This window comes from Heptranchias perlo, chromosome 10 (assembly GCF_035084215.1).
Source record: "Heptranchias perlo isolate sHepPer1 chromosome 10, sHepPer1.hap1, whole genome shotgun sequence".
In the NCBI taxonomy this organism is placed as follows: Eukaryota; Metazoa; Chordata; class Chondrichthyes; order Hexanchiformes; family Hexanchidae; genus Heptranchias; species Heptranchias perlo.
The window spans coordinates 8,608,145-9,761,577 of NC_090334.1; the positions used below are offsets into that span (position 1 = coordinate 8,608,145).

The 1,153,433-nt window shown below is 47.3% G+C and overlaps 4 protein-coding genes and 4 long non-coding RNA genes across 16 annotated transcripts in view; 5 read left to right on the forward strand and 3 right to left on the reverse strand.

Annotated features, from left to right (window-relative positions):
- mta1 (metastasis associated 1) overlaps nucleotides 1–127,521 on the forward strand; it is a 236,745-nt gene extending 109,224 nt beyond the window's left edge. Inside the window, exons 4-20 of one of the 2 annotated variants that reach the window (XM_067991195.1) lie at nucleotides 7,870–7,996; nucleotides 9,238–9,301; nucleotides 11,892–12,009; nucleotides 19,436–19,538; nucleotides 41,805–41,904; nucleotides 50,026–50,214; nucleotides 51,642–51,716; nucleotides 54,009–54,067; nucleotides 70,278–70,402; nucleotides 72,081–72,232; nucleotides 74,072–74,255; nucleotides 77,655–77,744; nucleotides 79,873–80,019; nucleotides 84,307–84,342; nucleotides 88,678–88,709; nucleotides 113,244–113,395; nucleotides 124,572–127,521. In XM_067991195.1, the coding sequence (XP_067847296.1) occupies nucleotides 7,870–7,996; nucleotides 9,238–9,301; nucleotides 11,892–12,009; nucleotides 19,436–19,538; nucleotides 41,805–41,904; nucleotides 50,026–50,214; nucleotides 51,642–51,716; nucleotides 54,009–54,067; nucleotides 70,278–70,402; nucleotides 72,081–72,232; nucleotides 74,072–74,255; nucleotides 77,655–77,744; nucleotides 79,873–80,019; nucleotides 84,307–84,342; nucleotides 88,678–88,709; nucleotides 113,244–113,395; nucleotides 124,572–124,719 (1,901 nt within the window). In that variant the 3' untranslated portion in view covers nucleotides 124,720–127,521. The remainder of the gene's footprint in view (nucleotides 1–7,869; nucleotides 7,997–9,237; nucleotides 9,302–11,891; nucleotides 12,010–19,435; nucleotides 19,539–41,804; nucleotides 41,905–50,025; nucleotides 50,215–51,641; nucleotides 51,717–54,008; nucleotides 54,068–70,277; nucleotides 70,403–72,080; nucleotides 72,233–74,071; nucleotides 74,256–77,654; nucleotides 77,745–79,872; nucleotides 80,020–84,306; nucleotides 84,343–88,677; nucleotides 88,710–113,243; nucleotides 113,396–124,571) is intronic. The other variant, XM_067991197.1, reaches the window with a different exon arrangement.
- Nucleotides 127,522–155,137: 27,616 nt separating this feature from the next.
- tmem229b (transmembrane protein 229B) lies at nucleotides 155,138–155,764 on the forward strand. Its single transcript, XM_067990970.1, has one exon. The coding sequence runs from the start codon at nucleotides 155,187–155,189 to the stop codon at nucleotides 155,694–155,696; it is 510 nt and encodes a 169-aa protein (XP_067847071.1). The 5' UTR covers nucleotides 155,138–155,186; the 3' UTR covers nucleotides 155,697–155,764.
- Nucleotides 155,765–189,155: 33,391 nt separating this feature from the next.
- On the forward strand, nucleotides 189,156–891,026 carry rad51b (RAD51 paralog B). 5 transcript variants are annotated; one of them, XM_067991199.1, is made up of 12 exons: nucleotides 189,156–189,214; nucleotides 205,111–205,204; nucleotides 206,815–206,928; nucleotides 210,596–210,712; nucleotides 213,576–213,712; nucleotides 216,844–216,963; nucleotides 228,031–228,214; nucleotides 479,521–479,617; nucleotides 566,849–566,967; nucleotides 598,044–598,122; nucleotides 675,138–675,207; nucleotides 890,186–890,270. In XM_067991199.1, the coding sequence occupies exons 2-11, from the start codon at nucleotides 205,121–205,123 to the stop codon at nucleotides 675,167–675,169; spliced, it is 1,083 nt and encodes a 360-aa protein (XP_067847300.1). In that variant the 5' UTR covers nucleotides 189,156–189,214; nucleotides 205,111–205,120; the 3' UTR covers nucleotides 675,170–675,207; nucleotides 890,186–890,270. The 5 variants fall into 5 exon arrangements, with proteins under 5 accessions (XP_067847300.1, XP_067847299.1, XP_067847301.1 ...); XM_067991202.1 differs by lacking the exon at nucleotides 675,138–675,207 and adding an exon at nucleotides 200,520–200,608 and having other exon boundaries at nucleotides 189,166–189,214; nucleotides 890,186–891,026; XM_067991198.1 differs by lacking the exon at nucleotides 675,138–675,207 and having other exon boundaries at nucleotides 890,186–891,026.
- LOC137326272 (uncharacterized) lies at nucleotides 352,834–486,068 on the reverse strand. 2 transcript variants are annotated; one of them, XR_010964154.1, is made up of 3 exons: nucleotides 485,995–486,068; nucleotides 458,639–458,726; nucleotides 352,834–353,079 (listed from the first exon to the last, which is right to left on the reverse strand). It is a non-coding gene; the product is annotated as an uncharacterized lncRNA (long non-coding RNA). The 2 variants fall into 2 exon arrangements; XR_010964153.1 differs by lacking the exon at nucleotides 352,834–353,079 and adding an exon at nucleotides 356,402–356,477.
- On the reverse strand, nucleotides 576,072–632,843 carry LOC137326273 (uncharacterized). Its single transcript, XR_010964155.1, has 3 exons — nucleotides 632,801–632,843; nucleotides 585,917–586,097; nucleotides 576,072–576,428 (listed from the first exon to the last, which is right to left on the reverse strand). It is a non-coding gene; the product is annotated as an uncharacterized lncRNA (long non-coding RNA).
- A 186,361-nt stretch (nucleotides 891,027–1,077,387) lies between the features above and the next one.
- LOC137326095 (uncharacterized) lies at nucleotides 1,077,388–1,086,274 on the forward strand. Of its 2 annotated transcripts, none has more exons than XR_010964096.1 (3): nucleotides 1,077,388–1,077,611; nucleotides 1,079,101–1,079,264; nucleotides 1,084,242–1,086,274. It is a non-coding gene; the product is annotated as an uncharacterized lncRNA (long non-coding RNA). The 2 variants fall into 2 exon arrangements; XR_010964095.1 differs by lacking the exon at nucleotides 1,077,388–1,077,611 and adding an exon at nucleotides 1,078,071–1,078,150.
- A 21,173-nt stretch (nucleotides 1,086,275–1,107,447) lies between these two features.
- LOC137326274 (mRNA decay activator protein ZFP36L1-like) lies at nucleotides 1,107,448–1,114,669 on the reverse strand. Of its 2 annotated transcripts, none has more exons than XM_067991204.1 (2): nucleotides 1,114,563–1,114,669; nucleotides 1,107,448–1,110,571 (listed from the first exon to the last, which is right to left on the reverse strand). In XM_067991204.1, the coding sequence occupies exon 2, from the start codon at nucleotides 1,110,563–1,110,565 to the stop codon at nucleotides 1,109,597–1,109,599; it is 969 nt and encodes a 322-aa protein (XP_067847305.1). In that variant the 5' UTR covers nucleotides 1,110,566–1,110,571; nucleotides 1,114,563–1,114,669; the 3' UTR covers nucleotides 1,107,448–1,109,596. The 2 variants fall into 2 exon arrangements, with proteins under 2 accessions (XP_067847305.1, XP_067847304.1); XM_067991203.1 differs by lacking the exon at nucleotides 1,114,563–1,114,669 and adding an exon at nucleotides 1,112,489–1,112,840.
- Nucleotides 1,110,997–1,118,744, forward strand: LOC137326276 (uncharacterized). The gene is made up of 2 exons (XR_010964156.1): nucleotides 1,110,997–1,111,245; nucleotides 1,118,563–1,118,744. It is a non-coding gene; the product is annotated as an uncharacterized lncRNA (long non-coding RNA).
- Nucleotides 1,118,745–1,153,433: the final 34,689 nt, after the last annotated feature.

Below are 1,153,433 nucleotides of genomic sequence, written 5' to 3' on the forward strand. Positions count from 1 at the left end.
ATCTGATATGTTGTAGTGTGGCAGTCGTACAGTTCACAGTGCAGGACGGGGTTGAAATTTGGGATTTTTATTGTATTGTGACAGAAAATAAATGAAAGGGGCAGAGTGCCCTTGTCATAACCTGTGCGGTAGACTTTTTTTGTTGAAGGACAGGATCCGCGCATTATTTTTCCAACCATAACATTTCCTGCAAGTGATGCCACTGACTCCTTTAATTCTTTCAATGTGCTTAAATTGAAGCTTCACTCACAGAAATCCTGCCCCGATTTATCGTAAGGTCACCGAACTATGCTTTTCTGTGTCTAACAGCTTTTTGAATAGGAAAGAAAGTTATTCAAATCCTGCTTGGATCCAGTTATTATTACAAATCATGGAGTATGATATGGAATCTTCAAAGGGAGATTACCTGACTGGAACCTCCAAAGATAATTAAGGCAACAACAACTTGCATTTATATAGCGCCTTTGACCTAGTAAAACATTCCGAGACATTTAACAGGAGGGTAATCAGACAAAAATTTGACTCCAAGCCACATAAGCAGATATTAGGACATGTGACCAAAAGCTTGGTGAAAGAGGTTTTAAGGAGTGTTGAAGGAGGAGAGAGAGGTAGAGAGGTTTAGGAAAGGAAGTTCAGAGCTTAGGGCCGAGGCAACTGAAGGCATGGCTGCCAATGATGGGGCAAAGGAAGTCGGGGATGCGCAAGAGACAGGAATTGGAGGAACGCAGAGATCTCGGAGGGTTGTAGGGCTTGGGGAGATAGGGAGATTTAAACACAAGGATGAGAATTTTAAATTTGAGCCATTGCCAGTCCGGGAGCCAATGTAGGTCACGAGCACAGGGGTGATGGGTGATCGGGACTTGGTGCGAGTTAGGATACGGGCAGCAAAGTTTTGGATGAGCTGAAGTTTATGGAGGGTGGAAGGTGGGAGGCCGGACAGGAGAGGATTGGAATAATCACGTCTAGAGGTAAGAAAGGCATGGATGAGGGTTTCAGCAGCAGATGAGTTGAGGCAGGGATGGAGATGGGCCAGGCATAACTAGTGAGGAAAGGATTCAACAAAACAACAGAAGAAGTAATTATAGTTTTAGCACGAATTGGGAACTATTTATTGTTTTCTATTATAGGAGGAGCCAGGAAAGTTTGACGACTGCTGTAAAAATATATAGTGCGTTTCTGCTTTAATTCGTTTGTTCTATAACTGGTTAATAAATTTGTTAATCAGGTAAAGCCCAGAAAAAGGCCCAGTGAGTTGTCAACCTGCTGCCTTTCAAAAGGGGGCATGGGAATCGAACCAGCGGCTGAAGGAATCTAGATAAAGGGTTTTTAGGTTTGATCCCCAGGCACACTACGAGTTTTACCTAGACGTTGGGGCAAGTGAAAACACTGCCAAGGATGTAGGGAGCAAGAGCTCGCCTGTGGGACTAATCCAGAACAATTGTCTAGAATAAAATCAGTAAAAGAAACACAAAAAATGAGGCGGTTCGACATCAATTGAATTGTGTGTTTTATATTGAAAAAGAAATGGTTACAAGCAGTTTTTTTTCTTGTAAAGAATGTGGTCCTTTTATTTGGTTTTAATCTTGATTTTTTTTTTCTTTTAATTCTCGCCGTTTTTCTCCCCTCCTCCCCTAAAGGCGTCGACACCCCCTGTGTGGGTTCCACATGTGCCTGCTGCCCTCCGGCATCTCACTCAGTGGTTCCACGCTAGGCAATAAGTCATGGCAGGCTATTCAACCATGCAGAAGCATCACACAGTGCCCTTGGAGCAGAGGCTGATGGATAGTGCTCGGGCCCATGTTTTGCTCTCCCTGCCCCCAGAGGCGACGGGGCCAATTGGAGAACCCCTTCCACTGGTCAGCCTGAGATCAGCTCACTTGGCACGGAGCAGGAATCGAACCCTGGACTTTCCTGCCACCACCAGGACCAGCCTCTCCCTGGATAAACTCATCAATGGTGAGCTGCCTGAGGCACAATCACTTTTCAAAGAGAGCGGGGGCAATTTTAACCTCACCCGCCCATTGGGAAACTGATGGGATCGGGTGCAATGCTGTTTTACACCCCGCCCGATGTCACTCTCCGTTAAAGTCGCTATCGGACGGAGTGTAAAACCCATGTTCCACCCAATCCTGTCCGTGTCCCCACGGGTGGGTTAGGTCAAAATTACCCCTAATGAGTGAGTTGACCGGATTCACTGCGGCTGAGTAAATGATGTGAATCACTAGGGGACTTATCGGGGGTTCGCTGTCGGCACCCGACTGCCAGCAAGGACTCCCTGTTCACTCCGCCTCTTTGACAACACATTGCTACTGCCAACCGCAGCCCCAGTATGGGCGGCACTGGCACCGCTGACTCCAGAGGACCGGGACAAGAGGGTGCAGTGCTGCTGGCAGCAAATGCCAACACTCTCGGGGGGGACTGCCACACTGGATGATGCTTGTCTTCCTCCTGCCGGTCAGCAGAGTCTGTTGCATAGACTAGGTTTGTATTTCCCCGAGTATAGAAGATTAAGGGTTGATGTCATTGAAGTGTTTAAGATGATTAAAAGACTTGATACAATGGATGGAGAGAAACTATTTCCTCTGATGGGGGGAGTCCAGAACAAGGGGGCATAACCTTAAAATTAAAGTTAGGCCATTCAGAGGTGATGTCAGGAGGCACTTTTTCACACAAAGGGTAGTGGAAATCTGGAACTCTCTCCCCAAAAAGCTTTTGAGGCTGGCGGTCAATTGTAAATTTCAAAACTGAGATTGATAAATTTTTGTTAGGTAATGATATTACTGAACCAAGATGGGTAAATGGAGTTAAGATACAGATCAGCCATGATCTAAATTGAATGATGGAACGGGCCCGAGGGGCTGAACGGCCTCCTCCTGTTCCTGTGTTCCTGTCAGTGCATCTCAGAGCTGTTGCCGGTCCTGTGAACCTTTGCTGCAGCTTGAAGTGGGCCTGTAATGTGAAGCAGTTGGTAGCCTGTTGGCCCTGCGATCCCCGCAGACCTGGGGCCCGATTTACAGTCCCCCCCAACACTGGGTGGGAACGGGGTGGGGGGATGGCATGATGAAAATAGTAACCCAACAATCACCGCCCCCATCCAGCCGATGTCTGGGTTTCATTAGCCCATCTAAATCGGGGTCCTGTGGCGTCATTCAGACCCTCGATGCAATTGTGAGGTCCAGTGGGCTGGACCTGGACTTGGTGTCGAGCAGCCTAACCATCGGTTCTTGGAGGGACTGCTGCAAGTCACTCAAAATAATACCTCAAAGAAAAACGATTCCACAGCACCACAAAAACTGCCTCCTCCACCCCCCCAGGGCCCCCCAACTTCGATAAACATCCTTCCCCGGGATCACCACCTCCTCCTCCTCCCCCCCCCCCCCCCCACAACTTGAACTTACCCGCAGAAGCTGGGCTCTGTGGTGGAGCTGCCAGATTTCTCCCTCGTTGACGGAATGCTAATATAGCCCAACTGCAAAAAGGGCCCGAGCTTCCGAGGGGGTGGGTGGGGTGGGGGGGCCCCTCAGATGGAAACGGTCTCCTGAAAATTGACCCTTCGTTTTGATGGGAGCCGCCTCGTTCTAAGACTCAAAAAGCTCTCCACCAATGGGGGTTTCCCTCGCCTCCTGTCTGGGTCTGTTGTAGACATTGATTGCTATAATTAGTCAACAAGGGTCGGTAACCAGAGGACACAGATTTAAGATAATTGGCAAAAGAATCAGAGGTGAGATGAGGAGAATTTTTTTTATGCAGCGAGTTGTTCTGATCTGGAACGCACTGCCCGAAAGGGCGGTGGAAGGAGATTCAACAATAACTTTCAAAAGGGAATTGGATAAATACTTGAAAAGGAAAAATTTGCAGGGCTATGGGGAAAGAGTAGGGGAGTGAGACTAATTGGAGAGCTCTTTCAAAGAGCCAGCTCAGGCACGATGGGCCGAACGGCCTCCTTCTGTGCTGTATGATTCTATGAACAACTCGACTATCATTGTATCATGCGACTACCAGGATGGTCTTTTTCTGTCTAGCAATTCCTACGTTCCCATGTCCGACCGTGACCGGCGGTTCAAGGAGCATCGTGCTGGAGGTGGGTGAGTGTGTAGTACGGCTAGCTGGTACCCTGCTACTAATCTCTGCAGCCTCCCCACCACCCCCACCCCCATCTCTCTCTCTGTCTGTGCGGCTGTTAGCCCCAGTTAGCCCCTGCTATCTTGCTGTTGTCATTGAGTTTCCTTAGGTTGTGCGGTCTGGCATCAGTCACATTGACTGGGCTCCCAGTTGAGTCTGCAGGCTTGGCAAGAGTCCAGATTTGTCTGGGGAGCAGCTGCACAGGCACAAACGGGGCCGATTAATTTTCATTACACTTTCTAGCCGCCGTTATCTAAAGCTGTGCTACTGGCATAGACCCTCTTTTCCCCCTACCCACCATTCCCCCGTCCCTCTGGTTTCATTTCCCATAGTGCATCGCCATTGCTCCTGGTCGCTTCCCTGTGGAAAACCTCCCCTTTAAAAACACTTCTCTGTTTAAAAAAAAATCTGTCTGAACTCCCACGGCCGTTTCCTGAGGTTTCAGAAACAGCAGATGGAGTTTGTCGATTCGGCTGATGGATGGCTAGGTGTCTAGACATTGAGTGCAGCTTCCAACTGACACCTGATATTTAATGAAAGCTTTTTTGTGAAAGCTTCAGTAAACAAAGCCGGGAGCAGGGTAGGGGGGGGGGGGATGCGGGGCGGGGGAGTGGGGGCAGGAGGGGAGGGACTTAAGAACTTGACATGACTGGTGGCTTGAAGAGGGAGTTCCCCACATGGTCTACCCAGCTGCTAAAGCGGCGTATCACAGAGCTACCGGCTTTGGCGACAGGGCAGTAATATGAAGGATGGAGCAGCTCCCCCCGTGGCTCAATGGGTTTATCAAAGAAGTAAAGACTTGCATTTACACAGCACCTTTCATGGCCTCAGGACATCCCAAAGCGCTTTACAACTCATTGAAGTACGTTTGAAGTGTGGTAACGCAGCAGCCAATTTACACACAGCAAGCTCCGACGAACAGCAATGCGATAATGACCAGATAATCTTTTTTAGTGATATTGGTGGAGCGATAAATGTTGGCAAGGATACCGGGGAGAATTCCCTGCTCCTCTTCGAAATAGTGCCGTGGGGTGTTTTGCGTCCACCTGAGATGGTAGACGGGGGTCTCGGTTTAACGTCTCATCTGAAAGACGGCACCTCTGACAGTGTAGCATTCTCTCAGTGCTGCGCTGGGAACGTCGGCCTAGATTATGGGCTCAAGTCTCTGGAGTGGGACTTGAACCCGCGAATTTTTGACTCACGGTGACTAGCAGCTAAATTCAGAATGGGGCGATTCTCAGGTCCAATTACTGATCTTTGTTGACTGAGCTGCTCTCAGCCAGTGCAGCAGTTGTGGGGGGATGGGGGCTACAACTGGACTCATTGTGCTTGGTTGGGTTAGGGAGGGGAGAAATCTGGCCAGGTTTCTTGTTCCTGTCCAGCTATGGGTTTGAGGACAAGATTGAGCATGGCAATGATGTCTTCATGACACTTAAGGGATGATTTTAACTCTATCTGCCTGGCGGAAATCGGGCGGGCAGTTAAAAACGTCCAGGTGACATTCTCGCCGAAGTCGTGCACTGATCCCGCCATCTTCAATCTTTTATGCACCCCTTAAGCTTGTAATTATTAACTTGCATCTTATGTGGAGAGACTGGAGAAGCTGGGATTGTTCTCCTTAGAGCACAGAAGACTAAGGGGAGATTTGATAGAGGTCTTCAAAATCATGAAGGGTTTTGATAGAGTAAATAAGGAGAAATTGTCTCCACTGGCAGAAGGGTCAGTAACCAGAGGACACAGATTTAAAGTAATTGACAAAAGAACCAGGAGGTTCAAAAGGGAATTGGATATATACTCGAAGGGGAAAATTTGCAGGGCTATGGGGAAAGAGCAGGGGAGTGGGACTAATTGGATAGCTTTTTCAAAGAGCTGGCACAGGCACGATGGGCCGAATGGCCTCCTTCTATCTGTATGATTCTCTGATTCTATCACCTGGTATTTGAACTCTTCACAGCGATAGTCAATCAAGCCGGCATCAATTTTGCCCACTCCAGATGGAATTCTGTTTAAGATACATGTGGACATTTACTGCTTGGGGGGAGAATTGCTTCCAACTGGCAGTGACCAAACAATCTAAAATTGAATTCGCTTCAGTTGGCAAAGCTTTCCAAACACACTGTGAATAATGGCTTCACAGCACAGATGCGTCCAGCATTTGCATTTCCAGTGGCTGTTTCACACGAAAACAAGACCATTGGAGGAACTGTGACCTCCTCCTCTCCACTTCTCAAATACATGACCACTCCCCCAACCCGAAGCCAATCCCGGTGCTGGCAGGCAGCCTCTGGACCGCAGGACGTTCTGGGCGGGACATTGGTAAAATCAGCCGGATCTCATTCTTCTTGCAGGTGGGCCGGAAATTGACTCGCCAAGCGAGGTTTCCCACCAGTAAGTGACGTTGTGGTGTCGCACCAATACCGCTGCCTTACCGACATGCGTCTGGCTCACGACCCCCACCAGGGAAATGGACTGGAAGCTTGGTGGGCTGAGTACACTGGCCATCCGGTTCATCTCTGCATGTTTGAGCACTACTGCCCAAAGTTACATGGCACAAGGCAGTGCGCACGTGTAGCACACACAACATTGGACGCCCAAGTACAGGCTCGTGGTGGATTTAGGCCCAGCGACAGGAGATAATTCTTCACCTAGAGGATGATCAACATGCTGGGAGCGGTTGCTGAGGATAGGTGGTTGAAGCCAGGATGCAGGACTCGAAAAGGAGCAGTTAGACACTGTAATGGGGAAAGGGTAGGGTTGGCATTCTGAGAGGTTGAGATCAATGGGGCCTAAAAGCCCTCGTCGCCAAGCCTATCCTGTACGATCTTTTCAAAACTGAGTGCTTTTAGCTGCAGCCTTTTCAACCTGCAGGTGGCAACGTTACTTACAGTCATCAAAACCAGAAGGAGAGGTGCATGTATTTAAAACTCACACGGCAATCAGCCACTCAGTTAGCTGCGTTTTATGGAACAAGTGACCTAAACAGCCAAAAGCAAGAGTAACCCCCAAGTGTGACAAAAATGAGGTATTTTTCCTGAGTTTTGGTTTGGTGGCTGTCCCTTTAAATCCAGTCATAATACATGTAATATGTGTCAGCTATGGCAGCACCCTCGCCTCGGAGTTAGAATGTTGTGGGTTCCCTCCCTAAACCTCTCCGCCTCTCTACCTCTCTCTCCTTTAAGACACTCCTTAAAACCTACCTCTTTGACCAAGCTTTCGGTCACCTGTCCTAATATCTCCTCATGTGGCACGGTGTCAAATTTTGTTTGAAAATCACTGCAATCAAGTGCCTTGGGACGTTCTACGATGTTAAAGGCACTGTATAAATGCAAATTGTTCAAGCCCCACTCCAGAGACCTGAGCACTAAATCTAAAATGACACTTCAGCGCAATGTTGTCAGAGGTGCCGTCTTTCGGACGAGACACTAAACCAAGGTGTGGTCTGTTCTTTTATGTCCACCAGAGAGGGCAGACGGGGCCTGGATTTAACATCTCATCCGAAAGACGGCACCTCCAACAGCGCAGCACTCCCTCAGTAGTGCTGTGCTCAAGTCTCGAGTGAGACTTGAACCCACGACCTTCTGACTCAGAGGCGAGAGTGTGACCCACTGAGTCATGGCTAACACCCTGTGTTTTTTTTTTATTGTGTTTTTTGTTAGATATGTGTAGACTGATTTCGTGGTATAACCACTAATATTTGGAAGGGCGGGAGATGATTGCCTTGACCCAACGTCTTTGATCTTTCCGCAGAGGAAGTGGAAGAAGAGATGGAGAACACAGAATTACAGGAGCTGTCGGAGAATGAACGACACCAGCTGAAACACCGAGAGCTCTTCCTATCACGCCAGCTGGAGTCCTTACCGGCAACCCACATCAGGTAACCGTGGGCATGGGGAGTCTTGTCAGTGGCTGCAGCTTTAACCCTGGGGAACGTTGCAATGCTCAGTAATTGAATGTTGAGTCGCAGTCGGACCTAGCCGACCTCTGACAGGCCCTTTGCTCAACTCCGTCCCTTCCAGGTTGACTGCATGCATGTTTGAGAAGATGACAAAGAAGACCACTGCTTGGTTTTCTATACGTTCCTTTGCCTTCAGCTTACGTGCTTCTAATGTTCTCTTTCTGGCTTTGTGTCCCTTTTTTAAAAAAAAAATGTTTTTAATTTCAAACTGTTTCCTTGGTGCGAGGGTCAGTAACCAGAGAGCGCAGATTCAAAATAATTGGCAAAAGAACAAGAGGGGAGATGAGGAGACATTTCTTTACTCAGTGAGTTGTTATGATCTGGAATGCACTGCCTGAAAGGGTGGTAGAAGCAGATTCAATAATAACTTTCAAAAGAGAATTGGATAAATACTTGAAGGGAAAATAAATTGCAGGGCTATGGGGAAAGAGCAGAGGGGAATGGAATAAATTGGATAGCTCTTTTAAAGAGCCGGCACAGGCATGATGGGCTGAATGGCCACCCTCTGTGCTGTATGATTCCATGATTTCTTCACAGCTAAGTGTCAGCTGACTCAGTTGGTAGCGCTCTGGCCTCCGAGTCGGCAGAGGTGTGGGCTCAAGCCCCACACCAGACTTAGGCATGTAACCTCGACTGACTCTCCAGTGCAGTACTGAGAGGGCATTGCGCTGTCAGACACACTGCCATTTGGATGAGTTGCCTGTCTCTTCAAGTGGACGTTAAAGAACTGCAACAGGTGGCTGGTATTTTGGCCGATTTGCCCACAGCAAGCTCCCACAAACAGCAATGAAATAAATGACCAGATTATCTGTTTTAGGTGTTGGTTGAGGGATAAATGTTGGCCAGGAAATTGGGGGAGAACTCCCCTGCTCTTCTTCGAAATAGTGCCGTGGGATCCTTTACGTACACCTGAGTGGGCAGACGGGGTCGCGGTTAAACATTGCATCCGAAAGACAGCACCTCCAACAGTGCAGTACTCCCTCAGTCAGCCTAGATTTTGTGCTCAAGTCTTTGGAGTGGTACTTGAACCCACAAACTTCTGACTAAGAGACAAGAATGCTACCAACTGAGCATTCCCACTGGAACAGACAGATTCCACTTCTTGGCCATCAGAAAACCCCTCAGGAACCCTTACTGACAGCTTTCCACTTTCTTTCCAGGGGTAAGTGCAGCGTTACACTGCTAAACGAAACGGAGTTACTTTTGTCCTATCTGGAGCGTGAGGTAAGGACCAGTTTGTGACCTATTGGGTTTTATTACAGGGTTTTATTACAGGTGTTTCAGTCGGCTCTATAGTGAGCCTTGTATTGTTTCCCAACAGGTCATTCCTTTCTGCTAATCTCGTATCACAGTGCTCTCAGGCAGCATGTGGCCTCACACTGAGCCACACCACCCAGAAGGTCTCTGCCTCAATCTCCAGCCTCTACTGATTTTGTTGACCTGGGGTGGGTTGGGGTGGCAGCAGGGTTGACGCAACTGGCCTCAGTGTCCCCAGGGTAGGGAGGGGAACAAATCAGTCAGAGTTCCCACTACAGATTGCTAACAGGGGCCCCTGCTAAAAAGTGCATGTGCACATGTGCATTGTATGCATGTGGATGTCAGCTGAAGCCAAGATAGGATTTGTCTTTGATGCCCCATAGTCAGATAGCCTACCAGCACACACTGTCTAGGCTCACAAATGAAGATAGGTTGCCAGTGCCTTCAGGAGATGAGGGAAAGAAAACAGGATGGTGGGAAGGGGGAAATCTGTTTTTATATTCATAAGAACATAAGAAATAGGAGCAGGAGTAGGCCATCCACCCCTCGAGCCTGTTCCGCCATTTAGTAAGATCATGTCTGATCATCGACCTCAACTCCAATTTCCTGCCTGATCCCCATATCCCTTGATTCTCCTAGAGTCCAAACATCTATCGATCTCAGCCTCAACGAGTCAACATCCACAGCCCTCTGGGGTAGAGAATTCCAAAGATTCACAGCTCTCTGTGTGAAGAAATTCCTCCTCATCTCAATCTTAAAAGGTCGACCCCTTATCCTGAAACTATGCCCTCTAGTTCTAGACTCTCCAACCAGGGGAAACAACCTCTCAGCATTTACCCTGTCAAGCCCCCTCAGAATCTTATATGTTTCAGTGAGATCACCTCTCATTCTTCCAAACTCCAGAGAGCATAGGCCCATTCTACTCAATCTCTCCTCATAGGACAACCCTCTCATCCCAGGAATCAATCTAGTGAACCTTCGCTGCACTGCCTCCAAGGCAAGTATATCCTTCCTTAGACAAGGAAACCAAACCTGTACACAGTAATCCATGTGTGGTCTCACCAAGGCCCTATACAATTGTAGCAAGACTTCCTTACTCTTGTACTCCAACCCCCTTGCAATAAAGACCAACATGCCATTTGCCTTCCTAATTGCTTGCTGTACCTGCATGCTAACTTTCTGTGTTTCTTGTATGAGGACACACAAATCTCTCTGAACACCAACATTTAACAGTTTCTCACCATTTAAAAAATATTCTGTTTTCCTATTCTTCCTACCAAAGTGAATAACCTCACATTTCCCCACATTATACTCCATGACTCACTCAGTCATTTGTTTGGGTTATTGCACCCTCAGTACGCCCTTTCATGCTGACCGCTGTACCCCCTCCCACCCTGGTACCACTCCTCCTATAACGGTCAGTCTGCTGTGTCTGCCGCAGTTAAAGTCACGTCCAACCAGAATGCCGATGACCAGGGTTGGATTGCATTGCCCCCAGTGATCGGAACGGGTCAGTGTGACTACAGTCAAGGCGCAGCGTTCTGTGAACCCTGGTGCTTGCTAAGAATAAGCATTAATGGTGAGATTTGTGAATGCGTCAAAAGAGAGTTTTCAGTGAACTAATCAGATCCTGTCTGTAAAGTTCAGGTTGTTAGCGGTTCACCCACAGGAAAACACCCGTTGGCTTTTGTTCCTAAATTCAACAAATTCTCTTAGAATGAACACTGGAGATTAAAGGGAAAAGTTCAGGCTGTGCGGTGAAACACAAACACACAGTGTTGCTGCGTGGTGGAACCCACACCCCCCAAGTCACTGATTTCAGCCGAAGATAGGATCTGAACAGAAAGGAGGTTCCTTATCACTGGGAGGAAGGGTCATCGCCAGGCACCCCACCCACCAAGAGAGAGGGTCAACCCCAGGGGGTATCTCCTCACTGGGAAGAAGGGTCATAGTCAGGCACCCCACCCACCAAGAGAGAGGGTCAACCCTAGGGGGTATCTCCTCAATGGGAGGAAGAAATATCCCCAGGCACTTCAAACGCTAACCACCACCCCCGCCCCCCAACCTCTACCAGGAGGGAGTGTCAACCCTAGGTTCTTTTGGAAAATCAGCCATTTTATCTAACCCGTGCTGTACTTGCCCTGAGTGTGTTTGATGTGACAGTGTAGAGGGAGCTTTACTCTGTATCTAACCCGTGCTGTACTTGCCCTGAGTGTGTTTGATGGGACAGTGTAGAGGGAGCTTTACTCTGTATCTAACCCGTGCTGTACCTGCCCTGGGAGTGTTTGATGGGACAGTGTCGAGGGAGCTTTACTCTGTATCTAACCCGTGCTGTACCTGACCTGGGAGCGTAAAGTAGAAAATATTTCATTCCACAACATTCATCCTTTACTAGGAAAGCAAAAAAGTCACCAAACTGTTTTTAGAGGTCCAAGTAACCAGACCTTGGGGTCTCTGTTCATTCAAACACACTTGGTATTTCGATCCCAGGGCAGTCAGACATGCCTCCAGTGAGTTCGCATTGAATGATCTCTCTGTTTGATTCCTTTCCCTCCAGGACACATTCTTTTATTCGCTCGTCTATGATCCGCAACTGAAGACCCTTCTGGCGGATAAGGGAGAGATCCGCGTTGGCCCCCAATACCAGGCAGACATTACAGACTTACTGAAAGAAGGTAAATGATCAATGTGTCCAGCACATGAACATCTCCACTCATGGCAACACCAGGCTCCTGAGAGTGGCCATACTGGTTGGACCCACCATGGAATCATAACATTTCATAGCAGAGAAGGAGGCTGCTCGGCCCTCTGAAAGAGCTAACTACTCGGCCTTCTTCCTTCAGAAACAAAATTGGGAGGAATTGTTTTTCCCGATTTGCTCTGATCAGAAGTCCGCCTAACTTTCTTTGTTCTAATGTCAGTTTGTCTCTTGTTCCTTCTCATAACACATCAGCTAATCCCCGGTACCATTTTAGTGCCTCTCTTCTGCACCCTCTTCAGAGCCTTGACATCTTTCCTAAATAAGGCAACTGCAACTGGACAGAATATGCTACCTGCAGCCAAACCAGTGGGTTTGTATAGGTCCAGCATCATCTCTTTTCTGTGTACTCTATACCCCTTGATAGAAATGTTGGATTTGCGCTAGACATCCTCTTGGATCCAGCAACACCGACAATCCTGTAAGCGGACCCCATGTCCCTTACCATCAGGAGTTTACCTTTACCGCCCAATAACTAATTATAGAATCACAGAATGGTTACAGCACAGAAGGAGGCCATTCGGCCCTTCGAGTTCGAGCTGGCTCTCTGCAAGAGCAATCCAGCTAGTCCCACTCCCGCAAATTTTTTCCTTTCAAGTACTTATCCAGTTCCCTTTTGAAAGCCACAATTGAATCTGCTTCCACCACCCCCTCAGGCAGTGCATTCCAATCATAACCAATCCCTGTGTAAAAAAGTTTTTCGTTATGACGCCTTTGGTTCTTTTGCCAATCACCTTCAATCTATGTCCTCTGGTTCTTGACCCTTCCGCCAATGGAAACAGTTTCTCTCTATCTACTCTGTCTAGACCCTTCATGATTTTGAATACCTCTCTTAAAACTCCTCTTAACCTTCTCTGCTCGAAGGAGAACAACCCCAGCTTCTCCAGTCTATCCACGTAACTGAAGTCCTTCATCCCTGGAACCATTCTAGTAAATCTCTTCTGCACCCTGTTCACATCCTTCCGAAAGTGCGGTGCCCAGAATTGGACACAATACTACAGTTGTGGCCGAACCAGTGTTTTATAACTTCCTTGCTTTTGTACTCTGTGCCTCTATGTGTAAAGCCCAGGATCCTGGATGCTTTTTTAACCGCTTTCTCAACCTGCCCTGCCACCTTCAACGATTTGTACACATATACCCCTAGATCTCTCTGTTCCTGCACCCATTTTAGAATTGTACCCTTCAATTTTATGCTGCCTCTCCTCGATCTTCCTACCAAAATCTATCACTTTGCACTTCTCTACGTTAAATTTCATCTGCCATGCATCTACCCATTCCATCAGCCTGTCTATGTCCTCTTGAAGTCTATCACTATGCTCTTCACTGTTCTCTACACTTCCAAGTTTTGTGTCATCTGCAAATGTTGAAATTGTGCCCTGTACACGTCATTAATATATATCAAGAAAAGCAGTGGTCCTAGTACCGACCCCTGGGGAACACCACTGTACACCTCCCTCCAGTCCAAAAAGCAACTGTTCATCACTGCTCTCTGTTTCCTGTCACTTAGCTAATTTCATATCCATGCTGCCACTGCCTCTTTTATTCCATGGGCTTCAACTTTGATGCAAGCCTATTATGTGGCACTTTATCAAACGCCTTTTGGAAGTCCATATACACTACATCTACCCTTTCTGTCACCTCATCAAAAAATTCAATCAAGTATCGAACCTCTTTTACTGTGACTTTGGCAGCATCTTCTTCCTTGGTAAAGACAGATGCAAAGTATTCATTTTGTACCTCAGCCATGCCCTCTGAGATCTGACATACACCCCCTTTTTCAGCTTCATCTTCCTCTCTATCTCTTTCGTCATCCAGGAAGCTCTGGCTTTAGTTGCCCTACTCTTAACCCTCGTGGGAATGTACCTAGTCTATTACCGAACCATCTCCTATTTAAAGGCTGCCCATTGTTGAATTACAGTTTTGCCCTCCAATCTTTGATTACAATTTACCCGGGCCAGATCCGTTCTCATCCACTGAAATTGGCCCTCCTCCAATTGAGTATTTTTACTCTAGATTGCTCCTTGTTCTTTTCCATCGCTAATCTAAACCTTATGTTACTATGATCGCTGTTCCCGACATGTTCCCCCACTGACACTTGTTCCACTTGGCCCACCTCATTTCCCAGAACTAGATCCAGCAATGCCTCCTTCCTTGCTGGGCCGGAATCGTACTGGTCAAGAAAGTTCTCCTGAACACACTTCAAAAATTCCTCCCTCTCTTCGCCCTTTACACTATTACTATCCCAGTCTATATTAAGATAGTTGAAGTCCCCCATTACCACTACTCTATGGCTCTTGCACCTCTCTATAATTTCCCGGCAAATTTGCTACTCCATATCCTTCCCACTAGTTGGTGGCCTATAGAATACACCCAGTAGTGTAATGGCACCTCTATTGTTTCTTAACTCGAATCAAATAGATTCTGTCCTTGACCACTCCAGGACATCCTCTCTCTCCAGCACTGCAATATTCTCCTTAATCAATGCTGCCATCCCCCACTCCTTTCTTTCCTTCCCTATCTTTCCTGAACACCTTGTATCCAGGAATATTTAGTACCCAATCCTGCCCTTTTTTGAGCCACGTCTCCGTTATCACCACAACATCATATTCCCATGTGGCTAATTGCACCTGCAGCTCACCAACCTTATTTACCATGCTTCATGCGTTTACACACATGCAATGTAAACCAGTCCTAGACCTCCTTGTATTCTCCCTTAGTCTGATCCCATCTAATCCCATACTATTTCTTGCTCTAGTGCTATCTGTCTCTCCCAATCCTTTGTGCACCTTGTTTCTCCTTTCCAACGCTACATCCTGGTGCCCACCCCCCTGCCAAATTAGTTGAAACCCTCCCCCACAACACTAGCGAACCTCCCCGCGAGGACATTGGTCCCAGCTCTGTTGAGGTGAAACCCATCCGTCCTGTACAGGTCACTTCCCCAGAACTGGTCCCAATGCCCCAGGAATCTAAAGTCCTCCCTCCTGCATCATCTCTCCAGCCTCGCATTCATCTGCTCTATCCTCCTATTTCTATACTCACTAGTGCATGGCACCAAGAGTAATCCGGAGATTATTAGCTTTGAGGTCCTGCTTATTAATCTGTTTCCTAGCTCCCTAGAATCTGCCTGCAGGACCTCATTCCTCTTTCTACCTATATCGTTGGTACCGATACAGACCATGACCTCTGGCTGTTCACCCACCCCCTCCAGAGTGTTCTGCAGCTGCTCAGTGACATCCTTGACCCAGGCACCAGGGAGGCAACATACCATCCTGGATTCACACCTGCGGCTGCAGAAACGCCTGTCTGTTCCCCTAACTATTGAATCCCCTATCACTATTGCTGTCCTGACCTTTCTCTCCCCCCCCCGTACAGCTGAGCCACCCATGGTGCCGTGGACTTGGATCCGGCTGCACTCCCCAGAGGAACCCTCTCTCTCAACAGTATTCCAGTTAGAGAGCGGTGCACTCAGGGGACCCCTGCACTACCTACCTGGTCCTCCTTGTCTGTCTGGTGGTCACCCAGTCCCTCCCAGCCTGCATTCTCCTCAGCTGCGGGGTGACCACCTCCTGAAACGTGCTACCCCCATAGCTCTCAGCCTCACGGATGCACTGCAGTGTCGCCAGCCTCTGCTCAAGCTCTGAAACCCGGAACTCGAGCTCCTCCAGCTGACGACACCTCCTGCACATGTGGTTGTCCAGGACACGGGAAGCGTCCTGAAGATCCCACATGGCACAAGATGTGCATTGGACGGGACTGAGGTGCCCTGTCATGCCTCGATTTATTTATTAGCTGATGACTAAATTTACCAGAAATAAACTAAAGACTGGTCCCAGTTCTGGACAAAAAAAAGCTCAGCGGCTACTCACAAATCAGCTCCTTCCCTTGTGCTGATGTCACTTCAGGTCTTTTTTTTCTCTCTGCTCTCCCCTCCTCTCCTCTTTATCCCCGCTCTGTGCTCTCTGCTCTCCCCGCCTCTCCTCTTTATCCCTGCTCTGTGCTCTCTGCTCTCCCCTCCTCTCCTCTTTATCCCCGCTCTGTGCTCTCTGCTCTCCCCTCCTCTCCTCTTTATCCCCGCTCTGTGCTCTCTGCTCTCCCCTCCTCTCCTCTTTATCCCCGCTCTGTGCTCTCTGCTCTCCCCTCCTCTCCTCTTTATCCCCGCTCTGTGCTCTCTGCTCTCCCCTCCTCTCCTCTTTATCCCCGCTCTGTGCTCTCTGCTCTCCCTGCCTCTCCTCTTTATCCCCGCTCTGTGCTCTCTGCTCTCCCCGCCTCTCCTCTTTATCCCCGCTCTGTGCTCTCTGCTCTCCCCTCCTCTCCTCTTTATCCCCGCTCTGTGCTCTCTGCTCTCCCCGCCTCTCCTCTTTATCCCCGCTCTGGGCTCTCTCTCCCCGCCTCTCCTCTTTATCCCCGCTCTGTGCTCTCTGCTCTCCCCGCCTCTCCTCTTTATCCCCGCTCTGGGCTCTCTCTCCCCACCTCTCCTCTTTATCCCCGCTCTGTGCTCTCTGCTCTCCCCGTCTCTCTTTATCCCCGCTCTGTGCTCTCTGCTCTTCCCTCCTCTCCTCTTTATCCCCGCTCTGTGCTCTCTGCTCTCCCCGCCTCTCCTCTTTATCCCCGCTCTGGGCTCTCTGCTGTCCCTGCCTCTCTTTATCCCCGCTCTGTGCTCTCTGCTCTCCCCGTCTCTCCTCTTTATCCCCGCACTGGGCTCTCTGTAATCCCGGTTGCTCCTCTTTATCCCCGCTCTGGGCTCTCTGCTCTCCCCGCCTCTCCTCTTTATCCCCACTCTGGGCTCTCTGCTCTCCCCGCCTCTCCTCTTTATCCCTGCTCTGTGCTCTCTGCTCTCCCCGCTGCTCCTCGTTATCCCTGCTCTGGGCTCTATGCACTCGCCTTCGCTCTTGTGGTGGTCCTAATGACAGGATGATGTGAAGTGGGGATGGGGTGATCGTAACAGTGGAAACCCCATGTTATGTGAACTGGAAAGTGTAAACTCGAATGTGTATTCCCCCCCCCCATGCGTTCCTCCTGTTTTCTGAAAAGTGGACTGATGAATACTTCATTGGGATGAGGCCAAGTGTAAATCAACAGGCTGGTTTATTTTACAAGTAATGCGTGAACAAACAGTAACATTTACAGTGAATTTCAACCTATTTCGTAACCCTCCTTGTGACATTCAAAATAAACAAAGGATGTCAACTGGTCCCTGTTAGCAGACTAAGTTCAGCTTTCCTGATAAGTAATTTCTCTGAAACTAGTTGGAACATTGGTTAATGAGCGAGTCTTAACTCATTGTGGCTCAGTCCCTTACCAACTCCTGACAAACAGCCCCATCTGAGTTTTCTAAACTGGATAGCTGGGTGGTGAAGGATAAAATACTAGAGTCTGGTCTTCAGTTGCTTCAAAGCCTTTATTCACAGAGACCCACATCACACTCACAGCACACCCTCGATAAGCTCTCATATAAATGGATACAGGAGAGTCCCAATTGATATGCACCACCTGAATACAATTAACACTAATTGATATAAATCACATGGATACAATTAATACTGTTCCAGTAGATTTTCTTTCTTAGATGGACAGGAAGGCGAAAGCTTGACCTCTGTCCCGCCCCGGCTCTCCATGTCCGTGGATTGGCCAGTTGAGCTGCCAATCACCCTCCAACCTGTGAGTTTCCCTTGCAGCAACCCCCGCTGGGCTCACGTGGATGAGGCCGTTATGATATTTCAAGTGTGAATGTCACTGATAAGTTTCAATAGGTAGCTCGCTATTCTTTCTCTACATTAGAAAATCACTTCAAAAGTAATTCACTGGTTGTGAAGCACTTAGTGGTTTGGATACTCTAAGAGTGGAAGGACAATTCGATAAAGCTGTAAACAAAAACCCAAGGGATCCTAGGTTGTATAAATAATGGTCTTGTGTTCTGAGACTTTTGGCCATTTGGTCTCAAAAGGATTTTTGGTTTGAGCTATAATACATTTCTGATATGAAGTTAGATTCAGGATTTTGAGGATTAATTTCCAACGGTCTTGACAGGGAAAAATGCTGAAGCCACGGGAACAATAGGGCACGAGCTATTTTAACCTGAGGTTGTGAAAGATGCTATATAAATGCAAGTTCTTTCTTGGTTAAAATAGCTCGTGCCCTATTGTTCCCGTGGCTTCAGCATTTTTCCCTGTCAAGACCGTTGGAAATTAATCCTCAAAATCCTGAATCTAACTTCATATCAGAAATGTATTATAGCTCAAACCAAAAATCCTTTTGAGACCAAATGGCCAAAAGTCTCAGAACACAAGACCATTATTTATACAACCTAGGATCCCTTGGGTTTTTGTTTTCAGCTTTATCGAATTGACCTTCCACTCTTAGAGTATCCAAACCACTAAGTGTTTCTGCTCCTCCACTCCTTTTAAAGTTTTAGCATTTTCTCTCCTCTTTCTTCCTACCAAGTTGTATAATCTCACATTACCCTGCTTAAAATTTCATCTGACAATTATCTGTCCAATCTACTAACTTGTCTATGTCCTCCTTAAGTGGCTTACAGTCCTCTTCACGGTTGACCATGTTCCCTAATTTTGGGGGGTGAAATTCCCCAGGCCTTCTCCCGCTCTGCCGCAGTAACTTCAGCAGAAGCCCCGTTTATACCCGGAAACTGGTTTTCCGTCCAGGTTACAGCCGTGGAGCGGGAGAAGCCCCGAGGAAATTCACCTCCTTTGAGTTGTCTCCAAATTTGGTTGTTTTGCACCCAAGTACAGGTCACCGACATATTGAGAAGAACAGTGGTCCCAACAGTGACTCCTGGGGGACATCACTACTTACATCCCTCCAGTCTAAAAAAAATCCATTAAACATTGTTTTCTGTCCTTTAACCAACCTCCTATCAATACTAACCCATTCCCTGTAAGACTGTGCGCCTTAATCTACAAGCCTCCTATGTGGCCCCATAATCTGTGATGCGTTGGCTATACTCGGGTAAAGAGTACAGCCACAGTTTTCACAATATTAAATATCCAGTATCGCTCGGGGATGGCCCTTCTCACTGCACAGCATTCCCTTACTTCTCAAGCTCGAGCGATTCCCACAGTCCGTGGGTGGAGGCCCAGAGACGAGATGGAGCAGCAAATCTGAGGAGGTTCAAGGGGGAGGGGGGCTGCAGGTGGTCCCTTGATGTCCGATGAAGAGCACCCTCTCCTCTACTGACCACTGTTGATCATGCCCCTTTAAACCTTTTCACCACTGTTCTGCAGACACTTGGATGTTATGCACTCCAACTGGTTTAAGCTTCTGGTATTTTCCCACCATTTCTTTTGAGATGGATGAACATTATCACTGTTGTGTTTTTCATGTTGCAGGAGAGGAGGATGGGAGAGATCAGTCCCAAATGGAGGCCAAGATTTGGGACGGCGACACTCCACTGACAGACAAACAGATTGACCAGTTCTTAGTGGTCGCTCGGTGAGTCCTGATGGCATAATCAATAACATGTACAATGAGCAGCTGATCACAGAACTCTCTTTCAACCAGATGTTTTGTAGAGAGGAGTCTTGTTCCCTGGGAGTGGATCTTAGGCTCAGTTCTGGTAATCATGCTGTCATCATATCACAAATTTTGTCATTCAGTGATATTATCGCGGGTCGTTCGGGGATATTATCACGCGTCGTTCAGGAGTATTATCGCACGTCATTAGGGGATATTATCGCGCGTCGCTTGGGGATATTATCGCGCGTCCTTCGGTGAACTTATCGATCGTCGTTCGGTGATATTGTCACACGTCGTTCGGCGATATAATCGATCGTTGTTCGGGGATATTATCGATCGTCGTTCGGGGATATTATCGCGTGTCGTTCAGGGATATTATCGATTGTCGCTCGGGGATATTATCGCGCGTCGTTCGGGGATATTATCGCGTGTCGTTCGGGGATATTATCGATCGTCGTTCGGGGATATTATCGCGTGTCGTTCGGTGATATTATCGATCATCGTTCGGTGATATTATCGATTGTCGTTCGGTGATATTGTCACACGTCGTTCGGCGATATAATCGATCGTCGTTCGGGGATATTATCGATCGCCGTTCGGCGATATTATCGCGCGTCGTTCGGTGATATTATCGCGCATTGTTCTGTGATATTATCGATCGTTGTTCAGGGATATTATTGCCTGTTGTTCGGGGATATTATCGCGCGTCGTTCGGGGATATTATCGCACGTCGTTCAGTGATATTATCGATCATCGTTCAGGGATATTATCGCGCGTCGTTCATTGATATTATCGATCGTCGTTCGGGGATATTATCGCGTGTCGTTCGGTGATATTATCGATCGTCATTCATTGATATTATCGATCGTCGTTCGGGGATATTATCGCGTGTCGTTCGGTGATATTATCGATCGTCGTTCGGGGATATTATCGATCGTCGTTCGGGGATATTATCGATCGTCGTTCGGGGATATTATCGCGTGTCGCTCGGTGATATTATCGATCGTCGTTCGGGGATATTATCGCGCGTCGTTCGGTGATATTATCGATCGTCATTCAGGAATATTATCGATCGTCGTTCGGGGATATTATCGCGTGACGTTCGGTGATATTATCGATCATCGTTCGGGGATATTATCGCGTGTCGTTCGGGGATATTATCGATCGTCGTTCGGGGATATTATTGTGTGTCGTTTGTGATATTATCGATCATCATTCGGGGATATTATCGCGTGTCGTTCTGGGATATTATCGATCGTCGTTCGGGGATATTATCGCGTGTCATTTGGTGATATTATCGATCGTCGTTCGGTGATATTATCGATCGTCGTTCGGGGATATTATCGCGTGTCATTCGGGGATATTATCGATCGTCGTTCGGGGATATTATCGATCGTCGTTCGGGGATATTATCGCGTGTCGTTCGGGGATATTATCGATCGTCGTTCGGGGATATTATCGATCGTCGTTCGGTGATATTATCGATCGTCGTTCGGTGATATCGCGCGTCGTTCGGGGATATTATCGCGTGTCGTTCGGAGATATTATCGCGCATCGTTCAGTGATATTATCGTGTGTTGTTCGGTGATATTATCGATCATCGTTCGGTGATATCGATCGTCGTTCGGGGATATTATCGCATGTCGTTCGGGGATATTATCGATCGTTGTTCAGTGATATTATCGATCATTGTTCGGTGATATTATCGATCGTCGTTCGGGAAAATTATCGATCGTCATTCGGGGATATTATCGCGCGTCGTTCAGTGATATTAATGATCGTCGTTCGGTGATATTATCGATCGTCGTTCAGGGATATTATCGCATGTCGTTCTGGGATATTATCGATCGTCATTCGGTGATATTATTGCGTGTCGTTCTGGGATATTATCGCATGTCATTCAGGAATATTATCGATCGTCGTTCGGGGATATTATCGCGTGTCGTTTGGTGATATTATCGATCATCGTTCGGGGATATTATCGCGTGTCGTTCGGGGATATTATCGATCGTCGTTCGGGGATATTATTGTGTGTCGTTTGTGATATTATCGATCATCATTCGGGGATATTATCGCGTGTCGTTCTGGGATATTATCGATCGTCATTCGGGGATATTATCGCGTGTCGTTTGGTGATATTATCGATCGTCGTTCGGTGATATTATCGATCGTCGTTCGGGGATATTATCGCGTGTCATTCGGGGATATTATCGATCGTCGTTCGGGGATATTATCGATCGTCGTTCGGGGATATTATCGCGTGTCGTTCAGGGATATTATCGATTGTCGCTCGGGGATATTATCGATCGTCGTTCGGGGATATTATCGCGTGTCGTTCGGGGATATTATCGATCGTCGTTCGGGGATATTATCGATCGTCGTTCGGTGATATTATCGATCGTCGTTCGGTGATATCGCGCGTCGTTCGGGGATATTATCGCGTGTCGTTCGGAGATATTATCGCGCATCGTTCAGTGATATTATCGTGTGTTGTTCGGTGATATTATCGATCATCGTTCGGTGATATCGATCGTCGTTCGGGGATATTATCGCATGTCGTTCGGGGATATTATCGATCGTTGTTCAGTGATATTATCGATCATTGTTCGGTGATATTATCGATCGTCGTTCGGGAAAATTATCGATCGTCATTCGGGGATATTATCGCGCGTCGTTCAGTGATATTAATGATCGTCGTTCGGTGATATTATCGATCGTCGTTCAGGGATATTATCGCATGTCGTTCTGGGATATTATCGATCGTCGTTCGGTGATATTATTGCGTGTCGTTCTGGGATATTATCGCATGTCGTTCGGGGATATTATCGATCATAGTTCGGGGATACTATCGCGCGTCGTTCTGTGATATTATCGCGTGTCGTTCGGTGATATTATCGATCATCGTTCAGGGATATTATCGCGTGTCGTTCTGGGATATTATCGATCGTCGTTCGGTGATATCGCGTGTCGTTCGGTGATATTATCGCATGTCGTTCGGGGATATTATCGATCATAGTTCGGGGATACTATCGCGCGTCGTTCGGTGATATTATCGCGTGTCGTTCGGTGATATTATCGATCGTCGTTCGGGGATATTATCGATCGTCGTTCGGTGATATTATCGCGTGTTGTTCGGGGATATTATCGATCGTCGTTCGGGGATATTATCGCGTGTCGTTCGGTGATATTATCGATCATCGTTCGGTGATATTATCGATTGTCGTTCGGTGATATTGTCACACGTCGTTCGGCGATATAATCGATCGTCGTTCGGGGATATTATCGATCGCCGTTCGGCGATATTATCGCGCGTCGTTCGGTGATATTATCGCGCATTGTTCTGTGATATTATCGATCGTTGTTCAGGGATATTATTGCCTGTTGTTCGGGGATATTATCGCATGTCGTTCGGTGATATCGCATGTCGTTCGGGGATATTATCGATCGTTGTTCGGTGATATTATCGCGTGACGTTCGGGGATATTATCGATCATAGTTCGGGGATACTATCGTGCGTCATTCGGTGATATTATCGCGTGTTGTTCGGTGATATTATCGATCGTCGTTCGGGGATATTATCGCGTGTCGTTCGGGGATATTATCGCGCGTCTATCGGGGATATTATCGCACGTCGTTCAGTGATATTATCGATCATCGTTCGGGGATATTATCGCGTGTCGTTCATTGATATTATCGATCGTCGTTCAGGGATATTATCGCGTGTCGTTCGGTGATATTATCGATCGTCGTTCGGGGATATTATCGATCGTCTTTCGGGGATATTATCGTGTGTCGTTTCGTGATATTATCGATCGTCGTTCGGGGATATTATCGCGCGTCGTTCGGTGATATCGATCGTCATTCAGGAATATTATCGATCGTCGTTCGGGGATATTATCGCGCGTCGTTCGGGGATATTATCGATCGTTGTTCGGGGATATTATCGCGCGTCGTTCGGGGATATTATCGTGTGTCGTTTCGTGATATTATCGATCGTCGTTCGGGGATATTATCGCGCGTCGTTCGGGGATATTATCGTGTGTCGTTTCGTGATATTATCGATCGTCGTTCGGGGATATTATCGCGCGTCGTTCGGTGATATCGATCGTCATTCAGGAATATTATTGAATGTTGTTCGTGGATATTATCGCGCGTCGTTCGGGGATATTATTGCGTGTCGTTCAGTGATATTATCGATCATCGTTCGGGGATATTATCGCGCGTCGTTCGGGGATATTATCGCGTGTCGTTCGGGGATATTATCGATCGTCGTTCGGGGATATTATCGCGTGTCGTTCGGTGATATTATCGATCATCGTTCGGTGATATTATCGATTGTCGTTCGGTGATATTGTCACACGTCGTTCGGCGATATAATCGATCGTCGTTCGGGGATATTATCGATCGCCGTTCGGCGATATTATCGCGCGTCGTTCGGTGATATTATCGCGCATTGTTCTGTGATATTATCGATCGTTGTTCAGGGATATTATTGCCTGTTGTTCGGGGATATTATCGCGCGTCGTTCGGGGATATTATCGCACGTCGTTCAGTGATATTATCGATCATCGTTCAGGGATATTATCGCGCGTCGTTCATTGATATTATCGATCGTCGTTCGGGGATATTATCGCGTGTCGTTCGGTGATATTATCGATCGTCATTCATTGATATTATCGATCGTCGTTCGGGGATATTATCGCGTGTCGTTCGGTGATATTATCGATCGTCGTTCGGGGATATTATCGATCGTCGTTCGGGGATATTATCGATCGTCGTTCGGGGATATTATCGCGTGTCGCTCGGTGATATTATCGATCGTCGTTCGGGGATATTATCGCGCGTCGTTCGGTGATATTATCGATCGTCATTCAGGAATATTATCGATCGTCGTTCGGGGATATTATCGCGTGTCGTTCGGTGATATTATCGATCATCGTTCGGGGATATTATCGCGTGTCGTTCGGGGATATTATCGATCGTCGTTCGGGGATATTATTGTGTGTCGTTTGTGATATTATCGATCATCATTCGGGGATATTATCGCGTGTCGTTCTGGGATATTATCGATCGTCGTTCGGGGATATTATCGCGTGTCATTTGGTGATATTATCGATCGTCGTTCGGTGATATTATCGATCGTCGTTCGGGGATATTATCGCGTGTCATTCGGGGATATTATCGATCGTCGTTCGGGGATATTATCGATCGTCGTTCGGGGATATTATCGCGTGTCGTTCGGGGATATTATCGATCGTCGTTCGGGGATATTATCGATCGTCGTTCGGTGATATTATCGATCGTCGTTCGGTGATATCGCGCGTCGTTCGGGGATATTATCGCGTGTCGTTCGGAGATATTATCGCGCATCGTTCAGTGATATTATCGTGTGTTGTTCGGTGATATTATCGATCATCGTTCGGTGATATCGATCGTCGTTCGGGGATATTATCGCATGTCGTTCGGGGATATTATCGATCGTTGTTCAGTGATATTATCGATCATTGTTCGGTGATATTATCGATCGTCGTTCGGGAAAATTATCGATCGTCATTCGGGGATATTATCGCGCGTCGTTCAGTGATATTAATGATCGTCGTTCGGTGATATTATCGATCGTCGTTCAGGGATATTATCGCATGTCGTTCTGGGATATTATCGATCGTCATTCGGTGATATTATTGCGTGTCGTTCTGGGATATTATCGCATGTCATTCAGGAATATTATCGATCGTCGTTCGGGGATATTATCGCGTGTCGTTTGGTGATATTATCGATCATCGTTCGGGGATATTATCGCGTGTCGTTCGGGGATATTATCGATCGTCGTTCGGGGATATTATTGTGTGTCGTTTGTGATATTATCGATCATCATTCGGGGATATTATCGCGTGTCGTTCTGGGATATTATCGATCGTCATTCGGGGATATTATCGCGTGTCGTTTGGTGATATTATCGATCGTCGTTCGGTGATATTATCGATCGTCGTTCGGGGATATTATCGCGTGTCATTCGGGGATATTATCGATCGTCGTTCGGGGATATTATCGATCGTCGTTCGGGGATATTATCGCGTGTCGTTCAGGGATATTATCGATTGTCGCTCGGGGATATTATCGATCGTCGTTCGGGGATATTATCGCGTGTCGTTCGGGGATATTATCGATCGTCGTTCGGGGATATTATCGATCGTCGTTCGGTGATATTATCGATCGTCGTTCGGTGATATCGCGCGTCGTTCGGGGATATTATCGCGTGTCGTTCGGAGATATTATCGCGCATCGTTCAGTGATATTATCGTGTGTTGTTCGGTGATATTATCGATCATCGTTCGGTGATATCGATCGTCGTTCGGGGATATTATCGCATGTCGTTCGGGGATATTATCGATCGTTGTTCAGTGATATTATCGATCATTGTTCGGTGATATTATCGATCGTCGTTCGGGAAAATTATCGATCGTCATTCGGGGATATTATCGCGCGTCGTTCAGTGATATTAATGATCGTCGTTCGGTGATATTATCGATCGTCGTTCAGGGATATTATCGCATGTCGTTCTGGGATATTATCGATCGTCGTTCGGTGATATTATTGCGTGTCGTTCTGGGATATTATCGCATGTCGTTCGGGGATATTATCGATCATAGTTCGGGGATACTATCGCGCGTCGTTCTGTGATATTATCGCGTGTCGTTCGGTGATATTATCGATCATCGTTCAGGGATATTATCGCGTGTCGTTCTGGGATATTATCGATCGTCGTTCGGTGATATCGCGTGTCGTTCGGTGATATTATCGCATGTCGTTCGGGGATATTATCGATCATAGTTCGGGGATACTATCGCGCGTCGTTCGGTGATATTATCGCGTGTCGTTCGGTGATATTATCGATCGTCGTTCGGGGATATTATCGATCGTCGTTCGGTGATATTATCGCGTGTTGTTCGGGGATATTATCGATCGTCGTTCGGGGATATTATCGCGTGTCGTTCGGTGATATTATCGATCATCGTTCGGTGATATTATCGATTGTCGTTCGGTGATATTGTCACACGTCGTTCGGCGATATAATCGATCGTCGTTCGGGGATATTATCGATCGCCGTTCGGCGATATTATCGCGCGTCGTTCGGTGATATTATCGCGCATTGTTCTGTGATATTATCGATCGTTGTTCAGGGATATTATTGCCTGTTGTTCGGGGATATTATCGCATGTCGTTCGGTGATATCGCATGTCGTTCGGGGATATTATCGATCGTTGTTCGGTGATATTATCGCGTGACGTTCGGGGATATTATCGATCATAGTTCGGGGATACTATCGTGCGTCATTCGGTGATATTATCGCGTGTTGTTCGGTGATATTATCGATCGTCGTTCGGGGATATTATCGCGTGTCGTTCGGGGATATTATCGCGCGTCTATCGGGGATATTATCGCACGTCGTTCAGTGATATTATCGATCATCGTTCGGGGATATTATCGCGTGTCGTTCATTGATATTATCGATCGTCGTTCAGGGATATTATCGCGTGTCGTTCGGTGATATTATCGATCGTCGTTCGGGGATATTATCGATCGTCTTTCGGGGATATTATCGTGTGTCGTTTCGTGATATTATCGATCGTCGTTCGGGGATATTATCGCGCGTCGTTCGGTGATATCGATCGTCATTCAGGAATATTATCGATCGTCGTTCGGGGATATTATCGCGCGTCGTTCGGGGATATTATCGATCGTTGTTCGGGGATATTATCGCGCGTCGTTCGGGGATATTATCGTGTGTCGTTTCGTGATATTATCGATCGTCGTTCGGGGATATTATCGCGCGTCGTTCGGGGATATTATCGTGTGTCGTTTCGTGATATTATCGATCGTCGTTCGGGGATATTATCGCGCGTCGTTCGGTGATATCGATCGTCATTCAGGAATATTATTGAATGTTGTTCGTGGATATTATCGCGCGTCGTTCGGGGATATTATTGCGTGTCGTTCAGTGATATTATCGATCATCGTTCGGGGATATTATCGAGTGTCGTTCTGGGATATTATCGATCGTCGTTCGGGGATATTATTGTGTGTCGTTTGTGATATTATCGATCATCATTTGGGGATATTATCGCGTGTCGTTTGATGATATTATCGATCGTCGTTCGGGGATATTATCGCGTGTCGTTCAGGGATATTATCGATCGTCGTTCGGTGATATCGCGTGTCGTTCGGTGATATTATCGCATGTCGTTCGGGGATATTATCGATCATAGTTCGGTGATATTATCGCGTGTCGTTCGGTGATATTATCGCGTGTCGTTCGGTGATATTATCGCGTGTTGTTCGGGGATATTATCGATCGTCGTTCGGGGATATTATCGCGCGTCGTTCGTGGATATTATCGATCGTCGTTCGGGGATATTATCGCGCGTCGTTCGTGGATATTATCGATCGTCGTTCGATGATGTTATCGATCGTCGTTCGGTGATATTATCGCGTGTCGTTCGGGGATATTATCGATCGTCGTTCGGGGATATTATCGCGTGTCGTTCGGGGATATTATCGATCGTCGTTCGGGGATATTATCGCGCGTCGTTCGGGGATATTATCGCGTGTCGTTCGGGGATATTATCGCGCATCGTTCAGTGATATTATCGTGTGTTGTTCGGTGATATTATCATGTGTTGTTCGGTGATATTATCGATCATAGTTCGGTGATATTATCGATCGTCGTTCGGGGGTATTATCGCAAGTCGTTCGGGGATATTATCGATCGTTGTTCAGTGATATTATCGATCATTGTTCGGTGATATTATCGATCGTCGTTCGGTGACATTATCGCGCGTCGTTCGGTGACATTATCACGCATTGTTCTGTGATATTATCGATCGTTGTTTGGGGATATTATTGCACGTCGTTCAGGGATATTATTGCGCATTGTTCTGTGATATTATCGATCGTTGTTCGGGGATATTATTGCACGTCGTTCAGGGATATTATCGCATGTCGTTCGGTGATATTATCGCATGTCATTCGGTGATGTTATGGCATGTCGTTCAGGGAAATTATCGCATGTCGTTCAGGGATATTATCGCATGTCGTTCGGTGATATTATCGCATGTCATTCGGTGATGTTATCGTATGTCGTTCGGGGATATCATCGATCGTCATTTGGTGATATTATCGCGTGTCGTTTGGGGATATTATCGATCATCGTTCGGGGATATTATCGTGTGTCGTTCGGTGATATTATCGATCGTCGTTCGGTGATATTATCGGGCGTCGTTCGGTGATATTATCGATCGTCGTTCGGGAAAATTATCGATCGTCATTCGGGGATATTATCGCGCGTCGTTCGGTGATATTATTGATCGTCGTTCGGTGATATTATCGATCGTCGTTTGGGGATATTATCGCGTGTCGTTCGGTGATATTATCGATCATCGTTCAGGGATATTATCGCGTGTCGTTCTGGGATATTATCGATTGTCGTTCGGTGATATCGCGTGTCGTTCGGTGATATTATCGCATGTCGTTCAGGGATATTATCGATCATAGTTCGGGGATACTATCGCGCGTCGTTCGGTGATATTATTGCGTGTCGTTCGGTGATATTATCGATCGTCGTTCGGGGATATTATCGATCGTCGTTCGGTGATATTATCGCGTGTTGTTCGGGGATATTATCGATCGTCGTTCGGGGATATTATCGCGCGTCGTTCGTGGATATTATCGATCGTCGTTCGGGGATATTAACGCGCGTCGTTCGTGGATATTATCGATCGTCGTTCGATGATGTTATCGATCGTCGTTCGGTGATATCGCGCGTCGTTCGTGGATATTATCGATTGTCGTTCGATGATGTTATCGATCGTCGTTCGGTGATATTATCGATCGTCGTTCGGGGATATTATTGCGCGTCGTTCGGGGATATTATCGATCATCGTTCGTGGATATTATCGATCGTCGTTCGGGGATATTATCGATCGTCGTTCGGTGATAATATCGCGCGTCGTTCGGGGATATTATTGCGTGTCGTTCGGTGATATTATCGATCATCGTTCGGGGATATTATCGCGTGTCGTTCTGGGATATTATCGATCGTCGTTCGGGGATATTGTGTGTCGTTTGTGATATTATCGATCATCATTTGGGGATATTATCGCGTGTCGTTTGGTGATATTATCGAACGTCGTTCGGGGATATTATCGCGCGTCGTTCGGGGATATTATCGATCGTCGTTCGGGGATATCATCGCGTGTCGTTCGGTGATATTATCGCGTGTCGTTCGGTGATATTATCGCGTGTCGTTCGGTGATATTATCGCGTGTTGTTCGGGGATATTATCGATCGTCGTTCGGGGATATTATCGCGCGTCGTTCGTGGATATTATCGATCGTCGTTCGGGGATATTATCGCGCGTCGTTCGTGGATATTATCGCGTGTCGTTCGGGGATATTATCGATCGTCGTTCGATGATGTTATCGATCGTTGTTCGGTGATATTATCGCGTGTCGTTCGGGGATATTATCGATCGTCGTTCGGGGATATTATCGCGTGTCGTTCGGGGATATTATCGATCGTCGTTCGGTGATATTATCGCGTGTTGTTCGGGGATATTATCGATCGTCGTTCGGGGATATTATCGCGCGTCGTTCGTGGATATTATCGATCGTCGTTCGGGGATATTAACGCGCGTCGTTCGTGGATATTATCGATTGTCGTTCGATGATGTTATCGATCGACGTTCGGTGATATTATCGCGCGTCGTTCGTGGATATTATCGATCGTCGTTCGATGATGTTATCGATCGTCGTTCGGTGATATTATCGATCGTCGTTCGGGGATATTATCGCGCGTCGTTCGGGGATATTATCGATCATCGTTCGTGGATATTATCGATCGTCGTTCGGGGATATTATCGATCGTCGTTCGGTGATAATATCGCGCGTCGTTCGGGGATATTATTGCGTGTCGTTCGGTGATATTATCGATCATCGTTCGGGGATATTATCGCGTGTCGTTCTGGGATATTATCGATCGTCGTTCGGGGATATTGTGTGTCGTTTGTGATATTATCGATCATCATTTGGGGATATTATCGCGTGTCGTTTGGTGATATTATCGAACGTCGTTCGGGGATATTATCGCGCGTCGTTCGGGGATATTATCGATCGTCGTTCGGGGATATCATCGCGTGTCGTTCGGTGATATTATCGCGTGTCGTTCGGTGATATCGCGTGTCGTTCGGTGATATTATCGCGTGTCGTTCGGTGATATTATCGCATGTTGTTCGGGGATATTATCGATCATAGTTCGGGGATACTATCGCGCGTCGTTCGGTGATATTATAGCGTGTCGTTCGGTGATATTATCGCGTGTTGTTCGGGGATATTATCGATCGTCGTTCGGGGATATTATCGCGCGTCGTTCGTGGATATTATCGATCGTCGTTCGGGGATATTATCGCGCGTCGTTCGTGGATATTATCGCGTGTCGTTCGGGGATATTATCGATCGTTGTTCGATGATGTTATCGATCGTTGTTCGGTGATATTATCGCGTGTCGTTCGGGGATATTATCGATCGTCGTTCGGGGATATTATCGCGTGTCGTTCGGGGATATTATCGATCGTCGTTCGGGGATATTATCGCGCGTCGTTCGGGGATATTATCGCGTGTCGTTCGGGGATATTATCGCGCATCGTTCAGTGATGTTATCATGTGTTGTTCGGTGATATTATCGATCATAGTTCGGTGATATTATCGATCGTCGTTCGGGGGTATTATCGCATGTCGTTCGGGGATATTATCGATCGTTGTTCAGTGATATTATCGATCATTGTTCGGTGATATTATCGATCGTCGTTCGGCGATATTATCGCGCGTCGTTCGGTGACATTATCACGCATTGTTCTGTGATATTATCGATCGTTGTTTCGGGGATATTATTGCACGTCGTTCAGGGATATTATTGCGCATTGTTCTGTGATATTATCGATCGTTGTTCGGGGATATTATTGCACGTCGTTCAGGGATACTATCGCGCGTCGTTCGGTGATATTATTGCGTGTCGTTCGGTGATATTATCGATCGTCGTTCGGGGATATTATCGATCGTCGTTCGGTGATATTATCGCGTGTTGTTCGGGGATATTATCGATCGTCGTTCGGGGATATTATCGCGCGTCGTTCGTGGATATTATCGATCGTCGTTCGGGGATATTAACGCGCGTCGTTCGTGGATATTATCGATCGTCGTTCGATGATGTTATCGATCGTCGTTCGGTGATATTATCGCGCGTCGTTCGTGGATATTATCGATCGTCGTTCGATGATGTTATCGATCGTCGTTCGGTGATATTATCGATCGTCGTTCGGGGATATTATCGATAATCGTTCGTGGATATTATCGATCGTCGTTCGGGGATATTATCGATCGTCGTTCGGTGATAATATCGCGCGTCGTTCGGGGATATTATTGCGTGTCGTTCGGTGATATTATCGATCATCGTTCGGGGATATTATCGCGTGTCGTTCGGGGATATTATCGATCGTCGTTCGGGGATATTGTGTGTCGTTTGTGATATTATCGATCATCATTTGGGGATATTATCGCGTGTCGTTTGGTGATATTATCGAACGTCGTTCGGGGATATTATCGATCGTCGTTCGGGGATATCATCGATCGTCGTTCGGGGATATCATCGCGTGTCGTTCGGTGATATTATCGCGTGTCGTTCGGTGATATTATCGCATGTCGTTCGGGATATTATCGATCATAGTTCGGGGATACTATCGCGCGTCGTTCGGTGATATTATCGCGTGTCGTTCGGTGATATTATCGCGTGTTGTTCGGGGATATTATCGATCGTCGTTCGGGGATATTATCGCGCGTCGTTCGTGGATATTATCGATCGTCGTTCGGGGATATTATCGCGCGTCGTTCGTGGATATTATCGCGTGTCGTTCGGGGATATTATCGATCGTCGTTCGGGGATATTATCGCGCGTCGTTCGTGGATATTATCGATCGTCGTTCGGGGATATTATCGCGCGTCGTTCGTGGATATTATCGCGTGTCGTTCGGGGATATTATCGATCGTCGTTCGATGATATTATCGATCATAGTTCGGGGATACTATCGCGCGTCGTTCGGTGATATTATCGCGTGTCGTTCGGTGATATTATCGCGTGTTGTTCGGGGATATTATCGATCGTCGTTCGGTGATATTATCGCGCGTCGTTCGTGGATATTATCGATCGTCGTTCGGGGATATTATCGCGCGTCATTCGTGGATATTATCGATCGTCGTTCGATGATGTTATCGATCGTTGTTCGGTGATATTATCGCGTGTCGTTCGGGGATATTATCGATCGTCGTTCGGGGATATAATCGCGTGTCGTTCGGGGATATTATCGATCGTCGTTCGGGGATATTATCGCGCGTCGTTCGGGGATATTATCGCGTGTCGTTCGGGGATATTATCGCGCATCGTTCAGTGATGTTATCATGTGTTGTTCGGTGATATTATCGATCATAGTTCGGTGATATTATCGATCGTCGTTCGGGGGTATTATCGCATGTCGTTCGGGGATATTATCGATCGTTGTTCAGTGATATTATCGATCATTGTTTGGTGATATTATCGATCATTGTTCGGTGATATTATCGATCGTCGTTCGGCGATATTATCGCGCGTCGTTCGGTGACATTATCACGCATTGTTCTGTGATATTATCGATCGTTGTTTCGGGGATATTATTGCACGTCGTTCAGGGATATTATTGCGCATTGTTCTGTGATATTATCGATCGTTGTTCGGGGATATTATTGCACGTCGTTCAGGGATATTATCGCATGTCGTTCAGGGATATTATCGCATGTCGTTCAGGGATATTATCGCATGTCGTTCGGTGATATTATCGCATGTCATTCGGTGATGTTATCGCATGTCGTTCGGGGATATTATCGATCGTCATTTGGTGATATTATCGCGTGTCGTTTGGGGATATTATCGATCATCGTTCGGGGATATTATCACGTGTCGTTCGGTGATATTATCGATCGTCGTTCGGTGATATTATCGGGCGTCGTTCGGTGATATTATCGATCGTCGTTCGGGAAAATTATCGATCGTCATTCGGATATTATCGCGCGTCGTTCGGTGATATTATTGATCATCGTTCAGGGATATTATCGCGTGTCGTTCTGGGATATTATCGATTGTCGTTCGGTGATATCGCGTGTCGTTCGGTGATATTATCGCATGTCGTTCGGGGATATTATCGATCATAGTTCGGGGATACTATCGCGCGTCGTTCGGTGATATTATCGCGTGTCGTTCGGTGATATTATCGCGTGTTCGGGGATATTATCGATCGTCGTTCGGTGATATTATCGCGTGTTGTTCGGGGATATTATCGATCGTCGTTCGGGGATATTATCGCGCGTCGTTCGTGGATATTATCGATCGTCGTTCGGGGATATTAACGCGCGTCGTTCGTGGATGTTATCGATCGTCGTTCGATGATGTTATCGATCGTCGTTCGGTGATATTATCGCGCGTCGTTCGTGGATATTATCGATCGTCGTTCGATGATGTTATCGATCGTCGTTCGGTGATATTATCGATCGTCGTTCGGGGATATTATCGATCGTCGTTCGGTGATATTATCGCGTGTTGTTCGGGGATATTATCGATCGTCGTTCGGGGATATTATCACGCGTCGTTCGTGGATATTATCGATCGTCGTTCGATGATGTTATCGATCATCGTTCGGTGATATCGATCGTCGTTCGGGGATATTATCGATCGTCGTTCGGGGATATTATCGCGCGTCGTTCGGGGATATTATCGATCATCGTTCGTGGATATTATCGATCGTCGTTCGGGGATATTATCGATCGTCGTTCGGTGATATTATCGCGTGTCGTTCGGGGATATTATCGATCGTCATTTGGTGATATTATCGCGTGTCGTTTGGGGATATTATCGATCATCGTTCGGGGATATTATCGCGTGTCGTTCGGTGATATTATCGATCGTCGTTCGGTGATATTATCGATCGTCGTTCGGTGATATTATCGCGTGTCGTTCGGTGATATTATCGATCATCGTTCAGGGATATTATCGCGTGTCGTTCTGGGATATTATCGATTGTCGTTCGGTGATATCGCGTGTCGTTCGGTGATATTATCGCATGTCGTTCAGGGATATTATCGATCATAGTTCGGGGATACTATCGCGCGTCGTTCGGTGATATTATTGCGTGTCGTTCGGTGATATTATCGATCGTCGTTCGGGGATATTATCGATCGTCGTTCGGTGATATTATCGCGTGTTGTTCGGGGATATTATCGATCGTCGTTCGGGGATATTATCGCGCGTCGTTCGTGGATATTATCGATCGTCGTTCGGGGATATTAACGCGCGTCGTTCGTGGATATTATCGATCGTCGTTCGATGATGTTATCGATCGTCGTTCGGTGATATTATCGCGCGTCGTTCGTGGATATTATCGATTGTCGTTCGATGATGTTATCGATCGTCGTTCGGTGATATTATCGATCGTCGTTCGGGGATATTATCGCGCGTCGTTCGGGGATATTATCGATCATCGTTCGTGGATATTATCAATCGTCGTTCGGGGATATTATCGATCGTCGTTCGGTGATAATATCGCGCGTCGTTCGGGGATATTATTGCGTGTCGTTCGGTGATATTATCGATCATCGTTCGGGGATATTATCGCGTGTCGTTCTGGGATATTATCGATCGTCGTTCGGGGATATTGTGTGTCGTTTGTGATATTATCGATCATCATTTGGGGATATTATCGCGTGTCGTTTGGTGATATTATCGAACGTCGTTCGGGGATATTATCGCGCGTCGTTCGGGGATATTATCGATCGTCGTTCGGGGATATCATCGCGTGTCGTTCGGTGATATTATCGCGTGTCGTTCGGTGATATCGCGTGTCGTTCGGTGATATTATCGCGTGTCGTTCGGTGATATTATCGCATGTCGTTCGGGGATATTATCGATCATAGTTCGGGGATACTATCGCGCGTCGTTCGGTGATATTATCGCGTGTCGTTCGGTGATATTATCGCGTGTTGTTCGGGGATATTATCGATCGTCGTTCGGGGATATTATCGCGCGTCGTTCGTGGATATTATCGATCGTCGTTCGGGGATATTATCGCGCGTCGTTCGTGGATATTATCGCGTGTCGTTCGGGGATATTATCGATCATAGTTCGGGGATACTATCGCGCGTCGTTCGGTGATATTATCGCGTGTCGTTCGGTGATATTATCGCGTGTTGTTCGGGGATATTATCGATCGTCGTTCGGTGATATTATCGCGCGTCGTTCGTGGATATTATCGATCGTCGTTCGGGGATATTATCGCGCGTCATTCGTGGATATTATCGATCGTCGTTCGATGATGTTATCGATCGTTGTTCGGTGATATTATCGCGTGTCGTTCGGGGATATTATCGATCGTCGTTCGGGGATATTATCGCGTGTCGTTCGGGGATATTATCGATCGTCGTTCGGGGATATTATCGGGCGTCGTTCGGGGATATTATCACGTGTCGTTCGGGGATATTATCGCGCATCGTTCAGTGATGTTATCATGTGTTGTTCGGTGATATTATCGATCATAGTTCGGTGATATTATCGATCGTCGTTCGGGGGTATTATCGCATGTCGTTCGGGGATATTATCGATCGTTGTTCAGTGATATTATCGATCATTGTTCGGTGATATTATCGATCATTGTTCGGTGATATTATCGATCGTCGTTCGGCGATATTATCGCGCGTCGTTCGGTGACATTATCACGCATTGTTCTGTGATATTATCGATCGTTGTTTCGGGGATATTATTGCACGTCGTTCAGGGATATTATTGCGCATTGTTCTGTGATATTATCGATCGTTGTTCGGGGATATTATTGCACGTCGTTCAGGGATATTATCGCATGTCGTTCAGGGATATTATCGCATGTCGTTCAGGGATATTATCGCATGTCGTTCGGTGATATTATCGCATGTCATTCGGTGATGTTATCGCATGTCGTTCGGGGATATTATCGATCGTCATTTGGTGATATTATCGCGTGTCGTTTGGGGATATTATCGATCATCGTTCGGGGATATTATCGCGTGTCGTTCGGTGATATTATCGATCGTCGTTCGGTGATATTATCGGGCATCGTTCGGTGATATTATCGATCGTCGTTCGGGAAAATTATCGATCGTCATTCGGGGATATTATCGCGCGTCGTTCGGTGATATTATTGATCATCGTTCAGGGATATTATCGCGTGTCGTTCTGGGATATTATCGATTGTCGTTCGGTGATATCGCGTGTCGTTCGGTGATATTATCGCATGTCGTTCGGGGATATTATCGATCATAGTTCGGGGATACTATCGCGCGTCGTTCGGTGATATTATCGCGTGTCGTTCGGGGATATTATCGATCGTCGTTCGGTGATATTATCGCGTGTTGTTCGGGGATATTATCGATCGTCGTTCGGGGATATTATCGCGCGTCGTTCGTGGATATTATCGATCGTCGTTCGGGGATATTAACGCGCGTCGTTCGTGGATGTTATCGATCGTCGTTCGATGATGTTATCGATCGTCGTTCGGTGATATTATCGCGCGTCGTTCGTGGATATTATCGATCGTCGTTCGATGATGTTATCGATCGTCGTTCGGTGATATTATCGATCGTCGTTCGGGGATATTATCGATCGTCGTTCGGTGATATTATCGCGTGTTGTTCGGGGATATTATCGATCGTCGTTCGGGGATATTATCGCGCGTCGTTCGTGGATATTATCGATCGTCGTTCGATGATGTTATCGATCATCGTTCGGTGATATTATCGATCGTCGTTCGGGGATATTATCGATCGTCGTTCGGGGATATTATCGATCGTCGTTCGGGGATATTATCGATCGTCGTTCGGTGATAATATCGCGTGTCGTTCGGGGATATTATCGATCGTCATTCGGGGATATTATCGCGTGTCGTTCTGGGATATTATCGATCGTCTTTCGGGGATATTATCGATCGTCGTTCGGGGATATTATCGCGTGTCGTTCGGGGATATTATCGATCATCGTTATGGGATATTATCGATCGTCGTTCGGGGATATTATCGTGTGTCGTTCGGGGATATTATCGATCATCGTTCTGGGATATTATCGATCGTCGTTCGGGGATATTATCGATCGTCGTTCGGTGATATTATCGCGTGTCGTTCTGGGATATTATCGATCGTCTTTAGGGGATATTATCGATCGTCGTTCGGGGATATTATCGCGTGTCGTTCGGGGATATTATCGATCGTCGTTCGGGGATATTATCGTGTGTCGTTCGGGGATATTATCGATCATCGTTCTGGGATATTATCGATCGTCGTTCGGGGATATTATCGATCGTCGTTCGGTGATATTATCGCATGTCGTTCGGGGATATTATCGATCGTCGTTCGGGGATATTATCGCGTGTCGTTCGGTGATATTATCGATCGTCGTTCGGTGATATCGCGTGTCGTTCGGTGATGATATCGCATGTCGTTCGGGGATATTATCGATCATAGTTCGGGGATACTATCGCGCGTCGTTTGGTGATATTATCGCATGTCGTTCGGTGATATCATCGCGCGTCGCTCGGGGATATTATCGCGCGTCGTTTGGGGATATTATCGCGCATCATTCAGTGAGATTATCGTGTGTTGTTCGGTGATATTATCGATCATCGTTCGGTGATATTATCGATCGTCGTTCGGGGATATTATCGCGTGTCGTTCGGGGATATTGTCGATCGTTGTTCGGTGATATTATCGATCATTGTTCGGTGATATTATCACGCGTCGTTCGGTGACATTATCGCGCATTATTCTTTGATATTATCGATCGTTGTTTCGGGGATATTATTGCACGTCGTTCAGGGATATTATTGCGCATTGTTCTGTGATATTATCGATCGTTGTTCGGGGATATTATTGCACGTCGTTCAGGGATAATATCACATGTCGTTCGGTGATATTATCGCATGTCATTCGGTGATGTTATGGCATGTCGTTCAGGGATATTATCGCATGTCGTTCGGGGATATTATCGCATGTCATTCGGTGATGTTATGGCATGTCGTTCAGGGATATTATCGCATGTCGTTCGGTGATATTATCGCATGTCATTCGGTGATATTATCGCATGTCGTTCAGGGATATTATCGCATGTCATTCGGTGATGTTATGGCATGTTGTTCAGGGATATTATCGCATGTCATTCGGTGATATTATCGCATGTCATTCGGTGATGTTATTGCATATCATTCGGTGATATTATCGCATGTCGTTCGGGGATATGTTCGATCGTCATTTGGTGACATCATCGCATGTCATTCAGGGATATTATCGCGTGTCGTTTGGGGATATGTTCGATCGTCATTTGGTGATATTATCGCATGTCATTCGGTGATATTATCGCATGTCATTCGGTGATGTTATTGCATATCATTCGGTGATATTATCGCGTGTCGTTTGGGGATATGTTCGATCGTCATTCGGTGATGTTATCGCATGTCGTTCGGGGATATGTTCGATCGTCATTTGGTGATATTATCGTGTGTCGTTTGGGGATATTATCGATCATCGTTCGGGGATATTATCGCGTGTCGTTCGGTGATATTATCGATCGCCGTTTGGGAAAATTATCGATCGTCGTTCGGTGATATTATCGATCATCGTTCAGGGATATTATCGCGTGTCGTTCTGGGATATTATCGATCGTCGTTCGGTGATATCGCGTGTCGTTCTGGGATATTATCGATCATCGTTCGGGGATATTATCGCGCGTCGTTCGGGGATATTATCGCGTGTCGTTCGGGGATATTATCGATCATCATTCGGGGATATTATCGATCGTCGTTCGGGGATATCATCGCGCGTCGTTCGGGGATATCATCGCGCGTCGTTCGGGGATATTATCGCGCATCGTTCAGTGATATTATCGTGTGTTGTTCAGTGATATTATCGGTCATCGTTCGGTGATATTATCGATCGTCATTCGGTGATGTTATGGCATGTCGTTCAGGGATATTATCGCATGTCGTTCGGTGATATTATCGCATGTCATTCGGTGATGTTATTGCATATCATTCGGTGATATTATCGCATGTTGTTCGGGGATATGTTCGATCGTCATTTGGTGATATCATCGCATGTCATTCAGGGATATTATCGCGTGTCGTTCGGGGATATGTTCGATCGTCATTCGGTGATATTATTGCATGTCATTCGGTGATATTATCGCATGTCATTCGGTGATATTATCGCATGTCGTTCGGGGATATGTTCGATCGTCATTTGGTGATATTATCGCGTGTCGTTTGGGGATGTTATCGATCATCGTTCGGGGATATTATCGCGTGTCGTTCGGTGATATTATCGATGGCCGTTTGGGAAAATTATCGATCGTCATTCGGGGATATTATCGCGCGTCGTTCGGTGATATTATCGATCGTCGTTCGGTGATATTATCGATCGTCGTTCGGGGATATTATCGCGTGTCGTTCGGTGATATTATCGATCATCGTTCAGGGATATTATCGCGTGTCGTTCTGGGATATTATCGATCGTCGTTCGGTGATATTATCGCGTGTCGTTCTGGGATATTATCGATCGTCGTTCGGGGATATTATCGCGCGTCGTTCGGGGATATTATCGTGTGTCGTTCGGGGATATTATCGTGTGTCGTTCGGGGATATTATCGATCATCATTCGGGGATATTATCGATCGTCGTTCGGTGATATTATCGCGCGTCGTTCGGGGATATCATCGCGCGTCGTTCGGGGATATTATCGCGCATCGTTCAGTGATATTATCGTGTGTTGTTCAGTGATATTATCGGTCATCGTTCGGTGATATTATCGATCGTCGTTCGGGGATATTATCGCGTGTCGTTCGGGGATATTATCGATCGTTGTTCGGTGATATTATCGATCATTGTTCGGTGATATTATCGATCGTCGTTCGACGATATTATCGCACGTCGTTCGGTGATATTATCGCGCATTGTTCTGTGATATTATCGATCGTTGTTCAGGGATATTATTGCCTGTCGTTCGGGGATATTATCGCATGTCGTTCGGTGATATTATCGCATGTCGTTCGGGGATATTATCGATCATAGTTCGGTGATATTATCGCGTGTTGTTCGGTGATATTATCGATCGTCGTTCGGGGATATTATCGCGCGTCGTTCGGGGATATTATCGATCGTCATTCGGTGATAATATCGCGCGTCGTTTGGGGATGTTATTGATCGTTGTTCGGGGATATTATCGATCGTCGTTCGGGGATATTATCGATCATCGTTCGGTGATATTATCGCGCGTCCTTCGGTGATATTATCGATCGTCGTTCGGGGATATTATCGATCGTCGTTCGGTGATATTATCGATCGTCGCTCGGTGATATTATCGCGCCTCCTTCGGTGATATTATCGATCGTCGTTCGAGGATATTATCGATCGTCGTTCGGGGATATTATCGATCGTCGTTCGATGATATTATCGCGCGTCCTTCGGGGATATTATCGCGCGTCCTTTGGGGATATTATCGCGCGTCCTTCGGGGATATTATCGCGTGTTGTTCAGTGGTATTACCGCGCGTCGTTCAGTGATATTGTCGTGCTTCGTTCGGGGATATTACCGCACGTTGTTCGGTGATATTGTCGCGTGTCGTTTGGTGATATTATCGCACGTCGTCCGGTGATATTATCGATCATCGTTCGGGGATGTTGTCGCGCGTGGCTCGGGGATCTGTTATTTAATAAAGATTATTAGTGATTACTGAGGAAATGTTTCACAGTTCTGAGTTGTACAGACCAGGAATGTCTGGGTTCGGTCCCCAGTCCGTATTGACTGCTAGCATTTATTACCCATCCCTAGTTGCCTTGGAGAAGGTGGTGGTGAGCCGCCTTCTTAAACTGCTACAGTCCGTGTGGTGAAGGTGTTCCCACAGTGAGCGGTTTGATACAACTGAGTGGCCACTTGAGAGGGCTGTTAAGATTCAACCACGTCGGTGTGGGACTGGAGTCACATATAGGCCGTGCTGACAGGAAGCATGTGTAAATTAAAATTGAAGGAACCTTTTATTTCTTGAACTGCCTTATCCAAACACGTAGTGACGATGTGTAACCGTCTCTCGCCCTCTCTAGGTCTGTAGGTACATTCGCCCGTGCTTTAGACTGCAGTAGTTCAGTGAGACAGCCCAGTTTACACATGAGTGCCGCAGCCGCCTCCAGGGATATCACCCAGGTAAGAAACGGCATGTGGCAGCACACTGTGTACAGTGTCTCCCTGTCGCTCCTTGTGTTGACTGTATTTTCCACAGATTGCCTGTGGTCTTGGCCGACACATCTCCTCACCTCACAGTGTTCATCTCGATTAGTAGTGTCAGCCGTGGCTCAGTGGGTAGCACTCTCGCCTCGGAGTTAGAAGGTCACTGGTTCAGAGTCCAACTCCAGAGACTTGAGCACATAATCTAGACTAATGCTCCAGCGCAGTACTGAGGGAGAGCTGCACTGTCAGAGGTGCCTTCTTTCGGATGAGACATTAAATTGAGGCCCCATCTGCCCTCTCAGGTGGACGTATAAGACCCCATGGCCACTATTTGAAGAAGAGCAGGGGAGTTCTCCCTTGTGGCCTAGACAATATTTATCCCTCAACCAACATCACTATAACAGATTATCTGGTCATTATCATATTGCTGTTTGTGGGATCTTGCTGTGTATAAATTGGCTGCTGCTGTTTCCTACATTGCAACAGTGACGACAATTCAAAAAGTACTTCCTTAGCTGTGAAGCGCTTTGAGATGTCCTGAGGCGCGATAGAAGTGCAGTTATTTTTATCTGTGCAACAGCGGGCAAAATCCGGTGACTCTTATCCGGGTAGATTTTAAATCCAGGCCCAAAACGGATGAACAGCGGGCAGAACACCTGCCTGCTGTCCATCCGAAACTAGCTCCACCCCGAAGGCCAGGCCTGATTCCAGTGCTCGCTCCGAACGGGCATCCCGCTGCAGCTCGCCGGCTTCCAATATCGGGTGGTCCAGAGGCTGACTCGGCTGGCAGGAGAGTCGGTCGGGGAGTTGCGGGGGGTGAGGGGGAGAACTGATCAGGGGCGGGGGGGAGCGCACCCGCCGCGCATTCGGCCCAGTTGTCCCTCGAGCTTGCAATGGGGTCCTGCGTGCATCATCGGACGCCCACATGCCATAATGAGGTTCACACCTGAATCAGGCGGGCACCTGGGCCGCCTATGGGAAGGCCCCGTAAGTATGGTGGAGGAGCAGGATTGTTGGTGGGGGGGCTGAAAACAGATATTTTAACTCCGCCACTCCCCCTCAACCACCCGTGCGATCCACAATTTCCACCAGGCATCGAGTTAAAATCGGCTCACACTCTTTCTGAGATTAAATTCCTCTTTTTTCCTCCTCCACTCTGTTTTATCTCCCCTTGTCCTGAACTGTGCACCCCCAGACTCTCCGAGCCCAAGAGCCCTGCACCCCGGTGGCTGCTCAGAGACGAACAGCAGCAGTCCAACATAACTTCCCCCAGCCCTGTCGGAAAGAAGAACCAGGATTCTTGGTCTTAAATGTGTCAGCTATTAAAGAGAGGCCAAGGTTTAAAATGGGTTCCCAGTGGGAAAAGACCAATTACTGTTTCTGATGTCAGTGGACGATCACTCAGCATGTTTGTACCACACTCCGCTCCCTGAAGTTTTAACCGATGCTTTAGCCCCATTTTTTTTTTGTGCTCATCAAGGTGAGGAATGTTAGTGCTGGAGATGGAACTCTTCCCATTTTAGACATCCATGTCAGAGCTCCTTCTACACTGTCTCATCAAACACTCCCAGATCAGGTACAGCCCGGGTTAGCTACAACAACAACTTGCAATTATTTAGCGCATTTAATGTAGTAAAACATCCCAAGGTGCTTCACAGGAACATTTTCAAACAAAATTTGACACCGAGCCACATGAGGAGGTACTAGGACAGATGACCAAAAGCTTAGTCAAAGAGGAAAATTTTAACTGTTCAGTTCCATTCGCAACCCCTCAAATAATGAAGCAGTCCGAGCCCGCATGCAGCAAGACCTGGGCAACATCCCGGCTTGGGCTGATAAGTGGCAAGTAACATTCGCGCCAAACAAGTGCCAGGCAATAACCATCTCCAACAAGAGAGAGTCTAACCACCACCCCTTGACATTCAACGGCATTACCATCGCCGAATCCCCCACCATCAACATCCTGGGGGTCACCATTGACCAGAAACTTAACTGGACCAGCCACATAAATACAGGTCAGAGGCTGGGTATTCTCCCCAAAGCCTTTCCACCATCTACAAGGCACAAGTCAGGAGTGTGTTGAATACTCTCCACTTGCCTGGATGAGTGCAGCTCCAACAACACTCAAGAAGCTCAACACCATCCAGGACAAAGCAGCCCACTTGATTGGCACCCCATCCACTACCCTAAACATTCATTCCCTTCACCACTGGCGCACCGTGGCTGCAGTGTGTACCATCCACAGGATGCACTGCAGCAACTCGCCAAGGCTTCCTCGACAGCACCTCCTGAACCCGCGACCTCTACCACCTAGAAGGACAAGGACAGCAGGCATATGGGAACAACACCACCTGCACATTCCCCTCCAAGTCACACACCATCCCAACTTGGAAATGTATTGCCGTTCCTCCATCGTCGTTGGGTCAAAATCCTGGAATTTCCTTCCTAACAGCACTGTGGGAGAACCTTCACCACACGGACTGCAGCGGTTCAAGAAGGCAGCTCACCACCACCTTCTTAAGGACAATTAGGGATGGGCAATAAATGCCGGCCTTGCCAGCGACGCCCACATCCCATGAACGAATAAAAAATCATTTTTAAGGAGCGTCTTAAAGGAGGAGAGAGAGGTAGAGAGACGGAGAGGTTTAGGGAGGGAATTCCAGAGCTTAGGGCCTAGGCAGCTGAAGGCACAGCTGCCAATGATGGAGCGGCTAAAATCGGGGATGCACAAGAGGCAAGAATTGGAGGAGTGCAGAGATCTTGGAGGGTTGTAGGGCTGGAGGAGGTTACGGAAATAGGGAGGGGCGAGTCCATGGAGGGATTTGAAAACAAAAATGAGGATTTTAAAGTCGAGCTGTTCCCAGACTAGGAGCCAGTGTAGGTCAGCGAGCCCAGGGGTGATGGAAGAATGGGATTTGGTGCGAGTTAGGATACGGGCAGCAGAGTTTTGGATGAGCTCAAGTTTATGGAGGGTGGAAGATGGGAGGCTGGCCAGGAGACCACAGGAATAGTCCAGTCTGGAGGTAACAAAGGAATGGATGAGGGTTTCAGCAGCAGATGAGCTGAGGCAGGGGTTGAGACGGGCGATGATACAAAGGTGGAAGTAGGAGGTCTTGGTCTCGGAGCGGATATGTGGTCAGAAGCTCGGCTCAGGGTCTGATATGAGTTCAAGGTTGCGAACGGTCTGGTTCAGCCTCAGACAATGGCCAGGGAGAGGGATAGAGCCATGGCTAGGGAATGGAGTTTGCTGCAGTGGCTTCGGTCATCCCAATATTTAGCATTAGTTGGAGGAAATTTTTGCTCATCGGACAAGCAGTGTGACAAATGAGGGACAGTGGAGGGGTCGAGCGAGGTGGTTGTGAGGTAGAGCTGGGTGTCGTCAGCGTACATGTGGAATCTGACGTCATGTTTTTGGATGATGTCGCTGAGGGGCAGCCATGTAGATGAGAAATAGGAGAGGGCCAAGGATAGATCCTTGGGGGACTCCAGAAGTAACGGTCCGGGAGCGGGAAGAGAAGCCATTGCAGAGTAAAGCTCCCTCTACATTGTCCCATCAAACACTCCAAGGACAGGTACAGCACGGGTTAGATGCAGAGTAAATCTCCCTCTACACTGTCCCATCAAACACTCCCAGGGCAGGTACAGCATGGGTTAGATACAGAGTAAAGCCCCTTCTACTCTGCCCCATCAATGTGCCTCAATCCCAGCCTCAGATGAGCACTTCCCACTGCACTTCTCATTTCCCACCCCGCCCACTGTGTCAAATGACAATCAGTTTTGTGCTGTAGGTCCAGACCCACTCAGAACTGGATTGGGATGGCCCAAACTTTAAAATAGATGGGTTCACACCTCCGTTATAATAGCAGGCAGGTGAATGTCATAGGCGTGCGTTCAGCATTCATCCCCTAATACCACAAACAATCATAACTAGAACCTTGAGAAAATGTGGAATATGAAATAGCCATTCAGCTCATCGAACCGTCTCCTCCCAGGGGCCGTGTACCATCTGCACTATCTCAGGCTCTAAACAGCCCATTTAATTAAGCAAATTTAATTTCATCCTTTCTTTTCAAGCTTGTTGGTGTCCCGCATTCTATGGCTTTGGCTTGTCACCAAGGTTTCTCCATTTAAAAGGAAAGCTCCTGAGGGAATATAATGTGTAAATAGTCCCTGATTCCCAAAGTTAATCAAGCAGAATCGCAGGCTATTTATTCATTCTCACGTCTCCACTGTTCAGCCTGCCCGAGTCCCCTCCATCTGCTCTCACCTGACGCCTATCCCTTCAAAGACCCCGGCACTCAATTCTCTCCAGCCATTCCTTCCGGGGTCCCCTCTGGCCATTCCTTCCAGGGTCCCCTCTGGCCATTCCTTCCGGGGTCCCCTCTGGCCATTCCTTCCGGGGCCCCCTCTGGCCATTCCTTCCGGAGTCCCCTCTGGCCATTCCTTCCGGGGTCTCCTCTGGCCATTCCGTCCAGGGTCCCCTCTGGCCATTCCTTCCGGGGTGCCCTCTGGCCATTTCTTCCGGAGTCCCCTCTGGCCATTCCTTCCGGGGTTCCCTCTGGCCATTCCTTCCGGGGTTCCCTCTGGCCATTCCGTCTGGAGTCCCCTCTGGCCATTCCTTTCGGGGTCCCCTCTGGCCATTCCTTTCGGGGTCCCCTCTGGCCATTCCTTTCGGGGTCCCCTCTGGCCATTCCTTCCGGGGACCCCTCTGGCCATTCCTTCCGGGGTCCCCTCTGGCCATTCTGTCCTGGGCCCACTCTGACCATTCCTTCCAGGGTCCCCTCTGGCCATTTCTTCCGGGGTTCCCCTCTGGCCATTTCTTCCGGGGTTCCCCTCTGGCCATTCCGTCCGGGGCCCCATCTGGCCATTCCTTCCGGGGCCCCCTCTGGCCATTCCTTCCGGGGCCCCCTCTGGCCAGTCCGTCTGGGGCCCCCCTCTGGCCATTCCTTCTGGGTCTCCTCTGGCCATTCAGCCCAGGCCGCCCATCCACCCACTCTGTCCTTGGTTCTCCCAGCTGTTCCCACCCGACTCCCTTCCACTGCTCCTGTCTTGAGCCCCCTTCCCTCTGCTCTAGCCACTGCCATTCAACTTCACCAGTCAATCCTTACTTGTTCTCGTGATGTGGGCAAGGGTAATGTCTCATGCACTGCACATCATTAATTGCCCTGTGGTGCTGGAGGGTCTTCTCCTTGAACCCGGGTAGCCCTCGAGGTGACAGCGTTCCCACGATGGTCCTAGGTAAAGAATTCCAGGATATTGATCCAGTGACGATGAAGGAATGGTGGTATACATCCAAGTCGGGAGCGTGTTCCCAAGATTTTACTTCTCGATGGTAGACATCGGGAGGCTGGGAGGTGCTGCCGAAGTAACCTTGGTGAGTTGCTGCGCATATCTTGTAGATCATACACGCTGCAGCCACTGTGGGAGGGGATGGGGGGGTGGTAGATACTGAGTCCAGTGGCAGGGACACTAATCAAGCGAACTGCTCTGTCCTGGATGGTGTCGAGCTTCTTGAATGTTGTTGTGGCTGCCCGCATCCAGGCAAGTGGAGAGTATCCTATCACACTCCTGACGTGTGCCTTGTGGATGATGGAGAGGCTTTGAGGGGTCAGGAGGTGAGCCACTCATTGCAGAATACCCAGCCTCTGCCCTGCTCTTGTAGCCACGGTGTTGATAAGACTGGTCCAGTTCAGCATCTGGTCATTAATGATGTTGATGGTGGAGGACTTGGATGAAGGTTGAAAGGAGAGATGACTGAGCTTCTCTTGTTCAAGATGGTCATTTACCTGGCACTTATGGCACGAAGACCACTTGTCAGCCCAAACCCACATGTTATCCAGGCCCTGGAGTCTGGCATGGGCCAACGCATGAGTCGCTGTATAGTGGAGTTATGTGACTACCTATCAACAAGTTACTACTTGGGATTAAGGCACCTCTAAGTACCCTTATTGTAGATAAAGGAAGGAAAGGTCTGGACTTATATAGCGCCTTTCACAACCTCAGGACATCCCAAAGCACTTTGCAGCCAATTAAATATTTTTGAAGTGTAGTCACTGCTGTAATGTAGGAAACAAAGCAGCCAATTTGCAGACAGCAAGATCCCACAAAAAGCAGTGAGATACATGATCGGATAATCTGCTTTTAGGTGTTGGTTGAGGGATAAATGTTGGCCGGGACACCGGGGAGAACTCCCCGGCTCTTCTTCAAATAATGCAATGGGTTCTTCTACATCCACCTGTGAGAGCAGACGGGGACTCAGTTCAACATCCCTTAGAGGCTGAGACAGGAGAAATTATAATAGGGAGTAAGGAAATGGCAGAGACGTTAAACAAATATTTTGCATCCGTCTTCACAGTAGAAGACACAAAAAACATACCAGAAAAAGTGGGGAACCAAGGGTCTAATGAGAGTGAGGAATTTAAAGTAATTAAGATTGGTAAAGAAAAATTACTGGAGAAATTAATGGGACTAAAAGCTGACAAATCCTCCGACCTGATGGCCTACATCCTAGGGTTTTAAAAGAGGTGGCTGCAGAAATAGTGGATGCATTGGTTTTGATCTTACAGAATTCCCTAGATTCTAGAACGGTCCCCGTGGATTGGAAGGTAGCAAATGTAACCCCGCTATTCAAGAAAGGAGGGAGAGAGAAAACAGGGAACTACAGGCCAGTTAGCCTGACATCAGTAGTTGGGAAAATGCTGGAATCCATTATTAAGGTCGTGGTAAAAGGGCACTTAGAAAATCGTAATATGATTAGGCAGAGTCAACATGGTTTTATGAAAGGGAAATCGTATTACAGGGTTTTTCGAGGCTGTAACTAGCGGGGTAGATAAGGAGGAACCAGTGGATGTAGTATATTTGGATTTTCAAAAGGCATTCAATAAGGTGCCACATAAGAGGTTGTTACACAAGATTAGGGCTCATGGGATTGGGGGTAATATATTAGTGTGGAAAACTCACATTAATGTGGTCTTTATAGTTTTCCACAGTAGTCAGAAGGATTTGGATGTCCTTGTATATGAATCACAGAAAGTTAACATGCAGATGCAGGAAGCAATTAGGAAGGCAAATAGTACATTAGCCTTTATTGCATGGGGGTTGGAGTATAAGAATTAGGAGGTCTTTCTGCAGTCTTTCTGGTGAGACCACACCTGGAGTACTGTGTCCAATTTTGTTCTCCTTACCTAAGGAAGGATATACTTGCCTTAGAGGGGGTGCAACAAAGGTTCACTAGATTGATTCCTGGGATGAGAGGGTTGTCCTGTGAGGAGAGATTGAGTCGAATGGGCCTATATTCTCTGGAGTTTAGAAGAATGAGAGGTGATCTCATTGAAACTAATGAGATGCTGAGAGGCTGTTTCTCCTGGCTGGACAGTGTAGAACTAGGGGGCATAGTCTCAAGATAAGGGGTCGGCCGTTTAGGACCAAGATGAGGAAAATTTCTTCACTCAGAGGGTTGTGAATCTTTGGAATTCTCTACCCCAGAGGGCTGTGGATGCTCAGTCGTTGAGTATATTCAAGATTGAGATCAATGGATATTTGGACACTAAAGGAATTAGGCAGGGAAGTGGAGTTGAGGTAGAAGATCAGCCATTATCTTATTGAATGGCAGAGTAGGTTCAAGTATGGCCTACTCCTGCTCCTATTTCTTATGTCCTAACCTCATCTAAAAGACAGCACCTCCAACAGTGCAGCACTCCCTCAGTACTGTATGGATGTGTCAGCCTAGATTATGTGCTGAAGTCGCTGGAGTGGGATTTGAGCCCATAACCTTCTGACTCCAAGGCAAAGAGTGCTACCCACTGAGCCACGACTGACACTTAAAATTGGTAAACAGCAATAATTGTGAAACACGTGTCATAAAATCTTCACACTCTTTCTGTCTATTGGGAAAGAAGGGGTGACTGAAGGGAAGCACTTGAAAATATTTATAACTGTCTTTTATTGGAGATGGGGAATGGGTATCTCTTCAAGCTCCCATTTACCTTACACACGGTGAAGAGGAGCAGTCACTCAGGCAGTTTGTGAAGTTTTATTCAAGACCAGTCTCACTTGTCTCTTTTCCCCTCCCCTCCCCCCCTTTCTCTTAATCGCCAGTTTCATGCCATGGACACCTTGTACAAAAGCACCTACGGGGTTTCGCAGGCCATCTCTGCGCTGGTCCCACAGGGCGGGCCGGTGCTCTGTCGAGACGAAATGGAGGAGTGGTCTGCTTCGGAGGCCAACCTGTTCGAAGAAGCGCTGGAGAAGTACGGCAAGGACTTCGACGACATCCAGCAGGATTTTGTAAGTAGCGCAACGGTGCGAGAGATGTGAGATGGTCTTATTCCCCTCTGAGCAGCAGCTCAGGTATAAATTACCTCCACGAATGTGTGTTTGGCAGGCACCTGGTGAGCAGTATTAATGATGTACAGTTAAAGGTGCATAGGAACAGGAGGAGGCCATTCAGCCCCTTGAGCCTGTTCTGCCACTCAGTGAGATCATTGCTGATCTGTATCCTAACTCCATCCACCCGCCTTAGCTCAGTCTCCCTTAATACCCTCGGCTAGCAAAAATCTATCGATCTGAGATTTAAAATTATTAATTGAGCTAGCATCTACTGCTCTTTGTGGGAGAGTGTTCCACACTTCTACCACCCTTTGTGTGAAGAAGTGTTTCCTAACTTCTCTCCTGAATGGCCTGGCTCTGAGTTTAAGGTTATCTCCCCTTGTCCCAGACTCCCCCACCAGCAGAAAAAGTTTCTCTCCATCTATCCTATCACTTCCTTTCAAAATCCTAAAAATCTCAATCAAATCACCCCTTAACCTTCTATATTCCAGGGAATACACGCCTAGTTTATGTAATCTCTCCTTATGATCTAACCCTTGGAGCCCTGGTAACATTCTGGTGAATCTGCACTACACTCCTTTCAAGGCCAATATATCCTTTCTAAGGTGCGGTGCCCAGAACTGCACACAGTATTCCAGATGTGGTCTAACCAGGGCTTTGTATAGCTGTAACAAAACTTCCTCCCCTTTATATTCTAGCCCTCTAGTTATAAAGGCTAACATTCTATTAGCCTTTTTGATTATTTTTTGTACCTGACCACTACATTTTCGTGATCTGTGTACATGGACCCCTAAATCTCTTTGGACCTCCACTGTTCCAGCTTTTCACCATTTGAAAAATACTCGGATCTATCCTCTTTTGGTCCAAAATAGATGACCTCACACTTATCTGCATTGAAATCCATCTGCCACAGTTTTGCCCACTCACTTAATCTATCAATGCCCCTTTGTAATTTTATGATGTCAATATATGTGATGTACAATAACAGTGCCAGGTCCATAGAAACAGGAGTAGAAAAATCAAGGGGAAGCGAGATAGGGGAGAAAGGAATAGAAGGATGTGCTAATAGGGTTAGATGAAGAGGGGTGGGAGGAGGCTTGTGTGGAGCATAAACACTGGCATAGACCTGTTGGGCCGAATGGCCTGTTTCTGTGCTGTAAAATTCTCTGTAATTCTGCCCCTCTATCCTATCCTGCCCTTTGGTGAGATAATGGCTGATCTGCACCTCAACTCCATTTACCCACCTTTGATCCATATCCCTCGATTCCCTTACCCAACAAAACTCTATCAATCTCAATATTAATGATGTAGAGTGACAGCGCCTGGCAGGCTCTGTTCAACAACAATGAAATTTAACAACATTTTTCATTTGACGTGTTTCCCAGTTACCCTGGAAGTCGTTGACCAGCATCGTAGAGTATTACTACATGTGGAAAACCACTGACCGATACGTGCAGCAGGTAACCATCACATACTCACCGATTGCTTCTTTAGTTTTTAAGATGGCCTTGTAGTTTTCTGTAATCTTGGGTGAGTGTGATACTAGTTTGTGCCTGCGTCAGCTCCTCTTCAGAGCAAACTGTTTCAGACAAGCGCTTGCTGCTGTAGGGAGTCAGTCAGTGTGCTCCTGCATCTCCAATTTCTAACTTTTAAGCAAGCGATTTACTAAATAGACTCGCTGATTCCCAGTGGCATTGCTCGTGGGTAATCTGGAACACGGACGTCATGTTTCGCTGTTAACCTGGCCTGTGCCTTTAAGGCCGCAGCTTTAATATGAAAATCCAGGAAATTGCGGATGCTTATAAACTGCTGAGACTTATTGAAGGGCAGATGTAACTGGTTATAAATATCAGGCCCCAGTCCAATGACTGGCTCTCTTTCTATGTTTTTTTTAATATATGGTGGTTTTGTATCTGTAACAAAGTGACACATTGAAGTGTGTCGGGTGCATTTATCTGTATATTAAACTTGTGTAGGGTGCACACTTCCTGTCCACAAACCTTACTTCCTGTTGTTACACTTTTGTATCAGCGTTGCCGTGTCAACATTTCCCATTCAGTTTTGCCACGTCAACAGTCACACTGTAGTTGCTGGCTCTGGCCACTTGGTGGCTCTGTGGAGTGAATTTCTGAAGTCTTATCTCCCAAATCAACTGCCATCTTGTGTGTATATAAAAAACTTATATTGGTAATTAACTGTGAGCAACGCCACAGGCAGTTTACTAATCTATAACAAGGTGTCATAGGTTTGAAGCCTGATGGGTACAAGTATAACAATGTGTGAGAGGTCTACACATATATAACAAAGTTTGGTACGGGTGTGAAGTGTAACCAAGGGGGTGATCTTCACATAACTCGCGCGGTGGGAAACTGAGGGGATCAGATCAGCTACCCGTTTCGCACCCCCACCTGAATTTACTTACCATTGAAATCAATGTGGTATTGCTGACAGTCAGTTTACTGTATTCTAAGAACAGGATTGTTATACCATATAATGCATTATTCTTCTGCTGAGATGAAGATGCGTCCAATTAAAACCACAAAATCTAATTGCTGGTAAATAACCCACTGGAAAAAGGTCATTCAGAGTTTAATTGCTCTTCAGGCTGAAGGCCTTCTTAAAAGTGTGATTGTTATGGTGAATTAAGAGGCTGCAGACTATGTGGCTTGGCATCTTCTATCACTAGGGAGTTCCTCTGTACATTGCAGATGACCGTCCGTTTCTGCTCAGCTTTCTTGTTTGAATTGTGATATGTTATCAGATAAATAGGGAGGCCAGGATTTTAATTCTCTAGCAGCGACACCTCCTCACCCAGCTTCCCCGCCGCCCCCCCCCCTCCCCCCACAAGGTGTGGCAGGGCTGTACTTCTGCTCGGGCTCCTCATTCAACACCGACCGTGGCAAATTCCCCGGATGCACCAATTCTGAATCTTCTGGGAGGAATGCCGACGGGGTTTCTCGCTGCGCTGGGGAGCTCATCACACGAGGCGTTTGGAAGCTTCCTGCCACCGTCGGACTCTGGCGGCTGCGGCAGCTTGAAGGGTCCGGGCTGGCACCAGGCCAGAAGGAAGCGCCTGGTGTCTGCGGGTCACTGGCAGTAAGGGAGACCGGATTCAGCGCCCGCGGCAAGTCGGTTAATTTTAAAATGGCCGCCGGTGGCCTTAGCGACGCTGTTCCTTGCGGACTTCGTTAGCGCCCAGCATCGCTATAGCGACAGTGATGGAAATTACAACATGCGACGTCACACCCTACGTCCTGGTGTAAGTAGATGGTGGCGGATAATTCGGTGTAGGCTAAAACAGATGGGAGACCTGCCGTAACGAGACCCCTGACCCACCGTCAACAGTCCCACCCAGTTCTGTCAGAAAACTGGCAGGACCTCAGAGGAGCCTCTGCCCTGCGGGGCCTTTCTTTTGAACTGGATCGAGACCACACAAACTCATTTCACGAAGACCCTTACAGTTAACACAGTGGGAAACCTTCGGCCCATTAGTCTGGGCCGGATTTGACCCTTGTTTCCAGAGGTGAAAGGAGATTGTGCCAATTCCCTACTCCATCCAGACCCTTGCTTTGCCAAATGGTTTTATTTAAATGCCCCCACCCCCCACGAAATTGAAGTCTTTCCTTTTGGTCTGTGTGAGCCAGCAGATACAAGGTCTTGTGTTTTAAGTCAGGGTACGGATAGATATCAGGTGAAGTGTTAGTAGTTTATCTGTGGGTATTACCTCTGACCTCTCACTGTCTTTCACTTAGAAACGTCTGAAAGCGGCTGAAGCAGAAAGCAAACTGAAGCAAGTGTACATCCCTAACTAGTAAGCATTCCTTTTCTGCATCATATAGGCCTCGCCTTCTCAGCTGTGTCCAACCGAGTCACTTGTGAAACGTCAAAATGTTTCTGTCCGAGCCCCTGTCGGCCCCGGTCCGAGCCCCTGTCGGCCCCGGGCGGTGCCCCTGTCGGCCCCGGGCGGTGCCCCTGTCGGCCCCGGTCCGAGCCCCTGTCGGCCCCGGGCGGTGCCCCTGTCGGTCTCGGTCTGAGCCCCTGTCGGCCCCGGTCCGAGCCCCTGTCGGCCCCGGTCCGAGCCCCTGTCGGCCCCGGTCCGAGCCCCTGTCGGCCCCGGGCGGTGCCCCTGTCGGTCTCGGTCCGAGCCCCTGTCGGTCTCGGTCCGAGCCCCTGTCGGCCCCGGTCCGAGCCCCTGTCGGCCCCGGTCCGAGCCCCTGTCGGCCCCGGGCGGTGCCCCTGTCGGCCCCGGGCGGTGCCCCTGTCGGCCTCGGTCTGAGCCCCTGTCGGCCCCGGTCCGAGCCCCTGTCGGCCCCGGGCGGTGCCCCGTCGGTCTCGGTCCGAGCCCCTGTCGGCCCCGGTCCGAGCCCCTGTCGGCCCCGGTCCGAGCCCCTGTCGGCCCCGGGCGGTGCCCCTGTCGGCCCCGGTCCGAGCCCCTGTCGGCCCCGGTCCGAGCCCCTGTCGGCCCCGGTCCGAGCCCCTGTCGGCCCCGGGCGGTGCCCCTGTCGGCCCCGGGCGGTGCCCCTGTCGGCCCCGGGCGGTGCCCCTGTCGGCCCCGGTCCGAGCCCCTGTCGGCCCCGGGCGGTGCCCCTGTCGGCCCCGGTCCGAGCCCCTGTCGGCCCCGGTCCGAGCCCCTGTCGGCCCCGGTCCGAGCCCCTGTCGGCCCCGGGCGGTGCCCCTGTCGGCCCCGGTCCGAGCCCCTGTCGGCCCCGGTCCGAGCCCCTGTCGGCCCCGGTCCGAGCCCCTGTCGGCCCCGGTCCGAGCCCCTGTTGGTCTGGGTCCATGCCTCTGTCTCCCTCCCTCACTCTCTTTCTAACCAGCAATTACTGTCCATTGTTTGACAGGGAGGATCTATTACGTTTATGGGCCATCTTAACTCCATATATCACTAATTTGATGAGTGTGTCATAGAGCTGCTGTGAACATTTATCTCTGAATTTATACCTCATCACCAATGGCAGAACAACCACAACGTGCATTTATATAGCGCCTTTAAACACAGGCCTACATCCCAAGTTACTTCACAGAGGCCTAAAATGAACACTAAGCCAAAGAAGGAGATCTTAGGATGGTCTTAAAGGAGGAGAGAGAGGTATAAAGGCAGAGGGTTTTCAAAATAAAAACAGAAAATGCTGGAAGTACTCAGCAAGTCAGGCAGCATCTGTGGAGAAAGAAACAGTTAACACTTCAGAATTGACGAAAGGGCATCGACCTGAAACGTTCAAATGGGACTGGTGTGGGATAAGAAAAGGGGCAGCAGAGTTTTGGATGAACTGAAGTTTACGGAAAGCGGATGACAGGAGGACGGCCAGGAGAGCATTAGAATCGTCGAGTCTGGAGGTGGCAGAGTGCATGGATGAGGGTTTCAGAGGGAGATGAGCTCAGTTTCGGAGGTGGAAGTGCACGCTCTGTGACAGAGAGGATACGGGTTTGGAAACTCAGCTCGGTGTAGAATAGGATATCGAGGTTACGAGCAGTCTAGTTCAGCCCGAAATGGGGCTAGGGAGGGAGATGGCACTGGTGAGAAGGGTAGAGAGTTAGTGGTGGGGGCCGAAGACAGTGGCTTTGTTCTTCCCAATGTTTAACTGGAGGAAATTGGAGATTATTTAAGGCAGGATGTCGGAAAACCTGACTGACAACACGGAGGCAGCGGAGGAGTCAAGAGAGGTGGCAGAGGTAGAGCTCTAGAGGAAGAGGCCATGAATGATCACAGAGCAGTACTGGCAGAGGCCTAAAAGCTATGCTGCATGTGGGAGATCTAAGCCTGGGTGATAGAGAATTCAATCACACACTAAGTGCCAGCTTGGTTCAGTGCTCAGAAGGTTGTGGGTTCAAGCCCCACTACAAGACCTGAGCACATCATCCAGGCTGACACTCCAGTGCTGCACTGAGGGAGGGACGGGCACTGAGGGAGAGGCGGGAACTGAGGGAGAGGCAGGCACTGAGGGAGGGCAGCACTGAGTGAGGGGTGTGCACTGAGGGAGAGGCGGGCACTGAGGGAGAGGTGGGCACTGAGGGAGGGCAGCACTGAGGGAGGGCAGCACCGAGGGAGAGGCGAGCACTGAGGGAGGGCAGCACCGAGGGAGAGGCGGGCACCGAGGGAGGGCAGCACCGAGGGAGTACTCCCTGCCTTTTCAGATGTTATTTGAACCGATGCCCCGTCTGTCTGTTCAGGTGGAAGTCAAAGATCCCATGGCACTATTCAAGGAACAGGGAGTTGTCCTGGCCGACATTTCTCACTCAACCAACACCACTACAAAAGAAAAAGCAGGTTGTCTGGTCACTTGCTGTTTGTGGGACCTTGCTGTATGCAATTGCCAAAATAAGACCTCAAAAAAGTAACCATGATGTGGAGATGCCGGTGATGGACTGAGGTGGACAAATGTAAGGAGTCGCACAACACCAGGTTATAGTCCAACAGTTTTATTTGAAATCACAAGCTTTCGGAGCTTTGCTCCTTCGTCAGGTTTCTCCTTCATCACACCTGACGAAGGAGAAAAGCTCCGAAAGCTTGTGATTTCAAATAAAGCTGTTGGACTATAACCTGGTGTTGTGCGACTCCTTACATTCAAAAAAGTAAATAATTGCTTGTAAAGTACTTTGGGACGTCCTGAGAACATGCTATATAAATGAAAGTTGTCCTTTGTCCAGCTGGTTTGCCCCTGTGTGTGTGAGCTGGTTTGCCCCTGTGTGTGAGCTGGTTTGCCCCTGTGTGTGTGAGCTGGTTTGGCCCTGTGTGTGTGAGCTGGTTTGCCCCTGTGTGTGAGCTGGTTTGCCCCTGTGTTTGTGAGCTGGTTTGCCCCTGTGTGTGTGAGCTGGTTTGGCCCTGTGTGTGTGAGCTGGTTTGCCCTGTGTGTGTGAGCTGGTTTGGCCCTGTGTGTGTGAGCTGGTTTGCCCCTGTGTGTGTGAGCTGGTTTGGCCCTGTGTGTGTGAGCTGGTTTGGCCCTGTGTGTGTGAGCTGGTTTGCCCTGTGTGTGTGAGCTGGTTTGGCCCTGTGTGTGAGCTGGTTTGGCCCTGTGTGTGTGAGCTGGTTTGGCCCTGTGTGTGTGAGCTGGTTTGCCCTGTGTGTGTGAGCTGGTTTGGCCCTGTGTGTGTGAGCTGGTTTGCCCCTGTGTGTGTGAGCTGGTTTGCCCCTGTGTGTGTGAGCTGGTTTGCCCCTGTGTGTGTGAGCTGGTTTGCCCTGTGTGTGAGCTGGTTTGCCCCTGTGTGTGTGAGCTGGTTTGGCCCTGTGTGTGTGAGCTGGTTTGGCCCTGTGTGTGTGAGCTGGTTTGCCCTGTGTGTGAGCTGGTTTGGCCCTGTGTGTGTGAGCTGGTTTGGCCCTGTGTGTGTGAGCTGGTTTGCCCTGTGTGTGAGCTGGTTTGGCCCTGTGTGTGTGAGCTGGTTTGGCCCTGTGTGTGTGAGCTGGTTTGCCCTGTGTGTGTGAGCTGGTTTGCCCTGTGTGTGTGAGCTGGTTTGCCCCTGTGTGTGTGAGCTGGTTTGCCCTGTGTGTGTGAGCTGGTTTGGCCCTGTGTGTGAGCTGGTTTGCCCCTGTGTGTGTGAGCTGGTTTGCCCCTGTGTGTGTGAGCTGGTTTGCCCCTGTGTGTGTGAGCTGGTTTGCCCTGTGTGTGTGAGCTGGTTTGGCCCTGTGTGTGAGCTGGTTTGCCCCTGTGTGTGTGAGCTGGTTTGCCCTGTGTGTGTGAGCTGGTTTGCCCTGTGTGTGTGAGCTGGTTTGCCCCTGTGTGTGTGAGCTGGTTTGGCCCTGTGTGTGTGAGCTGGTTTGGCCCTGTGTTTGTGAGCTGGTTTGGCCCTGTGTGTGTGAGCTGGTTTGGCCCTGTGTGTGTGAGCTGGTTTGCCCTGTGTGTGTGAGCTGGTTTGGCCCTGTGTGTGTGAGCTGGTTTGCCCTGTGTGTGTGAGCTGGTTTGGCCCTGTGTGTGTGAGCTGGTTTGGCCCTGTGTGTGTGAGCTGGTTTGGCCCTGTGTGTGTGAGCTGGTTTGCCCCTGTGTGTGTGAGCTGGTTTGGCCCTGTGTGTGTGAGCTGGTTTGGCCCTGTGTGTGAGCTGGTTTGCCCCTGTGTGTGTGAGCTGGTTTGCCCTGTGTGTGTGAGCTGGTTTGCCCCTGTGTGTGTGAGCTGGTTTGCCCCTGTGTGTGTGAGCTGGTTTGCCCCTGTGTGTGTGAGCTGGTTTGGCCCTGTGTGTGTGAGCTGGTTTGCCCTGTGTGTGTGAGCTGGTTTGGCCCTGTGTGTGTGAGCTGGTTTGGCCCTGTGTGTGTGAGCTGGTTTGGCCCTGTGTGTGAGCTGGTTTGCCCCTGTGTGTGTGAGCTGGTTTGGCCCTGTGTGTGTGAGCTGGTTTGCCCTGTGTGTGTGAGCTGGTTTGGCCCTGTGTGTGTGAGCTGGTTTGCCCTGTGTGTGAGCTGGTTTGCCCCTGTGTGTGTGAGCTGGTTTGGCCCTGTGTGTGTGAGCTGGTTTGCCCTGTGTGTGTGAGCTGGTTTGGCCCTGTGTGTGAGCTGGTTTGGCCCTGTGTGTGTGAGCTGGTTTGGCCCTGTGTGTGTGAGCTGGTTTGGCCCTGTGTGTGAGCTGGTTTGCCCCTGTGTGTGTGAGCTGGTTTGGCCCTGTGTGTGTGAGCTGGTTTGGCCCTGTGTGTGTGAGCTGGTTTGCCCCTGTGTGTGTGAGCTGGTTTGGCCCTGTGTGTGTGAGCTGGTTTGCCCCTGTGTGTGTGAGCTGGTTTGCCCCTGTGTGTGTGAGCTGGTTTGGCCCTGTGTGTGTGAGCTGGTTTGCCCCTGTGTGTGTGAGCTGGTTTGGCCCTGTGTGTGTGAGCTGGTTTGCCCTGTGTGTGTGAGCTGGTTTGCCCCTGTGTGTGAGCTGGTTTGCCCCTGTGTGTGTGAGCTGGTTTGCCCCTGTGTGTGTGAGCTGGTTTGGCCCTGTGTGTGTGAGCTGGTTTGGCCCTGTGTGTGTGAGCTGGTTTGCCCCTGTGTGTGTGAGCTGGTTTGCCCCTGTGTGTGTGAGCTGGTTTGCCCTGTGTGTGTGAGCTGGTTTGCCCCTGTGTGTGTGAGCTGGTTTGGCCCTGTGTGTGTGAGCTGGTTTGCCCTGTGTGTGTGAGCTGGTTTGGCCCTGTGTGTGTGAGCTGGTTTGCCCCTGTGTGTGTGAGCTGGTTTGCCCTGTGTGTGTGAGCTGGTTTGGCCCTGTGTGTGTGAGCTGGTTTGCCCCTGTGTGTGTGAGCTGGTTTGGCCCTGTGTGTGTGAGCTGGTTTGCCCCTGTGTGTATGAGCTGGTTTGCCCTGTGTGTGTGAGCTGGTTTGCCCCTGTGTGTGTGAGCCGGTTTGGCCCTGTGTGTATGAGCTGGTTTGCCCCTGTGTGTGTGAGCTGGTTTGCCCCTGTGTGTGAGCTGGTTTGCCCCTGTGTGTGAGCTGGTTTGCCCCTGTGTGTGAGCTGGTTTGCCCCTGTGTGTGAGCTGGTTTGCCCCTGTGTGTGTGAGCTGGTTTGCCCCTGTGTGTGAGCTGGTTTGCCCCTGTGTGTGAGCTGGTTTGCCCCTGTGTGTGTGAGCTGGTTTGCCCCTATGTGTGTGAGCTGGTTTGCCCCTGTGTGTGAGCTGGTTTGGCCCTGTGTGTGTGAGCTGGTTTGGCCCTGTGTGTGTGAGCTGGTTTGGCCCTGTGTATATCAGCTGGTTTGCCCCTGTGTTTGTGAGCTGGTTTGCCCCTGTGTGTGTGAGCTGGTTTGGCCCTGTGTGTGTGAGCTGGTTTGGCCCTGTGTGTGAGCTGGTTTGCCCCTGTGTGTGTGAGCTGGTTTGCCCTGTGTGTGTGAGCTGGTTTGCCCCTGTGTGTGTGAGCTGGTTTGGCCCTGTGTGTGTGAGCTGGTTTGGCCCTGTGTGTGTGAGCTGGTTTGGCCCTGTGTGTGTGAGCTGGTTTGCCCTGTGTGTGTGAGCTGGTTTGCCCCTGTGTGTGTGAGCTGGTTTGGCCCTGTGTGTGTGAGCTGGTTTGCCCTGTGTGTGTGAGCTGGTTTGCCCCTGTGTGTGTGAGCTGGTTTGCCCTGTGTGTGAGCTGGTTTTGCCCTGTGTGTGTGAGCTGGTTTGCCCCTGTGTGTGTGAGCTGGTTTGCCCCTGTGTTTGTGAGCTGGTTTGGCCCTGTGTGTGTGAGCTGGTTTGCCCTGTGTGTGAGCTGGTTTTCCCTGTGTGTGTGAGCTGGTTTGCCCCTGTGTGTGTGAGCTGGTTTGCCCCTGTGTGTGTGAGCTGGTTTGCCCCTGTGTGTGTGAGCTGGTTTGCCCTGTGTGTGAGCTGGTTTTCCCTGTGTGTGTGAGCTGGTTTGCCCCTGTGTGTGTGAGCTGGTTTGCCCTGTGTGTGAGCTGGTTTGGCCCTGTGTGTGTGAGCTGGTTTGCCCCTGTGTGTGTGAGCTGGTTTGCCCCTGTGTTTGTGAGCTGGTTTGGCCCTGTGTGTGTGAGCTGGTTTGCCCCTGTGTGTGTGAGCTGGTTTGCCCTGTGTGTGTGAGCTGGTTTGGCCCTGTGTGTGAGCTGGTTTGCCCCTGTGTGTGTGAGCTGGTTTGGCCCTGTGTGTGTGAGCTGGTTTGGCCCTGTGTGTGTGAGCTGGTTTGCCCCTGTGTGTGTGAGCTGGTTTGCCCTGTGTGTGAGCTGGTTTGCCCTGTGTGTGTGAGCTGGTTTGCCCCTGTGTGTGTGAGCTGGTTTGCCCTGTGTGTGAGCTGGTTTGCCCTGTGTGTGTGAGCTGGTTTGCCCCTGTGTGTGTGAGCTGGTTTGGCCCTGTGTGTGTGAGCTGGTTTGCCCTGTGTGTGTGAGCTGGTTTGGCCCTGTGTGTGTGAGCTGGTTTGCCCCTGTGTGTGTGAGCTGGTTTGGCCCTGTGTGTGTGAGCTGGTTTGGCCCTGTGTGTGTGAGCTGGTTTGCCCCTGTGTGTGTGAGCTGGTTTGGCCCTGTGTGTGTGAGCTGGTTTTGCCCTGTGTGTGTGAGCTGGTTTGCCCCTGTGTGTGTGAGCTGGTTTGGCCCTGTGTGTGTGAGCTGGTTTGCCCCTGTGTGTGTGAGCTGGTTTGGCCCTGTGTGTGTGAGCTGGTTTGCCCCTGTGTGTGTGAGCTGGTTTGCCCTGTGTGTGAGCTGGTTTGCCCTGTGTGTGTGAGCTGGTTTTCCCCTGTGTGTGTGAGCTGGTTTGCCCCTGTGTGTGTGAGCTGGTTTGGCCCTGTGTGTGTGAGCTGGTTTGCCCCTGTGTGTGTGAGCTGGTTTGCCCTGTGTGTGAGCTGGTTTGCCCCTGTGTGTGTGAGCTGGTTTGGCCCTGTGTGTGTGAGCTGGTTTGGCCCTGTGTGTGTGAGCTGGTTTGCCCCTGTGTGTGTGAGCTGGTTTGGCCCTGTGTGTGTGAGCTGGTTTGCCCCTGTGTGTGTGAGCTGGTTTGGCCCTGTGTGTGTGAGCTGGTTTGCCCCTGTGTGTGTGACCTGGTTTGGCCCTGTGTGTGTGAGCTGGTTTGCCCCTGTGTTTGTGAGCTGGTTTGGCCCTGTGTGTGTGACCTGGTTTGCCCCTGTGTGGGTGAGCTGGTTTTGCCCCTGTGTGTGTGAGCTGGTTTGGCCCTGTGTGTGTGAGCTGGTTTGGCCCTGTGTGTGTGAGCTGGTTTGCCCCTGTGTTTGTGAGCTGGTTTGCCCCTGTGTGTGTGAGCTGGTTTGGCCCTGTGTGTGTGAGCTGGTTTTGCCCCTGTGTGTGTGAGCTGGTTTGGCCCTGTGTGTGTGAGCTGGTTTTGCCCCTGTGTGTGTGAGCTGGTTTGGCCCTGTGTGTGTGAGCTGGTTTTGCCCCTGTGTGTGTGAGCTGGTTTGGCCCTGTGTGTGTGAGCTGGTTTGGCCCTGTGTGTGTGAGCTGGTTTGGCCCTGTGTGTGTGAGCTGGTTTGGCCCTGTGTGTGTGAGCTGGTTTGGCCCTGTGTGTGTGAGCTGGTTTGGCCCTGTGTGTGTGAGCTGGTTTGCCCCTGTGTGTGTGAGCTGGTTTGGCCCTGTGTGTGTGAGCTGGTTTGCCCCTGTGTGTGTGAGCTGGTTTGCCCCTGTGTGTGTGAGCTGGTTTGGCCCTGTGTGTGTGAGCTGGTTTGGCCCTGTGTGTGTGAGCTGGTTTGCCCCTGTGTGTGTGAGCTGGTTTGGCCCTGTGTGTGTGAGCTGGTTTGCCCCTGTGTGTGTGAGCTGGTTTGGCCCTGTGTGTGTGAGCTGGTTTGCCCCTGTGTGTGTGAGCTGGTTTGCCCCTGTGTGTGTGAGCTGGTTTGGCCCTGTGTGTGTGAGCTGGTTTGGCCCTGTGTGTGTGAGCTGGTTTGCCCCTGTGTGTGTGAGCTGGTTTGGCCCTGTGTGTGTGAGCTGGTTTGCCCCTGTGTGTGTGAGCTGGTTTGCCCCTGTGTGTGTGAGCTGGTTTGCCCTGTGTGTGAGCTGGTTTGCCCCTGTGTGTGTGAGCTGGTTTGGCCCTGTGTGTGTGAGCTGGTTTGGCCCTGTGTGTGTGAGCTGGTTTGGCCCTGTGTGTGTGAGCTGGTTTGGCCCTGTGTGTGTGAGCTGGTTTGCCCTGTGTGTGTGAGCTGGTTTGCCCCTGTGTGTGATCTGGTTTGGCCCTGTGTGTGTGAGCTGGTTTGCCCCTGTGTGTGTGAGCTGGTTTGCCCCTGTGTGTGAGCTGGTTTGGCCCTGTGTGTGTGAGCTGGTTTGCCCCTGTGTGTGAGCTGGTTTGGCCCTGTGTGTGTGAGCTGGTTTGGCCCTGTGTGTGTGAGCTGGTTTGCCCCTGTGTGTGAGCTGGTTTGCCCCTGTGTGTGTGAGCTGGTTTGCCCCTGTGTGTGAGCTGGTTTGCCCCTGTGTGTGAGCTGGTTTGCCCTGTGTGTGTGAGCTGGTTTGCCCTGTGTGTGTGAGCTGGTTTGGCCCTGTGTGTGTGAGCTGGTTTGCCCCTGTGTGTGTGAGCTGGTTTGCCCCTGTGTGTGTGAGCTGGTTTGCCCCTGTGTGTGTGAGCTGGTTTGCCCCTGTGTGTGTGAGCTGGTTTGCCCCTGTGTGTGTGAGCTGGTTTGCCCCTGTGTGTGTGAGCTGGTTTGCCCCTGTGTGTGTGAGCTGGTTTGCCCCTGTGTGTGTGAGCTGGTTTGCCCCTGTGTGTGAGCTGGTTTGCCCTGTGTGTGTGAGCTGGTTTGCCCTGTGTGTGTGAGCTGGTTTGGCCCTGTGTGTGTGAGCTGGTTTGTCCCTGTGTGTGTGAGCTGGTTTGCCCCTGTGTGTGTGAGCTGGTTTGCCCCTGTGTGTGTGAGCTGGTTTGCCCCTGTGTGTGTGAGCTGGTTTGGCCCTGTGTGTGTGAGCTGGTTTGGCCCTGTGTGTGTGAGCTGGTTTGCCCCTGTGTGTGTGAGCTGGTTTGCCCCTGTGTGTGTGAGCTGGTTTGGCCCTGTGTGTGTGAGCTGGTTTGGCCCTGTGTGTGTGAGCTGGTTTGCCCCTGTGTGTGTGAGCTGGTTTGCCCCTGTGTGTGTGAGCTGGTTTGGCCCTGTGTGTGTGAGCTGGTTTGCCCTGTGTGTGTGAGCTGGTTTGCCCCTGTGTGTGTGAGCTGGTTTGCCCCTGTGTGTGTGAGCTGGTTTGGCCCTGTGTGTGTGAGCTGGTTTGCCCCTGTGTGTGTGAGCTGGTTTGCCCTGTGTGTGAGCTGGTTTGCCCTGTGTGTGAGCTGGTTTGCCCCTGTGTGTGTGAGCTGGTTTGCCCCTGTGTTTGTGAGCTGGTTTGGCCCTGTGTGTGAGCTGGTTTGGCCCTGTGTGTGTGAGCTGGTTTGCCCTGTGTGTGAGCTGGTTTGCCCTGTGTGTGTGAGCTGGTTTGGCCCTGTGTGTGTGAGCTGGTTTGGCCCTGTGTGTGTGAGCTGGTTTGCCCCTGTGTGTGTGAGCTGGTTTGCCCCTGTGTGTGTGAGCTGGTTTGGCCCTGTGTGTGTGAGCTGGTTTGGCCCTGTGTGTGTGAGCTGGTTTGCCCCTGTGTGTGAGCTGGTTTGCCCTGTGTGTGTGAGCTGGTTTGGCCCTGTGTGTGTGAGCTGGTTTGCCCCTGTGTGTGTGAGCTGGTTTGGCCCTGTGTGTGTGAGCTGGTTTGCCCTGTGTGTGTGAGCTGGTTTGGCCCTGTGTGTGTGAGCTGGTTTGCCCCTGTGTGTGTGAGCTGGTTTGCCCCTGTGTGTGTGAGCTGGTTTGGCCCTGTGTGTGTGAGCTGGTTTGGCCCTGTGTGTGTGAGCTGGTTTGCCCTGTGTGTGAGCTGGTTTGCCCCTGTGTGTGTGAGCTGGTTTGGCCCTGTGTGTGTGAGCTGGTTTGCCCCTGTGTGTGTGAGCTGGTTTGGCCCTGTGTGTGTGAGCTGGTTTTGCCCTGTGTGTGTGAGCTGGTTTGGCCCTGTGTGTGTGAGCTGGTTTGGCCCTGTGTGTGTGAGCTGGTTTGGCCCTGTGTGTGTGAGCTGGTTTGGCCCTGTGTGTGTGAGCTGGTTTGCCCCTGTGTGTGTGAGCTGGTTTGCCCCTGTGTGTGTGAGCTGGTTTGCCCTGTGTGTGTGAGCTGGTTTGGCCCTGTGTTTGTGAGCTGGTTTGGCCCTGTGTGTGAGCTGGTTTGCCCTGTGTGTGTGAGCTGGTTTGCCCCTGTGTGTGTGAGCTGGTTTGCCCCTGTGTGTGTGAGCTGGTTTGCCCCTGTGTGTGTGAGCTGGTTTGCCCCTGTGTGTGTGAGCTGGTTTGGCCCTGTGTGTGTGAGCTGGTTTGGCCCTGTGTGTGTGAGCTGGTTTGCCCCTGTGTGTGTGAGCTGGTTTGGCCCTGTGTGTGTGAGCTGGTTTGCCCCTGTGTGTGTGAGCTGGTTTGCCCCTGTGTGTGTGAGCTGGTTTGCCCCTGTGTGTGTGAGCTGGTTTGGCCCTGTGTTTATGAGCTGGTTTGCCCCTGTGTTTGTGAGCTGGTTTGGCCCTGTGTGTGTGAGCTGGTTTGCCCCTGTGTGTGTGAGCTGGTTTGCCCCTGTGTGTGTGAGCTGGTTTGCCCCTGTGTGTGAGCTGGTTTGCCCCTGTGTGTGTGAGCTGGTTTGCCCCTGTGTGTGAGCTGGTTTGCCCCTGTGTGTGTGAGCTGGTTTGCCCCTGTGTGTGAGCTGGTTTGCCCCTGTGTGTGTGAGCTGGTTTGCCCCTGTGTGTGAGCTGGTTTGCCCCTGTGTGTGTGAGCTGGTTTGCCCCTGTGTGTGTGAGCTGGTTTGGCCCTGTGTGTGTGAGCTGGTTTGGCCCTGTGTGTGTGAGCTGGTTTGCCCCTGTGTGTGTGAGCTGGTTTGGCCCTGTGTGTGTGAGCTGGTTTGCCCCTGTGTGTGTGAGCTGGTTTGGCCCTGTGTGTGTGAGCTGGTTTGGCCCTGTGTGTGTGAGCTGGTTTGCCCCTGTGTGTGTGAGCTGGTTTGGCCCTGTGTGTGTGAGCTGGTTTGGCCCTGTGTGTGTGAGCTGGTTAGCCCCTGTGTGTGTGAGCTGGTTTGGCCCTGTGTGTGTGAGCTGGTTTGCCCTGTGTGTGTGAGCTGGTTTGGCCCTGTGTGTGTGACCTGGTTTGCCCCTGTGTGTGTGAGCTGGTTTGGCCCTGTGTGTGTGAGCTGGTTTTGCCCCTGTGTGTGTGAGCTGGTTTGGCCCTGTGTGTGTGAGCTGGTTTGGCCCTGTGTGTGTGAGCTGGTTTGGCCCTGTGTGTGTGAGCTGGTTTGCCCCTGTGTGTGAGCTAGTTTGCCCCTGTGTGTGTGAGCTGGTTTGGCCCTGTGTGTGTGAGCTGGTTTTGCCCCTGTGTGTGTGAGCTGGTTTGGCCCTGTGTGTGTGAGCTGGTTTGGCCCTGTGTGTGTGAGCTGGTTTGCCCCTGTGTGTGTGAGCTGGTTTGCCCTGTGTGTGAGCTGGTTTGCCCCTGTGTGTGAGCTAGTTTGCCCCTGTGTGTGTGAGCTGGTTTGGCCCTGTGTGTGTGAGCTGGTTTGCCCCTGTGTGTGTGAGCTGGTTTGCCCTGTGTGTGAGCTGGTTTGCCCCTGTGTGTGAGCTAGTTTGCCCCTGTGTGTGTGAGCTGGTTTGGCCCTGTGTGTGTGAGCTAGTTTGCCCCTGTGTGTGTGAGCTGGTTTGGCCCTGTGTGTGTGAGCTGGTTTGGCCCTGTGTGTGTGAGCTGGTTTGGCCCTGTGTGTGTGAGCTGGTTTGGCCCTGTGTGTGTGAGCTGGTTTGGCCCTGTGTGTGTGAGCTGGTTTGGCCCTGTGTGTGTGAGCTGGTTTTCCCTGTGTGTGTGAGCTGGTTTGCCCCTGTGTGTGTGAGCTGGTTTGCCCCTGTGTGTGTGAGCTGGTTTGCCCCTGTGTGTGAGCTGGTTTGGCCCTGTGTGTGATCTGGTTTGGCCCTGTGTGTGTGAGCTGGTTTGCCCTGTGTGTGTGAGCTGGTTTGCCCCTGTGTGTGTGAGCTGGTTTGCCCCTGTGTGTGTGAGCTGGTTTGGCCCTGTTTGTGTGAGCTGGTTTGGCCCTGTGTGTGTGAGCTGGTTTGGCCCTGTGTGTGTGAGCTGGTTTTGCCCTGTGTGTGTGAGCTGGTTTGCCCCTGTGTGTGTGAGCTGGTTTGCCCCTGTGTGTGTGAGCTGGTTTGGCCCTGTGTGTGTGAGCTGGTTTGCCCTCTGTGTGTGAGCTGGTTTGCCCCTGTGTGTGTGAGCTGGTTTGCCCCTGTGTGTGTGAGCTGGTTTGCCCTCTGTGTGTGAGCTGGTTTGCCCCTGTGTGTGTGAGCTGGTTTGCCCCTGTGTGTGATCTGGTTTGCCCCTGTGTGTGTGAGCTGGTTTGCCCTGTGTGTGTGAGCTGGTTTGCCCCTGTGTGTGTGAGCTGGTTTGGCCCTGTGTGTGTGAGCTGGTTTGCCCTGTGTGTGTGAGCTGGTTTGCCCCTGTGTGTGAGCTGGTTTGGCCCTGTGTGTGTGAGCTGGTTTGGCCCTGTGTGTGTGAGCTGGTTTGCCCCTGTGTGTGTGAGCTGGTTTGCCCCTGTGTGTGTGAGCTGGTTTGGCCCTGTGTGTGTGAGCTGGTTTGTCCCTGTGTGTGTGAGCTGGTTTGCCCCTGTGTGTGTGAGCTGGTTTGCCCCTGTGTGTGTGAGCTGGTTTGGCCCTGTGTGTGTGAGCTGGTTTGCCCCTGTGTGTGTGAGCTGGTTTGCCCCTGTGTGTGTGAGCTGGTTTGCCCCTGTGTGTGTGAGCTGGTTTGCCCCTGTGTGTGTGAGCTGGTTTGGCCCTGTGTGTGTGAGCTGGTTTTGCCCTGTGTGTGTGAGCTGGTTTGCCCCTGTGTGTGTGAGCTGGTTTGCCCCTGTGTGTGAGCTGGTTTGCCCCTGTGTGTGTGAGCTGGTTTGCCCCTGTGTGTGTGAGCTGGTTTGGCCCTGTGTGTGTGAGCTGGTTTGGCCCTGTGTGTGTGAGCTGGTTTGGCCCTGTGTGTGTGAGCTGGTTTGCCCCTGTGTTTGTGAGCTGGTTTGGCCCTGTGTGTGAGCTGGTTTGCCCCTGTGTGTGTGAGCTGGTTTGCCCCTGTGTGTGTGAGCTGGTTTGCCCCTGTGTGTGTGAGCTGGTTTGGCCCTGTGTGTGTGACCTGGTTTGGCCCTGTGTGTGTGAGCTGGTTTGGCCCTGTGTGTGTGAGCTGGTTTGCCCCTGTGTGTGTGAGCTGGTTTGGCCCTGTGTGTGTGAGCTGGTTTGCCCCTGTGTGTGTGAGCTGGTTTGCCCCTGTGTGTGTGAGCTGGTTTGCCCCTGTGTGTGTGAGCTGGTTTGCCCCTGTGTGTGTGAGCTGGTTTGGCCCCTGTGTGTGTGAGCTGGTTTGCCCCTGTGTGTGTGAGCTGGTTTGGCCCTGTGTGTGTGAGCTGGTTTGCCCCTGTGTGTGTGAGCTGGTTTGGCCCTGTGTGTGTGAGCTGGTTTGCCCCTGTGTGTGTGAGCTGGTTTGCCCTGTGTGTGTGAGCTGGTTTGGCCCTGTGTGTGTGAGCTGGTTTGGCCCTGTGTGTGTGAGCTGGTTTGGCCCTGTGTGTGTGAGCTGGTTTGGCCCTGTGTTTGTGAGCTGGTTTGCCCCTGTGTGTGTGAGCTGGTTTGCCCCTGTGTGTGTGAGCTGGTTTGCCCCTGTGTGTGTGAGCTGGTTTGCCCCTGTGTGTGTGAGCTGGTTTGCCCCTGTGTGTGTGAGCTGGTTTGCCCTGTGTGTGTGAGCTGGTTTGCCCTGTGTGTGTGAGCTGGTTTGCCCTCTGTGTGTGAGCTGGTTTGGCCCTGTGTGTGTGAGCTGGTTTGGCCCTGTGTGTGTGAGCTGGTTTGCCCTCTGTGTGTGAGCTGGTTTGCCCCTGTGTGTGTGAGCTGGTTTGGCCCTGTGTGTGTGAGCTGGTTTGCCCTCTGTGTGTGAGCTGGTTTGCCCCTGTGTGTGTGAGCTGGTTTGGCCCTGTGTGTGTGAGCTGGTTTGCCCCTGTGTGTGTGAGCTGGTTTGGCCCTGTGTGTGTGAGCTGGTTTGTCCCTGTGTGTGAGCTGGTTTGGCCCTGTGTGCGTGAGCTGGTTTGCCCTGTGTGTGTGAGCTGGTTTGCCCTCTGTGTGTGAGCTGGTTTGGCCCTGTGTGTGTGAGCTGGTTTGCCCCTGTGTGTGTGAGCTGGTTTGGCCCTGTGTGTGTGAGCTGGTTTGCCCCTGTGTGTGTGAGGTGGTTTGCCCCTGTGTGTGTGAGCTGGTTTGCCCTGTGTGTGTGAGCTGGTTTGCCCCTGTGTGTGTGAGCTGGTTTGCCCCTGTGTGTGTGAGCTGGTTTGCCCTGTGTGTGTGAGCTGGTTTGGCCCTGTGTGTGTGAGCTGGTTTGCCCTGTGTGTGTGAGCTGGTTTGGCCCTGTGTGTGTGAGCTGGTTTGCCCCTGTGTGTGTGAGCTGGTTTGGCCCCTGTGTGTGTGAGCTGGTTTGGCCCTGTGTGTGTGAGCTGGTTTGGCCCCTGTGTGTGTGAGCTGGTTTGGCCCTGTGTGTGTGAGCTGGTTTGGCCCCTGTGTGTGTGAGCTGGTTTGCCCCTGTGTGTGTGAGCTGGTTTGCCCCTGTGTGTGTGAGCTGGTTTGGCCCTGTGTGTGTGAGCTGGTTTGGCCCTGTGTGTGTGAGCTGGTTTGCCCCTGTGCGTGTGAGCTGGTTTGCCCCTGTGTGTGTGAGCTGGTTTGGCTCTGTGTGTGTGAGCTGGTTTGCCCCTGTGTGTGAGCTGGTTTGCCCCTGTGTGTGTGAGCTGGTTTGGCCCTGTGTGTGTGAGCTGGTTTGGCCCTGTGTGTGTGAGCTGGTTTTGCCCTGTGTGTGTGAGCTGGTTTGCCCCTGTGTGTGAGCTGGTTTGCCCCTGTGTGTGTGAGCTGGTTTGGCCCTGTGTGTGTGAGCTGGTTTGCCCCTGTGTGTGTGAGCTGGTTTGCCCTGTGTGTGTGAGCTGGTTTGCCCCTGTGTGTGTGAGCTGGTTTGGCCCTGTGTGTGTGAGCTGGTTTGCCCTGTGTGTGAGCGGGTTTGGCCCTGTGTGTGTGAGCTGGTTTGGCCCTGTTTGTGTGAGCTGGTTTGGCCCTGTGTGTGTGAGCTGGTTTGCCCCTGTGTGTGTGAGCTGGTTTGCCCCTGTGTGTGTGAGCTGGTTTGCCCTGTGTGTGATCTGGTTTGCAAGTCTCAGCTTTTCTCTTCTGCATTTTCACAGTTTATTGCTGGGAATGAGGTTGAACGTTTCTCGGCTGTGATTAGTTTTGTTTTGCCGCCAATAATGGGAATGGGCATTTTGCTGCGATCCTGAGGTTGACTCTCTGTCCTGTCATCTCCGTGTTCCCCAATCTGCCTCTTTATGAGTCAGTTTTGACACCACTGTGTTAGCCATTGTGTTGGTGGTGGGGTCGGTTGCTACTGACTGCAAACAGAGTCTATTTAAACAGAGTCTGTTCGAACTACAGCAAACAGAATTCATGACCTAAACTGCAGCAACTTCTCCCAATAAAAGCAGGCTTATTTCTCCAGCAAAATGCAGTGAGTGGAGGATAGTTGCGTATGAGCGTAAAATCAATCCCAGTCACTTACAGCCGTGCAGTCTCCAGGTGTGATTGACGGGTGAATTAACCAATCATCTCTATTCAGGCCGGGATTTGTGGTGTCACGACATGCAGCCTTATTTTTTTGTCTTCCTGCCCCCCACCCCCCGACCCCTGCAGCAATAAGCCAAACCCAAACCAGATCCACGGAAACAACACAAAGACAGGAGCGGTGAATGGAGGGAGCACGCTGGCACCGAATGGGGCAGTGCCAGGACCGGGCCGAGCGTGCGAGAGCTGTTTCAGTAAGTACCTTCGGGATCAGGGAGCAGTGTGAAGGTCCCTGCGTGGCTGGAGGCGGCCGTCATTTTATCGGCTGTGGCCACTCGCTATTGAGGGACGGCGAGAGGGTCCCAAGACAGGTGGAAGCCAGAAGTATGTGCCCGGCTCCTGGTTTGACAGGTGCCGCACAAGGGCCTGGGCTTACACCTGGTTTCCAAACCCAGTTGGCCAGTAGCGACCAATCTGAGAAATCCAAACATGGAGCCTGAACGTGACGCCCCACTTGCTCATGTTGTTCACACCAATGCCCGTGGTCAGCTACAGCGCAGTGAAAGCCATGGCAAAGCGCAGGCCCACTCGTGCCGTGTGTAGCCGGCTCATGATTGGGGCAAGGAGTCCACCTTTACAGTAAAGGGTGCCGGCGGTGGCAGGAGTATCACACGGGCTCTGCCAATGGCAAGTTCTCAGTGTAAGGCTTTCCCCAGAAAGGGTGACTTCTCTTTGTTGCTGCGAAATGGAGGGACCTCTTCCCTCCCAGTACAGGCACGACAACCAAGGAGAAGGCTCCTCACCGACCAGTGTGGTGCTCCTCACCGACCAGTGTGGTGCTCTTCACCGACCAGTGTGGTGCTCCTCACCGACCAGTGTGGTGCTCTTCACCGACCAGTGTGGTGCTCTTCACCGACCAGTGTGGTGCTCCTCACCGGCCAGTGTGGTGCTCCTCACCGACCAGTGTGGTGCTCTTCACCGACCAGTGTGGTGCTCCTGACCGGCCAGTGTGGTGCTCCTCACCGGCCAGTGTGGTGCTCCTCACCGTCCAGTGTGGTGCTCCTCACCGGCCAGTGTGGTGCTCCTCACCGACCAGTGTGGTGCTCTTCACCGACCAGTGTGGTGCTCTTCACCGACCAGTGTGGTGCTCCTCACCGGCCAGTGTGGTGCTCCTCACCGTCCACTGTGGTGCTCCTCACCGACCAGTGTGGTGCTCCTGACCGGCCAGTGTGGTGCTCCTCACCGGCCAGTGTGGTGCTCCTCACCGTCCAGTGTGGTGCTCCTGACCGGCCAGTGTGGTGCTCTTCACCGACCAGTGTGGTGCTCCTCACCGACCAGTGTGGTGCTCTTCACCGACCAGTGTGGTGCTCTTCACCGACCAGTGTGGTGCTCCTCACCGGCCAGTGTGGTGCTCCTCACCGACCAGTGTGGTGCTCTTCACCGACCAGTGTGGTGCTCCTGACCGGCCAGTGTGGTGCTCCTCACCGGCCAGTGTGGTGCTCCTCACCGTCCAGTGTGGTGCTCCTCACCGGCCAGTGTGGTGCTCCTCACCGACCAGTGTGGTGCTCTTCACCGACCAGTGTGGTGCTCTTCACCGACCAGTGTGGTGCTCTTCACCGACCAGTGTGGTGCTCCTCACCGGCCAGTGTGGTGCTCCTCACCGTCCACTGTGGTGCTCCTCACCGACCAGTGTGGTGCTCCTGACCGGCCAGTGTGGTGCTCCTCACCGGCCAGTGTGGTGCTCCTCACCGTCCAGTGTGGTGCTCCTGACCGGCCAGTGTGGTGCTCCTCACCGTCCAGTGTGGTGCTCCTCACCGACCAGTGTGGTGCTCTTCACCGGCCATTGTGGTGCTCCTGACCAATGTTGATGTCGTGTAAAAGACAAAGGGGAGGAGAGTTGCAATTTACTTGTACCATTTATTGTTTCACCAGCTACCCAGTCGTACCAGTGGTACTCGTGGGGCCCTCCCAACATGCAGTGCCGGCTCTGCGCAGCCTGCTGGGCCTACTGGAAGAAGTACGGTGGACTGAAGATGCCAACCCGGCTGGATGGTGAAAGGCCGGGACCAAACCGGAATAACCTGGTAACTGCCAAATGGCTGGAGATCGCACCAATTTGTCTTCTATCTTCTTGCCAGCTTTTCTCCACCGGTTTACCCCCACTGAAGAGGTTGAGTCCTTGCTGCTGTCCAGGTCCACGGGCGGCATCTGATACCTCGCCCAAGAGGCTCGTTATTAATGCGTGAACCTAGACAGCGAGTGTCATTGGCCTGTTAGCGCGTGGATAGCTGTCCAGTCAGATCCAACGTCCACCCATGAGCATTTGCCAGCGGGGTCTCTGGATAGAAGCTAATTGTCCACTCCCTGGCCCAACGGCAATAGGGGCAATATAGCGTCTTGAACCCCGCCCTGACTGACATCAGCTGACTCAGCAACAAGCAGTTCACAGTGCCAATTTGGCTCAGTGGGTATCACTCTTGCCTTGGAGTTAGAAGGTTGTGGGTTCATGTCCCACTCCAGAGACTTGAGCAAATTATCTCAGATGGCACTTTAGTTGCAGTACTGAGGGAGTGCTGCATTGTTGGAGGTGCTGAAAATCAGATATTAAACCAAGTCTGCCTGTTTGGGTGAATATTGTAGGTCCCACATCATTATTTGAAGAAGTGCAGGAGAGATAGTCTCCCACTGTCTTGACCAACATTCCTCCCTCAACCAAAACTCTCCTAAACAGATTATGTGATCGTTCGTCTCAGTGCTGTTTGTGGTCTTGCGATGCACAAAATGGCTGCCCCCATTTGCCTATGTAACAAAAGTAATACATTGTGTGAAGCACTTAGGGATGTGATAAGGTGCTTTACAAATGCAGGTATTTATTATCACTAATATATTTATTTTACAATGCCGTTCCCTGGGTCTGGTAACTGAGTGCAGCGTCTAACCAACTGGCCAGGGTGATGTTTCTTCTCCCCTGCGTGCATGAGAAAGCGCCTTGTGTCCACACTGCGCCTCCCTCCGAAGCAGGGCAGTCGCCTCCCTCTGTAGTGGGGCAGTCGCCTCCCTCCGAAGTGGGGCAATCGCCTCCCTCCGTAGTTGGGCAGTCGCCTCCCTCCGAAGTGGGGCAGTCGCCTCCCTCTGTAGTGGGGCAGTCGCCTCCCTCCGAAGTGGGGCAGTCGCCTCCCTCCGAAGTGGGGCAGTCGCCTCCCTCCATAGTTGGGCAATCACCTCCCTCCGTAGTTGGGCAGTCACCTTCCACCGAGGTGGGGCAGTCGCCTCCCTCTGTAGTGGGGCAGTCGCCTCCTTCCGAAGTGGGGCAGTCGCCTCCCTCCGTAGTTGGGCAGTCGCCTCCCTCCGTAGTTGGGCAGTCGCCTCCCTCCGAAGTGGGGCAGTCGCCTCCCTCCGTAGTTGGGCAATCGCCTCCCTCCGAAGTTGGGCAGTCACCTTCCACCGAGGTGGGGCAGTCGCCTCCCTCTGTAGTGGGGCAGTCGCCTCCTTCCGAAGTGGGGCAGTCGCCTCCCTCCGTAGTTGGGCAGTCGCCTTCCACCAAGGTGGGGCAGTCGCCTCCCTCGAGGTGGGGCAGTCACCTCCCTCCGTAGTTGGGCAGTCGCCTCCCTCCGAGGTGGGGCAGTCGCCTCCCTCTGTAGTGGGGCAGTCGCCTCCCTCGAGGTGGGGCAGTCACCTCCCTCCGTAGTTGGGCAGTCGCCTTCCACCGAGGTGGGGCAGTCGCCTCCCTCTGTAGTGGGGCAGTCGCCTCCCTCGAGGTGGGGCAGTCACCAGCAGGTGTGTCTGTCCGCAGCATCGCCCCCCTGGCTGCTGCCAGCTTCCCCGTGTGGTCCTCAGACTGTTATTTTGTTGGAGAGTATCTTGACAATTGCTGTAACATTTCCCCCCCCCCCCCCGCCCCCGCTCCTCTCCACCTTTTCCAGAATGCCCACGGCCTGCCGGTTAGGAACAGCACCAGTCCCAAGTTTGCACTGAAGACACGGCAGGCCTTTTACCTGCACACAACCAAACTGACGAGAATGGCCAGGCGTTTATGTCAAGACATTCTGCAGCAGGCGGCGAGACACCCCTACGTGCCGATTAACAGTGCGGCCATCAAGGCAGAGAGTAAGTACTGAGGTGACATGAGGACAACATTAAACAGATTTAGTGGCAAGAAAGTCCTTCTCCAGAGTGGAGAGTGGTTCACTGTTGCGGATATGGGTCCTTTCTTACACGGGGACCTTATTCCCACATCCCCCCCACCCCCTCACCCCTGTCCCCAACTCTTGTTGGGTTTGGGCCCCATGTTTGCTGGTCACTCTCCAGTACCCAGACTATTCTTTATCTGGCAGGAATTCTCCCAGTGCCCTGGCCAACATTCATCCCTCAAACAATACCACCACATTCATCTCATTTGCTGGGTTCTTGCTGTGTGCAAATTGGCTACTGTGTTTGCCTACATAACAACAGTGACTGCACTTCAAAGGTAATTAATTGGCTGTGGAAGTAAATCCAAGCACTTCCTTTCCAGGTTGCTCATTTGTTTTAATTTCTGGCTACTTTTGTGTGTTGACTTGCACACACTCTGGTTACTGGCTCGAGACTGCCCAGACACATTCTACATGGTCTTACAGCTACAGTGAGAGCAGGTTTTCTGGACTGGTCCCAGAGTTTACCCTGGGCTGGGAACTGACCAGGTTTCCATGAGAATGGCTCCCTGTGAACAAACTGGTGTCTGAGCCGCCTTCTGTCCTTCCAAGCTTTACAAAACGAGCCACAGCCAACTATATCCAGCAGTGGTAAACCCCACCTCCAGTCCAACCCCCAACACACCCTTAGTCCAGTCCCAGCACAACTCAGAGGATAACCTTTCATGTTTTGAATCGCCTGCCACTGAGGAGGAGATGCTTCCTCTGAGTGCCGGCACCTCCCTGGAGACTGAACATGTCCTTATGTCCCATCATTGTAGTAAGACTCCAGCTAATAATGACCATTCAGTAAAGCCCTGGTCTCAATTTACCGCAGTCACAGTTGTGTTGTTTAATCATACTTTTAATGTCAAAGAACTCCTGGGTTGCCTTAGCCATCCTGGCCTCTTGGTAATTCTTCAACGTTGAAAGGACATTCAACCGGGTGGAGTGAGTCTGGTCGTTTGCCACTTGCAAAAGGCTCATATTTGTGTGCGACATTGTGTTGAAGTCGAAGTGCTGCTCCCATTCCACCTCCGCCTTGGCTGCAGTCGGACAGGGGTAGCTGGGAGCGCTGTCACTTGGCTCCATTCTTCTTTTTCAGTCCCGGGATGTGGGCGTCGCTGGCAAGGCCGGCATTTATTTCCCATCCCTAGTTATCCCTGAGAAGGCGGTGGTGGGGCTTCTTCTTGAACTGCTGCAGTCCGTGTGGTGAAGGTGATCCCACAATGCTGTTAGTCTTCCTAGCAGTTTGATACAACTCAGGGGCTTGCTAGGCAACTTCAGAGGGCACTTAAGAGTCAACCATGTTGGTGTGGGACTGGGGTCACATCTAGGCCAGACCTGGTAAGGACGGCAGGTTCCCTCCCCTAAAGGACATTAGCAAACCAGTTGGGTTTTTACGACAAACCGACAGCTTCACGGTCACTTTTACTGATACCAGCTTTTTATTGTCAGATGTTTTTAAAAACTGAAATCAAATTCTCAAACTGCCATGGTGTGATTTGAACTCACGTTCTCTGGATTACTAGTCCAGGCCTTGGGATTACTAGCCCAGTAACAGAATCGCTATATTACCGTACTCAAATCCTGTTGGTTTTGTCTGTTGACCTTCAGTTGTTGCTTTGTGCTGGTGCTGAAATCCTGATTGCCTAGCTGTAAAATTGTGGAGCAGGTAATCCTGCTTGTCCGCGTGTCAGGTTATAACGTTAGTTTTGGTAAACCCAGAATAATGCCAGTCTGTTAGCTGATGGTGACTCTCTGAGTATCACTGTGGATGGAATAAGTTACCAGGGAGGATCATTGAAGCATACAAGATGGTTTTATTTTATGTGCTCCCAAAAAGATGTTGAGAGTACGGGTCAATTGAAAAACTGAGATTGATAGATTTTTGTTAGGCAAGGGTATTAAGGGTTACGGAACCAAGGCGGGTAGATGGAGTTAAGAAACAGATCAGCTATGATCTAATTGAATGGCGGAACAGGCTCGAGGGGCTGAATGGCCTACTCCAGTACCACTGCTCCTAGCACGAGCCCTGGGTGATGTTAACTCCTGAAACTCAGCCGCATGTCAGCCGTTGGCCTGGAATTTCAGGCAGCAAGAGGCCGGCCACAGGGTATGTCGCGGGGAGGAGGTTTTGGGAGGGTCTCACGGGAGGGAAGGTGGGGAGGGGGTGCCCAGTGCAGGGGAGGCCTAAACGTGCAAGTGGAGCCAGGCGGACCACTCCTGCTCCTCCTGGCCTACGCAAGAAAAGTAAAAAAAAACTTAACTTAAATGGTATCTTGTGGTCCCTGATGCTCTTCCCGCTGTCGATGCCTGGCGGGAAAGCCTCAGCGGTTTCAGGCGGGTGTCCTTATCGTTGGTGGGTAAGTCACCCAGCCAATTTCCGTTGGACGATAGGGCTAAAATCACCCCTGCACAGGCGCAGAGTAAAGCTCCCTCTCCTCTGCCCCAACAATGCGCCTAAGCCCCAACCTCACAAGTGCTGCACCCTACTGCAGCAGGTTAACATTTGTCAAGGCCTTGGAGAGGGTGCAAAGGAGATTTACTAGAATAGTACCAGGGATGTGGGATTTCAGTTATGTGGAGAGACTGGAGAAGCTGAGGTTGTTCTCCTTAGAGAAAAAAAGGTTAAGAGGAGATTTGATAGAGGTGTTCAAAATCATGAACGGTTTTGATAAGAGTAAATAAGGAGAAACTGTTTCCACTGGCAGGAGGGTTGGTACCCAGACTCCACAGATTTAAGGTAATTTGCAGAAGGGAGGGGAGGAATTTTTTTTTTTACGCTGTGAGCTGTAATGATCTGGAATGCACTGCCTGAAAGGGTGGTGGAAGCAGATTCAATAATAACTTTCAAAAGGAAATTGGATAAAAACTTGAGGGAGAAAATTTTGCAGGGCTATTGGGAAAGAGCAGGGGAATGGGACTAATTGGATAGCTCTTTCAAAGAGCCGGCACAGGCACGATGGGCCGAATGGCTGCCTTCTGTGCTGTATGATTCTATGATTTCCCACACCAGCCATCCTGTGACCTCTCGGAGCAGGAATGCCAGCTAGTGCCAAACACGGGACAGTTTCCTGCTGCAGGCCCATGCCCACTAGGAGCTCGGTTGGGACAAGCCCAAACCCCTTTCATACAGGACTCTTGCAGCCAGCAGGGAGAAGCAACTTTCATCCTATCAGCCTGGGCTGGATTTGAACACAGGTCCCAGTAGTGAAAGGCCAGTGTCTAACCCCACCGTGGCACCTTGTTCCTCAGAAATAAGATTGAGACAGTTCGAGATTTCGCTCGAGGATTGAGGGCTCCTAAAACAACCTACGTCTCTTTTACGTACCAGGTACACTGCGGTTGCCAGAAACAGCAAAACAAACCATAGGACTGAAACGAGCTGTTAGAAAACCCTTGGAAACAATTGTGGAATACCTAGGTAAGAGTCAGCCCACAGTAGTGACAAATGCTGTTGAAGTGATTCTTATTCTGAATAACTAATCATACTCTCATTGCTTGTGGTTTGATCATTGAAGTCATCAATTCTTGGTTCAGACCAGTTAAATCTCTGAATATTAAACATGCTTTGAGTAGAGAGAATGGACGGACCTTCCTATAGTGAGACCATAATAGCAATGCAAACTAATGAAACATTTTTGCTCCCCCTCTTTCAAACAGCCAAAAGCCTGTTGCTTAACTCTCTATAGAGCCCGTAATAATATAAATCTGAGATGTGTATGCCATCAAAATGAATGCCATGAAGTGGAGATGCCGGTGATGGACTGGGGTTGACAATTGTAAACAATTTTACAACACCAAGTTATAGTCCAACGATTTTTATTTGAAATCTACAAGCTTTCGGAAGCCTCCGAAAGCTTGTAGATTTCAAATAAAAATCGTTGGACTATAACTTGGTGTTGTAAAATTGTTTACAACAATCAAAATGAATGTAATTTGGGGAATATAACATATTTACATGCATTGTGTAGATGTATAAAAGATAGGGTTCTAAAACTGGTCCTTATTTTATAACCCACTGCCTAAGCTAAGTGCGCTTCCTGAAGTGAGTGTTCATTCTATCCCGATCCCTAAGTATCTGTGCTTTCTGAAGCAAATATTCATTCTACCCCAACCCCTAAGTATCTGTGCTTTCTGAAGCAAATGTTCATTCTACCCCAACCCCTAAGTATCTGTGCTTTGTGAAGCGATTGTTCATTGTAACATGACCCCTAAGTGTCTGTGCTTTGTGATGTTCACTGTACATTTTTTTTACCAGAAACCCATCAGGGATTATGACCCATCAGGACCCCTTAGGGATCATTTTACAATTAACACTGGCTTCACAAAGCACAGATACTTAGGGGTCGGTGTAGAATGAACACTCGCTTCTGTAAGCGCAGATACTGGGGGGTCGGTGTGGAATGAACACTCGCTTCTGTAAGCGCAGATACTGGAGGGTCGGTGTAGAATGAACACTCGCTTCGATAAGCGCAGATACTGGGGGGTCGGTGTGGAATGAACACTCGCTTCGATAAGCACAGATACTGGGGGGTCGGTGTGGAATGAACACTCGCTTCGATAAGCACAGATACTGGGGGGTCGGTGTGGAATGAACACTCGCTTCGATAAGCACAGATACTTAGGGGTCGGTGTAGAATGAACACTCGCTTCGATAAGCACAGATACTGGGGGGTCGGTGTGGAATGAACACTCGCTTCGATAAGCACAGATACTTAGGGGTCGGTGTAGAATGAACACTCGCTTCGATAAGCACAGATACTTAGGGGTCAGTGTAGAATGAACACTCGCTTCGATAAGCGCAGATACTTAGGGGTCGGTGTAGAATGAACACTCACTTCTGTAAGCGCAGATACTGGGGGGTCGGTGTAGAATGAACACTCAGGAAGCGCACTTAGTTTAGGGTGAATCCCCTTAAGTGCTGTGCTGGCATGGGAATGAATAAATCCACAATGAGTAAGCTAAGTTCCCCTGATGGGTAGAGACACCGCCTGGTGCAGAACCCACTCGTACAGCCCAGAAGGTCCTGGGTCCTATCCCCAGAGTCTATTGAGCTAGTTGATCTCAGCTGGGACAGTAGTTGTCAGTGTTGACAATTGGCCTCAGTGCCCTAGGCTAAAGGTGAGTGGTGGAGGGGAGATATCAACCAATGTTCGTGGTCATGAGCACCATCCAGTGACCCCAGCACATGTCTGCGTATTGGGTGAGGGTTGAGGGAAGGATCAGACTTGGCTGTTACCGGCACCATGTTAGTGCAGTCTGCCAACACACACTAGGCTGGGCTCAGAGGTGAAAAGTGGTTCTGTTTGCAGTGCACCGCATGGAAGTGAACCGTAGCAAAGGCCGGCACCTTCAGGAGATGATGATGTATTTTCACTGGGTTCTTGTAAATCTGCAGGGTGTTTCTCTACATTACAACAGTGACCACACTTCAAAAGTACTTCTTTGTTTGTGAAGCGCTTTGGGACGTCCTGAAGTTGTGAAACGTGCTATATAAATGCAAGTTCTTTCTTGTATCTAAATGCTGACCACCTTCTCTTTGTTCACAGAGGCCCATCCATGCCCTAACCAAGACCGACCCAATGCCAGTTTGCACCTCAGCCATCTGACTCCCGCCAAGCTGATGCCCATCTTAAATCACAGCTCTCCAACCATCCTGGGCAAGCGCAGCTATGAGCAACACAATGGCATCGACGGTTAGTGTTTCAGATGGGACAGTGCAGGTCCTGGGTTGTTATGGGGAATGTACGTTCAGATAAATATATATTTTAATTTGTCAATCTGGCTGCTACTTCAGGGTTATTTGCTGAGACTTAATTTATCTTTCTCCCCCTTCTCTGAAAATGCTGACTCCTGCTGGGATGGAGGTCCACAGACATAAGAACTGCTGGAAACACATAGCAGATCTGTGAAGAGAAAAGGCTGTCCTTTACCTTTTTCACTCAAGATATTTTTGACTCCCATGCTCCCGACTATTCTCATAAGTGAACCCTTACTCCTTACATCCTCAAGAGTGTTTTCCCTTGTCCTGATCCGGCCAGGATATGGTAGCGTTCAGGATAACAAACGGAAAACCTTCATGAGACTCCTTCAGCTGTTGGTTCTATCCTGTACCTCCAATTGTACCTTGCCTTCACAAGCAATGGAATAACGTTCACAGTAGACATTATTGGAGGCTGGAACTACCAAAGAAATTTATTACAACAGCAAATGAACAGGCAAATAATAGCAGAATATATCATATATTCTTAGTCATTTTAAAGATTATTAGCTTGCCGTACAGTGGAAAATAATAAACTACAACTCTGTTATAATTAATTTTCTTACATAATTTTCCTTTTCTCGTATTTACCTCAACAGTCTGCCTTAAAAGGCTCCAGATAAACTCACTGATTTGAAAAGTGTAGGCTAATAAATTCCTTTGAAACATTAACCAGAGTTTCATGAATTTGAGTAACTGTCTGCTCAATTCAGAAAGCTGCAAATCAGACACGTACCTGCACAAATCGCACAGCATGCTTATATTTGAATTGATTGACTCAGCTTCTCCCTCAAGCAAACTGCCCAGCAACCAACCGAACAATCATCCCAACGTTGGATTGAATTAAACTGCGATGATATTTCTGGGTATGAAATAGGGTCTACACCCAAAACATTAACCTACTGGGCATTTCTTTTTATTATTCGTTCATGGGATGTGGGCATCGCTGGCGAGGCCGGCATTTATTGCCCATCCCTAATTGCCCTTGAGAAGGAGGTGGTGAGCCGCCTTCTTGAACCGCTGCAGTCCGTGTGATGAAGGTTCTCCCACAGTGCTGTTAGGAAGGAAGTTCCAGGATTTTGACCCAGCGACGATGAAGGAACGGCGATATATTTCCCAGTTGGGATGGTGTGTGACTTGGAGGGGAACGTGCCGGTGGTGTTGTTCCCATGTACCTGCTGCCCTTGTCCTTCTAGGTGGTAGAGGTCGTGGGTTTGGGAGGTGCTGTCGAAGAAGCCTTGGCGAGTTGCTGCAGTGCATCCTGTGGATGGTACACACTGCAGCCACTGTGCGCCGGTGGTGAAGGGAGTGAATGTTTAGGGTGGTGGAAGGGGTGCCAATTAAGCGGGCTGCTTTGTCCTGGATGGTGTTGGGCTTCTTGAGTGTTGTTGGAGCTGCACTCATCCAAGCAAGTGGGGAGTATTCCATTACACTCCTAACTTGTGCCTTGTAGATGCGGAAAAGCTTTGGGGAGTCAGGAGGTGAGTCAGTCGCCGCAGAATACCCAGCCTCTGACCTGCTCTTGTAGCCACAGTATTTATATGGCTGGTCCAGTTAAGTTTCTGGTCAATGGTGACCCCCAGGATGTTGATGGTGGGAGATTCAGCGATGGTAATGCCGTTGAATGTCAAGGGGAGGTGGTTAGACTCTCTCTTGTTGGAGATGGTCATTGCCTGGCACTTGTCTGGCGCGAATGTTACTTGTCACTTATGAGCCCAAGCCTGGATGTTGTCCAGGTCTTGCTGCATGTGGGCTCGGACTGCTTCATTATCTGAGGGGTTGCCAATGGAACTGAACACTGTGCAATCATCAGCGAACATCCCCATTTCTGACCTTATGATGGAGGGAAGGTCATTGATGAAGCAGCTGAAGATGGTTGGGCCTAGGACACTGCCCTGAGGAACTCCTGCAGCAATGCCCTGGGGCTGAGATGATTGGCCACCAACAACCACTACCATCTTCCTTTGTGGTAGGTATGACTCCAGCCACTGGAGAGTTTTCCCCCTGATTCCCATTGACTTCAATTTTACTCGGGCTCCTTGGTGCCACACTCGGTCAAATGCTGCCTTGATGTCAAGGGCAGTCACTCTCACCTCACCTCTGGAATTCAGCTCTTTTGTCCATGTTTGGACCAAGGCTGTAATGAGGTCTGGAGCCGGGTGGTCCTGGCGGAACCCAAACTGAGCATCGGTGAGCAGGTTATTGGTGAGTAAGTGCCGCTTGATAGCACTGTCGACGACACCTTCCATCACTTTGCTGATGATTGAGAGTAGACTGAAGGGGCGGTAATTGGCCGGATTGGATTTGTCCTGCTTTTTGTGGACAGGACATACCTGGGCAATTTTCCACATTGTCGGGTAGATGCCAGTGTTGTAGCTGTACTGGAACAGCTTGGCTGGAGCACTTTCTGCTTAATTTTAGATTTCCAGCAGTTTCTTTCCCCTTTTATTTGTACAGTTCAAACAGGCAGGCCTACCACACCTCATCCAAACTCTTCAATCTTCACATCTGAGCCTGGACAGTGAGTGTTGCCAGGCTATTCATCTCTGGTCGGCATCCCAGCTGAGCAAGTCCTGTGCACGGTCAGAATCCGCACACACAGGTTCCCAGCAGGGGTTACTGACTCGCAGTCGGGATTGAGAGCTCTGGTTTGGTTTGTTTTTTATTCTTTTGCTCCCCCTCCTTAACTGAGGGGCACCGAGGCCAGTGTCGCCCCACAGTTGTTGTTTTGGCTGAGAACAATTTAACTCAGCACGGAAGGAGTTTCAAACCTGCTCAGTAGGACTACACTGGCGAGTGCCTTTACCCAGCAGGCTGTTGGTTGGGTGCGGAGTTGTATTTGTGAACTATGGCGGTATAGATGATAACTTTTTCAGTGGAGGAACACTGCGTGCATTTGAATGCTTCACATGGTCCTTGTCATGTAAATGGTTGGCATTGCTCAAAGGATGTTTGGCATGGTTGGGGGCTCGGTCAGTAAAAGTAACACTGGATTGGCAGAAGTGGGGGGAGGGGGCTATAGTTGTCCTCAGTAACCCTGCGTAAGGGAGAGGACACAAGTCAGCCGGGATCTCCCTTCCTTTTCACTAACCAGTGATCCCTGCTGGGAAAGTGAATGTTGGGTGAGGACAGGATTCGACTCGGGTGCGTTGCTCCCAAGGTCAGATATCCTGCCTTAACTCACCACCTGGGTTGATGGATGAAGAATGGCCAATGGACGGCTGCTGGCTTTACTTGTATTTCTCTGCTAATAAGCTCATTAGTTGTACCTGTAATCTGTGGACTATCAGTGCATCTGTCAGCAAAATGTGGCAGGGTTGAGTTCAGTTTGTAAACAGTACAACAGGATATAAAGAGGAAAGATTTGCAGCAGGGGTTAAAAGGGTTAAATTATGAGGACATGTTGCACAGAGTAGGCTTGTATTCCCTTGCGGGGTGATCTAATTGGGTGTTTAAGATGATTACAGGAGTTGATAGGGTGGATAGAGAGAAACTATTTCCTCTGGTGGGGAGAGTCCAGAACAAGGGAGCATAACCTTAAAATTAGAGCTCGGCAGTTCAGGGGTGATGTCAGGAAGTACTTCTTCACACAAAGGGTAGTGGAAATCTGGAACTCTCTCCCCCAAAATGCTATTGAGGCTGGAGATCAATTGAAAATTTCAAAACTGAGAGATAGATTTTTGTTAGGCAAGGGTATTAAGGGTTACAGAACCAGGGCGGGTAAATGGAGTTAAGATACAAATCAGCCATGATCTAAGCGAATGACGGAACAGGCTCGAGGGGATACTCCCATTCCTATGACCCGATGACGGTCATTCCTATTACGACCCATTAATTTTACCAGACTTGGCCCTCACAGTCTGGTCACATTTTGTGGCAAAGGAAAATAGTAAATCAAATGTGGAAACAGATAAGAGAAGTGAACTTTCACTGTGATAAACCTCTTATTCTACCATTGCAATGTAATACACCCAGCCTGTGTGCTATATATGGGATGGTGTGTGGGGCTACTTGTCTAGTAGAGTTACAGGCTGCCACAGATGGCATTATGAGCCAGGTCCCGTGCGTCTGCTCATTCTGAACTAGATTTCGGCATGTGTTGTAAATTCTCTGAGCCTTGTCACTGAGGTTAACCGGTGAGAGGTCCCTGTCTCTGAGGATACTGTTGATGGGGATGATCTGTGAATGTGTGACTGATCATTTCTTTTCTGTCCTTTGATAGGCAACATGAAGAAACGTCTGCTGATGCCTTGTAGAGGTAAGAGCTCTAAATTACAAGCAAAGTGGTGCCATGTGCTCCCTATCTGTGTATCTCTTTACTTGTGTCTTCATGTCTGTGTATCTCTTTACCTCTGTATCTCTGTCTCTATATTTCTTCACCTGTCTGTGTCTATATTTCTCTTTTCCCATCTGGATATCTGCATATCTCTTTACCTGGCTGTGTCTTGCGTATCTGTGCGTGTATCCGTGTGTTCCCATGTCGGTATATCTGTTTGTGTATGTGTCTGTGTATCTCTTTACCTGTGTTAGTATATCTGTATCTGTGTGTCTTTTTACTTGTCTGTGTCTGTGTGTCTGTGTCTCTCTACCTGTCTCTGTGTCTGCATCTTCCTTTACCTGTCTGTGTCTGTATATCTGTCTGTGTCTGTGTATCTCTTTACCTGTATATCTCTACCTGTGTGTCTCTGTGACTCAGTGGTTGCCAATTTATGCCACAAATCATTAAGTGACATAATTCATTAATTCTTCCTCATTTCTTCGACTCCCACTTACTGACAGCAATTCTTGCCATCCGCACAGTAAACAAATCAGTGTTGAATCCAGTTATTAGTCACGATTGCTGTAAGACTGTAGAGTAGATACTGGTGGAAGATTGCCGCGTAAATGCACTGCCCGGTGTGAAACTGAGCATTCTAGAACAGGAAGGTTCAAATTCTGTGCTGAGTGAGCTGATCGCAGCTCGGGCAGGGGCTGAGGAGCTGCCATCCCGGAGCTGGCAGAAATAATCAGCCTAGATTACTTCTCGTGACCGCTATCGAATGACCCCTGCTCGAGGTGCACGTGTGCGATGTCAGGTGCAGACAGGGACGGGCTTGGTTGTGATTTCCGCTCCCCTCCCTGCCCTGCCTGGACACACTGTCACTAAGAATGATCACTTGGGTCTCCAACGGAAGGTTGGAAGTCGGCTGACACCTGTGAGATCAGATCGCAGTAAAGATCTTCCCAAAAGGACGAAAGTTGAGGGTGGGGGAGTCAATTGCAGTGGTCAATAAAAAAAAAGCGAGACTTACTTGTGGGCAGGAGCCTGGGCCTGGGCTTCCTACGGTCTGAATTGTAGCAAAGTTGGGGGAGCTCTGCTGCTGACGACAGCTGGGACTTGTTGATATTCTCCCCTCAGTGGGATGGCAAAAGTTGCTGATTGTAGGCCGGTGTTGAACTTCATCCAAAGTGGGATGAGAACAGATCTGGCCCGGGTAAACTGGAATCAAAGATTGGCAGGCAAAACTGTAATTGAACAATGAGCAGCCTTTAAAGAGGAGATGGTTCGGGTACAGTCTAGGTACATTCCCACGAGGGGTAAGGGGAGGGCAACTAAAGCCAGAGCTCCCTGGATGACAAAAGAGATAGAGAGTAAGATGAAGCAGAAAAAAGAGGCGTATGACAGATGTCAGGTTGATAACACAAGTGAGAACCAGGCTGAATATAGAAACTTCAGAGGGAAAGTGAAAAAGGAAATAAGAGGGGCAAAGAGAGAGTATGAGAATAGACTGGTGGCCAACATAAAAGGGAATCCAAAAGTCTTCTACAGGCATGTAAACAGTAAACGGGTAGTAAGAGGAGGGGTGGGGCCGATTAGGGACCAAAAAGGAGATCTACTCATGGAGGCACAGGGCATGGCCGAGTTACTAAATGAGTACTTTGCATCTGTCTTTACCAAGGAAGAAGATGCTGCCAGAGTCTCAGTGAAGGAAGATATAGTTGAGATACTGGATGGGCTAAAAATTGATGAAGAGGAGATATCAGAAAGACTAGCTGTACTTAAAGTAGATAAGTCACCCGGTCCAGATGGGATGCATCCTAGGCTGCTGAGGGAAGTAAGGGTGGAAATTGCGGAGGTACTGGCCATAATCATCCAAATATCTGTAGGTATGGGGATGGTGCCAGAGGACTGGAGAATTGCAAATGTTACACCCTTGTTCAAAAAAGGGTGTAAGGATAAACCCAGCAACTACAGGCGAGTCAGTTTAACCTCAGTGGTGAGGAAACTTTTAGAAACGATAATCCGGGACAGAATTAACAGTCACTTGGATGAGTGTGGATTGATTAGGGAAAGCCAGCACGGATTTGTTAAAGGCAAATCGTGTTTAACTAACCTGATCGAGATTTTTGATGAGATAACAGAGAGGGTAGATGAGGTTGTATGTGGACTTTCAAAAGGTGTTTGATAAAGTGTTGCATTATAGGCTTTTCACCAAGGTTGAAGCCCATGGAATAAAAGGGGCAGTGGCAGCATGGATACAGAATTGGCTAAGTGGCAGGAAACAGAGAGTAGTGGTGAACGGTTGTTTTTCGGACTGGAGGGAGGTGTACAGAGGTGTTCCCCAGGGGTCGGTACTAGGACCACTGCTTTTCTTGATATATATTAATGACTTGGACTTGGGTGTACAGGGCACAATTTCAAAATTTACAGATGACACAAAACTTGGACGTGTAGTGAACAGTAATTTGGATAGTGATAGACTTCAAGAGGATTATAGACATGCTGATGGCATGGACGGACACGTTGCAGATGAAATTTAACGCAGAAAAATGCGAGGTGATACATTTCGGTAGGAAGAATGAGGTGAGGAAATATAAACTAATGGGTACAATTCTAAAAGGGGTTCAGGAACAGAGCGATCTGGGGGTATATGTACACAAATCGTTGAAGGTGGCAGGGCAGGTTGAGAAAGCAGTTAAAAAAGCATACAGGATCCTGGGCTTTATAAATAGAGGCATAGAGTACAAAAGTATGGAAGTCATGATGAACCTTTATAAAACACTGGCTCGGCCACAGCTGGAGTATTGTGTCCAGTTCTGGGCTCTGCACTTTAGAAAAGACGTGAAGGCCTTAGAGAGGGTGGAGAAGAGATTTACTAGAATGATTCCAGGAATGAGGGACTTTAATTACGTGGATAGACATGAGAAGCTGGGATTGTTCTCATTGGAATAGAGAAGGTTGCGAGGAGATTTGATAGAGGTATTCAAAATCATGAAGGGTCTAGACAGAGTAGATAGAGAGAAACTTCCCATTGGCAGAAGGGTCAAGAACCAGAGGACATAGATTTAAGGTGATTGGCAAAAGAACCAAAGGTGACATGAGGAAAAACTTTTTTACACAGCGAGTGGTTAGGATCTGGAATGCACTGCCCGAGGGGCTGGTGGAGGCAGATTCAATCATGGCCTTCAAAAGGGAACTGGATAAGTACTTGAAAGGAAAAAATTTGCAGGACTATGGAGATAGGGCAGGGGAGTGGGACTAGCTGGACTGCTCTTGCATAGAGCCGGCATGGACTCGATGGGCTGAATGGCTTCCTTCCGTGCTGTAACCTTTCTATGATTCTATGACCAAGGAAGACTCCATCTAAAGGAGGTAATCTCCAGCATTCTTTGTCGGCTCTCAATAACTCCTTTGAGATCACAGCAGCTCGCTACCGATGTCATCGAGCATCTCGAGTCTTCCCGGTGATTGATGGGCAGTGGCATTCAACTGAATTGTCAGCTAAATCCTAAAGGGAGATCTCTACAATTATCGACATTTCCCAGTCATCCCCTGTTTTACACTCCAGACCTGGTTAAATGCAGTTATAGTGCAGCCATTTTAAGCGGAGCCAGCGTTTCATTTTAACGTTATTAAGAAATCGAGGTGAAAAGGTTAAATTGTTGGGACCAGTTGCATAAACCTGTTTGTATTCCCTTGAGTTTAGGAGATTAAGAGGTTATCTGATCGAGGTGAAACCAGGAATAAATTTTCACACCAAGGGTAGTGGAAATCTGGAACTCTCCCCCAAAAGGCTGTAGGTGCTGGGGGTCAGTTGAAATTCTTAAGACTGCGATAGGGATTTGAAGCAATATGGAGCAAAGGCAGGTAAATGTAATTGAGGTACAGATCAGCCATGATCTAATTGAATGGTGGAGCAGGCTCGAGGGGCTGAATGGCCTCCTCCTGTTCCTAATGTCACACTGGTGCTGCTCTGAGCTCAGGAGTTGAAGCACGTTGTTAGGACAGTGTAGAGAGAGCTTTACTTTGTGCATCACCGCACTGACCTGGGAGTGCTTGATGCTGACATTGGGTGCCTGACTTCACACCCAAAAAAGTCATTAAAGAACTAAGAGGACTACACCTCCCTTTAAGCACCGGTGGTTGCACTTCACTTTCAGCTGCGGGCGGCGGGGGGGCGCAGGAGAAGCAGTGTTTTGTGCATTGTTCATCCATCTATCCTACTTGCTTTGGTTATTTTGGGATGCCAGAGGGAAACATTCTCCTGGTGTTGCAAAGCAGAGTGAATAACAAACGATGTCTTGTGTTAATAAATCCTTCTATTTACTGCAGGTATGACGAACCATGGACAAGGGAAACAGATGGTAAGGGACATTTCTTTGGAAAGCTGTTAACTGTGGTGGGATATAGTTTCCTGTGGAATGTGTTGTGATTTACTGAATGTTCCAGACTGCCTGGTCAATGAAATACTTAAAACAAAATCTGATTCAACCTTTTGAAGATGAAAGGATGGTCAGGCCTTACATAAGGATCTGTTGGTCCTTCTACATAGCTGCTCTTTAAAGTAATCAATTGATGTTCTTCATTTGTGTTCATAACACATGATACATGTGTCCTTGCTGGAAGATGGGCTGGTGCTGTGGATTGCAGCAGTGCCCATTCACCTCTGGGATCTGGGTTAGAATCCAATGCAGACTGGTGGGGGGAAAGCCTCCTCTCTCTGCAGCTTGTCAGGGTCCTATGCAAAATGAATTTGGTCAGTCTTAACCCACCTCCCGGTGAGTGTGGAAAACTTGCTCATGAGTCTCATTCACAGAGGTCACACTGGCACAGTCATAGGTTGAGTTTGAGGTATGTTGATGGGTAGAGTAGAAGGGTGGTTTCACTCTGCATCAGCCCATTCTTTGTCCTGGGAATGCCTGACAGATGCCAGAAAATCTGACTATTCTGTTCCTCAAATGTGTGTGTGTTCGATCTGTGCAGAACTACACAAAAAGTTTTATCAGTGTTTTATTTTCAAATAATATTTTTTTTTCCTGACTCTCTAAAGTTGAGATTTTCCATTCAGGTTTGAATTAGGCAATGCAAAGGGAAAAGTCCCTATAAGACTTTGAACACAATCCTTTATGTCACATGATTCCCCTTCCCCATTTTGGCTCAGTATTGTAAAGGACTACACCTCTGTTCACTTCTTCACATGTTTACTTTAAGTGTCAGCTGTGGCTCAGTGGGCAGCACTCTTACCTTGTAGTTAGAAGTGCCTGTGGGTTTAAGTCCCACTCCAGAGATAGGAGCACGAAATCCAGGCTGATATTCTCAGTTCAGTCGTGGGGAAGTGCTCTACTGTCAGAGGTGCTGTCTTTCAGATGAGATGTTAAACCAAGGCACTGTCTGCCCTTTCAGTTGGATGTTAAAGATCCCCTGGCACTATTTTGAAGAAGAGCAGGGGAGTATTCCCTGGTGTCCTGGCTAATATTTATCCCTCAACTAACATCACTAAATCAGATTATCTGGTCATTATCACGTTGCTATTTGTAGGACCTTGCTGTGTGCAAATTGCTGCATTTCCTACATTACAACAGTGACTACACTTCAAAAGTACTTCATTGGTTGTAAAGCGATTTGGGATGTCCTGAGGTTGTGAAAGGCATTAGAGAAATGCAAATGCTTTCTTTCTAGCATTGTCTTTTTGTCTTTTACAAGGAGATAAAAGTCCTCCCACCTTCACATTCATGTTTAAAACTCAACGTAGCTTCTTTTCATCAACTTAGATCTTTGATTTAGTTCAGCGTCGATCTTTGACATTCCTCATCCTTGCCAGAGAATTTCCTTCTATTCCAGAGCAGTGCCAGTCTGCTCTGAGCGACTGTTTTTGTCTTCTGCCCTCTGAAGTCCACCCAGAAGCCCAGAAGAGGAGCAGGTGTGCAACTCAGGATGAGATAATTCAGATAACTCCGTGGGACATTGAACCAACCATAGGTGATTTATGTGTCAACTCTGTTGGCATTTCTTTTACAACACACCCATATGAGTAAATTCTTCAGCCTGGCATTGTAAGTCTTGTGTTTTGACTGTGCAGTTATTCATCTAGCAATCTTCTGTAATGGAAACCCAACGTCCTGTTGCAGAACCCAAGACCCCAGAGCAGTAGGTCTTCAGCTAAACATCAGGAAGACCGAAGTCCATTGTCTTCACTCCACAAACTCCGTACTCTAGCCATCGATTCCATCCCCTCCCTGGCCACCGTCTCAGGCTGAACCAGACTTTTTAGCAACGTTGGCGACCTATTTGACCCTGAGATGAGCTTCTGACCCCATATCCTCTCCAACTCCAAGACCGGCTACTTCCACCTCCGTAACATCGCCCATCTCCGCCCGTGCCTCAGCCCATCTACTGCTGAAACTCTCATCCATGTCTTCGTTACCTCCAGACTCCGCTATTCCAGTAGTCTCTTGCCCAGCCTCCACCTTCATAAACTTCAGTTCATCCAAAACTCTGCTGCCCATATTCTATCATGCATCCAGTCCTGCTCATCCATCACCCCTGTCCTCACTGACCTACATTGACTCCCAGTCCAATAAGATTCGTATCCACGTGTTTAAATCTCTTCATCGCTTGCTCCTGCCTATCTCTGTAGCCTCATTGAGTCCTACAACCTCTCCATGAACTCCCCATTCATCTTAACCTGGCCTCTTTTGCATCCGCCTCCTCTCTTCAGCCACTTAGGCCCCAAGCTGTGCAAATCTCTCCCTAAACCCCTTCCTCTCCTCCTTTAGACCCACCCTTTTGGCCGCGCTTTTGGCCACCCCTCCTAATATCTCTGTTTTTGGCTCGGCATCAATTTTTCGATTCCTTCACTGTGCTCATGGGCACTTTATCAAGAAACGTAATCATTTGTTTTGTTCTCCTGCGTCACTATTTCTTGTTGGATCTACAAGTGCGTGATCTGAAGCAGCAGACAAGATATCTGAAGATTTTTTTAAAAATGTTTATACTGCTGGGGCAATCCTGCCGTCACATACCCCAGAGCAGGGAGCACTGCTCAAAAACACGAGGCTCAGCTGAATACTTTAAACCAACTTCTTGCCTCTTCTTCCAGTGTAGAATCATAAAATCTTACATCACAGAAGGAGGCCATTCGGCCCATCGTGCCTTTACCTCTTTGAAAGAGCTATCCAATTAGTCCCATTCTCCTGCCTTTTCCCCATAGCCCTGTAAATTTTTCCTTTACAAGTATTTTTCCAATTCCCCTTTGAAAGTTACCATTGAATCTGCTTCCACCACCCTTTCAGGCAGTGCATTCCAGACCATAACATCTTGCTGTGTGAAAAAATTCTCTTAGAATCATAGAAGGTTACAGCATGGAAGGAGGCCATTCGGCCCATCGAGTCCGCTCCCGCTCTATGCAAGAGCAATCCAGCTAGTCCCACTCCCCCTCCCTTTCCCCGTCGCCCTGCAATTTTTTTCCTTTCAAGTACTTATCCAGTTCCCTTTTGAAGGCCATGATTGAATCTGCCTCCACCACCCCCTCAGGCAGTGCATTCCAGATCATAACCACTCGCTGTGTGAAAAAGTTTTTCCTCATCTCCCGTTTGGTTCTTTTGCTAATTGCCTTCAGTCTGTGTCCTCTGGTTACTGACCCTCCTGCCAGTGGAAACAGTTTCTCCACATCTGCTCTATCAAAACCGTTCAGAACTTTTGAACACTCTATTAAATCTCTCCTTAACCTTCTCCGCTCTAAGGATGGCACATTAAACCGAAGCCCCGTCTGCTGTCTCAGGTGGAGGTAAAAGATCCCGCGGGGGGCACTATTTCAAAGAAGAGCAGGGGAGTTCTCCCTGGTGCCCTGGCCAATATTTATCTCTCAACCAACATCACTAAAACAGATTATCTGGTCATTATCACATTGCTGTTTGTGGGACCTTGCTGTGCGCAAATTAGCTGTTGCGTTTCCTACAATACAACAGTGACTACTTCAAAAAGTGCTTCATTGGCTGTAAGGCTTTAAGACTTCCTGAGGTGGTGAAAGGTGCTATATAAATGCAAGTCTTTCTTTAAGGCGAACAATCTCAGCTTCAGGGACATATTTAAATATTTGCTACCAGGAGAGGAAAATTAACCTCTCTCAGATGAGGGGGCAGCTTTCAATCACATACTTAATGATAGGTGATTCTTTAAAACGAAGAGCCACTTTCCTAAAATAACTATGCTATCATACAAATAAGAAAGTGGTTAATGAGTTAATATTTTAAAAAATAAGATCCTGCTTAATTTAAAAGATAGAAATGGCAATCAAAGGGGTCAGTTCACTTACCCTGAACATGTGGTCTTGTGTGCCGCTGTCGATACCCAAATGTGGCATGGCATCTTCGATTTCTTCAAATTGGTCCTCTGATGAAAAAAAAATAAAAGATGGTGTTCTCCAGACTGAGCTGTGAGAGCTGATTACCTAATGGAATCTGTAGATCGGAACCAGGACGTAACCGTTGCACGCACTCGATCACAGTTCGGGCCATGTCAACACTGAAGTTTTTTTCTCCCCGGTCACCAGTAGCTGGGGATTGCTCGTTTGTTCCAGGAGACTCCCGGGCTATCTGGGGGGGTTAGCAACCCTAGTGTAATGCGGGCGTGTGCGTGTCTCTCTCTGCATGTATGTATGTTTGTCCAAGTTTCTCTGCTCTTCAACAAGGCTTACTGTTAAATGGACATGAACCTGGACATTTCCCAAGTCTGACATTTACTATATACAAAGATTGAAGAGGATCTCGTGGAAGATGAGCAGCCTTAACTCTCGTCCACTCTCAAATGCCAAATGAGGAACGTTCCCCACCACACACCCCTCCCTGTTCTCTTGTGTAGTGGGTGCAGAGGTGATCTTCTGTAAGTTGTGAGTTGACGGTAAAGATTGTCGCAAAGTAGAATTTGAGAATCGTGCGGAAACCCACAAACAATGCGGTGGGGGATTAAGTGTGTTCTTTAGCTGGGATGAATCTTTGTTGGTTTTTGGCACCAACATGCTGACATGGGCCTCTAATGGTTAATAAGAGAACTGCGAGCTGAGTGGATTTTAATTTTCAGATGCGATGAAGTGTTGATCACTGTGTCTCTGTTGTGTAGTGCGTGCTAGTTCTTTGACACGATGAGCAGTTGTTAGGAAGGAGCAGCATTGTGAAATATATTCTCCTGACGTCCTGGAGATGGTTTCCTTCATTATGTACTTTTAAATGAGCATTAATCCCATTAATTCCTTTAATGTGCGCAGCAATAAATGTATAAGGAGCTCAGGTCAAATTGGATTCTCAGGCTCAGATCACATTTGTAAAATTCTGGGTTAGCAGATTGTCCTTCCGCCTCTGGGACCTCGCTGTGACTGGAACCCAGGCTGATGTCATCTCTCGCTGCTGGTAATGTGGAGTTGGTGCGGGAGCACTCTCAAGCCACCTGTTAGTGGGCATTGGTCCACAAAAGAAAACTTTGCAGCCATAGAGGGTGAAATTGGACATTGACTGGGAGGCAAAAGAGACGGAATTGCATCAGTCGCCTGTTATACTCTTCCCCCCCCCCATAATCAGCTCCGTTGACTTCACTAGAACTGAATATTAGGTATATCGTGTAACGGGTGGCAGATGCGATTCCACCTCTTGTGTGTCCCTGCCCATGTCCAACTTCACCCACCAGTGTCTGTTTCAGTTAGCGAGGACATGACGACGGCTGGTGTGATAAATAGAAAGGAGACACTGCTGCAGTCGGGGATGACCTGCTGAGGTCAGGCCGATGCAGAGCATCTGTTTATTGCCTTCCCGTGCTTTTCTATTCCCTCTAAAATAGGACACACAGGGGTCCTTCTTAATAACCGTCTGCGTGCACAGCCCTACGGATTGTCTTCAAATTTCTCCGCACAATATCCATGGACTGAGGGGCTGGGGCATTCTTTGGTCTGTCGAAGTGGCCACATTGTTCACACTGATTGTTAATCCAACATAAACTACATGAATTACACCGCCCAGTAGAAACCAGCACACTCCACAGTTCTGCTGGCCAGAGTGATACAGACATCGTGGGGGTAATTTTAACGGGCTTTACGACAGGCGGGAGAGGGTCGGGGGTGGGGGGCTAAATTGTTAAAATTGTGAAACCCTCTGCGAACAGGGCTACTTCCGGTTTAACCGGGCTTTCGGGGGCAGGCGAGTAACCCGCTCTCGAGAGGTGCGACAGTAATTTAAATATGTTAATGAGGCTGCGTGCCTCAGATTTTGGCAGACATTTATCGGCTGCGGGCTGGGTTTCTGAGGGCTTGGGAAACCCGGCAACTAAAGGGAGGCGGGAGCTGGTAAATCTAGCAGGTAAGTGCGTTTTCAGCATTGATTGTGACTCCTACCTCCCCTCCACGATCTCTCCCTTCCTCCTCGCTGCTGTGCCCTGAGCACACGGACACCCCGCCAACCCTGATGTTCACGATTGCTGGGATCCGTTCCCAGTGTTCCCCGGCTATGGCCTTCTACAGCAGGCTTTCCCGCCTGGCAGCACCCGAGAGGTCAGTGTGTAAGAGTGTTAAAGGAGATGATGACTCGAGGGGTCAGTGTGTGAGTGTTAAAGGAGACAGTAACTATGGGGGTCAGTGTGTGATGTTAATGGAGAAGGTGATTCTAGGGGTCAGTGTGTGATGTTAAAGGAGACAGTAACTCTAGGGGTCAGTGTGTGGTGTTAAAGGAGACAGTAACTCTAGGGGTCAGTGTGTGAGTGTTAAAGGAGACAGTAACTATGGGGGTCAGTGTGTGATGTTAATGGAGAAGGTGATTCTAGGGGTCAGTGTGTGATGTTAAAGGAGACAGTAACTCTAGGAGTCAGTGTGTGATGTTTAAGGAGACAGTAACTCTAGTGGTCAGTGTGTGATGTTAAAGGAGACAGTAACTCTAGGGGTCAGTGTGTGATGTTAAAGGAGACAGTAACTCTCGGGGTCAGTGTGTGATATTAAAGGTGACAGTAACTCTCGGGGTCAGTGTGTGATGTTAAAGGAGACAGTAACTCTAGGGGTCAGTGTGTGATATTAAAGGAGACAGTAACTCTAGGGGTCAGTGTGTGATGTTAAAGGTGACAGTAACTCTCGGGGTCAGTGTGTGATGTTAAAGGAGACAGTAACTCTCGGGGTCAGTGTGTGATGTTAAAGGAGACAGTAACTCTCGGGGTCAGTGTGTGATATTAAAGGTGACAGTAACTCTCGGGGTCAGTGTGTGATGTTAAAGGAGACAGTAACTCTAGGGGTCAGTGTGTGATATTAAAGGAGACAGTAACTCTAGGGGTCAGTGTGTGATGTTAAAGGAGACAGTAACTCTCGGGGTCAGTGTGTGATATTAAAGGAGACAGTAACTCTAGGGTCAGTGTGTGATGTTAAAGGAGACAGTAACTCTAGGGGTCAGTGTGTGATGTTAAAGGAGACAGTAACTCTAGGAGTCAGTGTGTGATGTTAAAGGAGACAGTAACTCTCGGGGTCAGCGTGTGATGTTAAAGGAGACAGTAACTCTAGGGGTCAGTGTGTGATGTTAAAGGAGACAGTAACTCTAGGGGTCAGTGTGTGATGTTAAAGGAGACAGTAACTCTCGGGGTCAGTGTGTGATGTTAAAGGAGACAGTAACTCTCAGGGTCAGTGTGTGATGTTAAAGGAGACAATAACTCTAGGAGTCAGTGTGTTATGTTAAAGGAGACAGTAACTCTAGGAGTCAGTGTGTGATGTTAAAGGAGACAGTAACTCTAGGAGTCAGTGTGTGATGTTTAAGGAGACAGTAACTCTAGGGGTCAGTGTGTGATGTTAAAGGAGACAGTAACTCTAGGGGTCAGTGTGTGATGTTAAAGGAGACAGTAACTCTAGGAGTCAGTGTGTGATGTTTAAGGAGACAGTAACTCCAGGAGTCAGTGTGTGATGTTAAAGGAGACAGTAACTCTAGGAGTCAGTGTGTGATGTTTAAGGAGACAGTAACTCCAGGAGTCAGTGTGTGATGTTAATGGAGAAGGTGATTCTAGGAGTCAGTGTGTGATGTTAAAGGAGACAGTAACTCTAGGGGTCAGTGTGTGATGTTAAAGGAGACAGTAACTCTAGGGGTCAGTGTGTGATGTTAAAGGAGACAGTAACTCTCAGGGTCAGTGTGTGATGTTAAAGGAGACAGTAACTCTAGGGGTCAGTGTGTGATGTTAAAGGAGACAATAACTCTAGGAGTCAGTGTGTGATGTTAAAGGAGACAGTAACTCTAGGGGTCAGTGTGTGATATTAAAGGAGACAGTAACTCTAGGGGTCAGTGTGTGATGTTAAAGGAGACAGTAACTCTAGGGGTCAGTGTGTGATGTTAAAGGAGACAATAACTCTAGGAGTCAGTGTGTGATATTAAAGGAGACAGTAACTCTAGGGGTCAGTGTGTGATGTTAAAGGAGACAGTAACTCTAGGAGTCAGTGTGTGATGTTAAAGGAGACAGTAACTCTAGGGGTCAGTGTGTGATGTTAAAGGAGACAGTAACTCTAGGAGTCAGTGTGTGATGTTAAAGGAGACAGTAACTCTAGGGGTCAGTGTGTGATGTTAAAGGAGACAGTGACTCTAGGGGTCAGTGTGTGATGTTAAAGGAGACAGTAACTCTAGGGGTCAGTGTGTGATGTTAAAGGAGACAATAACTCTAGGGGTCAGTGTGTGATATTAAAGGTGACAGTAACTCTAGGGTCAGTGTGTGATGTTAAAGGAGACAGTAACTCTAGGAGTCAGTGTGTGATGTTAAAGGAGACAGTAACTCTAGGAGTCAGTGTGTGATGTTAAAGGAGACAGTAACTCTAGGGGTCAGTGTGTGATGTTAAAGAAGACAGTAACTCTCAGGGTCAGTGTGTGATGTTAAAGAAGACAGTAACTCTCAGGGTCAGTGTGTGATGTTAAAGGAGACGGTAACTCTAGGGGTCAGTGTGTGATGTTAAAGGAGACAGTAACTCTAGGGGTCAGTATGTGATGTTAAAGAAGACAGTAACTCTCAGGGTCAGTGTGTGATGTTAAAGAAGACAGTAACTCTCAGGGTCAGTGTGTGATGTTAAAGGAGACAGTAACTCTCAGGGTCAGTGTGTGATGTTAAAGAAGACAGTAACTCTCAGGGTCAGCGTGTGGTGTTAAAGGAGACAGTAACTCTAGGGGTCAGTGTGTGATGTTAAAGGAGACAGTAACTCTCAGGGTCAGTGTGTGATGTTAAAGAAGACATTAAATCTAGGGGTCAGTGTGTGATGTTAAAGAAGACAGTAAATCTAGGGGTCAGTGTGTGATGTTAAAGAAGACAGTAAATCTAGGGGTCAGTGTGTGATGTTAAAGAAGACAGTAAATCTAGGGGTCAGTGTGTGATGTTAAAGGAGACAGTAACTCTAGGGTCAGTGTGTGATGTTAAAGGAGACAGTAACTCCAGGGATCAGTGTGTGATGTTAAAGGAGACAGTAACTCCAGGGATCAGTGTGTGGTGTTAAAGGAGACAGTAACTCTCGGGGTCAGTGTGTGATGTTAAAGGAGACAGTAACTCTCGGGGTCAGTGTTTGATGTTAAAGGAGACAGTAACTCCAGGGATCAGTGTGTGGTGTTAAAGGAGACAGTAACTCCAGGGATCAGTGTGTGATGTTAAAGGAGACAGTAACTCCAGGGATCAGTGTGTGGTGTTAAAGGAGACAGTAACTCTCGGGGTCAGTGTGTGATGTTAAAGGAGACAGTAACTCTCGGGGTCAGTGTGTGATGTTAAAGGTGACAGTAACTCTAGGGTCAGTGTTATGTTAAAGGAGACAATAACTCTAGGGGTCAGTGTGTGATATTAAAGGTGACAGTGACTCTAGGGGTCAGTGTGTGATGTTAAAGGAGACAGTAACTCCAGGGATCAGTGTGTGATGTTAAAGGAGACAGTGAGTCTAGGGGTCAGTGTGTGATGTTAAAGGAGACAGTAACTCTAGGGGTCAGTGTGTGATGTTAAAGGAGACAGTAACTCTAGTGGTCAGTGTGTGATGTTGAAGATGATTGTAACTCTACGGGTCAGTGTGTGATGTTAAAGGAGACAGTGAGTCTAGGGGGTCAGTGTGTGATGTTAAACGAATCAGTATCTCTTGAGGTTAGGGTGTGATGTTAAAGGAGACAGTAACCCTAGGGGTCAGTGTGTGATGTTAAAGGAGACGGTGACTCTAGGGGTCAGTGTGTGATGTTGAATTAACTTTCAAAAGACGTTTGATAAAGTGCTGCATAATAGGCTTGTCATCAAGATTGAAGCCCATGGAATAAATGTGGCAGTTGCAACATGAAACTTGGCTAAGTAGCAGAAAACAGAGTTGTGGTGAACATTTGTTTTTCAGACTGGAGGGAGGTGTATAGTGGTGTTCCCCAGGGGTCGGTACTAGGGCCACTGTTTTTCTTGATAGATATTAATGACTTGGACTTGGGTGTACTCAGGAACCTGAGTGTAGATTCAGATGGGACAGAAAATTAGTAAGTGACTTAGGAATGCAGAGGAAACAAAGGTGAGAAAATAAACAACAATGGAATTTGGCATTGCTTAAAGGTTTATACCTCAATGCAAGGAGAATAGTGAATAAAGCAGATGAGCTGAGGGCACAGATGGACATGTGGCAGCACGATATGTTAGCTATTTCAGAAACATGGCTTAAAGTGGGGCAGGAATGGCAGCTCTGCGTTCCTGGTTGCAGGGTTTTCAGATGAGATAGAGAAAGAGATAAAAAAGGAGGAGGTGGCAATTTTGGTTAAAGAAACAATTACAGCTGAGGAGGGTTGATATGTTAGAAGGATCATCAAATGAGGCCATATGGGTTGAGCTAAGGAATAAAAAAGGGGCAGTCACACGACTGGGAGTGTACTATAGACCCCCACACAGACTCAGGGAGATAGAAGAGCAAATATGGAGGCAAATTTCTGAGAAGTGCAAGAACAATAGGGCAGTAATACAAGGGGATTTCAACTACCCTAATATTAACTGGGACACAAACAGTGTGAAGGGCATAGAGGGCGCAAAATTCTTAAATTGCGTTCAGGAGAACCTTTTTAGCCAGTACGTAGCAAGCCCAACAAGAGAGGGGGTAGTTCTGGATTTAGTTTTAGGGAATGAGCCTGGGCAGGTGAAAGGAATATCAGTGGGAGAGCATTTTGCTGGTAGTGATCATAATTCAGTTAGTTTTAGCATAGTTATGGAAAAGGACAAAGATAGAACAGGAGTTAAAGTTCTCAATTGGGGAAAGGCCAATTTTACTAAGCTAAGAAGTGATTTAGCAGAAGTGGACAGGAAACAGCTACTTGAAGGTAAATCAATGTCAGAGCAATGGGAGGCATTCAAGGAGAAGATTCAAGAGTTGCAGAGTAAACATGTTCCTATAAAGAACAAGGATGGGGCTGCCAAATCGAGAGCTTCCTGGATGTCAATGAGTATACAGGGTAAGATAACATAGAAACATAGAAAATAGGAGCAGGAGCCATTCAATATGATCATGGCTGATCCTCTATCTCAATACCATATTCCCACGCTCTCCCCATACCCCTTGATGTCTTTTGTGTCCAGAAATCTGTCTAGCTCCTTCTTAAATATATTCAGCGACTTGGCCTCCACAGCCGTCTGTGGTAGAGAATTCCACAAGTTCACCACCCTCTGAGTGAAGAAATTTCTCCTCATCTTAGTCCTAAATATCCTACGCTGTATCCTGTGACTGTGACCCCTCGTTCTGGACCCCCCAGCCAGGGGAAACATCCTCCCTGCATCCAGTCTGTCTAGCCCTGTCAGAATTTTATATGTTTCAATGAGATCCCCTCTCATTCTTCTAAACGTGAGTGAATACAGGCCGAGTCGACCCAATCCCTCCTCATATGACAGTCCTGCCATCCCAGGAATCAGTCTGGTGAACCTTCGCTGCACTGCCTCTAAGGCAAATATATCCTTTCTTAGGTAAGGAGACTAAAACCGCACACAATAATCCAGGTATGGTCTCACCAAGGCCCTGTATCACTGCAGTAAGACATCCTTGCTCCTGTGCTCAAATCCTCTTGCAATGAAGGCCAACATACCATTTGCCTTCCAAACTGCTTGCTGCAACTGCATGTTTGCTTTCAGTGACTGGTGTACAAGGACACCCAGGTCCCTTTGTACATCAACATTTCCCAATCTGTCACCATTTAAATAATACTCTGCCTTTCAGTTTTTCCTTCCAAAGTGGATAACTTCACATTTATCCATGATATACTGCATCTGCCATGTGTATTTGGCCACTCACTCAACTTGTCTAAATCGCCTTGAAGCCTCTTTGCATCCTCCTCACAACTCACGATCCCACCTAGTTTTGTGTCGTCAGCAAACTTGGAAATATTACATTTGGTTCCCTCATCCAAATCATTGATATATATTGTGAATAGCTGGGGCCCAAGCACTGATCCCTGCGGTACCCCACTAGTCACTGCCTGCCAGCCTGATAAAGACCATTTATTCCTACTCTACTCTCTGTTTCGTGTCTGTTAACCAATTTTCAATCCATGCCGTGTATACGCCAGTCCCGTGTGCTTTAATTTTGCACACTAACCTCTTATGTGCGACTTTATCAAAGGCCTTCTGAAAATCCAAATAAACCACATCCACTGGTTCTCCCTTATCTATTCTACCGGTTACATCCTCAAAAAACTCCAGTAGGTTTGTCAAACACGATTTCCCTTTCATAAATCCATGTTGACTTTGTCTAATACCGTTGATATTTTCTAAGTGTCCTGTTATCACATCCTTTATAATAGACTCTAGCATTTTCCCCACTACTGATGTTAGGCTAACCAGTCTGTCGTTCCCTGCTTTCTCTCCCTCCTTTTTTTAAATAGTGGGGTTACATTTGCCATTCTCCAATCTGCAGGAACTGTTCCATAATCTATAGAATTTTGGAAGATGACAACTAATGCATCCATTATTTCCGTGGCTACCTCTTTTAGTACTCTGGGATGCAGATTATCAGGCCCTGGGGATTTATCGGCTTTCAGTCCCATTAATTTCTCCAGCACTTTTTTACTAATACTAATTTCCTTTAATTCCTCCTTCTCACTCGACCCTTGGTTCCCTAGCATTTCTGGGAAGTTATTTGTGTCCTCTCCCGTGAAGACAGAACCAAAGTATTTGTTTAATTGCTCTACCATTTCCTTGTTCCCCTTTATAAATTCTCCCGTTTCTGACTGTAAGGGACCTACATTTGTCTTCACTAATCTTTTTCTTTTTACATACTTGTAGAAGCTTTTACAGTCCACTTTTATGTTCCTTGCAAGTTTACTCTCATGCTGTATTTTTCCCGTCTTAATCAATCTCTTGGTCCTTTTTTGCTAAACTGCTCCCAATCCTCAGGCTTGCTACTTTTTCCGGCAACTTTATATGGCTCCTCTTTGGATCTAATACTATCCTTAATTTCTTTTGTTAGCCATCGTTGGGCCACTTTTCCTTTTGTGTTTTTGCGCCAGAAAGGAATGTATAATTGTTGCAATTCATGCATTCGTTCCTTAAATATTAGCCATTGCCTATCCACCGTTATGCCTTTTAATGAAGCTTCCCAATCTATCATAGCCAACTCACTCCTCATACCTTCGTAGTTTCCTTTGTTTAGATTTAGAACTCTAGTTTCGGATTGGACTACTTCACTTCTCATAGGTTAGCCTGTTCCCTGGTTGGCTTCTCAACGTACTGGTCTAAAAAACCATCTCGTACACACTCCAGGAATTCATCCTCCACAGTATTATTGCTAATTTGGTTTGGCCAGTCTATATGTAGATTAAAGTCACCCATGATTACTGTAGAACCCTTGTTACATGTATCTCTAATTTCCTGTTTGAACCCATCCGCTACATTACCACTACTGTTTGGAAGCCTATAGACAACTCCCACCAGTGTTTTCTGCCCCTTGGTGCTTCTTAACTCCACCCAGACTGATTCTACATCTTGATTTTCTGAGCCAATATCCTTTCTCACTATTGCTCTGATTTCATCCTTTACTAACAATGCCACCCCACCTCCTTTTCCTTTTTGCCTGTCCTTCCTAAATATCAAATACCCTTCGATATTCAGCTCCCAGCTTTGGTCACCCTGCAGCCATGTCTCCGTAATCGTAATTATATTGTATCCGTTTACCTATATTTGCGCTGTTAATTCGTCTACCTTATTACAAATGCTTCGTGCATTCAGATACAGTGCCTTTAGATTTGTCTTTTTAACATTTTTAGACATCTTAACATTTTTTTGTATTATGGCCCTATTTGTCTTATTACCATTTTTTCTTACCCGGACCCTATTTGTTGTCTTTTGTTTGTACACTCTGTCCCTTCCTGACACAATCTGGTTATCCTTATCCCAATCACTTTCCTGCACTGCTTCATTGTCTTTTCTCTTTAGCATTCTAGATTTCTCTCCACCGGGACCCTCCCCCCTCTTATTTAGTTTAAAACCCTATCTACCTCCCTAGTTATTCGATTCCCACCGGAACAGCTCTCTCTTTCCCCAGTACTGGTGCCAGTGCCCCTCGAATCAAAACCCACTTCTCCCACCCAATCTTTGAGCCACACATTCATCTCCCTGATCCCATTGACCCTGTGCCAATTTGCTCGTGGCTCAGGTAATAATCCAGAGATTACCACCTTTGTGGTTCTGCTTTTTAATTTAGTCCCCAGCTGCTCAAACTCTCTCAGCAGAACCTTTTTCTTAGTCCGACCTATGTCATTGGTACCTACGTGGACCACGACAACTGGATCCTCCCCTTCCCACTCCAAGTTCTTCTCTAGCCCGGATGAAAAAAAGGAAGGCTTATGTCAGACACCGAGAGCTCAATACTACAAAAAGCCTAGAGGAGTATAAAAAGTGCAGGGGTGAAATTAAAAAGGAAATTAGGAAAGCAAAGAGAGGGCATGAAAAAATATTGGCAAGTAAAATCAAGGAAAACCCAAAGATGTTTTCTAAATATGTTGAGAGCAAGAGGATAACTAAGGAAAGAGTAGGGCCTATTAGAGACCAAAAAGGTAACCTATGTGTGGAGGCGGAAGATGTTGGAATGGTTCTTAATGAATACTTTACGTCAGTCTTCACAATAGAGGGGCACGATGCAGAGATTGTAGTTAAGGAGGAGGAGTGTGAAATATTGGATGGGATAAACTTAGTGAGAGAGGAAATATTAAGGGGTTTAGCATCTTTGAAAGTAAATAAATCACCACGGCCAGATAAATTGTATCCCAGGCTGTTAAGAGAAGCAAGGGAGGAAATAGCGGACGCTCTGAGCATCATTTTCCAATCCTCACTGGATACAGGTGTGGTGCCGGAGGATTGGAGGACTGCTAACGTTGTACCGTTGTTTAAAAAGGGAGCGAGGGATAGACCGAGTAATTACAGGCCAGTCAGTCTAACATCGGTGGTGGGAAAATTATTGGAAACGATTCTGAGGGACAGGATAAACCGTCACCTAGAGAGGCATGGAGTAATCAAGGACAGTCAGCGTGGATTTGTTAAGGGAAGGTCATGTCTGACTAACTTGATTGATTTTTTTGAGGAGGTAACAAGGAGGGTCAATGAGGGTTGTGCATTTGATGTAGTCTACATAGATTTTAGCAAGGCTTTTGACAAGGTCCCACATGGCAGACTGGTCAAAAAAGTACAAGCCCGTGGGATCCAAGGGAGAGTGGCAAGTTGGATCCAAAAATGGCTCAGTGGCAGGAAGCAAAGGGTAATGGTCAACGGGTGTTTTTGTGACTGGAAGGCTGTTTCCATTGGGGTTCTGCAGTACTAGGTCCTTTGCTTTTTGTGGCATATATTAATGATTTGGACATAATTGAAGGGGGCATGATTAAGAAGTTTGCAGATGATACAAAAATTGGTCGTGTGGTTGATAGTGAGGAGGAAAGCTGTAGACTGCAGGAAGATATCAATGGACTGGTCAGGTGGTCAGAAAAGTGGCAAATGGTATTCAATCCAGAGAAGTGTGAGGTAATGCATTTGGGGACGGCAAACAAGGCAAGGGAACACACAATAATTGGGAGGATACTGAAAGGTGTAGAGGAAGTGAGGGACCTTGGAGTGCATGTCCACAGATCCCTGAAGGTAGCAGGACAGGTAGATAAGGTGGTTAAGAATGCATATGGAATACTTTCCTTTATTAGCCGAGGCATAGAATATAAGAGCTGGAACTGTACAAAACACTGGTTAGGCCACATCTTGAGTCTTGCGTACAGTTCTGGTCACCACATTACAGGAAAGATGTGATTGCACTAGAGAGGGTACAGAGGAGATTTACGAAGATGTTGCCAGGACTGGAGCATTTTAACTATGGGGAAAGGTTGGATAGGCTGGAGTTGTTCTCTTTGGAACAGAGGTGGCTGAGGGTGATTTAATTGAGGTGTACAAAATTATGAAGGGCCTAGATGGAGTGGATAGGAAGGACCTATTTCCCTCAGCAGAGAGGTCAATAATCAGGGGGCATGGATGACGATCCGGATTCTTTCCCCTCAGTCTGGTTCAGTAAAAACTGAAGTCGAATACATTTTAAAGTTCAGCACAACTTTAATAGCAGGGTTCTTAGTCTGCAGCATGGATTTGGACTCCTGATAGAGTCCCTCTATGCTGGCAGAGCAAGAACAAAAACATACAGAAATCCACACGTTTTTATACAGATCAATAGGGTTGGAACATACTTAACGGGGGTCAACACCAATCATAAGCCGGGCATAGGTTGCCATGTGAGGTTACATTATTTCCGGCCAATCATAAATCGTCCATGTGCTGATCATGTTGCTGTTAGACATCAAAGGGGATACTTCCTCACCTTCCAACTTGGAATGTTCTTCCCTGTTCCTTCTGTTCCTTATCTCCCAACCTGGAATGTCTTTCAACTTTGGCTAAGCTCGTTACCTATATTGATCTGCCATAAACATGGAGACATTCAGACCAGTCCTTGAATCACATCAAAGACTCTACATTGATAAGACCATGCAAACCTGCTGACTACGCAAACATACGGCCCAGCAGGAGGGCCAGGCCACCTGTATCAATCTCAGTTACTAACTAATTAACCCTTTCTAACCATTTTGCATTCTGCTTCTTTGCCACGTAGGCATCTTAATATTTTACCGAAAACTGACCACGTAGGGATTCTCATGGATTTCAAGTAATTGGTAGAAGGATTAGAGGGGAGCTGAGGAAAATTTTTTTCACCCAGAGGGTGGTGGGGGCCTGGAACTCACTGCCTGAAAGGGTGGTAGAGGCAGAAACCCGCAAATCATTAAAAAAGTTCCTGGATGTGCACCCGAAGTGCCGTGACCTAAAGGGCTACGGACCAAGTGCTGGAAAGTGGGATTAGGCCGGGTGGCTCATTTTCAGCCGGCGCGGACACGATGGGCCAAATGGCCTCCTTCTGTACCATAAATTTTTTATGATTCTATGATACAGGGCACATCTTTCAAATTTGCAGATGTCATTAAAAATTGGAAGTGTAGAGAACAGTGAGGAGGATGGTGATAGACTTCAAGAGGATGTAGACAGGCAGGTAAAATGGGCGGACACGTGGCAGATGAAATTTAATGCAGAAAAATGTGAAATGGTACATTTCGGTAAGAAGAACGAGGAGAGGCAATATAAACTGGAGGGCACAGTTCTGAAAGGGGTTCAGGGATAGAGAGATCTGGGGTATCTGTGCATAATTCGTTGAGGTTGAGAAACCAGTTAGCAAAGCCCAAGGGATCCTGGGCTTTATAAATAAGAGGCATAGAGTACAAAAGCACGAAAGTCATGATGAACCTTTATAAAATGCTGGGCACCGCCCTTTAGGAAAGATGTGAAGTCCTTAGAGAGATTTACGAGAATGATTCCATGGATGAGGGACTTCAGTTACGTGGATCGACTGGAGAAGCTGGGGTTGTTCTCCTTGGAACGAAGAAGATTGAGAGGATTGATAAAGATATTTAGAATCATGAAGGGTCCAGACAGAATAGATAGAGAGAAACAGTTTCCATTGGTGGAAGGGTCAAGAACCAGAGGACATAGATTTAAGGGGATTGGCAAAAGAACCAAAGGTGACATGAGGAGAAACTTTTGAACAGCGAGTGGTTAGGATCTGGATTGCACTGCCTGAGGGGGTGGTGGAGGCAGTGTGTGATATTAAAGGAGACAGTAACTCTAGTGGTCAGTGTGTGATGTTAAAGGAGACAGTAACTCCAGGGGTCAGTGTGTGATGTTAAAGGAGACAGTAACTCTCGGGGTTAGCGTGTGGTGTTAAAGGAGACAGTAACTCTAGGGGTCAGTGTGTGATGTTAAAGGAGACAGTAACTCTCGGGGTTAGCGTGTGGTGTTAAAGGAGACAGTAACTCTCGGGGTCAGTGTGTGATGTTAAAGGAGACAGTAACTCTAGGGGTCAGTGTGTGATGTTAAAGGAGACAGTAACTCTAGGGGTCAGTGTGTGATGTTAAAGGAGACAGTGAGTCTAGGGGTCAGTGTGAGATGTTAAAGGAGACAGTAACTCTAGGGGTCAGCATGTGGTGTTAAAGGAGACAGTAACTCTCGGGGTCAGTGTGTGATGTTAAAGGAGACAGTAACTCTCGGGGTCAGTATGTGATGTTAAAGGAGACAATAACTCTAGGGGTCAGTGTGTGATATCAAAGGAGACAATAACTCTAGGGCTCAGTGTGTGATATTAAAGGAGACAATAACTCTAGGGGTCAGTGTGTGATATTAAAGGAGACAGTAACTCTAGGGGTCAGTGTGTGATATGAAAGGAGACAGTAACTCCACGAGTCAGTGTGTGATATTAAAGGAGACAGTAACTCTAGGGGTCAGCGTGTGGTGTTAAAGGAGACTGTAACTCTTGGGGTCAGTGTGTGATGTTAAACGACAGTGATTTAACGGGTACGGTAGCAGAGTGGTTATGTTACTCATGAGTTCAAATCCCGGCACAGCAGCTGGGGAATTTAAATTCAATTAATTAAATAAAATCTGGAATTTAAAAAACTAGTATCGGTAATAGTGGCCGTGAAACTATCGGATTTCGTAAAAACCGGTTCACCTGCCTCTTTACCCGGTCTGGCTGATATGTGACCCCAGACCCACAGCAATGTGGTTGATTCTTAATTGTGCTCTGAAATGGCCTAGCAAGCCACTCAGTTGTACAATCTCGCTACAAAAAGTCGTAATAAGAATATAACCGGACGGACCACCCGGAATCGGACGACTAGGCACCGGACACGACAACGGCAAAACACCAAGCCCAGTCGACCCTGCAAGGTCCTCCTCACAAACATCTGGGGACTTGTGCCAAAATTGGGAGAACTGTCCCAAAGACTTATCAAGCAACAGCCTGACATAGCCATACTCACAGAGTCATACCTTTCGGCCAACGTCCCAGACTCTTCCATCGCCATCCCTGGGTATGTCCTGTCCCACCGGCAGGACAGACCCACCAGAGGTGGCAGCACAATGATATACAGTCAGGTCAAACATGGGCAAGGAAACCTCCTGCTGATTACCACCTACTGCCCTCCCTCAGCTGATGAATCAGTCCTCCTCCATGTTGAGCACCACTTGGAGGAAGCACTGAGGATAGCAAGGGCACAGAATGTACTCTGGATGGGGGACTTCAATGTCTATCACCAAGAGTGGCTCGGTAGCACCACTATTGGCCGAGTCCTGAAGGACATAGCTGCCAGACTGGGCCTGCGGCAGGTGGTGAGCGAACCAACACGAGGGAAAAACTTACTTGACCTCGTCCTCACCAATCTACCTGTCGCAGATGCATCTGTCCATGACAGTATGGGTAGCAGTGACCACCGCACAGTCCTTGTGGAGACAAAGTCCCACCTTCACACTGAGGATGCCATCCAACATGTGTGGCACTACCACCGTACTAAATGGGATATACTCCGAATAGATCTAGCAGCTCAAAACTGGGCATCCATGAGGCGCTGTAGGCCATCAGCAGCAGCAGAATTGTATTCCAGCACAATCTGTAACCTCATGGCCCGGCATATTCCTCACACTACCATTACCAACAAGCCAGGGAATCAACCCTGGTTCAATGAGGAGTGTAGAAGAGCATGCCAGGAGCAGCACCAGGCGTACCTAAAAATGAGGTGTCAACCTGGTGAAGCTACAACACGGGACTACATGCATGCTAAACAGCGGAAGCAACATGCTATAGACAGAGTTAAGCGATTCCACAACCAACGGATCAGATCAAAGCTCTACAGTCCTGCCACATGCAGTCGTGAATGGTGGTGGACAATTAAACAACTAATGGGAGGAGGAGGCTCTGTGAACATCCCCATCCTCAATGATGGTGGAGTCCAGCACGTGAGTGCAAAATACAAGGCTGAAACGTTTGCAACCACCTTCAGCCAGAGTGCCGAGTGGATGATCCATCTTGGCCTCCTCCCGATATCCCCACCATCACAGAAGCCTGTCTTCAGCCAATTCGATTCACCCCACGTGATATCAAGAAACGGCTGGGTGCACTGAATACAGCAAAGGCTATGGGCCCCGACAACATCCCGGCTGTAGTGCTGAAGTCTTGTGCTCCAGAACTAGCCGCGCCTCTAGCTAAACTGTTCCAGTACAGCTACAACACTGGCATCTACCCGACAATGTGGAAAATTGTCCAGGTATGTCCTGTCCACAAAACGCAGGCAAATCTAATCCGGCCAATTACCGCCCCATCAGTCTACTCTCAATCATCAGCAGAGTGATGGAAGGTGTCGTTGACAGTGCTATCAAGCGGCACTTACTCACCAATAACCTGCTCACCGATGCTCAGTTTGGGTTCCGCCAGGACCACTCGGCTCCAGACCTCATTACAGCCTTGGTCCAAACATGGACAAAGAAGCTGAATTCCAGAGGTGAGGTGAGAGTGACTGCCCTTGACATCAAGGCAGCATTTGACCGAGTGTGGCACTAAGGAGCCCTAGTAAAATTGAAGTCAATGGGAATCAGGGAGAAAACTCTCCAGTGGCTGGAGTCATACCTAGCACAAAGGAAGATGGTGGTGGTTTTTGGAGGCCAATCATCTCAGCCCCAGGACATTGCTGCATGAATTTCTCAGGGCAGTGACCTTGGCCCAACCATCTTTAGCTGCTTCATCAATGACCTTCCCTCCATCCTAAGGTCAGAAATGGGGATGTTCACTGATGATTGCAGTGTTCAGTTCCATTCCCAACCCCTCAGATAATGAAGCAGTCCGTGCCCGCATGCATCAAGATCTGGACAACATCCAGGCTTGGGCTGATAAGTGGCAAGTAACATTTGCGCCAGACAAGTGCCAGGCTATGACCATCTCCAACAAGAGAGAGTCTAACCACCTCCCCTTGATATTCAACAGCATTACCATCGCCAAATACCCCACCATCAACATCCTGGGGGTCACCATTGACCAGAAACTTAATTGGACCAGCAATTTAAATACTGTGGCTACAAGAGCAGGTCAGAGGCTGGGTATTCTGCGGCGAGTGACTCACCTCCTGACTCCCCAAAGCCTTTCCACCATCTACAAGGCACAAGTCAGGAGTGTGATGGAATACTCTCCACTTGCCTGGATGAGTGCAGTTCCAACAACACTCTAGAAGCTCGACACCATCCAGGACAAAGCAGCCCGCTTGATTGATACCCCATCCACCACCCTAAACATTCACTCCCTTCAACACCGTCACTGCAGTGTGTACCATCTACAGGATGGATTGTGGCAATTCACCAAGGCTTCTTTGACAGCATCTCCCAAACCCGCGACCTCTACCACCTAGAAGGACAAGGACAGCAGACACATGGGAACAACACCACCTGTACGTTCCCCTCCAAGTCACACACCATCCCGACTTGGAAATATATCGCCGTTCCTTCATCGTCGCTGGGTCAAAATCCTGGAACTCCCTTCCTAACAGCACTGTGGGAGAACCGTCACCACACGGACTGCAGCGGTTCAAGAAGGCGGCTCACCACCACCTTCTCAAGGGCAGTTCGGAATGGGCAATAAATGCTGGCCTTGCCAGCGACGCCCACATCCCATGAACGAATTTAAAAAAATCTAGAGGTAAGTGTGTGATATTAAAGGAGACAGTAACACTAGGGGTCAGAATGTGAGTGTTAAAGGAGACAGTGACTCTCGGGGTGAGTGTGTGGTGTTAAAGGAGACAGTGACTCGGGGTCATTTTGTGAATGTTAATGGGGACTGACGCTTAAGGGTCAGTGTGTGATGTTAAAGGAGACTGCGCAAGGGGTCAGTTTGTGAATGTTAATGGAGACTGATGCTCGGGGTCAGTGTGTGAGGTTTCAGGGACAGTAACTCTCGGGGTCAGTGTGTGATGTTTCAGGGACAGTAACTCTAGGGGTCGGTGTCTGAGCGTTAAAGGAGACAGTAACTCTTCGGGGTCAGTGTGTGATGTTATATATAGGTTAGTGTCTGGGGTTATTGTAGGACTGTAACACAGGCTGGTGTCTGGGGATATTGTAGTGGTGTAACACAGGCTGGTGTCTGGGGATATTGTAGTGGTGTAACACAGGCTGGTGCCTGGGGATATTGTAGGACTGTAACACAGGCTAGTGTCTGGGGATATTGTAGGACTGTAACACAGGCTAGTGTCTGGGGATATTGTAGGACTGTAACACAGGCTAGTGTCTGGGGATATTGTAGGACTGTAACACAGGCTAGTGTCTGGGGATATTGTAGGACTGTAACACAGGCTGGTGTCTGGGGATATTGTAGGACTGTAACACAGGCTGGTGTCTGGGGATATTGTAGGAGTGTAACACAGGCTAGTGTCTGGGGATATTGTTGGACTGTAACACAGGCTAGTGTCTGGGGATATTGTAGGACTGTAACACAGGCTGGTGTCTGGGGATATTGTAGGACTGTAACACAGGCTAGTGTCTGGGGATATTGTTGGACTGTAACACAGGCTAGTGTCTGGGGATATTGTAGGACTGTAACACAGGCTAGTGTCTGGGGATATTGTAGCGGTGTAACACAGGTTGGTGTCTGGGGATATTGTAGGACTGTAACACAGGCTAGTGTCTAGGGATATTGTAGCGGTGTAACACAGCCTAGTGTCTGGGGATATTGTAGGACTGTAACACAGGCTGGTGCCTGGGGATATTGTAGTGGTGTAACACAGGCTGGTGTCTGGGGATATTGTAGGACTGTAACACATGCTGGTGCCTGGGGATATTGTAGTGGTGTAACACAGGTTGGTGTCTGGGGATATTGTAGGACTGTAACACATGCTGGTGCCTGGGGATATTGTAGTGGTGTAACACAGGTTGGTGTCTGGGGATATTGTAGGACTGTAACACATGCTGGTGCCTGGGGATATTGTAGTGGTGTAACACAGGTTGGTGTCTGGGGATATTGTAGGACTGTAACACAGGCTGGTGTCTGGGGGTATTGTAGTGATGTAACACAGGTTGGTGTCTGGGGATATTGCAGGGCTGTAACACAAGCTGTTGTTGGGGGATATTATGGGGCTGTAATACAGGCTGGTGTAAGGGGGATTTTTTGTATGCTTCATCGGATCAGATTGCTCTTAAAGCTGCTTAGATTCCCCAAATGCCCTGTCAATTGATCCAAGCATCTGCCATGATTTAAATCTTTAGTATGTGAACACCCTGCCTTCTAGAACTGTCGCTAAGTGCTTTAAAGAGACAACTGGCCAGTTCTTCCTGATGATTTGACATTCAGTCCCGACCTGTTAGACTTCAAAAAGTTGTGTCTCTGTAGCAGAAATTCACAGTGTTACTTTAATTAAAGTTCACAGCTCTTGGTGGCAATATGAATGTCTCTGTTTGTGAGGGTGTGTCCTCTTAGCTTTGTCCTGTGCTGCGGGTCAGCATGGTTTAAGGAGGAGTCATTCAGTACAATAGTCCTCACACCTCAGAAGTACAAAACACTCTGGTCGTGCTAAATTACCACCAAAAAAAAATGACAGCTGGTCAGTTAGCACTTGAAAGAGATTGAGAGGTTAACGTTTTGGAGGTGAGGCATCCAGGATTGGAACTCCTGGGAAAGACTAAGTTAGAGTAGTAGATGGTGCAGGTAGACCCGTCTTCAACACAGTGGTGACACAGGGAGGAGAAAGAGTGTGTAGATCAGGGTATTTAGAGCTTAAGAGGAATTAGAAAATGGCGCTCTGAGAACCATAGGCCATATTAGTATCAATATATCAAGGGACAAGAGTAATTGCGACAGAAAGAGGGATTAAGGCTGACAAATATTTCCTAATAATTGCCCAAAAACCCCATCCGAGCAAAATCCAGTGAATTTCAGCAGAATCCAGTGAATTTCAGCAGAATCCATTGAATTTCAGCAGAATCCAGTGAATTTCAGCAGAATCCAGTGAATTTCAGCAGAATCCAGTGAATTTTAGCAGAATCCAGTGAATTTTAGCAGATTGTTTTTCCTCATGAGTAAAATGAAATCCTGTTGGAATTTATCTTCTAATTTCACATGAGTACAACTCTGACTGTGACCAATAACTGCTTCAACCAGAGAAAGAAAAATATCCAAAAATGAGGGAGAGAGAGTTGAGGGTCCCTTTTCATGTTAACTGGTGGCACTGGGGTTGGAGGGGTGGGGGGAGTTGTTGTGGGGGGGGTGGAAATAAGGGAAACAAGCTGAAGTCTGCCCTGGGCCTCCCTATGGGGAACCGACTGTCCTAATGGGGGAGGGAAGTGCTTTATCTTCTAACACCTTGTGGAGAGCCCTTAGTTTGGATTTGAAACATCCAACCCACCGTTAGTTCTGACCAGTTCCGATCTACCTAATGGGGTTTTAAGTTGTTGCAGGGTGTAGTGTTCTGGCTAGCTGAAGAATGACATCTACACAAGGCCATTTTATTTTTTTCCCAGTTACCATATTATTGTCCTCTGCCCTCCTGCAGGGACCTGCTCGAAACTCTATGGTCAATGGGAGGTCTCACCCAGCCAGTGTCAGAGCTCCACGAGGAGGCTCGTTGCCACCAGTGGAGCGTAGGCGGCTGAACTGGATCGATGCCCCTGGCGACGTCTTTTTCATGGCAACTGATGAAACCAGGTAAGACTGCTAGAGGTTTCCAGCCCTAAGCAGATCAATGTGGACTCTTGATGCCTTAAGTTACATGAGAGTCTCAGTGCCAAGTCTCCAATGCCATCAGGCCCCCTCCCCCCAAAAGGCACAACAAGGCTTTTTCATTAAGAAACCAAGGTGAAGACACCATTGAGGTTGAAAAGAGTAGGAGAGAAGATGAGGTAAATCAGGAAGTACAGTGGATATCAGTATATACCCGGCTTATATGCTCACTATCCTCACTATCTTGAAATCAAGTCTTTCTTTCCCAGGACCTACAAGTTGTGCAACTCCTTCCCTCTCTCAGTCTTCCCTTCCTTCCTGCTACAAACTTTAGTCTGTTAAAAACCAAGCTTGGCGCCACCTTATCACTACCTCATGGAATACGTTGTGTCTCTTCTTTCAATCTTAGCGCTGTCCTGCACTGTGGGACTTGATCGTTCACCTTGGTTTGCCAGTGATAAGGACAAATGTGGTGCCAAGCTGGGGTTTTCAATGCCTGTAGGAGGGAGTGGAAGCTTGAGGGAGGTGAGGTGTCCCAGTTTGGAGGTTCTGGGAGAGAATGAGTTAGAGTAGGAAATTAGTCTCGGTTTCAACAGAATGAAGATGTAGGGAGGAGGAGCGTGTAGGATACTGTCGTCGGAGCTCGGGAGAACAGAGCTGGTAATCTGATCTCAAACGTACAACTTCCTTGTTATGTACAGTACAGCTATGAATAACTCTGCATTTCACTATTAGAAGCAGCCTTGTAACACTCTGCCACCAGTCATATGATCAGTAATTTGAAACTGCCCATCTCACAATTATGGTTTAGCAGATTGAGGACAGTTATGATCATGTTACTTGCTTTTTCCAGTGCAGTCATATTGTGGTATTCCCAGGGTAGGGGAGGGTGCCAGCACCCACTTTGGATTGTACCCACTTCATATTACATCGAGTTACATTGAGTCTACAGCACAGAAACAGGCCATTCGGCCCAACTGGTCTGTGCCAGTGTTTATGCTCCACACGAGCCTCCTCCCACCCCTCTTGATCTGACCCTATCAGGATATCCTTCTGTTCCTTTCTCCCTCATGTGCTTATCTAGCTTCCCCTTAAATGCATCTATGCGATTTGCCTCAACTACTCCTTGTGATAGCGAGTTCCACATTCTTACCACTCTTTGGGTAAAAAAAAAATTCCTGAATTCTCTACTGGATTTATTAGTGACTATTTTACATTTATGACCTCTAGTTTTGGACTTCCCCACAAGTGAAAACATTTTCTCTACATCTACCCTGTCAAACCCTTTCATTATCTTAAAGATCTCCATCAGGTCACCCCTCTGCCTTCTCTTTTCTACAGAAAAGAGCCCCAGGCTGTTCAGCCTTTCCTGATAAGTATATCCTCTCAGTTCTTGTGAATCTTTTTTGCACCTTCTCCAAAGCCTCTATATCCATTTTATAATATGGAGACCAGAACTGTGCACAGTACTCCGTGGAGTCATCATAGGTACAGCACAGGAGGAGGCTATTTGACCATCATGCCTGTGCCGGCTCTTTAAAAGAGCTATCCAATTAGTTCCACTCCCCTTCTCTTTCCCCATAGCCCTGTAAATGTTTTCCCTTCAAGTATTTATCGAATTCACTTTTGAAAATTACTATTGAATCTGCTTCCATCACCCTTTCAGGCAGTGCATTCCAGATCATTACAACTCACTGCATAAGAAAATGTTTCCTCATGTTGCCCCGGCTCTTTTGTTAATCACCTTAAATCTGTGTAGTCTGGTTACCGACCCTTCTGCCACTGGAAACAGTTTCTCCTTATTATTTCTATCAAAACTGTTCATGATTTTGAGCACCTCTATCAAATTTCCCCTTAACCTTCTCTGTTCCAAGGAGAACAACCCCAGCTTCTTCTGTCTCTCCACATAACTGAAGTCCCCCATCCCTGGTACCATTCTAGTAAATCTCTTCTGCATCCTTTCTAAGGCCTTAACATCTTTCCTAAAATGTGGAGCCCAGAATTGAACACAATACTCCAGCTGAGGCCTAACCAGTTTTATAAAGGTTTGGCATAACTTCCTTGCTTTTGTACTCTACGCCTCCAATAATAAAGCCCAAGATCCCAAATGCTTTTTAACAGCCTTTTCAACTTGTCCTGCCACCTTCAAAGGTTTGTCTGTGTGCACCTCCAGGTTTCTCTGATCTTGCACCCCCTTTAAAATTGTACCATTTAGTTTATATTCCCTCTCCTCATTCTTCCTACCAAAATGCATCACTTCACACTTCCCTGCATTAAATTTCATCTGCCATGTGTCTGCCCATTTCACCAGTCTGTCTATGTCCTCCTGAAGTCTGTTATTATCCTCCATATTGTTTACTACATTTTCGAGTTTCGTGTCATCTGCAAACGTTGAAACTATACCCTCTATACCCAAGTCTCGGTCATTAATATATATCAAAAAGAGGAGTGATCCTAATACTGACCCCTGGGGAACACCGCTGTATACTTCACTCCAATCTGAAAAACTTTTCTACTTTGAGTACTGCCAGTCTTTTAAGTACATCTTCTTCTTTATCTATTTTTATCCTATCCAATATCGCTACTACCTCCTCCTTTACTGCTACTGTGGCAGCATCCTCTTCTCTAGTGAAGACGGATGCGAAGTATCCATTTAGTACCTCAGCCATACCCTCTGCCTCCACAAGAAGATCTCCTTTTTTGTCCCTAATCGGTCCCACCCTTCCTTTGACTACCTTTTTACTATTTATATATTTATAAAAGACTTTGGGTTCCCATTTATGTTAGTCTCAAATCTATTCTCATACTCTCTCTTTGCCCCTCTTATTCCCTTTTTTAGATCTCCTCTGTACTTTCTGTATCCAGCCTGGTTCTCTACTGTATTGTGAATCTTACATTCGTCATAAGCCTCCTTTTTCTGGTTCATTTTAATCTCTATATCTTCAGTCATCCAGGGAGCTCTAGCTTTGGATGCCCTTTCCCTTCCCTCCTCATAGGGATGTGTCTACTCTGTTCCCGAACCAACTCCTCCTTGAAGGCCTCTCATTGTTCAATTACTGTTTTGCCTATCAATTTTTGATTCCAATCCACCAGGGCAAGATCCCTTTTTAACTCACTGAAATTTGCCCTCCTCCAGTTAAGCATTTTCAAATTTGATTGTTCCTTGTCCCTTTCAATAACTATTCTAAACCTAATGATATTATGATCACTGTTCCCCAAATGCTCCCCCAATGAAACATGCTCCACTTGCCCCACTTCATTCCCCAGAACTAGATCCAGCACTGTTTCCTTCCTGGTTGGGCTGGAAACACACTGTTCCAGAAAGTTATCTTGAACACATTTCAGGAATTCCTTCCCCTCTTTGCCCTGTACACTGTTATTGTGTGATCTAACCTAGGTTCTATAGAAGTTTAACAAAACGTCTCTGCTTTTCAATTCTATCCTTCTGAAATGCTTGGTTTGCCTTTTTTAGAGCCTTATTAACCTGCGTCACTACTTTTAGTGATTTGTGTGTCTGTACCCCAGATCCCTTTGCTCCTCTACCCCATTTAGACTCTTAGTATCCAAGCAGTATGTGGCCTTTTTATTCTTCCTACCACAATGCACCGCCTCACACTTATCTATATTGAAATTCATTTGCCAATTACATGCCTATTCTGCAAATTTATTAATGTCTTCTTGCATTTTGATGCATTCTTCATTTGTATTAACTACACTGTACAAATACAAAGCTACATGGCAGCCCTATGTACGCAGGCACAGAGCGTGGCAGCCCTATGTACGCAGGCACAGAGCGTGGCAGCCCGTACGTACGCAGGCACAGAGCGTGGCAGCCTGTACGTACGCAGGCACAGGGCGTGGCAGCACGTACGTACGCAGGCACAGAGCATGGCAGCACGTACGTACGCAGGCACAGAGCGTGGCAACCCGTACATTCGCAGGCATAGAGTGTGGCAGCCCGTATATACGCAGGCACAGAGCGGTATGAATGGGGCTGTGCGTAAGTGTATGTGCACGGAGCAGGGCAGCGTGCAAGTGTGCGTACACGGAGCAGGGCTGCGTGCAAGTGTGTGTACATGAAGCAGGGCTGCGTGCAGGTGTGTGTACACGGAGCAGGGCTACATGCAGGTGTGTACACATGGAGCAGGGCTGCATGCAGGTGTGTACACGGAGAAGGGCTGTGTGCAAGTGTGTGTACATGAAGCAGGACTGCATGCAAGTGTGTGTAACTATGCATGCACAGAACGGGGCTGTGTATCAGTTTGCAGGCACAGAAAGGGGCATTAAGTACCTGCTCACGGAGTGGAACTGCCTGGAGATGTATGGAGTAGTATAACCTAGTGCTACCTGCTCACACTACTCCAAGATCAGGCAGTCACAAATTGGTGCAGTTACACAGTGTGATACTCAGATTGGAGCAGTTACACCGTGTGATATACAGATTGGTACAGTTACACAGAGTAGAACACAGATTGGAGCAGTTACACAGAGTGATGCACAGATTGGAGCAGTTATACAGTGTGATATACCCCAGATGGGAGCAGTTACACATGATATACAGATTGATGCGATTATAAAGTGTGATATACAGATTGGAGCAGTTACACAGTGTGATATACAGGTTGGTGCGGTTACAGTGTGATATACAGATCGGTGCAGTTACACAGTGTGATATACAGATCGGTGCAGTTACACAGTGTGATACACAGATTGGTGCAGTTACACAGTATGATATACAGATTTATGCGGTTACACTGTTATATACAGATCGGTGTATTTACACAGTGTGATACACAGATTGGTGTGATTACGCAGTGTGATATACAGATTGGTGGGGTTATGCAGTGTAGTATACAGATTGGTGCAGTTATACAGTGTGATATACAAATTGGTGCAGTTATACAGTGTGATATACAAATTGGTGCAGTTATACAGTGTGATATACAGATTGGTGCAGTTATACAGTGTGACATACAAATTGGTGCAGTTATACAATGTGATATACAGATTGTGCAGTTATACAGTGTAGTATACAGATTGGTGCAGTTATACAACATATTACACAGATTGGAGAAGTTAGAGTGGGGAAACACTCAGTACTGACTCTACTGCCTCCAGCCTCAAAAACACATGGGGAAGTAATATTGCCCCTCTCTACCACCCCCACCTAAATATCAGTACTAAGTACATTACTGTTTGTTATTTGGGAAAAATTGGAATCTCCTATTTGTTAGAGTTTGTTCCAGTGACTTGTTTTCCCTGCTGGAGTCCTGTCATTCGCCTTCCTCTTCACAACCTGAAGATGTATGCATCCCTGGTTCCATTCCTATCTATCCAGTCCTAGCCAGAGAACCATCTGCAACGGCTTCTTTTTCCGCCCCTGCACCGTTGCTTCTGGAGTCCCCCAAGGATCTATCCTTGGCCCCTCCTATTTCTCATCTACAAGCTCCTCACAGCGACATCTGTGAGAGGAAAGATGTTCTTACTATAAGTTGCCCCTCAAAATAAGAGGGTTCACAGCAATACACATAGTTATTCACAGATTTTCAAAGCATTTGATAATCACTATTATTGACAATAATTAAACATACACTTAACAATAGCACTTACGAGTTTTTAACCTGGAGAATCCACACATTAACAGCGAAATGGTCGGCTGATTAGGCCCCATCGAATTCTGAGGTCACTTTTCCCGCATTGATTGTTTTATATTATTTTTTCCCAATCCTGTTATGTTTTAGTTTTACCTATTGTTCCTTTGGTGTCTTTGGTGTCCCCTGTCAATGACTTACACATCCTGATTGATCTGTCAATCAAATCCTTAGGGTGATGTCAGTTACAGAACTATCAAAGACCTTCTAATGCTCCTGTGCACAAGTTACTTCTTCATCGCCCTGGGCCGCATTCCTTTCGACAGGTGTCTCCTTCCAGGGTGACCTTTGCAGACAGCCATTTATATATCAATACAAACACCTTCAACTTTACAGACACCTAACCACCAGGAAATTGTCACACACCTCTTGTGTCACTGCGAAGTAGAAAGAAGAATAACTTATAAGATGCTGTTCCGTCTATATACCCACTCGCACGTACTAGGACTAAAGATCTTATTACAGGGTCTGTCCATATCAAAGGGGCAATCAAACTGCTACTGAGATCAGTTCCAATTGAAAAGTTACTGAACACAGTTAAATTAATATAAAGAGAAATCAATAGCAATTCCATTTGATTAACCCTTCATTAGCACATCATCTGTCAGCTTCTACATGTACTCTGACGACACCCAGCTCTACCTCACCACCACCTCTCTCGACCCCTCCACTGCCTCTGATTTGTTCCGCAGCTTGTCCAACATCCAACATTGGATGAGCAGAAATTAAATCTCAGTAAAGGAAGATGTAGCTGAGATACTGGATGGGCTAAAAATTGATTAAGAGGAGGTACTAGAAAAGCTAGCTATACTTAAAGTAGATAAATCACAGGTCCAGATGGGATGTAGCCTAGGTTGCTGAGGGAAGTAAGGGTTGAAATTGCGGAGGTGCTGGCCATAATCTTCCAAACATCCCTAAACACGGGGGTGATGCCAGAGGACTGGAGAAACAGAGTAATGGTGAACGGTTGTTTTTCAGACTGGAGGGAGGTGTGCAGTGGTGTTCCCCAGGGGTCAGTGCTGGGACCACTTCTTTTCTTGATATATATTAATGACTTGGACTTGGGTGGACAGGGCACAGTTTCCAAATTTGCAGATGACACAAAAATTGGAAGGGTAGTAAACAGTGAGGAGGATTGTGATAGACTTCAAGAGGATATAGAGAGGCTGGTGGCATGGGCAGACACATGGCAGATGAAATTTAACGCAGAAAAATGCGAGGTGATGCGTTTCAGCAGGAAAAGCGAGGAGAGGCAATATAAACTAAAGGGCACAATTCTAAAGGGGGAACAGGAACAGAGAGATCTGGGGGTATATGTGCACAAATAGTTGAAGGTGGTTGAGAAAGCAGTTAAAAAAGCATACAGGATCCTGGGCTTTATAAATAGAATACAAAAGCAAGGAAGTCATGATGAACCTTTATAAAACACTGGTTCGACCACAACTGGAGTATTGTGTCCAATTCTGGGCACCGCACTTTAGGAAAGATGTGAAGGCCTTAGAGGGGGTGCAGAAAAGATTTACTAGAATGATTCCAGGGATGAGAGACTTTAGTTATGTGGATAGACAGGAGAAGCTGGGGTTGTTTTTCTCGGAACAGAGAAGGTTGAGAGGAGATTTGATAGAGATATTCAAAATCATGAAGGGTCAAAACAGAGTAGACAGAGAGAAACTGTTCCCATTGGCATAAGCAGAGGACATAGATTTAAGGTGATTGGCAAAAGAACCAAAGATGACATGAGGAAAATCTTTTTCACACAGCGAGTGGTTAGGATCTGGAATGCACTGCCTGAGGGGGTGGTGGAGGCAGATTCAATCATGGCCTTCAAAGGGGGACTGGATGAGTACTTGAAAGGAAAATATTTGCAGGGCTATGGGAATAGGGCGGGGGAGTGGGACTAGCTGGATTGCTCTTGTATAGAGCCGGTTTGGACACGATGGGCCGTATGGTCCCTTTTTGTGCTGTAACCTTTCTATGATTCTAAATATTAATTAATCCAATTGAATATTAGGATGACTGAAGCCACAAACTCTGTTCCCTGACCACCAACTCAATCCCTCTCCCTGGCCACTGTCTGAGGCTGAACCAGACCGTTCGCACCCTTGGTGTCCCATTTAACCCTGAGATGAGCTTCTCACCCGAGATCGTCTCTATCAGCAAGACCGCTTTCTTCCACCTCCATAACATCACCGGTCTCTACTCCTGCCTCAGCTCATCTGCTCCTGAAACCCTCGTCCATACCTTTGTTGCCTCCAGATTCGACTATTCCAATGCTCTCCTGGCCGCCCTCCCACCTCCCACCCTCCGTAAACTTGAGCTTATCCAAAACTCTGCTGCCCGTATCCTAACTCGCACCAAGTCCTGTTCACCCATCATCCCTGTGCTCGCTGACCTACATTGGCACCTGGTCCGGCAACGTCTCAATTTTAAAATTCTCATCCTTTCAAATCCCTCCATGGCCTCGCCCCTCCCTATCTCTGTAACCTCCTCCAGCCCTACAACCCTCCGAGATCTCTGTGCTCCTCCAATTTTGGCCTCTTGTGCATCACCGATTTTTGTCGCTGCACCATTTGCAGCCGTGCCTTCAGCTGCCTAAGCCCTAAGCTCTGGAATTCTCTCCCTAAACCTCTCCGCCTCTCTACCTCTCTCTCCTCCTTTAAGACACTCTTTAAAACCTACCTCTTTGACCAAGCTTTTGGTCACATGTCCTAATATTTCCTTATGTGGCTCGGTGTCAAATTTTGTTTGATAATGCTCCTGTGAAGCGCCTTGGGACGGTTTACTATGTTAAAGGCGCTATATAAATGCAAGTCGTTGATTTATCTGAACCTCCCACAAATACGAATGAAAGAAATAATTACCAGCAGAGTTGGTGTGAGGCTCCTGGTTTGATGCCACTCTCTCCCTTCCCCTTTTGTTGGTCTCTCTACAAATACAAATATTCATTCACACTCTACATATTGTACAACAGCACACGTAGGGGCTAGGTGGGTTATGCAACAAAAAACCTCGTCCGATGCCTGGCTAACTCCTCTATGCTGCCTTCTTTTAATTAGGATGCTTTACCATTAAACAACAGCAAAGGAAAACGGCAGTGATGCATATGCCTCTCAATCCAGAAAAATTGCTTGATTTCCTGGTTCTACAGAAAGACAGAATCCTGCCCTGAGCTGGCCTGAGTTTCCACTACCGAGGGAGTGCTGAACTGTTAGAGGTGCCATCTTTCGGATAAGATGTTAATATAAGATAGTCACTAATAAATCCAATAAAGAATTCAGAAGAAACTTCTTTACTCAGAGAGTGGTAAGAATATAGAACTCGCCACCACAAGGAGTAGTTGAGATGAATAGCATAGATGCATTTAAAGGGAAACTAGATAAACACATGAAGGAGAAAGGAATAGAAGGATATACTGTTAGGGTTAGATGAAGTAAGTGGGTGGTAAAGTGACTAGTATATCAAAAATAGTGGGGAACCAAGGGGTAAATGAGAGTGAGGAACTTAAAACAATTAATATCACTAGAGAAAAAGTACTGGACAAACTAATGGGACTAAAAGCCGACAAATCCCCTGGACCTGATGGCCTACATCCGAGGGTTCGAAAAGAGGTGACTGCAGACACAGTGGATGCATTGGTTATGATCTTCCAAAATTCTGTAGATTCTAGAATGGTCCCAGTGGATTGAAGTTAGCAAATGTTACCCCGTTATTCAAGAAGGGAGGGAGAGAGAAAACAGGGAACTACAAGCCAGTTAGCCTGACATCGGTCGTTGGGAAAATGCTGGAATCCATTATTAAGGAACTGGTGACAGGGCACTTAGAAAATCATAATATGATTAGGCAGAGTCAACATGGTTTTATGAAAGGGAAATCGTGTTTGACAAATTTATTAGAGTTTTTTGAGGATGTAACTAGCAGGGTAGATAAAGGAGAACCAGTGGATGTAATATATTTGGATTTTCAAAAGGCATTTGATAAGGTGCCACATAAAAGGTTGTTACGCAAGGTAAGGGCTCATGGGGTTGGGGGTAATTTATTAGCATGGATAGAGGATTGGATAAAGGACAGAAAACAGAGTAGGGATCAATGGGTCATTCTCAGGTTGGCAGGCTGTAACTAGTGGGTGCTGCAAGGATCAGTGCTTGGGCCTCAGCTATTTACAATCTATATTAATGACTTAGATGAAGGGACCAAGTGTAATGTATTCAAGTTTGCTGACGATACAAAGCTAGGGGGGAAAGTAAGCAGTGAGGAGGACACAAAGAGTCTGCAAAGGGATATAGACAGGTTAAGTGAGTGGGCAAGAAGGTGGCAGATGGAGTATAATGTGGAGTACAAGAGTAAGGAAGTCTTACTACAGTTGTACAGGGCTACGGTGAGACCACAACTGAAGTTGGTCTCCTTATCTAAGGAAGGATATACTTGCCTTGGAGGCAGTGCAACGAGGGTTCACTAGATTGATTCCTGGGATGAGAGGGTTGTCCTATGAAGAGAGGTTGAGTAGAATGGGCCTATTCTCTCTGAAGTTTAGAAGAATGGGAGGTTATCTCATTGAAACATGTACGATTATGAGAGGGCTTGACAGGGTAGATGCTGAGAGATTGTTTCCCCTGGCTAGAGAACTAGGGGGCATAGTCGCAGGATACGGGATCGGCTATTCAAGACTGAGATGAGGAGGAATTTCTTCACTCAGAGGGTTATGAATCTTTAGAATCCTCTACCCCAGAGGGCTGTGGATGCTGAGTCGTTGAATATATTCAAGGCTGAGATAGATAGATTTCTGCACTTTAGTGGAATCAAGGGATAAGGGGATCAGGTAGGAAAGTGGAGTTGAGGTCAAAGATCAGCCATGATCTGATTGAATGGCGGAGCAGGCTCCAGGGGCCGTATGGCCTACTTCTGCTCCTATTTCTTATGTTCTTATGTTCTTAGTACTTCATTGACTGTGAAGTGCTTTGGGGCATCCTGAGATCGTGAAAGGTGCTATATAAATGCAAGTTCCTTTTCTTTATTCATCTCACCTGCTGTTTGTGGGAGCTTACTGTGCACAAATTGGTTGCCGTGTTTGTCTACATTACAACAGTGACTGCACTTCAACTATCAGGGAAGACTGAATAGGCTGAGGCTCTATTCTCTAGAAAACACAAGGCTGTGGGGTGACCTAATAGAGGTCTTTAAAATTATGAAGGGGTTAGATGAAGTAAGGAGAGAGGAGGCTTGTGTGGAGCATAAACATCGGTATGGACCAGTTAGGCGCAACGGCCTGTTTCTGTGCTGTACATTCTATGTAATCCAATGAGAGTGAAGCACTTTGGGACTTGCTGAAGAGTGAAAGGTGCTATATGAATGCAAGTTCCTTCTTTTCTTGAATGCATCACAGGTCGAGAGGTGCGGTGAGCATTAACCAGCCGTCGGCCTGGCAGCAGGGTATTAACTTGGTTTGCGACTATAGATATATATATATACACAAAAAAAGTACTGAGTAAAGGTCTGTGTTAATTTTTTCGCAGGAGGATCCGCAAGTTACTTTCTTCCATTGAGAGGAGACGGAGTGGGAGGCGGCCCCAAGCACCGATCACCGTTGAGCAGCACCGCCCAGATTCTGCAAAAGGCCTGAGGCCTCCCACCAACGACGAGCCCATTGTCATTGAAGACTAGCTAAGGAGAGCCAACATCGGCCACCTCTCTGCATTCCACACTGACAGTGTTGGCTTCACCCAGTGGGAGCGGAACTTTAGTTGTTTTCTTTTTTAAAAAATATTTCAAACGACCACCTTCTTTGTAACCTGAACCTGCCTAACCAATTCCCGCATCCAAATCGGCAGCCAAATGGTACTTGTTGGTTATCTGCCCTTCCCTTCATTTGGCTTTTGTCGTTGGACTTCAAAAAGAAAAGAACTCGTATTTCTATAGCGCCTTTCACGACCTCAGGACGTCTCATAGCGCTGCCCAGCCGATGAAATTCTTTTTGAAGTGTAGTCACTGTTGTAATGTACGAAATGTGGCAATTTGCGCACAGCAAGATCCCTCAAACAGCAATGAGATGAATGACCAGATAATCTGTTTTTAAGAATGTTGGCTGAGGGATAAGTATTGGCCAGGACACCGGGGGAGAACTCCCAGCATCTGTTTTCCTTCTGTAAAGCCAATTAAGATACAAGAGAAAACAAAGATGATATTTTCGTCTTTCGGTGAGAACTTGGGTCCAAATGGAGGGGTCTGTGGCCCTTTAATCAGTGAGGTGAGGCCTCCTCATACTTCAGACTTTGGTTTGGTATTTCTAACAAAGTTTTGCATCGTTGGAAATGTCAGCCTTTCAAACCTTCCTGCTTGATCCCAAAGGGCAAGCTAAGAATTTTTATTTCCCCATTTTCTCCCACCAGTGCTGACTCAGGCTTCCAGGGTGGGTACTGACCACAGTAAGCTGTCTCGTGCCCACCCCCGCCCTTCACGTGTGAGCCTAGGAGGGCTTCACAACCGAGGCCCGCCGGAAACTCTAACATGCCTTGTTGTTCCACACGTTGACCGAGCCACTGGTTATTCCCAACATTTGTGTTGGGGAAGGGTCTTTAAAAAAAAAATCTCCCATTTTCTGTTGTGTTTCTCCCCATCTCCCCTGAGAGCACTAATTTCTTGCTTGGGGTACAGTTCCGCAGAGGCCAGCAGCTCTCCACTACCTCACGCGAATGGCCGGTGTGCCTGGACACTGAGTGGTGGCTGACTGTTCAACCATGGGGGGAATCACAGCCGAGCCTGATTCTGTCCTCACACATGCACTTTCCAACAGTATGGTGATCCAGAGCAGGAACCCGGGCTGATTATTTCCCCGACCCCAGTCTGGGGCACTGACGTCAGGAGTAATTTCATAGTATCATCAGTTCTCTAATTGAGATTAAGGCAGGCCAGGAATTTAAAACTTTCCAAAAAAAAATTATTTGCTGAAATGGGGTTTATAGAGCCAGCGATGGTATAAGGAGAGGGGAGGGGGGTTTCGCCAAAAAAGCCAACATTTTATATTCTCTCTCCGTCAAAGGTCACTTCTCACCCAACTTCTTGTTTCTCCTCTGTTTGCCTGTCTTGTGTTATACAGATGTTTACGGACGGGTTTAGATAAAGTAAATAAAGAGAAACTGTTCCCATTGGCAGAAGGGTCGAGAACCAAAGGACACAGATTTAAAGTGATTGGCAGAAGAACCAAAGGCGACATGAGGAAAAACTTTATTATGCTGCGAGTATTTATGATCTGCAGTGCGCTGCCTGAAAGGGTGGTGGAAGCAGATTCAATTGTGGCTTTCAAAAAGGAATTGGATAAACATTTGAAGGGAAAAAATCTGCATGACCAGGGGAAAGAGCGGGGGAATGGGACTAACTGGATTGCTCTTACAAAGAGCCAGCACAGGCTCGATGGGCCAAATGGCCTCCTTCTATGCTGTAACCATTCTATGATTCTATGAGGGATGGTTCTCCAGATCAGGACCAATGAGGCTTGAATGTGACAGTGAAACTTGGGGGAGGGATGTGGGGTAATTTTATTGTGTGACGATGTGTTACCTTCTTACCCTGTTCAAAGAGCTCCCCCGTCACCCGGAGTAAGACATCCCTCTTTTGGCCTGGTTTTATTTCCCCCCCCCTCCCCTTCTCACTCAGTGGGTTTGTGATCTCTCTCGTTCTTTTTAATCCTAAATCTCGTTCCTAACCTTTCCCTGAATAATAGAATCTTACATCACAGAAGGAGGCCATTCGGCCCATCGTGCCTGTGCCAACTCTTTGAACGAGCTATCCAATTAGTCCCACTCCCTTGGTCTTCCCCACAGCCCTGCAAATTTTTCCTTATCATGTATATATCCAATTACTTTTTGAAAATTATTCTTGAATCTGCTTCCACTACCCTTTCAGGCAGTGCATTACAGATCATAACAACTCGCTGCATAAAAAAAATTCTCTTCATCGCCCCTCTGGTTCTTCTGCCAATTACCTTAAATCTGTGTCCTCTGTTTACCGACCCTCCTGCCAGTGGAAACAGTTTATCCTTATTTACTCATATTAACCTGTTTATTTCTCCTCCCTTTCTGAACTTTCTACCTGACACCCCTCCACATCTGACTCCAGGTGAGCAGGAAGACATTGTACAGCCTCCTGTGAGGTTCTGATACTACGCTGGAGCCGATCAGGAGCAGGCATGCAATGAGTTCATCTCCCCTTACTCCCCTTCCCATCTTGGACTCCACCCTCTATCTCCAACATTAACACGGCTGCTCGTAAAAAGACCCTGAAGGTTCGACAGAGCTCAGCGCCACATCCCAATGTCCCCCAACCAGCCGAGTGTCTATCATTTGAGGACGGAGTGTTTTAAAAAAAAATGTTTGTCTTTTGTTTTTTTTAAAGAAGGTTTTAGGTTCAACACAAAAAATGAAGACGAATTAACTTCCAGTTTATGAATAAAGATGGAGTTTAAGTTAAGTATGAGCTCCCTCCGTTTCTGTACGGCACCTGTGCTTGGACCTGACTCAGTTTTGCGAGAGGAAGCGATATCATTTGAACCATGGGTGAGTTAGTGTCCAATTCATGCGTGTCACCAGCGTCCATTACGACCAAGAAGGGTGCCGATAATGCTCTCCCAAAGACACTGACTCCTTGCTGGGGCAATATAACAAGCTCTCGTCAAGAAGGGAGCGAGGGATAAACTGGGAACTGTAGGCCAGCTAGTTTGATCTGAGATCTGGGCAAACTCTTAAGAGCCAATTTTAACCCTGCCTGCCCAGCAGAGACTGACCGAGCGGGCAGGCAGCTAAAATGGCCCGTTGGACTTGCCTGCACCGACCCGCGGCTTCCAATCCTAACCTGCTCTTATGAGCAGGCGAGAGGGACGCCCACCAAAAACCGGTGGGGGTTCTTCTTTAAATATGCAGATTGGGCTCCGATGATGTCATGGGGCTCGACTGCCATTTTAACCAGAGGTCTGTGCGGGTACGGACGGGAGGCTGAGTTGAAATCTCCTGGGCCTCATGCTGTGCAGGTCCGGATGGTTTGCTGTCCGCCTCAGCCCTCAAGAAAATGTAGATCGAAAATTGGTTAACGGACAGGAAACAAAGGGTTATGGTAAATGGGTATTTGCTCCGATTGGAGAAGGGTTGAAAGCGGTGGGTTCACTCTGATCTCAGTGTTTACATATGAGAGCGCGGGATGCTTTGGGCGTGGGCATAGAGTGCATGATATTGAAATTTGCTGACAATATAAAAGAGATTGGAGCAGGACTGTAAAAGACTTTAGGGGGACTAAGCAAATTAGTGGAATGGGCAGGCAGGTGACAGATGCAATTTAATGTGAAGAGGTTTGAGATACTGCATACATTGGGAGTAGAAACAAAGAATGGGAATATAAACAAAGGAAAGATGCTGAAGGGCGTGGAGGAACAGATTGACCCTGGGGTGCAAATAGAAAATTCCTCGAAAGTACAAATGCAGGTTGGTAAGGCCAATAGAATTTGGGAATTTATAGATAGGGCATAGAGCTAATGGTAAAGTTGTACAAGGCAATGGATAGGCCACAGTTAGAGTACTGTGTGCAGTTTGGGTGCCCCATTATGAAAAGTACATTTAAGCCATAGAGCACGTTTAGCGTAGGCTCAACAGGATGATGCCAGGGATGGGAAACTTTAATACTGAGGAGAGATTTGGGATACTGGGACCGGAGCAGAGAAGGAGATTTAATAGAGGTTATTAAAATTATGAAGATTCTTGGATAATCGTGAATAGGAAAAGACTATTTTCTCTGCTTGGGAAGTCAGTGTTGAGGTGATCATCAATTTAGAATTGTTACTAAGAGAGGTTAGGAGAGATTTCTTTGCACAGAGGGTTGTTGGAGCATGGAATGCTTTGCCACATGGAGTGTTTTGAGGCAGAGACCATTGCATCTGTTGAGGCAAGAGTCAATAAAAATTTGAAGCAGATGAAGATACAGGGCCTCCTTCTGTGCTGTAAAGTTCTATGGGTACAGTTCCTCACAGTCCCACAAACCTCCAGTACCTTGCCCAAGTGACCATTATTCATGTATGAGCCTAGACACTGATTATTGAGGACCCGGTCATTGGGGAGGGGTGATAGTTGAGTCCAAACCTACCCTTACCCAAAATGCATGAGCACTGGCTGATTTTGTTTGTTCCTCTCTCTAACCCAAAAGGCTGGGATTAGCTGACTTCAACTAACCAGAACCTGGGACCATCCTCTGTGGTTTGGTTCCTCACTGAGCAGTGCCCCAGGCAGGGATTCCTGATACAGTGATATGGTCCATAGGGAGCTATTATATTTTTCTAAATAAGAGATTCATCTGTGCTTTTTGGGGCCGTTTTAAGTGCGCATAGCAGGTGAAGAAAGTTTTATACTGTTCTACCTTTCCAAAGCTCCAGGATAACTCTGGAGGTTGATGTGGCGCGTTCTGTTTGTGGTCCCGATTTCACTCGGGTGTTGTCCGAGGCCCAGGACAGACCGGGTGACTCTCCTTCACACTCAGTCACGGTTTATGATGTGACCAGCTCCTCTGAATGAGATCAGTACCTGAGATCATGGCCCCGATATTACCAGGGAGGCAGGTTGGCAGTGGGGGGTCGACTGGGCGCGTGGGTAACCCACCCAGTAAAATCGGTGGGTTCCCCACGCGATCGCGGGTAAATTGAAGCCACTTACCTTGGCTTCCGGGTTTCCCGTTGGAAACTTGCGCAGTGGGCGAACTGCACACCTGCATCACAGGCTGTCAGCTGGAGGAGCCCTATTTAAAGGGGCAGTCCTCCAATGCTGCTCCTGCAGCAAACAGCCAAAATTACAGCATGGAGCAGCCCAGATGTTACTGGATGGGGTGAGGAGGAGGATAGAGATCTTCTACCCGGCAGACGGGAGGAAGCGGCCTGCCTCTGCCACCGAGAAGGCCTGGCTCGAGGTGGCAGAGGAAGTCAGCAGCACCAACAACATATCCCGCACCTGGATACAGTGCAGGAGGCGCTTCAATGACCTAACTAGGTCAGCCAAAGTGAGCACACTTACTCATTCTCCTACACTCCATCTTCCACATCACCCCCTCCACCCCACAACTCCTTCTGCACTGCCAACACTTCTCTATCACATCACTCCTCACACCCACTCAAAACTCATCCTCAACTTACCTGCACTTACTCACCTCCCCAGTACTCATCCTGCCACTACCACTCAACCCAATCCTCATACAATCTCATGGCTCTGTCTCATACTCACCCTCTGATACATCTCTTTCACGGTCACCCTCACCCACCCTGCCACTACCTCTGCTGCAGCCACAGGGGATGCATCACGTATGAGTAGTAGGAAGCGTAAGGCAAAGGTTTTGTGAGCACAAAGTGGGTGCACAAGGGTGTTTGACGGTTTGTCATGTTTTTTATTTATATTTGATTTTGGTTCAACTCACATTAAATATTATATTGTCACCACTACTGCCACGTCTTGGCCATTCTTGACTGGCTTGTGCAATATGTCCCTTTCATGAGGTTCTCCATGAACACCCACCCTCGATGCCACCCATTGGGTCACCCTACAGTGGGTGTATGTGTAGTTGCACGACCACTCTGTGCAGGTGCCTGTGGCGCAGCGCTGTGTTGTGGTGCACCACGTGGCAGAGGTGGACGGCATGCCTGGCGAGGCTGGTGAGGTTGCTCGTCCTCGGATGAAGTGATGAATGCAGCCATGGCGCCCCCCCATCCTGACAGTGTGAGTTTGAGGGGGTCCGCAAAGTAGGTAAATGGGTTTGCACAGCAGAGTTTAGGGTATAAATTAATAATTTTGAGTGGAAAGACAAAGGTGTCGCAGCCAAAACTTTGTCTGAAGTGACAGAGTGCCCTGCTGCAATAAATGAAGTATTCCCCCCAACTGTCAAAAAATCCTTTGCATCCCCAACTGGCTGCTAACTGAAGCACATCTGCTCCAACAGGGAGTGTTTCCCAGAGCACGGGAAACACGCTGAGGATCCATGAAAATTGCAGCCCTGCCAAAATCTCCTGTCAATGAGGTCTGTCAAGTACCTCAACTAGGTAAGTAAGTATTTAAATTGTCATCCCGCCGGCTTTAATTGCCGGTGGGAATCTCGCATATGGGAGTTGCGCGCACAACCCAAACGCGTCATTGGGGAACCCGGAAGTGGGCAGGTTGGAGCCGGGCTCCAGACCTGCTCCGGGATTCCCCCATTTTAGGAGCCCCCCCCCCCACCCCCGCCTTGAACGCACCCGCTCGGCCATCCTAAAATCGGACCCCATAAGTCTCCTCCACATGTACAGGAGGATTTCCCAGTGAAACAGGGTGCAGTGTATTTTAATAGAATAATGGAATCATACACCACAGAGGGAGTCATTCGGCCCATCGTGCCTGTGCCAGCTCTTTGAAAGAGCTATCCAATTAGTTCCACTCACTCAGCCCTGTACATTTTTCTTTTTTAAAATATTTATCCAATTCCATTTTGATAGCTACTATTGATTCTGCCTCCACCTCCCTGTCAGGCAGTGCATTCCAGATCATCACAATTCCCTGAGTAAAAAATTACCTTAAATCTGTACCCTCTGTTTACCGACCCTCCTGCCAGTGGAAACAGTTTCTCCCCATTTACTTTATCAAAACCCAGTATAGTTTTAAACACCTCTGTTAAATCTCCCCTGAACCACAATAAAAGGTGTTGTATCACAGATTTAGTGCCACATAATCTAACATGGATTGATGTCTAATAAATCTAACCCTGCTGGTTGTTGGAAGCACAGTACTGCTGTGGCAGACCATTTATATTGCGTGACCCAGCACATACGCTTGTGACTTTGCCAGTCTGACTCTCTCAATGCTGGAGGAAGCCAGCGGTGGTTAATGTTCCCTGCTGGTCAGTGCAGGTGGGCTGAAGGGTCAGCACGCCCCAGGCATGCTGGGCAACCCCACCCCAAGAGTGCCCCCAGAGAAGGGTTTTCAGGAAGTTTTTTGAAGGCGAGGGGGAGAGAGCTAGCCAAGGAGTTGCAGTGGGCAGGAGTGTGGTGCTTGAATGAACGGCTGGCCATGATGGAGTGGGGGGGGGGGGGGGTGATACTGACAGGGTTGATACAGGGCTGTGTGAGGGGTGATACTGACAGGACTGATACAGGATTGATACTGACAGGACTGATGCTTACAGGATTGATACTGACAGGATTGACACCGACAGGACTGTGTGACAGGGCCAATACTGACTGGACTGACACTGACAGGACTGTGTGACAGGGCCAATACTGACTGGACTGACACTGACAGGACTGTGTGACAGGGCCAATACTGACTGGACTGACACTGACAGGACTGTGTTACAGGACCAATACTGACAGGGCCGATTCTGACAGGGCTGATACTGAAGGGGCTGTGTTGCTGAATGCTTTGGCTGCTTATATCTGAGAAGGTTTTTGTCCCATTTTATCAAACGGTTTGTTGCAAAAACACAGGAACATCAGACATATTAAGTAAGCAGTGTTACAACACTTTACCTCATTGTCCAGATTTTGAAATGGATCAGCGGGGGCCTTGTGAGAACTCTCGGAGCTGCAACGTGCAGGAAGAGCTCATTATGAGCCACGACCCTCCCATATGTCCACAGACTCGCGATCTTCTGTAACCCTGTTACACAGCCAGAGACTCAGGCTGACCAGGGCTCCCCATCCACTGACCAGTGCTCCCAACCAATGAACAATACTCCCCACCCACTGACCATTACTCCACCTGCCCATTGACCAGTGCTCCCCGCCCACCGACCATTACTGCCCCTGCCCACTGACCATTACTCCCCCTGCCCACTGACCAGTGCTCCCTGTCCACTGACCAATGCTCCCCATCCACTGACCAGTGCTCCCCACATTGACCAGTGCTCCCCGCCCACTGACCATTACTCCCCCTGCCCACTGACCAGTGCTCCCTGCCCACTGACCAGTGCTCCCTGTCCACTGACTGCTCCCCATCCACTGACCAGTGCTCCCCACACTGACCATGCTCCCCCTGCCCACTGACCAGTGTTCCCCCTTCCCACTGACTAATACTCCTCTTGCCCACTGACTAGTACTCCTCCTGCCCACTGACCAGTGCTCCCCCTGCCCACTGACCAGTGCTCCCCACACTGACCAGTGCACCCCCTGCCAACTGACCAGTGTTCCCCCTGCCCACTGAACAGTACTACCCCGCCTACTGACCTATACTCCCACTGCCTACTGATCAGTGCTCACCCTGCCCACTGACCAGTGCTCCCCCTGCTCACCGACCAGTGCTCCCCCCGATCACTGATCAGTACATTCTTCTGAATGCCAATCCACTGTGACTATTCAAATTGGATGTGACAGAAGAAAACATCTGCCCAGAGACCAAAGACCTCTGGAAACGACTCACAGTTTGCTCATTCAGTGATGCAGATAATATTCCGCCATGCTGTTCCTACATTACAACAGTGATTACACTTTAAAAGAGCTTCATTGATTGTAAAGCACGTTGGGAAGTCCTGAGGACGTGAAAGGCGCTATATAAATGCAAGTCTTTCTTTCTTTAAGAGCAGTTCGCATTAACTCTTTGAGGACCACGGTCATATTCACGTTCCTATCAACACCCCTCCACCTGATTGGTTCTATCCAGGTTCGAGTCCCAGGGCTGCCACTGTTAGACAAGCTGTGAGAGGCACCTCCCATTACAGAATGGGGGAGCTCAAGTGATTTGACTTCAGTCAAGTTCCCAAGGTTGTTCCCTGGGGCCAGTGCTCTGTTAGTTGATCTTAACCAGGGCAGCAATTGCAGTACTATAATTGGCCTCAGTGTCTTAGAGTTGGGGAGGAGAAAAAAAATGGATGGCTAGTAAAATCGGGTGGGGTAAAACAGGCGGCTGATCCGATGCCATCAGTTTCCTACCGAGTGGGTTAGGTTAAAATTACCCCCTTAGATTTTCAATCTGTTGAGGGATAATGAGGCCTGTATTTCCTACTTGCTGCTTTCTCCTTTTTGAACTTTGTGGGCCTGGGAGTTCAGAAAGGCCTGTTCTCTCATTGGTGGCTAAATCACAAATCAGAACGCCCAGATCTGTTAGCTTTGCAGCTTGCGATATGTGGGAATTAATAGGAACAGGAATCTAAGCATTACGGCCCTGAAATTTCTAGGTTGGCAGAAGGAGTAAGTCCCATTTCCGTCTTGGGGAGGCTCGGGTTATAGTCCTGTTTAAATTCTGATTGGGGGGGGGAGGGGAGCGCATGGGTGGCTCTTCCATCTGCCCTCCCTATGTCAAGGAGGCCCGTTGGGAAGAGTCCCAGGTTTTGCCGAGGAATTCCTGCCTTTATACCCTTGAAAGGCCCCAGCGGAACTTATGCCAGTTGAGACCTTTTGAAGGCCCCAAACTTTCACTACAGTAAGGTAATTGGTCCTGGAGGGGATTGAATTATCTTCTCCAGTCAGAGTGGCTACAGTGGGAGTATTGTAGCTGTACTGGAACAGTTTGGCTAGAGGCGCGGCTAGTTCTGGAGCACAAGTCTTCAGCACTACAGCCGGGATGTTGTCAGGGCCCATAGCCTATGCTGTATTCAGTGCACTCAGCCGTTTCTTGACATCACATGGAGTGAATCAAATTGGCTGAAGACTGGCTTCTGTGATGGTGGGGATATCGGGCGGAGACCGAGATGGATCATCCACACGGCAGTTCTGGCTGAAGATGATTGCAAGCGCTTCAGCCTTGTCTTTTGCACTCACGTGCTGGACTCCGCCATCATTGAGGATGGGGATGTTTACAGAGCCTCCTCCTCCAGTTAGTTGTTTAATTGTCCATGACCATTCACGACTGGATGTGGCAGGACAATTTGTGATTTAGAGCTTTGATCTGATCTGTTGGTTGTGAAATCGCTTAGCTCTGGCAATAGCATGTTCCTTCCGCTGTTTAGCATGCATGTAGTCCTGAGTTGTAGCTTCACCAGGTTGGCACCTCATTTTTAGGTGCTGCTCCTGACGATCCGGATTCTTTCCCCTCAGTCTGGTTCAGTAATAACTGAAGTCGAATACATTTTAAAGTCCAACACATCTTTAATAGCAGGGTTCTTAGTCTGCAGCATTGATTTGGACTCCTGATAGAGTCCCTCTATGCTGGCAGAGCAAGAACAAAAACATACAGAAATCCACACGTTTTTATACAAATCAATAGGGTTGGAACATACTTAACGAGGGTCAACACCAATCATAAGCCGGGCATAGGTTGCCATGCGAGGTTACATTATTTCCGGCCAATCATAAATCGTCCATGTGCTGATCATGCTGCTGTTAGACATCAAAGGGGATAACTTCCTCACTTTCCAACTTAGAATGTTCTTCCCTGTCCCTTCTGTTCCTTATCTCCCAACCTGGAATGTCTTTCAACTTTGGCTAAGCTCGTTCCCTATATTGATCTGCCATAAACATGGAGACATTCAGACCAGTCCTTGACTCACATCAAAGACCTATCATTGATAAGACAATGCAGGCCTGCTGACTAAGCAAACATATGGCCCAGCAGGAGGGCCAGGCCACTTGTATCAATCTCAGTTACTAACTAATTAACCCTTTCTAACCATTTTGCATTCTGCTTCTTTGCCACGTAGGCATCTTAATATTTTACCGAAAACTGACCACGTAGGGATTCTCATTCCCCCCTTTTATCATTTTATGATAACCAATTATTACGGTGCTCACTGGTTCTGCAGGTTCTGCAGCGCAGCAACATTTAAGTAAGCAATAAACTATAAGAATTATAACAATGAATATGACTAGCCCTTGAACTGGAGAAGTCCCAATAGAACACAGACATGTTTCATCAATACGCCTTTGTACTCTTATCTGTTCTCAGGAACAGACTCCTTCTAAACATCTCTCAAGTAAGCTGCGAATGTCCTTGGTCAGCTAAACCTCTTCATGTTAGTTTGAAAAGGCTAACATAGTCAAATATCCCATGGTGCTTTATATTTTGTTTCCAGCCTAACTAGACTGAATGGTACCTTTCAGACCATTTTACACCTGTGAATTGGTGCCCTCCCCATTATATCCCTTAATCCAAATTCTCCCTACAGTATCCCGTTAGATGCTGTACCTCATCTTAACCAGGTTCCCTTCGTGTTGGCCACCAGTCCGGGTGGAAGAGAGGCAGAGCATCTGATAATCCTATCAAACTATAATTGTCTTCCCTTTTACATGCACCTTACCCCAGCGGGTGCTACTCCCGGTACCATTAAGATGTGTTCTTAGTTGAAACCACAGAGACAATGGGGACATTCTCACCCAGGCTCTGTTTTACTATCTTTGCCAAACCCTTCATCCTCTGCTTACATTTATTACATGCAATGAAAATCAAGAAGCACATTACAACAAACTGCACTACGACTAATACATATGAAATTAATCTAATCCAAAGATGGATCTGTATATTCAGTCCCAAATTCCAGGGGTCATTTCACCAGGTGGTGACTTTAATTTGGTCAATGTCATGCTTAATGTTGTTATTGTCCTGTTGTAGGTTATAATAAACCTTCTGGGAGAGGCGTATCTCCATTCGCAATGCTTCCAAGTATTTAGGCAACAGGGGTGTCAGATACCCAAATGTGTCCTGATATGCTTTTAAGTCCTTTCTGACATTCTCAGAAACTTGTAAGGTGGTGAGGTTATGCCGGTGTATCTCTACCAGTTCCTCGGGTCCAATCCGAACCAGGACTTCAGAAATGGAGTAGAATTCTGGACTTAAAATATCACAAGTTAGATTGGCATATTTAAACGTTTTCAAATTAGTTGTAACACAGTATTCGCCCTCTCCGGCATATGCCACTTGAGTGGGTTTTAGATCCGCCTCTAGGGCCTCCATGGTACAGTTAATATCCCGATTGGTACCGGTATTATTAAACCCACACTGTGCTTCTGGGCTGTGTCCAACACTATGTGGACACACAGTGACAGCATGTCTAGTAACACATCCCTTTAATTTTGTTCCAGCCAATCAGCTTAAATCTACGTCCTCTAGTTCTTGAACCCTCTGCTAGGGGAAACAGGTACTTCCTGTCGACTCTATCTGGGCCCCTCATAATCTTGTAATTTTGTATCCATCGTGCGGATATCTTCTAAATATTGTTTCTCCCAATTTTATTGTTAACTGACGGGAACCTAACCCTGAATTTTGGAAATCCAAATTACTGTGTCCCTCTTTACTTTAATTTCAGTCCTTTTGATTGATACCAGTGTTTCCTGACTGTTTCATTAATTAGTTGGTTTCTCTATGGACCATGTGTCAGTGCCTTGTTTAAAAGGATTTCTCACTCGCCTGGACCACATTAACCATTTTCCTGTTGTGCTGTTGTCAAGTAACTGAGCCTGTCTGAGACTCATTCTTCACTGTATCTTCTTCATGTATCTCCGCATACTAGCAGCATCTCATAGGAATGAGCTTAGTGTTCTTAGATATTAACTTTCTGCTGGCCAGTCTCTTCATTCTCATGGTATTTCCGAACATTTTCCATGGCACACATCATATGACCTGTAGGATTCAGTCCTGTAAAAGCAACTGGTTTGTTTAAAGAGTGGTTGCAATAGCTCACCAGGCCATAGGCCTTTGTAATCATGTTCTTCATCCTGATCTCCGTTTCAGATGATGGCAACATACATTTGTATCTTTTATGTCCACTGTAGCCACTCTTAGGTTTTCAGGTTATCTTATCAAAAAGATCAGGGGTATCTAGAGTGCTTATCTCCCCCTGCATGGTCCCGATGTCAGGGTAGTGGCCAGGCTATTGAGTGTAGTTTTCTCATTATTCATTATAGGCAAGGACACAAATATCTCCACGAGAAAGCTATCAATTTACTATTCTCAACTACACTTTCCTGACTTCCACTAGATTGTATATTTATGCCAGATTGATTTTGTATCATGCCCAATTCAATGACTTTAGAGAAATTCCCATATCTCCCCACCTCGAGCATTCTGTCTCGGAAGACAACAAATAGGCTAAAACAAAACAGATCAAAATGTTTTCAAAAGAAGAGAATCAGGTTGATATCACCATGCTGTGACATTTGGTATCCGCTGATGTCTGCAGCTAAAGTCTTAAATCTGGATCGTTTCCTGCACCAAATTTCTCCAGCAAAGGTTGCACCGTAACTTTGTAACTACTCTTGGTAATCCTGCACCATCAACACTCACGTGGTCCCAAAAAAACCCAGGGTCACCTGTTTTAAAAGAAACACAGAAAATCCATTGCGGCTCTTCTTGAGAGCCCAAGTGATTAATTTGTCAAATCTTCATTTATTATTTATTTATCCAAAGGAATAATCCCTATACCCAAAACAAATTCAGAAAACAAAACAGGAGAGAGAAATTGCCTAGTTCCACGCTCTCTGAAGCACGCAGCCTGTCTGAAATAAACACTGTCTCTCCCACATACAGAGGAAGCCTCCGAAAGCTTGTGAATTTAAAATAAAATTGCTGGACTATAACTTGGTGTTGTAAAATTGTTTACAATTGTCAACCCCAGTCCATCACCGGCATCTCCACATCATACAGATGTACGCAGGGCTGCAGACTGGAATTTCTAACTCCAAGTCCTAATCTCTGTGTTTTCAAGATGTAACCACATTAAGCAGATATCATTAGCAGCCGCCTGCTAAGATACGTTATATTCCTCTTTTATTAATTTATTAATGGTTTGGGCATGTGTTTCTAGCACTGTAGCTATCCTTTGCAAATATATGGTCAGCATTTGATCCTCAGACAATTCCTTATCTGTATTTTCATTTATCTTTTAATACATCTTTAATGCGAGACCCTAAATCTCTGACCTTTTGATCTAATGTTGTCAAATCAATGGTGTTAACAACTGAGGCAAAGGCAGTTGCTATATCACTTATCACAGATCTTTACGTCTCCATATTTGCCTATCTCTTTTTACGATGTCCACCTCCATTCCATGTCGCTCTTTGTTTTAACACTTGAGTTAGGAGGTGTTGATCTAATTGTTGAGTTTTCTTAGCATTCTCAATGCGAGTTATATAATTTGTCAGGGAAGGTCTCCCCTCTTTGGTCAGATCTTGTATTCTACTATTAATTTCAAATAAAATTGAATAGCCCCAGAACTTGTCAAAACTTCCTTATCATACTGTGGCAGGGTAAAACTGATAGGCGTTTAGTACCCTGTGTCAGTACATAGCTCAAGTAATGGACTTCCAATTGTCTAACCTATGCTTCCTTTTCATATGATTTGTTTTACATTCCTTTCTTATCAATTTTTCACTGTAGCGTGAAAACTTATATCTCAGTCAATTGTAGCCTTTGGCATTTCCGAGTGATTGGGACAATTTTACTAATATAACCTATACCAATTATTACCTCATGTTCACCTGTGTTCTGGGCAAGCCTCAGACAATTCTCAACCGACTGGGTCATTTCTATCTGTTTGAACTGGTCTTGGCATGACAGTCTGGCTTCTTGGGATGGAAGGGGTTAATATTAACTTGCTCTTGTGGTCGGAGTCACTTGATCCTTCTCCCTTTGAGATTAACTTCCCACCTTCACAATTTCACTTCACACAGGTTTGACTGATTTTTTTACTTCTCACATTTGTGGATTGCTTTATACTATATTTTTGCACACTATTTTTTCACATACTTTTAGTGGATGTGATTATAATCAACGCTGCGAGCTGTTCCAGCTTTCCGACTTTTCCTATCACAATGATACCAGATAGTTTTTTAATGTATCCCGTTAATTTTTAACCTCTTTTAAACCACAGCCAATCACAAAATAAACATTCAAAATGCCAATTTTTTGAAGATCCCATGTCTAGAATTTAACATGCCCACACTTTATAAGAACCAGAATTCAACAGGTCACTTAACCTCAATAACTCCAATTTTAATTCGGCAGTATCAGAATTAAACACACGACAAGACAGATACATTACACAAAGGAAGAAAACACACAAGACACAGTAAGAAGGGGGCGTGGCCCACAACACCAACAAAAAAACACTGATCAAGACAGGCTTTTTAAAGGGACAGTACACTTAAAACAACAAAACCTTTCTTTTTCGGGTCTCTGTCTTTTAAACATTTGTCTAGTCACTTAATTCTATCCATTTTTTTTTACAGTACTGTTTCCATAAAGCAATTAGTTCTTTGGCTGAGGTACCTCTGTTATTTTCCAAATTAATTCCTGAGCCTTTTTGGCGGCATCTAAGTTTTATCAATAGTTCCTGTTTATATCCAATCATCAGGAACTTAAACCCTGACTACCCTCAGTGATATTAACCACTGACCTACCGCTTACAAGTTATCCCCTCAGTGATATTCGACCACTGACCTCTTCCTGCTATTTCTGTGCATTCGCCAGACTGACCTGAATCTTGTAAGGACGCACACGAGTGTTAGCGATTGGACGATTCGTCGTCAGACTGATGGATTGGAGGAAAACCGACGTAGTAAATTAAGACTACTTACATCGGGGCGCCATTTCCTTCCTCCGTGTCTGAGACAATCCGCCTCTTACTCCGCGAACTCTCTGTGAACGACCGTTAAGATCCCACCGCTGCCACCAAATGACGATCCGGATTCTTTCCCCTCAGTCTGGTTCAGTAATAACTGAAGTCGAATACATTTTAAAGTCCAACACATCTTTAATAGCAGGGTTCTTAGTCTGCAGCATTGATTTGGACTCCTGATAGAGTCCCTCTATGCTGGCAGAGCAAGAACAAAAACATACAGAAATCCACACGTTTTTATACAAATCAATAGGGTTGGAACATACTTAACGAGGGTCAACACCAATCATAAGCCGGGCATAGGTTGCCATGCGAGGTTACATTATTTCCGGCCAATCATAAATCGTCCATGTGCTGATCATGCTGCTGTTAGACATCAAAGGGGATAACTTCCTCACTTTCCAACTTAGAATGTTCTTCCCTGTCCCTTCTGTTCCTTATCTCCCAACCTGGAATGTCTTTCAACTTTGGCTAAGCTCGTTCCCTATATTGATCTGCCATAAACATGGAGACATTCAGACCAGTCCTTGACTCACATCAAAGACCTATCATTGATAAGACAATGCAGGCCTGCTGACTAAGCAAACATATGGCCCAGCAGGAGGGCCAGGCCACTTGTATCAATCTCAGTTACTAACTAATTAACCCTTTCTAACCATTTTGCATTCTGCTTCTTTGCCACGTAGGCATCTTAATATTTTACCGAAAACTGACCACGTAGGGATTCTCACTCCTGGCATGCTCTTCTACACTCCTCATTGGACCAGGGTTGATCCCCTGGCTTGTTGGTAATGGTAGAGTGAGGAATATGCCAGGCCATGAGGTTACAGATTGTGCTGGAATACAATTCTGCTGCTGCTGATGGCCCACAGCGCCTCATGGATGCCCAGTTTTGAGCGCTAGATTTGTTCTGAATCTATCCCATTTAGCACTGTGATAGTGCCACACAACACGTTGGATGGTGACCTCAGTGCGAAGACAGGACTTCGTCTCCACGAGGACTGTGCAGTGGTCACTCCTACCAATACTGTCATGGACAGATGCATTTGCGACAGGTAGATTGGTGAGGACAAGGTCAAGTAGGTTTTTCCCTCGTGTTGGTTCACTCACCACCTGCCACAGGCCCAGTCTGGCAGCTATGTCCTTCAGGACTCGGCCAGCTCGGTCAGTAGTGGTGCTACCGAGTCACTCTTGGTGAAGGACATTGAAATCCCCCACCCTGAGTACATTCTGTGCCCTTGCTACCCTCAGTGCTTCCTCCAAGTGGTGCTCAACATGGAGGAGGACTGATTCATCAGCTGAGGGAGTACGGTAGGTGGTAATCAGTGGGAGGTTTCCTTGCCCATATTTGACCTGATGCCATGAGATTTCATGGCCTCTAGCCAAACTGTTCCAGTACAGCTACAACACTGGCATCGACCCGACAATGTGGAAAATTGCCCAGGTATGTCCTGTCCACAAAAAGCAGGACAAATCCAATCCGGCCAATTACCGCCCCATCAGCCTACTCTCAATCATCAGCAAAGTGACGGAAGGTGTCATCGACATTGCTATCAAGCAGCACTTACCAATAAGCTGCTCATCGATGCTCAGTTTGGGTTCCGCCAGGACCACTCGGCTCCAGACCTCATTACAGCCTTGGTCCAAACATGAACAAAAGAGCTGAATTCCAGAGGTGAGGTGAGAGTGACTGCCCTTGACATCAAGGCAGCATTTGAGCGAGTGTGGCACCAAGGAGCCCGAGTAAAATTGAAGTCAATGGGAATCAGGGGGAAAACTCTCCAGTGGCTGGAGTCATACCTAGCATAAAGGAAGATGGTAGTGGTTGTTGGAGGCCAATCATCTCAGCCCCAGGTCATTGCTGCAGGAGTTCCTCAGGACAGTGTCCTCGGCCCAACCCTCTTCAGCTGCTTCATCAATGACCTTCCCTCCATTATAAGGTCAGAAATGGGGATGTTCGCTGATGATTGCACAGTGTTCAGTTCCATTCGCAACCCCTCAGATAAGGAAGCAGTCTGTGCCCGCATGCAGCAAGACCTGGACAACATCCAGGCTTGGGCTGATAAGTGTCAAGTAACATTCGCGCCAGACAAGTGCCAGGCAATGACCATCTCCAACAAGAGAGAGTCTATCCACCTCCCCTTGACATTCAACGGCATTACCATCGCCAAATCCCCCACAATCAACATCCTGGCGGTCACCATTGACCAGAAACTTAACTGGAGCAGCCACATAAGTACTGTGGCTACAAGAGCATGTTAGAGGCTGGGTATTCTGCGGCGAGTGACTCATCTCCTGACTCCCCAAAGCCTTTCCACCATCTACAAGGCACAAGTCAGGAGTGTGATGGAATACTCTCCACTTGCCTGGATGAGTGCAGCTCCAACAACACTCAAGAAGCTCGACACCATCCAGGACAAAGCAGCCCGCTTAATTGGCATCCCATCCACCATCCTAAACATTCACTCCCTTCACCACCGGCGCACTGTGGCTGCAATGTGTACCATCTACAGGATGCACTGCAGCAGCTCGCAAGGCTTCTTCGACAGCACCTCCCAAACCCGCGACCTCTACCACCTAGAAGGACAAGAGTAGCAGGCACATGGGAACAAGACCACCTGCACATTCCCCTCCAAGTCGCACACCATCCCGACTTGGAAATATATCGCCGTTCCTTCATCGTCGCTGGGTCAAAATCCTGGGACTCCCTTCCTAACAGAAATGTAGGAGAACCTTCACCACACGGACTGCAGCAGTTCAAGAAGGCGGCTCACCACCACCTTCTCAAGGGCAATTCGAGGTGGGCAATAAATCCTGGCCTCGCCAGCGACGCCCACATCCCATGAACGAATAAAAAAAACAAAGAATATACTTCGTTGGTGGGGAGAGAGACCTCAGGCAGAGCAGCAAAGCACCAACGCACCTTAGACAGATCGATCAGTTCAGGCCATGACGTTGCCGCTGATGTGCCCTTGCAGTTGCCGGCAGCCTGCCCTGGCTATTCAAATGACCCCTTCCCTGGATTTGTGGTGGGTCTCTGGCCTGGGACTAGAGTGAGGAGCAGGGGAAGCTCTGCTCCGTCATACTTATGCCAGCAGAGTGGGCCCCCAGAATTTCCTGGGCCTCTTTGTGGCCCCAAGGCAAGCACCTATACGGCCCACCAAGCCAAAAAGCTCAGACATTCCAGGTCACGCTTGAAGATTGGGTGCTTGAATAAGGCACCGGAGGGCAGTCAGCAGCCATATCCCCGTAAGAGTCAGAGCATTCAGGAGGCAAGAGAATCCGGGGGAAAAAGACAAATGATGACCGTAAGTTTTCAGTATGGATCCCTAAGGAACACTGCTGTACCCAGAGATGGAACTGAAACCATGTACCCTTTACCTATCAGTGAGGTTATCAAATATGTGCTTAAAGTCAATACATGACATCCACCATCGTAGCTCATCAGGCACAACCTGCCTTCCAGAAACCAAGTTAAGGCTTGGGTTCATTCCCTTCGGTCCCACTGGGTACTTCTGAGTTGCTGCCATTGTAAAATCTCATCCAGTTAGCTCAAACAGTTGAGTGGCTGATCCTTAACCAGAAGATCCTGAGTTCTAAGGGAGGTTTTTACCCAAAACCACCTCCCCGGCCTATTTGAATTTTGCCAGATCCAGCATCTGGGGCTTGCTTGTCTCTCCAACCTATCTGCCTGGACTTTTGATGGGAAAACCTGCCCTAGCTGAGGAGGAATAAAGAAAGGAAACAGTATAATCATACTGGCTGATGAGGTCATCCTGGAGGACCAGTGCAGTATTGTCTGGGTAAGATTTCATGTAAATTACCTGCAAATGCGCTAGATTGCCCCCTGTTACAAATGTAGGGCCTGCACTAGATATTTTTTCAGGTACAATGGTGTGCCATCTGATTGCCCCGTACCGTCCACTATCTTTACGACATCGTAACCCAAGGATGGAACAAAAGGATCTCCTTGTGATCTGATCTGGCAATTGTGTCTCTTCCACGTGCACTTCTCCAGACGGACTGAGAAACGTTTGGCGAGACGAGGCCAGATACAACTTGTTCAGCTGCTTTACTTGATGGGCAGGAAGTGAATGTGCAGAGTAACAGTCAAAGCCAATTCCACCTATTAAGATCAATCTCACTTCTCAAAATCACAGAGCCCCTCTTAGCTGCCTGATGTGGAATAAAGCAGGGAACTGGGGACCACAGGGCCGTTCCTCAGTGATATGTCCGTCTTTACTCTGATGTTAATCCAAACTCATTTGAAGATCAAATCAATTAAAGTGGGAAGAACTTGCATTTACATAGCACCTTTCACAACCTCAGGAAGTCCCAAAGCGCGTTACAGCTAATTAATTATTTTTGAAGTGTAGTCACTGTTGTTGGGAAACACGTCAGCCAATTTTCACACAGCAAGGTCTCCCAAACAGCAATGAGATAAACCAGATAATGGGGGCGATTTTAACCTCTTGTGCACAGTGTTAATGGGGGAGGTAATGGCCTCAAAATGGAATTGGTAGCCTTTACCACCCTGTTAACCCCGATGATGTGGCCAGCACCATTTTGAAAGGGGCCTACTGCTAGGCACCCAAAGCGCCTGCCTGTTTCAGGTGGTAGGCACCTTTTAATATTCTCTCCTGAAAATTCTGGGGAAAAGTAATAACCCACATGCCCGGTTTCGTGGGCTGACTTACCTGTTTTTGCCATTGCTTTTTTTTCCACAGTAATTCTCACTGCAAAAACCGAACTGCACTTATTTTTAGCTTCCAGCTCCCGGCCTCTTTTTAAAACCTGACTGTCCCTGCGTCCCTTTTCTCTCAGCTAGGGGAGGGCTGAGACCCTGGCTTCCTCCCTTAGTGATTCATTAGTAGGTCTGTCAGTAAAACCAGCTACCTCTTCTCCCCCACCCCCTGGGTGCAGGTTTAAAGAAGCCATCTTCTGCTGTTCTCAAGATGAATGGAAGCCATCCTGGCTAATGGGCCTGCGATAAGACAATTGACCCTCATTGTATCAGTTGTAAATTCCATATCTGGCTTCAATGCCTGCAGCATGTGACCTTTTCAAACACTTTGTTCTAAAAACACAACCCTTAAACATAGCTCAATCCCAGAATTCTTTCTGTGAAGGAAAGCAATGATCAAAGCTTCCGAAACCTGACACACTCTTTATTTGAAATCGGTAACTCTCAAAGAGCAAGGTTGCATCACTGTGTAAGTTCCTCTTCACTAGATTTAAAAGACCACAGTGCTCCCTGATGATTGAATGGGTAAATTGAATGATTGGTGTGGTACTGAGCCACACAGGAATGTCCCAGGCTCAACCCTCAGCCTGTGCTGAGGTAGCTGCACTCAGCCAGGAGATTGGTTGGGGGCACTACAATTGGCCTCAGTGCCCCGGGCTAGGGAGAGGAAAACTTGTTCAGTGTTCCTGCTCCTGATCACTATTGAGTGACCGTATTTTTTTTATATCTCAAAATATACTTTATTTCATACATTTTTTAAGATACACACAGTTCAATGTAAAAAAGACAATTTCAAGCAATATAGTTTGAACCAATACAATGTAGGTCGTACACACTATGATCTCATTTTTTCACTTCAAAACACGGTACATATCTTCGAATACATTCTGCACAATACAAAGTGGCGTGGCCTTACACGTGACCTTTCCCCTAGAGCCTTCGCACCTCGCTTCAGTGTGTCCCGCAGCACGTACTCCTGGGGGTCAATTTTAGGATGGCCGAGCGGGTGCGTTCGTAGCTGGGGGGGTTCCTAAAACTGGGGGATCCCGGAGCAGGTCCGGAGCCCAGCTCCAACCTGCTGACTTCCGGGTTCTCCAATGACGCGAATCAGTGCGCACGGAGCCCCCGCATGCGGGACTCCCACCTGCAATTGAAGCTGGCGGGATGACAGTTTAGATAGTTAGGGAGGTACTTGAGGTCGTTGACAGACCTCACTGGGAAGAGATTTTAGCAGGGATGTGATTTTGGACTCTCCTCAGCGTGTTTCCCATGCTGTGGGAAACACTCCCTGTTGTTGCAGACGTGTTTTAGTCAGCAGCCATTGGGAGATGCAGAGGATTCCTTGACAGCTGGGGGAATACCTCATTCATTGCAGCAGGGCACTCTGTCACTTCAGACAAAGTTTTGCCTGCCACACCGTTGTCTCCACACTCAAAATTATTACATCATATCCTAAACTCTGCTGTCCAAACACATTTACCTACTTTGCGGACCCTCTCACACTCACACCGTCAGGATGGCGGGGTTGCGGGGGGGGGGGGGGTTCCATAGCTGCATTCATCACTCCATTGGATCACCAGCCTCGCCAGGCACACTGTCCACCTCCTCCACGTGGAGCTACAGGCACCTGCACAAAGTAGTTGTGCAACTACACATACACCCACTGTAGGGTGAACCAATGGGTGGCATCGAGGGTGTTCACGGAGAACCTCATGAAAGGGCATTATTGCACAAGCCAGTCAAGAATGGCCATATGTAATGTGAGTTGATCAGAAATCAAATATAAGTAAAAACCATAACAAACCCTCAAACACCCTTCTGCATCCCCTTCATGCTCACGACACGTTTCTTATGCTTCCTACTATGCTTACGAGAGGCATGCCCTGTGGCTGCAGCACAGGTAGTGGCAGGTGGGGTGAGGCTGACCGTGAAAGAGATGCATGAGAGGGTAAGTATGAGACAGAACCATGAGATTTATATGAGGATTGGGTTGAGTGGTAGTGGTGGGATAAGTACTGGGGAGGTGAGGAAGTACAGGTAAGATGAGGATGAGGGTTCACTGGGTGTGAGGAGTGTTGTGATAGAGTAGTGTTGGCAGTGCAGAAGGAGACGTGGGGTGGGGGCGGTGATGTGGCAGACGAAGTGTAGGGGAATAAGTAAGAGTACTCACTTTGGCTGACCTGGTCAGGTTATTGAAGTGCCTCCTGCACTGTATGCAGGTGCGTGATATGTTGCCGGTGCTGCTGACCTCCTCTGCCACCTCGAGCCAGGCCTTCGTGGTGGCAGAGGCAGGCCACTTCCTCCCGTCCGCTGGGTGAAAGATCTCCCTCCTCCTCCTCCTTACCCCATCCAGTAAGACCTAGAGTGAGGCATCATTAAACCTGGAAGCAGCCTTCCCCCTGGGCTGCTCCATGCTGTCATTTTTCCTATTTTCTGTAGCATCAGTCAGTGGAGGACTGCCCCTTTAAATAGGGCTCCTCCAGCTGACGGCCTATGATGCGGGTGTGCAGTCCGCCCGCTGCGCAGCTTTCCAGCATGAAACCTGGAAGCCAAGGTAAGTGGCTTCAATTTACTTACAATCGCGTGCCAAACCCACCGATTTCACTGGCCCGTTACCCACAGTCCCAGTCGACCCCCTGCTGCCAACCTGCCTCCCTCCTAATATCGGGCCCCTGGACCTTGGAGTGTGCCAATTGGAAACACTTGGTTGTGGACAGCTCCTTCAGCCGGAAGACCAACAGGTTTCTTTTTTTAATATTTCAAAATATACTTTATTTCATAAAATTTAAAGATACACACAGTTCCAAAAGAGGGCACAAAATGCAGCACAGAATTCAAAGCAATACAGTACAGATTGTATACACTATAATCTCATTGTTACAATTTTAAAACACAGTACATATTTTCTAATACATTCCGTACAATACAAAGTGGGTTGGCTTTATACGGTGGCCTTTTCCCATAGAGCCTTTGCGTAGGTCGCACCTCGCTTCAGTGCATCCCACAGCACATACTCCTGGACCTTGGAGTGTGCCAGTCGGCAACAGGCGGTCATGGACAGCTCCTTCAGCTGGAAGACCAGCAGGTTTCGGGCAGACCAAAGGGCCTCCTTCACCGAGTTGATGGTCTTCCAGCAGCAGTTGGTAGTGGTTGTTGGAGGCCAATCATCTCAGCCCCAGGACATTGCTGCAGGAGTTCCTCAGGGCAGTGTCCTTGGCCCAACCATCTTCAGCTGCTTCATCCATGACCTTCCCTCCATCATAAGGTCAGAAATGGGGATGTTCGCTGATGATTGCACAATGTTCAGTTCCATTCGCAACCCCTCAAATAATGAAGCAGTCCAAGCCCACATGCAGCAAGACTTGGACAACATCCAGGCTTGGGCTCATAAGTGGCAAGTAACATTCGCCCCAGACAAGTGCCAGGCAATGACCATCTCTAACAAGAGAGAGTCTAACCACCTCCCCTTGACATTCAACGGCATTACCATCGCCGAACCTCCCACCATCAACATCCTGAGGGTCACCATTGACCAGAAACTTAACTGGACTAGCCATATAAATACTGTGGCTACAAGAGCATGTCAGAGGCTGGGTATTCTGCGGCGAGTGACTCATCTCCTGACTCCCCAAAGCCTTTCCACCATCTACAAGGCACAAGTCAGGAGTGTGATGGAATACTCTCCACTTGCCTGGATGAGTGCAGCTCCAACAACACTCAAGAAGCTGGACACCATCCAGGACAAAGCAGCCCGCTTGATTGGCACCCCATCCACCACCCTAAACATTCACTCTCTTCACCACCGGCGCACCGTGGCTGCAGTGTGTACCATCTACAGGATGCACTGCAGCAACTCGCCAAGGCTTCTTCGACAACACGTCCCAAACCCGCGACCTCTACCACCTAGAAGGACAAGAGCAGCAGGCACATGGGAACAACACCACCTGCACGTTCCCCTCCAAGTCACACACCATCCCGACTTGGAAATATATCGCCGTTACTTCATCGCCGCTGGGTCAAAATCCTGGAATTCCCTTCCTAACAGCACTGTGGGAGAACCTTTACCACACGGACTGCAGCGGTTCAAGAAGGCGGCTCACCACCACCTTCTCAAGGGCAATTAGAGATGGGCAATAAATGCCGTCTCTCCAGCGATGCCCACATCCCATGAACGAATAAAAAAAAAGTTGATATCTGTCTCAGTGGGCGTCGCGGGTAACAGCCCATAGAGCACAGCATCCTGTGTTACCGAACTGTTGGGAATGAACTGGGACAGATACCAACGCATCTCTCTCCACACCGAAGGGGCAGTCCATCAGGAGGTGGACGATGGTCTCCTCCCCACCGCAGCCTCGAGGGCTGAGATTCCGTGCCTATAGGAAGTTCCGCACTGGGAGGGCCTTTCTCAACGAAGACCAACAGGTTTCGGTTGAGTGACCCTCGGGGAAGATGGGATTGGGCTGTGATAGCCCATAGTCAAATAGACTGTCCATGCCTATCTTCTAGACACACATGAAGATTGGCCCGTATGTACTGGAAGCTTGTGGAACCGTACACTGACAAGAGTCAGCATCTTCAAGTGAGGAGCAGAAAAAATATCCAGCAGTCAAATTAATTTCAGGAACTTTATTCCTTATTCCACTGCTTTGATTAGCAACGATGAATTATTCATAAATAAAACAGATGGTGTTTCCACAGAGCACTGTCCCCCTCATTAACACTTAGCAGAAATCCAACTCTCTGATAGCCTCCAGGAACAAGAAAACAGGAAGTTGCAAATATCACCATTAAGCAAACATGGCCAGGGATTTAGCTCCCACCAATCCCCATGTACCGTAAAAGGAGCAAAAAGGTGCAAAACGATTTTACCCCACTTTAATTTGGGGAAATGTCTTTTTATCTCCACAAGGTTTCATTTTATATTTAACTTAATGGGCTCTTCTTCCTAAAGAATCTTCACACACAAACCATGGCTTTATAAAGAAAACAATCATTTATTATTAATACACAAGAAAAATTGACATTAGAATTAGTCAACATCTTGGGTTTTTGCACAATTTAGAATTACTTTAACAACAATAAAACAACACCTTCTGAATTCCCAAAATGCATAATCTTTTTGGAAATCAAATGTCTATCTTAGACTAACCCCATAATGAAAATGATATACTCGTGGTTGGCTCAAACTTGCCAGGAAGATTCCAGGTATTTTGATGGATACCGCTGTAGTGTAGCATAGTTTTCTATTATAGCCAGGTCATCTGCTTCACAGGCAATCTGTAACCCTGCATCGAGGCATCAAGCTGTGAGGTAGCAAGCAGTCATGAAGATTCCAGGTGAGGTGGTACTGCCAGGAAGCGAAAGGCAAGGTTGGAGCAGTTGCGGCAGAGCTGTGTCTCTCCCCACTCTAACTTCTGCCTAGCTTTAAAAGACCTTTTTAACATAGAACCACACCTCGGGGCGGTGGCTTGTCAACAATAGGTTCCTCGAAATACAACCCACAATTGATTGACACTTCAGTTGTTTTCTCTCAGTATCCACAGCATAACTAAGTTAAGTAGGCAGGTGTTCAAACGACCTCCAGCCAGCCTGGAATCGTTCTTGTCGCTGTGGTGATCTATCCTTTGCTGTGTGGTCTTTTACACTGTGTCAATTAACAATCCTTTTAACAGTCCTTCCACCTTTTAAGAGTCCTTTTCCTTCAGACATGAAGTTTCAGGCTTTTGTTTATCAGATGAATTTTTACTACACTGTCTACAAGGTCCTGATTGTGCTGGGATGTCGGTAGAGGCATTACGAATTGTCTCAGCCTCCTGGGTTAGAGAGAGGAAAACCAGCCGAAATTCTTGCCCCTGATCACTATCCAGTGACCTTTGCTGGAAAGTGCACAGGTTGATGTCGAGTGAGGGCAGGATCAGGCTTGACTGTGATCCTCGAAGTGCCTGGCATCACTCGCTGTCGAAGTTCACACATGCAGAATAGCTATCAGGCGAGGTTCCAACAAGCCAGGAGTCAATACATGACACCTGACAAATTGAAGGCAGCTGAACTTTTGGGTAAACAGTCCTGTTGCAATTCATCTTTCTCTTCCAATACTTCTAACTTGTGTTCACTACAAAAAGACTGAGACTCTAATGAGCTTGAGCATTCCCATCACAATCTCCTGTTTACTCCAAAAGGTGATAAATGTCAGACCATTAAATTCAGGCTAAAACTAAGTCACATTTATTTATAAATTAGATAAATGCACTGATGCAGAAGAATACAGCAAGAGTAGCAGAACAATACTTGACTTGCACAATACATAAACTGTTCAAAAACAATAAGAAGTTATTGTTTTAGACTTTCAAAAGGCATTTTCTAAAGTACCACATAATAGACTTGTTAGCAAAATTAAAGCCCATGGGATTAAAGGAACAGTGACAGCGTGGATTAAAAATTGGCTAAGGGACAGAAAGCAGAGAATAGTGGTAAACGGTTGTTTTTCAGACAGGAGGGAAGTGTGCAGTGATGTTTTCCAAGGGGTCAGGATTAGGACCACTGCTCTTTTTGATATATATTAATGACCTGCACTTGGATATAGAGGGTAGAATTTCAAAGTTTGCAGATGATACAAAACTCAGAAATGTAGCAAACAATGTGGTGGATAGTAACAGACTTCAGGAGGACATAGACAGACTGGTGAAATGGGCAGACACAAGGCAGATGAAATTTAATGCAGAGAAGTGTGAAGTGATGTATTTTGGTAGGAAGAATGAGGAGAGGAAATATAAACTAAATGGTACAATTTGAAAGGGGGTGCAGGAACAGAGATACCTAGGGGTACACATACACAAATCTTTGAAGGTGGCAGGGCAAGTTGAGAAGGCTGTTAAAAATGATATGGGATCCTGGGCTTTATTAATAAAGTACAAAAGCAAGGAAGTTATGCTAAATCTTTATAAAATACTGGTTAGGCCTCAGGTGGGGTATTGTGTTCAATTCTGGGCATCACACTTTAGGAAGGATGTCAAGGCTTCAGAGAGGGTGCAGAAGAGATTTACTAGAATGGTACCAGGAATGAGGGACTTCAGTTATGTGGAGAGACTGGAGAAGCTGGGGTTGTTATGCTTAGAACAGAGAAGGTTAAGGGGATAGAGGTGTTCAAGATCATGGAAGGTTTTGATAGAGTAAATAAGGAGAAACTGTTTCCAGTGGCAGAAGGGTCGGTAACCAGAGGATAAAAATCGGAAAAAGAGCCAGAGGCAACATGAGGAAACATTTTTTAATGCAGTGAGTTGTAATGATCTGGAATGCACTGCCAGAAAGGGTGGTGGAAGCAGATTCAATAGTAACTTTCAAAAGGGAATTCGATAAATACTTAAAGGGAAAGAATTTACAGGGCTATGGGGAAAGAGCAGGGGAACGGGTCTAATGGATACCTCTTTCAAAGAGCCGGCACAGGCACAGTAGGCCGAATGGCCTCCTCCTGTGCTGTACCTACTATGATACTATGATAAGTACCAAATCTTAGGAGTTCTCAATAGCTTTGGATTGAGTCTCTCTGAGGAAACATTACTTGGGCAGTAACTCTACAGAGCCCCTCTTAGCTGCCTTATGTTTAATAAGCAACAAAAAGCAGGGAACTGGGGACCACAGGGCCACCCCTCAGAGTCTGTCTTTACTCTGATGTTAATCCAAGTTCATTTGAAGATCTAATGAATTCCTCTCAATGAAAGAAAGAACTTGTATTTATATAGCACCTTTCACAACCTCAGGATGTCCCAAAGTACTTCACAGCCAATGAAGTACTTTTGAAGTGTGGTCACTGTTGTTGGGAAATACGGCAGCCAATTTGAACACAGCGATTTCCCACAAACAGCAATGAGTTATATGACCAAATAATGGGAGTGATTTTAACCTATTGGGGTGTAAAGGCCTCAAAATGGAGTCAATAGCCTTAACACCCTATTAACCCCTGCGATACGGCGGGAACCATTTTGAAAGGTGCTTACTCTGGGCGTCCGCCTGTTTCAAGCGGTAGGCCCCTTTTAACATGCAAATCCGGGTTCTAGGAACCCGATTGCCATTTTAGGTTGGAACTGGTCGGACCCTGCGCCATACACACTGATCACTTCCATGGGCGATACAGCTGAAGATCCCCAGCAGATGTCAGTTTGATATTATTTTTGTGGGGTCTGGTGGAACCCGTTATCACTACTCTATTGCTTTTACATCTTTCTGAAATTTGCTTGCAGATTTGCTCATCCATCTCCTCCCCACATTTGGGGGTGTATAGTATACACCACCAAATCATCGCCACTGTTTAGCACTTGGTGAGTCAAAAAACAAATCTGAGCAAAAGGAACTCAATAAAAATAATTTAAAGTCTTCTAAATGGCTGCAAGTGATTGCCTTGGAATTTTTATTCAGCCAGCAGCCACAACTATGTGATGTCCGACTGTACATATATGTGTCTAAAAGAGTCCAGAAATATGTTGAGCTCAGTCTTGAATATACTCAGCAACTGAGCATCCACAGCCCTCTCGGGTAGAGAATTCCAAAGATTTACAACTCTGAGTGAAGAAATTTTTCCTCATCTCGGTCCTAAATGGCTGACCCCTTAACTTGAGGTTAGGACCCCCTAATTCTAGACTCTCCAGCCAGGAGAAACAGCCTCTCAGCATCTACCCTGTCAAGCCCTCTGAGAATTTTATACGTTTCAGTAGGATCACCTCTCATTCTTCTAAACTCCAAAGAATATAGGCCCATTCTACTCAATCTCTTCTCATAGGACAACCCTTTCAACAGAACTCACGACTTGAAACGATAACTCGTTTTCTTTCTCCACAGTTGCTGCCTGACTTGCTGAGTATTTCCAGCATTTTCTGTTTTTATTTCAGATTTCCAGCATCTGCAGTATTTTGCTTTCCTGTGATAAAACCGTGTTGATTCTGCCTACAGCACCACCACTGGCAAGAATGTGTAATTACAACGTGACACATTTACATCGGACCTTCCATTATTAATGTGGATATAAGAATTTAAAAAGTTGACTCAAAATAGCCATGGTTTTTGGGGGAAGGGGTGTGCGCGCACAGAGATTGTGTTTTTATATAGATGTATGTCTGTACATGTATGTGTTTTCTGTGCATATTTATATACCTGTATGTTTGTATGCATACATGTATGTGTCTATATATACATCTATATGAAAATAAATGTGCACAGGCACACATTAAATGTTTGTGATATGTGTCTTTAGGTGTACGTGGGTATATATAAGATGTATGTGTTAATGTAAAATCTGGACTCCATCCAGCCCTTGTCCTGCGGACTCAATTGGCTTGACTGCCTTATAATGTTAGAAGGCTGCAATGTGTCGTGTGTTTAATATCCTCTGTAACAACCTAGCCTTAGCTAGTGTCAGCCCCTGGCAGCCCAGAGGTTAAAATGCATGTCGCGGTGGGTCTGTGCTGCTTTGTTAGCTTCCTTTCATGCCCTCCGTTCTCAGCTGCCTTGTAAGAGCACTGAGCTGCAGGGATGCTCCACTGAAGCCTAACACCGTTCCCCATTCGGCTCCGAACTGTGGTACTTCCCGCATTTTGCTTCTGTTAAGTGCTTCCCCGCTATTTCTCTCGCCCGATGCAGAACCATTGTCTGAGCAATTGCTCAGCCGAGTAGCTGAGTGCTGATTAATGAGGGGGAAGGGGTTCTGCAGGTTGGTATCTGTTTAAAAATTAATTCTATGTGTTTCCAAGGAGTACTTAATCCTCTACCCTCATCAGCTTGTTTCGTGTAACTGGATCTGTGTTTTATCTTTGCAGCTTTCTCTCTCTCTCCCTCCGCTTTCACCCTTTCCCTCCATTGACTAAGGATGGCTGCAGCAGAGCCTCTGAGTGCCCTTTCTCGCTGGTATCTCTATGCAATCCATGGCTACTTCTGCGAGGTGATGTTCACAGCTGCATGGGAATTCGTGGTGCATTTCAACTGGAAGTTCCCCGGGGTCACCAGCGTCTGGGCCCTTTTCATCTACGGGACATCCATGCTGATCGTCGAGAGGATGTACCTCCACCTCAGGGACAAGTGCAACACCCTCGCCCGCTGCCTCATCTACACCATCTGGACGTACATCTGGGAGTTCTCCACGGGCTACATTTTGCGCCAGTTCAACGCCTGCCCCTGGGACTACTCTCAGTTCGAGTTTGACTTCATGGGCTTGGTCACGCTCGAGTACGCCATCCCCTGGCTCTGCGCCTCCTTCATCATGGAGAAGCTGGTCATCAGGAACACACTGCGCCTGCGCTTCGGCGACGACCGCGACGCGGCCCTGGGGTCTCTGCTGCCCGCCGGCGCGATGGCAAACGGGCACGTCAAATCCGACTGAAACTTTGGTTGTGGTGTGTGTGTGTGTGGGAGGAGGAGGAGGTGATGGAGGGCAAGACAAAACAACAAAACCTGTTTTTTTTTCCCCCCCCCCACTTTAACCGACGAGATAGAGAAAAAAAAACTGAATCGAAATCCCCTGGGGATTCGTGTACCACAGACCGGCCAACGGCCAACGCTCGCGCACCGCGTCAAAGGGACCGCTCTCGCGGCGACGTCGGACGACTGGCGCTGGATTGCGATTGGCCGAGACACCTGTCACTCAGGCCATTTGAAGGCGGTAATGCCAGCGGCGCGAGCCGGACCGTTATTTCCCAACGGGCAGTGAGTGTCCGTCTGTCCATTCCGGCAACTCAGCCCCGAAGCGGAATTACCCGAAACTACCGAGAGGTAATGAGAGAACCAGCACTGGTGGCCGTGTCCCGCTGGGTTTCTTAAACTTTTTTTTTTATCGTGAACTTTTTTTAATTTATTGATTGATGTTCACCTCCTGTGAGTGTCCACCCTGTGAGTGGACACTGCGATTGATGCGCATCTTGTGAGTACACACTGCGATTGATGCCCATTCCCTGTGAGTACACACTGAGATTGATGCCCATTCCCTGTGAGTACACACTGAGATTGATGCCCACTCCCTGTGAGTACACACTGCGATGGATGCCCACCCCCTATGAGTACACACTGAGATTGATGCCCATTCCCTGTGAGTACACACTGAGATTGATGCCCACTCCCTGTGAGTACACACTGCGATGGATGCCCACCCCCTATGAGTACACACTGAGATTGATGCCCATTCCCTGTGAGTACACACTGAGATTGATGCCCACTCCCTGTGAGTACACACTGAGATTGATGCCCATTCCCTGTGAGTACACACTGAGATTGATGCCCATTCCCTGTGAGTACACACTGCGATGGATGCCCACCCCCTATGAGTACACACTGAGATTGATGCCCATTCCCTGTGAGTACACACTGAGATTGATGCCCACTCCCTGTGAGTACACACTGCGATGGATGCCCACCCCCTATGAGTACACACTGAGATTGATGCCCATTCCCTGTGAGTACACACTGAGATTGATGCCCACTCCCTGTGAGTACACACTGAGATTGATGCCCATTCCCTGTGAGTACACACTGAGATTGATGCCCATTCCCTGTGAGTACACACTGAGATTGATGCCCATTCCCTGTGAGTACACACTGCGATTGATGCCCACCCCCTGTGAGTACACACTGCGATTGATGCCCACCCCCTGTGAGTACACACTGCGATTGATGCCCACTCCCTGTGAGTACACACTGCGATTGATGCTCACCCTTTGAGTACACACTGCGATTGATTCGTTCCGTGAGTACACACTGCGATTGATGCCCATCCCCTGTGAGTACACACTGCGATTGATGCCCACTCCCTGTGAGTACACACTGAGATTGATGCTCACCCTTTGAGTACACACTGCGATTGATTCGTTCCGTGAGTACACACTGAGATTGATGCCCATTCCCTGTGAGTACACACTGAGATTGATGCCCATTCCCTGTGAGTACACACTGCGATTGATGCCCACCCCCTGTGAGTACACACTGCGATTGATGCCCACCCCCTGTGAGTACACACTGCGATTGATGCCCACCCCCTATGAGTACACACTGAGATTGATGCCCATTCCCTGTGAGTACACACTGAGATTGATGCCCACTCCCTGTGAGTACACACTGAGATTGATGCCCATTCCCTGTGAGTACACACTGAGATTGATGCCCATTCCCTGTGAGTACACACTGAGATTGATGCCCATTCCCTGTGAGTACACACTGCGATTGATGCCCACCCCCTGTGAGTACACACTGCGATTGATGCCCACCCCCTGTGAGTACACACTGCGATTGATGCCCACTCCCTGTGAGTACACACTGCGATTGATGCTCACCCTTTGAGCACACACAGCGATTGATTCGTTCCGTGAGTACACACTGCGATTGATGCCCATCCCCTGTGAGTACACACTGCGATTGATGCCCACTCCCTGTGAGTACACACTGAGATTGATGCTCACCCTTTGAGTACACACTGCGATTGATTCGTTCCGTGAGTACACACTGAGATTGATGCCCACTCCCTGTGAGTACACACTGCGATTGATGCCCACTCCCTGTGAGTACACACTGAGATTGATGCTCACCCTTTGAGTACACACTGAGATTGATGCCCACTCCCTGTGAGTACACACTGAGATTGATGCCCATTCCCTGTGAGTACACACTGAGATTGATGCCCATTCCCTGTGAGTACACACTGAGATTGATGCCCATTCCCTGTGAGTACACACTGCGATTGATGCCCACCCCCTGTGAGTACACACTGCGATTGATGCCCACCCCCTGTGAGTACACACTGCGATTGATGCCCACTCCCTGTGAGTACACACTGCGATTGATGCTCACCCTTTGAGCACACACTGCGATTGATTCGTTCCGTGAGTACACACTGCGATTGATGCCCATCCCCTGTGAGTACACACTGCGATTGATGCCCACTCCCTGTGAGTACACACTGAGATTGATGCTCACCCTTTGAGTACACACTGCGATTGATTCGTTCCGTGAGTACACACTGAGATTGATGCCCACTCCCTGTGAGTACACACTGAGATTGATGCCCATTCCCTGTGAGTACACACTGAGATTGATGCCCATTCCCTGTGAGTACACACTGCGATTGATGCCCACCCCCTGTGAGTACACACTGCGATTGATGCCCACCCCCTGTGAGTACACACTGCGATTGATGCCCACCCCCTATGAGTACACACTGAGATTGATGCCCATTCCCTGTGAGTACACACTGAGATTGATGCCCACTCCCTGTGAGTACACACTGAGATTGATGCCCATTCCCTGTGAGTACACACTGAGATTGATGCCCATTCCCTGTGAGTACACACTGAGATTGATGCCCATTCCCTGTGAGTACACACTGCGATTGATGCCCACCCCCTGTGAGTACACACTGCGATTGATGCCCACCCCCTGTGAGTACACACTGCGATTGATGCCCACTCCCTGTGAGTACACACTGCGATTGATGCTCACCCTTTGAGCACACACTGCGATTGATTCGTTCCGTGAGTACACACTGCGATTGATGCCCATCCCCTGTGAGTACACACTGCGATTGATGCCCACTCCCTGTGAGTACACACTGAGATTGATGCTCACCCTTTGAGTACACACTGCGATTGATTCGTTCCGTGAGTACACACTGAGATTGATGCCCACTCCCTGTGAGTACACACTGCGATTGATGCCCACTCCCTGTGAGTACACACTGAGATTGATGCTCACCCTTTGAGTACACACTGAGATTGATGCCCACTCCCTGTGAGTACACACTGCGATTGGTGCCCACTCCCTGTGAGTACACACTGAGATTGATGCTCACCCTTTGAGTACACACTGCGATTGATTCGTTCCGTGAGTACACACTGAGATTGATGCCCACTCCCTGTGAGTACACACTGAGATTGATGCCCACTCCCTGTGAGTACAAACTGAGATTGATGCCCACTCCCTGTGAGTACACACTGAGATTGATGCCCATTCCCTGTGCGTACACACTGAGATTGATGCCCACTCCCTGTGAGTACACACAGCGATTGATGCTCACCCTTTGAGTACACACTGCAATTGATTCGTTCCGTGAGTATACACTGCGATTGATGCGCACCCTGTGAATACATACTGCGATGGATGTCCATCCCCTGTGAGTACACACTGCGATTGATGCCCACTCCCTGTGAGTACACACTGCGATTGATGCCCACTCCCTGTGAGTACACACTGCGATTGATGCCCATCCCCTGTGAGTACACACTGCGATTGATGCCCATCCCCTGTGAGTACACACTGCGATTGATGCCCACCCTGTAAATACATAATATGATTGATGCCCACTCCCTGTGAGTACACACTGCGATTGATGCCCATCCCGTGAGTACACACTGCGATTGATGCCCATCCCCTGTGAGTACACACTGCGATTGATGCCCACCCTGTAAATACACAATATGATTGATGCCCACTCCCTGTGAGTACACACTGCGATTGATGCCCATCCTGTGAATTCACACTGCGATTGATGCCCACTCCCTGTGAGTACACACTGCGATTGATGCCCACTCCCTGTGAGTACACACTGCGATTAATGCCCAACCTATGACTGTACACTGAGATTGATGCCCATCCCCTGTGAGTACACACTGCGATTGATGCCCATCCCCTGTGAGTACACACTGCGATTGATGCTCACCCTGTGAGTACACACTGCGATTGATTCGCTCCGTGAGTATACACTGAGATTGATGCGCACCCTGTGAGTACACACTGCGATTGTTGCGCACCCTGTGAGTACACACTGTGATTGATGCCCACTCCCTGTGAGTACACACTGCGATTGATGCCCATCCTGTGAGTACACATTGTGATTGATGCCCATTCCCTGTGAGTACACACTGCGATTGATGCCCACCCCCTGTGAGTACACACTGCGATTGATGCCCACCCCCTGTGAGTACACACTGCGATTGATGCCCACCCGTGAGTGTTTACTGCGATTGATGCCCATCCCATGAGTACATAGTCCCACTGCGACTGAGTCCACCATCTCAAATCACATAATCAGACCAATGCCCACCACCTCCAAGTACAATTTGGATGAATTCTGCCCCTATAAATACACAGTGTGTTCGATGCTGCCCCTATAAGAACACTGTGTGATCGATTCTGCCCCTATAAGTGCACAATGTGCTCGATGCTGCCCCTATAAGTGCACAATATGCTCGATGCTGCCCCTATAAGTACACAGTGTGCACGATTCTGCCCCTATAAGTACACAATGTGCCCGATGCTGTCCCTATAAGTACACAATGTGCCCGATGCTGTCCCTATAAGTGCACAATATGCTCGATGCTGCCCCTATATACAGTGTGCTTGATGCTGCCCCTATAAGTACAAAGTGTGATCGATGCTGCCCCTATAAGTACAAAGTGTGATCGATGCTGCCCCTATAAGTACACAATAAGTTCGATGCTGCCCCTATAAATACAAAGTGTGATCGATACTGCCGCTATAAGTACACAATGTGCTCGATGCTGCCCCTATAAGTACACAATACGTTCAAAGCTGCCCCATAAGTACAAAGTGTGATCGATTCTGTCCCTATAAGTACACAATGTGCTCGATGCTGCCCCCATAGCTTTACAGTGTGATCGATACTGCCTCTATAAGTACAAATGTAAGGAATCTTACAACACCAGGTTATAGTCCAACTGTTTTATTTGAAAATCACAAGCTTTCGGAGGCTTTCTCCTTCGTCAGGCGAGCATAGCATCCGAAAGCTTGTGATTTTCAAATAAAACAGTTGGACTATAACCTGGTGTTGTAAGATTCCTCACATTTGTCAACCCCAGTCCATCACCGGCATCTCCACATCATCTATAAGTACACAGGGTGATCGATGCTGCCCCTTTAAGTACACAGTGTGATCGATGAGGAGATATTTGAAACCTGGGATGGAGGTGGGAAGACAGAGGGTGGAGCAAATCCTTTGACTGAATGGCAGGTCTTACTTGCAACAATGCAGCAGAAATGTAATAAATATCCGGGTATTGACCTCCAGTGGAATGTATGGAGTGGCATCACACAGTGTCCATTCAACCTGAAAAACTCCCAGCACGGATGTGACACAGAGTAAAGCTCCGTCCACACTGTTCCATCAAACACTCCTAGGTCTTGTAAACAATTTTACAACACCAAGTTATAGTCCAACGATTTTATTTTTAATCCCACAACTTTCGGGGACTTTCCCCTTCCTCAGGCGGTGTGGAAGTGACAATTTCGAATCCTTCGCATTTTAAGATCACATAACAAAGCCTGGTGATTACTGCCCGTTGCCAAGGCAATCACAGTGAGCAGACAGAAAGGTGTCATCTAAAAGGCCACTGAATATACAACCCTCCAAAAAAAAAGGAAGAAAAAAAAGAAACAAAAAAGGAAAAAAAAGAAAAAAAAAGAAAAAGAAAAAAAAAGAGAGAGACAGAACGAAGACAGTCAATGATCCGTTTTTAATATAACGGGTCATTGACTGTCTTCGTTCTGTCTCTTTTTTTTTCTTTTTCTTTTTTTTCCTTTTTTGTTTCTTTTTTTTCTTCCTTTTTTTTTGGAGGGTTGTATATTCAGTGGCCTTTTAGATGACACCTTTCTGTCTGCTCACTGTGATTGCCTTGGCAACGGGCAGTAATCACCAGGCTTTGTTATGTGATCTTAAAATGCGAAGGATTTGAAATTGTCACTTCCACACCGCCTGAGGAAGGGGAAAGCCCCCGAAAGCTTGTGGGATTAAAAATAAAATCGTTGGACTATAACTTGGTGTTGTAAAATTGTTTACAATTGTTAACCCCAGTCCATCACCGGCATCTCCACATCACTCCTAGGTCTGGTATAGCACGGATTAGATACAGAGTAAATCACCCTCTATACTGTCCCATCAAATTCTCCCAGGTTGGGTACAGTATGGGTTGATGCAGAGTAAATCTCCCTCTACACTGTCCCATCAAACTCTCCCAGGTCAGGTACAGTACAGGTTAGATACAGAATGAATGTCCCTCCCATCAAACACTCCCAGAGTAGGTACATCACAGGTTAGATGCAGAGTAAAGCATCTCTACATTGCCTCACAGATGTGTCTTGGCCACCACATCAGAGCATTCCCCACTGCATTATTTCCATTTCTCACACCAGCCAACTTGTATGAGAGTGGTGTGAAATTGTGTATAGTTTTCTATTGTGAACTCACACCCCATAGAATATGGGTTACAATCCCCCAACTACATTTCACGTAGAATTCTTCCAAAGCCACCAGTGAATCCTTACACCCCTCCCCTCCACCCATGTATTGATGGTCTGTCAATGATTATTATATAGGATCACAGCTGAAGAATAAGGTACCAGGGGTAGCCAGCGCCAGTGGGTCATTGTCTTCAGGGGAAGAGGGGAGGAAAAATATAAAGATGACAGAGAGAACAGTCTTTCATCCCCTCAGTCTGGACTGGATTGAACCCAGGTCCCCAAGGTGAAAGAATAGTAGCTCAAAAATGGCTGTCGGCAATATTAATAGAATTCTTAATATATTCGTATGACGTTCCCTATTTTAGTGGAAAGTTTAACCCTTTTAAATTAAACCGGTTAAGGCCTGCGTTGAAATAGTGGACAAAGGAATGGCACACAAACTCATTGAGCATTCATCCGCTAATATCGAAACCGGTGTGTTAACCCACTGCATCACCTCGACCCCATCAGTTTAAGCATGTCTCCGCCTGAGTTACTTTCACAACAGCCGAGGGGTGCATCAGTGAAGCCTTTTAAATGCATTACTGTTGTTTGGTAGTGAAAAAAGGTGCTCAACCAGTTCGCCATTCCCATCTGCCCACCAAACAAAAAACAAAAGCTTCACGACAGTTTGTGTGGGGTCAGGTCGAGTCTCTACTGCCATGGAACTCCACCGAACCAAACCAAAATCCCGAACGCAGCAAAACCGGCGCAGAGATAAAGTCAGCGTATCCACTTTGTGACATTGCACCGGGGTGATGACCGTACAGCGGGAAAAATGAACAGTTGCCTCTCGCTAGCTTTACTTTCTGATGTTAATCCGCGTGAATGCGTGATGTCACTTCTGTACCATCCAGTTCTGTGCCCATGTGCATCTTACTGCCCCCTCCTCCCGATTGGATGGGAGGACTTTTGAAGTTAGATTTCCCCCTCCCCCCTCTCCTGAAGGCACACTGACTCTTATTGGTGTGCAATTCCAAGGGCACCAGCCGCCCTGCAGTACCTCACCCAAATGGCCATTTCAGCAGGCTGTTTGCCCATTGGGGCCATCGCAGCCAAGACTGATCTGTCCTCCCTCAACACCGGAACAAACGCATTCCCAAAATGGGGGTAAGAACCCGGGCTGCTTTGTCAACTTCCTAGACCAGAGGTACTGAGACCAATCAGAGCATCCCTACCGCTGGCCTAGTTAAGATCAGATAACTGGTGATCAAAGCTGGGATCTTCTAGTCTGCATGGCTCAGTCCGATCCCGGGCTGTGCTTTTATCCGCTAGCTACAGCTTAAATCCATTTGAAGAAAAAATGTCGCGTTTTCATCCGTGTGATCAGCAATTTTCACTATCGGGAGACATTTCAAAGTCAAATGGATATTTATGGATATTATATTGTTCTCACCTTCAACGCCCTTCTGAGTTCTCTCAATTTCTGTCAATTTTTATTTAAACAACCCGTGTTGGCCTCAGTCAAAGGCACCGGTTGTGGCCTCAATGCCCCCCTGGGCTGGAGAGGAGAAGCAAATTGGCCAAGGTCTCCACTTCTGAATTGCTGCCTAGTGACCATCTGCTGGGAAATACCCATCAGGATGCTGGGTGAGGCCTGCTTTGGAACTCAACTCCAACTTGAGTCACTGCCTCAGGAAACGAGGGCAGATAATTGGGTGGTTTAAAGTTTATGGTGGTGACTTTGTGGAGGAGAAAGGAGTGGGGGAGAGGCGACTGGTTTCAAAGGGACACTGAGTCTGAAATGGTAAGAAAACTGAATTTAGATACTGATGAAGGAACGGCTGCTTAAAGACTGTTCATGACCTCCGACGATGTCATGGGCAGTCTCCAATTAGACAAAATATTTGAATGCAAACAGAAACGGTCAGATCAAGGCCAATGGATGCTAGTTAACTCTTTGTAACTGTTAACTAAACAGGATTCCTTCTATAACTTTTTCAGTCGGGTGTAGTTTCCAGTGTATGGGGGACCATAATTTCGTTGCGGCGGGGGTCCATCCGGCAGTGTGAGCCAGACTCAGGCGTACATAGCCCGGGGGCCCCCCCTCTCTGCCTTACAACGCTACAAGCGATCTTATTAATCAGTTACTTCCGTGTGACATAGCGCACCTTCGGGGAGTGGAGAAGGATTACAAGAAGGCCGGACGTCGGAAATAAGTGCTGGAAACGCGCAGCAGGTCTGTGTGCAGCGTCTGAAGGAGGAGACTCACGCTTCAGGTGTGGCTTTTCACTCACACATGTTTTTATTGTTGCAAAAATGCCTTTAAGTCACCGAGTAAAGGAGATGGGAAGCGAAGAGCAACAAAAGGTTTATCCGCGTCGGACTCCTCTTGAAGATTTTCAGAGGTTTGGGGAAAACAACATTGGCGGTCCAGACCTGTGTCTGTTGAGTGAGCCCATTATAGACTGAACACTGAATGAAGCAGAGAAACACAAATGAACTCTCCTCCTACATCTCCACGGTTTTCTCCCTTCCTCTCCTGACGTTGCTGACTCTTGCTGGGGTACACGGGCGTCAGGTACCCTCCGCGCCCCCAGTACATTGCCCAAGGGGCCATTCATCACCTGTTCTCTCACCCATTATGCACATGCAAATTTCAAAGCAGGAGTCACTAGTTAGCGATCAGATGCTGACCCAGAGGTGCAGAGGCCAATCGCAGTGTCACCCAACGAGAGATCAGCCGAGCACAGACTAGTGATCGAACGAGCACCTTTCTGGACTTTATGACTACTACTCACCAGGCAGGGTATTTACCCACAAGCTCGTTAAAGGCGCACTTCTAACATTTTGGCTGAGTGAAATTCAACGAGTAGGAAAGGGTCAGTGCGAGTGCCCCTTTAATTAACCTTTTGAGAATTCCAAAGGTGCAGCATGTTGGAGTCTGGGGCGCTGGGCTGTGGAATAGTAGGAGGCAGGGTTGACTACTCTGGTCAGATGTGTCCCGGGTGCTTTCCTCACAAGAGCTCTTGCCACCAACTGCCCTGCCATTAGCTGCCCAACACGCCCATTCTCGTGGCAATCGGTCAGTAATGGTGGCTACAGCACCCACAATGCTCTGTGCTTCAGAAACCGCGTTATCCATTTGCTGGTTAGCGGGTGCAATGCGCAAGGGGCGCGTTGGGATCTTGCAGTTAGTTCAGTTTTTGCTGTGAGTCTGGCCAGAAACATGTAAGGATCATGAAGTTCGTGTAAAATTTATTTTTGCCATTCCGGTGCTAGTACGGCACAGTCACCTACATTATAATCAGAAAGTGGCGCAATATTTTTTTTTCTCCCGGGTACCTCGCAGCAGCGCTGGGAGATTAATCTGCTATCCCGGGAGACTCCAGGACAACCTCGGGGGAGGGTTGGCAACCCTAATAGGAGGTGAATCACACACAGTCCTTCAGAGATGCTGCTGCCAGGAGATGGGAGCTTCCAACAGTTTCGCCATTGGGGAGGGGAGAGAAATTCAGAGGAGTAGGGGTCATTCTTATGCCACTTATCAGCAGCCAGGTTCAGAATGGCATTGGCATAGGGCTGTCAGCAGGATCTTCGTCCAACATCTTGTGCTGGGATGGCATGGTGTGAAGAAAGCCTCCTCCTAGTCTCTGTGAATAAATGCGCCCCAGCCTTGTACTGAGGTTTCCATGTTCAATCCCATCTGTATTGAGTTCGCTGCTCACAGTCGGGGCTACAGTAGGAGTGCTACAGTTCATCTCATTTACCTTGGGTTAGGGAGAGTAGAAAATATCGACTGAGTTTCCTGCTATTAACCATTATTCAGTGACTGCATATGTGGCCATGAGGTAAGGACTGGACCGGGTTTAGCTGTGATGCCCCCAACTGCTGAGGAGCCTGGCAAGGCTCACACATGAAGAACGGTCACTTGGGCAAAGGGGCTGCCACGGCCCATTGAACTGTATCCCAGCGAGAGTCAGCAACTGTGGGAGAGCCCTGTCGAATCATCTACTGAAACTAAACTAGATCCTCCTCCCCAGTGCCTAATGGATGAGAAGTAATTCTCTGCCCATCGAAGCTTATTCCACGAGGAAGAGGTTTCAGAGTGTCTGGACTGCATATTCTCTTTGTTTTATATCAGGGCAAGTGATTTGTTGCAGCAAATGACTTATTATCCATTCAGAAACAGCATTTTCTGTGCAAAATTGGCACTAGACATAGGAACCAGAAGCAGGCCAACCAAGCCTGCTCTGCCACTTTGTGAGCCATGGGAGTCACCTTTTTAATCTAAATTTCCTGTCCTTTCTCTATCCATTAATTCACTTTAGGTAAAGCATTTGGGGACAGCCTGAGGAACATGATAACATAATATATAAATTCAAGTTTTTTCTTTTACTCATAATATCTATCTGCCTTCTGGACCAGTGCGTTCCATGCCCTCAAAACTGTTTGTGTGAAGAACTTGCTTCTGGATTTGCTGTTAACTGGCTTACTTCTAAGATTAAATGCTCTGGCACATCTTGTATCACAAGCGTTAAACATAGAAATGTACGGGTTGTCTTGCTGCACCGAATCACCTGTCCTGACTACATCAAATTTTTTCTTTCCATAATAAATTCAAGTAGCTTGTTGTGTAAAACCAAACCCATAAAGAGATGTTATAACAATGCCAGCTCCTCGTTGGGTATGACTTCTTTTGCAAAGATCCAAGAAAAATAAACTGGCAAAACTAGAATTCGAGGGTGAAAGGAATTTTGTGTAGATTTTTAAAATTTATTTTCAGGAAATGGGCATTGCTGGCAAGATTGGCATTTATTGCCCATCCCCAATTGCCCTTGAGAAGTTGGTGGTGGGCTTTCTTCTTGAACCGCTGGAGTCCATGAGGTGAGGGTACTCCCACATTGCTGTTAGGTAGGGAGTTCCAGGATTTTGACCCAGCGGCAATGAAGGAACAACTATATATGGTGTGTGACTTGGAAGGGAACATGGAGTTCCCATGCGCCTGCTGCCCTTGTCCTTCCAGGTGGTGGTGATGAACAGTGCTTTTAAAAGGTGGGAGGGGGATCAAGTGTTTCTACCTTGTCCTGTGTGGATATTCATTTTCAGAGAAAGGACTAAATTAGATGGGACACCTGCCTAAATGGGAATTTTTAACAGGTGTGAATGCTGGCCAAAGTCTACAAGATGTTTCCTACTGAATTTGAATGCATTTGACTGAATGTATTTTACATTCGTCTGCGCTTGCCATTGTCTTACCTTCTGGGTATATATTTCAAAGAATTTTAGCTATGAGGAAAGATTGGATAGGTTGGGGTTGTTTTCTTTGGAACCGAGGAGGCTGAGGGGAGATTTAATTTAGGTGTATAAAATTATGAAGGGCCTAGATAGAGTGGATAGGAAGGACCTATTTCCCTTAGCAGAGAAGTCAATAACCAGGGGGCATAGATTTAAAGTAATTGGTAGAAGGATTAGAGGGGAGTTGAGGAGAATTTTTTTCACCCAGAGTGGGTTGGAGGTCTGGAACTCGTTGCCTGAAAGGATGGTAGAGGCAGAAACCCTCATCACATTTAAAAAGTACTTGGATATGCACTTGAAGTGCCGTAACCTACAACGCATGGACCAGTAGCTGGAAAGTGGGATTAGGCTGGATAGCTTTTTTTCGGCTGGCACAGACATGATGGGCCGAATGGCCTCCTTCTGTGCTGTAAATTTCTATGATTCTATGAATATTGTTTTTTTTTGTCTTAAGTACGAATCACATTGCGATACCATGTTAACCTTACCCAAACAAATCCCAGTGATTAATGTCCAGTTTAATCAGCAAGAATGGGTCCCACTCTGAGGCAGGCAATGCAGCAGCCAGCCCGTGGAGTCATCCCGGTGTAGGACTTTTTTTGCCACTTCAAGTTGCACCCACTTCAGGTCATGTTCCTGATGCTTATAGAATCTCGAGCTCTTTTGAAGCTTTTCAAAAACGTGTGTTCGTTTTTCCTGATAACTTTGGCTGGGAGGAAAAGGATTCTGCTTGTTTTTGTCGCTCAATATTCTCAACTTGAATATTCGGAAGTGTTTGGGGGAGAATCGCACTGGCAGTGTTCGCTGAATAAATGAAACGTCAATACCATTGCCTTTGTATTAAGTGCTGTCTGGTTCAATGCTTTCTGTATTGATAGGCCTCATTGTGTTAGTTCTTCTATCTCTTTTGTTTTCTCCTCTCCAATGTATTGGATACAGTTTCATATGTGGTTTCTGCCTCCAGTACGTGACCCAGGGAATTCTTCATGTGTGAGCACTGGCAGCGAAGTGTTGGCATGGGTATTCAACCATGGAAGCATCATGGCCAGACACAATCCTGTCCTCATTTTCCAGCAGGGATCACTCAGTAGCCATCAGAGAGCTGTGGCTGCTTTATCCCCTCACTGGACCAGAGGCACTTTAACCATCTGTAGCAACTGCCCTGACCAAGATCTTGGATCGAACCGTGGTACTTTCCCATGTGATTGTGCTACACTGAGTACTGGCTTTACCCATAGTGCCAGGACTCCTCAAATGGCGGGACTGCAAAGCCATTTTCTACGGATTAACCAACACAGATTGAGGCACAGGTTGGCATGAGCGTGAACTTGTCGGATGGTCAACTTTTGTCCTGCCTGCAGATTCCTTTTAGTTCTGACTGGTCAACTGTCAGGCATTGCTCATGAGTGGATATCCATGATGAGTCAGAACCAAAAGACCTCTGTGGGCAGAACAAAAACCCTTAATTTCACTGTTGATGTTACTTACTGCCTCGTACAATAGTTAAAGCAAAAGCTTACAATGCAATTTAAAGTTTGGGAACTGGTGTGCGGACAACACAGTGTGAACTGAGAGTTTGGTAAGTGTGGGAGTTCGGTGAAGTGGGGGAAGGAGGTGCTGCTTTGCCTTGCTTTTCCTAACTTTTTCCCCAGAGCGGCAGTGGACCTGAGCGTAGAAGACTGAGATTGGGGTATAAAAGCAGCAGCAGACCTGCAACAAGAGACAACAACCATATGTGCAGGAAGTGTGTCCAGCTGCAGCTACTGGCTAACCGTCTTTCGGAGCTGGAGCTGCGGGTGGATTCACTGTGGAGCATCCGTGATGCTGAGACTATCGTGGATAGCATGTTCAGTGAGGTGGTCACACCGCAGGTAAAGTTTACGCAGGCAGAAAGGAAATGGGTGACCGTCAGGCAGAGTAAAAGGACTAGGCAGGTCGAGCAGGAGTCCCCTGGGGCCATCTCCCTCTCAAACAGATATTCTGTTTTAGATACTGTTGGGGGAGATGGCTTATGTGGGGAAAGCAGCAAGAGCCAGGTTCGGGGCACCATGGGTGGCTTTGCTACACAGGAGGGGAGGAAGAAGAGTGGCAGGGCTATAGTGATAGGGGATTCAATTGTAAGGGGAACAGATAGGCGTTTCGGCGGCCGCAAACGTGACTCCAGGATGGTATGTTGCCTCCCTGGTGCTAGGGTCAAGGATGTCACGGAGCGGCTGCAGGACATTCTGGAGGGGGAGGGTGAACAGCCAGTAGTGGTGGTCCGTACTGGTACCAACAACATCTGTAAAAAAAGGGATGAGGTCCTGCAAGGTGAATTTAAGGAGTTAGGAGATAAATTAAAAAGCAGGACTTCAAAGATAATGATCTCAGGATTACTACCAGTGCCACGTGCTAGTGAGTATAGGAACAGGAGAATAGACAGGATGAATGCGTGGCTGCAGGGATGGTGTAGGAGGGAGGGATTTAGATTCCTGGGACTTTGGGACCGGTTCTGGGGAAGATGGGACCTGTACAAGCGTGACGGGTTACACCTGAGCAGGACCGGGACCAATGTCTTCGCGGGGGTGTTTGCTAGTGCTGTTGGGGAAGGTTTAAACTAGAGTGGCAGGGGGGTGGGAACCTGAGCGGGGAGTCAGAAGGGAATAAAGTTGAGGGCAGCAAGAGAGAGGAAGACCCAGGGGAAATCTACAATACAAATAGTACAAACAGTTGTTCAAGAACAAGTGAAAGGGAAAAGCGTAGAGCAGCGGAAAGAAAGTGTACTTTAGGCACGACAGATAAAATGAAAACTAGAAGGCGTAAGGCGATTAACCCAGCATCAAAGCTGTGGCAGGGGGTTGGGAACCTGAGCAGGGAGACAGAGGAAAGCGTGTCAGGAAGGGACAGAAGGTATGGAGTAAAAGGTAAAGTGTTAAAAAAGGAAAAAGCAGGAACTAAGTGTCACAAAACATATTTGAAAGTTCTTTATCTGAATGCACGTAGCATTCGTAACAAAATGGACGAGTTAACGGCACAAATAACTACGTATGGGTATGATCTTGTGGCCATTACAGAAACATGGCTGCAGGGTGACAATGACTGGGAATTAAATATGCCAGGGTATTTAACAATCAGGAAGGACAGGCAGGAAGGAAGGGGAGGTGGGGTGGCTATGTTAATAAAGGAAGGAATCACTGTAATACAGAGAAATGATATTGGGACAAAGGATCAGGATAATGAAACAGTTTGGGTAGAGATAAGGAATAATAAGGGGCAAAAAACACTCATGGGCATAGTATATAGGCCTCCTAATAGTTGCAACTCTGCTGGAAGAAGTATTAATCAGGAAATAGTCGGGGCATGTAATAAGGGAACAGCTATAATTATGGGGGATTTTAACTATCATATAAACTGGACAAATCAAATTGGGCAGGGCAGCCTTGAGGAAGAGTTTATTGAGTGTATTAGGGATGGATTTCTTGAGCAGTATGTAACTGATCCTACAAGGGGGCAAGCAACCTTGGACCTGGTCCTGTGTAATGAGCCTGGATTAATTAATAATGTCCTAGTTAAGGATCCCCTTGGAATGAGTGACCATAACATGGTTACATTCCATATCCAATTAGAGGGTGAGAAGGTTGGTTCTCAAACAAGCGTACTGAGCTTGAATAAAGGAGTCTATGATGGTATGAGAGCAGAATTGATTAAAGTGGACTGGGAAAATAGATTAAAGGGTAAGACGGTACATGAGCAGTGGTGTTCATTTAAGGAGTTATTTTACAACTTTCAAAAAAAAAATATTCCACTGAGGAAAAAAGGGTGTAAAAGAAATGACAGCCATCCGTGGCTAAGTAAAGAAATTAAGGATAGTATCCGACTAAAAACAAAGACATATAAGGTAGTCAAACTTAGTGGGAGGATAGAAGATTGGGAAGTCGTCAAAAGACAGCAAAAAGTAACGAAAGGATTGATTAAGAAAGGGAAGATAGATTATGAAAATAAATTAGCAAAAAATATAAAAACAGATAGCAAGAGTTTCTACAGTTATATAACAAGAAAAAGGGTGGCTAAGGCAAACGTTGGTCCCTTAGAGGATGAGACCGGGAAATTAATGGTGGGAAACATGGAGATGGCAAAAATGCTGAACAAATATTTTGTTTCAGTCTTTACGGTGGAGGACACTAAGAATATCCCAACACTGGACAAACAGGGGCCTCTGGGGGGGAGGAGCTAAATACGATTAAAATCACTAAGGAATTGGTACTCAGTAAATTAATGGGACTCAAGGCGGATAAATCCCCTGGACCTGATGGCTTACATCCCAGGGTCTTGAGGGAAGTGGCAGTAGGGATTGTGGATGCTTTGGTAATAATTTTCCAAAATTCTCTGGACTCGGCAAAGGTCCCGGCAGATTGGAAAACTGCTAATGTAACACCCTTATTTAAAAAGGGTAGTAGGCAGAAGGCTGGAAATTATAGACCAGTTAGCCTAACATTTATGGTGGGAAAAATTTTGGAGTCTATTATTAAGGAGACAGTAGTGGAACGTTTGGATAAACATAATTTAATAGGACAAAGTCAGCATGGCTTTATGAAGGGGAAGTCATGTCTGACAAATTTGCTTGAGTTCTTTGAGGACATAACGTACAGGGTGGATAAAGGGAAACCAGTGGATGTAATGTATTTAGACTTCCAGAAGGCATTCGACAAGGTGCCACATAAAAGATTATTGCTCAAGATAAAGAATCACTGGATTGGGGGTAATATTCTGGCATGGGTGGAGGATTGGTTATCTAACAGGAAGCAGAGAGTTGGGATAAATGGTTCATTCTTGGACTGGCAACCAGTAGCCAGTGGTGTTCCGCAGGGGTCGGTGCTGGGTCCCCAACTCTTTACAATCTATATTAACGATTTGGAGGAGGGGACCGAGTGTAACATATCAAAGTTTGCAGATGATACAAAGATGGGAGGGTGAGGAGGACATAAAAAACCTACAGGGGGATATAGACAGGCTGGGTGAGTTGGGCGGAGATTTGGCAGATGCAATACAATATTGGAAAATGAGAGGTTATGCACTTTGGCAGGAAAAATCAGAGAGCAAGTTATTATCTTAATGGCGAGAAACTGGAAAGTACTGCAGTACAAAGGGATCTGGGGTCCTAGTGCAACAAAATCAAAAAGTTAGTATGCAGGTGCAGCAGGTGATCAAGAAGGCCAACAGAATGTTGGCTTTTATTGATTGGGGGATAGAATATAAAAACAGGGAGGTATTGCTGCAGTTATATAAGGTATTGGTGAGACCGCACCTGGAATACTGCATACAGTTTTGGTGTCCATACTTAAGAAAAGACATACTTGCTCTCGAGGCATTACAAAGAAGGTTCACTCGGTTAATCCCGGGGATGAGGGGGTGGACATATGAGGAGAGGTTGAGTAGATTGGGACTCTACTCATTGAAGTTCAGAAGAATGAGAGGCGATCTTATTGAAACGTATAAGATTGTGAAGGGGCTTGATCGGGTGGATGCAGTAAGGATGTTCCCAAGGATGGGTGAAACTAGAACTAGGGGGCATAATCTTAGAATAAGGGGCTGCTCTTTCAAAACTGAGATGAGGAGAAACTTCTTCACTCAGAGGGTGGTAGGTCTGTGGAATTTGCTGCCCCAGTAAGCTGTGGAAGCTACATCATTGAATAAATTTAAAACAGAAATAGACAGTTTCCTAGAAGTAAAGGAAATTAGGGGTTACGGGGAGCGGGCAGGAAATTGGACATGAATTTAGATTTGAGGTTAGGATCAGATCAGCCATGAACTTATTGAATGGCGGAGCAGGCTCGAGGGGCCGATTGACCTACTCCTGCTCCTATTTCTTATGTTCTTATGGATGGTGCAGTGGGTTATATACTGGCTTTTCAGTTCTGCGAACTGGGTTTAAATCCAGCCCAGTCTGGTGGCATGAAAGTCTACCCTGTCTGGCTGCAAAGATCCTGTATGAAATGAGTTTGGGCAGTCTCAATCTAGTTCCTATTGGGCGCTAATGGTCAATCTCACTCAAGAAGGCCACAGGATGCTTTGTGCAGGAAATGGAAGTGCCACCATGGTCCAGAAGTGGGTGCCCTTCTGAGGTTGGGGTTGAGGCATATTGTTGGGTCAGAGCAGAGGGAGCTCCACTCTGCACCTGGTTGTGCTATCCTGACCTGGTAGTGCTGGTGGATGACACTGAAGCCCCGATTTTAACCTAACTCGCCTGGCCGTAACTTTATTTTAGATTTTAACCTTATTTTCTTTTCTTTAGACCCCGTCTGATTTGACATTCCATTGAATATAAAATTTGGTGGCTGAAAAGCGGGCGTCCAACCCGAACCAGTCCCGTTCCCGCCGGGTGGGTTTGGTTAAAATCGGGGCTTGAGTACCCAAAATGGGAAAGAGTTCCATCTCCAGCAACAACATCCTTCACCTTGATGAGCACAAAATAGAGAATTCAATATTCTCTTTGACATTGGATGGAAATTTACAGCATAAAAGAGACTCAGCAGCCATCAGTAGGTCGTTGAAATAATTAACCTTGCCTGAATACAATTGGAGACCCTGAACTGTGCTGGAGGATGTGGGGGTAGAAATTGTTCCTAATTGTGCCTATTTTCCAGATGGAAAACGGGGGTAAAAAGACCAATTTCAGGGCGCAAAGTCCTACGCCTGATCAACGCCTGCGTTATGGGCGCCACCATATTGGTGTAGTCGGCTCTGCTGGTGTTCCGGGCGGCTGCCTAAAGCAGGCATTTTTTTATATATATATAACTGAGCAGCCAATGCTTATTTTAGGTTCTCGCACCGAAATTGGTTGGCTATCAGGGAACTGTAGTGCACTGGACCTGCTCTGCTTCGGATTCTTCTGCAGCCACCAATGAAATGTAAGTAATTTTTAGTGCAATCTATCAGTAATTGTTCCTGTGGATCCGGGAGGAGCAGGAGTGCTCGCCTGACTCTCTAGCCCTTGCGATCAGCCCTCACCTGTTGCTGCACCACCCGCCCCCCCCCGCCAACTTTCTAGGATTTGCTTTCAGCCAATGCTGTTGAGGCAAACGGCCTAATATTCATCTCTTCAAATCGGCAAGCTGCCTGTGCTGGCTTGACAGGTGCCGGCCAGCATCTTGCCTACATTATTGAAATGAGGCCCAAATCCCAATTCTGGGCCAGCCTCCCATTTGGGCTGTGCGCTGGCGACGCTGCACTGATTCTGGGCCTGAAAACAGTTCCAGACAAATTTCTACCCAATGGTGTTTTATACTCTGTCGTACTGGCAATACTGAAACATTGCTGCTCATGTGTGGGTGCAAGAGGGAAAGAGGGGAATACGCATGCATTGGCAGGTAATCCTTTACATTAAACACAAATAAAGGAATGTGCTAGTCCAGATTCAGACACTCCTCATTAACAACTGGATATGCCACACTCTTCACAACAGCAATTTTGACAAACAGTCACAACAGAAGCATTTAATATACCCCACACCCCTCATATAACACTCTGATATACCCCACACCTCTCACTGGAACGCATTCTGATATACCCCACACCTCTCGCTGTAACGTATTCTGATATATCCCCACACCCTTCATTGAATCACTGTCTAATATACACCACACCCTATATTATAACATTCTGATATACCCCACACCCTTCACTGTAACATTCTGATGTACCACACACCTCTCACTGTAACACTGTCTGATATACCCTACACCCCATATTATAACATTGATACGCCCCACATTGTAACAATCAGACATAGATGTACCCCATTCCCTGCATTGTAACGCTCCCTAATATACATACATTCCTCACTGTGACACTCTGATATACCCCAATCTCTGCATTGTAACACTCCCTAGTATACCTCACACCATTCATTGTAATAATTCCTATATAACCCACAACAACAATAACTACTTGCATTTATATAGCGCCTTCAATGGAGTAAAATGTCCCAAAGCTCTTCACAGGAGCGTTATGAGACAAAACAATTGACACCGAACCACATAAAGGTGATATTAGGACAGGTGACCAAAAGCTTGGTCAAAGAAGTACGTTTTAAGGACTGTCTTAAAGGAGGAGAGAGAAGCAGAGAGGTTTAGGGAGGGAATTCCAGAGCTTAGGGCCTAGGCAACTGAAGGCACGGCCGCCAATGATCAAACAATGAAAATTGGCGACGCACAAGAGGCCAGAATTGGAGGAACGCAGAGCTCTCGGAGAGTTATAGGGCTGGAGGAGGTTACAGAGATGGGGAGGGGTGAGGCTATGGAGAGATTTGAACACAAAGATGAGAATTTTAAATTTGAGGCTTTACTGGACCGGGAGCCAGGGGTGATGGATGAATGGGTCGGTGCGAGTTAGGAAACGGGTAGCAGAGTTTTGGATGAGCTCAAGTTTACAGAGGGTGGAAGATGGGAGGCCAGCCAGGAGAGCATTGTAATAGTTGAGTCTGGAGGTAACAAAAGCATGGATGAGGGTTTCAGCAGCAGATGGGCTGAGGCATGGGTAGAGACGGGCGATGTTACAGAGGTGGAAGTAGGCAGTCTTAGTGATTGGAAAAGTTATGGGGTCAGAAGTTCAGCTCAGGGTCAAATAGGATGCCGAGATTGCAAACAGTCTGGTTCAGCCTCAGATAGTGGCCAAGGAGAGGGATGGAGCCAGTGGCCTGGGAATGGAGTTTGTGGCAGGGCCCGAAGACAATGGCTTTGGTCTTCTCAATATTTAATTGGAGGAAATTTCTGCTCATCCAATACTGGATGTCAGACCAGCAGTGTGACAAATCAGAGGCAGTGAGGGGTGGAGAGAGTTGGTAGTGAGGTAGAGCTGGGCGGCGTCAGCGCGCATGTGGAACCTGGTGTTGTGTTTTCAAATGATGTTGCTGAGGGGCAGAAATAGGAGGAGGCTAAGGATAGATCCTTGGTGGACTCCAGAGGTAATGGTGCAGGAGCAGGAAGAGAAGCCGGTGCAAGAGATTATCTAGCTCTGCCTGGACAGATAAGAATGGAACCAGGCGAGAGCAGTCCTACGCAGCTGGACAACGGAGGAGAGGTGTTGGAGGAGGATGGTGTAGTCAACCATGTCAAAGGCTGCAGACAGGTTGAGAAGGATGAGGAGGGATGGTGCACCACTGTCACAGTCACAGAGGATTCACTTGTGACACCCTTCACTATATCGCTCCTTGATATACCTCAAACCTCTCACTATACCGCTCCATGATATACCTTTGGCTGCCTGTCAACTCCTGGATAAGTTGAAATTTCCACCAGCTCGTCAATGACTAAACTAAAACATCCTTTCCTGCCAGCACCTACATCACTAGCTTTGACTCCCTAGCTGCTAGCTCAGGGTGAACCCAATGGTGTGCTGACCCAGTGTCCTGTTTCACCCAGTACTAAACATTTTAACCCATGATCAGTCTGTTGTCAAGCCTGCATTCTTCCATCTCCAGAACATTGCCTGCTTCTATTCATACTGTCATCAACTCAGTGATTGTTTCTCAAAAGCTCTCCTCACTGGCCTCTCTTCCTTCACAAGCTAATCCAGAACGAGTTTTGTATACACCCTGTCCTTGTCAAGGTCCCAGCTCCCTATGACCCAGCAAATCAATTTCAAGATCCTTTTCTTTGGTTGCAAATTGCTCCATTTTATCTGAGTAATCCTCTGTAAGTGTATGTCCCAGACTGAACCTTTTTCTCCTTTCATGCCGGATTAGAGCCATCATACACCCTCTCACTTCCACCATTGGAAACTTACCTTTCAGCCATCACACACCTGTATCTACAAATGTCCATTTCTTTCCCTGGACTCAAAGCTCTCCTTAAAATCTTTCCCTTTGACCATGGCTTTGGTCTCTCCTTCAATTCCTTCTCTACCACTTCTCTTATAAAGCACTCCTAGACATTCTTTTACATTGGACGCACAATACATATAAATTGGTGATGTGTGTCTAGAGCGGCAGGACTGAGGGATCTGCTGAGAAGGTGGGAAGATGAGATTGATTTCTGGATGAAGCATTAGTGTCACATTTCAGGATTTTTTGACCATTTTTCCACAGAAAGGTTTTAGAAAAAAAGTTAAAAGTGTTTTAAAGGCATAGGGCTATAAATTGGGCCACGTAGTGTTCATTTTGTAAGTGGTATGCGACCTCCTAAGGACCCAAAATGGCGTACGGAATGCGCGCTCACGCTGCTAGCATGAAATGTGCCAGACGCCATCTTGGTAAAGGCGTTTGCGCACGCGCAAATAACCAACGCCGGCACCATGTAAAGTAGGAAAGATATGCGTTAGATCAGTGTGCAAAGCTGATTTAAAGGGACAGATGCAATTTTGGAACTTAGCGCTCCAGCCAATGCACTGTGTTAACCACGTACAGCTGAACAGGTCGTAGAAGGCCTGGAGAACCCCTCCACCAGCGCTATTTAAAGGGATCATGCAGGTGTTGCAGGTTAGTTGCTGGATTATTGCTTCTGGCTGCTGGTACAATTATATGTGTTTGTTGAAGCTTCCTATACTTGGACACAGTTGCAATATTATATAGAGAGTGGTCTGGCAGGTCTTGCATTACCGGAACATTTAGATAAGCATAATTTAATAGGACAAAGTCAGCATGGCTTTATGAAGGGGAAGTCATGTCTGACAAATTTGCTTGAGTTCTTCGAGGATATAACGTATAGGGTGGATAAAGGGGAACCAGTGGACATAGTGTATTTAGACTTCCAGAAGGCATTCGACAAGGTGCCACATAAAAGATTATTACTTAAGATAAAAAATCACGGGATTGGGGGTAATATTCTGGCATGGGTGGAGGATTGGTTATCGAACAGGAAGCAGAGAGTTGGGATAAATGGTTCATTTTCGGACTGGCAACCAGTAACCAGTGGTGTTCCACAGGGGTCGGTGCTGGGTCCCCAACTCTTTACAATCTATATTAACGATTTGGAGGAGGGGACCGAGTGCAACATATCAAAATTTGCAGATGATACAAAGATGGGAGGGAAAGTAGAGAGTGAGGAGGACATAAAAAACCTGCAAGGGGATATAGACAGGCTGGGTGAGTGGGCGGAGATTTGGCAGATGCAATATAATATTGGAAAATGTGAGGTTATGCACTTTGGCAGGAAAAATCAGAGAGCAAGTTATTTTCTTAATGGCGAGAGACTGGAAAGTACTGCAGTACAAAGGGATCTGGGGGTCCTAGTGCAAGAAAATCAAAAAGTTGGTATGCAGGTGCAGCAGGTGATCAAGAAAGCCAACGGAATGTTGGCTTTTATTGCTAGGGGGATAGAATATAAAAACAAGGAGGTATTGCTGCAGTTATATAAGGTATTGGTGAGACCGCACCTGGAATACTGCATACAGTTTTGGTCTCCATACTTAAGAAAAGACATACTTGCTCTCGAGGCAGTACAAAGAAGGTTCACTCGGTTAATCCCGGGGATGAGGGGGCGGACATATGAGGAGAGGTTGAGTAGATTGGGACTCTACTCATTGGAGTTCAGAAGAATGAGAGGCGATCTTATTGAAACATATAAGATTGTGAAGGGTCTTGATCGGGTGGATGCAGTAAGGATGTTCCCAAAGATGTGTGAAACTAGAACAAGGGGGCATAATCTTAGAATAAGGGGCTGCTCTTTCAAAACTGAGATGAGGAGAAACTTCTTCACTCAGAGGGTGGTAGGTCTGTGGAATTTGCTGCCCCAGGAAGCTGTGGAAGCTACATCATTAGATAAATTTAAAACAGAAATAGACAGTTTCCTAGAAGTAAAGGGAATTAGAGGTTATGGGGAGCGGGCAGGAAATTGGACATGAAGCTGAGTTCGGATCGGTCAATGCCCTGTGGGTGGCGGAGAGGGCCCAGGGGCTGTGTGGCCGGGTCCTGCTCCGACTTCTTGTGTTCTTTAGATTTGTGGTTGGGATCAGATCAGCCATGATCTTATTGAATGGCGGAGCAGGCTCGAGGGGCCGATTGGCCTACTCCTGCTCCAATTTCTTATGTTCTTATGTTCTTACTGTTGGTGGCATTTAAAATAGTGTGCTGAACAAGGTTTCTGCCAACCATGACCCATGCTAAATATTGAACGCTGGGTAATGAACATGACTGGGAGCATGCAGTGAGGCCATGCAGAGCAGGTCAAGCTGCGAGGAAAGGGAGGAGGAGGCGGCACAGGGCATTGAGTAGGAAGCCATATCTAATGAGGGCCTTCAGGGACCAATTCTCTTTTTTTTTATTCGTTCACGGGATGTGGGCGTCGCTGGCAAGGCTGGCATTTATTGCCCATCCCTAATTGCCCTCGAGAAGGTGGTGGTGAGCCGCCTTCTTGAACCGCTGCAGTCCGTGTGGTGACGGTTCTCCCACAGTGCTGTTAGGAAGGGAGTTCCAGGATTTTGACCCAGCGACAATGAAGGAACGGCGATATATTTCCATGTCGGGATGGTGTGTGACTTGGAGGGGAACATGCAGGTGGTGTTGATCTCATGCGCCTGCTGCCCTTGTCCTTCTAGGTGGTAGAGGTCGCGGGTTTGGGAGGTGCTGTCGAAGAAGCCTTGGCGAGTTGCTGCAGTGCATCCTGTGGATGGTGCACACTGCAGCCACAGTGCGCCGGTGGTGAAGGGAGTGAATGTTTAGGGTGGTGGATGGGGTGCCAATCAAGCGGGCTGCTTTATCTTGGATGGTGTCGAGCTTCTTGAGTGTTGTTGGAGCTGCACTCATCCAGGCAAGTGGAGAGTATTCCATCACACTCCTGACTTGTGCCTTGTAGATGGTGGAAAGGCTTTGGGGAGTCAGGAGGTGAGTCACTCGCCGCAGAATACCCAGCCTCTGACCTGCTCTCGTAGCCACAGTATTTATATGGCTGGTCCAGTTCAGTTTCTGGTCAATGGTGACCCCCAGGATGTTGATGGTGGGGGATTCGGCGATGGTAATGCCGTTGAATGTCAAGGGGAGGTGGTTAGACTCTCTCTTGTTGGAGATGGTCATTGCCTGGCACTTATCTGGCGCGAATGTTACTTGCCACTTATGAGCCCAAGCCTGGATGTTGTCCAGGTCTTGCTGCATGCAGGCTCGGACTGCTTCATTATCTGAGGGGTTGCGAATGGAACTGAACACTGTGCAGTCATCAGCGAACATCCCCATTTCTGACCTTATGATGGAGGGAAGGTCATTGATGAAGCAGCTGAAGATGGTTGGGCCTAGGACACTGCCCTGAGGAACTCCTGCAGCAATGCCCTGGGGCTGAGATGATTGGCCTCCAACAACCACTACCATCTTCCTTTGTGCCAGGTATGACTCCAGCCACTGGAGAGTTTTCCCCCTGATTCCCATTGACTTCAATTTTACTAGGGCTCCTTGGTGCCACACTCGGTCAAATGCTGCCTTGATGTCAAGGGCAGTCACTCTCACCTCACCTCTGGAATTCAGCTCTTTTGTCCATGAGTGAAGATCAGTGCATCCGATGGCTGTGGTTCACAAAAGAGGCCGTGACGGAGATATGTCACCTGCTGCAGCCACAACTGCAGCCTCTGAGTAGGGCAAGGACAGCATTGCCTGTGTCTGTGAAGGTAACTGTGGCGCTGAACTTTTACAGCTCTGGATCTTTTCAGGTTGCTGCTGATGATATGTGCAACATCTTGCAGTTTGCAGTGGACTGCTGCATAAGGGAGGTCACTGAGGCACTGTAGGAGCTGCACAACAGATTCATAATGTTCCCACCTGACAGAGCAGCAGAATGAGCGAGCATGAGTGTTTGCTTGCATTGCAGGCTTCCCCATGGTGTAGGATGCAATTTACTGCATGCATATTGCCATGCTTGCTCCACATCTCAACTCAGCTGTCTTCATGAACAGAAAGGGGTTCCACTCCCTCAATGTGCAGCTGGTGTGTGACCACATGCAGTACATCATGCAGCTCAATGCCCACTATCCTGGCAGCAGTCATGACGCTTTCATTACGTGGCAGTCCAACGTCCCACCTATCTTTCAACCGGCATGACAAATCAAAGGCTGGCATGAAGGACTATCCCTTCATGAGGTGGCTCATGACTCCGATCAGAAATGCACGCACACGTACAGAGCAGGCCTACAATGAGAGCCATACGGCCACATGAAACATCATCGAGCACACCGTAGGCGTTCTAAAGCAATGTTTCCGCTGCCTGGACTGTTCTGGAAGAGCCCTGCAGTATCCCGCTGAACGGATGTCAAGATTCATTGTTCTATGCTGCACAAACTCGCCCTTATGAGTGGACAGCCCTTGTCACTGCCTATCTGGCAAGACTCTGAGCCAGAGGCAGAGGAAGAGGCTGAGGAGGAGGAGACGGAGGAGGAAGAGGCAAGGTGGCAACAAGATGCACAGGCCCTGTCTGCCAGGGCTCTGTGTGTTCACCTTATTCATGAGCCATATCAGTAACCTCCCAAGTCACCAATAGTCCTACACTCCTCAGCTTTCCTCTCCCACAGAACCATCATATCATCCTCCTTATGATTACACATTGCTTCATCCTGCAGAAAAACCACCAACAACTGCGACGCCAAATACAAATTTATAAACCAACACATGAAATCATCTATACATTACACTATTCTTCCTTGTGCATTCCCATAGTGCCTATCTTTCGTGTGCCCTTTCCTTTCCTAGTGCTCCTATGAGTTGCATCCCCAGTGGCTGGAGCCTGGGTGGTGGAAGGCTGCTGACCTTCAATTGAGGAGCGTGCAGATGGCCGTGGAGGACAATCTCAAGAGCAGCTCCGGGCCGGGAGGGCCCGGTTTCAGACTGCAACATCTCAGCGTGGGCTGCAGCTGTCTGGCCTGGCTGGCTGACAGGTAACAGCAAGGGCACTGGAGGAGTGGCAGGAGTGGGAGCAGGAATGCTGTCATCCTAAGAGAGGACAGCAGTTTCGATTGCCATGGCCCCACAGCCACTCGCACGGGACGGCGCCTCAGCAATCCTGGTAATCTGCTGGAGAACAGATTGCTGGTGTGCTGTGATGCCCTGGAAGCCCTGTTCCACGGTGGTATCCAGAACCACGATTACAGCAGTCTGAGCCTGTAATGCAGCAGTCTGAGCTCCAAAGCAGCAGTCTGAGCTCCAAATGAAGCATGCGGATCTTTGATGGCATCTCTTTGTGCTGCAATGGAAGCTGTTTGTGCTGCAATGGAAGCTGAGACATTGGTCATCAGACATTGTGCTGCATCATGGTGCGCTGATGGAGGTGACCACCTGTTCCATGTGGAAAAGTATGGGCTTCAAGCTCTGCGCAAAGCCCTGTGCCAAGTTGGAGCTGGACTCCTCCATGCCCCTTGACATTGTGCATAGGCTTTCTGGCAGGCTTCTCAATGCGCCAAGCATTTGGTGGTGTATGCCCATCAGCCATCTTCTGTAGCCTGGCCCATCGAAGTCATCATCTGACTCCTTGGCAGCAGAACTAGTGTGTGACTTTGCCCTCCGGCGAGCTGGCACCTGTGGTATCCGTTCTCCCCACCCCGCTCTTGTGCATTTGTGCTCGCTGTCTCACCACATGCAGATCCCTCCTCTAACCTACCCTCTAAAGGATGTGCAGTATAAGTATCTGAGCTGGTGGATGCGAGTGTCAGACCAAGTGATGGTGTGGCTTCGTTATCACTGCCTCCTCCTCCACCTCGGACAGTGCCGGCTCCAGTTCTTGGTTATCTGCAACGACAAAGGGAGACGGATTAAGTTGTGGAGCAGGGCGAGGAGAAAGTAAGATGTGCTGCTGACACCGTCTGCAGCATTTGAGTCAGAAAAGATTTTGGGATGAGGAAGATGTGGGAAATGAGGATGATTAGGTATGCAGAGACCCTCATTGTCAATACCTCCAGCGCCACCAGTGGCCACGGCCGCAGCAACGGCCCGCCCAATGATCCCCAGCACTGTCTCCTCCATGGGGGTGAGGACGTGAAGGCGTGCCTGTCCTCCGACCGTCCTTTCCTGCTTTCGGCTGTTTTGAGCCACCTTCTCCTACAAGACAGAAGGAAGTATGTCAGTGAATGTCCTGAAAGATGTTTGGGTGATGTGCCTGCCATGGTTGAACAGCTGCCAGTGTGTGTGACCTGTGAGTTGAGGGTGCATGGATTGAAAGAGTGGTACAACGTGAGGGTGAGATGCAGCATCCGAAGTGCAGCATTGCGTTCGGATGGGAAGCGTTTGTTGGTGGGTGGGTGACGAGGGGTGTCGTGCGTGGAGCAGTGGTGCAGTTGGTAAGATGTGTCACTTGACACTTGAACTCACTCACCTTGACCACTCGTGTCAAATCATTGAACGTTTTCCTGCACTGCATCCATGTGTGTGGCGCAGTGTTCCTGGCAATCACTTCTAGTGCCACTTCCTCCCACTGCCTCCACAGCTGGTGTCTGGAGGGTCTCCTGCCACCCTGCAGATACAGGATGGCCTTCCGTGCATCCACCTCCTCCACCAAGGCCTCCAATGTGTTATTGGAGAACCTCGGTGCATGCTCTCTTGCTGGTCCAGCCATTAAACTTGTCTTCTACCATTGATTGCATTGACAGTGCACCTCTTCTTTAAGTAGTGCTGGCCAAGCCCCATATCATATCAGGGCTCCCTGCTGGTGCGTGCAGCCACTTAACAGAGTAGGCAGTGCTGGTTGCATGCAGCAATCATGGAGATGATCCGGCAGCATGAATCTCACATGTTGCCTGCATCTCAATGACCGGGCGTGGGTTAATCGCACACCGCGACCCCCGGGCCCGGATTACTTGCTTACAAGTCAATTATGTGGTACTCTATCAGACGATTTTTGAAAGTCCATATACACAACATTAACCACTCCATCCTCATCAACCTTCTCCATCATTTCATCAAAGAACCCAATCAAGGTAGTCAAACCCGATTTTATAGCCCTGTCTTTTGCATGTATATTTCTTCAATCTTTCCAAAGATGGATGGAGTTAACATGAGATGAGGTGAGGCTTGGTTCAAATTGTTAAGCCGTTTTATTCCATAGGAGTCTTACGGTAATAATCAGATTCCGTAGTTCAATTGGTGAAAGTTAACTGACTATAATGATATCAAAACAATGAAGTTGCTATGGTACCCCACCTCAGCGAATTGTCTTCTGTAGGGAAGTATACAGTGGTGTTTCCCAAGGGGCGGTATTAGGACCATGCATTATTTGATATATATTAATGACTTGGACTTAGATCTAGAGGGTATAATTTCAAAGTTTGCAGATGACACAAAACTCAGGAATGTAGTAAACAATGTGGAGGATAGTAACAGACTTCAGGAGGACATAGACAGACTGGTGAAATGGGCAGACACACGGCAGATGATATTAAATGCAGAGAAGTGTGAAGTGATACCTTTTGGTAGGAAGATTGAAGAGAGGCAATATAAACTAACTAGTACAATTTTATAGGGTGTACAGGAACAGAGAGACCAGGGGGTTTGTGTAAAAAATCTTTGAAGGTGGCAGGACAAGATGAGAAGGCAGTTAAAAAAAGCATATGGGATCCTGGGCTTTATTAATGGCATAGAGTACAAAAGCAAGGCAGTTAAGCTAAACATTTATAAAACACTGGTTAGGCTTCAGTTGAAGGATTGTGTTCAGTTCTGGCCATCACACTTTAGGAAGGATGTCAAGGCCTTAGAGAAAGTGCAGAAGAGATTTACTAGATTGGTGCCAGGGATGAGGGACTTCAGTTATGTGAAGAGACTGGAGAAGCTGGGGTTGTTCTCCTTAGAACAGAGACGGTTAAGAGGAGATTTGATGGAGGTATTCAAAATCATGAACAGTTTTGATAGAGATAATAAGGAGAAACTGTTTCCAGTGGCAGAAAGGTCAGTAACCAGAGGACACAGAGTTAAGGTGATTGGCAAAAGAACCAGAAGCGACATGAGGAAACATTTTTTTATGCGGAGAGTTGTTATGATCTGGAATGCACAGCCTGAAAGGGTGTTGGTAGCAGATTCAATAATAACTTTCAAAAGGGAATTCGATAAATATTTGAAGGAAAAAAATTTATAGGGCCATGGGGAAAGAATGGGATTAATTGGATAGCTCTTTCAAAGAGCTGGTACGGGCATGATGGGCTGAATGGTCTCCTTCTGTGCTGTAACATACCATGATATATTACTATGAAACATGCTCTACTTTATTCCCCAGAACTAGATCCAGCACTACTTCCTTCCTCATTGGGCTGGAAACACACTTCCAGAAAGTTCTCTGGTATATATTTCTGGAATTCCTCCCCCTCTTTGCCCTTTATACTGTTACCATCCCAGTCTATATTGAGATAATTGAAGTCCTCCATTATCACTACTCTATAGTTCTTGCATCTTTCTGTAATGTGCCTGCAAATTTGCTCCTTCATATCCTTCCCACTATTTGGTGGTCTATAGTATACACCCTGTAGCTTGGCAATAGCTCCTCTATTGTTCCTTTATTCTACCCAAAAGATACTGTCTTTGACCCCTCAACTACATCATCCCTTTCCATGCCACAATAGTTTCTTTGGTCAATACTGTCACCCCCCCATCTTTTTTTCCTTCCCTATTTTCCTAAATACTATGTAGTCGGGAATATTAAGTTTCCAACCCTCCCCTTCTTTGAGCCAGGTCTCTGTTATTGCCACTATATCATAGTTCCATGTGGCGACATGTGCTTGCAGCTCATCAACCTTATTTACTGCGCTACGTTCATTTACGCACATGCAAACTCATCTTAGACTGCCTCGCATTTGCCTCATCTGATCCCTTCTATTTCTGAACTATTCTTTACTCTAGTGCTATTTGTCTCTCCCAGTTCTCTGTGCACTTTGTTTCTCCTCGCTAGTGTTTCATCCTGGTGTCCATTGCCTGCCAAATTAGTTTAAACCCTCCCCCACAGCAGTAGTTAACCTCCCTGCGAGGACATTGGTTCCAACTCTGTTGAGGTGCAACCTGTCCATTTTGAACAGATTCCTCCTGACCCACGAATCTGAAGCTCTCCCTCCTGAACCATTTCTCCAGCCACACGTTAACTTTCTTATCCTACTATTCCTATACTCACTAGCGCGTGGGAGTAATCCAGAGATTACTACCTTTGAGGTCCTGCTTTTTAACTTCCTCCCTAGCTCCTGAAACTCTGACTGCAGGACCTCAACCCTTTTCCTTCCTATGTCTTTGGTTCTCACATGAACCACAACTTCTGGCTGTTCCCCTTCCCCCCTCAAAATGTTCTGCGCCCTCTCAGTGATGTCCTTTACCCTGGCACCAGGGAGGCAACACACCATATAGGACTTGCGTTGGCGGTTGCAGAAATGCCCGCTTGTTCCCCTGACTATTGAATCCCCTACGACCACTGCATTCCTACACTTTGCTGTGCTTTCCTGTGCAGTCCTTTGCCCCACAGATGCTCCTTTGCATGCTCCGGACTGCACTTCTTCGTGGTGTCGTCCCCCTCACCGGTATTCAATACTGAGAAAATCTTATATATGGTTATTTAAAAAAGCATCCATAAAACTTGGGAACCTTTGACCAAATTTACTGTGGCAGTCAATTTTAGAAGGGAACTTAAAAGTGCAGTCAGCAAACACTCATTCACCTTGCAGTAATAATGGGTCAAAGAGCATTCAATACTGCAATATCTGCAGTAGAAGTAAAGAAAGATTGAATTTATATCGCATCTTTCACGACCTCAGGACATCCCAAAGCACTTTGCAGCCAATTAAGTACTTTTGCATTCACCCAGCAGTAATAGATCAGTAAACACTAATTCACCGTTCAGTAATAGATCAGTAAACATTCATTTGCCTTGTATTAATGCTCGAACAGTAAATGCACAGCTACCCTGTTGTACTTGACGGTCAATAAATACTCATTCACCCTAGAGTAATACTAGGCCAGTAAAACTCAGCTGCCCTGCAGTAATACTGGGTGAGTAAATATTCAGTCATCCTGCACTAATAGCAGGACAACAAATACTCATTCGCCCTGTAGTAATACTAGGTCAGTAAATGCACAGATCCCCTACAGTAATAGTAGGCATGTAAACACTCAGTTAGTTGATGGTAACACTAGGACAGTAAATACTCATTCACCCTCTCACTTCTCACAGCCTCTTAAGGTCAGTTCAGCACCAACATTTCTAAACTACTACTGTGCTCGGACTCAAAAAAGATTTTTTTCAGAGAATGATTACAGCACAGGAGGAGGCCAATTGTCCCTCGGTGCCTGTGGCGGTGCTCCTCTCCTGTATTCCCATACTCTTCAGATCATTTTATGTTCCTCCTTTTCAAATACTTATCCCAATCCATTTTAAATGATGTTTTAGTCTCTGTCTCAATACCCACATGGTTAATCATAATAGCTCTCAGTTCAAGAACCTTCCTTCTCCCTTCCCCCTTGGTTCCTTCAGTGAGAATCTTTGGTCTCTATCCCCTTGTTCCCCATTTGCCCACCACTGGAAACAATCTTTCAATTATTTACCCACAGTAAAGGGGAAGGGAGTGGCGTCATCGGGGGGGCGGGGAGAGGAGGGGGGAATGGGGAATGTGGAGTGGGAGTTCCTGCAACGGGAAATTTGAAGCGCAAAGATCTCCCAGGCAATCCGGGAGGGTTGGCAACCCTAATTAGCCAAGCCAACGATTATATTATCTTTCACTTCTTCCAGTTTTGACGAAAGGGCATCGACCTGAAATGTAAACTCTGTTTCTTTCTCCACAGATGCTGCCTGACTTGCTGAGTAATTCCAGCATTTTCTGTTTTTACAACGATTACATTAGGTGGGGTGACCAAAACCCTGGTCAAAGAGGGAATTAGAGAGGCTTAGGGAGGAAATTGAAGGCCCCGTGTCCATTCCGCGTCACTATGTGGACAGTAAGAGGAGCTCCAGTGGGGGTGAATACGACCTGCAGGAAATTGGTACGCCAAATGTCGCCATGGTAACTATGAATGACAGCTCGTCAAAACTCTGCCCATGCGCCTGCGCAGTGACTCTCGACTCCCACTTTACGCGCCGCCACAAAAATTCCTCTCGTCGGGCCCGCCCGCTTTGTCTTCTGCACGGGGATTGGCTGGAGAGGCTGAGACCCAATGGAGAGCGAGTCTCCGTCGTCGTCACGCGCATTCTTTGTCTTCTGCACGGGGATTGGCAGAATAAGGCTGAGGATGCGGACCAATGCGAGAGCGAAGCCCCGTCACTGGCGCGCGCCCGCTTTACTTTTCGACGTGACGATTGGAAGCGGACGCGTTAGATGACAACCAATGGGAGAGCAGGTCTCAGTCACAAGCGCACGTCAATTTGCATCGTTCACAGGCATTGGTAGTACATGGTGAGGGCTGCATCCAATAGGCGTGCAGATTTATTTGCAGGCGAGGTACCCGGGAAATTACTTGGTGAGGAGACCGTGGGCGGAGAGTTGCAGGTAAAGTAATTGGGCATACGGGTCAGTAACTGGGCACAGGGGGGTAGAGACACCAGGGTCAGTAACTGGGCACAGGGGGGAGAGACACCAGGGTCAGTAACTGGGCACAGGGGGGAGAGACACCAGGGTCAGTAACTGGGCACAGGGGGGAGAGACACCAGGGTCAGTAACTGGGCACAGGGGGGAGAGACACCAGGGTCAGTAACTGGGCACAGGGGGGAGAGACACCAGGGTCAGTAACTGGGCACAGGGGGGAGAGACACCAGGGTCAGTAACTGGGCACAGGGGGGGGGAGAGACATCAGGGTCAGTAACTGGGCACAGGGGGGGGGGGGGAGAGACATCAGGGTCAGTAACTGGGCACAGGGGGGGGGGGAGAGACATCAGGGTCAGTAACTGGGCACAGGGGGGAGAGACACCAGGGTCAGTAACTGGGCACAGGGGGGAGAGACACCAGGGTCAGTAACTGGGCACAGGGGGGAGAGACACCAGGGTCAGTAACTGGGCACAGGGGGGAGAGACACCAGGGTCAGTAACTGGGCACAGGGGGGAGAGACACCAGGGTCAGTAACTGGGCACAGGGGGGAGAGACACCAGGGTCAGTAACTGGGCACAGGGGGGGAGAGACACCAGGGTCAGTAACTGGGCACAGGGGGGAGAGACACCAGGGTCAGTAACTGGGCACAGGGGGGAGAGACACCAGGGTCAGTAACTGGGTATAGGGGGGGAGAGACACCAGGGTCAGTAACTGGGCACGGGGGTGGGGGGAGACATCAGGGTCAGTAACTGGGCACGGGGGGGGGGGGAGAGACACCAGGGTCAGTAACTGGGCACAGGGGGGAGAGACACCAGGGTCAGTAACTGGGTATAGGGGGGGAGAGACACCAGGGTCAGTAACTGGGCACGGGGGTGGGGGGGAGACATCAGGGTCAGTAACTGGGCACGGGGGGGGGGAGAGACACCAGAGTCAGTAACTGGGCACGGGGGGGGGGGAGACATCAGGGTCAGTAACTGGGCACAGGGGGGGAGACACCAGGGTCAGTAACTGGGCACAGGGGGGAGAGACATCAGGGTCAGTAACTGGGCACAGGGGGGAGAGACACCAGGGTCAGTAACTGGGCACAGGGGGAGGGGGGGAGAGACATCAGGGTCAGTAACTGGGCACAGGGGGGAGAGACATCAGGGTCAGTAACTGGGCACAGGGGGGGGGAGAGACACCAGGGTCAGTAACTGGGCACAGGGGGAGGGGGGGAGAGACATCAGTGTCAGTAACTGGGCACGCGGGGGAGAGACACCAGGGTCAGTAACTGGGCACGGGGGGGAGAGACATCAGGGTCAGTAACTGGGCACAGGGGGGGGAGAGACACCAGGGTCTGTAACTGGGCACGGGGGGGGGAGAGACATCAGGGTCAGTAACTGGGCACAGGGTGGGGAGAGACATCAGGGTCAGTAACTGGGCACGGGGGGGAGAGACACCAGGGTCAGTAACTGGGCACAGGGGGGGGGAGAGACACCAGGGTCAGTAACTGGGCACGGGGGGAGACACCAGGGTCAGTAACTGGGCACAGGGGGGAGAGACACCAGGGTCAGTAACTGGGCACAGGGTGGGGAGAGACATCAGGGTCAGTAACTGGGCACAGGGTGGGGAGAGACATCAGGGTCAGTAACTGGGCACGGGGGGGAGAGACATCAGGGTCAGTAACTGGGCACAGGGGGGGGGGAGAGACATCAGGGTCAGTAACTGGGCACAGGGTGGGGAGAGACATCAGGGTCAGTAACTGGGCACAGGGTGGGGAGAGACATCAGGGTCAGTAACTGGGCACGGGGGGGAGAGACATCAGGGTCAGTAACTGGGCACAGAGGGGGGGAGAGACACCAGGGTCAGTAACTGGGCACAGGGGGGGGAGAGACACCAGGGTCAGTAACTGGGCACGGGGGGAGACACCAGGGTCAGTAACTGGGCACAGGGGGGGGAGAGACATCAGGGTCAGTAACTGGGCACAGGGGGGAGAGACATCAGGGTCAGTAACTGGGCACAGGGGGGGGGGAAGAGACACCAGGGTCAGTAACTGGGCACAGGGGGGAGAGACATCAGGGTCAGTAACTGGGCACAGGGGGGGGGGAGAGAGACACCAGGGTCAGTAACTGGGCACAGGGGGGGGAGAGACACCAGGGTCTGTAACTGGGCACGGGGGGGGGAGAGACATCAGGGTCAGTAACTGGGCACAGGGTGGGGAGAGACATCAGGGTCAGTAACTGGGCACGGGGGGGAGAGACACCAGGGTCAGTAACTGGGCACAGGGGGGGGGAGAGACACCAGGGTCAGTAACTGGGCACGGGGGGAGACACCAGGGTCAGTAACTGGGCACAGGGGGGAGAGACACCAGGGTCAGTAACTGGGCACAGGGTGGGGAGAGACATCAGGGTCAGTAACTGGGCACAGGGTGGGGAGAGACATCAGGGTCAGTAACTGGGCACGGGGGGGAGAGACATCAGGGTCAGTAACTGGGCACAGGGGGGGGGGAGAGACATCAGGGTCAGTAACTGGGCACAGGGTGGGGAGAGACATCAGGGTCAGTAACTGGGCACAGGGTGGGGAGAGACATCAGGGTCAGTAACTGGGCACGGGGGGGAGAGACATCAGGGTCAGTAACTGGGCACAGGGGGGGGGAGAGACACCAGGGTCAGTAACTGGGCACAGGGGGGGGAGAGACACCAGGGTCAGTAACTGGTCACGGGGGGAGACACCAGGGTCAGTAACTGGGCACAGGGGGGGGAGAGACATCAGGGTCAGTAACTGGGCACAGGGGGGAGAGACATCAGGGTCAGTAACTGGGCACAGGGGGGGGGGAAGAGACACCAGGGTCAGTAACTGGGCACAGGGGGGAGAGACACCAGGGTCAGTAACTGGGCACAGGGTGGGGAGAGACATCAGGGTCAGTAATTGGGCACAGGGGGGGGAGAGACACCAGGGTCAGTAACTGGGCACAGGGGGGAGAGACACCAGGGTCAGTAACTGGGCACAGGGTGGGGAGAGACATCAGGGTCAGTAACTGGGCACGGGGGGGGGGAGGGGGGGAGAGAGGCACCATGGTCAGTAACTGGGCACGGGGGGGGGGGGGGAGAGACACCATGGTCAGTAACTGGGCACGGGGGTGGGGGGGGAGAGAGAGACACCATGGTCAGTAACTGGGCACAGGGGGGGGGGGGGGGAGAGACACCATGGTCAGTAACTGGGCACGGGGGGGGGGGGGGAGAGAGACACCATGGTCAGTAACTGGGCACAGGGGGGAGAGACACCAGGGTCAGTAACTGGGCACAGGGGGGAGAGACACCAGGGTCAGTAACTGGGCACAGGGGGTGGGGGGGAGAGACACCAGGGTCAGTAACTGGGCACAGGGGGGGGGGAGAGACACCGGGGTCAATAACTGGGCACAGGGGGGAGAGACACCAGGGTCAGTAACTGGGCACAGGGGGGGGGAGAGACACCAGGGTCAGTAACTGGGCACGGGGGAGAGAGAGACACCAGGGTCAGTAACTGGGCACAGGGGGGGGGAGAGACACCAGGGTCAGTAACTGGGCACGGGGGAGAGAGAGACACCAGGGTCAGTAACTGGGCACAGGGGGGAGAGACACCAGGGTCAGTAACTGGGCACAGGGGGAGGGGGGGAGAGACACCAGGGTCAGTAACTGGGCACAGGGGGGGGAGAGACACCAGGGTCAGTAACTGGGTACAGGGGGGGGGGGAGAGACATCAGGGTCAGTAACTGGGCACAGGGGGGGGGGAAGAGACATCAGGGTCAGTAACTGGGCACAGGGGGGTGGGGGGGGGAGAGACATCAGGGTCAGTAACTGGGCACAGGGGGGGGGAGAGACACCAGGGTCAGTAACTGGGCACAGGGGGGGGGGGAGAGACACCAGGGTCTGTAACTGGGCACAGGGAGGGGGAGAGTCACCAGGGTCAGTAACTGGGCACAGGGGGGGGGGAGAGACACCAGGGTCAGTAACTGGGCACAGGGGGGGGAGAGAGACACCAGGGTCAGTAACTGGGCACAGGGGGGGGGGGGGAGAGACACCAGGGTCTGTAACTGGGCACAGGGAGGGGGAGAGTCACCAGGGTCAGTAACTGGGCACAGGGGGGGGGAGAGACACCAGGGTCAGTAACTGGGCACAGGGGGGGGGGAGAGAGACACCAGGGTCAGTAACTGGGCACAGGGGGGGGAGAGACACCAGGGTCAGTAACTGGGCACGGGGGGAGACACCAGGGTCAGTAACTGGGCACAGGGGGGGGAGAGACATCAGGGTCAGTAACTGGGCACAGGGGGGAGAGACACCAGGGTCAGTAACTGGGCACGGGGGGGAGAGACATCAGGGTCAGTAACTGGGCACAGGGGGGGGGGAAGAGACACCAGGGTCAGTAACTGGGCACAGGGGGGAGAGACACCAGGGTCAGTAACTGGGCACAGGGGGGGGAGAGACATCAGGGTCAGTAACTGGGCACGGGGGGGGGGGGAGAGACACCATGGTCAGTAACTGGGCACAGGGGGTGGGGGGGAGAGACACCATGGTCAGTAACTGGGCACGGGGGGGGGGGGGGAGAGAGAGACACCATGGTCAGTAACTGGGCACGGGGGGGGGGGGGGGAGAGAGAGACACCATGGTCAGTAACTGGGCACAGGGGGGAGAGACACCAGGGTCAGTAACTGGGCACAGGGGGGGGAGAGACATCAGGGTCAGTAACTGGGCACAGGGGGTGGGGGGGAGAGACACCATGGTCAGTAACTGGGCACAGGGGGGAGAGACAGACACCGGGGTCAGTAACTGGGTTCAGGGGGAGAGAGACACTGGGGTCAGTAACTGGGCACAGGGGGGAGAGACACCAGGGTCAGTAACTGGGCACAGGGGGGAGAGACACCAGGGTCAGTAACTGGGCACAGGGGGGAGAGACACCAGGGTCAGTAACTGGGCACAGGGGGGAGAGACACCAGGGTCAGTAACTGGTCACAGGGGGGGGGAGAGACACCAGGGTCAGTAACTGGGCACAGGGGGTGGGGGGGGAGAGACACCAGGGTCAGTAACTGGGCACGGGGGAGAGAGAGACACCAGGGTCAGTAACTGGGCACAGGGGGAGGGGGGGAGAGACACCAGGGTCAGTAACTGGGCACAGGGGGGGGAGAGACACCAGGGTCAGTAACTGGGCACAGGGGGGGGAGAGAGACACCAGGGTCAGTAACTGGGTACAGGGGGGGGGGGAGAGACATCAGGGTCAGTAACTGGGCACAGGGGGGGGGGAAGAGACATCAGGGTCAGTAACTGGGCACAGGGGGGGGGGGGGGGGGGGAGAGAAACCAGGGTCAGTAACTGGGCACAGCGGGGGGGGAGAGACACCAGGGTCAGTAACTGGGCACAGGGGGGGGGGGAGAGACACCAGGGTCTGTAACTGGGCACAGGGAGGGGGAGAGTCACCAGGGTCAGTAACTGGGCACAGGGGGGGGGAGAGACACCAGGGTCAGTAACTGGGCACAGGGGGGGGGGAGAGACACCAGGGTCAGTAACTGGGCACAGGGGGGGGGGGAGAGACACCAGGGTCAGTAACTGGGCACAGCGGGGGGGAGAGAGACACCAGGGTCAGTAACTGGGCACAGGGTGGGGAGAGACACCAGGGTCAGTAACTGGGCACAGGGGGGGGGAGAGAGACACCAGGGTCAGTAACTGGGCACAGGGGGGGGAGAGAGACACCAGGGTCAGTAACTGGGCACAGGGGGGGGAGAGAGACACCAGGGTCAGTAACTGGGCACAGCGGGGGGGAGAGACACCAGGGTCAGTAACTGGGCACAGGGAGGGGGAGAGTCACCAGGGTCAGTAACTGGGCACAGGGGGGAGAGACACCAGGGTCAGTAACTGGGCACAGGGGGGGGGAGAGACACCAGGGTCAGTAACTGGGCACGGGGGGGGGGGAGAGACACCAGGGTCAGTAACTGGGCACGGCGGGGGGAGAGACGCCAGGGTCAGTAACTGGGCACAGGGGGGGGGAGAGACACCAGGGTCAGTGACTGGGCACAGTGGGGAGAGACACCAGGGTCAGTAACTGGGCACAGTGGGGAGAGACACCAGTGTCAGTAACTGGGTATAGGGGGGAGAGCAGTTGGTAAAGTTACTGGGTATGGGGCGGGAGGTGGGGGAAGGAGACACCGGGTCAATAACTTGGTACAGGGGGAGAGTTACAGGGGTCTGAAACTGAGAGCAGTGGTCAGTACTGGGTACAGGTTGAATAGACACCGGGGTCAGTAACTGGGTACAGGGGGGAGAGAGACACTGGGGTCAGTAACTGGGTTCAGGGGGGAAGAGAGACACTGGGGTCAGTAACTGGGTACAGTGGGGAAGAGAGACACTGGGGTCAGTAACTGGGTTCAGGGGGGAAGAGAGACACTGGGGTCAGTAACTGGGTACAGTGGGGAAGAGAGACACTGGGGTCAGTAACTGGGTTCAGGGGGGAAGAGAGAGACACCGGGGTCAGTAACTGGGTTCAGGGGGAGAGAGACACTGGGGTCAGTAACTGGGTGCAGGGGGGGGAGAGACACCAGGGTCAGTAACTGGGCACAGGGGGGAGAGACACCAGGGTCAGTAACTGGGCACGGGGGAGAGAGAGACACCAGGGTCAGTAACTGGGCACAGCGGGGGGGGAGAGACACCAGGGTCAGTAACTGGGCACAGGGGGGGGGGGGGGGAGAGACACCAGGGTCAGTAACTGGGCACGGGGGGGGGAGAGACACCAGGGTCAGTAACTGGGCACAGGGGGGGGAGAGACACCAGGGTCAGTGACTGGGCACAGTGGGGAGAGACACCAGGGTCAGTAACTGGGCACAGTGGGGAGAGACACCAGTGTCAGTAACTGGGTATAGGGGGGAGAGCATTTGGTAAAGTTACTGGGTATGGGGCGGGAGGTGGGGGAAGGAGACACCGGGTCAATAACTGGGTACAGGGGGAGAGTTACAGGGGTCTGAAACTGAGAGCAGTGGTCAGTACTGGGTACAGGTTGAATAGACACCGGGGTCAGTAACTGGGTACAGGGGGGAGAGAGACACTGGGGTCAGTAACTGGGTACATGGGGGAGAGAGACACTGGGGTCAGTAACTGGGTTCAGGGGGGAAGAGAGAGACACCGGGGTCAGTAACTGGGTTCAGGGGGGAAGAGAGAGTCACCGGGGTCAGTAACTGGGTTCAGGGGGGAAGAGAGAGTCACCGGGGTCAGTAACTGGGTTCAGGGGGGAAGAGAGAGACACCGGGGTCCGTAACTGGGTTCAGGGGGGAAGAGAGAGACACCGGGGTCTGTAACTGGGTACAGGGGGGAAGAGAGAGTCACCGGGGTCAGTAACTGGGTACAGGGGGGAAGAGAGAATCACCGGGGTCAGTAACTGGGTACAGTGGGGAAGAGAGAATCACCGGGGTCAGTAACTGGGTACAGGGGGGAGGAGAGAATCACCGGGGTCAGTAACTGGGTACAGGGGGGAAGAGAGAATCACCGGGGTCAGTAACTGGGTACAGGGGGGAAGAGAGAGTCACCGGGGTCAGTAACTGGGTACAGGGGGGAAGAGAGAATCACCGGGGTCAGTAACTGGGTACAGTGGGGAAGAGAGAATCACCGGGGTCAGTAACTGGGTACAGGGGGGAAGAGAGAGACACTGGGGTCAGTAACTGGGTACAGGGGGGAAGAGAGAATCACCGGGGTCAGTAACTGGGTACAGGGGGGAGAGAGACACTGGGGTCAGTAACTGGGTACAGGGGGGAGAGAGACACTGGGGTCAGTAACTGGGTTCAGGGGGGAAGAGAGAGTCACCGGGGTCAGTAACTGGGTTCAGGGGGGAAGAGAGAGTCACCGGGGTCAGTAACTGGGTTCAGGGGGGAAGAGAGAGTCACCGGGGTCAGTAACTGGGTTCAGGGGGGAAGAGAGAGTCACCGGGGTCAGTAACTGGGTTCAGGGGGGAAGAGAGACACTGGGGTCAGTAACTGGGTTCAGGGGGGGAAGAGAGAGTCACCGGGGTCCGTAACTGGGTTCAGGGGGGAAGAGAGAGTCACCGGGGTCAGTAACTGGGTTCAGGGGGGAAGAGAGAGACACCGGGGTCCGTAACTGGGTTCAGGGGGGAAGAGAGAGTCACCGGGGTCAGTAACTGGGTTCAGGGGGGAAGAGAGAGACACCGGGGTCCGTAACTGGGTTCAGGGGGGAAGAGAGAGACACCGGGGTCAGTAACTGGGTACAGGGGGGAAGAGAGAGTCACCGGGGTCAGTAACTGGGTACAGGGGGGAAGAGAGAATCACCGGGGTCAGTAACTGGGTACAGGGGGGAGAGAGACACTGGGGTCAGTAACTGGGTACAGGGGGGAAGAGAGAATCACCGGGGTCAGTAACTGGGTTCAGGGGGGAAGAGAGAGACACCGGGGTCAGTAACTGGGTTCAGGGGGAAGAGAGAGACACCGGGGTCAGTAACTGGGTACAGGGGGGAAGAGAGAGACACCGGGGTCAGTAACTGGGTTCAGGGGGGAAGAGAGAGTCACCGGGGTCAGTAACTGGGTACAGTGGGGGAGAGAGAGACACCGGGGTCAGTAACTGGGTTCAGGGGGGAAGAGAGACACTGGGGTCAGTAACTGGGTTCAGGGGGGGAAGAGAGAGTCACCGGGGTCCGTAACTGGGTTCAGGGGGGAAGAGAGAGTCACCGGGGTCAGTAACTGGGTTCAGGGGGGAAGAGAGAGACACCGGGGTCCGTAACTGGGTTCAGGGGGGAAGAGAGAGTCACCGGGGTCAGTAACTGGGTTCAGGGGGGAAGAGAGAGACACCGGGGTCCGTAACTGGGTTCAGGGGGAAGAGAGAGACACCGGGGTCAGTAACTGGGTACAGGGGGGAAGAGAGAGTCACCGGGGTCAGTAACTGGGTACAGGGGGGAAGAGAGAATCACCGGGGTCAGTAACTGGGTACAGGGGGGAGAGAGACACTGGGGTCAGTAACTGGGTACAGGGGGGAAGAGAGAATCACCGGGGTCAGTAACTGGGTTCAGGGGGGAAGAGAGAGACACCGGGGTCAGTAACTGGGTTCAGGGGGGAAGAGAGAGACACCGGGGTCAGTAACTGGGTACAGGGGGGAAGAGAGAGACACCGGGGTCAGTAACTGGGTTCAGGGGGGAAGAGAGAGTCACCGGGGTCAGTAACTGGGTACAGTGGGGGAGAGAGAGACACCGGGGTCAGTAACTGGGTACAGGGGGGAAGAGAGAGACACCGGGGTCAGTAACTGGGTTCAGGGGGGAAGAGAGAGACACCGGGGTCAGTAACTGGGTTCAGGGGGGAAGAGAGAGACACCGGGGTCAGTAACTGGGTACAGTGGGGGAGAGAGACACTGGGGTCAGTAACTGGGTACAGTGGGGGAGAGAGACACTGGGGTCAGTAACTGGGTACAGTGGGGGAGAGAGACACCGGGGTCAGTAACTGGGTACAGGGGGGAAGAGAGAGTCACCGGGGTCAGTAACTGGGTACAGGGGGGAAGAGAGAGTCACCGGGGTCAGTAACTGGGTACAGTGGGGGAGAGAGACACTGGGGTCAGTAACTGGGTTCAGGGGGGAAGAGAGAGACACCGGGGTCAGTAACTGGGTTCAGGGGGGAAGAGCGAGACACCGGGGTCAGTAACTGGGTTCAGGGGGGAAGAGAGAGACACCGGGGTCAGTAACTGGGTTCAGGGGGAGAGAGACACTGGGGTCAGTAACTGGGTGCAGGGGGGGGAGAGACACCAGGGTCAGTAACTGGGTTCAGGGGGGAAGAGAGAGACACCGGGGTCAGTAACTGGGTACAGGGGGGAAGAGAGAGTCACCGGGGTCAGTAACTGGGTTCAGGGGGGAAGAGAGTGTCACCGGGGTCAGTAACTGGGTACAGGGGGAGAGAGAGACACTGGGGTCAGTAACTGGGTTCAGGGGGGAAGAGAGAGACACTGGGGTCAGTAACTGGGTACAGGGGGGAAGTGAGAGTCACCGGGGTCAGTAACTGGGTACAGGGGGGAAGAGAGAGTCACCGGGGTCAGTAACTGGGTACAGGGGGGGAAGAGAGAGTCACCGGGGTCAGTAACTGGGTACAGGGGGGAAGAGAGAGTCACTGGGGTCAGTAACTGGGTACAGTGGGGGAGAGAGACACTGGGGTCAGTAACTGGGTTCAGGGGGGAAGAGAGAGACACTGGGGTCAGTAACTGGGTACAGGGGGGACGAGAGAGACACTGGGGTCAGTAACTGGGTACAGGGGGGAAGAGAGAGTTACCGGGGTCAGTAATTGGGTACAGGGGGGACGAGAGAGACACTGGGGTCAGTAATTGGGTACAGGGGGGACGAGAGAGACACTGGGGTCAGTAATTGGGTACAGGGGGGACGAGAGAGACACCGGGGTCAGTAACTGGGTACAGGGGGAGAGACACTGGGGTCAGTAACTGGGTACTGGGGGGGTGAGAGAGAGAGAGAGAGACACACACACACCGGGGTCAGTAACTAGGTACTGGGGAGAGTCGGCGGAACTGGCACCCACCCATCCGGTGTGGAGAACGCACTCCTCGGAGTAACTGCGGGGGCTTGATCAGAAATTAATATTAAATAAATTAGTATTAACTTTGCCCGCCCCCCTCTGTAACCTCCTCCAGCCCCTAAACCCTCTGAGATCTCTGCGCTCCTCCACATCCCTGATTTTCATCACTTCGCCATTGGTGGCCGTACCTTCAGCTGCCTTGGCCCTAAGTTCTGGAATTCCCTCCCTAAACCTCTCTGCCTCTCTACCTCTTTCTCCTCCTTTAAGATGCTCCTCAAAACCTACCTCTTTGACCAAGCTTTTGGTCACCTGTCCTAATATCTCCTTATGTGGCTTGGTGTCATATTTTTGTCTGATAATCGTTCCTATGAAGTGCCTTGGGAAGTTTTATTCCGTTAAAGGTGCTGTATAAATGCAAGTTGTTATTGTATGGCTTGGTGGGCAAGGAGAAGCAGCAGAGGCAGGCGAATGGATAGTTTCATTCTTAGCGACAAAGAAATTCATGAGCTCCTTTAACTTGTTATTGGAGGTGAGGGTGGGGAGAGAAGGGTTTAAAGGAGACGGTTGGGAGTGGTGAAAAGAAGCCGGAGGGTTAGCTTTATTCTCCTGGATGATCCTGGAGTAGTGGGTGGCTTTGGCAGAGGAGAGCAGTTGATTTGCAATAGGAAAACCTGGACATATTTATTGCCAGACTGAACTGTTTTTGTATATAATACCGTCAGTGATGTCACATTTCAAAGAGTGATCTATTGCCTCTCAGATACCCGATTTAAAGCAGCTTCTTACACCTCGAAGACAAAGCAAGCATGGCGCAATAAGCAGAAGTCTTGCTCGTGGGACCACCCTTGGGTAAGACAGCCATTGCACATAACAGCTCTGACATTTCTCACAATGTCAACCTCACATATATCGTTAGTCAGACCACTCACTCCTGACATGACTGTCTTCAGGCAATCATCATAAACAGAGGCTAGTCACCGTTGGTGCTGTCACCTTCATTCTAGACAGCATCTGCGTAAGGACCACCTCCTCCTACACAAAAACAAAAGAATTCTAAGAACATAAGAAATAGGAGCAGGAGCAGGAGTAGGCCGTACGGCCCCTCGAGCCTGCTCCGCCATTCACTAAGATCACGGCTGATCTTTGACCTCAACTCCACTTTCCTGCCTGATCCTCATAGCACTTGATTCCCGTAGAGTCCAAAAATCTATCGATCTCGGTCTTGAATATATTCAACGATTGAGCATCCACAGTCCTCTGGGGTAGAGAATTCCAAATATTCACAGCCCTCTGAGTGAAGAAATTTCCCCTCATCTCAGTCCTAAGTGTCCGACCCCCTTATCCTGAAACTGTGTCCCCTAGTTCTAGACTCTCCAGCCAGGGAAAATAGCCTCTCAGCATCTACCCTATCAAGCCCCCCTCATAATTTTATATGTTTCAATGAGATCTCCTCTCATTTTTCTAAATTCCAGAGAACATAGGCCCATTTTACTCAATCTCTCCTCATAGGACAACCCTCTCATCCCAGGAATTAATCTAGTGAACCTTTGTTGCACCTCCTCTAAGGCAAGTATATCCTTCCTTAGGTAAGGAGTCCAAAATTGTACAGTATGCCAGCTGTGGTCTCACCAAAGCCCTGTACAATTGTAGCAAGATTTCCTTACTCTTGTACTCCAAACCGCCTTGCAATAAAGGCCAACATATCATTTGCCTTCCTAATTACTTGCTGTACCTGCATGTTAAATTCTCCACAAATTGCTGCTAACAGAAGCCCAGATTTAAATTGTTCCACTTCTTAGCTTAGCTACATAGTCATACAAAAAGATAAAATATCAATTTTTTTATTAACTGAACATGGATCGGCCATTGATTTGTCCGACCAACCTTGGAAGATCCAATGACAATATAGTGCCACCTTTTGTGAGTTGCACAAGTTGGTATCAAGTCTCCACTTTAACTCTGCTGAGCCAGGTGAACTCCCTTTTAGCATGCTAACGGAATGGTTCCCATTCCTCAGGTACAGTCCCTCTCCCTCACCACCTCCTTTTCCAAACTGCTGTCATCACCCCCCTCAGAAACTCCACTTTCGACCCCTCTGTCTTTGCAAATTACTGCCCTTTCTCTAACCTTCCTTTCCTCTCCAAAGTTCTTGAACTTTGTTGCCTCCCATATGTGTACCCATCTTTTCCCACAACTTCATGTTTGAACCTCTCCAATCAGGCTTCTGCCCCACCGTATGGACTGAAACGGCGCTAACCAAAGTCACAAATAGGAACATAGGTACAGGAGTAGGCCATTCAGCCCCTCGAGCCTGTTCTGCTAATCAATTGATTATGTCTGATTTGTATCTTATCACTATCTACCCACCTTGTTTCCGTAACCCTTAATATCCTTACCTAACAAAAATCTGTAAATCTCAGTTTTTAAATTTTCAATTGAACCACAGCCTCAACAGCTTTTTGAGGGCGAGTTCCAGATTTCCACTACCCTTTGTGTGAAGAAGTGCTTCCAGACATCACCTCTGAACGGCCTAGCTCTAATTTTAAGGTTATGCCCCCTTGTTCTGGACTCTCCCACCAGAGGAAATAATTTCTCTATCTACCCTATCAATGCCTTTAATCATCTTAAAAACATCAATTAGATCACCCGTTAATCTTCTTTGTTCGAGGGAATACGAGCCTGGTCTATGCAACCTGTTCTCATAATTTAATCCCTTTAGCCCCTCTGACATCCTATAATGGTTGGCCATGTCATCTTTCTCCAACACCTTTCCTCTCTTGTCCCGCTCAATGGGATTGCCCTTGCTTGATTCTACTCTTGTGTATTTGGTTGTAGCCAGTGCAATGGCTTCTCTTCCCGCCTCCGCACCATTACCTTGTGAGTCCCCCAAAGATGTATCCTTGGCCCCTCCTCTTCCTCATCTACAGTGTATCTCTTGCTGACATCATCTGCAGACATGGGGTCAACTTCCACATGTATGCTAACAACTCAACCTCTCCACTGCCTCTCGATCCTCCACTGCCTTTGTCTTGTCAGATTGCTTGTCTGATATCCATTCTTCGATGAGCTGCAATTTCCTTCAGTTGAACACTGGAAAAACCAGAGCCATTGTCTTTGGCCCCTGCCACTCTGGCCATTTTCTCAGGCTGAATCAGACTCATCGCTGTTGGTACCTTATTCGATCCTGAGCTGAGTTTCTAACACCATATTCTCTCCATCACAAAGACCACCTACTTCCATCTCAATAAATATCTCCTGCCTCAACCCATCTGCTTCTGAAACCCTCATCCATGCCTTTGTCGCCTCCAGATTTGACTATATCAATACTCTCTTGGCCGGCCTCCCATCTTCCACCCTCTGTAAACTTTAGCTCTACCAAAACTCTGCTGCCTGTATCTTATGTACCAAGCCCCGCTCATCTATTACGCCTGTCCTTGCTGACCTACGTTGGCTCCCGGTCCCCCACTTCTCCAATTTAAAATTCCCTTCCTCGTGTTTAATTCCTTTCATGGCCTTCCCCCTTCCTATCTCTGGAGCCTCCTTCCCAAACTCTCTGTTCCTCTGATGCTGGCCTTTTGTGCAACCCTTCCCCCCACCCCCTGCTGACTTCCCTTTTCCCCAGCATTGGTAGTCATGGCTTCAGCCATCTAGGTCCCACGCTCTGGAATTCCCTCCCTGAACCCCTCTACCTTTCCACTTTCCTCTCCTCCTTTAAGACCCTCCTTAAAACCCACCACTTTGACCAAAGCTTTGGTCATCTCTCCTAATATCTCCTTCTTCGTCTCAATGTCCATTTTTGTCTGATTATGGTTCAATGGGACATTTTTCAAGTTGTTGTCATATGTCCGTAGCAATGAGTTGCAACTCTATGGTACTTGGAGCCCATGAATGATGTATAACCTCAGTTGAATAATTCTGATAATCTCAACACAATTAATGTTCGACTCAGAACAGATCAATATACGTATTAAAGTTAAATAACGTATTGTCGTCTGGTTTATTCTTGGTTATGCAAAATTTTACTTACAATGCCAACAATAACTTGGACTTATATAGCGCCTTTAATGTAGTAAAACATCCCAAGGTGCTTCACAGGAGTGTGATCAGACAATAATTGACACCAAGCCACATGAGATATTAGGACAGGTGAAAGTGGTAGGTTTTAAAGAGCGTCTTAAAGGAGGAGAGAGAGGTTGAGAGGTGGAGAGATTTAGGGAGGGAATTCCAGAGCTTAGGGCCTAGGCAGCTGAAGGCACGGCGTCAATGGTGGAGTGATTAAAATCGGGGATGCGCAAGAGGCAAGAATTGGAGGAATGCAGAGATCTCAGAGAGTTGTAGGGCTGGGGGAGGTAATAGAGATTGGGAGGGGCGAGGCATGGAGGGATTTGAAAACAAGGATGAGAATTTTAAAATCAAGGCTTTCCTGGATTGGGAGCCAGTGTTGGTTAGTGAGCACAGGGGTGATGGTTGAATGGGACTTGGTGTGATAAGTTGAAATGAGTAGTTTAGCCTGAATTGTGTGGTGTTTCTGGAGATTGAGAAATCGGGAGTACCCAGGATACATGGGTATCCTGTGCTATTTGCAGTGCATATCCTAGTGGTGTTGGGGTTCATTGTTTGCCCTGTGCCCATTATCCCAGATGTTTTGCGAGTAAAGTCAAGTTTCAGTATATGGGAAATGTGGGCTTATCTATGGAAGCTGATTTTTGTGGAGAGCATGACTAAAGTTTTGTGAAATAGCCTGTATTGTATTTGGGGCATTTAGACCGAAGGATACTGACAGTGGGGGTATCTGCATTGATGGCATTAAATGTAATGTTTCTGGTTCCCCTGGTGGTCAGTGGGTAAAAGCAGTGTCCAGGATTGCACTAGACCAAGAAGTTCCCAGGTTTGCCTCCCTTATCTGCATTGTCAGCTGGGGCATTGCATTCAGCTTCAGTGTCCTGGACTCAGGGAAAGCAAAAATCAGCCAGAGTTGGCACACACCACCAACACCACCGCCATTTATATAGTGCCTTTAACGTAGTAAAACGTCCCAAGGCGCTTGGCACTTCTGATTGCTGACTTGTGAATTCTCCTGGAAGTGTGCGTATGTGGATATCGGATGAGGACAGGATTGGGACCAATTGTGATGCCCCCTGTAATTGAACTCCCCTAATATTCACTTTCACGCTTGAAAAATAGCCATTTAGCTGCGGTATTGGAGGACATCCAGCAGATGTGGAAGTACACCCCAGTAAGAGTAACAGCAGTGCACTGGGGTACCTAAGATATTTGTACTTTGTTAAACACTGATTTAATAGTGCAGTAGTTTGCATCTGGTTCAATGCTGTTTAATTTTCCTAAACTAGGTTGCAAAACATGGCTAACAAAAAGCTGAAGAGGACCGGCTTGCCTTTGGATTTGTGTGAGAGACTTAGCAAATACCAGATTGTAAACTGTCAGGTAAGGCAGTGGCTGGAATGGAATGGGGCAGAGTGATGCTGTAATAAACTAGTACTTACTTAAGGCAAATTGCTGCTTGCAGCCGCAAACTTTATCCCTGACCCCATTGACTAACGAAGAACTGCAACATTATACACTCCCAACAGTGTTTCCTTTTCCAGTTCCACCCCCTTCTCCTGAAGGAGTTGCCTCTTACTGGGATACAGTTCTGTGGGAGCTGGTGCCCTACAACACCTCATCCAAAGGGCCATCCTCCAGGTGGCAATGTTGAGTGAGTGTTGGCAGTTACCTGATAGTGGAGGGCATCATTGCCAAGCCAGATCCTGTTTTCACTGGACATCCTTTTTCCAACAGGGGTCACTGTAGCGGGAACCCTGGCTGATTTTGTTTCTCTCCCATCGATTGCTAAGCTAGGGTGCTGAGGCCAAGTGTGCCTATCCGGCTGAGATCACAACAAACACTGGCAACTACTGGGTCTTGTATGGCTGTGTTGCACTGTTGGCTTTAACCGTCAGAGCTGGTACATGATATTGATGGTTGATTACTGCACTGTATGGTACTTGAGTTATACCATGGTTTGCCTGAGCTGCATGGACCAGTTTTGAGACTTGCAGTCTACAGTCCTCAGCCGCCCTGATCCAATCCTGTATAAAGTCCTGCTCACCCAATGCTCCAGTCCGTGGCAATTGGCTCCCCAAACCCCAATACGTTGATTTCAAAATCCTCGTCCTTGCTTACAAATTTCTCTATGGCCTCATACCATCCTGTCTCTGTAACCTTGTTCAGCCCTACATCCCAACTCCTGCCCTCTCTACTGAGTTTGGAATAGAGTCTATCTACCCTCCCTTGGCTCCACCATCAGTGATTGAGACTTCCGCCAGCATGGGGCTGCACTCTAGACTTTAAGCCCTGGCTCAGTGGTAGCACTCTCACCTCTGAGTCAAAAGGTCATGGGTTTAAGTCTTACTCCAGGGACTTGAGTATATAATCCAGGTTGACGTTCCAGTACAGTACTGAGGGAGTGCTGCACTGTCGGAGGTGTCGTCTTTCGGACGTCAAATCGAGGGGCCCCGTTTGCCCCCTCAGGTGGACGTGAAAGATCCCATGGCACTAATCGAAGAAGAGCAGGGGTGTTCTCCCCAGTTTCATGGCCAATATTTATCCCTCAACCATCATCACAACCAACCAACATATTATCTGATCATTTCACATTGGGACCTTGCTGTGCACATATTGGCTGCCGCGTTTCCTGCATTACAACAGTGACTACACTTCAGAAGTACTTCATTGGTTGTAAAGAGCTTTGGAACATCCTTTGGGAGGTCGTGAAAGGCACTAAATAAATGAAAGTTCTTTCTTTCATCCCAAACCTGTCGGCCTTGCTCCATCTCTCTCCATATTCAAGGCCTTCCTCTTTGACCATCTCCCTTAACCTTCTCCCTCTTTTTGTTCGGTGTTCAGTCTGCTTCTTACGGAAGTTTCTCTTTGTTAAAGGCGCTGTATAAGTACATGTTATTGATGCCTCTATCTCAATTTTCTTTCCCACCCTGACATATATAAATTCATAATCACTAGGTTTTGAGACTTGTGCCTTTTGTTTTTTTTTACAGGACTTTCTGTCCCTTTCTCCTCTGGAGTTGATGAGGTTCACTGGTCAGAGTGTCCAGAAGGTTTCTGCACTTGCAAAAACTGTCAGCAAGGCTTGTGCTCCTAAAATGGTCACTGTAAGTGAAGGCTGTTGTTAATTCATTGCGAGAGATGTCTGGTATTGGCTTTTAATTTGTAATTTTTTTCCCCTCAGTTTCCTTCCTTCTGCTCTCCCCTACTCACTACTCTGCTGTCCACATTTCCATCAGTTTTGAGGGTGGAAATCTTCACGGTCAAGACTGCTCTTCGGTTGATCCAAAAAGGCACTGATGGAGCAATATGTCATGTGTTATAGAATCATACAGTACAGAAGGAGGCCATCTGGCCCAGCGAGACTGTGATGGCCCTCTGAAAGCTACCAAATAGTCCCATTCCTCTGCTCTTTACGCACCTCCTTGTTCACTGCTCTCTGATTTTAAAAAAAAATTTCTGTAAAGTATCTTGCTTTCCTTTCACCGCCTCTTTTCGGCGTGACTGAGATTGGCAATTGTGGGCGTAAACTCACTTATGATCCCGGCTTTTTCCCGAACACACTTTACTGTGTTCACAGCAAGAATGCAGTTTTCATAAACCGACACCATATCCTATGAACCAAAACCTGTGCCCAAATACATGTTGTGAATGGCCTAGTCTGTCATTGGACTTATTCCCACTGGAAACCATGTAATCTTTTCACCACATTCTCTTGAAAGGCAGTAGGTACCACATTATTAGACCATTGACGTCAGACTAGAACAAATAGGTTTATTTGCAACAGTAACGGCAACTTGCATTTATATAGTGCACTTAACATAGAAAAATATTCCTAGCCGTTCACAGGAGCGTAATAAGTCAAAAATTGAGAAGTACGATAATTACACAGAAGCAGAAAAACACAAGTTATCGACGTTGCAAATACTCAGAAAACAATAGATAAAGTCAGTGGTTAAAATTTTCTCTTTTACAACAGTGACTACACTTCAAAAGTACTTCATTGGATATAAAGTGCTTTGGAACTTTCTGAGATTATGACAGGTGCAATATAAATGCAAATCTTTTTTACCTTAAGAGCGTATTTCTTGGAGAAAATAGTCCTTTATCGATTTCCTGCTGTTAAGTTTGTACATTGGTAACTCAATTGCTTTGTCGGTCCCTGGACACAAGTGTCAATTCTAGGAGCTGAAACTGGAAAATAAAGATGAGTAATTATGGCCTTTTGTGCCAAAAGAAACCTTTCATGCCCCAGGTGTTTATTTAAGACATCACCTCTCTTCCTTTCAAGATATCCTGTGATAGGATAACAGTTACTGATCATTTTTTTAATACATTCTTGGAATGTGGGAGTCGCTGGCAAAGCCAGCATTTATTGCCCATCCCTAGTTGCCCGTGAGAAGGTGGTGGTGAGCTGCCTTCTTGAACTGCTGCCGTCCGTGTGGTGAAGGTACTCCCACAGTGCTGTTGATACAGCAACGATGAAGGAACAACGATACACGCCTATGTCAGGATGATGTGTGACTTGGAGGGGAACTTGGAGATGATGATGTTCCCAAGCACTTGCTACCCATGTCCCTCTAGGTGGTGGAGTTTGCAGGTTTGGGAGGTTCTGCCGAAGAAGCCTTGCCTATTGAGTGGACTGCTTTGTTCTGCACAGTGTCAAGCTTCTTCAGTGTCATGGCAGCTGCCCTCACCCAGGCAAGTGGGGAGTATTCCATCACACTCCTGATTTGTGCCTTATAGGACAAGGGCAGCAGTTGCATGGGAACACCATCACCTCTAAGTTCCCCTCCTAGTCACACACTGTCCTGACTTGTGTAAGGAGTCTTACAACACTAGGTTATGGTCCAACAGTTTTATTTCAAATAAAACTGTTATTTGAAATAACCTGGTGTTCTAAGACTCCTTACATTTGTCCACCCCAGTCCATCACCGGCATCTCCACATCATGTCCTGACTTGGACATAGATCACCATTCCTCCAACATTGCTGCGTCAAAATTCTGGAAATAAACGCTGGCCTTGCCAGTGACTCCTATATCCCGAGAATGAATATTAAATAAAATCTGGTCGATTGCTGCCTTGATGTCAAGAGCAGCCACTCTCGCCTCGCATCTGGAATTCAGCTTTGGACCAAGGCTGTAATGAGGTCTGGAGCTGAATGGTCCTGGCGGAACCCAAACTGAGCATCAATGAGTAGGGTGTTGGTGAGTAAGTGCCGCTTGATAGCAATGTTGATAACTCCTTCCATCACTTTGCTGATGATTGAGAGGAGGGCGGTAATTGGCTGGGTTGGATTTGTCCTGCTTATTGTGGACAGGACATACCTGGGCAATTTTCCACATTGTTGGGTAGCTGCCAACATTGGAGCTGCACTGGAACAGCTTTACCGAGAGCATAGCTAGTTCTGGAGCATAGGTCTTTAGCACCACAGCTGGGATATTGTCAGGGCCCGTATTCTTTGCTACGTCCTGTAAGTTCAGCCATGTCTTGATAGCACGTGGGGTGAATCGAATTGGCTGAAGACTGGCACGTGACAGTGAGGACCTCAAGAGGAGGTGGAGAATGACCATCCACTTGGCACTTCTGGCTGAAGATGGTTGCGAACAATTCAGCCTTGTCTTCTGCTCTCACATGCTGCGCTCCATCATCATTGAGAATGGGAATGTTCTTTGCTGAGGGGTACACAGATGCTTTGCTGACCTGTTATGTTTTTCAACATTTTCTGTTTTTATTACTGAGAATGACTTTGTCTACTTTCCTTAGTTTGCATAAATTAACATTCTAATATGGCTGACCCAGACATCAAGTAATCTGACACAATTCTGGAGACAGGAAACACATCAATGAGAAAACTATCTCGGCCAAATCAGTCTCATTGAAATGTGGATGAATGAGAGCAGTTTAGTATATTGGTGACGCCTAACACAGAGACAAGAGAACTCTTTTTCCAGTTACAGCTTAGACGAAGCCAACTTCTAAGTCACACGCATCATCTATTTAAAGTGGTATAAGAAATATAGTACAGAAATGTTCCCTATGGGTAGGGTGAAAGCTCTGCCTCTGTAATGCTCACATTTGCTGCTTTGTCACAAACACTGAACTGAGCTAAATTTGATTCAAGTTTAAGTCCAGTTTGGATTCAGGATCGATTTGAAAGGTCACCATGTAAGAAACCAATTGGCTTTGTTTTGGGGGGGGTGGGGGGGGGCAGGAGGAGAGAGTATTATTTACAGTTTCCCCTAATGGCCTAAATGGGTAAAGGTAATTCCTGATGTACTACAGATCAGAAAGTTTCGGGTTTGACTTCTGGTCTTTAAATTAACCAATCCTAACCATGACAACAGTTAGAGTGCTACAGTTGGCTTGAGTAGCCCTGGGTTAAGGAGGATAAAAGTTGGCCAGGGTTCCTACTCCTGAGCCCTATTGGAAACTGTACCCATATGGACATCAGATTGGGTTCAGCTGTGATGCTGTTCCACAGTCTGGGTTCATACATGAACAGTGGCTAGTTTGAGGACGGCCAGTGTCCATAGAACCATATCTCGGCAGGAGACGGGAGAAAATTGGAAAGAAAACCAAACACCGCGGGGTTGATTTTCAAATTGCTGCCCGGGTGTGAAACTGGCAGATTACCTGGCAATTATAGAAACTGCCTGCTCTTTGTTTCCATTCCGGCCACTCGCCAGTTGTAGTGCCAATTTTAAATTGTCGACTTGAAATTATTGGTGGACTGGGCTTTGATTTAAACATGTGTTTTTGTTATTGCCAGGCACTTGAAATGAAAACTGAAAGATGTTCTCAACCCTCCACTGCTTTCTTCCCCACTTCTCTGGCCGAACTCGATGAGGTCCTTCACGGTGGACTGGCCTGTGGAACCCTCACTGAGGTACAGTTCAAGGAATCTGCTAATCGATCCTGATCCTCACAACTCCTTACCTGTTCATTTTAACAGCCTATGATTTTGCACCAAAACTTGTCTTTCAGAAATATTCCGCTGCAGTGCATAGGATAGCCCATAACAGCAAAGGTTTACTCTGAATACATGTGGGGTGAATACAGTTATAGAATGGTTACAGCACAGAAGGAGGCCATTTGGCCCATGCCAGCTCTCTGCAAGAGCAATCCAGCTAGTCTCACTCCTCCACCCTATCCCCATAGACCTGCAAATTTTTTCCCTTCGAGTACTTATCTAATTCCCTTTCGAAGGCCATGATTGAATCTGCCTCCACCAAACCCCCCACCCCCACCCTCTAGCAGGACATTCTAGATCATAACCACTCGCTGTGTAAAAAAGTTTTTCCTCATGTCGCCTTTGGTTCTTTTGCCAATCACCGTAAATCTATGCCCTCTGGTTCTTGACCGTTCAGCCAATGAGAACAGTTTCTCTCTGTCTACTCTATAGACCCTTGATGATTTTGAATACCTCTATCAAATCTTCTCTCACCGTCTCTGCTCTTAGGAGAACAACCCCAGCTTCCTCTGTCTATCCACGTAACTGAAGTCCTTCATCCCTGGAACCGTTCTAGTAAATCTCTTCTGCACCCTCTTCACATCCTTCCTAAAGTGCGGTGCCCAGAATTGGACACAGTACTCCATTTGTTTTATAAAGGTTCATCATGACTTCCTTGCTTTAGTATTCTATGCCTCTGTTTATAAAGCCCAGGATCCTGTATGCTTTTTTAACCGCTTTCTCAACCTGTCCTGCCACCTTCAACGATTTGTGCACATATACCCCCGGATCTCTCTGTTCCTGCACTCCTTTTAGAATTGTACTCTAGTTTATATTGCCTCTCGTTCTTCCTACCAAAATGTATCACCGTGCACTTCTTTGCGTTAAATTTCATCTGCCACGTGTCCACCCATTTCACCAGCCTGTCTATATCCTCTTGAAGTCTATCACTATCCTCCTCACTGTTTACTACACTTCCAAGTTTTGTGTCATCTGTGAGTTTTGAAATTGTGCCCTGTACACCCAAGACCAAGTCATTAATATATATCAAGAAAAGCAGTGGTCCAAGTACCGACCCCTGGGGAACATCCCTACGCCTCCCTCTAGTACAAGAAACAACTGTTCAACACTACTCTGTTTCCTGTCACTTAGCCAATTTCGTATCCATGCTGCTACTGCCCCTTTTATTCCATAGGCTTCAACTTTGCTGCCAAGCCTATTATGTGGCACTTTATTAAATGCCTTTTGGAAGTCCATATACACCACATCGACTGCCTTGCCCTCTTCTACCCTTTCTGTTACCTGATCAAAAAACTCTATCAGGTTAGTTAAACATGATTTGCCTTCAACAAATCCGTGCTGGCTTTCCTTAATTAATCCGCACTTGTCCAAGTGACTGTTAATTTTGTCCCGGATTATCGTTTCTAATGGTTTCCCCGCCACTGGGGTTAAACTGATTGGCCTGTAGTTGCTGGGTTTATCCTTACACCCGTTTTTGAACAAGGGTGTAACATTTGCTATTCTCCAGTCCTCTGGCACCACCCCCGTATATAAGGACGTTTGGATGATTATGGCCAGTACCTCCGCAATTTCCACCCTTACTTCCCTCAGCAACCTAGGATGCATCCCATCCGGACTGTGTGACTTATCTACTTTATATACAGCTAGCCTTTCTAATAACTTCTCTTTATCAATTTTTAGCCCATCCTGTATCTCAACTACTTTTTTTACTGTGACTTTGGCAGCAACATCTTCCTTGGTGATGCTGTGCCAAACTGCTTACTGGCTGAACAGGGGAAATTTGCACCAAATGTGGATTAAGCGAAGATACCATCAGGCACAAATTACCTAGTGTTCAGATGAGCCCTGATTCCCCACACAACACAAATCATCCAGTGTTCAGACTGAGCCCTGATTCCTTCCCCTCACACACAACAGAAATCGCCCAGTATTGAGGCTTGTATATGAGGAGGGGGCACTTGGATGAGGTACCATAGGGCTGGCTGGGCATTGTGAAGTGAGCTTTGATTGCCCAGCTGCCTTGCTATCTGTGGCAGCGTGCTGTGTTCTGCTCATTAAGGCCGACATTTACCATTGTTACTCTAATTGAACATTCCTCGGTACGAGAGAGTGGGTCAGATTAAAACTCCCTCCTTCTCTGTGTTGATATGCCCCATCTGTATTCATGGAGTTGGAGTATGGCAGGAATGCACCACATCTATTAGTTGCTGGCAGGGCCTCCCTGGTTGTCCCAACGGGCTGTGTTTCGGGGCTATAGCCTTCTCCACGCATCTTCCTGAAGAATGCAATTTCTGCTGTGGTACGATGCCATTGCTGCCTAGTGGTATCTCAGTGCACCCACTCCTAGACCAACAGCAGGGCCACTCTATCAGTTGTGGCACCCATGACCAATTTATTTCTCCTCCTTCGTAGACACAGGACTTTAAGGCTAAGTGTAGTACCCTGTCTGAGACTATGCAACTCAGCACAGACCTAGGAATCAAACCTGGGACCACCTTGACCTGTACCACAATGCACTGAGGGGGCTTTAAGCAGTGTTTAAATGGCATGAGTTATTTTATTTAATTCTGCTGCAGTGGAGTGATGAGTGTTGCAGGCCATTCAGCTATGCTGACTAACTCTGTCTTTCGTATTCAGAGGATATGAAACAACTTGTGGAGCAACATTCGTGGTAGAGTGTGGTGTGCGTTATTATTCCAGGATAGTATTTTACAATGTTGTTGGTCTGGTGTTGGCTCTTGTTCACAGAATCGTTCCCAATAAGCTTCTCTGTTTCCAGGTGACGGGTCCTTCAGGCTGTGGAAAGTCGCAGTTCTGTATAATGCTGAGTGTGTTGGCGACCTTACCTGTCAGTATGGGCGGTCTGGATGGAGCAGTCATTTACATTGACACCGAGTCTGCTTTTAGTGCCGAAAGGTGAGAGGAATGGTTATAATATTTAACACTAGTACTGGTACAGTAGCCCAGTGCTTACGGTGCTGGACTGGAAAACCCAAAGGTTGAGAGTTCAAATCCCTCCATGGCAAGTTGGGAAATTGAATTCTATAAATCTGTTGATTTGTGGGCTAACCCCAGAAAATGACTATGAAAGCTGCCGGTTTGTTGCAAAATCCCAACTGGTTCAGTCTTCCACTCCCACCTGGTCTGGCCTATATGTGACTCCAGTCCCACACCAGGTGGTTGACTCCTCATGCCTGAGCTAGCCAACCTGTTGTAATTAAATAATGAGAAAAGTCAGACAGACTTATCAGCAATGACCTAGGCATCTTATCAGGATGAGGGGAAGGCAATTTCGGGCTAGTTAACCTCTGCAAGGCGCTGCTCACCAACATCTCTTGCTAGTGCCAAAGTTGGGCGAGCTGTCCCACAAACTAGTCAAGCAACAGCCTGACACTAGTCCTGGCAGAACCATACCTATCAGCCAACATCCCGGATTCCTCCATCACCATCCCTGTATATGTCCTGTCCCATCAGCAGCATAGACGCACCAGAGGTGGGGGCTGTAGGAATTCAGAAGAGTGACACCAAAATTGGTACAACGGTTCTTCGTTTTAAACACAAGCAAGTCCTAATGCATTTCAGTAATTTACAGAGAAGTAAAACAATATCACCTCATTGGTCCTCTGGGTAGAGTGCGCCCTTCCGGCACGGCATCTCGACCTCTAGTCTGAACCCTTGCTCGAGCTGTATATTTGTACACTGTCAAGAGTCCCGCCCGAGCTGGGTAGCGAGACAGTAAGTCGTCATGTCAGCTGAGGATCATGTGGCACGCTGACTTAACATCATCAACTTGCTAAGGAGGTTAGGGCTGATAACGGTAAAAGTCAGTTTTTAACCCTTTTACAGGACACAGTGATATACAGTCAGGCTCAACATTGACTTCTGATTCCATGAAGTTTCGTGGCTTCAGGTCAAGGAAACCTCCTGTTGATCACTAGTCAGTTGAAGGGGACAGTAGGTAATCAGTACTCCCCCATCAAGAGCACTGAATACAGGGGCTAAAAGGGTTAAATTATGAGGACAGATTGCATAGACTAGGCTTGCATTCCCTTGAACATAGAAAATTAAGAGGTGATCTCATTGAGGTGTTTAAGATGATTAAGGGAGTTGATAGGGTAGAGAGAAACTATTTCCTCTGGTGGAAGAGTCCAGAACAAGGGGGCACAACCTTAAAATTAGAGCCATGCTGTTCAGGGGTGATGTCATGAGACACTTCTTCACACAAAGGGTAGTGGAAATCTGGAACCCTCTTCCCCCAAAAAGCTATTGAGGCTGGGGGTCAATTGAAAATTTCAAAACTGAGATTGATAGATTTTTTAAAAGAGCTGAATGCCAGAGGAGAAGCTGCCCTTGATATCGAGGCAGCATTCGACCCAGTATGGCACCAAGGCGCCCTAGTCAGTGAGGTCAAAGGGAAAACCCTCCACTCGTTGGAGTTATACCTGACGCAAAGGAAGATGATTGTGGATGTCAGAGGCCAGCCATCACAGGACATTGCTGCAGAAGTTCCTCAGGGAAGCATCCTTCACCCGACTATCTTCAGCTGCTTCATCAATGACCTTCCCTCCGTCGTAAAGCCGGGAGTGAGGCTGTTCGCTGATAAGTCGAAGTGTTCGGTTCCATTCATGATTCCTCTGATAATGAAGCAGCCCATGACAGCCTACAGCAGGACCTGAATTTAATCCAGGCTTGGGCTGAGAAGTGACGGGTAACAGTTGTGACACATAAGTGCCAGGTAGTTGCCATCTCCCAACAAGAGAAAACCTAGCCATCTCTCCTTGATCTTCCAAGGCACCATCAATGCCAAGACCCCCACCATCAACATCTTGGGGGGACCAGCATATGAATACTGTGGTTACAAGAGCAGGGTAAAAGTTGGGTATGCTGTGACGAGTAGCTCACCTCCTGACTCCTCAATTCAGGACTCTGCTGGAATACTCACCACTCACCTAAAAGCCACTACAATACTTGAGAAGCACGACCACCAGTTTGCTTGATCGGTGCCCCTGCCACTGAATTCAGTATCCATCCCCTACATCACCCGTGTACCGTGACTGCAGTTTGTGCGATCTGCAGGATGCAAGGCGGCGATTTGCCCACCACCAGTGAAGACGGCTAGAGATGGGCAATAAATGCGGCCTGGGGTTGCTCACGGGTAGTTCAGAGCCTGGAGCACCATTCTGATGTTTACTACAGCCTCACTCTCAATTCAGTTGTCTCTCAGTGTTCATGTTCAATGTTTTGCGATACATCCACTGCTTTCTCCTAGTTTTAAGGAACTGGTTTGGAGGTACCTATCTGTCAGGAATCATTTATCTCTCCATCATTTTGTGCCCTCTGCTAGCCAGAATCGGGGTCCAAACTTGCATTAATGGTGGAACTGGACACATGAGGAGAACAGTGAGTGGTAATTAAATTTAGACAAGCATGACACTAGTGAAATATCCGCGAGATTTGCTTTCAAGTCATTATTCCAGAGATTCTAGCAGCTTGACTCAGTTGGTAGCTGCTCACTTCTGAATCAGAAGACTGCTGGCACATCGTCTGGGCTAATAAGTCAGGGCAGTACTGAGGGGTTCTGCATTGTCCGTGGTGCCATCTTTCGGATGAGACGTTAAACCGAGATTCCCTTCTGCATGTTCCAGCTGGTTAAGGTGGCTGGTAACGATCCCATGATTATTTGAAGAGCATGAAGTTTTCCCGGTGTCCTGTCCAACATTCCTCCCTCTACCAGCACCACCAAAAACAGATGAACTGGTAATTTCTCTTGTTGCTGTTTGTTGGAACCCTGCTGTGTGTTTTGGGACGTTTTTGAGAGACATGTTACTATATAAATGGAAGTCCTCCTTTCTTTAGAATCTGTTTTTGAGGGACTGCGAATCCAATAATAATATTGTGCCCAAGAGCCTGTGTGTGAGTCACTCCTTTTAGAGAGCGGTTAATTGCTCCTTCATGCTGTAATGGGCTGTGTTTGGCCCGATTATGCTGTGTGAGCTCTCTTGCTGGCATTCTCATTCGTGTATTTTAAAACCCTACTTTTGTTTCAGGTTGGTAGAAGTAGCGAGGTGCCGATTCCCCAATTACTTCTGCACGGAACAGAAACTGATCACAATGACCAACAGGATTCACCTGTATCGTGAACTTACCTGCTTGGATGTACTGAAAAGGTAGCTGTTGTTTCCTTTCGTTTGACTTTAATTTTGTTCTCTCTTCTGCTCCCCCCACCACCCTGCCTTTCCTGACTCTGTGATCCTCCTCTTTCGAGAAAGTAAAAGGAAAGGCATTGCATTCATATAACACATTTCACAACCTTAGGACGCCCCAAAGTACCTTACAGCCAAAGAAATATTTCTTGACGCGTAGTCCTTTTCTTCTATCCTTCCATCTGTCTTTATTTACAACAACAACTTGCATTTATATAGCACCTTTAACATAGTAAAACGTCCCAAGGCACTTCACTGGGGTGTTATAAGACAAAATTTGACACCGAGCCACATGGGAAATTAGGACATTTGAGCAAAAGTTTGGTCAATGAGGTAGGCTTTAAGGAGCGTCTTAAAGGAGGAGAGAAACATAGAGAGGGGGAGAGGTTTAGGGAGGGAATTCCAGAACTTAGGGCCTAGGCAGCTGAAGGCACGGCCGCCAATGTGGAGCGATGAAAATCGGGGATGCACAAGAGGCCAGAATTGGAGTAGTGTGCAGTAGTGAAGCAACGAATGCAGGAATCTCTCTCTCTCTCTCTCTCACATATATTCATGGTTGTGTGAATTGGATTGCTTCTCTGGGAAACATGTGGGATTGTATTTGCACCAAGGGTCAGCATCCCTTGCTACTACAGTATTGTCACTAGGAATTCAGTCAGCCTAATTAATGGTGGATGAGTGAAATTTTCACACTGTCAACTTGAAGTGAGACAATTCTGGAATTTGTTGAGAAAAGGTTATTTTGTTTTGAGACCTTATGCCATATAAAAATACATGTAAAACATGCATAGGTCACTGAATTCAATGGGTCGACTAATGTAGTTTTTAATACCATCCATAACCATATCAATAGAATTCTTTTCACTTGACATGATTCATAGAGCGATGTTGTCCTTTGGGTAAAATGTTAAACAAGGCCATGTCAGCCTGTTAAAGATCCCGTTGCACTATCTGAAGATCAACAGTGGTGGGGGGTGGGGGGGTCTCCTGGTATCTTGGCATCATTTGTCTCTTAACCAAAACTACTAGTCACTTGTCTTGTTGATGGGATCTGCCGTGCATAAAATGGCTGCCACATTTGGCTATATAACGGTCACTGCCCTTCAAAGTAATTCATCATAGGTAAAATACTTTGGAGAGAGAAATTATTATATAAATGAAAGTCTTTGGATAACACTGGAAAAATGCATGTTTACTTATAAATGCATGTTTACCCCATAGCTCGCTGGCTACCTGCAACGCATGGTGTGGTGTTGAGCTGTACAGTCGAGGATGATCCGAGGTCTATGCTCATTCAGCTGATCTCAGCCAGGGTGATGGTGACAAACTTGGCCTCAGAATTCCTAAGCGAGGGAAAACAGTAATCAGCCAGGATTGCTCCTTTAGCCCTCCAAAGGCCTCTTGTGCACCATCCTCTTCCTTCGCCTCACCATTGCTGGCCATGCCTTCAGCGGACTTGGTCCCAAGCTCTGGAATTCCATCTCTGCCTTTCGCCCTTCTCCTTTAAGACGCTCCTTAAAACCTACATATTTGACCAAGCTTTTGGTCACCTACCCTGTCTCCTTTGGCTGGATGTCAAATTTTGTTTGATAATCGCTTATTGGGACGTTTTACTAAGTTAAAGGCGCTATATAAATGCAAGTTGTTGTTGATTACTGATCCAGTGGCCCCTGCGGGGGTGGGGGGGGGGGGTGGTGGGAGGGGTGGTGTGTGGTCATTGGATGGGGACAGGGATTAGAGACAGCTGTGATGCTTGCTACAGTTGAATAATCGACCCAAGGAGGCTCCCCTCGATGGCTTAGCGGGTTTATCCAGTGACTACCTACACCATAAAGACCAGGAAGAGACTTGCAGTCAGTACTGAGTTAGCTGATCTCAGTCAGGGTGGCGATAAAGGTGCCCTGGGTTCAGCAGAGAAAAATAGGCTCTTGTTGCTGCTCTTGATCGCTATACTGTGACCCCTGCTGGGAACTGCGGGTCTGTGGACTGAATATGCTGTGATGCCCCATGAAGTTAAATAGGCTGCCAACACTGAATGCCAAGGCATGCAGTATGGCCAATTGGGCCAGGTACCAGAGGGTGCCGCAACCCCCTCCAGTGGCACCCAGCAAAAAACTCATGCTTTCAGGAAGAGAGGGAAGGGAATTGGCAAAGGGGAGAAAAAAATAAGGTATCCGACCACCACTCGCTATACTGTGAAGAATGGCTGTCTGGGTGAGGTACCGGAGGGTTTCCGATGTCCGTAGACTGCACCCAGCGAGAGTCGGTTCCTTTGGGGGAAGAGATTGGAGGAGAATTTTTAAAAAAACGAATTGTGCTGCGACACAGTGAGATGAGTTTTCTTTTGGAGTGTAATATGAAACTCAGTCCTTGGAGATGAGAGAAATTATAAAGCGGAATGGCAGACAATGTGCCTTTGAGAACAAGAAGGAAACCAATGGTCAGTGCAGTCCGCAATATGCCAGTACAGTTAGTATTACAGCACATGCCAGTGCAATCCATATTACAGCATGTGCCAGTGCAGTCCATATTACAGCACGTGCCAGTGCAATCCGCATTACAGCACGTGCCAGTGCAATCGGCATTACAGCACGTGGCAGTGCAATCGGCATTACAGCACGTGGCAGTGGTTATGTTACTGGGCTAGTAATCCAGAGGCCTAGACTAAAATCCAGAGTCATGAGTTCAAATCCCGCCACGGCAGCTGGCGAATTTAAATTCAATTAATTAATTAAAATTCAATTAATTAAATAAAAATCTGGAATTAAAATACTAGTATCAGTAATGATGGCCATGAAACTACCGGATTGTCGTAAAAACCCATCTGGTTCACTAATGTCCTTTAGGGAAGGAAGCCTGCCGCCCTTACCCGGTCTGGCCTATATGTGACTCCAGACCCACAGCAATGTGGTTGATTCTTAATTGCCCTCTGAAATGGCCTAGCAAGCCACTCAGTTGTAAAATCTCGCTACGAAAAGTCATAATAAGAATAAAACCAGACGGACCACCCGGCATCGGACCACTAGGCACCGGACACGACAATGGCAAAACACCAAGCCCAGTCAACCCTGCAAGGTCCTCCTTACTAACATCTGGGGACTTGTGCCAAAATTGGGAGAGCTGTCCCACAGACTAGTCAAGCAACAGCCTGACATAGCCATACTCACAGAATCATATCTTTCAGCCAACGTCCCAGACTCTTCCATCACCATCCCTGGGTATGTCCTGTCCCACCGGCAGGACAGACCCACCAGAGGTGGCGGTACAGTGATATACAGTCAGGAGGGAGTGGCCCTGGGAGTCCTCAACATTGACTCTGGACCCCATGAAATCTCATGGCATCAGGTCAAACATGGGCAAGGAAACCTCCTGCTGATTACCACCTACCGTCCTCCCTCAGCTGATGAATCAGTCTTCCTCCATGTTGAACACCACTTGGAGGAAGCACTGAGGGTAGCAAGGGCACAAAATGTACTCTGGGTGGGGGACTTCAATGTCCATCACCAAGAGTGGCTCGGTAGCACCACTACTGACCGAGCTGGCCGAGTCCTGAAGGACATAGCTGCCAGACTGGGCCTGCGGCAGGTGGTGAGCGAACCAACACGAGGGAAAAACTTACTTGACCTCGTCCTCACCAATCTACCTGTCGCAAATGCATCTGTCCATGACAGTATTGGTAGGAGTGACCACCGCACAGTCCTCGTGGAGATGAAATCCCGTCTTCGCACTGAGGACACCATCCAACGTGTTGTGTGGCACTACCACCGTGCTAAATGGGATAGATTCAGAACAGATCTAGCAGCTCAAAACTGGGCATCCATGAGGCGCTGTGGGCCATCAGCAGCAGCAGAATTGTATTCCAGCACAATTTGTAACCTCATGGCCTGGCATATTCCTCACTCTACCATTACCAACAAGCCAGGGGATCAACCCTGGTTCAATGAGGAGTGTAGAAGAGCATGCCAGGAGCAGCACCAGGCGTACCTAAAAATGAGGTGCCAACCTGGTGAAGCTACAACTCAGGACTACATGCATGCTAAACAGCAGAAGCAACATGCTATAGACAGAGCTAAGCGATTCCACAACCAACGGATCAGATCAAAGCTCTGCAGTCCTGCCACATCCAGTCGTGAATGGTGGTGGACAATTAAACAACTAACGGGAGGAGGAAGCTCTGCAAACATCCCCATTCTTAATGATGGCGGAGTCCGGCACGTGAGTGCAAAAGACAAGGCTGAAGCGTTTGCAACCATCTTCAGCCAGAAGTGCCGAGTGGATAATCCATCACAGCCTCCTCCCGATATCCCCACCATCACGGAAGCCAGTCTTCGGCCAATTCGATTCACTCCACGTGATATCAAGAAACGGCTGAGTGCACTGGATACAGCAAAGGCTATGGGCCCCGACAACATCCCAACTGTAGTGCTGAAGACTTGTGCTCCAGAACTAGCTGCGCCTCGAGCCAAGCTGTTCCAGTACAGCTACAACACTGGCATTCACCCGACAATGTGGAAAATTGCCCAGGTATGTCCTGTCCACAAAAAGCAGGACAAATCCAATCCGGCCAATTACCGCCCCATCAGTCTACTCTCAATCATCAGCAAAGTGATGGAAGGTGTCGTCGACAGTGCTATCAAGCGGCACTTACTCACCAATAACCTGCTCACCGATGCTCAGTTTGGGTTCCGCCAGGACCACTCGGCTCCAGACCTCATTACAGCCTTGGTCCAAACATGGACAAAAGAGCTGAATTCCAGAGGTGAGGTGAGAGTGACTGCCCTTGACATCAAGGCAGCATTTGAGCGAGTGTGGCACCAAGGAGCCCGAGTAAAATTGAAGTCAATGGGAATCAGGGGGAAAACTCTCCAGTGGCTGGAGTCATACCTAGCACAAAGGAAGATGGTAGTGGTTGTTGGAGGCCAGTCATCTCAGCCCCAGGGCATTGCTGCAGGAGTTCCTCAGGGCAGTGTCCTAGGCCCATCCATCTTCAGCTGCTTCATCAATGACCTTCCCTCCATCATTAGGTCAGAAATGGGGATGTTCGCTGATGACTGCACAGTGTTCAGTTCCATTCGCAACCCCTCAGATAATGAAGCAGTCCGAGCCTGCATGCAGCAAGACCTGGACAACATCCAGGCTTGTGCTGATAAGTGGCAAGTAACATTCGCGCCAGATAAGTGCCAGGCAATGACCATCTCCAACAAGAGAGAGTCTAACCACCTCCCCTTGACATTCAACGGCATTACCATCGCCGAATCCCCCACCATCAACATCCTGGGGGTCACCATTGACCTGAAACTTAACTGGACCAGCCATATAAATACTGTGGCTACAAGAGCAGGTCAGAGGCTGGGTATTCTGCGGCGAGTGACTCACCTCTTGACTCCCCAAAGCCTTTCCACTATCTGCAAGGCACAAGTCAGGAGTGTGATGGAATACTCTCCACTTGCCTGGATGAGTGCAGCTCCAACAACACTCAAGAAGCTCGACACCATCCAAGATAAAGCAGCCTGCTTGATTGACACCCCATCCACCACCCTAAACATTCACTCCCTTCACCACCGGCGCACTGTGGCTGCAGTGTGCACCATCCACAGGATGCACTGCAGCAACTCGCCAAGGCTTCTTCGACAGCACCTCCCAAACCCGCGACCTCTACCACCTAGAAGGACAAGGGCAGCAGGCGCATGGGAACAACACCACCTGCACGTTCCCCTCCAAGTCACACACCATCCCGACTTGGAAATATATCGCCGTTCCTTCATTGTCGCTGGGTCAAAATCCTGGAACTCCCTTCCTAACAGCATTGTGGGAGAACCGTCACCACACGGACTGCAGCGGTTCAAGAAGGCGGCTCACCACCACCTTCTCGAGGGCAATTAGGAATGGGCAATAAATGCCGGCCTTGCCAGCGACGCCCACATCCCGTGAACGAATAAAATTTTTTAAAAAAAAATCGGCATTACAGCACGTGGCAGTGCAATCGGCATTACAGCACGTGGCAGTGCAATCGGCATTACAGCACGTGGCAGTGCAATCGGCATTACAGCACGTGGCAGTACACTATTATAGCACATGCCAGCTCAATCCATATTTCAGCAGGTGCCAGTAGAATCCATATTACAGCGTGTGCCAGTACAATCAGTATTACAGCACATACTAGTGCAATCCATATTACAGCACGTGCCAGTACAATCAGTAATGTAGCACGTGCCAGTACAGTCAGTAATGTAGCACGTGCCAGTGCAATCAGTATTACAGCACACGCCAGTCAGTCCGTATTACAGCAGGTGCCAGTACAATCCGTATTACAGCAGGTGCCAGTACAATCCATATTACAGTAGGTGCCAGTACAATCCATATCACAGCATGTGCCAGTACAGCCAATATTACAGCACGTGCCAGTACAATCAGTATGACAGCCATGCCAATACAGTCAATATTACAGCAGGTGCCAGTCCAGCCCGCGTCGCGGCGCGCGCCCGTGCAGTCTGCGTCGCGGCGCGCGCCCGTGCAATCCGCACTACAACAGGTGCCAGTAGAATCCATACCACAGCATTAGTATCGCAGCGCCTGCCAGTACCAGTCAGTATCGCAGCGCGTGCCAGTACCAGTCAGTGTGGCAGCGCGCGCGCCAGTACGATTCGGTATTACCGCACGTACCAGTACCAGTACCAGCCATATTACAGCAGAGCGTGACAATGATGGTGCTGAAATATATATGGCACTGGAGGCAGGGAAGTTGATGTAATTCAAGGGGCAAGGGGTACATGTTTTCCAGCTTCAGTCGGCTCCAGATGTATAGTGAAACTGCTGAATGGTATTGACAGTTTCCTGGCTGTGCTGCTCTGTTTCATGTTAATTATTGGCAGTGGCGGAGTAAGGAAAAACTGCTCAGATTCTGCAGTTACGTGGAACAGTATTCCACGTGCAAATCTAATGGAAGTGAAAACTCTTGTATGGGGGATCGGAGGGAAAGAAACTGCATTTAACGTGGTAATGTGATGTACTATATTCAGCATTGGTTATCTGTTGCTCAGTTCAGTGTGATGGTGCTACTTAATTTAGATTCAGTAAATATGCTATCAATTAACAGACAAAGAACTTGTATTTATACAGCACCCTTCACGACCTCAGGATGTCTCAAAGCAATGAAGTACTTTTGAAGTGTAATCATTGTTGTAGAGTAGGAAACGTGGCAGCCAATTTGCGCACAGCAAGCTCCCACAAACAGCAATGAGATAATGACCAGATAATCTGTTTTAGTGATGTTGGTTGAGGGATAAATATTGACCAGGACACTTGGGACAACTTCCCTGCTCTTCTTTGAAATACTGCCGTGGGATCTTTTACGTCTACCTGAGAGGGCAGACGGGACCTCGGTTTAACATCTCATCCCAAAGGTGACACCTCTGACACTGCAGCACTCCCTCAGTACTGCATTGGAGTATCAGCCTATATTTTGTGCTTAAGTCTCTGGAGTAGGGCTTGAACCCACAACTTTCTGACTCAGACGAGAGAGCTACCCACTGAGCCAGGGCTAACAAAAGTGGGTTAAAGGGTTCAGATGAAGGCCTTAACTTGTGATTAATAGAGCAAGTCAGCTGAAAGTGTGATCTATTAGCAAAATACATCTGCAGGCTAAAGCTGAGTGTTCAGTGCTTGATAGGCTGGTGAGTGATAGAGGTGTTTAAAATTATGAAGGGGTGGAACAGAGAGAAATCGACTGTTTCCGGTGGTTGAGGGGTCTCGAATTGAACGTAGATATAAGATTCAAGCAGGAGAAACTTTTTCAGTTTTGAATCTGTGGAATTAGTGGAGTTAGTGATTGAAGCAGAGACCATGTCAACGTTTAAGAACAGGTTATATAGGTGATGGAGAGGGAAATAAAGGGATATCGGATTCGGACTACTGCTGATGTGGAGGTTAAACACCAACAAGGACTGGCTGGTCCAAGTGGCCTGTTTCCGTGTTGTAATTCTGTGTAAAATTAAAAACTTCTGTTTTTGGTGATGTTGGTTGAGGGATAGATGTTGACCAAGACACCGGGAGAACTCCTCAGCTCTTCGAATAGTCACGTGGAATGTTAGCCATCCAGCTGATAAAGGCAGATTACGGTGTAATGTTTCACCGGAAAGACGGCACCTTCAACAATGCAGCACTCCTTCAGCACTGCACTGCATTCCACAGCACTGACACCCTCACCTTGATGAGGGGGGGATGAAAAAACAAACCATTCAAAAAGATTAGAAATAAAAGCAGGGAAATGCTGGTCTGTCAGCAACTGTATACATGTTATTGGTTGGAGTGAAGACCCCGCATCAATTCAAACCCAAAAAGTTAAGCTTTCCTTCTCTCAGCGCAGATGCTGAGGGGACCTGCTGTGTATTTCAGGTTTTCAAGCTGAGTGTGGAGGTACCTTTCATTCAGGTGCGCACTGAATTCTGATGGTTTATCTATGGCGGATTATTTCCGAAACAGGAGCTTTGTGAATCTCACAGCACATCACCCGACTGATGCGGTTTCAGTGACAGCAGTGCCCTTCCTTATACCAGCATCTTTACTAGTTATAGCCTAACCTTTGCTACTGCACCCATTTCTTGAAGAACACTGTGCTGCTGGTAACCCCAGGTACAAAGAAGAGCTCCCCTCAATGTTCAGTCTGTTTTTGAGGGGCAGATATTCTTTCAGTAACAGTATTTTGACTTACAAGGGAGGGGAGGCGGGGGTGGGGGGGGGGAATGTTGCATTGAGATCTCCTTGCCAGAAGATGGTGGTGTTGCACTCTGTAACTTGTGCTTTTGTTTTATACAGAATTACTGGCACCACCTGGTCCGCCCCATCAACGCTTCCTGACCAGGAAATAAAACATACTTTCTCAGCTCTGAGAATGTACTGTAAATTAGTCGATCTCCTGTGGCCTGCACAACAGAGCAGAGACTAAGTGCAGTCCTTGGGTGAAGAGGGATTAAAGGGCAGGGTATAATTTAACCAGGGCAGGCAGATGTAATTGTTGCCATTTTAAAGTCATCTATTCAATCCTTATTTTTATACAGTTTTTAGATTTTTATATTAATTAAATAGCAAAATTTCTGGCATTTTGAGAAGCAGACAAAAAGTTGCTTGGAGTTTCTGTGCAGAAGAGGTCAAGGATAAGGGTATCTCAGGATAAGGGGTTGACCATTTAAGACTGAGATGAGGAGGAATTTCTTCACGCAGAGGGTTGTGAATCTTTGGAATTCTCTACCCCAGAGGGCTGTGAATGCTGAGTCATTGAGTATATTCAAGGCTGAGATGGATAGATTTTTGGACTCTAGGGTAATCAAGGAATATGGAGATCGGGCGGGAAAGTGGAATTGAGGTTGAAGATCAGCCATGATCTTATTGAACGGTGGAGCAGGCTCAAGGGGCCGTATGGCCTACTCCTATTTCTTATGTTCTTATGCTGTTAGGAGATGCATAGTGTACTGCCACAGTGCCATCACTGGCAGGAGGGTGATGTGTTACACTGTGATGCATTTATCATAGAATGATGCAGCACAGAAGGAGGCCGTTCGGTCCATTGAGCCTGTGTCGGCTGTTTGAAACAGCTATCCAATATTAGTCTCACTCCCCTGCTCTTTCCCCATAGCCCTGTAAATTTTTTCCCTTTCAAGATTATATCTTTTGAAAGTTATTATTGAATCTGCTTCCACCACCATATCAGGCTGTGCATTGCAGATCATAACAATTCGCTGTGTAAAAAAATTCTCCTCACCTCCCCTCTGGTTCTTCTGCCAATTATCTTAAATCTATGTCCTCTGGTTACCGACCCTCCTCCCACTTGAAACAGTTTCTCCCTATTTACTCTATGAAAACTATAAATGTGAACATAGGAATTTATAATGGGAAAATGTAGGCAGGAAGTGTGCGCAGATGTAACATTTTTAAAGGAATAGATAGATGCCAGTGGTAACCAAAAACAGATTCTGCAGCACTGCAGGTCGTTAATGTTGTAAAGTGTGATTCGCCATTCGCATCTTCATGGATTTTTCAAAGGTATTTTCTGGTTTTCCCCATGGCTCAGTTGGTAAAATGTACTGCCCAGTGTGAGTTAGCTGGTCCCAGCTGGAGCAGTGATGGTGGCAGTACAATTGCTACTCAGTACCCCCCTTGATCAGGAGCACAAGGAGGAAATTGGCTAGGGTTCCTGCTCCTGCTAACTATCCTGTGACCCCCTGGTACTTTGTGTGGACAGAGTTGGACTCAGTTGTATAAGTTGTACAATAGAACCATATAATTTTACAGCCCAGAAGGAGGCCATTTGGCTCATTGTTTCAGCGAAGAACTGGCACAGACACAATCTAAAACTAATCTCACTGCCCACTCTCTCATCATAGCTCTGTATCTTCCTCTGCTTCAAATATTTATCCTTCACAGATACAATAGTTTCTGCCTCAGCCACTCGTTGTGGCAAAGCATTCCAACAATCCTCTGTGTAAAGAAATTTCTCCTAACCTCTCTCCTCAATGACTATTTTAAATTGATGATCCCTTGTGATTGACTCCGCAACCAGAGGAAATGGTCTTTCCCTATTCTTTTTATCAACAATACTTCATCACAAATCTTTTAAATCTCCTCTTAACCTTCTGAGCTCCAGTGGAAACAGTCCCAGTATTTTGGGTCTTTCCTCAGTTCTATAGTTCCCAATCCCTGGCATTATCCTGCTGAATCTATATGGCTATAATGTCCTTTCTATAATGGGGTGTGCAAAACTCCCCACAGTACTCCAACTGTGGCCTGACCAATGTTTTGTACAGATTTATCATTACTCCATTGCTCTTGTACACCGTGCCCCTATTTATATGTATAGGGTAAAAAACTGTTCCTTGCTTTCCCTACAGAGCTTGGAGGATATGAGGGGGGCTGGGGGATAGAAAGATGCTTTGTCTGCCCCCACTCCCTCCCCCATCCCCCACTAAGATGATGTTGAGATGCTTTTGTGGGTCTTTAAAGGGTTAATGTGATCATTTCTCCCCCTTCCAACTCCAGGGTCGAATCCTTAGAAGATGACATTATCTTGAAAGGAGTTAAACTGATTGTAGTGGACTCAATTGCGTCAGTGGTGCGAAAGGAATTTGACACAAGACTTCAGGGTAACCTGTCGGAGCGCAGTAACCTGCTGTCGAGCGAAGCTGCCACACTGAAGTATTTGGCGGAAGAATTCTCCATTCCGGTAAGACCTGGCCTCTTGGCCTTTTGCTCCTCGAACAGAATGATTGTATTTGTGTAAAAATTGTCTGAACTGTCGCACCCTGCCCTGTTCATCACATGAGACTAAGATTACTCTCTGGAATTCTTAAATGAAACAGCTGTATGAAATGCACATGGAGACTTTCTCCCCACAGTGGTCTAACTGTGGCCTAACTTATGTTTTGTACAGATTTAGCATTACTCCATTGCTCTTGTACACTATACCCCCATAAAAATGGCTGCATATCATGACAACACAAGTCCCGGCCAGAGTGGAGATGATTGGATAATTCCCCCGTCAATCACGCCTGGAGACCGCACTGGGATTGATTTTTATGCATATAATTTGTATTATATAACTATCCTCCGCTCACTGCATTTTGCTGAAGCAATTATCGATTTGTATTATGTAACGATCCTCCGCTTACTGCATTTTGCTCCAGAAATAATCCTGTTGTACTCGGGAGGTTGTTTGCTGTACTTTTGGTCGTGAGTGAGGAGACTCTGTAAATTAAAAGCACAAGTCCCGCCCGCACGTCCAACTCATTGGCTGACACAGTGGTGTTAATATTCACTCTGCCCGTTTATATGACTTATCGTCTTACTCCTAACATTCTAATATTTAACTTTTTTGTTATTTGAATATGTACCTTTTACCACTGTGTAGGACAACAGAACCATAGAAGCTTTGATAGTGTTTAGGGGGGAAAGTATTTACTCTGGTTGGGCCTCAGTAACAAGTATGTTTGCTCAGTATTTAGAGGAGTACACATTGATGAAATGAGCCTGCTGTAATAGTGATAATACTGATAGAGAAGCGTTACATGCGCTGGGCTCCAGATGTTGGTGTAGTGCTGTGTTGCTAGTAATATTAATGCTGGAAGCCCACAGCCATGCTCTTCTCGATGGCTGGATCCCTGCCCACTTTCTTACCAGGTTCCCAGTGGTTCAGATAGAGCACTTGATATGGTGAAGTTATAGTATTTTACTGAGGCAGAAACTAGCTACCAGATTTAATGCCGCACTTAAACAGCTGGAATCAAAAGCCAAACTTCACATTGAGCCATGTTTAGTTACCGCAATCAGCTTAATACTGAGCTTCCTAGTACATAAGGGGTTAAAAATCAGCTTCTCTCTCAGAAATCATGTTCCAGCTTAACTTTAATACAATTGTTATGAGATTTTTGTCTATTTTGTCTGTGCTTTGTGTTTGACAAAGGGGCCAAGACATTCAATTTAAATACAAACATTCTGTGGGGGATTTGTTCAAATGTGTTTGAATGGCAGCTTTCCTTTTGCATTGAACAAACAGTTATTGAAATCTGCTTGGTCCTGGTCACTTTTTTTCAAAAAAGGTATTGTTCAAATCGGAGAATCTGTCTAAAGACAGGCCAGAGAGCATCTGTAGACGGTGAGGTAAAGCATGGACAAGTAAAAATATTATTTATATTTTAGGGCAGCAGTCATGTACTATTTATTATATTCTGCAACATGAGGAACTCACAATGCTTAATAACTGCTAGGAATATATGCTCCTTTTGCTGCTTCTGTTACCGTACAATGAACGTATTGGGCAGATAAAGCCTAACACAAGGTGCAGTGTTGTTCTGCATCTCCAAGTCGAGCAGGATTGTGTGGGGAAATCTGTAGCTGAAAGAAACAGCAGATCCGCTGGCTGTCTGGGCAAGTAAAAAACCTCCTCTGGAACATGGGGCTCAACTCTGAATCGTCTTGGAAACAGACACCCAAAAATATCTGCAGTAAAAACAAGTAAGAAACGATATAATAAAGCAAAATAGTGCGGATGCTGGAAATCTGAAATAAAAACAGAAAATGCTGGAAACACTCAGCAGGTCAGGCAGCATCTGTGGAAAGAGATATATGTACTTGCTAAAGAAGTGTCTGCCATAACTATGGTTACAATGGCCTGCCTCCTGCTTTCTCCTCCCCCTCCCAGCTCGTCTACATTGCTGTAACTCGCACTCCGATAGGTTGCCGCATTCCCCAGTTAAGAGTGCCATACCAGAACCAATTGCCACTTCAGTTCTTTTAAAAGCAGGAATTTGCAGGAGAGGTTTCTGTCTGTCACCAACTGTCTTGATTATATACAGTAGATACCCGGGAGTGAGTTACAGGCTGGAATCTAATCGAGGGGTTCAGATGGTTAATATATAGAATAATGGATAACTGGGAGTGAGTTACAGGCTGGAATCTAATCGAGGGGTGATCAGGTGGTTTATATACAGAATGAAGGATACATCGGAGTGAGTTACAGGCTGGAATCTAATCGATGTGATCAGATGGCACTAAAATTGTTTGTAACTGATTTAAAGCTGTTGAGTTGAATCAACTTATGTTTGATGGTGTCTCTCTCTCTCTCTCTCTCTCTCTCTCGTTTGGTCAGGGGGAAGTACTTTGTCGTTGATCATTGTGGCCCCCCAGCTGTCCTTTCACTGCATGCTGTTGATGGGTGGTGGTGCAGAATGAAAGGTTTTAGTCCCATCCACTGTGGTTTACTGAGCAATGGGGTGAAGTTGAATAGCAGGAAATTCCTGATCTGATCTATATACCAGCACACAGAACTACGAGGCTTCCAGGGACTTCAGCCAGCAGGAAGCATTGGGATCCGGTGATAAAATAAAACGGCTCAGTCAGTGCACACTGGAGTGTAAATGGAAAACATCCGAACTGAAACTTGCCAATTTGTTACCCGTTTCCTTTTTGAAGAGAGGTGAGGGGCTACTCTGCTGTATTGGGGAGTGCAGGACAGGCTGGAATCAGGCAACATGCTGCACAGTCAGTGGGCAGTAAGGTTATAGTTTCAGTATAGTGCGCTTGCCATGGTAACTGATCTGGCGAATTGATCAGCTGTCCCCGCCATAACTTTTTAATGGCAAAATGTGAAATTTCATCTAGAAAGATTGTGAGGGCTGAAAATGGAGCCCTGCTGTGCACCTCCAGGCCCCACAGTTCCCGAGGCACTGGATGGGCATGAGGACACCTTGTCGCTTAATATGAAGCAGCTTATTAGAAGATTCAAATCTTGCACCCACTGTATAGCTAAGGACAGGGTAGGAGTGTGTCCTACTTTGTGTGGGTGGTATTTTGTACGCCAGCAGAACATTAGTGCCGGTTGGTGGCCTTTGAAGGCCCTGTTTTTGTGGAGGAAAGAGTGGGGAAAGGAGACGGGTATTGATGCCTGAGCAAAATCAGCCTTCTGAGTCCCAGCACCGGAAGCTGGATGGCCCATGTCTAAGGTCGGAGCCAATTGGAGGACATAAGTATATTGAATTGGGCCATCTCACGGGCACTGTGTCTCGAGTCCTGCTCAGTCACTCACTGTCTGCATTATGGGGAGGCCTCTCATTTACGGCCTTAATGAACCTAGTACATGGTGCACAAGCTCCCATCATGTTGTGCACTGGCCAGTCATATTGGGGGACTTCAGGTCACCTGTAAGTCATGTACCAGCGAAAGGGGCCTGTAACCTCCACAGGGACTGTACAGACATGTCGGGACTGGTACTATGATGGGTGCCTGTAGTTGAATACACTGCTGGTGCTCACTGCCGGTGCTCACTGCCAAGACTCGGACAAGAGCAGTTACTTGTGAGGTACTGAAGGGTGCCCGTGGAATTGTACTGCAGCAACAAGTCAATGTCTTCATGAGAGGAAGAAAGTGAGTCGGTGAAAACAAAAAAACAGATATCAGCAATTTACTGACAAATTTGTATGGACAGAATCCTGAGAAGACGGTCATGGTAAAGGTCGGGGGGTGGGGGTGGGGGGTGAGTGGTGGCCGAATTCAGCCTCCTACTGGCAGCCTATCTGCATCACTGGAGCAGGTGCTCTGTATGTCTGCATTGTCCTCTGGGCAATGTGGCAAACTGCACCACCAGTCACTACTTACAGAACCTCCCCCATCCCAAACAACAACAACTTGCATTTATATAACGCCTTTAATGTAGTAAAACGTCCAAAGGCACTTCACAGGTTCGCTTATCAAACAAAATTTAACACCGAGCCACATAAGGAGGTATTAGGACAGGTGACCAAAAGCTTGGTCAAAGAGGTAAGTTTTAAGGAGCATCTTAAAGGAGGACAGAGGTGGAATGGCAGAGAGGTTTAGAAAGTCCAATACAGTTCAGGTTCCCATACCACTGCCGAGACAGCAGTAAATTGTGAGATTCCTATTTCTCGGCTCCAATGCTGGAATAATCCTTCATTTCAAAGTCAGACTCGGACTCATTTACATGATCAATTTCGCTTTCCTTTGGAAAGAACAGGAGGTCACGTCACTTCATGAAACTTAATCTGGAACAAATGTAGGTTCTGAAATCTTAATGAGCTACTCATATTTATGGTTGTGTGCAATAAACCCAAGTGATACACATCTGTGAAAGGCCAGTCCCTCTGCAATCAGCTCCAGCCTTTTTCCCTGTTTTGTACTTCGAAGCTTTAAACACTGAAGTTCCGGAGACAAGAGTGACTGGGGCTAGATCTTGACTCTGTGCGATAGTGTAAAACGGGTGATAGTGAGTTGGAAGCCCAATTTATAAAACTTTCCTGTTTTTATTTCCATTGACTTCAAGATCGACCCCATTTGAGTCTGCAGGAGCAAGAAATGAGAGACGGTGGTCAGGAAGAAGAGGCCTGACAAACCAAGTCACAATGAAGTAACATTGCTTCACACCAGAGTCCCATAATGGCTCACTTTCTGCATAGGCAGCCAAAGCTGAAGCATACACTAAAGATAGAAAGAAAATCTTGCATTTCTATAGCACCTTTCACGACCTCAGGACGTCCCAAAGCGCTTTACAGCCATTGAAGTACTTTTGAAGTGCAGTCACTGTTGTAATGTAGGAAATGCAGCAGCCAATTTGCACACAGCAAGGTCCCACAAAGAGCAATATGATAATGGACAAATAATTTTTTTTTAGTGATGTTGGTTGAGGGATAAATATTGGCCAGGACACCGGGGAGAACTCCCCTGCTCTTCTTTGAAATAGTGCCCTGGGATCTTTCACGTCCTCCTGAGAGGGCAGACGGGACCTCGGTTTAACGTCTCATCTGAAAGACAGATATCTGACAGTGCAGCACTCCCTCAGTACTGCACTGGGAGTGTCAGCATAGATTTTGTGCTCAAGTCTCCGGAGTGGGACTTGAACCCACAACTTTCTGACACAGAGGCGAAAGCGCTACCCACTGATGGACAAAGTAGTCCGCTTGATCAGCAGTCCATCCGCTGGCTCAAACATCCACTCCCTCCACCACCAACGCACCGCGGCCGAAGTGTGTACTATCTACAGGATGCACTGTAGCAACTCACCAAGGATTCTTTGGCAGCACCTCCCAAACCCGCGACCTCCACCACCTAGAAGGACAAGGGCAGCAGGTGCATGGGAACACCATCACCTTCAAGTTCTCCTTTAAGTCACACACTATCCTGACTTGGACATATATCGGCCGTTCCTTTGTTGTCGTTGGGTCAAAGTCCTGAAACTCCCTACCTAACCGCACTGTGGGAGCACCTTCACCACATGGACTGCAGAGGCTCAAGAAGATGGCCCACCACCACCTTCTCAAGGGGCAACTGGGAAGGGCAATAAACGTTGGCCTTGCCAGTGATGCCCACATCCCGAGAATGAATTTAAAGAACAGCCCCTGTTGGAGGGATATACTGCCCTTTTATTGACTGTACTTGTTAGCATTGTTGGAGTCTTGGGTTGTTAATCCTCCAGGAATGTCCTGGAGATTCCAAAAATTAAAGATTCATCTCTTGGACACTGCTGCGAGCAACCTGGGAGAAAAATCATGTGCTTTTAAAAAATTTTCTTTGAATACTTTTGTTTATTACAACAACAACAACTTGCATTTATATAGCGCCTTTAACGTAGTAAAATATCCCAAGGTGCTTCACAGGAGTGATTATCAAACAAAATTTGACACCGAGCCACATAAGGAAATATTAGGTCAGATGACCAAAAGCTTGGTCAAAGAGATAGGTTTTAAGGAGAGTCTTAAAGGAGAAGAGGGAAGTAGAGAAGTTTAGGGTGGGAATTCCAGAGCTTCGGGTTGCCAATGGTGGGACGAAGGAAATCGGAGCTGCAGAAGAGGCCAGATTAGTTATGTTAGTTATAAAACTATTGGAGATGGTGGGGGGGGGGGGGTGGTGATTGGAGGCCGGAAGTCATGTGACAAAATCTCCAGGAATGTGTCCAACTGGAGGTGGAACCCTGATAGAGTCCCGGTTAGGGGGCATCCAGCTCCCTTTGACTGGCTCTGTTAATGCTAATGGTACAGCCCTTGTTAGGAACAGGAGTAGGCCATTCAGCACCTCGAGCCTGTTCCGCCATTCAGTTAGATCACGGCTTATCTGTGTCTTAACTTCATCTACACGCCTTGGTTCTGTAACCCTTAATACCCTTCCCTAAGAAAAATCTATCAATCTCAGTTTTGAAATTTTTAATTGACCCGCAGCCTCAACAGCTTTTTTTTGTAGGGGGGAGAGGGTGGGGGGGTTAGTTCCAGATTTATACTACTCTTTGTGTAAAGAAATTGGCCTCCCCTTTTACTGGCTATGTTAATGCTGATGGTACAGCCCTTGTTAGAAGGACACACTGCCCTTTCACTGTCTGTGCTGATGGTACAGCCCTTGTTAGAAAGACACACTGCCCTTCAACTCTTTGTGCTGATGGTACAGCCCTTGTTAGAAGGACACACTGCCCTTTCACTGTCTGTGCTGATGGTACAGCCCTTGTTAGAAGGACACACTGCCCTTTCACTGTCTGTGCTGATGGTACAGCCCTTGTTAGAAAGACACACTGCCCTTCAACTCTTTGTGCTGATGGTACAGCCCTTGTTAGAAGGACACATTGCCCTTTCACTGTCTGTGCTGATGGTACAGCCCTTGTTAGAAGGACACATTGCCCTTTCACTGTCTGTGCTGATGGTACAGCCCTTGTTAGAAAGACACACTGCCCTTTCACTGTCTGTGCTGATGGTACAGCCCTTGTTAGAAAGACACACTGCCCTTTCACTGTGTGCTGATGGTACAGCCCTTGTTAGAAAGACACACTGCCGTTCAACTCTTTGTGCTGATGGTACAGCCCTTGTTAGAAAGACACACTGCCCTTTCACTGTGTGCTGATGGTACAGCCCTTGTTAGAAAGACACACTGCCGTTCAACTCTTTGTGCTGATGGTACAGCCCTTGTTAGAAGGACACACTGCCCTTTCACTGTCTGTGCTGATGGTACAGCCCTTGTTAGAAAGACACACTGCCCTTTCACTGTCTGCTGATGTACAGTCCTTGTTAGAAGGACACACTGCCCTTTCATTGTCTGTGCTGATGGTACAGCCCTTGTTAAGGGCCAAACTGCCTTTGTTAAGAGGATACACTACCTTTTTGCTTGCTCTCTATACCTGCATCAGGGCTGTTGATAGTACATCACTTCAGAGCTATTCACATGTTGCTTTTCATTTTAAAATATTGTTGCTCATGTTGCTGTAGCACTAAGGTGCAGAGTGCCAGATTAGATTCCCAGTCTGTGCTGAGTTAGCTAGCCTCTTGTGTGGTACGCTTTCGGGCTCTACCATGGACCGCCTGGGTTAGAGAAGGGCTCCTGTTCCTGATTCCCCAGGGAAGTCACGTCTCAGTGTTGTGTGAGGACAATGACTGCAAGTTACTTTTCAGAGTGTGAGCTATATTAGGCACACCAGATTAAAAAGAGGGCATTCCACCTCCGCAGTGGGATTTTCTCCTCGAAGGAGAGGGCACATGTCTTCTCTACTTCCCACCAGTTTTATTTAGTTTATTTATTTGAATTAGTTTGCCCTCGTTTGATTTCATTTTATTCGTGTATATACATGAATCCTCTTTCTCTCATTTATTTAATCTGTCTCCTTGCTCACTGGCTCTTGCCCTCTTACCATTCTTGCTTAATTTGCTCACTGTTGACTTATCTTGCTTATTCTTATGTTCTTATCTCCTCTTATGCTCGTAACTGAACTCACTTGATCTGTTTCTCTGCCTCGAGCACTTTAATTGTCTCCCCAGCTTGTTGTGTTCTCTCTATCTCGCTCGATCTCCACCAAGCTCTTAAGCTGTCTGTGTGTCTTTCCCTCTCCTAGGTTTCTCTACCTGTTTGTCTCTATCTGCCTGTCTCTCCCAGCACATTTTTTTGTATGTGTCTCACTGTCTTTAGCTGGCGATCACTCTGTTTCTCCTTCCCTCTCTCCAGCTTGCCACAGCTCTCACTCTTGTTCCTTGCTCTTGACTGTCTCACTGTTGGGGGAAGGGAACCCTACAGGGTGGAAAACGTAAAAGAAAGAACTGACAATAGCGTGTGCTAGTTATTCACTATATTTTAAAATCGCTTTTTTTTAAAGTGCTGAATTATTGGGTTATTCCTTAAAATTTCTGGCTGATTTTAATTAAGTACTAGAGAAGTTAACGGAATTGAAAGTCAATAAATCCCAAGGACCTAATGATCTACATCCCAGGGTTTTGAAGGAGGTGGCTATAGAGGTAGTGGATGCATTGATTGTCATCTTTCAAAATTCTATAGATTCTGGAATGGTTCCTGCAGATTGGAAGGTAGCAAACGTAACCCCACTATTTATGAAAGGAGGGAGAGAGAAAACAGGGAGCTACAGACCTGTTAGCCTGACATCAGTACTAGGGAAAGTGCTAGAATCTATTATAAAGGATGTGATAACAGGACACTTAGAAAATAATAATAGGATTTGGCAGAGCCAACATGGATTTTTGAAAGGGAAATCATGTTTGACAAACCTGTTGGAGTTCTTTGAGGATGTAACTAGTAGAATAGATAAGGGGGAACCAGTGGATGTGGTTTATTTGGATTTTCAGAAGGTTTTCGATACGGTCCCACACAGGATGTTGGTGAACAAAGTTAGAGCACATGGAATTGGGGGTAATATACTGGCATGGATTGAGAATTGGTTAACAGACAGAAAACAGAAAGTAGGAATAAACGGGTATTTTTCAGGTTGGCAGACTGTGACTAGTGGGGTGCCGCAGGGATCGGTGCTTGGGCCCCAGTTATTCACAATCCATATCAATGATTTGGATGAGGGGACCAAATGTAATATTTCCAAGTTTGCTGATGACATAAAACTAGGTGGGAATGTGAGTTGTGAGGAGGATGCAAAGAGGCTTCAAGAGGATATAGACAGGCTGAGTGAGTGGGCAAGAACATGGCAGATGGAATATAATGTGGAAAGATGTGAAGTTATTTACTTTGGTAGAAAAAACAGAAATGCAGAGTATTTTTTAAATGGTGAGAGATTGGGAAATGTTGATGTCCAAAGGGACCTGGGTGTCCTAGTACATGAGTCACTGAAAGCTAACATGCAGGTGCGGAAGGCAAGTGGTATGTTGACCTTTATTGCAGGAGGATTTGAGTACAGGAGTAAAGATGTCTTACTGCAATTATATAGGGTCTTGGTGAGACCGCACCTGGAGTATTGTGTACAATTTTGGTCTCCTGACCTAAGAAGGGATATACTTGCCATGGAGGGAGTGCAACGAAGGTTCACCAGACTGATTTCTGGAATGGCGGGATTGTCATATGAGGAGAGATTGAGTAGACTAGGCTTGTATTCTCTAGAGTTTAGAAAAATGAGAGGTGATCTCATTGAAACATACAAAATTCTTACAGGGCTTGACAGGGTAGATGCAGGGAGGATGTTTTCCCTGGCTGGGGAGTCTAGACCCAAGGGTCACAATCTCAGAATAAGGGGTAGGCCATTTAGGACTGAGATGAGGAGAAATTTGTTCACTCAGTAGGTGGCGAATCTTTGGAATTCTCTACCCCAGAGGGCTATGGAGGCGCAGTCATTGAGTACATTCAAAACAGAGATCGATAGATTTCTAGATGTTAAAGGCATCAAGGGGTATGGGGATAGTGCAGGAAAATGGCGTTGAGGTAGAAGATCAGCCATGATCTTGTTGAATGGCAGAGCAGCCTCGAGGGGCTGGATGGTCTGCTCCTGCGCCTATTTTTATGTTCTTATTACGCAGTACCAATCTTCAGCCAACAGATGGTAATGTTGAGCTGTGGATGTGGACCGTAGGCCCTCCTTGTTCCCAGGAAGGGGGGCAGAAGTCCGACTTTGTTGATCCAGGAGGCATCACCTAGGCCGAGATGCAATTTTTACGCCATTAGTTTAAGCAGATTCAGTAATTACAGAGAGGCACAATTTTAACATCAGGCCCCATTACCAAGCAGATTCTCAAGATTTTTTAACATTCTTTAGATTTGTTCTGTATCTATTGTGTGTTTGGGGATAGTTTAAAGTGTAAGTGCAGATGAGCTCATTGGGAACACTGGCTGGGAGAATTGTATAGTCATGTCTTATGGGCAGGAGCAGACCCGTTGGCCCATCTAGCCTGCTCATCCAATTTTTGAGAGATATCTTTATATCGCTTATAAAATGTAATAATGGTGCATTCTTTCAGATGCCAGGAACAGGTCTATTTCCTTTTTGAAATTCCTTAGTTCAAGTTCAGGCCCCACTCCAGGACGTGAGCATGTAATCTAGGTTAATGCCCCAGTGCAGTACTGAGGGAGCGCTCCATTCACATGAAATGTCAAACTGATTGATTTTGTTCAGTTGGATGTTAAAGTTCTCTTGGCACTATTTGAAGACGAGAAGGGGCTATTGGTTTGCTGGCCAACATTCCTCCCTCAATCAGTGTCACCAAGAAACGATTAGCTGGTCATTTACCTCATTGCTGTTTGTGGGATCTTGCTATGCACAAAGGGCTGCCACATTAGCGTACACAACAACAGGTAATTCATTGTATGTAAAGCATTTTGAAATGTTTGAAAATAGTAGATGGAATGACTATGTAAGTGAAGTAGAGGTAGTTAGATAATCCCTGTTTGTACATATGATTGGCCTAGAAATTGTTCAGAGCGGTGAACCGACAGCGCACACCGCTTCATAAATTTATACTAACCTACTAACTTTATAGGGTGCACTTCCTCGAATAGGAAGCGGAGAAGAGCCCAGCGTCAATTCAAGTGAAGCTAGGACCCTGGGAGAAGTGGGAGCATCACACTTTCCCCTTGGCCAATAAGATTGCAGCATTTTTGACACACTGCGAAGGGTTTCTGCAAGCTGGAATGTTAAATCCAGGAAGTGAAAGGCACAATACTAAAATTGTAAAAAGTTATAGATAGCGAAAAAAAGAGAGGGTAAGAAGTAATTGAATTAAAAAAAGAGACAGAAGGAAAAAGTAAAAAAAAGCTTTTAATTTTAAAAAAAGTCTTTTAATGACCAAAAACTATTAAAATAAGGAGTAATGAGACTCCACATTTTTAAAAGTTAATTTTTAGTTGTTTGGCAGTCATTAAGACTTACTGTTAAAACTTAGTTTAGACCTGGTATTTTTAAGGGTACCTGTTCTGTGGCGATATTAGTTACTTTCCGGCTGGGCAGAAGAGCAAGTTGGCGCTGGTCCGTTGGTTCTATTGATTGCAGCCGGCAATATACCTTTAAGGTGAAGCTGTCATCGCCGGCGAATCAGTAGGAGCAAATTCCGGATTTTGGCATTTCACTGCGCATGTGCGAATGCTGGAACTTGCTCCTCAATTTTGCCACTAACAACGGTGAGCGCTATTGAGCTCACCGTTCTTTTTTAAGCAATTTCCGGCCCAATGTGTTAGTTCAGTTTAAGGAAATATTCAGGGCCTGAGAGAGCTCTTGCTTTTCAACAGGTCCCCGAGTAAAAATTCCTTAGACTGGTCAGTGTCACAACAATAATCAGAGCCCACAGCATTGAAGGGGGATGCCTCCCGGGTATGGTTCTAACGATAGCTGGGAACAGGGTTACCAATGGCTAAGTTGCAGATTGTCGATAACCTAATGTTTGCTCAGGTGACCAGGTTTCGACAAGCAATTGTTAACTCCGCAATGAAACTTGAGCAGATGAAGGGACAGAGTTCCAGATGATGATGCAACCTGGGACAGCGTTCACAACTTGGGTATGGGTGTGCTATTTAGTTAAGACACTTTGCTACAGTTGCCTATGGGCGTGCCTTGGATTTTAGACCTAACATTTCAAAAGAAAATTCCTTCATGCTGTTGGACTTGAAGACAGTGCTCATTCTTTAAACTGAATACTTATTTACACACACCACCCTTATCCAGATCTTCCCAGGTCACATAGCAACTGTGGCTGAGAGCACGGAAGGGCAACCTCAGCCCTGGCTTGTGCCAATGTCAATCTTGAGCCAGTAGCTAGGAGGTGCCCTGGAGTAGTCTTGTGACAGCAGCAGAGCTGTGTCTTATTCCAAATGGCAAACAATTCTGCTTTTATCTTCTCATATGAATTTTTAGCTGGGCCCAACTATTGTAAATTTAAAATGGAACTCCGTTGCAACATTCTGTAAGGAACTTTTTTTTGCGTCTTGAGGCCTGAGTTTAGAGAAATAGGCCAAACTCTGTGGAGTTCTCAATTGGCTGCTAGAGTGAGCCTGAGCACGTATTATTCTGTTATTTTATTGCAGTAGATTCTTTGCAACTCTATCCACGGCCATCCTTTGCCCTTATCCCCACATTCTCCCCTCTTTTCCATTGTGTAAGATCCCCCGATCCTAATAGTTAGGTGCATTTTAGCTCAATGTACACGTTCAATCTTAAAGCTACCTGTACAGAGCACATTACCCATCCTCCGACCCTTAAAACTGCTCTCTGTAGGTCCGGGACGCGAGGTGTCCTTGGGGAGGATTGCTCCGACAACTTGCCTCTCTTTTGAAGCCTTGTGCATGCCGGGGTGAACTTGGAGAGGGATCACGTGGTGCCTACCATTCTGCTTGAAGCCACAGGACACCAACACCATCGTTGACGAAGGAAACTAAATTGTTTAATTGCAAACATTTTAGTTTGATTGGACAGTTTGTATTCGGGGTGCCCTCCTCTTGCCTCTTACTGAAGCCTCTCTGCCTGGCTATACTTTCCACCTGCTCTGCCCAAACCGCTGTGGTGATGATGTCGTCTTTATCACCAAATCACGACAGCACTGAAACAGTTATAATCAAAGTCACAAATGATGTCCTCTGTGACAGTGGTGCACTATCCCTCCTTGACCTCTCTGCCACTTTTGACCCAATCGACCGCACCATCCTCTTCCAGTGCCTCTCCTCTATGTCCAGTTCACTGGTACTCCCCTTTCTTGGTTCCATTCTTATCTATCCAATTATAGCCAGAGTTTCTACTGCAGTGACTTATCTTTCCGCTCCTGCACTGTTACCTCTGGAGTTCCCCGAGGATCTGGCCTTGGCTCCCTCCTATTGCTCGTCTGCATCATTAGAAGACATGTGGTCAGCTTCGACATGTACGCTGACGACGCCCAGCTTTACCTCTCCATCATCTGCCTCGACCCCTCCACTGCCTCTGTTGTCTGACTGCTTGTCCGCCATCCAATCTTGGATGAGCCGCAATTTCTTCCAGTTAAATATTTAGAAGACCGAAGCCATCATCAGTCCCTGTCACAAACCTCTTGCTATCTCCCTCCCCAGCTACTTCCTCAGACTGAAAGAGACTGCTCGCAATCTATTTGACCCCAGGCTAAGATCCAAGCGCATATCCTCTCCATCACAAACGCTGCTTACTTCCATCTCCTTATTGCTCACCTACATCCTTACCTCAGCCCATCTGCTGCTAAAACCCTCATTCATGCCTTTGTCACCTCCAGACTCAACTTTTCAATGCTCTCCTGACCGGACTCCCATCCTCCACCCTCCATAAACTTGAGCTCATCTAAAAATCTGCTGTCTGTATCCTACCCCACACCAAGTCCTTCTCACCCATCATCCCTGTCCTTGCTGAGCTATGTTGGCTCTCAATTTAAAATTCTTATTCTTGTGTTTAAATGTCTTCACGGCCTTGTCCCTCCCTATCTCTGTAACCTCCAGCAGCCCTACCACCAGACCCGAACTTTCCATTCCTCTAACTCTGACTTATGCCCCTCACTGTCCACACCATTGGCGGCCATACCTTTAGCTATTTAGACCCTTTGCTCTGAAATTCCCTCCCTGAACCTCGTCCATCTCCATCTCCCTCTTTTCCTTTAAGACCCTTCTTACAACCCTCCTGTTTGACCCAGCTGTTGATTACCCCTCCGAATATCATCATCTTTGGCTCGGCTTCCTTTCTTGTCTGATACGCCTCTGTGAAGTTCCCTGAGATGTTTTTCTACATAATAGGCACCATATAAATGCAAGTTGTTTTTGTTGAAAGCAACTTGTCTGCGTTGTTGTGTATAAACAAAAAAAAATTATAATTATTATTACTAAATTCTTGCTGTTGCTTCTGTATACATTTTACTCTTGTAAGAAATTCAACTAGCAGCTTTAGCCTCAACGATACAGTCTAACAATGTGGTGTTTTTGCATGCATTAGAGGACAGGAGTGCATGTTGGACAGCCGGTGTGATGTCTGGTTTTAGATCATAGAATCATAGAAGTTTACAACATGGAAACAGGCCCTTCGGCCCAACATGTCCATGTCGCCCAGTTTATACCACTAAGCTAGTCCCAATTGCCTGCACTTGGCCCATATCCCTCTATACCCATCTTACCCATGTAACTGTCCAAATGCTTTTTAAAAGACAAAATTATACCCGCCTCTACTACTGCCTCTGGCAGCTCGTTCCAGACACTCACCACCCTTTGAGTGAAAAAATTGCCCCTCTGGACCCTTTTGTATCTCTCCCTTCTCACCTTAAATCTATGCCCCCTCGTTATAGACTCCCCTACCTTTGGGAAAAGATTTTGACTATCTACCTTATCTATGCCCCTCATTATTTTATAGACTTCTATAAGATCACCCCTCAACCTCCTACTCTCCAGGAAAAAATGTCTGTCTATCCAACCTCTCCCTATAAGTCAAACCATCAAGTCCCGGTAGCATCCTAGTAAATCTTTTCTGCACTCTTTCTAGTTTAATAATATCCTTTCTATAATAGGGTGACCAGAACTGTACACAGTATTCCAAGTGTGGCCTTACTAATGTCCTGTACAACTTCAACAAGACATCCCAACTCCTGTATTCAATGTTCTGACCAATGAAACCAAGCATGCTGAATGCCTTCTTCACCACCCTATCCACCTGTGACTCCACTTTCAAGGAGCTATGAACCTGTACTCCTCAATCTCTTTGTTCTATAACTCTCCCCAACGCCCTACCATTAACGGAGTAGGTCCTGGCCCGATTCGATCTACCAAAATGCATCACCTCACATTTATCTAAATTAAACTCCATCTGCCATTCATCGGCCCACTGGCCCAACTTATCAAGATCCCGTTGCAATCCTAGATAACCTTCTTCACTGTCCACAATGCCACCAATCTTGGTGTCATCTGCAAACTTACTAACCATGCCTCCTAAATTCTCATCCAAATCATTAATATAAATAACAAATAACAGCGGACCCAGCACCGATCCCCGAGGCACACCGCTGGTCACAGGCCTCCAGTTTGAAAAACAACCCTCTACAACCACCCTCTGTTGTCCTAATGATAATGAAAAGGTCATTCTTGGTCCTGAAATGATAATGATAATGAAAAGGTCATTCTAATGAAAAGGTCATTCATGGTCCTGAAGCATGTTACTTCTCTTTGTGATGTGCCTATGATTATCTTGAGTCATCTGGAGCATTGATCTGCTAATGGAAACTGCAATTTGCTCTGAACACACCAAGCTGGGAGAAAACCTGAATTATAACACACTGTTCTCTCCTTCCCCAAAGCCATTTTTGTGGTACAGGACATGAAACTCTTTGTGCAAGAAGGATCGCTGCAAGTCTCGATGATTGCTGATACTCACTTTCTTGTCCTAGTATATCAAGAGCAGCCAGGAATTGACTAGTGCCTTCGGACAATGGTCTCAAGGCAAATGCATCAAGTTTGAACTTTGAGCAATTTAATGAGTTCTGCTGTTTTTTTTAGGAATGGGCCCTCAACAAATCGGTAATGGTCTTGACAGTCAGCGGCATCGTGGTAAGGTACAGAAACAAACAGGGTGCAAACTGTTCTCACCCTTGATTCTCAGTATCATGCAGGTAGGACATTAATGTCCATAGAGTGTCAGCTCGGTATTTGGCAAGAGATAGAACGTTATGATGGTGCTGCACTGGATTCCCTCAGCATCACAATTAGACTGTCCATCATGAGGGGACCCAGATCGTCTTCAACAAATGAGGCTACCCAGAGACGGAACAAAAGGTTGCGGGACCCAAGATGTTGGAAATAGCACTGAACAGTTTGCCTTCTCCCCATGTGAGCGGAGAAGGAACATGGAATGAAAAATGGACATCCTCTCCATAAAGCCTGCTCCTGCCATAGAACTTGTAAATTTACTCTATCCTGACTTCTACGGACCTACCAAAGATTGTTAAGCCAACTTCCAGAATATCTATCCATCTTCATATTGCCACTATGCAACCATGGCGAGCTGTCCTCTACAAACCACATATTAGTAACTGGCTGAGGGAAACCTGGTTCTCTAGCCTTCTCACTCTGAGCCTTCCAAGTCCTGTGCAAACAGGTGGAGGGCCAGAAATACACTGTGCTCCTCTCCGCCTCCGCTGGTTCCACGTGTATGCTAGCGACACCCAGCATTACCTCACCACCACCTCTCTGGATCCCTCCACGGTCTCTGATTTGTCACATTGCTTGTGCGACATCCAGTACTGGTTGAGCAGAAGTTTCCTCCAAATAAATATTGGGAAGACTGAAGCCATTGTCTTTGCTCCCTGACACTAACTCCGTTCCCTAGCCACCAACTCTATCCCACTCCCTGGCCACTGTCTGAGGCTGAACCAGAAATTTGCAACCTTGCCTCCTATTTGATTCTGAGATGCGCTTCCAACCTCATATCCTCTCCATCACCAAGACTGCCTACTTCCACCTCCGTAACATCGCCAGTCTCCACCCCTACCTCAGCTCATCTGCTGAAACCTTTATCCATGCCCTTTGTGACCTCTAGACTTGACTATTCCGATGCTTTCCTGGCTGGCCTCCCACCTTCCACTCTCCATAACTTTGAGCTCATCTAAAACTCTGCTGCCGGTATCTTAACTCGCACTAAGTCCCGTTCTTTCATTACCCCCTGTGCTCACTGACCTACATTGGCTCCCGGTCCGGCAATGCCTTGATTTTAAAATTCTCATCCTTGTTTTCAAATCCCTCCATGATCTCGCCCCTCCCTATCTCTGTAACCTCCTCCAGCCCTACAACCCTCTGCGCATCCCCCATTTTAATCACTACCATTTGGCGGCCGTGCCTTCAGCTGCCTAGGCCCTAAGCTCTGGAATTCCCTCCCTATTTCTCCACCTCTCTACCTCTTTTTCCTCCTTTAAGACGCTCCTTAAAACCTACTTCTCTGACCTAATATCGCCTTATGTGGCTCGGTGTCAAATTTTGTTTGATAATGCTCCTGTGAAGCACCTTGAAACATTTTATTATGTTAAAGGCGCTAAATAAATGCAAGTTGTTATTGTTGCTCACCCTGACACTTTAGATGGCCAGCTTCACCAAACCGCATCTCCTTTCCATCAGTGATGGACACTGTGCAACTTGAAAGGCTTAAAACCCTTGAATGCTGAATGAGAGTCATCATGAAGGCTATAAACCATTAGGGTGTAAGAGTTCAGCAATTCTGATTGATCCCATTCCAGTCTTGGTTTGAGCTGGATTATCCAGATCACCGAGAGTTGACCTCAACGTTTGGGTCACTTGTGTTTCCAGCTCCAGTTCTTGTGTGATTTTTGGTCAAATTTATACTTGGAGGTTGAACATTGAAGATGGCATGTGAACAACCCTGACATATAATCTGTCTCTGAGAGGAGGTTCAGGAGATGGATACCCAAAGACCTCCAGGCTAACATAAGAACTATATGAACCTATGCTTTCCCATGAGATTAAATTCCTCACTTTCAAGATTGACTCTTCTCTCTTTCTTCATCATGCAGTTGGTGAAACTGAGCCACTTCATCTTGCCAAGTGTGCAAATAGGGTAGTCCTGGGAACTACTTCTGTTATTTATACGTAAAATTGCACTTGGCTTCCATTTTAGTCCGGAAGTAACGGTGCTGAAGTTTTTGCATTGCTGTGTGCTTCTTCCATTTTATTGAGGTTCTGAGACATTGAGTGTTGTATTTAGACAGAACAAAGTGCAACCCTAAGCCTAAACCACTGTGTTTTTTCTTTGGTAACAAAGCCTCGAGTACACCCATAACTTGTCAGAGACCTGGGTGTTGTAAATTGTTTTGCGCCTGTCACGCTTTTACCAAGGAAAGTTCCAGCCATTGTACTGGTGTTGCAGGCACCTCTTGAACTAATGCACTAAGGGGCGACTGCCATGCTCCCACTGAATAATCTGAAAGTTCAGGCTGATGAGGGCTCTGGTGCTATAAACTGGCCTCAACGTTTGAGTCATGCAGCTTTCCAGCTCCATTTCTTGGGCTGCTTTGGCTGGAGAGTCTAGAAGTAGGGGGCATAGTCTCAGGATAAGGGGTCGGCCATTTAAGACTGAGATGTGGAGAAATTTCATCACTCAGAGGGTTGTGAATCTTTGGAATTCTCTACCCCAGAGGGCTGTAGATGCTGAGTCATTGAGTATATTCAAGACTGAGATCAATAGATTTTTGTACTCTGAGAATCAACGGATATGGGAATCAGGCGGGAAAGTGGAGTTGAGGTCGAAGATCAGCCATGATCTTATTGAATGGCAGAGCAGGCTCAAAGGGCCGTATGGCCGACGACTCCTATTTCTTATGTTCTTAAGTCATATTTGGAGATTGAATGTTAGGTCACTTACTTGGATATTGTTGACTCCATTCTCTGAATGTAGCTCATGTTCCATGTACAAAAGCAAACCTTGCAGTTCCTCTCTGTTCTATTTCTGACCCTGTGCAGTTCTGAACCTGCTAATTTTTTGTGCCCTTGAGTGTTCCTCTGTGTCATTTGATATTGCCTCCTCTGAATTAAGAAGTGGCTCAGAACAAACCATACTTGTAGATAGAGAGAAGAGCACCTGACTAAGATGGGCCCTATCATGACATCAATCTCTTAAAGGTCCAGTGTCGCAGAAAGTTTTGCTTTATTGAGAAATGAAGTATTCATTTAATGTGGAGGAAGATTATATCGATTGTGGTTGATCGGAACGCAAGTTTTTTTCCTTCAGGTTCTCAGAAGTACTTTGAACTAATGAATCCATTTCTTGAAATGTACTTAAGTTCTAAACATCTTTTGAAGCTCAAATTGTTCAACCATTTGTCTATTAAACCTTTTACTTTTTTTAAAGCAGGGAGCTGCAGAACTGGTACATTTTCATGACTTTAACAGTTACAGATAGTTACAGTAGTGTGCATTTGCATTGTATGCAGTATAACATACCGTTGAAGGGAACGGAATTTAGGCAGTAGTTACATACCACAACTTTTATTTTTATAGTGACTTTTAACGTAGGAAATGCCGCAATGAGCTTTACAGGATGGTGGCGGGGAGTAAATAAATGAAAGGAGCCATGGTGGGAGAGTTAGGAGGGGTGACTGAAAGATTGGTTGAAAAGATGGGTTTTATGAAAGCTTTTAAGGGTGAGTAACATCAACCTGCATTTATATCGTACATCCTAAAGTGCTTCACAGAGGCATAAGGGAAAAAATGGACACCATGCCAAAGAAGGAGCTATTGGGAGGAGTGACCAAAAGCTTGGGTTTTAAGGAGGATGTTATTGCAGGGGAGTGAAGTGGAGAGACGAGGGTTTAGGGAAGGAATTCCTGAGTGTGGGGCCCAGGCAACTGAAGGCATGACTGCCATTGGTGGAGCAAAGGGAGGGAAATTCAAGCGACTAGAGTCTGAGGACGGGGAGTTCAGGGGGAGGTTAAGGAAAAGGAGGGTGAGGACATGAAGGGATTTGAACATTTGGATGAGAATTTTAGATTTGTGATATTGGGGGACCGGGAACCAATGTAGATCGGTGAGGATGCATGAGCGGGACTTGGTGCGGGATAGGATACGGGCAGCAGAGTTTTAGATGAGCTGAAATTTATGGAGGGGGGAAAATGGGAAGCCAGCCAGGAGAACATTGGAATAGTTAGGTCTGGAGTGACAAAGCATGGATGAGGGTTTCAGTGGCAGATGGACTGATGTTACGAATGTGGAAGTAGGCAGTCTTTATGATGGCGAGGATATGCGCTCAGAGGCTCAGCTCGGGTTGAAATAGGATTCCGAGGTTGCGAGCTATGCGGTCCAGCCTGAGACATTGGCTGGGGAGAGGGATGGAGTTTGTGGTGGGGGCTGGAGATGATGTGGTTAGTCTCATCAATGTTTAGCTAGAGGAAATTGCAGCTCATCCAAGAGTTGGGTGTCGTGTGTACATGTGGAAGTTGACCCCATGACTGCGGATGCTGTCGGCAAGGGGCAGCATGTAGATGATGAAGAAGAGAGGGCCAAGAATAGATCCTCGGGAAACTCCGGAGGTAACGGTGCAAGGGCGGGCAGAGAAGCTATTGCTGGGGATGCACTACCTATGTTTGGGCAGGTAAGAGGGAAGTTCCACTAAGCTAGACGACTGAACAGAGATGGAGGAGGAGGATGATGGTGTGGTCGACCGTGTCAGAGGCTGTAGAGATGTTGAGGAAGATAAAGAGGGATAGTGCACCAGCATCACAATTACATAGAATGTGATTTATGACTTTGATTAGGGCTGTGAGAGGGATGGAAACCTGATTGGAGGTAGTCATACAGTGAGTTGCGGGAGTGATGGGTTTGGATCTGAAAGGTGATAACAGTTTAAGGGATTTTGGAGAGGAAAAGGAGGATGGTGATAGGGCAGCGATTTGTAAGGAGAGAGAGGTCTAGCATGGGTTTCTTGAGGAGGGGGGTGATGACGGTTGCTTTGAGAGGAACAGGAATAGTACCAGAGGAGAGGAAACCATTTTCAATGTCAGCTAGCATGGAGGCCAGGATGGGAAGTTGGGTGGTCAGCAGTTTAGTGGGAATGGGGTCAAGGGAGCAGGAAGTGGGTCTCATGGACAAGATGAACTCAAGTGAGGGCTTGAGGGGAGATGAGAAAGAGACAAGGATTCGGGGGTAGGGCGGGGGCCTGAGGGGAAGTGTGACTTGGTGGGCAAAGGAAGCAGCAGAGGCAGTTGAACAGATGGTTTCAATCTTAGTGACAGAAAAGTCTATGAGCTCCTTGTACTTGTTAGAGGTGAGGGTAGAGGGGCAGAAGAGAGATGTTTAAGGAGACGGTTGGTAGTGGAGAAAAGAAGCCAGGGGTTATCTTTACTCTCCAGCCTATTCCAGGTGGAGGTCCTGGTGTATTGGGCAATATTGACAGAGGGGATTTGGGCTTTATATTGCTTCACATGGACCAGCCAGATCTGGTGATGGATGGCTAAGCCAGTTGCGCACCAGATACACTCAAGTCAGGGCTCCTTGGACTTGTGAAGATGGGGGTCATACCACGGGAAAGGACCAGGACTGGGGAAGAGTAGAGGTTTCACTGGAGATAAGGGCATGAAAGGCAGGGGAGAAGGAGTGGTTGAGCAAATTGATAGCTGCAGAAATATTGAGGTGAAGGTTCAGGGAAAGCCAAGAAGCCAGTCAAATGGGATTTGGCATAGGAGACAGAGGAAGTAGAGGGGTTTGGGAGGATGAGAGGAATTCCAGAGAGTAGGACTGAAGGGATATTGGTGGGAGTGAATGCATGGGTTGCTAGATTCAGAGGGTACTCCTAGGCTGGAGGACATTAATGAGGCAGGCTGGGGTGAGACTGAAGGCGAAGGTTTTCATTTTGATGTGTTGGGTAACAGGGAACCAGTATAGTTATAGAGTGGGTGGGGTATTGAGGAATCAAACAAAGGTCTGCTGGTTGGAACTTGTGCCCAAGTTCTTAAAGTGGGTGTGCACCCCTGGGCAATGTTCATTCTGATGCACACAATGCATGGATAGGGTATTGATTATGGGATCTAATGTGGGTCAGAATGCAGGCTGTTGAATTTTGGACGTGTCTGAGTTTGTGCATGCTTGATCCCAAGGTGAGTATATTTAGGCTGCTGCTTTGTTTGTTAAGGAATCTAGAGGACTTGAAGACTTGTGTAAACTTGAAATTTTCTTTTCAGTTCCATTGAAACTGTTAATGTCAGCCAAGTGCACTCCATTCATAAGGGAGGTGACATGCTGTGGAAATTTTTTTTACTTTAAAAAAAAAATATTGTTTACAGTATGGGTTGATGCTGAAACCAGTCCCGACAAGATTTCCTTCCTCTTTGGTGCTTTGAAATGTCACCACAGGCATGAAAAGAACACACACAATAAACACAATTGGCTGCTCTGATTTATATTTTAATCAAGTGAAGATGCTCATTATTTTTGAACTAAAGCAGTTGTGCCTCAGACACAGCGCAGTAAACCTCATGGGTGCCAGTCAGTTTGGGAGTTGGAATATTTTTAGTACATATGGCACTGTGGGACTAAGTTTCAGATTGTGTTGAAGATTTATATTTGGGGGTGGGGGAAGGGGATGATCCTGGTCCCTGGAGATGGCACAGATTCATTTCTGGTGTGAGTCTGAGTGACCATGTTTGGGTCGCACAGTATTGGCACAGCTTGTACTAATCAATACCCTATCCATGCATTGTGTGCATCAGACTGAACATTGCCCAGGGGTGCACACCCACTTTAAGAACTTGGCCACAAGTTCCAACAAGCGGACCTTTGTTTGAACCGTAGCCTGGATTGCTATTCAAATTCACCTGGGTTTGTTTAGCAACTTTGGCCAGTCCTTGACCAGGTGTTTTTGAGTTGGCTGCGGTGCTTGTACACGCACTGGCCTAAAACCAACTGCAGACCACAGGTATGGCAGTAAGACTTGGATAGATGTATCGCCAGGCTGCACTGATACCCAACATCAGCCCGAACTGTACAAGAATGGTTTATATTTGAATCTCTGCATTAGCACCTGGAAAACGTATCTGAAGCTATTGCCAAAAGTGGTGGTTAGGCTTCACTTTGCAAATCCTTTTTGCTCGAGGAATGCCAAAGCTGAGCATCTTGTGAGTCTGAGTTGAATTCAAACTGCTCGTCCAAGGTTAGTGAAAGAGAGAGGCGGTCTTCATCTATATTGGGTTCAGACCCAAGGTCCTGGGAAGAGAGGTGGAGAACTTAATTTATTCTGACTAGGCTGGCTTTGAACTCCAGGAGTCCTAATACTGAATCGTCCAGTCCCCAGGAAAAATATACTTGATAAAGGGAGATGTCCGCACAAACTGATGCAGGAAAAACGATCCAATAAAAATGCTGACGTGAAGTGATGGAAATATGGTATTTTATGGTCGTGAAAGTGGGCACTACAGGAGCACATTTCTAATGGAAAGAGTTTAAAAGCTAGAATCCGCAAAGTTGTATTTGCTCCAAATTGAATTTGCTTTGACAGTTTTGGCAAGCAAGTCGAAAAACATTGCTGTGTGCTCCTGAAATGAGAGACGCCTGATAGAAGCCATTACTTGTAGTTCGTGTTTGTTCAGTAAATGTACCAATATGTAGTATAGCGTTGAACACATGGTGAATTGTCTGAGTTTGGGCTTGTTTCAAAGGTTTTCCTTTTTCTGAGGTGGTTGCTCCAGAGACTCTTGTAAATAAAATAGAGGGAACGTTTGTGCTACCATGAGAACTTCCTCCATTGCATTTATTGGGGAAGCCTGCCAAAAACACCTAATGCAGGCAAAATCTTTGCAAAGATTAAAGGAGGAAAAAGGGAAGCACCAGCCCCTCCTTTGGAGAGATATATGTTGACCTACTCATGCACCCCCTCCATTAGTCAGCGAGCCCTCAGAGCCTGACTTAGAAGACAGAGGGTGGTTGTAGAGGGTTGTTTTTCAAACTGGAGGCCTGTGACCAGCGGTGTGCCTCAGGGATCGGTGCTGGGTCCGCTGTTATTTGTTATTTATATTAATGATTTGGATGAGAATTTAGGAGGCATGGTTAGTAAGTTTGCAGATGACACCAAGATTGGTGGCATTGTGGACAGTGAAGAAGGTTATCTAGTATTGCAACGGGATCTTGATAAATTGGGTCAGTGGGCCGATGAATGGCAGATGGAGTTTAATTTAGATAAATGTGAGGTGATGCATTTTGGTAGATCGAATCGGGCCAGGACCTACTCCGTTAATGGTAGGGCGTTGGGGAGAGTTATAGAACAAAGAGATCTAGGAGTACAGGTTCATAGCTCCTTGAAAGTGGAGTCACAGGTGGATAGGGTGGTGAAGAAGGCATTCAGCATGCTTGGTTTCATTGGTCAGAACATTGAATGCAGGAGTTGGGATGTATTGTTGAAGTTGTACAGGGCATTGGTGAGGCCACACTTGGAGTACTGTGTACAGTTCTGGTCACCCTATTATAGAAAGGATATTATTAAACTAGAAAGAGTGCAGAAAAGATTTACTAGGATGCTACCGGGACTTGATGGTTTGACTTATAGGGAGAGGTTAGACAGACTGAGACTTTTTTCCCTGGAGAGTAGGAGGTTAAGGGGTGATCTTATAGAAGTCTATAAAATAATGAGGGGCATAGATAAGGTAGATAGTCAAAATCTTTTCCCAAAGGTAGGGGAGTCTATAACGAGGGGGCATAGATTTAAGGTGAGAGGGGAGAGATACAAAAGGGTCCAGAGGGGCAATTTTTTCACTCAAAGGGTGGTGAGTGTCTGGAACGAGCTGCCAGAGGCAGTAGTAGAGGCGGGTACAATTTTGTCTTTTAAAGAGAATTTGGACAGTTACATGGGTAAGATGGGTATAGAGGGATATGGGCCAAGTGCAGGAAATTGGGACTAGCTTAGTGGTATAAACTGGGCGACATGGACATGTTGGGCCAAAGGGCCTGTTTCCATGTTATAACTTCTATGATTCTATGATTCTATTATGGCACCTTCTAAAGACTCTGTGTCTGAACCCAGAGTAGAAGGGGTGATTAAAGGGTCTCCTCTCTCCCATTGATCCTGGAAAATGTTTAAATCGAACTCAAACTCACAAAATCCACTAATGGTTAAACTCTACTGTACAAAAATGGGGGGGTGGTTGGCAATAAGCCGTGTATTGTGCAGATGTCCAAGCGACTGAACCCATACCGCGCTTGACCACATGGGCCTTGTATTGCTTTGTTTGCCCAGAACAACATCTACAAGCTCTTTTAGACTCGACAGCTGCTGTATTTGTCTTCAACTTGCTCCTTGCCTTTGGAAAGCATTGTGGCAACCTCAGTCTTCTAAAGTATGGGCACCTACCCTGACTGACGATCTTGTCCGAAGGATTCCTGCCATCACCTATACTGCCTGGTTTGGGATTGCTTTACTTTACTCTCCGGACTGCGGCACTGTTTGGGCACATAAGCTTCTGCTGTTTGGCATGTACACGAGCATCATCACTGAAGTATGAGGGTATACATATGTCAACCAAAACAATCAACAAGCTAAGCTATCTGTATGTTTATCTTCTTGGATAGGAAGGATGATGGTGAACCTTTGGGTACTGATCCATTTCTTAATCCTCAGCAAATCTCTGATGAGTTTAATGGTTAGATTGGATCCAGTTTGGGTGTCTAGCTGCCCCCTTGACATTGTTGAGTCTCACTTTGAGTCTTGGTTGAATGTTTGATATCTCCTAAATTTATCGGTTTTTACTTCTCCAACCTCCTCGCTCTCTTACAAGTTTGTTTTGAGAGGTCTAAGACAAATCTTTATAGGCTCTTGGCAGAGCAGACAGTGGCACCAAATGAATCCCTGCCACAACGAAGGTTGGACTCAGTACGAAAATCTTACCCTTTGAAGGAGTCCAAGGGTTTACCCAGTAGGTAAAGACTGTGCCCACTGGGTCCTCTTCACGAGACTTCATTCAGGCTGAAATACTGCTGGTGCCATCTGCAGTTTCCTTAAATTTTCTATTAAGATTACTCAACTTACTTTTCAAATATCTGTTTTCCCTTTGAACAATTGAAGCGAACAGCACAAAAAGAGGCACTTTGGCCCATTGTGTCTACACTGGCTCTTTGCTGGAGCAATCCAAAACTAATCTCGCAATCTTGTGGTGTCCCCATAGAACTTTATCTTCCTCTACTTCAGTTGTTGATCTGCTTTTCCCTTAAAAGATTAATGGTCTCTATTTCAACTACTCCCTGTTGTAGAACATTCCATGTTGTAACAACTTTCTGTGTAAAGACATTTCTCCTAATCTCTCCTTACTTAGTGACAATTTTGAATTGGATCCCTCGTCACTGACTCCTGAAGCAGAGGAAATAGTCTTTATTGATTTGTCCTATCAAAAGGCTTCATGATTTTAAAAAATCTGCATTAAATCTCTTCTTGGCCTTCTCAGCGCCAGTGGAAATAGTCCCAGTATCTTAAATATCTCCTAATGACTTTAGTTTCCCATCTTTGGTATCATCCTGGTGAATCTACACTGCACAATCTATGGTTTTAATGTCCTTTCTACAATGGGGCACCCAAAACCGCACATAGTACTTTAATTGTGACCTAACCATTGCCTTGAACAAATTTATCATAACCTTTATTCTTGTACTCTATGCCCCTATTTATAAAACTCAAAATGCTGCTGACTTTATGACTTTATCTACCCATATTCTCACTTTCAAGGAATTCTATACTTGCATTCTTGGGTCTCTCTGTTCCATTATACTTTTCAGCACCTTTTCCGTTCAGTGTACCCTTCCGTTCTTTGTTTCTCCTTCCAAATGCATCACCTCTGCATTAAATTGCATCTACCACCGGCCACTGGGCAATCTGCTAATCTACCTATGTTCTGAAGTCTTTTCAAGTCGCTCTCACTGTTTACTAAACCCCTACTTTTGTGTCATCAGCAAATTCGATTTTGTGCTCTCAATGCTCAAGTCCAAATCATTAAGTGGACCCAAAACCAATTCCAGTCTTTTTCCAATCTAAACAACACTGATTAACCCCTAACCCTTAGTTTCCTGGGTGTCAACCAAATCTTTACCCATGTTGCTACATTTCTTCTTAAGCTATACACTCGAATTTTGTAACAAGCCTCCTGTGAGACACCGTATCAAATTCTTTCTGAAAATCCATATACATTACATCTACTGTATTCCTTTTATCTTTCAAACAAGAACTTTTATTAAATTTGTCAGGAAGCTTAAATTTGTGATACATGCTGATCTTTAAACCTTACCCAGTGTATCTGGTATGTAGCTATCCTCACATGGGTAAAGTTTATGCATTAGCAAATATCTCAAATTTAAGTTGCAGACATTCTTGGCTTCAGAATGCAGTTCTACAGCCAGACATCCTTTGGAGGTTTCTGGAGCCCAAGACAGGGGAAACAGCTTTTTGATGAGCAAGTAGAGGTAACTCCGCTTTTCAAAAAGTACCGATAAATCCTTAAACGGGTATTCTGAGAGGTATTCCATCCCGGATGTGGTCCATTATTGATCTCACAGGCCAGGTTCTTTATAGGGCCCAAAAAGACCGTTCAATGGCATTGTCAAACGTCTAGATAAGTGAACTGGAGTGGTGGGGTTGGGAGGGGAAGAGGAGAAACAGGTAGTAGCCTGGTTCCTATGGTACAATAAGATAGCAGTAATATCAGTCCAGCAGTCAATAAAGGGCAGCTGATGGGAGGAAGGATCTCCATGTTTTAAAAACACTTGAGAAGCCTTCTTGGATATATGGGTGAAAGAGAGATGATACTGCAAAGTTATCCCCTTCATTTTGAACCAGGCGTTCCTTAGTTCAAGGGAATCATATTCTTTGATTTCCCAAGAATTTATTTATCTTGGCTTGAAGTGCATTGCTGCACTCCCAAGCTGTACAGCTAGTTTCCTTACGTCCGCAAAGATGCTACTTTTTTGACCCCCAAACAATGGAAGGTTCCCAGCCCCTTAACTTCAGGATTCTGAATAAGTTCCTCAAGAGGAAGATGATGCATTGGGAAGACTTGTCGCTCTGGTTCCCAAGGATGTGCACTTGCATATAGCACAAGACTTTTGCATATAAAAATACTTGAAGTTCAGAACTCAGCATAAAAAATAGTGTGTGGTTTTCTTTCAGTCTGGCGTCAACTCCTGAAGGGATCACGAAATTCTTGTTAATAGAAGCCTGCCTTCCTCTGACAGCAGTCCCTTTATGGCTATCCTTGTCTAGACTGGTTTATTTGAGCTGGGTATTGATTACACAGGCGCTGGCAGTTCTCTGGAACCCAAGTGCCATTTTGTTTGTGCGAGCTTTCGCAGTGAGCTTTAGGGAGCTGTTCAACTGTGGAGCACGTGACCAATGGGATGTTTCAGTCGCACCTCTAATCATAAAGTTGATATATTTCATATGGGTGGGATGAATGTGCCAGTAATTCTGGGAATGGTCGGGGTTTGTGGTGGAAACCCCCGTTGGAACACCGTACTGACGGATAGCCTGCACCATTTTTTACTTCCACCAGGCTCCTGGGCACTGGAGCCTACTCCAATTTGCCCATTTTTCATGCTTGCCTTTCACCCATCCTTTTCGCCATTCATGCACACTATGTTGGGTATTTGAGTTCCCTCACTGTGCCTTCTATTATCTCATGCTTATATCACTTATATAGAATTTACAGCACAGAAACAGGCCATTCGACCCAACTGATCTGTGCTGGTGATTATGCTCCACACGATCCTCCACCCACCCTACTTCATCTAACGCTATCTACGTATCCTTCTATTCCTTTTCCCCCTCATGTACTTATCTAGCTTCCCTTAAAGGCATCTATGCTATTCGCCTCAACTACTCCATGTATTAGTGCGTTCCACACGCTAACCACTCTGGGTAAAGAAATTTCTCCTGAATTCTTTAATGAATTTATTAGCTGCTATTTTATATTTATGGCCCCTAGTCCTCCACAAGTGGAAACATCTTCTCTATGTCTACCTTATCAAACCCCTTCATAATTTTAAAGATCTCTATTAGGTCTGCCATTTAAATGTCCCCTGTTTTCCATTCAAGCACTTTACAGGCCATTCTATTTCTTTTCCTATATATCCTTTCTACCCCCTTCCCCTTGTCTTTTTCATTTGTAAAAGCTGTTCCTTCGTAATATCTTCCAGTTGTAATGAAGAGTTTGCACACTTGAGATGTTAACTTGTTGTTCTTCCCACAGATGCTGCCTACCTGTTGAGTGTTTCTGGTATTTTCTGGTTTGGTTTCAGATTTCCAGTGTTGCAGTGTTTTGCTTTTTGTCTATATATTTCATATTTGTGTACAGGAAACTGGCAGTCACTTTAATTTGCTTGGTGTTTCCTCACGCTGAAGAGAATACACAATGTGGCCTTCTGCAATGCTTTCCTGGCCGGCCTCTCACCTTGCAACCTCCGTAAACTTGAGCTCATCCAAAACTTTGCTGCCCATATTCTAATTCGCACCAAGTCCTGTTCACACATCGTCCCTGTGCTTGTTGACCTATATTAGGTCCTGGTCCGGCAACGCCTTGATTTTAAAATTCTCATCCTTGTGTTCAAATCCCTCCATGGCCTCGCCCCATCAAATCTCTGAAACCTCCTCCAGCCCTACAACCCTCCAAGACCCCTGCGCTCCTCCAATTGTTGCCTCATGTGCATCCCCGATTTTCAATACTCCACCATTGACGGCCATGCCTTCAGCTGCCTAGGCTGGAATTCCCTCCCCAAACCTCTCTACCTCTCTCTGCTCCTTAAAACTCCTTGACCAAGCTTTTGTTCACCTGACCTATTATCTCCTTATGTGACTCGGTGTCAGATTTTGTTTGATAAGGCTCCCATGAAGCACCTTGAGACGTTTTACTACGTTAATGGTGCTATATAAATGCATGTTGTTGTTTGCAAAATGCCATTTCAAAGGCATTTCCTTAAGCATATCTGTTTAGGTGTCTGTCCATTCCATTGAGCTGGTTGCCAACTGGACACCTTGGTAGAACCAGACAGACAGGCTGGGAGATGTCTTTGAATCCAACTGAAAGTGGCAGCTGCATTATTTGTGTGCCAAACACCATTTTGATTGTCTTTTGTCCTGGGAATCAAGGAAGACTTGAGTCAGGTACGTGAGTCACCATTCTTTATGGTCCATTTGATGGACAGCTTTGTAGTCAGGAGCTGCCCGATGTGGTTTTTATTTGGCAGCCTTTACCCAGCTGAAAGTTTCAGTCGTACTGGTGCAATCAGAGAGGGAGATGCAGAACGCTCCACTGAGAGTTAACAGCGAAACTCCCACGTATGGTCATGGTCAGGTACCTTGCTTCAGGTCCAATTTTACTTTAAGTTTTAGTGAAGGAGCCGCTGCAAATGTTTTATTTTCTATTTTGATAAGGAATAGTTGTATATTACTGTAAACCTGCTGTTTGGCTTTGCTACTGTTTATTTACTGTTAATAAATCTGCTTAGTAATTTGTACTGTAGGACAAGGTCTAATGGTGTTTATTTGGTGATCACGTGGCATGTCTTGTGATATATCCAGTAAGCTGACTACAACGACAAAGGTTTCTGTTTGACCCCTGGGCACACTAAACTTACCCAGAATCTCTTTAGTGCCGAACCTAAGGAAAATATACTGGGTAAAAATCCAAAAACTTAACAGAGGGTGTCGCTGTCAAGCTCAATCCTGCTCTTATGATGTGGGCACATGGACATTTTTCAGCAAGGGTCACTAGATAGCTGGGACACCAGGCTAATTTTTGTCCTCCCTAACTGAAAGTTGCTGAGACCAATAGTAGCACCCCAATGCTACTTTAAACAAATTGTTAATTTGTTATTGTTGGAGACATTGACTGTTCTTTTTTGTTGCCTTAGTCAGAGCAGGGCCATTAATTTACCGGGGCCTAATAAGTCAAATTCAAGGAAAAGAAAGAGCTTGTATTTATATAGTGCCTTTTACGACCTCAGGACGTCCCAAAGCGCTTTACAACCAATGAAGTTGTTTTGAAGTGAGTCACTGTTGTAATGTAGGAAACGTGGCAGCCAATTTGTGCACCACAAGGTCCCACAAGCAACAGTGAGATAAATGACTAGATAATCTGTTTCGTGATGTTGGTTGAGGGATAAATATTGGCCAGGACACTGGGGAGAACTCCCCTGAAATTCTTCGATTAGTGCCATGTCCACCTGAAAGGGCAGACAGGGCCTAAATTTTAACATATCATCCAAAAGACAGCACCTCCGACAGTGCAGCACTCCCTCAGTAACTGCACCGAGTGTCAGCCTGGGGATTTTGTGCTCAAGTATCTACAGTGGGGCTTTATCTGACAACCTTCTGACTCAGATGCGAGAGTGCTACCCACTGAGCCATGGCTGACACATTCAGTTTTAAAGACAAAATTTTCAGTGTTTTGTGTTCTGGGGGTTGAATTCAGCAATTCCGTCAGTTTACAATTAGGCCCCTTGGTTTAAGTGGTGACTAATCAAATTCTGTCTTTCTTAAGGAATTTTCCCAAATGTTTTTCAGGCATTTGAGAGATTCAGGCATTCTGCAATTTGGTCCATTTTTCAGTGAAACCACCAATCATTGGGCTTGGCCATATTAACTGGGAAATGACCTGGGGGTGTGGTGCTTTGCATTGTGGAAATTGGAAGTATCACATCATGTGCATGCAAGGCTACTACATTTACCCTGATTTAATTACCCATGTTGGATGACTGGGCCAATCCATTGGTATGCAGAGAGTGGACTACATCCAAGAGCAATTAGTCCTAGTCACATTTACCCACCCTGTTCCCTTATCCTTTTTCTTCATCCAACTATCCAATCTAATCTTCAATGTTGACTCAGTTTCTGCCTCAACCACTAACCTTAAAAATGAATTCCACAGCCTCACAATTGAATAAAGAAGTTTCTCTTGCTCTCTTTTCTAAAGTTCTTATATTTAATCTTGTATCAGTATGGCCCCTTGTTTTAGACGCCTCACTGACTTTAAACTTCTAGTTCAGTCAACTTCTATCTACCCTGTTCCGCCCATTCATCATTTTAAACATTTCTATTATATTGCCTTGTAATCTGCCTTGCTCTAATGAAAAAAGCCCCAAGTTTTCAAAAGCAAAATACTGCTGGATGCTGGAAATCTGAAATCAAAACAGAAAATGCTGGAAAAGCTCAGCAAGTGAGGCAGCATCAGTGAAGAAAGAAACAGTTAACGTTTCAGGTTGAAGACCTTTTGTCAGAAAGTGCCAAATGCAAGTTCTGACGAAAGGTCTTCGACCTGAAACGTTAGCTCTGTTTCTTTCTCCATGGATGCTACCTCACTTGCTGAGCTTTTCCAGCATTTTCTGTTTTTATCCCAAGTTTTCAAGTCTTTCTTTGTATTTGCATGTCCTCCTACCAGGCAGCATCCTAGTGAATCTGCATAGTATCCTCTCTAAATCCTCAATATCCTTCTGATAGTGTGGAGCTCAATACTGCACATTGCACTCTAACTGAGGTGATAAGGTTTTATGTAGGCTCATCATTACCTCTTGCCTTTTATATTCTGTACCTTTTGTGATAAAACCTTTTTATGACTTTATTAACCTGAGGTGTGGTGCCTTTAATGTCCTATGAATCTGTACCCCAAATCCCTTTGCTCTTTCACAGCACCGAGCCTACTTCCACTCAGAGTATAATTACTGCAGGTATTTTTTTACCAAAGTGTATCACCTCACACTTACTGGCATCGAATTCCATTTGCCACTTTTTAGTCCATTCCCCCATCTTATCAATATCCCTTTGCAGCTTCATTTGGTCTAAAGAATTAACTGCACCTCCTATTTTGGTATCATCTTCAAATTTCAACACAACTCCCTCTAGGCCACTATCCAAATCATTCATATACACAGTGAACAGAAGTGATCCCAGCACAGAATGCCTGTGGAACATTGCTATCCTCTGGAAAAACTGTCTGTAACTCTCTGCTTTCTCCCTACTAACCAATTTTTTATCTAGTTTGCTATCCTCCCCTTAATTCCATACCTCTTAACCTTCTCTAATAATCCCCCGTGTGGTACCTTTTCAAAGACTTTCATGTACTCTGCATCCACTGCATTTCCCCCATCTATCATGTCCATTACCACCTCAAAGAATTCTATGAGGTTAATCAAGCCTCGATCGTCCCTTTGGAAATTAGTTCTGGCTACATCTATTTTCTCTTTATCTGGATATGTGGCAATTTCATCTTTAATTAAAGTCTCTCTTTAAAAAAATGAAGAAAATTCTCCACCACGGGTAATAAGCTAACTGGCCTTTACTTACAAGTCTCAGAACAACTTGCCTTGTGTACTGAGAATACTGTGACTTTGATAATTCAAGCTGTTGAGTGATAAGTGATCTCCATTTGAAGTAAGGTGTCTAGTTATTGAACATATCTGTGCTCGTGGGTTAGTATTGTAACCAGTCACCCCCAAAATCACTTATTTTCTCTCCCACAATGTGCATTTTTGTCTTTTTGAGTTCACATTAAAATATTGCAGTGGAGATGGAACTGCAGGACCTTTCTCAAGGCCATTTGGTTCTAGTCAAAATTTTATGGGGCAATAAAAATTCCTTGTGATGATATCTGATTTATAGCGAGTTAAATAGCGGCTTGAGGGTTGAACTTGATTTAATGAAATACATGCTTATGTTGTTGAAATAATTTTCCACTGGACTGAGACCAGGATCTTTTTCTGCATCAGTGGTCATAAAACTGTTTATTAATATCCCAAAAAAGGAAGGAGACGGTTTCTTTTTATGGAGTTGTAAATCTGTGGAGTTTACCCACTGGATCAGGCGATTATTATCTCTATTCAGATGCTTAGTTTTTTTTTTTCAGTAGATGTCCAATAAACAGAAAAACATTTTCCAGGTTTTAATGCTAGTTCTTTACCCATACCCTGCTGAATAAACAGGAACTCTGTACAGTTACACAGTGAATAACCCTTACTCTGCTGAATAAACAGGAACTCTGTACAGTTACACAGTGAGTGATCCTTACCCTGCTGAATAAACAGGAACTCTGTACAGTTACACAGTGAATAACCCTTACCCTGCTGAATAAACAGGAACTCTGTACAGTTACACAGTGAATAACCCTTACCCTGCTGAATAAACAGGAACTCTGTACAGTTACACAGTGAATAACCCTTACTCTGCTGAATAAACAGGAACTCTGTACAGTTACACAGTGAGTGACCCTTACCCTGCTGAATAAACAGGACCTCTGTACAGTTAGTGAGTAACCCTTATCATGCTGAATAAACAGGATGCAGAGGATTAAGAGGTAGCATGCTTAAGAGTCTCCAGCGCAATTCACACTGAGTTTCTATTTGCCTATAACAGAGTCCAACTTCTCTCCCTTTAAGGACACATTACTTACCTAAGCCAAGAAAACTGAGGCGCAAGTTGGCAAGAGCCAAGACTAAGGAACTCCCAAGCTTGCCAGGTGTACAGCTGGGGTTTCACCGGCTATAACCTCGGAGATACCAGCTGACAGCAAGGGTAGTCTACCTGCTGCTTTTCCAGCTAAGACCATCCTATCCATTGGGCATTAGCTTACAGGGTTATCTGATGACAGCCTCAATGACAGGTCTATACATCTAGGTGCCACACTGACTGGTCAGTTAGTGATGTCTTTGATACTGTGGATTGGCCTGGCTGAGGTGTGGGATTATCAAATTTGACCCCTTGAGCGTCAATTCCATTCTAATTGCCCACCATCAGGTGTGCTGTTATGGAGCCAACTTGACTGAAGAGACCCTTTTTAACTCTTACCCTAAACCCCCCCTCCCCCAATAGAGGGTCACTAGTTGATCATTAGAGAACTGATGAGAACAACCTTGAGGCTTTGATGGACAACCAGCAGGTACCAGAAAAGGCATGGTGAGCAGCACAACTCGCCATAAGATGTGAGTGCATTGCCACCACCCACCTTGCCACAGCACTGCTTTTACCAGGAGGAGATATGGAGCTTCAGCAGCAAATGTTTATCTAAATGGAACCCAGTCGTGGTTGGTACTAAACCCTGGACCTATGAATGTGTGTTCCTTCCAGTAGCTCTCTTCCTAAGGATTTCAGGGGGCTGTGAGTACGGGCACGTGACCCAGAGGTATGGGCCACAGGGACTGTGAGATATGGCAGCAGAAAGAGAGAATGCAGGTCCTTGGGAAGCATGGATCAGCTTGGAAAAGGTGGAGTCTCGTTCTATAGGGACAGCAGAGGCAGGTGAGTGAGATGGAGATGGAGCAGTAAATCAGAGAAACTTTCTACAAAGAGTGCAAGGATGGAAGGGTAGAGGATTTCAGTATCGAGTTGGTGGATTATTTGGCAGTATTTTGTGAGTGGTTTATTTGAAAGCTGTGTTAATTTAAAAAAAATGTAAACCACACATTCTCACTGCAGGTAATGTAAAAAAAAAATCATTAAATGAAATAAAGTACAAGTTACAGTGTAATTATTGTGTGCCTGTCTTAATCTAAATTAACTAGCCACTAATTGCATAAACACTTTTAATCTTCTTACTGCTCTAAGACAACAGAAAATAGAAAAAGATTGAAGAAAAACACTTGCAAAGAAACTAATGAGAAAGCTGTTCTTCCTCATTCCTCCTGCACAATCTGAGGGACACTCGTTATCAATGCTGGAATCCCCAGTGATGGTCCTTTAAGGGACATGATGGTTGTAGCGGTGTGTGAACCGTATGCTTGCCCCTCTCCTGGCTTTCCATTGTCCTAGCACTATATCCTGTTGGCCAATGCTCTCTTGTTTATGCCGTTGCCGGTGCAGTGTCACAGAATTGCTCCTTCGCATGAAAAGCTCTTGCCCTTATTTTCTTGTTGCTAAGTTGACTGCGGGTTCTACAAGTGCCCTTAACTTGTGCCCTTAACTTGTGCCCTTAACTTGTGTCCTGACTGCCGGGGTTTCAATTTTCCTTTGCAGTTGGTCACATTGTTTTGGTTGTACCTAATTGGGGTTTCATCCCAGATCTGCAGCTTCAGATTACACAGTATGTTCAGGGATGAGCGTTCATTGTAAACCACCAGGCACGCTTTGGAGAGCTATGAAGCTAATCTCGGACCTCTGCGAGCAGGTGTGGTGAGACTAACCGAAAGGCTGTCTGATTATCTTCAAAGTTGGACCGGCAACACTTGCGGCTAGAGTCTCTGGCTTATGTGGGTGTGCGATTTTGCCAGTGATTGAATCTGCGTGTTAACTTCCCAGGAGACTATGGGGTTGAGCGTTGTACCCCACGTAGCTAGAAGATGAAGCAGAGATTGAGAAAAGTCCCACCAAAGTCACACACTGGTTCTGTGAATAGGAGTACAGCACTGTGGAACAGACAGAGATCAGGGTCTGGTTCTGTTAATAGGAGTACAACACTGTGGAACAGAAAGAGATCAGGGTCTGATTCTGTTAATAGGAATATAGCACTATGGAACAGACAGAGATCAGGGTCTGGTTCTGTGACTAGGAATGCAGCACTGTGGAACAGCCAGAGATCAGGGTCTGGTTCTGTTAATAGGAGTTCGCAGATTTAAGGTAGTCACAAAAGAACCAGAGGCGAGATGAGAAGACATTTGTTTACTCAGCGGGTTGTTATGGTTGTTATGATCTGGAATGCACTGTGAAAGGATGGTGGAAGCAGATTCAATAGTAACTTTCAGAAGGGAATTGAAAATATACTTGAAATGGAAAAATCTGCAGGGCTATAGGAAAAGGGCAGGGAGAGTAGGACTAATTGGATAGCTCTTTCAAACAGCCGATACAGGCATGATGGGCCGAATGGCCGCCTTCTGTGCTGTTTCATTTTATGATACAATGAACGTGTCATTCCATTCCCTAGCCCAAACACTTTCTTGCCACTCTGCTGCACTCCCCTACCCTAATATTCCATTCCCCATCTCGAGGCTTCTCTCCGGCCCTGTGCTGGTTCATGCCTGATCTTTTGGATCATGTCAACTTCTTCACTCACACCTGTGAGCACTACTGCCTACTTGCAGGGACGCTGCTGTGATGAATGGGGAATTTTGACTTCAGGTTATAAGGAGGCCTCTATATTTTTATTACTGTCTCTGAGAAGTGGCTTGCCTCTTTTTCAATTTTGCTGACCACATGGCCAGTCTGACTGAATACAAATAGCAGCATAAGACTTGGACACATGGCCTGTGTAGTAAGTCAAGAAGGCATAAAGTGAAACCTGCAACAAACGGACACTTACCGAGAGACCCAAATAACTTGCATTGTAAAATATACAAAGATGCACTCTGAAACCAAGGACACTTGCAAATTACGAACTATGGACAGCCTTCAATGCACCAAGCCCTTTCACACCGTAAAACACGGGACACAGCCTGACTTCACACGTCAAAATATTCGAAGTACCTCCTGTATCTGAGTCTGAAGATCGTGATGTCCTTCTTGTCCATGCCGGTATTGGGGTTTGAATCATCCCCTGTAGCCGCTGTTCCCTGCTTCAAAAAGCAACCTTCTTGACAATGCACGCCACAAGATGTGCCCACACGGACCCAGAAGATGCACACACACACTCGACTCCACACGGACCCAGAAGATGCACACACACACCCGGCCCCAGAAGATGCACACACACACACACACACACACACACACCCGGCCCCACACGGACCCAGAAGATGCACACGCACACCCGGCCCCACACGGACCCGAAGATTCACACACGCACCCGACCCCACACGGACCCAGAAGATGCACACACACACCCGGCCCCACACGGACCCAGAAGATGCACACACACACCCGGCCCCACACGGACCCAGAAGATGCACACACACACCCGGCCCCACACGGACCCAGAAGATGCACACGCACACCCGGCCCCACACGGACCCAGAAGATGCACACGCACACCCGGCCCCACACCCGATCCCACACGGACCCAGAAGATGCACACACACCCGAACCCATTCGGACCCAGAAGATGCACACACACCTGATCCTACATGGACCCGACCCCACGTGGACCCAGAATACGCACACACACCCAACCCCATGGTTGACCATTGTCTGAGAGTGTCATTATGAACAGGTTCCACTGTACAGGTTCTGTACTTAGTGCATCAGTTTTGTTGTTATATCTGCTTCCAAACTTAAGTTCTTAATATTATTGCAGCTGATTAGGTGCTGATCCTAATCGCAGCTGGTTCTTCAAGATTGTGGGGAACGTTATTACAGTACATACAATGACCATTTTGAAAATATGGACACCTGCAAAGAAAGGACAGCTGATGCTGGTCCCTTAGGTGTCCCTATTTGCAGGTTTCACTGTACTAACGTTTTAATTGTGACCTCCTTTATCTGGTTTGCTCTGTGGAATATCATTTGAGCCCAAAAGGGTTACATGGGGATTTGTATCTGCAGTTATTGGTTGAGTTGTGATCCGTTTTGTGTTTTTGAAGAAATTTTTTTTGGAAATATTTGCTGAATTATCAGCCTATTGAATCAGGCAGATCACTGTTGTCATCTTCAGTTTACATATATTGCAGGTTTGAACTTCAAAGGGTATATAAGAGGTATACTGCTGGCCAACAAGCATTCCCTATGTTTCAAATACTGTGGATGATTGATAGCCTGGTGCAAATGTGAAAGATTCATATTTGATTTCCTTTGCTCCTGATTGAACTACAAAGGGGCTGGTAAGTATATCTCTGAGAGGCTGATTCCAGTTCACCAGGTCTTAACTCAACAAGATGGGGGCTGAAGACTGGTGGGCCTAAAGAAACCTCGAGTATCCGTTACGTTTCAGACCCTGATCCTGGTGTCGTATCACTGAAAGAATTTGTATCCAGGAGAGAAGATAACATTCTGTAAATTACTTTAATCTCCTGTAAGGAATCTTACAACACCAGGTTATAGTTCAACAGTTTTATTTGAAAATCACAAGCTTTCGGAGCTTACCTGTATTGTCTATTGTTCCTGATTGTCCGTTACTTTTAATAAACCTGTTCTTCAGTTTATATCCTAAATCACTGTATGATAATAGTGTTTATTCTAAGAAACTTTAGGAGTTGACAAGAGGGCTTGTGACATACCTAGTAAACTGAATATAGCACAGGGATTCCTGTTCAACCCCTGGGCTCGCTATATTATCAGATATTGTGCATGTACAGTTGCACTTTGTTCGAAGGGGCAAAGAGGTGGGAATGCCAAGAAATGTCAGGGAATGGAAGGGTGCTTGAGGTGGGTAGAGTGGGAGCAGGGTGATGGAGAATCCTTTTGTGTCCCCAAGAAGTCAAAGACTTCTCCTTGATGCTGAACATGAAAGAAATATGATTAAAACCCAAAAACTTAACAATTACTACCCCCCACTTGGACATTATGCTGATGGCCGCGCTCCCTCCGGTTCCCCGCCGCGCTCCCTCCGGTTCCCCGCCACGCTCCCTCCCAGTTCTTCCAAAATTCTACAGATTATGGAACAATTCCTGCAGATTGGAGGGTGGCAAATGTAACCCCACTATTTAAAAATGGAGGGAGAAAGAAAACAAGAAACTACAGACTGGTTAGCCTCACATCAGTAGTAGGGAAAATGCTAGTGTCTATTATAAAGGATGTGATGACAGGACACTTAGAAAATATCAACGGGATTAGACAAAGTCAGCATCGATTTATGAAAGGGAAATCATGTTTGACAAACCTACTGGAGTTTTTTGAGGATGTAACTGGTAGAATAGATAAGGGAGAACCAGTGGATGTGGTTTATTTGGATTTTCAGAAGGCCTTTGATAAAGTCTCACATAAGAGGTTAGTGTGCAAAATTAAAGCACATGGGATTGGGGGTAATATACTGACATGGATTGAAAATTGGTTAACAGACAGGAAACAGAGTAGGAATAAATTAGCCTTTTTCGGGATGGCAGTCCGTGACTAGTGGGGTACCGCAGGGATCAGTGCTTGGGCCCCAGTTAGTCACAATATATATCAATGATTTGGATGAGGGAACCAAATGTAATATTTCCAAGTTTGCTGACGACACAAAACTAGATGGGATCGTGAGTAGTGAGGAGGATGCAAAGAGGCTTCAAGGCGATTTAGACAAGTTGAGCGAATGGGCAAATAGATGGCAGATGCAGTATAACGTAGATAAATGTGAAGTTATCCACCTGGGTGTCCTTGTACACCATTCACTGAAAGCAAACGTGCAGGTGCAGCAAGCAGTTAGGAAGGCAAAATGGTATGTTGACCTTCATTGCAAGAGGATTTGAGTCCAGGAGCAAGAATGTCTTACTGCAGTTATACAGGGCCTTGGTGAGACCACACCTGGAGTATTGTGTGCAGTTTTAGTCTCCTTACCTAAGAAAGGATATATTTGCCATCGAGGGAGTGCAGCGAAGGTTCACCAGACTGATCCCTGGGATGGCAGGACTGTCATAAGAGGAGAGATTAGGTCGACTTGGCCCGTATTCACTCGAGTTTAGAAGAATGAGAGGGGATCTCATTGAAACATATAAAATTCTGACAGGGCTAGACAGACTGGATGCAGGGAGGATGTTTCCGCTGGCTGGGGGATCCAGAACGAGGGGTCACAGTCTCAGGATACGAGTCAGGACATTTAGGACTAAGATGAGGAGAAATTTCTTCACTCAGAGGATGGTGAACCTGTGGAATTCTCTACCGCAAAAGGCTATGGAGGCCAAGTCACTGAATATATTTAAGAATGAGCTAGATAGATTTCTGGACACAAAAGGCATCAAGGGGTATGGGGAGAGCGCGGGAATATGGTATTGAGATAGAGGATCAGCCATGATCATATTGAATGGCGGAGCAGGCTCGAAGGGCCGAATGGCCTACTCCTCCTATTTTCTATGTTTCTGTGTTTCCCCGTCGCGCTCCGCCCCCGGTTCCGCGTCGCGCTCCGCCCCCGGTTCCGCGTCGCGCTCCGCCCCCGGTTCCGCGTCGCGCTCCGCCCCCGGTTCCGCGTCCCGCTCCGCCCCCGGTTCCCCGTCGCACTCCGCCGCAGGGCATACAAGCCTAGTCTATGTAACCTGTCCTCGTAATTTAAACTTTAGAGCTCTGGTATCATTCTGATGAATCTGCGCTGAACCTCCTCCAAGGCCAATACATCCTTCCTGAGGTGCGTCGCCCAGAACTGAATGCAGTACTCCATCACTTCCTTTGTGATCCCTTTCTCTTCCAGTCCATGGCCCGATCCCTTCTCACATAATCTGCATGCTACATGTCAGAATTCAGAAGATTTAAAATAAAGAGATTATCACCTTATTTAAAAATGTTATACAAAATGTTGCCTGAACTGGTTGACATGTTTCTCATTGTTTGTGCTGCGTGATCTCAATCTGAGAGAATCTCGCCCTCGGGTTGAAAAGTGGAATTAGCAAAGAGCACATGAAATGTAAATGTGAGATATTTCAGTGTGTTTATTGCAGTAATTATTTTGAATTCATTCTCGGGACGTGGGCGGTAGTGGCAATATCATATTTTTTGCCCATTCTTAATTGTCCTGAGAAGGTGGTGGTGCTGGGCGTTCTCCTGAGCTGCTGCAATCTTTGCGGGGATGGTATTCCGCACGGTGTTAGGTAAGGAATTCCAGGCAGTGGCGAAGAAGGAACGGCGATACATGTTCAAGTCAGGACGGTGTGTGACTTGGAGGTGAACTTGGTGCTGGTAGTGATGACTGTGTCCCCTGACATTGTTGCTTTTGTTCTTCTCGATAGTCGAGGTCACAGGAGAAGGAGGTGCTGTCGAAGCAACTAAAACAGATTACACATCACTAAAACAGATTATCTGTCCATTTACTTCATTTCTATCTCTAGGACCTTGCTGTGAGCAAGTTGGCTGCCAAATTTCCTACATTACAACAGTGACTATACTTTATAAGTATATTGAGAAAAATATTTTTCTGCCTCCTATGCATTTCACTCTGATGCCTCTGGATATATTCAAGTAGCCTTTAAACTTATTTGCGTATTTAACTTATTTGGCTGTAAAGCGCTTTGGGATGCCCTGAGGTCATGAAAGGTGCTACATAAATGCAAGTTCTCCCTGTTTCTTTTCTTTCTGTTTCTTTAATGTCACGAGGATTGAAGGAAATTAGGTGGTCACTTCTACCCATGCTATTGTGGATAGACGGGTTGATGAGGAGGTCAACTAGATTCCTCCCTCAGTTAGTTCCTTTACTACTTGATGCATCTCTGTTTAAATGCTGTAATGTGGAAATGTGCTGATAAGTTGCATTGTAGGAAGATCTAATTATTTCTGCAAAACCGTTAGTCTCTCATGATCTCCTTATCTGTATTTTGATATTTATCAGTTTAACGTTTTGATTTGCAGAGGATGAGAAAAGGAGCTTGTTCTTTGTGAGAATTTTGTGGCTCTCAGCTGGATGAGGAATGTTAGTGCTCAGAATGGAATATTGTTATACTTCAGGTGCCCAGTATCAGCATCAAACACTCCCAGGTCAGGTAAACCATGCGTTAGATACAGAGTAAATCTCCCTCTACACTGTCCCATCAGACAATCCCAGGACAGGTACAATACAGGTTAGATACAGAGTAAAGCTCCCTCTACGCTGTCCCATCAAACACTCCCAGGTCAGGTACAGCACGCGTTAGATACAGAGTAAAGCTTCCTCTATACTGTCCCATCAAACACTCCCAGGGCAGGTACAGCACGGGTTAGATACAGAATAAAGCTCCCTCAATGCTGTCCCATCAAACACTCCCAGGCCAGGTAAACTATGGGTTAGATACGCAGTAAAGCTCCCTTTACACTGTCCCATCAGACACTTCCAGGGCAGAGACAGCACAGGTTAAATACAGAGTAAAACTCCCTCTAAACAGTCCCATCAAACACTCCCAAGACAGGTACAGCACAGGTTAGATACAGAGTGAAACTCCCTTTACACTGTCCCATCAAACACTCCCAGGTTAGCACAGTGTTTGTTGGAGTAAAGCTCCCCTTACACTGCCTCAAAAGAACAGTGGTGCTGTTGCACCAGTCTGACATTTTTCCAATTTCTGCATCGGCCAGTATTTGAGTCAGAAGGGTGTGGGTTGAAGTCCAGTAACGAGTGCATTATCTAGACTGACAATTCAAAGAAACAAAGGAACAGGAGTAGGGAGTGCTGTATTGTCGGAGGTGCCGCCTTTCGGATGAGACGTTAAACCAAGGCCCCATCTGCCCTCAGGTGGGAATAGAATCATAGAAAGGTTACAGCACAGAAGGAGGCCATTCAGCCCATCGAGTCCGTGCTGGCTCTATGCAGGAGCAATCCAGCTAGTCCCACTCCCCTGCCCTTTCCCTGTAGCCCTTCAATTTTTTTTACCTTCAAGTACTTATCCAGTTCCCTTTTGAAGGCCATGATTGAATCTGCCTCCACCACCCCCTCGGGCATTGCATTCCAGATCCTAACCACTCACTGTGTAAAAAAGTTTTTCCTCATGTCACCTTTGGTTCTTTTGCCATAAAAGGTCCCATGGCACTATTTTGAAGAAGTGCAGAGGTGTTCTTCCCAGTGTCCTGGCCAATATTTATCCGTCAACCAACATCATTAAAACAGGTTATCTTGCCATTTATCTCATTGCTGTTTGTGAGACCTTGCTGTGCACAAATTGGCTGCTGCGTTTCTCTGCATTACAGCAGTGATTGCACTTCAACAGTTTGAAGCGCTTTGGGATGCCCTGAGGTTGTGAATGGTGCTATATAAATGCAAGTTTGTTCTTTTTTTCCCGAGATGAATACTTTGCTTCGGTGAGGGATGAAGTCTGATTCTTGTTCCTGTTCACGTCACTGAGGTTGATGTGGTGTTCTTTCTTATCCAGTAGTAGAATGTATGGCTTTCCTGACAGTACAACAGTTACACAAGGACACAAGTCAGAAAATGCTGGAAATATCCGACAGACGAGTTGGCATCTGAAAGAGAAAAGAAGGGATAACGTTCCGCGTGGAGACCTTTTGGCCGAACTGATTCAGGGTGCCTCGGTTTAGCGTCTCATCCGAAAGAAGGCACCACTGACAGTGCAGCGCTCCCTCAGTACTGCACTGAAGTGCTTAAATCTCTGCAGTGAGGCTTGAACCCATGACCTTCTGACTCAGAGGTGAGATTGGTGCCAAGGCTGACAGTCTGTGGGTGTGCGTGGGTGGAGTTAGGAGAGGGTTGAGTTTGGCTGTGAGTTGCTGTAATAGCCAGCCAGCATTCACTGTCTTGGCAAAAAATAAGTAATGAGGCATGAACGAGCGTGCACTCCAGGGGCTTGTATTCTGCTCTCTGCCTCTTTTGGGTGTACTTCAGGCACACATCAAGGGGTAAATGAAATACAGCCAGCTAACAACTGCACGCTCACCGATAAGGTTCCTGATTGCTATCAGTGCTGGCTGTTATAACTGAAGAGGCTCCACAGATGTAATCAAAGCTTACTTCTGTAATTGTGTGTTCTTTTTATGTCAATACAGAAACACATTTTGGCCCAGACACGACTTTCGACACTGATTGGGACGTTAGATTTCCAGTCCATGACACTCTCGCAGACATGCACCTGCACTCTGCTAATCTATTCTTTGGAACCCTCTGGATTTCTCCTCAGAAATGGTTAAAGGGCAGAAGATACCTGCGCACATCACTAATGCCGTTTAACCGTTTTCTGATCACCGCCCCCACCCCGCCTTGGCATTGTAGAGGTCATTGTGTGTGTGTGTGTGTGTGTGTGTGTGTGTGCGCGCGCGCACACCTTCCCCCCTTTCCCTTGTTCTTCTTCAATGTTGTTAAACCTGTGATTAGTTTCAGTTCTGAGGAAGGGTTTTATACCTGAAATGTCACCTGTTTCTGCCCAACCTGCTGAATGTCTCCAGCCTTTCCTGTTTCTGTTTCAGATTTCCAGCGTCAATGGTATTTTGCTTCTTTCCCCCAAAAGGATCTTGAGAGCAACAGCCATGGGGCCCGTTTTAAAAGTCCTAATGCCTAGGCCTCCTCCTACAACAACAACAATTTGCATTTATATCACGCCTTTAACGTGGTAAAATATCCCAAGGTGCTTCACAGGAGCGTTATCAAATAGAATTTGACGCAGAGCCACATAAGGAGGTATCAGGACAGGTGACCAAAAGCTTGGTCAGAGAGGTAGGTTTTAAGGAGAGTCTTCAAGGAGGAGAGAGAGGTAGATAGATATACAATGTAGAAATTAATTTCACCTTGAAACTGGACAGATCTCATAGTCTCCAACACCTTGCCGGTAACTGCCTGCAGCAAGCTTGATTTGAGATCTGTAATTGAATTCCATTGAGGGGAGAGGATATAAATCCTCTTTAGCTCTGAAGGTGCTTTGCTGTTGATGCTGGGCTACTGGGAGAGTGGTGTTGAAGCACAACCTAACCCAAACTGCTCTCCCACTTTTACTTAATAATGAAACATTGTGAGCAATGGAGTACTTTTGAAGTGTAGTCACTGTTGTAATGTAGGAAACGCAGCGGCCAATTTGCGCAAAGCAAGCTCCCACAAATAGCAATATGATAATGACCAGATAATCTGTTTTTTAATGATCCTGGTTGAGGGATAAACATTGGCCAGGACACCGGGGAGAACTCCCTGGCTCTTCTTGGAAATAGTGCCATGAGATCTTTTACGTTCACCAGAGAGGGCAGATGGGGCCTCGGTATAATGTCTTATCTGAAGACTTGCCTGCTTTTTATAAGCGTCTTTGCCATATGAATTACACCATCGCGTGTCTTTAAACATGTTGTTAGCCCTGGCTCAGGAGGTAGCACTCTTGCCTCTGAGTCAGAAGGTTGTGGGTTCAAGTCCCACTCCAGAGACTTGAGCACAAAATTTAAGCTGACATTTCAATGCAGTACTGAGGGAGATGCCGTCTTTCGGACAAGAAGTTACACCGAGACATCAGGGATAGTCAGCATGGATTTGTTCAGGGAAGGTCATGCCTTGCAAATCTGATTGAATTCTTTGAGGAAGTAACAAGGAGGATTGATAAGGGTAGTGCAGTGGATGTTGTCTACATGGATTTTAGTAAGGCATTTGACAAGGTCCCACATGGCAGACTGGTCAGAAAGGTAAAAGGATACAGGAAAATGTGGCGAATTGGATCCAAAATTGGCTCAGTAACAGGAAACAAAGGGTAAAAGTCGATGGATGTCTTTGCGAATGGAAATGTTTCCAGTGGTGTGCCGCAGGGCTCTGTTGGGTCCCTTGCTGTTTGTGGTAATGATTTGGACTTGAATGTAGGGGGCATGATTGACAAATTTGCAGACGACACAAAAATTGGCCGTGTAGTTAATAGAGAAGAGGATAGCTGTAGACTCCAAGAAGATATCAATGGGTTGGTGGAGTGGGCGGAAAAGTGGCAAATGGAGTTCAACCCGGAGAAGTGTGAGGTAATGCGCTTAGGGAGGGCAAACAGTAAAAGGGAATACGCAGTAAACGGGAATATATTGAGAGGGGTAGAGGAAGTGAGAGACCTTGGAGTGCATGTGCACAGGTCCCTCAAGGTGGCAGTACAGGTAGATAAGGTTGTAAAGAAGGCATACGGAATGCTCTCCGTTATTAGCCGAGGTTTAGAATACAAAAGCAAGGATGTAATGATGGAACTGTATAAAACGCTGGTAAGGCTACAGCTGGAATATTGCGCGCAGTTCTGGTCACCACAATACAGGAAGGACGTAACTACTCTGGAGAGAGTGCAGAGAAGATTTACAAGAATGTTGCCAGGGCTTGAAAATTGCAGCTACGAGGAGAGATTGGATAGGCTGGGGTTATTTTCCTTGGAGCAGAGGAGGCTGAGGGGAGACATGATTGAGATGTACAAAATTATGAGGGGCCTAGATAGAGTAGACAGGAAGTACCTGTTTCCCCTAGTGGAGAGTTCAAGAACTAGAGGACATAGATTTAAGCTGATTGACGGAAGGATTAGAGGGGACATGAGGAAAAACTTTTTTTCCAGAGGGTGGTGGGTGTATGGCATTTGCTGCCCAAATTGGTGGTAGAGGCAAGGACCCTTAACTCTTTTAAAAAGTACCTCGACCTGCATCTAAAGTGCTGTAAGCTGCAGGACTACGGACTGGGTGCTAGAAGATGGGATTAGAATGGGCACCTGGTTGTTCTTCAAGCCGCGTGGACACGATGGGCCGAATGGCCCCCTTCTGTGCTGTATCTTTTCTATGGTTCTACCGAGGCCCCTTCTGCCCTCTCTGGTGGATGTAAAAGATCCCATGGCACTATTTCCAAGAAGAGCCAGGGAGTTCTCCCCGGTGTCCTGGCCAATATTTATCCCTCAACCAGGATCATTAAAAAACAGATTATCTGGTCATTATCATATTGCTATTTGTGGGAGCTTGCTGTGCGCAAATTGGCTGCCGCATTTCCTACATTACAACAGTGACTACACTTCAAAAGTACTCCATTGGTCACAATGTTTCATTATTAAGTAAAAGTGGGAGAGCAGTTTGGGTTAGGTTGTGCTTCAACACCACTCTCCCAGTAGCCCAGCATCAACGGCAAAGCACCTTCAGAGCTAAAGAGGATTTATATCCTCTCCCTCAATGGAATTCAATTACAGATCTCAAATCAAGCTTGCTGCAGGCAGTTACCGGCAAGGTGTTGGAGACTATGAGATCCGTCCAGTTTCAAGGTGAAATTAATTTCTACATTGTGTATCTATCTACCTCTCTCTCCTCCTTGAAGACTCTCCTTAAAACCTACCTCTCTGACCAAGCTTTTGGTCACCTGTCCTGATATCTCCTTATGTGACTCAGTGTCAAATTGGCTGCTGTGTTTCCTACATTTTAACAGTGACTACACTTCAAAAGTATTTTATTGGCTGTAACTTAGGACGTCCTGAAGTCATGAAAGGCACTTTATAAACGCAAGTTCGTTCTTTCTTTCCTTAACTGAGGGAGGAATTTCTCCCACTAACTTCACATGAGTGACTATCACTTTCGGATTATTTTAATTATACATCCTAGTAAGTTGCCCCGAGCATTTTCCGCAGGCAGTTGATGAATATTATTTTTTTTAATATACATGACAATGGCAGAGAGAGACCACAGAAACTTGCTTCGGAGCCATGTAATGGCCAGAGCTTGAAATTATATTGTGATGGTTGACGGCAAAATTGAGTGGAAAATGTTGCCATAATTTACAGTGGGAAATGTTGATGCAAAAGTGTGACCAAAAATGGTGGCAACAGGAAGAAAGGTTTGTGGACAGGAAATGCCTGCCAACGTGAGATTTGTGAAGAAGTATATGTAGATGATGGGAGTTCCCCTGATGGCTACGTTGGTAAGTGCAGTACCTAGCCTGGAGCTGAGCTACACAGTCCAAGTTTTGACCCTGGCCTGTGTTGTCACCTGATCTAAGCCAGTGCAGGAGTTAGGGATGCTACAGTGGCTCCAGTGTTCTTGGGCGAAGAAGGAGAAAAATCAGCGAGCATTTGAATTGCTGGTGACATCCACCTTGATCAGAAAGTGCAGGTGTGGCTGTTGGGTGGAAACAACATAGGAACAGGAGGAGGCCATTCAGCCGCTCGAGCCTGTTCCGCCATTCAATCAGATCATGGCTGATCTGTATCTTAACTCCATCTACCCGCCTTGGTTCTGTAACTCTTAATACCCTTAACTAACAAAAATCTGTCAACCTCAGTTTTGAAATTTTCAATTGACCCCAGCCTCAACAGCTTTTTGGGGGAAGTGAGTTCCATATTTCCACTACCCTTTGTGTGAAGAAGTGCTTTCTGACCTCTGAATGGCCTAGTTCTAATTTTAAGGTTATGCCCCCTTGATCTGGACTCCCCCATGTGTGCTGACTCCCAGACGAGGCTCAAGAAATGAAGAATGGCCGATTTGCTCAAGGTATTGGAGGGCATTCGACTAGGCGGTGGGGGGAGGGGGTTGGGGTTGGAGGAGAGGTGAGCAGAGGTTGGAGGAAAAGAAGAATGGATGAGAATATCTGGGACATTCAAACTTCTTTTGCTGGCGGATTTGTAATGTCTGATCAGGGAGGATGAGAAGCTGCTTTCTTGTTCCCCTCTCGCTAGTTGGATCGCCTATAGCAATTTCTCCTTCATTCCTTTGATCCAAGTTTCTGAGAGAACGAGCAATTTGATTTATACACTGAATCTGAGCCTGCTTTTGAAATGCTATTTCCTGCTCAGTCTGGCAAACATGTCCCGGTGAGATTGCCAAATTAGTTGGCCAGCACAGACATCATCTTTAATTTGATTATAAAGATTTTTCCGCTCCTAATAGGCATTTTTTGAAGGGTGTACACAATATTATTTAAGGAACCAGATCTGGGGAGAGTCCAACCCCCTCCTCAGAGCAACAGAAAGTTCACAAAGACTCGGCCTCATCAGAACTTCACTTTTCTGCAGTTGAACGATCCAGAACACAAAGCTTGGCATTTTGTGGTAAACTGCCTGGAAGTGGCTTGATTTTATTTATTTTTTCCCACTCTCTCTCTCCCCCTCTCCTCTCACTCCGCCTCTCACTGTGTTACAGTTCCTTGGGTGCAAGATGGTGTTGGGGGTCCTGGTAGTGGCGGTCAAGTGGTTAGGGTTTCCCTTGCAGAATGTCATTGCCTGACATTTGTGTGGCAGGTGAAATTTAACCCAGAGAAATGTGAAGCGATACATTTTGGTAGGAAGAATGAGGAGAAGCAATATAAACTAAATGGTACAATTTGAAAGGGGGTGCAGGAACAAAGAGACCTGGGGGTGTCTGTACAAACATCTTTGAAGGTGGCAAAGCAAGTTGAGAAGGCTGTTTAAAAAAAGCTTATGGGGTCCTTGGCTTTATAAATAGAGGCATAGAGTACAAAAGCAAGGAAATTATGCAAAACTTTTATAAAAACACTGGTTGGGCTTCAGCTGTAGTATTGTGTTCAATCCTGGCCTCCACGCTTTAGGAAGGATGTCAAGACCTTAGAGAGGGTGCAGAGGAGATTTACTAGAATGGTACCAGGGATGAGGGACTTCAGTTATGTGGCAGAAGGGTCGGTGACCAGAGGACACAGATTTAAGGTGTTCGGCAAAAGAAGCAGAGGCAACATGAGGAAACATTTTTTTATGCAGCGAGTTGATATGATCTGGAATGCACTGCCTGAAAGGGCGGTGGATGTAGATTCAATAGTAACTTTCAAAAGGGAATTGGAGAAATACTTGAAAGGAAAACATTTGCAGGGCTGTGGGGTAAGAGCAGGGGAGTGGGACTAATTGGCTGGCTCCTTCTGTGCTGAATTCTATGAATTTAACCTGCCACTCGTCGGCCCACATCTGCATGTTATCCAGGTCCTGCTGTAGACTGGGATAGGCTGCTTCATTATCAGAGGAATAGTGAATGGAGCTGAAAACTGAAGAATTATCCGCAATTACTATCTAATCTGTGATGTAGCTGCCCTGGGAGTGTTTGATGGGACAGTGTAGAGGGAGCTTTACTCTGTATCTAACCCGAATCGTACCTGACCTGGGAGTGTTTGATGGGACAGTGTAGAGGGAGCTTTACTCTGTATCTAACCCGTGATGTACTTGCCCTGGGAGTGTTTGATGGGACAGTGTAGAGGGAGCTTTACTCTGTATCTAACCCGTGATGTACTTGCCCTGGGAGTGTTTGATGGGACAGTGTAGAGGGAACTTAACTCTGTATCTAACCCGTGATGTACTTGCCTTGGGAGTGTTTGATGGGACAGTGTAGAGGGAGCTTTACTCTGTAACTAACCCGTGATGTACTTGCCCTGGGAGTGTTTGATGGGACAGTGTAGAGGGAGCTTTACTCTGTATCTAACCCATGATGTACTTGCCCTGGGAGTGTTTGATGGGACAGTGTAGAGGGAGCTTTACTCTGTATCTAACTCGTGATGTACTTGCCCTGGGAGTGTTTGATGGGACAGTGTAGAGGGAGCTTTACTCTGTATCTAACCCGTGATGTACTTGCCCTGGGAGTGTTTGATGGGACAGTGTAGAGGGAGCTTTACTCTGTATCTAACCCGAATCGTACCTGACCTGGGAGTGTTTGATGGGACAGTGTAGAGGGAGCTTTACTCTGTATCTAAACCGAATCGTACCTGACCTGGGAGTGTTTAATGGGACAGTGTAGAGGGAGTTTTACTCTGTATCTAACCCGTGATGTACTTGCCCTGGGAGTGTTTGATGGGACAGTGTAGAGGGAGCTTTACTCTGTATCTAACCCGTGATGTACGTGCCCTGGGAGTGTTTGATGGGACAGTATAGAGCGAGATTTACTCTCTATCTGCTACCCACTGAGCCACAGCTGACAATGCAGTGGCTGTGAGCTGCTAAGTTCGGAGAGGCTGGGGTGGAAGCTGTGACCGGCTGAGTACCACACTGCGGGCGACTTTCATCCTCTTGGCCATTAGTGAGCCTGCCTGAGACTCTTCAGTGGTTGAACTATAGAGCAGTAAAAATAACCAAGCGACTGTCCGACCACAACCTTCCCCGGCACACATGAATTTTATGTCACGCCGCAGTCTCGTTCATTTAAGGTTGTGAGGTGCTCAGTCCTGCCTGATACTTGGTGACTTTTAAACCACTTGGATCTTTTGTCCCTTGTGGTGTTCTCTGGGCCCCTTTGTTGATGGTTTGTTTGGTCCTTAAAACCTACCTCTTTGACCAAGCTTTTGATCTCCATTCCTAACATCATATTCTTCAGCTTGGTGTCAATGTCTTGTCTGATTACACTCCTGTGAAGCTCCTTGGGACATGCTATTATGTTAAAGGTGATATATAAATGCAAGCTATTGTAATACCGTGGGATTCATTACAATACTTTTTCAATATTTTACACCCTTGTTCAAAAAAGAGTGTAAAAATAAACCCGGCAACTACAGGCCAGTCAGTTTAACTTCTGCGGTGGGGAAGCTTTTAGAAATGATAATCCGGGACACATTAATTGTCACTTGGACAAGTGTGGATTAATAAAGGAAAGCCAGCATGGATTTGTTAAAGGCAAATCGTGTTTAACCAACTTGATTGAGTTTTTTGATGAGGTAACAGAGAGGGTCGATGTAGGCAATGCGGTTGATGTGTATATGGATTTTCAAAAGGCGTTTGATAAAGTGCCACATAATAGGCTTGTCAGCAAAATTGAAGCCCATGGAATAAAAGGTGTAGTGGCAGTATGGATATGAAATTGGCTAAGTGACAGGAAACAGAGCGTAGTGGCAAACAGTTCTTTTTTGGACTGGAGGAAGGTATACAGTGGTGTTCCCCAGGGGTTGGTACTAGGACCACTGCTTTTTTTGATATAAATTAATGACTTGGACTTGGGTGTACAGAGCACAATTTCAAAATTTGCAGATGACGCAAAACCTGGAGGTGTAGTAAACAGTGAGGAGGATCGTGATAGACTTCAAGAGGATGTGGATAGGCTGGTGGAATGGGCGGACACGTGGCAGATACAATTTAATGCAGAGAAGTGAGAGGTGATACATTTTGGCAGGAAGAATGAGGAAAAACAATATAAACTAAATGGTAAAATTCTAAAGTGGGTGCAGGAACAGAGAGACCTGGGGGTATATGTGCACAAATCTTTGAAGGTGGCAGGACAGGTCGAGAAAGCAGTTAAAAAAGCATATGGGATGCTGGGCTTTATAAATAGAGGCACAGAGTACAGCAAGGAAGTTACGTTGAACCTTTATAAATCACTGGTTTGACCACAACTGGAGTATTGTGTCCAATTCTGGGCACCGCACTTTAGGAAGATGTGAAGGCCTTAGAGAGGATGCAAAAAAGATTTACTAGAACGGTTCCAGGGATGAGGGACTTCAGTTACTTGGATAGACTGGAGAAGGTGGGGTTGTTCTCCTTAGAGCAGAGAAAGTTGAGAGGAGATTTGAGAGAAGTGTTCAAAATTATGAAGGATTTAGATAAAGTAAATAAAGAGAAACTGTTCCCATTGGCAGAAGGGTCGAGAACCGGAGGACACAGATTTAAGGTGATTGATAAAAGAACCAAAGGCGACATGAGGACACACTTTTTACACAGCGAGTAGTTATGATCTGGAATGCACTGCCTGAAAGGATGGTGAAAACAGATTCAATTGTGGCCTTCATAAAGGAATTGGATAAATACTTGAAGGGAAGAAACTTGCAGGGCTATGGGGAAAGAGCAGGGGTGTGGGACTAACTGGATCGCTTCACAAAGAGCCGCATGGGGTCGATGGGCCGAATGGTCTCCTGCTGTGCTGTAACCATTCTATGATATTGAGGCTTGTAAAGTACCATTTCAGTGCTGACTTTGTTTCTTGATGTTTGTAAGGAATCTTACAACACCAGGTTATAGTCCAACAATTTTATTTTAAAATCACAAGCTTTCGGAGATTATCCCCTTCGTCAGATTATCCCCTTCGTCCCCTTCATCATTTCTTGATGTTGAGAGAGAATCTCATTCACGTGCCTGGCTGGTGTTTAAAGGCAATCACATGGGTATTAGCCACCTGCTGTGAAAGCTGTCTGGGCCCAATTATACAAACAAACTTACTCTGCAAGGGTAGTTGTTAGAATATGCAAGTGTCATCAAGCTCCCTTGGGCTGTGAAATTGCCCATTGTTTTGAAACCTGTTTACAGAGACAGAGCTAATTGCTGACTCACTAGGCAAGGTAAGTGCACTGTTAGCAGGTATTTTACACAACCAGGTACCATTCTATAGTCTGATTCAGGATTGTCTATCATCAAAGCGTCTGAACTTCAGCAACCTGTTTCTTACTGCAGGACGTTGCAGTGCTCTCCTGGCCAGCCTCCTATTTTCTACCCTCCGTAAACTTAAGCTCATCGAAAACTACAACTGAGTTACATTGGACATATTAGGTGTCAGCTGTGGTTCAGTGGGCAACCCTCTTGTCTCTGAGTCAGAAGTGCGTGGGTTCAAGTCCCACTCCAGAGACTTGAGCACAAAAATCTAGGCTGACACTCCCAGTGCTGTCGGAGGTGCTGTCTTCCAGATGAGATGTTAAACCAAGGTCCTGTCTGCCCTCTCAGGTGGACGTAAAAGATCCCATAGCACTATTTGGAAGAAGATCCTCCCTGGTGCCTTGGCGAATATTTATCCTTCAACCAACATCACTAAAACAGATGATCTGGTCATTATCACATTGCTGTTTGTGGGACCTTGCTGTGCGCAAATTGGCTGCCGTGTTTCCTACATTACAACAGTGATTACACTTCAAAAATACTTCATTGGCTGTAAAGCGCTTTGGGATGTTCTGAGATCATGAAAGTCATTATAGAAATGCAAGTTCTTCGTCCCAATATTTATGGTCTAACAGGGTGATTATTCTCTGTCCTCCAAACACTGAGGGCACGGGAGGGTTTTCATTTTTGCCAATGAGCAAATTTTAGTGTTTTTATCGACCCTACGTTACGCCTACAGGAGTAATCTTTTCAGCTGGGCATGTGGGAAATATCTGGTGCAGTCAAATTTCCCAAATAGATTTAAAGAAAGAACTTGCATTTATATAGCGCCTTTCACGACCTCAGGGCGTCCCAAAGCGCTTTACAACTAATGAAGTACTTTTGAAGAGCAGTCACTGTCGTAATGTCGGAAATGCGGCATCCAATTTGCGCACAATTTACTTTAATGTCACTTTGCTTTACAGTGATTTTTAGTCGATTCTTACTAAATACACACAGTAATAGATGCAACCTTTAATACAATTCTTCAGGTACACTAGAAGTCCCCAGTTACTGTAGGTACATGTCCCTGTCAATATCCCTATCATTTGCAGTAACTGCAGGATTTAGATGCTATACCACAAACTGGTCTCTAGATGGCACTCAGCTCACATCAGATGGCATTATCAAATGTAGTGTGCAAGAATCACCAGAGTGCAGGAGGATCCAGTGAGCCTAGTGTTATAACTGAGCTCCACATACAAATAGAATACTCTGCTGTACACTGCACTAACTGTGAGACCTATACTGTGGGTGCTGTACAACAGAGTGTTACAATGGAGACCCATATACTGAGGGGTGTGTATAACAGAGTGTTATAAACTGAGACCTACATGCTGAGAGAAAGAAGGAAAGAACTTGTATTTCTATCGCGCCTTTCACAACTTCAAGATGTCCCAAAGCCCTTTACAAGCAATGAAGTGCTTTTCAAGTGCAGTCACTGTTGTAATGTAAGAAATGTGGCAGCCAGAAATTGTGCACAGCAAGGTCCCACAAACTGCACTGTTTTAAGTTTTGGTTGAGGGATAAATATTGGCCAGGACACCGGGGAAGAACTTCCCTGCTGTTCTTCGAAATAGTGCCGTGGGATCTTTTGCGTCCATCTGAGAGGGCAGATGGGGCCTCGGTTTAACGTCTCATCCGAAAGATGGCATCTCCGACAGTGCAGCACTCCCTCAGCACTGCTCTGGAGTGTCAGCCTGGATTATGTGCTCAAGTCTCTGGAGTGGGACTTGAACCCACACCCTTCTGATTCAGAGGCGAGAGTGCTACCCACTGAGCCATTGCTGACACTGACGCTGTTGTAACTGAGACCCACATACTGATGGGGGCAGGGGGAAATGTATAACGCAGTGTGTTCTGGGAACTGTATGCTATGAGATGGGGAGGGGAGGGGAGGCGGGGTTGGTGTATGATGGTGTTTCCTACTCCCGCCCTGAAGGCAATAACTTGGACCTGTGTTTCTCAGTATGTATTCCTCTGTCCTCCTAATTCCTTGCTGGAGCACCGTTCCCCCAGCATTGGCTGGCTGCTGGTATCTCCCTCAGTGACGATGCTTGTGACGTGATTCTACAGCATGATATGGCTGCGGTGAGGTGTGGGGTCAGGAGGCTTTACAGCTGCGCCATTGTGATCAAATAGTCTGCCGGCACTCTCACACTGAGATCTGTTAACTGGCCTGAGTCGTCACCCTGAGAAGGGGAGGGAAGAGAAGAAAATTGGAATGGTAAAGAGGTGGTGAGTGTATTACATTTTGAGGATAAGGAACACATGAAAATGACAGGCAGGAAAAGACCAGCTGGTCCATCAAGCCTGCCACACACACCATGATGGCTGGAGCATCATGACTGGAAACATCCTTCAGCCATGTCATCTTCAGGAAGAGGCAAAAAAACCCAGGGCCAATAAGGGTAAAAATACTCTGTAAAATTTCTCTTCGATCCCTTCAGGTGATCAAACCAGTCCAGGAGATCACATGGAACAAATGTTATCTAAAGATCCAACCATAAGGTATACCACCATTGTTTAGACTTTGCGTACTTCCTGAATTAAGTGCCTTTCTGCTGTTCTGCCAGTAAAATATTGAATCTGCCTCATGTATTGTGAAATGAGCGGTTTAGTTTGAATTTCTGTTCCTACTGTACCTGTCTGAGGACAAAGAGGTGCCTTGTGTAGGCAGCGTGAAAAGCACCCAGATCAGGCTGGAGGGGCCTCTTCATCACCTGATCAGAAGGGAGGTAAAGGCAAATAATATACCTGAAGAACTGCCGTAATTTAAAGCATGTACATTCAGTGTGCAATTTAAAATAGATTGTGTCTGGCTTCCCCCCCCCCCACCCCAAGCCCCCTTTCTCTCTCTCTCTCTCTCTCTCCGCCCTGTGAAAGGTATTTACTAAGATCTTGCTGATATGACTGTTTCAAAATGGGGCTTTGGAGAGGAAAGAAAGACTTGCATTTCTATAGCACCTTTCACGACCTCAGGACGTCCCAAAGCACTTTACAGCCAATGAAGTACTTTTGAAGTATAGTCACTGTTGTAATGTAGGAAACGTGGCAGCCAATTTGTGCACAGCAAGATCCCACAAACAGCAATGAGATAATGATCAGATCATCTGTTTTATTGATGTTGTTTGAGAGATAAATATTGGCCAGGACACCGAGGAGAACTCCCCTGCTCTTCTTCAAAATAGTGCCCTGGGATCATTTATGTCCATCTGAGAGAGCAGACGAGACCTCGGTTTAACGTATCATCGTGAAAGACGGCACCTCTGACAGTGTAGCATTCCCTCAGTACTGATAAAAAAGATATAAGTGTGCATGGTCCAGAGCAGACAGCGAAGCACTTTGGTTCAGGTTGGGGGTAAGGGGTGGGGGGATGGAAGGGGAGAAGGGACGGGAGAACCTACTTGGCTGCTATGCTGCAGTTGCATGGTTTTCCTTGTCATTTTGCTATCCCTGCTGATTCAGGCCCTGATGTGTGCATGCATTGCATAACCAATTCAGCCAAACAAATAAATGCTTATTTTTTTTTCGGTGTAGGATTTAAGGGAAATACCAGCTGCTTACTGGAAGCTTAAGTAGGTTTCCTTATGTTTGACTTGAGGGTGTTCCAGCTTTCTGAGGGGCAGGAGAACTGGTTCAGAAACAATACAAGGTTGGGAGGGATATATATATATATATACACAAAAAAAAACAGATCTGTAAAGATAAGCTGAAAAAATGTTTGCTTGCTCTGTGTGCTGCACCATTTCAAACATTTGCTTTAACGTATTGTGAGCAGTGGTGGACCTATTTTGTTCTCCCCTCTTTTCTTGGCCCAGGACCCATTGTAAAACATTCATCTTTTCTGACCCTCACGAGGCCTTGCCTGCTATTTTAATGCTGCAGTATCAGGATTCTGCCACTTGGGGTCCTCTGTGAGGCACGGGAAAGTGTTTTCTCTAGTGTCAGAAAATAGGCACTGTGGGTTAGAGTTTCCGTTCTGGGCGCAATCGGCAACTGGGTGCAAATTGCGTCGGAAAATTGCGCTGGCTGGTTTTCATTACCGCTAAAATGCATTAACATAATCACAAACATAAGATCTTCCCTGAATTAGCGCAATCCGGCAGCTTAATAGCGTTATTGGTTTTTTTGCAATAAAAGTATTCATTGATGCATTTAAGAGTGGTAACCTGCTGCAGTTTCATCAATACAGCTGAAAATGGGTTTATCACAAAAAATAAGCATTTTTAATAAGAGTACCCTGTCCTCCACCTGTGAGTGAGCTGATTTTAAATCTCTGAAAATGACTTGAGAAAACTATACCGAACCATTTATTACTTTCATTGGTGTACGTTAGTCAGTTTCTTAGTAAATTAAATATTTTTTAATATTTAAAAACGTGGTGCTTGTGCGCATAAGAAAGCAAGCTTAATTTGAAGACCCTCCTCAAACAGCTGCAGGCGGGGGCAGTCGTTATTTCGACCTGGGGTGTGGCCCCCTTTGTGGCCGGGGCCCGTTTTATGAGCGGGGCCGGTTTCAGCCCAATGATTTTTGAACCAGCGCAACAGGTTGCAGAAACTCGAATTACTTTGAACGCAGTTCACACCCAGCGCACATCGAAATCCTGCGATGTTTTGCGCTGATTCAGCTGGATAGCACTGAAAATGCCAATGCAATCTAGCGGAAACTCTACCTCTAGGAGTATTTCTGCTTACTCCACAGGCCCTACTGCTTTGCCCTGATGCTCTGAAATCAGTCTGCCCGCCTCCCTTTCCTTCCTCAACACTGCCACACCCTGGTTCTGTCTAACACGATCTTTGTTGCGGAGTTGGTTAATGGGGTAGGGCCTCTTGCGCATCCTGATTTTAATCACTCCACCATTGGCGGCCGTGTCTTCAGCAGTCTAGGCCCCAAGCTCTGGAATTCCCTCTCTAAACCTCTGCACCTCTCCACCTCTCTCTCCTCCTTTAGGACGCTCCTTAAAACCTACTACCTTGACCATGCTACCTGTCCTAATATCTCCTTATGTGGCTCGGTGTCAAATAAATTGTGTTTGATAATCGCTCCTATGAAGCGCCTTGGGACGTTTTACTACGTTAAAGGTGCAGTATAAATGCAAGTTTTTGTTGTTGTTGAAAAAGAAATGGAGACTATAAATCACAATTGAGAGATTCCACTGCAGTTGGCTTACATTGGAGAATTCAGCAAGCAGTCACAGCTCCTCTAAAATGAATGGTGTGACTCATAGAGTTAGATCGAAACTACAGCACAGAAACATGCCATTCGGCCCAACTGGTCTGTGCCGACCTTTAAGCTCCGCACGAGCTCCTCCCTCCCTACTTCATCTGACCCTATCAGGATACCCTTCTATTCCTTTCTCCCTCTTGTGCTTATCTAGCTTCCCTTTAAATGCACCTATGCTATTTGCCTCAACTACTCCTTGTGGTAGAGTGTTCTGCATTCTTACCACTCTTTTGGATAAAGAAGTTTCTCCTGAATTCCCTATTGGATTTATTAGCGACTATTTTATATTTATGACCTCTAGTAGGACCGTTTTCTATATGTCTACTCTATCAAACCTTGTCATTATCTTGAAGATCTCTATCAGGTAATGCCTCAGCCTTCTCTTTTCTAGAGAGAAGAGACCCAGCCTGCTCAGCCTTTCCTGATAAGTATTTCCCCTCAGTTCTGGTTTCATCCTTGTGAATCTTTTTTGCACCTTCTCCAAAGCCTTTCTATAATATGGAGACCAGAACTGTGCACAGTACTCCAAGTGTGGTCTAACCAAGGTTGTATACAGGTTTAGCATAACTTCTTTGCTTTTCAATTCTATCCCTCTAGAAATTAACCCCAGTGCTTGATTTGCCTTTTTATGGCCTTATTGAATTCTTTGAAGAAGTAACAGAAAGGGTAGACAAGGGTAATGCAGTCAATGTGATATATTTGGATTTTCAAAAGGCCTTCAATGAGGTACCGCATTGTAGACTCATGACTAAGGTCAGAGCATGTGGAGTCAGGAGAAACAGAAAACAGAGAGTAGGGATTAAGGGTATGTACTCAGACTGGCAAAAGGTGAGAGGTGGTGTTCCACAGGGATCGGTGCTGGGACCACTGTTGTTCACAATTTACATTAAAGATTTGGATTCGGGAATCGGAAGTACAATTTCAAAATTTGCAGACGACACGGAATTGGGGGGGTGTAGTTAATACAAAGGAAGAATGCGTAAAAATGCAAGAGGGCATTAATAAACTTGTAGAATGGATGTGTAATTGGCAAATGAATTTCAATATAGCGAAATGTGAGATGGTACATTTTGGTAGGAAGAATAAGGACATACTACTTGGATAATAAGAGTCTAAATGGGTTAGAGGAGCAAAGGGTTACAGATGCACAGATCACTAAAAGTAGCAACGGAGGTTATTAAGGCCATAAAAAAGGCAAATCAAGCACTGGGGTTCATTGCTAGAGGGATAGAATTGAAAAGCAGAGAAGTTATGTTAAACTTGTATAGAACCTTGGTTAGACCACACTTGGGGTAGTGTGAACAGTTCTGGTCTCCATATTATAAAAAGGATGTAGAGGCATTGGAGAGGGTGCAAAAAAGATTCACAAGGGTGATACCAGAACTGAGAGGATATACTTATTAGGTAAGCCAGAACAGGCTGGGGCTCTTCTCTCTAGAAAACTGAAGGCTGAGGGGTGACCTGATAGAGGTCTTTAAGATAATGAAAGGGTTTGATAGGGTAGATGAAGAGAAAGTGTTTCCTCTTGGAGGGGGGAGTCCAAAACTAGAGGTCATAAATATAAAATAGTCGCTAATAAATCCAATAGGGAATTCAGGAGAAACAATGTGGAACATGCTACCACAATGAGAAGTGTGGCAAATGGCATAGATGCATGTAAGGGGAAACTAGATAAACACATGAAGGAGAAAGGAATAGAAGGGTATCCTGACAGGGTTAGATGAAATAGGGAGGGAGGAGGCTTGTGTGGAGCATAGACCAGATGGGCCGAATGGCCTGTTTCCGTGCCGAGAGAGAGAGACACATGACTCTCTCTACTTCTCCCAGTTTGAAGACAGGCGACCCTTTCCCAAGCCTCCACCTGGGAATGCTGCTAACAGCCAGCTCCTGGTGGCAGGCTATCGGGAGAGGCCTGGGAAAGGGTCCGACTGTCTCTCCTCGCTACCGAAAGTTGGCTGACCATTTTTGCTCAATGGAGGTACTCAGTGGGATAGGAATTGAGGCTGGATCCTGCCGCTGCACTTGGAGTTTCATTCAACCATCTGTTGGGTTGAACAGACTGTATCTCCCTTCTGTAGGTACAGATGTGATAACTATGAAACCTTTTTCACCCCTTCCCCAATTTTCACTCCAGCGCTGGAAGCACCAACTTCATGATTTGGTGAAGATTCAGAAGCACAAACAGGCCCCACCCAGGTTTCTATTGTTCTAATGTGAGCCTAGGCATTGTGTCAGTGGACTATTCAACCGTGGAGGGCATCACAGCTAGGGCTGACCTTTGGCCTTAGTCAACATCCAGTCATGCGTTTCGCCAACAGGAATCATTGATGAGCAAGAACACTGGAGTTTATTTTTGCTAAGCGTGTTGGGATATCTTGGAAGGTGCTCTATAAACACATGCTTTTTGTTTTGCTGAGTACTAATTGTAAAATTATAGTTGTTCACTCGACTGAGATTGGCTGACCGAGCACAGACCTGGGAGTTGAACCTAGATCTCTGTGACGTGAGTGGGATCGGACAACCTATTGCGGGAGCTCATTTCTCTTTCGGTTTGTCTGCTTTCTCAGTCCTGCCAGCATGTTTCAACGGTATATGTCACTGTATCATGTTCTCCTGCGTTGCGGGACCCATTACATCCATAATTGAATGGGTTTTTATCTGATTACACCTCTGTGAAGCAGCCTTGGGATGTTTTCTGCATTAAAGACGCTTTATATTTTGATGAGGTAAATAGGAGGAAACTGTTTCCACTGGCAGGAGGGTCAGTAACCAGAGGACACAGATTTAAGATAATTAACAAAAGAACCAGACAGGAGATGAGATGAGATTTTTTTTACGGAGCAAGTTGTGATGATCTGGAATGCACTGCCTGAAAAGGCAATGGAAGCAGATTCAATAGTAACTTTCAAAAGGGAATTGGATATATACTTGAAGGGGGAAAATTAGGGGAGTGGGACTAATTGGATAGTTCTTTTAAAGAGCTACCCAATTCAAAGTTCAGTGGGCCGAATGGCCACCTTCTGTGCTGTATCATTTTGTATAAATGCACGTTGTTGCTGAGGGACCATTTTGCTTTGCAACGCAGAGTATGATTTACAATAAACACGTGGGCACATTGTTGTCACTGTGTCTTGTAATCTTCGTGTACTGAAACCAAACAGCATTCATTCACCTGCTTGCAGTACCGATTACCTGCCCGTAGATGGCACTGGTTTCCTAGTGATTGTACCTTCAAGGCCGAGGGTTCACTGACATCTGCATTTGTTTTTTTGTTAATGTTTTTGGAATTAATTTTTGTACTTATTCAGATATAATTAGAAAACTGAACCAGAGCCAGCATCAAGCACTCCCAGTTGAGTAAAGTGTGAGTTAGATGCAGAGTAAATCTCCTTTTACGCTGCCTCATCAAGCACTTCCAGTTCAGGTACAACACTGGTTACACAAAGAGTAAAACTCCCTGTACATTGCCACATCTAACACTTGCAAACTCTCCCAGGGCAGGTACAGTACGGGTTAGATACAGAGTAAAGCTCCCTCTACATTGTCCATCAAACACTTCCAGGGCAGGTACAGCACGGGTTAGATACAGAGGAAAGCTCCCTCTATACTGTCCAACAGACATTCCCAGGGCAGGTACAGCCCGTGTTAGATACGGAGTAAAGCTCTCTCTACACTGTCCCATCAAATTCTCCCAGGGCAGGTACAAGTACGGGTTAGGTACAGAGTAAAGCTCCCTTGACACTGTCCCATCAAACACTCCCAGGGCAGGTACAGCATGGGTTAGATACAGAGTAAATCACCCTCTACAGACCCCCAAATAGTCAACGTGAAATTGAGGAGCAAATATGTAAGGAGATTACAGACAGCTGCAAGAAAAATAGGGTGGTAATAGTAGGGGACTTTAACTTTCCCAACATTGACTGGGACAGCCATAGCATTAGGGGCTTGGATGGAGAGAAATTTGTTGAGAGTATTCAAGAGGAATTTCTCATTCAGTATGTGGATGGCCCGACTAGAGGGGGGGCAAAACTTGACCTCCTCTTGGGAAATAAGGAAGGGCAGGTGACAGAAGTGTCAGTGAGGGATCACTTTGGGACCAGTGATCATAATTCCATTAGTTTTAAGATAGCAATGGAGAATGATAGGTCTGGGCCAAAAGTTAAAATTCTAAATTGGGGAAAGGCCAATTTTGATGGTATTAGACAGGAACTTTCAGAAGTTGATTGGGAGAGTCTGTTGGCAGGCAAAGGGACGTCTGGTAAGTGAGAGGCTTTCAAAAGTGTGTTAACCAGGGTTCAGAGTAAGCACATTCCTTATAAAGTGAAGGGCAAGGCTGGTAGAAGTAGGGAACCTTGGATGACTCGGGAGATTGAGGCCCTAGTCAAAAAGAAGAAGGAGGCATATGACATGCATAGGCAGCTGGGATCAAGTGGATCCCTTGAAGAGTATAGAGATTGCCGGAGTAGAGTTAAGAGAGAAATCAGGAGGGCAAAAAGGGGACATGAGATTGCTTTGGCAGATAAGGCAAAGGAGAATCCAAAGAGCTTCTACAAATACATAAAGGGCAAAAGAGTAATTAGGGAGAGAGTAAGGCCTCTTAAGGATCAACAAGGTCATCTATGTGCGGAACCACAAGAGATGGGTGAGATCCTAAATGAATATTTCACATCGGTATTTACGGTTGAGAAAGGCATGGATGTTAGGGAACTTGGGGAAATAAATAGTGATGTCTTGAGGAGTGTACATATTACAGAGAGGGAGGTGCTGGAAGTCTTAACGCGCATCAAGGTAGATAAATCTCCGGGACCTGATGAAACGTATCCCAGGACGTTATGGGAGGTTAGGGAGGAAGTTGCGGGTCCCCTAGCAGAGATATTTGAATCATCGACAACTACAGGTGAGGTGCCTGAAGATTGGAGGGTAGCAAATGTTGTGCCTTTGTTTAAGAAGGGCTGCAGGGAAAAGCCTGGGAACTACAGACCGGTGAGCCTGACATCTGTAGTGGGTAAGTTGTTAGAGGGTATTCTGAGAGACAGGATTTACGGGCATTTGGAGAGGCAGGGACTGATTAGGAACAGTCAGCATGGTTTTGTGAGAGGAAAATCATGTCTCACGAATTTGATTGAGTTTTTTGAAGGGGTAACCAAGAAGATAGATGAGGGCTGTGCAGTAGACGTGGTCTACATGGACTTTAGCAAAGCCTTTGACATGGTAGGTTGTTACATAAGGTTAAATCTCACGGGATCCAAGGTGAGGTAGCCAATTGGATACAAAATTGGATTGACGACAGAAGACAGAGGGTGGTTGTAGAGGGTTGTTTTTCAAACTGGAGGCCTGTGACCAGCGGTGTGCCTCAGGGATCGGTGCTGGGTCCGCTGTTATTTGTTATTTATATTAATGATTTGGATGAGAATTTAGGAGGCATGGTTAGTAAGTTTGCAGATGACACCAAGATTGGTGGCATTGTGGACAATGAAGAAGGTTATCTAGGATTGCAACGGGATCTTGATAAATTGGGCCAGTGGGCCGATGAATGGCAGATGGAGTTTAATTTAGATAAATGTGAGGTGATGCATTTTGGTAGATCGAATCGGGCCAGGACCTACTCCGTTAATGGTAGGGCGTTGGGGAGAGTTATAGAACAAAGAGATCTAGGAGTACAGGTTCATAGCTCCTTGAAAGTGGAGTCACAGGTGGATAGGGTGGTGAAGAAGGCATTCAGCATACTTGGTTTCATTGGCCAGAACATTGAATACAGGAGTTGGGATGTCTTGTTGAAGTTGTACAAGACATTAGTAAGGCCACACTTGGAATACTGTGTACAGTTCTGGTCACCCTATTATAGAAAGGATATTATTAAACTAGAAAGAGTGCAGAAAAGATTTACTAGGATGCTACCGGGACTTGATGGTTTGACTTATAGGGAGAGGTTGGATAGACTGAGACTTTTTTCCCTGGAGAGTAGGAGGTTTAAGGGTGATCTTATAGAAGTCTATAAAATAATGAGGGGCAATGATAAGGTAGATAGTCAAAATCTTTTCCCAAAGGTAGGGGAGTCTATAACGAGGGGGCATAGATTTAAGGTGAGAGGGGAGAGATACAAAAGGGTCCAGAGGGGCAATTTTTTCACTCAAAGGGTGGTGAGTGTCTGGAACGAGCTGCCAGAGGCAGTAGTAGAGGCGGGTACAATTTTGTCTTTTAAAAAGCATTTGGACAGTTACATGGGTAAGATGGGTATAGAGGGATATGGGCCAAGTGCAGGCAATTGGGACTAGCTTAGTGGTATAAACTGGGCGACATGGACATGTTGGGCCGAAGGGCCTGTTTCCATGTTGTAAACTTCTATGATTCTACACTGTCCCATCACACACTCCCAGGTCAGTTACAGGATGAGCTAGATCAGATTAAAGCTCTCTTTTATTCTCCAATGGAAAGCATTCCTATTGTAGTGTAAAATATATTGATGGGGAACAGGAATTAATGAAAAAGAATAAACTGAATGATAAAAGGTAGAAACGTTAGGCCCAAATTCATGAGGTGATTTCTTAACATGTCGTGTGTCCAGTTTACATTGTACCTTTGACACCTCCAAACTCGAGCTTAGTGCCCGTCTTGCCAGCCTCTCGAGCTCCACCCTGTACAGACTGCCACCTACCACCTGAATCCTCACACATTAGGCTGCATTCACCCATCACCCCAGTCCTTGATCACTTCCACCGGTTCCCTGCTCCCGATGCATTGAATTCAAAATCCTCATTCATGTTTACAAATCTCTCCACAGCCTCCCCCCAACCGTACCTCTGTCGCCTCCTCCAGCCTGTGCTTTCAGTGCTCTGTGTGTGTAAACCCCCCCCCCACCGCCACCTTGGTCCTACTCTCTGGAACCCCTCCCCTAAATCCCTTCACCTTGCTTCTTCTCTCCCCGCCTTTAAAAGCAGCCTCAAAGCCCTGCTTTTGGCCATGTCTCTTGCCACTGCTCAGTGCCCCCTCTCCTTATGTTAACTGTGCTGCATAAAAGCAGGTGGCTGTGAACGGATAAGTCTGATTCTGTGCATTTGGAGAAGACTTTTTTTCCTGTCGTCTCATCTCACGAAGGGATCGGAAGCTTCCTGGGTGCGGTTGCACGGTGCCAAATGTCCACTGTTTGTCACCCCTGTGGTCTTTCTTCATTCCTAGGTATTAAGTGGCAGTAGCCTCTTTAACCATGGGGGGCATCACAGCACCCATGGCAGATTTTTTTTTCTTTCTCCTCCCTGACCTCGGGGTCCTGAGGCCAATTAGAGCAGCCCATTCGTCATCTTGGCTGAGAACCGCTACCTCAGCCCAGACTGGAGTTTGAATCTAGGACTTTCCTTTACAAAAGTGAAGAGACATGTGGTGGCGAAAGACTGAGAGGAGTGACAACAATAAGAAGGTCAAGGGAGAGGAAACCATAAAACAGGGAGGTGAGTGGGTGAGATCAGAAAAGGAACGAAACAGCTCATTGTCTTCACTCCTTTTAATCTGTCCCCATCACCCCTCTCCTGCTCAATAATGTAGTTACAGAACAGTCCCTGTCAGGAGACATGTAAACACACTTACTCACACACAGGGCATACATGCTTATACACACGTGCACACATTCATTCAGGTGCACAGGTACACACACGTGCACTTACATTCGCACTCACTCACTTGCACTTCCACTCACTCTCGCTCACTCTTTCTCACTCCTACATTACAACAGTGACTACACTTAAAAAAAAACTTCATTGGCTGTAAAGCGCTTTAGGACGTCCTGAGGTTGTGAAAGGCCCTATAGAAATGCAAGACTTTCTTCTTCAGCAGTCACTTATCCGCTCGCTCGCACACTCGCTTTCGCTCGCACACTCACTCTCGTATTCACTCACACACTCACTCACTCGCACACTCTCCTCACTCTCTCTCACTCGCTTGCTCACATTCCGGCCCTTTCACTCACTCACTTTCACTTGCACTCACTCATAAGAACATAAGAAATATGGGCAGGAGTAGGCCATACTGCCCCTCGAGCCTGCTCCGCCATTCAACAAGATCATGGCTAATCTTCAACCTCAACTCCACTTTCCTGCCTGATCTCCATATCCCTTGATTCCCGTAATGTCCGAATATCCATCGATCTCAGTCTCGAATATTCTCAACGATTCAGCATCCACAGCCCTCTGGGGTAGAGAATTCCAAAGATTCACAACTCCCTGAATGAAGAAATGTCTCCTCATCTCGGTCCTAAATGGCCGACCCTTATCCTGCGATCATGCCCCCTAGTTTTAGACTCTCCAGCCAGGGGAAACAGCCTCTCAGCATCTACCCTGTCAAGCCCTCTAAGAATCTTATTTGATGAGATCACCTCTTATTCTTCTAAACGCCAGAGAATATAGGCCCTATCTACTCGATCTCTCCTCACAGGACAACCCTCTCACCTTTTTAAAAAATATTCTGCTTTTCTATTCTCCCTACCATAGTGGATAATTTCACTTTTCCCCACATTATACTCCATCTGCCACCTTCTCGCCCACTCACTTAACCTGTCTATATCCTTTTGCAGCCTCTTTATGTCCTTCTCACAGCTTACTTTCCCACCTAATTTTATATCTCATTCACTCGCGCTCGCTCGCACGCACTCACCTGCGCTCGCACGCATGTGCTCGCTCGCCCACTCGTTATAAGTTGGATAGTCAGGTGGTGAACGATAGAATACTAGAGCCTGGTCTTCAGTTGCTTCCAAGCCTTTGTTCAGAGATCCACTCCAGACCCTTGATAAGCTCTCATATAAATGTATACAAGAGAGTCCCCAATTGATATGCACCACCTGAATACAATTAACACTAGTTGATATAAATTATATGGATACAATTAACAACTCACCCGCACGCACTCACTCTCTCGAACTTGCACGCACTCACTCACACTCTCACTCACTAACTTGCACTCACTTGCTTGCACTCTCACTCACTCACTGGTACTCTCACGCGCTCACTCACACTCCCACTCTTGTTCGCACTCTCGCGCCCACATTCGCGCGCGCACACTCACTCATTCCAAGTTGGATCATATTCTGAGGCTTTAGCCAATGTCCGTAGAGAATTCTACCAGAGTGTAAAATCTCTGCTCCCTAGAAAGATAAAATGTATGGATCATTGACCCCCAGGAGGGAAGGATATTAAATACAAACAGAGATAAACAGCGAGTAATTCGGAACGCTGATCAAAGTAAGATGGAGATGTTACATTAGAAATCGACCAGCAGTGATTGATATGCTGGCAGTAAGTTAGGCCTGGGCTCCACTGATGATGCAGAGTTAGATTTAATGTTGTATTCATGGCGAAGAGAAACAGATGTGCAAGACCTCAGAAAAAACATTGAGCTGAAGAGAAGAGTTGTGGGTGGGGGGGATTAAGTGGGAAGCAAAACCAGGGGGAAATTAAATATTCTTTCAGGGATATGTGAGAAGGAGAAGCTGCATGATTGAAATTACAGAGGGTAAGTAAGGAACTCAGAATCCGCCTGAAGGCAGAGAACAGTTAAGAGCCAAAGAATCGGAGAACTGGGAGTTAGACAAAAGTCATTTGAGGATATTGAAGATGAACGAAGAGGACAACAAAGTAGCAGATTGTGGAAACTAGCCAAGAATATTCAACTGGATGCAAACGGGATGGCGTGTTAAAGACCAGATAGCTCCTGTAAGGCAGACTTCAGCTAAAGCTGCTTTATAACAGCACGAGACCATGTGACAGTGACTTGGGCTGACTCGCACTCTCTTTCTATGGGGTAAGTTCCCAGGAGACCAGCTGGTGACCCTCGCACCACACTGCTCAATGGGCAGGCCAGAAATAGGGAGCGCAGTCCATAGGTACGATCCTGTTGTACAGTGGTGCAAAGGCAGTACCTTCCTATGATTCTTGGTTTGTGTTTTAGACATGGTGCAGAGATACTCCCTTGGGCCTGAAGGTGTTAAAGGAGAATCTCTTTCCTCCTCCCCCAGCCCCCTCCTTGGTGAATGGGAGAATGAACAGATGTTCTGTGTGAGACGCTGCATTATAGCAGCCAAAAAGAGCCAGGAAGTTTCCCAAAGCCTGCTCGGAGAGACACTGTCCCTTTTGTAGGCCCCAAACAATCGGATTCACACAACATCCTCTTTCACTTTTCTCCGCTTGGTTCCACACTCACAAACCATTTCAGAAATGCGCTCAAACACACAGGAGGGGTTCCGCAGCATTAGCGTCCTCATAATCCGTAGCGTTGGTTGGAGAAGGTGAAAATCTGAAGCGGACTCTGAGTTTAAAAATGTCCCCGGTGAAAGCACCAGTCTTAACCCTTCGTGTGCGCGAGAAAAATGGTAGCATTTTACAGCACGGAAGGAGGCCATTCTGTTGCACCTGTGCCAGTTCTCAGAGAGTTATCTACTTAATCCCATTCCTCTGCTCTTTCCTCATTTCTTTTTAAACCTTTCTCCATTTATTTATCCGCTTCCCCTTTAAAAGCTACTATCAATTCTGCTTCCAGCACTATATTTTTGGTATATTCTTTCATGTCCTGACAACCCGATGCTTAATTAAAAAAAATGATTCTCCTAACTCCCCTAACTTAGCATCACCATGGTCGTCTTTTTTAAAAAAAAGTTAATGTGATCAGCCTTTTAGTAAAATGTTCCTGTGCTTCTTTAAGTAATCTTTTTCTCATGGTCCATCGGAAATTAAGATGTCAGCTCTCTTGGTGGTCTAGTGGGTGAGTATACTGACTAATGTCCTGGCCAACATCTATCCTTCAACCAACATCACTAAAACAGATTATCTGGTTATTATCTCATTGCTGTTGTGGGACCTTGCTGTGCACAAATTGGCTGCCGCTCATCCTAGATTACGACATTCATTACACTTCAAAAAGTACTTCGTTGGCTGTAAAACGCTTTGGGAAGTCCTGAGGTTGTGGAAGGTGCTGTATAAATGCAAGTCTTTCTTTCTGCTGCAATACTGAGCCATGCATTGCCCCAGGTCTGATACCCAGTCTGTGCTACTGGGTCAACTGGCGTTTAGGCAGGCAGTAGAGTTGCTACAATTGGCCTCAGTGCCTCTAGGCTAGGGATGGGGGAGAAACCAGTCAAAGCTCCCTCTCCGACAGTTATCTAGTGCCCCCCCCCCCCACCGAATGCTGGAAAATGCAGGAGGGGTGCTGATGTTGGGTGAGGACTCAGCTTTGATGCCCCCTCCAGCGATTCAGTACTCTCGCATCTCCTGGTTCATGGTGGTGAAGTAGCGGAAGGGTCTTTGGAATTCAGAGTGAGCCGGAGTTTTCAGGAGATTTGGTCGGGTGGGGGTGGTGGGTGGTGGGAATGAAATACCGAAACAGGGAGAGTTCTAATGATAAAAATGAAGTGCGACTTATTGCAGGATAGACCCAGACCTGCGATTTGAGGCGTTCACCCTGTACACAGCAAATTATTTAAAGGCTTTTGCAAAAATCAAATTAAAGCTAAGAATAGCATAGATGCATTTAAGGTGAAGCCAGATAAGTATATGAGGGAGAAAGGAATAGAAGGATACGCTAATGGGGTTAGATAAAGTAGGGTGGGAGGAGGCTCGATTGGAGCATAAACACCGACGTGGACCAGATGGCCGTTTTCTGTTCCGTAAAATGATATGTAAGACTGTGCAAACTAGAACAACAATAAAAAATAAACAAGGCTCATCAATTCCCCATTTGTGATGGCTTTGTGTTCATCATGCTTGGGAGTGCAGCGTAGCTCGATCGGGTCTCTTAAACCATGTATTGACCACGAACATTAAGATGTTGTCATGACATCGCAGATAGGCTGACCTGCCTCCTACTCCTGCACCGTACAGAGCCCGGGAACCTGCACGTCGACCCCATATGTTTTTCCCCATTTGAAGCCTCTTTGTTTCTCAGATTGACCCCCTCAAAGCACACATTTGGGATTAAATTTCCAGCCTGTCCACAGCAGCAGCTTAGATTAGACTGGCAGATTGGACTTTTGTGTTGCATTTTCAGTTTTCTCAGGAGCCTCTGAGGTTGCCATCAGCTGCCAAACCTCCAGGAAATCTCATCCTCGGACATGCTTCCAGGGATAAGGGATTTCAGTTATGTGGAGAGACTGGAGAAGCTGGGGTTGTTCTCCTTAGAGCAGAGAAGGTTAAGGAGAGATTTAATAGAGGTGTTAAAAATTGTGAAGGGTTTTGATAGAGTAGATCGGGAGAAACTGTTTCCAGTGGTAGGAGGGTCAATAACCAGAGGACACAGATTTAAGATAATTGGCATAAGAACCAGAGGCGAGATGAGAAGAATTTATTTTAGGCATCGAGTTATTACGATCTGGAATGCGCTGCCTGAAAGGATGATTCAGTAGTAACTTTCAAAAGGGAATTGGGTAAATATTTGAAAAGGAAAAGGCTGCAGGGATATGGGGAAAGAGCAATGGAGCGGGACTAATTGGATAGCTTTGAAAGAGTCAACACAGGCATGATGGGCAGAATGGCCTCCTTCTGTACTGTAAGATCCTATGATTCTATAATTCTCAGGACAAGCGTACAAGAGAAAGAAAAGTTTTTCTCTTGGATCCTTCGACAATACAAGAAACTGATCCAATGCGCCTTAGTTGGTCATTTAAAGAGCAAATAAAGCAAAGAATAGCAAATGGGAGTATTAGCACCCAAGGGGCTGAGCTCCAAACTGGAATTCTACACAGCCCAGAGAGTGCTTGTGTTGGGCTGTGGTCATGTTGTGCTTTTTTCAGCACTGACCCGTGCAATGCATCATCCCCATCAAAAAACAAAGTGCCTGCGTGACTGGATCAGTGTGTCTGCACCAACATCTGCTAAAGGTTTCAAATACTGTGCAAAACACAATTGTTTGTTCACGGTGGCCCGCACTTGCGATGGTCACATAAACTAGACTAGACTTGTCGCCCAAAACATTACTTTAGCTGCACAGAGCAGCTTGCAAAGAGAGGGGGAAGATCCACTTGTCATGGTCCATGTCAGCACCAATGACATTAGGAAGAACAAGGAGGAGGTCCTGCTAAGGGAATATCAGAAGCTAGGAACTAAATTTTTAAAAAAAGGACCTCACGGATGGTAATCTCGGGATTACTACCCGAGCCATGTGCTAATTGGCATAGGGATCGATCAGGAAGGTGAATGTGTGGCTGAAAGACTGGTGTGGGAAGGAGGGGTTCCATTTCATGGGACACTGGCACCAGGGACAGGAAGGAGCTGTACCGCTGGGACGGGCTCCACCTGAACCGGAATGGGACCAGAGTCTTAGCGAAAAGGATAAATAGGGCTGTGCATAAGGCTTTAAACTAGCAAGATGGAGGGAGGGATTTGGTAGCAATAACAAAAGCTTAAAGATAAAAGAAACAGGAGATGAGTGTAAAGGTCAGACCAGAGCAAGGAATAAAGATAACATAAATGGTCAAGGAACAAATACAGTTATAAAAGGACTGTTAAAAATAAGGTAAAAGGAACAACTATTAAAGATGAATTAAACTGCTTGTACAGCAATGTACAGTGTCCAAAATAAAACAGGGGAATTGGAGGCAATAATCCATAGTGAGGAACCAGATGTAGTAGCAATAACTGAAACATGGCTACATAAAGTACAGGACTGGCAACTAAATATTGCAGGATATAATATAATCAGAAAGGATAAGGAATGGAGAAAGGGGTGGGGTGCTGGAGTAGCTGCATTAACTAGAAATAACATAACGGAAGCTGAAAAAAGGGACATAACTAACGGAAGGATAGAAATAAATTGATCATATTACTAGGGGTATACTACAGACCACCTAATAGTGGAAAGGAGGTGGAGGAAGAAATATGTAAGCAAATATGTGAAATGAGTGAAGGACATAGAATAATAATCACTGGAGATTTTGACTACCCCCAAATAAACTGGCAAGAAGAGGTAGGTAAAGAGGTACAGGGAATGGAGTTTTTACAATATGTGCAGGACTCCTTTCTTACCCAGTTTGTAAAAAGCCCAACAAGAGAGGAAGCACTGCTGGATTTAATAATGGGTAATGAACCAGAACAGGTAAGAGAAGTAAGCATAGGGGAACATAAGAAATAGGAGCAGGAGTAGACCATAAGGCCCCTTGAACCTGCTCCACCATTCATTAAGACCTTGGCTGATCTTTGACCTCAACTCCATTTTCCTGCCCGATCCCCTTATCCCTTGATTTCCCTAGAGTCCAAAAATCTATCTATCTCAGCCTTGAATATACTCAACGACTCAGCATCCACAGCCCTCTGGGGTAGAGAATTCCAAAGATTCACAATCCTCTGAGTGAAGATCCCTTATTCTGTGACTATGCCTCCTAGTTCTAGATTCTCCAGCCAGGGGAAGCAACCTCTCAGCATCTAAACTAACATCTAGGCAATAGCGAACACAACATAATAAGGTTTAAGATAAAGATGGAGAAGGACATAAGTAAGACAAAGACCAAAGTAATAAATTGGAAAAAAGCTGATTTTCAGGGGATGAGAATGGAAATAGAGAAAATAAACTGGAAAAAATTATTGGTAAACAAAGAAATGGAATAGCAATGGGAAACATTTAAAACGGTGATCAATAGAGTCCAGGAGAAATATATCCCACTAAAAAGCAAGAACAAACAAGCCAGTAATGATACACTGTGGATAAATAAAGAAATAAGGGCAAAATTGAAACTAAAGAAAGAGGCACACACTAAGTATATAGACAATAAAGGAGAGGATGACGAGAGGAATACGAAAAGGTTAGGAAAGAAGTTTAAAAAAACAATTAGGAAGGCAAGGAAAATACAGAATTAAATTATCAAGGAATATAAAAAGAAGTAGTAAAGTATTCTACAGACCCATAAATAACAAAAGAAAAATCAGGGTAGGGATACAATAAACTCACAGGTAATGACAGCAAAATGACAGAAATATTAAATAATTACTTTGCTTCAGTATTTACCAAAGACACAACATGGTGGGCATGACATTAGAAGAAGAGATTAAAAAAATATGAAGACATTTAAGATAGAAAGGGGAGAGATAACTGGTAAACTAATCAAACTTAGAGAGGGTAAAACCCCCGGTCCGGCATGGACCCGTTGGTCCAAATGGCCTGTTTCTGTGCATTCTATGTAAAGCAAGCCCATAAGGAAAGGCCCTGTTCTCCGCATTATTGAGAAATAGGTTTGACTGGACCTCTACTTAAAAAGGAAAAATTTGCTCAGTTTGACTGCAGTGAGAGAGAAGCTTTGCTCGGTGTGACTGCATAGGGAGAAGCTTTGCTTGGTGTGACTGTAGTGAGAGAGAAGCTTTGCTCGGTGTGACTGCAGTGAGAGAGAAACTTTGCTCGGTGTGACTGCAGTGGGGAGAAGCTTTGCTCAGTGTGACTGCAGTGGGGAGAAGCTTTGCTCAGTGTGACTGCAGTGAGAGAGAAGCTTTGCTCAGTGTGACTTCAGTGGGGAGAAGCTTTGCTCAGTGTGACTGCAGTGGGGAGAAGCTTTGCTCAGTGTGACTGCAGTGAGAGAGAAGCTTTGCTCAGTGTGACTTCAGTGGGGAGAAGCTTTGCTCAGTGTGACTGCAGTGGGGAGAAGCTTTGCTCTGTGTGACTGCAGTGGGGAGAAGCTTTGCTCGGTGTGACTGCAGTGAGAGAGAAGCTTCGCTCAGTGTGACTGCAGTGGGGAGAAGCTTTGCTCAGTGTGACTGCAGTGGGGAGAAGCTTTGCTCAGTTTGACTGCTGTGGGGGAGAAGCTTTGCTCGGTGTGACTGCAGTGAGAGAGAAACTTTGCTCGGTGTGACTGCAGTGGGGAGAAGCTTTGCTCAGTGTGACTGCAGTGGGGAGAAGCTTTGCTCAGTGTGACTGCAGTGGAGAGAAGCTTTGCTCAGTGTGACTGCAGTGGGGAGAAGCTTTGCTCAGTGTGACTGCAGTGAGAGAGAAGCTTTGCTCAGTGTGACTTCAGTGGGGAGAAGCTTTGCTCAGTGTGACTGCAGTGAGAGAGAAGCTTTGCTTGGTGTGACTGCAGTGGGAGAAGCTTTGCTTGGTGTGACTGCAGTGGGGAGAAGCTTTGCTCGGTGTGACTGCAGTGGGGAGAAGCTTTGCTCAGTGTGACTGCTGTGGGGGAGAAGCTTTGCTTGGTGTGACTGCAGTGGGAGAAGCTTTGCTCTGTGTGACTGCAGTGGGGAGAAGCTTTGCTCAGTGTGACTGCTGTGGGGAGAAGCTTTGCTCAGTGTGACTTCAGTGGGGAGAAGCTTTGCTCGGTGTGACTGCAGTGGGGAGAAGCTTTGCTCAGTGTGACTGCAGTGGGGAGAAGCTTTGCTCAGTGTGACTTCAGTGGGGAGAAGCTTTGCTCAGTGTGACTTCAGTGGGGAGAAGCTTTGCTCAGTGTGACTTCAGTGGGGAGAAGCTTTGCTCAGTGTGACTGCAGTGGGGAGAAGCTTTGCTCAGTGTGACTTCAGTGGGGAGAAGCTTTGCTCAGTGTGACTTCAGTGGGGAGAAGCTTTGCTCGGTGTGACTTCAGTGGGGAGAAGCTTTGCTCAGTGTGACTGCAGTGAGAGAGAAGCTTTGCTCAGTGTGACTGCAGTGAGAGAGAAGCTTTGCTCAGTGTGACTTCAGTGGGGAGAAGCTTTGCTCGGTGTGACTTCAGTGGGAGAAGCTTTGCTCAGTGTGACTGCAGTGGAGAGAAGCTTTGCTCAGTGTGACTGCAGTGGGGAGAAGCTTTGCTCAGTGTGACTGCAGTGAGAGAGAAGCTTTGCTCAGTGTGACTGCAGTGGGGGAGAAGCTTTGCTCAGTGTGACTGCAGTGAGAGAGAAGCTTTGCTCGGTGTGACTGCAGTGGGGAGAAGCTTTGCTCAGTGTGACTTCAGTGGGGAGAAGCTTTGCTCAGTGTGACTGCAGTGGGGAGAAGCTTTGCTCAGTGTGACTGCAGTGAGAGAGAAACTTTGCTCAGTGTGACTGCAGTGGGGGAGAAGCTTTGCTCAGTGTGACTGCAGTGAGAGAGAAGCTTTGCTCGGTGTGACTGCAGTGGGGAGAAGCTTTGCTCAGTGTGACTTCAGTGGGGAGAAGCTTTGCTCAGTGTGACTGCAGTGGGGAGAAGCTTTGCTCAGTGTGACTGCAGTGAGAGAGAAACTTTGCTCGGTGTGACTGCAGTGGGGAGAAGCTTTGCTCAGTTTGACTGCTGTGGGGGAGAAGCTTTGCTCGGTGTGACTGCAGTGGGGAGAAGCTTTGCTCAGTTTGACTGCTGTGGGGGAGAAGCTTTGCTCAGTGTGACTGCAGTGAGAGAGAAACTTTGCTCAGTGTGACTGCAGTGGGGAGAAGCTTTGCTCAGTGTGACTGCAGTGGGGAGAAGCTTTGCTCAGTGTGACTGCAGTGAGAGAGAAACTTTGCTCGGTGTGACTGCAGTGGGGAGAAGCTTTGCTCAGTGTGACTGCAGTGAGAGAGAAGCTTTGCTCGGTGTGACTGCAGTGAGAGAGAAGCTTTGCTCAGTGTGACTGCAGTGGGGGAGAAGCTTTGCTCTGTGTGACTGCAGTGGGGAGAAGCTTTGCTCGGTGTGACTGCAGTGAGAGAGAAACTTTGCTCGGTGTGACTGCAGTGGGGAGAAGCTTTGCTCAGTGTGACTGCAGTGGGGAGAAGCTTTGCTCAGTGTGACTGCAGTGGGGAGAAGCTTTGCTCAGTGTGACTTCAGTGGGGAGAAGCTTTGCTCTGTGTGACTGCAGTGGGGAGAAGCTTTGCTCGGTGTGACTGCAGTGGGGAGAAGCTTTGCTCAGTGTGACTTCAGTGGGGAGAAGCTTTGCTCAGTGTGACTGCAGTGGGGAGAAGCTTTGCTCGGTGTGACTGCAGTGGGGAGAAGCTTTGCTCAGTGTGACTTCAGTGGGGAGAAGCTTTGCTCTGTGTGACTGCAGTGGGGAGAAGCTTTGCTCGGTGTGACTGCAGTGAGAGAGAAACTTTGCTCGGTGTGACTGCAGTGGGGAGAAGCTTTGCTCAGTGTGACTGCAGTGGGGAGTAGCTTTGCTCAGTGTGACTGCAGTGAGAGAGAAGCTTTGCTTGGTGTGACTGCAGTGGGAGAAGCTTTGCTCGGTGTGACTGCAGTGGGAGAGAAGCTTTGCTCGGTGTGACTGCAGTGAGAGAGAAGCTTCGCTCAGTGTGACTGCTGTGGGGGAGAAGCTTTGCTCAGTTTGACTGCTGTGGGGGAGAAGCTTTGCTCAGTTTGACTGAAGTGGGAGAAGCTTTGCTCAGTGTGACTGCTGTGGGGAGAAGCTTTGCTCAGTTTGACTGAAGTGGGAGAAGCTTTGCTCAGTGTGACTGCAGTGGGGAGAAGCTTTGCTCAGTGTGACTGCAGTGGGGAGAAGCTTTGCTCAGTTTGACTGCTGTGGGGGAGAAGCTTTGCTCAGTTTGACTGCAGTGGGGTCTCTAGCAGTCATTGCTTTGCATGGTCTGTATGTGGTTGAGGAGCTGCAATGTCTTTGCACAGTCCAAGTGCAATAGGGAGTGCTGGTTTGTTGACAGCAACGTTAGTTGCGTTGTGTCCCCGTTTACGCACTAGCAGATAAATTTTACCAGTAACTGGTATCTGGTAACCGCTGTTACTGCACTGAAGCCTGTCAGAGCTCTGGGAAAGTTAAGAGATGAACTTTAAAGTGCTTTGCGCAAAGTGGAAAAAGAATAGGTGGTAGTAAATCTCTGGCACACCCATCTCATCGATAGAAGATAGTGGGGGTGAAGTAGCGTCAACAGAGGAGCGTGTAGCCCCTGAGGGGCAGGGGGCGTTTTAACTGAAAGGTGTTTTCTGGCAGTTTTTCAGGTGCTTTTAATCTAGTGCAGTCAACGGCAAGCACAGTTCTGCCTCTCTTGGCTGTCCTTTTAATATAGTGGATCAGTCCTCATTGCTCCTTGGCAGCAGAGATGCACTTTTTGTTTTGTGAATCCTTCATCCATGCTTTTGTTACTTCCAGACTCAACTATTCCAAACCTCTCCTGGTTCAGCCTCTCACCTTGCACCCTTCGTAAACTTGAGCTCATCCAAAACTCTGCTGCCCATATCCTAAGTCCCTTTCACCCATCACCCTTATGCTTGCAGACCTACATTGGCTCCCGGTCGGCAATGCTTTGATTTTAAAATTCTCATCCTTGTTTTCAAATCCGTCCATGGCCTCTCCCCTCCCTAACTCTGTAACCTCCTCCAGACCTACAACCATCCAAGATCTCTGCGCTCCTCCAATTATGGCCTCTTGCTCATTCCCAATTTTCCATCGCTCCACCATTGGCGGCCGTGCCTTCAGCTGCCCAGGCCCTAAGCTCTGGAATTCCCTCCCCAAATCTCTCCGCCTCTCTCTCCTCCTTTAAGACGCTCCTTAAAACTTACTTCTTCGACCAAGCTTTTGGTTACCTGTCCTACTATCTCCTTACTTGGCTTGGTGTCACATTTTGTCTGATAACGCTCCTGTGAAACCCCTTGGGATGTCTTACTACGTTAAAGGCGCTATATAAATGCAAAGTTGTTGATGTTGGGAGGAATGTGACAAATTGAATTGCATATTATCTTCCTGAGCGGTGACGTCCTTAATTGCAGCCATGGTAACAGTCAGTGGAGGATCAAAGAGCAAACTTTCACATGAGCCCTGCTTACCCTTCTGCGGGCTTTGGATTGCTCAGAGCTCAATTGTATTTTCCAATTCCAGCCAGTTTAAATAGGCCTCTGTTTAGTTTCATTTTTGACAGTGTGCTTTTAAACCCCGTGGCCTGACCTCATTGCTCGTTCTGAACATGGATTTGTAACTGCTACCCCCAGGATTGTTTAATAAGTTCAAACTGTTGTTGCAGAAATGCAACTGCAAGATCTGAATGCCTCAGAGCCTGCAGTTCTTGTCAAACGACTGTTTGTCTTGGAGTGCACAGGTTGCCAGTCAGTGCGGATCGAGACAGTCTGAGCTAGTCAGGTGACACGGGCGACATTCTTCAAAATCTGATATCTCCCCGCACTGCTCCTCCCCTGCAACCTCCTTCCTGGCCTACTGAGGCTGGGCGGTGAGTTCACTCTGCCCATGATGTCTGCAGTATGTTTACCCACCCACACACCACCCCCCCCCCCACCGCACCCGAGTAGGGTGACCCACCCCCTCCTCCCCGCAAAGCCCTGGTGGCACAACCACTACCCACCAGGCACCAGCGAACATGACAGTATGCGCTAACACTGCCGGCACTCCTTGAAGCGGTCTCCAATCTCCTAAACCTAACCTCTTAGTAAAGCTCACTCAAGGTAAATTTAAGGTGCCAGCTGTGGCACCTTAAATTTAACTTGAGTCAGAAGGTTTTGTGTTCAAGTTCCACTCCAGAGACTTGAGAACATAATCTAGACCGACACTGCCAGTGCAGTACTGAAGGAGTGCGACACGATCAGAGGTGCCGTCTTTTGGATGAGATGTTAAACCAAGGCCCTGTTTGCCCTCTCTGGTGAATGTAAAAGATCCCATGGCATTATTTCGAAGAAGAGCAGGGGAGTTCTTCCATTTGTCCTGGCCAATATTTGTCCCTCAACCAACATCACTAAAACAGATTATCTGGTCATTATCATATTGCTGTTTGTGGGACCTTGCTGTGAGCAAATTGGCTGCCTTCAAAAAGTAACTAATTAGCTGTAAAGCACTTCACGATATCATGAGGTCGTGAAAGGTGCTATATAAATGCAAGTCTTTCTTTCTTTCTTTTCTCAATCATCACCGCAATCCTACATAAACTATAGCTCAGCAAGTGGGATCACTTTGGCCCCAAGGTGGTACATCTGGCGTTGGGAGATTGGAACTGAGCGGACCCCCTCCTCCACCCCAGTGCAAATTTAATAATCCACACCCTGAGCCAAGCAGGTCCACTTCAGTTAACGATTGATCAGTCAACCTGGCTCATTGTTAGGACCTGGTGTGGTAAACTTCGGGGCAGGGGCAGGGATGCCAGATATCCCTGCCATACAAGGAAAGGGCAAGGAAAAGGGGTTAGAGTAGATAGCTCCAGCTAAGAGCTTTCATCGTACGGGCACGAAGGGCCGAATGGCATCCTTCCTTGCTGCAATATCTGATTCTTTAAGCAGTATGATGCTTACCATTGATGCCTCCCACCTTTCACCCTCTCGAAACTTGAGCTCATCCAAAACTCTGCTGCCCGTATCCTAACCCGCACCAAGTCCTGTTCACCCATCACCACTGACCTACATTGGCTCCCGTTCCGGCAACCCCTTGGTTTTAAAATTGTCATCCTTGTCTTCAAATCCCTCCATTGCCTTGACCCTCCCTATCTCTGTAACTTCCTCCAGCCCAACAACCCTCTGTGTTCCTCCAATTCTGGCCACTTGTGCACTTCCGATTTCCATCGCTCCACCATTGACGGCGGTACCAACTAATACCAACCTTTCAACTTGCAACCGAGCAGTCATGGAAAATATTTGCTAGCATTTTCCCTACTACTGTCAGGCTAACTGGCCTATAGTTCCCTGTTTTCTTTCTCCCTTCTTTCTTGAATAGCGGGGTTGCATTTGTAACATTCCAATCCATGGGGACCGTTCTAGAATCTAGGGAATTCTGTAAGATCAAAACCAATGCATCCACTATCTCTGCAGCCACTTCTTTCAAAACCCTCGTATGTAGGCCATCAGGTCCAGGGGATTTGTCGGATTTTAGTCCCATTAATTTCTCCAGTACGTTTTCTTTACAAATCTTAATTACTAAGCTCTCCGGCTGAGATCAGTACGGACCAGGGGTCAGAGCTGAGAACTCAACACCTTGGCTTGAAATGAAAATATCTGAATATTCAGTTAGCAGCAGTTATTTATTTAATGCAAATCTGATTGGTTCTTTTCACACAACCACTCGCTTTTCTCAGCATATGCAAATATTTTCTGTGATTGCTCGGTTGCAAGTTGAAAGGTTTGTGTTAGTTTCACATCTAGGGTTTGTTTCTGTGCACCAGGGAGACTCGAGCCAGTGCTGCATTCTTCATCCACTTGGGCTGTTGGATGCACATGTTAGTCACTAAGGTGTAGATCCAGGGAGCGTCCAGTCCTTGATATTCATATACTTTGGCAGCTCAGGGCCCACATATCTATCTGAAGTCTGCGTATATCTGATCTTTGCAACATAGAAACAGGAGTAGGCCATTCAGCCCCTCGAGCCTGTTCCGCCATTCAGTTAGATCATGGCTGATCTGTAGCTTAACTCTATTTACTCGTCTTGGTTCCATAACCCTTAATACCCTTGCCTGACAAAAATCTATCAATCTCAGTTTTGAAATTTTCAATTGACCCCCAGCCTCAACAGCTTTTTGGGAGATAGAGTTCTAGATTTCCGCTACCCTTTGTGTGAAGAAATGCTTCCTGACGTCACCCCTGAACGGCCTAGCTCTAATTTTAAGGTTATGCCCCCTTGTTCTGGACTGTTCTATCAGAGGAAATAGTTTATCTCCATCTACCCTATCAAATCTTTTACTCATCTTAAACACCTCAATTAGATCACCCCTTAATCTTCTATCCTCAAGGGAATACTCAATGATGCCTCATTATTCTTGGTGTCGTTCTGATTTATCCTCCAATCAGGTAAACTTGCCCTGCCCTTTCCAAACCTTCAGGCTGCAAATAATGGAACAGCAAAGAGGTCGGAGCTGCCTGGGTTTTGAGGAGCGGATTGCCAATGCTTGGGTGGGGTTTACGGTTTCGAATTGGTCTGGAGTCTCCAGGAATTAACGATTAATCTTTAGGAAACGACTGTGAGCAAAATCCAGGAGAAAATTCATAGGGGCAATAAAAAAAATCGTACAAAATTACAAAATTTTCTTTGAATACTTTTGCTTATTAGTTATAAAAATATCGGATATGTGAAGAAAGGCTGTTGACTGACAGTCAAGAATCATCCAATTGGGTGATGAAGAGCATGTTCACTCTCCAATTGGCTGTGGGAAGACGGGGCATGTGAGGATGGGCATGTCGGGCAACCAATGGCAGGATTGTGGGGCGGGGGAGTTGGAGGCAGGAGGTCATATGATGACACCAAGAATGATACAGCACAGAAGGAGGTCGTTGAGACCATCGTTCCTGTGCTGGCCCTTTGAAAGAGCTATCCAATTAGTCCTGCACCCCTGCTCTTTCGCCATTACCCTGCAAATTGTTTCTCCTTCAAATATTTATCCAATTCCCTTTTGAAGGTTACTATTGAATCTGCTTCCACCACCCTTTCAGGCAGCGCATTCCAGATCACAACAACTCTCTGCGTAAACTTTTTTTGTCCTCATGTCGCCTCAAGCTCTTTTGCCGATCACCTTAAATATGTGTCCTTTGGTTACTGGCGCATTTTGCCACTGGAAACAGTTTCTCCTTATTTACTCTATCAAAACCATCCATGATTTTGAACACCTCTATCAAATCTCCCTTTAACCTACTCTGCTCTAAGGAGAACAGCCTCAGCTTCTCCAGTCTCTTCACTAAACTGAAGTCCCACATCCCTGGTACCATTCTGGTAAATTTCTTCTGCATCTTCTCTAAGGCCTTGACATCCAAAATTGGCCACAATACTCCAGCTGGGGCCTAACCAGTGTTTTATAAAGGTTTAACATAAGAACATAAGAAATAGGAGCAGGAGTAGGCCAATCGGCCCCTCGAGCCTGCTCCGCCATTCAATAAGATCATGGCTGATCTGGTCCTAACCTCAAATCTAAAATCATGTCCAATTTCCTGCCCGCTTCCCGTAACCCCTAATTCCCTTTACTTCTAGCAAGGAAACTGTCTATTTCTGTTTTAAATTTATTCAATGATGTAGCTTCCACAGCTTCCTGGGGCAGCAAATTCCACAGACCTACTACCCTCTGAGTGAAGAAGTTTCTCTTCATCTCAGTTTTGAAAGAGCAGCCCCTTATTCTAAGATTATGCCCCCTAGTTCTAGTTTCACCCATCCTTGGGAACATCCTTACCGCATCCACCCGATCAAGCCCCTTCACAATCTTATATGTTTCAATAAGATCGCCTCTCATTCTTCTGAACTCCAATGAGTAGAGTCCCAATCTACTCAACCTCTCCTCATATGTCCACCCCCTCATCCCCGGGATTAACCGAGTGAACCTTCTTTGTACTGCCTCGAGAGCAAGTATGTCTTTTCTTAAGTATGGACACCAAAACTGTATGCAGTATTCCAGGTGCGGTCTCACCAATACCTTATATAACTGCAGCAATACCTCCCTGTTTTTATATTCTATCCCCCAAGCAATAAAAGCCAACATTCTATTGGCCTTCTTGATCACCTGCTGCACCTGCATACTAACTTTTTGATTTTCTTGCACTAGGACCCCAGATCCCTTTGTATTGCAGTACTTTCCAGTTTCTCGCCATTAAGATAATAACTTGCTCTCTGATTTTTCCTGCCAAAGTGCATAACCTCTCATTTTCCAATATTGTATTGCATCTGCCAAATCTCCGCCCATTCACCCAGCCTGTCTATATCCCCTTATAGGTTTTTTATGTCCTCCTCACCCTCCCATCTTTGTATCATCTGCAAACTTTGATATGTTATACTCGGTCCCCTCCTCCAAATCGTTAATATAGATTGTAAAGAGTTGGGGACCCAGCACCGACCCCTGCGGAACACCACTAGCTACTGGTTGCCAGTCCGAGAATGTACCATTTATCCCAACTCTCTGCTTCCTGTTAGATAACCAATCCTCCACCCATGCCAGAATATTACCCCCAATCCAGTGATTCTTTATCTTGAGCAATAATCTTTTATGTGGCACCTTGTCGAATGCCTTCTGGAAGTCTAAATACACTACATCCACTGGTTCCCCTTTATCCACTCTGTACGTTATGTCCTCAAAGAACTCGAGCAAATTTGTCAGACATGACTTCCCCTTCGTAAAGCCATGCTGACTTTGTCCTATTAAATTATGTTTATCCAAATGTTCCGCTACTGTCTCCTTAATAATAGACTCCAAAATTTTACCCACCACAGATGTTAGGCTAACTGGTCTATAATTTCCAGCCTTCTGCCTAATACCCTTTTTAAATAACGGTGTTACATTAGCAGTTTTCCAATCTGCCGGGACCTTTGCCGAGTCCAGAGAATTTTGGAAAATTATTACCAAAGCATCCACAATCCCGACTGCCACTTCCCTCAAGACCCTGGGATGTAAGCCATCCGGTCCAGGGGATTTATCCGCCTTGAGTCCCATTAATTTACTGAGTACCAATTCCTTAGTGATTTTAATCGTATTTAGCTCCTCGCCCCTGAGAGCCCCCTGTTTGTCCAGTGTTGGGATATTTTTAGTGTCCTCTACCGTAAAGACTGAAACAAAATATTTGTTCAGCATTTTTGCCATCTCCATGTTTCCCACCATTAATTTCCTGGTCTCATCCTCTAAGGGACCTACGTTTGCCTTAGCCACCCTTTTTCTTTTTATATAACTGTAGAAACTCTTGCTATCTGTTTTTATATTTTTTGCTAATTTATTTTCATAATCTATCTTCCCTTTCTTAATCAATCCTTTCGTTACTTTTTGCTGTCTTTTGAAGACTTCCCAATCTTCTATCCTCCCACTAAGTTTGGCTACCTTATATGTCCTTGTTTTTAGTCGGATACTATCCTTAATTTCTTTACTTAGCTACGGATGGCTGTCATTTCTTTTACACCCTTTTTTCCTCAGTGGAATATATTTGTTTTGAAAGTTGTAGAATAACTCCTTAAATGAACACCACTGTTCATGTACCGTCTTACCCTTTAAACTATTTTCCCAGTCCACTTTAATCAATTCCGCTCTCATACCATCATAGTCTCCTTTATTCAAGCTCAGTACGCTTGTTTGAGAACCAACCTTCTCACCCTCTAATTGGATATGGAATGTAACCATGTTATGGTCACTCATTCCAAGGGGATCCTTAACTAGGACATTATGAATTAATCCAGGCTCATTGCACAGGACCAGGTCCAAGGTTGCTTGCCCCCTTGTAGGATCAGTTACATACTGCTCAAGAAATCCATCCCTAATACACTCAATAAACTCTTCCTCAAGGCTGCCCTGCCCAATTTGATTTGTCCAGTTAATATGATAGTTAAAATCCCCCATAATTATAGCTATTCCCTTATTACATGCCCCGACTATTTCCTGATTAATACTTCTTCCAGCAGAGTTGCAACTATTAGGAGGCCTATATACTACGCCCATGAGTGTTTTTTGCCCCTTATTATTCCTTATCTCTACCCAAACTGTTTCATTATCCTGATCCTTTGTCCCAATATCTTTTCTCTGTATTACAGTGATCCCTTCCCTTATTAACATAGCCACCCCACCTCCCCTTCCTTCCTGCCTGTCCTCCCTGATTGTTAAATACCCTGGCATATTTAATTCCCAGTCATTGTCACCCTGCAGCCATGTTTCTGTAATGGCCACAAGATCATACCCATACGTAGTTATTTGTGCCGTTAACTCGTCCATTTTGTTACGAATGCTACGTGCATTCAGATAAAGAACTTTCAAATATGTTTTGTGACACTTAGTTCCTGCTTTTTCCTTTTTTAACACTTTACCTTTTTCTCCATACCTTCTGTCCCTTCCTGACACGCTTTCCTCTATCTCCCTGCTCAGGTTCCCAACCCCCTGCCACAGCTTTGATGCTGGGTTAATCGCCTTGCACCTTCTAGTTTTTATTTTATCTCTCGTGCCTGAAGTACACTTTCTTTCCGCTGCTCTACGCTTTTCCCTTTCACTTGTTCTTGAACAACTGCTTGTACTATTTGTATTGTAGATTTCCCCTGGGTCTTCCCCTCTCTTGCTGCCCTCAACTTTATTCCCTTCTGACTCCCCGCTCAGGTTCCCATCCCCCTGCCACTCTAGTTTAAACCTTCCCCAACAGCACTAGCAAACACCCCTGCGAGGACATTGGTCCCGGTCCTGCTCGGGTGTAACCCGTCACGCTTGTACAGGTCCCACCTTCCCCAGAACCGGTCCCAATGCCCCAGGAATCTAAATCCCTCCCTCCTACAGCATCCCTGCAGCCACGCATTCATCCTGTCTATTCTCCTGTTCCTATACTCACTGGCACGTGGCACCGGGAGTAATCCTGAGATCACTACCTTTGAAGTCCTGCTTTTTAATTTATCTCCTAACTCCTTAAATTCACCTTGCAGGACCTCATCCCTTTTTTTACCTATGTCGTTGGTACCAATATGGACCACGACTACTGGCTGTTCACCTCCCCCTCCAGAATGCCCTGTAGCCGCTCCGTGACATCCTTGACCCTAGCACCAGGGAGGCAACATACCATCCTGGAGTCACGTTTGCGGCCGCAGAAACGCCTATCTGTTCCCCTTACAATTGAATCCCCTATCACTATAGCCCTGCCACTCTTCTTCCTCCCCTCCTGTGTAGCAGAGCCACCCATGGTGCCCCGAACCTGGCTCTTGCTGCTTTCCCCTGATAAGCCATCTCCCCCAACAGTATCTGAAGCAGAATACCTGTTTGAGAGGGAGATGGCCCCAGGGGACTCCTGCTCGACCTGCCTAGTCCTTTTACTCTGCCTGGCGGTCACCCATTTCCTTTCTGCCTGCGTATTCTTTACCTGCAGTGTGACCACCTCACTGAACGTGCTAGCCACGATAGTCTCAGCATAACTTCCTTGCTTTTGTACTCTTTGCTTCTATTAATAAAGCCAACGATCCCATATGCCTTTTTAACAGCCTTTTCAACTTGTCCTGCCACCTTCAAAGATTTGTGTACGTACACCCCCAAGTCTCTCTGTTCCTGCACCCCCTTTAAGATTGTACTATACTTCCCTCCAGTCTGAAAAACAACAGTTCGCTTTCTGTACCTTAGCCAATTTTGTATCCACGCTGGCACTGCCTCTTCAATTCCACGCACTTCAATTTTGCTAACAAGTTTATTATGTGGTACTTCATCAAACGCCTTTTGAAAGTCCATATACACAACATCAACCCCACTGTTTGCATCTCCCAGTCCTCTGTGCATCTTGTATCTCCTCTCTATTGCTTCATCCTACCTCTCCCCCTGCAAAATTACTTTAAACCCTCCCCCACAGCACTAGTTAATCTGCCCGCAAGGAAATTGGTCTCATCTTGAACAGGTCCCTGCTGCCCCAGAACTGGTCCTAATGCTCCAGGAATTTGACGCCATCCCTCCTGCACCGTCTTTCCACCCACACATTAACCTGTCTTATTTTACTGCTCCTATACTCACTAGCACGTGGCACTGGGAGTAATCCTGAGATTACCACCTTTGCGGTTCTGTTCTTTAACTTCCTCTATCGCTCCTGAAACTCTGTCTGAAGCCTCCAGGAATATGTCCAACCAGAGTTGCCAACTCCAGTAAGGCTATAGGTTGGATACTTTTGTGTGGAGGGCAGTGTGATAGAAAACCAGCATTTGCTTGTATTCACCGGTAGGTATTAGCCCTTGGGCCAGACTGTGACATTCAGTGTTGTTTGAAAAATGAGAGGCCGAGATCACTCTATGTTCTGGTAGGTTACATCCACTGTCAGGCCACACACGAAGGTTCTGGAAATCAAAACAGAAAATGCTGGAAATACTCAGCAGGTCAGGCAGCATCTGTGGAGACAGAAACAGTTAACATTTCAGGTTGATCACCGTTCATCAGAAGTTAGAGATTTAACAGTTTATAAACAAGTACAGAGCCGGGGGGGAGGGGGGGAAAGGAAAGAACAAAAGGGAAAGTCTGTGATAGGGTGGAGGGCAGGTGTGATTAATTGACATAAGGGATGATGGTGCAAGGTGGTGGTAAATTTTTTTTATATTCGTTCATGGGATGTGGGAGTCGCTGGCAAGGCCAGCATTTATTGCCCATCCCTAATTGCCCTTGAGAAGGTGGTGGTGAACCGCCTTCTTGAACTGCTGCAGTCCGTGTGGTGAAGGTTCTCCCACAGTGCTGTTAGGAAGGGAGTTCCAGGATTTTCCAGCGACAATGAAGGAACGGCGATATATTTCCAAGTCGGGATGGTGTGTGACTTGGAGGGGAACGTGCAGGTGGTGTTGTTCCCATGTGCCTGCTGCCCTTGTCCTTCTAGGTAGTAGAGGAGGTGGGTTTGGGAGGTGCTGTCGATGAAGCCTTGGCGAGTTGCTGCAGTGCATCCTGTGGATGGTACACACTGCAGCCGGTGGTGGAGGCAGTGAATGTTTAGGGTGGTGGATGGGGTGGCAATCAAGCGGGCTGCTTTATCTTGGATGATGTCGAGCTTCTTGAGTGTTGTAGGAGCTGCACTCATCCAGGCAAGTGGAGAGTATTCCATCACACTCCTGACTTGTGCCTTGTAGATGGTTGAAAGGCTCTGGGGAGTCAGGAGGTGAGGCACTCGCCACAGGATACCCAGCCTCTGACCTGCTCTTGTAGCCACAGTATTTATGTGGCTGGTCCAGTTAAGTTTCTGGTCAATGATGACCCCCAGGATGTTGATGGTGGGGGATTCGGCGATGGTAATGCCGTTGAATGTCAAGGGGAGGTGGTTAGATTCTCTCTTGTTGGAGATGGTCATTGCCTGGCTCTTGTCTGGCACGAATATTACTTGCCACTTATCAGCCCAAGCCTGGATGTTGTCCAGGTCTTGCTGCATGCAGGCACGGACTGGTTCATTATCTGAGGGGTTGCGAATGGAACTGAACACTGTGCAATCATCAGCGAACATCCCCATTTCTGACCTTATGTTGGAGGGAAGGTCATTGATGAAGCAGCTGAAGATGGTTGGGCCTAGGACACTTCCCTGAGGAACTCCTGCAGCAATGTCCTGGGGCTGAGATGATTGGCCTCCAACAACCACTATCATCTTCCTTAGTGCTTTATATGACTCCAGCCTCTGGAGAGTTTTCCCCCTGATTCCCATTGACTTCAATTTTACTAGGGCTCCTTGGTGCCACACTCGATCAAATACTGCCTTGGTGTCAAGGGATGTTACTCTCACCTCACCTCTGGAATTCAGCTCTTTTGTCCATGTTTGGACCAAGGCTGTAATGAGGTCTGGAGCTGAGTGGTCCTGGCGGTACCCAAACTGAGCATCGGTGAGCAGGTTATTGGTGAGTAAGTGCCGCTTGATAGCACTGTCGATGTCGCCTTCCATCACTGCTGATGATTGAGAGTCGACTGATGGGGCAGTAATTGGCCAGATTGGATTTGTCCTGCTTTTTGTGGACAGGACATACCTGGGGAGTTTTCCACATTGTCGGGTAGATGCTAGTGTCGTAGCTGTACTGGAACAGTTTGGCTAGAGGCGCGTCTAGTTCTGGAGCACAAGTCTTCAGCACTACTGTTGTCGGGGCCCATAGCCTTTGTTGTATGCAGTGCACTCAGCCGTTTCTTGATGTCACATGGAGTGAATCGAATTTGCTGAAGACTGGCTTCTGTGATGGTGGGGATATCGGGAGGAGGCCGAGATGGATCATCTACTCGGCACTTCTAGCTGAAGATGGTTGCAAACGCTTCAGCCTTGTCTTTTGCACTCACGTGCTGGACTCTGCCATCACTGAGGATGGGGATGTTTACAGAGCCGCCTCCTCCTCCCGTCAGTTGTTTAACAGTCCACCACCAGTCTATAGCATGTTGCTTCCGCTGTTTAGCACGCATGTCGTCCTGTGTTGTAGCTTCACCAGATGCTGCTCCTGGCATGCTCTTCTACATTCCTCATTGAACCAGGGTTGATCACCTGGCTTGTTGGTAATGGTAGAGTGAGGAATATGCCAGGCCATGAGGTTACAGATTGTGCTGGAATACAAACCTGCTGCTGTTGATGGCCCACAGCACCTCATGGATAACCAGTTTTAAGCTGCTGGATCTGTTTTGAATCTATCCCATTTAGCGCGCTGGTCGTGCCGCACAACACATTGGATAGTGTCCTCGGTGTGAAGACGGGACTTTGTCTCCACAAAGACTGTGCGGTGGTCACTCTTACCAATACTGTCATGGACAGATGCATCTGTGATAGATAGATTGGTAAGGACGAGGTCAAGTAGGTTTTTCCCCTCATGTTGGTTTGCTCACCACCATGCCGCAGGCCCAGTCTGGCAGCTATGTCCTTCAGGACTCGGCCAGTCGTGGTGCTACCGAGCCACTCTTGGTGATGGACGTTGAAGTCCCCCACCCAGAGTACATTCTGTGCCCTTGCTACCCTCAGTGCTTCCTCCACAGTGGTGCTTAACGTGGAGGAGGACTGATTCATCAGCTGAGGGAGGGCGGTATGATGGTTTCATTGCCCATGTTTGACCTGGTGCCATGAGATTTCATGGGGTCCGGAGTCAATGTTGAGGACTCCCAGGACCACCCCTCCTGACTGTATATCACTGTACAGCCACCTCTGGTTGGTCTGTCCTGGCTGTGGGACAGGACCATACCCAGAGATGGTGATGGAAGAGTCTGGGACATTGGCTGAAAGGTATGATTCTGTGAGTATGGCTATGTCAGGCTGTTGCTTGACTAGTCTGTGAGACAGCTCTCCCAATTTTGGCATAAGTCCCCAGATATTAGTGAGGAGGACTTTACAGCGTGAACTGGGCTTGGTTTGTCCTTGTCGTGTCCGGTGCCTTGTGGTCCATCCGGTTTTATTCTTATGACTTTTCGTAGCGAGATTTTACAACTGAGTGGCTTGCTAGGCCATTTCAGAGGGCAATTAAGAATCAACCACATTGCTGCGGGTCTGGAGTTACACGTAGGCCAGACCAGGTAAGGACGGCAGGTTTCCTTTCCTGAAGGGCATTAGTGAACCAAATGGGTTTTTAACAACAATCCAGTAGTTTCATGAGCAATATTACTGATACTTGTTTTTTTTAATTCCAGAATTTTATTTAATGAATTGAATTTAAATTCCCCAGCTGCCATGGCAGGATTTGAACTCATGACTCTGGATTATTGGTCCAGGCCTCATGGATTACTAGTCCAGTAACATAACCACTATGCTACTGTCCCCCTATTGGGATATAAAGAAACAAAAGATGGGTCCAGAGGAAGTGTAAATAGTTACAGCGGAAGTGCAGAGGGGGAGGGAAGCTTGGAGGGGGAGGTAAGCCTGGCACAGAGGAAAAGGCTTCCTTGGCTTGGGAATATGTTGGAGAAAGGTGGGTGGACCCCAGGGGTCTGTGTGTCGATAGGGGACCCCCACCCCAAGCACCAGTTCACACCTCCTCCACTCCCAGTGGCTCTGGTGCAGCTACTAGCGGTGGTTAGGATCAAAGAATGCCCCAGGTTTGATTCCCAGTCTGTGATGAGCTGCCTGGTTACTCTTAAGTGGTTACAGTTGGCCTCAGTGACCCTAGTCTCAGGAGAGAAAATCTGCCAATCAGCTCACGTGTGTTCCCCTTCGAACAGCCTGCCAACGCTCACTGGGAAGGTCCACACATGAAGAATGGGCTGGTGGGAAGGTATCAGCTGTTGCTCAGTGGGTAGCACACTCGCCTCTCAGGCAGACGGTTGTGGGTTCAAGTCCCACTCCGGAAACTTAAGCACATAATCCAGGCTGACACTCCCAGTGTAGTAAGGAGGGAGTGCTGCACTGTCGGAAGTGCCGACTTTCACATGAGACGTTAAACCGATGCCCCGTCTGTCCTCTCGTGGACGTAAAAGATCCCATGGCCACTATTTCGAAAAAAGAGCAGAGGAGTTCTCCCTGGTATCCTGGCCAATATTTATCCCTCAACCAACATCGCCAAAAACAGATTATCTGGCCATTGTCACATTGCTGTACGCAAATTGGCTGCTGTGTTTCCTACATTACAACCGTGACCACACTACAAATTTACTTCATTGGCTATATTGCGCTTTGGGGCGTCCTGAGGTTATGAAAGGCGCTATAGAAATGCAAGTCCTTTTTCTTTTATTGGAGGACTGTATAACTAGACTGGTAAGGAATCTGTTTCAGGAAAGTTTCAAAACAATCAGGAGCAAGGTGAAATATTGAAATGGAGGGATGGTGCGAGATACCAGATGCTGGCTCGTGCTTGCAGTTGCGTCAGTGCCGTTCTGCCCCTCCAAGAGGAGGACAGACACCATCACCGGGAGGGGAAACGTAACTGTGTCAAGCTTGGCCTCTCCTAGTGGACAGTTTCAGAAAAAGTGTTAGCGTGGGCTGGGGAGAGCTCATCCAGCTACTGCCAGGGTGAGGATGGGGAGGAGGTCCTATCAAGGGCAAATGAGGAGAGAACCCATCAGAAAGAAATGAGTGAGGTGTAACCCTCAGCAATACCAAAAAAAATCTCCATCCATTGGGCCCCACCCCCCCCAGAGTACCTCCCCATTATGGTAACCCATTACCCTAACTTTAATGAATCCAGTGCCCTATTACCATTCTTCCTGTTAAATCACTCCAGTTGATGATAATTGATGACATTGGTTCTATACTTGATCCTTCACACCACTGACCTGTGCCCTCTTGTCCTGTTGTCTCCATGCACACAAAAGTTTTCTATCTCTGTTACCTCTAAGTTCTGCTCTGAAGCCCCAACTTATCTATTTGTTACTCGCAGCTTCTGCCTCGGATACCAGAGATTAGCTATTCGTTATTCTCCTTTATTCGAATCAGGTGAATGTCCCTCCTGGTATGTGGGGGTATAAACAGTGCTCGCAGTGAGGGAGAATCCAAGGGCGAGTCATCTTCACCACTAGCAGCCATCTTAAAAGCCGATGCATTTGAGCTCCTGCTGAGAGATTTGAAAGAGACTTCAATATAGAAGTATGATGCTCGAAACCACTTATTCCTAAATATATATCAGTTTTGTTGCTGATATTGAGAAGGACACACTTTCACAACTTTTGCTCCAGTTACCTGCATTGAGTGCGCAGGTGAGATAGATGGGAGACTTTCATCCCATTAGTCTGGGCTGAATTGGAAATCAGAAGCTAGAGGTTAAAAAAAAGTGTGCTGACCAGGTCATATCACGCAGTCTTTTCAATATTAAATATTTGAAGTAAATTCTACTTAAACCATCATTGTTATGGGAAATGTCTGAATATTGTTTGGAATTGCGGGGTGAATGTTTATGATTGAATGTGGTGGGAGAACCGATCGATGGGGAAGAGATCCTGTAAGAGCCAGCATTCACTCTACTTTATTCGAATCAGCATTGTATTGTCAACCGCTTGCTTCCCCCTGAGTTTTGCAGACAGATCCTTGAACTGTACATTTGGAGTCAGAAACAGTTAGACTGTCCAGAAACAGGCCTTGGAAAAAGTGCTGGTGCATTGCCCAGTCAATAATGCGGGGCAAGGTGCCAGCTTATTGGGTCTTTTACTTCAATCCAAGTGCTGTATGTAAACACTGTTGCGTTGGAAAGCAAACGAATTGAGTTAACCATTGTCATTAGATAATGGATGTTCCCCGCCCCACACATGATTGGTGTAAATGATTTTTATCCCTTCTTTAAGTAAGCTCCCACCACTTTCCACCTGACTGGGTGGTGTGGTGACCTGCTGCCTGGGCTGAAACAACAGAGAGCATGGCTTAATTGCTTTATCTCCTCTCCTGAGGGCCCCAGCTCCTGCTGATGCTCTTTCTGACCCTCAATCAACTGGCTGATAAATTGTCAGTCATTGGGAGGGCAATTTTAACCCCTACCGCCAGGTGGAAACCGGGATGGGTGCATTTAAAATGGAACGGTTCACCTGAACAGGCAAACGGGACCATTGTTGAATGGCTCATGCAGAGGACAGCACCTCTGACAGTGCAGCACTCCCTTAGTACGGCACTGTACCGTCGGCCTACATTATATGCTCAAGTGCTGCGGTGGGGCTCGAACCCATGACCTTCTGTTTCCGAGCGAGAGTGCTACCACTGAGCCAAGCCGACTGAGCCGCAGTTCAGGAACACGTTTAGCGACTGAGCATTCGTGGGAGGTGGGTAGGCCGAGAGATTTTCCATTAGAGTTTTCAGCCAGTCAGAGCTGTGGCTTGGGTCAGCTGTGGTTCAGTGGGTTGTACTCTCACCTCTGAGTCAGAAGGCCGTGGGCTCAAGTCCCGCTTCAGAGACTTGAGCCTAGAATCTGGGCTGACACTTCGGTGCAGTACTGAGGGAGTGCTGCATTGTTGAAGGTGCCGTCTTTCGGATGAGACGTTAAACCGAGGCCCCGTCTGCCCTCTCAGATGAACGTAAAAGATCCCATGGCACTATTTATAAGATATTAATGGAACAGATAGGGTGGATAGAGAGAAACTATTTCCGCTGGTTGGGGATTTTAGGAGTAGGGGGCACAGTCTAAAAACTAGAGCCAGACCTTTCAGGAGTGAGATTAGAAAACACTTCTACACACAAAGGGTGGTAGAAGTTTGGAACTGTCTTCCGCAAACGGCAATTGATACTAGCTCAATTGCTAAATTTAAATCTGAGATAGATAGCTTTTTGGCAACCAAAGGTATTAAGGGATATGGGCCAAAAGCAGGTATATGGAGTTAGATCACAGATCAGCCATGATCTTATCAAATGGTGGAGCAGGCACGAGGGGCTGAATGGCCTACTCCTGTTCCTATGTTCCTACTATTTAGAAGAAGAGCTGGGGAATTCTCCCTGGTGTCTTGGCCAATATTTATCCCTCAAACAATGAAATTAAAAAAACAGATTATCTAGTCATTATCTTATTGCTGTTTGTGGGACCTTGCTGTGCATAAATTGGCTGCAGCATTTCCTACAGTACAACAGTGACTACACTTCAAAAGTACTTCATTGGCTGTAAAGCGCTTTGGGACGTACTGAGGTCGTGAAAGGCACTATATAAATGCAAGTTTGTTTGTTCTTTCTGGTGAGGGATTTGCCATGGTGAGCGTGTGGGAAACCTGCCATCCTTGGCAGTGATTGTAGCGACTCGTGCTGGGTGAGTAATGCATCATGGTCATTTTCAACGGAGGGCTTTGAAGTGCAAGCCTGCTTTCTGCTGGCGCAGTTCAGACTTTCCACTGGAGCTGCCAGCCCTCCCCTGTGGTCTATCACTTGCTTGGCACATTTGCTTTACGTTGCAGAGAGCAAAAAAACAGTCCAAGTGTTGATACTTTATTCCGCTCCCACCATCCCACCCAAAACCAGATTTCGTTCACGTTTCCAGCACTGAACTCTTTGTTTTTGTAACCCGGCCTATGGATCGGAGGAATTGACTGATCTCAGCCGGGGGCGGTGACCGGCGTTGGGGGAAATGGGCGGGGCTGGGGATGGTGGCCCGGGGCGGTGACAGTGTGGGCGGAGGGCGGTGAGCAGGGGCCCGGGAGCGGGGACGGTGGGGAGGGGGGCCGCGGGCAGTGACTGGGCGGGTGGGGCGGTGACCGGGTGGGCAGGGCCACGGGGGGTGGGGGAGGGTGACTGTGGGTGCCAATGTTAGCCTCAGGACCCCTGGGCAGAGGAGGAGGGAGAAAATCAGCCTGAGGTTCCACTCCACATCGCTGACCAGTCACGCCTGAATGTGTGGTCAGGATTAGCTTGGCTGTGATGTTTTCTTTGGACGATCCAAAGCACTTTGCAGCCAATGAAGTACTTTTGAAATGTAGTCACTGTTGTAATGTAAGAGTCATAGAATAGAATAACAGAATCTTACAGCACAGAAGGAGGCCATATGGCCCATCGTGCCTTTGAAAGAACTATCCAATTAGTCCCATTCCTCTGCTCTTTCCCCTTGGCCCTGCAGATTTCTCCCCTTCAAGTATTTATCCAATTCCCTTTTGAAAGTTACTGTTGAATCTGCTTCCACCGCCCTTTCGGGCAGTTTTGAAATTTTCAATTAACCCAGCCTCAACAGCTTTTTTTTGTGTGGGGTGGGGGTGGGTATGGGGGAGTTTCAGATTTCCACTACCCTTTTGTAGTGGGATGGTGTGAAAAATAAAATAATGCCCTGTCATGGTTGTGTGAATGTTTTAAAGTCTCATATAACCGAAGTAAAATGGATGCTGTCATATTTTCTACTGCATCCAAAATGGCCACCAGTGTCCTGCTTGGCCTGGGTTCCTAAAGGAAGCGAGATAAGTGGGTTTGAAATGCTAATGGACTTCAATAGAATGTCGACAGCTGTGTTTATTGAATGACTTCATTATGATAGTATAAAGTTGCAGCTCCTCGCTCAATGCAAAAAGGTGATTCTCATATCTATACATAGCTTTGAAGTCAGTCCCCGCGAGTCAAGGTCTCAGCTGAGCGAAGCACCAAGTGTTGCTGTCGTTTTGGATCTGCCTTCTATGATGATATTCAGAGTGGATTGTGTTTGTTTGGCGTTAATATTTGGAGAGGAGGTGTCATTGTTCTAGGTCATTTGGCCTCATTATTTCTTTAGTGCACAACATCATCCTGTGCGAGTCTGTAGATTCAAACATCAAAGTCAACTTGGACATTAAAAACTGCCCGTTTAGCGGCTATCGGAGAGCACCGCCATTCAAAGGAGAGGTTCTGTTTCCAAGGTTGACTGGCTTTCGGGGGCGGTGGGGGGGCGGGGGTTCGCAGATCTGAATGAGTAAAACCAGCCACCAATAAAGGGTGGTAACTTTGATGATGAAGATGGGGAGGAACCTGGTGGTAAGGAGGCCATTTTTTATTTTCAACGACTTTCTCTTCCTCTTTTATGGCGTATAATTCCAGTGTCCTCTGATACCTCCCCAAGTAGCCATTGTTCATGTGTGAGCCCAAACCATCAGTGTCGCCAAGTTATTCCACTATACGGAATCAGAGCTGATCCAGATCCCGTCCTCATCGGGACTTTCACTCCCAAAGGTTCTTTCCATCTGGAGTCACTGGATGGTGATCAGGATTAGGAACCCTGGTGATTTTTTTTTGTCTCTTGCCCTGTGCTAATGGTGATGTGTAACTGTAGCTCAGTGAAGCTCCTTTTATATTGCACAGACCCGTGCTAATGGCGATGTCTCTTGTTGCCAACCGTAACGAATCCTGGCAAGGTTACTTGTAGGTTGCACCTGGCTGTGTGAGACCATCCCCTCAGGAGCCCCCCAGCGCTGTCATGGATTCTCCTGCAGTATGAACGTAGCCTAAAAGTTATCGCCTTCGGGGTTTTTGGTGGGGGGGGGGGTGGGTGGCGGAGAATCAAATGAAGTCTTTGAAACTTCGGGATATCTGGCTGGAAAGTAGGAAAGCGGCAGGTGGGAGCAGGTTAAAAAAAACAGGGATTGTTGTATGTAATTCAAAGCTGCTAGTGAAGCAGATTATTCCGTCTTTGAACATGTTCAGGGAGTGGAGCTCCTTTGTGTTTCAGCTACTTTAATGTGACGGCTGATGGCTATCAGCACGCCCTTCTCGCAAAAACATGCCCGTGCACTGTTTGATCGGCGGGACTTGGAGGTGTGGCTTTGGCGGCACAGATCAGAGGGGAAGCTGAGAGTGCCTTGTGTCACCTGGTGAATCGGGAGCTCTGGCTGACGTTTGACTGCCGCGCTTCGTTGGAGCTGTCGAGAGGACGCTGGGCGTGTTGAGGGTTGTAACAAGATCCTGTTTAGATTTGCTGATTAGGTTTATTCAGGGTTCCTGTGCGTTCATCACCTTGACTGTACCCATGGATTTAGTTTTTTTATCGTCGCTTCGATATTGTTTCTCCGTTAATTTGTCTCATTCAGTCTGTCCACTGGAGCAGAATGACATTCAGCGCACTGTTGTGCCCCGTCTTCTGAAGTAGTGTCTTTGGTTGGTATTTTTTAGCAATTATTTCCCCAAAAGCACCAATATGGTCAAACAGAGTGCTGGAAATGCACAGCAGGTCCATCGAGACCTGGGAGTTTAAAAAGGCAGCTTAATGTTTGGGTGTACCCACTTTGGGTTTTATTTCAGACTTCCAGCTTTTCTCTGAGTCACAGAGGTCAGAACGATTCCAGACATGAGCTGAGCAGGGATAACAGTTAAGGTTGTCATAATCTTTGGCAAAGGAGGGTGGAAATCAGCCAGGGTTCCTGTTCCTGATCACTGCACGGTGGTTCCTGATTGAACGTTACTGTGCTGGTGTCAGCCATGGCGCAGTTCATAGCACTCTTGCCCCTGAGTTAGAAAGCCCCACTCCAGAGACTTGAGCACGTAATCCAGGTTTACACTCCCAGTATAGTACTGAGTGGGTGCTACACTGTTGGAGGTGCCGACTTTCGCAAAAGATGTTAAACTAACGCCCCGTCCGCCCTCTCAGGTGGATGTAAAAGATCCCATGGCACTATTTCGAATTAAAGCAGGGGAGTTCTTCCCGATGTCCTGGCCAATATTTATCCCTTAACCATCATCACTAAAGTACAGATTATCTGGTCATTGTCTCATTGCTGTTTGTGGGATCTTGCTGAATACAAATTGGCTGCTGCGTTTCCTGCATCACAACAGTAACTACACTTCAAAAAAAAAGTATTTAATTGGCTGCAAAGCGCTTTGGGACATCCTGAGGTTGTGAATGGCGCTATATAAATGCAAGTCTTTTCTTTCTTCCATGGATATGGGGCCTGGCTATGATGTCCTCCGCTGCTGACACTTGGGGCTCAATTTTCAAAGTTAAAAACGGGTGGGTTGGGGGTGGGGGGCATTGAAAATTGCCACCATTTCAGACCCGCCCCCAACCCGCCCATTTCCGATTTTCACCAGGGCAGGAAGAGGGGCAGGTGACCAATTCGCTCCCAGGAGGTGGGTCGGGCCTTGAAACTTTTCAAGGAGGCATCAGGCCTCCATTTTTCTCGAATTCTCGATTTCAAACTCGGGGGTGCCGGGATTCCCAGGCCTTCTGTGTTACGCCTCGTGAAACGAGGCGAGAAGACCTGAGACTTATCAGGTAGGTGCCTAGAAAGGTAGGTGTTCCCCCAGGCCCAACAAGCCTACCTGCACCAACCCCCTTCCCCGATCGCGGACCCCCTGACCTCGATCCTCCCGATCGCCTGACCCAGATCCTCTCCCCCACTCCGATCCTCCCCCCTCCTCCGATCCTCTCCTCCCCACTCCGATCCTCCGGCCCCTGATCATCCCCCTCAACTATAGTGGACCCTCGTGATAACCCCCGATCCCGAAACCCCTCCTCCGTGATTGACCCCCGATCCCATCTTCCATGACTCACGACCCTATGCCCACCCCGACCCACCCATGTCCCCCACCGTGGGGTACCCCACCCCCCCCCCCCCAATCATATAAACAAAGACTTATCTGCTGACTTACCTGAACATGTCCTCTCCTTGCCTGGACTCCCGTCCGACTGAGACCAGCCTGTCAATCAGGCCGGTCAGTCGGACGGGAAACTGACAAAAAAAATAAAAGACGTGCTTCCGTCAAAATCATAAGGACATCCGAGAAACCCGTACTAATGGGTTTCCCTACCTCAATTTGACCCCCCCATCTCGCCCCCTTCCCGGCTCGGTTTTAAAATTGAACCCTTGATTTCTGGTCTCTCACGTGAGGAGTGGGCATTGTGCCAAGGCTTTGTACCCAGCCACAAGCCAGTGCCTTCAGGAGGGCAGGAAACTGGAAATAAAGGAAGACCCAGAGTGCTTCACAGCCAATGAAGTACTTTTGAAGTGTTGTCACTTGTTTTGCAGGCGAACTCGGCAACCAATCTGTGCACAGCAAGATCTCAGAAAAACAGCAAATGAATGACAGTTAATTTGGTTTTGATTGAGGGAGGAATGTTGGGCCAGGACACCGGGAGAAATCCCCTGCTTTTCTTCCAATAATGCCATTTGAACAGGCACAGGGAGCCTCGGTTTAACGTCTCATCTGAAAGACGACGCCTCCGACAATGCAGCACCCCATCAGTCAGCCTAGATTACGTGGTCTGGTGTGGGGCTTGAACTTGCGACCTTCTGAGCTGGAGGTGAGAGCGTTACCAACTGAGCCGAGCTGACACAGGGAAGCAAAGAATTTTGTATCAGCAGGAGATGCCCATCCATTTGAGATGTTGGTCAGGACATGTATGAAAAGCCTGTGTGTGGTTGATTGTGGGGCAGTTTCTTTTGACGAGATGCCTCAAGACTTCAATGCAGCAAAGCTGTGTTTTTTGCTGCAGGGATTCATAGAATGATACAGCACAAAAGAAGGAGGCCATTTGGCTCATCAAGCCAGTGCAGGCTCTTGGAAAGAGCTGTCCAATTAATCCCACTCCCCTGCGCTTTCTCCATTGTTTAAACATTGTAAATATTAGGATGTGGTCTGAGCAGTGAATCAGAAACCAAAGTACTGGGGGCGGAAGGGTTTGACATTTTTTAACCCATCGGCTGCTGGAGGAATTGTGTTGCTGTCTTCTCCATATACATTATTTCTCAATACAGTGACCTGATAAAGTTGACTCCCATTTTGCACGAAAAAACCTTTACTGTATTTGCATTCATCCAAGTCATAAATGAAAGTTTCTGACACAACAAATGTGCATAATGGAAACTTAATCTCTTGCTGAAATGTCTTAAGTTTGATTTAGTTGTTGTGACTCAGAGCAAATCTCCTTCGTTGGTTAGGCAGCTTTCTAGAATGATCTGCCAGTAGAAGGGTGCCTGTCGCCCCTGGGCCTGGCGTGTCAGTGTTCACTGCTCACCCTGGGCCTGGCGTGTCGGTGCTCACTGCTCACTCCGGGGGCCTGGCGTGTCAGTGCTCACTGCTCACCCTGGGCCTGGCCTGTCGGTGCTCACTGCTCACCCTGGGCCTGGCGTGTCAGTGCTCACTGCTCACCCTGGGCCTGGCCTGTCGGTGCTCACTGCTCACCCTGGGCCTGGCGTGTCTGTGCTCACTGCTCACCCTGGGCCTGGCGTGTCAGTGCTCACTGCTCACCCTGGGCCTGGCGTGTCAGTGCTCACTGCTCACCCTGGGCCTGGCGTGTCGGTGCTCACTGCTCACCCTGGGCCTGGCGTGTCGGTGCTCACTGCTCACCCTGGGCCTGGCATGTCGGTGCTCACTGCTCACCCTGGGCCTGGCGTGTCGGTGCTCACTGCTCACCCTGGGCCTGGCGTGTCGGTGCTCACTGCTCACTCCGGGGGCCTGGCGTGTCGGTGCTCACTGCTCACCCTGGGCCTGGCGTGTCGGTGCTCACTGCTCACTCCGGGGGCCTGGCGTGTCGGTGCTCACTGCTCACCCTGGGCCTGGCGTGTCGGTGCTCACTGCTCACCCTGGGCCTGGCGTGTCGGTGCTCACTGCTCACCCTGGGCCTGGCGTGTCGGTGCTCACTGCTCACCCTGGGCCTGGCGTGTCGGTGCTCACTGCTCACCCTGGGCCTGGCGTGTTGGTGCTCACTGCTCACCCCGGGGCCTGGCGTGTCGGTGCTCACTGCTCACCCTGGGCCTGGCGTGTCGGTGCTCACTGCTCACCCTGGGCCTGGCGTGTCGGTGCTCACTGCTCACCCTGGAGGCCTGGCGTGTCGGTGCTCACTGCTCACCCTGGAGGCCTGGCGTGTCGGTGCTCACTGCTCACCCTGGGGGCCTGGTGTGTCGGTGCTCACTGCTCACCCTGGAGGCCTGGCGTGTCGGTGCTCACTGCTCACCCGGGGGCCTGGGGCGTCACTGCTCACTGCTCACCCGGGGGCCTGGCGTGTCGGTGCTCACTGCTCACCCCAGGGCCTGGCCTGTCGGTGCTCACTGCTCACCCTGGGGGCCTGGTGTGTTGGTGCTCACTGCTCACTCCGGGGGCCTGGCGTGTCGCTGCCTGGCAGGTCAGCCAGTTTTGGGCCACTGACGGGTGACGGTTTCAGGCACATGTAACCCAGTTGGTTTGGCTGTGCTCGGCAAAACCATGTGGTTATGGCTATTCTGAGATGTTCAGTTCAGCACTATTGCTCTTTCCTCAGCCTAGGACACCTGTAAATACTGACACATTTGCGGCGGCTGCCTGTAAATATTGACACACTCCAGGGACTCCCTGAAAATACTGACACATTCCCAGGACCCCCTGAAAATACTGACACACTCCAGGGACCCCCTGTAAATACTGACACACTCCCGGGGCCCGCGTATGTTAATACCAACACACTCCCAGGGATCCCCTGTAAATACTGACACCCTCACTGTAAATACCGACACACTCCCAAGGGACCCTCTGTAAATACTGATACACTCCCGGGGGCCCCCTGTAAATACTGATACACTCCCAGGGACCCTCTGTAAATACTGATACACTCCCAGGGACCCGCTGTAAATACTGACACACTTCCAGGGATTCTCTGTAAATACTGACATACTCCCAGGGACCTCCTCTAAATACTGACCCAGCTCCAGGGACCCCTGTAAATACTGACACACTCCTGGGGCCCCTGTGTGTAAATACTGACACACTCCCGGGAACCCTCTGTAAATACTGACACACTCCCGGGACCCCCTATAAATACCGACACACTCCCGAGAACCCTCTGTAAATACTGACACACTTCCGGGACCCCATATGAATACTGACACACTCCTGGGAACCCTCTGTAAATACTGACACATTCCCGGGATCCCCTGTTAATGCTATCACACTCCCGGGGACTCCTGTAAATGCTGACACACTCCCGGTAACCCGCTGTAAATACTGACACACTCCCGGGGCCCGCATGTGTAAATACTGACACACTCCTGGGGACCCCATGTAAATACTGACACACTCCCAGGGCCCTCTGTGTGTAAATACTGACACACTCTGAGGGCCCCCTGTAAATACTGACACACTCCTAGAGACCCCCTGTAAATACTGACACACTCCTAGGGACCCCCTGTAAATGCTGACACATCCCCAGGACCCCCTGTGAATACTAACAGACTCTCGGGGACCCCCTGTAATTACTGACACACTCCCAGTACCCTAATGTGAATACTGACACACTCCCAGTGCCCCCATGTAAATACTGACACACTCCTGGGGACCCCCTGCAATTAGTGACAAACTACTGGGGACTCCCTGTATTTACTGAGACACTCAAAGGGCCCCTGTGTGTAAACACTGACATACTCCCAGTGCCCTAATTTGTAAATACTGACACACTCCCAGTTCACCAGTCTAAATGCTGACACACCCCCGGGGACCCCCTTTAAATGCTGACACACCCCCGGGGACCCCCTGTAAATACTGACACACTCCCGGGGACCCCCTGTAAATACTGACACACTCCCGGGGACCCCCTGTAAATAGTGACACACTCCCGGGGACCCCCTGTAAATACTATCGCACTCCCAGGGGCGCCCTCTAAATACTGACACACTCCTGGGGAATACTGACACATTCCCGGGGACCCACTGTAAATACTGACACACCCCGAGGGATCCCCCTGTAAATATTGACACACTCCCAGGGACCCCCTGAAAATACTGACACACTCCCGGGGACCCCCTGTAAATACTGACACACTCCCGGGGACCCCCTGTAAATACTGACACACTCCCGGGGACCCCCTGTAAATACTGACACACTCCCGGGGACCCCCTGTAAATACTGACACACTCCCGGGGACCCCCTGTAAATACTGACACACTCCCGGGGACCCCCTGTAAATACTATTGCACTCCCAGGGGCGCCCTCTAAATACTGACTCACTCCCGGGGAATACTGACACATTCCCGGGGACCCACTGTAAATACTGACACACCCCGAGGGATCCCCCTGTAAATATTGACACACTCCCAGGGACCCCCTGAAAATACTGACACACTCCCAGGTTTGAGAGGCTGCTGGAGGTAGAGGGGGATTAAACATGTGTTTGATCATAGAGAATGCTGTAAGTTGCCCCAACTACTACAACAACAACTTGCATTTTTATTGTGTAAATTGAATCCAGGTGAGAGCTGGGAGACAGAGCATTACAGGCCACCAGCATCAGGTCAAGCACTCCCAGGTCAGGTACAGCAGCAGCAACAACAACAACAACAGCTTGCATTTATATAGCACCTTTAACATAGTAAAACGTCCCAAGGCGCTTCACAGGAGCATTATCAAACAAAATTTGGCACCGAGCCACATAAGGAGATATTAGGACAGGTAAGCAAAAACTTGACCGAAGAGGTAGGTTTTAAGCAACATCTTAAAGGAGGAGAGAGAGGTAGAGAGGTGGAGAGGTTTAGGGAGGGAATTCCAGAGCTTAGGGCCTATGCAGTTGCAGGCACGGCTGCCAATGGTGGGCAGAAGGAAGTGGGGGATGTAACATTTAAGCACTTGAATTGAAGAGAAGTGAGAGATTCCCAACACATCCCCTAATCCTAGTGCACAAAGAACTTGAGGTCAGAGCTTCAAATAATGCTAATGAAAATAAATTTATGTACAACTTGTTGGTCGATTTTTAATTGGAGAATTCCAATGTCAGTGTTTTTAAAACCAAAAACATACGGTTCTATAATAAACAGGAAGTGGTATCGGTGTGACTTCCTGTGAACTTGTGGGGGAATATTACCTTAGCATATACCCTGGCAGTGATCATACTGTATATCAAACTAGAGCATCCAAAGTGTTCGAAGTTCTGAAACACTGGAAATACACAGCAGATCCAATGGGTATGTTAATATTTCAAATGGGATTCTTGATCAGAACTGGGTCAGTAACCAAAATGATAACCTATCTTCACCCTGCACAGATGCTGCCTGACCTGTTGTGTATTTCCAACATTTTCTGTTTTTATTTGAGTTCCGATATTTGTGAGTTTTTCGATCTCCACTTAAAATCCTGTATTTCTTATATTTTGTTAAAATTTATGCATGCCCTCTTGATGGAATGCCTCACCATGGGGGGATTGGAATACACGGATGAGAATTTTAAATTTAAGGCATTGCCGGACCCAGGAGCCAGTGCAGGTCAGCGAGCACAGGGTGAACGGGACTTGGTGTGAGTTAGGATACAGGTGGCAGAGTTTTGGATGAACTGAAGATTACAGAGGTTGGAAGATGGGAGGCCGGCCAGGAGGACATTGGAATAAATGCGAGTTGTTGCTGTAGTTTTTCGCAAGCTTCGTTGATGGGCTAGCGGGGAAAGGGCTGTGTCACCTATAGCAGAGGATCTTAGGGTTAATGGTTGGTCAATGCTACCAATATTTGGGATATTATAATTGCCCTAGGCAACCTTAGTTAGTGAGGGGTACAGTCAGCCATGGTTCCCACCCCAGATCCAGATCGAGTGGTTATGGCGGGTGAGGACGAGAATGGGCTCCAGAGTTGTTAACTCTGATTGGATGTATTCCGGGAGATTTCATCACATGACCTCCTGCCTCCAACTGTCCCGTTCCCACTCTCCCACCATTGGTCGCCCAACACATCCATCATCACAGCGCACTTCCCACGGCCAATTGGAAAGTGAACAGACTGTTACCTGACAATCATCCAATCAGCTGCAATATTTTTATAACTAATAAACAAAAGTTTTCAAAGAAAATGAATGAAACACACAATTTTTTAATGCCCCAATGGTTTTTCTCCCGGGTTGCTTGCAGCAGGAGATTAATCTTTAAATCCCGTCGACTCCAGGACAACCTTGGAGGGTTGGCAACCCTATTGGGCTCAGCTGTAATGACACCCACCCTCCGTAGTCTAAGCTCATATCTAAAGAAGGACCACCTGGATAAGGTACTGGAGGGCAGCGAGCACTCATGGAACCGGAGCTCTTTAGCCGAAGAGGGTGGGGTATGGTGGGGGTGAGGATGGGAACAAAAATAATCTGCAGCTACAGACATTATCGCCCAAGAGCCCCTATCATGGCTATCAGTGGAGGGTTTATTGAGTTTAAGGGCCTGGCCAATCATCAGTAGCATCAATAAGGCCATTGTACTGGAGCCCCCCACAATCCCAGGCCCAGAAAAAGCATTTGAGCAGTGCAGCAAACAAATGACAGTAAGGGTTAATGAGGCCTGGCTTCTCCAGGTGGCTGTAGTTTCTGAAGCCTGTAGGGCCTTTGCTTGTTAATGAAGTGTCCTTGAATGGAGGTCATGACCCAGCTTGGCCCAGTACCTCAGCACTGCCTTTATGGGGTATGTTTGAGTCTCGGTTAATTTTCTGTGAGGCTTTGATGGTGTCAGTAATTTTCAGCACTCAGGTGAAAGCCTCCCTATTCACCAACCTGCACTCCATCAATCTGTCTGCTTGTTATTTGTTTTTGTGTGTGTCGAGCACTTGCTCAGGCTTGGCAGTGAATGATTTACACAAAGATTGGACATTGTAAAGAGGGAATTGCTGCCCAGGCGTTGAGAATGGTTTCATTTTCACAAAGACATTCTTTTCATGGGTTTTCTAGTTTATTATTTCTATTTATTTATTTTTGTGACTCTTTCCCCCCTTCCTCCAAGGTATTTTCTAGATTTCCCTCCAACCCTCTCCACACCTGCAGCATTAGAAAAGGCTGTCCTGAGCTCTGTGAAACTGCCCTGGGTGTGAGAATGACCATCCTGATTTCTGCTTAGTACTTTGGCACTTTTATTTGTATGACGTGTAAGGGGTTTTGTTTTAATTTACTATGATATTGCTTAGAAGTTTTGATTCACCTTACAAGGGGTTAACCTCGAGGGAGGTGCAGCATTTTTTGACTTGATATTAAAGCCAGTGGACATTCAGTAATGGGGAGGACTTGATGATTTAAATTGCTAATGAGCTACCCAGAGAGAGATGGGACAACCTTGAACTTTATTTCTGCATCTTACAGTAGCTTTTAAACAATGGGAAGACCCCAGAAGTCTGTTGGCTAAAATAATCATATCATTGAGCATTTCAAGCTATCAACATAGACGGCCTCCTTTGATTTCTGTTGGTATTAGTGGAAGACCTATTCTGGGTTAATTAAATTAGAATCCACGGACATATTTGGGCAGGAGAGATGTCTTTGTCTGAGACAGACGTATCAGACTGGGTTTTGCAAGCATGTGCTGCTTAGAACAGCAGAAGGTGTGAGCTAGTTGGCTGAAAAACAGCTGGCTTGAAAATGAGTTTTTGCCGAGAATAGCGGCTGAGGTGAATTTTTAATATTTCACATGGACCTTGTCGAATTTCACTGTGTATTCTGCTCATTCACGTGTTTTATGTAACATAAGCCGGTTTGTTCATTTACAGTCATGTCTTGCTCGCATAAAGGAAAGAGAACGCATGTGGTGCCACATGCGAGATTACAGTAGCTGTTACTTGCAACAGTTCCCATTCTTTTTTTATTCGTTCATGGGATGCAGGCGTCGCTGGAGAGGCCAGCATTTATTGCCCATTCCTAATTGCCCTTGAGAAGGTGGTGGTGAGCCGCCTTCTTGAACCGCAGCAGTCCGTGTGGTGAAGGTTCTCCCATAGTGCTGTTAGGAAGGGAATTCCAGGATTTTGACCCAGCGACGATGAAGGAATGGCAATATCTTTCCAAGTCGGGATGGTGTGTGACTTGGAGGGGAACGTGCAGGTGGTGTTGTTCCCTTGTCCTTCTAGGTGGTAGAGGTCGCGGGTTTGGGAGGTGCTGTCGAAGAAGCCATGGCGAGCTGCTGCAGTGCATCGTATGGATGGTACACACTGCAGCCACAGTGCGCCAGTAGTGAAGGGAGTAAATGTTTAGGGTGATGGATGGGGTGCCAATCAAGCGGGCTGCTTTGTCCTGAATGGTGTCGAGCTTCTTGAATTTTGTTGGAGCTGCACTCATCCAAGCAAGTGGAGAGTATTCCATCACACTCCTGACTTGTGCCTTGTAGATGGTGGAAAGGCTTTGGGGAGTCAGGAGGTGAGTCACTCGCCGCAGAATACCCAGCCTCTGACCTGCTCTTGTAGCCACAGTATTTATGTGGCTGGTCCAGTTAAGTTTCTGGTCAATGGTGACCCCCAGGATGTTGATGGTGGGGGATTCGGCGTTGGTAATGCCGTTGAATGTCATGGGGAGGTGGTTAGATTCTCTCTTGTTGGAGATGGTCATTGCCTGGCACTTGTCTGGCGCGAATGTTACTTGCCACTTATCAGCCCAAGCCTGGACGTTGTCCAGGTCTTGCTGCATGCGGGCACGGACTGCTTCATTATCTGAGGGGTTGCGAGTGGAACTGAACACTGTGCAATCATCAGCAAACATCCCCATTTGTGACCTTATGATGGAGGGAAGGTCATTGATGAAGCAGCTGAAGATGGTTGGGCCTAGGACACTGCCCTGAGGAACTCCTGCAGTAGTGTCCTGGGGCTGAGATGATTGGCCTCCAACAACCACCACCATCTTCCTTTGTGCTAGGTATGACTCCAGCCACTGGAGAGTTTTCTCCCTGATTCCCATTGACTTCAATTTTACTAGGGCTTCTTGGTGCCACACTCGGTCAAATGCTGCTTTGATGTCAAGGGCAGTCACTCTCACCTCACCTCTGGAATTCAGCTCTTTTGTCCATGTTTGGACCAAGGCTGTAATGAGGTCTGGAGCCGAGTGGTCCTGGCGGAACCCAAACTGGGCATCGGTGAGCAGGTTATTGGTGAGTAAGTGCCGCTTGATAGCACTGTCGACGACACCTTCCATCACTTTGCTGTTGATTGAGAGTAGGCTGATGGGGCGGTAATTGGCCGGATTGGATTTGTCCTGCTTTTTGTGGATAGGACATACCTGGGCAATTTTCCACATTGTCGGGTAGATGCCAGTGTTGTAGCTGTACTGGAACAGTTTGGCTAGAGGCGCGCCTATGTTCTGGAGCACAAGTCTTCAGCACTAAAGCCGAGATGTTGTCGGGGCCCATAGCCTTTGCTGTATCCAGTGCACTCAGCCGTTTCTTGATATCACGTGGAGTGAATCGAATTGGCCGAAGACTGGCTTCTGTGATGGTGGGGATATCGGGAGGAGGCCGAGATGGATCATTCACTCCGCACTTCTGGCTGAAGATGGTTGCAAACGCTTCAGCCCTGTCTTTTGCACTCACGTGCTGGACTCCGCCATCGTTGAGGATGGGGATGTTCACAGAGCCTCCTCCTCCCGTTAGTTGTTTAATTGTCCACCACCATTCACGACTGAATGTGGCAGGACTGCAGAGCTTTGATCTGATCCGTTGGTTGTGGAATCACTTAGCTCTGTCTATAGCATGTTGCTTCCGCTGTTTAACATGCATGTAGTCCTGAGTTGTAGCTTCACCAGGTTGGCACCTCATTTTTAGGTACGCCTGATGCTGCTCCTGGCATGCTCTTCTACACTCCTCATTGAACTAGGTTGATCCCCTGGCTTGTTGGTAATGGTGGAGTGAGGAATATGCCAGGCCATGAGGTTACAGATTGTGCTGGAATACAATTCTGCTGCTGCTGATGGCCTCATGGATGCCCAGTTTTGAGCTGCTAGATCTGTTCTGAATCTATCCCATTTAGCACGGTGATAGTGCCACACCCTGGGGCATGCTATTGTTTACCTAGGTATTGGGCAGTAAAGGTGCATTCCGCATCATAAGGGATGTGAGGTGCACGTATGAGAGTGATGCTGAACATAAGGGAGTATCTGGCACAAAACCCACAAGATTTTAACACCTTTCCTCCCTGTTAAGAAGAGTCTGTCAGTCTTTAGGAGGGTAAATACTCTCATGGTTTGTTACTGAGCTGCACAGAGCCGGACAGTCCCTGGTCTGTGCTGAGTTCGATTGTCTCACTTGGGGTGGTGATTGGGACAGTACATTTGGCCTTAGTGTCCCAGGGGCTGGATGCCTGCTGACAGGTGCACATGTGTTGATGTCGGGTACCAACAAGCTTCACCTCTGTGTGACAGTTAGATCACATGCTGAGTTTTGAGGCTAAATGCTCGAAGAATGACTACTTGAGCGAGATGCAGAAGGGCTGCTGATGCCCATGGAAGTGTGCCCCAGTCAGAGGCAGCCCTTTCAGGTAAGAAGGGGAGAAGGAAGCACCACATCCTGGTTTCACTGCCTCCCCAATTTGGCAGTAGAGCAGAGTTTAGGCCCTCAGCACAAGAATGTGTCACTGCCACGTTAATACAGTAAGATGCCATCTTTCTCTTTTTTTTGTTTTATTTCTTTTTTGTTTACCCTTTTACCGTTGATTCACCAACTATTTCCCAGACCAAGAGGAGCACAGGAGGTGCCTGATGTCACACCTCTGTGCCACTCTAGCTGACAGCCAGGCTGTGAGCGAGAAGGTCTTGATTTGACCCTTTCTTCTGGAACAAACCCTGTTGAGTTTACCACACGCAACACAACTCACAAGAGTACCACTGGCATCCATTTTGTTTTCATTTCCCACTTTTACTGTTAGCTTTTCATATCTTTTCTCCCACTTCGCCTTTCCCCTCAAAGTGACCCACTTTGTCTTGCCCTGCCCAACCCACCTGGCTCCTCCGTTCCCTGTTCGGTGCCCAGGCTTATCCCTGAGGAATGCCATGAGAGATTTAATATAGGTTTCAAAGTAGAGCTGAACTGAAGTGGCTTTTTCTCCGTTTCCCTTGAAAGCTCTAGGTCTTTGCCAGTCGCTGCATCCCATCTCACTGTGCTGCTCGTAGCCAGACGGTTTTTCAAAGTCCCAGTGCCGACCAAGTGCTTGAATCTCTGAGGTAGCTAAATGTTGTGATTTTTATTAGCTGAACAGATCTGATATTAATTGGGCAGAATCCAGAGACTGAGAGCACCTGTGACAGAGGCATTGTCTCTGACTCCAGTTTAAAAGTGCGCAGTGGGCTGTGCTCACTGACCTACTTTGACTCCCGGTCCGACAATGCCTCCATTTTAAAATTCTCATGCTTGTTTTCAAATCCCTCCGTGACCTTGCTCCTCCAGCCCTACACCCTCTCAGATCTCTGCGCTCCTCCAATTCTGACCCTCTTGCGCATCCCATCCAATTGCTCCACCATTGGTGGTCGTGCCTTCAGCTGCCTCGGCCCTAAGCTCTGGAATTCCCTCCCTAAACCTCTCCGCCCCTCAACCACTCTCTCCTCCTTTAAGCCGCTCCTTAAAACCTACTTCTTTGGCCAAGCTTTTGGTTACCTGTCCTAATTTCTCCTTGTGCGACTCGGTGTCAAATTTTGTTTGATAATCGCTCCTGTGAAGTGCTGTGGGACGTTTTACTATGTTAAAGGCGCTATATAAATGGAAATTGTTGTGAGTGATTTGTGAAAGTAGGAGTTATTAAGACAATTGTCTATTTGTTTGAATGCCCTGTGCAGCGTGTTTTCTAGCTGTTCACTACAATCAATGCGGAGGCCAGTGCTGTGCTGCTGGTCCTAGGGGCAGTGTCTGAGATAATGTGCTCACATTCTAGGTTATCCTCCTCCGTCTTTCTGTTTAGTAATAGCCCGCTCTTGGTACATGCTGCAGACTGACAGATAACAGCCGTGTCCTGGGATGACTCGCAGTTGCTGTGTGAGGATCTCGCTTTAGCCCGATGGGGCCTTCCAGGATTGGGAATCACCACATGGAGAATACTGGTGATAAAGTGGGATTTACCACATGGAGTGGTTGAGGCGAATTGCATAAATGCATTTAAGGGGAAGCATGAGGGAGAAAGGAATGGAAGTTATTTCGATAGGGTTAGATGAAGTAGGGAGGGAGGAGGCTCTTGTGAAGCATAAACACTGGCATGGACCTTTTGGGCCGAATGGCCTGTTTCTGTGCTGTAAATTCTGTGTAACTTTTTTTTGTTGTATGGACCTACTTGATGAGCTGCTCTGCACTAACCTCCACACACGCCCTACGTTAAACTCCGCATTGCTCCCGAGGAGATGCTTTGCACCAAACTCAATCCCCACGCTACGGTATTCTCTGCGCAGCCCCCCCGCCCAGGCTAAGCTCTGTGGTGACCTTTGAGATGCAGGGCACTCGATGAAGGCCGACCTGTGCTAATCTCTGCTCACATAAACCCACCGCCACTAATGAGCTTTGGAACTAGATGGAGGTCACAGTTGGAATGTCGCTGTCACAGCGACCATTTGTAGTTCTCACAGATGACCGCTTTTCCTCATGGGAATCTCTGCAAACCGCAAGAAGGTGCCAAGCCCAAAGCAGAAAGAGGTTTGCTGAAGGGTTCTCCCCATATCCGTCTTTAAAGAAAAAGGACACAAACTTGACTGACATGCTACTGTCAAAAAAAAAAGAAACGTATTAATTTTCTTTACCTCCTTGGCTTGGTTCTATGATTGAGACCTTGTGGTTAAGACTATCGTGAGGTTGCATCTGTAATTAAACTGATTAAACGCCCCCCCCCCCCGCCCCGAGATACAGAGCCATAATTCGCTGTTTATCCTCCTTGGGCTATGAGACAGAAGAACAGAAGTTGTATTTTTGGAAATTAACGTGGATCAACCTTCAAAGCTCAGAGTGATGTCTTCATTTCCTTTTGAAGTGTGTTATGTTTTTGTTTGCTTGTCCAAGGCAAATTATTGTTAGTGCCTGTGTCAAGTGAGTTCCATCAAGTGTGAGACATCCTGTTGCACCCACACCAACTCAAGACAAACTTTGCACGGTACGGTAGCATAGTGGTTGTTACTGGACTAGTAATCCAGAGGCCTAGACTAATAGTCCGGACTCATGAGTTCAAATCCTGGCACGGCAGCTGGGGAATTTAAATTCAATTAATTAAATAAAATCTGGAATTAAAATACTAGTATCAGTAATGGTGGCCATGAAACTACCGGATTGTCGTAAAAACCCATCTGGTTCACTAATGTCCTTTAGGGAAGGAAACCTGCCGTCCTTACCCGGTCTGGCCTACATGTGACTCCAGACCCACAGCAATGTGGTTGATTCTTAATTGCCCTCTGAAATGGCCTAGCAAGCCACTCAGTTGTAAAATCATGATTAAAAAAAGTCGTAAGAATAAAACCGGACGGACCACCCGGCATCGGACCATAAGGCACAGGACATGACAAAGGCAAACCAAGCCCAGTCGACCCTGCAAAGTCCTCCTCACTAACATCTGGGGACTTGTGCCAAAATTGGGAGAGCTATCCCACAGACTAGTCAAGCAACAGTCTGACATAGCCATACTCACAGAATCATACCTTTCAGCCAACGTCCCGGACTCTTTCATCACCATCCTTGGGTATGTCCTGTCCCACCGGCAGGACAGACCGACCTGAGGTGGCGGTACAGTGATATACAGTCAGGAGGGAGTGGCCCTGGGAGTCCTCAACATTGACTCTGGACCCCATGAAATCTCATGACATCAGGTCAAACCTGGGCAGGAAACCTACTGCAGATTACCACTACCGCCCTCCCTCAGCTGATGAATCAGTCCTCCTCCATGTTGAGCATCACTTGGAGGAAGCACTGAGGGTAGCACGGGCACAGAATGTACTCTGGGTGGGGGACTTCAAAGTCCATCACCAAGAGTGGCTCGGTAGCACCACTACTGACCGAGCTGGCAGAGTCCTGAAGGACATGGCTGCCAAACTGGGCATGCGGCAGGTGGTGAGCGAACTAACACGAGGGAAAAACTTACTTGACCTCGTCCTCACCAATCTACCTGTCGCAAATGCATCTGTCCATGACAGTATTGGTAGGAGCGACCACTGCACAGTCCTCATGGAGATGAAGTCCCGTCTCCGCACTGAGGATACCATCCAACGTGCTGTGTGGCACTACCAACGTGCTGTGTGGCACTACCACTGTGCTGAATGGGATAGATTCAGAACAGATCTAGCAGCTCAAAACTGGGCATCTAAGAGGTGCTGTGGACCATCGGCAGCAGCAGAATTGTATTCCAGCACAATCTGTAACCTCATGGCCTGGCATATTCCTCACTCTACCATTACCAACAAGCCAGGAGATCAACCCTGGGATGGGCAATAAATGCCGGCCTTGCCAGCGACGCCCACATCCCGTGAACGAATAAAAAATAAATTTAAAAAATGAGGAGTGTAGAAGAGCATGCCAGGAGCAGCACCAGGCGTACCGAAAAATGAGGTGCCAACCTGATGGAGCTACAACTCAGGACTACATGCATGCTAAACAGCGGAAGCAACATGCTATAGACAGAGCTAAGCGATTCCACAACCAACGGATCAGATCAAAGCTCTGCAGTCCTGTCACATCCCGTCGTGAATGGTGGTGGACAGTTAAACAACTAACGGGAGGAGGAGGCTCTGTCAACATTCCCATCCTCAATGATGGCGGAGTCCAGCACGTGAGTGCAAAAGACAAGGCTGAAGCGTTTGCAGCCATCTTCAGCCAGAAGTGCCGAGTGGATAATCCATCTCGGCCTCCTCCCGATATCCCCACCATCACAGAAGCCTGTCTTCAGCCAATTTGATTCACTCCACGTGATATCAAGAAATGGCTGAGTGCACTGGATACAGCAAAGGCTATGGGCCCCGACAACATCCCAGCTGTAGTGCTGAAGACTTGTGCTCCAGAACTAGACGCGCCTCTAGCCAAACTGTTCCAGTACAGCTACAATACTGGCATCTACCTGACAATGTGGAAAATTGCCCAGGTATGTCCTATCCACAAAAAGCAGGACAAATCCAATCCGGCCAATTACCGCCCCATCAGTCTACTCTCAATCATCAGCAAAGTGATGGAAGGTGTCATCGACAGTACAATCAAGCGGCACTTACTCACCGATAACCTGCTCACCGATGCTCAGTTTGGGTTCCGCCAGGACCACTCGGCTCCAGACCTCATTACAGCCTTGGTCCAAACATGGACAAAAGAGCTGAATTCCAGAGGTGAGGTGAGAGTGACTCCCCTTGACATCAAGGCATCATTTGACCGAGTATGGCACCAAGGAGCCCTAGTAAAATTGAAGTCAATGGGAATCAGGGAGAAAATTCTCCAGTGGCTGGAGTCAGACCTAGCACAAAGGAAGATGGTGGTGGTTGTTGGAGGCCAATCATCTCAGCCCCAGGACACTACTGCAGGAGTTCCTCAGGGCAGTGTCCTAGGCCCAACCATCTTCAGCTGCTTCATCAATGACCTTTCCTCCATCATAAGGTCAGAAATGGGGATGTTCGCTGATGATTGCACAGTGTTCAGTTCCATTCGCAACCCCTCAGATATGAAGCAGTCCGTGCCTGCATGCAGCAAGACCTGGACAACATCCAGGCTTGGGCTGATATGTGGCAAGTAACATTCGCGCCAGACAAGTGCCAGGCAATGACCATCTCCAACAAGAGAGAGACTAACCACCTCCCCTTGACGTTCAATGGCATTACCATTGCCAAATCCCCCACCATCAACATCCTGGGGGTCACCATTGACCAGAAACTTAACTGGACCAGCCACATAAATACTGTGGCTACAAGAGCAGGTCAGAGGCTGGGTATTCTGCGGCGAGTGACTCACCTCCTGACTCCCCAAAGCCTTTCCACCATCTACAAGGCACAAGTCAGGAGTGTGATGGAATACTCTCCACTTGCTTGGATGAGTGCAGCTCCAACAACATTCAAGAAGCTCGACACCATTCAGGACAAAGCAGCCCATTTGATTGGCACCCCATCCACCACCCTAAGCATTCACTCCCTTCACCATCGGCGCACTGTGGCTGCAGTGAGTACCATCCACAGGATGCACTGCAGCAACTCGCCAAGGCTTCTTTGACAGCACCTCCCAAACCAGCGATCTCTACCACCTAGAAGGACAAGAGCAGCAGGCACATGGGAACAACACCACCTGCACATTCCCCTCCAAGTCACACACCATCGCGACTTGGAAATATATCGCCGTTCCTTCATTGTCGCTGGGTCAAAATCCTAGAACTCCCTTCCTAACAGCACTGTGGGAGAACCTTCACCACGTGGACTGCAGCGGTTCAAGAAGGCGGCTCACCAACACCTTCTCAAGGGCAATTAGGAATGGGCAATAAATGCCGGCCTCGCCTGCGACGCCTACATCCCATGAATGCATAAAAAAAATTTACAGCCTCATTAATTATTAATGGCAACAGCCTGACTGAGAATGCCCTTACCGGCGTAGACCATGGGAAGCTCTGCTTCATAAAGAAAGAAGAAATAACTTGTATTTCTGTAGCGCCCTTCACAACCTCAGGATGTCCCAAAGTGCTTTGCAGCCACTGAAGTACATTTGAAGTGTCATCACTGCTGTAAGGTAGGAAAAGCGGCAGCCAATTTGCGCACAGCAAGCTCCTACAAACAGCTGATAATGACCGGATAACTTATTTTTTCTTTTGTGGTGTAGGTTGAGAGATAAACATTGGAGAACTTTCTTGCTCTTCCATGAACAGTGCCGTGAGATCTTTTATGTCCACCGAATAGCGGCTATTGCTCAGTATAATCCAAGCAGTGCACCCAGTCCATTAGGCATGGTACAAAGGAGTGGCAGTGGTAGCTTGCCCCTCTGGGAGCACTTCCTGTCTTAGACCGGGTCCATGCTCTGTGTGTGTGTGTGTGTGTATATTTGCAGAGGTGTTGTACTGCCCCACAGCAATATGCTGCTGCACTTGACTTTGAATCGTTTGATTTTTAAATATGCGGTGGTTCAAATGGCACAGTGCGTTGTTGCTCAAAGTCGATTCCCACTTCCGGCAGGCTCCTCTCTTGTGTCGCTGTGGGATCATGCCATTCTATCAGTACACTGCTCCAGAGACTTGATAATTTACAAACTAAGACACTATTTATAAAACAATCCAGAGACTTGAGCACTTAATCCAGTCTGACACTCCCAGTGAAGTATTGAGGGAGTGCTGCACTGTCGGAGGTGCCGTCTTTCAGATGAGACGTTAAACCGAGGCCCTGTCTGCCCCCTCAGGTGGACGTAAAAGATCCCATGGTACTATTTTGAAGAAGAGCAGGAGAGTTCTCCCGAGTGTCCTGGCCAATATTCATATCTCAACCGACATCACTAAAACAGTTTATCTGATCATTGCTGTTTGTGGGAGCTTGCTATGTGTAAATTGATTGCCATGTTTCCTACATTACAACAGTGACTACAATTTTTTTTAAAAAACTACTCCATTGGCTGAAAAGCACTTTGGGATGTCCTGAGGTTGTGAAAGGTGCTATTTAAGTTTAAGTTCAAGTTCTTTATTTTCTTTTCCTGGGAAGGAAGGATAAATGACCGGGAAGGTTTTGCCTGGTGGCTGGTGGTGAGTGGCATTGTTCGAAACCAGACAAGTGGTCACGCTCTGGCACTATTTTGAAGAAGAGCAGGGGAGTTCTCCCCAATGTCCTGGGCCAATATTTATCCCTCAACCAACATCACAAACAGATTATCTGGTCATTATCATGTTGCTGTTTGTGGGACCTTGCTGTGTGCAAATTGGCTGCCACGTTTCCTACATTACAACAGTGACTACACTTAAAAAAAAACTTCATTAGCTGTAAAATGCTTTGGGACATCCTGAAGTCATGAAGTTTTTCTTTCTTTAACTCTACACAGACCATTGATCAAACTTGGGACCTACTCAATGCTGAGACATCAGAGGAGGCCAATTTGGGATTCTTAAAGTAGAAAGCCCGTAAAGTGCTTGGTAATAGTCTCACTATATGAGAACGAGTCTGGGCACAAGTATGACATGTACTTTTCTGTGTTACAGTTTGAGTAAGGCCAACCCAGAGCAGAGGCTGAGTCATAATCACAGAAAGTGATACCTGGCCTTTGGATTGTTGTTTTACAAATGCTGTGCCTGTCCCTCCCTTTGTGTCTTTGCCAAAAGCCGAGCACGGGAAGCAATATAGACAGTTTTGGAACTACTTAAACATCGGCTGCTATTGATGTTTGATATGGGAGCAATATACCAATATTGATTTACAGTCTGATGTCAGTGTAGGCTGTACATTAGTTAGTGCTGTGTGTGAAAAGTATGTTCAGAGATTGCTGCTGTTTCTTTAGCACACTTTCTTTCTCCTCCCTTCTAAAAGAACCGACTCTTTCTGGGGTCACAGTTCCACAGCTGCTGGGTGACCTCTAACCCATGTTGCATTCTTCAGGGGCAAACCTCAACAGTGAGTTTTGGCAGATTATTGAACTGTAGGAGCTGAGCCTGATACTATGTCCATCCGATGTTTACATAACAGCAATCCTGCATTTATATCGCGCCTTTAGACAAATGTCCCGAGGCGTCTCACAGGAAGAAAGGAATAGACTCTGAGGGGCCGATTTTCGGATGGCAGAGCGGGTGAGTTGGGGGCGGGCTCCTAAAATTGTAGAAATCGCAAGCGGGTTCGGAGCCCAGCTTGAACCCGCTGACTTCCGGGTTCCCCAGTGACGCGTCTGGGTGCGCATGCACCTTCCGAATGCGGGACTCCCACCGGCAATTAAAGCCGATGAGGTGATGATTTACACACCTTGACAGATAGTTAAGGTACTTGAGATACCTCATTGAGTAGACATTTTGGCAGGGGTGCAATTTTGAAGGATCCTCAGCGAGTTTCCAGTGCTGTGGGAAACCCTCCCTGTTCTTGCAGACGTGTTTCAGCCAGCAGCCAGTGGGAGATGCAAATGATTATTTGACAGGTGGGGAGAAAACCTCATTTATTGCAGCAGGGCACTCTGCCACTTCAGACAAAGTTTTGGCTGCAAGACCTTTGTGTTTTCACTCAAAATTCTTACTTTCCACCCAAAACTCTGCTGTGCAAACACATTTACCTACTTGCGGACCCCCTCAAACTCTCACCGTCAGGATGGGGGACTCCTTGGCTGCATTTACCATTTCATCCGAGGACGAGCAACATCACCAACCTCACCAGGCACGGCATCCACCTCCGCTACGTGGAGCTCCACAACACAGTGCTGTGCCACTGGCACCTGCACAAGAGCACAGAGGGCAACAACAGAGAGAGCGATGTCGCAGGAGGCACTACCCTCGCAACAGGGTCTGCAGACCGAGGCTCAGCTTCCTGGACCTCTCTGAGGAGTAGTGCATACGGAGGCTCAGAGTCAGTCGCCAGGTAGTCGCAGACATCTGCAGCCTCCTTCGTGCCGAGCTGCTTCCAGCTGGGCCAAGCAGCATCTCTTTACCTGAGGCTGTCAAAGTCACCACTGACCCTCAACTTCTTCGCCTCCGCATCATTCCAGGGTGCCACCGGGGATATCGCCAGGGTCTGTCAGTCATCTGAACACAAGTGCATAAGGCAGGTCACCGACGGCTTGTTTCGCAGGGCGTCGCACTACGTCAAATTCCCCATGGACGACCTCAGCCAGACGGAGAGGGCAGTGGGATTCCACGCTGTGGCTGGCTTCCCACGGGTGCAGGGTGTAATCAATTGCACCCATATAGCAATACGAGCACCTCCACACGAGCCAGGACTGTTCATCAACAGGAAGGGCTATCATTCGATCAACACTCAGCTCGTTTGTGACCACCGCAAGTGATTCCTTCACATGTGCGCCAGATACCCTGGCAGCTGCCACGATTCCTTCATTCTCCAGTAGTCCAACATCCCACCCCTCTCCCACGCACCGAACACCCACGAGGGCTGCACATGTGGCTCATGACACCTCTGAGGGACCCCACCACCGAGCAACAGTGTTGATATTACGACAGCCACATCGCTACTAGGTCTACAATTAAGCATGCTATAGGGCTGCTCAAGATGCGCTTCAGGTGCCTTGATCATTCTGGGGGAGCGCTTCAATACGCACCAGACAGAGTGGGACGCATTATAGTCGTGTGTTGTGCCCTGCACAACATGGCATAACAGAGAGGGGTGCCACTTGAGGAGGCCCCATCCACATCTGTCACCCACATTGAGGAGGAGGAGGAGGAGGAGGAGCAACCGATGGGCAGAACAGCGGCTCACCTGGCTGCTCATGAGGCCAGGGAGTCACTGATATGTGAACGGTTCTCCTAACATCAGACAGTGTGAAGACTCCAGTCCTCAACACCCGGACAGAGCAGCGGCCACACCAGCACCCCTCCCCCCCCCCCCCCCCCCCCCCCACCACCCTGCACAAAACAGTCCTGTAACTATACATACACTCACTGTAGAGTGACCCAATGGGTGGCATCAAGTGTGGGCGTTCATGGTGAACCTCATGAAAGAGCCTTATTACAGAAGCCAGTCAAGAATGGCCAAGACGTGGCAGTAGTGGTGACAAGAATAATATTTAATGTGTGTTTAACAAAAAGCAAATATAAATAAAAAACATGACCAACCATCAAACACCCTTGTGCATCCCCTTTGTGCTTACAAAATCTTTGCCTTTCGCTTCCAATTACTTCTACATGGTGCATCCCTGTGGCTGCAGCAGAGGTAGTGGCAGGTTGCTCTTGTTCATGCCCGAACCGATTAGATGCTTTGAGCCTACGCCCTCTGGGTTTCGGTGCCTGTGAGGACCCCTCCAAAGACTGCTCCTCCTGCACCTGTGCAGGGGCAGATTTGGCCACCTGGAGAGGAGGCAGCATTGTGGGTACTGGTTGAGAGGGGGGCAACGGGTGAGACATGGGGGTGCTTTGAATGGCGTCCCCACTTCCATGTCCCCTTTCGCCATCATCCCTCCCCTGGGCCAGGCCCACAGCACTTTTAGCACTCTTACCACTCTGCTGGACAACAGTCTGGAGGACATGTGTGAAGCTTTGTGAGGCCAGTGCTAAAGTCACTGCCTGCCTGTTTAAGGTGGCATAATGTTGTTCACCCTGAGTCCGAAGGGCCGTTGTCAGGGCCTGAATGGACTCATATTGTGAGCCGTGCTTGAAGCTCCATGGAGGCTAGCCTTCCCTCCATCGCAGACATTCCCGCACTTACCTGCGACACTATCTCAGAGATGCCCTCACGTCCCTGTGACAGTATCTCAGAGATGCCCTCCCTTACCTGTGCCACCATTCCACTCATGCAGGAGTTGGACTCCTCCATACTCTGCGCGATTGTAGAGAGTGCGCGTGGCACCTGTTCCAGCGCCTCGCAAATGTGCTGCTGCCCTTCGATCATTCTCCTTTTAATGGATGGCCCCCAGGTTTCAGCGTCTGTGTCCAACTGAGCAGAGCCTGGAGAAGAGTGCTGCCACCGACGGGGACTCTCCACAACTCCCCCTGCCATCAGTGTCTGCTCGTGCTCACGTGTGTGGTAACTCACCATGACCTCTGAGGAATCGCCCTACGTTGTCACAGCGGTCGCTGAAGGCCCTGTAAAAGAACAGAAGGCAATATTAAGCATGATGACAGATGTTAAGGTGCTGAAGATGGCAAGGCATGTTAACATCAATTGATATTGTGTGTGCTGAATGTTAAAGTTCTGTCACCAGACGTGCGGCTCAGCTCCAGCGCCACCTGCTCCGCGTTTGTGAGCACGACTACCTGTTGCGGCCCCCCTCTGGTCCTCGCCCTCTCCCGTGCATTCTGGGCTCTTCTCCTATAAGGGGAGAAAGTAGAGAGGCGTGTGTGAGTGATGGTGATGTGGCCAACCAATGAATGCTTTGGTTTGGGTGCGGCTAAGCGTGAAAGAGATGCATCAGAAGGTGAGTATGAGACAGAGACATGACATTGTGAGAGGATTGGGTTGAGTGGTAGTGGTGGGGTGAGTACTGGGGAGGTGAGGAAGTGCAGGTAAGTTGAGGATGAGGTTTGAGTGGGTGTGAGGAGTGATGTGATAGAGTAGTGTTGGGTGTTGGCCGTGCAGAATGAATAAAACCAATAGGGAATTCAGGAGAAACTTCTTTACCCAGAGAGTAGTTAGAATGTGGAACCTGCTACCACATGGAGTAGTTGAGGCAAATAGCATAGATGCAATTAAAGGGAAGCTAGATAAACACATGAGGGAGAAAGGAATCGAAGGAGGCTTGTGTGGAGCATAAACACGACATGGACTTGTTAGGCTGAATAGCCTGTTTCTGTGCTGTAAATTCTATGCAATTTTGTGTAACTGATGTGGAAGACGGAATGTAGGAGAATGAGTAAGTGTACTCACTTTGGCTGACCTAGTTAGGTCATTGAAGCGCTTCCTGCACTGGATCCAGGTGCGGGAGATGTCACTGCTGCTGGTAACCTCCTCTGCCACTTCCTCCCGTCCGCCGGATAAAAGACATCCCTCCTCCTCCTCACCCCATCCAGTAGCACCTGGAGTGAGGCATCACTGAATCTAGGAGCAATCTTTCCCCTGGGCTGCTCCATTGTGTTATTTGGGTGTTTCCTCCAGGAGCAGGCATTGGAGGACTGCCCCTTTAAACAGAGCTCCTCCAGCTGACAGCCTGTGATGCGGGTGCGCAGTCCGCCCGCTGCGCAGGTTTCTGACGGCAAACCCGGAAACCACGTTAAGTGGCTCCAATTTACCCGTGATCGCGTGGGGAACGGACGGATTTTACTGGGCGGGTTACCCACGTGCCTTATTGCGACCCCCCTCCCCCCCCCCCACCGCTGCCATCCCACCTCCCCGCTAATATCGGGGCCTGAGTCTTTGTGGAGAGTTTGGGAAGGTGACTGGAAGCTTGGTCGAAGGAACGGGCCATGAGAGAGCAGAGGGAGAGATGATAGAGGCAGAAGAGTTTAGGAAAGGAGTTCCAAAGAGTAGGGTGGAAATGGCTGAAGGTTCTGCCACCATTAGTGAAGCAGAGAGGGGCAGATGCTCAGGAAAAGAGGGGAAGGGAGTCTGCAGGAGGTTGTAAAGGCCAGGGGGTGGAGTCCGAAGTTACATAGTGCCGCTTCTCACTCCCAGAACAAACTCCCATCTGAGAGGTACTCTAGTACGGGCATCATCTGAAGCTGAGACTAACACTCAGCTCACCCGGCTTCTGATAGTAGTAGAAAAGAGAATTTAGCTCAAAATTAGTCCGTGGTCCTCAACAACAACTTGCATTTACATAGCGCCTTTAACATAGTAAAACATCCCAAGGCCCTTCACAGGAGCGATTATCAAACAAAATGTGACACCGATCCATACAAGGAGATATTGGGACAGGTGACCAAAAGCTTGGTCAAAGAGATGGGTTTTAAGCAACATCTTAAAGGAGGAGAGAGAGGTAGAGAGGTGGAGAGGTTTAGGGAGGGAATTCCAGAGCTTAGGGCCTATGCAGTTGCAGGCACGGCTGCCAATGGTGGGCAGAAGGAAGTGGGGGATGTAACATTTAAGCACTTGAATTGAAGAGAAGTGAGAGATTCCCAACACATCCCCTAATCCTAGTGCACAAAGAACTTGAGGTCAGAGCTTCAAATAATGCTAATGAAAATAAATCTATGTACCACTTGTTGGTCGATTTTTAATTGGAGAGTTCCAATGTCAGTGTTTTTAAAACCAAAAACATACGGTTCTATAGTAAACAGGGAGTGGTATCGGTGTGATTTCCTGTGAACTTGTGGGGGAATATTACCTTAGCATATACCCTGGCAGTGATCATACTGTATATCAAACTAGAGCATCCAAAGTGTTCGAAGTTCTGAAACACTGGAAATACACAGCAGATCCAATAGGTAGGTCGCCAATGGTAAAGCGAAAATTGCAGATGCGCAAGAGGCAAGAGTTGGAGGAGCGCAGAGACCTCGGAGGGTTGTAGGGCTGGAGGAGGTTTCAGAGATAGGGAGGGGCGAGGCCATGGAGGGATTTGAACACCAGGACGAGAATTTATAAATCGAGGTGTCGCCGGACCGGGAGCCAATGTAGGTCAGCGAGTACAGGGATGAAGGGTGAACGGGACTTGTTGCGAGTTAGCATACGGGTAGTAGAGTTTTGGATGAGCTCAAGTTTATGGATGGTGGAAGAAGGGAGGCTGGCCAGGAGAGCATTGGAATAGTCAAGTCTAGAGGTAACAAAGGCATGGATGCAGGTTTCACCAGCTCCAATAAACTGAGAATTAAGAGCTCCAAATTAGCACCACCAACAGCAGATCGACAGGGCGGCATTCACAGGAGTATCAATTTGGGCACATTCCATCCCATCCCAAGCAATCATACAACCTCCACGCAGCTTCCAACCGCTAATACTGAAAGATTTTAAGGAGGTCTCCAGATGGCTGGGTTTCTAAAGGTGGCAATAAGAAGTTGGATAGCTCTGGAAAGTGCCAGAAACGATCTACAGCTGGCGCTGGGGTGACTGCTGTCATGAGGACAGATGCTACAATGAGCCTCAGTGCCCCTGGGCTAGGAAATCAGCTAGGCTCTCGCTCCTGATCGCCCTTCTGGCACGTGTACATATGTGGACTCTGCCATCATTGAGGATGGGGATGTTTACAGAGCCTGGACTGCCTGATCTGCCAGGCCAAGGTGCTCACTGATGTGCTGGGTGAGGAGGAGAGAGGGAGAGGCAGAGAGATTGCTGGTCCTGTTTCTAAACCACTTGAGCCAGACTGAGCCCGATTCTGGCAATGCTTTACACGGCGAGCTTTACTGGGGAGCCGGATTGGCACTAGCACTCGTGCAGAGCGAAGGCAAGGAAGTTGACAGGATCTGACTGAAAACTCCAGAGGAGCTGCTGAGCTGGTTCGAGCTGCTTTACCAATCGGAATTAAGGGGAAAGCAATCTCCACATCCCTTTCTTCCCTTCCCTCCTCTCCCCCTACCCCCAAAAATTAAAATAATGTAAACACTGTGAAACCCAGCTATCGCCAGTCTGCCAGATAACAACAAGCTCATTGCCATGAAGTACAATCATAGAATCATACAGCATAGAAGGAGGCCTGTTCTGACAATAGTCTTCGACCTGAAACGTTAACTCTGTTTCTTTCTCCACAGATTTTGCCTGACTTGCTGAGCTTCTCCAGCATTTTCTGTTTTTATTTTAGATTTCCAGCATCCGCAGTAATTTGCTTTTGATAGACGGAGACCATTCGGCTCATCGTGCCTGTGCCAGTTCTTTGAAAGAGCTATCCAATTAGTCCCACTCCTGCTGCTCTTTCCCATAGCCCTGCAAATTCCTCCTTTTCAAGTATTTATCCAATTCCCTTTTGAAATTTACTATTGAATCTACTTCCACCACTCTTTCAGGCAGTGCATTCCAGATCATAACAACTTGCTGCATAAAAAAATGTTGCTTCATCTCCCTTCTGGTTCTTTTGCCAATTACCTTAAATCTGTGTCCTCTGGTTACCGACTGGGAGGGTGGTCCAGCTTTGTATCCACGCATACGGTGTACTGTAATTCAGCTGGAACGGACTGAGGGGATCCCACATCCAGCGGGTAGTATTGCACTGCTCGAGTGTTGCACCAACTGCAGTCCAGTGGAAAAGAGACAGCTGATGGGGCAGTTTGTCGTCTGGCCCGACTTTTTCCTGGTCAGAGTACACGGGCCTCTGCATTGCTCTAAACATGACCCGGTCTGATAGAAAGAAAGAAAGAATTAAGTACTTGCATTTATACAGAGCCTTTCACGACCTCAGGATGTCCCAAAGCGCTTTACAGCCAATGAAGTACTTTTGAAGTGTTGTCACTGTTGCAATGTAGGAAACGTGGCAGCCAATTTGCGCACAGCAAGATCCCACAAACAGCAGCGTGATAATGATTAGATAATCTGTTTTGGTGATGTTGGTTGAGGGATAAATATTGGCCAGGACACTGGGGAGAACTCCCCTGCTCTTTGAATTCTTCTTTGTGTCCTGGCCAATATTTATCCCTCAACCAACACCTTAAAAATAAAACTCAGATTATCTGGTCGTTATCACATTGCTATTTGTGGGACCTTGCCAAGCGCTAATTGGCTGCTGAGCTTCCTACATTACAACAGTGACCACACTTCAAAAAGGACTTTGTTTGCTGTAAAGCGCTTTGGGATGTTCTGAGGCGCTATATAAATGCAGGTCTTTCTTTCCTACTCGCTACGGACCGAGGATTGAACCTGGACCTTCTGGTCTTTGTGGCTGGGCAACCCACTGCATGTACAAGCTGAGCCATTGGGGGGGGAACTGCCTGCTCAAAGACTCAACACACTCCAAGAACAAAACTTTCACAAACGGAGAGCCTTTGAGCGTGAGAGATTTGTGTGCAAGGCTTTTCCTGCTGTTCTACAGTCTCATCCCGGCAGTAATTAAGTCCAGATGGATGGTAAACGCAGCATGGAAATCAATTACAGCACATGGCTTATTTATTAACTTTCCTGGAACAAAGGCGCTAAAGCTTTATTCCCTGCCATTTATTAGAGCCGACTGATAAAATGTCAAAACGTTTTTTCAGGAATGTTGGTTCAAGCTAAAGCCCATTAAAAACGTGTGTGCGTTTATTCTTTCCTTTACACAGAGGCTAACTAATGTTTGCTTAATCGGATTGGCCGACCGGGTATCAGATAGCTACTGTTGCCACGGGCGAAAGTGCCTAAATATATTTATTGCTTGTTGTAGGTTTTGCTAAAGGGGGCAGTCATGTGAGATATTGCTCACATCTTGGTAACTGAGCGGCAGAGAGAGTCATTGTCGAACTGGCGTGCTACATTTTGATTATTTTTGCTGGCAACATCGGAATTTTTTTGGGTGGGGGTGGTTGCACAGAAGGGCATCATGGCATGGTGCTTTTCAATTTAATCTGGGTTTTGGGAACCAGGCTGAATTGCTTTCCTGGGTTTGTTCTGTTCTTAGGTGTTAGCTGTGGCTCAGTGGGTCGCACTCTCACCTCTGAGTCAGGATGTTGTGGGTTTAAGTCCCACTACAGACACTTGAGCATATAATCTAGGCTGACAGTTCAGTGCAGTTACTGAGGGAGTGCTGCACTATTTCGAAGAAGAGCAAGGGAGGTATCCTGGACAATATTTATCCCTCAACGAACATCCCTAAAAACAGATTATCTGGTCATTATCACATTGCTGTTTGTGGGAGCTTGCTGTGCACAAATTAACTCCTGCATTTCCTATATTAAACAGCGACTACACTTCAAAAAGTATTTTATTGGCTGTAAAGCATTTGGGATGTCCTGAGGTTGTGAAAGGCGCTATAGAAACGCAAGTCTTTCTTTGCTGTATCGGCCTCCTCTAACGGGCCTACAGGAGGGAGGGTGTAAAAGGATTATTGTGCTGCTTTGATTTGCAGTCTAGCCCCCCCCCCCCCCCTTGCCTACCCTCCGAAAATTGGGATGCGGATGGTCAGTAGGGATGGGAGGGGGGAGGGGAAATTGGATGTAGTGGGTGGGAAATTGGTGTTGAGCTTGGCTGGTGCATCGGGCTCCGTGAATCACGGCACAAAGGTTTCATGGGCTTAGAGGAAGCAGTAAGTTGGTGCATTAACTTTGAAGACTACTACTGACTGCCAGAGAACAGACTTTCGTGGGCACTCACTCGAGACAAAGGAGTTTCGGAGTTTAAGGGAAAGGAAGTGTAGGTAGAGGAGTTTCTCTTCAAAGTCGATAAGGCTGCTAAAAAAGCTTACAGAATTCTGGGCTTTATTAATAGAGGCATAGAGTATAAAAGCAAGGAAATTATGCTAAACCGTGATAAAACACTGGTTAGGCCTCAGCTGGAGTAGTGTGTCAATTCTGGGCACTGCACTTTGGGAAGGATGTCAAGGCCTTGGAGAGGCTGCAGAAGAGATTTACTAGAATGGTACCAGGGATGAGGGACTTCAGTTACGTGGAGAGACTGGAGAAGTTGGGGTTGTTCTCCTTAAAGCAGGGAAGGTTAAGAGGAGATTTCATAGAGGTATTCAAAATCATGAAGGGTTTTGAGCAAATAAGGAGAAACCGTTTCCATCGGCAGGAGGGTTGGTAATCAGAGGACACAGATTTAAGATAATTGGCAAAAGAGGGGAGATGTGGAGACATTTGTTATGATCTGGAATGTGCTGCCTGAACAAGTGCTGGAAACAGATTCAATAATAACTTTCAAAAGGGAATTGGGTAAATACTTGAAGGGGAGAAAATTGCAGGGCTATAGTGAAAGAGCAGGGGAGTGGGACTAATTGGATAGATCTTCCAAAGAGCCGGCACAGGCAGGATGGGCCGAAGGCCTCCTTCTGCGCTGTATGATTCTATAAAGTTGTAGAAGCACCCAAGTCCCTAGTGAGTTGTCTGGGGTCAAGAAATGGGATTAATTACCAGCCTGGCCCAAAGTGCTGGGACCTACTAGAATGAACGGAGCTGCCCTGGGATGCAGGAGGCCCTGACTCCACATCACTGGAGTGGGCATGGAAGTGAAGAGACTCGGGTAGATTTTCGACTTGCCTCCCAGGCGTAAATCCAGGCGTTGAGGCTAGAAGACCCGTTATAGAAATCGATGGGAATGAATATTGGGCGGTTTCGTGTCATGGGCTGCCGATCAGCATTGCCTGGTTTACATCTGGGCAGCGAGTTGGAAACCTATCCCTCGATGTCTGGTTTCCACAAGGTGCAAAGTTCAAGGTTGTTTCATTACTGCCAATATCTGAATATTCATACTGATTTGGGAGAGTGAGTGGGCAACAGAAAGTGGCATATTTGCAATTGTACTAGATTTTTAGAGGGGGCTGGGGGTCAGAAAAGCAGTGACTTATTTTCCACTCCATCTAAGCAAGAGACGGAGACTGATGGAGAGACAGCCTGGATTAGCCTGGCAATTTAGAGATAATCGAATTTACCGTTCCCTCAGTGAGGTGTGAAACAACAGTAAATTTACATTAAAAAAACAGTTTAAAGTTTCTGCTCAATCATTTATTGAAGTCGTTAGTATACTCATACAATCCAAGCTCCTGTTTCTCGTTGTGAACCTTGTTTTGTCAAAAGCTGTGTTACCGGTTGACTTCTTTTAAAATATATTTATTTCTGTTGAATAAACAGAAGGGAGGGATGTCATTGCTGGAGGTTGGAGCACATGTCCCCTCGGGATCTTGATTGCCAGCTCAGGAACAGTACTGGTTAGATACAAAGGAAAGCTCCCTCTATACCGACCCAAACAACAATGTGCCTTAGAAGAAGGCCCTCGACTGTATTTTTCCATTTCCCGCACCAACCTTTGAAAGAAAGAACTTGCGTTTCTATAGCATCTTTCACGTTCTTAGGATGTCCCAAAGTACTTCACAACCAATGCAACCACTGTTATGTGGGCAAGTGTTGATTGTCTGTGGAAGGGCTGGGACTGATCTTGTGTTCAAGAAAAGGCCATTTGGTCCATCAAGCCCATTCCTACTTCAGACCACACTTGTACGGACTCTACAACTCCTCAATCAAATGTATTTGAAATTCAGAACAAATTGATGGAAACTACACTTTGTAGAGTGTGTAGTTATTTGGTGTGGGGCTGCGAACTACCTCCATCGTGAAAAGCTCCTGCCACTGTAGATATCTGGAATTGTTTTAATTTCTCTCCTGAAGGAACCTAAAGGGCCTTTCGTCATGTGTGTGAGCCCTGACAGTGTTGGTCTATTCAACTGTGGAGGGCATCATAGCCGTATCTGATCCTGTCCTCAACCAAAATCTGCAGGCAAACACTGCAGTAAGTGCTGCTAGATCACAATCAGATGTGGGGATCCTGTCTGATTTCTCCCCCCACCAAGCCGAGGGGTGCTAAGGCCGCTTGTAGTTCCCCTACTGTCACTCCAGCTGAGGTCAGCTAACTCAGCACTGCTCAGTAATTGAACACAAGGCCTCTGGTCTGTGTGGTTTAGTACCACACTGCCTTTCCCAACTGAGCCCTTGGCCAGGATTAAATTCAGCCAGTGGCTGCTTTACTCGTTGATTTTGTCTGATACCAGAGCTGTTACGTGATGACCTTCTGACTGGCGCTTATTGTAGGAGCACCTCTGTGGAAGGATAGTTGCTGAACCTCCCAGTGAGGGTCTTTAACATCGTGACATTCAATCCCCAGTCATCCTTGTGTTTAATGGGATTGAATTGCTGCCTAAGGGCCCATGATCGATACAGATTAATTGCACCTCTGTGAACAGACGCTGCTTGTTCTGGTAATACCGCCAGAGACGACTGAGCATCAGACTGGTTTAAAATGGTTGATGGCTAATAGGGCGGTATGGAATGTTGACAAAATAACTTTTAGAAATATTGGCTAATCACCTGTAAATTGGGGTATTGGTAATTTTTAAATATATGTATATGGCTCTCTCTCTCTCTCGCTCTTTTTTTTTCTATATATGTATATCAACAATCACCGCCCCTCTCTGCATCTCACTCCAGAATGTCCATTCATCTGCGAACAAAGCCTTTGCCATCCGTCACCTTATTGTGGATGATTCCATCGACATCTTGGCCTTGATGGAAACTTGGCTGACAGGTGATAACACCTTGCCCCTTACTGAAGCCTCCCTGCCTGGCTATACCTTCCATCACCTGCCCCACCCAAACCACCGCAGTGACGGCGCGACCCTCATCACCAAATCTAGCCATGGTCTGTCCCCCCTTAATCACCCATTTTTCCCGCAACTCTATATTTGAACCTATCCAATCAAGTTTCTTACAACTCAGGCATTGTTTGCATCCCCCAGTCCCTTCGCCTCACCATTGGCGGCCATTTCTTCAGCTGTCTAAGTCCTTATCTCTTGAATTCCCTTCCTAAATCTCTCCAACTTCTTTAAGACGCTTCTTATAACCTACCTCTTTAGTCAAAACTTTTAGTCCTAATATCTCCATCTTTGTCTCGGTGTCAATTTTTGTCTGATTACGCTTCTGTGAAGTGCCTTGGGAGGTTTTACTACATTAAAGGCGCTATATAAATGCAAGTTGTTGTTGTACGTTGGTTCAGATATAGCTGGATTGCTCGTGCATAGAGCCGGCGCGGACTTCATGGGCCGAATGGCCTTCTTCCGTGCTGTAACCTTTCTATGATAAGAGCAGGCATGAGCATGTGCGAAATGACGTGTTCACTGGGGCTGAGTACTATACAAGGAGAGAAAATACGGGTGAAAATAATCACGCCCAACTTGCTACCCAATGAACTGGTGATCACACTGGTTATGTAGAGCATCGATTACACCGACTGATTACAGTATCCGACAATCAGACTCACCAGTCACACGTACGGCAATCACACTGATTGGTAATTGTATCGACTGGCTGATTACACTCTGACTGGTCTCACTCACTGACTGTCAGTACCGACTGGTCATCACTTGAATGACTGCACTGACTGTACAAACAGACGATGGCGCTGACTGACTACACTGACTGATTCATTGCACTGACTATTGAAAGCTTCCACTAACTGATGCCAGTAATGTCAAATAATAATTACATTTCTATAGCTCCTTATCATGTGGTGCCGTCTGGAAGGGCTGCATGCAATGAATTACTTTTAGATTGCAGTGACTGGCATGTCATAGAGTCATAGAGTTATACAGCACGGATAGAGGCCCTTCGGCCCATCGTGTCCACGCCGGCCATCAAGCCCTGTCTACTCTAATCCCATATTCCAGCATTTGGTCCGTAGCCTTGTATGCTATGGCATTTCAAGTGCTCATCCAAATGCTTCTTGAATGTTGTGAGGGTTCCTGCCTCCACAACCCTTTCAGGCAGTGAGTTCCAGACTCCAACCACCCTCTGGGTGAAAAAGTTCTTTCTCAAATCCCCTCTAAACCTCCCGCCTTTTACCGTGAATCTATGTCTCCTTGTTATAGAACCCTCAACGAAGGGAAAAAGCTCCTTAGTATCCATCCTATTTGTGCCCCTCATAATTTTGTACACCTCAATCATGTCCCCCCTCAGCCTCCTTTGCTCCAAGGAAAACAAACCCAATCTTCCCAGTCTCTCTTCATAGCTGAAGCGCTCCAGCCCTGGTAACATCCTGGTGAATCTCCTCTGCACCCTCTCCAAAGCGATCACATCCTTCCTGTAGTGTGGTGACCAGAACTGCACACAGTACTCCAGCTGTGGCCTAACCAGTGTTTTATACAGCTCCATCATAACCTCCTTGCTCTTATATTCTATGCCTCGGCTAATAAAGGCAAGTATCCCATATGCCTTCTTTACCACCTTATCTACCTGTTCCGCCGCCTTCAGAGATCTGTGAACTTGCACACCAAGATCCCTCTGACCCTCTGTCTTGCCTAGGGTCCTCCCATACATTGTGTATTCCCTTGCCTTGTTAGTCCCTCCAAAGTGCATCACCTCGCACTTTTCCGGGTTAAATTCCATTTGCCACTGTTCCGCCCATCTGACCAACCCATCTATATCGTCCTGCAGACTGAGGCTATCCTCCTCGCTATTTACCACCCTACCAATTTTTGTATCATCAGCGAACTTACTGATCATACCTTTTACATTCATATCCAAGTCATTAATGTAGACCACAAACAGCAAGGGACCCAGCACCGATCCCTGTGGTACCCCACTGGCCACAGGCTTCCAGTCACAAAAACAACCTTCGACCATCACCCTCTGCCTTCTGCCACTAAGCCAGTTTTGTATCCAAAGTGCCAAGGCACCCTGGATTCCATGGGCTCGTACCTTCTTGACCAGTCTCCTGTGGGGGACTTTATCGAAGGCCTTACTGAAATCCATGTACACCACATCCACTGCGTTACCCTCATCCACACGCCTAGTCACCCCCTCAAAAAATTCAATCAAATTAGTCAGACATGATCTTCCCTTGACAAAGCCATGTTGACTATCCCTGATTAATCCTTGCTTCTCCAAGTGGAGACTAATTTTGTCCTTCAGAATTTTTTCCAATAATTTTCCGACCACTGATGTTAGGCTCACTGGCCTGTAGTTCCCCGTTTTTTCCCTACTCCCCTTCTTGAATAATGGTACTACATTAGCGGTTCTCCAGTCCTCTGGCACATCCCCTGTGGCCAGAGAGGTTCTGAATATATGTGTGAGAGCCCCCGCAATCTCCTCCTTTGCCTCACACAGTAGCCTGGGATACATTTCGTCCGGGCCTGGGGATTTATCCATTTTTAGGCCTGCTAAAACCGCCAATACCTCCTCCCGCTCGATGTTAATATGTTCGAGTATATCACAGTCCCCCTGCCGTATTTCTATGTCTACATCGTCCTTCTCCATAGTGAAAACAGATGCAAAAAATTCATTTAGAACCCCTCCTACATCTGCCGGCTCCACACACAGATTGCCATTTTTGTCCCTAATGGGCCCTATTTTTTCCCTAGTCATCCTCTTACCCTTAATATACTTACAAAACATCTTAGGATTTTCCTTTATTTTGCTCGCCAGTGTTATTTCATGGCCCCTCCTTGATCTCCTAATTTCTTTTTTAAGTATCCCCCTGCACTTTTTGTACTCCTCTAGGGCTTCCTCCGTCTTTAGCCTTTTGTATCTGCCAAAAGCCCTCCTTTTTTACCTAATCCATTCTCGTATATCCCCTGACATCCAAGGTTCCCTGGAGTTCTTGGAACCACCCTTGACCTTTACGGGAACATGTTGCCATTGTATGGACTCAATCTCCCTTCTGAAAGACTCCCATTGCTCCGATGCGGATTTTCCTACAAGCAGCTGATCCCAGTCCATTTTGGCCAGATCCTGCCTTATCCTATTAAAATCGGCCTTCCCCCAATTTAGAACCTTTATTTCCGGCCCTTCCCTGTCCTTTTCCATGACCACCTTAAATCTCACCGCATTATGGTCACTGTCACCAAAGTGCTCACCTACTAGCACTTCTTCCACTTGGCCGGCCACATTCCCTAGAATTAGGTCCAGTACCGCCCCCTCTCTTGTAGGACTTTCTACATGCTGGCTCAAAAAGCTCTCCTGGATGTCAGCCGTGGTACTAAACAATGAGCACTGAGTAGCTGTGTTTGCATATTTACCTTTCACAAGGTGAAAGGAAGGAGGTCAGTCCATCTTTTTTGATCATATCACAACCCATGGCAACAACGTTAAGTAGTTGTCAGCCATCAGTGCAATCCAAGATTGAGCTTTAAGTGTGCCCACTGGCAACTACAACAGCCTGCTTTCATGTATTGCTGTTACGTACAGAAACGTCCCAAGGTGATTCACACAGACATAATTAGAAATAAATGGCTGCTGAGTCAAAGGAGGAGATATTAAAAGGGACAGAGGTGGGTTTTAGGGAGGGTCTCAGCAGATGGATGTCCATTTTTATGTTGTGTTGTGAAAGGTTCTTTTACTTTAACCAATTTGCACTGAGTGCAGTTGAGCAAGTGTGATGTGTGTGATAGATTGTAGTGATTAAGAACTTGATAGTGCCTGGCATTGTGTAATGGGCTGTCTGGAACCTTGTATAGTTACATAGAGTGTATAGCACAGAAACAGGCCATTCGGCCCAACTGGTCCGTGCAGGTGTTTATGCTCCACACGAGCCTCCTCCCACTCCTCATCATCTAACCCTATCAGCATATCCTTCTATTCCTTTCTCCCTCATGTGTTTATTTAGCTTCCCCTTAAATGCATCTCTGCTAGTTGCCTCAACTACTCCTGGTAGCGAGTTCCACATTGTAACCACTCTCTGGGTAAAGAAGTTTCTCCTGAATTCCCTATTGGATTTATTGATGACTATCTTATATTTGTGGCCCCTAGATTTGGTCTCCTCCCCCCACCCCCCGCTCCCGCCACCTTTAAAGAAAGCTCTCAACTGGTGATATTTGGATGGGATCTAATTAGCATCGCGACTCACTGAGTCTTGATTTATTGTAACCTAGAATCATAGACACTGTTAAAGTAGGACACTATTCGTGCATGTGAAGGTTTCTGACTTGGAGCTCTTCACTCTAATCCTTCTCTGCTCTTTTCTTCCAGCTTTTTAATATTTTTCCTCTTCAAGTCCTTATCTTATTTCCTATTAAATGCTCTAACTAGCTCAGATTCAACAGTCACTTGTAATACATTCCATACACAATAGCCTTGTGTGTGAAAACTCCTTCTAACTTCCCTCTTTACTGCCTCTAGTACTAATCCCACATTTATGCCTTTTATTGCCAATTCATCGACCAGTGGAAATAATAATCCTTCCCTGTTTGCCCTCTCAAACCCTTTGATAATTTTGAATGCTGTTAGATCCCCCCACCCCTTCACTGAGCACAGTCCTGGTATTTTTAAGTCTCCCATGATAAACATGGACTAGATTCCTGTCTACTTATAGTCAGCGAGCAGGAAACCTAGCTCCCATTGTCTCACGCTGCGCATCATCCCACGCTGCGCATCATCCCAGCGAATCTAAGATTGCACATTGTCCATGCTGTAATGTCCCTGTCTTCTCCCCTACCACCTTGATAGTTTCCCGCAGTGTCTCATTCAGCTTTCCCAAATTGAAAGAAGCCCGAAGCACTGCTGAACAGACCTGTAGAGTTTCCACGCGAGTAATGAGCCAATTCTGCAACTGTGTAGCCTCCAAAGTGCATATTTTACATTCCAGTCCGTGTAGCTGCCCACTTAGCTGTTATATTGCAATGGCTGGAGAGACGTAGGGACAATCGGATGGGCAGCTGTGCTCAGTAAAGTGTAAAATGTGCTCTTCAACGATTTAGATAGACAGGTTATTGGGCAATTTATTGGTGAACCCTGGCCCAATAACTTTAGACCTGTAGCAATGCCAGAAATGACTGTCTTTTAACAAACCATGACAGGAAAGTTGTGGCAGGGCACGGTTATTATCGAGAGTGCGTTTTACATTCTTCCTTCCCCATTTCTGTTGGTTATTCCCATACTGAGGTGCCCACACACAACCCCCTGACTGAAGGAATTAGGTTTCTAGCCAGTTGGCAGTGCTGATTTGAACCTCTAAGGCAGGGAATGATTTTTTTTAATAATGCACACTGGAAGGTCTCTACTTCCACTGGCCCTTCACTTCTTTATGGCATTAGTAGTTTTGTTATTTAATCTCCCTGTTGTGTGGTTCTGTTCAAGAAAATAAATTTATCAAGTGATGAAAGCCTGTCTTGTCATTATCCCCCAGATGGATATGGTTATGGACACCAGGGGGAGGATGTGTTCCCCCGCCCGCCCCAGTCCTATCGGTGAGGTGTGGCAGTTCTTCTATGGGACGTGACTGTTATTCACAGGGGTGGAGTGGTTGCGGCCTTCCCTTAGTTTTACTATGACCAGTATCTCTACCAAGAATCTAAAACTATAAGAAGAAAGACTTGTATTTCTATAGCGCCTCTCGTGACCTCAGGACTTCCTATAACGCTTTACAGCCAATGAAGTACTTTTGAAGTGTAGTCACTGTTGTAATGTAGGAAACATGGCAGCAATTTGCGCTCAGCAAGATCCCACAAACAGCAACAAAATAAATGACCAGATCATCTGTTTTAGCTGTTGGTTAAGGGATAAATATTGTCCGGGAAACCGGGGAGAACTCTCCTTCTCTCCGAAATATTGCCATGGGATCTTTTATGTTCACCTGAGAGGGCAGACAGGGCCTTGGTTTAACATCTCATCTGAAAGTCAGCACCTACTGACAGTGCAGCACTCCCTCAGTACTGCACTGGGAGTGTCAGCCTGGATTTTATGGGCTTAGATTTCTGAAATGGGACTTGAACCCACAACCTGCTGACTCAGAGGCGAGAGTGCTACCCACTGAGCCACGACTGACACCTTCAGTCTCCACAACATCTCCACAACATTCACCTGAGGAAGGAGGAAGCCTCCGAAAGCTTGTGAAATTTAAAATAAATTTGTTGGACTATAACTTGGTGTTGTAAAATTGTTTACAATTGTCAACCCCAGTCCATCACCGGCATCTCCACATGACACCTTCAGTTTACTTCTGGGTGCAGATGATTTAGTTTGATGCAATGTGAAATGGCACTTCAAGATTTTCCCTCTTCAATTGCACATCAACCGATAGTGAAAGGTTCTTGTCCTCAGTGGTTGGCCCCCTCTTCCCTCCCATTCCTTAGGCTGGGTGTGACAGTAGTTGGTCGAGCTCCATTCCCCTGGGGCAGTCGAGTTCCCAAGGAGCGGCGCGGCCCCTAGATTCAGTCTGTGCATTTAACAGAAAGCGCCGCTCAGTGGAAAGATGCAGTTGAGAATTTGAGTTGCCGACACTGTGTAACTAAATCAATAGCGTGGAGGGACCTGACTCTGGGATGTCAAGAAGAAATGGGTGGGGTGGGAAGGAGGGGTAGAAAGAGAGTGAATCTCTGGATCACTCATTAGCTCTAATGGTTGTTGCGTGTGATTAATACACAGCCTGACGGCGCTGGCCTGACTACTGCTGTTCCTCACAATGTTTCATCAGCCCAGCCTTGAAGCCCTGCCTGTCAACTCTCATTACTATGAATTTAGCAGCCTCCCTTTCCCCCAAAATAAAACCTGTCCACGCCTCAGCTTTGAAATTGACTTGCAGGTTTGCGGCAATCATGTATCTTTTGAAATGTAAACTTGTCTTTCATCTTTTCTCTGGAAAAGAGAAGGCTGAGGTGATAGGGGCCTTTAAAATTATGAAGGGGTTTGATAGGGTAGACATACAGAAAATGTTTCCACTTGTGGGGGAGACCAAAAGTAGGGGCCAGAAATATAAGATCGTCACTAATAAATCCAATAGGGAATTCAGGAGAAACTTCTTTACCCAGAGAGTGGTGAGAATGTGGAACTTGCTACCACATGGAGTAGTTGAGACGACTAGCATAGATGCATTTAAGGGGAAGCTAGATAAACACATGAGGGAGAAAGGAATAAAAGGATATGTTGATAGGGTTAGATGAAAGAGGGTGTGAGGAGGCTTGTGTGGAGTATAAACGCCGGCATAGATCAGTTGGGCCGCATGGCCTGTTTCTGTGCTGTACGTTCTATATAATTCCCCATCCGTCTCCCGGAATTTACCTTTGCTGCCGTTCTGGTGGGGACCTGTAACTCGTTCTTTCATTAACCTAAAACAAAACATTCAGCATTGTTCTCCCCTCTTGAAGGACAGGTTCCTTCTTAAAAATGAGGATGTTCTTGCCTGATGTTTCAGCTGATAGATTGTTCATCCAGACCAGGGAAATCCCAGTTTCTATCCATCCCCAATCCCCAGGCCTGAGAATAGCTGGCAGTAGAAGAGGGTGCTGCAGTTTGCTCTAGCACCCCTGGGTTAGGGAAAGGGACGGGGCGGGGAGGGGATCCTGATCACCATTGAGTGTTTCCTGCTGGAAAGAGCTTGCGTGTGGGACTTTGGACAAGCACACCACTGGGATTTGTTGTGATGTTTCCCTCGCTGTCTTGCTCATAAGGAGAATGGATACTGGGTGTTGACTGATGGCCGTGGGATTATTACTGATCAGTGATCACCAGGCATCAACCTAAAATAAAGAAAGAAAGTCTTTCGTAACCTCAGGACGCCCCAAAGCACTTTATAGCCAATGAAGTACTTTTGAAGTGTAGTCACTGTTGTAATGTAGGAAATGCGGCAGCCAGTTTGCGTACAGCAAAGTCCCACAAATAACAATGAAATAAATGACCAGATGATCTGTTTTAGTGGTGTTGTTTGAGGGATAAATATTGGCCCAGGACAAGCTATATTGATACATAAAAATATATAGAAAGTTACAACACGGAATCAGGCCACTCGGCCTAACCATTCTATGTTGGTGTTTACTCTCCATGCGAGCAAATAGTTCTAATCATATTTACCCATCCTGTTCCCATATCCCTTCAATCCTTTTTCCTTCATCCACCTATCCAATCTAATCTTGAGTGTTGACGTAGTTTTTGCTTCAACCACTAACCCTGGAAGTGAATTCCGCAGCCTCACAACTCTGTGTGAAGAGTTTCTCCTGCCCTCCGTTCTAAACCTCTTGCGTTGAATCTTGTATCTATGGCTCTTTGTTCTTTGCCCCTCAACTCGCGGAAACAGTCTGCTTCTACCTACCCTGCGCCATCCTTTTGTAATTTTAAGCACTTCTAACATATCGCTCCATAATCTGCGTTGTTCTAATGAAAAAAGACCCAACTTTTCAAGCATTGCTTTGTATTTGTAGTTCCTCATACCAGACATTGCACTTTAGTAGATTGGTCGATTCCCGACATGCAGCTCCTGCTCAGTCAGGGCCACTAATAAAACGTACACCATAAAAAGTTCCTCAGGTCCAGTGGTAGCAGGGACTTTCCCCGTGTCTCTTGATCTGCCACCAGTTCCCGCCGCTGGTTGGAAATCCCAATAAACACACACAGTTAGCTCCGGGTGGAATCCTGGGGCGTCACACCATCAATACATTGGCCATGCATAGATGCATTTATCAAAGGGGCACACACCTGTCACGCCTGCACTGAACTAGTCTGCTTCAGTTCAGCAGCGGGGCCACACGGGAGTCTGGCTTGAATTTAGTGTGCGAACGTGAAATGATGCCACACATAGGCCACTCTTGCAAAACCTGGACTTGGAGCGAACTGGAGTACAAAAGTGTCCCAGGCGCACCCTTGGAGAGTAAGCCTAAGAGTACTGCACTTTCATTCGCACCATCAAGCAGAACTTGTGTTTCAGTTTACTCAAAGATTATTGGGAATGACTCGCAAAGCTTGAGTTACCTTTTATCTCGTTTGAATGGTTTTGTCTTGAACACAGAAAGCTAATCTCATGGCCCATGCACTGCTGAGTGTGAGAGAAAGAGAGCTGACAACACTATCTTCTTTTACCACTTGTTAGTCACAGAGAGTCTGAAAGTTCAAGACTTGGATGGTAGGAGACTGAGTTGGTTCAGGGAGAATACGTGATGTCAGTGGGAAAAAAAGCAATCATTGAGAATTGCTATAGACTAACAGGGCAAGAGGAGGAAATCAGTGTAGAATTATTATAACAAATTGAAATAAATATTGTGGAGAATAAGGGTGATTGTGTAGGGGGGGGGGTAGCATTTTAATTAGGCAAATTTACAATGGGATGGGAAAGGCCTTTCAAAAGGGGGAGAGCGACTGCAATTAGAGGATGTGGTGTGCTGAGGCAGAAAGGAGACTTGCAAGCCCCAGAGGTGGTGTGGGGAAGAGCCACAAAACTCATCCTCTGGTGTCAGAGGGCAGAGTTTGTGAGGGAAGACTGGAGAAACTTGGGCTATTCGCCATTAAAAGGAGGCGACTGAGAGGTGACTTTACAGAGGTATGTAAGAAAGGAAGAAGCAACTTGCGTTTATATAGCGCCTTTCACGACCTCAGGACGTTCCAAAGTGCTGCACAACCAATGAAGTACTTTTGAAGTGCAGTCACTGTGGTAGTGTGTGGAAATGTGGCAGTCAATTCGCGCACAACAAAATGGCATTGAAAGGGTTAACCCAGAACACTACAAACTAAACTGTGACAGTAGGAAAAGGGGACACAGGTTCAAACCAGTAAAAAGATTCAGAACTGATGTATTAAACCAGAGTAAGAGTGAGAGATAGTGGAAGGAGAATAGTAGTAGAAATGTAGAGTTCTCTCCCCCCCCAAATGGCTGTGGATGCCAGGACAATTGGAGCTTTCAAGATTGAGATTGATAGATTTTTTACTGGGTAAGGGTATAGAGGGATATGGAGCTACGGCGGGTATATAAAGTTGAGGTACAGCTCAGCCATGACCTAACTGAATGGCGGAGCAGGCTTGAGGGCCTGAATGGCCTACTCCTGTTCCTATGCGAATGGTGGAAATTTACAATATGTGACTGTTAGGAATTCAGGTGTGCCCTAGATCTCTCTTTGAGTTCAGTGATGTCAGTCACTCCCATAAGTGGTCTGAGCATCTTATTTTTATGGGCTGCCTTTTATCTACTTGTAAGATGCTGTATCCCGGGGATGCAACAGTTGTACACCCTCGTGAGCTGAACCAAATTACTTGCGCCTTTTGAATGTGTACTGCTTCAGTGTCACCAAAGACGGACCCAGCAAACACTTGACAAAACGAGGCATGAAATGAATCGATAAGCTGCTTTATTGCACTATAAGGTGAACACACAGAATGGTTATGATCGGACTCAATTCAAACAGTACAACTTATCTTTGTGTAATAATAAAACAAGGAAGTATGGAATGTTCTTTATCAGTAGGCCATCTTACTTAACTTAAACAAGATACTTTCTGACCATTATCTCCTGCACTGCAATCTTCTTGCTGCCTGACTGCCTTGCAACATTCTGTTCCAAAAACCTTCACTGGACCTCCAGTGCTTGTGTGTTTTATCTCTTGCTGCTCACAGCCAGAAAGGCAAAGCCTGCCATACCTTCTGCTGAACACCCAGGATCAGTGACTTCCCCCATGTGTTGACTGTTAGGTGTTTATTGATTACCAAAACAAGCTAATGAATTGCTTATTATTTACAGTCTATGAGGATACAACATCAAAACTAGCAAATTAGCATCTTAACTACCGATTGTCTCAAATCTTTCAACTGGCGTGAATACACTGTGCTTTAAAAGAGAACATTTGAAGTGACTCCTTTTCCAAATCTTTTCTGTGGAAGAGTGGTCATTAGATAAGAACATAAGAAATAGGAGCAGGAGTAGGCCATTCGGCCCCTTGAGTCTGCTCCGCCATTCAATAAGAACACAAAATATGATATTGACACACTCCTTCTGGTAGTTGGAGAGGTAGGGGATGTATTTAGATTCATGTGGAAAATAATGAGCACCTGTGAAATTATTACAAAAAGAATGGCATATTTGAATTGGATCAGGTGGAACGACTTGGTAAAATTGGAATCTATTGTAAAGGAGCAATTTAAGCGTACATAATGAGAGAAGAGGCAATAATTCCAAACCAATATTGGTTTATGAAAAGCAGGTTAAGCGTATGAAAAATTGGTAAGCGTGCTTGTTCAGTGTGGAACTGTACCTGTACCAGGAAAATCCCATGCTCACTCACCAATCTGTGTCAATTTTGAGACCTTGACTTTTAGGAGGCATTTGTTAAGGTGCCTCAGGTGAGGCTTCCAGCTAAAGTGGAAGGTCTCCAATGCTGATATCAATTGGCTAAGCAAAACAAAACAAAGGGTGTTGGCTAATGATGGTTGCACTTACCCCAGCCCTAGTTTTCTCTTTGTCTCCTGAAAGTGCTGACTAATGTTGAGGCACTTTTCCAACTAACAGTAACTCCACTCAAGTGACCATTGTTAATATGGAGGCTCGTCAGTGAGTATAGGTGGGCTTATCAGGTGGAGCAAACTTGTCAGCCAACATTCACACGTGCTCATTTCCCAGCGGTGGTCATCGGATAATAGTCAGGAGCAGGAACGCTGGCAGTTCTTTCTGACCCATGGCTCAGAGCTGCCTCGGTTGAGATCAGCGGGCTGAGCGCAGAGCAGGGATTTGACTTTTGACCTCCTGGTCTTGATGATTAGTTTCAGACCAGGCTGTAATTTACCCACTGAATTATTAGGGAGCTCAAGTGGTGCCAACTCGAATTGGAGAGAGTGACCAACACAGTACTCCACAGTTCAGTCCTAAGGTTGTTGCTACCCTCACTATTTATCAATGACCTGAACAGGGGAAAAAATAGACTTTTATTTTTATAGCACTTTTTCATATCTCTCAAATGTCCTAAAGCAGTTCACAAGATGATAACTTACATTTGAAGTGCAGTGGCTGGCAATGCGGCAGCCATTTTGCACACAGCAGGATCCCATGTTCACTCACCAATCTGTGTCAATTTTACATATGTAAGGGATCTTACAACACCAGGTTATAGTCCAACAGTTTTATTTGAAAATCACAAGCTTTCAGAGGCTTTCTCCTTCGTTAGGTGACGAAGGAGAAAGCCTCTGAAAGCTTGTGATTTTCAAATAAAACTGTTGGACTATAACCTGGTGTTGTAAGATTCCTTACATTTGTCAACCCCAGTCCATCACCAGCATCTCCACATCAATTTTACATAACAGCAGTGCCTACACTTCAAAAAAAATAGTGCTCCATTGGCTGTAAAGTGTTGAGATGAATAAGGTTTTTTTTGTTGCAGTCAGTCAGGCCAGGTGTTAAAACCCCGCTAGCGTAATGGGAGTCGATGGTACTACTTCTAACTGGTCAACACAGAGTTCCAGGAGGGAGGTTAACAACAGTCGATGGTACTACCTGTAACTGGTCAACGCCGAGCGCTGGGGGGGAGGTTAACGACAGTCGATGGTACTACCTGTAACTGGTCAACACCGAGCGCCGAGGGGAGGTTAACGACAATCGATGGTACTACCTGTAACTGGTCAACGCCGAGTGCCGGGGGGAGGTTAACGACAGTCGATGGTACTACCTGTAACTGGTCAACGCCGAGCGCCGAGGGGAGGTTAACGACAATCGATTGTACTACCTGTAACTGGTCAACGCCGAGTGCCGGGGGGAGGTTAACGACAGTCGATGGTACTACCTGTAACTGGTCAACGCCGAGCGCCGGGGGGAGGTTAACGACAATCGATGGTACTGCCTGTAACTGGTCAACGCCGAGTGCCGGGGGGAGGTTAACGACAGTCGATGGTACTACCTGTAACTGGTCAACGCCGAGTGCCGGGGGGAGGTTAACGACAGTCGATGGTACTACCTGTAACTGGTCAACGCCGAGCGCCGGGGGGGGAGGTTAACGACAGTCGATGGTACTACCTGTAACTGGTCAACGCTAAGTGTTGGGGGGAGGTTAACGACAGTCGATGGTACTACCTGTAACCGGTCAACACCGAGTGCCGGGGGGAGGTTAACGACAGTCGATGGTACTACCTGTAACTGGTCAACGCCAAGTGCTGGGGGGAGGTTAACAACAGTCGATGGTACTACCTGTAACCGGTCAACACCGAGTGCCGGGGGGAGGTTAACGACAGTCGATGGTACTACCTGTAACTGGTCAACGCCAAGTGCTGGGGGGAGGTTAACAACAGTCGATGGTACTACCTGTAACCGGTCAACACCGAGTGCCGAGGGGAGGTTAACGACAGTCGATGGTACTACCTGTAACCGGTCAACGCTGAGTGCCGGGGGGAGGTTAAGTAACCTGGGCACCTCCAGAGAGTATCATTGGCTTTGGGTGTGTGATCACCTGGAGAAGGGGAGTCAGATCCCCGATGGAGGAGATGCCATCAAAAGGCTAATCCTTGAATTAGCCAATGACATCCACCAGCCATGACACAGCTGCAGTCTAGTCCACCTCTCAGGTGGTTGTAAAAGATCCCATGGCACTATTGTCCTGGCCAATATTTATCCCTCAATCAACATCACTAAAACAGATTATCTGGTCATTATCACATTACTGTTTGTGGGAGTTTGCTGTGCGCAAATTTACTGCCACGTTTCCTACATAAAAACAGTGCTTGCACTTCAAAAGTAAAGTGCTTCATTGGCTGTAAAGTGCTTTGGGACATCCTGTGGTCGTGAAAGGCGCTGTATAAATGCAGGTCGGTCTTTCTTTCTTTTCTTTCTTTAATGAAAGAACAACAGTGGACAGTCCGAAACATAACCCCAAGGTTCAGGTGTGGAGGACGGTCACAGGAGCTCCGACTATAGTCGACCGTTGATAATGACTAGTTGTGGTGGTTGGGAGAGGAATGTTGGCCAGGACACTTGAGGATCCTGTACTCTACTGCGATTAGTGCCATGTGATCTTCAACATTGACCTGAGCCATCATTCTCAAGCTCCCAGTTTAACATTTTGTCTGAAGGACAGCACCTCTGACAGTGCAGTACTTCCTCAGTTCTGTGCCAGAGTATCAAACTAGACTGAGCCCTGGATCAGGATGACGGTATTAAAAGTAGAATGAGTTTGCAAATGAGCAATGTGAGATGAAAATGCCCAGAGGACAAAGTGGAAAGTCAGTGAAATCGGCGGAGCCTTAATAACTTTGCAGAAGAATGATTAATGGAGTTAAAGTGTTGGCATAATGTAAGGTAATGTGTACGTTGATACTAAAAATGAGAAATATTACAATAGATCATTGAATACGAATCAAGAAAAAGTTCTTGGTGTAGGAGGTGGGCAAACGTTGAAAGTACTGCCACAGTAGATGGCAGCAGTTACAAAGACAAATGAATCAACTTGTAAATAAAATAGAAATCCCGACTGCTACTGACATTCCTACAAATAAGACTATGTCCAGGTGTGACCTCAATCCTTAAGGAATAAAAGAAGTTATATCCATTCTCATGAAAAGGAAGATTTGTGATGAGTATTGAAGGAGATAAATAGTAAGTTCTGATGTTCTGAAAGATGGAGTGCTTAATAAGGGTAGAAAAACAGAAGACATGGTTTTCAACTGAGGCGGTCACAAGCTAAACTTAGCATAAGGAATAACTTCACACTTTTGAGTCAGGAACCTTTATTAATGGCCTGTCGCCCATTGCAGTAAACATGGGCTCAATTGGAGTGTTGCCAGTACGTGCGATTTACTCGCTGCTCCTGAGATTTGTGGATGTTTATTTTAATGCTCACGCTCCAGGCAAGAAATTCAGTTCTTTGCAAAGCTACGATCTCATTTCCTGCATGAGGTGTGAGCATTAAACAAAACCTCTGCAATTCACCAGACTTGCAAGGGAATTGCCAGTGATGGTATCGTTGCAGTTGAAGCACTCGAGAGAATTGTATCATTTTTTGATTCAATAAAGAGGAGAAGGGGTATTGATTTGTTTTCTTTTGCGGTGTCATTTGGTTACCACACATTAACTTACAAGAGTAAGGAAGTCTTACTACAATTGTACAGGGCTTTGGTGAGACCTCACCTGTAGTACTGCGTACAGTTTTGGTCTCCTTATCTAAGGAAGTATATACTTGCTTTAGAGACGGTGCAACGAAGATTCACTAGATTAATTCCTAGGATGAGAGGGTTGTCCTATGAGGAGAGGTTGAGTAGAATCGGCCTATACTCTTTGAAGTTTAGAAGAATGAGAGGAGATCTAATTGGAACATATAAGATTATGAGGGGGCTTGACAGGGTAGATGCTGAGAGGCTGTTTCCCATGGCTGGAGAGTCTAGAACTAGGGGGCGTAGTCGCAGGATAAGGGGTCGGCCATTTAGGACTGAGATGAGAAGGAATTTCTTGAGGGTTGTGAATCTTTGGAATTCTCTGCCCCAGAGGGCTGTGGATGCTGAATCCTTGAGTATGTTCAAGGCTGCGATAGATTTTTGGACTCTAGGGGAATCAAGGAATATGGGGATCGGGCAGGAAAGTGGAGTTGAGGTTGAAGAGCAATGATCTTATTGAATGGTGGAGCAGGCTTGAGGGGTCGTGTGGCCTACTCCTGCTTCAATTTCTTATGTTCTTATGTTACCTTCACACTCAACTATTCCAATGCTCTCCTGGCCGGTCTCCCACCTTGCACCCTCTGTCAACTTGAGCTCATCCAAAACTCTGCTGCCTGTATCCAAACTCAGAACAACACACAGTCCCATTCACCCACCACCCCTGTGCTTGCTGACCTACATTGGCTCCTGGTCCACCCACGCCTTAAATTTAAAATTCTCACCCTTGTGTTCAAATCCTTCTATGACCACTCCTCTCCCTATCTCTGCAACCTCCTCCAACCCTACAATCCTCTGAGATCTCTGCGTTCCTACAATTCTGGCCTCTTTTACATCCCTGATTTCCTTCGTCCCACCATTGGCGGCCGTGCCTTCAGCTGTCTAGGCCCGAAGCTCTGGAATTCCCTTCAAAACCTCTCCATCTCTCCACCTCTCTACCTCCCTCTCCTCCTTTAAGACTCTCCATAAAACCTACCTCTTTGACCAAGCTTTTGGTCACATGTCCTAATATCTCCTTATGTGGCTTGCTTTCAAATTTTGTTTGAATACGCTCTTGTGAAGCTCCTTGGCACATAAGAACATAAGTAATAGGAGCAGGAGTAGTCCATATGGCCCCTTGAGCCTGCTCTGCCATTCAATAAGATCATGGCTGACCTTCTACCTCAACTCCACTTTCTTGCCCTATCCCATATCCCTTGATTCCCCTAGTGTCCAAAAATCTATCCATCTCAGTCTTGAATATGCTCAATGACTGAGCATCCACTGCCCTCTGGGGTAGAGAATTCCAAAGATTCACAACCCTCTGAGTGAAGACATTTTTTTCTCATTTCGGTCCTAAATGGCCGACCCCTTTTCTTGAGACTATGGGCCCGATTTTAGCACCCGCTATCAGGTGCGTTTTCGGCGGGGGGGGGGGGCACCGAAAATCGCGAAATCCAGGAGCGGGACCAGATCGCGCCTCGATCCCGCCCACTTCCGGGTTCCCCGCTGACGCGCCAGCGTGCGCGCGCAGCCCCCGCTGGTGGGAATCCCGCAGGCAATTAAAGCCAGCGGGATGCCACTTGACAATATTTAGTTTGGTATTTCAGGTCATTAACTGACCTGATTAAGGGACTGTGTGTGATTTTTGACCAACATGGGACTGTTTCCCACACTGGGGGAAACACTCCCAGCTCGAATGGACGTGTTGCAGCTGTCAGCCTGTGGCAGCTGCAAAGGTCCATTTGACAGGTTGTGGGGGGAGACCCTCACCCATTGCAGGAGGCCACTCTGTCACTTGGGACAAAGTTTGGCCTCCACCACCCTCCTCCTGACAGTCAAAGTCACCAACCTGCACACTTACCCCGGGGTCCAGAGACATGTACCTACCTTGCGGACCCCCTCAGATGTACATCTTGTGGATGGGGGCCGCCGTAGCTGCAGTCATGACCTCCTCGGAGGGCGAACAGTATCACCAGCCTCACCAGCCTCGCCATCCACGCCGTCCACCTCTGACACGTGGAGCTCCACAACAGAGTGCTGTGACACATCCACCTGTACAGCAGGAGGGAGGGCAACCGCAGAGAGAGATGCGTCGCAGAGGGCACTACCCTCACCACAGGTTCCACAGACCGAGGCTCAGCCTCCTGGACCTCTCTGAGCAGCAGTGCACACGGAGGATCAGAGTCACTTGACATGTAGCCGTGGACATCTGCAGCCTCTTTCATGCCGAGCTGCTCCTGGCTCGCCCGTGCACCATCTTCCTACCTGTCGCTGTCAAAGTCACCACTGCCCTCCCGAACTTCCAGGGTGCAGCCGGGGAAATCGCCGATGTCTCTTCAGTCGTCTGCGCAGAAGAGCCCTGCAAATACACCTACACCCACTCTGCAGTGACACAATGGGTGGCATCAGTGGTGGGTCCTCATAGTGATACCCAGGAGCGGGCATTATTGCACAAACCGGATAGGATTCGCGAAGACATGGCAGTAGTGGTGCCAATATAATGTGTGATGTGAGTTGTTCTGAAATTCAATAGAAGTAACAACCATGACAAACCCTCAAACACCCTTGTGCATCCCCTTCATGCTCACGACACGTTTGCCTTACGCTGCCTACTGCACATATGTGATGCATGCCCTGTGGCTGCAGCACAGGTGGTGGCAGGTTGAGTGAGGCTGGCCGTGAGAGAGATGCACGAGAGGGTGAGTATGGGATAGAGCCATGAGATTGTATGAGGATTGGGTTGCGTGGTAGTGGCGGGGTGAGTACTGGCGAGGTGAGTAGGCGCAGGTAAGATGAGGACGGGGTTTGAGTGGGTATGAGGGGTGATGTGACAGAGTAGCGTTGGCAGTGCCGAAGGAGATGTGGGGTGGGGGCAGTGATGTGGCAGACGGAGTGTAGGGGAAAGACTACGTGTACTCACTGTGGCTGACCTACTGAGGTCATTGGAGCGCCTCCTGCACTGTATGCAGGTGGGCGATATGTTGGTGGCGCAGGTGACCCCCTCTGCCACCTCGAGCCAGGCCTTCCTGGTGGCGGAGGCGGGCCGCTTCCTCCCGCCCGCCGGGTGGAAGATCTCTGTCCTCCCCCTCCTCCTCACCCCATGTATTGATACCTGGAGAGAGGCATCATTAAACTGGGAGCAGCCTTCCCCCTGGGCTGCTCCATGCAGTCATCTTTGCTATTGGTTGCAGCATCTGTCAGTGGAGGACTGCCCCTTTAAATAGAGTGCCTCCAGCTGACAGATCTTACTGCGTATGCGCAGCCCGCCCGACGCGCAGATCAGCAGCGGGGAACCCGGAGGAGCAGGTAAGTGAATCCAATTAGTGGGTTGCCTGCTACGATCGCGCGGGAAACCCACTAATTTCACCGGGCGCGTTACCCACGCGCCCGCTTGCCCATCCGCTGAGAACCCGCATCCTTGCTAAAATCGGGCCCTATGACCCCAAGTTCTAGACTCTCCAGCCAGGGGAAACAGCCTCTCAACATCTACCCTGTCAAGCCCTCTAAGAATTTTATACGTTTCAATCAGAGCACCTCTCATTCTTCTAAACTCCAGAGAATATAGGCCCATTCTACTCCATCTCTCCTCATAGGACAACCCTCTCATCCCAGGAATCAATCTAGTGAACCTTTGTTGTACCCCTCTAAGGCAAGTATATCCTTCCTTAGATAAGGAGGCCAAAGCTGTACACAGTACTCCAGGTGTGGTCTCACCAGAGCCCTATATAATTGCAGCAAGACCTCATTACTCTTATACTCCAACTCCCTTGTAATAAACGCTAACATACCATTTGCCTTCTTAATTGCTTGCTGAACCTGCATGTTAACTTTCTGTGATTCATGTACAAGGACACCCAAATCCCTCTGATTACCAACATTTCTTAGTCTCTCACCTTTTAAAAAAAAATTCTGCTTTTCTATTCTTCCTACCAAAATAATTTCACATTTCCCCACGTTATACTCTATCTCCCACCTTCATGCCGACCTACTTAACCTGCCTATATCCCTTTGCAGCCTCTTTGCGTCCTCCTCACAGTTTACTTTCCCACCTAGCTTTGTAACGTCAGCAAACTTGAACACATTACACTCGGTCCCCTCATCTAAGTCATTGATATAGATTGTAAACAGCTGAGGCCCAAGCACTGATCCTTTTGGTACCCCACTAGTTAAAACCTGCCAACCGGAAAATGTCCCTTTTATTCCTACTCTCTGTTTTCTGTCCATTAACCAATCCTCAATCCATGCTAATATATTACCCCAATCATAGAAAATTTACGGCACCAAAGGAAGCCATTCGGCCATCGTGTCCGCGTGGCCGAAAATGAGCCACCCAGCCTAATCCCACTTTCCAGCACTTGGTCCATAGCCATTTAGGTTACGGCATTTCAGGTGCACATCCATGAACTTTTTTAATGAGTTGAGGATTTCTGCCTTACCACTATTCAGGCAGTGAGTTCCAGACCCCCACCACCCTCTGGGTGAAAACATTTTTCCTTAGCTACCCTCTAATCCTTCTACTAATCACTTTAAATCTATGCCCCCTCATTATTGACCTCTCTGCTAAGGGAAATAGGTCCTTCCTACCCACTATATCTAGGCCCTTCATAATTTTGTACACTTCAAGTAAATCACCCCTCAGCCTCCTCTGTTCCAAGGAAAATAACCCCAGCCGATCCAATCTTTCCTCATAGTTAAAATTCTTCAGGTTTGGCAACATCCTCGTAAATCTCCTCTGTACCCTCTCCAGTGCAATCACATCTTTGCTGTAATGTGGTGACCAGAACTGTATGCAGTACTCAAGCTGTGGCCTAACTAGTGTTTTATAAAATTCTACCATAACCTCCCTGCTCTTATATTCTATGCCTTGGCTAATAAAGGAAAGTATTCCATGTGCCTTCTTAACCACCTTATCTACCTGTCCTGCTACCTTCAGGGATCTGTGGACATGCACTCCAAGTTCCCTAACTTCCTCTACCTCTCAGTATGTTCCCATTTATTGTGCATTCCCTTGCCTTGTTTGCTCTCCCCAAATGCATTTCCTCAATTTCTCTGGATTAAATTCCATTTGCCACTTTTTCGCCCACCTTGATACGACAGAAAGCCTATGGAGTATAAAAAGTGCAGGGTTGAAATTAATTAGGAAAGCAAAGTAGGGCATGAAAAAACATAGGCAAGTAAAATCAAGGATAACCCAAAGATGTTTTATAAATATATTAAGAGCAAGAGGATAACTAAGGAAAGAGTAGGGCCTATTAGAGACCAAAAAGGTAACCTATGTGTGGAGGCGGAAGATGTTGTATGGTTCTTAATGAATACTTTGTATCTGTCTTCACAAAAGAGAGGGACATTGTAGTTAAGGAGGAGGAGTGTGAAATATTGGATGGGATAAACAGTGAGAGGAAGTATTAAGGGGATTAGCATCTTTGAAAGTAGATAAATCACCAGGGCCAGATGAAATGTATCCCAGGATGTTAAAAGAAGCAAGGGAGGAAATAGCAGAGACTCTGAGCATCATTTTCCAATCCTCACTGGATACAGGTGTGGTGCCGGAGGATTGGAGGACTGCTAACGTTGTACCGTTGTTTAAAAAGGGAGCGAGGGATAGACCGAGTAATTACAGGCCAGTCAGTCTAACATCGGTGGTGGGAAAATTATTGGAAACGATTCTGAGGGCCAGGATAAACCGTCACTTAGAAAGGCATGGATTTGTTACGGGAAGGTCGTGTCTGATTAACTTGATTGAATTTTTTGAGGAGTTAACAAGAAGGGTACATGAGGGTAGTGCATTTGATGTAGTCTACATGGATTTTAGCAAGGCTTTTGACAAGGTCCCACATGGCAGACTGCTCAAAAAAGTTGGATCCAAAATTGGCTCAGTGGCAGAAAACAAAGGGTAATGGTCGACGGGTGTTTTTGTGACAGGAAGGATGTTCCAGTGGGGTTCAGCATGGCTCAGTACTAGGTCCCTTGCTTTTCGTGGTATATGTTAATGATTTGGACTTAAATGTAGGGGGCATGATTAAGAAGTTTGCAGATGATACAAAAATTGGCCATGTGGTTGATAGTGAGGAGGAAAGCTATAGATATCAATGGACTTAGTGCCTTTCCTAGTGATGGTTTATTCTGTCCCTCAGAATTGTTTCCAATAATTTTCCCACCACCGATGTTAGACTGACTGGCCTGTAATTACTCGGTCTATCCCTCGCTCCCTTTTTAAACAACGGTACAACGTTAGCAGTCCTCCAGTCCTCCGGCACCACACCTGTATCCAGTGAGGATTGGAAAATGATGCTCAGAGCCTCTGCTATTTCCTCCCTTGCTTCTTTTAACATCCTGGGATACATTTCATCTGGCCCTGGTGATTTATCTACTTTCAAAGATGCTAATCCCCATAATACTTCCTCTCACTGTTTATCCCATCCAATATTTCACACTCCTCCTCCTTAACCACAATATCTGCATCGTGCCCCTCTTTTGTGAAGACAGATACAAAGTATTAAGAACCATACCAACATCTTCCGCCTCCACACATAGGTTACCTTTTCGATTCTAATTGGCCCTACTCTTTCCTTAGTTATCCTCTTGCTCTTAATATATTTATAAAACATCTTTGGGTTATCCTTGATTTTACTTGCCTATGTTTTTTCATGCCCTCTCTTCGCTTTCCTAATTTCCTTTTTAATTTCACCCCTGCACTTTTTATACTCCATAGGCTTTCTGTAGTATTGAGCTCTTGGTGTCTGACATAAGCTTTCCTTTTCTGCCTTATTTTATCCTGTATGCTCCTTGACATCCAAGGGGGTCTAGAATTGGCAGTCCCACCCTTTATCTTTGTTATAACATGTTTACTCTGAACCCACTGAATCTACCCCTTGAGTGCCTCCCACTGCTCTGACATTGATTTACCTTCAAGTAGCTATTTCCAGTCCACTTTTGCTAAATCACTTCTCAGCTTAGTAAAATTGGCCTTTCCCCAATTGAGAACTTTAACTCCTGTTCTATCTTTGTCCTTTTCCATAACTATGCTAAAACTAACTGAATTATGATCACTACCACCAAAATGCTCTCCCACTGCTACTCCTTCCACCTGCCCAGCTTAACTTCCTTAAACCAAATCCAGAACTGCCCCTGTCTTGTTGGGCTTGCTACGTACTGGCTAAAAAGGTTCTCCTGAATGCAATTTAAGAATTTTGTGCCCTCTATGCCCTTCACACTGTTTATATCCCAGTCAATATTAGGGTAGTTGAAATCCCCTATTATTAGTGCCCTATTGTTTTTGCACTTCTCAGAAATTTGCCTCCATATTTGCTCTTCTATCTCCCTGAGTCTGTTTGGGAGTCTATAGTACACTCCCAGTAGTGTGACCGCCCCTTTTTTATTCCTTAGCTCAACCCATATGGCCTCATTTGATGATCCTTCTAACATATTATCCCTCCTCCTCACAGCTGTAATTGTTTCTTTAACCAAATTTGCAAGCCCCCCTCCTTTTTTATCCCTTTCTCTATCTCGTCTGAAAACCCTGTAATCAGGAATGTTGAGCTGCCATTCCTGCCCCTCTTTAAGCCATGTTTCAGTAACGGCTAAGGTATCGTACAGCCAAATGTCTATCTGTGCCCTCGGCTCATCTGCCTTATTCACTGTACTCTTTGCATTGAGGCATATACCTTTAAGCATTGCCAAACTCCTTTGTTTCCTTTGCCTTCCAAACTCGCTTACTAATTTTCTGCCTTCCGTCTCCAGTTGTGATTCTGTCCCATCTGGATCTACACTCAGGTTTCCATCCCCCTGCCAAGCTAGTTTAAACCCTCCCCAACAGCACTAGCAAACCTCCCCACAAGGATATTGTTCCCGGCCCTGTTGAGGTGCAACCCATCTGGCTTGTACAGATCCCACCTCCCCCAGAACTGGTCCCAATGCCCTCTCTCCTGCACCATCTCTCCAGCCACGCATTCATCTGCTTTATCTTCCTATTTCTATACTCACTATCGCAAGGCACTGGGAGTAATCCAGAGATTACTACCTTTGAGGTCCTGCTTGTTAATCTCTTTCCTAACTCCTTAAAATCTGCCTGCAGGACCTCATCCCTCTTTCTACCTTGTGTGACACCTTATCGAATGCCTTTTGAAAATTCAAATATACTACATTCACTGGTTCCCCCTTACCTACCCAGCTAATTACATCCTCAAATAATTCGAATAGATTTGTCAAACATGATTTCCCTTTCATAAAACAGTGTTGACTCTGCCTAATGATATTATGATTTTCTAAGTGCCCTGTCCTTAATAATAGATTCTAACATTTTTCCTGCAACTGACGTCAGGCTAACTGGCCTATAGTTCCCTGTTTTCTCTCTCCATACTTTTTTGAATAGCGGGATTACATTTGCTACCTTGCAATTCACGGGGACTGTCCTAGAATCTAGGGAATTCTGGAAGATCAAACCAATGCATCCACTATCTCTGCAGCCACCTCTTTTAAAACCCTAGGATGTAGGCCATCAGGTCCAAAGGATTTGTCAGCTTTTAGTCCCGTTAATTTCTCCACTACTTTTTCTTTGCTAATTATAATTACTTTAAGTTCCTCACTCTCATTAGCCCCTTGGTTCCCCACTATTTCCGGTATTTTTTTTGTCTTCTACTGTGAAGACAAATACAACTTATTTGTTTAAGGTCTCTGCTATTTCCTTATTCCCCATTATAATTTCTCCTGTCTCAACCTCTAAGAGACCCAAGTTTGCTTTCACTAATCTTTTACATACTTGTAGAAGCTGTTACAAACTGTTTTTCTATTTTCTCCCTCATCAATTTCTTGGTCATCCTTTGATGATATCTAAAACCCTTCCAGTCCTCAGGCTTACTACTCTTTTTGGCAACATTGTAAGCCTCTTTTCATCTAATACTATCCTTAACTTCTTTGGTTAGCCACGGTTGGATCATTTTTCCCGTGGTACTTTTATTCCTCAAGGAAATGTATATTTGTTGCGAATCATGAATTATTTCTTTAAATGTTCGCCACTGCTTATCTATTGTCATATCTTTTAATCTAATTTCCCAATCTACCTCAGCCAACTTGCCCCTCATACCTACGTAATTGGCTTTGTTTAAATTTAAGACTCTAGTTTCGAACTTAACTACATCACTCTCAAACTCCATATGAGATTCTATCATATTATGATCACTTTACCCCAGAGAATCCTTTACTATAAGATTACTAATTAACCCTGTCTCATTACACAATACTAGATCTAATATAGCCTGTTCCCTAGTTGATTCCTCGACATATTGTTCTAGGTAGTAAAAAACATTTTAGTACGTTAAAGGTGCTATATAAATGCACCTTTACAGCCAATGAAATAGTTTTTGAAGTGTAGTCACTGTTATGTAAGCAAACTTAGCAGCCAATTTACAAACAGCAAGGTCACACAAACAGCAATGAGATAAATGCCCAGTTAATCTGTTTTTAGTGGTGCTGGTTGAGAGATAACTGTTGGTCAGGACGCCAGGAGGACTCCCCTGTTCTCCTTCAAATAGTGTCACGGGATCTGTTACGTTCAACTGAGCAGGCAGATGGGACCTCGCATTAACATCTCATCCAAAAGACGGAAAATACCTCGGTGGCCTGTTCATACAATAGGCCAGGAACGGAGACAAATGACCAAAAATTATCCATTTTTTTGGACTGGGCTATTTTTCATCAGGCCACAATCTACACTGGGTGGCAGGGGAATGAGGGGAGGGAGGTACCTGCTGGTTGCTGCTAGGAAGAAACCCAAGATTATACCGTGCTAGGGTATGCGGGGATGGGATTCTCTAATTGGAGGCCCAGTATGCAGTGTGCCAAGTCTAGTTCAATGGCTGGCTATGGACTGAATGGTAAAACAGGACCTGCAAGCCCTTTTCATGTTCTTGTGTTGGATATTATTCCCAATTAAAGCCATTGTCTTCAGTCTCCGCTAGAAACTCCGTTCCCTAACCACCGACTCCATCCCTCTCCCTGGCCACTGCCTGAGGCTGAACCAGACTATTCGCAACCTTGGTGTCCTATTTGACACCGAGATGAGCTTCCGACCCCATATCCACTCTGACTGCCTACTTCCACCTCCATAACATCGCTTGTCTCCGCCCCTGCCTCAGCTCATCTGCTGTTGAAACCCGCATCCATTCCTTTGTCATCTCTAGACTCGACTATTCCAGTGCTTTCCTGGCTGGCCTCTCACCTTCCACTTTCTGTAAACATGAGCTCATCCAAAACTCTGCAGCCTATATCCTAATTCACACCAAGCTCCTGTGCTCGCTGACCTACATTGGCTCCCGGCCTGGCAACGCCTCGATTTTAAAATTCTAATCCTTGTGTTCAGATCCCTCCATTGGTGTCTCCTCCTTATCTCTGTAACCTTCTCCAGGTTAAGACATTCCTTAAAACCTACCTCTTTGATCAAGCTTTTGGTTACATATCCTAGTATCTCCTTATGTGACTCGGTGTCAAATTTTTTTTGATAACTCTCCTGTGAAGCGCCTTGGGACGTTTTACTACCTTAACGGTGCTATATAAATGCAAGTTATTGTTGTTGTAGTTACGGTTCTTTTTTCTTGAATTGGTGGTTCTTGCAATCTTGTTGGCTCTACTGGGAGGAATTTTGATTTCATGATGGTCTTTTTAACAGGGACTTGGGGGCTCAGCTACCACATGCTATCTGATATGGGATGGGTTGTATTTGATCCCTGTTGCTCGTTTCGCAGCCCAATGTACTCCAAACATGAGTAGAAACCGACCAAGGCCTTGGAAATGCCCCTGCTAATTGCTAGGAACCACAGGATGGATCACTGTTGTGTGGTCCCCACCTTAGCAGCTGGTCTCAGCTGAGAAGCTCCACAAATCCCCAGAAGCAGACCTTTTGAGTTGTGTAAATAGTTGAAGGTGTGTGCAAGCCTGATAATGGGTTATTATTTAGATTAGAATAGAGATGAATGCTGGGGGCTGTGCCTTTACGATACATCACTGCGACTGGCCTTAGAAAGCTGGAGCCAGGAAAGACTTTAGTGAGGACTGGTACTAATGGGATAGAGACAGACAGACTAATTATTGTTTCTGAAAGTGTGCCCTCCAACCTTGTGACTTTGTTCCTTCACTTAACTCTTACATTGCTGGTAGATAAGATTAATATAATGTTCTGACTTTTGTTACAAACGAGAACTAGATAGGGGAATCTAAACTATTTCCAATCCTTGTTAAACATACTTAAAGCAGTCCGATAGTTCATATTGAAAACTGGAAGAAATAACTCCAGCTGATCCTCATTGCTCCAGACCAATATCTTTTGACATTTTTTATCACGTGTATTGCAATCTCTGCTGTAGTACCAATTCTCACCCCAAGCTGTCTCTCTCTCTCTCTCTCTCTGTCTCTCTCTCTGTCTCTCTCTATCTCTCTTCTGCAACTTCTAATTTCCAAGCCCATCCAAAACTTAAATATCGTTCTCATACCATGGTCTTCGAGCACCTATCTAACAACCTGGATAGGAATACAAGAAAAAGCTTGTTATCTCTCACTCTCTTTCCTTCTTTCTCTCTCTCTTTCTGTTACTACTTTTCTTGTTTCTCTCTATTTTATGATATGATTATGCTCAGTATACCTCTAAATCTTTCTCTCTTGCTCCACCCAATCTTCAAATGCTACACACTCTTCCTTCTTTATATATCCTCATTATGTTGAACTCAAGACTCAACATGCCATTTCCTACTCAACACATTGTCTCTCAGGACCTCAAAACTTTGGATCTCCTCTTCCCTTCCTCGTGCAATCTACAGTTAAAAATGCAATTAAAACCCAAGCTTGGCAGCACCGAGCCATTACTTCCCCATTGAACTTATCTTATATTCTCTTCGCTCCAGCTGGTGTTCCATATTTTGGGCCTTGGTTCTTCTCCTGTTATTTTGAAACCTTTCCACTGCATTACAGCTATAATGTTCACTGAGGGGATTGGGAGAACCTTTTATCCATTAGTAGGTGTGGGAATCTAGATTTGGGTTGACTAATGCATGGAGTGCAGCGGCGATCTGAATTCTCGGTCTTCCTTTGATGGGGCCTTAGCGAAGCAATGCTTTTGATGGGCTGATGTGGAGATGCCGGTGATGGACTGGGGTTGACAATTGTAAACAATTTTACAACACCAAGTTATAGTCCAGCAATTTTATTTTAAATTCACAAGCTTTCGGAGATTTTCTCCTGAGGGTGGGAGGGGGCATCTTGGGGACAACGTGCTAACACTACAAGCTAAACTTTTTATTCATGCTTCAGAGTAAAAGTTACTATTTCTCGAGGGGGTGGGGTTGGGGGCAGAGGGTTGGGTGGGGGGGAGGAGGAGGGAGAAACACATGGTGAAGCTCTTGCTTGGCCCACTGGCCACCTCCTGTTTCTACTTGTGGGTGAGTCCAAAACAAGGGGGCATAACAATACCCACTAACACCTCAAGTAAAGAATTTAGGAGGAATTTATTTGCACAGAGAATGGTGAGAATTTGGAACTCACTGCCACATGGAGTGGTTGAAGCAGATTGCATTGAGACATTTAAGGGGAGGCTTAATGCATGCATGATGGAGAAGGGAATAGAGCGATATGGGGGCAGGGTGGGAAGAGGTAATTAGAGTGGGAGGAGCTCGTGTTAAGTATAAACATTGGCACAGACCAGTTATGCTGAATGACTTGTTTCTGTGCTGTATGTCCTATATAATTCTCTTGGCCTTGCTTCGGGTGTATTCAATTCTAGGATTTGTTTCCCAGGTTAAAGTTCAAGTGACTGTTTCTGGTGAGCAGGTGTAATATTCCATCACTGTTTAAAAGCAGTGACTCCAATGAGGGAGTTCTCGGGTGGGTTCACAGTGTCTGCTGCAGCATCTGGGGCTGACCATCAGAAGTTTCCCCACAGGTAGGGATAGCGACTCTGCCCTGGCCCCCTCTGTCACCTACAGAGGCCTGGGGAGCAGGGCAACAGCCGACAGCCTCTCGGTGAAGGAAATGCATAGCACAAGGATACAAGCACTGAAAAAATATACAGCGGAGGAGATCAGTTAAGGAGAACGAAAGAGCATTAGGATTTTTAACAACAGGAAAATGCCATTACATGGATCAAGCCTACCTTTCCTCCTGCCCCCTAAGTTTCTTCTCTCCAGAAGACATAGGAATTGCTAGACGATAAAAGACCAAGGTCCATGTGGTTTGCCTTCCACCTTCCTGGTAGTCACATGATACAATGATAATGGAATTGTTGACTAATCCTAGCAATCAATCTCTATCATCCAGTCTAAAACAGACCCAGAAATGACACGACGAAATCCCCAGTGGTGGAGAGCTTTGGGAACCATAGCTCCAAAGTCACCTTTTTCCTCCCAAGCCTGCTACGCTTATGACATCTAAGACCATTTAATTATCTTTTGAACCCATTGACCCTGTTTGCCTCAATGGTCTTCCTTGGTAACTTATTGCACAGCTCCATTACCCTGTGGATAAAGAAGTTCTAGTTGATTGCCCTTCTTATTTCTAACCTCCTAATTTTTAACTTGCATCTGCTGGTATTTGAACCCTTTACAGCGATGGTCAATCAAGCCTGTGTCAATTTTGTCCATTCCAGACGGAATTCTGTTTAAGATAAGTGTGGACATTTACTGCTTGGGGGGAAAATTGCTTCTAACTGGCAGTGACCAAACAATCTGAACTTGAATTCACTTCAGTTGGCAAAGTTTTCCAAACACACTGTGAATAATGGCTTCACAGCACAGATGCGTTCAGCATTTGCATTTCCACCGGCTGTTTCACACGAAAACAAGACCATTGGAGGAACTGTGACCTCATTCTCACATTCTTCAGGGGTGACGTTTTAACAACGTGCCCTTTTCAATTTACAGATACTCAGAATTTCAACACTGTAAATGCTTCTTTTGCAATGAAGTTCTGAGCATCAAACTGAGAGTATCTCTGGGTTTTGAACAAAGAGATTCTGTAGAAGAACTCACTTTCTTGAATATTTGCATTTGCTGTTTGCGAAAAAATGTAATGTTGGATCTTAACTGCTTGTTGGTAGGGTTTGTCTATGCTTCTGAAAGTATCTCTTTTGTCTCGGACTGTGAGTGATCCACAATGCAGCTTGTCAAATAGCAGACTATATAATTTCAGAGATGTGAAGCAATTGGCTCCACAAAACTGAAAACTAGCCCATGGTAGTGTTCAATATCGGGGTCCTTGTTAAAGAGGGAGCTTCAATATCTGGGTCCTTGTTAAAGAGAGGCCTCAATAACTGGGTCCATGTTCTTTACAGCCAGGAGCATGAGTCCCAAAGGCTATGTTGCCTACCCAGTGCCAGGGTTAAAGACATCTCCTCTGGGCTGGAGAAGAACTTGGAAGGAGGGAGGATCCAGTTGTCGTGGTCCACGTAGGTACCAACGACATAGATAGGACTAAGAAAAAGGTTCTGCTGCGAGAGTTTGAGCAGCTAGGAACAAAACTAACGAACAGACCCACAAAGGTGGTAATCTCTGGATTATTACCTGAGCCATGAGCAAATTGGCACAGGGTCAATGGGATCAGGGAGATGAATGCGTGGCTCAAAGATTGGGTGGGAGAAGTGGATTTCGATTCGAGGGGCACTGGCACCAGTACTGGGAAAGAGAGAGCTGTTCCGGTGGGACGGACTGCACCTGAACCATGCTGGGACCAGAGTTCTAGGAATCAAATAACTAGGGAGGTAGATAGGGCTTTAAACTAAATGAGAGGGGGGAGGGTCCCGGTGGAGAGAAATCTAGAATGCTAAAGAGAAAAGACAATGAAGCAGTGCAGGAAAGTGATTGGGGTAAGGATAACCAGATTGTGTCAGGAAGGGACAGAGTGTACAAACAAAAGACAACAAATAGGGTCCGGGTAAGAAAAAATGGTAGCAAGACAAATAGGGCCATAATACGAAAAAATGTTAAGATGTCTAAAAATGTTAAAAAGACAAATCTAAAGGCACTGTATCTGAATGCAACAAGCATTCGTAATAAGGTAGATGAATTAACAGCGCAAATCGATGTACAGAGATACGATATAATTGCGATTACGGAGACATGGCTGCAGGGTGACTAAGGCTGGGAGCTGAATATCCAAGGGTATTTGATATTTTGGAAGGACAGGCAAAAAGGAAAAGGAGGTGGGGTGGCAATGTTAGTAAAGGATGAAATCAGAGCAATAATGAGAAAGGATATTGGCTCAGAAAATCAAGATGTAGAATCAGGCTGGGTAGAGTTAAGAAGCACCAAGGGGCAGAAAACACTGGTGGGAGTTGTCTATCGGCCTCCAAACGTAGTGGTAATGTAGGAGATGGCATCAAACAGGAAATTAGAGATGTATGTAACAAGGGTACTACAGTAATCACGGGTGACTTTAATCTACATATAGACTGGCCAAAACAAATTAGCAATCATACTGTGGAGGATGAATTCCTGGAGTGTGTACGAGATGGTTTTTTAGTCCAATATGCTGAGGAGCCAACCAGGGAAGAGGCAATCCTAGATTGGGTATTGTGCAATGAGAAGGGGTTAATTAATAATCTTGTTGTGCTGGGTCCTTTAGGGAAGAGTGACCAAAACATGATAGAATTCTTCATTAAGATGGAAAATTAAGTAGTCCAATCCGAAACTAGGGTCTGAAATCTAAACAAAAGAAACTACGAAAATATGAGGAGTGAGTTGGCTATGATGGATTGGGGAGCTTCATTAAAAGGCATGACGGTGGATAGGCAATGGCTAACATTTAAGGAACGAATGCATGAATTGCAACAATTATACATTCCTTTCTGGCGCAGAAACACAAAAGGAAAAGTGGGCCAACCATGGCTGACAAAAGAAATTAAGGATAGTATTAGATCCAAAGAGGAGTCATATAAAGTTGCTAGAAAAAGTAGCAAGTTTGAGGATTGGGAGCAGTTTAGAATTCAGCAAAAAAGGACCAAGAGATTGATTAAGAGGGGAATAATAGAGTATGAGAGTAAACTTGCAAGGAACATAAAAGCAGACTGTAAAAGTTTCTATAAGTATGTAAAAAGAAAAAGATTAGTGAAGACAAATGTAGGTCCCTTACAGTCAGAAACGGGAGAATTTATAAAGGGGAACAAGGAAATGGCAGAGCAATTAAACAAATACTTTGGTTCTGTCTTCACAGAAGAGGACATAAATAACTTCCCAGAAATGCTAGGGAACCGGTCTAATGAGAAGGAGGAATTAAAGGAAATCAGTATTAGTAAAAAAAAAGGTGCTGGAGAAATTAATGGGACTGAAAGCCAATAAATCCCCAGGGCCTGATAATCTGCATCCGAGAGTACTAAAAGAGGTAGCCATGGAAATAGTGGAGGCATTGGTTATTATCTTCCAAAATTCTATAGATTATGGAACAATTCCTGCAGATTAGAGGGTGGCAAATGTAACCCCACTATTTAAAAAAGGAGGGAGAGAGAAAACAAGGAACTACAGACTGGTTAGCCAGTAGTAGGGAAAATGCTAGAGTCTATTATAAAGGATGTGATAACAGGACACTTAGAAAATATCAACGGGATTAGACAAAGTCAAAATGGATTAATGAAAGGGAAATCATGTTTGACAAACCTACTGGAGTTTTTTGTGGATGTAACTGGTAGAATAGATAAGGGAGAACCAGTGGATATGGTGTATTTGGATTTTCAGAAGGCCTTTGATAAAGTCCCACATAAGAAGTTAGTGTGCAAAATTAAAGCACATGGGATTGGGGGTATTATACTGGCATGGATTGAAAACTGGTTAACAGACAGGAAATAGAGAGTAGGAATAAATGGGTCTTTTTTGGGGTGGCAGGTGGGGTACCGCAGGGATCAGTGCTTGGGCCCCAGCTATTCACAATATATATCAATGATTTGGATGAGGGAACCAAATGTAATATTTCCAAGTTTGCTGACGACACAAAACTAGATGGGATCGTGAGTTGTGAGGAGGATGCAAAGAGGCTTCAAGGTGATTTAGACAAGTTGAGTGAGTGGCCAAATACACATGGCAGATGCAGTATAACATGGATAAATGTGAAGTTATCCACTTCGGAAGGAAAAACAGAAAGGCAGAGTATTATTTAAATGGTGATAGATTGGGAAATGTTGATGTACAAAGGGATCTGGGTGTCCTTGTACACCAGTCACTGAAAGCAAACATGCAGGTGCAGCAAGCAGTTTGGAAGGCAAATGGTATGTTGGCCTTCATTGCAAGAGGATTTGAGTACAGGAGCAAGGATGTCTTACTGCAGTTATACAGGGTCTTGGTGAGACCACTCCCGGAGTATTGTACGCAGTTTTAGTCTCCTTACCTAAGAAAGTATATACTTGCCATAGAGGGAGTGTAGCGAAGGTTCACCAGACTGATTCCTGGGATGGCAGGATTGTTGTATGAGGAGAGATTGGGCCGACTAGGCCTGTATTCAATTGAGTTTAGAAGAATGAGAGGGGATCTCATTAAAACGTATAAAATTCTGACAGGGCTAGACAGATTACTTGCAGGGAAGATGTTTCCCCTGGCCTGGGGTTCTGGAATGAGGGGTCACAGTCTCAGGATACGGGGTAGAACATTTAGGACTGAGATGAGGAGAAATTTCTTCACTCAGAGGGTGGTGAACCTGTGGAATTCTCTACCACAGAAGGTTGTGGAGGCCAATCAGTAAACATATTTAAGAAGGAGCTAGATAGATTTCTAGACACAAAAGACATCAAGGGGTATGGGGAGAGAGTGGGAATATGGTATTGAGATAGAGGATCAGCCATGATCATATTGAATGGTGGAGCAGGCTCAAAGGGCCGAATCGCCTACTCCTACCCCTATTTTCTATGTTTCTGTGTTTCTAAAGAGGCGGTCTTCAATATCTGGGCCCTTGTTAAAGAGGGGGTCTCAATATCTGGGCCCTTGTTAAAGAGGGGGTCTCAATATCTGGGCCCTTGTTAAAGAGGGGGTCTCAATATCTGGGCCCTTGTTAAAGAGGGGGGGTCTCAATATCTGGGCCCTTGTTAAAGAGGGGGTCTCAATATCTGGGCCCTTGTTAAAGAGGGGGTCTCAATATCTGGGCCCTTGTTAAAGAGGGGGTCTCAATATCTGGGCCCTTGTTAAAGAGGGGGTCTCAATATCTGGGCCCTTGTTAAAGAGGGGGTCTCAATATCTGGGCCCTTGTTAAACAGGGGGCTCAATATCTGGGCCCTTGTTAAAGAAGGGTCTCAATATCTGGGTCGATGTTAAAGAGGGGAATCTCAATATCTGGGTCCATGTAAAAGAGGGGGGTGTCTCAATATCTGAGTCCTTGTTAAAGAGGGGAATCTCAATATCTGGGTCGATGTTAAAGAGGGGAATCTCAATATCTGGGTCGATGTTAAAGAGGGGGGATCTCAATATCTGAGTCCTTGTTAAAGAGGGGTCTCAATATCTGGGCCTTGTTTTTTTTTTAATTCATTCATGGGATGTGGGCATCGCTGGCAAGGCCAGCATTTATTGCCCATTCCTGATTGCCCTTCAGAAGGTGGTGGTGAGCCGCCGCCTTCTTGAACCGCTGCAGTCCGTGTGGTGAAGGTTCTCCCACAGTGCTGTTAGGTAGGGAGTTCCAGGATTTTGACCCATTGACAATGAAGGAAGGATGATATATTTCCAAGTCGGAATGGTGTGTGACTTGGAGGGGAATGTGCAGGTGGTGGTTCAAGAGGAAACACTTTAGTTTGTGTACTTCAGAGTTGAGAAGACAATAGAATCTTTCTTCTCAGGCTGCCCTGCTGGCTCAGCTAGTTAAACCAGTGTTCAAATCCTATTCTGTGCTGGGTTAGCTGATGTCAGCTGGGGCAGGACTTGGAAGCCACCAGTGGGTCTCAATGCCCCTGGGTTAAGGAGAGTAAAATTGGCCAGGGGGGAGATGAGGAGATTTTTTTTTTATGCAACGAGTTGTAATGATCTGGAATGCGCTGCCTGAAAGGGCAGTGGAAGCAGATTCTGTCGTAACTTTCAAAAGGGAATTGGATTAATAATTGAAAAAGAAAAATTTGCAGGGCTATGGGGAAAGAGCAGCGGAGTGGATCTAATTGGATAGCTCTTTCAAAGAGCTGGCACGGGCACGATGGGCTGAATGGCCTTCTGTGCTGTATGATTCTATATTCTGTCTTGGAGAAATCAGAAGTGTGTGTTGAGCTTTTTTTTGTGATTGGAGCAGGTACACTTGAGATGGCACACTGCCACCCATCAGTCTTGATGGTATGTAATGTTACGCAACGCCCTGGTGAAAGAGTGAGTGTGGCCACCTTAAATGGAGAGTACCTCAGGTCGTCAGATGAATCTGCTGATTGCCCAGGCTTCACAGAGAATGCTTTCCTCTGTCTCAAGCTTCAGTGATCAAGAGGAAGGGGTAAAGAAAGGAGCCTCTGTTAGTTGTCGCACCGGAGTTTGGTGGGTGCCAGGGTTTGGCGGGTATGCTCAGTGCTTTCGCAGATTGTTCCTGGCACAGCTAGCTTTCGATGAAGGCAGTCGTCTGCTCTCCTCCCCATGTCTTACGTGACTGTCTTTGAAAGCCAGTGACATTCATATTACTTGAAGCCCTTTGAGAGGTTTCTGCATACTCGTTCCTTTTTCTTTGCTATACTCTATTTGTGGGACTGAGTTGGACAGTGCCCAGTTGAGACAGACAGCACTCTGTCTATCTGGGTTTTTCTTTGGGCTGAAGAGAAGCATAGAAATGATATAAATTACATCGCGGAAGAAGAAACCTCAGATGTGCAAGTCTTCCTTTTCAACCTTTGCATTGTCTTGCAATGCATCTATTTTCTGGGAATGTACATTACTTTTTTATGTTATCAATGTCCAATAATTCCATTAGGGAATTCAGGTGAAACTTCTTTACCTAGAGTAGTTAGAATGTGAAACACGCTACCACATAGAGTAGTTGAGACGAATAGCATAGATGCATTTAAGGGGAAGCTAGATAAACACATGAGAGAGAGAAAGGAACAGAAGGATATGCTGATAGGGTGAGATGAAGAGGTGGGAGGAGGCTTGTGTGGAGCATAAAAACACCGTTACTATTTCCCTTGTGTATTTTCTTGTTGCTTTAAAATGAGTAGATGCGTGCCGTGATATGTCAGGTAGAACTCTGAATTGGACTATGTATGTGGGTTTTTGATTTGAGAGCATTGAACTGGGATAGGAATGAAGAAAGCATGATAGAGGACAAGTACCACCTGAACATGCCACTGGCAGCAATCAACAATTTGCTTTTGAGCCAGGTGACATAAATGTACTGCCTCATTGTCAGTGGCGGTGTTTGTGTAAGCTGAGGAAATAAAATGAAGGGCCAAGGCCCATATTGGAGCGCACAGCAAAAGTTCAAAAGAAATACTTTCATTTCTGAACCTGTCAGAAACGCCTTGAAGGGATGCACGTACAATGATTGACTTTGAAATCCAGTGACTGTCACCTGGGAAGAGGGTGGAAGAGCAGCTGAAGTAAAGCAAGAAGTGGTGATTAGATATTGCCACGTTTATGTTTTAAGAGCTTGTAGAGGCTGTAGGAGGAAGTTGGGGGGGGGAGTGGAGGACACTAAGGAGCTGCATAGCTTATGACACTTAATGGAAAGAATGAGTTAGGGTAGGAAAGGGTGAAATGAGACTTGATTTGAATACAATGGGAATGTAAGGAGGGGGGGAAATGTGTGTAGGATGGGGTATTTCGAGATTACAAGGAACAAGACACAAATTCAGAGGAGCACTGACCGTGGTAGTATCAGTAAAAGAGAGATGTGGATTGTATCTGTGTCGACATGCGATTCTGCCACGCATACCCATAATTAGTCAATTCTCTTGCTCCAAGTCCTGTTTTGTAAGAGGGTGTCCCTGGAGAACAGGCCCTGGATCCCCATTAGCTCAGATCAGACGCTTAGCCCATTTCCTGAGGTGAGGGCAAGACATTGACAGGCGATTATGAATTGAAAGCTGAAGTAGAGACAGGTAGGGGAAGGCGGTTGGGCTTGCCTGCACCGACAGGAAATGTTCCAAGAGCATTTTGCTGAGGCCTGCTGGTCATTTTCTTGCTGTTCTAAGTGTAAAAAAAGTTCGCCAAAGATTAAAATCAGAACCTGACCTCTTTCTCCATCGTTTAAAGCCTGGAAGATGCCCACTTTATTATCAATAATGTCACTGAGCAATGTCAAAGAGCTGCCTTTCAGTTCCTCTGGTGGTCCAGTGGCTGAAGGCATCACTTAGAGCAGCACTGACCAGATGTTTCCTGGTTTGATCCCTGATCTGTGCTGAGTTCATTGGCCTCAGTGCCCTGGGCTAAGGAGATTTAAAAAAAGCAAGAACATTTGCTTGGGTTCCTGCTTCTAATTTGTTCTTTTGTGTGTGGGGGTGGGTGGGCGGGTGGGCGTGGGTGGGTGGGTGTGGTGCTGGTGGGTTTGCTGGTTAAAGGCAAGATTAATTGTGATACCACCCATGTTAAAATAGCCTGTTGACATTCTCTGCCTGGGTTCACATGTGAAAAATGGTAAGTGGAGTTAAGATTCAGATCAGCCATGATGTAATTGAATGGAACAGGCTCAAGGGGCTGAACAGCCAACTCCTGTTCCAATGAGAAGAGGGGAATTTAAGCATTTTTTAAAAAACGGAAACCAGTTATTCTCACCCTGCAAATGTCAACCGTATACTGAGCATTCAAGGGACCCCCTTATTATTGGGTGCAAGGCCACATGGCCTAGTAAGATGAGAAGCCTGAACCTCAGCCGGGCAGCACAATCTGTTCATGTAAATATTTCCATTTTCTGCCTATGGGAATTGAACACTTCAAACCTGATATGAGAACCTCCCTTCTTCGAAAAATGTCATGGGATCTTTTACATCCATCTGAGAGGGCAGATGGGGCCTCGGTTTAATGTCTCATCTGAAAGATGGCACCTCCAACAGTGCAGCACTCCCTCAGTACTGCACTGAAGTATCAGCCTAGATTTTGTGCTCAAGTCTCCGGAGTGGAATTTGAGCCCATGACCTTCTAACTCAGAGGCGAAATTGCTACCCACTGAGCCACGGCTGACACTAAACAGTGACTACATCTCCAAAGTACTTTTTTGACTGTCAAGCACTTTGGGATGACCTGAGGTCGCGAAAGGCCCATATATAAATGGGAGTCTTTCTCTCTTTAAATTACTGGTCTGTATAAATGCCCAGTGTTTAACCCTTTTCATTTTGTGCTGATCTTTCACTTCAGGATGCTATAATGGTAGGGTGTAATTTTGGGTTACTGAATGGCAATCAATCAGGTAGGACACATTGATAAATTGCACACATTTTCTTATAATAACTTAACTGCCTGCAGGGACTGCCTCTCATTGATGCATGGCTTCTCGGCCTACCTGTGGTACCAGCTCCCTACCCTCTGGTGACTCCCACGAGTAAGTGCAGGCTCCTCTACCAGCCTGTCACGAGTGGACGCTGCCCTGCGGGGACTCCCACAAGTAGGTGCAGGCATCTCGGCCTATTGGTTCTAATGGCTTCTGCCCTATAGGGACAGCAACAAGGAGGGAGCGAGATTGACATGTCCCTCCTTGTCGGGATAATTACGAGTCGAGTCAAACTAAAATTGGATTCTTTTCTGCAAGTATTGTTTTCAACTGCTGTTTGCAATGATTGAATAACAAAAGTAGGTGTCGGGACAAGAGATGGAGTGGGAGGAAAATACGGAAAGCAATTAAGGAATCTGCCGCTAATATCATTTGACTGTCCTGTAAGTTACCTGATGTGCGGGTGAATTTACTGCACAAATGTAGCATCGATGTGTAAATGCACCCAGAATTGGGGCCCGAACTGGTGCCAGAGCGAAGCGGGGTGAGGCTCCCAGAACGCTCATTTTTCTTTGCTTCAGAGTCCCAAATAATCATCTTAACAGCGTGGATTTATAGCCTACAAGATTAGCATTGGTGAACATAGGAACAGGAGTAGGCCATTTAGCCCCTTGAGCCTGTTCCGCCATTCAGTGAGATCATGGCTGATCTGTGACTTAACTCCATATACCCGTCTTAGCCCCATATCCCTTAATACCTTTGGTTAACAAAAATCGTATCAATCTCAGAATTAAATTAACAATTGAGCTAGCATCAACTGCCATTTGCCAAAGAGAGTTCCAAACTTCTGCTACCCTTTGTGTGCAGAAGTGTTTCCTAACTTCACTCTTGAAAGTCCTCGCTCTAATTTTTAGGCTATGTCCCCTAGTCATAGACTCCCCAACCAGCGGAAATAGTTTCTCTCTATCTACCTATCGGTTCCCCTTAATATCTTGAAAACTTCGATCAAATCACCTGGTAATCTTCTAAATTCCAGGGAATACAAACTTAGTTTGTGTAATCTCGCCTCGTAATTTAACCCTTGGAGTCCAGGTATCACTCTAGTAAATCTACGATGCACTCCCTCCAAGGCCAATATATCCTTCCTAAGGTATGGTGCCCAGATATGAACACAGTATAGCTGTAGCACAACTTCCAACCCCTTGTATTCTAGTCCTCAAGATATAAGGGCCAACATTTTGCTAGACTTTTTGATTATTTTCTGTACCTGTCCACGACATTTTAATGATCTGTGTAGATAGACCCCTAAGTCTCTTTGGACCTCCACTGTTTCGAGCTTTTCACCATTTAGAAAGTACTCTGATCTATCCTTTTTAGGTCCAAAGTGGATGACCTCACACTTGCCTACATTGAAATCCATTTGCCACAGTTTTGCCCATTCACTTAATCTATTAATATCTCTTTGTAATTTTATGCTTCCATCTACACAGCTTACAATGCTCCCTATCTTTGTGTCATCGGCAAACTTGGATCTATGGCTCTCTATCCTGTCATCTAAGTCATTAATAAATACAGTGAATAGTTGAGGCCCCAACACAGATCCCTGTGGGACACCACTAGTCACATCCTGCCAATTTGAGTACCCGCCCATTATCCCTACTCTCTGTCTGCTGCCGCTCAGCCAATTCTTTAACCAGGTCAATAATTTGCCCTCAATTCAACTTTAGCTAACAGTCTCTTATGAAGGACTTTATCGAAAGTCTTCTGGAAGTCCATATAAATAACATCCATAGATATTCCTTTGTCCACTACTTTAGTCACCTCTTCAAAAAATTCATTCAGGTTCATCAGGCATGATCTGCCCTTTACAAATCCATGCTGGCTCTCTCTGATCAGCTGAAAATTTTTAAGTTGTTCAGTCACTCTGTCCTTAATTATAGACTCTAGTAATTTCCCCACAACAGATGTTAAGCTAACTGGTCTATAATTCCCTGGTTTCCCTTTCTCGCCTTTCTTAAATAGCAGAATGACATGTGCAATTTTCCAATCTAAAGGGACAGTTCCTGAATCGAGAGAACTTTGGAAGATTATAGTTAGGGCATCTGCAATGTTCTCACCTACTTCCTTTAAAACCCTGGGATGGAAACTATCTGGTCCTGGGGATTTGTCACTCTTTAATGCTATTATTTTCTTCATTACTGTTAATTTGCATACGTTAATTATGGTGAGTCCCTGTTCCTGATTCAAAATTAGTTTCCTTGGGGTGTCCGGCATGCTATCCTCCTCTTCTACTGTAAATACTGACGCAAAGTAATTATTTAACATGTCCGCCATTTCCTTATTTTCATTTACAATATCACCATTATCAGATTTTAAGGGGCCCACATTGCTCTTGACCACCCTCTTTTTCCTAATGTAAACATTTTTTGTGTTCATTTTGATAGCCCTTGCAAGATTCTTTTCACACTCCCTTTTGTAGCTCTTACTGCCTGTACGTTCTTTGTTTCTCTCCCATTCGCTGGGATCTGTGCTATTTTTTGCATTTTTGTATACTTTTTCTTTTAGTTTTATGTTGCCCCTTACCTCTTTTGACTTACATGGCTGTTTTTTTGGCAAGTAGAGCTCTTGCCCTTTAGGGGTATAAATTAATTCTGTATCACGCTAACTTCTTTTTAGAACACCTCCTACTCATCTTCTGTCATTTTATCCATTAACAGATTTGCCCAGTTTACTGTTTCATCCCGTTGAAGTCAGCCTCATCTAAATTTAGAATCTTAGTAGCTGTTACGGGTTTCTCCCTTTTAAACACAACGTTGAACTTGATCATATTATAATCGCTGTTAGATAAATCTTCATGCACCATTAGGCTGTTAACTAAACTGCTTCACACGGAGACTAAACTTGTAGCGTAAACACACCCAAAGTTTTAGCAGCAGTTGTAATTCTGGCTCTTGTGTTCCCAGCCATATCCATAGAACTAAAAGAAAGCAGTGTTTCAGGGGACTTGTTATAGAAGATTAAGGGGTGATCTAATTGAAGTGTTTAAGATGATTACAGGACTTGATCGGGTAGATAGAGTGAAACTATTTCCTCTGGTGGGAGAGTCCAGAACAAGGAGGCATAACCTTAAAAGTAGAGCTTAGCCGTTCAGGGGTGATGTCAGGAAGCACTTCTTCACACAAAGGGTAGTGGAAATATGGAACTCTTCCCTCCACCACCCCCCCCCCCCCCCCCCCCAACAAAAAAGCTGTTGAGGCTGGGGGTCAACTGAAAATTTCAAAACTGAGATTGATAGATTTTTTTGTTAGGCAAGGGTTACGGAACCAAGGTGGGTAGATGGAGTTAAGATACAGATCAGCCATGATCTAATTGAATGGCGGAACAGGCTGGAGGGGCTGAAAGGCCTCCTCCTTCTCCTATGTTCCCATTGGAGAGGAGGGAAGCAGCTTTATTTTACCACATTTGTGCATTTGCTTTTCCCTGTTTAGTATCTGTTTGTTTTGAAATACTGATGCCGATCGCCTATGAGGTTGCACGTGGGTAGCACGGAGCCTGGAGTGCGAGAGCTGAGCGCTGGCCAAGTGACCAATGGGCTTGACAGCTGTGATAGAGCGCACAGATGTGATAGAGAAGAGGAATTTGTGGTCAGGGCTCAATGCTGCTGCTCCATTGGAAGGCTTGGTGGGGTACGCACCTGCCATTGTTGGCGGGTCAAGCAATGGAGACGGAGTCTCTCAGCTGCACCTAGTGGTCACTTCTAATTCCGATTTTCTCCTCTGATTGGCTGCTGCTCCACCAATCAGAAAGCAAATGCCAACGTTGCACTCGTACATTAATGCAGACTTGACTATATCGTTTCGTTGCTCTGATTCGATGCCTGTCTCCCAGGAACTGTTTTAGGCCCTTTGCCTGTGTCACTGTGCAACCTGTTGCTATGAAGAGTGTGGCACTGCTCTAGGCTGACCCATTGGCTATCCCATCACCTCCCCTCGGGACCAAGAACTTGCCATGTGGTGAATCATTGAGGGCACTCCCTCTGTGGCTGGGCCAGCTGCTCAGGGTTTATCTCATGACGTGAAGTCTCTGGATTACATAGAATTACATATAAATTACTGCATGGTTAACAGACCATTTGGCCCAACCTGGTGCTGGTGTTTATCCGTCGTGCATGCAGTAGTCCTAATCCCATGTGTCCACCTATTGCCATATCCCTCCATTCCCCTTTCCTTCAACCACCTTTATAACCAGTTAAATGTTGGTGTGGCCTTTGCTTCAATCACTAACTCTGGTCATGCATTCTCAGCCTCACAGCCCTCTGTGTTTAAAAAAAAAGTTACTCCTGCTCTCTTGTAAATCTCATAGATTTAATTTTATATCTTACCGTCCTCGATTTTAAAATTTGCTTCTCTGTTTTCAGATCTCTCCATGGCCTCGTCCCTCCCTATCTCTGTAACTCCTCCAGGTATACAACCCTCTGAGATCTCCGCGCTCCTCCAATCCTGGCCTCTTGCGCATCCCTAATTTTAATCACCACCATTGGCGCCCGTGCCTTAAGCTGCCTAGGCCCTAAGCTCTGGAATTCCCTCCCTAAACCCCTCTACCTCTCTCTCTCTCCTCCTTTAAGATGCTCCTTAAAACCTACTTTTTTGGCCAAGCTTTTGGTCACCTGCCCTAATATCTCCTTATGTTGCTCAGTGCCAAATTTTATTTGCTAACGCTCTTGTGAAGCACTTTGGGACATTTTACTACGTTAAAGGCTCTATATAAATGCAAGTTATTGTTGTGCCACCTGACTTGGCAGTGCTTGATGCTGATGCTGATGCTGATGCTGATGCTGATGCTGATTGCCTGTAATGCTCCGTTCCCCAGCTCTCACCTGGATAACACAATTCACACAATAAAAATTGTAAAATCAACTTACTGCACGCAGTGACAAATAGTTTGCGGCAAATGTCTCTCTTTACTGCCAGCAAGATGTCTCTACCCATCCACCACAGGAAAACCCAGGAACATTGGCTTCATTCCAAAACTGTGATCACTTGTGCTTTGTATGCAAGTTATTGAAGAAGGGCTGGTATGATGAGAGGTGGCAGGTGTGCATTTTATATTTTGCTCTGGTTGCTTTCCTGAGGGTTTTGACAAATATCTTTACTTTTTGGGCAGTTTTATATCCATAACAAAGACATCCTGGATATCACTGAATCCCAGCACAATTACTGGTGTTCAGCAAACTGTGCAGAGGCACCAGATTGCTGCGATTCACTGAATGATGGCTTCTGTTGGTGGGGGAAGAGCTGCCACCATCCCTCTCATGATTTTGTCCTGTCTGACCACTTACAATCCTTAGCCTGCTGAATAAACAGGTATTCTGTACAATTACACAGTGAGTAACCCGTACCCTGTTGAATAAACAGAAACTCTGTACAGTTACACTGTGAATAATCCTTACCCTGCTGAATACTCCTCCTTTAAGATGCTCCTTAAAACCTACCTCTTTGACCAAGCTTTTGCTTGTTATACTGTGAGTAACCCTTACCCTGCTGAATAAACAGGGACTCTGTACAGTTACACAGTGAGTAATCCTTATCCTGCTGAATATTACATGCAGTGAGTAATCTTCAGGGCATTATGTGGACCCCATGTCCTGTAAATCCAGCCCTCGAGAAAGCAACTATTTGCATGTATTTTGTTTGCTAATTTGCTCTGGTTGAATTTTATACACCTGGATGTTTGGGAAAGGCTGCTTTTAGACCTTTTGCCTCATTATGGGGCAAATCCTAAATCAGAATGCCAAGATCTGTAGTGTTAATAACTTTAGATAGATATTTGCAAATCTATGGGAACATTGATTAAAACTTTATACATGTCCTTGAGGTTCCATGGTATGCACCTATGTGGCACATGAGGATAAAAGTTTGCCTTAGAGACTGATGACAAAGTATTTTTTCCTTGCTTCTAAAACAGGTATGAATGCAGCCCAGAGTGGCTGGAGAGTCTATTCTCTTTGCTGACTAAGTGATCTGCACTTCCCCGTGGGCATGAGCCCACAGTGCATGAGCCCACAGTGCATAACTGGCCGTAATTCAGTGGTACTGGGCAGTTCATTCAGAGAGGCCACGCCGATTAGGAAGGGAGAAAAGTTACACTGGAGCAGTAGAGGGTGAGAATAGTTACATTGGAGCACTAAGGAGTGAGAAAAGTTAGACTGGGGCAGTAGGCAGTGAGAAAAGTTACACTGGAGCAGTGGGAAGTGAGACAAGTTCCACTGGAGCAGCAGGGAGTGAGAAAAGTTACATTGGAGCAGCAGGGAGTGAGAAAAGTTACGTGAAGCAGTTGGCAGTGAGAAGTTACATGTGGAAGCTACATCATTAAATAAATTTAAAACAGAAATAGACAGTTTCCTAGAAGTAAAGGGAATTAGGGGTTACGGGGAGCGGGCAGGAAATTGGACATGAATTTAAATTTGAGGTTAGGATCAGATCAGCCATGATCTTATTGAATGGCGGAGCAGGCTCGAGGGGCCGATTGGCCTACTCCTGCTCCTATTTCTTATGTTCTTATGTAAGTTCCACTGGAGCAGCAGGGAGTGAGAAAAGTTACTTTGGAGCAACAGGGATTGAGATAAGTTACACTGGAGCAGTTGGCAGTGAGAAGTTCCACTGGAGCAGCAGGAAGTGAGAAAAGTTACACTGGAGCTGTAGGAAGTGAGAAAACTTACACTGACAGAAGGAAGTGAGACAAGTTACACTGGAGCAGCAGGGAATGAGAAAATTTACACTGGGGCAGTAGGCAGTGAGAAAAGTTACATAAGCTGTAGACAATGAGAAAAGTCCCACTGGAGCAGTAGGCAGTGAGAAAAGTTACATAAGCTGTAGACAACGAGAAAAGACCCACTGGAGCAGTAGGCAGTGAGGAAAGTTACATAAGCTGTAGACAACGAGAAAAGACCCACTGGAGCAGTAGGCAGTGAGGAAAGTTACATAAGCTGTAGACAACGAGAAAAGACCCACTGGAGCAGTAGGCAGTGAGGAAAGTTACATAAGCTGTAGACAATGAGAAAAGTCCCACTGGAGCAGTAGGCAGTGAGAAAAGTTACATAAGCTGTAGACAATGAGAAAAGTCCCACTGGATCAGTAGGCAGTGAGAAAAGTTACACTGGAGCAGCAGAAAGTGAGAAAGGTTTTAATGGAATGGTAGGCAGTGAGAAAAGTTCCACGAGGTGTAGACAGTGAGAAAAGTCACACTGGAGCAATAGGCAGTGAGAAAAGTTAAACTGGAGCAGTAGGAAGTGAGAGAAGTTACACTGGAGTAGCATGAAGTGAGACAAGTTACACTGGAGCAGTAAGGAGTGAGAAATATTGTACTGGAGCAACAGGAAGTGAGAAAAGTTACTTTGGAGCAACAGAGAGTGAGCAAAGTTACACTGGGGCAGTAGGCAGTGAGAAAAGTTACACTGGAATAGCAGGGAGTGAAGGAAGTTACACTGGATCAGCAGGGAGTGAGAAAAATTACACAGGAGCAGCAGGGAGTGTGAAACGATGGAGTGGAACAGTTGGCAGTGAGAAAGTTACATTGGAGCAGCAGAAAGTGAGAAAAGTTACATTGGAATAGCAGGGAGTGAGAAAAGTTATACTGGAACAGTAAGGAGTGAGAAAAGTTACACTGGAGCAGTAGGCAGTGAGAAAAGATAGAGTGGAACAGTTGGCAGTGAGAAAGTTACACTGGAGCAGCAGAAAGTGAGAAAAGTTACATTGGAGCAGGAGCATGTGAGAAAGCTTTCAATGGAGCGGTAGGAAGGGAGAAAAGTTACACTGGAATAGCAGGGAGTGAGAAAACTGGGGCAGTAGGCAGTGAGAAAAGTTACACGAGGTGTAGACAGTGAGAAAAGTCACACTGGAGCAATAGGCAGTGAGAAAAGTTACACTGGAGTAGCATGAAGTGAGAGAAGTTACACTGGAGCAGTAAGGAGTGAGAAATATTGTACTGGAGCAACAGGAAGTGAGAAAAGTTATACTTGAGCAGCAGGAAATGTGAAAGTTACACTGGAGTAGCAGGAAGTGAGCAAAGTTACAATGGATCAGCGGGGAGTGTGAAAAATTACACTGGAGCAGCAGGTAGTGCTTTTCTGAGGTTGGGATTAAAGCCCATTGTTGGGTAGTATTGAGGGAATTTTACCGTGCGACTGAATGCTTGCTATAAACATTGGGTGGATAACATTTAATTTCCCAGCAATTATATCTCTTGGCTTGGTGAACACCCACATTCCCCAACATTTTTGTGGGGGAAAGCCCAGCTGAATAGGTTGTGAGGGTTTTGTCAGCACAGTGGAATTTTTTTGGTGGCTGGTGGGGGGATGGAATTTGTGGACTGGCCAAGGCCCATTGTCCAAAATACCGCCAAGGTTTAAGAGTGAAAGAGAGGACAATGGCCCAGAATTTGCTGCTGAAATAACGGCGAGTTTAATGGCGCTCGCCATTATAAATGTGTAAATCGTCCAGCAACTTGTGAATTGCGAATCGCAGCAAGTTGCTGGCTTATTTGAGCTGCTCCACTGTTAGCCTTGCGAGAACGTCAGCTCCCCCTCAACCTCCCCATTTTTAAAAACAGTACTGGATTTCCACATTAAATCCCAATTAAACTTGCTGCAGAGAGTTAGAGCTGTTACTTAACAGCGTAAGTATACTTTTAGCAACGTGATAATTGTTAATGCAATGCCAATCAACCTCTCCGGCCCAGAAAGGGAACAATTTAAACTGTTAGTCCCATTCCTGCAGGTAGTAAATTCTTTTTAGAGATTAAAAAAATTTGTAATTTTTAATTTTCTTCTTACTTTTCCTTTCTATCTCTTACTCCTCTTAATCCAATCTTTCTTTCCCTCTCTTTCTGTACCTAGTTTGACTCTAACTCAGCTGATTTCCTACTCTGTCCTTCCTGTTCCTGTCTCAATCCTTAAATCTCATTGATTAAGGAGATACACTGTTGGTCCCGTTGTTCACTAAGGTCCCAGATGTCCACTTCCAGCAACTTGCAGCGCAAAAAACTTTCAAGCTGAAGGGTGCAGGAAAAAAATCTAATGAATTTGCCTCGCTTCAACAAATTCCAGGCCAATATAATTCGGGAAATACCAATTAGGTATTGCCAAACTTGAGTATTTCGAGCCTCCAGATTGTAGGAGGCAAAGACTGAGGGAGGTGAGGAGTTTGATAGTTTGGAGGTCCTGGGAAAGAACAGAGAGTGCAGCAAGTTTTGATTTCGACACAATGAGGAGGTAAGGAGGAGAAAAGACATGTAGGATGGTATATTTGGAGCTGGGAAGGAAGAGAGCAAAGAGACATGAGAAGAAAGCTTTGTGACAGAGAGAGAGAGAGAGAGAGAAAATAGGTTGGAGACTACCGGTGACTGAAGGATTTCCTCAGCAGATGTGGAGAGTTATGCTGGAAGGGTTAAAAAGTCTTTCACACAAGTTTTCTAACTCTTGTTGTCTTGTTGTCCTGAGAACATGCCTGTACCACCCCAGCCTCACTTCACTGAGCTTGTGTGCCAGCACTACTCATAGACTCTCTCTGTGTGACATACTGACTTGGGAATATGTTGTGTCAGGCTGCCCCTAGCAACAAATGTGAAAACTTTATTTCAAATGCACCTCGTTTCCTTTCCTCCCCAATGTTACAGTAAGTTTAAGGCCTGGCATATTTACCCAATGATGGAAAGGAATGTGTTACAGAAAGGAGATGTATCTATCCAAAGGAAAGCATTGCCTGACTCTTGCTGAACATTAGGCACGTAACTGGCAGGAAGATGTAGCATGCAGGATAGACAAGAAGCCGGGGAAATGGTTTGAAACCTACAGCTGCATGACACCCATATGGAGGAAAAAGATCAGCGATAGCTGCAAACCGAACTCTGCTTCGCAGGCAGTAGAGCCAGCTGCTGTACAGATGTGATGTCCTCAGGGGAACTTCATCTACCTTAAGTAGCAATGCACAAGATTATTGTGGGAAAAAAGTGTCTTCTCTCTCCTCTACTCCACGTCAAATCTGTGTGCCTTCTCTTTGCCCCCGATACTATACCCCCCAAAATCCATATACCTTCTTTCCTATATTATATTCTCCAGAAATCCATGTTCATTCTTCTTGTCCACGATACTATATCCCAAAAATTCTACATACCTTCTCCCAATATATTATATCCCAGAAATTCCACATACCTCTCCCCCGCCCCCACACCTCCCACATATTAAAGCCTAGAATATTCACGTTCCTTCTCCTTGCCCATATATAATGCCAAAGGTTTACATTTCAGAAATTTCTGGATATACCCTAACAGTTCCCTCTCTGCATTGGCTTGCTTTGTGCATTCAATTTGAGACTCAAGCTATGTCTAACTGAAGACTGCAGCCATTAGGTTGGGGAGAGAATGCATGTGTGCGGTTTAAATTCTAATGATTCAATGGGAGGATTGTTTGCAGTTAATGAGTTATGATGATGATGGGGGTGGGAGGTTTGTCTTAAGCAGCTGCTGCTTTCTGTTGCACCTGATGTAAGGTTCAAAGTGAATGTGGCTTTCGCTGTTTAGCTCCCACAATGTGGTGGAGAAGTAACTTGTGGCCTATTGGCTGTTTAAAGATGCCTGTATGTGTGGCATGGTGACGCAACACATGCTTGGGATATAGGGTTTTACTGTAGTGTGGAGCCATGTATAGAATTATAGAGAATTTACAGCACAGAAACAGGCCAATCGATCCAACTTGTTTATGCTGGTGTTTTTATGCTCTACATGAGCCCCCTCCCACCTTACCTTATGTCACCTATCAGCATATCCTTCTATTCCTTTCTCCTTCATGATATACGATGTTTTGGGGATAATGTATGCTGTATATGTGTTCAAGGAGCCTTTATGTTGAACAGGAAGATAGTGTGTGCTGTATATGTTGGGTAGGGGCAGGCACGTTTTGTAGACAATATAGAACACATTAGGTGTATATTATGTCAGAATCAGCAAACCATATATATATGTAAAAGGTAATAGAAACCCTCGTGTATTAGAGGAGAATAGAATATTGTAGGGAACAGTAGACTTGTATATTTTAGGGGAAAGCATACTTTGTATACACTATGGGTAAAACAAAGCATGTATATATTCAATAAGGAATAGTGCACCATAAATATACAATAGGAAATAGTGCATCCGATCTGTATTTTATAGAGAACAGTACTCAATGTGTGCCCTGTGTATATTCTATAGGGAATATCATAGCCTTTATATATTGTAGGGAATAGAGCACCCTGTGTACGTACAGGGAATAACTGCCCTGTCCATATGCTGTGGGGAGTAGCATGTGAGTTGTATATAATCTGTAAGGGGAAGTGCATTCTATAAAATCTATAGGGAATAGCACACCCTGTTTCATGTTCGTTGGAGAATAGTACGCCCAGGGTATATTGTAGTGAATAGCATGTATATTCCACCAGAAATAACTTGCCCAATGTATAATCTATCATGAATAATAGCATGCTCTGTGTGTATTGTATAGGAAATAGTAGGCACTGTGTATATTGTATCGGGAATAGTATGCGCTGTTCTAATTGTGAAGGGAATGGTATGCGCTGTGTAAATTGTATAGGGAAAAGTATGCCCTGAGTGCATATTGGCTGCTTTGTTTGCCTACATAACAGTGGCTGCACATCAAAATGAATTAACTGTTGTAAAGCGCATTAGAACTATGTAAATGCCAGTTTTTTTTCCCATTTATGTATATTCTATAGGGAATATTATACCCTGAGTATATTTTATGTGGGATAATGTATCATGACTATATTCTATAGGGAATATTGCATCCTGAGTATATTTTATATGGGATAATATATAATAACTATATTCTATAGGGAATATTGCATCCTGAGTATATTTTATATGGGATAACATATCATAACTATATTCTATAGGGAATATTGCACCCTGAGTATATCTTATATGGGACAATGTATTATGACTATATTCTATAGGTAATTTTGCACCTGAGCATATTTTATATGGAATAACGTATCATGCATATATTCTATAGGGAATATTGCACCCTGAGTATATTTTATATGGGATAACGTATAATGACAATATTCTTGAGGGAATATTTTATACTAGCAGATCTCCTGTGGCATTGCTCACTGTGAGTCGGAGGAAATGCTGTTTGGTGACTCTGTGTAAAGCACAGTTGAATTTTCAGGGCCACAGTGACCCGAAGAAGTTAAATTCTCCTTTGTTACATGATATTTTAGTTTGGTGTTTTGGGGATTTTATTCCTCAACTCTTCCTTTTTTCTGTGAAAACTGTAAATCCACAGTGTTGATTATTCTTGTCTTCATATGCGAATGGCCTTTATTTTGTATTTATGAGTGGATGTCCCCATAGCGTTACACACGGTAAATGGGAGAATCTGGTCTCTCTCTCTGCTGTCCTTGTGTTGGTGTTACTTTCTGTCTCATTTTATCTATGGTGTCAACCGTGGCTCAGTGGGTAGCATTCTTGTCTCTGAGTCAGAAGATTGTGGGTTCAAGTCCCACTCCAGAAACTTGAGCATATAGTCTAGGCTGACACTCCCAGTACAGTACTGAGGGAGTGCTGCACTGTCGGAGGTGCCGTCTTCGGATGAGATGCTAAACCGAGGTCCCGTCTGCCTCCTCAGGTGAGTGTAAAAGATCCCATGGCATTATTTTGAAAGAGAGCAGGGGAGTTCTCCCCGCTGTCCTGGCCCAATATTTATCCTTCAATCAACATCACTAAAACAGATTATCTGGTCATTATCATATTGCTGTTTGTGGGACCTTGCTGTGCGCAAATTGGCTGCCTCATTTCCTACATTATAACAGTGACTCTATTTCAAAAAGTACCACATTGGCTGTAAAGCGCTTTGGGACCTGAGCTTGTGAAAGACGCTGTATAAATGCAAGACTGTCTTTTTTCCGGCAGGCAGCTCAGCCACTGAGTTGCATAGAATCATAGAAAATTTATGGCACAGTAGAAGGCCATTCAGCCCATCGTGTCCATGCCGGCTGAGAAATGAGCCGCCCAGCCTAGTCCCACTTTCTCGCTTTTGGTTCGTTGCCCTGTAGGTCACGGCTCTTCAGGTGCATATCCAGGTATTTTTTAAATGAGTTGAGGGTTTCTGCCTCTACCATCCACTCAGGCAGTGAGTCCCAGACCCCCACCACCCTCTGGGTGAAATAACTTTTCCTCATTTCCGCTCTAATCCTTCTACCAATCACTTTAAATTAATGCCCCCTGGTTATTGACCCCTCCGCTAAGGGAAATAGGTCCTTCCTATCCACTCTATCGAGGCCCCTCATAATTTTGTACACCTCAATCAAATCACCCCTCAGCCTCCTCTGTCCCAAAGAGAACAACCCCAGTCTATCCAATCTTTCCTCATAGCTAAAATTCTCCAATCCTGGCAACATCCTCATAAATCTCCTCTGTACCCTCTCTAGTGCAATTACACCCTTCCTGTAATGTGGTGACCAGAACTGTGCACAGTACTCAAGCTGTGGCTTAACTAGTGTTTTAAACAGTTCCAGCATAACATCCCTGCTTTTATGTTCTGTGCCTCGGCTAATAAAGGAAAGCATTCCATATGCCTTCTTAACCACCTTATCTACCTGTCCTGCTACCTTCAGGGATCTGTGGACATGCACTCCAAGGTCCCTCACTTCCTCTACACCTCTTAGTATCCTCCCATTTATTGTGTGTTCCCTTGCCTTGTTTGCCCTCCCCAAATGCATTACCTCATACTTCTTTGGATTGAACTCCCATTTGCCACTTTTTTGCCCATCTGACCAGTCCATTGATATCTTCCTGCAGTCTACAACTTTCCTTCTCACAATCAACCACCTTGGCCTATCTTAGTGTCATCCGCAAATTTCTTAATCATGCCTCCTACGTTTAAGTCCAAATCGTTAATGTATACTACAAAAAGCAAAGGACCTAGTACCGAGCCCTGCAGCACCCCACTGGAAACAGCCTTCCAGTCGCAGTGAGCAGTTAAAATTGTGGCCAGCAGGATCGGTGTATAAAGCTGAACACTCCATTTTAAAGGCCTCCCCACCCTGTTCCTGCTGGGCAGGGTGTGATTAAAATTAACTCCCAGGCTTTTTCCCCCCTCAGTGATTTTGAAAAGCAACTAAACTTAAAAGCCTGAAAGGAAACATGTTTTTCAGGTTAGGCAGACTAAATGCTGCTGATGCATCTTTGGAAATTGTGTACATTGCACAGCTCACTGTAGGATCTGCCTTTAGCTCATGAAGTCTGTAGGCAAAAAACAAAAACAAGACCAACTCCAGGCACTTCCCCATAATGTAGAAGATTGAGGGGATGATCTGATCGAGGTCTTTAAAATGAGTAAGGGATTTGATAGGTTAGATACAGAGAAACCCTGTTGGGGTAATCCAGAACAAGGGGGCATAGGCTTAAAATTAGAGCTTGGCCATTGAGGAGGGAAATCCGGAAGCACTTTTTCATACAAAGGGTAGTGGAATCTCTCCCCCAAAAGACTGTGGATGCTGGGGGCCAATTGGAGCTTTCAAGACTGAGATGGATAGATTTTTGTTAGGTAAGGACATTAAGGGATATGGAGCAAAGACGAGTAAATGGAGTTGAGATACGGATCAGCCATGATCGAATTGAATGACGGAGCAGGCTCGAGGGGCTAAATGGCCTCCTTTTATTCCTATGAGAGGCTGATGCCTTCAGGTAAAAACATTAATGAAAGTACTCAAAGACACAACAGACAACTTTATAGCTAAGTTTAATCATATTATTGTGAAATATGTAAATTTTGAATTTTTTTTCATGTTACAAGCTTAATTTAGCCTCATTTATGGAGAAAAAACACAGCACATGAAAATTCTTTCAAGAAATGTTTTGAATGAACATAAGAAATAGGAGCAGGAGTAGGCCATACGGCCCCTCGAGCCTACTTCGCCATTCAGTTAGATCATGGCTGATCTGTACCTCAACTCCATTTACTCGTCTTTGATCCATATCCCTTGATACCCTAACCCAACAAAACTCTATCGATTTCAGTCTTGAAAGCTCCAATTGTCCCCCAGCATCCACAGCTTTTTGGAGGAGAGATTTCAGATTTCCACTACCGTTTGTGCGAAAAAGTGCTTCCTGATTTCCCTCCTAAATGGCCTAGTTCTAATATTTAAGGCTATGCCCCGTTGTTCTGGATTCCCTCCGTTATATTTTGGGCCCTTCAGTAAAGTGTGACAGTGAACTCTGATGTTACAGGAAGCATGTGCAAACTTGAGACGTGGACATGTTTTAAAGAGCAATTGCCAATATCACTTTGAAGAGGAGACATCATGCAGCCGGAGAGACAAATGGAAACGATACTGCAGACAATTTGAAATGTGTGCCTGAATCTCACTGATTCCACTAAATGTTATATCAAAGCAAAGCCATCGGATGCAATCTGAGTTTATTCTTGAGCCGAACCATTGCAGAGCCGAGGAGCCAAAAGTAGTTTCTATTTTAAGTCGGTTATTTACTTTAGCTGTCTCCAACAGACTGAATAAAATGCTTCAGGGTCATTTGTGTGCAATTAGAAAGTATCTGTCAAAAGTTGTATGGAACAGACAATTGGCCAAAACTGCAGCTGGGGTCTTTTTTTTTGAAAACCTCGACATTTACATCATGGAAATGTACTTAATCTCTATGTATTCCAGATGTGCAACCTCTGTATAAATGAGTAATAGTCTAATCACCAGTTTGCACAGTTATAGCTAAGTGACCTGAGTGGAGTTATTTTCTGTTGATTGCACTTATGTAGAAATTGTACTTTGTGATCTTTGTGTGTCCTTGTGCATAGATATGACAGCTCACCAGCAACATCTCTCCCAGTCCCTCAAAACCGTGGAGCACCTTCCGTCCCTCGGTCTTCTCTTCTGTCCCTCGGTCTTCTCTTCTGTCCCTCGGTCTTCTCTTCTGTCCCTCGGTATTCTCTTCTGTCCCTCGGTCTTCTCTTCTGTCCCTCGGTCTTCCCTAGCTCCCTCGGAATTCCCTTGCTGCCTCGGTCTTCCCTTGCTCCCTTTTTGTGTTGGTAGAATCAGTATTCACTGACTGATCATGTCCTCCCCCAAACACCCAGTGACTTGCACTTTCCAGCAGGGTCACTGGTTAGCAATCAGGAGCAGGAGCAATGGCCAGTTTCTTCATCTCCCTTAATCAGGGTGCTGAGGCCAATATTTGTGCTTGCACACGTGCTTTTGCTCTTTTTTTCTCTTTCTCTCTTATCTTTCTTTTTCTCTCTCTAACTTTCTCTCTTTCTCTCATATCTGTCAGTCTCATTTCTCTGCCTGTCTTTTCTCTATCAGTGTTGGTAAGTCTCTACATCTCTCCCTTTCTACATCTCTGTCTCTCTCTATCTGTCTCCATTTCCGTCATTATCTCTCTACCTTTCTGTGGAATTTATCCTGACCGTGCTGTGGAGCAATGCTGCTTTCCGCTCCCGGGTATATCGCTGCGGTCCTAATGGAGCTTCCTTCCTTGGGGAGAGGGGGAGTGCGCACTCCTTGACGACCATGAAGCGTAAACAAGATGTTTAACCTGTGTCTTTGCCTTGCTTGCTGTCAGCATTTTCTCTCTCCCTCTCTTTCCCTCGGCTGAGAACCTTATTAGTGGTAACCTGATGCTGGCTTGCACAGAAGAAAACCCTTTATTGTCTCCCCTGCGGCAGCTGTCAGTCATATCAACAGGCACAGAATGAACCTGGAGACCTGCCTTAAATTACTTTAAAATGCTTGTCTGTTATCTATTTAAAAGCATGCAATGTTCTCTTGCAAAGCTTTAACAGTTTTAGTCATGCCATTCTGATAAGCTGAATGAGAAACAGGAATGTTGTGTTTGGTGTTGATTAACGTAATGGGGGTTGGGGTGGCAGGAGTAAGAGTTGTTTGGTGTAACAGGTATCTTGCACCGTTTGCAGTTTTTATTCGAGATGAGCTGCCAGCTGAAATGACTGTAGTGTAGAATTAAAAACATTCTCAAAAGGAATGTACTGTTGTGTCCCACTCCAGAGACTTGAGCACATAATCTGGCTGACACTCGGTGCAGTACTGAGAGGGAGAGAGAGAGAGAGGGAATCTGGTCTCTCTTACCTGTCTCTGCTGTCCTTGTGTTGCTCTTTCTTTCTGTCTCACTTCATCTACGGTGTTCAGCTGTGGCTTAGTGGGTCACGCTCTCGCCTCTGAGTCAGAAGGTTATGGGTTCAAGTTCCACTCCAGAGACTTGAGCACATAATTCATGCTGACACTTCAATGCAGTATTGAGGGATGCTGCACTGTCGGAGGAGCCTTTCTTTGCATGGGACGTTAAATATGGCCCCGCCTGCCCTCTCAGGTGGATGTAAAAGATCCCATGGCAGTATTTCAAAGAAGAGCAGGGGATTTCTCCCCCGTGTCCTGGCCAATATGTTTCCTTCAATCAACATCACTAAAACAGATTATCTGGTCGTTATCCCATTGCTGTTTGTTGGACCTTGCTGTGCGCAAATTAGTTGCTGTGTTTCCTACATTACAACAGTGACTACACTTCAAAAATACTTTATTGGCTGCGGGTGACCGCCAGACAGACAAGGAGGACCAGGCAGCTAGTGCAGGAGTGCCCTGAGTGCATCTTGCTTTCTAACCGGTATTCAGTTCTTAGTACTGGTGAGGGAGAGGGTTCCTCTGCGGAGTGCAGCCAGAGCCAAGTCCACAGCACCATGGATGGCTCAGCTGTACAGGGGGGAAGAGAAAGTTCAGGAGAGCAATAGTGATAGGGGATTCTATAGTTAGGGGAGCAGACAGGCGTTTCTGCGGCCGCAGACATGATTCCAGGATGGTATGTTGCCTCCCTGGTGCCAAGGTCAAGGATGTCACTGAGCGGCTGCAGAACATTCTTTGGGGGGAAGGGTGGGGGGGCGGGGGAAGGGTGGGGGGGGGGGGGGGAAGGGTGAACAGCCAGAGGTTGTGGTCCATATCGGTACCAACGACATAGGTAGAAAGAGGGATGAGGTCCTGCAGGCAGATTTTAAGGAGTTGGGAAAGAGATTAAGAAGCAGGACCTCAAAGGTAGTAACTTCCGGATTACTCCCGATGCCATGCGCTAATGAGTGTAGAAATAGGAGGATAGAGCAGATGAATGCGTGCAGGAGGGAGGGCTCCAGATTCCTAGGGCATTGGGACCGTTCTGGGGGAGGTGGGACCTGTACAGGCTAGACGGGTTACCCCTCAGTGGAGCTGGTACCAATGTCCTCGCGGAGAGGTTCGCTAGTGCTGTGGGGGAGGGTTTAAACTAATTTGGCAGGGGGATGGGCATCAGAATGTAGCATTGGAAAGGAGTAACAAGGGGCACAAAGGATTGGGGGAAAAAGATATCTCTAGAGCAAGTAATAGTATAGTATTAGGTGGGATCAGACTAAGAGAGAGAGTACAAGAAAGTCTAAGACTGGTTTGCAGTGTAAACGCATGAAGCGTGGTAAACAAGGTTGGTGAGCTGCAGGCGCAAATATTCACATGGGAATGCGATGTCATGGCGATAACGGAGACTTGGCTCAAAAAAGGGCAGGATTGGGTACTAAATATTGCAGGATACAAGGTTTTCAGGAAAGATAGGGAAGGAAAGAAAGAAGGGGGGTGGCAGTATTGATTAAGGAGAATATTGCAGTACTGGAGAGAGATGATGTCATGGAGGGGTCAAGGACAGAATCTATTTGGTTATAGTTAAGAAATAAAAGAGGTGCCATTACACTACTGGGTGTATTCTATAGGCCACCAACTAGTGGGAAGGACACAGAGGAACAAATTTGCAGGGAAATCACAGAGAGATGCAAAAGCTATAGAGTAGTGATAACAGGGGACTTCAGCTATCCTAATATAGACTGGGATAATAATAATAATATAAGGGGCAAAGAGAGGGAGGAATTTTTGAAATGTGTTAAGAATAACTTTCTTAACCAGTATATGTCCGGCCAATGAGGAAGGAGGCATTGTTGGACTTGGTTCTAGAGAATGAGGTGGGCCAAGTGGAGCAAGTGTCAGTGGGGGAGCATTTAGGGAACAGCAATCATAGTATCATAAGGTTTAGAATAGCTATGGAAAAGGACTCGGACCACTCCAAAGTAAAAATACTCAATTGAAGGAGGGCCAATTTCAATGGGATGAGAACGGGTCTGGCCCAGGTAAATTGGAATCAAAGATTGACGGGTAATTGAACAGTGGGTGGCCTTTAAAGAGGAGATGGTTCAGGTACAGTCCAGGCACATTCCCACGAGGCAGAAAGGTAGGGCAACTAAAGCCAGAGCTCCCTAGATGACAAAAGAGATAGTGAGTAAGATGAAACAGAGAAAAGGGGCGTATGAGAGATGTCAAGTTGATAACACAAGTGAGAACCAGGCATAATATAGAAAGTTCCGAGGGGAAGTGAAAAGGGAAATAAGAGGGGCAAAGAGAGAGTAAGAATGGACTGGCGGCCAACATAAAAGGGAATCCAAAAGTCTTCTACAGGCACGTAAATGGTAAACGGGTAGTAAGAGGAGGGGTGGGGCCGATTAGGGACCATATAGGAGATTACTCATGGAGGCAGAGGGCATGGCCGAGGTACTAAATGAGTACTTTGCATCTGTCTTTACCAAGGAAGAAGATGCTGCCAGAGTCTCAGTAAAGGAAGATATAGTTGAGATACTGGATGGGCTAAAAATTAATAAAGAGGTACCAAATAGGCTAGCTGTACTTAAAGCAGATAAGTCACCCGGTCCGGATGGGATGCATCCTCGGTTGCTGAGGGAAGTAAGGGTGGAAATTGCGGAGGTACTGGCCATAATCTTCCAAACATCCGTAGATACGGGGGTGGTGCCAGAGGACTGGTGAATTGCAAATGTTACACCTTTGTTCAAAAAAGGGTGTAAGGATAAACCCAGCAACTATAGGCCAGTCAATTTAACCTCAGTGGTGGGGAAACTTTTAGAAACGATGATCCCGGACAGAATTAACAGTCACTTGGATGAGTGTGGATTGATATGGGAAAGCCTAATTGTTTTGTTAAAGGCAAATCGGGTATAACTAACCTGATAGAGTTTTTTGATGAGTTAACAGAGAGGGTAGATGATGGCAGTGTAGTTGATGTGGTGTATATGGACTTTGATAAAGGCTTATCGTCAAGATTGCGACCCATGGAATAAAGGGAGCAGTAGCAACATGGATACAGAATTGGCTAAGGGATAGGAAACAGAGAGTAGTGGTGAACGGTTGTTTTTCAGACTGGAGGGAGGTGTATAGTGGTGTTCCCCAGGGATCAGTGCTGGGACCACTGCTTTTCTTGATATATATTAATGACTTGGACTTGGGTGTACAGGGCACAATTTCCAACTTTGTAGATGACACAAAACTTGGACGGGTAGTAAACAATGAGGAGGATAGTGATAGATTTCAAGAGGATATAGGCAGGCTGATAGCATGGACAGACACGTGGCAGGTGAAATTTAACGCAGAAAAACGCGAAGTGATACATTTCGGTAGGAAGAACGAGCACAGGCAATATAAACTAGAGGGCACAACTCTAAAATGGGTACAGGAACAGTGAGATCTGTGGGTATATGTGTACAAATCTTGAAGGTGGCAGGGCAGGTTGAGAAAGCGGTTAAAAAAGCATACGGGATCCTGGGCTTTATAAATAGAGGCGTAGAGTACAAAAGTATGAAATTCACGATGAACCTTTATAAAACACTGGTTCGGCCACAACTGGAGTATTGTGTCCAGTTCTGTGCACCGCACTTTAGGAAAGATGTGAAGGCCTGATAGAGGATGCAGAAGAGATTTACTAGAATGATTCCAGGGATGAGGGACTTTAGTTACGTGGATAGAATGGAGAAGCTGGGGTTGTTCTCCTTGGGGTTGCGAGGAGATTTGATAGAGGTATTCACAATCATGAAGGGTCTAGACAGAGTAGATAGAGAGAAACTGTTCCCATTGGCTGGGGGGGGTGGGGGGCGGGGCGGTCAAGAACCAGAGGACACAGATTTAAGGTGATTGGCAAAAGAACCAAAGGTCACGTGAGGAGGAACTGTTTTACACAGCGAGTGGTTAGGATCTGGATTGCACTGCCCAAAGGGGTGGTGGAGGCAGATTCAATCATGGCCTTCAAAGGGGAATTGGGTAAGTACTTGAAAGGTAAAAATTTGCAGGACAATGGGGATAGGGCAGGGGATTGGGACTAGCTGGATTGCTCTTGCACAGAGCCGGCGTGGACTCAATGGGCTGAATGGCCTCCTTCCTTGCTGTAACCTTTCTATGATACTAAAGAGCTTTGGGATGTCCTGAGATTATGAAAAGCATTATAGAAATGCAAGCCTTTCTTTCCTGTTTACGATACCACCCCCTCACACACACACACACACACACACACACACACGTATGAAGGATGTGATCTATACAGTTAGGTACCTGAGCTGTGACCACTGGCATAACGTGCACTTTCTCTTCCCGTATGTGCGGAGTTTTCCCGCACCCTGCGAGGCGGGACTGGGAACCGTCTGGTCTGCTGCTCTTTCCATCCCCACTATTGATGAGCCCGTGCGGTTTGATTACCAGGAGAAACAGCCTGTTTGATGGGCTGGTGTCAGTCACGTGACTTATTTCCCTCTTCCTCCCACTGTGAAACAATCATGGGACGATATATTTATAGGTCCACAGTCTTTGTGAAAGAAAATATTCCTTGTCAAACCTTTAATGGCGAGGAGACAGAGTGTTGCACAAAGCCTCTATCAACCCAGTGATGGATTAATATCTGGGTTCCTGAGAAAATGTGTGTCTTGCTCCTGGACTCAATGCAGTCTGAAGCCAGAAAATGCTGGAAACACTCAGCAGGTCAGGCAGCATCTGTGGAGAAAAGAAAAAATTTAGGTTAATGTTTCAAGCCTGTGACCCTTGATCAGAACGTGTGTTCTGATGAAGGGTTATACCTGAAACGTTAACCTAACCTTTTTATCTCTCGGTGCAGATTCTGCCTGACCTGCTGAATGTTTCCAGCATTTTCTGTTTTTATTGGAAAATTTCCAGCATCTGCAGTATTTTGCTTTCCCCCCCTCCCTGCAGTCTGAAACCATGTACACTAATCAACGCAATGAGGGAAGGGGGTTTATTCCATCCCAGAGTGGTCAGGGTGTCAGTCCTTACAGGGTTATGACTGGTCAACTCCAAGAGTTGCAGGCATGTTTGTACCAGGACCAGTTCCTACTGCTACACCTGGAACTCAGCATCTGACAAGAAGAAGAAGAAGAACTTGCATTTATATAGCGCCTTTCACGACCTCACGATGTCTCAATGCGCTTTACACCCAAATGAAGTACTTTTGAAGTGTAGTCTCTGTTGTAATATAGGAAAAGATACTGAGAAGATCCCCTCAGAATGCCAGTGTTAGTGATTCCTCCCCACCGTCCTCCCCAATGCACGACCACTGTGACAAAGTTCATTGAAATGCTTAACAGGATTTATGTCCTTCCAAATGCTATACATCAATCAAAGGAATAATTTTCTGTTTTTAAAAAAAAAACAAGCATACCATAACCTTGGGAGACTGGGTAGGCAGCTGGTTTATCTCTGGGACCAGGACTGGAATCCAGCCCAGAGCAGTAGATGGAAATCAAAGAAAAGAATGAAAGAACTTGTATTTCTATTGCGCCTTTCACGACCTCAGGATGTCCCAAAGCGCTTTACAGCCAATGAAGTACTTTTGAAGTGTAGTCACTGTTGTAATTGAGGAAATGTGGCAGACAATTTGTGCTCAGCAAGCTCCCACAAAGAGTAATGAGACAATGACCAGATATTCAGTTTTAGTGATGTTGGTTGAAGGGTAAACATTGGTCGGGTCTCTCTGTTGGCTGTAAAGCTCCTACCTGAAATGTCTGAGCTTAGTTCTCGGTTAGCATGAGCACACGGTGTAAAACCTCCCTGTATTGGGAGCTAATTGACATTCAGTGGTTGGTCCTGCTCAAGAGACAAAAATGGCTGTGTTGGTAAATGGAAAAATACCACACTGGTGCAGTATGGGGTGCTGTTCTGAGGTTAGGGCATAACATTGTTGCCTTGCATCTAACCGTGCTCTACCAGGCCTGGGAGTGTGTAATACTTGCAACTGGGTCAATGAATCAAGAAATTACACACCTGAGACTGAACCCTTGTGTTGATATATATATATTTTAGAAATGCATGAGGTAATGAATAGAATTATAGAACCATGCAGCACAGAAGGAGGCCATTCGGCCCATAGTGTCTGTGCCGGCTATTTGAAAGAGCTATCCAATTAGTCCCACTCCCCCTGCTCTTTCCCCATAGCCCTGCAAATTTTTCATTTTCAAGTATTTATCCAATTCCCTTTTGAAAGTTACTATTGAATCTGCTTCCACCACCCTTTTTGACAGTGCATTCCAGATCATAACAACTCGCTGCGTAAAACAAATTCTCCTCATCTCCCCTCTGGATTAAATGCAAGTTGTTGTTGGTAATAGTAATAAGCTCCAAGTAACTTTACATGATATTTGAGTGCGTCTCTGTCCATTCTTTATCCTTTCAAGCTGCTTTTCTGGAACAATTTCCCCCAAACCTGTTCTATATTTGGATAATGACCCAACCTGTTCTTTCAGAGTTTATGAATTCAGTCCAATCCCTTAAAGAAGCACCACAGCAATATCTGATCTTCCTCCTTAATTTTTCTTTGACAATTCTCAAGTTTTTTTCTCTGTTCTCTGAGTCCTCCTGTGTGATTGCCTTTGCTTCTCTCGGCGGAGAAGCTTATTTTAAGGTGGCAGTTGTGACTCAGTGGTACCACTCTCACCTCTGAGTCAGAAGGTTGTGGGCTCAAGTCCCACTCCAGAGACTTGAGCACATAATCTAGACCGACACACCAGTGCAGTACTGAGAGAATGCTGCACTGTTGGAGGTGTTGTCTTTCGGATGAGACGTTAAACCGAGGCACCATTTGCCCTCTTTGGTGGATGTAAAAGATCCCATGGCACTATTTCAAAGAAGAGCAGGGGAGTTCCCCCCAGAGCTTTTGCCAATATTTATCCCTCAACCATCATCACTAAAATTAATTGGTCATTATCGCATTGCTGTTTGTGGAACCTTGCTGTGCGCACGTTACAACAGTGACTACACTGCAAGAGTACTTCATTGGCTGTAAAGCGCTTTGGGATGTCCTGAGGCTGTGAAAGGCGCTATGTAAATGCAAGTCTTTCTTTTCTTTTTAAATGTAACCTCATCTTTTCGTCCCTTTGTTGCGGTGAGCAGGGTTTGATTTGCAACGTGTGCATGCTGAGGCAGTAGCAAATAAACAAGTTTATTAAGTGTAACGAGTGGGAATTAACTGTGACATGCAGGCAAGGACTATAGCCCCGATTTTAATCTGCCGCAGGATTCAGGCGAGTGGGGAGCAGAGCGAGGGCCAAACCTCTCCCTTGACCTCGGCAACGCCAGGCCTCATTTGTATGCCGCTGGTCAAGTGCTTGCCCAAAACGGGTGGATAGCAGCAGCTGGCCTGTGGGCAGGAGTGGAAATTTAGGCAGCACTTGGCCATGGGTCGGCACCAAACGAGGCTCACCGGCACTCGGGGTAAGTCGTGGCGAGGGGGTTTTGGGAGGGAAAAGGGGGAGTCCGGGGCAAGAGAAGCTTACACTTCCCTTGTGGGGGTCCACAATGAAAGTTAAAAAAAAAGTCCTTAAATGGCCTCTTCTGCTTGATGACCTCTTACTGCTGTCTTCACCCGCTCATGCCAGAGTTAAAATTGCAGTTGGGGCACGATGACGTCACCGGATCCCAATCTGCCTATTGAAAGAAGGACCCTGACGACTTCAGGTGGGTACCCTGAGCAGGTTAAAATTGAAGATGGCAGGATTGAGGCAGGTAAGTCACCGGATCGATTTTAACTGCCTGCCCTCCTGGTTTCCGCCAGGCGGGTAGGGTTAAAATTGGCCCTTAGGTGTGTTTGGAAGCTGGGATTCTGGTCTGTCTTTGGAGTGCTGTGACAGTTTGAGGAGTCGCTTTACTAGGGGTTAATTTGGTTTATTTTGGTGATGATCTATTGAATTAGTTTATTGTGCTTGAAATTTGTTAGTTCTGTGTTTGGGAACACTTTGAGATCATAGTGGTCTTGTTCATGTGTTCGGAGTTGACCGTCTGCCTCAAAAAGGAGCTGGACAGATACTTGGTTAGACATGGAATTAAAGGCTGTAGAGACAAGTGTGGACAGAGATAATCAGATGGAACATAACATGCTGCTGGGACCTAAAGGTGCCTTATACATTGCGATGGTGTAGCTGGTTTCCCAAAGCAGGGCCCATGCGTGGACGGCTGCAGGCCAAAAGTAAAGCTGCTGGGACTCCTGAAGACCGATGCCCCTGAACAATGGCAGCCGTTCTGCACAAGTCTTGGTCAACTGGGGGAAACCAACAGCACTACCACAGGACTTCGGCAATATAAAACTGCCTAAGGGCGTGCCATCAATAAAATGGACAAGGGTGAGTATCTATGGATGTTGGCTACGTGGACTTCCTGAAGGCATTTGATAAGGTTCCACAAGAGAGATTATTAACAAAAATGAGAGCGCATGGAATTTGAGGTAACCTTGTGACATGACCTGGTAATTGGTTGGGAGGAAGGTAGGAGAGATAGTAGGAATAAGGGGAGTGTACTCTGATTGGTGGAATGTGACAAGTGGTGTTTCCCAGGGATCAGTACTGGGGCCTGAGCTTTTCATCATGTATATCAATAATTTGGCTAAAGGAATAGAGAATTGTATATTCAAGTTTGCAGATGACACTAAGTTAGGAGGCACAGTAAGTTGTGTAAATTGGAGCAGGAATTTACAAAGGGAGATAGATAGATTAAGTGGGTAAAGCTGTGGCAGATGGAGTTGAATGTGGGGAACTGTGAGGCCATCCACTTTGGATCCAAGAAAGACAAATATTTTCTTAATGGCAAGAGGCTGGAAACTGTGGAGGAGCAAAGTGATTTGGGTGTCCAGGTACACAAATCACTAAAAGTTAGTACACAGGTACAAAATGTAATCAAAAGGCAAATGGAATATTGGCTTTTATCTCGAGAGTTGGAATTCAAAGGGAAGGAAGGTATGCTTCAATTGTATAAAGCTCTGGTTAGATCTGCAATTCTACATTCAGTTTTGGGCACTGCACTTTAGGAAGGAAATATTGGCCTTGAACAGTGTAGATTCACCAGAATGATACCAGGGTTTAAAGGATTAAATTATGAGGACAGGTTGCATAAACTATGAACTCCCTTGAGGTCAGATGGTTGGAGGATGATCTAAAATGATAAAAGGATTCGATAGAGTTGATATAGAGAAGGTGGGGAATTCAGAACAAGGGGGCACAATCTTAAAATTAGAGCTCGGCCATTCAGGAGTGAAATCAGGAAATACTTTTTCACACAAAGGGTAGAGGGCGTGTGGAATTTAAAGCTGTGGAGGTTGGGTGTAACTCATTCGTACAGTCGGTATGGTGGCGTTGGATGGGTATTCTAAGCTATCCGTGTGCATTGATAGTTGAATGTTGGGAAGTTGGCAGTAGTTTCTGCCCCCTACAATGTGCTGTGTGTTTTTGCCCCTCAGTTAATTCAATTCTTTTTTCCCACCTGTCTCAGGTGCGCAAGATGTTGGACAGGCTGTGTCTGCCCATGGGCTGGCTGATGCATTCTAGGCTGCCCACTGAAAAACTGTGCAGTGCATTGGTCAAGCCACACATGGGGCATCATTTTAGCACCCGCCAGCAGGTGCATTCCTGGGGGGGGCCCCGAAAATCGGGAAATCCCGGAGTGGGACCGGAGCCCGCCTCGAACCCGCGCACTTCCGGTTCCCCACTGATGCGCCGGCGTGCGCGTGCAGCCCCCGCTGGTGGAAATCCCGCAGGCAATTAAAGCCAGTGGGATGCCACTTTAAGCTATTTATTTTGCTTGTTCAGGTCATTAACTGATCTGATTAAGGGATTATGTGAGGAGGGGTGGGATTTTAGAGCAAACTGGGACTGTTTCCCACACTGGGGGAAACAGTCCCAGTTCAAATGGACCTGTTGCAGCTGTCAGCCTGTGGCAGCTGCAAAGGTCCATTTGACAGGTGGGGGGGGAGACCCTCACTCATTGCAGGAGGCCACTCTGTCACTTGGGACAAAGTTTGGCCTCCACCACCCTCCTCCTGACCATCAAAGTCACCAACTTGCACACTTACCCCGGGGTTCAGAGACATGTACCTACCTTGCAGACCCCCTCAGATGTACATCTTCCGGATGGGGGCCGCCGTAGCTGCAGTCATGACCTCCTCAGAGGGCGAACAGCCTCACCAGCCTCGCCATCCACGCCGTCCACCTCTGACACGTGGAGCTCCACAACACAATGCTGTGACACATCCACCTGTACAGCAGGAGGGAGGGCTACCGCAGAGAGAGATGCGTTGCAGAGGGCACTACCCTCGCCACAGGGTCCACAGACCGAGGCTCAGCTTCCTGGACCTCTCTGAGCAGCAGTGCACACGGAGGCTGAGTCACTCGACATGTAGTCGGGGACATCTGCAGCCTCCTTCATGCCGAGCTGCTCCTGGCTGGCCCGAGCACCATCTTCTTACCTGTCGCTGTCAAAGTCACCACTGCCCTCAACAACTTCTCCTCCGCATCCTTCCAGGGTGCAACCGGGGACATCGCCAACGTCTCTCAGCCGTCTGCACAAAAGAGCCCTGCAACTACACCTACACCCACTCTGCAGTGACACAATGGGTGGCATCAGTTATGGGTCTTCATTGTGATCCTCAGGAAAGGGCATTATTGCACAAACCAGACAAGATTCGCAAAGACATGGCAGTAGTGGTGCCAATATACTATGTAATGTGAGTTGGTCAGAAATTCAATATAAGTAACAACCATGACAAACCCTCAAACACCCTTGTGCATCCCTTTCATGCTCACGACACGTTTGCCTTACGCTGCCTACTGCACATATGTGATGCATGCCCTGTGGCTGCAGCACAGGTAGTGGCAGGTTGAGTGAGGCTGGCCGTGAAAGAGATGCACGAGAGGGTGAGTATGGGATAGAGCCATGAGATTGTATGAGGATTGGGTTGCGTGGTAGTGGCGGGATGAGTACTGGCGAGGTGAGTAGGTGCAGGTAAGATGAGGATGAGGTTTGAGTGGGTATGAGGGGTGATGTGACAGAGTAGTGTTGGCAGTGCTGAAGGAGATGTGGGGTGGGGGCGGTGATGTGGCAGACGGAGTGTAGGAGAAAGAGTAAGTGTACTCACTTTGGCTGACCTACTGAGGTCATTGGAGCGCCTCCTGCACTGTATGCAGGTGGGCGATATGTTGGTGGTGCTGGTGACCTCCTCTGCCACCTCGAGCCAGGCCTTCCTGGTGGCAGAGGCAGGCCGTTTCCTCCCGCCCGCCAGGGGGAAGATCTCTGTCCTCCCCCTCCTCCTCACCCCATGTATTGATACCTGGAGTGAGGCATCATTAACCTGGGAGCAACCTTCCCCCTGGGCTGCTCCATGCAGTCATCTTTGCTATTGGTTGCAGCATCTGTCAGTGGAGGACTGCCCCTTTAAATAGAGCGCCTCCAGCTGACAGATCTTACTGCGCATGCGCAGCCCGCCCGACGCGCAGATCAGCAGCGGGGAACCCGGAGGAGCAGGTAATAATCAAAGTGTTCAAAAGAATTTTTTATTTAAAAAACAGAATTTTTTAATGTCCCTATTACTTTTCTCCCGGGTTTTGCTCACAGAAAGTGTCCTGGAGATTAGTCTTTAATTCCTGGGGACTCCAGGGCAATCCTGGAGGGTTGACAACCCTTATGATTCCCAGGTTTGTTACAAAAATTTGCGTCTATGGTATAAAAGGCACTGTGTCACCTTAACAGGAAGTTGGCTGGTGGACAAGAAATAAAGGGTTAGGATCGATGAGTGGTGCTGTGATTGGAGAGGGGTTGGAAGTGGGGTGTCCCAGGAGGATCAGTGTTGGGCCTACTTCTGCTGTCAGTATATATTGTAACTGGGTGTGATACTAACATTTGCTGATGACACAAAAGCAGGGCTTTGGTAAAGGTGGACCATTAAAGACTTCAGGGAGACAGATAATTTAGCAGAATGGGCAGACAGGTTGCAGACACCATTTAATGGGAAGAGTGGGAGAGTGTGGATAAACAAGGAATGGGAGTATATACTGAAATAAAAGATGGTGAAGGGTGTGGGTAACTCGAGGTGCAAATACATAACTCCCTGAAAGTGTGAGTGCTGGTAGATAAAATCATTAAAAGGTCAACAGCATTTTGGGTTTTAGAAATAGGGGATAGAATGCAATAGGAAAGACATAATAAATTTGCACGAGGCAATAATTAGGCCACAGTTAGAGTACTTTGTGCAATTTTGAGCAATCAAATTATGGAAGGCAATAGAGAACAACAAAGGTAGAGATTCACCAGGATGATGCCAGGGATGGGAAACTATAGTCATGAGGAGAGACTTGAGATACTGGGACTGTTTCCCCTGGAACAGAGAAGACTAAGAGAAGTTTTAATAGAGGTTTTTTTTTAAATTATGAATGATTTTGATAGAGTGAATAGGGAAACGCTATTTCCTCTGTTTGGGGAGTTTAAACAATGCGAGGACAGAGGCTAAGAGAAATTCCTTTAAAGACAGGGTTGTTGGGCTATGGAACGATTTGCCACATGGAGTGGTTGAGGCATATACCATTGCATATTTTAAGGGAAAAATGGATATAAATTTGAAGCAGAGAAAGATGCAGGGTTACTGGGAGAGCGTGGGACAGTGAGATTAGTTTTGGATTCCTCTAGCAAAGACCCAGCACAGCCACGATGGGTCGAATGGCTTCCATGTGTGTTGTAAATGTCTACAAGGAACAACTAGGTGGGGGGTTGGAGTGGAATCGACTTTTTTTTGTACTGATCTGTGATGGAAATTCATGGGTTCAAGCCCCACTCCAGAGATCTATGCAAATAATCTGCAGGACTGAGGGAGTGCTGCACTGTCGGAGGTGCCGTCTTTTGAATGAGACGTTAAACTGAGTCCCCGTCTGCCCTCTCAGGTGGACGTAAAAGATCCTATTCGAAGAAGAGCAGGGGAGTTCTCCCAGTGCCCTGGCCAACATTCCTCCCTCAACCAACAGGTGATTTGGTCATTTATTTCATGACTGTTTGTCAGATTTTGCTATCGCATTTCCTACATTACAACAATGACTACACTTCAAAAGTACTTCATTGGCTGTAGTTAACTGCATGTTCTTTCATTCTTTTCTCTCTTTCTCCTTTGGGTTGAGGATAGCTCACTCTCAGTGGGTCAGGATCAAGGTAACAGACCCTTACTGGGCTCCTTCTATGCTACGTGCTTTGAGACATCAACTCACTGCACTGCTGGGCTGTCTGCTGCTGAACTTCTGGTCACGTGTTGTAAGAAACGAGTGCCTATGCCAAATCTGCTGCAGGAGACATCCACACAGTCCCATACTTCCTAGTTAAGAGTTGTGACAATGTTTATTAGCCAGTGAAATCAGCGATCACATCAACACCAGTAATTTATCCCGGAATGACAGCCCCCATCTCTCTCAAACTCCTTTTTCAGAATTTGCTAGTTGTTATTAGCTGATGGCTGCCATTGTCAACACTTCCTGTTATCCTTGGACGCTTCCTGTTATCATTGGACGCTACCTTCCTTCCGTTTTCCTCTTGCCCTGCGCTGTACATCATTGTCTTTCCTCTTCTTGTATTATCTGGCATGGCCTGATTTCCCCAGATTTTTCCTGTTGGATTAAATGGTTGTACCCTGGTACGTGGAAACTTTTACCCCTTAAAGCAAAATCAATGGAAGTCTGTATGGTTCCCCAATCACTGAGGGAGCTCAAGTTGTAAGTTATTGTGTAGGTTGGGACTGGAATAAAATAGCTGCTGGCAACATTCCCACTGCTCCATGACAATAACTCAACTATTCCCAGTACCCATCCCAACTCTAAACTATTCCCAGTCCCCATTGATGGAGTTTAATGTGGGCAAATGTGAGGTCATCCACTTTGGACCCAAGAAAGATGAATTGAAGTATTTTCTAAATGAGAAACTAGGAACTGTGGAGGAGCAAAGAGATTTGGGAGTTCAAGTACACAAATCATTAAAAGCTAGTGGACAGGTATAAAAAGCTATCAAAAAGACTAATGGAATGTTGGCCTTTACCTCAAGAGGGCTGGAATACAAAGGGGAGGAAGTTATATTTCAGTTGTACAAAGGCTTGGTCAGACCCCATCTGGAGTACTGCATTCAGTTTTGGGCATCGTACCTTTTTTTTTATTCGTTCACGGGATGTGGGCGTCGCTGGCAAGGCCGGCATTTATTGCCCATCCCTAATTGCCCTTGAGAAGGTGGTGGTGAGCCGCCTTCTTGAACCGCTGCAGTCCGTGTGGTGACGGTTCTCCCACAGTGCTGTTAGGAAGGGAGTTCCAGGAAGGATATATTGGCCTTGGAGGGGGTGCAGTGCAGATTCACCAGAATGATATCAGGGCTTAGAGGGTTAAGTTATGAGGACAGATTACATAAACTCGGCTTATATACCCTTGAGTGTAGAAGATTAAGGAATGATCTGATCGAGGGCTTGAAAATGTGTTAAAACTATTTGATAGGGCAAATACGGAGAAACTATTTTCTCTGGTGGGGGAATCAAGAACGAGGAGACATAATCTTAAAATTAGAGCCAGGCTGTTCAGGAGCAAAATCAGGAAGCACTTTTTCACGCAAAGGGTAGTAGAAATCTGTAACTCTCTTCCCCCAAAAGCCTGTGCATGCTAGGACCACTGGGGGCTTTCAAGGTGAGAGTGATCTATTTTTGTTTGGTAATGGTACCAATGGATATGGATCAAAGGCAGGTATATGGAGTTAAGATACAGATCAGCTATGGTCTAATTGAATGGCAGGCAGGCTCGAGCGGCTGAATGGCCTACTCCTGTTCCTATGTTCCCATCACAGCTTTAAACTATTCCCAGTACACATCACAGCTCTAAACTATTCCCAGTACACATCACAGCTCTGAACTATTCACAATACCCATTGCATTTACTAAACTATTCCCAGTACACATCATAGCTCTCAACTATTCCCAGTACATACCATAGCTCTAAACTATTCCCATTACACATCATAGGTCTAAACTATTCCCAGTACACATCACAACTCTTAAACTATTTTCATTGCCCTTCAATGCTGATAAACTATTACCTGTGCACTAATTACATATTGAAAGAGTCAATACCTTTATTAAAGTCTATTTTAAAATGTCACACAATAACACAAAATGACTAACTGTGCCTGATTTCTTATTCCTGATTGCTTACCTGATGCTCAGGCTAATTGTAGCATTCTAAGCACTACTGTGACTGAGATGTGATAACTCCACACAATCAAGGAACGGAACGCAAGAGTTTCCAGATCTGGATGTGGCTCAGTACTGTATAACTCTGTGCCTTTACCAGCTGAGGAATCAGGGGAGCTAGTGGAGCTTCTGTCTGTTTTGTAGGGATGGGCATTGCGACCCTCTTGCATGACCTGAAGAATGTGACATCGTAGTTTGCTTTGGTTTAGTAGACTAGTGATGCCACAATTTGACACTCCCTCAGTGTACTGGCTGTGGGTAAAATGACGATGTATCTGCCGTACATTCTTAATCATCATGATGTACTATTTAACGGGTAGTAAAATAGATCTTGATCCTTCAGCCAACCAGTGATGGGCACGTTTGTTATATTGATACAGTGATGGTGGCACTGAGCGATATTCCACTGCTGTTACCACCTTATCAATCTAAAGAAGATGAACTCTGCACCACCATCATCGGGGACTCACGTTTTTGTAGGTCTTAAGAACCGTTGTCATAGGCAGCGCAATAAATGGGGCTTCCTTCCTATTGGTTCTGCAATGGGCCTAACGTCCATTGAATGTCACTGTGCAAACAGGAACATACTGATTGGCATCTTGAGTGCAGTAAGTTCAAAGCTTGTGCTGGTGAAAAAGTACAATTTGTCCTTAATTTAGTTGATTTTGAAGTGCACTTTCCTGGGCTTTATTTTTATTTGAGCCCTGAAACTGAGAAACACACTGCTCTTTCTTACGCATTAGCTATTCATAGGTCTTATACTGCTTTCCTTGGGAATGAGCAAGTTACAGATATCCTACAATGCAGAACAGTTCTTCAGCCTCCACTGGAATGTAGGAAGACATGGATTGTATCCAGTCTGTATTAAACATTAGTAAACCATGGACCATATCCAATCTCCATTGGACATTAGCAAGTGGTGGATTGTATCCAGTCTTCCTTGCATGTCAGCAAAGCATGGATTGTATTCAATCATCCTTGGTTGGTAGTAAGCCATAGCTAAGATCCAATATCCCTTGGACATTACCGAGCCACAGACCATGTCTAATATCTGTTGGACCTTAACAAACCATGGATTTCTCTATGTTCCCACCCTCCACATCAGCAAGCTGCAAATATTACTCCATTCTGTTTTGTCATTTGTTAATGATGCTTAGTCCAATACAGGAAACACCACTACAGTCAGTTACCATCTTGAAGGAGTGTCCTTAGAATCCAAGAAAAAGCCATCCTTGTAGCCAGCCTTAAATCATTCTGTCTCTACACATGGCCAAGAAAATGTAAGGGACTGGGTGGAGAAAATCCTCTGTAAAGAGTGCCATTCCTCAAAAATATTCAAACGATGGACATTTGGTTAGGCATTCTAACCAGCAGTTCACAAGATCGGTACAGATGAGAGACATCAATTGATCCATCTCAGCTTATCCATTTGGAAAAAACTTAGTCACCCCCCCATGAGGTCATCTCATCCATTTCTTAAATGATTCCATTACCATCACCATCCTACCCTGGAGACCATTCCATGTATTGATCACTCATTGTGTGAAGAACAACTTCTTGACAGCACTAGTTGGAACCTGTACACTCTTGTCCTACTATCATGGTTTAGATTGAAGTGCTGGCCATTAGAGAGAGGGGAGACCTTTGTCCTCTTTCTCTAGACTGCATCAATCAAGAAGTGAAACCTTCACTTCAATCTGGCTGCATTCACCAACACCAACGTGCCAAGCTGGTCTCAGCTGGAATAGTAGCAGTAGGGTGCCACAATTGGCCTCAGTGCTCCATGGCTGGGTAGAGAGAAAATCAACCATACTTGCCACCCCTGCTGGCTCTCTAGTAAATTCCAATGTATGGAAACTCAACTGTGATGCTCACTGTGATCGAATTGCCTGCAGATACTTAAGCCTAGAGATGACTTGGAAATATTACTGGAAAGATATATAACATGTGCGCATGGCAATCCTCTGTTTTAATGAAGGCGTTAATCTGTTTGTTAATGAACAGAGGAATGTCTTAAGAATTCATCCACTAGTTTCAGAAATAGTCATTTCTGGACTTTAATGTCAAATTTTAAATTCTTAACATTGTATTTAAATCCTTCCATGACTTTGTCTGTCCCTTTCTCTATAATCTCCTCCAGTCCGACAAGCCAATCCCTCCCCCGAGCTCTCCGTTCCCCTGACTCCTGCACCACCCCCCCCCCCATTGCCCCACACTCCTGAGTTCTCTCCCTAAACCCCCTCTGCCTCTTTACCTTCAAGACCCTCCTAAAACCCATCTCTTTGACCAAGCTTTTGGTCACCCCTCCTAAACTCTCCTTTGGCATGCCATCTATTTTTTTTCTTATTCCTCTGTAAAGCACTTGGAATCGTACAGCACAGAGGAGGCCATTCGGCCCATCATGCCTGTGCCGGCTCTTTGAAAGAGCTATCCAATTAGTCCCATTCCCCTGCTCTTTCCCCATAGCCCTGTAATTTTTTCCCCTTCAAGTATTTATCCAATTCCCTTTTGAAAGTTACTGAAGAATCTGTTTCCACAACGCTTTCAGGCAGTGCATTCCAGATCATAACAACTTGCTGCATAAAAAAAAATTCTCCTCATCTCCCCTTTTTTTTTGCCAATTACTGTAAATCTTTGTTCTCTGGTTACTGACCCTCCTCCTGATCTACTCTATCAAAACCCCTTATGAATTTCAACACCTCTATTAAATCTTCCCCTAACCTTCTCTGCTCTAAGGAGAACTGTCCCAGCTTCTCCAGTCTCTCCACATAGCTTTATTAAAGGTGCTGGATGAATGTGAGCTGTTGCCGTCTCACCTATGAAGAGAAGCATCTTGGTCGAGGTACTTGGAGGGCTCTGGTTGCACATGGAACAATCCACAACAGCAGAAGACGGGAGGAGGAGACAAACTGAAAGCAAGCTTATCAGTACCCAAAGGGTTAACTGGTGCCTTGAGCCCATCGGATATAATGGCTTCACGACACTATGGAGACTGAGCTTGTAGCGAGGGATTGTGTTACCGTGAATAAGATGTGTTGGTGCACTCTAATCAAACTCTGAAATAATTGTGGTTCAGACACTTCGCCAGCAGCTCAACTCATGAAATCAAAATATTTATTGAAAGAAGCATAGGCTCAAAATTGGCCTTTACTTGCATGAGCCTGTTTCCACTGGCGTTTGATGACTATAGCAGGCTCTACCTCATACCTTTTGGAGAGTAAAATGTTTCTTTTTGCTTCCACCCCCAACCCCCCCCCCCCTACCCGGTTACTCGTAAATTGTGCTTGGTCAAAGATTTATCTATGATTCTTTCTCTTCCCTCCCATCCCCCATCACTCTGGGGGTTTCGTTACGTAACTTTTCCGGCCCCCCTTTTCCACAGGAAATGTTATCGGAGGAGAGTGAGGGGCAGCCAGTGTGCAACGAAGGGAACTGGCTTGGATTCCCAGTTAGCCCGTCCTCGCTATCAACAAACAAAATATTTTGCTAGGGAAGAGAAAGGCCATTGCAATATAGTGTTTGTCAGGGTAGTCATCTGTGTTTCTTTGTGTTGGCAGCCGATAGCGAACCTCGTGTTTATATAAGGAAATCATTATGCTTGGCTCTCTCCAGGCCAGCAATTAACTTATCAACTGGGACGAGAAACGAACATTCTTTGACTCCAAGCAAGTTCTTTAACTGCCACATGGGGGTCTGTCTAATCGTCTCGTATTTGTTCAGCTGGGCCATGTAGGGATTGGTTCCTGCAGGGACCAGGCTGCTCTGCTGCTGGTTTCACGCTGTTAATTAATCTCAATTCCAAGAGTTTCAACAAGCAGGCTCTGCTTATATAACGACAGCACAAATAGTTCATAATTGGGCCAAAATAGATCCTCATTATTGTCTGCAGAAACCAAGGAAAATCAGGGAGGGGGAGGTGGGGAAGTCCTGGCATTGCAGGATGGAAACTTATCTCAGCTGGTACGACCAGTGCCCCTGATTCCATACACGGCCTTCCAGTGGAATGCTGCAGCAGCAGTAATTGAATCTATTCACCCAGAGCTCTGTAGCCCACGTCTTCTCCCCTATGCCCCCCCCCCCCCACACCAATCCCGGTCCTTGCCTCCAAGATCCTTTTCCTTGTTTCCTAGTCGCTCTGTCCACGGAATCTTCTTTAGCTGCACATTCCGAGGCACAACATTAATGGTGCCAATTATCGCTCATTACCCGCTCACCTCCCCTCCCCCATTGTTGTTCAGTCACTGCGGCCCCTGTCCCCCCCCCCCCCACCCCGGAATTCTCTCTCGAAGGCACTTCCTGTGGCTGCATCCTTTCCTTTCTATCTTCAGAAGAAAGAAAGGAAGAACTTGCATTTATGCAGCACCTTTCACGACCTCAGGACGTCCCAAAATGCCTTACAGCCAATGAAGTACTTTTTTTGAAGTGTAGTCACTGTTGGAATGTAGGAAACGTGGCAGCCAATTTAGGCAACAGCAAGATCCCACAAACAGCAATGTGATATTGACCAGATAATCTGTTTTAATGATGTTGGTTGAGGGATAAATGTTGGCCAGGACACCGGGGAGAACTCCCCTGCTCTTCTTTGAAATAGTGCTATGGGATGTTTTATGTTCACCTGAGAGGGCAGATGGGGCCTCGGTTTAACGTCTCACCCAAAAGACGGCGCCTCCGACAGTGCAGCGCTCCCTCAGTACTACATTGGGAGTGTCAGCCTGGATTATGTGCTTAAGTCTCTGGAGTGGGGCTTCAACCCACGACCTTCTGACTCAGAGGCGAGAGTGCTACCCACTGAGCCAAAGCTTCCAAAAAAAAATGAACCCTTCTGTTTGACCATGCCTTTGATTTCTACCCCCACCCTATAATTTTTTTAAACTCCTCTTTCCTTCTCACTATCTACCTTGTAAAATGCTTTGAGACTTTTATTACATGAGGAGTAAGTAGATTGAGCCACTTGACTTATTCGGCTCTTATTTTTTACTTGCTTTGCTCAATTAGATTTTAATCTGCAGTTGTGTGGGGTGGGAATCGTTTTTGCCCAGGCCACAACTGGAGGGGCTGCAGGAGAGGGGAGCTGAGCATTTATTAAAACATAAAAACACACACGAAGGGCTGTGTGCGTGGACCAAACATGGCCGAGCAGCCCTGCTGGTTGCCCCGTTTCAGGCCCACATGCTGCCCTTTTAAAAATACATTGGGAAACTGGGCTTAAGAGATGGCCATCCTTCCCCCTCCCCACCCAGAAATCGGACGTGCCGATTGGTCACAGAGGCGTGTCACTCCGATATTAAAGGAGCTGTCAGAAGCATGTACCTGAGGGAGGGGTGGGATCATTTTAACCTCGCTGCCTGGGCAGTACCGGACCTAGCGGATTGCCTGTCCTTCATAGAACCCGCCCGACTTCATGCCACAGATGCCAATGGAACAAAAATTGACCAGGGTTCTACGCAGTGTAAAAAAACCATTATTTTTAACAGACCTATGATTTTTCTCCCTGGGTTTGCTCGCAGCAAGTGCCCTGGAGATTCCTGGAGACTCCAGGACAATCCTGGAGGGTTGGCAATGCTAGTTCTACAATAGGCTGGCGACCCGCCCTGTCTCGCCAGGTTCCTCACCCGGGTGGCAAGGTTGGCATTTGTCCGTCCGTGTTTCCCCCCCTCCCCCCATCTTGTTCGCAGCACACTGCGATTGTATCATTTGGGGTTTCCGGGACGAGACAAACCAGCGAGGAATCAGTCTGGCATTAGGACTGAAGACAATGAGAGCAAAACATTTCCCGAATCTTGTCTGCGACCACCAGAACGCACCGCAGTTACTCAGTCAAATTCCAAAGTCTCTCACCACCTCAGCAGCGAGCGTCTGCTTGTTTTTTTGTGGAATGTCTGAAGCCAGATGCACCGGCCCTTTGAAGGCTTCTGACTCTTGTTAATTGAGAGAAATAGTTGCTAAATCGCGTTGAGGGTCAGGCCTTTTCGTTATTTTCTTTTTCACTCTCCTCAGCTGGTTTCCAGATGCAGGGTGCCTCAGCTGTGATGGCAGAATCAGACGGCAGTCGATCGCGAAACACTCCGACAAGCATTCTAGGCAGAGGCATGCTGATGTCATGGAAAGAGGCCGCGGATTAACTGCACAGCCCCAGTTGGCCTTCATTGGAGCTTTTCGCCTTCGATGTAGTCCTCCTGTGTTTTGGCACCTGTCAGCCTTGAGTTGTGTTTCTCAAGGGAAGGTTTAACGGAGAGTAACCAGACCCTTGCATGTGTGTTTTGGGGGGGGGGTAGGGAAGGGGAATGAATCCAAGAATGGTTGTTGTTTCTTAACACTCTTTTCCTCCACCCTCCTGCCTTGTCACTGACTTCTTGCTGAGATATGATCCCATGGGTCCCATCAAACCCCCCCCCCACCATGTTTCATTCCAGCCGCCATTCTTCATTTACGAGCCTGGACAGGGAGTGCTGGTATCCAATTTGATCATAGAGGCCATGACAGCTGAGACTGATTCTGGCCTCGCCTGACGTCTAGCCGTGCGCATTTGCAGCAGCCATCTCCGATCGGGAGCGTGAATTCTGGCTGCTTTTCATTTTCCTCCCTCCCAAGAACAGAGGAGGTGAAGCCAGTTAGTAGCACTTCTCCCATCTCCATGGCTAACTCGCCACACAGCAGAAATCTGCGACCTTCTGGCCTGTACCGTTCACTGTCACGTTGGCCCGTGATTTTATCCTCTGGGCCATTAGGCTAGCAGAGTTTTCTAAATCAGGATTCGTACTCATAGCTGGACTGAGCCCAGTGGGCTTATTCTCATAAAAATTCCTGTGTTCATCACAGCGACCTTATTGAACCCACCTCGCTGGTGGCCCAGTTAACTTGAGACAAGCAGCACAGATTGGAGTTGGACGCTAGTGTCATCTTGGTAGGAAGCTGGTAGTTTCAGAGCCATATGACACCCTATGGGTTGAGGCCACGAGTTTCTGCTTGTATTGGCACTAAGCCTGCGCAGTTTAATCTACCAGAACTTTATGACCAGTAATACCGGCGCTAAAAGGGTTAAATTATGAGGACAGACTACATAGACCAGGCTTGTAATCCCTCGAGTATTGAAGATTAAGGGGTGATCTAATTGAGGTTTTTAAGATGACTAAAGGGTTTGATAGGGTAGATAGAGAGAAACTATTTCCTCTGGTGGGAGAGTCCAGAACAAGGGGGCATAACCTTAAAATTAGAGCTAGGCCCCCTGATGTCAGGAGGCACTTCTTCACACAAAGAGTAGTGGAAATCTGGAACACTTCTCTCCCGCGCGCCCCCCCCCCCTCCCCCCCGAAAGCTGTTGAGGCTGGGGGTCAATTGAAAATTTCAAAACTGAGATTGATAGATTTTTGTTAGGCAAGGGTATTAAGGGTTACGGAACCAAGGCGGGTAGATGGAGTTAAGGTACAGATCAGCCATGATCTAATAGAATGGTGAAACAGGCTCGTGGGGCTGAATGGCCTCCTCCTGCTCTGATGCTGTTATGCTGTCTGATTCACCCGATGCAATCTAAATCGTTCTGTATGGTGCTGATTTTAGTTAGTTGCATTTATTCACAGCTGGGGGAGGTTTTGTGAATGCGTGACTCCCTTTCATTTCCCCTGGTCTGCTTGCACACTGACTGTGGCAAAGGAAATGGACAGGCAACCTTTCAAGAATTTACAGCGCAGAAACAAGCCATTTGGCCCATCTGATCTATGCCAGTGTTAATGCTCCACATGAGCCTCCTCTAACCCTATCAGCATTTTCCTTTCTCTCTCATGTACTTATTTAGATTCCCCTTAAATGCATCTATGATAGTCACCTCAACTAATCCTTGTGGTAGCAAGTTCCACATTCTAACCACTTTCTGGGTAAGGAAGTTTCTCCTGACTTCCCTATTGGATTTATTAGTGACCCCCGGTTTTGGTCTCCCCACAAGTGGAAACATCTTCTCTATGTCCAGCCTATCAAACCATGTTTGTTTATTGTTGGATGAGTAATGAAGAGAACAAGCCAGTTAATATAATGTGCCATCTTCATAGTGTCATCGTGAGGGCTTCAATACACCGTAACAGTGGGTGTATAAATTTTTCACTGTGAAAGACACTAAGCAGTACAATTATAGATTATTTCCTCCTGAACTTGGGTTGTGTCTGGAGAGAGCATTTTAAAGCAGTTGACACGAGGGTGAAGTCCTGGTGGGTGGAGGGCTGTGGTTGTGGTTGGAGCCATTCAAGCTGATAAATTGAGGTATTTCCTCTGTGGCCTGGGAGGGTGAAGGCATACAGAACAGAAGGTGCCAGAGATAGGAACATAGGAACAGGTGTAGGCCATTCAGCCCTGTGAGCCTTTTCCGCCATTCAGTTAGATCATGGCTGATCTGTATCTTAACTCCATTTACCCGCCTTGGTTCCCTATGCGTTGATGCTCTTGCTTAACAAAAATCTTATCAATCTCAGTTTTGACATTTTTATTGCCCCCAGCCTCAGCTGCTCCTTGGGGAGAGAGTTCCAGATTTCCACTACCCTTTGAATGAAGAAGTGCTTCCTGACATCACCCCTGAAAGGCCTAGCTCTAATTTTAAGGTTATGCCCCCTTGTTCTGGACTCACCCACCAGAGGAAATGGTTTCTCTGTATCTACCCTATCAAATCGTTTAATCCTCTTAAGCACCTCAATTAGATCACCCCTTAATCTTCTATATTCAAGGGAATACAAGCCTAGTCCATCCAACCTGTCCTCATAATTTAACTCTTTTAGCCCCAGTATCATTCTGATGAATTTGCTCTGCAACCCTTCCAAGGCCAATATAGCCTTCCTGAGGTGCAGTGCCCAAAACTGAATGCAGTACTCCATATGGGTCTGACCAGAGCTCTGTACAGCTGTAGCGTAACTTCCACCCCTTTGTATTCCAACCCCCTTGAGATAAAGACCAACATTCCATTAGCCTTTTAAATTATTTTTTGTACCTGTCCATTAGCCTTTAGTGATTTCTGTTCTTGGACCCCTAAATCTCTCTGCTCTTCCACAGTTCCTAGCTTCTCGCCATTTACAAAATACTCTGATCTATCTTTCTTAGGTCCAAAGTAGATGACCTCACACTTCCCCACATTAAATTACATCTGCTACAGATTTGCCCACCCACTTAACCTATCAATGTCCCATCTGATTTGATTGTTGGTCTGCTCTACGCTGGGATACTACAGTTTGTGCTCGGTGCTATGGCAGAGAAGACCAGCCAGGGTTCCTGATCGCTATCCAGTGACCCCCCACCCCCACCCCCCTGCTGTAAAGTGGACATGGGTGAGTTAGCAAGAGTTAAGCACCCTGTCAAAGGGAGAAAATTCACAGAAAAAGAGGGGGAAGAATAATTTCAGCAACATCAACAACAACAACTTGCATTTATATAGTACCTTTAACGTAGTAAAACATCCCAGTTTACAGGAGCGTTATCAGACAAAATTTGACACCGAGACACATAAGGAGATTTTAGGACAGGTGACCAAAAACTTGGTCAAAGAGGTGGCTTTTGAGGAGCGACTTAAGGGAGGAGAGAGAGGCTGAGAGGCTTAGGGAGGGAATTCCAGAGCTTGGGGCCTAGGCAGCTGAAGGCATGGCCACCATTGCTGGAGTGATGAAAATATGGGATGTGCAAGAGGCCCGATCGTGGCAGCTGGGCACAGCTTTGAATCCAGAAATGGTTGACAGCAAGTCTTATTAATTCTTGAGCTGACCGAGTTAAGTCAGGAAGCTGTGCTTCAGTAGGACAGAAGTTAGAAAGAAAGAAAGGACTTGCATTTATATCGTGCCCATCCAAAGCGCTTTACAGCCGAAGAAGTACTTTTGTGAAATGTGGTCACTGTTGCAATGTTGAACAAAGGAGGGACCGACCTGCCTGAACATACATCTCCTGCTACAAAACACTGCGTGGCAGCACTGACTCATTCGTACAGTAATCCTAGCCCCAGACATGCCCGCCCATCCAGCTGAAAGGAGACCACCACCAAACCGTTGCTGTTGAAAGGTCTCACCAAAATCAATCGCATTGGAAGGGGAGAAAGAAAAACAAAACAAAATTGCATAAGAGCCAAAATTCTGTGGACAGTTTTACAGCACACCTGCAGAGCATAGATTGGTGGAAGTGATGTCATCCTTCCCAGAATGCACTTTGGGAAGAAGTAATGGCACCTCCCCCAGTGGCAACTAAATGCAAAGTTCTGAACTAATTTTTTTTGCTCCCAACTAAACAGCATGCACTTCCGAATACTTGATGAGGCAACAGTTGACGATTATTACTTGTTAAGCAAACAATTGCTGGTTCTGTGAGCTTACCTGTAGCTGACCTGCATAGAAGGGAAGGTCCCTGGGGTGATCCCTGTTCTGTGTTGAACGAGCCACTCTCAGTGGGGGTATCAGTTGGATCATTACAATTGGATGTACAGAAAGGCTTATCATTTTAGAAGAAAAGTAGCAAGAGAGACACAGAGATGACTTTTATGTGCCAACGGATGATATTAATTGTACTTAGCAGTGGATCTGTGGGAAATCGTTAGTTCCCTTGGACTTGTATTTAGGAATGGGAATAGACCCATCGACCCTGCTCCACCATTTTCTTAGCCATGGCAACTCTTTATCTTTTTAATCCCCATTTCCCCCTTTTCTGCAAATCCCAAATACTCTTCCTAAATTGGGATTTATCTCCCAAATTAATGTGATTGAATTGACTGTATTTATACACAATGGGAAGTAATTGGTTTGGCAGGATTTCAGTGAAGGGGAGGCGGTGGTACAGTGTTATATTCTGCTGATAGTTTCAGACAGCCCTGCTCCAATTATACTTCATTCTTCCTTTAGTGTGGTAGAGTCACATTTGGTGGCCATGTTGACGTAGGTCGGTAAGGGCAACGGATGCTACGGGTGCCATTAAAAATGTGACAGAAAAGCTGTGAACAGTTGATAATAAAACTATTATCTTTGAATTTTGGGGCTGTAACATAGTCTGGGCTGAAAGGGAACTGAGTGGTGCAATGGCTTAGAGACCTTTTTGGACCTGGGATTGAATCCAGACCAGACTGATGGGACTATAACTCTCCTTTTGTGGCTGGCTATTTGGGTCTGACAAGATTGGGAATGGGCCTCCAGCACAAAAATTCCCAATGCCCTGCACTAAATTGGGAATCTTGTTGAGGAAGGCCACAGGATGGCTGGCGTTTGCAACAGAAAAAATGTCTCAACAGTGCAGCAGAGGGACGTTTGTTTAAAGCTGCTGTTGAGACTCGATGCTTTACTTTGTATCTAACCCATGCTGTACCTGACCTGGGAGTGTTTGATGGGAGAGTGTAGAGGGAGCTTTACTCCGTATCTAACTCGTACTGTACTTGGCCTAGGAGTGTTTGATGGGACAGTGTAGAGGGAGCTTTACTCTGTATCTAACCCGTGCTGTACCTGCCCTGGGAGTGTTTGATGGGACAGTGTAGAGGGAGCTTTACTCTGTATCTAACTCGCACTGTACCATGAAAAGTCACCAAAAAATCCAGGCTGACATTTCAATGCCGTACTGAGAGAGTGCGGCATTGTTGGAGGTACTATCATTCAGATGAGAGATCAGAGGTCCCACGCCGCTATTTGAAGTTAAGCAGGGGAGCTTTCCCAGCATCCTGGCCAACACTTATTCCTCAATCAACACCACTAAAACAGATTAACTGGTCATTTATCAGATTGCTATTTTTGAGAGCTTCTCATGTGCAAACTGGTTGTTATGTTTACCTACATAACAGCAGTGACTACACTTCAAAAATACTTCATTGGCTGTGAAGCGTTTTGGGACAAGGGCAACAGGTGCACGGAAACACCATCACCTCAAAGTTCCCGTCCAAGTCACACACCATCCCGACTTGGAAATATATCGCCGTTCCTTCATCGTCGCTGGGTCAAAATCCTGGAACTCCCTTCCTAACAGCATTGTGGGAGCACCTTCACCACACGGACTGAAGAGGTTCACGAAGAAGGCGGCGGCTCACCACCACCTTTTCAAAGGCAACTAGGGATAGGCAATTAATGCCGGCCTTGCTAGTTTCGCCTACATCCCAAGAATGAATTAAAAAAGTATGTTCAAGTGGGGATGGTGTGTGACTCAGAGGGCAACTTGGAGGTGATGGTGTTCCCACGCATCTGCTGCCCTTGTCCGTCAAGGTGGCGGCGATTGTGGGTTTGGGAAGTGCTGCCGAAACCTCAACACCATTGTGCCCACAAGATTGTGTTGTCTGCCAGCTCAAATGCACTGTAGCCCTGGTATGCCCACCAGAGTGCGCTGCAGCCCGTGGCGGTTTCTCTTTTCCCTCCGTTGCCATCACAGTCGCTGTCACAGGCTCCCTTTCAGAACTTGGGTGCTCTGGGTAGAGCTATGCACTGCTGCACAAAGCAGAAAACATTGTTCCTCTCTCGATCAAAGTCGGAGGATCGAAAGAAAATTAATGAACTTGCTGGCCTCCAGCTCTGTGTGGGCCTCACGATCCATCCCTGGGGGTTATAAAGATGCTTTGTGACCTACACATTAAGTTGAATTCATTAACGACCTCTGACTGAAGTTTTGACCCAGTGTGCCAGCCAGCAGGTTAATAATCGATTGCATTTGGTGTTTGGGTTGCACTTTAACAGAATCAGGTGAAACCAGTTCTTACCTCACACCCTTGTTTTATGTATTATCGTGCAGTTTTTTTGTCTCACAAGCTATTAGGACCGGTGCCAGCAAAAATACTCCAGGCGGTCGTTGGAACAAGATGGTTAGCCCTCTGCTGGCTCATTGCCAAATCCGCACAATATCAGACCTGTCAACTCTGTCCTTATTTCAGAGCCTTGGAGTGATAGGCAGCTGGCATTTGATGGTGTACTGTTGGTGGCAGGAGCTCAGTGGTCGTGTAGCCGATGGCAGCGATCTTACAGAGGTGGACTGCCCACTTCTGCATGCACCTGCCTTTCTCTTTGCTCCCCTCACTGCTGGCTGCTCTTCTCTCTTGCTCACTCTCTCTCGGTGCACGCTCTCCCTACTCTCTTTACCTCTCTCTCTTTCTACCTCTTCCTCTGTCTCTGTCTCTATGTCTCTAACTCTCTCGCTCACTCTACACTCCCTACCTCTCTTCCTCCCTCTACTTCTCTTTTTCGCTCCCCCTCTACACTCTCGCGCTCTCTCCTTGCTCTTGTCTCTCTCTCTCTCGTCCCTTTTCCAAAACTGACGTTGAGTTGTGAAGGCAGTTGGAAAATTCTCCAAGTGCATAAAGTCAATGAAAGAACGTTTAAACTAAGTAAAGTTCAGGAACTTGTTATTGTTGTCCTTCTTGCTCTGAGATCACACTGTGGTTATTTACCCAACCTGGTGACTTCCTCCCAGGCGTCTGACAGCAGCCCTCAAAAGCCAGGTGCCAGAAGAAATGCCAGAAAGAGCAAGGCCTGACTCATCTGCCGATTGATTGCTTTTATTTATTTATTATTCTTCCCTATACTGCCCGGCCTTCTTATCTTGACTTAGTGAAGGGTACAAATAAGAAGAGAAAAAGTACAATTGTTGGGAATACTATCAGCAGCACTGCCGAGAAAGGAAATTCGCCATGTGGGACATTGCAGTTCTTTCCTTCCCCACTTTGGTCCCCTGCTGAACGATGGGGCCCAGCTTCATGGTTGCTAGCCGCCCTCCAATACCTCATCCCATGGCTGTGTGAGCTCAGAATGTCAGCTGGCTATTTTTTGTGGGTGAATCACATGCAGAGCTGGATCCTGTCTTGCTGCATGCGCTTTCCACCAGGCGTCACTGGATAGTGTTGGGAGCCGGAACAATAGCTGGTTCCCCCCCCCCCATCCCTAATCAGTTGTAACATCCGTATCTCAGTCCTGCCTTAGATCAGCTAATGGTCAATACTGTGCATCGTATTTGGGACCTTCTCCTATGAATGGCCCGATGAGCCATTGGCGAAGTCTCTCTTGATTGTCCACATAGCCCAATAAACTCCATGCGGAGATCTGGGGTCAGCATGCACACGTGTACAAAGGATCGTCGCAAGCAATGTGATTTTTGAGAGGGTGGGATTTGGGCGGTGAAGAAGATAGAAATGGGGTTAACCCTTTGAGCGCCGAATGACTCAACACTCTCTGGCTCGCACACTATCAACAGGATTGATTGCATCTCTTTGAAGTGGAGTTAGATGCCCAGAACTGAAGAACATTAATCAAGCAGCAGCATTCCGGGGATTAAATGGATACTGCAGGAACGAAAGGGATACTCCAGGGAAAGCTCCGAGAATTGTCAGCCTTCACTTGCGCACCATAAAATCAAATGTGATTACTTTCCTTTCATTACTCTCTCCGTGTTCTCACCATTACCAGGTTCCTGTGCTGTTTCGGCACACGGATAGATGTCGTTGCTCCCTAACTCCGCACAGGCTCAGAGTAAAACCAGACTTCATCGATATGCTGTACGCAGTCAGCTGTACTGTTTGATGGTGTAGCCCATCTTGTTACCAGCTGCAGGGAGATAAAGGATGGCCTGCGTGCAATTTCTCCTGGCCTCGTTTGCAGTATAGCTTTAATTTGAAAGAATGCGATCTACTTCCATGTTTTGGTTCTGGTGCAGAATTCCTTCGACTGGGTTAAAGTGGGAGGTCAGAGGGCAATGTGTTTGGTGTTTACAGATTGTATTTCCTTGTCTAGTACACTTACTCTTACTAAACTAAACACTTGTCAGTCTTGTCATGTGGCACCCACTAACAGGCCTGACCTCTCTTGTAATCAGTGAGGTCGCTCTTTTGCCCACAGTACACAGTCTAATGTATCATCAAAGGGAGATCTCCCCATACTGTTTCGGGGAGACTCTTGACTCTCAATACTGGCACACTCATTTGTGGCGAGTTGCTAAATTTAGCATCAAATTCAAAACAATCTCTCTACCATTCTCTTTTCTACCTCTGTCTCTACATTCTCTTTACCTCCCTCTTTCTTCCTCTACCTCTCTCTGTCTCCACTCTCTCTCTTGCTCTTGTCTCCTTTCTCTCTTTTCTCTCTTTCCTCCCCCTTGGTGTGAAGTAAAGGATTTGAACTGGGTGGTGCAAATCCAGTCTAGACTAACGCTTGAAAGCCTCTCCTCACTGCTGGCTGGAAGGATCCTATGAGAAATGAGTTCAAGCAATTCCCAATGGGTATGGACACACAGGGACAAAACAAGCCTTTCTTTGGCTCTAATTTGCACTTAGGGAATGGCTGGCGATGGAAACGTAACAAATTCACTCAGATGCTTTCGGGAGGGGTGTTGTTCAGAGGTTGGCGCTGAGGCACATTGTTGGGGAAGAGGACTCTATCTAACTGTGCTGTTTCTCGCCTGGGAATGAATGTTTGATGCTGGCAGTAGATGCCTGAAATGGGAAAATTTTCTTTCCCGGCACTGGTCAGGCATTAAAGGAAAGAGCTCCAGATCTAGCACTCAATAAAAGACTACACTGAGTGCTGAATTATTTTAGTCTGCAGCCTTATTGAGGCTGTTACTGATAGGCATGTAGTCCCTGTGGGGGATTGAAATATGTCTCTTCCAAACTGTAATGCATAGAGCAGTCGTTAATTTTCCTTGTCCACCGTTGTATGGAAAAATGGTTTTAGTGTTTCCTTTGTAACATGCTGCTAGTTTCATTGAGGCACAACTTTAACAGTGAGCTGAGAGTACTCCTGTCCCCATGGTGCCTAATACTTGTGGCAGTAAGTTGTTATCAACCCTGTGTGGGCAGCATCAACTGGCTCATTGGATTTTAAGTGCTGAAGTTGGCCTGCCAAGTTTTGTGCATTTTCTAACAGGTGATGTTTAATCTGGACACTGAACAGTTCAATGCCTGTATGTTTGTGTGTTTGTTGGCAACTCATCAGGCCAACTTGGTCGAGATTGATGGGATACAGAGGGATGTTCTCTCTGCAGTCAACCTGTGCTATACCTGACCTGATGGTGCTTGACGAGACACCATCAAGGCCATCAAATAGATTATGCATTATCTAAATGGATTGAGAACTGACAGATTTGGGGATGAAGGAAGAATGTTCTGCAGTAACCAGAGGTGGTCTACAGAGATCTGCTGTAGGTATTCACTGTTTGTGAATGATGTGGAACAGGGTATCAGTGGTTAATGGTATATTATTACATTTACTGATGACACAAAACTATGTGTGGGGCTGGTGAGCAAAAAGAAGATTCGTAGTAACCTGTGGGATTTAGCGGAATTAAGCAGATGGGCTGAGAAATAGTGGATGGATTTTAATATGGATATAAATGTTAGATAATGCATGATGAAACAGTAACAGTGTGTAATATGTAGAGGTGTCCATTAACAAGGAAAATAATTTTGGGATGTATCTGACACTGTGAAGCAGTTGACAGTAAGGCCCATCAGGTATTGGCATGCATGTGGCGGGAAACAAGTTATTATTATATAATTTATTACTAGTGTCCTGGCCAATATTTATCCCTCAACCAACATCACTAAAACAGATTATCTGGTCATCATCACACTGCTGTTTGTGGGACCTTGCTGTGCTCAAATTGGCTGCTGCATTTGCCTACATTATAACAGTGACTACACATCCAAAGTACTTTAGTGGTCATGTAAGGCACTATATAGATGCAAGTTCTTTCTTTCTTATAATGTTCTATCGGTCACTGGTGAAGCCAATTCTTGAATCATGGGCAGTTTTGGTCACTGTACCTCAAAAAGGATATGAATATTTTTATGATTCGAGCGACTCCCCATGCTCTTTATGCCTACCTCTCCAACAGTCAGCTTCCATAAGAAAGCACTTCATAGGAATCAAAACTTGATAGGCCACAATAAACTCACACCACTGGGATAAGCATTGGAAATATTGTGGACGCCACCATACGCTCCTGATCTATTTGAACTGGTGGACAAATATCCTGCTGCCAAACCATGTGGTTCAGGCTTAAAAAAAAAGCAGGTTTATTAAGAAATATGATTATACAGAAATGAATCAGCAGATTAAAAAATTAACAATACTTTCCTTAATTTGGCTATTCCTTTGAACCAGTTTCTCTTGAACCAAAAATACGAAGGATTTTCCTGGCGTTTTTCATGTGAGCTCTTTGAAAGAGCTATCCAATCAGTCCCACTCCCCCCTGCTCTTTCCCCATAGCGCTACAAATTTTTCTTTTTCAAGTGTTTATCCAATTTCCTTTTTAATGAAGTAGGGAGGGAGGAGGCTCGTGTGGAGCATAAACACTGACCAGCATGGACCTGTTGGGCCAAATGGCCTGTTTCTGTGCTGTAAATTCTATGTAAAGTTATTATTGACTCTGTTTCCACCACCCTTTCAGGCAGTGCATTCCAGATCATAACGACACGCTGCATAAAAAAAATAATAATCTCATCTCCTCTTTGGCATTTTTGCTAATTACTTTAAATCTGGGTCTGCTGGTCACTGGCCCTCCTGCCAGTGGAAGCAGTTTCTCCTTATTTACTCTTTCAAACCCTCATGATTTTGAGAAAGTCTTGTCAGAAAAGATACTTCATTCCAAACCAACTGGTACTTATATAAAAAAAAACTGTGTCAAGGAAGGAATTGAGAGTTTTAGAGATATTGATTGATTTGCTTGATTGTGGACAGCTAGCGTAGAGCTCTTGAGGAGGGGGGAATGATTGAGGTAATCAACAATTGGAACTTGTGCTGGTCTCCTGCACCTCATCCAACTGGCCATTTGTGAAGTGTGACCCCAGATGGTGTAGGCAGGCTATTGGACCATGGAGGGCATCACATCTGCTGCTCCCTGTGCACTGGTCGGCAATCGGGCGTGGGAACCCTAGCTCGTATTTCCACTGTTCAACCCAGAGTGCGGAGGATGGTTTAGCATCCCGACCACGATTCCAGCTGAGAGCAGCTAACTCACCACAGAGCAGGGTGTGGATCCAGGACCCTCTGGTCTGTACGGCTCAGCAGCTCACTGGACATTGCATTTCCCCACTTGGCAACTGGGGGATGCATTATATTGCCCTATGAAGATAATGGTCCTTTAATGTTCCAAACCTTCTATGCCTTGTTTTTTGATTATTCTGAATACTCTTTTATTTCTGATCACCCGAGTGAAACGAGATACCAGCCAAGCATTACTTTATTTTTAATTATTGGCGCTTTTAGGAGACCTTAAGTGGATTGAACTTAACAAAAAGGGTTTGGATACTGATTTTTGTTTGTTTTAAATAGTTTGCCGTTGACTCATGTAAGTAAGGGAGAAGGACTCGGTTCAAAGACCATTAAACAAAACTAGTTTGAGATGGTTGTGTGGGAAGCTAATGTTGTAGTATTCTTGTTTTTAATTACCGACTTTGTGGCTTAAGTTCACATATTGTGCCGATTACTTTTTAATAAAATTCCTCTTATTTTTTATGAGACATCTTCGTTCTGTTTACGAGCAAATGGTCCCTGCTGCTCCCCGCAGTGCCAGGCAGGCTCACAGTTTCTGAGCTGTTAGCCCGTGTGCTGCGATGGGGATGGCCTTGTAAGTGCTGTTTTGCTGGGCAACAACTCCATGAGTCTCGACCCTTTCATAAGTAAAGAGCCAGTTTACTTCGATGTGAAGCATCGCCAATAGAGAATTGGTGTCAAGGCCTTGGAGAGGGTGCGGAGGAGATTCACTAGAATGGTACCAGGGATGATGGACTTCAGTTATGTGGAGAGACTGGAGAAGCTGGGGCTGTTCTCCTTGGAGCAGAGAAGGTTAAGGGGAGATTTGATAGAGGTGTTCAAACTCATGAACGGTTTTGATAGAGTAAATAAGGATAAACTGTTTCCAGTGGCAGAAAGGTCGGTAACCAGAGGACACAGATTTAAGATGATTGGCAAAAGAGGCGACATGAGGAAACGTTTTTTTACGCAGCGAGTTGTAATGGTCTGGAATGCACTGCCTGAAAGGGTGGTGGAAGCAGATTCAATAGTAACTTTCAAAAGGTAATTGGATAAATATTTGAAGGGAAAAAATTTACAGGACTATGGGGAAAGAGCAGGGGAATGGAACTAATTGGATAGCTCGTCCAAAGAGCCAGCACAGGTACAACGGGCCGAATGGACTCCTCCTGTGCTGTATCTTACTATGATTGAGGTTTGTGTTTGTGACACTTGTTTTATTTCTTCCTTTTTCCTGGGCTGGGGGTTGTTTTCTCCCCATCTCTCCTGAAGGCACTGACTCTTGCTGTGGCCCGGTTCCACGTACACTTTGGTAGCTCACCCATGCATGGGCCCAGATGGCTGTGGAGGGCCATATCGACCAAGCCCAATCCGGCCCCAAACTGCTGTCCACACACATCCACTTTCCAGCTAGTTTCACTGCTTAGTGATCAGAAGTGGAATGACCTTTATCCCCCCGACTCCCCACCCCCCTACGCACCAGCCACTGCCACTGCCAATGCAGTGTCCCTACTGCCACCCCTAGCCGAGATCAGCGACCTCAGCATAGACCAAGACTTAAATCTGGGACTGTCCTCCCTATCTCTGTAACCTCCCCCAGCCCTACAAGCCTCCGAGATCTCTCCGCTCCTCCACTTGTGGCCTCTTGCGCATCCCCGATTTTCATCGCTCCAGCGTGCCTTCCATTGCCTGGCCCTAAGCTCTGGAATTCCGTCCCTAAATCTCTCCGCCTCTCTACCCCTCTCTCCTCCTTCAAGGTGCTCCTTAAAACCTATCTCTTTGACCAAGCTTTTGGTCACCTGTCCTAACATCTCCTTATGTGGCTTGGTGTCAAATTTTGTTTGCTAATTGTTCCTGTGAAGGCGCTAAATAAATGCAAGTAGTTGTTGTCCTGGTTGGTATAACTCATTTACACACTGCCTTTACCAACTGAGCCATCGGAAGAGCTTGGAGTTCACTCCTAATTGGGCGGTTCGCTCCACCTCAGAAGCTGTCTGATCACGGAGCATACCTGTGAGCAGGGCTGCATTGGCAATCCAGGCCATATTCTGGCAGGTGCATTCCTCGGAAACGCTACCCTGTCGTTTCGGTGGTCATGGTGAGTCAGAGGCAAAACTTCCCAAGGGAAAACAGGACCAGCCATAGAAAAATCTGAGTGGTGGGATATGGCTCTGCAATGTAAAATAAGTCCTCCTCGCTCCTCCACACCCACTGTCCCTGGGAGGGTCTGACGAGGTGAGATGGGTCCTACATACAAAGTTTTCTTCTCAAGAGAAGAAGAGCATGAAGGGGGAAATGATGAAACAAACACCTTTCCTATCACTCCCAAACTTGGATTCATACCCAGTCCACACCTTGGATGAACATCTGCTTGCTATAAGAATGGACTGTCCATTGAAATGAATTTTGACTGTCCAGTTCCTTTTGAATGCGGGCCTTAAGCACAAACTTGCGCCTTATTCATCATTAATCTCAATGAAAGGGACCATTGGCTAGCTTGTGTGGAACATAGGAACAGGAAGAGGCCATTCAGCCCCTCAGACCTGCTCCTCCTTTAAATTAGAACATGGCTGATCTGTATCTAATCTCCATTTGCCCACCTTTGCTCCATATCCCTTGACACCCTCACCCTACAAAAATCTATTGATCTCAGTCTTGAAAATTTCAGTTGACCCCCAGCATCCACAGCATGTTGGGGAAGAGAGTTCCAGAATTGTACTACTCTTTGTGTGAAAAAGTGCTTCCTGATTTTGCTCCTAAATGGCTTAGCTTTAATTTTAAGATTATGCCCAAAAGTTTATGCCACTTTTAAGCGCTGGTATCTTTCTGGTGAATCTGCACTGTACCTCCTCCAAGGCCAATACATATTTCTTGAGGTGCGGTGCCCAAAACTGAACGCAGTACTCCAGATGGGGGTCTGACCAAGGCTCTATACAACTGAAGAATGAGAAATGTCACACCGATGCAGTAAGGGTGACAGCTTGTTAGAGCCTTTACAATGATTACAACACTTTTCAAAGTGGGACTCTGAGCATGAGGACGCCCTTTCAAGACAGATAATGGTCTCTTAATCAGGTGGACATAAGATCCCATAGTACTCTTTGAGGGAGACCGGGGGAGTTCTCCCAGTGTCCTGTCCAACATTCTTCCCTCAGCCAACACCACCTAAAATATAAATTATCTGGTCATTCATCTCATTGCTTTTTGTGGGACCTTGTGGTGCACAAACTGCCTGCTGCATTTCCCTACATAATAGCAGTGATTGCGCTTCAAAAGTACTTCATTGGCTAAAAAGCACTTTGGGATGTCCTGAGGTCATTAAAGGGACAATATAAATGCAAGTTCTTTCTTTGATGACTCTCTCCTTAAGGGGCCTTTTCTCTTCAGTGAAGCAGACTGCTCCAGGTTTCTGATTGTTTATTAATTTCACTCTTTAGACCAGAGCAGAGGAGCCTCATGGCAGGGTAGCATGTCGAAACAGTAACGTGTCACTGAGTAAATAGAGGTTAGAGATCTGGGTGATGGTTGAACAGACTGAGATCATCTTTCTGTAGTTTGAGTGATACTTTCATAAATGTATAAACCTCCCTTTCCATTATTGTTCCCAGTGTTTGACGCACACTATATTTCACTCGCTCTGTCTCTTTACTGTATCTATCACTGATGACTGAGCACGTCAAACACACATGATTCCATCCCATAACTGGATCACTGTGCCTCCCAGCTTGCCATGCTTTCCTGCACTGACTTTCCTGGTTGGTATTGCCGAGGCTCCCTGATGTGATGTGGAATTTCGCTACAGCAGTCCATGCTGTGCCTCACTGTATTCATTCGCCATTCCCCAGTCGCATGTGGCCTTCCTCAGCATTCGCCCCATTTAAAGGGAGGGCATAACCGTCGGCACTTGGTGGTCTCACCATCATGAACATTTATGAATTATTAGCATTTCTAGTGAACTCCAATATCTCTCTTTTCTTTCCATTGTTTGTATAGCCTGTTTTGTGAATATTTTCTGACACACTGCATATTATTGACATCATTGAGGATTAGTGGTCTGGAAAACTACTGAGTCCGACAGGGTGAGGGAGTTTATTCAACATGCACAGTTTTTGTTACGGATTGGATCTCTACTGTTGTTAATCCAACTCCCTCACGCTGTCACTCAGCGTAATATGTAATATTAGGTCTGGCCCAAAAGTTAAAATTCTAAACTGGGGAAAGGCCAATTTTGATGGTATTAGACAGGAACTTTCAGAAGTTGATTGGGAGAGTCTGTTGGCAGGCAAAGGGACGTCTGGTAAGTGGGAGGCTTTCAAAAGTGTGTTAACCAGGGTTCAGGGTAAGCACATTCCTTATAAAGTGAAGGGCAAAGCTGGTAGAAGTAGGGAACCTTGGATGACTCGGGAGATTGAGGCCCTAGTCAAAAAGAAGAAGGAGGCATATGACATGCATAGGCAGCTGGGATCAAGTGGATCCCTTGAAGAGTATAGAGATTGCCGGAGTAGAGTTAAGAGAGAAATCAGGAGGGCAAAAAGGGGACATGAGATTGCTTTGGCAGATAAGGCAAAGGAGAATCCAAAGAGCTTCTACAAATACATAAAGGGCAAAAGAGTAATTAGGGAGAGAGTAAGGCCTCTTAAGGATCAACAAGGTCATCTATGTGCGGAGCCACAAGAGATAGGTGAGATCCTAAATGAATATTTCACATCGGTATTTACGGTTGAGAAAGGCATGGATGTTAGGGAACTTGGGGAAATAAATAGTGATGTCTTGAGGAGTGTACATATTACAGAGAGGGAGGTGCTGGAAGTCTTAACGCGCATCAAGGTAGATAAATCTCCGGGACCTGATGAAACGTATCCCAGGACGTTATGGGAGGTTAGGGAGGAAGTTGCGGGTCCCCTAGCAGAGATATTTGAATCATCGACAGCTACAGGTGAGGTGCCTGAAGATTGGAGGGTAGCAAATGTTGTGCCTTTGATTAAGAAGGGAGGGCAGGGAAAAGCCTGGGAACTACAGACCGGTGAGCCTGACATCTGTAGTGGGTAAGTTGTGAGAGGGTATTCTGAGAGACAGGATCTACGGGCATTTGGAGAGGCAGGGACTGATTAGGAACAGTCAGCATGGTTTTGTGAGAGGAAAATCATGTCTCACGAATTTGATTGAGTTTTTTGAAGGGGTAACCAAGAAGATAGATGAGGGCTGTGCAGTAGACGTGGTCTACATGGACTTTAGCAAAGCCTTTGACAAGGTACCGCATGGTAGGTTGTTACATAAGGTTAAATCTCACGGGATCCAAGGTGAGGTAGCCAATTGGATACAAAATTGGCTTGACGACAGAAGACAGAGGGTGGTTGTAGAGGGTTGTTTTTCAAACTGGAGGCCTGTGACCAGCGGTGTGCCTCAGGGATCGGTGCTGGGTCCGCTGTTATTTGTTATTTATATTAATGATTTGGATGAGAATTTAGGAGGCATGGTTAGTAAGTTTGCAGATGACACCAAGATTGGTGGCATTGTGGACAGTGAAGAAGGTTATCTAGGATTGCAACGGGATCTTGATAAATTGGGTCAGTGGGCCGATGAATGGCAGATGGAGTTTAATTTAGATAAATGTGAGGTGATGCATTTTGGTAGATCGAATCGGGCCAGGACCTACTCCGTTAATGGTAGGGCGTTGGGGAGAGTTATAGAACAAAGAGATCTAGGAGTACAGGTTCATAGCTCCTTGAAAGTGGAGTCACAGGTGGATAGGGTGGTGAAGAAGGCATTCAGCATGCTTGGTTTCATTGGTCAGAACATTGAATACAGGAGTTGGGATGTCTTGTTGAAGTTGTACAAGACATTAGTAAGGCCACACTTGGAATACTGTGTACAGTTCTGGTCACCCTATTATAGAAAGGATATTATTAAACTAGAAAGAGTGCAGAAAAGATTTACTAGGATGCTACCGGGACTTGATGGTTTGACTTATAGGGAGAGGTTGGATAGACTGAGACTTTTTTCCCTGGAGAGTAGGAGGTTTAAGGGTGATCTTATAGAAGTCTATAAAATAATGAGGGGCATAGATAAGGTAGATAGTCAAAATCTTTTCCCAAAGGTAGGGGAGTCTATAACAAGGGGGCATAGATTTAAGGTGAGAGGGGAGAGATACAAAAGGGTCCAGAGGGGCAATTTTTTCACTCAAAGGGTGGTGAGTGTCTGGAACGAGCTGCCAGAGGCAGTAGTAGAGGCGGGTACAATTTTGTCTTTTAAAAAGCATTTGGACAGTTACATGGATAAGATGGGTATAGAGGGATATGGGCCAAGTGCAGGCAATTGGGACTAGCTTAGTGGTATAAACTGGGCGACTTGGACATGTTGAGCCGAAGGGCCTGTTTCCGTGTTGTAAACTTCTATGATTCTATAACCCCTCCCCCCAGCACCCTGTGTTACTGACTTTTTAAAAATTCATTCATGGGATGTGGGAGTCGCTGGCAAGGCCGGCATTTATTGCCCATCCCTAATTGCCCTTGAGAAGGTGGTGGTGAGCCGCTGCCTTGAACCGCTGCAGTCCGTGTGGTGAAGGTTCTCCCACAGTGTTGTTAGGTAGGGAGTTCCAGGATTTTGACCCAGCGACGATGAAGGAATATTTCCAAGTCGGAATGGTGTGTGATTTGGAGGGGAACGTGCAGGTGGTGTTGTTCCCATGTGCCTGCTGCTCTTGTCCTTCTAGGTGGTAGAGGTCGCGGGTTTGGGAGGTGCTGTCGAAGAAGCCTTGGCGAGTTGCTGCAGTGCATCCTGTGGATTGTACACACTGCAGCCACGGTGCGCCGGTGGTGGAGGGAGTGAATGTTTAGGGTGGTGGATGGGGTGCCAATCAAACGGGCTGCTTTGTCCTGGATGGTGTCGAGCTTCTTGAGTGTTGTTGGAGCTGCACTCATCCAGACAAGTGGAGAGTATTCCATCATACTCCTGACTTGTGCCTTGTCGATGGTGGAAAGGCTTTGGGGAGTCAGGAGGTGGATCACTCGCCGCAGAATATCCAGCCTCTGACTGCACTTGTAACCACAGTATTTATGTGGCTGGTCCAGTTAAGTTTCTGGTTAATGGTGACCCCCAGGATGTTGGTGGGGGATTCGGTGATGGTAATGCTGTTGAATGTCAAGGGGAGGTGGTTAGACTCTCTCTTGTTGGAGATGGTCATTGCTTGGCACTTGTGTGCCACAAATGTTATTTGCCACTTATCAGCCCAAGCCTGGATGTTGTCCAGGTCTTGCTGCATGCGGGCTCGGACTGCTTCATCATCTGAGGGGTTGCAAATGGAACTGAACACTGTGCAATCATCAGCGAACATCCCCATTTTTGACCTTATGATGGAGGGAAGGTCATTGATGAAGCAGCTGAAGATGGTTAGGCCTAGGACACTGCCCTGAGGAACTCCTGCAGCAATGTCCTGGGGCTGAGATGATTGGCCTCCAACAACCACTACCATTTTCCTTTGTGCTCGGTGTGACTCTAGCCATTGGAGAGTTTTCCCTCTGATTCCCATTGACTTCAATTTTACTAGGGCTCCTTGGTGCCACACTCGGTCAAATATTGCCTTGATGTCAAGGGCAGTCACTCTCACCTCACCTCTGGAATTCAGCTCTTTTGTCCATGTTTGGACCAAGGCTGTAATGAGGTTTGAGGTTTAAACCAAGGTTTGAAGCCGAGCAGTCCTGGCGGAACCCAAACTGAGCATCGGTGAGCAGGTTATTGGTGAGTAAGTGCCACTTGATAGCACTGTCGACGACACCTTTCATCACTTTGCTGATGATTGAGAGTAGGCTAATGGGGCGGTAATTGGCTGGATTGGATTTGTCCTGCTTTTTGTGGACAGGACATACCTGGGCAATTTTCCACGTTGTCGTGTAGATGCCAGTGTTGTAGCTGTACTGGAACGGTTTGGCTAGAGGTACGCCTCGTTCTGGTGCACAAGACTTCAGCACTACAGCCGGGATTTTGTCGGGGCCCATAGCCTTTGTTGTATCCAGTGCACTCAGCCGTTTCTTGATATCACGTGGAGTGAATCGATTTGGCTGAAGACTGGTTTCTGTCATGGTGGGGATATCAGGAGGAGGCCGAGATGGATCATCCACTTGGCACTTCTGACTGAAAATGGTTGCAAACGCTTCAGCCTTGTCTTTTGCACTCACATGCTGGACTCTGCCATCATTGAGGATGGGGATGTTCACAGATCCTCCTCCTCCCGTTAGTTGTTTAATTGTCCACCACCATTCACGACAGGATGTGGCAGGACTGCAGAGCTTTGATCTGATCCATTGTTTGTGGAATCACTTAGTTCTGTCTATGTCATGTTGCTTCCGCTGTTTAGCATGCATGTAGTCCTATGTTGTAGCTTCACCAGGTTGTCCTGGTGCTGCTCCTGGCATGCTCTTCTACACTCCTCATTGAACCAGGGTTGATCCCCTGGCTTGTTGGTAATGGTAGAGTGAGGAATATGCTGGGCCATGAGGTTACAGATTGTGCTGGAATACAATTCTGCTGCTGCTGATGGCCCATCGCGCTAGTTTTGAGCTGCAAGGTCTGTTCTGAATCTATCCCATTTCGCCCGGTGGTGGTGCCACACAACGCATTGGATGGTGTCCTCAATGTGAAGACGGGACTTCATCATGATGCCTTGAGATTTCATGGGGTCCGCGGAGAGTCAATATTGAGGACTCCCGGGCCACCCCCTCCTGACTGTATATCACTGTACCGCCACCTCTGGTGGGTCTGTCCTGGCGGTGGTGATCATACATGGATGTTGATGGAAGAGCCTGGGACGTTGGCTGAAAGGTATGATTCTGTGAGTATGGCTATGTCAGGCTGTTGCTTGACTGGTCTGTGGGACAGCTCTCCCAATTTTGGCACAAGTCCGCAGATAATAGTGAGGAGGACTTTGCAGGTTTGCTTGGTTTGCCTTTGTCGTGTCCGGTGCCTCGTGGTCGGATGCTGGGTTGTCTGTCCGGTTTTATTCTTATTATGACTTTTTGTAGTGAGATTGTACAACTGAGGGGTTTGCTAGGCCATTTTAGAGGGCGATTAAGAATCAACCACATTGTTGTGGGTCTGGAATCACATATCGGCCAGACCGGATAAGGACGGCAGGTCTAGTTACTAGTTTTTTTTTAATTAATTGAATTTAAATTCCTCAGCTGCCATGGCGGGATTTGAACTCACGACTCCAGATTATTAGTCCAGTAACATAACCACTGTGCTACCAAACCCGGTGAGACTGTATCTCTACTGATGTTAATCCAGCTCCCTCACACTGTCACTCAGTAACCCTTTTTCTCTTCACGCTGTGACAGAAGCCTGGGAACTGATTGATGCCTCCACAGTATTGATGAACACTCCATGGAGAGGTTGGTTTAAACGCTGTGTTACATGCTGCTTCGTTGCTTCTCCAGTGTCCTGAGCTAATGCATCCCTCAGCGCAGTATTCATTCTTTCCCATCTCTTGTGAGCATTCTGGCTCCGTTCTGGTGCGCTTCCACAGGTTGGTCTCCAATGCCTTTCTAAGTGGGCATTATGTGAGGCCAGTGAGTGTAGGCAGGCAATTGGCTTTAGGAGGCATCTTAACTGAGTCCGGTTGTCCTCGGCCAATGTCACGCACGCACGCACGCACGCACACACACACACAAGCAAACACATATATACACATACGCACGCACGTATATACGCATGCGCACACGCGCGCGTGCACATGTCCACATCCACACATATATGCCCACACACACATACACGCGCACGCACATATATACACGTGCTGCACACACACCTATACACATGCACACACATATATATATATATACACACATCCACACGTGCAAATGCAGACACACATACATGTGCACACATGTATACACATATATACACATATATATATACTCACATATACACACGTGCACACACATATATACACACTCCCATATGTACACATATACACATACGTACACAAGCACACACACTTTCCAACAGGGGTTGTTGGTAGTGATCCGAGGTTTAACCGTGACTGACATTCCCCTTTGCAAACCAGACCGCTTCTGACATCTATTCTACAGCTCATGCTGAGTACAAGCAACTCCATAGGAACATAGGAACAGGAGTAGGCCATTCAGCCATTCGAGCCCGCTCCGTCATTTGATAAGGTCATGGCTGATCTGTGATCTAACTCCATATACCTGCCTTTGGCCCATATCCCTTTGGTTGGCTAAAAGCTATCTATCTCACATTTAAATTTAGCAATTGAGCTAGCATCAATTGCCATTTGCGGAAGAGAGTTCCAAACTTATACCACCCTTTGTGTGTAGAAGTGTTTTCTAATCTCACTCCTGAAAGGCCTGGCTCTAATTTTTAGACCGAGCCCCCTACTCCTAGAATCCCCAACCAGCAGAAATAGTTTCTCTCTGTCCACCCTATCTATTCCCCTTAATATCTTATAAACTTCGATCAGATCACCCCTTAACCTTCTAAACTCCAGAGAATACAACCCCAATTTGTGAGATCTCTCCTCGTAACTTAACCCTTGAAGTCCGGGTATCATTCTAGTAAACCTACGCTGCACTCCCTCCAAGGCCAATACGTCCTTCCGAAGGTGCGGTGCCCAGAACTGTTCACAGTACTCCAGGTGCGGTCTAACCAGGGTTTTGTATAGCTGCAGCATAACTTCTGCCCCCTTGTACTCTAGTCCTCTAGATATAAAGGCCAGCATTCCATTAGCCTTATTGATGATTTTCTGCACCTGTTCATGACACTTCAATGATCTATGTACCTGAACCCCTAAGTCCCATTGGACATCCACTGTTTTTAACATTTTACCATTTAGAAAGTACCCTGTTCAATCCTTTTTTGGTCCAAAGTGGATGACCTCACATTTGCCACAGTTTTGCCCATTCACCTAATCTATCAATATCCCTTTGTAATTTTATGTTTTCATCTCCACTGCTTACAATGCCACCAATCTTTGTGTCATCGGCAAACTTAGATATGAGACTTTCTGTGCCTTCACTAAGTCATTAATAAATATTGTGAATAATTGAGGCCCCAAGACAGATCCCTGCGGGACTCCACTAGTCACATCCTGCCAATGTGAGTACCTACCCATTATCCCTACTCTCTCTGTCGCCTTTCGCTCAGCCAACTTCCTAACCAAGTCCGTACTTTTCCCTCGATTCCATGGGTTTCTAACTTAGCTAACAGTCTCTTATGTGGGACCTTATCAAATGCCTTCTGGAAGTCCATACAAATAACATCCATTGACATTCCCCTATCTACTACTTCAGTCACCTCTTCAAAAAAATTCAGTGGGGTTTGTCAGGCACGACCTACCTTTCACAAATCCATGCTGGCTCTCCCTGATTAACTGAAAATTTTCGAGGTGTTCAGTCACCCTATCCTTAATTATAGACTATTGCATTTTCCCCACAACAGATGTTAGGCTAACTGGTCTATAATTCCCTGGTTTCCCTCTCTCTCCTTTCTTAAAAAGCGGAGTGACGTGCAATTTTCTAATCTAGAGGGACAGTTCCTGAATCTAGAGAACTTTGAAAGATTATAGTTAGGGCATCTGCAATGTGCTCACCTACTTCCTTTAAAACCCTGGGATGGAAACCATCTGGTCCTGGTGATTTGTCACTCTTTAGTGCTATTATTTTCTTCATTACTGTTGTTTTACTTATGTTAATTTTATTGTGTGCCTGTCCCCGATTCAATATTAGTTTTCTTGGGATTTCCGGCATGCTATCCTCTTTATCTACTGTAAATACTGACGCAAAGTAATTGTTCAACATGTCCGCCATTTCCCCATTGTCAATGACAATATCCCCATTTTCAGTTTTTAAGGGGCCAACACTGCTCCTCTTTTTCCTAATAGAACTATGAAAGTTCTTCGTATTGGTTTTGATATTCCTTGCAAGTTTCTTTTCATACTCTCTTTTTGTAGCTCTTACTATCTGTTTTGTGACCCTTTGTTGATCTGTGTATCTTTCCCATTCGCCAGGATCTGTGCCATTTCTTGCCTTTTTGTATGCCCTTTCCTTATGTCTTATACTGTCCCTTACCTCCACTCCAGCAAGAAACGGATCTGGGATCTTCCTGGCTCTCCATCACTGGAAAAAACTTGCTGAGTCAGCATTATATACAAGGATTTCATTACAGGTTGATTCACAGGCATGGGTTGGGATGTCACAGCGTTGGTGTTTATGAAGGTGTTGGGAGTCCTTGACACTCCAGAGTGCAGTGGATGTCCTTGCAGTGCAGAAAGAGTGCTGCTCCCTGAATATCCTGTCTATCACTTCCATGAAGTTGTAGCACTCCCAGAAGGAAGAAGTAGGTTACCACCAGCTGCATCTCCTTTACCATTTGGGTTGTAGTATAATCGAACATTATGCTGTGCCTGCAAAAATGCATTGATCTGTTTACAACCTCAACCCCAGGAGTGATTGTTGAACCTGGTGACATAGGTGCAGGCGGTGAGGGTGAGGATGGGGGAAGGGGTGACGGAACAAATTATTTTGCCCTGGGATATGTTCCCCCTCTCCCCCTGGATTGCCCCCTATATTCTTTCCACCTCTTCTTAAGGTGTCTGTGCCTTGGGATCCTTGCTGAGTAAACAATAAACAAACATTTTAAAACAAACCCACAGCTCCCCTAATGGCCTGGTGGGGACAGACACTATCTGGTACTCACCCAGAAGATGCCAAGTTTGATACCTGGTCCATGTTAGCTGATCTCACCCAGAGTGGCAGAAGGAGCAATTCACTTGATCTCAGCACCCCTAGATTAGAGAATGGAACAAATCAGTCAGAGCTCCTGCTCCTGATTTCTAATCTGCTGCAGTTAACATCCCAGCCCGTGAAATGATCCCAATGAAGGCACTGTGTGTGATCAGTGTTTATGCAAACTATACATTTATCATTTACACACTGTGAACATACTGATCTCGTTCCTTTGTGAGTGAATATTCGGAAGAGTGAAGCCATTGCCTTTGGTCCCTGCCACAAACGGGCCACTGAGTCCATCCGTCTCCCTGTCCACTGTCTGAGGCTGAACCAGACCGTTCGCAACCTTGGCGTCCTATTTAACCCTGAAATGGGTTTCCGACCACACATCTGCTCCCATCACCGAGTCCGCCTACTTCCACCTCCGTAACATCGCCCTTCTCTGCCCCTGCCTCAGCCCATCTGCTGCTGAAACCCTCATTCATGCCTTGTTACCTCTAGACTCAACTATACCAATGCTTTCCTGACCGGCTTCCTATCTTCCACTCTCCATAATCTTGAGCTCATCCAAAACTTTGCTGCCTGTATCCTGACTCACACTAAGTCCCATTCACCCATCACCCCTGTGCTCGCTGACCTATATTGGCTCCTGGTCCGGCAACGCCTCGATTTTAAAATTCTCATCCTTGTTTTCAAATCCCTTGCCCCTCCCTATCTCTGTAACCTCCTCCAGCCCTAAAACCTGCGAGATCTCTGCGCTCCTCCAATTCTGGCCTCTTGTGCATCCCCGATTTTAATCATTCCACCATTGGCGGCCATCCTTCAGCGGCCAGGCCCTAAGCTCTGGAATCCCCTCCCTCAACCTCTCCACCTCTCTACCGCTCTCCCCTCCTTTAAGACACTCCTTAAAATCTACCTCTTTGACCAAGCTTCTGGTCACCTGTCCTAATAATCTCCTTATATGGCTCGGTGTCAAATTTTGTTTGAAAATCGCTCCTGTGAAGCGCCTTGGAACTTTTCATGGCGCTATATAAATGCAAGTTGTTGTTATTGTTGGAGGTCCCCCATGTGGCGAGCCGGTCCCAGCGCTCGTAAAGGACCACACGGCCGCTTGACATGCGTTGGTCTAACCCAAGAGCGGAGGGAGCGCTGGCACGTGCAGGCCTTCCATCACTGTTAGAAGGCTTACTGCCGTGGGAGCTTATCTTGTTTGTCGCGGTTTTTCTGTGCTCGGCCTTTTATGTTTTAGCAGCAGGGCCCTTGCACCGTTGTCGTGAGGCAGGACCCGAGCAGGAAATGGCAGCGTTGCAAGCTTTACACTGCGCTAGCAGGTATGGAGCTGTGCAACTAGAGAGCAGCTCTTCCTGTCGTGACCTTCAGGTGTCTGACTTTCGATGGCTGATATCACCTATTGAGCTTCCCCCGCACTTCCTTTTTGCTGTGGTTCTGGGTAAGTGGCAGTGCTGGCTCCTTCTAGCACCTCGCACTCTTCTCTCCTTGGTCACCTTTATTATCAGCTGCTGAAAGTTAACGTTTCTTTGTTAGTCTCGTAGGGAGGTGGACAAACAAGCTGATTATTTGCTTCTGCTGTAAATGCCCGGCAGGATCTGGTGCTGAGCCCTGCAGACAAGAAGGGTCCTGAGTTTTTGATTCCTGGTCTGTGCGCAGTTAGCTGATCTTGGACTGTGGTGTTGGGAAAAATCAGCCAGTATTCCCGCCTCCAGATCACGATTCAGCATTGAAAAAGCGCATGTACGCTTGCGTGTATGAACGTCGAGTAAGGATAGGATTAGCCTTGGCTTTGTGATGGCCTCCGCAGTCAACTAACTTGCCCACAGTCTACATGTCTGAAGATAAAACCTAGAACTCCAATAGCTTTTTATACAGCCATATGAATTTGGGGGCTGTACCCCTAAATCCCACTGTTCCTCCACAGCACCAAGCCTACTTCCATTCAGCATAATTACTGATTTTTTTTTACCAAAATGTATCACCTCACACTTACTGACATTAAATTCCATTTGCTACTTTTTAGCCCTTTCCCCCATCTTATCAACTTTCCTTTACTGCTTCATTTGGTATCATCTGCAAATTTCATCACCACTCCCTCTAGGCTAATATCCAAATCACTGATGTACACAGTGAACAGTAGTGGTCCCAGAACAGAACCCTGTGGGACACCGCTGCCCACTTCCAACCACTCTGGAAAATCTGCCCCTAGCTCCTACTCCCTGTTTGTTCCCCTCGAACTGACTTTTAATCCAGTTGGCTATCCCCCCTCCCTCTAATTCCATACTCTCTTAATCTTCTTCACTAATCTCCTGTGCGGTACCTTGTCAAAGGCTTCCCTAAAGTCCATGCACACTACACGCACTGCATTTCCCCCATCTATCATGCTTGTTGCCTCCTCCATGTAGCAGCTTGACAGTAACAGGTTGTTTTTCTCACCTCGTTTCCAGAAGATGCTGACTCCTTAATTTGGCACAGTGTCTGGCACTCTACAATATCTCATCCAAGTCGCCGTTCTTTATGCACGAGCCTAGACAGTCAACGTCAGCATGCTATTTGACTCTGGAGGGAATGACAGCTGAACCCAATCTTATCCTCGATGGTTCCCCCGCCCCACCTCTCCAACCCAGCCAGAGTGAAGCCAAGTGTAGCTCTTCAACCCGACCCCTAGCAAAGGTTGGTTTATTCAGCCCAGACCTGTGGTGTTCTGGAGCGTGCGGCAGGCTGAGAGCATGTTTTGTGCCCTTGGGGTTTTTTTTTCTACAGAGGGTCAAAGCCGCCAAATTAAGTTGAGAAGTAAATAGAGTAGATAGGGAGAAACTGTTCCCAGTGGCAGGAGGGGTCAATAGCCAGAGGACACAGATTTAAGATAATTGGCAAAAGAATCAGAGGGAAGATGAGGAGAAATGTTTTTACGCAGCAAGTTATGATGATCTGGAATGCACTGCCTGAAATGGTGGTCGAAGCAGATTCAGTAATAACTTTCAAAAGGGAATTGGATAAATACTTGAAGGGGAAAAATTACAGTGCAATTGGGAAAGAACCAGGGAGTGGGATTAATTGGTTAGCTCTTTCAAAGAGCCAGCACAGGCACAATGGGCCGAATGGCCTCACTGTATCCTGTATGATTTCATGAGTGTCTGGAGGATTCAGTATCACAGCATGGTGGAACCTGGTTTTGTGCAGGCATTCTACGTGCAACAGAGATCTGAAATTTGCTTCAGGCATGGAAAGATAGCATATGCAAGGGGCATGTCATTCAGGGCCAGTTGGGGCAGTCCTGGTTGTGGTTCTCATAGAGTCATAGAGTTATACAGCACGGATAGCGGCCCTTCGGCCCATCGTGTCCGCGCCGGCCATCAAGCCCTGTCTACTCTAATCCCATATTCCAGCATTTGGTCCGTAGCCTTGTATGCTATGGCATTTCAAGTGCTCATCCAAATGCTTCTTGAATGTTGTGAGGGTTCCTGCCTCCACAACCCTTTCAGGCAGTGAGTTCCAGACTCCAACCACCCTCTGGGTGAAAAAGTTCTTTCTCAAATCCCCTCTAAACCTCCCGCCTTTTACCTTGAATCTATGTCCCCTTGTTATAGAACCCTCAACGAAGGGAAAAAGCTCCTTAGTATCCATCCTATTTGTGCCCCTCATAATTTTGTACACCTCAATCATGTCCCCCCTCAGCCTCCTTTGCTCCAAGGAAAACAAACCCAATCTTCCCAGTCTCTCTTCATAGCTGAAGCGCTCCAGCCCTGGTAACATCCTGGTGAATCTCCTCTGCACCCTCTCCAAAGCGATCACATCCTTCCTGTAGTGTGGCGACCAGAACTGCACACAGTACTCCAGCTGTGGCCTAACCAGTGTTTTATACAGCTCCATCATAACCTCCTTGCTCTTATATTCTATGCCTCGGCTAATAAAGGCAAGTATCCCATATGCCTTCTTTACCACCTTATCTACCTGTTCCGCCGCCTTCAGGGATCTGTGAACTTGCACACCAAGATCCCTCTGACCCTCTGTCTTGCCTAGGGTCCTCCCATACATTGTGTATTCCCTTGCCTTGTTAGTCCCTCCAAAGTGCATCACCTCGCACTTTTCCGGGTTAAATTCCATTTGCCACTGTTCCGCCCATCTGACCAACCCATCTATATCGTCCTGCAGACTGAGGCTATCCTCCTCGTTATTTACCACCCTACCAATTTTTGTATCATCAGCGAACTTACTGATCATACCTTTTACATTCATATCCAAGTCATTAATGTAGACCACAAACAGCAAGGGACCCAGCACCGATCCCTGTGGTACCCCACTGGCCACAGGCTTCCAGTCACAAAAACAACCTTCGACCATCACCCTCTGCCTTCTGCCACTAAGCCAGTTTTGTATCCAAAGTGCCAAGGCACCCTGGATTCCATGGGCTCGTACCTTCTTGACCAGTCTCCTGTGGGGGACTTTATCGAAGGCCTTACTGAAATCCATGTATACCACATCCACTGCGTTACCCTCATCCACACGCCTAGTCACCCCCTCAAAAAATTCAATCAAATTAGTCAGACATGATCTTCCCTTGACAAAGCCATGTTGACTATCCCTGATTAATCCTTGCTTCTCCAAGTGGAGACTAATTTTGTCCTTCAGAATTTTTTCCAATAATTTTCCGACCACTGATGTTAGGCTCACTGGCCTGTAGTTCCCCGGTTTTTCCCTACTCCCCTTCTTGAATAATGGTACTACATTAGCGGTTCTCCAGTCCTCTGGCACATCCCCTGTGGCCAGAGAGGTTCTGAATATATGTGTTAGAGCCCCCGCAATCTCCTCCTTTGCCTCACACAGTAGCCTGGGATACATTTCGTCCGGGCCTGGGGATTTATCCATTTTTAGGCCTGCTAAAACCGCCAATACCTCCTCCCGCTCGATGTTAATATGTTCGAGTATATCACAGTCCCCCTGCCGTATTTCTATGTCTACATCGTCCTTCTCCATAGTGAAAACAGATGCAAAAAATTCATTTAGAACCCCTCCTACATCTGCCGGCTCCACACACAGATTGCCATTTTTGTCCTTAATGGGCCCTATTTTTTCCCTAGTTATCCTCTTACCCTTAATATACTTACAAAACATCTTAGGATTTTCCTTTATTTTGCTCGCCAGTGTTATTTCATGGCCCCTCCTTGATCTCCTAATTTCTTTTTTAAGTATCCCCTGCACTTTTTGTACTCCACTAGGGCTTCCTCCGTCTTTAGCCTTTTGTATCTGCCAAAAGCCCTCCTTTTTTTCCTAATCCATTCTCGTATATCCCCTGACATCCAAGGTTCCCTGGAGTTCTTGGAACCACCCTTGACCTTTACGGGAACATGTTGCCATTGTATGGTCTCAATCTCCCTTCTGAAAGACTCCCATTGCTCCGATGCGGATTTTCCTACAAGCAGCTGATCCCAGTCCATTTTGGCCAGATCCTGCCTTATCCTATTAAAATCGGCCTTCCCCCAATTTAGAACCTTTATTTCCGGCCCCTTCCTGTCCTTTTCCATGACCACCTTAAATCTCACCGAATTATGGTCACTGTCACCAAAGTGCTCACCTACTAGCACTTCTTCCACTTGGCCGGCCACATTCCCTAGAATTAGGTCCAGTACCGCCCCCTCTCTTGTAGGACTTTCTACATGCTGGCTCAAAAAGCTCTCCTGAATGCACATTAAGAATTTTGTACACTCTGAGTATCCCAGTTAATATTGGGGAAGTTGCAATCCCCCACTATTATTACCCTATTATTTGCACAATTTTCTGAGATTTGCCTACATATCTGTTCCTCTATCTCCCCCTGACTGTTTGGGGGTCTATAGTACACTCCCATCAAAGTGCTTGCCCCCTTTTTGTTTTTAAGCTCCACCCATATGGCCTCATTAGAGGAACCTGCTAATATATCATCCCTCCTTATGGCAGTAATTGATTCTTTAATTAATATTGCGACCCCCCCTCCTCTTATACCTCCCCCTCTGTCTCGCCTGAAGATTCTGTACCCCGGAATATTGAGCTGCCAGTCTTGCCCTTCCCTCAACCATGTCTCTGTGACAGCAACAATATCAACACCTTCAGTTCATCCACCTTATTCGCAAGACTCCTTGCATTAAAATAGATGCCATCCAGCCTTGCCCTCACATATTTGCCCTGTCTTCCAAGCTGACTTGTTTTTTTCTCTATATTTGGCTGCACATCACCCCCTATTGTAGCTCCACTCTGTATCCCATCCCCCTGCCAAGTTAGTTTAAACCCCCCCCCAACAGTGCTAGCAAACCTCCCCGCAAGGATATTTGTCCCGCTCTGGTTCAGGTGCAACCCGTCCGACTTGTACAAGTCCCACCTTCCCCAGAAGCAGGCCCAGTGATCCAGGAAACTGAAACCCTCCCTCCTGCACCAACTCTTTAGCCACGCATTCATCTGTTCTTTCCTCCTATTTCGATACTCACTAGCCCGTGGCACTGGGAGTAATCCAGAGATTACAACCTTTGAGGTCCTGCTCTTTAATCTGCTACCTAGCTCCCTAAATTCTTGATGCAGGACCTCATCTCCCTTCCTACCTATGTCGTTGGTCCCAATGTGGACCACGACCTCTGGCTGCTCACCCTCCCCCTTGAGAATGCCCTGTAGCCGCTCAGTGACATCCATGACCCTGGCACCAGGGAGGCAACAAACCATCCTGGGGTCACGTTTACGGCCACAGAAACGCCTGTCTGTTCCCCTTACGATAGAATCCCCTACCACTATAGCTCTTCCACTCTTTTTCCTCCCAGCCTGTGCAGCAGAGCTACCCCTGGTGCCAGGAAGTTGGCTGCTGCTGCCTTCCCCTGATAAGTCATCCCCCTCAACAATATCCAAAGCGGTATATTTGTTTGAGAGGGGGACGGCCACAGGGGACCCCTGCACTGCCTGCCTGCTCCTCTTACTCTGCCTGGTGGTCACCCAATTACTTCCTGCCGGTACAACCTTTACCTGCGGTGTGACCATCTCACTAAACGTGCTATCCACGACGTTCTCAGCATCGCGAATGCTCCTTAATGAATCCATCCGCAGCTCCAGTGCCGCAATGCGGTTTGTCAGTAGCTGCAGCTGGATGCATTTCCCGCACACATGGTCGTCAGGGACACCGGAAGGGTCCCTGATTTCCCACATAGAGCAGGAAGAGCATAACACGGGGCTGGGCTGTCCTGACATGACTTACCCTTTAACTAATTAATTCAAATTAAATGAATCCCACCAATTTCACTTCAATTAAAAGGTATACTCAAGGGCCCTTGCTGAACAGCAGTCCCCCACTACACAATCCCTGTGGTTCTGTGGTTTGTCTTTCATTTAGGGACAATAGTGTGGCATGGGGAGACCATGGGTGAGGGGGGAGGGGAGGGCAGGGCATAAGGAGGTGGAATATCTTAACACTTAAGAACGGTTAAGAACATGAAAAATTTATTGGGCCCAGCAAGACAGAACCTTTTTAATAAATCTACCCCAGCTGTCTGCCTTCTCACCATATTTCCTGATCCCTTCCCTCTCCTGAAACACGTCTAATTGGCTCTTGGACCTGTTTATATCGCCTGCTTCAATGGCCATTTCTGTCAACATATTCCAACAGGCCTTGCGTGAACAATTTCCCCCTCACCCCAAACATCCTGATTTTTAACTTTGCAATTCAGAGGGAAAGTATCTTCTCTCAGTTTAGTTTCCCAACAGGTCTGATCCCGAACTTCAGTCCCATGGAACTAGGGTTACCAACTCTGGTTGGGTGTATTCCTGGAGGTTTCCTCATGTGCCCTCCAACTAACCCGCCCTCATACTTGCACCATCGATCGCCTGAAACGCCCATCCTCACGGTTTACCACCTTCTTCCACCAACTGGAAGACAAACAGACTCTTCCTTACCCGATTGAATAATTCTTGACTGTCTGTCAAACTTTTCCAAATTCCATTATTTTTATAACTAATAAATAAAAGCGTTCAAAAAAAAGAAAAAAAAGCACTTTTTTAAAATGCCTGCATGATTTTTCTCCTGGGTTTTGCTCACAGCATGTGTCCTGGAGATTAATCTTCAATTCCCGGAGACTCCAGGACAATCCTGGAGGGTTGGCAACCCTACATGTAACGCATAAAGTCAATCCAAGTCTAACCTACTGCCCATTAGTGCAGAAGTGAGTTATTCTATTTTAATTATATGTGGTTTAAAAAGAAATAAGTAAGGGGCTGAAATATCGCACTTACCATGAAAACAAAGCTGATTAAAGCACAGAATTGTGGGGGTCAAATAAAGGTCACGGCACCGAGTTAGGAAGGGGTTGATTCAAGATTCATACACTGACCCCGTTGCAGGCTGGTTTTGACCTAGATGCCTTGTTCAGATTAGCTGGGAGGTGGGTTCTGTTGATGGACAGAGATTGCTTCACGTGTCACCTCTTTGATCGTGCTGTGAGCTCTGGTGGGCGGTGGGTGTGATGGTATGACGGAGGCCCCCGGGGATTGCTGCTCCTGTTTGATACTGTGTGCTCAGCACCTGCCCTGAACTGACCCTGTTGGATCCAGCTGCATTTTGTCTGTCCCTCCCTGCACTGTGTTGTTTGTAAAGATATTGCATCAAATTTAGACATGTGCATTTTTTTTTAACTATCAATTTTCAACCCTCCTCTGCTCAAGGTGCTGATTTATATTGGAATAAGAAAGGCAGACTTGCATTTATTTGGTGCCTTTCATGGCCTCACGACATCCCAAAGTGCTTTACAGCCAATGAAATACTCTTGAAGTGTAGTCACTGTTGTAATGTAGGAAACGCGGCAAACAATTTGTGCACAGCAAGGTCCCACAAACAGCAATGAGATAATGATCAGATAATATGTTTTAGTGATATTAATTGAGGGATAAATATTGGCCGGGGAGAACTCTCCCACTCTTCCTCGAAATAGTGGCCATGGGATCTTTTACGTCCATCTGAGATGGCAGATGGGGCCTCCGTCTAACTTCTCATCCAAAAGACGGCACCTCCGACAATGCAGCACTCCCTCAGTAGTGCACTGGAGTGTCATCCTAGATTTTGTGCTAAAGTTTCTGGAGTGGGGCTTGAACGCACAACCTTTTGATTATGAGAGTGTTACCAACTGAGCCACGGCTGATATTTCTTCAGTACGACTTCAAGATCAATCACTCAGGGACCTGTACCCCAGCACTAGTCAGCGCTTACTGGGTTTGTCAGAGTTCCTCATGTTGATTGTGTCCACTGACTCCTCCTGGTATCATTGAATTAAGTGTGTGCGTGTATATGTTTGTGTTTGTGTGTGTGCATGTGTTTGTGCGTGTGTATGTTTGTGCGTGTGTTTCTGCATGTGTTTGTGCACGTGCGTATGAATTTGTGCATGCATGCATGTGTTTGTGCTTTTGTGTACGTTTGTGTGCTTATGCTTGTGTTTGTGCGTGTGTGCTTGTGTTTGTGCGCATATGTTTGTGTACGTATGTTTGTGTGTGTGTTTGCTCGTGTGTGCGCGTGTGCGTGTTCGTGTATGTGTTTGTGCATGTGTGTGTTTGCACGCGTTTGTGTGTGTTTGTGCACGTGTGTGTTTGTGCGCATGCGGGTGCGCAGTGCGTGCACGTGTGTGTTTGCTTGTGTTTGCGTGTGCATGTATTGTGTGCGCAGCATGCGTGCATGTGTTTGTGCGTGTGTGCCTGTGTTTGTGCGCATGTGTATGCCTGTGTTTGTACGCATGCGTGTGTGCATGTGTTTGTGCGTGCATATGTTTATGCTTGTGTGTGCATGTGTTTGTGCGTGCATGCATGTATTTGTGCGCGTGCGTGCATGTGTTTGTGCTTATGTGCGTGTATTTGTGCGCATGTGTTTGTGCATGTATGTGTGTTTGTGTGCGCGCTTGTGCTTAAGGACGTGTGTGCGTGTTGTTTACCCTGGGTGCACATTCGTCTGAATTCAGAAGTATCACAGGCCATACAGCCTACTCCTGAAAATTCAGTTATTTTTTGTGCTGAAACAAAAACGGAATTATTCAATAATCTGAATAAATAACAGTCATGGGAACTTAGTGCCAAAAAAATTCAAGTGATCAGATAATTCAATTAAGCAGCTTTAAATTGAGTAAATAGTTTATAGGTTGCAGTGGCCAATACCTTAGTAAAACGTCCCAAGGCGCTTCACAGGAGGGATTATCAAACAACAATTGACACTGATCCACATAAGACAACATTAGGACAGGTGACCAAAAGCTTGATCAAAGAGGTAGGTTTTAAAGAGCGTCCTAAAGGAGGAGAGTGAGGTAGAGAGACGAAGAGGTTTAGGGAGCAAATTCCAGAGGTTTTAGGGCCTAGACAGCTGAAGGCATGGCTGCCAATGGTGGAGCAATTAAAATCGGGGATGTGGAAGAGACCAGAATTTGAGGAGCGTAGAGATCTCAGGAGGTTGTAGGCCTGGAGGAGGTTACACTCCCACAGCCTGTGCCCGCCTGTTATTTTTTTTTGGGGTGGGGGGGGGGGGAGTGCTAGGGAGGAAGATGGGAAGGGAGATTGTTGTGGCACAACCAGCCTTTGTACCGTCCACCCTCTGTCACCCGATCAGAATCGCAGTGCCCAGTGAAGTTACAAGAGACACTGCATTGTCCTGGTTAAGGATCACGCGGAGCGTGGCGTTGTATGTTTGCTAGACCAGTCCCACATGCATTGTTCTTCCTCTGCTCTATCACTTGCTCAGGGTACCTTTCTGTACAGGAAGGGTTCTTTACAAACATAAGTTTTCATTTTCTCCTGCTTTCTTCCTCCCCCTCCTCTGTGAACCCTCGCTGGAGCATGCTGCCACATTTGAGTCTTCGAGTGAGCGCCTAGCCAATGAATGCCTGCAGGCCATTCTACTACACTGAGCATCGCAGCCAAGCCCGCTCCTCGCCTGTGCCCATACCACGCCTGCAATCTCCAGCAGGAGTCACTGGGCTGTGAAGGGCAGTGGGAACGATGGAAGATCGTGCTCCTCCCAAGCCCAGGACACTGCGAGTCATCTGACCAGCCCAGCTGAGGTCAGCTAACTCGGCACAGGCCGTGGGTTGAGCGGGGGGACGGGGGGGAAACTGACCACCTTGTATGCAGGACGGCCTGATTGTTAATACATTAAGGGGTGGTTGGGAGAAAACCCCCAAATCGTATTCTGACAGCTCACTTCCTTTCTCATTCCAGTACAGTGTTAACTGTGCTGCTCCCTCTGTCTGAGTGGGAGTAAGAATGTGCTGGCGTTTCAGGAGATTCGAGCTGTGTAAACATTTGGATAAAGCTGGTGCTGTTGGCACCTTGCCCACCGGTGATATATAACGTTGCTGAAGCCCTTAACTGCTGATGGTTTAGCGGCTGAACCCTCTCGCTCCGAGCCATCGCAGTGAGCTGTGCATTTTACCCCTTTGGATCCCAATGTGGGGGGTTGGGTCTCGGACCACGACTAATAACGACCTACAGTCTGTGGCACGGTTTCTTTAGCAACACAGTACTTACCTGGGTGGCGAGGGTGTGTTCTGACTGGGCTGCTCTGCCCACTTGGCCATTGAGACTTTGCTGCAGGCAGTAGGTGGGTTATTTTTCTCAATCAAGTCACCTCCGAGGTCAAAAGGACAAAGAAAGCAACCTAATTTCTTTTTTTCCTGCCAGTTCCCCCCCAATCTCTCCTGGGAATGACAACCCTTGTACACCTCCATTGGTACCAACAGCCTTGCAGTGCCTCACCCCAGGCGGGCATTTTTCATACGGGCATGCAACGTTGGCAGGCTATTCAACTGTGGAGGCCATCGCATCACATTCATGCGTGCACATTTCCAGCATGGATGACTGAACATTGGTGATCGGGAGTGAGAACCCTGGCTGATTTTCCCTACCCCAGTCTAAGGTGCTGAGGACAATCGTAGCCCAGCAGTTGCCATGTTTGAGATGAGTGAGCTGAGCACAGAACAGAGACTGAACCTGAGGCCTTCTGGTCTGTGTGGGTTGGCACTTCAGTCAGCAGCGGCTTTACCCACTGAACCCTTGCAGGAGCTGATGCATGCTTTTTGAATCCATTCAGAAGTAAACATTCTCCTTTTTACTCTGGTCTTGTAATCCAGGCTAACACTCCCAGTGCAGTACTGAGGGAGTGCTGCACTGTCAGAGGTGCCGTCTATCGGATGAGACGTTAAACCGAGGCCCCGTCTCCACTCTCAGGTTGACGTAAAAGATCCCATGGCACAATTCGAAGAAGAGCAGGAGAGCCCTCCTAATGTCCTGGCCAATATTCATCCCTTAAGCAACATCCCTCAAACAGATAATCAGGTCATTCATCTCATTACTATTTGTGGGATCTTGCTGTACACAAATTGGCTGTCGTGATTCCTACATTGCAACAGTGACAACACTTTGAAAGTATGTCATCGGCTGTGAATGCTTTGGGATGTCCTGAGGGTGTGAAAGACGCTATATACATGCAAAAAGAGAAGCAAGAACTTGCTTGCATTATTGGTTCCTGCCTCCCATTTTAAGCTGCCATTACATTGGGTTTAGTAAGGTGTTAGTGCCACCGGATATGTGCGGCCAGGGTAGAGTTGCCAACCCTCTCGGAATGTCCTAGAGTCGCCTGGAATCAAAGGTTGATCTCCCAGACACCCCTGTGAGCAACCTGGGAGAAAAATCACGGGGACATTTTCTTCTCCCGTTGCCCTGCAGCCGGACTCTCAAAACAGCCAGGCCGTAATGCTCCCAGAATGCAACTGGCCCTGGTGCATGTGTGCTTTAGCCGGTAAAACCAGGTGATGGATAGAGCGGTTTCTGGAACGCAGAGGACCGTGGGCATTGTAGCCGGTAAAACCAGGTGATGGATAGAGCGGTTTCTGGAACGCAGAGGGCCGTGGGCATTGTAGCCGGTAAAACCAGGTGATGGATAGAGCGGTTTCTGGAACGCAGAGGACCGTGGGCATTGTAGCCGGTAAAACCAGGTGATGGATAGAGCGGTTTCTGGAACGCAGAGGGCCGTGGGTATTGTAGCCGTCATTATTGTCTGATTGCTGTCAGGATTCCTTTCTCCCTCGTGTTAATCTAGCTTCCCCTGAAAGGCATCTATACTAGTCGCCTCAACCATCCCATGTAGTAGCGAGTTCCACATCCTAACCACACTCTTGGGTAAAGAAATTTCTCCTGAATTCCTTATAGGATTTATTAGTGACGATCTTATATTTATGGCCCCTAGTTTTGGTCTCCCCCACAATTGCACGCGGGGCACTGTGCTGTTCCTATTCCTGCAGGCTGGTTCTGGAGTGAAGCCTCCGCCCTGTTGCAGTCAGGAAGGTGCTGCGTGGGTGTTGCGTGTTTCTACGAGCCTCCAGAGCACCATAAGTTGGTCAGAGTGAACACGAAACATTTGTAGAGTCATCTTACTCCGTGACAATCCCTTGAGATTTTTTTGACATATGAAAAAATACAAAGAGTGTTGTGTCAGCAGGATTTGTACAGACTGCTGGAATTCAGTCAGCCAGAACCTGGAGAATTTTACTGGGAGGATGTAGGAGGGAAGAAGATCTGCACAGGGCCAAATATATCCAAAATTTAGGGGCAGTAATCTTGGCAAGGAGATATCTCCCTCTTGAGTCCAGTTTTGCCTGCATATTCAGATGATTAGCTGGCAGTGTTATGTACAGAATGGCACACAGGCTGGGATATGTTACATGCAGAATGGCACACAGGCTGGGATATGTTACATGCAGAATAAAACACAGGCTGTGATATGTTAAATGCAGAATAAAACACAGGCTGGGATATGTTAAGTGCAGAATAAAACACAGGCTTGGATGGTTACGTGCAGAAAAAAACACAAGCTGGGGTGTGTTATGTGCAGATTAAAACATAGACTGGGATATAATATGGACAGAATCGCACAGAGACTGGAATGTGTTTATACAGGATAACCTGCTTAACTCAAATTTCATATTCATAGATCAGTGACAAATCACAACTACAAGGTAGAGTCTATATGAATCAAGAGTGAAGCAAACGGGTAGATCGACTTCCAACGTGGAAGTTGCTGCTGGCTGAAGAGACTCGGCTCCCTGCATGCATCTGTTCAAATAATTTCTAGAATATTTTATTATGATTGACAGTGAGATTGGCATGAACTTGCTGCTTGTAAGCCCTACCACCTTCAGTGGAAAATTATAGAGAGCAAAACTCCAGAGAAAGTTCTTTGAGTAACGACAATTTTTTTTGTATAAACATTAGTACAAGTTGAAGCACGAACTTTTCTGAGGTAAGGTTAAAAGTTAAAACCTGTAATCTCCTGGAATAGTTTCAATCGCCTAAAGGGATCAGAGAGGAATTACCCTGATTTTTTTCCCCCCGAGTTGGCTTGGGTTTTTTTATCTGATTTTTCACCTTTCCTAGGAGATCACAGGGTTTCAGGTGGGGTGGGGAGCATCTGTATTGTGATGGAAAAGGCATCACAAATTGTCTGGGACACGCCCGATGGACCAGAGGGCCTTTTCCTGTCTGTCATTGTTCGTATGTTTGTATATTGTGAAAATGTGGAGCAGGTTTTTGTATTTTGTAGTCTATTCTAATGTTTACAGCAGAGTACTAATCTTTAATTTGTGCTTGATTGTTTTAAGTTCTGAGTATAAACAGTAGCGAGAGGGACTGCGCCCTTGTTCAAATTTGGAAAGAGATTCTGAATAAAAGTCCTAAATTAAAACAAAAACAAAATATTGCGGATGCTGGAAATCTTTAATAAAAACAGAAAATGCTGGAAATACTCAGCAAGCCAGGCAACATCTGTGGAGAAACAGAGTTAACGTTTCAGGTCGATGACCTTTCATCAGAAGAAGTAGTTAGAGATTTAACAGTTTATAAGCAAGTACAGAGAAAAGAGGTTGGGGGTGGGGGGTGAGGAAAGAACAAAGGGAAGGTCTCTGATAGGGTGGAGGGCAGGAGTGATTAAATGACAAAAGGGATGCAAGGCAAGGAGGGTGGTAATGGGACAGGTTAAGAAACAAAAGATGGATCCAGAGGAAGTGTAAATGGCAACAGCAGGACCATTACCAGTACCTGCTGTCTGAGAAAATGGGAGCAGTGGTTAGCATTATAGAGTCATACAGCCTGTTGTGCCTGTGCCGGCTCTTTGAAAGAGGTATCCAATTGGTCCCACTCCCCTACTCTTTCCCTATAGCCCTGCAAATTAGTTCTTTTTGAGTATTTATCCAATTTCCTTTTTGAAAGTTACTATTGAATCTGTTTCCAGCATCTTTTCGGGCAGCACATTCCAAATCATAACAATTGTCTCCACATCTCCCCTCTGGTTCTTTTGCCAATTACCTTAAATCTGTGTCCTCTGATTACCAACCCTCCTGCTGGTGGAAACAGTTTCTCCTTATTTACTCAAAACCGTTCATGATTTTGAACACTTCTATGAAATCGCCTCTTAACCTTCTCTGCTCTAAGGAGAACAACCCCAACTTCTCCAGTCTCTCCAAGTAACTGAAGTCACTTATCCCCGGTATCATTCCAGTAAATCCTTTTCCTTTTCAAATATTTACCCAATTCCCTTTTGAAAGTTACTATTGAATCTACTTCCACCACCCTTTCAGGCAGTGCATTCCAGATCATCACAACTCGCTACGTAAAAAAATGTCTCCTCATTTCGCCTCCAATTCTTTTGCCAATTACCTTAAATCTCTGTCCTCTGGTTACTGTCCCTCCTACTAGTAGAATCAGTCTCTCCCTATCCACTCTATCAATATCCCTCAAAATTTTGATTACCTCTATTAAATCTTCCCTTAACCTTCTCTGTTCTAAAGAGTACAATCTCAGCTCCTCCAATTTCTCCACATATCTGAAGTCCATCATCACTGGTACCATTCTAGTAAATCTCTTCTGCATCCTCTCCAAGGCCTTGACATCCTTCCTAAAGTGTGCTGCCCAGAATTGAACACAATACTCCAGCTGATGCCTAACTAGTGTTTTATAAAGGTTTAGCATAACTTTCTTGCTTTTGTACTCTATGCCTCTATTTATAAAGCCCAGGATCACATATGCTTTTTTAACAACCTGGTTATGATCTAAAGTTGTTGAGGCCGGAAGGCTGTAAAGGACCTAATCGAAAGATGAGGTGCCATTCCTCCTAGATTTAATTGCTGATTTTTCTAACGTTGGCCCAGAATTTACTGTCAAAATAACGGTGAGGCTAATGGCACTCGCCGTTATTTATGTGTAAATCGCACAGGAACTTCAGGTGACGCGCAGATGTGCGGTTAAACGTGAAAATCCAAAAGTTGCTGTCCGAGATGCACCGCTCCGCCGTTAACTACACAAAAACGGCATCTCGCTGCCTGCCTTACCATTGAAATGCATTGAATGGCATGAAGTTGCTGTATTTTCGCGATAGATACGAACTAAACTCGCCACACAAAGTTAAGTCAAGTTATTTCAAGCCATAGACTCGATGGGCCGAATGGCCTCCTTCCGTGTTGTAACCTTCTATGATTCTAAGTCTAAGTACCCTTTTAACAATGTGATAAGTATTAATTACTGTCAATTAGCCTCTCTGGCATTGAAAGTTAACTATTACAAGTGTGGAGTCTCAGTCGTTCAGGTTTTCATTGTTGTAGGAGATTTTAAAAAGATTAAAATTAACATTTTGTTTTAATTTTTCTTTGTCTCTTTTTTCTCTCTCTTTGAACCCAATCATTCTCCCTCTTTATTTCTCTTTCTGTACCTGATTTGACATTGAATTTACCCACTCTAACTTACACTTCCTTCTCAGTTCTTGCACTGTTAATTGCACAATCCTTCAAATGATTGGTGAAGGAGATACCCTGGCTTGCCCTGTTCACTTAGGTCCCAGATGCCCTGTAGGGCACGCCACGCTGTTTCCAGTTCCCATTTCCAGCAACTTTCAGGGCAAAATATCATTGCGATTAAACGGGCAGAGGCAAGTCTAATTAATGACGGGCACCGTTTGTTCACCGCTACAGTAAATTCTGGGCCGATAGGTCCTGATGTGGTAAAGAACGAAATATGCCAACTAGAATCATAGAATCATAGAAGTTACAACATGGAAACAGGCCCTTCGGCCCAACATGTCCATGTCGCCCAGTTTATACCACTAAGCTAGTCCCAATTGCCTGCACTTGGCCCATATCCCTCTATACCCATCTTACCCATGTAACTGTCCAAATGCTTTTTAAAAGACAAAATTGTACCCGCCTCTACTACTGCCTCTGGCAGCTCGTTCCAGACACTCACCACCCTTTGAGTGAAAAAATTGCCCCTCTGGACCCTTTTGTATCTCTCCCCTCTCACCTTAAATCTATGCCCCCTCGTTATAGACTCCCCTACCTTTGGGAAAAGATTTTGACTATCGACCTTATCTATGCCCCTCATTATTTTATAGACTTCTATAAGATCACCCCTTAACCTCCTACTCTCCAGGGAAAAAAGTCCCAGTCTGTCTCACCTCTCCCTGTAAGTCAAACCATATAGAATTGAGCTTTTGTTAAGGTTTATGCTTTTTGACCTTTTCTCTAAAAACTCACACCCTAAACATATGGACAGTAAAGAGTTGCTCTTTCCTCTTCGGTGCAGAGGTTTATTTATTTATGTTTGTGAGAGATATAGATCAGCCATGATCTAATTGAATGGCGGAACAGGCCCAAGGAGCAGAATGCCCTCCTCCTGTTCCGATGTAATGCTTCTTGCCTTATAAAATAGCTTAGCATCTGCCTTATTGTGAGCACACAATGGCGATCTGGTAAGTGCAAGGGGTTTACTTTTTGACAGCAAGTAGACTCTTCAACCATGGCGGGGGAGTCATCACTGTCCTTACCTGACATGCGAACATAACACACACTCTCTCACGCACACACACACACACACACACACACACACATGCGTTCCATCAGGGATCTCTGACTGGTGATTAGGAGCAGGAAGCCTGGCTGATTTTCACCTTCCTAGCCCAGGGGTGCTGAGGCCAATCATTGTTTCACTACTGCCCACCTACAGTGAGATGACTCAACCCAGGTACCAGAGGTGGGATCTCCCTGTCTGAATGCCACACCTTGTGCCTCCCTTCACCAGGCTCTACCCTTGTCTGACTTTCCAAGCTGGGACAACTCCCCCTCCAGGACAGAGCCTGGCCTCCACACTAACCTCGACACTGGGGCATAGAAATCCCTAACTCAGCATCTGGGTTATAAAAACGAAAGTGAACAGCATCATTCACAATACACATAGTAAATATTGCTTATAATCTCCATTGAAACAACTCATAGTATCATAGTAGGTACAGCACAGGTGGAGGCTATTCGCCCCATTGTGCCTGTGCCGGCTTGTTGAAAAAGCTATCCAATTAATCCCATTCCCCTACTCTTTCCCCATAGCCCTGTAAATTTTTCCCCTTCAAGTATTTATCCAATTCCATTTTGAAAGTTACTGTTGAATCTGCTTCTTCCACCCTTTTGGGCAGTGCATTCCAGATCATTACAACTTGCTGTGTAAAAAAATGTTTCCTCATGTTGCCTCTGGCTCTTTAGCCGATCACCTTAAGTCTGTGTCCTCTGGTTACTGACTCTTCCCTGCTACTGGAAACAGTTTCTCCTTATTTACTCTGTCAAAACCGTTCATGATTTTGAACACTTCTGTCAAATCTCCCCTTAACTTCTTTGTTCTAAGCAGAACAACCCCAGCTTCTCCAATCTCTCCACATAACTGATGTCCCTCATCCCTGGCACCATTCCAGTCTTGTCTAAGGCCCTGACATCCTAACTGAACATCCTTTGCCCATATAACATATGTGATGAAGCTAACATTCTTCTAAATATGCATACAAGCACAAACTCTGCTGCCTGTATCCTAACTTGCTCCAAGTTCCGTTCTCCCATCACCCTTGTACTCACTGACCTACATTGGCTCCTGGTCCGGCAACATCTCAAATTTAAAATTCTCATCCTCAAATCCCTCCGTATCTCTGTAACTTCCTCCAGCCCTACAGCCCTCCGAGATCTCTGCACTTCCCTAATTCTGGCCTCTTGCGCATCCCGGAATTTCATCGCCCCACCATTGGCGGCCTTGCCTTCAGCTGCCTAGGCCCGAAGCTCTGGAATTCGCTCCCCAAACCTCTCCACCACTCTACCTCTCTCTCCTCCAATAAGACGCTCCTTAAAACCTACCTCTTTGACCAAGCTTTTGGCCATCTGTCCTAATATCTCCTTATGTGGCTCGATGTCTCCTTTTATCTGATAATGCTCCTGTGAAGGGCCTTGGGACTTTTTACTACGTTAAAGGCGCTATATAAATGAAAGTTGTTGCTGATGCAGGGAGAATATAACTTTTCTAAAATAAGGAACGCTCCACTCACCAGAAAGCAAACCCTGGGTGAAGACATTTTGTTTGTTGTTCTTTGTCAGACACATTGAGCAGCTATGTGGAACCAGCCGAGTCACTTTGGCTCAGTTTCTCTCTCTCGGCTGCGTGTGTTGTGGTCACACATGTGCTCCATTTGGAAAGCCACACTACTTCCGTCCCTGCTCTTGTTTTGGTGTCGATAATTTTATGTTTTGAGCGGCGCGTCTTTCAGTCGCTCTTTGTGCCTCAGATGAATATGTGCCCATGACATCTGCTGGATAACGTGCAGAGAACGGCTTTCTTTTTCTAAGTTTCCTGAGATTGCCAATTAGAAGATACTTTGCACTGTGAGCGTACTTGTCTTCAAAACTCTCCATGGCCTCGCCCCTCCCTATCTCTGTAACCTCCTCCAGTCCTACAACCTTCCGAGATCTCTGCGCTCCTCCAATTCTGGCCTCTTGCACAACCCCGATTTTCATCGCTCCACCATTGACAGCCATGCTTTCATCTGCCTAGGTCCTAAGCTCTGGAATTCCCTCCCTAAACTTTCCTGCCTCTTTACCTCTCTCTCCTCCTTTAAGATGCTGATGAAAACCTACCTCTTCGACCAAGTTCTTGGTCACCTGTCCTCATATCTTCTTATGTGGTTCAGTGACAAATTTTATTTGATAATCGCTCCTGTGAAGAACCTTGGGATGTTTTACTATGTTAAAGGCGCTATATAAATGCAGGTTGTTGTTGTTGTGCCCATAGATTTGAAACAAGCTTGTGTGAAATGAATTTGGACAGTCTCAGTCCAGTCCCTGGTGGACATAGGTCCACATGGATTTGGCCATCTCACTCAGCGGGGCCACGGGATGCTTGTTGTGGGAGAAGGAAATTGTGTTTGGTAATTGCTTGTCTGAGTTTGGGGGTTAAGACACTTTGGTGGGAGAGTGTAGAGGGAGCTTCACTCCACATTGAATTATTTTGTGCTTGAACTGGGAATGCCTGATGGAGCAGCGTAGAGAGAGCTTTACCCTGAATCTAACCAGTGTTGTAATTGACCTGGGACAATATAGAGGGAGTTCTACTCTGCATTTACCCTATGCTGTACTTGACCTGGGAGTGTTTGATGGGACAGTGTAGAGGGAGCTTTACTCTGTATCTAACCCGTGCTGTAGCTGCCCTGGGAGTGTTTGATGGACAGTATAGAGGGAGCTTTTCTCTATTTCTAACCCATGCTGTACCTCACCTGGGAATGCAAGATACTGACACTGGGTGCCTGAAAGGGGAAAGTGTTTTGTTCCCTAACATTAACATCTTGATGAGGACAATTTTCATGGGGGGAAAAAGGTGTTGTATCAAGCCACGATGTGTGGAAGAGATTATTGTGCAGAATCGATTGTAGGAAGAAGGGAAGGGCTGAGGGAGTTATGGTGTTCCCCAGTGCTGGACTCTGCTCTAATGTTACTGTTTTTTTCTTTGCAGGTCATTCTGACAAATCAGATCACAACAAGGCTGGGTCGAAGTTGTGCTGCCAGCTCTGTGCCAGGCTCTGGGGCAGGTGATCTACTCCTGCCCGAAGGTAATGGCCACTCCCTGTGTCTCTTCCATTAACGGTAGCCTGTTGCCATCTTCAGTTGGTGCTGAGACCGGTCATTTCACAGGTCTATTCTGAAGCACCGCCATTCGTGCCCAAAATATTTGTGTCGAGAGAAAGAAAAAAAGGAACTTGCATTTCTATGGCACCTTTCATGACCTCAGGATGTCCCAAAGCGCTTTACAGCCAATGAAGCACTTTTTAAGTGTCGTCACTGTTGTAATGTAGGAAACGTGGCAGCCAATTTGCGCACAGCAAGGTCCCACAAACAGGAATGTGATAATGATTAGATAATCTTAGTGATGTTGGTTGAGAGATAAATGACACCGGGGAGAACTTCCCTGCTCTTCTTTGAATTGTGTCATGGGGTCTTTTACGTACACCTGAGAGGGCATACGGCGCCTCGGTTTAACGTCGCATCCGAAAGACGGCACCTCCAACAGTGCAGCACTGCCTCAGTACAGTACTGGAGTGTCATGCTAGATTATATGCTCAAGTCTCTGGAGTGAGGCTTGAACCCACAACCTTCTGACTCAGAGGTGAGAATGTTACCAACTGAGCCACGCTTGAGTGCAGAGTATCCCTGCACAGAACATACATGAAGGAACCTTTAATACTCTTCTCTGGGAAGATCCAGCAATGGGACTGCTTAGCAGTGGCTTCACAAGCAGCAGAATGCCTTTCAGGCTTTTCAATACTGCCAAGCAGTGACGATAATTGTCAGTGCAGCTCCATTTCCTTCTCTGCCCGCTTTCTCCCCTCCTATCACTAAAAACTGATGGACAGGTATAAAAAATAATTCAAAAAATGAATGGAATATTTGCCTTTATCTCAAAAGGGCTGGAATACAAAGGGGTGGAAGTTATGTTACAGCTGTACAGAGCTCTTGTTAGACTCCATCTGCAGTACTGCATTCTGTTCTGGGCACCACACCTCAGGAAGGCTATATTGGCTTCGGTGGGGGTGCAGCACAGATTCACCAGAATGATACCAGGACCAAAAGGGTTACATTATGCAAACAGGTTGCAGAGACTAGGCTTGGCTTCCCTTGAATATAGTATAGATTAAGGCGTGATCTAATTGAGGTGATTAAAGGATTTGATAGGGGAGATGTAGAGAAAATATTTCCTCTGGTGAGGGAACCCTGAACAAAGCTAGGTGGGAAAGTAAGCTGTGAGGAGGACATAAAGATTCTGAAAAGGGATATATAGACAGGTTAAGTGAGTGGGCGAGAAGATGGCAGATGGAGTATAATGTAGGGAAATGTGAAATTGTCCACTTTGGTAGGAAGAATAGAAAAGCAGAATACTTTTTAAAAGGTGAGAGACTAAGAAATGTTGGTAGTCAGAGGGATTTAAGTGTTCTTGTACACGAATCACAGAAAGTTAACATGCAGGTATAGCAAGCAATTAGGAAGGCAAATGGTATGTTAGCGTTTATTACAAGGGGGTTGGAGTACAAGAGTAAGGAGGTCTTGCTGCAATTATATAGGGCTCTGGTGAGACCACACCTGTAGTACTGTGTATAGTTTTGGTCTCCTTACCTAAGGAAGGATATACTTGCCTTAGAGGGAGTGCAAAGAAGGTTCACTAGATTGATTCCTGGGATGAGAGGGTTGTTCTGTGAGGAGAGGTTGAGTAGAATGGGCCTATATTCTCTGGAGTTAGAAGAATGAGAGGTGATCTCATTGAAATGTATAAAATTCTTAGAGGGCTTGACAAAGTCGATGCGAAGAGGCTGTTTCCCCTGGCTGGAGAGTCTAGAACTAGGGGTCATAGTCTCAAGATAATGGGTCGGCCATTTAGGACCGAGATAAGGAAAAATTTCTTAACTCAGAGGGTTGTGAATCTTTGGACTTCTCTACCCCAGAGGGCTGTGGATGCTCAGTCATTGAGTATATTCAAGACTGAGATCAGTAGATTTTTAGACACTAAGGGAATCAAGGGATACGGGGATCAGGCGGAAAAGTAGAGTTGAGGTCAAAGATCAGCCACGATCTTATTGAATGGCGGAGCAGGCTCGAGGGGCCTCATGGCCCACTCCTGCTCCTATTTTTTATGTTCTTAAGGGGGCATAACCTTAAAATTAAAGCTAAGCTGTTCAAGGGTGATGTCTGGAAGCACTTCTTCACACAAAGGATAGTGGAAATCTGGAACTCTCTCCCCCAAAAAGCTGTTGAGGCTGGAGGTCAACTGAAAACTTCAAAACTGAGATTGATAGATTTTTGTTAGGCAAGGGTTTTAAGGGTTATGGAAGCAAAGTGGGTAGATGGAGTTGAGGTACAGATCAGCCATGATCTTGTTGAATAGCGGATCAGGCTCGAGGGGCTGAATGGCCTTCTCCTGTTCCTATATTCCTGCTTTCCACTCATGAAGGCACTGACTCTTGCTGTGGTATGCCTCCACCCACACCAGCAACCGTGAGGGCCAGCGTTGTTCAACTGGCGACGGCATGACAAATGTGTCCGATTCTGTCCTCTTCAGACGTTCCCCACCCCCAACTTTCTGTCAGGGTCACGAGATGGCAATCAGGAGCCCGAATCCTGGCTGACGGTCTCCTCCCTAGCTCAGGGAAGCTGAGCCAAGTGTAACATCCTGACCTTCTCCCCAATTGCAATCAGCTAAAACCAGCAGAGACTAGGTATCGAGATGGAGCCAGCCCCGTCAGCATAGCTCAGCTACGCGCCGTCATAACCAGCTGAGCTATCGGAGTTAATAAAAATAAAACTTTCCCCCCTTCCTCTCCTGAAAGTGCCAACTCCACCTGGGAAACAGATCGCAGGCACCAGGTGCTCTCTGATATCACGCCCGAGACATTCATCAGGGTATTGTGTCAGTTATGGATCAGTTAGTGGCATTGTCACCTCTGAGCCAGAAGATTGTGGATTCAAGTTCCACTCCAGAGATTTGAATGTTAATTGTATCATGTGAGTTATATCAATTAGTGTTAAATGTATTCAGGTGATATGTGTCAATTGGGGACTCTCTTTTATCCTTTTTATATGGGAGCTTATCTAGGTTGTGTGTGTGTAAGGGGGATCTCTGTGAATAAAGGCTTGGAAGCAACTGAAGACCTGGCTCTAGTATTCTATCCTTCACCACTTGGCTATCCAATTTATAACATTGAGCACATAGTCTAGGCTAACACTCCCAGTGCCAGTACTGAGGGAGTGCTGCACTGTCGGAGGTGGCGTCTTTCTGACGTGACGTTAACCCGAGGCCCCGTCTGCCCCCTCAGATGGAAGTAAAAGATCCCATGGCACAATTCAAAGAAGAGCAGGGGAGTTCTCCCCGGTGTTCTGGCTGATATTTATCCCTCAACCAATATCACTAAAACAGATTATCTGGTCATTATCACATTCCTGTTTGTGGGACCTTGCTGTGCGCAAATTGGCTGCTGTGTTTCCTACATGACAACGGTGACTACACTTCAAAAGTACTTAATTGGCTGTAAAGCACTTTGGGACGTCCTGAAGCGTGAACAGGAGCTATAGAAATGCAATTTCTTTCCTTCTTTCGTTCTTTCTTTATCTTTCATCAAAAGATGGGCACGATAAGAGAGGGTTTCAGAAGCTTATGTGTTCTTTGCTGGTGCTTTCGGCTTTAAAAAGCTGATGAATTATCTGACAAGGAGCTTGTTTGGAAAAGGAGACGTGAGAATGCGGGCCTTAGGCTGGTTAGATTAGATGGACTGGATTTGAGGCATTGCTCCTTTCCATTTACTTAATGCTCTGTCAGTGAGAGATTTACAGGTATTCAACCCCACATGTTTACAGGGTAAGAGCTTTGCTGAGTCACCTGCTTGCACTTTATCCTTTCACTTTAGAAATTACACAGTTCACTTCACTCCTGTCTGGTACTGTGCAGCTTGTGTGTGTCTCAGTTTTGGCTCCTGTACATGTACAGTTTACACTGGGTAAAAGGGAACAATTCACTGTGGTCTGGTACTGTATGGCCTGTGTGTGTGTGTGTGTGTGTGTGTGTGTGTGTGTGCGTGTGTGCGTGTATCGGCTCCTGTACATGTACTGTACACACTGGATAACCTCATGTACTGTACACACTGGATAAAAGGGAACAATTCACTGTCGTCTGGCACTGTACGGCCTATGTGTGTCTATGTCAGCTCTGGACAATATACACTGGTTAAAAGAGAGCGACTCACTCCTGCCTGGTACTAAAAGGCTCAATATCAGCTCCTGTACATGCTCCAGACACACCAACCAAGATGATTCACTTCGGTCCGCTCCTGTATATTGAGAGCCCTACAATGGGCTGTTCAGTTCCTGGCCTGGGAGCCAAACCTGGTCTGTTTCCCAAATTCAAGCAGCAAATTTTTTTAAAAATCAGGAGCTGCTTGTCAGGCTCTGAAATCCCTGCTGACGGACACAACTGATCTGCTGCAGGGAATGAGGGACCTCTCGCTCCCAGCAGCCTGTCTCCCGTCAGGAACCGCCTCAATCACTCCTAACACCGCTGGTCCTACAGGAGGGAGGGGACAGCGCCGCTGGGGGTCAAAGGTCATCTGCCGTGGTGCCACCTGTTCGTTAGTTCCCTGCTGACAGACTCGGTTTGTTTTTTTTCCCGGAATTTCCTCCATGTCGACCCTCCTGAGAAACGAACTCTTTGACTAAGCTTTTAGTCACCGTTCTTAATATCTCCTTGTTTGGCTTGGTGCCAATTTTTGTCTGATTACACCTCTGCTACTATACCATGTGTCGTTCAGCTCCTGTACATATACAGTATCCATACCGTAAAAGGGAACAATTCACTCCTAGCTGCTTCTGTATGAATGCTTGTGTCCTTCAGCTTCTACACATCTATACACATAATGGGATTGGTTCAACAACAACTACTACTACTTGCATTTATGTAATGCCTTTAATGTAGTAAAACTTCCAAAGGTGTTTGACAGGAGTGTTATCAGACAAAAATTGACACCAAGCCACAAAAGGAGATATTAGGACAGATGTCTAAAAGTTTGGTTAAAGAAGTAGGTTTTAAGGAGCGTCTTAAAGGAGGAGAGAGAGGTGGAGAGGTTTAGGGAAGGAATTTCAGAGCTGATGGCTGAGGCAGCTGAAGGCACGGCCGCCAATGGTGGAGCGATTAAAATCGGGGACGCGCAAGAGGCCAGAATTTGAGGAGCCCGAAGATCTCAAAGGGTTGTAGGTCTGAAGGAAGTTACAGAGATAGGGAGGGGTGAGGCCATGGACGGATTTGAAAACAAGAGTGAGAATTTTAAAGGGCGAGACGCTGCCGGACTGGGAGCCAATGTAGGTCAGCGATCACAGGGGTGATGGGTGAAAGGGACTTGGTGCAAGTTAGGATACTCACTCCCATCTGGTGTGTGTGTGTTTTATATTTACAGTGCACATAAAGGGATTAATTAATTCACTGCCATCTGGTACTGTATGTAGTGCAGTGTCTTTCAGCTCCTGTACGTGTACAGTATACATCTGATACAAAACAAAAAATGCTGAAGAAGCTCAGCAGGTCAGGCAGCATCTGTGGAGAGAGAAACAGAGTCAACGTTTCAGGTCGAAGACCTTTTGTCAGAACTGGAAGATATTCCCGTTCTGTCGAAGGATCTTCAACCTGAAATATTAACTCTGTTTCTCTCTCCACAGATGCTGCCTGACTTGCTGAGCTTCTTCAGCATTTTCTGTTTTTATTTCAGATTTCCAGCATCCGCAGTATTTTGCTTTTGATGCATCTGGTACAATTCACTCCCAGACTGTGTGGCCCCTTTAACACCTACCCATGGGCACAATAAAATGGGTAAGTTGTCAACTCACAACAACAGAGGACCCAACCCAGTAAAATCCCAGTCAACGAAAGGTGGCACAAACCCAACTTTCACTGAGCTTTCGCGGGAGGCCTGTTTTCCCCTGATTCCATACGTGTGGAATTAACTCACCAGGTCCTGTCTGACCTGAAACTCTGGTTCTCTTCCTCAATAGCCTTAAATAGAGTGACAAAGCATCAATCATTGCCTCGCAGGCTGCCATCAACAGGTGTTTAAAGGGCCTGTCGATCTCACAGGTATGTGACTGGAGAACCTTTGTTAATTGCAGCAGCTGATCTGATATCTGATATCTGACCATGTGTGATCCATCCATTCTCTCTCTAATCCTCAGGGCAACCTACACATTATGGTTTAACCGTTTACAACCATTGCTTTGCAATTTGTGTTACCGTGCATCACAATAGACTGAGCTGCAGCATTATTAACGAAGCTCCGGTGCTTTTAATGCTGCAGTAATAATTTGATGACTAGAAGCATTGATTTTACAGGTATGGGGGAAACTGGAAACCAGCAGATCAACTATTACAGTGCGGGCTGATGCTGCTGGTAGACAATCTTACCTGCTGAAATCAGAGCTCCTGTCTGTGAAGTTGATACGAACGCTCTCTGGATAACATTTCCACTCAGTCTATTGTAAAACACTCCAGCAATACAAATTACAAATCAACGAGCAGAGTGCAGAGACATCCTCCCAGAAGAGAGAACTCTATGCCCCATCTCTGGCCTCTTGGCCCTCTGCCCGAGGATGGAATTTCACCCAGGTGATGAATTTTTCTCTGGGAGGAGCATGTTGGGGGAGGGATCTGTCAGCTGCCTTTTGTGCATTTGGGCCAGGAGCTATTCAGTCACGGTGGGCCGGCGGGGGAGCTGCTGCTAGTCCTTCTGTCTGATCCTGCCGGATTGAGTGGGGGAGAGGATGGGGGCGTAAGGTTGGCCAGAAGACAGTGGATTTTTTTCTGCTCTGTTCTGCTTCTTATTGGTAATGTGCATTGAAAGTACTACAACTATAGGCATTGTCTTTCAAGTAAGAAGTAGAATAATTGGTATAACAGATACAAACTCACCTCTCATCGAGCCATTAGAGAGACCTTCTTGCAATGGAGCCAGTGTTTAATATGGTGATTCAGGCCCCAATAATGTTGTCACCTTTTGCCAAAAGGGTAGGAGGGGGCAACAAAGGGCATCACTGAGACTTGCCATGTTGGTGACGGGTTATCACTGTCACCCCCACGTGGAATCATTCTCGTCCCCACATTTAATCACTATCACCCACCCCACATTTAATCACTATCATCCAACCCACATTTAATCACTATCACCCACCCCACATTTAATCACTATCACTCCCCACATTTAATCACTATCACCCACCCCAGATTTAATCACTATCACTCCCCACATTTAATCACTATCACCCACCCCACATTTAATCACTATCACCCACCCCACATTTAATCACTATCACTCCCCACATTTAATCACTATCACCCACCCCACATTTAATCGCTATCATCCACCCCACATTTAATCACTATCACCCACCCCACATTTAATCACAATCACCCCCCACATATAATCACTATCACCCACCCCACATTTAATCACTATCACTCCCCACATTTAATCGCTATCACCCACCCCACATTTAATCACTATCACCCACCCCACATTTAATCACTATCACCCACCCCACATTTAATCACAATCACCCCCCACATTTAATCACTATCACCCCCCACATTTAATCACTATCACCCCCCACATTTAATCACTATTACCACCCACATTTAATAACTGTCACACCCCACAATTGATCACTTTCACCCCCCACAATTGATCACCATCACCTGCCACATTTAATCACTATCACCCCCCACAATTAATCACTATCACCCCCCACGTTTAATCACTATCATCCCCCCATGTTTAATCAATATCACTCCCTCTCATTTAATCACTATCACCCCCCACATTTAATCACTATCACCCCCCACATTTAATCACTATCACCCCCCCACATTTAATCACTATCACCCCCCACATTTAATCACTATCACCCCCCCATATTTAATCACTATCACTCCCTCTCATTTAATCACGATCACCCCAGCACATTTAACCACTATCACCCCACATTTAATCACTATCAGCCCCCCCGACATTTAATCACCATCACCCCCCCCGCATTTAATCACCATCACCCCCTGCATTTAATAACTGTCACCCCCACATTTAATAACTGTCACCCCACATTTAATAACTGTCACCCCCACATTTAATCACAATCACCCCCCCACATTTAATCACAATCACCCCCCCACATTTAATCACTATCAACCTCCACATTTAATCACTATCAACCCCCACATTTAATAAATGTCACCTCCACATATTTAATCACCATCACCCCCCACATTTAATCATTATCACCCCCCACATTTAATCACTATCACCCCCCACATTTAATAAATGTCACCTCCACATATTTAATCACTATCATAACCCCACATATTTAATCACTATCACTTCCCCTCATTTAATCACTATCACCCCCCACAATTAATCACTATCACCCCCACATTTAATCACTATCCCCCCACATTTAATCACAATCACCCCCCACATTTAATCACTATCAACCCCCACATTTAATCATTATCACCCCCCACAATTAATCACTATCACCCCCACATTTAATCACTATCCCCCCACATTTAATCACGATCATCCCCCCCCACATTTAATAACTGTCACCCCCCCCCCACTATTGATCACCATCACCCGCCACATTTAATATATGTCACCTCCACATATTTAATCACTATCACTTCCCCTCATTTAATCATCATCACCCCCCACATTTAATCACCATCACCCCCCCCCATATTTAATCACTATCACCCCCCATATATAATCATTATCATTCCCTCTCATTTAATCACGATCACCCCAGCACATTTAACCACTATCACCCCACATTTAATCACTATCAGCCCCCCCCACATTTAATCACTATCAGCCCCCCCCCCACATTTAATCACCATCACCCCCCACATTTAATCACTATCACCCCCCACATTTAATAACTTTCACCCCCACATTTAATCACAATCACCACCCCACATTTAATCACTATCAACCCCCACATTTAATCACTATCAATGCCCACATTTAATCACTATCAACCCCCCACATTTAATCACTATCACCCCCCACATTTAATAAATGTCACCTCCACATATTTAATCACTATCATAACCAGACATATTTAATCACTATCACTTCCCCTCATTTAATCACTATCAACCCCATATTTAATCACTATCACCCCTCACAATTAATCACTATGACACCCCCACATTTAATCACTATCCCCCCACATTTAATCACGATCATCCCCCCCCAACATTTGATAACTGTCACCCCCCCACTATTGATCACCATCACCCGCCACATTTAATCACTATCACCCCCCACATTTAATATATGTCACCTCCACATATTTAATCACTATCACTTCCCCTCATTTAATCATCATCACCCCCCACATTTAATCACCATCACCCCCCCATATTTAATCACTATCACCCCACATTTAATCACTATCAGCCCCCCCCACATTTAATCACTATCAGCCCCCCCCCCACATTTAATCACCATCACCCCCCACATTTAATCACTATCACCCCCCACATTTAATAACTTTCACCCCCACATTTAATCACAATCACCACCCCACATTTAATCACTATCAACCCCCACATTTAATCACTATCAATGCCCACATTTAATCACTATCAACCCCCCACATTTAATCACTATCACCCCCCACATTTAATAAATGTCACCTCCACATATTTAATCACTATCATAACCAGACATATTTAATCACTATCACTTCCCCTCATTTAATCACTATCAACCCCATATTTAATCACTATCACCCCTCACAATTAATCACTATGACACCCCCACATTTAATCACTATCCCCCCACATTTAATCACGATCATCCCCCCCCCCAACATTTGATAACTGTCACCCCCCCACTATTGATCACCATCACCCGCCACATTTAATCACTATCACCCCCCACATTTAATATATGTCACCTCCACATATTTAATCACTATCACTTCCCCTCATTTAATCATCATCACCCCCCACATTTAATCACCATCACCCCCCCATATTTAATCACTATCACCCCCACAATTAATCACTATCACCCCCATATTTAATCACTATCCCCCCACATGTAATCACTATCCCCCCACATTTAATCACTATCCCCCCACATTTAATCACTATCCCCCCACATTTAATCACGATCATCCCCCCCACACATTTAATAACTGTCACCGCCCCCCACAATTGATCACTATCACCCCCCACTATTGATCACCATCACCCACCACATTTAATCACCATCACCCACCACATTTAATCACTATCACCCCCCACATTTAATATATGTCACCTCCACATATTTAATCACTATCATACCCCCACACATTTAATCACTATCACTTCCCCTCATTTAATCACTATCACCTCTCACATTTAATCACTATCACTTCCCCTCATTTAATCACTATCACCCCCCACAATTAATCACTATCACCCCCCACGTTTAATCACTATCATCCCCCCATGTTTAATCAATATCACTCCCTCTCATTTAATCACTATCACCCCCCACATTTAATCACTATCACCCCCCACATTTAATCACTATCACCCCCCCACATTTAATCACTATCACCCCCCACATTTAATCACTATCACCCCCCCATATTTAATCACTATCACTCCCTCTCATTTAATCACGATCACCCCAGCACATTTAACCACTATCACCCCACATTTAATCACTATCAGCCCCCCCGACATTTAATCACCATCACCCCCCCCGCATTTAATCACCATCACCCCCTGCATTTAATAACTGTCACCCCCACATTTAATAACTGTCACCCCACATTTAATAACTGTCACCCCCACATTTAATCACAATCACCCCCCCACATTTAATCACAATCACCCCCCCACATTTAATCACTATCAACCTCCACATTTAATCACTATCAACCCCCACATTTAATAAATGTCACCTCCACATATTTAATCACCATCACCCCCCACATTTAATCATTATCACCCCCCACATTTAATCACTATCACCCCCCACATTTAATAAATGTCACCTCCACATATTTAATCACTATCATAACCCCACATATTTAATCACTATCACTTCCCCTCATTTAATCACTATCACCCCCCACAATTAATCACTATCACCCCCACATTTAATCACTATCCCCCTACATTTAATCACAATCACCCCCCACATTTAATCACTATCAACCCCCACATTTAATCATTATCACCCCCCACAATTAATCACTATCACCCCCACATTTAATCACGATCATCCCCCCCACATTTAATAACTGTCACCCCCCCCCCACTATTGATCACCATCACCCGCCACATTTAATATATGTCACCTCCACATATTTAATCACTATCACTTCCCCTCATTTAATCATCATCACCCCCCACATTTAATCACCATCACCCCCCCCATATTTAATCACTATCACCCCCCATATATAATCATTATCATTCCCTCTCATTTAATCACGATCACCCCAGCACATTTAACCACTATCACCCCACATTTAATCACTATCAGCCCCCCCCACATTTAATCACTATCAGCCCCCCCCCCACATTTAATCACCATCACCCCCCACATTTAATCACTATCACCCCCCACATTTAATAACTTTCACCCCCACATTTAATCACAATCACCACCCCACATTTAATCACTATCAACCCCCACATTTAATCACTATCAATGCCCACATTTAATCACTATCAACCCCCCACATTTAATCACTATCACCCCCCACATTTAATAAATGTCACCTCCACATATTTAATCACTATCATAACCAGACATATTTAATCACTATCACTTCCCCTCATTTAATCACTATCAACCCCATATTTAATCACTATCACCCCTCACAATTAATCACTATGACACCCCCACATTTAATCACTATCCCCCCACATTTAATCACGATCATCCCCCCCCCAACATTTGATAACTGTCACCCCCCCACTATTGATCACCATCACCCGCCACATTTAATCACTATCACCCCCCACATTTAATATATGTCACCTCCACATATTTAATCACTATCACTTCCCCTCATTTAATCATCATCACCCCCCACATTTAATCACCATCACCCCCCCATATTTAATCACTATCACCCCACATTTAATCACTATCAGCCCCCCCACATTTAATCACTATCAGCCCCCCCCCACATTTAATCACCATCACCCCCCACATTTAATCACTATCACCCCCCACATTTAATAACTTTCACCCCCACATTTAATCACAATCACCACCCCACATTTAATCACTATCAACCCCCACATTTAATCACTATCAATGCCCACATTTAATCACTATCAACCCCCCACATTTAATCACTATCACCCCCCACATTTAATAAATGTCACCTCCACATATTTAATCACTATCATAACCAGACATATTTAATCACTATCACTTCCCCTCATTTAATCACTATCAACCCCATATTTAATCACTATCACCCCTCACAATTAATCACTATGACACCCCCACATTTAATCACTATCCCCCCACATTTAATCACGATCATCCCCCCCCCAACATTTGATAACTGTCACCCCCCCACTATTGATCACCATCACCCGCCACATTTAATCACTATCACCCCCCACATTTAATATATGTCACCTCCACATATTTAATCACTATCACTTCCCCTCATTTAATCATCATCACCCCCCACATTTAATCACCATCACCCCCCCATATTTAATCACTATCACCCCCACAATTAATCACTATCACCCCCATATTTAATCACTATCCCCCCACATGTAATCACTATCCCCCCACATTTAATCACTATCCCCCCACATTTAATCACTATCCCCCCACATTTAATCACGATCATCCCCCCCACACATTTAATAACTGTCACCGCCCCCCACAATTGATCACTATCACCCCCCACTATTGATCACCATCACCCACCACATTTAATCACCATCACCCACCACATTTAATCACTATCACCCCCCACATTTAATAAATGTCACCTCCACATATTTAATCACTATCATAACCCCACATATTTAATCACTATCACTTCCCCTCATTTAATCACTATCACACCCCACATTTAAGAATTGTCACCCCCCCACATTTAATCACTATCACCTACCCACATTTAATTACTATCACCCCTCACATTTAATCACTATTACCCCCCAATATTGATCACTTTCACCCCCCACATTTAATCGCTATCACCCCCCACATTTAATCACTATCATCCTCCCCCACATTTAATCACTATCACCCCCCCCACATTTAATCACTATCACCCCCCCACATTTAATCACTATCCCCTCCACATTTAATCACTATCACCCCCCCACACATTTAATCCCAACACCCCCTCCCCACATTTAATCACTATCATCCCCACACAATTGATCTCTATCACTCCCCCACATTTGATCACTATCACTCCCCCACATTTAATCACTATGACCCCTCCACATTTAATCACTGCCACTCCCCCACATTTAATAACTGTCACCCCCCACATTTAATCACTATCATTACTCCACATTTAATCACAATCACCCCCACAAATTTAATCACTATCACCCCCCCACATTTAATCACTATCACCCCCCCCACTTTTAATCACTATCACCCCCCCCCACTTTTAATCACTATCACCCCCCCCCACATTTAATCACTATCCCCTCCACATTTAATCACTATCACCCCCCCACACATTTAATCCCAACACCCCCTCCCCACATTTAATCACTATCATCCCCACACAATTGATCTCTATCACTCCCCCACATTTGATCACTATCACCGCCACACATTTAATCACTATCACCCCCACACATTTAATCACTATCACCCCACACATTTAATAACTGTCACCCCCCACATTTAATCACTATCATTACTCCACATTTAATCACAATCACCCCCACAAATTTAATCACTATCACCCCCCCACATTTAATCACTATCACCCCCCCCCACTTTTAATCACTATCACCCCCCCCACATTTAATCACTATCCCCTCCACATTTAATCACTATCACCCCCCCACACATTTAATCCCAACACCCCCCTCCCCACATTTAATCACCATCACTCCCCCACATTTAATCACTATCATCCCCACATAATTGATCACTATCACCCCCCCCCACATTTAATCACTATCACCGCCACACATTTAATCACTATCACCCCCACACATTTAATCACTATCACCCCACACATTTAATCACTATCACCCCCCACATTTAATCACTATCACCCCCCACATTTAATCACTATCACTCCCCCACATTTAATCACTTTCACCCCCCACTTTTAATCACTATGACCCCTCCACATTTAATCACTATCACCCCCCACATTTAATCACTGTCTCCCACCCACAATTGATCACTGTCACCCACCCACATTTATTCACTATCACTACTCCACATTTAATCACTATCACCCCCACAAATTTAATCACTCTCACCCCCCCCCCCACATTTAATCACCAGCATCCCCCCACATTTAATTACTATCACCCCCTACATTTAATCACTAACCCCCCACATTTAATCACTATCACCCCCTACATTTAATCACTAACCCCCCACATTTAATCACTATCACCCCCTACATTTAATCACTAACCCCCCACATTTAATCACCAGCATCCCCCCACATTTAATTACTATCACCCCCTACATTTAATCACTAACCCCCCACATTTAATCACCAGCATCCCCCCACATTTAATTACTATCACCCCCTACATTTAATCACTAACCCCCCACATTTAATCACTATCACCCCCTACATTTAATCACTAACCCCCCACATTTAATCACTATCACCCCCTACATTTAATCACTAACCCCCCACATTTAATCACCAGCATCCCCCCACATTTAATTACTATCACCCCCTACATTTAATCACTAACCCCCCACATTTAATCACCAGCATCCCCCCACATTTAATTACTATCACCCCCTACATTTAATCACTAACCCCCCACATTTAATCACTATCACCCCCTACATTTAATCACTATCACCCCCCCCTCATTTAATCACTATCACCCCCTACATTTAATCACTATCACCCCCCCCCTCATTTAATCACTATCACCCCCCACATTTAATCACTATCACCGTCGCCCCTGCATGTAAATGCTGTCGCCTCTGGCTCCCGAGCTGGTTACTCATTCCTGAAGTTTATCCCTGTCCTTTGTGACTCCCTTCACACCCAAGTAGATCTGACCAGGATTCAGTGAAGGAGAGTGGGGAGCAGTGTATACAAAGGGTGAGAGCTAATGTGGAACAAGTAAAGGCCTTTCAGTCCATTGCTTCCAAGAGACTAGGTTTAGTCAGCCCTGTCGAAGATTCCACCCAATTTTTTAATCTTCTGCGGGAGGTGAATAACCAGAGGGAGAACATCCCAAAAGAGAGAACTCTGTGCCTATTTGTAACCTTCTCCAGCCCTACCACCCTCCGAGATCTCTGTGCTCTTCCGAGACAGGCCTCATACGCATCCCTGATTTCCTTCGCTCTACTATTAGCGGCCGTGCCTTCAGCTGCCTCGGCCCTAAGACCTTAAAACCTACCTCTTTGACCAAGCTTTTGGTCACCTGCCTAACATCTATTTACGTGGCTCAGTGTCAGTTTTTGTCTGATAACACCCCTGTGAAGCGCCTTGGGATGTTTTACTACGTTAAAGGCGCCATATAAGTGCAAATTGTTGTTGCTGTCAAAATATCTCTCTCCTGCTTTAGATAATCTAACAAGATCTCCGGGATAGCTAACATAACAAGCTGCATTACTCAGCCCTAACCGATCGCAAGCAACAGATCCCATTCCCATGCTACCTGCAGCACTGGAATCACAACATTTTGTACAGTGTTAGATTGATGCTGGCAGAAGCCTTCAATGCTGTGTATTCTCCCCTTCTCTCTTGGCTCCTGTGGTGCAGCTCCAGCAGCCCTCCAGTGACCATTCACCAGGTGTGAGTCTGGACAGTGAGTGACTGTGGGCTATTTGACTGTGCAGTCATCACAGCCAAGCCCAACACTGGCGCCATCGGATAGTGAACTCCTGAAGATTCCCCTCCTCCTACCCCCTCTACCAAGGACATGGTTCCAACTCCACCACTACTGCAGCAGCTGGGAACTGCTAACTCAGCACAGGCAAGGAATCGAATCTAGGATCTTATGGTCTGTATGGCGCATTTCCACACTACACATGGACGCCACCTTAATGAGTTGTCTAGTACAGTGTCAGCTGTGGCTCAGTTGGTAGCACTCTCTCCTCTGATGCTTCAATGTAGTACTGAGGGAGTGCTGCACTGTCGGAGGTGCTGTCTTTCAGGTGAACGTTAAACTGATGTCCAACTGAGGTCCCGTCTGCCCTCTCAGGTGGATGTAAAAGATCCCATTGCACTATTTTGAAGAAGAGCAGGGGAGTTCTCCCTGGTGTCCTGGCCAATATTTATCCATCAACCTGCATCACTAACTTATCTGGTCATTATCACATTGCTTTTTATGGGATCTTGCTATGCGCAAATTGGATGCTGTGTTTACTGCATTACAACAGTGATGTCACTTCAAAAGTACTTCATTGGCTGTAACGCACTTTGGGATGTCCTGAGATCATGAAAGGCGTTATAGAAATGCAAGTCTTTCTTTTACGATGGGTCTTGTGAGAAGATTCTCCAGGCCCAGCCAGTAAAGTGTGTGGTGACTTTGTTATTAGCCACAGGGTGGCCTCTTGTGTCCGTAACCCACAGTGGCTCTCCATGTCAGACTGACTCCTTTCTCAGGCCAAGATTCAGCTGTTCTGGTTTCCAGGGCAAGGTTTACACCAAACATGTTTATGTTGGTTACCAAAACATTGATTGCTACATTTAAGAGCGGTTTTGAAACATTTCCTTTAGTAGTTGTGTCATCAATGTTCGTAACCAAAACATTGATTGCTACATTTAACAGCGGTTTTGAAACATTTCCTATAGCAGTTGTGACATCAATTGAAGAGCAATCGAGTAATTACAGGCAACACTGATCCCGCTCTCGCATCAGGGTACAGAGTGATCCAGGGCTTTGACAGAACTGATCCCGCTCTCCCATCAGGGTACAGAGTGATCCAGGGCTTTGACAGAACTGATCCCGCTCTCCCATCAGGGTACAGAGTGATCCAGGGCTTTGACAGAACTGATCCCGCTCTCCCATCAGGGTACAGAGTGATCCAGGGCTTTGACAGAACTGATCCCGCTCTCCCATCAGGGTACAGAGTGATCCAGGGCTTTGACAGAACTGATCCCGCTCTCCCATCAGGGTACAGAGTGATCCAGGGCTTTGACAGAACTGATCCCGCTCTCCCATCAGGGTACAGAGTGATCCAGGGCTTTGACAGAACTGATCCCGCTCTCCCATCAGGGTACAGAGTGATCCAGGGCTTTGACAGAACTGATCCCGCTCTCCCAACGGGGAACAGAGTGATCCAGGGCTTTGACAGAACTGATCCCGCTCTCCCATCAGGGTACAGAGTGATCCAGGGCTTTGACAGAACTGATCCCGCTCTCCCAACAGGGAACAGAGTGATCCAGGGCTTTGACAGAACTGATCCCGCTCTCCCATCAGGGTACAGAGTGATCCAGGGCTTTGACAGAACTGATCCCGCTCTCCCATCAGGGTACAGAGTGATCCAGGGCTTTGACAGAACTGATCCCGCTCTCCCATCAGGGTACAGAGTGATCCTGGGCTTTGACAGAACTGATCCCGCTCTCCCATCAGGGTACAGAGTGATCCTGGGCTTTGACAGAACTGATCCCGCTCTCCCATCAGGGTACAGAGTGATCCAGGGCTTTGACAGAACTGATCCCGCTCTCCCATCAGGGTACAGAGTGATCCTGGGCTTTGACAGAACTGATCCCGCTCTCCCATCAGGGTACAGAGTGATCCAGGGCTTTGACAGAACTGATCCCGCTCTCCCATCAGGGTACAGAGTGATCCAGGGCTTTGACAGAACTGATCCCGCTCTCCCAACGGGGAACAGAGTGATCCAGGGCTTTGACAGAACTGATCCCGCTCTCCCAACGGGGAACAGAGTGATCCAGGGCTTTGACAGAACTGATCCCGCTCTCCCAACGGGGAACAGAGTGATCCAGGGCTTTGACAGAACTGATCCCGCTCTCCCAACGGGGAACAGAGTGATCCAGGGCTTTGACAGAACTGATCCCGCTCTCCCAATAGGGAACAGAGTGATCCAGGGCTTTGACAGAACTGATCCTGCTCTCCCAACAGGGAACAGAGTGATCCAGGGCTTTGACAGAACTGATCCCGCTCTCCCAACGGGGAACAGAGTGATCCAGGGCTTTGACAGAACTGATCCCGCTCTCCCAACGGGGCACAGAGTGATCCAGGGCTTTGACAGAACTGATCCCGCTCTCCCAACGGGGAACAGAGTGATCCAGGGCTTTGACAGAACTGATCCCGCTCTCCCAACAGGGAACAGAGTGATCCAGGGCTTTGACAGAACTGATCCCGCTCTCCCAACAGGGAACAGAGTGATCCAGGGCTTTGACAGAACTGATCCCGCTCTCCCAACGGGGAACAGAGTGATCCAGGGCTTTGACAGAACTGATCCCGCTCTCCCATCAGGGTACAGAGTGATCCAGGGCTTTGACAGAACTGATCCCGCTCTCCCATCAGGGTACAGAGTGATCCTGGGCTTTGACAGAACTGATCCCGCTCTCCCATCAGGGTACAGAGTGATCCAGGGCTTTGACAGAACTGATCCCGCTCTCCCAACGGGGAACAGAGTGATCCAGGGCTTTGACAGAACTGATCCCGCTCTCCCATCAGGGTACAGAGTGATCCAGGGCTTTGACAGAACTGATCCCGCTCTCCCAACGGGGAACAGAGTGATCCAGGGCTTTGACAGAACTGATCCCGCTCTCCCAACGGGGAACAGAGTGATCCAGGGCTTTGACAGAACTGATCCCGCTCTCCCAACAGGGAACAGAGTGATCCAGGGCTTTGACAGAACTGATCCCGCTCTCCCAACGGGGAACAGAGTGATCCAGGACCCTGACACAAGTGTGGGATGGAATGATCCCGGCGACCTCCGCCTATGGGATGGAATGATCCCGGCGACCTCCGCCTATGGGATGGAATGATCCCGGCGACCTCCGCCTATGGGATGGAATGATCCCGGCGACCTCCGCCTATGGGATGGAATGATCCCGGCGACCTCCGCCTATGGGATGGAATGATCCCGGCGACCTCCGCCTATGGGATGGAATGATCCCGGCGACCTCCGCCTATGGGATGGAATGATCCCGGCGACCTCCGCCTATGGGATGGAATGATCCCGGCGACCTCCGCCTATGGGATGGAATGATCCCGGCGACCTCCGCCTATGGGATGGAATGATCCCGGCGACCTCCGCCTATGGGATGGAATGATCCCGGCGACCTCCGCCTATGGGATGGAATGATCCCGGCGACCTCCGCCTATGGGATGGAATGATCCCGGCGACCTCCGCCTATGGGATGGAATGATCCCGGCGACCTCCGCCTATGGGATGGAATGATCCCGGTGACCTCCGCCTATGGGATGGAATGATCCCGGCGACCTCCGCCTATGGGATGGAATGATCCCGGCGACCTCCGCCTATGGGATGGAATGATCCCGGGGACCTCCGCCTATGGGATGGAATGATCCCGGTGACCTCCGCCTATGGGATGGAATGATCCCGGCGACCTCCACCCACACTGAGGTCCTTGACCAAATGGGACTTTTCAACAATTTTCAAGCTCTCTTCGTGAAAATGTGAAACTCTGATAAGTGCCTTGGGATGTTTTACTACGTTACAGATGCTGTATAAATGCATGTTGTTCTTGGTTTTGGTGTTGATGTAGTTAGCCCTCAAATTGCTTATTGAGAAGTTTAAAATAGCATTTTAGTACAAATCGGAGCAGTTTGAAAAATACAGGATAATTAATCTGACTCCTGGCACCTCTCCTCCAAACATCCCACAACTCGACTTCTGCTTCCAAAATCTGACGTCATCTGTCAAATGAGAAGCATGGGGTCTTTGGACATCAAATCTGTCTGTCTCTAGGTGCCAGCTCCCCATGGGTGAGAAGCGGATTTAGTAAGGCTGGCATGTATGGGTGAGGGAAAGGCGGGTGCGCGGTGAGAATAAAAAGGCAGCCTGAATTAATATTGCTGTTCAAACTAAAAGACGTCGGAAACACATTAAGAAATGCGGCCCATGTTTTTCTTGAGTAGATTTTAAGAGCTTTGGTTTGACGCAAACTTAACAAACCTAATCTCTGTGTTAATTCTGTAATCTCAGGAAATGCGCAACTTTGCAATAACACTGGTGCCAGAGCTGCCTGGTTTCCACTAGCCTTGAATAATGAGAGCAACTCGCACAGTGTGGAATGCAGGAGTGCTAAAATTGATCCATGTTCGGTATTCCATGCAATCGGCCCAGCAAGGGCCTCACCGTTAATGGGTTAGAATTAATTATTAAGCTAATTTTGGCCTTTTGTTTTTGCTCAGGATTTTATTACCAATATACACAAGGAAGGATTTGATTTTGTTTTTCCCCTGATTGCACCAAGCCTTTTTCAGGGATTTGGTTCAGAGCCACGATAGGCTCTTCCCCACAACACTCTCAAGAACCACCACTTGGATCTCTGTACAGCCCCTCACATGGAGCACTTTGCAAGGGGAGAAAAGGAGGTCAAGCAGGAGACGAGACAGGTCATAGCTGGGTGGACACGGGAGAGTCAGAGAGATGGGACTTTGAAGCAAGGGTGGAACGCATCAAGGCGAACTGATTCTGGGGGAGAACAGGGGTGTCGTTACTGAAAGATCAGCTGCTGATAGGAGTGAGGAACAATCGGTGCTGGATTGTCGGGGAGTGAGGTACAAGCGGTGCTCGATTGTCGGGGACTGAGGTACAAGCGGTGCTCGATTGTCGGGGAGTGAGGGACAAGCGGTGCTCGATTGTCGGGGAGTGAGGGACAAGCAGTGCTGGATTATCGGGGAGTGAGGAACAATCGATGCTCGATTGTCGAGGAGTGAGGAACAATCGGTGCTCAATTGTCGGGGAGTGAGGGACAAGCAGTGCTGGATTGTCGGGGAGTGAGGTACAAGCGGTGCTCGATTGTCGGGGAGTGAGGAACAATCGGTGCTCGATTGTCGGGGAGTGAGGAACAAGCGGTGGTCGATTGTCGGGGAGTGAGGGACAAGCGGTGCTCGATTGTCGGGGAGTGAGGAACAATCGATGCTCGATTGTCGGGGAGTGAGGTACAAGCGGTGCTCGATTGTCGGGGAGTGAGGGACAAGCAGTGCTGGATTATCGGGGAGTGAGGAACAATCGATGCTCGATTGTCGGGGAGTGAGGTACAAGCGGTGCTCGATTGTCGGGGAGTGAGGGACAAGCGGTGCTGGATTGTCGGGGAGTGAGGAACAATCGGTGCTGGATTGTCGGGGAGTGAGGAACAAGCGGTGCTCGATTGTCGGGGAGTGAGGAACAATCGGTGCTCGATTGTCAGGGAGTGAGGTACAATCGGTGCTCGAGTGTCCAGTGTGAGGAACACGCGATGATCGAGTGACGAGGAGTGAGGAACAAGCGGTGATCGAGTGACGAGGAGTGAGGAACAAGCGGTGATCAAATGACGAGGAGTAAGGAACAAGCGGTGATCGAGTGTCCAGAGTGAGGAACAAGCAGTGCTCAAGTGACAAGGAGTGAGGAACAAGCGGTGATCGCGTGTTGGGGTTTTTGGAACAAATGGTGATCGAGTGTTGGGTTTTTTGGAACAAATGGTGATCGAGTGTTGGATTTTTTGGAACTCGTGGCGATCGAGTGTCCAGAGTGAGGAACAAGCGGTGCTCAAGTGTTGGTGTTTTTGGAACAAGCGGCGATCGAGTATTGGGTTTTTTGGAACAAGCGATGTTCCAGTGTTGAAGCAGATAGTGCAGCTGAAACGTTCAGCTGGCAGACACCAAATACTGCTTGCCGAGGTTCACTTCACATCGGAGTGGCAAAGAGCAATGTCTTTTCTTTTTGGTGGTCTTCGGTGCTTTAAGCAGAGCAGCTCGAGCCTGACCTCTGAGAACCATGCACCATCAGGCCTCTTCCTGCTTGTCCTCCGACTTGTCTTCAATCTGATGGTGCCCTCCTCACAGCGATACCTTTGATAGCTCAACGCCACGTGCTCCAAGTTGGCTGCCTCGCCTCAGCCAGTTTCAGGGTGTGTTCATTTAGAGGGTGGAAGAGGGGACAGTTTGATCGCAGCCGCATAGATTTATTTTTGATGTTTCTGTGGTAAATGTGGCTATTTTTTTGTCTCCAACTCCAGTGGGATAAGTGTCACTGCAGGACGATATCTCAATTCTTCATTAATTAGGGGGTCTACAGTAGGCCGAAGCCTGCAGGCTAAATTACATTGCATTGGTACATTAGCACCAAAGACAAACCTGCAAATACTGGAAGTAGGCAGCAGATCAATCAGTGTGAACCCTTCATTGGCCAAACACATAATCTTCCCTTTCAGGGTTTAGCAGTTGTACCCGAGTACCGCTGGACGCTTGGCAATTAATGAAGTTATGGCACTGCTCCTTAGTAGTGGACATCATCCTGTTTGCAGTTGGAGCATGTTATTGGTCGCCTGGGGGCTGGATGCTGAGTCTCTCTATTAAGGTTTTGGTGCGAACTAAAGAAAAATCGGTAACATGACACACTAAAATGAGGGAAAAGTATGAACTTCATAATTTTCTGCAACTTTTAGCCTTCCTCTGCCTTCAGCTGAGCGGCTGGCCAATCAACGCATTCTTCGGCCTCTGGGGTGTCGCAGATTCAGTCCCTGTCCCATCACTGCCGGGAGTATTGCAGATACAGTGCCCATGCCATCACTCTGTTTAGAGTATCGCAGATACAGCCCACTGTCCCATCACTCTGGGGTATCGCAGATACAGCCCCCATACCAGTCCCAGCCTTTCCGACCCCTGTGACCTCCATTCTCAGTCTGTCTGACCCCTGTAACCTCCATTCTCAGCCTGTTCGACCCCTGTAACTTCCATTCTCAGCCTGTCCGACCCCTGTAATCTCCATTCTCAGCCTGTCCGACCCCTGTAATCTCCATTCTCAGCCTGTCCGACCCCTGTAATCTCCATTCTCAGCCTGTCCGACCCCTGTAATCTCCATTCTCAGTCTGTCCGACCCCTGTAATCTCCATTCTCAGTCTGTCCGACCCCTGTAATCTCCATTCTCAGCCTGTCCGACCCCTGTAATCTCCATTCTCAGCCTGTCCGACCCCTGTAATCTCCAGTCCCAGCCTGTCCGACCCCTGTAATCTCCATTCTCAGTCTGTCCGACCCCTGTAACCACATTGTCAGCCTGTAGCGACCCCTGTAATCTCCATTCTCAGCCTGTCCGACCCCTGTAATCTCCATTCTCAGCCTGTCCGACCCCTCTAACCTCCAGTCCCAGCCTGTCTGAACCCCGTAGCCTCCATTCCCAGCCTGTCCGAACCCCGTAGCCTCCATTCCCAGCCTGTCCGAACCCCGTAGCCTCCATTCCCAGCCTGTCCGAACCCCGTAGCCTCCATTCCCAGCCTGTCCGAACCCCGTAGCCTCCATTCCCAGCCTGTCCGAACCCCGTAGCCTCCAGTCCCAGCCTGTCTGAACCCCGTAGCCTCCATTCCCAGCCTGTCCAAACCCTGTGACCTCCATTCCCAGCCTGTCCGAACCCTGTGACCTCCATTCCCAGCCTGTCCGAACCCTGTGACCTCCATTCCCAGCCTGTCCGAACCCTGTGACCTCCATTCCCAGCCTGTCCGAACCCTGTGACCTCCATTCCCAGCCTGTCCGAACCCTGTGACCTCCATTCCCAGCCTGTCCGAACCCTGTGACCTCCATTCTCAGCCTGTAGCGACCCTTATAACCTCCAGTCTTAACCTGTACCTATCTCTGTAATCTCCAACCAGATAACTGCATATTCTTTGACGAGTGATGACTGTTTCTCTTTCCTGTAAGGTCTCTTGAACGGCAGTGCAGAGCATCCTCAACCACAGTAACCCCTCTGATCATACCGGTAGAGTTTACGGCCCCAGTAAAGGGGTGCTGGGGTGTCATAAGAGCTATGTTGAGGATGCCAGGCTGCTGTGGAATGTCACTGGCTGGGTTCTCTCAGGCAGTCTCGGTCTGCTGCCTTCCATGTGGTGGTAAACACTTCTGCTGTTATACAGTAACATGGCAAACCAGGCTGAGTACTTTTCAATGAAGAACATTGAGCTATGGTAAGAGAAACTTTTGCGACACAGTGGACAGTGGAGGGAATCAGATTCAAATGAACGGCTTCCAGCAGCCTTCAAGCTGAACTGTGTTTCCCTACACAGATTTCACCTATACAGCAAGCTCCATCACAACATCGACTCAAACCCTCATCCATGCCTTTGTTACCTCTAGACTCGACAATTCCAATCCTCTCCTGACCGGCCTCCCACCTTCCACCCTCCAGAAACTTGAGCTCATCCAAAACTCTGCTGCCCATATCCTAACTCGCACCAAGTCCCATTCACCCATGTTCCTGGTCCGGGAACGCTTCGATTTTAAAATTCTCATTCTTGTTTTCAAATCCCTCCATGGCCTTGTCCCTTTCTACTTCTGTAACCTCTGTGACCATACAACCCTCCAAGGTCTCTGTGCTCCTCCAATTCTTGCCTCTTGCGCCTCCTCAGTTTTATTCACTCCACCATTGACAGCTGTGCCTTCAGCCGCCGAGGCCCTAAACCTCTCAGCCTCTCTACCTCTCTCTCCTCCTTTCAGACACTCGTTAAAACCCACCTCTTTGACCAAGCTGTCCTAATATCTCCTCTTGTGGCTTGGTGTCAGCTTCTTTCTGATTATGCTCCTGTGAAGCGCCTTGGGTCATTTTACTGTGTTAAAGACACTATATAAATGCAGGTTGTTGGTTATACGTTGCATGTGTTCCCTCCCAGCATATAGCAATAGCAAAGGCAGGAAAAGTCGTATTTGAGGCAGTGGATGGTGCCAGTGGGTGAGACGCTCCCTTCCACCCCGGGCCCTTGGCTCAGGTCCAGTCCAGACCGATGGGATGAAAATCTCCTCAGTCCTCCGACTGTAAGGGTGCTGCTTGAAAAGAGTTTGGGCTTTCTTGATCCAATTCCGAATGGGCAATGGGAACTACTGTCCCTCATTTGGCACAAATTGGCAATCGTGCTCAGAGATGCCACAGGAAGACAGTGTGGAAAATCAAGAGGGGCGGAAAGTGTCGCACTGATGCATTAGGAGATGATCGCGTGAGGTGGCGGTTGTGTAGAGGGGGTTTTACTCTCTATCTAACCCGTGCCGTCCTTGGTCTTTACTCTCTATCTAACCCGTGCCGTCCTTGGTCTTTACTCTCTATCTAACCCGTGCTGTTCTTGGTCTTTACTCTCTATCTAACCCGTGCTGTTCTCGGTCTTTACTCTCTATCTAACCCGTGCCGTTCTCGGTCTTTACTCTCTATCTAACCCGTGCCGTCCTTGGTCTTTACTCTCTATCTAACCCGTGCCGTTCTTGGTCTTTACTCTCTATCTAACCCGTGCTGTTCTCGGTCTTTACTCTCTATCTAACCCGTGCTGTTCTCGGTCTTTACTCTCTATCTAACCCGTGCTGTCCTTGGTCTTTACTCTCTATCTAACCCGTGCCGTCCTTGGTCTTTACTCTCTATCTAACCCGTGCTGTTCTTGGTCTTTACTCTCTATCTAACCCGTGCCGTTCTCGGTCTTTACTCTCTATCTAACCCGTGCCGTCCTTGGTCTTTACTCTCTATCTAACCCGTGCCATCCTTGACCTGGGCGTGCTTGATGCTGACACTAGGGGCTGAATTGTCACTGGGTCACAATCGTGGAACTCCCCACCTACTGTGGGAGCACCTTCGTCACACGGACTGCAGAGGTTCAAGAAGAAGGCCCATCACCACCTTCTCGAGAATGTTTAGGGAGGAGCAATAGATGCCGGCCTTGTCAGTGACGCCCACGACCTGCGAATGAATTAAAAAAATAATAAATCAAATGGGAAGAGTTACGTTTCCCAGCACTACCATCCCTTATGCTGATGTGCACAAAAATTTTGAAAAGCAGGCCAGTATTGCACTGGCTCGCCCCAACTGCTATCTGTAGCCAGTTCAGTTTGCCTTTGGCCTTTCGAGTTACCGCTGGCTACAGGAGACCAATGTAGCGGGAGCCACCGGAACCGATACAGCATGAAGTGGTTAAAGACTTTTAAACCCCCCCACCCGTGGCTTCTTGGTCATGGCAGAGTGTAACAGTTACATTGAGAACAGACAGTCCCTGGTTCGATCCCTGTGCAGGCCTCAGCATCCCTGGGTTAGGGAGGGGAAAAATCAACCAGGGTACCAGGGTCCCCAGTCATTATCCAGCTCCAGAGCTGGTCTGGTTACATTCTCTATCTCTATTCCCACACTCACTCCCTCACATATGTTACCATATCACAGTGGCACTGCCAGCAGTGTGGGCAAGCAGCTCGGTATCGTTTTCACAGTCAATTATTTGCACCTCCAAGATTTATTGTTAACCCGGGTTTCTGTGCAGTGATTTTGCTAAATTTCCATTGAATCTCACATTTAATTAATTCTATTTATCCTCCCTACCCCCCCAACCCCATAATATGGGTCCGTGCCCAGACAACCACCTCCACCAGTTCTATAGGAATTTTTTCCCCTTTTCTTATTCCATTTTCCTCTCAAGTGAGTAAGATAAAAGATCCCATGGCATTATTTCAAAGAAGAGCAGGGGAGTTCTCCCCGGTGCCCTGGGCAATATTTATCCCTCAACCAACATCACAAAAACAGATTATCTGGACATTATCACATTGCTGTTCATGGGAGCTTGCTCTGCGCAAATTGGCTACTGTGTTTCCTACATTATAAAGTGACTACACTTAAAAAGTACTTAATTGGCTGTAAAGTGCTTTGGGACATCCTGAGGTCATGAAAGGTGCTACATGAATGCAAGTCTGTCTTCTGCCTTTCTTTCTATCTATCTATCTTACTTTCTTTTCTTTCCTTCTTTCCTTCCTCTTCGTGTGTAACCAAGCCCAATCCTCTCCGCTGGATGGTGATTAGGAATGGGAACCCCAACCAGTTTGTATTCGCTGCAGCCCAGAGGCCCCAAAGGCCAATTCTACTGCTGTCCTGACAGATTGGTTAAATGAGCAGAGCCTGAGGATGGAAGCTGGGTCCTTGCTCATCTATGTGGCTCAGCTCCTCATCACATGGTGGGGAAGTTGAGGCTTGTGTTTAGGTGCCAATTATTTTTGTGCTGTCTCTCCCCACCTCTCCTGAAGATGCTGATTCTTGTTGGCTTCGGTTCCAGCTGCCCTCGTGTATCCATTCTTCACATGCGATCCCGCGCAGTGTGTGCCAGTCAGTAATTCCCCCGTACGCCCGTGGCTGATTCCTTTTCCCCCTCCCAGGCCCACAGTGAATCGTAGAATCATAGAAAATTTACGGCACAGAAGGAAGTCATTCGGCCCATCGTGTCTGCGCCGGCCTAATCCCATTTTCCAGCACTTGGTCCATAGTCTTGTAGGTCACGGCTCTTCAGGTGCACATCCAGGTACTTTTTAAATGAGTTGAGGGTTTCTGCCTCTACCACCCTTTCAGGCAGTGAGTTCCAGACCCCCACCACCCTCTGGGTGAAAAAGTTTTTCCTCAGCTCCCCTCTAATCCTCCTACCAATCACTTTAAATCTATGCCCCCTGGTTATTGACCTCTCTGCTAATGGAAATAGGTCCTTCCTATCCACTCTATCTAGGCCCTTCATAATTTTGAACACCGCAATTAAATCACCCTCAGCCTCCTCTGTTCCAAAGAGAACAATCCCAGCCTATCCAATCTTTCCTCATAGCTAAAATTCTTCAGTCCTGGCAACATCCTCGTAAATCTCCTCTGTACCCTCTCTAGTGCAATTACATCCTTCCTGTAACGTGGTTACCAGAACTGTACACAGTACTCAAGCTGTGCCTAACCAGTGTTTTACACAGTTCCAGCATAACCTCCCTGCTCTTATATTCTATGTCTTGCCTTTTTAACCACCTTATCTACCTATCCTGCTACCTGTAGGGATCTGTGAACATGAACTCCAAGGTCCCTCACTTCTTCTGCACCTTTCAGTATCCTTCCATTTATTGTGTACTCCCTTGCGTTGTTTGCCCTCCCCAAATGTATTACCTCACACCTCTCCAGATTGAATTCTATTTGCCACTTTTCTGCCCGCCTGACCAGTCCATTGATATCTTCCTGCAGTCTACAACTTTCCTCCTCACTATCAACCACACGGCCAATTTTTGTATCATCTGCAAACTCCCTAATTGCCCTTGAGAAGGTGGTGGTGAGCCGCCTTCTTGAACCGCTGCAGTCCGTGTGGTGAAGGTTCTCCCACAGTGCTGTTAGGAAGAGAGTTCCAGGATTTTGACCCAGCGACGATGAAGGAACGGCAATATATTTCCAAGTTGGGATGGTGTGTGACTTGGAGGGGAACGTGCAGGTGGTGTTGTTCCCATGTGCCTGCTGCTCTTCTCCTTCTAGGTGGTAGAGATCGCGGGTTTGGGAGGTGCTGTCAAAGAAGCCTTGGCGAGTTGCTGCAGTGCATCCTGTGGATGGTACACACTGCAGCCACTGTGCGTCGGTGGTGAAGGGAGTAAATGTTTAGGGTGGTGGATGGGGTTCTAATCAAGTGGGCTGCTTTGTCCTGGATGGTGTCGAGCTTCTTGAGCGTTGTTGGAGCTGCACTCATCCAGGCAAGTGGAGAGTATTCCATCACACTCCTGACTTGTGCCTTGTAGATGGTGGAAAGGCTTTGTGGAGTCAGGAGGTGAGTCACTCGCCACAGAATACCCAGCCTCTGACCTGCTCTTGTGGCCACAGTATTTATATGGCTGGTCCAGTTAAGTTTCTGGTCAATGGTGACCCCCAGAATGTTGATGGTGGGGGATTTGGCGATGGTAATTCCATTGAATGTCAAGGGGAGGTGGTTAGACTCTCTCTTGTTGGAGATGGTCATTGCCTGGCACTTGTCCGGCGCGAATGTTACTTGCCACTTATGAGCCCAAGCCTGGATGTTGTCCAGGTCTTGCTGCATGCGGGCTCGGACTGCTTCATTATTTGAGGGGTTGCGAATGGAACTGAACACTGTGCAATCATCAGCGAACATCCCCATTTCTGACCTAATGATGGAGGGAAGGTCATTGATGAAGCAGCGGAAGATGGTTGGGCCTAGGACACTGCCCTGAGGAACTCCTGCAGCAATGTCCTGGGGTTGAGATGATTGGCCTCCAACAACCACTACCATCATTAATATATATCACAAAAAGCAAGTACTGAGGACAGTTACGGTGACCCTCCCTGTGTCCTGCCTGAGATCAGTGGACCTCCCAATATCCTGCCTGAGATCAGTGGACCTCCCAGTGTCCTTCCTGAGATTAGTGGCCCTCCCAGTGCCCTGCCTGAGATCACAGTGACCCTCCCAGTGCCCTGCCTGAGATCACAGTGACCCTCCCAGTGTCCTGCCTGAGATCACAGTGACCCTCCCAGTGTCCTGCCTGAGATCAGTGACCTTCCCAAGTGACCTGCCTGAAATCAGTGACCCTCCCAAGTGACCTGCCTGAGATCTCAGTGGCCCTCCCAGTGTCCTGCCTGAGATCTCAGTGACCCTCCCAGTGTCCTGCCTGAGATCTCGGTGACCCTCCCAGTGTCCTGCCTGAGATCACAGTGACCCTCCCAGTGTCCTGCCTGAGATCACAGTGACCCTCCCAGTGTCCTGCCTGAGATCACAGTGACCCTCCCAGTGTCCTGCCTGAGATCACAGTGACCTTCCCAGTGTCCTGCCTGAGATCACAGTGACCCTCCCAGTGTCCTGCCTGAGATCACAGTGACCCTCCCAGTGTCCTGCCTGAGATCTCGGTGTCCCTCCCAGTGTCCTGCCTGAGATCACAGTGACCCTCCCAGTGTCCTGCCTGAGATCACAGTGACCCTCCCAGTGTCCTGCCTGAGATCTCGGTGTCCCTCCCAGTGTCCTGCCTGAGATCTCGGTGTCCCTCCCAGTGTCCTGCCTGAGATCACAGTGACCCTCCCAGTGTCCTGCCTGAGATCTCGGTGTCCCTCCCAGTGTCCTGCCTGAGATCAGCTTACTCATCAGTGAAACCTGGAACTTGGGTGTTTTGGCTCAGTACCATCCCGGGCACTACAGTTACCCATTGAGCCATCGGGGGAACATAGCTGCGGCTTATATTTGGATGCAGATTATTTTGGCGCTGCAGGACTTAGCTGTCAAAAGAAAAATAAAGTTACAACTTCCATGTACATCAAAACATTTCCGCTCTTTTTGTAAAGGGAGATAAAGGCCACATCAAAGAGTCTTTAGATGGTCTACAGATGGTCCGGGTTGAGCATAAGACAACGAGCAAGGTTTTTATATTGAGACTGTCCTCAGAAGACCTGTGCGAGGGAGGGCAGTGTGCGCGGGAAGTGGGGGGGTGCGGAGGGGGAGTGGGCTTGCTGTTGACTGTGCTCAAATCTATCAGGACACAGCTGAAAACTGCAGGCTTTATAGACTTGGCCTGTGGGTCATCTTGAAAAGGCAAATAACAAAACGCAGACTAACTCCTTTTGCAACACCAACTTGCATTTATATAGCGCCTTTAATGGAGTAAAACGTCCCAAGGTGCTTCACAGGAGCGATTATCAAACAAAATTTGACACCGAGCCACATAGGTGATATTAGGACAGGTGATCAAGCTTGGTCAAAGAGAGAGGTTTTAAGGAGCATCTTAAAGAAGAGCTGGAAAGAGGAAGAGGTTTAGGGAGGGAATTCTAGAGCTTAGGGCCTAGGCAGCTGCAGGCACGGCCACCAATGGTGTAGCGATTAAAAGCGGGGCTGCGCAAGAGGCTAGAATTGAAGAAGCACAGAGATCTCGGAGGGTTGTTGGGCTGGAGGAGGTTACAGAGATATTTTGCAGTCCGTGTCATTCTCAATGCTCCAGCTGCTGTCACCCTTTCAGGAGGTTTTTAATTACCTCGTGCTGGGCTGGCTGCCAGCCCTTCTTTTCTGCACTTTATTTTTTCCGGCAAATCCTAGTCTAGCTGTCCGCATTGAGTTGTTGGGAACAGAGGTTGCTTCTACGCTGCCTGCAATTGCTGCCAGAGACCATTATGCTTGGCTAGGGAAATAACATCTGTTGTTACAGCCTGGTTGCTTCTAGACTGTTTGTGTTTGGATGCACGTGGCCTGTGAGACCGTTCACTTGTATGTGTGTTTATGTGTATGTGTGTATATGTGAGCGTTCATGTGTGTGCCTGTGTGTGAGCTTGTGTGTCTATGTCTGTAATATCATTCACGTATATCTGAATGTGGGTCCTGTGAGAACATTCATGTGTGTGTGAGCATGGGTGCGAGTGCACGTTTAAGCATGTGTGCGTGGGAGAGTGTGTGTGTGTGCATGTGTGTCTATGTCTGTAATAGCATTCATACATGTGTGTTTGTATGTGGGTCCTGCCACAGCATTTATGTACATGTGTCTTCCAATTTGCCATGAGCAATGCACAGGAGATCTTCCAACTCACCATGAGCAATGCCATAGGAGATCTTCCAATTTGCCATGAGCAATGCCATAGGAGATCTTCCAACTCACCATGAGCAATGCCATAGGAGATCTTTCAACTCGTCATGAGCAATGCCACAGGAGATCTTTCAGCTCGCCACGAGCAATACCACCGGGATCTTCCAACTCACTGTGTGCAATGCCACAGGAGATCTCCATACTCACCGTGAGCAATGCTACAGGGATCTTCCAACTCACTGTGTGCAATGCCACAGGAGATCTCCATACTCACCATGAGCAATGCTACAGGGATCGTCCAACTTTGTGAGCAATGCCACGGGAGATTTAATAGTTATAAAATACGAAGATTCCACTTTGACATACATATAACCTGCTGTCAAAAGCCGCTTGATTGTTTATTTCATGAAAATTACCAAGAAAAATTTGAAGAGTTAATGCTTTAAATTGTTTTTGTTATTTGACCTGCATGAACTCTAGACTTCTCAAACAGGTATAGGCTGCTGACCCACGATGCTATCTCCAACAAGTTTAATAATTTTCTTACAATTTCTGTAATGTTTTTATGTCTCTATTGTTCCAAGCCTTATTTCCAGTCGTAAGTGCTTAGCATAGATAGGGGAGAAACCAAGATCGTAGCCAAAAAGCTTTTCAAAATTTTTTTGGAGCAATTTGATTTGTTCCCCTTCATCCTTTTATTGGTAGATTTTGCTGACTACCTGTTCCTTTCACTTGCTTTCCTCTTGTTTACTTTGTTCGGTCCCTTTCTCTTGTATTTTTGAATATGAAATTTGAACTGGTCAGAGAAAACCCATCTATTGTTCCTGGACTGCATTATAAAACCACACAAACCAGTGGAGTTGATGAGGATGATGTATTGTATGCGGATTCCACCCTCTATGACACTGCAGAGATATAAGAAGAGAGGAACAGGAGTAGGCTATTCAGCCCCTCGAGCCTGTTCCGCCATTCAGTTAGATAATGGCTGATCCGTACCTCAACTCCATTTACCTGCCTTTGCTTCATATCCTTTGATACACTCACCCAACAAAAATTTATCGATCTTAGTCAAGTTTCACAGTCTAAGTGGCCAGGCTCTAATTTTAAGATTATGCCCCTTATTCTAGATTCCAACACCAGAGAAAATAGTTTCTCTATATCTACCCTATTGAATCCTTTTAGCATTTTAAAGACCTCGATTAGATCACCCCTCAATCTTCTGAACTCAAGGGAATACAAGCCAAGTTTATGCAACCAGTCCTCATAATTTAACCCTTTAAGCCCTGTTATCATTTTGAGTAAGCTGCACCCACTCTCTAAGGTCAATATATCCTTCCTGAGGTGCGGTGCCCAAAACTTTACACAAAACTCCAGATGGGGTTTGACCAAGGCTCTGTACAACTGAAGCATCACTTCCTCACTTTTGAATTCCAGTCCACTTGAGATAAAGGCCAACATACCATTAGCCTTTTTGATTACATTTGTGCCTGTGCACTAGGTTTTAGTGATTTGTGTACCTGGATTCCCAAATCCCTTTGCTCCACCACAGTTCCTAGTTTCTTGTCATTAAGTAAATATTCCAATTCATCTTTCTCAGATCCAAATTAGATGACCTCACACTTCCCCAAATTGAACTCCCTCTGTTACAATTTGGGCCACTCATTTAATTTATCAAAGTCCTTTTGTAACTTCCTGCTCCCATTATAGACAACTTACTGTTCCTCCTAACTTAATGTCATCTGCAAACTTGGATATCTAACTCTCTATTCCTTCATCCAAGTCATTGATAAATATGGTGAAAAGCTGAGGCCCAGTACAGATCCTGGGGGAACACACTTGTCACATCGTGTCAATCAGAGAATGTTCCCTTTATCCCTACTCTCAAGCCAGATCTCCACTTTTAATACCAGAATACAAGAGTTGCTACAGCTGTACTCCAGCAGGCAGTCCGTACAGAATGCTGAGGGCAATGCATCACGCATCACCTCTTACATGTAGAACTCTTGCCCCAAAGTGCAGTTGCTTGGTATGTTACTCCTTGCACATAGACGTTTAACAGCAAGGAATAACGTTATCCCTTTGGGATAGAATAGCTTGCCAACACTCACTGCCATAGCTCACACATTGATAGAATCATAGAAAGGTTACAGCACGGAAGGAGGCCATTTGGCCCATCGAGCCCGTGCTGGCTCTATGCAAGAGCAATCCTGCTAGTCCCAGTGCCCCTTTCCCCGTAGCTCTGCAAATTTTTTTCTTTCAAGTACTTATCCAGTTCCCTTTTGAAGGCCATGATTGAATCTGCCTCCGCCACCCCCTCGGGCAGTGCATTCCAGATCCTAACCACTCGCTGTGTAAGAAAATTTTTCCTCATCTCACCTTTGCTTCTTTTGCCAATCACCTTAAATCTGTGCCTTCTGGTTCTTGAACCTTCCGCCAACTCTGTCTGGACCCTTCATAATTTTGAATACTTCTATCAAATCTCCTCACAACCGTCTCTGTTCCAAGGAGAACAATCCCAGCTTCTCCAGTCTATCCACATAACTAAAGCCCCTCATCCCTGGAATCATTCTAGTAAATCTCTTCTGCATCCTCTCTAAGGCCTTCACATCTTTCCTAAAGGGCGGTGCCCAGAACTGGACACAATACTCCAGTTGTGGCCGAACCAGTGTTTTATAAAGGTTCATCATGACTTCCATACTTTTGTACTCTATGCCTCTATTTATAAAGCCCAAGATCCCGTATGTTTTTTTAACCGCTTTCTCAACCTGCCCTGCTACCTTCAATGATTTGTGCACATATACCCCCAGATCCCTCTGTTCCTGTACCCCTTTCAGACTTGTGCCCTCTAGATTATATTGCCTCTCCACGTTCTTCCTACTGAAATGTATCACTTTGCATTTTTCTGCGGTAAATTTCATCTGCCACGTGCCCGCCCACGCCACCAGCCTGTCTATGTCCTCTTGAAGTCTATCACTATCCTCCTCTCTATTTACTACCTTTCCAAGTTTTGTGTCATCTGCAAATTTTGAAATTGTTCTCTGTACACCCAAGTCAGAGTCATTAATATATATCAAGAAAAGCAGTGGTCCCAGAACTAACCCCTGGGGAACACCACTATACACCTCCCTCCAGTCAGAAAAACAACCGTTCACTACTCTCTGTTTCCTGTCCCTTTGCCAATTTTGCATCCATGTTGCTACTGCCCCCTCTACTCCATAGGCCGCAATCTTGATGGTAAGTCTACCAATCGGCACTTTATCAAACGACTTTTGAAAGTCCATATACCCCACATCAACTGCATTGCCCTCATCTACCCTCTCTGTTACCTCATCAAAATACTCAATCAGGTTAATTAAACACGATTTGCCTTTAACAAATCCGTGCTGGCTTTCCCTAATCAATCCACACTCATCCAAGTGACTGTTAATTCTGTCCCGGATTATCGTTTCTAAAAGTTTCCCCACCACTGAGGTTAAACTGACTGGCCTATAGTTGCTGGGTTTATCCTTACACTCTTTTTTGAACAAGGGTGTAACATTTGCAATTCTCCAGTCCTCTGGTACCACCCCAGTATCAACGGATGTTTGGAAGATTATGGCCAGTACCTCTGCAATTTCCACCCTTACTTCCCTCAGCAACCTAGGATGCATCCCATCTGGACCGGGTGACTTATCTACTTTAAGTACAGCTAGCCTTTCAAGTACCTCTTCATCAATTTTTAGCCCATCCAGTATCTCAACTATACCTTCCTTTACTGAGACTCTGGCAGCATTTTCTTCCTTGGTAAAGACAAATACAAAGTACTCATTTAATACCTTAGCCATCCCCTCTGCCTCCATGAGTAGATCTCCTTTATGGTCCCTAACCAGCCCCACCCCTTCTCTTGCTACCCGTTTACTGTTTACTTGAATGTCGAAGACTTTTGGATTTTGTGTTGGCTGCCAGTCTATTTTCATACTCTCTCTTTGCCCCTCTTATTTCCTTTTTCACTTCCCCTCTGAACTTTCTACATCCTGCCTGGTTCTCACTTATATTATCAATCTGATGTCTGTCATACGTCCCTTTTTTCCATTTCATCTTACTCACCATCTCTTTTGTCATCCAGGGAGCTCTGGCTTTAGTTGCCCTACCTTCCTGCCTCGTGGGAATTTGCCTAGACTGCACCCGAACCATTTCCTCCTTAAAGGCCGCCCACTGAGGCTAATTGTAGCACCTGCTACCACTGCACCAGCTGAGATCAGCCAACTCAACAGTGAGAGACATCCACCCTGGCACTGTTTTTAAGTGTCAGCCCTGGCTCGATGAGTAGCTCTCTCACCTCTGAATCAGAAGGTCAAGGGTTCAAGTCCTACTCCAGAGACTTGAGCTCGTAATCCAGGCTGACACTCCCAGTGCAGTCCTGAGGGAGTGCTGCACTGTCAGAGGTGCCGTCTTTCGGATGAGACATTAAACCGAGGCCCCGTCTGCCCTATCATATGGATGTGAAAGATCCCATGGTACTTCTTCGAAGAAGAGCAGGGCAGTTCTCCCCGGTGTCCTGGCCAACATTTATCCCTCAACCAACATCATTAAAAACAGATGATCTGGTTGTTATCTCATTGCTGTGCTCAAATTGGCTGCTGTGTTTCTTACATTACAACAGTGACGACACTTCAAAAATACTTCATTGGCTGTAAAGCACTTTGGGACATCCTGAGGTCCCGAAAGGTGCTGTATAAATGCACGTCTTTCTTTCTGTAGGCCGCGTGACTCATCTGCACACTCACACGAACAACTGAGCTATCAGGGGCGGCTCTCATTTTGCTATGGCTAACAAGTCCAGCGCCCCTTTGAGTGGATCGTGTCCGAATACATTTGATGTTGTGTTGAGTGGGAGTCTTCGCGTAGTTCTGCGAGGGTGGGAATAGGGGATGGGGGAAATTCCAGTCTGTGGGCTGAGTATAACGCTCACATTAGGTTCGATTAAAGCTGTGGTCGATATGCATGTTTGGGTAGAGAGGAGTCAGAGGGTGTGTTGTAGTCAGCCGGAGTGACGTTCGGTGTGGGGGGGGAGGGGAATTCATGCATGTTGGGTTTTTTTAAGTCTTTTTTAAGCACAGTGACGAGGAGTGGGTTATTTTTGAAAACTTCCTGTATGCAGGTGAGCATTTTATTAAAATTTCACAAACTGCCTGAATTGCTTAATCAAACTGTCAGCTTTCAATGCATTGAGACACCGAGCTAGATCGAAAGAAAGAACTAGCATTTATATAGCGCCTTTCACGACCTTCAACCCACAATATTCTGACTTGGAGGCGAGACTGCTACCAATTGAGCCACAGCTGACACCTAAGGTAGCGAGGAGAGTTTAGAGGAGAACTGACCATGGTAAGGTAAAAAAAAAGAGGTGATGCTCTTCAAAAACCACGCTATTTTTACAGCAGTTGGGTTGGGTGCGGCTTGGACCTGGGCCTGGAACTTGCATCAGAGTCATTAGGCCTCCCTCACTGCTTCCTCCTCCAGGCTGCTAAGGAACGGGCTGGTGCACCAGGTTCACTGTACAGCCAGCAAGAGAGAATGAACTGGGGATTATGAAATAGAAATACACAGCAGGTCCATCGGCAAGTTAGAGAAACGTCAGCTAATACTTCAGTGGGACTCTCAGAATCGGCAGGGTTGGCCTGTTGGAGCCGCTTTACAGGGCTGGCCAAAGCAAAGACCGGAAAGAAAACAACAGATTGAGGTCAAGAGTTTGAACAAGCCAACCAGAGCAACAGGGGGGGATCTACAGCAACTATCTCGCAATAGTCTTGGTGAGATCAGGGATTCCTGTCCAATGTTCAGCAGTGTTCAATCCCCTGGACTGGCAATAGGAGCGGCAGGGGGAGGGAGAAAAAAAGAGAGAACCAATGCGAGCGAGAGAGAGAGAAAGATTCTCTGTGTCACTATGACCGTGGCTCAGTGGGTGGCGCTCTCGCCTCTGAGTCAGAGGGTCATGGGTTCAAGTCCCACTCCAGACACTCGAGCACATAATCTAGGCTGTCACTCCCAGTGCAGTACTAAGGGAGTGCTGCACTGTCGGAGGTGCTGTCTTTCGGATGAGATGTTAAACTGAAGCCCTGTTTGCCCCCTCAGGTGGCTGTAAAAGATCCGATGGCACTATTTCAAAAAAGAGCAGGGCAGTTCTCCCTGGTGTCCTGGCCAATGTTTATCCCTCAATTTATATCACTAAAACAGATTATCTGGTCATTATCTCATTGCTGTTTGTGGGACCTTGCTGTGCGCAAATTGGCTGTCACGCTTCCTACATTACAACAGTGACTACACTTCAAAAGTACGTCATTGGCTATAGAGTGCTTTGGGACATCCTGAGGTCACGAAAGGCGCTGTGTAAATGCAAGTCAGTCTTTCTTTGTTGCCTTCCAGGGGAAAATATATTTGGCTTGAAAGGCAGTATTATAGTCAGCTCCAAAATCCCAGAAAATGCACCAAATAAAGGATTGAAAAGCAAACTTTACTGAGGGAGACATCTCTTGAGGGTGAAACGCAGCCCGTTGGCATGTACGAAGTTGGCCAGACTAGAAATGGACTCTGGAACCTTCTCATCTATTTGACTCAGTACTACGCTGGGTCGTGCCTTTATACAGGAGGGCTTCAGGGGAGGTTCTTAATTCATGCTCCTTACTCTCAGCTGAAATGTGTCTGTGAATGATCTGTCAGTGCTGTCCTATATCATACCCTGACACACAGCACTGAATAATCTCCTCGATTAAGTTGTGTGTGTGTGGCTCTTTGCCTGCACTTGAACTGGAAAGGATAGAATGGGTGTTCGGGCAAGTCAGCACAGGCTGAATATCAACTGGATTTGGAGGCCTGAGGGCAGTCTGCTCATATCCTTTGAGCTGTCTGTCAGGATTGATACTTTATTAACCACTTGGGGACTGAAAGTTTCTTTGGGGAATGACTGGGAATTTAAACATTAAACATTATTCCATCATTGGTTATGCTAGAAATGGAGATTATTGTCTGGAATTGTAATGTGAGACTTTCTGCTTCGTAACTATATGCAGTGCAAGAAGCTCACTAGAGGGTGCAGCTCCTTTAAACCAGTGGATCCCAATATTCCAAATGTGGAAGTTATTGCTTGCTTTGGTGATGTTTCTGGAGGATGAGGTTGGGGCCTACCTGATAAAAGGGAGCTGAGGCCTATCTGGCGGTTGGAGATTGAGGGCCTGACTAGTGGTCTGGGCCTGCTTCAGCTTAGAGAGTGGAGTCACTGCATTCCAGCACCGGGGATGCTGCTAACCAGGCTCTCACGAGCTCCCCAGACAGGAGGAGGATCGCATGTTGTTTTGAGGCATTTTATAAGATCACTTTTGAGAGGCCTACTTCCCAGTTTGAAAAGCCCACGTTTCTCCGGTCCTTCCACATAACTATGGATCAGCCTCATGGCTGTTTTCTCTGCACTGCCTGACTGTCTCTCTTGTTTCTTGGTGACCAGAACTGGACGCAGTATTGAAGGCGTGGTCTGACGAGAGCAGTATCGAGGGCGTGGTCTGACGAGAGCAGTATCGAGGGCGTGGTCTGACGAGAGCAGTGTCGAGGGCGTGGTCTGACGAGAGCAGTATCGAGGGCGTGGTCTGACGAGAGCAGTATCGAGGGCGTGGTCTGACGAGAGCAGTATCGAGGGCGTGGTCTGACGAGAGCAGTATCGAGGGCGTGGTCTGACGAGAGCAGTGTCGAAGGCGTGGTCTGACGAGAGCAGTATCGAGGGCGTGGTCTGACGAGAGCAGTATCGGAGGCGTGGTCTGACGAGAGTAGTATCGAGGGCGTGGTCTGACGAGAGCAGTATCGAGGGCGTGGTCTGACGAGAGCAGTGTCGAGGGCGTGGTCTGACGAGAGCAGTATCGAGGGCGTGGTCTGACGAGAGCAGTATCGAGGGCGTGGTCTGACGAGAGCAGTATCGAGGGCGTGGTCTGACGAGAGCAGTATCGAGGGCGTGGTCTGACGAGAGCAGTGTCGAAGGCGTGGTCTGACGAGAGCAGTATCGAGGGCGTGGTCTGACGAGAGCAGTATCGGAGGCGTGGTCTGACGAGAGTAGTATCGAGGGCGTGGTCTGACGAGAGCAGTATCGAGGGCGTGGTCTGACGAGAGCAGTGTCGAGGGCGTGGTCTGACGAGAGCAGTATCGAGGGCGTGGTCTGACGAGAGCAGTATCGGGGGCGTGGTCTGACGAGAGCAGTATCGAGGGCGTGGTCTGACGAGAGCAGTATCGAGGGCCTGGTCTGACGAGAGCAGTATCGAAGGCGTGGTCTGACGAGAGCAGTGTCGAGGGCGTGGTCTGACGAGAGCAGTATCGAGGGCGTGGTCTGACGAGAGCAGTATCGAGGGCGTGGTCTGACGAGAGCAGTGTCGAGGGCCTGGTCTGACGAGAGCAGTGTCGAGGGCGTGGTCTGACGAGAGCAGTATCGAGGGCGTGGTCTGACGAGAGCAGTATCGAGGGCGTGGTCTGACGAGAGCAGTATCGAAGGCGTGGTCTGACGAGAGCAGTATCGAAGGCGTGGTCTGACGAGAGCAGTATCGAGGGCGTGGTCTGACGAGAGCAGTATCGAGGGCGTGGTCTGACGAGAGCAGTATCGAGGGCGTGGTCTGACGAGAGCAGTATCGAGGGCGTGGTCTGACGAGAGCAGTATCGAGGGCGTGGTCTGACGAGAGCAGTATCGAGGGCGTGGTCTGACGAGAGCAGTATCGAGGGCGTGGTCTGACGAGAGCAGTGTCGAGGGCGTGGTCTGATGAGAGCAGTATTGAAGGCGTGGTCTGACGAGAGCAGTGTCGAGGGCGTGGTCTGACGAGAGCAGTGTCGAGGGCGTGGTCTGACGAGAGCAGTATAGAAGGCGTGGTCTGATGAGAGCAGTATTGAGGGCGTGGTCTGACGAGAGCAGTATCGGAGGCGTGGTCTGACGAGAGCAGTATCGAGGGCGTGGTCTGACGAGAGCAGTATCGGAGGCGTGGTCTGACGAGAGCAGTATCGAGGGCGTGGTCTGACGAGAGCAGTATCGAAGGCGTGGTCTGATGAGAGCAGTGTCGAGGGCGTGGTCTGACGAGAGCAGTATCGAGGGCGTGGTCTGACGAGAGCAGTATCGAGGGCGTGGTCTGACGAGAGCAGTATCGAGGGCGTGGTCTGACGAGAGCAGTATCGAAGGCGTGGTCTGACGAGAGCAGTATCAAGGGCGTGGTCTGACGAGAGCAGTATTGAAGGCGTGGTCTGACGAGAGCAGTGTCGAGGGCGTGGTCTGACGAGAGCAGTGTCGAGGGCGTGGTCTGACGAGAGCAGTGTCGAGGGCGTGGTCTGACGAGAGCAGTATCGAGGGCGTGGTCTGACGAGAGCAGTATCGAGGGCGTGGTCTGACGAGAGCAGTATCGAGGGCCTGGTCTGACGAGAGCAGTATCGAAGGCGTGGTCTGACGAGAGCAGTGTCGAGGGCGTGGTCTGACGAGAGCAGTATCGAGGGCGTGGTCTGACGAGAGCAGTATCGAGGGCGTGGTCTGACGAGAGCAGTGTCGAGGGCCTGGTCTGACGAGAGCAGTGTCGAGGGCGTGGTCTGACGAGAGCAGTATCGAGGGCGTGGTCTGACGAGAGCAGTATCGAGGGCGTGGTCTGACGAGAGCAGTATCGAAGGCGTGGTCTGACGAGAGCAGTATCGAAGGCGTGGTCTGACGAGAGCAGTATCGAGGGCGTGGTCTGACGAGAGCAGTATCGAGGGCGTGGTCTGACGAGAGCAGTATCGAGGGCGTGGTCTGACGAGAGCAGTATCGAGGGCGTGGTCTGACGAGAGCAGTATCGAGGGCGTGGTCTGACGAGAGCAGTATCGAGGGCGTGGTCTGACGAGAGCAGTATCGAGGGCGTGGTCTGACGAGAGCAGTGTCGAGGGCGTGGTCTGATGAGAGCAGTATTGAAGGCGTGGTCTGACGAGAGCAGTGTCGAGGGCGTGGTCTGACGAGAGCAGTGTCGAGGGCGTGGTCTGACGAGAGCAGTATAGAAGGCGTGGTCTGATGAGAGCAGTATTGAGGGCGTGGTCTGACGAGAGCAGTATCGGAGGCGTGGTCTGACGAGAGCAGTATCGAGGGCGTGGTCTGACGAGAGCAGTATCGGAGGCGTGGTCTGACGAGAGCAGTATCGAGGGCGTGGTCTGACGAGAGCAGTATCGAAGGCGTGGTCTGATGAGAGCAGTGTCGAGGGCGTGGTCTGACGAGAGCAGTATCGAGGGCGTGGTCTGACGAGAGCAGTATCGGAGGCGTGGTCTGACGAGAGCAGTATTGAGGGCGTGGTCTGACGAGAGCAGTATCGAGGGCGTGGTCTGACGAGAGCAGTATCGAGGGCGTGGTCTGACGAGAGCAATATTGTAGGCGTGGTCTGACGAGAGCAGTATCGAAGGCGTGGTCTGACGAGAGCAGTATCGAGGGCGTGGTCTGACGAGAGCAGTATCGAAGGCGTGGTCTGACGAGAGCAGTATCGAGGGCGTGGTCTGACGAGAGCAGTATCGAGGGCGTGGTCTGACGAGAGCAGTATCGAGGGCGTGGTCTGACGAGAGCAGTATCGAAGGCGTGGTCTGACGAGAGCAGTATCAAGGGCGTGGTCTGACGAGAGCAGTATTGAAGGCGTGGTCTGACGAGAGCAGTGTCGAGGGCGTGGTCTGACGAGAGCAGTGTCGAGGGCGTGGTCTGACGAGAGCAGTGTCGAGGGCGTGGTCTGACGAGAGCAGTATCGAGGGCGTGGTCTGACGAGAGCAGTATCGAGGGCGTGGTCTGACGAGAGCAGTATCGAGGGCGTGGTCTGACGAGAGCAGTATCGAGGGCGTGGTCTGACGAGAGCAGTGTCGAAGGCGTGGTCTGACGAGAGCAGTATCGAAGGGGTGGTCTGACGAGAGCAGTATTGAAGGCGTGGTCTGACGAGAGCAGTATTGAAGGCGTGGTCTGACGAGAGCAGTATCGGAGGCGTGGTCTGACGAGAGCAGTATCGAGGGCGTGGTCTGACGAGAGCAGTATCGAAGGGGTGGTCTGACGAGAGCAGTATTGAAGGCGTGGTCTGACGAGAGCAGTGTCGAGGGCGTGGTCTGACGAGAGCAGTGTCGAGGGCGTGGTCTGACGAGAGCAGTGTCGAAGGCGTGGTCTGACGAGAGCAGTGTCGAAGGCGTGGTCTGACGAGAGCAGTATCGAGGGCGTGGTCTGACGAGAGCAGTATCGAGGGCGTGGTCTGACGAGAGCAGTATCGAGGGCGTGGTCTGACGAGAGCAGTATCGAGGGCGTGGTCTGACGAGAGCAGTATCGAAGGCGTGGTCTGACGAGAGCAGTATCGAAGGCGTGGTCTGACGAGAGCAGTGTCGAGGGCGTGGTCTGACGAGAGCAGTATCGAAGGCGTGGTCTGACGAGAGCAGTGTCGAGGGCGTGGTCTGACGAGAGCAGTATCGAAGGCGTGGTCTGACGAGAGCAGTATCGAGGGCGTGGTCTGACGAGAGCAGTGTCGAGGGCGTGGTCTGACGAGAGCAGTATCGAAGGCGTGGTCTGACGAGAGCAGTATCGAAGGCGTGGTCTGACGAGAGCAGTGTCGAGGGCGTGGTCTGACGAGAGCAGTATCGAGGGCGTGGTCTGACGAGAGCAGTGTCGAGGGCGTGGTCTGACGAGAGCAGTGTCGAGGGCGTGGTCTGACGAGAGCAGTGTCGAGGGCGTGGTCTGACGAGAGCAGTATCGAAGGCGTGGTCTGACGAGAGCAGTGTCGAGGGCGTGGTCTGACGAGAGCAGTGTCGAGGGCGTGGTCTGACGAGAGCAGTATCGAGGGCGTGGTCTGACGAGAGCAGTATCGAAGGCGTGGTCTGACGAGAGCAGTATCGGAGGCGTGGTCTGACGAGAGCAGTATCGAGGGCGTGGTCTGACGAGAGCAGTATCGAAGGCGTGGTCTGACGAGAGCAGTATCGAGGGCGTGGTCTGACGAGAGCAGTATCGAGGGCGTGGTCTGACGAGAGCAGTATCGAGGGCGTGGTCTGACGAGAGCAGTGTCGAGGGCGTGGTCTGACGAGAGCAGTGTCGAGGGCGTGGTCTGACGAGAGCAGTATCGAGGGCGTGGTCTGACGAGAGCAGTATCGAGGGCGTGGTCTGACGAGAGCAGTGTCGAGGGCGTGGTCTGACGAGAGCAGTATCGAGGGCGTGGTCTGACGAGAGCAGTGTCGAGGGCGTGGTCTGACGAGAGCAGTATCGAGGGCGTGGTCTGACGAGAGCAGTATCGAAGGCGTGGTCTGACGAGAGCAGTATTGAAGGCGTGGTCTGACGAGAGCAGTATCGAGGGCGTGGTCTGACGAGAGCAGTATTGAAGGCGTGGTCTGACGAGAGCAGTATCGAAGGCGTGGTCTGACGAGAGCAGTATCGAGGGCGTGGTCTGACGAGAGCAGTATCGAGGGCGTGGTCTGACGAGAGCAGTATCGAGGGCGTGGTCTGACGAGAGCAGTATCGAGGGCGTGGTCTGACGAGAGCAGTATCGAGGGCGTGGTCTGACGAGAGCAGTATCGAGGGCGTGGTCTGACGAGAGCAGTGTCGAGGGCGTGGTCTGACGAGAGCAGTGTCGAAGGCGTGGTCTGACGAGAGCAGTATCGAAGGCGTGGTCTGACGAGAGCAGTATTGAAGGCGTGGTCTGACGAGAGCAGTATCGAGGGCGTGGTCTGACGAGAGCAGTATTGAAGGCGTGGTCTGACGAGAGCAGTATCGAAGGCGTGGTCTGACGAGAGCAGTGTCGAGGGCGTGGTCTGACGAGAGCAGTGTCGAGGGCGTGGTCTGACGAGAGCAGTATCGGAGGCGTGGTCTGACGAGAGCAGTATCGAAGGCGTGGTCTGACGAGAGCAGTATCGAGGGCGTGGTCTGACGAGAGCAGTATCGAGGGCGTGGTCTGACGAGAGCAGTGTCGAGGGCGTGGTCTGACGAGAGCAGTGTCGAAGGCGTGGTCTGACGAGAGCAGTGTCGAAGGCGTGGTCTGACGAGAGCAGTATCGAAGGCGTGGTCTGACGAGAGCAGTATCGAAGGCGTGGTCTGACGAGAGCAGTATCGAAGGCGTGGTCTGACGAGAGCAGTGTCGAGGGCGTGGTCTGACGAGAGCAGTATCGAAGGCGTGGTCTGACGAGAGCAGTGTCGAGGGCGTGGTCTGACGAGAGCAGTATCGAAGGCGTGGTCTGACGAGAGCAGTATCGAGGGCGTGGTCTGACGAGAGCAGTGTCGAGGGCGTGGTCTGACGAGAGCAGTGTCGAAGGCGTGGTCTGACGAGAGCAGTATCGAGGGCGTGGTCTGACGAGAGCAGTATCGAAGGCGTGGTCTGACGAGAGCAGTGTCGAGGGCGTGGTCTGACGAGAGCAGTATCGAGGGCGTGGTCTGACGAGAGCAGTGTCGAGGGCGTGGTCTGACGAGAGCAGTGTCGAGGGCGTGGTCTGACGAGAGCAGTGTCGAGGGCGTGGTCTGACGAGAGCAGTATCGAAGGCGTGGTCTGACGAGAGCAGTGTCGAGGGCGTGGTCTGACGAGAGCAGTGTCGAGGGCGTGGTCTGACGAGAGCAGTATCGAGGGCGTGGTCTGACGAGAGCAGTATCGAAGGCGTGGTCTGACGAGAGCAGTATCGGAGGCGTGGTCTGACGAGAGCAGTATCGAGGGCGTGGTCTGACGAGAGCAGTATCGAAGGCGTGGTCTGACGAGAGCAGTATCGAGGGCGTGGTCTGACGAGAGCAGTATCGAGGGCGTGGTCTGACGAGAGCAGTATCGAGGGCGTGGTCTGACGAGAGCAGTGTCGAGGGCGTGGTCTGACGAGAGCAGTGTCGAGGGCGTGGTCTGACGAGAGCAGTATCGAGGGCGTGGTCTGACGAGAGCAGTGTCGAGGGCGTGGTCTGACGAGAGCAGTATCGAGGGCGTGGTCTGACGAGAGCAGTGTCGAGGGCGTGGTCTGACGAGAGCAGTATCGAGGGCGTGGTCTGACGAGAGCAGTATCGAAGGGGTGGTCTGACGAGAGCAGTATTGGAGGCGTGGTCTGACGAGAGCAGTGTCGAGGGCGTGGTCTGACGAGAGCAGTGTCGAGGGCGTGGTCTGACGAGAGCAGTATCGAAGGCGTGGTCTGACGAGAGCAGTATTGAAGGCGTGGTCTGACGAGAGCAGTATCGAGGGCGTGGTCTGACGAGAGCAGTATTGAAGGCGTGGTCTGACGAGAGCAGTATCGAAGGCGTGGTCTGACGAGAGCAGTGTCGAGGGCGTGGTCTGACGAGAGCAGTATCGAGGGCGTGGTCTGACGAGAGCAGTGTCGAGGGCGTGGTCTGACGAGAGCAGTGTCGAGGGCGTGGTCTGACGAGAGCAGTATCGAGGGCGTGGTCTGACGAGAGCAGTATCGAAGGCGTGGTCTGACGAGAGCAGTATCGAGGGCGTGGTCTGACGAGAGCAGTATCGAGGGCGTGGTCTGACGAGAGCAGTATCGAGGGCGTGGTCTGACGAGAGCAGTATCGAGGGCGTGGTCTGACGAGAGCAGTATCGAGGGCGTGGTCTGACGAGAGCAGTATCGAGGGCGTGGTCTGACGAGAGCAGTGTCGAGGGCGTGGTCTGACGAGAGCAGTGTCGAAGGCGTGGTCTGACGAGAGCAGTATCGAAGGCGTGGTCTGACGAGAGCAGTATTGAAGGCGTGGTCTGACGAGAGCAGTATCGAGGGCGTGGTCTGACGAGAGCAGTATTGAAGGCGTGGTCTGACGAGAGCAGTATCGAAGGCGTGGTCTGACGAGAGCAGTGTCGAGGGCGTGGTCTGACGAGAGCAGTGTCGAGGGCGTGGTCTGACGAGAGCAGTATCGGAGGCGTGGTCTGACGAGAGCAGTATCGAAGGCGTGGTCTGACGAGAGCAGTATCGAGGGCGTGGTCTGACGAGAGCAGTATCGAGGGCGTGGTCTGACGAGAGCAGTATCGAGGGCGTGGTCTGACGAGAGCAGTGTCGAGGGCGTGGTCTGACGAGAGCAGTATCGAGGGCGTGGTCTGACGAGAGCAGTATCGAAGGCGTGGTCTGACGAGAGCAGTATCGAGGGCGTGGTCTGACGAGAGCAGTATTGAAGGCGTGGTCTGACGAGAGCAGTATCGGAGGCGTGGTCTGACGAGAGCAGTGTCGAGGGCGTGGTCTGACGAGCGCAGTATGGAAGGCGTGGTCTGACGAGAGCAGTGTCGAAGGCGTGGTCTGACGAGAGCAGTATCGAGGGCGTGGTCTGACGAGAGCAGTATCGAAGGCGTGGTCTGACGAGAGCAGTATCGAGGGCGTGGTCTGACGAGAGCAGTATTGAAGGCGTGGTCTGACGAGAGCAGTATCGAGGGCGTGGTCTGACGAGAGCAGTATCGAGGGCGTGGTCTGACGAGAGCAGTATCCCGTTTGATCGTTGCTCCTCTTAGTTATATCCTACTGCTTCGACCATGTGGTTCAACATCCTATTGGCTTTGTCGATTGCTGCTCTGTGTTGGTTGGACATTTTCAGTGCTGAGGCTACCAGGACTCCCAGGTCTCTTTCCGCTTTTCCTGAGCTCCATTCATGGAGAACGTGTGTTGTCTCTTTGTTTTTCCTGTGTGTCTCACTCCACATTTGTCCTCATTAGATTCCACCCACCATTCTTCTGCCCCCTCGCAGATCTTTTCCAACTCATTCTGTCGTGCTGCCTCTTCCAATTCCACTGACCCCTCCTAGTTTGGTGTCACCTTCAAATTTGACCACTTTGCACTCAGTTTCTGAATCCAGGTTGTTGATGTAAATTTGAAGCAGTCGTTGTCCTGGGACTGAGCCCTGAGACACCCCACTCAATATTTCCCCTCCCCACGCCCCCTCCGCTCTTACTTTGTACTTCTCTCGGGTATTATTTAATTTGACTAATTTCTGGTGGTCCCCAGGTCATCTGCTTCACCCGCGTGCTATCTTTCACCTTCGTTCCTCTCCACTGTCCCATTAACTTCTCAGCTGCTCTCCTTTTAAAGCTGCCTCTGCCTGTGCTCCCCTTTGAGAAAATACCTAGAGTTTCAGATCTGTTTGCCGTACCAGCTCCCCCATTATTTTATCTGAATTACTGAAAGGTCACGCTGTTCGGAGGCTACAGAGAATCAACTCTCACAGTGCCACCAAAGTATTTTCTCCGTTAAAATTTACCTTGTTACCGATTAGATAGTTTCCGGTGCAGTCTGTGTCTTTGGCTGGATTTTAAAATTCTCATCCTTGTGTTCAAAACCCCCCATGGCCTTGCCCCTCCCTGTCTCTGTAACCTCCTTCAGCCTTACAACCCCCAGCGATCTCTGCGCTCCACCAATTCTGGCCTCTTGCGCACCCTAGATTTTCATCACTCCACCATTGGCGGCCGTGCCTTCAGCTGCCTCGGCCCTAGGCTCTGGAATCCCTCCCCTAAACCTCTCCACATCTCTGCCTCCCCTCCTTTAAAATGTTCCTTAAAACCTACCTCTTTGACCAAGCTTTTGGTCACCTGTCCCAATATCTCCTTATGTGGCTCGGTGTCAAAATGTGTTTGATAATCGCTCCTGTGAAGCACCTTGGGACGTTTTATTACATTAAAGGTGCTATATAAATGCAAGTTATCGTTTTTGCTCTCTATCTGCCACTGTCCCTGTACCCTGATGTTTATCGTCAATTGTTTTATTCTGAGCGGGAGCCTTCTGGAGCAACTGCTGTACTGGGAGTGATCTAGGTTCTTTGTTTCTTTCGAACACAATTAAAACTGCAGACTGAGGAATAGTGTACAAATGTGTTAAACACTTGTCCACTGTTATCACCAACGGACTTTTTTTTAAGGGTTTTAAAAAAAGAAAAACAGCGGGTTGACCAGGATCTGAAAGAGGGAAAGACGAGATCGTGTTTGGGTTCAACCCTTCATCGGAGCTCTGGTCTGAGGCCTTGTTCCAAATTTAATCGACTCACCCTCTTCCCTCCTGAAGCTGCGTAAAATTAAAGAAAGGACTTGCATTTATATAGTGCCTTTCGTTACTTCAGGTCATCCCAAACTGCTTTACAGCCAGTGAAGTACTTTTGAAGTGTAGTCACTGTTGTGATGTAGTTAACGCGACAGCCAATTTGCGCACAGCAAGCTCCCACAAACAGCAATGAGATAATGACCAGATAATGTTATGCGTGATAAATATTGGCCTAGCACACTGGGGAGAACTCCCCTGCTCTTCTTCTAAATAGCAACATGGAATCTTTTCCATCTACCTGAGAGGGCAGGTCTCATCCAAATGACGGCTTCTCTGATAGTGCAGCACTCCCTCAGTACTGTACTGGGAGCATCAGCCTAGATTGTGTGCTCAAGTCTGTGGAGTGGGACTTGAACCCACAACCTTCTGACTCAGAGGCGAGAGTGCTACTCACTGAGCCACGGCTGACATCTAATAGTTAAATCAGCATAATCCAAGTTATTCCCCTATCTGCCTCTTTGCTGCCATGGAGTTGATCGAGAGCCAGTTTTGTCCTGTGTACATAGAATACACTGCTGGTGTGAGTTGTAAAAGATTGTAGTTCACAAAGTAACATGGTGTATCTGGGGTTAGAACTGGTCCCTGTAAAGCTGCACTGAAGTCTGGACAACTACTTTTCTGTCCATATTTAAGCCATGTGGAACCATTCCAGAAGAAATTATGAATAAAAACAAAAAATGCTGGAAACACTCAGCAGGTCAGGCAGCATCTGGGGAGAGAGAAACGGAGTTAACGTTTCAGGTCGAAGACCTTTCATCAGAACTCTGGTGAAATTACTTCTGGTTTAGAATTACGATGGGCTTCAAAATCCCAAGAAAAGGCAGCAAATAATTTGTCGAAATCCAAATTTACTTTCGATGGGGGGAGGGCTTATTGACAGGCCCCCTCCCCAGGAAATAAATCCCATGCCTCCAGCAGTCCCCTCCTCCTTCAGTCATTTCTAAACCCATCACTGCTGCAAACTTAGATCCACCTTCATGCTTTCCCCTGGAATACAAGTGATGGGATGTCGGATAGAGCTGCGGCTTAAGTTCCGAGAAGCCCCTGATTCACTGCACTTTCAGTCTAATTCTTTGTCTCGACGTGTCCTTTGGTCTGCACTCAGGGCTATTTGTCAGCGGTCAGCTTTTCGGAGGCTGTAATAGTTTCTTTTGATTTTTTTTTTTGCTAGTTTTCCAAGTTGGCACCATGTGACGTGTCACTCAGCAGTACAGATCTGGAAGGCCCTGGGATCAGTGCCTAGTCTGTGCTGAGTTACTAGTTGGGTGCCAGGGTGGCAGTGAGGGAGTGCGTGGCAATTGGACTCATCACCTTTGGCCCAGGAAGGGAACAAAACCAGCCCAGGAGCTACTGCCTCCCGAATCTACCTGAAGATGGGTATTTATTGAGGATGGGATGCGGCTGTGGTGTTTCACCTCATGGGTGAAAACCTCCACTGCCTCTGATTTGTCACGCTGCTTGTCCGATGAGCAGAAATTTCCTCCAGTTAAATATTGGGAAGACCAAAGTCATTGTCTTTGATCCCCACCACAAACTCCGTTCTCCAGCCACTGACCCCATCCCTCTCCCTGTCCATCGTCTGAGGCCAAACCAAACTGTTCACAACCTCGGCATCCTATTTGACCCTGAGATGAGCTTCTGACCCCATATCCTTTCCATCACCAAGACCGCCTACTTCCACCTCCGTAACATCGCCTGTCTCAGCTCATTTGCTGCTGAAACCCTCATCCATGCCTTTGTTACCTCTAGACTCGACTATTCCAATGCTCTTCTGGCTGGTCTCCCATCTTGTCCCCTCCATAAACTTGAGCTCATCCAAAACTCTGATGCCCGTATCTTAACTTGCACCAAGTCCCATTTACCCATCACCCATGTGCTCACTGACCTACATTGGCTCCTGGCCTGGCAACATCTCAATTTTAAAATTCTTATCCATGTTTTCAAATCCGTCCATGGCCTCGCCCCTCCCTATCTCTGTAACCTCCTTCAGCCCTACAACCCTCCGAGATCTCAGCGCTTCTCTAATTCTGGCCTCTTGCGCATCCCCGATTTCCTTCGCCCCACCATTGGCGGCCTTGCCTTCAGTTGCCTAGGCCCTACGCTCTGGAATTCCTTCCCTAAACCTCTCTGCCTTTCTACCTCTCTCTCCTCCTTTAAGATGCTCCTTAAAACCTACCTCTTTGACCAAGCTTTTGGTCACCTGTCCTAACATCTGTTTATGTGGCTTGGTGTCACTTTTTTTCTGATTATGTTCCTGTGCAGCTCCTTGGGGACATACCTTAAAGGTGCTATATAAATGCAAGTAGTTGTTGTTGTTGAAGAGGGGGAAATCGGTGGGGTAAAAATGGTAAATTTAGCACTCGAGTTAAACAAACTCTGGGGGTATTATTTCCTGCTGCAGCCAAGTATGGATGACAGAAGATTTGGTACAGGGCAGATAATGGAAAACAAATACAAGCAGCAGCTAAAGAAAATTCTGGGGGAAAGGAAGTGACACTCTGGTGGAACATAGACTGTGTACAAGCATACCCATGGGGGAATTTGTGCACATTTCGTGCTGTGATATTAAAAACGACATCTGACCAGAATAGTATTTTGAAAAAAAAGTATTTACAGGATGCTATGTTTGGACATCACTTTGAAGTGAATGTGGTCCTTTGGGCCCCTGTGGGTTCCTGTCCTCTGACTGTTTCCATTGAGATCACCTACCCAAGCAGGAAGTGGTGGGCCTAATTATAGAGAGCAGTTTACTGCTTCGATGCAGGCCTCAGTGAGCAGTACAAACACATTGTCTGGGCCTAGGGGTGTATAAATCACACACCACCTGGACCACTGCATCATTTTAAACATGGGAGCTCTTTTAATAAAAGTTAATAAAATGCCTGGCAGTGGTGTTGGGAAGGCCATTTGTGAAGAGGTTGAATAGTGTCTGTGCTAAAACTGAGGCCTGAGGTAGGCCATTGTTTTCGGACCTTCAGGAGTTATTTTTTGTCCACTGGCAGCCTCTCAGCAGAAGTTCCACAACCATAACAACCCATTGCGGTAGGACCAGTGTCGGTTTGTTCCGTAGGCCTGTACGTCAGATCACCTCACGTAGCAGTAAGATCTAGGAATACTGTGCCTATCTTCTGTCTGGTCTGGAAGCCATTCTCCATGTAGGTGGCAGATGCCAGCACTTGATCACCAGTACTGAGGACAGTTCTTTGAAGGATGAGCCTTTCAAGTAATTTGTACACCCAGCTTAGCAAAGAGATGGGGCGATAACTTGCCGCAAGGCGATGCTCTTTCTCAGATGCCGGCATGAACTTTGCTGTGCGCCAGATCTTGGGTATCCTTTTTATTCGTTCATGGGATGTGGGCGTCGCTGGCAAGGCCAGCATTTATTGCCCATCCCTAATTGCCCTTGAGAAGGTGGTAGTGAGGCGCCTTCTTGAACCACTGCAGTCTGAGCCTGAGTCAGAATCTGATTCTCCTGGATGACTAGACAAAAAGATGGCCAATGTCTGCTACTTTGTCCCAGGTTCTTCAGGAATTCGAGGAATCCCATAAACTTTACCTGCTCTCAATGCTTTGATCGTCCTTTCTGTTTCATCTATGGTAAAAGGCTGGAAATCTTTGGTTTCGTTGTTTGTATTATCGCCATTTCTTTTTCGCCTCTCCTTCGAATAAGGTTGCCAACCCTCCAGGATTGTCCTGGAGTCTCCAGGAATTAAAGGTGATTAAATTACTGCTGCGAGCAAAACCCGGGAGAAAAATTATAGAGGCATTAACAAAAAATGTTTGTTTTTTTCATTTTCTTTCAACACTTTCATTAATTAGTTATAAAAATATTAGAGATGGGAAAAAAAACTTTGACTGGGTGGGGCAGTTGGGGACAAGAGGTCATGTGATAAAACCTCCAGGATTACGTCCAACCAGAGTTGGCGACCCTACCGTCGAACTTTCTGTCCTTATGCGCCTTTGTCACATTTGTTAGATGTGTGGCAACAGATGGAGAGACTGGGTGATGATGCTGTGGGCAGCACCAGGTTTTTTGATTAGTGCCAAGGTTTTTCAGCTGGATCTCGACATGCTTACAGGCAAACAGTGAACTGGTGATGCAGGGGGAACAAATGCACCTATTATACCATTCCTCTGGCACTCAAAGTCAGAATACAACATACAAGATCAAAGGAGTTTCTTCTAACAAAGGAGGCAATCATCTTATTAATTACTTTTGTAGTTCAGATAGATAGGGTGTGAAAAGCAGACTTTCTGGTGGTTTTGTTTGCTTTTGACACCTGGATTTCATATCAAACAAAAGCAAAAATACTACCGATGTTGGCAATCGGAAATAAAAGCAGGTCAATGACCGTCAAGGTCCCTGAAATATTAACTCCGTTTCTCTGTTCGGGGGTGCTGTCTGACCCGTTGAGTGTTTCCCACACGCTCTGTTTATATTCTATACCAAACAGCTCGCCTGCTTTCAGCCAGCTTGGCATTGATATCTGTTTGCAAACTCTTATCCATTAACAGTTCAAAAAAAATGAGGGAATTTAGCTTGTGACTACACATAATGACCTTCGGGAAACTGATTGGCACAATCAGACCCCATGAAGTGTAGATATTCTTAGATAGTGGCCCCGATATTTGCGGGGAGGGGATGCAGAGGTCCTGCCAAATTTAACAGCCCTTCAGGCGTGGAAGAGATGAGCAGTTCCGTGTTTAACTGTGGGCATCGACACTATCCACATTCATTAGTGATGACATCAATAGCGATGGCAGTAACATTTGGAAAAATCTACTTTGTGCATTGTAAGAAGAATTTACAGGAGGTGGGACAAAAGCTGGGATTTGGGTGAAACGCAGAGCTAGGCCATAGGATGCAAGGGGGATTGGGGAGCTACAGAGCTGGGACATAGACTGAAAGGGGGATTGGGGTGGTACAGAGCTGGGACATAGACTGAAAGGGGGATTGGGGAGGTACAGAGCTAGGCCATAGACTGAAAGGGGGATTGGGGAGGTACAGAGCTGGGACATAGACTAAAAGGGGGATTGGGGAGGTACAGAGCTGGGACATAGACTAAAAGGGGGATTGGGGAGGTACAGAGCTGGGACATAGACCGTAAGGGGGATTGGGGAGGTACAGAGCTAGGACTGAAAGGGGGATTGGGGAGGTACAGAGCTGGGACATAGACTAAAAGGGGGATTGGGGAGGTACAGAGCTGGGACATAGACTAAAAGGGGGATTGGGGAGGTACAGAGCTGGGACATAGACTAAAAGGGGGATTGGGGAGGTACAGAGCTGGGACTGAAAGGGGGATTGGGGAGGTACAGAGCTGGGACTGAAAGGGGGATTGGGGAGGTACAGAGCTGGGACTGAAAGGGGGATTGGGGAGGTACAGAGCTGGGACATAGACTGAAAGGGGAATTGGGGAGGTACTGGTCTTATTGGCCTGCATGACTCCGCTCTACACTGAGCAGGGTACTCACCAACTGAACCGTCAAGGTACTGCCCTGTACTTTGTGCTACAATCACCGCTAACACCGGGGAAGCAAAAGAGATCAGTCAAAGGAAAAGGCTTGTGTCTGTTTAGACCACATTCTAAAGAGAGTGCGGTGCTCAATAAACTTATATGGAAATATTATTACAGCTTTCTACTAGTCAATAGTAGAAGTAGGGTCAGGTCAGCTATTGGAAACTGAAGGCGCTTGAGAGCTGGCCGTATAAACTCTTGGGGTGGGACACCAGAGCTAAATATAGGAAGGACGCGGTTACTGAAGGCTGAGGGCAGGTTACATAGTATTGGGCCTAGCAGAGTGACCTTGCCAGAGTTTGTAGCTGCGTGTGGGAGTGTTTGATACAAGCTCGGTCAATGCCTAGCGGAAAGTTGTAATAGTTGTTATATCATCTGGAAACGCTGACGCAGACCAGCTGCCTGCAGCCGATTGGCATTTCTTGCCAGAGGTTCACGTTGGCAGCAATCATGGCTGGAAAGATGCGCAGTGGTATGCATGCAAAACGTGTGGGAGATGGTCACGGTTTGGGGTCACGCGATCATTTCCTCACGATTAGGTCCCAGCCTTAATCTGTGTTTTGCAAGGGAGTAGTTTCCCCACTCAGCCCCAAACCGGGATGGCCATCCATAGGAAGGCGAGAGGTGATTCAAATGCGGGGATGGACAGTTGTTTTTTGCATAGATCCTGAACAATGTCCCATTGGCGCAGCAATGTCTGGTCATTCAGAAGATATATAGCAACTTGGTGTTGACAGATTCCTTTGACTTCTGCCAATCTTTGATGGGAGGCTTTTCAATAATCAACACTAGGGCTTCGATATTAACGGAGGGTGTGGAGGAGCCTGTGGGCGAAGAACCCGGCAAGGCTGGGGATGTGGTGGCCATGCTGATCTTAATGACAGGACCTTGTTTAAATAACTCTTTGCCGACTCCCTCCTGATAATGGCCAGATTGACTGCCTGGTCAGCAGTGGGGGGGGTACTAGGAATTTAGCGGCAGGAGGGCGCAGCCAGGGACCCATGGGGATGGTAGTCAGTGGGAAGGGGCCTTTGCAGGAGATGGGAGGTCGGGGGTTCCAGCGAGATTGGAGAGAGGCCGGGACTGGCGTAAGCCCAAGGATTCCTGGAGGGGCCTGGGTGGAGCACTCCTGCTCCTCCTGATCCTCAAGGAGTTTGAAAAGGAGCAGATCTTTAACACTGCCCTTGGTCAGTCGACGCCTCCCGCCTCGGATCTGTTGCCAGGCAATCTAACGATCCGTTAGTTCTACGTCGCGGCAGCGATGGTGTCTCCGGGCCGTGACTTTTGAACATTAACTAGGTCCCCGTTTGCCTTTTGCAGGCGCCTCATCGATGGCCTGATGTGGGGTAGTAAAAATTTAAACAGCCGGGTAGGTGGATCTGTTTTGCTCCACCATTAAAGCTTGGTGAACTGGAACTTTGCTACCACACGGAGTAGTTGAGGCAAATAGCATAGATTCATTTATGGGGAAGCTAGATAAACACATGAGGGAGAAAGGAATAGAAGGATATATTGATAGAGTGAGATGAAGTAGGGTGGGAGGAGGCTCGTGTGGAGCATAAAGACCGGCATAGGCCAGTTGGGCCGAATGGCCTGTTTCTGTGCTGGTCATGACCAGAGGAAAGGTGGGTTGGTGCTGGTGGACTGGTGCCTGTCTGAGTGGAAGTTGGTTGGAGCCTGTCCAGGGAACAGATGGGAGGATGTTGCAAATTGGCTGGTGTACGTCTGGGGTCCAAGATGGTGGGGGGGTGTATGTCTGTGGTCCAGCAGGGTGGGGGTTGTTTGTCTGTGGTCCAGGGTTGGGGGGGGTGGGTGTATGTTTGAGGACCAGAGTGGGGGGGGGGGGGAAGGGGGAATGTCTCTTTCTCATAGTATCTGGGTTATATGTGAAGTTAGGCTGAGGAGACAAGTTTTAATATGTTTTCTTGTTTTTCTGCCAATTTGCTCCTCACTGGCCCATAGGTGTTGACTGATTGCTGGGCATAGTTTCTTGGATGCTAGATATCCTCTAATACTTCACTCAGTTACAGTCAGAGCGACTGTACAATTACAGTCAGGATGTAACTAGAAGGAGGACTCCTGTAGGATGTAATTAGAGGCAGGAGGACCATGGGTTCATGGAGGATGTGACGTCATTACTCAGGTCTGATCATCTGTTAAATAAAAACAACTGCCCCGCCCCCTCCCCCGCACTCAACCGCCCCCCCCCCCCCAAACTCGGACCCGCACTGAGCCGCCCCCCACTCGGACCCGCCCCTCCCCCCCCAGCAGAAAAAGTAGACAAGGGTAATGCAGTAGATGTAATATACTTAGATTTCCAAAAGGCCTTCGATAAGGTACCGCATTGTAGACTCATGACTAAGGTCAGAGCATATGGAGTCAGGAGGCAAGTAGCAGAATGGATAACAAGCCGGCTACAAAACAGAAAACGGAGAGTAGGGGTTAAAGGTAGTTACTCAGACTGGCTAAAGGTGGGAAGTGGTGTTCCACAAGGATCGGCGCTGGGACCATCATTGTTCATCATTTACATAAACGATTGGGGGATATAATTAATACGGAGGAAGGCTGTGACAAAGTACAGGAAGATGTTAATAAATTTGCAGAATGGGAGTGCAAATGGCAAATTAATTTCAATTTAGATAAATGTGTGGTGGTGCATTTTGGTGGGAGGAATAAAGAGGCCACATACTGCTTGGAAAATAAAAGTCTAAATGTGGTACAGATTCACAAATCATGAAAAGTAGCAACGCAGATTAACAAGGCCATAAAAAATGCACTACCAGACGAATATAATTCAAAAGGAGAGAGGTTATGTTAAATTTATCTAGAACCTTGGTTGGATCACACTTGGAGTAGTTCTGGTCTCCATATTACAAAAAAGCATATAACTATCAGGAAAGGCTGAACCAGGCTGGGGCTCTTTTCTCTAGAAAAGAGAAGGCTGAGAGGTGACCTGATAGAGGTCCTTAAAATTATGAAAGGGTTTGATAGGGTAGACGTAGAGAAGATGATTCCACTTGTGGGGGAGTCTAAAACTAGGGGCCATAAATATAAGATAGTCACTAATAAATCCAATCGGGAATTCAGAAGAAACTTCTTTCCCCAGAGAGTGGTTAGAATGTGGAACTTGCTACCACATGGAGTAGTTGAGGCAAATAGATTAAACACATTTCTGTGCTGTAAACACTATGTGATTGTGCAATCAGAGGCAGGAGGCTCGAGTACAATTACACAAGGTGATGGTAGGATGCAATTACTAGGGTATAATAAAAGGAAGGGAGACTGTAAGGTGTAATTACAGGCAGGAGGGGTTATGTGGGTTGCAATTACAGGCAGGAGGGGTTATGGGGGGGCAATTACAGGCAGGAGGGGCTATGTGGGGGGTAATTACAGGCAGGAGGGGCTATGTGGGGGGTAATTACAGGCAGGAGGGGCTATGTGGGGGGCAATTACAGGCAGGAGAGGTTATGTGGGGGGCAATTACAGGTAGGAGGACTGTACAGTGTAATTGCAGATGGGAAGAGAATGATTTAGTTGGGGGTCACCATTGACCAGAAACTTAACTGGACCAACCACATAAATACTGTGGCTACAAGAGCAGGTCAGAGGCTGGGTATTCTGCGGTAAGTGACTCACCTCCTGACTCCCCAAAGCCTTTCCGCCATCTACAAGGCGCAAGTCAGGAGTGTGATGGAATACTCTCCACTTGCCTGGATGAGTGCAGCTCCAACAACACTCAAGAAGCTCGATACCATTCAGGACAAAGCAGCCCACTTGATTGGCACCCCATCCACCACCCTAAACATTCACTCCCTTCACCACCGGCGCACCGTGGCTGCAGTGTGTACCATCCACAGGATGCACTGCAGCAACTCGCCAAGGCTTCTTCGACAGCACCTTCCAAACCCATGACCTCTACCACCTAGAAGGACAAGGGCAGCAGGCACATGGGAACAACACCACCTGCACGTTCCCCTCCAAGTCACACACCATCCCGACTCAGAAATATATCGCCGTTCCTTCATCGTCGCTGGGTCAAAATCCTGGAACTCCCTTCCTAACAGCACTGTGGGAGAACCTTCACCACACGGACTGCAGCAGTTCAAGAAGGCGGCTCACCACCCCCTTCTCAAGGGCAATTAGGGATAGGCAATAAACGCTGGCCTCGCCAGCGACACCCACATCCCATGAACGAATAAAAATAAAAGTTATAGCCATAATATTGTCCAGTGTGGTGTACAATGTAATAACAGTTAGGAGAAGGGGGTGTACAGTGTAATTACAGGTAGGAGCAGGGGTGTGCAGAATAATCACAGGCAGTACAAGGGGTGTACAGTGTAATCACAGCAGGAGCAGAGGTGTACAGTGTAATTACAGCAGCAGTGGGTGTGTACAGTGTAATTACGGGCAGAAGGAGGGGTGTAAAGTATAATTAATGGCAAGAGGAGGGGTGTACAGTGTAATTTTAGAAACAGCAGGCGTGTACGGTGTAATTATAGGCAGGAAGAGGGGTGCAAAGTGTAATTACTGGCAAGAGAAGGGGTGCACAATATAATCACAGGCAGGCAGAGAGGTGGACAGTGTAATTACAGGGAGGAGGAGGGATGTATAGAATAATCACAGACAGTATGAGGGATGTACAATATAATCACAGGCAGTACGAGGGGTGTGCAGCATAATCACAGGCAGTGCGAGTTGTCTGCAGTGTAATTACAGGCAGGAGCAGGGGTGTACAGTGTAATTACAGGGAGGAAGGAGCAGGGGTGTACAATGTAATTACAAGCAGGAACGGGGGTGTATAGTGTTATTACAGGCAGGAGGAAGGTTGTACAGTGTAATTACAGTCAGTACGAGGGGTGTAGAGTGTAATTACAGGCAGGAGTAGGCGTGTACAGTATAATGACAGGTAACAGCAGGGGTGTACAATGTAATTACAGGCAGGAGGATAGGTGTACAGTGTAATTACAGGCAGGAGGAGGGGCGTACCATGTAATTACAGGCAGGAACAGTGATGTGCAGTAATTACAGGCAGGAGGAAAGGTGTACAACATAATTTTAGACAGTGCGATGGGTGTACTGCTTAATTACAGGCAATACGAGGGGTGTACAGTGTAATCAAAAGCAGTACAAGGGGTGTACAGTGTAATTACAGGCAGCAGGAGGGGTGTACAGTGTAATTACAGGCAGGAGGAGTGGTACACATTGTAAATACAGACAGGGGGAGATGTGCACAGTTTAACTACCGGCAGGAAAGGGGTGTACAGTGTAATTACAGGCAGGTAGAGTGTTATGCAATGTATTTACAGGCAGGAGGAGGGATGTACTGTGTAATTACAGGCAGGAGGAGGGACGTACAGTGTAATTTCAAGCAGGAATAGGTGTGTACAATGTAATTACTGGCAGAAGCAAGGACGTAGAGTGTTATTACAGGCAGGAGCAGGGGTGTACATTGTAATTACAGGCAGGAGCAGGGGTGTACATTGTAGTTACATGCAAGAGAGGGGTGTACATTGTAATTACAGGCAGGAGGAGTGGTACACATTGTAAATACAGGCAGGAGGAGGTGTGCACAGTGTAATTACCGGCAGGAAAGGGGTGTACAGTGTAATTACCATATGAAGGGCGTAGAGTGTAATTACAGGTAGGAGCAGGGTGCACAGTGTAACTACAGGCAGCAGGAGGGGCGTACAGTATAATTTCAAGCAGGAACAGGTTGTACAATGTAATTACTGGCAGGAGCAAGGGTATAGAGTGTTATTACAGGCAGGAGGAGAGGCTCACAATGTAATTACATGCAGGAACAGGGATGTACAGTAATTACAGGCAGGAGGAGGGGTGTACAGTGTGATTACAGGCAGGAGCAGGGATGTACAGCGTAATTACGGACAGTGCGATGGGTGTACTACTTAATTACAGGCAATATGAGGTGTATACAGTGTAATCAAAAGCAGTACGAGGGGTGTACAGTGTAATTATAGGCAGGAGGAGTGGTACACATTGTAAATACAGGCAGGAGCAGGGATGTACGTTGTAATTACAGGCAGGAGGAGTGGTACACATTGTAAATACAGGCAGGAGGAGGTGTGCACAGTGTAATTACTGGCAGGAGAGGGGTGTACAGCATAATTACAGACTGTAGGAAAGGTGTAGACTGTAATTACAGGCAGGAGCAGGGGTGTACAGTGTAATTACAGGCAGGGTGGAGTGTTGTACAGTGTATTTACAGGGAGGAGGGGTGTACTGTGTAATTGGCAGTACAAGGGGTGTGCATTGTAATTATAGGCAGGAGCAGGGGTGTACAAGGCCCTGTATATCTGCTGTAAGACATCCCTGCTCCTGTACTCACTTCCTCTTGCAATGAAGGCCAACATACCATTCACCTTCCTAACTGCTTGCTGCACCTGTGCATTTTGCAGCAGGGGTGTACAGTGTAATTACAGGCAGGAGCAGGGGTATACATTGTAATTATAGGCAGGAGGAGTGGGACACATTGTAAATACAGGCAGGAGGAGGTGTGTACATTGTAATTACTGGCAGGAGAGGGGTGTACAGCGTAATTACAGAACGTATGAAGGGTGTACAGTGTAATTACAGGCAGGAGTAGAGGTGTACAGTGTAATTGCAGGCAGGGTGGAGTGTTGTACAGTGTATTTACAGGCCGGAGGAGGGGTGTACTGTGTAGCTACAGGCAGTACAAGGGGTGTAAGGTGTAACTACAGGCAAGAGGAGGGGCGTACAGTGTAATTACAAGCAGTCACAGGTGTACAATGTAATTACTGGCAGGAGCAAGGGCGTAGAGTGTTATTACAGGCAGGAGTAGAGGTGTACAGTGTAATTACAGGCAGGGTGGAGTGTTGTACAGTGTATTTACAGGCAGGAGGAGGGGTGTACTGTGTAACTACAGGCAGTACAAGGGACGTACGGTGTAACTACAGGCAAGAGGAGGGGTGTACAGTGTAATGACAGGCAGGAGCAAGGGTGTACAATGTAATTACAGGCAGAAGCAGGGGTGTACATTGTAATTACAGGCAAGAGGAGGGGCTCACAGTGTAATTACAGGCAGGAGCAAGAGGTACACGGTATAATTTCAGGCAGGGTGAGTGTTGTACTGTGTAATTACAGGCAGGAGGAGATGTGCAAAGTGTAATTACCGGCAGGAGAGGGGTGTTTAGCGTAATTACAGACCGTATGAAGGGTGTAGAGTGTAATTACAGGTAGGAGCAGTGGTGTACAGTGTAATTACAGGCAGGTGGAGTGTTGTACAGTGTATTTACAGGCAGGAGGAAGGGTGTACAGTGTAATGACAGACAGGAGGAGTGGTACACATTGTAAATACAGGCAGGAGAGAGGTGTACAGCGTAATTACAGACCGTATGAAGGGTGTAGAGTGTAATTACAGGTAGGAGCAGTGGTGTACAGTGTAATTACAGGCAGGAGCATAGAAACATAGAAAATAGGAGCGAGAGTAGGCCATTCGGCCCTTCGGGCCTGCTGTGCCATTCAAAATGATCATGGCTGATCATCTAACTCAGTACCCTGTTCCCGCTTTTTCCCCATATCCCTTTATCCCTTTAGCATTAAGAAATATATCCATCTCATTCTTGAATACATCTAATGACTTGGCCTCCACTGCCTTCTGTGGTAGAGAATTCTACAGGTTCACCACCCTCTGAGTGAAGAAATTTCTCCTCATCTCGGTTCTAAATGGCATACCCCGTATCCTGAGACTGTGACCCCTGGCTCTGGACTCCCCAGCCATCGGGAACATCCTCCCTGCATCTAGTCTGTCTGGTCCTGTTAGAATTTTATATGTTTCGATGAGATCACCTCTCATTCTTCTAAACTCTAGTGAATATAGGCCTAGTCGACCCAATCTCTCCTCATATGTCAGTCCTGCCATCCCAGGAATCAGTCTGGTAAAGCTTCTTTGCACTCCCTCCATGGCAAGGACATCCTTCCTCAGATAAGGAGACCAAAACTGCACACAATACTCCAGATGTGGTCTCACCAAGGCCATGTGTAACTGCAGTAAGACATCCCTGCTCCTGTACTCAAATCCTCTTGCAATGAAGGCCAACATACTATTCGCCTTCCTAACTGCCTGCTGCACCTGTACACCTTGCAGCAGGGGTGTACATTGTAATTACAGGCAGGAGCAGAGGTGTACATTGTAATTACAGTCAGGTACAGGGGTGTACAATGTAATTACAGTCAGGAGCAGGGGTGTACAGTGTAATTACAGGCAGGAGCAGGGGTGTACAGTGTAATTACAGGCAGGAGCAGGGGTGTACAGTGTAATTACAGGCAGGAGGAGGGGTGTACAGTGTAATTACAGGCAGTGGTAGAGGTGTACAGTATAATCACATCTAAGAGCAGGGTTGTACAATGTCTGGAGCAGTGGTGTACAATGTAATTATAGGAAGGAGAAGCGTGTACAGTGTATTTACAGGCAGAAGGCGAGGTGTACACTGTATTTACAGGCAGGAGGAGAGGTGTACAATATAATTACAGGCAGGAGGATGGGTGTACAGTGTAATTACAGGCAGGAGGATGGGGTATACAATGTAATTCCAGGCAGGAGGAGGGGTGTACAGTGTAATTGCAGGCAGGAGGGGGTGTACAGTGTAATTACAGACAGTACAAGTGATGTGCAGTGTAATTACAGGCAGGAGGAGGGAGTTACAGTGTAATTACTGGCAGGAGAAGGTGTGCACTGTGTAATTACAGACAGTACCAGGGTTGTAATAACAGGCAGGAGGAACGGTGCACAGTGTAATTAAAGGCAAGGAGAGAGGTGTACAGTGTAATTACAGGCAGGAGGCAAGGTGGACTTTGTATTTACAGGCAGGAGCAAGGGTATACACTGTAATTACAAGCAGGAGCCAGTTGTACAGTGTATTTACAGGCAGGAGGAGTGTTGTGCTGTGTAATTACAGGCAGATCGAGTGGTGTAGAGTGTAATCACAGGCAGGAGGTGGGTGTACAGCGTAATCACAGGCAGGAGGATGGTCATACTGTGCAATTACAGGCAGGAGGATGGGTGTACAGTGTAATTACTGGCAGGAGGAGAAGTGTACAGTATAATTACAGGCAGTGGTAGGGGTGTTCAGTGTAATCACAGATAAGAGCAGGATTGTACGATGTAATTACCTTCTGGAGCAGGGGTGTACAATGTAATTACAGGAAGGCGAAGGATTATGCAGTGTATTTACAGGCTGGAGGAGGGGTATACAGTGTAATTGCAGGCAGGAGACTGGTTGTACAGTATAATTACAGACAGTAACAGGGATGTACAATGTAACTACAGGCAGGAGGAGCGGTGCATAGTGTAATTACAGGCAGGTGGGGGGTGTACTGTGTAAATACAGGCAGGAAGAGTAGTGTACAGTGTGTTTACAGACTGGAAAAGGGGTGTACAGTACAATTACAGACATTATGAGTAGTGTACAGTGCAATTATAGGCAGGGGAAATCATAGAAAATTTACAGCCCATCGAGTCCGTGCTGGCCGAAAATGAGCCACCCAGTCTAATCCCACTTTCCGGCACTTGGTCCGTAGCCTTGTAGGTTACGGCACTTCAAGTGCACATCCAAGTACTTTTTAAATGAGTTGAGGATTTCTGCCTCTACCATCCTTTCAGGCAGTGAGTTTCAGACCCCCACCATCCTCTGGGTGAAAAAGTTTTTCCTCAGCTCCCCTCTAATTCTTCTTCCAATCACTTTAAATCTATGCCCCCTGGTTATTGACCTCTCTGCTAATGGAAATAGGTCCTTCCTATCCATTCTATCTTGGCCCTTCATAATTTAGTACACCTCAATTAAATCTCCCCCCAACGTCCTCTGTTCCAAAGAGAAAACAACCCCAACCTATCCAATCTTTCCTCATAGCTAAAATTCTCCAGTCCTGGCAACATCCTCGTAAATCTCCTATGTATCCTCTCTAGTACAACTGTGGTGACCAGAACCTCCCTGCTCTTATATTCTATGCATTGGCTAATAAAGGAAAGTATCCCGTATATACCTTCTTAACCACCTTATCCACCTGTCCTGCTATCTTCAGGGATCTGTGGACATGGGGTGTAATTACAGACAGGAGGAGGGGTGCACAGTGTAATTTTTTTTTTATTCGTTCATGGGATGTGGGTGTCGCTGGCAAGGCCGGCATTTATTGCCCATCCCTAATTGCTGTTGAGAAGTTGGTGGTGAGCCGCATTCTTGAACCGCTGCAGTCCGTGTGGTGAAGGTTCTCCCACAGTGCTGTTAGGAAGGGAGTTCCAGGATTTTGACTCAGCGATGATAAAGGAACGGCGATATATTTCCAAGTCAGAATGGTATGCGACTTGGAGGGGAACGTGCAGGTGGTGTTGTTCCCATGTGCCTGCTGCCCTTGTCCTTCTAGGTGGTAGAGGTTGCGGGTTTGGGAGGTGCTGTTGAAGAAGCCTTGGTGAGTTGCTGTAGTGCATCCTGTAGATGGTATACACTGCAGCCACAGTACGCCGGTGGTGAAGGGAGTGAATGTTTAGGGTGGTGGATGGGGTGCCAATCAAGCGGGCTGCTTTGTCCTGGACGGTGTCGAGCTTCTTGAGTGTTGTTGGAGCTGCACTCATCCAGGCAAGTGGAAAATATTCCATCACACTCCTGACTTGTGCCTTGTAGATGGTGGAAAGGCTATGGGGAGTCAGGAGATGAGTCATTCGCCGCAGAATGCCCAGCCTCTGACCTGCTCTCGTAGCCACAGTATTTATATGGCTGGTCCAGTTAAGTTTCTGGTCAGCCATGATCTAATTGAATGGCAGAACAGGCTCAAGGGGCTTAATTGCCTCCTCCTATTCCTATGACCCAAGACCTACGAGTACCCACTCTGGTGGGTTTGCCGTGGCATGCTGCCAGTCTCAATAGGGAGGCCTGCGTTCTATGCTGCTAGCAAGTGGCATTCTCGGAGCCCAGGGCAGGCCAGGCGCGGAGCTCTGGAGTTCATTGCTATCCTACTGATGAAATGCCAGCCACCAACAGCAGACTTGCAGCATAAAATCTTAGTAACTGTACAGGGATGTACAGTGTAATTCCAGGCAGTACAAGGGGTGTACAGTGTAATTGCAGACATTCCGAGTGGTGTAGAGTACAACTTTTTTTATATAGGGGATGTGTGGGCGTCGGTGGCAAGGCCAGCATTTATTGCCCATCCCTAATTCCCCTTGATCCGCCTTCTTGAACTGCTGCAGTCCATGTGGTGAAGGTTCTCCCGTAGTGTTGTTAGGTCCAGATTCCAGGATTTTGACCCAGTGACAACAAAGGAGCGGTGATATATTTCCAAGTCGGGATGGTGTATGACTTGGAGGGGAATGTGCAGGTGGTGTTGTTCCCATGTGCCTGTTGCCCTTGTCCTTCTAGGTGGTAGAGGTCATGGGTTTGGGAGGTGCTGTCGAAGAAGCCTTGGCGAGTTGCTGCAGTGCATCCTGTGGCTGGTACACACTGCAGCCATGGTGCGGCGGTGGTGAAGGGAATGAATGTTTAGGGTGGTGGATGGGGTGCCAATCAAGCGGGCTGCTTTGTCCTGGATGGTGTCGAGCTTCTTGAGTGTTGTTGGAGCTGCACTCATCCAGGCAAGTGGAGAGTATTCCATCACACTCCTGACTTGTGCCTTGTAGATGGTGGAAAGGCTCTGGGGAGTCAGGAGGTGAGTCACTCGCCGCAGAATACCCAGCCTCTGATCTGCTCTTGTAGCCACAGTATTTATGTGGCTGGTCCAGTTAAGTCAATGCTGACCTCCAGGATGTTGATGATGGGGAATTCGGCGATGGTCATGCCGTTGAATGTCAAGGGGAGGTGGTTAGACTCTCTCTTGTTGGAGATGGTCATTGCCTGGCACTTGTCTGGCGCGAATGTTACTTGCCACTTATGAGCCCAAGCCTGGATGTTGTCCAGGTCTTGCTGCATGCGGGCACGGACTGCTTCATTATCTGAGGGATTGCAAATGGAACTGAACACTGTGCAATCATCAGCGAACATCCCCATTTCTGACCTTATGATGGAGGGAAGGTCATTGATGAAGCAGCTGAAGATGTTTGGGCCTAGGACACTGACCTGAGGAACTCCTGCAGCAATGTCCTGGGGCTGAGATGATTGGCCTCCAACAACCACTACCATCTCCCTTTGTGCTAGGTATGACTCCAGCCACTGGAGAGTTTTCCCCCTGAATCCAATTGACTTCAATTTTACTCGGGCTCCTTGGTGCCACACTCGGTCAAATGCTGCCTTGATGTCAAGGGCAGTCACTCTCACCTCACCTCTGGAATTCAGCTCTTTTATCCATGTTTGGACCAAGGCTGTAATGAGGTCTGGAGCCAAGTGGTCCTGGCGGAACCCAAACTGAGCATCGGTGAGGTTATTGGTGAGTAAGTGCTGCTTGATAGCACTGCTGATGACACCATCACTTTGCTGATGAATGAGAGTAGACTGATGGGGCGGTAATTGGCCGGATTGGATTTGTCCTGCTTTTTGTGGACAGGACATACCTGGGCAGTTTTCCACATTGTCTGGTAGATGTACTGGAACAGCTTGGATACAGGCAGGAGATGTAGAGGGTAATTACAGGCAGGAGGAGGTGTGTACAGTGTAATTACAGGCAGTATGAGGGTTGTACAGTGTAATTACTGGCAGGAGGTGGTGTGTACAATGTAATTACAGGCAGGAGGAGTAGTGTACTGTGTAATTTCTTTCAAGAGCAGGGGTGCACAGGAGCAGGTATTTATGGTTTAATTACAGGCAAGAGGAGGATTGGTGCAGTGTAATTAGAGGCAGGAGCATGGGTGTACAGTGTAATTACAGGCAGCAGAGGAGTGTGCAGTGGAATTACAGGCAGGTGGTAGGATGTACAGTGTAATTACAGGCAGCAGGAGGTGTGTACAGTGTAATTACTGGCAACAGGAGGGTGCACAGTGCAATTATAGGTATCAGGAGGGCTGTATAGTGTAATTACAGGCAGGAGGAGGGGTGTACAGTGTAATGACATGTTAGAGCAGGAGTGTGCAATGTAATTTCTATCTGGAGCAGTGTACAATGTAATTGCAGGCAGGAGGAGTAGTGCACAGTGTAATTACAGGCAGGAAGAAGGGTGTACATTGTAATTGCAGGCAGGAGTAGGGTATGCCATATAATTACTGGCTGGAGCAGGGCCGTACAATGTAATTGCAGGCAGCAGCAGAGGTGTACAATGTAATTACAGGCAGGAGGAATGTTGTACAGTATAATTACAGCCGGAAAGAGGTTTGTACAGTGTAATCACAGGCAGGAGTAGGGGTGTACAATGTAATTACAGGCATAGGAGGGTTGCACAGTGTAATTACAGGCAGTGATATGGTGTACAGTGTAATTGAAGGCAGGAGTAGGGGTGTACAATGTAATTACAGGCAAAGGATCTGCCTACCTTATAATTACAGGAAAGAGGAGAGTTGTACATTGTAATTACAGACAGGAGGAGGCTTGTACAGTGTAATTACAGGCAGATGAAGGTACGTACTGTGTAATTACAGGCAGCAGGAGGGATGTACAGTGTAATTACATGCAGGAGGAGGGGTGAGCAGTGTAATTACAGGCAGCAGAGGGTTGTACGGTGCAATTATAGGCAGGAGGTGGGATATACAGTGTAATTCATGGCAGGGGGAGTGGTGTACAGTGTAAATACAAGCAGGAACAGGGTTGTACAGTGTAATTACAGGCAGGAGCAAGGGGTGTACAGTGTAATTTCAGGTTGGAGGAGGGGTGAACAGTGTAATTACAGGCAGGAGCAGGGGTGTACTTTGAAATAACAGGCAAGAGCATGGGTGTACAGTGTAATTGCTGGCAGGGAGAGGGGTGTACAGTGTAATTACAGGCAGGAAAAGGAGTGTACAATGTAATTACTAGCAGGAGCAGGGATGTACAGTGTAATTACAGAAAGCAGGTAGGGTGTACAGTGTAATTACGGGCAGGAGGTGGTGTGTACAGTGTAATGACAGGCAAGAGCAGGGGTGTACATTGTAATGACAGGCAAGAGCAGCTGTGTACATTGTAATTACTGGCAGGAGTGGTGGTGTATGGTGTAATTACTGGCAGGAGGAGGGGTGTACAGTGTAATGACAGGCAGCATGTGGGGTGTACAGTGTAATATCACGCAGAAGAAATGTATGTAATTAAAGTTTGAAGCAGGGATGTACATTATAATTACAGGCTGTGCAAGGGGTATACAGCATAATTACTGGCAGGAGAAGGGGTGTACCGTGTAATTACAGTCAGATCGAAGTGTGTACAGTAATTACAGGCATAATGAGGAGTGTACAGTGTAATTACAATGTACACCCCTCCTACAGCCTGTAATTACACTGTGCATCCCTTCTTCTTCCTTTAATTACATTGTACACCCCTGCTCTTACATGTCATTACACAGTACACCACTGCTCCTGCTAGTAGTATTACTATACACCTCTGCTCTTGCCTGTTATTACAATGTACACCCCTCCTACAGCCTGTAATAACAGGCAAGAGCAGGGGTGTATAGTAATACTACTAGCAGGAGCAGTGGTGTACTGTGTAATGACATGTAAGAGCAGGGGTGTACAATGTAATTATTGTCTGGAGCAGGGGTGTACAATGTAATTAAAGGAAGAAGAAGGGATGCACAGTGTAATTACAGGCAGGAGGAGGTGTGCACAGTGTAATTACAGGCAGGAGGTGGAGTGTAGAGTATAATTACAGCCAGGAGGAGGGGTGTACAGTGTAATTGCAGGCAGAAGGGGTGTACAGTGTAATTGCAGGCAGAAGTGGGTGTACAGTGTAATTACAGGCAATACGAGGAATGTACAGTCTAATTACAGGCAGGAGGAGGGGTGTACAATGTAATTACAGGTAGGAGATAGTGCACAACATAATTACAGCCAGGAGGAGGGGTATACAGTGTAATTGCAGGCAGGAGCAGGATGTGAAGTGTGTTTACAGGCAGGCGGACGGGTATGCAGTATAATTACAGGCAGGAGGAGGGTTGTACGGTGTAATTGCAGGCCAGGGGAGGCGTGTACAGTGTGTTTACAGGCAGGAGGAGGGGTGTACAGTATAATTACAATAGTGGGGGGGAGGGGTGTACAGTGTAATTGCAGGCAGGAGGAGGGTGTGTACAGAGTAATTACAGGCAGGAGATAATGCACAGTGTAATTACTGGCAGGAGGAGGGGTGTACAGCGTAAAAACAAGCAGGAGGAGCGGTGCACAGTGTAATTACAAGCAGGAGCGAGGGTGTACAGTGTAATTACAGGCAGTACAAGGGGCGAACAGTGTAATTACAAGCAGTAACAGGGGTGTACAATGTAATTACTGGTAGGAGCATGGGTGTACAGTATAATAATAGGCAGGAGCAGGAATGTACGATGTAATTACAGGCAGGAGCAACCGTGTGCAGAGTTATTACAGGCAGGTGAAGCGGTTCACATTGTAATTACAGGCAGGAGCAAGGGGTGTACAGTGTAATTACAGGCAGGAGGAGGGGTGTACAGTGTAATTACAGCGAGATAGAGGGGTTTAGAGTGTAATTACAGGCAGTACAAGGGGTGTACAGTATAATTACAGGCAGGAAGAGGGGCATACAGTGTAACTACAAGCAGGAACAGGGGTGTACAATGTAATTACTGGCAGGAGCATGGGTGTACAGTGTTATTACAGGCAGGAGCAGGGTTGTACAGTGTAATAATAGGCAGGAGCAGGGAAGTACGATGTAATTACAGGCAGGAGCAGCCGTGTACAGAGTTATTACAGGCAGGAGAAGCGGTTCACATCATAATTACAGGCAGAAGCAAGGAGTGTACAGTGTAATTGCAGGCAGGGGAGGGTTGTACAATGTAATTACAGGCAGAAGGAGGGGTGTACAGTGTAATTACAGGGAGATAGAGGGGTTTAGAGTATGATTACAGGCAGTACAAGGGGTGTACAGTGTAATTACAGGCAGGAAGAGGGGCATACTGTGTTATTTCATGCAGGAGGAGGGGCATACTGTGTTATTATAAGCAGGAGCAGGGGTGTTCAATGTAATTACAGGCAGGAACAGAGGTGTAAAGTGTAATTGCAGGCAGGAGGAGAGATGTACAGTGTAATGGCAGGCAGGAGGAGGGGTGTACAGTGTAACCACAGTCTGGAGGATGTGTGTACAGTGCAATCACAGGCTGGAGGAGGGGTAAACAGTGTAATTATAGGTAGGAGGAGGGGTGTACAGTGCAATTACTGGCAGGAGGAGTGGTGTACAGTGTAATTACAGGCAGAATGAATGGTGCACTATGTAATTACAGGCAGTAGGAGGGATGTAGTGTGTAATTACAGGCAATACGAGGGGCATACAGTGTAATTATGGGCAGGAGGAGGGATGTACTGTGCAATTACAGGCAGGAGGAGTGGTGTACAGTCTAATTACAGTCAGATCGAGCAGTGCACAATCTAATTACAGGCAGTAGAAGGGGTGTACAGTGTACTTACAGGCAGAAGAAGGGATGTGCAGTGTAATTACAGTTAGGAGAGGGGTGAACAGTGTAATTACAGGCAGCAGAGGGTGCACAGTGCAATTTCAGGCAAGTGGATTTGTGTGCAGTGTGAATACAGGCAGGTGGAGGTGCGAACAGTGTAATTACAGGCAGGTAGAGGTTTGTACAGTGTAATCACATAATCACAGGCAGGTGGAGGGGTGTGCCGTGTAATTACAGGAAGGAGGAGTGGTGTGCAGTATAATTACAGGCAGGAATCATAGAAAATTTACAGCACAGAAAGGAGGCCATTCGTCCCATCGAGTCCGCGCCGGCTGAGAAACGAGCCACTCAACCTAATCCCACTTTCCCGCTTTTGGTCCGTAGCCCTGCAGGTCACGGCTCTTCAGGTGCACATCCAGGTATTTTTTAAATGAGTTGAGGGTTTCTGCCTCTACCACCCTCTCAGGCAGTGAGTTCCAGACCCCCACCACCCTCTGGGTGAAAAAATGTTTCCTCATTTCTGCTCTAATCCTTCTACCAATCACTTTAAATCTATGCTTCCCCCCCCCCCTGTTATTGACCCCTCCACGAAGGGAAATAGGTCCTTCCTATCCGTTCTACCTAGGCCCCTCATAATTTTGTGCACCTCCTCAGCCTCCTCTGTTCCAGGGAAAACAACCCCAGTCTATCCAATCTGTCATCATATCTAAAATTCTCCAATCCTGGCAACATCCTCGTAAATCTTCTCTGCACCCTCTCTAGTGTAATTACATCCTTCCTGTAATGTGGTGACCAGAACTGTACACAGTACTCAAGCTGTGACATAACTAGTGTTTTATACAGGAGTGTAATTACAGGCAGTATTATTATTGGAAAATAGTGAATGTAACTCCTCTATTAAAGAATGGAGGGAGACAGAAGCAGGAAACTACAGGCCGGTTAGCTTAACATCTGTCATAAGGAAAATGCTAGAATCTATTATTAAGGAGGATACAGCAGGGCACTTAGAAAATCTCAATGCAATCAGGCAGTGTCAACACGGCTTTGTGAATGGGAAATAGTGTTTGACTAATTTATTTGAGTTCTTTGAGGAAGTAACAAGCAACGTGGATAAAGGGATGTGGATGTGGAGTACTTGGATTTCCAGAAGGCTTTTGACAAGGTGCCACATCAAAGGCTAACTACACAAAATAAGAGCTCATGGTGTATGGGGTAACATATTAGCACGGATAAAGGATTGGCTAGCTAACAGTAAACAGAGAGTAGGCATAAATGGGTCATTTTCAGGTTGGCAAGATGTAACGAGTGGAGTGCCACAGGGATCAGTGCTTGGGCCTCAACTACTTACAATCTATATCAATGACTTGGATGAAGGGACCGAATGTATGGTTGCTAAATTTGCTGATGACACAAAGTTAGATAGGAAAGTAAGTTGTGAAAAGGGCATAAGGAGTCTGCAAAGGGATATAGATAGGTTAAGTGAGTGGGCAAAAATTTGGCAGATGGAATATAATGTGGGAAAATGTGAATTTGTCCACTTTGGCAGGAGGATTAGAAAAGCAGTATATTATTTAAATGGAGAGAGATTGCAGAACTCTGAGGTACAGAGGGATCTCGGTGTCCTGGTACATGAATCACAAAAAGTTAGTGTGCAGGTACAGCAAGTGATTGGGAAGGCAAATGGAATGTTATTATTTATTGGAAGGGGAATGCAATATAAAAGTAGAGATGTTTTGCTACAGTTGTACAGGGCATTGGAGAGACCACATCGAGAATACTGTGTGCAGTTTTGGTCTCCTTATTTAAGAAAGGACGTAATTGCTTTGGAGGCGGTTCAGAGAAGGTTCACTCGACTGATTCCTGGGATGAGGGGGTTATCTTATGAGGAAAGGTTGGACAAGTTGGGCCTGTATACACTGGAGTTTAGAAGAATGAGAGGTGATCTTATTGAAACATATAAGATTCTGAGGGGATGTTTCTCTTGTGGGAGAGATTAGAACTAGGGGTCACAGTTTAAAAATAAGGGGTCTCCCATTTAAGACGGAGATGAGGAGAAATTTTTTCTCTCAGTTTGTGAGTCTGTGGAACTCCCTTCCCCAGAGAGCGGTGGAGGCAGAGTCATTGAATATTTTTAAGGCAGAGTTAGATAGATTCCTGTTTAATAAGGGAGTCAAAGGTTATAGTAGGTAGACGGGAAAGTAGGGTAGAGGTCACAATCAGATCAGCCATGATCTTATCAAATGGCAGAGCAGGCTCGAGGGGCTGAATGGCCTACTCCTGCTCTCAATTCGTATGTTCATATGTTTGTACGTATATTCGTATGTAATTACAGGCATAGGAGGATTGCACAGTGTAATTACAAGCAAAGGAGGTGTGTACAGTGTAATTACAGGTAGGAGGAGGGATGTACACTAATTACTGGCAGGAGGAGGTGTGTACAGTGTAATCACAGGCAGGCGAAGGGGTGTATAGTGTAGTTATAGGCTGCATGAGGGGTGTATAGTGTAATTACAGACAGGAGTAGGGATGTACAGTGTAATCACAGGTAAGAGCAGCAGTGTACAATGTAATCACTAGCGGGAGCAGAGGTGCACACTGTAATTATAGGCAGGAGCAGAGGTGCACAGTGTAATTACAGGCAGGAGGAGGTGTGTACTATTTAATTTCTTTCAAGTGCAGTGATGTACAGTGTAACTACTGGCAGGAGTAGGAGTGCACAGTGTAATTACAGGCAGGAGGAGGTGTGTACAGGGTAATTACATACACAGGAGGAGTGTACTGTGTAATTACGGGCAGGAGGATGGGCGTACAGTGTAATTACAGGCAGATCGAGTGATGTACAGTTTAATTACATGCAGGGGGTGGGGTGTACAGTGTAATTACAGGTGGGAGGAGGGGTGAACATTCTAATTACAGACACAGGAGCGGTGTACAGGGTAATTACGGGCATTTGGAGGGATTAACTGGTCATTGGAGAGGTATGCAGTGTTATTACAGGCAGGAGCCAGGGTGCACATTCTAATTCCAAGCAGGAAGAGGGATGTACAGTGTAATTACAGGTAGGAGTAGTGGTATACAGAGTAATTTCTTTCAGGAGGTGTGTACTGTGTAATTATTGGCAGGAGCAGTGGTTTACAGTTTAATTACAGGCAAGAGGAGGGTTGTACAATGTAATTACACACAGGAGCACGTGTTTAAAGTGTAATTGTAGGCAGGAGCTGGGGTGTACAGTGTAATTACAGGCAGGAGCAAGTGTGCACAGTGTAATTACAGGCAGCAGCAGGGCAGGGCAGTGTAAATACAGGCAGTATGAGGGGTGTGCAGTGTAAATACAGGCAGTATGAGGGGTGTGCAGTGTAATTACAGGCAAGAGGAGGGGCGTACAGAGTAATTACAGGCACATGAGTTGTGTACAGTATAATTAGAGGCAGGAGGAGGGGTGTACAGTGTAATTACTAGCAGGAGGAGAGGTGTACAGTATAATTACAGGCAGGGGGAGGGGTGAACAGTGTTATTACAGGCCGGAGGACTGGTGTTCAGTATGATTACAGGTGGAAGATGGGTGTGCAGTGTAATTACAGGCAGGAGGTTGGGTGTACAGTGTAATTACAGGCAGTAGCAGGTCTGTTCAGTGTAATTACAGGCAGGATCAGGTGTGCTCAGAGTAATTACTGGCAGGAACAAGGGTGTACTGTGTAATTTCAGGCAATTGCAGGGTAGTACTGTGTAATTAGAGGCAGGAGCAGGGTTGTACAATGTAATTACAGGCATGGGGAGGGGTGTTCAGTACAATTACAGGTAGGAAGATGGGTGTACAGTGTAATTACAGGCAGGAGGAGGGGTTTGTCATTGTAATTACAGCAGGAGGAGGTGTGTTTAGTGTAATTACAGGCACAGGAAGGGTTTTCATTGTAATTACTGACAGGAGGAGGGTTGTACAGTGTAATTACAGGCAGTATGAGGGGTGTACATTGTAATTACTAGCAGGAGGTGGTGTGTACAATGTAATTACAGGCAGGAGGAGTAGTATACTGTGTAATTTCTTTCAAGAGCAGGGGTTCACAGTTTAATTACAGGCAAGAGGAGGATTGTACCATGTAATTACAGGCAGGAGCAGGGGTGTACAGTGTAATTACAGGCAGCAGAGGGGTGTGCAGTGGAATTACAGGCAGGAGGTGGGATGTACAGTGTAATTACAGGCAGCAGGAGGTGTGAACTGTGTAATTACAGGTACAAGAAGTGTGTACTGTGTAATTACAGGCAGGAAGATGGGTGTCCGGTGTAATTACAGGCAGATTGAGTGGTGTACAGTGTAATTACTGGCAGGAACAGTGGTGTACAGTGTAATTAGAGGCTGGAGGAGGTGTGTAGAGTGCAATTACAGGCAGATCGAGTGGCGTACAGTGTAATTACATGCAGGAGGTGGGTTGAACTGTGTAATTACTGGTGGGTGGAGGGGTGTACACTGTAATTTCAGGCACAAGAGGGGTGTACACAGTAATTACAGGCAAGAGGTAGGATGTACAGTTTAATTACTGGCAGATGGAGGGATGCACAGGGTAATTACAGGCAGGAGAAGGGGTGTACTGTCTAATTATAGGCACAGGAGGGGTTTACAGTGTAATTAAAGGCTGCAGGAGGTGTGTACATTGTAATTACAGGCAAGACCATTGGTGTACATTGTAACTACTGGCAGGTGGAGGTTGTGCGGTGTAATTACAGCAAGAGGAGGGGTGGTCAGTGTAATTACAGCCAGGAAGAGGGGTGTTCTGTGTAATTACTGGCTGGAGGAGGAGTGGCGGACTAATTACAGGCAGGATGATGGGTATACAGTGTAATTGCAGGTAGCAACAGGGGTTTACAGTGTAATTACATGCAGTACGAGGGGTGTACAGCGTAATTACAAGCTGTTCGAGAGGCGTACATTGTAATTATAAGTGGTACCTGGGGCAGTACAGTGTAATTACCCGCAGGAGGAGTGGTGTACAGTGTAATTACAGTCAGTACAAGGGGTGTACAGTGTAATTACAGGCAGTATAAGGGATGTACAGTATAATTATTGTTAGAGGTATACAGAGTATTTGTAGACTGTAGGTGGTGCACAGTGTAATTCCAGACAGTACGAGGGATGTACAATGTAATTACAGACAGTACGAGCAGTGTAGAGTTTAATTACAGGCAGGAGGAGGGGTGTACGTATAATCGCAGGTAAGAGCAGGGATGTACAATGTAATTACATGCAGGAGGAGGTTTGTACAGTCTAATTACAGGCAGATCGAGGGGTGCACAATGTAATTACTGGCTGGGAGAGGGGTGGTGGTGTAATTACAGGCAGGGGGAGGGGTGTACAGTGTAATTACAGGCACAGGAGGTACGTACTGTGTAATTAAAGGCAGGATGATGGGTGTAGAATGTAATTATATGTAGAAGAAGGGGTGTAATGTGTAATTACTGGCAGGAGGAGGGGTATACAGTGTAATTGCTGGCTGGAGGAGCGTGTGCGTTGTAATTGCAGGCAAGTGGAGGGGTGTACAGTGCAATTACAGGCAGGAAGATGGGTGTACACTGTAATTACAGGCAGATTGAGTGGTGTACAGTGTAATTACAGGCAGGTGGAGTGGTGTACAGTGTAATAACAGGCAGATTGAGTGGTGGACAATGTAATTATGGGCAGTGAGGTGGGGTGTACAGTGTAATTACAGTCAGGAGGAGGGGTGTACAGTGTACTTACAGGCACAGGAGGAGTGTACAATGTAATTACAGGCAGGAACAGGGATGTACAGTGTAATTAATGGTAGGAAAGGGGATGCGCTGGGGTGTAATTACAAGCAGGAGGAGGAGTGTACTGTGTAGTTACAAGCAGTGGAGGGTTGTTCAGTGTAATCACAGGCAGGAGGATAGGTGTAAAGTGTAATTACAGGCAGTTTGAATGGTGTATAGTGTAATTACTGACAGGAGCAGTGGTGTACAGTGTAATTACAGGCAGGAAGAGGTGTGAAAAGTACTATCAGAAGAAGATTGAGTGGTGTACAGTGTAATTACATGCAGGAGGTGGGACGTACAGAGTAACTACGGACAGGAGGAGAGGTGTTCACAGTAATTACAGGCAGGAGGAGGGGTGTACAGTGTAATTACAGGCAGGAGGAGGGGTGTACAGTGTAATTACAGGCAGGAGGAGGGGTGTACAGTGTAATTACAGGCACAGGAGGTGTGTACAATGTAATTACAGGCAGGAACAGGGATGTACAGTGTAATTAATGGTAGGAAAGGGGTGCGCTGGGGTGTAATTACAAGCAGGAGGAGGAGTGTACTGTGTAGTTACAGGCAGTGGAGGATTGTACAGTGTAATCACAAGCAGGAGGATGGGTGTAAAGTGTAATTACAGGCAGTTTGAATGGTGTATAGTGTAATTACTGGCAGGAGCAGTGGTGTACAGTGTAATTACAGGCAGGAGGAGGTGTGGTACAGTACAATTAGAGGAAGATCGAGTGGTGTACAGAGTAATTACAGGCAGGAGGGGAGGTGTTCACAGTAATTACAGGCACAGGAGGGGTGTACAGTGTAATTACAGGCAGGAGGATGGGTGCGTGGTGTGATTACAGGCAGGAGGAGGGGTGCGTGGTGTAATTACAGGCAGGAGGAAGGTTGTGCAGCGTAATCACAGGCAGGAGCAGGGTTGTACACTGTAATTCCAGGCAGTAGCAGGGGTGTGAAGTGTAATTACAGACAGTACCAGTAGCGTACAGTGTAATTACAGGCAGTTGGGATGGTGTACAGTATAATCACAGATAAGAGCAGGAGTGTACAATGCAATTGAGTAGAATGGGCCTATACTCTCTGGAGTTTAGAAGAATGAGAAGTGATCTCATTGAAACATACAAGATTCTGAGGGGGCTTGACAGAGTAGATCCTGGCTGGAGAGTCGAGAACTAGGGCACGTAGTCACAGGATAAGGGGGCAGCCATTTAAGACTGAGATGAGGAGGAATTTCTTTACTCAGAGGGTTGTAAATCTTTGGAATTCTCTACCTCAGAGGGCTGTGGATGCTCAGTCGTTGAGTATATTCAAGACTGAGATCGATAGATTTTTGGACTCTAGGGGAATCAAGGGGTATAGGGATCGGGCGGGAAATTGGAGTTGAGGTTGAAGATCAGCCACGATCTGATTGAATAATGGAACAGGCTTGGGGGGGCGGATGGCCTATTCTTGCTCCTGTTTCTTATGTTCTTATGTTCTAATTACAGGCAGGAGGAGTGGTGTACAGTCTAATGTGTACATTGTAATATCAGGCAGTACGAGTGTTGGATAGTGTAATTACAGGCAGACGAAGGGATGTACAGTGTAAGTACAGCCAGGAGGAGGGGTGTAGAGTGTAATTACAGGCTGGAGGAGGAGTCTACAGTATAATTTCTTTCAAGAGCAGGGGTGTATCATGTAACTACTGGCAGGAGCAGGAGTGCACAGTGTAATTACAGGCAGGAGCATGGGTGCACAGTGTAATTACAGGAAGCAAGTAGGGTGTACAGTGCAATTACAGGCAGATGGTGTACTATGTAATTACAGGCAGGAGCAGGATTGTACAGTATAATTACAGGCAGGAGCAGGGGTGTATAGTGTAATTGCAGGCAGGAGGTGGTGTGTACAGTGTAATGACAGGCAAGAGCAGGGGTGTACATTGTAATGTCAGGCAAGAGCAGGGGTGTGCATTGTAATTACTGGCATGAGTAGGGTGTATGGTGTGATTACAGGCTGTACAAGTGGTGTGCGGCGTAATTACTGGCAAGAGGAGGGATGTACAGTGTAATTACAGGCAGGAAGTGGTGTGTACAGTGTATTGAAAATCGAGCAGGGGTGTACATTGTTATAACAGGCAAGTGCAGGGATGTACATTGTAATTACTGGCAGGAGCAGGGGTGTATAGTGTAATTACTAGCAGGAGGAGGTTGAACGGTGTAATTATAGGCAGGAGCATGGGTATACAGAGTAAATACAGGCAGGAGGAAGGGTGTACACTGTAATTACAGGCTGCAGGAGGGGTGTACAGTGTAATCACAGGCAAGCGGATGGGTGTACAAGGTTGTACAGTGTAAGTGCTGGCAGGAGGAGGGGTGTACAGTGTAATTACAGGTAGAAGAAATGTACAGTGTAATTACAGTTAGGAGCAGGGGTGTACAGTGTAATTACAGGCATAGCGAGGGGTGTACAGTGTAATTACAGGCTGGAGGAGGGGTGTACAGTGTCATTACAGGTAGGAGGTGGTGTGTACAGTATAATGACAGGCAAGAGCAGTGGTGCACATTGTAATGACAGGCAGGAGGAGGGGTGTACAGTGTAATTACAGTCAGGAGGGGGGTTGTACAGTGTAATTACAGGCAGGAGCAGGGGCGTACAGGGTAAATACAGGCAGGAGGAGGGTTATGCAGTGTAATTACAAGCAGGAGGTGGTGTGGTACAGTGTAATAACATGCAAGACCAGTGATGCACATTGTAATTGCAGGCAAGAGCAGGGGTGTGCTTTGTAATTACTGGCAGGAGTTGGTTGTATGGTGTAAACACAGGCAGGGGTGCACAGTGTAATTACAGGGAGTAGGAGGGGTGTACAATGTAATTACAGGCAGTACGAGGGGTGTACATTTTAATTACTGGCAGGAGGAGTGGTGTAGAGCATAATTACTGGCAGGAGGAGGAGTGTACAGTGTAATTAAAGGTAGGAGGTGTTGTTTACAGTGTATTGACAGGCAAGTGCGGGTGTGTAGAATGTAATTACTGGCAGGAGCAGGGGTGTACAGTGTAATTACTGGGAGGAGGAATGGTGTACAGTGTAATTACAGGCAGTACAATGGATGTATAGTGTAATTAAATGCAGTACGTGTGACGTACAGCGTAATTACAAGCACCACAAGAGGTGTACAGTATAATTATAGGCAGCACGAGAGGTGTAAAGTGTAATTACTGGCAGGAGGAGGGGGGTGTATGTTGTAATTACTGTCAGAATGAGGGTGTACAGTGTAATTACTGGCAGGAGGAGGGGTATACAGTGAAATTACAGGCAGTACCTGGGGTGCACAGTGTAATTACAGGCAGGAGAAGGTGCACAGTGTAATTACAGACAGGAGGATGTGTGCACATTGTAATTACAGGCAGGAGGAGTGGTGCAAAGTTTAAGTACAGGCAGGAGGAGGGGTGTATAATGTAGTCAGTGGCAGGAGGAGGTGTGTATAGTGTAATTACAGACAGGAGGAATGGTGCAAAGTATAATTATAGGGAGGCGAAGGGGTATACAGTGTAATTACAGGCAGTCAAAGGGGTGTACAGTGTAATTACTGGCAGGAGGAGGAGTGTACAGTGTAATTATAGGCATTACGCCGGTTATACAGTGTAATTACAGGTAGGAGATGGTGCACAGCGTAACTACAGACAGGAGGAGGGGTGTATAGTGTAATTACAGGTAGGCGAAAGGATGTACAATGTAAATACTGGCAGGAGCAGGGGTGTACAGTGTAACTACAGGTAGCAGGTAGGGTGTACAGTGCAATTACAGACAGTAGTAAGGATGTACAGTGTAATTACAGGCAGGAGATGGTGTGTACAGTGTAATGACAGGCAAGAGCAGGGGTGTACATTGTAATGACAGGCAAGAGCAGTGGTGTACATTGTCATTACTGGCAGGAGCAGTTTATAGTGTAATTACTGGCAGGAGGAGATTGTATGGTGCAATTACTGGCAGGAGGAGGGGTGTACAGTGTAATTACAGGCAGTACGTAGGGTGTACAGTGTAATTACAGATAGGTCGGGTGTACAGTGTAATTACTGGCAGGTGATAGTGCACAGTGTAATTACAGGCAGGAGGAGTGGTGCAAAGTGTTAATTACAGGCAGGTGAAGAGATGTACAGTGCAATTCCAGGCAGTATAAGGGGTGTACAGCATAATTGCAGACATTGTGAGTGGTGTACAGTGTAATTACGGGCAGGAGGAGGGATGTCCAGTGTAATTACAGGCAGTACATCGGGTGCACACTGTAATTATAGGCAGTACATCGGGTGCACACTGTAATTACAGGCAGGAGATGGTGCACAGTGTAATTACAGGAAGGCAAAGGGGTGTACAGTGTAATTACAGGCAGGTGGAGAGGTGTACAGTGTAATTGCAGACATTGCGAGTGGTGTACAGTGTAGTTACAGTTAGGAGGAGGGGTGTACAGTGTAATCACAGGCAGGTGAAGGTGTGTACCGTGTAATTACAGGAAGTATGAGGGGTGTACAGTGCAATTGCAGGCAGGCAGAGGGGTGTACATTGTAATCACAGGTAGGAGGAGCGGTGTACATTGTAATTATTGGTAGGAGGAGGGTGTCCAGTGCAATTACAGGCCATACGTCGGGTGTACAGTGTAATTACAGGCAGGAGATGGTGCACGTTGTAATTACAGGCAGAAGGAGTGATGTACAGTGTGATTACAGGCAGGCAAAGGGGTGTACAATGTAATTACAGGCAAGCAAAGGGGTGTACAGTGTAATTCCAGGCAGTACAAGGGGTGTACAGTATAATTGCAGACATTGTGAGTGGTCCACAGTGTAACTACTGACAGAAGGAGGAGTGTACAGTGTAATTACAGGCAGTACGTTGGATATACAGTGTAATTACAGACAGGAGGAGTGGTGTACAATGTAATTACAGGCAGGTGGAGAGGTGTACAGTGTACTTGCAGGCAGGAGGGGAGGGGTGTACAGTGTAATTACAGGCAAGCAAAGGCTTGTACAGTTTAATTACGGGCCGGTTAAGGGATGTACAGTGTAATTCCAGGCAGTACAAGGGGTGTACAGTGTAATTGCAGACATTCCGAGTGGTGTAGAGTACAACTTTTTTTATATAGGGGATGTGTGGGCGTCGGTGGCAAGGCCAGCATTTATTGCCCATCCCTAATTCCCCTTGATCTGCCTTCTTGAACTGCTGCAGTCCATGTGGTGAAGGTTCTCCCGTAGTGTTGTTAGGTCCAGATTCCAGGATTTTGACCCAGTGACAACGAAGGAGCGGTGATATATTTCCAAGTCGGGATGGTGTATGACTTGGAGGGGAATGTGCAGGTGGTGTTGTTCCCATGTGCCTGTTGCCCTTGTCCTTCTAGGTGGTAGAGGTCATGGGTTTGGGAGGTGCTGTCGAAGAAGCCTTGGCGAGTTGCTGCAGTGCATCCTGTGGCTGGTACACACTGCAGCCATGGTGCGGCGGTGGTGGAGGGAATGAATGTTTAGGGTGGTGGATGGGGTGCCAATCAAGCGGGCTGCTTTGTCCTGGATGGTGTCGAGCTTCTTGAGTGTTGTTGGAGCTGCACTCATCCAGGCAAGTGGAGAGTATTCCATCACACTCCTGACTTGTGCCTTGTAGATGGTGGAAAGGCTTTGGGGAGTCAGGAGATGAGTCACTCGCTGCAGAATACCCAGCCTCTGACCTGCTCTTGTAGCCAAGTATTTATGTGGCTGGTCCAGTTAAGTTTCTGGTCAATGGTGACCCCCAGGATATTGATGGTGGGGGATTCAACGATAGTAATGCAGTTGAATGTCAAGGGGAGGTGGTTAGACTCTCTCTTGTTGGAGATGGTCATTGCCAGGCACTTGTCTGGCGCAAATGTTACTTGCAACTTATCAGCCCAAGCCTGGATGTTGTCCAGGTCTTGCTGCATGCGGGCACGGACTGCTTCATTATCTGAGGGGTTGTGAATGGAACTGAACACTGTGCAATCATCAGCAAACATCCCCATTTCTGACCTTACGATGGAGGGAAGGTCATTGATGAAGCAGCTGAAGATGGTTGGCCCTTGGACACTGCCCTGAGGAACTCCTGCAGCAATGCCCTGGGGCTGAGATGATTGGCCTCCAACAACTACCACCATCTTCCTTTATGCTAGGTATGACTCCAGCCACTGGAGAGTTTTCCCCGATTCCCATTGACTTCAATATTATTAGGGCTCCTTGGTACCACACTCGGTCAAATGCTGCCTTGATGTCAAGGGCAGTCACTCTCACCCCACCTCTGGAATTCAGCTCCTTTGTCCATATTTGGACCAAGGCTGTTATGAGTTCTGGAGCCGAGTGGTCCTGGCGGAACCCAAACTGAGCATCGGTGAGCAGGTTATTGGTGAGTAAGTGCCGCTTGATAGCACTGTCGACGACACCTTCCGTCACTTTGCTGATGATTGAGAGTAGACTGATGTGGCGGTAATTGACCGGATTGGATTTGTCCTGCTTTTTGTGGACAGGACATACCTGGGCAATTTTCCACATTGTCGGGTGGATGCCAGTGTTGTAGCTGTACTGGAACAGTTTGGCTAGAGGTGCGGTTACTTCTGGAGCACAAGTCTTCAGCACTACAAACGGGATGTTGTGGGGGCCCATAGACTTTGCTGTATCCAGTGCACTCAGTCGTTTCTTGATATCATGTGGAGTGAATCTAATTGGCTGAAGACTGGCTTCTGTGATGGTGGGGATATCCGGAGGAGGCCGAGATGGATCATCCACTCGGCACTTCTGGCTGAAGATGGTTGCAAACGCTTCAGCCTTGTCTTTTGCAGGCACATGCTGGACTCCACCATCATTGAGGATGGGGATGTTCATGGAGCCTCCTCCTCCCGTTAGTTTTTAATTTGTTTAATTCCAGGCAGGAGGAGGCGTGTACAGTATCATCACTTCAAGAGCAGGGGTGTGCAATGTAATTATAGGCAGGAAGAGTGGTGTGCAGCCTAATTACAGGCAGATCGTGGGGTGTACAGTGTAATTACTGGCATATGAAGGGATGTACAGTGTAATTACAGTTAGGAGGAGCGATGTGCAGTGTAATCACAGGCAGGTGAATGTGTGTGCAGTGTAATTACAGGAAGTACGAGGGGTGTACAGTGTAATTACAGGCAGGCAGAGGGGTGTTCATTGTAATCACAGGTAGGAGGGGGTGTACAGTGTAATTACTGGTAGGAGGGGTGCACAGTGTAATTACAGGCAGTACAAGCGAGTACAGTATAAATACTGGCAGGAGGACTGGTGTACAATGTAATTACAGACAGTACGTGGGGTGTACAGTGTAATTACAGGCAGGCGGAGTGGTGCACAGTGTAATTACAGGCAGATGGAGAGGTATACAGTGTAATTATATGCAGGAGGAGTGGTGCACACTGTAATTACAGGCAGGAGGAGGGGTGCACTGTGTAATTACAGGCAGGGGAAGGGGTGTACAGTGTAATTACAGGCAGGCAAAGGGGTGTACAGTAATTCCAGGCAATACAACAGGTATACAATGTAATTGCAGACATTGCGGGTGGTGTAGAGGGTAATTACAGGCAGGAGGAGGCATGTACAGTATAATCACATTAAGGGCAGGGGTGTGCAATGTAATTATAGGTAGGAAGAGTGGTGTAGTCTAATTACAGGCAGATTGTGAGGTGTACAGTGTAACTACAGGCAGTACAAGGAGTGTACAGTGTAATTACAGGCATATGAAGGGATGTACAGTGTATTTACAGTTAGGAGGAGGGATGTGCAGTGTAATCACAGGCAGGTGAATGTGTGTACAGTGTATTTACAGGAAGTACGAGGGGTGTACAGTGTAATTGCAGGCAGGCAGAGGGGTGTACATTGTAATCACAGGTAGGAGGAAGTGTACAGTGTAATTTCTGGTAGGAGGGGTGTACAGTGTAATTACAGGCAGGTGGAGTGGTGCATGGTGTAATTACAGGCAGATGGAGAGGTATACAGTGTAATTATATGCAGGAGGAGTGGTGCACACTATAATTACAGGTAGGAGGAGGGGTGCATTGTGTAATTACAGGCAGGAGAAGGGGTGTATAGTGTAATTCCAGGCAGGCAAAGGGGTGTACAGTAATTCCAGGCAATTCAACGGGTGTACAATGTAATTGCAGACATTGCGGGTGGTGTAGAGTGTAATTACAGGCAGGAGGAGGCGTGTACAGTATAATCACGTTAAGGGTAGGGGTGTGCAATGTAATTAAAGGCAAGAAGAGTGGTGTACAGTCTAATTACAGGCAGATCGTGTGGTGTACAGTGTGATTACAGGCAGTATGAGGAGTGTACAGTGTAATTACAGGCATATGAAGGGATGTACAGTGTAATCACAGGCAGGCAAAGGTGTGTACATAGAGTTACATAATGTGCATAGAGCTACATAGAGTTACATTTAGGACTGAGATGAGGAGAAATTTCTTCACTCAGAGGGTGGTGAACTTGTGGAATTCTGTACCACAGAAGGCTGTGGAGGCCAAGTCACTGAATATATTTAAGAAGGAGATAGATAGATTTCTAGGCACAAATGGCATCAAGGGGTATGGGGAGAGAGCGGGAATATGGTATTGAGATACAGGATCAGCCATGGCGGAGCAGGCTTGAAGGGCTGAATGGCCTACTCCTGCTCCTATTTTCTATATTTCTTTGTCTACAGTGTAATTACAAGAAGTACGAGGGTTGTGCAGTGTTATTGCAGGCAGGCAGAGGTGTGTACATTGTAATCACAGGTCGGAGGAGGGGTGTACAGTGTAATTACTGGCAGGAGGAGGTGTGTACAGTGTAATTATAGGCAGTACGAGGGGTGCATATTGTAATTACATGCAGTACGTGGGGTATACAGTGTAATTACAGACAGGAGGAGGGTTGTACAGTGTAATTAGAGGCAATATGAGGTGTGTACTGTTGAATTACAGCAGCACGAGGAATGTACAGTGTAATTACAGGCAAGAGGAGTGGTGCACAGTGTAATTACAGGCAGGAGGTGGGTTGTACTGTGTAATTACAGGCAGGGGAAGGGGTGTACAGTCTAATTCCAGGTAAGAGCAGGGGTGTGTAATGTAATTACAAGCAGGAGGAGTGGTGTACAGTCTAATTACAGGCAGTACGAGGGATGTACCATGTAATTACAGCCATATGAAGGGATGTACAGTGTAATTACAATTAGGAGGAAGGATGTGCAATGTAATTATATGCAGGAGATGGTGCACAGTGTAATTACTGGCAGGAGAACTGGTGTACAGTGTAATTACAGGCAGCACGAGGGGTGCACAATGTAATTACAGGCAGCACGAGGGGTGCACAGTGTAATTACAGGCAGTACAAGGGATGTACAGTGTAATTACAGGCAGGCAGAGGGGTGTACATTGTAATCACAGGTTGGAGCTGTATACAGGAAGGAGGAAGGGTGCACAGCATAATTACTTGCAGGAGGCAGGTTGTACAGTGTAATTACAGGCAGCATGAGGGCTGTACAGTGTAATTACAGGCAGGAGGAGTGTTGTATATTGTATTTACAGGCAGGAGGAGGGGTTCACTGTAATATGCAGTACAGGGGGTGTACAGCATAATTATAGACAGGAGAATGTGTGTACAGTGTAATTACAGACAGGCAGTACAAGAGTTGTACAGTGCAATTTCAGGCAGGAGGAGAGGTGTACATTGTAATCACAGGCAGGAGGAGGGGCGTGCAGTATAATTACAGGCACAAGGAGGGATTTGCAGTGTAATTACAGGCAAGAAGGGGTTGTACGGTGTAATTACAGGCAGGAGGAGTTATATATGGTGTAATTAAAGGCAGGAGCAGTGGTGTACAGTGTAATTAGAGGCAGCAGAGCTGCATAATGTTACATAAATAGCTGAAATTTTCACCAACTCCGCTTCCTTATTGAGTGAGGTTTTCAATTTATGTCACACTTGGTAGTTTTGCATGGGCTTGGAATAGGATTGAGATTCTTTCCATTTAGGAACTTACAATCATCTGACAAAGAGGACTTTCACGAGATCCATTGGCAATGGATCAGGATCCCTAGTCCCAGAGCTGAAAGGACAGTGTGCTAAGCCACTGCATCTCAGTGCACGTCTAGTTTACAAAGTGTAGAATCAAGGACAACTTGAAGATATATTGCATTATACTGGGGCAGAGTATAGAGGGCATTATATCAGTTGGTAACATTCTCAAGTGTGAGGTAGAAGGTTGTGGGTTCAAGTCCCACACCAGAGACTTGAACACAAAATCCAGGCAGACACTCCCAGTATAATACTGACGGAGTGCTGCACTGTCGTACTTCAGTGCAGCAATCTGTGCCATATTTTAGATGAGACATTAAACCGATGTTCTGTCTGCTCTCACAGGTGGACGTAAAAGATCCCATGGCACTGTTTCGAAAAAGAGCAGGGGAGTTCTCCCCAGTGTCCTGGCCAACATTTACCCCTCAACCAACAACACTAAAGCAGATTGTAGCTCATTGGTGTTTGTGGGATCTTACTGTGCTCAAATTGGCTGTCATGTTTCCTACATTACAACAGTGACTACACTTCAAAAAGTAGTTCATTGGCTGTAAAGTACTTTGAGACATCTTTGGTTGTGAAAGGCGCTATATAAATGCAAGTCTTTCTTTACTCTGCATCTAACTTATTCTAGGGCTGACCTGGGAAATGCTCGATGTTGATACTGGGTGCCTGATATGGAAAATGTCTCATTCTTCTATTCCCCAACACACAAAAAAAAGAAGAAATGATGGAATTAAAAATGTCTGAAAGTTAGCAAGAGTGCTCCCTCTGCTTCTGCTGAATTGCTTTCTGTGCTTTGCCCTTTTGTGCAGATTGCGGGGTAAGCCCTGATGGGGAGACTGGCTATGCAACAGCAGCACTGGGGAACACGTGGAGCCACAGTGTCAACACTAGACTCATCGTGCAGTATCTGGACAACCACAGCAGACAGGTGAGAATGACGGGCTCAGAGCCGGGGTTGAAGGCGGAGGCGGAGGAAGCGAAGCCTCTTATCACTGTGGGTTGCCACACAACGTTCAAGAGCTGAACCACAGGGGGAGATAGGCGGGCGCAGCACTGAGAGCTGTCATGAGCCAGAGCGGAGAAAAGCTCTCGAGGGCAGATTGCGATAAGGATGTGCTAGTTGCTTCTCAATCAGCTTGGGTTCCTGTTTATCCACCGATTTTGTGACTCACAACTGCACAGTAATCAGGTGTAAGTAAACACTACGAGCCCCTGAGAGACATTTCCCTGTCCTGAAAGGCGCTACATCCCATATTAACACAAACTGTACGTGCTTGATCTCAGAACTAGAATTGTAGAACTTTGAGGAGAGACGGAAGGTACATGGCCTATCATGCCTGTGGTAGCTCCAGCATTGGAGGTACAGTGGTAGCACTCTCACCTCTGAGTCACAAGCTCGTAGGTTCACTTGAGCACAAAATCTAGGCTGACATTCAAGTGTATTACTGATGGAGTGCTGCACTGTTGGAGGTGCCATTTTTTGGATAAGTTAAACCTAGGCCCTGTCTGCCCTCTCAAGTGGACGTAAAAGATCCCATTTTGAAGAAGAGCAGGGGAGTTCTCTCTGGTGTCCTGGCCAATATTTATCCCTCAACCAACATCCCGAAAAATTATCTGGTCATTGTCTAATTGCTACATAGAGTTGCATAGAGCCTACAGCATACAAACAGGCCAATAGGCCCAACTTGTCTATGCCAGCGTTTATGCTCCATATGGCCCTCCTCCCTCCCTACTTCATCTAACCCTAACAGCATATCCTTCTATTCCTTTCTCCCTCATGTGTTTATCCAGCTTCCCCTTAAATGCCTCTATGCTATTTGCCTCAACTACTCCTTGTGGTAGCAAGTTCCATATTCTTATCACTCTCTGGATAAAGAAGTTTCTCCTGAATTCCCTATTCGATTTATTGTGACTATCTTATATCGATGACCTCTAGTTCTGGTCTCCCCCACAAGTGGAAATATTTTCTCTACGTCTGCCCTATCAAACCCTTTCATTATCTTAAAGACCTCTATCAGGTCACCCCTCAGCCTTCTCTTTTCGAGAGAAAACAGCCCCAGCCTTTTCAGCCTTTCCTGATAAGTATATCCTCTCAGTTCTGGTATCATCCTTGTGAATCTTTTTTTCACCTTCTCCAATCCCTCTATATCCTTTTAATAATATGGAGACCAAAAGTGTGCGCAGTACTCCAAGTGTGGTCAACCAAGGTTCTATACAAGTTTAACATAACTTCTTTGCTTTTCAATTCTCTAGGAATGAATCCCATTGCTTGGTTTGCCTTTTTTATGACCTTATTAACCTGCAACGCTACTTTTAGTGATTTGTGCATCTGTACCCCAGATCCCTTTGCTCCTCTACCCCATTTAGACTCTTATTATCCAAGTAGTATGTGGCCTCCTTATTCTTCCTACCAAAATGCATTACCTCACACTTAGCTATATTGACATTCATTTGCCATTTACATGCCCATTCTGCAAGTTTCTTAATGTCTTCCTGTATTTTGTCGCATTCTTCCTTTGTATTAACTACACCCCCCAATTTGGTGTCATCCACGAATTTTGAAATTGTACTTCCGATTCCCGGGTCCAAATCATTAATGTAAAGTGTGAACAACAATGGCCTCAGCACCAATCCTTGTGGAACACCACTTCCTACCTTTTACCAGTCTGAGTAGCTACCCTTAACCCCGACACTCTGTTTTCTGATTTATAACCAACTTGCTAACCATTCTGCTACCTGTCCCTGACTCCACATGCTCTGATCTTAGTCATGAGTCTACTATGTGGTACCTTATCGAAGGCGTTTTGAAAATCCAGGTATATTTCATCTACTGCATTACCCTTGTCTACAGAAGGCCGAGGGGGTGACCTAATAGAGGTTTTTGAAATTATGAAAGGGTATATAAGGTAGATGCAGAGAAGGTGATTCTCAGAAAATGCTGGAATCCATTGTTAAGGAAGTTGTAACAGGGCACTTAGAAAATAATAATTAGGCAGAGTCAACATGGTTTTAAGAAAGGGAAATCGTGTTTAGCAAATTTATTAGAGTCCTTTGAGGCAGTAACTATCAGGGTAGATAAAGGGAACCAGTGGATGTATATTTGGATTTTCAAAAGGCACTCGATAAGATACCACATAAAAGGTTGCTATGCAAAATAAGGGCTCATGGGGTTGGACGTAAATTATTAGCATGGATAGAGGATTGGTTAACGGACAGAAACCAGAGAGTAGGGATAAACGGGTCATTTTCAGGTTGGCAGACTGTAACTAATGGGGTGCTGCAAGGATCAGTGCTTGGGCCTCAGCTATTTACAATCTATATTAATGATTTAGATGAAGGGACCAAGTGTAATGTATACAAATTTGCTGACGATACAAAGGTAGGTGGGAAAGTAAGCTTGAGGAGGACAAAAAGAGTCTGCAAAGGGATATAGACAGGTTAAGTGAGTAGGCAAGAAGGTGGCAGATGGAGTATAATGTGGGGAAATGTCAGGTTATTCATTTTGGTAGGAAGAATAGAGAAACAGAACATCTTTTGAATGGTGAGAAACTATTTGTTGGTGTTCAGAGCAATCTGGGTGTCCTCGTACAAGAATCACAGAAAGTTAGTATGCAGGTACAGCAAGCAATTAGGAAAGCAAATGGCATGTTGGCCTTTATTGCAAGGGGGTTGGAGTACAAGAGTAAGGAGGTCTTGTTACAATTGTGCAGGGCTTTAGTGAGACCACACCTGGAGTACTGTGTACAGTTTTGGTCTCTTTACCTAAGGAAAGATACACTTGCCTTGGAGTTGATGCAACAAAGATTCACTAGATTGATTCCTGGGATGGGAGGGTTGTCCTATGTGGAGAGATTGACTCGAATGGGCCTATACCCTCTGGATTTTAGAAAATTGAGAGGTGGAGCATATAAGATTCTGAGGGAGATTAACAGGGTAGATGCTGAGAGGTTGTTTCCCTGGCTGGTGAGCCTAGAACTAGGGGGCATAGTCTCAGGATAAGGGGTCAGCTATTTAAAACTGAGATGAGGAGGAATTTCTTTACTCAGAGGGTTGTGAACCTTTGGAATTCCCCACCTCAGATGGCTGTGGATGCTGAGTCATTGAACATATTCAAGGCTGAGATGGATAGATTTTTGGACTCAGGGGGAATCAAGGGATATGGGCATAGGGCGGGAAAGTGGAGTTGAGGTCGAAGATCAGCCATGATCTTATTGAATGGCGGAGCAGGCTCGAGGGGCCATATGGCCTACTCCTACTCCTATTTCTTATGTTCTTATGTTTCCACTTGGGCGAGTCCAAAATTAGGGGTCATAAATATAAAATAAAAACAGAAAATGCTAGAAATACTCAGCAGGTCAGGCAGCATCCGTGGAAGGATAGAGTTAAAGTTTCTGGTCGATTTCCAGCATCCGCAGTTTTTTGCTTTTATTTTAGTCATAAATATAACATAGTAGCTCATAAGTCCAATAGGGAATTTTTTACCCAGAGAGTGGTGTGAATGTGGAACTTGCTATCACAAGGAGTAGTTGAGGCGAATAGCATAGATGCATTTAAGGGGAAGCTAGATAAACACATGAGGGAGAAAGGAATAGAAGGATATGCAGAAACGGTTTGATGAAATAGGGTGGGAGGAGCATAAATACCAGCCTAAACCAGTTGGGCTGAATGGCCTATTTCTGTGCTGTAAATTCTATGTAATTCTATGTAAATGTGTCAGTGCAGCGAGTTCCATATTTTCACCAACAACAATTTGCATTTATATAATGCCTTTAACGTAGTAAAACACACTGTAAAGAAATTTCTCCTATATCATTTATTTTATCCTGATGCTGTCCTCAGCTGACATTCACACGCATTTTCCAACAGGGGTCATGGAGTAGTAATCGGGTGAATTTTCTCTTCATAGCCCAAGGCCTTGTGGTAGTAAAGAATGTGAGGCCGAACCAACTGTTGCAATAGTCAGGTTCATGTTAAAAATCCATGGGGAAGAATTTAGACATTTTCTCTACAGAAAATGCCAACAAAAGAAAACCTGGAGAAAAAAAAGATCACCACTAAATGTAAGTAGTTCTTCCATCTTCAGCCCACCTTATGTCGGTCTCTACCCAAACTATTTAATCCCATGAGGGATATTTCTGCATAAATACACCCCAGGTCCACAGAGGCCCTGTCTCTGTAACCTCCTCCAACGTTACAACCCTCCGAGAACTCTGTGTTCCTCCAACTCTGGCCTCCTGCTTCCCCCACTTCCTTCGCCCCACCATTGGCGGCCGTGCCTTCAGTTGCCTAGGCCCTAAGCTCTGGAATTCCCTCCCTAAACCTCTCTACCTCTCAAAGGAGGAGAGAGAGATAGAGACGCTCCTTTAAGACGCTCCTTAAAACCTACCTCTTTGACCAAGCTTTTGGTCACCTGTCCTAATATCTCCTTATGTGGCTCAGCATCAAATTTTGTCTTATAACGCTCCTGTGAAGCGCCTTGGGACATTTTACTAAGTTGCACATTGCACCATATAAATGCAAGTTGTTGTAGAATCAGAACTGCAGTATATTTATCCATCCTCGTGGCTCTGCTATCTAATGCTGGCTGGTTGCTTTCCACTGATGTTCTTATTATTTAGTAGTGGCGTTCTGGCTGGTTGCTTTCCACTGATGTTCTTATTATTTAGTAGTGGCGTTCTGAGGAACTTACCGTGACACAGGTAGAGAGTGCGGATGGTGCGGTGCCTGTACTCTCGTACTTGGGGGCCCAATATCAGGGCCTTGAAATACTTCTGAAATCACTTTGCACAGTGCACTGTGTAATGCCCACGCCCACAGACCCAGTGACAAAAGCCTTTTGCACTGCCCTCTCTCCTTTTTGAAACTATTTCACCTTTGCTTAACGGCTCTTCCAGTGGGTGAAATGCTACTGCCCAGTGCCTTGTGAAGCCATACAGACCAGAAGGTCCCAGGTCCCAGTCACTTAGCTCACCTCAGCCAAGACAGTGTTCCTTCTCCTGATCACAAGAACATATTGCAATGGGCAGAGTATTTACCCACTAGGTCTTCACTGAAGCCCTCTATCGCCTGTTGAAAACTTACCACAAACAAATGCATCCTGGATGTGAGTAGGATGTGGTATCAGACATGGGGAGTTGACATTAATTGCCCAAGCTGTCCTGATGAGCTACTTGGCAAGGACACTGTAGAATACATAAAACCCATAAAGAACAGACAGTCCCAGGAGTGATTCCTGGTCTGTGCTTGGCTAGCTGTTCTCAGCTGGGGATGCTACGATTGGCCTCAGCACCACTGGGCTAGGTGGTGGGAAAAATCAGCCAGGCGTCTCACCCCAGTGACCACTGCATCACTGTCCAGTGACCACTGCATGTTGGGTGAGGCCAGGATTGGGCTTGGCGGTGACGCCCTCTGTTGTAGAATAGCCTGTCTTGGCTGACTGATGAAGAATGATCAACTTTGATCATGTCCTGCAGGACTCCCAGGTCAGGAAACCATATGGCAGTAAGAAAGAAAGACTCGCATTTCTGTAGCGCCTTTGACGACCTTAGAACATCGCAAAGCGCTTTACAGTGTGAAGTATAATCACTGTTGTAATGTAGGAAACACGGCAGCCAATTTGCGCACAGCAAGCTCCCACAAACAGCAAAGTGATAATGACCAGATAATCAGTTTTAATGACGTTGGTTGAGGAATAAATATTGGCTAGGATACTGGGGAGAACTCCCCTGCTTTGCTTTGAAATAGTGCCATGGGATCTTTTACAGCCACCAGAGAGGGCAAACGGGGCCTCAGTATAACGTCTCATCCGAAAGGCAGCACCTCCGACAGTGCAGCACTCCCTCAGTACTGCACTTGGAGTGTCAGCCTGTGTAATGCCCACACCCACAGACCCAGTGACAACAGCCTTTTGCACTGTCCTCTCTCCTTTTTGACGTTATGGAGTCTCTGGAGTGGGACTTGAACCCACGACCTTTGAACTCAAGAGGTGAGAGTGCTACCCCCTGAGCTACGACTGACACTAAGAGCCAGCATTTTAGGAGAGGATGGGCGGAGGGAAATTTTCCAAAAGAAAAATTGACTCAGGAGTATTCTTTAGTGATTTACTGCAATTACAGAAAGTGGGCCCTAGTTGTGATCTCTGTGTTTGTGTAGCAGAGCTTAGTAATAAGCACACATGGTTGGTAAGTGCCTTTAATAGATGTAATTTTATACATGGGGCTTTTACTCATTCGCAGACAATATAATATACCGCAAAGAGTTTTGTTTTAAGTTTTTGTCTGTGAGCAGTGCCACGGGAAATGAATTATAATCGATGTAATTTTATACCGCAGTGCTCTTGGGGAAAGATCCTGGGCATGGAGCAAATTGCACTATAATCTGCTAAAGAATGCAAACTGTAGTCTGAGCTGCTCCAAGATATTACTTAACTCCGGTGAACAGAAAATCGCACAGAAACACAGAGGTACATGGAAAGAAAAATCACAAACGCTGCAATTCTGAAATAAAAACAGAACATGCTGGAAATAAACAGCAGGCTTTTTGGCATCTGAAAGGCAACATTTCATATGGGACAGACCTCTACATTACTAATCCAGAAACATAACCGCTACACTGCTGCACACTGGGTACGCTAATGTAGTAGTTATGTTACTGGGCTAATAATCTGAAGAATATGAGTTCAAATCCCACCATGGGGCTTTGAGAATTTGAATTCAGTTTAAAAAATCTGGAAATAAAAAGCTGGTATCTGTAAAAATGATCATGAAGCTGTCGGTTTGTGGTAAAATACTCAACTGGTTCACTAATGTCCTTCAGGGAAGGAAACCAGCTGTCCTACCCATTCTGGCCTATAGGTGACTCCAGTCGCACATCACTGATTGACTCTTAATTGCTCTCTGAAGGGGCCTAGCAAGCCACTCAGTTGTATCAAACCCGTTACCAGCGATTCATGAAGGCATCCCACCACCACCTTCTCAGGCCAGCCTTACCTGTGATGCCCACATCCCGAGAATCAATTTAAAAAATAGATCTGAAGAGAGGTTACATGCATGACACTGTCCCTATACATGCGCGCATACACATGTGCAAACATACACCGGTGGACATCTACCTTTGCTCTAGACATACCTGTATGTAAGCATATACATCTTTGTGTACCACCAGTTTTATATACACATGCGCCTTTACCCATAGTTACGCACATATCCTGCACCTACAGACGGATACATGTCCCTGTATCTATATGCACTCACATGTATCTCTTTCTTTTTGTTAACTTTCTCTCCTTTTGTCCTAAAGGTGTTGACTCTTGCTGTGATAAGGTTCTTCGATCACCTTATCCAAGTGGCCATTGTTCATAAATAGTGAGTTTTGGCAGGCTGCTCGACCACAGGGTGCATCATATCTGACCCTGATCCTACCCTCACTTGATGTCCACAGTAAAACTGTAATGTGAATACTGCCCAACAAAAACAGATGGCGGCATCCTTTCAAATGCTCATTCTTCACTGCCTTTCCCCCTAAGAGTCTTGCGTCTCACCTCTGGATATGGTCAGGTTGTTGGTCTGAAAGTTCACCAGAAGTTTCCAAAAGTTCGCACAAAGTGCAGGAACATAATCAGCCACACTCTGGGAAGCGGAATATTTCCTTCCCAACCTTGATCCAGGAAAAGCAACTGTTCCTTAAGTGCTTGGTTTCTTAATGATGTCCATAACTAAATATGATCCAGAAAAAAAAACTTGCAGTTCACCCATCACGGCATCCAAATGTTATTTTTTTAAATGACTCCAAGGTTTTTTGCCTCCACTACCATGTTGGTTGATCGTTACCAACTCCGCCTTGGGACGGTTTACTGCGTTAAAGACGCTATATAAATGCAAGCTGTTGTTGTGTGGACACCTCGTGCACTGCTCTAGTCTGACCCTGCCCGAGTATTCCCCATCAAACCACCACCAAGATAGAAGGGGCCTCGATGCAGACCCAGAACAAGGTGGGATGACAACATGAAAGTGCTTCTTAACAGCATGGGTCTCACTACCGTTGAGACACAAGTGAGAACCCTGAAGTGAGACCAAAGGTTGGAAAATGCTGGTAGCAGCAACACCCTCTTATGGATGAGCCCCTAGTAAATAAATAAAATAATAAACTCCCACTCCACAGACTCGAGCACGTCATCTAGGCTGACACTCCAGGACAGTACTGAGGGAGTGCTGCACTGTCAGAGGTGCCGTCTTTCGGATGACACGTTAAACCGAGGCTCCCGTCTGACATCTCAGGTGGACGTAAAAGATCCCACGGCCACTATTGGAAAAAGAGCATGGGAGTTCTCCCCGGTGTCCTGACCAACATTTATCCCTCAACCAATTTAACTAAAAAAATAAATTACCTGGTCATTATCACATTGCTGTTTGTGGGAGCTTGCTGTGCGTAAATTGGCTGCCACGTTTCCTACATTACAACAGTGACTACACTTCAAATGTACTTCATTGGCTATAAAGTGCTTTGGGACATCTGGAGTTCTTGAAAGTCGCTATAGAAATGCAAGTTCTTTCTTTCTTAAACTACCCTACATGTGAATCCATTCTTGTGAAGCTAGCTGCTTCTTTGGCTCATTTGTTTCAACTGTTCCTGTCAATCAATGCCCCATTCAATAGAAAATCCCAAACACCATCCTATTGATAAGGTATTCGAGCAAGGCCGTGATAACGATAGACTAATATTTGTACTGCTAATTGTGTCAAACCTCTTGGGAATCAAAAAGCCCCAGGTTCAATTCCTGGCCTGTGCTGAGTTAGCTAGAATTGGTCTTCGAGCCCCAGAGTTAGGGAGGACAAAATCAGGGTTCGTGTGAATGTCAGCTGAGGACAAGTATGACCATAACTGTAAGGACCCCACTGTTGAATGACCTGTCAATACTCCCATCTTTGTAGAAGTAATACTGAGCACTGGAAGTTCCATAGGATTCCCACCACATTTCCTGTGAAACGGGAAAGTAGAACATATCAAACTCTAGACCCATTTCGTACAGACGAAAACTACTGATTGCTTTTATTTATAATTAGATGATTTGTTCCAGCAAAAATATTGACATGCCATATAACACAGGTAGTCATTTACAGTGTGTACAATTAGAATGCTTAAAGGATCACTTCTTCTTCCGGCTTCTTCAGGCGAACTCTTGAAATGACATTCTCTTGTAAGCCACCCTGCTTACAGAGTCCGGTTCACCCGATACAATATCGGCACTGTAGCAGAACTCCTGGACGCTTGGGTTTCATTCTTTTACTGCCTTTGGAAATCCATTTCTCGGAGGATTCTGCTTAACGGCCAACTTTGCCGAGTTTACAGGTCACTCATAATAAGGCAATTAGCTGATGAGTTGACACGTGGCTGCATGAAATCATAAAACAATAAGCTTTGTTTAGAAAGACCAGATTGAACTGTTAGATCAGTTGTGTAACACATTTCTGGTCATAGTACTTACATTGATATCTTTCTTTGATGGAAACACACTGTTTCCATCAAAGAAAGCCTTTGTCTTCACTAATCATTGATCAACGAGAATCTGCCTAGCCTTATGGATTGACTGGCTCGTGTCCTCCATTTTAAACTTGGGACAGGAGCCTTCATTTTATGTAAAATAAAAGCAAAATACTGCAGATGCTGGAAATCTGAAATAAAAACTGAAAATGCTGAAAAACACTCAGCAGGTCAGGCAGCATCTGTGGCGAGAGAAACAGAGTTAACATTTCAGGCAAAAACCTTTCATCAGAACTGGAAGATGTTCGGGATTTAACAGTTTGTAAGCAAGTACAGAGCCGTGGGGGGGGGGGAATGGAAGAACAAAAGGGAAGGGTCTGGGATAGGGTGGAGGGCAGGAGTGATTAAATGACAAAAGGGATAATGGTGCAAGGTAAAAGGGGTTGGTAATGGGACAAGTAAAGAAACAAAAGATGGGTCCAGAGGAGTAATTTTTACAGCAGAATAGCAGAGGGGGAGGGAAGCTTGGAAAATCTGGCAAAGAGGAGAAGGCTTCCATGGCCCGGGAATGTGGTGGAAAAAGGTGGGTAAACCCCAGGGTGTGGACCCCTCTGCCAGTCGTTTACAGATGGGGACCCCCACCCCAAGCATCAGCCTACAACTCCTCCACTCCCAGTGGCTCTGGTGCAGCCATCCTCCATTACCAGCATCTGTTGTCTGAGTAAATGGAAGCAGTGGTTAAGATCTAAAGTTGTTAGATTCATTTTATATCTGAGTTACTATTGCTTTGAAAGACGATTTAAGATTTTTAGTCTGTTTTAGGGACATTGCCGCCACAGATTGGCTGCTGCATTTGTCTACATAACAGTCACCGCACATCAAAAAGTAATTTATTGCCTGAAGCACTTTAGGGCACTTAGCACTGTGGTGTATTTTGTGATGTGGTAAATTGGATGTGTGACTTGCTTAGAGGTTGTGATGTGGAGATGCCGGTGATGGACTGGGGTTGACAATTGTAAACAATTTTACAACACCAAGTTATAGTCCAGCAATTTTATTTTAAATTCACAAGCTTTCGGAGATTTTCTCCTTCCTCAGGCAAATGTCTTTCCAGTTACAAACATTCATTTCCCTGGCTTATTAATCGTAGCTGAAAAATACTGCAGTGAACAAGTAGTGAAGGTGACTGGAAAATCTGGAATCCTCTCCCTCCAAAAGGCTGTGGATACTTTGTGGGGGGGTGGGGGGAGGTCAATTGGAGCTTTCAAGACTGAAATTGATAGATTTTTGTTGGGTAAGGGCATCAAGGAATATTAAGCTAAGGCTGGTAAATGGAATTGAGGTACAGATCAGCCATGATCTAATTGAATAACGGAGCAGGCCCAAGGGGCTGAATGGCCTCCTGTTCCTAATGTTCTTATGAAAAGCTAGTAGGACAGTGAGAACCCATAACTTATGTACTTGTCACCATCGGTACTTAAAACATTTGCCTGAGGAAGGAGAAAATCTCCGAAAGCTTGTGAATTTAAAATAAAATTGCTGGACTATAACTTGGTGTTGTAAAATTGTTTACAATTGCTTAGAGGTTGCAAGCAATGTGTTGTGATCAGTGAGTATTTGTCTTTACACAGAAGCGTGCCTTGGCCCAGCTCTGTCCCTCATCTCCATATTATTGTTCTCTTTAGTGAGACACCACCACTAGGGTTGCCTACTCTGGTTGGACGTATTCCGGGAGGTTTCATCACATGACCTCCCACCCCCACTCTTCTGCCATTGGTGGCCCGACCCGTTCATCCTCGCGGTGCCCTGCCTTCCCACACCAATTGGAAACTGAACAGATTCTTTGTTACCCAAGCGGATGATTCTTTACTGTCAGTAAACAGCCTTTCTTTTCCCATTTACGATTTTTTTTTAATGCCAATATGATCTTTCTCCCGGGTTGCTCGTAGCAATGTCTGGGACCTTAATCTTTAATTCCTGGAGGCTCCAGGCCAATCTGTGATGGGTTGGCAACCCTAGCCACCACCGGCAGAGTGGGTAACCCCTATCTGAAAGTCAAGTAATGACCGCACTGCAGGCAGATACAGATAGAATTGGCCAGTGGGTGGACAAATTGAGTACGTTCATGGAAGTAGTAGCTAGCGAAAGCTTGGCTGTGATGTTGTGCATCCATCTTTCCAGTTACAAACATTCATTTCCCTGGCTTATTAATCGTAGCTGAAAAATACTGCAGTGAACAAGTAGTGAAGGTGACTGGAAAATCTGGAATCCTCTCCCTCCAAAAGGCTGTGGATACTTTGTGGGGGGGTGGGGGGAGGTCAATTGGAGCTTTCAAGACTGAAATTGATAGATTTTTGTTGGGTAAGGGCATCAAGGAATATTAAGCTAAGGCTGGTAAATGGAATTGAGGTACAGATCAGCCATGATCTAATTGAATAACGGAGCAGGCCCAAGGGGCTGAATGGCCTCCTGTTCCTAATGTTCTTATGAAAAGCTAGTAGGACAGTGAGAACCCATAACTTATGTACTTGTCACCATCGGTACTTAAGTGTGCTGCAAAGTCTATAACTTTGCCAGTGATTGTGTATGGTAGGCTACAGAGAAAAAGAATTCTTACTCCTGCACTCTCTGGACCATAGAACCCTAGCGATTTATAGTACGGAAAGAGCTCATTTGGCTCACCATGTCGTGTTCCAGCTGTTTGCGAGAGCAGTTCAAAACTAATCCCACTGCCTGGCTCTCTCCCCACAGCCCTATATCCTTCTCTGCTTCAAATATTTATCAATTCTGCCCTTAAAACTGCAATGGTCCCTGCCTCAGCACCACTTGTGCAGGACCAACGTCACCTTTACACTTGTCTGCATGAAGCTTCATCAACTATTGACCCCCAGCCTCAACAGCTTTTTGGGGGAGAGAGTTCTGTATTTCCACTTTCCTTTGCGTGAAGAAGTGCTTCCTGACATCAGTCTTGAATGGCCTGGTTCTAATTTGAAGGTTGTGCCCCCTTGTTCTGGACTCACCCACCAGCGGAAATAGTTTCTCTCTATCTACCCTATCAAATCCTTTAATCATCTTACGCACCTCAGATTAGATCACCCCTCAATCTTCTATATTCTAGGGACCACACTCCCAATCACTATCCAGTGACTGCTACTTTTAAAAACTTGTCTGCATGAAGCTTCATCAACTTTTTTTTTATTCGTTCATGGGATGTGGACGTCGCTGGCGAGGCCAGCATTTATTGCCCATCTCTAATTGCCCTCGAGAAGGTGGTGGTGAGCCGTCTTCTTGAACAGCTGCAGTCCGTGTGGTGACGGTTCTCCCACAGTGCTGTTAGGAAGGGAGGTCCAGGACTTTGACCCAGCGACGATGAAGGAACGGTGATATATTTCCATGTCGGGATGGTGTGTGACTTGGAGGGGAACGTGCAGGTGGTGTTGTTCCCATGTGCCTGCTGCTCTTGTCCTTCTAGGTGTTAGAGGTCGCTGGTTTGGGAGATGCTGTCGAAGAAGCCTTGGCGAGTTGCTGCAGTGCATCCTGTGGATTGTACACACTGCAGCCACAGTGCGCCGGTGGTGAAGGGAGTGAATGTTTAGGGTGGTGGATGGGGTGCCAATCAAGCGGGCTGCTTTATCTTGGATGGTGTCGAGCTTCTTGAGTGTTGTTGGAGCTGCACTCATCCAAGCAAGTGGAGAATATTCCATCACACTCCTGACTTGTGCCTTGTAGATGGTGGAAAGGCTTTGTGGAGTCAGGAGGTGAGTCACTCGCCGCAGAATACCCAGCCTCTGACCTGCTCTCGTAGCCACAGTATTTATGTGGCTGGTCCAGTTAAGTTTCTGGTCAATGGTGACCCCCAGGATGTTGATGGTGGGGGATTCGGCGATGGTAATGCCGTTGAATGTCAAGGGGAGGTGGTTAGACTCTCTCTTGTTGGAGATGGTCATTGCCTGGCACTTATCTGGCGCGAATGTTACTTGCCACTTATGAGCCCAAGCCTGGATGTTGTCCAGGTCTTGCTGCATGCGGGCTCGGACTGCTTCATTATTTGAGGGGTTGCGAATGGAACTGAACACAGTGCAGTCATCAGCGAACATCCCCATTTCTGACCTTATGATGGAGGGAAGGTCATTGATGAAGCAGCTGAAGATGGTTGGGCCAAGGACACTGCCCTGAGGAACTCCTGCAGCAATGTCCTGGGGCTGAGATGATTGGCCTCCAAAAACCACCACCATCTTCCTTTGTGCTAGGTATGACTCCAGCCATTGGAGAGTTTTCCCCCTGATTCCCATTGACTTCAATTTTATTAGGGCTCTTTGGTGCCATACTCGGTCAAATGCTGCCTTGATGTCAAGGGCAGTCACTCTCACCTCACCGCTGGAATTCAGCTCTTTTGCCCATGTTTGGACCAAGGCCGTAATGAGGTCTGGAGCCGAGTGGTCCTGGCGGAACCCAAACTGAGCATCGGTGAGCAGGTTATTGGTGAGTAAGTGCCACTTGATAGCACTGTTGACGACACCTTCCATCACTTTGCTGATGATTGAGAGTAGACTGATGGGGCGGTAATTGGCCGGATTGGATTTGTCTTGCTTTTTGTGGGACAAGACATACCTGGGCAATTTTCCACATTGTCGGGTAGATGCCAGTGTTGTAGCTGTACTGGAACAGTTTGGCTAGAGGCGCAGCTAGTTCTGGAGCACAAGTCTTCAGCACTACAGCTGGGATGTTGTCGGGGCCCATAGCCTATTAACGGGCCTGTGTCTTTTTTTTTGCCCAATTCACGCTGTAATTTTGTAACTATTTACTCTGGCTCTACTGCCTTCTCCCAGTTGCAAATTTGACCACTTTGCATTAAGTTTCTGAGTCCTGGTAATTTATGGAAATGAGAAACAGTGACCCTTGGGGAATCCTACTCAGTATTTCTCCAAGTTGGGCTGAATGGCCTGTTTCCGCGCTGTACATTCTATGTAATTCTATGTAACTAGTACTCAGAGGAGTCATATTAGGATGTTATTTCCCCAAGAAGTCGAGGAGGTTGGTTCTTCCCCTTCGAAATCCATGTTGGTTACTGGACTGTTATTTTACAGAAACTCTTCAAGTTTACTCCTTCAGATCAATTCAATTATTTTTACACAGCGTTGTTTAAAATTCTCATTCTCGTATTCAAATCCCTCCCTATCTCCTCCAGCAATAGAATCCTCCAAGAACTCTGTATTCCTCCAATTCTGGCCTCCTGTGCATTCCCCTCTTCCTTTGCCCCACTATTGGTGGCTGTGCCTTCCGCTGCCTAGGCCCTAAGCTCTGGAATTCCCTCCCTAAACCTCTCCGCCTCTCTCTCCTCCTTTAAGATGCTGCTTAGACCTACCTCTTCGACCAAGCTTTTGCTCACCTGTCCTAAAATCTCCTTATGTGGCTCGGTGTCACATGTTGTCTGATAACGCTCCTGTGAAGCGCCTTGGGACGTTTTGCTACTTTAAAGCGCTATATAAATGCAACTTGTTGTTGCTTTGAATGCAGAGGTTCACATGCTGGGTTAGCCATCATTTGTTGAACTGGAGCTACTGGAGCATGCTTTGGGCCATTGGATTTTGGGGTTATCTTTTTTTTTTCGTTCATGGGATGTGGGCGTTGCTGGCGAGGCCGGCATTTATTGCCCATCCCTAATTGCCCTTGAGAAGGTGGTGGTGAGCCGCCTTCTTGAACCGCTGCAGTCCGTGTGGTGAAGGTTCTCCCACAGTGCTGTTGGGCCAAGGACACTGCCTTGAGGAACTCCTGCAGCAATGTCCTGGGGCTGAGATGATTGGCCTCCAACAACCACTACCATCTCCCTTTGTGCTAGGTATGACTCCAGCCACTGGAGAGTTTTCCCCCTGATTCCCATTGACTTCAATTTTACTAGGGCTCCTTGGCGCCACACTCGGTCAAATACTGCCTTGATGTCAAGGGCAGTCATTCTCACCTCACCTCTGGAATTCAGCTCTTTTATCCATGTTTGGACCAAGGCTGTTTTGAGGTCTGGAGCCGAGTGGTCCTGGCGGAACCCAAACTGAGCATCGGTGAGCAGGTAATTGGTGAGGAAGTGCTGCTTGAGAGCACTGTCGACGACACCTTCCATCACTTTGCTGATGATTGAGAGTAGACTGATGGGGCGAAAATTGGCCGGATTGGATTTGTCCTGCTTTTTGTGGACAGGACATACCTGGGCAATTTTCCACATTGTCGGGTAGATGCCAGTGTTGTAGCTGTACTGGAACAGCTTGGCTAGAGGCGCGGCTAGTTCTGGAGCACAAGTCTTCAGCACTACAGCTGGGATGTTGTCGGGGCCCATAGCCACCTACTGGCGAACACCCCAGCACAGGCTCTGTAATGTAGTAATGCCAGGCTTCCAAAGCAATGCTCAACTAAAAAAAATTCTGCCAGTGAAGGCCGTCAATCAGGAGATTCTAGTTGTAACTTGGTACAGTTGCCTCTGGCCCACCCTGGTAATAGGCCTCTTAACATACAAGAAAGTTCTAGGGTGTTATGGGCTAACCCACAATCTCAATTCTGGTTATATCACCGAGGGGTGAATGCAACCACAAGAGCCCCTGGATTGTACTATTTGAAAGGGGCCTCATGATCCCTGGATTGTGGTTGGTGGAGTTATCTTTAATGATACATGAAATATGTGATGATGACCTGATTTGTAGCGAAGAGAGCAATGATGTTTGTAGCTAATGTGTTTACTCTCCATCCAGATAAGGGTGACCTTATCTTCAGGATCTTTTTTTATGAATGATATCGTCTACAGCCTCTTATACAATCAGGTTTGGCGCAATTAACCCAAAACTACTTTGCAGTAGCAATGTGATTGATATGGCAACCAGCCACCTAGTGTGTCATTTCCTCTGATATTTGTGAACAAGTATGTCAACAGTCCTGCATTCACCTAGATCTTTGAATTTCGCCCTTAGCTTCTTCATAAAGTATGTCTTCCATTTTTCCCTTCCAACGTGGGGTATCGTAATCTAATCTGCATTGAATTTCATCTGGCCATTTACAGAAGTTATCTAGCTCATGCTGTAGATTCTTGTCTGCGTCCTCTGAGTGAGCTCCCTCCCTCCCCCCTCCCCTGTCCTCTATTTTACCGCCTGTGAATATGCAGTTTGTATTGAGTTGCGGAATCCAAGTCATTGATGTAAATTATTTGGCCATTATCTTATTCCTGTTTGTGGGAACTTGCTCTGTGCAAATTGGCTGCTGCGTTTCCTACATTACAACAGTGACTACACTTTAAAAGTATTTCAGTGGCTGTAAAGTGCTTTGGGACATCCTGAGGGTCATGAAAGGCACTATATCAATGCAAGTCTTTCGTTAAATTGGAAACAGCGGGGGTCCTAACATGACCTTGGCTCAGCCTTAGCTCCTTAGCTGCGTTGCTGGCTGGTGGCTTCAGATAACACGACAGCATTGCAGAAATTAGAGTCCTGATAAAGGCATTCTTCATCTCAGCAGAGCATTCCTGTGTCCCAGGACTGGTCCAACCGCATACAGATCCCAATCCAAACATAACATGTCCGAGCAGACTTGAGCCTGTGTACGAGCTCTGCACTTTGTCACTCATACCAAATGCTCTAATAGGAACTGCACACTGCGTTCTTCCAAATTCTTTCAGATGTCTGCTCACGTCGCTATCTGGTCGATAGATTTCAAAGCAAAATGATCTCTGGCAAAGGCTTTTTTAAACCATCATTTTCATTCGGCAGTTTTTACATAATCTAGGCTCACACTTCAATGCTGTTCTGAGGGAGTGCTGTCGGATGAGACGTCTTTCGGATGAGACTTTAAACCGAGGCCCCATCTCTCCTCTCAGGTGGAAATAATAGATCTCGTGACACGATTCAAAGAAGAGCAGGAGAGTTCTCCCTGATGTTAGTGGCCAATATTTATCCTTCAACCGACGTCATGAAAACAGATTATCTGGTTATTATCACATTGCTGTTTGAGGAATCTTGCTGTGCACAAATTGGCTGCCACGTTTCCTACATTACAACAGTGACTACACTTGAAAAGTACTTCATTGGCTGTGAAGGGCCCTGAGGTCGTGAAAGGCCTATATAAATGCAAGTTCTTTCTTTTCTTGGTGTTTCTTTAGTGTTGAGATGCCTCAAAAGTCCGGAACCGAATCAATCCTCAATGGTAGACTGGATAATCTGATACCGAAACCAGGCTCAATACTCCAGGGCACTGCTGACCGATGGGGCCTGGCAGGGTCGACATGTCACTGGCCACTAGGATTTTTCCCACCCAACTCCAGATAACCTTGCAAATCGAAGCCCGAATGGGCACTGGCAGATCTCCAGCACGTGGACCCCCTCCAGAGAATCGATCGAGTGATCGTTCTTCATGCTTCAGCTCAGGCGATGAGTGTTGACTGGCTATCCGATTGTGGAAGGGGGACCACAACTGGGCCCTACCCTTTTCCTCGCCCATCCTCCACAAACCTGCCACCAAGGTCACTGGATAGTGCTCAGGAACCCTGGCTGATGTTCCCCTTTCTAACCCAGAGCCACTGAGATCAATTGTAGCACCCCAACTCTGATCAGGTAATTCAGCCAGGAGCAGAGATTCATCCTGGTCTGTACGGGAGGAAAAGATTTCTGGAATTTTGCCAGTAATAATTTGATTTCTTGTTTTTCTGTGGGAGGTCGCGAACTTAAAACAAAGACAATTCGGTTCCAGACTTTTGAGACAGCTCAAAACTTAAAATGAAGACAAATCACTAACAGGTAAAGGATGGCCAGGGTGAAGATTTGGTACTGGTGGGGTCCTCTATGTGAAGTGAGTAACACTAGTGCTTTAATGATGGAATAAACCAAACTCAACGGCCCGGGAATTGCATTGAGCGGCGAACGTACATCGCACATCGCTCGTAAGTAACAAACTTTTCTCGGGCTCCTGGGCGCCACCTTGTTTTAATGGAGACCTGCAAGGAGTGCAGCGCTCTTTCCCAGGCTTCTCTGAGCTGTGAGAGTGGGGAAAGGATCGCTTTCTCCCCTCAATCAATCAGCTTGAAGCATCCATGACAAGCCGCGCAGTCAGAACCAGGAAGTGAAAGCCTACTTCACAAGCCACGCAGACTAAGGACCAGGAAGTGTCAGTTAGATTAGTAAATTCACTATAAAATCAGTTGGAAAAAGCAAAGTAAATAGAGGGTAAGATTAAGAGACAGAAATAATAAATAAAAAAAATAACAGTTTTAAATTTTTTTTTTCAAATGTCCAACAACAAATAATATTGGGAGGAATGAGATTCCACATTTTTAAAAGTTAATTTTCAGTGCCAGAGAGGTTGTTCGGCAGTCATTAATACTCACCACGCTGTTAAACATTAGCTTAGACTTAAAAAACCCAGCATACCTTTTTTATGGAGAGATTAGTTTGTTTCCAGCTGGGCAATGCAGCAAGTTCACGTTGGTCCATTCATTCACCCGGCGAGATTTCTTTAATGCGAAGCTTTCAAACGAGCTGGGCAAATGGCAGAGCAGATTTCCGTGTTTATCTGCGTGTGCTCTTGCCAGAACTTCCTCTTCCATTTGCCCTAAAATAACGGTGAGCCCTGTTAACATCGCTGTTGTTTCATGAGCAATTTCCGGGTCATTACGTATTGTATAGAAGCTCCACTGATGACCCAATGGTTCAGTCCATTGTTCAGTGTGGTACTGAGCCGTACAGACCCAGAAGGTCCCCACTTTGATCACTGACTGCACTGAGCTAGCTGACCTTAGTAAGGATGGTAGCATATGTGATGCCACAAAGGACCTCTGTGGCTTGGGCTAGAGAGGAGAAAAATGCAGCCAGTGAACATAGGGAGAAAATAGGAACAGGAATAGGCCATTCAGCCCCTCAAGCCTGTTCCGCCATTCAGTTAGATAATGGCTAATCTGTATCTTAACTCCATCTACCCATTTTGGTTCCATAACCCTTAATACCCTTGCCTAACAAAAATCTATCAATCTCAGTTTTGAAATTTTCAATTGACCCCCAGCCTCAACAGCTTTTTGGGGGAGAGAGTTCTGTATTTCCACTATCCTTTGCGTGAAGAAGTGCTTCCTGACATCAGTCTTGAATGGCCTGGTTCTAATTTTAAGGTTGTGCCCCCTTGTTCTGGACTCTCCCACCAGCGGAAATAGTTTCTCTCTACCCTATCAAATCCTTTAATCATCTTAAGCACCTCAATTAGATCACCCCTTAATCGTCTATATTCTAGGGATCACACTCCCAATCACTATCCAGTGACTGCTACTTTAAAAAAATTAATTCTTAGGATATAGACGTCACTGGCAAGGCCGGCATTTATTGCCCATCCCTAATTGCCCTTGAGAAGGTGGTGGTGAGCCGCCTTCTTGAACCGCTGCAGTCCGTGTGGTGAAGGTTCTCCCACAGTGCTATTAGGTAGGGAGTTCCAGGATTTTGACCCAGCGACGATGAAGGGACGGTGATATATTTCCAAGTCAGGATGGTGTGTGACTTGGACCCAAACTTGGAGGTGATGGTGTTGCCATGCACCTGCTGCCCTTGTCCTTCTAGGTTGTGAAAGTCACGGGTTTGGGAGCTGCTGTCGAAGGACGGTGCTGTACTGGAGAGAGAGTGTGTATAATATGTACACACATACAGAGTCGTCAGTTGAGGATCGGGTCAGGCTCCTTGATACACTCTGTAGTTGAATAGTATGCCGATACTCAATGTCTAGGCGCGCACATGACGAATGGCCACTTTGAGTACCAGAGAGCTTTGCAGAATAGAACTCAGCAAGAGCCAACACCTTTAGGAGAAAGAGGATGGGGGCTAAAAGATAAAGCGCATGGGAACAACTGAAAACTGAGAGTGAGAGTCAGGATATCTCTCTACTGTTTGTAATTATCTGCTGTACTCATCCATTAATGAGGAGGCATCTCTAATTTTCTTCTCTAGCTTATACGATGCAGCAATCTGACTTGACCTTATTAATGTGATGGGAGCAGTTAAACCCCAAAGGAAATGGACTGTCCAAGGCTTTATATTTTCCATTTAAAGTATAAATGGCTTTGTACCTGCAGAGATGTGTGTATTTTAAGCACAGCAAGTGAAGCAGCTAATCCTTCCTCTGTTGCGTATGTGGGAACTGGATGTCGCCATGACCTTCACCCAAAGAACAACAAAAAGGCCTGGAAATGCGTCTCACTGACAGATGGGCAGCACTTGGCACTCAACCACTTATTTTGAGAGAGAAAGAGCAAAAGAACAAAATAAAAAAGTCTCGTCAACACCACTCAGTACAGCGACATGATCCTAGCCACATTCACTCTGCACTGAGATTAGAATTAGGAATCACAGTCCAATATTAACAAGCTGGTGGGTGTCCGCCTCCCACTGTGGCTCAGTTGGCAAAGGAAGTGTGTTACTCAGACATACAGACTTGAAGACTTGCTGATCTGTCAGCACCCCTGGGTCACAGAGGGCAAAATCAGTCAAAGTGCTCACTCTCATAAGAACATAAGAAATAGGAGCAGGAGTAGGCCATACGGCCCCTCGAGCCTGCTCCAACATTCAATCAGATCATGGCTGATCTTCAACCTCAACTCCACTTTCCTGCCCGATCCCCATATCCCTTGAGTCCAAAAATCTGTCTACTTCAGCCTTGAATATACTCAAGGACTCAGCATCCACAGCCCCCTGGGGAAGAGAATTCCAAAGATTCACAACCCTCTGAGTGAAGAAATTCCTCCTCATCTCAGTCTTATCCTGCGACTATGCCCCCTAGTTCTAGACTGTCCAGCCAGGGGAAACAACCTCTCGGCATCTACCTTGTCAAGCCCCCTCAGAATTCTATATGTTTCAACACGCTCACCTCTCATTCTTCTAAACTCTAGAGAGTATAAGTCCTTTCTATTCAATCTCTCCTCATAGGACAACCCTCTCATCCCAGGGATTAATCTAGTGAATCTTCGTTGCACCGTCTCTAAGGCAAGTATATCCTTCCTTTGACAAGGAGACCAAAACTGTACACAGTACTCCAGGTGGGGTCTCACTGAAGCCCTGTACAATTGTAGTAAGCCTGCTTTACTCTTGTACTCCAACCCCCTTGCAATAAAGGCCAATATGCCATTTGCTTTCCTAATTGCTTGCTGTACCTGCATGCTAACCTTTTGTGTTTTTTGTACCAGGACACCCAAGTCTCTCTGGACACCAACATTTAATAGTTTCTCCCCATTTAAAAAATATCCTGTTTTTCTATCCCTCCTACCAAAGTGAATAACCTCACATCCGATCACTATCCAGGGTGGGTGTGTGCATGTTCAGTGTATATAGGATTAGGCTTAGTGATGCCCACTCCTGGTTTAATAGTCTGCTAACCCTCACTGTTGGTGGGGATTGGTTGTGGTGCTCTCCAAATAACCAGCTGATATTCACTTTCGAGGCTCACACATGAGCACTGAGCATTTGGGTGAAGTCTAGGCTTATATTCCTTCAAGTATAGAAGATTAATGAGTGATCTAATCGAGGTATTTAAAATGATTAGAGGAGTTGATAGGGTAGATAGAGAGGAACTACTTCCTCTGGTGGGAGAGTCCAGAACAAGGGGGCATAACCTTAAAATTAGAGCTAGGCCATTCAGGGGTGATGTCAGGAAGCAGTTCTTCATTCAAAGGGTGGTGGAAATCTGGAAATCTCTCCCCCAAAAAGCTGTTGAGACTGGGGGTCAACTGAAAATTTCAAAACTGAGATTGATAGATTTTTGTTAGGTAAGGGTATTAAGGGTTGCGGAAACAAGGCGGGTAGATGGAGTTAAGATACAGATCAGCCATGATCTGATTGAATGGCGGAACAGGCTCAAGGAGCTGAATGGCCTACACCTGTTCCAATGTCCAGGGAAGGGAGAAACCGATGTACATGGAAACATATGAGTCAGTCCTTTCAGGAGAGATGGGGAGAAAATACTTCACAATTGTTTAACAAACAAGCTAGTGAGTAACTGCACTGCTTGGTGTAATAGTGAGCCATACACGTCAAGAATATCCTAGCTCAGCTTCCGATTTTTGTCTGTGTCTTCTATTCAGCCATAGCACATGGCACAGGTTAGAGGAGAAACTATTTGTTAGCAACAGGTAATCTCTCAATCAAAGAAAAAATGCGCGCGCAAAATCATTCCTGCTTTTCTTTTGAATTGCCTCCTGCTGGTAGTGAATGTTGCAGGGGGTACAGTTCTACTGCCTTTCCCATTATATATAGGTGGGCCTAGATAACAAGTGTCAACCATAGAGGGTATCAGCCAAACACAGTCTTGTTCACAGACACACACATATTCCAATAGGCATCACCAAATAGCGATCAGCGGAGGTAGCCCACGGCTGATTTTTGCAGTCCCAACAGTGTGGAGGCAAATTGTGGGACTCATACTGAAGCTGAGATCTGTTAACGGCACTTTTCAAGTCTGCACTAGATATTTTCTTAGGGTCAGTGTCACCAGTTACTCACAAAAGCATTCTTTGTGTCCCCTACAATCCAGAGTGTATCTTTACCACCCAATACCTAGATAAACGATAGTATAAACCAGGGATCAGAACAGAAAATCCTTACTCTGTACACCGTCTACTGAAATATAACACGTGTCACGAAGTGAATTCTCTCTTTACAGAAGGTGGACTGAGTAAACACTGGACCAAGATGAGGAACAGACTTCAGACTAATAACTGGTTTATTTAAATAAAATACATGAACTAACAGTATATACAGTTTCCACAAAACAATATGTTTTCCTCTACTCTGGTTTATGACAAAATGATAAAACTACAACTTATTACCTCCCTAAACATGGGCTCTGAGACCACTAAGATAATCTTCTCTATCTTAAACCTTTGACGTTAAAGATACACACGCTCTTTTCCTGCGTTCTGACAAAGTAACAGACACGCTGGGACTTAGAGAGACTGCTCCCCACCCTGACCCCCTGGTATCCAGGAGATTCAGGCTTGGCCCAAAGAGCTGTCAAGCAAAGTTACTGCCTTGTGATGAGGGTCTACCTATTTGATATGGGAGCAGGAGGTGCTCCAGCATCTGCTTGGCAAAGCCCCCCGCCCCACACTGTGTGAATAGAATTGAACGGCACCCTACACCCTCAGGAGTTCCCAGGGATCATCATCTCACAACAGAATGAGATATTTGACATTGTATATAATGACTGTTTAAATAGTTTAACTACAACTAGTATAAGTATAACGAACACTTCAGGTCAATATTGTAACCAGACCAGTTCCACGCTCTGGCTTACTGTTGAGAAAAAAAATTGTGTGCAACCTTAGGAGTTATAGCCTTTTATATGCTGAATCTAGCATGGCAGAAATATTATCAACTTTAAAATTCAAAACAGGCAAAAAAAAATCCACATTTACACCCCAAGCATAAAGCAGGAATCAGTGCTGGAACTCTCTTCGTCTATATTGTTTATTACCATCCAGTTGATGCACTTTATCAAATGTTATCCACATTTAACAACTTGCATTTATATAGTACCTTTAATGTAGTAAAACATTACGGTTGTGGTGCCTCACAGGAGCGTTATCAAACAAAAATCTACACTGGGCCAAAGGAGGAGATATTAGGAAAGATGACCAAAAGCTCGGTCAAAGAGCTAAGTTTTAAGGAGGGTCTTAAAGGAGGAGAGAGAGAGAGACGGAGAGGGAATTCCAGAGCTTAGGGCCTAGGCAGCTGAAGGCACAGCCACCAATGGTGGAGCGAAGGGAGTGGGGGATGCACAAGAGGTCAGAGTTGAACGAACGCAGAATTCTTGAAGGGTTGTAGGGCTGGAGGAGGGGGAAGGCAGAATTCTTGAAGGGTTGTAGGGCTGGAGGAGGGGGAATTAAACACGAGGATGAGAATTTTAAATTTGAGGCATTAGGGGATCGGGAACCAAGTATATGGAGAGTGAGGATGGGAGGCCAACCAGGAGAACATAGGAATAGTTAGGTCTAGAGGTGACAACGGCATGGATGAGGGTTTCAGCAGCAGATGGGCTAACATAGAAACATAGAAAATAGGAGCAAGAGTAGGCCATTCAGCCCTTCGGGCCTGCTCCGCCATTCAAAATGATCATAGCTGATCATCTAACTCAGTACCCTGTTCCCACTTTCTCCCCATATCCCTTGATCCCTTCAGCATTAAGAAATATATCTATCTCCTTCTTGAATACATCTAATGACTTGGCCTCCACTGCCTTTTTTTTATTCGTTCATGGGATGTGGGCGTCGCTGGCGAGGCCGGCATTTATTGCCCATCCCTAATTGCCCTTGAGAAGGTGGTGGTGAGCCGCCTTCTTGAACCGCTGCAGTCCGTGTGGTGACGGTTCTCCCACAGTGCTGTTAGGAAGGGAGTTCCAGGACTTTGACCCAGCGACGATGGAGGAACGGCGATATCTTTCCAAGTCGGGATGGTGTGTGACTTGGAGGGGAACATGCAGGTGGTGTTGTTCCCATGTGCCTGCTGCTCTTGTCCTTCTAGGTGGTAGAGGTCGCGGGTTTGGGAGGTGCTGTCGAAGAAACCTTGGCGAGTTGCTGCAGTGCATCCTGTAGATGGTACACACTGCAGCCACAGTGCACCGGTGGTAGAGAATTCCACAGGTTCACCACCAGTGAAGAAATTTCTCCTCATTTCGGTTCTAAATGGCATACCCCGTATCCTGAGACTGTGACCCCTGGTCCTGGATTCCCCATCCATCGGGAACATCCTTCCTGTATCTAGTCTGTCCAGTCCTGTTAGAATTTTATATGTTTCGATGAGATCACCTCTCATTCTTCTAAACTCTAGTGAATATAGGCCGAGTCGACCCAATCTCTCCTCATACGTCAGTCCTGCCATTCCAGGAATCAGTCTGGTAAACCTTCGTTGCACTCCCTCCATGGCAAGGACATCCTTCCTCAGATAAGGAGACCAAAACTGCACACAATACTCCAGATGTGGTCTCACCAAGGCCTTGTATAACTGCAGTAAGACATCCCTGCTCCTGTACTCAAATCCTCTTGCAATGAAGACCAACATACCATTCGCCTTCCTAACTGCTTGCTGCACCTGAATGCTCGCTTTCAGCAACTGGTGCACAAGGACACCCAGGTCTCGTTGCACCTCCCCTTTTCCCAATCTATCACCATTCAGATGATAATCTGCCTTTCTGTTTTTACAACCAAAGTGGATAACCTCACATTTAGTCACGTTATACTGCATCTGCCATGTTCTTGCCCACTCACCCAACTTGTCTAAATCACAATGGAGACTCTTTGCATCCTTCTCACAGCTCACAATCCACCCCAGCTTGTGTCGTCTGCAAACTTGGAAATGTTACATTTAGTTCCCTCATCCAAATCATTGATATATATTGTGAATAGCTGGGGCCCAAGCACTGATCCCTGTGGTACCCCACTAGTCACTGCCTGCCACCCGGAAAAAGACCCGTTTATTCCTACTCTCAGATTCCTGTCTGTCAACCAATTCTCAATCCATGCCAGTATATTCCCCCCAATCCCATGTGCCTTAATTTTGCACACTAACCTCTTGTGTGGGATCTTATCAAAAGCCTTCTGAAAATCCAAGTACACCACATCCACTGGTTCTCCCCTATCTATTCTACTAGTTACCTCCTCAAAAAACTCCAGTAGATTTGTTAAGCATGATTTCCCTTTCATAAACCCATGCTGACTTTGTCCAATCCAGAAAAAGCCCTCCAAGTGTTCTGTTATCACATCTTTTATAATAGATTCTAGCATTTTCCCCACTACTGATGTTAGGCTAACTGGTCTGTAATTCCCTGTTTTTTCTCTCCCTCCTATTTTAAATAGTGGGGTTACATTTGTCACCCTCCAATCTGTAGGAGTCCATAGAATTTTGGAAGATGATCACCAATGCATCCACTATCCCCAGGGCCACTTCCTTTAGTACTCTGGGATGTAGATTATCAGGCCCTGGGGATTTGTCAGCCTTTAGCCCCATTAATTTCCCTAACACTATTTTTTTAACGAATACTGGTTTCCTTCAGTTCCTCCCTCTCACTAGACCCTTGGTTCCCTAACATTTCTGGGAGGTTATTTGTGTCCTCCTTTGTGAAGACATGTGTTTAATTGTTCTGCCATTTCTTTGTATATTATAATTATACAATTATAATTTCCCCCATTTCTGACTGTAAGGACCTACATTTGTCTTCACTAATCTTTTTCTCTTGACATATTTATAGAAGCTTTTACGTTCCCTGCTAGTTTACTCTCATACTCTATTTTTCCCCTCTTAATCAATCTCTTTGTCTTCCTTTGCTGAATTCTGAACTGCTCCCAATCCTCAGGCTTGCTGCTTTTTCTGGCAATTTTATGTCTCCTCTTTGGATCTAATACTATCCCTAATTTCTTCTATAAGCCACGGTTGAGCCACCTTTCCTATTTTATTTTTGCGCCAGACAGGGATAAATAATTGTTGTAATTCCTGCACATGTTCTTTAAATATTAGCCATTGCCTATCCACCGTCATCCCTTTTAGTAAAGTTCCCCAATCTATCATAGCCAACTCGCACCTCATACTTTTGTAATTTCCTTTATTTAGATTCAAGACCCTAGTTTCGGATTCAACTACTTCACTCTCCATCTTAATGAGGAATTCTATCATGTTATGGTCGCTCTTCCCTAAGGGACCCCGCACAACAAGATTGTTAATTAATCCTTTCTCATTGCACAATACCCAGTCTAGGATCGCCTGTTCTCTAGTTGGTTCCTCAATGTATTGGTCCAGAAAACCATCACATACACACTCCAGGAATTCCTCCCCCACAGTATTATTGCTAATTTGGTTTGACCAATCTATATGTAGATTAAAGTCATCCATGATTATAGTTGTACCCTTCCTGCATGCGTCTCTAATTTCCTGTTTAATGCCCTCCCCTACATCTCCACTACTGTTTGGGGGCCTACAGACAACCCCCACCAACGTTTTCTGCCCCTTGGTGTTTCTTAGCTCCACCCATACAGATTCCACATCGTGATTTTCCGAGCCAATATCCTTCTTCACTATTGCATTGATTTCCTCCTTTACTAACAATGCTACCCCACCTCCTTTCCCTTTTTGCCTGTCCTTCCTAAATATTGAATACCCCTGGATGTTCAGTTCCCATCCTTGGTCATCCTGCAGCCATGTCTTCGTAATCGCAACTATATCATAACTGTTAATGTCTATCTGCGCTGTTAATTCATCTACCTTATTGCGAATGCTCCACGCGTTAAGACACAATGCCTTTAGACTTGTCTTTTTAAGATTGCTAGTCATCTTAGTTTTATTTTGCACTATGGCCCGATTTGTTTTTCGCCCTTGTTTTCTCTGCCTTCCACAATTGCTTCTTCCCTTTCTGTCTTTTGTTTCTATCCTTGTTTCCCCCTCCTCTGTCCCTGCTCAGTTTCCCATCCCCCTGCCATTCTAGTTTAAACCTTCCCCAACAGCACTAGCAAACACCCCCGCGAAGACATTGGTCCCAGTCCCGCTCGGGTGTAACCCATCCTGTTTGTACAGGTCCCACCTTCCCCAGAACCAGTCCCAATGTCCCAGGAATCTAAATCCCTCCCTTCTACACCATCCCTGCAGCCACACATTCATCTGGTCTATTCTCCTGTTCCTATACTCACTAGCACGCGGCACTGGTAGTAATCCTGAGATCACTACCTTTGAGGTCCTACTTTTTAATTTATCTCCAAACTCCTTAAATTCACCTTGCAGGACCTCATCCCTGAAGCAGGGCAGAGGCGGACGATGGTAAGGTGGAAGTAATCGATTTTAGTGACGGGGAGGATATGGGGTTGAAAGCTCAGCTTGGCATTGAATTGGATGCCGAGATTGCAAACGGCCTAGTTCATAGAATCATAGAAAGGTTACAGCAGGAAGGAGGCCATTCGGCCCATCGAGTCTGCGCCGGCTCTATGCAAGAGCAATCCAGCTAGTCCCACTCCCCCGCCCTTTCCCTGTAGCCCTGCAAATTTTTCCTTTCAAGTACTTATCCAGTTCCCTTTTGAAGGCCGTTATTGAATCTGCCTCCACCACCCCCTCGGGCAGTGCATTCCAGATCCTAACCACTCGCTGTGTGAAAAAGTTTTTCCTCATGTCACCTTTGGTTCTTTTGCCAATCACCTTAAATCTATGTCATCTGGCTCTTGACCCTTCCACCAATGGGAACAATCTCTTTCTATCTACTCTGTCTAGACCCTTTTGAATACCTCTATCCGAGGAGAACAACCCCAGCTTCTCCATTCTATCCACGTAACTAAAGTCCCTCATCCCTGGAATCATTCTAGTAAATCTCTTCTCCACCCTCTCTAAGGCCTTCACATTTTTCCTAAAGTGCAGTGCCCAGAACTCCAGTTGTGGTCGAACCAGTGTTTTATAAAGGTTCATCATGACTTCCATACTTTTGTACTCTATGCCTCTATTTATAAAGCCCAGGATCCTTATGCTTTTTTAACTGCTTTCTCAACCTGTCCTGCCACCTTCAATGATTAGTGCACATATACCCCCAGATCTCTCTGTTCCAGTACCCATTTAGAGTTGTGCCCTCTAGTTTATATTGCCTCTCCTCGTTCTTCCTACCGAAATGTATCACTTTGCATTTTTCTACGTTAAATTTCATGTGCCACGTGGCCCATGCCACCAGCCTGCCTATATTCTCTTGAAGTCTGTCACTATCCTCCTCACTGTTTACTACCCTTCCAAGTTTTGTGTCATCTGCAAATTTTGAAATTGTGCCCTGTACACCCAAGTTCAAGTCACTAATATATATCAAAAAAAGCAGTGGTCCCAGCACCAACCCCTGGGGAACACCACTATACACCTCCCTCCAGTCCGAAAAACAACCGTTCACCACTACTCTCTGTTTCCTGTCCCTTCTGCCAATTCTGTATCCATGTTGGTACTGCCCCCTTTATTCCATGGGCAGCAATCTTGATGAGCCTATCGTGCGGCACTTTATCAAACGCCTTTTGAAAGTCCATATACACCACATCAACTGCATTGCCCTCACCTACCCTCTCTGTTACCTCATCAAAAAACTCTTATCAGGTTAGTGCTAGCTTTCCCTAATTAATCCACACTCATCCAAGCGACTGTTAATTCTATCCCGGATTATCGTTTCTACCGTTCTTATCGTTCAGCCTAACACCAAGGCTGGGAAGTGGGGTGGAGTTTGTGATGGGGGCTGAAGACGATGGTTTTGGTCTTCCCAGTGTTTAACTGGAGGAAATTGTGGTTTTTCCAAGACTGGACGTTTGACAACAACAACAACTTGCATTTATAGAGCGCATTTAACGTCGTAAAACATCCCAAGGTGCTTCACAGTAGCGTTATCAATCAAAATTTGTCACCGAGCCACATAAGGAAATATTAGGACAGGTGACCAAAAGCTTGGTCAAAGAGGTGGGTTTTGCGGAGCATCTTGATGGAGCAGAGCTTACTTAAAGAGGTTTAGGGAGGGAATTGTAGAGCTTAGGGCCTAGACAGCTGAAGGCACGGTGGCCAATGATGGAGTGAACACATCGTTCACCTGACGAAGGGGGAAGCCTCCGAAAGCTTGTGAATTTAAAATAAAATTGCTGGACTATAACTTGGTGTTGTAAAATTGTTTACAGGAGTGAACAAAATCAGGGATGGGCAAGAGGCCAGAATTGGAGGAGCGCTGAGATCAGATGACACAGAGGCAGTGAAGGGGTCGAGAGAGGTGGAGCTGAGTGTTGTCTGCGCATAATGTTGCTCAGGAGCATCGTGTAGTTGAGGAAGAGGAGGCAGTAAGAATGGATCCTTGGTGGATTCCATCGATGATCGTGTGTGGACAGGAAGAGAGGCCTTTGTTATAGGTCCTCTGGTTACAATTGGATAGATGTGGCTTCAGGGATAAAGCAGTGCACAATTTAGTAAATTCACTGCGACCAAAAGGATGGCTGATGTGAGAAGCAAAAATACCACTTTCTGAAATGGGGGATGCTCTTCTGAGGTTGGGTTAAGGTGCAGAGTGGAGGGAATTTTACTTTGCAACTAGCCTAAGCTTTAGCTAGCCTGGGAGAGGCAATTTTATTTCATCTCTGACCTATTGCCATACTTGGCCTGGGAGGTGTATAATGGGGCAACGTAGAGAGGGCTTCATTCTACCCCTGTACTGTTCATTGGTGGCTGTCTAGGCCCTAACCTCTGAAGCATTTTGTGGAGAGTGCTTTGACGGTTTGTGTCAAAGGGAAGAAAGGTTCACGGCATGGACAACCCTCATAGTGAGTAGCACATGCAATAAAATAAATTATTCCGACCACTCTCAGCGGCAGACAGTTGACAATATTGTATTTATTCTGGGCTTCAAAATAGTGAGGATTGGTAAATTTTCACTATTGCTTGAAAGAAGACAGGGGTGGTGTGAGAGGCTACCATTGCTAACATGTTTCCTGCAAATTCCTGTTGCTGAAGACTCCTCACTCTAACTTAGCACCTCCTCTATGCTGTTTCGTTGCAGATGATCGTTGCAAAGTCTCCGCTCTCTCCCTTTGCTGTGTTTATTTTCACCATCCAGAGCACAGGTCTTGTTCTTCAAGGTAGGAACCTTCTGATAATTTAAAACTCTGAGTAAGAAAGACACAAGGTTTGAAATGGAAAACCATATCTTCAGAATCAATTGTAAAGTATCTGGACTGTGTTACCAGGAGTAAAGGGGTAATCTACTCCTTATTCTGTACTGTACAGGGGACAGTGTTATCAGGAGTAAAGGGGCAATATACTTCTATTCTGTACTGTACATGGACAGTATGTTACTGCAGTTATGCTCGTGGAATTACTAGATGATGAGAGCCTTTTGTAATTGTAGTTACACTAGTTTGTTTGTTATGGCAAATACTAGTCGGTGTTCTGTAGACCATTCAGCTGTTTTTGTAGGTTTGCTTATGTCAACGGTACGTTATATTAGTCTGGATGAATATATAAGAGCTCCTTGAGTGCTTGTGTTTCTGGGCCTATTACGGAAGGCTGCAGTATAATTTCCCCTGACCAGCTAAAGTCTGGTATAGTCAGCACCGTAGCAGGAGGAGTTGGTGGGACTTTCACGGCCGAATTCAGTATGAATCTGACCTCAGCGATATTTTTACAACCCTCTGCTCAAGATTTGGAAGAACCCCCTGTTATTTAGAAACACGTTTACAATGTTTCTACCAATAACACGCAAAAAAAAGGAATTGACCCCGGTTCTTTGTGTGGATAGTCCTTCTCAGACACTTTGCTACACAAGTACAATGTGGCTTCAGTAGGACATTCTGGAATATTCTCTGTATGCAGGTGACAGTAGACATACAGCCAGTTGTCATATATAATAACAGTTGCCAGTGTGTTGGCAGACTGCATCCCTGATTTTCATCGCCCCACAATTGGCGGCCGTGCCTTCAGCTGCCTAGGACCTAAGCTCTGGAATTCCCTCCCTAAACCTCTCCGCTTCTTCACCTCTCTCTCCTCCTTTAAGACACTCCTTAAAACTGACCTCTATGACCAAGCTTTTGGTCATATTTCCTCATGCCTCTTTATGTGGCTCATTGTCAAATGTTTTTTGATAATGCTCCTGTGAAGTACCTTGGGTTGTTTTACTACGTTAAAGGCGCTATATAATGCAATTTGTTCATAGAATCATAAAATGATACAGCACAGAAGGAGGCCATTCAGCCCACATGCCTGTGTCGGCTCTTTGAAAGGGCTATCCGATTAGTCCCATTCCCTGCATACAATGTGGCTTACAGTGTTGCTAAGAAGAGTAGTAAGCCTGAGGATTGGGAGGGTTTTGGAAATCAACAAAGGATGAGCAAGAAATTGATAGAGAGGGAGAAAATAGAATGAGTGTAAACTAGCAAGAAATATAAAAACAGATTGTAAGAGCTCCTACAAGTATGTAAAAAGGAAGAGATTAGCGAAAGTAAACATGGGTCCCTTAGAGGCTGAGACAGGAGAAATTATAACGGAGAATAAGGAAATGGCAGAGACATTAAACAAATATTTTGTATCTGTCTTCACAGTAGAAGACACAAAAAACATACTGGAAATAGTGGGAAACCAAGGGTCTAATGAGAGTGAGGAACTTAAAGCAATTAAGATTAATAAAGAAAAAGTACTGGAGAAATTAATGGGACTAAATCTCTTGGACCTGATGGCCTACATCCGAGGGTTTTAGAAGAAGTGGCTGCAGAGATAGTGGATGCATTAGTTTTGATCTTCCAGAATTCCCTAGATTCTAGAACAGTCCTCATGGATTGGAAGGTAGAAAATGTAACCCCGCTATTCAAGAAAGGAGGGAGAGAGAAAACAGGGAATTATAGGCCATTTAGCCTGACATCAATAGTAGGGAAAATGCTGGAATCAATTATTAAGGACATAGTAACAGGGCACTTAGAAAATCATAATATGATTAGGCAGAGTCAACACAGTTTTATGAAAGGGAATTCGTATTTGACAAACTAATAGAATTTTTTGAGGGTGTAACTAGCAGGGTAGATAAAGGGGGACCACTGGATGTGGTATATTTGGATTTTCAAAAGGCATTCGGTAAGGTGCCACACAAAAGGTTGTTACACAAGATAAGGGCTCATGGGGTTGGGGGTAATATATTAGCATGGATAGAGGATTGGTTAACAGACAGAAAACAGAGAGTAGGAATAAATGGGTCATTTTCAGGTTGGCAGGCAGTAATTAGTGGGTGCTGCAAGAATCAGTGCTTGGGCCTCAGCTATTTACAATCCATATCAATGACTTAGATGAGGGGTTCGAGTGTAATGTATCCAAGTTTGCCGACCATACAAAGCTAGGTGGGAAAGTAAGCTGTGTGCAAAGGGATATAGATAGGTTAAGTCAGTGGGTGAGAAGGTGGCAGATGGAGTATAATGTGGGGAAATGTGAAATGATCTACTTTGGTAGGAAGAATAGAAAAACAGAAATTTTTTTTGTTATAACGTAGGAAACGTGGCAGCCAATTTACGCACAGCAAACTCCCACAAACAGCAATGTGATGATGACCAGATACTCTATTTTAGTGAAGTTGTTTGAGGGATAAATATCGGCCAGGACACCGGGGTGAACTCCCCTGCTTCGAAATAGTGCTCTGGGATCTTTTACCTCCACCTGAGAGGGTAGACGAGGCCTCAGTTTAATGCCTCATTCAAAAATCGTTAAAAGTAAGAGAAAAAGTTGAAAGGAATGCACAATGTGTAAGCAGAACTCTGACATGGTGAGTCTGAATTCAGGATGCCAAACTCACCGCAGGGAATGACAGTAAAAGCTGGCAGTGTTGTTGGGAAAGATGCCTTGTTGTCACTCTGCAACGGCACTAGGACCTGACAAAGAGATGGAGGAGTTTGCACAGCACATCAGAGCTCGATGAAGGAGGTAGGGCAGGAAAGAATGGGTCTTGCCCCACGGGATACAAGGTTCTCAAAGATACTTCTCTTTCGATGAGAAGGAAGTATGGACAGAGGTGCTCAGCCTGCTGTGGAAGCTCCATCATGGCAGTCTCCGCTCAAGAGACCCCTGACCGCACTGCAGGGTTCAGCCTGGTGTCGGAGGTCAACCTGTAGGGACGATTCATGGAGCTCCGTAGAGTACGAGGGTGTTGGACTTAAGAGAGATATGAGGTTTATTTTGAAGAAGAGTAGGGGAGGTCTCCCCGATGTCCTGGCCTATATTTATCCCTCAACCAACATCACTAAAAAACAGATGGTCTGGTCATTATCATTTTGCTGTTTGTGGGATCTTGCTGTGCGAAAGTTGGCTGCCACGTTTCCTACATTACAACAATGACTACACTTCAAAAGTACCTCATTGGTTGGGAGGCCCTAAGGTCGTGAAAAGCACTATATAAATACAAGTTCTTTCATTCTTCTTCTTTTTATTAGGGGGTTTTAACATACACTCCTGGGGCCTAACATTTTTGCAGCATTGTTCTCCTCTTTGACTCTTCCCGGTTTGTGCAGCCAGGAGCGATTCCTGGAGCTAACAGTGCCCCTCCAGTTGAGGGTGGTAGCAGCGATCACAGTGGGTGGACTGCCTGCAAAACCAGTGGGACTGGTACAAACCCACAATCCACATACAACTTGCTGTGTTGCACAATTTGTATTTCCTCCCCCTCCTCTCCTGAAGGCATCAACTCTACTGAGGTACAGTTCCATAGATGACCGCGGGCCTCCAACACTTTACCACAAGTGTCCATTCTTCGCCAGGGTCGCCAACTCTGTTGGACATATTCCTGAAGGTTTCATCACATGAGCTCCCGTCCAGTGAAACAGCCTTTTTCCCCATCTCCAATATTTTTATAACTAATAAACAAAAGCATTCAAAGAATATGAGATAAACATTTTTTTTTATTGCCCCTGTGATTTTTCTCGCACCAGTGTACAGGAGATTCATCATCAATTCCTTGAGACTCCAGGACAATCCAAGAGGGTTGACAAGCCTGGCCTTCATGTGTCAGCCTAGACAAATGAGTGTCGGGAGGGCATTCCACCAGCAGGGCATCGCAGCTGTGCCCAATTCTGGCTTCACTTTGAAATCCGCCCGTTCCCTCTTCCCGGCAGGAGTCAGTCGGCGGGAAGCAGGAACCCTGGTTGATTTCCTGGTCCCTTTGCTCAGGGATACTGAGGCCAACTGTAACTAACACAGCATGAGGGATTGAAACTGGGACCTTCTGGTGGGTGGGGGTGTCTATGTGTGTGTGTGTGTGTGTGTCTGTCTGTCTGTCTCAGCACCATCCAGCTCAGTGAAGTTACTGCAGAGCCCAAATTGCTCGTTACGTGAGCAGCATTCCTTATTGTGCCCCTGACTTGCCTTTATTTTGTTTTTTTTTAGATAAACTGTAAAGAGCCCATCAGAAGTGATTTGATGCAGTTCCCTCTCTAATTGCTCTTTCCGTTTAAACTGAAACATTTCCCTTTCATTTGAAATGTGGGGTAAACAATTCTGTTGCTCACCTTAGTGGATGCTGTAAGGAAACAGGAGCAGCAGTGAGTGCCGGCTGGCCAGCCTTTCATCAGCAGACATTTAAAGGCTTTTAGTGCTTTGGATTCAAAAGACGCAGCAGGTTAACCTTCAACCTTCTGAGTCGAGACCTTTTGCTTCGAGCTGCAGAGTTTGCACCCAGAGCATTAACCTGACTGACCTGCTGTGTATTTGGAGCATGTTTCTGTTTTGATTTCAGACTTCCAACATTTCTCCATTTACTGCTCGTCACTGTGGATGTTCAGAGCAGTCATTGTCTGTCTACGGTTTTTATTTCGTAGAAAGAAAGAACATGCATTTATATCGCGCTTTTCACGACCTCAGGACTTCCCAAAGCCCTTTACAGCCGATGAAGTACATTTTGAAGTGTAGTCACTGTTGTAATGTAGGAAATGCGGCAGCCAATTTGCGAACAACAAGGCAATGAGATAATGAGCAAATATTCTGTTTTAGATTATCTGATGTTGGCTGATGGATCAATGTTGGTCAGGACACCGGGGAGAACCCCCATGCTTTTCTTCGAAATAGTGCCATGGGATCTTTTCCGTCCACATAAGAGGGTGGAAGGGACTTCGGCTTAACAAGACACCTCCATTTACTACAATACCCTGTACTAATTGCTGTACCTCATTTACTACAATACCCTGTACTAACTACAGTCCCTTATTTACTACAATACCCTGTACTAACTACAGTCCCTTATTTACTACAATACCCTGTACTATCTACAGTCCCTCATTTACTACAATACCCTGTACTAACTACAGTCCCTTATTTACTACAATACCCTGTACTATCTACAGTCCCTCATTTACTACAATACCCTGTACTAACTACAGTCCCTTATTTACTACAATACCCTGTACTATCTACAGTCCCTCATTTACTACAATACCCTGTACTAACTACAGTCCCTTATTTACTACAATACCCTGTACTAACTACAGTCCCTTATTTACTACAATACCCTGTACTATCTACAGTCCCTTATTTACTACAATACCCTGTACTAACTACAGTCTCCCATTCACTACAATACCCTGTACTAACTGCAATCCCCCATTTAATACAATACCCTGGATGAACTACAGTCCCTTATTTACTACAATACCCTGTACTAAGTACAGTCCCTCATTTACTACAATACCCTGTACTAAGTACAGTCCCTCATTTACTATAATACCCTGTACTAACTACAGACCCCCATTTGCTACAGTAGCTTGCACTAAACACATCCCCCCATTTACTATAATACCCTGTACTAACTACAGACCCCCATTTGCTACAGTAGCTTGCACTAAACACATCCCCCCATTTACTACAATACCCTGTACTAACTACAGTCCTGCATTTACTACAATACCCTGTACTAACTACAGTCCTGCATTTACTACAATACCCTGGACTAACCACAGTCCCTCATTTACTATAATGCACTGTACTAACTACAGTCCCCCATTTACTACAATATCCTGTACGAACTTCAGTCCCTTATTTACTACAATACCCTGTACTAAGTACAGTCCCTCATTTACTATAATATCCTGTACGAACGACAGACCCCCATTTACTACAGTAGCCTGCACTAACCACATACCCCATTTACTACAATACCCTGTATTAACTACAATCCTGTATTTACTACAATACCCTGTACGAACTACAGTCCCTCATTTAGAACAATACTCTGTACTAACTACAGGCACCATTTACTATAGTACACTGTACTAACTATAGACCCCCATTTAATACAATATCCTGTACTAACCCAGTATCCCATTTACTACAATACCCTGTACGAACTACAGCCCTTTATTTACTACAATACCCTGTACTAACTGCAATCTCCCACTTACGACAATACTCTGTACTAACTACTGTCCCTTAGTTACTACAATACCCTGTACTAAGTACAGTCCCCATTTACTACAATACACTGTACTAACTACAGTCCCTCATTTACTACAATATTGTGTACCAAATACTGACCCTCAGTTGCTATCATACCCTGTACTAACTACAGTCCACCGTTTATACAATATCCTGTACTAACCATAGTCCCCCATTTACTACAATACCCTGTACTAACTACAGTCCCCCATTTACTACAATATCCTGGACGAACTACAGTCCCTCATTTATTGTAATACCCTGTACTAACTACAGACCCCCATTTACTACAGTAGCCTGCACTAACCACATCCCCCCATTAACTACAATACCCTGTACTAACTACAGTCCTTCATTTACTACAATACCCTGTGCTAAGAACAGTCCCTCATTTACTACAATACACTGTACAAACTATGGTTCCCCCATTTACTGTAATATACTATGCTAACTACAGTACCTCATTTAGTACAATACCCTGTACTAAGTACAGTCCCTCATTGAGAACAATACCCTATGCTAACTACAGTCCCCCATTTAAGACAATATTGTGTACTAAGTACTGACCCTCAGTTACTATAATACCCTGTACTAACTACAGTCCCCCATTTATACAATATCCTGTACTAACCACAGTACCCCATTTAAGACAATACCCTGTACTAAGTACAGTCCCCCTTTTACACCAATACCCTGTACTAACTACAGCCCATTATTTACTACTATACCCTTTAGTAACTACTGTCCCCCATTTACTACAATACCCTGTACTAGCTACAGTCCCCCATTTACTATAATATCCTGTACTAAGTACAGTTCCTCATTTACTCCAATACCCCATACTAACTACAGTTCCTCATTTACTACATTTCCCGTACTAACTACAGCCCTTCATTTACTACAATACCCTGAACTAACGACAGTCCTTCATTTACTACCATATTGTGTACCAACTACAGTATCCCATTTACTACGTACCCTGTACTAACTATAGCCCTTTATTTGCTACAATACCCTGTACTAAGTACAGTCCCCATTTATTACAATATCCTGTGCTAACTATATTCCCCTATTTACTACAATACCCTGTACTAGGTACAGTCCCTCATTTACTACAATACCCTGTACGAACTACAGCCCTTTATTTACTACATCACCCTGTACTAAGTACTGTCCATCATTTACTATAATACCTTGTTCTAACTATTGTCCCTCATTTACTCTAATATCCTGTACTAACTACAGTCTTCCATTTACTACAATACCCTGAACCAACTACAATCCTTCATTTACTACGATATCGTGTACTAATAAGTATCCCACTTACTACGTCCCCCTGTACTAAGTACTGTCCTTCATTTACTACATTACCCTGTATTGACTGTAGTCCCCCATTTACGACAATATCCTGGACGAACTACAGTCCCTCATTTACTGTAACACCCTGTAATAACTACAGAGCCCCATTTACTACAGTAGCCTGCACTGACCACATCCCCCCATTTACTACAATACCCTGAACTAACTACAGTCCCACATTTACTACAATACCCTGTACTAACTACAGTCCTTAATTTACTACAATACCCTGTGCTAAGAACAGTCCCTCATTTACTACAATACATTGTATGAACTATGGTTCCCCCATTTACTGTAATATACTATACAAACTACAGTCCCCCATTTACCACAACACCCTGTACTAACTACAGTCTCCCATTTATACAATATCCTGTACTAACCACAGTACCCCATTTACTACAATACCCTGTACTAACTACAATCCCCCATTTACTACAATACCCTGTACTAACTACAATCCCCCATTTACTACAATACCCTGTACTAACTACAATCCCCCATTTACTACAATACCCTGTACTAACTACAATCCCCCATTTACTACAATACCCTGCACGAACTACAGTCCCCCATTTACTACAATACCCTGTACTAACCATAGTCCTCCATTTACTACAATACCCTGCACGAACTACAGTCCCCCATTTCCTACAATACCCTGTACTAACCATAGTCCTCCATTTACTACAATACCCTGAACTAACTACAGTCCTTCATTTACAACGATATTGTGTACGAACTACAGTATCCCATTTACTACATACCCTGGACTAAGTACTGTCCCTCATTACTCCAATACCCCGTACTAACTACAGTTCCTCATTTACCACATTCCCCTTACTAACGACAGTCCCCATTTGCTACAATACCCTGTACTAACTACAGCCCTTCATTTACTACAGTACCCTGTACTAACTACAGTCCCTCATTTAATACAATACCCTGTACGAAGTACACTCCCTAGGAACATAGGAACAGGAGTAGGCCATTCAGCCCATCGTGCCTGCTCCGCCATTTGATAAGATCATGGCTGATCTGTGATCTAACTCCATATACCTACCTTTGGCCCATATGCCTTAATACCTTTGATTGCCAAATAGCTATCTATCTCAGATTTAAATTTAGCAATTGAGCAAGTATCAATTGCCGTTTGCGGAAGAGAGTTCCAAACTTCTACCACCCTTTGTGTGTAGAAATGTTTTCTAATCTCGCTCCTGAAAGGTCTGGCTCTAATTTTTAGACTGTGCCCCCTGCTCCTAAAATCCCCAACCAGCAGAAATAGTTTCTCTCTATCCACCCTATCCGTTCCCCTTAACATCTTATAAACTTCGATCAGATCACCTCTTAACCTTCGAAACTCCAGAGAATACAACCCCAATTTGTGTAATCTCTCCTCGTAACTTAACCCTTGAAGTCCGGGTATCATTCTAGTAAACCTACGCTGCACTCCCTCCAAGGCCAATATGTCCTTCCGAAGGTGCGGTGCCCAGAACTGCTCACAGTACTCCAGGTGCGGTCTAACCAGGGTTTTGTATAGCTGCAGCATAACGTCTGCCCCCTTGTACTCCAGTCCTCTAGATATAAAGAATCTTACAACACCAGGTTATAGTGCAACAGTTTTATTTGAAAATCACAAGCTTTCGGAGATTACCTCCTTCATCAGGTGAGTGAGTGGGATTCCTTGAACGTTTCGCATTTATAGTCAGAGAACAATACCTGGTGATTACAGATAATCTTTCCAACTGCCCGTTGTCAAGGCAATCAAAGTGTTCAAACAGAGAGATGTTATACCTACAGGACCACCGAATATACAAACAGCCAGAACAAAAGACAGAGAGAGGGAGAAACATCCGAAAAGAAGAGAAAGACAGAGAATGACCCGTTGTATGAAAAACAGATAACTTTTATTCGCTGGTGGGGTTACGTGTAGCGTGACATGAACCCAAGATCCCAGTTGAGGCCGTCCTCATGGGTGCGGAACTTGGCTATCAATTTCTGCTCGACGATTTTGCGTTGTCTTGTGTCTCGAAGGCCGCCTTGGAGAACACTTACCCGAAGATCGGTGGCTGAATGTCCTTGACTGCTGAAGTGTTCCCTGACTGGGAGGGAACCCTCCTGTCTGGCGATTGTTGCGCGGTGTCCGTTCATCCTTTGTCGCAGTGTCTGCATGGTCTCGCCAATGTACCATGCTCCGGGGCATCCTTTCCTGCAACGTATGAGGTAGACAACGTTGGCCAAGTCACAGGAGTATGAACTATGTACCTGGTGGGTGGTGTCCTCTCGTGTGATGGTGGTATCTGTGTCGATTACCTGGCATGTCTTGCAGAGGTTGCTGTGGCAGGGTTGTGTGGTGTCGTGGACGCTGTTCTCCTGAAAGCTGGGTAATTTGCTGCGAACGATGGTCTGTTTGAGGTTGGGTGGCTGTTTGAAGGCGAGTAGTGGAGGTGTGGGGATGGCCTTAGCGAGGTGTTCGTCGTCATCGATGACATGTTGAAGGCTGCGGAGAACATGGCGTTGTTTCTCCGCTCCGGGGAAGTACTGGACGACGAAGGGTACTCTGTTGGTTGCATCCCGTGTTAGTCTTCTGAGGAGGTCTATGCGATTTTTCGCTGCTCACGATGCTCCACTTTTCCAGCTTCCACCCTAACCACGTCAAAGAGGCCATCCCCTATGGACAGGCCCTGCGAATACACAGGATCTGCTCAGATGAGGAGGAACGCGATGGACACCTACAGACGCTGAAAGGCACCCTCGGAAGAACGGGATATGACGCTTGACTCGTCGATCGACAGTTCCGACGGGCCACAGCGAAAATATAATTAACATCCATTGACATTCCCCTGTCCACTACTTTAGTCACCTCTTCAAAAAATTCAGTCAGGTTTTTCAGGCACGACCTACCTTTCACAAATCCATGCTGTCTCTCTCTGATTAACTGAAAATTTTCAAGGTGTTCAGTCACCCTATCCTTAATTACAGACTCCAACATTTTCCCCACAACAGATGTTAGGCTAACTGGTCTATAATTCCCTGGTTTCCCTCTCTCTCCTTTCTTAAAAAGCGGAGTGACATATGCAATTTTCCAATCCAGAGGGACAGTTCCTGAATCTAGAGAACTTTGAAAGATTATAGTTAGGGCATCTGCAATGTGCTCACCTACTTCCTTTAAAACCCTGGGATGGAAACCATCTGGTCCTGGGGATTTGTCACTCTTTAGTGCTATTATTTTCTTCATTACTGTTGCTTTACTTATATTAATTTTATCGAGTCCCTGTCCCCGAATCAATATTAGTTTTCTTGGGATTTCCGGCATGCTATCCTCTTTTTCTACTGTAAATACTGACACAAAGTAATTGTTCAACATGTCCGCCATTTCCCCATTGTCAATGACAATATCCCCACTTTCAGTTTTTAAGGGGCCAACACTGCTCCTGACCACCCTCGTTTTCCTAATGTAACTATAAAAGTCCTTCGTATTGGTTTTGATATCCCTTGCAAGTTTCTTTTCATACTCTCTTTTTGTAGCTCTTACTATCTGTTTTGTGACCCATTGTTGATCTTTGTATATTTCCCATTCGCCAGGATCTGTGCTATTTTTTGCCTTTTTGTATGCCCTTTCCTTATGTCTTAAACTGTCCCTTACCTCTTTAGTTGTCCCCGTTTTTTTTTTGGCAAGTAGAGTTCTTGCTCATCAGGGGTATAAACCGATTCTGTATCACGTTAAATGTTTCTTTAAACATTTCCCACTGATCATCAGTCGTTTTACTCATAAACAGATTTGCCCAGTTTACTGTGGACAGTCTCTGTCTCATCCCATTGAAGTCGGCCTTACCCAAGTCTAGAATCTTAGCAGCTGACTCACTTTTTTCCCTTTCAAACACTGCATTGAACTTGATCATGTTATGATCGCTATTGGATAGATGTTCGCATACAGTTAAGCCGTTAACTAAATCTGGTTCATTACTCATTACTAAATCTAGTATGGCTTTCCCCCTTGTTGCCTCTAGGACATACTGCTGTAGAAAACTATCCTGAACACACTCAAGAAATTCACTACCTTTCTGACAGTTGCTAGTCTGCTTTTCCCAATCTATGTGAAGGTTAAAGTCCCCCATTAAGACCACTATGCCTTTGTTACATGCTTGTCTAATCTCTGCATTTATACAATCTAGCATTTCAGAGCTGCTGCCAGGGGTCCTATATACACATCCCACTATAGTCTTAGATCCTTTCCTATTTCTCAATTCAACCCACAAGGTCTCTGTTGGCTGCTTACCTCTCGTTATATCCTCCTTTATCATTGAAGTGATTTCATCTCTAATCATTAAGGCTACTCCTCCCCCTCTTCCATTTTCCCTATCTCTCCTGTAGACCTTATAACCTGGTATATTTAGTTCCCAATCCTGACCATCCTGCAGCCATGTCTCAGTAATAGCTATCATGTCATACCCTCCAATTTGAATTTGAACCTGTAGTTCATTTAATTTATTCCTTATACTCCGTGCATTTGTATATAGAACTCTTAGTTGGGCCACACACCCCAGCCTGACCTTCAGCTTTGATGCTGGGTTAATCGCCTTACACCTTCTAGTTTTCACTTTATCTGTAGTGTCTAAAGTACACTTTCTTTCTGCTGCTCTACGCTTTTCCCTTTCACTTGTTCTTGAACAACTGTTTGTACTATTTGTATTGTAAATTCCCCCTGGGTCTTCCCCTCTCTTGCTGCTCTCAACTTTATTCCCTTCTCACTCCCCACTCAGGTTCCCATCCCCCTGCCACTCTAGTTTAAACCTTCCCCAACAGCATTCGCAAACACCCCCGCGAGGACATTTGTCCCGGTCCTGCTCAGGTGTAACCCGTCACGCTTGTACAGGTCCCACCTTCCCCAGAACCGGTCCCAATGTCCCAGGAATCTAAATCCCTCCCTCCTACACCATCCCTGCAGCCACGCATTCATCCGGTCTATTTTCCTGTTCCTATACTCACTAGCACGTGGCACTGGTAGTAATCCTGAGACCACTACCTTTGAAGTCCTGCTTTTCAATTTATCTCCTAACTCCTTAAATTCACCTTGCAGGACTTCATCCCTTTTTTTACCTATGTTGTTGGTACCGAAATGGACTACGACTACTGGCTGTTCACCCTCCCCGTCCAGAATGTCCTGCAGCCGCTCCGCAACATTCTTGACCCCGGCACCAGGGAGGCAACATACCATCCTGGAGTCACATTTGTGACCACAGAAACGCCTACCTGTTCCCCTTACAATTGAATCCCCTATCACTATAGCCCTGCCACTCTCATTCCTCCCCTCCTGTGCAGCAGAGCCACCCGTGGTGCCACGAACTTGGCTCTTGCTGCTTTCCCCTGATAAGCCATCTCGGCCAACAGTATGCAAAGCGGTATATCTGTTTGAGAGGGAGATGGCCCCAGGGGACTCCTGCTCTACCTGCCTAGTCCTTTTACTCTGCCTGGCGGTCACCCATTTTCTTTCTGCCTGCGTATTCTTTACCTGCGGTGTAACCACCTCACTGAACATGCTATCCACGATATTCTCAGCATCACGGATGCTCCACAGCGAATCCACCCGCAGCTCCAGCTCTGAAAGACGGTTAGCCAGTAGCTGCAGCTGGACACACTTCCTGCACACATGGTCGCCAGGGACACTGGTAGTGTCCATGACTTCCCACATAGTGCAGGAGGAGCATATCACGGGTGCGAGGTGTGCTGCCATGACTTGCCTTAGATTTACACTGCGTTCACCTCTCAGACTCTCCTCCCGTTCTCGGTCTCTCCTTTTATACAGTGCTCACCTCTCGGACTCTCCTGCCTCACCTGTGACGTCGCACAGTAGTTTTCTCTTGTTGCAGGTCTGCTGCTGCTTTTATTCCCCACTCTCAGTCTTCTGCCGCTCAGGTCCACTGCCGCTCTGGGGAAAAAGTTAGGAAAAGCAAGGCAAAGCAGCACCTCCTTCCCCCACTTCACCAAACTCCCACACTCACCAAACTCGCAGCTGCTTCACTCTGTCCTGCCGCACTCCGTGCAATACCTTGTACTCACTACAGACCCACATTTACTACAACACCCTGTACTAACTACAGTCCCCCATTTATACAATATCCTGTACTAACCACAGTAACCCATTGACTACAATACCCTGAACTAACTACAGCCCTTCATTTACTACTATATAGTGTACTAACTACAGTATCCCATTTACTACAATACCCTGTGCTAAGTACATTTACTACAATATACTGTAGTAACTATGGTTCCCCCATTTACTGTAATATACTATACTAACTGCAGTCCCTCATTTAATACAATACCCTGTACTAAGTACAGTCCCTCATTTAGAACAATACACTGTACTAACTACAGTCCCCCATTTACGACAATATTCTGTGCTAAGTACTGACCCTTAATTACTATAATACCCTGTACTAACAAAAACCACATTTACTACAGCACCCTGTACTAACTACAGTCCACCATTTACTACAATACCCTGAACTAACTACAGTCTTTCATTTCCTACTATATTGTGTACTAACTAGCGTATCCCATTTACTACGTACCCTGTACTAAGTACTGTCCCTTATTTACTACAATACCCTGAACCAACTACAGTCCCCCATTTACTACAATACCCTGTACTAACTACAGCCCATTATTTACTACAATACCCTTTTGTAACTACTGACCCTCATTTACTACATTCCCCTTACTAAATACAGTCCCTCATTTACGACAATACCCTGTACTATGTACAGTCCCTCATTTAGAACAATATCCTGTGCTAACTATAGGCCCCCATTTACGACAATATTGTGTACTAAATACTGACCCTCAGTTACTATAATACCCTGCACCAGCTACAGACCTCCATTTACTACAACACACTGTACTAACTACAGTCCCCCATTTACTATAATGCACTGTACTAACTACAGTCCCCCAATTTACTACAATATCCTGTACTAACTACAGACCCCCATTTACTACATTACCCTGCACTAACCACATCCCCCCATTTACTACAATACCCTGTACTAACTACAGCCCTTCATTTACCACAACATCCTGTACTAACTACAGCCCCTCATTTACTACAATACACTGTATTAACTATGGTTCCTCCATTTACTGTAATTTACTATACTAACTACAGTCCCTCATTTAATACAATACCCTGTACTAAGTACAGACCCTCATTTAGAACAATACACTGTACTAACTACAGTCCCCCATTTACTCCAATATTGTGTACTAAATACTGACACTCAGTTACTATTATACCCTGTACTAACTAGAGACGCCCCATTTACTACAACACCCTGTACTAACTACAGTTCCCCATTTATACAATATCCTGTACTAACTACAGTCCCCCATTTACTACAATACCCTGTACTAACTACAGTCCCTCATTTACTGTAATACCCTGTACTAAGTACAGACCCCCATTTACTACAGTAGCCTGCACAGGCACATCCCGCATTTACTACAATACTCTGTACTAACTACAGCCCCGCATTTACTACAATACCCTGAACTAACTACAGTCCCGCATTTACTACAATACTCTGTACTAACTACAGCCCCGCATTTACTACAATACCCTGAACTTAACTACAGTCCCATATTTACCACAATACCCTGTACTAAGTACAGGCCATCATTTACAACAATACACTGTACTAACTACAGTCCCTCATTTAATACAATACCCTGTACTAAGTACAGTGCCTCATTTACAACAATACCCTGTGCTAACTACAGGCCTCCATTTACGACAATATTGTGTACTAAATACTGACCCTCAGTTACTATAATACCCTGTCCTAACTACAGACCCCCATTTACTACAACACCCTGTACTAACTACAGTCCCCCATTTATTACAATACGCTGTACTAACTACAGTCCTCCATTTACTGCACTACCCTGAACTAACTATAGTCTTTCATTTACTACTATATTGTGTACTAACTACAGTATCCCATTTACTACTTACCCTGTACTAAGTACTGTCCCTCATTTACTACAATACCCTGTACCAACGACAGTCCCCCATTTACTACAATACCCCGTACTAACTACAGTTCCTCATTTATTACAATACCCTGTACTAACCATAGTCCTTCATTTACTACAATACCCTGAACTAACTACAGTCCTTCATTTACTACTATATTGTGTACTAACTACAGTATCCCATTTACTACAGTACTCTGCACTAACTACAGTCTCCATTTATTACAATATCCTGTACTAACTATATTCCCCCATTTATTACAATACACTGTACTAAGTACAGTCCCTTAGTTACTACAATATTCTGTTCAAAGTACAGTCACTCATTTACTACAATACCCTGTTCTAACTATACTCCTCCACACCACTGTTTACACATTAGTTATACTCCTCCACACCACTGTTTACACATTAGTTATAATCCTCCACACCACTGTTTACACATTAGTTATACTCCTCCACATCACTGTTTACACATTAGTTATAATCCTCCACACCACTGTTTACACATTAGTTATAATACTCCACACCACTGTTTACACATTAGTTATAATCCTCCACACCACTGTTTACACATTAGTTATACTCCTCCACATCACTGTTTACACATTAGTTATAATCCTCCACACCACTGTTTACACATTAGTTATACTCCTCCACATCACTGTTTACACATTAGTTATAATCCTCCACACCACTGTTTACACATTAGTTATAATCCTCCACACCACTGTTTACACATTAGTTATAATCCTCCACACCACTGTTTACACATTAGTTATAATCCTCCACATCACTGTGTATACATTAGTTATACTCCTCCACACCACTGGTTACACATTAGTTATAATCCTCCACACCACTGGTTACACATTAGTTATACTCCTCCACACCACTGGTTACACATTAGTTATAATCCTCCACACCACTGTTTACACATTAGTTATAATCCTCCACATCACTGTTTATACATTAGTTATACTCCTCCACACCACTGGTTACACATTAGTTATAATCCTCCACACCACTGTTTACACATTAGTTATAATCCTCCACACCACTGTTTATACATTAGTTATAATCCTCCACACCACTGTTTATACATTAGTTATGGTTCTCCACACCACTGTTTATACATTAGTTATGGTTCTCCACACCACTGTTTACACATTAGTTATAATCCTCCACACCACTGTTTACACATTAGTTATAATCCTCCACACCACTGTTTACACATTAGTTATAATCCTCCACACCACTGTTTATACATTAGTTATAATCCTCCACACCACTGTTTACACATTAGTTATAATCCTCCACACCACTGTTTACACATTAGTTATAATCCTCCACACCACTGTTTATACATTAGTTATAATCCTCCACACCACTGTTTATACATTAGTTATAATCCTCCACATCACTGTTTACACATTAGTTATAATCCTCCACACCACTGTTTATACATTAGTTATAATCCTCCACACCACTGTTTACACATTAGTTATAATCCTCCACACCACTGTTTACACATTAGTTATAATCCTCCACACCACTGTTTATACATTAGTTATAATCCTCCACACCACTGTTTATACATTAGTTATAATCCTCCACACCACTGTTTACACATTAGTTATGGTTCTCCACACCACTGGTTACACATTAGTTATAATCCTCCACACCACTGTTTATACATTAGTTATAATCCTCCACACCACTGTTTACACATTAGTTATAATCCTCCACACCACTGTTTACACATTAGTTATAATCCTCCACACCACTGTTTACACATTAGTTATGGTTCTCCACACCACTGGTTACACATTAGTTATAATCCTCCACACCACTGGTTACACATTAGTTATAATCCTCCACACCACTGTTTATACATTAGTTATAATCCTCCACACCACTGTTTATACATTAGTTATAATCCTCCACACCACTGTTTACACATTAGTTATAATCCTCCACACCACTGTTTATACATTAGTTATGGTTCTCCACACCACTGGTTACACATTAGTTATAATCCTCCACACCACTGTTTACACATTAGTTATAATCCTCCACACCACTGTTTATACATTAGTTATAATCCTCCACACCACTGTTTATACATTAGTTATGGTTCTCCACACCACTGTTTACACATTAGTTATAATCCTCCACACCACTGTTTATACATTAGTTATGGTTCTCCACACCACTGGTTACACATTAGTTATACTCCTCCACACCACTGGTTACACATTAGTTATAATCCTCCACACCACTGTTTATACATTAGTTATGGTTCTCCACACCACTGTTTACACATTAGTTATAATCCTCCACACCACTGTTTATACATTAGTTATAATCCTCCACACCACTGTTTATACATTAGTTATAATCCTCCACACCACTGTTTATACATTAGTTATAATCCTCCACACCACTGTTTACACATTAGTTATAATCCTCCACACCACTGTTTATACATTAGTTATGGTTCTCCACACCACTGTTTACACATTAGTTATAATCCTCCACACCACTGTTTATACATTAGTTATGGTTCTCCACACCACTGGTTACACATTAGTTATACTCCTCCACACCACTGTTTACACATTAGTTATAATCCTCCACACCACTGTTTATACATTAGTTATAATTCTCCACACCACTGTTTACACATTAGTTATAATCCTCCACACCACTGTTTATACATTAGTTATGGTTCTCCACACCACTGTTTACACATTAGTTATAATCCTCCACACCACTGTTTATACATTAGTTATAATCCTCCACACCACTGTTTATACATTAGTTATAATCCTCCACACCACTGTTTACACATTAGTTATAATCCTCCACACCACTGTTTACACATTAGTTATAATCCTCCACACCACTGTTTATACATTAGTTATGGTTCTCCACACCACTGTTTACACATTAGTTATAATCCTCCACACCACTGTTTACACATTAGTTATAATCCTCCACACCACTGTTTATACATTAGTTATGGTTCTCCACACTAACTGCTGCTTATACATTTCTTCCAGTCGACTACCCCAACTACAGTTTTCAGCTTGACTACAGACCTCCACACTAACTGCAGTCCTTACACACAATACAGCCCCATTATGACCACAGTACCCTCGTTGAAGACATGCACCTCGACCTTTTGTTAGTAATTGGTCCCGATGGCAAAGGAATGTGTTACGACAAGGGTTAAGATGTTGTTGCGTTTTATGCGCATTGTTGTTTGGGAGGTTGTGGAGGTCACTCTCGCTGTGTTATTGTTTTCTGGCTCGCAAACAAAGCCAGCATCTGTTGGCTCTGACACTGCAGACTAAATTCACTCACTGCTCGAACGTTAGGGTACGCTCAGACTTTTAAACAGGGAGTTTAATAGCCCTGATCAGTTTAAAATACAGCCACTGTTCAGCAACAAAAGCGGTCGATGTTAATGCTGAGATCTGATTCGTGACGGGCCCTCCAGAAGGGTTTAAAGTGTTGGAGTGCTCCAGTGCTCCGTCGGGTAGCAGCCAAATCAGCCATTTTAAAGGCTTAATGTCACAGATGAACACCCCCTGTCAGTGCCGCGTATTGAGCAGGAGGGAAGGTGGAACGGAATAACCCTGGGCGTGAGAGACTTCTGCTTCTTGCGCTTCACCGAGCACAGGAGCCTGGAGCTTGCTTCTTGGTCACAGAACCATTGCTCGCGGCTTTCTTTACCCGATTCAGCCAAGTGCACTCGCAGGGGAACACTGTACTGGTTGTTTTGTAAAGGAACAGAATGCCAACCTTTGAAACTACTAATAGCATGTGTCTGTCTGAAATCTTCCCTACACAACGTGTCCCTGTCAAGCAGCTCATCCTCCCCACAGAGATCAAGATCTGTTTTGAAGGTCCATGTTATTCCTGGTTCTGTCATTCCCACACCAGCAGTGTTGGAATAATCAGAAAGCCTGTTTGGCCAATTTGCACATAGCAGATCCCACAAACAGCAATGTGATAATGACCAGTTTTTTAGTGATGTTGATTGAGGGATAAATATCACTCAGGACACCGGGGAGAACTTCCCTGCTCATCTTCAAAATAGTGCCATGAGATCTTTTACGTCCACCTGACAGGGCCTCGGTTTAAGGTCTTATCTGAAAGACAGTACCTCTGACAGTGCAGCATTCCCTCAGTACTGCTCTGGAGTGTCAGCTTAGATTTTGTGCTTAAGTCCCTGGACTGGGACTTGAACACATGACCTTCTGATTCAGAGGCGAGAGTGTTACCCACTGAGCCACAGCTGATACCTTACTGACACAAAGGGTGCAGAGTCGGTCTCAGAACTCCCCCAGTGGCCTAGTGGATTAAGACACCACCCAGTGTAGTACTGAGCCGTACAGACAGGGATAGTCCCAGGTTTCAATTCCTGGTGTGTGCCGGGTTAGCCGATCTCCGCTGGGACAGTAGTTGGAGGTGCTGCAATCGGTTTCAGTGATAGTGGAGGGGTGGGGGCAGGAGTGTGCACATGCGGGTGCGGACGTTGCGTGAGAATCAGGATGCACTTTGGGTGTGATGCACTCATGGTCGAGTAGCTCAATGTCTGAGCACATGAAGAACAGCTGCCGCCAAATGCGTCGGTGGAACTGTAGCCCAGTGGGGAGTCAGCACCTTGAGAAACGGAGGGTATCTCTACATAAAACGTTGGACGTGGGGAACTGAAAGTATGTAATTCCCCCAATACAGGTGGTCAGAAACTGCCCAGCTTCACTTCACTCAGTCCTGATGAAGGGTCCACACCTGAAATGGCAGTGCCTGGTCCTCTCTGCAGATTCCCGTCTGACCTGCCGAGTGTCCCCAGCATATTCTGGGTCATTTTATTTTACTTCGGTTGAAGGCAAGCTATCCAGATGTTGGGGCCGCCCATCAATGGCTGCTCACCCAGGCAGCCACAGCTGGCAGAAAAGGACTAACCCCCCACCTCCCCCCAGCAAACTGCAGCTGTCCATAGTACAGGGCTGGGAGTATGGCTTCTATGGAAAAAAGCTGAGACCACTCCGCATCTTGAAGACCCGCCCCCAGCTCCTGGACCTCCAAGACTTGCACATAGTAAACGCCACAGAGGGGGCATTCTGCATTGAGAGGGCTGACAACTGGGAGATTAGTCAGCGATGGGAAGCGCAGAGAGCAGCAGCTCATGTCTCCCCCGGTTTGGATATTCCTTCCCTTGCTGTGCTGAAGGAGCCAGCCTGACAATACATCACACAAACCCATACATGAACAAAAGGTCAAGGCAAGGGGGGCCACAGGGCAGTAAGACGAGACCCCCTTTCACAGGGAAATCGCCCTCGGCCTGTCTTCGCTGACCTAATTGCCAATTAGATTTCCATAGAGACCGTTTGGAGGCCTGCACTCAAGCTCTTTTAATCAACAGCACTTGTAGGAGTGTCCCTCAACTGCAGTCAAAGTAATGAGTCCTTTGTTTGTTCCTTAAGCGCTTCTAATTCTCAGCCCCTCCAACGTATAATAGTTCAAGGAGATTAAGGATAAGCAGGTAAACGCGAGGCCCTTGATTCAAATGCTTCAATTTCCTGCGGTGCTCTCTCTCTCTTACTCTATCTGCTCGATCTCTTCAGAATGATGTGGAGATGCCGGTGATGGACTGGGATTGACAATTGTAAACAATTTTACAACACCAAGTTATAGTCCAGCAATTTTATTTTAAATTCACAAGCTTTCGGAGGCTTCCTCCTTCGTCAGGTGAACGATGTGAAAATGAAATCCTCGAAATGAAATCGCATTTATAATTCACAGAACAATGCTTGGTGATTACAGACAGTTTTTTCAACTGCCCTCTTCAGAATGGGCCCTGTACCATTATGCAGATATTTCTATTCACTGTCAGGGCCTAGCTGACAATTGAGTGTCGGCATTCACACTTGAAGACGGGCACATGTTGCCTGCTTGGCCCTCACACAATTCCTGCATTGATAGCTTAAATCCCGGCATGGTGAGGGGAAGGGGGAGTGGGGAACAGAGCAAGGGAATGCCGAACCAAGGGGGCCTTGACACACCTGCCTCCTTGCGGGGTGGGGGTGGGGGGAGACATTCGAGGGCCCCGCGAGTCACCGTGAGAAGAAGGGAGGATAGGCCAGCAGCACTATGTGACCTCTCCCTCCCCCTCGCCCTCCAGCACAGCAGGTGGGAAAGTGTAGAAGGATTGGTGGCTGAAGTTTGCAAGAGAGAGAGGGAGAGGGGACGGGTTATTTTCCACAGCAGCAAGGAGCAGGTGCACGGAGCCAGCACAGCATGAGTGAGGCGGACAATGGTGACCTTTATTGTAGAATGGGAAGGTGCCAGCAATCCCTTTTTGGAGTAAGTGACCCTGCTGACCTCTGGACAGACCGAAGTAAACACAGGCTGAGAGAGCTCGGGACTGTGACACGATATCTGGGCTGTCCTCCAGAATCCGGCCCTCCCGCCTGCACTGTACAACAGCTGAAATAAGTCCTGCTCAGCACTGAACTCCAGCCACACACTTCTATTATTGACAATTCAACTGTGTGTGCGACTTTTTTCAGATATAAACGGTTGACATTCTTCGCTTGGTTTGCTCTGCATTTCATCACACTACTCATTTCCACTCTAATTACCTCGTCCCACCATTCCCCGATATCCCCTCTATTCCACAATCAATGCGAGTAGAGCGGGCGGTGAGTGTCCCGATGAGAGTAGAGTGGGCGGTGAGTGTCCAGATGTGAGTAGAGCGGGCGGTGAGCGTCCCGATGAGAGTAGAGTGGGCGGTGAGCGTCCCGATGAGAGTAGAGTGGGCGGTGAGTGTCCCGCTGTGAGTCGAGCGGGCGGTGAGTGTCCCGATGTGAGTAGAGCGGGCGGTGAGTGCCCAGATGTGAGTAGAGCGGGCGGTGAGTGCCCAGATGTGAGTTGAGTGGGCGGTGAGTGTCCCAATGAGAGTAGAGTGGGCGGTGAGTGTCCCGATGTGAGGAGAGCAGGCGGTGAGTGCCCAGATGTGAGTTGAGTGGGCGGTGAGTGTCCCGATGTGAGTTGAGTGGGCGGTGAGTGTCCCGATGTGAGTTGAGTGGGCGGTGAGTGTCCAGATGTGAGTAGAGCGGGCGGTGAGTGTCCAGATGTGAGTAGAGCGGGCGGTGAGTGTCCAGTTGTGAGTAGAGTGGGCGGTGAGTGTCCCGATGTGAGTTGAGTGGGCGGTGAGTGTCCAGATGTGAGTTGAGTGGGCGGTGAGTGTCCAGATGTGAGTTGAGTGGGCGGCGAGTGTCCCGATGTGAGTTGAGTGGGCGGTGAGTGTCCAGATGTGAGTTGAGTGGGCGGTGAGTGTCCAGATGTGAGTTGAGTGGGCGGTGAGTGTCCCGATGTGAGTTGAGTGGGCGGTGAGTGTCCCGCTGTGAGTCGAGCGGGCGGTGAGTGTCCTGATGTGAGTTGAGTGGGCGGTGAGTGTCCCGATGTGAGTAGAGCAGGCGGTGAGTGTCCCGCTGTGAGTAGAGTGGGCGGTGAGTGCCCAGATGTGAGTTGAGTGGGCGGTGAGTGTCCAGCTGTGAGTAGAGCGGGCGGTGAGTGTCCCGATGTGAGTTGAGTGGGCGGTGAGTGTCCCGATGTGAGTTGAGTGGGCGGTGAGTGTCCCGATGTGAGTTGAGTGGGCGGTGAGTGTCCCGATGTGAGTTGAGTGGGCGGTGAGTGTCCCGATGTGAGTTGAGTGGGCGGTGAGTGTCCAGATGTGAGTTGAGTGGGCGGTGAGTGTCCAGATGTGAGTTGAGTGGGCGGTGAGTGTCCCGATGTGAGTTGAGTGGGCGGTGAGTGTCCCGCTGTGAGTAGAGTGGGCGGTGAGTGCCCAGATGTGAGTTGAGTGGGCGGTGAGTGTCCAGCTGTGAGTAGAGCGGGCGGTGAGTGTCCCGATGTGAGTTGAGTGGGCGGTGAATGTCCCGACGTGAGTAGAGCGGGCGGTGAGTGTCCCGCTGTGAGTAGAGTGGGCGGTGAGTGTCCCGATGTGAGTAGAGCGGGCGGTGAGTGTCCCGCTGTGAGTAGAGTGGGCGGTGAGTGTCCCGATGTGAGTAGAGCGGGTGATGAGTGTCCCGATGTGAGTAGAGCGGGTGATGAGTGTCCCGATGTGAGTAGAGCGGGCGGTGAGTGTCCCGATGTGAGTTGAGCGGGCGGTGAGTGTCCCGATGTGAGTAGAGTGGGCGGTGAGTGTCCCGATGTGAGTAGAGCGGGCGGTGAGTGTCCCGATGTGAGTAGAGCGGGCGGTGAGTGTCCAGATGTGAGTAGAGCGGGCAGTGAGTGTCCCGCTGTGAGTAGAGTGAGCGGTGAGTGCCCAGATGTGAGTTGAGTGGGCGGTGAGTGTCCAGCTGTGAGGAGAGCGGGCGGTGAGTGTCCCGATGTGAGTTGAGTGGGCGGTGAGTGTCCAGATGTGAGTTGAGTGGGCGGTGAGTGTCCAGATGTGAGTCGAGTGGGCGGTGAGTGTCCAGATGTGAGTTCATTGGGCGGTTAGAATCCAGATGTGAGTAGAGCAGGTGGAGAATGTCCCGATGTGAGTTGAGTGGGCGGTGAGTGTCCCGATGTGAGTAGAGCGGGCAGTGAGTGTCCCGCTGTGAGTAGAGCGGGCGGTGAGTGTCCAGATGTGAGTAGAGCGGGCGGTGAGTGTCCAGATGTGAGTTCATTGGGCGGTTAGAATCCAGATGTGAGTAGAGCAGGTGGAGAATGTCCCGATGTGAGTAGAGCGGGCAGTGAGTGTCCCGCTGTGAGTAGAGCGGGCGGTGAATGTCCCGATGTGAGTAGAGCGGGCGGTGAGTGTCCCGATGTGAGTAGAGCGGGCGGTGAGTGTCCCGCTGTGAGTAGAGTGGCCGGTGAGTGCCCAGATGTGAGTTGAGTGGGCGGTGAGTGTCCAGCTGTGAGTAGAGCGGGCGGTGAGTGTCCCGCTGTGAGTAGAGCGGGCGGTGAGTGTCCTGATGTGAGTAGAGCGGGCGGTGAGTGTCCCGCTGTGAGTAGAGAGGGTGGTGAGTGTCCCGCTGTGAGTAGAGTGGGCGGTGAATGTCCTGATGTGAGTAGAGCGGGCGGTGAGTGTCCCGCTGTGAGTAGAGCGGGCGGTGAGTGTCCAGATGTGAGTTGAGTGGGCGGTGAGTGTCCAGATGTGAGTAGAGCGGGCGGTGAGTGTCCCGCTGTGAGTAGAGCAGGCGGAGAGTGTCCAGATGTGAGTTGAGTGGGCGGTGAGTGTCCAGATGTGAGTTGAGTGGGCGGTGAGTGTCCCGATGTGAGTTGAGTGGGCGGTGAGTGTCCCGATGTGAGTTGAGTGGGCGGTGAGTGTCCCGATGTGAGTTGAGTGGGCGGTGAGTGTCCCGATGTGAGTAGAGCAGGCGGTGAGTGTCCCGCTGTGAGTAGAGTGGGCGGTGAGTGCCCAGATGTGAGTTGAGTGGGCGGTGAGTGTCCAGCTGTGAGTAGAGCGGGCGGTGAGTGTCCCGATGTGAGTTGAGTGGGCGGTGAGTGTCCCGATGTGAGTTGAGTGGGCGGTGAGTGTCCCGATGTGAGTAGAGCAGGCGGTGAGTGTCCCGCTGTGAGTAGAGTGGGCGGTGAGTGCCCAGATGTGAGTTGAGTGGGCGGTGAGTGTCCCGATGTGAGTTGAGTGGGCGGTGAGTGTCCCGATGTGAGTTGAGTGGGCGGTGAGTGTCCAGATGTGAGTTGAGTGGGCGGTGAGTGTCCCGATGTGAGTTGAGTGGGCGGTGAGTGTCCAGATGTGAGTTGAGTGGGCGGTGAGTGTCCAGATGTGAGTTGAGTGGGCGGTGAGTGTCCCGATGTGAGTTGAGTGGGCGGTGAGTGTCCCGCTGTGAGTAGAGTAGGCGGTGAGTGCCCAGATGTGAGTTGAGTGGGCGGTGAGTGTCCAGCTGTGAGTAGAGTGGCCGGTGAGTGCCCAGATGTGAGTTGAGTGGGCGGTGAGTGTCCAGCTGTGAGTAGAGCGGGCGGTGAGTGTCCCGCTGTGAGTAGAGCGGGCGGTGAGTGTCCTGATGTGAGTAGAGCGGGCGGTGAGTGTCCCGCTGTGAGTAGAGAGGGTGGTGAGTGTCCCGCTGTGAGTAGAGTGGGCGGTGAATGTCCTGATGTGAGTAGAGCGGGCGGTGAGTGTCCCGCTGTGAGTAGAGCGGGCGGTGAGTGTCCAGATGTGAGTTGAGTGGGCGGTGAGTGTCCAGATGTGAGTAGAGCGGGCGGTGAGTGTCCCGCTGTGAGTAGAGCAGGCAGAGAGTGTCCAGATGTGAGTTGAGTGGGCGGTGAGTGTCCAGATGTGAGTCGAGTGGGCGGTGAGTGTCCAGATGTGAGTTCATTGGGCGGTTAGAATCCAGATGTGAGTAGAGCAGGTGGAGAATGTCCCGATGTGAGTTGAGTGGGCGGTGAGTGTCCCGATGTGAGTAGAGCGGGCAGTGAGTGTCCCGCTGTGAGTAGAGCGGGCGGTGAGTGTCCAGATGTGAGTAGAGCGGGTGGTGAGTGTCCAGATGTGAGTTCATTGGGCGGTTAGAATCCAGATGTGAGTAGAGCAGGTGGAGAATGTCCCGATGTGAGTAGAGCGGGCAGTGAGTGTCCCGCTGTGAGTAGAGCGGGCGGTGAATGTCCCGATGTGAGTAGAGCGGGCGGTGAGTGTCCCGATGTGAGTAGAGCGGGCGGTGAGTGTCCCGCTGTGAGTAGAGTGGCCGGTGAGTGCCCAGATGTGAGTTGAGTGGGCGGTGAGTGTCCAGCTGTGAGTAGAGCGGGCGGTGAGTGTCCCGCTGTGAGTAGAGCGGGCGGTGAGTGTCCTGATGTGAGTAGAGCGGGCGGTGAGTGTCCAGCTGTGAGTAGAGAGGGTGGTGAGTGTCCCGCTGTGAGTAGAGTGGGCGGTGAATGTCCTGATGTGAGTAGAGCGGGCGGTGAGTGTCCCGCTGTGAGTAGAGCGGGCGGTGAGTGTCCAGATGTGAGTTGAGTGGGCGGTGAGTGTCCAGATGTGAGTAGAGCGGGCGGTGAGTGTCCCGCTGTGAGTAGAGCAGGCGGAGAGTGTCCTGATGTGAGTAGAGCAGGCGGTGAATGTCCCGATGTGAGTAGAGCGGGCGGTGAGTGTCCTGATGTGAGTAGAGCAGGCGGTGAATGTCCCGATGTGAGTAGAGCGGGCGGTGAGTGTCCTGATGTGAGTTGAGTGGGCGGTGAGTGTCCTGATGTGAGTAGAGTGGGAGGTGAGTACAGATGTGAGTAGAGCAGGCGGTGAATGTCCCGCTGTGAGTAGAGCAGGCGGTGAATGTCCCGATGTGAGTAGAGCGGGCGGTGAATGTCCCGCTGTGAGTAGAGCAGGTGGTGAGTGTCCCGCTGTGAGTAGAGCAGGCGGTGAATGTCCCGATGTGAGTAGAGCGGGCGGTGAATGTCCTGATGTGAGTAGAGCGGGCGGTGAGTGTCCCGCTGTGAGTAGAGCGGGCGGTGAGTGTCCAGATGTGAGTTGAGTGGGCGGTGAGTGTCCAGATGTGAGTAGAGCGGGCGGTGAGTGTCCCGCTGTGAGTAGAGCAGGCGGAGAGTGTCCTGATGTGAGTAGAGCAGGCGGTGAATGTCCCGATGTGAGTAGAGCGGGCGGTGAGTGTCCTGATGTGAGTAGAGCAGGCGGTGAATGTCCCGATGTGAGTAGGGCGGGCGGTGAGTGTCCTGATGTGAGTTGAGTGGGCGGTGAGTGTCCTGATGTGAGTAGAGTGGGAGGTGAGTACAGATGTGAGTAGAGCAGGCGGTGAATGTCCCGATGTGAGTAGAGCAGGCGGTGAATGTCCCGATGTGAGTAGAGCGGGCGGTGAGTGTCCTGATGTGAGTAGAGCAGGCGGAGAGTGTCCTGATGTGAGTTGAGTGGGCGGTGAGTGTCCTGATGTGAGTTGAGTGGGCGGTGAGTGTCCTGATGTGAGTAGAGTGGGAGGTGAGTACAGATGTGAGTAGAGCAGGCGGTGAATGTCCCGATGTGAGTAGAGCGGGCGGTGAGAGTACAGATGTGAGTTGAGTGGGCGGTGAGTGTCCTGATGTGAGTTGAGTGGGCGGTGAGTGTCCTGATGTGAGTTGAGTGGGCGGTGAGTGTCCTGATGTGAGTTGAGTGGGAGGTGAGTACAGATGTGAGTAGAGCAGGCGGTGAATGTCCCGATGTGAGTAGAGCGGGCGGTGAGAGTACAGATGTGAGTAGAGCGGGCGGTGAGTGTCCTGATGTGAGTTGAGTGGGCGGTGAGTGTCCGGATGTGAGTAGAGCGGGTGGTGAGTGTCCCGATGTGAGTAGAGCGGGCGGTGAGAGTACAGATGTGAGTTGAGTGGGCAGTGAGTGTCCGGATGTGAGTAGAGCGGGTGGTGAGTGTCCCGATGTGAGTAGAGCAGGCGGTGAGTGTCCCGATGTGAGTAGAGCAGGCGGTGAGTGTCCCGATGTGAGTAGAGCGGGCGGTGAGAGTACAGATGTGAGTTGAGTGGGCAGTGAGTGTCCCGATGTGAGTAGAGCGGGCGGTGAGTGTCCCGATGTGAGTAGAGCGGGCGGTGAGTGTCCCGATGTGAGTAGAGCGGGCGGTGAGAGTACAGATGTGAGTTGAGTGGGCAGTGAGTGTCCGGATGTGAGTAGAGCGGGTGGTGAGTGTCCCGATGTGAGTAGAGCAGGCGGTGAGTGTCCCGATGTGAGTAGAGCAGGCGGTGAATGTCCCGCTGTGAGTTGAGTGGGCGGTGAGTGTCCCGATGTGAGTAGAGCGGGCGGTGAGTGTCCAGATGTGAGTAGAGCGGGCGGTGAGTGTCCCGATGTGAGTGGAGTGGGCGGTGAGTGTCCAGATGTGAGTAGAGCGGGCAGTGAGTGTCCAGATGTGAGTAGAGCGGGCGGTGAGTGTCCAGATGTGAGTAGAGCAGGCGGTGAATGTCCCGATGTGAGTAGAGCAGGCGGTGAATGTCCCGATGTGAGTAGAGCAGGCGGTGAGTGTCCCGATGTGAGTAGAGCAGGCGGTGAATGTCCAGATGTGAGTAGAGCAGGCGGTGAATGTCCCGATGTGAGTAGAGCAGGCGGTGAATGTCCCGATGTGAGTAGAGCAGGCGGTGAGTGTCCCGATGTGAGTAGAGCGGGCGGTGAATGTCCAGATGTGAGTAGAGCAGGCGGTGAATGTCCCGATGTGAGTAGAGCAGGCGGTGAATGTCCCGATGTGAGTAGAGCAGGCGGTGAGTGTCCCGATGTGAGTAGAGCAGGCGGTGAATGTCCCGATGTGAGTAGAGCAGGCGGTGAATGTCCCGCTGTGAGTTGAGTGGGCGGTGAGTGTCCCGATGTGAGTAGAGCGGGCGGTGAGTGTCCCGATGTGAGTAGAGCAGGCGGTGAATGTCCCGATGTGAGTAGAGCAGGCAGTGAGTGTCCCGATGTGAGTAGAGCAGGCGGTGAGTGTCCTGATGTGAGTAGAGCAGGCGGTGAGTGTCCCGATGTGAGTCGAGCGGGCGGTGAGTGTCCCGATGTGAGTAGAGCGGGCGATGAGTGTACAGATGTGAGTAGAGCGGGCGGTGAGTGTACAGATGTGAGTAGAGCGGGCGATGAGTGTACAGATGTGAGTAGAGCGGGCGGTGAGTGTATAGATGTGAGTAGAGCGGGCGGTGAGTGTACAGATGTGAGTAGAGCGGGCGGTGAGTGTACAGATGTGAGTAGAGCGGGCGGTGAGTGTACAGATGTGAGTAGAGCGGGCGGTGAGTGTCCCGATGTGAGTGGGGGAGATGCCGGATCACATTTCGTGCCCACCCTGAATTGTTGGCCCTCTATTGGCCCTCATTTGCCTGATGCACAGTTAAGCTGAGCTTGTGGTGAAGAGCAGTAATCAGCCCTATTGTGACTGCAAACCGAACAGGAATTAGAGCTTGCTATCAGAGAGGTTTAATAGCTGCAGGAGAGTTTATGTAATTCCACTCAGCTGGAAACGTTTGGGAGCAACTCTGCTTTATTTTCTGAACTGCTGTGTAAATGCAGAACCATCGACCTGCTCCGTAAATTCAATTGCTTACAAAGCTTTCAGAGCCAAACAGGTCTTTTGCTGAACATTCCAACGTGAGTTCAGAGTCTGGCTTACATTGAAAGCATATTGCACTTCCTCCCCCTCCCCCAGCCCTTCAATATATTTTCTTTGAATTTTGTTAACTAAAAAGATTTTTTTTGTACTTCCTTTTCCATTTTCTCCTCACTTTTCTTGAAGGCATTGACTCAGAGGGTGCAATACATGGCTGCAGGCCGCCCTCCAGTACCTCATCATCCTTCAGAGTGACCTTAGCAGTGAGTGTGGCGGGCTGTTCAGCTATGGGTGGCATAACTGTTGAGACCAATGCTGTGCTCGCCCATCGTGTGCACACAATCACATTTCCATTAGGGGGTTACTGATTTTGTGTCAGCCTTGGCTCACTGGCAGCACTCTTCCCTCCGAGCTAGAAGGTCGTCGGCCTCATTCCAGAGACTTGAGCACATAATTCAGGCTGACACTTCAGGCGTGCTACTGAGGGAGTGCTGCACTGTTGGAGGTGCCGTCCATCAGATCAGACAATAGACTGCAGCCCGTCTGTGTTTTCAGGAGAATGGAGAAGATACCTTGGCACCGCTCAAAGAAGAGGAGAGGAGCTCTCCCCAGTGCCCTCAACCAACATCACTAAAACAGATTATCTGGTCATTACCTCATTGCTGTTTGTGGGACCTTGCTGCGTGTCAATTGGCTGCCATGTTTTCTACATTACAACAGTGACCACAGTGGTTGTGAAGTGCTTTGGGACGTCCTGAGGTCATGAAAGAAGCTATATAAATGCAAGTTCTTTCTTTCTGACAATCAAGGCGCCCTGGGTGATTATTTCTGCCCCTCCCTAACATTGCAGGAACATTGCAGCCCCATCTGTGATCACCTAAGTCAGTGCAGGCCAGGGATTGGTCTGGGGACCTCGCTGGTTCCCGTGCTACACCACACGGTGCATGTACCCAGTGAGCCATTGGATGAGGACACGGCTTTCATAGAAATCTGTTAACTTGACAAAGTTATTGTATTGTATTGTCAATACATACACCTGTGGATGACTTTGGTCAGGATATTCTGAGAGGGTTGGTCAGTGCTACTCCAGGTCACTAACTGAGCAGATAGATGGCAAATAACATTAAGAATTGTAATGCAATGTAGATTGGCACCTAAAATAAGAACAAATCTCATTACAAAGAAGGGGAAATCCCTAAATAAAGTGCAACAGGAAGCATATTTGGGTGTGTTAATTAACCAGACATTGAAAGTGATACCACATTGTGTGGCAGCAAGTGCCAAGGCAAATAATATTGGAAGGCTGTCTGAATGCAACCCGAAGGAGATTGCACTGGCAATCTAGAAATCATTGGTGGGACCAGGCCCAGGTCTTGATACCCACTTTTGGTTAGTGTAGGTGCAAAGCGTGGTTGACTCTTAACTGTCCTCTGAGCTGGCCCAGCAAACCACTCAGTTGCAGGAATCCGCTACCCGGCAGGTTAACATAAGAACATAAGAAATAGGAGCAGGAGAGAAATATGAACATTCGGCCCCTCGAGCCTGCTCCGCCATTTAATAAGGCCATGGCTGATCTTCGACCTCAACTCCACTTTCCCGCCCGATCCCCGTATCCCTTGATTCACTTAGAGTCCAAAAATCTGCCGATCCCAGTCTTGAATATTCTCAATGACTCAGCCTCCACAGCCCTCTGGGGTAGAGAATTCCAAAGATTCGCCACCCTCTGAGTGAAGAAATTCCTCCTCATCTCAGTCCTAAGCGGCTTTATCCCGAGACTATGACCCCTAGTTCTAGACTCTCCAGCCAGGGGAAACAGCCTCTCAGCATCTACCCTGTCAAGCCCTCTAAGAATTTTATACGTTTGAATGAGATCACCTCTCATTCTTCTAAACTCCAGAGAATATAGGCCCATTCTACTCAACCTCTCCTCATAGGACAACCCTCTCATCCCAGGAATCAATCTAGTGAACATTCATTGTACCCCCTCTAAGGCAAGTATATCCTTCCTTAGATAAGGAGACTAAAACTGTGCACAGTACTCCAGGTGTGGTCTCACCAAAGCCCTGTATAATTGTAGCAAGACTTCCTTACTCTTATACTCCAACCCTCTTGCAATAAAGGCCAACATACCATTTGCCTTCCTAATTGCTTGCTTTACCTGCATGTTAACTCTCTGTGCTTTGTGGACAAGGACACCCAAATCTCTCTGAACGCCAACATTTAATGGTTTCTCACCATTTGAAAAAAATTCTGTTTTTCTATTCTTCCCACCAAAGTGAATAACCTCACATTTCCCCACATTATACTCCATCAGTCGTCATCTTGCCCACTCACTTAACCTGTCTATATCCCTTTGCAGACTCTTTGTGTCCTCCTCATAGCTTACTTTCCCACCTAGCTTTGTATCATCAGCAAACTTGGATACATTACACTCGGTCCCTTCATCTAAGCTATTAATATAGATTGTAAATAGCTGAGGCCCAAGCACTGATCCTTGCGGCACCCCACTAGTTACAGTCTGCCAACCTGAGAATGACCTGTTCAAGTAGAAGACCCACCACCACCTTCTCAGAGCAACTAGTGATGGGCAATAAATGGCAGCCTTGCCAGTGACGCCCATATTCTGAGAATGAATGAAAGTTACAAAAGATAAGAGGAGATACTGGAAAAGATTGAAAGATGTTGAACAAGGATGATAGCCAGTCTCTGCTCAATAAAAAGAAAAAGCGCCTTTCATGACCTCAGGAAGTTCCAAAGCGCCTTACCGCCAACAAAATACTTTTGAAGTGTAGTCACTGTTATAATGTAGGAAACGTGGCAGCCAATTTGTGCACAGCAAGCTCCCACAAACAGCAATGTGCTAATGACCCGATTATCTGTTTTAGTGATGTTGGTTGAGGGATAAATATTGGCCAGGACACCAGGGAGAACTCCCCTGCTCTTCTTCGAAATAGTGCCATGGGATCTTTTACGTCCACCTGAGAAGGCAGACGGGGCCTTGGTTTAACATCTCATCGGAAAGATGGCACCTCCAACGGTGCAGCACTACCTCAGTACTGCACTGGTAGTGTTAGCCTTGATTTTGTGCTCAAGTCTCTGGAATGGGACTTGAACCCACGACTTTCTGACTCAGAGTCAAGAGTGCAATCAACTAAGCCACAGCTGACACTTTAAATCAATATAAACGAATGAACAACGAACTAAGAAGGTGGGCAGATGGAGTTCAGTTGTTGAAATTGAAAAATGCAAGATGTGAATTTCTGGGTTGATCCGAGTATTTTTAAATGGTGAATGAGATTGATCATTTAGACACCCAGTGGGTCAGGACAGAGTCATGGAATAATAGAATCTTACAGCATGGAAGGAGGCCTTTTGGCGTGTCTGTGCCGGCCCTTTGAAAGAGCTGTCCAATTTCATCCCACACCCAGCTTTTTCCCCATAACTTTTCAAATTAAGTACATGTCCAATTGCCTGTTGAAAGTTCTTATGGAATCTGCTTCCACTACTCTTTCAGGTAGTGTGCTCCAGATCATAACAACCCTCTGTGTGAAAAAATTTCTCCTCATTTTCCCTCTAGTTCTTTTGCCAATTATTTTAAATCTATGATCTCTGGTTATTGACCCACTTGCCAGAGGAAGCAGTTTCTCTCTACTTGCTCTATCAAAACCCCTCATTATTTTGAATACCTCGATTAGATCTCCCCTTATCCCTCTCTGCTGTAAGGAGAACAATCCCAGCTTCTCCAATCTCTCCACGTAACTGAAGTCGCTCATTCCTAGTAAACCGCCTCTGTACCCTCTCTAAGGCCTTGACATCCTTCCTAAAGTGTGGTACCCAGAATTGTGCACAATACTCCAGCTGAGGCCTAACCAGTGATTTCTAAAGGTTTAGAATGACTTCCTTGTTTCCTTCAATGCCTCTGTTTACAAAGCCAAGTATCCCATTTGCTTTCTTAACTGCCATATCAACTTGTCTAGCCACCTTCAATGATTTGTGAATATGCACCCCGCAGTCCCTCTGCTCTTGCACTCCCTTCAAAATATTACCATTTAAATTATACTGCCTCTCCATGTTGTTCCTCCCAAAGTGCATCACTTCACACTTATCTGCATTAAATTGCATCAACCTGTGTCTGTCCAATTCACCAGTCTGTCAATGTCCTCCTGAAGTCTGCTACTATCCTCCTCACTATTTACTACATTGCTAAGTTTTGTATCAACCGCAAACTTCGAAATTATACTCCCTATACCCAAGTCCAGGTCATTTATATATAACAAGAAAAGCAATGGTCCTAATACCGACCCCTGGGGGACCCCACTGCAAACTTCTCTCCAGTCAGAAAAACATCCGTTCACCACTACTCTCTGCCTCCTACCCCATAGCCAATTATGTACCCAAGTTACCATCGTTCCTTTAATTCCTTCTGCCTTTTGAAAATCCATATATACATCATCTCCTGCACTACCTTCATCAACCCTCTCTGATAATTCATCAAAGAACTCAATCAGGTCATTCAGACACGATTTGCCTTTTACAAATCAGTGCTGGCTGTCCTTATTAACCCATGCTTCTCCAAGTGAGAATTAATTTTGTCCTTGACTATGGTCTCCAGTAGTTTTCCCACCACTGACGTTAGACTGATTGGCCTGTAGTTACCAGGTTCATCCCTCCCCTTTTTTGCAATCCTCCAGCCCTCTTGCACCACTCTCACATCCAAGGAGGATTGAAAGATTGTGGTCAGAGCTTCTGCTATCTCCACCCTTACTTCCCTCAGCAATCTAGGATGCATCTCACCTGGACCGGGTGACTTGTTAACTGTGGGTGATGCCAACCTACTGAGCACCTCCTTTCTATCTATTTTTATCCTATCTAATATCTCTACTCCCCCCTCCTCTACTGTGACATTAACTTCATTCTCTTTTGTGAAGACAAATGCAAAGTACTCATTCGGTACCTCAGTTATGCCCGCTGCTTCCACAAGAAGATTTCCTTCTTTGTCCTTTCACTCCTGGATCTGATCTCAAACCTGGTTGAGAGATGAAAGATGAGATTAATTTGGGGCATTCTCATCCCTGGTTTGTTGTGTATCAGAACAGCCATAATCCTGCACTAATTGACACCAATCCGGCAATCTCACTCAGTCTGTTAAGAGTAGTTGGAATGGGAAATAGAAATGTCACGCTGTTACAGTAGAGACTCTTCGCACATTGGGGCTGGGATTTTACTCGGCATCTAACCCCTGCAGTGTCCTGTGTCAGACCTGGGTGTGGTCAACTAGGGTCGTTGAACTCAAGATTTGGCCGACTTGACAGGAAGGCGATCAGACTGGGAACTTGGGAATGCCGACTTGCCTAGTCCCAGGGTCCAGCCAGAAACTGCATGACTTGCACACCACATCTGGAGATTGAAGACGGGGACAAAGGCTCCTGAGAGTGAAATGGTGACAGTCTTCTGATGGTTGTACATGCCCTGGGAGTGTTTGATGGAACAGTGTAGAGCTCTACCCTGTATCTAACCCATGCTGTAACTGACCTGGGAGTGTTTGATGGGACAGTGTAGCAGGAGCTTTATTCTGTATCTAACCCGTACTGTACCTGCCCTGGGAGTGCCCAGTGGTAACACTGAGTTCAGAAAATGGAAAAAAATTCTTTATTCCATCCTTTACCATAATGGGATTAATCTTTCAATAATTCATGTCTGGCCCTCAGTATGTCAGAGGGTAAGGGTAGAACCTTGATCTATAGACCCCATGGAGGGGTATCCACTTTGATTCCTGGTCTGTGCTGAGCCAGCAGATCTCAGTGGGCCAGTGATGGGGAGCGATGCTTACAGGGACCAAGGAAGTAGAGGGGAAATGAGCCTTCTCCTTCTTCTGACCACTGTCCAGTGACCCCTTCTGCAAAGTACACGTGTCGGACACTGGATGAGGACAGGATCAGCTTTGCTGAGGTATGGTTCCGGGGGATGGACGATGACCAGTATCTTGCTGGAGTGGCCGTGTGCAAGCCTATTATTAGAACGCCAGCATTATCCCAGTTGTTACAAACCAGTTAACGGTGCCGCTAGAATCATAGAATTGTTACAGCACAGAAGGAGGCCATTTGGCCCATCGAGCCCGTGCCGGCTCTTTGTAAGAGCAATCCAGTTAGTCCCACACCCCCACCCTTTCCCCGTAGCCCTGCAAATTTTTCCCTTCAAGTATTTATTCAATTCCTTTTTGAAAGCCACGATTGAATCTGCCTCCACCACCAAAATGAGGCTGATCACAGCTAGTGTGTGACAGCAGCCGAGGTGCATCTGACAGATGTCAGGTTGATAACACAAGTGAGATACAGGCAGAATATAGAAACTTCAGAGGGAAAGTGAAAAAGGAAATAAGAGGGGCAAAGAGAGAGTATGAGAATAGACTGGTGGCCAACATAAAAGGGAATCCAAAAGTCTTCTACAGGCATGTAAACAGTAAACAGGTAGTAAGATGAGGGGTGAGGCCAATTAGGGACCATAAGGGAGATCTACTCATGGAGGCAGAGGGAATGGCCGAGGTACTAAATGAGTACTTTGCATCTGTCCTTACCAAGGAAGAAGATGCTGCCAGAGTCTCAGTAAAGGAAGATATAGTTGAGATACTGGATGGGCTAAATTGATAAAGAAGAGGTACTGGAAAGGCTAACTGTACTTAAAGTAGATAAGTCACCCAGCCCGGATGGGATGCATCCCAGGTTGTTGAGCGAAGGAAGGGTGGAAATTGCGGAGGTACTGGCCATAATCTTCCAAACATCCATAGATACGGGGGTGGTGCCAGAGGACTGGAGAATTGCAGATGTTACACCCTTGTTCAAAAAAGGGTGTAAGGATAAACCCAGCAACTATAGGCCAGTCAGTTTAACCTCAGTGGTGGGGAAACTTTTAGAAACGATAATCCGGAACAGAATTAACAGTCACTTGGACGAGTGTGGATTGATTAGGGAAAGACAGACAAATCGTGTTTAACTAACCTGATAGAGTTTTTTGATGAGGTAACAGAGAGAGTAGACGAGGGCAATGCAGTTGATGTGTTGTATGTGGACTTTCAAAAGGCATTTGATAAAGTGCCGCATGGTAGGCTTACCATCAAGATTGCGGCCCCTGGAATAAAAGGGGCAGTAGCATCGTGGGTACAGAATTGGCTAAGGGACAGGAAACAGAGAGTAGTGGTGAATGGTTGTTTTCGGACTGAAGGGAGGTGTACTGTGGTATTTCCCAGGGGTCAGTGCTGGGACCACTGCTTTTCTTGATATATACTAATGACCTGGACTTGGGTGTACAGGGCACAATTTCAAAATTTGCAGATGACACAAAACTTGGAAGGGTAGTAAACAGAGAGGAGGACAGTGATAGACTTCAAGAGGATGTAGACAGGCTGTTGGCATGGGCAGACACATGGCAGATGAAATTTAACGCAGAAAATTACGAAGTGATACCTTTCAGTAGGTAGAACAAGGAGAGGCATTATAAACTAGAGGGCACAACTCTTATATGGGTACAGGAACAGAGAGATCTAGGGGTATATATGCACAAATCGTTGAAGTTGGTAGGGCAGGTTGAGAAAGCAGTTAAAAAAGCATACGGGATCCTGGGCTTTATAAATAGAGGCATAGAGTGCAAAAGTATGGAAGTCTTGTTGAACCTTTATAAAACACTGGTTCGGCCACAAATGGAGTATCATGTCCAGTTCTGGGCACTGCATTTTAGGAAAGATGTGAGATTTACTAGAATGATTCCAGGGATGAGGGACTTTAGTTACGTGGATAGATTGGAGAAGCTGGGGTTGTTCTCTTGGAACAGAGACGGTTGCGAGGAGATTTGATAGAGGTATTCAAAATCATGAAGGGTCTAGACAGAGTAGATAGAGAGAAACTGTTCCCATTGGCGGAGGGGTCAGGAACCAGAGGACATAGATTTAAGGTGATTGGCAAAAGAACCAAAGGTAACCAAAACCTTTTTATACAGTGAGTGGTTAGGATCTGGAATGCACTGCCCGAGGGGGTGGTGGAGGCAGATTCAATTATGGCCTTCAAAAGGGAACTGGATAAGTACTTGAAAGGAAAAAATTTGCAGGGCTACGGGGATAGGGTGGGGGAGTGGGACTAGTTGGATTGCTCTTGTGTAGAGCCGGCGCAAACTCGATGGGCCGAATGGCCTCCTTCTGTGCTGTACCTTTCTATAATTCTATGATGCCCAGACTCTCCATTCATTGATCAGGAGCAGGACTCTTGGCCCATAATCCTCCCACCCTAGCATAAAGGCACTGAGGCCAATTTTAGAACCTCTCCTGGTGTCCTGGCTGAGATCAGTCAATTCAGCGTGGACTTATGGCCTGTGTGACTAGACCAGGAGATGGTAATGACGTTTTGCTGACTTTGTGAAGCTCGTGTCGGATCAAGTCTGGCCCAATCTCGTTCATAAAGTTGCTGCTTTCTGGTCTCAACTGGGTTCCACATCGCTGCACTGGGCAGCAAGGGTGGGTACCCTTGATCACCATTCAGTCACTCCTACCAGAACTGTGCATGTAAGCATGGAGTGAAGACCGGATCAGGCTGCAATGGCACTCACGGTTGAATAGCCTGCTGCCACTCATCTTCTCAGTGCCACAGATAGGGGGCACCGCCAGCACTTTTGAATCTATACTCCAGCAAGAGTCACAGCCTTGAGGGGTGAAATCGGAAAATAGACCTTTAGTTTATTGTTTTTAAGAGCTTCAGATCAGAGAGAACAAGACCTTGAGTGAGACAGATTACGGCCCATGACGGCAGAAAGCAAAGCCCGAGATACCTTCAACTTGTGCTGAACTCTGGAAAGCTCATCTGAGCCACAGGAAGGTTTTTTAATAATAGGAATTTGTATCATCAGTAGCCGACAGCCATATAGAAGGAGAGATTCACACTGGCGATTCTCAGCATGAGACGAATATTTGGATACGTTGCCTTAAATACACACTCACTGTTTCACAGGCCTGCTTTAAATTAGCATCACTTAGCAACGCATCCCGTCCCCTGCAAATCTCAATAACCCCTACAAGCCTTTGGGGATTTTTTAATGTTTGAATATTCAATATACTATAATCTTCTCCCCTCCCCCCTCTGCAACTATCAAACCGCCCATTTTGTGTCTAATTTCTCCTCGATGTGAGCACTATCCTTAGCTGGCTGTTGGTGTGTGTAGCATCTGAAGGATGATGTGTGTGTTCCTCTCTGATAGATTACAGCTGCCTGTGGACAGGGACGAGGCCAGCTATACTCCCCTGATTCCCTCCGCACCGGGCTGTGAGTGATGGGCAAATCTGGCCACAGGATCACAGTGAAGACGGCTGGAACGGATGAGAGTAATTTGGCCTTTTGATACGTTGCCTGTGATAAACCAATGCAGGTTTGCAGAATAATGGCCTGTAGAAATTAATTATCCCCACTGAGTAATGAACTTCAACTCATTAACTTATCATTTCATAGAATGCCACAGCACTGAAGGCCATTTGGCCCATCATGCCTGTACCGGCTCTTTGAAAGAGCTATCCAACTTGTCCCACTCTCCCTGCTCTTTCCCCCATAGCCCTGCAAATTTCTCCTTTTCAAGTATTTATCCAATTCCCTTTTGAAAGTTATTATTGAATCTGCTTCCACCACCCTTTCAGGCAGTGTATTCCAGATCATCACAACTCGCTGAGTAAGGAAAATTTTCCTCATCACCCCACTGGTTCTTTTGCCAATGACTTTAAATCTGTGTCCCCAGGTTACCGACCCTCTTCCCAGTGGAAACAATTTCTCCACATCTACTCTATCAAAACCCCTCACATTTCTCCCAATATTCTCTATCCCCGAGGGCGTCAGCACTCTTGACTCTGAGTCAGATGGTTGTGAGTTCAATTCCCACTCCATAGACCTGAGCATAAAATATAGGCTGACACTCCCAGTGCAGTACTGAGGGAGTGCTGCACTGTCTGAGGCGCCATCTTTTGGATGAGACATTAAACCATCCACCCTGAGGTGGACGTAAAAGATCCCACGGCACTATTTCGAAGAACAGCAGGGGAATTCTACCTGTTGGGCTGGGGCCAATATTTATCCCTCAACCACCATCACTAAAAAAAAAGATGATCTGGTCAGGTTGCTGTTTGTGGGATCTTGCTGTGCCCAAATTGGCTGCAGCGTTTCCTACATTACAATAGCGACTGCGCTTCAAAAGTACTTCATTGGCTGTAAAAAGCTTTGGGACGTCCTGAGGTCGTGAAAGGCTCTGTATAAATTCGAGTCTTTTTTTCTTTCTGTAGCAGGCATTGGCACCCAGTAACATCAGGCGCCAGGTGTCTCTGGCTTGCACAGCGCCCGTTGCCCACCGTGCTTTATAATATGATCTGGAAGCGCCCGTGGAACCCACGGCCAAGTTGTGCACAGTGTCCCCCCCCCCAATAAACTGCTGGAAAGGTACTCAGTGTCCATACAAAATGGCCTCTGGCATAGGAAGCATGGTCGTCACGTTGGGTCCTTTCTCCTAAAGTGGACTCTCATCTGCTTGCATTTGAGCAACTGTTCATTGTTTCCACCGATTTCAATGCTTCTCAGCTGTTTCCAAAACTGAAGTAACTCAGAGGTTCTTAAAGCTGCACTCCACTGGCTGTGTGTACCTGTTTCCCCAGGGAGCTGTTGATGTGTGCTGCCTATGTTGGAGCTATGGGTATCTCTCTGGGCACCTCTGAAGGAGAGAAAAGAAAGACTTGCATTTATACAGTGCCTTTTACGACCTCAGGTCGTACCAAAGTGCTTTACAGCCAATGAAGTACTTTTGAAATGTAGTCACTGTTAGAATGTGGGAAACACGGCATGCAATTTGCGCACAGCAAGATCCCACAAACAGCAATGAGATAAATGACTGGATAATCTGTTTTTTTAGTGATGTTGATTGAGGGATGAATGTTGGCCAGGAACTCCCCTGCTCTTCTTCAAAATAGTGCCATGAGATCTTTTACGTCCTCCTGAGGGGGCAGACGGGGCCTCGGTTTAACGTCTCATCCAGTAGACGGCACCTCCGACTGTGCAGCACTCCCTCCGTGTCAGCCTAGATTATGAGCTCAAGAACCCACAACCTTCTGACTCAGAGGTGAGAGTCCTACCACTGAGCCACAGTTGTCACCTTGCCCTGCGGAGTATCAGTATTATGGGTTGTAGCCCCAGGGCACCATGGAGGTTTTAGTGAAACATTTACTTGGCAGGTATCTGAAGGATAAAACTAGGCAATCATTTCCCATTTTGTAAAACAGGCGGATAATATTTTTCAGCTCATGAACCCTGAGTAAATCCATATTTGATCCCAGTATAAGATTCTAGCGTCCCTTTCCTATTAACTCCTGTTACACAGGAGCCCCCTAGCCAAGAATAATATTCTCTGGGCAAATAAGTCATAAATGTATCTGGTATCACCTGAAAATTACAATAAAATCCAGACCAGAACTCACATCTTTGTGCTTAATGACTACTACAGTTGGTAAAAAGAGAAGAGCTTTCCATGGGTAACATGGGTCCTTCCCTTCAAATAAATTCACACTGGCTAGCCCCGATGGTTAATAATCACCCAACCATCCCCCAGTTTTCTCCCCTCCTCTCCTAAAGGAACTGACTCTTATTGGGGTACAGTTTCACAATCCCCTCCCTCCCCCCACCCTCCTCCTTCCATTACCTCTCCCAAGCAGCCATTCTTAATGTGTGGGCCCGGTCAATGGATGTTGGTAGGCTATTCAACTGTTGAAGGCATCACTGCCAAGTCCAAATCCTGTCCTCATCTACTGTGCAGATACACAAAGCTTCCATGCAGGTTTTACTACACTGTGAGTTCCAGTTGCTTTCTCTCTCCGACTGCAGCATTAGTTGAGATTCTCCATGGTCGAAAAGCCTACTGACACTCACTATCAAGAATGGCTGCTTGGGTAAGGCTCTGGAAGCCAGTTTGCACCCGTGGGACCGTTCAACAGTAGGAATTGGGAGAGGCGGGGGACTAAAATGAGGTGGGGTGAGGATACATAACAGGCAATGTCAATTAACAGCAAGTGTTAAAATACAAAAGTGATGTACACAGTGGGTTTTACCCCTTTCGCCCTCCAATAGCAGGACCACCCTGACAGACAGATCTGATTCTCAAAGCTATCCCAAGAGCTCGGGCTTACACCCATTCTCCCTAATACAAAATGGGCCCGGAGACAGGTGACCTCTGTCCACAGCTCTCTCCCCCCACTTGTCTCGCTGTCTCCCCGTCTGTAACGGAGGCTGGAGTCCCATGATCCCCACCACTGACAGGGGCTCGAACCACAGCCCAGATCCCCGAGAACGGGGATCCCCGATGGCCGTGGGAGTACTGGCCATCTGCCGGCACTCCGTCAATGTAAGACCGCTTGAAGTCGGACTGAAAGGAAAAGGGGCCGACCAACTATTTAAAGAGCGAGAGAGAGCAAGGGAGGCTTACTTGTGACTAGGCTGAACCCTGTCAAAGCAGTGACGAATGACATGCAGCTTTCTGCATTGCAAAGTAGTGTAGAAGAATGCAGGGGACCAGTGGAACTGGGATCCAGCTCTGCTGTAGAAGTACAGGGAACAATGCCCTCCCTGTTAGCCTCTCAGAGCAGGCTGCCTGAAGAAAACGCTGCAGGGAGCAGGAAACCGAGAGCCTATGGGAAAGTCTAGGCACTTCGAAACTGAAAACAGTGGTTGGCCTTTGATCTGCCCTCCTTTCTTTCACCCTCTCCGCGTCCTTGTTTTACAACTCGCTGCCTCTGAACAACTCCCAGTGGCTGCTGGCACGGTCTCACCGTCTCAACAAGAGACAGCGGAGATTAGAAAGAGGAGGGGGAGGGGGAGGGGTGGGGAAAAACTCGAGGCTCCATTCTTTATTCCTTCTCCACATCAAGAAACTGGCAATTGCGGGCGAGGTTTCAGCGTGCTATTTTCCAAAAGGTTCCCCAGGAACAAAGGATTCACAGCAGCGGAACGGGTTAGGAATAAAAGCAGAGCACAAGAATCAGAAAAAAATTGGAGTCACTTTGTAGGTCCTGTGTAAAGAAATAAGAACATAAATTCAATCAAATACAAAGGAATTGAGAGGGCCCCCTTCCTGATGAGGAATGGTTGACAGAACCCCCTGCCCCCACTCCCATCCCTCCACCATCCAGCCTCCTCTTCTGAGCTTTTTCCGCTCCCCCAACTTTCCCACCCGATGATAATCTGACAGGCATCTCATCTCTGCTTTTCCTCGAAGGTCCTCTCCCCGGCAAGAGGGACTTCCATTCCTACTCCTTCGTCCGGTGCTGTGTAACGCAGAGGCCCAATAGAGCTTCAAACACCAAGGGGCTGGTTCCCTACCTTCACCGAAACCGGGTTTGACAACCCGAACGCTCGCTCGCTCTCTCTCCCCGATTTCAGCAGTGGGTTCCTCAAACCTCGAGACCTTTGTACTGTGGAGCACAGCTGGAGAGTCGGCGGGAGAGCACTGCCATTAGCTCCTTCTCCCAAGTCCAGAGTTGCAATAAGGGCTATGGTAGCCTGGTGGTTATATTGCTGGACTAGTAATCCAGAGATACATGAGTTCAAAACCAACTGTGGTGGTTTGAGAAATTGAATTCAAATTAAAAACAAATCTAGAAATAAAAAGCTGGTATCAGTACCTTTGGTTGGATAAAGTCATTTAATTTAATATAATTTCACCTTTAATTGTTTGAAGAGAACATGAGCTGCCTTTATATTTTTTTATTCAGTCTCGGGATGTGGGCGTTGCTGGCAAGGCCAGCATTTATTGATCTAGTTGCCTTGAGAAGGTAGTGGTGGGCCTTTTTGAACCGCTCATAGCAGCAACTGAGGGGCTTGCTAGGCCACTTCAGAGGGCAGTTAAGAGTCAACCAAGTTGGTGTGGGTCTGGAGTCACATGTAGGCCAGACCGGTTGAGGACGGCAGGTTTCCGTCCCTAAAGGACATTAGTGAACCAGTTGGGTTTTTTTCACAACAATCTGACATCTTCATGGTCACTTTTACTGATACCAACTTCTTATTTCCAGATTTTGATTTTTAAATCTGAATTCAAATTCTCACTCCGCCACGCTGGGATTTGAACTCAGGTTTTCTGGATTGCTAGTAATATGACCACTGCGCTACCGTAGCCCTTATTGCAGCTGCAGTCCTGGGAGAAGGAGCTAAATGCACCGCCTCTCCCGTGTTAGCCCTTCACTAAGCCTTGCTACCTTCTGCATGCTCAGGGTGCCCGTAATGTTCTGGTACACACGCCTAGTAGTGCTGAAACTCGTTGCTGCTTCCAGAGCAGTGGGTTGAATGTTCCCCAGAAAGATTGACAGCAGTCGGAAAAGGACAGTTTAAACAAAAGAATGCGTGGTCTGGGCTGCTATTGTTTTTTAAAAAATCCAGCAAATTGATTTAAATTTTGCCACCAGCTACCCAAGACCAATGTAAAAGCTGACAGTCTTTGCAGTCTGAATGAAGGCCTCCTGCAAACACAAAATAAGATAGAACTTTGGTACAACTTACAGCAGTAGCAAAGCAGTTCCAGGGTCTGAGATGCAACAATACCAATGAAAGTTATAAAGGTGAGTCATAGAATCGTATAGCACAGAAGGAGGTCATTTGGCCCATCGTGCCTGTGCCGGCGATTTGAAAGAGCTATCCAATTAGTCTCAATCCTATGCTCTTTCTCCTTGGCCTGCAAATGTTTCCTTTTCCAGTATATATTCAACTCGCAGCCTTGAAAACAGTTATTAAAATAGTTGAAGAACTGTTCAGGAGTGGAATGAGGGGAGGCAAAGAGATTGGAGGCCCACTTTGGATAATTGCTTGTTAATCACAATTTCGGAGTTTGGTTGAAGCAGGGTTGCAGGCCAGATGGTGTCAGTTGTTATTGTGTGTTGTGTGGATACAGCTGAGTTGCCCTATACGATTACCTGATGTAAAGGGTAGAAAGTGCTTTCAAGCTCCAGCATCCGTGGTACATATGAAGAGGGGGTTGTGTGAAAGCAACTTACCATATGGGGCACATTACTTCAATGGGTTATTACAGGGCCCTCTCCTCCACAGGCTTAAAATGGACTCAAATTGCCTATTATCCCAATTAGTGTAATAAGTGGTCTAATATGGACCAGCAAGGCCATTTACATCATTCCCAAGTGCCTTTAATTGACTCCGGTCAGACTGTTCACCCACTGGGCCCCAAATCTCTCTTGAGACTAGCTGTCTAGGCCGTAAGCTCTGGAATTCCCACCCTAAACCTCTCTGCCTCTCTACCGCTCTCTCCTCCTATAAGACGCTCCTTAAACCTAACTCTTTGGCAAAGCTTTTGGTTACCTGTCCTAATACCTTCTTATGTGGCTCGGTGTTAAATTTTGTTTGATAACGCTCCTGTGAAGCGCCTTGGGACATTTCACTATGTTAAAGGCGCTATATAAATGCAAGTTGTTGTTGTTGAGACAGCTGAGATCCTGAACCGAGGGATTCTTCCAAGTAAGATGGCCAAGCGAATTTTTGTACAACGTTGATAGGGATTTTTTTTTTCCCCCTTTAGTTTACAGCTCTCCTTTCCTGAAGGCGCTGATTCTTGCTGGTGTACCGCTCCATAGGTGCTGGCAGCAATCAAACCTTGGTCCTCACCCCAATCCAGCGACCCCCTGCTGGAATGTGCACCCGTGTGTAGAGGGTGTTGGGTGGAGGATTGGGTCGGGCTTGGCTGTGCTCCCTTCCTCAGTCGAACAGCCTGAGAAAAGCCACTTGGGCAAGATATTGGAGGGTGACCTGTGCCCCTTGAACCACATTTCCAGCAAGAGGTTGGCATGAATTTGAACATAGAAGATTAAGGGGTGATCTAATTGAGGTTTTTAAGGTGATTAAGGGATATTACGTGGTAGATAGAGAGAACCTATTTCCTCTGAAGGGGGAGTCCAGAACAAGGGGGCATAACCTTAAAATTAGAGCTAGGCCATTCAGGGGTGATGTCAGGAAGCATTTCTTCACACAAAGGTTAGTGGAAATCTGGAACTCACTCCCGAAAAAGCTGTTGAGGCTGGGGTTCAATTGTAAATTTCAAAACTGAGATTAATAGATTTTTGTTAGGTAAGCGTATTAAGGGTTACAGAACCAAGCCGGGTAGATGGAGTTAAGATACAGATCAGCCATGATCCAATTGAGTGGTGGTACACGTTCAAGGGGCTGAATGGCCTCCTCCTGTTCCTATGCCCCCAGTAGTGAGGGGGAGAAAGTTGGAAGGTGGGGGAAGGGCGAAAGAAAGTTGTCCACTCAAAATATGGTAACGTCAGCGCAGTACTGAGGTAAAGCCTCTTCATTTGGGTTTTGCTTGACTAAGAGAGAAGGCTAAATTGTAGAACTGCAGAGAGAGAGAGAGATCTCAAAAAGGCTGGCAGTCTGATAACAAATTTGCCTTGCCTCAGGCTTTTAATAGGTAGCAGCTGAGCCACGGTGGAGGACTGGGTGTGAGATGTTTGCTTTGTAAAGCACTGGCACAGCACTCATTTTAAAGTTCAAGAATCCCTTCGTTTAATGGGCAAAAATAAGGTGGGAATGAATCACAGAATGGTATTCACACAGGCTCACAAACCACACAGACACTCTCTGACTGCCATTGCCAAGCCAGCCACCGTCCTAGTACATTTCCTGCTTATTTTTAATGCAAGTGTTTTTTTTTCTCTTTTTAAGTAAATCGCAGTCTCCGTGCTCAACAAACACGGCAGCTGTTTGTTCTTTTTCAGGCAGAATTTCTAGAACTTCCTATTTTTATTTTCCTTCAATGTTCACACTTCCTCCTAAAAGGCACCGACTCTTGCTCCTTTATCCTCCTCCATCTCCTCCTCATCTTCCTCCTCCTCCTCTTCCTCTTCCTCCTCCTGCTCCTCTTCTTCCTTCTCCTCCCCTCCTCCTCTTTTTCCTCCTTCTCCCCTCCTCCTCTTTTTCCTCCTCCTCCCCCCTCCTCTTTCTCCTCTTCCTCCTCCTCCCCCCCCCCCTTCCTCCACCACCACCTCCTCCTCCTCCTCTTCCTCTTCCCCTCATGCGCCTCTTCGTCGTCCTCCTCTTCCTCTTCCCTTCCAGCTCCTCCTCCTACTCCTCTTCGTCATCCTCCTCCTCTCTTTCCCTTCTGTTCCTCTTCCTCCTCCTCCTCCTCCTCTTCCTCCTCCTGCTCCTCTTCCTCCTCCTTAACGCTTGATGACCCCTAACAGTTCAGAACTTGCAAATCTTGTCCAAATGGCTACTTGTCGCATGTGAGCTCAGACAGTGAGATTTGTCTGCGGTGGAATAGCCTGTCTGACTCATTCAAGAGACAGTTAGATGTTGTGCAAGAGGAATGTAAGCCTTTTCTTCTGGCTGGATGAGCTAAGATGACCCAAGTGGCCCCTCTCATCTGTACCTATTTCGTGTCGACAAGCTTTTTGACTAGGATGGGCATCACAGCTGAGCCCGATTTCCTGCTTACCTCTGTACACAACAGGAAGTTGTCTTTATATTGCACCTTCAGCATAGAGAAATGGGTCAGAGCATTTTGAGGCGATAGGGAGATAAAAAGGAACAGATGCTGAACCAATGGTTGGAGAGGTGAGTGAAAAGCAGGGAGGCAGAGGGGTTTAGGAGGCAGTTCCAGAGAGCAGGGCTTGTTCCAGTACACACTTCCTAGCAGGGGGCCACTGGATAGAACAGCGGCCCTTAGCTGAAGTGATTTTCCCTAACCCATGGATGCCGAGGCTAATTGTAGCACTTCAAAGACTGAAATCAGCAAATTCAGCACAGACAGGCCATCAAACCTGGGTCCTTCCTTGTCTGTGTGGTTCACTTACACAGTGTCCTTACCAACTTGAGCCATTAGGGGAGATATCACTAAAAAAATTTAAAATGGAGCCTGAGGCAAGATGGTGGGCACCCCCCTAAATAGGGATGGCGGATTAGGTGAGATGAATATTGATGTTTCCTGTCAAAAAAATGTACTGAAACAGTTCTCAGACTGTCCCTAAACTATGAGAGACAGAAAGGAAATACCTGCATACTGGAATCAGAAAACAAGAGTTATGTCCTGAAGATCAAAATGGGTATTTTAGCATTCTGATAATGTGGCATTGTTCCAGGGCAAAGGTCGCTACAGGAATCGGGGTTGGCGAGAGGGGACTGTAAGAGTGACATTTCACTGTCTCTCCATGTGCCATAACAACTGGCAGCAGTACACAATATTGGTGGTGAGAGAACTCAGGCCTGGGAAGTAGGCCAAGCCACAACAGCCTGGCAGGTAGGCCGTGCCAGTGGAGCGGGTTGTCACTGACTGCCAACCCTCCAGGATTGTTCTGGGGTCTCCAGGAATTAAAGATTAAATTTCTGAACACTGCTGTGAGTAACCCCGAGAGAAAAATCTCAGAGGCATTAAAAATAATTGTGTTTTTTTTTTCTATTCTCTTTGAACACTTTTGTTTATTAGTTATGAAAATATTGGAGATGGGATAAAAGGCTGTTTGACTGGGCGGGACGGTTGAATAAGGGAGGGACATGTGATGAAACCTCTAGGAATACGTCCAACTAGAGTTGGCAATCCTACACACCTGGAATGTGGGCCGCACCACAGAGGCCTGGAATGTAGGCCGCACCACAGAGGCCTGGAATGTGGGCCGCACCACAGAGGCCTGGAATGTAGGCCGCACCACAGAGGCCTGGAATGTGGGCCGCACCACAGAGGCCTGGAATGTAGGCCGCACCACAGTCAAAGTTGAATTCTAGAATGAGAAATATGGAAGTGTCCATTAGGAAAACCAGGTAGGATGGCTTGCATTATTCACAGCTACCTCTGCTCCTCCAACTAAGCTAGCCAGTGTTAAGTGTAGTGGGAACATACAGTGTCTATCATGGATGAGAGAAGGAGCAATGGACTGGATTCATTGTTTGTAAATAAATTGCTTTTGTTTGTGACTGCGACTTTCAGTTCTGTCTGTCAGTCAAAGTTCGGCCTAACCCAGCCATGATCCACAAGCAGCGCTGAGCAGACAATCCCTGCGTTACCTTCCCTCTGCTGACTCCACAGAGCTGGGGTTCCCACGTTTACTCCAGACCGTGACTCACACAGCACAATGGAAGCCCAGCACACGCTCTATTAGAAATCTCCATTTACATAAAAGATTTAGCACCAAACACGGCCTCACAAGAGATCCTTCTGGTAATTTTTTTTTCCTCTACAAAAGTTACTTGGCAGTAATTAGTTGTGTCCTGACACGCACTTTTGTGAGGGTTGGCTGCTCAGAAGCACTCTCAGCAACAGGACCACACAAACTGGATGCTCCACTATTGTTCACTGTGACCTTTCCCTCTCTCACCTTTGACCTGTGACCAGAGCATGATTGTCTAGCTGCTGTTTGTAGGATAACGCTAGACTGGCTGGTGTCACATCATTTCACCACATTAACGGTAGACTTCTGAGAGCAAACAATCAATAATCGAAAGAGGCAGAATACAGACAACAATAGGGAACCAAGTTTAGGATCACGTGACCAGAAGCCATTGCTGTACATACAATCGGACCTTGTCATTAGCATCCCACGGACACAGAGCCAGGTGCTTCTTGTGAAGAGCGCATAGCCTCCAGACTCAATTACTCCAGGCTGGTCTCCCATCCTCCACCCTCTGTAAACTTTCAGCACGTCCAAAACTCTGCTATATCCCGCAACAAGTCCCACTCATCCAGCACCCATGTCCTCGCTGGCCTTCATTGGGCTGAATGCCTGGAATTTAAAATTCTCATCCTCGTATTCAAATCCCTCCATGGCCTCGCCCCTCCCTATCTCCCTCTCTGAATCCCTCCACCACCTCATCTAAGACCATCCTTAAACCACCCCCCCCGCCCCGCCCCACCGCCCCTCGTGCTTGGCCAAGTTCTTGGTCAACCCAGTAGTAAAAGAAAGACTTGCATTTATATCACGCTTTTCACGACCTTGGCGTCCTAAAGCGCTTTACAGCCAATGAAATAGTAATTATAGTACAACTAGTAATAGTTCTGGTAGTAGTTCCAGTAGTAGTAGTGGGACTCCCCAGATGACTTGGATTGTTTCAATGTAAGGACTTGCACTACACCAGGTTATAGTCCAACAGTTTAATTTTAAATCACAAGCTTTCGGAGCTTACTTCCTGACGAAGGAGGTAAGCTCCGAAAGCTTGTGATTTAAAATAAAACTGTTGGACTATAACCTGGTGTTGTGCAAGTCCTTACATTTGTCCACCTCAGTCCATCACCGGCATCACCACATCTTGAATTGTTTAGGCAGCGGGTGGCTGAGCCATACAGACCAAGAAGGCCTCAGGCTCAATCGCTTGTGATGGCCTCTGGTGAAATAGAGGCCATCACAAGCGAGGCAGCCTCAGGCCGTGAAGATTCACCTCCGTGACCCTGGATTAGTGTCTCAAGGATTTGGAATTCTGTGTTGTTTCTGGAATTTTCAGTTTTTCTTGACATACCAGCACGCTGCCTCTGTTGCTGCAAGGTGTTAAAAGAAGCACTTTCTGCATCAACATCAATAGCTTTTATCATCCATGTTAATACAGAGAACCCCAGGAGTGTGTCAATAATAAGAGGGAGTTACGGGGAATGTGTCTGCATTTACAGGGGGTCCCGGGGAGTATGTCAGTATTTATAGGGGGTCTCCAGGAGTGTGTCAGTATTTACAGAGGTTCCCCGGGAGTGTGTCATTATTTACAGGGGGTCCCAGGAGTGTATCAGTATTTACAGGGGGTCCCTGGAAGTGTGTCTGTATTTACAGGGGGTCTCCAGGAGTGTGTCAGTATTTACAGAGGATCCCGGGGAGTGTGTCAGTATTTACAGGGGGTCCCCAGGAATGTGTCAGTATTTACAGGGGGTCCCCAGGAATGTGTCAGTATTTACAGAGGGTCCCCAGGAATGTGTCATTTTTACAGGGGGTCCCTGGGAGTGTGTCAGTATTTACAGAGGATCCCGGGGAGTGTGTCAGTATTTACAGAGGATCTCGGGGATTGTGTCAGTATTTACAGAGGATCCCGGGGATTGTGTCAGTATTTACAGAGGATCCCGGGGATTGTGTCAGTATTTACAGAGGATCCCGGGGATTGTGTCAGTATTTACAGAGGATCCCGGGGATTATGTCAGTATTTACAGAGGATCCCGGGGATTGTGTCAGTATTTACAGAGGATCCCGGGGATTGTGTCAGTATTTACAGAGGATCCCGGGGATTGTGTCAGTATTTACAGGGGGTCTCCAGGAGTGTGTCAGTATTTACAGAGGATCCCGGGGAGTGTGTCAGTATTTACAGAGGATCCCGGGGATTGTGTCAGTATTTACAGAGGATCCCGGGGATTGTGTCAGTATTTACAGAGGATCCCGGGGATTGTGTCAGTATTTACAGAGGATCCCGGGGATTGTGTCAGTATTTACAGAGGATCCCGGGGATTGTGTCAGTATTTACAGAGGATCCCGGGGATTGTGTCAGTATTTACAGAGGGTCCCCAGGAATGTGTCAGTATTTACAGGGAGTCCCTGGGAGTGTGTCATTTTTACAGAGGATCCCGGGGAGTGTGTCAGTATTTACAGGGGGTCTCCAGGAGTGTGTCAGTATTTACAGAGGGTCCCCAGGAGTGTGTCAGTATTTACAGGGAGTCCCTGGGAGTGTGTCATTTTTACAGAGGATCCCGGGGAGTGTGTCAGTATTTACAGGGGGTCTCCAGGAGTGTGTCAGTATTTACAGAGGATCCCGGGAATTGTGTCAGTATTTACAGGGGGTCTCCAGGAGTGTGTCAGTATTTACAGAGGATCCCGGGGATTGTGTCAGTATTTACAGGGGGTCCCCAGGAGTGTGTCAGTATTTACAGAGGATCCCGGGGATTGTGTCAGTATTTACAGAGGGTCTCCAGGAGTGTGTCAGTATTTACAGAGGATCCCGGGGAGTGTGTCATTTTTACAGAGGATCCCGGGGAGTGTGTCAGTATTTACAGAGGATCCCGGGGATTGTGTCAGTATTTACAGAGGGTCCCCAGGAATGTGTCAGTATTTACAGGGAGTCCCTGGGAGTGTGTCATTTTTACAGAGGATCCCGGGGAGTGTGTCAGTATTTACAGGGGGTCTCCAGGAGTGTGTCAGTATTTACAGAGGGTCCCCAGGAGTGTGTCAGTATTTACAGGGAGTCCCTGGGAGTGTGTCATTTTTACAGAGGATCCCGGGGAGTGTGTCAGTATTTACAGGGGGTCTCCAGGAGTGTGTCAGTATTTACAGAGGATCCCGGGGAGTGTGTCAGTATTTACAGGGGGTCCCTGGGAGTGTGTCAGTATTTACAGAGGATCCCGGGGATTGTGTCAGTATTTACAGGGGGTCTCCAGGAGTGTGTCAGTATTTACAGAGGATCCCGGGGATTGTGTCAGTATTTACAGGGGGTCTCCAGGAGTGTGTCAGTATTTACAGAGGATCCCGGGGAGTGTGTCAGTATTTACAGGGGGTCCCCAGGAGTGTGTCAGTATTTACAGAGGATCCCGGGGAGTGTGTCAGTATTTACAGGGGGTCCCCAGGAGTGTGTCAGTATTTACAGAGGATCCCGGGGATTGTGTCAGTATTTACAGAGGGTCCCCAGGAGTGTGTCAGTATTTACAGGGGGTCCCTGGGAGTGTGTCATTTTTACAGAGGATCCCGGGGAGTGTGTCAGTATTTACAGGGGGTCTCCAGGAGTGTGTCAGTATTTACAGAGGATCCCGGGGAGTGTGTCAGTATTTACAGAGGATCCCGGGGAGTGTGTCAGTATTTACAGGGGGTCTCCAGGAGTGTGTCAGTATTTACAGAGGATCCCGGGGAGTGTGTCAGTATTTACAGAGGATCCCGGGGAGTGTGTCAGTATTTACAGGGGGTCTCCAGGAGTGTGTCAGTGTTTACAGAGCATCCCGGGGAGTGTGTCAGTATTTACAGGGGGTCCCCAGGAGTGTGTCAGTATTTACAGGGGGTCTCCAGGAGTGTGTCAGTATTTACAGAGGATCCCGGGGATTGTGTCTGTATTTACAGGGGGTCTCCAGGAGTGTGTCAGTATTTACAGAGGATCCCGGGGAGTGTGTCAGTATTTACAGAGGATCCCGGGGAGTGTGTCAGTATTTACAGGGGGTCTCCAGGAGTGTGTCAGTATTTACAGAGGATCCCGGGGAGTGTGTCAGTATTTACAGGGGGTCTCCAGGAGTGTGTCAGTATTTACAGAGGATCCCGGGGAGTGTGTCAGTATTTACAGAGGATCCCGGGGAGTGTGTCAGTATTTACAGGGGGTCTCCAGGAGTGTGTCAGTATTTACAGAGGATCCCGGGGATTGTGTCAGTATTTACAGAGGATCCCGGGGATTGTGTCAGTATTTACAGAGGGTCCCCAGGAGTGTGTCAGTATTTACAGAGGATCCCGGGGAGTGTGTCAGTATTTACAGAGGATCCCGGGGAGTGTGTCAGTATTTACAGGGGGTCTCCAGGAGTGTGTCAGTATTTACAGAGGATCCCGGGGATTGTGTCAGTATTTACAGAGGATCCCGGGGATTGTGTCAGTATTTACAGAGGGTCCCCAGGAGTGTGTCAGTATTTACAGGGGGTCCCTGGGAGTGTGTCATTTTTACAGAGGATCCCGGGGAGTGTGTCAGTATTTACAGGGGGTCTCCAGGAGTGTGTCAGTATTTACAGAGGTTCCCGGGGAGTGTGTCAGTATTTACAGGGGGTCTCCAGGAGTGTGTCAGTGTTTACAGAGGATCCCGGGGAGTGTGTCAGTATTTACAGGGGGTCCCCAGGAGTGTGTCAGTATTTACAGGGGGTCCCCAGGAGTGTGTCAGTATTTACAGGGGGTCCCTGGGAGTGTGTCAATATTTGCTGAAATTCTGCTTGGAGCACAAGCTGATTTTGCCTGGTTTATTTTGAGCTACCAGCACAGAGGTGATTTAAATGTGATTAGTGTGGCCCACTACATCATCTGCTGTGAATGCAGAGATCAGGTATTCCTGGGCAAGTGCACCAAGGTATGGAGCAGCTTCTTGAAGCAATGCTGTGCTGGTGGCACAGTTAGATATGGGGCACATTCTTCAATGTGTTGTGCTGAGGCGAGACAAGAGACTCACAAAGTCGCGGGGGGCAGGACGGGCAGCCTGTGCCAGACAGAGTGCCCTGAATGTTGGGGTCCAGCAGTAAAACTGCAACCAAACGGAAGGGAACAAATGGACACCCATTCCAAAGAACCAGCAGTGTTGCGATGCCAAAAAAATTAGCCTTAAAACCAATTCCGGTGGTTGTGGGCCTACGGGAGTTGGCTTTGCTCCAGCCTTTTAAAGGTGTAGGGAGCTGCTGTCTCACCGGCCAGCCCTCCATGTGTCCAGGGAGATGTTTAATGGGTGGTGGGCAAAGAGCAGTAGGCCAGTATACAATCCAAGAGAGAAGGGTCTAATGGCGGGAGGTGACGAGGCAGAGGTGGTGGGGCTGAGAACTCCAGCGAACAAGGGCGCAGAGGCTAATGGTGGAGCGCAGGTGGCAAGGGGAAACAAATGGGCCAGTGTCAATAGAGTGGAGGGTGTGTGCCCTGTCAACTGGCTTCCTCTGCGCTATTTCGAATAAGAGCAGGAGAGTTCTCCCTGGTGTCCTGGCCAATATTTATCCCTCAACCAACATCACTAAAACAGATTTATCTGATGCCATTGCTGTTTGTGGGATCTTGCTGTGCGCAAATTGGCTGCCACGTTTCCTACATTACAACAGTGACTACACTTCAAAAGTACTTAATTGGCTGTAAAAGCGCTTTAGAACGTCCTGCGGTCATGAAAGGCGCTATATAAATGCAAGTCTTTCTTTTCTATGGCAGCAGAGAGGGTGAGGTAGGGAGCAAGGATGGTGCAGTATTATGGAGGTGAGGGAGAAGGGCTTTGGAGCCATATCAGAAGTGGAGGGAAGAAGCTGAGCTCAGGACGGAGCAGAGCACAAGATTTTTGGGATTAACTTCAGTTTTTGTCAACTTTTAAAAGAGAAAAAAATGTTTTTTTTTCTTTTAAAAAAAGTTTTGTTTTACTGTAAATGGGAGAGAGCACACAGAGTTCAACACAACCTGAGCAGGGAGAGATACGACTACGAAGGCAGGAAATCTGACATTTCACACGAAACCATCACGGCATTTTCAAACCTCCGAGAATCAGATCGGGGCCCGAGCTGACTATTCTCCACCTTCATTGAAGCGGGAACTAGATCAGCACATAGATAGAACCTTTTCATCGTATCAGGTAGATTACTGATCAAACACCGTGACTTACTCCCACTCCCATCCCCTCCTCGCTGATCAGGGTTGTGAAAAGAAAGCTTAGGACAGACACCAAGGATTATCTCTGAACACTAATAACCCTTCCCGCATCCACAGAACCTCAAACACTAATACTAGCCCTTCTTTCCCCATTCACACCTCAAACACTAATATTAACCCTTCTTTCCCCATTCACACCTCAAACACTAATATTAACCCTTCCTTCCCCATTCACACCTCAAACACTGATATTAACCCTTCCTTCCCCATTCACACCTCAAACACTAATATTAACCCTTCTTTCCCCATTCACACCTCAAACACTAATATTAACCCTTCCCCATCCACAGAACCTCAAACACTAATATTAACCCTTCCTTCCCCATTCACACCTCAAACACTAATATTAACCCTTCCTTCCCCATTCACACCTCAAACACTAATACTAACCCTTCCTTCCCCATTCACACCTCAAACACGGATATTAACCCTTCCTTCCCCATTCACACCTCAAACACTAATATTAACCCTTCCCCATCCACAGAACCTCAAACACTAATATTAACCCTTCCTTCCCCATTCACACCTCAAACACTAATATTAACCCTTCCTTCCCCATTCACACCTCAAACACTAATATTAACCCTTCTTTCCCCATTCACACCTCAAACACTAATATTAACCCTTCTTTCCCCATTCACACCTCAAACACTAATATTAACCCTTCTTTCCCCATTCACACCTCAAACACTAATATTAACCCTTCTTTCCCCATTCACACCTCAAACACTAATATTAACCCTTCCCCATCCACAGAACCTCAAACACTAATATTAACCCTTCCTTCCCCATTCACACCTCAAACACTAATATTAACCCTTCCTTCCCCATTCACACCTCAAACACTAATATTAACCCTTCTTTCCCCATTCACACCTCAAACACTAATATTAACCCTTCTTTCCCCATTCACACCTCAAACACTAATATTAACCCTTCCCCATTCACACCTCAAACACTAATATTAACCCTTCTTTCCCCATTCACACCTCAAACACTGATATTAACCCTTCCTTCCCCATTCACACCTCAAACACTAATATTAACCCTTCCCCATCCACAGAACCTCAAACACTAATATTAACCCTTCCTTCCCCATTCACACCTCAAACACTGATATTAACCCTTCCTTCCCCATTCACACCTCAAACACTAATATTAACCCTTCCTTCCCCATTCACACCTCAAACACTAATATTAACCCTTCTTTCCCCATTCACACCTCAAACACTAATATTAACCCTTCCCCATCCACAGAACCTCAAACACTAATATTAACCCTTCTTTCCCCATTCACACCTCAAACACTAATATTAACCCTTCTTTCCCCATTCACACCTCAAACACTAATATTAACCCTTCTTTCCCCATTCACACCTCAAACACTAATATTAACCCTTCTTTCCCCATTCACACCTCAAACACTAATATTAACCCTTCTTTCCCCATTCACACCTCAAACACTAATATTAACCCTTCTTTCCCCATTCACACCTCAAACACTAATATTAACCCTTCTTTCCCCATTCACACCTCAAACACTAATATTAACCCTTCTTTCCCCATTCACACCTCAAACACTAATATTAACCCTTCTTTCCCCATTCACACCTCAAACACTAATATTAACCCTTCTTTCCCCATTCACACCTCAAACACTAATATTAACCCTTCTTTCCCCATTCACACCTCAAACACTAATATTAACCCTTCTTTCCCCATTCACACCTCAAACACTAATATTAACCCTTCTTTCCCCATTCACACCTCAAACACTAATATTAACCCTTCTTTCCCCATTCACACCTCAAACACTAATACTAACCCTTCCTTCCCCATTCACACCTCAAACACTAATATTAACCCTTCTTTCCCCATTCACACCTCAAACACTAATATTAACCCTTCTTTCCCCATTCACACCTCAAACACTAATATTAACCCTTCTTTCCCCATTCACACCTCAAACACTAATATTAACCCTTCCTTCCCCATTCACACCTCAAACACTAATATTAACCCTTCCTTCCCCATTCACACCTCAAACACTAATATTAACCCTTCTTTCCCCATTCACACCTCAAACACTAATATTAACCCTTCCCCATCCACAGAACCTCAAACACTAATATTAACCCTTCCTTCCCCATTCACACCTCAAACACTAATATTAACCCTTCCCCATCCACAGAACCTCAAACACTAATATTAACCCTTCTTTCCCCATTCACACCTCAAACACTAATATTAACCCTTCTTTCCCCATTCACACCTCAAACACTAATATTAACCCTTCTTTCCCCATTCACACCTCAAACACTAATATTAACCCTTCTTTCCCCATTCACACCTCAAACACTGATATTAACCCTTCCTTCCCCATTCACACCTCAAACACTAATATTAACCCTTCCCCATCCACAGAACCTCAAACACTAATATTAACCCTTCTTTCCCCGTTCACACCTCAAACACTAATATTAACCCTTCCTTCCCCATTCACACCTCAAACACTAATATTAACCCTTCCCCATCCACAGAACCTCAAACACTAATATTAACCCTTCCCCATCCACAGAACCTCAAACACTAATATTAACCCTTCCTGCAGGCACAGTGCGTCAAACACTAATATTAACCCTTTCTATCCATCTGCGATATCATTGAACGCAAATAACCCCTTCCACATCCCTGACCTTTAATGGTGACACTCCCCCACCCCACCCACCATGTGCAATACTGTCAAGAATCCTGGTGTTAATTCTCTTCCCTCCCCTCCCCTGCCTATAGGGGTATGGTTCTGCAGCAGGCAGCCTGCTTTTGCCGCCTCAACTCGTGTTGGCACTCTTCATATGTGAACCTGTCCTGTGAATGTCGGCAAGCTGTTTGACTGTGGAAGGCATGTTGTTTTTTTTTGGTTAGCCGGGCATCTGATCTGCACGGAAACCCATCACGTTTCACAGTCTCCAAATCAAGCTGTTGAGAAATCTAGACCCACCTGTCGGGCAATGGTTGGCCCAATATACAGTGCACACTCTCTCCCCGCAAAGGGACACGTCCCACCAACCCAAATCCAGGCAGGTTTGCTGAGTCAAGGCCTAGAGACCCCCACCCCTCCCAAGTGCACATTAACAGCTAGTCCCATCCAGCTAAGACCAGCCTACCCATTGTGACATTGCCTTGCAGGATTATCTGGAGCCGTGGGAAAAATACAACCCACCACCCACCAACGATGGGTCGATCCCTCGGTTCCCATTGGTGAGCCAGGCTGGCTGGTCAATCAGCAGTGCCCTGGGACACTTCGACCCCTGCCTGGTTCAGGTGAGGGATTACCGGGCCTACCACAGAAGGTATACCGGGTTCTGAGCCTCCATCGCCAGGGCAATATCACAGTTAAGCCTGATGTTGTCTTCACCCACAGTGTTGCAGCACGAGTTACCGGATAGCAATCTGGAGTAGCAAGTTTTGATAGTTTTATTTTTTTCCCCCACCCCCTCCCTGGCACACGAAGCCAATCGTGCCTCTGCCAACTGCTGAGATCGGCTGCCAGCTGGGATTGAATCTGGTCTGCAGAATTCAGTCACACACACAAGCTGTGCGCGTTCAGTCACCCAGTCCCCAAGGTGTGCGTCAACTGTCTGACTGCAGGAGGTGAAGCAGTGGGAAGGCACGAGGCCCCGTCCTTCACTGGTGCTGTGGAAATGATAGACTGCTCCCTTCAAACAATCGCTGTGCTTTCCCATCACTCTCACGCTGCACAAAGGCCTCCTTCATCTCTTGTCGGCTGTTGTTTGTCCACTGTCTGCAGAATAGTAACACTGCATGCAAGTTACCTCACCCTGTCTTGTGGCTAATACCTCACAGCTACTGTGAGTATTGTTATTAGATTTGAATACTCTTTTCTTCTATACATTTTTTTTTTCTGGGCAAAAAACCCAGCCCTTCACCACCCCCCCGCAGGCTTTCTCCCCTCCCTCTGGGCAAACAGAGACTCTACTCCTGTAGAGTTTTCAGTAGTTTGGTCTGGAGACTCTCAGAAATATGTCGATCGGTTCCCCCCAGTGTCGGACACCCGGTTGACCCAAAAAACAGATTGTGATTGGGTGGGGGTGTGAAATGTTCGCAATACGGCAGAACTGCCACCTCCAGATTAGAGATGAAATCACTTCAATGATAAAGGAGGATATAACGAGAGGTAAGCAGCCAACAGAGACCTTATGGGTTGAATTGAGAAATAGGAAAGGATCTAAGACTATAGTGGGATGTGTATATAGGACTCCTGGCAGCAGCTCTGAAGTGCTAGATTGTATAAATGCAGAGATTAGACAAGCGTGTAAGAAAGGCATAGTGGTCTTAATGGGGGACTTTAACCTTCACATAGATTGGGGAAAGCAGACTAGCAACTGTCAGAAAGGTAGTGAATTTCTTGAGTGTGTTCGGGATAGTTTTCTACAGCAGTATGTCCTAGAGGCAACAAGGGGGAAAGCCATACTAGATTTAGCAATGAGTAATGAACCAGATTTAGTTAACGGCTTAACTGTACGCGAACATCTATCCAATAGCGATCATAACATGATCGAGTTCAATGTAGTGTTTGAAAGGGAAAAAAGTGAGTCAGCTGCTAAGATTCTAGACTTGGGTAAGGCCGACTTCAATGGGATGAGACAGAGACTGTCCACAGTAAACTGGGCAGATCTGTTAATGGGTAAAACGACTGATGATCAGTGGGAAATGTTTAAAGAAACATTTAACGTGATGCAGAATTGGTTTATACCCCTGAGGGGCAAGAACACTACTTGCCAAAAAAAACAGCCATGGACAACTAAAGAGGTAAGGGACAGTTTAAGACATAAGGAAAGGGCATACAAAAAGGCAAAAAATAGCACAGATCCTGGCGAATGGGAAATATACAAAGATCAACAAAGGGTCACAAAACAGATAGTAAGAGCTACAAAAAGAGAGTATGAAAAGAAACTTGCAAGGGATATCAAAACCAATACAAAGAACTTTTATAGTTACATTAGGAAAATGAGGGTGGTCAGGAGCAGTGTTGGCCCCTTAAAAACTGAAAGTGGGGATATTGTCATTGACAATGGGGAAATGGCGGACATGTTGAATGATTACTTTGCATCAGTATTTACAGTAGAAAAAGAGGATAGCATGCCGGAAATCTCAAGAAAACTAATATTGAATCGGGGACAGGGACTCGATAAAATTAACATAAGTAAAGCAACAGTAATGAAGAAAATAATAGCACTAAAGAGTGACAAATCCCCAGGACCAGATGGTTTCCATCCCAGGATTTTAAAGGAAGTAGGTGAGCACATTGCAGATGCCCTAACTATAATCTTTCAAAGTTCTCTAGATTCAGGAACTGTCCCTCTGGATTGGAAAATTGCATATGTCACTCCGCTTTTTAAGAAAGGAGAGAGAGGGAAACCAGGGAATTATAGACCAGTTAGCCTAACATCTGTTGTGGGGAAAATGCTGGAGTCTATAATTAAGGATAGGGTGACTGAACACCTCGAGAATTTTCAGTTAATCAGAGAGAGCCAGCATGGATTTGTGAAAGGTAGGTCGTGCCTGACAAACCTGATTGAATTTTTTGAAGAGGTGACTAAAGTAGTGGACAGGAGAATGTCAATGGATGTTATTTATATGGACTTCCAGAGGCATTTGATAAGGTCCCACATAAGAGACTGTTAGCTAAGATAGAAGCCCATGGATTTGAGGGAAAAGTACAGACTTGGTTAGGAGGTTGGCTGAGCGAAAGGCGACAGAGAGTAGGGATAATGGGTAGGTACTCACATTGGCAGGATGTGACTAGTGGAGTCCCGCAGGGATCTGTCTTGGGGCCTCAATTATTCACAATATTTATTAACGACTTAGATGAAGGCATAGACAGTCTCATATCTAAGTTTGCCTTTGACACAAAGATTGGTGGCATTGTAAGCAGTGTAGACGAAAACATAAAATTACAAAGCGATATTGATAGATTAGGTGAATGGGCAAAACTGTGGCAAATGGAATTCAATGTAGACAAATGTGAGGTCATCCACTTTGGATCAAAAAAGGATAGAACAGGGTACTTTCTAAATGGTAAAAAGTTAACAACAGTGGATGTCCAAAGGGACCTAGGGGTTAAGGTACATAGATCATTGAAGTGTCATGAACAGGTGCAGAAAATCATCAATAAGGCTAATGGAATGCTGGCCTTTATATCTAGAGGACTGGAGTACAAAGGGGCAGAAGTTATGCTGCAGCTATACAAAACCCTGGTTAGACCGCACCTGGAATACTGTGAACAGTTCTGGGCACCGCACCTTCGGAAGGACATATTGGCCTTGGAGGGAGTGCAGCGTAGGTTTACTAGAATGATACCCGGACTTCAAGGGTTAAGTTACGAGGAGAGATTATACAAATTGGGGTTGTATTCTCTGGAGTTTCGAAGGTTAAGGGGTGATCTGATCGAAGTTTATAAGATATTAAGGGGAATGGATAGGGTGGATAGAGAGAAACTATTTCCGCTGGTTGGGGATTCTAGGAGTAGGGGGCAGAGTCTAAAAATTAGAGCCAGACCTTTCAGGAGCGAGATTAGAAAACATTTCTACACACAAAGGGTGGTAGAAGTTTGGAACTCTCTTCTGCAAACGGCAATTAATACTTGCTCAATTGCTAAATTTAAATCTGAGATAGATAGCTTTTTGGCAATCAAAGGTATTAAGGGATATGGGCCAAAGGCGGGTATATGGAGCTAGATCACAGATCAGCCATGATCTTATCAAATGGCGGAGCAGGCACGAGGGGCTGAATGGCCTACTCCTGTTCCTATGTTCCAGAAAGGGCCAATAGCTTTGGGAGAATGAGTGTCTGGAGGAAGGAAATAGGATCCTTGATGGAGGAGATGCCATCAAAGGGCGGATCGGGCAATCCTTGAATTAACAAATGGCATCCACAACCTGAAATATGCAAGCATTGCCTTTGGTACCCGCCACAAACTCCGTTCCTAGCCACCGATTCTATCGCTCTCCCTGTCCACTGTCTGAGGCTGAACAGGACTGTTTACAAACTTGGCGTCCCATTTGGCCCCGAACTCAGCTTCCGACCCCATATCCTCTCCATCATCAAGGCTGCCTACTTCCACCTCCGTAATGTCACCAGTCTTGGCCCCTGCCTCAGCTCATCTACAGCTAAAACCTTTGTCCATTCCTTTATTGCCTCCAGACACAACTATTCCAATGATCTCCTGGCCGGCCTCCCACCTTCCACCCTCCGTAAACTTGAGCTCTTCCAAAACTCTGTTGCCCGTATCCTAACTCGCACCAAGTCTCGTTCACCCATCACCCCTGTGCTCGCTGACTTATATTGGCTCCCGGTCCGGCAATGCCTCAATTTTAAAATTCTCATCCTTGTGTTCAAATCCTTCCATGGCCTTGCCCCTCCCTATCTCTGTAACCTCCTCCAGCCGTACAACCCTCCGAGAACTCTGTGTTTCTCCAATTCTGACCTCTTGTGCATCCCCAATTTCCTTCACTCCACCATTGGCAGCTGTGCCTTCAGCTGCCCACGCCCTAAGCTCTGAAATTCCCTCCCCAAAGCTCTCTGCCTCTCTACCTCTCTCTCCTCCTTGACCTCACCTGTCCTAATATCTCCTTATGTGACTCGGTGTCAGATTTTATTTGATAATGCACCTGTGAAGCGCCTTGGGACGTTTCACTATGTTAAAGGCGTTATATAAATGCAAATTGTTGTTGTTGAAAGAGCGACTAGGGACAGTCCAAAACACAATCCCAGGGTTCAGATGTGGACAATGGTCACAATTATCTCCAATGATAGGCGACCGATGATGAAGATGATGATAATGACAGTAGAACTGTTCAAAATCATAGCCACAAATTTGATCATTTGGGGCGGAGAACGATGGATCGTGCCTTTTTATGCTGAAAGAAAAAATGACTTGTATTTCGAATTCTGTACTCTGTACATGCAAACATACGTAAAGAAGGATGGGAAAAGACCACCTGGTCCATCAAGCCCACCCCATCCAGACGTGACTCAGCTACATACACTATCGATCTCCACCCCCCTCCCCTCTCCGCCCTTGTTCCCCTCGCCGGGTCCTGCAATCTCCTGGGAGACGCAGGAACAAAAAGAGTAGAAAAAATCCTGTGGCCAATTCAGGAAAGATCTCTGGGAAATTTCGTTCCAATCCCCTAAGGCGATCAAGCAAATTCCGGGAGAGTGCAGTAACTCGTAAGACTCGCTGTTCTCAGCTACCACGGCACCTTCCCTCTGTCATCTAAAACTTCTTCCTCTCTTGGGAACTTGCCAACTCCCTTTCCAAGGATCCACTGCAGGCTTCAGTAATCCGCTCCATAGGGCGATGACTCTCTGAAGAGAGAGACTTCCATTTCTATAGCACCTTTCACGACCTCAGGATGTCCCAAAGCGTTGTCAGTGTTGTAATTTAGGAAACATAGCAGCCAAATTGCGCACAGCAAGGTCCCACAAACAGAAATGAGATCCTGACCAGATAATCTGTTTTTTTAATTGATGTCGATTGAGGGATAATGTTGGCCAGGACATTGGGAAGAACATATTCGAAATAGTACCGTGGGATATTTTACGTCCATCTGAGAGGGCAGACAAGGCCTCAGTTTAATGTCTCACCTGAAAGACGCCACCTACGACAGTGCAGCACTCCCTCGGTACTGCACTGAAGCGTCAGCCTAGATAGAATCATAGAATGGTTACAGCACAGGAGAAGATTATTCGGCCCATTGAGCCAGTGCTCTTTGTAAGAGCAATACCAGTTAGTCCCATTCCCCCCCTCTTTCCCTGTAGCCCTGCAAATTTTTTCCCCTTTAAGTATTTATCCATTTCCTTGAGACTTGAGATTTTGTGCTCAAGTCTCTGGAGTGGGGCTTGAACCCACGACCTTCTGACTCAGAGGCAAGAGTGCTACCCACTGAGCCATGGCTGACACCTTTACTTGGATTTGGGGCCACGACACCAGCACCAGCTATTCGAACATGAGATCATCACTGCCCTGCCCGATCGCACCCTCACCTGATCCTCACATACGCCCTTCCCAGATAGCGAGCACGAGCGGGAACCGTGGCTGATTCCTTCCTCTTCCCCCTCCTCAAGCGAGGCATTCCTGTGCCCCTGCCCTGGTAGAAGACAGAGAGTAGAGATAATGGCTGTCTACTTGAATTGCAAGGAAGATCCACAAGGATCTGTGCTAGGGCCTCAACGATTCACTGTATTTATTAATGACTTAGATAACACAGTAGAGAGTCATATATCCAAGTTTGCCCATGACACAAAGATTGGTGGCATCGTAAGTCTGTAGACAAGAGCATAAAATTACAAAGAGGCACTGATAGATTAAGTGAGTGGGCAAAACTGTGGCAGTTTTCAATGCAGGTAAGTGTGAGGTCTGATAGATCCGAGTATTTTTTAAATGATGAAAAGCTAGGAACAGTGGAGACTTAGGTGTCCATGTATACAGATCACTAAAATGTAGCAGTCAGGTGCAAAAAATAATCAAAAAAGCTAATGGAATGTTAGCCTTTATAACTAGAGGGCTGGAATATAAAGGGGAGGGAGTTTTGTTACAGCTATGCAAAGCCCTGGTTAAACCACATCTGGAGTATTGTGTACAGTTCTGGGCACCGCACCTTAGAAAGGATATATTGGCCTTGGAAGGAGTGTAGTGCAAATTCACCAGAATGGTACCAGGGCTCCAAGGGTTAGATCATAAGGAGAGATTACATAAACTAGGCTTGTATTCCCTGGAATATAGAAGGTTAAGGGGTGATTTGATTGAGGTTTTTAGGATTTTGAAAGCAAGTGATAGGGTAGATGGAGAGAAACTTTTTCTGCTGGTGGGGGAATCTAGGGCAAGGGAACAAAACCTTAAACTCAGAGTCAGGTCATTCAGGAGAGAAGTTAGGAAACAGTTCTTCACACAAAGGGTGGTAGAAATGTGGAACAAACACTCCCACAAAAAGCAGGAGATGCTAGCTCAATTAATAATTTTAAATCTGAGATTGACAGTTTTTTGCTAGCCGAGGGTATTAAGGGATATGGAGCCAAGGCGGGTAGATGGAGTTAGGATACAGATCAGCCATGATCTCATTGAATGGCGGAACAGGCTCGAGGGGCTGAATGGCCTCCTCCTGTTCCTTTGTTCCCATGTGGATCCCAGCTTCAACCCCAGCACATGCCAAGGGTTGAAGCTGGGATCCACATGGAGCGTGCAGGACCAGCTGCTCCCAGTCCAAACTCGATGAGCCGTTGGGGCGGGTTTTGCAACTTTGCCTCTGTCAGTCAGAGAATTCTGTGTAAATTCAACAGTTGAATGTGGGTCTTAACAGATTCTTGCTGTCAAAACTCCAGCTTTGTGGGCGACTGATTGGAAAAAGAGGAAACAGATGGACGAATAATCCGATTGGACTGTGTCAGAAAGCAGGGGAGGCCCATCACTGATTTCAAGATGTAGTTTAGCATGATCGTTTAATTTTCCCTTTGCAATTTCTCCTTACACCTGCTGAAGACACTGAATGTTATAATGGGGGCTAGACACCCTCCATTAATCCACCTAAGCAGCCATCCTTCATCCAGTTGGGCGACTGTGGGGAGTTTCACAGCAGAGTCCCCATCCTGCCCTCTCCCGGCTTGCACACACATGCACTTTTTAGCAGGAGGGCACTCTCCATCTTCAATTGCCGCTCCCTTTTCTACCTTAAATCGGCTCCAGATCCTTCTCTCTCCCTTTCCCCTCTCTCCATTCATCACTCTGCCCTCTTCTCCTTTCTCCCACCTCTGCCCCTTTCCTCTTCTGGCTCAGTACCACACCAAGACTAGCATTCCCCCTCTGAGCCGTAAAGGAATTAGGTGAAGTCCTTTCTTAGCTTAAAGCCTTTCAGCACAATATAAAACTGGGGCATGAATGTAAACTTTATTAAACAGTGCGGACTTGATGAGAGTTAAAGAATTAGTTTAAAATTGGACATTTTTGGCACTTCTCCCAAATTTTCCAGTTTCCCCAATGGAAGGTCAAAGGTCACTCCTTCCTCTCCATTGGCTACTTCAGCTTCCTATTTCTCTCTCATTTGCCAGTGACCCTGTTCATAGAATCATTCAGCACAAATGTCGTACAGATAGGGGACTTTTGTATTACTTGGGTGTGTTCCAGATCAACAGAGCTCAGTCAGGAGTCTGATGACACCCCCGGGGGTGGGGAGGGGGGTAATATTCAACCGTGGTGGAAAGGAAAATCAGGCGGGGTTTATAACGGGCAGCCGATTGGCGACCGACCGTTTTGAGACACCCCCCCCGAAGTTGACTTTTACCCCCACCCCGTGCGCCCCTCTCCCATGTTTACTACACCTTCCCGCTGCCCCGTGTAAGCCTTGCTGAAAGCAGTAGGCCTGAGGTTTCCACTGCTGAAAGGGAGGGAACCCAGCTCTGTGGTTTGATGTTTAAGTAGGGACCCAGCCATCAGTTGCAAGAGCTGCATACACATGGAGATCCAAGGTCTACAGAATCCCCCCACTTTATGTTACAGCTGACATCCTCCACTTCCACTGGCTCCAGACTGACCATCAGAGCCCAATCCTTCAGCCCCCATTCCCCAGAACTCTCCCAACATCACTTCACCTTGCTACCTCTCCCCCTTCATCAAAAGCCTCCTGTCGTACTGTCTCCTGTTCAGCGTCCTTTGTAAAGTACTTGGAGACAGTTTTCTATATGAAGGGCACTGTTTAAAGCCAAGGTGTAGACAGCGGGAGTACCACACGTGTAGGGAGTGGAACCCAGCGCCCTTTCACTGTGCGGGTCAGTACCAGGGCCCAACGGCTGTGCGGGGGGGGCGGGGGCGGTGGGTTCACTCCTATCTCTAACCTTTGACCACGTGGCCTGCCCCATCAAGAAATTGACCCTGACCTGATAGCTGCTGATAAGGGAATCTGGTCACTGGTTATCAGCTGCACAGGAAACGAGTGTAGCTGATGTGGGAAAGTGTACTTTTACTGTTTAAAAGCTTCCCGTGTTTCATTTAACTGAAGAAAACAAAAATTGCATTTCCCTTCTTTGCGAGCCTGGTGCTGAGAGTTGCCCCCTGATGTCTTCCTGAGCTGCAAACCCCTCCCTGTACTGTAGGGACAGTGAGATCAAGAGGGCCTGAAATGTGTCCTGAGTGTTTTTTGTATACATTTTTTTTTATTCGTTCATGGGATGTGGGCGTCGCTGGTGAGGCCGGCGTTTATTGCCCATCCCTTATTGCCCTTGCGAAGGTGGTGGTGAGCCGCCTTCTTGAACCGCTGCAGTCCGTGTGGTGAAGGTTCTCCCACAGTGCTGTTAAATAGGGAGTTCCAGGATTTTGACCCAGCGACGATGGAGGAACGGCGATATATTTCCAAGTCGGGATGGTGTGAGACTTGGAGGGGAATGTGCAGGTGGTGTTGTTCCCATGTGCCTGCTGCTCTTGTCCTTCTAGGTGGTAGAGGTCGTGGGTTTGGGAGGTGCTGTCGAAGAAGCGTTGGCGAGTTGCTGCTGTGCATCCTGTGGATGGTACACACTGCAGCCACAGTGCACCGGTGGTGAAGGGAGTGAATGTTTAGGGTGGTGGATGGGGTGCCAATCAAGCGGGCTGCTTTGTCCTGGATGGTGTCGAGCTTCTTGAGTGTTGTTGGAGCTGCACTCATCCAGGCAAGTGGAGAGTATTCCATCACACTCCTGACTTGTGCCTTGTAGATGGTGGAAAGGCTATGGGGAGTCAGGAGATGAGTCACTCGCCGCAGAATACCCAGCCTCTGACCTGCTCTCGTAGCCACAGTATTTATATGGCTGGTCCAGTTAAGTTTCTGGTCAGCCATGATCTAATTGAATGGCAGAACAGGCTCAATGGGCTTAATTGCCTCCTCCTATTCCTATGACCCGAGACCTACGAGTACCCACTCTGGTGGGTTTGCCGTGGCATGCTGCCAGTCTCAATAGGGAGGCCTGCGTTCTATGCTGCTAGCAAGTGGCATTCTCGGAGCCCAGGGCAGGCCAGGCGCGGAGCTCTGGAGTTCATTGCTATCCTACTGATGAAATGCCAGCCACCAACAGCAGACTTGCAGCATAAAATCTTAGTAACTGTAACAAGGACGGGTGTGTGCTGCAGCCCAGGCCTGTTTCTGTTACATTCACGCACTCTGTCCAGATGTAAAAGCTGCAGCCAGAAGCTCCATCTGTCACTGAAGTCTCATTTCCATTAACTCTTCCACGCTTCTGCATGTAGGCAGCAGAAAACTGACTGCGACCCCTCTCAACAGCCAGGCTACAGTGAACAGGTGGCCCCCAAAAGCTGGCACTGTCCGGGGTTGGAATAGAAACTGTGCCTGATTGCGCCTCAGTCTGTTAGGCAGTAAAGCTCCCTGACCGTGTGCTTCTGAGCTGTGACTGCCCAACCCAGTCCCAGGTTTATCTAATAAGAAAGAACTTGCATTTATATAGTGCCTTTCACGACCTCAGAACTTCCCAAAGCGCTTTTACAGCCAATTAAGTACTTCTTGAAGTGTAGTCACTGTTGCAATATAGGAAACGCGGCAGCCAATTTGAGCACAGCAAGCTCCCACAAACAGCAATGTGATAGTGACCAGATAATCTGTTTTAATGAATCATTGGAAGGGGGAACCTAGGTTCCGATGCAAGCCAAGAGAGGCCTCGTACAAGTAGAAAGTAAACGACAGGCCTAGCGAAGTGGGCCCTCATGCTTCAGCCGTTTTGAATAATAGTGCTGTGATCAGTGAAGTCAGTAACTGCTGGCCCTAGAGCCTCACTGACTCAGACCTCTCATTGCAGCAAGGTCTCCTCTCCGACTGTTACTTTATCAGTGAGTCAACAGCGAAATAAAATGTTCTCCTTTGAGTGTTTGAGTAAACCAGCCACTGTGGGGCTGCACCAATCACTGCCCAGTTGTGACACCTCCCAGTATGGGCCAGGAGGTCCCGTGTTCTATTCCTGGTCCAGGCTGAGCTGAGCCAGGACAGCAGTCATGGCACTACAGTTTGGCTTTGGGGGGTCCCTGAGCTGGGCAGGGCGAGGGGATGGGCCTGGGTCCATAATCACAGGCCAGTGACCCCTGGACAGAACCAAGCTGGGCTGTGATCCCTCCATGTCAACAAGTCTGCCAACACATGATGCCCAGGCTCACTTATGAAGAATGCCTATTTGCATGAATTAGCAGAGGCTGGCCACTGCCTTTAGAACCATATCCCAGTACACAGGACCACCCTCTGAAGGGGACGGGAGAAAGTTAGACGTCCAAAAACAGTTCACAGCCAATTAAGTACTTTTGAAGTGTATTCACTGTTGTAATGTAGGGACTTGCAGCAGCCAATTTGCACACAGCAAGCTCCCACAAACAGCATTCAGATAAATGACCAGATAATCTGTTTTACTGATGTTTATTGATGGAGAAATATTGGCCAGGACACCAGGGAGAACTCCCCTGCTGTTCTTCGAAATAGTGCCATGGAATCTTTTACTTCCACCTGAAAGGGCAGACCTCGGTTTAACATTATGTCCGAAAGACGGCACCTCCGACAGTGCAGCACTCCCTCAGTACTGCAGTGGGAGTGTCAGCCTGGATTATGTGCTCAAGTCTCTGGAATGGGGCTTGAACCCATGACCTTCTGACTCAGAGGCGAGAGTGCTACCCACTGAGGCTGACACCTTATGGAACATTAAGAAAGAGCAACTGCAGTTGTCAAGTGCTGGTCAGACCTCATTCATAACATTGTGTTCAATTTTGGTTGCTTTACGTTAGGAAGGATATTCTGGCGAAGGTCCAGCAATGATTCACAGAGATAATTCTTGGGATGAAGGCCTGAGGTGTGATGGAGACTGGGTAAACTCGGGAGATGCGGAGGTTAAGAGGTGGTCTGATCGAGATATTTAAAATAATGAAAGGGATTGTCGATGTGGATATAGACAGGCTCTTCCCATTGGTAGGGGAATCCAGAATAGGGGGACTGAATGTGTTTAAATGCGAATCCAAGAGAAACTTCTTCACACAAAGGGTTGTTAACTTGTGGAATGCTCTTCCGTAGCAGGCCAAAGGTGGAGAAAGAATTGTGGTGATTAAAAGATAGACAATGACTAAGGGTAATAAGGAATGGGGGAAATTGGGAGTAAGAAGATGAATAGCCCCCATGATTAATAAAATAATCGAGCATGCTTGAAAGGGCAGGCAGCCTACACCAGATCCAAGTGAATATGAATCATTTACGTTGGGTTCTAAATCCAAGTCTTCAAGGTAAATTAGAACAGTAGGGGTCCCAACACCACTCCACTCATCACTACCCCTTCCCTGCCCTAACCAAACAATTACCCACTGCTTCCTATCCTTCAGTCAGATTCTTCTCCATTCCCAGGTTTTACCTTGAATTCCCGGAGTTTTATGATTAAGTAGCAGTCCTTTGTGTGGAACCATGGTTATCTGGAGGTCGAGAGTGGAGCTTATTAAATAATGATCGAGTGACCGACTAGCAGTCCTGGACTCAGTATTTCATTTTGTAAAGTCAGTATAAGGTAACTGGAAGGCTTCTCTCTGACTGATCGGCTGTAATGTAGATATGATTTAGCGTTCCACAGTGTGCCTGTATGTGTGCGTGTGTGTCTCTGTCTCTCTCTTTTTCTCTCTCTGAGTGCACTGTACAGTCACAGTTTCACAACTCTGAGTGGAATATAGAGTCACCGTTTCACTGGCTCAGAGTGTAATAGTCACAGTTTCACAGTCTCTGTCCTATACAGTCACAGTTTCACAGTCTCTGTACTACACAGTCACAGTTTCACAGTTTCTGTCCTATACAGTCAAATGTCACAGATTCTGTAATATACAGTCACAGTTTCACAGTCTGTACTACACAGTCACAGTTTCACAGACTCTGTAATATACAGTCACAGTTTCACAGTCTCACAGACTCTCATATACAGTCACAATTTCACAGTCTCTAATATACAGTCACAGTTTCACAGACTCTGTAATATACAGTCACAGTTTCACAGTCTCTGTAATATACAGTCACAGTTTCACAGTCTCACAGACTCTCTCATATACAGTCACAATTTCACAGTCTCCAATATACAGTCACAGTTTCACAGACTCTGTAATATACAGTCACAGTTTCACAGTCTCTGTAATATACAGTCACAGTTTCACAGTCTCACAGACTCTGTAATATAGATTCACAATTTCATAGTTTCCGTAATATACAGTCACAGTTTCACAGACTCTGTAATATACAGTCAGTTTCACAGTCTCTGTAACATACAGTCACAATTTCACAGTCTCTAATATACAGTCACAGTTTCACAGACTCTATAATATACAGTCACAGTTTCACAGACTCTGTAATATACAGTCACAGTTTCACAGTCTCTGTAATATACAGTCACAGTTTCACAGTCTCTGATATACAGTCACAGTTTCACAGTCTCTGTACTACACATGATGTGGAGATGCCGGTGATGGACTGGGGTTGACAATTGTAAACAATTTTACAACACCAAGTTATAGTCCAACGATTTTATTTGAAATTTACAAGCTTTCGGAGGCTTCCTCCTTCCTCAGGTAAATGTCAGAAACTCCTCGAAGCCTACGCATTTATAAATCACAGAACAATACATGGTGATTACAGATAGTCTTTGCAACTGCCCGTTGCCAAGGCAATCACAGTGTTCAGACAGAGAGGTGTTACCTACAGAGCCCCCGAATATACAGTCAACAAAAAAAAAACAAACAGAAAAAAAAACAGAGAGAGAGAGAGGCAGAAACATCCGGAAGGCAGAGAAAGCCAGCAAATGTCCCGTTATATTAAAAACAGATAGCTTTAGTTCGCTGGTGGGGTTACGTGTAGCGTGACATGAACCCAAGATCCCGGATGAGGCCGTCCTCATGGGTGCGGAACTTGGCTATCAATTTCTGCTCGCAGTTTCACAGTCCCTGTCCTATACAGTCAAATGTCACAGATTCTGTAATATACAGTCACAGTTTCACAGTCTGTACTACACAGTCACAGTTTCACAGACTCTGTAATATACAGTCACAGTTTCACAGTCTCACAGACTCTCATATACAGTCACAATTTCACAGTCTCTAATATACAGTCACAGTTTCACAGTCTCTGTAATATACAGTCACAGTTTCACAGACTCTGTAATATACAGTCACAGTTTCACAGTCTGTAATATACAGTCACAGTTTCACAGTCTCACAGACTCTGTAATATAGATTCACAATTTCATAGTTTCCGTAATATACAGTCACAGTTTCACAGACTCTGTAATATACAGTCAGTTTCACAGTCTCTGTAACATACAGTCACAGTTTCACAGTCTCTAATATACGGTCACAGTTTCACAGTCTCTTATATACAGTCACACTTTTACAGTCTCTGAAATATACAGTTACAGTTTCACAGACTAATATACAGTCACAGTTTCATAGTCTCTAATATACAGTCACAGTTTCACAGAACATAAGAAATAGGAGCAGGAGTAGGCCATCCGGCCCTTCGAGCCTGCTCGGCCATTCAAGAAGATCATGGCTGATCTTCTACCTCAATGCCATTTTCCTGCACCATCCCCATACCCCTTGATGCCTTTAATATCTAGAAATCTATCGATCTCTGTTTTGAATGTACTCAATGACTGAGCCTCCACAGCCCTCTGGGTAGAGAATTCCAAAGATTCACCACCCTCTGAGTGAAGAAATTTCTCCTCATCTCAGTCCTAAATGGCCTACCCCTTATTCTGAGACAGTGACCTCTGGTTCTAGACTCCTCAGCCAGGGGAAACATCCTCCTTGCATCTACCCTGTCAAGCCCTGTAAGAATTTTGTATGTTTCAATGAGATCACCTCTCATTCTTCTAAACTCTAGAGAATACAGGCCTAGTCTACTCAATCTCTCCTCATATGACAATCCTGCCATTCCAGGAATCAGTCTGGTGAACCTTTGTTGCACTCCCTCCATGGCAAGTATATCCTTTCTTAGGTAAGGAGACCAAAATTGTACACAATATTCCAGGTGCGGTCTCACCAAGGCCCTATATAATTGCAGTAAGACATCTTTACTCTTGTACTCAAATCCTCTTGTAATAAAGGCCAACATACCATTTGCCTTCCTAATTGCTTGCTGCACCTGCATGTTAGCTTTCAGTGACTCATGTACAAGGACACCCAGGTCCCTTTGAACATTAACATTTCCCAATCTCTCACCATTTAAAAAATACTCTGCATTTCTGTTTTTCCTATCAAAGTAGATAACTTCACATCTTTCCACATTATATTCCATCTGCCATGTTCTTGCCCACTCACTTAGCCTGTCTATATCCTCTTGAAGCCTCTTTGCATCCTCCTCACAACTCACATTCCCACCTAGTTTTGTGTCATCAGCAAACTTGGAAATATTACATTTGGTCCCCTCATCCAAATCATTGATATGGATTATGAATAGCTAGAGCCCAAGTACCGATTCCTACGGTACCCCACTAGTCACAGTCTGCCAACCTGAAAAATACCCGTTTATTCCTACTCTTTGTTTTCTGTCTGTTAACCAATTCTCAATCCATGCCAATATATTACCCCCAATTCCATGTGCTCTAACTTTGTTCACCAACCTCCTGTGTGGAACCTTATCGAAAGCCTTCTGAAAATCTAAATACACCACATCCACTGGTTCCCCCTTATCTATTCTACTAATTACATCCTCAAAGAACTCCAGTAGGTTATGATTTCCCTTTCATAATTCCATGTTGACTCTGCCAAATCCGTTTATTATTTTCAAAGTGTCCTGTTATCACATCCTTTATAATAGATTCTAGCATTTTCCCTATTACTGATATCAGGCTAACAGGTCTGTGGTTCCCTGTGTTCTCTCTCCCTCCTTTCTTAAATATGGTCACAGTTTCACAGACTGTAATATACGGTCACAGTTTCACAGACTGTAATATACGGTCACAGTTTCACAGACTGTAATATACGGTCACAGTTTCACAGACTGTAATATACGGTCACAGTTTCACAGACTGTAATATACGGTCACAGTTTCACAGACTGTAATATACGGTCAAGAGTCATGTAATCGGTTATCGAAGAGTTTGTTCGCTTCCCGATTTTGTGGATTCGGGCCAGTTGGAGGTCATGTGACGACACCTCCTGGAATACGTCCATCCAGAGTTGGCCCCCACCTCTCCCACCAATCCCACCAACCCCCCCCCCCCCCCCCCGGCCCCTTCTGTTTTGTATTTTACTCCAGCTAAAGGGAGCACAGGAGGCCTGTCGGTATCTGTAAAGGGAGAGACAGGTTAATGTTTCGATGTGTATCCTTGTTCAGAACTGAGGGTTATAGATAAGGAAAGAATGAAGATATTGAACCCATCACAGGCACAACAGCGATCTAGGAGTTATACTGTTTAGGGTTGGGTGCCTCTATGTAGATACACCGGACAATGGAAGTTCACAGCCAAGTTGACCCGCTGTGGCATGTTGGGTAATCTAAAGCTGAGGCTGGCGGGGCCACTCTGGTACAGGTACACACAGGCCTTAAACTCTGGAATTTCCTCCCTAAATCTCTCTACCTCTCTCTCCTCCTTTAAGACGCTCCTGAAAACCTACCTCTTTGGCCAAGCTTTTGGTTACCTGTCCTAATATCTCCTTATGTGGCACGGTGTCAAATTTTGTCTGATTTACGCTCCTGTGAAGCGACTTGGAACGTTTTACTATGTTAAAGGTGCTATATAAATGCAAGTTGTTGTTGTTGATTGAACAGCCAATCTGGCTCATTAATGACAGCAAGAGGGTTGGATCTATCATTGGGATTCTGCCCACACGGCTCCACATAAGCTTGTGAGTCAGTGTCCCACTGGGCAGGATGGTATTGGCTAGACCAACTGGAGGAAGCTCAACAGTGTCCTGCGCTGGTAAGCTGTGCGATTTTAATTGGGTAAACTCCAGCAGTACCCTGTGAAGATTTGGGTGCCTCTAAGCCTTGGCTAAGGTATCTAGGTAAGTGGGATGGATTCTACAAGGAGAGAGTGTGCACTCCACGTTGGGGGAAACAGAAATCCTACCTGTCTGGGTTATTCTAAACATAGTGATGGGTTACCGTGTATGTCAGATAGAAAGAAGAAAGCTTGCATTTATATAGCGGCATATCACATCCTCAAAGCGCCCCAAAGCACTTCACAGATGAGGAATCACTTTTAAATGTTATGGTCACTGTTATTCTGGAAGCAAACATGGCAGCCAGTTTGTGCACAGCAAGGTCCCACAAACAGCAATGATATAAATGACCAGTTAATCGATGTCAGTGGTGACGGTTGAGGGGCAAATGTTGACCCGGACACCGGAAGAGTGTGGTATCTTTTTAGATCCACTGAAACAGAAAGACAGGAGCTCAGTTTAATGTCTCATCTGAATTGCTAGCCTAGATTATGATCTGAAGTCCTGCGGTGGGGCTTGAACCCACAACCTTCTGACTCAGGCAGGAGTGCTCACACTAAGCCAAGCTGACACCCACCAGGTATTGTATCATGCTGCTTTATGACAGTACCTGCTTAGCCTACAGACCCAATCTTCTCAGTAGGGTTGTCTTTGAACCTGCCCCCAATATTCTCCCATTGTCTTTCCTCCTCTTTCGAAGTCGCTGCAGTTCATTAGACACTAGCCACCCTCTGTTGAATCACCCTCATGGGCATTCTTCATGTCTGAGCCTAGACAGTAAGTGTCACGGTTAATTGACTGCAAAAAGCATTGCATCTGACTTCAATTCTATCCTTGCCTGATGTGCTTTCCGGCATGAGTCAATGGATAGCTGTCAGGAGATGGACCCTAGTTGATTTTTTCCTCTCTCTCTTTCTCTCTTCCCTAAGCCAGGGCAGCTGAGGCCGATTGTAATATCCCAGCTGTTGAGTGAACTGAGATCCCAGACCGGGGGTTGGGACTTGGGATCTTTCTCAATCTGTACAGCTGAGTAACCATGCCATTTATCCACTGAGCCATTGGAAGATTTTCACGGTACTGTTTTGTTGGCGTTTATGGGTTTCATCCTCTAAATTTTTGTATCCATTCTCGTGATGTGGGCATTGCTGGCATTTATTGCCCATCCCTAGTTGCCCTGAGAAGGTGGCGAGACAACTGAGGACAATTACGAGTCAACCCTGTTGGTGTGGGACTGGAGTCACATATAGGGTCAGACAGAGTAAGGACGGCAGGTTTCCTTCCCTGAAGGACATGAGTGAACCGGTTGGGTTGAGATGACAATCCCAAAGCTTCATGGTCACTTATACTTTACTTTCAGATTTTAAAAAAAACTGAATTCAGATTCTAAATCTGCTGTGGTAGTATTCTCTCGATTATTAGTCCAGGCTTCTGGAACACTAGTCCAGTAACATAACCACTACACTCCTGTACCCTCCATCATGATGGGCAGAATGGCTGCCATAAATATGGTTCCTTCAACAATGCATGGCTGCCTTCCTGCATTCAGTTACCTGAAGGAAAGCTCACTCAATTGCAAAAACAACTGCTTCCGCTACAGGGGCCTGTGGGGAAGAGCTGTCTGCCAATTTGCCTGTCTGCATCCGAGCTCTTTTCCCCCTTTGTACTGTTAGTAGGAGGGAATGGCCTTCATCTTCTCTGAAGAAAAGCAGTAAAAAAAACAAAAAAAACCTAAAAATTCTTAGCTGCCAAAAAAAATGTGCAGCCTGTGCCGTTCCCTGGCAGTGATCAAGGTGGCGTGATTAGGAGTTTAATCAGATCCTCAAGGCCATTTTTTAGCTGTCAGTAAGCTCTAACGGCATCGGACTTGAAGAGCACCACTATTGGTAATTTATTCGGCAACAGTGTATGACAGCTTTTGTTACCTTTCAGCTGGTCCCAGTCCAAAAGAGAGACGAGAGTGATCACCTGACCGGTTCTGAGCCAAACAGTCCGGTGTGGGGTAGGCTGCCTCCTATTTTTGATCATTGAAAGCCAGACAGGAGAAGTTCAGTTTTGAATATATGCCTTTTAAAAAGCTGCGCTTGTATGCGTAAATTGGACCCAAGTCGCAGCCCAGCCTTCACAAGCAGACTCACTACACAGGCACAACACTATTCAGAGTCAATCTTGGACAGGCAAAAGGTTGGCAGCTCTATGAGATGCTCATCTAGGGGGGGGGGGGGGGTCACAGTTATTCATCTGCAGAGATAGTCCAATTACTGAGAGAACTGAGAGGGGGGGAAAGCTGATGATTCAGTTTCATTCAGTGTATCTTCTTTTCTAAATGTATACTACACACCAGGTATATAGGAACAATATACCCCCATGTTGTATGGCTCATCTGTGTGTTGGCTCCTGTACATGTACAGTACACACTGGGTAAAAGGCACCGATTCACTCCTGGTACTGAATGTTGGTATGCTGAACTGAGAACGTCGATGTACTGGTCTGAGAACAACGGTGTGCGAAACCAAGACTGTTGGTGGAGTTAGACCGAGACTGTTGGTGTAAATAGACCGAGACTGTTGGTGTAAATAGACCGAGACTGTTGGTGTAAATAGACCGAGACTGTTGGTGTAAATAGACCGAGACTGTTGGTGTAAATAGACCGAGACTGTTGGTGTAAATAGACTGAGACTGTTGGTGTAAATAGACCGAGACTGTTGGTGTAAATAGACCGAGACTGTTGGTGTAAATAGACCGAGACTGTTGGTGTAAATAGACTGAGACTGTTGGTGTAAATAGACCGAGACCGTTGGTGTAAATAGACTGAGACCGTTGGTGTAAATAGACCGAGACTGTTGGTGTAAATAGACCGAGACTGTTGGTGTAAATAGACTGAGACCGTTGATGTAAATAGACTGAGACTGTTGGTGTAAATAGACTGAGACTGTTGGTGTAAATAGACTGAGACCGTTGGTGTAAATAGACTGAGAATGTTGGTGTAAATAGACTGAGACCGTTGGTGTAAATAGACTGAGACCGTTGGTGTAAATAGACTGAGACCGTTGGTGTAAATAGAGTGAGACTGTTGGTGTAAATAGACTGAGACTGTTGGTGTAAATAAACTGAGACTGTTGGTGTAAATAGACTGAGACCGTTGGTGTAAATAGACTGAGACCGTTGGTGTAAATAGACTGAGACCGTTGGTGTAAATAGACTGAGACTGTTGGTGTAAATAGACTGAGACCGTTGGTGTAAATAGACTGAGACTGTTGGTGTAAATAGACTGAGACCGTTGGTGTAAATAGACTGAGACCGTTGGTGTAAATAGACTGAGACCGTTGGTGTAAATAGACTGAGACTGTTGGTGTAAATAAACTGAGACTGTTGGTGTAAATAGACTGAGACCGTTGGTGTAAATAGACTGAGACTGTTGGTGTAAATAGACTGAGACCGTTGGTGTAAATAGACTGAGACTGTTGGTGTAAATAGACCGAGACCGTTGATGTAAATAGACTGAGACCGTTGGTGTAAATAGACTGAGAATGTTGGTGTAAATAGACTGAGACCGTTGGTGTAAATAGACTGAGACCGTTGGTGTAAATAGACTGAGAATGTTGGTGTAAATAGACTGAGACTGTTGGTGTAAATAGACTGAGACCGTTGATGTAAATAGACTGAGACCGTTGGTGTAAATAGACTGAGAATGTTGGTGTAAATAGACTGAGACCGTTGGTGTAAATAGACTGAGACTGTTGGTGTAAATAGACCGAGACTGTTGGTGTAAATAGACTGAGACCGTTGGTGTAAATAGACTGAGACCGTTGGTGTAAATAAACTAAGAATGTAATTGTGTTGTCGTGACACTGTTGGTGTAATTAGACTGTGAATGTTGATGTATTGAACTGAAACTCTTCGTGTATTTAAACTGAGACTGTTGGTGCAGTTAGACAGAGAATGTTGGTGTAATAGGACTGAGCATTTTTGTGTAATTAGACTGAAATTTGTTGGTGTAATTGGACCAAAAATCTTGGTGTAATTAGATCGAGACTGTTTGTGTAATTAGATTGGCACTGTGAATGTTAATCTAATTAGAATGAGAATGTTGGTGTAACTGGACTGAAATTCTTGGAGCAATTAGACTGGGAATGTTGGTGTGATTAGACTGGGAATGTTGGTGTGATTAAACTGGGAATGTTGTTGTAATTAGACTGGGAATGTTGGTGTGATGAGACTGGGAATGTTGTTGTAATTAGACTGGGAATGTTGGTGTGATTAGACTGGGAATGTTGGTGTGATTAGACTGGGAATGTTGGTGTGATTAGACTGGGAATGTTGGTGTGATTAGACTGGGAATGTTGGTGTGATTAGACTGGGAATGTTGTTGTAATTAGACTGTGACTGTTGGTGTGATTAGACTGGGAATGTTGGTGTGATTAGACTGGGAATGTTGGTGTACTTAGACTGGGAATGTTGTTGTGATTAGACTGTGACTGTTGGTGTGATTAGACTGGGAATGTTGTTGTAATTAGACTGGGAATGTTGTTGTGATTAGACTGGGAATGTTGGTGTGATTAGACTGGGAATATTGGTGTGATTAGACTGGGAAAGTTGGTGTGATTAGACTGGGAATGTTGGTGTGATTAGACTGGGAATGTTGTTGTAATTAGACTGGGAATGTTGTTGTGATTAGACTGGGAATGTTGGTGTGATTAGACTGGGAATGTTGGTGTGATTAGACTGGGAAAGTTGGTGTGATTAGACTGGGAATGTTGGTGTGATTAGACTGGGAATGTTGTTGTAATTAGACTGGGAATGTTGGTGTGATTAGACTGGGAATGTTGTTGTAATTAGACTGGGAATGTTGGTGTGATTAGACTGGGAATGTTGTTGTAATTAGACTGGGAATGTTGGTGTACTTAGACTGGGAATGTTGTTGTATTTAGGCTGGGAATGTTGGTGTAATTTGACCGAGACTGTTGGTGTAATTAGACTGTGACTGTTGGTGTGATTAGACTGGGAATGTTGGTGTGATTAGACTGGGAATGTTGGTGTGATTAGACTGGGAATGTTGTTGTAATTAGACTGGGAATGTTGGTGTACTTAGACTGGGAATGTTGTTGTATTTAGGCTGGGAATGTTGGTGTAATTTGACCGAGACTGTTGGTGTAATTAGACTGTGACTGTTGGTGTAATTAGACTGTGACTGTTGGTGTAATTAGACTGTGACTGTTGGTGTAATTAGACTGTGACTGTTGGTGTAATTAGACTGAGACTGTTGGTGTAATTAGACTGAGACTGTTGGTATAATTAGACAGAGACTGTTGGTGTAATTAAACTGTGACTGTGTAATTGGACTGTGACTGTTGGTGTAATTAGACTGTGACTGTTGGTGTCATTAGACTGTGACTGTTGGTGTAATTAGACTGGGACTGTTGGTGTCATTAGACTGTGACCGTTGGTATAATTAGACGGGACTGTTGGTGTAATTAAACTGTGACTGTGTAATTGGACTGTGACTGTTGGTGTAATTAAACTGTGAATTGGTGTAATTGAACTGTGACTGTTGGTGTAATTAGACAGAGAACATTGGTGTAATTAGGCAGAGACTGTTGGTGTAATTAAACTGTGAATGTGTAATTGGACTGTGACTGTTGGTGTAATTAGACTGAGACTGTTTGTGTAATTGGACTGTGACTGTTGGTGTAATTAGACTGTGACTGTTGGTGTAATTAGACTGAGACTGTTGGTGTAATTAGACTGTGACTGTTGGTGTAATTAGACTGAGACTGTTGGTGTAATTAGACTGTGACTGTGTAATTGGACTGTGACTGTTGGTGTAATTAGACTGTGACTGTTGGTGTAATTAGACTGTGACTGTTTGTGTAATTAGACTGAGACTGTTGGTGTAATTAGACTGTGACTGTTGGTGTAATTAGACTGTGACTGTTTGTGTAATTAGACTGTGACTGTTGGTGTAATTAGACTGAGACTGTTGGTGTACTTAGACTGAGACTGTTGGTATAATTAGACTGTGACTGTTGGTGTAATTAGACTGTGACTGTTGGTGTAATTAGACAGAGAACGTTGGTGTAATTCGACCGAGACTGTTGGTGTAATTAGACAGAGACTGTTGGTGTAATTACACTGTGACTGTTGGTGTAATTAAACTGTGACTTGGTGTAATTGAACTGTGACTGTTGGTGTAATTAGACAGAGACTGTTGGTTTAATTAGACAGGGACTGTTGGTGTAATTACACTGTGACTGTTGGTGTCATTAAACTGTGACTGTTTGTGTAATTGGACTGAGACTTGGTGTAATTAGACTGAGACTGTTGGTGTAATTAGACAGAGACTGTTGGTGTAATTAGACAGAGACTGTTGGTGTAATTACACTGTGACTGTTGGTGTAATTACACTGTGACTGTTGGTGTAATTAGACTGTGACTGTTTGTGTAATTGGACAGTGACTGTTGGTGTAATTAGACAGAGAACGTTGGTGTAATTAAACTGTGACTGTTGGTGTAATTAAACTGAGAATGTTGGTGTAATTAGACTGTGACTGTTGGTGTAATTAGACAGTGACTGTTGGTGTAATTAGACTGAGACTGTTGGTATAATTAGACTGTGACTGTTGGTGTAATTAAACTGTGACTGTTTGTGTAATTGGACTGTGACTGTTGGTGTAATTAGACTGTGACTGTTGGTGTAATTAGACTGAGACTGTTTGTGTAATTGGACTGTGACTGTTGGTGTAATTAAACTGTGACTGTTTGTGTAATTGGACTGTGACTGTTGGTGTAATTGGACTGTGACTGTTGGTGTAATTAGACTGAGACTGTTGGTGTAATTGGACTGAGACTGTTGGTATAATTAGACAGAGACTGTTGGTGTAATTAAACTGTGACTGTGTAATTAGACTGGGACTGTTGGTATAATAAGACTGTGACTGTTGGTGTAATTAAACTGTGACTGTTGGTGTAATTAGACTGTGACTGTTTGTGTAATTAGACTGTGACTGTTGGTGTAATTAGACTGAGACTGTTGGTGTGATTAGACTGTGACTGTTGGTGTAATTAGACTGTGACTGTTTGTGTAATTAGACTGAGACTGTTTGTGTAATTAGACTGTGACTGTTGGTGTAATTGGACTGTGACTGTTGGTGTAATTAGACTGAGACTGTTGGTATAATTAGACTGAGACTGTTGGTGTAATGAAACTGTGACTGTTTGTGTAATTAGACTGAGACTGTTGGTGTAATTAGACTGTGACTGTTGGTGCAAATAAACTGTGACTGTTTGTGTAATTAGACTGTGACTGTTGGTGTCATTAGACTGAGACTGTTGGTGTAATTAGACTGAGACTGTTGGTGTAAATAAACTGTGACTGTTTGTGTAATTCGACTGAGACTGTTGGTGTAATTAGACTGAGACTGTTGGTGTAATTAGACTGTGACTGTTGGTGTAATTAGACTGAGACTGTTGGTGTAATTAGACTGAGACTGTTAGTGTAATTAAACTGTGACTGTTGGTGTAATGAAAATGAGACTGTTGGTATAATTAGACTGAGACTGTTGGTGTAATTAGACTGAGACTGTTGGTGTAATTAGACAGAGACTGTTGGTGTAATTAGACAGAGACTGTTGGTGTAATTAGACTGAGACTGTTGGTGTAATTAGACTGTGACTGTTGGTGTAATTAGACTGTGACTGTTGGTGTAATTAGACTGAGACTGTTGGTGTAATTAGACTGTGACTGTTGGTGTAATTAAACTGTGACTGTTTGTGTAATTGGACTGAGACTTGGTGTAATTAGACTGAGACTGTTGGTGTAATTAGACTGAGACTGTTGGTGTAATTAGACTGAGACTGTTGGTGTAATTAAACTGTGACTGTTGGTGTAATTACACTGAGACTGTTTGTGTAATTAGACTGTGACTGTTGGTGTAATTAGACTGAGACTGTTGGTGTAATTAGACTGTGACTGTTGGTATAATTGGACTGAGACTGTTGGTGTAATTAGACTGGGACTGTTGGTGTAATTAAACTGTGACTGTTGGTGCAATTAGACTGTGACTGTTGGTGCAATTAGACTGAGACTGTTGGTGTAATTAGACTGTGACTGTTGGTATAATTGGACTGAGACTGTTGGTGTAATTAGACTAGGACTGTTGGTGTAATTAAACTGTGACTGTGTAATTAGACTGTGACTGTTGGTGTAATTAGACTGTGACTGTTGCTGTAATTAGACTGTGACTGTTGGTGTAATTAGACTGTGACTGTTGGTGTAATTAGACTGAGACTGTTTGTGTAATTAGACTGTGACTGTTGGTGTAATTAGACTGTGACTGTTGGTGTAATTAGACTGTGACTGTTGGTGTAATTAGACTGAGACTGTTGGTGTACTTCGACTGAGACTGTTGGTATAATTAGACTGTGACTGTTGGTGTAATTAGACTGTGACTGTTTGTGTAATTAGACTGTGACTGTTGGTGTAATTAGACTGTGACTGTTTGTGTAATTAGACTGTGACTGTTGGTGTAATTAGACTGTGACTGTTGGTGTAATTGGACTGTGACTGTTGGTGTAATTAGACTGAGATTGTTGGTGTAATTAGACTGAGACTGTTGGTGTAATGAAACTGTGACTGTTGGTGTAATTAGACTGAGACTGTTGGTGTAAATAATCTGTGACTGTTTGTGTAATTAGACTGAGACTGTTGGTGTAATTAGACTGAGACTGTTTGTGTAATTAGACTGAGACTGTTGGTGTAATTAGACTGTGACTCTTTGTGTAATTAGACTGTGACTGTTGGTGTAATTAGACTGAGACTGTTGGTGTAATTAGACTGTGACTGTTGGTGTAATTAGACAGTGACTGTTGGTGTAATTACACTGTGACTGTTGGTGTAAATAAACTGTGACTGTTTGTGTAATTAGACTGAGACTGTTGGTGTAATTAGACTGTGACTGTTTGTGTAATTAGACTGTGACTGTTGGTGTAATTAGACTGTGACTGTTGGTGCAAATAAACTGTGACTGTTTGTGTAATTAGACTGAGACTGTTGGTGTAATTAGACTGTGACTGTTGGTGTAAATAAACTGTGACTGTAGGTGTAAATAAACTGTGACTGTTTGTGTAATTAGACTGTGACTGTTGGTGTAATTAGACTGAGACTGTTGGTGTAATTAGACTGAGACTGTTGGTGTAAATAAACTGTGACTGTTTGTGTAATTGGACTGTGACTGTTGGTGTAAATAAACTGTGACTGTTTGTGTAATTAGACTGTGACTGTTTCTGTAATTAGACTGAGACTGTTGGTGTAATGAAACTGTGACTGTTGGTGTAATTAGACTGTGACTGTTGGTGTAATTAGACTGAGACTGTTGGTGTAATTAGACTGTGACTGTTGGTGTAATTAGACTGAGACTGTTGGTGTAATTAGACTGTAACTGTGTAATTGGACTGTGACTGTTGGTGTAATTAGACTGTGACTGTTGGTGTAATTAGACTGTGACTGTTTGTGTAATTAGACTGAGACTGTTGGTGTAATTAGACTGTGACTGTTGGTGTAATTAGACTGTGACTGTTTGTGTAATTAGACTGTGACTGTTGGTGTAATTAGACTGAGACTGTTGGTGTACTTCGACTGAGACTGTTGGTATAATTAGACTGTGACTGTTGGTGTAATTAGACTGTGACTGTTGGTGTAATTAGACTGAGACTGTTGGTGTAATTAGACTGTGACTGTTGGTGTAATTAGACTGAGACTGTTGGTGTAATTAGACTGTGACTGTGTAATTGGACTGTGACTGTTGGTGTCATTAGACTGTGACTGTTGGTGTAATTAGACTGTGACTGTTTGTGTAATTAGACTGAGACTGTTGGTGTAATTACACTGTGACTGTTGGTGTCATTAAACTGTGACTGTTTGTGTAATTGGACTGAGACTTGGTGTAATTAGACTGAGACTGTTGGTGTAATTAGACAGAGACTGTTGGTGTAATTAGACAGAGACTGTTGGTGTAATTACACTGTGACTGTTGGTGTAATTACACTGTGACTGTTGGTGTAATTAGACTGTGACTGTTTGTGTAATTGGACAGTGACTGTTGGTGTAATTAGACAGAGAACGTTGGTGTAATTAAACTGTGACTGTTGGTGTAATTAAACTGAGAATGTTGGTGTAATTAGACTGTGACTGTTGGTGTAATTAGACAGTGACTGTTGGTGTAATTAGACTGAGACTGTTGGTATAATTAGACTGTGACTGTTGGTGTAATTAAACTGTGACTGTTTGTGTAATTGGACTGTGACTGTTGGTGTAATTAGACTGTGACTGTTGGTGTAATTAGACTGAGACTGTTTGTGTAATTGGACTGTGACTGTTGGTGTAATTAAACTGTGACTGTTTGTGTAATTGGACTGTGACTGTTGGTGTAATTGGACTGTGACTGTTGGTGTAATTAGACTGAGACTGTTGGTGTAATTGGACTGAGACTGTTGGTATAATTAGACAGAGACTGTTGGTGTAATTAAACTGTGACTGTGTAATTAGACTGGGACTGTTGGTATAATAAGACTGTGACTGTTGGTGTAATTAAACTGTGACTGTTGGTGTAATTAGACTGTGACTGTTTGTGTAATTAGACTGTGACTGTTGGTGTAATTAGACTGAGACTGTTGGTGTGATTAGACTGTGACTGTTGGTGTAATTCGACTGTGACTGTTTGTGTAATTAGACTGAGACTGTTTGTGTAATTAGACTGTGACTGTTGGTGTAATTGGACTGTGACTGTTGGTGTAATTAGACTGAGACTGTTGGTATAATTAGACTGAGACTGTTGGTGTAATGAAACTGTGACTGTTTGTGTAATTAGACTGAGACTGTTGGTGTAATTAGACTGTGACTGTTGGTGCAAATAAACTGTGACTGTTTGTGTAATTAGACTGTGACTGTTGGTGTCATTAGACTGAGACTGTTGGTGTAATTAGACTGAGACTGTTGGTGTAAATAAACTGTGACTGTTTGTGTAATTCGACTGAGACTGTTGGTGTAATTAGACTGAGACTGTTGGTGTAATTAGACTGTGACTGTTGGTGTAATTAGACTGAGACTGTTGGTGTAATTAGACTGAGACTGTTAGTGTAATTAAACTGTGACTGTTGGTGTAATGAAAATGAGACTGTTGGTATAATTAGACTGAGACTGTTGGTGTAATTAGACTGAGACTGTTGGTGTAATTAGACAGAGACTGTTGGTGTAATTAGACAGAGACTGTTGGTGTAATTGGACTGAGACTGTTGGTGTAATTAGACTGAGACTGTTGGTGTAATTAGACTGTGACTGTTGGTGTAATTAGACTGTGACTGTTGGTGTAATTAGACTGAGACTGTTGGTGTAATTAGACTGTGACTGTTGGTGTAATTAAACTGTGACTGTTTGTGTAATTGGACTGAGACTTGGTGTAATTAGACTGAGACTGTTGGTGTAATTAGACTGAGACTGTTGGTGTAATTAGACTGAGACTGTTGGTGTAATTAAACTGTGACTGTTGGTGTAATTACACTGAGACTGTTTGTGTAATTAGACTGTGACTGTTGGTGTAATTAGACTGAGACTGTTGGTGTAATTAGACTGTGACTGTTGGTATAATTGGACTGAGACTGTTGGTGTAATTAGACTGGGACTGTTGGTGTAATTAAACTGTGACTGTTGGTGCAATTAGACTGTGACTGTTGGTGCAATTAGACTGAGACTGTTGGTGTAATTAGACTGTGACTGTTGGTATAATTGGACTGAGACTGTTGGTGTAATTAGACTAGGACTGTTGGTGTAATTAAACTGTGACTGTGTAATTAGACTGTGACTGTTGGTGTAATTAGACTGTGACTGTTGCTGTAATTAGACTGTGACTGTTGGTGTAATTAGACTGTGACTGTTGGTGTAATTAGACTGAGACTGTTTGTGTAATTAGACTGTGACTGTTGGTGTAATTAGACTGTGACTGTTGGTGTAATTAGACTGTGACTGTTGGTGTAATTAGACTGAGACTGTTGGTGTACTTCGACTGAGACTGTTGGTATAATTAGACTGTGACTGTTGGTGTAATTAGACTGTGACTGTTTGTGTAATTAGACTGTGACTGTTGGTGTAATTAGACTGTGACTGTTTGTGTAATTAGACTGTGACTGTTGGTGTAATTAGACTGTGACTGTTGGTGTAATTGGACTGTGACTGTTGGTGTAATTAGACTGAGATTGTTGGTGTAATTAGACTGAGACTGTTGGTGTAATGAAACTGTGACTGTTGGTGTAATTAGACTGAGACTGTTGGTGTAAATAATCTGTGACTGTTTGTGTAATTAGACTGAGACTGTTGGTGTAATTAGACTGAGACTGTTTGTGTAATTAGACTGAGACTGTTGGTGTAATTAGACTGAGACTGTTGGTGTAATTAGACTGTGACTGTTGGTGTAATTAGACAGTGACTGTTGGTGTAATTACACTGTGACTGTTGGTGTAAATAAACTGTGACTGTTTGTGTAATTAGACTGAGACTGTTGGTGTAATTAGACTGTGACTCTTTGTGTAATTAGACTGTGACTGTTGGTGTAATTAGACTGAGACTGTTGGTGTAATTAGACTGTGACTGTTGGTGTAATTAGACAGTGACTGTTGGTGTAATTACACTGTGACTGTTGGTGTAAATAAACTGTGACTGTTTGTGTAATTAGACTGAGACTGTTGGTGTAATTAGACTGTGACTGTTTGTGTAATTAGACTGTGACTGTTGGTGTAATTAGACTGTGACTGTTGGTGCAAATAAACTGTGACTGTTTGTGTAATTAGACTGAGACTGTTGGTGTAATTAGACTGTGACTGTTGGTGTAAATAAACTGTGACTGTAGGTGTAAATAAACTGTGACTGTTTGTGTAATTAGACTGTGACTGTTGGTGTAATTAGACTGAGACTGTTGGTGTAATTAGACTGAGACTGTTGGTGTAAATAAACTGTGACTGTTTGTGTAATTGGACTGTGACTGTTGGTGTAAATAAACTGTGACTGTTTGTGTAATTAGACTGTGACTGTTTGTGTAATTAGACTGAGACTGTTGGTGTAATGAAACTGTGACTGTTGGTGTAATTAGACTGTGACTGTTGGTGTAATTAGACTGAGACTGTTGGTGTAATTAGACTGTGACTGTTGGTGTAATTAGACTGAGACTGTTGGTGTAATTAGACTGTAACTGTGTAATTGGACTGTGACTGTTAGTGTAATTAGACTGTGACTGTTGGTGTAATTAGACTGTGACTGTTTGTGTAATTAGACTGAGACTGTTGGTGTAATTAGACTGTGACTGTCGGTGTAATTAGACTGTGACTGTTTGTGTAATTAGACTGTGACTGTTGGTGTAATTAGACTGAGACTGTTGGTGTACTTCGACTGAGACTGTTGGTATAATTAGACTGTGACTGTTGGTGTAATTAGACTGTGACTGTTGGTGTAATTAGACTGAGACTGTTGGTGTAATTAGACTGTGACTGTTGGTGTAATTAGACTGAGACTGTTGGTGTAATTAGACTGTGACTGTGTAATTGGACTGTGACTGTTGGTGTCATTAGACTGTGACTGTTGGTGTAATTAGACTGTGACTGTTTGTGTAATTAGACTGAGACTGTTGGTGTAATTAGACTGTGACTGTTGGTGTAATTAGACTGTGACTGTTTGTGTAATTAGACTGTGACTGTTGGTGTAATTAGACTGAGACTGTTGGTGTACTTAGACTGAGACTGTTGGTATAATTAGACTGTGACTGTTGGTGTAATTAGACTGTGACTGTTGGTGTAATTAGACAGAGAACGTTGGTGTAATTCGACCGAGACTGTTGGTGTAATTAGACAGAGACTGTTGGTGTAATTACACTGTGACTGTTGGTGTAATTAAACTGTGACTTGGTGTAATTGAACTGTGACTGTTGGTGTAATTAGACAGAGACTGTTGGTTTAATTAGACAGGGACTGTTGGTGTAATTACACTGTGACTGTTGGTGTCATTAAACTGTGACTGTTTGTGTAATTGGACTGAGACTTGGTGTAATTAGACTGAGACTGTTGGTGTAATTAGACAGAGACTGTTGGTGTAATTAGACAGAGACTGTTGGTGTAATTACACTGTGACTGTTGGTGTAATTACACTGTGACTGTTGGTGTAATTAGACTGTGACTGTTTGTGTAATTGGACAGTGACTGTTGGTGTAATTAGACAGAGAACGTTGGTGTAATTAAACTGTGACTGTTGGTGTAATTAAACTGAGAATGTTGGTGTAATTAGACTGTGACTGTTGGTGTAATTAGACAGTGACTGTTGGTGGAATTAGACTGAGACTGTTGGTATAATTAGACTGTGACTGTTGGTGTAATTAGACTGTGACTGTTGGTGTAATTAGACTGAGACTGTTTGTGTAATTGGACTGTGACTGTTGGTGTCATTAAACTGTGACTGTTTGTGTAATTGGACTGTGACTGTTGGTGTAATTGGACTGTGACTGTTGGTGTAATTAGACTGAGACTGTTGGTGTAATTGGACTGAGACTGTTGGTATAATTAGACAGAGACTGTTGGTGTAATTAAACTGTGACTGTGTAATTAGACTGGGACTGTTGGTATAATAAGACTGTGACTGTTGGTGTAATTAAACTGTGACTGTGTAATTGGACTGTGACTGTTGGTGTAATTAGACTGTGACTGTTGGTGTAATTAGACTGTGACTGTTTGTGTAATTAGACTGAGACTGTTTGTGTAATTAGACTGTGACTGTTGGTGTAATTAGACTGAGACTGTTGGTGTAATTAGACTGTGACTGTTGGTGTAATTAGACTGTGACTGTTTGTGTAATTAGACTGTGACTGTTGGTGTAATTAGACTGAGACTGTTGGTGTGATTAGACTGTGACTGTTGGTGTAATTAGACTGTGACTGTTGGTGTAATTAGACTGAGACTGTTGGTGTGATTAGACTGTGACTGTTGGTGTAATTAGACTGTGACTGTTGGTGTAATTAGACTGTGACTGTTTGTGTAATTAGACTGTGACTGTTGGTGTAATTAGACTGAGACTGTTGGTGTGATTAGACTGTGACTGTTGGTGTAATTAGACTGTGACTGTTGGTGTAATTAGACTGTGACTGTTTGTGTAATTAGACTGTGACTGTTGGTGTAATTAGACTGTGACTGTTTGTGTAATTAGACTGAGACTGTTTGTGTAATTAGTCTGTGACTGTTGGTGTAATTGGACTGTGACTGTTGGTGTAATTAGACTGAGACTGTTGGTATAATTAGACTGAGACTGTTGGGGCCCGATTTTAGCACCCGGTTCCGGGTGCGTTCTCGGCGGGGGGGCCTCTAAAATCCCGGTTTCGAGGAGCGGGACCGGATCGCGCCTCGATCCCGCCCACTTCCTGGTTGCGCGCTGACGTGCGGGGGTGCGTGCGTTGGCCCCGCTGGTGGGAATCCCGCAGGCAATTAAAGCCAGCGGGGTTCCACTTGAGTGTATTTATCTTGGTATTTCAGGTCATTAAATGACCTGATTGAGCTGTTTATTTAACAGGTGTCGGATTTTACAGTGAAATGAGACTGTTTCCCATACTGGGGGAAACACTCACACTCTCAACGGACGTGTTGCAGCCAGCAGCCTGTGGCAGCTGCCAAGGTGCATTCCACAGGTGGGGGGGGGGAGAGCCTTCACCAACGCAGGAGGACACTCCGTAACATTGGGCAACGCCTGCCCTCCACCACCCTCCTCCAAGCAAGAAGATTCACCGGCGTGGAAGTCCAACCCCTGTGCGAGGACACACTTTTCTAGCGTGCACAACCCCGCAAACTTACACCTGCCAGATGGGTGCTGCGTTGACATCCTCGGAGGACGAACAGGATGACCAGCCTCAGCAGCCTCGCAGTCCACGCCGTCCGCCTCAGAGACATGCATCCCCACAACACGGTGCTGCGGCACATCCACCTGCACAGCAGGATGGAGGGCATCCGCAGAGAGAGATGCGTCGCAGGAGGCACTACCCTCCGCACAGGGTCTACAGACCGAGGCTCAGCTTCATGGACCTCTCTGAGCAGCAGTGCATACGGAGGCTCAGAGTCACTCGCCAGGTAGTCGCCGACATCTGCAGCCTCCTCAATGACGAGCTGCTCCCGGATGGACCAAGCAGCATCTTCTTACCCGTCGCCGTCAAAGTCACCACTGCCCTCAACTTCTTCGCCTCCGGATCCTTCCAGGGTGCCACGGGGGACATCACCGGGGTCTGTCAGTCGTCTGCACACAAGTGCATAAGGCAGGTCACCGATGGGTTGTTCCGCAGGGCCTCGACCTACATCAACTTCGCCATGGATGAGCGCGGCCAGACGGAGAGGGCGGTTGGATTCCATGCTGTGGCTGGCTTCCCACGGGTGCAGGGTGTAATCAATTGCACCCACAGAGCAATACGGGCACCTCCACATGAGCCAGGGCTGTTTATCAACAGGAAAGGGTATCACTCCATGAACGCCCAGCTCATTTGTGACCACCGCCAGAGATTCCTACACGTGTGCGCCAGATACCCTGGCAGCTGCCACGATGCCTTCGTCCTCAGGGAGTCCACCGTCCCGCCCCTCTTCCACGCACCCAACGCCGGCAACGGCTGGCTCCTCGGCGACAAGGGATATCCCCTGCACACGTGGCTTATGACACCTCTGAGGAACCCCATTACCGAGCCACAGCGTCGGTATAATGACAGCCACATTGCTACCAGGTCTACAATTGAGCAGGCTATAGGGCTGCTCAAGATGCGCTTCAGGTGCCTTGATCGTTCCGGGGGAGCGCTCCAATACACGCCATTCAGAGTGGGACGAATTATAGTTGTCTGCTGTGCCCTGCATAACATGGCACTACAGAGAGGGGTGCCGCTGGAGGAGGCCCCATGCACACCCGCCACCCACATTGAGGACGACAATGAGGAGGAGGTGGAGGAGGAAGAGGAGGAGGAGGAAGAGGGAGAGGAGGAGGAACGACCCATGCGCCGAACACCGGCTCACCTGCGTGCTCGTCAGGCCAGGGAGGCACTCATATGCCAACGGTTCTCCTAACATCACACTGTGTGAGGCGTTCACATGTCATAACGTGCACAGACGAGGGTCCATACAGGCTCCCTCCACAGAAGAGTGGTGCCTGTACACCTGCACCCACTGGATTATGCTCAATGGGTGGGACGGGGTGGTCGTCGTCATGATGAGGCGCAGGGAAGGGACATATTGCACAAGCCGCAGAATTATGGACAAGAGGTGGCAGCATTGGTGAGAAAAAGTGAGTTTATTTTGTGGTGACATTCAAAGAGTAGAAAATTAAAAAAAAACGACAAACACCCTGTTGCAATCCCTGTGTGCTCACGGAACTTTAGGCGTTCGTTTTCGGGACCCCCTACGTGGTGCTACCCCTGTGGCTCCAGCAGAGGTGGTGGCAGGTTGCTCCTGTTCGTGCCCTGACCGGGTAGATGCTTTGGGCCGACGCCCCCTGGGTTTCGGTGCCCGTGAGGGCACCTCCACAGACTGCTCCTCCTGCACCTGTGCAGGGGCAGACTCGGCCACCTGGAGAGGATGGACTATTGCGGGCACTGGTTGAGAGGGGGGCAACGGGTGAGACTTGGGGGCGCCTTGAGTAGCGTCCACACTTCCATTTCCCCGTTCACCATCTTCCCTCTCATGGCCAAGGCCCACATCACCCCTTCCACCCTGCTGGACGGCAGTTTGGATGACGTGGGTGAGACCTTGCAAGGCCACCTCCAATGTATCTGTCAACCTGTTGATGGCGGCAGAATGTTGTTCACCCTGAATCCGAACAGCCGTTGTGAGGGCCTGGATGGACTCATTGGTGAGCTGTGCGTGACGCTCGAGGGAGGCTAGCCTGTCCTCCACCGCAGACGTTCCCACACCTACCCGCGACACTATCTCAGAGATGCCTTCACGTCCCTGCGACACTATCTCGGCGATACCCTCCTGCACCTGTGCCACCATTCCCCTCATGCAGGAGTTGGACTCCTCCATCCTCCGTGCGATTGTGGAGAGTGCGCGTGGCACCTCTCCCAGTACCTCAGCAATGTTCTGGTGCCCCTCGACGACTCTCCTTTTGACAGGTGGCCCCCTGGGTTCAGCATCTGGGTCCGGCTGAGCAAAGCCTGGAGAAGAGTGCTCCCACCGACGCGGACCCTCCGCGGCTGACCCTGCCACCAGGGTCTGCTCATGCTCATGTGTGCGCGGTGACTCACCATGTGCAATCCCAACTAGCTGAGGGGGGGGACCCACCGAGGTGTGTGTATCTGCGCTGGTGGATGCAAGGCTCATGTGTGACGATGCACCCTCAGAGACGGGCATGTCCTCTGAGGAATCGCCCTCAACCGAGACGTCGATCGCAGACGGTCCTGGAAGAGAACAGAGGGAAATATCAGGCATGTGACCAAATGTGGCGGTGCGGCATATGCCATGTGATGCTACGATCATTCACGATCATGAGTGATGAGTGCCAGCTTTCCCTTACCGGCCGTTTCGCCAGAACCAGACTCGCCATCCGCCATCGACAGGCAATGCAGCGTGCGGCTGATCTCCAGTGCCTCGACCTCGGCGTCTGTCAGGGCCATCTCGTGTGGCGGGCCCCCTCCGGTGCATGCCCTATCGCGTGCGTTCCTGGCCCTCTTCTCCTGTGAGGGCAAAACACAAAAACGTTATTGAGTGATGATTACAATGTGAGACGCTTCAAGCATTGGTGTGATTGGGTTGAACGTGTGCCAGATGGATGGGAGGATGCGTGTGCCACATGGCCATCCCATTGTATGGGCATTGGGGTGTGTGGTAGTGGTCGAGTGGGGACAGGGACGGTGGGTACGTGCAGGCACTGTGAGGATGATAGTTGGGTGGCTGTGAGGATTGGTGCGGGAGCGCAGTACTGTCAGTGGAGATGGGGTTGTGAGGTGTTTGAGGTGATGTGGAAGACGGAGTGATGCAGAATGCGTTAGTGTACTCACTTTTCCGGACCTGGTGAGGTCATTGAATCTCTTGCGGCACTGAATCCAAGTGCGGGTGGTGTTTCCCCTGCTTGTGACCTCCGCGGCCACCTCCTCCCATGCCCTCTTGGTGGCGCTGGCAGGGCACCTCCTTCCATCCGTGGGGAACAGTGTCTCCCTCCTCATGCGGACCCCGTCCAGCAGCACCTGGAGGGCGTGGTCCGTGAAACGGGGAGCAGCCTTACCCCTGTGCTCCTCCATCCTTGATGGAGTGTAGTTTGTGGCTGGAGGGGCTTTGGTGGACTGCCCCTTTAAATAGAGCGCAACCATCGCTCAGACGTCAATGCGCATGCGCAGGCCGCCGGCACGCAGCTGAGAAGCGCGGAACCCGTAACTGCCGGCTAATCACATCAATCATCCCGCGATCGCGTGCGCAACGCACTCAATTTGGCCGGCGCGTTTTCCTCGAGCCCGCCCGACCACCCGCTGCCAACCCGCACCCCTGGTAAAATCGGGCCCTTGGTGTAATGAAACTGTGACTGTTTGTGTAATTAGACTGAGACTGTTGGTGTAATTAGACTGTGACTGTTGGTGTAAATAAACTGTGACTGTTTGTGTAATTAGACTGTGACTGTTGGTGTAATTAGACTGAGACTGTTGGTGTAATTAGACTGAGACTGTTGGTGTAATGAGACAGAGACTGTTGGTGTAATTAGACAGAGACTGTTGGTGTAATTGGACTAAGACTGTTGGTGTAATTAGGCTGAGACTGTTGGTGTAATTAGACTGTGACTGTTGGTGTAATTAGACTGAGACTGTTGGTATAATTAGACTGAGACTGTTGGTATAATTAGACTGTGACTGTTGGTGTAATTAAACTGTGACTGTTGGTGTAATTACACTGAGACTGTTTGTGTAATTAGACTGTGACTGTTGGTGTAATTAGACTGAGACTGTTGGTGTAATTAGACTGTGACTGTTGGTGTAATTAGACTGTGACTGTTGGTGTAATTAGACTGAGACTGTTGGTATAATTAGACTGTGACTGTTGGTGTAATTAAACTGTGACTGTTGGTGTAATTACACTGAGACTGTGTAATTAGACTGTGACTGTTGGTGTAATTAGACTGAGACTGTTGGTGTAATTAGACTGTGACTGTTGGTATAATTGGACTGAGACTGTTGGTGTAATTAGACTGGGACTGTTGGTGTAATTAAACTGTGACTGTTGGTGCAATTAGACTGTGACTGTTGGTGCAATTAGACTGAGACTGTTGGTGTAATTAGACTGTGACTGTTGGTATAATTGGACTGAGACTGTTGGTGTAATGAGACTGGGACTGTTGGTGTAATTAAACTGTGACTGTGTAATTAGACTGTGACTGTTGGTGTAATTAGACTGTGACTGTTGCTGTAATTAGACTGTGACTGTTGGTGTAATTAGACTGTGACTGTTGGTGTAATTAGACTGAGACTGTTTGTGTAATTAGACTGTGACTGTTGGTGTAATTAGACTGAGACTGTTGGTGTAATTAGACTGAGACTGTTGGTGTAATTAGACTGTGACTGTTGGTGTAATTAGACTGTGACTGTTGGTGTAATTAGACTGTGACTGTTGGTGTAATTAGACTGAGACTGTTGGTGTACTTCGACTGAGACTGTTGGTATAAATAGACTGTGACTGTTGGTGTAATTAGACTGTGACTGTTTGTGTAATTAGACTGTGACTGTTGGTGTAATTAGACTGTGACTGTTTGTGTAATTAGACTGTGACTGTTGGTGTAATTAGACTGTGACTGTTGGTGTAATTGGACTGTGACTGTTGGTGTAATTAGACTGAGATTGTTGGTGTAATTAGACTGAGACTGTTGGTGTAATGAAACTGTGACTGTTGGTGTAATTAGACTGAGACTGTTGGTGTAATTAGACTGAGACTGTTGGTGTAATTAGACTGAGACTGTTGGTGTAATTAGACTGTGACTGTTGGTATAATTAGACTGAGACTGTTGGTGTAATTAGACTGGGACTGTTGGTGTAATTAAACTGTGACTGTTGGTGTAATTAGACTGAGACTGTTGGTATAATTAGACTGGGACTGTTGGTGTAATTAAACTGTGACTGTTGGTGTAATTTGACTGAGACTGTTGGTATAATTAGACTGTGACTGTTGGTGTAATTAGACTGAGACTGTTGGTGTAATTAGACTGAGACTGTTGGTGCAATTAAACTGTGACTGTTGGTGTAATTAGACTGTGACTGTTGGTGTAATTACACTGTGACTGTTGGTGTAATTAGACTGTGACTGTTGGTGTAATTACACTGTGACTGTTGGTGTAAATAAAGTGTGACTGTTGGTGTAATTTGACTGAGACTGTTGGTATAATTAGACTGAGACTGTTGGTGCAATTAAACTGTGACTGTTGGTGTAATTAGACTGTGACTGTTGGTGTAATTACACTGTGACTGTAGGTGTAATTAGACTGTGACTGTTGGTGTAATTAGACTGTGACTGTTGGTGTAATTAGACTGTGACTGTTTGTGTAATTAGACTGAGACTGTTTGTGTAATTAGACTGTGACTGTTGGTGTAATTAGACTGAGACTGTTGGTGTAATTAGACTGTGACTGTTTGTGTAATTAGACTGTGACTGTTTGTGTAATTAGACTGTGACTGTTGGTGTAATTAGACTGAGACTGTTGGTGTGATTAGACTGTGACTGTTGGTGTAATTAGACTGTGACTGTTTGTGTAATTAGACTGTGACTGTTGGTGTAATTAGACTGAGACTGTTGGTGTACTTAGACTGAGACTTTTGGTATAATTAGACTGTGACTGTTGGTGTAATTAGACTGTGACTGTTTGTGTAATTAGACTGTGACTGTTGGTGTAATTAGACTGTGACTGTTGGTGTAATTGGACTGTGACTGTTGGTTTAATTAGACTGAGACTGTTGGTATAATTAGACTGAGACTGTTGGTGTAATGAAACTGTGACTGTTTGTGTAATTAGACTGAGACTGTTGGTGCAATTAGACTGTGACTGTTGGTGTAAATAAACTGTGACTGTTTGTGTAATTAGACTGTGACTGTTGGTGTCATTAGACTGAGACTGTTGGTGTAATTAGACTGAGACTGTTGGTGTAAATAAACTGTGACTGTTTGTGTAATTAGACTGAGACTGTTGGTGTAATTAGACTGAGACTGTTTGTGTAATTCGACTGAGACTGTTGGTGTAATTAGACTGTGACTGTTGGTGTAATTAGACTGAGACTGTTGGTGTAATTAGACTGAGACTGTTAGTGTAATTAAACTGTGACTGTTGGTGTAATGAAAATGAGACTGTTGGTATAATTAGACTGTGACTGTTGGTGTAATTAGACTGAGACTGTTGGTGTAATTAGACTGAGACTGTTGGTGTAATTAGACAGAGACTGTTGGTGTAATTAGACTGTGACTGTTGGTGTAATTAGACTGAGACTGTTGGTATAATTAGACTGAGACTGTTGGTGTAATTAGACTGAGACTGTTGGTGTAATTAAACTGTGACTGTTTGTGTAATTGGACTGAGACTTGGTGTAATTAGACTGAGACTGTTGGTGTAATTAGACTGAGACTGTTGGTGTAATTAGACTGAGACTGTTGGTATAATTGGACTGAGACTGTTGGTGTAATTAGACTGGGACTGTTGGTGTAATTAAACTGTGACTGTTGGTGTAATTAGACTGGGACTGTTGGTGTAATTAAACTGTGACTGTGTAATTAGACTGTGACTGTTGGTGTAATTAGACTGTGACTGTTGCTGTAATTAGACTGTGACTGTTGGTGTAATTAGACTGTGACTGTTGGTGTAATTAGACTGAGACTGTTTGTGTAATTAGACTGTGACTGTTGGTGTAATTAGACTGAGACTGTTGGTGTAATTAGACTGTGACTGTTGGTGTAATTAGACTGTGACTGTTGGTGTAATTAGACTGAGACTGTTGGTGTACTTCGACTGAGACTGTTGGTATAATTAGACTGTGACTGTTGGTATAATTAGACTGTGACTGTTGGTGTAATTAGACTGTGACTGTTTGTGTAATTAGACTGTGACTGTTGGTGTAATTAGACTGTGACTGTTTGTGTAATTAGACTGTGACTGTTGGTGTAATTAGACTGTGACTGTTGGTGTAATTGGACTGTGACTGTTGGTGTAATTATAAACAATTTTACAACACCAAGTTATAGTCCAGCAATTTTATTTTAAATTCACAAGCTTTCGGAGTTTTTCTCCTTCCTCAGGCAAATGTTTCAAGATCTCCTTGAAGCCTACGCATTCATACATATTGAACAATACATGGTGTTTACAGACTGCCCCTGCAACTGCCCGTTGCCAAGGCAATCACCGTGTTCAGACAGAGAGGTGTTACCTGCAGAACCTCCGAATACACATTCAACAAAAAAACAAACAGGGAAAAAAAACAGAGAAAAAAAAACACAGAGAGAGGCAGAAACATCCGGAAGGCAGAGAGAGCCAGCAAATGACCCATTATATTAAAAACAGATAACATTTGTTCGCTGGTTGGTGTAATTAGACTGAGATTGTTGGTGTAATTAGACTGAGACTGTTGGTGTAATGAAACTGTGACTGTTGGTGTAATTAGACTGAGACTGTTGGTGTAAATAATCTGTGACTGTTTGTGTAATTAGACTGAGACTGTTGGTGTAATTAGACTGAGACTGTTTGTGTAATTAGACTGAGACTGTTGGTGTAATTAGACTGAGACTGTTGGTGTAATTAGACTGTGACTGTTGGTGTAATTAGACAGTGACTGTTGGTGTAATTACACTGTGACTGTTGGTGTAAATAAACTGTGACTGTTTGTGTAATTAGACTGAGACTGTTGGTGTAATTAGACTGTGACTGTTTGTGTAATTAGACTGTGACTGTTGGTGTAATTAGACTGAGACTGTTGGTGTAATTAGACTGTGACTGTTGGTGTAATTAGACAGTGACTGTTGGTGTAATTACACTGTGACTGTTGGTGTAAATAAACTGTGACTGTTTGTGTAATTAGACTGAGACTGTTGGTGTAATTAGACTGTGACTGTTTGTGTAATTAGACTGTGACTGTTGGTGTAATTAGACTGTGACTGTTGGTGCAAATAAACTGTGACTGTTTGTGTAATTAGACTGAGACTGTTGGTGTAATTAGACTGTGACTGTTGGTGTAAATAAACTGTGACTGTAGGTGTAAATAAACTGTGACTGTTTGTGTAATTAGACTGTGACTGTTTGTGTAATTAGACTGAGACTGTTGGTGTAATTAGACTGAGACTGTTGGTGTAAATAAACTGTGACTGTTTGTGTAATTGGACTGTGACTGTTGGTGTAAATAAACTGTGACTGTTTGTGTAATTAGACTGTGACTGTTTGTGTAATTAGACTGTGACTGTTGGTATAATTAGACTGTTACTGTTGGTGTAATTAGACTGAGACTGTTGGTATAATTAGACTGTGACTGTTGGTGTAATTAGACTGTGACTGTTGGTGTAATTAGACTGAGACTGTTGGTGTAATTAGACTGTGACTATTGGTATAATTAGACTGAGACTGTTGGTATAATTAGACTGTGACTGTTGGTATAATTAGACTGAGACTGTTGGTGTAATGAAACTGTGACTGTTTGTGTAATTAGACTGTGACTGTTTGTGTAATTAGACTGAGACTGTTGGTGTAATTAGACTGTGACTGTTTGTGTAAATAAACTGTGACTGTTTGTGTAATTAGACTGTGACTGTTTGTGTCATTAGACTGTGACTGTTGGTATAATTAGACCGAGACTGTTGGTGTAATTAGACTGTGACTGTTGGTGTAATTGGACTGAGACTGTTGGTGTAATTAGACTGTGACTGTTTGTGTAATTAGACTGTGACTGTTGGTGCAATTAGACTGAGACTGTTGGTGTAATTAGACTGTGACTGTTGGTGTAATTAGACAGTGACTGTTGGTGTAATTACACTGTGACTGTTGGTGTAAATAAACTGTGACTGTTTGTGTAATTAGACTGAGACTGTTGGTGTAATTAGACTGTGACTGTTTGTGTAATTAGACTGTGACTGTTGGTGTAATTAGACTGTGACTGTTGGTGTAAATAAACTGTGACTGTTTGTGTAATTAGACTGAGACTGTTGGTGTAATTAGACTGTGACTGTTGGTGTAAATAAACTGTGACTGTAGGTGTAAATAAACTGTGACTGTTTGTGTAATTAGACTGTGACTGTTTGTGTAATTAGACTGAGACTGTTGGTGTAATTAGACTGAGACTGTTGGTGTAAATAAACTGTGACTGTTTGTGTAATTGGACTGTGACTGTTGGTGTAAATAAAGTGTGACTGTTTGTGTCATTAGACTGTGACTGTTTGTGTCATTAGACTGTGACTGTTGGTATAATTAGACCGAGACTGTTGGTGTAATTCGACTGTAACTGTTGGTGTAATTAGACTGAGACTGTTGGTGTAAATAAACTGTGACTGTTTGTGTAATTAGACTGTGACTGTTTGTGTAATTGGACTGTGACTGTTTGTGTAATTAGACTGAGACTGTTGGTGTAATTAGACTGAGACTGTTGGTGTAAATAAACTGTGACTGTTTGTGTAATTAGACAGAGACTGTTGGTGTAATTAAACTGTGACTGTTGGTGCAATGAAACTGAGACTGTTGGTGTAATTAGACTGAGACTGTTGGTGTAATTAAACTGTGACTGTTGGTGTAATTACACTGAGACTGTTTGTGTAATTAGACTGTGACTGTTGGTGTAATTAGACTGAGACTGTTTGTGTAATTAGACTGAGACTGTTGGTGTAATTAGACTGAGACTGTTGGTGTAATTAGACTGTGACTGTTGGTGTAATTAGACAGTGACTGTTGGTGTAATTACACTGTGACTGTTGGTGTAAATAAACTGTGACTGTTTGTGTAATTAGACTGAGACTGTTGGTGCAATTAGACTGTGACTGTTTGTGTAATTAGACTGTGACTGTTGTTGTAATTAGACTGTGACTGTTGGTGTAAATAAACTGTGACTGTTTGTGTAATTAGACTGAGACTGTTGGTGTAATTAGACTGTGACTGTTGGTGTAAATAAACTGTGACTGTAGGTGTAAATAAACTGTGACTGTTTGTGTAATTAGACTGTGACTGTTTGTGTAATTAGACTGAGACTGTTGGTGTAATTAGACTGAGACTGTTGGTGTAAATAAACTGTGACTGTTTGTGTAATTGGACTGTGACTGTTGGTGTAAATAAACTGTGACTGTTTGTGTAATTAGACTGTGACTGTTTGTGTCATTAGACTGTGACTGTTGGTATAATTAGACCGAGACTGTTGGTGTAATTAGACTGTGACTGTTGGTGTAATGAGACTGAGACTGTTGGTGTAAATAAACTGTGACTGTTTGTGTAATTAGACTGAGACTGTTGGTGTAATTAGACTGTGACTGTTGGTGTAATTAGACAGTGACTGTTGGTGTAATTACACTGTGACTGTTGGTGTAAATAAACTGTGACTGTTTGTGTAATTAGACTGAGACTGTTGGTGTAATTAGACTGAGACTGTTGGTGTAAATAAACTGTGACTGTTTGTGTAATTGGACTGTGACTGTTGGTGTAAATAAACTGTGACTGTTTGTGTAATTAGACTGTGACTGTTTGTGTAATTAGACTGTGACTGTTGGTATAATTAGACTGTTACTGTTGGTGTAATTAGACTGAGACTGTTGGTATAATTAGACTGTGACTGTTGGTGTAATTAGACTGTGACTGTTGGTGTAATTAGACTGTGACTATTGGTATAATTAGACTGAGACTGTTGGTATAATTAGACTGTGACTGTTGGTATAATTAGACTGAGACTGTTGGTGTAATGAAACTGTGACTGTTTGTGTAATTAGACTGTGACTGTTTGTGTAATTAGACTGAGACTGTTGGTGTAATTAGACTGTGACTGTTTGTGTAAATAAACTGTGACTGTTTGTGTAATTAGACTGTGACTGTTTGTGTCATTAGACTGTGACTGTTGGTATAATTAGACCGAGACTGTTGGTGTAATTAGACTGTGACTGTTGGTGTAATTAGACTGAGACTGTTGGTGTAATTAGACTGTGACTGTTTGTGTAATTAGACTGTGACTGTTGGTGCAATTAGACTGAGACTGTTGGTGTAATTAGACTGTGACTGTTGGTGTAATTAGACAGTGACTGTTGGTGTAATTACACTGTGACTGTTGGTGTAAATAAACTGTGACTGTTTGTGTAATTAGACTGAGACTGTTGGTGTAATTAGACTGTGACTGTTTGTGTAATTAGACTGTGACTGTTGGTGTAATTAGACTGTGACTGTTGGTGTAAATAAACTGTGACTGTTTGTGTAATTAGACTGAGACTGTTGGTGTAATTAGACTGTGACTGTTGGTGTAAATAAACTGTGACTGTAGGTGTAAATAAACTGTGACTGTTTGTGTAATTAGACTGTGACTGTTTGTGTAATTAGACTGAGACTGTTGGTGTAATTAGACTGAGACTGTTGGTGTAAATAAACTGTGACTGTTTGTGTAATTGGACTGTGACTGTTGGTGTAAATAAAGTGTGACTGTTTGTGTCATTAGACTGTGACTGTTTGTGTCATTAGACTGTGACTGTTGGTATAATTAGACCGAGACTGTTGGTGTAATTCGACTGTAACTGTTGGTGTAATTAGACTGAGACTGTTGGTGTAAATAAACTGTGACTGTTTGTGTAATTAGACTGTGACTGTTTGTGTAATTGGACTGTGACTGTTTGTGTAATTAGACTGAGACTGTTGGTGTAATTAGACTGAGACTGTTGGTGTAAATAAACTGTGACTGTTTGTGTAATTAGACAGAGACTGTTGGTGTAATTAAACTGTGACTGTTGGTGCAATGAAACTGAGACTGTTGGTGTAATTAGACTGAGACTGTTGGTGTAATTAAACTGTGACTGTTGGTGTAATTACACTGAGACTGTTTGTGTAATTAGACTGTGACTGTTGGTGTAATTAGACTGAGACTGTTTGTGTAATTAGACTGAGACTGTTGGTGTAATTAGACTGAGACTGTTGGTGTAATTAGACTGTGACTGTTGGTGTAATTAGACAGTGACTGTTGGTGTAATTACACTGTGACTGTTGGTGTAAATAAACTGTGACTGTTTGTGTAATTAGACTGAGACTGTTGGTGCAATTAGACTGTGACTGTTTGTGTAATTAGACAGTGACTGTTGGTGTAATTACACTGTGACTGTTGGTGTAAATAAACTGTGACTGTTTGTGTAATTAGACTGAGACTGTTGGTGTAATTAGACTGAGACTGTTGGTGTAAATAAACTGTGACTGTTTGTGTAATTGGACTGTGACTGTTGGTGTAAATAAACTGTGACTGTTTGTGTAATTAGACTGTGACTGTTTGTGTAATTAGACTGTGACTGTTGGTATAATTAGACTGTTACTGTTGGTGTAATTAGACTGAGACTGTTGGTATAATTAGACTGTGACTGTTGGTGTAATTAGACTGTGACTGTTGGTGTAATTAGACTGAGACTGTTGGTGTAATTAGACTGTGACTATTGGTATAATTAGACTGAGACTGTTGGTATAATTAGACTGTGACTGTTGGTATAATTAGACTGAGACTGTTGGTGTAATGAAACTGTGACTGTTTGTGTAATTAGACTGTGACTGTTTGTGTAATTAGACTGAGACTGTTGGTGTAATTAGACTGTGACTGTTTGTGTAAATAAACTGTGACTGTTTGTGTAATTAGACTGTGACTGTTTGTGTCATTAGACTGTGACTGTTGGTATAATTAGACCGAGACTGTTGGTGTAATTAGACTGTGACTGTTGGTGTAATTAGACTGAGACTGTTGGTGTAATTAGACTGTGACTGTTTGTGTAATTAGACTGTGACTGTTGGTGCAATTAGACTGAGACTGTTGGTGTAATTAGACTGTGACTGTTGGTGTAATTAGACAGTGACTGTTGGTGTAATTACACTGTGACTGTTGGTGTAAATAAACTGTGACTGTTTGTGTAATTAGACTGAGACTGTTGGTGTAATTAGACTGTGACTGTTTGTGTAATTAGACTGTGACTGTTGGTGTAATTAGACTGTGACTGTTGGTGTAAATAAACTGTGACTGTTTGTGTAATTAGACTGAGACTGTTGGTGTAATTAGACTGTGACTGTTGGTGTAAATAAACTGTGACTGTAGGTGTAAATAAACTGTGACTGTTTGTGTAATTAGACTGTGACTGTTTGTGTAATTAGACTGAGACTGTTGGTGTAATTAGACTGAGACTGTTGGTGTAAATAAACTGTGACTGTTTGTGTAATTGGACTGTGACTGTTGGTGTAAATAAACTGTGACTGTTTGTGTCATTAGACTGTGACTGTTTGTGTCATTAGACTGTGACTGTTGGTATAATTAGACCGAGACTGTTGGTGTAATTCGACTGTAACTGTTGGTGTAATTAGACTGAGACTGTTGGTGTAAATAAACTGTGACTGTTTGTGTAATTAGACTGTGACTGTTTGTGTAATTGGACTGTGACTGTTTGTGTAATTAGACTGAGACTGTTGGTGTAATTAGACTGAGACTGTTGGTGTAAATAAACTGTGACTGTTTGTGTAATTAGACAGAGACTGTTGGTGTAATTAAACTGTGACTGTTGGTGCAATGAAACTGAGACTGTTGGTGTAATTAGACTGAGACTGTTGGTGTAATTAAACTGTGACTGTTGGTGTAATTACACTGAGACTGTTTGTGTAATTAGACTGTGACTGTTGGTGTAATTAGACTGAGACTGTTTGTGTAATTAGACTGAGACTGTTGGTGTAATTAGACTGAGACTGTTGGTGTAATTAGACTGTGACTGTTGGTGTAATTAGACAGTGACTGTTGGTGTAATTACACTGTGACTGTTGGTGTAAATAAACTGTGACTGTTTGTGTAATTAGACTGAGACTGTTGGTGCAATTAGACTGTGACTGTTTGTGTAATTAGACTGTGACTGTTGTTGTAATTAGACTGTGACTGTTGGTGTAAATAAACTGTGACTGTTTGTGTAATTAGACTGAGACTGTTGGTGTAATTAGACTGTGACTGTTGGTGTAAATAAACTGTGACTGTAGGTGTAAATAAACTGGGACTGTTTGTGTAATTAGACTGTGACTGTTTGTGTAATTAGACTGAGACTGTTGGTGTAATTAGACTGAGACTGTTGGTGTAAATAAACTGTGACTGTTTGTGTAATTGGACTGTGACTGTTGGTGTAAATAAACTGTGACTGTTTGTGTAATTAGACTGTGACTGTTTGTGTCATTAGACTGTGACTGTTGGTATAATTAGACCGAGACTGTTGGTGTAATTAGACTGTGACTGTTGGTGTAATGAGACTGAGACTGTTGGTGTAAATAAACTGTGACTGTTTGTGTAATTAGACTGAGACTGTTGGTGTAAATAATCTGTGACTGTTTGTGTAATTAGACTGAGACTGTTGGTGTAATTAGACTGAGACTGTTTGTGTAATTAGACTGAGACTGTTGGTGTAATTAGACTGAGACTGTTGGTGTAATTAGACTGTGACTGTTGGTGTAATTAGACAGTGACTGTTGGTGTAATTACACTGTGACTGTTGGTGTAAATAAACTGTGATGTTTGTGTAATTAGACTGAGACTGTTGGTGTAATTAGACTGTGACTGTTTGTGTAATTAGACTGTGACTGTTGGTGTAATTAGACTGAGACTGTTGGTGTAATTAGACTGTGACTGTTGGTGTAATTAGACAGTGACTGTTGGTGTAATTACACTGTGACTGTTGGTGTAAATAAACTGTGACTGTTTGTGTAATTAGACTGAGACTGTTGGTGTAATTAGACTGTGACTGTTTGTGTAATTAGACTGTGACTGTTGGTGTAATTAGACTGTGACTGTTGGTGCAAATAAACTGTGACTGTTTGTGTAATTAGACTGAGACTGTTGGTGTAATTAGACTGTGACTGTTGGTGTAAATAAACTGTGACTGTAGGTGTAAAGAAACTGTGACTGTTTGTGTAATTAGACTGTGACTGTTTGTGTAATTAGACTGAGACTATTGGTGTAATTAGACTGAGACTGTTGGTGTAAATAAACTGTGACTGTTTGTGTAATTGGACTGTGACTGTTGGTGTAAATAAACTGTGACTGTTTGTGTAATTAGACTGTGACTGTTTGTGTCATTAGACTGTGACTGTTGGTATAATTAGACCGAGACTGTTGGTGTAATTAGACTGTGACTGTTGGTGTAATTAGACTGAGACTGTTGGTGTAAATAAACTGTGACTGTTTGTGTAATTAGACTGTGACTGTTTGTGTAATTGGACTGTGACTGTTTGTGTAATTAGACTGAGACTGTTGGTGTAATTAGACTGAGACTGTTGGTGTAAATAAACTGTGACTGTTTGTGTAATTAGCCATAGACTGTTGGTGTAATTAAACTGTGACTGTTGGTGCAATGAAACTGAGACTGTTGGTGTAATTCGACTGAGACTGTTGGTGTAATTAAACTGTGACTGTTGGTGTAATTACACTGAGACTGTTTGTGTAATTAGACTGTGACTGTTGGTGTAATTAGACTGAGACTGTTTGTGTAATTAGACTGAGACTGTTGGTGTAATTAGACTGAGACTGTTGGTGTAATTAGACTGTGACTGTTGGTGTAATTAGACAGTGACTGTTGGTGTAATTACACTGTGACTGTTGGTGTAAAGAAACTGTGACTGTTTGTGTAATTAGACTGAGACTGTTGGTGTAATTAGACTGTGACTGTTTGTGTAATTAGACTGTGACTGTTGGTGTAATTAGACTGTGACTGTTGGTGTAAATAAACTGTGACTGTTTGTGTAATTAGACTGAGACTGTTGGTGTAATTAGACTGTGACTGTTGGTGTAAATAAACTGTGACTGTAGGTGTAAATAAACTGTGACTGTTTGTGTAATTAGACTGTGACTGTTTGTGTAATTAGACTGAGACTGTTGGTGTAATTAGACTGAGACTGTTGGTGTAAATAAACTGTGACTGTTTGTGTAATTGGACTGTGACTGTTTGTGTCATTAGACTGTGACTGTTGGTATAATTAGACCGAGACTGTTGGTGTAATTAGACTGTGACTGTTGGTGTAATTGGACTGTGACTGTTTGTGTAATTGGACTGTGACTGTTTGTGTAATTGGACTGTGACTGTTTGTGTAATTCGACAGAGACTGTTTGTGCAATTAGACTGAGACTGTTGGTGTAAATAAACTGTGACTGTTTGTGTAATTAGACAGAGACTGTTGGTGTAATTAAACTGTGACTGTTGGTGCAATGAAACTGAGACTGTTGGTGTAATTAGACTGAGACTGTTGGTGTAATTAAACTGTGACTGTTGGTGTAATTACACTGAGACTATTTGTGCAATTAGACTGTGACTGTTGGTGTAATTAGACTGAGACTGTTGGTGTAATTAGACTGTGACTGTTGGTATAATTAGACTGAGACTGTTGGTGTAATTAGACTGGGACTGTTGGTGTAATTAAACTGTGACTGTTGGTATAATTAGACTGGGACTGTTGGTGTAATTAAACTGTGACTGTTGGTGTAATTTGACTGAGACTGTTGGTATAATTAGACTGAGACTGTTGGTGTAATTAGACTGAGACTGTTGGTGCAATTAAACTGTGACTGTTGGTGTAATTAGACTGTGACTGTTGGTGTAATTACACTGTGACTGTTGGTGTAATTAGACTGTGACTGTTGGTGTAATTACACTGTGACTGTTGGTGTAAATAAACTGTGACTGTTGGTGCAATTTGACTGAGACTGTTGGTATAATTAGACTGAGACTGTTGGTGCAATTAAACTGTGACTGTTGGTGTAATTAGACTGTGACTGTTGGTGTAATTACACTGTGACTGTAGGTGTAATTAGACAGTGACTGTTGGTGTAATTAGACTGTGACTGTTGGTGTAATTAGACTGTGACTGTTTGTGTAATTAGACTGAGACTGTTTGTGTAATTAGACTGTGACTGTTGGTGTAATTAGACTGAGACTGTTGGTGTAATTAGACTGTGACTGTTTGTGTAATTAGACTGTGACTGTTTGTGTAATTAGACTGTGACTGTTTGTGTAATTAGACTGTGACTGTTGGTGTAATTAGACTGAGACTGTTGGTGTACTTAGACTGAGACTTTTGGTATAATTAGACTGTGACTGTTGGTGTAATTAGACTGTGACTGTTGGTGTAATTAGACTGTGACTGTTTGTGTAATTAGACTGAGACTGTTTGTGTAATTAGACTGTGACTGTTGGTGTAATTGGACTGTGACTGTTGGTGTAATTGGACTGAGACTGTTGGTATAATTAGACTGAGACTGTTGGTGTAATGAAACTGTGACTGTTTGTGTAATTAGACTGAGACTGTTGGTGTAATTAGACTGTGACTGTTGGTGTAAATAAACTGTGACTGTTTGTGTAATTAGACTGTGACTGTTGGTGTCATTAGACTGAGACTGTTGGTGTAATTAGACTGAGACTGTTGGTGTAAATAAACTGTGACTGTTTGTGTAATTAGACTGAGACTGTTGGTGTAATTAGACTGAGACTGTTTGTGTAATTCGACTGAGACTGTTGGTGTAATTAGACTGAGACTGTTGGTGTAATTAGACTGTGACTGTTGGTGTAATTAGACTGAGACTGTTGGTGTAATTAGACTGAGACTGTTAGTGTAATTAAACTGTGACTGTTGGTGTAATGAAAATGAGACTGTTGGTATAATTAGACTGTGACTGTTGGTGTAATTAGACTGAGACTGTTGGTGTAATTAGACTGAGACTGTTGGTGTAATTAGACAGAGACTGTTGGTGTAATTAGACAGAGACTGTTGGTGTAATTGGACTGAGACTGTTGGTGTAATTAGACTGAGACTGTTGGTGTAATTAGACTGTGACTGTTGGTGTAATTAGACTGAGACTGTTGGTATAATTAGACTGAGACTGTTTGTGTAATTAGACTGAGACTGTTGGTGGAATTAGACTGAGACTGTTGGTGTAATTAGACTGTGACTGTTGGTATAATTGGACTGAGACTGTTGGTGTAATTAGACTGGGACTGTTGGTGTAATTAAACTGTGACTGTTGGTGCAATTAGACTGTGACTGTTGGTGCAATTAGACTGAGACTGTTGGTGTAATTAGACTGTGACTGTTGGTATAATTGGACTGAGACTGTTGGTGTAATTAGACTGGGACTGTTGGTGTAATTAAACTGTGACAGTGTAATTAGACTGTGACTGTTGGTGTAATTAGACTGTGACTGTTGGTGTAATTAGACTGTGACTGTTGGTGTAATTAGACTGAGACTGTTTGTGTAATTAGACTGTGACTGTTGGTGTAATTAGACTGAGACTGTTGGTGTAATTAGACTGTGACTGTTGGTGTAATTAGACTGAGACTGTTGGTGTACTTCGACTGAGACTGTTGGTATAATTAGACTGTGACTGTTGGTGTAATTAGACTGTGACTGTTTGTGTAATTAGACTGTGACTGTTGGTGTAATTAGACTGTGACTGTTTGTGTAATTAGACTGTGACTGTTGGTGTAATTAGACTGTGACTGTTGGTGTAATTGGACTGTGACTGTTGGTGTAATTAGACTGAGATTGTTGGTGTAATTAGACTGAGACTGTTGGTGTAATTAGACTGTGACTGTTGGTGTAATTAGACTGAGACTGTTGGTGTAAATAATCTGTGACTGTTTGTGTAATTAGACTGAGACTGTTTGTGTAATTAGACTGAGACTGTTGGTGTAATTAGACTGAGACTGTTGGTGTAATTAGACTGTGACTGTTGGTGTAATTAGACAGTGACCGTTGGTGTAATTACACTGTGACTGTTGGTGTAAATAAACTGTGACTGTTTGTGTAATTAGACTGAGACTGTTGGTGTAATTAGACTGTGACTGTTTGTGTAATTAGACTGTGACTGTTGGTGTAATTAGACTGAGACTGTTGGTGTAATTAGACTGTGACTGTTGGTGCAATTAAACTGTGACTGTTGGTGTAATTAGACTGTGACTGTTGGTGTAATTACACTGTGACTGTAGGTGTAATTAGACAGTGACTGTTGGTGTAATTAGACTGTGACTGTTGGTGTAATTAGACTGTGACTGTTTGTGTAATTAGACTGAGACTGTTTGTGTAATTAGACTGTGACTGTTGGTGTAATTAGACTGAGACTGTTGGTGTAATTAGACTGTGACTGTTTGTGTAATTAGACTGTGACTGTTTGTGTAATTAGACTGTGACTGTTTGTGTAATTAGACTGTGACTGTTGGTGTAATTAGACTGAGACTGTTGGTGTACTTAGACTGAGACTTTTGGTATAATTAGACTGTGACTGTTGGTGTAATTAGACTCTGACTGTTGGTGTAATTAGACTGTGACTGTTTGTGTAATTAGACTGAGACTGTTTGTGTAATTAGACTGTGACTGTTGGTGTAATTGGACTGTGACTGTTGGTGTAATTGGACTGAGACTGTTGGTATAATTAGACTGAGACTGTTGGTGTAATGAAACTGTGACTGTTTGTGTAATTAGACTGAGACTGTTGGTGTAATTAGACTGTGACTGTTGGTGTAAATAAACTGTGACTGTTTGTGTAATTAGACTGTGACTGTTGGTGTCATTAGACTGAGACTGTTGGTGTAATTAGACTGAGACTGTTGGTGTAAATAAACTGTGACTGTTTGTGTAATTAGACTGAGACTGTTGGTGTAATTAGACTGAGACTGTTTGTGTAATTCGACTGAGACTGTTGGTGTAAATAAACTGTGACTGTTTGTGTAATTAGACTGTGACTGTTGGTGTCATTAGACTGAGACTGTTGGTGTAATTAGACTGAGACTGTTGGTGTAAATAAACTGTGACTGTTTGTGTAATTAGACTGAGACTGTTGGTGTAATTAGACTGAGACTGTTTGTGTAATTCGACTGAGACTGTTGGTGTAATTAGACTGTGACTGTTGGTGTCATTAGACTGAGACTGTTGGTGTAATTAGACTGAGACTGTTGGTGTAAATAAACTGTGACTGTTTGTGTAATTAGACTGTGACTGTTGGTGTAATTAGACTGAGACTGTTGGTGTAATTAGACTGAGACTGTTAGTGTAATTAAACTGTGACTGTTGGTGTAATGAAAATGAGACTGTTGGTATAATTAGACTGTGACTGTTGGTGTAATTAGACTGAGACTGTTGGTGTAATTAGACTGAGACTGTTGGTGTAATTAGACAGAGACTGTTGGTGTAATTAGACAGAGACTGTTGGTGTAATTGGACTGAGACTGTTGGTGTAATTAGACTGAGACTGTTGGTGTAATTAGACTGTGACTGTTGGTGTAATTAGACTGAGACTGTTGGTATAATTAGACTGAGACTGTTTGTGTAATTAGACTGAGACTGTTGGTGGAATTAGACTGAGACTGTTGGTGTAATTAGACTGTGACTGTTGGTATAATTGGACTGAGACTGTTGGTGTAATTAGACTGGGACTGTTGGTGTAATTAAACTGTGACTGTTGGTGCAATTAGACTGTGACTGTTGGTGCAATTAGACTGAGACTGTTGGTGTAATTAGACTGTGACTGTTGGTATAATTGGACTGAGACAGTTGGTGTAATTAGACTGGGACTGTTGGTGTAATTAAACTGTGACAGTGTAATTAGACTGTGACTGTTGGTGTAATTAGACTGTGACTGTTGGTGTAATTAGACTGTGACTGTTGGTGTAATTAGACTGAGACTGTTTGTGTAATTAGACTGTGACTGTTGGTGTAATTAGACTGAGACTGTTGGTGTAATTAGACTGTGACTGTTGGTGTAATTAGACTGAGACTGTTGGTGTACTTCGACTGAGACTGTTGGTATAATTAGACTGTGACTGTTGGTGTAATTAGACTGTGACTGTTTGTGTAATTAGACTGTGACTGTTTGTGTAATTAGACTGTGACTGTTGGTGTAATTAGACTGTGACTGTTGGTGTAATTGGACTGTGACTGTTGGTGTAATTAGACTGAGATTGTTGGTGTAATTAGACTGAGACTGTTGGTGTAATTAGACTGTGACTGTTTGTGTAATTAGACTGTGACTGTTGGTGTAATTAGACTGTGACTGTTGGTGTAATTGGACTGTGACTGTTGGTGTAATTAGACTGAGATTGTTGGTGTAATTAGACTGAGACTGTTGGTGTAATTAGACTGTGACTGTTGGTGTAATTAGACTGAGACTGTTGGTGTAAATAATCTGTGACTGTTTGTGTAATTAGACTGAGACTGTTTGTGTAATTAGACTGAGACTGTTGGTGTAATTAGACTGAGACTGTTGGTGTAATTAGACTGTGACTGTTGGTGTAATTAGACAGTGACCGTTGGTGTAATTACACTGTGACTGTTGGTGTAAATAAACTGTGACTGTTTGTGTAATTAGACTGAGACTGTTGGTGTAATTAGACTGTGACTGTTTGTGTAATTAGACTGTGACTGTTGGTGTAATTAGACTGAGACTGTTGGTGTAATTAGACTGTGACTGTTGGTGCAATTAAACTGTGACTGTTGGTGTAATTAGACTGTGACTGTTGGTGTAATTACACTGTGACTGTAGGTGTAATTAGACAGTGACTGTTGGTGTAATTAGACTGTGACTGTTGGTGTAATTAGACTGTGACTGTTTGTGTAATTAGACTGAGACTGTTTGTGTAATTAGACTGTGACTGTTGGTGTAATTAGACTGAGACTGTTGGTGTAATTAGACTGTGACTGTTTGTGTAATTAGACTGTGACTGTTTGTGTAATTAGACTGTGACTGTTTGTGTAATTAGACTGTGACTGTTGGTGTAATTAGACTGAGACTGTTGGTGTACTTAGACTGAGACTTTTGGTATAATTAGACTGTGACTGTTGGTGTAATTAGACTGTGACTGTTGGTGTAATTAGACTGTGACTGTTTGTGTAATTAGACTGAGACTGTTTGTGTAATTAGACTGTGACTGTTGGTGTAATTGGACTGTGACTGTTGGTGTAATTGGACTGAGACTGTTGGTATAATTAGACTGAGACTGTTGGTGTAATGAAACTGTGACTGTTTGTGTAATTAGACTGAGACTGTTGGTGTAATTAGACTGTGACTGTTGGTGTAAATAAACTGTGACTGTTTGTGTAATTAGACTGTGACTGTTGGTGTCATTAGACTGAGACTGTTGGTGTAATTAGACTGAGACTGTTGGTGTAAATAAACTGTGACTGTTTGTGTAATTAGACTGAGACTGTTGGTGTAATTAGACTGAGACTGTTTGTGTAATTCGACTGAGACTGTTGGTGTAAATAAACTGTGACTGTTTGTGTAATTAGACTGTGACTGTTGGTGTCATTAGACTGAGACTGTTGGTGTAATTAGACTGAGACTGTTGGTGTAAATAAACTGTGACTGTTTGTGTAATTAGACTGAGACTGTTGGTGTAATTAGACTGAGACTGTTTGTGTAATTCGACTGAGACTGTTGGTGTAATTAGACTGTGACTGTTGGTGTCATTAGACTGAGACTGTTGGTGTAATTAGACTGAGACTGTTGGTGTAAATAAACTGTGACTGTTTGTGTAATTAGACTGTGACTGTTGGTGTAATTAGACTGAGACTGTTGGTGTAATTAGACTGAGACTGTTAGTGTAATTAAACTGTGACTGTTGGTGTAATGAAAATGAGACTGTTGGTATAATTAGACTGTGACTGTTGGTGTAATTAGACTGAGACTGTTGGTGTAATTAGACTGAGACTGTTGGTGTAATTAGACAGAGACTGTTGGTGTAATTAGACAGAGACTGTTGGTGTAATTGGACTGAGACTGTTGGTGTAATTAGACTGAGACTGTTGGTGTAATTAGACTGTGACTGTTGGTGTAATTAGACTGAGACTGTTGGTATAATTAGACTGAGACTGTTTGTGTAATTAGACTGAGACTGTTGGTGGAATTAGACTGAGACTGTTGGTGTAATTAGACTGTGACTGTTGGTATAATTGGACTGAGACTGTTGGTGTAATTAGACTGGGACTGTTGGTGTAATTAAACTGTGACTGTTGGTGCAATTAGACTGTGACTGTTGGTGCAATTAGACTGAGACTGTTGGTGTAATTAGACTGTGACTGTTGGTATAATTGGACTGAGACAGTTGGTGTAATTAGACTGGGACTGTTGGTGTAATTAAACTGTGACAGTGTAATTAGACTGTGACTGTTGGTGTAATTAGACTGTGACTGTTGGTGTAATTAGACTGTGACTGTTGGTGTAATTAGACTGAGACTGTTTGTGTAATTAGACTGTGACTGTTGGTGTAATTAGACTGAGACTGTTGGTGTAATTAGACTGTGACTGTTGGTGTAATTAGACTGAGACTGTTGGTGTACTTCGACTGAGACTGTTGGTATAATTAGACTGTGACTGTTGGTGTAATTAGACTGTGACTGTTTGTGTAATTAGACTGTGACTGTTGGTGTAATTAGACTGTGACTGTTGGTGTAATTAGACTGTGACTGTTGGTGTAATTGGACTGTGACTGTTGGTGTAATTAGACTGAGATTGTTGGTGTAATTAGACTGAGACTGTTGGTGTAATTAGACTGTGACTGTTGGTGTAATTAGACTGAGACTGTTGGTGTAAATAATCTGTGACTGTTTGTGTAATTAGACTGAGACTGTTTGTGTAATTAGACTGAGACTGTTGGTGTAATTAGACTGTGACTGTTGGTGTAATTAGACAGTGACTGTTGGTGTAATTACACTGTGACTGTTGGTGTAAATAAACTGTGACTGTTTGTGTAATTAGACTGAGACTGTTGGTGTAATTAGACTGTGACTGTTTGTGTAATTAGACTGTGACTGTTGGTGTAATTAGACTGAGACTGTTGGTGTAATTAGACTGTGACTGTTGGTGTAATTAGACAGTGACTGTTGGTGTAATTACACTGTGACTGTTGGTGTAAATAAACTGTGACTGTTTGTGTAATTAGACTGAGACTGTTGGTGTAATTAGACTGTGACTGTTTGTGTAATTAGACTGTGACTGTTGGTGTAATTAGACTGTGACTGTTGGTGCAAATAAACTGTGACTGTTTGTGTAATTAGACTGAGACTGTTGGTGTAATTAGACTGTGACTGTTGGTGTAAATAAACTGTGACTGTAGGTGTAAATAAACTGTGACTGTTTGTGTAATTAGACTGTGACTGTTTGTGTAATTAGACTGAGACTGTTGGTGTAATTAGACTGAGACTGTTGGTGTAAATAAACGGTGACTGTTTGTGTAATTGGACTGTGACTGTTGGTGTAAATAAACTGTGACTGTTTGTGTAATTAGACTGTGACTGTTTGTGTAATTAGACTGTGACTGTTGGTATAATTAGACTGTGACTGTTGGTGTAATTAGACTGAGACTGTTGGTATAATTAGACTGTGACTGTTGGTGTAATTAGACTGTGACTGTTGGTGTAATTAGACTGAGACTGTTGGTGTAATTAGACTGTGACTATTGGTATAATTAGACTGAGACTGTTGGTATAATTAGACTGTGACTGTTGGTATAATTAGACTGAGACTGTTGGTGTAATGAAACTGTGACTGTTTGTGTAATTAGACTGTGACTGTTTGTGTAATTAGACTGAGACTGTTGGTGTAATTAGACTGTGACTGTTTGTGTGAATAAACTGTGACTGTTTGTGTAATTAGACTGTGACTGTTTGTGTCATTAGACTGTGACTGTTGGTATAATTAGACCGAGACTGTTGGTGTAATTAGACTGTGACTGTTGGTGTAATTAGACTGAGACTGTTGGTGTAATTAGACTGTGACTGTTTGTGTAATTAGACTGTGACTGTTGGTGTAATTAGACTGAGACTGTTGGTGTAATTAGACTGTGACTGTTGGTGTAATTAGACAGTGACTGTTGCTGTAATTACACTGTGACTGTTGGTGTAAATAAACTGTGACTGTTTGTGTAATTAGACTGAGACTGTTGGTGTAATTAGACTGTGACTGTTTGTGTAATTGGACTGTGACTGTTGGTGTAATTAGACTGTGACTGTTGGTGTAAATAAACTGTGACTGTTTGTGTAATTAGACTGAGACTGTTGGTGTAATTAGACTGTGACTGTTGGTGTAAATAAACTGTGACTGTAGGTGTAAATAAACTGTGACTGTTTGTGTAATTAGACTGTGACTGTTTGTGTAATTAGACTGAGACTGTTGGTGTAATTAGACTGAGACTGTTGGTGTAAATAAACTGTGACTGTTTGTGTAATTGGACTGTGACTGTTGGTGTAAATAAACTGTGACTGTTTGTGTCATTAGACTGTGACTGTTTGTGTCATTAGACTGTGACTGTTGGTATAATTAGACCGAGACTGTTGGTGTAATTCGACTGTGACTGTTGGTGTAATTAGACTGAGACTGTTGGTGTAAATAAACTGTAACTGTTTGTGTAATTAGACTGTGACTGTTTGTGTAATTGGACTGTGACTGTTTGTGTAATTAGACTGAGACTGTTGGTGTAATTAGACTGAGACTGTTGGTGTAAATAAACTGTGACTGTTTGTGTAATTAGACAGAGACTGTTGGTGTAATTAAACTGTGACTGTTGGTGCAATGAAACTGAGACTGTTGGTGTAATTAGACTGAGACTGTTGGTGTAATTAAACTGTGACTGTTGGTGTAATGACACTGAGACTGTTTGTGTAATTAGACTGTGACTGTTGGTGTAATTAGACTGAGACTGTTTGTGTAATTAGACTGAGACTGTTGGTGTAATTAGACTGAGACTGTTGGTGTAATTAGACTGTGACTGTTGGTGTAATTAGACAGTGACTGTTGGTGTAATTACACTGTGACTGTTGGTGTAAATAAACTGTGACTGTTTGTGTAATTAGACTGAGACTGTTGGTGTAATTAGACTGTGACTGTTTGTGTAATTAGACTGTGACTGTTGGTGTAATTAGACTGTGACTGTTGGTGTAAATAAACTGTGACTGTAGGTGTAAATAAACTGTGACTGTTTGTGTAATTAGACTGTGACTGTTTGTGTAATTAGACTGAGACTGTTGGTGTAATTAGACTGAGACTGTTGGTGTAAATAAACTGTGACTGTTTGTGTAATTGGACTGTGACTGTTGGTGTAAATAAACTGTGACTGTTTGTGTAATTAGACTGTGACTGTTTGTGTCATTAGACTGTGACTGTTGGTATAATTAGACCGAGACTGTTGGTGTAATTAGACTGTGACTGTTGGTGTAATGAGACTGAGACTGTTGGTGTAAATAAACTGTGACTGTTTGTGTCATTAGACTGTGACTGTTGGTATAATTAGACCGAGACTGTTGGTGTAATTAGACTGTGACTGTTGGTGTAATGAGACTGAGACTGTTGGTGTAAATAAACTGTGACTGTTTGTGTAATTAGACTGTGACTGTTTGTGTAATTGGACTGTGACTGGTTGTGAAATTGACTGAGACTGTTGGTGTAATTAGACTGAGACTGTTGGTGTAAATAAACTGTGACTGTTTGTGTAATTGGACAGAGACTGTTTGTGTAATTAGACTGAGACTGTTGGTGTAAATAAACTGTGACTGTTTGTGTAATTAGACAGAGACTGTTGGTGTAATTAAACTGTGACTGTTGGTGCAATGAAACTGAGACTGTTGGTGTAATTAGACTGAGACTGTTGGTGTAATTAAACTGTGACTGTTGGTGTAATTACACTGAGACTATTTGTGTAATTAGACTGTGACTGTTGGTGTAATTAGACTGAGACTGTTGGTGTAATTAGACTGTGACTGTTGGTATAATTAGACTGAGACTGTTGGTGTAATTAGACTGGGACTGTTGGTGTAATTAAACTGTGACTGTTGGTGTAATTAGACTGAGACTGTTGGTATAATTGGACTGAGACTGTTGGTGTAATTAGACTGGGACTGTTGGTGTAATTAAACTGTGACTGTTTGTGTCATTAGACTGTGACTGTTGGTATAATTAGACCGAGACTGTTGGTGTAATTAGACTGTGACTGTTGGTGTAATGAGACTGAGACTGTTGGTGTAAATAAACTGTGACTGTTTGTGTAATTAGACTGTGACTGTTTGTGTAATTGGACTGTGACTGGTTGTGAAATTGACTGAGACTGTTGGTGTAATTAGACTGAGACTGTTGGTGTAAATAAACTGTGACTGTTTGTGTAATTGGACAGAGACTGTTTGTGTAATTAGACTGAGACTGTTGGTGTAAATAAACTGTGACTGTTGGTGTAATTAGACTGTGACTGTTGGTGTAATTAGACAGTGACCGTTGGTGTAATTACACTGTGACTGTTGGTGTAAATAAACTGTGACTGTTTGTGTAATTAGACTGAGACTGTTGGTGTAATTAGACTGTGACTGTTTGTGTAATTAGACTGTGACTGTTGGTGTAATTAGACTGAGACTGTTGGTGTAATTAGACTGTGACTGTTGGTGCAATTAAACTGTGACTGTTGGTGTAATTAGACTGTGACTGTTGGTGTAATTACACTGTGACTGTAGGTGTAATTAGACAGTGACTGTTGGTGTAATTAGACTGTGACTGTTGGTGTAATTAGACTGTGACTGTTTGTGTAATTAGACTGAGACTGTTTGTGTAATTAGACTGTGACTGTTGGTGTAATTAGACTGAGACTGTTGGTGTAATTAGACTGTGACTGTTTGTGTAATTAGACTGTGACTGTTTGTGTAATTAGACTGTGACTGTTTGTGTAATTAGACTGTGACTGTTGGTGTAATTAGACTGAGACTGTTGGTGTACTTAGACTGAGACTTTTGGTATAATTAGACTGTGACTGTTGGTGTAATTAGACTGTGACTGTTGGTGTAATTAGACTGTGACTGTTTGTGTAATTAGACTGAGACTGTTTGTGTAATTAGACTGTGACTGTTGGTGTAATTGGACTGTGACTGTTGGTGTAATTGGACTGAGACTGTTGGTATAATTAGACTGAGACTGTTGGTGTAATGAAACTGTGACTGTTTGTGTAATTAGACTGAGACTGTTGGTGTAATTAGACTGTGACTGTTGGTGTAAATAAACTGTGACTGTTTGTGTAATTAGACTGTGACTGTTGGTGTCATTAGACTGAGACTGTTGGTGTAATTAGACTGAGACTGTTGGTGTAAATAAACTGTGACTGTTTGTGTAATTAGACTGAGACTGTTGGTGTAATTAGACTGAGACTGTTTGTGTAATTCGACTGAGACTGTTGGTGTAAATAAACTGTGACTGTTTGTGTAATTAGACTGTGACTGTTGGTGTCATTAGACTGAGACTGTTGGTGTAATTAGACTGAGACTGTTGGTGTAAATAAACTGTGACTGTTTGTGTAATTAGACTGAGACTGTTGGTGTAATTAGACTGAGACTGTTTGTGTAATTCGACTGAGACTGTTGGTGTAATTAGACTGTGACTGTTGGTGTCATTAGACTGAGACTGTTGGTGTAATTAGACTGAGACTGTTGGTGTAAATAAACTGTGACTGTTTGTGTAATTAGACTGTGACTGTTGGTGTAATTAGACTGAGACTGTTGGTGTAATTAGACTGAGACTGTTAGTGTAATTAAACTGTGACTGTTGGTGTAATGAAAATGAGACTGTTGGTATAATTAGACTGTGACTGTTGGTGTAATTAGACTGAGACTGTTGGTGTAATTAGACTGAGACTGTTGGTGTAATTAGACAGAGACTGTTGGTGTAATTAGACAGAGACTGTTGGTGTAATTGGACTGAGACTGTTGGTGTAATTAGACTGAGACTGTTGGTGTAATTAGACTGTGACTGTTGGTGTAATTAGACTGAGACTGTTGGTATAATTAGACTGAGACTGTTTGTGTAATTAGACTGAGACTGTTGGTGGAATTAGACTGAGACTGTTGGTGTAATTAGACTGTGACTGTTGGTATAATTGGACTGAGACTGTTGGTGTAATTAGACTGGGACTGTTGGTGTAATTAAACTGTGACTGTTGGTGCAATTAGACTGTGACTGTTGGTGCAATTAGACTGAGACTGTTGGTGTAATTAGACTGTGACTGTTGGTATAATTGGACTGAGACAGTTGGTGTAATTAGACTGGGACTGTTGGTGTAATTAAACTGTGACAGTGTAATTAGACTGTGACTGTTGGTGTAATTAGACTGTGACTGTTGGTGTAATTAGACTGTGACTGTTGGTGTAATTAGACTGAGACTGTTTGTGTAATTAGACTGTGACTGTTGGTGTAATTAGACTGAGACTGTTGGTGTAATTAGACTGTGACTGTTGGTGTAATTAGACTGAGACTGTTGGTGTACTTCGACTGAGACTGTTGGTATAATTAGACTGTGACTGTTGGTGTAATTAGACTGTGACTGTTTGTGTAATTAGACTGTGACTGTTTGTGTAATTAGACTGTGACTGTTGGTGTAATTAGACTGTGACTGTTGGTGTAATTGGACTGTGACTGTTGGTGTAATTAGACTGAGATTGTTGGTGTAATTAGACTGAGACTGTTGGTGTAATTAGACTGTGACTGTTTGTGTAATTAGACTGTGACTGTTGGTGTAATTAGACTGTGACTGTTGGTGTAATTGGACTGTGACTGTTGGTGTAATTAGACTGAGATTGTTGGTGTAATTAGACTGAGACTGTTGGTGTAATTAGACTGTGACTGTTGGTGTAATTAGACTGAGACTGTTGGTGTAAATAATCTGTGACTGTTTGTGTAATTAGACTGAGACTGTTTGTGTAATTAGACTGAGACTGTTGGTGTAATTAGACTGAGACTGTTGGTGTAATTAGACTGTGACTGTTGGTGTAATTAGACAGTGACCGTTGGTGTAATTACACTGTGACTGTTGGTGTAAATAAACTGTGACTGTTTGTGTAATTAGACTGAGACTGTTGGTGTAATTAGACTGTGACTGTTTGTGTAATTAGACTGTGACTGTTGGTGTAATTAGACTGAGACTGTTGGTGTAATTAGACTGTGACTGTTGGTGCAATTAAACTGTGACTGTTGGTGTAATTAGACTGTGACTGTTGGTGTAATTACACTGTGACTGTAGGTGTAATTAGACAGTGACTGTTGGTGTAATTAGACTGTGACTGTTGGTGTAATTAGACTGTGACTGTTTGTGTAATTAGACTGAGACTGTTTGTGTAATTAGACTGTGACTGTTGGTGTAATTAGACTGAGACTGTTGGTGTAATTAGACTGTGACTGTTTGTGTAATTAGACTGTGACTGTTTGTGTAATTAGACTGTGACTGTTTGTGTAATTAGACTGTGACTGTTGGTGTAATTAGACTGAGACTGTTGGTGTACTTAGACTGAGACTTTTGGTATAATTAGACTGTGACTGTTGGTGTAATTAGACTGTGACTGTTGGTGTAATTAGACTGTGACTGTTTGTGTAATTAGACTGAGACTGTTTGTGTAATTAGACTGTGACTGTTGGTGTAATTGGACTGTGACTGTTGGTGTAATTGGACTGAGACTGTTGGTATAATTAGACTGAGACTGTTGGTGTAATGAAACTGTGACTGTTTGTGTAATTAGACTGAGACTGTTGGTGTAATTAGACTGTGACTGTTGGTGTAAATAAACTGTGACTGTTTGTGTAATTAGACTGTGACTGTTGGTGTCATTAGACTGAGACTGTTGGTGTAATTAGACTGAGACTGTTGGTGTAAATAAACTGTGACTGTTTGTGTAATTAGACTGAGACTGTTGGTGTAATTAGACTGAGACTGTTTGTGTAATTCGACTGAGACTGTTGGTGTAAATAAACTGTGACTGTTTGTGTAATTAGACTGTGACTGTTGGTGTCATTAGACTGAGACTGTTGGTGTAATTAGACTGAGACTGTTGGTGTAAATAAACTGTGACTGTTTGTGTAATTAGACTGAGACTGTTGGTGTAATTAGACTGAGACTGTTTGTGTAATTCGACTGAGACTGTTGGTGTAATTAGACTGTGACTGTTGGTGTCATTAGACTGAGACTGTTGGTGTAATTAGACTGAGACTGTTGGTGTAAATAAACTGTGACTGTTTGTGTAATTAGACTGTGACTGTTGGTGTAATTAGACTGAGACTGTTGGTGTAATTAGACTGAGACTGTTAGTGTAATTAAACTGTGACTGTTGGTGTAATGAAAATGAGACTGTTGGTATAATTAGACTGTGACTGTTGGTGTAATTAGACTGAGACTGTTGGTGTAATTAGACTGAGACTGTTGGTGTAATTAGACAGAGACTGTTGGTGTAATTAGACAGAGACTGTTGGTGTAATTGGACTGAGACTGTTGGTGTAATTAGACTGAGACTGTTGGTGTAATTAGACTGTGACTGTTGGTGTAATTAGACTGAGACTGTTGGTATAATTAGACTGAGACTGTTTGTGTAATTAGACTGAGACTGTTGGTGGAATTAGACTGAGACTGTTGGTGTAATTAGACTGTGACTGTTGGTATAATTGGACTGAGACTGTTGGTGTAATTAGACTGGGACTGTTGGTGTAATTAAACTGTGACTGTTGGTGCAATTAGACTGTGACTGTTGGTGCAATTAGACTGAGACTGTTGGTGTAATTAGACTGTGACTGTTGGTATAATTGGACTGAGACAGTTGGTGTAATTAGACTGGGACTGTTGGTGTAATTAAACTGTGACAGTGTAATTAGACTGTGACTGTTGGTGTAATTAGACTGTGACTGTTGGTGTAATTAGACTGTGACTGTTGGTGTAATTAGACTGAGACTGTTTGTGTAATTAGACTGTGACTGTTGGTGTAATTAGACTGAGACTGTTGGTGTAATTAGACTGTGACTGTTGGTGTAATTAGACTGAGACTGTTGGTGTACTTCGACTGAGACTGTTGGTATAATTAGACTGTGACTGTTGGTGTAATTAGACTGTGACTGTTTGTGTAATTAGACTGTGACTGTTGGTGTAATTAGACTGTGACTGTTGGTGTAATTAGACTGTGACTGTTGGTGTAATTGGACTGTGACTGTTGGTGTAATTAGACTGAGATTGTTGGTGTAATTAGACTGAGACTGTTGGTGTAATTAGACTGTGACTGTTGGTGTAATTAGACTGAGACTGTTGGTGTAAATAATCTGTGACTGTTTGTGTAATTAGACTGAGACTGTTTGTGTAATTAGACTGAGACTGTTGGTGTAATTAGACTGTGACTGTTGGTGTAATTAGACAGTGACTGTTGGTGTAATTACACTGTGACTGTTGGTGTAAATAAACTGTGACTGTTTGTGTAATTAGACTGAGACTGTTGGTGTAATTAGACTGTGACTGTTTGTGTAATTAGACTGTGACTGTTGGTGTAATTAGACTGAGACTGTTGGTGTAATTAGACTGTGACTGTTGGTGTAATTAGACAGTGACTGTTGGTGTAATTACACTGTGACTGTTGGTGTAAATAAACTGTGACTGTTTGTGTAATTAGACTGAGACTGTTGGTGTAATTAGACTGTGACTGTTTGTGTAATTAGACTGTGACTGTTGGTGTAATTAGACTGTGACTGTTGGTGCAAATAAACTGTGACTGTTTGTGTAATTAGACTGAGACTGTTGGTGTAATTAGACTGTGACTGTTGGTGTAAATAAACTGTGACTGTAGGTGTAAATAAACTGTGACTGTTTGTGTAATTAGACAGAGACTGTTGGTGTAATTAAACTGTGACTGTTGGTGCAATGAAACTGAGACTGTTGGTGTAATTAGACTGAGACTGTTGGTGTAATTAAACTGTGACTGTTGGTGTAATTACACTGAGACTATTTGTGTAATTAGACTGTGACTGTTGGTGTAATTAGACTGAGACTGTTGGTGTAATTAGACTGTGACTGTTGGTATAATTAGACTGAGACTGTTGGTGTAATTAGACTGGGACTGTTGGTGTAATTAAACTGTGACTGTTGGTGTAATTAGACTGAGACTGTTGGTATAATTGGACTGAGACTGTTGGTGTAATTAGACTGGGACTGTTGGTGTAATTAAACTGTGACTGTTGGTGTAATTTGACTGAGACTGTTGGTATAATTAGACTGTGACTGTTTGTGTAATTAGACTGAGACTGTTGGTGTAATTAGAATGAGACTGTTGGTGCAATTAAACTGTGACTGTTGGTGTAATTAGACTGTGACTGTTGGTGTAATTACACTGTGACTGTTGGTGTAATTAGACTGTGACTGTTGGTGTAATTAGACTGTGACTGTTGGTGTAATTACACTGTGACTTGGTGTAATTAGACTGTGACTGTTGGTGTAATTACACTGTGACTGTTGGTGTAATTAGACTGAGACTGTTGGTGTAAATAAACTGTGACTGTTTGTGTAATTAGACTGTGACTGTTTGTGTAATTGGACTGTGACTGGTTGTGTAATTGACTGAGACTGTTGGTGTAATTAGACTGAGACTGTTGGTGTAAATAAACTGTGACTGTTTGTGTAATTGGACAGAGACTGTTTGTGTAATTAGACTGAGACTGTTGGTGTAAATAAACTGTGACTGTTTGTGTAATTAGACAGAGACTGTTGGTGTAATTAAACTGTGACTGTTGGTGCAATGAAACTGAGACTGTTGGTGTAATTAGACTGAGACTGTTGGTGTCATTAAACTGTGACTGTTGGTGTAATTACACTGAGACTATTTGTGTAATTAGACTGTGACTGTTGGTGTAATTAGACTGAGACTGTTGGTGTAATTAGACTGTGACTGTTGGTATAATTAGACTGAGACTGTTGGTGTAATTAGACTGGGACTGTTGGTGTAATTAAACTGTGACTGTTGGTGTAATTAGACTGAGACTGTTGGTATAATTGGACTGAGACTGTTGGTGTAATTAGACTGGGACTGTTGGTGTAATTAAACTGTGACTGTTGGTATAATTAGACTGTGACTGTTGGTGTAATTAGACTGAGACTGTTGGTATAATTAGACTGAGACTGTTGGTGTAATTAGACTGAGACTGTTGGTGTAATTAGACTGAGACTGTTGGTGCAATTAAACTGTGACTGTTTGTGTAATTAGACTGTGACTGTTGGTGTAATTACACTGTGACTGTTGGTGTAATTAGACTGTGACTGTTGGTGTAATTACACTGTGACTGTTGGTGTAAATAAACTGTGACTGTTGGTGTAATTTGACTGAGACTGTTGGTATAATTACACTGTGACTGTTGGTGTAAATAAACTGTGACTGTTGGTGTAATTTGACTGAGACTGTTGGTATAATTAGACTGAGACTGTTGGTGCAATTAAACTGTGACTGTTGGTGTAATTAGACTGTGACTGTTGGTGTAATTACACTGTGACTGTTGGTGTAATTAGACTGTGACTGTTGGTGTAATTACACTGTGACTGTTGGTGTAATTAGACTGTGACTGTTGGTGTAATTACACTGTGACTGTTGGTGTAATTAGACTGTGACTGTTGGTGTAATTACACTGTGACTGTTGGTGTAAATAAACTGTGACTGTTGGTGTAATTAGACTGTGACTGTTTGTGTAATTAGACTGTGACTGTTGGTGTAATTAGACTGAGACTGTTGGTATAATTAGACTGTGACTGTTGGTGTAATTAGACTGAGACTGTTGGTATAATTAGACTGTGACTGTTGGTGTAATTAGACTGTGACTGTTGGTGTAAATAAACTGTGACTGTTTGTGTAATTAGACTGAGACTGTTGGTGTAATTAGACTGTGACTGTTGGTGTAAATAAACTGTGACTGTTGGTGTAAATAAACTGTGACTGTTTGTGTAATTAGACAGTGACTGTTGGTGTAATTACACTGTGACTGTTGGTGTAAATAAACTGTGACTGTTTGTGTGTGTAATTAGACTGAGACTGTTGGTGTAATTAGACTGTGACTGTTGGTGTAATTACACTGTGACTGTTGGTGTAATTAGACTGTGACTGTTGGTGTAATTACACTGTGACTGTTGGTGTAAATAAACTGTGACTGTTGGTGTAATTAGACTGTGACTGTTGGTGTAATTACACTGTGACTGTTGGTGTAAATAAACTGTGACTGTTTGTGTTATTAGACTGAGACTGTTGGTGTAATTAGACTGGGACTGTTGGTATAATTAGACTGAGACTGTTGGTGTAATTAGACTGGGACTGTTGGTGTAATTAAACTGTGACTGTTGGTGTAATTAGACTGAGACTGTTGGTATAATTAGACTGGGACTGTTGGTGTAATTAAACTGTGACTGTTGGTGTAATTTGACTGAGACTGTTGGTATAATTAGACTGTGACTGTTGGTGTAATTAGACTGAGACTGTTGGTGTAATTAGACTGAGACTGTTGGTGCAATTAAACTGTGACTGTTGGTGTAATTAGACTGTGACTGTTGGTGTAATTACACTGTGACTGTTGGTGTAATTAGACTGTGACTGTTGGTGTAATTACACTGTGACTGTTGGTGTAAATAAACTGTGACTGTTGGTGTAATTTGACTGAGACTGTTGGTATAATTAGACTGAGACTGTTCGTGCAATTAAACTGTGACTCTTGGTGTAATTAGACTGTGACTGTTGGTGTAATTACACTGTGACTGTTGGTGTAATTAGACTGTGACTGTTGGTGTAATTACACTGTGACTGTTGGTGTAATGAAACTGTGACTGTTGTTGTAATTAGACTGTGACTGTTGGTGTAATTAGACTGTGACTGTTGGTGTAATTAAACTGTGACTGTTTGTGTAATTAGACTGACACTGTTTGTGTAATTAGACTGAGACTGTTGGTGCAATTAGACTGTGACTGTTGGTGTAATGAAACTGTGACTGTTGGTGTAAATAAACTGTGACTGTTTGTGTAATTAGACTGTGACTGTTTGTGTAATTAGACTGAGACTGTTGGTGTAATTAGGCTGTGACTGTTGGTATAATTAGACTGTGACTGTTGGTGTAATTAGACTGAGACTGTTGGTATAATTAGACTGTGACTGTTGGTGTAATTAGACTGTGACTGTTGGTGTAATTAGACTGAGACTGTTGGTGCAATTAGACTGTGACTATTCGTATAATTAGACTGAGACTGTTGGTATAATTAGACTGTGACTGTTGGTATAATTAGACTGAGACTGTTGGTGTAATGAAACTGTGACTGTTTGTGTAATTAGACTGTCACTGTTTGTGTAATTAGACTGAGACTGTTGGTGTAATTAGACTGTGACTGTTTGTGTAAATAAACTGTGACTGTTTGTGTAATTAGACTGTGACTGTTTGTGTCATTAGACTGTGACTGTTGGTATAATTAGACCGAGACTGTTGGTGTAATTAGACTGTGACTGTTGGTGTAATTAGACTGAGACTGTTGGTGTAATTAGACTGAGACTCTTGGTGTAAATAAACTGTGACTGTTTGTGTAATTGGACTGTGACTGTTTGTGTAATTAGACTGAGACTGTTGGTGTAATTGGACTGTGACTGTTTGTGTAATTAGACTGAGACTGTTTGTGTAAATAAACTGTGACTGTTTGTGTAATTAGACTGTGACTGTTGGTGTAATGAAACTGTGACTGTTGGTATAATTGGACTGTGACTGTTAGTGTAATTAGACTGTGACTGTTGGTGTCAATAAACTGTGACTGTTGGTGTAAATAAACTGTGACTGTTGGTATAATTAGACTGAGACTGTTGGTGTAATTAGACTGTGACTGTTTGTGTAATTGGACTGTGACTGTTGGTATAATTAGACTGTGACTTTTGGTGTAATTAGACTGTGACTGTTGGTGTAAATAAACTGTGACTGTTTGTGTAATTAGACTGTGACTGTTGGTGTAAATAAACTGTGACTGTTTGTATAATTAGACTGTGACTGTTGGTGTAATTAGACTGAGACTGTTGGTGTAATTAGACTGTGACTGTTGGTGTAATTAAACTGTGACTGTGTAATTAGACTGAGACTGTTTGTGTAATTAGACTGAGACTGTTGGTGTAATTTGACTGTGACTGTTTGTGTAATTAGACTGAGACTGTTGGTGTAATTTGACTGTGACTGTTTGTATAATTAGACTGAGACTGTTGGTGTAATTTGACTGTGACTGTTGGTGTAATTAGACTGTGACTGTTGGTGTAATTTGACTGTGACTGTTGGTGTAATTGGACTCTGACTGTTGGTGTAATTACACTGTGACTGTTGGTGTAATTAGACTGAGACTGTTGGTGTAATTAGACTGAGACTGTTGGTGTAATTAGACTGTGACTGTTGGTGTAATTAGACTCTGACTGTTGGTGTAATTACACTGTGACTGTTGGTGTAATTAGACTGTGACTGTTGGTGTAATTAGACTGTGACTGTTGGTGTAATTACACTGTGACTGTTGGTGTAATTAGACTGTGACTGTTGGTGTAATTAGACTGTGACTGTTTGTGTAATTAGACTGTGACTGTTGGTGTAATTAGACTGTGACTGTTGGTGTAATTAGACTGTGGCTGTTGGTGTAAATAAACTGTGACTGTTTGTATCATTAGACTGTGACTGTTGGTGTAATTAGACTGAGACTGTTGGTGTAATTAGACTGTGACTGTTGGTGTAATTAAACTGTGACTGTTGGCGTAATTTGACTGTGACTGTTGGTGTAATTAGACTGTGACTGTTGGTGTAATTTGACTGTGACTGTTGGTGTAATTAGACTGAGACTGTTGGTGTAATTTGACTGTGACTGTTGGTGTAATTAGACTGTGACTGTTGGTGTAATCAGACTGAGAAAGTTGGTGTGTTGCACTGTGACTGTTGGTGTAATTAGACTGAGAAAGTCGGTGTGTTGGACTGTGACTGTTGGTGTAATTAAACTGTGACTGTGTAATTAGACTGAGACTGTTTGTGTAATTAGACTGAGACTGTTGGTGTAATTTGACTGTGACCGTTTGTGTAATTAGACTGAGACTGTTGGTGTAATTTGACTGTGACTGTTTGTGTAATTAGACTGAGACTGTTGGTGTAATTTGACTGTGACTGTTGGTGTAATTAGACTGTGACTGTTGGTGTAATTTGACTGTGACTGTTGGTGTAATTAGACTCTGACTGTTGGTGTAATTACACTGTGACTGTTGGTGTGATTAGACAGAGAATGTTGGTGTAATTAAACTGTGACTGTTGGTGTAATTACACTGTGACTGTTGGTGTAATTAGACAGAGAATGTTGGTGTAATTAAACTGTGACTGTTGGTGTAATTACACTGTGACTGTTGGTGTAATTAGACTGTGACTGTTGGTGTAATTACACTGTGACTGTTGGTGTAATTAGACAGTGACTGTTGGTGTAATTAGACTGTGACTGTTTGTGTAATTAGACTGTGACTGTTGGTGTAATTAGACTGTGACTGTTTGTGTAATTAGACTGTGGCTGTTGGTGTAAATAAACTGTGACTGTTTGTATCATTAGACTGTGACTGTTGGTGTAATTAGACTGAGACTGTTGGTGTAATTAGACTGTGACTGTTGGTGTAATTAAACTGTGACTGTTGGTGTAATTTGACTGTGACTGTTGGTGTAATTAGACTGAGACTGTTGGTGTAATTTGACTGTGACTGTTGGTGTAATTAGACTGTGACTGTTGGTGTAATCAGACTGAGAAAGTTGGTGTGTTGCACTGTGACTGTTGGTGTAATTAGACTGAGAAAGTCGGTGTGTTGGACTGTGACTGTTGGTGTAATTAAACTGTGACTGTGTAATTAGACTGAGACTGTTTGTGTAATTAGACTGAGACTGTTGGTGTAATTTGACTGTGACCGTTTGTGTAATTAGACTGAGACTGTTGGTGTAATTTGACTGTGACTGTTTGTGTAATTAGACTGAGACTGTTGGTGTAATTTGACTGTGACTGTTGGTGTAATTAGACTGTGACTGTTGGTGTAATTTGACTGTGACTGTTGGTGTAATTAGACTCTGACTGTTGGTGTAATTACACTGTGACTGTTGGTGTGATTAGACAGAGAATGTTGGTGTAATTAAACTGTGACTGTTGGTGTAATTACACTGTGACTGTTCGTGTAATTACACTGTGACTGTTGGTGTAATTAGACTGAGAATGTTGGTGTAATTAGACTGTGACTGTTGGTGTAATTAGACTGTGACTGTTGGTGTAATTACACTGTGACTGTTGGTGTAATTAGACTGTGACTGTTTGTGTAATTAGACTGTGACTGTTGGTGTAATTTGACTGTGACTGTTGGTGTAATTAGACTGTGACTGTTGGTGTAATTTGACTGTGACCGTTTGTGTAATTAGACTGAGACTGTTGGTGTAATTTGACTGTGACTGTTTGTGTAATTAGACTGTGACTGTTGGTGTAATTTGACTGTGACTGTTGGTGTAATTAGACTCTGACTGTTGGTGTAATTACACTGTGACTGTTGGTGTGATTAGACAGAGAATGTTGGTGTAATTAAACTGTGACTGTTGTTGTAATTACACTGTGACTGTTCGTGTAATTAGACTGAGAATGTTGGTGTAATTAGACTGTGACTGTTGGTGTAATTAGACTGTGACTGTTGGTGTAATTACACTGTGACTGTTGGTGTAATTAGACTGTGACTGTTTGTGTAATTAGACTCTGACTGTTGGTGTAATTACACTGTGACTGTTGGTGTGATTAGACAGAGAATGTGTGTGTAATTAAACTGTGACTGTTGGTGTAATTACACTGTGACTGTTGGTGTAATTAGACTGAGAATGTTGGTGTAATTAGACTGTGACTGTTGGTGTAATTAGACTGTGACTGTTGGTGTAATTACACTGTGACTGTTGGTGTAATTTGACTGTGACTGTTGGTGTAATTAGACTGTGACTGTTGGTGTAATTTGACTGTGACTGTTTGTGTAATTAGACTGAGACTGTTGGTGTAATTTGACTGTGACTGTTGGTGTAATTAGACTGTGACTGTTGGTGTAATTTGACTGTGACTGTTGGTGTAATTAGACTGTGACTGTTGGTGTAATTTGACTGTGACTGTTGGTGTAATTAGACTGAGACTGTTGGTGTAATTTGACTGTGACTGTTGGTGTAATTAGACTCTGACTGTTGGTGTAATTACACTGTGACTGTTGGTGTAATTAGACAGAGAATGTTGGTGTAATTAAACTGTGACTGTTGGTGTAATTACACTGTGACTGTTGGTGTCATTAGACTGTGACTGTTGGTGTAATTAGACTGTGACTGTTGGTGTAATTACACTGTGACTGTTTGTGTAATTAGACTGTGACTGTTGGTGTAAATAAACTGTGACTGTTTGTATCATTAGACTGTGACTGTTGGTGTAATTAGACTGAGACTGTTGGTGTAATTAGACTGTGACTGTTGGTGTAATTAAACTGTGACTGTTGGTGTAATTTGACTGTGACTGTTTGTGTAATTAGAGTGAGACTGTTTGTGTAATTAGACTGAGACTGTTCGCGTAATTTGACTGTGACTGTTTGTGTAATTTGACTGAGACTGTTGGTGTAATTTGACTGTGACTGTTTGTGTAATTAGACTGAGACTGTTCGTGTAATTTGACTGTGACTGTTTGTGTAATTAGACTGAGACTGTTGGTGTAATTAGACTGTGACTGTTGGTGTAATCAGAGTGAGAAAGTTGGTGTGTTGCACTGTGACTGTTGGTGTAATTAGACTGAGAAAGTCGGTGTGTTGGACTGTGACTGTTGGTGTAATTAAACTGTGACTGTGTAATTAGACTGAGACTGTTTGTGTAATTAGACTGAGACTGTTGGTGTAATTTGACTGTGACTGTTTGTGTAATTAGACTGAGACTGTTGGTGTAATTTGACTGTGACTGTTTGTGTAATTAGACTGAGACTGTTGGTGTAATTTGACTGTGACTGTTGGTGTAATTAGACTGTGACTCTTGGTGTAATTACACTGTGACTGTTGGTGTAATTAGACAGAGAATGTTGGTGTAATTAAACTGTGACTGTTGGTGTAATTACACTGTGACTGTTGGTGTAATTAGACTGTGACTGTTGGTGTAATTAGACTGTGACTGTTGGTGTAATTACACTGTGACTGTTGGTGTAATTAGACTGTGACTGTTGGTGTAATTAGACTGTGACTGTTTGTGTAATTAGACTGTGACTGTTGGTGTAATTAGACTGTGACTGTTTGTGTAATTAGACTGTGGCTGTTGGTGTAAATAAACTGTGACTGTTTGTATCATTAGACTGTGACTGTTGGTGTAATTAGACTGAGACTGTTGGTGTAATTAGACTGTGACTGTTGGTGTAATTAAACTGTGACTGTTGGCGTAATTTGACTGTGACTGTTGGTGTAATTAGACTGTGACTGTTGGTGTAATTTGACTGTGACTGTTGGTGTAATTAGACTGAGACTGTTGGTGTAATTTGACTGTGACTGTTGGTGTAATTAGACTGTGACTGTTGGTGTAATCAGACTGAGAAAGTTGGTGTGTTGCACTGTGACTGTTGGTGTAATTAGACTGAGAAAGTCGGTGTGTTGGACTGTGACTGTTGGTGTAATTAAACTGTGACTGTGTAATTAGACTGAGACTGTTTGTGTAATTAGACTGAGACTGTTGGTGTAATTTGACTGTAACCGTTTGTGTAATTAGACTGAGACTGTTGGTGTAATTTGACTGTGACTGTTTGTGTAATTAAACTGAGACTGTTGGTGTAATTTGACTGTGACTGTTGGTGTAATTAGACTGTGACTGTTGGTGTAATTTGACTGTGACTGTTGGTGTAATTAGACTCTGACTGTTGGTGTAATTACACTGTGACTGTTGGTGTGATTGGACAGAGAATGTTGGTGTAATTAAACTGTGACTGTTGGTGTATTTACACTGTGACTGTTCGTGTAATTACACTGTGACTGTTGGTGTAATTAGACTGAGAATGTTGGTGTAATTAGACTGTGACTGTTGGTGTAATTAGACTGTGACTGTTGGTGTAATTACACTGTGACTGTTGGTGTAATTAGACTGTGACTGTTTGTGTAATTAGACTGTGACTGTTGGTGTAATTTGACTGTGACTGTTGGTGTAATTTGACTGTGACTGTTGGTGTAATTAGACCGAGACTGTTGGTGTAATTTGACTGTGACTGTTGGTGTAATTAGACTGAGACTGTTGGTGTAATTTGACTGTGACTGTTGGTGTAATTAGACTGTGACTGTTGGTGTAATCAGACTGAGAAAGTTGGTGTGTTGCACTGTGACTGTTGGTGTAATTAGACTGAGACAGACGGTGTGTTCGACTGTGACTGTTGGTGTAATTAAACTGTGACTGTGTAATTAGACTGAGACTGTTTGTGTAATTAGACTGAGACTGTTGGTGTAATTTGACTGTGACTGTTTGTGTAATTAGACTGAGACTGTTGGTGCAATTTGACTGTGACTGTTTGTGTAATTAGACTGAGACTGTTGGTGTAATTTGACTGTGACTGTTGGTGTAATTAGACTGTGACTGTTGGTGTAATTTGACTGTGACTGTTGGTGTAATTAGACTCTGACTGTTGGTGTAATTACACTGTGACTGTTGGTGTAATTAGACAGAGAATGTTGGTGTAATTAAACTGTGACTGTTGGTGTAATTACACTGTGACTGTTGGTGTAATTACACTGTGACTGTTGGTGTAATTACACTGTGACTGTTGGTGTAATTAGACTGTGACTGTTGGTGTAATTACACTGTGACTGTTGGTGTAATAAGACTGTGACTGTTGGTGTAATTAGACTGTGACTGTTTGTGTAATTAGACTGTGACTGTTGGTGTAATTAGACTGTGACTGTTTGTGTAATTAGACTGTGACTGTTGGTGTAATTACACTGTGACTGTTTGTATCATTAGACTGTGACTGTTGGTGTAATTAGACTGAGACTGTTGGTGTAATTAGACTGTGACTGTTGGTGTAATTAAACTGTGACTGTTGGTGTAATTAGACTGTGACTGTTGGTGTAATTGCACTGTGTCTGTTGGTGTAATTAGACTGTGACTGTTTGTGTAATTAGACTGTGACTGTTGGTGTAATTTGACTGTGACTGTTGGTGTAATTTGACTGTGACTGTTGGTGTAATTAGACCGAGACTGTTGGTGTGTTGGTGTGAGAATACTGGTGTGTTAACCTGAGAATACTGGTGTGTTGGACTGAGAATACTGGTGTGTTGGACTGAGAATACTGGTGTGTTGGACTGAGAATACTGGTGTGTTAACCTGAGAATACTGGTGTGTTGGACTGAGAATACTGGTGTGTTGGACTGAGAATACTGGTGTGTTGGACTGAGAATACTGGTGTGTTAAACTGAGAATACCGGTGTGTTGGACTGAGAATACTGGTGTGTTGGACTGAGAATACTGGTGTGTTAAACTGAGAATACCGGTGTGTTGGACTGAGAATACTGGTGTGTTGGACTGAGAATACTGGTGTGTTAAACTGAGAATACCGGTGTGTTGGACTGAGAATACTGGTGTGTTGGACTGAGAGTACTGGTGTGTTGGACTGAGAATACTGGTGTGTTGGACTGAGAGTACTGGTGTGTTGGAGTGAGAATACTGGCGTGTTGGACTGAGACTACTGGCGTGTTGGACTGAGAGTACTGGCGTGTTGGACTGAGAGTACTGGCGTGTTGGACTGAGAGTACTGGCGTGTTGGACTGAGAGTACTGGCGTGTTGGACTGAGAGTACTGACGTGTTGGACTGAGAGTACTGGTGTGTTGGAGTGAGAGCACTGGTGTGTTGGAGTGAGAGTACTGGCGTGTTGGACAGAGAGTACTGGCGTGTTGGACTGAGAGTACTGGCGTGTTGGACTGAGAATACTGGCGTGTTGGACTGAGAATACTGGTGTGTTGGACTGAGAGTACTGGCGTGTTGGAGTGAGAGTACTGGCGTGTTGGACTGAGAATACTGGTGTGTTGGACTGAGAGTACTGGCGTGTTGGAGTGAGAGTACTGGCGTGTTGGACTGAGAATACTGGTGTGTTGGACTGAGAGTACTGGTGTGTTGGACTGAGAATACTGGTGTGTTGGACTGAGAGTACTGGTGTGTTGGACTGAGAGTACTGGCGTGTTGGACTGAGAGTACTGGTGTGTTGGACTTGAGAGTACTGGTGTGTTGGACTGAGAATACTGGTGTGTTAAACTGAGAATACCGGTGTGTTGGACTGAGAATACTGGTGTGTTGGACTGAGAATACTGGTGTGTTAAACTGAGAATACCGGTGTGTTGGACTGAGAATACTGGTGTGTTGGACTGAGAATACTGGTGTGTTGGACTGAGAATACTGGTGTGTTAAACTGAGAATACCGGTGTGTTGGACTGAGAATACTGGTGTGTTAAACTGAGAATACCGGTGTGTTGGACTGAGAATACTGGTGTGTTAAACTGAGAATACCGGTGTGTTGGACTGAGAATACTGGTGTGTTGGACTGAGAATACTGGTGTGTTGGACTGAGAATACTGGTGTGTTGGACTGAGAGTACTGGTGTGTTGGACTGAGAATACTGGTGTGTTGGACTGAGAGCACTGGTGTGTTGGAGTGAGAATACTGGCGTGTTGGACTGAGACTACTGGCGTGTTGGACTGAGAGTACTGGCGTGTTGGACTGAGAGTACTGGCGTGTTGGACTGAGAGTACTGGCGTGATGGACTGAGAGTACTGACGTGTTGGACTGAGAGTACTGGTGTGTTGGAGTGAGAGTACTGGTGTGTTGGAGTGAGAGTACTGGCGTGTTGGACAGAGAGTACTGGCGTGTTGGACTGAGAATACTGGTGTGTTGGACTGAGAGTACTGGCGTGTTGGACTGAGAATACTGGTGTGTTGGAGTGAGAATACTGGCGTGTTGGACTGAGAATACTGGCGTGTTGGACTGAGAGTACTGGCGTGTTGGACTGAGAATACTGGTGTGTTGGACTGAGAGTACTGGCGTGTTAGAGTGAGAGTACTGGCGTGTTGGACTGAGAATACTGGTGTGTTGGACTGAGAGTACTGGTTTGTTGGACTGAGAATACTGGTGTGTTGGACTGAGAGGACTGGTGTGTTGGACTGAGAGTACTGGCGTGTTGGACTGAGAGTACTGGTGTGTTGGACTTGAGAGTACTGGTGTGTTGGACTGAGAGTACTGGCGTGTTGGACTGAGAATACCGGTGTGTTGGACTGAGACTACTGGTGTGTTGGACTGAGAGTACTGGTGTGTTGGACTGAGAGTACTGGTGTGTTGGACTGAGAGTTCTGGTGTGTTGGAGTGAGAATACCGGTGTGTTGGACTGAGAATACCGGTGTGTTGGACTGAGAGTACTGGTGTGTTGGACTGAGAGTACTGGTGTATTGGACTGAGAGTACTGGTGTGTTGGACTGAGAATACTGGTGTGTTGGAGTGAGAATACTGGTGTGTTGGACTGAGAATACCGGTGTGTTGGACTGAGAATACTGGTGTGTTGGACTGAGAGTACTGGCGTGTTGGACTGAGAATACTGGCGTGTTGGAGGGAGAATACTGGTGTGTTGGAGTGAGAATACTGGCGTGTTGGACTGAGAATACTGGCGTGTTGGAGTGAGAATACTGGTGTGTTGGAGTGAGAATACTGGTGTGTTGGACTGAGAATACTGGTGTGTTGGACTGAGAGTACTGGCGTGTTGGACTGAGAGTACTGGCGTGTTGGACTGAGAATACTGGTGTGTTGGACTGAGAGTACTGGCGTGTTGGACTGAGAGTACTGGTGTGTTGGAGTGAGAGTACTGGCGTGTTGGAGTGAGACTACTGGCGTGTTGGACTGAGAATACTGGTGTGTTGGACTGAGAGTACTGGCGTGTTGGACTGAGAGTACTGGCGTGTTGGACTGAGAGTACTGGCGTGTTGGACTGAGAGTACTGGCGTGTTGGACTGAGAGTACTGACGTGTTGGACTGAGAGTACTAGTGTGTTGGAGTGAGAGTACTGGTGTGTTGGAGTGAGAGTACTGGCGTGTTGGACTGAGAGTACTGGCGTGTTGGACTGAGAGTACTGGCGTGTTGGACTGAGAATACTGGTGTGTTGGACTGAGAGTACTGGCGTGTTGGACTGAGAGTACTGGTGTGTTGGAGTGAGAATACTGGTGCGTTGGACTGAGAATACTGGTGTGTTGGAGTGAGAATACTGGCGTGTTGGACTGAGAATACTGGTGTGTTGGACTGAGAGTACTGGTGTGTTGGACTGAGAGTACTGGCGTGTTGGACTGAGAATACTGGTGTGTTGGACTGAGAGTACTGGCGTGTTGGAGTGAGAATACTGGCGTGTTGGACTGAGAATACTGGTGTGTTGGACTGAGAGTACTGGTGTGTTGGACTGAGAGTACTGGTGTGTTGGAGTGAGAATACTGGTGTGTTGGACTGAGAATACCGGTGTGTTGGACTGAGAGTACTGGTGTATTGGAGTGAGAGTACTGGTGTGTTGGACTGAGAGTACTGGTGTATTGGACTGAGAATACTGGCGTTTTGGACTGAGAGTACTGGCGTGTTGGACTGAGAGTACTGGCGTGTTGGACTGAGAGTACTGGCGTGTTGGACTGAGAATACTGGCGTGTTGGACTGAGAATACTGGCGTGTTGGACTGAGAGTACTGGCGTGTTGGACTGAGAGTACTGGCGTGTTGGACTGAGAATACTGGCGTGTTGGACTGAGAGTACTGGTGTGTTGGACTGAGAGTACTGGTGTGTTGGACTGAGAATACTGGTGTGTTGGACTGAGAATACTGGTGTGTTGGACTGAGAATACTGGTGTGTTGGACTGAGAGTACTGGTGTGTTGGACTGAGAATACTGGTGTGTTGGAGTGAGAGTACTGGTGTGTTGGACTGTGAATACTGGTGTATTGGAGTGAGAGGACTGGTGTGTTGGACTGAGAGTACTGGTGTATTGGACTGAGAGTACTGGTGTGTTGGACTGAGAGTACTGGTGTATTGGAGTGAGAGTACTGGTGTGTTGGACTGAGAGTACTTGTGTGTTGGACTGAGAATACTGGTGTATTGGAGTGAGAGTACTGGTGTGTTGGACTGAGAGTACTGGTGTATTTGACTGAGAGTACTGGTGTATTGGAGTGAGAGTACTGCTGTGTTGGACTGAGAGTACTAGTGTGTTCGTCTGAGAGTACTGGTGTGTTGGACTGAGAGTACTGGTGTGTTGGACTGAGAGTACTAGTGTGTTGGACTGAGAGTACTAGTGTGTTGGTCTGAGAGTACTGGTGTATTGGAGTGAGAGTACTGGTGTGTTGGACTGAGAGTACTAGTGTGTTGGTCTGAGAGTACTGGTGTGTTGGACTGAGAGTACTGGTGTGTTGGACTGAGAGTACCAGTGTGTTGGTCTGAGAGTACTGGTGTATTGGAGTGAGAGTACTGGTGTGTTGGACTGAGAGTACTAGTGTGTTGGACTGAGAGTACTCGTGTGTTGGTGTGAGAGTACTGGCGTATTGGAGTGAGAGTACTAGTGTGTTGGTCTGAGAGTACTGGTGTATTGGAGTGAGAGTACTGCTGTGTTGGACTGAGAGTACTAGTGTGTTCGTCTGAGAGTACTGGTGTGTTGGACTGAGAGTACTGGTGTGTTGGACTGAGAGTACTAGTGTGTTGGACTGAGAGTACTAGTGTGTTGGTCTGAGAGTACTGGTGTATTGGAGTGAGAGTACTGGTGTGTTGGACTGAGAGTACTAGTGTGTTGGTCTGAGAGTACTGGTGTGTTGGACTGAGAGTACTGGTGTGTTGGACTGAGAGTACCAGTGTGTTGGTCTGAGAGTACTGGTGTATTGGAGTGAGAGTACTGGTGTGTTGGACTGAGAGTACTAGTGTGTTGGACTGAGAGTACTCGTGTGTTGGTCTGAGAGTACTGGCGTATTGGAGTGAGAGTACTAGTGTGTTGGTCTGAGAGTACTGGTGTATTGGAGTGAGATTACTGGTGTGTTGGACTGAGAGTACTGGTGTGTTGGACTGAGAGTACTAGTGTGTTGGTCTGAGAGTACTGGTGTATTGGAGTGAGAGTACTGGCGTGTTGGACTGAGAGTACTAGTATGTTGGTCTGAGAGTACTGGTGTATTGGAGTGAGAGTACTGGTGTGTTGGACTGAGAGTACTAGTGTGTTGGTCTGAGAGTACTGGTGTGTTGGACTGAGAGTACTGGTGTATTGGAGTGAGAGTACTGGTGTGTTGGACTGAGAGTACTAGTGTGTTGGACTGAGAGTACTGGTGTGTTGGACTGAGAGTACTAGTGTGTTGGACTGAGAGTACTGGTGTATTGCAGTGAGAGTACTGGTGTGTTGGACTGAGAGTACAAGTGTGTTGGTCTGAGAGTACTGGTGTATTGGACTGAGAGTACTGGCGTGTTGGAGTGAGAGTACTGGCGTGTTGGACTGAGAGTACTGGTGTATTGGACTGAGAGTACTGGTGTGTTGGACTGAGAGTACTGGTGTGTTGGACTGAGAGTACTGGTGTGTTGGACTGAGAGTACTGGTGTGTTGGACTGAGAGTACTGGTGTGTTGGACTGAGAGTACTGGTGTGTTGGACTGAGAGTACTGGTGTGTTGGACTGAGAGTACTGGTGTGTTGGACTGAGAGCACTGGTGTATTGGAGTGAGAGTACTGGCGTGTTGGAGTGAGAGCACTGGCGTGTTGGAGTGAGAATACTGGCGTGTTGGAGTGAGAGTACTGGTGTGTTGGACTGAGAGTACTGGCGTGTTGGACTGAGAGTACTGGTGTGTTGGACTGAGAGTACTGGCGTGTTGGACTGAGAGTACTGGTGTGTTGGAGTGAGAATACTGGCGTGTTGGAGTGAGAGTACTGGCGTGTTGGACTGAGAGTACTGGCGTGTTGGAGTGAGAGTACTGGTTTGTTGGAGTGAGAATACTGGCGTGTTGGACTGAGAGTACTGGCGTGTTGGAGTGAGAGTACTAGTGTGTTGGAGTGAGAATACTGGCGTGTTGGACTGAGAGTACTGGAGTGTTGGAGTGAGAATACTGCCGTGATGGAGTGAGAGTACTGGCGTGTTGGACTGAGAGTACTGGTGTGTTGGACTGAGAGTACTGGCGTGTTGGAGTGAGAGTACTGGCGTGTTGGAGTGAGAATACTGGCGTGTTGGAGTAAGAATACTGGCGTGTTGGAGTGAGAGTACTGGCGTGTTGGAGTGAGAGTACTGGTGTGTTGGAGTGAGAATACTGGCGTGTTGGACTGAGAGTACTGGAGTGTTGGAGTGAGAATACTGCCGTGTTGGACTGAGAGTACTGGTGTGTTGGACTGAGAGTACTGGTGTGTTGGACTGAGAGTACTGGCGTGTTGGAGTGAGAGTACTGGCGTGTTGGAGTGAGAATACTGGCGTGTTGGAGTGAGAATACTGGCGTGTTGGAGTGAGAGTACTGGCGTGTTGGAGTGAGAGTACTGGTGTGTTGGAGTGAGAATACTGGCGTGTTGGAGTGAGAGTACTGGCGTGTTGGACTGAGAGTACTGGCGTGTTGGAGTGAGAGTACTGGTGTGTTGGAGTGAGAATACTGGCGTGTTGGACTGAGAGTACTGGCGTGTTGGAGTGAGAGTACTGGTGTGTTGGAGTGAGAATACTGGCGTGTTGGACTGAGAGTACTGGAGTGTTGGAGTGAGAATACTGGCGTGTTGGAGTGAGAGTACTGGCGTGTTGGACTGAGAGTACTGGTGTGTTGGAGTGAAAATACTGGCGTGTTGGAGTGAGAGTACTGGCGTGTTGGACTGAGAGTACTGGAGTGTTGGAGTGAGAATACTGGCGTGTTGGAGTGAGAGTACTGGCGTGTTGGACTGAGAGTACTGGCGTGTTGGAGTGAGAGTACTGGCGTGTTGGACTGAGAGTACTGGTGTGTTGGAGTGAGAGTACTGGCGTGTTGGACTGAGAATACTGGTGTGTTGGAGTGAAAATACTGGCGTGTTGGAGTGAGAGTACTGGCGTGTTGGACTGAGAGTACTGGAGTGTTGGAGTGAGAATACTGGCGTGTTGGAGTGAGAGTACTGGTGTGTTGGACTGAGAATACTGGTGTGTTGGAGTGAGAGTACTGGCGTGTTGGACTGAGAATACTGGTGTGTTGGAGTGAAAATACTGGCGTGTTGGAGTGAGAGTACTGGCGTGTTGGACTGAGAGTACTGGAGTGTTGGAGTGAGAATACTGGCGTGTTGGAGTGAGAGTACTGGTGTGTTGGACTGAGAGTACTGGCGTGTTGGACTGAGAATACTGGTGTGTTGGAGTGAAAATACTGGCGTGTTGGAGTGAGAGTACTGGCGTGTTGGACTGAGAGTACTGGAGTGTTGGAGTGAGAATACTGGCGTGTTGGAGTGAGAGTACTGGCGTGTTGGACTGAGAGTACTGGTGTGTTGGAGTGAGAATACTGGCGTGTTGGAGTGAGAGTACTGGCGTGTTGGACTGAGAGTACTGGCGTGTTGGACTGAGAGTACTGGCGTATTGGAGTGAGAGTACTGGTGTGTTGGACTGAGAGTACTGGTGTGTTGGACTGAGAGTACTGGTGTGTTGGACTGAGAGTACTGGTGTGTTGGACTGAGAGTACTGGTGTGTTGGAGTGAGAATACTGGCGTGTTGGACTGAGAGTACTGGCGTGTTGGACTGAGAGTACTGGCGTGTTGGACTGAGAGTACTGGCGTGTTGGACTGAGAGTACTGGTTTGTTGGACTGAGAGTACTGGTGTGTTGGACTGAGAGTACTGGCGTGTTGGACTGAGAATACTGGTGTGTTGGACTGAGAGTACTGGTGTGTTGGACTGAGAGTACTGGCGTGTTGGAGTGAGAGTACTGGCGTGTTGGAGTGAGAATACTGGCGTGTTGGCGTGAGAGTACTGGCGTGTTGGACTGAGAGGACTGGCGTGTTGGAGTGAGAATACTGGCGTGTAGGAGTGAGAATACTGGCGTGTTGGAGTGAGAGTACTGGCGTGTTGGAGTGAGAGTACTCGTGTGTTGGAGTGAGAATACTGGCGTGTTGGAGTGAGAGTACTGGCGTGTTGGACTGAGAGTACTGGAGTGTTGGAGTGAGAATACTGGCGTGTTGGACTGAGAGTACGGGCGTGTTGGACTGAGAATACTTGTGTATTGGAGTGAGAATACTGGAGTGTTGGACTGAGAATACTGGTGTGTTGGAGTGAGAATACTGGCGTGTTGGAGTGAGAGTACTGGCGTGTTGGACTGAGAGTACTGGAGTGTTGGAGTGAGAATACTGGCGTGTTGGAGTGAGAGTACTGGCGTGTTGGACTGAGAGTACTGGAGTGTTGGAGTGAGAATACTGGCGTGTTGGAGTGAGAGTACTGGCGTGTTGGACTGAGAGTACTGGAGTTTTGGAGTGAGAATACTGGCGTGTTGGAGTGAGAATACTGGAGTGTTGGACTGAGAATACTGGTGTGTTGGACTGAGAGTACTGGAGTGTTGGACTGAGAGTACTGGAGTGTTGGAGTGAGAATACTGGCGTGTTGGACTGAGAGTACTGGTGTGTTGGACTGAGAGTACTGGTGTGTTGGAGTGAGAGTACTGGTGTATTGGAGTGAGAATACTGGTGTGTTGGAGTGAGAATACTGGAGTGTTGGAGTGAGAGTACTGGCGTGTTGGACTGAGAGTACTGGAGTGTTGGAGTGAGAATACTGGCGTGTTGGAGTGAGAGTACTGGCGTGTTGGAGTGAGAGTACTGGCGTGTTGGACTGAGAGTACTGGAGTGTTGGAGTGAGAATACTGGCGTGTTGGAGTGAGAGTACTGGTGTGTTGGACTGAGAGTACTGGCGTGTTGGACTGAGAGTACTGGCGTGTTGGACTGAGAGTACTGGAGTTTTGGACTGAGAATACTGGAGTGTTGGACTGAGAATACTGGAGTGTTGGACTGAGAGTACTGGAGTGTTGGACTGAGAGTACTGGTGTGTTGGACTGAGAGTACTGGAGTGTTGGACTGAGAGTACTGGAGTGTTGGACTGAGAATACTGGTGTGTTGGACTGAGAACACTGGAGTGTTGGACTGAGAGTACTGGTGTGTTGGACTGAGAGTCCTGGCGTGTTGGACTGAGAGTACTGGAGTGTTGGAGTGAGAATACTGGCGTGTTGGACTGAGAGTACTAGTGTGTTGGACTGAGAATACTGGTGTATTGGAGTGAGAGTACTGGTGTGTTGGACTGAGAGTACTGGTGTATTTGACTGAGAGTACTGGTGTGTTGGACTGAGAGTACTGGTGTGTTGGACTGAGAGTACTAGTGTGTTGGACTGAGAGTACTAGTGTGTTGGACTGAGAGTACTGGTGTGTTGGACTGAGAGTACTGGCGTGTTGGACTGAGAGTACTAGTGTGTTGGACTGAGAGTACTGGTGTGTTGGACTGAGAGTACTAGTGTGTTGGACTGAGAGTACTGGCGTGTTGGAGTGAGAGTACTAGTGTGTTGGACTGAGAGTACTGGAGTGTTGGAGTGAGAATACTGGCGTGTTGGAGTGAGAGTACTGGCGTGTTGGACTGAGAGTACTGGTGTGTTGGAGTGAGAATACTGGCGTGTTGGAGTGAGAGTACTGGCGTGTTGGACTGAGAGTACTGGCGTGTTGGACTGAGAGTACTGGCGTATTGGAGTGAGAGTACTGGTGTGTTGGACTGAGAGTACTGGTGTGTTGGACTGAGAGTACTGGTGTGTTGGACTGAGAGTACTGGTGTGTTGGAGTGAGAATACTGGCGTGTTGGACTGAGAGTACTGGCGTGTTGGACTGAGAGTACTGGCGTGTTGGACTGAGAGTACTGGCGTGTTGGACTGAGAGTACTGGTTTGTTGGACTGAGAGTACTGGTGTGTTGGACTGAGAGTACTGGCGTGTTGGACTGAGAATACTGGTGTGTTGGACTGAGAGTACTGGTGTGTTGGACTGAGAGTACTGGCGTGTTGGAGTGAGAGTACTGGCGTGTTGGAGTGAGAATACTGGCGTGTTGGCGTGAGAGTACTGGCGTGTTGGACTGAGAGGACTGGCGTGTTGGAGTGAGAATACTGGCGTGTAGGAGTGAGAATACTGGCGTGTTGGAGTGAGAGTACTGGCGTGTTGGAGTGAGAGTACTGGTGTGTTGGAGTGAGAATACTGGCGTGTTGGAGTGAGAGTACTGGCGTGTTGGACTGAGAGTACTGGAGTGTTGGAGTGAGAATACTGGCGTGTTGGACTGAGAGTACGGGCGTGTTGGACTGAGAATACTTGTGTATTGGAGTGAGAATACTGGAGTGTTGGACTGAGAATACTGGTGTGTTGGAGTGAGAATACTGGCGTGTTGGAGTGAGAGTACTGGCGTGTTGGACTGAGAGTACTGGAGTGTTGGAGTGAGAATACTGGCGTGTTGGAGTGAGAGTACTGGCGTGTTGGACTGAGAGTACTGGAGTGTTGGAGTGAGAATACTGGCGTGTTGGAGTGAGAGTACTGGCGTGTTGGACTGAGAGTACTGGAGTTTTGGAGTGAGAATACTGGCGTGTTGGAGTGAGAATACTGGAGTGTTGGACTGAGAATACTGGTGTGTTGGACTGAGAGTACTGGAGTGTTGGACTGAGAGTACTGGAGTGTTGGAGTGAGAATACTGGCGTGTTGGACTGAGAGTACTGGTGTGTTGGACTGAGAGTACTGGTGTGTTGGAGTGAGAGTACTGGTGTATTGGAGTGAGAATACTGGTGTGTTGGAGTGAGAATACTGGAGTGTTGGAGTGAGAGTACTGGCGTGTTGGACTGAGAGTACTGGAGTGTTGGAGTGAGAATACTGGCGTGTTGGAGTGAGAGTACTGGCGTGTTGGAGTGAGAGTACTGGCGTGTTGGACTGAGAGTACTGGAGTGTTGGAGTGAGAATACTGGCGTGTTGGAGTGAGAGTACTGGCGTGTTGGACTGAGAGTACTGGCGTGTTGGACTGAGAGTACTGGCGTGTTGGACTGAGAGTACTGGAGTTTTGGACTGAGAATACTGGAGTGTTGGACTGAGAATACTGGAGTGTTGGACTGAGAGTACTGGAGTGTTGGACTGAGAGTACTGGTGTGTTGGACTGAGAGTACTGGAGTGTTGGACTGAGAGTACTGGAGTGTTGGACTGAGAATACTGGTGTGTTGGACTGAGAACACTGGAGTGTTGGACTGAGAGTCCTGGCGTGTTGGACTGAGAGTACTGGAGTGTTGGAGTGAGAATACTGGCGTGTTGGACTGAGAGTACTAGTGTGTTGGACTGAGAATACTGGTGTATTGGAGTGAGAGTACTGGTGTGTTGGACTGAGAGTACTGGTGTATTTGACTGAGAGTACTGGTGTGTTGGACTGAGAGTACTGGTGTGTTGGACTGAGAGTACTAGTGTGTTGGACTGAGAGTACTAGTGTGTTGGACTGAGAGTACTGGTGTGTTGGACTGAGAGTACTGGCGTGTTGGACTGAGAGTACTAGTGTGTTGGACTGAGAGTACTGGTGTGTTGGACTGAGAGTACTAGTGTGTTGGACTGAGAGTACTGGCGTGTTGGACTGAGAGTACTAGTGTGTTGGACTGAGAGTACCGGCGTGTTGGAGTGAGAGTACTGGTGTATTGGAGTGAGAGTACTGGCGTGTTGGACTGAGAGTACTGGTGTATTGGAGTGAGAGTACTGGTGTGTTGGACTGAGAGTACTGGTGTGTTGGTCTGAGAGTACTGGTGTGTTGGACTGAGAGTACTAGTGTGTTGGTCTGAGAGTACTGGTGTATTGGAGTGAGAGTACTGGTGTGTTGGACTGAGAATACTGGCGTGTTGGACTGAGACTACTAGTGTGTTGGTCTGAGAGTACTGGTGTATTGGAGTGAGAGTACTGGCGTGTTGGACTGAGAATACTGGCGTGTTGGAGTGAGAATACTGGTGTGTTGGAGTGAGAAGACTGGTGTGTTGGACTGAGAATACTGGTGTGTTGGACTGAGAGTACTGGCGTGTTGGACTGAGAGTACTGGCGTGTTGGACTGAGAATACTGGTGTGTTGGACTGAGAGTACTGGCGTGTTGGACTGAGAGTACTGGTGTGTTGGAGTGAGAGTACTGGCGTGTTGGAGTGAGACTACTGGCGTGTTGGACTGAGAATACTGGTGTGTTGGACTGAGAGTACTGGCGTGTTGGACTGAGAGTACTGGCGTGTTGGACTGAGAGTACTGGCGTGTTGGACTGAGAGTACTGGCGTGTTGGACTGAGAGTACTGACGTGTTGGACTGAGAGTACTAGTGTGTTGGAGTGAGAGTACTGGTGTGTTGGAGTGAGAGTACTGGCGTGTTGGACTGAGAGTACTGGCGTGTTGGACTGAGAGTAATGGCGTGTTGGACTGAGAATACTGGTGTGTTGGACTGAGAGTACTGGCGTGTTGGACTGAGAGTACTGGTGTGTTGAAGTGAGAATACTGGTGTGTTGGACTGAGAATACTGGTGTGTTGGAGTGAGAATACTGGCGTGTTGGACTGAGAATACTGGTGTGTTGGACTGAGAGTACTGGCGTGTTGGACTGAGAGTACTGGCGTGTTGGACTGAGAATACTGGTGTGTTGGACTGAGAGTACTGGCGTGTTGGAGTGAGAATACTGGCGTGTTGGACTGAGAATACTGGTGTGTTGGACTGAGAGTACTGGTGTGTTGGACTGAGAGTACTGGTGTGTTGGAGTGAGAATACTGGTGTGTTGGACTGAGAATACCGGTGTGTTGGACTGAGAGTACTGGTGTATTGGAGTGAGAGTACTGGTGTGTTGGACTGAGAGTACTGGTGTATTGGACTGAGAATACTGGCGTTTTGGACTGAGAGTACTGGCGTGTTGGACTGAGAGTACTGGCGTGTTGGACTGAGAGTACTGGCGTGTTGGACTGAGAATACTGGCGTGTTGGACTGAGAATACTGGCGTGTTGGACTGAGAGTACTGGCGTGTTGGACTGAGAGTACTGGCGTGTTGGACTGAGAATACTGGCGTGTTGGACTGAGAGTACTGGTGTGTTGGACTGAGAGTACTGGTGTGTTGGACTGAGAATACTGGTGTGTTGGACTGAGAATACTGGTGTGTTGGACTGAGAATACTGGTGTGTTGGACTGAGAGTACTGGTGTGTTGGACTGAGAATACTGGTGTGTTGGAGTGAGAGTACTGGTGTGTTGGACTGTGAATACTGGTGTATTGGAGTGAGAGGACTGGTGTGTTGGACTGAGAGTACTGGTGTATTGGACTGAGAGTACTGGTGTGTTGGACTGAGAGTACTGGTGTATTGGAGTGAGAGTACTGGTGTGTTGGACTGAGAGTACTTGTGTGTTGGACTGAGAGTACTGGTGTGTTGGACTGAGAGTACTAGTGTGTTGGTCTGAGAGTACTGGTGTATTGGAGTGAGAGTACTGGTGTGTTGGACTGAGAGTACTAGTGTGTTGGTCTGAGAGTACTGGTGTGTTGGACTGAGAGTACTGGTGTGTTGGACTGAGAGTACCAGTGTGTTGGTCTGAGAGTACTGGTGTATTGGAGTGAGAGTACTGGTGTGTTGGACTGAGAGTACTAGTGTGTTGGACTGAGAGTACTCGTGTGTTGGTCTGAGAGTACTGGCGTATTGGAGTGAGAGTACTAGTGTGTTGGTCTGAGAGTACTGGTGTATTGGAGTGAGATTACTGGTGTGTTGGACTGAGAGTACTGGTGTGTTGGACTGAGAGTACTAGTGTGTTGGTCTGAGAGTACTGGTGTATTGGAGTGAGAGTACTGGCGTGTTGGACTGAGAGTACTAGTATGTTGGTCTGAGAGTACTGGTGTATTGGAGTGAGAGTACTGGTGTGTTGGACTGAGAGTACTAGTGTGTTGGTCTGAGAGTACTGGTGTGTTGGACTGAGAGTACTGGTGTATTGGAGTGAGAGTACTGGTGTGTTGGACTGAGAGTACTAGTGTGTTGGACTGAGAGTACTGGTGTGTTGGACTGAGAGTACTAGTGTGTTGGACTGAGAGTACTGGTGTATTGCAGTGAGAGTACTGGTGTGTTGGACTGAGAGTACAAGTGTGTTGGTCTGAGAGTACTGGTGTATTGGACTGAGAGTACTGGCGTGTTGGAGTGAGAGTACTGGCGTGTTGGACTGAGAGTACTGGTGTATTGGACTGAGAGTACTGGTGTGTTGGACTGAGAGTACTGGTGTGTTGGACTGAGAGTACTGGTGTGTTGGACTGAGAGTACTGGTGTGTTGGACTGAGAGTACTGGTGTGTTGGACTGAGAGTACTGGTGTGTTGGACTGAGAGTACTGGTGTGTTGGACTGAGAGTACTGGTGTGTTGGACTGAGAGCACTGGTGTATTGGAGTGAGAGTACTGGCGTGTTGGAGTGAGAGTACTGGCGTGTTGGAGTGAGAATACTGGCGTGTTGGAGTGAGAGTACTGGTGTGTTGGACTGAGAGTACTGGCGTGTTGGACTGAGAGTACTGGTGTGTTGGACTGAGAGTACTGGCGTGTTGGACTGAGAGTACTGGTGTGTTGGAGTGAGAATACTGGCGTGTTGGAGTGAGAGTACTGGCGTGTTGGACTGAGAGTACTGGCGTGTTGGAGTGAGAGTACTGGTTTGTTGGAGTGAGAATACTGGCGTGTTGGACTGAGAGTACTGGCGTGTTGGAGTGAGAGTACTAGTGTGTTGGAGTGAGAATACTGGCGTGTTGGACTGAGAGTACTGGAGTGTTGGAGTGAGAATACTGCCGTGATGGAGTGAGAGTACTGGCGTGTTGGACTGAGAGTACTGGTGTGTTGGACTGAGAGTACTGGCGTGTTGGAGTGAGAGTACTGGCGTGTTGGAGTGAGAATACTGGCGTGTTGGAGTAAGAATACTGGCGTGTTGGAGTGAGAGTACTGGCGTGTTGGAGTGAGAGTACTGGTGTGTTGGAGTGAGAATACTGGCGTGTTGGACTGAGAGTACTGGAGTGTTGGAGTGAGAATACTGCCGTGTTGGACTGAGAGTACTGGTGTGTTGGACTGAGAGTACTGGTGTGTTGGACTGAGAGTACTGGCGTGTTGGAGTGAGAGTACTGGCGTGTTGGAGTGAGAATACTGGCGTGTTGGAGTGAGAATACTGGCGTGTTGGAGTGAGAGTACTGGCGTGTTGGAGTGAGAGTACTGGTGTGTTGGAGTGAGAATACTGGCGTGTTGGAGTGAGAGTACTGGCGTGTTGGACTGAGAGTACTGGCGTGTTGGAGTGAGAGTACTGGTGTGTTGGAGTGAGAATACTGGCGTGTTGGACTGAGAGTACTGGCGTGTTGGAGTGAGAGTACTGGTGTGTTGGAGTGAGAATACTGGCATGTTGGACTGAGAGTACTGGAGTGTTGGAGTGAGAATACTGGCGTGTTGGAGTGAGAGTACTGGCGTGTTGGACTGAGAGTACTGGTGTGTTGGAGTGAAAATACTGGCGTGTTGGAGTGAGAGTACTGGCGTGTTGGACTGAGAGTACTGGAGTGTTGGAGTGAGAATACTGGCGTGTTGGAGTGAGAGTACTGGCGTGTTGGACTGAGAGTACTGGCGTGTTGGAGTGAGAGTACTGGCGTGTTGGACTGAGAGTACTGGTGTGTTGGAGTGAGAGTACTGGCGTGTTGGACTGAGAATACTGGTGTGTTGGAGTGAAAATACTGGCGTGTTGGAGTGAGAGTACTGGCGTGTTGGACTGAGAGTACTGGAGTGTTGGAGTGAGAATACTGGCGTGTTGGAGTGAGAGTACTGGTGTGTTGGACTGAGAATACTGGTGTGTTGGAGTGAGAGTACTGGCGTGTTGGACTGAGAATACTGGTGTGTTGGAGTGAAAATACTGGCGTGTTGGAGTGAGAGTACTGGCGTGTTGGACTGAGAGTACTGGAGTGTTGGAGTGAGAATACTGGCGTGTTGGAGTGAGAGTACTGGTGTGTTGGACTGAGAGTACTGGCGTGTTGGACTGAGAATACTGGTGTGTTGGAGTGAAAATACTGGCGTGTTGGAGTGAGAGTACTGGCGTGTTGGACTGAGAGTACTGGAGTGTTGGAGTGAGAATACTGGCGTGTTGGAGTGAGAGTACTGGCGTGTTGGACTGAGAGTACTGGTGTGTTGGAGTGAGAATACTGGCGTGTTGGAGTGAGAGTACTGGCGTGTTGGACTGAGAGTACTGGCGTGTTGGACTGAGAGTACTGGCGTATTGGAGTGAGAGTACTGGTGTGTTGGACTGAGAGTACTGGTGTGTTGGACTGAGAGTACTGGTGTGTTGGACTGAGAGTACTGGTGTGTTGGACTGAGAGTACTGGTGTGTTGGAGTGAGAATACTGGCGTGTTGGACTGAGAGTACTGGCGTGTTGGACTGAGAGTACTGGCGTGTTGGACTGAGAGTACTGGCGTGTTGGACTGAGAGTACTGGTTTGTTGGACTGAGAGTACTGGTGTGTTGGACTGAGAGTACTGGCGTGTTGGACTGAGAATACTGGTGTGTTGGACTGAGAGTACTGGTGTGTTGGACTGAGAGTACTGGCGTGTTGGAGTGAGAGTACTGGCGTGTTGGAGTGAGAATACTGGCGTGTTGGCGTGAGAGTACTGGCGTGTTGGACTGAGAGGACTGGCGTGTTGGAGTGAGAATACTGGCGTGTAGGAGTGAGAATACTGGCGTGTTGGAGTGAGAGTACTGGCGTGTTGGAGTGAGAGTACTGGTGTGTTGGAGTGAGAATACTGGCGTGTTGGAGTGAGAGTACTGGCGTGTTGGACTGAGAGTACTGGAGTGTTGGAGTGAGAATACTGGCGTGTTGGACTGAGAGTACGGGCGTGTTGGACTGAGAATACTGGTGTATTGGAGTGAGAATACTGGAGTGTTGGACTGAGAATACTGGTGTGTTGGAGTGAGAATACTGGCGTGTTGGAGTGAGAGTACTGGCGTGTTGGACTGAGAGTACTGGAGTGTTGGAGTGAGAATACTGGCGTGTTGGAGTGAGAGTACTGGCGTGTTGGAGTGAGAATACTGGCGTGTTGGAGTGAGAGTACTGGCGTGTTGGACTGAGAGTACTGGAGTTTTGGAGTGAGAATACTGGCGTGTTGGAGTGAGAATACTGGAGTGTTGGACTGAGAATACTGGTGTGTTGGACTGAGAGTACTGGAGTGTTGGACTGAGAGTACTGGAGTGTTGGAGTGAGAATACTGGCGTGTTGGACTGAGAGTACTGGTGTGTTGGACTGAGAGTACTGGTGTGTTGGAGTGAGAGTACTGGTGTATTGGAGTGAGAATACTGGTGTGTTGGAGTGAGAATACTGGAGTGTTGGAGTGAGAGTACTGGCGTGTTGGACTGAGAGTACTGGAGTGTTGGAGTGAGAATACTGGCGTGTTGGAGTGAGAGTACTGGCGTGTTGGAGTGAGAGTACTGGCGTGTTGGACTGAGAGTACTGGAGTGTTGGAGTGAGAATACTGGCGTGTTGGAGTGAGAGTACTGGTGTGTTGGACTGAGAGTACTGGCGTGTTGGACTGAGAGTACTGGCGTGTTGGACTGAGAGTACTGGAGTTTTGGACTGAGAATACTGGAGTGTTGGACTGAGAGTACTGGAGTGTTGGACTGAGAATACTGGAGTGTTGGACTGAGAGTACTGGAGTGTTGGACTGAGAGTACTGGTGTGTTGGACTGAGAGTACTGGAGTGTTGGACTGAGAGTACTGGAGTGTTGGACTGAGAATACTGGTGTGTTGGACTGAGAACACTGGAGTGTTGGACTGAGAGTACTGGTGTGTTGGACTGAGAGTCCTGGCGTGTTGGACTGAGAGTACTGGAGTGTTGGAGTGAGAATACTGGCGTGTTGGACTGAGAGTACTAGTGTGTTGGACTGAGAATACTGGTGTATTGGAGTGAGAGTACTGGTGTGTTGGACTGAGAGTACTGGTGTATTTGACTGAGAGTACTGGTGTGTTGGACTGAGAGTACTGGTGTGTTGGACTGAGAGTACTAGTGTGTTGGACTGAGAGTACTAGTGTGTTGGACTGAGAGTACTGGTGTGTTGGACTGAGAGTACTGGCGTGTTGGACTGAGAGTACTAGTGTGTTGGACTGAGAGTACTGGTGTGTTGGACTGAGAGTACTAGTGTGTTGGACTGAGAGTACTGGCGTGTTGGACTGAGAGTACTAGTGTGTTGGACTGAGAGTACCGGCGTGTTGGAGTGAGAGTACTGGTGTATTGGAGTGAGAGTACTGGCGTGTTGGACTGAGAGTACTGGTGTATTGGAGTGAGAGTACTGGTGTGTTGGACTGAGAGTACTGGTGTGTTGGTCTGAGAGTACTGGTGTGTTGGACTGAGAGTACTAGTGTGTTGGTCTGAGAGTACTGGTGTATTGGAGTGAGAGTACTGGTGTGTTGGACTGAGAATACTGGCGTGTTGGACTGAGACTACTAGTGTGTTGGTCTGAGAGTACTGGTGTATTGGAGTGAGAGTACTGGCGTGTTGGACTGAGAGTACTAGTGTGTTGGACTGAGAGTACTGGTGTATTGGAGTGAGAGTACTGGTGTGTTGGACTGAGAGTACTAGTGTGTTGGTCTGAGAGTACTGGTGTATTGGAGTGAGAGTACTGGTGTGTTGGAGTGAGAGTACTGGTGTGTTGGACTGAGAGTACGAGTGTGTTGGACTGAGAGTACTGGTGTGTTGGACTGAGAGTACTCGTGTGTTGGTCTGAGAGTACTGGTGTATTGGAGTGAGAGTACTGGTGTGTTGGACTGAGAGTACTGGTGTGTTGGAGTGAGAGTACTGGTGTATTGGAGTGAGAGTACTGGTGTGTTGGACTGAGAGTACTGGTGTATTGGACTGAGAGTACTAGTGTGTTGGTCTGAGAGTACTGGTGTATTGGAGTGAGAGTACTGGTGTGTTGGACTGAGAGTACTAGTGTGTTGGAGTGAGAGTACTGGTGTATTGGAGTGAGAGTACTGGTGTGTTGGACTGAGAGTACTGGTGTATTGGAGTGAGAGTACTGGTGTGTTGGACTGAGAGTACTGGTGTATTGGAGTGAGAGTACTGGTGTGTTGGACTGAGAGTACTGGTGTATTGGACTGAGAGTACTGGCGTGTTGGACTGAGAGTACTGGCGTGTTGGACTGAGAGTACTGGTGTGTTGGACTGAGAGCACTGGTGTGTTGGACTGAGAGTACTGGTGTGTTGGACTGAGAGTACTGGTGTATTGGAGTGAGAGTACTGGCGTGTTGGAGTGAGAATACTGGCGTGTTGGAGTGAGAGTACTGGCGTGTTGGACTGAGAGTACTGGAGTGTTGGAGTGAGAATACTGGCGTGTTGGACTGAGAATACTGGCGTGTTGGACTGAGAGTACTGGCGTGTTGGACTGAGAGTACTGGTGTGTTGGACTGAGAATACTGGAGTGTTGGACTGAGAATACTGGTGTATTGGAGTGAGAATACTGGTGTGTTGGACTGAGAATACTGGTGTATTGGAGTGAGAGTACTGGCGTGTTTGACTGAGAATACTGGAGTGTTGGACTGAGAATACTGGTGTATTGGAGTGAGAATACTGGTGTGTTGGACTGAGAGTACTGGCGTGTTGGACTGAGAGTACTGGTGTGTTGGACTGAGAGTACTGGTGTGTTGGAGTGAGAGTACTGGTGTATTGGAGTGAGAGTAATGGTGTGTTGGACTGAGAGTACTGGTGTATTGGACTGAGAGTACTGGTGTATTGGAGTGAGAGTACTGGTGTGTTGGACTGAGAGTACTGGTGTATTGGAGTGAGAGTACTGGTGTATTGGAGTGAGAGTACTGGTGTGTTGGAGTGAGAGTACTGGTGTGTTGGACTGAGAGTACTGGTGTGTTGGACTGAGAGTACTGGTGTGTTGGACTGAGAGTACTGGTGTGTTGGACTGAGAGTACTGGTGTGTTGGACTGAGAGTACTGGTGTGTTGGACTGAGAGTACTGGCGTGTTGGAGTGAGAGTCCTGGCGTGTTGGAGTGAGAATACTGGCGTGTTGGAGTGAGAGTACTGGCGTGTTGGACTGAGAGGACTGGCGTGTTGGAGTGAGAATACTGGCGTGTTGGAGTGAGAGTACTGGCGTGTTGTAGTGAGAATACTGGCGTGTTGGAGTGAGAGTACTGGCGTGTTGGAGTGAGAGTACTGGCGTGTTGGACTGAGAGTACTGGAGTGTTGGAGTGAGAATACTGGCGTGTTGGACTGAGAGTACTGGCGTGTTGGACTGAGAGTACTGGCGTGTTGGACTGAGAGTACTGGCGTGTTGGACTGAGAGTACTGGTGTGTTGGACTGAGAATACTGGTGTATTGGAGTGAGAATACTGGTGTGTTGGAGTGAGAATACTGGTGTGTTGGACTGAGAATACTGGTGTGTTGGTCTGAGAGTACTGGTGTATTGGAGTGAGAGTACTGGCGTGTTGGACTGAGAATACTGGTGTGTTGGACTGAGCGTACTGGTGTGTTGGACTGAGAATACTGGTGTGTTGATCTGAGAGTACTGGTGTATTGGAGTGAGAGTACTGGTGTGTTGGACTGAGAGTACTGGTGTGTTGGACTGAGAGTACTGGTGTGTTGGACTGAGCGTACTGGTGTGTTGGAGTGAGAGTACTGGTGTGTTGGAGTCAGAGTACTGGTGTGTTGGACTGAGAGTACTGGTGTGTTGGACTGAGAGTACTGGTGTGTTGGACTGAGAGTACTGGTGTGTTGGAGTGAGAGTACTGGTGTGTTGGAGTGAGAATACTGGTGTGTTGGACTGAGAGTACTGGTGTGTTGGACTGAGAGTACTGGTGTGTTGGACTGAGTGTACTAGTGTGTTGGACTGAGAGTACTGGTGTGTTGGACTGAGAGTACTAGTGTGTTGGTCTGAGTGTACTGGTGTATTGGAGTGAGAGTACTGGTGTGTTGGACTGAGAGTACTAGTGTGTTGGTCTGAGAGTACTGGTGTATTGGAGTGAGAGTACTGGTGTGTTGGACTGAGAGTACTGGTGTGTTGGACTGAGAGTACTGGTGTATTGGAGTGAGAGTACTGGTGTATTGGAGTGAGAATACTGGTGTATTGGAGTGAGAGTACTGGTGTGTTGGACTGAGAGTACTGGTGTATTGGACTGAGAGTACTCGTGTATTAGACTGAGAGTACTGGTGTATTGGAGTGAGAGTACTGGTGTGTTGGACTGAGAGTACTGGTGTATTGGAGTGAGAGTACTGGTGTGTTGGACTGAGAGTACTGGCGTGTTGGACTGAGAGTACTGGCGTGTTGGACTGAGAGTACTGGCGTGTTGGAGTGAGAGTACTGACGTGTTGGACTGAGAGTACTGGTGTGTTGGACTGAGAGTACTGGTGTGTTGGACTGAGAGTACTGGCGTGTTGGACTGAGAGTACTGGTGTTTTGGACTGAGAGTACTGGTGTGTTGGACTGAGAATACTGGTGTGTTGGAGTGAGAGTACTGGTGTGTTGGACTGAGAGTACTGGCGTGTTGGAGTGAGAGTACTGGCGTGTTGGACTGAGAGTACTGGCGTGTTGGAGTGAGAGTACTGGCGTGTTGGACTGAGAATACTGGTGTGTTGGACTGAGAGTACTGGCGTGTTGGAGTGAGAGTACTGGCATGTTGGACTGAGAATACTGGCGTTTTGGACTGAGAATACTGGCGTGTTGGAGTGAGAGTACTGGCGTGTTGGACTTAGAATACTGGCGTGTTGGACTGAGAATACTGGCGTGTTGGACTGAGAGTACTGGCGTGTTGGACTGAGAATACTGGCGTGTTGGAGTGAGAGTACTGGCGTGTTGGACTGAGAGTACTGGCGTGTTGGACTGAGAATACTGGCGTGTTGGACTGAGAATACTGGCGTGTTGGACTGAGAATACTGGCGTGTTGGACTGAGAGTACTGGAGTGTTGGACTGAGAATACTGGCGTGTTGGACTGAGAATACTGGCGTGTTGGACTGAGAGTACTGGCGTGTTGGACTGAGAGTACTGGCGTGTTGGACTGAGAATACTGGCGTGTTGGACTGAGAATACTGGCGTGTTGGACTGAGAATACTGGCGTGTTGGACTGAGAATACTGGCGTGTTGGACTGAGAGTACTGGCGTGTTGGACTGAGAGTACTGGTGTGTTGGACTGAGAGTACTGGTGTGTTGGACTGAGAATACTGGTGTGTTGGAGTGAGAGTACTGGTGTGTTGGACTGAGAGTACTGGCGTGTTGGAGTGAGAGTACTGGCGTGTTGGACTGAGAGTACTGGTGTGTTGGACTGAGAGTACTGGTGTGTTGGACTGAGAGTACTGGCGTGTTGGAGTGAGAATACTGGCGTGTTGGAGTGAGAATACTGGCGTGTTAGTGAGAGTACTGGCGTGTTGGACTGAGAGGACTGGCGTGTTGGAGTGAGAATACTGGCGTGTTGGAGTGAGAGTACTGGCGTGTTGGAGTGAGAATACTGGCGTGTTGGAGTGAGAGTACTGGCGTGTTGGAGTGAGAGTACTGGCGTGTTTGAGTGAGAATACTGGCGTGTTGGAGTGAGAGTACTGGCGTGTTGGACTGAGAGTACTGGAGTGTTGGACTGAGAATACTGGCGTGTTGGACTGAGAGTACTGGCGTGTTGGACTGAGAGTACTGGCGTGTTGGACTGAGAGTACTGTCGTGTTGGACGGAGAGTACTGGTGTGTTGGACTGAGAATACTGGTGTATTGGAGTGAGAATACTGGTGTGTTGGAGTGAGAATACTGGTGTGTTGGACTGAGAATACTGGTGTGTTGGTCTGAGAGTACTGGTGTGTTGGAGTGAGAGTACTGGTGTGTTGGACTGAGAGTACTGGTGTGTTGGAGTGAGAGTACTGGTGTGTTGGAGTGAGAGTACTGGTGTGTTGGACTGAGAGTACTGGTGTGTTGGACTGTGAGTACTGGTGTGTTGGACTGAGAGTACTGGTGTGTTGGAGTGAGAGTACTGGTGTGTTGGAGTGAGAATACTGGTGTGTTGGACTGAGAATACTGGTGTGTTGGACTGAGAGTACTGGCGTGTTTGACTGAGAGTACTGGCGTGTTGGAGTGAGAGTACTGACGTGTTGGACTGAGAGTACTGGTGTGTTGGACTGAGAATACTGGTGTATTGGAGTGAGAATACTGGAGTGTTGGAGTGAGAATACTGGAGTGTTGGACTGAGAATACTGGTGTGTTGGAGTGAGAATACTGGCGTGTTGGAGTGAGAATACTGGCGTGTTGGACTGAGAGTACTGGAGTGTTGGAGTGAGAATACTGGCGTGTTGGAGTGAGAGTACTGGCGTGTTGGACTGAGAGTACTGGAGTGTTGGAGTGAGAATACTGGCGTGTTGGAGTGAGAGTACTGGCGTGTTGGACTGAGAGTACTGGAGTGTTGGAGTGAGAATACTGGCGTGTTGGAGTGAGAGTACTGGTGTGTTGGACTGAGAGTACTGGCGTGTTAGACTGAGAGTACTGGTGTATTGGAGTGAGAATACTGGAGTGTTGGACTGAGAATACTGGTGTGTTGGACTGAGAGTACTGGAGTGTTGGACTGAGAGTACTGGAGTGTTGGAGTGAGAATACTGGAGTGTTGGACTGAGAGTACTGGTGTATTGGAGTGAGAATACTGGTGTGTTGGAGTGAGAATACTGGAGTGTTGGAGTGAGAGTACTGGCGTGTTGGACTGAGAGTACTGGAGTGTTGGAGTGAGAATACTGGCGTGTTGGAGTGAGAGTACTGGTGTGTTGGACTGAGAGTACTGGTGTGTTGGACTGAGAGTACTGGTGTGTTGGAGTGAGAGTACTGGTGTGTTGGAGTTAGAATACTGGTGTGTTGGACTGAGAGTACTGGTGTGTTGGACTGAGAGTACTGGTGTGTTGGACTGAGAGTACTGGTGTGTTGGACTGAGAGTACTGGTGTGTTGGACTCAGTGTACTAGTGTGTTGGACTGAGAGTACTGGTGTGTTGGACTGAGAGTACTAGTATGTTGGTCTGAGAGTACTGGTGTATTGGAGTGAGAGTACTGGTATGTTGGACTGAGAGTACTGGTGTATTGGACTGAGAGTACTAGTGTGTTGGTCTGAGAGTACTAGTATGTTGGTCTGAGAGGACTGGTGTATTGGAGTGAGAGTACTGGTGTGTTGGACTGAGAGTACTGGTGTGTTGGACTGAGAGTACTGGTGTATTGGAGTGAGAGTACTGGTGTATTGGAGTGAGAGTACTGGTGTGTTGGACTGAGAGTACTGGTGTATTGGAGTGAGAGTACTGGTGTGTTGGACTGAGAGTACTGGCGTGTTGGACTGAGAGTACTGGCGTGTTTGACTGAGAGTACTGGCGTGTTGGAGTGAGAGTACTGACGTGTTGGACTGAGAGTACTGGTGTGTTGGACTGAGAATACTGGTGTATTGGAGTGAGAATACTGGAGTGTTGGAGTGAGAATACTGGAGTGTTGGACTGAGAATACTGGTGTGTTGGAGTGAGAATACTGGCGTGTTGGAGTGAGAGTACTGGCGTGTTGGACTGAGAGTACTGGAGTGTTGGAGTGAGAATACTGGCGTGTTGGAGTGAGAGTACTGGCGTGTTGGACTGAGAGTACTGGAGTGTTGGAGTGAGAATACTGGCGTGTTGGAGTGAGAGTACTGGCGTGTTGGACTGAGAGTACTGGTGTGTTGGAGTGAGAATACTGGCGTGTTGGAGTGAGAGTACTGGTGTGTTGGACTGAGAGTACTGGCGTGTTGGACTGAGAGTACTGGTGTATTGGAGTGAGAATACTGGAGTGTTGGACTGAGAATACTGGCGTGTTGGACTGAGAGTACTGGTGTGTTGGACTGAGAGTACTGGCGTGTTGGACTGAGAGTACTGGTGTATTGGAGTGAGAATACTGGAGTGTTGGACTGAGAATACTGGTGTGTTGGACTGAGAGTACTGGCGTGTTGGACTGAGAGTACTGGTGTATTGGAGTGAGAATACTGGAGTGTTGGACTGAGAGTACTGGCGTGTTGGACTGAGAGTACTGGTGTATTGGAGTGAGAATACTGGTGTGTTGGACTGAGAGTACTGGAGTGTTGGACTGAGAGTACTGGAGTGTTGGAGTGAGAATACTGGAGTGTTGGACTGAGAGTACTGGTGTATTGGAGTGAGAATACTGGAGTGTTGGAGTGAGAGTACTGGCGTGTTGGACTGAGAGTACTGGAGTGTTGGAGTGAGAATACTGGCGTGTTGGAGTGAGAGTACTGGTGTGTTGGACTGAGAGTACTGGCGTGTTGGACTGAGAGTACTGGAGTGTTGGAGTGAGAATACTGGCGTGTTGGAGTGAGAGTACTGGTGTGTTGGACTGAGAGTACTGGCGTGTTGGACTGAGAGTACTGGAGTTTTGGACTGAGAATACTGGAGTGTTGGACTGAGAATACTGGAGTGTTGGACTGAGAGTACTGGAGTGTTGGACTGAGAGTACTGGTGTGTTGGACTGAGAGTACTGGAGTGTTGGACTGAGAGTACTGGAGTGTTGGACTGAGAATACTGGTGTGTTGGAGTGAGAGTACTGGCGTGTTGGAGTGAGAGTACTGGAGTGTTGGAGTGAGAGTACTGGCGTGTTGGACTGAGAGTACTGGAGTGTTGGAGTGAGAATACTGGCGTGTTGGAGTGAGAGTACTGGTGTGTTGGACTGAGAGTACTGGCGTGTTGGACTGAGAGTACTGGAGTTTTGGACTGAGAATACTGGAGTATTGGAGTGAGAGTACTGGCGTGTTGGAGTGAGAGTACTGGCGTGTTGGAGTGAGAATACTGGCGTGTTGGAGTGAGAGTACTGGCGTGTTGGACTGAGAGTACTGGAGTGTTGGAGTGAGAGTACTGGCGTGTTGGACTGAGAGTACTGGCGTGTTGGACTGAGAGTACTGGCGTGTTGGACTGAGAGTACTGGTGTGTTGGACTGAGAGTACTGGTGTGTTGGACTGAGAATACTGGTGTATTGGACTGAGAGTACTGGTGTATTGGAGTGAGAATACTGGTGTGTTGGACTGAGAGTACTGGAGTGTTGGACTGAGAGTACTGGAGTGTTGGAGTGAGAATACTGGAGTGTTGGACTGAGAGTACTGGTGTATTGGAGTGAGAATACTGGAGTGTTGGAGTGAGAGTACTGGCGTGTTGGACTGAGAGTACTGGAGTGTTGGAGTGAGAATACTGGCGTGTTGGAGTGAGAGTACTGGTGTGTTGGACTGAGAGTACTGGCGTGTTGGACTGAGAGTACTGGAGTGTTGGAGTGAGAATACTGGCGTGTTGGAGTGAGAGTACTGGTGTGTTGGACTGAGAGTACTGGCGTGTTGGACTGAGAGTACTGGAGTTTTGGACTGAGAATACTGGAGTGTTGGACTGAGAATACTGGAGTGTTGGACTGAGAGTACTGGAGTGTTGGACTGAGAGTACTGGTGTGTTGGACTGAGAGTACTGGAGTGTTGGACTGAGAGTACTGGAGTGTTGGACTGAGAATACTGGTGTGTTGGAGTGAGAGTACTGGCGTGTTGGAGTGAGAGTACTGGAGTGTTGGAGTGAGAGTACTGGCGTGTTGGACTGAGAGTACTGGAGTGTTGGAGTGAGAATACTGGCGTGTTGGAGTGAGAGTACTGGTGTGTTGGACTGAGAGTACTGGCGTGTTGGACTGAGAGTACTGGAGTTTTGGACTGAGAATACTGGAGTATTGGAGTGAGAGTACTGGCGTGTTGGAGTGAGAGTACTGGCGTGTTGGAGTGAGAATACTGGCGTGTTGGAGTGAGAGTACTGGCGTGTTGGACTGAGAGTACTGGAGTGTTGGAGTGAGAGTACTGGCGTGTTGGACTGAGAGTACTGGCGTGTTGGACTGAGAGTACTGGCGTGTTGGACTGAGAGTACTGGTGTGTTGGACTGAGAGTACTGGTGTGTTGGACTGAGAATACTGGTGTATTGGAGTGAGAATACTGGTGTGTTGGAGTGAGAATACTGGTGTGTTGGACTGAGAGTACTGGTGTGTTGGACTGAGAGTACTGGCGTGTTGGACTGAGAGTACTGGCGTGTTGGACTGAGAGTACTGGCGTGTTGGACTGAGAGTACTGTCGTGTTGGACGGAGAGTACTGGTGTGTTGGACTGAGAATACTGGTGTATTGGAGTGAGAATACTGGTGTGTTGGAGTGAGAATACTGGTGTGTTGGACTGAGAATACTGGTGTGTTGGTCTGAGAGTACTGGTGTGTTGGAGTGAGAGTACTGGTGTGTTGGACTGAGAGTACTGGTGTGTTGGAGTGAGAGTACTGGTGTGTTGGAGTGAGAGTACTGGTGTGTTGGACTGAGAGTACTGGTGTGTTGGACTGTGAGTACTGGTGTGTTGGACTGAGAGTACTGGTGTGTTGGAGTGAGAGTACTGGTGTGTTGGAGTGAGAATACTGGTGTGTTGGACTGAGAATACTGGTGTGTTGGACTGAGAGTACTGGCGTGTTTGACTGAGAGTACTGGCGTGTTGGAGTGAGAGTACTGACGTGTTGGACTGAGAGTACTGGTGTGTTGGACTGAGAATACTGGTGTATTGGAGTGAGAATACTGGAGTGTTGGAGTGAGAATACTGGAGTGTTGGACTGAGAATACTGGTGTGTTGGAGTGAGAATACTGGCGTGTTGGAGTGAGAATACTGGCGTGTTGGACTGAGAGTACTGGAGTGTTGGAGTGAGAATACTGGCGTGTTGGAGTGAGAGTACTGGCGTGTTGGACTGAGAGTACTGGAGTGTTGGAGTGAGAATACTGGCGTGTTGGAGTGAGAGTACTGGCGTGTTGGACTGAGAGTACTGGAGTGTTGGAGTGAGAATACTGGCGTGTTGGAGTGAGAGTACTGGTGTGTTGGACTGAGAGTACTGGCGTGTTAGACTGAGAGTACTGGTGTATTGGAGTGAGAATACTGGAGTGTTGGACTGAGAATACTGGTGTGTTGGACTGAGAGTACTGGAGTGTTGGACTGAGAGTACTGGAGTGTTGGAGTGAGAATACTGGAGTGTTGGACTGAGAGTACTGGTGTATTGGAGTGAGAATACTGGTGTGTTGGAGTGAGAATACTGGAGTGTTGGAGTGAGAGTACTGGCGTGTTGGACTGAGAGTACTGGAGTGTTGGAGTGAGAATACTGGCGTGTTGGAGTGAGAGTACTGGTGTGTTGGACTGAGAGTACTGGTGTGTTGGACTGAGAGTACTGGTGTGTTGGAGTGAGAGTACTGGTGTGTTGGAGTTAGAATACTGGTGTGTTGGACTGAGAGTACTGGTGTGTTGGACTGAGAGTACTGGTGTGTTGGACTGAGAGTACTGGTGTGTTGGACTGAGAGTACTGGTGTGTTGGACTGAGTGTACTAGTGTGTTGGACTGAGAGTACTGGTGTGTTGGACTGAGAGTACTAGTATGTTGGTCTGAGAGTACTGGTGTATTGGAGTGAGAGTACTGGTATGTTGGACTGAGAGTACTGGTGTATTGGACTGAGAGTACTAGTGTGTTGGTCTGAGAGTACTAGTATGTTGGTCTGAGAGGACTGGTGTATTGGAGTGAGAGTACTGGTGTGTTGGACTGAGAGTACTGGTGTGTTGGACTGAGAGTACTGGTGTATTGGAGTGAGAGTACTGGTGTATTGGAGTGAGAGTACTGGTGTGTTGGACTGAGAGTACTGGTGTATTGGAGTGAGAGTACTGGTGTGTTGGACTGAGAGTACTGGCGTGTTGGACTGAGAGTACTGGCGTGTTTGACTGAGAGTACTGGCGTGTTGGAGTGAGAGTACTGACGTGTTGGACTGAGAGTACTGGTGTGTTGGACTGAGAATACTGGTGTATTGGAGTGAGAATACTGGAGTGTTGGAGTGAGAATACTGGAGTGTTGGACTGAGAATACTGGTGTGTTGGAGTGAGAATACTGGCGTGTTGGAGTGAGAGTACTGGCGTGTTGGACTGAGAGTACTGGAGTGTTGGAGTGAGAATACTGGCGTGTTGGAGTGAGAGTACTGGCGTGTTGGACTGAGAGTACTGGAGTGTTGGAGTGAGAATACTGGCGTGTTGGAGTGAGAGTACTGGCGTGTTGGACTGAGAGTACTGGAGTGTTGGAGTGAGAATACTGGCGTGTTGGAGTGAGAGTACTGGTGTGTTGGACTGAGAGTACTGGCGTGTTGGACTGAGAGTACTGGTGTATTGGAGTGAGAATACTGGAGTGTTGGACTGAGAATACTGGCGTGTTGGACTGAGAGTACTGGTGTGTTGGACTGAGAGTACTGGCGTGTTGGACTGAGAGTACTGGTGTATTGGAGTGAGAATACTGGAGTGTTGGACTGAGAATACTGGTGTGTTGGACTGAGAGTACTGGCGTGTTGGACTGAGAGTACTGGTGTATTGGAGTGAGAATACTGGAGTGTTGGACTGAGAGTACTGGCGTGTTGGACTGAGAGTACTGGTGTATTGGAGTGAGAATACTGGTGTGTTGGACTGAGAGTACTGGAGTGTTGGACTGAGAGTACTGGAGTGTTGGAGTGAGAATACTGGAGTGTTGGACTGAGAGTACTGGTGTATTGGAGTGAGAATACTGGAGTGTTGGAGTGAGAGTACTGGCGTGTTGGACTGAGAGTACTGGAGTGTTGGAGTGAGAATACTGGCGTGTTGGAGTGAGAGTACTGGTGTGTTGGACTGAGAGTACTGGCGTGTTGGACTGAGAGTACTGGAGTGTTGGAGTGAGAATACTGGCGTGTTGGAGTGAGAGTACTGGTGTGTTGGACTGAGAGTACTGGCGTGTTGGACTGAGAGTACTGGAGTTTTGGACTGAGAATACTGGAGTGTTGGACTGAGAATACTGGAGTGTTGGACTGAGAGTACTGGAGTGTTGGACTGAGAGTACTGGTGTGTTGGACTGAGAGTACTGGAGTGTTGGACTGAGAGTACTGGAGTGTTGGACTGAGAATACTGGTGTGTTGGAGTGAGAGTACTGGCGTGTTGGAGTGAGAGTACTGGAGTGTTGGAGTGAGAGTACTGGCGTGTTGGACTGAGAGTACTGGAGTGTTGGAGTGAGAATACTGGCGTGTTGGAGTGAGAGTACTGGTGTGTTGGACTGAGAGTACTGGCGTGTTGGACTGAGAGTACTGGAGTTTTGGACTGAGAATACTGGAGTATTGGAGTGAGAGTACTGGCGTGTTGGAGTGAGAGTACTGGCGTGTTGGAGTGAGAATACTGGCGTGTTGGAGTGAGAGTACTGGCGTGTTGGACTGAGAGTACTGGAGTGTTGGAGTGAGAGTACTGGCGTGTTGGACTGAGAGTACTGGCGTGTTGGACTGAGAGTACTGGCGTGTTGGACTGAGAGTACTGGTGTGTTGGACTGAGAGTACTGGTGTGTTGGACTGAGAATACTGGTGTATTGGAGTGAGAATACTGGTGTGTTGGAGTGAGAATACTGGTGTGTTGGACTGAGAGTACTGGTGTGTTGGACTGAGAGTACTGGTGTGTTGGACTGAGAGTACTGGTGTGTTGGACTGAGAGTACTGGTGTGTTGGAGTGAGAGTACTGGTGTGTTGGAGTGAGAGTACTGGTGTGTTGGACTGAGAGTACTGGTGTGTTGGACTGAGAGTACTGGTGTGTTGGACTGAGAGTACTGGTGTGTTGGAGTGAGAGTACTGGTGTGTTGGAGTGAGAATACTGGTGTGTTGGACTGAGAGTACTGGTGTGTTGGACTGAGAGTACTGGTGTGTTGGACTGAGAGTACTGGTGTGTTGGACTGAGAGTACTGGTGTGTTGGAGTGAGAGTACTGGTGTGTTGGAGTGAGAATACTGGTGTGTTGGACTGAGAGTACTGGTGTGTTGGACTGAGAGTACTGGTGTGTTGGACTGAGAGTACTGGTGTGTTGGACTGAGAGTACTGGTGTGTTGGACTGAGTGTACTAGTGTGTTGGTCTGAGAGTACTGGTGTATTGGAGTGAGAGTACTGGTGTGTTGGACTGAGAGTACTGGTGTATTGGACTGAGAGTACTAGTGTGTTGGTCTGAGAGTACTGGTGTATTGGAGTGAGAGTACTGGTGTGTTGGACTGAGAGTACTGGTGTGTTGGACTGAGAGTACTGGTGTATTGGAGTGAGAGTACTGGTGTATTGGAGTGAGAGTACTGGTGTATTGGAGTGAGAGTACTGGTGTATTGGAGTGAGAGTACTGGTGTGTTGGACTGAGAGTACTGGTGTATTGGACTGAGAGTACTGGTGTATTAGACTGAGAGTACTGGTGTATTGGAGTGAGAGTACTGGTGTGTTGGACTGAGAGTACTGGTGTATTGGAGTGAGAGTACTGGCGTGTTGGACTGAGAGTACTGGCGTGTTGGACTGAGAGTACTGGCGTGTTGGAGTGAGAGTACTGACGTGTTGGACTGAGAGTACTGGTGTGTTGGACTGAGAGTACTGGTGTGTTGGACTGAGAGTACTGGCGTGTTGGACTGAGAGTACTGGTGTGTTGGACTGAGAGTACTGGTGTGTTGGACTGAGAATACTGGTGTGTTGGAGTGAGAGTACTGGTGTTTTGGAGTGAGAATACTGGCGTGTTGGACTGAGAGTACTGGCGTGTTGGAGTGAGAGTACTGGCGTGTTGGACTGAGAATACTGGTGTGTTGGACTGAGAGTACTGGCGTGTTGGAGTGAGAGTACTGGCGTGTTGGACTGAGAGTACTGGCGTGTTGGAGTGAGAGTACTGGCGTGTTGGACTGAGAATACTGGTGTGTTGGACTGAGAGTACTGGCGTGTTGGAGTGAGAGTACTGGCGTGTTGGACTGAGAATACTGGCGTGTTGGACTGAGAATACTGGCGTGTTGGAGTGAGAGTACTGGCGTGTTGGACTTAGAATACTGGCGTGTTGGACTGAGAATACTGGCGTGTTGGACTGAGAATACTGGCGTGTTGGAGTGAGAATACTGGCGTGTTGGAGTGAGAGTACTGGCGTGTTGGACTGAGAATACTGGCGTGTTGGACTGAGAATACTGGCGTGTTGGACTGAGAATACTGGCGTGTTGGACTGAGAATACTGGCGTGTTGGACTGAGAATACTGGCGTGTTGGACTGAGAATACTGGCGTGTTGGACTGAGAGTACTGGAGTGTTGGACTGAGAATACTGGCGTGTTGGACTGAGAATACTGGCGTGTTGGACTGAGAGTACTGGCGTGTTGGACTGAGAGTACTGGCGTGTTGGACTGAGAATACTGGCGTGTTGGACTGAGAATACTGGCGTGTTGGACTGAGAATACTGGCGTGTTGGACTGAGAGTACTGGCGTGTTGGACTGAGAGTACTGGTGTGTTGGACTGAGAGTACTGGTGTGTTGGACTGAGAATACTGGTGTGTTGGAGTGAGAGTACTGGCGTGTTGGACTGAGAGTACTGGCGTGTTGGACTGAGAGTACTGGTGTGTTGGACTGAGAGTACTGGTGTATTGGACTGAGAGTACTGGCGTGTTGGAGTGAGAGTACTGGCGTGTTGGACTGAGAGTACTGGTGTGTTGGACTGAGAGTACTGGTGTGTTGGACTGAGAGTACTGGCGTGTTGGAGTGAGAATACTGGCGTGTTGGAGTGAGAATACTGGCGTGTTAGTGAGAGTACTGGCGTGTTGGACTGAGAGGACTGGCGTGTTGGAGTGAGAATACTGGCGTGTTGGAGTGAGAGTACTGGCGTGTTGGAGTGAGAATACTGGCGTGTTGGAGTGAGAGTACTGGCGTGTTGGAGTGAGAGTACTGGCGTGTTTGAGTGAGAATACTGGCGTGTTGGAGTGAGAGTACTGGCGTGTTGGACTGAGAGTACTGGAGTGTTGGACTGAGAATACTGGCGTGTTGGACTGAGAGTACTGGCGTGTTGGACTGAGAGTACTGGCGTGTTGGACTGAGAGTACTGGTGTGTTGGACTGAGAATACTGGTGTATTGGAGTGAGAATACTGGTGTGTTGGAGTGAGAATACTGGTGTGTTGGACTGAGAATACTGGTGTGTTGGTCTGAGAGTACTGGTGTGTTGGAGTGAGAGTACTGGTGTGTTGGACTGAGAGTACTGGTGTGTTGGACTGAGAGTACTGGTGTGTTGGAGTGAGAGTCCTGGTGTGTTGGAGTGAGAGTACTGGTGTGTTGGACTGAGAGTACTGGTGTGTTGGACTGAGAGTACTGGTGTGTTGGACTGAGAGTACTGGTGTGTTGGAGTGAGAGTACTGGTGTGTTGGAGTGAGAATACTGGTGTGTTGGACTGAGAGTACTGGTGTGTTGGACTGAGAGTACTGGTGTGTTGGACTGAGAGTACTGGTGTGTTGGACTGAGAGTACTGGTGTGTTGGACTGAGTGTACTAGTGTGTTGGACTGAGAGTACTGGTGTGTTGGACTGAGAGTGCTAGTGTGTTGGTCTGAGAGTACTGGTGCATTGGAGTGAGAGTACTGGTGTGTTGGACTGAGAGTACTGGTGTATTGGACTGAGAGTACTAGTGTGTTGGTCTGAGAGTACTGGTGTATTGGAGTGAGAGTACTGGTGTGTTGGACTGAGAGTACTGGTGTGTTGGACTGAGAGTACTGGTGTATTGGAGTGAGAGTACTGGTGTATTGGAGTGAGAGTACTGGTGTGTTGGACTGAGAGTACTGGTGTATTGGACTGAGAGTACTGGTGTATTAGATTGAGAGTACTGGTGTATTGGAGTGAGAGTACTGGTGTGTTGGACTGAGAGTACTGGTGTATTGGAGTGAGAGTACTGGTGTGTTGGACTGAGAGTACTGGCGTGTTGGACTGAGAGTACTGGCGTGTTTGACTGAGAGTACTGGCGTGTTGGAGTGAGAGTACTGACGTGTTGGACTGAGAGTACTGGTGTGTTGGACTGAGAGTACTGGTGTGTTGGACTGAGAGTACTGGCGTGTTGGACTGAGAGTACTGGCGTGTTGGAGTGAGAGTACTGGTGTGTTGGACTGAGAATACTGGTGTGTTGGAGTGAGAGTACTGGTGTGTTGGACTGAGAGTACTGGCGTGTTGGAGTGAGAGTACTGGCGTGTTGGACTGAGAGTACTGGCGTGTTGGAGTGAGAGTACTGGCGTGTTGGACTGAGAATACTGGTGTGTTGGACTGAGAGTACTGGCGTGTTGGAGTGAGAGTACTGGCGTGTTGGACTGAGAATACTGGCGTGTTGGACTGAGAATACTGGCGTGTTGGAGTGAGAGTACTGGTGTGTTGGACTGAGAGTACTGGCGTGTTGGACTGAGAGTACTGGCGTGTTGGAGTGAGAGTACTGGTGTGTTGGACTGAGAATACTGGTGTGTTGGAGTGAGAGTACTGGTGTGTTGGACTGAGAGTACTGGCGTGTTGGAGTGAGAGTACTGGCGTGTTGGACTGAGAGTACTGGCGTGTTGGAGTGAGAGTACTGGCGTGTTGGACTGAGAATACTGGTGTGTTGGACTGAGAGTACTGGCGTGTTGGAGTGAGAGTACTGGCGTGTTGGACTGAGAATACTGGCGTGTTGGACTGAGAATACTGGCGTGTTGGAGTGAGAGTACTGGCGTGTTGGACTGAGAATACTGGCGTGTTGGACTGAGAATACTGGCGTGTTGGACTGAGAGTACTGGCGTGTTGGACTGAGAATACTGGCGTGTTGGACTGAGAATACTGGCGTGTTGGAGTGAGAGTACTGGCGTGTTGGACTGAGAATACTGGCGTGTTGGAGTGAGAGTACCGGCGTGTTGGACTGAGAATACTGGCGTGTTGGACTGAGAATACTGGCGTGTTGGACTGAGAATACTGGCGTGTTGGACTGAGAATACTGGCGTGTTGGACTGAGAATACTGGCGTGTTGGACTGAGAGTACTGGAGTGTTGGACTGAGAGTACTGGTGTGTTGGACTGAGAGTACTGGTGTGTTGGACTGAGAGTACTGGCGTGTTGGACTGAGAGTACTGGTGTGTTGGACTGAGAGTACTGGTGTATTGGAGTGAGAGTACTGGTGTGTTGGACTGAGAGTACTGGTGTATTGGACTGAGAGTACTGGTGTATTAGATTGAGAGTACTGGTGTATTGGAGTGAGAGTACTGGTGTGTTGGACTGAGAGTACTGGTGTATTAGATTGAGAGTACTGGTGTATTGGAGTGAGAGTACTGGTGTGTTGGACTGAGAGTACTGGCGTGTTGGACTGAGAGTACTGGCGTGTTTGACTGAGAGTACTGGCGTGTTGGAGTGAGAGTACTGACGTGTTGGACTGAGAGTACTGGTGTGTTGGACTGAGAGTACTGGTGTGTTGGACTGAGAGTACTGGCGTGTTGTACTGAGAGTACTGGTGTATTGGAGTGAGAGTACTGGTGTGTTGGACTGAGAGTACTGGTGTATTGGACTGAGAGTACTGGTGTATTAGATTGAGAGTACTGGTGTATTGGAGTGAGAGTACTGGTGTGTTGGACTGAGAGTACTGGTGTATTGGAGTGAGAGTACTGGTGTGTTGGACTGAGAGTACTGGTGTATTGGACTGAGAGTACTGGTGTATTAGATTGAGAGTACTGGTGTATTGGAGTGAGAGTACTGGTGTGTTGGACTGAGAGTACTGGTGTATTGGAGTGAGAGTACTGGCGTGTTGGACTGAGAGTACTGGCGTGTTTGACTGAGAGTACTGGCGTGTTGGAGTGAGAGTACTGACGTGTTGGACTGAGAGTACTGGTGTGTTGGACTGAGAGTACTGGTGTGTTGGACTGAGAGTACTGGCGTGTTGGACTGAGAGTACTGGCGTGTTGGACTGAGAGTACTGGTGTGTTGGACTGAGAATACTGGTGTGTTGGAGTGAGAGTACTGGTGTGTTGGACTGAGAATACTGGTGTATTGGAGTGAGAATACTGGTGTGTTGGAGTGAGAATACTGGTGTGTTGGACTGAGAGTACTGGTGTGTTGGACTGAGAGTACTGGTGTGTTGGACTGAGAGTACTGGTGTGTTGGAGTGAGAGTACTGGTGTGTTGGAGTGAGAGTACTGGTGTGTTGGACTGAGAGTACTGGTGTGTTGGACTGAGAGTACTGGTGTGTTGGACTGAGAGTACTGGTGTGTTGGAGTGAGAGTACTGGTGTGTTGGAGTGAGAATACTGGTGTGTTGGACTGAGAGTACTGGTGTGTTGGACTGAGAGTACTGGTGTGTTGGACTGAGAGTACTGGTGTGTTGGACTGAGAGTACTGGTGTGTTGGAGTGAGAGTACTGGTGTGTTGGAGTGAGAATACTGGTGTGTTGGACTGAGAGTACTGGTGTGTTGGACTGAGAGTACTGGTGTGTTGGACTGAGAGTACTGGTGTGTTGGACTGAGAGTACTGGTGTGTTGGACTGAGTGTACTAGTGTGTTGGTCTGAGAGTACTGGTGTATTGGAGTGAGAGTACTGGTGTGTTGGACTGAGAGTACTGGTGTATTGGACTGAGAGTACTAGTGTGTTGGTCTGAGAGTACTGGTGTATTGGAGTGAGAGTACTGGTGTGTTGGACTGAGAGTACTGGTGTGTTGGACTGAGAGTACTGGTGTATTGGAGTGAGAGTACTGGTGTATTGGAGTGAGAGTACTGGTGTATTGGAGTGAGAGTACTGGTGTATTGGAGTGAGAGTACTGGTGTGTTGGACTGAGAGTACTGGTGTATTGGACTGAGAGTACTGGTGTATTAGACTGAGAGTACTGGTGTATTGGAGTGAGAGTACTGGTGTGTTGGACTGAGAGTACTGGTGTATTGGAGTGAGAGTACTGGCGTGTTGGACTGAGAGTACTGGCGTGTTGGACTGAGAGTACTGGCGTGTTGGAGTGAGAGTACTGACGTGTTGGACTGAGAGTACTGGTGTGTTGGACTGAGAGTACTGGTGTGTTGGACTGAGAGTACTGGCGTGTTGGACTGAGAGTACTGGTGTGTTGGACTGAGAGTACTGGTGTGTTGGACTGAGAATACTGGTGTGTTGGAGTGAGAGTACTGGTGTTTTGGAGTGAGAATACTGGCGTGTTGGACTGAGAGTACTGGCGTGTTGGAGTGAGAGTACTGGCGTGTTGGACTGAGAATACTGGTGTGTTGGACTGAGAGTACTGGCGTGTTGGAGTGAGAGTACTGGCGTGTTGGACTGAGAGTACTGGCGTGTTGGAGTGAGAGTACTGGCGTGTTGGACTGAGAATACTGGTGTGTTGGACTGAGAGTACTGGCGTGTTGGAGTGAGAGTACTGGCGTGTTGGACTGAGAATACTGGCGTGTTGGACTGAGAATACTGGCGTGTTGGAGTGAGAGTACTGGCGTGTTGGACTTAGAATACTGGCGTGTTGGACTGAGAATACTGGCGTGTTGGACTGAGAATACTGGCGTGTTGGAGTGAGAATACTGGCGTGTTGGAGTGAGAGTACTGGCGTGTTGGACTGAGAATACTGGCGTGTTGGACTGAGAATACTGGCGTGTTGGACTGAGAATACTGGCGTGTTGGACTGAGAATACTGGCGTGTTGGACTGAGAATACTGGCGTGTTGGACTGAGAATACTGGCGTGTTGGACTGAGAGTACTGGAGTGTTGGACTGAGAATACTGGCGTGTTGGACTGAGAATACTGGCGTGTTGGACTGAGAGTACTGGCGTGTTGGACTGAGAGTACTGGCATGTTGGACTGAGAATACTGGCGTGTTGGACTGAGAATACTGGCGTGTTGGACTGAGAATACTGGCGTGTTGGACTGAGAGTACTGGCGTGTTGGACTGAGAGTACTGGTGTGTTGGACTGAGAGTACTGGTGTGTTGGACTGAGAATACTGGTGTGTTGGAGTGAGAGTACTGGCGTGTTGGACTGAGAGTACTGGCGTGTTGGACTGAGAGTACTGGTGTGTTGGACTGAGAGTACTGGTGTATTGGACTGAGAGTACTGGCGTGTTGGAGTGAGAGTACTGGCGTGTTGGACTGAGAGTACTGGTGTGTTGGACTGAGAGTACTGGTATGTTGGACTGAGAGTACTGGCGTGTTGGAGTGAGAATACTGGCGTGTTGGAGTGAGAATACTGGCGTGTTAGTGAGAGTACTGGCGTGTTGGACTGAGAGGACTGGCGTGTTGGAGTGAGAATACTGGCGTGTTGGAGTGAGAGTACTGGCGTGTTGGAGTGAGAATACTGGCGTGTTGGAGTGAGAGTACTGGCGTGTTGGAGTGAGAGTACTGGCGTGTTTGAGTGAGAATACTGGCGTGTTGGAGTGAGAGTACTGGCGTGTTGGACTGAGAGTACTGGAGTGTTGGACTGAGAATACTGGCGTGTTGGACTGAGAGTACTGGCGTGTTGGACTGAGAGTACTGGCGTGTTGGACTGAGAGTACTGGTGTGTTGGACTGAGAATACTGGTGTATTGGAGTGAGAATACTGGTGTGTTGGAGTGAGAATACTGGTGTGTTGGACTGAGAATACTGGTGTGTTGGTCTGAGAGTACTGGTGTGTTGGAGTGAGAGTACTGGTGTGTTGGACTGAGAGTACTGGTGTGTTGGACTGAGAGTACTGGTGTGTTGGAGTGAGAGTCCTGGTGTGTTGGAGTGAGAGTACTGGTGTGTTGGACTGAGAGTACTGGTGTGTTGGACTGAGAGTACTGGTGTGTTGGACTGAGAGTACTGGTGTGTTGGAGTGAGAGTACTGGTGTGTTGGAGTGAGAATACTGGTGTGTTGGACTGAGAGTACTGGTGTGTTGGACTGAGAGTACTGGTGTGTTGGACTGAGAGTACTGGTGTGTTGGACTGAGAGTACTGGTGTGTTGGACTGAGTGTACTAGTGTGTTGGACTGAGAGTACTGGTGTGTTGGACTGAGAGTGCTAGTGTGTTGGTCTGAGAGTACTGGTGCATTGGAGTGAGAGTACTGGTGTGTTGGACTGAGAGTACTGGTGTATTGGACTGAGAGTACTAGTGTGTTGGTCTGAGAGTACTGGTGTATTGGAGTGAGAGTACTGGTGTGTTGGACTGAGAGTACTGGTGTGTTGGACTGAGAGTACTGGTGTATTGGAGTGAGAGTACTGGTGTATTGGAGTGAGAGTACTGGTGTGTTGGACTGAGAGTACTGGTGTATTGGACTGAGAGTACTGGTGTATTAGATTGAGAGTACTGGTGTATTGGAGTGAGAGTACTGGTGTGTTGGACTGAGAGTACTGGTGTATTGGAGTGAGAGTACTGGTGTGTTGGACTGAGAGTACTGGCGTGTTGGACTGAGAGTACTGGCGTGTTTGACTGAGAGTACTGGCGTGTTGGAGTGAGAGTACTGACGTGTTGGACTGAGAGTACTGGTGTGTTGGACTGAGAGTACTGGTGTGTTGGACTGAGAGTACTGGCGTGTTGGACTGAGAGTACTGGCGTGTTGGAGTGAGAGTACTGGTGTGTTGGACTGAGAATACTGGTGTGTTGGAGTGAGAGTACTGGTGTGTTGGACTGAGAGTACTGGCGTGTTGGAGTGAGAGTACTGGCGTGTTGGACTGAGAGTACTGGCGTGTTGGAGTGAGAGTACTGGCGTGTTGGACTGAGAATACTGGTGTGTTGGACTGAGAGTACTGGCGTGTTGGAGTGAGAGTACTGGCGTGTTGGACTGAGAATACTGGCGTGTTGGACTGAGAGTACTGGCGTGTTGGAGTGAGAGTACTGGTGTGTTGGACTGAGAGTACTGGCGTGTTGGACTGAGAGTACTGGCGTGTTGGAGTGAGAGTACTGGTGTGTTGGACTGAGAATACTGGTGTGTTGGAGTGAGAGTACTGGTGTGTTGGACTGAGAGTACTGGCGTGTTGGAGTGAGAGTACTGGCGTGTTGGACTGAGAGTACTGGCGTGTTGGAGTGAGAGTACTGGCGTGTTGGACTGAGAATACTGGTGTGTTGGACTGAGAGTACTGGCGTGTTGGAGTGAGAGTACTGGCGTGTTGGACTGAGAATACTGGCGTGTTGGACTGAGAATACTGGCGTGTTGGAGTGAGAGTACTGGCGTGTTGGACTGAGAATACTGGCGTGTTGGACTGAGAATACTGGCGTGTTGGACTGAGAGTACTGGCGTGTTGGACTGAGAATACTGGCGTGTTGGACTGAGAATACTGGCGTGTTGGAGTGAGAGTACTGGCGTGTTGGACTGAGAATACTGGCGTGTTGGAGTGAGAGTACCGGCGTGTTGGACTGAGAATACTGGCGTGTTGGACTGAGAATACTGGCGTGTTGGACTGAGAATACTGGCGTGTTGGACTGAGAATACTGGCGTGTTGGACTGAGAATACTGGCGTGTTGGACTGAGAGTACTGGAGTGTTGGACTGAGAGTACTGGTGTGTTGGACTGAGAGTACTGGTGTGTTGGACTGAGAGTACTGGCGTGTTGGACTGAGAGTACTGGTGTGTTGGACTGAGAGTACTGGTGTATTGGAGTGAGAGTACTGGTGTGTTGGACTGAGAGTACTGGTGTATTGGACTGAGAGTACTGGTGTATTAGATTGAGAGTACTGGTGTATTGGAGTGAGAGTACTGGTGTGTTGGACTGAGAGTACTGGTGTATTAGATTGAGAGTACTGGTGTATTGGAGTGAGAGTACTGGTGTGTTGGACTGAGAGTACTGGCGTGTTGGACTGAGAGTACTGGCGTGTTTGACTGAGAGTACTGGCGTGTTGGAGTGAGAGTACTGACGTGTTGGACTGAGAGTACTGGTGTGTTGGACTGAGAGTACTGGTGTGTTGGACTGAGAGTACTGGCGTGTTGTACTGAGAGTACTGGTGTATTGGAGTGAGAGTACTGGTGTGTTGGACTGAGAGTACTGGTGTATTGGACTGAGAGTACTGGTGTATTAGATTGAGAGTACTGGTGTATTGGAGTGAGAGTACTGGTGTGTTGGACTGAGAGTACTGGTGTATTGGAGTGAGAGTACTGGTGTGTTGGACTGAGAGTACTGGTGTATTGGACTGAGAGTACTGGTGTATTAGATTGAGAGTACTGGTGTATTGGAGTGAGAGTACTGGTGTGTTGGACTGAGAGTACTGGTGTATTGGAGTGAGAGTACTGGCGTGTTGGACTGAGAGTACTGGCGTGTTTGACTGAGAGTACTGGCGTGTTGGAGTGAGAGTACTGACGTGTTGGACTGAGAGTACTGGTGTGTTGGACTGAGAGTACTGGTGTGTTGGACTGAGAGTACTGGCGTGTTGGACTGAGAGTACTGGCGTGTTGGACTGAGAGTACTGGTGTGTTGGACTGAGAATACTGGTGTGTTGGAGTGAGAGTACTGGTGTGTTGGACTGAGAGTACTGGCGTGTTGGAGTGAGAGTACTGGTTTGTTGGACTGAGAGTACTGGCGTGTTGGACTGAGAGTACTGGCGTGTTGGAGTGAGAGTACTGGCGTGTTGGACTGAGAATACTGGTGTGTTGGACTGAGAGTACTGGCGTGTTGGAGTGAGAGTACTGGCGTGTTGGACTGAGAATACTGGCGTGTTGGACTGAGAATACTGGCGTGTTGGAGTGAGAGTACTGGCGTGTTGGACTGAGAATACTGGCGTGTTGGACTGAGAATACTGGCGTGTTGGACTGAGAGTACTGGCGTGTTGGACTGAGAATACTGGCGTGTTGGACTGAGAATACTGGCGTGTTGGAGTGAGAGTACTGGCGTGTTGGACTGAGAATACTGGCGTGTTGGAGTGAGAGTACCGGCGTGTTGGACTGAGAATACCGGCGTGTTGGACTGAGAATACTGGCGTGTTGGACTGAGAATACTGGCGTGTTGGACTGAGAATACTGGCGTGTTGGACTGAGAGTACTGGAGTGTTGGACTGAGAATACTGGCGTGTTGGACTGAGAATACTGGCGTGTTGGACTGAGAGTACTGGCGTGTTGGACTGAGAGTACTGGCGTGTTGGACTGAGAATACTGGCGTGTTGGACTGAGAATACTGGCGTGTTGGACTGAGAATACTGGCGTGTTGGACTGAGAGTACTGGCGTGTTGGACTGAGAGTACTGGTGTGTTGGACTGAGAGTACTGGTGTGTTGGACTACGAATTGTGATATGTGGACTGAGAATATTGATGTGATAAGCAATGAAAATATAAGATTATTGGTGAGCTTCTGCTGATTGGATTAGTATGAGGCAGTGAAATGTTTTATCTGCATGAACAATGGGAAGGGTTGGATCCATTGGAATGAGAAAGGGTTTTATCTATTGGGATTCTATATAGTAGTAGTAAGTGCAAAAGGATTTGATCCACTGGGATTGTATTGATTGGGAGTGAATGAGAAGGAGTTGGATCCATTAGGATTCTATAAAATGGGAGAAAATGGAAAGGGGTTCAGTCCATTGAAATTCTATAAAATGAGAATGGTTGAGAAAGAGCTTGGTCTTTTGGCGATTTAATACAATGGCGGTGAGTGGGAAAGGCTAGGATTCTTTGGGATTCCATAGAACAGGAAGGGAGGCCAAGTGGAATTTCATACAATGGGGGTGAATGGGAAGGGTTTGCAGTTCTGTACATTGGGATTGAATCGGCGATGATTTGACATTTCCCACAGTGCAAGTGATCCACTTCATTCAGAGCTGTTTGGTTGGTAATTGGTCTTGGATCAGGTTTAATTAGCATCAGGAGTAGGCCATTCAGCCCCTCAGGCCTGTTCTGAGATTCAGTTGGATCATGGAAGACTCCATCTACCCACCGTGGTCCCTTCACCCTTAATACTTTTACCTAACAAAATATCTATCAATCTTAGTTTGGAGCTAAGTTTGAAGCAGCTACATCTCTCCTGTGTGTAGCATTTTGTAAATGTGGAGCATACAAAACAGATGTTAGGCTGTAACAGAATGATTTTTGTAATGGTGCCATAGCATAGGGACATTAAAAGGGCAGCTCACAGCAGTGAGTACCGTAATCAGAGCTGTTCCATAAACATGGTGAGCTGGTGGAATGGGCTTGTGATGTTTTTCTTTCATAAGTAAGGAAGGATACTTCAATCACAGAGCGGCCTCTTACTTCTAACATCATATCCTTGAATCCTAACTAGAAGCTCGCATGATAGGAGTCTCAGTGTTGTCTTGTCTCTCGAAGTGGTTTATCTCAGCTGGATAAGACGTTCTCCGTGTGGATTCAGTGCGGCCTGGCAATGTGGCTTCCTGCAGACATCGTTTACTGTAGACTGATATGCTTCTCAAAATCACTTGTCTCAGCTTGGTGAGTTTTCTTTGCTCTCAATCAGACCATTATCTGAAGTGACACAGAGAGGGAAGACCGTTCCACCTCAGGAGGATGGGGCAGGAACCCTACTGAGGACAGTTCCATCAGTGGCCTGATGGATGAAGACATCACCCCATGTAGTACTAAGCCATGCAGGATAGAAGGTCCCAGGGCCAATTCCTGGCATCAGCCGGCACAGCACTTTGGATGCGACAATTGCCCGCCGCGACCCTGCATTGTGGAATGGAAAGAAATCCGATTCTGGCCCTGATCATCATCCAGCAAATCACCTTACTTACAAAGTGTACATGTGTGTGGATGTCAAGTCAGCACAGGATCAGGCTTGGCTGTGGGGCTCGATTTCATGGTCCAATAGCAGAAAGAAAGAGAGAGAGAGAGAAAGAAAGAAAGAGAGTAGTCACTGTTGTGATGTAGGAAACGTGGCAGCCAATTTGTGCACAGCAAGATCCCAAAAAACTGCAATGTGATAATAACCAGATTATCTGTTTTTAGGTTGTCATTTTTATAATATAAAATAATTGTTAATCAATATTGTCCAGGACAATGGGGAGAACTCCCCTGTTCTTCTTCAAAATAGTGCCATGGAATCTTTTACATCCACCTGAGAGGGCAGACGGGGCATCGGTTTAATGTCTCATTCAAAAGACCGCACCTCCGACAGTACAGCACTCCCTCAGTACTGCGCTGGGAGTGTCAGCCTAGATTTTACGCTCAAGTCCCTGAAGTGGAACTTGAACCCACGACCTCCTGACTCAGAGGCGAGAGTGCTACCAACTGAGCCACGGCTGACACAAGAAAAGTAATAAACCAAAAAACATATCTGGTCTTTCTAGGTTCCTCCATTTAAAAGCATACGGTTTAGAAAGAATGAATCCCCATGGATCAGATCTGGGATTATTTAGTAACCTTGGGAAGTGAAATTCCTGATCACAGCTCATTATTTTTGACAAATGAAAGTAGTTGCTAACAGGAAGTGATTGACATGCATGCTGTGTAAATGATGGACCACAGTCTAAGTCATCACCTTCAGTACTCACTTTATTTCCAGACCTCCAAAAGTTTTAATGGGATTGTATATAGACAGACCATTGAGAGGCTTTAATGAACTGGCCCACTTAGTGCAGAACATAGGTTCATATTGACCTTTCACACTGTACAATAAAGAATGCAAACTATGCCCCTTCCGAGCAAGCAAGGGGAGAGCTACAGTGATCAGATGCAAATGTTTAACATGTCTTTTGTGATGTGATTTTTGTGGGCAAGGTTGCGGTATAACAAGAAGCCAAAAAGATGCTTGTCCCAAAAGTCTAGGTAGGACATCCAATGGATAATGTTGGAAAAATAAAAATACAGACCCCTGATGGTCTAGTGGGTAAAGGTAGGCTCACACATGTAGAGCATGAGCACTTGTGTGAGGTTCCAGAAGGCAGCTTGGAGCCAGAAAGAGTCGGTACCTTGAGAAGAGGGGAGGAATTTAGGAGAAACTAGTTTTTTTAACATAGTCTGTTGAGGAGCCCACACACCTGCTTACTGCAGTATGTTGAATTGGTTCATGTGCCTGGTCAAGGTCTGAGGTGGAGCTGGGCTAATTTGCACTTAAATTATTATTTTTTGCCTTCTCCACCCCAGAGTTAGCATTACGAGTGGTTGGAGAGGATGCTGCACAAGGTTGCACCATCTGATGGACATTGTGAGACCTGATGGGCTTAATGGTCTTTTTTTCACCTTTCTGTCCATATGTTAAATATTACATCATGTGGGGTATTGAACATGTCACATGCACACTCTTTGAATTTGGTATCGCTGTTGTATTAGGTGATGTCAGGGTGAGACAGGAAGAGAGAGTGGAATGGGAAAGAGAGTGGCCATGAGTTCTTTGATGAAGTAACGGAGAGGGTTGATGAGGGTAGTGCGGTTGATGTTGTGTACATGGACTTTCAAAAGGCATTTGATAAAATATCACATAATAGACTTGTTAGCAAAATTAAAGCCCATGGCATTAAAGGGACAAAATTGGCCAGGGGACAGAAAGCAGAAAGCAGAGAGTAGTGGTGAACGGTTGTTTTTCAGACTGGAGGGAAGTATACAGTGGTGTTCCCCAGGGGTCAGTATTAGGACCACTGCTCTTTTTGATATATATTAATGACCTGGACTTGAGTATAGAGATTAAAATTTCAAAGTTTGCAGATGACCTGAAACTCAGAAATGCAGTAAACAATGTGGTGGATAGTAACAGACTTCAGGAGGACATAGACAGACTGGTGAAATGGGCAGACACATGGCAGATGAAATTTAATGCAGAGACGTATGAAGTGATGCATTTTGGTAGGAAGAATGAGGAGAGGCAATATAAACCAAATGGTACAATTTTAAAGGGGGTACAAGAACAGAGAGACCTGGAGATGTATGTACAAATCTTTGAAAGTGGCAGGTCAAGTTGAGAAGGCTGTGAAAAAAGTATATGGGATCCTGGGCTTTATTAATAGAGGCATTGAATACAAAAGCAAGGAAGTTATGCTAAACCTTTATAAAACACTGGTTACGCCTCAGCTGGAGTATTGTGTTCAATTTTGGGCACCGCACTTTCGGAAGGATATGACGGCCTTAGAGAGGATGCAGAAGAGATTTACTAGAATGGTACCAGGGATGAAGGACTTTAATTATGTGGAGAGACTGGAGAAGCTGGGATTGTTCTCCTTGGAACAGAGAAGGTTAAGGGGAGATTTGATAGTGGTGTTCAAAATCATGAACGGTTTTGACAGAGTAAATAAGGAGAAATCATTTCTAGTGGCAGAAGGGTCAGTATCCAGAGGACACAGATTTAAAGTGATCGATCGGCAAAAGAGCCAGAGGCAGTGAGTTGTGATGATCTGGAATGCACTGCCTGAAATGGTGGTGGAAGCAGATTCAATAGTAACTTTCAAAAATGAATTGGATAAATACTTGAAGGGAAAACATTTGCAGGGCTATGGGGAAAGAGCAGGGGAATGGGATTAATTGGATAGCTCTTTTGAAGAGCCGGCACAGGCACGATGGCCTCCTCCTGTGCTGTACCTACTATGATATGATAAGAGGGGAGAGTCCTGATCAGACAGGGTAGTAGAAGAGGGGGAAGTCCTGTGAAACTGCATGCTACATTTGCACTGCAAACTCTGGTAAGATGGGATGGAGAGTACCCCTGTGAGATTGCAAACCTCTTTGCACTAAGTTCCTGCTGAAGGAGGGTTACAGACTAGTGCTATTGACCAAGTCAGCTACATTCTGTGGTTAATACTGTGAGGCATTTTGCTGAAGTCCAGCAGCAAAAGGTCCTCAGACATCAGCAGGTCAGTCATGTTGATGGCAGATATCCTGACCCGCCTTCTACTTGTGGTCGCCTGTAGGCTCCCATCACATCAGTTTCTACAGAAGGAATCACTGGAAATCTGCTATGGAGGAGAGGCAGCTGAAGAGAAGGAATAAAAACAGAAACTGCTAGAAACACCCAGCAGGTCAGGCAGCATCTGTGGAGAGAAACAGAGTTAACATTTCAGGTCAATAATCCTTCATCAGAACTGGAAGAATGATGTGGAGATGCCGGTGATGGACTGGGGTGGGCAAATGTAAGGAATCTTACAACACCAGGTTATAGTCCAACAGTTTTATTTGAAAATCACAAGCTTTCGGAGATTATCTCCTTCGTCAGGTGAGTGAGTGAATGAGAGGTTCTCAAATCGCATATCTTATATTAGGCTGGGACACCATCACACCAATCAAAGGTGTCGTTGGTGTTCAGACAGGTTAGCCACGGAAAACAGTAGGTCCCAGTATACTGAATACACAATGGGTCAAAGTACACAGACAAAGAGAGAAAGAGACCCGAAAGGCAGAGAGAGAGAGCGAGAGAGAATGTCCAGTTGTATTAAAAACAGATAACTTTTTTTTCCTGCTGGTGGGGTTACATGAACCCAAGATCCCGGTTGAAGCCATCCTCATGGGTGCGGAACTTGGCTATCAATTTCTGCTCGACGATTTTGCGTTGTCGTGTGTCTCGAAGGCCGCCTTGGAGAATGCTTACCCGAAGATCGGTGGCTGAATGTCCTTGACTGCTAAAGTGTTCCCCGACTGGGAGGGAACCCTCCTATCTGGCGATTGTTGCGCGGTGTCCGTTCATCCGTTGTCGCAGTGTCTGCATGGCCTCGCCAATGTACCATGCTCCGGGAGGGCATCCTTTCCTGCAACGTATGAGGTAGACAACGTTGGCCAAGTCACAGGAGTATGAACCACGTACCTGGTGGGTGGTGTCCTCTCGTGTGATGGTGGTATCCGTGTCGATGATCTGGCATGTCTTGCAGAGGTTGCCGTGGCAGGGTTGTGTGGTGTCATGGACGCTGTTCTCTTGAAAGCTGGGTAATTTGCTGCGAACGATGGTCTGTTTGAGGTTGGGTGGCTGTTTGAAGGCGAGTAGTGGAGGCATGGGGATGGCCTTAGCGAGGTGTTCGTCGTCATCGATGACATGTTGAAGGCTGCGGAGAACATGGCGTAGTTTCTCCGCTCCGGGGAAGTACTGGACGACGAAGGGTACTCTGTTGGTTGCGTCCCGTGTTTGTCTTCTGAGGAGGTCTATACGATTCTTCGCTGTGGCCCGTCGGAACTGCCGATCGACAAGTCGAGCGTCATATCCCGTTCTTACGAGGGCGTCTTTCAGCGTCTGTAGGTGTCCATCGCGTTCCTCCTCTTCTGAGCAGATCCTGTGTATTCGCAGGGCCTGTCCATAGGGAATGGCCTCTTTGACGTGGTTAGGGTGGAAGCTGGAAAAGGGGAGCATCGTGTGGTTGTCCGTGGGCTTGCGGTAGAGTGAGGTGCTGAGGTGCCCGTCTTTGATGGAGATTCGTGTGTCCAAGAAAGAAACTGATTCTGAGGAGTAGTCCATGGTGAGCTTGATGGTGGGATGGAACTTGTTGATGTTATCGTGTAGTCTCGTCAGTGATTCTTCGCCGTGGGTCCATAGGAAGAAAATGTCGTCGATGTATCTGGTGTATAGTGTTGGTTGGAGGTCCTGTGCAGTGAAGAAGTCGTGCTCGAACTTGTGCATGAAAATGTTGGCGTATTGGGGTGCACATTTGGTCCCCATGGCTGTTCCGTGTGTTTGGGTAAAGAACTGGTTATCGAAAGTGAAGACATTGTGATCCAGGATGAAGCGGATGAGTTGTAGGATGGCGTCTGGAGATTGGCTGTTGTTGGTGTTGAGTACTGAGGCTGTTGCAGCGATGCCGTCATCGTGGGGGTTACTGGTGTAGAGTGCCGAGACGTCCATCGTGGTGAGAAGTGTTCCTGGTTCAACTGGTCCGTGGGTGCTGAGTTTTTGTAGGAAGTCTGTAGTGTCGCGACAGAAGCTGGGGGTTCCCTGTACGATGGGTTTCAGGATGCCCTCGAACTGGAAGAAGTTAGAGATTTAACAGTTTATAAGGAAAAACAGAGCCAGGGAAAGGGGGGATGGGGGTCAGAACAAAAGGAAAGATCTGTGATCAGGTGGAGGGCAGGAGTGATTAAATGACAAAAGGGATGAAGGTGCAAGGCAAAATGGGGTGGTAATGGGACAAAAAAGAAACAAAAGATGGGTCGAGAAATTGTAAATTGTTACAGCAGAAACATTACCAGCAACTGCTGTCCGATAAAATGGGAGCGGTGATTCTGATCTGAAGTTATTGAAATCAGTGTTGAGGCCGGAAGGTTGTAAAGTGCCTAAACAAAAGATGAGGGGCTGTTCCTTGAGCTTCCGTTGAGCTTCATTGGAACAGTGTCAGAGGCCGAGGACAGAGAGGTCAGAGTGGGAGTGGGATGGGGAATTACAGTGGTGAAGGAGATGCTCATCACCCTGGAACCGGTTCATCGTATAGAGTAGCTGGATCTCTTCCAATTTCATCGCAGGCAAGGGTCTATCAGTGGCGGGCTATAAAACTGACATAGCATGCCAAGGAGAGCAGATAGGCAATGAAACAGGCTATGTTTATTGCTCTATGACAATGTTCCTTCATTTATAGTGATTTCATCGCGACAGATTACTTCCAAATGTCGCGCATTATTCGATCAACATCATTACTTTGGATGAGAGCACTGGTTATGATTTTTATTAAATATTTGCAATTACATATTTTTGGGTTTGAAAGCAAAGAATATTTTCAGTTGAAAGGTAGAAACATGCGAGCTGCACTGACATTTGTGCTGGCTCTGATTTAGTTGATTTGGATAGATTGTATGGCGTTAACAGCAAGTTAGGTCGTGGAAATCGAATGGCATGATATTCATGTGGGTTCTGTATTGGGTAGGAAATCCACTTTGCCAGATTACCACCCATCCGAAGAAGGCAGAAATTTAACCCCAATGTGTTGGAGCACCTGTGTCCTACATCATTGATGGAACATAGGTTGGATTGACCCGTGCCACTGAATTCCTGGTCTCAGATATGTTGCTGCAGGAAGGCACTGAATGAAGGCCAGTTGTCTCATCAATAGGTAGAGGGAGAAATAGAATTACATAGAATGTACAGCACAGAAACGGGCCATTCGGCCCAATGGATTCATGCTGATGTTTATTCTCCACACGAACCTCCTCCCTTCCTACTTCATGTAACCCTATCTGCGTATCCTTCCATTCCTTTCTCCCTCATGTGTTTATCTAGCCTCCCCTTGAATGCACCTATGCTGTTCACCTCAAGTACTCCTTGTGGTAGCAAGTTCCACATTGTCACCACTCTTTGGGTAAAGAAGTTTCTCCTGAATTCCTTATTGAGTTTATTAGTGAATATCTTATGTTTATTACCCCTAGTTTTGGACTCCCCGACAAGTGCAAACATCTTCTTTATGACTACCCTATCAACCCCTTCATAATTTTAGAGACCTCTATTAAGTCATCCCTCGGCCTTTTTTCTAGAGTTAAAAGCCCCAACCTGTTCAGTCTTGATAGTTTTAACCTCTCAGGTCTGGTATCGTTCTTGTAAATCTTTTTTGCACCTACACCAGTGCCTCTATATTCTTTTTGTAATATGGAGACCAGAACTGTGCCCAATACTCCAAATGTGGTCTAACCGAGGTTCTATACAAGTTTAATATAACCTCTCTGCTTTTCAATTCTATTTCTCTAGAAATGAACCCCAGTGCTTTGTTCGCAATTTTTGTTAACCAGCGGCTTTGTTAACCAGCGTTGCTACTTTTAATGATTTGTGAATCTGAAATAGAAGGGAAACGAAAGCAACAACAACTTGTCCATATTGTGCCTTTTAACATAGAAAAAGGCATTTCACCCAAGTGTAATCAGACAAAAATGGAAGCCAAGCCAAAGAAGGAGATATTAGAAGGGGTGACCAAATCCTTGGTTTAAGAGGTTTAAAGGAGAGTCCTAATGGAGGAGAGAGGTGGAGAAGCAAAGGGTTTAGAGAGGGAATTCTAGAGTGTGGCACGGCTGCCAATAGTGGGACAAAGGGAATGGAGGATGCACAAGAGGTCAGAGTCAAAGAAGTAGACAGTTTGGGGAGGGGTTGTTGGGCTGGAGGAAGTTACAGATATAGGGAGGGGCACAAAGATGAAAATTTTAAATATGAGGCATTAGGGGACCGGGAGCCAATGTAGGTCAATGAAAGTAGGGCTAATGGGTGAACAGGACTTGGTGCGAGATAGGATACAGGCAGCAGAGATTTGGATGAGCTGAAGTTTATGGAGCGTGGAAGATGGGAGGCCGGTCAGGAGAGCATTGGAAAAGTCAAATCTGGAGGTGACAAAGACATGGATGAGGGTTTCATCAATACATTGGCTGAGATAGGGGTAGAGACAGATAATGGAGGTGGATGTAGGCGATCTTTGCGATGGAGAGGATATGGGGTCGGAAACTCAGCTCAGGGTGGGATAAGACGCCAAAGTTGCGAACAGTCTGGTTCGACCTGAGACTGTGATTGGGAAAGGGATGGAATCGGTGGCTAGGGAACAGAGTTTGTGGTGGGGGCCGAAGACAATGGCTTCAATCTTCGCAATGTTTAACTGGAGGAAATTGCGGCTCATCCAAGATTGGGTGTTGGACAAGCAGTCTGACAACACAGAGGCAGTGGAGAGGTTGACAGGGTTGGTGAAGAAGTATAGCTGGGTCTCGTCAGCATACATGTGGAATCTGATCCCATGTCTGCATATGATGTCACCAGCAGACAGCATGTAAATAAAGAGGACGGGGCCTAGGATAGATCCTTGGGGGACTCTGGAAGTAATGGTGCGGGGACAGGAAGAAAAACCATTGCTGCAGATGTTGTGGCGACGATTTGATAGGTAAGAGTGGAACCAAGCGAGGGCAGTCCCACTGAGATGGACAATGGAAGAGAGGCATTGGAGGGGGTTGGTGCGGTCAACTGTGTCAAAGGCTGTAGACAGGTCGAGAAGGATGAGGAATGATAGTGCACTATGTTCGCAGTCACATAGGATGCCATTTGTGACGTTGATAAGGACCGTTTCAGTGCAGTGGCAGGGACGGAAACCGAATTGGAGTCATTCAAAAAGAGTTGCAGGAAAAATGGGCATGAATTTGGGAGGTGACATGACATTCAGGGACTTTGGAGAGAAAGAGGAGTTTGGAAATGGGGTGGTAGTTTGCAAAGACAATGGGGTCGAGGGTGGATGGTCTGAGGAAGCGGTAATGACGGCAGCTTTGAAAAGGAGGGGGGAACAGTTCCTTAGGAGAGGGAACCATTTACAATGTTAGCTAGCAAGGGGGGCCACGACAGGAAGTTGGGTGGTCAGCAGTTCAGTGAGAATGTGAGCAGGATGTGAATCTCATGGATGAAATGAGCTCAGAGAGGGAAGGATATAGATGAACAAATTTGCAGGGAAATTACAGAGAGGTGCAAGAACCATAGAGTAGTGATAATGGGAGACTTCAATTATCCTAATATAGACTGGGATAGTAACAGTGTAAAGGGCAAAGAGGGGGAAGAATTTCTGAAGTGTGTTCAGGAGAACTTTCTATATCAGTACGTTTCCGGCCCAACGAGGAAGGAGGCATTGCTGGATTAGATTCTGGGGAATGAGGTGGGTCAAGTGGAGCAACTGTCAGTAGGGGAACATTTAGGGAACAGTGATCATAGTATCATAAGGTTTAGATTAGCTATGGAAAAGGACAAGGAGCAATCTAGAGTAAAAATACTTAATTGGAGGAGGGCCAATTTCAGTGGGATGAGAACGGATCTGGCCCGGGTAAATTGGAATCAAAGATTGGCAGGCAAAACTGTAATTGAACAATGGGCAGCCTTTAAAGAGGTACAGTCTAGGTACATTCCCACGAGGAGAAAGGTAGAGCAACTAAAGCCAGAGCTCCCTGGATGACAAAAGAGATGGAGAGTAAGATGAAGCAGAAAAAGGGGGCATTTAACAGATGTCAGGTCGATAACACAAGTGAGAACCAGGCTGAATATAGAAAGCTCAGAGGGGAAGTGAAAAAGGAAATAAGAGGGGCAAAGAGAGAGTGAGAATAGACTGGCAACTAACATAAAAGGGAATCCAAAAGTCTTCTATAAGCATGTAAACAGTAAACGGGTAATAAGTGGAGGGGTGAGGCTGATTAGGGACCAAAATGGAGACTTACTCATGGAGGCAGAGGGCATGGCTGAGATAATAAATGAGTACTTTGCACCTGTCTTTACCAAGGAAGGAGATGCTGCCAAAGTTACAGTAAAAGAGGAGGTACTTGAGATACTGGATGGGCTAAAAATTGATTAAAAGGAGGTACTAGAAAGGCTGGCTGTACTTAAAGTAGATAAGTCACCCGGTCCGGATGGGATGCTTCCTAGGTTGTTGAGAGTTGAAAGGGTGGAAATTGCCATGGTACTGGCCATAATCTTCCAATCATCCTTAGATACAGGGGTGGTGCCAGAGGACTGGAGAATTGCAAATGTTACACCCTTGATTTAAAAAAAAGGGTGTAAGGACAAACCAAGCAACTACAGGCCAGTCAGATTAACCTCAATGGTGGGGAAGCTTTTAGAAACGATAATCTGGGACAAAATTAACAATCACTTGGACAAGTATGGGTTAATTAAGAAAAGCCAGCACGGATTTGTTAAAGGCAAATCGTGTATAACTAACCTGATTGAGTTTTTTGATGAGGGCAATGCGGTTGATGTGGTGTACATGGACTTCCAAAAGGCGCTTGATAAAGTGCCACATAATAGGTTTGTCAGCAAAGTTGATGCCAATGGAATACAAGGGGCAGTGGCAGCATGGATTCAAAGTGGTGAAAGGTTGTTTTACGAACTGGAGGGAGGTGTACAGTGGTGTTCCCCAGGGGTTGGTACTAGGACCATTGCTTTTCTCAATATATATTACTGACTTGGACTTGGGTGTACAGAGCACAATTTCCAAATTTGCAGATGACACAAAACTTGGAAGTGTAATGAACAGTGAGGAGGATAATGATAGACTTCAAGAGGACAGACAGGCTGGTGAAATGGGCAGACACGTGGCAGATGAAATGTAATGCAGAGAAGTGCAAAGTGATACATTTTAGTAGGAAGAATAAGGAGAGGCAATATAAACTAAATGGTACAATTCTAAAGGGGGTGCAGGAACAGAGAGACCTGGGGGTATATGTGCACAGGTGGTTGAAGGTGGCAGGCAGGTTGAAAACGCATACGGGATCGTGGGCTTTATAAATAGAGGCATAGAGTACAAAAGCAAGGAGGTTATGATGAACCTTTATAAAACACTGGTTCAGCCGCAACTGGAGAATTGTGTCCAATTCTGGGCACCACACTTTAGAAAGGATGTGAAGGCCTTGGAGAGGGTGCAGAAAAGATTTACTGGAACGGTGCCAGGAATGAGGGATTTCAGTTATGTAGATAGACTGGAAAAGCTGGGGTTGTTCTCCTTAGAGCAGAGAAGATTGAAAGGAGATTTGATAGAGGTATTCAAAATCATGACGGGTCTAGAGAGAGTAGATAGAGAGAAACTGTTCCCATTGGCGGAAGGGTCGAGAACCAGAGGACACAGATTAAAGCTAATTGGCAAAAGAACCAAAGGCGACATGAGGAAAAACTTTTTCACACAGCGAATGGTTAAGATCTGGAATGCATTGTCTGAGGGGGTGGTGGAGGCAGATTCAATCATGGCTTTCCGAAGGAAATTGGATAAGCACTTGAAAGAAAAAAAATTGAAAGGACTACGGGGAAACGGCGGGGGAGTGGGACTAGCTGGATTGCTCTTGCAGAGAGCCAGCATGGTCTTGATGGCCTCCTTCTGTGCTGTAACCATTCTATGATTCTATGAGGGAAGATGGAAAAGAAACTAAAGAGCGATACAGTTTCAGGGCTAGGGCAGTGGTGAACCTGGAAGAAGGTTTGGCTTGGTGGGCGAGGAAGGATGGAAGCAGCAGAGGTAGCTGAACGGATGCTCTTAATCTTAGTGACGAAGAAGTCCATGAGCTCCTCGCACTTGTTGGAGGTGAGACTGAAGGGGAAGGGCTTTAACAAGACAGTTGGTACTGGAGAAAAGAATCCAGGGGGCTATCTTTGCACCCCAAGGTGATCCTTGACTAGTAGATGATATTGGCAAAGGAGAGTGAGGCTCGATAGCGCATGATGTGGTCATATCAGATCTGACGATGGATGGCTAAACCAGTTGTGCATTAGATACGGTCAAATCTGTGCCACTTAGACTTGAGGGAGCGAAGATGGGGGCCGTAACAGGTGGACCGAGCAGGGTGCAAGAGAGTAAAGGTTTTGCTGGGGACATGGGCATCAAAGGCCCAGAAATCCAAAGCCACCATGAATTTAGCAAACCCTGGAATAACAGATGCACACCCACCAGCATACCCTAGAGTACAAGGCCTTGAAGTTAGTATGCCAAAGAGTGAAAGGTCTCAGAGATCCACAATGACCATGAGTCAGCATCTGGTGGGATGAGAGGCCTCAGAGAACCCCTCGCCATGAGTCAGCACCCTATTGGATGAGAAGCCTCAGAAATCCACTCGCCGAATCTGCACTCTATTGGATGAGAGGCCTCAGAGATCCACTCGCCATGAGTCAACACCCTATAGGATGAGAGGCCTCAGAGATTCACTTACCATGAGTGAGCACCCTATTGGATGAGAGGACTCAGCGATCCACTCTCACCATGAGAGTCACCATGACGGATTCAGATGACTACAGAGTTACCACGAGAATGCCTTTCCTGGAATGACGATCCTCTGGTGGAGGCAGAATCACTCTTTCCACCCATCCACCCCCACAAAACGCACAGGTATCAGAATTCAAACTAACACCTCCCTTGTCTCTGGCCAGTTATCACAACAGAGGAGGAAGCATCTACCAGGACACTGAGTATGACGGCTTGGGCAGTGTTTTTCCCTCCCACAAACAGGTGGATGAGGTTTGGGCACTCCTCACAAATTCCAGTGCACTGGAGTGGAGGATGAAGTTGTGCCTGTCTATGTATCACTACTGCAGCTTTGCACTGCTGGCAAAAGCTGAGATTTAAGCTCCTCGCTCCACAAGGCTGGGATGGGTGTGAGTCACGGAGAATGCTTGCACAAAGGAAAATAATTCTTTTGAAATCCAGCCTGCGTGTACTCTCCAGATGGCACATTTTGGGCTTAATCTAAAAAATATGTTGGTCACAAGACACTGGGAATCTGATTGGAAATGTATTAACCATTCCAGAGTGAGGAGATAAAGCCCTTAGCACTTTCCCAGATAGGTGTTGGGAATATAGGATGTGGAGAATATTGAGGAAGCACAATGCGGAACAGAGGAATAATACCAGTATAGGCCCAGCACCAGTGTTCCCAGCTCAACACCGTAGCCCAATACTGACACCAGTACAGGCCCAGCACCTCATCCTGAATACCAACATCCGTATAGATCTCGCATCCTTGTCCCAACACTGCATTGATAATCGACACCAATATCTAACACTGTTACCCCTACCCCAGCACAAGTCCAGTACCCTATCCCAAAATCCTGTGTCAGTAGTGGTACAAGTTGGCATTCCTACACCAACACCCCTTCCCCAGCACCAGTGCGCTTCCAGTTTCCTCTTCCCAGGACCGGGTCAAGTCCTGGACCCTATGCCAGCAGCAAAACTGGTCTGATACCTCTACCTCTGCATCAATACAGGTTAGTATTCCAGTATCAGTACCAGGACAGGTCTAGTACCCCTATCCCAGCACAAATACAGGTCTGAGCCTCTCCCCAAAGGATATTGCAGATAATATCAGCCACTATGTGGCTTAACTGCTCCATGCAGTTTTAGATACAGAGCAGAGCAATGGTCCACTCAAGAATGAATTAGTAGCTTTTTCTGAAATCTACGATATGGCATTGGAGGGGGTTTGCTGTTATCATTGCGTATTCACCCATCCGTTTACCTCTCCTCCCTTCTACCCCCCCCCTCCAGTTTACACTCACCAACCGATACAGCGAGCAGATTGAGAGTGCAATTACTTCTGCTTAATTGAATAGTAGATATATGAATAATGATTACTCTGCTTGCAAGCAATTATATCTTAATGTGCATCAGATAAAGCACCAATGTGGGAGGGCCACAGAGAAACCTTAGACTGCAAAGCAAGAATGTTCTTTTTTCCTCTTATCATCTTCTCCCCTCATCCTGAAGGCATTGACTCCGAGTTGGGGTCCAGTTCCACAGGTAGTGGTCCTCTTTCAGCACCTTTCTTAAATGGCCATTCTTCATGTATGAGCCGAGACAGTGCGCACCAGCAGGCGACTTGCTTCTGAGGTGTTACCTTGAGCCTAAAACCTGATGTCGACCCCATCATTATGTGGACTGTTCCATCAGGGATCGCTGGTTCGTGACACGCAGCAGGATCTCCAGTTGATACATCCTCTCCCTTACACAGAGGTTTTCAGGTCAGTTGTGGTGCCCCAAGAGCTGGTTGAAATCGGCTAATTCAGATCAGGCAGAGCTGGAACCTCGGACCTTCCTCATGTGTCTGGTTAGGTAGCAGGGTCTACCACTGTCTTTACCTTTATCCACTTGGGACGTCAGTTGGCGCAGGGACAGCAGGTTTGATGACCCAGGGATCTGGCCAGCTGCAGTCCCCACCTGACTCTGCTGCTTTCTTCCCGGAGCAGACTGAAGAAGTGGGAATTCCGGCTCCCGGCACAGGGTCCAATCCTGGATCAAAGTAGCAGTGTCCCATCGGACCAGCAACCGGACCAGGAGAACATTAAGGGAAAAAAGTGCCCCAAGAACTGGAGGGTTAGAGGGAGAGAGTGTCTCTGAACTGGAGGATTAGAGGGAGAGAGTGTCTCTGAACTGGAGGATTAGAGGGAGAGAGTGTCTCTGAACTGGAGGATTAGAGGGAGAGAGTGTCTCTGAACTGGAGGATTAGAGGGAGAGAGTGTCTCTGAACTGGAGGATTAGAGGGAGAGAGTATCTCTGTGAATTGGAGGATTCGAGGGAGAGAGTGTCTCTGTGAACTGGAGGGTTAGAGGGAGAGAGTGTCTCTGAACTGGAGGATTAGAGGGAGAGAGTCTCTCTGTGAATTGGAGGGTGAGAGGGAGAGAGTCTCTCTGTGAACTGGAGGGTTAGAGGGAGAGAGTGTCTCTGAACTGGAGGATTAGAGGGAGAGAGTGTCTCTGAACTGGAGGATTAGAGGGAGAGAGTGTCTCTGAACTGGAGGATTAGAGGGAGAGAGTGTCTCTGAACTGGAGCATTAGAGGGAGAGAGTGTCTCTGAACTGGAGGATTAGAGGGAGAGAGTGTCTCTGAACTGGAGGATTAGAGGGAGAGAGTGTCTCTGAACTGGAGGATTAGAGGGAGAGAGTGTCTCTGTGAATTGGAGGATTCGAGGGAGAGAGTGTCTCTGAACTGGAGGATTAGAGGGAGAGAGTGTCTCTGAACTGGAGGATTAGAGGGAGAGAGTGTCTCTGAACTGGAGGATTAGAGGGAGAGAGTGTCTCTGAACTGGAGGGTTAGAGGGAGAGAGTGTCTCTGTGAATTGGAGGGTTAGAGGGAGAGAGTGTCTCTGAACTGGAGGATTAGAGGGAGAGAGTGTCTCTGTGAATTGGAGGATTCGAGGGAGAGAGTGTTTCTGTGAACTGGAGGATTAGAGGGAGAGAGTGTCTCTGAACTGGAGGGTTAGAGGGAGAGAGTGTCTCTGTGAATTGGAGGGTTAGAGGGAGAGAGTGTTTCTGTGAATTGGAGGGTTAGAGGGAGAGAGTGTCTCTGAACTGGAGGATTAGAGGGAGAGAGTGTTTCTGTGAATTGGAGGATTCGAGGGAGAGAGTGTCTCTGTGAATTGGAGGATTAGAGGGAGAGAGTGTCTCTGTGAATTGGTGGATTAGAGGGAGAGAGTGTTTCTGTGAATTGGAGGATTAGAGGGAGAGAGTGTCTCTGTGAATTGGAGGATTAGAGGGAGAGAGTGTTTCTGTGAATTGGAGGATTAGAGGGAGAGAGTGTCTCTGTGAACTGGAGGATTAGAGGGAGAGAGTGTCTCTGTGAACTGGAGGATTAGAGGGAGAGAGTGTTTCTGTGAACTGGAGGATTAGAGGGAGAGGGTGTTTCTGTGAACTGGAGGATTAGAGGGAGAGAGTGTCTCTGTGAATTGGAGGATTAGAGGGAGAGAGTGTCTCTGAATTGGAGGATTAGAGGGAGAGAGTGTCTCTGTGAATTGGAGGATTAGAGGGAGAGAGTGTCTCTGTGAATTGGAGGATTAGAGGGAGAGAGTGTCTCTGAATTGGAGGATTAGAGGGAGAGAGTATCTCTGAATTGGAGGATTAGAGGGAGAGAGTGTCTCTGTGAATTGGAGGATTAGAGGGAGAGAGTGTCTCTGTGAATTGGAGGATTAGAGGGAGAGAGTGTCTCTGAATTGGAGGATTAGAGGGAGAGAGTGTCTCTGTGAATTGGAGGATTAGAGGGAGAGAGTGTCTCTGTGAATTGGAGGATTAGAGGGAGAGAGTGTCTCAGAGAATTGGAGGATTAGAGGGAGAGAGTGAATCTGTGAATTGGAGGATTAGAGGGAGAGAGTGTTTCTGTGAATTGGAGGATTCGAGGGAGAGAGTGTTTCTGTGAATTGGAGGATTAGAGGGAGAGAGTGTCTCTGTGAATTGGAGGATTAGAGGGAGAGAGTGTTTCTGTGAATTGGAGGATAAGAGGGAGAGGGTGTCTCTGTGAATTGGAGGATTAGAGGGAGAGAGTGTTTCTGTGAACTGGAGGATTAGAGGGAGAGAGTGTCTCTGTGAAATGGAGGATTAGAGGGAGAGAGTGTCTCTGTGAATTGGAGGGTGAGAGGGAGAGAGTGTTTCTGTGAACTGGAGGATTAGAGGGAGAGAGTGTCTCTGTGAATTGGAGGGTTAGAGGGAGAGAGTGTCTCTGTGAATTGGAGGGTTAGAGGGAGAGAGTGTCTCTGTGAATTGGAGGATTAGAGGGAGAGAGTGTCTCTGAACTGGAGGGTTAGAGGGAGAGAGTGTCTCTGAACTGGAGGATTAGAGGGAGAGAGTGTCTCTGAACTGGAGGGTTAGAGGGAGAGAGTGTCTCTGAACTGGAGGATTAGAGGGAGAGAGTGTCTCTGTGAATTGGAGGATAAGAGGGAGAGAGTGTCTCTGAACTGGAGGATAAGAGGGAGAGAGTGTCTCTGAACTGGAGGATTAGAGGGAGAGAGTGTCTCTGAACTGGAGGATTAGAGGGAGAGAGTGTCTCTGAACTGGAGGATTAGAGGGAGAGAGTGTCCCTGTGAACTGGAGGGTTAGAGGGAGAGAGTGTCTCTGTGAATTGGAGGGTTAGAGGGAGAGAGTGTCTCTGTGAACTGGAGGGTTAGAGGGAGAGAGTGTCTCTCAACTGGAGGATTAGAGGGAGAGAGTGTCTCTGAACTGGAGGATTAGAGGGAGAGAGTGTGTCTGAATTGGAGGATTAGAGGGAGAGAGTGTCTCTGAACTGGAGGATTAGAGGGAGAGAGTGTCTCTGTGAATTGGAGGATTAGAGGGAGAGAGTGTCTCTGAACTGGAGGATTAGAGGGAGAGAGTGTCTCTGAACTGGAGGATTAGAGGGAGAGAGTGTCTCTGTGAACTGGAGGATTAGAGGGAGAGAGTGAATCTGTGAACTGGAGGATTCGAGGGAGAGAGTGAATCTGTGAACTGGAGGATTAGAGGGAGAGAGTGTTTCTGTGAACTGGAGGATGAGAGGGAGAGAGTGTTTCTGTGAATTGGAGGGGTGGAGGGAGAGAGTGTCTCTGTGAATTGGAGGGGTGGAGGGAGAGAGTGTCTCTGTGAACTGGAGGATTAGAGGGAGAGAGTGTCTCTGAACTGGAGGATGAGAGGGAGAGAGTGTCTCTGAACTGGAGGATTAGAGGGAGAGAGTGTCTCTGTGAACTGGAGGATTAGAGGGAGAGAGTGTCTCTGTGAATTGGAGGATTAGAGGGAGAGAGTGTCTCTGTGAATTGGAGGGTTAGAGGGAGAGAGTGTCTCTGAACTGGAGGATTAGAGGGAGAGAGTGTCTCTGTGAACTGGAGGATTAGAGGGAGAGAGTGTCTCTGTGAACTGGAGGATTAGAGGGAGAGAGTGTCTCTGAACTGGAGGATTAGAGGGAGAGAGTGAATCTGTGAACTGGAGGATTAGAGGGAGAGAGTGAATCTGTGAACTGGAGGATTAGAGGGAGAGAGTGTTTCTGTGAACTGGAGGATTAGAGGGAGAGAGTGTTTCTGTGAACTGGAGGATTAGAGGGAGAGAGTGTCTCTGTGAACTGGAGGATTAGAGGGAGAGAGTGTCTCTGTGAATTGGAGGATTAGAGGGAGAGATTGTCTCTGAACTGGAGGATTAGAGGGAGAGAGTGTCTCTGTGAACTGGAGGGTTAGAGGGAGAGAGTGTCTCTGTGAATTGGAGGGTTAGAGGGAGAGAGTGTCTCTGTGAACTGGAGGGTTAGAGGGAGAGAGTGTCTCTGAACTGGAGGATTAGAGGGAGAGAGTGTCTCTGAACTGGAGGATTAGAGGGAGAGAGTGTCTCTGAACTGGAGGATTAGAGGGAGAGAGTGTTTCTGTGAACTGGAGGATTAGAGGGAGAGAGTGTTTCTGTGAATTGGAGGGGTGGAGGGAGAGAGTGTCTCTGTGAATTGGAGGGGTGGAGGGAGAGAGTGTCTCTGTGAACTGGAGGATTAGAGGGAGAGAGTGTCTCTGAACTGGAGGATTAGAGGGAGAGAGTGTCTCTGTGAATTGGAGGATTAGAGGGAGAGAGTGTCTCTGTGAATTGGAGTGTTAGAGGGAGAGAGTGTCTCTGAACTGGAGGATTAGAGGGAGAGAGTGTTTCTGTGAACTGGAGGATTAGAGGGAGAGAGTGTTTCTGTGAATTGGAGGGGTGGAGGGAGAGAGTGTCTCTGTGAATTGGAGGGGCGGAGGGAGAGAGTGTCTCTGTGAACTGGAGGATTAGAGGGAGAGAGTGTCTCTGAACTGGAGGATGAGAGGGAGAGAGTGTCTCTGTGAATTGGAGGGTTAGAGGGAGAGAGTGTCTCTGAACTGGAGGATTAGAGGGACAGAGTGTCTCTGAACTGGAGGATTAGAGGGAGAGAGTGTCTCTGAACTGGAGGATTAGAGGGAGAGAGTGTCTCTGTGAACTGGAGGATTAGAGGGAGAGAGTGTGTCTGAACTGGAGGATTAGAGGGAGAGAGTGTCTCTGAACTGGAGGATCAGAGGGAGAGAGTGTCTCTGTGAATTGGAGGATTAGAGGGAGAGAGTGAATCTGTGAACTGGAGGATTAGAGGGAGAGAGTGTCTCTGTGAATTGGAGGATTAGAGGGAGAGAGTGTTTCTGTGATCTGGAGGATTAGAGGGAGAGAGTGAATCTGTGAATTGGAGGATCAGAGGGAGAGAGTGTCTCTGTGAACTGGAGGATTAGAGGGAGCGAGTGTTTCTGTGAATTGGAGGGGTGGAGGGAGAGAGTGAATCTGTGAACTGGAGGATTAGAGGGAGAGAGTGTCTCTGTGAACTGGAGGATTAGAGGGAGAGAGTGTTTCTGTGAATTGGAGGGGTGGAGGGAGAGAGTGAATCTGTGAATTGGAGGATTAGAGGGAGAGAGTGTTTCTGTGAACTGGAGGATTAGAGGCAGAGAGTGAATCTGTGAACTGGAGGATTAGAGGGAGAGAGTGTTTCTGTCAATTGGAGGGGTGGAGGGAGAGAGTGTCTCTGTGAACTGGAGGATTAGAGGGAGAGAGTGAATCTGTGAACTGGAGGATTAGAGGGAGAGAGTGTCTCTGAACTGGAGGATTAGAGGGAGAGAGTGTCTCTGAACTGGAGGATTAGAGGGAGAGAGTGTCTCTGTGAACTGGAGGATTAGAGGGAGAGAGTGTTTCTGTGAATTGGAGGATTAGAGGGAGAGAGTGTTTCTGTGAACTGGAGGATTAGAGGGAGAGAGTGAATCTGTGAATTGGAGGATTAGAGGGAGAGAGTGTCTCTGTGAACTGGAGGATTAGAGGGAGAGAGTGTTTCTGTGAATTGGAGGGGTGGAGGGAGACAGTGAATCTGTGAATTGGAGGATTAGAGGGAGAGAGTGAATCTGTGAACTGGAGGATTAGAGGGAGAGAGTGTCTCTGTGAACTGGAGGATTAGAGGGAGAGAGTGTTTCTGTGAATTGGAGGGGTGGAGGGAGAGAGTGTCTCTGTGAACTGGAGGATTAGAGGGAGAGAGTGTTTCTGTGAACTGGAGGATTAGAGGGAGAGAGTGTTTCTGTGAACTGGAGGATTAGAGGGAGAGAGTGAATCTGTGAATTGGAGCATTAGAGGGAGAGAGTGTTTCTGTGAATTGGAGGATTAGAGGGAGAGAGTGTTTCTGTGAATTGGAGGATTAGAGGGAGAGAGTGTTTCTGTGAACTGGAGGATTAGAGGGAGAGAGTGAATCTGTGAATTGGAGGATTAGAGGGAGAGAGTGTTTCTGTGAACTGGAGGATTAGAGGGAGAGAGTGAATCTGTGAATTGGAGGATTGGAGGGAGAGAGTGTTTCTGTGAACTGGAGGATTAGAGGGAGAGAGTGTTTCTGTGAACTGGAGGATTAGAGGGAGAGAGTGTCTCTGTGAACTGGAGGATTCGAGGGAGAGAGTGAATCTGTGAACTGGAGGATTAGAGGGAGAGAGTGTCTCTGTGAATTGGAGGATTAGAGGGAGAGAGTGTTTCTGTGAACTGGAGGATTAGAGGGAGAGAGTGTCTCTGTGAATTGGAGGATTAGAGGGAGAGAGTGAATCTGTGAATTGGAGGATTAGAGGGAGAGAGTGTCTCTGTGAACTGGAGGATTAGAGGGAGAGAGTGTTTCTGTGAATTGGAGGGGTGGAGGGAGAGAGTGAATCTGTGAATTGGAGGATTAGAGGGAGAGAGTGTCTCTGTGAATTGGAGGATAAGAGGGAGAGAGTGTCTCTGAACTGGAGGATAAGAGGGAGAGAGTGTCTCTGAACTGGAGGATTAGAGGGAGAGAGTGTCTCTGAACTGGAGGATTAGAGGGAGAGAGTGTCTCTGAACTGGAGGATTAGAGGGAGAGAGTGAATCTGTGAACTGGAGGATGAGAGGGAGAGAGTGTTTCTGTGAACTGGAGGATTAGAGGGAGAGAGTGTTTCTGTGAATTGGAGGGGTGGAGGGAGAGAGTGTCTCTGTGAATTGGAGGGGTGGAGGGAGAGAGTGTTTCTGTGAACTGGAGGATTAGAGGGAGAGAGTGTTTCTGTGAATTGGAGGGGTGGAGGGAGAGAGTGTCTCTGTGAATTGGAGGGGTGGAGGGAGAGAGTGTCTCTGTGAACTGGAGGATGAGAGGGAGAGAGTGTCTCTGAACTGGAGGATTAGAGGGAGAGAGTGTCTCTGTGAATTGGAGGATTAGAGGGAGAGAGTGTCTCTGTGAATTGGAGGGTTAGAGGGAGAGAGTGTCTCTGAACTGGAGGATTAGAGGGAGAGAGTGTCTCTGTGAACTGGAGGATTAGAGGGAGGGAGTGAATCTGTGAACTGGAGGATTAGAGGGAGAGAGTGAATCTGTGAACTGGAGGATTAGAGGGAGAGAGTGTTTCTGTGAACTGGAGGATTAGAGGGAGAGAGTGTTTCTGTAAATTGGAGGGGTGGAGGGAGAGAGTGTCTCTGTGAACTGGAGGATTAGAGGGAGAGAGTGTCTCTGAACTGGAGGATTAGAGGGAGAGAGTGTCTCTGAACTGGAGGATTAGAGGGAGAGAGTGTCTCTGTGAATTGGAGGATTAGAGGGAGAGAGTGTCTCTGTGAATTGGAGGGTTAGAGGGAGAGAGTGTCTCTGAACTGGAGGATTAGAGGGACAGAGTGTCTCTGAACTGGAGGATTAGAGGGAGAGAGTGTCTCTGAACTGGAGGATTAGAGGGAGAGAGTGTCTCTGTGAACTGGAGGATTAGAGGGAGAGAGTGTCTCTGAACTGGAGGATTAGAGGGAGAGAGTGTCTCTGAACTGGAGGATTAGAGGGAGAGAGTGTCTCTGTGAATTGGAGGATTAGAGGGAGAGAGTGAATCTGTGAACTGGAGGATTAGAGGGAGAGAGTGTCTCTGTGAATTGGAGGATTAGAGGGAGAGAGTGTTTCTGTGATCTGGAGGATTAGAGGGAGAGAGTGAATCTGTGAATTGGAGGATTAGAGGGAGAGAGTGTCTCTGTGAACTGGAGGATTAGAGGGAGCGAGTGTTTCTGTGAATTGGAGGTGTGGAGGGAGAGAGTGAATCTGTGAACTGGAGGATTAGAGGGAGAGAGTGTCTCTGTGAACTGGAGGATTAGAGGGAGAGAGTGTTTCTGTGAATTGGAGGGGTGGAGGGAGAGAGTGAATCTGTGAATTGGAGGATTAGAGGGAGAGAGTGTTTCTGTGAACTGGAGGATTGGAGGGAGAGATTGAATCTGTGAACTGGAGGATTAGAGGGAGTGAGTGTCTCTGTGAACTGGAGGATTCGAGGGAGAGAGTGAATCTGTGAACTGGAGGATTAGAGGGAGAGAGTGTCTCTGTGAATTGGAGGATTAGAGGGAGAGAGTGTTTCTGTGAACTGGAGGATTAGAGGGAGAGAGTGTCTCTGTGAATTGGAGGATTAGAGGGAGAGAGTGAATCTGTGAATTGGAGGATTAGAGGGAGAGAGTGTCTCTGTGAACTGGAGGATTAGAGGGAGAGAGTGTTTCTGTGAATTGGAGGGGTGGAGGGAGAGAGTGAATCTGTGAATTGGAGGATTAGAGGGAGAGAGTGTCTCTGTGAATTGGAGGATAAGAGGGAGAGAGTGTCTCTGAACTGGAGGATAAGAGGGAGAGAGTGTCTCTGAACTGGAGGATTAGAGGGAGAGAGTGTCTCTGAACTGGAGGATTAGAGGGAGAGAGTGTCTCTGAACTGGAGGATTAGAGGGAGAGAGTGAATCTGTGAACTGGAGGATGAGAGGGAGAGAGTGTTTCTGTGAACTGGAGGATTAGAGGGAGAGAGTGTTTCTGTGAATTGGAGGGGTGGAGGGAGAGAGTGTCTCTGTGAATTGGAGGGGTGGAGGGAGAGAGTGTTTCTGTGAACTGGAGGATTAGAGGGAGAGAGTGTTTCTGTGAATTGGAGGGGTGGAGGGAGAGAGTGTCTCTGTGAATTGGAGGGGTGGAGGGAGAGAGTGTCTCTGTGAACTGGAGGATGAGAGGGAGAGAGTGTCTCTGAACTGGAGGATTAGAGGGAGAGAGTGTCTCTGTGAATTGGAGGATTAGAGGGAGAGAGTGTCTCTGTGAATTGGAGGGTTAGAGGGAGAGAGTGTCTCTGAACTGGAGGATTAGAGGGAGAGAGTGTCTCTGTGAACTGGAGGATTAGAGGGAGGGAGTGAATCTGTGAACTGGAGGATTAGAGGGAGAGAGTGAATCTGTGAACTGGAGGATTAGAGGGAGAGAGTGTTTCTGTGAACTGGAGGATTAGAGGGAGAGAGTGTTTCTGTAAATTGGAGGGGTGGAGGGAGAGAGTGTCTCTGTGAACTGGAGGATTAGAGGGAGAGAGTGTCTCTGAACTGGAGGATTAGAGGGAGAGAGTGTCTCTGAACTGGAGGATTAGAGGGAGAGAGTGTCTCTGTGAATTGGAGGATTAGAGGGAGAGAGTGTCTCTGTGAATTGGAGGGTTAGAGGGAGAGAGTGTCTCTGAACTGGAGGATTAGAGGGACAGAGTGTCTCTGAACTGGAGGATTAGAGGGAGAGAGTGTCTCTGAACTGGAGGATTAGAGGGAGAGAGTGTCTCTGTGAACTGGAGGATTAGAGGGAGAGAGTGTCTCTGAACTGGAGGATTAGAGGGAGAGAGTGTCTCTGAACTGGAGGATTAGAGGGAGAGAGTGTCTCTGTGAATTGGAGGATTAGAGGGAGAGAGTGAATCTGTGAACTGGAGGATTAGAGGGAGAGAGTGTCTCTGTGAATTGGAGGATTAGAGGGAGAGAGTGTTTCTGTGATCTGGAGGATTAGAGGGAGAGAGTGAATCTGTGAATTGGAGGATTAGAGGGAGAGAGTGTCTCTGTGAACTGGAGGATTAGAGGGAGCGAGTGTTTCTGTGAATTGGAGGTGTGGAGGGAGAGAGTGAATCTGTGAACTGGAGGATTAGAGGGAGAGAGTGTCTCTGTGAACTGGAGGATTAGAGGGAGAGAGTGTTTCTGTGAATTGGAGGGGTGGAGGGAGAGAGTGAATCTGTGAATTGGAGGATTAGAGGGAGAGAGTGTTTCTGTGAACTGGAGGATTGGAGGGAGAGATTGAATCTGTGAACTGGAGGATTAGAGGGAGTGAGTGTCTCTGTGAACTGGAGGATTAGAGGGAGAGAGTGTTTCTGTGAATTGGAGGGGTGGAGGGAGAGAGTGTCTCTGTGAACTGGAGGATTAGAGGGAGAGAGTGAATCTGTGAACTGGAGGATTAGAGGGAGAGAGTGTCTCTGAACTGGAGGATTAGAGGGAGAGAGTGTCTCTGAACTGGAGGATTAGAGGGAGAGAGTGTCTCTGTGAACTGGAGGATTAGAGGGAGAGAGTGTTTCTGTGAATTGGAGGATTAGAGGGAGAGAGTGTTTCTGTGAACTGGAGGATTAGAGGGAGAGAGTGAATCTGTGAATTGGAGGATTTGAGGGAGAGAGTGTCTCTGTGAACTGGAGGATTAGAGGGAGAGAGTGTTTCTGTGAATTGGAGGGGTGGAGGGAGAGAGTGAATCTGTGAATTGGAGGATTAGAGGGAGAGAGTGTTTCTGTGAACTGAAGGATTAGAGGGAGAGAGTGAATCTGTGAACTGGAGGATTAGAGGGAGAGAGTGTTTCTGTGAATTGGAGGATTAGAGGGAGAGAGTGAATCTGTGAATTGGAGGGGTGGAGGGAGAGAGTGTCTCTGTGAATTGGAGGATTAGAGGGAGAGAGTGAATCTGTGAACTGGAGGATTAAAGGGAGAGAGTGTCTCTGTGAACTGGAGGATTAGAGGGAGAGAGTGTTTCTGTGAATTGGAGGGGTGGAGGGAAAGAGTGTCTCTGTGAACTGGAGGATTAGAGGGAGAGAGTGTTTCTGTGAACTGGAGGATTAGAGGGAGAGAGTGTTTCTGTGAATTGGAGGATTAGAGGGAGAGAGTGTTTCTGTGAACTGGAGGATTAGAGGGAGAGAGTGAATCTCTGAATTGGAGGATTAGAGGGAGAGAGTGTTTCTGTGAATTGGAGGATTAGAGGGAGAGAGTGTTTCTGTGAATTGGAGGATTAGAGGGAGAGAGTGTTTCTGTGAACTGGAGGATTAGAGGGAGAGAGTGAATCTGTGAACTGGAGGATTAGAGGGAGAGAGTGTTTCTGTCAATTGGAGGGGTGGAGGGAGAGAGTGTCTCTGTGAACTGGAGGATTAGAGGGAGAGAGTGAATCTGTGAACTGGAGGATTAGAGGGAGAGAGTGTCTCTGAACTGGAGGATTAGAGGGAGAGAGTGTCTCTGAACTGGAGGATTAGAGGGAGAGAGTGTCTCTGTGAACTGGAGGATTAGAGGGAGAGAGTGTTTCTGTGAATTGGAGGATTAGAGGGAGAGAGTGTTTCTGTGAACTGGAGGATTAGAGGGAGAGAGTGAATCTGTGAATTGGAGGATTAGAGGGAGAGAGTGTCTCTGTGAACTGGAGGATTAGAGGGAGAGAGTGTTTCTGTGAATTGGAGGGGTGGAGGGAGACAGAGAATCTGTGAATTGGAGGATTAGAGGGAGAGAGTGAATCTGTGAACTGGAGGATTAGAGGGAGAGAGTGTCTCTGTGAACTGGAGGATTAGAGGGAGAGAGTGTTTCTGTGAATTGGAGGGGTGGAGGGAGAGAGTGTCTCTGTGAACTGGAGGATTAGAGGGAGAGAGTGTTTCTGTGAACTGGAGGATTAGAGGGAGAGAGTGTTTCTGTGAACTGGAGGATTAGAGGGAGAGAGTGAATCTGTGAATTGGAGCATTAGAGGGAGAGAGTGTTTCTGTGAATTGGAGGATTAGAGGGAGAGAGTGTTTCTGTGAATTGGAGGATTAGAGGGAGAGAGTGTTTCTGTGAACTGGAGGATTAGAGGGAGAGAGTGAATCTGTGAATTGGAGGATTAGAGGGAGAGAGTGTTTCTGTGAACTGGAGGATTGGAGGGAGAGAGTGAATCTGTGAATTGGAGGATTGGAGGGAGAGAGTGTTTCTGTGAACTGGAGGATTAGAGGGAGAGAGTGTTTCTGTGAACTGGAGGATTAGAGGGAGAGAGTGTCTCTGTGAACTGGAGGATTCGAGGGAGAGAGTGAATCTGTGAACTGGAGGATTAGAGGGAGAGAGTGTCTCTGTGAATTGGAGGATTAGAGGGAGAGAGTGTTTCTGTGAACTGGAGGATTAGAGGGAGAGAGTGTCTCTGTGAATTGGAGGATTAGAGGGAGAGAGTGAATCTGTGAATTGGAGGATTAGAGGGAGAGAGTGTCTCTGTGAACTGGAGGATTAGAGGGAGAGAGTGTTTCTGTGAATTGGAGGGGTGGAGGGAGAGAGTGAATCTGTGAATTGGAGGATTAGAGGGAGAGAGTGTCTCTGTGAATTGGAGGATAAGAGGGAGAGAGTGTCTCTGAACTGGAGGATAAGAGGGAGAGAGTGTCTCTGAACTGGAGGATTAGAGGGAGAGAGTGTCTCTGAACTGGAGGATTAGAGGGAGAGAGTGTCTCTGAACTGGAGGATTAGAGGGAGAGAGTGAATCTGTGAACTGGAGGATGAGAGGGAGAGAGTGTTTCTGTGAACTGGAGGATTAGAGGGAGAGAGTGTTTCTGTGAATTGGAGGGGTGGAGGGAGAGAGTGTCTCTGTGAATTGGAGGGGTGGAGGGAGAGAGTGTTTCTGTGAACTGGAGGATTAGAGGGAGAGAGTGTTTCTGTGAATTGGAGGGGTGGAGGGAGAGAGTGTCTCTGTGAATTGGAGGGGTGGAGGGAGAGAGTGTCTCTGTGAACTGGAGGATGAGAGGGAGAGAGTGTCTCTGAACTGGAGGATTAGAGGGAGAGAGTGTCTCTGTGAATTGGAGGATTAGAGGGAGAGAGTGTCTCTGTGAATTGGAGGGTTAGAGGGAGAGAGTGTCTCTGAACTGGAGGATTAGAGGGAGAGAGTGTCTCTGAACTGGAGGATTAGAGGGAGAGAGTGTCTCTGTGAACTGGAGGATTAGAGGGAGGGAGTGAATCTGTGAACTGGAGGATTAGAGGGAGAGAGTGAATCTGTGAACTGGAGGATTAGAGGGAGAGAGTGTTTCTGTGAACTGGAGGATTAGAGGGAGAGAGTGTTTCTGTAAATTGGAGGGGTGGAGGGAGAGAGTGTCTCTGTGAACTGGAGGATTAGAGGGAGAGAGTGTCTCTGAACTGGAGGATTAGAGGGAGAGAGTGTCTCTGAACTGGAGGATTAGAGGGAGAGAGTGTCTCTGTGAATTGGAGGATTAGAGGGAGAGAGTCTCTCTGTGAATTGGAGGGTTAGAGGGAGAGAGTGTCTCTGAACTGGAGGATTAGAGGGACAGAGTGTCTCTGAACTGGAGGATTAGAGGGAGAGAGTGTCTCTGAACTGGAGGATTAGAGGGAGAGAGTGTCTCTGTGAACTGGAGGATTAGAGGGAGAGAGTGTCTCTGAACTGGAGGATTAGAGGGAGAGAGTGTCTCTGAACTGGAGGATTAGAGGGAGAGAGTGTCTCTGTGAATTGGAGGATTAGAGGGAGAGAGTGAATCTGTGAACTGGAGGATTAGAGGGAGAGAGTGTCTCTGTGAATTGGAGGATTAGAGGGAGAGAGTGTTTCTGTGATCTGGAGGATTAGAGGGAGAGAGTGAATCTGTGAATTGGAGGATTAGAGGGAGAGAGTGTCTCTGTGAACTGGAGGATTAGAGGGAGCGAGTGTTTCTGTGAATTGGAGGTGTGGAGGGAGAGAGTGAATCTGTGAACTGGAGGATTAGAGGGAGAGAGTGTCTCTGTGAACTGGAGGATTAGAGGGAGAGAGTGTTTCTGTGAACTGGAGGATTAGAGGGAGAGAGTGTTTCTGTGAATTGGAGGGGTGGAGGGAGAGAGTGAATCTGTGAATTGGAGGATTAGAGGGAGAGAGTGTTTCTGTGAACTGGAGGATTGGAGGGAGAGATTGAATCTGTGAACTGGAGGATTAGAGGGAGTGAGTGTCTCTGTGAACTGGAGGATTAGAGGGAGAGAGTGTTTCTGTGAATTGGAGGGGTGGAGGGAGAGAGTGTCTCTGTGAACTGGAGGATTAGAGGGAGAGAGTGAATCTGTGAACTGGAGGATTAGAGGGAGAGAGTGTCTCTGTGAATTGGAGGATAAGAGGGAGAGAGTGTCTCTGAACTGGAGGATAAGAGGGAGAGAGTGTCTCTGAACTGGAGGATTAGAGGGAGAGAGTGTCTCTGAACTGGAGGATTAGAGGGAGAGAGTGTCTCTGAACTGGAGGATTAGAGGGAGAGAGTGAATCTGTGAACTGGAGGATGAGAGGGAGAGAGTGTTTCTGTGAACTGGAGGATTAGAGGGAGAGAGTGTTTCTGTGAATTGGAGGGGTGGAGGGAGAGAGTGTCTCTGTGAATTGGAGGGGTGGAGGGAGAGAGTGTTTCTGTGAACTGGAGGATTAGAGGGAGAGAGTGTTTCTGTGAATTGGAGGGGTGGAGGGAGAGAGTGTCTCTGTGAATTGGAGGGGTGGAGGGAGAGAGTGTCTCTGTGAACTGGAGGATGAGAGGGAGAGAGTGTCTCTGAACTGGAGGATTAGAGGGAGAGAGTGTCTCTGTGAATTGGAGGATTAGAGGGAGAGAGTGTCTCTGTGAATTGGAGGGTTAGAGGGAGAGAGTGTCTCTGAACTGGAGGATTAGAGGGAGAGAGTGTCTCTGAACTGGAGGATTAGAGGGAGAGAGTGTCTCTGTGAACTGGAGGATTAGAGGGAGGGAGTGAATCTGTGAACTGGAGGATTAGAGGGAGAGAGTGAATCTGTGAACTGGAGGATTAGAGGGAGAGAGTGTTTCTGTGAACTGGAGGATTAGAGGGAGAGAGTGTTTCTGTAAATTGGAGGGGTGGAGGGAGAGAGTGTCTCTGTGAACTGGAGGATTAGAGGGAGAGAGTGTCTCTGAACTGGAGGATTAGAGGGAGAGAGTGTCTCTGAACTGGAGGATTAGAGGGAGAGAGTGTCTCTGTGAATTGGAGGATTAGAGGGAGAGAGTGTCTCTGTGAATTGGAGGGTTAGAGGGAGAGAGTGTCTCTGAACTGGAGGATTAGAGGGACAGAGTGTCTCTGAACTGGAGGATTAGAGGGAGAGAGTGTCTCTGAACTGGAGGATTAGAGGGAGAGAGTGTCTCTGTGAACTGGAGGATTAGAGGGAGAGAGTGTCTCTGAACTGGAGGATTAGAGGGAGAGAGTGTCTCTGAACTGGAGGATTAGAGGGAGAGAGTGTCTCTGTGAATTGGAGGATTAGAGGGAGAGAGTGAATCTGTGAACTGGAGGATTAGAGGGAGAGAGTGTCTCTGTGAATTGGAGGATTAGAGGGAGAGAGTGTTTCTGTGATCTGGAGGATTAGAGGGAGAGAGTGAATCTGTGAATTGGAGGATTAGAGGGAGAGAGTGTCTCTGTGAACTGGAGGATTAGAGGGAGCGAGTGTTTCTGTGAATTGGAGGTGTGGAGGGAGAGAGTGAATCTGTGAACTGGAGGATTAGAGGGAGAGAGTGTCTCTGTGAACTGGAGGATTAGAGGGAGAGAGTGTTTCTGTGAACTGGAGGATTAGAGGGAGAGAGTGTTTCTGTGAATTGGAGGGGTGGAGGGAGAGAGTGAATCTGTGAATTGGAGGATTAGAGGGAGAGAGTGTTTCTGTGAACTGGAGGATTGGAGGGAGAGATTGAATCTGTGAACTGGAGGATTAGAGGGAGTGAGTGTCTCTGTGAACTGGAGGATTAGAGGGAGAGAGTGTTTCTGTGAATTGGAGGGGTGGAGGGAGAGAGTGTCTCTGTGAACTGGAGGATTAGAGGGAGAGAGTGAATCTGTGAACTGGAGGATTAGAGGGAGAGAGTGTCTCTGAACTGGAGGATTAGAGGGAGAGAGTGTCTCTGAACTGGAGGATTAGAGGGAGAGAGTGTCTCTGTGAACTGGAGGATTAGAGGGAGAGAGTGTTTCTGTGAATTGGAGGATTAGAGGGAGAGAGTGTTTCTGTGAACTGGAGGATTAGAGGGAGAGAGTGAATCTGTGAATTGGAGGATTTGAGGGAGAGAGTGTCTCTGTGAACTGGAGGATTAGAGGGAGAGAGTGTTTCTGTGAATTGGAGGGGTGGAGGGAGAGAGTGAATCTGTGAATTGGAGGATTAGAGGGAGAGAGTGTTTCTGTGAACTGAAGGATTAGAGGGAGAGAGTGAATCTGTGAACTGGAGGATTAGAGGGAGAGAGTGTTTCTGTGAATTGGAGGATTAGAGGGAGAGAGTGAATCTGTGAATTGGAGGGGTGGAGGGAGAGAGTGTCTCTGTGAATTGGAGGATTAGAGGGAGAGAGTGAATCTGTGAACTGGAGGATTAAAGGGAGAGAGTGTCTCTGTGAACTGGAGGATTAGAGGGAGAGAGTGTTTCTGTGAATTGGAGGGGTGGAGGGAAAGAGTGTCTCTGTGAACTGGAGGATTAGAGGGAGAGAGTGTTTCTGTGAACTGGAGGATTAGAGGGAGAGAGTGTTTCTGTGAATTGGAGGATTAGAGGGAGAGAGTGTTTCTGTGAACTGGAGGATTAGAGGGAGAGAGTGAATCTCTGAATTGGAGGATTAGAGGGAGAGAGTGTTTCTGTGAATTGGAGGATTAGAGGGAGAGAGTGTTTCTGTGAATTGGAGGATTAGAGGGAGAGAGTGTTTCTGTGAACTGGAGGATTAGAGGGAGAGAGTGAATCTGTGAATTGGAGGATTAGAGGGAGAGAGTGTTTCTGTGAACTGGAGGATTAGAGGGAGAGAGTGAATCTGTGAATTGGAGGATTGGAGGGAGAGAGTGTTTCTGTGAACTGGAGGATTAGAGGGAGAGAGTGTTTCTGTGAACTGGAGGATTAGAGGGAGAGAGTGTCTCTGTGAACTGGAGGATTCGAGGGAGAGAGTGAATCTGTGAACTGGAGGATTAGAGGGAGAGAGTGTCTCTGTGAATTGGAGGATTAGAGGGAGAGAGTGTTTCTGTGAACTGGAGGATTAGAGGGAGAGAGTGTCTCTGTGAATTGGAGGATTAGAGGGAGAGAGTGTTTCTGTGAACTGGAGGATTAGAGGGAGAGAGTGTCTCTGTGAATTGGAGGATTAGAGGGAGAGAGTGTCTCTGTGAATTGGAGGATTAGAGGGAGAGAGTGTTTCTGTGAACTGGAGGATTAGAGGGAGAGAGTGTCTCTGTCAATTGGAGGATTAGAGGGAGAGAGTGAATCTGTGAACTGGAGGATTAGAGGGAGAGAGTGTCTCTGTGAACTGGAGGATTCGAGGGAGAGAGTGAATCTGTGAACTGGAGGATTAGAGGGAGAGAGTGTCTCTGTGAATTGGAGGATCAGAGGGAGAGAGTGAATCTGTGAACTGGAGTATTAGAGGGAGAGAGTGTCTCTGTGAACTGGAGGATTAGAGGGAGAGAGTGTCTTTGTGAACTGGAGGATTAGAGGGAGAGAGTGTTTCTGTGAATTGGAGGATTAGAGGGAGAGAGTGTCTCTGTGAATTGGAGGATTAGAGGGAGAGAGTGTTTCTGTGAACTGGAGGATTAGAGGGAGAGAGTGAATCTGTGAATTGGAGGATTAGAGGGAGAGAGTGTCTCTGTGAATTGGAGGATTAGAGGGAGAGAGTGTTTCTGTGAACTGGAGGATTAGAGGGAGAGAGTGTCTCTGTGAATTGGAGGATTAGAGGGAGAGAGTGTCTCTGTGAATTGGAGGATTAGAGGGAGAGAGTGTCTTTGTGAACTGGAGGATTAGAGGGAGAGAGTGTTTCTGTGAACTGGAGGATTAGAGGGAGAGAGTGTTTCTGTGAATTGGAGGATTAGAGGGAGAGAGTGTCTCTGTGAATTGGAGGATTAGAGGGAGAGAGTGTTTCTGTGAACTGGAGGATTAGAGGGAGAGAGTGTCTCTGTGAATTGGAGGATTAGAGGGAGAGAGTGTCTCTGTGAATTGGAGGATTAGAGGGAGAGAGTGTTTCTGTGAACTGGAGGATTAGAGGGAGAGAGTGTCTCTGTAAATTGGAGGATTAGAGGGAGAGAGTGTCTCTGTGAATTGGAGGATTAGAGGGAGAGAGTGTTTCTGTGAACTGGAGGATTAGAGGGAGAGAGTTTCTCTGTGAATTGGAGGATTAGAGGGAGAGAGTGTCTCTGTGAATTGGAGGATTAGAGGGAGAGAGTGAATCTGTGAACTGGAGGATTAGAGGGAGAGAGTGAATCTGTGAACTGGAGGATTAGAGGGAGAGAGTGTTTCTGTGAACTGGAGGATTAGAGGGAGAGAGTGTTTCTGTGAACTGGAGGATTAGAGGGAGAGAGTGTTTCTGTGAATTGGAGGATTAGAGGGAGAGAGTGTCTCTGTGAATTGGAGGATTAGAGGGAGAGAGTGAATCTGTGAACTGGAGGATTAGAGGGAGAGAGTTTCTCTGTAAATTGGAGGATTAGAGGGAGAGAGTGTCTCTGTGAATTGGAGGATTAGAGGGAGAGAGTGTTTCTGTGAATTGGAGGATTAGAGGGAGAGAGTGAATCTGTGAATTGGAAGATTAGAGGGAGAGAGTGTCTCTGTGAACTGGAGGATTAGAGGGAGAGAGTGAATCTGTGAATTGGAGGATTAGAGGGAGAGAGTGTCTCTGTGAACTGGAGGATTAGAGGGAGAGAGTGAATCTGTGAATTGGAGGATTAGAGGGAGAGAGTGTCTCTGTGAACTGGAGGATTAGAGGGAGAGAGTGAATCTGTGAATTGGAGGATTAGAGGGAGAGAGTGTCTCTGTGAATTGGAGGATTAGAGGGAGAGAGTGAATCTGTGAACTGGAGGATTAGAGGGAGAGAGTTTCTCGGTGAATTGGAGGATTAGAGGGAGAGAGTGAATCTGTGAATTGGAGGATTAGAGGGAGAGAGTGTTTCTGTGAATTGGAGTGGTGGAGGGAGAGAGTGAATCTGTGAACTGGAGGATTAGAGGGAGAGAGTGTCTCTGTGAATTGGACGATTGGAGGGAGAGAGTGTCTCTGTGAATTGGAGGATTAGAGGGAGAGAGTGTTTCTGTGAATTGGAGGGGTGGAGGCAGAGAGTGTCTCTGTGAACTGGAGGATGAGAGGGAGAGAGTGAATCTGTGAACTGGAGGATTAGAGGGAGAGAGTGTCTCTGTGAATTGGAGGATTAGAGGGAGAGAGTGTTTCTGTGAACTGGAGGATTAGAGGGAGAGAGTGTCTCTGTGAACTGGAGGATTAGAGGGAGAGAGTGTTTCTGTGAATTGGAGGATTAGAGGGAGAGAGTGTCTCTGTGAATTGGAGGATTAGAGGGAGAGAGTGAATCTGTGAACTGGAGGATTAGAGGGAGAGAGTGTCCCTGTGAATTGGAGGATTAGAGGGAGAGAGTGTTTCTGTGAATTGGAGGGGTGGAGGGAGAGAGTGAATCTGTGAACTGGAGGATTAGAGGGAGAGAGTGTCTCTGTGAACTGGAGGATTAGAGGGAGAGAGTGTTTCTGTGAATTGGAGGGGTGGAGGGAGAGGGTGAATCTGTGAATTGGAGGATTAGAGGGAGAGAGTGTTTCTGTGAACTGGAGGATTAGAGGGAGAGAGTGAATCTGTGAACTGGAGGATTAGAGGGAGAGAGTGTCTCTGTGAACTGGAGGATTAGAGGGAGAGAGTGTTTCTGTGAATTGGAGGGGTGGAGGGAGAGAGTGTCTCTGTGAACTGGAGGATTAGAGGGAGAGAGTGAATCTGTGAACTGGAGGATTAGAGGGAGAGAGTGTCTCTGAACTGGAGGATTAGAGGGAGAGAGTGTCTCTGAACTGGAGGATTAGAGGGAGAGAGTGTCTCTGTGAACTGGAGGATTAGAGGGAGAGAGTGTTTCTGTGAATTGGAGGATTAGAGGGAGAGAGTGTTTCTGTGAACTGGAGGATTAGAGGGAGAGAGTGAATCTGTGAATTGGAGGATTAGAGGGAGAGAGTGTCTCTGTGAACTGGAGGATTAGAGGGAGAGAGTGTTTCTGTGAATTGGAGGGGTGGAGGGAGAGAGTGAATCTGTGAATTGGAGGATAAGAGGGAGAGAGTGTCTCTGTGAATTGGAGGATAAGAGGGAGAGAGTGTCTCTGATCTGGAGGATAAGAGGGAGAGAGTGTCTCTGAACTGGAGGATTAGAGGGAGAGAGTGTCTCTGAACTGGAGGATTAGAGGGAGAGAGTGTCTCTGAACTGGAGGATTAGAGGGAGAGAGTGTCTCTGTGAACTGGAGGGTTAGAGGGAGAGAGTGTCTCTGTGAATTGGAGGGTTAGAGGGAGAGAGTGTCTCTGTGAACTGGAGGGTTAGAGGGAGAGAGTGTCTCTGAACTGGAGGATTAGAGGGAGAGAGTGTCTCTGAACTGGAGGATTAGAGGGAGAGAGAGTGTCTGTGAATTGGAGGATTAGAGGGCGAGAGTGTCTCTGAACTGGAGGATTAGAGGGAGAGAGTGTCTCTGTGAACTGGAGGATTATAGGGAGAGAGTGAATCTGTGAACTGGAGGATTAGAGGGAGAGAGTGAATCTGTGAACTGGAGGATTAGAGGGAGAGAGTGTTTCTGTGAACTGGAGGATTAGAGGGAGAGAGTGTTTCTGTGAATTGGAGGGGTGGAGGGAGAGAGTGTCTCTGTGAATTGGAGGGGTGGAGGGAGAGAGTGTCTCTGTGAACTGGAGGATTAGAGGGAGAGAGTGTCTCTGAACTGGAGGATTAGAGGGAGAGAGTGTCTCTGTGAATTGGAGGATTAGAGGGAGAGAGTGTCTCTGTGAATTGGAGGGTTAGAGGGAGAGAGTGTCTCTGAACTGGAGGATTAGAGGGAGAGAGTGTCTCTGAACTGGAGGATTAGAGGGAGAGAGTGTCTCTGTGAACTGGAGGGTTAGAGGGAGGGAGTGAATCTGTGAACTGGAGGATTAGAGGGAGAGAGTGAATCTGTGAACTGGAGGATTAGAGGGAGAGAGTGTTTCTGTGAACTGGAGGATTAGAGGGAGAGAGTGTTTCTGTAAATTGGAGGGGTGGAGGGAGAGAGTGTCTCTGTGAATTGGAGGGGTGGAGGGAGAGAGTGTCTCTGTGAACTGGAGGATTAGAGGGAGAGAGTGTCTCTGAACTGGAGGATTAGAGGGACAGAGTGTCTCTGAACTGGAGGATTAGAGGGAGAGAGTGTCTCTGTGAATTGGAGGATTAGAGGGAGAGAGTGTCTCTGTGAATTGGAGGGTTAGAGGGAGAGAGTGTCTCTGAACTGGAGGATTAGAGGGACAGAGTGTCTCTGAACTGGAGGATTAGAGGGAGAGAGTGTCTCTGAACTGGAGGATTAGAGGGAGAGAGTGTCTCTGAACTGGAGGATTAGAGGGAGAGAGTGTCTCTGAACTGGAGGATTAGAGGGAGAGAGTGTCTCTGAACTGGAGGATTAGAGGGAGAGAGTGTCTCTGAATTGGAGGATGAGAGGGAGAGAGTGTTTCTGTGAACTGGAGGATTAGAGGGAGAGAGTGAATCTGTGAATTGGAGGATTAGAGGGAGAGAGTGTTTCTGTGAATTGGAGGATTAGAGGGAGAGAGTGTTTCTGTGAATTGGAGGATTAGAGGGAGAGAGTGTTTCTGTGAACTGGAGGATTAGAGGGAGAGATTGAATCTGTGAATTGGAGGATTAGAGGGAGAGAGTGTTTCTGTGAACTGGAGGATTAGAGGGAGAGAGTGATTCTGTGAATTGGAGGATTGGAGGGAGAGAGTGTCTCTGTGAACTGGAGGATTAGAGGGAGAGAGTGTTTCTGTGAACTGGAGGATTAGAGGGAGAGAGTGTTTCTGTGAACTGGAGGATTAGAGGGAGAGAGTGTTTCTGTGAATTGGAGGATTAGAGGGAGAGAGTGTCTCTGTGAATTGGAGGATTAGAGGGAGAGAGTGTTTCTGTGAACTGGAGGATTAGAGGGAGAGAGTGTCTCTGTGAATTGGAGGATTAGAGGGAGAGAGTGAATCTGTGAATTGGAGGATTCGAGGGAGAGAGTGTCTCTGTGAATTGGAGGATGAGAGGGAGAGAGTGTTTCTGTGAACTGGAGGATGAGAGGGAGAGAGTGTCTCTGTCAATTGGAGGATTAGAGGGAGAGAGTGTCTCTGTGAACTGGAGGATTAGAGGGAGAGAGTGTCTCTGTGAATTGGAGGATTCGAGGGAGAGAGTGTTTCTGTGAATTGGAGGATTAGAGGGAGAGAGTGTCTCTGTGAATTGGAGGATTAGAGGGAGAGAGTGTCTCTGTGAATGGGAGGATTAGAGGGAGAGAGTGTTTCTGTGAATTGGAGGATTAGAGGGAGAGAGTGAATCTGTGAACTGGAGGATTAGAGGGAGAGAGTTTCTCTGTGAATTGGAGGATTAGAGGGAGAGAGTGTCTCTGTGAATTGGAGGATTAGAGGGAGAGAGTGTTTCTGTGAATTGGAGGATTAGAGGGAGAGATTGAATCTGTGAATTGGAGGATTAGAGGGAGAGAGTGTTTCTGTGAACTGGAGGATTAGAGGGAGAGAGTGATTCTGTGAATTGGAGGATTGGAGGGAGAGAGTGTCTCTGTGAACTGGAGGATTAGAGGGAGAGAGTGTTTCTGTGAACTGGAGGATTAGAGGGAGAGAGTGTTTCTGTGAACTGGAGGATTAGAGGGAGAGAGTGTTTCTGTGAATTGGAGGATTAGAGGGAGAGAGTGTCTCTGTGAATTGGAGGATTAGAGGGAGAGAGTGTTTCTGTGAACTGGAGGATTAGAGGGAGAGAGTGTCTCTGTGAATTGGAGGATTAGAGGGAGAGAGTGAATCTGTGAATTGGAGGATTCGAGGGAGAGAGTGTCTCTGTGAATTGGAGGATTAGAGGGAGAGAGTGTTTCTGTGAACTGGAGGATGAGAGGGAGAGAGTGTCTCTGTCAATTGGAGGATTAGAGGGAGAGAGTGTCTCTGTGAACTGGAGGATTAGAGGGAGAGAGTGTCTCTGTGAATTGGAGGATTAGAGGGAGAGAGTGTTTCTGTGAATTGGAGGATTAGAGGGAGAGAGTGTCTCTGTGAATTGGAGGATTAGAGGGAGAGAGTGTCTCTGTGAATTGGAGGATTAGAGGGAGAGAGTGTTTCTGTGAATTGGAGGATTAGAGGGAGAGAGTGAATCTGTGAACTGGAGGATTAGAGGGAGAGAGTTTCTCTGTGAATTGGAGGATTAGAGGGAGAGAGTGTCTCTGTGAATTGGAGGATTAGAGGGAGAGAGTGTTTCTGTGAATTGGAGGATTAGAGGGAGAGATTGAATCTGTGAATTGGAAGATTAGAGGGAGAGAGTGTCTCTGTGAATTGGAGGATTGGAGGGAGAGAGTGTCTCTGTGAACTGGAGGATTAGAGGGAGAGAGTGAATCTGTGAATTGGAGGATTAGAGGGAGAGAGAGTCTCTGTGAATTGGAGGATTAGAGGGAGAGAGTGAATCTGTGAACTGGAGGATTGGAGGGAGAGAGTTTCTCGGTGAATTGGAGGATTAGAGGGAGAGAGTGAATCTGTGAATTGGAGGATTAGAGGGAGAGAGTGTTTCTGTGAATTGGAGTGGTGGAGGGAGAGAGTGAATCTGTGAACTGGAGGATTAGAGGGAGAGAGTGTCTCTGTGAATTGGACGATTAGAGGGAGAGAGTGTCTCTGTGAATTGGAGGATTAGAGGGAGAGAGTGTCTCTGTGAATTGGAGGGGTGGAGGCAGAGAGTGTCTCTGTGAACTGGAGGATTAGAGGGAGAGAGTGAATCTGTGAACTGGAGGATTAGAGGGAGAGAGTGTCTCTGTGAATTGGAGGATTAGAGGGAGAGAGTGTTTCTGTGAACTGGAGGATTAGAGGGTGAGAGTGTCTCTGTGAACTGGAGGATTAGAGGGAGAGAGTGTTTCTGTGAATTGGAGGATTAGAGGGAGAGAGTGTCTCTGTGAATTGGAGGATTAGAGGGAGAGAGTGAATCTGTGAACTGGAGGATTAGAGGGAGAGAGTGTCTCTGTGAATTGGAGGATTAGGGGGAGAGAGTGTCTCTGTGAATTGGAGGATGAGAGGGAGAGAGTGTCTCTGTGAATTGGAGGATTAGAGGGAGAGAGTGAATCTGTGAACTGGAGGATTAGAGGGAGAGAGTGAATCTGTGAACTGGAGGATTAGAGGGAGAGAGTGTCTCTGTGAATTGGAGGATTAGAGGGAGAGAGTGTCTCTGTGAATTGGAGGGTTCGAGGGAGAGAGTGTCTCTGTGAATTGGAGGATTAGAGGGAGAGGGTTTCTCTGTGAATTGGAGGATTAGAGGGAGAGAGTGAATCTGTGAATTGGAGGATTAGAGGGAGAGAGTGTCTCTGTGAATTGGAGGATTAGAGGGAGAGAGTGTCTCTGTGAACTGGAGGATTAGAGGGAGAGAGTGTTTCTGTGAACTGGAGGGTTAGAGGGAGAGAGTGTTTCTGTGAACTGGAGGATTAGAGGGAGAGAGTGTTTCTGTGAACTGGAGGATTAGAGGGAGAGAGTGTTTCTGTGAACTGGAGGATTAGAGGGAGAGAGTTTCTCTGTGAATTGGAGGATTAGAGGGAGAGATTGTCTCTGTGAATTGGAGGGTTCGAGGGAGAGAGTGTCTCTGTGAATTGGAGGATTAGAGGGAGAGAGTTTCTCTGTGAATTGGAGGATTAGAGGGAGAGAGTGAATCTGTGAATTGGAGGATGAGAGGGAGAGAGTGTCTCTGTGAATTGCAGGATTAGAGGGAGAGAGTGTTTCTGTGAATTGGAGGATTAGAGGGAGAGAGTTTCTCTGTGAACTGGAGGATGAGAGGGAGAGAGTGTTATTGTGAATTGGAGGATTAGAGGGAGAGAGTGTCTCTGTGAATTGGAGGATTAGAGGGAGAGAGTGTCTCTGTGAACTGGAGGATTAGAGGGAGAGAGTGTTTCTGTGAACTTGAGGGTTAGAGGGAGAGAGTGTTTCTGTGAATTGGAGGATTAGAGGGAGAGAGTGTCTCTGTGAATTGGAGGATTAGAGGGAGAGAGTGTTTCTCTGAACTGGAGGATTAGAGGGAGAGAGTGTCTCTGTGAATTGGAGAATTAGAGGGAGAGAGTTTCTCTGTGAATTGGAGGATTAGAGGGAGAGAGTGTCTCTGTGAATTGGAGGATTAGAGGGAGAGAGTGTTTCTGTGAACTGGAGGATTAGAGGGAGAGAGTGTCTCTGTGAATTGGAGCGTTAGAGGGAGAGAGTGTTTCTGTGAATTGGAGGGTTAGAGGGAGAGAGTGTCTCTGTGAATTGGAGGATTAGAGGGAGAGAGTGAATCTGTGAATTGGAGGGTTAGAGGGAGAGAGTGTCTCTGTGAATTGGAGGATTAGAGGGAGAGAGTGATTCTGTGAACTGGAGGATTAGAGGGAGAGAGTGTCTCTGTGAACTGGAGGATTAGAGGGAGAGAGTGTCTCGGTGAATTGGAGGATTAGAGGGAGAGAGTGTCTCTGTGAATTGGAGGATTAGAGGGAGAGAGTGAATCTGTGAATTGGAGGATTAGAGGGAGAGAGTGTCTCTGTGAATTGGAGGATTAGAGGGAGAGAGTGAATCTGTGAACTGGAGGATTAGAGGGAGAGAGTGTCTCTGTGAATTGGAGGATTAGGGGGAGAGAGTGTCTCTGTGAATTGGAGGATGAGAGGGAGAGAGTGTCTCTGTGAATTGGAGGATTAGAGGGAGAGAGTGAATCTGTGAACTGGAGGATTAGAGGGAGAGAGTGAATCTGTGAACTGGAGGATTAGAGGGAGAGAGTGTCTCTGTGAATTGGAGGATTAGAGGGAGAGAGTGTCTCTGTGAATTGGAGGGTTCGAGGGAGAGAGTGTCTCTGTGAATTGGAGGATTAGAGGGAGAGAGTTTCTCTGTGAATTGGAGGATTAGAGGGAGAGAGTGAATCTGTGAATTGGAGGATTAGAGGGAGAGAGTGTCTCTGTGAATTGGAGGATTAGAGGGAGAGAGTGTCTCTGTGAACTGGAGGATTAGAGGGAGAGAGTGTTTCTGTGAACTGGAGGGTTAGAGGGAGAGAGTGTTTCTGTGAACTGGAGGATTAGAGGGAGAGAGTGTTTCTGTGAACTGGAGGATTAGAGGGAGAGAGTGTTTCTGTGAACTGGAGGATTAGAGGGAGAGAGTTTCTCTGTGAATTGGAGGATTAGAGGGAGAGATTGTCTCTGTGAATTGGAGGGTTCGAGGGAGAGAGTGTCTCTGTGAATTGGAGGATTAGAGGGAGAGAGTTTCTCTGTGAATTGGAGGATTAGAGGGAGAGAGTGAATCTGTGAATTGGAGGATTAGAGGGAGAGAGTGTCTCTGTGAATTGCAGGATTAGAGGGAGAGAGTGTTTCTGTGAATTGGAGGATTAGAGGGAGAGAGTTTCTCTGTGAACTGGAGGATTAGAGGGAGAGAGTGTTATTGTGAATTGGAGGATTAGAGGGAGAGAGTGTCTCTGTGAATTGGAGGATTAGAGGGAGAGAGTGTCTCTGTGAACTGGAGGATTAGAGGGAGAGAGTGTTTCTGTGAACTTGAGGGTTAGAGGGAGAGAGTGTTTCTGTGAATTGGAGGATTAGAGGGAGAGAGTGTCTCTGTGAATTGGAGGATTAGAGGGAGAGAGTGTTTCTCTGAACTGGAGGATTAGAGGGAGAGAGTGTCTCTGTGAATTGGAGGATTAGAGGGAGAGAGTTTCTCTGTGAATTGGAGGATTAGAGGGAGAGAGTGTCTCTGTGAATTGGAGGATTAGAGGGAGAGAGTGTTTCTGTGAACTGGAGGATTAGAGGGAGAGAGTGTCTCTGTGAATTGGAGCGTTAGAGGGAGAGAGTGTTTCTGTGAATTGGAGGGTTAGAGGGAGAGAGTGTCTCTGTGAATTGGAGGATTAGAGGGAGAGAGTGAATCTGTGAATTGGAGGGTTAGAGGGAGAGAGTGTCTCTGTGAATTGGAGGATTAGAGGGAGAGAGTGATTCTGTGAACTGGAGGATTAGAGGGAGAGAGTGTCTCTGTGAACTGGAGGATTAGAGGGAGAGAGTGTCTCTGTGAATTGGAGGATTAGAGGGAGAGAGTGTCTCTGTGAATTGGAGGATTAGAGGGAGAGAGTGAATCTGTGAATTGGAGGGTTAGAGGGAGAGAGTGTCTCTGTGAATTGGAGGATTAGAGGGAGAGAGTGAATCTGTGAATTGGAGGATTAGAGGGAGAGAGTGTCTCTGTGAATTGGAGGATTAGAGGGAGAGAGTGAATCTGTGAACTGGAGGATTAGAGGGAGAGAGTGATTCTGTGAACTGGAGGATTAGAGGGAGAGAGTGTCTCTGTGAACTGGAGGATTAGAGGGAGAGAGTGTCTCTGTGAATTGGAGGATTAGAGGGAGAGAGTGAATCTGTGAATTGGAGGGTTAGAGGGAGAGAGTGTCTCTGTGAATTGGAGGAGTAGAGGGAGAGAGTGTTTCGGTGAATTGGAGGATTAGAGGGAGAGAGTGAATCTGTGAATTGGAGGATTAGAGGGTGAGAGTGTTTCTGTGAGTTGGAGGATTGGAGGGAGAGAGTGTCTCTGTGAACTGGAGGATTAGAGGGAGAGAGTTTCTCTGTGAATTGGAGGATTAGAGGGAGAGAGTGTTTCTGTGAATTGGAGGATTAGAGGGAGAGAGTGTTTCTGTGAATTGGAGGATTAGAGGGACAGAGTTTCTCTGTGAACTGGAGGATTAGAGGGAGAGAGTGTTTCTGTGAATTGGAGGATGAGAGGGAGAGAGTGAATCTGTGAATTGGAGGATTAGAGGGAGAGAGTGTTTCTGTGAACTGGAGGATTAGAGGGAGAGAGTGAATCTGTGAATTGGAGGATTAGAGGGAGAGAGTGTTTCTGTGAATTGGAGGTTTAGAGGGAGAGAGTGTCTCTGTGAATTGGAGGATTAGAGGGAGAGAGTGTCTCTGTGAATTGGAGGCTTAGAGGGAGAGAGTGTTTCTGTGAACTGGAGGATTAGAGGGAGAGAGTGTCTCTGTGAATTGGAGGATTAGAGGGAGAGAGTGAATCTGTGAACTGGAGGATTAGAGGGAGAGAGTTTCTCTGTGAATTGGAGGATTAGAGGGAGAGAGTGTTTCTGTGAATTGGAGGATTAGAGGGAGAGAGTGTTTCTGTGAATTGGAGGATTAGAGGGACAGAGTTTCTCTGTGAACTGGAGGATTAGAGGGAGAGAGTGTTTCTGTGAATTGGAGGATGAGAGGGAGAGAGTGAATCTGTGAATTGGAGGATTAGAGGGAGAGAGTGTTTCTGTGAACTGGAGGATTAGAGGGAGAGAGTGAATCTGTGAATTGGAGGATTAGAGGGAGAGAGTGTTTCTGTGAATTGGAGGTTTAGAGGGAGAGAGTGTCTCTGTGAATTGGAGGATTAGAGGGAGAGAGTGTCTCTGTGAATTGGAGGATTAGAGGGAGAGAGTGTTTCTGTGAACTGGAGGATTAGAGGGAGAGAGTGTCTCTGTGAATTGGAGGATTAGAGGGAGAGAGTGAATCTGTGAACTGGAGGATTAGAGGAAGAGAGTGTCTCTGTGAACTGGAGGATGAGAGGGAGAGAGTGTTTCTGTGAACTGGAGGATTAGAGGGAGAGAGTGTCTCTGTGAATTGGAGGATTAGAGGGAGAGAGTGAATCTGTGAACTGGAGGTTTAGAGGGAGAGAGTGTCTCTGTGAACTGGAGGATTAGAGGGAGAGAGTGTTTCTGTGAACTGGAGGATTAGAGGGAGAGAGTGTTTCTGTGAATTGGAGGATTAGAGGGAGAGAGTGAATCTGTGAATTGGAGGATTAGAGGGAGAGAGTGTCTCTGTGAACTGGAGGATTAGAGGGAGAGAGTGTTTCTGTGAACTGGAGGATTAGAGGGAGAGAGTGTTTCTGTGAATTGGAGGATTAGAGGGAGAGAGTGAATCTGTGAACTGGAGGATTAGAGGGAGAGAGTGTCTCTGTGAACTGGAGGATTAGAGGGAGAGAGTGTTTCTGTGAATTGGAGGATTAGAGGGAGAGAGTGAATCTGTGAATTGGAGGATTAGAGGGAGAGAGTGTCTCTGTGAATTGGAGGATTAGAGGGAGAGAGTGTTTCTGTGAATTGGAGGATTAGAGGGAGAGAGTGAATCTGTGAATTGGAGGATTAGAGGGAGAGAGTGTCTCTGTGAATTGGAGGGTTCGAGGGAGAGAGTGTCTCTGTGAACTGGAGGATTAGAGGGAGAGATTGTCTCTGTGAATTGGAGGATTAGAGGGAGAGAGTGAATCTGTGAACTGGAGGATTAGAGGGAGAGAGTGTCTCTGTGAATTGGACGATTAGAGGGAGAGAGTGTCTCTGTGAATTGGAGGATTAGAGGGAGAGAGTGTTTCTGTGAATTGGAGGGGTGGAGGCAGAGAGTGTCTCTGTGAACTGGAGGATTAGAGGGAGAGAGTGAATCTGTGAACTGGAGGATTAGAGGGAGAGAGTGTCTCTGTGAATTGGAGGATGAGAGGGAGAGAGTGTTTCTGTGAACTGGAGGATTAGAGGGAGAGAGTGTCTCTGTGAACTGGAGGATTAGAGGGAGAGAGTGTCTCTGTGAATTGGAGGATTAGAGGGAGAGAGTGTCTCTGTGAACTGGAGGATTAGAGGGAGAGAGTGTTTCTGTGAATTGGAGGATTAGAGGGAGAGAGTGTCTCTGTGAATTGGAGGATTAGAGGGAGAGAGTGAATCTGTGAACTGGAGGATTAGAGGGAGAGAGTGTCTCTGTGAATTGGAGGATTAGAGGGAGAGAGTGTCTCTGTGAATTGGAGGATGAGAGGGAGAGAGTGTCTTCTGTGAATTGGAGGATTAGAGGGAGAGAGTGAATCTGTGAACTGGAGGTTTAGAGGGAGAGAGTGAATCTGTGAACTGGAGGATTAGAGGGAGAGAGTGTTTCTGTGAACTGGAGGATTAGAGAGAGAGAGTTTCTCTGTGAATTGGAGGATTAGAGGGAGAGAGTGTCTCTGTGAATTGGAGGGTTCGAGGGAGAGAGTGTCTCTGTGAATTGGAGGATTAGAGGGAGAGAGTTTCTCTGTGAATTGGAGGATTAGAGGGAGAGAGTGAATCTGTGAATTGGAGGATTAGAGGGAGAGAGTGTCTCTGTGAATTGCAGGATTAGAGGGAGAGAGTGTTTCTGTGAATTGGAGGATGAGAGGGAGAGAGTTTCTCTGTGAACTGGAGCAAGAGAGGGAGAGAGTGTTATTGTGAATTTGAGGATTAGAGGGAGAGAGTGTCTCTGTGAATTGGAGGATTAGAGGGAGAGAGTGTCTCTGTGAACTGGAGGATTAGAGGGAGAGAGTGTTTCTGTGAATTGGAGGATTAGAGGGAGAGAGTGTCTCTGTGAACTGGAGGATTAGAGGGAGAGAGTGTTTCTGTGAATTGGACGATTAGAGGGAGAGAGTGTCTCTGTGAACTGGAGGGTTAGAGGGAGAGAGTGTTTCTGTGAATTGGAGGATTAGAGGGAGAGAGTGTCTCTGTTAATTTGGAGGATTAGAGGGAGAGAGTGTTTCTCTGAACTGGAGGATTAGAGGGAGAGAGTGTCTCTGTGAATTGGAGGATTAGAGGGAGAGACTTTCTCTGTGAATTGGAGGATTAGAGGGAGAGAGTGTCTCTGTGAATTGGAGGATTAGAGGGAGAGAGTGAATCTGTGAATTTGGAGGATTAGATGGAGAGAGTGTTTCTCTGAACTGGAGGATTAGAGGGAGAGAGTGTCTCTGTGAATTGGAGGATTAGAGGGAGAGAGTTTCTCTGTGAATTGGAGGATTAGAGGGAGAGAGTGTCTCTGTGAATTGGAGGATTAGAGGGAGAGAGTGTTTCTGTGAACTGGAGGATTAGAGGGAGAGAGTGTTTCTGTGAACTGGAGGATCAGAGGGAGAGAGTGTCTCTGTGAATTGGAGGGTTTGAGGGAGAGAATGTTTCTGTGAATTGGAGGGTTAGAGGGAGAGAGTGTCTCTGTGAATTGGAGGATTAGAGGGAGAGAGTGAATCTGTGAATTGGAGGGTTAGAGGGAGAGAGTGTCTCTGTGAATTGGAGGATTAGAGGGAGAGAGTGATTCTGTGAACTGGAGAATTAGAGGGAGAGAGTGTCTCTGTGAACTGGAGGATTAGAGGGAGAGAGTGTCTCTGTGAATTGGAGGGTTAGAGGGAGAGAGTGTCTCTGTGAATTGGAGGATTAGAGGGAGAGAGTGAATCTGTGAATTGGAGGGTTAGAGGGAGAGAGTGTCTCTGTGAATTGGAGGATTAGAGGGAGAGAGTGATTCTGTGAACTGGAGGATTAGAGGGAGAGAGTGTCTCTGTGAACTGGAGGATTAGAGGGAGAGAGTGTCTCTGTGAACTGGAGGATTAGAGGGAGAGAGTGTTTCTGTGAACTGGAGGATCAGAGGGAGAGAGTGTCTCTGTGAATTGGATGGTTTGAGGGAGAGAACGTTTCTGTGAATTGGAGGATTAGAGGGAGAGAGTGTCTCTGTGAATTGGAGGATTAGAGGGAGAGAGTGAATCTGTGAATTGGAGGGTTAGAGGGAGAGAGTGTCTCTGTGAATTGGAGGATTGGAGGGAGAGAGTGATTCTGTGAACTGGAGGATTAGAGGGAGAGAGTGTCTCTGTGAACTGGAGGATTAGAGGGAGAGAGTGTCTCTGTGAATTGGAGGATTAGAGGGAGAGAGTGTCTCTGTGAATTGGAGGATTAGAGGGAGAGAGTGAATCTGTGAATTGGAGGGAGAGAGTGTCTCTGTGAATTGGAGGATTAGAGGGAGAGAGTGAATCTGCGAATTGGAGGGTTAGAGGGAGAGAGTGTCTCTGTGAATTGGAGGATTAGAGGGAGAGAGTGAATCTGTGAATTGGAGGGTTAGAGGGAGAGAGTGTCTCTGTGAATTGGAGGATTAGAGGGAGAGAGTGATTCTCTGAACTGGAGGATTAGAGGGAGAGAGTGTCTCTGTGAACTGGAGGATTAGAGGGAGAGAGTGAATCTGTGAATTGGAGGATTAGAGGGAGAGAGTGAATCTGTGAACTGGAGGATTCGAGGGAGAGAGTGTCTCTGTGAATTGGAGGATTAGAGGGAGAGAGTGTCTCTGTGAATTGGAGGATTAGAGGGAGATGAATCTGTGAATTGGAGGGTTCGAGGGAGAGAGTGTCTCTGTGAATTGGAGGATTAGAGGGAGAGAGTGAATCTCACAATTGGAGGGTTAGAGGGAGAGAGTGTCTCTGTGAATTGGAGGATTAGAGGGAGAGAGTGTTTCTGTGAATTGGAGGATTAGAGGGAGAGAGTGAATCTGTGAATTGGAGGATTAGAGGGAGAGAGTGTTTCTGTGAATTGGAGGATTGGAGGGAGAGAGTGTCTCTGTGAACTGGAGGATTAGAGGGAGAGAGTTTCTCTGTGAATTGGAGGATTAGAGGGAGAGAGTGTTTCTGTGAATTGGAGGATTAGAGGGAGAGAGTGTTTCTGTGAACTGGAGGATCAGTGGGAGAGAGTGTCTCTGTGAATTGGAGGGTTTGAGGGAGAGAATGTTTCTGTGAATTGGAGGGTTAGAGGGAGAGAGTGTCTCTGTGAATTGGAGGATTAGAGGGAGAGAGTGAATCTGTGAATTGGAGGGTTAGAGGGAGAGAGTGTCTCTGTGAATTGGAGGATTAGAGGGAGAGAGTGTTTCTGTGAATTGGAGGATTAGAGGGAGAGAGTGAATCTGTGAATTGGAGGATTAGAGGGAGAGAGTGTTTCTGTGAATTGGAGGATTGGAGGGAGAGAGTGTCTCTGTGAACTGGAGGATTAGAGGGAGAGAGTTTCTCTGTGAATTGGAGGATTAGAGGGAGAGAGTGTTTCTGTGAATTGGAGGATTAGAGGGAGAGAGTGTTTCTGTGAACTGGAGGATCAGAGGGAGAGAGTGTCTCTGTGAATTGGAGGGTTTGAGGGAGAGAATGTTTCTGTGAATTGGAGGGTTAGAGGGAGAGAGTGTCTCTGTGAATTGGAGGATTAGAGGGAGAGAGTGAATCTGTGAATTGGAGGGTTAGAGGGAGAGAGTGTCTCTGTGAATTGGAGGATTAGAGGGAGAGAGTGATTCTGTGAACTGGAGGATTAGAGGGAGAGAGTGTCTCTGTGAACTGGAGGATTAGAGGGAGAGAGTGTCTCTGTGAATTGGAGGGTTAGAGGGAGAGAGTGTCTCTGTGAATTGGAGGATTAGAGGGAGAGAGTGAATCTGTGAATTGGAGGGTTAGAGGGAGAGAGTGTCTCTGTGAATTGGAGGATTAGAGGGAGAGAGTGATTCTGTGAACTGGAGGATTAGAGGGAGAGAGTGTCTCTGTGAACTGGAGGATTAGAGGGAGAGAGTGTCTCTGTGAACTGGAGGATTAGAGGGAGAGAGTGTTTCTGTGAACTGGAGGATCAGAGGGAGAGAGTGTCTCTGTGAATTGGAGGGTTTGAGGGAGAGAATGTTTCTGTGAATTGGAGGATTAGAGGGAGAGAGTGTCTCTGTGAATTGGAGGATTAGAGGGAGAGAGTGAATCTGTGAATTGGAGGGTTAGAGGCAGAGAGTGTCTCTGTGAATTGGAGGATTGGAGGGAGAGAGTGATTCTGTGAACTGGAGGATTAGAGGGAGAGAGTGTCTCTGTGAACTGGAGGATTAGAGGGAGAGAGTGTCTCTGTGAATTGGAGGATTAGAGGGAGAGAGTGTCTCTGTGAATTGGAGGATTAGAGGGAGAGAGTGAATCTGTGAATTGGAGGGAGAGAGTGTCTCTGTGAATTGGAGGATTAGAGGGAGAGAGTGAATCTGCGAATTGGAGGATTAGAGGGAGAGAGTGTCTCTGTGAATTGGAGGATTAGAGGGAGAGAGTGAATCTGTGAATTGGAGGGTTAGAGGGAGAGAGTGTCTCTGTGAATTGGAGGATTAGAGGGAGAGAGTGATTCTCTGAACTGGAGGATTAGAGGGAGAGAGTGTCTCTGTGAACTGGAGGATTAGAGGGAGAGAGTGAATCTGTGAATTGGAGGATTAGAGGGAGAGAGTGAATCTGTGAACTGGAGGATTCGAGGGAGAGAGTGTCTCTGTGAATTGGAGGATTAGAGGGAGAGAGTGTCTCTGTGAATTGGAGGATTAGAGGGAGAGAGTGAATCTGTGAATTGGAGGGTTCGAGGGAGAGAGTGTCTCTGTGAATTGGAGGATTAGAGGGAGAGAGTGAATCTGTGAATTGGAGGGTTAGAGGGAGAGAGTGTCTCTGTGAATTGGAGGATTAGAGGGAGAGAGTGTTTCTGTGAATTGGAGGATTAGAGGGAGAGAGTGAATCTGTGAATTGGAGGATTAGAGGGAGAGAGTGTTTCTGTGAATTGGAGGATTGGAGGGAGAGAGTGTCTCTGTGAACTGGAGGATTAGAGGGAGAGAGTTTCTCTGTGAATTGGAGGATTAGAGGGAGAGAGTGTTTCTGTGAATTGGAGGATTAGAGGGAGAGAGTGTTTCTGTGAATTGGAGGATTAGAGGGAGAGAGTGTCTCTGTGAATTGGAGGATTAGAGGGAGAGGGTGTCGCTGTGAACTGGAGGATTAGAGGGAGAGAGTGTTTCTGTGAATTGGAGGGGTGGAGGGAGAGAGTGTCTCTGTGAATTGGTGGATTAGAGGGAGAGAGTGTTTCTGTGAACTGGAGGATTAGAGGGAGAGCGTGAATCTGTGAACTGGAGGATTAGAGGGAGAGAGTGTCTCTGTGAACTGGAGGATTAGAGGGAGAGAGTGTTTCTGTGAATTGGAGGGGTGGAGGGAGAGAGTGAATCTGTGAATTGGTGGATTAGAGGGAGAGAGTGTTTCTGTGAACTGGAGGATTAGAGGGAGAGAGTGAATCTGTGAACTGGAGGATTAGAGGGAGAGAGTGAATCTGTGAACTGGAGGATTAGAGGGAGAGAGTGTCTCTGTGAACTGGAGGATTAGAGGGAGAGAGTGTTTCTGTGAATTGGAGGGGTGGAGGGAGAGAGTGTCTCTGTGAACTGGAGGATTAGAGGGAGAGAGTGAATCTGTGAACTGGAGGATTAGAGGGAGAGAGTGAATCTGTGAACTGGAGGATTAGAGGGAGAGAGTGTTTCTGTGAATTGGAGGATGAGAGGGAGAGAGTGTTTCTGTGAACTGGAGGATTAGAGGGAGAGAGTGAATCTGTGAACTGGAGGATTAGAGGGAGAGAGTGTTTCTGTGAATTGGAGGATGAGAGGGAGAGAGTGTTTCTGTGAACTGGAGGATTAGAGGGAGAGAGTGAATCTGTGAATTGGAGGATTAGAGGGAGAGAGTGTCTCTGTGAACTGGAGGATTAGAGGGAGAGAGTGTTTCTGTGAATTGGAGGATTAGAGGGAGAGAGTGTTTCTGTGAATTGGAGGATTAGAGGGAGAGAGTGAATCTGTGAATTGGAGGATTAGAGGGAGAGAGTGTCTCTGTGAATTGGAGGATAAGAGGGAGAGAGTGAATCTGTGAACTGGAGGATTAGAGGGAGAGTGTGAATCTGTGAATTGGAGGATTAGAGGGAGAGAGTGTCTCTGTGAATTGGAGGATTAGAGGGAGAGAGTGTTTCTGTGAACTGGAGGATTAGAGGGCGAGAGTGAATCTGTGAATTGGAGGATTGGAGGGAGAGAGTGTCTCTGTGAACTGGAGGATTAGAGGGAGAGAGTGTTTCTGTGAACTGGAGGATTAGAGGGAGAGAGTGTCTCTGTGAACTGGAGGATTCGAGGGAGAGAGTGTCTCTGTGAACTGGAGTATTAGAGGGAGAGAGTGTCTTTGTGAACTGGAGTATTAGAGGGAGAGAGTGTCTTTGTGAACTGGAGGATTAGAGGGAGAGAGTGTTTCTGAACTGGAGGATTAGAGGGAGAGAGTGTCTCTGTGAATTGGAGGATGAGAGGGAGAGAGTGAATCTGTGAACTGGAGGATTAGAGGGAGAGAGTGTTTCTGAACTGGAGGATTAGAGGGAGAGAGTGTCTCTGAACTGGAGGATTAGAGGGAGAGAGTGTCTCTGAACTGGAGGATTAGAGGGAGAGAGTGTCTCTGAACTGGAGGATTAGAGGGAGAGAGTGTCTCTGAACTGGAGGATTAGAGGGAGAGAGTGTCTCTGAACTGGAGGATTAGAGGGAGAGAGTTTCTCTGTGAACTGGAGGATTAGAGGGAGAGAGTGTCTCTGTGAACTGGAGGATTAGAGGGAGAGAGTGTTTCTGTGAACTGGAGGATTAGAGGGAGAGAGTGTCTCTGTGAATTGGAGGATTAGAGGGAGAGAGTGTTTCTGTGAATTGGAGGATTAGAGGGAGAGAGTGTTTCTGTGAATTGGAGGATTAGAGGGAGAGAGTGTCTCTGTGAACTGGAGGATTAGAGGGAGAGAGTGTCTCTGTGAATTGGAGGATTAGAGGGAGAGAGTGTTTCTGTGAATTGGAGGATTAGAGGGAGAGAGTGTTTCTGTGAATTGGAGGATTAGAGGGAGAGAGTGTCTCTGTGAATTGGAGGATTAGAGGGAGAGAGTGTTTCTGTGAATTGGAGGATTAGAGGGAGAGAGGGTCTCTGTGAATTGGAGGATTAGAGGGAGAGAGTGTCTCTGTGAATTGGAGGATTAGAGGGAGGGAGTGAATCTGTGAACTGGAGGATTAGAGGGAGAGAGTGTCTCTGTGAATTGGAGGATTAGAGGGAGAGAGTGTTTCTGTGAATTGGAGGATGAGAGGGAGAGAGTGAATCTGTGAATTGGAGGATTAGAGGGAGAGAGTGTCTCTGTGAATTGGAGGATTAGAGGGAGAGAGTGTCTCTGTGAACTGGAGGATTAGAGGGAGAGAGTGAATCTGTGAATTGGAGGATGAGAGGGAGAGAGTGTCTCTGTGAATTGGAGGATTAGAGGGAGAGAGTGAATCTGTGAACTGGAGGATTAGAGGGAGAGAGTTTCTCTGTGAATTGGAGGATTAGAGGGAGAGAGTGTTTCTGTGAATTGGAGGATTGGAGGGAGAGAGTGTCTCTGTGAACTGGAGGATTAGAGGGAGAGAGTGTTTCTGTGAACTGGAGGATTAGAGGGAGAGAGTGTTTCTGTGAATTGGAGGATTGGAGGGAGAGAGTGTCTCTGTGAATTGGAGGATTAGAGGGAGAGAGTGTTTCTGTGAACTGGAGGATTAGAGGGAGAGAGTGTTTCTGTGAACTGGAGGATTAGAGGGAGAGAGTGTCTCTGTGAATTGGAGGATTAGAGAGAGAGAGTGTTTCTGTGAACTGGAGGATTAGAGGGAGAGAGTGTCTCTGTGAATTGGAGGATTAGAGGGAGAGAGTGTTTCTCTGTGAATTGGAGGATTGGAGGGAGAGAGTGTCTCTGTGAACTGGAGGATTAGAGGGAGAGAGTGTTTCTGTGAACTGGAGGATTAGAGGGAGAGAGTGTTTCTGTGAATTGGAGGATTGGAGGGAGAGAGTGTCTCTGTGAACTGGAGGATTAGAGGGAGAGAGTGTTTCTGTGAACTGGAGGATTAGAGGGAGAGAGTGTCTTTGTGAACTGGAGTATTAGAGGGAGAGAGTGTCTTTGTGAACTGGAGGATTAGAGGGAGAGAGTGTCTCTGTGAATTGGAGGATTAGAGGGAGAGAGTGTCTCTGTGAACTGGAGGATGAGAGGGAGAGAGTGAATCTGTGAATTGGAGGATGAGAGGGAGAGAGTGTCTCTGTGAATTGGAGGATTAGAGGGAGAGAGTCAATCTGTGAACTGGAGGATTAGAGGGAGAGAGTTTCTCTGTGAATTGGAGGATTAGAGGGAGAGAGTGTTTCTGTGAATTGGAGGATTGGAGGGAGAGAGTGTCTCTGTGAACTGGAGGATTAGATGGAGAGAGTGTTTCTGTGAACTGGAGGATTAGAGGGAGAGAGTGTCTCTGTGAATTGGAGGATTAGAGGGAGAGAGTGTTTCTGTGAACTGGAGGATTAGAGGGAGAGAGTGTTTCTGTGAATTGGAGGATTGGAGGGAGAGAGTGTCTCTGTGAACTGGAGGATTAGAGGGAGAGAGTGTTTCTGTGAACTGGAGGATTAGAGGGAGAGAGTGTCTCTGTGAATTGGAGGATTAGAGGGAGAGAGTGTTTCTGTGAACTGGAGGATTAGAGGGAGAGAGTGTTTCTGTGAACTGGAGGATTAGAGGGAGAGAGTGTCTCTGTGAATTGGAGGATTAGAGGGAGAGAGTGTCTCTGTGAACTGGAGGATTAGAGGGAGAGAGTGTCTCTGTGAATTGGAGGATTAGAGGGAGAGAGTGTTTCTGTGAATTGGAGGATTAGAGGGAGAGAGTGTTTCTGTGAATTGGAGGATTAGAGGGAGAGAGTGTCTCTGTGAATTGGAGGATTAGAGGGAGAGAGTGAATCTGTGAACTGGAGGATTAGAGGGAGAGAGTTTCTCTGTGAATTGGAGGATTAGAGGGAGAGAGTGCCTCTGTGAATTGGAGGATTAGAGGGAGAGAGTGTTTCTGTGAACTGGAGGATTAGAGGGAGAGAGTGAATCTGTGAATTGGAGGATTAGAGGGAGAGAGTGTCTCTGTGAATTGGAGGATTAGAGGGAGAGAGTGAATCTGTGAACTGGAGGATTATAGGGAGAGAGTTTCTCTGTGAATTGGAGGATTAGAGGGAGAGAGTGTCTCTGTGAATTGGAGGATTAGAGGGAGAGAGTGTTTCTGTGAATTGGAGGATTAGAGGGAGGGAGTGAATCTGTGAATTGGAGGATTAGAGGGAGAGAGTGTCTCTGTGAATTGGAGGATTAGAGGGAGAGAGTGTCTCTGTGAACTGGAGGATTAGAGGGAGAGAGTTTCTCTGTGAATTGGAGGATTAGAGGGAGGGAGTGAATCTGTGAATTGGAGGATTAGAGGGAGAGAGTGTCTCTGTGAACTGGAGGATTAGAGGGAGAGAGTGAATCTGTGAATTGGAGGATTAGAGGGAGAGAGTGTTTCTGTGAATTGGAGGATTAGAGGGAGAGAGTGTTTCTGTGAATTGGAGGATTAGAGGGAGGGAGTGAATCTGTGAATTGGAGGATTAGAGGGAGAGAGTGTCTCTGTGAATTGGAGGATTAGAGGGAGAGAGTGTCTCTGTGAACTGGAGGATTAGAGGGAGAGAGTTTCTCTGTGAATTGGAGGATTAGAGGGAGGGAGTGAATCTGTGAATTGGAGGATTAGAGGGAGAGAGTGTCTCTGTGAATTGGAGGATTAGAGGGAGAGAGTGAATCTGTGAACTGGAGGATTGGAGGGAGAGAGTTTCTCTGTGAATTGGAGGATTAGAGGGAGAGAGTGAATCTGTGAATTGGAGGATTAGAGGGAGAGAGTGTTTCTGTGAATTGGAGGGGTGGAGGGAGAGAGTGAATCTGTGAACTGGAGGATTAGAGGGAGAGAGTGTCTCTGTCAATTGGACGATTAGAGGGAGAGAGTGTCTCTGTGAATTGGAGGATTAGAGGGAGAGAGTGTTTCTGTGAATTGGAGGGGTGGAGGCAGAGAGTGTCTCTGTGAACTGGAGGATTAGAGGGAGAGAGTGAATCTGTGAACTGGAGGATTAGAGTGAGAGAGTGTCTCTGTGAATTGGAGGATTAGAGGGAGAGAGTGTTTCTGTGAACTGGAGGATTAGAGGGAGAGAGTGTGTCTGTGAACTGGAGGATTAGAGGGAGAGAGTGTTTCTGTGAATTGGAGGATTAGAGGGAGAGAGTGTCTCTGTGAATTGGAGGATGAGAGGGAGAGAGTGAATCTGTGAACTGGAGGATGAGAGGGAGAGAATGTCTCTGTGAATTGGAGGATTAGAGGGAGAGAGTGTCTCTGTGAATTGGAGGATGAGAGGGAGAGAGTGTCTCTGTGAATTGGAGGATTAGAGGGAGAGAGTGAATCTATGAACTGGAGGATTAGAGGGAGAGAGTGAATCTGTGAACTGGAGGATTAGAGGGAGAGAGTGTTTCTGTGAACTGGAGGATTAGAGGGAGAGAGTTTCTCTGTGAATTGGAGGATTAGAGGGAGAGAGTGTCTCTGTGAATTGGAGGATTAGAGGGAGAGAGTGTTTCTGTGAATTGGAGGATTAGAGGGAGAGAGTGTTTCTGTGAATTGGAGGATTAGAGGGAGAGAGTGTCTCTGTGAACTGGAGGATTAGAGGGAGAGAGTGTCTCTGTGAATTGGAGGATTAGAGGGAGAGAGTGTTTCTGTGAATTGGAGGATTAGAGGGAGAGAGTGTTTCTGTGAATTGGAGGATTAGAGGGAGAGAGTGTCTCTGTGAATTGGAGGATTAGAGGGAGAGAGTGTTTCTGTGAATTGGAGGATTAGAGGGAGAGAGGGTCTCTGTGAATTGGAGGATTAGAGGGAGAGAGTGTCTCTGTGAATTGGAGGATTAGAGGGAGGGAGTGAATCTGTGAACTGGAGGATTAGAGGGAGAGAGTGTCTCTGTGAATTGGAGGATTAGAGGGAGAGAGTGTTTCTGTGAATTGGAGGATGAGAGGGAGAGAGTGAATCTGTGAATTGGAGGATTAGAGGGAGAGAGTGTCTCTGTGAATTGGAGGATTAGAGGGAGAGAGTGTCTCTGTGAACTGGAGGATTAGAGGGAGAGAGTGAATCTGTGAATTGGAGGATGAGAGGGAGAGAGTGTCTCTGTGAATTGGAGGATTAGAGGGAGAGAGTGAATCTGTGAACTGGAGGATTAGAGGGAGAGAGTTTCTCTGTGAATTGGAGGATTAGAGGGAGAGAGTGTTTCTGTGAATTGGAGGATTGGAGGGAGAGAGTGTCTCTGTGAACTGGAGGATTAGAGGGAGAGAGTGTTTCTGTGAACTGGAGGATTAGAGGGAGAGAGTGTTTCTGTGAATTGGAGGATTGGAGGGAGAGAGTGTCTCTGTGAATTGGAGGATTAGAGGGAGAGAGTGTTTCTGTGAACTGGAGGATTAGAGGGAGAGAGTGTTTCTGTGAACTGGAGGATTAGAGGGAGAGAGTGTCTCTGTGAATTGGAGGATTAGAGAGAGAGAGTGTTTCTGTGAACTGGAGGATTAGAGGGAGAGAGTGTCTCTGTGAATTGGAGGATTAGAGGGAGAGAGTGTTTCTCTGTGAATTGGAGGATTGGAGGGAGAGAGTGTCTCTGTGAACTGGAGGATTAGAGGGAGAGAGTGTTTCTGTGAACTGGAGGATTAGAGGGAGAGAGTGTTTCTGTGAATTGGAGGATTGGAGGGAGAGAGTGTCTCTGTGAACTGGAGGATTAGAGGGAGAGAGTGTTTCTGTGAACTGGAGGATTAGAGGGAGAGAGTGTCTTTGTGAACTGGAGTATTAGAGGGAGAGAGTGTCTTTGTGAACTGGAGGATTAGAGGAAGAGAGTGTCTCTGTGAATTGGAGGATTAGAGGGAGAGAGTGTCTCTGTGAACTGGAGGATGAGAGGGAGAGAGTGAATCTGTGAATTGGAGGATGAGAGGGAGAGAGTGTCTCTGTGAATTGGAGGATTCGAGGGAGAGAGTCAATCTGTGAACTGGAGGATTAGAGGGAGAGAGTTTCTCTGTGAATTGGAGGATTAGAGGGAGAGAGTGTTTCTGTGAATTGGAGGATTGGAGGGAGAGAGTGTCTCTGTGAACTGGAGGATTAGAGGGAGAGAGTGTTTCTGTGAACTGGAGGATTAGAGGGAGAGAGTGTCTCTGTGAATTGGAGGATTAGAGGGAGAGAGTGTTTCTGTGAACTGGAGGATTAGAGGGAGAGAGTGTTTCTGTGAATTGGAGGATTGGAGGGAGAGAGTGTCTCTGTGAACTGGAGGATTAGAGGGAGAGAGTGTTTCTGTGAACTGGAGGATTAGAGGGAGAGAGTGTCTCTGTGAATTGGAGGATTAGAGGGAGAGAGTGTTTCTGTGAACTGGAGGATTAGAGGGAGAGAGTGTTTCTGTGAACTGGAGGATTAGAGGGAGAGAGTGTCTCTGTGAATTGGAGGATTAGAGGGAGAGAGTGTCTCTGTGAACTGGAGGATTAGAGGGAGAGAGTGTCTCTGTGAATTGGAGGATTAGAGGGAGAGAGTGTTTCTGTGAATTGGAGGATTAGAGGGAGAGAGTGTTTCTGTGAATTGGAGGATTAGAGGGAGAGAGTGTCTCTGTGAATTGGAGGATTAGAGGGAGAGAGTGAATCTGTGAACTGGAGGATTAGAGGGAGAGAGTTTCTCTGTGAATTGGAGGATTAGAGGGAGAGAGTGCCTCTGTGAATTGGAGGATTAGAGGGAGAGAGTGTTTCTGTGAACTGGAGGATTAGAGGGAGAGAGTGAATCTGTGAATTGGAGGATTAGAGGGAGAGAGTGTCTCTGTGAATTGGAGGATTAGAGGGAGAGAGTGAATCTGTGAACTGGAGGATTATAGGGAGAGAGTTTCTCTGTGAATTGGAGGATTAGAGGGAGAGAGTGTCTCTGTGAATTGGAGGATTAGAGGGAGAGAGTGTTTCTGTGAATTGGAGGATTAGAGGGAGGGAGTGAATCTGTGAATTGGAGGATTAGAGGGAGAGAGTGTCTCTGTGAATTGGAGGATTAGAGGGAGAGAGTGTCTCTGTGAACTGGAGGATTAGAGGGAGAGAGTTTCTCTGTGAATTGGAGGATTAGAGGGAGGGAGTGAATCTGTGAATTGGAGGATTAGAGGGAGAGAGTGAATCTGTGAATTGGAGGATTAGAGGGAGAGAGTGAATCTGTGAATTGGAGGATTAGAGGGAGAGAGTGTCTCTGTGAATTGGAGGATTAGAGGGAGAGAGTGAATCTGTGAACTGGAGGATTGGAGGGAGAGAGTTTCTCTGTGAATTGGAGGATTAGAGGGAGAGAGTGAATCTGTGAATTGGAGGATTAGAGGGAGAGAGTGTTTCTGTGAATTGGAGGGGTGGAGGGAGAGAGTGAATCTGTGAACTGGAGGATTAGAGGGAGAGAGTGTCTCTGTCAATTGGAGGATTAGAGGGAGAGAGTGTTTCTGTGAATTGGAGGGGTGGAGGCAGAGAGTGTCTCTGTGAACTGGAGGATTAGAGGGAGAGAGTGAATCTGTGAACTGGAGGATTAGAGTGAGAGAGTGTCTCTGTGAATTGGAGGATTAGAGGGAGAGAGTGTTTCTGTGAACTGGAGGATTAGAGGGAGAGAGTGTGTCTGTGAACTGGAGGATTAGAGGGAGAGAGTGTTTCTGTGAATTGGAGGATTAGAGGGAGAGAGTGTCTCTGTGAATTGGAGGATGAGAGGGAGAGAGTGAATCTGTGAACTGGAGGATGAGAGGGAGAGAATGTCTCTGTGAATTGGAGGATTAGAGGGAGAGAGTGTCTCTGTGAATTGGAGGATGAGAGGGAGAGAGTGTCTCTGTGAATTGGAGGATTAGAGGGAGAGAGTGAATCTATGAACTGGAGGATTAGAGGGAGAGAGTGAATCTGTGAACTGGAGGATTAGAGGGAGAGAGTGTTTCTGTGAACTGGAGGATTAGAGGGAGAGAGTTTCTCTGTGAATTGGAGGATTAGAGGGAGAGAGTGTCTCTGTGAATTGGAGGGTTCGAGGGAGAGAGTGTCTCTGTGAATTGGAGGATTAGAGGGAGAGAGTTTCTCTGTGAATTGGAGGATTAGAGGGAGAGAGTGAATCTGTGAATTGGAGGATTAGAGGGAGAGAGTGTCTCTGTGAATTGCAGGATTAGATGGAGAGAGTGTTTCTGTGAATTGGAGGATCAGAGGGAGAGAGTTTCTCTGTGAACTGGAGGATTAGAGGGAGAGAGTGTTATTGTGAATTGGAGGATTAGAGGGAGAGAGTGTCTCTGTGAATTGGAGGATTAGAGGGAGAGAGTGTCTCTGTGAATTGGAGGATTAGAGGGAGAGAGTGTTTCTCTGAACTGGAGGATTAGAGGGAGAGAGTGTCTCTGTGAATTGGAGGATTAGAGGGAGAGATGTTTCTGTGAACTGGAGGATTAGAGGGAGAGAGTGTCTCTGTGAATTGGAGGGTTAGAGGGAGAGAGTGTTTCTGTGAATTGGAGGGTTAGAGGGAGAGAGTGTCTCTGTGAATTGGAGGATTAGAGGGAGAGAGTGTCTCTGTGAACTGGAGGATTAGAGGGAGAGAGTGTTTCTGTGAATTGGAGGATTAGAGGGAGAGAGTGTCTCTGTGAACTGGAGGGTTGGAGGGAGAGAGTGTTTCTGTGAATTGGAGGATTAGAGGGAGAGAGTGTCTCTGTGAATTGGAGGATTAGAGGGAGAGAGTGTCTCTGTGAATTGGAGGATTAGAGGGAGAGAGTGTCTCTGTGAATTGGAGGATTAGAGGGAGAGAGTGTTTCTGTGAACTGGAGGATTAGAGGGAGAGAGTGTTTCTGTGAACTGGAGGATTAGAGGGAGAGAGTGTTTCTGTGAATTGGAGGGTTAGAGGGAGAGAGTGTCTCTGTGAATTGGAGGATTAGAGGGAGAGAGTGAATCTGTGAATTGGAGGGTTAGAGGGAGAGAGTGTCTCTGTGAATTGGAGGATTAGAGGGAGAGAGTGATTCTGTGAACTGGAGGATTAGAGGGAGAGAGTGTCTCTGTGAACTGGAGGATTAGAGGGAGAGAGTGTCTCTGTGAATTGGAGGATTAGAGGGAGAGAGTGTCTCTGTGAATTGGAGGATTAGAGGGAGAGAGTGAATCTGAGAATTGGAGGGTTAGAGGAAAGAGTGTCTCTGTGAATTGGAGGATTAGAGGGAGAGAGTGAATCTGTGAATTGGAGGGTTAGAGGGAGAGAGTGTCTCTGTGAATTGGAGGATTAGAGGGAGAGAGTGTCTCTGTGAACTGGAGGATTAGAGGGAGAGAGTGTCTCTGTGAATTGGAGGATTAGAGGGAGAGAGTGTTTCTGTGAATTGGAGGATTAGAGGGAGAGAGTGTCTCTGTGAATTGGAGGATTAGTGGGAGAGAGTGTCTCTGTGAATTGGAGGGTTAGAGGGAGAGAGTGTCTCTGTGAATTGGAGGATTAGAGGGAGAGAGTGTCTCTGTGAATTGGAGGGTTAGAGGGAGAGAGTGTCTCTGTGAATTGGAGGATTAGAGGGAGAGAGTGTTTCGGTGAATTGGAGGATTAGAGGGAGAGAGTGAATCTGTGAATTGGACGATTAGAGGGAGAGAGTGTTTCTGTGAATTGGAGGATTGGAGGGAGAGAGTGTCTCTGTGAATTGGAGGATTAGAGGGAGAGAGTGTTTCTGTGAATTGGAGGATTAGAGGGAGAGAGTGTTTCTGTGAACTGGAGGATTAGAGGGAGAGAGTGTCTCTGTGAATTGGAGGATTAGAGGGAGAGAGTGTCGCTGTGAACTGGAGGATTAGAGGGAGAGATTGTCTCTGTGAACTGGAGGATTAGAGGGAGAGAGTGTTTCTGTGAATTGGAGGATTAGAGGGAGAGAGTGAATCTGTGAATTGGAGGATTAGAGGGAGAGAGTGTCTCTGTGAATTGGAGGATGAGAGGGAGAGAGTGTCTCTGTGAATTGGAGGATTAGAGGGAGAGAGTGTCTCTGTGAATTGGAGGATTAGAGGGAGAGAGTGTCTCTGTGAACTGGAGGATTAGCGGGAGAGAGTGTCTCTGTGAATTGGAGGATTAGAGGGAGAGAGTGTCTCTGTGAACTGGAGGATTAGAGGGAGAGAGTGTTTCTGTGAATTGGAGGATTAGAGGGAGAGAGTGAATCTGTGAATTGGAGGATTAGAGGGAGAGAGTGTCTCTGTGAACTGGAGGATTAGAGGGAGAGAGTGTTTCTGTGAATTGGAGGATGAGAGGGAGAGAGTTTCTCTGAATTGGAGGATTAGAGGGAGAGAGTGTTTCTGTGAACTGGAGGATTAGAGGGAGAGAGTGAATCTGTGAATTGGAGGATTAGAGGGAGAGAGTGTCTCTGTGAATTGGAGGATTAGAGGGAGAGAGTGTCTCTGTGAATTGGAGGATTAGAGGGAGAGAGTGTCTCTGTGAATTGGAGGATTAGAGGGAGAGAGTGTCTCTGTGAATTGGAGGATTAGAGGGAGAGAGTGTTTCTGTGAACTGGAGGATTAGAGGGAGAGAGTGTCTCTGTGAACTGGAGGATTAGAGGGAGAGAGTGTTTCTGTGAACTGGAGGATTAGAGGGAGAGAGTGAATCTGTGAATTGGAGGATTAGAGGGAGAGAGTGAATCATTGAACTGGAGGATTAGAGGGAGAGAGTGTTTCTGTGAATTGGAGGATTAGAGGGAGAGAGTGTTTCTGTGAATTGGAGGATTAGAGGGAGAGAGTGTTTCTGTGAATTGGAGGATTAGAGGGAGAGAGTGTTTCCGTGAATTGGAGGATTAGAGGGAGAGAGTGTCTCTGTGAACTGGAGGATTAGAGGGAGAGAGTGTCTCTGTGAATTGGAGGATTAGAGGGAGAGAGTGAATCTTTGAACTGGAGGATTAGAGGGAGAGAGTGTCTCTGTGAATTGGAGGATTAGAGGGAGAGAGTGTCTCTGTGAATTGGAGGATTAGAGGGAGAGAGTGAATCTGTGAATTGGAGGATGAGAGGGAGAGAGTGTCTCTGTGAATTGGAGGATTGGAGGGAGAGAGTGTCTCTGTGAATTGGAGGATTAGAGGGAGAGAGTGTCTCTGTGAATTGGAGGATTAGAGGGAGAGAGTGTCTCTGTGAATTGGAGTATTAGAGGGAGAGATTGTCTCTGTGAATTGGAGGATTAGAGGGAGAGAGTGTCTATGTGAACTGGAGGATTAGAGGGAGAGAGTTTCTCTGTGAACTGGAGGATTAGAGGGAGAGAGTGTTTCTGTGAACTGGAGGATTAGAGGGAGAGAGTGAATCTGTGAATTGGAGGGTTAGAGGGAGAGAATGTCTCTGTGAATTGGAGGATTAGAGGGAGAGAGTGAATCTGTGAATTGGAGGGTTAGAGGGAGAGAGTATCTCTGTGAATTGGAGGATTAGAGGGAGAGAGTGATTCTGTGAACTGGAGGATTAGAGGGAGAGAGTGTCTCTGTGAACTGGAGGATGAGAGGGAGAGAGTGTCTCTGTGAATTGGAGGATTAGAGGGAGAGAGTGTCTCTGTGAATTGGAGGATTAGAGGGAGAGAGTGAATCTGTGAATTGGAGGGTTAGAGGGAGAGAGTGTCTCTGTGAATTGGAGGATTAGAGGGAGAGAGTGAATCTGTGAATTGGAGGGTTAGAGGGAGAGAGTGTCTCTGTGAATTGGAGGATTAGAGGGAGAGAGTGAATCTGTGAATTGGAGGGTTAGAGGGAGAGAGTGTCTCTGTGAATTGGAGGATTAGAGGGAGAAAGTGATTCTGTGAACTGGAGGATTAGAGGGAGAGAGTGTCTCTGTGAATTGGAGGATTAGAGGGAGAGAGTGAATCTGTGAATTGGAGGGTTAGAGGGAGAGAGTGTCTCTGTGAATTGGAGGATTAGAGGGAGAGAGTGTTTCGGTGAATTGGAGGATTAGAGGGAGAGAGTGAATCTGTGAATTGGAGGATTAGAGGGAGAGAGTGTTTCTGTGAATTGGAGGATTGGAGGGAGAGAGTGTCTCTGTGAACTGGAGGATTAGAGGGAGAGAGTTTCTCTGTGAATTGGAGGATTAGAGGGAGAGAGTGTCTCTGTGAATTGGAGGATTAGAGGGAGAGAGTGTTTCTGTGAACTGGAGGATTAGAGGGAGAGAGTTTCTCTGTGAACTGGAGGATTAGAGGGAGAGAGTGTCGCTGTGAACTGGAGGATTAGAGGGAGAGAGTGTCTCTGTGAATTGGAGGATTAGAGGGAGAGAGTGTCTCTGTGAATTGGAGGATTAGAGGGAGAGAGTGTTTCTGTGAATTGGAGGATTAGAGGGAGAGAGTGAATCTGTGAATTGGAGGATTAGAGGGAGAGAGTGTCTCTGTGAATTGGAGGATGAGAGGGAGAGAGTGTCTCTGTGAATTGGAGGATTAGAGGGAGAGAGTGAATCTGTGAACTGGAGGATTAGAGGGAGAGAGTGTCTCTGTGAACTGGAGGATTAGCGGGAGAGAGTGAATCTGTGAACTGGAGGATTAGAGGGAGAGAGTGTCTCTGTGAACTGGAGGATTAGAGGGAGAGAGTGTCTCTGTGAATTGGAGGATTAGAGGGAGAGAGTGTCTCTGTGAACTGGAGGATTAGAGGGAGAGAGTGTTTCTGTGAATTGGAGGATTAGAGGGAGAGAGTTTCTCTGAATTGGAGGATTAGAGGGAGAGAGTGTTTCTGTGAACTGGAGGATTAGAGGGAGAGAGTGAATCTGTGAATTGGAGGATTAGAGGGAGAGAGTGTTTCTGTGAACTGGAGGATTAGAGGGAGAGAGTGTTTCTGTGAATTGGAGGATTAGAGGGAGAGAGTGTTTCTGTGAACTGGAGGATTAGAGGGAGAGAGTGTCTCTGTGAACTGGAGGATTAGAGGGAGAGAGTGTTTCTGTGAATTGGAGGATTGGAGGGAGAGAGTGTTTCTGTGAATTGGAGGATTAGAGGGAGAGAGTGTTTCTGTGAACTGGAGGATTAGAGGGAGAGAGTGTCTCTGTGAACTGGAGGATTAGAGGGAGAGAGTGTTTCTGTGAATTGGAGGATTGGAGGGAGAGAGTGTCTCTGTGAACTGGAGGATTAGAGGGAGAGAGTTTCTCTGTGAATTGGAGGATTAGAGGGAGAGAGTGTTTCTGTGAATTGGAGGATTAGAGGGAGAGAGTGAATCTGTGAATTGGAGGATGAGAGGGAGAGAGTGTCTCTGTGAATTGGAGGATTGGAGGGAGAGAGTGTCTCTGTGAATTGGAGGATTAGAGGGAGAGAGTGTCTCTGTGAATTGGAGGATTAGAGGGAGAGAGTGTCTCTGTGAATTGGAGTATTAGAGGGAGAGATTGTCTCTGTGAATTGGAGGATTAGAGGGAGAGAGTGTCTATGTGAACTGGAGGATTAGAGGGAGAGAGTTTCTCTGTGAACTGGAGGATTAGAGGGAGAGAGTGTTTCTGTGAACTGGAGGATTAGAGGGAGAGAGTGAATCTGTGAATTGGAGGGTTAGAGGGAGAGAATGTCTCTGTGAATTGGAGGATTAGAGGGAGAGAGTGTCTCTGTGAATTGGAGGATTAGTGGGAGAGAGTGTCTCTGTGAACTGGAGGATTAGAGGGAGAGAGTGAATCTGTGAATTGGAGGGTTAGAGGGAGAGAGTGATTCTGTGAACTGGAGGATTAGAGGGAGAGAGTGTCTCTGTGAACTGGAGGATTAGAGGGAGAGAGTGTCTCTGTGAATTGGAGGATTAGAGGGAGAGAGTGTCTCTGTGAATTGGAGGATTAGAGGGAGAGAGTGAATCTGTGAATTGGAGGGTTAGAGGGAGAGAGTGTCTCTGTGAATTGGAGGATTAGAGGGAGAGAGTGAATCTGTGAATTGGAGGGTTAGAGGGAGAGAGTGTCTCTGTGAATTGGAGGATTAGAGGGAGAGAGTGAATCTGTGAATTGGAGGGTTAGAGGGAGAGAGTGTCTCTGTGAATTGGAGGATTAGAGGGAGAAAGTGATTCTGTGAACTGGAGGATTAGAGGGAGAGAGTGTCTCTGTGAATTGGAGGATTAGAGGGAGAGAGTGAATCTGTGAATTGGAGGGTTAGAGGGAGAGAGTGTCTCTGTGAATTGGAGGATTAGAGGGAGAGAGTGTTTCGGTGAATTGGAGGATTAGAGGGAGAGAGTGTCTCTGTGAATTGGAGGATTGGAGGGAGAGAGTGTCTCTGTGAACTGGAGGATTAGAGGGAGAGAGTTTCTCTGTGAATTGGAGGATTAGAGGGAGAGAGTGTCTCTGTGAATTGGAGGATTAGAGGGAGAGAGTGAAACTGTGAATTGGAGGATTAGAGGGAGAGAGTGTTTCTGTGAATTGGAGGATTGGAGGGAGAGAGTGTCTCTGTGAACTGGAGGATTAGAGGGAGAGAGTTTCTCTGTGAATTGGAGGATTAGAGGGAGAGAGTGTCTCTGTGAATTGGAGGATTAGAGGGAGAGAGTGTTTCTGTGAACTGGAGGATTAGAGGGAGAGAGTTTCTCTGTGAACTGGAGGATTGGAGGGAGAGAGTGTCGCTGTGAACTGGAGGATTAGAGGGAGAGAGTGTCTCTGTGAATTGGAGGATTAGAGGGAGAGAGTGTCTCTGTGAATTGGAGGATTAGAGGGAGAGAGTGTTTCTGTGAATTGGAGGATTAGAGGGAGAGAGTGAATCTGTGAATTGGAGGATTAGAGGGAGAGAGTGTCTCTGTGAATTGGAGGATGAGAGGGAGAGAGTGTCTCTGTGAATTGGAGGATTAGAGGGAGAGAGTGAATCTGTGAACTGGAGGATTAGAGGGAGAGAGTGTCTCTGTGAACTGGAGGATTAGCGGGAGAGAGTGAATCTGTGAACTGGAGGATTAGAGGGAGAGAGTGTCTCTGTGAACTGGAGGATTAGAGGGAGAGAGTGTCTCTGTGAATTGGAGGATTAGAGGGAGAGAGTGTCTCTGTGAACTGGAGGATTAGAGGGAGAGAGTGTTTCTGTGAATTGGAGGATTAGAGGGAGAGAGTTTCTCTGAATTGGAGGATTAGAGGGAGAGAGTGTTTCTGTGAACTGGAGGATTAGAGGGAGAGAGTGAATCTGTGAATTGGAGGATTAGAGGGAGAGAGTGTTTCTGTGAACTGGAGGATTAGAGGGAGAGAGTGTTTCTGTGAATTGGAGGATTAGAGGGAGAGAGTGTCTCTGTGAATTGGAGGATTAGAGGGAGAGAGTGTCTCTGTGAATTGGAGGATTAGAGGGAGAGAGTGTTTCTGTGAACTGGAGGATTAGAGGGAGAGAGTGTTTCTGTGAACTGGAGGATTGGAGGGAGAGAGTGTCTCTGTGAACTGGAGGATTAGAGGGAGAGAGTTTCTCTGTGAATTGGAGGATTAGAGGGAGAGAGTGTTTCTGTGAATTGGAGGATTAGAGGGAGAGAGTGTTTCTGTGAACTGGAGGATTAGAGGGAGAGAGTGTCTCTGTGAATTGGAGGATTAGAGCGAGAGAGTGAATCTGTGAATTGGAGGATTAGAGGGAGAGAGTGTCTCTGTGAATTGGAGGATGAGAGGGAGAGAGTGAATCTGTGAATTGGAGGATTAGAGGGAGAGAGTGAATCTGTGAATTGGAGGATTAGAGGGAGAGAGTGAATCTGTGAACTGCAGGATTAGAGGGAGAGAGTGTCTCTGTGAATTGGAGGATGAGAGGGAGAGAGTGTCTCTGTGAATTGGAGGATTAGAGGGAGAGAGTGAATCTGTGAACTGGAGGATGAGAGGGAGAGAGTGTCTCTGTGAACTGGAGGATTAGCGGGAGAGAGTGAATCTGTGAACTGGAGGATTAGAGGGAGAGAGTGTCTCTGTGAATTGGAGGATTAGAGGGAGAGAGTGTCTCTGTGAATTGGAGGATTAGAGGGAGAGAGTCAATCTGTGAATTGGAGGATTAGAGGGAGAGAGTGTCTCTGTGAATTGGAGGATTAGAGGGAGAGAGTGTCTCTGTGAACTGGAGGATTAGAGGGAGAGAGTGTTTCTGTGAATTAGAGGATGAGAGGGAGAGAGTTTCTCTGAATTGGAGGATTAGAGGGAGAGAGTGTTTCTGTGAACTGGAGGATTAGAGGGAGAGAGTGAATCTGTGAATTGGAGGATTAGAGGGAGAGAGTGTTTCTGTGAACTGGAGGATTAGAGGGAGAGAGTGTCTCTGTGAATTGGAGGATTAGAGGGAGAGAGTGTCTCTGTGAATTGGAGGATTAGAGGGAGAGAGTGTTTCTGTGAACTGGAGGATTAGAGGGAGAGAGTGTTTCTGTGAACTGGAGGATTAGAGGGAGAGAGTGTCTCTGTGAACTGGAGGATTAGAGGGAGAGAGTGAATCTGTGAATTGGAGGATTAGAGGGAGAGAGTGTCTCTGTGAATTGGAGGATTAGAGGGAGAGAGTGTCTCTGTGAGTTGGAGGATTGGAGGGAGAGAGTGTCTCTGTGAATTGGAGGATTAGAGGGAGAGAGTGTTTCTGTGAACTGGAGGATTAGAGGGAGAGAGTGTCTCTATGAACTGGAGGATTAGAGGGAGAGAGTGTTTCTGTGAACTGGAGGATTGGAGGGAGAGAGTGAATCTGTGAATTGGAGGATTAGAGGGAGAGAGTGAATCTTTGAACTGGAGGATTAGAGGGAGAGAGTGTTTCTGTGAATTGGAGGATTAGAGGGAGAGAGTGTTTCTGTGAATTGGAGGATTAGAGGGAGAGAGTGTTTCTGTGAATTGGAGGATGAGAGGGAGAGAGTGTTACCGTGAATTGGAGGATTAGAGGGAGAGAGTGTCTCTGTGAACTGGAGGATTAGAGGGAGACAGTGTCTCTGTGAATTGGAGGATTAGAGGGAGAGATTGAATCTTTGAACTGGAGGATTAGAGGGAGAGAGTGTCTCTGTGAATTGGAGGATTAGAGGGAGAGAGTGTCTCTGTGAATTGGAGGATTAGAGGGAGAGAGTGAATCTGTGAATTGGAGGATTAGAGGGAGAGAGTGTCTCTGTGAATTGGAGGATTGGAGGGAGAGAGTGTCTCTGTGAATTGGAGGATTAGAGGGAGAGAGTGTCTCTGTGAATTGGAGGATTAGAGGGAGAGAGTGAATCTTTGAACTGGAGGATTAGAGGGAGAGAGTGTCTCTGTGAACTGGAGGATTAGAGGGAGAGAGTGTCTCTGTGAATTGGAGGATTAGAGGGAGAGAGTGAATCTTTGAACTGGAGGATTAGAGGGAGAGAGTGTCTCTGTGAATTGGAGGATTAGAGGGAGAGAGTGTCTCTGTGAATTGGAGGATTAGAGGGAGAGAGTGAATCTGTGAATTGGAGGATTAGAGGGAGAGAGTGTCTCTGTGAATTAGAGGATTGGAGGGAGAGAGTGTCTCTGTGAATTGGAGGATTGGAGGGAGAGAGTGTCTCTGTGAATTGGAGGATTAGAGGGAGAGAGTGTCTCTGTGAACTGGAGGATTAGAGGGAGAGAGTGTCTCTGTGAACTGGAGGATTAGAGGGAGAGAGTGTCTCTGTGAACTGGAGGATTAGAGGGAGAGAGTGTCTCTGTGAACTGGAGGATTAGAGGGAGAGAGTGTCTCTCTGAACTGGAGGATTAGAGGGAGAGAGTGTCTCTGTGAACTGGAGGATTAGAGGGAGAGAGTGTTTCTGTGAACTGGAGGATTAGAGGGAGAGAGTGTTTCTGTGAACTGGAGGATTAGAGGGAGAGAGTGTCTCTGTGAATTGGAGGATTAGAGGGAGAGAGTGTCTCTGTGAACTGGAGGATTAGAGGGAGAGAGTGTCTCTGTGAATTGGAGGATTAGAGGGAGAGAGTGTTTCTGTGAATTGGAGGATTAGAGGGAGAGAGTGTTTCTGTGAATTGGAGGATTAGAGGGAGAGAGTGTCTCTGTGAATTGGAGGATTAGAGGGAGGGAGTGAATCTGTGAACTGGAGGATTAGAGGGAGAGAGTTTCTCTGTGAATTGGAGGATTAGAGGGAGAGAGTGTCTCTGTGAATTGGAGGATTAGAGGGAGAGAGTGTTTCTGTGAATTGGAGGATTAGAGGGAGAGAGTGAATCTGTGAATTGGAGGATTAGAGGGAGAGAGTGTCTCTGTGAATTGGAGGATTAGAGGGAGAGAGTGTCTCTGTGAACTGGAGGATTAGAGGGAGAGAGTGAATCTGTGAATTGGAGGATGAGAGGGAGAGAGTGTCTCTGTGAATTGGAGGATTAGAGGGAGAGAGTGAATCTGTGAACTGGAGGATTAGAGGGAGAGAGTTTCTCTGTGAATTGGAGGATTAGAGGGAGAGAGTGTTTCTGTGAATTGGAGGATTGGAGGGAGAGAGTGTCTCTGTGAACTGGAGGATTAGAGGGAGAGAGTGTTTCTGTGAACTGGAGGATTAGAGGGAGAGAGTGTCTCTGTGAATTGGAGGATTAGAGGGAGAGAGTGTTTCTGTGAACTGGAGGATTAGAGGGAGAGAGTGTTTCTGTGAATTGGAGGATTGGAGGGAGAGAGTGTCTCTGTGAACTGGAGGATTAGAGGGAGAGAGTGTCTCTGTGAATTGGAGGATTAGAGGGAGAGAGTGTCTCTGTGAATTGGAGGATTAGAGGGAGAGAGTGTTTCTGTGAACTGGAGGATTAGAGGGAGAGAGTGTTTCTGTGAATTGGAGGGTTAGAGGGAGAGAGTGTCTCTGTGAATTGGAGGATTAGAGGGAGAGAGTGAATCTGTGAATTGGAGGATTAGAGGGAGAGAGTGTTTCTGTGAATTGGAGGATTAGATGGAGAGAGTGTTTCTGTGAATTGGAGGATTAGAGGGAGAGAGTGTTTCTGTGAATTGGAGGATTAGAGGTAGAGAGTGTCTCTGTGAATTGGAGGATTAGAGGGAGAGAGTGAATCTGTGAACTGGAGGATTAGAGGGAGAGAGTTTCTCTGTGAATTGGAGGATTAGAGGGAGAGAGTGTCTCTGTGAATTGGAGGATTAGAGGGAGAGAGTGTTTCTGTGAATTGGAGGATTAGAGGGAGAGAGTGAATCTGTGAATTGGAGGATTAGAGGGAGAGAGTGTCTCTGTGAATTGGAGGATTAGAGGGAGAGAGTGTCTCTGTGAACTGGAGGATTAGAGGGAGAGAGTGAATCTGTGAATTGGAGGATTAGAGGGAGAGAGTGTCTCTGTGAATTGGAGGATTAGAGGGAGAGAGTGAATCTGTGAACTGGAGGATTAGAGGGAGAGAGTTTCTCTGTGAATTGGAGGATTAGAGGGAGAGAGTGAATCTGTGAATTGGAGGATTAGAGGGAGAGAGTGTCTCTGTGAACTGGAGGATTAGCGGGAGAGAGTGAATCTGTGAACTGGAGGATTAGAGGGAGAGAGTGTCTCTGTGAATTGGAGGATTAGAGGGAGAGAGTGTCTCTGTGAATTGGAGGATTAGAGGGAGAGAGTCAATCTGTGAATTGGAGGATTAGAGGGAGAGAGTGTCTCTGTGAATTGGAGGATTAGAGGGAGAGAGTGTCTCTGTGAATTGGAGGATTAGAGGGAGAGAGTGTCTCTGTGAATTGGAGGATTAGAGGGAGAGAGTGTTTCTGTGAACTGGAGGATTAGAGGGAGAGAGTGTTTCTGTGAACTGGAGGATTAGAGGGAGAGAGTGTCTCTGTGAACTGGAGGATTAGAGGGAGAGAGTGAATCTGTGAATTGGAGGATTAGAGGGAGAGAGTGTCTCTGTGAATTGGAGGATTAGAGGGAGAGAGTGTCTCTGTGAGTTGGAGGATTGGAGGGAGAGAGTGTCTCTGTGAATTGGAGGATTAGAGGGAGAGAGTGTTTCTGTGAACTGGAGGATTAGAGGGAGAGAGTGAATCTGTGAATTGGAGGATTAGAGGGAGAGAGTGTTTCTGTGAACTGGAGGATTAGAGGGAGAGAGTGTCTCTGTGAATTGGAGGATTAGAGGGAGAGAGTGTCTCTGTGAATTGGAGGATTAGAGGGAGAGAGTGTTTCTGTGAACTGGAGGATTAGAGGGAGAGAGTGTTTCTGTGAACTGGAGGATTAGAGGGAGAGAGTGTCTCTGTGAACTGGAGGATTAGAGGGAGAGAGTGAATCTGTGAATTGGAGGATTAGAGGGAGAGAGTGTCTCTGTGAATTGGAGGATTAGAGGGAGAGAGTGTCTCTGTGAGTTGGAGGATTGGAGGGAGAGAGTGTCTCTGTGAATTGGAGGATTAGAGGGAGAGAGTGTTTCTGTGAACTGGAGGATTAGAGGGAGAGAGTGTCTCTATGAACTGGAGGATTAGAGGGAGAGAGTGTTTCTGTGAACTGGAGGATTGGAGGGAGAGAGTGAATCTGTGAATTGGAGGATTAGAGGGAGAGAGTGAATCTTTGAACTGGAGGATTAGAGGGAGAGAGTGTTTCTGTGAATTGGAGGATTAGAGGGAGAGAGTGTTTCTGTGAATTGGAGGATTAGAGGGAGAGAGTGTTTCTGTGAATTGGAGGATGAGAGGGAGAGAGTGTTACCGTGAATTGGAGGATTAGAGGGAGAGAGTGTCTCTGTGAACTGGAGGATTAGAGGGAGACAGTGTCTCTGTGAATTGGAGGATTAGAGGGAGAGATTGAATCTTTGAACTGGAGGATTAGAGGGAGAGAGTGTCTCTGTGAATTGGAGGATTAGAGGGAGAGAGTGTCTCTGTGAATTGGAGGATTAGAGGGAGAGAGTGAATCTGTGAATTGGAGGATTAGAGGGAGAGAGTGTCTCTGTGAATTGGAGGATTGGAGGGAGAGAGTGTCTCTGTGAATTGGAGGATTAGAGGGAGAGAGTGTCTCTGTGAATTGGAGGATTAGAGGGAGAGAGTGAATCTTTGAACTGGAGGATTAGAGGGAGAGAGTGTCTCTGTGAACTGGAGGATTAGAGGGAGAGAGTGTCTCTGTGAATTGGAGGATTAGAGGGAGAGAGTGAATCTTTGAACTGGAGGATTAGAGGGAGAGAGTGTCTCTGTGAATTGGAGGATTAGAGGGAGAGAGTGTCTCTGTGAATTGGAGGATTAGAGGGAGAGAGTGAATCTGTGAATTGGAGGATTAGAGGGAGAGAGTGTCTCTGTGAATTAGAGGATTGGAGGGAGAGAGTGTCTCTGTGAATTGGAGGATTAGAGGGAGAGAGTGTCTCTGTGAATTGGAGGATTAGAGGGAGAGAGTGTCTCTGTGAACTGGAGGATTAGAGGGAGAGAGTGTCTCTGTGAACTGGAGGATTAGAGGGAGAGAGTGTCTCTGTGAACTGGAGGATTAGAGGGAGAGAGTGTCTCTGTGAACTGGAGGATTAGAGGGAGAGAGTGTCTCTGTGAACTGGAGGATTAGAGGGAGAGAGTGTCTCTGTGAACTGGAGGATTAGAGGGAGAGAGTGTCTCTCTGAACTGGAGGATTAGAGGGAGAGAGTGTCTCTGTGAACTGGAGGATTAGAGGGAGAGAGTGTTTCTGTGAACTGGAGGATTAGAGGGAGAGAGTGTTTCTGTGAACTGGAGGATTAGAGGGAGAGAGTGTCTCTGTGAATTGGAGGATTAGAGGGAGAGAGTGTCTCTGTGAACTGGAGGATTAGAGGGAGAGAGTGTCTCTGTGAATTGGAGGATTAGAGGGAGAGAGTGTTTCTGTGAATTGGAGGATTAGAGGGAGAGAGTGTTTCTGTGAATTGGAGGATTAGAGGGAGAGAGTGTCTCTGTGAATTGGAGGATTAGAGGGAGGGAGTGAATCTGTGAACTGGAGGATTAGAGGGAGAGAGTTTCTCTGTGAATTGGAGGATTAGAGGGAGAGAGTGTCTCTGTGAATTGGAGGATTAGAGGGAGAGAGTGTTTCTGTGAATTGGAGGATTAGAGGGAGAGAGTGAATCTGTGAATTGGAGGATTAGAGGGAGAGAGTGTCTCTGTGAATTGGAGGATTAGAGGGAGAGAGTGTCTCTGTGAACTGGAGGATTAGAGGGAGAGAGTGAATCTGTGAATTGGAGGATGAGAGGGAGAGAGTGTCTCTGTGAATTGGAGGATTAGAGGGAGAGAGTGAATCTGTGAACTGGAGGATTAGAGGGAGAGAGTTTCTCTGTGAATTGGAGGATTAGAGGGAGAGAGTGTTTCTGTGAATTGGAGGATTGGAGGGAGAGAGTGTCTCTGTGAACTGGAGGATTAGAGGGAGAGAGTGTTTCTGTGAACTGGAGGATTAGAGGGAGAGAGTGTCTCTGTGAATTGGAGGATTAGAGGGAGAGAGTGTTTCTGTGAACTGGAGGATTAGAGGGAGAGAGTGTTTCTGTGAATTGGAGGATTGGAGGGAGAGAGTGTCTCTGTGAACTGGAGGATTAGAGGGAGAGAGTGTCTCTGTGAATTGGAGGATTAGAGGGAGAGAGTGTCTCTGTGAATTGGAGGATTAGAGGGAGAGAGTGTTTCTGTGAACTGGAGGATTAGAGGGAGAGAGTGTTTCTGTGAATTGGAGGGTTAGAGGGAGAGAGTGTCTCTGTGAATTGGAGGATTAGAGGGAGAGAGTGAATCTGTGAATTGGAGGATTAGAGGGAGAGAGTGTTTCTGTGAATTGGAGGATTAGATGGAGAGAGTGTTTCTGTGAATTGGAGGATTAGAGGGAGAGAGTGTTTCTGTGAATTGGAGGATTAGAGGTAGAGAGTGTCTCTGTGAATTGGAGGATTAGAGGGAGAGAGTGAATCTGTGAACTGGAGGATTAGAGGGAGAGAGTTTCTCTGTGAATTGGAGGATTAGAGGGAGAGAGTGTCTCTGTGAATTGGAGGATTAGAGGGAGAGAGTGTTTCTGTGAATTGGAGGATTAGAGGGAGAGAGTGAATCTGTGAATTGGAGGATTAGAGGGAGAGAGTGTCTCTGTGAATTGGAGGATTAGAGGGAGAGAGTGTCTCTGTGAACTGGAGGATTAGAGGGAGAGAGTGAATCTGTGAATTGGAGGATTAGAGGGAGAGAGTGTCTCTGTGAATTGGAGGATTAGAGGGAGAGAGTGAATCTGTGAACTGGAGGATTAGAGGGAGAGAGTTTCTCTGTGAATTGGAGGATTAGAGGGAGAGAGTGAATCTGTGAATTGGAGGATTAGAGGGAGAGAGTGTTTCTGTGAATTGGAGGGGTGGAGGGAGAGAGTGAATCTGTGAACTGGAGGATTAGAGGGAGAGAGTGTCTCTGTGAATTGGACGATTAGAGGGAGAGAGTGTCTCTGTGAATTGGAGGATTAGAGGGAGAGAGTGTTTCTGTGAACTGGAGGATTAGAGGGAGAGAGTGAATCTGTGAACTGGAGGATGAGAGGGAGAGAGTGTCTCTGTGAATTGGAGGATTAGAGGGAGAGAGTCTTTCTGTGAACTGGAGGATTAGAGGGAGAGAGTGTTTCTGTGAACTGGAGGATTAGAGGGAGAGAGTGTCTCTGTGAATTGGAGGATTAGAGGGAGAGAGTGTCTCTGTGAACTGGAGGATTAGAGGGAGAGAGTGTCTCTGTGAATTGGAGGATTAGAGGGAGAGAGTGTTTCTGTGAATGAGAGGGAGAGAGTGTTTCTGTGAATTGGAGGATTAGAGGGAGAGAGTGTTTTTGTGAATTGGAGGATTAGAGGGAGAGAGTGAATCTGTGAATTGGAGGATTAGAGGGAGAGAGTGTCTCTGTGAATTGGAGGATTAGAGGGAGAGAGTGTCTCTGTGAACTGGAGGATTAGAGGGAGAGAGTGAATCTGTGAATTGGAGGATTAGAGGGAGAGAGTGTCTCTGTGAATTGGAGGATTAGAGGGAGAGAGTGAATCTGTGAACTGGAGGATTAGAGGGAGAGAGTTTCTCTGTGAATTGGACGATTAGAGGGAGAGAGTGAATCTGTGAATTGGAGGATTAGAGGGAGAGAGTGTTTCTGTGAATTGGAGGGGTGGAGGGAGAGAGTGAATCTGTGAACTGGAGGATTAGAGGGAGAGAGTGTCTCTGTGAATTGGAGGATTAGAGGGAGAGAGTGAATCTGTGAACTGGAGGATTAGAGGGAGAGAGCTTCTCTGTGAATTGGAGGATTCGAGGGAGAGAGTGTCTCTGTGAATTGGAGGATTAGAGGGAGAGAGTGTTTCTGTGAATTGGAGGATTAGAGGGAGAGAGTGAATCTGTGAATTGGAGGATTAGAGGGAGAGAGTGTCTCTGTGAATTGGAGGATTAGAGGGAGAGAGTGTCTCTGTGAACTGGAGGATTAGAGGGAGAGAGTGAATCTGTGAATTGGAGGATTAGAGGGAGAGAATGTCTCTTTGAATTGGAGGATTAGAGGGAGAGAGTGAATCTGTGAACTGGAGGATTAGAGGGAGAGAGTTTCTCTGTGAATTGGAGGATTAGAGGGAGAGAGTGAATCTGTGAATTGGAGGATTAGAGGGAGAGAGTGTTTCTGTGAATTGGAGGGGTGGAGGGAGAGAGTGAATCTGTGAACTGGAGGATTAGAGGGAGAGAGTGTCTCTGTGAATTGGACGATTAGAGGGAGAGAGTGTCTCTGTGAATTGGAGGATTAGAGGGAGAGAGTGTTTCTGTGAATTGGAGGGGTGGAGGCAGAGAGTGTCTTAGAGAATTGGAGGATTAGAGGGAGAGTGTGTTTCTGTGAATTGGAGGGGTGGAGGGAGAGAGTGTCTCTGTGAACTGGAGGATTAGAGGGAGAGAGTGAATCTGTGAACTGGAGGATTAGAGTGAGAGAGTGTCTCTGTGAATTGGAGGATTAGAGGGAGAGAGTGTTTCTGTGAACTGGAGGATTAGAGGGAGAGAGTGTCTCTGTGAACTGGAGGATTAGAGGGAGAGAGTGTTTCTGTGAATTGGAGGATTAGAGGGAGAGAGTGTCTCTGTGAATTGGAGGATTAGAGGGAGAGAGTGAATCTGTGAACTGGAGGATTAGAGGGAGAGAGTGTCTCTGTGAATTGGAGGATGAGAGGGAGAGAGTGTCTCTGTGAATTGGAGGATTAGAGGGAGAGAGTGAATCTGTGAACTGGAGGATTAGAGGGAGAGAGTGAATCTATGAACTGGAGGATTAGAGGGAGAGAGTGTTTCTGTGAACTGGAGGATTGGAGGGAGAGAGTTTCTCTGTGAATTGGAGGATTAGAGGGAGAGAGTGTTTCTGTGAATTGGAGGATCAGAGGGAGAGAGTTTCTCTGTGAACTGGAGGATTAGAGGGAGAGAGTGTTATTGTGAATTGGAGGATTAGAGGGAGAGAGTGTCTCTGTGAATTGGAGGATTAGAGGGAGAGAGTGAATCTGAGAATTGGAGGGTTAGAGGGAGAGAGTGTCTCTGTGAATTGGAGGATTAGAGGGAGAGAGTGTTTCTCTGAACTGGAGGATTAGAGGGAGAGAGTGTCTCTGTGAATTGGAGGATTAGAGGGAGAGATGTTTCTGTGAACTGGAGGATTAGAGGGAGAGAGTGTCTCTGTGAGTTGGAGGGTTAGAGGGAGAGAGTGTTTCTGTGAATTGGAGGGTGAGAGGGAGAGAGTGTCTCTGTGAATTGGAGGATTAGAGGGAGAGAGTGTCTCTGTGAACTGGAGGATTAGAGGGAGAGAGTGTTTCTGTGAATTGGAGGATTAGAGGGAGAGAGTGTCTCTGTGAACTGGAGGGTTGGAGGGAGAGAGTGTTTCTGTGAATTGGAGGATTAGAGGGAGAGAGTGTCTCTGTGAATTGGAGGATTAGAGGGAGAGAGTGTCTCTGTGAATTGGAGGATTAGAGGGAGAGAGTGTCTCTGTGAATTGGAGGATTAGAGGGAGAGAGTGTCTCTGTGAATTGGAGGATTAGAGGGAGAGAGTGTTTCTGTGAACTGGAGGATTAGAGGGAGAGAGTGTTTCTGTGAATTGGAGGGTTAGAGGGAGAGAGTGTCTCTGTGAATTGGAGGATTAGAGGGAGAGAGTGAATCTGTGAATTGGAGGGTTAGAGGGAGAGAGTGTCTCTGTGAATTGGAGGATTAGAGGGAGAGAGTGTCTCTGTGAATTGGAGGATTAGAGGGAGAGAGTGTCTCTGTGAATTGGAGGATTAGAGGGAGAGAGTGAATCTGAGAATTGGAGGGTTAGAGGGAGAGAGTGTCTCTGTGAATTGGAGGATTAGAGGGAGAGAGTGAATCTGTCAATTGGAGGGTTAGAGGGAGAGAGTGTCTCTGTGAATTGGAGGATTAGAGGGAGAGAGTGAATCTGTGAATTGGAGGGTTAGAGGGAGAGAGTGACTCTGTGAATTGGAGGATTAGAGGGAGAAAGTGATTCTGTGAACTGGAGGATTAGAGGGAGAGAGGGTCTCTGTGAATTGGAGGATTAGTGGGAGAGAGTGTCTCTGTGAATTGGAGGATTAGAGGGAGAGAGTGTCTCTGTGAATTGGAGGGTTAGAGGGAGAGAGTGTCTCTGTGAATTGGAGGATTAGAGGGAGAGAGTGTTTCGGTGAATTGGTGGATTAGAGGGAGAGAGTGAATCTGTGAATTGGAGGATTAGAGGGAGAGAGTGTTTCTGTGAATTGGAGGATTGGAGGGAGAGAGTGTCTCTGTGAACTGGAGGATTAGAGGGAGAGAGTTTCTCTGTGAATTGGAGGATTAGAGGGAGAGAGTGTTTCTGTGAATTGGAGGATTAGAGGGAGAGAGTGTTTCTGTGAACTGGAGGATTAGAGGGAGAGAGTGTCTCTGTGAATTGGAGGATTAGAGGGAGAGAGTGTCGCTGTGAACTGGAGGATTAGAGGGAGAGAGTGTCTCTGTGAATTGGAGGATTAGAGGGAGAGAGTGTTTCTGTGAATTGGAGGATTAGAGGGAGAGAGTGAATCTGTGAATTGGAGGATTAGAGGGAGAGAGTGTCTCTGTGAATTGGAGGATGAGAGGGAGAGAGTGTCTCTGTGAATTGGAGGATTAGAGGGAGAGAGTGAATCTGTGAACTGGAGGATTAGAGGGAGAGAGTGTCTCTGTGAACTGGAGGATTCGAGGGAGAGAGTGTTTCTGTGAACTGGAGGATTAGAGGGAGAGAGTGTTTCTGTGAATTGGAGGATTAGAGGGAGAGAGTGAATCTGTGAATTGGAGGATTAGAGGGAGAGAGTGTCTCTGTGAATTGGAGGATTAGAGGGAGAGAGTGTTTCTGTGAACTGGAGGATTGGAGGGAGAGAGTGTCTCTGTGAACTGGAGGATTAGAGGGAGAGAGTGTTTCTGTGAATTGGAAGATTAGAGGGAGAGAGTGTCTCTGTGAATTGGAGGATTAGAGGGAGAGAGTGTCTCTGTGAATTGGAGGATTAGAGGGAGAGAGTGTTTCTGTGAACTGGAGGATTAGAGGGAGAGAGTGAATCTGTGAATTGGAGGATTAGAGGGAGAGAGTGTCTCTGTGAACTGGAGGATTCGAGGGAGAGAGTGTTTCTGTGAACTGGAGGATTAGAGGGAGAGAGTGAATCTGTGAATTGGAGGATTAGAGGGAGAGAGTGAATCTTTGAACTGGAGGATTAGAGGGAGAGAGTGTTTCTGTGAATTGGAGGATTAGAGGGAGAGAGTGTTTCTGTGAATTGGAGGATTAGAGGGAGAGAGTGTTTCTGTGAACTGGAGGATTAGAGGGAGAGAGTGTTTCCGTGAATTGGAGGATTAGAGGGAGAGAGTGTCTCTGTGAACTGGAGGATTAGAGGGAGAGAGTGTCTCTGTGAATTGGAGGATTAGAGGGAGAGAGTGAATCTTTGAACTGGAGGATTAGAGGGAGAGAGTGTCTCTGTGAATTGGAGGATTAGAGGGAGAGAGTGTCTCTGTGAATTGGAGGATTAGAGGGAGAGAGTGAATCTGTGAATTGGAGGATTAGAGGGAGAGAGTGTCTCTGTGAACTGGAGGATTAGAGGGAGAGAGTGTCTCTGTGAATTGGAGGATTAGAGGGAGAGAGTGTCTCTGTGAATTGGAGGATTGGAGGGAGAGAGTGAATCTGTGAATTGGAGGATTGGAGGGAGAGAGTGTCTCTGTGAATTGGAGGATTAGAGGGAGAGAGTGTCTCTGTGAATTGGAGGATTAGAGGGAGAGATTGTCTCTGTGAATTGGAGGATTAGAGGGAGAGAGTGTCTCTGTGAACTGGAGGATTAGAGGGAGAGAGTGTCTCTGTGAATTGGAGGATTAGAGGGAGAGAGTGTCTCTGTGAATTGGAGGATTGGAGGGAGAGAGTGTCTCTGTGAACTGGAGGATTAGAGGGAGAGAGTGAATCTTTGAACTGGAGGATTAGAGGGAGAGAGTGAATCTTTGAACTGGAGGATTAGAGGGAGAGAGTGAATCTTTGAACTGGAGGATTAGAGGGAGAGAGTGTCTCTGTGAATTGGAGGATTAGAGGGAGAGAGTGTCTCTGTGAATTGGAGGATTGGAGGGAGAGAGTGTCTCTGTGAATTGGAGGATTAGAGGGAGAGAGTGTCTCTGTGAATTGGAGGATTAGAGGGAGAGAGTGTCTCTGTGAATTGGAGGATTAGAGGGAGAGATTGTCTCTGTGAATTGGAGGATTAGAGGGAGAGAGTGTCTCTGTGAACTGGAGGATTAGAGGGAGAGAGTTTCTCTGTGAACTGGAGGATTAGAGGGAGAGAGTGTTTCTGTGAACTGGAGGATTAGAGGGAGAGAGTGAATCTGTGAATTGGAGGGTTAGAGGGAGAGAGTGTCTCTGTGAATTGGAGGATTAGAGGGAGAGAGTGAATCTGTGAATTGGAGGATTAGAGGGAGAGAGTGTTTCGGTGAATTGGAGGATTAGTGGGAGAGAGTGTCTCTGTGAATTGGAGGATTAGAGGGAGAGAGTGAATCTGTGAATTGGAGGGTTAGAGGGAGAGAGTGTCTCTGTGAATTGGAGGATTAGAGGGAGAGAGTGTTTCGGTGAATTGGAGGATTAGAGGGAGAGAGTGAATCTGTGAATTGGAGGATTAGAGGGAGAGATTGTTTCTGTGAATTGGAGGATTGGAGGGAGAGAGTGTCTCTGTGAACTGGAGGATTAGAGGGAGAGAGTTTCTCTGTGAATTGGAGGATTAGAGGGAGAGAGTGTTTCTGTGAATGGGAGGATTAGAGGGAGAGAGTGTTTCTGTGAACTGGAGGATTAGAGGGAGAGAGTGTCTCTCTGAACTGGAGGATTAGAGCGAGAGAGTGTCGCTGTGAACTGGAGGATTAGAGGGAGAGAGTGTCTCTGTGAATTGGAGGGTTCGAGGGAGAGAGTGTCTCTGTGAACTGGAGGATTAGAGGGAGAGAGTGTCTCTGTGAATTGGAGGATTAGAGGGAGAGAGTGTTTCTGTGAATTGGAGGATTAGAGGGAGAGAGTGTTTCTGTGAATTGGAGGATTAGAGGGAGAGAGTGAATCTGTGAATTGGAGGATTAGAGGGAGAGAGTGTCTCTGTGAATTGGAGGATTAGAGGGAGAGAGTGTCTCTGTGAACTGGAGGATTAGAGGGAGAGAGTGAATCTGTGAATTGGAGGATTAGAGGGAGAGAGTGTCTCTGTGAATTGGAGGATTAGAGGGAGAGAGTGAATCTGTGAACTGGAGGATTCGAGGGAGAGAGTTTCTCTGTGAATTGGAGCATTAGAGGGAGAGAGTGAATCTGTGAATTGGAGGATTAGAGGGAGAGAGTGTTTCTGTGAATTGGAGGGGTGGAGGGAGAGAGTGAATCTGTGAACTGGAGGATTAGAGGGAGAGAGTGTCTCTGTGAATTGGACGATCAGAGGGAGAGAGTGTCTCTGTGAATTGGAGGATTAGAGGGAGAGAGTGTTTCTGTGAATTGGAGGGGTGGAGGCAGAGAGTGTCTTAGAGAATTGGAGGATTAGAGGGAGAGTGTGTTTCTGTGAATTGGAGGGGTGGAGGGAGAGAGTGAATCTGTGAACTGGAGGATTAGAGGGAGAGAGTGTCTCTGTGAATTGGACGATTGGAGGGAGAGAGTGTCTCTGTGAATTGGAGGATTAGAGGGAGAGAGTGTTTCTGTGAATTGGAGGGGTGGAGGGAGAGAGTGTCTCTGTGAACTGGAGGATTAGAGGGAGAGAGTGAATCTGTGAACTGGAGGATTAGAGTGAGAGAGTGTCTCTGTGAATTGGAGGATTAGAGGGAGAGAGTGTTTCTGTGAACTGGAGGATTAGAGGGAGAGAGTGTCTCTGTGAACTGGAGGATTAGAGGGAGAGAGTGTTTCTGTGAATTGGAGGATTAGAGGGAGAGAGTGTCTCTGTGAATTGGAGGATTAGAGGGAGAGAGTGAATCTGTGAACTGGAGGATTAGAGGGAGAGAGTGTCTCTGTGAATTGGAGGATGAGAGGGAGAGAGTGTCTCTCTGAACTGGAGGATTAGAGGGAGAGAGTGTCTCTGTGAATTGGAGGATTAGAGGGAGAGATGTTTCTGTGAACTTGAGGATTAGAGGGAGAGAGTGTCTCTGTGAGTTGGAGGGTTAGAGGGAGAGAGTGTTTCTGTGAATTGGAGGGTTAGAGGGAGAGAGTGTCTCTGTGAATTGGAGGATTAGAGGGAGAGAGTGTCTCTGTGAACTGGAGGATTAGAGGGAGAGAGTGTTTCTGTGAATTGGAGGATTAGAGGGAGAGAGTGTCTCTGTGAACTGGAGGGTTGGAGGGAGAGAGTGTTTCTGTGAATTGGAGGATTAGAGGGAGAGAGTGTCTCTGTGAATTGGAGGATTAGAGGGAGAGAGTGTCTCTGTGAATTGGAGGATTAGAGGGAGAGAGTGTCTCTGTGAATTGGAGGATTAGAGGGAGAGAGTGTCTCTGTGAATTGGAGGATTAGAGGGAGAGAGTGTTTCTGTGAACTGGAGGATTAGAGGGAGAGAGTGTTTCTGTGAATTGGAGGGTTAGAGGGAGAGAGTGTCTCTGTGAATTGGAGGATTAGAGGGAGAGAGTGAATCTGTGAATTGGAGGGTTAGAGGGAGAGAGTGTCTCTGTGAATTGGAGGATTAGAGGGAGAGAGTGTCTCTGTGAACTGGAGGATTAGAGGGAGAGAGTGATTCTGTGAACTGGAGGATTAGAGGGAGAGAGTGTCTCTGTGAACTGGTGGATTAGAGGGAGAGAGTGTCTCTGTGAATTGGAGGATTAGAGGGAGAGAGTGTCTCTGTGAATTGGAGGATTAGAGGGAGAGAGTGAATCTGAGAATTGGAGGGTTAGAGGGAGAGAGTGTCTCTGTGAATTGGAGGATTAGAGGGAGAGAGTGAATCTGTCAATTGGAGGGTTAGAGGGAGAGAGTGTCTCTGTGAATTGGAGGATTAGAGGGAGAGAGTGAATCTGTGAATTGGAGGGTTAGAGGGAGAGAGTGACTCTGTGAATTGGAGGATTAGAGGGAGAAAGTGATTCTGTGAACTGGAGGATTAGAGGGAGAGAGGGTCTCTGTGAATTGGAGGATTAGTGGGAGAGAGTGTCTCTGTGAATTGGAGGATTAGAGGGAGAGAGTGTCTCTGTGAATTGGAGGGTTAGAGGGAGAGAGTGTCTCTGTGAATTGGAGGATTAGAGGGAGAGAGTGTTTCGGTGAATTGGAGGATTAGAGGGAGAGAGTGAATCTGTGAATTGGAGGATTAGAGGGAGAGAGTGTTTCTGTGAATTGGAGGGGTGGAGGGAGAGAGTGAATCTGTGAACTGGAGGATTAGAGGGAGAGAGTGTCTCTGTGAATTGGACGATCAGAGGGAGAGAGTGTCTCTGTGAATTGGAGGATTAGAGGGAGAGAGTGTTTCTGTGAATTGGAGGGGTGGAGGCAGAGAGTGTCTTAGAGAATTGGAGGATTAGAGGGAGAGTGTGTTTCTGTGAATTGGAGGGGTGGAGGGAGAGAGTGAATCTGTGAACTGGAGGATTAGAGGGAGAGAGTGTCTCTGTGAATTGGACGATTGGAGGGAGAGAGTGTCTCTGTGAATTGGAGGATTAGAGGGAGAGAGTGTTTCTGTGAATTGGAGGGGTGGAGGGAGAGAGTGTCTCTGTGAACTGGAGGATTAGAGGGAGAGAGTGAATCTGTGAACTGGAGGATTAGAGTGAGAGAGTGTCTCTGTGAATTGGAGGATTAGAGGGAGAGAGTGTTTCTGTGAACTGGAGGATTAGAGGGAGAGAGTGTCTCTGTGAACTGGAGGATTAGAGGGAGAGAGTGTTTCTGTGAATTGGAGGATTAGAGGGAGAGAGTGTCTCTGTGAATTGGAGGATTAGAGGGAGAGAGTGAATCTGTGAACTGGAGGATTAGAGGGAGAGAGTGTCTCTGTGAATTGGAGGATGAGAGGGAGAGAGTGTCTCTCTGAACTGGAGGATTAGAGGGAGAGAGTGTCTCTGTGAATTGGAGGATTAGAGGGAGAGATGTTTCTGTGAACTTGAGGATTAGAGGGAGAGAGTGTCTCTGTGAGTTGGAGGGTTAGAGGGAGAGAGTGTTTCTGTGAATTGGAGGGTTAGAGGGAGAGAGTGTCTCTGTGAATTGGAGGATTAGAGGGAGAGAGTGTCTCTGTGAACTGGAGGATTAGAGGGAGAGAGTGTTTCTGTGAATTGGAGGATTAGAGGGAGAGAGTGTCTCTGTGAACTGGAGGGTTGGAGGGAGAGAGTGTTTCTGTGAATTGGAGGATTAGAGGGAGAGAGTGTCTCTGTGAATTGGAGGATTAGAGGGAGAGAGTGTCTCTGTGAATTGGAGGATTAGAGGGAGAGAGTGTCTCTGTGAATTGGAGGATTAGAGGGAGAGAGTGTCTCTGTGAATTGGAGGATTAGAGGGAGAGAGTGTTTCTGTGAACTGGAGGATTAGAGGGAGAGAGTGTTTCTGTGAATTGGAGGGTTAGAGGGAGAGAGTGTCTCTGTGAATTGGAGGATTAGAGGGAGAGAGTGAATCTGTGAATTGGAGGGTTAGAGGGAGAGAGTGTCTCTGTGAATTGGAGGATTAGAGGGAGAGAGTGTCTCTGTGAACTGGAGGATTAGAGGGAGAGAGTGATTCTGTGAACTGGAGGATTAGAGGGAGAGAGTGTCTCTGTGAACTGGTGGATTAGAGGGAGAGAGTGTCTCTGTGAATTGGAGGATTAGAGGGAGAGAGTGTCTCTGTGAATTGGAGGATTAGAGGGAGAGAGTGAATCTGAGAATTGGAGGGTTAGAGGGAGAGAGTGTCTCTGTGAATTGGAGGATTAGAGGGAGAGAGTGAATCTGTCAATTGGAGGGTTAGAGGGAGAGAGTGTCTCTGTGAATTGGAGGATTAGAGGGAGAGAGTGAATCTGTGAATTGGAGGGTTAGAGGGAGAGAGTGACTCTGTGAATTGGAGGATTAGAGGGAGAAAGTGATTCTGTGAACTGGAGGATTAGAGGGAGAGAGGGTCTCTGTGAATTGGAGGATTAGTGGGAGAGAGTGTCTCTGTGAATTGGAGGATTAGAGGGAGAGAGTGTCTCTGTGAATTGGAGGGTTAGAGGGAGAGAGTGTCTCTGTGAATTGGAGGATTAGAGGGAGAGAGTGTTTCGGTGAATTGGAGGATTAGAGGGAGAGAGTGAATCTGTGAATTGGAGGATTAGAGGGAGAGAGTGTTTCTGTGAATTGGAGGATTGGAGGGAGAAAGTGTCTCTGTGAACTGGAGGATTAGAGGGAGAGAGTTTCTCTGTGAATTGGAGGATTACAGGGAGAGAGTGTTTCTGTGAATTGGAGGATTAGAGGGAGAGAGTGTTTCTGTGAACTGGAGGATTAGAGGGAGAGAGTGTCTCTGTGAATTGGAGGATTAGAGGGAGAGAGTGTCGCTGTGAACTGGAGGATGAGAGGGAGAGAGTGTCTCTGTGAATTGGAGGATTAGAGGGAGAGAGTGTTTCTGTGAATTGGAGGATTAGAGGGAGAGAGTGAATCTGTGAATTGGAGGATTAGAGGGAGAGAGTGTCTCTGTGAATTGGAGGATGAGAGGGAGAGAGTGTCTCTGTGAATTGGAGGATTAGAGGGAGAGAGTGAATCTGTGAACTGGAGGATTAGAGGGAGAGAGTGTCTCTGTGAACTGGAGGATTCGAGGGAGAGAGTGTTTCTGTGAACTGGAGGATTAGAGGGAGAGAGTGTTTCTGTGAATTGGAGGATTAGAGGGAGAGAGTGAATCTGTGAATTGGAGGAATAGAGGGAGAGAGTGTCTCTGTGAATTGGAGGATTAGAGGGAGAGAGTGTTTCTGTGAACTGGAGGATTGGAGGGAGAGAGTGTCTCTGTTAACTGGAGGATTAGAGGGAGAGAGTGTTTCTGTGAATTGGAGGATTAGAGGGAGAGAGTTTCTCTGAATTGGAGGATTAGAGGGAGAGAGTGTTTCTGTGAACTGGAGGATTAGAGGGAGAGAGTGTATCTGTGAATTGGAGGATTAGAGGGAGAGAGTGTTTCTGTGAACTGGAGGATTAGAGGGAGAGAGTGTTTCTGTGAATTGGAGGATTAGAGGGAGAGAGTGTCTCTGTGAATTGGAGGATTAGAGGGAGAGAGTGTCTCTGTGAATTGGAGGATTGGAGCGAGAGAGTGTTTCTGTGAACTGGAGGATTAGAGGGAGAGAGTGTCTCTGTGAACTGGAGGATTAGAGGGAGAGAGTGTTTCTGTGAACTGGAGGATTAGAGGGAGAGAGTGAATCTGTGAATTGTAGGATTAGAGGGAGAGAGTGAATCTTTGAACTGGAGGATTAGAGGGAGAGAGTGTTTCTGTGAATTGGAGGATTAGAGGGAGAGAGTGTTTCTGTGAATTGGAGGATTAGAGGGAGAGAGTGTTTCTGTGAACTGGAGGATTAGAGGGAGAGAGTGTTTCCGTGAATTGGAGGATTAGAGGGAGAGAGTGTCTCTGTGAACTGGAGGATTAGAGGGAGAGAGTGTCTCTGTGAATTGGAGGATTAGAGGGAGAGAGTGAATCTTTGAACTGGAGGATTAGAGGGAGAGAGTGTCTCTGTGAATTGGAGGATTAGAGGGAGAGAGTGTCTCTGTGAATTGGAGGATTAGAGGGAGAGAGTGAATCTGTGAATTGGAGGATTGGAGGGAGAGAGTGTCTCTGTGAACTGGAGGATTAGAGGGAGAGAGTGTCTCTGTGAATTGGAGGATTAGAGGGAGAGAGTGTCTCTGTGAATTGGAGGATTGGAGGGAGAGAGTGTCTCTGTGAATTGGAGGATTAGAGGGAGAGAGTGTCTCTGTGAATTGGAGGATTAGAGGGAGAGAGTGTCTCTGTGAATTGGAGGATTAGAGGGAGAGATTGTCTCTGTGAATTGGAGGATTAGAGGGAGAGAGTGTCTCTGTGAACTGGAGGATTAGAGGGAGAGAGTGTCTCTGTGAATTGGAGGATTAGAGGGAGAGAGTGTCTCTGTGAATTGGAGGATTGGAGGGAGAGAGTGTCTCTGTGAACTGGAGGATTAGAGGGAGAGAGTGAATCTTTGAACTGGAGGATTAGAGGGAGAGAGTGAATCTTTGAACTGGAGGATTAGAGGGAGAGAGTGAATCTTTGAACTGGAGGATTAGAGGGAGAGAGTGTCTCTGTGAATTGGAGGATTAGAGGGAGAGAGTGTCTCTGTGAATTGGAGGATTGGAGGGAGAGAGTGTCTCTGTGAATTGGAGGATTAGAGGGAGAGAGTGTCTCTGTGAATTGGAGGATGAGAGGGAGAGAGTGTCTCTGTGAATTGGAGGATTAGAGGGAGAGATTGTCTCTGTGAATTGGAGGATTAGAGGGAGAGAGTGTCTCTGTGAACTGGAGGATTAGAGGGAGAGAGTTTCTCTGTGAACTGGAGGATTAGAGGGAGAGAGTGTTTCTGTGAACTGGAGGATTAGAGGGAGAGAGTGAATCTGTGAATTGGAGGGTTAGAGGGAGAGAGTGTCTCTGTGAATTGGAGGATTAGAGGGAGAGAGTGAATCTGTGAATTGGAGGGTTAGAGGGAGAGAGTGTCTCTGTGAATTGGAGGATTAGAGGGAGAAAGTGATTCTGTGAACTGGAGGATTAGAGGGAGAGAGTGTCTCTGTGAATTGAAGGATTAGAGGGAGAGAGTGTTTCTGTGAATTGGAGGATTAGAGGGAGAGAGTGAATCTGTGAATTGGAGGATTAGAGGGAGAGAGTGTTTCGGTGAATTGGAGGATTAGTGGGAGAGAGTGTCTCTGTGAATTGGAGGATTAGAGGGAGAGAGTGAATCTGTGAATTGGAGGGTTAGAGGGAGACAGTGTCTCTGTGAATTGGAGGATTAGAGGGAGAGAGTGTTTCGGTGAATTGGAGGATTAGAGGGAGAGAGTGAATCTGTGAATTGGAGGATTAGAGGGAGAGATTGTTTCTGTGAATTGGAGGATTGGAGGGAGAGAGTGTCTCTGTGAACTGGAGGATTAGAGGGAGAGAGTGTCTCTGTGAATTGGAGGATTAGAGGGAGAGAGTGTTTCTGTGAATTGGAGGATTAGAGGGAGAGAGTGTTTCTGTGAATTGGAGGATTAGAGGGAGAGAGTGTCTCTGTGAATTGGAGGATTAGAGCGAGAGAGTGTCGCTGTGAACTGGAGGATTAGAGGGAGAGAGTGTCTCTGAACTGGAGGATTAGAGGGAGAGAGTGTTTCGGTGAATTGGAGGATTAGAGGGAGAGAGTGTTTCTGTGAATTGGAGGATTAGAGGGAGAGAGTGTTTCTGTGAATTGGAGGATTAGAGGGAGAGAGTGAATCTGTGAATTGGAGGATTAGAGGGAGAGAGTGTCTCTGTGAATTGGAGGATGAGAGGGAGAGAGTGTCTCTGTGAATTGGAGGATTAGAGGGAGAGAGTGAATCTGTGAACTGGAGGATTAGAGGGAGAGAGTGTCTCTGTGAACTGGAGGATTAGCGGGAGAGAGTGAATCTGTGAACTGGAGGATTAGAGGGAGAGAATGTCTCTGTGAACTGGAGGATTAGAGGGAGAGAGTGTTTCTGTGAATTGGAGGATTAGAGGGAGAGAGTGAATCTGTGAATTGGAGGATTAGAGGGAGAGAGTGTCTCTGTGAATTGGAGGATTAGAGGGAGAGAGTGTCTCTGTGAACTGGAGGATTAGAGGGAGAGAGTGTCTCTGTGAATTGGAGGATTAGAGGGAGAGAGTGTCTCTGTGAATTGGAGGATTAGAGGGAGAGAGTGTTTCTGTGAATTGGAGGATTAGAGGGAGAGAGTGTTTCTGTGAATTGGAGGATTAGAGGGAGAGAGTTTCTCTGAATTGGAGGATTAGAGGGAGAGAGTGTTTCTGTGAACTGGAGGATTAGAGGGAGAGAGTGAATCTGTGAATTGGAGGATTAGAGGGAGAGAGTGTTTCTGTGAACTGGAGGATTAGAGGGAGAGAGTGTTTCTGTGAATTGGAGGATTAGAGGGAGAGAGTGTCTCTGTGAATTGGAGGATTCGAGGGAGAGAGTGTCTCTGTGAATTGGAGGATTAGAGGGAGAGAGTGTTTCTGTGAACTGGAGGATTAGAGGGAGAGAGTGTCTCTGTGAACTGGAGGATTAGAGGGAGAGAGTGTTTCTGTGAACTGGAGGATTAGAGGGAGAGAGTGAATCTGTGAATTGGAGGATTAGAGGGAGAGAGTGAATCTTTGAACTGGAGGATGAGAGGGAGAGAGTGTTTCTGTGAATTGGAGGATTAGAGGGAGAGAGTGTTTCTGTGAATTGGAGGATTAGAGGGAGAGAGTGTTTCTGTGAATTGGAGGATTAGAGGGAGAGAGTGTTTCCGTGAATTGGAGGATTAGAGGGAGAGAGTGTCTCTGTGAACTGGAGGATTAGAGGGAGAGAGTGTCTCTGTGAATTGGAGGATTAGAGGGAGAGAGTGAATCTTTGAACTGGAGGATTAGAGGGAGAGAGTGTCTCTGTGAATTGGAGGATTAGAGGGAGAGAGTGTCTCTGTGAATTGGAGGATTAGAGGGAGAGAGTGAATCTGTGAATTGGAGGATTAGAGGGAGAGAGTGTCTCTGTGAATTGGAGGATTGGAGGGAGAGAGTGTCTCTGTGAATTGGAGGATTAGAGGGAGAGAGTGTCTCTGTGAATTGGAGGATAAGAGGGAGAGAGTGAATCTGTGAATTGGAGGATTAGAGGGAGAGAGTGTCTCTGTGAATTGGAGGATTGGAGGGAGAGAGTGTCTCTGTGAATTGGAGGATTAGATGGAGAGAGTGTCTCTGTGAATTGGAGGATTAGAGGGAGAGAGTGTCTCTGTGAATTGGAGGATTAGAGGGAGAGAGTGTCTCTGTGAATTGGAGGATTAGAGGGAGAGAGTTTCTCTGTGAACTGGAGGATTAGAGGCAGAGAGTGTTTCTGTGAACTGGAGGATTAGAGGGAGAGAGTGTTTCTGTGAACTGGAGGATTAGAGGGAGAGAGTTTCTCTGTGAATTGGAGGATTAGAGGGAGAGAGTGAATATGTGAATTGGAGGGTTAGAGGGAGAGAGTGTCTCTGTGAATTGGAGGATTCGAGGGAGAGAGTGTTTCTGTGAACTGGAGGATTAGAGGGAGAGAGTGTCTCTGTGAACTGGAGGATTAGAGGGAGAGAGTGTCTCTGTGAACTGGAGGATTAGAGGGAGAGAGTGTCTCTGTGAACTGGAGGATTAGAGGGAGAGAGTGTCTCTGTGAACTGGAGGATTAGAGGGAGAGAGTGTCTCTGTGAATTGGAGGATTAGAGGGAGAGAGTGAATCTGTGAATTGGAGGATTAGAGGGAGAGAGTGTCTCTGTGAACTGGAGGATTAGAGGGAGAGAGTTTCTCTGTGAATTGGAGGATTAGAGGGAGAGAGTGTTTCTGTGAACTGGAGGATTAGAGGGAGAGAGTGTTTCTGTGAACTGGAGGATTAGAGGGAGAGAGTGAATCTGTGAATTGGAGGATTAGAGGGAGAGAGTGTCTCTGTGAATTGGAGGATTCGAGGGAGAGAGTGTTTCTGTGAACTGGAGGATTAGAGGGAGAGAGTGTCTCTGTGAACTGGAGGATTAGAGGGAGAGAGTGTCTCTGTGAACTGGAGGATTAGAGGGAGAGACTGTTTCTGTGAACTGGAGGATTAGAGGGAGAGAGTGTCTCTGTGAACTGGAGGATTGGAGGGAGAGAGTGAATCTGTGAACTGGAGGATTAGAGGGAGAGAGTGTCTCTGTGAATTGGAGGGTTAGAGGGAGAGAGTGTCTCTGTGAACTGGAGGATTAGAGGGAGAGAGTGTCTCTGTGAACTGGAGGATTGGAGGGAGAGAGTGAATCTGTGAACTGGAGGATTAGAGGGAGAGAGTGTCTCTGTGAATTGGAGGGTTCGAGGGAGAGAGTGTCTCTGTGAACTGGAGGATTAGAGGGAGAGAGTGTTTCTGTGAATTGGAGGATTAGAGGGAGAGAGTTTCTCTGTGAACTGGAGGATTAGAGGGAGAGAGTGTCTCTGTGAACTGGAGGATTAGAGGGAGAGAGTGTCTCTGTGAACTGGAGGATTAGAGGGAGAGAGTGAATCTGTGAATTGGAGGATTAGAGGGAGAGAGTGTCTCTGTGAATTGGAGGATTAGAGGGAGAGAGTGAATCTGTGAATTGGAGGATTAGAGGGAGAGAGTGAATCTGTGAATTGGAGGATTAGAGGGAGAGAGTGTCTCTGTGAACTGGAGGATTGGAGGGAGAGAGTGAATCTGTGAATTGGAGGATTAGAGGGAGAGAGTGTCTCTGTGAATTGGAGGATTAGAGGGAGAGAGTGAATCTGTGAATTGGAGGATTGGAGGGAGAGAGTGTCTCTGTTGAACTGGAGGATCAGAGGGAGAGAGTGAATCTGTGAATTGGAGGGGTGGAGGGAGAGAGTGAATCTGTGAACTGGAGGATTAGAGGGAGAGAGTGAATCTGTGAATTGGAGGATTAGATGGAGAGAGTGAATCTGTGAATTGGAGGATTAGAGGGAGAGAGTGTTTCGGTGAATTGGAGGATTGGAGGGAGAGAGTGTCTCTGTGAACTGGAGGATTGGAGGGAGAGAGTGAATCTGTGAACTGGAGGATTAGAGGGAGAGAGTGTCTCTGTGAATTGGAGGGTTCGAGGGAGAGAGTGTCTCTGTGAACTGGAGGATTAGAGGGAGAGAGTGTTTCTGTGAATTGGAGGATTAGAGGGAGAGAGTTTCTCTGTGAACTGGAGGATTAGAGGGAGAGAGTGTCTCTGTGAACTGGAGGATTAGAGGGAGAGAGTGTCTCTGTGAACTGGAGGATTAGAGGGAGAGAGTGAATCTGTGAATTGGAGGATTAGAGGGAGAGAGTGTCTCTGTGAATTGGAGGATTAGAGGGAGAGAGTGAATCTGTGAATTGGAGGATTGGAGGGAGAGAGTGTCTCTTGAACTGGAGGATTAGAGGGAGAGAGTGAATCTGTGAATTGGAGGGGTGGAGGGAGAGAGTGAATCTGTGAACTGGAGGATTAGAGGGAGAGAGTGAATCTGTGAATTGGAGGATTAGAGGGAGAGAGTGTTTCTGTGAATTGGAGGATTGGAGGGAGAGAGTGTTTCTGTGAACTGGAGGATTAGAGGGAGAGAGTGTCTCTGTGAATTGGAGGATTAGAGGGAGAGAGTGTTTCTGCGAATTGGAGGATTAGAGGGAGATAGTGTTTCTGTGAACTGGAGGATTAGAGGGAGAGAGTGAATCTGTGAATTGGAGGATTAGAGGGAGAGAGTGTCTCTGTGAACTGGAGGGTTAGAGGGAGAGAGTTTTTTTTTTATTCGGTCATGGGATGTGGGCGTCGCTGGCGAGGCCAGCATTTGTTGCCCATCCCTAATTGCCCTCGAGAAGGTGGTGGTGAGCCACCTTCTTGAACCGCCGCAGTCCGTGTGGTGAAGATTCTCCCACAGTGCTGTTCGGAAGGGAGTTCCAGGATTTTGACCCAGCGACGATGAAGGAACGGCGATATATTTCCAAGTCGGGATGGTGTGTGACTTGGAGGGGAACGTGCAGGTGGTGTTGTTCCCATGTGCCTGCTGCTCTTGTCCTTCTAGGTGGTAGAGGTCGCGGGTTTGGGAGGTGCTGTCGAAGAAGCCTTGGCGAGTTGCTGCAGTGCATCCTGTGGATGGTACACACTGCAGCCACAGTGCGCCGGTGGTGAAGGGAGTGAATGTTTCGGGTGATGGATGGGGTGCCAATCAAGCGGGCTGCTTTATCTTGGATGGTGTCGAGCTTCTTGAGTGTTGTTGGAGCTGCACTCATCCAAGCAAGTGGAGAGTATTCCATCACACTCCTGACTTGTGCCTTGTAGATGGTGGAAAGGCTTTGGGGAGTCAGGAGGTGAGTCACTCGCCGCAGAATACCCAGCCTCTGACCTGCTCTCGTCGCCACAGTATTTATATGGCTGGTCCAGTTAAGTTTCTGGTCAATGGTGACCCCCAGGATGTTGATGGTGGGGGATTCGGCGATGGTAATGCCGTTGAATGTCAGGGGGAGGTGGTTCGACTCTCTCTTGTTGGAGATGGTCATTGCCTGGCACTTATCTGGCGCGAATGTAACTTGCCACTTATGAGCCCAAGCCTGGATGTTGTCCAGGGCTTGCTGCATGCGGGCTCGGACTGCTTCATTATCTGAGGGGTTGCGAATGGAACTGAACACTGTGCAGTCATCAGCGAACATCCCCATTTCTGACCTTATGATGGAGGGAAGGTCATTGATGAAGCAGCTGAAGATGGTTGGGCCTAGGACACTGCCCTGAGGAACTCCTGCAGCAATGTCCTGGGGCTGAGATGATTTGCCTCCAACAACCACTACCATCTTCCTTTGTGCTCGGTATGACTCCAGCCACTGGAGAGTTTTCCCCCTGATTCCCATTGACTTCAATTTTATTAGGGCTCCTTGGTGCCACACTCGGTCAAATGCTGCCTTGATGTCAAGGGCAGTCACTCTCACCTCACCTCTGGAATTCAGCTCTTTTGTCCATGTTTGGACCAACGCTGTAATGAGGTCTGCAGTCGAGTGGTCCTGGCGGAACCCAAACTGAGCATCGGTGAGCAGGTTATTGGTGAGTTAGTGCCGCTTGATAGCACTGTCGATGACACCTTCCATCACTTTGCTGATGATTGAGAGTAGACTGATGGGGCGGTAATTGGCCGGATTGGATTTGTCCTGCTTTTTGTGGACAGGACATACCTGGGCAATTTTCCACATTGTCGGGTAAATGCCAGTGTTGTAGCCATACTGGAACAGCTTGGCTAGAGGCGCAGCTAGTTCTGGAGCACAAGTCTTCAGCACTACAGCTAGGATGTTGTCGGGGCCCATCGACTTTGCTGTATCCAGTGCACTCAGCCATTTCTTGATATCACGTGGAGTGAATCGAATTGGCTGAAGACTGGCTTCTGTGATGGTGGGGATATCGGGAGGAGGCCGAAATGGATCATCCACTCGGCACTTCTGGCTGAAGATGGTTGCAAACGCTTCAGCCTTGTCTTTTGCACTCACGTGCTGGACTCCGCCATCATTGAGGATGGGGATGTTTGCAGAGCCTCCTCCTCCCGTTAGTTGTTTAATTGTCCACCACCATTCACGACTGGATGTGGCAGGACTGCAGAGCTTTGATCTGATCCGTTGGTTGTGGAATCGCTTAGCTCTGTCTATAGCATGTTGCTTCCGCTGTTTAGCATGCATGTTGTCCTGAGTTGTAGCTTCACCAGGTTGGCACCTCATTTTTAGGTACGCCTGGTGCTGCTCCTGGCATGCTCTTCTACACTCCTCATTGAACCAGGGTTGATCCCCTGGCTTGTTGGTAATGGTAGAGTGAGGAATATGCCGGGCCATGAGGTTACAGATTGTGGTGGAATACAATTCTGCTGCTGCTGATGGCCCACAGCGCCTCATGGATGCCCAGTTTTGAGCTGCTAGATCTGTTCTGAATCTATCCCATTTAGCACGGTGGTAGTGCCACACAACACGTTGGATGGTGTCCTCTCTGCGAAGACGGGACTTCATCTCCACGAGGACTGTGCGGTGGTCACTCCTACCAATACTGTCATGGACAGATGCATTTGCGACAGGTAGATTGGTGAGGACGAGGTCAAGTAAGTTTTTCCCTCGTGTTGGTTCGCTCACCACCTGCCGCAGGCCCAGTCTAGCAGCTATGTCCTTCAGGACTCGGCCAGCTCGGTCAGTAGTGGTGCTACCGAGCCACTCTTGGTGATGGACATTGAAGTCCCCCACCCAGAGTACATTTTGTGGAGGGTTATAGGGAGAGAGTGTATCTGTGAACTGGTGGGTGAGAGGAGGAGAGTCTGTGAACAGATGTTAGTGGAAGATGGTGTCTCTGCGAATGGGGCTGTTCTGGGGCCTCAACTTTTCACCATATTTATTAATGGATTATTAAAGGGAGAGAGAGTTATATATCCAAGTTTGCCAATGACACTAAGTTAGGAGGGACAGTAAGTAGTGCAGATGGGAGCAGAAAGTTGCAAAGGAATATAGACAGATTAGGTTAATGGAGTTCAATGCGGCCAAGTGTGAGGTCATCCACTTTGGACCCAAGAAAGATAAATTGGAGTATTTTCTAAATGGTGAGAAACTAGGAACTGTTCACAAATCACTTAAAGCTAGTAGCCAGGTACAAAAAAGCAATCAAAAAGGCTAATGGAATGTTGGCCCTTATCTCAAGGGGGCTGGATTACAATGGGGAGGAAGTTATATTTCAGTTGTATGGAACCTTGGTTAAACCCCACCTGGAGTACTGTGTTCAGTTCTGGGCATTGCACCTCAGGAAGAATATATTGGCCTTGGAGTGCAGATTCACCAGAATGATACTGGGGCTTAGAGGCCAGGTTGCATCAAGTTGGTTTGTGTTCCTTTAAATATAGGAGATTGATAGGTGATCTGATGGAGGTGTTTAAAATGTTAAAAGGATTTGATAGGGTAGATATGGAGAAACTATTTCCTCTGGTGAGGTAATCAAGAAAAAGGGGACATTGTCTTAAAATTAGAGTTCGGCCATTCAGAAGCGAAATCGGGAAGCACTTTTTCACAAAGGGTATGGAAATCTGGAAATGTCTCCCCCAAAAGGCTGTTGATGCTGGGGAGCAATTGGAGTTTCCAAGACTGAGATCGATAGATTTTTGTTAGGTAAGGGCATCAATAGATATGGAGCAAAGGCAGGTAAATGGAGTTGAGGTACAGATCAGCCGTGATCTAATTGAATGGCGGAGCAGGTTCGAGGGGCTGAATGGCCTACTTCTGTTCCTAATGTACCCATGTGAACTGGACGAGGAGAAGTTAGAGGGAGAGAGTCCCTCGTATGAACTAGTTGGGAGAGGGGTTAATGGGAGATGGTGCCTCTGGGAGAGTGACTCTTTGAGGTGTTTCAGAAGTGATGATCTGGTTTTAGGATTTACAGTCCTAGATCTCAGGGTCCCAGTCCATTTTCCTGACCCCCGAAGCAAACTCTTGAACTGTATTACACTCCATAAATATGCCCTCAACCTCTGTGACTCACAAGGGCTTCAGAAGATCCTTTGGCTCAGAAGGCAGAGGTGACCCTGAGTATAATCTACGCAAGAATGGTCCAAAGAGCAAGCAGTCTGAACCGTTTATAAGGAGGCTGAAGACCAGTCTTTTTACAGCTGAAGAACAGGCAGAACAGGCTCGAGGGGCTGAATGGCCTCCTCCTGTTCCTTTGATAAAATCAACCGTTTTCTCTTTGTATTCAAATTGATGACCAGTGTTGAAATGTCAGGGGAATAGATAAATAGGACCTCACTGCATCCTGGGTAAAGCCCAGCACAGGCTTTACATTTGTGATCATTTTTAGGTTTGTGAAATTCAAAGGGTCCAAACTGAAGACCAAAACTAGAGGGAAGTTGTCCACTGGAGAAAAAGATGATCTCAAATTACCTGCCAGGGTTCCTTATCTCACGACTGTCCAAACTTTTTGTCTTTCTGGGTCAAGCAGCCTTGGGAGGTTTAAGTCATAGTATCAGCTTGGCTCAGTGGGTAGCACTCTCGTCTCTGGGGCTCAAGCCCCACTCCAGGACTTGAGCCCCATAATCTAGTCCGACAATCCCCAGTACAGTACTGGGAGAGTGCTGCACTGACAGAGTAGCTGTCTTTCTGATGAGGTGTTAAACCACGATGTCTGCCCTCTCAAATGGATGTAAAAGATCCCCTGGCACTATTTGAAGAAGAGCTGGGGAGTCCTCCCCAGTGTCCTGGTCAATATTAATCCCTCAACCAAAACTGGTTAACAGATCATGTATCTCATTTGCTGTTTTGTGGGACCTTGCTATGCGTAAATTGGCTGCCACAGATACCCATATTACAACAGTAACTGCACTTCAAAAGTAATTCACCGATGTGAAGCATTTTGGGACATCCTAAGGATGTGAAAGGTGCTGTATAAATGCAAGTCTGTATTTCTTTTATTTTTCTGCATTTTATGGCCCATCCCTTGTTGCCCCTTGAGAAGGTTGTGGTGAGCCGCCTTCTTCTTGAACCTCTGCAGTCCGTGTGGTGAAGGTTCTCCCACGTGCTGTTAAGGAGGGAGTTCCAGGATTTTGACCCAGTGACGATGAAGGAACGGCGATATATTTCCAAGTCAGGATGGTGTGTGACTTGGAGGGGAACTTGGAGGTGATGGTGTTCCCACGACATTGTTGCTGTTGTCTTTCTCGATGGTAGAGGTCACAGGGGAGGGAGGTACTGTTAAAGTAACCTTGGTGAGTTGCTGCAGAGCACGCTGTAGATGGTACATACTGCAGCCACATTGCACCGGTGATGGAGGGGGTGGATATATTGAGTCCAGAGGCACCAATCACGAGAACTACTCTGTCTGGGATGGTGAGGAGCTTGACAAATATTGTTGTGGCTGCCCCTATCCAGGCGAGTGATTGAGTATTCCATCACAATCCTGACTGGAACCTTGAAGATGGTTTGCTAGGGAGTTCCAGGATTTAGAACCAGCAACAGTGAAGGCACAGCTCAGAACCAGGGGGCAGCCAAACATTCGTACTATATTCCCATAGCTATAATTTCCTATCCCTTGACACAAGTCAACTGTTGGAGCACCATTTGCATTGTTTACTCAGCAGGCCATTAGGAGTGCTTCACTTTGATTGCTTGACTTTAAAGAAAAAGTGGATCGATCTCCCTGACTGAGAAAAACGATTCATCATTCAACCTTTCTGTTTGATGTAAAGGGAGCTTTGTTCAAAATACCTGCGCCATGAACCATAACCTGGCTAAAAATAGGCTCCATAAAGTTTAAGGCTGTAGTGGCTCCGACTACAGGTGAGGCCCAGCTGACAACTGTGAGGGTTAAAACGGTTGGAATTTCTTAGAGCAAGAGAGAGAGAGAAAGTCTGGCTAACACATGTGTGTTTATAGAGCTAAACGGAAAAAGAAGGGCTTGTTTGCATGGACTGGGGGAGGGGGACAGGAGCCGGGTGTTTCTAGCCTTCCAGTTCACAGAGACTCTGTCTCCCTCTAACCCTCCAGTTCACAGAGACTCTGTCTCCCTCTAACCCTCCAGTTCACAGAGACTCTGTCTCCCTCTAACCCTCCAGTTCACAGAGACTCTGTCTCCCTCTAACCCTCCAGTTCACAGAGAATCTGTCCCCCTCCAGCCCTCCAGTTCACAGAGAATCTGTCCCCCTCTAGCCCTCCAGTTCACAGAGTCTCTGTCCCCCTCTAGCCCTCCAGTTCACAGAGTCTCTGTCCCCCTCTAGCCCTCCAGTTCACAGAGAATCTATCCCCCTCTAGCCCTCCAGTTCACAGAGAATCTATCCCCCTCTAGCCCTCCAGTTCACAGAGAATCTGTCTCCCTCTAACCCTCCAGTTCACAGAGAATCTATCCCCCTCTAGCCCTCCAGTTCACAGAGTCTTTGTCCCTCTCTAACCCTCCAGTTCACAGAGAATCTATCCCCCTCTAGCCCTCCAGTTCACAGAGAATCTGTCCCTCTCTAACCCTCCAGTTCACAGAGAATCTGTCTCCCTCTAGCCCTCCAGTTCACAGAGAATCTATCCCCCTCTAGCCCTCCAGTTCACAGAGAATCTATCCCCCTCTAGCCCTCCAGTTCACAGAGAATCTATCCCCCTCTAGCCCTCCAGTTCACAGAGAATCTGTCCCCCTCTAATCTCTCCAGTTCACAGAGAATCTGTCCCCCTCTAGCCCTCCAGTTCACAGAGAATCTGTCCCCCTCTAGCCCTCCAGTTCACAGAGAATCTATCCCCCTCTAACCCTCCAGTTCACAGAGAATCTGTCCCCCTCTAGCCCTCCAGTTCACAGAGTCTCTGTCCCCCTCTAGCCCTCCAGTTCACAGAGTCTCTGTCCCCCTCTAGCCCTCCAGTTCACAGAGAATCTGTCCCCCTCTAGCCCTCCAGTTCACAGAGAATCTGTCCCCCTCTAGCCCTCCAGTTCACAGAGAATCTGTCTCCCTCTAACCCTCCAGTTCACAGAGAATCTATCCCCCTCTAGCCCTCCAGTTCACAGAGAATCTGTCCCCCTCTAGCCCTCCAGTTCACAGAGAATCTATCCCCCTCTAGCCCTCCAGTTCACAGAGAATCTGTCCCCCTCTAGCCCTCCAGTTCACAGAGAATCTATCCCCCTCTAGCCCTCCAGTTCACAGAGAATCTGTCCCCCTCTAGCCCTCCAGTTCACAGAGAATCTATCCCCCTCTAGCCCTCCAGTTCACAGAGAATCTGTCCCCCTCTAGCCCTCCAGTTCACAGAGAATCTATCCCCCTCTAGCCCTCCAGTTCACAGAGAATCTGTCCCCCTCTAGCCCTCCAGTTCACAGAGACTCTGTCCCCCTCTAATCTCTCCAGAATTTACAGCTCGAGGTGTTCAGTGACTTTTGAAAAATTGCTATATGATTGCTATTTTTCCAGAGATGTAAACAAGAAGCAGGGGAATGGAAGCCAGGAGTAAGTCACCATTAGTCACACATCTGGGTTCCTGTCAAAGGCCCCCCAGTTGAGTAATTATCAAAAATATGCCTGTTTAATTTATTTTCACTTCCAAAAGAAGCATCGCCCTGGCTTTGAAATGACCTCAGTCAACAGTTCTCCCACCCTCCCCCTTGCTAATTTTCTCCTTTCCTGTAGGCAGTGATTCCTTGCCGAGATCCTATTCCAGTGACGCCTCACCCAGTTGCTCATTCTTTGCACGCCGAAAGTCAGCAGTATGTTCAGTCGCAAACAGCATCATGGACCTGCCCATATCCAACGTCCTCACACGTGATGGCAGGAGAGGTGGCCTGGTGATCGCAAGATGACCAGTAGGAGCGGGAACCCTGGCTGATACATTTCCCCCTCCTCACGTCGTCTCACTTGATCCATGTACACTGACGTCAATCATTGCGCCCCTGCCGCCCGTGCCCTCCCCTCCCCAGATGAGATCAAACTCAGCACAGACAAAAAATGAACCTGGGACTATCCTGGTCAGTGCAGCTCAGCCAATCACTGGAGTTCTTATACAGTTACTTATAGCCGCTATTAGTTGCTCCAGGTAAATGAGGATGACGCGGCCATCTTTACCCCTCTGATTTTTTTTCTTCTATCCTTGCGGATACGTGACTAGCAGCCACTTCACACCTCTGCACAGTGACATGATTGAACTGCGGTGTTTATTTTTATTCGTTCGTGGGATGTGGGCGTCGCTGGCGAGGCCGGCATTTATTGCCCATCCCTAATTGCCCTTGAGAAGGTGGTGGTGAGCCGCCTTCTTGAACCGCTGCAGTCTGTGTGGTGAAGGTTCTCCCACAGTGCTGTTAGGTAGGGAGTTCCAGGATTTTGACCCAGCGACGATGAAGGAACGGCGATATATTTCCAAGTCGGAATGGTGTGTGACTTGGAGGGGAACATGCAGGTGGTGTTGTTCCCATGTGCCTGCTGCTCTTGTCCTTCTAGGTGGTAGAAGTCACAAGTTTGGGAGGTGCTGTCGAAGAAGCTTTGGCAAGTTGCTGCAGTGCATCCTGTGGATGGTACACACTGCAGCCACAGTGCGCTGGTGGTGAAGAGAGTGAATGTTTTGGGTGATGGATGGGGTGCCAATCAAGCGGGCTGCTTTGTCCTGGATGGTGTCGAGCTTCTTGAGTGTTGTTGGAGCTGCACTCATCCAGGCAAGTGGAAAGTATTCCATCACATTCCTGACTTGTGCCTTGTAGATGATGGAAAGGCTTTGGGGAGTCAGGAGGTGAGTCACTCGCTGCAGAATACCCAGCCTCTGACCTGCTCTTGTAGCCACAGTATTTATGTGGCTGGTCCAGTTAAGTTTCTGGTCAATGGTGACCCCCAGGATGTTGATGGTGGGGGATTTGGTGATGGTAATGCCGTTGAATGTCAAGGAGAGGTGTTTAAACTCTCTCTTGTTGGAGATGGTCATTGCCTGGCACTTGTGTGGTCCGAATGTTACTTGCCACTTATCAGCCCGAGCCTGGATGTTGTCCAGGTCTTGCTGCATGCAGGCACAGGCTGCTTCATTATCTGAAGGGTTGCGAATGGAACTGAACACTGTGCAATCATCAGCGAACATCCCCATTTCTGACCTTATGTTGGAGGGAAGGTCATTGATGAAGCAGCTGAAGGTGGTTGGGCCGAGGACACTGCCCTGAGGAACTCCTGCAGCAATGTCCTGGGGCTGAGATGATTGGCTTCCAACAACCACTATCATCTTCCTTTGTGCTAGGTATGTACTGTCGATGTACAGCAGTTATCCCGGGGAGGACTGTCAATGTACAGGAGTTATCCTGAGCAGTAATGTAAATGTACAGGCGTTATCCCGGGTGTACAGTACGAGTACAGGTATTATCCAGGGTGTACAGTACATGTACAGGCATTATCCAGGGTGTACAGTACAAGTACAGGCATTATCCAGGGTGTACAGTACATGTACAGGCATTATCCAGAGTGTACAGTACATGTACAGGCGTTATCCAGGGTATACAGTACAAGTACAGAAAGTATCCAGGGTGTACAGTACATGTACAGGCATTATCTAGGGTGTATAGTACAAGTACAGGAGTTATTCCATGTGTACAGTACATGGTCAGGCATTATCCAGGGTGTACAGTATAAGTACAGGAATTATCCTGGGTGTACAGTACATGTACAGAAGTTATCCCAGGTTACTGTAGTTATCTACTGTATACCGTGCACTACATGAAAGAGGCTCTGATAACTGTGTTAGCTCCCTCTCGCTGATGAGCGACACTGGGAGCTGAGTGAGGCAGCAGTGACTACAGTGGTTGGTTTTTCTCAGCACCCTCAGCTGGCCAACTGCACTGCTGGTAAATTGTGCGCTGAAAGCTAAACTCCTGGGAATCACCCAGGGTTCCGACAACAGCTGTGCTCTGGCTCAATACTGGTTTATCTGTTTTGAGAAGGAACAGGAGAGGGGGATGGTCTAGCCTTGCCGTTGACAGAGTAGTTTCAAAGCTGAGTTAAAACGTACTGTTTAGCCTTTGTGGCATCCTGTTTTTGCCTTGATTGTGCTGTGGGGGATGGACTATGCCTTTTTTTCAAGCCACTTTCATTGAACACTATGTAACTGTACAGAGTCCCTGTTTATTCAGGGTAAGGGTTACTCGCTGTGTAACTGTACAGAGTCCATGTTTATTCAGGGTACAGGTTACTCACTGTGTAACTGTACAGAGTCCCTGTTTATTCAGGGTACGGGTTACTCGCTGTGTAACTGTACAGAGTCCCTGTTTATTCAGGGTAAGGGTTACTCACTGTGTAACTGTACAGAGTCCCTGTTTATTCAGGGTAAGGGTTATTCTCTGTGTAACTGTACAGAATCCCTGTTTATTCAGGGTAAGGGTTACTCCCTGTGTAACTGTACAGAGTCCCTGTTTCTCCAGCAGGGTAAGGGTTACTCCCTGTGTAACTGTACAGAGTCCCTGTTTCTCCAGCAGGGTAAGGGTTACTCACTGTAACTGTACAGAGTCCCTATTTCTTCAGCAGGATAAGAGCTGGTCTCTGTTAGTGTACAGAGTTCCTGTTTCTCAAGCAAGGGTTAAATACAATTTGGGAGAGTGTCCAAATATGAGGTCATGCTTTTAACATTGGTAGCAAACACAATTTGAGGCCCTTGTGTTAATTGACTTTTAAAGCTATGAATAGCACTCAGTAAACACTTGATTAATTCAGAGCACAGATAGGCGATTGATTGAAAATTGAACCTCCACATTCCTGAAGGCCAGTCATTAAATAATTATGCAACATCTGCACAATGAGTTAGATACCATGTGCTGGAGACCTGGCAATTTCCAAGCCTTCACTGAAGCACATATAAAAGGTTTACATTTTATCTGGTGATATGGTCTTATCCTGACCCAGGATAGCATGGGAACTTAAACAAAATGCTATGCATATGTGTGAAATGGCCCTCGATTCGAACACACATCAACAAAACAGGCAAACGGACTTGATTCCCAAACGTAAATAGGGTTCCATCACCCACACCAATAGTCAATGGGATTCCATCACCCACACACCAATAGTCAATGGGGTTCGATCACCCACGCACCAATAGTCAATGGGGTTCCATCACCCACACACCAATAGTCAATGGGGTTCAATCACCCACACACCAATAGTCAATGGGGTTCGATCACCCACACACCAATAGTCAATGGGGTTCCATCACCCACACACCAATAGTCAATGGGGTTCCATCACCCACACACCAATAGTCAATGGGGTTCGATCACCCACACACCAATAGTCAATGGGGTTCGATCACCCACACACCAATAGTCAATGGGGTTCGATCACCCACACACCAATAGTCAATGGGGTTCCATCACCCACACACCAATAGTCAATGGGGTTCGATCACCCACACACCAATAGTCAATGGGGTTCGATCACCCACACACCAATAGTCAATGGGGTTCGATCACCCACACACCAATAGTCAATGGGGTTCCATCACCCACACACCAATAGTCAATGGGGTTCCATCACCCACACACCAATAGTCAATGGGGTTCCATCACCCACACACCAATAGTCAATGGGATTCCATCACCCACACACCAATAGTCAATGGGATTCCATCACCCACACACCAATAGTCAATGGGATTCCATCACCCACACACCAATAGTCAATGGGATTCCATCACCCACACACCAATAGTCAATGGGATTCCATCACCCACACACCAATAGTCAATGGGGTTCGATCACCCACACACCAATAGTCAATGGGGTTCCATCACCCACACACCAATAGTCAATGGGGTTCCATCACCCACACACCAATAGTCAATGGGATTCCATCACCCACACACCAATAGTCAATGGGGTTCCATCACCCACACACCAATAGTCAATGGGATTCCATCACCCACACACCAATAGTCAATGGGGTTCCATCACCCACACACCAATAGTCAATGGGGTTCGATCAGAGCACAGATAGGGGATTGATTGAAAATTGAAACAGCAGCAATTGAATCCAAGTCACCCTGAGGACTCACATAGTGACCAGGTCAGCGAGTGACACTGGCAGAGCAATAGGAGAAGTTCGGGGAGAGAAATGAAAAGGGACAAATTCGAGTAACACTTACCAAACAGTAAAACCTCTGGTCTTGGTGTTCAAGCAGGTTCTGATGCTCAGGCCTGCTCCCAGTGCGATGGTGTCACATGAAGGAAGAGGGTGTTGGAGATTGATCATGACGTTGGGAAGTGCCTGAGACATAATAGGACCAAGCTTTAGTTATTAGTCCGAGTATTTTTCAATAATGTATTTAATTTAGTTGATCACAATGGAGCACGGACCGTGGTGTTAGCTGCGGCTCAGTGGGTACGCGCTCTCATCTCGAAGTCACAGGTCATGAGTTCAAGCTGCACTCCAGAGACTTGAGCATATAATCCAGGCTGACACTGAGGAAGTGCTGCTCTGTCGGAGGTGCAATCCTTTGGGTGAGAGGTTAAACCAAGGCCCCATCTGCCCTCTCAGCTGGATATAAAAGATCCCACTATTTTGAAGAGTCCATCCCGGTGTCCGGGCCAATATTTATCCCTCAACCAACATCACTAAAACAGATGATCTGGTCATTTATCTCATTGCTGTTTGAGGGACCTTGCTGTGCGCAAATTAGCTGCGATTATTCCTACATTACAACAATGTCTACACTTCAAAAGGACTTAATTGGCTGTAAAGCACTTTACAGGGTACGGTAGCACAGTGTTTATGTTACTGGACTAGTAATCCAGAGGCCTGGACTAATAATCTGGAGTCATGAGTTCAAATCCTGCCACGGCAGTTGGGGAATTTAAATTCAAAAAAATTAAATAAAATCTGGAATTAAAAAAAATAGTATCAGTAATGGTGGCCATGAAACTACCAGATTGTCGTAAGAACCCATCTGGTTCACGAATGTCCTTACCCGGTCTGGCCTATATGTGACTCCAGACCCAAAGCAATGTGGTTGATTCTTAATAGCTCTCTGAAATGGCCGAGCAACCCACTCAGTTGTACAATCACGCTACAGAAATTCACAATAAGAATAAAACCGGACGGACCACCTGGCATCTGACCACTAGGCATCGGACGCGACAAAGGTCAAACCAAGCCCGGTCAAACTAAGCCCAGTCGACCCTGCAAAGTCCCCCTCACTAACATCTGGGGACTTGTGCCAAAATTGGGAGAGCTGACCCATAGACTAGTCAAGCAACAGCCTGACATAGCCATACTCACAGAATCATACCTTTCAGCCAACGTCCCAGACTCTTCCATCACCATCCCTGGGTATGTCCTGTCCCACTGACAGGACAGACCGACCAGAGGTGGCGACACAGTGGTATATAGTCAGGAGGGAGTGGCCCTGGGAGTCCTCAACATTGACTCCGGAAATCTCATGGCGTCAGGTCTAACATGGGCAAGGAAACCTCTGCTGATTACCACCTACCGTCCTCCCTCAGCTGATGAATCAGTCCTCCTCCATGTTGAGCACCACTTGGAGGAAGCACTGAGGGTAGCAAGGGCACAGAATGTACTCTGGGTGGGGGACTTCAATGTCCAACACCACAACTGACCGAGCTGGCCGAGTCCTGAAGGACATAGCTGCCAGACTGGGCCTGCGGCAGGTGGTGAGCGAACCAACACAAGGGAAAAACCTACTTGACCTCATCCTCACCAATCTACCTGTCGCAGATGCATCTGTCCATGACAGTATTGGTAGGAGTGACCACCGTACAGTCCTCATGGAGACGAAGTCCCGTCTTCACACTGAGGACACCATCCAACGTGTTCTGTGGCACGACCACCGTGCTAAATGGGATAGATTGAGAACAGATCTAGCAGCTCAAAACTGGGCATCCATGAGGCGCTGTGGGCCATCAGCAGCAGCAGAATTGTATTCCAGCACCTCATGGCCCGGCATATTCCTCACTCTACCATTGCCAACAAGCCAGGGGATCAACCCTGGTTCAATGAGGAGTGTGGAAGAGCATGCCAGGAGCAGCACCAGGCGTACCTAAAAATGAGGTGCCAACCTGGTGAAGCTACAACTCAGGACTACATGCATGCTAAACAGCAGAAGCAATATGCTATAGACAGAGCTAAGCGATTCCACAATCAGTGGATCAGATCAAAGCTCTGCAGTTCTGCCACATCCAGTCGTGAATGGTGGTGGACAATTAAACAACTAACGGGAGGAGGAGGCTCCATGAACTTCCCCATCCTCAATGATGGCAGAGTCCAGCATGTGAGTGCAAAAGACAAGGCTGAAGCGTTTGTAACCATCTTCAGCCAGAAGTGCCGAGTGGATAATCCATCTCGGCCTCCTCCCGATATCCCCACCATCACAGAAGCCAGTCTTCAGCCAATTCGATTCACTCCACGTGGTATCAAGAAACGGCTGAGTGCACGGGATACAACAAAGGCTATGGGTCCTGACAACATCCCAACGCAGTGCTGAAGACTTGTGCTCCAGAACTAGCCCTGCCTCTAGCCAAGCTGTTCCAGTGCAGCTACAACACTGGCATTTACCCGACAATGTGGAAAATTGCCCAGGTATGTCCTGTCCACAAAAAGCAGGACAAATCCAATCCGGCCAATTACCGCCCCATCAGTCTACTCTCAATCATCAACAAAGTGATGGAAGGTGTCGCCGACAGTGCTATCAAGCGGCACTTACTCACCAATAACCTGCTCACCGATGCTCAGTTTGGGTTCCGCCAGGACCACTCGGCTCCAGACCTCATTACAGCCTTGGTCCAAACATGGACAAAAGAGCTGAATCCAGAGGTGAGGTGAGAGTGACTGCCCTTGACATCAAGGCAGCATTTGACCGAGTGTGACACCAAGGAGTCCTAGTAAAATTGAAGTCAATGGGAATCAGGGGGAAAACTCTCCAGTGGCTGGGGTCATACCTAGCACAAAGGAAGGTGGTAGTGGTTGTTGGAGGCCAATCACTCAGGGCAGTGTCCTTGGCCCAACCGTCTTCAGCTGCTTCATCAATGACCTTCCCTCCATCATAAGGTCAGAAATGGGGATGTTCGCTGATGATTGCACAGTGTTCAGTTCCATTCGCAACCCCTCAGATAATGAAGCAGTCCGAGCCCGCATGCAGCAAGACCTGGACAACATCCAGGCTTGGGCTGATATGTGGCAAGTAACCTTCGTGCCAGACAAGTACCAGGCAATGACCATCTCCAACAAGAGAGAGTCTAACCACCTCCCCTTGACATTCAACGGCATTACCATCGCCGAACCCCCCACCATCAACATCCTGGGGGTCACCATTGACCAGAAACTTAACTGGACCAGCCACATAAATACTGTGGCTACAAGAGCAGATCAGAGGCTGGGAACTCTGCAGCGAGTGACTCACCTCCTTACTCTGCAAAGCCTTTCCATCATCTACAAGGCACAATTCAGGAGTGTGATGGAATACTCTCCACTTGCCTGGATGAGTGCAGCTCCAACAACACTCAAGAAGCTCGATACTATCCAGGACAAAGCAGCCCGCTTGATTGGCCACCCTAAACATTCACTCCCTTCACCACCGGCGCACCATGGCTGCATGGTGTCCCGTCTACAGGATGCATTGCAGCAATTCGCCAAGGCTTCTTCAACAGCACCTTCCTGCCACCTAGAAGGACAAGGACAGCAGGCACATGGAAACAACAGCACCTACACGTTCCCCTCCAAGTCACACACCATTCTGACTTGGAAATATATCACCGTTCCTTCATCGTCGCTGGGTCAAAATCCTGTAACTCCCTTCCTAACAGCACTGTGGGAGAACCTTCACCACACGGACTGCAGCGGTTCAAGAAGGCAGCTCACCACCACCTTCTCCAGGGCAATTAGGGATGGGCAATAAATGCTGGATTGATGGGGGACGGTCAGGCGATCACATTACACTGTGTTGCACATAGACTGTCAATGGCACCCTAAGAAGGTAAAACTACATCAAAGGTTGTGGGTTCAAGCCCCACTCCAGGACTTGAGCACATCACCTTCAGTGCCATACCGAGGGCGTGCTGCATCGTTGGGTGTCCTGTCCTCTGGGTGATATATCTGGCCTGTCCCATGCCTCGCCAGCGACGCCAACATTCCATGAACGAATAATAAAGAAGTGTCCTGAGGTCATGAAAGGCACTATATAAATGCAAGTCTTTCCTTTTTCTTTCTTTCATTCGGTGTGCTACCGGGGAGAGGTGGGGAGAACCAGAGACAGCTCCTGATCACCATCCATGGACTTTTTCTAAAAAATATTATGTGGTGGGCTCAGAGCAGGATCTGGCTCAGTTGAGATGCTCACTGCAGTAGATTATCCTGCTGACACTTGCCATCTAAGCTCAGACGTGAAGAATGGCCATTTCGGCGAGATGCCCGGGGTGAGCGAGACGCGGGGGTGGGATTGTGCACATCGCTGAACCTCAGCGAGAAGTCAGGAGAGGGGGAGGGAAGACAGTGAGAGAGAGTGGGCAAAAATGCAAAGTTAAAAGAGTGCGGTTGAGCCAGTTGTCCCGTTGGTGGCTGTTTATACTTGGAAGCCTGTCGAGTGCTTGTGCTGTGAACCAGCCACTGGGTGTGGTTTTACTATTCTTCTAATCGACCATCAAGCTGCTTTATGGGAACTGTGGTTAAGAGATAGACAGCCAGGTTACCTTAGTGAGCACAAACAACAGGCCACGTGTCTCTTGGCATTTTATATTGTGCTAACGGGACCTGGGAGGAAGCAGTCAGACGGAGCCTCGTGCCCTCTCTCTGGGGCAGTCAGACGGAACCCTGTGCCTGCTCTGTGGGGCAGTCAGATGGAGCCCTGTGCCCTCTCTGTGGGGCAGTCAGATGGAGCCATGTGCCCTCTCTGTGGGGCAGTCAGACGGAGCCCCATGCCCTCTCTGTGGGTCACTCAGACGGAACCCTGTGCCCGCTCTGTGGGGCAGTCAGATGGAGCTATGTGCCCTCTCTGTGGGGCAGTCAGACGGAGCCCCATGCCCTCTCTATAGGTCACTCATACGGAGCCCTGTGCCTGCTCTATGGGTCGCTCAGACGGAGCCCTGTGCCCGCTCTGCGGGTCAGTCAGACGGAGCCTCCTGCCCTCTCTGCGGGTCACTCAGACGGAGCCCTTTGCTTTCTGTGGCATTCTCCGCAATTTATTTTACCCGGTACACCCCATTGCGGACCTGTGATTGCCATTCCCACAAGCTGGAATCCGGCTCCTCACTCTGGGTCTGAGCTACATGAGGATTGATGAAGGACAGTCAGGTGATCACATTACACTGTGCTGCACATGGACTGCCAATGGCACCCTAAGAAGGTAAAACTACATCAAAGGTTGTGACTTCAAGCCCCACTCCAGGACTTGAGCACTTCAGTGCCGTACCAAGGGAGTGCTGCATTGTTGAGGGCCTCGTCCTCTGGGTGAAATATCTGGCCTGTCCCATTTGTTCAGGTGGTCCGTAAAGATCCCATGGCACTATTCAAAGAGTACGGAGTTTTCCTGGACAACGTTCCTTCCCTCAACCAACACCACCAAAAACAGATTAACTGGTCTTTCGTCCCACTGCTGTTTGTAGGACCATGCTGTGTACAAAATTAGCTGCCAGGTTTGCCTATAAAACAATGAGTGCACTTCACTGTACTTCACTGTATGTGAAGCATACAATGAAATGCTTTGAGACATTGCTCAGTGATGCGATACGGTGTAAGTCTTTCACTCTTTATCATGAGTTCAGTCCAAGTCATGGCTTGCATTCTAACTGTGGTTTATTAGCTGCTGATTTTTTTTCATTACCTATAATATCTAAGCCCTTCAGGTTACCAATACTCATTAGCTGTGGCTCAGTGGGTAACGCTCTCACCTCTGAGTCAGAAGGTTGTGGGTTCAAGTCCCACTCCAGAGACTTGAGCGCATAATCTAGGCTGACACTTCAGTGCAGTACTGAGAGAGCACTGTACTGTCAGAGGTGTCGTCTTTCAGATGAGACATTAAACTGAGGCCCTGTCTGCCCTCTCAGTTGGACGTAAAAGATCCCATGACACTATTTCGAAGAAGAGCAGGGGAGTTCTCCCTGGTGTCCTGGCCAATATTTTTCCCTCAACTAACATCATTAAAACAGATTATCTGGTCGTTCTCACATTGATGTTTGTGGGACCTTGCTGTGCACCTTTCCTACGTTACAACAGTGACCACATCAAAAGTACTTCATTGGCTGTAAAGTGCTTTGTGACGTCCTGAGGTTGTGAAAGGCTCTGTATAAATGCAAGTCTTTCTTTTTTCTTTCTGTTAATCAAGTTAATTAGCCCTAAACAGTTACTCAGGCACAATTGATTTGCTGACTCACAGATTTGCTCCTTTCCCTGGCTGAACTGCAAGGTGTTTGTGTGAAACAGTCATTTTACCCAACACAATGGACTCCAGGCTTCCCCCGGGCCTGGTAATCGCAGGGCCTGGTGGGGTACTGAGGCTTACAGAGCAGGAAGATCCCGGGCTCAATCTCTGGTCTGTCCTGAATTGGTTGAGGTCAGCTTTGAGCATTGGTGTAGTACAGATGGAAATTGTCTCCAGCTCCCAGGCTAGCACGAGGAACCAAATCAGCTCGGATTCCCATTCCCAATCACCATCCGTCAAGCACTCCCGGGAAGCATTAGGTGGGTGAGGACAAGAGCGGGCTCATCCATGGTACTGTAAGGAAAGGGTTAATCAGACTGACTGGAATGACCACACTTCCAAAATACTTCATTGGTATAAAAGCGTTTTGGGACGTCCTGAGGTCGTGAAAGGTGCAAGTTCTTTCTTTGCTAATGAAGATGATAGGGTTATATGAAGTAGAGTGGGAGGGGGCTCGTGTGGAGCATAAACATCGGCACAGACCAGTTGGGCCGAATGGCCTGGTTCTGTGCTGTAAAATGCTATGTAATTCTATGTAATACTACCGATGATTTTTCTTTATATTGTACTAATGTTAGTTTTTAGCCTTTATTTGTTAAGTAGGGAAGTAAGATTCTTAAATTGTACTATTGTAAAATAGTTAGAGGTTACAGCAAATCTAAGGTTGTAACCAGATGTTTAATGAGAAAAGTTAATCGGAGACAAGGATAAGAAAGGGTTACTTACTTCAGAAGCACAGATACAGGACAGGCAGAAAAGCTCTTTTTGTATCAAAGAAAGAGGAAAAGATTTCATTCACTAGAAGGGCACCAGGATGTAGCATTGGAAAGGAGAAACAAGGTGCATAAAGGATTGGGAGAGAAAGATAGCACTAGAGCAAGAAATAATGCGGTAGTAAATGGGACCAGACTAAGAGAGAGTACAATGAAGTGTAAGATAGGTTTTCAGCGCATGTGCATAAACGCACGAAGCGTGGTAAACGAGGTTGGAGAACTGCAGGCGCAGTTAGTCACATGGAAATTCGATGTTGTGGTGATAACGGAGACCTGGCTCAAAAAAGGGCAGGATTGGATGCTAAATATCCCTGGATACAAGGTGTTCAGGAAAGATAGGGAAGGGAAGAAAGGAGGGTGGAAGGGGTGGCAGCATTGATTAGGGACAATATTGCAGTGCTGGAGAGAGAGGACGTCCTGGAGAGGTCACGGACAGAATCTATTTGGTTAGAGTTAAGAAACAATAGAGGTGCCATTACACTACTGGGTGTATTCTATAGACCACCAATCAGTGGGAAGGAGATAGAGGAGCAAATTTGCAGGGAAATTACAATGAGGAGCAAAAGCCATGGAGTAGTGATAACTGGGGACTTCAAATATCCTAATATAGACTGGGATAGTAATAATATAAGGGGCAAAGAGGGAGAGGAATTTTTGAAATGTGTTCAGGAGAACTTTCTTGTCCCAGTATGTTTCCGGTCCAACGAGGAAGGAGGCATTGCTGGACTTGGTTCTGGGGAATGAGGCGGGCCAAATGGAGCAAGTGTCAGTGGGGGAACATTTAGGGAACAGTGATCATAGTATCATAAGGCTCAGAATAGCTATGGAAAAGGACATGGACCACTCTAAAGTAAAAACACTCAATTGGAGGAGGGCCAATTTCAATGGGATGAGAACGGATCTGGCCCGGGTAAATTGGAATCAAAGATTGGCAGGCAAAACTGTAATTGAACAATGGGTGGCCTTTAAGGAAGAGATGGGTCGGGTACAGTCCAGGTACATTCCCACGAGGGAGAAAGGTAGGGCAACCAAAGCCAGAGCTCCCTGCTTGACAAAAGAGATAGAGAGTAAGATGAAGCAGAAAAAAGGGGCAGCTGACAGATGTCAGATTGATAACACAAGGGAAATCATGTTTAACTAACTTGATTGAGTTTTTTGATGAGGGTCGATGAGGGCAATGCGGTTGATGTGGAGAACCAGGCAGAATATAGAAAGTTCAGAGGGGAAGCGAAAAAGAAAATAAGAGGGGCAAAGAGAGAGTGAGAATAGACTGGTGGCAAACATAAAAGGGAATCCAAAAGTCTTCTATAGGCATTTAAACAGTAAACGGGTAGTAAGAGGAGGGGTGGGGCTGACCAGGGACCAAAAAGATCTACGCATGGAGGCAGAGGGGAAGGCCAAGATACTAAATGAGCACTTTGCATCTGTCTTTACCAAGGAAGAAGATGCTGCCAGAGTCTCAGTAAAGGAAGATGTAGTTGAGATACTGGATGGCCTAATAATTGATAAAGAGGAGGTACTAGAAAGGCTAGCTGTACTTAAAGTAGATAAGTCACCTGGTTCAGATGGGATGCATCCTAGGTTGCTGAGGAAAGTAAGGATGGAAATTGTGGAGGTGCTGGCCATAATCTTCCAAACATCCGTAGATACAGGGGTGGTGCCAGAGGACTGGAGAATTGCAAGTGTTACACCTTTGTTTAAAAAAGGTGTAAGGATAAACCCAGCAACTATAGGTCAGTCAGTTTAACCTTGGTGGTGGGGAAACTTTTAGAAATGATAATCCGGGACAGAATTAACAGTCACTTGGATGAGTGTGGATTGATTAGGGAAGTCAGCAGGGTTTGTTAAAGGGAAATCATGTTTAACTATCTTGATTGAGTTTTTTGATGAAGGTCGATGAGGACAATGCGGTTGATGTGGTATTGATGAAGTTTCAAAAGGCATTTGATAAAGTGCCACACGGTAGACTTATCATCAAGATTGAAGCTCATGGAATAAATGGGATAGTAGCAGCATGGATACAAAATTGACTAATTAACAGGAAACAGAGAGTAGTGATGACCGTTTGTTTTTCGGACTGGAGGGAGGTGTACAGTGGTGTTCCCCACGGGTCGGTACTGGGACCACTGCTTTTCTTGATATATATTAATGACTTGGACTTGGGTGTACAGGGCACAATTTCCAAATTTGCAGATGACACAGAACTTGGAAGTGTAGTGAACAGTGAGGAGGACAGTGATAGACTTCAAGAGGTTATAGACAGGCTGGTGAAATGGGCAGACGCATGGCAGATGAAATTTAATGCAGAAAAATGCGAAGTGATACATTTCAGTAGGAAGTACGAGGAGAGGCATATAAACTAGAGGGCACAATTCTGAAAGGGGTACAGGAACAGAGAGATCTGGGGGTATATGTGCACAAATCATTGAAAGTGGCAGGGCAGGTTGCGAAAGCGGTTAAAAAAGCATATGGGATATTGGGCTTTATAAATAGAGGCAAAGAGCATAAAAGCAAGGAAGTCATGATGAACGTTTATAAAACACTGGTTCGGCCACAACTGGAGTATTGTGTCCAATTTTGGGCACTGCACTTTAGGAAACATGTGAAGGCCTTAGAGATGGTGCAGAAAAGATTTACTAGAATGATTCCAGGGTTGAGGGACTTTAGTTACGTGGATAGACTGGAGAAGCAGGGGTTGTTCTCCTTGGAACAGAGAAGTTTGAGAGGAAATTCAATAGAGGTATTCAGAATCATGAAAGGTCAAGACAGAGTAGTTAGAGAGAAACTGTTCCCATTGGCGGAAGGGTCAAGAATCAGAGGACATAGATTTAAGGTGATTGGCAAAAGAGCCAAAGGTGACATGAGGAAAAACTTTTTCACACAGCGAGTGGTTAGGATCTGGAATGCACTGCCTGAGGGGGTGGTGGAGGCAGATTCAATCATGGCCTTCAAAAGGGAACTGGATAAATACTTGAAAGGAACAAACTTGCAGGGCTACGGGAATAGGGCGAGGGAGTGGGACTAACTGGATTGCTCTTGCATAGAGCCGGCATGGACTCGATGGGCCAAATGGCTTCCTTCTGTAACCTTTCTATGATTCTAAAGGAGGCCTTGAAGCCTTACTGAAGGTAAGCACCTGCCTGAGAGAGATCACAGCCTAGAACTGGAAAGTCAGCGAATGTGATTCTTATTGTCAAGTAAAGGGAGTTAGAAACAGACACATTTTGAAGGTTGTTATTTTTCAGTCAATCATTGCAACACAGATCTGGAACTGCAAGGACTGACATCATCAAACCAACGTTGAATTGATTAAAGGAGTTGATAGAGAGGGAGTCCAGAACAAGGGGATATAACCTAAAAATTAGAGCTAGGCCGTTCAGGGATGATCAGGAAGCATTTCTTCACACAAAGGGTAGTGGAAATCTGGAACTTCCTCCCCCAGAAAGCTGTTGAGGCTGGAGGTAAATTGAACATTCCGAAAATGAGATTGATAGATTTTTGTTAGGCAAGGTTATTAAGGATTATGGAACCAAGGCGGTGGATCGAGTTAAGATACAGATCAGCCAAGATCTAATTGAATGGCGGAACAGGCTCGAAGGGCTGAATGGCCTACTCCCGTTCCTGTATTCCTATGAATAAAACATAATCAAAGACACCTTTTGATGCAATTATGTAATGTAGAAACATGCAAATTATCACGTAAAAGGGGTAATAAAAAGCTACAAGTGGGTGTTGGAGCAGATATTTTGGAATTCGATTCAGGTCTGATCAACCTGTATACTGAGCTCGGAACTGTAACACGTTTGAATTCTCTGGCTAAAACTCACAAGGCTTTTAAAATATGTACTTTTGTTAAGTGTATGTTTAATTATTGTACACTTAATAAATCTGTGACATCTGACACTCAATGTTGCAAACCCTATTGATTTGAAGAGTAAATTATAAGTAAGAACACACACATCCTTACCCCTCCTCTAACGGTACCCCTACACACGCACACATGGTCGCATGGCCTGTTGGCATTCGCTGTGCGCCCTCTCATGAAGAATACTCACTTGAGGGCTGTGCATTGGTACCCGAGCAACAACAACAACTTGCATTTATATAGTGCATTTTGTTAATTGTATCCATGTGATTTATATCAATTTGTGTTAATTGTATTCAGATGGTACACATCAATTGGAGCTCTCGTGTATCCATTTATATGAGAGCTTTATATTATCTGTGAATAAAGGCTTGGAAGCAACTGAAGACCAGGCTCTAGTTTTCTATCCATCACCACCTGGATATCCAATTTATTACACCTTTAACGTAGTAAAACGTCCCAAGGTGCTTCACAGGCGCGATTATCAAACAAAATTTGACACCGGGTCACATAAGGACAAGGCAGGTGACCAAAAGTTTGATCAAAGAGGTAGATTTTAAGGAGCCTCTTAAAGGAGGAGAGAGAGGTAGATAGGCAGAGAGGTTTAGGGAGGGAATTCCAGAGCGTAGGGCCTAGGCAGCTGAAGGCACGACCGCCAATGGTGGAGCGATTAAAATTGGTGATGCAAGAGGCCAGAATTGGAGGAGCACCGAGATCTCAGAAGGTTGTAGGGCTGGAGGAGGTTACAGAGAGAGGGAGGGGCGAGGCCATGGAGGGACTTGAAAACATGGATGAAAATTTTAAAATCGAGGCATTGCCAGACCAGGAGCCAATGTAGGTCAGTGAGCACAGGGGTGATGGGTGAACGGGACTTGATGCGAGTTAAGATACGGGCATCAGAGTTTTGGATGAGCTCAAGTCTATGGAGGGTGGAAGATAGGAGGCCAATCTGGAGAGCATTGGAATAGTCAAGTCTAGAGGTAACAAAGGAATGGATGAGGGTTTCAGCAGCAGATGAACTGAGGCAGAAGTAGAGACGGGCGATGTTACGGAGATGGAGGTAGGCGGTCTTGGTGATGGAGCGGATTATGTGGTCGGAAGCTCAGTTCAGGGTCATATAGGAGGCCAAGGTTGCGAACATTCTGGTTTAGCCTCAGAAGTGATCAAGGAGAGGGATGGAGTCGGTGGCTAGGGAACAGAGTTTGTGACGAGGACCAAAGGCAATGGCTTAGGACTACCTAATATTTAGTTGGAGGTAATTTCTGCTCATCCAGTATTAGATGTCGGACAAGCAGCGTAATAAATCAGAGGTAGTGGTGGAGTCGAGAGAGGTGGTAGCGAGGTAGGAACCTGACATTGTGTTTTCGGTGCAAGGGAGATAAAATACCACACAACCTGTTAGGAGCAGCAGAATCAGGGGAAGGACATGTTCTTTGCCCAGGTTAGAGTCCACATCAGTCCAAGCATCAACTGCCCAGGCCTTTCATTGAGAACCTTCTCCTCAGACAACTGATGGGCCCCACCCTCTCATTCATTATCGCTTCCCCGTCAGGTATTTCACCCTGCTGATTGCAGGACGTGTTCTCCCTGCTAAACACCAGCGGAGGAGTCAGCTCCCTGTCGGCTGCGAGATCACACAAGTGCCTGGACTTTCCCTGTAACTGAGCATTTACTTCATTCGTACAATGACAGCCCCGGTCTCTTTTCAGCTGCTCTGTGCTCACTGTCTGCACTGCTCCCATCACCTGATTTCACCCCAGGACTCAGTGTAACCGTTCAATATACCAGACGAGGAGATGGACCTTGGCGTGCCCTCTTCTGCCGGCTTTCATTTCCTTTCCTCTCCTGAAGGTGCTGACTGCGGGCTGGGGTACAGTGGGCTATTTCACCATGGAAGGCATCACACCTGAGCCTGATTTTTCCTTTTCCCAAAGACCTCACAGGAGCACGGCCCAGGAAGAGGGGTCACTGGATTGTGATCGGGGGTGGGGGCCCTTGCCGGTTTTGTTCCTCTTCCCGCCCCCTCCCCCCCACCTCGGCCCCAGCTTGGGGACGATGAAGGCAGTCATAACACCCTCACTGAGAGTACATGGATTACATAGGATGCACAGTACAGAAACAGGCCATTCGGCCCTACTGGTCTATGCTGGTGTTTATGCTCCACACAAGCCTCCTCCCTCCCTACTTCATCTCACCCTATCAGCCTATGCTCCTATTCCTTTCTCCCTCATCTGTTTATCTAGCTTCCCCTTAAACGCATCTATGCTATTTGCCTCAACTACTCCTTGTGGTAGCGAGTTCCACATTCTCATCACTCCCTGGGTAAAGAAGTTTCTCCTGAATTCCCTGTTGGATTTATTAGTGACTATCTTATATAAATGGGCCCTAGTTCTGATCTCCCTCACAAGTGGAAACTTCTTCTCCACGTCTACCCTATCAAACTTTTTCATAATCTTAAAGACCTCTTTCAGGTCACCCCTCAGCCTTCTTCTCTCAAGACAAAAGCCCCAGCTTGTTCAGTCTTTCCTGATAGTTCTAACCTATCAGTTCTGGTATCATCCTTGTGAATCTTTTTTGCACTTTTTCCAATGCCTCTGTATCCTTTTTGTAATACGGAGACCATGTGCTCACAGTACCCTTAAGTGGAGATCAGCTAACTTAGTACAGAGTGGGAACTAAACCTGGCTGATTCCTGGTCTGGGTGGCCACAAAAGGCCATTGGGACAGCTCTTCAAATAATACGACTTGGCGATGACCTAGGATTCACTGCTTTGGGGAATGAAGTACCCATTTAACTCCTCTGTCTGTCTCTCTTCTCCAGGTGAAGATGACCGGCTCGAATTGTCCACCGAGGGCACAGATCCTGGACTCCAGCCAATCAGAGTGCGGACCTCGTTGGACTACTGCTCAGTGCGTTGCCTACCCGGCCTAACCCAGACCAAGCCCTGACCAGCCCAGGACCGAACGTCACTACAAAACACACCAAGCTTTCATCCACACTGTGAGAACGTACCAGCTGTACTGATTGCCTGGGTCAGGGAATATTGATCCTGTCTTGATGATATAGGTGACTGGGACTGCCTGCTTAACGGAGAAACATTTGGAACATGAAGGGCTGATGGACTGGGACACCCTGGACTTGAATTATTCACTTGGGACGTCATGGGATAGGAAAGGACAGGCCTGGAGTCTCGTGTTGTGATAAAATATGGCGTGAAGTGAATGTATCGGGGGGACGTCACCAAAGAACTGCCATGGACTCCCCACAACCTAACTTAAGGCTCATCCTTCAGCTGCATTTTATTCAAGGGTTGACTATTTGGGGGTCGGGGTGTTCAGCTTAATTAAAGTCCAACAAGGCTCAATTAGTGAATGCACCAACCGCACTGAGATTAGGAAAGTCCCAGGTCCGATTCCCGGCCTGGGGTACTGACAGGGCTGCTACAGTCAGCCTCTCAGCACCGAGGCTAAGGAGGGCAAATTAATCAGCCAGGGTGTTCACCTCTGATCACAGTTCAGTAATCACCCGCTGGATAAAGTGTGAGAAGACCAGGACCGGGCAATGCAATGATACCCGCTTGGTGGCATAGCCAGCTGACACTCGCTGTCTACGCTCACATACAAAGAATGGCCACGTGGATGGGGTAATGTAGGGCGGGGGAGGGTATCGGTACCCGAGAGTCAGAGGGGACGGGGTAATGTAGGGTGGGGAAGGGAGACAATCTGGACGTCAGTGGCCCGCTGTTTTAAGGTGAAGCCAGGAGGAGCATTCCTGATCTTCCTGACTCCACAATAACGTAAGTAAAATAACATTTAACTAACCTTTCGGGGGGCAACCTGCAGTGGTCCCTCTAAGGAGCGCAGGTTTGGCTGCTGAGTGGCTGAAGACGCTGACCGCACCATGCACGCCACGTACTGTGGTCATCCACAGTCCAGTTTGGCCAAGGAGCAGCTCTAACCAATATGATGGGCAGCGCACTTCCGACGCAAAATTAATGCACGCACGCGGCCCGCCATATTGGGCTCTTAAGACGTCCGTTTTATACCTGTAAAACTACTTCCCCCCTCCCACCCCACCACCGCAAGCATGAGCTTTACCACAATGGGAGGAAATCTCAGCCAATTACAGACATGAGTTAGACCGGACAAAGAGTCTTGAAAGTGGGCCTCGCGGGTTGGGAATTGTGTCCATTCTGAGGAATCTGATTCAACCTCTCTTTGGGCTGGCAGCGCCAATGGAATGCCACGTACCAGCCACCATGACTCCATGCCAATGCCTGGAGTGGTACTGAGCCATCTGACTAGGATGGTATGGGCTTTGGTCCTGGCCTGTGCTCCTATGGCTACACACAGCCAGGGTAGGGTTGCTAACTCTGGTTGGACATATTTCTGGAGCTTTCATCACATGATCTCCCACCTCCAACCGCCCTGTCTGGTCAAACAGCCTTTTGTTACCTCCATCTCCAATATTTTTATAATTAATGAACACATTCATAGAGGGCCTATGATTTTTTTTTTGCTCCTGGGTTTTGCTCCTAGCAGTGCCCAGGAGATTAATCTTTCATACCTGGAGACCCCAGGACAATCCTGGAGGGTTGACAACTCTAAGCCAGGGTAGCACATGGTCTCTGTGTTAAGAAGGGGCAAATTCAGCCCGGTTTCCTGCTCCCGATTGCTCTTCTGGGACCCTTGCTGGGAAAATTTTCACGAGTCTGTCTCTGGGGGTCAGCTGCGGTGCCTCAGGTACAGCGAAGGCTCTACGATTAACTAAGTTCGGTGGTGGCATCCCACCAGTGTGGTGTTTAAGTCCGACAGGTTTGTGTCAATAAAGAGTTAAATTAATACAGGCGCATTAAATCATTCTGTTTGATGTATGTTGTACATAACCTGGGGAATTGCCATTTACAGCATCTGTGTCCAGATTATTCACACCACAAGTGTTCACCCAGTGTGTGTGTACAGGCCCGGGAGTCAGTGGGCTCAATTTTAAAATTAAATTGCAGGTGGGTTGGGGGCTGCGAAAATGGCAAAAATCCCGAGCGCATTCAGAAGCCGGCTCCAACCCGCCGACTTCCGAGTTTCCCACAGATGCACCTGTGCGCGCGCCTGTCCCGAATCCGGAAATCCCTCCGGCAATTAAAGCCGGCGGGATGATAGTTCAAGAACCAAATGTACCTCATTGAGGTACTTAAGGCACTTTACTTCTGATATATTAGGTAGTTAGAATGATTTTAAACTTACCTGGGCGGCTTTCCCACGGCTTCCAATTCACGTCTGGTGAAACCAGGCGTGAAGGGCTGGATCAGGCAAAAATAAAGTAAATAAATTGAATAACAAACCACAAAGTTAAAAACAGAATAAACCTACACTTCCACCCTGCTCCGATGTCCGATATCTCCCTCTCCGATCTCCCTCTCAGCCCCCAATGTCTCCCTCTCCTATATCCCCCTCTCAGCCCCTGATGTCCCTCTCCGATGTCCCTTTCAGCCCCCTATGTCCCTCTCCAATCTCCCCCTCTTCCCCCCACGATGTCCCCCCCCGATCTTCCCCTTCCCCCCCGATCTTCCCCTCCCCCCGATCTTCCCCCCAATCTTCCCGTCTCCCCTCCGATCTTCCCCTCTCCCCCCCCGATCTTCCCCTCTCCCCCCCCAATCTTCCCCTCTCCCCCCGATCTTCCCCTCTCTCCCCCCAATCTTCCCCTCTCTCCCCCCGATCTTCCCCTCTCTCCCCCGATCTTCCCCTCCCCCCGATCTTCCCCTCCCCCCTGATCTTCCCCTCTCCCCCCCCCGATCTTCCCCACCCCCCTGATTTTCCCCTGTCTCCCCCGATCTTCCCCTGTCTCCCCCGATCTTCCCCACCCCCCTGATTTTCTCCTGTCTCCCCCGATCTTCCCCTGTCTCCCCTGATCTTCCCCTCTCTCCCCCCCCGATCTTCCCCTCTCTCCCCCCCCGATCTTCCCCTCTCTCCCCCCCCGATCTTCCCCTCTCTCCCCCCCGATCTTCCCCTCTCTCCCCCCCGATCTTCCCCTCTCTCCCCCCCCGATCTTCCCCTCTCTCCCCCCCCGATCTTCCCCTCTCTCCTCCCCCGATCTTCCCCTCTCTCCCCCCCCGATCTTCCCCTCTCTCCCCCCCCGATCTTCCCCTCTCTCCCCCCCCGATCTTCCCCTCTCTCCCCCCCCGATCTTCCCCTCTCTCCCCCCCCGATCTTCCCCTCTCTCCCCCCCCGATCTTCCCCTCTCTCCCCCCCTGATCTTCCCCTCTCTCCCCCCCCGATCTTCCCCTCTCTCCCCCCCCGATCTTCCCCTCTCTCCCCCCCGATCTTCCCCTCTCTCCCCCCCGATCTTCCCCTCTCTCCCCCCCCGATCTTCCCCTCTCTCCCCCCCCGATCTTCCCCTCTCTCCCCCCCTGATCTTCCCCTCTCTCCCCCCCCGATCTTCCCCTCTCTCCCCCCCCGATCTTCCCCTCTCTCCCCCCCCGATCTTCCCCTCTCTCCCCCCCGATCTTCCCCTCTCTCCCCCCCTGATCTACCCCTCTCTCCCCCCCCGATCTTCCCCTCTCTCCCCCCCCGATCTTCCCCTCTCTCCCCCCCCGATCTTCCCCTCTCTCCCCCCCCGATCTTCCCCTCTCTCCCCCCCCGATCTTCCCCTCTCTCCCCCCCCGATCTTCCCCTCTCTCCTCCCCCGATCTTCCCCTCTCTCCCCCCCCGATCTTCCCCTCTCTCCCCCCCCGATCTTCCCCTCTCTCCCCCCCCGATCTTCCCCTCTCTCCCCCCCCGATCTTCCCCTCTCTCCCCCCCGATCTTCCCCTCTCTCCCCCCCCGATCTTCCCCTCTCTCCCCCCCTGATCTTCCCCTCTCTCCCCCCCGATCTTCCCCTCTCTCCCCCCCCGATCTTCCCCTCTCTCCCCCCCTGATCTTCCCCTCTCTCCCCCCCCGATCTTCCCCTCTCTCCCCCCCGATCTTCCCCTCTCTCCCCCCCCGATCTTCCCCTCTCTCCCCCCCCGATCTTCCCCTCTCTCCCCCCCGATCTTCCCCTCTCTCCCCCCCCGATCTTCCCCTCTCTCCCCCCCCGATCTTCCCCTCTCTCCCCCCCTGATCTACCCCTCTCTCCCCCCCGATCTTCCCCCTCCCCCCACCCCGATCTTCCATTCCAGTGCCAGATGCCGTCTCTCTCTTCTACCCCCCCCCCCCCCCCACCACCACCTTCGGCGTTGCAGCTCCTGTCAGCAGCCAGCCTGTCAATCAGGGGCTGCCCGGCGCGAAACCCGGAAAGAACTTTAATCACCATCAATTACATCACGATTGGGGTCGGAAAAGATACGTTTGTTTTATTCAGGTTTGCCACGTGCTCCTTCACCCCCCCACCCCTCCCCCCAACCCGCTGCCAACCCGCCACCATTTCAAAATTGAGCTCAGTGTTCGTACAGTGCGTACAGACCTGGGAGTCAGTGTTCACACAGTGTATGTACAGGCCCGGGAGTCAGTGTTCACACACAGTGTGTGTACAGGCCCGGGAGTCAGTGTTCACACAGTGTGTGTACAGACCTGGGAGTCAGTGTTCACACAGTGTATGTACAGGCCCGGGAGTCAGTGTTCACACACAGTGTGTGTACAGGCCCGGGAGTCAGTGTTCACACAGTGTGTGTACAGACCTGGGAGTCAGTGTTCACACAGTGTGTGTACAGACCTGGGAGTCAGTGTTCACACACAGTGTGTGTACAGACCTGGGAGTCAGTGTTCACACACAGTGTGTGTACAGGCCCGGGAGTCAGTGTTCACACAGTGTGTGTACAGACCTGGGAGTCAGTGTTCACACACAGTGTGTGTACAGGCCCGGGAGTCAGTGTTCACACAGTGTGTGTACAGACCTGGGAGTCAGTGTTCACACAGTGTATGTACAGGCCCGGGAGTCAGTGTTCACACACAGTGTGTGTACAGGCCCGGGAGTCAGTGTTCACACAGTGTGTGTACAGACCTGGGAGTCAGTGTTCACACACAGTGTGTGTACAGGCCCGGGAGTCAGTGTTCACACAGTGTGTGTACAGACCTGGGAGTCAGTGTTCACACACAGTGTGTGTACAGACCTGGGAGTCAGTGTTCACACACAGTGTGTGTACAGGCCCGGGAGTCAGTGTTCACACAGTGTGTGTACAGACCTGGGAGTCAGTGTTCACACACAGTGTGTGTACAGGCCCGGGAGTCAGTGTTCACACAGTGTGTGTACAGACCTGGGAGTCAGTGTTCACACAGTGTATGTACAGGCCCGGGAGTCAGTGTTCACACACAGTGTGTGTACAGGCCCGGGAGTCAGTGTTCACACAGTGTGTGTACAGACCTGGGAGTCAGTGTTCACACACAGTGTGTGTACAGGCCCGGGAGTCAGTGTTCACACAGTGTGTGTACAGACCTGGGAGTCAGTGTTCACACAGTGTGTGTACAGGCCCGGGAGTCAGTGTTCACACAGTGTGTGTGTACAGGCCCGGGAGTCAGTGTTCACACAGTGTGTGTGTACAGGCCCGGGAGTCAGTGTTCACACAGTGTGTGTGTACAGGCCCGGGAGTCAGTGTTCACACAGTGTATGTACAGGCCCGGGAGTCAGTGTTCACACACAGTGTGTGTACAGGCCTGGGAGTCAGTGTTCACACACAGTGTGTGTACAGGCCCGGGAGTCAGTGTTCACACAGTGTGTGTACAGGCCCGGGAGTCAGTGTTCACACAGTGTGTGTGTACAGGCCCGGGAGTCAGTGTTCACACAGTGTGTGTACAGGCCCGGGAGTCAGTGTTCACACAGTGTGTGTGTACAGGCCCGGGAGTCAGTGTTCACACAGTGTGTGTGTACAGGCCCGGGAGTCAGTGTTCACACAGTGTGTGTGTACAGGCCCGGGAGTCAGTGTTCACACACAGTGTGTGTACAGGCCAGGGAGTCAGTGTTCACACAGTGTATGTGTACAGGCCCGGGAGTCAGTGTTCACACAGTGTGTGTGTACAGGCCCGGGAGTCAGTGTTCACACAGTGTGTGTGTACAGGCCCGGGAGTCAGTGTTCACACAGTGTGTGTACAGGCCCGGGAGTCAGTGATCACACAGTGTGTGTGTACAGGCCCGGGAGTCAGTGATCACACAGTGTGTGTACAGGCCCGGGACTCAGTGTTCACACACAGTGTGTGTACAGGCCCGGGAGTCAGTGATCACACAGTGTGTGTACAGGCCCGGGAGTCAGTGTTCACACACAGTGTGTGTACAGGCCCGGGAGTCAGTGTTCACACACAGTGTGTGTACAGGCCTGGGAGTCAGTGTTCACACAGTGTGTGTGTACAGGCCCGGGAGTCAGTGATCACACAGTGTATGTGTACAGGCCCAGGAGTCAGTGTTCACACACAGTGTGTGTACAGGCCCGGGAGTCAGTGTTCACACAGTGTGTGTGTACAGGCCCGGGAGTCAGTGATCACACAGTGTATGTGTACAGGCCCAGGAGTCAGTGTTCACACACAGTGTGTGTACAGGCCCGGGAGTCAGTGTTCACACAGTGTGTGTGTACAGGCCCGGGAGTCAGTGATCACACAGTGTGTGTGTACAGGCCCGGGAGTCAGTGATCACACAGTGTATGTGTACAGGCCCGGGAGTCAGTGATCACACAGTGTATGTGTACAGTTCCGGGAGTCAGTGTTCACACACAGTGTGTGTACAGGCCCGGGAGTCAGTGTTCACACAGTGTGTGTGTACAGGCCCGGGAGTCAGTGTTCACACAGTGTGTGTGTACAGGCCCGGGAGTCAGTGATCACACAGTGTATGTGTACAGGCCCGGGAGTCAGTGTTCACACAGTGTGTGTACAGGCCCGGGAGTCAGTGTTCACACACAGTGTGTGTACAGGCCCGGGAGTCAGTGTTCACACAGTGTGTGTACAGGCCCGGGAGTCAGTGTTCTCAGACAGTGTGTGTACAGGCTCGGGAGTCAGTGATCACACAGTGTTTGTGTGTACAGGCCCGGGAGTCAGTGATCACACAGTGTGTGTACAGGCCCGGGAGTCAGTGTTCTCACACAGTGTGTGTACAGGCCCGGGACTCAGTGTTCACACAGTGTGTGTACAGGCCCGGGAGTCAGTGTTCACACACAGTGTGTGTACAGGCCCGGGACTCAGTGTTCACACAGTGTGTGTACAGGCCCGGGACTCAGTGTTCACACAGTGTGTGTACAGGCCCGGGAGTCGGTGTTCACACAGTGTGTGTACAGGCCCGGGAGTCAGTGTTCACACACAGTGTGTGTACAGGCCCGGGAGTCAGTGTTCACACAGTGTGTGTGTACAGGCCCGGGAGTCAGTGTTCACACAGTGTGTGTGTACAGTCCCGGGAGTCAGTGTTCACACAGTGTGTGTACAGGCCCAGGAGTCAGTGTTCACACACAGTGTGTGTACAGGCCCGGGAGTCAGTGTTCACACAGTGTGTGTACAGGCCCGGGAGTCAGTGTTCACACAGTGTGTGTACAGGCCCGGGAGTCAGTGATCACACAGTGTGTGTACAGGCCCGGGAGTCGGTGTTCGCACAGTGTGTGTACAGGCCCGGGAGTCAGTGTTCACACACAGTGTGTGTACAGGCCCGGGAGTCAGTGTTCACACACAGTGTGTGTACAGGCCCGGGAGTCAGTGTTCACACACAGTGTGTGTACAGGCCTGGGAGTCAGTGTTCACACAGTGTATGTGTACAGGCCCGGGAGTCAGTGATCACACAGTGTGTGTACAGGCCCGGGAGTCGGTGTTCACACAGTGTGTGTACAGGCCCGGGAGTCAGTGTTCACACACAGTGTGTGTACAGGCCCGGGAGTCAGTGTTCACACACAGTGTGTGTACAGGCCCGGGAGTCAGTGTTCACACAGTGTATGTGTACAGGCCCGGGAGTCGGTGTTCACACAGTGTGTGTACAGGCCCGGGAGTCAGTGTTCACACACAGTGTGTGTACAGGCCCGGGAGTCAGTGTTCACACACAGTGTGTGTACAGGCCCGGGAGTCGGTGTTCACACACAATGTGTGTACAGGCCCGGGAGTCAGTGATCACACAGTGTGTGTACAGGCCCGGGAGTCAGTGATCACACAGTGTGTGTACAGGCCCGGGAGTCAGTGATCACACAGTGTGTGTACAGGCCCGGGAGTCGGTGTTCACACAGTGTGTGTACAGGCCCGGGAGTCGGTGTTCACACAGTGTGTGTACAGGCCCGGGAGTCGGTGTTCACACAGTGTGTGTACAGGCCCGGGAGTCTGTGTTCACACAGTGTGTGTACAGGCCCGGGAGTCGGTGTTCACACAGTGTGTGTACAGGCCCGGGAGTCTGTGTTCACACAGTGTGTGTACAGGCCCGGGACTCAGTGTTCACACAGGGAGTGAAGCTTGAGATGACCGGTGACTGGGCCCTGCAGCCCCTGTTCCCCATGTATGAATGAGCTGTGTTGACATTATCAGATGAACTGCCACTGCTGGCTGACTCCCCCTGGGTTAATAACTGCAGTTAGTCTCTGCTGATGTAAAAGCAGCCCCTTCACTCCAGGGGCTCAGTGACTGCTCTGTGCTGATTCCCCCAGCGATGTCATGAACACTCCCTCGCCGAGCCAACATAGTCTGGAATGAAAAGCAATTATTAGAGTGGCTGGCAGTCTGTGGTTCTTAGATTAAAGCTGCAAAGCTGCTCTTCGAGGAGCAGTGTTTCATACCCAGGACACATTCTGCACTGCATGCTGCACAGAATCCTCAACAACATTCATGAACAATTACCAGTAGCTAACAAGGGGAACCACAGCACACTGCGTGTCACGCAGCACCACCCTGACCTTTGCCCCCCTCCCCACCTCCCCCCCCCCCACCCCGAGGGTCAATCTTTACACCTGGTTTAGTGATGTTACCACCGAGCTGTACAGACCAAGAAGATTCCAAGGTTAAACCCTGACCTGTGCTCACTTAGCTGGTCATCAGCTGAGGCAGCATTTATGTTGCTCAGTTGTCCTTAGCATCCCTGGGCTGGGGTTGGGATGGGAGGGGGAGGGGGCAGGGGCAGGGGCAGGTGCAGATTCAGCCAGGGTGCCAGCTTCCAATCACTCTGTAGCAACCTATGCCAGCCCTCCTAATAGCTCCTTCTTTGGCGCAGCTTCCATTTTTCCCTCATGCCTCTGTGAAGTGCCTGAGACGTTATATAAATGCAAGTTGATGTTGAATCGTCTGCTCGACTTAGCGTTCAGTCTCACTGCTGGTTGGTGTCCATGTTCTCGTATGTGAAGCGCCTTGGAGTGGTAAAGATGTTGCACACTGTTGAATGACACATCCGAGCACAGACCCACTCTCTCAGCAGCAGCCTGTATTTGTGCGAGATGCTGCCGTACAAGTGCCGTTCGCATTCTGTTGGAATAGCCCATCAATATACACTGCCTGGGCTCACACGTGAAGGACGGGCACTTGTAGTGGAGGGTTGCTCGTGGCCATGGGACCGACCCCAAGCAACGGTCAGTTCCTGAAGGAGAATATTGGGGGAAAGCCCAACATGTGTTGCCATGCGCGTCTCATTTCGTAGACGTTGGCACAGCAGTGGAAGAGGCCAGCCACGATCTGGCGAGTGCTTCAACTGTAAGATATGGGCAGTGCAATTTCTTCGGCCTCGTGCCTCATCCCGTGCCCTTCGTTTGGGGGGGGGGGGGGGGGGCGCGGGTGCCACCTTTCGAATGAGACGTTAAACTGAGGCCCCTTCTGCCCTAGGCAGACGTATAAGAAGACAAAGAAGAGCAGGGGAGTTCTCCCCGGTGTCCCGGTCAATATTTATCCCTCAACCAACATCCTAAAAACAGATTATCTGGTCATTATCTCATTGATGTTTGTTGGACCTTGCTGTGCGCAAATTGGCTGCCGTGTTTCCAACAGTACAACAGTGACCACTCTTCAAAAAGTACTGCATTGGCTGTAAAGCACTCTAGGAAGTCCTGAGGCGGTGAAAGACACTGTATAAATACAAGACCTTTCCTTCTCCAGCAGCAGCCTCCTCAGGGGCTGCATTTGCCTGCTGGGGGGGCTGTGTGCAAAGGATTGGTTTGGGGACTGGATCCACTATGGGGAACCTGTGTGCAGTTACCCAGCCCCTCACACCGCCCCTGGGCTGTATCTCCCGACCCACCTCCCTCAGTTCCACCATTGGCGGCAGAGCCTTCAGCCATCTCGGCCCTACAGTCTGGAACTCACTCCCCCCCACCACCCCCGCCCCCCAACCCCACCCCCACCTCCCCAATCCCCCTCACTACCTCTCCCCCCACCTTCTTAAAGCCTATATGGACATCCTCCCATCCTCCACCTCCATGAACTTCAGCTCATCCAAAGGTCTGCTGCCCGCACCCTATCCCGCACCAAGTCCCATTCACCCTCGCTGACCTACATTGACTCCGGGTAAAATTCTCATCTTTGTGTATAACTCCCTCTCTAGCCTCGCCCCACATATGAAGGAGAAACAAATAGAAGGATATGCTGATCGAATTAGATTAAGAGGGGAAACAGGAGACTCGTGTGGAGCATGGGGAGAGAGCGGGAATATGGTATTGAGATAGAAGATCAGCCATGATCATATTGAATGGCAGAGCAGGCTCGAAGGGCCGAATGGCCTACTCCTGCTCCTATTTTCTATGTTTCTATTAAACACCAGCATGGACCTGTTGGGCCAAATGGCCTGTTTCTGTGCTGTAGATTCTACGTAATTCACCATCTCCAGCCCTATAATTGCCCACACCCTGAACTCTCTGTGCCTCTGGCCTCTTGTGGATCCCTCCCTCACTTCGCCCCACCATTGGCGGCCGTGCCTTCAGCTGTCTAGGCCCCACGTTCTGCAATTCCCTTCTAAACCTCTCCGCCTCCCTCTCCTTCAAGATCCTCCTTAAAACCCACATCTTTGACCAAACTATTGGTCACCCCTCCTAATAGCTCCTTCTTTGGCGCAGCTTCCATTTTTCCCTCATGCCTCTGTGAAGTGCCTGAAGACGTTATATAAATGCAAGTTGATGTTGAATCGTCTGCTCGACCTTGGGTTCAGTCTCACTGCTGGTTGGTGTCCATGTTCTCGTATGTGAAGCGCCTTGGAGTGGTAAAGATGTTGCACACTGTTGAATGACACATCCGAGCACAGACCCACTCTCTCAGCAGCAGCCTGTATTTGTGCGAGATGCTGCCGTACAAGTGCCAATTGGGTCTTTGGAGGATCTACTCAGGGGCCAGGATTTGTTGTGCAAATAACACATAACTCAAATTTGGAATTCGAGTTACAAGTCACTCCTGCTTAGGCACTATTCATTCTGCTTCACTGCACTTCACGCAGTCTCCGGCAGGATGTGATGACAACAGCACATAATCCAGGCAGACGCTCCCAGTGCAGTACTGAGGGAGTGCTGCACTGTCGGAGGGGCCGTCTTTCTGATGAGAAGTTAAACCGAGTCTGCCCTCTCAGGTGGGCGTAAAAGATCCCATGGCACTATTTTGAAGAAGAGCAGGGGAGTTCTCCCGAAATCCTTATGGTGCCTTGGCCAATATTTAATCCTCAACCAAGATCAATAAAAATAGATTATCTGGTCGTTATCACATTGCTGTTTGTGGGATCTTGCTGTGCGCAAATTGGCTGCTGCATTTTCTACATTACAACAGAGACTACACATCAAAAGTACTTCGTTGGCTGTAAAGCACTTTGAGACGTCCTGAGGTGGTGAAAGGTGCTATAGAAATGCAAGTTCTTTCTTTCAAGTTCTTTACTCAGCAAATTACAGCATGTACCGCCACCACTGTTTCTTTCATGTTTTATTCTAGCAGGATCTCCCTTCACCCAATCCCCCTCCCCTCCCACTCCTCACCTGTTGAGGTGAATATTGAAGATACTCCATGGTGCTTTTGGACAGAGAGCTGGGAACTCCCCCAGTGTCCTTGCTAACATTCCTCCCTCAACCAACAGCCCCAAATCTAATTCGCTGTTGGAGGGGGGACCTTGCTGTGCACAGAATGGACATCGCGCCTCCCTATGCAACAGGGACTGCACTACAAAAGGCAACAATTGGATGCAAAGCATTTTGTGATTATGTAAACGTAGACATCAGCTGAGGACAGATTGGTCTCCGAAGAGCATAGGAATATAGGAACAGGAGTAGGCCATTCAGCCCCTCGAGCCTGTTCTGCCATTCAGTTAGATCATGGCTGATCTGTATCTAAACTCCATCTACCTGCCTTGGTTCTGTAACCCAAATACCCATGCCTCACAAAAATCGATCAATCCCAGTTTTGAAATTTTCAATTGCTCCCCACCCTTAGCAGTTTTTTTGGGGGAGAGAGTTCCAGATTTCCACTACCCTTTTTGTGAAGAAGTGCTTCCTGACATCACCCCCGAACAGCCTAGCTCTAATTTTAAGGTTATGCCCCCTTGTTCTGGACTCTCCCACCAGAGGAAATAGTTTCCCTCTATCTACCCGATCAAATCGTTTAATCATCTTAAACACCTCAATTAGATCACCCGTTAATCTCTTATACTCAAGGAAATACAAGCCTAGTTTAAGTAACCTGGCCTCATAATTTAACCCTTTTAGCCCAGGTATCATTCTGATGAATCTGCACTGCACCCCCTCCAAGGCCAATATATCCTTCCTGAGGTGCAGTGCCCAGAACTGAACGCAGTACTCCAGCCCTCTTGGGATAAAGGCCAACATTCTATTAGCCTCTTGAATTATTTTTTGTACCTATCCATTAGCTTTTAGTGATTTCTGCATATGGACCCCGAAATCTCTCTGCTCCTCCACAGTTGCTATTATTAGAAGATTCTCTAATCTATCTTTCTTGGGTCCAAAGTGGGTGACCTCACATTTTCCCACATTGAACTCCATCTCCCACAGTTTTGCCCACTCACTTAATCTATCAATGTCCCTTTGCAATTTTCTCCTCCCATCTACACTATTTACTGTGCCACCTAACTTGGTGTCGCCAGCAAATTTGGATATACAGCTCTCTATTTCCTCTCCCTCACAGTTGTCTAGCCTGTTGAGAATGATGGTCTCTCGAGTGAGGTAGCAGGCGGTGGCTGGTACCTGTGTTATTGTACCGGAGCAAGGAATCGGCATCTCAAAGAGAAATTACGATCAATGCATGGTACGCCATTTTATGCTCGGACATGTAGCTTTGTATCTTACGGGGTGTTTACTGGGGTGATAAGGAGGTCCTGACAGTCCCACATCCTTGCCAAATAACCTAATTGAAAGCCATTTGTTGAACTCTCCACAGTTTTCTGGAAGACTTCCTGTCAATATTATGCTGCAAAAGATGCCCCATCCTGTTACTATACTCCTCGACCGTTAGTGCAGTCTATAAACTTGTCAGTGGTTCATCGGAAGTTGCTGATATGTTTACAGATGTCCCATCATTTCCCCCGCCGGTGAATAGAAAGCACCTTGTTTCTGTTACCAATTAGATTGGCCCTGAGCTGGGTGCTCTGTTATAGGCAAGTCCAGGATGTCCACAAAAGAGCCAAGTCCAGGCCGAGAGTTCAGTTGAACCAGGATCTGGAGTTTAGACTGTTTCAGACACAGTCAAACCTGGACCCGGAGTTCAGACTGTCACAATCACAGTCAAACGTGGACCTGGCATGCAGGCTGTACGCGACACAGTTAATGTATATTTGGTGGTGTTGGTTGAGGGATAAATGTTGCCCAGGACACCGAGAGAACTGCAGACTCTTCTTCGAATAGAGCCGTGGGATCTTTTATATCCAACTGAACAGGCAAACTGAGCCTCCGGTTAATGTCGCATCCGCAAAACAGCATCTCCAACAATGCAGCACTCCCTCTGCACTGGACTGAAGCGTCAGCCTAGATTGTAGGCTGAAGTTCTACAGTGGAACCCGCGAACGTTTGACTGCAGAGCAAGAGAGCTGCCATTGGGCCAAGGCTGACACTGAGTTACCTAGGTTGTCATGTTATCTACCTCCTGAATCCCAGCCGTATGGATATTAAAGCTGGAAGTATGCAATGAGTGTAGAAGGTGCCTCATTCTCCACAGGATGTTGTGATTCTGACAGGTCAGTGGGGAACTGGCACCACTTTGCATATTCAACATGATGATAAACTACAATTTATATTTTTTTGCATTTCGACCAACCTACCCGCACCACTAGCTGGGGTACGATTCCATGGACACTGGTCGCCCCCAGTTTCCCACCCAAATATCCACTCTTAAGTTCTTTACATGTGAGCCTCTTCAGTGGGTGGAAGTAGGCTGTTCAACCATGTATGGAGAACGTCACATCTGAGCCCGATCGCAATCCTGTCCATACCGTATGGCCATGAATATGCACTTTCCAGTTAGTCCCGCTGCACGGGCTGGGTTTGGTGAGGCCAAATGTAATACTCCAGCTTAAGTGAGCAAAGTCAACTCAGAGCTGGGATGGAAGCTGTATTCTCAGTCCCACATGTACTTACCAAGCCTTGGAAGGTGCTCTGAAGGTGTTACTTGTAGAAAATAGCATCCAGTTTGCAACAGATTACTGAGAGGAGATAAAAAGCAAAATGCATGTCCTTCGTAAAGGATCTGTGTGGTCCTCTGCCTTTCGTGAATGTCCTGTTAGTGTCCAAGCAGAAACAATTCATACAAAATCATGAAAACTCCCATGTAATTATTGGTGAGATTGGGGCTTTCTGTTTGGACTCATCCATTTGTTGCACCTTTCCACTTAGAGCCATCCTCGTGGTCTGATCGCCATGGCAACAATGCAAATCATGTGTAGTGCACTGGCTTTTCAATTCCACCCCCTGATAACGGCATGTTCCACGGCAGCGTTGCAGGTTTCCTCAGGTATAGTGTGTGTCTGGCAGGTAGTTATTAAAGAGAAGCGTGTCAGGAGAGATTTACAAACCGGCTGAAAGAAATACTCAGGATTATGGGAAATTAAGAACGAAAGATAGTACCCGGCTGCAGCATATATATCCTAGTGCTCCCTCTACTACTTCCCCATTTGCCCTGGGTGGGAGGGAGTTGGGGGGGGGGGGGGCGGGGGAGAGTGGAGGGGAGGAGTTGGGGGTCCAGTTGTAAGATGACCTGCATGCTGCAGGCGTACTTTCCGTGGGTTCTTGCGGACTTCTGGCCGGTGGTGTCACTCTGTCAGTGTTTTTTAGGATTCTAGAGGGACTAGATAATGTCAACCTTGACAAGCTATTTCACCTTGTCAAGGACAGTAGAACCAGATGACACGGCCAGCGCTTGAAGGGGGTAAATTCAAAACAAATCTGCGGAAACAATATTTCAGAGAACGAGTGATCAAGCTATGGAACAGAGTGCAAATTAGATTACATAGAATTACATAGAATTTATAACACAGAAACAGGCCATTCAGCTCAACAGATCAATGCCAGTGTTTATGCTCCCACCCTACTTCATCTCACCCTATCTGCATAACCTTCTATTCCTTTCTCCCTCGTGTTTACCTAGCTTCCCCTTAAATGCATCTATGATATTCGCCTCAATTACTCCATGTGATAGCGAGTCACACATACAGGTTTGTCCTGAATTCTTTATTGGATTTATTAGTTATATTTGTGACCCCTAGTTCTGGTCTCCCCCACAAGTGGAAACATCTTCTCTACATCTATTCTATCAAAACCTTTCATAATTTTAAAGACCTCTATTAGGTCATCACTTACCCTTCTCTTTTTGAAAGAAAAGAGCTCCAGGAAGATAGATTTCTTTCAGAAAATAATATTTTGGGATATAATATATAAGTAGTTTGAGATGTGACATGTGGTAAGTGTAGCAGGCTCGGGAAGAACAGGTGACTTTGGACCTATTTTATCTCCTTTCTGTAATCTGTCACAAACTGGATGGTTCCCAAAGCTCTCCACCACTGGGGTTTTCCTCACCTCATGTTTGGGTCTGTTGTAGACTAATTGATAGAGATTGATTGCAAAGATTAGTCAACAGCTCCATTATCTTTGTATTATGCAACTATCAGGATGGCCTTTTATCGTCTAGTTATTCCCATGTCAGGATGAAATAAGTGGGCACAAGATGGCCCCCCTCCCCCGATTGGAATTTTTGATTGAGTGGAGAAAGGGGCAGAGACCAGTCCCTTGCCCGGCCCACTGAATACCTCAGCACCCTCCCAGATCCAGGAATTTGAGGCCCTAGTTTTTATCTCTGATGCATGATGCTGGTAAATTCCTACCCCAGATCTAAATTATGTACACACAGTGCCCCTCCCACTTGGGCATGAGGTGGTGATGTGGGGGCGGTGGGGTGGTGGTGGTATAAATGTTTTGTATAGTGAAGGTTGTAAGCTCCCCTTGTCTTGTTCAGTTTAGGTATGTACCACAGGCTTAAAAACGCAGTTTTCTCCCTTCCTGCCAGGGTTTAGTTCCATGAGCACTGGCCAGCCTCCAGTACCTCGCCCTTTCTTCAGCTATTCAACCGCAGGGGGCAGGAGATGGATCACAGCCAGTCCTGACTCTGTTCTCACTCAACATTCATCTACCTGCTTCCCAGCCCCTGGATAGCAATCAGAATCCAATTGTAACACCCCTATCATTCCTCACAAACGAGAATGGTTAACTCAACAAAGACTGCAACCTTCTAATCTTCATGGCTCAGTCCCACACTAGATGGTGCTTATATCCACTGAATGATGGGGGAGGGGATGGGCTTGTTTTAAAGTTAAAGCTCTATCATGACCTGGGATTACCAGGTGTAAAGTGGGGTGGGACTGAAGGTTTGGGTTGGAATGCTCAGCACCAATGGGCCCAATATAATATGGTGATAGGATTCTAGATCAAATCCTAAATGTCAGCTTGGATCAGTTGGTAGCACTTTCGCGTCTTGAGTTAGAAGGTTGTGGATTCAAGCCCCACTGCAGGACTCGAGTACATTAGCCAGGCTGACACTCCAGTGCAGTACTGAGGGAGTGCTGCACTGTCAGAGGTGCTGTTGTTAAACTGAGGCCTTGTCTGGTTGTTCGGTTGGATGTAAAAGATCCCAGGGCACTATTTGAAGGTGAGCAGGGAAGTTCTCCCGGGGTTTTGGTCACATTCATCCTTCAAGAAACACCATCCAAAACAGATTAACTGGTCATCCATCTTATTGCTGTGGGACCTTGCTGTGCGCAAATTGGCTCTGTGTTTGCCTCCATTACAACAATGACTACACTTCAAAAGTAATCCATTGGTTGTAAATTGCTTTGGGACGTCCTAAGGCTGTGATGTAACAAGGCACTAGGTAAGTACAAGTTTTTTTCTTCCTATTGGACTAGAGAGAGTGTAGCAAATGTCTCCAGGCAGTGTTATATAAAGTTACGATCATTGAAACTTGGCGAACTCTGTGGGACGGACTGTCACCGAAACTTGGCCAGGCCGTGCTTGTCACATGGCAAGAGTGGTGAAACTTGGCAGGAGTACAAGAGGTTCCTCAGTGATGTTGTGATACCCAAGGAGCACTGCACCGAGGAAAGGCACAGCCAGCTTCTCCAGTGACAGGCCTGAGCTGCTCTGTGATTAGTAGCTCGCTCCGAGAGGAGTGTTTTGTTACTGCTAAGGGAGTGTTACAGTCACAAGCTTCTGGTTTGCAGGAAAACAGACGTGTCACATGACACTGATGGTAATCGAGGACCGAGTACAAGAATGTCCAATGGTCCCACAGCAATGCTAGTCACTCTGATCTGCCTGCCACACCCAGAACAGCTTTCAATAGTCCCAGAGCTGCCTGTCACTCTCAGAGCTGCCAGTCACTCCAATCTTCCTGCCAGTATCAGCATGGGTTTGGTTAGTCTCTGGGCTGCCTGTTACTCTTCTCTGGTTACTATCCGCCAGGGAGGGTTTTGTTAACTCGGGGTGCACGTTACTCTAAGTCCCAGGGCTGTCTCACACCAGTCTGTCTGTCAGGTCTATTTTAACTTGGTCCTCATTTAGCGCAGAGGTCAAATGTGATAGTGGAGTGTCCCACTTGCAGTGCGTGAGAGGGAGGGGAGAGAGATCAAACACCAGCCTGCCCTCTTCCTGTCAGCTCATCGCATAGATGCAGTGGGTGAGGAGCTGCACGGAGATCAATGGGACAATAACACAACTATCAAGTTGCCAAAAAAAACCCTAGAAACATTAACCCTTCAGCCAGCTGGTCCCGATCATTCACGCTCCCTCCGTACATTGCTGGCTGTGAAAGTTCTGAACTTAAGTCTGAATATCAGAATACCTGAGGGTTATTATTTAATTGTACATTATTTTAAATGTCACATCACCTGCACGGTAAAGGAACTGTCAGCCTTTATATTTTGTCTAATTTCCCCCATCCCCTTCCTCTTGTGAAGTCACTAACTCTTGCTGGGGGTGAGGGTCCACTGGGACCGGGCATCCTCCAGTACCCAAATAATATGTGTAAGAGACACTGAGTGGCAGTGGGCCATTCCACCTTGGGGGGCATCACCATCGAGCCCGATCCTCTCCCCCCGCCTGACACCGCACGTGCCTCCCAGCGGGGGGCAATGGATGGCGATCTGAAACCCTGTCTGATTTCTGATTCCAGGACGTCCCAAAGTGCTTCACAGCCAATGAAGTACTTTTGAAGCGTAGTCACTGTTGTAATGTGGGAAACACCACAGCCAATTTGTGAAAAACAAGATCCCACAAACAGAAACGTGATAATGACCAGATAATCTGTTTTATCCATGTTGGTCGAGGGATAAATATTGGCCAGGACACCGGGGAGAACTCCCCTGCTGTTCTTTGAATAATGTCATGGGATCTTTTACATCCACCTAAGAGGGCAGACTGGGCCTTGGTTTAACAACTCATCCGAAGGACAGCACCTCTGACAGTGCAGCACTCCCTCAGTACCTGCACTGGGAGTGCTCAAGTCTCTGGAGTGGGACTTGAACCCACAGCCTTCTGACTCAGAGGCGAGAGTGCTACCCACTGAGACACGGCTGACAAAGAGCTCCCACTTACAGAAGCGCACACCAGCGTCCATTGATAACAAACGCACTTTCAAGTCCACACTCAAAGCTGAATCGAAATGGACTGTCACTTTAAATATTTCAGACCGACATCAACCATTACTTCAGTCAGGTTAGCATGCTGCTGGCCAGCAGAGGGACCCCTCCTGTCAGCTACGTCACAGGTCAGCACAGTGAGGGGGGCGACGAGGAAAATGGACAAGTATGAAAGGGGGAAACAGTTTTGCTCCCTGAAAGGAGACATTCTCCTTTGTTCTATGCTATAAACAGCCTCATGGCTTCTTCGTCTTGTGGCAGAAAGAAGCCTTACTCGTGTGTTGTATCCGGTGGCTGCACAGAGTCCCCAACTCTGTTTGGACGTATTCCTGGACCTCCCTCTCGGTCACACATCCTCTTTTCGCCCATCTCCAATATTTTTACAACCAATAAACGAAGGTGTTGAAAGAAAATGAAAAGGAAAACAATTTCTTTCAATGCCCCCCATGATTTTTCTCCTGAGTTTGCTCGTAGCAAGCGTCCTGGTAATTAATCTTTAATTCCTGGAGACTCCAGGACAATCCTGGAGGGTTGACAACCCGACAGCTGCATCTCCGGTCACTCCCCATTGAGAGGGAAACCGGGAGTCAGCATACCTCCCACTCCCTGATGCCTATGCTGCTGCTGGAATGCGAGCTCACTCAGTACTGGCCGGGCAGCAGAGATATTAATCAATAGTTCAACAAACACAGTATGTCTGGGAGGTGGGAGGAATTTACATGGCAACACTTGACCTTCAACCCTTTCCTCCCCGTTATTATTATTCACCTTTAACAGTGTGTGCTAATTTAAAATCGCATACAACACAAAGGATGGAGGACTTCTTTCAGAGAAACGGTCTCCTGACCTGATAGTGTTTGATGCTGACAATGGGTTGCCTGGAATGGAAAGGGTTCATTCAACCCGGCAAATAAATTAAAACAGAGGCAGGACCCGTCATCTGGATCGCTTTTAAACAGAGAATTGTGCATCAGACCTCTTTTAAAAGGGAAGTCTGACTATTAGAAGTAGAGATACAGTCAGTAACACAGGGTGCTGGGGGGAGGGGTTACTGAGTGACAGTGTGAGGGAGCTGGATTAACATCAGTAGAGATACAGTCAGTAACACAGGGTGCTGGGGGAGGGGTTACTGAGTGACAGTGTGAGGGAGCTGGATTAACATAAGTAGAGATACAGTCAGTAACACAGGGTGCTGGGGGAGGGGTTACTGAGTGACAGTGTGAGGGAGCTGGATTAACATCAGTAGAGATACAGTCAGTAACACAGGGTGCTGGGGGAGGGGTTACTGAGTGACAGTGTGAGGGAGCTGGATTAACATCAGTAGAGATACAGTCAGTAACACAGGGTGCTGGGGGAGGGGTTACTGAGTGACAGTGTGAGGGAGCAGGATTAACATCAATAGAGAGACAGTCAGTAACACAGGGTGCTGGGGGGAGGGTTTACTGAGTGACAGTGTGAGGGAGCTGGATTAACATCAGTAGAGATACAGTCAGTAACACAGGGTGCTGGGGGAGGGGTTACTGAGTGACAGTGTGAGGGAGCTGGATTAACGTCAGTAGAGATACAGTCAGTAACACAGGGTGCTGGGGGAGGGGTTACTGAGTGACAGTGCGAGGGAGCTGGATTAACATCAGTAGAGATACAGTCAGTAACAGGGTGCTGGGGGAGGGGTTACTGAGTGACAGTGTGAGGGAGCTGGATTAACATCAGTAGAGATACAGTCAGTAACACAGGGCGCTGGGAGAGGGGTTACTGAGTGATAGTGTGAGGGAGCTGGATTAACATCAGTAGAGATACAGTCAGTAACACAGGGCGCTGGGAGAGGGGTTACTGAGTGACAGTGCGAGGGAGCTGGATTAACATCAGTAGAGATACAGTCAGTAACAGGGTGCTGGGGGAGGGGTTACTGAGTGACAGTGTGAGGGAGCTGGATTAACATCAGTAGAGATACAGTCAGTAACACAGGGCGCTGGGAGAGGGGTTACTGAGTGACAGTGTGAGGGAGCTGGATTAACATCAGTAGAGATACAGTCAGTAACACAGGGTGCTGGGGGAGGGGTTACTGAGTGACAGTGTGAGGGAGGGGGATTAACATCAGTAGAGATACAGTCAGTAACAGGGTGCTGGGGGAGGGGTTACTGAGTGACAGTGTGAGGGAGCTGGATTAACATCAGTAGAGATACAGTCAGTAACACAGGGTGCTGGGGGAGGGGTTACTGAGTGACAGTGTGAGGGAGCTGGATTAACATCAGTAGAGATACAGTCAGTAACACAGGGTGCTGGGGGAGGGGTTACTGAGTGACAGTGTGAGGGAGAGGGATTAACATCAGTGGAGATACAGTCAGTAACACAGGGTGCTGGGGGAGGGGTTACTGAGTGACAGTGTGAGGGAGCTGGATTAACATCAGTAGAGATACAGTCAGTAACAGGGTGCTGGGGGAGGGGTTACTGAGTGACAGTGTGAGGGAGCTGGATTAACATCAGTGGAGATACAGTCAGTAACACAGGGTGCTGGGGAGAGGGGTTACTGAGTGACAGTGTGAGGGAGCTGGATTAACATCAGTAGAGATACAGTCAGTAACACAGGGTGCTGGGGGAGGGGTTACTGAGTGACAGTGTGAGGGAGCTGGATTAACATCAGTAGAGATACAGTCAGTAACACAGGGCGCTGGGGGAGGGGTTACTGAGTGACAGTGTGAGGGAGGGGGATTAACATCAGTGGAGATACAGTCAGTAACACAGGGTGCTGGGGGAGGGGTTACTGAGTGACAGTGTGAGGAAGGGGGATTAACATCAGTAGAGATACAGTCAGTAACACAGGGTGCTGGGGGAGGGGTTACTGAGTGACAGTGTGAGGGAGCTGGATTAACATCAGTGGAGATACAGTCAGTAACACAGGGTGCTGGGGGAGGGGTTACTGAGTGACAGTGTGAGGGAGGGGGATTAACATCAGTAGAGATACAGTCAGTAACACAGGGTGCTGGGGGAGGGGTTACTGAGTGACAGTGTGAGGGAGGGGGATTAACATCAGTAGAGATACAGTCAGTAACACAGGGTGCTGGGGGGAGGGGTTACTGAGTGACAGTGTGAGGGAGCTGGATTAACATCAGTAGAGATACAGTCAGTAACACAGGGTGCTGGGGGAGGGGTTACTGAGTGACAGTGTGAGGGAGCTGGATTAACATCAGTGGAGATACAGTCAGTAACACAGGGTGCTGGGGGAGGGGTTACTGAGTGACAGTGTGAGGGAGGGGGATTAACATCAGTAGAGATACAGTCAGTAACACAGGGTGCTGGGGGAGGGGTTACTGAGTGACAGTGTGAGGGAGGGGGATTAACATCAGTAGAGATACAGTCAGTAACACAGGGTGCTGGGGGGAGGGGTTACTGAGTGACAGTGTGAGGGAGCTGGATTAACATCAGTAGAGATACAGTCAGTAACACAGGGTGCTGGGAGAGAGGGGTTACTGAGTGACAGTGTGAGGGAGGGGGATTAACATCAGTAGAGATACAGTCAGTAACACAGGGTGCTGGGGAGAGGGGTTACTGAGTGACAGTGTGAGGGAGGGGGATTAACATCAGTAGAGATACAGTCAGTAACACAGGGTGCTGGGGGAGGGGTTACTGAGTGACAGTGTAGGGAGCTGGATTAACATCAGTGGAGATACAGTCAGTAACACAGGGTGCTGGGGAGAGGGGTTACTGAGTGACAGTGTGAGGGAGCTGGATTAACATCAGTGGAGATACAGTCAGTAACACAGGGTGCTGGGGGAGGGGTTACTGAGTGACAGTGTAGGGAGCTGGATTAACATCAGTGGAGATACAGTCAGTAACACAGGGTGCTGGGGGAGGGGTTACTGAGTGACAGTGTAGGGAGCTGGATTAACATCAGTGGAGATACAGTCAGTAACACAGGGTGCTGGGGGAGGGGTTACTGAGTGACAGTGTGAGGGAGCTGGATTAACATCAGTAGAGATACAGTCAGTAACACAGGGTGCTGGGGGAGAGGGGTTACTGAGTGACAGTGTGAGGGAGCTGCATTAACATCAGTAGAGATACAGTCAGTAACACAGGGTGCTGGGGGAGGGGTTACTGAGTGACAGTGTGAGGGAGCTGGATTAACATCAGTAGAGATACAGTCAGTAACACAGGGTGCTGGGGGAGGGGTTACTGAGTGACAGTGTGAGGAAGCTGGATTAACATCAGTAGAGATACAGTCAGTAACACAGGGTGCTGGGGGAGGGGTTACTGAGTGACAGTGTGAGGGAGCTGGATTAACATCAGTAGAGATACAGTCAGTAACACAGGGTGCTGGGGGAGGGGTTACTGAGTGACAGTGTGAGGGAGAGGGATTAACATCAGTAGAGATACAGTCAGTAACACAGGGTGCTGGGGGAGGGGTTACTGAGTGACAGTGTGAGGGAGAGGGATTAACATCAGTAGAGATACAGTCAGTAACACAGGGTGCTGGGGGAGAGGGGTTACTGAGTGACAGTGTGAGGGAGAGGGATTAACATCAGTAGAGATACAGTCAGTAACACAGGGTGCTGGGGGAGGGGTTACTGAGTGACAGTGTGAGGGAGCTGGATTAACATCAGGAGAGATACAGTCAGTAACACAGGGTGCTGGGGGAGGGGTTACTGAGTGACAGTGTGAGGGAGCTGGAATAACATCAGTAGAGATACAGTCAGTAACACAGGGTGCTGGGGGAGGGGTTACTGAGTGACAGTGTGAGGGAGCTGGATTAACATCAGTAGAGATACAGTCAGCAACACAGGGTGCTGGGAGAGGGGTTACTGAGTGATAGTGTGAGGGAGCTGGATTAACATCAGAAGAGATACAGTCAGTAACACAGGGTGCTGGGGGAGAGGGGTTACTGAGTGACAGTGTGAAGGAGCTGGATTAACATCAGTAGAGATACAGTCAGTAACACAGGGTGCTGGGGGAGGGGTTACTGAGTGACGGTGTGAGGGAGCTGGATTAACATCAGTAGAGATACAGTCAGTAACACAGGGTGCTGGGGAGAGGGGTTACTGAGTGACAGTGTGAGGGAGGGGGATTAACATCAGTAGAGATACAGTCAGTAACACAGGGTGCTGGGGAGAGGGGTTACTGAGTGACAGTGTGAGGGAGCTGGATTAACATCAGTGGAGATACAGTCAGTAACACAGGGTGCTGGGGAGAGGGGTTACTGAGTGACAGTGTGAGGGAGCTGGATTAACATCAGTGGAGATACAGTCAGTAACACAGGGCACTGGGGGAGGGGTTACTGAGTGACAGTGTGAGGGAGCTGGATTAACATCAGTAGAGATACAGTCAGTAACACAGGGTGCTGGGGGAGGGGTTACTGAGTGACAGTGTGAGGGAGGGGGATTAACATCAGTAGAGATACAGTCAGTAACACAGGGTGCTGGGGAGAGGGGTTACTGAGTGACAGTGTGAGGGAGCTGGATTAACATCAGTGGAGATACAGTCAGTAACACAGGGTGCTGGGGGAGGGGTTACTGAGTGACAGTGTAGGGAGCTGGATTAACATCAGTAGAGATACAGTCAGTAACACAGGGTGCTGGGGGAGGGGTTACTGAGTGACAGTGTGAGGGAGAGGGATTAACATCAGTAGAGATACAGTCAGTAACACAGGGTGCTGGGGGAGGGGTTACTGAGTGACAGTGTGAGGGAGCTGGATTAACATCAGTAGAGATACAGTCAGTAACACAGGGTCCTGGGGGAGAGGTTACTGAGTGACAGTGTGAGGGAGCTGGATTAACATCAGTAGAGATACAGTCAGTAACACAGGGTGCTGGGGGGAGGGGTTACTGACTGACAGTGTGAGGGAGCTGGATTAACATCAGTAGAGATACTGTCAGTAACACAGGGTGCTGGGGGAGGGGTTCCTGAGTGACAGTGTGAGGGAGCTGGATTAACATCAGTAGAGATACAGTCAGTAACACAGGGTGCTGGGGGAGAGGGGTTACTGAGTGACAGTGTGAGGGAGCTGGATTAACATCAGTAGAGATACAGTCAGTAACACAGGGTGCTGGGAGAGAGGGGTTACTGAGTGACAGTGTGAGGGAGCTGGATTAACATCAGTAGAGATACAGTCAGTAACACAGGGTGCTGGGGGAGGGGTTACTGAGTGACAGTGTGAGGGAGCTGGATTAACATCAGTGGAGATACAGTCAGTAACACAGGGTGCTGGGGGGAGGGGTTACTGACTGACAGTGTGAGGAAGCTGGATTAACATCAGTAGAGATACAGTCAGTAACACAGGGTGCTGGGGGAGGGGTTACTGAGTGACAGTGTGAGGGAGAGGGATTAACATCAGGAGAGATACAGTCAGTAACACAGGGTGCTGGGGGAGGGGTTACTGAGTGACAGTGTGAGGGAGCTGGATTAACATCAGTAGAGATACAGTCAGTAACACAGGGTGCTGGGGGAGGGGTTACTGAGTGACAGTGTGAGGGAGCTGGATTAACATCAGTAGAGATACAGTCAGTAACACAGGGTGCTGGGGGAGGGGTTACTGAGTGACAGTGTGAGGAAGCTGGATTAACATCAGTGGAGATACAGTCAGTAACACAGGGCACTGGGGGAGGGGTTACTGAGTGACAGTGTGAGGGAGGGGGATTAACATCAGTAGAGATGCAGTCAGTAACACAGGGTGCTGGGGGAGGGGTTACTGAGTGACAGTGTGAGGGAGAGGGATTAACATCAGTAGAGATACAGTCAGTAACACAGGGTGCTGGGGGAGGGGTTACTGAGTGACAGTGTGAGGGAGCTGGATTAACATCAGTAGAGATGCAGCCAGTAACACAGGGTGCTGGGGGAGGGGTTACTGAGTGACAGTGTGAGGGAGAGGGATTAACATCAGTAGAGATACAGTCAGTAACACAGGGTGCTGGGGGAGGGGTTACTGAGTGACAGTGTGAGGGAGCTGGATTAACATCAGTAGAGATACAGTCAGTAACACAGGGTGCTGGGGGAGGGGTTACTGAGTGACAGTGTGAGGGAGAGGGATTAACATCAGTAGAGATACAGTCAGTAACACAGGGTGCTGGGGGAGGGGTTACTGAGTGACAGTGTGAGGAAGCTGGATTAACATCAGTAGAGATACAGTCAGTAACACAGGGTGCTGGGGGAGGGGTTACTGAGTGATAGTGTGAGGGAGCTGCATTAACATCAGTCGAGATACAGTCAGTAACACAGGGTGCTGGGGGAGAGGGGTTACTGAGTGACAGTGTGAGGGAGGGGGATTAACATCCGTGGAGATACAGTCAGTAACACAGGGTGCTGGGGGAGGGGTTACTGAGTGACAGTGTGAGGGAGAGGGATTAACATCAGTAGAGATACAGTCAGTAACACAGGGCACTGGGGGAGGGGTTACTGAGTGACAGTGTGAGGGAGGGGGATGAACATCAGTGGAGATACAGTCAGTAACACAGGGTGCTGGGGAGAGGGGTTACTGAGTGACAGTGTGAGGGAGGGGGATTAACATCAGTAGAGATACAGTCAGTAACACAGGGTGCTGGGGGAGGGGTTACTGAGTGACAGTGTGAGGGAGAGGGATTAACATCAGTAGAGATACAGTCAGTAACACAGGGTGCTGGGGGAGGGGTTACTGAGTGACAGTGTGAGGGAGCTGGATTAACATCAGTAGAGATACAGTCAGTAACACAGGGTGCTGGGGGAGGGGTTACTGAGTGACAGTGTGAGGGAGCTGGATTAACATCAGCAGAGATACAGTCAGTAACACAGGGTGCTGGGGGAGGGGTTACTGAGTGACAGTGTGAGGGAGCTGGATTAACATCAATAGAGATACAGTCAGTAACACAGGGCACTGGGGGAGGGGTTACTGAGTGACAGTGTGAGGGAGCTGGATTAACATCAGCAGAGATACAGTCAGTAACACAGGGTGCTGGGGGAGGGGTTACTGAGTGACAGTGTGAGGGAGCTGGATTAACATCAGGAGAGATACAGTCAGTAACACAGGGCACTGGGGGAGGGGTTACTGAGTGACAGTGTGAGGGAGCTGGATTAACATCAGTAGAGATACAGTCAGTAACACAGGGTGCTGGGGGAGAGGTTACAGAGTGACAGTGTGAGGGAGAGGAATTAACATCAGTAGAGATACAGTCAGTAACACAGGGTGCTGGGAGAGGGGTTACTGAGTGACAGTGTGAGGGAGAGGGATTAACATCAGTGGAGATACAGTCAGTAACACAGGGTGCTGGGGGAGGGGTTACTGAGTGACAGTGTGAGGGAGCTGGATTAACATCAGCAGAGATACAGTCAGTAACACAGTGCACTGGGGGAGGGGTCACTGAGTGACAGTGTGAGGGAGCTGGATTAACATCAGTAGAGATACAGTCAGTAACACAGGGTGCTGGGGGAGAGGTTACAGAGTGACAGTGTGAGGGAGCTGGATTAACATCAGTAGAGATACAGTCAGTAACACAGGGTGCTGGGGGAGAGGGGTTACTGAGTGACAGTGTGAGGGAGGGGGATTAACATCAGTAGAGATACAGTCAGTAACACAGGGCGCTGGGGGAGAGGGGTTACTGAGTGACAGTGTGAGGGAGCTGGATTAACATCAGTAGAGATACAGTCAGTAACACAGGGTGCTGGGGGAGAGGGGTTACTGAGTGACAGTGTGAGGGAGGGGGATTAACATCAGGAGAGATACAGTCAGTAACACAGGGCGCTGGGGGGAGGGGTTACTGAGTGACAGTGTGAGGAAGCTGGATTAACATCAGTAGAGATACAGTCAGTAACACAGGGTGCTGGGGGAGGGGTTACTGAGTGACAGTGTGAGGGAGCTGGATTAACATCAGTAGAGATACAGTCAGTAACACAGGGTGCTGGGAGAGAGGGGTTACTGAGTGACAGTGTGAGGGAGCTGGATTAACATCAGTGGAGATACAGTCAGTAACACAGGGTGCTGGGGGAGGGGTTACTGAGTGACAGTGTGAGGGAGAGGGATTAACATCAGTAGAGATACAGTCAGTAACACAGGGCACTGGGGGAGGGGTTACTGAGTGACAGTGTGAGGGAGCTGGATTAACATCAGTAGAGATACAGTCAGTAACACAGGGTGCTGGGAGAGAGGGGTTACTGAGTGACAGTGTGAGGGAGGGGGATTAACATCAGTGGAGATACAGTCAGTAACACAGGGTGCTGGGGGAGGGGTTACTGAGTGACAGTGTGAGGGAGCTGGATTAACATCAGTGGAGATACAGTCAGTAACACAGGGTGCTGGGAGAGAGGGGTTACTGAGTGACAGTGTGAGGGAGCTGGATTAACATCAGTCGAGATACAGTCAGTAACACAGGGTGCTGGGGGAGGGGTTATTGAGTGACAGTGTGAGGGAGCTGGATTAACATCAGTGGAGATACAGTCAGTAACACAGGGTGCTGGGGGAGGGGTTACTGAGTGACAGTGTGAGGGAGAGGGATTAACATCAGTAGAGATACAGTCAGTAACACAGGCCGCTGGGGGAGGGGTTACTGAGTGACTGCGTGAGGGAGCTGGATTAACATCAGTAGAGATACAGTCAGTAACACAGGGCGCTGGGGGAGGGGTTACTGAGTGACAGTTTGAGGGAGCTGGATTAACATCAGTAGAGATACAGTCAGTAACACAGGGTGCTGGGAGAGGGGTTACTGAGTGACAGTGTGAGGGAGCTGGATTAACATCAGCAGAGATACAGTCAGTAACACAGGGCGCTGGGGGAGGGGTTACTGAGTGACAGTGTGAGGGAGCTGGATTAACATCAGAAGAGATACAGTCAGTAACACAGGGTGCTGGGGGAGGGGTTACTGAGTGACAGTGTGAGGGAGCTGGATTAACATCAGTAGAGATACAGTCAGTAACACAGGGTGCTGGGGGAGGGGTTACTGAGTGACAGTGTGAGGGAGAGGGATTAACATCAGTAGAGATACAGTCAGTAACACAGGGTGCTGGGGGAGGGGTTACTGAGTGACAGTGTGAGGGAGAGGGATTAACATCAGTAGAGATACAGTCAGTAACACAGGGTGCTGGGGGAGAGGTTACTGAGTGACAGTGTGAGGGAGCTGGATTAACATCAGTAGAGATACAGTCAGTAACACAGGGTGCTGGGGGAGGGGTTACTGAGTGACAGTGTGAGGGAGCTGGATTAACATCAGTGGAGATACAGTCAGTAACACAGGGTGCTGGGGGATGAGTTACTGAGTGACAGTGTGAGGGAGCTGGATTAACATCAGTAGAGATACAGTCAGTAACACAGGGTGCTGGGGGAGGGGTTACTGAGTGACAGTGTGAAGGAGCTGGATTAACATCAGTGGAGATACAGTCAGTAACACAGGGTGCTGGGGGAGAGGGGTTACTGAGTGACAGTGTGAGGGAGCTGGATTAACATCAGTGGAGATACAGTCAGTAACACAGGGTGCTGGGGGAGGGGTTACTGAGTGACAGTGTGAAGGAGCTGGATTAACATCAGTAGAGATACAGTCAGTAACACAGGGTGCTGGGGGAGGGGTTACTGAGTGACAGTGTGAGGGAGCTGGATTAACATCAGTGGAGATACAGTCAGTAACACAGGGCACTGGGGGAGGGGTTACTGAGTGACAGTGTGAGGGAGCTGGATTAACATCAGTAGAGATACAGTCAGTAACACAGGGTGCTGGGGGAGGGGTTACTGAGTGACAGTGTGAGGGAGCTGGATTAACATCAGTAGAGATACAGTCAGTAACACAGGGTGCTGGGGGAGGGGTTACTGAGTGACAGTGTGAGGGAGCTGGATTAACATCAGCAGAGATACAGTCAGTAACACAGGGTGCTGGGGGAGGGGTTACTGAGTGATAGTGTGAGGGAGCTGGATTAACATCAGTTGAGATACAGTCAGCAACACAGGGTGCTGGGGGAGGGGTTCCTGAGTGACAGTGTGAGGGAGCTGGATTAACATCAGTCGAGATACAGTCAGTAACACAGGGTGCTGGGGGAGGGGTTACTGAGTGACAGTGTGAGGGAGAGGGATTAACATCAGTAGAGATACAGTCAGTAACACAGGGTGCTGGGGGAGGGGTTACTGAGTGACAGTGTGAGGGAGAGGGATTAACATCAGTAGAGATACAGTCAGTAACACAGGGCACTGGGGGAGGGGTTACTGAGTGACAGTGTGAGGGAGCTGGATTAACATCAGTAGAGATACAGTCAGGAACACAGGGTGCTGGGGGAGGGGTTACTGAGTGACAGTGTGAGGGAGGGGGATTAACATCAGTAGAGATACAGTCAGTAACACAGGGTGCTGGGGGAGGGGTTACTGAGTGACAGTGTGAGGGAGGGGGATTAACATCAGTAGAGATACAGTCAGTAACACAGGGTGCTGGGGGAGGGGTTACTGAGTGACAGTGTGAGGCAGGGGGATTAACATCAGTAGAGATACAGTCAGTAACACAGGGCACTGGGGGAGGGGTTACTGAGTGACAGTGTGAGGGAGCTGGATTAACATCAGTAGAGATACAGTCAGTAACACAGGGTGCTGGGGGAGGTGTTACTGAGTGACAGTGTGAGGGAGCTGGATTAACATCAGTAGAGATACAGTCAGTAACACAGGGTGCTGGGGGAGGGGTTACTGAGTGACAGTGTGAGGCAGGGGGATTAACATCAGTAGAGATACAGTCAGTAACACAGGGCACTGGGGGAGGGGTTACTGAGTGACAGTGTGAGGGAGCTGGATTAACATCAGTAGAGATACAGTCAGTAACACAGGGCACTGGGGGAGGTGTTACTGAGTGACAGTGTGAGGGAGCTGGATTAACATCAGTAGAGATACAGTCAGTAACACAGGGTGCTGGGGAGAGGGGTTACTGAGTGACAGTGTGAGGGAGCTGGATTAACATCAGTAGAGATACAGTCAGTAACACAGGGTGCTGGGGGAGGGGTTACTGAGTGACAGTGTGAGGGAGCTGGATTAACATCAGTAGAGATACGGTCAGTAACACAGGGCGCTGGGAGAGGGGTTACTGAGTGACAGTGTGAGGGAGGGGGATTAACATCAGTGGAGATACAGTCAGTAACACAGGGTGCTGGGGGAGGGGTTACTGAGTGACAGTGTGAGGGAGAGGGATTAACATCAGTGGAGATACAGTCAGTAACACAGGGCGCTGGGGGAGGGGTTACTGAGTGACAGTGTGAGGGAGGGGGATTAACATCAGTGGAGATACAGTCAGTAACACAGGGTGCTGGGGGAGGGGTTACTGAGTGACAGTGTGAGGGAGCTGGATTAACATCAGTAGAGATACAGTCAGTAACACAGGGTGCTGGGGGGAGGGGTTACTTAGTGACAGTGTGAGGGAGCTGGATTAACATCAGTCGAGACACAGTCAGTAACACAGGGTGCTGGGGGAGGGGTTACTGAGTGACTGTGTGAGGGAGCTGGATTAACATCAGTGGAGATATAGTCAGTAACACAGGGTGCTGGGGGAGGGGTTACTGAGTGACAGTGTGAGGGAGCTGGATTAACATCAGTAGAGATACAGTCAGTAACACAGGGTGCTGGGGGAGAGGGGTTACTGAGTGACGGTGTGAGGGAGCTGGATTAACATCAGCAGAGATACAGTCAGTAACACAGAGTGCTGGGGGGAGGGGTTACTGAGTGACAGTGTGAGGGAGCTGGATTAACATCAGTAGAGATACAGTCAGTAACACAGGGTGCTGGGGGAGGGGTTACTGAGTGACAGTGTGAGGGAGCTGGATTAACATCAGTAGAGATACAGTCAGTAACACAGGGTGCTGGGGGAGGGGTTACTGAGTGACAGTGTGAGGGAGGGGGATTAACATCAGTAGAGATACAGTCAGTAACACAGGGTGCTGGGGGAGGGGTTACTGAGTGACAGTGTGAGGGAGCTGGATTAACATCAGTAGAGATACAGTCAGTAACACAGGGTGCTGGGGGAGGGGTTACTGAGTGACAGTGTGAGGGAGCTGGATTAACATCAGTAGAGATACAGTCAATAACACAGGGTGCTGGGGGAGAGGGGTTACTGAGTGACAGTGTGAGGGAGCTGGATTAACATCAGTAGAGATACAGTCAGGAACACAGGGTGCTGGGGGAGGGGTTACTGAGTGACAGTGTGAGGGAGAGGGATTAACATCAGTAGAGATACAGTCAGTAACACAGGGTGCTGGGGGAGGGGTTACTGAGTGACAGTGTGAGGGAGGGGGATTAACATCAGTAGAGATACAGTCAGTAACACAGGGCACTGGGGGAGGGGTTACTGAGTGACAGTGTGAGGCAGGGGGATTAACATCAGTAGAGATACAGTCAGTAACACAGGGCACTGGGGGAGGGGTTACTGAGTGACAGTGTGAGGGAGCTGGATTAACATCAGTAGAGATACAGTCAGTAACACAGGGCACTGGGGGAGGTGTTACTGAGTGACAGTGTGAGGGAGCTGGATTAACATCAGTAGAGATACAGTCAGTAACACAGGGTGCTGGGGAGAGGGGTTACTGAGTGACAGTGTGAGGGAGCTGGATTAACATCAGTAGAGATACGGTCAGTAACACAGGGCGCTGGGGGAGGGGTTACTGAGTGACAGTGTGAGGGAGGGGGATTAACATCAGTGGAGATACAGTCAGTAACACAGGGTGCTGGGGGGAGGGGTTACTTAGTGACAGTGTGAGGGAGCTGGATTAACATCAGTAGAGATACAGTCAGTAACACAGGGCACTGGGGGAGGGGTTACTGAGTGACAGTGTGAGGGAGCTGGATTAACATCAGTGGAGATATAGTCAGTAACACAGGGTGCTGGGGGAGGGGTTACTGAGTGACAGTGTGAGGGAGCTGGATTAACATCAGTAGAGATACAGTCAGTAACACAGGGTGCTGGGGGAGGGGTTACTGAGTGACAGTGTGAGGGAGCTGGATTAACATCAGTCGAGATACAGTCAGTAACACAGGGTGCTGGGGGAGAGGGGTTACTGAGTAACAGGGTGAGGGAGCTGGATTAACATCAGTGGAGATACAGTCAGTAACACAGGGTGCTGGGGGAGGGGTTACTGAGTGACAGTGTGAGGGAGCTGGATTAACATCAGCAGAGATACAGTCAGTAACACAGGGTGCTGGGGGAGGGGTTACTGAGTGACAGTGTGAGGGAGCTGGATTAACATCAGTAGAGATACAGTCAGTAACACAGGGTGCTGGGGGAGGGGTTACTGAGTGACAGTGTGAGGGAGCTGGATTAACATCAGTAGAGATACAGTCAGTAACACAGGGTGCTGGAGGAGAGGGGTTACTGAGTGACAGTGTGAGGGAGCTGGATTAACATCAGTAGAGATACAGTCAGTAACACAGGGTGCTGGGGGAGAGGGGTTACTGAGTGACAGTGTGAGGGAGCTGGATTAACATCAGTAGAGATACAGTCAATAACACAGGGTGCTGGGGGAGAGGGGTTACTGAGTGACTGTGTGAGGGAGCTGGATTAACATCAGTCGAGACACAGTCAGTAACACAGGGTGCTGGGGGAGGGGTTACTGAGTGACTGTGTGAGGGAGCTGGATTAACATCAGCAGAGATACAGTCAGTAACAGGGTGCTGGGGGAGGGGTTACTGAGTGACAGTGTGAGGGAGAGGGATTAACATCAGTAGAGATACAGTCAGTAACACAGGGCACTGGGGGAGGGGTTACTGAGTGACAGTGTGAGGGAGCTGGATTAACATCAGTAGAGATACAGTCAGTAACACAGGGTGCTGGGAGAGGGGTTACTGAGTGACAGTGTGAGGGAGAGGGATTAACATCAGTAGAGATACAGTCAGTAACACAGGGCACTGGGGGAGGGGTTACTGAGTGACAGTGTGAGGGAGCTGGATTAACATCAGTAGAGATACAGTCAGTAACACAGGGTGCTGGGGGAGAGGTTACTGAGTGACAGTGTGAGGGAGAGGGATTAACATCAGTGGAGATACAGTCAGTAACACAGGGTGCTGGGGGGAGGGGTTACTGAGTGACAGTGTGAGGGAGGGGGATTAACATCAGTGGAGATACAGTCAGTAACACAGGGTGCTGGGGGAGGGGTTACTGAGTGACAGTGTGAGGGAGAGGGATTAACATCAGTAGAGATCCAGTCAGTAACACAGGGCACTGGGGGAGGGGTTACTGAGTGACAGTGTGAGGGAGCTGGATTAACATCAGTAGAGATACAGTCAGTAACACAGGGTGCTGGGGGAGAGGTTACTGAGTGACAGTGTGAGGGAGAGGGATTAACATCAGTGGAGATACAGTCAGTAACACAGGGTGCTGGGGGAGGGGTTACTGAGTGACAGTGTGAGGGAGCTGGATTAACATCAGTAGAGATACAGTCAGTAACACAGGGTGCTGGGAGAGGGGTTACTGAGTGACAGTGTGAGGGAGAGTGATTAACATCAGTGGAGATACAGTCAGTAACACAGGGTGCTGGGGGAGGGGTTACTGAGTGACAGTGTGAGGGAGGGGGATTAACATCAGTAGAGATACAGTCAGTAACACAGGGTGCTGGGGGGAGGGTTTACTGAGTGACAGTGTGAGGGAGCTGGATTAACATCAGTGGAGATACAGTCAGTAACACAGGGTGCTGGGGGAGGGGTTACTGAGTGACAGTGTGAGGGAGCTGGATTAACATCAGTGGAGATACAGTCAGTAACACAGGGTGCTGGGAGAGAGGGGTTACTGAGTGACAGTGTGAGGGAGAGGGATTAACATCAGTAGAGATACAGTCAGTAACACAGGGTGCTGGGGGAGGGGTTACTGAGTGACTGCGTGAGGGAGCTGGATTAACATCAGTCGAGATACAGTCAGTAACACAGGGCGCTGGGGGAGGGGTTACTGAGTGACAGTGTGAGGGAGGGGGATTAACATCAGTGGAGATACAGTCAGGAACACAGGGTGCTGGGGGAGGGGTTACTGAGTGACAGTGTGAGGGAGGGGGATTAACATCAGTGGAGATACAGTCAGGAACACAGGGTGCTGGGGGAGGGGTTACTGAGTGACAGTGTGAGGGAGGGGGATTAACATCAGTGGAGATACAGTCAGTAACACAGGGCACTGGGGGAGGGGTTACTGAGTGACAGTGTGAGGGAGGGGGATTAACATCAGTGGAGATACAGTCAGGAACACAGGGTGCTGGGGGAGGGGTTACTGAGTGACAGTGTGAGGGAGCTGGATTAACATCAGTAGAGATACAGTCAGTAACACAGGGTGCTGGGGGAGAGGGGTTACTGAGTGACAGTGTGAGGGAGCTGGATTAACATCAGTAGAGATACAGTCAGTAACACAGGGTGCTGGGGGAGGGGTTACTGAGTGACAGTGTGAGGGAGCTGGATTAACATCAGTAGAGATACAGTCAGTAACACAGGGTGCTGGGGGAGGGGTTACTGAGTGACACTGTGAGGGAGCTGGATTAACATCAGTGGAGATACAGTCAGTAACACAGGGTGCTGGGGGAGGGGTTACTGAGTGACAGTGTGAGGGAGAGGGATTAACATCAGTGGAGATACAGTCAGTAACACAGGGCACTGGGGGAGAGGGGTTACTGAGTGACAGTGTGAGGGAGCTGGATTAACATCAGTAGAGATACAGTCAGTAACACAGGGTGCTGGGGGAGGGGTTACTGAGTGATAGTGTGAGGGAGCTGGATTAACATCAGAAGAGATACAGTCAGTAACACAGGGCACTGGGGGAGAGGGGTTACTGAGTGACAGTGTGAGGGTGCTGGATTAACATCAGTCGAGATACAGTCAGTAACACAGGGTGCTGGGGGAGGGGTTACTGAGTGATAGTGTGAGGGAGCTGGATTAACATCAGTAGAGATACAGTCAGTAACACAGGGTGCTGGGGGAGAGGGGTTACTGAGTGATAGTGTGAGGGAGCTGGATTAACATCAGTCGAGATACAGTCAGTAACACAGGGTGCTGGGAGAGAGGGGTTACTGAGTGACAGTGTGAGGGAGCTGGATTAACATCAGTAGAGATACAGTCAGTAACACAGGGTGCTGGGAGAGAGGGGTTACTGAGTGACAGTGTGAGGGAGCTGGATTAACATCAGTAGAGATACAGTCAGTAACACAGGGTGCTGGGGGAGGGGTTACTGAGTGACAGTGTGAGGGAGCTGGATTAACATCAGTAGAGATACAGTCAGTAACACAGGGTGCTGGGGGAGGGGTTACAGAGTGACAGTGTGAGGGAGCTGGATGAACATCAGTAGAGATACAGTCAGTAACACAGGGTGCTGGGGGAGGGGTTACTGAGTGACAGTGTGAGGGAGAGGGATTAACATCAGTAGAGATACAGTCAGTAACACAGGGTGCTGGGGAGAGGGGTTACTGAGTGACAGTGTGAGGAAGCTGGATTAACATCAGGAGAGATACAGTCAGTAACACAGGGCACTGGGGGAGGGGTTACTGAGTGACAGTGTGAGGGAGCTGGATTAACATCAGTAGAGATACAGTCAGTAACACAGGGTGCTGGGGGAGGGGTTACTGAGTGACAGTGTGAGGGAGCTGGATTAACATCAGTAGAGATACAGTCAGTAACACAGGGTGCTGGGGGAGGGGTTACTGAGTGACAGTGTGAGGGAGCTGGATTAACATCAGTAGAGATACAGTCAGTAACACAGGGTGCTGGGGGAGGGGTTACTGAGTGACACTGTGAGGGAGCTGGATTAACATCAGTGGAGATACAGTCAGTAACACAGGGTGCTGGGGGAGGGGTTACTGAGTGACAGTGTGAGGGAGAGGGATTAACATCAGTGGAGATACAGTCAGTAACACAGGGCACTGGGGGAGAGGGGTTACTGAGTGACAGTGTGAGGGAGCTGGATTAACATCAGTAGAGATACAGTCAGTAACACAGGGTGCTGGGGGAGGGGTTACTGAGTGATAGTGTGAGGGAGCTGGATTAACATCAGAAGAGATACAGTCAGTAACACAGGGCACTGGGGGAGAGGGGTTACTGAGTGACAGTGTGAGGGTGCTGGATTAACATCAGTCGAGATACAGTCAGTAACACAGGGTGCTGGGGGAGGGGTTACTGAGTGATAGTGTGAGGGAGCTGGATTAACATCAGTAGAGATACAGTCAGTAACACAGGGTGCTGGGGGAGAGGGGTTACTGAGTGATAGTGTGAGGGAGCTGGATTAACATCAGTCGAGATACAGTCAGTAACACAGGGTGCTGGGAGAGAGGGGTTACTGAGTGACAGTGTGAGGGAGCTGGATTAACATCAGTAGAGATACAGTCAGTAACACAGGGTGCTGGGAGAGAGGGGTTACTGAGTGACAGTGTGAGGGAGCTGGATTAACATCAGTAGAGATACAGTCAGTAACACAGGGTGCTGGGGGAGGGGTTACTGAGTGACAGTGTGAGGGAGCTGGATTAACATCAGTAGAGATACAGTCAGTAACACAGGGTGCTGGGGGAGGGGTTACAGAGTGACAGTGTGAGGGAGCTGGATGAACATCAGTAGAGATACAGTCAGTAACACAGGGTGCTGGGGGAGGGGTTACTGAGTGACAGTGTGAGGGAGAGGGATTAACATCAGTAGAGATACAGTCAGTAACACAGGGTGCTGGGGAGAGGGGTTACTGAGTGACAGTGTGAGGAAGCTGGATTAACATCAGGAGAGATACAGTCAGTAACACAGGGCACTGGGGGAGGGGTTACTGAGTGACAGTGTGAGGGAGCTGGATTAACATCAGTAGAGATACAGTCAGTAACACAGCATGCTGGGGAGAGGGGTTACTGAGTGACAGTGTGAGGAAGCTGGATTAACATCAGTAGAGATACAGTCAGTAACACAGGGTGCTGGGGGAGGGGTTACTGAGTGACAGTGTGAGGGAGCGGGATTAACATCAGTAGAGATACAGTCAGTAACACAGGGTGCTGGGGGGAGGGGTTACTGAGTGACAGTGTGAGGGAGGGGGATTAACATCAGTAGAGATACAGTCAGTAACACAGGGTGCTGGGGGAGAGGGGTTACTGAGTGACAGTGTGAGGGAGCTGGATTAACATCAGTAGAGATACAGTCAGTAACACAGGGTGCTGGGGGAGGGGTTACTGAGTGACAGTGTGAGGGAGCTGGATTAACATCAGTGGAGATACAGTCAGTAACACAGGGTGCTGGGGGGAGGGGTTACTGAGTGACAGTGTGAGGGAGCTGGATTAACATCAGTGGAGATACAGTCAGTAACACAGGGTGCTGGGGGAGGGGTTACTGAGTGATAGTGTGAGGGAGCTGGATTAACATCAGTAGAGATACAGTCAGTAACACAGGGTGCTGGGGGGAGGGGTTACTGAGTGACAGTGTGAGGGAGCTGGATTAACATCAGTAGAGATACAGTCAGTAACACAGGGTGCTGGGGGAGGGGTTACTGAGTGACAGTGTGAGGGAGCTGGATTAACATCAGGAGAGATACAGTCAGTAACACAGGGTGCTGGGGGAGGGGTTACTGAGTGACAGTGTGAGGGAGCTGGATTAACATCAGGAGAGATACAGTCAGTAACACAGGGTGCTGGGGGGGAGGGGTTACTGAGTGACAGTTTGAGGGAGCTGGATTAACATCAGTAGAGACACAGTCAGTAACACAGGGTGCTGGGGGAGGGGTTACTGAGTGACAGTGTGAGGGAGAGGGATTAACATCAGTAGAGATACAGTCAGTAACACAGGGTGCTGGGGGAGGGGTTGCTGAGTGACAGTGTGAGGGAGAGGGATTAACATCAGTAGAGATACAGTCAGTAACACAGGGTGCTGGGGGAGGGGTTACTGAGTGACAGTGTGAGGGAGGGGGATTAACATCAGTAGAGATACAGTCAGTAACACAGGGTGCTGGGGGAGGGGTTACTGAGTGACAGTGTGAGGGAGAGGGATTAACATCAGTCGAGATACAGTCAGTAACACAGGGCACTGGGGGAGGGGTTACTGAGTGACAGTGTGAGGGAGAGGGATTAACATCAGTCGAGATACAGTCAGTAACACAGGGTGCTGGGGGAGGGGTTACTGAGTGACAGTGTGAGGGAGAGGGATTAACATCAGTAGAGATACAGTCAGTAACACAGCATGCTGGGGAGAGGGGTTACTGAGTGACAGTGTGAGGAAGCTGGATTAACATCAGTAGAGATACAGTCAGTAACACAGGGTGCTGGGGGAGGGGTTACTGAGTGACAGTGTGAGGGAGCTGGATTAACATCAGTAGAGATACAGTCAGTAACACAGGGCGCTGGGGGAGAGGGGTTACTGAGTGACAGTGTGAGGGAGCTGGATTAACATCAGTAGAGATACAGTCAGTAACACAGGGTGCTGGGGGAGGGGTTACTGAGTGACAGTGTGAGGGAGGGGGATTAACATCAGTCGAGATACAGTCAGTAACACAGGGTGCTGGGGGAGAGGGGTTACTGAGTGACAGTGTGAGGGAGCTGGATTAACATCAGTAGAGATACAGTCAGTAACACAGGATGCTGGGGGGAGGGGTTACTGAGTGACAGTGTGAGGGAGGGGGATTAACATCAGTAGAGATACAGTCAGTAACACAGGGTGCTGGGGGAGGGGTTACTGAGTGACAGTGTGAGGGAGGGGGATTAACATCAGTAGAGATACAGTCAGTAACACAGGGTGCTGGGGGAGAGGGGTTACTGAGTGACAGTGTGAGGGAGCTGGATTAACATCAGTAGAGATACAGTCAGTAACACAGGGTGCTGGGGGAGGGGTTACTGAGTGATAGTGTGAGGGAGCTGGATTAACATCAGTAGAGATACAGTCAGTAACACAGGGTGCTGGGGGAGAGGGGTTACTGAGTGATAGTGTGAGGGAGCTGGATTAACATCAGTAGAGATACAGTCAGTAACACAGGGTGCTGGGGGAGGGGTTACTGAGTGATAGTGTGAGGGAGCTGGATTAACATCAGTAGAGATACAGTCAGTAACACAGGGTGCTGGGGGAGGGGTTATGAGTGATAGTGTGAGGGAGCTGGATTAACATCAGTAGAGATACAGTCAGTAACACAGGGTGCTGGGGGAGGGGTTACTGAGTGATAGTGTGAGGGAGCTGGATTAACATCAGTAGAGATACAGTCAGTAACACAGGGTGCTGGGGGAGAGGGGTTACTGAGTGACAGTGTGAGGGAGCTGGATTAACATCAGGAGAGATACAGTCAGTAACACAGGGTGCTGGGGGAGAGGGGTTACTGAGTGATAGTGTGAGGGAGAGGGATTAACATCAGTAGAGATACAGTCAGTAACACAGGGTGCTGGGGGAGGGGTTGCTGAGTGACAGTGTGAGGGAGAGGGATTAACATCAGTAGAGATACAGTCAGTAACACAGGGTGCTGGGGGAGGGGTTACTGAGTGATAGTGTGAGGGAGCTGGATTAACATCAGTAGAGATACAGTCAGTAACACAGGGTGCTGGGGGAGGGGTTACTGAGTGACAGTGTGAGGGAGAGGGATTAACATCAGTAGAGATACACTCAGTAACACAGGGTGCTGGGGGAGGGGTTACTGAGTGACAGTGTGAGGGAGGGGGATTAACATCAGTAGAGATACAGTCAGTAACACAGGGTGCTGGGGGAGGGGTTACTGAGTGACAGTGTGAGGGAGAGGGATTAACATCAGGAGAGATACAGTCAGTAACACAGGGTGCTGGGAGAGGGGTTACTGAGTGACAGTGTGAGGGAGCTGGATGAACATCAGTGGAGATACAGTCAGTAACACAGGGTGCTGGGGGAGGGGTTACTGAGTGACAGTGTGAGGGAGGGGGATTAACATCAGTGGAGATGCAGTCAGTAACACAGGGCACTGGGGGAGTGGTTACTGAGTGACGGTGTGAGGGAGGGGGATTAACATCAGTAGAGATACAGTCAGTAACACAGGGTGCTGGGAGAGAGGGGTTACTGAGTGACAGTGTGAGGGAGGGGGATTAACATCAGTAGAGATACAGTCAGTAACACAGGGTGCTGGGAGAGGGGTTACTGAGTGACAGTGTGAGGGAGGGGGATTAACATCAGTAGAGATACAGTCAGTAACACAGGGCACTGGGGGAGGGGTTACTGAGTGACAGTGTGAGGGAGCTGGATTAACATCAGTAGAGATACAGTCAGTAACACAGGGTGCTGGGGGAGGGGTTACTGAGTGACAGTGTGAGGGAGCTGGATTAACATCAGTAGAGATACAGTCAGTAACACAGGGTGCTGGGGGAGGGGTTACTGAGTGACAGTGTGAGGGAGGGGGATTAACATCAGTGGAGATACAGTCAGTAACACAGGGTGCTGGGGGAGAGGGGTTACTGAGTGACAGTGTGAGGGAGGGGGATTAACATCAGTGGAGATACAGTCAGTAACACAGGGCACTGGGGGAGGGGTTACTGAGTGACAGTGTGAGGGAGCTGGATTAACATCAGTAGAGATACAGTCAGTAACACAGGGTGCTGGGGGAGGGGTTACTGAGTGACAGTGTGAGGGAGCTGGATTAACATCAGTAGAGACACAGTCAGTAACACAGGGCACTGGGGGAGGGGTTACTGAGTGACAGTGTGAGGGAGCTGGATTAACATCAGTAGAGATACAGTCAGTAACACAGGGTGCTGGGGGAGGGGTTACTGAGTGACAGTGTGAGGGAGGGGGATTAACATCAGTGGAGATACAGTCAGTAACACAGGGTGCTGGGGGAGGGGTTACTGAGTGACAGTGTAGGGAGCTGGATTAACATCAGTAGAGATGCAGTCAGTAACACAGGGTGCTGGGGGGAGGGGTTACTGAGTGACAGTGTGAGGGAGGGGGATTAACATCAGTGGAGATACAGTCAGCAACACAGGGTGCTGGGGGAGGGGTTACTGAGTGACAGTGTGAGGGAGCTGGATTAACATCAGTCGAGACACAGTCAGTAACACAGGGTGCTGGGGGAGGGGTTACTGAGTGACAGTGTGAGGGAGCTGGATTAACATCAGTAGAGATACAGTCAGTAACACAGGGCACTGAGGGAGGGATTACTGAGTGACAGTGTGAGGGAGCTGGATTAACATCAGTAGAGATACAGTCAGTAACACAGGGTGCTGGGGGGAGGGGTTACTGAGTGACAGTGTGAGGGAGCTGGATTAACATCAGTGGAGATACAGTCAGCAACACAGGGCACTGGGGGAGGGGTTACTGAGTGACAGTGTGAGGGAGCTGGATTAACATCAGTAGAGATACAGTCAGTAACACAGGGTGCTGGGGGAGAGGGGTTACTGAGTGACAGTGTGAGGGAGCTGGATTAACATCAGTCGAGATACAGTCAGTAACACCGGGTGCTGGGGGAGAGGGGTTACTGAGTGACAGTGTGAGGGAGCTGGATTAACATCAGTGGAGATACAGTCAGTAACACAGGGTGCTGGGGGAGGGGTTACTGAGTGACAGTGTGAGGGAGGGGGATTAACATCAGTAGAGATACAGTCAGTAACACAGGGCGCTGGGGGAGGGGTTACTGAGTGACAGTGTGAGGGAGCTGGATTAACATCAGTAGAGATACAGTCAGTAACACAGGGTGCTGGGGGAGGGGTTACTGAGTGACAGTGTGAGGGAGCTGGATTAACATCAGTAGAGATACAGTCAGTAACACAGGGTGCTGGGGGAGGGGTTACTGAGTGACAGTGTGAGGGAGCTGGATTAACATCAATAGAGATACAGTCAGTAACACAGGGTGCTGGGGGAGGGGTTACTGAGTGACAGTGCGAGGGAGCTGGATTAACATCAGTAGAGATACAGTCAGTAACACAGGGTGCTGGGGGATGAGTTACTGAGTGACAGTGTGAGGGAGGGGGATTAACATCAGTAGAGATACAGTCAGTAACACAGGGTGCTGGGGGATGAGTTACTGAGTGACAGTGTGAGGGAGCTGGATTAACATCAGGAGAGATACAGTCAGTAACACAGGGTGCTGGGGGAGAGGGGTTACTGAGTGATAGTGTGAGGGAGCTGGATTAACATCAGTCGAGATACAGTCAGTAACACAGTGTGCTGGGGGAGAGGGGTTACTGAGTGACTGTGTGAGGGAGCTGGATTAACATCAGTGGAGATACAGTCAGTAACACAGGGTGCTGGGGGAGGGGTTACTGAGTGACAGTGTGAGGGAGAGGGATTAACATCAGCAGAGATACAGTCAGTAACACAGGGTGCTGGGGGGAGGGTTTACTGAGTGACAGTGTGAGGGAGAGGGATTAACATCAGTAGAGATACAGTCAGTAACACAGGGTGCTGGGGGAGGGGTTACTGAGTGACAGTGTGAGGGAGCTGGATTAACATCAGTAGAGATACAGTCAGTAACACAGGGTGCTGGGGGAGGGGTTACTGAGTGACAGTGTGAGGGAGCTGGATTAACATCAGTAGAGATACAGTCAGTAACACAGGGTGCTGGGGGAGGGGTTACTGAGTGACAGTGTGAGGGAGAGGGATTGACATCAGTAGAGATACAGTCAGTAACACAGGGCGCTGGGGGAGGGGTTACTGACTGACAGTGTGAGGGAGCTGGATTAACATCAGTAGAGATACAGTCAGTAACACAGGGTGCTGGGGGAGGGGTTACTGAGTGACAGTGTGAGGGAGCTGGATTAACATCAGTAGAGATACAGTCAGTAACACAGGGTGCTGGGGGAGAGGGGTTACTGAGTGATAGTGTGAGGGAGCTGGATTAACATCAGTCGAGATACAGTCAGTAACACAGTGTGCTGGGGGAGAGGGGTTACTGAGTGACTGTGTGAGGGAGCTGGATTAAAATCAGTGGAGATACAGTCAGTAACACAGGGTGCTGGGGGAGGGGTTACTGAGTGACAGTGTGAGGGAGGGGGATTAACATCAGTAGAGATACAGTCAGTAACACAGGGCGCTGGGGGAGGGGTTACTGAGTGACAGTGTGAGGGAGCTGGATTAACATCAGTAGAGATACAGTCAGTAACACAGGGTGCTGGGGGAGGGGTTACTGAGTGACAGTGTGAGGGAGCTGGATTAACATCAGTAGAGATACAGTCAGTAACACAGGGTGCTGGGGGAGGGGTTACTGAGTGACAGTGTGAGGGAGCTGGATTAACATCAGTAGAGATACACTCAGTAACACAGGGTGCTGGGGGAGGGGTTACTGAGTGACAGTGTGAGGGAGCTGGATTAACATCAGTAGAGATACAGTCAGTAACACAGGGTGCTGGGGGAGGGGTTACTGAGTGACAGTGCGAGGGAGCTGGATTAACATCAGTAGAGATACAGTCAGTAACACAGGGTGCTGGGGGATGAGTTACTGAGTGACAGTGTGAGGGAGCTGGATTAACATCAGGAGAGATACAGTCAGTAACACAGGGTGCTGGGGGAGAGGGGTTACTGAGTGATAGTGTGAGGGAGCTGGATTAACATCAGTCGAGATACAGTCAGTAACACAGTGTGCTGGGGGAGAGGGGTTACTGAGTGACTGTGTGAGGGAGCTGGATTAACATCAGTGGAGATACAGTCAGTAACACAGGGTGCTGGGGGAGGGGTTACTGAGTGACAGTGTGAGGGAGCTGGATTAACATCAGTAGAGATACAGTCAGTAACACAGGGTGCTGGGGGGAGGGTTTACTGAGTGACAGTGTGAGGGAGCTGGATTAACATCAGTAGAGGTACAGTCAGTCACACAGGGTGCTGGGGGAGGGGTTACTGAGTGACAATGTGAGGGAGCTGGATTAACATCAGTAGAGATACAGTCAGTAACACAGGGTGCTGGGGGAGGGGTTACTGAGTGACAGTGTGAGGGAGCTGGATTAACATCAGTAGAGATACAGTCAGTAACACAGGGTGCTGGGGGAGGGGTTACTGAGTGACAGTATGAGGGAGAGGGATTGACATCAGTAGAGATACAGTCAGTCACACAGGGCGCTGGGGGAGGGGTTACTGACTGACAGTGTGAGGGAGCTGGATTAACATCAGTAGAGATACAGTCAGTAACACAGGGTGCTGGGGGAGGGGTTACTGAGTGACAGTGTGAGGGAGCTGGATTAACATCAGTAGAGATACAGTCAGTAACACAGGGTGCTGGGGGAGAGGGGTTACTGAGTGACAGTGTGAGGGAGCTGGATTAACATCAGCAGAGATACAGTCAGTAACACAGGGTGCTGGGGGAGGGGTTACAGAGTGACAGTGTGAGGGAGGGGGATTAACATCAGTAGAGATACAGTCAGTAACACAGGGCGCTGGGGGAGGGGTTACTGAGTGACAGTGTGAGGGAGCTGGATTAACATCAGTAGAGATACAGTCAGTAACACAGGGTGCTGGGGGAGGGGTTACTGAGTGACAGTGTGAGGGAGCTGGATTAACATCAGTGGAGATACAGTCAGTAACACAGTGTGCTGGGGGAGGGGTTACTGAGTGACAGTGTGAGGGAGCTGGATTAACATCAGTCGAGATACAGTCAGTAACACAGGGTGCTGGGGGAGGGGTTACTGAGTGACAGTGTGAGGGAGCTGGATGAACATCAGTCGAGACACAGTCAGTAACACAGGGTGCTGGGGGAGGGGTTACTGAGTGACAGTGTGAGGGAGCTGGATTAACATCAGTAGAGATACAGTCAGTAACACAGGGTGCTGGGGGAGGGGTTACTGAGTGACTGTGTGAGGGAGCTGGATTAACATCAGTAGAGATACAGTCAGTAACACAGGGCACTGGGGGAGGGGTTACTGAGTGACAGTGTGAGGGAGCTGGATTAACATCAGTGGAGATACAGTCAGTAACACAGGGTGCTGGGGGAGGGGTTACTGAGTGACAGTGTGAGGGAGCTGGATTAACATCAGTAGAGATACAGTCAGTAACACAGGGTGCTGGGGGAGGGGTTACTGAGCGACAGTGTGAGGGAGCTGGATTAACATCAGTAGAGATACAGTCAGTAACACAGGGTGCTGGGGGGAGGGGTTACTGAGTGACAGTGTGAGGGAGCTGGATTAACATCAGTAGAGATACAGTCAGTAACACAGGGTGCTGGGGGAGGGGTTACTGAGTGACAGTGTGAGAGAGCTGGATTAACATCAGTAGAGATACAGTCAGTAACACAGGGCACTGGGGGAGGGGTTACTGAGTGACAGTGTGAGGGAGCTGGATTAACATCAGTGGAGATACAGTCAGTAACACAGGGCACTGGGGGAGGGGTTACTGAGTGACAGTGTGAGGGAGATTGATTAACATCAGTAGAGATACAGTCAGTCACACAGGGTGCTGGGGGAGGGGTTACTGAGTGACAGTGTGAGGGAGGGGGATTAACATCAGTGGAGATACAGTCAGTAACACAGGGTGCTGGGGGAGGGGTTACTGAGTGACAGTGTGAGGGAGGGGGATTAACATCAGTGGAGATACAGTCAGTAACACAGGGTGCTGGGGGAGGGGTTACTGAGTGACAGTGTGAGGGAGGGGGATTAACATCAGTGGAGATACAGTCAGTAACACAGGGTGCTGGGGGAGGGGTTACTGAGTGACAGTGTGAGGGAGCTGGATTAACATCAGTAGAGATACAGTCAGTAACACAGGGTGCTGGGGGAGGGGTTACTGAGTGACAGTGTGAGGGAGGGGGATTAACATCAGTGGAGATACAGTCAGTAACACAGGGTGCTGGGGGAGAGGGGTTACTGAGTGACAGTGTGAGGGAGGGGGATTAACATCAGTGGAGATACAGTCAGTAACACAGGGCACTGGGGGAGGGGTTACTGAGTGACAGTGTGAGGGAGCTGGATTAACATCAGTAGAGATACAGTCAGTAACACAGGGTGCTGGGGGAGGGGTTACTGAGTGACAGTGTGAGGGAGCTGGATTAACATCAGTAGAGACACAGTCAGTAACACAGGGCACTGGGGGAGGGGTTACTGAGTGACAGTGTGAGGGAGCTGGATTAACATCAGGAGAGATACAGTCAGTAACACAGGGTGCTGGGGGAGGGGTTACTGAGTGACAGTGTGAGGGAGCTGGATTAACATCAGTAGAGATACAGTCAGTAACACAGGGCGCTGGGGGAGTGGTTACTGAGTGACAGTGTGAGGGAGGGGGATTAACATCAGTGGAGATACAGTCAGTAACACAGGGTGCTGGGGGAGGGGTTACTGAGTGACAGTGTGAGGGAGAGGGATTAACATCAGTGGAGATACAGTCAGTAACACAGGGTGCTGGGGGAGGGGTTACTGAGTGACAGTGTGAGGGAGCTGGATTAACATCAGTCGAGACACAGTCAGTAACACAGGGTGCTGGGGGAGGGGTTACTGAGTGACAGTGTGAGGGAGCTGGATTAACATCAGTAGAGATACAGTCAGTAACACAGGGCACTGGGGGAGGGGTTACTGAGTGACAGTGTGAGGGAGAGGGATTAACATCAGTGTAGATACAGTCAGTAACACAGGGTGCTGGGGGAGGGGTTACTGAGTGACAGTGTGAGGGAGCTGGATTAACATCAGTAGAGATACAGTCAGTAACACAGGGCACTGAGGGAGGGGTTACTGAGTGACAGTGTGAGGGAGCTGGATTAACATCAGTAGAGATACAGTCAGTAACACAGGGTGCTGGGGGGAGGGGTTACTGAGTGACAGTGTGAGGGAGCTGGATTAACATCAGTGGAGATACAGTCAGCAACACAGGGCACTGGGGGAGGGGTTACTGAGTGACAGTGTGAGGGAGCTGGATTAACATCAGTAGAGATACAGTCAGTAACACAGGGTGCTGGGGGAGAGGGGTTACTGAGTGACAGTGTGAGGGAGCTGGATTAACATCAGTCGAGATACAGTCAGTAACACAGGGTGCTGGGGGAGAGGGGTTACTGAGTGACAGTGTGAGGGAGCTGGATTAACATCAGTGGAGATACAGTCAGTAACACAGGGTGCTGGGGGAGGGGTTACTGAGTGACAGTGTGAGGGAGGGGGATTAACATCAGGAGAGATACAGTCAGTAACACAGGGCGCTGGGGGAGGGGTTACTGAGTGACAGTGTGAGGGAGCTGGATTAACATCAGTAGAGATACAGTCAGTAACACAGGGTGCTGGGGGAGGGGTTACTGAGTGACAGTGTGAGGGAGCTGGATTAACATCAGTAGAGATACAGTCAGTAACACAGGGCACTGGGGGAGGGGTTACTGAGTGACAGTGTGAGGGAGAGGGATTAACATCAGTAGAGATACAGTCAGTAACACAGGGTGCTGGGGGAGGGGTTACTGAGTGACAGTGTGAGGGAGCTGGATTAACATCAGTAGAGATACACTCAGTAACACAGGGTGCTGGGGGAGGGGTTACTGAGTGACAGTGTGAGGGAGCTGGATTAACATCAGTAGAGATACAGTCAGTAACACAGGGTGCTGGGGGAGGGGTTACTGAGTGACAGTGCGAGGGAGCTGGATTAACATCAGTAGAGATACAGTCAGTAACACAGGGTGCTGGGGGAGGGGTTACTGAGTGACAGTGTGAGGGAGCTGGATTAACATCAGGAGAGATACAGTCAGTAACACAGGGTGCTGGGGGAGAGGGGTTACTGAGTGACAGTGTGAGGGAGCTGGATTAACATCAGTGGAGATACAGTCAGTAACACAGGGTGCTGGGGGAGGGGTTACTGAGTGACAGTGTGAGGGAGCTGGATTAACATCAGTAGAGATACAGTCAGTAGCACAGGGTACTGGGGGAGGGTTTACTGAGTGACAGTATGAGGGAGCTGGATTAACATCAGTAGAGGTACAGTCAGTAACACAGGGTGCTGGGGGGAGGGGTTACTGAGTGACAATGTGAGGGAGCTGGATTAACATCAGTAGAGATACAGTCAGTAACACAGGGTGCTGGGGGAGGGGTTACTGAGTGACAGTGTGAGGGAGCTGGATTAACATCAGTAGAGATACAGTCAGTAACACAGGGTGCTGGGGGAGGGGTTACTGAGTGACAGTGTGAGGGAGAGGGATTGACATCAGTAGAGATACAGTCAGTAACACAGGGCGCTGGGGGAGGGGTTACTGAGTGACAGTGTGAGGGAGCTGGATTAACATCAGTCGAGATACAGTCAGTAACACAGGGTGCTGGGGGAGGGGTTACTGAGTGACAGTGTGAGGGAGCTGGATGAACATCAGTCGAGACACAGTCAGTAACACAGGGTGCTGGGGGAGGGGTTACTGAGTGACAGTGTGAGGGAGCTGGATTAACATCAGTAGAGATACAGTCAGTAACACAGGGTGCTGGGGGAGGGGTTACTGAGTGACTGTGTGAGGGAGCTGGATTAACATCAGTAGAGATACAGTCAGTAACACAGGGCACTGGGGGAGGGGTTACTGAGTGACAGTGTGAGGGAGCTGGATTAACATCAGTGGAGATACAGTCAGTAACACAGGGTGCTGGGGGAGGGGTTACTGAGTGACAGTGTGAGGGAGCTGGATTAACATCAGTAGAGATACAGTCAGTAACACAGGGTGCTGGGGGAGGGGTTACTGAGCGACAGTGTGAGGGAGCTGGATTAACATCAGTAGAGATACAGTCAGTAACACAGGGTGCTGGGGGGAGGGGTTACTGAGTGACAGTGTGAGGGAGCTGGATTAACATCAGTAGAGATACAGTCAGTAACACAGGGTGCTGGGGGAGGGGTTACTGAGTGACAGTGTGAGAGAGCTGGATTAACATCAGTAGAGATACAGTCAGTAACACAGGGCACTGGGGGAGGGGTTACTGAGTGACAGTGTGAGGGAGCTGGATTAACATCAGTGGAGATACAGTCAGTAACACAGGGCACTGGGGGAGGGGTTACTGAGTGACAGTGTGAGGGAGATTGATTAACATCAGTAGAGATACAGTCAGTCACACAGGGTGCTGGGGGAGGGGTTACTGAGTGACAGTGTGAGGGAGGGGGATTAACATCAGTGGAGATACAGTCAGTAACACAGGGTGCTGGGGGAGGGGTTACTGAGTGACAGTGTGAGGGAGGGGGATTAACATCAGTGGAGATACAGTCAGTAACACAGGGTGCTGGGGGAGGGGTTACTGAGTGACAGTGTGAGGGAGGGGGATTAACATCAGTGGAGATACAGTCAGTAACACAGGGTGCTGGGGGAGGGGTTACTGAGTGACAGTGTGAGGGAGCTGGATTAACATCAGTAGAGATACAGTCAGTAACACAGGGTGCTGGGGGAGGGGTTACTGAGTGACAGTGTGAGGGAGGGGGATTAACATCAGTGGAGATACAGTCAGTAACACAGGGTGCTGGGGGAGAGGGGTTACTGAGTGACAGTGTGAGGGAGGGGGATTAACATCAGTGGAGATACAGTCAGTAACACAGGGCACTGGGGGAGGGGTTACTGAGTGACAGTGTGAGGGAGCTGGATTAACATCAGTAGAGATACAGTCAGTAACACAGGGTGCTGGGGGAGGGGTTACTGAGTGACAGTGTGAGGGAGCTGGATTAACATCAGTAGAGACACAGTCAGTAACACAGGGCACTGGGGGAGGGGTTACTGAGTGACAGTGTGAGGGAGCTGGATTAACATCAGGAGAGATACAGTCAGTAACACAGGGTGCTGGGGGAGGGGTTACTGAGTGACAGTGTGAGGGAGCTGGATTAACATCAGTAGAGATACAGTCAGTAACACAGGGCGCTGGGGGAGTGGTTACTGAGTGACAGTGTGAGGGAGGGGGATTAACATCAGTGGAGATACAGTCAGTAACACAGGGTGCTGGGGGAGGGGTTACTGAGTGACAGTGTGAGGGAGAGGGATTAACATCAGTGGAGATACAGTCAGTAACACAGGGTGCTGGGGGAGGGGTTACTGAGTGACAGTGTGAGGGAGCTGGATTAACATCAGTCGAGACACAGTCAGTAACACAGGGTGCTGGGGGAGGGGTTACTGAGTGACAGTGTGAGGGAGCTGGATTAACATCAGTAGAGATACAGTCAGTAACACAGGGCACTGGGGGAGGGGTTACTGAGTGACAGTGTGAGGGAGAGGGATTAACATCAGTGGAGATACAGTCAGTAACACAGGGTGCTGGGGGAGGGGTTACTGAGTGACAGTGTGAGGGAGCTGGATTAACATCAGTAGAGATACAGTCAGTAACACAGGGCACTGAGGGAGGGGTTACTGAGTGACAGTGTGAGGGAGCTGGATTAACATCAGTAGAGATACAGTCAGTAACACAGGGTGCTGGGGGGAGGGGTTACTGAGTGACAGTGTGAGGGAGCTGGATTAACATCAGTGGAGATACAGTCAGCAACACAGGGCACTGGGGGAGGGGTTACTGAGTGACAGTGTGAGGGAGCTGGATTAACATCAGTAGAGATACAGTCAGTAACACAGGGTGCTGGGGGAGAGGGGTTACTGAGTGACAGTGTGAGGGAGCTGGATTAACATCAGTCGAGATACAGTCAGTAACACAGGGTGCTGGGGGAGAGGGGTTACTGAGTGACAGTGTGAGGGAGCTGGATTAACATCAGTGGAGATACAGTCAGTAACACAGGGTGCTGGGGGAGGGGTTACTGAGTGACAGTGTGAGGGAGGGGGATTAACATCAGGAGAGATACAGTCAGTAACACAGGGCGCTGGGGGAGGGGTTACTGAGTGACAGTGTGAGGGAGCTGGATTAACATCAGTAGAGATACAGTCAGTAACACAGGGTGCTGGGGGAGGGGTTACTGAGTGACAGTGTGAGGGAGCTGGATTAACATCAGTAGAGATACAGTCAGTAACACAGGGCACTGGGGGAGGGGTTACTGAGTGACAGTGTGAGGGAGAGGGATTAACATCAGTAGAGATACAGTCAGTAACACAGGGTGCTGGGGGAGGGGTTACTGAGTGACAGTGTGAGGGAGCTGGATTAACATCAGTAGAGATACACTCAGTAACACAGGGTGCTGGGGGAGGGGTTACTGAGTGACAGTGTGAGGGAGCTGGATTAACATCAGTAGAGATACAGTCAGTAACACAGGGTGCTGGGGGAGGGGTTACTGAGTGACAGTGCGAGGGAGCTGGATTAACATCAGTAGAGATACAGTCAGTAACACAGGGTGCTGGGGGAGGGGTTACTGAGTGACAGTGTGAGGGAGCTGGATTAACATCAGGAGAGATACAGTCAGTAACACAGGGTGCTGGGGGAGAGGGGTTACTGAGTGACAGTGTGAGGGAGCTGGATTAACATCAGTGGAGATACAGTCAGTAACACAGGGTGCTGGGGGAGGGGTTACTGAGTGACAGTGTGAGGGAGCTGGATTAACATCAGTAGAGATACAGTCAGTAGCACAGGGTACTGGGGGAGGGTTTACTGAGTGACAGTATGAGGGAGCTGGATTAACATCAGTAGAGGTACAGTCAGTAACACAGGGTGCTGGGGGGAGGGGTTACTGAGTGACAATGTGAGGGAGCTGGATTAACATCAGTAGAGATACAGTCAGTAACACAGGGTGCTGGGGGAGGGGTTACTGAGTGACAGTGTGAGGGAGCTGGATTAACATCAGTAGAGATACAGTCAGTAACACAGGGTGCTGGGGGAGGGGTTACTGAGTGACAGTGTGAGGGAGAGGGATTGACATCAGTAGAGATACAGTCAGTAACACAGGGCGCTGGGGGAGGGGTTACTGAGTGACAGTGTGAGGGAGCTGGATTAACATCAGTAGAGATACAGTCAGTAACACAGGGTGCTGGGGGAGGGGTTACAGAGTGACAGTGTGAGGAGGGGGATTAACATCAGTAGAGATACAGTCAGTAACACAGGGCGCTGGGGGAGGGGTTACTGAGTGACAGTGTGAGGGAGCTGGATTAACATCAGTAGAGATACAGTCAGTAACACAGGGTGCTGGGGGAGGGGTTACTGAGTGACAGTGTGAGGGAGCTGGATTAACATCAGTGGAGATACAGTCAGTAACACAGTGTGCTGGGGGAGGGGTTACTGAGTGACAGTGTGAGGGAGCTGGATTAACATCAGTAGAGAGACAGTCAGTAACACAGGGTGCTGGGGGAGGGGTTACTGAGTGACAGTGTGAGGGAGCTGGATTAACATCAGTCGAGACACAGTCAGGAACACAGGGTGCTGGGGGAGGGGTTACTGAGTGACTGTGTGAGGGAGCTGGATTAACATCAGTAGAGATACAGTCAGTAACACAGGGCACTGGGGGAGGGGTTACTGAGTGACAGTGTGAGGGAGCTGGATTAACATCAGTGGAGATACAGTCAGTAACACAGGGTGCTGGGGGAGGGGTTACTGAGTGACAGTATGAGGGAGCTGGATTAACATCAGTAGAGATACAGTCAGTAACACAGGGTGCTGGGGGAGGGGTTACTGAGTGACAGCGTGAGGGAGCTGGATTAACATCAGTAGAGATACAGTCAGTAACACAGGGCACTGGGGGAGGGGTTAATGAGTGACAGTGTGAGGGAGATTGATTAACATCAGTAGAGATACAGTCAGTCACACAGGGTGCTGGGGGAGGGGTTACTGAGTGACAGTGTGAGGGAGGGGGATTAACATCAGTGGAGATACAGTCAGTAACACAGGGTGCTGGGGGAGGGGTTACTGAGTGACAGTGTGAGGGAGGGGGATTAACATCAGTGGAGATACAGTCAGTAACACAGGGTGCTGGGGGAGGGGTTACTGAGTGACAGTGTGAGGGAGGGGGATTAACATCAGTAGAGATACAGTCAGTAACACAGGGTGCTGGGGGAGGGGTTACTGAGTGACAGTGTGAGAGAGCTGGATTAACATCAGTAGAGATACAGTCAGTAACACAGGGCACTGGGGGAGGGGTTACTGAGTGACAGTGTGAGGGAGCTGGATTAACATCAGTGGAGATACAGTCAGTAACACAGGGCACTGGGGGAGGGGTTACTGAGTGACAGTGTGAGGGAGATTGATTAACATCAGTAGAGATACAGTCAGTCACACAGGGTGCTGGGGGAGGGGTTACTGAGTGACAGTGTGAGGGAGGGGGATTAACATCAGTGGAGATACAGTCAGTAACACAGGGTGCTGGGGGAGGGGTTACTGAGTGACAGTGTGAGGGAGGGGGATTAACATCAGTGGAGATACAGTCAGTAACACAGGGTGCTGGGGGAGGGGTTACTGAGTGACAGTGTGAGGGAGGGGGATTAACATCAGTGGAGATACAGTCAGTAACACAGGGTGCTGGGGGAGGGGTTACTGAGTGACAGTGTGAGGGAGCTGGATTAACATCAGTAGAGATACAGTCAGTAACACAGGGTGCTGGGGGAGGGGTTACTGAGTGACAGTGTGAGGGAGGGGGATTAACATCAGTGGAGATACAGTCAGTAACACAGGGTGCTGGGGGAGAGGGGTTACTGAGTGACAGTGTGAGGGAGGGGGATTAACATCAGTGGAGATACAGTCAGTAACACAGGGCGCTGGGGGAGAGGGGTTACTGAGTGACAGTGTGAGGGAGGGGGATTAACATCAGTAGAGATACAGTCAGTAACACAGGGTGCTGGGGGAGGGGTTACTGAGTGACAGTGTGAGGGAGCTGGATTAACATCAGTAGAGATACAGTCAGTAACACAGGGTGCTGGGGGAGGGGTTACTGAGTGACAGTGTGAGGGAGCTGGATTAACATCAGTAGAGACACAGTCAGTAACACAGGGCACTGGGGGAGGGGTTACTGAGTGACAGTGTGAGGGAGCTGGATTAACATCAGGAGAGATACAGTCAGTAACACAGGGTGCTGGGGGAGGGGTTACTGAGTGACAGTGTGAGGGAGCTGGATTAACATCAGTAGAGATACAGTCAGTAACACAGGGCGCTGGGGGAGTGGTTACTGAGTGACAGTGTGAGGGAGGGGGATTAACATCAGTGGAGATACAGTCAGTAACACAGGGTGCTGGGGGAGGGGTTACTGAGTGACAGTGTGAGGGAGAGGGATTAACATCAGTGGAGATACAGTCAGTAACACAGGGTGCTGGGGGAGGGGTTACTGAGTGACAGTGTGAGGGAGCTGGATTAACATCAGTCGAGACACAGTCAGTAACACAGGGTGCTGGGGGAGGGGTTACTGAGTGACAGTGTGAGGGAGCTGGATTAACATCAGTAGAGATACAGTCAGTAACACAGGGCACTGGGGGAGGGGTTACTGAGTGACAGTGTGAGGGAGAGGGATTAACATCAGTGGAGATACAGTCAGTAACACAGGGTGCTGGGGGAGGGGTTACTGAGTGACAGTGTGAGGGAGCTGGATTAACATCAGTAGAGATACAGTCAGTAACACAGGGCACTGAGGGAGGGGTTACTGAGTGACAGTGTGAGGGAGCTGGATTAACATCAGTAGAGATACAGTCAGTAACACAGGGTGCTGGGGGGAGGGGTTACTGAGTGACAGTGTGAGGGAGCTGGATTAACATCAGTGGAGATACAGTCAGCAACACAGGGCACTGGGGGAGGGGTTACTGAGTGACAGTGTGAGGGAGCTGGATTAACATCAGTAGAGATACAGTCAGTAACACAGGGTGCTGGGGGAGAGGGGTTACTGAGTGACAGTGTGAGGGAGCTGGATTAACATCAGTCGAGATACAGTCAGTAACACAGGGTGCTGGGGGAGAGGGGTTACTGAGTGACAGTGTGAGGGAGCTGGATTAACATCAGTGGAGATACAGTCAGTAACACAGGGTGCTGGGGGAGGGGTTACTGAGTGACAGTGTGAGGGAGGGGGATTAACATCAGGAGAGATACAGTCAGTAACACAGGGCACTGGGGGAGGGGTTACTGAGTGACAGTGTGAGGGAGAGGGATTAACATCAGTAGAGATACAGTCAGTAACACAGGGTGCTGGGGGAGGGGTTACTGAGTGACAGTGTGAGGGAGCTGGATTAACATCAGTAGAGATACACTCAGTAACACAGGGTGCTGGGGGAGGGGTTACTGAGTGACAGTGTGAGGGAGCTGGATTAACATCAGTAGAGATACAGTCAGTAACACAGGGTGCTGGGGGAGGGGTTACTGAGTGACAGTGCGAGGGAGCTGGATTAACATCAGTAGAGATACAGTCAGTAACACAGGGTGCTGGGGGAGGGGTTACTGAGTGACAGTGTGAGGGAGCTGGATTAACATCAGGAGAGATACAGTCAGTAACACAGGGTGCTGGGGGAGAGGGGTTACTGAGTGACAGTGTGAGGGAGCTGGATTAACATCAGTGGAGATACAGTCAGTAACACAGGGTGCTGGGGGAGGGGTTACTGAGTGACAGTGTGAGGGAGCTGGATTAACATCAGTAGAGATACAGTCAGTAGCACAGGGTACTGGGGGAGGGTTTACTGAGTGACAGTATGAGGGAGCTGGATTAACATCAGTAGAGGTACAGTCAGTAACACAGGGTGCTGGGGGGAGGGGTTACTGAGTGACAATGTGAGGGAGCTGGATTAACATCAGTAGAGATACAGTCAGTAACACAGGGTGCTGGGGGAGGGGTTACTGAGTGACAGTGTGAGGGAGCTGGATTAACATCAGTAGAGATACAGTCAGTAACACAGGGTGCTGGGGGAGGGGTTACTGAGTGACAGTGTGAGGGAGAGGGATTGACATCAGTAGAGATACAGTCAGTAACACAGGGTGCTGGGGGAGAGGGGTTACTGAGTGACAGTGTGAGGGAGGGGGATTAACATCAGTAGAGATACAGTCAGTAACACAGGGTGCTGGGGGAGGGGTTACAGAGTGACAGTGTGAGGAGGGGGATTAACATCAGTAGAGATACAGTCAGTAACACAGGGCGCTGGGGGAGGGGTTACTGAGTGACAGTGTGAGGGAGCTGGATTAACATCAGTAGAGATACAGTCAGTAACACAGGGCGCTGGGGGAGGGGTTACTGAGTGACAGTGTGAGGGAGCTGGATTAACATCAGTAGAGATACAGTCAGTAACACAGGGTGCTGGGGGAGGGGTTACAGAGTGACAGTGTGAGGAGGGGGATTAACATCAGTAGAGATACAGTCAGTAACACAGGGCGCTGGGGGAGGGGTTACTGAGTGACAGTGTGAGGGAGCTGGATTAACATCAGTAGAGATACAGTCAGTAACACAGGGTGCTGGGGGAGGGGTTACTGAGTGACAGTGTGAGGGAGCTGGATTAACATCAGTGGAGATACAGTCAGTAACACAGTGTGCTGGGGGAGGGGTTACTGAGTGACAGTGTGAGGGAGCTGGATTAACATCAGTAGAGAGACAGTCAGTAACACAGGGTGCTGGGGGAGGGGTTACTGAGTGACAGTGTGAGGGAGAGGGATTAACATCAGTAGAGGTACAGTCAGTAACACAGGGTGCTGGGGGAGGGGTTACTGAGTGACAGTGTGAGGGAGCTGGATTAACATCAGTCGAGACACAGTCAGGAACACAGGGTGCTGGGGGAGGGGTTACTGAGTGACTGTGTGAGGGAGCTGGATTAACATCAGTAGAGATACAGTCAGTAACACAGGGCACTGGGGGAGGGGTTACTGAGTGACAGTGTGAGGGAGCTGGATTAACATCAGTGGAGATACAGTCAGTAACACAGGGTGCTGGGGGAGGGGTTACTGAGTGACAGTATGAGGGAGCTGGATTAACATCAGTAGAGATACAGTCAGTAACACAGGGTGCTGGGGGAGGGGTTACTGAGTGACAGCGTGAGGGAGCTGGATTAACATCAGTAGAGATACAGTCAGTAACACAGGGTGCTGGGGGGAGGGGTTACTGAGTGACAGTGTGAGGGAGCTGGATTAACATCAGTAGAGATACAGTCAGTAACACAGGGTGCTGGGGGAGGGGTTACTGAGTGACAGTGTGAGAGAGCTGGATTAACATCAGTAGAGATACAGTCAGTAACACAGGGCACTGGGGGAGGGGTTAATGAGTGACAGTGTGAGGGAGATTGATTAACATCAGTAGAGATACAGTCAGTAACACAGGGTGCTGGGGGAGGGGTTACTGAGTGACAGTGTGAGGGAGGGGGATTAACATCAGTGGAGATACAGTCAGTAACACAGGGTGCTGGGGGAGGGGTTACTGAGTGACAGTGTGAGGGAGGGGGATTAACATCAGTGGAGATACAGTCAGTAACACAGGGTGCTGGGGGAGGGGTTACTGAGTGACAGTGTGAGGGAGGGGGATTAACATCAGTGGAGATACAGTCAGTAACACAGGGTGCTGGGGGAGGGGTTACTGAGTGACAGTGTGAGGGAGCTGGATTAACATCAGTAGAGATACAGTCAGTAACACAGGGTGCTGGGGGAGGGGTTACTGAGTGACAGTGTGAGAGAGCTGGATTAACATCAGCAGAGATACAGTCAGTAACACAGGGCACTGGGGGAGGGGTTACTGAGTGACAGTGTGAGGGAGGGGGATTAACATCAGTGGAGATACAGTCAGTAACACAGGGTGCTGGGGGAGGGGTTACTGAGTGACAGTGTGAGGGAGCTGGATTAACATCAGTCGAGATACAGTCAGTAACACAGGGTGCTGGGGGAGAGGGGTTACTGAGTGACAGGGTGAGGGAGCTGGATTAACATCAGTGGAGATACAGTCAGTAACACAGGGTGCTGGGGGAGGGGTTACTGAGTGACAGTGTGAGGGAGGGGGATTAACATCAGGAGAGATACAGTCAGTAACACAGGGTGCTGGGGGAGAGGGGTTACTGAGTGACAGTGTGAGGGAGCTGGATTAACATCAGTGGAGATACAGTCAGTAACACAGGGTGCTGTGGGGAGGGGTTACTGAGTGATAGTGTGAGGGAGCTGGATTAACATCAGTCGAGATACAGTCAGTAACACAGTGTGCTGGGGGAGAGGGGTTACTGAGTGACTGTGTGAGGGAGCTGGATTAACATCAGTGGAGATACAGTCAGTAACACAGGGTGCTGGGGGAGGGGTTACTGAGTGACAGTGTGAGGGAGCTGGATTAACATCAGTAGAGATACAGTCAGTAGCACAGGGTACTGGGGGAGGGTTTACTGAGTGACAGTGTGAGGGAGCTGGATTAACATCAGCAGAGGTACAGTCAGTAACACAGGGTGCTGGGGGAGGGGTTACTGAGTGACAATGTGAGGGAGCTGGATTAACATCAGTAGAGATACAGTCAGTAACACAGGGTGCTGGGGGAGGGGTTACTGAGTGACAGTGTGAGGGAGCTGGATTAACATCAGTAGAGATACAGTCAGTAACACAGGGTGCTGGGGGAGGGGTTACTGAGTGACAGTGTGAGGGAGAGGGATTGACATCAGTAGAGATACAGTCAGTAACACAGGGCGCTGGGGGAGGGGTTACTGAGTGACAGTGTGAGGGAGCTGGATTAACATCAGTAGAGATACAGTCAGTAACACAGGGTGCTGGGGGAGGGGTTACAGAGTGACAGTGTGAGGAGGGGGATTAACATCAGTAGAGATACAGTCAGTAACACAGGGCGCTGGGGGAGGGGTTACTGAGTGACAGTGTGAGGGAGCTGGATTAACATCAGTAGAGATACAGTCAGTAACACAGGGTGCTGGGGGAGGGGTTACTCAGTGACAGTGTGAGGGAGCTGGATTAACATCAGTGGAGATACAGTCAGTAACACAGTGTGCTGGGGGAGGGGTTACTGAGTGACAGTGTGAGGGAGCTGGATTAACATCAGTAGAGAGACAGTCAGTAACACAGGGTGCTGGGGGAGGGGTTACTGAGTGACAGTGTGAGGGAGCTGGATTAACATCAGTAGAGATACAGTCAGTAACACAGGGTGCTGGGGGAGGGGTTACTGAGTGACAGTGTGAGGGAGCTGGATTAACATCAGTCGAGACACAGTCAGTAACACAGGGTGCTGGGGGAGGGGTTACTGAGTGACTGTGTGAGGGAGCTGGATTAACATCAGTAGAGATACAGTCAGTAACACAGGGCACTGGGGGAGGGGTTACTGAGTGACAGTGTGAGGGAGCTGGATTAACATCAGTGGAGATACAGTCAGTAACACAGGGTGCTGGGGGAGGGGTTACTGAGTGACAGTATGAGGGAGCTGGATTAACATCAGTAGAGATACAGTCAGTAACACAGGGTGCTGGGGGAGGGGTTACTGAGTGACAGCGTGAGGGAGCTGGATTAACATCAGTAGAGATACAGTCAGTAACACAGGGTGCTGGGGGGAGGGGTTACTGAGTGACAGTGTGAGGGAGCTGGATTAACATCAGTAGAGATACAGTCAGTAACACAGGGTGCTGGGGGAGGGGTTACTGAGTGACAGTGTGAGAGAGCTGGATTAACATCAGTAGAGATACAGTCAGTAACACAGGGCACTGGGGGAGGGGTTAATGAGTGACAGTGTGAGGGAGATTGATTAACATCAGTAGAGATACAGTCAGTCACACAGGGTGCTGGGGGAGGGGTTACTGAGTGACAGTGTGAGGGAGGGGGATTAACATCAGTGGAGATACAGTCAGTAACACAGGGTGCTGGGGGAGGGGTTACTGAGTGACAGTGTGAGGGAGGGGGATTAACATCAGTGGAGATACAGTCAGTAACACAGGGTGCTGGGGGAGGGGTTACTGAGTGACAGTGTGAGGGAGGGGGATTAACATCAGTGGAGATACAGTCAGTAACACAGGGTGCTGGGGGAGGGGTTACTGAGTGACAGTGTGAGGGAGCTGGATTAACATCAGTCGAGATACAGTCAGTAACACAGGGTGCTGGGGGAGAGGGGTTACTGAGTGACAGGGTGAGGGAGCTGGATTAACATCAGTGGAGATACAGTCAGTAACACAGGGTGCTGGGGGAGGGGTTACTGAGTGACAGTGTGAGGGAGGGGGATTAACATCAGTAGAGATACAGTCAGTAACACAGGGTGCTGGGGGAGGGGTTACTGAGTGACAGTGTGAGGGAGCTGGATTAACATCAGTAGAGATACAGTCAGTAACACAGGGTGCTGGGGGAGGGGTTACTGAGTGACAGTGTGAGGGAGCTGGATTAACATCAGTAGAGATACAGTCAGTAACACAGGGTGCTGGGGGAGGGGTTACTGAGTGACAGTGTGAGGGAGCTGGATTAACATCAGTAGAGATACAGTCAGTAACACAGGGCACTGGGGGAGGGGTTACTGAGTGACAGTGTGAGGGAGGGGGATTAACATCAGTGGAGATACAGTCAGTAACACAGGGTGCTGGGGGAGGGGTTACTGAGTGACAGTGTGAGGGAGCTGGATTAACATCAGTAGAGATACAGTCAGTAACACAGGGTGCTGGGGGAGGGGTTACTGAGTGACAGTGTGAGGGAGGGGGATTAACATCAGTAGAGATACAGTCAGTAACACAGGGCACTGGGGGAGGGGTTACTGAGTGACAGTGTGAGGGATGGGGATTAACATCAGTGGAGATACAGTCAGTAACACAGGGTGCTGGGGGAGAGGTTACTGAGTGACAGTGTGAGGGAGCTTGATTAACATCAGTAGAGATACAGTCAGTAACACAGGGTGCTGGGGGAGAGGTTACTGAGTGACAGTGTGAGGGAGCTTGATTAACATCAGTCGAGATACAGTCAGTCACACAGGGTGCTGGGGGAGGGGTTACTGAGTGACAGTGTGAGGGAGCTGGATTAACATCAGTGGAGATACAGTCAGTAACACAGGGTGCTGGGGGTGGGGTTACTGAGTGACAGTGTGAGAGAGCTGGATTAACATCAGTAGAGATACAGTCAGTAACACAGGGCACTGGGGGAGGGGTTACTGAGTGACAGTGTGAGGGAGGGGGATTAACATCAGTGGAGATACAGTCAGTAACACAGGGTGCTGGGGGAGGGGTTACTGAGTGACAGTGTGAGGGAGCTGGATTAACATCAGTGGAGATGCAGTCAGTAACACAGGGTGCTGGGGGAGGGGTTACTGAGTGACAGTGTGAGGGAGCTGGATTAACATCAGTAGAGATACAGTCAGTAACACAGGGTGCTGGGGAGAGGGGTTACTGAGTGACAGTGTGAGGGAGCTGGATTAACATCAGTCGAGATACAGTCAGTAACACAGGGTGCTGGGGGAGAGGGGTTACTGAGTGACAGGGTGAGGGAGCTGGATTAACATCAGTGGAGATACAGTCAGTAACACAGGGTGCTGGGGGAGGGGTTACTGAGTGACAGTGTGAGGGAGGGGGATTAACATCAGTAGAGATACAGTCAGTAACACAGGGTGCTGGGGGAGGGGTTACTGAGTGACAGTGTGAGGGAGCTGGATTAACATCAGTAGAGATACAGTCAGTAACACAGGGTGCTGGGGGAGGGGTTACTGAGTGACAGTGTGAGGGAGCTGGATTAACATCAGTAGAGATACAGTCAGTAACACAGGGTGCTGGGGGAGGGGTTACTGAGTGACAGTGCGAGGGAGCTGGATTAACATCAGTAGAGATACAGTCAGTAACACAGGGTGCTGGGGGATGAGTTACTGAGTGACAGTGTGAGGGAGCTGGATTAACATCAGTGGAGATACAGTCAGTAACACAGGGTGCTGGGGGAGGGGTTACTGAGTGACAGTGTGAGGGAGCTGGATTAACATCAGTAGAGATACAGTCAGTAACACAGGGTGCTGGGGGAGGGGTTACTGAGTGACAGCGTGAGGGAGCTGGATTAACATCAGTAGAGATACAGTCAGTAACACAGGGTGCTGGGGGAGGGGTTACTGAGTGACAGCGTGAGGGAGCTGGATTAACATCAGTGGAGATACAGTCAGTAACACAGGGTGCTGGGGGAGGGGTTACTGAGTGACAGTGTGAGGGAGCTGGATTAACATCAGTAGAGATACAGTCAGTAACACAGGGTGCTGGGGGAGGGGTTACTGAGTGACAGTGTGAGAGAGCTGGATTAACATCAGTAGAGATACAGTCAGTAACACAGGGCGCTGGGGGAGGGGTTACTGAGTGACAGTGTGAGGGAGCTTGAATAACATCAGTAGAGATACAGTCAGTCACACAGGGTGCTGGGGGGAGGGGTTACTGAGTGACAGTGTGAGGGAGCTGGATTAACATCAGTAGAGATACAGTCAGTAACACAGGGTGCTGGGGGAGGGGTTACTGAGTGACAGTGTGAGGGAGGGGGATTAACATCAGTGGAGATACAGTCAGTAACACAGGGTGCTGGGGGAGGGGTTACTGAGTGACAGTGTGAGGGAGGGGGATTAACATCAGTGGAGATACAGTCAGTAACACAGGGTGCTGGGGGAGGGGTTACTGAGTGACAGTGTGAGGGAGGGGGATTAACATCAGTGGAGATACAGTCAGTAACACAGGGTGCTGGGGGAGGGGTTACTGAGTGACAGTGTGAGGGAGCTGGATTAACATCAGTAGAGATACAGTCAGTAACACAGGGTGCTGGGGGAGGGGTTACTGAGTGCCAGTGTGAGGGAGGGGGATTAACATCAGTAGAGATACAGTCAGTAACACAGGGCACTGGGGGAGGGGTTACTGAGTGACAGTGTGAGGGAGGGGGATTAACATCAGTGGAGATACAGTCAGTAACACAGGGTGCTGGGGGAGGGGTTACTGAGTGACAGTGTGAGGGAGCTGGATTAACATCAGTCGAGATACAGTCAGTAACACAGGGTGCTGGGGGAGAGGGGTTACTGAGTGACAGGGTGAGGGAGCTGGATTAACATCAGTGGAGATACAGTCAGTAACACAGGGTGCTGGGGGAGGGGTTACTGAGTGACAGTGTGAGGGAGGGGGATTAACATCAGTAGAGATACAGTCAGTAACACAGGGTGCTGGGGGAGGGGTTACTGAGTGACAGTGTGAGGGAGCTGGATTAACATCAGTAGAGATACAGTCAGTAACACAGGGTGCTGGGGGAGGGGTTACTGAGTGACAGTGTGAGGGAGCTGGATTAACATCAGTAGAGATACAGTCAGTAACACAGGGTGCTGGGGGAGGGGTTACTGAGTGACAGTGCGAGGGAGCTGGATTAACATCAGTAGAGATACAGTCAGTAACACAGGGTGCTGGGGGAGGGGTTACTGAGTGACAGTGCGAGGGAGCTGGATTAACATCAGTAGAGATACAGTCAGTAACACAGGGTGCTGGGGGATGAGTTACTGAGTGACAGTGTGAGGGAGCTGGATTAACATCAGTAGAGATACAGTCAGTAACACAGGGCACTGGGGGAGGGGTTACTGAGTGACAGTGTGAGGGAGGGGGATTAACATCAGTGGAGATACAGTCAGTAACACAGGGTGCTGGGGGAGGGGTTACTGAGTGACAGTGTGAGGGAGCTGGATTAACATCAGTAGAGATACAGTCAGTAACACAGGGTGCTGGGGGAGGGGTTACTGAGTGACAGTGTGAGGGACGGGGATTAACATCAGTAGAGATACAGTCAGTAACACAGGGCACTGGGGGAGGGGTTACTGAGTGACAGTGTGAGGGAGCTTGATTAACATCAGTAGAGATACAGTCAGTCACACAGGGTGCTGGGGGAGGGGTTACTGAGTGACAGTGTGAGGGAGCTGGATTAACATCAGTAGAGATACAGTCAGTAACACAGGGTGCTGGGGGAGGGGTTACTGAGTGACAGTGTGAGAGAGCTGGATTAACATCAGTAGAGATACAGTCAGTAACACAGGGCACTGGGGGAGGGGTTACTGAGTGACAGTGTGAGGGAGGGGGATTAACATCAGTGGAGATACAGTCAGTAACACAGGGTGCTGGGGGAGGGGTTACTGAGTGACAGTGTGAGGGAGCTGGATTAACATCAGTGGAGATGCAGTCAGTAACACAGGGTGCTGGGGGAGGGGTTACTGAGTGACAGTGTGAGGGAGCTGGATTAACATCAGTAGAGATACAGTCAGTAACACAGGGAGCTGGGGGAGAGGGGTTACTGAGTGACAGTGTGAGGGAGCTGGATTAACATCAGTCGAGATACAGTCAGTAACACAGGGTGCTGGGGGAGAGGGGTTACTGAGTGACAGTGTGAGGGAGCTGGATTAACATCAGTAGAGATACAGTCAGTAACACAGGGTGCTGGGGGAGGGGTTACTGAGTGACAGTGTGAGGGAGGGGGATTAACATCAGTAGAGATACAGTCAGTAACACAGGGTGCTGGGGGAGGGGTTACTGAGTGACAGTGTGAGGGAGCTGGATTAACATCAGTGGAGATACAGTCAGTAACACAGGGTGCTGGGGGAGGGGTTACTGAGTGACAGTGTGAGGGAGCTGGATTAACATCAGTAGAGATACAGTCAGTAACACAGGGTGCTGGGGGAGGGGTTACTGAGTGACAGCGTGAGGGAGCTGGATTAACATCAGTAGAGATACAGTCAGTAACACAGGGTGCTGGGGGAGGGGTTACTGAGTGACAGTGTGAGGGAGCTGGATTAACATCAGTAGAGATACAGTCAGTAACACAGGGTGCTGGGGGAGAGGGGTTACTGAGTGACAGTGTGAGAGAGCTGGATTAACATCAGTGGAGATACAGTCAGTAACACAGGGTGCTGGGGGAGGGGTTACTGAGTGACAGTGTGAGGGAGCTGGATTAACATCAGTAGAGATACAGTCAGTAACACAGGGTGCTGGGGGAGGGGTTACTGAGTGACAGTGTGAGAGAGCTGGATTAACATCAGTAGAGATACAGTCAGTAACACAGGGCACTGGGGGAGGGGTTACTGAGTGACAGTGTGAGGGAGCTTGATTAACATCAGTAGAGATACAGTCAGTCACACAGGGTGCTGGGGGAGGGGTTACTGAGTGACAGTGTGAGGGAGGGGGATTAACATCAGTGGAGATACAGTCAGTAACACAGGGTGCTGGGGGAGGGGTTACTGAGTGACAGTGTGAGGGAGGGGGATTAACATCAGTGGAGATACAGTCAGTAACACAGGGTGCTGGGGGAGGGGTTACTGAGTGACAGTGTGAGGGAGGGGGATTAACATCAGTGGAGATACAGTCAGTAACACAGGGTGCTGGGGGAGGGGTTACTGAGTGACAGTGTGAGGGAGCTGGATTAACATCAGTAGAGATACAGTCAGTAACACAGGGTGCTGGGGGAGGGGTTACTGAGTGACAGTGTGAGGGAGGGGGATTAACATCAGTAGAGATACAGTCAGTAACACAGGGCACTGGGGGAGGGGTTACTGAGTGACAGTGTGAGGGAGGGGGATTAACATCAGTGGAGATACAGTCAGTAACACAGGGTGCTGGGGGAGGGGTTACTGAGTGACAGTGTGAGGGAGCTGGATTAACATCAGTCGAGATACAGTCAGTAACACAGGGTGCTGGGGGAGAGGGGTTACTGAGTGACAGGGTGAGGGAGCTGGATTAACATCAGTGGAGATACAGTCAGTAACACAGGGTGCTGGGGGAGGGGTTACTGAGTGACAGTGTGAGGGAGGGGGATTAACATCAGCAGAGATACAGTCAGTAACACAGGGTGCTGGGGGGAGGGGTTACTGAGTGACAGTGTGAGGGAGCTGGATTAACATCAGTAGAGATACAGTCAGTAACACAGGGTGCTGGGGGAGGGGTTACTGAGTGACAGTGTGAGGGAGCTGGATTAACATCAGTAGAGATACAGTCAGTAACACAGGGTGCTGGGGGAGAGGGGTTACTGAGTGACAGTGTGAGGGAGAGGGATTAACATCAGTAGAGGTACAGTCAGTAACACAGGGCACTGGGGGAGGGGTTACTGAGTGATGGTGTGAGGGAGCTGGATTAACATCAGTAGAGATACAGTCAGTAACACAGGGTGCTGGGGGAGGGGTTACTGAGTGGCAGTGTGAGGGAGCTGGATTAACATCAGTAGAGATACAGTCAGTAACACAGGGTGCTGGGGGAGGGGTTACTGAGTGACAGTGCGAGGGAGCTGGATTAACATCAGTAGAGATACAGTCAGTAACACAGGGTGCTGGGGGATGAGTTACTGAGTGACAGTGTGAGGGAGCTGGATTAACATCAGTAGAGATACAGTCAGTAACACAGGGCACTGGGGGAGGGGTTACTGAGTGACAGTGTGAGGGAGGGGGATTAACATCAGTGGAGATACAGTCAGTAACACAGGGTGCTGGGGGAGGGGTTACTGAGTGACAGTGTGAGGGAGCTGGATTAACATCAGTAGAGATACAGTCAGTAACACAGGGCACTGGGGGAGGGGTTACTGAGTGACAGTGTGAGGGAGCTGGATTAACATCAGTAGAGATACAGTCAGTAACACAGGGTGCTGGGGGAGGGGTTACTGAGTGACAGTGTGAGAGAGCTGGATTAACATCAGTAGAGATACAGTCAGTAACACAGGGCACTGGGGGAGGGGTTACTGAGTGACAGTGTGAGGGAGGGGGATTAACATCAGTGGAGATACAGTCAGTCACACAGGGTGCTGGGGGAGGGGTTACTGAGTGACAGTGTGAGGGAGCTGGATTAACATCAATAGAGATACAGTCAGTAACACAGGGTGCTGGGGGAGGGGTTACTGAGTGACAGTGTGAGAGAGCTGGATTAACATCAGTAGAGATACAGTCAGTAACACAGGGCACTGGGGGAGGGGTTACTGAGTGACAGTGTGAGGGAGGGGGATTAACATCAGTGGAGATACAGTCAGTAACACAGGGTGCTGGGGGAGGGGTTACTGAGTGACAGTGTGAGGGAGCTGGATTAACATCAGTGGAGATGCAGTCAGTAACACAGGGTGCTGGGGGAGGGGTTACTGAGTGACAGTGTGAGGGAGCTGGATTAACATCAGTAGAGATACAGTCAGTAACACAGGGTGCTGGGAGAGGGGTTACTGAGTGACAGTGTGAGGGAGCTGGATTAACATCAGTCGAGATACAGTCAGTAACACAGGGTGCTGGGGGAGGGGTTACTGAGTGATAGTGTGAGGGAGCTGGATTAACATCAGGAGAGATACAGTCAGTAACACAGGGTGCTGGGGGAGAGGGGTTACTGAGTGACAGGGTGAGGGAGCTGGATTAACATCAGTGGAGATACAGTCAGTAACACAGGGTGCTGGGGGAGGGGTTACTGAGTGACAGTGTGAGGGAGGGGGATTAACATCAGTAGAGATACAGTCAGTAACACAGGGTGCTGGGAGAGGGGTTACTGAGTGACAGTGTGAGGGAGCTGGATTAACATCAGTCGAGATACAGTCAGTAACACAGGGTGCTGGGGGAGGGGTTACTGAGTGATAGTGTGAGGGAGCTGGATTAACATCAGGAGAGATACAGTCAGTAACACAGGGTGCTGGGGGAGAGGGGTTACTGAGTGACAGGGTGAGGGAGCTGGATTAACATCAGTGGAGATACAGTCAGTAACACAGGGTGCTGGGGGAGGGGTTACTGAGTGACAGTGTGAGGGAGGGGGATTAACATCAGTAGAGATACAGTCAGTAACACAGGGTGCTGGGGGAGGGGTTACTGAGTGACAGTGTGAGGGAGCTGGATTAACATCAGTCGAGATACAGTCAGTAACACAGGGTGCTGGGGGAGGGGTTACTGAGTGACAGTGTGAGGGAGCTGGATTAACATCAGTAGAGATACAGTCAGTAACACAGGGTGCTGGGGGAGGGGTTACTGAGTGACAGTGTGAGGGAGCTGGATTAACATCAGTAGAGATACAGTCAGTAACACAGGGTGCTGGGGGATGAGTTACTGAGTGACAGTGTGAGGGAGCTGGATTAACATCAGTAGAGATACAGTCAGTAACACAGGGTGCTGGGAGAGGGGTTACTGAGTGACAGTGCGAGGGAGAGGGATTAACATCAGTGGAGATACAGTCAGTAACACAGGGTGCTGGGGAGAGGGGTTACTGAGTGACAGTGTGAGGGAGCTGGATTAACATCAGTCGAGATACAGTCAGTAACACAGGGTGCTGGGGGATGAGTTACTGAGTGACAGTGTGAGGGAGCTGGATTAACATCAGGAGAGATACAGTCAGTCACACAGGGTGCTGGGGGAGGGGTTACAGAGTGACAGTGTGAGGGAGCTGGATTAACATCAGTAGAGATACAGTCAGTAACACAGGGTGCTGGGGGATGAGTTACTGAGTGAGAGTGTGAGGGAGCTGGATTAACATCAGTAGAGATACAGTCAGTAACACAGGGTGCTGGGGGAGGGGTTACTGAGTGACAGTGTGAGGGAGCTGGATTAACATCAGTAGAGATACAGTCAGTAACACAGGGTGCTGGGGGATGAGTTACTGAGTGACAGTGTGAGGGAGCTGGATTAACATCAGTAGAGATACAGTCAGTAACACAGGGTGCTGGGGGGAGGGGTTACTGAGTGACAGTGTGAGGGAGCTGGATTAACATCAGTGGAGATACAGTCAGTAACACAGGGTGCTGGGGGAGAGGGGTTACTGAGTGACTGTGTGAGGGAGCTGGATTAACATCAGTGGAGATACAGTCAGTAACACAGGGTGCTGGGGGAGGGGTTACTGAGTGACAGTGTGAGGGATCTGGATTAACATCAGTAGAGATACAGTCAGTAACACAGGGTGCTGGGGGGAGGGTTTACTGAGTGACAGTGTGAGGGAGCTGGATTAACATCAGTAGAGATACAGTCAGTAACACAGGGTGCTGGGGGAGAGGGGTGACTGAGTGACAGTGTGAGGGAGCTGGATTAACATCAGTAGAGATACAGTCAGTAACACAGGGTGCTGGGGGAGGGGTTACTGAGTGACAGTGTGAGGGGGCTGGATTAACATCAGTAGAGATACAGTCAGTAACACAGGGTGCTGGGGGAGGGGTTACTGAGTGACTGTGTGAGGGAGCTGGATTAACATCAGTGCAGATACAGTCAGTAACACAGGGTGCTGGGGGAGGGGTTACTGAGTGACAGTGTGAGGGAGCTGGATTAACATCAGTAGAGATACAGTCAGTAACACAGGGTGCTGGGGGAGGGGTTACTGAGTGACAGTGTGAGGGATCTGGATTAACATCAGTAGAGATACAGTCAGTAACACAGGGTGCTGGGGGGAGGGGTTACTGAGTGACAGTGTGAGGGAGGGGGATTAACATCAGTAGAGATACAGTCAGTAACACAGGGTGCTGGGGGAGGGGTTACTGAGTGACAATGTGAGGGAGCTGGATTAACATCAGTAGAGATACATTCAGTAACACAGGGCACTGGGGGAGGGGTTACTGAGTGACAGTGTGAGGGAGCTGGATTAACATCAGTAGAGATACAGTCAGTAACACAGGGTGCTGGGGGAGGGGTTACTGAGTGACAGTGTGAGGGAGCTGGATTAACATCAGTAGAGATACAGTCAGTAACACAGGGTGCTGGGGGGAGGGGTTACTGAGTGACAGTGTGAGGGAGGGGGATTAACATCAGTAGAGATACAGTCAGTAACACAGGGTGCTGGGGGAGGGGTTACTGAGTGACAATGTGAGGGAGCTGGATTAACATCAGTAGAGATACATTCAGTAACACAGGGCACTGGGGGAGGGGTTACTGAGTGACAGTGTGAGGGAGCTGGATTAACATCAGTAGAGATACAGTCAGTAACACAGGGTGCTGGGGGAGGGGTTACTGAGTGACAGTGTGAGAGAGCTGGATTAACATCAGTAGAGATACAGTCAGTAACACAGGGCACTGGGGGAGGGGTTACTGAGTGACAGTGTGAGGGAGGGGGATTAACATCAGTGGAGATACAGTCAGTCACACAGGGTGCTGGGGGAGGGGTTACTGAGTGACAGTGTGAGGGAGCTGGATTAACATCAATAGAGATACAGTCAGTAACACAGGGTGCTGGGGGAGGGGTTACTGAGTGACAGTGTGAGAGAGCTGGATTAACATCAGTAGAGATACAGTCAGTAACACAGGGCACTGGGGGAGGGGTTACTGAGTGACAGTGTGAGGGAGGGGGATTAACATCAGTGGAGATACAGTCAGTAACACAGGGTGCTGGGGGAGGGGTTACTGAGTGACAGTGTGAGGGAGCTGGATTAACATCAGTGGAGATGCAGTCAGTAACACAGGGTGCTGGGGGAGGGGTTACTGAGTGACAGTGTGAGGGAGCTGGATTAACATCAGTAGAGATACAGTCAGTAACACAGGGTGCTGGGAGAGGGGTTACTGAGTGACAGTGTGAGGGAGCTGGATTAACATCAGTCGAGATACAGTCAGTAACACAGGGTGCTGGGGGAGGGGTTACTGAGTGATAGTGTGAGGGAGCTGGATTAACATCAGGAGAGATACAGTCAGTAACACAGGGTGCTGGGGGAGAGGGGTTACTGAGTGACAGGGTGAGGGAGCTGGATTAACATCAGTGGAGATACAGTCAGTAACACAGGGTGCTGGGGGAGGGGTTACTGAGTGACAGTGTGAGGGAGGGGGATTAACATCAGTAGAGATACAGTCAGTAACACAGGGTGCTGGGAGAGGGGTTACTGAGTGACAGTGTGAGGGAGCTGGATTAACATCAGTCGAGATACAGTCAGTAACACAGGGTGCTGGGGGAGGGGTTACTGAGTGATAGTGTGAGGGAGCTGGATTAACATCAGGAGAGATACAGTCAGTAACACAGGGTGCTGGGGGAGAGGGGTTACTGAGTGACAGGGTGAGGGAGCTGGATTAACATCAGTGGAGATACAGTCAGTAACACAGGGTGCTGGGGGAGGGGTTACTGAGTGACAGTGTGAGGGAGGGGGATTAACATCAGTAGAGATACAGTCAGTAACACAGGGTGCTGGGGGAGGGGTTACTGAGTGACAGTGTGAGGGAGCTGGATTAACATCAGTCGAGATACAGTCAGTAACACAGGGTGCTGGGGGAGGGGTTACTGAGTGACAGTGTGAGGGAGCTGGATTAACATCAGTAGAGATACAGTCAGTAACACAGGGTGCTGGGGGAGGGGTTACTGAGTGACAGTGTGAGGGAGCTGGATTAACATCAGTAGAGATACAGTCAGTAACACAGGGTGCTGGGGGATGAGTTACTGAGTGACAGTGTGAGGGAGCTGGATTAACATCAGTAGAGATACAGTCAGTAACACAGGGTGCTGGGAGAGGGGTTACTGAGTGACAGTGCGAGGGAGAGGGATTAACATCAGTGGAGATACAGTCAGTAACACAGGGTGCTGGGGAGAGGGGTTACTGAGTGACAGTGTGAGGGAGCTGGATTAACATCAGTCGAGATACAGTCAGTAACACAGGGTGCTGGGGGATGAGTTACTGAGTGACAGTGTGAGGGAGCTGGATTAACATCAGGAGAGATACAGTCAGTCACACAGGGTGCTGGGGGAGGGGTTACAGAGTGACAGTGTGAGGGAGCTGGATTAACATCAGTAGAGATACAGTCAGTAACACAGGGTGCTGGGGGATGAGTTACTGAGTGAGAGTGTGAGGGAGCTGGATTAACATCAGTAGAGATACAGTCAGTAACACAGGGTGCTGGGGGAGGGGTTACTGAGTGACAGTGTGAGGGAGCTGGATTAACATCAGTAGAGATACAGTCAGTAACACAGGGTGCTGGGGGATGAGTTACTGAGTGACAGTGTGAGGGAGCTGGATTAACATCAGTAGAGATACAGTCAGTAACACAGGGTGCTGGGGGGAGGGGTTACTGAGTGACAGTGTGAGGGAGCTGGATTAACATCAGTGGAGATACAGTCAGTAACACAGGGTGCTGGGGGAGAGGGGTTACTGAGTGACTGTGTGAGGGAGCTGGATTAACATCAGTGGAGATACAGTCAGTAACACAGGGTGCTGGGGGAGGGGTTACTGAGTGACAGTGTGAGGGATCTGGATTAACATCAGTAGAGATACAGTCAGTAACACAGGGTGCTGGGGGGAGGGTTTACTGAGTGACAGTGTGAGGGAGCTGGATTAACATCAGTAGAGATACAGTCAGTAACACAGGGTGCTGGGGGAGAGGGGTGACTGAGTGACAGTGTGAGGGAGCTGGATTAACATCAGTAGAGATACAGTCAGTAACACAGGGTGCTGGGGGAGGGGTTACTGAGTGACAGTGTGAGGGGGCTGGATTAACATCAGTAGAGATACAGTCAGTAACACAGGGTGCTGGGGGAGGGGTTACTGAGTGACTGTGTGAGGGAGCTGGATTAACATCAGTGGAGATACAGTCAGTAACACAGGGTGCTGGGGGAGGGGTTACTGAGTGACAGTGTGAGGGAGCTGGATTAACATCAGTAGAGATACAGTCAGTAACACAGGGTGCTGGGGGAGGGGTTACTGAGTGACAGTGTGAGGGATCTGGATTAACATCAGTAGAGATACAGTCAGTAACACAGGGTGCTGGGGGGAGGGGTTACTGAGTGACAGTGTGAGGGAGGGGGATTAACATCAGTAGAGATACAGTCAGTAACACAGGGTGCTGGGGGAGGGGTTACTGAGTGACAATGTGAGGGAGCTGGATTAACATCAGTAGAGATACATTCAGTAACACAGGGCACTGGGGGAGGGGTTACTGAGTGACAGTGTGAGGGAGCTGGATTAACATCAGTAGAGATACAGTCAGTAACACAGGGTGCTGGGGGAGGGGTTACTGAGTGACAGTGTGAGGGAGCTGGATTAACATCAGTAGAGATACAGTCAGTAACACAGGGTGCTGGGGGAGGGGTTACAGAGTGATAGTGTGAGGGAGCTGGATTAACATCAGTAGAGATACAGTCAGTAACACAGGGCGCTGGGGGAGGGGTTACTGAGTGACAGTGTGAGGGAGCTGGATTAACATCAGTAGAGATACAGTCAGTAACACAGGGTGCTGGGGGAGGGGTTACTGAGTGACAGTGTGAGGGAGGGGGATTAACATCAGTCGAGATACAGTCAGGAACACAGGGTGCTGGGGGAGGGGTTACTGAGTGACAGTGTGAGGGAGCTGGATTAACATCAGTAGAGATACAGTCAGTAACACAGGGTGCTGGGGGAGAGGGGTTACTGAGTGACAGTGTGAGGGAGCTGGATTAACATCAGTAGAGATACAGTCAGTAACACAGGGTGCTGGGGGAGGGGTGACTGAGTGACAGTGTGAGGGAGGGGGATTAACATCAGTCGAGATACAGTCAGGAACACAGGGTGCTGGGGGAGGGGTTACTGAGTGACAGTGTGAGGGAGCTGGATTAACATCAGTAGAGATACAGTCAGTAACACAGGGTGCTGGGGGAGGGGTTACTGAGTGACAGTGTGAGGGAGAGGGATTGACATCAGTAGAGATACAGTCAGTAACACAGGGCGCTGGGGGAGGGGTTACTGAGTGACAGTGTGAGGGAGCTGGATTAACATCAGTAGAGATACAGTCAGTAACACAGGGTGCTGGGGGAGGGGTTACTGAGTGACAGTGTGAGGGAGCTGGATTAACATCAGTAGAGATACAGTCAGTAACACAGGGTGCTGGGGGAGGGGTTACTGAGTGACAGTGTGAGGGAGCTGGATTAACATCAGTAGAGATACAGTCAGTAACACAGGGTGCTGGGGGAGAGGGGTTACTGAGTGACAGTGTGAGGGAGCTGGATTAACATCAGTAGAGATACATTCAGTAACACAGGGTGCTGGGGGAGGGGTTACTGAGTGACAGTGTGAGGGAGCTGGATTAACATCAGTAGAGATACAGTCAGTAACACAGGGTGCTGGGGGAGGGGTTACTGAGTGACAGTGTGAGGGAGCTGGATTAACATCAGTAGAGATACAGTCAGTAACACAGGGTGCTGGGGGAGGGGTTACTGAGTGACAGTGTGAGGGAGAGGGATTAACATCAGTGGAGATACAGTCAGTAACACAGGGTGCTGGGGGAGGGGTTACAGAGTGATAGTGTGAGGGAGCTGGATTAACATCAGTAGAGATACAGTCAGTAACACAGGGCGCTGGGGGAGGGGTTACTGAGTGACAGTGTGAGGGAGGGGGATTAACATCAGTCGAGATACAGTCAGGAACACAGGGTGCTGGGGGAGGGGTTACTGAGTGACAGTGTGAGGGAGCTGGATTAACATCAGTAGAGATACAGTCAGTAACACAGGGTGCTGGGGGAGGGGTTACTGAGTGACAGTGTGAGGGAGCTGGATTAACATCAGTAGAGATACAGTCAGTAACACAGGGTGCTGGGGGAGGGGTTACTGAGTGACAGTGTGAGGGAGCTGGATTAACATCAGTAGAGATACAGTCAGTAACACAGGGCACTGGGGGAGGGGTTACTGAGTGACAGTGTGAGGGAGCTGGATTAACATCAGGAGAGATACAGTCAGTAACACAGGGCGCTGGGGGAGGGGTTACTGAGTGACAGTGTGAGGGAGGGGGATTAACATCAGTGGAGATACAGTCAGTAACACAGGGTGCTGGGGGAGGGGTTACTGAGTGACAGTGTGAGGGAGAGGGATTAACATCAGTGGAGATACAGTCAGTAACACAGGGTGCTGGGGGAGGGGTTACTGAGTGACAGTGTGAGGGAGCTGGATTAACATCAGTCGAGACACAGTCAGTAACACAGGGTGCTGGGGGAGGGGTTACTGAGTGACAGTGTGAGGGAGCTGGATTAACATCAGTAGAGATACAGTCAGCAACACAGGGTGCTGGGGGAGAGGGGTTACTGAGTGACAGTGTGAGGGAGCTGGATTAACATCAGTGGAGATACAGTCAGTAACACAGGGTGCTGGGGGAGGGGTTACTGAGTGACAGTGTGAGGGAGGGGGATTAACATTAGTAGAGATACAGTCAGTAACACAGGGTGCTGGGGGATGAGTTACTGAGTGACAGTGTGAGGGAGCTGGATTAACATCAGTCGAGATACAGTCAGTAACACAGGGTGCTGGGGGAGAGGGGTTACTGAGTGACTGTGTGAGGGAGCTGGATTAACATCAGTAGAGATACAGTCAGTAACACAGGGTGCTGGGGGGAGGGGTTACTGAGTGACAGTGTGAGGGAGCTGGATTAACATCAGTGGAGATACAGTCAGTAACACAGGGTGCTGGGGGAGGGGTTACTGAGTGACAGTGTGAGGGAGCTGGATTAACATCAGTAGAGATACAGTCAGTAACACAGGGTGCTGGGGGGAGGGTTTACTGAGTGACAGTGTGAGGGAGCTGGATTAACATCAGTAGAGGTACAGTCAGTAACACAGGGTGCTGGGGGAGGGGTTACTGAGTGACAGTGTGAGGGAGCTGGATTAACATCAGTAGAGATACAGTCAGTAACAGAGGGTGCTGGGGGAGGGGTTACTGAGTGACAGTGTGAGGGAGCTGGATTAACATCAGTAGAGATACAGTCAGTAACACAGGGTGCTGGGGGAGGGGTTACTGAGTGACAATGTGAGGGAGCTGGATTAACATCAGTAGAGATACAGTCAGTAACACAGGGTGCTGGGGGAGGGGTTACTGAGTGACAGTGTGAGGGAGCTGGATTAACATCAGTAGAGATACAGTCAGTAACACAGGGTGCTGGGGGGAGGGGTTACTGAGTGACAGTGTGAGGGAGAGGGATTAACTTCAGTCGAGATACAGTCAGTAACACAGGGCACTGGGGGAGGGGTTACTGAGTGACAGTGTGAGGGAGCTGGATTAACATCAGTAGAGATACAGTCAGTAACACAGGGTGCTGGGGGAGGGGTTACTGAGTGACAGTGTGAGGGAGCTGGATTAACATCAGTAGAGATACAGTCAGTAACACAGGGCACTGGGGGAGGGGTTACTGAGTGACAGTGTGAGGGAGCTGGATTAACATCAGTAGAGATACAGTCAGTAACACAGGGTGCTGGGGGAGGGGTTACTGAGTGACAGTGTGAGGGAGCTGGATTAACATCAGTAGAGATACAGTCAGTAACACAGGGTGCTGGGGGAGGGGTTACTGAGTGACAGTGTGAGGGAGCTGGATTAACATCAGTAGAGATACAGTCAGTAACACAGGGTGCTGGGGGGAGGGGTTACTGAGTGACAGTGTGAGGGAGCTGGATTAACATCAGTCGAGATACAGTCAGTAACACAGGGTGCTGGGGGGAGGGGTTACTGAGTGACAGTGTGAGGGAGCTGGATTAACATCAGTAGAGATACAGTCAGTAACACAGGGTGCTGGGGGGAGGGGTTACTGAGTGACAGTGTGAGGGAGAGGGATTAACATCAGTAGAGATACAGTCAGTAACACAGGGTGCTGGGGGAGGGGTTACTGAGTGACAGTGTGAGGGAGCTGGATTAACATCAGTAGAGATAAAGTCAGTAACACAGGGTGCTGGGGGAGGGGTTACTGAGTGACAGTGTGAGGGAGCTGGATTAACATCAGTAGAGATACAGTCAGTAACACAGGGTGCTGGGGGAGGGGTTACTGAGTGACAGTGTGAGGGAGAGGGATTGACATCAGTAGAGATACAGTCAGTAACACAGGGCGCTGGGGGAGGGGTTACTGACTGACAGTGTGAGGGAGCTGGATTAACATCAGTAGAGATACAGTCAGTAACACAGGGTGCTGGGGGAGGGGTTACTGAGTGACAGTGTGAGGGAGCTGGATTAACATCAGTAGAGATACAGTCAGTAAAACAGGGTGCTGGGGGAGGGGTTACTGAGTGACAGTGTGAGGGAGCTGGATTAACATCAGTGGAGATACAGTCAGTAACACAGGGTGCTGGGGGAGAGGGGTTACTGAGTGACAGTGTGAGGGAGCTGGATTAACATCAGTAGAGATACAGTCAGTAACACAGGGTGCTGGGGGAGGGGTTACTGAGTGACTGTGAGGGAGGGGGATTAACATCAGTAGAGATAAAGTCAGTAACACAGGGTGCTGGGGTGAGGGGTTACTGAGTGACAGTGTGAGGGAGCTGGATTAACATCAGTAGAGATACAGTCAGTAACACAGGGTGCTGGGGAGAGGGGTTACTGAGTGACAGTGTGAGGGAGCTGGATTAACATCAGTAGAGATACAGTCAGTAACACAGGGTGCTGGGGGAGGGGTTACTGAGTGACAGTGTGAGGGAGCTGGATTAACATCAGTCGAGATACAGTCAGTAACACAGGGTGCTGGGGGAGGGGTTACTGAGTGACAGTGTGAGGGAGCTGGATTAACATCAGTAGAGATACAGTCAGTAACACAGGGCACTGGGGGAGAGGGGTTACTGAGTGACAGTGTGAGGGAGCTGGATTAACATCAGTAGAGATACAGTCAGTAACACAGGGTGCTGGGGAGAGGGGTTACTGAGTGACAGTGTGAGGGAGAGGGATTAACATCAGTGGAGATACAGTCAGTAACACAGGGTGCTGGGGGAGGGGTTACTGAGTGACAGTGTGAGGGAGCTGGATTAACATCAGTCGAGATACAGTCAGTAACACAGGGTGCTGGGGGAGGGGTTACTGAGTGACAGTGCGAGGGAGCTGGATTAACATCAGTAGAGATACAGTCAGTAACACAGGGCACTGGGGGAGAGGGGTTACTGAGTGACAGTGTGAGGGAGCTGGATTAACATCAGTAGAGATACAGTCAGTAACACAGGGCACTGGGGGAGAGCGGTGACTGAGTGACAGTGTGAGGGAGCTGGATCAACATCAGTGGAGATACAGTCAGTAACACAGGGTGCTGGGGGAGAGGGGTTACTGAGTGACAGTGTGAGGGAGAGGGATTAACATCAGTAGAGATACAGTCAGTAACACAGGGTGCTGGGGGAGGGGTTACTGAGTGACAGTGTGAGGGAGAGGGATTAACATCAGTAGAGATACAGTCAGTAACACAGGGTGCTGGGGGAGAGGGGTTACTGAGTGACAGTGTGAGGGAGAGGGATTAACATCAGTAGAGATACAGTCAGTAACACAGGGTGCTGGGGGAGGGGTTACTGAGTGACAGTGTGAGGGAGCTGGATTAACATCAGTAGAGATAGAGTCAGTAACACAGGGTGCTGGGGAGGGGTTACTGAGTGACAGTGTGAGGGAGCTGGATTAACATCAGTGGAGATACAGTCAGTAACACAGGGTGCTGGGGAGAGGGGTTACTGAGTGACAGTGTGAGGGAGCTGGATTAACATCAGTAGAGATACAGTCAGTAACACAGGGTGCTGGGGGAGGGGTTACTGAGTGACAGTGTGAGGGAGCTGGATTAACATCAGTGGAGATACAGTCAGTAACACAGGGTGCTGGGGAGAGGGGTTACTGAGTGACAGTGTGAGGGAGCTGGATTAACATCAGTAGAGATACAGTCAGTAACACAGGGTGCTGGGGGAGGGGTTACTGAGTGACAGTGTGAGGGAGCTGGATTAACATCAGTTGAGATACAGTCAGTAACACAGGGTGCTGGGGGAGGGGTTACTGAGTGATAGTGTGAGGGAGCTGGATTAACATCAGTCGAGATACAGTCAGTCACACAGGGTGCTGGGGGAGGGGTTACTGAGTGACAGTGTGAGGGAGCTGGATTAACATCAGGAGAGATACAGTCAGTAACACAGGGCACTGGGGGAGGGGTTACTGAGTGACAGTGTGAGGGAGAGGGATTAACATCAGTAGAGATACAGTCAGTAACACAGGGCGCTGGGGGAGGGGTTACTGAGTGACAGTGTGAGGGAGCTGGATTAACATCAGTAGAGATACAGTCAGTAACACAGGGTGCTGGGGGAGGGGTTACTGAGTGACAGTGTGAGGGAGCTGGATTAACATCAGTAGAGATACAGTCAGTCACACAGGGTGCTGGGGGAGGGGTTACTGAGTGACAGTGTGAGGGAGGGGGATTAACATCAGTAGAGATACAGTCAGTCACACAGGGTGCTGGGGGAGGGGTTACTGAGTGACAGTGTGAGGGAGGGGGATTAACATCAGCAGAGATACAGTCAGTAACACAGGGTGCTGGGGGAGGGGTTACTGAGTGACAGTGTGAGGGAGGGGGATTAACATCAGTAGAGATACAGTCAGTAACACAGGGTGCTGGGGGAGGGGTTACTGAGTGACAGTGTGAGGGAGGGGGATTAACATCAGTGGAGATACAGTCAGTAACACAGGGTGCTGGGGGGAGAGGTTACTGAGTGACAGTGTGAGGGACCTGGATTAACATCAGGAGAGATACAGTCAGTAACACAGGGCGCTGGGGGAGGGGTTACTGAGTGACAGTGTGAGGGAGCTGGATTAACATCAGTGGAGATACAGTCAGTAACACAGGGTGGTGGGGGAGAGGTTACTGAGTGACAGTGTGAGGGAGCTGGATTAACATCAGTCGAGATACAGTCAGTAACACAGGGTGCTGGGGGAGAGGGGTTACTGAGTGACAGTGTGAGGGAGCTGGATTAACATCAGTAGAGATACAGTCAGTAACACAGGGTGCTGGGGGAGGTGTTACTGACTGACAGTGTGAGGGAGCTGGATTAACATCAGTGGAGATACAGTCAGTAACACAGGGTGCTGGGGGAGGGGTTACTGAGTGACAGTGTGAGGGAGCTGGATTAACATCAGGAGAGATACAGTCAGTAACACAGGGCACTGGGGGAGGGGTTACTGAGTGACAGTGTGAGGGAGCTGGATTAACATCAGTGGAGATACAGTCAGTAACACAGGGCGCTGGGGGAGGGGTTACTGAGTGACAGTGTGAGGGAGGGGGATTAACATCAGTAGAGATACAGTCAGTCACACAGGGTGCTGGGGGAGAGGGGTTACTGAGTGACAGTGTGAGGGAGCTGGATTAACATCAGTAGAGATACAGTCAGTCACACAGGGTGCTGGGGGAGGGGTTACTGAGTGACAGTGTGAGGGAGGGGGATTAACATCAGTAGAGATACAGTCAGTCACACAGGGTGCTGGGGGAGGGGTTACTGAGTGACAGTGTGAGGGAGGGGGATTAACATCAGCAGAGAAACAGTCAGTAACACAGGGTGCTGGGGGAGGGGTTACTGAGTGACAGTGTGAGGGAGGGGGATTAACATCAGTAGAGATACAGTCAGTAACACAGGGTGCTGGGGGAGGGGTTACTGAGTGACAGTGTGAGGGAGGGGGATTAACATCAGTGGAGATACAGTCAGTAACACAGGGTGCTGGGGGGAGAGGTTACTGAGTGACAGTGTGAGGGACCTGGATTAACATCAATAGAGATACAGTCAGTAACACAGGGTGCTGGGGGAGGGGTTACTGAGTGACAGTGTGAGGGAGCTGGATTAACATCAGTAGAGATACAGTCAGTAACACAGGGTGCTGGGGGAGAGGGGTTACTGAGTGACAGTGTGAGGGAGCTGGATTAACATCAGTAGAGATACAGTCAGTAACACAGGGTGCTGGGGGGGAGAGGTTACTGAGTGACAGTGTGAGGGAGCTGGATTAACATCAGTGGAGATACAGTCAGTAACACAGGGCGCTGGGGGAGGGGTTACTGAGTGACAGTGTGAGGGAGCTGGATTAACATCAGTGGAGATACAGTCAGTAACACAGGGTGCTGGGGGAGAGGTTACCCAATGCCAGTGTGAGGGAGCTGGATTAACATCAGTCGAGATACAGTCAGTAACACAGGGTGCTGGGGGAGAGGGGTTACTGAGTGACAGTGTGAGGGAGCTGGATTAACATCAGTAGAGATACAGTCAGTAACACAGGGCACTGGGGGAGAGGGGTTACTGAGTGACAGTGTGAGGGAGCTGGATTAACATCAGTCGAGATACAGTCAGTAACACAGGGTGCTGGGGAGAGGGGTTACTGAGTGACAGTGTGAGGGAGAGGGATTAACATCAGTGGAGATACAGTCAGTAACACAGGGTGCTGTGGGAGGGGTTACTGAGTGACAGTGTGAGGGAGCTGGATTAACATCAGTCGAGATACAGTCAGTAACACAGGGTGCTGGGGGAGGGGTTACTGAGTGACAGTGTGAGGGAGCTGGATTAACATCAGTAGAGATACAGTCAGTAACACAGGGCACTGGGGGAGAGGGGTTACTGAGTGACAGTGTGAGGGAGCTGGATTAACATCAGTCGAGATACAGTCAGTAACACAGGGCACTGGGGGAGAGCGGTGACTGAGTGACAGTGTGAGGGAGCTGGATCAACATCAGTGGAGATGCAGTCAGTAACACAGGGTGCTGGGGGAGAGGGGTTACTGAGTGACAGTGTGAGGGAGAGGGATTAACATCAGTAGAGATACAGTCAGTAACACAGGGTGCTGGGGGAGGGGTTACTGAGTGACAGTGTGAGGGAGAGGGATTAACATCAGGAGAGGTACAGTCAGTAACACAGGGTGCTGGGGGAGAGGGGTTACTGAGTGACAGTGTGAGGGAGAGGGATTAACATCAGTTGAGATACAGTCAGTAACACAGGGTGCTGGGGGAGGGGTTACTGAGTGATAGTGTGAGGGAGCTGGATTAACATCAGTAGAGATACAGTCAGTCACACCGGGTGCTGGGGGAGGGGTTACTGAGTGACAGTGTGAGGGAGCTGGATTAACATCAGGAGAGATACAGTCAGTAACACAGGGCACTGGGGGAGGGGTTACTGAGTGACAGTGTGAGGGAGAGGGATTAACATCAGTCGAGATACAGTCAGTAACACAGGGCGCTGGGGGAGGGGTTACTGAGTGACAGTGTGAGGGAGCTGGATTAACATCAGTAGAGATACAGTCAGTAACACAGGGTGCTGGGGGAGGGGTTACTGAGTGACAGTGTGAGGGAGGGGGATTAACATCAGTAGAGATACAGTCAGTCACACAGGGTGCTGGGGGAGGGGTTACTGAGTGACAGTGTGAGGGAGGGGGATTAACATCAGCAGAGATACAGTCAGTAACACAGGGTGCTGGGGGAGGGGTTACTGAGTGACAGTGTGAGGGAGGGGGATTAACATCAGTAGAGATACAGTCAGTAACACAGGGTGCTGGGGGAGGGGTTACTGAGTGACAGTGTGAGGGAGGGGGATTAACATCAGTGGAGATACAGTCAGTAACACAGGGTGCTGGGGGGAGAGGTTACTGAGTGACAGTGTGAGGGACCTGGATTAACATCAGTAGAGATACAGTCAGTAACACAGGGCGCTGGGGGAGGGGTTACTGAGTGACAGTGTGAGGGAGCTGGATTAACATCAGTGGAGATACAGTCAGTAACACAGGGTGCTGGGGGAGAGGTTACTGAGTGACAGTGTGAGGGAGCTGGATTAACATCAGTCGAGATACAGTCAGTAACACAGGGTGCTGGGGGAGAGGGGATACTGAGTGACAGTGTGAGGGAGCTGGATTAACATCAGTAGAGATACAGTCAGTAACACAGGGTGCTGGGGGAGGTGTTACTGACTGACAGTGTGAGGGAGCTGGATTAACATCAGTGGAGATACAGTCAGTAACACAGGGTGCTGGGGGAGGGGTAACTGAGTGACAGTGTGAGGGAGCTGGATTAACATCAGGAGAGATACAGTCAGTAACACAGGGCACTGGGGGAGGGGTTACTGAGTGACAGTGTGAGGGAGAGGGATTAACATCAGTAGAGATACAGTCAGTAACACAGGGCGCTGGGGGAGGGGTTACTGAGTGACAGTGTGAGGGAGCTGGATTAACATCAGTAGAGATACAGTCAGTAACACAGGGTGCTGGGGGAGGGGTTACGGAGTGACAGTGTGAGGGAGCTGGATTAACATCAGCAGAGATACAGTCAGTCACACAGGGTGCTGGGGGAGGGGTTACTGAGTGACAGTGTGAGGGAGGGGGATTAACATCAGTAGAGATACAGTCAGTCACACAGGGTGCTGGGGGAGGGGTTACTGAGTGACAGTGTGAGGGAGGGGGATTAACATCAGCAGAGAAACAGTCAGTAACACAGGGTGCTGGGGGAGGGGTTACTGAGTGACAGTGTGAGGGAGGGGGATTAACATCAGTAGAGATACAGTCAGTAACACAGGGTGCTGGGGGAGGGGTTACTGAGTGACAGTGTGAGGGAGGGGGATTAACATCAGTGGAGATACAGTCAGTAACACAGGGTGCTGGGGGGAGAGGTTACTGAGTGACAGTGTGAGGGACCTGGATTAACATCAGTAGAGATACAGTCAGTAACACAGGGCGCTGGGGGAGGGGTTACTGAGTGACAGTGTGAGGGAGCTGGATTAACATCAGTGGAGATACAGTCAGTAACACAGGGTGCTGGGGGAGAGGTTACCCAATGCCAGTGTGAGGGAGCTGGATTAACATCAGTCGAGATACAGTCAGTAACACAGGGTGCTGGGGGAGGGGTTACTGAGTGACAGTGTGAGGGAGCTGGATTAACATCAGTAGAGATACAGTCAGTAACACAGGGCACTGGAGGGAGGGGTTACTGAGTGACAGTGTGAGGGAGGGGGATTAACATCAGTGGAGATACAGTCAGTAACACAGGGTGCTGGGGGAGGGGTTACTGAGTGACAGTGCGAGGGAGCTGGATTAACATCAGTGGAGATACAGTCAGTAACACAGGGTGCTGGGGGAGAGGGGTTACTGAGTGACAGTGTGAGGGAGCTGGATTAACATCAGTAGAGATACAGTCAGTAACACAGGGTGCTGGGGGAGAGGGGTTACTGAGTGACAGTGTGAGGGAGCTGGATTAACATCAGTAGAGATACAGTCAGTAACACAGGGCGCTGGGGGAGGGGTTACTGAGTGACAGTGTGAGGGAGAGGGATTAACATCAGTGGAGATACAGTCAGTAACACAGGGCGCTGGGGGAGGGGTTACTGAGTGACAGTGTGAGGGAGAGGGATTAACATCAGTGGAGATACAGTCAGTAACACAGGGCGCTGGGGGAGGGGTTACTGAGTGACAGTGTGAGGGAGCTGGATTAACATCAGTAGAGATACAGTCAGTAACACAGGGTGCTGGGGGAGGGGTTACTGAGTGACAGTGCGAGGGAACTGGATTAACATCAGTAGAGATACAGTCAGTAACACAGGGTGCTGGGGGAGGGGTTACTGAGTGACAGTGTGAGGGAGCTGGATTAACATCAGTAGAGATACAGTCAGTAACACAGGGTGCTGGGGGAGGGGTTACTGAGTGATAGTGTGAGGGAGCTGGATTAACATCAGTAGAGATACAGTCAGTAACAGGGTGCTGGGGGAGAGGGGTTACTGAGTGACAGTGTGAGGGAGCTGGATTAACATCAGTAGAGATACAGTCAGTCACACAGGGTGCTGGGGGAGGGGTTACTGAGTGACAGTGTGAGGGAGGGGGATTAACATCAGTAGAGATACAGTCAGTCACACAGGGTGCTGGGGGAGGGGTTACTGAGTGACAGTGTGAGGGAGGGGGATTAACATCAGTAGAGATACAGTCAGTAACACAGGGTGCTGGGGGGAGAGGTTACTGAGTGACAGTGTGAGGGACCTGGATTAACATCAGTAGAGATACAGTCAGTAACACAGGGCGCTGGGGGAGGGGTTACTGAGTGACAGTGTGAGGGAGCTGGATTAACATCAGTGGAGATACAGTCAGTAACACAGGGTGCTGGGGGAGAGGTTACAGAGTGACAGTGTGAGGGAGCTGGATTAACATCAGTAGAGATACAGTCAGTAACACAGGGTGCTGGGGGAGGGGTTACTGAGTGACAGTGTGAGGGAGCTGGATTAACATCAGTAGAGATACAGTCAGTCACACAGGGTGCTGGGGGAGGGGTTACTGAGTGACAGTGTGAGGGAGGGGGATTAACATCAGTAGAGATACAGTCAGTCACACAGGGTGCTGGGGGAGGGGTTATAGAATCATAGAATCATAGAAGTTACAACATGGAAACAGGCCCTTCGGCCCAACATGTCCATGTCGCCCAGTTTATACCACTAAGCTAGTCCCAATTGCCTGCACTTGGCCCATATCCCTCGATACCCATCTTCCCCATGTAACTGTCCAAATGCTTTTTAAAAGACAAAATTGTACCCGCCTCTACTACTGCCTCTGGCAGCTCGTTCCAGACACTCACCACCCTTTGAGTGAAAAAATTGCCCCTCTGGATCCTTTTGTATCTCTCCCCTCTCACCTTAAATCTGTGCCCCCTCGTTATAGACTCCCCTACCTTTGGGAAAAGATTTTGACTATCGACCTTATCTATGCCCCTCATTATTTTATAGACTTCTATAAGATCACCCCTTAACCTCCTACTCTCCAGGGAATAAAGTCCCAGTCTGTCTAACCTCTCCCTGTAAGTCAAACCATCAAGTCCCGGTAGCATCCTAGTAAATCTTTTCTGCACTCTTTCTAGTTTAATAATATCCTTTCTATAATAGGGTGACCAGAACTGTACACAGTACTCCAAGTGTGGCCTCACCAATGCCCTGTACATCTTCAACAAAACATCCCAACTCCTGCATTCAATGTTCTGACCAATGAAACCAAGCATGCTGAATGCCTTCTTCACCACCCTATCCACCTGTGACTCCACTTTCAAGGAGCTATGAATCTGTACTCCTAGATCTCTTTGTTCTATAACTCTCCCCAACGCCCTACCATTAACGGAGTCGGTCCTGGCCCGATTCGATCTACCAAAATGCATCACCTCACATTTATCTAAATTAAACTCCATCTGCCATTCATCGGCCCACTGGCCCAATTTATCAAGATCCCGTTGCAATCCTAGATAACCTTCTTCACTGTCCACAATGCCACCAATCTTGGTGTCATCTGCAAACTTACTAACCATGCCTCCTAAATTCTCATCCAAATCATTCATATAAATAACAAATAACAGCGGACCCAGCACCGATCCCTGAGGCACACCGCTGGACACAGGCATCCAGTTTGAAAAACAACCCTCGACAACCACCCTCTGTCTTCTGTCGTCAAGCCAATTTTGTATCCAATTGGCTACCTCACCTTGGATCCCATGAGATTTAACCTTATGTAACAACCTACCATGCGGTACCTTGTCAAATGCTTTGCTGAAGTCCATGTAGACCACATCTACTGCACAGCCCTCATCTATCTTCTTGGTTACCCCTTCAAAAAACTCAATCAAATTCGTGAGACATGATTTTCCTCTCACAAAACCATGCTGACTGTTCCTAATTAGTCCCTGCCTCTCCAAATGCCTGTAGATCCTGTCCCTCAGAATACCCTCTAACAACTTACCCACTACAGATGTCAGGCTCACTGGTCTGTAGTTCCCAGGCTTTTCCCTGCCGCCCTTCTTAAACAAAGGCACAACATTTGCTACCCTCCAATCTTCAGGCACCTCACCTGTAGCGGTGGATGATTCAAATATCTCTGCTAGGGGACCCGCAATTTCCTCCCTAACCTCCCATAACGTCCTGGGATACATTTCATCAGGTCCCGGAGATTTATCTACCTTGATGCGCGTTAAGACTTCCAGCACCTCCCTCTCTGTAATATGTACACTCCTCAAGACATCACTATTTATTTCCCCAAGTTCCCTAACATCCATGCCTTTCTCAACCGTAAATACCGATGTGAAATATTCATTCAGGATCTCACCCATCTCTTGTGGTTCCGCACTTAGATGATCTTTTTGATCCTTAAGAGGCCCTACTCTCTCCCTAGTTACCCTTTTGCCCTTTATGTATTTGTAGAAGCTCTTTGGATTCACCTTTGCCTGATCTGCCAAAGCAATCTCATATCCCCTTTTTGCCCTCCTGATTTCTCTCTTAACTCTACTCCGGCAATCTCTATACTCTTCAAGGGATCCACTTGATCCCAGCTGCCTATGCATGTCATATGCCTCCTTCTTATTTTTGACTAGTGCCTCAATCTCCCGAGTCATCCAAGGTTCCCTACTTCTACCAGCCTTGCCCTTCACTTTATAAGGAATGTGCTTACCCTGAACCCTGGTTAACACACTTTTGAAAGCCTCCCACTTACCAGACGTCCCTTTGCCTGCCAACAGACTCTCCCAATCAACTTCTGAAAGTTCCTGTCTAATACCATCAAAATTGGCCTTTCCCCAATTTAGAATTTTAACTTTTGGGCCAGACCTATCCTTCTCCATAGCTATCTTATAACTAATGGAATTATGATCACTGGTCCCAAAGTGATCCCTCACTAACACTTCTGTCACCTGCCCTTCCTTATTTCCCAAGAGGAGGTCAAGTTTTGCCCCCTCTCTAGTCGGGCCATCCACATACTGAATGAGAAATTCCTCCTGAATACACTCAACAAATTTCTCTCCATCCAAGCCCCGAATGCTATGGCTGTCCCAGTCAATGTTGGGAAAGTTAAAGTCCCCTACTATTACCACCCTATTTTTCTTGCAGCTGTCTGTAATCTCCTTACATATTTGCTCCTCAATTTCCCGTTGACTATTTGGGGGTCTGTAGTACAATCCTATCAAAGTGATCTCTCCCTTCTTATTTTTCAGTTCTACCCATATGGACTCAGTGGGCGAACCCTCGGATATATCCCCTCTCACTGCTGCCGTGATGTTCTCCCTAATCAAGAACGCAACTCCCCCTCCTCTCTTACCTCCTGCTCTATCTTTCCTATAGCATCTGTACTGTTACTGAGTGACAGTGTGAGGGAGGGGGATTAACATCAGCAGAGAAACAGTCAGTAACACAGGGTGCTGGGGGAGGGGTTACTGAGTGACAGTGTGAGGGAGGGGGATTAACATCAGTAGAGATACAGTCAGTAACACAGGGTGCTGGGGGAGGGGTTACTGAGTGACAGTGTGAGGGAGGGGGATTAACATCAGTGGAGATACAGTCAGTAACACAGGGTGCTGGGGGGAGAGGTTACTGAGTGACAGTGTGAGGGACCTGGATTAACATCAGTAGAGATACAGTCAGTAACACAGGGTGCTGGGGGAGGGGTTACTGAGTGACAGTGTGAGGGAGCTGGATTAACATCAGTGGAGATACAGTCAGTAACACAGGGTGCTGGGGGAGAGGTTACCCAATGCCAGTGTGAGGGAGCTGGATTAACATCAGTCGAGATACAGTCAGGAACACAGGGCGCTGGGGGAGGGGTTACTGAGTGACAGTGTGAGGGAGCTGGATTAACATCAGTAGAGATACAGTCAGTAACACAGGGCACTGGAGGGAGGGGTTACTGAGTGACAGTGTGAGGGAGGGGGATTAACATCAGTGGAGATACAGTCAGTAACACAGGGTGCTGGGGGAGGGGTTACTGAGTGACAGTGCGAGGGAGCTGCATTAACATCAGTGGAGATACAGTCAGTAACACAGGGTGCTGGGGGAGGGGTTACTGAGTGACAGTGTGAGGGAGCTGGATTAACATCAGTAGAGATACAGTCAGTAACACAGGGCGCTGGGGGAGGGGTTACTGAGTGACAGTGTGAGGGAGAGGGATTAACATCAGTGGAGATACAGTCAGTAACACAGGGCGCTGGGGGAGGGGTTACTGAGTGACAGTGTGAGGGAGAGGGATTAACATCAGTGGAGATACAGTCAGTAACACAGGGCGCTGGGGGAGGGGTTACTGAGTGACAGTGTGAGGGAGCTGGATTAACATCAGTAGAGATACAGTCAGTAACACAGGGTGCTGGGGGAGGGGTTACTGAGTGACAGTGTGAGGGAGCTGGAATAACATCAGTAGAGTTACAGTCAGTAACACAGGGTGCTGGGGGAGGGGTTACTGAGTGATAGTGTGAGGGAGCTGGATTAACATCAGTAGAGATACAGTCAGTAACAGGGTGCTGGGGGAGAGGGGTTACTGAGTGACAGTGTGAGGGAGAGGGATTAACATCAGTAGAGATACAGTCAGTAACAGGGTGCTGGGGAGAGGGGTTACTGAGTGACAGTGTGAGGGAGCTGGATTAACATCAGTCGAGATACAGTCAGTAACACAGGGTGCTGGGGGAGGGGTTACTGAGTGACAGTGTGAGGGAGCTGGATTAACATCAGTAGAGATACAGTCAGTAACACAGGGTGCTGGGGGAGGGGTTACTGAGTGACAGTGTGAGGGAGAGGGATTAACATCAGTAGAGATACAGTCAGTAACACAGGGTGCTGGGGGGAGGGGTTACTGAGTGACAGTGTGAGGGAGGGGGATTAACATCAGTAGAGATACAGTCAGTAACACAGGGTGCTGGGAGAGAGGGGTTACTGAGTGACAGTGTGAGGGAGGGGGATTAACATCAGTAGAGATACAGTCAGTAACACAGGGTGCTGGGGGAGGGGTTACTGAGTGACAGTGTGAGGGAGCTGGATTAACATCAGGAGAGATACAGTCAGTAACACAGGGTGCTGGGGGAGGGGTTACTGAGTGACAGTGTGAGGGAGCTGGATTAACATCAGGAGAGATACAGTCAGTAACACAGGGTGCTGGGGGAGGGGTTACTGAGTGACAGTGTGAGGGAGCTGGATTAACATCAGTAGAGATACAGTCAGTAACACAGGGCAGTGGGGGAGGGGTTACTGAGTGACAGTGTGAGGGAGGGGGATTAACATCAGTAGAGATACAGTCAGTAACACAGGGTGCTGGGGGAGGGGTTACTGAGTGACAGTGTGAGGGAGGGGGATTAACATCAGTGGAGATACAGTCAGTAACACAGGGTGCTGGGGGAGGGGTTACTGAGTGACAGTGTGAGGGAGGGGGATTAACATCAGTGGAGATACAGTCAGTAACACAGGGTGCTGGGGGAGGGGTTACTGAGTGACAGTGTGAGGGAGAGGGATTAACATCAGTAGAGATACAGTCAGTAACACAGGGTGCTGGGGGGAGGGGTTACTGAGTGACAGTGTGAGGGAGCTGGATTAACATCAGTAGAGATACAGTCAGTAACACAGGGTGCTGGGGGAGGGGTTACTGAGTGACAGTGTGAGGGAGCTGGATTAACATCAGTAGAGATACAGTCAGTAACACAGGGTGCTGGGGGAGGGGTTACTGAGTGACAGTGTGAGGGAGAGGGATTAACATCAGTAGAGATACAGTCAGTAACACAGGGTGCTGGGGGAGAGGTTACTGAGTGACAGTGTGAGGGAGCTGGATTAACATCAGTAGAGATACAGTCAGTAACACAGGGCACTGGGGGAGGGGTTACTGAGTGACAGTGTGAGGGAGCTGGATTAACATCAGTAGAGATACAGTCAGTAACACAGGGTGCTGGGGGAGGGGTTACTGAGTGACAGTGTGAGGGAGCTGGATTAACATCAGTAGAGATACAGTCAGTAACACAGGGTGCTGGGGGAGGGGTTACTCAGTGACAGTGTGAGGGAGCTGGATTAACATCAGTAGAGATACAGTCAGTAACACAGGGTGCTGGGGGAGGGGTTACTGAGTGACAGTGTGAGGGAGCTGGATTAACATCAGTAGAGATACAGTCAGTAACACAGGGTGCTGGGGGAGGGGTTACTCAGTGACAGTGTGAGGGAGCTGGATTAACATCAGTAGAGATACAGTCAGTAACACAGGGTGCTGGGGGAGGGGTTACTGAGTGACAGTGTGAGGGAGCTGGATTAACATCAGTAGAGATACAGTCAGTAACACAGGGTGCTGGGGGAGGGGTTACTGAGTGACAGTGTGAGGGAGGGGGATTAACATCAGTAGAGATACAGTCAGTAACACAGGGTGCTGGGGGAGGGGTTACTGAGTGACAGTGTGAGGGAGGGGGATTAACATCAGTAGAGATACAGTCAGTAACACAGGGTGCTGGGGGAGGGGTTACTGAGTGACAGTGTGAGGGAGCTGGATTAACATCAGTAGAGATACAGTCAGTAACACAGGGTGCTGGGGGAGGGGTTACTGAGTGACAGTGTGAGGGAGGGGGATTAACATCAGTAGAGATACAGTCAGTAACACAGGGTGCTGGGGGAGGGGTTACTGAGTGACAGTGTGAGGGAGGGGGATTAACATCAGTGGAGATACAGTCAGTAACACAGGGTGCTGGGGGAGGGGTTACTGAGTGACAGTGTAAGGGAGGGGGATTAACATCAGTGGAGATACAGTCAGTAACACAGGGTGCTGGGGGAGGGGAGAGGGGTTACTGAGTGACAGTGTGAGGGAGGGGGATTAACATCAGTAGAGATACAGTCAGTAACACAGGGCGCTGGGGGAGGGGAGAGGGGTTACTGAGTGACAGTGTGAGGGAGGGGGATTAACATCAGTAGAGATACAGTCAGTAACACAGGGTGCTGGGGGAGGGGTTGCTGAGTGACAGTGTGAGGGAGCTGGATTAACATCAGTAGAGATACAGTCAGTAACACAGGGTGCTGGGGGAGGGGAGAGGGGTTACTGAGTGACAGTGTGAGGGAGAGGGATTAACATCAGTAGAGATACAGTCAGTAACACAGGGTGCTGGGGGAGGGGTTGCTGAGTGACAGTGTGAGGGAGCTGGATTAACATCAGTAGAGATACAGTCAGTAACACAGGGTGCTGGGGGAGGGGTTACTGAGTGATAGTGTGAGGGAGCTGGATTAACATCAGTAGAGATACAGTCAGTAACACAGGGTGCTGGGGGAGGGGTTACTGAGTGATAGTGTGAGGGAGCTGGATTCACATCAGTAGAGATACAGTCAGTAACACAGGGCACTGAGGGAGGGGTTACTGAGTGACAGTGTGAGGGAGCTGGATTAACATCAGTAGAGATACAGTCAGTAACACAGGGTCCTGGGGGAGGGGTTACTGAGTGACAGTGTGAGGGAGCTGGATTAACATCAGTGGAGATACAGTCAGTAACACAGGGTGCTGGGGGGAGGGGTTACTGAGTGACAGTGTGAGGGAGCTGGATTAACATCAGTAGAGATACAGTCAGTAACACAGGGTGCTGGGGGAGGGGTTACTGAGTGACAGTGTGAGGGAGCTGGATTAACATCAGTAGAGATACAGTCAGTAACACAGGGTGCTGGGGGAGGGGTTACTGAGTGATAGTGTGAGGGAGCTGGATTAACATCAGTAGAGATACAGTCAGTAACAGGGTGCTGGGGGAGAGGGGTTACTGAGTGACAGTGTGAGGGAGCTGGATTAACATCAGTAGAGATACAGTCAGTAACACAGGGTGCTGGGGGAGAGGGGTTACTGAGTGACAGTGTGAGGGAGCTGGATTAACATCAGTAGAGATACAGTCAGTAACACAGGGTGCTGGGGGAGGGGTTACTGAGTGACAGTGTGAGGGAGCTGGATTAACATCAGTAGAGATACAGTCAGTAACACAGGGTGCTGGGGGAGGGGTTACTGAGTGACAGTGTGAGGGAGGGGGATTAACATCAGTAGAGATACATTCAGTAACACAGGGTGCTGGGGGAGGGGTTACTGAGTGACAGTGTGAGGGAGCTGGATTAACATCAGTAGAGATACAGTCAGTAACACAGGGTGCTGGGGGAGGGGTTACTGAGTGACAGTGTGAGGGAGGGGGATTAACATCAGTAGAGATACAGTCAGTAACACAGGGTGCTGGGGGAGAGGGGTTACTGAGTGACAGTGTGAGGGAGCTGGATTAACATCAGTAGAGATACAGTCAGTAACACGGGGTGCTGGGGGAGGTGTTGCTGAGTGACAGTGTGAGGGAGCTGGATTAACATCAGTAGAGATACAGTCAGTAACACGGGGTGCTGGGGGAGGTGTTGCTGAGTGACAGTGTGAGGGAGCTGGATTAACATCAGTAGAGATACAGTCAGTAACACGGGGTGCTGGGGGAGGTGTTGCTGAGTGACAGTGTGAGGGAGCTGGATTAACATCAGTAGAGATACAGTCAGTAACACAGGGCGCTGGGGGAGGGGTTACTGAGTGACAGTGTGAGGGAGGGGGATTAACATCAGTAGAGATACATTCAGTAACACAGGGTGCTGGGGGAGGGGTTACTGAGTGACTGTGTGAGGGAGCTGGATTAACATCAGTAGAGATACAGTCAGTAACACAGGGTGCTGGGGGAGGGGTTACTGAGTGACAGTGTGAGGGAGCTGCATTAACATCAGTAGAGATACAGTCAGTAACACAGGGTGCTGAGGGAGAGGGGTTACTGAGTGACAGTGTGAGGGAGCTGGATTAACATCAGTAGAGATACAGTCAGTAACACGGGGTGCTGGGGGAGGGGTTACTGAGTGACAGTGTGAGGGAGCTGGATTAACATCAGTAGAGATACAGTCAGTAACACAGGGTGCTGGGGGAGGGGTTACAGAGTGACAGTGTGAGGGAGCTGGATTAACATCAGTAGAGATACAGTCAGTAACACGGGGTGCTGGGGGAGGGGTTACTGAGTGACAGTGTGAGGGAGCTGGATTAACATCAGTGGAGATACAGTCAGTAACACAGGGTGCTGGGGGAGGGGTTACTGAGTGACAGTGTGAGGGAGCTGGATTAACATCAGTAGAGATACAGTCAGTAACACGGGGTGCTGGGGGAGGGGTTACTGAGTGACAGTGTGAGGGAGGGGGATTAACATCAGTGGAGATACAGTCAGTAACACAGGGTGCTGGGGAGGGGTTGCTGAGTGACAGTGTGAGGGAGCTGGATTAACATCAGTAGAGATACAGTCAGTAACACAGGGTGGTGGGGGAGGGGTTACTGAGTGACAGTGTGAGGGAGCTGGATTAACATCAGTAGAGATACAGTCAGTAACACAGGGTGCTGGGGGAGGGGTTACTGAGTGACAGTGTGAGGGAGCTGGATTAACATCAGTAGAGATACAGTCAGTAACACAGGGTGCTGGGGGAGGGGTTACTGAGTGACAGTGTGAGGGAGCTGGATTAACATCAGTAGAGATACAGTCAGTAACACAGGGTGCTGGGGGAGGGGTTACTGAGTGACAGTGTGAGGGAGCTGGATTAACATCAGTAGAGACACAGTCAGTAACACAGGGTGCTGGGGGAGGGGTTACTGAGTGACAGTGTGAGGGAGCTGGATTAACATCAGTAGAGATACAGTCAGTAACACAGGGTGCTGGGGGAGGGGTTACTGAGTGACAGTGTGAGGGAGCTGGATTAACATCAGTGGAGATACAGTCAGTAACACAGGGTGCTGGGGGAGAGGGGTTACTGAGTGACAGTGTGAGGGAGCTGGATGAACATCAGTGGAGATACAGTCAGTAACACAGGGTGCTGGGGGGAGGGGTTACTGAGTGACAGTGTGAGGGAGCTGGATTAACATCAGTAGAGATACAGTCAGTAACACAGGGTGCTGGGGGAGAGGGGTTACTGAGTGACAGTGTGAGGGAGCTGGATTAACATCAGTAGAGATACAGTCAGTAACAGGGTGCTGGGGGAGGGGTTACTGAGTGACGGTGTGAGGGAGCTGGATTAACATCAGTAGAGATACAGTCAGTAACACAGGGTGCTGGGGGAGGGGTTACTGAGTGACAGTGTGAGGGAGGGGGATTAACATCAGTAGAGATACAGTCAGTAACACAGGGTGCTGGGGGAGGGGTTACTGAGTGACAGTGTGAGGGAGCTGGATTAACATCAGGAGAGATACAGTCAGTAACACAGGGTGCTGGGGGAGGGGTTACTGAGTGACAGTGTGAGGGAGGGGGATTAACATCAGTAGAGATACAGTCAGTAACACAGGGTGCTGGGGGAGGGGTTACTGAGTGACAGTGTGAGGGAGGGGGATTAACATCAGTGGAGATACAGTCAGTAACACAGGGCACTGGGGGAGGGGTTACTGAGTGACAGTGTGAGGGAGAGGGATTAACATCAGTAGAGATACAGTCAGTAACACAGGGCGCTGGGGGAGGGGAGAGGGGTTACTGAGTGACAGTGTGAGGGAGGGGGATTAACATCAGTAGAGATACAGTCAGTAACACAGGGTGCTGGGGGAGGGGTTACTGAGTGACAGTGTGAGGGAGGGGGATTAACATCAGTAGAGATACAGTCAGTAACACAGGGCGCTGGGGGAGGGGTTACTGAGTGACAGTGTGAGGGAGCTGGATTAACATCAGTAGAGATGCAGTCAGTAACACAGGGTGCTGGGGGAGGGGTTACTGAGTGACAGTGTGAGGGAGCTGGATTAACATCAGTGGAGATACAGTCAGTAACACAGGGTGCTGGGGGAGAGGTTACTGAGTGACAGTGTGAGGGAGGGGGATTAACATCAGTAGAGATACAGTCAGTAACACAGGGTGCTGGGGGAGGGGAGAGGGGTTACTGAGTGACAGTGTGAGGGAGGGGGATTAACATCAGTAGAGATACAGTCAGTAACACAGGGTGCTGGGGGAGAGGTTACTGAGTGACAGTGTGAGGGAGGGGGATTAACATCAGTAGAGATACAGTCAGTAACACAGGGTGCTGGGGGAGGGGAGAGGGGTTACTGAGTGACAGTGTGAGGGAGGGGGATTAACATCAGTAGAGATACAGTCAGTAACACAGGGTGCTGGGGGAGGGGTTGCTGAGTGACAGTGTGAGGGAGCTGGATTAACATCAGAAGAGATACAGTCAGTAACACAGGGTGCTGGGGGAGGGGTTACTGAGTGATAGTGTGAGGGAGCTGGATTAACATCAGTAGAGATACAGTCAGTAACACAGGGTGCTGGGGGAGGGGTTACTGAGTGATAGTGTGAGGGAGCTGGATTAACATCAGTAGAGATACAGTCAGTAACACAGGGCACTGAGGGAGGGGTTACTGAGTGACAGTGTGAGGGAGGGGGATTAACATCAGTAGAGATACAGTCAGTAACACAGGGTGCTGGGGGAGGGGTTACTGAGTGATAGTGTGAGGGAGCTGGATTAACATCAGTAGAGATACAGTCAGTAACACAGGGTGCTGGGGGGAGGGGTTACTGAGTGACAGTGTGAGGGAGCTGGATTAACATCAGTAGAGATACAGTCAGTAACACAGGGTGCTGGGGGGAGGGGTTACTGAGTGACAGTGTGAGGGAGCTGGATTAACATCAGTGGAGATACAGTCAGTAACACAGGGTGCTGGGGGAGGGGTTACTGAGTGACAGTGTGAGGGAGCTGGATTAACATCAGTAGAGATACAGTCAGTAACACAGGGTGCTGGGGGAGGGGTTACTGAGTGATAGTGTGAGGGAGCTGGATTAACATCAGTAGAGATACAGTCAGTAACAGGGTGCTGGGGGAGAGGGGTTACTGAGTGACAGTGTGAGGGAGCTGGATTAACATCAGTAGAGATACAGTCAGTAACAGGGTGCTGGGGGAGAGGGGTTACTGAGTGACAGTGTGAGGGAGCTGGATTAACATCAGTAGAGATACAGTCAGTAACACAGGGTGCTGGGGGAGGGGTTACTGAGTGACAGTGTGAGGGAGCTGGATTAACATCAGTAGAGATACAGTCAGTAACACAGGGTGCTGGGAGAGAGGGGTTACTGAGTGACAGTGTGAGGGAGGGGGATTAACATCAGTAGAGATACAGTCACTAACACAGGGTGCTGGGGGAGGGGTTACTGAGTGACAGTGTGAGGGAGCTGGATTAACATCAGTAGAGATACAGTCAGTAACACAGGGCACTGGGGGAGGGGTTACTGAGTGACAGTGTGAGGGAGCTGGATTAACATCAGTAGAGATACAGTCAGTAACACGGGGTGCTGGGGGAGGGGTTACTGAGTGACAGTGTGAGGGAGCTGGATTAACATCAGCAGAGATACAGTCAGTAACACAGGGTGCTGGGGGAGGGGTTACAGAGTGACAGTGTGAGGGAGCTGGATTAACATCAGTAGAGATACAGTCAGTAACACGGGGTGCTGGGGGAGGGGTTACTGAGTGACAGTGTGAGGGAGGGGGATTAACATCAGTGGAGATACAGTCAGTAACACAGGGTGCTGGGGGAGAGGGGTTACTGAGTGACAGTGTGAGGGAGGGGGATTAACATCAGTAGAGATACAGTCAGTAACACAGGGTGCTGGGGGAGGGGTTACTGAGTGACAGTGTGAGGGAGCTGGATTAACATCAGTAGAGATACAGTCAGTAACACAGGGTGCTGGGGGAGAGGGGTTACTGAGTGACAGTGTGAGGGAGCTGGATTAACATCAGTAGAGATACAGTCAGTAACACAGGGTGCTGGGGGAGGGGTTGCTGAGTGACAGTGTGAGGGAGCTGGATTAACATCAGTAGAGATACAGTCAGTAACACAGGGTGCTGGGGGAGGGGTTACTGAGTGACAGTGTGAGGGAGCTGGATTAACATCAGTAGAGATACAGTCAGTAACACAGGGTGCTGGGGGAGGGGTTACTGAGTGACAGTGTGAGGGAGCTGGATTAACATCAGTAGAGATACAGTCAGTAACACAGGGTGCTGGGGGAGGGGTTACTGAGTGACAGTGTGAGGGAGCTGGATTAACATCAGTGGAGATACAGTCAGTAACACAGGGTGCTGGGGGAGGGGTTACTGAGTGACAGTGTGAGGGAGCTGGATTAACATCAGTGGAGATACAGTCAGTAACACAGGGTGCTGGGGGAGGGGTTACTGAGTGACAGTGTGAGGGAGCTGGATTAACATCAGTAGAGATACAGTCAGTAACACAGGGTGCTGGGGGAGGGGTTACTGAGTGACAGTGTGAGGGAGAGGGATTAACATCAGTGGAGATACAGTCAGTAACACAGGGTGCTGAGGGAGAGGGGTTACTGAGTGACAGTGTGAGGGAGCTGGATTAACATCAGTAGAGATACAGTCAGTAACACAGGGTGCTGGGGGAGGGGTTACTGAGTGACAGTGTGAGGGAGCTGGATTAACATCAGTAGAGATACAGTCAGTAACACAGGGTGCTGGGGGAGAGGGGTTACTGAGTGACAGTGTGAGGGAGCTGGATGAACATCAGTGGAGATACAGTCAGTAACACAGGGTGCTGGGGGGAGGGGTTACTGAGTGACAGTGTGAGGGAGCTGGATTAACATCAGTAGAGATACAGTCAGTAACACAGGGTGCTGGGGGAGAGGGGTTACTGAGTGACAGTGTGAGGGAGCTGGATGAACATCAGTGGAGATACAGTCAGCAACACAGGGTGCTGGGGGAGGGGTTACTGAGTGACAGTGTGAGGGAGCTGGATTAACATCAGTAGAGATACAGTCAGTAACAGGGTGCTGGGGGAGGGGTTACTGAGTGACAGTGTGAGGGAGCTGGATTAACATCAGTAGAGATACAGTCAGTAACACAGGGTGCTGGGGGAGGGGTTACTGAGTGACGGTGTGAGGGAGCTGGATTAACATCAGTAGAGATACAGTCAGTAACACAGGGTGCTGGGTGGAGGGGTTACTGAGTGACAGTGAGAGGGAGGGGGATTAACATCAGTAGAGATACAGTCAGTAACACAGGGTGCTGGGGGGAGGGGTTACTGAGTGACAGTGTGAGGGAGGGGGATTAACATCAGTAGAGATACAGTCAGTCACACAGGGTGCTGGGGGAGGGGTTACTGAGAGATAGTGTGAGGGAGCTGGATTAACATCAGTAGAGATACAGTCAGTAACACAGGGCACTGGGGGAGGGGTTACTGAGTGACAGTGTGAGGGAGAGGGATTAACATCAGTAGAGATACAGTCAGTAACACAGGGTACTGGGGGAGGGGTTACTGAGTGACAGTGTGAGGGAGCTGGATGAACATCAGTGGAGATACAGTCAGTAACACAGGGTGCTGGGGGGAGGGGTTACTGAGTGACAGTGTGAGGGAGCTGGATTAACATCAGTAGAGATACAGTCAGTAACACAGGGCACTGGGGGAGGGGTTACTGAGTGACAGTGTGAGGGAGAGGGATTAACATCAGTAGAGATACAGTCAGTAACACAGGGCGCTGGGGGAGGGGTTACTGAGTGACAGTGTGAGGGAGCTGGATTAACATCAGTAGAGATACAGTCAGTAACACAGGGTGCTGGGGGAGGGGTTACTGAGTGACAGTGTGAGGGGGCTGGATTAACATCAGCAGAGATACAGTCAGTAACACAGGGTGCTGGGGGAGGGGTTACTGAGTGACAGTGTGAGGGAGGGGGATTAACATCAGTAGAGATACAGTCAGTAACACAGGGTGCTGGGGGGGGTTACTGAGTGACTGTGTGAGGGAGTGGGATTAACATCAGTAGAGATACAGTCAGTAACACAGGGTGCTGGGGGAGGGGTTACTGAGTGACAGAGCTGGATTAACATCAGCAGAGATACAGTCAGTAACACAGGGTGCTGGGGGAGAGGGGTTACTGAGTGACAGTGTGAGGGAGAGGGATTAACATCAGTAGAGATACAGTCAGTAACACAGGGTGCTGGGGGAGGGGTTACTGAGTGACAGAGCTGGATTAACATCAGTAGAGATACAGTCAGTAACACAGGGTGCTGGGGGAGGGGTTGCTGAGTGACAGTGTGAGGGAGCTGGATTAACATCAGTAGAGATACAGTCAGTAACACAGGGCACTGGGGGAGGGGTTACTGAGTGACAGTATGAGGGAGCTGGATTAACATCAGTAGAGATACAGTCAGTAACACAGGGTGCTGGGGGAGAGGGGTTACTGAGTGACAGTGTGAGGGATGGGGATTAACATCAGTAGAGATACAGTCAGTAACACAGGGTGCTGGGGAGAGGGGTTACTGAGTGACAGTGTGAGGGAGCTGGATTAACATCAGCAGAGATACAGTCAGTAACACAGGGTGCTGGGGGAGGGGTTACTGAGTGACAGTGTGAGGGAGCTGGATTAACATCAGTAGAGATACAGTCAGTAACACAGGGTGCTGGGGGAGAGGGGTTACTGAGTGACAGTGTGAGGGAGCTGGATTAACATCAGTAGAGATACAGTCAGTAACACAGGGTGCTGGGGGAGGGGTTACTGAGTGACAGTGTGAGGGAGCTGGATTAACATCAGTAGAGATACAGTCAGTAACACAGGGTGCTGGGGGAGGGGTTACTGAGTGACAGTGTGAGGGAGGGGGATTAACATCAGTAGAGATACAGTCAGTAACACAGGGTGATGGGGGGAGGGGTTACTGAGTGACAGTGTGAGGGAGGGGGATTAACATCAGTAGAGATACAGTCAATAACACATGGTGCTGAGGCGGGGGAGAGGGGTTACTGAGTGACAGTGTGAGGGAGCTGGATTAACATCAGTAGAGATACAGTCAGTAACACAGGGTGCTGGGGGAGGGGTTACTGAGTGACAGTGTGAGGGAGCTGGATTAACATCAGTAGAGATACAGTCAGGAACACAGGGTGCTGGGGGAGGGGTTACTGAGTGACAGTGTGAGGGAGCTGGATTAACATCAGTAGAGATACAGTCAGTAACACAGGGTGCTGGGGGGAGGGGTTACTGAGTGACTGTGTGAGCGAGCTGGATTAACATCAGTAGAGATACAGTCAGTAACACAGGGCACTGGGTGAGGGGTTACTGAGTGACAGTGTGAGGGAGCTGGATTAACATCAGTCGAGATACAGTCAGTAACACAGGGTGCTGGGGGAGGGGTTACTGAGTGACAGTGTGAGGGAGCTGGATTAACATCAGTAGAGATACAGTCAGTAACACAGGGTGCTGGGGGAGGGGTTACTGAGTGACAGTGTGAGGGAGCTGGATTAACATCAGTAGAGATACAGTCAGTAACACAGGGCACTGGGGGAGGGGTTACTGAGTGACAGTGTGAGGGAGCTGGATTAACATCAGTAGAGATACAGTCAGTAACACAGGGTGCTGGGGGAGAGGGGTTACTGAGTGACAGTGTGAGGGAGCTGGATTAACATCAGTAGAGATACTGTCAGTAACACAGGGTGCTGGGGGAGAGGGGTTACTGAGTGAGAGTGTGAGGGAGCTGGATTAACTTCAGTAGAGATACAGTCAGTAACACAGGGTGCTGCGGGAGGGGGTTACTGAGTGACTGTGTGAGGGAGCTGGATTAACATCAGTAGAGATACAGTCAGTAACACAGGGTGCTGGGGGAGGGGTTACTGAGTGACAGTGTGAGGGAGCTGGATTAACATCAGTCGAGATACAGTCAGTAACACAGGGTGCTGGGGGAGGGGTTACTGAGTGACAGTGTGAGGGAGGGGGATTAACATCAGTAGAGATACAGTCAGTAACAAAGGGTGCTGGGGGAGGGGTTACTGAGTGACAGTGTGAGGGGGCTGGATTAACATCAGTAGAGATACAGTCAGTAACACAGGGTGCTGGGGGAGAGGGGTTACTGAGTGACAGTGTGAGGGAGCTGGATTAACATCAGTAGAGATACAGTCAGTAACACAGGGTGCTGGGGGGAGGGGTTACTGAGTGACAGTGTGAGGGAGCTGGATTAACATCAGCAGAGATACAGTCAGTAACACAGGGTGCTGGGGGGAGGGGTTACTGAGTGACAGTGTGAGGGAGCTGGATTAACATCAGTAGAGATACAGTCAGTAACACAGGGTGCTGGGGGGAGGGGTTACTGAGTGACAGTGTGAGGGAGCTGGATTAACATCAGTAGAGATACAGTCAGTAACACAGGGTGCTGGGGGAGGGGTTACTGAGTGACAGTGTGAGGGAGGGGGATTAACATCAGTGGAGATACAGTCAGTGACACAGGGTGGTGGGGGAGGGGTTACTGAGTGACAGTGTGAAGGAGCTGGATTAACATCAGTAGAGATACAGTCAGTAACACAGGGTGCTGGGGGAGGGGTTACTGAGTGACAGTGTGAGGGAGCTGGATTAACATCAGTGGAGATACAGTCAGTAACACAGGGTGCTGGGGGAGGGGTTACTGAGTGACAGTGTGAAGGAGCTGGATTAACATCAGTAGAGATACAGTCAGTAACACAGGGTGCTGGGGGAGGGGTTACTGAGTGATAGTGTGAGGGAGCTGGATTAACATCAGTAGAGATACAGTCAGTAACACAGGGTGCTGGGGGAGAGGGGTTACTGAGTGACAGTGTGAGGGAGCTGGATTAACATCAGTAGAGATACAGTCAGTCACACAGGGTGCTGGGGGAGGGGTTACTGAGTGACAGTGTGAGGGAGCTGGATTAACATCAGTGGAGATACAGTCAGTCACACAGGGTGCTGGGGGAGGGGTTACTGAGTGACAGTGTGAAGGAGCTGGATTAACATCAGTAGAGATACAGTCAGTAACACAGGGTGCTGGGGGAGGGGTTACTGAGTGATAGTGTGAGGGAGCTGGATTAACATCAGTAGAGATACAGTCAGTAACACAGGGTGCTGGGGGAGAGGGGTTACTGAGTGACAGTGTGAGGGAGCTGGATTAACATCAGTAGAGATACAGTCAGTCACACAGGGTGCTGGGGGAGGGGTTACTGAGTGACAGTGTGAGGGAGCTGGATTAACATCAGTGGAGATACAGTCAGTCACACAGGGTGCTGGGGGAGGGGTTACTGAGTGACAGTGTGAGGGAGCTGGATTAACATCAGTAGAGATACAGTCAGTAACACAGGGTGCTGGGGGAGGGGTTACTGAGTGACAGTGTGAGGGAGAGGGATTAACATCAGTGGAGATACAGTCAGTAACACAGGGTGCTGGGGGAGGGGTTACTGAGTGACAGTGTGAGGGAGAGGGATTAACATCAGTGGAGATACAGTCAGTAACACAGGGCACTGGGGGAGGGGTTACTGAGTGACAGTGTGAGGGAGCTGGATTAACATCAGTAGAGATACAGTCAGTAACACAGGGTGCTGGGGGAGTGGTTACTGAGTGACAGTGTGAGGGAGCTGGATTAACATCAGCAGAGATACAGTCAGTAACACCGGGCGCTGGGGGAGGGGTTACTGAGTGACAGTGTGAGGGAGGGGGATTAACATCAGTAGAGATACAGTCAGTAACACAGGGCGCTGGGGGAGGGGTTACAGAGTGACAGTGTGAGGGAGCTGGATTAACATCAGTAGAGATACAGTCAGTAACACAGGGTGCTGGGGGAGAGGGGTTACTGAGTGACAGTGTGAGGGAGCTGGATTAACATCAGTAGAGATACAGTCAGTAACACAGGGCGCTGGGGGAGGGGTTACTGAGTGATAGTGTGAGGGAGCTGGATTAACATCAGTGGAGATACAGTCAGTAACACAGGGTGCTGCGGGAGGGGGTTACTGAGTGACAGTGTGAGGGAGTGGGATTAACATCAGTAGAGATACAGTCAGTAACACAGGGTGCTGGGGGAGGGGTTACTGAGTGACAGTGTGAGGGATCTGGATTAACATCAGTGGAGATACAGTCAGTAACACAGGGTGCTGGGGGAGAGGGGTTACTGAGTGACAGTGTGAGGGAGCTGGATTAACATCAGTAGAGATACAGTCAGTAACACAGGGTGCTGGGGGAGGGGTTACTGAGTGACAGTGTGAGGGAGCTGGATTAACATCAGTAGAGATACAGTCAGTAACACAGGGTGCTGGGGGAGAGGGGTTACTGAGTGACAGTGTGAGGGAGCTGGATTAACATCAGTAGAGATACAGTCAGTCACACAGGGTGCTGGGGGAGAGGTTACAGAGTGACAGTGTGAGGGAGCTGGATTAACATCAGTAGAGATACAGTCAGTAACACAGGGTGCTGGGGGAGGGGTTACTGAGTGACAGTGTGAGGGGGAGGGATTAACATCAGTAGAGATACAGTCAGTAACACAGGGTGCTGGGGGAGAGGGGTTACTGAGTGACAGTGTGAGGGAGCTGGATTAACATCAGTAGAGATACAGTCAGTAACACAGGGTGCTGGGGGAGGGGTTACTGAGTGACAGTGTGAGGGAGCTGGATTAACATCAGTGGAGATACAGTCAGTAACACAGGGCACTGGGGGAGAGGGGTTACTGAGTGACAGTGTGAGGGAGAGGGATTAACATCAGTAGAGATACAGTCAGTAACACAGGGTGCTGGGGGAGAGGGGTTACTGAGTGACAGTGTGAGGGAGAGGGATTAACATCAGTCGAGATACAGTCAGTAACACAGGGTGCTGGGGGAGAGGGGTTACTGAGTGACAGTGTGAGGGAGCTGGATGAACATCAGTAGAGATACAGTCAGTAACACAGGGTGCTGGGGGAGGGGTTACTGAGTGACAGTGTGAGGGAGCTGGATTAACATCAGTAGAGATACAGTCAGTAACACAGGGTGCTGGGGGAGGGGTTACTGAGTGACAGTGTGAGGGAGAGGGATTAACATCAGCAGAGATACAGTCAGTAACACAGGGTGCTGGGGGAGGGGTTACTGAGTGACAGTGTGAGGGAGCTGGATTAACATCAGTGGAGATACAGTCAGTAACACAGGGTGCTGGGGGAGGGGTTACTGAGTGACAGTGTGAGGGAGGGGGATTAACATCAGTAGAGATACAGTCAGTAACACAGGGTGCTGGGGGAGGGGTTACTGAGTGACAGTGTGAGGGAGCTGGATTAACATCAGTAGAGATACAGTCAGTAACACAGGGTGCTGGGGGAGGGGTTACTGAGTGACAGTGTGAGGGAGCTGGATTAACATCAGTGGAGATACAGTCAGTAACACAGGGTGCTGGGGAGAGGGGTTACTGAGTGACAGTGTGAGGGAGCTGGATTAACATCAGTGGAGATACAGTCAGTAACACAGGGTGCTGGGGGAGGGGTTACTGAGTGACAGTGTGAGGGAGCTGGATTAACATCAGCAGAGATACAGTCAGTAACACAGGGCGCTGGGGGAGGGGTTAGTGAGTGACAGTGTGAGGGAGCTGGATTAACATCAGTAGAGATACAGTCAGTAACACAGGGTGCTGGGGGAGGGGTTACTGAGTGACAGTGTGAGGGAGCTGGATTAACATCAGTAGAGATACAGTCAGTAACACAGGGCGCTGGGGGAGGGGTTACTGAGTGACAGTGTGAGGGAGCTGGATTAACATCAGTAGAGATACAGTCAGTAACACAGGGTGCTGGGGGAGGGGTTACTGAGTGACAGTGTGAGGGAGAGGGATTAACATCAGTGGAGATACAGTCAGTAACACAGGGTGCTGGGGGAGGGGTTACTGAGTGACAGTGTGAGGGAGCTGGATTAACATCAGTAGAGATACAGTCAGTAACACAGGGTGCTGGGGGAGAGGGGTTACTGAGTGACAGTGTGAGGGAGCTGGATTAACATCAGTCGAGATACAGTCAGTAACACAGGGCGCTGGGGGAGGGGTTACTGAGTGACAGTGTGAGGGAGCTGGATTAACATCAGTAGAGATACAGTCAGTAACACAGGGTGCTGCGGGAGGGGGTTACTGAGTGACAGTGTGAGGGAGTGGGATTAACATCAGTAGAGATACAGTCAGTAACACAGGGTGCTGGGGGAGGGGTTACTGAGTGACAGTGTGAGGGATCTGGATTAACATCAGTGGAGATACAGTCAGTAACACAGGGTGCTGGGGGAGAGGGGTTACTGAGTGACAGTGTGAGGGAGCTGGATTAACATCAGTAGAGATACAGTCAGTAACACAGGGTGCTGGGGGAGGGGTTACTGAGTGACAGTGTGAGGGAGCTGGATTAACATCAGTAGAGATACAGTCAGTAACACAGGGTGCTGGGGGAGAGGGGTTACTGAGTGACAGTGTGAGGGAGCTGGATTAACATCAGTAGAGATACAGTCAGTCACACAGGGTGCTGGGGGAGAGGTTACAGAGTGACAGTGTGAGGGAGCTGGATTAACATCAGTAGAGATACAGTCAGTAACACAGGGTGCTGGGGGAGGGGTTACTGAGTGACAGTGTGAGGGAGAGGGATTAACATCAGTAGAGATACAGCCAGTAACACAGGGTGCTGGGGGAGAGGGGTTACTGAGTGACAGTGTGAGGGAGCTGGATTAACATCAGTAGAGATACAGTCAGTAACACAGGGTGCTGGGGGAGGGGTTACTGAGTGACAGTGTGAGGGAGCTGGATTAACATCAGTGGAGATACAGTCAGTAACACAGGGCACTGGGGGAGAGGGGTTACTGAGTGACAGTGTGAGGGAGAGGGATTAACATCAGTAGAGATACAGTCAGTAACACAGGGTGCTGGGGGAGAGGGGTTACTGAGTGACAGTGTGAGGGAGAGGGATTAACATCAGTCGAGATACAGTCAGTAACACAGGGTGCTGGGGGAGAGGGGTTACTGAGTGACAGTGTGAGGGAGCTGGATGAACATCAGTAGAGATACAGTCAGTAACACAGGGTGCTGGGGGAGGGGTTACTGAGTGACAGTGTGAGGGAGCTGGATTAACATCAGCAGAGATACAGTCAGTAACACAGGGCGCTGGGGGAGGGGTTACTGAGTGACAGTGTGAGGGAGCTGGATTAACATCAGTAGAGATACAGTCAGTAACACAGGGTGCTGGGGGAGGGGTTACTGAGTGACAGTGTGAGGGAGCTGGATTAACATCAGTAGAGATACAGTCAGTAACACAGGGTGCTGGGGGAGGGGTTACTGAGTGACAGTGTGAGGGAGCTGGATTAACATCAGTGGAGATACAGTCAGTAATACAGGGCGCTGGGGAGAGGGGTTACTGAGTGACAGTGTGAGGGAGAGGGATTAACATCAGTGGAGATACAGTCAGTAACACAGGGCACTGGGGGAGGGGTTACTGAGTGACAGTGTGAGTGAGGGGGATTAACATCAGTAGAGATACAGTCAGTAACACAGGGTGCTGGGGGTGGGGTTACTGAGAGATAGTGTGAGGGAGGGGGATTAACATCAGTGGAGATACAGTCAGTAACACAGGGTGCTGGGGGAGGGGTTACTGAGTGACAGTGTGAGGGAGCTGGATTAACATCAGTCGAGATACAGTCAGTAACACAGGGCACTGGGGGAGAGGGGTTACTGAGTGACAGTGTGAGGGAGGGGGATTAACATCAGTGGAGATACAGTCAGTAACACAGGGTGCTGGGGGAGGGGTTACTGAGTGACAGTGTGAGGGAGCTGGATTAACATCAGTAGAGATACAGTCAGTAACACAGGGCACTGGGGGAGAGGGGTGACTGAGTGACAGTGTGAGGGAGCTGGATTAACATCAGTGGAGATACAGTCAGTAACACAGGGTGCTGGGGGATGAGTTACTGAGTGACAGTGTAAGGGAGCTGGATTAACATCAGTAGAGATACAGTCAGTAACACAGGGTGCTGGGGGAGAGGTTACTGAGTGACAGTGTGAGGGAGGGGGATTAACATCAGTAGAGATACAGGCAGTAACACAGGGTGCTGGGGGAGGGGTTACTGAGTGATAGTGTGAGGGAGGGGGATTAACATCAGTAGAGATACAGTCAGTAACACAGGGTGCTGGGGGAGGGGTTACTGAGTGATAGTGTGAGGGAGGGGGATTAACATCAGTCGAGATACAGTCAGTCACACAGGGTGCTGGGGGAGGGGTTACTGAGTGACAGTGTGAGGGAGGGGGATTAACATCAGTAGAGATACAGTCAGTAACACAGGGTGCTGGGGGAGGGGTTACTGAGTGATAGTGTGAGGGAGCTGGATTAACATCAGTAGAGATACAGTCAGTAACACAGGGTGCTGGGGGAGAGGGGTTTCTCAGTGACAGTGTGAGGGAGGGGGATTAACATCAGTAGAGATACAGTCAGTAACACAGGGCACTGGGGTGAGGGGTTACTGAGTGACAGTGTGAGGGAGGGGGATTCACATCAGTAGAGATACAGTCAGTAACACAGGGCACTGGGGGAGAGGGGTTACTGAGTGACAGTGTGAGGGAGGGGGATTAACATCAGTGGAGATACAGTCAGTAACACAGGGAACTGGGGAGAGGGGTTACTGAGTGACAGTGTGAGGGAGGGGGATTAACATCAGTGGAGATACAGTCAGTAACACAGGGTGCTGGGGGAGGGGTTACTGAGTGACAGTGTGAGGGAGCTGGATTAACATCAGTAGAGATACAGTCAGTAACACAGGGTGCTGGGGGAGAGGGGTTACTGAGTGACTGTGAGGGAGGGGGATTAACATCAGTAGAGATACAGTCAGTAACACAAGGTGCTGGGGGGAGGGGTTACTGAGTGACAGTGTGAGGGAGGGGGCTTAACATCAGAAGAGATACAGTCAGTAACACAGGGTGCTGGGGGGAGAGGTTACTGAGTGACAGTGTGAGGGAGCTGGATTAACATCAGTAGAGATACAGTCAGTAACACAGGGCGCTGGGGGGAGAGGTTACTGAATGACAGTGTGAGGGAGCTGGATTAACATCAGTAGAGATACAGTCAGTAACACAGGGCGCTGGGGGGAGAGGTTACTGAGTGACAGTGTGAGGGAGCTGGATTAACATCAGCAGAGATACAGTCAGTAACACAGGGCGCTGGGGGGAGAGGTTACTGAGTGACAGTGTGAGGGAGCTGGATTAACATCAGTAGAGATACAGTCAGTAACACAGGGCGCTGGGGGGAGAGGTTACTGAATGACAGTGTGAGGGAGCTGGATTAACATCAGTAGAGATACAGTCAGTAACACAGGGCGCTGGGGGGAGAGGTTACTGAGTGACAGTGTGAGGGAGCTGGATTATCATCAGCAGAGATACAGTCAGTAACACAGGGTGCTGGGGGAGGGGTTACTGAGTGACAGTGTGAGGGACCTGGATTAACATCAGTAGAGATACAGTCAGTAACACAGGGCACTGGGGGAGAGGGGTTACTGAGTGACAGTGTGAGGGAGAGGGATTAACATCAGTGGAGATACAGTCAGTAACACAGGGCACTGGGGCAGAGGGGTTACTGAGTGACAGTGTGAGGGAGAGGGATTAACATCAGTAGAGATACAGTCAGTAACACAGGGTGCTGGGGGAGGGGTTACTGAGTGACAGTGTGAGGGAGCTGGATTAACATCAGTAGAGATACAGTCAGTAACACAGGGTGCTGGGGGAGGGGTTACTGAGTGACAGTGTGAGGGAGAGGGATTAACATCAGTGGAGATACAGTCAGTAACACAGGGCACTGGGGCAGAGGGGTTACTGAGTGACAGTGTGAGGGAGAGGGATTAACATCAGTAGAGATACAGTCAGTAACACAGGGTGCTGGGGGAGAGGGGTTACTGAGTGACAGTGTGAGGGAGCTGGATTAACATCAGTAGAGATACAGTCAGTAACACAGGGTGCTGGGGGAGGGGTTACTGAGTGACAGTGTGAGGGAGCTGGATTAACATCAGTAGAGATACAGTCAGTAACACAGGGTGCTGGGGGAGGGGTTACTGAGTGACAATGTGAGGGAGCTGGATTAACATCAGTAGAGATACAGTCAGTAACACAGGGTGCTGGGGGAGGGGTTACTGAGTGACAGTGTGAGGGAGCTGGATTAACATCAGTGGAGATACAGTCAGTAACACAGGGCACTGGGGGAGAGGGGTTACTGAGTGACAGTGTGAGGGAGCTGGATTAACATCAGCAGAGATACAGTCAGTAACACAGGGCGCTGGGGGGAGAGGTTACTGAGTGACAGTGTGAGGGAGCTGGATTAACATCAGTAGAGATACAGTCAGTAACACAGGGCGCTGGGGGGAGAGGTTACTGAATGACAGTGTGAGGGAGCTGGATTAACATCAGTAGAGATACAGTCAGTAACACAGGGCGCTGGGGGGAGAGGTTACTGAGTGACAGTGTGAGGGAGCTGGATTATCATCAGCAGAGATACAGTCAGTAACACAGGGTGCTGGGGGAGGGGTTACTGAGTGACAGTGTGAGGGACCTGGATTAACATCAGTAGAGATACAGTCAGTAACACAGGGCACTGGGGGAGAGGGGTTACTGAGTGACAGTGTGAGGGAGAGGGATTAACATCAGTGGAGATACAGTCAGTAACACAGGGCACTGGGGCAGAGGGGTTACTGAGTGACAGTGTGAGGGAGAGGGATTAACATCAGTAGAGATACAGTCAGTAACACAGGGTGCTGGGGGAGGGGTTACTGAGTGACAGTGTGAGGGAGCTGGATTAACATCAGTAGAGATACAGTCAGTAACACAGGGTGCTGGGGGAGGGGTTACTGAGTGACAGTGTGAGGGAGAGGGATTAACATCAGTGGAGATACAGTCAGTAACACAGGGCACTGGGGCAGAGGGGTTACTGAGTGACAGTGTGAGGGAGAGGGATTAACATCAGTAGAGATACAGTCAGTAACACAGGGTGCTGGGGGAGAGGGGTTACTGAGTGACAGTGTGAGGGAGCTGGATTAACATCAGTAGAGATACAGTCAGTAACACAGGGTGCTGGGGGAGGGGTTACTGAGTGACAGTGTGAGGGAGCTGGATTAACATCAGTAGAGATACAGTCAGTAACACAGGGTGCTGGGGGAGGGGTTACTGAGTGACAGTGTGAGGGAGCTGGATTAACATCAGTAGAGATACAGTCAGTAACACAGGGTGCTGGGGGAGGGGTTACTGAGTGACAGTGTGAGGGAGCTGGATTAACATCAGTAGAGATACAGTCAGTAACACAGGGTGCTGGGGGAGGGGTTACTGAGTGACAGTGTGAGGGAGCTGGATTAACATCAGTAGAGATACAGTCAGTAACACAGGGTGCTGGGGGAGGGGTTACTGAGTGACAGTGTGAGGGAGCTGGATTAACATCAGTGGAGATACAGTCAGTAACACAGGGTGCTGGGGGAGGGGTTACTGAGTGACAGTGTGAGGGAGCTGGATTAACATCAGTAGAGATACAGTCAGTAACACAGGGTGCTGGGGGAGAGGTTACTGAGTGACAGTGTGAGGGAGCTGGATTAACATCAGTAGAGATACAGTCAGTAACACAGGGTGCTGGGGGGAGGGGTTACTGAGTGACAGTGTGAGGGAGCTGGATTAACATCAGTGGAGATACAGTCAGTAACACAGGGTGCTGGGGGAGGGGTTACTGAGTGACAGTGTGAGGGAGAGGGATTAACATCAGTAGAGATACAGTCAGTAACACAGGGTGCTGGGGGAGAGGGGTTACTGAGTGACAGTGTGAGGGAGCTGGATTAACATCAGTAGAGATACAGTCAGTAACACAGGGTGCTGGGGGAGGGGTTACTGATTGATAGTGTGAGGGGGCTGGATTAACATCAGTAGAGATAGTCAGTAACACAGGGTGCTGGGGGAGGGGTTACTGAGTGACAGTGTGAGGGAGGGGGATTAACATCAGTCGAGATACAGTCAGTAACACAGGGTGCTGGGGGAGGGGTTACTGAGTGACAGTGTGAGGGAGCTGGATTAACATCAGTAGAGATACAGTCAGTAACACAGGGTGCTGGGGGAGAGGTTACTGAGTGACAGTGTGAGGGAGCTGGATTAACATCAGTCGAGATACAGTCAGTAACACAGGGTGCTGGGGGAGGGGTTACTGAGTGACGGTGTGAGGGAGCTGGATTAACATAAGTAGAGATACAGTCAGTAACACTGGGTGCTGGGGGAGGGGTTACTGAGTGACAGTGTGAGGGAGCTGGATTAACATCAGTAGAGATACAGTCAGTAACACAGGGTGCTGGGGGAGGGGTTACTGAGTGACAGTGTGAGGGAGCTGGATTAACATCAGTAGAGATACAGTCAGTAACACAGGGTGCTGGGGGGAGGGGTTACTGAGTGACAGTGTGAGGGAGCTGGATTAACATCAGTAGAGATACAGTCAGTAACACAGGGTGCTGAGGGAGGGGTTACTGAGTGACAGTGTGAGGGAGCTGGATTAACATCAGTGGAGATACAGTCAGTAACACAGGGTGCTGGGGGAGGGGTTACTGAGTGACAGTGTGAGGGAGCTGGATTAACATCAGTAGAGATACAGTCAGTAACACAGGGTGCTGGGGGAGGGGTTACTGAGTGACAGTGTGAGGGAGCTGGATTAACATCAGTCGAGATACAGTCAGTAACACAGGGTGCTGGGGGAGGGGTTACTGAGTGACAGTGTGAGGGAGCTGGATTAACATCAGTCGAGATACAGTCAGTAACACAAGGTGCTGGGGGAGCGGGGTTACTGAGTGACAGTGTGAGGGAGAGGGATTAACATCAGTGGAGATACAGTCAGTAACACAGGGTGCTGGGGGAGAGGGGTTACTGAGTGACAGTGTGAGGGAGCTGGATTAACATCAGTAGAGATACAGTCAGTAACACAGGGAACTGGGGGAGGGGTTACTGAGTGACAGTGTGAGGGAGGGGGATTAACATCAGTAGAGATACAGTCAGTAACACAGGGTGCTGGGGGAGGGGTTACAGAGTGACAGTGTGAGGGAGCTGGATTAACATCAGTAGAGATACAGTCAGTAACACAGGGCGCTGGGGGAGGGGTTACTGAGTGACAGTGTGAGGGAGCTGGATTAACATCAGTAGAGATACAGTCAGTAACACAGGGTGCTGCGGGAGGGGGTTACTGAGTGACAGTGTGAGGGAGTGGGATTAACATCAGTAGAGATACAGTCAGTAACACAGGGTGCTGGGGGAGAGGGGTTACTGAGTGACAGTGTGAGGGAGCTGGATTAACATCAGTAGAGATACAGTCAGTAACACAGGGTGCTGGGGGAGAGGGGTTACTGAGTGACAGTGTGAGGGAGCTGGATTAACATCAGTAGAGATACAGTCAGTCACACAGGGTGCTGGGGGAGAGGTTACAGAGTGACAGTGTGAGGGAGCTGGATTAACATCAGTAGAGATACAGTCAGAAACACAGGGTGCTGGGGGAGGGGTTACTGAGTGACAGTGTGAGGGAGAGGGATTAACATCAGTGGAGATACAGTCAGTAACACAGGGCACAGGGGGAGAGGGGTTACTGAGTGACAGTGTGAGGGAGAGGGATTAACATCAGTGGAGATACAGTCAGTAACACAGGGCACTGGGGCAGAGGGGTTACTGAGTGACAGTGTGAGGGAGAGGGATTAACATCAGTAGAGATACAGTCAGTAACGCAGGGTGCTGGGGGAGAGGGGTTACTGAGTGACAGTGTGAGGGAGCTGGATTAACATCAGTAGAGATACAGTCAGTAACACAGGGTGCTGGGGGAGGGGTTACTGAGTGACAGTGTGAGGGAGAGGGATTAACATCAGTGGAGATACAGTCAGTAACACAGGGCACTGGGGGAGAGGGGTTACTGAGTGACAGTGTGAGGGAGAGGGATTAACATCAGTAGAGATACAGTCAGTAACACAGGGTGCTGGGGGAGAGGGGTTACTGAGTGACAGTGTGAGGGAGAGGGATTAACATCAGTCGAGATACAGTCAGTAACACAGGGTGCTGGGGGAGAGGGGTTACTGAGTGACAGTGTGAGGGAGCTGGATTAACATCAGTAGAGATACAGTCAGTAACACAGGGTGCTGGGGGAGGGGTTACTGAGTGACAGTGTGAGGGAGCTGGATTAACATCAGTAGAGATACAGTCAGTAACACAGGGTGCTGGGGGAGGGGTTACTGAGTGACAGTGTGAGGGAGCTGGATTAACATCAGTAGAGATACAGTCAGTAACACAGGGTGCTGGGGGAGGGGTTACTGAGTGACAGTGTGAGGGAGCTGGATTAACATCAGTAGAGATACAGTCAGTAACACAGGGTGCTGGGGGAGGGGTTACTGAGTGACAGTGTGAGGGAGAGGGATTAACATCAGTAGAGATACAGTCAGTAACACAGGGTGCTGGGGGGGAGAGGGGTTACTGAGTGACAGTGTGAGGGAGGGGGATTAACATCAGTAGAGATACAGTCAGTAACACAGGGTGCTGGGGGAGGGGTTACTGAGTGACAGTGTGAGGGAGCTGGATTAACATCAGTAGAGATACAGTCAGTAACACAGGGTGCTGGGGGAGGGGTTACTGAGTGACAGTGTGAGGGAGCTGGATTAACATCAGTAGAGATACAGTCAGTAACACAGGGTGCTGGGGGAGGGGTTACTGAGTGACAGTGTGAGGGAGGGGGATTAACATCAGTGGAGATACAGTCAGTAACACAGGGTGCTGGGGGAGGGGTTACTGAGTGACAGTGTGAGGGAGAGGGATTAACATCAGTAGAGATACAGTCAGTAACACAGGGTGCTGGGGGAGGGGTTACTGAGTGACAGTGTGAGGGAGGGGGATTAACATCAGTAGAGATACAGTCAGTAACACAGGGTGCTGGGGGAGGGGTTACTGAGTGACAGTGTGAGGGAGAGGTATTAACATCAGTGGAGATACAGTCAGTAACACAGGGCACTGGGGGAGGGGTTACTGAGTGACAGTGTGAGGGAGGGGGATTAACATCAGTAGAGATACAGTCAGTAACACAGGGTGCTGGGGGAGGGGTTACTGAGAGATAGTGTGAGGGAGGGGGATTAACATCAGTAGAGATACAGTCAGTAATACAGGGCGCTGGGGGAGGGGTTACTGAGTGACAGTGTGAGGGAGGGGGATTAACATCAGTAGAGATACAGTCAGTAACACAGGGTGCTGGGGGAGGGGTTACTGAGAGATAGTGTGAGGGAGGGGGATTAACATCAGTGGAGATACAGTCAGTAACACAGGGTGCTGGGGGAGGGGTTACTGAGTGACAGTGTGAGGGAGGGGGATTAACATCAGTAGAGATACAGTCAGTAACACAGGGTGCTGGGGGAGAGGTTACTGAGTGACAGTGTGAGGGAGCTGGATTAACATCAGTCGAGATACAGTCAGTAACACAGGGTGCTGGGGGAGGGGTTACTGAGTGACGGTGTGAGGGAGCTGGATTAACATCAGTGGAGATACAGTCAGTAACACAGGGTGCTGGGGGAGGGGTTACTGAGTGACAGTGTGAGGGAGCTGGATTAACATCAGTAGAGATACAGTCAGTAACACAGGGTGCTGGGGGAGGGGTTACTGAGTGACAGTGTGAGGGAGGGGGATTAACATCAGTGGAGATACAGTCAGTAACACAGGGTGCTGGGGGAGGGGTTACTGAGTGACAGTGTGAGGGAGAGGGATTAACATCAGTGGAGATACAGTCAGTAACACAGGGCACTGGGGGAGGGGTTACTGAGTGACAGTGTGAGGGAGGGGGATTAACATCAGTAGAGATACAGTCAGTAACACAGGGTGCTGGGGGAGAGGGGTTACTGAGAGATAGTGTGAGGGAGGGGGATTAACATCAGTAGAGATACAGTCAGTAATACAGGGCGCTGGGGGAGGGGTTACTGAGTGACAGTGTGAGGGAGGGGGATTAACATCAGTAGAGATACAGTCAGTAACACAGGGTGCTGGGGGAGGGGTTACTGAGAGATAGTGTGAGGGAGGGGGATTAACATCAGTGGAGATACAGTCAGTAACACAGGGTGCTGGGGGAGGGGTTACTGAGTGACAGTGTGAGGGAGGGGGATTAACATCAGCAGAGATACAGTCAGTCACACAGGGTGCTGGGGGAGAGGTTACTGAGTGACAGTGTGAGGGAGCTGGATTAACATCAGTCGAGATACAGTCAGTAACACAGGGTGCTGGGGGAGGGGTTACTGAGTGACGGTGTGAGGGAGCTGGATTAACATAAGTAGAGATACAGTCAGTCACACTGGGTGCTGGGGGAGGGGTTACTGAGTGACAGTGTGAGGGAGCTGGATTAACATCAGTAGAGATACAGTCAGTAACACAGGGTGCTGGGGGAGGGGTTACTGAGTGACAGTGTGAGGGAGCTGGATTAACATCAGTAGAGATACAGTCAGTAACACAGGGTGCTGAGGGAGGGGTTACTGAGTGACAGTGTGAGGGAGCTGGATTAACATCAGTAGAGATACAGTCAGTAACACAGGGTGCTGAGGGAGAGGGGTTACTGAGTGACAGTGTGAGGGAGCTGGATTAACATCAGTAGAGATACAGTCAGTAACACAGGGTGCTGAGGGAGGGGTTACTGAGTGACAGTGTGAGGGAGCTGGATTAACATCAGTGGAGATACAGTCAGTAACACAGGGTGCTGGGGGAGGGGTTACTGAGTGACAGTGTGAGGGAGCTGGATTAACATCAGTAGAGATACAGTCAGTAACACTGGGTGCTGGGGGAGGGGTTACTGAGTGACAGTGTGAGGGAGGGGGATTAACATCAGTCGAGATACAGTCAGTAACACAGGGTGCTGGGGGAGAGGGGTTACTGAGTGACAGTGTGAGGGAGAGGGATTAACATCAGTGGAGATACAGTCAGTAACACAGGGTGCTGGGGGAGAGGGGTTACTGAGTGACAGTGTGAGGGAGCTGGATTAACATCAGTCGAGATACAGTCAGTAACACAGGGTGCTGGGGGAGAGGGGTTACTGAGTGACAGTGTGAGGGAGAGGGATTAACATCAGTGGAGATACAGTCAGTAACACAGGGTGCTGGGGGAGAGGGGTTACTGAGTGACAGTGTGAGGGAGCTGGATTAACATCAGTAGAGATACAGTCAGTAACACAGGGAACTGGGGGAGGGGTTACTGAGTGACAGTGTGAGGGAGGGGGATTAACATCAGTAGAGATACAGTCAGTAACACAGGGCGCTGGGGGAGGGGTTACAGAGTGACAGTGTGAGGGAGCTGGATTAACATCAGTAGAGATACAGTCAGTAACACAGGGCGCTGGGGGAGGGGTTACTGAGTGACAGTGTGAGGGAGGGGGATTAACATCAGTAGAGATACAGTCAGTAACACAGGGTGCTGGGGGAGGGGTTACAGAGTGACAGTGTGAGGGAGCTGGATTAACATCAGTAGAGATACAGTCAGTAACACAGGGCGCTGGGGGAGGGGTTACTGAGTGACAGTGTGAGGGAGCTGGATTAACATCAGTAGAGATACAGTCAGTAACACAGGGTGCTGCGGGAGGGGGTTACTGAGTGACAGTGTGAGGGAGTGGGATTAACATCAGTAGAGATACAGTCAGTAACACAGGGTGCTGGGGGAGAGGGGTTACTGAGTGACAGTGTGAGGGAGCTGGATTAACATCAGTAGAGATACAGTCAGTAACACAGGGTGCTGGGGGAGAGGGGTTACTGAGTGACAGTGTGAGGGAGCTGGATTAACATCAGTAGAGATACAGTCAGTCACACAGGGTGCTGGGGGAGAGGTTACAGAGTGACAGTGTGAGGGAGCTGGATTAACATCAGTAGAGATACAGTCAGAAACACAGGGTGCTGGGGGAGGGGTTACTGAGTGACAGTGTGAGGGAGAGGGATTAACATCAGTGGAGATACAGTCAGTAACACAGGGCACTGGGGCAGAGGGGTTACTGAGTGACAGTGTGAGGGAGAGGGATTAACATCAGTGGAGATACAGTCAGTAACACAGGGCACTGGGGCAGAGGGGTTACTGAGTGACAGTGTGAGGGAGAGGGATTAACATCAGTAGAGATACAGTCAGTAACGCAGGGTGCTGGGGGAGAGGGGTTACTGAGTGACAGTGTGAGGGAGCTGGATTAACATCAGTAGAGATACAGTCAGTAACACAGGGTGCTGGGGGAGGGGTTACTGAGTGACAGTGTGAGGGAGAGGGATTAACATCAGTGGAGATACAGTCAGTAACACAGGGCACTGGGGGAGAGGGGTTACTGAGTGACAGTGTGAGGGAGAGGGATTAACATCAGTAGAGATACAGTCAGTAACACAGGGTGCTGGGGGAGAGGGGTTACTGAGTGACAGTGTGAGGGAGAGGGATTAACATCAGTCGAGATACAGTCAGTAACACAGGGTGCTGGGGGAGAGGGGTTACTGAGTGACAGTGTGAGGGAGCTGGATTAACATCAGTAGAGATACAGTCAGTAACACAGGGTGCTGGGGGAGGGGTTACTGAGTGACAGTGTGAGGGAGCTGGATTAACATCAGTAGAGATACAGTCAGTAACACAGGGTGCTGGGGGAGGGGTTACTGAGTGACAGTGTGAGGGAGAGGGATTAACATCAGTGGAGATACAGTCAGTAACACAGGGTGCTGGGGGAGGGGTTACTGAGTGACAGTGTGAGGGAGCTGGATTAACATCAGTAGAGATACAGTCAGTAACACAGGGTGCTGGGGGAGGGGTTACTGAGTGACAGTGTGAGGGAGCTGGATTAACATCAGTAGAGATACAGTCAGTAACACAGGGTGCTGGGGGAGGGGTTACTGAGTGACAGTGTGAGGGAGCTGGATTAACATCAGTAGAGATACAGTCAGTAACACAGGGTGCTGGGGGGGAGGGGTTACTGAGTGACAGTGTGAGGGAGAGGGATTAACATCAGTAGAGATACAGTCAGTAACACAGGGTGCTGGGGGAGAGGGGTTACTGAGTGACAGTGTGAGGGAGCTGGATTAACATCAGTAGAGATACAGTCAGTAACACAGGGTGCTGGGGGAGGGGTTACTGAGTGACAGTGTGAGGGAGCTGGATTAACATCAGTAGAGATACAGTCAGTAACACAGGGTGCTGGGGGAGGGGTTACTGAGAGATAGTGTGAGGGAGGGGGATTAACATCAGTGGAGATACAGTCAGTAACACAGGGTGCTGGGGGAGGGGTTACTGAGTGACAGTGTGAGGGAGAGGGATTAACATCAGTGGAGATACAGTCAGTAACACAGGGCACTGGGGGAGGGGTTACTGAGTGACAGTGTGAGGGAGGGGGATTAACATCAGTAGAGATACAGTCAGTAACACAGGGTGCTGGGGGAGGGGTTACTGAGAGATAGTGTGAGGGAGGGGGATTAACATCAGTAGAGATACAGTCAGTAATACAGGGCGCTGGGGGAGGGGTTACTGAGTGACAGTGTGAGGGAGGGGGATTAACATCAGTAGAGATACAGTCAGTAACACAGGGTGCTGGGGGAGGGGTTACTGAGAGATAGTGTGAGGGAGGGGGATTAACATCAGTAGAGATACAGTCAGTAACACAGGGTGCTGGGGGAGGGGTTACTGAGAGATAGTGTGAGGGAGGGGGATTAACATCAGTAGAGATACAGTCAGTAATACAGGGCGCTGGGGGAGGGGTTACTGAGTGACAGTGTGAGGGAGGGGGATTAACATCAGTAGAGATACAGTCAGTAACACAGGGTGCTGGGGGAGGGGTTACTGAGAGATAGTGTGAGGGAGGGGGATTAACATCAGTAGAGATACAGTCAGTAATACAGGGCGCTGGGGGAGGGGTTACTGAGTGACAGTGTGAGGGAGGGGGATTAACATCAGGAGAGATACAGTCAGTAACACAGGGTGCTGGGGGGAGGGGTTACTGAGTGACAGTGTGAGGGAGGGGGATTAACATCAGTAGAGATACAGTCAGTAACACAGGGTGCTGGGGGAGGGGTTACTGAGAGATAGTGTGAGGGAGGGGGATTAACATCAGTGGAGATACAGTCAGTAACACAGGGCGCTGGGGGAGGGGTTACTGAGTGACAGTGTGAGGGAGGGGGATTAACATCAGTAGAGATACAGTCAGTCACACGGGGTGCTGGGGGAGGGGTTACTGAGTGACAGTGTGAGGGAGGGGCATTAACATCAGTAGAGATACAGTCAGTAACACAGGGTGCTGGGGGAGGGGTTACTGAGTGACAGTGTGAGGGAGCTGGATTAACATCAGTAGAGATACAGTCAGTAACACAGGGTGCTGGGGGAGAGGGGTTTCTCAGTGACAGTGTGAGGGAGGGGGATTAACATCAGGAGAGATACAGTCAGTAACACAGGGCACTGGGGGAGAGGGGTTACTGAGTGACAGTGTGAGGGAGCTGGATTAACATCAGTAGAGATACAGTCAGTAACACAGGGTGCTGGGAGAGGGGTTACTGAGTGACAGTGTGAGGGAGGGGGATTAACATCAGTGGAGATACAGTCAGTAACACAGGGTTCTGGGGGAGGTGTTACTGAGTGACAGTGTGAGGGAGGGGGATTAACATCAGTCGAGATACAGTCAGTAACACAGGGCACTGGGGGAGAGGGGTTACTGAGTGACAGTGTGAGGGAGGGGGATTAACATCAGTGGAGATACAGTCAGTAACACAGGGAGCTGGGGAGAGGGGTTACTGAGTGACAGTGCGAGGGAGGGGGATTAACATCAGTGGAGATACAGTCAGTAACACAGGGTGCTGGGGGAGGGGTTACTGAGTGACAGTGTGAGGGAGCTGGATTAACATCAGGAGAGATACAGTCAGTAACACAGGGTGCTGGGGGAGAGGGGTTACTGAGTGACTGTGAGGGAGGGGGATTAACATCAGTAGAGATACAGTCAGTAACACAAGGTGCTGGGGGGAGGGGTTACTGAGTGACAGTGTGAGGGAGGGGGCTTAACATCAGAAGAGATACAGTCAGTAACACAGGGCGCTGGGGGGAGAGGTTACTGAGTGACAGTGTGAGGGAGCTGGATTAACATCAGCAGAGATACAGTCAGTAACACAGGGTGCTGGGGGAGGGGTTACTGAGAGATAGTGTGAGGGAGGGGGATTAACATCAGTGGAGATACAGTCAGTAACACAGGGTGCTGGGGGAGGGGTTACTGAATGACAGTGTGAGGGAGGGGGATTAACATCAGTAGAGATACAGTCAGTAACACAGGGTGCTGGGGGAGGGGTTACTGAGTGACAGTGTGAGGGAGCTGGATTAACATCAGTAGAGATACAGTCAGTAACACAGGGTGCTGGGGGAGGGGTTACTGAGAGATAGTGTGAGGGAGGGGGATTAACATCAGTGGAGATACAGTCAGTAACACAGGGTGCTGGGGGAGGGGTTACTGAGTGACAGTGTGAGGGAGAGGGATTAACATCAGTGGAGATACAGTCAGTAACACAGGGCACTGGGGGAGGGGTTACTGAGTGACAGTGTGAGGGAGGGGGATTAACATCAGTAGAGATACAGTCAGTAACACAGGGTGCTGGGGGAGGGGTTACTGAGAGATAGTGTGAGGGAGGGGGATTAACATCAGTAGAGATACAGTCAGTAATACAGGGCGCTGGGGGAGGGGTTACTGAGTGACAGTGTGAGGGAGGGGGATTAACATCAGTAGAGATACAGTCAGTAACACAGGGTGCTGGGGGAGGGGTTACTGAGAGATAGTGTGAGGGAGGGGGATTAACATCAGTAGAGATACAGTCAGTAACACAGGGTGCTGGGGGAGGGGTTACTGAGAGATAGTGTGAGGGAGGGGGATTAACATCAGTAGAGATACAGTCAGTAATACAGGGCGCTGGGGGAGGGGTTACTGAGTGACAGTGTGAGGGAGGGGGATTAACATCAGTAGAGATACAGTCAGTAACACAGGGTGCTGGGGGAGGGGTTACTGAGAGATAGTGTGAGGGAGGGGGATTAACATCAGTAGAGATACAGTCAGTAATACAGGGCGCTGGGGGAGGGGTTACTGAGTGACAGTGTGAGGGAGGGGGATTAACATCAGGAGAGATACAGTCAGTAACACAGGGTGCTGGGGGGAGGGGTTACTGAGTGACAGTGTGAGGGAGGGGGATTAACATCAGTAGAGATACAGTCAGTAACACAGGGTGCTGGGGGAGGGGTTACTGAGAGATAGTGTGAGGGAGGGGGATTAACATCAGTGGAGATACAGTCAGTAACACAGGGCGCTGGGGGAGGGGTTACTGAGTGACAGTGTGAGGGAGGGGGATTAACATCAGTAGAGATACAGTCAGTCACACGGGGTGCTGGGGGAGGGGTTACTGAGTGACAGTGTGAGGGAGGGGCATTAACATCAGTAGAGATACAGTCAGTAACACAGGGTGCTGGGGGAGGGGTTACTGAGTGACAGTGTGAGGGAGCTGGATTAACATCAGTAGAGATACAGTCAGTAACACAGGGTGCTGGGGGAGAGGGGTTTCTCAGTGACAGTGTGAGGGAGGGGGATTAACATCAGGAGAGATACAGTCAGTAACACAGGGCACTGGGGGAGAGGGGTTACTGAGTGACAGTGTGAGGGAGCTGGATTAACATCAGTAGAGATACAGTCAGTAACACAGGGTGCTGGGAGAGGGGTTACTGAGTGACAGTGTGAGGGAGGGGGATTAACATCAGTGGAGATACAGTCAGTAACACAGGGTTCTGGGGGAGGTGTTACTGAGTGACAGTGTGAGGGAGGGGGATTAACATCAGTCGAGATACAGTCAGTAACACAGGGCACTGGGGGAGAGGGGTTACTGAGTGACAGTGTGAGGGAGGGGGATTAACATCAGTGGAGATACAGTCAGTAACACAGGGAGCTGGGGAGAGGGGTTACTGAGTGACAGTGCGAGGGAGGGGGATTAACATCAGTGGAGATACAGTCAGTAACACAGGGTGCTGGGGGAGGGGTTACTGAGTGACAGTGTGAGGGAGCTGGATTAACATCAGGAGAGATACAGTCAGTAACACAGGGTGCTGGGGGAGAGGGGTTACTGAGTGACTGTGAGGGAGGGGGATTAACATCAGTAGAGATACAGTCAGTAACACAAGGTGCTGGGGGGAGGGGTTACTGAGTGACAGTGTGAGGGAGGGGGCTTAACATCAGAAGAGATACAGTCAGTAACACAGGGTGCTGGGGGGAGAGGTTACTGAGTGACAGTGTGAGGGAGCTGGATTAACATCAGTCGAGATACAGTCAGTAACACAGGGCGCTGGGGGGAGAGGTTACTGAATGACAGTGTGAGGGAGCTGGATTAACATCAGTAGAGATACAGTCAGTAACACAGGGCGCTGGGGGGAGAGGTTACTGAGTGACAGTGTGAGGGAGCTGGATTAACATCAGCAGAGATACAGTCAGTAACAGAGGGCGCTGGGGGGAGAGGTTACTGAGTGACAGTGTGAGGGAGCTGGATTAACATCAGTAGAGATACAGTCAGTAACACAGGGTGCTGGGGGGAGAGGTTACTGAATGACAGTGTGAGGGAGCTGGATTAACATCAGTCGAGATACAGTCAGTAACACAGGGCGCTGGGGGGAGAGGTTACTGAGTGACAGTGTGAGGGAGCTGGATTAACATCAGCAGAGATACAGTCAGTAACACAGGGTGCTGGGGGAGGGGTTACTGAGTGACAGTGTGAGGGAGAGGGATTAACATCAGTCGAGATACAGTCAGTAACACAGGGTGCTGGGGGAGAGGGGTTACTGAGTGACAGTGTGAGGGAGCTGGATTAACATCAGTAGAGATACAGTCAGTAACACAGGGTGCTGGGGGAGGGGTTACTGAGTGACAGTGTGAGGGAGAGGGATTAACATCAGTGGAGATACAGTCAGTAACACAGGGCACTGGGGCAGAGGGGTTACTGAGTGACAGTGTGAGGGAGAGGGATTAACATCAGTAGAGATACAGTCAGTAACACAGGGTGCTGGGGGAGAGGGGTTACTGAGTGACAGTGTGAGGGAGAGGGATTAACATCAGTAGAGATACAGTCAGTAACACAGGGTGCTGGGGGAGGGGTTACTGAGTGACAGTGTGAGGGAGCTGGATTAACATCAGTAGAGATACAGTCAGTAACACAGGGCGCTGGGGGAGGGGTTACTGAGTGACAGTGTGAGGGAGAGGGATTAACATCAGTAGAGATACAGTCAGTAACACAGGGTTCTGAGGGAGAGGGGTTACTGAGTGACAGTGTGAGGGAGCTGGATTAACATCAGTGGAGATACAGTCAGTAACACAGGGTGCTGGGGGAGGGGTTACTGAGTGACAGTGTGAGGGAGCTGGATTAACATCAGTAGAGATACAGTCAGTAACACAGGGTTCTGAGGGAGAGGGGTTACTGAGTGACAGTGTGAGGGAGCTGGATTAACATCAGTAGAGATACAGTCAGTAACACAGGGTGCTGGGGGGAGGGGTTACTGAGTGACAGTGTGAGGGAGCTGGATTAACATCAGTAGAGATACAGTCAGTAACACAGGGTTCTGAGGGAGAGGGGTTACTGAGTGACAGTGTGAGGGAGAGGGATTAACATCAGTAGAGATACAGTCAGTAACACAGGGTGCTGGGGGAGGGGTTACTGAGTGACAGTGTGAGGGAGCTGGATTAACATCAGTAGAGATACAGTCAGTAACACGGGGTGCTGGGGGAGGGGTTACTGAGTGACAGTGTGAGGGAGCTGGATTAACATCAGTGGAGATACAGTCAGTAACACAGGGCGCTGGGGGGAGGGGTTACTGAGTGACAGTGTGAGGGAGGGGGATTAACATCAGTCGAGATACAGTCAGTAACACAGGGTGCTGGGGGAGGGGTTACTGAGTGACAGTGTGAGGGGGCTGGATTAACATCAGTAGAGATGCAGTCAGTAACACAGGGCGCTGGGGGAGGGGTTACTGATTGATAGTGTGAGGGGGCTGGATTAACATCAGTAGAGATACAGTCAGTAACACAGGGTGCTGGGGGAGGGGTTACTGAGTGACAGTGTGAGGGAGGGGGATTAACATCAGTCGAGATACAGTCAGTAACACAGGGTGCTGGGGGAGGGGTTACTGAGTGACAGTGTGAGGGAGCTGGATTAACATCAGCAGAGATACAGTCAGTAACACAGGGTGCTGGGGGAGGGGTTACTGAGTGACAGTGTGAGGGAGGGGGATTCACATCAGTAGAGATACAGTCAGTAACACAGGGTGCTGGGGGAGAGGTTACTGAGTGACAGTGTGAGGGAGCTGGATTAACATCAGCAGAGATACAGTCAGTAACACTGGGGGCTGGGGGAGGGGTTACTGAGTGACAGTGTGAGGGAGCTGGATTAACATCAGTAGAGATACAGTCAGTAACACAGGGTGCTGGGGGAGGGGTTACTGAGTGACGGTGTGAGGGAGGGGGATTAACATCAGTAGAGATACAGTCAGTAACACAGGGTGCTGGGGGAGGGATTACTGAGTGACAGTGTGAGGGAGCTGGATTAACATCAGTAGAGATACAGTCAGTAACACAGGGTGCTGAGGGAGAGGGGTTACTGAGTGACAGTGTGAGGGAGCTGGATTAACATCAGTAGAGATACAGTCAGTAACACAGGGTGCTGAGGGAGGGGTTACTGAGTGACAGTGTGAGGGAGCTGGATTAACATCAGCAGAGATACAGTCAGTAACACAGGGTGCTGGGGGAGGGGTTACTGAGTGACAGTGTGAGGGAGCTGGATTAACATCAGTGGAGATACAGTTAGTAACACAGGGTGCTGGGGGAGGGGTTACTGAGTGACAGTGTGAGGGAGCTGGATTAACATCAGTAGAGATACAGTCAGTAACACAGGGTGCTGGGGGAGATGTTACTGAGTGACAGTGTGAGGGAGCTGGATTAACATCAGTAGAGATACAGTCAGTAACACAGGGTGCTGGGGGAGAGGGGTTACTGAGTGACAGTGTGAGGGAGCTGGATTAACATCAGTAGAGATACAGTCAGTAACACAGGGTGCTGGGGGAGGGGTTACTGAGTGACAGTGTGAGGGAGCTGGATTAACATCAGTAGAGATACAGTCAGTAACACAGGGTGCTGGGGGGAGGGGTTACTGAGTGACAGTGTGAGGGAGGGGGATTAACATCAGTGGAGATACAGTCAGTAACACAGGGTGCTGGGGGGAGGGGTTACTGAGTGACAGTGTGAGGGAGGGGGATTAACATCAGTAGAGATACAGTCAGTAACACAGGGTGCTGGGGGAGGGGTTACTGAGTGACAGTGTGAGGGAGGGGGATTAACATCAGTAGAGATGCAGTCAGTAACACAGGGTGCTGGGGGAGGGGTTACTGAGTGACTGTGTGAGGGAGCTGGATTAACATCAGTAGAGATACAGTCAATAACACAGGGTGCTGGGGAGAGGGGTTACTGAGTGACAGTGTGAGGGAGCTGGATTAACATCAGTAGAGATACAGTCAGTAACACAGGGTGCTGGGGGAGGGGTTACTGAGTGACAGTGTGAGGGAGCTGGATTAACATCAGTAGAGATACAGTCAGTAACACAGGGTGCTGGGGGGAGGGGTTACTGAGTGACAGTGTGAGGGAGCTGGATTAACATCAGTAGAGATACAGTCAGTAACACAGGGTGCTGGGGGAGGGGTTACTGAGTGACAGTGTGAGGGAGCTGGATTAACATCAGTAGAGATACAGTCAGTAACACAGGGTGCTGGGGGAGGGGTTACTGAGTGACAGTGTGAGGGAGCTGGATTAACATCAGTAGAGATACAGTCAGTAACACAGGGTGCTGGGGGAGGGGTTACTGAGTGACAGTGTGAGGGAGAGGGATTAACATCAGTAGAGATACAGTCAGTAACACAGGGTGCTGGGGGAGGGGTTACTGAGTGACAGTGTGAGGGAGGGGGATTAACATCAGTAGAGATACAGTCAGTAACACAGGGCGCTGGGGGGAGAGGGGTTACTGAGTGACAGTGTGAGGGAGGGGGATTAACATCAGTGGAGATACAGTCAGTAACACAGGGTGCTGGGGGAGGGGTTACTGAGTGACAGTGTGAGGGAGGGGGATTAACATCAGTCGAGATACAGTCAGTAACACAGGGCGCTGGGGGAGGGGTTACTGAGTGACAGTGTGAGGGAGCTGGATTAACATCAGCAGAGATACAGTCAGTAACACAGGGTGCTGGGGGAGGGGTTACTGAGTGACAGTGTGAGGGAGGGGGATTCACATCAGTAGAGATACAGTCAGTAACACAGGGTGCTGGGGGAGAGGTTACTGAGTGACAGTGTGAGGGAGCTGGATTAACATCAGTAGAGATACAGTCAGTAACACGGGGTGCTGGGGGAGGGGTTACTGAGTGACAGTGTGAGGGAGCTGGATTAACATCAGTAGAGATACAGTCAGTAACACAGGGTGCTGGGGGAGGGGTTACTGAGTGACTGTGTGAGGGAGCTGGATTAACATCAGGAGAGATACAGTCAGTAACACTGGGTGCTGGGGGAGGGGTTACTGAGTGACAGTGTGAGGGAGCTGGATTAACATCAGCAGAGATACAGTCAGTAACACTGGGTGCTGGGGGAGGGGTTACTGAGTGACGGTGTGAGGGAGGGGGATTAACATCAGTAGAGATACAGTCAGTAACACAGGGTGCTGGGGGAGGGGTTACTGAGTGACAGTGTGAGGGAGCTGGATTAACATCAGTGGAGATACAGTCAGTAACACAGGGTGCTGGGGGAGGGGTTACTGAGTGACAGTGTGAGGGAGCTGGATTAACATCAGTGGAGATACAGTCAGTAACACAGGGTGCTGGGGGAGGGGTTACTGAGTGACAGTGTGAGGGAGCTGGATTAACATCAGTAGAGATACAGTCAGTAACACAGGGTGCTGGGGGAGGGGTTACTGAGTGACAGTGTGAGGGAGCTGGATTAACATCAGTAGAGATACAGTCAGTAACACAGGGTGCTGGGGGAGGGGTTACTGAGTGACTGTGTGAGGGAGAGGGATTGACATCAGTAGAGATACAGTCAGTAACACAGGGTGCTGGGGGAGGGGTTACTGACTGACAGTGTGAGGGAGCTGGATTAACATCAGTAGAGATACAGTCAGTAACACAGGGTGCTGGGGGAGGGGTTACTGAGTGACAGTGTGAGGGAGCTGGATTAACATCAGTGGAGATACAGTCAGTAACACAGGGTGCTGGGGGAGGGGTGACTGAGTGACAGTGTGAGGGAGCTGGATTAACATCAGTAGAGATACAGTCAGTAACACAGGGTGCTGGGGGAGGGGTTACTGAGTGACAGTGTGAGGGAGCTCGATTAACATCAGTAGAGATACAGTCAGTAACACAGGGTGCTGGGGGAGGGGTTACTGAGTGACAGTGTGAGGGAGCTGGATTAACATCAGTAGAGATACAGTCAGTAACACAGGGCACTGAGGGAGGGGTTACTGAGTGACAGTGTGAGGGAGCTGGATTAACATCAGTAGAGATACAGTCAGTAACACGGGGTGCTGAGGGAGGGGTTACTGAGTGACAGTGTGAGGGAGCTGGATTAACATCAGTGGAGATACAGTCAGTAACACAGGGTGCTGGGGGAGGGGTTACTGAGTGACAGTGTGAGGGAGCTGGATTAACATCAGTAGAGATACAGTCAGTAACACAGGGTGCTGGGGGAGGGGTTACTGAGTGACAGTGTGAGGGAGCTGGATTAACATCAGTAGAGATACAGTCAGTAACACAGGGTGCTGGGGGGAGGGGTTACTGAGTGACAGTGTGAGGGAGGGGGATTAACATCAGTGGAGATACAGTCAGTAACACAGGGTGCTGGGGGGAGGGGTTACTGAGTGACAGTGTGAGGGAGGGGGATTAACATCAGTAGAGATACAGTCAGTAACACAGGGTGCTGGGGGAGGGGTTACTGAGTGACTGTGTGAGGGAGCTGGATTAACATCAGTAGAGATACAGTCAGTAACACAGGGTGCTGGGGGAGGGGTTACTGAGTGACAGTGTGAGGGAGCTGGATTAACATCAGTAGAGATACAGTCAGTAACACAGGGTGCTGGGGGAGGGGTTACTGAGTGACTGTGTGAGGGAGCTGGATTAACATCAGTGGAGATACAGTCAGTAACACAGGGTGCTGGGGGAGGGGTTACTGAGTGACAGTGTGAGGGAGCTGGATTAACATCAGTAGAGATACAGTCAGTAACACAGGGTGCTGGGGGAGGGGTTACTGAGTGACTGTGTGAGGGAGAGGGATTGACATCAGTAGAGATACAGTCAGTAACACAGGGTGCTGGGGGAGGGGTTACTGACTGACAGTGTGAGGGAGCTGGATTAACATCAGTAGAGATACAGTCAGTAACACAGGGTGCTGGGGGAGGGGTTACTGACTGACAGTGTGAGGGAGCTGGATTAACATCAGTAGAGATACAGTCAGTAACACAGGGTGCTGGGGGAGGGGTTACTGACTGACAGTGTGAGGGAGCTGGATTAACATCAGTAGAGATACAGTCAGTAACACAGGGTGCTGGGGGAGAGGGGTTACTGAGTGACAGTGTGAGGGAGAGGGATTAACATCAGTAGAGATACAGTCAGTAACACAGGGTGCTGGGGGAGGGGTTACTGAGTGACAGTGTGAGGGAGCTCGATTAACATCAGTAGAGATACAGTCAGTAACACAGGGTGCTGGGGGAGGGGTTACTGAGTGACAGTGTGAGGGAGCTGGATTAACATCAGTAGAGATACAGTCAGTAACACAGGGTGCTGGGGGAGGGGTTACTGAGTGACAGTGTGAGGGAGCTGGATTAACATCAGTAGAGATACAGTCAGTAACACAGGGTGCTGGGGGAGGGGTTACTGAGTGACAGTGTGAGGGAGCTGGATTAACATCAGTAGAGATACAGTCAGTAACACAGGGTGCTGGGGGAGAGGGGTTACTGAGTGACAGTGTGAGGGAGCTGGATTAACATCAGTAGAGATACAGTCAGTAACACAGGGCACTGGGGGTGAGGGGTTACTGAGTGACAGTGTGAGGGAGCTGGATTAACATCAGTCGAGATACAGTCAGTAACACAGGGCACTGGGGGAGGGGTTACTGAGTGACAGTGTGAGGGATGGGGATTAACATCAGTCGAGATACAGTCAGTAACACAGGGCGCTGGGGGAGAGGGGTTACTGAGTGACAGTGTGAGGGAGCTGGATTAACATCAGTAGAGATACAGTCAGTAACACAGGGTGCTGGGGGAGGGGTTACTGAGTGACAATGTGAGGGAGCTGGATTAACATCAGTCGAGATACAGTCAGTAACACAGGGCACTGGGGGTGAGGGGTTACTGAGTGACAGTGTGAGGGAGCTGGATTAACATCAGAAGAGATACAGTCAGTAACACAGGGCGCTGGGGGGGAGGGGTTACTGAGTGACAGTGTGAGGGAGAGGGATTAACATCAGTAGAAATATAGGAACAGGAGTAGGCCATTCAGTCCCTCGTGCCTGTTCTGCCATCTGATAAGATCATGGCTGATCTGTGATCTAACTCCATATACCTGCCTTTGGCCCATATCCCTTAATACCTTTGGTTGCCAAAAAGCTATCTATCTCACATTTAAATTTCGCAATTGAGTTAGTATCAATTGCCGTTTGCGGAGGAGAGTTCCAAACTTCTACCACCCTTTGTGTGTCGAAATGTTTTCTGATCTCACTCCTGAAAGGTCTGGCTCTAATTTTTAGACTGTGCCCCCTTCTCCTAGAATACCCAACCAGCGGAAATCGTTTCTCTCTGTCCACCCTATCTGTTCCCCTTAATATCTTATAAACTTCGATCAGATCATCCCTTTAACCTTCTAAACTCTCGAGAATACATCCCCAATTTGTATAATCTCTCCTCGTAACTTAACCCTTGAAGTCCGGGTGTCATTCTAGTAAACCTACGCTGCACTCCCTCCAAGGCCAATATGTCCTTCCGAAGGTGCGGTGCCCAGAACTGCTCACAGTACTCCAGGTGCGGTCTAACCAGGGTTTTGTATAGCTGCAGGATAACTTCTGCCCCCTTGTACTCTCGTCCTCTTGATATAAAGGCCAGCATTCCATTAGCCTTATTGAGATACAGTCAGTAACACAGGGCACTGGTGGAGAGGTGTTACAAAGCTGGATTAATGCACACAACTGATGTGGATCCAATCCTGAATACATCCTGTGCCCTGTGTCCCACTGCAGTTCCCAGTGTAAGTATTAATAAAGGACTTGAACACAAGAGTTTGCACCCGACCCTGAAATCAGAGTTAGAAAGAGCTATCTGTACTGACTTACTGGTGTTTCCCAGTTGCCCTTTTAGTGCTTGACCCTTTGATGGCTCACTGGTTAAGGCAATGAGTAACTGAGGAGGATGGGAAGGTTCGATCCCCGGTCAGTCTGGTGTTAGCTGATTTTGGAGGGGTAGCAGTCTGATGATTGCCCCTGCAGTCGGGATTCCTGATTCCTATCCAGTGAGCCCTGCTGGAGAGTGAATGTTGCATGAGGATAGGATTGGGCTTGGTTTTTGGGCCGACTCACCTCTCAACAATTGCTTGGGTGAGCCGAGCAGTGCGAGAGTGTTTATTTAGCAGTAATTTGAATAGAGATTGTATTTAATATATTTGAAAGCTTTGATCTTTAGGAGTCCTTTTGGGACCTCTTGGCATTTATGGGTCCATAGAATGTTGTGTAGCAGCCAAAGGTGGTACAGATTTGGTGCGCTCAACATAGGAGCATTGTGCCGATTAATTTTTTAATTGATAATGTTAAAAAAGGACACTTTGAAAAAGGGCAGGGACAGCACTTTAATAAGTCTGTGCTTATTCTGTGCACAGAACCATTACCGACTGGTTCTTTGGTTATACTTGTGAAATAGGTATATGACCTGCCGTCCCCTGTTTCCCCCGGGGGAAGAATTTTAAAAGCTTTTTTTTATTCATTCTGGGGATATGGGCATCGCTGGCAAGGCCAGCATTTATTGCCCATCCCTAATTGCCATTGAGAAGGTGGTGGTGAGCCGCCTTCTTGAACCGCTGCAGTCCGTGTGGTGAAGGTTCTCCCACAGTGCTGTTAGGAAGGGAGTTCCAGGATTTTGACCCAGCGACAATGAAGGAACGGCGATATATTTCCAAGTCAGGATGGTGTGTGACTTGGAGGTGATGGTGTTCCCATGCTATGATGGGGTGCTAATCAAGTGGGCTGCTTTATCTTGGATGGTGTCGAGCTTCTTGAGTGTTGTTGGAGCTGCACTCATCCAGGCAAGTGGAGAGTATTCCATCACACTCCTGACTTGTGCCTTGTAGATGGTGGAAAGGCTTTGGGGAGTCAGGAGGTGAGTCACTTGCCGCAGAATACCCAGCCTCTGACCTGCTCTTGTAGCCACAGTATTTATGTGGCTGGTCCAGTTAAGTTTCTGGTCAGTGGTGACCCCCAGGATGTTGATGATGGGGGATTCGGCGATGAATGTCATTGAATGTCAAGGGGAGGTCTGACTCGTCCACTGTGCAGTTTGATCATGACTTCCTCTGACTTGTATTTTACTTCTTTTTGCAATGTACTTGAGCATCCGATTGGCTCTGTTGATACACTGGCTGGACATGTTGATCATTTTAGCAGACTCAGCACTGAGCACATCCAACCCATGAAGAGCAGCAATCAACAAAGCCGTCAAGGCCCTGTCCACCCAAGAGGGCAGACAGAACCTCGGTTTAACATCTCATCCGGAAGACGGCATCTCCAACAGTGCAGCACTCCCTCAGTACTGCACTCGGCGTGTCAAACTAGATTTTTTGCTCAAGTCTCTGGTGTAGGGTTTGAACCCAAGGCCTTCTAATTCCAAGGCGAGTGTGCTACCCACTGATCCACGATTGAGATCCAGTCAGGTCCTTCTGAGAGCACAACATTCAGCCTGTTCCTGCAAGCCATTTTTTGATGTGTTTCAGGTTTTTTAACGATTGCAGTGTGTAATGATTTTTATTTCCAGTAAATAACTCTTTCTGATAGGGTTACAAACACAACATCTGCTGGAGATGACTGCTGGCGGTAATAACAGACCAATGCTTTAGACCCTCCATTAATATTGCACCAATGCGTTAAACATTCTCCTGCTATTTTCACCAACTGTCCCCTGTTTTAAGGATTTTAAAGTGGAAAATGTTTGAATGCACCACAAGTTGACCAGGATCTAAAAGAGGGAAAGGCAAATTAATGGGGTTCGACCCTTTATCAGAGCTCTGGTCTGAGGCCTTGTTCCAAATTTAATCGACTCACCCTCATCCCTCTTGATCCCGCACCGTTACCACTGGAGTCCCCCTAGGATCTATCCTTGGCCCCCTCCTGCTTCTCATCTACAAGCCATTGTCTTCGGTCCCCACCACAAACTCCGATCCCTAGCCACCGACTCCATCCATCTCCCTGGTCATTGTCTGAGGCTGAACCAGACCGTTTGCAACCTTGGCCTCCTATTTGACCCTGAGCTGAGCTTCCAAGCCCACATTCTCTCCATCACCAAAACTGCCTACCTTCGTAACATCACCCGCCTCCACCCCTGCCTCAGCTCATCTGCTGCTGAAACTCACCCATGCCTTTGTTGCCTCTATACTCAACTATTCCAATGCTCTCCTGGCTGGCCTCCCACCTTCACCCTCTGTAAACTTGAGCTCATCCAAATATCTGATGCCCTTATCCTAACTCGCAACAAGTCCCGTTCACCCATCACCCCTGTGCTCGCTGACCTACATTGGCTCCCAGTCTGGTAACGCCTTCATTTTAAAATTCTCATCCTTGTTTTGAAATCCCTCCATGGCCTCGCCCCTCCCTATCTCTGTAACCTCCTCCAGCCCTACAACCCTCCAAGATCTCTGCGCTCCTCCAATTCTGGCGTCTTGTGCATCCCCGATTTCTATCTTCCCACCATTGGCGGCCGTGCCTTCAGCTGCCTAGGCCCTAAGCTCTGGAATTCCCTCCCTAAACCTCTCCACCTCTCCTTCCTTCTTTAAGTCGGTCCTTAAAATTTACCTCATAGTGCAAGCTTTTGGTCACCTGTCCTAATATCTCCTTATGTGGCTCGGTGTCAAATCTTGTCTGATAATCGCTCCTGTGAAGCGCCTTGGGACATTTTAATTACATTAAAGGCGCTATAAAAATGCAAGTTGTGGTGTATGTAGAACGTACAGCTGTTGTGAGTTGTTCGCATGGTGTATCTGGGATTAGATTCCCAAAGATCAGAACGGGAATCTGGGCTGAAGTCCTGACGCATATTTTTATTTTCGTATTTAAAATATCAGTGACCTTTCCCAGCTTCCTCCCCATCAGCCCATGTCCCGACCAAACTCCACTGGCTCAAGGTGGACCAACAGATTGACTTTTCAGATCTTTGCCCTTGCTCCACCCGACCTTCCATCACTGTCAACCGTTGCTCAGTGGGTGGCACTCTCACCTGTGAGTTGGAAGGTTTGTAGGTTCAAGTCCCACTCCAGAGACTTGAGCACATAATCTAGGCTGACACTCCAATGCAGCACTGAGGGAGTGCTCCACTGTTGGAGGTGCCATCTTTTGTATGCAACTTAAACATCTGCCCTCTCAGGTGGACATAAAAGATCCCATGTCACTATTTTGAAGAAGAACATGGGAGTTCTCCCCAGCGCCCTGGCCAATATTTATCTATCAACCAACATCACTGAAACAGATTACCTGGTCATCGCCTCATTGCTGTTTGTGGGATTTTGCTGTGCGTAAATTGGTTGCCGGGTTTCTTACAACAGTGAACACACTTCAAAAATATTTCATTGGCTGTAAAGCACTTTGGGACGTCTTGAGGTCGTGAAAGGTGCTATAGAAATGCAAGTCTTCCTTTGCTTTACCTGAATGAGCTCCCCCGCTGTGCATCTCTGCACACACTCTCCAATCCCCCAACACCCGCCTGCCCCTCGTTCCCCACTATCGCTGGCTGTTCCTTCAGCCACTGTGCTCCCAATCTTGCCCTTTGGAACTCTTCACTCCAACATCTTGTCACCTCCATCTCCCTACCTTCAAGAGCCTCCTTAGGACCCTCTTTTTCGACTGCAGTTTGCCCCCCCCACCCAACTTCAAGATTTGTACCAATCCAGCGGTCACAGCTGAGTGTCCTCCAGGGAGCCGAGAGTTACCAATAGGACCCGATCCTGAGAAGAGTGTGAGCAAGTCCAAGTTCCAACAGCCTGTCAACTCTAAGGATGGATTAACTTAATGGACCTGAACCTTGGGCCTTGCAATGATCTCCCCAGTGGGGCCCAAAAATACCAACTCCTGGGATGAACCAGGGTCAAATCTGCTGTGAACATTGAGTGTTGTGAGCACGGTGCTCTGACTGTTTGCTGCTTCTGGGTTTAAGTAAATGAAAAGCCCAGAGATATCCGAGGTTTGTATTTGTACTTTAATATGTCCAAGGAACAAAATTAATGTTAAAAAACGCCCACAGGTGAAAGTTTGGCTCTGCACCTCCCAATATGTTTTGCATTTCTCCAATCAAAACAAGAACTTGCATCTATGTAGAAAAATGTCCCAAGGTACTTCAAAGAGGTGTGATCAAAAAAATGGAAGCCAAACCACAGGAGAAGATGGGTAACAAAAAGTTTGGTCAAAGAGATGGATTTTAAGGAGGGTCTCAAAGGAGGAGAGGGAGGTGAAGAGGTTTAGGGTTTAAAGGATGGAATTCCAGTACGTGAGGCCATAGCAGCTGAAAGAAGGGCCATCAATGGTGGGGACAATGGGAGGGAGGAATGCTCCCTCCCTTTGTTTGTTCCTGTTCACTCCCCGTACCCCCTGACTCGGTGACCTTTGCTCTATATAGCACTTTGAGGTGTTTCTTGGTGCATGAGGAGGAGGGTTGCCAACCCACCAGGATTGTCCTGGAGTCTCCGGGAATTAAAGACTAAGTTGCTTTGTATTTTTATATCAGGATGAAAAGTCAGCAGAACTTCTGACTATAAGTGTTTAATATGTGCTTGGAAACAAAATGCAATTATGAAGGAGATCCAAAAGTTGCTTTGAAATGAAAGGAGAGCTTGTTAGACATGAATCTCATTGAACTTTGCTTAACCTCCACTTCTGGAATGTCTCCAGAAGGTTCCTGGAAGCCGGGTCTTTCTTGCCATGGGTCAAAACGTGAATTTTATTTTTCAAACAAGTTCCACACCAGTTAAAAAAACAGGAGTCGCACAGTTCATTATTAAACCTCAAAGAAAGTGGTTTGTCGACAGCAGTTGGAGGCTGGAGTTCACCTGCTCTTTTCACACTGTCCACTCTAACCTGGGTTATGAACATTAGGAACAGGAGGAGGCCATTCAGCCCCTTGAGCCTGCTCCACCATTCAAGTAGATCATGGCTGATCTGTACCTCAACTCCATTTGCCCTCCTTTGCTCCATCTCCCTTGCTACCCTTATCCAATAAAACTCCATCAATCTCAGTCTTGAAAGCTCCTCTGGTTTCAGTTCGTTAGGTTGCATCAAGCTGCTTCCAGTCGAAAAATGTTCTTTGGAAAAATGCTTGGTACAGGCCCAGTTATAATCAGAAGGTACAAGGCTGAGTTGGCGCAGTGGGGTTAGTGGAGCATATGATGCTGATGGTAAACCTGAGTAGGTTGAATTTTTCTTTATTTGGATAGTACTGTGTTTGAAGATTTAACCAAAAACTGTACTTCACCTCTGGGGTCAAGGTTTGAATTGAACCCAGACTGCTAGGTTGAAAGTCTCCTGACCCAGAGGTCCGACCTGAACCAAGTTTGGGCAGTCTTAACTTCCCAGTAATTTCAATGCAAATGAAAATCGGGTGTGTTCTGTAAGTGGCGGGCGATCGTATTCTAGCTCAGGTTTTTCAGTTTAGGTATTTCAGTTCAGGTATTCTATTTCAGGTATTCTAGTTCAGGTATTCTAGTTCAGGTATTTCAGTTCAGGTATTTCAGTTCAGGTATTCTAGTTCAGGTATTTCAGTTCAGGTATTCTATTTCAGGTATTCTAGTTCAGGTATTCTATTTCAGGTATTCTATTTCAGGTATTCTAGTTCAGGTATTCTAGTTCAGGTATTTCAGTTCAGGTATTTCAGTTCAGGTATTCTAGTTCAGGTATTCTAGTTCAGGTATTTAAGTTCGGGTGTTTCAGTTCAGGCATTTCAGTACAGGAATTTTAGTTCAGGTATATTAGTTCAGTTATTTCAGAACATGTATTCTAGTTTAGGTATTTCAATTCCGGTATTCTATTTCAGTACAGGTATTTCACATCAGGTATTCCATTTCAGGTATTTAGGTATTTTAGTTTAGATATTCTAGTTCTGGTATTTCAATACTGGTATTTCCGTTTAGGCATTTCAGTGCAGGTATGTTAGTGCCGACATCTTAATTCAGGTTTTCTAGTTCAGGTTTTTAATTTAGGGTAAGCTGGTTTGGGTATTCTGGTTCACTTGGTCTACCTCAGGTATTTCAGTACAGATAATTTTGTTCATGTATTTCAATTCATGTACTTAAGTGCAGGTATTCCAGTTCAGGTATTTATTTTAGTCCAGGAATTCTATTCCAGGTATTGTAGTTCAGGTTTTTCAGTACAGGAATTTCAGTTCAGGTATATTAGTTCAGGTATTTCACTTCAGGTATTTTAGTTGAGGTATTCTAGTTCAGGTATCATAGTATCAGTATGTTACAGCACAGAAGGCGGCCATTCAGCCCATCGTACCCATGCCGGCTCTTTGAAAGAAATATTTAATTAGTCTCATTCCCCTGCTCTTTCCCAATAGCCCTACAATTTTTTTCCCTCCAAGTATTTATCCAATTCCCTTTTCAAAGTAATTTTTGAATCTGCTTCCACCGCCCTTTCGGCAGCGCATTCCAGATCATAACAACTCGCTGCGTAAAAAAAAGTTTCCTCGTCACCTCTGGTTCTTTTACCAATCACCTTAAATCTGTGTCCTCTGGTTACCGACCTTTCTGCTACTAGAAACAGTTTCTCCTCATTTACGCGATCAAAACTGTTCGTGATTTTGAACACCTCTATCAAATATCTTCGTAACCTTCTCTGCTCAAAAGAGAACAACCCCAGCTTCTCCAGTGTCTCCACATAACTGAAGGCCCTCATCCCTGGTACCATTCTGGTAAATCTCTTCTGCTCCCTTTCTAAGGCCTTGACATCCTTCCTAAAGTGTGGTGCCCAGAATTGAACACAATATTCCAGCTGAGGCCCAGTCAGTGTTTTATAAAGGTTTAGCATAACTTCCTTGCCTTTGTACTCTATGCCGCTATTAATAAAGTCCAGGATCCCATAAGTTTTTTTAACAGTCTTATCAACTTGTCCTGCCACCTTCATATTTCAGAACAGGTAATTATTTCAGGTAATTTAGTTCAGTACAGGTATTTCAGTTCAAGTATTTCAGTTCAGGTATTTTAAATCAGGTACTCAAGTTCATGTATTCTAGTTCAGGTATTTCGATATAGGTACTTTTGCTGAGTTATTTTACTTCAGGTATTCCAGCAGTGGTATTTCAGTACAGATAGTCTAGTTCAGGTATATCAGTTTGGTATTTCCATTCAGGTATTTATGTATTTTAGTTCAGTTATTCTATTTCAGGTATTCTATTTCAAGTATTCTAGTTCAGGAGTTGTAGTTCAAGTGTTGTAGTCCAGGTATGCTAGTTCAGGTATTTCAGCAAAGATATTTAGAACAGTTATTTTAATTCAAGTATTTAAGTACAAGTATTCTAGATCTCTGTTCAGGTGTTTCTGTTCAGGTATTTCCATTCAGATATTCCAGTTCATGTATTGTAGTTCATGTATTCTAGTTTGTGTATTCTAGTTCAGGTATATTAGTTCAGGTATTTCTCGTCACTATTGTAGTTGAGGTATTCTAGTTCACATAATCTAGTTCAGGTATTTTAGTTCAGATATTTTCATTCAGATCTTTCAGTAGGGTATTTCAGTTCAGGTGTTTTAATTCAGATATTTTAATTCAGGTATTTAAGTTCATGTATTCTAGTTCAGGTATTGCAATACAGGTAATTTAGTTCAGTTATTTTAGTTCTGATATTGCAGCTGATATATTTCAGTACATGTATTTTAATTCAGGTATTTAAGTACAGTAATTCAAGTTCAGGTGTTTCAGTTCAGGTACCTGGCTTAAAGAGGGGGATAATTGGCAGCTCAATATCCCTGGATATAGAGTTTTCAGGCAGGATAGAGTGCATGATAAAAAAGGAGGGGGGGGGTAGCATTATTGGTTAAAGAATCAATTACAGTTGTGAGAAGGGATGATATGCTTAGTGTATCATCAATCGAGGCCATATGGGTTGAGCTAAGAAATAAAAAAGGGGCAGTCACACTACTAGGAGTGTACTATAGACCGCCGAATAGCGAAAGGGAGATAGAAGAACAAATATGTAGGCAAATTTCTGAGTGCAAAAATAAAAGGGCAATAATAGTAGGGGACTTCAACTACCCTAACATCAACTGGGATTCAAACAGTGTGAGGGGCACAGAGGGCGCAAAATTCTTGATCGATGTCCAGGAGAACTTTTTCAGCCAGTACGTGACAAACCCAACAAGAGGGGATGCAATTCTAGATTTAGTCCTGGGAAATGAAGATGGGCAAGTGGGTGAAGTGACAGTGGGTGACCATACTGGGGATAGTGACCACGATTCAGTTAGTTTTAGCATTATTATTGAAAAGGACAGAGTTAAATGACAGAGGAAGTGGCCCTGGAAATAGTGGATGCATTGGTGGTCATCTTTCAAAATTCTATAGACTCTGGAACAGTTCCTACAGATTGGAGGGTGGCAAATGTAGCCCCACTATTTAAAAAAAGGAGGGAGAGAAAAAACAGGGAATTACAGACCAGTTAGCCTAATATCAGTAGTAGGGAAAATGCTCGAGTCTATTATAAAAGATGTGATAACAGAACACTTGGAAGGCATTAACGGGATTGGACAAAGTCAGCATGGGTTTATGAAAGGGAAATCATGCTTAACAAATCTACTGGAGATTTTTGAGGATGTAACCAGTAGAATAGATAGGGGACAACCAGTGAATGTGGTGTATTTGGATTTTCAGAAGGCTTTTGATAGGGTCCCACACAAGAGGTTAGTGTGCAAAATTAAGGCACATGGGATTGGGGGGAATATTCTGGCATGGATTGAGAATTGGTTGACAGACAGCAAACAGAGAGTAGGAATAAATGGGTCTTTTTCCGGGTGGCAGGCAGTGACTAGTGGGGTACCGCAGGGATCAGTGCTTGGGCCCCAGCTATTCACAATATATATCAATAATTTGGATGAGGGAACTAAATGTAACATTTCCAAGTTTGCAGACGACACAAAGCTGTGGTGGATTGTGAGCTGTGAGAAGGATGTAAAGAGGCTCCAATGTGATTTAGACAAGTTGGGTGAGTGGGCAAGAACATGGCAGATGCAGTATAACGTGGATAAATGTGAGGTTATCTACTTTGGTTGTAAAAACAGAAAGACATTATTATCTGAATGGTGATAGATTGGGAAAAGGGGAGGTGCAACGAGACCTGGGTGTCCTTGTACACCAGTCGCTGAAAGCGAGCATTCAGGTGCAGCAAGCAGTTAGGAAGGCGAATGGTATGTTGGCCTTCATTGCAAGAGGATTTGAGTACAGAAACAGGGATGTCTTACTGCAGTTACACATGGCCTTGGTGAGACCACATCTGGAGGATTGTGTGCAGTTTTGGTCTCCTTATCTGAGGAAGGATGTCCTTGCCATGGAGGGAGTGCAACGAAGGTTTACCAGACTGATTCCTGGGATGGCAGGACTGTCGTATGAGGAGAGATTGGGTCGACTCGGCCTATATTCACTAGAGTTTAGAAGAATGAGAGGTGATCTCATCGAAACATATAAAATTCTAACAGGACCAGACAGACTAGATGCAGGGAGGATGTTCCTGATGAATGGGGAATCCAGGACCAGGGGTCACAGTCTCAGGGTACGGGGTATGCCATTTAGAACCGAGATGAGGAGAAATTTCTTCACTCAGAGGGTGGTGAACCTGTGAAATTTTCTACCACAGAAGGCAGTGGAGGCCAAGTCATTAGATGTATTCAAGAATAAGATGGATATATTCCTTAATGCTAAAGGGATCAAGGGATATGGGGAAAAAGCGGGAACAGGGTACTGAGTTAGACAATCAGCCGTGATCATTTTGAATGGCGGAGCAGGCCCGAAGGGCCGAATGGCCTACTCTTGCTCCTAGTTTTTATGTTTTTAAATCAGGAGGAAACGTTTTAAATTGGGGGAAGGCAAATTTTACAGAACTAAGAGGTGATTTGGCAGAAGTGGACTGGACACAACTACTTGAGGAGAAATCAGTGGCAAGCCAGTGGGAGGCACTAAAAAGTGAAATTCTACGGGTACAATGCAGACATGTGCCCTCAAAGAAAAAGGGTGGCACTGCCAAATTTAGAGCCCCCTGGTTGTCTAGAAGTATATGGGGCAAGATAAAGCAGAAAAAGAAAGCTTATGACTGTCACAAAAAACTAAATACTGCAGAAAGCCTAGAGGAGTATAGAAAGTACAGGGATGACGTAAAAAAGGAAATAAGGAAAGCAAAGAGAGGGCATGAAAAAATATTAGCTAGTAAGATTAAAGAAAACCCAAAGATGTTTTATCAGTACATAAGAACAAGAGGATAGCGAAGGAAAAGGTGGGACCTATCAGGGATGATAAGGGTAACTTGTATGTCGAAGCAGAGGATGTGGGTGGGGTTTTAAATGAATATTTTGTCTCCGTATTTACAAAGGAAAGGGATGATCCGGACGTAGTAGTTAAAGAGGAGACGTGTGAAATATTGGATAAGGTAAACATAATGAGAGAGGAAGTACTAGAGGAACTGGAATCCTTGAAAGTTGATAAGTCACCAGGGCCAGATGGATTGTTTCCTAGGCTATTGAAGGAAGCCAGGGAGGAAATAGCGGATGCTCTGAGGATCATTTTCCAATCCTCACTAGATACAGGGGAGGTACCGGAGGACTGGAAGACTGCAAACGTAGTACCATTGTTGAAAAAGGGTACGAGGGAAAGGCCGAACAATTATAGGCCGGTCAGTCTTACCTCGGTGGTGGGAAAACCATTAGAATCAATACTGAGAGATCGGATAAACTGTCACTTGGAAAGGCATGGTTTAATCAGGGATAGTCAGCATGGATTTGTTCAGGGAAAGTCATGCCTTACAAATCTGTTTAAATTCTTTGATGTGGAGATGCCGGTGATGGACTGGGGTTGACAATTGTAAACAATTTTACAACACCAAGTTATAGTCCAGCAATTTTATTTTAAATTCACAAGCTTTCGGAGGCTACCTCCTTCCTCAGGTGAACGATGTGGAAATGTTTCCACATTTCCACATCGTTCACCTGAGGAAGGAGGTAGCCTCCGAAAGCTTGTGAATTTAAATTCTTTGAGGAAGTGACAAGGAGGATTGATGAGGGTAGTGCAGTGGATGTTGTCTACATGGATTTTAGTAAGGCATTTGACAAGGTCCCACATGACAGACTGGTCAGAAAGGTAAAAGCCCATGGGATACAGGGAAATGTCGCGAATTGGATCCAAAATTGGCTCAGTAACAGGAAACAAAGGGTAAAAGTCGATGGATGTCTTTGCAAATGGAAATCCGTTTCCAGTGGTGTGCCACAGGGCTCAGTGTTGGGTCCCTTGCTGTTTGTGGTATATATTAATGATTTGGACTTGAATGTAGGGGGCATGATTGGCAAATTTGCAGACGATACAAAAATTGGGCGTGTAGTTAATAGTGAAGAGGATGGTGTAGACTCCAAGAAGATATCAATGGGTTGGTGGAGTGGGCGGAAAAGTGGCAAATGGAGTTCAACCCGGAGAAGTGTGAGGTAATGCACTTAGGGAGGGCAAACAGTAAGAGGGAATACGCAGTAAACGGGAATGTATTGAGAGTGATAGAGGAAGTGAGAGATTTTGGAGTGCATGAGCACAGGTCCCTGAAGGTGGCAGTATAGGTAGATAAGGTTGTGAAGAAGGCATACGGAATGCTCTCCGTTATTAGCCGAGGTTTAGAATACAAAAGCAGGGATGTAATGATGGAACTGTATAAAACGCTGGTAAGGCCACAGCTGGAGTATTGTGCGCAGTTCTGGTCACCACATTACAGGAAGGACGTAATTGCTCTGGAGAGAGTGTAGAGAAGCTTTCCAAGAATGTTGCCAGGGCTTGAAAATTGCAGCTACGAGGAGAGATTGGATAGGCTGGGGTTATTTTCCTTGGAGCAGAGGAGGCTGAGGGGTGGCTTAATTGAGGTGTACAAAATTATGAGGGGCCCAGATAGAGTAGACAGGAAGTACCTGTTTCCCTAGCGGAGAGTTCAAGAACTAGAGGACATAGATTTAAGCTGATTGGCGGAAGGATTAGAGGGGACATGAGGAAAAACTTTTTATGGAATTTGCTGCCCGAATTGGTGGTAGAGGCAGGGACCCTCAACTCTTTTAAAAAGTACCTAGACCTGCATCTAAAGTGCTGTAAGCTGCAGGACTATGGACTGGGTGCTGGAAGATGGGATTAGAATGGGCACCTGGTTGTTCTGCGAGCTCGCGTGGACACGATGGACCGAATGGCTGTATCTTTTCTATGGTTCTATGTATTGTAGTTCAGAAATTCTATTTCAGATATTGTAGTTCAGGTATTCCAACTCAGGTATTTAAATACAGGTATTTCAGTTCAGGTATTTCAGTTAGGTATTCTAGTTTAGGAACTTCAGTTCAGGTATTTTAGTTCATATATTGCAGTACAAGTATATTAGTTTAGGTATTTCAGGTCAATATTTTAGTTGAGGTATTCTAGTTCACATAATCTAGTTTAAGTATTTCTGTGCAGATAATTTAGTTCAGTTGTTTCAGTTTAGGTATTGCAGTTCAGGTATTTTATTTCAGGAATACCGTTTTTGGTAAGTAAGTTAAGGTACGCTAGTTCAGGTATTCTAATTCAGGTATTTTGGTTCAGGTATTTCAGCAGAGGTATTTCAGAACATGTAGTGTAGTTTGGGTATTGCAGTTCAGGGACTCTATTTCAGGTATTCTAATTTAGGAATTTCAGGTCTGGAATTTAGTTCAGGTATTTAAGTTCAGGTATTTCAGTACAGGTATTTTAGTTAAGATATTTAAGTACCAGTATTCTAGTTCAGGTGTTTCAGCAGAGGCATTTCAGTAAAGTTGTTTTAGATCAGGTATTTCAGCTCAGGTATTCTAGTTCAGGTATTTCAGTTCAGGAATACCAATTTTAGTATGTAAGTTCAGGTATGCTAGTTCAGGTATGTCAGTACAGGTAATTTAGTTCAGGTATTTTAGCAGAGGTATTTCAGCACAGATATTCCAATTCAGGTATTTCAGCACAGATATTCTAATTCAGGTATTTCAGTACAGATATTCTAATTCAGGTATTTCAGTACAGATATTTTAGTACAGGTATTTCAGTACAGATATTTTAGTACAGGTATTTCAGTACAGATATTTTAGTACAGGTATTTCAGTACAGATATTCTAATTCAGGTATTTCAGATCAAGTATTCCAGATCAGGTATTTATGTACATTTAATTTAGTTCAAGAATATTAGTTCAAGTATTCGAGAACATGTATTCTAGATCAGGTATTTCACTTCAGGTATTTTAGTTCAGGTACACTAGGTCAGATATTTTAGTTGAGGTATCTTAGCTCATGTACATAAGTTCAGGTATTTCAGTTCAGTTATTTTAGATCAAGAAATTCATTTCAGGTATTTTAGTTCGGGTATTCTAGCAAGTACATAATTATAGGTATTTCAGATGAGGTATTTCAGTTCAGGTATTCTAGTTCAGGTATTCTAGTTCAGGTATTTCAGTTAAGATATTCCATCTAGGGTATTTACGTGTAATTGGCAAATGAATTTCAATATAGATAAACATGAGGTGGTGTATTTTGGTAAGTAGAATATGGAGGCCACATACTGCTTGGATAATAAGAGTCTGAATGGGACAGAGGAGCAAAGGGATCTAGGGCTACAGATACACAAATCACATAAAGTAGCGATGCAGGTTAATAAGGCCATTAAAAATCAAATCAAGCACTAGGGTACATTTCTAGAGGGATAGAATTGAAAAGCAGAGAAGTTATCTTAAACTTGTATAGAACCTTGGTTAGACCACACTTGGAGTACTGTGCACACTATGGAAAGGATGTAGAGGCATTGGAGAGGGTGCAAAAAAGATTGACAAGGATGATACCAGAACTGGATACGAAGATTGCGGCCCATGGAATAAAGGGGGCAGTACCAACATGGATACAGAATTGGCTAAGGGACAGGAAACAGAGAGTAGTGGTGAACGGTTGTTTTTCAGAATGGAGGGAGGTGTACAGTGATGTTCCCCAGGGGTCAGTGCTGGGACCACTGCTTTTCTTGATACATATTAATGACCTGGACTTGGGTGTACAGGGCACAATTTCAAAATTTGCAGATGACACACAAAACTTGGAAAGGTAGTAAACAGTGAGGAGGATAATGATAGACTTCAAGAGGATATAGACAGGCTGGTGGCATGGGCGGACATGTGGCAGATGAAATTTAACACAGCAAAATGCGAAGTGATACATTTTGGTAGGGAGAATGTGGAGAGGCAATATAAACTAGAGGGCACAACTCTAAAAGGGGTACAGGAACAGAGAGATCTGGGGATATATGTACACAAATCGTTGAAGGTGGCAGGGCAGGTTGAGAAGTGGTTAAAAATGCATACGGGGTCCTTGGCCTTATAAATAGAGGCATAGAGTACAAAAGTATGGAAGTCATGTTGAACCTTTATAAAACATTAGTCCGGCCATAACTGGAGTATTGTGTCCAGTTCTGGGTACTGCACTTAAGGAACGATGTGAAGGCCTTAGAAAGAGTGCAGAAGAGATTTACTAGAATGATTCCAGGGACGAGGGATTTTAGTTACATGGATAGACTGGAGAAGCTGGGGTTGTTCTCCCTGGAACAGAGACGGTTGCGAGGAGATTTGATAGAGGTATTCAAAATCATGAAGGGTCCAGACAGAGTAGATAGAGAGAAACTGTTCCCATTGGCAGAAGGACTTAGATTTCAGGTGATTGTCAAAAGAACAAAGGTGACATGAGGAAAATCTTCTTTACACAGCGAGTGGTTAGGATCTGGAATGCACTGCCCGAGGGGGTGGTGGAGGCAGATTCAATCATGGCCTTCAAAAGGGAACTGGATAAATAATTGAAAGGAAAAAAAATGCAGGGCTACGGGGATAGGGCGGGGAGTGGGACTAGCTGGATTGCTCTTGCATACAGCCAGCGTGGACTCGATGTGCCGAATGGCCTCCTTCCGTGCTGTAACCTTTCTATGGTTCTATGATTCTAACTGAGAGGATAAACTTATCAGGAAAGGCTGAACTGGCTGGGGCTCTCTTTACAAAAGAGAAGGCTTGGGGGTGACCTGATAGATGTCTTTAAGATAATGAAAGGGTTTGATTGGGTAGACGGAGAGAAAATGTTTCCACTTTGGGGGGAGTCCAAAACTAGATTCATAAATATAAGATAGTCACTAATCAATCCAGTAGGGAATTCAGGAGAAACTTCTTTACCCAAAGAGGTGTAAGAATGTGGAACAAGCTACCATAAGGAGTAGTTGAGGCAAATAGCATAGATACATTTAAGGGGAAGCTCGATAAACACAGGAGGGAGAAAGGAATAGAAGGATATGCAGATAGGGTTAGATGAAGGGAGGGAGGAGACTTGTGTGGAGCATAAACACCGGCATGGACCAGTTAGGCCTAATGGCCTGTTTTTGTGCTGTAGTTTCGATGTACAGGTAATTTAGTTAAGATATATCAGTACAGGTGTTTCAGAACATGTATTCTACTTTAAGTATATAATTTCAGGTATTTCAGTTCAGGTATTTCAGCTCAGGGATTTTAGTTCAGGTATATTAGGATAGGTATTGCAGAATGTGGTTGATTCTTCATTGCCCTCTGAAATGGCCTAGCAAGCCACTCAGTTGTACAATCTCACTACAAAAAGTCACAATAAGAATAAAACCGGACGGACCACCCGGCATCGGACCAGTCAGCACCGGACACGACAAGGGCAAACCAAGCCCAGTCGATCCTGCAAAGTCCTCCTCACTAACATCTGGGGACTTGTGCCAAAATTGGGAGAGCTGTCCCTCAGACTAGTCAAGCAACAGCCTGACATAGCCATACTCATAGAATCATACCTTTCAGCCAATGTCCCAGACTCTTCCATCACCATCCCAGGGTATGTCCTGTCCCACCGGCAGGACAGACCCACCAGAGGTGGCGGTACAGTGATATACAGTCAGGAGGGAGTGGCCCTGGGAGTCCTCAACATTGACTCCGGACCCCATGAAATCTCATGGCATCAGGTCAAACATGGGCAAGGAAAACTCCTGCTGATTACCACCTACCGTCCTCCCTCAGCTGATGAATCAGTCCTCCTCCATGTTGAGCTCCACTTGGAGGAAGCACTGAGGGTAGCAAGGGCACAGAATGTACTCTGGGTGGGGGACTTCAATGTCCATCACCAAGAATAGCTCGGTAGCACCACTACTGGCCGAGTCCTGAAGGACATAGCTGCCAGACTGGGCCTGCGGCAGGTGGTGAGCGAACCAACATGAGGGAAAAACTTACTTGACCTCGTCCTCACCAATCTACCTGTCACAGATGCATCTGTCCATGACAGTATTGGTAGGAGTGACCACTGCACAGTCCTTGTGGAAACGAAGTCCCGTCTTAACACTGAGGACACCATCCAACGTGTTGTGTGGCACTACCATCGTGCTAAATGGGATAGATTGAGAACAGATCTAGCAGCTCAACACTGGGCATCCATGAGGCACTGTGGGCCATCAGCAGCAGCAGAATTGTATTCCAGCACAATCTGTAACCTCATGGCATCATTCCTCACTCTACCATTACCAACAAGCCAGGGGATCAACCCTGGTTCAATGAGGAGTGTAGAAGAGCATACCAGGTATATCTAAAAATGAGGTGCCAACCTGGTGAAGCTCCAACACAGGACTACATGCATGCTAAACAGCGGAAGCAACGTGCTATAGACAGAGCTAAGCGATTCCACAAGCAATGGCTCAGATCAAAGCTCTGCAGTCCTGCCACATTCAGTCGTGAATGGTGGTGGACAATTAAACAACCAACGGGAGGAGGAGGCTCTGTAAACATCCCCATCCTCAATGATGGCGGAGTCCAGCACATGAGTGCAAAAGACAAGGCTGAAGTGTTAGCAACCATCTTCAGCCAGAAGTGCCGAGTGGATGATCCATCTCGGCCTCCTCCTGATATCCCCACCATCACAGAAGCCTAGTCTTCAGCCAATTCGATTCACTCCACGTGATATCGAGAAACGGCTGAGTGCACTGGATACAGCAAAGGCTCTGGGCCCCGACAACATCCCGGCTGTAGTGCTGAAGACTTGTGCTCCAGAACTAGCTGCGCCTCTAGCCAAACTGTTCCAGTAGAGCTACAACACTATCTGACAATGTGGAAAATTGCCCAGGCATGTCCTGTCCACAAAAAGTAGGACAAATCCAATCCGGCCAATTACCGCCCCATCAGTCTACTCTCAGTCATCAGCAAAGTGATGGAAGGTGTCGTCGACAGTGCGATCAAAGCAGCACTTACTCACCAATAACCTGCTCACTGATGCTCAGTTTGGGTTCCGCCAGACGCCATCCTTTTTTTTCATTCGTTCATGGGATGTGGGCGTCGCTGGCAAGGCCAGCATTTATTGTCCATCCCTAATTGCCCTTGAGAAGGTGGTGGTGAGCTGCCTTCTTGAACCGCTGCAGTCCGTGTGGTGAAGGTTCTCCCACAGTGCTGTTAGGAAGGGAGTTCCAGGATTTTGACCCAGCGTCGATGAAGGAATGGCGATATATTTCCAAGTCGGGACGGTGTGTGACTTGGAGGGGAACGTGCAGGTGGTGTTGTTCCCATGTGCCGGTTTCTCTTGTCCTACTAGGTGGTAGAGGTCGTGGGTTTGGGAGGTCCTGTCGAAGAAGCCTTGGCGAGTTGCTGCAGTGCATCCTGTGGATGGTACACACTGCAGCCACGGTGCGCCGGTGGTGAAGGGAGTGAATGTTTAGGGTGGTGGATGGGGTGCCAATCAAGTGGGCTGCTTTGTCCTGGATGGTGTCGAGCTTCATAAGTGTTGTTGGAGCTGCACTCATCCAGGCAAGTGGAGGGTATTCCATCACACCCCTGACTTGTGCCTTGTAGATGATGGAAAGGCTTTGGGAAGTCAGGAGGTGAGTCACTCGCTGCAGAATATCCAGCCTCTGACCTGCTCTTGTAGCCACAGTATTTATATGGCTGGTCCAGTTAAGTTTCTGGTCAATGGTGACCCCCAGGATGTTGATGGTGGGGGATTCGGCGATGGTAATGCCATTGAATGTCAAGGGAGGTGGTTAGACTCTCTCTTGTTGAAGATAGTCATTGCCTGGCACTTGTCTGGCGCAAATTTTACTTGCCACTTATCAGTCCAAGCCTGGATGTTGTCCAGGTCTTGCTGCATGCAGGCTCGGACTGCTTCATTATCTGAGGGGTTGTGAATGGAACGGAGCACAGTGCAATCATCAGCGAACATCCCCATTTCTGACCTTATGATGGAGGGAAGCAGCTGAAGATGGTTGGGCCTAGGACACTGCCCTGAGGGACTCCTGCAGCAATGTCCTGGGGCTGAGATGACTGGCCTCCAACAACCACTACCATCTTCCTTTGTGCTAGGTATGACTCCAGCCACTGGAGAGTTTTCCCCCTGATTCCCATTGACTTCAATTTTACTAGGGCTCCTTGGTGCCACACTCGGTCAAATACTGCCTTGATGTTAAGGGCAGTCACTCTCACCTCACCTCTGGAATTCAGCTCTTTTGTCCATGTTTGGACCAAGGCTGTAATGAGGTTTGGAGCCGAGTGGTCCTGGCGGAACCCAAACTGAGCATCGGTGAGCAGGTTATTGGTGAGTAAGTGCCGCTTGATAGCACTGTCGACGACACCTTCCATCACTTTGCTGATAATTGAGAGCAGACTGATGGGTCGGCAATTGGCCGGATTGGATTTGTCCTGCTTTTTGTGGACAGGACATACCTGGGCAATTTTCCACATTGTCGGGTAGATGCCAGCTGTACTGGAACAGTTTGGCTAGAGGCGCATCTAGTTCTGGAGTACAAGTTTTCAGCACTACAGCTGGGATGTTGTCGGGGCCCATAGCCTTTGCTGTATCCAGTGCACTCAGCCGTTTCTTGATATCATGTGGAGTGAATCAAATTGGCTGAAGACTGGCTTCTGTGATGGTGGGGATATCGGGAGGAGGCCGAGATGGATCATCCACTCGGCATTTCTGGCTGAAGATGGTTGCTAACACTTCAGCCTTGTCTTTTGCACTCATGTGCTGGACTCCGCCATCATTGAGGATGGGAATGTTTACAGAGCCTCCTCCTCCCGTTAGTTGTTTAATTGTCCACCACCATTCACGACTAGATGTGGCAGGACTGCAGAGCTTTGATCTGATCCATTGGTTGTGGAATCACTTAGCTCTGTCTTTTGCATGTTGCTTCTGTTGTTCAGCATGCATGTAGTCCTGAGTTGTTGCTTCACCAGATTGGCACCTCATTTTTACATACGCCTGGTGCTACACTCCTCATTGAACCAGAATTGATCCCCTGACTTGTTGGTAATGGTAGAGTGAGGAATATGCCGGGCCATGAGGTTACAGATTGCGCTGGAATACAATTCTGCTGGTGCTGCTGATGGCCCACAGCACCTCATGGATGCCCAGTTTTGAGCTAGTAGATCTGTTCTGAATCTATCCCACTTAGCACGGTGGTAGTGTCACACAACATGTTGGATGGTGTCCTCAGTGCGAAGACGGGACTTCGTCTCCACAATGACTGTGCGGTGGTCACTCCTACCAATACTGTCATGGACAGATGCATTTGCGACTGGTAGATTGGTGAGGATGAGGTAAAGTAAGTTTTTCCCTCGTGTTGGTTCACTCACCACCTGCCACAGGCCCAGTCTGGCAGCTATGTCCTTCAGGACTCGGCCAGCTCAGTCAGTAGTGGTGCTACCGAGTCACTTTTGTTGATGGACATTGAAATCCCCCACCCAGATTACATTCTGTGCCCTTGCTACCCTCAGTGCTTCCTCCAAGTGTTGTTCAACATGGAGGAGGACTGATCCAGGACAAAGCAGCCCACTTGATTGGCACCCCATCCACCACCCTAAACATTCACTCCCTCCCCACTGATGCACCGTGGCTGCAGTGTGTACCATCCACAGGATGCACTGCAGCAACTCGCCAAGGCTTCTTCGACAGCACCTGCCAAACCCGCGACCTCTACCACCTGGAAGGACAAGGGCAGCAGGCACATGGGAACAACACCACCTGCACGTTCCCCTCCAAGTCACACACCATCCCGACTTGGAAATATATCACTGTTCCTTCATTGTCGCTGGGTCAAAATTCAGGAACTCCCTACCTAACAGCACTGTGGGAGAACCTTCACCACACGGACTGCAGCGGTTCAAGAAGGCGGCTCACCACCACCTTCTCAAGGACAATTAGGGATGGGCAATAAATGCTGGCCTCGCCAACGACGCCCACATCTCATGAACGAATGAGAAAAACCATGTATTTGAGTTCAGGTATTTGAGTTCAGGTCATTGAGTTCAGGTCATTGAGTTCAGGTCATTGAGTTTCGGTACTCCAGTTCAGATATTTCAGTGGAGGTATACTCGTTCAGGTATTTCAATTCAGTTCAGGTTGAACAGTTTACATTTATCAGTTCAGGTATTCTAGTTGAGGTATTTCACGTTTTTTAGGTCCAATGCCTACCTTCAGGTCTATCTCCTCAGGTGATTCAGCTGAGATATTTCTGTTTGGGTGTTTCAGTGCACGGATTTTAGTGTAGCTGCTTAAATTCAGGTACTTCAATTCTGGCAATCAGTCGATCATGCTCTTTCGGTATTTCAGTCCAGGTGCTTCTGTGAAGGTATTTCACATCAATTAATTCTATTCCTGGATGCTCCTTCGGGTGTTTCAGTGCAGGCGGCTGGGATCAAGTCCTTTTAGGTGCTTTCGTTCTCATACTTCATGACATGTATTTCAATTCAAATGCTTCACTTCAGCTATTATACTTCAGATCCCCTGCTCACGTATTTCACTGCAGGTATTATAGTTCAGGCGCTTGAATTCAGGCATTAAAGTCGGGTATTACAGTTCAGATGCTGCAGTTCAAGTAAATCAGGTATTTCACTTGATGTGCTTCACTTAAGGTAAATGTAAGGAGTCTTACAACACCAAGTTATAGCCCAACAGCTTTATTTAAAATCACAAGCTTTCGGAGGCTTCCTGTTTCGTCCTCCGAAAGCTTGTGATTTTAAATAAAGCTGTTGGACTATAACCTGGTGTTGTAAGACTCCTTACATTTGTCCACCCCAGTCCATCACCGGCATCTCCACATCATCGCTTAAGGTAGTTCAGTTCAGGTGTTTCAGTTCATGTACATTTAAATCAGGTACCTTTAGTTCAGGTCCTCGCAGGGAGGTTAACTAATGCTGCGGGGGAGGGTTTAAACTAATTTGCGTTGGCGAGGGGCACCAGGATGAAGCATTAGAGAGGAGATACAAGGTTCACAGAGGACTGGGAGAGACAAACAGTGTTAGAATAAAGAGTAGTTCAGAAATAGGAGGGATCAGACAGGGGAGAAGTGCGAGGCAGACTGAGATGGGTTTGGAGTGCATGTGCATAAATGCACAGAGCATGGTAAATAAGGTTGGTGAGCTACAGGCACAAGTAGCCACACGGGATTATGGTATCGGGATCATAACGGAGACCCGGATCAAATAAGGGGAGGAATGGGCACTTAATATTCCTACCTACAATGTATTCAGGAAAAATAGGGAAGGATAAAAACAAGGAGGTTTGGCAGTATTGATCAAAGACACTGTTACAGCACTAGAAAGTGATGATGTACTTGAGGGTTCAAAGACAGAATATATTTGGTTAGAATTAAGGAACAATAGAGGAGCTATTAAACTGCTGGGTGTATATTATAGGCCATCAAATAGTGGTAAGGAGATAGAGAAGCAAATTTGCAGACAAATTGCAGAAAGATGCAAGAACTTTAGAGTAGTGATAATGGAGGATTTCAATTATCCCAATATAGACAGCGTAAAGGGCAAAGAGGGGGAGGAATTCCTGAAATGTGTACAAGAGAACTTTCTTGATCATTGTGTTTCCAGTCCAATGAGGAAGGAAGCAGTGCTGGATCTAGTTCTGGGAATTGAAGTGGCGCAAGTGGAACATGTTTCAGTGGGGGAGCATTTGGGAAACAGCGATCACAATATCATTAGGTTTAGAGTAGTTATGGAAAAGGAAAAATCTAATGTGAAAATACTCAACTGGAGTGAGTTGACAAGGGATCTGGCCCAGGTGGATTGAAAGATTAGCAGGTAAAACAGCACATGAGCAATGGGAGGCCTTCAAAGAGGAGATAGTTCAGGTACAGAATAGACACATTCCCACGAGGAGAAAAGGAAGGACATCCAAATCTAGAGGTCCCTGGATGATTAAAGATATAGAGATTAAAATGAATCAGAAAAAGGAGGCTTATGATAAATGTTAAGTTCATAATTCTATAAAAAAACCAAGCTGAATACAGAAAGTACAGGGGAGAACTGAAAAAGGAAATAAGAGGGGCAGAGAAAGTACATGAGGATAGATTAGTGGGTAACATAAAAGGGAGCCCAGAAGTCTTTTATAAACATATAAATAGTAAAAGGGTAGTCAAAGGAAGGGTGGGTCCGATTAGGGACAAAAAGGAGATCTTCTTGTGGAGGCAGAGGGCGTGGCTGAGGTACTAAATGAATACTTCACATCAGTCCTCACTAGAGAAGAGGATGTCACAGTAAAAGAGGAGAAAGTAAAAAAATTGGATAGGATAAAAATAGATAAAGAGCAGGTACTCGAAAGATTGGCAGCTCAAAGCAGAAAAGTCACCAGGTCTGGATGGGAAGTAAGGGTGGAAATTGACGAGGCTCTGGCCACAATATTACAACCCTCCTTAGATAGGGGGGTGGTGCCAGGGGACTGGAGGATTGCAAGTGTTACCCCTGTTCAAAAAAGGGGAGCGGGATAAACCTGGCAACTACAGGCCAGTCAGCCTAACATCAGTGGCAGGAAAACTTTTAGAGACATTAATCCAGGATAAAATTAATTGGCACTTGGAAAAATATGGGTTAATAAATGAAAGCCAGCATGGATTTGTTAAAAGCAAATCGTGTTTGACTAACTTGATTGAGTTCTTTGATGAAATAATAGTGAGGATTAATGAAGGTGGTGCGATTGATGTGTATATGGACTTTCAAAAAGGCATTTGATAAAGTGCCACATAATAGAATTGTTAGCAAAATTGAAGCCCATGGGATTAAAGGGACAGTGGCAGCATGGATACAAAATTGGCTAAGGGGCAGAAAGTAGTGGTGAATGGTTGTTTTTCAGACTGGAGGGAAGTATACAGTGGTGTTCCTCAGGGGTCAGTATTAGGGCCACTGCTCTTTTTGATATATATTAATGACCTGGACTTGGGTATAGAGGGTATAGTTTCAAAGTTTGCAGATGATACAAAACTCGGAAATGCAGTAAACAATGTGGTGGATAGTAACAGACTTCAGGAGGACATAGACAGACTGGTGAAATGGGCAGACACATGGCAGATGAAATTTAATGTAGAGAAGTGTGAAGTGATACATTTTGGTAGGAATAATGAGGGGAGGCAATATAAACTAAATGCTACAATTTAAGGGGGTGCAGGAACAGAGAGACCTGGGGGTGCACATACACAAATCCTTGAAAGTGGCAGGACAAGTTGAGAAGGCTGTTAAAAAATGATATGGGATCCTGGGCTTTATTAATAGAGGCGTAGAGTACAAAAGCAAGGAAGTTATGCTAAACCTTTATAAAACACTGGCTAGGCTGAACTGGAGTACTGTGGCCAATTCTGGACACCACACTTTAGGAAGGATGTGAAGGCCTTTGAGAGGGTACAGAAGAGATTTATTAGAATGGTACCAGGAATAAATGACGTGCGGAGGAACACGGGCCAGCGCTACGTGCACAGGAACACGGATCAGCGCTACGTGCAGAGGAACACGGATCAGCGCTACGTGCACAGGAACACGGGCCAGCGCTACGTGCAGAGGAACACGGATCAGCGCTACGTGCAGAGGAACACGGGCCAGCGCTACGTGCACAGGAACACGGGCCAGCGCTACGTGCAGAGGAACACGGATCAGCGCTACGTGCACAGGAACACGGATCAGCGCCACGTGCACAGGAACACGGATCAGCGCCACGTGCACAGGAACACGGATCAGCGCTACGTGCACAGGAACACGGATCAGCGCTACGTGCGGAGGAACACGGATCAGCACCACGTGCACAGGAACACGGATCAGCGCCACGTGCACAGGAACACGGATCAGCGCTACGTGCACAGGAACACGGATCAGCGCCACGTGCAGAGGAACAGGGATAAACGAGCTTTGGGTGTTCTGTACACACAGAGACGTGGGTGCCTGTAGGGGGCAGTCAGATGCCATCTTTGGTGCTTGATCAGCCTGGCCTCCATGAACAGTTCCTCTTGATCCCTCTCTTCCTCTTCATAGCAGGGGAATCCCAAGAGAAATATCATTGTTTCCCGAGGTCAAAAAGTCACCATGTTGAAACAAATTAAAAAAGTGAAAAGAAAGAACTTGATTTTACAACCTCAGGACATCCCAAAGTGCTTCACAGTCAATGAAGTACTTTTGAAGTGTAGTCACTGTTGTAATGTGGGAAACGCGGCAGCCAATTTGCGCACAGCAAGATCCCACAAACAGCAATGAGATAATGACCAGATAATCTGTTTTAGTGATGTTGGTTGAGGGATAAATTTGGCCAGGACACCGGAGAGAACTCCCCTGCTCTTCTTCGAATTGTGCCATAGAAACTTTTCACATTCACGTGAGAGGGTAGACAGGGCATTGGTTTAACGTTTCATCCGAAAGACGGCACCTCCGACAGTGCAGCACTCCCTCAGTACTGCACTGGGAGTACTCAACTGCTCAAGTCTCTGGAGTGGGACTTGAACCCATGACCTTCTGACTCAGAGGCGAGAGTGCTACTCTCTGAGGCACGGCTGACACTCAGTCAGGAACAACACTGGATCTATCGGCGGGGATGAGACCAAAAATATTAATACGCCTTCAGCATCACATTATAGGGAACAGCTTCTGAAGGTGGCCCATCACTCCAGATCCACTTGCGGGCAGTGGCCTGCTCACTCCAGGGGCCTCTTTTATAGCAGCGTTGATTTAGAAGTGCAGGCCAGAAGTGACAAGGGAAGGAAGTGCCACATTGGTGACCGACAATGTGGATACATTAGGCAGTGTTTTGGTGAATGCCCCCAACTGCCATGGCGGTGGGAAGACACAACATTCCATCTTGGAACCCAAGGCCTCCATTATTAATTATAACCATGTGATTTATATCAATTAGTGTTCATTGCATTCAGACAGTGTGTATCAATTGGGGCTCTCTTGTATCCATGTATAAGAGAGCTTATCGAGGGCGTGGCGTGTGTGTAATGTGGATCTCTGTGAAGAAAGGCTTGGAAGCAACTGAAGACCAGGCTCTAGTATTCCATCCTTCACCACTGGGCTATCCAATTTATAACATCCGTGGCCGCAGTCTGAGCATTGGTGGGAGAAATGCTGCCCATTTTGACCTAAGAGAATGGCTCCCCCTCCGCCTCATCAATGAAGACCCTCCTGTTCCAAACCTCTTCTAGTCCTGGCCCTCCGAGAGATTCCATCAGGCAGAACGGCGAGCAAGGGAAGGCCTCAAAAGGCATCGGCTGTTTCCCTGACAGCCGCAGTGCTCCCCGCACATGTGAAAGAGGCCCAGGGAGCCCGTGTACACGCATTAAATTAGCAGGCCTGAGGTCAGCTCCACGTTCTACCGGCACTCACATCGCAGAATTGCGCTCTCTTGAATTTCATGTTGCCTTTTCCCTGCTGCTCCAGATTTTGTCCTGCTTTAAGTACTGTGAGGGTTCCTTTGTTCCAATTTCTCGTTGCCCTCCCCCACCCCATCAAACAAACTACGAAACATCAGACTGCAACATGGAGTCATCATTCATATTGACAAACAAGGTCTTGCCTTGTCCATTCTCTGTAACGTACAGATAATGAGGATGGGTGTGTGGAAGAACTCCTGACTCGGCCCCTCTGCTCTTCACAATTCATTATCTTTTAATTTGCTGTCAGCCTCCAGGCCTTGTTATAAATCTGTAATTGATTCTTTCCACAGAGAGCCCATTGAAGTGCTGCTTCAAAGGCAGCCAGTAATGAACAGCTCTGAACTGCACACAGAGCTAGAGGCAGGACCATGCGCGATGCAGGCTCTCCCATTGGCATGAAGCAGACTTTTTCTAGGCTTTCAATTGAGAGATGTCTCCTGTTCAGATCCATTGGAATCCTGAAAATATCTCCAAGAAACAGAGGGTCCTAAATTTGATAGGGCCTGATAACGGGTGGCAAATGGTCCCGCGCCAGGAGAGAGAAGCCCGAATCACCGTAATTCTGGCCAACATTGGGTGCCAATCGGGCGCCTCGACTTAGCTTACTGGTCGAAGCCTAACCAATTTTGGCTAGAGCTGAGGCCCAGGGGTATGTCCAGGAAGGGGAAGGGGGGGGGGGGTGCAAGGGCAGGGGCAAGACCGAGGGCAGGGACGAGGGTGTGGGGTGAGGTGTTGGAAGGAGGGGGCGAGGGTGAGGACGAGGGCGCGGGCAGGGACGAGGGTGGGGACGAAGGCGAGGCAGGGACAAAGATTGGGGGGGGAGGGGGTGGGGACAAGGGCAGGGTTGGGGACAAGGGAGGTTGTTTTGCAGAGCTCTGGACAACACCACCAACTCCACAAAGCAGAACATTTCTCAAAGTTTTGGCTCTTTTTTCCTACAACCTCTGGCGGTCCCTTTAAGGCCCGCTGGTCAGGCTGCTCAAGACCCGGAAATACTAGTCGGAGGTTGCGCAGCGCAAGCACTGACCAGCCGAACCAAGTTTAGAAATCCGGGTCGGAAATGGAAGCAGGAGCCTCTTTTCAATATTGAATTGAGGCCTGTGCTCATTTCAGGCGACTGCTAGGGCAGCCTAAGAAAAAGGCCCCGACCATTTTATCAGTGGCAAATCTAATCAAGGGGATCAGATGGCTTAGAACATAAGAAATAGGAGCAGGAGTGGGCCATAGGGCCCCTCGAGCCTGCTCCGCCATTCAATCAGATCGTGGCTGATCTTCGACCTCAACTCCACTTTCCCGCCCTATCCCCATATCACTTTGATTCCCTTAGTATCCAAATATCTATCGATCTCAGTCTTGAATATACTCAATGACTGAGCATCGACAGCCCTCTGGGGTAGAGAATTCCAAAGATTCACAACCCTCTGAATGAAGACATTTTTCCTCATCTTCGTCCTAAATGGCCAACCCCTTTTCTTGAGACGATGTCCCCTTGTTCTAGACTCTCCAGCCAGGGGAAACAGCCTCTCAGCTTCTACCCTTTTAAGCCCTCTAAGAATTTTATACGTTTCAATGAGATCACCTCTCATTCTTCTAAACTGCAGAGAGTATAGGCCCGTTCTACTCAATCTCTCCTCATAGGACAACCCTCTCATCCCGGGAATCAATCTAGTCAACCTTTGTTGCGCCCCCTCTAAGGCAAGTATATCCTTCCTTAGATAAGGAGACCAAAACTATACACAGTACTCCAGGTGTGGTCTCACTAAAGCCCTGTATAATTGTAGCAAGACTTCCTTACTCTTATACTCCAACCCCCTTGCAATAAAGGCCAACATACCATTTGCCTCCTAATTGCTGCTGGACCTGCATGTTAATTTTCTGTGATTTGTGTACAAGAACACTTAAATCCCTTTGACTACCAACATTTTTTAGTCTCTCACCTTTTCAAAAATGTTTTGCTTTTCTATTCTTCCTACGAAAGAGGATAATTTCGCATTTCCCCACATTATACTCCATCTGCCATCTTCTTGCCCACTCACTTAACCTGTCTATATCCCTTTGCAGCGTCTTTGCATCCTCCTCACAGCTTACTTTCCCACCTAGCTTTGTATCATCAGCAAATTTGTATACATTACACTCGGTCCCTTCATCTAAATCATTAATATAGATTGTAAATAGCTGAGGCCCAAGCACTGATCCTTGCAGCACCCCATTAGTTACAGCCAGCCAACCTGAAAATGACCTGTTTATCCCTACTCTCTGTTTTCTGTTCATTAACCAATCCTCTATCCGTGCTAATATTTTACCCCCAACCCCATGAGCCCTTATCTTGTGTAACAACCTTTTGTGTGGCATCTTATCGAATGCCATTTGAAAATCCAAATATACTACATCCACTGGTTCCCCTTATCTACCCCATTAGTTAAACCCCCAAAAACTCCAATAGATTTGTCAATCATAATTTCCCTTTCATAAAACTGTGTTTATATACAGAATGACGGATACCTGGGATTGAGTTACAGGCTGGAATCTAATCGAGGGGTTCAGATGGTTTATATATAGAATAATGGATACCTGGGAGTGAGTTACAGGCTGGAATCTAATCGAGGGGTTCAGATAGTTTATATGCAGAATAATGGATACCCGGGAGTGAGTTACAGACTGGAATCTAATCGAGGGGTTCAGATGGTTTATATAGAGAATAATGGATACCTGGGAGTGAGTTACAGGCTGGAATCCAATCGAGGGATTCAGATGGTTTATATATAGAATAATGGATACCCGGGAGTGAGTTACAGGCTGGAATCTAATCGAGGGGTTCAGATGGTTTACATATAGAATAATGGATACCCGGGAGTGAGTTACAGGCTGGAATCTAATCGAGGGGTTCAGATGGTTTATATATAGAATAATGGATACCCGGGAGTGAGTTACAGGCTGGAATCTAATCGAGGGATTCAGATGGTTTATATATAGAATAATGGATACCCGGGAGTGAGTTACAGACTGGAATCTAATCGAGGGGTTCAGATGGTTTATATATAGAATAATGGATACCTGGGAGTGAGTTACAGACTGGAATCTAATCGAGGGGTTCAGATGGTTTATATAGAGAATAATGGATACCCGGGAGTGAGTTACAGGCTGGAATCTAATCGAGGGGTTCAGATGGTTTATATATAGAATAATGGATACCTGGGAGTGAGTTACAGGCTGGAATCTAATCGAGGGGATCAGATGGTTTATATAGAGAATAATGGATACCCGGGAGTGAGTTACAGGCTGGAATCTAATCGAGGGGATCAGATAGTTTATATATAGAATAATGGATACCCGGGAGTGAGTTACAGGCTGGAATCTAATCGAGGGGTTCAGATGGTTTATATATAGAATAATGGATACCTGGGAGTGAGTTACAGACTGGAATCTAATCGAGGGGATCAGATAGTTTATATATAGAATAATGGATACCCGGGAGTGAGTTACAGGCTGGAATCTAATCGAGGGGTTCAGATGGTTTATATATAGAATAATGGATACCTGGGAGTGAGTTACAGACTGGAATCTAATCGAGGGGATCAGATAGTTTATATATAGAATAATGGATACCCGGGAGTGAGTTACAGGCTGGAATCTAATCGAGGGGATCGGATGGTTTATATATAGAATAATGGATACCTGGGAGTGAGTTACAGACTGGAATCTAATCGAGGGGTTCAGATGGTTTATATAGAGAATAATGGATACCCGGGAGTGAGTTACAGGCTGGAATCTAATCGAGGGGTTCAGATAGTTTATATATAGAATAATGGATACCTGGGAGTGAGTTACAGGCTGGAATCTAATCGAGGGGTTCAGATAGTTTATATATAGAATAATGGATACCTGGGAGTGAGTTACAGACTGGAATCTAATCGAGGGGATCAGATGGTTTATATATAGAATAATGGATACCCGGGAGTGAGTTACAGGCTGGAATCTAATCGAGGGGATCAGATGGTTTATATATAGAATAATGGATACCTGGGAGTGAGTTACAGGCTGGAATCTAATCGAGGGATTCAGATGGTTTATATATAGAATAATGGATACCTGGGAGTGAGTTACAGACTGGAATCTAATCGAGGGGTTCAGATGGTTTATATATAGAATAATGGATACCTGGGAGTGAGTTACAGACTGGAATCTAATCGAGGGGTTCAGATGGTTTATATATAGAATAATGGATACCTGGGAGTGAGTTACAGACTGGAATCTAATCGAGGGGTTCAGATGGTTTATATATAGAATAATGGATACCTGGGAGTGAGTTACAGACTGGAATCTAATCGAGGGGTTCAGATGGTTTATATATAGAATAATGGATACCCGGGAGTGAGTTACAGGCTGGAATCTAATCGAGGGGTTCAGATGGTTTATATATAGAATAATGGATACCCGGGAGTGAGTTACAGGCTGGAATCTAATCGAGGGGTTCAGATGGTTTATATATAGAATAATGGATACCTGGGAGTGAGTTACAGACTGGAATCTAATCGAGGGGTTCAGATGGTTTATATAGAGAATAATGGATACCTGGGAGTGAGTTACAGACTGGAATCTAATCGAGGGGATCAGATGGTTTATATATAGAATAATGGATACCTGGGAGTGAGTTACAGGCTGGAATCTAATCGAGGGGATCAGATGGTTTATATATAGAATAATGGATACCCGGGAGTGAGTTACAGGCTGGAATCTAATCGAGGGGATCAGATGGTTTATATATAGAATAATGGATACCTGGGAGTGAGTTACAGACTGGAATCTAATCGAGGGGTTCAGATGGTTTATATATAGAATAATGGATACCTGGGAGTGAGTTACAGGCTGGAATCTAATCGAGGGGATCAGATGGTTTATATATAGAATAATGGATACCCGGGAGTGAGTTACAGGCTGGAATCTAATCGAGGGGATCAGATGGTTTATATATAGAATAATGGATACCCGGGAGTGAGTTACAGACTGGAATCTAATCGAGGGGTTCAGATGGTTTATATATAGAATAATGGATACCCGGGAGTGAGTTACAGACTGGAATCTAATCGAGGGGTTCAGAAGGTTTATATATAGAATAATAGATACCCGGGAGTGAGTTACAGGCTGGAATCTAATCGAGGGGTTCAGATGGTTTATATATAGAATAATGGATACCTGGGAGTGAGTTACAGGCTGGAATCTAATCGAGGGATTCAGATGGTTTATATATAGAATAATGGATACCTGGGAGTGAGTTACAGGCTGGAATCTAATCGAGGGGATCAGATGGTTTATATAGAGAATAATGGATACCCGGGAGTGAGTTACAGGCTGGAATCTAATCGAGGGGTTCAGATGGTTTATATATAGAATAATGGATACCTGGGAGTCAGTTACAGACTGGAATCTAATCGGGGGATCAGATGGTTTATATATAGAATAATGGATACCTGGGAGTGAGTTACAGGCTGGAATCTAATCGAGGGGTTCAGATGGTTTATATGTAGAATAATGGATACCTGGGAGTTAGTTACAGGCTGGAATCTAATCGAGGGATTCAGATGGTTTATATATAGAATAATGGATACCTGGGAGTTAGTTACAGGCTGGAATCTAATCGAGGGATTCAGATGGTTTATATATAGAATAATGGATACCTGGGAGTGAGTTACAGGCTGGAATCTAATCGAGGGGATCAGATGGTTTATATAGAGAATAATGGATACCCGGGAGTGAGTTACAGACCGGAATCTAATCGAGGGATTCAGATGGTTTATATATAGAATAATGGATACCCGGGAGTGAGTTACAGGCTGGAATCTAATCGAGGGATTCAGATGGTTTATATATAGAATAATGGATACCCGGGAGTGAGTTACAGGCTGGAATCTAATCGAGGGGATCAGATAGTTTATATATAGAATAATGGATACCCGGGAGTGAGTTACAGGCTGGAATCTAATCGAGGGGTTCAGATGGTTTATATATAGAATAATGGATACCTGGGAGTGAGTTACAGACTGGAATCTAATCGAGGGGTTCAGATGGTTTATATATAGAATAATGGATACCCGGGAGTGAGTTACAGACTGGAATCTAATCGAGGGGTTCCGATGGTTTATATAGAGAATAATGGATACCTGGGAGTGAGTTACAGACTGGAATCTAATCGAGGGGTTCAGATGGTTTATATAGAAAATAATGGATACCTGGGAGTGAGTTACAGGCTGGAATCTAATCGAGGGATTCAGATGGTTTATATATAGAATAATGGATACCCGGGAGTGAGTTACAGACTGGAATCTAATCGAGGGGTTCAGATGGTTTATATATAGAATAATGGATACCTGGGAGTGAGTTACAGACTGGAATCTAATCGAGGGGTTCAGATGGTTTATATAGAGCATAATGGATACCCGGGAGTGAGTTACAGGCTGGAATCTAATCGAGGGGTTCAGATGGTTTATATATAGAATAATGGATACCCGGGAGTGAGTTACAGGCTGGAATCTAATCGAGGGGTTCAGATGGTTTATATATAGAATAATGGATACCTGGGAGTGAGTTACAGACTGGAATCTAATCGAGGGGATCAGATAGTTTATATATAGAATAATGGATACCCGGGAGTGAGTTACAGGCTGGAATCTAATCGAGGGGTTCAGATGGTTTATATATAGAATAATGGATACCTGGGAGTGAGTTACAGACTGGAATCTAATCGAGGGGTTCAGATGGTTTATATATATAATAAAGGATACCTGGGAGTGAGTTACAGACTGGAATCTAATCGAGGGGATCAGATAGTTTATATATAGAATAATGGATACCCGGGAGTGAGTTACAGGCGGGAATCTAATCGAGGGGATCGGATGGTTTATATATAGAATAATGGATACCTGGGAGTGAGTTACAGACTGGAATCTAATCGAGGGGTTCAGATGGTTTATATATAGAATAATGGATACCTGGGAGTGAGTTACAGACTGGAATCTAATCGAGGGGATCAGATAGTTTATATAGAGAATAATGGATACCCGGGAGTGAGTTACAGGCTGGAATCTAATCGAGGGGATCAGATGGTTTATATATAGAATAATGGATACCTGGGAGTGAGTTACAGACTGGAATCTAATCGAGGGGTTCAGATAGTTTATATATAGAATAATGGATACCCGGGAGTGAGTTACAGACTGGAATCTAATCGAGGGGTTCAGATAGTTTATATATAGAATAATGGATACCCGGGAGTGAGTTACAGGCTGGAATCTAATCGAGGGGTTCAGATAGTTTATATATAGAATAATGGATACCTGGGAGTGAGTTACAGACTGGAATCTAATCGAGGGGTTCAGATGGTTTATATATAGAATAATGGATACCCGGGAGTGAGTTACAGACTGGAATCTAATCGAGGGGATCAGATGGTTTATATATAGAATAATGGATACCTGGGAGTGAGTTACAGACTGGAATCTAATCGAGGGGTTCAGATGGTTTATATATAGAATAATGGATACCCGGGAGTGAGTTACAGGCTGGAATCTAATCGAGGGGTTCAGATGGTTTATATATAGAATAATGGATACCCGGGAGTGAGTTACAGGCTGGAATCTAATCGAGGGGTTCAGATGGTTTATATATAGAATAATGGATACCTGGGAGTGAGTTACAGACTGGAATCTAATCGAGGGGTTCAGATGGTTTATATAGAGAATAATGGATACCTGGGAGTGAGTTACAGACTGGAATCTAATCGAGGGGATCAGATGGTTTATATATAGAATAATGGATACCTGGGAGTGAGTTACAGGCTGGAATCTAATCGAGGGGATCAGATGGTTTATATATAGAATAATGGATACCCGGGAGTGAGTTACAGGCTGGAATCTAATCGAGGGGATCAGATGGTTTATATATAGAATAATGGATACCTGGGAGTGAGTTACAGACTGGAATCTAATCGAGGGGTTCAGATGGTTTATATATAGAATAATGGATACCTGGGAGTGAGTTACAGGCTGGAATCTAATCGAGGGGATCAGATGGTTTATATAGAGAATAATGGATACCCGGGAGTGAGTTACAGGCTGGAATCTAATCGAGGTGATCAGATGGTTTATATATAGAATAATGGATACCCGGGAGTGAGTTACAGACTGGAATCTAATCGAGGGGTTCAGATGGTTTATATATAGAATAATGGATACCCGGGAGTGAGTTACAGACTGGAATCTAATCGAGGGGTTCAGAAGGTTTATATATAGAATAATAGATACCCGGGAGTGAGTTACAGGCTGGAATCTAATCGAGGGGTTCAGATTAGCATACAGCAAGGTCCACAAACAGCAATGTGATAATGATCAGGGGTGTTAGTTGAGGGATAAATATTGTCCAGAACACTGGGGAGAACGCTTCAGTTGAATCAAATCTTGAGTTGAATATGGAGCAAAGGCAGGGAAATGAGTTCAGGTATAGATCAGCCATGATCTAATTGGATGGGAAAACAGGCTGAATGGTCTCCTCCTTTTCCTATAAGTGGCAGCAGAGAACTGGAAGGAGCCTGCAGGGCTGAAGGCATGCCACAGCTCAGAAGATGCTATCATGCACAAGTCACAGAGCTATTTAGGGAATGGGAGCGGGGACGGGGGTGGCAGGGCCATCATGTGATAGTGTTGTACTCAGAAAGGGATTCGTGCTGTGTCCTTGTTGATTGTTTTGGTTGGCTGGATTTCCTCAGCTGTCTGGTGCAGAATGGGAGGGATGTTTTACAGGACAGCCCTGAGCAGACCGTTCCTACTCAGTGCTAATGCTCACTACACGTAAACAACAGGATATCTTGAGCTCCTGTCTCGCTATTATATATTACAGGGGCTTGGCACTCCTTGGAGAGGGAGGGAGACAAACAGCAATGATGATACACAGTGAAGCTTTGTGACACAAAGATGTCTGTTGAATTGCATAATCAAGCTTGTGTTTAGCTGCAGACAAATGTACACAAACACAGACACATGTACACAAACACAGACACATGTACACAAACACAGACACATGTACACAAACACAGACACATCTACACAGACACATGTACACAAACACAGACACGTACACAAATACAGACACATGCACACAAACACAGACACATCTACACAAACACATGTACACAAATACAGACACATGAACAAACACAGACATGTACATAAACACAGACGTACACAAATACAGACACATGCACGCAAACACAGACACATATACACAAACACAGATACATGTACACAAATACAGACTCATGCACGCAAACACAGATACAGAAACACAGACACATGCACGCAAACACAGACACACACATACACACAGACAGATCGACACAGCTACCTACACACAGACACACACGTACACACAGACAGATCGACACAGATACCTACGTATGGACAGATCGACACAGATAACTACTCACAGACACACACGTACACACAGACAGATCGACACAGCCACCTACACACAGACACACATGTACTCAGACAGATCGACACAGATACCTACACACAGATACACGTACTCAAACAGATCGACACAGATACCTACACACATGTACACACAGACACATTGACACAGATAACTACACACAGACACACACATGCATACACAGACACATTGACACAGATACCTACACACACACACACACACACACACATATAAACAAAGACACAGACACAATCAAATACACAGACACGCCCACATACTCACAGGCATATAGACACAAACAACAACAGCTTGCATTTATATAGCGCCTTTAACATAGGAAAATGTCCCAAGGCGCTTCACAGGAGCACTATCAAACTAAATTTGACACCGAGCCACATAAGGAGATATTAGGACAGTTGAACAAAAGCTTGGTCAAAGAGGTAGGTTTTAAGGAGCATCTTAAAGGAGAGAGAGGGAGAGGTTCAGGGAGGGAATTCCAGAGCTTGGGGCCTAGGCAGCTGAAGGCACGGCCGCCAATGGTGGAGTGATGAAAATTGGGAATGAGCAAGAGGCCAGAATTGGAGGAGTGCAGAGTTCACGACATATACCCACACACATACATATAAACACACATACATGGACACAATTACATCAGCAGACACACCCTCATACACAAAAAGATAGACACAGATGCACAGAAATTTTACCTCCCTCCGTCTGGCAGAAGCTGGGGCAGAGCAGCAGTTAAAATCCAAGTGGGGGAATCACCGCTCTCTTCCCATTTCAGTGCCGCTGTTTTTTTTGGATGGTTGAGGCTATCATGACTACATGTAAACCAGGGTCCTATAATGTCATTAGCAGCTCGATGCAATTTTAACAGCCTGCTGTGAGGAGCGTCTGTCGAGGAGACTTCCCTCAGCAAAACCTGAGGAGACCCAGCGGAGGTCCCGTCGGGTAAATTCAAAAAAATTATTTTTGTGAATCCAGGAGGAGCAGGAATTTGGACCAATGTCTCCACACCCCCTCCACTTCTGGCCCACTAAATGCTCCTGAACCCCCTGCACTCCCCCCGCTCCGCCCGCATCATTCTTATAGCGGATAATTACAGATGAGGAAGGCCATTTGGCCATTCTTAGTTCATTTTTCAGTTTGAACCTATGCCCCATTATTTTACTCCCATCATTTAATTTAACGTAATATTCTGGGTTAATTTTTGCTATAACCGTAAGAATCTATATACCTCGATAAGAATCTATATACCACCATAAGAATCTGTATACCTCTATAAGAATCCATATACCTCGATAAGAATCCATATACCGCTATAAGGATCTATATACCTCTATAAGAATCAAAATACCTCGATAACAATCCATATACCGCTATAAGGATCTATATACCTCTATAAGAATCTATATACCTCGATAAGAATCCATATACCGCTATAAGGATCTATATACCTCTATAAGAATCTATATACCACGATAAGAATCTGTATACTGCTATAAGAATCTATAAACCTCTATAAGGATCTATATACCTCTATAAGAATCTATAAACCTCTATAAGAATCTATATACCGCTATAAGAATCTATAAACCTCTATAAGAATCGATATACCGCTATAAGAATCTATATATCGCTATAAGAATCTATAAAACTCTATAAGGATCTATATATCGCTATAAGAATCTATAAACCTCTATAAGGATCTATATACCGCTATAAGAATCTATAAACCTCTATAAGGATCTATATACCTCGATAAGAATCTATATACTGCTATAAGAATCTATACACCTCTATAAGAATCTATATACCTCGATAAGAATCTATACACCTCTATAAGAATCTATATACCTCGATAAGAATCTATAAACCTCTATAAGAATCTATATACCGCTATAAGAATCTATAAACCTCTATAAGAATCTATATACCTCGATAAGAATCTATAAACCTCTATAAGAATCTATATACCTCGATAAGAATCTATAAACCTCTATAAGAATCTATATACCGCTATAAGAATCTATAAACCTCTATAAGAATCTATAAACCTCTATAAGAATCTATATACCTCGATAAGAATCTATACACCTCTATAAGAATCTATATACCTCAATAAGAATCTATAAACCTCTATAAGAATCTATATACCGCTATAAGAATCTATAAACCTCGAAAGAATCTATATACCGCTATAAGAATCTATATACCGCTATAAGAATCTATATACCTCTATAAGAATCTATAAACCTCTATAAGAATCTATAAACCTCTATAAGAATCTATATACCGCTATAAGAATCTATATACCGCTATAAGAATCTATAAACCTCTATAAGAATCTATATACCTCGATAAGAATCTATATACCTCTATAAGAATCTATATACCGCTATAAGAATCTATATACCGCTATAAGAATCTAGATACCTCTACAAGAATCTATAAACCTCTATAAGAATCTATATACCGCTATAAGAATCTATATACCGCTATAAGAATCTAGATACCTCTATAAGAATCTATAAACCTCTATAAGAATCTATATACCGCTATAAGAATCTATATACCGCTATAAGAATCTATATACCGCTATAAGAATCTATATACCTCTATAAGAATCTATAAACCTCTATAAGAATCTATATACCGCTATAAGAATCTATATACCGCTATAAGAATCTATAAACCTCTATAAGAATCTATATACCGCTATAAGAATCTATAAACCTCTATAAGAATCTATAAACCTCTATAAGAATCTATAAACCTCTATAAGAATCTATATACCGCTATAAGAATCTATATACCTCTATAAGAATCTATAAACCTCTATAAGAATCTATATACCTCTATAAGAATCTATATACCTCTATAAGAATCTATATACCTCTATAAGAATCTATAAACCTCTATAAGAATCTATATACCTCTATAAGAATCTATAAACCTCGATAAGAATCTATATACCGCTATAAGAATCTATATACCGCTATAAGAATCTATAAACCTCTATAAGAATCTATAAACCTCTATAAGAATCTATATACCGCTATAAGAATCTATAAACCTCTATAAGAATCTATATACCGCTATAAGAATCTATATACAGCTATAAGAATCTATAAACCTCTATAAGAATCTATATACCGCTATAAGAATCTATAAACCTCTACAAGAATCTATATACCGCTATAAGAATCTATAAACCTCTATAAGAATCTACATACCGCTATAAGAATCTATATACCGCTATAAGAATCTATATACCTCTATAAGATTCTATATACCGCTATAAGAATCTATAAACCTCTATAAGGATCTATATACCGCTATAAGAATCTATATACCGCTATAAGAATCTATATACCGCTATAAGAATCTATATACCTCTATAAGAATCTATATACCGCTATAAGAATCTATATACCGCTATAAGAATCTATATACCGCTATCAGAATCTGTATACCGCCATAAGAATCTATATACCTCTATAAGGATCTATATACCGCTATAAGAATCTATATACCTCTATAAGAATCTGTATACCGCTATAAGAATCTATATACCGCTATAAGAATCTATATACCTCGATAAGGATCTATATACCGCTATAAGAATCTATATACCTCTATAAGAATCTGTATACCGCTATAAGAATCTATATACCGCTATAAGAATCTATATACCGCTATAAGAATCTATATACCGCTATAAGAATCTGTATACCTCTATAAGAATCTATATACCTCTATAAGAATCTATGTACCTCTATAAGAATCTATATACCGCTATAAGAATCTATATACCTCTATAAGAATCTATATACCTCTATAAGAATCTATATACCGCCATAAGAATCTATATACCTCTATAAGAATCTATATACCGCTATAAGAATCTATAAACCTCTATAAGAATCTATATACCTCGAAAAGGATCTATAAACCTCTATAAGAATCTATATACCGCTATAAGAATCGATAAACCTCTATAAGGATCTATAAACCTCTATAAGAATTTATATACCGCTATAAGGATCTATAAACCTCTATGAGGATCTATAAACCTCTATAAGAATCTATAAACCTCTATAAGGATCTATAAACCTCTATAAGAATCAAGATACCGCTATAAGAATCTATAAACCTCTAAAAGAATCTATATACCGCTATAAGAATCTGTATACCGCTATAAGAATCTATGTACCGCTATAAGAATCTATATACCGCTATAAGAATCTATAAACCTCTATAAGAATCTATATACCGCTATAAGGATCTATATACCTCTATAAGAATCTATATACCGCTATAAGAATCTATATACCGCTATAAGAATCTATAAACCTCTATAAGAATCTATATACCTCGAAAAGGATCTATAAACCTCTATAAGAATCTATATACCGCTATGAGAATCTATATACCTCTATAAGGATCTATAAACCTCTATAAGAATCGATATACCTCGATAAGAATCTATAAACCTCTATAAGAATCGATATACCGCTATAAGAATCTATATACCTCGATAAGAATCTATATACCTCTATAAGAATCTATATACCTCGATAAGAATCTATAAACCTCGATAAGAATCTATATACCTCTATAAGGATCTATAAACCTCTATAAGAATCGAAATACCTCTATAAGGATCTATATACCGCTATAAGAATCTATAAACCTCTATAAGAATCTGTATACCGCTATAAGAATCTATATACCTCTATAAGAATCTATAAACCTCTATAAGAATCTATATACCTCTATAAGAATCTATATACCTCTATAAGGATCTATAAACCTCTATAAGAATCTATATACCTCTATAAGAATCTATAAACCTCTATAAGAATCTATATACCTCTATAAGGATCTATAAACCTCTATAAGAATCGAAATACCTCTATAAGAATCTATATACCTGTATAAGGATCTATATACCGCAAAAAGAATCTATAAACCTCTATAAGGATCTATAAACCTCAATAAGAATCTATATACCTCAATAAGAATCCATGTACCTCAATAAGAATCCATGTACCTCAATAAGAATCTATGTACCTCGATAAGAATCCATGTACCTCAATAAGAATCTATGTACCTCGATAAGAATCTATATACCTCGATAAGAATCTATATACCTCTATAAGGATCTATAAACCTCTATAAGAATCTATATACCGCTATAAGAATCTATAAACCTCTGTAAGAATCAAGATACCGCTATAAGAATCTATATACCGCTATAAGAATCTATATACCGCTATAAGAATCTATATACCGCTATAAGAATCTATAAACCTCTATAAGAATCTATATACCGCTATAAGAATCTATAAACCTTTATAAGAATCTATATACCTCTATAAGGATCTATAAACCTCTATAAGAATCGAAATACCTCTATAAGGATCTCTATACCGCTATAAGAATCTATAAACCTCTATAAGAATCTCTTTACCGCTATAAGAATCTATATACCGCTATAAGAATCTATATACCTCTATAAGAATCTATATACCGCTATAAGAATCTATAAACCTCTATAAGAATCTATATACCTCTATAAGGATCTATAAACCTCTATAAGAATCGAAATACCTCTATAAGGATCTATATACCGCTATAAGAATCTATAAACCTCTATAAGAATCTATAAACCTCTATAAGAATCTATATACCTCAATAAGAATCCATGTACCTCAATAAGAATCCATGTACCTCGATAAGAATCTTTGTACCTCGATAAGAATCCATATACCTCAATAAGAATCCATGTACCTCAATAATAATCTATATACCTCGATAAGAATCCATGTACCTCAATAAGAATCTATATACCTCGATAAGAATCCATATACCTCGATAAGAATCCATATAGCTCGATAAGAATCTATATACCTCGATAAGAATCCATATACCGCGATAAGAATCTATATACCTTGATAAGAATCTATATACCTCGATAAGAATCCATATACCTCAATAAGAATCTATATACCTAGATAAGAATCTATAAACCTCGATAAGAATCCATATACCTCAATAAGAATCCATGTACCTCAATAATAATCTATATACCTCGATAAGAATGCATGTACCTCAATAAGAATCTATATACCTCGATAAGAATCCATATACCTCGATAAGAATCCATATAGCTCGATAAGAATCCATATACCTCAATAAGAATCTATATACCTAGATAAGAATCTATAAACCTCTATAAGAATCTATATACCGCTATAAGAATCTATATACCTCTATAAGAATCTGTATACCGCTATAAGAACCTATATACCGCTATAAGAATCTATATACCTCTATAAGAATCTATATACCGCTATAAGAATCTATATACCTCTATAAGGATCTATAAACCTCTATAAGAATCGAAATACCTCTATAAGGATTTCTATACCGCTATAAGAATCTATAAACCTCTATAAGAATCTATATACCGCTATAAGAATCTATATACCGCTATAAGAATCTATATACCGCTATAAGAATCTATAAACCTCTATAAGAATCTATATACCTCTATAAGGATCTATAAACCTCTATAAGAATCGAAATACCTCTATAAGGATCTATATACCGCTATAAGAATCTATAAACCTCTATAAGAATCTATAAACCTCTATAAGAATCTATATACCTCAATAAGAATCCATGTACCTCAATAAGAATCCATGTACCTCGATAAGAATCTTTGTACCTCGATAAGAATCCATATACCTCAATAAGAATCCATGTACCTCAATAATAATCTATATACCTCGATAAGAATCCATGTACCTCAATAAGAATCTATATACCTCGATAAGAATCCATATACCTCGATAAGAATCCATATAGCTCGATAAGAATCTATATACCTCGATAAGAATCCATATACCGCGATAAGAATCTATATACCTTGATAAGAATCTATATACCTCGATAAGAATCTATATACCTAGATAAGAATCTATAAACCTCTATAAGAATCTATATACCTCTATAAGAATCTATATACCGCTATAAGAATCTATATACCTCGATAAGAATCTATATACCGCTATAAGAATCTATATATCTCGATAAGAATCTATATACCGCTATAAGAGTCTATATACCGCTATAAGGATCTATAAACCTCTATAAGAATCCATATATCTCTATAAGGATCTATATACCGCTATAAGAATCCATATACCTCGATAAGAATCTATATACCGCTATAAGAATCTATATACCTCGATAAGAATCCATATACCTCGATAAGAATCTATATACCTCAATAAGAATCTATATACCGCTATAAGAATCTATATACCTCAATAAGAATCTGTATACCTCAATAAGAATCTATATACCGCGATAAGAATCTATATACCTCAATAAGAATCTATATACCTCTATAAGAATCTATATACCTCAATAAGAATGTATATACCTCAATAAGAATCTATATACTGCTATAAGAATCCATATACCTCGATAAGAATCTATATACCTCGATAAGAATCTATACACCACTATAAGAATCTATATACCTCAATAAGAATCTGTATACCTCAATAAGAATCCATGTACCTCAATAAGAATCTATATACCTCGATAAGAATCCATGTACCTCAATAAGAATCTATATACCTCGATAAGAGTCCAAATACCTCGATAAGAATCTATATACCTCGATAAGAATCCATGTACCTCAATAAGAATCTATATACCTCGATAGGAATCCATATACCTCGATAAGAATCCATATACCTCGATAAGAATCTATGTACCTCGATAAGAATCTATATACCTCGATAAGAATCCATATACCTCAATAAGAATCTATATACCTCGATAAGAATCTATATACCTCGATAAGAATCCATATACCTCAATAAGAATCTATATAACCCGATAAGAATCTATATACCTCGATAAGAATCCATATACCTCAATAAGAATCTATATACCTCGATAAGAATCCATATACCTCGATAAGAATCTTTTTACCTCGATAAGAATCTATATACCTCGATAAGAATCCATATACCTCAATAAGAATCCATATACCTCGATAAGAATCTATATACCTCGATAAGAATCCATATACCTCGATAAGAATCTTTTTACCTCGATAAGAATCCATATACCTCGATAAGAATCTATATACCTCGATAAGAATCCATATACCTCGATAAGAATCTTTTTACCTCGATAAGAATCCGTATACCTCGATAAGAATCTTTTTACCTCGATAAGAATCTATATACCTCGATAAGAATCTATATACCTCGATAAGAATCTTTTTACCTCGATAAGAATCTTTTTACCTCGATAAGATTTCCTCACCGGCACTTCCTATCCAGGCTGAAATTTCCCCAGTCTGTCCTCATAACTCTGACTAGGCCTGGACATCAGCCTTGTGGCTTTTCTTTGCACTGCCTGACTGTCTCTCTTGTTTCTGGAGACCAGAACTGGACATAGCATTCAAGGCGTGGTCTGACTGGAGCAGTATAGTCAGACAGGTACAAAAAATAATTAAAAAGGTTAATGGAATGTTGGCCTTTATCTCAAGAGCGCTGGAAAAAAAGGGGTGGAAGTTATGTTACAGCTGTATAGAGCTCTGGTTAGACCCCATTCAGTCCTGGGCACCGCACCTCAGGAAGGATATATTGGCCTTGGAGGGGGTGCGGTGCAGGTTCACCTGAATGATACTGGGGCTTAGAGATTTAAATTATGAGGGCAGGTTGCGTAGACAAGGTTTGTATTCCCTTGAATATAGAAGATTAAGGGGTGATCTAATTGAGGTGTTTAAGATGATTAAAGGATTTGATAGGGTAGATAGAGAGAAACTATTTCCTCTGGTTTACGGTGATCGACAAAAGAGCCAGGGGCGACATGAGGAGAATTTTTTTTACGCAGCAAGTTGTGATGATCTGGAATTCACTGCCTGAAAGGGTGATGGAAGCAGATTCAATAATAACTTTCAAAAGGGAATTGGATAAATACTTGAAGGGAAAAAATTTGCAGGGCTATGGGGAAAGAGAAGGGGGTGGGACTAATTGGATAGTTCTTTCAAGGAGCCGGCACAGGATCGAGGGGCTGAATGGCCTCCTCCTGTTCCTATGTTCCTATGTATACAGTTTGATCATTATCTCCTCTTACTTATTTTCTACTGTTTTGACCTTGTAGTTCAACATCCCATTGGTTTTGTTGATTGCTGCTCTGCATTGGATGGGCATGTTTAGCATCAAGTCTAATGTGTCAACTTCATCCTGAGCTATTTCAACACCATTTATGGAGTACGAGTGTTGTCTATTTTTTCTCCTTATGTATTGCACTCCATATTTGCCTGCATTACATTCCATCCATTGTTCTGCCCCCTCGCAGATCTTGTCCAACTCATTCTGTAGATTCTGTGCTGCCTCTTCCAATTCCACTGACCCTCCTAGTTTAGTTCCATCTGCAAATTTGACCACTTTGCATCGAGTTTCTGAATCCAGGTCCCTGGTATAAATGAGAAAGAGTAGTGGTCCCAGCACTGAACCTTGAGACACCCCGGTGAGCTAGAGAAGTGATTTCCTGGTCTCTGATGAATAAGGACAGAGAGACAGACCTATCACAGTCTGATGTATCCCCGCAGTTTCAAACGAAACAGCAAAAAAAAGCACTTATTATACACCAAGGCTGTGGGAGAGAATAGCATGTGATCTGTTTGAATCAGAAGGAAGAAACTATCTCGTATGTTCTGACTCTTATTCTGATTTCTTGGAAAGAGCTATCTAAGATGGAAGGTCATTTTGAACACCATGGTGTTTCCAGTAAGGTTATAGCAGGCAATGGGCCACCATTTAACTCAAGGGAATTCCAACAATTATAGAAAGACATAGAAGTTACAACATGAAAACAGGCCATTCGGCCCAACCAGCCCATGTTGTTGTTCACCCTCCATGTGATCAAGTAGTTCTAATCACATTTAACTACCCTGTAACATATCCCTTTCACCCTTTTTCTTTCATCCACCTATCCAATCCAATCTAGAATGTTGACATCGTTTTTGCTTCAACCGCTAACCCTGGGAGTGAATTCCTCAGCCTCACAACTTTCTGCTGCTCTCTGTTCTAAATCTCTTACATTTACCCCTTCAGGACTTTGCAGAATAATATGGGTTCGGTCATGTCGCTGGATCATCAAATGGCAAGGCAGAGAATACTGTCAGAATTGTGAAATCATTCCTAGATAAAAGGACTGGAGTCCGAGTAGGGGTTGCCAACCCTCCAGGATTGCCCTGGAGTCTCCAGGAATTAAAGACTGATCTCCAGGACACCTGCTGTGAGCAAACTCAGGAAGAAAAATCAAAGGGAAAAGAAAAAAATTGGGCTTTTAGAAAAAAATTATTTGAACACTTTGGTTATTAATATTAGAAATATCTGAGATGGGATAAAAAGGGCTGTTTGACTGACAGTCAAGTATCTCCAATCGGGCAATAAAGAGTCTGTTCACTCTCCAATTGGCGTGAGAAGGCGGAGTGCCGCGAGAATGGGCGACCAATGGTGGGAGTGTGGGCGCAGGGTGGTTGGAGGTAGGAAGTCATGTGATGAAACCTCCAGAAACATGCCCAACCAAAGTTGCCAACCCTAAGTTCAAGCCAGACCCTTACCTCGTTCTTCTTGACTTGGCTCAGTGGTCGCACTCTGGCCTCTGAGTCAGAGGTCGTGGGCTCAACCCAGGGTGCAAATAAGCTGAGTGTTGCTCAAAACGCAGACGGTTAGTAACTACGCACTTTGGCTCTTCTCCTTCGACCCGCATGTTCCCTGAATCGGGGAGTGCTGCCGCTGCTCAGTGGGTCAGTCAGTGTCTGCGAGGCCAGTTGCCGTTTCGGATGTGGGCCCTCATCCGACGGATTTGTGAGGGGAGGGGCAGCTGGGACATTGGCCTGAGTTTTCACCTTTCACCATGCTTTTTCTTTCCTGCATTTTCTACCTTTATTGCTTAATTGCCAGCATTTGCAGTTTGAAAAAAATGTTTCCTACCTTCTTTCCCGTTTCTCCTCCCACTTCAGTGCCCTCCATTTTGAACTCTTTCCCTCCCCTCCCCCCCCCCCCCGCCCTTTCCATGTACCTTTCCCAGGCACTTCCTGGTTTAGCTGCGAGACTTTTCTTTACCTCACTGAGATGACCTTTCTGAATCATCCAGCTCTTTCCACCTTTTCAAGAAGCCCTAAATAAGGCTGAACAAATGAAAGAAGGGGGAGAAACAGAACAGATGAACGTCCCTAGTGTCAGGGGGCCTGAGCTATGAGGAGAGATTGGAGAGAATGCGGGCCATTTAACCGTTCAGGGGCGGTTTCCCGACGTGCTGCTGCCGGCGGGGAGCCTCGACCGCCGGAAACGCCTGGCACAAATTCCGGCGTGCGCTGTGCGGTCATTTTCTGACCATTTAAACGAATGGTTGGTAAACGAGGTGCCGTGCGTGCCCAAACTGCCCGTGGTGAGGGAGAAGGAGCTCCCAGCTAGGAGCACAGTGGGAAACCCCTCCCCGTGACAGGAGGCAGCAGTCCTAACACTGGACTTTTACAAGATAGGTAATGATGAGGAAAGGCCATTCAATCCATCTTAATTCATCCATCCAGAGAGGTTCTAACCTCCTTCCATTGTAGCATCCAATTGTGTCTTAATTGACTCCAGGGTTTTTGCCTCCACTACTCTCTCTGGGAGACTGTTCCACATCTTAATCACTCTGTGTGTGAGAGGAACTTCCTGATTTCAGTCCTAAAGTTACCTTTCACTAGTTTGGACAAGTTCTACTCTCACAATTCAATTGAAAGTAACATTCCAGATTTACCTTTCCTATACCGTTTACTGTCTTATATATTTTTATAAGATACTCAGTCACGCTCTCCCCAGACTTTTCTCCAATCTCTCCTCATAACTCAGATCCCTCACACTAGGGTCTTTCATCTGTTCCTTTCCTCCCCCTTCTTTCATTTGTTCAGCTTCAGTTTCCAGTTTTTGAGCAAGGATCTATACCCTAAATATTAACCTGTCTTTTCTCCTTGCACACACTGATGGACCTTCTCCGTATTTCCAGCATTTTCCGTTCATATTTCAGATTCCCGGCATTTGCAGTTTTTTAAAAAACACTTCTGTTCACTTGCTCTGTTTCCACATTGCCACTGACTTCATCAAGTTTCCCATCTAAACAACCCTCCCCCCACCCCTCCACAACCAAGTTGACTAAATCCTGACCATGTTAAATGCCCAGTAAGGCACCTGACGTGTTCTCCCTGCCAAGAAATGACCTCAGTCTGCATAAACTTGGCTTGTAGTCCTTTGAGTTTAGACGGCTGAGGGGTGAACTGATCGAGGTGTTTAAAATGATAAAGAGATACAGTAGGGTGCATAGAGAGAAACTATTTCCTCTGGTGGGGGAGTCCAGAACAAAGGGGCATCACCTTAAAATTAGTGCTAGGCCGTTCAGAAGGGAAATCAGGAAGCACTTTTTCACACAAAGGGTGGTAGAAATCTGGAACTCTCTCTCCCAAAAGGCTGTGGATACTGGGGGACAATTGGAGCTTTCAAGACTGAGATCAGTAGATTTTTGTTAGGTAAGGTTATCAAGGGATATGGAGCAAAGACGGGTTAATAGAGTTGAGGTGCAGATCAGCCATGATCTAATTGAATGGGGGAGCAGGCTCGAGGGGCTGAATGGCCTCCTCCTGTTCCTATATTCTTATGTTCCTATGTCTGTCGGTGATCAGTGTGCAGTGCCATATGGAGCTGTGTAAAATCCTCACACTATGTACTGGCCAATATATGCTGTGTCTGCCCCATGAAACCTGGAACTTTCGTCTCAACTACCAGTTTCCACACGATGGCATCTGTATGCTATAAGCCGTATATAGTCCAGTGGCTCATTGTTGGCCGTTAAGGGACTCACCCAATGGCTCCACTGGTTGAGGCAATGGATAGTTGAGCCTTACCGATTGAGAAGGCCGTTGGTTTGATTGCCAGTCTGTGCTGCGTTGACTGATCTCAGCAGGGTGACATAATTAGCCTCAGCACGCTCTGGTTGTGGAGAGGCAGATCAACTCCTGATTGCTGTACTGTGTTCCCCCCAAAGTGTGTCTGAGTGGACATCAACACTTAGAGATATTTGTGAGGTATAATTGGGCCTGGTTTTGTTATAAAATGATATCCTCAGGTGCAGGAGCTCAGTGGCTCTTACTCTGCTGATGTTTACACTGGACCAGACAGACAGACGTGCAGTGAAGGGTGTTTGTGTGCAGTAAGTCTGTTTCCACACCCAGGCCTCTGAGTTGATAACGGCTGGTTTCTCTAATCTCTCAGTGCCAGGTTGTTAGAGAACCATCCCAGATCTCGGAATGCTTAAAGCAAACAAGCTGTGGTTTTTATGATGTCAAACTCCCCTGAAACGTGCTCTGAACTTTGTCTTCTCGACTTGCAAGAGGGTCAGACTACACTCAAAAGCTCCCCTTTCTGAACATTTGAATGTTACACTGTGCTGTATCTCGCCAACTGTGTGTCGTGACCGTGTGTCACAACTGCATGCCCTCCCGGGGTCCAATAAGCCCTTGATAATCCCCAACCCAGCCAAATTCCAGGGACTGTCATCAAATTACCCCGACTCCCGAGAAATGCCGCGTATCCATAATATGCACAACGGTAGTCTGTCCATGGCATTCTGCCCCCAGGGCAGGTCCTAACTCATGTCTCACACATGAGATTCTTGAGCCACTTATTAGGGAAGAGTAGCCGAGGTAGTTTCCCGTTGTCTTCCTCACGGTTTTTATCTTCTCCTGGGTGGGTTGCATCCGAGGCTAAACAGGCCCAATCTACCATTTACAATGGAGGGGGAGCCAACTGCACCCATCAGACAGAAGTACCATCCCAGTGTTCAGAGCCAGCACTCCAGTCACCAGGGCTGTGTGGAGCGGGACCTGAACCCACCCCTTCTGACTCAGAGGCTGGAATACGACCACTGAGACAGTCACTCAGTCCGGACGAGAGTACCCCGCTGGATGTCAACATAGTAATGAGATAATTTTCCATCATTTTCCAATCCTCCCTGGATACAGGTGTGGTGCCGGAGGATTGGAGGACTGCTAACGTTGTACCGTTGTTTAAAAAGGGAGTGAGGGATAGACCGAGTAATTATAGACCAGTCAGTCTAACATCGGTGCAAATTATTGGAATCAATTCTGAGGGACCAGGATAAACTGTCACTTAGAAAGGCATGGAGTAGTCAAGGACAGTCAGCATGGATTTGTTAAGGGAAGGTCGTGTCTGACTAACTTGATTGAATTTTTTGAGGAAGTAACAAGGAGGGTTGATGAGGGTAGTGCATTTGATGTAGTCTACGTGGATTTTAGCAAGGCTTTTGACAAGGTCCCACATGGCAGACTGGTCAAAAAAGTACAAGCCCATGGGATCCAAGGGAGAGTGGCAAGTTGGATCCAAAATTGGCTCAGTGGCAGGAAGCAAAGGGTAATGGTCAACGGGTGTTTTTGTGACTGGAAGGCTGTTTCCAGTGGGATTCTGTAGGGCTCAGTACTAGGTCCTTTGCTTTTTGTGGTATATATATTTGATTTAGACTTAAATGTAGGGGGCATGATTAAGAAGTTTGCAGATGATATAAAAATTGGTCGTGTGGTTGATAGTGAGGAGGAAAGCTGTAGACTGCAGGAAGATATCAATGGACTGGTCAGGTGGGCAGAAAAGTGGCAAATGGAATTCAATCCAGACAAGTGTGAGGTAATGCATTTGGGGAGGGCAAACAAGGCAAGGGAACACACAATAAATGGGAGGATACTGAGAGGTGTAGAGGAACAGAGGGACCTTGGAGTGCATGTCCACAGATCCCTGAAGGTAGCAGGACAGGTAGATAAGGTGGTTAAAAAGGCATACGGGATACTTTCCTTTATTAGCTGAGGCATAGAATATAAGAGCAGGGATGTTATGCTAGAACTGTATAAAACACTGGTTAGGTCACAGCTTGAGTACTGCGTACAGTTCTGGTCACCACATTACAGGAAAGACGGGATTGCACTAGAGAGGGTACAGAGGAGATTTACGAGGATGTTGCCAGGACTGGAGAATTTTAGCTATGAGGAAAGATTGGACAGGCTGGGGTTGTTTTCTTTGGAACAGAGGAGGCTGAGGGGTGATTTAATTGAGGTATACAAAATTATGAGGGGCCTAGATAGAGTGGATAGGTAGGACCTATTTCCCTTAGCAGAGGTCAATAAGAGAGGGGGCACAGATTTAAACTAATTGGTAGTGGGATTAGAGGGGAGCTGAGGAAAAAAATTTTCACCAGAGGGTGGTGGGGGTCTGGAACTCACTGCCTGAGAGGATGGTAGAGGCAGAAACCCTCAACTCATTTAAAAAGTACTTGGATGTGCGCTTGAAGTGCCATGACCTACAGGGCTACGGACCGAGTGCTGGAAAGTGGGATTAGGCTGAGTGGCTCATTTTCAGATGGTGTGGACACGATGGGCCGAATGGCCCCCTCCTGTGCCTTAAATTTTCTATGATTCCATGACTCTATGATCATATTCTAGTCTCCATTCGCCAGGGCTGTCTGACTCACCTTCTGACTCACGGGTGGGAATGCTATCACTAAGCCTTAGGCTCACTCCCACACTCATAGTAACGACCTAAATGTGCGAATGTATTCTTCTGTATGTACCATGTGACAACTGTAGAATGATTCCATTACATGTATGTATGTAATCTCATTCCTGTTATTGTATAGGTTGGCACGAATAACAACAACTTGCCTTTATATAGCACCTTTAATGTAGTATAACGTTCCAAGGCGCTTCACAGGAGTGATTATAAAATAAAATTTGATACCGAGCCACATAATGACTCGGTCAAAGAGATAGGTTTTAAGGAGTGTCTTAAAGGAGGAGAGAGAGGGAGAGAGGCGGAGAGAGGTTTAGGAATGGATTTCCAGCTCAAAACTGCCCCAAATTTGGCAGTGATTGGCAGTCTCCCTCAGAGACCACCGGCTGGTGTGGGAAATGGAAAACAAAGTGGGAGAAAGTACGACCACCTTGGGCTCAATTTTAGGGGGAAATTGCGGGGGTGGGGGGGGGGGGCCGAAAATCGTGGGAATCCCGTTCGGGTTCGGAAGCCGGCTCCAACCCGCCGACTTCCAAGTTTCCCAGGGACCCACCAGTGTGCGCGCGGGTGACCCGAAAATGGAAGTTCCACCGGCTTTAACAGTTAAAGAGCCAAATGTACCTCATCGAGGTACTTAAGGTACTTTCTGTGATAGAGTAAGTGATTGTAACGATTTTTAACTTGCCTGGGCGGCTTGCCCACCGCTTCTGATTCACGCCTGGTGAAACCAGGGCTTGATCAGGGAGAAAGAAACGAAATAAATTACATAAAAAACCAGAGAAGGAAGTGAAAACACAAAATGGACCCACCTTTGCACCCTGCTCCAATGTCCGATGCCTCCCTCTCTGATCTCCCCCTCTTCACCCCCCCCCGATGTCCTCCCGATGTCCCCCTCTTCACCCTCCCAATCTTCCCCTCTCCCCCGATCTTCCCCTCTCCTCCCGATGTCCCCCTCTTCACCCTCCCGATCTTCCCCTCTCCCCCCCGATCTTCCCCTCTCCCCCCGATCTTCCATTCTCTCCCCAAACTTCCTCTCCCCCCCGATCTTCCCCTCTCCCCCCGATCTTCCCCTCTCCCCCCCGATCTTCCATTCTCTCCCCAAACTTCCCCTCCCCCCCGATCTTCCCCTCTCCCCCCGATCTTCCCCTTTCCTCCCGATGTCCCCCTCTTCACCCTCCCGATCTTCCCCTCTCCCCCCCGATCTTCCCCTCCCCCCCGATCTTCCATTCTCTCCCCAAACTTCCCCTCCCCCCCGATCTTCCCCTCTCCCCCCGATCTTCCATTCTCTCCCCAAACTTCCTCTCCCCCCCGATCTTCCCCTCTCCCCCCCGATCTTCCCCTCTCCCCCCCGATCTTCCATTCTCTCCCCAAACTTCCCCTCCCCCCCGATCTTCCCCTCTCCCCCCGATCTTCCCCTTTCCTCCCGATGTCCCCCTCTTCACCCTCCCGATCTTCCCCTCTCCCCCCCGATCTTCCCCTCTCCCCCCGGTCTTCCCCTCTCCCCCCGATCTTCCCCTCTCCCCCCGGTCTTCCCCTCTCCTCCCCGATCTTCCCCTCTCTCCCCTGATCTTCCCCTCTCTCCCCCCGATCTTCCCCTCTCTCCCCGATCTTCCCCTCTCTCCCCCCGATCTTCCCCTCTCCCCCCGATCTTCCCCTCTCCCCCCGATCTTCCATTTCAGCGCTGGATGATGTCTCACTCTCTCTCTTTCTCCCCCCCCCCATCCTTGTGTTGCAGCTCCTGACGGCAGCCTGCCTGTCAATCAGGGGTTGCCGGACGCGAAACCCGGAGAGGACGTTAATCATCACCAATCACCATGCGATCACGTTGGAAACGGTAAGTTTTGTTCATGCGGGTTTGCCACGTGCACCTTCACCCCCCACCCCGGTTCCAACCCCCACCATTGCAAAATCGAGCACATTGTACCCATCTGCTATATCCCAGGCTGGGCACTCTAGTCAGTCGTGGCTCAGTTGGTAGAACTCTCACCTCTGAGTCAGAAGTTTGTGGGGTCAGGTTCCACGCCAGAGACTTGGGATTGAAATCTAGGCTGACACTCCAGCGCTGCACTGTCGGAGGTGCCGTCTTTCAGATGAGATGTTAAACCGAGGTTCAGTCTGCCCTCTCAGGTGGATGTAAAAGATCCCATGGCACTATTTCCAAGAAGAGCAGGGGAGTTCTCCCTGGTGTCCTGGCCAATATTTATCCCTCAACCAGGATCATTAAAAAACAGATTATCTGGTCATTATCTTATTGCTGTTTGTGGGATCTTGCTGTGTGCACATTGGCTGCCGTGTTTCCAACATTACAACAGTGACTACACTTCAAAACAACTTCATTGGCTGTAAAGCGCTTTGGGATGTCTTGAAAGGTGTTATATAAAAGCAAGTCTTTCTTTCTTTTTAATGTGCAGGATAACACCTCTGTGGTCTGAAAGCTCCTGCACCTTTAATGCCTGGTATCCCTTCCAGTGGATGTACGCATTCGGGTTGGCGGGCGGAGTCCTGACGGGTTGGCGGGCGGTGTCCTGACGGGTTGGCGGGCGGAGTCCTGACGGGTTGACGGGCGGTGTCCTGACGGGTTGGCGGGCGGTGTCCTGACGGGTTGGCGGGCGGTGTCCTGACGGGTTGACGGGCGGTGTCCTGACGGGTTGACGGGCGGTGTCCTGACGGGTTGGCGGGCGGTGTCCTGACGGGTTGGCGGGCGGTGTCCTGACGGGCGGAGTCCTGACGGGTTGACGGGCGGTGTCCTGACGGGTGGAGTCCTGACGGGTTGACGGGCGGTGTCCTGACGGGTTGGCGGGCGGTGTCCTGACGGGTTGGCGGGCGGTGTCCTGACGGGTTGGCGGGCGGTGTCCTGACGGGTTGGCGGGCGGTGTCCTGACGGGTTGGCGGGCGGTGTCCTGACGGGTTGGCGGGCGGAGTCCTGATGGCCACATGGGTTCTGTCTATGACACTCTGAACTCTTGGGAAGCCTGCCAGGTGGCAAAGGTTCGTTGCCCTCTCCAATTGGTGCCTCTTTTCCAGTTTGAAAGCGATAAAGGTGTTTTCCTCTGACTGACATGGCGTCAGTCACTTGGCTATACAGGAATGAAAGTGCAGATTGGCTAAATCTGGGGAGAGGTCCCCTGTGTGGCCTGGAAGGATCCCATTACACAGAGGCTTAATGCCATAGTGACCTTCAGAGTTGCAGGAAGAGACATTCCAGTCCTATGAAATAAATCACCCTGCTGCAGATGACACAGACTCAGCCAGTGCCCATGCAGTGAAGGTGCACAATGGCAGATCTTCAGTGAACTGACCAGGAAGGAAGAACTTGCATTTATATAGCACCTTTCACAACCTCAGGGGCTTTACAGCCAATAGATCCGATAGACGGCACCTCCAACAGTGCAGCACTCCCTTGGTACTACACTGGGAGTGTCAGCCTGAATTCTGTGCTCAAGTCTCCAGAGTGTGACTTGGACCCTATGACTGTTCTGACTCACAGTCTGTCTGTGGCATAATCTCATTCAGTCCTCCCCCCCCCCCCCCCCCTCCCAAATCATGCTTTTGGGCAATCGGACCACACCACAAACTGGCTGCGGGGGGGGCCTGTGGGCTGATTGTCTCGCTGACGAAGCCTCAGGTGATCAGAGCTGTATATCCCAATCAGTAGATTGTATTAGCCCGAGGCCATCGCGCTGAGGCAGTTCAGGGCTCTGGGGTAGGCCACACCTCTGAATACTGCGTTCAGTTCAGGTCACTGAGGTACAAGGAAAACAGCCAAGCCCTGGAAATCGTGTGGAGGAGGCCCATGGGGCCGATCCCTAGTGTGTGAGGAGGGATGGATGAGGGAAAGATGAATATAACCTGATGGGAGGCAAATGAGAGGGACCTTATATTAGCCATTAATTGGAATGGACATTCATCCACCGACCTTCGGGTAAGCGTACTCCAAGGCGGCCTTCGAGACACACGACAACGCAAAATCGTCGAGCAGAAATTGATAGCCAAGTTCCGCACCCATGAGGACGGCCTCAACCGGGATCTTGGGTTCATGTCACGCTACACGTTACCCCACCAGCGAACAAATGTTATCTGTTTTTAATATAATGGGTCATTTGCTGGCTCTCTCTGCCTTCCGGATGTTTCTGCCTCTCTCTGTGTTTTTTTTTCTCTGTTTTTTTTCCCTGTTTGTTTTTTTGTTGAATGTGTATTCGGAGGTTCTGCAGGTAACACCTCTCTGTCTGAACACGGTGATTGCCTTGGCAACGGGCAGTTGCAGGGGCAGTCTGTAAACACCATGTATTATTGTTCAATATGTATAAATGCGTAGGCTTCAAGGAGATCTTGAAATATTTGCCTGAGGAAGGAGAAAATCTCCGAAAGCTTGTGAATTTAAAATAAAATTGCTGGACTATAACTTGGTGTTGTAAAATTGTTTACAATTAATTGGAATAGAAAAGGACAATTACAAGTTAAGGTACAACTGCAGGACAAGGGGGAATGGGTGAAAACTGGTGAAAGGCAAGTTCAGGTCTTCACACAGGGTGATTAGTACCTCGAATGGTCTCCTGAGTAACCAGTGAGTGGAGGCAAAATCTCTGGAGTCATTCAAGAGGCATTCAATTGGATACTGTGCTGAGTATAAACCTCTCCACCTCTCTCCTCCATTAAGACCCTCTTTAAAACCCGTCTCTTTGACCGAGCTTTTAGTCACCTGTCCTAATATCACCTTCCTTGGCTTGGTGTCAGTTTTTGTCTGATAACGCTCCTGTGAAGCTCCTTGGGACATTTTACAGCGCTAAAGGCAAGTTGTTGTTGATACTGTATGGAAGGACGAGTTAGATGGGCTGAACGGCCTCCAGCAACTGCCTTTATCTTTTTTTAGCAGTGTGATTGCGCCCTCCTCTGTGTACAAACAAAGCAAAGTATCTCATGTTACCATGACGACGCCAGCCTTTAAAGGCAAAACAAACAGCGCAAGATAAAGAATGGAGAAGGCAAAGAACAAAGTCTAGATATAGTACGTGACAAGATAGAGGTTGTGACCTTCATCCTTCACCCCCCCCCCCCCCGCCCCGCCAGCGAGACACCGCGGTTTACTCCGCTGTTAAAGTACCTTGGACCAATAGCTCCTTGTAGTGTGTCGGATTGTGCCAGAGGCTGCGAGTGAAGCAGCTGATAGAGGTGTCCCTCGGGTGACTCTGGCTGCCGGCTGTGGGTAATCAGAGGCGAGCAGTGCAACAGCTCCCAAGGACAAAGCTGTGTGGTTACGACAGCGGGACGGAAAGTGAAGTTAAAAGTTGTTTTAAAAAAGATGGGCTTGATGCCGTTACCTGTCAGAATTGGTAAGGAAGAAAGTAATGCTGCTACTCAGTTGATTTGTGAGGCAAAGTATTGCATTAGGAGGAAAGTGTGTTTTTGTTCAGCAGAGAGGCCTGCTTACATGGTGCCCCGACAGAACCATGTTGCAATGTTTGTGTTGCTGGGTTAAGCCTCATCAATCTCGGCTTTTGTCCCCAGAATCCTGAGTGGGCAGGGATAGGATTTTGCAAGAAGTACACAAAGATTTCCCCATTTCAGAGTCACTAAACCTTCCTTGGACTGAGCACATGCCTGGGGTTGGAGGGTTTATATAAATTGATTTTTTAAATATGTAAATAGGAAGAGCTGCACACCCTGTTCCCACTCTGTTTATCTAAACACAAGGGAAGCAGGTTCATTCACCTGCTCACAGGCTGCAGTGCCACACAAAGCCTGAACACCACTTGCCAGACCTCATTTTGGTGCATATGATTTGAGATGTCACGACGTCACATGCCGTGAGCTGGGCACACAGTCAGTCACATATCATCAGACCTTGCACTGCTCACACTTAATTGTCACGGTGAGTAAAGGAATGGTGTCGAGGGGAAAGAAAAAACTATGAGAGGAGATGGGAGAGGAGAGAAAAAGAACGAGAAAGGGGGAGAGACACACACACACACACGTAAGGGGAGAATGAGCGAGAGAGACAAACAGAGGGAAAAGCCAGATCTTTGGCTAGCTGTCTTGGAGGATGTTACAGAGCAGTAATTCACGGTTCTAATGCAGAGTTACATTTAGAATTTGGGCACAACCCCAGCACAATTTTGTGTTCATTAGAATCAATTTATACTGTCAGCCTTGGGTCAGTTATGGCTCTCTCGCCTCTGAGTTAGTAGATTATGGATTCAAGTCACAGTCCAGAGACTTAACACACCAGTGCAGTACTGAGGGAGTGCTTCATTATCAGAGGTGCCGTCTTTCAGATGAGACATTAAACCGAGGCCCTGTCTGCTCTCTCAGGTGGACGTAAAAGATCCCTTGGCACTATTTGAAGAAGAGCGGGGGAGTTCTCCCTGCTGTCCTGACCAGTCTTTACCCCTCAACTAACATCAATAAAAAAAAAACAAATTATCTGGTCATTTAACTCGTAAATGCAGATTCTTTCTTCCTTTAATTTTCAGCAAGGGAATGCTATTTGGAGGTAGGACTATCGCTGGATCTATAGCACAAACTATGCTGTAGATTTTATGGTTACAGCACTCTGGCTCCGACTGCACCCTCCCGGATCTTTCTAGGTTAGCCCTCAAATCATGTGTGCAGGAAGCTCCTGGCCTGCATTGGGTCTCATATTGGAAGCTCACCAAAGAAGGGGTGGGGAAAACAGAATATCTGGAGCATTAGCAGCTTTTAAAGGGCTCCAGCCAGGGTTTAAATGGATGTAGCGACTTAAAGTTAAGTGCAGATTGGAGATCCTTCTCTGAATGTGTTCCTTCAAGTTACACTGTCTCAAAGCTACTTCTCTGCATGTAGGACAAGGTGGCACCTACTACAATAGAATAGACCTAAACTGGAGGAGGAGATGGAAATTACAAGTCCTTGACTCCTGTTGAGGGGGCCACCATTGAAAATCATTCCTTAGAAGAGCATCGAGGATGTAGGACAAGGCTAAGCTGGAGGCCTACAACAAACTCAAGGCTGGTACCATCCTGGACTTGTTATGTCTTTTCTCCCACTCACACTTTCACTCACTCACACTTTCACTCACTCACTCTTTCACTCACTCACTCACTCACTCACTCTTTCACTCATTGTTTCACTCACTCACTCACTCACACTTTCACTCGCTCTTTCACACACTCACTCATGCACTCACACTTTCACTCACTCTTTCACTCACTCACTTTCACTCAGTCAGTCATGCACTCACACTTTCACCACTCACTCTTTCACTCACTCATTCACACACTTTCACTCACTCACTCTTTCACTCACTCACTCACTCACTCTTTCACTCACTCATTCACACACTTTCACTCACTCACTCTTTCACTCTCACTCTTTCACTCAGTCATGCACTCACACTTTCACTACTCACTCACTCACTCACTCTTTCACTCACTCTTTCACTCAGTCATGCACTCACACTTTCACTACTCACTCACTCACTCTTTCACTCACTCTTTCATACACTTTCACTCACTCACTCTTTCACTCACTTTCACTCAATCACTCTTTCACCCGCTCACTCACTCACGCACTTACACTTTCGCTCACTCACTCTTTCACCCACTCACTCATTCACTCACTCTTTCACCCACTCACTCATTCACTCACTCTTTCACTCGCTCACTCTTTCACTCACACACTCACTCATGCACTCACACTTTCACTCACTCTTTCACTCACTCATTCACACACTCTTTCACTCACTCTTTCACTCACTCACTCTTTCACTCACACACTCATTCACACACTCTTTCAAACACTCACTCTTTCACGAACTCACTCACTCATTCACTCTTTCACTCACTCACTCTTTCAATCACTCACACTTTCACTCACTATCACTCACTCACTCTTTCAATCACTCACACTTTCACTCACTATCACTCACTCACTCTTTCACGAACTCACTCACTCATTCACTCTTTCACTCAGTCACTCTTTCAATCACTCACACTTTCACTCACTCTATCACTCACTCAATCACTGTTTCACTCACTCATGCACTCACACTTTCACTCATTCACACTTCCACTCACTCTTTCGCTCATTCTTCCATTCACTCTCACTCTTTCACTCACTCTCACTCTTTCACTCACTCACTCTTTCACTCACTCTCACTCTTCCACTCACTCTCACTCACTCACTCTCACTCTTCCACTCACTCTCACTCACTCTCAACCTTTCACTTACGCACTCTTTCACTCACTCTTCCACTCACTCTCACCCTTTCATTCACTCACTCTTTCACACACTTTCACTCACTCACTCTTTCACTCATTCACTTTCACTCATTCACTCACACTTTCATGCACTCACACTTTCACACACTCTTTCACTCACTCACTCACTTTCACTCATTCACTCACTCTCACTCTTTCATTCACTCACTCTTTAACTCACTCACTCACACTTTCGCTCACTCACACTTTCACACACTCTCACTCACTCACTTTCACTCACTCTTTCACTCAACCACTCTTTCACTCAATCACTCTTTCACTCACTCTTTCACACACGCTTTCACAAACTCGCTCTTTCACGAAGTCACTTTTTCACTCAATCACTCTTTCACTCAATCACTCTTTCACTCACTCTCACTCTTTCACTCTCACTCACTTATTATTTCACTCACTCACTTTCACTCACTCACTTTCACTCATTTTTTTCACTCATTTTTTTCACTCACTCTTTCACTCACTGTCACTCTTTTACTCACTCTTTCACTCATTGTTTCACTCACTCACTCTTTCACTCTTTCACTCACGTACTCACTCATGCACACGCACTTTCACTCGCTCACACTTTCACTCGCTCACACTTTCACTCGCTCAATTTAACTCACTCAGTCATGCACTCACACTTTCATTACTCACTCTTTCACTCACTCATTCACTCACTTTTTCATTCTCTTTCACTCACTCACTCATGCACTCACACTTTCACTCACTCACCCTTTCACTTGCTCTTTCACTCACTCACTCATTCACACACTCATTCACTCAATCTTTTGCAAACTCACTCTTTCACTCACTCACACTTTCACTCACTCTTTCACTCACTCACTCTCACTCACTCTTTCACTCACTCACACTTTCATCACTCTTTCACTCACTCACTCTCACTCACTCACTCATTCTCTCACTCACACTTTCACTCACTCTCACTCTCACGCTTTCACTCACTCACTTTCACTCACTCACTCTTTCATTCACTCACATTTTCACTCACTCTTTCACTCATTCACTCTTTCTCATTCACTCACTTTCTCTCACTCTTTCACTCACTCACTTTCACTTATTCTTTCACTCACTCACTTTCACTCATTTTTTCACTCACTCTTTCACTCTCACTCACTTTCACTCATTTTTTCACTCATTTTTTCACTCACTCTTTCACTCACTCACTCATTCTCACTCTCACTCACTCACTCATTGTTTCACTCACTCACTCTTTCATTCTTCCACTCTCTCACTCATGCACGCACACTTTCACTCGCTCACTCTTTCACTCACTCACTCTTTCACTAACTCACTCTTTCACTCACTCGCTCTTTCACTCACTCACTCTTTCACTCACTCTCACTCTTTCACTCACTCACTCACTCTCACTCTTTTACTCACTCTCAACTTTTCACTCACTCACTCTTTCACTCACTCACTCTTTCACTCACTCACTCAATCATTCGCACTTTCACTCACTCTTTCACTCACTCACTCATTCTCACTCTCACTCACTCACTCATTGTTTCACTCACTCACTCTTTCATTCTTTCACTCTCTCACTCATGCACGCACACTTTCACTCGCTCACTCTTTCACTCACTCACTCTTTCACTAACTCACTCTTTCACTCACTCGCTCTTTCACTCACTCACTCTTTCACTCACTCTCACTCTTTCACTCACTCACTCACTCTCACTCTTTTACTCACTCTCAACTTTTCACTCACTCACTCTTTCACTCACTCACTCTTTCACTCACTCACTCAATCATTCACACTTCCACTCACACTCTCTCACTGTTTCACTCACTCAATCACTGTTTCACTCACTCACTCACTCATGCACTCACACTTTCACTCATTCACACTTCCACTCACTCTTTCGCTTATTCTTCCATTCACTCTCACTCTTTCACTCACTCTCACTCTTTCACTCACTCACTCTTTCACTCACTTTCACTCACTGTTTCACTCACTCTCACTCACTCACTCTCAACCTTTCACTCACTCACTCTTTCACTCACTCACTTTTTCACTCACTCTTTCACTCATTCTTTCACTCACTCACTCTTTCACTCACTCTTTCACTCACTCTCACTCACTCACTCTCAACCTTTCACTCACTTACTCGCTCACTCACTCACTTTCACTCACTCATTCACTTTCACTCACTCTTTCATTCACACTTTCACTCACTCACTCTTTCACTCATTCTTTCACTCGCTCACTTGCTCACTCACACACACTTTCACTCACTCACTTTCACTCACTTACACTCAATCATTCACACACTCTCACTCACTCTTTCACTCCCTCGCTCTTTCACTCACTCACTCTTTCACTCCCTCACACTTTCACTCCCTCGCTCTTTCACTCCCTCACTCTTTCACTCACTCACTCCTTCATTCACTCACTCTTTCACTCACTCTTTCACTCACTCTTTCACTCACTCACTTTCACTCACTTTCACTCACTCTTTCACTCACTCACTCTTTCACTCACTCACACTTTCACTCACTTTCACTCAGTCACTCACTCACTCACTCATGCACTCACACTCTTTCACTCACTCACACTTTCACTCACTCACTCACACTCACTCATTCACACACTCTTTCACTCACTCACACTTTCACTCACTCACTCTTTCACTCACTCACTCTTTCACTCACTCTTTCACTCACTCACTTTCACTCACTTTCACTCACTCTTTCACTCACTCACTCTTTCACTCACTCACACTTTCACTCAGTCACTCACTCACTCACTCATGCACTCACACTCTTTCACTCACTCACACTTTCACTCACTCACTCACACTCACTCATTCACACACTCTTTCACTCACTCACTCTTTCACTCACTCACTCTTTCACTCACTCTTTCACTCACACTCTTTCACTCACTTTCACTCAGTCACTCAGTCACTCTTTCACTCACTCACTCACTCACTCATGCACTCACACTTTCACTCACTCATTCGCACACTCTTTCACTCACTCACTCTTTCACTCACTCACACTCACTCCTTCAAACACTCTTTCACTCACTCTTTCACTCACTCACTCTTTCACTCACTCACTCACTCACTCACTCACTTATGCACTCGCACTGCCACTCACTCACTTTCACTCACTCACTCATTCACACACTTTCACTCACTCACTCTTTCACTAACTCACTCTTTCACTCACTTTTTCACTCACTCTTTTGCTCACTCACTCTTTCACTCATTCTTTCACTCACTCATTCTTTCACTCACTCACTCATTTACTCATTCATTTACTCACTCTTTACCTCATGCTTTTCCTCACTCTTTCACTCACTTTTTCACTCACTCTTTTGCTCACTCACTCTTTCACTCATTCTTTCACTCACTCATTCTTTCACTCACTCACTCATTTACTCATTCATTTACTCACTCTTTACCTCATGCTTTTCCTCACTCTTTCACTCACTCACTTTCACTCATTCTTTCACTATTTCACTCACTCACTTTCACTCACTCCCTCACTCACTCACTCTTTCACTCACTCACTCTTTCATTCAATCTTTCACTCACTCTTTTACTCACTCATTCACTCTTTTACTCACTCACTCACTCTTTTACTCACTCACTCACTCGTATACAGACATACACAGAAGCACACAAACATCACACACATTATCTTGCAATCAAGCTCGTTTGGAGAATTATACATTTGTTGCTTTCTTGCTCACTGTAGGCCTGGAAGAGCAGCCTGTGTCAGTGGAGCCAACGGATAGCACCCCACAGCACCTCAATCATCAGCAAAGTGATGGAAGGTATCGTCGACAGTGCTATGAAGCGGCACTTACTCACCAATAGCCTGCTCACCGATGCTCAGTTTGGGTTCCGCCAGGACCACTCGGCTCCAGACCTCATTACAGTCTTGGTCCAAACATGGACAAAAGAGCTGAATTCCAGAGGTGAGGTGAGAGTGACTGCCCTTGACATCAAGGCAGCATTTGACCAAGTGTGGTACCAAGGAGCCCTAATAAAATTGAAGTCAATGGGAATCAGGGGGAAACTCTCCAGTGGCTGGAGTCATACCTAGCACAAAGGAAGATGGTAGTGGTTGTTGGAGGCCAATCATCTCAGCCCCAGGGCATTGCTGCAGGAGTTCCTCAGGGCAGTGTCCTAGGCCCAACCATCTTCAGCTGCTTCATCAATGACCTTCCCTCCATCATAAGGTTAGAAATGGGGATGTTCGCTGATGATTGCACAGTGTTCAGTTCCATTCGCAACCCCTCAGATAATGAAGCAGTCCTTGTCCGCATGCAGCAAGACCTGGACAACATCCAGGCTTGGGCTCATAAGTGGCAAGTAACATTCACACCAGACAGGTGCCAGGCAATGACCATCTCCAACAAGAGAGAGTCTAACCATCTCCCCTTGACATTCAGTTGCATTACCATCGCTGAATCCCCCACCATCAACATCCTGGGGGTCACCATTGACCAGAAACTTAACTGGACCAGCCACATAAATACTGTGGCTACAAGAGCAGGTCAGAGGCTGGGTATTCTGCAGCGAGTGACTCACCTCCTGACTCCCCAAAGCCTTTCCACCATCTACAAGGCACAAGTCAGGAGTGTGATGGAATACTCTCCACTTGCCTGGATGAGTGCAGCTCCAACAACACTCAAGAAGCTCAACACCATCCAAGATAAAGCAGCCCGCTTGATTGGCACCCCATCCACCACCCTAAACATTCACTCCCTCCACCACAACGCGCCATGGCTGCAGTGTGTACCATCCACAGGATGCACTGCAGCAACTCGCCAAGGCTTCTTCGACAGCACCTCCCAAACCTGCGACCTCTACCACCTAGAAGGACAAGGGCAGCAGGCACATGGGAACAACACCACCTGCACGTTCCCCTCCAAGTCACACACCATCCCGACTTGGAAATATATCGCCGTTCCTTCATCACCGCTGGGTCAAAATCCTGGAACTCCCTTCCTAACAGCACTGTGGGAGAACCTTCACCACAGGGACTGCAGCGGTTCAAGAAGGCGGCTCACCACCACCTTCTCAAGGGCAATTAGGGATGGGCACCCACATCCCACGAATGAGTAAAACAAAACACATTGTATTGGAAAATCATTGGTCCCAAGAGCTAAGCAGCAGGCCTGACAAGCCTTCCTCTTGGGCTGTAAACAGTGAGAGATATAATACAGTCACGAGAGGTTTTTTGAAACAGGAAAGCTATAAAGGTAGTCCAGGCTTCTTCAAAATAAATCTGTGAGTCTTTTGGTGAGGAGAAGATGTTAGAAATGCTGGAGGATAGTTAGAAGCTATCTTGTGTAAGTCATGTTGGGTGACCCACTGTGTGGGGTAATGTGGCATGTTCTTTAGTTTGTATTATATGACAATGAGTTGTACGATTGCATTAAGTGAGACAGGTGATGATGGCTCTCCATATGTTCACCTTACTGTGAAATAAAGCAGATTAATGATTCACATCTTACCTCGTCTCACCAAGCTGCCTTCAGAGAGTTTGAAGAAACATTTGTGAAAAAGACAAGAATATCCAGTCCAGATCAGAAGAGTTACATCCCCGGGTTACTCTATCGTACAAATAGATATAGGGCAGTGTGAGTCAACTCCCATAAAAGGAAGATACTCAGACCACTTACAGGAGTGACTGACACCACTGAACCTGCGAAGATACCTACAGCAAACCTGATGTTGAAGTTACCTTCAATAAAGTAACCAGAACGCAGCGAATTTAAATGACTGTCTGTTCAGTTCATTAGGACTGCTGATCAAAAATATATTTTAATAAATCAAACAGGATGTTTGAGTGGCTTGGCTCTCCCCCCGCCCCCCCAGTCTTTCATCTTCAACCCCACAGAAAGGGAAAGCTGGCAGGGAGGGTCTCCGGATTCTCCCAGGTGATGCTTAATGCCCAGGGAGTAAAGGTGAAAATCTACCCCACTGTTTTTGAGGCCTGATCATTCTCGGAGCTTACATACATAGAATTACATAGAGTTTACAGCACAGAAACAGGCCATTCGGTCCAACTGGTCTATGCTGGCGTTTACGCTCCACACAAGCCGACTCCCTTCTTACTCCATCTCACCCTATCAGCATATCCTTCTATTCCTTTCTTCCTCATCTGTTTATCTCGCTTCCCCTTAAATGCACCTCTGCTATTTGCCTCAACTACTCCTTGTGGTAGCGAGTTCCGCATTCTCACCACTCTCTGGGTAAAAAAGTTCCTCCTGAATTGAATTCCCTATTGGATTTATTAGTGACTATCTTATATTTATAGCTCCTAGTTTGGGACTCCCCCACAAGTGGAAAAATTTTCTCTACGTCTGCTCTATTGAATCCCTTCATAGTTTTAAAGACCTCTATTAGGTCACACTTCAGCCTTCTCTTTTCTAGAAAAAAGAGCCCCACCTTGTTCAGTCTTCCCTGATAGCTGTAACCTCTGAGTCCTGGTGTAAGCTGCAGTGAAATATTGTATTGTAAAAACCTCTATTCATATCCTCTCTTACCTTGTTCCCTGTCCTGGTCAACACTTGTAAATGCTTCAATTGCACTTGACTTTCCAATGATTTTGCAGACAACATTTGGATGTTTTTATTACCACATAAAGATTTCCTTATGTTCCGATACTAGCAAGAAAAAAAACAGAAGTAAAAAGCTACTGAAACAGTGTAAGTAATAAAAAAATCAGGCAAAAAAGCTTCTGCCCCTTTAAGAGATCCTTCACACATGGCGCCTGCCATTTTGCAAACTCCAGGTGGATGAGCAGAGCGCAATCCTGTCCTAAACGACTGGGGGACCGTGCTGGGCCATTAATAACCATTGTCATGTTAGAGTGAACCTCATGCACATGTTGTGAATGAACCCATTAGGTTGGTTTGAAGGTCGGGCCGTGTGTTAATCGGGATAAGGATTCGATGTGATAAGGGACGATCGGCTGGCCATCGCAAGTCACGTGTTTGATCGATTGGATGGTACCACATATGATCCCTATGCCAGCCTCAAGGAGGGAGAGACAATGGCAGAAAGGTTGAGAGCAGCGGTGTCCCTGGTCGTGACTGGCAATGCTGTCCCTATGGTGCAGGTTGCTGCAGGTGCCTTGCAGCATATAGCACAGCCCTGCGCCTACCTTCATTTTGATCTAGAGCCTGTGGAGGCAGTTGTGCTCAGTCACTACCAGGTAGTAATATTGGAACAGGAGGAGACCATTCAGCCCCTCAAGCCTCTTCCGCCATTCAATTCAATCATGGCTGGTCTATATCTTAACTCCATCTCCCCACCTTGGTCCCAGATCCTTAATACCCTTACCTAACAAAAATCTATCAATCTCAGTTTTGAAATGTTCAATTGACCCCCCTGCCTCGGGGGAGAGAGTTCCAGATTTCCATTGCCCTTTGTATGAAGAAGTGCTTCCTGACATCACCCCTGAACAACCTAGCTCTAATTTTAAGATTATACTCCCCACCATTAAAGCAAAGGACCATTAAACCTCTTTCTCTACCTGCAAGAACATGAAAAAAACAGCAGCAGAAATAGGATTGACTTTGCTGGACTTTGTGGGCCAGATGTCCATGAGTCATGGTAGTAGTTTGGACCACCTTGTACCACTGCCAGGTCCATGTGCACACCTACCTGGCCCTGGTGTCTTGCAGCATATAGCACAGCTGTGGCCCTGGTGCCTGCTGATCTCCCTGGCATGCCGCCTTTCACTTTGAAACCATCCCCCATCATTATCATTAACTTGATAAATGGTTCTGCAGCTTGCCTAATCACTTCCTGAAGATTCCCAGTTGATTTTCCAGCCCTTGTTCTCTGCATTCCTCCAATTCTGGCCTCTTGTGCATCTCCGATTTTAATCGCTCCACCATTGGCGGCCGTGCCTTCAGCTGCCTAGGACCTAAGCTCTGGAATTCCCTCCCGCAACCTCTCCGCCTTTCTACCTCTCTCTCCTCCTTTAAGATGCTCCTTAAAACCTACCTCTTTGACCAGTCACCTGTCCTAATATCTCCTTATGTGGCTCAGTGTCAAATATTGTCTGATAACATTCCTGTGAAGTGCCTTGAGACCTTTTATAAATGCAAGTTGTTGTCGTTCTTTACTAATGAAAATCTACCAGGGTATTCATCAAGAAAAAAGAGGAGCTTGTAACAAAGGTAATGCAATAATCGTGGAGGACTTTAATCGTCATAGAGACTGGGCAAATCAAATTGGCAAAAGTAGTTTGGAGGACGAGATCATGGAATGCGTTGAAGACAGTTTCCTAGAACAATACGTCGTGGAACCAACCAGGGAACAGGCTGTTTTAGATCTTGTCTTGTGTAATGAGACAGGGTTAATTAGTAATCTCATAGTGAGAGATCCTCTGGGGAAGAGTGATCATAATATGATAGAATTTCACATTGAATTCGAGTGTGATGTAGTTAAGTCTGAAACTAGAGTCTTAAACTTAAACAAAGCCAATTACATAGGTATGAGGGGCGAGTTGGCTAAGGTTGATTGGGAAATTAGATTAAAAGATATGACAGTAGATAAATAATGGTGAACATTTAAAGAAATATTTCATAATTCTCAACAAATATACATTCCATTGAGGAATAAATCCGAGGGTTCTAAAAGAGGTGGCTGCAGAGATAGTGGATGCATTGGTTGTGATCTTCCAAAATTCCCTAGATTCTAGAATGGTCCACATGGATTGGAAGGTGGCAAATGTAACCCTGCTAGTCAAGAAAGGAGGGAGAGAGAAAACAGGGAACTACAGGCCAGTTAACCTGACATCAGTCGTAGGGAAAATGCTAGAATCTATTATTAAGGACATGGTAACAGGGCACTTAGAAAATCATAATATGATTAGGTAGAGTCAACATGGTTTTATGAAAGTGAAATCGGGTTTGACAAATCTATTAGAATTTTTTGAGGGTGTAACTAGCAGGGTAGATAAAGAGGAACCAGTGGATGTAGTATATTTGGATTTTCAAAAGGCATTCGATAAGGTGCCACATAAAAGGTTGTTACACAAGGTAAGGGCTCATGGGGTTGGGGGTAATATATTAGCATCGATAGAGGATTGGTTAATGAACAGAAAACAGAGAGTAGGGATAAACAGGTCGTTTTCAGGTTGGCAGGCTGTAACTAGTGGGGTGCCACAAGGATCAGTGCTTGGGCCTCAGCTATTTACAATGTTAATGACTTAGATGAAGGGACTGAGTGTATCCAAGTTTGCTGATGATACAAAGCTAGGTGGGAAAGTAAGCTGTGAGGAGTCTGCAAAGGAATATAGACAAGTTAAGTGAATGGGCAAGAAGGTGGCAGATGGAGTATAATGTGGGGAAATGCGAAGATATTCACTTTGGTAGGAAGAATAGAAAAACAGAATATTTTTTAAATGGTGAGAAACTATTAAACATTGGTGTTCAGAGAGATTTGGCTGACATTGTACATGAAACACAGAAAGTTATCATGCAGGTACAGCAAGCAATTAGGAAGGCAAATGGTATGTTGGCCTTTATTGCAAGGGGGTTGGAGTACAAGAGTAAGGAAGTCTTGCTACAGTTTTACAGGGCTTTAGTGAGACCACACCTAGAGTATTGTGTACAGTTTTGGTCTCCTTACCTAAGGAAGGATATACTTGCCTTAGAGGCAGTGCAACGAAGGTTCACTAGATTGATTCTTGAGATTGAGTAGAATGGGCCTATATTCTCTGGAGTTTAGAAGAATGAGAGGTGATCTCATTGAAACATGTAAGATTCTGAGAGGGCTTAATAGGGTAGATGCAGAGAGGCTGTTTCCCCTGGCTGGAGACTCTAGAACTAGGGGGCATAGTCTCAGGATAAGGGGTCGGCCATGTAGGACTGAGATAATGAGAAATTTCTTCATTCAGGGAGTTGTGAATCTTTGGAATTCTCTACCCCAGATGGCTGTTAATGCTGAGTCGTTGAGTATTTTCAAGACTGAGATCGATAGATTCTTGGGCTCTAAGGGAATCAAGGGATTATGGGAATCGGGCAGGAAAGTGGAGTTAAGGTCAAAGATCTGCCATGATCTGATTGAATGGTGGAGGAGGCTCGAGGGGCTGTATGGCCTACTTCTGCTCCTATTTCTTATGTTCTTATGTACCATAACACCCACTAGCCTGCAGTCACTTTTCAGTTTAAGCTGCAATGCTTTCAATCAGTTAGAAGATGAGCTGTTGTTTTGGAACTCCCCAGCAGTGAGTAGATGCACCTTTAAGGTGGTGATAAGCCATACTAAGCAGGAAGTCCTCGGTTCAAACCCTACTCCACGCTGGTCTCATTCGGGGCACTATAACTGACCTCAGTGCCTCAGGAGCTGAAAGAAGAAAACCAGGCAGGGTTCCAAGCTGGAGAGTGTGCCTGTATGGTGGACGGGCGAGATCAGGAGAGGACAGGATCGGGCTTGGCCTGTGATGCTCTCTGCATTGTATAGCTACACCCTCTGTGTAACTTCACACATGAGGAACGGTCACTTGGATAATTTGCAGATGATACCAAACGAGGAGGGGGCAGTGGAATCGAAGGAGGGAGCTCAGAAATTACAGAATGAGCGAAACAAAGTACGAGTGGGCCAAATAATGGCAGACAAAATTTAACATACATGAGTATAAAATATTGCACCTAGGAAGGAAAAAATGGGCGACCCCATTCTCTTTGAAGGGTGGTGAAATAGCTATGGGTGAAGTTGAAAGAGATCTATGTGTCTTAGTAGTGTCAATGCTCAAATGTCCAGGCAATGAAGAGTAGCAGTCAGCAAGGCCGATAGAATGTTGACTTCAATCCTGCAACCTTTAATTTGTTTTCATTATTTAAATATACATTATAAACCCCAATAAATTATTTACCCATTGTATAGATATCTTGCAGTATGAGATCAAGTGTAATGAAAAAAACTTAAGCAACCCCTGGACCAGATGGGAAATAGTGCTCTTCATTGCTTGTGGGTCACACAGGCAAATCATTTGTTGTTTAAATGTAGTGTCACATTGTGACCCATGCGGGGGCCAAGTCTGAAACAGGGCAGAGGCAGAGCAATTCCAAAGATAATAAACTTACTTGAATGTAGAGCCGGGGGGAGCAGCAATGATCCACATTCAAACCATGAGTGCCGCTGCTGGTCACCCCCGCCTCTCCCCCTCGATCGAGACCTCAGCCCCCTTCGATCGATACCACAGCACCCCCCCTCAATCGAGACCTCAAACCCCCGCCCCTCGATCGAGACCTCAAACCCCCCCCTCGATCGAGACCTCAAACCCCCCCCCCTCGATCGAGACCTCAAACCCTCCCCCTCGATCGAGACCTCAAACCCCCCCCAACCCGATCGAGACCTCAGCAGCCCCTCGATCGAGACCTCAAACCCCCCCCGATCGAGACCTCAAACCCCCCCCGATCAAAACCACAGCACCCCCCCCGATCGATACCACAGCACCCCCCGATCAAAACCACAGTACCCACCCCGATCGAGACCTCAGGCCACCCCTTGATCAAAACCACAGCACCACCCCCCCGATCGAGACCTCAGCCCCCCCCCAATCAAAACCACAGCCACCCCCCACCGATCAAATCCACAACCCCCCCCCACCCCCCCCCGATCAAAACCACAGCACCCACCCCGATCGAGACCTCAGGCCCCCCCTTGATCAAAACCACAGCACCACCCCCCCGAACGAGACCTCAGCCCCCCCGAATCAAAACCACAGCAACCCCCCCCGATCAAAACCACAGCCACCCCCCACCGATCAAAACCACAGCGCCCCCCACCGATCAAAACCACTGCAACCCCCCGATCGAGACCTCAGCCCCCCCCAATCAAAACCGCAGCAACCCCCCCCGATCGAGACCTCAGCCCCCCCCGATCGATACCACAGCACCCCCATCGGGGAGGGTGGGGAGTGGTCTGTGATCGGGAAGGGTGGGGAGTGGTCTGTGGCCGGGGAGGTTGGGGAGAGGTTTGTGATCGGGGAGGGTGGGGAGTGGTCTGTGACCGGGGAGGGTGGGGAGTGGTCTGTGACCGGGGAGGGTGGGGAGTGGTCTGTGACCGGGGAGGGTGGGGAGTGGTCTGTGACCGGGGAGGGTGGGGAGTGGTCTGTGACCGGGGAGGGTGGGGAGTGGTCTGTGACCGGGAAGGGTGGGGAGTGGTTTGTGATCGGGGAGGGTGGGGAGTGGTCTGTGGCTGGGGAGGTTGGGGAGAGGTCTGTGATCGGGGAGGGTGGAGAGAGGTCTGTGATCGGGGAGGGTGGGGAGTGGTCTGTGATCGGGGAGGGTGGGGAGTGGTCTGTGATCGGGGAGGGTGGGGAGTGGTCTGTGATCGGGGAGGGTGGGGAGTGGTCTGTGACCGGGGAGGGTGGGGAGTGGTCTGTGACCGGGGAGGGTGGGGAGTGGTCTGTGATCGGGGAGGGTGGGGAGTGGTCTGTGACCGGGGAGGGTGGGGAGTGGTCTGTGGCCGGGGAGGTTGGGGAGTGGTCTGTGACCGGGGAGGGTGGGGAGTGGTCTGTGATCGGGGAGGGTGGGGAGTGGTCTGTGACCGGGGAGGGTGGGGAGTGGTCTGTGGCTGGGGAGGTTGGGGAGAGGTCTGTGATCGGGGAGGGTGGGGAGTGGTCTGTGATCGGGGAGGGTGGGGAGTGGTCTGTGGCCGGGGAGGGTGGGGAGTGGTCTGTGATCGGGGAGGTTGGGGAGTGGTCTGTGGCCGGGGAGGGTGGGGAGTGGTCTGTGATCGGGGAGGGTGATGGCGGTGATCGGGGGATTGAGGTCACAATCTGAGATCGAGACCTCAGCCCCCCCCCCGATTGATACCACAGCACCCCACCTTGATTGAGACCTCAAACCCCCTCGAGATCTTACCCCCCAATCGAGAGTCAGCCCATCCCCAATTGAAACCTCAGCCCACCCCCCGGTTGAGACCTCGACTACCGCAGATTGTGACCTCAATTCCCCGATCACCGCCACCACCCTCCCCGATCACAGACCACTCCCCACCCTCCCCAATCACAGACCACTCCCCACCCTCCCCGATAACAGACCACTCCCCACCCTCCCCGATCACAGACCACTCCCCACCCTCCCCGATCACAGACCACTCCCCACCCTCCCCGATCAGAGATCACTCCCCACCCTCCCCGATCACCACCGATTCCCACTCTCCCCGATCACCACCGATTCCCACTCTTCCCGATCACCACCGATTCCCACTCTTCCCGATCACCACCGATTCCCACCCTCCCCGATCACCACCGATTCCCACTCTCCCCGATCACCGATTCCCACTCTCCCCGATCACCGATTCCCACTCTCCCCGATCACCACCGATTCCCACTCTCCCCGATCATCACCGATTCCCACTCTCCCCGATCACCGATTCCCACTCTCCCCGATCACCACCGATTCCCACTCTCCCCGATCATCACCGATTCCCACTCTCCCCGATCACCACCGATTCCCACTCTCCCCGATCATCACCGATTCCCACTCTCCCCGATCACCACCGATACCCACTCTCCCCGATCATCACCGATTCCCACTCTCCCCGATCATCACCGATTCCCACTCTCCCCGATCACCACCGATTCCCACTCTCCCCGATCACCACCGATTCCCACTCTCCCCGATCACCACCGATTCCCACTCTCCCCGATCATCACCGATTCCCATTCTCCCCGATCATCACCGATTCCCACTCTCCCCGATCATCACCGATTCCCATTCTCCCCGATCACCACCGATTCCCACTCTCCCCGATCATCACCGATTCCCACTCTCCCCGATCACCACCGATTCCCACTCTCCCCGATCACCACCGATTCCCACTCTCCCCGATCATCACCGATTCCCACTCTCCCCGATCACCACCGATTCCCACTCTCCCCGATCACCACCGATTCCCACTCTCCCCGATCATCACCGATTCCCACTCTCCCCGATCATCACCGATTCCCATTCTCCCCGATCACCACCGATTCCCACTCTCCCCGATCATCACCGATTCCCACTCTCCCCGATCATCACCGATTCCCACTCTCCCCGATCACCACCGATTCCCACTCTCCCCGATCATCACCGATTCCCATTCTCCCCGATCATCACCGATTCCCACTCTCCCCGATCATCACCGATTCCCATTCTCCCCGATCACCACCGATTCCCACTCTCCCCGATCATCACCGATTCCCATTCTCCCCGATCATCACCGATTCCCACCCTCCCCGATCACCGATTCCCATTCTCCCCGATCACCACCGATTCCCACTCTCCCCGATCATCACCGATTCCCACTCTCCCCGATCACCACCGATTCCCACTCTCCCCGATCACCACCGATTCCCACTCTCCCCGATCATCACCGATTCCCACTCTCCCCGATCATCACCGATTCCCATTCTCCCCGATCACCACCGATTCCCACTGTCCCCGATCATCACCGATTCCCACTCTCCCCGATCATCACCGATTCCCACTCTCCCCGATCACCACCGATTCCCACTCTCCCCGATCATCACCGATTCCCATTCTCCCCGATCATCACCGATTCCCACTCTCCCCGATCACCACCGATTCCCATTCTCCCCGATCACCACCGATTCCCACTCTCCCCGATCATCACCGATTCCCATTCTCCCCGATCATCACCGATTCCCACTCTCCCCGATCACCACCGATTCCCACTCTCCCCGATCACCACCGATTCCCACTCTCCCCGATCACCGATTCCCACTCTACCCGATCATCATCATCACAGGGAGAGTCTACCTGGTTATTATATTGTACTGTAGAGTGTACAGGAAACACACAGTGATAGAGAGAGGCACAAGGTGAGTCTACCTGGTTATTATATTGTACTGTAGAGTGTACAGGAGACACACAGTGATAGAGAGAGGCACAGGGAGAGTCTACCTGGTTATTATATTGTACTGTAGAGTGTACAGGAGACACACAGTGATAGAGAGAGGCACAGGGAGAGTCTACCTGGTTATTATATTGTACTGTAGAGTGTACAGGAGACACACAGTGATAGAGAGAGGCACAGGGAGAGTCTACCTGGTTATTATATTGTACTGGATAGTGTGCAGGAGACACACAGTGATAGAGAGAGGCACAGGGAGAGTCTACCTGGTTATTATATTGTACTGTAGAGTGTACAGGAGACACACAGTGATAGAGAGAGGCACAGGGAGAGTCTACCTGTTTATTATATTGTACTGTAGAGTGTGCAGGAGACACACAGTGATAGAGAGAGGCACAGGGTGAGTCTACCTGGTTATTATATTGTACTGTATAGTGTACAGGAGACACACAGTGATAGAGAGAGACACAGGGTGAGTCTACCTGGTTATTATATTGTACTGTATAGTGTACAGGAGACACACAGTGATAGAGAGAGGCACAGGGTGAGTCTACCTGGTTATTATATTGTACTGTATAGTGTACAGGAGACACACAGTGATAGAGAGAGGCACAGGGTGAGTCTACCTGGTTATTATATTGTACTGTATAGTGTGCAGGAGACACACAGTGATAGAGAGAGACACAGGGTGAGTCTACCTGGTTATTATATTGTACTGTATAGTGTGCAGGAGACACACAGTGATAGAGAGAGAGACAGGGTGAGTCTACCTGTTTATTATATTGTACTGTAGAGTGTGCAGGAGACACACAGTGATAGAGAGAGGCACAGGGTGAGTCTACCTGGTTATTATATTGTACTGTATAGTGTACAGGAGACACACAGTGATAGAGAGAGGCACAGGGTGAGTCTACCTGGTTATTATATTGTACTGTATAGTGTACAGGAGACACACAGTGATAGAGAGAGACACAGGGTGAGTCTACCTGGTTATTATATTGTACTGTATAGTGTACAGGAGACACACAGTGATAGAGGGAGACACAGGGTGAGTCTACCTGGTTATTATATTGTACTGTATAGTGTACAGGAGACACACAGTGATAGAGAGAGGCTCCTCTGCCTGGGAGGGTGTCAGGAAAGCACGGAGCACTATGGGAATGTCCCCAGTATTCAACCAGCAATGCAGCGGAGCAGCAGCAGAGTTTGGAGCACCATGGGAACGGGAGTGTGTCGCTCACTAATTGGCTTTCAGTATTGAGGTTGACGACACCTCGAAGCGGTGCAGTCTGGAGCATGGTACCGTGGGGCAAATAACTGCACAGGGGCACCAATGAAGTGTAGGAATGAAGTGATTATAGGGTAATCAATAGTCAGGGGACAGACAGGTGTTTCTGCAACCGCCAGTGTGAGTCCTGCATGGAGTGTTGCCTCCCTGATGCCAGGGTCAAGGACATCACTGGGGTGAAGAGGGTGAAGAACATTTTGAGGGGGGAAGGGGAAAGCCAGATGTTGTGGTCCATGTGGGAACATAGGAAGGACAATTATTGCATTCCTGCAGTCAGAGTTTCAGGAACTAGGGAGGAAGTTAAAAAGCAGGACCTCAACGATAGTGATCTCTGGATTGCTCCAAGTGCCACGTACTAGTGGGTATCGGAATAGTTGGATAAGACAAGTTAATGTGTGGCTGGAGAAATGGTGCCAAAGGGAGGGAGAAGGACGATGTAGACATAGAAATACGGCAGGGGGACTGTGATATACTCGAACATATTAACATCGAGCGGGAGGAGGTATTGGCGGTTTTAGCAGGCCTAAAAATGGATAAATCCCCAGGCCCGGACGAAATGTATCCCAGGCTACTGTGTGAGGCAAAGGAGGAGATTGCGGGGGCTCTGACACATATATTCAGAACCTCTCTTGCCACAGGGGATGTGCCAGAGGACTGGAGAACCGCTAATGTAGTACCATTATTCAAGAAGGGGAGTAGGGAAAAACCGGGGAACTACAGGCCAGTGAGCCTAACATCAGTGGTAGGAAAATTATTGGAAAAAATTCTGAAGGACAAAATTAGTCTCCACTTGGAGAAGCAAGGATTAATCAGGGATAGTCAACATGGCTTTGTCAAGGGAAGATCATGTCTGACTAATTTGATTGAATTTTTTGAGGGGGTGACTAGGCGTGTGGATGAGGGTAACGCAGTGGATGTGGTATACATGGATTTCAGTAAGGCCTTCGATAAAGTCCCCCACAGGAGACTGGTCAAGAAGGTACGAGCCCATGGAATCCAGGGTGCCTTGGCACTTTGGATACAAAACTGGCGTAGTGGCAGAAGGCAGAGGGTGATGGTCGAAGGTTGTTTTTGTGACTGGAAGCCTGTGGCCAGTGGGGTACCACAGGGATTGGTGCTGGGTCCCTTGCTGTTTGTGGTCTACATTAATGACTTGGATATGAATGTAAAAGGTATGATCAGTAAGTTCGCTGATGATACAAAGATTGGTAGGGTGGTAAATAGTGAGGAGGATAGCCTCAGTCTGCAGGACGATATAGATGGGTTGGTCAGATGGGCGGAACAGTGGCAAATGGAATTTAACCCGGAAAAGTGCGAGGTGATGCACTTTGGAGGGACTAACAAGGCAAGGGAATACACAATGAATGGGAGGACCCTAGGCAAGACAGAGGGTCAGAGGGATCTTGGTGTGCAAGTTCACAGATCCCTGAAGGTGGCGGAACAGGTAGATAAGGTGGTAAAGAAGGCATATGGGATACTTGCCTTTATTAGCCGAGGCATAGAATATAAGAGCAAGGAGGTTATGATGGAGCTGTATAAAACACTGGTTAGGCCACAGCTGGAGTACTGTGTGCATTTCTGGTCGCCACACTACAGGAAGGATGTGATCGCTTTGGAGAGGGTGCAGAGGAGATTCACCAGGATGTTACCAGGGCTGGAGCGCTTCAGCTATGAGGAGAGACTGGGAAGATTGGGTTTGTTTTCCTTGGAGCAGAGGAGGCTGAGGGGGGACATGATTGAGGTGTACAAAATTATGAGGGGCACAGATAGGATGGATACTAAGGAGCTCTTTCCCTTCGTTGAGGGTTCTATAACAAGGGGACATAGATTCAAGGTAAAAGGCGGGAGGTTTAGAGGGGATTTGAGAAAGAACTTTTTCACCCAGAGGGTGGTTGGAGTCTGGAACTCACTGCCTGAAAGGGTTGTGGAGGCAGGAACCCTCACAACATTCAAGAAGCATTTGGATGAGCACTTGAAATGCCATAGCATACAAGGCTACGGACCAAATGCTGGAATATGGGATTAGAGTAGACAGGGCTGATGGCCGGCGCGGACACGATGGGCCGAAGGGCCTCTATCCGTGCTGTATAACTCTATGACTCTATAACTCTATGACTCTATGGCTTCAGATTCCTGGGGTATTGGGACTGGTTCTGGGACAGGAGGGATCTTTTCAAGATGGACAGGATGCACCTCAACAGAGCTAGGACCAATGTGCTCACGGGGCGGTTAACTAGTGCTATGGGGGAGGATTTAAACTTATTTGCAAGGGGTTAGGCACCAGGATGAAACCTTAGAGGGGGTGCAATGAAGGTTCACTAGATTGATTCCTGGGATGAAAGGGTTGTCCTATGAGGAGAGATTGAGTAGAATGGGCTTATCCTCTCTGGAGTTTAGAAGAATGAGAGGGGATCTCATTGAAACATATAAGATTCTAAGAGAGCTTGACAGGGTAGATGCTGAGAAGCTGTTTCCCATGGCTGGGGAGTCTAGAACTAGGGGTCATAGTCTCAGGATAAGGGGTTAGACATTTGGGACTGAGATGAGGAGGAATTTCTTCACTCAGAGGGTTGTGAATCTTAGGAATTCTCTACCCCAGAGGGCTGTGGATGCTCAGTCATTGAGTATATTCAAGACTGAGATCGATAGATGTTTGGACTCTAGGGGAATCAAGGGATATGGGGATCGGGCGGGAAATTGGAGTTGAGGTTGAAGATCAGCCATGATCTGATTGAATGTTGGAGCAGGCTCGAGGGGCCGTATGGCCTACTCCTGCTCCTATTTCTTATGTTCTTATGAGAAACACGGTGCACAGAGGACCGGGAGAGATAAATAACATTAGAATAAGGAATAGTTTAGAAATAGGAGGGATCAGACAGAGGGGAAATGTGAGGCAGACTTAGGCAGGTTTGGAGTGCATGTGTGTAAAATCATGAAGGGTTTTGATAGAGTATATAAGAAGAAACTGTTTCGAGTGGCAGAGGGTCGGTGACCAGAGGACACAGATTCAAGGTGATTGGCAAAGAACCAGAGGCAACATGAGGAGACATTTTTTTACGCAGCGAGTTGTGATGATCTGGAATGCGCTGGCTGAAAGGGTGGTGGAAGCAGATTCAATAGTAACTTTCAAAAAGGATTTGGATAAATACTTGAAAGGAACAAAATACAGGGCGATGGGGAAAGAGCAGGGGAGTGGGATTAATTGGATAGCTCTACCAAAGACCTGGCACAGGCAAGATGGGCCAAATGGCCTCCTTCTGAGCCGTATCATACAATGATACTATGGTATCTGGTTAGTATATTGTACTGTATATTGTACAGGAGACAGTCAGTTATAGAGAGAGAGACACAGGGTGAATCTACCTGGTTATTGTATTATATTGGGTAGGGTTACAGGAGATGTTCAGTTACATGGGCGAGCCAATGATGAGTTTGTAAAAATTGGAAGAGGTATCAATTTGCCACAGGGCACTGATTCCAGTAACCCTCACCCACTGACCAGAGGGCACTGATTCCAGTAACACTCACCCACTGACCAGAGGGCACTGATTCCAGTAACCCCCACCCACTGGCCACAGGGCACTGATTCCAGTAACCCCCACCCACTGACCAGAGGGCACTGATTCCAGTAACCCCCACCCACTGACCAGAGGGCACTGATTCCAGTAACACTCACCCACTGACCACAGGGCACTGATTCCAGTAACCCTCACCCACTGACCACAGGGCACTGATTCCAGTAACCCTCACCCACTGACCACAGGGCACTGATTCCAGTAACCCCCACCCACTGACCACAGGGCACTGATTCCAGTAACCCCCACCCACTGACCAGAGGGCACTGATTCCAGTAACACTCACCCACTGACCAGAGGGCACTGATTCCAGTAACACTCACCCACTGACCAGAGGGCACTGATTCCAGTAACCCCCGCCCACTGACCACAGGGCACTGATTCCAGTAACACTCACCCACTGACCAGAGGGCACTGATTCCAGTAACACTCACCCACTGACCAGAGGGCACTGATTCCAGTAACACTCACCCACTGACCAGAGGGCACTGATTCCAGTAACCCCCGCCCACTGACCACAGGGCACTGATTCCAGTAACACTCACCCACTGACCAGAGGGCACTGATTCCAGTAACACTCACCCACTGACCAGAGGGCACTGATTCCAGTAACCCTCACCCACTGACCACAGGGCACTGATTCCAGTAACACGCACCCACTGACCACAGGGCACTGATTCCAGTAACACTCACCCACTGACCAGAGGGCACTGATTCCAGTAACCCCCGCCCACTGACCACAGGGCACTGATTCCAGTAACCCCCACCCACTGACCAGAGGGCACTGATTCCAGTAACACTCACCCACTGACCAGAGGGCACTGATTCCAGTAACCCTCACCCACTGACCACAGGGCACTGATTCCAGTAACCCCCACCCACTGACCACAGGGCACTGATTCCAGTAACCCTCACCCACTGACCACAGGGCACTGATTCCAGTAACACGCACCCACTGACCACAGGGCACTGATTCCAGTAACACTCACCCACTGACCAGAGGGCACTGATTCCAGTAACCCCCACCCACTGACCACAGGGCACTGATTCCAGTAACCCTCACCCACTGACCACAGGGCACTGATTCCAGTAACACGCACCCACTGACCACAGGGCACTGATTCCAGTAACACTCACCCACTGACCAGAGGGCACTGATTCCAGTAACCCTCACCCACTGACCACAGGGCACTGATTCCAGTAACCCTCACCCACTGACCACAGGGCACTGATTCCAGTAACACGCACCCACTGACCACAGGGCACTGATTCCAGTAACACTCACCCACTGACCAGAGGGCACTGATTCCAGTAACCCCCACCCACTGACCACAGGGCACTGATTCCAGTAACACTCACCCACTGACCAGAGGGCACTGATTCCAGTAACCCTAACCCACTGACCAGAGGGCACTGATTCCAGTAACCCCCGCCCACTGACCACAGGGCACTGATTCCAGTAACCCCCACCCACTGACCAGAGGGCACTGATTCCAGTAACACTCACCCACTGACCAGAGGGCACTGATTCCAGTAACCCTCACCCACTGACCACAGGGCACTGATTCCAGTAACCCCCACCCACTGACCACAGGGCACTGATTCCAGTAACCCTCACCCACTGACCACAGGGCACTGATTCCAGTAACACGCACCCACTGACCACAGGGCACTGATTCCAGTAACACTCACCCACTGACCAGAGGGCACTGATTCCAGTAACCCCCACCCACTGACCACAGGGCACTGATTCCAGTAACCCTCACCCACTGACCACAGGGCACTGATTCCAGTAACACGCACCCACTGACCACAGGGCACTGATTCCAGTAACACTCACCCACTGACCAGAGGGCACTGATTCCAGTAACCCTCACCCACTGACCACAGGGCACTGATTCCAGTAACCCTCACCCACTGACCACAGGGCACTGATTCCAGTAACACGCACCCACTGACCACAGGGCACTGATTCCAGTAACACTCACCCACTGACCAGAGGGCACTGATTCCAGTAACCCCCGCCCACTGACCACAGGGCACTGATTCCAGTAACCCCCGCCCACTGACCACAGGGCACTGATTCCAGTAACACTCACCCACTGACCACAGGGCACTGATTCCAGTAACACTCACCCACTGACCACAGGGCACTGATTCCAGTAACACTCACCCACTGACCACAGGGCACTGATTCCAGTAACCCTCACCCACTGACCACAGGGCACTGATTCCAGTAACCCTCACCCACTGACCGCAGGGCACTGATTCCAGTAACACTCACCCACTGACCACAGGGCACTGATTCCAGTAACCCTCACCCACTGACCGCAGGGCACTGATTCCAGTAACACTCACCCACTGACCAGAGGGCACTGATTCCAGTAACCCTCACCCACTGACCACAGGGCACTGATTCCAGTAACCCTCACCCACTGACCGCAGGGCACTGATTCCAGTAACACTCACCCACTGACCACAGGGCACTGATTCCAGTAACCCCCACCCACTGACCACAGGGCACTGATTCCAGTAACCCCCACCCACTGACCGCAGGGCACTGATTCCAGTAACCCTCACCCACTGACCACAGGGCACTGATTCCAGTAACCCTCACCCACTGACCACAGGGCACTGATTCCAGTTACCCTCACCCACTGACCACAGGGCACTGATTCCAGTAACCCCCACCCACTGACCACAAGGCACTGATTCCAGTAACACTCACCCACTGACCACAGGGCACTGATTCCAGTAACCCTCACCCACTGACCACAGGGCACTGATTCCAGTAACACTCACCCACTGACCACAGGGCACTGATTCCAGTAACACTCACCCACTGACCACAGGGCACTGATTCCAGTAACCCCCACCCACTGACCACAAGGCACTGATTCCAGTAACACTCACCTACTGACCACAGGGCACTGATTCCAGTAACCCCCACCCACTGACCACAGGGCACTGATTCCAGTAACTCCCACCCACTGACCACAGGGCACTGATTCCAGTAACCCCCGCCCACTGACCACAGGGCACTGATTCCAGTAACCCCCACCCACTGACCACAGGGCACTGATTCCAGTAACCCCCACCCACTGACCACAGGGCACTGATTCCAGTAACCCCCGCCCACTGACCACAGGGCACTGATTCCAGTAACACTCACCCACTGACCACAGGGCACTGATTCCAGTAACACTCACCCACTGACCACAGGGCACTGATTCCAGTAACCCTCACCCACTGACCACAGGGCACTGATTCCAGTAACCCCCACCCACTGACCACAGGGCACTGATTCCAGTAACCCCCGCCCACTGACCACAGGGCACTGATTCCAGTAACCCCCGCCCACTGACCACAGGGCACTGATTTCAGTAACACTCACCCACTGACCACAGGGCACTGATTTCAGTCACACTCACCCGCTGACCCCTGATTTCAGTAAACCTCATAAACTGACCATTTATTTCGGTGACTTCAACCACTGACCATTTAGTCCAGTAACACTCACCCACTGACCCGATTTCAGTAACCCTCACCCTTTGACCACTGATTTCAGTGACCCTCACCCGCCGACCCCTGATTTCAGTGACCCTCACCCGCCGACCCCTGATTTCAGTGACCCTCACCCGCCGACCCCTGACCAGTAACTCCTACTGCCTGCCACATTTTTGGACTGTATTCTTTCAGTAGGACCATGACTGGGTGGACATAAAATGCATCAACATGAACTTAATAAGTAGCTTATGGAACACCAGCTACTCGGCACACACATACAACATTCATCCAGGCTCCAGTCAGCTGGAGCACTCCGGAGGCAAAGAACTCCTTGGTGCTCCTTTAGTTCACAAGCGGCTAAAAAATAATCAGGCCTCACCGTGAACCAGTGCTCACCGTGAACCAGTGCTCACCGTGAACCAGTGCTCACCGTGAACCAGTGCTCACTCACACCTGTGTGAATCAGGCCTCACCGTGAACCAGTGCTCACCGTGAACCAGTGCTCACCGTGAACCAGTGCTCACCGTGAACCAGTGCTCACCGTGAACCAGTGCTCACCGTGAACCAGTGCTCACTCACATCTGTGTGAATCAGGCCTCACCATGAACCAGTGCTCACCGTGAACCAGTGCTCACCGTGAACCAGTGCTCACTCCCACCTGTGTGAATCAGGCCTCACCATGAACCAGTGCTCACCGTGAACCAGTGCTCACTCCCACCTGTGTGAATCAGGCCTCACCGTGAACCAGGCCTCACCGTGAACCAGTGCTCACTCCCACCTGTGTGAATCAGGCCTCACCGTGAACCAGTGCTCACCGTGAACCAGTGCTCACTCCCACCTGTGTGAATCAGGCCTCACCGTGAACCAGGCCTCACCGTGAACCAGTGCTCACCGTGAACCAGTGCTCACTCACACCTGTGTGAATCAGGCCTCACCGTGAACCAGGCCTCACCGTGAACCAGTGCTCGCTCACACCTGTGTTAATCAGGCCTCACTCCCACCTGTGTTAATCAGGCCTCACTCCCACCTGTGTTAATCAGGCCTCCCTCCCACCTGTGTGAATCAGGCCTCACTCCCACCTGTGTGAATCAGGCCTCACTCCCACCTGTGTGAATCAGGCCTCACTCCCACCTGTGTGAATCAGGCCTCACTCCCACCTGTGTGAATCAGGCCTCACTCCCACCTGTGTTAATCAGGCCTCACTCCCACCTGTGTGAATCAGGCCTCACCGTGAACCAGTGCTCACTCCCACCTGTATGAATCAGGCCTCACTCGCACCTGTATGAATCAGGCCTCACTCCCACCTGTGTGAATCAGGCCTCACTCCCACCTGTGTGAATCAGGCCTCACTCCCACCTGTATGAATCAGGCCTCACTCCCATCTGTATGAATCAGGCCTCACTCCCACCTGTGTGAATCAGGCCTCACTCCCACCTGTATGAATCAGGCCTCACTCCCACCTGTATGAATCAGGCCTCACTCCCACCTGTGTGAATCAGGCCTCACATGTGCGTTCCAACGGTGCAGGAGAGGGAAAAAAAAAATCTATAAATGCTGCTTCAGACTTAAACCAAAAATAAAGTTGCTGCTAGCTGCAATTTAAAATAAGCAGAAAGTACTAAATATAGTCAGCCAACACTCGCAGTCTGGGCTCACAAACGAAACAAGCCCACTTTGGCTGGGCTTTAAAGGGCTGCTGCTGCCTGTCATATCCCAGTGTTATTTTCTGTCATTTTTGTGCTCAAGGTGCTAGCGAATGGAACCTTCCCATTTCAGGCACCTAATGTAGACAACACGTACTCCCAAGGCAGCCAGATACAGAGTAAAGCTCCCTCTCCTTTGCCCCAACATACTACAACCCTAAATCCAAATGTGTGTGTGGTATTACTCCCCCATTTTCTGACACCAACCACCCTTCCGCCGATTAGTGCTGACTTTGGGGCAGTTTTGTACTGTATAAATTGGCGCAAGACTCAAACTCGTTTCACTTCAGCCCACCAGTCCAGGTTGGGTTTGGACCTCGGTCCTAGGAGTGAAAGGTCCGTTCGACCCCACAGTGCCAGCCAGTTCCCATCGCAAAGCTTTGTTTTGATCAGTAAACACAAGGCCTAAAACAGCCCCTTGCTGAGTTTTCTTTCAAGGAGGGGAGCCCACTTTTTGAACGGGTTCATTTGTCAGAAGCCAATGGATCATCCCAGCTGAGTTGGAAGTTGCAAGAATCCAGGAAACTGCCGAGGACGCAGCTAACACCATCTTAAGGGCAAGTTTTGTTGTCTCTGCCCTGGTTTAAAGCATTTTCTGCTGTCCACCTACTTTCAATTCATCTGTCCAAACCTTATGACTATTCCCCTCTCCCTACAAAAGACATGTGTTTTGTTGGTGTCACCATACATACAGTGTACCCTGTTGCTAACTAGGTCTGTGCAGACTTACCCCCAGCACACTGAGTGGGACTGGGGTTAGGGTCTATCTCAGCCGATAGGTCCCCACAGTGTACCACCCAAACCCTAGTGTATGACCCAAAACAAGCTGCTGGTAATTACATATTCCCCGCACACCATCCAACCCTGAATTCAGTGCAAATCTCATCCACTGCTGAGCAGAGAGCCCAAGTACTCTGTTTGACCCCGAGCAAGAGTCGGAAATCTAGGCAGCAGCTTCTACAATGGTTTCAGTACCAAGTCAGACCCTGCATCAATCTGAAGCCAGGCATGTAGAAATCATAGAAAATTTACAGCACACAACGCCACTCGGCATACTTTTTAAATGAGTTGAGGGTTTCTGCCTCGACCATCCTTTCAGGCAGTGAGTTCCAGACCCCCACCACTCTCTGGGTGAAAACATTCTCCTCAGCTCCCCTCTAATCCTTCTACCAATTACTTTAAATCTATGCCCCCTGGTTATTGACCTCTCTGCTAAGGGAAATAGGTTCTTCCTATCCACTCTATCGAGGCCTCTCATAATTTTATACACCTCAATCAAATCTCCCCTCAGCCTCCTCTGTTCCAAAGAAAACAACCCCAGCCTGTCCAATCTTTCCTCATAGCTAAAATTCTCCAGTCCTGGCAACATCCTCGTAAATTTCCTCTGTACCCTCTCTAGTGCAATTACATCTTTCCTGTAATGTGGTGACCAGAACTGTACACAGTACTCAAGCTGTGACCTAACTAGTGTTTTATACAGTTCCAGCATAACCTCCCTGCTCTTATATTCTATACCTCAGCTAATAAAAGGAAAGTATCCTGTATGCCTTCTTTACCACTTTATCTACTGGTCCTGGTACCTTCAGGGATCTGTGGACATGCACTCCAAGGTCCCTCACTTCCTCTACATGTTATGCATTCACCGATCATCCCTCTATCCCAACTTCTTTCATTTTCCAATCTCCTTTAATAGGGTTTAACACAATGGCATCTCCAAATTTTTTAATCTGGTCAGCACTTGCTAGTTGAGCATCAGAGCAAGGCCTAGGGGTTGAAATCAGGCCATGTGAGATTACTAACCATTGTGTTTGTATTAAACTCCTATCAGTGAGTCATTAATCCACAGGTTAACACACATTTCATACAGACACATTAACACATTCCTCAGTGTCACAACGTACCACACCCTCACTTCTACCTTGCCTCCCCCTCTAAAATTAGCACAGTGCTGTGACGACAGTTCGAGAAGGGACAAATACAGAGCTACCGCACTTTGGAAAAAAAACCATTGGGGTTTATTGGTTTACATTAGAACCAGTCATTACAAAAGCATTCTGTATAAACAGACATAGAAAATAAACCATGTAGTGAACAGTGAAGGAAAAATACATTCAACTTGTTTTTGTGCCAAGTCCTGGTTGTCTCTCTTTGAAAGAGGCCAGGACCTATCAATAATAAAAAGTATTATTAATTATACAGAAAGCATACATCAGTGCTTGGAATGTGTTCGACAGGCACTTTTGTGTCACAGTACTGAGCCCGCACCTTCTTAACCATCTCTTGTATAATGGAAGCTAACTCAAAAGCCTAAAATACTAGGCCTCTGTTGGCAACAAGAGTTTAAAGGCAGTGAGCACATGGCTGCCATAAAAATACATGAGAAAAATCGATTTATTTTTTTTTAAAAAGGGGGGGAAAAACTACAAAATAAATAAATTCAAATGTTTTTGTGTTTTTAAATTATGTTTTTTTTATTAAATAAAATAACTGAAGAGTAAAGTTACAAAAACCCTCGTCATCGTAGTATAATATATTAAACTGTGGAAACGAAAATAAGAAAAGGAAAAAACCTCACAATCTTAAGATTAATAAGATCATAATTTAAACATAAAAGAAAAATATATTTCTATGGTTCGTCATTGTGATAAATACAAACAAAAATGCATATGTTTGGCAATAAATATGTTTTTGATAAGTTAAATAAGCAATTTGTGTGTATGTATGTATGTTTGTGTGTGCAGTGACAAGCGATAATTTTTAAATTCTTTTTGAATGTTCTGCTGAATTTTAAAAAAAAACAGGAAAAAAAAAGAACTAAAATGAACTAATCCTTGGCACAAAGTCCAAGGCTGAAGACTAGCTGGTTAAACTATTTCTTTCACTCTCTCCCCCGCTCTTGAGATGGAATGCTGACCATCCAAAGCTCTTCATTTTCTGAAGAAACTTTCACTGAAGAAACTTCCAAAAAAAAAAAATGAGAATTACTACACAGTAATTTTGCCCACTGGGTGCTGAGCAGTTTAAAAACAAGGCAGCCAGAATCGTATTAACAGCACCACATTTAAATAAAAAGTCAACAGCAATGTCCATCCCAAGCCAACTAACCCCCACCCAACTCCACCCCTCCCCCCGACAAAAGAAAAATTTAAAAAGAAACATTCACATCTTGCCACAATTTGTGTCTGTTCAGAATTAATGGAAACAATTAAGACCGTGCTTGTTCAATTCCAGTCCCTGGGGTTGATGAATTGTCACTACAGAAAAGAAACTGGTTGGAGGGAGGGGCGAGAGGGAGCCAGGGGGGGGGGGGGGGGGTGGGGCCTGAGGGAGGCAGGGCGGAGGGAAGCCTGGCCCATTCTCCTCAAGAACTGCCCACAATAGCATCAGGCAAAAAAAAAAGTGACAGCACCTCTGTGTCGACCCACACCTTGTGCAAAGGCACGCTCACTTGGAGCTGCTGTCACAGAGGGGGTGCAGCAATTGAGGGGGTGGGGGAGAAAAGAGAGGGAGAAAGAAAAGGACATGAAATGCAGATTTTTGCTACATTAGAGATCTGGTTCGGCAAATGATGGGTTATGACACCAGTCAGTTCTCTTTTTAAAAAAAAAAATTCTCCGCAAAGGTTCTTAATCAACACTTAAGAACTCTTCGACCAGGCAGATAGGTAGCTGTTTGACATCAAATTCACAAAGTGCCTCAACTCAACCGGGCCAATCCAATCAGACAGTCCAAACCTACCACAGTTTATCCCAGGATGACCCTTCCCTCCAAATCCCAAAGTTGCTGGGCTATCAAGTATATACATGAGAAAAAAGAAAAAAACGGCCATTTTGATTTCCAAAAATTGAAGAATTACTTATTTAAAATGAGCTAAGTGTGCAGTCTTTGCTGTACCCCTGCTATCAGTGAAAACTCAAGAATAACACGTTGTACGTTATCAATTGACACGGTATGTAGCTGGCAAGTTTGGGTTTGGCAAGTCAATTCTAACCCTTGTGTGTGTCAAAAGCTGGCTAACTGGACCATTAAGAAATAAAAGTTCATCTCCAATGCTTGCTCAGATTAGGGCTACATTTTGTTTTTGTTTTTTTTTTGACAGCTTTCTGCTTCTTCCAGCGCAGGGGAAGGACGGAAGGCTGAGTTAGTCATCCGAGATGGAAAGTCTGCTGAAGATGGGAAGACGCTTGCTGAGATCGAGGATGGGGGACTCGGAGCCGCTCACACTCCCAGAGCTGCTCAGGTAGTCATCGGACATCGAGTCTGGGGGGCTCGGGGGAGGCTCGAAGAGCTGGGGGGATGCAGCCAAAGGTCGGAGCAGGAATGACGTCGGAGAATGGGCGCCATTGTTGGTGGACACCATTGGAACTTGGATCCCAATGCTGGGCGCGAAGAGACTGGCTAGCTCCTGGCTCGAGTAGGTGAAGGGGTTGCTGGCACAATCTGGCAGGGTGGGGGAGGAGCTCAGGTCTTCTGCGCTGAAGATGGGGGGAGGGGTTATAGAGGTGGGACTGTCCAGCAGCCCGCTGGAGGAACTGGAGAAGCCAGAGAAGCTGTAGCTGTGTTGCAGACGTGGCCTGTCCATCTTGTTGGACGAGGAGAGCGGGAGGTGGTGTTGGTCATGCCCGGGTGACATGCGCCGTTCCTCCGCGTTGTGGATGAAGTGGCAGCGGGGTCCATAGGGGCAAAATCCGATGGTGTGGAAGGTGCGGCAGAGCTCCGTCTTGTATTTGGGATGCCGGGCCAAGCTCCTCAACTCGTGGACGCCGTGGGCGAACTGGCACTTGTCGCCGTACTTGCATGACCCGTTCTCCTCGAAGGGACGGCACAGCTCTGTCTTGTAGCGGCTGGAGTTCACCTGGCCTTGGGGCTTCTGAAGGCCCGTCTCGGAGAAGGAGCGGTCCCGGAACTTGTTCTCCTTGTTGGCCGTGGCGGTCTGATCCAGCTTGAGGCTGTTGAGGAGCTGGTTCTGGTTGAACTTGGAGTTGGCATTGGTGAGGGTGACCGAGTGTCGCCTCTGAAATCCCACTAGCGTTGGGGTCCCGACCGCCTTCCTGTCCAGTAAGGGCACACTGGAGCTGCCCACGTTGATGTTGTTGTTGTAGCTAATCATCTTGTTCTGGATGGGGGGGGGGGGGTGGGCGGGGAAAGAGGGGGAACAAACAAAATATCACTTTAGACATTGCACAGAATGTACCGCAAGAAACAGGCCATTCGGCCCAACTGATCTATGTCGGTGTTTATGCTCCACATGAGCCTCTTCCCACTTTACTTCATCTCACCCTCCCAGCATATCCTTCCATTCCTTTCTCCCTCGTGTTTATCTAGCTCCCCTTAGCATCTATGTTATTTGCCTCAACTACTCCTTGTGCTATTTGCCTCACCACTTTGAGTAAAAAAGTTTCTCCTGAATTCCCTATTTGTGATTATCTTATATTGATGACCCCTAGTTCTGGTCTCCCCCACAAGTGGAAACATCTTCTCTACGTCTACCCTATCAAACCCTTTCATATTTTTAAAGACCTCTATCAGGTCACCCCTCAGTCTTCTCTTTTCTAGAGAAAAGAACCCCAGCCTGTTCAGTCTTTCCTAATTGTTATTACAGGCCGAGGGGAACAACCACTTCAGGACGTCAGTAACCTCACCACAGGGCAAGAGGGCTGGATGAATTTGACGTCACAAACAGAAACATGACAAAATCTTGTTTACATCCAACAGGCACGAAACAGGTCAACTGGTCGGGCACCAATCAGTCCCTTGTGCAATGGGCTCCTCACACGACTAAAATGGAAGGTAAGTCACTGGTGGTCTATAGACTGTTGTAGACTTGGAACTAGACCATCCTTGAGATTTCACCCATTGGGTGTTCTTCTCCCCCAGGAGGCCCCCTCCCCCTGTAGCAAATACGGCGGTCGCAACACTGGGGCACCCACCAAAACCTGGCCAAAAACTCTACCCACCCTGCTCGTTCCAGGAAACTTCAGGCTGGAGCATGCCAATTTCAACAATAGCTTGCAAACCCTGGGAGGGGGAAGAAACATCCCCAAGTCAAGAAAGCATAACAAACCGAGACGATAAGTTGGACAGGGAGCTTCGATGCCTTTCAAGAAGTGATTTTGGGGAGTCAACCACCTTTCTTTTTTTTGTTGTTTTTTTTTTGCAAGTGGCCCGGGTGCAGCTCCCCGGCTGCAGTTTTCAAGCAGCTCCCGGTGCCATCGCCTTTTATCTTTCTGGTGAGGGCGAGGGACAGCGAGGAGGGGGCGCAGGGGCCGGGGGGGGGGAGCCGGCCGTCCAATGTCCCCAGATAACAAAATCGAGACAGGGACTGAAAGCAAGGAGGGGGGTGGGTGGGGGGGCAAACGTTCCAATTCAGAACCTCGACTCGTTCCAAATCAGACCATCGACGTTCCAAATCAGACCATCGACGTTCCAAATCAGAACCCCCAAACATAAAGGCAACATTCCTGATCTGGGATCAAAAAAAAAGTTTTTTGTTCCCCTCTCGCCCCACTTTTCAATGATGATAATAATAATAATAAAGACAATTTTTAAAAATACTAAGCCAGTTTTTGGAGGGATTAAATAATGGATTCAAATATAAACAGATCCAACAGGGAGGATTCCACATAACCGCCTGAAACAGGACAGAAAAAAAATAACAAGAGCCAAAAATAAAACTCCCAACACAGAGATCAACAAGTCTTTCTTACAAAAACAGAAAAGTAGAGTCGCAGGAAATCTGTCTCACCAAAAAAAAAACCACACATTTAAAAACGGTGGAAAAAAATACCATCGGATGCCAAGTTTAAAAATATAGTTAAAACGCTCGGATCAAAGGATTTTTGCTGTCGGGACTTGAGCCTGCCGTAGAAAGTGGGTGTATAAAACCACACAACGCACAGGCGTTTTAAACTTTCAGACTGAATGTACTAAGTTAGATCGGGAGTGCTTAAAAGTTGCAACGTGTTGTTATAATAGTCCCCTGCCTCCCTCGACCCGGCTCAAAGTTGCAAGTGTGTGTGTGTTTTTTTTTTACCTTGCATAAAACTTCTCCAATATCGTAGAAACAAGAGACGAACTTCGCAGACATGTCGATGTGTCCGGGCTAATACAGAGCAGGGCGATCCGGCTGCGAGAGGAGAGACAGGCGGCCGGGGACGGGACGGGACGGCTCGGATCGGATCGACTCCAACTACAGCAAGTCTCCGGCTGCTATTATTTTCTCTCTGTCTCTCTCTCCCTCGGCTGCAAGCCTCCCACTCGCCCCGCAGACTTTCAGCAACTCGCCGTCCGACATCACCCATAAATAATTTCCCTTCCCCCCGTAGGCGGATCCCTGGTATTTAAATCAGCCAAGCTTGCGGGCTCTTAAAAAAAAAACTTCTTGACTGACAGCAACTACACCCACCAGCAAAAGACTATTACTTTTTTTTTTAAAACCTCCCCCCACAGAGAGAAAAAAAATCAACACTTTAAAAAGCAATTTTAAAAAAAAAACTATTCAAGAACTTTTTCGTGAAAGTTTGTCCCAAGTTTTTTTTTTAAAAGTAAAACTTTACATCGTGCAAATAAGAACATTATTTATACACACACACAATGACATCACTGAGAAAACCCAAGTTGGTTACTAATTGATAGATTTTTATTCAGTTGCTTTTTTTTTTTGGGGGGGCGGGATTTGGAGCTAGCTGCCCAGCTCAAAAAAAAAGGGATTGGATCTAAAAGGGGGAAAGGAGCTGTTGCGAAATGTAGGAGGGAGGGAACGGAGGACATGTCTGTTTTCAAAGCCGTTTGTGCTTTGGGACTGATTAAGAGGGGATTTTATTTTGCCTATAATTGATTGTGCAGAAGTCTAGAGTGGGTTGAGACTGGCGAGATCTTTCTTATACCTTTTTTTAAACATAGTAATTGAGATGGTAGTTTGTTTCTGAAAGCCTGGGTTAGTATGTGTGCTGTGTTTTTTGCAATTCCTGATGCCGACTCGCCGTGTCCTGGCACTCGTTTCCGACTGATTTGCATTGTACGCGGCTTATCATCTGCAACAGATGGTTGCAATTTCATGTCTGTTGCAACGGGTTTTGGCGGGAGAGAGCACATGGCGCTAAATGGGTCTTTTTTTTTTGCTGGAGAGAGGGGGGGGCTAGGGTTAAAATAAAAAAAGTTTGATTTTTTTTTTCATTTGACGGGGAAATGATCTCTTTCTGAAGCCTGAAGTAAAAGGGGCGAATTTCCCAGCTGTTAATCCTAAGCAAAAATACTCCCGGAAAAAGGCTTATTAAAACCTGCCTACTGAGAGGGGGGGGGGGGGGAAACGCCTATAATATTTACACTAGAAGTTAGTTTTTTTTAAGCTGGTTTCCTTTCCCCTGTCTTTCTTAGCAGAGGATTGCCGCGAGTTTAAAATAAGCAGCAGGGAGAATTCCGATTAGTTTCGCAGGGAGTTTTAAGTTTTTAAAAACTTATTTCTCTCCTCCTTTTCCCCCACCGCACAACAAACTCCAGATGATCCCGAATTCGTGCTGAATTCCAGGATCGAATCAATGCAAACGGCCGTCAGGTTAGCGGGGGGGGATAAAAAAAGATGCACTTTTATTTCCAACTTTAATTATAAAAGCAACCGAGTATATATTAAAAAAACATTAAATTACTCTCCAGATGCTGTTTTTGTGTGTTTCATTTTAATTCCCTCTCGGCGGATGCGTGTTAATAAAAAAAAAAGTAATGTTGAAACCGAAAAGATTCGTGGCCCAATACATGAAACATTTTGGGAGAGGAGGGAGTTTAAAAACACAACACGGTGGTGGATTCAGCATTCCCAGTTCAAGACAAACACTGCAGGGAAATTGGGAACAGCAGACGTTCAAAGCCCCAAACTCTTTAATCGCATCCACACGTGGTTCAGCAGCAGTTAACTGTCTTCCCTCCCCCCGAATTAGGTGTAATTCTCCTGTAACTTTTTTTTTAAAATATAGATTTTCTATTTTTATTCTGCGACCCCAAATACACACGCTGGGCTTTCTTTTTATCCCCCCACCCCCCAAAAAAAAATCGAATTAACCACCCATGTCACGAGACTGGGTCACTTTGAAACTTAGTTTTAAGTTATTTACCTTATCGGCCACTGGGATATATTTTGAAGGAGCTCCAACCCCAAGACAATCTTTTTAGATTCATCTGAGGAGTGAAACTGCTCCTTGCGCTGGCGGCTCTCTCCATGTGCTATGGGTGTGTGTGTGTGTGTTGTGTGTGTGTATGTCTGATTTTACTGGAGCTTTTCCTCTGATTTCTCTCTCTCCTTGGCTGCAGGGATGGGAGGTCCTTGGGATGGCGTGTCGCACCACTTCCTGTGCTCACACACACACACACACAACACAACACACACTGTAAACATCTTCAGCACTTTCCCACCAGGCTTTCTTGGAATTGGTGTTCTTTACAGGAAAGTTTTCAGATTTTCGTTAGACACTGCTGCCTGCCTCTCCTTCCAGCTCCTGCTTTTAATTAGGGTTTTTTTTTCTCTCTCTATCTCGGTGTCAGCCATGGCTCAGTTGGTCGCGCTCTCGCCTCTTCTTGAGTCATGAAGGTTCCCACTCCAGAGACTTGAGCACAAAAAAAAATCTGGGCTGACGCTCCCAGTGCTGCACTGTCAGGAGGTGCGGTCTTTTGGATGAGACGTTAAACTGAGGCCCTGACTGTGGGACGTAAAAGATCCCATGGCACTGTTTTGAAGACGAGCAGGGGAGTCCTGGCCAATATTTATCCCTCAACCAACATCATTAAAACAGATGACCTGGTCATTATCACATTGCTGTTTGTGGGATCTTGCTGTGCTCAAATTGGTTGCCACGTTTCCTACATTCCAACAGTGACTACACTTTAAGTATGGATCTCATTGGCTGTGAAGTGCTTTGGGACATCCTGAGGTAGTGAAAGGTGCTATATAAATGGAAGTTCTTTCCTGCTTTTTCTCACAGGCTGGCTGGTGATGGGGTACGGTTCATTAGGTGCTGGCAGTCCACGCCTACCTCGCCCAAGGGGGCTTGATGGCTTAACTCCACACCTATACTTTCGAGCAGGAGAAGGGGTGGGTTAACAGACGGGCCTATGGGGCCCAGCCAAATATGGGGTCCCCGGTAACACTCTACAAACGCAGAAAAGCTGCCTACAGTCACTGGATTGGTGTTACTTAAGTGATATTGTGGTATGATTTGTTTTATTATTAATGTAGTGTGTAAATATTCTACGGGCCCACACTTTTGTGTTTGAATGGATAGAGGGGTGTGCAAGGGGCCCGAACATTTTTGGTGCCCGGGGCCCCAAGAATTCTTAATCTGGATCTGAGCAGGAGTCACTGGATATTCAGAAGCAGGAGTCCTGCCTGATCTCCCCCTCCCCCCACCCAGTCCCCTGCCAAGTAGAATCTAGCTGCACTACTGTTATCACAACTAACTCAACGCAGGTCAAGGGTCAATGTGTGAATTTTCCCGGTCCCTATGGCTTATTTCCACACCAGGCACTGCACAGTTCCTAGCAATTGGGTGGACTGCCTTCTTACTGTTAACTGCTTCCAGATACTGTCGTTAAAATGGTCTGAACTACAGAACTGTCGGGAGGGTGTTTCGGGGAGTAGGGAAAAACATGAAAAAAATAGGGAGTGTTGCCAGAAAATGGGGAATTAATTTCCTTCACTCAGCTGATCATGACTCACTCTAGATAGTTGGAATAGGCCTCTACACAGGATCTCGGGCCTGTTACAGAGGCTGTCACAAGATACGGTGATGCCACATCATTGGCAGCCGTGCCTTCAGCTGCTTATGCTCTACGTTCTAGAATTCCCTCCCTAAAGCTCTCCGCCTCTCTACCTCTCTCTTTTGGAGAACTTTTGGTCTCCTTATGTGGCTCGGTGTCAAATTTTGTTCGATAACGCTCCTGTGAAGTGCCCGGGGATGTTTTACTACGTTAAAGGTGCTGTACAAATGCAAGTTGTTGTTGTTGATGCTAGGCGTGTGATAGAAGCTGTCACTAGACATTGGGCTTGTGACATAGGATCTCACAGGATATCGGGGGTTAATGTTGACCCCCTTCAGGACACCATCGTAAACATGGGCCCTCATAGGATCTCGGGCCTGACGTAGGCCCTTTGAAGACGCCAGGCCTGTGATCTAGAATGCGTGGCTGTGATATGTGATCTTAGAGAACACTGTGTTGTTTTGGGCGGTGAATTTGATAACACAGCCCACCCCCCTCCCTCCCCCCCCACCGGTGAAAAGAAACAAACAGCATTCTCCAGAGGCATGTAGAGTACTCAAAAACTGAAAAGAAAAATCACTCCTTTTTTAGGATCGCCAACTCTGGTTGGACGTATTCCTGGAGGTTTTATCACGTGACCTCCAACCACCCTGCCCCCGCACTCCCGCCATTGGTCACCCGTCACATCCACCCTCTCGGCGTTCCGCCTTCCCACGGCCAATCAGAAAGCAAACAAGTTCTTAATTATCCGATTGGACGATGTTTGACCGTCAGTCACACAGCCTTTTGATCCCGCCTCCGACAGTTATATTACTAATAAACTTTATACACACAATTTCTTTTAATGCCCCTATGACTTTTCTCCAGGGAAGCAAGCGCCCTGGAAATTAATCGTCAATTCCTGGAGACTCCAGGGCAATCCTGGAGGGTTGGCAACCCTAGTCCTCTTGAAAAATTTTCAAAGGGGAAGATTGCTGCTGCGCTGGGAAGGGAGTGTTGGGAAAAGTACCTGCTTTGGCCGATTGGAATATTGTTCTATCGATTCCAGGATTTTAGTAACGTCTAGTATGATGTGAAATTTTCGCCTGTGCCCATTCGAAGTGTAACTAAGAGCCAGCAGCACAGTTATTGATTCTGACCTTCCAAAGGTGTGCCTAGGGCTGGGGTGGGGGCAGTCTGAGCTGTGGAATGCTGCTGGGTCACTGGAAGTAATTTGGGACGAGGGAATGAGAGTGTCTCACAAGGATAGCGCTTGAGTGTGAAAATACCTGAGGAGAAGAAAGCAGCATCCAAGAGCATAAGAACGAGGAGCAGGAGTAGGCCATCCGGCCCCTCGAGGCTGCTCCGCCATTCACAAGACCATGGCTGATCTTCTACCTCAACGCCATTTTCCTGCACTATCCCCATACCCCTTGATGCCTTTAATATCTAGAAATCTATCGATCTCTGTTTTGAATGTACTCAATGACTGCGCCTCCACAGCCCTCTGGGGTAGAGAATTCCAAAGATTCACCACCCTCTGAGTGAAGAAATTTCTCCTCGTCTCAGTCCTAAATGGCCTACCCCTTATTCTGAGATTGTGACCCTTGGGTCTAGACTCCCCAGCCAGGGAAAACATCCTCCCTGCATCTACCCTGTCGAGCCCTGTAAGAATTTTGTATGTTTCAATGAGATCACCTCTCATTTTTCTAAACTCTAGAGAATACAGGCCTAGTCTACTCAATCTCTCCTCATATGACAATCCCGCCATCCCAGGAATCAGTCTGGTGAACCTTCGTTCCACTCCCTCTATGGCAAGTATATCCTTTCTTTGGTCAGGAGACCAAAATTGTACACAATACTCCAGGTACGGTCTCACCAAGACCCTATATAATTGCAGTAAGACATCTTTACTCCTGTACTCAAATCCTCTTGTAATAAAGGCCAACATACCATTTGCCTTCCGCACCTGCATGTTAGCTTTCAGTGACTCATGTACAAGGACACCCAGGTCCCTTTGAACATTAACATTTCCCAATCTCTCACCATTTAAAAAATACTCTGCATTTTTGTTTTTCCTATCAAAGTAGATAACTTCACATCTTTCCACATTATATTCCATCTGCCATGTTCTTGCCCACTCACTTAGCCTGTCTATATCCTCTTGAAGCCTCTTTGCATCCTCCTCACAACTCACATTCCCACCTAGTTTTGTGTCATCAGCAAACTTGGAAATATTACATTTGGTCCCCTCATCCAAATCATTGATATGGATTATGAATAGCTAGAGCCCAAGTACCGATCCCTGTGGTACCCCACTAGTCACAGTCTGCCAACCTGAAAAATACCCGTTTATTCCTACTCTCTTTTCTGTCTCGATAGATTTTTGTTCAGTAAGGGCAGCAAGAAAGCCCTGAATAAAGGGCAGCGAGAAGCAAAGAAGGTCGAGGAAGGAGAGTTACTCTACATCTACAATGAGTCGGAAGGGACAGAGGCTGTGACCAAGTACACCAGCTCCAAGTGAGACTCCGCAATGTACTGATAAAAACCCCACACCACTGCAAGTGTGAGGTGTGATTTCTCCCTGTAACATATCGGCAGCAATAAGTCAAGTGAGCCCAGTAACAACACTAGGGGCAAGGAGACCAACAGACTCTTGTGCTGATTGTGAACATGTGAACGGGTTTCCTGTCTGGTGGAGATCAGTGACTGACCCGCCCCGAGTACAGTTTGGGTTATTCCTTCTCAGTCCACTACGTAACTAAGTTGGTCGGTAACCATTGTTACCCACTTCCTGCTGCTGTTACCATGACATGATTGTTTCCCTAGCTCTTGGACATGTTTCCACAGTCCGAATAAGGCCCCGTCAGTTAATGACTGTACGGTGTGGTGGCTGAGCATTTTACTCTGACCAAAGTACAGTGACCCCCCACCCCCACACATGCACATGTACCGCAGCCCATAGAAGACGGTCAGGGAGGGTGGGGGTGGTATTGGTGCCAGGAGTGAATGTACCCACTGATGCCCTATTTAACTGCATCCTGTCAAAGCTGGGGATGGCGTAGGTGCGGAAAATCTATTTCCTCTGGTGGGGGATTTCTCAGCAAGGGGGCACAATCTTAAGATTAGAGCCAGGCTGTTCAGGAGTGAAATCAGGAATGCCAGTGGAAATCTGGGACTCTCTCTCCCAAAAGGCTGTGGGTGCTGGGGGTCAGTTGGAGCTTTCAATTAAGTTCGATAGATTTTTGTTGGGTAAGGGGATCAAGGGATACGGGTAAATGGAGTTGAGATACAGATCAGCCCTGATCTAATTGAATGGTGGAGCAGGCCCGAGGGGCAGAATGGCCTCCTCCTGTTCCAATGTAGACTTGGCCCACTGGCTCTGAAGCTTTTCTTCCCCATGCTTTCTTCAGCATGGTTATAATGTGGAGACATTAATGGGTGTGGACAATTATCTTGGCTGGTTTGTTCCGACAAGGCCACACTGAGAAACGCAGACTGGGGAGGACCCCGGTTTGAACCCAATCTGTGCTGAGTTTAAGCTGATCTGCGACAGGGCAGCAACTGGGGAGCTGCCATTTGCCTCAGTGCCCCGGGGTTTCTGGAGGGGAATAATTCACCCGGGTTCCGGCTCATGATCGCTCTCTAGTGACCCCTGCTGGAAAGTGAATGTGTGCGAAAATAGGATCAGGATAAATGGTCAGAAAGCTTGCTAACACTCTTCCAGATTGGTCACTGGGGCAAGGTCAGGGAGGGAGGGGCAAGGTCATAGAGGGAGGGATAAAGGTCATAGAGGGAGGGGCAAGGTCATAGAGGGGTAAAGGTCACAGAGGGAGGGGCAAGGTCTTGGAGGGGGGCCAAAGTCATAAGGGGGGGGGCAAGGTCATGGGGGGCAAGGTCGTAGAAGCGGGGCTGTCATAGGGGGGAGGCAAGGTCTTGGGGGGGGCAAGATAATAGAAGAGACAAGGTTATAGAGGGGGTAAGGTTATAGAGGGGGGTAAGGTAATAGAGGGGGGTAAGGTAATAGAGGGGGTAAGGTTATAGAGGCGGGTAAGGTAATAGAGGGGGTAAGGTTATAGAGGGGGTAAGGTTATAGAGGGGGTAAGGTTATAGAGGGGGTAAGGTTATAGAGGGGGGTAAGGTAATAGAGGGGGTAAGGTAATAGAAGGGGGTAAGGTAATAGAGGGGGGTAAGGTAATAGAGGGGGTAAGGTAATAGAGGGGGGTAAGGTAATAGAGGGAGGTGAGGTTATAGAGGGGGGTAAGGTTATAGAGGGGGGTAAGGCTATAGAGGGGGTAAGGTTATAGAGGGGGTGGGGTTATAGAGGGGGGTAAGGTTATAGAGGGGGTAAGGTTATAGAGGGGGTAAGGTTATAGAGGGGGTGGGGTTATAGAGGGGGGTAAGGTAATAGAGGGGGGTGAGGTTACAGAGGGGGGTGAGGTTATAGAAGGGGGTAAGGTTATAGAGGGGGTAAGGTTATAGAGGGGGGTGGGGTTATTGAGGAGGGTAAGGTTATAGAGGGGGTAAGGTTATAGAGGGGGGTAAGGCTATAGAGGGGGTAAGGTTATAGAGGGGGTGGGGTTATTGAGGGGGGTAAGGTTATAGAGGGGGTAAGGTTATAGAGGGGGTGGGGTTATTGAGGGGGGTAAGGTTATAGAGGGGGTGAGGATATAGAAGGGGTAAGGTTATAGAGGGGGGTAAGGTTATAGAGGGGGTGGGGTTATAGAGGGGGGTAAGGTTATAGAGGGGGTGAGGGTATAGAAGGGGTAAGGTTATAGAGGGGGTGGGGTTATTGAGGGGGGTAAGGTTATAGAGGGGGGTAAGGTTATAGAGGGGGTGGGGTTATTGAGGGGGGTAAGGTTATAGAGGGGGTGGGGTTATAGAAGGGGGTAAGGTTATAGAGGGGGTGGGGTTATAGAGGTGGTGAGGTTATAGAGGGGGGTAAGGTTATAGAGGGGGTGAGGTTATTGAGGGGGTGAGGTTATTGAGGGGGTGAGGTTATAGAGGGGGTAAGGTTATAGAGGGGGTGAGGTTATTGAGGGGGTGAGGTTATTGAGGGGGTGAGGTTATAGAGGGGGTAAGGTTATAGAGGGGGTAAGGTTATAGAGGGGGTAAGGTTATAGAGGGGGGTAAGGTTATAGAGGGGGGTAAGGTTATAGAGGGGGTATGAGGGGGAGTGATGGGGAATTGGGGAGTGAGAGGGTGTGGGGGTAATGAAGGGAGTAAGGAGGAATTAGAGGGAGTGAGGGGAATTAGGGGGAGTGAGGGGAATGAGGGGGAATTGGGGGGAATGAGGGGAATTAGGGGGAGTGAGGGGAATTGAGGGAGTGAGGGGGAATTAGGGGGAGTCAGGTGGAATTAGGGGGTGTGAGGGGAATTGAGGGGGTGCGACGGGAATGAGGGGAATGAAAGGGATTTAGGGGGAGTTGGAGAAATAAAGGGGAGTGAGGGAAATAAGGGAGAGTGAGAAGAATGAGGGGGAGTGAGGGAAATGAGGGGATGAGGTGTGGAGGGTAGTGGGGGATTGAGGGGAGTGAAGGGGTGAGTGGAGTGAGGGGAGTGTGGGAGAATGAGGGGAATGAAGGGGAGTGAGGGGAGTAAGGGGAGTCAAAGGAGTGAGGGGAATGAGGGGGAATTAGGGGGAGTGAGGGAACGGGGAGTAAGGAGGAATTAGGGGGAGTGAGGGGGTGTGGTGGTAATTAGGGGAGTGAGGGGAATCGAGGGGTTGTGGGAATAATGAGGGGAGTGGGAGGGAATTAGGGGGAGTGAGGGTAATGAGGGGGATTGAGGGGAGTGAAGGAGTGAGGGGAGTGAGGGGGAAATAGGGGGAGTGAGGGGAATTGAGGGGGAGTGAGGGGACTCGAGGGGGTGTGAGGGGAATGAGGGGGAGTGAGGGGGAATTAGGGGGAGTGAGCAGAGTGCGAGGATTGAGGGGGTAAGGGGAGCGAGGGGAATCGGTGTGTGGGGAGAATGAGGGGGAGTGAGGGAAATGAGGGAAGTGAGCGGTGAGGGTAGTGAGGGGGATTGAAGGGAGTGAAGGGGTGAGGGGAGTGAGGGGGAATTAAGAGGAGTGAGGGGGAGTGAGGGAAATGAGGGGGGGTGAGGTGCATTGAGGGGAGTGAGGGGAATGAGGGTAGTGAGGGGAGTGAAGGGAGTGAGGGGAATGAGGGTAGTGAGGGGGATTGAGGGGAGTGAAGGGGTGAGGGGAGTGAGGGGAATGAGGGAGAGTGAGGGGGTGAGGGGGATTGAGGGAAATGAGGGGGAGAGAGGGGGTGAGAGGGATTGAGGGGGTGGGGGAAGTGAAGGGAATGAGGGGAGTGAGGGGAAGTGAAGGGAGTGAGGGAAATGAGGGGGAGCGAGGGGGTGTGGGTAGTGAGCTGGATTGAGGGGGGTGAGGGGAGTGAAGGGAATGGGGGAGTGAGGGGAAGTGAGGGGAGTAAGGAAATGAGGGGGAACGAGGGGGGTGTGGGTAGTGAGGGGGTGAGGGGAGTGAAGAGGAGTGAGGGAAATGAGGGTGAGTGAAGGGCTGAGGGGAGTGATGGGAATGAGGTGAAATGAGGAGAGTATGGGGAGTGAGGGGAGTGATGGGAGCGATGGGGAGTGAGGGGAGCGATGGGGATTGAGGGGAGTGATGGGGAGTGATGGGGGGTGAGGGGAGTGATGGGGAGTGAGGGGAGTGATGGGGAGTGAGGGGAGTGATGGGGAGTGAGGGGAGTGATGGGGAGTGAGGGGAGTGATGAGGAGTGAGGGGAGTGATGAGGAGTGATGGGGAGTGAGGGGAGTGGAGGGGAGTGATGGGGAGTGAGGGGAGTGATGAGGAGTGAGGGGAGTGATGAGGAGTGATGGGGAGTGATGGGGATTGAGGGGAGTGATGGGGAGTGAGGGGAGTGATGGGGAGTGAGGGGAGTGATGGGGAGTGAGGGGAGTGATGGGGAGTGAGGGGAGTGATGGGAGTGATGGGAGTGAGGGGAGTGATGGGGAGTGAGGGGAGCCAGCATCTCTTCACCAGAATCAAACACATGGCGAGGTTTTAAATCCTCTGGCCGAGCCGGTCATGGTCTTGTTGAGAATGTGATTGTGGTGGGAGTTTATAAGCCAGCTCACAGCAGACCTACAGGGGAGAACAGAAAAATACAACTTTCTATCCTTTCTGTGATTGTTGGAGCAGAACTGCGCCACATGTCTCCCGGTTTTCTGCTCACCGGCCCGGGGTTCAGCTCCGCAGGCTCAGTCTGGCCCTCCTGTACCTTTCCCAGGCCGGACTTAATTTATCAGCCCAGACAGTAGGTGCTGGCAGGCGAGTGGGCCATGGGGGGAGCTTGGCAGCCGAGCCTGATCCAGGCATTTACACCCACACACTCACATATCTATATATACACACACTCATATACACACACACATATGTATACATACTCACATATATATATATATACACACACTCACATATACACACACATAACCACACGCATATACTCACATATACACACACACACTCACATTTATATTAATACACACATATACTCACATATATATATATACTCACATATATATACATTCACATATACACACATATATACTCACATATAGATACATACAGACACATGTACTCTCACATATACACACACATATACATTCATATATACGCACACTCAGACACAAACGTAGTCACACAGACATATATATAAATACACATGCACACCCATGCACATGCACACATATATATTCCATGCACACATATATATCCTACGCACATATATATATCCCACACACACATATATATCCCACACACACATATATATCCCACACACACATATATATCCCACACACACATATATGTACACGTACACACATGCGGCAGTGATCAAGAATGGGAACCTAGGATGATTTGATTCCTCGTCTTAGCCTCAGGCCCCTGTACTCATTTGCTGCTCCTGCTCAGATGGTCCATCTACCCCAGAAGTTGCCCTGTATGTACGGCTCAGAGTTACACCAGTCGGTGCTAACAAACCATCAGGGAAGTTCCACAGCACCGATTCTTAATGTTTTTGGCAGTCGAGTTTCAGGCACCCACCCTGTGTGTCCACACTCGCACGCTCATCTCTCTCTTTGTCTATCTACACGGTCGGTCCCAATTGACTGAGGATGTCGTGAGAGACAGTCGAGGCCTCGGTCCAGTGGGGCACATCTCCCCTTCACTAGCAGACTGATGAGGACCAGTTGCCGGTGTTTTTAAGTGAAAACGAGTTTCAGTCCAAAGGCTTGGCCATTCCTGCAAAGGGCTTTGACAGTATGATTATTGCCCACATAAGTGCAGTGTCAAACTGGGGACAATACCACCCATTGGAAAGTCCAGGACAGTAAACATTACCATCTGGACCCCTTTTAAAGGGGGAATTTACCCATAAGGACTCCTTTTAAAAGAAGTTCTCAGCATCAGAACTCCTTCAGACCCCCTTTTAAAGAGGGAGTCTCACCATCAGGACCCCTTTTATAGGGGGAGTCTTACATTCAGGACCCCTTTTATAGGGAAGTCACCATCTGGACTCCTTTTATAGGGGGAGTCTCACCATCTGGACCCCTTTTACAGGGGGAGTCTCACCATCAGGACCCCTTTTAAAGAGGGAGTCTCACCATCAGGACCCCTTTTATAGGGGCAGTCTTACCATCAGGACCCCTTTTATAGGGGAGTCACCATCTGGACTCCTTTTATAGGGGGAGTCTCACCATCAGGACCCCTTTTATAGGGGAGTCACCATCTGGACTCCTTTTATAGGGGGAGTCTCACCATCTGGACCCCTTTTACAGGGGGAGTCTCACCATCTGGACCCCTTTTACAGGGGGAGTCTCACCATCAGGACCCCTTTTATAGGGGGAATCTCACCATCTGGACCCCTTTTACAGGGGGAGTCTCACCATCAGGACCCCTTTTATAGGGGGAGTCTCACCATCAGGACCCCTTTTATAGGGGGAATCTTACCATCTGGACCCCTTTTATAGGGGGAGTCTCACCATCTGGACCCATTTTATAGGGAGAGTCTCACCATCAGGACCCCTTTTATAGGGAGAGTCTCACCATCAGGACCCCTCTTATAGGGGGAGTCTCACCATCAGGACCCCTTTTATAGGGGGAGTCACCATCAGGACCCCTTTTATAGGGGGAGTCTCACTATCTGGACTCCTTTTATAGGGGGAGTCTCACCATCAGGACCCCTTTCACAGGGGAGTCTCACCATCAGGACCCCTTTTATAGGGGGAGTCTCACCATCAGGACCCCTTTTATAGGGGGAGTCTCACCATCAGGACTCCTTTTATAGGGGGGAGTCTCACCATCAGGACCCCTTTTATAGGGGGGAGTCTCACCATCAGGACTCCTTTTATAGGGGGGAGTCTCACCATCAGGACCCCTTTTATAGGGGGGAGTCTCACCATCAGGACTCCTTTTATAGGGGGGAGTCTCACCATCAGGACCCCTTTTATAGGGGGAGTCACCATCAGGACCCCTTTTAATGAGGGAGATTTTCCCCGAGGGTGCCTCCCGCTCAGTGTTGTGAAGTGTGTGGGGGTGAGCTCGTGATGGAAGATTCCTGGGAGTTGCAGCATAATATCTGCAATAAATGTCGGTGTGGAGAGAGAATGGGCGGATGCAGTGAGTTAGGACTTTGTCTGGGACTGGACTCAGATGAAGACCAGACAGATGGATGAAACTCTCGTCTTTCCAGTGGGGACTGGGTGGTGCAGTGAGTTAAAGCAGATTTCTAAACCCAGCCAATTTATGACCATGTCACATGATGCACCTTACTTGGCACAAACTACATATACATACATTGTTAAATCCAGTTTTTTTTCTCCTTCCTCCCCTCCTTCCTGTCCTGAAGGTACTGACTCCTTACTGGGACACAGTTCCACAGCTGCTGTTCGGCACTTCACCCACAAGTGGCCATGCTGTGTGATCCTGAACTGCCTATTCGACTGTGGGAGGCGTCGCAGCCCAGCCCAATCCTGTTCTCACCTCATCCGCACTTTCCAGTGGGGCAGTCACGGGGTAGCAATCAGTAAGGAGGATCCCAGACTGGCCCTTCCCGCCAGTCCGGAGGCGATGAGAGCTGTTGCATTAATATCCCACACCTGAAGGGACGAGGAGCGGCAAAAACAGTCCAAACGTACTTCATGCGATGCTGGCTTATCTCGGCTAAGTCTGCTCTGCCCCTCATTCCATTGCTGCAATGTAACAGAGTCATCTGGGTATTGCCCCATCTCTGGGGGCCCCGTCCCCCGCTGTGAGTCTTACTTTAAGACTCCTATATCCCACCAGCCAGCCTGTCAGCCAGCCTTGTCAATCAACTCACTGTCGGCCATGGAACAACCGTTACCACACAGAGCTACCTGTCATGGGCCCACTTATTGGCCGCCCCTACTGCCAAGGCGAGTCCCCCGAGGATAATAGAACCCTTTCGAAATAAACTTTTACAAACAAGTTTAAATAAACTGGTAAAACAGGTAAATGCATGATATAAACAGGACATGCACTGGAGTTCAAACTTTCCAGAAAAAAATAAACTGTCAGCAGTTGGGGCCTGGACTTCAAGCCAATTTGAGGCAGGTTAGCCACCTGACGCTATTGGGTAGTTAATATTTTTCAAGTAAATCGATGAATTTCATTATGGATTTCCATGTCCTTTTACCTCTGGGACCTGATTTGTAATCCAGCCCAGACTAGTCATGGCTTAGAATTTTCCTCTTTCAGGGCTCCCTATGAAAAATGTGAGAATGATAACGGGCAGATAGTCACACCAAAGAAAAAACACAGTGAGTAATCCTTACCCTGAATAAACAGGGACTGTGTACAGTTACACAGTGAATAATCTTTACCCTGCTGAATAAACAGGGACTCTGTACAGTTACACAGTGAGTGACCCTTACCCTGAATAAACAGGGACTCTGTACAGTTACACAGTGAGTGACCCTTACCCTGAATAAACAGGGACTCTGTACAGTTACACAGTGAGTGACCCTTACCCTGAATAAACAGGGACTGTGTACAGTTACACAGTGAATAATCCTTACCCTGCTGAATAAACAGGGACTCTGTACAGTTACACAGTGAGTGACCCTTACCCTGAATAAACAGGGACTCTGTACAGTTACACAGTGAGTGACCCTTACCCTGAATAAACAGGGACTGTGTACAGTTACAGTGAGTGACCCTTACCCTGCTGAATAAACAGGGACTCTGTACAGTTACACAGTGAGTGACCCTTACCCTGCTGAATAAACAGGGACTCTGTACAGTTACACAGTGAGTGACCCTTACCCTGAATAAACAGGGACTCTGTACAGTTACACAGTGAGTGACCCTTACCCTGAATAAACAGGGACTGTGTACAGTTACAGTGAGTGACCCTTACCCTGCTGAATAAACAGGGACTCTGTACAGTTACACAGTGAGTGACCCTTACCCTGCTGAATAAACAGGGACTCTGTACAGTTACAGTGAGTGACCCTTACCCTGAATAAACAGGGACTGTATACAGTTACAGTGAGTGACCCTTACCCTGAATAAACAGGGACTGTATACAGTTACAGTGAGTGACCCTTACCCTGAATAAACAGGGACTCTGTACAGTTACACAGTGAGTGATCCTTACCCTGCTGAATAAACAGGGACTGTATACAGTTACAGTGAGTGACCCTTACCCTGAATAAACAGGGACTGTATACAGTTACAGTGAGTGACCCTTACCCTGAATAAACAGGGACTCTGTACAGTTACACAGTGAGTGATCCTTACCCTGCTGAATAAACAGGGACTGTATACAGTTACAGTGAGTGACCCTTACCCTGAATAAACAGGGACTGTGTACAGTTACAGTGAGTGACCCTTACCCTGAATAAACAGGGACTCTGTACAGTTACACAGGGAGTGACCCTTACCCTGAATAAACAGGGACTCTGTACAGTTACACAGGGAGTGACCCTTACCCTGAATAAACAGGGACTGTGTACAGTTACAGTGAGTGACCCTTACCCTGAATAAACAGGGACTCTGTACAGTTACACAGGGAGTGACCCTTACCCTGAATAAACAGGGACTGTGTACAGTTACGCAGTGAGTAACCCTTACCCTGAATAAACAGGGACTCAGTACAGACTGAATAAGACATGAGCTGTTTAAGGGTTAAATTGAAGAGCGATCAGCAGGACGTGAAATTTTTTTAGACATTGAGGGTGAAATTTGTGAAGTGCGAATGACATCTCATTCATGTACTTGGTGCTGGTCACTGTCGCCTCCCCACATATCCTCACTGGTGTTGCTTGGCAGCCAATGTCCTGAGTCCACAACATCTGGAGTCAATTTTCCCTAACATTTCGGTCCCCCCCTCTTTGGACGGTGCTGACTCTTGCCAGGGCACATTGCCACAGGTAGAGCCGCCCTCCTGCATCTCTCCTGGGTGGCTATTCTTTATGGCTGTTGGAAGGCTACTCAACTGTGGGGGGCACCAGAGCTGAGCTCCAATCCGCCTTCGCCGCTGCCCACACACGCGCGCTTTCCAGCGGGAGTCTCTGGATGGCCGAGTTTGTCTCCCTCCCCCCCCCCCCCCGCCCCCCCCCCATTCTCCTTCTACCCACTCGGGGGGGGGAGGGGGGGCGGGGAGCAGGGGCAGGCCTGGAATCGAACCTGGGACCCGTACATCTGAAACACTCGCTGGCTCGTCTGATCTCTGTCACACTGTAAATGTTAGGCAGCCTGCTGAGCATAGCAATACAAGAGAGCAAGGGGGCGAATTTCCGAGGGGAGGGATATCGCCCAAACCTCTGCCGTAACTTCGCTCAAAATCCTGCTTTTCCAGGATTTCCCTGGATCTTCTGCTGAAGTTACAACAGGTAAAGGGGAGAATCCCTGTGGAAATTAACCTCCTCCTCCCCCATCCCAATTGCTAGCTGGCACTCGAACAGTTAAGCTGCGCAGAGTCCCCTGATACATCCCAAGGACTTGTTGTGAGTCGGCAAGTGATGGGGCCCTGAACTTGTGAGATCCCAGTTCTAATCTGGAGTTTATAGATAAATGTTAAGGGAGGTCATTTGCACCCCCTTGTCTAACTGAAACGTGAAGTCCACTCCCCCAGTGGCTTAGGGCAATGCCCAGTGTGGGACTGAGCCAAACACAGCATAATGTCCCAGTCCTGGTCTGTACTGGGCTGCTCCCTGTCTGATGGCAGCTAGAATGCTACAGCTGACCGCATTGTCCCCGAACTAGGGAAGGCTGGGGGGGTGGAGATAAAGGGGTGGGGGGATTCCTTCTATTGATCGCTGTCTCGAGACACCCCCACCACCCCCCTCACCCCACCAACCCCTTCTGGGAATAGCGCAGGTGGGGAAGATCAAGCCTGGCCACAATGCCCCCCAGAGTGGAATAGCCTCGCTGCCTGGGCTCACACATGTTTACCAGAGAGCACCAGGGAATACACCGGAGTCGGTGCCTTCAGGAGAGGAAATTGGGGATAGGGGAGAAAAAAGGGACACGTGAAGGTACTTTTCTAAAAAACTATATATAAACTCATGCCTGAAGGTGATGGTGCGTCACAGAGCATTACTGAGATTACAGTGTAAAGTTCAGTTGAGGTAGAGGCTGCAGGAAAGAGAGACAAGCTCTAATTTTAGGCACTGGTTGCATCACACTTATATTTACAGAAAGTTAAAAAGTACCTAGCGTTCTGTTTGCAGTTTCCTCTTTTTTTTTTAATGTTCTGGGTCATTCGTGGCCTGTGCCATTGAGGTTGGAAGGGGCGGTGCGACCTCTTAGGTTCCTTGTCAATGCCTCACTCGCTACGACATGGTTACGCCCCCCCCTTTTCTCTGCACCCTTGCAAACCCTGCAAGGTGGGCGGGGGGTCGCTGTGGCCGTGTTCTGCCTCTGAAATGAAAGGAGGGTGACTGTTTAGGTGTTCAGACTGGAGAGAAGGGATCGCACACAGCCCCTCAGGGCCTGCGATTTAAAGCCAATCGTTTGTTGCTAATTGCAGTGCTCTGCTCTCTCCTTTGGTGGCACTGCGACACAAGGCCTGAGGTCTGGGCCCAGCCATTGGGCTTCAGTATTGCGTATCCGTGGCCACAGAGCCCTTGTTCAGAACATGGCCGTCGTGGCGCGTGCAGCATTGGGGGAGCAGGACTGGGGCGCCCAGTTCAGCTTCAAGGCCATTAAGAGGCCAGAAACTATGCCTGCACTGGATGCGAGACCGAACGTGGAAGCTGAGCTAATATCTGGGGAACGGGCAGCAGTCGGCCAGCAGTGGTACTTGGGTGAGGTGGGAGCTTGTCGTGTGCGTGCGGGACAGCAGGCAGCGCCGAGGGGCTTGGTGATAGGCTGGAGCTTGCTCGCATCACCTGCTCAGCCATCAGCGAGTATCAGAGACTTAAGCACAAAATCCAGACCAGACACTCCAGTGCAGTACTGAGGGAGCGCTGCACTGCACTGTCGCAGGGTCAGTACTGAGGGAGCGCTGCACTGCACTGTCGGAGGGTCAGTACTGAGGGAGCGCTGCACTGCACTGTTGGAGGGTCAGTACTGAGGGAGCGCTGCACTGCACTGTCGGAGGGTCAGTACTGAGGGAGCGCTGCACTCACTGTCGGAGGGTCAGTACCGAGGGAGCGCTGCACTGCACTGTCGGAGGGTCAGTACCGAGGGAGCACTGCACTCACTGTCGGAGGGTCAGTACTGAGGGAGCGCTGCACTGCACTGTCGGAGGGTCAGTACTGAGGGAGCGCTGCACTGCACTGTCGGAGGGTCAGTACTGAGGGAGCACTGCACTCACTGTCGGAGGGTCAGTACCGAGGGAGCACTGCACTCACTGTCGGAGGGTCAGTACTGAGGGAGCGCTGCACTGCACTGTCGGAGGGTCAGTACTGAGGGAGCGCTGCACTGCACTGTCGGAGGGTCAGTACTGAGGGAGCACTGCACTCACTGTCGGAGGGTCAGTACTGAGGGAGCGCTGCACTGCACTGTCGGAGGGTCAGTACTGAGGGAGCGCTGCACTGTTGGAGGGTCAGTACTGAGGGAGCGCTGCACTCACTGTCGGAGGGTCAGTACTGAGGGAGCGCTGCACTCACTGTCGGAGGGTCAGTACTGAGGGAGCACTGCACTGCACTGTCGGAGGGTCAGTACTGAGGGAGCGCTGCACTCACTGTCGGAGGGTCAGTACTGAGGGAGCGCTGCACTGTTGGAGGGTCAGTACTGAGGGAGCGCTGCACTCACTGTCGGAGGGTCAGTACTGAGGGAGCACTGCACTCACTGTCGGAGGGTCAGTACTGAGGGAGCGCTGCACTGCACTGTCGGAGGGTCAGTACTGAGGGAGCGCTGCACTCACTGTCGGAGGGTCAGTACTGAGGGAGCACTGCACTGCACTGTCAGAGGGTCAGTACTGAGGGAGCGCTGCACTGCACTGTCGGAGGGTCAGTACTGAGGGAGCACTGCACTCACTGTCGGAGGGTCAGTACCGAGGGAGCACTGCACTCACTGTCGGAGGGTCAGTACTGAGGGAGCGCTGCACTGCACTGTCGGAGGGTCAGTACTGAGGGAGCACTGCACTCACTGTCGGAGGGTCAGTACCGAGGGAGCACTGCACTCACTGTCGGAGGGTCAGTACTGAGGGAGCGCTGCACTGCACTGTCGGAGGGTCAGTACTGAGGGAGCGCTGCACTGCACTGTCGGAGGGTCAGTACTGAGGGAGCACTGCACTCACTGTCGGAGGGTCAGTACTGAGGGAGCGCTGCACTGCACTGTCGGAGGGTCAGTACTGAGGGAGCGCTGCACTGTTGGAGGGTCAGTACTGAGGGAGCGCTGCACTCACTGTCGGAGGGTCAGTACTGAGGGAGCGTTGCACTCACTGTCGGAGGGTCAGTACTGAGGGAGCACTGCACTGCACTGTCGGAGGGTCAGTACTGAGGGAGCGCTGCACTCACTGTCGGAGGGTCAGTACTGAGGGAGCGCTGCACTGTTGGAGGGTCAGTACTGAGGGAGCGCTGCACTCACTGTCGGAGGGTCAGTACTGAGGGAGCACTGCACTCACTGTCGGAGGGTCAGTACTGAGGGAGCGCTGCACTGCACTGTCGGAGGGTCAGTACTGAGGGAGCGCTGCACTCACTGTCGGAGGGTCAGTACTGAGGGAGCACTGCACTCACTGTCGGAGGGTCAGTACTGAGGGAGCACTGCATTCACTGTCGGAGGGTCAGTACTGAGGGAGCGCTGCACTGCACTGTCGGAGGGTCAGTACTGAGGGAGCACTGCACTCACTGTCGGAGGGTCAGTACTGAGGGAGCACTGCACTCACTGTCGGAGGGTCAGTACTGAGGGAGCACTGCACTCACTGTCGGAGGGTCAGTACTGAGGGAGCACTGCACTCACTGTCGGAGGGTCAGTACTGAGGGAGCGCTGCACTGCACTGTCGGAGGGTCAGTACTGAGGGAGCGCTGCACTGCACTGTCGGAGGGTCAGTACTGAGGGAGCGCTGCACTGTCGGAGGGTCAGTACTGAGGGAGCGCTGCACTGTCGGAGGGTCAGTACTGAGGGAGCGCTGCACTGTCGGAGGGTCAGTACTGAGGGAGCGCTGCACTGCACTGTCGGAGGGTCAGTACTGAGGGAGCGCTGCACTCACTGTCGGAGGTCAGTACTGAGGGAGTGCTGCACTCACTGTCGGAGGGTCAGTACTGAGGGAGCACTGCATTCACTGTCGGAGGGTCAGTACTGAGGGAGCACTGCATTCACTGTCGGAGGGTCAGTACTGAGGGAGCGCTGCATTCACTGTCGGAGGGTCAGTACTGAGGGAGCGCTGCACTGCACTGCCGGAGGGTCAGTACTGAGGGATCGTTGCACTCACTGTTGGAGGGTCAGTACTGAGGGAGTGCTGCACTCACTGTCGGAGGGTCAGTACTGAGGGAGCACTGCACTCACTGTCGGAGGGTCAGTACTGAGGGAGCGCTGCACTCAATGTCGGAGGTCAGTACTGAGGGAGCGCTGCACTGTTGGAGGGTCAGTACTGAGGGAGCGCTGCACTGTCGGAGGGTCAGTACTGAGGGAGCGCTGCACTGCACTGTCGGAGGGTCAGTACTGAGGGAGCGCTGCACTCACTGTCGGAGGTCAGTACTGAGGGAGTGCTGCACTCACTGTCGGAGGGTCAGTACTGAGGGAGCACTGCATTCACTGTCGGAGGGTCAGTACTGAGGGAGCACTGCATTCACTGTTGGAGGGTCAGTACTGAGGAAGCGCTGCATTCACTGTCGGAGGGTCAGTACTGAGGGATCGCTGCACTCACTGTTGGAGGGTCAGTACTGAGGGAGCACTGCACTCACTGTCGGAGGGTCAGTACTGAGGGAGCACTGCACTGTCGGAGGGTCAGTACTGAGGGAGCACTGCACTCACTGTCGGAGGTCAGTACTGAGGGAGCGCTGCACTCACTGTCGGAGGGTCAGTACTGAGGGAGCACTGCACTGTTGGAGGGTCAGTACTGAGGGAGCACTGCACTCACTGTCAGAGGGTCAGTACTGAGGGAGCACTGCACTGTCGGAGGGTCAGTACTGAGAGAGCACTGCACTCACTGTCGGAGGTCAGTACTGAGGGAGTGCTGCACTCACTGTCGGAGGGTCAGTACTGAGAGAGCACTGCACTCACTGTCGGAGGGTCAGTACTGAGAGAGCACTGCATTCACTGTTGGAGGGTCAGTACTGAGGGAGCGCTGCACTCACTGTCAGAGGGTCAGTACTGAGGGAGCGCTGCACTCACTGTCGGAGGGTCAGTACGAGGGAGCGCTGCACTCACTGTCAGAGGGTCAGTACTGAGGGAGTGCTGCACTCACTGTCGGAGGGTCAGTACTGAGGGAGTGCTGCACTCACTGTCGGAGTGTCAGTACTGAGGGAGCGCTGCACTGTCGGAGGTGCTGTCTTTTGGATGAGACGTTAAACAGGGGCCCAGTCTGCCCACTCAGGTGGATGTAATAGATTTCATTGCACTATTTCGAAGAAGAGCAGGGGAATTCTCCTCGGTGTCCTGGCCAATATTTAACCCTCAACCAACATCAATGAAAAACAGATTATCTGATCATTATCACATTACTCTTTGTGGGATCTTGCTGTGCGCAAATTGCCTGCCAAATTTCCTCCATTACAACAGTGACTACACTTCAAAAGCACTTTGTTGATGGTAAAGTGCTTTGGGAGTCCGGAGGTGGTGAAAGGTGCTAAATAAATACAAGATTTTTCTATTGCCATAATGCAACCCAGCAATAGGAACCAGCCTTGTAGTAACAGGGGGAGCTCAATCAGTACTATGGGTTATCATTGAGGGAGCAATCACCTCCTCAGGCAGCAGTTTATTGCTATTTCTCTCACGAGAGACTTTTTAATACATGGATGAAAGGCACGCAGGTACAGAGATACAGGTGACGATGTGCACAGGAACAAGTTGGTACACAGAAGGGTAAATCTGCACTCGAAGTGGGCACTGGTCGTAGATCAGCACCTCTCTCTCTCTCTGACCACTGCTCCCTTTCCAGTGCAGCTCCCCAATTGGGAATTTACCTTACAAAGTTTTGGGAACAAGAGGTGTTCATTAGGGGCAACTTGACAGATCAATCCCACCCACCCAGCTTCTCAATGCATCCCCTGAACCATATCCCATCATCCCAAACTCATATATACAGTCTGCTCAATGGCCATCCCATTTAATTGATTACATAACTATATGCCTTTGTGTGAAAAACTTTCACCTTTTACTTCTTACTTCTGATCACCGCATTCTCTCATCTCTCTCCTGGGATGTGAACTGGTATACACCACCCTCAACAATTTGTCCAGAGCAATTGTTTCACCCGAATCTAACTCATTTTCCCTCCTACTCACCAATGGGTCTCAGTGATCCTCTGTACTATGGGTCTCAGTGATCCCCTGTACTATGGGTCTCAGTGATCCCCTGTACTATGGGTCTCAGTGATCCCCTGTACTATGGGTCTCAGTGATCCCCTGTACTATGGGTCTCAGTGATCCCCTGTACTATGGGTCTCAGTGATCCCCTGTACTATGGGTCTCAGTGCTCCCCTGTACTATGGGTCTCAGTGATCTCCTGTACTATGGGTCTCAGTGATCCCCTGTACTATGGGTCTCAGTGATCCCCTGTACTCTGGGTCTCAGTGATCCCCTGTACAATGGGTCTCAGTGATCCCCTGTACTATGGGTCTCAGTGATCCCCTGTACAATGGGTCTCAGTGATCCCCTGTACTATGGGTCTCAGTGATCCCCTGTACTATGGGTCTCAGTGATCCCCTGTACAATGGGTCTCAGTGCTCCCCTGTACTATGGGTCTCAGTGATCCCCTGTACTATGGTTCTCAGTGATCCCCTGTACTCTGGGTCTCAGTGATCTCCTGTACTATGGGTCTCAGTGATCCACTGTACTATGGGTCTCAGTGATCTCCTGTACTATGGGTCTCAGTGATCCACTGTACTATGGTTCTCAGTGATCCCCTGTACTCTGGGTCTCAGTGATCTCCTGTACTATGGGTCTCAGTGATCCACTGTACTATGGTTCTCAGTGATCCCCTGTACTCTGGGTCTCAGTGATCTCCTGTACTATGGGTCTCAGTGATCCTCTGTACTATGGGTCTCAGTGATCCACTGTACTATGGGTCTCAGTGATCTCCTGTACTATGGGTCTCAGTGATCCACTGTACTATGGTTCTCAGTGATCCCCTGTACTCTGGGTCTCAGTGATCTCCTGTACTATGGGTCTCAGTGATCCACTGTACTATGGGTCTCAGTGATCCCCTGTACTATGGGTCTCAGTGATCCCCTGTACTCTGTGTCTCAGTGATCCCTGTACTCTGGGTCTCAGTGATCCCCTGTACTCTGGGTCTCAGTGATCCCCTGTACTATGGGTCTCAGTGATCCTCTGTACTCTGGGTCTCAGTGATCCTCTGTACTATGGGTCTCAGTGCTCCACTGTACTATGGGTCTCAGTGATCCCCTGTACTCTGGGTCTCAGTGATCCCTTGTATTATGGGTCTCAGTGATCCCCTGTACAATGGGTCTCAGTGATCCCCTGTACTCTGGGTCTCAGTGATCTCCTGTACTATGGGTCTCAGTGATCCCCTGTACTATGGGTCTCAGTGATCCCCTGTACTGTGGGTCTCAGTGATCCCCTGTACCATGGGTCTCAGTGATCCCCTGTACGATGGGTCTCAGTGATCCCCTGTACTCTGGGTCTCAGTGATCCCCTGTACTATGGGTCTCAGTGATCCCCTGTACTATGGGTCTCAGTGATCCCCTGTACGATGGGTCTCAGTGATCCCCTGTACTATGGGTCTCAGTGATCCCCTGTACTATGGGTCTCAGTGATCCCCTGTACTATGGGTCTCAGTGATCCCCTGTACTATGGGTCTCAGTGATCCCCTGTAATATGGGTCTCAGTGATCTCCCGTACTATGGGTCTCAGTGATCCCCTGTACTATGGGTCTTAGTGATCCCCTGTACTATGGTTCTCAGTGATCCCCTGTACTATGGGTCTCAGTGATCCCCTGTACTATGGGTCTCTGTGATCCCCTGTACTATGGGTCTTAGTGATCCCCTGTACTATGGTTCTCAGTGATCCCCTGTACTATGGTTCTCAGTGATCCCCTGTACTGTGGGTCTCAGTGATCCTCTGTACTATGGGTCTCAGTGATTTCCCGTACTATGGGTCTCAGTGATCACCTGTACTATGGGTCTCAGTGATCCCCTGTACGATGGGTCTTAGTGATCTGTACTATGGGTCTCAGTGATCCCCTGTACTATGGGTCTCAGTGATCCCCTGTATAGAATCATAGAATCATAGAAGTTACAACATGGAAACAGGCCCTTCGGCCCAACATGTCCATGTCGCCCAGTTTATACCACTAAGCTAGTCCCAATTGCCTGCACTTGGCCCATATCCCTCTATACCCATCTTACCCATGTAACTGTCCAAATGCTTTTTAAAAGACAAAATTGTACCCGCCTCTACTACTGCCTCTGGCAGCTCGTTCCAGACACTCACCACCCTTTGAGTGAAAAAATTGCCCCTCTGGACCCTTTTGTATCTCTCCCCTCTCACCTTAAATCTATGCCCCCTCGTTATAGACTCCCCTACCTTTGGGAAAAGATTTTGACTATCTACCTTATCTATGCCCCTCATTATTTTATAGACTTCTATAAGATCACCCCTTAACCTCCTACTCTCCAGGGAAAGAAGTCCCAGTCTGTCTAACCTCTCCCTATAAGTCAAACCATCAAGTCCCGGTAGCATCCTAGTAAATCTTTTCTGCACTCTTTCTAGTTTAATAATATCCTTTCTATAATAGGGTGACCAGAACTGTACACAGTACTCCAAGTGTGGCCTCACCAATGCCCTGTACAACTTCAACAAGACATCCCAACTCCCGTATTCAATGTTCTGACCAATGAAACCAAGCATGCCGAATGCCTTCTTCACCACCCTATCCACCTGTGACTCCACTTTCAAGGAGCTATGAACCTGTACTCCTAGATCGCTTTGTTCTATAACTCTCCCCAACGCCCTACCATTAACGGAGTAGGTCCTGGCCCGATTCGATCTACCAAAATGCATCACCTCACATTTATCTAAATTAAACTCCATCTGCCATTCATCGGCCCACTGGCCCAATTTATCAAGATCCCGTTGCAATCCTAGATAACCTTCTTCACTGTCCACAATGCCACCAATCTTGGTGTCATCTGCAAACTTACTAACCATGCCTCCTAAATTCTCATCCAAATCATTAATATAAATAACAAATAACAGCGGACCCAGCACCGATCCCTGAGGCACACCGCTGGACACAGGCATCCAGTTTGAAAAACAACCCTCGACAACCACCCTCTGTCTTCTGTCGTCAAGCCAATTTTGTATCCAATTGGCTACCTCACCTTGGATCCCATGAGATTTAACCTTATGTAACAACCTACCATGCGGTACCTTGTCAAAGGCTTTGCTGAAGTCCATGTAGACCACATCTACTGCACAGCCCTCATCTATCTTCTTGGTTACCCCTTCAAAAAACTCAATCAAATTCGTGAGACATGATTTTCCTCTCACAAAACCATGCTGACTGTTCCTAATCAGTCCCTGCCTCTCCAAATGCCCGTAGATCCTGTCTCTCAGAATATCCTCTAACAACTTACCCACTACAGATGTCAGGCTCACCGGTCTGTAGTTCCCAGGCTTTTCCCTGCCGCCCTTCTTAAACAAAGGCACAACATTTGCTACCCTCCAATCTTCAGGCACCTCACCTGTAGCGGTGGATGATTCAAATATCTCTGCTAGGGGACCCGCAATTTCCTCCCTAACCTCCCATAACGTCCTGGGATACATTTCATCAGGTCCCGGAGATTTATCTACCTTGATGCGCGTTAAGACTTCCAGCACCTCCCTCTCTGTAATATGTACACTCCTCAAGACATCACTATTTATTTCCCCAAGTTCCCTAACATCCATGCCTTTCTCAACCGTAAATACCGATGTGAAATATTCATTCAGGATCTCACCCATCTCTTGTGGTTCCGCACATAGATGACCTTGTTGATCCTTAAGAGGCCCTACTCTCTCCCCAGTTACTCTTTTGCCCTTTATGTATTTGTAGAAGCTCTTTGGATTCTCCTTTGCCTTATCTGCCAAAGCAATCTCATGTCCCCTTTTTGCCCTCCTGATTTCTCTCTTAACTCTACTCCGGCAATCTCTATACTCTTCAAGGGATCCACTTGATCCCAGCTGCCTATGCATGTCATATGCCTCCTTCTTCTTTTTGACTAGGGCCTCAATCTCCCGAGTCATCCAAGGTTCCCTACTTCTACCAGCCTTGCCCTTCACTTTATAAGGAATGTGCTTACCCTGAACCCTGGTTAACACACTTTTGAAAGCCTCCCACTTACCAGACGTCCCTTTGCCTGCCAACAGACTCTCCCAATCAACTTCTGAAAGTTCCTGTCTAATACCATCAAAATTGGCCTTTCCCCAATTTAGAATTTTAACTTTTGGGCCAGACCTATCCTTCTCCATAGCTATCTTAAAACTAATGGAATTATGATCACTGGTCCCAAAGTGATCCCTCACTAACACTTCTGTCACCTGCCCTTCCTTATTTCCCAAGAGGAGGTCAAGTTTTGCCCCCTCTCTAGTCGGGCCATCCACATACTGAATGAGAAATTCCTCCTGAATACACTCAACAAATTTCTCTCCATCCAAGCCCCTAATGCTATGGCTGTCCCAGCCAATGTTGGGAAAGTTAAAGTCCCCTACTATTACCACCCTATTTTTCTTGCAGCTGTCTGTAATCTCCTTACATATTTGCTCCTCAATTTCCCGTTGACTATTTGGGGGTCTGTAGTACAATCCTATCAAAGTGATCTCTTCCTTCTTATTTTTCAGTTCTGCCCATATAGACTCAGTGGGCGAACCCTCGGATATATCCCCTCTCACTACTGCCGTGATGTTCTCCCTAATCAAGAACGCAACTCCCCCTCCTCTCTTACCTCCTGCTCTATCTTTCCTATAGCATCTGTACCCTGGAACATTGAGCTGTCAGTCCTGCCCCTCCCTTAGCCATGTTTCAGTAATAGCTATAACATCCCAGTCCCATGTACCCATCCATGCCCTGAGTTCATCTGCCTTGCCCATCAGACTTCTTGCATTGAAATAAATGCAGTTTAATCTCGACTTCCCTTGGTCTTTGCCCTGCTTTCTCAGACTATCTGTCCGATTATGTTCTGTACACTCTCCCTTACTGCCTTTTGTTTCTGTCACCACTTTATTTCCCACTGACTTCCTGCATCGGTTCCCACCCTCCTGCCACATTAGTTTAAACCCTCCCCAACAGCACTAGCAAACACTCCCCCTAGGACATTGGTTCCAGTCCTGCCCAGATGCAGACCGTCCAATTTGTACTGGTCCCACCTCCCCCAGAACCGGTTCCAATGTCCCAGGAATTTGAATCCCTCCCTCTTGCACCATCTCTCAAGCCACGTATTCATCCTAGCTATCCTGTCATTCCTACCCCTGTCATCCCCTGTACTATGGGTCTCAGTGATCCCCTGTATTATGGTTCTCAGTGCTCCCCTGTACTATGGGTCTCAGTGCTCCCCTGTACTATGGGTCTCAGTGATCCTCTGTACTATGGTTCTCAGTGATCCCCTGTACTATGGGTCTCAGTGATCCCCTGTATTATGGTTCTCAGTGCTCCCCTGTACTATGGGTCTCAGTGCTCCCCTGTACTATGGGTCTCAGTGATCCCCTGTACTATGGGTCTCAGTGATCCCCTGTACTCTGGGTCTCAGTGATCCCCTGTACTCTGGATCTCAGTGATCCCCTGTACGATGGGCCTCAGTGATCCCCTGTACTATGGTTCTCAGTGATCCCCTGTACGATGGTTCTCAGTGATCCCCTGTACTATAGTTCTTAGTGATCCCCTGTACTATGTGTCTCGGTGATCCCCTGTACTATGGGTCTCAGTGATCCACTGTACTATGGGTCTCAGTGATCCCCTGCACTATGGTTCTTAGTGATCCCCTGTACTATGGTTCTCAGTGATCCCCTGTACTATGGTTCTCAGTGATCCCCTGTACTATGGGTCTCAGTGATCCACTGTACTGTGGGTCTCAGTGATCCCCTGTACTATGGGTCTCAGTGATCCCCTGTACTATGGGTCTCAGTGATCCCCTGTATTATGGTTCTCAGTGATCCCCTGTACTATGGGTCTCAGTGATCCCCTGTACTATGGGTCTCAGTGATCCCCTGCACTATGGGTCTCAGTGATCCCCTGTACTATGGGTCTCAGTGATCCCCTGTACTATGGGTCTCAGTGATCCCCTGTACTATGGGTCTCAGTGATCCCCTGTGTTATGGGTCTCAGTGATCCCCTGCACAATGGGTCTCAGTGATCCCCTGTACTATGGTTCTCAGTGATCCCCTGTACTATGGTTCTCAGTGATCCCCTGTATTATGGTTCTCAGTGATCCCCTGTACTATGGGTCTCAGTGCTCCCCTGTACTATGGGTCTCAGTGATCCCCTGTACTCTGGGTCTCAGTGATCCCCTGTACTCTGGGTCTCAGTGATCCCCTGTACGATGGGCCTCAGTGATCCCCTGTACTATGGTTCTCAGTGATCCCCTGTACGATGAGTCTCAGTGATCCCCTGTACTATGGTTCTTAGTGATCCCCTGTACTATGGGTCTCGGTGATCCCCTGTACTATGGTTCTCAGTGATCCCCTGTACTATGGGTCTCAGTGATCCACTGTACTATGGGTCTCAGTGATCCCCTGTACTATGGTTCTTAGTGATCCCCTGTACTATGGTTCTCAGTGATCCCCTGTACTATGGTTCTCAGTGATCCCCTGTACTATGGGTCTCAGTGATCCACTGTACTGTGGGTCTCAGTGATCCCCTGCACTATGGGTCTCAGTGATCCCCTGTACTATGGGTCTCAGTGATCCCCTGTACTATGGGTCTCAGTGATCCCCTGTACTATGGGTCTCAGTGATCCCCTGTACTGTGGGTCTCAGTGATCCCCTGTACTATGGGTCTCAGTGATCCCCTGTACTATGGGTCTCAGTGCTCCCCTGTGTTATGGGTCTCAGTGATCCCCTGCTCTATGGGTCTCAGTGATCCCCTGTACTATGGTTCTCAGTGATCCCCTGTACTATGGTTCTCAGTGATCCCCTGTACTATGGGTCTCAGTGATCCCCCGTACTCTGGGTCTCAGTGATCCTCTGTACTATGGGTCTCAGTGATCCCCTGTACTATGGGTCTCAGTGATCCCCTGTACTATGGGTCTCAGTGATCTGTACTATGGGTCTCAGTGATGCCTTGTACTATAGGTCTCAGTGATCCCTTGTACTATGGGTCTTAGTGATCCCCTGTACCATGGGCCTCATTGATCCCCTGTACAATAGATATCAGTGATCCCCTGCGCTATGGGCCTCAGTGGATCCCCTGTACTATGGGCATCAATGATCTCCTGAACTGTGGGTCTCAGTGAACCTCGGCACCAATGGTCTCAGTGATCCCTGCACTGTGGACTCAGTGATCCCTGTAGTATGGGCCTCAGTGATCCTCTGTATTATAGACCTCAATGGTCCCTTGCACTCAGTGACCTAGGAACATAGGAATGAACACAGGAATAGGATGAGGCCATTCAGCCCCTTGAGCCCGTTCCACCATTCAATTAGATCATGGCTGATCTATATCTTATCTCCATCTCCCCAATTTGGTTCCGTAACCCTTAATACCCTTGCCTAACAAAAATCTATCAATCTCAGTTTTAAAATTTTTAATTGACCTCCAGCCTCAACAGCTTTTTGGGGGAGAGAGTTCCAGATTTCCACTACCCTTTGTGTGAAGAAGTGCTTCCTGACATCACCCCTGAACGGCCTAGCTCTAATTTTAAGGTTATGCCCCCTTGTTCTGTACTCCCCCCACCAGAGGAAATAGTTTCTCTCGATCTACCCGATCAAATCGTTTAATCATCTTAAACACCTCAATTAGATCACCCGTTAATCTTCGATATTCAAGGGAATACAAGGCTAGTCTATCCAACCTGGCCTCATAATTTAACCCTTTCAGCCCCGGTATCATTCTGGTGAATCTGCACTGCACCCCCTCCAAGGCCAATATATCCATCCTGAGGTGCGGTGCCCAGGACTGAATGTAGTTTTCCAGATGGGGTCTGACCAGAGTTCTGTATAACTGTAATATAACGTCCACTCTTTGTATTCCAGTCCCCTTGAGATAAAGGCCAACATTCCATTCGCCTTTTTAATTATTTTTTGGACCTGTCCATTAGCTTTTAGTGATTTCTGTTCTTGGACCCCTAAATCTCTCTGCTCACCCACAGTTCCTAGCTTCTCACCATTTAGAAAATACTCTGATCGATCTTTCTTAGGTCCAAAGTGGATGACCTCACACTTCCCCATATTGAACTCCATTTGCCACAGTTTTGTCCATTCACTGAATCGATCAATGTCCCTTTGCAACTTTCTGGCCCCATCTACACTATTTACTGCACCACCTGACTCAGTGTCATCAGCAAACTTAGATATTCAGCTCTCTATTCATCTCAATCATTCATAAATATAGTGAAAAGCTGAGGCCCCAGTACAGATCCCTGGGGGACCCCACTCGTCACATCCTGCCAATTTGAGTACATACCCATTGTCTCGACTCTCTGTCTCCTACCTCCTTAACAATTCCTTATCTAAGCCAATAGTTTGCCTCCAATTCCATGTGCACTAATTTCTGTTAACAGTCGGAACCTTGTCGAATGCCTTCTGAAGTCCATATAAACAACATCCATCGACACTCCCTTATCTACCACGTTAGTTACCGCCTCAAAAAATTCAACCACATTCGTTAGACATGACTTCCCCATTACAAATCCATGCTGACTCTCTCTGATCAGCTCATATTTCTCCAAATGCTCAGTCACTTTGTCCCTAATAACTGATTCTAGTATCTTCCCCTCAACTGACAGTAGACTAATAGGCCTACAATGTCCTAGTTTATAGAAACATAGAAACATAGAAAATAGGGCCTGCTGCACCATTTAAAATAATCATGGCTGATCGTCTAACTCAGTACCCTGTTCCCGCTTTTTCCCCATATCCGTTGATCCCTTTAGCATTAAGAAATATATCTATCTCCTTCTTGAATACATCTAATGACTTGGCCTCCACTGCCTTCTGTGGTAGAGAATTCCACAGGTTCACCACTCTCTGAGTGAAGAAATTTCTCCTCATCTCTGTTCTAAATGGCATACCCCGCATCCTGAGACTGTGACCCCTCGTTCTGGACTCCCCAGCCATTGGAAACATCCTCCCTGCATCTAGTCTGTCTGGTCCTGTTAGAATTTTATATGTTTCGATGAGATCACCTCTCATTCTTCTAAACTCTAGTGAATATAGGCCTAGTCGACCCAATCTCTCCTCGTACGTCAGTCCTGCCATCCCAGGAATCAGTCTGGTAAACCTTCGTTGCACTCCCTCCATGGCAAGGACATCCTTCCTCAGATAAGGAGACCAAAACTGCACACAATCCTCCAGATGTGGTCTCACCAAGGCCATGTGTAACTGCAGTAAGACATCCCTGCTCCTGTACTCACATCCTCTTGCAATGAAGGCCAACATACCATTCGCCTTCCTAACTGCTTGCTGCACCTGAATGCTCGCTTTCAGCGACTGGTGTACAAGGACACCCAGGTCTCGTTGCACCTCCCCTTTTCCCAATCTATCACCATTCAGATAATAATCTGCCTTTCTGTTTTAACAACCAAAGTAGATAACCTCACATTTATCCACATTATACTGCATCTGCCATGTTCTTGCCCACTCACCCAACTTGTTTAAATCACATCAGAGCCTCTTTGCATCCTCCTCACAGCTCAATTCCACCCCAGCTTTGTGTTGTCTGCAAACTTAGAAATGTTACATTTAGTTCCCTCATCCAAATTATTGATATATATTGCAAATAGCTGGGGCCCAAGCACTGATCCCTGCGGTACCCCACTAGTCACTGCCTGCCATCCGGAAAAAGACCCGTTTATTCCTACTTTCTGTTTCCTGTCTGTCAACCAATTCTCAATCCATGCCAGTATATTCCCCCCAATCCCATGTGCTTTAATTTTGCACACTAACCTCTTGTCAAAAGCCTTCTGAAAATCCAAATACACCACATCCACTGGTTCTCCCTTATCTGTTCTACTGGTTACATCCTCAAAAAACTCCAGTAGATTTGTTAAGCATGATTTCCCTTTCATAAACCCATGCTGACTTTGTCCAATCCCGTTAATGCCTTCCAAGTGTTCTGTTATCACATAATTTATAATAGACTCTCGCATTGTCCCCACTACTGATGTTAGGCTAACTAGTCTGTAATTCCCTGTTTTTTCTCTCCCTCCTTTTTTAAATAGTGGGGTTACATTTGCCACCCTCCAATCTGTAGGAACTGTTCCAGAGTCTATAGAATTTTGGAAGATGATCACCAATGCATCCACTATTTCCAGGGCCACTTCCTTTAGTACTCTGAGATGTAGATTATCAGGCCCTGGGGATTTGTCAGCCTTTAGCCCCATTAATTTCCCTAACACTATTTTTTTTTACTAATACTGGTTTCCTTTAGTTCCTCCCTCTCACCAGACCCTTGGTTCCCTAAAATTTCTGGGCGGTTATTTGTGTCCTCTTTTGTGAAGACAGAACCAAAGTATGTGTTTAATTGTTCTGCCATTTCTTTGTTCCCCATTATAATTTCCCCCATTTCTGACTGTCAGGGACCTACATTTGTCTTCACTAATCTTTTTCTCTTGACATATTTATAGAAGCTTTTACAGTCAGTTTTTATGTTCCCTGCTAGTTTACTCTCATACTCTATTTTTCCCCTCTTAATCAATCTTTTTGTCCTCCTTTGCTGAATTCTGAACTGCTCCCAATCCTCAGGCTTGCCGCTTTTTCTGGTAATTTTATATGTCTCCTCTTTGGATCTAATACTATCCCTAATTTCTTTTGTAAGCCACGGGTGAGCCACCTTTCCTGTTTTATTTTTGCGCCAGACAGTAATGAATAATTGTTGTAATTCCTGCACACGTTCTTTAAATATTAGCCATTGCCTATCCACTGTCATCCCTTTTAGTAAAGTTCCCCAATCTATCATAGCCAACTCGCACCTCATACTTTCGTTATTTCCTTTATTTAGATTCAGGACCCAAGTTTTGGATTCAACTACTTCACTCTCCATCTTAATGAGGAATTCTATCATGTTATGGTCGCTCTTCCCTAAGGGACCCCGCACAACAAGATTGTTAATTAATCCTTTCTCATTGCACAATACCCAATCTAGGATCGCCTGTTCTCTGGTTGGTTCCTCAACGTATTGGTCCAGAAAATGATCACGTACACACTCCAGGAATTCCTCACCCACAGTATTATTGCTAATTTGGTTTGACCAATCTATATGTAGATTGAAGTCACCCATGATTATAGTTGTACCCTTCTTGCATGCATCTCTAATTTCCTGTTTAATGCCCTCCCCTACATCTCCACTACTGTTTGGGGGCCTACAGACAACCCCCACCAACGTTTTCTGTCCCTTGGTGTTTCTTAGCTCCACCCATACAGATTCCACATTGTGATTTTCCGAGCCAATATCCTTCCTCACTATTGCATTGATTTGCTCCTTTACTAACAATGCTACCCCACCTCCTTTCCCTTTTTGCCTGTCCTTCCGAAATATTGAATACCCCTGGATGTTCAGTTCCCATCCTTGGTCACCCTGCAGCCATGTCTCCATAATCGCAACAATATCATAATCGTTAATATCTATCTGCGCTATTAATTCGTCTACCTTATTGCGAATGCTCCATGCATTAAGACACAATGCCTTGAGACTTGTCTTTTTAAGATTGCTAGTCATCTTAGTTTTATTTTGCACTATGGCCCAATTTGTTTTTCGCCCTTGTTTTCTCTGCCTTCCACTATTGCTTCTTCCCTTTCTGTCTTTTGTTTCTATCCTTGTTTCTCCCTCCTCTGTCCCTGCTCAGGTTCCCATCCCCCTGCCATTCTAGTTTAAACCTTCCCCAACAGCACTAGCAAACACCCCCGCGAGGACATTGGTCCCGGTCCTGCTCGGGTGTAACCCATCCTGCTTGTACAGGTCCCACCTTCCCCAGAACCAGTCCCAACGTCCCAGGAATCGAAATCCCTCCCTCCTACACCATCCCTCCTACGCCATTCATCTGGTCTATTCTCCTGTTCCTATACTCACTAGCACGTGGCACTGGTAGTAATCCTGAGATCACTACCTTTGAGGTCCGACTTTTTAATTTACCTCCTAACTCCTTAAATTCACCTTGCAGGACCTCATCCCTTTTTTTACCTATGTCATTGGTGCCGATATGGACCACGACTACTGGCTGTTCACCCTCCCCCTCCAGAATGCCCTGCAGCCGCTCTGTGACATCCTTGACCCAAGAACCAGGGAGGCAACATACCATCCTGGAGTCATGTTTGCGGCCGCAGAAATGCCTATCTGTTCCCCTTACAATTGAATCCCCTGTTAATACAGCCCTTATTCCTCCCCTCCTGTGCAGCAGAGCCACCTGTGGTGCCACAAACTTGGCTCTTGCTGCTTTCCCCTGATAAGCCATCTCCCCCAACAGTATCCAAAGCGGGATATCTGTTTGAGAGGGAGATGGCCCCAGGGGATTCCTGCTCTACCTGCCTAGTCCTTTTACTCTGCCTGGTGGTCACCCATTTCCTTTCTGCCTGCGTATTCTTTACCTGCGGTGTGACCACCTCACTGAACATGCTATCCACGATATTCTCAGCATCACGGATGCTCCACAGTGAATCCACTCACAGCTTCAGCTCCGAAATGCGGTTCGCCAGCAGCTGCAGCTGGACACACTTCCTGCACACATGGTCGCCAGGGACACTGGTAGTGTCCATGACTTCCCACATAGTGCAGGAGGAGCAAATCACGGGTGCGAGCTGTGCTGCCATGACTTGCCTTAGATTTATACTGCGCTCGCCTTTCGGACTCTCTTCCCGCTCTCGGACTCTCCTCTTGCTCTCAGACTCACCTTTTACACCGCGCTCACCTCTCGGACTCTCCTTTTACACCGCGCTCACCTCTCGGACTCTCCTTTTACACCGCGCTCACCTCTCGGACTCTCCTTTTACACGGCGCTCACCTCTCAGACTCTCCTTTTACACTGAACTCACCTCTCGGACTCTCCTTTTACACTGAGCTCAACTCTCGGACTCTCCTTTTACACTGCGCTGACCTCTCGGACTCTCCTTTTACACTGAGCTCACCTCTCGGACTCTCCTTTTACACTGAGCTCACCTCTCGGACTCTCCTTTTACACCATGCTCACCTCTTGGACTCTCCTTTCACACCGTGCTCACCTCTCGGACTCTCCTTTTACACTGAGCTCACCTCTCGGACTCTCCTTTTACACAGCGCTCACCTCTCGGACTCTCCTTTTACACTGAGCTCACCTCTCGGACTCTCCTTTTACACTGCGCTCACCTCTCGGACTCTCCTTTTACACTGAGCTCACCTCTCGGACTCTCCTTTTACACTGCGCTCACCTCTCGGACTCTCCTTTTACACTGAACTCACCTCTCGGACTCTCCTTTTACACTGCGCTCACCTCTCGGACTCTCCTTTTACACTGCGCTGACCTCTCGGACTCTCCTTTTACACTGAGCTCACCTCTCGGACTCTCCTTTTACACTGCGCTCACCTCTCGGACTCTCCTTTTACACTGCGCTCACCTCTCGGACTCTCCTTTTACACTGAGCTCACCTCTCGGACTCTCCTTTTACACTGAGCTCACCTCTCGGACTCTCCTTTTACACCGCGCTCACCTCTCGGACTCTCCTTTTACACTGAGCTCACCTCTCGGACTCTCCTTTTACACCACGCTCACCTCTCGGACTCTCCTTTTACACAGCGCTCACCTCTCGGACTCTCCTTTTACACCGCGCTCAACTCTCGGACTCTCCTTTTACACAGCGCTCACCTCTCGGACTCTCCTTTTACACCGCGCTCACCTCTCGGACTCTCCTTTTACACTGCGCTCACCTCTCGGACTCTCCTTTTACACTGCGCTCACCTCTCTGACTCTCCTTTTGCACCGCGCTCACCTCTCGGACTCTCCTTTTCCACCGTGCTCACCTCTCGGACTCTCCTTTTACACCGTGCTCACCTCTCGGACTCTCCTTTTACACCGCGCTCACCTCTCAGACTCTCCTTTTACACCGTGCTCACCTCTCGGACTCTCCTTTTACACCGTGCTCACCTCTCGGACTCTCCTTTTACACTGAGCTCACCTCTCGGACTCTCCTTTTACACTGAGCTCACCTCTCGGACTCTCCTTTTACACTGAGCTCACCTCTCGGACTCTCCTTTTACACCGCGCTCACCTCTCGGACTCTCCTTTTACACTGAGCTCACCTCTCGGACTCTCCTTTTACACCGCGCTCACCTCTCGGACTCTCCTTTTACACTGAGCTCACCTCTCGGACTCTCCTTTTACACAGCGCTCACCTCTCGGACTCTCCTTTTACACCGCGCTCACCTCTCAGACTCTCCTTTTACACAGCGCTCACCTCTCGGACTCTCCTTTTACACCGTGCTCACCTCTCGGACTCTCCTTTTACACTGAGCTCACCTCTCGGACTCTCCTTTTACACCGAGCTCACCTCTCGGACTCTCCTTTTACACCGTGCTCACCTCTCGGACTCTCCTTTTACACTGCGCTCACCTCTCGGACTCTCCTTTTACACTGCGCTCACCTCTCTGACTCTCCTTTTACACCGCGCTCACCTCTCGGACTCTCCTTTTCCACCGTGCTCACCTCTCGGACTCTCCTTTTACATCGTGCTCACTTCTCGGACTCTCCTTTTACACTGCGCTCACCTCTCAGACACTCGTTATACTCCGCGCTCACCTCTCAGACTCTCCTTTTACACCGTGCTCACCTCTCGGTCTCTCCTTTTACACTGAGCTCACCTCTCGGACTCTCCTTTTACACTGAGCTCACCTCTCGGGCTCTCCTTTTACACCGCGCTCACCTCTCGGACTCTCCTTTTACACTGAGCTCACCTCTCGGACTCTCCTTTTGCACCGCGCTCACCTCTCGGACTCTCCTTTTACACCGCGCTCACCTCTCGGACTCTCCTTTTACACCGCGCTCACCTCTCGGACTCTCCTTTTACACTGCGCTCACCTCTCAGACTCTCCTTTTACACCGCGCTCACCTCTCGGACTCTCCTTTTACACCGAGCTCACCTCTCGGACTCTCCTCTTACACTGAGCTGACCTCTCGGACTCTCCTTTTACACTGCGCTCACCTCTCGGACTCTTCTTTTACACTGAGCTGACCTCTCGGACTCTCCTTTTACAAGGCGCTCACCTCTCGGACTCTCCTTTTACACTGCGCTCACCTCTCAGACTCTCCTTTTACACCGAGCTCACCTCTCGGACTCTCCTTTTACACTGCGCTCACCTCTCAGACTCTCCTTTTACACCGGGCTCACCTCTCGGACTCTCCTTTTACACCGCGCTCACCTCTCGGACTCTCCTTTTACACCGCGCTCACCTCTCGGACTCTCCTTTTACACCGCGCTCACCTCTCGGACTCTCCTTTTACACCGTGCTCACCTCTCGGACTCTCCTTTTACACTGAGCTCACCTCTCGGACTCTCCTTTTACACTGCGCTCACCTCTCAGACTCTCCTTTTACACTGAACTCACCTCTCGGACTCTCCTTTTACACCGTGCTCACCTCTCGGACTCTCCTTTTACACCGCGCTCACCTCTCGGTCTCTCCTTTTACACCATGCTCACCTCTCGGACTCTCCTTTTACACTGAGCTCACCTCTCGGACTCTCCTTTTACACCGCGCTCACCTCTCGGACTCTCCTTTTACACTGCGCTCACCTCTCGGACTCTCCTTTTACACTGAGCTCACCTCTCGGACTCTCCTTTTGCACCACGCTCCCCTCTCAGACTCTCCTTTTACACCGCGCTCACCTCTCGGACTCTCCTTTTACACTGAGCTCACCTCTCGGACTCTCCTTTTACACCGCGCTCACCTCTCGGACTCTCCTTTTACACTGCGCTCACCTCTCGGACTCTCCTATTACACTGAGCTCACCTCTCAGACTCTCCTTTTACACCGCGCTCACCTCTCGGACTCTCCTTTTACACCGCGCACACCTCTCGGACTCTCCTTTTACACCGTGCTCACCTCTCGGACTCTCCTTTTACACCGCGCTCACCTCTCGGACTCTCCTTTTACACCGGGCTCACCTCTCGGACTCTCCTTTTACACAGCGCTCACCTCTCGGACTCTCCTTTAACATTGAGCTCACGTCTCGGACTCTCCTTTTACACTGCGCTCACCTCTCGGTCTCTCCTTTCACACTGAGCTCATCTCTCGGACTCTCCTTTTACACTGAGCTCACCTCTCGGACTCTCCTTTTACACTAAGCTCACCTCTCGTACTATCCTTTTACACTGAGCTCACCTCTCAGACTCTCCTTTTACACCGCGCTCACCTCTCGGACTCTCCTTTTACACCGCGCACACCTCTCGGACTCTCCTTTTACACCGTGCTCACCTCTCGGACTCTCCTTTTACACCGCGCTCACCTCTCGGACTCTCCTTTTACACCGGGCTCACCTCTCGGACTCTCCTTTTACACCGCGCTCACCTCTCGGACTCTCCTTTTGCACCGGGCTCACCTCTCGGACTCTCCTTTTACACCGCGCTCACCTCTTAGACTCTCCTTTTACACCGCGCTCACCTCTCGGACTCTCCTTTTACACCGCGCTCACCTCTCGGACTCTCCTTTTGCACCGCGCTCACCTCTCGGACTCTCCTTTTACACCGCGCTCACCTCTCGGACTCACCTTTTACACTGCGCTCACCTTTCGGACTCTCCTTTTACACTGCGCTCAACTCTCGGACTCTCCTTTTACACTGAGCTCACCTCACGGACTCTCCTTTTACACTGAGCTCACCTCTCGGACTCTCCTCTTGCACTGAGCTCACCTTTCGGACTCTCCTTTTACACTGCGCTCACCTCTCCGACTCTCCTTTTACACGGCGCTCACCTCTCGGACTCTCCTTTTGCACTGCGCTCACCTCTCAGACTCTCCTTTTACACCGGGCTCACCTCTCGGACTCTCCTTTTACACTGCGCTCACCTCTCGGACTCTCCTTTTACACAGGGCTCACCTCTCGGACTCTCCTTTTACACTGCGCTCACCTCTCGGACTCTCCTTTTACACTGAGCTCACCTCTCGGACTCTCCTTTTACACCGCGCTCAACTCTCGGACTCTCCTTTTACACCGCGCTCACCTCTCGGACTCTCCTTTTACACCGGGCTCACCTCTCGGACTCTCCTTTTACACCGCGCTCACCTCTCGGACTCTCCTTTTACACTGCGCTCACCTCTCGGACTCTCCTTTTATACTGAGCTCACCTCTCGGACTCTCCTTTTACACCGTGCTCACCTCTCGGACTCTGCTTTTACACCGCGCTCACCTCTCGGACTCTCCTTTTAAACCGCGCTCACCTCTCGGACTCTCCTTTTACACCGTGCTCACCTCTCGGACTCTCCTTTTACACCGCGCTCACCTCTCGGACTCTCCTTTTACACTGAGCTCACCTCTCGGACTCTCCTTTTACACCGCGCTCACCTCTCGGACTCTCCTTTTAAACCGTGCTCACCTCTCGGACTCTCCTTTTACACCGCGCTCACCTCTCGGACTCTCCTTTTACACTGAGCTCACCTCTCGGACTCTCCTTTTACACCGCGCTCACCTCTCGGACTCTCCTTTTACACCGCGCTCACCTCTCCGACTCTCCTTTTACACCGCGCTCACCTCTCGGACTCTCCTTTTACACGAAGCTCACCTCTCGGACTCTCCTTTTACACTGCGCTCACCTCTCGGACTCTCCTTTTACACTGAGCTCACCTCTCGGACTCTCCTTTTACACCACGCTCACCTCTCGGACTCTCCTTTTACACAGCGCTCACCTCTCGGACTCTCCTTTTACACCGCGCTCAACTCTCGGACTCTCCTTTTACACAGCGCTCACCTCTCGGACTCTCCTTTTACACCGCGCTCACCTCTCGGACTCTCCTTTTACACTGCGCTCACCTCTCGGACTCTCCTTTTACACTGCGCTCACCTCTCTGACTCTCCTTTTGCACCGCGCTCACCTCTCGGACTCTCCTTTTCCACCGTGCTCACCTCTCGGACTCTCCTTTTACACCGTGCTCACCTCTCGGACTCTCCTTTTACACCGCGCTCACCTCTCGGACTCTCCTTTTACACCGCGCTCACCTCTCAGACTCTCCTTTTACACCGTGCTCACCTCTCGGACTCTCCTTTTACACCGTGCTCACCTCTCGGACTCTCCTTTTACACTGAGCTCACCTCTCGGACTCTCCTTTTACACTGAGCTCACCTCTCGGACTCTCCTTTTACACTGAGCTCACCTCTCGGACTCTCCTTTTACACCGCGCTCACCTCTCGGACTCTCCTTTTACACTGAGCTCACCTCTCGGACTCTCCTTTTACACCGCGCTCACCTCTCGGACTCTCCTTTTACACTGAGCTCACCTCTCGGACTCTCCTTTTACACAGCGCTCACCTCTCGGACTCTCCTTTT

Excerpts from the sequence above, each read along its gene's own strand:
- tmem229b (XM_067990970.1), top strand. The coding sequence starts at position 155,187 with ATGGCTGCAGCAGAGCCTCTGAGTGCCCTTTCTCGCTGGTATCTCTAT.
- rad51b (XM_067991198.1), top strand. The coding sequence starts at position 205,121 with ATGGCTAACAAAAAGCTGAAGAGGACCGGCTTGCCTTTGGATTTGTGT. Across the intron at positions 479,618-566,848 it reads TGATCTACTCCTGCCCGAAG|ATTGCGGGGTAAGCCCTGAT; the intron begins GTAATGGCCACT and ends CCTTTTGTGCAG. Across the intron at positions 566,968-598,043 it reads TGGACAACCACAGCAGACAG|ATGATCGTTGCAAAGTCTCC; the intron begins GTGAGAATGACG and ends GTTTCGTTGCAG.
- LOC137326274 (XM_067991203.1), bottom strand. The coding sequence starts at position 1,112,542 with ATGTCTGCGAAGTTCGTCTCTTGTTTCTACGATATTGGAGAAGTTTTA. Across the intron at positions 1,110,572-1,112,488 it reads TTGGAGAAGTTTTATGCAAG|AACAAGATGATTAGCTACAA; the intron begins GTAAAAAAAAAA and ends CCCCCCATCCAG.